We start from the raw sequence: 995736 nt of genomic DNA, 5'->3' as shown, positions 1-995736 counted from the left end.
ACTGAAGCTCTATTCAAATGAGCTGAATGAGAAGAGTGACTCATATGTTTGGCAGCTCTCTGGGGATGTTTTCTTTGATTTAACTCCTTCTTGGCTTCTCAGAGCTGTCTCAAGCCTACGGTATGTCAGACACAATGCACTTTGTCAGATTAGCCGGCATTATCACGTTCAGGACTTAAGGTGACCCAGCTGTATATATTTAACCTTCTCCCATCCGCACTGCAGCCTATATACGGCTGCAGCGCGGACTCACATTTTCGGGAGGCCGTTTTTAAACGGCCTCCCAGAAACAGTCTCCCCGCGCGCATCAGGGAAAATCTGTGTCGGCCGTGTCCCTTGGACACAGCCGATCACAGATCGTGGTAAATGGCCAATCACAGCGGCCATTCACCACGTGATCAGACCGTCCAATGAGAGATGATCTCATATGTAAACATATGAGATCATCGCCAGCGCTCCTTCCTCACACAGAGCCTGCGTGTGAGGAAGGAGGGAGAGCTGCCCAGCGCCGGGGACACAGAAAAAAGTAATCAGGGCACCGATCACCAGTGTCCTGATTACTAGAGGTACACCAAACACACCTTCAATGCCCACAGTGCCCGCCATCAGTGCTCATCTAGGCACTGATGAGCACTGACTGGCAGCACTATGGGCACTGAGTGTGGGCACTGATGGTGCTACCCGTCAGTGTCCATCAGTGCCACCCGTCAGTGTCCATCAGTGCCACCCGTCAGTGTCCATCAGTGCCACCCGCCAGTGCCCATCAGTGCTGCCCATCAGTGCCGCCCGTCAGTGCCCATTAGTGCCGCCCATCAGTGCCACCTCTCAGTGCCCAGCAGTGCCATCTCTCAGTGCCCAGCAGTGCCGCCTATCAGTGCTCATCAGTGCGGCATATTAGTACCTCCTCATCAGTGCCCATAAGTGCCACCTCATCAGTGCCCATCAGTGCAGCCTATCAGTGCCGCCTCATCAGCGCACATCAGTGAAAGAGAAAAATGTATTTATTTTCAAAATTTACTCGCAAAAAAATAAGAAAAACTTTTTTTTTTCAAAATTTTCCGTCTTTTTTCTTTTTTTTTGTAAAAAATAAAAAACCCAGAGATGATTAAATACCACCAAAAGAAAGCTCTATTTGTGTGAAAAAAATGATAAAAATTTCATATGGGTATAGTGTAGCAATTGAAATTCAAATTGTGAGAGCGCTGAAAGCTAAAAATTGGTCTGGATGGGAAGGGGGTTTAAGTGCACAGAAGGCAAGTAGTTAAAGCAGGTTTCTGTGCATGTGACCTGCATTCTGATGGGCAAACTTCACAGTTAACATTGCCAGCTATCAGATTTGTCCAGTTTTTACAGCGCATGCACAGGAATAACAATCAGATTTTACTAATGTGTGGGTACTTTGGCCACAGTTATAAAATTAGATTTTTATTCCTGTGCATGCGCTGTAAAAACTGGACAAATCTGAAAGCTGGCAATGTTAACTGTGAAGTTGGCCCATCAGAATGCAGTTCACATGCACAGAAACCTGCTTTTCATTTATACAGCTGTATGAGCTGGTGACAGGGCAGCCATCAAGGGGGACAGCCCATACACATGTAGGGGGCCCAGGCGTTCTGAGGGGCCCTGCCCCCCAGGCCCTAGCCAACGAGACTGAGTTGTTGCTGCTGTAGTAACTAGCAATTGCTAAATCATGGTGGCTGCAGAGTAAGCAGATGCAGCTGAAGGGATGTCTCTTTGCTGGATTGCACTGTGTCTTTGCTGAAAATATTAGGCTGTCTCTTTGCTGGATTGGCATATCTCTTTGCTGAGTATATGAAGCTGTCTCTTTACTGGATTGGAATGTGTCTTTGCTGAATATATGAGGCTGTCTCTTTACTGGATTGGCATGTCTCTGTTCTGAATATATGAGGCCATCTCTTTGTTGGATTAGGATTTCTCTTTGCTGTATATATGAGGCTGTCTCTTTACTGGATTGGGATGTCTCTTTGCCGAATATATGGGGATGTCTCTTTGATGGATTGGATTCATTTACATTTATTAAGTTGTAAGAGTGTTAAAACAGAAGTGGGTGCACTGAAGGACTCGGTGGAATGGCCAGTGGGCGGATTCAGTGGGACTGCCAAAGGGCGGGCCCTGCGAAATGTTGGTGGTCAGGCCCGGAGTGGCCCAGGCCTTAAGCTGTGTAAGGGGCCCCAAAATTTCTGATGGCTGCCTTGGTGACAGGTACTCTTTATGGAGGGATTGGGGGGTCTAAAAGACCCTAGACCCCTCTACTGCATTTCAATGTATTCAAAATGCTGAAAACAAAATTTTTGAATACGGTCACTTTTTAAATTCGGCACCTTTAGCCACTGAGTAACCCGGACGTGACGTCATGGACGCCGCTTCCGGGTTACATGATCGGAAACTCAATCGAAGCCGAATTCAGCTTAGTTCGGGACTCCAACCAGTCTGCAGAGGTGTCGGTGGAAGGGCCATTACCACCTGAAAGCTAACCACTGGCTCTAAAAAATGGTACCGGGATGATGCCTCAAGCTGCAGACATCACCCCGGTACAAACACTTTTTGCAACCAACGTAGAGCTACGTAAATTCGCAGGAAGTGGTTAATGTCTAAACCACTGGCAACAAAAGTGAGTACACCCTATTTTCAAAATATGCAAATTGGGCCCAAAGTGTCAATAGTTTATGTGGTCACCATTATTTTCCAGCACTGCCTTAACGCTCTTGGGCATGGAGTTTACCAGAGCGTCACAGGTTGCCACTAGATTCCTCTTCCACTCCTTCATGACGACATCACGGAGCTGGTGGATGTTAGAGACCTTGCGCTCCTCCACCTTCTGTTTGTGGATGCCCCACAGATGCTCAGTAGGATTTAGGTCTGGAAACATGCTTGGCCAGTCCATCACCTTTACCCTCAGCTCCTTTACCAAGGCAGTGGTTGTCTTGGAGGTGTGTTTGGGGGCGTTATCATGTTGGAATACTGCCCTGGGGCCCAGTCTCCAAATGGAAGGGATCATGCTCTGCTTCAGTATGTCACAGTACATGTTTGCATATTCATGGTTCTCTCAATGAACTGTAGCTCCCCAGTGCCAGCAGTACTCAAGAAGCCACACACCATGACACTCCCACCACCATACTTGACTGTAGGCAAGACACACTTGTCTTTGTACTCCTCACCTGGTTGCCACCACACACGCTTGACACCATCAAAAGCAAATTCGTTTATCTTGGGCTCGTCAGAGCACAGGACATGGTTCCAGTAAGTTATCTATATTACAGTATATTGTGAATAAAATATAAGTTTATGAGATTTGTAAATTAGTCCATTCCGTTTTTACTCACAATTTGTACAGTGTCCCAACTTTTTTGGAATTGGGTTTGTAGTTGTTTACTGTATTTTTGTATTAGTGTGATTGTGACTTGAGTTAGCGCTCGCAAATTATTTTCTGTCCCAAGTAGGTTTAGCGCAGATCCCCGGCGCATAGTTAGAAATAACCCCTTGATTACCACATACACACACACACACACTTCCATTATTAGTATAGTGTTTGAACAGATCAATATCTGATCTGATCAGAACTATACTAGCATCCCCATAGTTTAGGGTTCCCAAAACGCAGTGTTTGCACGATCAGCACTGATTCCTGCCAGCACCTGCGTATAACCCCTCCGCCCAGTCCACCCCCACCCCACCCAGACAAGTGTAGTAATCAATAGATTACTGTCACTTACAAAAAACACAACACACAAAACCGCTGTGTTAGCAGAGTCAGGCCTGACCCCTGCTAGCATTAGCAGTTTTTTTTGGTAGCGGTTGAAATAGTTCTTGACAACCAGGTACTTTTTTTACCTGTGAGTCACACTACTGTACCGGTAAATGTAGTTATTAAAATGACCAAACATTGGTACAGTAGTGCAGAGGCTTACAGTATACTGACCATGTCAGATGAGAGCGATGGGGAAGCCTCACTAGCAGAATCAGGGTCAGTATACGAACCTGATGACAGCAGCGGCTCCCTGACAGATAGCTCGGACGAGGGATAGGTCCCTGTTAGAACCAGGCATACCCGACCCCATTCTGGAGTTGCTGAGATGCAGGAATCGCAGCGTGCTCGTATGGAGCAGAGTGTCGGTACTAGTGCCGCTCATCCTTCTGGTTGCCTGGCAAGCGCCAGCGGCCTAGTACACCCTGGACCTTGTACAACCAGCATTGCAGTAACACTTGGTGACGTGGCGAGTCCCATAAGTGCAGTTGAAGTTGGTGCGGTGGCTACCACGAGTAGTGGCCCGCAGCCACCGCGTATATGAAAACAGGCCTGTAGAGCCAATAGTGCCCTCCCTAATGCGCTGGCATATTCTAATTGGCAACCCACTGATACTACATCGCCAGTACTTTCCCCATTCACTGCCCAACCTGGAATCCACGTGGAAACGCCCCTGGATTTTTATGAGCTGTTCTTCACGGAAGATCTTTTCAGATCTATTGTGGATCAATCAAATTTATATGCACGTCAATTCATCGCCGCCAACCCAATTTTGCCATTTTGCCAGACCATCCGGCTGGAAACCTTTAACGGTTCCCGATTTTAAAATCTTTCTGGGCCTTTCCCTCAACATGGGCATAACCAAAAAGAGTGAATTGCGGCTATATTGGTCCACTAGCCCAATTCGCCATATGCGCGTGTACTCTGCCTCCATGTCCAGGGCGAGATACGAGCAAATTCTGCGATTTATTCATTTCAACGACAATGAAATCTGTCGTCCTCCGGAGACCATGAATATGATCGGCTCCACAAAATTCGGCCCCTCGTAGATCACTTCAATCAGCGGTTTGCAGCCTTGTTTACCCCCGAACAAGTTGTCTGCTTTGACGAGTCCCTGATTAACCACTTCCCGCCCGCCCTATTACAGATTGACGGCGGGAATGTGGTTGTGTTATCCTGACCGGACGTCATATGACGGCGGCAGGATAACACAGCTCTGGGCGCCCCCCGGGGGCGCGCAGAGCGGCGATCGGTGATGCGAGGTGTCAGTCTGACACCCTGCATCTCCGATCTCGGTAAAGAGCCTCTGACGGAGGCTCTTTACCATGTGATCAGCCGTGTCCAATCACGGCTGGTCACATAGTAAATAGGAACAGCCGTTGATCGGCTTTCCTTAGTTCGTGCCTGACAGGCACGAGTAAAGGAGCGCCGATCGGCGGCTCCCCTGACAGGGGGGGGTCGGCACTGGTAATCAGATCATTGATTACCAGTGCAGACCCTCGGGGGGGGGATGCCACTAGATCCACCAGGGATGCCCACTATGACCCCAGGGATGCCCACTATGACCCCAGGGATGCCCACTATGGCCACCAGGGATGGCAATCAGGGCTCAGGGAGCCCCCCATTGCCCTCCCCATCAGTGATGCCCAACAGTGTCCTCCCTATCAGTGCTGCCCACAAGTGCCCATCATTGCCAACCTTTAGTGTCGCCCACCAGTGCCCATTATTGCCCATCAGTGCCGCCTATCAGTGCCCATTAGTGTCCATCAGTGCCGCCCATCAGTGCCGCCCATCAGTGCCCATCAGTGCCCACCAGTGCCGCCTATCAGTGCCCATTAGTGCCCGTCAGTGCCACCTATCAGTGCCCGTCAGTGCCACCTATCAGTGTCCATCAATGCCGCCTATCAGTGCCCAGCAGTGCCGCCTATCAGTGCCCACCAATGCTGCATATCTGTGCTACCTATCATTGCCACATATCAGTGCCTATCAGTGCCGCATATCAGTGCTGCCTATCAGTGCCGCCTATCAGTGCCACCCCATCAGTGCCACCCCATCAGTGCCTCCTCATCAGTGCCTGTCAGTGCAGTCTCATCAGTGCTCATCAGTGCAGGAAAAACCTATTTATTTACAAAATTGTATAACATAAACAAAAAAACTTTTTTTTTTTCAAACTTTTCGGTCTTTTTTTATTTGTTTAGCAAAAAGTAAAAATCGCACAGGTAATCAAATACCACCAAAAGAAAGCTCTATTTGTGGGGGGGAAATGACATAAATTTGGTGTAGGTACAGTGTTGCATGACCGCGCAATTGTCATTCAAAATGCAACAGCGCTAAAAGGTGAAAATTGGCCTGGGCAGGAAGGGAGGGAAGTGCCCTGTATTAAAGTGGATAAGTTTACTGGCCGCCTTGCTATGAAACAGTATCTCCCCAGCAAGCGTGCCAGATACGGGGTCAAGCTGTATAAGCTCTGTGACAGGGCCACAGGCTATACAGTTAGTTTCCGGGTCTACGAGGGAAGAGATAGCACTGTGGAGCCCCCCAACTGCCCAGACTACATAGGGAGCAGCGGCAAGATAGTTTGGGACTTTGTCACCCTTATCCGGAAAGGGGTAACATTTGTATGTGGACAATTTTTACTCAAGCGTGCCACTATTTAGTCACCTGCTCGAATTACAAATTGGCGCATGTGGCACCGTGCAACCTAATCACCGGGGCTTCCCCAACGGCTTGTAAATTCCCGTCTTAGTCGGGGGAGAGAGCCTGCTTGAAAACGGACAAAATGCTTGCAGTGAAGTGGAGGGATACACGGGACGTTTTCGTTCTGTCCTCCATTCACGCAGACACGGCGGTCCAAATTGCTACGGCAACTGGCGTTATGGAGAAACCCCTCTGTGTCCACGAATATAACCTTAATATGGGAGGGGTGGACCCAGTGGTGGGATTCAAAAATTTTAGTAACCAGTTCCGACTTTCCCAGCAGAATGACCAGCATGCCCCCTTTCAATGCACAGTGACCAGCGTGCCCTCTTTTAATGCAGAGAGACCAGCGTGCCCCCTTTCAATGCAGAGAGACCAGCGTGCCCCCTTTTAATGCAGAGAGACCAGCGTGCCCCCCTTCAATGCAGAGAGACCAGCATGCCCCCCTTTCAATGCACAGTGACCAGCGCAGCATGCCCCCCTTTCAATGCAGAGAGACCAGCGTGCCCCCCTTTCAATGCACAGTGACCACAGCATTGCCCCCAATCATTGCAGAGTGACCACCGCATTGCCCCCAATCATTGCAGAGTGCCCACAGCATTTCCCCCAACCATTGCAGAGTGCCACATAATTGCCCGCAATCATTGCAGAGTGCCCACAGCATTGCCCCCAATCATTGCAGAGTGCCCACAGCATTGCCCCCAATCATTGCAGAGTGCCCACAGCATTGCCCCCAACCATTGCAGAGTGCCACAGCATTGCCCCCAATCATTGCAGAGTGCCACAGTATTGCCGGCAATCATTGCAGAGTGCCACAGCATTGCCCCCAATCATTGCAGAGTGCCACAGCATTGCCCGCAATCATTGCAGAGTGCCCACAGCATTGCCCCCAACCATTGCAGAGTGCCACAGCATTGCCCGCAATCATTGCAGAGTGCCCACAGCATTGCCCCCAATCATTGCAGAGTGCCACAGCATTGCCTGCAATCATTGCAGAGTGCCCACAGCATTGCCCCCAATCATTGCAGAGTGCCCACAGCATTGCCCGCAATCATTGCAGAGTGCTCACAGCATTGCCCCCAACCATTGCAGAGTGCCCACAGCATTGCCCCCAATCATTGCAGAGTGCCCACAGCATTGCCCCCAATCATTGCAGAGTGCCACAGAATTGCCCCCAATAATTGCAGAGTGCCCACAGCATTGCCCCCAATAATTGCAGAGTGCCCACAGCATTGCCCCCAATCATTGCAGAGTGCCAGTGTTCCCCCCCAACCATTGCAGAGTGCCACAGCATTGTCCCCAATGATCACTGCAGAGTGCCCACAGCATTGCCCGCAATCATTGCAGAGTGCCAGCGTTCCCCCCGCGAGACCCCTTTACTTACCTCACGGACGGTCATCACAGCAGCTTCTCTTCGGTCGCCGGCTCCCTGCGTCTCCTCAGTCCTCCCGCCTCCTCGGCCAATGGCACAGCGTTTGCCTTTTGGCCAATTAGGAAGCAGGAAGACCCGCTCCCTGATTGGCCAGGAGGAGGATCCATGTGACAATAGCGAATTTTCATTCGCTATTGTCACAGAATGGGCGGGCTCGGCCTCGGGGCGCACTGCTCTGCTGCTCCCTGGCCGCCAGCTTAGAGGGATTCAGCCTGTTCTGTGAACTTGCAGAAAGTTTGCAACCAGTTCCATAGAACCGGTGCGAACCGGCTGAATCCCACCACTGGGTGGACCTTAACAACCAGCTTTTGGCGCTGTATTTAGTTGCCCGTAAAGCCAGACGCTGTTACAAAAAAGTGTCGGTTTATTTATTCCAATTGGCTATGCTGAACGCCTTTGTCCTATACAGGGCGTCAGGACGAATCGGATTCTTCCTAGAATTCCAAGAAGCGATCATCAAAGCCTACCTGTACCCAGGAGGTGTTCCTGTCCAACTTCCCCTTCCAGATGCAGTGAGCTGGCTGCATGAGAGGCATTTTTTTCACATGTCCTCCCAAGTACCCCTACCCAAAGACACCCCCAAAGAAGATGTCATGTCTGTAGCAGGATTTAGGCGTGACACTTGCTATTATTGTCCCACCTGTCCTGACCAACCTGGTCTCTGTTTCAAGCGCTACCACACACTAGTAGAGTATTCGTGTAGGGTACAGCCCGACATAGTGCAGGGCACACAAACACAGGGACTCGAAAGATGTTCAATGGCTATCGACATTTTGAGAGACCCAAGCTGGAAAATTGTAGTTCACAAAAAACAGTGTTAAAAAAAAAATACAAAAACAATATAAAATAAAAAAGCCAAAAACAGTTGTCGTGTCAGTTATTTTTATGTTCTTCTACTCTTCCTACTGTACTTTTACTGTACTTTGTTTGGTTTTCATTCTTTTGTTAACCTGTTTCTCTTGCAGGTACCCGTCGGCTGCCACACTGATTTTATATATTCTGACACAAACAGCGTTTGCGCTCAGCATATATGGATACCTCTGATGGCAGCAGCTGTGGTAGGTTGATTTCACCACTGCAGTTAAAATACCTTTAGGTATACGTGGAATATTGTCATGTGTACACACAATTAAATCAGTGGGTTTGGTTGTTGGGCGGTTAATGGTGTGTAATACTACACAATATTGCTGTGGTGATTTCTGTTAGGTTCTCTTTTTTCGTTCAGCCCACAGGCTGCATGAAAAAAAAAAAAAAAACCTACACTATATGCCAAACAAGGACCAGCAATGTACTGGTACGTTGCTGGACTTTGAGTGCTTATACCATGATGATGCCTGCAGATTTAGACATCACATTGGTATCGATTTTTTACAGCCAGCGGTCAGGTTACATGTTAAAGCAATCCTATTGGATAATTGACCGCTAGACTGTTTTTTTTACATGCAGTGGGGGGGGACTCTCCCCCCCCCCCTCCTGCCGCCTTCCGCTGCCTTCCGCCGCCTTCTGTGGTTGTTCTCTGGCTCTCCTGTCCCCCCGGTTAACCCGAGAGTGCAGACGGTGGTTCATTTACCTAACCATAGAGCTGATTGGAGATGAGAATGGCTCCAATCATCTCTATGGCCTAAGATACCGGAAGCTATGAGCATTTCATGACTTCTGTTTCTCCAGAAATAAACAGCGCCATTGGGAAATTGGGAAAGCATCTTAACACACCAATTTTGGTGTGGTCAGATGTGTTAAGGTCAGAGGAGAGGTCTAGAGTCTAAAAGATCCCAATTTTTAAAAAAAAGAGTACCTGTCAGTGTCACTACAAATTGCTATCATAGGGGATATCTAAATTCACTGTGATAACAATAAAAATGATTAAAAAAAAAAAAGGAAAGGAAAGGTGTCAAAATAACATAAAAAAAGCAAAATAAAAAAAATCAAGCCCCCCTGTCCCCCCGTGCTTGCGTGCAAATGCTCACGTAAGCGTTGGTCTAGTGTCATATGTAAACCGCAATTGCAGCATGCATGTGAGGTATTGCCGCGAACGCCATGTTGAGGGCAGTAATTCTTGCAGTAGACCTCCTCTGTAAGTCTAAAGTGGTAACCTGTAAAGACTTTTAAAGGCTTTTAAAAATGTATGTAGTTTGTTGCCGCTGCACAGGAGTGCGCAATTTGTAAAGCATGTCATGTTTGGTATCTATGTACTCAGCATCAGATCATCTTTAAAAATTTTACCAAACAATTTGGAATTGTATAGTGTATTTGTGCATTCAATTAAAAAAAAATGTATTTTTTTCATAGAAATTGCGTATGGAAAATCTGTGCACAAATACTGTGTGACAAAAAAATTTGCAATATCCTCCATTTTGTTCTGTAGGGCCTCTGCTTTAAAGAAATATATAATGTTTGGGGGTTCAAGTAATTTTCTAGTAAAATAAAACATTTTTTTCATGTAAACAAAAAGTCACAGAAAAGGCTTGGTTTTCAAGTGGTTAGAAGAGTGGGTGATGTGTGGCTAAGATTGAGCATAAAATGCTGGGACAGTTCAAACACCCCCCAAATGGCCCCTTTTTGAAAAGTAAACACCCAAAACTATTTGCTGAGAGGCATATTGAGTCCATTGTTTTTTTGTTTTTTTTTTACACAAAGTTGTCACTAAATGATATATTGCTCACGCATGCCATGGGTATATGTGAAATGACACCCCAAAATACATTCTGCTGCTTCTCCTGAGTACAGGGATACCACATGTGTGAGACTTTTCGGGAGCCTAGCTGTGTATGGGACCCCGAAAACCAATCCCCACCTTCAGGTTTTCTAATGGCGTAAATTGTGTATTTTACCTACGCACTACCCGTCACAGTTTCAGAGGCCCGGAAATTTCAAGATAGCACAAAACCCCTCCAAATGACCCCATTTTGCAAAGTAGACACTCCAAGCTATTAGCTGAGAGGCATGGTGAGTCCATGGAATAGTTTATATTTCCTGGCAGTCTCCATGGCAGCCTACGTGTGGGTTAACCCCGCCTCCTCTCCAATGGTATAGGACCCCCCTCTATAAATTTCAGCTTGCAGGCACAGCCAGTGTTCCTTTTTTGTCCTCCTCCAAGGATCAACTATTTGGATTATTTCCTGTTGGAATTTGGTCGGCTTACCTCAGAATGAAAAGTCGGTGTCTATGTCCAGGGCCCAGCCACGGGCGGGTGAGTGACATTTCAAAATCCCCTTTGGCTGATAACTGTGCGGTGCTTCGGATGGCCGACGGATATCCTGACAGGGTCTGAAGATTTGTCTCCTCCATGGCAGTGTTTTTGTTATGTTTGTTTGTCTCCAAACTATCTTTCTTTGCTATCCCTGGTGGCCCAATGGCGGCTGGAACGCTCCGTGCGTTCCAGCCATCTCCTTCCTGCTTCCCCTCCGCTCAGTCCGGCGGACGCATGCGCTGTATGGTAATGGAGCTCCGCTCGCTGCCTGCGCATGCGCACTTCGCCGCGATCGGAAGCGAGGCCTGGTCCGCGCATGCGCACTTGCGATCACGGCCGGCCATCGCTGACGTCATCCTGGCGCGAAAATTTAAACGCCTGTCAGCTCCAGAGCATTTGGGAATGCACTGTGGGCATAGCGACGTCTTCCCGGTACCTTGTCCGTTTGTTTACCAGGTATGTGGGGACCGGATGCTGCATACCTTTTTGTGGTATGCAGGGGGGGGGGAGAGCGGTTGGATGCATATTAGGACAACACCTGAATGTTCCTTATTGCTTTGTAGTGATCCCTGTATGCTCTACTTCCTAGTGAGTTTGTGGTTTTGCCTGAAACATGGATCCTGCTTCACCGCCCTCTTGTGGCCAGCCCTCTCACAACAGGTGAGTGCTGGTACATTTAGAGGGATATGAAGGGAGGGATGCTGGCTCATGATTCATGGCTAAATCCTGTGTCTCCCTGGATTTCTCTTTCTCCCAGCTCCTCCAGGTCTGGTCAAGAAAGAGACCCTGTCAGGCCACGAAGAGAATCATCTTCAAGGTCAAGACGCCGTGAGTCTCCATCAGGGAGCAGACATGAGAGGAGACGCTCACATTCCTCCTCCAGACACCGCACACACCGCCACAGTAGCCATACGGCCCAGAGAGCCTGTTGGGGTTGTGGGGCGCATGTCCCGGAGGACAAGTCCCTTTGCGAGCCCTGTTTCGCTCGTGCAGCTGGTGAAAGAGAGTCTGAAGATCAGAGATTGGAATCCCTGGTGAAACGGATTGTCCAACAATCCATGAAAGAGTGGAATGCTAGTCCCACACCTGGATCTGCTACTCCCAGCTCTCCTGCTGATGCTCCTGAAGAGCAAGGTCCCTCTCAGCCAAGCTTCACTTCCGGGAAATCCTCAGAGAGCGATTCGGAAGAAGAGGAAGGTGCAGTTGGGGGTTTTGATTTTGCCCTTGTTGCACCTCTCATAAGAGCAGTCAAAGAGGCTCTGAAATGGGAAGATCCCAGTACCCCACAAGTAAAACAGAGAAGGTTTTTCAAACATTTGGGGAAAGAGCGGCTAAACTTTCCGCTCCTGTCAGAATTGAAGGATGTCATCCTAGAAGAGTGGAGTAAAGGGGACAGCAAGACCTCCTTATCCTCCAAACTGTCCAAGTTGTATCCTTTTAAATCGGAAGAAGTCAGTCACCTGGAATCAGCTCCTCTGGTTGATGCTGCAGTTTCCAGACTGGCTAAACACGTTACACTCCCGCTGGATAATGCGGTGTCCTTTAAAGACCCTCTGGATAGGAAGATGGACTTGGATTTAAAAAGAATTTATGTCACAGCCGGTGCGGCTTGTAAACCTGTGCTAGCACTAGCAGCCATGTCTAAGGCCATGGAAACCTGGGTTTCTGATGTTGAACTAAAATTAAGAAGTGTGTCTGAAGATGCAGTAGAGAACTCTCCTGTTCAGGAACTGAAGTTAGCTTCTGTGTTTCTTGGAGAAGCATCCATTGATGTGTTACGTCTCTTATCCAGATCCATGTTGGCTTCTGTCACAGCCAAACGGGCCCTGTGGTTGCGTCCCTGGCTGGCAGACCCAGCCTCTAAACAGGCTTGGTGCAAAATCCCTTTTGAAGGTTCCTCTTTATTTGGAAACAAATTGGATAATGCAATTACTAAAGTGACGGGTGGAAAGTCAGGTCTCCTTCCCCAAGATAGGCGCCTCTTTGGCCCTAAGAAGCAGCAACCAAGAAAGCAGTTTGCAGAGCGATCAAAGGATGCCCGCTCATATAGGCCTGGGCGAGATTACAGGAGAAATTGGAAGAGCAGCCAAGCATCCTCTCGTAAGCCGGTCAGAGGCTCAGCACCTTCCGGTCAAGAAACCTCGAAGTCCTTTTGAGATTGGGCCCGTTCAGACATGCCAGGTGGGGGCACGCCTGCTCCACTTTCAGCGTGTCTGGGCGGCCTCAATCTCAGACTTCTGGACCATCAGGACAGTGTCCACAGGACACACATGGACTTTCTCAACAGATCCCGTGTCCAGATTTATTCCCACTCGCTTGCCTTCTCAGGACGAGAAAAGAAACGTTTTGCTCGACTATGTAAGCACTTTGGTAGCTCAGGGCGCAATAATTCCGGTGCCCGTGCAGGAAAGATTCCAAGGCGTGTACTCGCCCCTCTTTCTAGTACAGAAGAAGAATGGATCCTGGCGCCCTGTGATAGATCTCACCTATCTCAACAGGTTCATCAAGAACGAAAAGTTCAAAATGGAAACCTTATCTACTATCCAGAAAGCAGTACTTCCAGGAGACTGGCTAGTGTCAATAGATCTCAAAGACGCGTATTTCCATGTGCCTATAGCAGTAAACTTCCACAAGTACCTTCGTTTCGCGGTAGAACATCAACACTTCCAGTTCATCTGCCTTCCTTTTGGCCTGTCCACATCCCCAAGGGTGTTTTCCAAGGTCCTTCTAGCTGTGGTGGCTCTAATCAGAACAAAGGGTGTACGTCTACATCACTACTTGGACGATCTTCTACTGTTGTCACAAGACCGGGATCAACTTTTGTTCCACAGGGACCTGGTCACTACAACTCTCATGGAGTTCGGGTGGTTGTTGAATCTTCAAAAAAGTCATCTGGAGCCCTCTCAACATCTGGTCTATCTAGGGGCTCAATTCAACACCGTTCAGAATACACTTTCTCTGCCTCTAGAGAAAATCCCGGTGGTTCGGGAGAGGATCCTTCCAGCCCTCTCATCCTCTTTTCTGACGGCATCCCAGTGTCTCAAGATCATCGGCACAATGGTTTCGACGGCCCCTATGGTCAAGTGGGCACTGTGGCGAATGCGGCCCTTTCAGAGGGGCTTCCTTCGGCAGTGGAATCCGGAAGATCACGATCAGCATATCTTTATTTCCCACAGCATGAGGAGCAGCTTATTTTGGTGGCTCCAACGCAAGAACCTGCTCAATTGCCATTCTCTAGTCCCCATCACATGGGTCATCATTACAACCGACGCCAGCAACTCTGGCTGGGGAGCCCATTGCATGACAGAGGTGGCTCAAGGGAAATGGCCCCCGCAAGCCCACTCCCCGGTTTCCAACGTCCTGGAGCTTCGTGCGGCTTTTCTAGCTCTTCAAGCTTTCCATCATCTAATAGAAGGCAAATCCGTACTTCTTCGAATGGACAACACCACGGCAGTGGCTTATGTGAAAAGACAGGGCGGTACCAGGAGTCTCTCCCTTCTTCAAGAAGTAGACCCAATCATGACATGGGCCCAAGCCCATCTGTCCAACATCTCGGCGGCCTACATTCCGGGGCCACAGAATGTTCAGGCAGATTTCCTTTCCAGAGTTCAGTTGAATCACAACGAGTGGTCTCTCCACATAGACTCATTCAAGTGGATTCTGTCCCTAGGGGTCTCACCAGAAGTAGACCTGTTTGCATCTCCATGCAACCACAAGCTAGTCCGGTACTTCACACGCAGCAAGTGTCACCAAGCATGCGGAACGGATGCTCTGACCGACAGATGGGAATTCAGCAGGGCATATGCTTTTCCCCCATTTCCCATCATCCTCAGATTTCTTCAGAGACTCCAAGCGGAAGATGTGGAGATCGTCATGGTAGCCCCTCACTGGCCGAACAGGCCCTGGTTCCCACTTCTCCTGCAACTCAGCTATCGGAGCCCGATTCCCCTGCCCATCAAACCAGACCTTCTCTCGCAGGGAACAACATTACACCCCTGCCCCGCCTTGCTCAGGTTAACGGTCTGGTTCTTGAGAGGGAGAGGTTGGAGTCACTCGGATGCCCTCCTGGGGCAATCCCTACTTTAATGAACTCTAGGAGACCTAGCACGAACAGAGTTTACTGTAGAGTCTGGTCTAGATTCTTGGAATTCACGTACCCGGAGGGAAATCATTCCCTGAATTTCGAAGTTCAAGAAGTCCTGAAGTTCCTTCAAGCAGGTCTGGATAAGTCCCTATCAGTTGGGACTCTCAGGGTGCAAATATCAGCCTTATCGGTGTTCTCAGGGTTCTCCTGGGCCAAGCATATACTCATACAACAATTCTTCAAAGGTGCGGTCAGACTCAGACCTCAGAGGAAGCCAAGGTTCCCAAAATGGGACCTTCCCCTTGTCCTTAACGTCCTTTCAAGATCTAGTTTGTCGGACTCCATTAAAGATCTTACCATTAAAACAGCCTTTTTAGTAGCAATCACTTCAGCTAAAAGAGTTTCTGAGATTAGTTCTCTTGGTTATAAAGAACCTTTTCTCATGTTTTTCCCGGACCGAGTAGTCCTAATTCCGATGCTCAATTCCAATCCGAAGGTATCATCGGTTTTTCATGAGAACCAGGAGATTGTACTTCCTACCTTTCGTTCTTCAGAGGATAATGAACCTCATCCCTTGGATGTAGGGAAAACTCTTATGGAATATCTCCAGTCAACGTCTTCTTTCAGACAATCGGATAATCTCTTCGTCCTTTTCTCAGGCAAGAATAGAGGGAAACGGGCCTCGTCAAGGTCCATTGCGGCCTGGATTGTGTCTGCCATTCAGCGAGCTTACTGTGTAGAGGGTTTGGCTCCTCCGGAGGCGGTGACAGCCCACTCGACGAGAAGCATCTCAACGTCCTGGGCGGCTTCACATCATGTTGCACCAGAAGTAGTCTGCAGAGCAGCTTCATGGTCTTCTGTAAATACGTTCATGACACATTATTGTGTGGAGCCAGCCTCCTTATCTTCAGTTAATTTTGGCTTGACTGTTTTGTCTGCTAATAATTTGAAGTAAAATTTGATTTGAAACATTCCCACCCGTGTGGTTTGGGCTAGTTATTTCCCACACGTAGGCTGCCATGGAGACTGCCAGGAAAACGGAAAATTCCTATCATACTTACCGTAATTTTCCTTTCCTGGTGGTCTCCATGGCAGCCGGAGTTCCCACCCTCTGGTCTTGGATTCGGCTAAGATATGGAACACTGGCTGTGCCTGCAAGCTGAAATTTATAGAGGGGGGTCCTATACCATTGGAGAGGAGGCGGGGTTAACCCACACGTAGGCTGCCATGGAGACCACCAGGAAAGGAAAATTACGGTAAGTATGATAGGAATTTTCCGTTTTTGCCACACGTTTCAGGAAAATTATTATTTTTTTGGGTTTTTTTTTTTGCACAAAGTTGTCACTAAATGATATATTGCTCACACATGCCATGGGTATATGTGAAATGACACCCCAAAATACATTCTGCTGCTTCTCCTGAGTACAGGGATACCCCATGTGTGAGACTTTTTGGCAGTCTAGCCGCGTACAGGACCCCGAATCCAATCCCCACCTTCAGGCTTTCTAAGGGCGTAAATTGTTGATTTCACTTCTTACTACCTATCACACTTTTGAAGGCCATGAAATGCCAAGATGGCACAAACCCTCCCCCCCCCCCCCCCCAAATGACCCCATTTTGCAAAGTAGACACTCCAAGCTATTTGCTGAGAGGCATGGTGAGTATTTTGCAGCTCTCATTTTTTTTTGGAAAATGAAGAAAAAACAGGAGAATGCATTTTGTTTCCTCTTTTTTCAATTTCCAAAACTTTGTGAAAAAAAGTGAGATCCACAAAACACTCAACATACCTCTCTGCAAATAGCTTAGGGTGTCTACTTTCCGAAAAGGGGTCATTTGGGGGGGGATTGTGCTGTCTTGGCATTTCATGGCCTTCAAAACTGTGATAGGTAGTCAGGAGTGAAATCAACAATTTACGCCCTTGGAAAGCCTGAAAGTGGTGATTGGTTTCGGGGTCCTGTACTCGGCTAGACTGCAAAAAAGTCTCACACATGGGGTATCCCTGTACTCAGGAGAAGCAGCAGAATGTATTTTGGGGTGTCATTTCCCATATACCCATGTGTGAGCAATATATCATTTAGTGACAACTTTGTGTAAAAAAAAATAAATAAATAAATAAAAAATAATATATTTCCCGGAACTTGTGGCAAATATAAAATATTCCATGGACTCACCATGCCTCTCAGCAAATAGCTTGTGGTGTCTACTTTGCAAAATGGGGTCATTTGGGTGGGGGGGGGGTTTGTGCTATCTTGAAATTTTAGGGCCCCTGAAACTGTGACAGGTAGTGTGGAGGTGAAATGCACAATTTACGCCATTAGAAAACCTGAAAGTGGTGATTGGTTTTCGGGGTCCTGAACACTGCTAGGCTCCAAAAAAGTCTCACACATGTGGTATCCCTGTACTCAGAAGAAGCAGCAGAATGTATTTTGGAGTGTCATTCCACATAAACCCATGGCATGCGTGAGCAATTTATCTTTTAGTGTCAAATAAAAAAAAATGTAATAAAAACAAAATGCAGGTTTGTCACTGTTTACGTATACGTGTGGGACCAATGTGCATGTTTGCAATGACGCATGAGCAAAGGGAAATGGGGGCTTTAAAATGGTTTTACATTTTATTTTATTATTTATGTTATTACATTTTTTTTACACTGTATCTTTACCTTTTTCAAAATCTCTTTTATTGCTATCGGAAGGGATAAATAACATCTCTTGTGATAGCATAGGCCATGACAGGTCCTCTTTATGGAGAGATCTGGGTTCTCTTATACAGGGCCGATCTTAGGATCACAAACGCCTGGGTGCAGAAATATTTCTGGCGCCCCATGTGAGCGCGGTCACCTTACTAACACCTCCCCTTTACAAATGTTTCTATGGCAACGAGTCAATGGCACAACACCTGAGGATAACGCTCAACAGCTTATCACCAGTAATTCTAAACCTTTGAGTTTACAGTTTTACTATATGTGATAATGAGTTACAATATAGAAACATCCTTTTAAAAAGCACACAAGGATCACTCTAAATTCAGCATTAGAAGAAAGAAGTTGCAATATTATCTCAAAATAAGGGTAGACTATTCTTACCTGCTAGAAGCACGACTGCTGCAACAAAAGACAGAAACAGGTAACAGCTAAGCCCCGGGCTGCTCACTCCTCCTCATCCCCATTATAGATTCCGGGAGGCTCCTCCAGTGTCCCCGGCAAGGCCTGGCCCATCACTCAGGCCCTCGGTAGAGGCCAGCGATGAAGAAAGATGTCGGCAGTCCGACTTCCATTAACTCTGCCACTGCCAATCCCCCCGGCCCTTAAAACAGCGCGGCCTTCCTCCCCCCCACTCAGGGCCGCTGTTAGAAATCATGGGGTCCTGTACAGCCTATCTGACAGGGCCCCCTCTTGGGCACCCAAAAGAGAATTATGAGGTGACCCGTGGGTGTGACAAAATTGTGTTAACCCTGGTAAGGGCTTAAAATGTAGGCCTACGTATAGCGTGTGGGTGTCAGGTGCATGTAATGTACATAGTGCAGAATCATATAATGTACAGAGTGCAGAGCTCATGAGTGGGTAACACACAGATTGCAAGGGTCAAGAATGCAGGTATTTGGTTTTTAGTCATGGGTTCTCGGGGGGCTGGTGCATCCCGCCGAAGCAGCGCTCCCCCTGTGATCAGACACAGTGGGAGCCAATCATGGCCGCTGGCAACAATGGCTGTGGGCCACCTGGGATTGTGCAGGAGCATGACAGAACGGCCGTCTAGAAGTGATAGGAAGAGGAAGAGATAGATCTTAACCTTCTCACATCCGCGCTACAGCCTATATACGGCTGCAGCGCGGACTTGAATTTCCGGGAGGCCGTTTTTAAACGGCCTCCCATAAACATGCCCGCCGCGCGCTCCCGCGAGCGCGCATCGGGCAGAAGCTGTGTTGGCCGTGTCCCTTGGACACAGCCAATCACAGATCGAGACGAATGGCCAATCACAGCGGCCATTCGTCACGATCGAGGCATCCAATGAGAGATGATCTCATATGTAAACATATGAGATCATCACTCATTGCCAGCTCTCCCTCCTCACACACAGACTGCAGTGTGAGGAGAGGAGATATCGTAAGTGCAAAAAAAGTGCCCACCATTGCCCACCAGTGATCACCAGTGCCCACCAGTGCCCACCAGTGTGCCATCAGTGTGCCATCAGTGTGCCATCAGTGTGCCCAGTCTCATCAGTGCCCACCAGTGTGCCCACCAGTGCCCACCAGTGTGCCCAGCTGTGCCCATCAGTGCCGCCCAGTGCTCATCACTGCCGCCCAGTGCTCATCACTGCCGCCCAGTGCTCATCAGTGCTGCCCAGTGCCCACCAGTGTGCCCATCAGTGCCCGCCCAGTGCTCATCAGTGCCGCCCAGTGCTCATCAGTGCCGTCCAGTGCTCATCAGTACCGCCCAGTGCTCATCAGTGCCGTCCAGTGCTCATCAGTGCCGCCCAGTGCTCATAAGTGTGCCCAGTGCCCACCAGTGCCCACCAGTGTGCCCATCAGTGCCGCCCAGTGCTCATCAGTGCCATCCAGTGCTCATCAGTGCCGCCCAGTGCTCATCAGTGCCGCCCAGTGCTCATAAGTGTGCCCAGTGCCCACCACTGCCCACCAGTGTGGCCATCAGTGCCGCCCAGTGCTCATCAGTGCCGCCCAGTGCTCATCAGTGCCGCCCAGTGCCGCCCAGTGCCCACCAGTGTGCCCATCAGTGCCCGCCCAGTGCCCACCAGTGTGCCCACCTGTGCCCATCAGTGCCTGCCCAGTGCTCATCAGTGCCGCCCAGTGCTCATCACTGCCGCCCAGTGCTCATCAGTGCCGCCCAGTGCCCACCAGTGTGCCCATCAGTGCCCGCCCAGTGCTCATCAGTGCCGCCCAGTGCTCATCAGTGCCGCCCAGTGCTCATCAGTGCCGCCCAGTGCTCATAAGTGTGCCCAGTGCCCACCAGTGCCCACCAGTGTGCCCATCAGTGCCGCCCAGTGCTCATCAGTGCCGTCCAGTGCTCATCAGTGCCGCCCAGTGCTCATCAGTGCCGCCCAGTGCTCATAAGTGTGCCCAGTGCCCACCAGTGCCCACCAGTGTGGCCATCAGTGCCGCCCAGTGCTCATCAGTGCCGCCCAGTGCTCATCAGTGCCGCCCAGTGCTCATCAGTGCCGCCCAGTGCCCACCAGTGTGCCCATCAGTGCCCGCCCAGTGCTCATCAGTGCCGCCCAGTGCTCATCAGTGCCGCCCAGTGCTCAGTGTGCCCACAGCGCTCATCAGTGCTCATAAGTGTGCTCATCAGTGTGCCCACAGAGCCCATCAGTGTGCCCATCACAGTGCCCATCAGTGAGCCAGTTTAACCTTGCCCATCAGTGTCACCGTGCCCATCAGTGTCACCAACGATGGCAAAAAAAATTTTCTCAGCCGAGGAGGCCTTCAATATAATCAGTGAGGACATGGACAGGGAGCTTTCTGCTTCGGAATCTTCGGAGTCAGAGTCTGACTCCGAAGTAAATTACGAGCCGGTCATTAGCAGCGGGACGCAGACCGACTCCGACGAGGAGGAATACTGCCCGCCTGCCAAACGAAGGCGTTCTGGTGAGGAGGAGGCAGTGCCATCCACCAGCTCCGCGGTGCCATCCACCAGCTTCGCAGTGCCATCCACCAGCTCCGCAGTGCCATCCACCAGCTCCGCAGTGCCATCCACCAGCACCACAGTGCCTCGGCAAGAAAGGCCAAGCTCAAGTGGGGTGTCACCTCGCCCCCAAAGGGTTAGGACCAACGCCAGCCTTCCCTATGCCCTTCTGAACCCCCTGTGGCTTCCTCCCAACTCAGGAGAAGCCATCATCCCCCCTTTCACTGCCCAGCCAGGAGTCCAGGTCAACACTGAGAACTTTTCCCCAATTGACTACTTCCGTTTAATTTTTACGGAGGACCTGCTGACGTCCATTGTGGCCCAGTGCAACCTGTATGCACATCAATTTATCCAGAGTAACCCCACATCTTTTTATTCCCGTCCCTTTGAGTGGAGAGACCTAACGGTGGAGGAGTTCAAGATATTTTTAGGCCTCACCCTCAACATGGGACTCAATAAAAAAAACGAACTGCAAGTATATTGGTCAACCAAACCAATCTACCATATGCCCATCTACTCTGCAGTAATGCCCAGGGCCAGGTATCTGATGATCATGAGGTTCCTCCATTTCAACGACAATACCCAGTGCCCTCCCCGAAATTCCCCAGCATTTGACAAGCTGTTCAAAATTCGGCCACTTCTAAATTATTTTTCAGAAATATTCCCTCAATTATTTACCCCAGACCAAAATATATGTGTGGATGAGTCCCTTGTGAAATTTACTGGCAGGCTGGGCATCAAACAATTCATTCCCAGCAAACGGGCCCGCTATGGGGTGAAGCTTTACAAACTATGTGACCGAGCCACAGGGTACACCTATGCCTTCAGGGTGTACGAAGGGAAGGACACCCAGCTGCATCCCCCTGAATGTCCGGACTACATGGGATCAAGCGGGAAAGTCGTTTGGGACCTCATTTACCCCCTCCTTGAAAAAGGCTACCACCTGTACGTAGACAATTTCTACACCAGTTTGCCCCTGTTCCGAAACCTTCACAGAAAGAAGACTCCTGCATGTGGCACGGTCCGAAAAAAACGGAAAGGCTTTCCTCAAAGGCTAGTAAACACCAAGCTGAGAAGAGGGGAGACGGCGAGTCTGAGAAATGAGGAAGTTCTGACTGTGAAGTGGAGGGACAGAAGAGACGTGTACATGTTGTCTTCGATCCACAATGACAACTATGTGGAATCCCGACGAAGGAATGGCCCAGTCCGAAAGCCAACATGTGTACATGAGTACAACTTATTCATGGGGGGAGTGGATTTCAACGACCAAATGATGGAACCCTATCTACCCACAAGACGTACCTATCATTGGTACAAAAAAGTTGCAATTTATATTTTTCATTTGGCCATATACAATTCCTACATTTTATACCGCAAATCCACCGAAAGCCCCCAACCCTTCCTTTATTACCTGGAGGAAATCTTCACAACCCTCATATTTCCAAACGGCCCACCAGAAAACATTAGATCTGACGTAATAAGCAGACTGTCTGAACGCTATTTTCCAAGTAAAATCCCTCCCACACAAAGAGACCAAAAACGGCAGAAAAAATGTAGGGTGTGTACCAAGGCAGGAATTCGAAAAGACACCCGCTATTATTGTCCCCAGTGTCCTTCCCAACCAGGCCTCTGTGTAGACGACTGTTTCCGCCGTTACCATACTTGTCTAAATTATTAGTATGGTAAACGTAGTCCTCCGCTTTCACCCCTTATGCCACTGTATGCTCCTGAAATGACCCTGGACTGTTATACAACGACGCCTTTGCCTGCTGATTTTGTACCTATGTCTGCCTGCTCCGGAACTGACCCTGGCCTGTTTTTTGACCATGCTTCTGCCTGCTGATTCTGTTCATACCTCTGCCTGATCTGGAACTGACCCTGGACTGTTATTTGACCACGCCTTTGCCTGCCGATTTTGTACCTACCTCTGCCTGCTCTGGAACTGACCCTGGACTGTTTGACCACGATTTTTGCCTGCCTCTGGAAGTAGTGGGATTCATACCACAGGGGTCTCGCATATGTGAGGGGACCAGAAATGTTTTTCTGGATGAAGAAAACAATTTTTTTTGTTTTTCTTCTTCTCAGATTAGGGTCTGGATCCCGGAGGCTTCAAAGCGATTTGGGTGGGAGAAGCCTCTACCCCTGTCCCCATTCTATCCCGACAGAGGCCCTACTTCTGCCTGCAGGACTTACTGCCATCATGCCTCTGCCTGCCGCATGCACTGACACTGGACTGGTATCCTTGCCTGGAGAATTGCATGCACTGTTGCTGACCAAGTCCCTGCCTGCTGCCTGGACTCAACTCCTGTGGACAACTGCGCTTCTAAAACTACAGGTAAGCTTTTGTTTACCCTTTGCTCAGCAGAATGTATTGTGGGGTGTAATTCATGGTAATTCATGGTATGTGCATGCTATGTGTCTTTGCATGTTGGGCCTCTGTATGTGACCTGACTGCGTAAAAGTCTCACACATGTGGTATCGCCATACTCAGGAGGAGTAGCAGAATGTATTTTGGGGTGTCATTTTTGCTATGTACATGGGGTCATTTAGTGGGCTTTTTCATTGTGCTGGTGCTCCAGGGCCTTCAAAAGTGTAATAGGTGGTTGAGAAATGAAAAGTGTATTTTATGCTCCGAGAACGCCTGGAGGTGCTACTTCAATGTTGGACCTCTGTATGTGGCCTGGCTGTAAAAAAGTCTCACACATGTGGTATCGCCATACTCAGGAGGAGTAGCAGAATGTATTTTGGGGGGTCATTTTTGCTATGTACATGCTATGTGTTGGAAATATCTTATAAATGGACAACTTTGTGTAAAAAAAATGAGTTTTCATTTTTTTTCCACATTTTCCGAAAGATTCTGGAAAAAAATGACATGTTCAAAAGACTCATTATGCCTCATAGATTATACGTTGGGGTGTTTGCTTTCCAAAATGGGGTCATTTAGTGGGCTTTTTCATTGTGCTGGTGCTCCAGGGCCTTCAAAAGTGTAATAGGTGGTTGAGAAATGAAAAGTGTATTTTATGCTCCGAGAACGCCTGGAGGTGCTACTTCAATGTTGGACCTCTGTATGTGGCCTGGCTGTAAAAAAGTCTCACACATGTGGTATCGCCATACTCAGGAGGAGTAGCAGAATGTATTTTGGGGTGTCATTTTTGCTATGTACATGCTATGTGTTGGAAATATCTTATAAATGGACAACTTTGTGTAAAAAAAATGCGTTTTCATTTTTTTTCCACATTTTCCGAAAGATTCTGGAAAAAAATGAAATGTTCAAAAGACTCATTATGCCTCATAGATTATACGTTGGGGTGTTTGCTTTTTCAAAATGGGGTCATTTAGTGGGCTTTTTCATTGTGCTGGTGCTCCAGGGCCTTCAAAAGTGTAATAGGTGGTTGAGAAATGAAAAGTGTATTTTATGCTCCGAGAACGCCTGGAGGTGCTACTTCAATGTTGGACTTCTGTATGTGGCCTGGCTGTAAAAAAGTCTCACACATGTGGTATCGCCATACTCAGGAGGAGTAGCAGAATGTATTTTGGGGTGTCATTTTTGCTATGTACATGCTATGTGTTGGAAATATCTTATAAATTGACAACTTTGTGTAAAAAAAATGCGTTTTCATTTTTTTTTCCACATTTTCCGAAAGATTCCGGAAAAAAATGACATGTTCAAAAGACTCATTATGCCTCATAGATTATACGTTGGGGTGTTTGCTTTCCAAAATGGGGTCATTTAGTGGGCTTTTCCATTGTGCTGGTGCTCCAGGGCCTTCAAAAGTGTAATAGGTGGTTGAGAAATGAAAAGTGTATTTTATGCTCCGAGAACGCCTGGAGGTGCTACTTCAATGTTGGACCTCTGTATGTGGCCAGGCTGTAAAAAAGTCTCACACATGTGGTATCGCCATACTCAGGAGGAGTAGCAGAATGTGTTTTGGGGTGTAGTTGTAAGTATGCATATGCCATGTGAGAGAAATAACCTGTTGAATATGACAATTTTGTAAAAAAAAAAAAAAATAAAAAAATAAATTTTGCAAAGAATTGTGGGAAAAAATGACAACTTCAAAAAACTCACCATGCCTCTTATTAAATACATTGGAATGTCTACTTTCCAAAAAGGGGTCATTTGGGGGTCATTTGTACTTTCCTGGCTTGTTAGGGTCTCAAGAAGTGAGATAGGCTGTCAGTACATTAGGTGTGATCAATTTTCAATGATTAGCACCATAACTTGTAGACTCTCTAACTTTCACGCAGACCAAATAATGTACACTTATTTGGGCTATTTTTACCAAAGATATGTAGAAGTATACATTTTGGCCAAAATTTATGAAGAAAAATTACTAATTTGCAAAATTTTATAACAGAAACTAAAAAAAAAAACGTTTTTTTTTTAAATTTGCGGTCTTTTTTCATTTATAGCGCACAAAATAAAAAGCCCAGCGGTGAATAAATACCATCAAAAGAAAGCTCTATTTCTATGAAAAAAAGGACGAAAAATTTATATGGGTTGAGTGTTGCATGACCGCGCAATTGTCATTCAAAGTGTGAGAGCACTGAAAGCTAAAAATTGGTCTGGATGGGAAGGGGGTTTAAGTGCAAAGTAGGCAAGTGGTTAAGTTTCAGCTAAGCTGAAACACAGATCTCTCTTTTCTTCTAGGAGATCCATCCCCCACACAGTTATAAAGCATTCCCTAAGAGCACACTTAACCCCTTAAACACCCTTGGTGTTAAGCTCTTCCCTGCCAGTGTAATTTATACAGGAACAGTGCATCTTTTAGCATTAATCACTCTATTAGTGTCACTGGTCCCCAAAAAGTGTCATGGGGGGCCGAATTCACTATAAGTTTGGAGTAGAGCTGCTCACTTCTCCAGAAATAACTCCAGCCTAAACTCATTAGCACCTAATTAGGTAAGTGGCTGAAGTTAAACCTTCAACTAGGTGCTTTAGAGAATTCAGAGTTGGAGTTAACTAAGATTGAATTTGATTTTGGAGTTAACCAAATTCCCTTTGTGTTTTTCATAAAAGGAAATTTGTCTTTTCTGAATCACTATTACACAGCAATGTCATCTATTATGGTTTATTTCAATTTTAAGGTATAGTTATGTATCTTATGTGTTTTAACCTTTAGATTTACTAATAGCAGACTACACAGCTGTCTAATTAGCAAGCTTCATTCTTTATTCATCTGAAACCTTCAGGCACGTCTGATTGTATTCAGAACTTTGGTGTAGTGGTCTATGCTCATAGACAAAGATTGCTAGGTCATGAGTTCAAGCCCCAAACATGATAACACCCTGTGTGCTCAGAGGTGTGTGTTATTATTATTTTTTGGCCACAAAGTAATACATTGGCTACATCACCTAAAATTGCATGTCAATAGCCATGTATATTCAAGAAACAGACATGCATATGTGCAGGGTGCAATTATGCATTTGCTAAGTTTCAGTATTTATTTACAGTTGTCTAAAATTTAAGGAGTTGATAGCAGACTTGGGATTTGAACTCATGCTCCCCCCCACACACTCCTCCCTCCCCCCCACACACTCCTCCCTCCGCCCCCCACACTCCTCCCTCCCTCTCCCACCCTCTCCCAACCACACTCCTCCCTCCCCCAACCCACTCCTCCCTCCCCACACAATTCCCCCCCCCCACACACACACAAACTCCTCCCTCCCTCCCCCCCACACTCCTCCCTCCCTGCCTCCTCCCCACACACTCCTCCCTCCCCACACACACACACATACTCCTCCCCCCACACACACACACACACACACACACACACACACACACACACTACTCCCTCCCTCCCCATCCCCCCCACTCCTCCCTCCCTCCCCCCCACACACTCCTCCCTCCCCACACATACTCCTCCCCCCACACACACACACATACTCCTCCCCCCCACACACACACTCCTCCCTCCTCCCCCCCCCCCCACACACTCCTCCCTCCCCCACACACACTCCTCCTCCCCCACACACACACATACTCCCTCCCACACACACCCCATTCCCCCTGCCATACACACCCACACACCCATACACACTACGCTGGAGTAAAGGGAGAAACCCTACCCCTGCCGCTGTACACGGAGAAACCCTACCCATGTTCATACTGTACTGCCATTGCCACACACAAAAAATACAAGAAATGGATTACATTCAATAGACACAAAATATATCTGAATTACATCCAGACAAATATGAAGAAAAGAAAACAAAAAACCATTAGCTGTGCACAAATTAATAAGCTTTATTGAACATGTATAAAACATCAGTAATCACTCAAGCAGGCATGTAAAATGTGAAATGTCCCCCCCCCCCCCCCAAAACCCCCAAATCAAGTAATCTTTATTCAAATTACAGTGCAAAGATACAATCCAGCTTACAATATCCAACAGTCAAGCAAAATAAGTTGTAGACACCTTAGTATTAAGCATAAAACATACCCAACATACTTTTATGGTTATTGTTTGCATGAGCCTACCTTTCCATTGAAATACCATCAAATCAGTAGAACATACAGCTACACAGAGGCATGAAAATAAAAAAACACATGTATAGAGTACATAAAGACACACTTCGCAAAAACTATACCAAACATTTAGAGCATGAAAAGTATTCATCTAACAAAATACACTTACTGCAATATGGGTCCTTAGGCATGCCAGCAAACCCACCCACCCCCAACCCAAGGGTGCAGCAGAAGCTAAATTTTGTGGAACTGAGCAGTCATTTCCTTTAGTGTTCTAGTCAAGACTTTGGGTGTATTCAGGTTTAATAAGCCCAAAGTTATGTATTTGTGTAGGAAACTGATGTCATCACACCCACCCACCGGACATAAAGACATGCGGCCCTGCCACAGGCCAAATGATCTTAAACATGCCTTAATATAACCTTGGTTAAACTACACCCACCCAGTATAGGAAACGCCCAGCAAAGTAATTAATTGGGTCTGTTGGTTCCTAAACCAAAATCACCAGTTCACTAATGAATGAAAGTGTTTGACAAAATAAAAAAGCCACTTTGTGCTCATGATGAGATTATTGAAAGCATTTCTTATGTGTGTTGACTTGATGTAGTATTTTTGTTAAAAAAAAAAAAAAAAAAGGGCAATATAGCAAATGTTTGGAGCATGAGCAGCTGAACCCAGAAATCTTTCAGAAACAAAAAAACAAAAAAAATATATAAATTATATTTTGGGGATAAATAGGAAGCAACACTAATATGGCTCCCCACTCAACCAACCAACAAATATATTAATTTCACACAATGTTTTATTTTGGGGAGAAGCCATATTAGCGTTGCTTGTCATTCATATATATATATACTGTATATATACACATAAGCAAAACAATAAAAAAACATATATATATATATATATATATATATATATATATATATATATATATATATATATATATATATATATATATATATATTTATTTATATATATAGCATTATATATAATTATTTGTTTTGGCATCTATATATATATATATATATGTGTGTGTGTGTATATATTCAAAAGATTGGTGAGCAGCACAACAGCAGTGGTTTGTTGAGGTCGTGTGCAAAGCAATCAAGCCATCCCACAGGCTGTCTATATAAGAGAAAAAGTCCACAGGGATTGCTGCACAATTGTTTCTTTATTGGAAAAATAAAGGGGTTAATGTTGTGCCAGACTCCCTCCTAGTAACATGGGACGTAGGTAGTTTATATACCATCATTCCACATGAATTGGGGATTGAGGCATGTCACTGTTTGTTAAAACATTTGGGTTTATATAATGATGATCAGGTTTTGTTTTTGCTGGATCTGTTGAAGGTGGTATTGGAAGAAAATTTATTTTTGTTTAAAGAACAGCATTATATGGAACTTAGAGGGGCAGCGATGGGTTCTAATGTCGCACCCCCATACGCCAACACATTCATGGATATGGTAGAGACTTCCTTTATTTATAATAATATACAGTTTATGAAGCACTGCAAGTGCTGGTTCAGATTTGTGGATGATGTGTTTGCAGTATGGGGTGGCGACATTGTTTCCCTTTCGCTGTTCAATGACTACATCAATCATTTGATACCTGGGTTAGAGTTTAGCATGACCTATAGTTCTGAAAGGATCCCATTCTTAGATACAATGTTAACCCTGGAAGACACATGTATTAGTGACTTATATACTAATTCAACTGATAAAAATCAACTTTTGCATTACAATAGTTTTCATCCAACTGGGGTTTTCAAATCTATCCCTAGAAGCCAATTTACACGAGTTAAAAGAATAGTAACTAACCCACAGATTTGTGCAATCAGATTGAAGGAAATGGGTGAGAAACTGACAGAAAGGGGATATCCCTCTGAAATAATTAATAAAGAACAGAAACAGGTAGTGACATTCACAAATTCACGAGGTTCTCAAAGGAGGATCCCCTTTGTGTCACAATTTCACCCATTCTCTATCGATATACAAAAAATCGTTAAGAGACACTGGTCGATATTGGGTGAAAATGATCCCAATATTCCGGAATTTCACGCACCCCCACTACCATCATATAGAAAAGGCAGAACTTTACGTGACAGGTTAGTGAAGACTGACTAATATGTTGATCCCAGTCCTATGATAACATTTTTAGGACCAAAAAATACAGGCTCTTATCCATGCCTGAGCTGCATCCAGTGCAATTCAATGATAAAAGGAAAAAACTTTACATATCCACACAAGGGATATGATATAAAAATCAAGGATCATTTTACTTGTCAGTCTTCATATGTTATATACATCATTAAATGCCCTTGTGGCTTATACTATATTGGTGAAACCACTCAAAAAGTTAAAGATCGCATTGCCCGACATAAATACTCAATAAAAGACAAATTAGTTCAGCTACCATTAGTGAGACACTTTTTGGAAAAAGGACACTCAGTGTCCCAATTGAGATTTATGGTCATTGACAATATACCTAGAAACAGAAGGGGAGGAAATCGTGAACTACAACTTAGGAAACGTGAAGTCCAGTGGATCCATTTTTTGGATACCTTACAACCGAAGGGGTTAAATTCTGAACTCGATTTGTATTTATTTTTGTAAAGGGTATCTTTTTGAAGGGACCTTTTGGTCTAATTATGAGTCCTACACCTTCAACAGTGACAGCTATATACTCAACACCGCAACATATAGTTGATTGTGTTATTTCATTGATCGAAATATATGTCCCTTGTAGAGTCTTTTTTATTGACAAATATTTTTTATTCTTTTATCATTAGGATAACACTAGATATGACTAATTGCATATAGGGAAGGATCTGTGTTTTGTAACTTTGTCTCAGTCCTCCTAATGATACATTGGAGACCACTGTGTGAATTAATCAATGATTGACGACTCGTGGATTCTTAATTGATGCTTGAACATATATAAGCTTTTGTACTTGTATAGAGATTTAGATGTATTTCTGTATGAGGAAGGACGTTAACCTTTGAGTCCGAAACGTTACGATTGAAATACTATGATATTGTACTGGTATGTACTTTGGATATTTTTCCAATAAAGAAAGAATTGTGCAGCAATCCCTGTGGACTTTTTCTCTTATATATATATATATATATATATATATATATATATATATATATATATATATATATATATATATATATATATATATATTGTGACAGGAAGTCAGGTGAATCAGTGGATGTAGTCACAGACAGGAGATACATTTCCACCTGGTGTAGAAAGTTCACCAATTACTATAGGGTGTCGGCTGAAAAGGTAGCCATGATGGCTTAAGGAAGTTGAAAGGCCTTCAGCTGTTCGGAATGAGGAAGTTAAGGTCTCTATAATTTGTCCAAAGGAAGTCTAAGGATTGCTGCCTCCTGTCGCCGTGTGGGCTGGGAGAGGAGGACAGTCAGATGTGTTCCCCCTGAAAGCTGTGTGAGCATGGGGAAGACCTCCTGAAGCGATGTGAAGCTGAGGAGGGTAACAAGTGTGAAGTCTACTCAAGGTGAGGTCTTGGATCGTTTCTATGTGAAAAGAGACCAATGGACATTTTCCTTTGTGAAGGGGAAATTAATTAAGACTGAAGACTACTCAAGGTGAGGTCTTGGACTATTTCTATGTGGAAAGAAATAAATGCACTGTGTTCTATGTGAAGAGAAAAGCAAAGGGACATGTTCAATGTGAAGAGGAAAAGGGACATGATCAATGGACATTTGTTGTGTGAAGATAAAACATGGACTATTGAGAGTCTGCTGTATGATCAGCCAAGTCTGCCCAACAGTAGGTTGGGGACAGACTTCATAAGATAGGTTCCGGTATGTGAGAAGGTAGCCGCCCACAGTGGCAAGGATTTATTTTGTGTTTTATTTTTATTTTGATGTTTTGATGCTTGCACTTGTGTGAAGAAAATAGCAAGAATAAACAAACTGTTTTGTTTGCAACCACTTCTCGGCTATCTCCCTGTGTAACGAATCCCCCCAAGGGGTCATCCACGCCTACCACCGAGCTAATCTCCCACAATATATATATATATATATATATATATATATATATATATACATACATACACATATACACACATATATGCCACTCTATTAGGCTCCATGTACACGGGACGTTGTAAATGGCCATTTAGGAGCAGTTGGGTGTTTTTTTCAGAAGCCCCTGAACCCACCTACATGTTATCTTATATGTCCATGTACACAGGGTCGTTTACAATCATTTTCAGGCAGTTGAGTTCAGGGACATTTTTTGGAAAGCAATTATTTGCGTTCAAAGGTGTGTTTCCCCGCGTTTCAAACGCAAAAACGAGACCGAACGTGGCCGAACGAGACCAAACGCGATGACCCGCGTTTAGCGATCGCGTTTTTCCATTTTAAGGCTCCATGTACACAGGACGCTAAAAAAAGTCCCTTGAAATGCTGGAATTTTTAGGATGTTTAAAACGTCCGTTGTGTCGCGTTTGCACCCGCGTTTAGCGGGCATTTGCGGGCGTCTACGTTAAAAAACGTTCCTAGAGGTCAAAAAAATCATTCCCCTTTAAAATGGAAAAATGCGAGCGCTAAACGCGGGTCATCACATTTGGGCGCGTTCGGCCGCGTTCGGTCAGGTTTTTGCGTTTGAAACGCCGGGAAACCCACGTTCGAACGCAAATAATTGCTTTCCAAAAAACGTCCCTGAACTGCCTGCAAATGACTGTAAACGACCCTGTGTACATGGACAGATAAGATAACATAGAGGTGAGTTCAGGGACTTCTAAAAAAAACACCCAACTGCTCCTAAACGGCCATTTACAACGTCCCGTGTACATGAGGCCTAAAGGGGAATGATTTTTTTGACCTCTAGGAACGGTTTTAAATGCAAACGGCCGCTAAATGCCTGCTAAACACGGTTGAAAACGCGACACAACGGACGTTTTAAACATCATAAAAATTCCAGCAATTTAAGGGACTTTTTTTAGCGTCCCGTGTACATGGAGCCTAATAGTTGTATTTTGGTTACATAAATGCAACATTTTGCAAAACACAATTTAAACAAACATAATCCCTTCGTTACATTTATTTCATAATATATGCCATTGATAGTTTATTAGCCTATCAATGTATATTTAAAATACTAATTTTTCACAGAAATAAATGTTTTTTACACCTATATATAATTTCCAGTGTGCAGGATTATTTTTATAAATTTGTTAATTTTATACAGTTTCACTAAACTAGGTTAATTAGTTGGGAATTGTGGTCTGAGGTTTTTTTTTTTTTTTTGTTTTTTGTTTTTATTTATTTATTTTTGGGGAAGAAATCACAAATCACACATGCTTTTCAAAATTCTCTTGAGCAGGTGGCTAAGTCGTTAGCCAAATTGCCGTGCAACAGTGTATTTGGGTGTTCAAATCCCTGAACTACCTACAACTTTCTCTGTTGTTCTATATGACAAGCAACACTAATATGGCTTCTCCCCAAAAATAAAACATTGTATGTGTGTGAAATGAATATATTTTTGGGTTGGTTAGATATAGGAAGTAACAATAATATATTGTTTTTTGCATATATATAGATATATATCTATATATCTATATTTATGTATATATATATATATATATATATATATATATATATATATATATATATATATATATATATATATATATATATGTGTAAAGCTGAGCGCTCCGGTCCCTGCTCCTGGACCGGAGCGCACGCGGCGTTCGTTCCAGATCCACTCACCTGTGCCCGCTCCGGCTCTCTCCTCCGCTCCCCGCTCACGTTGTTCCCGGCGCGCGCGTTCCTGCACCATAGGGCGCGTGCGCGCCGGCTGTTTGAAATTTAAAGGGCCAGTGCACCAGTAATTGGTGCTTGGTCCAAACCTCCCTTCCTGTTTCCTGTTTCCTATATAAGTAACCTGCCCCTTCCTGCCCTTGCCGGATCTTTGTTGCCTTATTGCCTAGTGAAAGCGTTATTGGTGTAATCCCTTGCCTGTTGCCGAACCCTTTGCTAACGACTACCGCCTTTGAACCTGTGCTGCCTGCCCTGACCTTTGCTACGTCTGACTACGCCTCTGCCTGTTACTTTTGTACTACGCCTATCTCAGCAGTCAGTGAGGTTGAGCCGCTACTGGAGGACACGACCTGGTAGTTACCGCCGCAGCAAGTCCATCCCGCCTTGCGGCGGGCTCTGGTGAAAACCAGTAACTACTTAGAACCGATCCTCCGGTACGGTCCACGCCATTCCCTCACTGACACAGCGGATCCACTCCCTGCACCGCTCCTGCTACCAGTCCGGACCCTGACAATATATATATATATATATATATTTGTGCCTAGGTATCCCTATCTATGTTCCCATGTCTAATGTGAAAGGAGGATCCAAATAAAAATAAAAATTAGCGCCAGATTAACGTCGTTTTACCGCAATTTTCGGCGTTAGCGCAAGCGCAATTAACTATACCGCCCACTAACATTTTCAAAAACGTTATTTTTTGCCTACTTTTTGGTTTGGAGCATGCTCACATGGGCTATCTGGCAGCAATAGACTCCGGGAGCTATTTTTGCGTTTTACACTTTTATTAATATCTTTTTTTCTACTTAACTTTTTCACACAGTTTAAAAGCAGTTCAGCTCAAGATCATATAACACATCTTTCCCGCACATTTTTTATTTTTTTCCTGCCATATTTTGTGATTTTGAAAAAATTAGTCCAGCTTTTAGCTGGACTGTTTTTAAGTCCAGTCCTGACGTTATTTGATCATAGTGAATTTGACACTGCTCATAACGTTTCTGATGGTGTTATAGTGAATTGCATTTGCACCTAAAAATAGTCAAAATTGAGGTAAAATAGAACAAAATCAGCGTTGGAGGTACAGTGAATTTGGCCCAAAGTGTCAGATTTGTCCGCCGCAATGTCGCAGTCCCGCTAAAAATCGCTGATCGCTGCCATTACTAGTAAAAACAATTAAAAAATTAAAAAGTTCCATAGTTTGTAGACGTAATAACTTTTTTGCAAACCATTCAAAATACACTTATTAGGATTTTTTACAAAAAATATGTGGCAGAATACATATTGGCCTAAATTTATGAAAAAAATCGATTTTTTTCATTTTTTTTATTGGGAAAGTTTTATAGCAGAAAGTAAAAAAGATTTGTCCTTATTTTTACGTTTATAGCGCAAAATATAAAAACTGGAGAGGTGATCAAATACCACCAAAAGAAGTCTCTATTTGTGGGAAAAAAATACATGTATTTGGGTACAGCGTCGCACAACATCGCAATTGTCAGTTAAAGCAACGCAGTGCCGTATCGCAGAAAATGGTCTGGTCATTAAGAGGGAGCTGAAGTAGTTAACCACTTTACCACTAGAGCATTTTGCTGTCTTACGTCTGGGCCACTTTTTGTGCTTCGGCACTGTGCGACTTTAACTGACAATGGTGCGGTCATGCAATGTGGTACCCAAACGAAATTTACGTCCTTTTTTTCCCACAAACAGAGCTTTCTTTTGGTGGTATTTGATCACCTGTGCGATTTTTATTTTTTGCGATATTAATAAAAAAAGAGCGAAAATTTTGCAAAAAAATGACATTTTCAACTTTAAAAAATATCCAATATACTCAATTTATGTCATTTTTTTTGGCCAAAATATATTTAGCTACATGTCTTTGACAAAAAAAATTCAATGAGCGTATTTTTATTGGTTTGCGCAAAAGTTATAGCGTCTACAAACTATGGTGTAAATACTGAAATTTTACGCAGGTTTAATTTCTGACTGCCTATCTCATTTCATGAAGTGCTAAAATGGCAGGGCAGTACAAGACCCCCCCCCCCCCCCAAATTACCACTTTTTGGAAAGTAGACATCCTAAGGAATGTTCTGAGAGGCATGTTGAGCTCATTGAATATTTTATTTTTTTGTCACAGGTGTTTGAAAAATAACTAAAAAAATTATGTGAGACTTTTTGGGAGCCTAGCTGTGTACGGGACCTCGAAACCAATCACAACCATCAGAATTTCAAAGGGCGTACATTTTTCATTGCATTTTCTCACTACCTATAACGGTTTAGGAGGCCCTGAAATGTCAGGATACCACAAAACCCCCCCAAATGACCCCATTTTGGAAAGTAGACACCCCAAGCTGTTTGCTGAGAGGCATGGTGAGTCCATGGAATATTTTATATTTTGCCACAAGTTTTGGGAAAATTGCAATTTTTTTTTTAGTTTTTTTTTTAACACAAAGTTGTCACTAAAAGATAAATTTCTCACACATGACATCGGTATATGTGGAATGACACCCCACAATACATTCTGCCACTCCTCCTGAGTATGGGGATACCCCATGTGTGAGACTTTTTGGGAGCCTAGCTGTGTACGGGACCCCGATAATCAATCCCCATCTTTAGGTTTTCTAATGGCGTAAATTTTTGATTTTACTCCTCACTACCCATCACAGTTTCGGAGGCCCTGAAATTTCAAGATAGCACAAAACCCCCCCAAATGACACCATTTTGCAAAGTAGACACCCCAAGCTATTTGCTGAGAGGCATGGTGAGTCCATGGAATATTTTATATTTTGCCTCAAGTTCGGGAAATATATTATTATTATTAAACACAAAATGAGGTTGAAGGATTGTAAGAGGTGCATGAAAGTCAGCCAGCCCCCAGTTTGATGTACTCACCTTCCAGTCTGTCACCAACCAAATAAGACCTGTCTCTTGGTACAAAGAACAGGGGTTTAGTTGACACACATTTGCAAACGCATGTGAAAGCTGCAGAGCCACGTCACGGCACCCTGTTTAAATCTGCAGTCCTACACTCTTAATTTAGTGTCCTCACACTGGAGGCACATGGCCGCTAATGGGTGGATGGGGAACAGGTGAGAGGGAGACAGCCCAACCTCCCCCAACCCATCCCCATGCACGACTGGCTATTGTCTCAAAAAGTTCAAATAATTAGGTTAAAATATAACCATGGTGCAAACTGGAGAAGACCAGCTGAAAAGCATTACACCTCCATCCCCTTGGTGGATGCAGTATATGGATAGGAAGGGATTTTATATATGGGGCATGGCCTGTAAAGCACACTGCCTTTGAAATCCCTTATTTCCTTTGGGACTTTATATGAGACAAGCAGGTCATGCTATTGGTCTCCATCCCTGTATACGGAAAACACTAGGGTCAAATCAAAAACTGCATCCACCAAAAACGCACGAAAATCGCACGGTGGGACTTTAGATGAGGCACCAAGCTGTAAGCAAGGCGTCTCCATCCCTGGTTGCTTTAAACATAATGGACTAGGTGGGACTTTAGATGAGACCCAAGCTGGTGTTGCCCGGCGTCTCCATCCCTATAACAAAACACAAAATGAGGTTGAAGGATTGTAAGAGGTGCATGAAAGTCAGCCAGCCCCCAGTTTGATGTACTCACCTTCCAGTCTGTCACCAACCAAATAAGACCTGTCTCTTGGTACAAAGAACAGGGGTTTAGTTGACACACATTTGCAAACGCATGTGAAAGCTGCAGAGCCACGTCACGGCACCCTGTTTAAATCTGCAGTCCTACACTCTTAATTTAGTGTCCTCACACTGGAGGCACATGGCCGCTAATGGGTGGATGGGGAACAGGTGAGAGGGAGACAGCCCAACCTCCCCCAACCCATCCCCATGCACGACTGGCTATTGTCTCAAAAAGTTCAAATAATTAGGTTAAAATATAACCATGGTGCAAACTGGAGAAGACCAGCTGAAAAGCATTACACCTCCATCCCCTTGGTGGATGCAGTATATGGATAGGAAGGGATTTTATATATGGGGCATGGCCTGTAAAGCACACTGCCTTTGAAATCCCTTATTTCCTTTGGGACTTTATATGAGACAAGCAGGTCATGCTATTGGTCTCCATCCCTGTATACGGAAAACACTAGGGTCAAATCAAAAACTGCATCCACCAAAAACGCACGAAAATCGCACGGTGGGACTTTAGATGAGGCACCAAGCTGTAAGCAAGGCGTCTCCATCCCTGGTTGCTTTAAACATAATGGACTAGGTGGGACTTTAGATGAGACCCAAGCTGGTGTTGCCCGGCGTCTCCATCCCTATAACAAAACACAAAATGAGGTTGAAGGATTGTAAGAGGTGCATGAAAGTCAGCCAGCCCCCAGTTTGATGTACTCACCTTCCAGTCTGTCACCAACCAAATAAGACCTGTCTCTTGGTACAAAGAACAGGGGTTTAGTTGACACACATTTGCAAACGCATGTGAAAGCTGCAGAGCCACGTCACGGCACCCTGTTTAAATCTGCAGTCCTACACTCTTAATTTAGTGTCCTCACACTGGAGGCACATGGCCGCTAATGGGTGGATGGGGAACAGGTGAGAGGGAGACAGCCCAACCTCCCCCAACCCATCCCCATGCACGACTGGCTATTGTCTCAAAAAGTTCAAATAATTAGGTTAAAATATAACCATGGTGCAAACTGGAGAAGACCAGCTGAAAAGCATTACACCTCCATCCCCTTGGTGGATGCAGTATATGGATAGGAAGGGATTTTATATATGGGGCATGGCCTGTAAAGCACACTGCCTTTAAAATCCCTTATTTCCTTTGGGACTTTATATGAGACAAGCAGGTCATGCTATTGGTCTCCATCCCTGTATACGGAAAACACTAGGGTCAAATCAAAAACTGCATCCACCAAAAACGCACGAAAATCGCACGGTGGGACTTTAGATGAGGCACCAAGCTGTAAGCAAGGCGTCTCCATCCCTGGTTGCTTTAAACATAATGGACTAGGTGGGACTTTAGATGAGACCCAAGCTGGTGTTGCCCGGCGTCTCCATCCCTATAACAAAACACAAAATGAGGTTGAAGGATTGTAAGAGGTGCATGAAAGTCAGCCAGCCCCCAGTTTGATGTACTCACCTTCCAGTCTGTCACCAACCAAATAAGACCTGTCTCTTGGTACAAAGAACAGGGGTTTAGTTGACACACATTTGCAAACGCATGTGAAAGCTGCAGAGCCACGTCACGGCACCCTGTTTAAATCTGCAGTCCTACACTCTTAATTTAGTGTCCTCACACTGGAGGCACATGGCCGCTAATGGGTGGATGGGGAACAGGTGAGAGGGAGACAGCCCAACCTCCCCCAACCCATCCCCATGCACGATTGGCTATTGTCTCAAAAAGTTCAAATAATTAGGTTAAAATATAACCATGGTGCAAACTGGAGAAGACCAGCTGAAAAGCATTACACCTCCATCCCCTTGGTGGATGCAGTATATGGATAGGAAGGGATTTTATATATGGGGCATGGCCTGTAAAGCACACTGCCTTTGAAATCCCTTATTTCCTTTGGGACTTTATATGAGACAAGCAGGTCATGCTATTGGTCTCCATCCCTGTATACGGAAAACACTAGGGTCAAATCAAAAACTGCATCCACCAAAAACGCACGAAAATCGCACGGTGGGACTTTAGATGAGGCACCAAGCTGTAAGCAAGGCGTCTCCATCCCTGGTTGCTTTAAACATAATGGACTAGGTGGGACTTTAGATGAGACCCAAGCTAGTGTTGCCCGGCGTCTCCATCCCTATAACAAAACACAAAATGAGGTTGAAGGATTGTAAGAGGTGCATGAAAGTCAGCCAGCCCCCAGTTTGATGTATTCACCTTCCAGTCTGTCACCAACCAAATAAGACCTGTCTCTTGGTACAAAGAACAGGGGTTTAGTTGACACACATTTGCAAACGCATGTGAAAGCTGCAGAGCCACGTCACGGCACCCTGTTTAAATCTGCAGTCCTACACTCTTAATTTAGTGTCCTCACACTGGAGGCACATGGCCGCTAATGGGTGGATGGGGAACAGGTGAGAGGGAGACAGCCCAACCTCCCCCAACCCATCCCCATGCACGACTGGCTATTGTCTCAAAAAGTTCAAATAATTAGGTTAAAATATAACCATGGTGCAAACTGGAGAAGACCAGCTGAAAAGCATTACACCTCCATCCCCTTGGTGGATGCAGTATATGGATAGGAAGGGATTTTATATATGGGGCATGGCCTGTAAAGCACACTGCCTTTGAAATCCCTTATTTCCTTTGGGACTTTATATGAGACAAGCAGGTCATGCTATTGGTCTCCATCCCTGTATACGGAAAACACTAGGGTCAAATCAAAAACTGCATCCACCCAAAACGCACGAAAATCGCACGGTGGGACTTTAGATGAGGCACCAAGCTGTAAGCAAGGCGTCTCCATCCCTGGTTGCTTTAAACATAATGGACTAGGTGGGACTTTAGATGAGACCCAAGCTGGTGTTGCCCGGCGTCTCCATCCCTATAACAAAACACAAAATGAGGTTGAAGGATTGTAAGAGGTGCATGAAAGTCAGCCAGCCCCCAGTTTGATGTACTCACCTTCCAGTCTGTCACCAACCAAATAAGACCTGTCTCTTGGTACAAAGAACAGGGGTTTAGTTGACACACATTTGCAAACGCATGTGAAAGCTGCAGAGCCACGTCACGGCACCCTGTTTAAATCTGCAGTCCTAGACTCTTAATTTAGTGTCCTCACACTGGAGGCACATGGCCGCTAATGGGTGGATGGGGAACAGGTGAGAGGGAGACAGCCCAACCTCCCCCAACCCATCCCCATGCACGACTGGCTATTGTCTCAAAAAGTTCAAATAATTAGGTTAAAATATAACCATGGTGCAAACTGGAGAAGACCAGCTGAAAAGCATTACACCTCCATCCCCTTGGTGGATGCAGTATATGGATAGGAAGGGATTTTATATATGGGGCATGGCCTGTAAAGCACACTGCCTTTGAAATCCCTTATTTCCTTTGGGACTTTATATGAGACAAGCAGGTCATGCTATTGGTCTCCATCCCTGTATACGGAAAACACTAGGGTCAAATCAAAAACTGCATCCACCAAAAACGCACGAAAATCGCACGGTGGGACTTTAGATGAGGCACCAAGCTGTAAGCAAGGCGTCTCCATCCCTGGTTGCTTTAAACATAATGGACTAGGTGGGACTTTAGATGAGACCCAAGCTGGTGTTGCCCGGCGTCTCCATCCCTATAACAAAACACAAAATGAGGTTGAAGGATTGTAAGAGGTGCATGAAAGTCAGCCAGCCCCCAGTTTGATGTACTCACCTTCCAGTCTGTCACCAACCAAATAAGACCTGTCTCTTGGTACAAAGAACAGGGGTTTAGTTGACACACATTTGCAAACGCATGTGAAAGCTGCAGAGCCACGTCACGGCACCCTGTTTAAATCTGCAGTCCTACACTCTTAATTTAGTGTCCTCACACTGGAGGCACATGGCCGCTAATGGGTGGATGGGGAACAGGTGAGAGGGAGACAGCCCAACCTCCCCCAACCCATCCCCATGCACGACTGGCTATTGTCTCAAAAAGTTCAAATAATTAGGTTAAAATATAACCATGGTGCAAACTGGAGAAGACCAGCTGAAAAGCATTACACCTCCATCCCCTTGGTGGATGCAGTATATGGATAGGAAGGGATTTTATATATGGGGCATGGCCTGTAAAGCACACTGCCTTTGAAATCCCTTATTTCCTTTGGGACTTTATATGAGACAAGCAGGTCATGCTATTGGTCTCCATCCCTGTATACGGAAAACACTAGGGTCAAATCAAAAACTGCATCCACCAAAAACGCACGAAAATCGCACGGTGGGACTTTAGATGAGGCACCAAGCTGTAAGCAAGGCGTCTCCATCCCTGGTTGCTTTAAACATAATGGACTAGGTGGGACTTTAGATGAGACCCAAGCTGGTGTTGCCCGGCGTCTCCATCCCTATAACAAAACACAAAATGAGGTTGAAGGATTGTAAGAGGTGCATGAAAGTCAGCCAGCCCCCAGTTTGATGTACTCACCTTCCAGTCTGTCACCAACCAAATAAGACCTGTCTCTTGGTACAAAGAACAGGGGTTTAGTTGACACACATTTGCAAACGCATGTGAAAGCTGCAGAGCCACGTCACGGCACCCTGTTTAAATCTGCAGTCCTACACTCTTAATTTAGTGTCCTCACACTGGAGGCACATGGCCGCTAATGGGTGGATGGGGAACAGGTGAGAGGGAGACAGCCCAACCTCCCCCAACCCATCCCCATGCACGACTGGCTATTGTCTCAAAAAGTTCAAATAATTAGGTTAAAATATAACCATGGTGCAAACTGGAGAAGACCAGCTGAAAAGCATTACACCTCCATCCCCTTGGTGGATGCAGTATATGGATAGGAAGGGATTTTATATATGGGGCATGGCCTGTAAAGCACACTGCCTTTGAAATCCCTTATTTCCTTTGGGACTTTATATGAGACAAGCAGGTCATGCTATTGGTCTCCATCCCTGTATACGGAAAACACTAGGGTCAAATCAAAAACTGCATCCACCAAAAACGCACGAAAATCGCACGGTGGGACTTTAGATGAGGCACCAAGCTGTAAGCAAGGCGTCTCCATCCCTGGTTGCTTTAAACATAATGGACTAGGTGGGACTTTAGATGAGACCCAAGCTGGTGTTGCCCGGCGTCTCCATCCCTATAACAAAACACAAAATGAGGTTGAAGGATTGTAAGAGGTGCATGAAAGTCAGCCAGCCCCCAGTTTGATGTACTCACCTTCCAGTCTGTCACCAACCAAATAAGACCTGTCTCTTGGTACAAAGAACAGGGGTTTAGTTGACACACATTTGCAAACGCATGTGAAAGCTGCAGAGCCACGTCACGGCACCCTGTTTAAATCTGCAGTCCTACACTCTTAATTTAGTGTCCTCACACTGGAGGCACATGGCCGCTAATGGGTGGATGGGGAACAGGTGAGAGGGAGACAGCCCAACCTCCCCCAACCCATCCCCATGCACGACTGGCTATTGTCTCAAAAAGTTCAAATAATTAGGTTAAAATATAACCATGGTGCAAACTGGAGAAGACCAGCTGAAAAGCATTACACCTCCATCCCCTTGGTGGATGCAGTATATGGATAGGAAGGGATTTTATATATGGGGCATGGCCTGTAAAGCACACTGCCTTTGAAATCCCTTATTTCCTTTGGGACTTTATATGAGACAAGCAGGTCATGCTATTGGTCTCCATCCCTGTATACGGAAAACACTAGGGTCAAATCAAAAACTGCATCCACCAAAAACGCACGAAAATCGCACGGTGGGACTTTACATGAGGCACCAAGCTGTAAGCAAGGCGTCTCCATCCCTGGTTGCTTTAAACATAATGGACTAGGTGGGACTTTAGATGAGACCCAAGCTGGTGTTGCCCGGCGTCTCCATCCCTATAACAAAACACAAAATGAGGTTGAAGGATTGTAAGAGGTGCATGAAAGTCAGCCAGCCCCCAGTTTGATGTACTCACCTTCCAGTCTGTCACCAACCAAATAAGACCTGTCTCTTGGTACAAAGAACAGGGGTTTAGTTGACACACATTTGCAAACGCATGTGAAAGCTGCAGAGCCACGTCACGGCACCCTGTTTAAATCTGCAGTCCTACACTCTTAATTTAGTGTCCTCACACTGGAGGCACATGGCCGCTAATGGGTGGATGGGGAACAGGTGAGAGGGAGACAGCCCAACCTCCCCCAACCCATCCCCATGCACGATTGGCTATTGTCTCAAAAAGTTCAAATAATTAGGTTAAAATATAACCATGGTGCAAACTGGAGAAGACCAGCTGAAAAGCATTACACCTCCATCCCCTTGGTGGATGCAGTATATGGATAGGAAGGGATTTTATATATGGGGCATGGCCTGTAAAGCACACTGCCTTTGAAATCCCTTATTTCCTTTGGGACTTTATATGAGACAAGCAGGTCATGCTATTGGTCTCCATCCCTGTATACGGAAAACACTAGGGTCAAATCAAAAACTGCATCCACCAAAAACGCACGAAAATCGCACGGTGGGACTTTAGATGAGGCACCAAGCTGTAAGCAAGGCGTCTCCATCCCTGGTTGCTTTAAACATAATGGACTAGGTGGGACTTTAGATGAGACCCAAGCTAGTGTTGCCCGGCGTCTCCATCCCTATAACAAAACACAAAATGAGGTTGAAGGATTGTAAGAGGTGCATGAAAGTCAGCCAGCCCCCAGTTTGATGTATTCACCTTCCAGTCTGTCACCAACCAAATAAGACCTGTCTCTTGGTACAAAGAACAGGGGTTTAGTTGACACACATTTGCAAACGCATGTGAAAGCTGCAGAGCCACGTCACGGCACCCTGTTTAAATCTGCAGTCCTACACTCTTAATTTAGTGTCCTCACACTGGAGGCACATGGCCGCTAATGGGTGGATGGGGAACAGGTGAGAGGGAGACAGCCCAACCTCCCCCAACCCATCCCCATGCACGACTGGCTATTGTCTCTAAAAGTTCAAATAATTAGGTTAAAATATAACCATGGTGCAAACTGGAGAAGACCAGCTGAAAAGCATTACACCTCCATCCCCTTGGTGGATGCAGTATATGGATAGGAAGGGATTTTATATATGGGGCATGGCCTGTAAAGCACACTGCCTTTGAAATCCCTTATTTCCTTTGGGACTTTATATGAGACAAGCAGGTCATGCTATTGGTCTCCATCCCTGTATACGGAAAACACTAGGGTCAAATCAAAAACTGCATCCACCAAAAACGCACGAAAATCGCACGGTGGGACTTTAGATGAGGCACCAAGCTGTAAGCAAGGCGTCTCCATCCCTGGTTGCTTTAAACATAATGGACTAGGTGGGACTTTAGATGAGACCCAAGCTGGTGTTGCCCGGCGTCTCCATCCCTATAACAAAACACAAAATGAGGTTGAAGGATTGTAAGAGGTGCATGAAAGTCAGCCAGCCCCCAGTTTGATGTACTCACCTTCCAGTCTGTCACCAACCAAATAAGACCTGTCTCTTGGTACAAAGAACAGGGGTTTAGTTGACACACATTTGCAAACGCATGTGAAAGCTGCAGAGCCACGTCACGGCACCCTGTTTAAATCTGCAGTCCTACACTCTTAATTTAGTGTCCTCACACTGGAGGCACATGGCCGCTAATGGGTGGATGGGGAACAGGTGAGAGGGAGACAGCCCAACCTCCCCCAACCCATCCCCATGCACGACTGGCTATTGTCTCAAAAAGTTCAAATAATTAGGTTAAAATATAACCATGGTGCAAACTGGAGAAGACCAGCTGAAAAGCATTACACCTCCATCCCCTTGGTGGATGCAGTATATGGATAGGAAGGGATTTTATATATGGGGCATGGCCTGTAAAGCACACTGCCTTTGAAATCCCTTATTTCCTTTGGGACTTTATATGAGACAAGCAGGTCATGCTATTGGTCTCCATCCCTGTATACGGAAAACACTAGGGTCAAATCAAAAACTGCATCCACCCAAAACGCACGAAAATCGCACGGTGGGACTTTAGATGAGGCACCAAGCTGTAAGCAAGGCGTCTCCATCCCTGGTTGCTTTAAACATAATGGACTAGGTGGGACTTTAGATGAGACCCAAGCTGGTGTTGCCCGGCGTCTCCATCCCTATAACAAAACACAAAATGAGGTTGAAGGATTGTAAGAGGTGCATGAAAGTCAGCCAGCCCCCAGTTTGATGTACTCACCTTCCAGTCTGTCACCAACCAAATAAGACCTGTCTCTTGGTACAAAGAACAGGGGTTTAGTTGACACACATTTGCAAACGCATGTGAAAGCTGCAGAGCCACGTCACGGCACCCTGTTTAAATCTGCAGTCCTACACTCTTAATTTAGTGTCCTCACACTGGAGGCACATGGCCGCTAATGGGTGGATGGGGAACAGGTGAGAGGGAGACAGCCCAACCTCCCCCAACCCATCCCCATGCACGACTGGCTATTGTCTCAAAAAGTTCAAATAATTAGGTTAAAATATAACCATGGTGCAAACTGGAGAAGACCAGCTGAAAAGCATTACACCTCCATCCCCTTGGTGGATGCAGTATATGGATAGGAAGGGATTTTATATATGGGGCATGGCCTGTAAAGCACACTGCCTTTGAAATCCCTTATTTCCTTTGGGACTTTATATGAGACAAGCAGGTCATGCTATTGGTCTCCATCCCTGTATACGGAAAACACTAGGGTCAAATCAAGCAACCAGGGATGGAGACGCCTTGCTTACAGCTTGGTGCCTCATCTAAAGTCCCACCGTGCGATTTTCGTGCGTTTTTGGTGGATGCAGTTTTTGATTTGACCCTAGTGTTTTCCGTATACAGGGATGGAGACCAATAGCATGACCTGCTTGTCTCATATAAAGTCCCAAAGGAAATAAGGGATTTCAAAGGCAGTGTGCTTTACAGGCCATGCCCCATATATAAAATCCCTTCCTATCCATATACTGCATCCACCAAGGGGATGGAGGTGTAATGCTTTTCAGCTGGTCTTCTCCAGTTTGCACCATGGTTATATTTTAACCTAATTATTTGAACTTTTTGAGACAATAGCCAGTCGTGCATGGGGATGGGTTGGGGGAGGTTGGGCTGTCTCCCTCTCACCTGTTCCCCATCCACCCATTAGCGGCCATGTGCCTCCAGTGTGAGGACACTAAATTAAGAGTGTAGGACTGCAGATTTAAACAGGGTGCCGTGACGTGGCTCTGCAGCTTTCACATGCGTTTGCAAATGTGTGTCAACTAAACCCCTGTTCTTTGTACCAAGAGACAGGTCTTATTTGGTTGGTGACAGACTGGAAGGTGAGTACATCAAACTGGGGGCTGGCTGACTTTCATGCACCTCTTACAATCCTTCAACCTCATTTTGTGTTTTGTTATAGGGATGGAGACGCCGGGCAACACCAGCTTGGGTCTCATCTAAAGTCCCACCTAGTCCATTATGTTTATATTATTATTATTTTTATTTTTTTACACAAAGTTGTCACTAAATTATATATTTCTCACACATGCCATGGGTATATGTGAAATGACACCCCAAAATACATTCTGCTGCTTCTCCTGAGTACAGGGATACCCCATGTCTGAAACTTTTTTACAGTCTAGCCGAGTACAGGTCCCCGAAAGCCAACCCCCACTTTCAGGCTTTCCAAGGGCGTAAATTGTTGATTTCACTCCTGACTACCTATCACAGTTTCGGAGGCCATGAAATGCCAAGACAGCACAACCCCCCGCCCCCCCCCCAAATGACCCCTTTTCCGAAAGTAGACACCCTAAGCTATTTGCAGAGAGGCAGATCTCACTTTTTGTCATTTGGGGGGGTTTTGTGCCATCTTGGAATTTCATGGCCTTCAAAAGTGTGATAGGTAGTAAGGAGTGAGATCAACAATTTACGCCCTTAGAAAGCCTGAAGGTGGGGAGTGGTTTTCCGGGTCCTGTACATGGCTAGACTGCCAAAAAGTCTCACACATGGGGTATCCCTGTACTCAGGAGAAGCAGCAGAATGTATTTTGGGGTGTCATTTCACATATACCCATGGCATGTGTGAGCATTATATCATTTACCGACAACTTTGTGTAAAAAAACAAAAAAAAAAAATTATAATTTTCCCGAAACTTTTGGCAAAATATAAACTATTCCATGGACTCACCATGCCTCTCAGCTAATAGCTTGGAGTGTCTACTTTGCAAAATGGGGTCATTTGGGGGGGTTTTGTGCTATCTTGGCATTTCATGGCCTTCAAAAGTGTGATAGGTAGTAAGGAGTGAGATCAACAATTTACGCCCTTAGAAAGCCAGAAGGTGCGGATTGGTTTTCTGGGTCCTGTACGCGGCTAGACTGCCAAAAAGTCTCACACATGGGGTATCCCTGTACTCAGGAGAAGCAGCAGAATGTATTTTGGGGTGTCATTTCACATATACCCATGGCATGTGTGAGCATTATATCATTTACTGACAACTTTGTGTAAAAAAAAAAACAAAAAAAAAACAAATGGTAATTTTCCTGAAACTTAGGGCAAAATGTAAAATACTCCATGGACTCAATATGCCTCTCAGCAAATAGCTTTGGGTGTCTACTTTCCAAAAAGGGGTCATTTGGGGGGTGTTTGAACAGTCCTGGCATTTTAAGCTCAATTTTAGCAACACATCACCCACTCTTCTAACCACTTGAAAACCAAGCCTTTTCTGTGACTTTTTGTTTACATGAAAAAATATTTTTTTTTACAAGAAAATTACTTTGAACCCCCAAACATTATATATTTTTTTAAAGCAGAGGCCCTACAGAACAAAATGGTGGATGTTGCAATTTTTTTTGTCACACGGTATTTGCGCACACATTTTCCAAACGCAATTTTTGCGTAAAAAAAAACACTTTTTTATATTTAATGCAGAAATACACTATATAATTCCAAATTGTTTGGTTAAATTTAAAAGATGATTTATGCCGAGTTCATAGACACCTAACATGACATGCTTTAAAAATTGCGCACGCGAGTGCGCATGCGCGTGAGCTCCGGGACGGATGACTAACCCGTGAGCTCCGCACCGCTCCGGTCTACAGAGAGCCCCTGAGCCGGCGCCGCCGGGAGATACGCTCTCCCCGCCAGCATCCAGCCTTCCGCACTCCCGAGGGACTCTTCCTGCATGTCGGTCGGCTGCAAGAGAGAGGTTTCCCGCCGACTCGATTTCTCCTTCCCTCTGCTGGTCGACTCTAAGATGGCGGCGGCCACTTCACTGCAGCTTGATACAGGAGGCAGCGCTGAGGTAGGAGGGCATCAGGATTCCATTGCGGACATACCGCCAGCTTCCCCGGGACCCTGGTCTTCCCCAGCAACCCCTGCCTACACCATTAACCACCCAGAGATCTCTCCTGCCTCCACAGAATCTCTGCTGCACCGATCTCTGGCTCATATAGGGGGGACATCAGGACTACACAGCCCGGCCTCTCAGGCCTCTCAGGCTTCTCAGGCCTGCTCGCAGCAACTGGGTCCCAGTCCCCAATGTCCCAACCCTGAGATGGCACACCTTATGGCCCTGTTCTCTGACATGCTGGCTGCGGGCTTAGCGCAAACGGCCACCCAGATCACTGACTCAATCAAGGCGGAATTACATAATATCGGCGCAAGAATGGAAGCTATAGAATCCACAGTGGACCAAACCGTGGCAAGAGCCAACCAAAATTCAGCTTGTATCCAAAAGCTCCAAGACCAATTGGACACTGCACTTTCAAAGTTGGACGACCTAGAAAATAGGAACAGAAGGCTTAATTTCAGGATTCGTGGGGTTCCCGAATCCATCACGGATGTTCCCACTTCTGTTAAGAAATTTATAAAAGACCTCATCCCTGACATCCCAGACCACCGACTAGAGCTAGACAGAGCGCACAGAGCCCTGCAGCCACCTCGCAAGGACGGTTTACCAAGAGACATCATTGTCAAGCCACATTATTTCGGGGTGAAGGAAGAAGTTATGAGGAGAAGCAGGGGCAAAGAGGATCTATCTGTGCAAGGTCATAAAATTCAGCTGTTCGCTGACCTCTCGCCTATGACGATTTAACGCCGCAGGTCCCTGAAACCATTACTCACTGCTCTTTCCAACAAGTCCCTGAAATACTGGTGGTCCTTCTCTTTTAAGCTGAACTTTCAACATCACAACAAGACTTTTAGCTTTTCCAGCTTCCAGGAGGGTGAAGGTTTACTTCTGCAGCTGGGAATCATCACCAGAGACTCTCAGACCTCTGCTCTGACAGCGAGACCATCGACGTCCAAGCGACCTCCTCCACTCAGCCCCCTCTCGAACGTTTGGAACAAGTATCAATCGAAACGACATCGTGATGTCCAACCCCCTTGATGATTCGGTTTGGTCACATATCTAGTTTTTTCCTTTTTCCACTTTGCGCTTCTGGGATTCTTATCCCTGACGGGGTGGGCCTAATTCCACCACAGTCCTACTTGGAGGTTTTTTTTTTTTTTTTTTTTGCTTTTTAACCTTTTCTTGGACTTTCCTCCCCGCAACTTGAAATGTATCTGCTCATCATACGCTAACTTTACCGTCGCAGCATATGTCATTTGTTTATTTTTAGTCTCTTTATAGGAATGTGTAGTTTATTTTTGTTCCTCTCTTGCAGACCCTCTTACCATCAGTCTAAGCTCCCCTATTGATGCATTCACTACTGACCCCTTTTTTTTTTTTTTTTTTTTTATACTGCTCCTAGGTAACGCCTTTGGCTGCGGTCATAGTTACCATGTCACCTGCTCCTCCTACCCTTCATTCCTACCCTAACTCTCCTTCCCTCCTCCCTGCCCCCTTCTCTCCCTGATTCTGCTCACTTTCATCCAACTCTTTCACAATTCCCCCCCATTTCCTCCCCCCCCTCTCTTCCTTTATTCTCCCCTATACCAGTTCTCCTTCCCATCCCTCTCCCCTCTGGTTTCCCTCGCTCCTCCAGCTTTTTGTTTGTTCAGGGTGCTACTTTTACTTATTTTTTTGATAGGGGCGCCGGACTGGGGCTCCATGGCCGGAGCGGCCTTAATGCGCTCCCTCCTGTTGGTGGTAGGAGCCCATCCTCTTACCTCCTGCAGGAATGCGCCCTGACTGGCTCAGGACGCATCTGCATACACGGTGGGGTGCCGGGGGTTCTCCCCATGGTCTCCCCATCCCCTTGCAAGCTCAAGCTCTTGCAGGCTCTTCTTTTTCTTGCTCTACTCTCCTCTCTCTCTTTTCCTTTTTACTTGCTCTCCCCTTCTTTTCCAGGTTCCTGTGGTCCGGACGATCCGCCAAGATAATCACTACCTACGTTGCATGGCAGACGGTTCAGCTGCTGGGGAATTCACCAGTCCTGGGTTGGGCCTTTGACACCGAGCACCCTTCTACCATACGTGATGTCTCTTAATGTGAGTACGGTTTCCTCCTTACAGGTGGCATCTTACAACACACAGGGCCTGAACTCTCCTGTTAAACGGAGGAAAGTATTCCAGCACTACCATTCACAAGGTATTGGGGTTCTCCTGCTTCAGGAGACACATTTTCCAGCCTCATTTAAGCCCAGATATCTTCACCACAAATATCCATCTTTTTATTTAGCCAATGCCCCCTCTAAACAGAAGGGAGTAGCGATTTTGTTTGCCAAAGCCTTGCCCTTCTCTCACGTACACACTATTGCGGACCCCCAAGGTAGATATCTTTTAGTGAAAGGCCACCTGCATGGCACCTTATACACATTCATTTCGTACTATGCACCTAACAAGGGACAGGCGAAGTTCCTTACCGAAATGCTTCTACTCCTCTCTCCCCACTTTGAAGGCCGTGTCATCATGGGAGGCGATTCAAATCTAGCCTTTGACTGCTCCCAGGACAAATCGACCTCATCCCGATTTATGATGCGGCGGCCCTCGAGACAGAGCCTTCGAGTGGCTAGATCACTCCATGCTCTCGGCTTAGTAGACATATGGAGGGAATTGAATCCCACCGTCCGAGACTACACTCACTTTTCAGCCCCACACAACACTCTGGCGCGCATAGATCACATCTTCATCCCGACCTCTGAAATTTCCACTGCCCTGAAGTCCAAAATAAGGGACACCCCTTGGTCAGATCACTCTATCGTGACTCTGCAACTAGCATGCTCTTCCCCGCGTAGGGGTCCTACCCCCTGGAGGTTGAATGATTCCCTCTTAAGCGATCCTACTAATTGTACAATCATCGAAAACGCGCTCCGTGATTATTTTTCCCTCAACGATCTCCCTGACACCGCCCCCACAATGCTACGGGGTGCGCATAAAGCGGTTTTACGGGGCCAACTCATCCAACTGGGAGCTAAAATCAAACGTGAGCGACAAATAGATATCGACCGCCTGGAGGCCGATTTTAAACGCCTTAGTAAAGCCCATAAACGCGCTCCCACCTCTGCTTCCTTAGCGGACTTAGATGAGATAAAACTTTCGCTCAACCTGGCCCTCACCTCTAGAGCAGAAAAGAGCTTGCGCTGGCAGGGAGCTCGTATTTATGCATCGCAGGACAAATTGGGCACAAAATTGGCAGCAAAACGTTCCCCTCGGTATCGGGTTATATCCCTCCCCAAAATCAAATCCCTAGCAGGAGAATTAACCAGCAACCCCGATTCAATCATGCGCTCCTTCCACTCTTTTTATTCGAAAATTTACACTGCCCCTGCTTCACAAAAGGGGGATGATATTACATCCTTCTTGAATGGTGTGCCTCTCCCCCAACTCAACTCCTCGCATAGAGCTCTCCTTGAAGCTCCGTTTACCGAGCAAGAGGTCCTTGAGGTTATAAATCTCTTCGCCCAAACTCTACCCCTGGCCCGGATGGCTTCTCCAACACTTATTATAAATCATTTGCGTCGACCCTCACTCCTTACATGGTCAGGTTTTTTAACTCCATTAGGGATGGTACCCCGCTGGATAATTCTTTTAATAAAGCCTTCATCTCAGTTATTCCCAAACAGGGTAAAGATCATTCGGAAGTAGGAAACTATCGGCCAATATCGCTTATCAATAACGATCTTAAGGTAATGACAAAAATTCTGGCTAACCGCCTTTCGAGCTTTGTCAACCAATACATACATAAGGATCAGGTGGGGTTTATACCTGGCAGGCAGGGCCCTGACCAGGTGAGGAGGGTTATTGATGCTATTTCTCTACTCCAATCGGGTTGGGATGGCGGGAAGGCTCAGGAGGGGTTTCTTCTCTCGCTTGACCTGCAAAAAGCCTTTGATTCCCTATCATGGCCATTCCTCTTTAACACATTGGAAAGATGGGGATTTGGCCCCTCTTTCCTCACCACACTTACTTCGCTATATTCCTCCCCATTAGCTCAAGTCAGACTACAAGGCTATTATTCAGCTGACATTTCAATCGGCAGAGGCACGAGACAAGGATGTCCCCTATCCCCTCTTCTTTTTGCCGTTGCTCTGGAATCCCTGGCCACGGCAATACGCCTGCACCCTGACATTCATGGCATCCGTTGCGCCAGTGCTACTCACAAATGTGCGCTGTTCGCGGATGACATCATGCTATTCGTTACATCGCCATTAATTTCTCTTCCTAATATAGTTGCCCTCCTTGACTCCTTTAGTACAGCCTCGGGCTTACGGGTCAATATGAATAAATTATTGGCGCTGAACGTCAACCTCCCCACGTCGCTGGCTGATCGTCTTAAGGCCCACTTTCCCTTTTCCTGGCACTCGGACACCATCCCTTACCTAGGAATCTCCTTGACCCCCACGATGGACAAACTTTACTTAGCCAACTACCCACCCATGATCAAGAAATTGTCTAATGACCTATCGGAGTGGTCGCGTTATCACATCTCCTGGTTAGGCAGAATTAACGCAGTCAAGATGACACTCCTTCCGCGCATTCTCTATCTATTTCGCTCCCTCCCCATACCGGTGCTTAAACCGCACATTCAGAAACTTCAAGCCAGCATCTTCAAATTTATATGGGGCAGGAAGGGCTATAGGATAAATAAACACACACTCTTGCGCTCCCGGAAACAAGGAGGCCTGGGGGTACCAGACCTCTGGAAGTATTATCAGGCGGCTCAGCTAACACAGTTCTCCATCGTATACTCAGGGGGGGACAAGCCTGACTGGTACTATATGGAACGTCAGGCCGTCCCTCTTCACACTATTGACTACCTGGCTTGGCGGCCTGCTAAATCTCGCCCTCCAGTTATGGCACCTACCCTCTCTCACTCCCTCACCTTATGTGATTCAATCCACAAAACACTGAGAGTCACATCCTCTTGGGCTCCCCTCACTCACATATTTCATAACCCAGCATTTCCTCCTGGTGAAGATGTCGGGGCTTTTAAATGGTGGACGGACAAGGGCCTCTATAGGATAGGCCATTTCTTTGACAGGACAGGTCCCTTGTCGTTCTCACACTGTACTAACACATTGAAGATGCCACCTGTGGAGCGATTCCGCCTGACTCAAATTACCCACTTCCTCAATTCCCTTAGGACCGATTCCCCCGAACCCCTCAGAGTTACCCCGTATGAACAGTGGTGTGCTCAAATCTCTGATGTGAAGGGTGGGATTTCCCTGATTTATACTCTATTGAACGACTCTCAGACCAAAACCGCCTACATGACTAAATGGGAACATGATCTAAATTGTGACTGGGACGTTTCCGACTGGCACGCCTGTGTCGGACGTTCCTTTCGGGGAATGCACAACGTAGGTCTCATGGAAGCTAACATTAAGGTGCTTATGAGATGGTACATGGTGCCTACACGTTTGGCGGCGATCTTTCCCTCGTCCTCACCGGTTTGTTTTCGGGGCTGTGACCTATCTGGTACTCTCCCACACACGTTTTGGGAATGCTCCAAAATAAGGACGTTTTGGCAGCGCATTTTTGGAATGGTTCGTCAAATTACTGGCCTGTCCCTTCACCCTTTTCCGATATATGCCCTGTTGGGCCACCGCATCCCCAAGGTCCCCAAACACACCCAGGCGCTTATTTTCTATATATTTCTCGGTGCTAAAATAACAATAGCCAAACAATGGAAGTAGCCTGCGGTTTCTTTCCGTCTTGCTAAACGAAAGATATCCTGGATAATGACTCAGGAGAAAATGTTCAGTATTTTGGATAATTCAAAAACAAAATTCGAGCAGATCTGGGAACCTTGGGCGGCTTTTGTAAATGTATCCATCTAAGACCTGCCAAATCTAACCTTGACGACTACAACCATACTTCTCACACGTAATGGACAGAGCACGGGCCGCAGGAACTTTCTCCCTCCCACTTCCTCTCTCTAATCCTCTCTGCTCCCTCTCTCCACCTCTCTGTCCTTTCTGACCCAATTTTTCTTCTCTCATACTCCTTCGGTGTTTTTGCAGCGGACAAAGAGTCAGGTCTTACTTTTTCAATAGGGATCGTGAGGGTCGGGGTATCCTACCTCATATTCCGATTCGTTTAGGGACGGACCCGACATTGTGTATTAGCCAGGTCTCTTAGTTTTTTCAATCTGCTGTTTAGGTTATAAAGGAAAGAAAGGTCTCTCAGATGAATCTGTAATGAGGGGTTTGCTATGGTTATTCTCACATAAGTTCCCTCTTTGGCGGGACACTACCTCTGAGACACAGTATGTTCCCTTTAGGGGTGTCTTAGGGGTCGTGGCCTTGCGTTTAGGGGGTCCCCCCTCCCTCGTTTGGTTTTCTCACGTTCTTATATTGTTCCATGACCTTATGCAAATTCTTCTATCCTCATTACCTGAAACCTGCTTAGCTTACTACTGTTCGACCTGGTCGTATTCTGACTTACTACCCACCTCTAATGCCTATTACCTGACCTTTGTTATCAGCTAGTATGTCTATTTGACTTTGATGTACCATTACTGTTTTGTACTTACAGTTGTTAAACTTTAATAAAAATAAAAATATTACAAATTGCGCATGCCCGTGCCGCGGCAACAAACTACGTACGGTTTTAAAAGCCTTTAAAAGTCTTTACAGGTTACCACTTTGGACTTACAGAGGAGGTCTACTGCAAGAATTACTGCCCTCGACCTGGCGTTCACGGCGATACCTCACATGCATGGTGCAATTGCAGTTTACATATGACACTAGACCAACGCTTGTGTGCGCATTTGCGCGCAGGCACAGGGGGACAGGGGGGCTTGATTTTTTTTTTTTTTAATTTGCTTTTCTATGTTATTTTGACACCTTTTCTTTCATTTTTTTTTTTTTTATCATTTTTATTGTTATCACGGTGAATTTAAATTTCCCCTATGATAGCAATCTGTAGTGACAGGTACTCTTTTTAAAAAAAATTGGGGTCTTTTAGACTCTAGATCTTTCCTCTGACCTTAACGCATCTGACCACACCAAAATTGGTGTGATAAAATACTTTCCCAATTTCCCAATGGCGCTGTTTATTTCTGGCGAAACAGAAGTCATGAATTGCTCGTAGCTTCCGATATCTTAGGCCATAGAGATGATTGGAGCCATTCTCGTCTCCAATCAGCTCTATGGTTAGATAATTGAACCACCGGCTGAACTCTCGGGTTAACCGGTGGGACAGGAGAGCCCGAGAAAAACCACGGAAGGCTGCGGAAGGTGGCGGCGGGGGGGGGAGTCCCCTCCCACTGTATGTAAAAGCAGTCTAGCGGCCAATTACCTGCTAGGATTGCTTTTACATGTAAGCCGACCGCTGGCTGTAAAAAACGATACCAAGATGATGCCTAAATCTGCAGGCATCATCCTGGTATAACCACTCAAAGTCCAGCAACGTACCAGTACATTGCTGGTCCTTGTTTGGCATATAGGTTTTTTTTTTTTTTTTCATGCAGCCTGTGGGCTGAACGAAAAAAAAGAGAACCTATCAGAAATCAGCACAGGAATAATGCGTAGTATTACTCATCATTAACCGCCCAAACAACCACCCACTGAATTTAATGATGGGTATACACGGTGCCACAAGCTCCAATTTGCAATTGAAAGAGGTGTTTAAAAAGTGGCACACTTGAATAGAAATTGTCCACGTACAAGTGGTACCCCTTTCCGAATAAGGGTGACACCAAGTCCCAAACTATCTTGCCGCTGCTCCCTATGTAGCCTGGGCAGTCGGGGGGCTCCACAGTGCTGTCTTTTCCCTCATAGACACGGAAATTAACTGTATAGCCTGTGGCCCTGTCACAAAGCTTATACAACTTGACCCCGTATCTGGCACGCTTGCTGGGGAGGTACTGTTTGATAGCAAGGCGACCAGTAAACTTAATCAGGGACTCATCAACGCAGACATCTTGTTGGGGGGTAAACAAGGCTGCGAACCGCTGATTGAAGTGGTCTATGAGGGGCCGAATTTTGTGGAGCCGATCATATTCAGGGTCTCCCCGAGGACGATAGAGTTCATTGTCGTTGAAATGCATGAACCGAAATATTTGTTTGTATCGAATCCTGGACATAGCAGCAGAGAACATGTGCATTTGATGAATTGGGTCAGTGGGCCAATATAACCGCAATTCTTTCTTGTAATGCCCGTGTTGAAGGAAAGGCCCAGATAGGTTTTAAACTCCTGAATCGTAATAGGATTCCAGGCAAATGGTCTGGCAAGGGGTGAATTTGGGTTGGCGGCGATAAATTGTTGAGCATATAAATTTGATTGGTCCACAATAGATCTGTAAAGATCTTCAGTGAAAAACAGCTCAAAAAAGTTTATGGGATTAAAACCAGCTGTTTCCACTTGGATTCCGGGTTGGGCGGTGAATGGGGGAAGTACTGGCGCTGTGGAATCTGTGGGCTGTCAATTAGGATATGCCAGCGCTTCAGGGAGGACACTATGGGCTCTACGGGCCTGTCTTCGGATACGCGGTGGCTGCGGGCCACGACTCGTGCTAGCCACCGCACCAGCTTCAACTGCACTCAGGTGACTCGCCACGTCACCAGGTGATACTGCAGTGCTGGTTGAAGGTCCAGGATGTACCAGGCCGCTCGTGCTTGCCAGTTCACGAGAAGTGTGAGCAGCACTAGTACTGGCACTCTGCTGCATACGAGAAACCCCCGGTTCTTGCAAGTCAGCAACTCCAGAATGGGGTCGGATACGCCTGACCCTAGCAGGGACCCCTCTGTCGGAGCTATCTGTCAGGGAGCCGCTGCTGTCATCTGGTTCGTATACTGACCCTGATTCTGACAGTGAGGCTTCCCCATCGCTCACACGTGTTGTGGTCAGCATTTCGTAGACCTCTTCACCACTGTACCAACGTTTTGTCATTTTAGTAACTAAATTTACCGGTACAGTAGTGCGACTACTAGGTAATAAAAGCACCTGGTTGTCGAGGACTATTTGGTCGCTACAAAAAAAAATTGCTAGTGCTAACAGAGATCAGGCCTGACTCTGCTAACGCAGCGGTTTTGTGTGATTTGTGTTTTTTGGAAGTGTCAGTAATCTATTGATTACTACACTTGCCTGGGTAAGGTGGTCTGGGCAAGGGGGCTAAAGGCAGGTGCTAGCAGGAATCAGTGCTGATTGTGCAAACACTGCGTTTGGGGAACACTAAATTATGGGGATGCTAGTATAGTTCTGATCAGATCAGATATTGATCTGTTCATACACTATACTAGTAACGGAGGTGTGTGTGTGTGTGTGTATGTGTGTTATTGTACTTGACTCTAACTGACGCTAAGTAACGGTGGTGTAGGGGGACCCTGACGCTAACTAGCTAGCCTAAGTTGTGTCACCCGTGACGCTAATACAGTGATCGGTAATCACTGTATATAGGGAACACTGTGACAGGGAAGTGAATGGGGTTAAACTGGGGGAGATCAAGGGGTTAAACCTTTATAGAGGATAGGTGGCGGGTGGCCTAAACCTATTTGGGCTTAGCGCAAGCGCAAATTAGGGTCACAAGTGACACTAAATACAGTGATCAGTAGTTATCTGATTTACTGTATATATTAGTGCACTGTGTTATAGAGAGTGAAGGGGTTAACTGGGGAAGATCAAGGGGTTAAAAGTTTTTTAGGGGATAGGTGGCGGGTGCCCTAACCCTGTCTGGGCTTAGCGCAAGCGCAAATTAGGGTCACTAGTGACACTAAATACAGTGATCAGTATTTACCTATATACTGTATTTAGTGCACAGAGTAATAGGGTGTAAAGGGGTTAACTGTGGGTGATCTAGGGGTTAAAACTTTATTAGGGGATAGGTGGCGGGTGCCCTAACCCTATTTGGGCCTAGCGCAAGCGCAAACTACGCTCACAAGTGACACTTATACAGTGATCAGTAAAATGTGTTCACTGTGAGGGGTTTTGGGGGTGATCAGGGGGTGATCAGAGGTGATGAAGGGGTTAAATGTGCCTATGTGAGGTGTGTCAATGTAGTGTTGGTGGAACTCACGTTTTTGATGTCTCTCTGTCTTCTCCTGGAACCGAAAGGACTCCAGGAGGGACAGTGACATCACTTCCCCTGCCTGTGTTTACATTACACAGACAGGGGAGAGTTAACCATTGGCTGGGACCGATCGCCAGACACTGACCAAAAATCATTGGTCAGTATCTGGTGATTGATCGGTTCCCAACCGAATCCGATCAGAATCGGCACCCGCAGCGCGCGGGAGCGCGCTCTGGGAGCCGAGAACGCGCCGACGTAGGTCTACGTGACCAGACGGGATCGTGCCACTTTGCCGCAGTACTATTCCAGTACTCAGCGGTAAACTGGTTAAAGGGTCCGTTTTTTCAGATAATTTTGCCCATTTAAGACTTTTTTTCTGAGCGGTCAGGGGATGGTAAAAACAGGCAACTCGAACTCTAGATCGCAGCTGGAATCCCTCTACGTGTGCCACAGCCGCAATTGTTTATGTTAAGCCCATGTGAAATTTGGCTATTCAGGCCAATGTGGCCACGCCACAACCATAAGCCAAAAACTTGGCTTGGTTGTGGCTTATTAGCGCCACAAAAAATCTGCCACTCAACTAAAAAGAAAAAAAAAAAGCAGGATTTAGGAGAATTATTATAAATAATTTTGCCCCCTTTAATAAATCATTGTAATGCTACCCATATTCCTGTCCTTTTAAACAGGGTGACTGACAGTAAGCTGACACTAATGCTGCACAGGTGTTAGGTTACTTTCACCCTGGTAAAAGGACAAGAATATGGGTGGCATTACAATGATTTATTAAAGGGGAAAACATTTTTGGTAAGGAGCATAGACTGTACAGGAACAGGCGTTCTACTACATGGGCAAAACCATCCCTCACCTCAGTCACTGCAGGCTGCCCAGAAACTCCATTCAGAGCTGATCCATCCCACAGGACCCACCAAGACAGGAAGACCACGGGATAAAGATTTAAGGCATGTGATGGACAGCGCTTCCGATGCACCCATTGGCTGTGTAAGCAGCAGGAGGCGCTGCAGCCTGCCTCCTGCTGCCTCCCCAGCCAATAGGTATTTGAGGTTCTCTCCTTAGTCCCTCCCTCATGACATCACCCAGAATTTGGGATACAGGACAATTGTCCGGTCTTCCTGTCTTGGTGTGTGATGGATCGGCGCTCCCCTGTGATTCCTCCGCTCCTCCTCCCTCCCTCTGACCTACCAGCTCTGCATCCGCCTCCCTCCGCAGCTTTCGTACAGCGATCCGCTGTCATTCCTCTGCTGCCATAGAAACTTAAAGCGCTGCGGAGCCAGGCCCAGGGAGGCAGCGGGATGCTGAGTGCCACTTGAGCCTCGGCGCCCCCCCTTCTGCCTAAGCTTGCAGCGCCTGGCCAACATTCCAACATGGCCACAATGCGCTCCAATAGGTTTCCTAGGTTGACAGAACACGAAGCAGCGGCGGACATCTTCATACACCCATGCAAGTCCTGAATTTTACTTTTATTTTAGCCGTAAACTCACCTTATTGAATAAATAACAGTATTACATTTGTATTATTATTGTATTCTAGTATGTATAGCGAGAAACCTGCAGCCAGAAGGTGGTGACGGCCATCTTGGTATACTCAGCACTGCTCATTGACAAACTGATTATATAGTGAAATAGACTATTTCACTCGGTCGCGGTGAAATAGCCTATTTTAGTACATAAGGTCAGTTTACTGCTAAAATAAATGTAAAATTCAAGACTTACGTGGGTGTAAGATGTCCGTGTTTTGTCACATTAGGAAACCTATTGGAGCGCATAGCTGCCATGTTGGAATGCATGCAGCATGCGCAGTAAGTTTTTCTAGTCCATATGTCACATCCGGTAGCAGAATCTGATAGGTAGCGCTATTCTGACAGAACACCGATACGTCAATGTGCGGGAAGTGGTTAAAGGGTAGTGGTTTCACTGCACATGTTTACTGTCCCCCAAACGCAAGTTTAAAGTAGCATCTCACTGTGTCCAATGATCATCAGCATGAAAATCACACAGGCTGCAGGTGCCCTGTCACAGTGTCACATGGCTGCTGGGGGTGCTGACTGTGTTATGCCTGTAACACTCAGTACAGCCATAAATTCAGCACTCTCAGCAGCCATGTGACATTGAGACGGCACCTGCAGCCTGGGTGATTTTCACGCTGATGATCATTGGACACAATGAGGACTCTATCCTCTTCTTCAGTTCTTCACTTACTGTGTCCAATGCAGCCACGCTGTCCTCCTGACGCTCTCTGTCAGCTGCTGAGCTGTCTTCAGCCGTACATTACTCTCGGCACCTGAGTACAGGAGGTGAAAGCTGAGCAGAGCAGAGCATTATTGTATCCCTCCACCAGGCAATGCAGTGGGCAGTGGCAGCCAAGAATATATGACAGCAGAGAAATATGAGACTAAGCATGTGTCTACATGCGCCCCCAAAAATGAAGAAAAAGTCCCGCCACTGCACTCACCTCTTGTCCCTTATATTGATATAATAGGGCCCATGAAAATGGAATTACAACCCCCAAGCAAGTAAAAATTAGAAAAAAGTTTGGAAAAACCTATTTTTTTTTTTTGCAGAAATTAACTATGCTGATGCCCGGGCCCCTTTTAGAGCTGATGGGGTCGGGCCCGGTACAACAGGGCCGGTTGTACTGCCCTATCAGCGGCCCTGCCGACCGCTCTTCTGGACTTTGCTCCCTTGGGGTCTGGCTTCTTACTTACTGCTCCTAACCGTGAGTCATACTAATTTTGTTGTTCCCTGAGTTTGCTTGATGCACTCTGTTTTGTGGTCCTGATATTTCAGGTGCAGGAACCCATCCGCTCCTCCACCTGATACCGGGCTAATAAGACTACTGGTCAGGAAACTGGAGAGGCGGTTGGCGTCTCTGGCTGGCAGGCCTAACAGGAATATACAGTGCCTTGCGAAAGTATTCGGCCCCCTTGAACTTTGTGACCTTTTGCCACATTTCAGGCTTCAAACATAAAGATATAAAACTGTAATTTTTTGTGAAGAATCAACAACAAGTGGGACACAATCATGAAGTGGAAAAAAATTTATTGGATATTTCAAACTTTTTTAACAAATAAAAAACTGAAAAATTGGGCGTGCAAAATTATTCAGCCCCCTTAAGTTAATACTTTGTAGCGCCACCTTTTGCTGCGATTACAGCTGTAAGTCGCTTGGGGTATGTCTCTATCAGTTTTACACATCGAGAGACTGAAATTTTTGCCCATTCCTCCTTGCAAAACAGCTCGAGCTCAGTGAGGTTGGATGGAGAGCGTTTGTGAACAGCAGTTTTCAGTTCTTTCCACAGATTCTCTATTGGATTCAGGTCTGGACTTTGACTTGGCCATTCTAACACCTGGATATGTTTATTTTTGAAACATTCCATTGTAGATTTTGCTTTATGTTTTGGATCATTGTCTTGTTGGAAGACAAATCTCCATCCCAGTCTCAGGCGTTTTGCAGACTCCATCAGGTTTTATTCCAGAATGGCCATGTATTTGGCTCCATCCATCTTCCCATCAATTTTAACCATCTTCCCTGTCCCTGCTGAAGAAAAGCAGGCCCAAACCATGATGCTGCCACCACCATGTTTGACAGTGGGGATGGTGTGTTCAGGGTGATGAGCTGTGTTGCTGTCAGGGCACAAACACCAGGAGAAGGGCTCTAGGACCCAGCAGCGCTATCAGCACTTTGGCAGGAGAAGGAATTTAGGACCCAGCAGCACTACCAGCAATTTACCTGGGCCTATTTAAGGAAACCTGCCAGTGATTTTAGTTGCTGGTTGATCTTCAGCTCCTCCAGTGTGTTATCCCTGTGATATTCCAGTTCCTGTCTCCTGTTACCAACCCGGCTTGTCCTTGACCTGTCTCCTGATTGCTTCCTGTGTTTGACCTCGGCTATCCACCTGACCACGCTTGCTCTGATATCCACCTGGCTCCTGATCTCGGCTATCCACCTGACCACGCTTGCTCTGATATCCACCTGGCTCCTGATCTTGGCTATCCACCCGACCACGTTCCAGTCTCAGCATTATCCAAGTCCTGCAAACACCTCACGGGCGCCACCTGTCTGCTGATTCCACTCCAGCACTCCAGCTGTACTCTGGATCCTCCTGCACACAATCCAGCAGGCGACCCGTGCTACTTTGGGCCTGACCTCTCCTGTTCTCATCCTCAGGGGGGTCTGGAACTTAGCCGCAAGGGAAGCCCTCTCTCTCCATTGGCCTCTAGCACCAGGTACGTGATAGTATCAACCAGCCAAGATGTCTGAGGCCGAGAGAGGTGCTTCCGCATTAGAGGCCCTATGTCAGCAGATTACAGTTCTTACACAAACAGTCCAGAGCTTACAAGATGGCTACTTTCAGCTGGAAGGACGCCTTCACCCTCTCAGTTGTTCTGCTACAGCCGCACCTGCTATGGGTTTACCCCCTCCGGAGCCCAGAGTTCCCACTCCCGATCGCTTTTCAGGTGACCGACGGAAATTTAGAGCTTTCAAAAATGCTTGTGACCTTTACTTTGCCCTGCAACCAAGGACTTTTTCTCTTGAGACTGTCAAGGTGGGTTTCATCATTTCACTCTTATCTGATGAGCCACAGTCCTGGGCTCATAATCTCATTGAGCAAAAGAACTCAGTCCTGGATTCAGTTTTCACCTTCTTTGAAGCTATGGCTACCTTATATGATGATCCACAACGGACGGCCACCGCAGAGTCGGCCCTTCATGCTCTTGTACAAGGCAGACGACCTGTGGAGGATTACATTGTGAAATTTCGCAAGTGGTCAGCTGATACTGGGTGGAATGATGCCGCCCTAAAATACCAGTTCCGGCAAGGCTTATCTGAGTCTCTCAAGGACGAGTTGGCTAGGATTGAGGCTCCCGCCTCACTAGAAAGTCTCATCCAAGTCTCTATCCAACTAGACCGACGGCTGCGGGAGCGAAGGTCCGAACGCACTCAGACCCTTCGACCCACATGGATAATGCCAAAGGTCCCAGGACCAACACTCCCAGCCTCTATTCCCCAGTCCATGAATATGTCCGATGGGGAACCCATGCGAACTGGCCTACTCCGCCCTGCTTTAACCCCTGAAGAGAGAGCACGCAGAAGACAGGATAACTTGTGTCTCTACTGTGGGACTTCGGGCCACTTCCTTCGCAGTTGTCCTGTTCGCCCAAGGAAGTCCAGCCTTCCACGCCCCTCTTACCTTCAGTTGTCTGGGACTATATCCACTCATTTAATTCTCCCCATCTCTCTGCAGGTGGATGGAAAGGAAGTAAAGCTGCAGGCGATCATTGACTCTGGAGCCTGTAGTTGCTTCCTGGATATCAACCTAGCCAAGAACTTGCGCATACCCCTGAAACTGAAGGAACAAAGACTTGATGTACATTTAGCAGATGGCACTGCTCCTAGCTCTGGACCAGTCACTCAGGAGACTATCCCTGTCCTTGCCACAACAGAAGCAGGCCATCGGGAATTCCTCCGCTTTGATGTCATCAGGTCTCCTATTTTCCCAGCCATCCTAGGGATACCCTGGCTACGGGCCCACAACCCGCAAATTGACTGGCCCAAGGGAGAAATCATCTTCTCATCTTCCTATTGTCAGCAACACTGTGGCGTCCCCACGCCTGTCAACTCTTCAGTGTGTCTCTCCGTTCAACCTACACCGGATCCCTGTCATGCTGTTCCTTCAGCCTACCTTGACTTCCTTGATGTGTTTGACAAAAAAGGTGCCGATGCCTTGCCCCCACATCGGTCCTACGACTGCCCAATTGAGTTGCTACCTGGAGCAGAAGTCCCCTTTGGGCGCATCTTTCCGTTATCCGAAGTGGAGCTGGAGGCCCTCCGACAATATATAGATGAAAACCTTGCCAAAGGATTCATCCGCCCTTCATCGTCACCTGCTGGAGCTGGCATTTTCTTCGTCGAGAAGAAGGATCGTTCTCTCAGACCATGCATTGACTATAGGGACCTTAATAAAATTACTATCAAGAACAGATACCCACTCCCTCTCGTCCCGGAGTTATTCCAAAGATTCCGAACAGCCCAGGTTTTCACGAAGTTGGACTTGCGGGGGGCCTATAACCTGGTTCGTATTAGGGAAGGTGATGAGTGGAAGACCGCCTTCCGAACACGCTTTGGTCACTTTGAGTACCTTGTGATGCCCTTCGGGCTATGTAATGCCCCCGCCACATTCCAACATTTTGTGAATGATATTTTCAGAGAATACCTTGACCTGTTCTTAATCGTCTATCTGGACGACATACTAATTTTCTCAGCCTCGCTTGAACTCCATCGAGAGCACGTCAGAAAAGTGTTAAAGACCTTAAGAACCCATGGCTTATATGCTAAAGCAGAAAAGTGTGAGTTCGAGAAACAATCTATCCAGTTCTTAGGACTCATAATCTCCACAAAAGGGATTTCCATGGATCCTCAGAAGGTATCAGCAATCTTGGAGTGGCCTGCACCTTCTGACAAGAAAGGGGTCCAGAGGTTTGTGGGCTTCGCTAATTTTTATAGGAAATTTATTCGGAATTTCTCAACTATTATTGCCCCGATCACCCAGCTCACTCGCCTGCACTCACGCTTCTCCTGGAACCAAGATTCTCAAGCGGCTTTCGAAAAACTGAAGGCTCTCTTCACCTCTGCTCCAGTGTTGCAACACCCTGACCCAGCTCTTCCCTTTGTCCTTGAGGTGGACGCATCCGAAGTAGCTACGGGAGCCGTGCTCTCGCAGCGTCAGGGCCCAAAGGCCCTGCTCCACCCAGTAGCCTATTGCTCCAGAAAGCTGAATCAGGCCGAAAGAAACTATGACGTGGGTGACAGAGAACTCCTGGCAATTAAAGTCGCTCTCGAAGAATGGAGGTACCTCCTGGAGGGCGCTAACCATCCAATTATGATCTTCACAGATCACAAAAATTTGGAATATTTAAGATCTGCAAAACGCCTAAGACCTCGACAAGCCAGGTGGGCCTTATTCTTTTCGAGATTTAATTTCCACTTGACATACCGCCCAGGTTCCAAAAATGGGAAAGCCGATGCCCTGTCCAGGATGTTCCCCGAATCTGCTGAATGTGCTCCTCCAAGCACTATCTTATCTGCCCAAAATTTTTTGCTGATTCAACCTAACCTAAAGGCATCCATTGAACAAGCTTCTGTATCGTGCCCCGAATCCGAACATGACTCGTTAAGGAGGCAGGGTGGATTACTTTGGCACCAGGACAAAATCTTTGTACCTCAAGAAGCTAGGTCTCTGGTTCTCAGGGCATTCCACGACCACCGACTTGCAGGGCACTTTGGGGCCCGTAAAACTAACGAGCTCATTCAGCGGTCCTTTTGGTGGCCTAACCTCAGTCGGGACTGTAGATCCTACGTCAAGTCATGCACCATATGTCTACGTAGCAAAAGTGACAAAGTCAAAACCTGGGGGTTATTAAGACCCTTGCCTATCCCTAATCGCCCCTGGGAAATGATTTCTATGGATTTTATTGTTGATCTTCCTCCCTCTGAAAGATTCACGACCATCCTTGTTGTGGTAGACCGATTATCAAAAATGGCCCACTTCATACCAATGATTGGTACTCCCTCTGCAGCGGAAACCGCTCACATGTTTATCAAGGAGATCATAAGACTTCATGGACTACCAAAGAACATTGTTTCGGATCGGGGGGTGCAATTCACCTCTAGGTTTTGGAGAGCCCTTTGTAAAGCCTTGGAAGTGGAACTCTGCTTATCTTCTGCCTACCATCCCCAAAGTAATGGGCAAACGGAGCGTACTAACCAAACCCTCGAGCAATACCTCCGATGCTTTTCAGCTTTTTCCCAAGATGACTGGGCATCCCTGCTTCCGCTGGCGGAATTTGCCTATAATAACTCTGTCCATTCAGCTACAAATCAGTCCCCATTCTGGGCTAATTATGGATTCCACCCTGCTGCCCTGCCTGAAATTATGCCTGAAACTTCTGTACCTACCTTGCAGGACAGACTTGTTTTCATTCAAAACAATTATCAGGTCCTCCGGGAGTCCATACAGAAAGCCCAAGTGGATTACAAAAAACACTTTGATCGGAAACGGAGGGGAAATCCTTCCTTCAAGGTTGGGGACAAAGTGTGGCTGTCTACTGCCAACCTGAAATTGGCCTGCCCTTCACGGAAGCTAGGGCCAAGGTATATTGGGCCTTTTCAGATCAAACGGGAAATTAACCCAGTGGCTTACGAACTATCTTTGCCTGACTCATATAGGATCCATCCGGTTTTTCACACCTCCTTGCTTAAACCAACTGTTCCAGATCCATTTCCAGGGAGAGTGGAGCCACCTCCACCGCCAGTGACGATTGGTGAGGACACAGAATTCGAGGTGGAAGCAATCCTGGACTGCAGGAAGAGAGGGAGACAAACCCAATTCTTGATTAAATGGAAAGGGTATCCACCCGAAGAAAGCTCATGGGAACCCGAAGCCAATGTACATGCCCCCAGACTCCTCCAAGAGTTTAAGGACAAATACCCAGAGAAAATTTCTCAAATAGGCATCCGGAGGCTGCCCGTCAGGGGGGGGCACTGTCAGGGCACAAACACCAGGAGAAGGGCTCTAGGACCCAGCAGCGCTATCAGCACTTTGGCAGGAGAAGGAATTTAGGACCCAGCAGCACTACCAGCAATTTACCTGGGCCTATTTAAGGAAACCTGCCAGTGATTTTAGTTGCTGGTTGATCTTCAGCTCCTCCAGTGTGTTATCCCTGTGATATTCCAGTTCCTGTCTCCTGTTACCAACCCGGCTTGTCCTTGACCTGTCTCCTGATTGCTTCCTGTGTTTGACCTCGGCTATCCACCTGACCACGCTTGCTCTGATATCCACCTGGCTCCTGATCTCGGCTATCCACCTGACCACGCTTGCTCTGATATCCACCTGGCTCCTGATCTTGGCTATCCACCCGACCACGTTCCAGTCTCAGCATTATCCAAGTCCTGCAAACACCTCACGGGCGCCACCTGTCTGCTGATTCCACTCCAGCACTCCAGCTGTACTCTGGATCCTCCTGCACACAATCCAGCAGGCGACCCGTGCTACTTTGGGCCTGACCTCTCCTGTTCTCATCCTCAGGGGGGTCTGGAACTTAGCCGCAAGGGAAGCCCTCTCTCTCCATTGGCCTCTAGCACCAGGTACGTGATAGTTGCTTTTACGCCAAACAAAACGTTTTGCATTGTTGCCAAAAAGTTAGATTTTGGTTTCATCTGACCAGAGCACCTTCTTCCACATGTTTGGTGTGTCTCCCAGGTGGCTTGTGGCAAAATTTAAACGACACTTTTTATGGATATCTTTAAGAAATGGCTTTCTTCTTGCCACTCTTCCATAAAGGCCAGATTTGTGCAGTATAAGACTGATTGTTGTCCTATGGACAGAGTCTCCCACCTCAGCTGTAGATCTCTGCAGTTCATCCACAGTGATCATGGGCCTCTTAGCTGGATCTCTGATCAGTCTTTTCCTTGTATGAGCTTAAAGTTTAGAGGGACGGCCAGGTCTTCGTAGATTTGCAGTGGTCTGATACTCCTTCCATTTCAATATTATCGCTTGCACAGTGCTCCTTGGGATGTTTAAAGCTTGGGAAATCCAAATCCGGCTTTAAACTTCTCCACAACAGTATCTCGGACCTGCCTGGTGTGTTCCTTGTTCTTCATGATGCTCTCTGCGCTTTAAATGGACCTCTGAGACTATCACAGTGCATGTGCATTTATACAGAGACTTGATTACACACAGGTGGATTCTATTTATCATCATTAGTCATTTAGGTCAACATTGGATCATTCAGAGATCCTCACTGAACTTCTGGAGAGAGTTTGCTGCACTGAAAGTAAAGGGGCTGAATAATTTTGCACGCCCAATTATTCCGTTTTTTATTTGTTAACAAAGTTTGAAATATCCAATAAATTTCGTTCCACTTCATGATTGTGTCCCACTGGTTGTTGATTCTTCACAAAAAATTACAGCTTTATATCTTTATGTTTGAAGCCTGAAATGTGGCAAAAGGTCGCAAAGTTCAAGGGGGCCGAATACTTTTGCAAGGCACTGTAGGTGTAATTATTTGTCTACATGGGGATCGTGGGTGGAATATCATGGCTACACATTCCAAGGAACATATTTCCCCTTTTTTCTGATAGCAATATGCACGTAATTCCTTTTCTACATGGGGATTATGGGGGGGGGGGGGGTATCATGGCTACACATTCCAAGGAGAATATTTAAAGGGGTTGAAAGTCAGAAGGTTTTTTTATTTTAATGCATTCTATGAGATACACACACTCAACTCATTGGTGAACCAGACTAAACAATTGCATAGAAGTATAATCCTAAATAAACGGTTATCAAGGAAAATAGAAAATAACCTTCTCTTCCCTTCATTACGACTTACTCCACCCAACATTGGCAGGTGAAACGTCTGATACAAAGACATTGGCACATTCTGTGTAATGATAGAGTGCTGGGGGGATCGTTACCAGCCAGACCTGAAGTGGTTTTTAAAGGAGTTCCTGTGTTGAAGGATATAATTGCCCCTAGTGTGCTTAATCAAACTAGAAAGCCGACTTTGTTTTTCCAAGACCTTGTTGGCTATATAAAATTTAAAAAATGTCAGGTAGGCACTTTGAATGGGTGTAAAAACTGAAGAATTGATTAAATTAGATTCACAAGTACAAAATTTAGTCCTTTATCACTTGTTCTACCACCAGAGTTGTATATTTAATACAATGTCCAGGTGGATTACAGTATGTGGGCAGGACCATATGGGCCCTACAAGTTAGACCTAATGAACACATAAATAATATTGGAAAGGGTTTTGCGAACCACTCCGTTTTCAAGCATTATGCTCTTGTCCATAATATGAACACAAGAAACACTATCGTTTTAGGTATTGATAGATATAAACCACATTGGAGGGGAGGGTCTCTACTGAGAGGAAAGTGGAAATTAAGTGGATTTTTAAAATTAAATGTTTTTCCCTTTAGGCCTTAACATCAACGTAGATGTTAATGCCTTTTTTGATAACTCCTGTAGAATTTGGATAACATTTGTAGGGCTCTATTAGGTTATCATGTGTCATCTGGGTTCTAAGTACTAGAAGTTTATTTGTCCGTTTTGATGCCCTTTAGAACAACATGTAACATGGTCTGGACTTTGGTGATTTTTTTTACTTTTACATTTTTGATTTTTGATATTTTATATATTTTTAATCTGAATAAAGAGTTCATAAAATTCTCATATACTGTCCCCTAATTTGAGTTTATTTAAATATATGGGCAATAGTGGCAACCAGATATCTGACCTGTAATACTTACCTCTGCCCTGGGAGGGCAGCAGGGTTAATTTTACTTAGTATGTCATAGGGTCTAACTTTATCAGTTCAATAGATTCATATATATTGGGAAAAGTGTATCTTATCTGTAGGGACGGTTTCTATGAGCTGTAGATGAGCCCATCAGAGTCCAGACTAACTGTTTTTGGTGTTCTTGTGTTTGCATTGTATCTTATTTTGGTATTCTACAATACGAGGCTTGGATAAGGCCCAAGGACTCAGGACCATAATTGAGGCTTGGTTCATTGCTCAGTTATATATGGCGATGGCGTGGTGTGTCACCCGTGCCCCAAGACAACGTCTTCTATGAAGAAACACGTAGGGAAGATGACGCGCTGATGTCATCACGGTTTACAAGTCCCTGAAGTGCAGGTGATTTGTTTTTATGCCAGCAGGTAGGAGATTTAATGTGTTTATGATTTTACTCAATGGAAGTGTGTTTTTTTTATCACCTTTAATAAATGCTACTTGGATTCACCCTATGTTGAGCATCCTTTTGTTTTTGAGCCTACTCATATGGATGCCACTATTGCATCCCTGACTTCGCTTTATAGCTGGAAAACCCATAGGAATACTGCTATAAGCCTAGCAGGGTAATCAGCCAAAAAGTGCTGCTGGCCTCCTGTGACACAAGGTCCAGTATTGGTGGTAAGCAGGCATTTGTATTTTTTCAATGGTGGTGGTGTCTACGGTAGTCAGCTATACTTGGTGGCAGAAGGTGTCATTTTGGACAGTAAACCACTTATGATTTAGCACCTGCAAGTTGAGATTCTACCAACTTGGAATACTTTCACCCGACTTTTTTTAGCATATCTCTATACTCAATGTTCTTTGTAATATCAGATATGTTTTAATATATTTTTTTTAGCGCAACTCTGTTCTATTTATATATATACTGTTTGTGATGATATCGCACAGTAGAGTTTGCTGCTTTTTGTAAAATTATACACTATGGTTTGTTAAAATCATTAATTCAAGCGCGGTTACCTATTTGAATGTTCATTAAAATAAAAAGCCTTCTGTGTGCAGCAGCCCCCTATCAGCCCCCCTAATACTTACCTGAGCCCCCTCTCTTTCCAGCGATGTCCACGAGTGCCTCAGCCGCCTGGAACTCTCCATCTCCTGATTGGCTGAGAGACAGCAGCTGCACCATTGGCTCCCGCTGCTGTCATTCAAACTCAGTTAGCCAATCAGGAGAGAGAGGGGGCAGGGCCTGCACTTCAGTTCCATGTCTGAATGGATACATGGAGCTGCAGCTTGGTTCGGGTGCCTCCATAGCAAGCTGCTTGCTGTGGGGGCACTCAACAGGAGGGAGAGGACAGGAGATCCAGCCAGGGACCTGAGAAGAGGATCTGGGCTACTCTGTGCAAAACCACTGCGCAGAGGAGGTACAGTATCTCACAAAAGTGAGTACACCCCTCACATTTTTGTAAATATTTTATTATATCTTTTCATGTGACAACACTGAAGAAATGACACATTGCTACAATGTAAAGTATTGAGTGTACAGCCTGTATAACAGCGTCAATTTGCTGTCCCCTCAAAATAATTCAACACACAGCCATTAATGTCTAAACCGCTGGCATCAAAAGTGAGTACACCCCTAAGTGAAAATGTTCAAATTGGACCCAATAAGGGGAAGGTGTTACCACATATACTTGGACAGGGCGCCGCATACCAAATTTTGCAAACAACAACAGAAAAAAAAAACCCCTAGGAGGTGGGACTTTTAAGGGCAACAATGGTGATTGTATAAAAAGATATGAACTTTATTAACGAATCAAAGATAACAATATAAAAGTGCATGTGGATAATGATACAATAAAGCGATTGAGCACAACTGACCCGATTCCTTTACATAACAGTGAAAAAAGGTACTTGGGTACCTTTTCAACCTTTACAATAAAACGGTTGAGCACAATTGACCTGATTCCTGTACATAACAGTAAAAAAAGGTACTTGGGTACCTTTTCACTGTTATGTACAGGAATCGGGTCAATTGTGCTCAACCGTTTTATTGTAGCATTATCCGCATTCACTTTTATATTGTTATCTTTGATTTGTTAATAAACTTTATATCTTTTTATACAATCAACATTGTTGCCCTTAAAGTCCCACCTCCTAGGTTTTTTTTTCTGAAATTGGGCCCAATTAGCCATTTTGCCTCTACCCGGTGTCATGTGACTCATTAGTGTTACAAGATCTCAGGTGTGAATGGGGAGCAGGTGTGTTAAATTTGGTGTTATCGCTCTCTCTCATACTGGTCACTGGAAGTTTAACATGGCACCTCATGGCCAAGAACTCTCAGAGGATCTGAAAAAAATAATTGTTGCTCTACATAAAGATGGCCTCGGCTATAAGAAGATTGCCAAGACCCTGAAACTGAGCTGCAGCACGGTGGCCAAGACCATAAAGCGGTTTAATTTCAATAGATTTTTATTGGTTTGAAACATAGCAGTACAACAATATAATTATAAACAGTGGCATGGATTCTAAGTGAGCACACTAAGAGGCGCTAGCCCGCACCTGGAAAATCCACATAAGTATAACAATCATATCTCACATGACAATCATACAGTGTAAAGCACATTAGTTCATCCCCATGAGGGGTGAACAGCAGAACAGCAACAGAAAACAGGGAGTATAAATCGGGAGAAAAAACTAGGGGAGTCTAAGCAATGAGGAGTCAGTGAAACAAGTCAATATCATAGGGAAAATTAAATTCCTGTACCATCATAGGAATTGTGCCACTCCAACCACGGAGTCCATCTCTCATCAGCCCTGTCCAAGATATTATAAGCTGATGCAAACATTCTTTCATTGGAGCAATAAGTCAGATGAATAACCTCATCTAGGGAAGGGATTAAAGGGGTCCGCCATCGCCACAGCAGAAGCAGCCTGGTGGCAAGGACAATATTGGTAACCGCATTCCTTAATGGGTAAGGGCAGGGTCGCTGATAGGGCAGTACAACCAGCCCTGCTGTACCGGGCCCGGGCCTCATCAGCAAGACAGGGGGCCCGGGCAGCTTTATTGTTCATTTTTGCCTATAATAATAAATCAATTTTATTAGTTCCCACTCCTGCTTTTACTTACTACTCAGAGCCTAAATTAAGTTTCCCTAGGCCCCATCTGGTCTAAAGAGTGTCCCTGCCTCCAGGAGGCTGGAGCAGAGCAGGAACTTTTTTTTCATTTTTGGGCGTAGGTACAGTGGGTACGGAAAGTATTCAGACCCCCTTAAATTTTTCACTCTTTGTTATATTGCAGCCATTTGCTAAAATCATTTAAGTTCATTCTTCTTCCTCATGAATGTACACATAGCACCCCATACTGACAGAAAAACACAGAATTGTTGACATTGTTGCAGATTTATTAAAAAAGAAAAACTGAAATATCACATGGTCCTAAGTATTCAGACCCTTTGCTCAGTATTTAGTAGAAGCACCCTTTTGATCTAATACAGCCAGGAGTCTTTTTGGGAAAGATGCAACAAGTCTTTCACACCTGGATTTGGGGATCCTCTGCCATTCCTCCTTGCAGATCCTCTCCAGTTCTGTCAGGTTGGATGGTAAACGTTGGTGGACAGCCATTTTTAGGTCTCTCCAGAGATGCTCAATTGGGTTTAAGTCAGGGCTCTGGCTGGGCCATTCAAGAACAGTCACGGAGTTGTTGTGAAGCCACTCCTTCGTTATTTTAGCTGTTTGCTTAGGGTCATTGTCTTGTTGGAAGGTAAACCTTCGGACCAGTCTGAGGTCCAGAGCACTCTGGAGAAGGTTTTTGTCCAGGATATCCCTGTACTTGCCAAATGTTCTCTGTACAGCAATCCAGATGCAGATCACTCTTCAGAGAGCAGTAGTGTGAACTAACCCATAAAGACTGGGTCAGGGGCAGCAGTAGACTGGGGGTGCCGATATGTAGGTGGGAATTTGGGGACGGGGGCCCCATTAAGAAGACTGTATGGGGCCCTGTGATTTCTAACAGTGGCCCTGGGTAAGGGATGCTATCGATTTCCAGGTTCATTATAGCTAGGCTCGGAGTCGGCTGCATGGGAACGGCTGTGACCTTTGTTAAAAGATGGAAGATGCTCGACCAATACTTAGCTAGATGTTTGCAAGACCAAAGAAAGTGAAAAAGAGTGCCCACTTGGCCACATCCCCTCCAGCATGTATTAGGGAAGTCAGGGTAGAATCAGGATAATTTAAACGAGGTTAGATACCAGCGATGGGTGATCTTATACATCATTTTCCAATTGTTGGCATTCCGAGTAAATTTGTGGATTGAGGATAATACATGACGCCACTGATGCCTGGTTTGCGGAAGTATGCTAGTACGCTGGTGGGGATGGTGCAAATAGTAGGTGGTGTAGGTTTTAGGAAAGAGGAGAGTCGGATATACGTGAACCTCTCAACATCTGGGAGATTAAATTCATTCTGCAGAGAGTGGATGGGCTTGAGATTGTGAGAAGAGTAGAGCTGCTGTAGCCATTGGATCCCCCTCTCCTGCCAGGAATGCAGAAAGAGGTGAGGTACAAAGGCAGCACAGACCGTAATAGGGATGGGGATCTTTGTAACCGGGCCAATGTGTTTTTGGTTGAGGAGATAATTCCATTCACCCAATGCGGCTGTAACCGTAATAGGGAGTTGAGTTAATTTGGCAGGTTGCAAATTCCTAGAGAATAGTAGAGCTAATAAGTCATTACCAGGCACAGCTGCGGCTTCAATAGAGGGCCAGTGAGTAGGCTGAGTGGGTTGGAACCATTGTCGCAAATGAGCTAAAACCGAGGCGGTATAGTAGTCTCGGAGGACCACATGCCCCAAACCTCCAGCTCGCCTGTGCTTGGTAAGCTTAGTGAATGCACAACGAGACCTCTTGTTTTGCCACAGGAATCTATTGACTAGAGACTGTAGTTTGCTAAAAAAAAGTAACCAGGAATGGGAATGGGAATAGATAGAGCAATTTCAGTAGAAGGACCATCTTAAAGGCAGCCAATCTACCCAACGAAGATAGCTCAATCTTCCTAATATGGGAAAGGTTGTAAGGGAGGGTCGTAAGAAACGGGATGTTATTGGAACGAAAGAGAAGATTAGTGTGCTTAGTAAGTGTAATACCAAGGTAGGTGATACCCGCGTCTCTCCAGCCATAGGGGTAAGTGTTGGCTAGAAAAGTCCTTGTGTAAGTGTCAATCCCTAAGTCTAAAATGTAGGATTTTGTAGCATTGACTTTGTAAAAGGACACATCCTGAAATTGGGACAATATCTTGGACACAGCTGGAAGGGAAGAAGCAACATTTGTAAGCATCAGAATCACGTCATCAGCAAAAAGACTGACGATGTGTTCTATATGTCCAACTTGTATCCCCTTGACGGCAGGGTGCATGCGGATGCAAGCAGACAGCGGCTCTACAGCAAGGTTAAAGATAAGAGGGGATAAAGGGCACCCCTGTCTGGTGCCGTTGGTTATATGGAAAGGTTGAGATAACATGCCATCCACATTCACCCGAGCCGAAGGACAAGAATATAAGGCCATAATGGCAGAAAATATATTAACCTGGTAGCCAAACCTCTGGAAGACCCTTCCAAGGTACCCCCAATGCACCCGGTCGAATGCCTTCTCCGTGTCCAAAGCTAGGAGTAGAGAAGGCAATTTAGACCGGGACGCATAATGAACAACATTCAGCACTCTCCTCATAGCATTGGAGGTCTGTCTCCCTTTGGTGAAACCAGATTGGTCTGACCAAATATGGCAAAATGTCCATTAGGCGTATGGCCAGTAATTTGGCATATATCTTCAAATCAATATTCAACAATGAAATTGGCCTAAAGTTCTGGGGGGCATCTGGAGACTTCCCAGGTTTAGGCAAAGTGATAATTAATGCATTCAACATTTCCTGAGGAAAAGAGCAAGATGCCGCATCGGAGCTAAAAACGTCATAGACAAGCCCACCAATGAACATATGCGTATAGTTGGTGGGGCCTCTGGCAGTGGTCTTGTGTTGCGGTAAAATTATTTGCCACTGCAATTCTGGACCTGCCCTCTCTGTGTAGGCGGTATTTAGTCTCTTGGAACCTCCCTGGTCTATGACGGCGCGGGGAAGCCCTCGGCGTCATTTCCGGAGCGCCTTGTGTATACTTCCGGGTCCGACTGACCATGTATGACTACTTCCGGGTCGCCGTCAAGCGGAGGGAGGCGCCCAGCGCGGCTTTCCCGCCACGCAGGGGCAATATAGGGGAGACGCCGAGGACCGATGCTGGAACCGCATAGATGTCATTGGTGTCTGATTTTCATTTTGATTTTGGTTATTATTGGTGGGGATACCTCTCTATTGAACGGAGTACTCCACTATACTAGATCTTTGTAAGTATCAAAACAAATATACAATATACTGTATATTTTTATACCTTACATGAATTAATCAGTATGGAGAACTACACACAAAATGGTTAGTGCCTGCAGTACTATAGATATGTGTTTTTTTGGAAGATTCACATTTGAAGCCATGTTGTAAGTAAATGAATGATATTATTCTTTCTCTTTTTCTTAGAAATGGGACAACAATATTTTCCTGAAGAAGAATTGAACTACAAGTTTATTTAAATTATTCCAAACGCGTTGGATTTTTTCCTCCCTAGGGATACTTTCTCCTTATGGAGGTGTATTGTGTCCCCCCCTTCCCTTTACACCTAAACATTTTCTATTTTTTCTTTTGTTTTTATGATTGTATTCACTCATTATGGAGGTCGTTAGCATCACCAATGTATACTGATGTGTTCATGTGATTTGTAAAAAAAATTCCTTTTAATCATGTTTTCAATAAATGTTCAAATATTTTATAAATTTCTTTGTGCTCAATTGATTGCCTTACAAATTCCAAATTAAGAGGAGAAAAAAACATTGTTTATTCAAGATTTAATAGCGGAGGCTAACTCGGCAAGTGTAAAGGGGGAGTTGAGTGTCTCTAATTGTTCTGGGGACAACCTGGGGAGACGTATGCTATCAAGGAAGTTGTCAATAGCGCTCGGGGACGGTTGCACAGTAGAGGGATCATCCTTCAAATTATATAAGGAGCTAAAGTAGGAGCTGAATGCATCAGCAATAGCTTGGGGGTTAAACATTTTATCCCCCAAAGTGGGGTGGTAAATATAAGGAAGTGTAGATTTGGACCTTTGACCTCTCAGCCTGGCGGCCAGGAGTTTGCCAGCCTTGTTGTCACTAGTATAGTATGAAATTTTGGTGCGTCTAAGGGATCGTTCATGAAGCTCTAAAAGCAGACTTCTCAACTCCGCTGTACGAATTGCGGACAGCAGAGAGTCAAGCTACTACTGCCTCTTCCTCTTAATCCCTGCCCCCTGTTGTATAAAAATTCCTCTAATAAAGGATTTGAGAGCGTTCCAAAGGACAAAAGGATCGGAAAATGAACAATGATTGATAAGGAAAAAGTCAGTCAAATTAGTTTCTAGAATATGCCTCGTGTCTGGCATTTGAAGTAGGGCTGAGTTGGACCTCCATACAAAAGTAGGTTGAGGGGCCAGGGAGTCAGCAATGGTCAGGAGCATAGGGCATGGTCAGACCATAAAATGTCTTTAATAGAGACGTCCTGGACTTTTTGTAATAACCACTGGTCTGTGAGAGAGGTCGAGTCTGGAATATGATTCATGGGGGGCTGAGTGTAAGATTCTGGTACCTTTGGTACCCTTATTTCCCATTTCTACCTTAATATCGCGTCCCACCTTGCTAACTAGGTGGAACGCATACACCTTTAAGAATGATGACATCATCGCCGAGCGCCGATATGAGCGGCTATTTCAATCGCCGGTTTTCTCTCACTCATTGCTCGTTCAAACCGCATGCTTGACCAGTCTTGTCCTATGCTGCCGGAGCTTCTAGCTATTCCTTTGCCTGAACAAAACCGGAACCTCGCTACCGATCCCGTATCTCGCTACCGGATCACTCTCTTGCTACTGGACCTTGCTACTACTAACCCAACTTGTGATAAGTACCCCACAGGGGATTTCTTCCTAACAAACTTACACTATCTACCTCTGCATACTAAGGACTGTTACTATGTAAGCACTATTTCTATCATCTGCATAACTTCATAGATTGCTAGCTCTTGAGCCTACCATCATCTGCATCATTGCACTAGGTTACTCTCTCTTGTATACTTCATCTGCTGTCCCCTACCACCTGTTACTATACATGATTGCTAAACCTATCTGCATACTACCTATCATCACCTACCACTCTCCTGAATATTACTACTGAGTGCTCACCATTTCTAACGCCTGTATCTCACCTCTATACTATCATATACATCCTATCACTCCAGGAACATCATATTGAGTGTATGTATATTTGCATAAAGCAGGCTGTGCACGGTGATGAGTCCTGAGAGTTGGATATGTTTGTTCAACACATCTCTACATGACTACTGAGTGTAATAATTCTGCAGCTGCAAATCCATTCACTAACAAAAAACGCAAGAGCGTTACAGATTGAACGAGCCATAAAATATGGATTCAGCAGAATTACCCACTCAAGTTATGCAGTTAAAACAACAAGTAGATGCATTGATACTTGCCCTTACAGAGGTAAAAAACGAAAATCAGGCTTTGAGACAGCAGGTTGGCCGTCTCGCACAGCTCTCTGCTGCTCAGCCCCGTGAGCCTAAGATAAACCCTCCTCTAGTGTTTACAGGTGATTGGAAAAAATTTTGTGAATTTAAAAACGCATGTCAATTGCTTTTCTTGTTAAAACCTCGTACCTACCCTACTGACCAAATTAAAGTCTGTACCACTATTTCCTATCTGACGGGTGATCCCCGTGCCTGGGCAGACTCTCTCTTTGAGAAAGATGATCCACTTCTCAACTCCTATCCTTTATTCCTAGCGCAACTCGCTAGTTTATATGAAGACCCCAATAGGCAGAGTACTGCTGATACCCAATTGCGGGCTTTAAAACAAGGAAGGAGACCTGTTGAAGACTTTGTGGCAGAGTTCAAAAGATGGACCCTTGATTCAGGGTGGAATGATACATCTCTAAGAACTCAGTTCAGACTCGGCCTATCAGAAGCCGTTAAAGACGAGCTCGCCCGAGCGGATTTACCTGACACCTTGGCTGCCCTGATACAGACCAGTATCAATATTGACAGACGACTGCGAGAAAGAAAGGCTGAGAAGATGGGATTGCCATTGTCCAGTCCTTCTCGGATGTCAGCTGTTGACCCTACTCCTATGGAGGTAGGAATGATACGTCCACCTTTATCCTTTACTGAACGTGCCAGGAGAAGATCCGAACATCTCTGTCACGGAACCATGAACCAGACGTACAACAACAGATAAGTTAAAATAAGAAGGCTTTATTGAAAATCAAGCTGTAAAGCAAAAGTCCAAACGGATGGCGAACCCGAGGCAGAGTCCTTGCGAAGCCAGAGGTCAGGAACCAGGAGGGTAGTCAGACGGAGCCGGGATCAGGAACCAGCAGGGTAGTCAGACGAAGCCAGGATCAGGAACCAGCAGGGTAGTCAGACGAAGCCAGGATCAGGAACCAGCAGGGTAGTCAGACGAAGCCAGGATCAGGGACCAGAAGCAGCAGCAGTCTTAGAAGCATGTGAACACAGGAGGACCAAGCAAGGAACTGAAGCCACAGACCTCCTATATATATGAGCTAGGCATCCAGCTCCTCCCAGTGGGAAGGAGGAGCCGCAGGGTGGGAGGCTACAAGAAACCCAGAAACCAAGATGGCCGCCAGCACATGTCAAACGAAGGAGAACAGAAAGAAGGTAAGACCATGACAATCTCTGCATGTACTGCGCCTCCCCGGATCATTTATTAAGCGGCTGTCCCCTTGTCCGCAAAAAAGAGGGTGAGTGTTCAAATGTCTTGCTAGGGGGACTAACGACTTCCTTTTCTAATCCTTATCTTTTTATTCATTTGACATTACAGTGGGACCAAACTAGGATCACCACCAAGGCTATGATCGACACAGGGTCTTGTGGGAACTATATCGATACTTGTTTTGCTACCTTAAATAAAATACCTATTATTTCAAAACTCAAACCTGTCTCTGTTAGTTTCATTAACGGTATTCCGTTATCCTCTGGTCCAATCACCAATCAGACACAAGCACTCCTTGTCACTGCCAATGAGTCTCGTATGGAAACTACCACCTTTGATGTACTAACCTCACCACATTTTCCCATTATTTTGGGACTTCCCTGATTACACATACATCAACCAATCATTGATTGGAAAACAAGAACTCTAACCTTCTCTTCTCACTATTGCGAAACCACGTGTAATCTCTCATCATATGGAAAGATCCTGTCTGTGGTGACAGATGAGATTATACCTCTATGTTACCAGGATTTGTCGGAAGTCTTCCTTGAGAAAAATGCTCAAGTGTTGCCTCCCCATAGGGACTATGATTGTTGTATCGATCTACTCCCTAATAGCAAGTTGCCTTTCGGTCATGTTTATCCTCTTTCACAGGATGAACTCTCTCATCTCAAGGAATACTTGGATGAGAATTTGGCGAAAGGGTTCATCAGACCTTCTACTTCCTCTACTGCTGCAGGACTCTTCTTTGTCCGCAATAAGGATTCAAGTCTCAGGCCTATTATTGATTACAGGCAATTAAATACCATTACAATAAAGGATCGCTATCCCTTGCCCCTCATTCCTGAACTTATTGAACAGTTGCGCGGGGCTACCTACTTTTCGAAATTGGACCTAAAAGGGGCATACAACCTAATCCGAATCCGTGGCGGGGATGAATGGAAGACAGCATTCAGAACCAGATACGGATTGTTCGAGTACCTTGTGATGCCATTCGGGTTGTGTAATGCTCCCGCAGCCTTTCAACGATTCATAAATGACATCTTCAGAGACTTACTTGATGTTTGTGTTGTAGTGTATCTGGACGATATACTTATTTATTCTCAATCTTTATCTGAACACATAAAACATGTAAGACTCGTGTTGTCCAGACTACTTGCACACAACTTATACGTAAAATTAAAAAAATGTTTATTCCATAAAGAAGAAGTACTATTCCTAGGATACATCATATCTAAAAATGGAATCAAAATGGATATGAGCAAGATATCCTGTATTCTAGATTGGCCTGTGCCAACAACTCGTAAAGCATTACAAAGATTCCTCGGATTTTCTAACTTCTATAGGAAGTTCATCAAGAACTTCTCTGCTATTGTGAGACCTCTCACACAACTCACAAGTATAAAAAAAACATTCAAATGGTCAGAAGAAGCAAATGGAGCTTTCCGCTTGTTAAAATCAAGCTTTACGTCTGCTCCCATACTACGCCATCCAGACCCATCCCTTCAATACATCCTGGAGGTAGATGCGTCAAATATGGCAGTAGGAGCAGTTCTCTCCCAACGACCAACAAATACTTCACCACTTCACCCAGTTGCTTTTTTCTCAAAATCACTAAGCAGCCCCGAGGTGAATTACCCAGTGGGTGAAAAAGAGTTGCTTGCCATAAAATTGGCATTGGAAAATTGGCGACACCTACTTGAGGGTACTCGATTACCAGTTCTCATATACACAGATCATAAAAATCTTCAGTACCTTCAGACTAACATGACTCTTTCCCACCGGCAGGTACGATGGTCCTTATTCTTTTTAAGATTCAACTTTTTGGTGACCTACACTCCTGCAGACAAAAATAAAAAGGTGGATGCGCTGTCACGATTAACCGAGGATAACTACGCCAAAATACCTTCAATTCCTATAATACCCTATGATCGTATTGTCGGTGTTGTTCGTTCCCTGAAGGAAGAGATTTTGCACAGCATAGGATTGGATTCACCTCCACCACAACTAAGTGCTGATGCAGAAGGCTTCCTCTATTACAACGATAAACTTTACATAACCCCTACTATGCGTACCAAGATTTTGGAATTGTCGCATGATGTGCCTATGGCAGGACATATGGGTATGACTAAAACATTCAATTTACTTACTAGGCAGTTTTGGTGGCCTGACATGAAGACGACCGTACAAAAATTTGTTTCTTCTTGTGACATCTGTGCAAGGTCCAAAATTGACACTACAAAACCATCTGGTCTACTTTGTAGTCTACCAATACCCCAGGTTCCATGGGAAGTTGTGTCCTTAGACTTTATAGTAGAACTACCACCTTCCAAAGGATTTAACACCATTCTAGTGTCAGTGGACCATCTGACCAAGATGGCACATTTCATTTCTATTTGAAGATTACCTTCATCCAAGCAAACAGCGGAATTGCTAGTGAAACATGTCTTTAAGTTACATGGTATTCCAAAGACCCTTCTGTCTGACCGTGGTTCACAGTTCATCTCCAAGTTTTGGCAAGCTCTATGTCAGATACTACGAATAGAGCGAAACCTTACTTCTCCTTACCACCCTCAGACCAACGGACAGACAGAAAGAGTCAACCAGTGCATTGAGCAATATCTACGTTGCTATACCCCATACCTACAAGACGATTGGGTGGACCTCCTCTCGCTGGCGGAATTCGCTTATAACAACGCAACCCACAGTACTACTAAGCAAAGTCCATTCTACTTGAACTATGGGTTTCATCCCACTCTTCTCCCACCACGTATCCTTCCATCAAGTAACCCAGTGGCCTCTGATTATCTCACCCAAATAAAGGACTCTCTGGGTTTACTCAACACCACCATATCACATGCCCATAGTCAACAAAAAAGGTACTACGACCTACGTAGAAAACCCTCTCCTCAATATGCTATTGGGGATCTTGTTTGGCTATCTACAAAAAATTTGAGATTAAAGATCCCTAGTAAAAAACTTGGACCTTTATTTCTGGGACCCTTCCCAATTAAGAAACTCATTGGAAAAGCTGCAGTGCAACTCACCTTACCAGCAGATCTCAAAATACATCCCATCTTTCATGTGTCGCTACTAAAACCACATGTTCCTAACCAAGGAATAAGGCCTACCATCTTGCCTCCACCTCCAGTACAAGTTGAAGGCAGAGAAGAATATGAGATCAAGGAGATTCTGGATTCTCGTATCCACAGAGGAAGACTCCAATATCTCATAAGATGGAAGAACTATGGACCCCAAGACGACACCTGGTTGGATACTGCTGATGTTCCCGCACCTAGGCTTATACGAACATTTCACTCGAAATACCCGCAAAAACCAGTGCTATAGGCCTTCCGGAGCCGGCCTTAAGGGGCGGGTACTGTAAGATTCTGGTACCTTTGGTACCCTTATTTCCCATTTCTACCTTAATATCGTGTCCCACCTTGCTAACTAGGTGGAACGCATACACCTTTAAGAACGATGACATCATCGCCGAGCGCCGCTATGAGCGGCTATTTCAATCGCCTGTTTTCTCTCACTCATTGCTCGTTCAAACCGCATGCTTGACCAGTCTTGTCCTATGCTGCCGGAGCTTCTAGCTATTCCTTTGCCTGAACAAAACCGCAACCTCGCTACCGATCCTGTATCTCGCTACCAGATCACTCTCTTGCTACTGGACCTTGCTACTACTAACCCAACTTGTGATAAGTACCCCACAGGGGATTTCTTCCTAACTAACTTACACTATCTACCTCTGCATACTAAGGACTATTACTATGTAAGCACTATTTCTATCATCTGCATAAATTCATAGATTGCTAGCTCTTGAGCCTACCATCATCTGCATCATTGCACTGTAACGCTCCTGCGTTTCTTATATGGTGTGGATTTTCAGCTGCAGAAATAGTTCCACATCAGTAGTCATGTAAGAGATATGCTGAGATACCATTCCCAACCTCAATGACTCATCATGTGTGGAAGGTCTTATTTCAGCCAGTAAATACACACAATTAGCAAGCTGGTTCCTAGAGTGACTTTATGTATGTGGTAACACAATGATGAAGGTTGAGGGATAGGTTGAGTGGAGGTGGTAGGTGATAGACACTTGAAGGTGAGACAGTAGCCGATGGATGCAGGAAGGTTTAGCAATGTGGTATGATAGCAGATGATAGAATAGCAGGTGGACATACAAAAGAGATCAACCCAGTGCAGAAAAGTAGCAGTAGTCTCAAGAGCTAGCAATCTAGTTATGCAGATGTGATAAACAGTCTTTACTATGCAGAGCTAGATAGTGTAAGCTTAGTATAAGTTTATAGAGAATTCCCCTGCGGGGTACTTAGCACTATTAGCGATACAGCCGAAGGGTGGTTCAGGAGAGGCGGATGATCCAGTAGCGGGATACAGGGATCAGCGCAGCGAGGTTCCTTCAGCGAAGTAAGCTTGCAAGCATGGAAGCTTCAAGCAAGGTTAGCATCCAGGTAAGGGTGTTTGAACGAACACATGTGAGTGAGAACCGGCGCTTTAAATAGCCATCTAGTCCGGCGCTGGGTGATGACAGCTCCAGTCTTAAAGGTGTATGCGCACCTTTCCAAAAGTAAATGGTGGGGCGCATACACTTGTGGAAAGTGTAATTTAGGGTACCAAAGGTACCGGAACATTACAATACCCCCCCCTTAAGGCCTGCTCCTGAAGGCCTCTGGAGCTGGTTTGTCTGGGTATCTCGCATGAAAATTGCGGATTAATCTAGGGGCATGTATGTCAGAGGTGTTTAGCCAGGTGTCGTCTTGGGGCCCATAGTTCTTCCATCGAACTAAGTACTGAAGTCTTCTTCTGTAGATACGAGAATCCAGAATCTCTTTTATCTCGTATTCTTCTCCACCTTCAACTTGTACAGGAGGGGGAGGTGGAATATTAGGCCTTATTCCTTGGTCCGGAACATGGGGTTTTAGTAGCGACACATGGAAAATGTGATGGATTTTTAGGTCCATTGGCAATGTAAGCTGCACTGCAGCTTTTCCAATAAGTTTCTTGATTGGGAAAGGTCCCAAGTACAGAGGTCCAAGCTTTTTGCTAGGGATCTTCAGTCTCAAGTTTTTTGTTGAGAGCCAAACGAGGTCCCCGATAGTATACTGTGGAGAAGGTCTTCTACGAAGATCATAGTACTTCTTTTGTTGACTGTGAGCGTGTGCAATGGTAGTATTTAGTAAACCCAGAGAATCCTTTATTTGGGTAAGATAGTCTGAGGCTACTGGGTTATTTGAAGGAAGGATGCGTGGAGGGAGATTAGAGGGATGGAACCCATAGTTCAAGTAGAACGGACTCTGCTTGGTTGTACTGTGAGTTGCGTTGTTGTAGGCAAATTCTGCCAGGGGGAGAAGATCCAACCAATCATCCTGTTGGTAAGAAGTGTAACAACGTAAATACTGCTCGATGCATTGGTTGACTCTTTCAGTCTGTCGGTTGGTCTGCGGATGGTAAGGAGAAGTGAGCTTCCGCTCAATCCGTAGTATGTGACATAGTTCTTGCCAGAATTTAGAAATAAATTGGGATCCACGGTCAGACAAAAGAGTTTTTGGGATACCATGTAATCTGAAGACATGTTTCATCAGGAGTTCTGCCGTTTGTTTGGACGAAGGTAGTCTGCGAATAGCAATGAAATGTGCCATCTTTGTCAGATGGTCCACTGACACCAAGATGGTATTAAATCCTTTGGAAGGAGGCAATTCTACGATGAAGTCCAATGACAAAACCTCCCATGGAGTTTGGGGTATTGGTAGACTGCATAGTAGACCGGATGGTCTCGTAGTGTCAATTTTGGACCTGGCACAGACATTGCATGAAGAGACGAATTTTTGTATAGATGTTTTAATGTCAGGCCACCAGAATTGCCGAGAAATCAAATTAAAAGTCTTTGTCATACCCATATGTCCTGCCATAGGCACATCATGCGATAATTCCACGATCTTGGTGCGTAGGGTAGGTGGTATGTAAAGTTTGTCGCTGTAGTAGAGGAAGCCTTCTGCATCGGTATTTAGTTGTGGTGGGGGTGAATCCAACCTTATACCATGCAGAACCTCTTCCTTCAAGGAACGGACAACTCCAATAATGCGTTTGTGAGGTATTATAGGAACGGAAGGAATTTCAAAGTAGTTTTCTTCAGTTAGTCGTGATAGTGCATCCGCCTTTTTGTTCTTATCTGCAGGTGTGTAGGTCACTAGGAAGTTAAACCTTAGAAAGAATAGTGACCATCGTACCTGTCGATGCGAGAGAGTTTTGCTAGTCTGAAGATATTGGAGGTTTTTATGGTCAGTGTATATAATTATTGGTAATTGGGTGCCTTCGAGTAAATGTCGCCAATTCTCCAGAGCCAATTTTATAGCAAGCAGTTCCTTTTCACCCACGGGGTAATTTATCTCGGGACTGCTCAGGGATTTAGAAAAAAAGGCGACTGGATGAAGTGGTGAAGTGGGGGTAGGTCGTTGGGAGAGTATTGCTCCTACTGCCAGGTTTGACGCATCTACCTCCAGAATGTATTGGAGGGATGGGTCTGGATGGCGTAATATGGGAGCGGAAGTAAACCTTGTCTTTAACAAGTGGAAAGCCTTATTTGCTTCTTCTGACCATTTAAATGGTATTTTTATGCTAGTGAGCTGTGTGAGGGGTCTCACAATAGCAGAAAAGTTTTTTATGAACTTCCTGTAGAAATTTGAAAATCCCAGGAATCGCTGTAGCGCCTTGCGTGTAGTTGGTGTAGGCCAATCCTGAATGCAGGATATTTTACTCATGTTCATCTCGATTCCTGTTTTGGATATGATGTAGCCTAGAAAGAGTACCTCATCTTTATGGAACAAGCATTTCTTCAGCTTCACATAAAGATTATGTGCAAGCAATCTCGATAATACAAGTCTTACATGTCTTATGTGTTCCGACAGGGTCCGTGAATATATAAGTATATCGTCCAGATATACCACAACACAGACATCTAGTAAGTCTTTAAAAATATCGTTTATAAATCGTTGGAAAACTGCAGGGGCATTGCATAGGCCGAATGGCATCACAAGATATTCGAACAATCCGTATCTAGTTCTGAATGCAGTCTTCCACTCGTGTCCATCACGGATTCGAATGAGATTGTATGCTCCTTTCAGGTCTAATTTTGAAAAATAGGTAGCTCCACGCACCTGCTCAATGAGCTCAGGGATAAGCGGTAGAGGATAGCTATCTTTTATTGTGATAGCATTCAATTTCCTGTAGTCGATGATAGGTCTGAGACTTGAATCTTTATTGCGAACAAAAAAGAGTCCTGCTGCTGTGGAAGAAGTGGAAGGTCTAATAAAACCTTTTTCCAAGTTCTCATCCAAATAGGTTTTGAGATGGGCAAGTTCATCCTGTGAAAGAGGATAAACATGACCGAACGGCAATTTGCTATTTGGGAGTAGATCAATGCTACAATCATAGTCTCGATGAGGAGGTAATGTTTGAGCATTTTTCTCAAGAAAAACCTCAGAAAGATCCTGATAACATAGTGGTGCAATCTCATCTGTCACCACAGACAGAATCTTCCCGGAAAACGGGAGGTTACACGTTTCCTCGCAATAACAAGAAGGGAAGGTCAATGACCGTTTCTTCCAATCTATGGTTGGTTGGTGTGTGTGTAACCAGGGAAGTCCCAACACAATGGGAAAGTGGGGTGAAGGAATTAAATCGAAGGTAGAAGTCTCCCTATGAGACTCGTTAATAGTGACTAGAAGTGCTTGTGTCTGATCGGTGATCGGACCAGAGGATAACGGAACACCGGTAATAAGACTTACTGAGACAGGTTTGAGTTTTGAAATAATAGGAATTTTATTTAAAGCAGCAAAACATATATCCATATAATTTCCACAAGATCCTGTGTCAATCATGGCCTTAGTAGTAATCCTGTTCTGGTCCCACTGTAATGTCAAAAAAACAGAAATGTAGGGGTTAGTGAATGAAGTTGTCAATCCTCCTAGAGAGACATGTGAACACTCACCCTTCTTTTTGTTGACTAGGGGACAGACGTTTATCTTGTGATCCGGGGATGCACAGTACAAGCAGAGATTTTCATTACGTCTTTTGGCTTTTTCCATAGTTGATAGCGGTGGGCGTATGGTTCCTACCTCCATAGGAACGCCCAGACTCCGAGAGGAAACGGATAATGGCATTCCCATCTTTTCAGCCTTTCTTTCTCGTAGTCTTCTATCTATGGTAATACTGAGTTGTATTAATGCATCCAGGGTTTTTGGCAGATCCGCACGGGCGAGCTCGTCCTTAACGGCTTCTGATAGGCCAAGCCTAAATTGGGTTTTCAGAGATGCATCATTCCATTCTGAATCAAGGGTCCATCTCTTGAACTCTGCGACAAAGTCTTCTACAGGCCTCCTTCCTTGTTTCAAGGATCTTGACTGAAGATCAGCAGTACTCTGCCTATTGGGGTCATCATATAGGCTAGTGAGCTCTGCCAGGAACAAGGCATAGGAGTTGAGAAGCTGGTCGTTTTTCTCAAAAAGAGAATCTGCCCAGGCTCGAGGATCGCTTGATAGGTAAGAAATAATAGTACAAACCTTAATGTGATCAGTAAGGTAGGTACGAGGTTTTAGCAAAAAAAGTAACTCACATGCGTTTTTAAATTCGCGAAATTTTTTGCGATCGCCTGTAAATACCAAAGGGGGATTTATCTTGGGTTCAGGGGACTGAGCAGAGGTAAGTTGTGTCAGTCTAATTACCTGCTGCGACAGAGCCTGATTGTCTTCTTTTAATTCAGCAAGTTTTAATTGTGTCACCTGAGTGGCTATTTCTGCTGAATCCATTTTTTGGTTCGTTCAATCTGTAACGCTCCTGCGTTTCTTATATGGTGTGGATTTTCAGCTGCAGAAATAGTTCCACGTCAGTAGTCATGTAAGAGATATGCTGAGATACCATTCCCAACCTCAATGACTCATCTTGTGTGGAAGGTCTTATTTCAGCCAGTAAATACACACAATTAGCAAGCTGGTTCCTAGAGTGACTTTATGTATGTGGTAACACAATGATGAAGGTTGAGGGATAGGTTGAGTGGAGGTGGTAGGTGATAGACACTTGAAGGTGAGACAGTAGCAGATGGATGCAGGAAGGTTTAGCAATGTTGTATGATAGCAGATGATAGAATAGCAGGTGGACATACAAAAGAGATCAACCCAGTGCAGAAAAGTAGCAGTAGTCTCAAGAGCTAGCAATCTAGTTATGCAGATGTGATAAACAGTCTTTACTATGCAGAGCTAGATAGTGTAAGCTTAGTATAAGTTTATAGAGAATTCCCCTGCGGGGTACTTAGCACTATTAGCGATACAGCCGAAGGGTGGTTCAGGAGAGGCGGATGATCCAGTAGCGGGATACAGGGATCAGCGCAGCGAGGTTCCGTCAGCGAAGTAAGCTTGCAAGCATGGAAGCTTCAAGCAAGGTTAGCATCCAGGTAAGGGTGTTTGAACGAACACATGTGAGTGAGAACCGGCGCTTTAAATAGCCATCTAGTCCGGTGCTGGGTGATGACAGCTCCAGTCTTAAAGGTGTATGCGCACCTTTCCAAAAGTAAATGGTGGGGCGCATACCCTTGTGGAAAGTGTAATTTAGGGTACCAAAGGTACCAGAACATTACATGCACTAGGTTACTCTCTCTTGTATACTTCATCTGCTGTCCCCTACCACCTGTTACTATACATGATTGCTAAACCTATCTGCATACTACCTATCATCACCTACCACTCTCCTGAATATTACTACTGAGTGCTCATCATTTCTAACGCCTGTCTCTCACCTCTATACTATCATATACATCCTATCACTCCAGGAACATCATATTGAGTGTATGTATATTTGCATAAAGCAGGCTGTGCACGGTGATGAGTCCTGAGAGTTGGATATGTTTGTTCAACACATCTCTACATGACTACTGAGTGTAATAATTCTGCAGCTGCAAATCCATTCACTAACAAAAAACGCAAGAGCGTTACACTGAGAAATACAAATAGTCGCGCTTGGTAGAGTGAAAACACCGCCAAGTATTGTACAGATTGTTCGTGTGCAGTAGAGAATGCAAGGAGAGTGGGGGTCTCCGTGGGCAGGAAGTTGAGTCCATTTCTGGATCAGGGAGCAAATTGAAGTCTCTGCAGAGAAGCAAAAGGCCTTGTTTAACTTTGTCTACCCTTTTAACCAATTTATGAATAAAACGAAGCTGGTGTTGTTTGGGTGCATAGACATTCACTAGGGTATATCTGGTGGAGTTGATGTCACACACCAGTATAAGGTAGCGGCCAGCCGGGTCTTTCACTTCATGGATGAGCTGGAACGCCAAGATGTTGCATACAGCCAACAAAACTCCTCTTTTCTTTTTAGAGAAGGAAGCAGTGAACAAGTGCGGGAACTTGGGACGCAAACAAGGCGGGGAATGTAAGGCAGAAAAATGGGTTTCTTGGATACACAGGATGTCTGCTTTATATTTCAAGGCATCATGCCAGAGGCACCTGCGCTTGGCAGGGGGGTTCAGGCCACATACATTGTAAGTCAGTATATTGATGGACATGTGTAAGTGACATGCGTAGAGTTGCAAAGACTTAACTCACCTGCGGCCAGCAGACAATTTTGAGAGTTCTTCGGCATCCTCCGAGGAGAAGAAAGGCACAGAGTGGCACAGATGTAGTCAGCAAGTAGAGGCACACTTGATAAATACTTATACTTTTCCTGGATACTCGGGGAGGGAAATAAAAACATGGAAACAAGCAAAAACGGTTAAAAGAGAGGATGTCACATCCAGGAGCAGAACAACGTACAGCTGCAGCAGTGTAGGGGGGAAACAGTTTGTCTTTCACTGGCATGAGGCACATACATAGAACCTCAGACAGGTAAAACTGGCAAAAGGATCAAGAACCCTTAAAGTCAACATGAGGCAGAGGCGCCGTTTACAGGGCAGGCTCAGGCATAGTGATTCAGGCTTTCCCCCGAGGGCTTGGGAGGAGGAGGGTGAGGAATAATACCGCACTGTTGCAAGAGTTGGAGGCCCGACTCCAAGGTAGAAACAACATGCTGGCGGCCATCTTTGGATATCAACAGCCTGGTGGGGTTACCCCACTTGTAAGTAATGGCATGGTTACGTAAGGCCTTAGTGACCGTATTAAATTTTTTGCGCATTTGCATAGTATATTGTGAGAAGTCCGCAAAAAATTGCAAGTTGGTATACGGAGCTGGGAGTGGGTTCTGGTTCCTGGAGACTGACATCAGTTGATCCTTGGTGTGAAAAAAAATGAATTCTCATTAAAACATCTCTGGGGACTTTGTCAGGAATAAACTGAGGTATCGGAATATGATGGATCCTATCGATAGCCAGGTCAGCAAGTGGGAGATCTGGCAGCAAGGTGGAGAACAGGCCCGGGGCATATTGGAGTAGGACTTCAGGCAGAACACTTTCAGGGATGCTCCTGATTTTTAGGTTGTAGCGCCTGGACCTGTCCTCCAAGTCCGAAAGTTTAGCTTTAGTCCATTGGAGATCATCAGATTTTTCTTCATGGGCATCTACAAGATTGTTTATAGTGCCAGCAAACTCATCCATTTTATTTTCTACATGATCTACTCTGGCACCTAGAGAGTTAATTTCCTTCTTAACCTCCTAGGCGGTAATCCCGAGCGTGACTCGGGGTTGATTTTTCATTGCAGGATCGGTAACCCCGAGTCACGCTCGGGGTGGATTGCAGAGAGCGCAGCGGTGTTCTCTTACCTTATCTTGGCGATCCAGCGATGATCTCTCATTGCTGAGATCGCCAGCCGAGAGTCCCGCCGCTCCTCCGTCCTCCGTCGGTCTGATCACTTCCTAGTTCCGTTCCCTGCAGGGAGCGGAACTAGGGAGGGAAATTAAAAAAAAAAAAAAAACGTTGCACAAAACACATTTTATAATATATATATATATATATATATATATATACAGTAAAACCTTGGATTGCGAGCATAATTCGTTCCGGAAACATGCTTGTAATCCAAAGCACTCGTATATCAAAGCGAATTTCCCCATAGGAAATAATGGAAACTCAGATGATTCGTTCCACAACCATTTATTCATAAATCCTTTTATTTATAGTCCATATAAAAAGATTATAGCATTGCGATAGGTTATGTAACCATAAAATGTCCTTCCACAAATAGCCGCTTCCACAAGGGGATTGGAAGCAAAATCCAGCAGGAGCTACAGGGTATCAAAGAGAAGAAAGGTGCCTCTAAGTGTAGCAATATGGTTCCATTTAATGAAGGTATAATATTTAGCAACTCACATGGTTGATTTATAAAAGAGGCACATCTAAGTATGCAGGCTTCTGGGGTAAAGCTGTCCACATAGACCATCTTCTGCACCGCCGGCTGCTAGTCTGTAATCCTGACCGGGGAAGACCATCCTGCAGTAAAGCGATCTGAAAGCGAGGGGCAGCATGGAAAGGATGACGTAGATGACAGTGCGGGGGTTGGTCTATGTGGACAGCTTTACCCCGGATGCCTGCATCCTTAGATGTGCCCCTTTTAATCATCAACCATGTGAGTTGCTAAATGTTGTACCTTCATTAAATGGAACCATATTGCTACACTTAGAGGCACCTCTCTTCTCTTTTATACTCAGCTGTGACTTGAGGCTACTTGTATATCAAGACATCGCTTGTATATCAAGTCAAAATTTATTTGAAAATTTTGCTTGTCTTGCAAAGTGCTCTTAAACCAAGTTACTCTCAAACCAAGGTTTTACTATATATATATATATATATATATATATATATATATATATATATATATATATATATATATATATATATATGTATATGTATATATATATATATATATATATATATATGCGCATATATATATACCGGTATATATATATGCATATATATATATATATATATATATATATATGCGCATATATATATACCGGTATATATATATATATATATATATATGCAGTATGCACACACACACATATATATATATATATAAAATTATATTATTGATTCAATTATAATTAATGCGTTATATATTATATATATATATATATATATATATATATATATATATATATATATATATATATATATATACACACATATATCTATATATAATATATAATGCATGAATTATAATCTAATCAATAATATAATTTTATTATATATATTATATATTAAATAATAAAATAATATTATTGATTCGATTATAATTCATGCGTTTGTGTTTCAAATTTATCACATCTGGGATGTCTACTAGAGTCTTGTTTTGGTCAGGTTTAAGTCAGTAATTACTAAGAATTGTAGGCCTATAATACATAACGCCAAATTTCCATGAAAACAATTGTACCGCTTTTGGTATGTAATTCCTGACATAATCATACCGCCAGGGAGGTTAAAGTGCTTGGTGAGCTGAAGAATGTCTGAGTGGATGGAACTATGAAGAGAGATCAGCATGTCCTTCATAGTGGTATCCATCAGCGGCTGATTGGTGGTGGGGAAGGCTAAAATGGAGTCTGGCAGCTCTCTAGTAATATTCAGGGAGTCTGTGCTGGAATATGACTCACTGTATGGTGGGCTGTGAGCATCCAACCTCGGCCTGGATTTAGCTGGGCTCCTGCTAAGAGGTGTGGAGGCCTCCGGATGTGAAGAGGGGTCTGGGGTACTCTGGAGGGGAGATTCACAGCACAGTGAGTCTGCTGGGATGCCCTTCCCGCTGCTCGAGCGGGAAGGGTCTGTGCCATCTTGCCTGCTGCCTCTCGGAGCCTGATGAAAGAAGGCCGTGAGTTTTTGTGGGCGAGAGGAATCATTCTGCCGCTGGGACATGATGCCCAAGGTAGAGCAGTGGTAGCGGAGCAGTGAGCGGGCCGGTCAGGGGTCTTGATCCGTCGCTTGGGGCTAAAGAGTCCGGGGAGTCAGAGGAGCTCCGGAGTTAGGCAGCCATCCGTCGTGCGTGCCAGCCAAGCCCCCCCATAAAGCGGTTTAACAGGACAGGTTTTACTCAGAACAGGCCTCGCCATGATCGATCAAAGATGTTGAGTGCACGTGCTCAGCGTTGTATCCAGAGGTTGTCTTTGGGACATAGACATATGAGTTCTGCCAGCATTGCTGCAGAGGTTGAAGGGGTGGGGGGTCACCCTGTCAGTACTCACACCATACATCGCACACTGCATCAAATTGGTCTGCATAGCTGTCGTCCCAGAAGGAAGCCTCTTCTAAGGATGTTGCACAAGAAAGCCCACAAACAGTTTGCTGAAGACAAGCAGACTAAGAACATGGATTACTGGAACCATGCCCTGTGGTTTGATGAGACCAAGATAAACTTATTTGGTTCAGATGGTATTAAGTTTGTGTGGAGGCAGCCAGGTGAGGAGTACAAAGACAAGTGTGTCTTGCCTACAGTCAAGCATGGTGGTGGAAGTGTCATGGTCTGGGGCTGCATGAGTGCTGCCGTCACTTGGGAGCTACAATTCATTGAGGGAACCATGAATGCCAACATGTACTGTGACTTACTGAAGCAGAGCATAATCCCCTCCCTTTGGAGACTGGGCCGCAAGCTAATATTCCAACATGATAACGACCCCAGAAAAACCTCGAAGAGGACCACTGCCTTGCTAAAGAATCTGAGTGTAAAAGTGATAGACTGGCCAAGCATGTCTCTAGATCTAAACTCTATTGAGCATTTGTGGGGCTTCCTCAAACGAAAGGTGGAGAAGCGCAAGGTCTCTAACATTTACCAGCTTCATGATGTCGTCATGGAGGAGTGGAAGAGGACTCAAGTTGCAACCTGTGAAGCTCTGGTGAACTTCATGCCCAAGAGGGTTAAGGCAGTGCTGGAAAAATATGGTGGCCACACAAAATATTGACACTTTGGTTCCAATTTGGACAATTTCACTTAGGGGTGTACTCACTTTTGTTGCCAGCGGCTTAGACATTATTGGCTGTGTGTTGAGTTATTTTGAAGGGACAGAAAATGTACACTGTTATACAAGCTGTACACGCAATACTTTACATTGTAGCAATGTGCCATTTCTTCAGTGTTGTCACATAAACAGATAAGTATAATGTAATATTTACAAAAATGTGAGGGGTGTACTCACTTTTGTGAGATACTGTAAGTATAATATGTTTGTTATTTTAAAAGAAAAAAAATAGACTTTACAATCACTTTAACCTATTTCTGAGAAGAATACAATATGTGTATAATTATTTTTCTGCATGGGGAACATGGGGCAAATATCATGGTTACACTAAACAAAAAACAATTAACCTATTTCTGAAAACTTTATGGGTATAATTCGTTTTCAACATGGGGATTGTGGGTGGAATATCATGGCTAAACATGCCTAGGAACCAGGGGAGGACTGGGCCAGGCACCTCTTCTGCACCAGACATGCCTAAAGGATTCCTCAGTGTTGTGCGTCTGACCGGGCTGTGCGACTCAGTGTTGTGCGTCTGACCGGGCTGTGCGACTCAGTGTTGTGCGTCTGACCGGGCTGTGCGACTCAGTGTTGTGCGTCTGACCGGGCTGTGCGACTCAGTGTTGTGCGTCTGACCGGGCTGTGCGTCTGACCGGGCTGTGCGACTTAGTGTTGTGCGTCTGACCGGGCTGTGCGACTTAGTGTTGTGCGTCTGACCAGGCTGTGCGACTCAGCGTTGTGCGTCTGACCGGACTGTGAGATTGTGAGTGTTGTGTGCCTGACCGGTGTCAAGTGAGTGGAGCGGAATACCAGAGGGTGAGAAGGTAGCGTTAGGAAGCCAGGAAATAGCCACATAGGATAGACTTAAATCGCTGAATCCCCATTCGATTAGATAGTAGGTACAATGCCCGGCGGGTGTGGAGATGCGACTCTGTGTACATCTTGTGATATGTATGCGTTCCTCGGTCATGCGATCGAGGGCGAATACAAATGCGCAAAATGTAAGCACGTTGCTTCCCTGGAAGCTCAGGTCCTGAATCTAGGGAAGCAGCTGGCAACACTGAGACAAATGTCCATACCGGAGGAGAGCCAGGATCGTACCAGTCAGGTGCAGACAGAGGCCTGCACAGAGGTCGGCGGAGTATCGGAGGTGCAGGCATCAGAGCAGAGTAGTGGGGTGACAGTTAGGAGGGGTAGAAGGGGACAAGGCAAGGAGGCTGATCCTGGGCTGGAGCACCCCAATAGATACGCCCCGTTGTGTGATGTTGGGAAACCAGTCAGGGACCAGCATTGCTGGAGCAGAGCGACGCCCCTAGCTGCCAGGGGAAAAACTCCTCCAGTGAGGCCGGGAGAAAGGGAAAAGAAAGACAGGTGCTGGTGGTAGGGGACTCAATTATTAGAAGGACAGATAGTGTAATCTGTGACAAAGACCGTGTGCGCCGAACAGTCTGTTGTTTGCCGGGCGCTCGGGTTCGGCACATCGCGGATCGGGTGAACAGATTATTGGGTGGGGCTGGGGAAGACCCAGCTGTCATGGTACACGTGGGTACCAATGACATAGGCAGAGGAAGACGGAGAGTCCTAAACGATTTCAGGGACTTAGGCGCTAAGTTGAGGACTAGGACCTCCAAGGTAGTATTTTCCGAAATACTACCTGTACCTCGAGCCACACCAGAGAGGCAGCGGGAGATTAGGGAAGTTAACGAGTGGCTGAGGAGCTGGTGTAGTAAGGAGGGTTTCGGGTTCCTGGAGAACTGGGCCGACTTCTCAGTCGGTCACCGGCTCTTTGGTAGGGACGGATTGCACCTAAATGGGGTGGGTGCAGCCGTACTGGGTGCGAGGATGGCCAAAAAGTTAGAGGGGCTTTTAAACTAGGGAATGGGGGGGCGGGTACAGATGTAGAATTAGCCAGTGGAAAGCAAGTTTCAGAGGGCAGAAATGGGGGCATTAGCGGTAGGGTGTTCGGAGCTCCTATACCCAAGGTGGGTACGGGGAAAAATCAAGAGAGCAGCCTAAAAACATCAAAATTACGAGGCTTATATACCAATGCCAGAAGCCTGGCCAACAAGATGGGAGAGCTGGAGCTGCTGATGTTTGAGGAGGACTTAGATTTTGTGGGGATAACTGAGACTTGGTTTGACAGCTCTCATGACTGGATGGCGACCATTCAGGGGTATTCCCTTTATCGCAGAGATAGAGAGGGTAAAAAAGGGGGAGGGGTATGTTTGTATATTAAGAACAGTATACAGGTAAATATGAGGGATGATATTAATAATGGAGCTATGGACGAGGCAGAATCCCTATGGGTAGATCTTCAAAGGAAAGGCACGGTGGGGAAGGTAATATTGGGCGTATGCTATAGGCCCCCCAACCAGAGGGAGGAGGGTGAGGCGGACCTCATGTTACAGATAGGATTGGCAGCAAGGATGGGAAATGTCATTATAATGGGGGACTTTAATTATCCTGATATAGACTGGGCAGAAGGAACCGCGCATTCAGCCAAGGCTCGGCAGTTCCTAAATGTTTTGCAGGACAATTTCATGGGTCAGATGGTGAATGCACCGACAAGAAACAATGCGGTACTTGACCTACTGATTACCAACAATACAGACCTGCTCACGGATATAGAAATACGGGACAACTTAGGGAACAGTGACCATAGGTCAATTGGTTTCAGTATTAATTACAGTAATAGGAAACACAAGGGTAATATAAGGACACTGAATTTCAAAAGAGCCAATTTCCCTAAACTGCGCTCGCTGCTAGAAAATATCAAATGGGATAGAACCCTGGGAACAAAGAACACGGAGGAAAAATGGGAGTGCTTCAAGAGCATACTTAACAACGGGGTGGGCCAGTGCATTCCACAGGGAAATAAATTTAAAAGAGCAAAACTAAACCCTGGGTGGCTAAACTCCAACATAAAAATGTATATTAGAGCTAAAGAAAAGGCCTTCAAAAAATACAAGACTGAGGGGTCATTGGCAGCATTTAAGCACTACAAAGAGTGTAATAAGAAATGTAAAGACGTAATCAGGGCGGCTAAAATAGAACACGAGAGACATATAGCGGAGGAGAGTAAAAAGAACCCCAAGAAGTTCTTTAAGTATATAAACAGTAAGAAAGCGAGGCCAGAACACATTGGCCCCATAAAAGATGATAAAGGAAAAATGGCCACTGAGGACAGAGAAAAGGCGGAAGTGTTAAATAATTTCTTTTCTTCAGTCTTCACAAAGGAATCGGGGGGCTACACGAACCCCGCTTGTAAGGCCGAACTAAATAATACACCTCAGGAAGTGCCGCCATGGCTAACAGAGGATAGACTTAGAGCTAAACTAGAGAAACTTAACATAAATAAATCCCCGGGACCGGATGGCTTGCACCCAAGGGTTCTTAATGAGCTCAGCCAGGTGATTGCCAGACCATTATTCTTGATCTTTAAGGATAGTTTACAGACAGGTATGGTGCCAGCTGATTGGAAAAAAGCCAACGTGGTACCAATATTTAAAAAGGGGCCGAGATATATCCCGGGTAACTATAGGCCGGTCAGCCTAACATCAGTAGTCTGCAAAATTTTGGAGGGGATGATAAGGGACCACATACAAGACTTTAGTAATGAAAACGGTATTATAAGTAGTAATCAGCATGGATTCATGAAAAATCGTTCATGCCAAACCAATCTATTAACCTTCTACGATGAAGTGAGCTGCCACTTAGATAAAGGTAAGCCTGTGGATGTGGTGTATCTGGACTTTGCAAAGGCCTTTGACACCGTTCCCCACAAACGCTTACTGTAAAAACTAAGGAAGATAGGTATGGACCATAAGGTGAGTACCTGGATAGAGAACTGGCTCCAGGGGAGAGTCCAGAGGGTGGTGATTAATGGGGAGTACTCTGATTGGGCGGGTGTGGAAAGTGGGGTCCCCCAGGGTTCTGTCCTGGGACCAATCCTGTTTAATTTATTCATAAATGATCTAGAGGAGGGGATATCTAGTACAATCTCAGTATTTGCAGATGATACTAAATTAGGCATGCCAATATCTTCTATGCAGGATGTGGAAATCTTGCAAGCAGACCTGAACAAAATAACGGGGTGGGCAACTACATGGCAGATGAGATTTAATGTAGAAAAATGTAAAGTAATGCACTTGGGGGCCAGAAACCAGAAAGCAAGCTACTCACTAGGGGGGGAACCTCTGGGTGAGTCTAGGATGGAAAGGGACCTGGGGGTACTGGTAGACAACAGGCTTGGAAGTGGCATGCAATGCCAAGCCGCCGCAAGCAAAGCCAACAGAATACTGGGTTGTATAAAAAAGGGGATTCGCTCCAGAAATAAAGAGATTATTCTTCCACTCTACAAGACTCTGGTCCGGCCACATCTGGAGTATGCTGTCCAGTTCTGGGCACCGGTCCTCAGGAAGGATGTGCTGGAACTGGAGAAAGTCCAGAGAAGGGCAACAAAAATAATTAGGGGAATGGAAGACATCAGCTATGAGGAAAGACTACAAGCACTGAACCTATTCTCTCTGGAGAAGAGACGATTGAGGGGGGATATGATATCAATGTACAAATACTGTACTGGCGACCCTAGCATAAGGAACAAACTATTCAGAGAAAGGAGATACAATAAGACACGTGGCCACTCACTAAAACTTGAGGAAAGGCGGTTTAACCTTAAAGTGCGTAAGGGGTTCTTCACTGTAAGAGCGGTAAGGATGTGGAATTCTCTTCCGCAAGCAGTCGTATCAGCGGGGAGCATTGATAGTTTCAAAAAACTATTGGATGGACACCTTAAAGACCACAACATACAGGGGTATACAATGTACGGTTAAAAGCAAACACACACACACATCATAGGTTGAACTGGATGGACTGATGTCTTTTTTCAGCCTCACTAACTATGTAACTATGTAACTATGATTCCTGGTGGAGAGAAGTAAAAAGTCCCCACTGCTGACCTACTAAGTGCGGGTTAAAGACAAGGACAGAGCGCAGGCCTCCCCCCCAGCATGGATGGTGTAAACTGTGTCTGAGCAGAGGCCAGTTCCATGCCCCACTGTTCCTCCCCTGGCCAACCCCAACCGAGCTGTCCTAGCTCCCGCCAACTGCCCCCTTGCTTGCCAGGTTGGGAACCCCGATTCAGCCTGTAAGTAGAGAGCACCTGGAGCAGGGCTTCAGTCTGGAATGGGGGTCAGGAGGAAGATGGGAATAGGGAGAGTGGGAGGGGGGGCCGAGTCGCTGCACCATGGGCTGAATGTTGCCAGTCTGTCCCTTTGTACTTGCCCCCTGGGCTGAAAGTTGCCAGTCTGCCCCTGCTAGGAACACAGTTGACCTGTTTCTGAAAGAACATGAGTATAATTAGTTTTCTAAATGGGACTTTTGAGTGGAATATCACAGATCCACATCCTATGCAATGCATTTGACCTGTTTCTGATAGGAATACGGATATCATTATTTTTCTACATGGGGATTAAGGATGGAATATCATGGTTACACATTCCAAGGAACACATTTAACTACTTCCGAACCGCGCTATAGCCTATATACGGCTGCAGCGCGGACTCACATTTTCGGGAGGCCGTTTTTAAACGGCCTCCCAGAAGCAGTCTCCCGAGAGCGCGCATCGGTGAAAATCTGTGTCAGCCGTGTCCCTTGGACACAGCCGATCACAGATCGTGGTGAATGGCCAATCACAGCGGCCATTCACCACATGATCGGACCGTCCAATGAGAGATGATCTCATATGTAAACATATGAGATCATCTCTCATCGCCAGCGCTCCTTCCTCACACGGAGCCTGCAGTGTGAGGAAGGAGGGAGAGCTGCCCAGCGCCGGGGACACAATGGAATGTAATCAGGGCACTGATCACCAGTGCCCTGATTACAAAAGGTAAAAAACATACACAAATTGCCCACAGTGCCCGCCTACAGTGCCCCCCATCAGTGCCCACAATCAGTGCCCATAGTGCTGCCAGTCAGTGCCCATCAGTGCCTGCTCATCTAGGCACTGATGAGCACTGACTGGCAGCACTATGGGCACTGAGTGTGGGCACTGATGGTGCTGCCCATCAGTGCTCATCAGTGCCGCCCATCAGTGCCACCCGTCAGTGCCCATCAGTGCCGCCCGTCAGTGCCGCCTCTCAGTGCCCAGCAGTGCCACCTCTCAGTGCCACCTCTCAGTGCCCAACGGTGCTACCTCTCAGTGCCCAGCAGTGCCACCTATCAGTGCTCATCAGTGCCGCCTATCAGTGCTCATCAGTGCCGCCTATCAGTGCCGCCTATCAGTGCTCATCAGTGCGGCATATTAGTACCTCCTCATCAGTGCCCATAAGTGCCACCTCATCAGTGCCCATAAGTGCCACCTCATCAGTGCCTATCAGTGCAGCCTGTCAGTGCCCATCAGTGCGGCCTCATCAGCGCACATCAGTGAAGGAGAAAAATGTATTTATTTTCAAATTTTACTTGCAGAAAATAAGAAAAACTTTTTTTTTTTTCAAAATTTTCTGCCTTTTTACTTTTTTTTTGTAAAAAATAAAAAACCCAGAGGTGATTAAATACCACCAAAAGAAAGCTCTGTTTGTGTGAAAAAAATGATAAAAATGTCATATGGGTACAGTGTAGCATGACCGCGAAATTGTCAGTCAAAGTGTGAGAGCGCTGAAAGCTAAAAATTCGTCTGGATGGGAAGGGGGTATAAGTGCACAGAAGGCAAGTGGTTAACCTACTTTTGATAGGAATATGCATATAATTATTTTTCTACATGGGGATTATGGGTGGATTATCATGGATACTGTGGGGATTAGCTCGGTGGCGGGTGTGGATGACCCCTTTGGAGGGGGTCGTTACACAGGGAGATAGCCGAGAAGTAGTTGAAAACAACAGTCTGGTTTATTCTTGCAATTTTCTTCACACAAGTGCAAGCATCAAAAACAGCATAATTCAAAAATAAACATAAATAAAATAAATCCTTGCCACTGTGGGCGGCTACCTTCTCACACACAGGAACCTACCTAGGGAGTCTGTCCCCAACCTACTGTTGGGCAGACTTGGCTGATCCTACAGCAGACCATCAATAGTCCATTTATTTTCTCGTCACACAGAAAATGTCTCTTTTCTCTTCACATAGAAAACATCCATTGGTTTTTCTCTTCACATAGAAAATGTCCCTTTTCTCTTCACATAGAAAACATCCATTTGTTTTTCTCTTCACATAGAAAACAATCCAGGACCTCACCTTGAGAAGTCTTCAGTCTTTTTACCCTCCTCAGCGCACATCGATCAGGAGGCATTCCTCTCCTATGCTCACACAGCTTCAGGAGGCATACATCTGACTGTCCTCCTCTACTCACACAGCGTCAGGAGGCAGCAATCAATAGACTTCCTCTGGACAAATTATAGAGGCCTTAATTTCCTCATTCTGAATAGCTGAAGGTTTTTCAACTTCCTTAAACCTTCCTGCTGGCTACCTCTGCAGCCGACACCCTATAGTAATTGGTGAATTGTCGAAACCAAGCAGACATGTATCTCCTGTCTGTGGAAACATCCACAGATTTACCTGACTTCCTGTCACAATACACATTCAAATTAACATGAAAAATAGTGAAAGAAAGACAACACTAGTTGCGCACAAAAAAATGAGAACAATCACTAACACCGTGAATGCAACTACTGTATACAATAAAATATAAGTGCTATAAGTGATGCATCAATATTACTACATCCGGATGATCAGAAAATAGTCCATGATAAATCAAAAGCAACCATAAAATGAACTAAAAAGTCCAAAAACCATGATATAATAATAGTGAAAAAAAAGAAGTCCAAAATCAATATTGTAGTAATGGTGAAAAAGAGTCCAAACAACAATGTTGTGGTAGTGATAGACCAGATGATCCTGTGAGATGTCCAGTGCTAATAGAATAGGTTGACACCCAAAAAATCCACCACCAATGTGATCCACACCCCTCAAATTAGCTACTCACCCTCATTTGTTGCCAACCACTCTCGTGGATAAGGCCAATAGCGCTATATATAATAATCCAACTTGACAATCCAGATGAATGGGAAGACTTCCTCAGCTCAAATACCATGCCGTTGTACACTGCACTCCAGAGTGAGATACTTGCTCCTTGCTTTCTTCTTTCCTGTGGGATCCCTTGCTACCACGAGGGGATCGTCTACACACAACGGGTAAAGCTGCCTGTGGCTGAGAAGTTGTGGCTTTCTGGTAGGATTCTGACTGCTGGACATTGGTTCCCTAATGTCTGCTGATCCCCTCGTGGTAGCAAGGGATCCCACAGGAAAGAAGAAAGCAAGGAGCAAGTATCTCACTCTGGAGTGCAGTGTACAACGGCCTGCAAGGTTCTTACTGAGGAAAAAGTCTGCAGTCCAAACATTTGTCACACCAGTGGACGTGGCTTGCAGCCCAAAGGTGTCTGGATTGGAGAAACTGCTGATTTCATGGTTGACACCAGGACTGCAGGAAGTGGTGACCTCCATGATTCATTGAAGGGGCCAAGTCTTCCCATTCATCTGGGCTTTACAAGGGCTGCTGTCTGGATTGCCAAGTTGGATTATTATACATAGCGCTATTGGCCTTATCCACGAGAGTGGTAGGCAACAAATGAGGGTGAGGGTGAGGGTGTGGATCACATTGGTGGTGGACTTTTTGGGTGTCACCCTATTCTATTAGCACTGGACATCTCACAGGATCACCTGGTTTATCACTACCACAACATTGTTGTTTGGACTCTTTTTCACCATTACTACAATATTGATTTTGGACTTCTTTTTTTTCACTATTATTATATCATGATTTTTGGACTTTTTAGTTCATTTTATGGTTGCTTTTGATTTATCATGGACTATTTTCGCATCATCCAGATGTAGTCATATTGATTCATCACTTATAGCACTTATATTTTATTGTATAGTTACATTCACGGTGTTAGTGATTGTTCTCATTTTTTTGTGCGCAACTAGTGTTGTCTTTCTTTCACTATTTTTCATTTTAATCTAATTAAGCTGCGGCACATTTATTCACATTTACAGTGGGTACGGAAAGTATTCAGAGCCCCTTAAATTTTTCACTCTTTGTTATATTGCAGCCATTTGCTAAAATTCATTCTTCTTCCTCATGAATGTACACATAGCACCCCATACTGACAGAAAACACAGAATTGTTGACATTGTTGCAGATTTATTAAAAAAGAAAAACTGAAATATCACATGGTCCTAAGTATTCAGACCCTTTGCTGTGACACTCATATATTTAACTCAGGTGCTTTCCATTTCTTCTGATCATCCTTGAGATGGTTCTACACCTTCATTTGAGTCCAGCTGTGTTTGATTATACTGATTGGACTTGATTAGGAAAGCCACACACCTGTCTATATAAGACCTTCCAGCTCACAATGCATGTCAGAGCAAATGAGAATCATGAGGTCAAAGGAACTGCCTGAAGAGCTCAGAGACAGAATTGTGGCAAGGCACAGATCTGGCTAAGGTTACAAAAATATTTCTGCTGCACTTAAGGTTCCTAAGAGCACAGTGGCCTCCATAGTCCTCAAATGGAAGACGTTTGGGACGACCAGAACCCTTCCTAGAGCTGGCCGTCTGGCCAAACTGAGCTATCGGGGGAGAAGAGCCTTGGCGAGAGAGGTAAAGAAGAACCCAAAGATCACTGTGGCTGAGCTCCAGAGATGCAGTCAAGAGATGGGAGAAAGTTGTAGAAAGTCAACCATCACTGCAGCCCTCCACCAGTCGGGGCTTTATGGCAGAGTGGCCCGACGGAAGCCTCTCCTCAGTGTAAGACACATGAAAGCCCGCATGGAGTTTGCTAAAAAACACCTGAAGGACTCCAAGAAGGTGAGAAATAAGATTCTCTGGTCTGATGAGACCAAAATATAACTTTTTGGCCTTAATTCTAAGCGGTAAGTGTGGAGAAAACCAGGCACTGCTCATCACCTGTCCAATACAGTCCCAACACTGAAGCATGGTGGTGGCAGCATCATGCTGTGGGGGTGTTTTTCAGCTGCAGGGACAGGACGACTGGTTGCAATCGAGGGAAAGATGAATGCGGCCAAGTACAGGGATATCCTAGACAAAAACCTTCTCCAGAGTGTTCTGGACCTCAGACTGGGCCGAAGGTTTACCTTCCAACAAGACAATGACCCTAAGCAAACAGCTAAAATAACGAAGGAGTGGCTTCACAACAACTCCGTGACTGTTCTTGAATGGCCCAGCCAGAGCCCTGACTTAAACCCAATTGAGCATCTCTGGAGAGACCTAAAAATGGCTGTCCACCAACGTTTACCATCCAACCTGACAGAACTGGAGAGGATCTGCAAGGAGGAATGGCAGAGGATCCCCAAATCCAGGTGTGAAAGACTTGTTGTATCTTTCCCATGAAGACTCCTGGCTGTATTAGATCAAAAGGGGGCTTCTACTAAATACTAAGCAAAGGGTCTGAATACTTAGGACCATGTGATATTTCAGTTTTTCTTTTTTAATAAATCTGCAACAATGTCAACAATTCTGTGTTTTTCTGTCAGTATGGGGTGCTATGTGTACATTCATGAGGAAGAAGAATGAACCTAAATGATTTTAGCAAATGGCTGCAATATAACAAAGAGTGAAAAATTTAAGGGGGTCTGAATACTTTCCGTACCCACTGTATACACACTGTTTCTTTTGATTTCACTTCAATAGGGTGTGATTATTAAAAGCGCGAGATTTCCCTTTATCTAATTCAATTTAACATATTTAACCACTTCCCGACCGCTCGCCGCAGTTTTAAGTCAGTATTTTGACATTAAATACCTTGGTTATGGCAGCAGATAGCTGCCATAACCCCGGTATTTTTTAAAACTGCAGGCAGTTCCCTTTAATATAAAGGTGGCAAAGAACCCTTATGGGCAGCAGGAGAGGGCCCCCCCCCCCCCTCCCAGTCGTTTTCCGTGCTTACCGGATCCACCGGTAGCAGAGAAAACTATCCGGTCTGCTGTCCCCAGGCAGGAAGTCGAATGAGGGCAAGATGGTCCTCATTCGACTCTATGGCCTTGGAGGATCAGAGCGACATCAACCGATTTAAAGAGCCCATTTTTTTTCAACATAAAAAAAATTACCGTACTTGTTACTGTGTAGATGTGAGATCTGAGGTCTTTTTGACCCCAGATCTCACATTAAAGAGGTCCTGTCATGCTTATTTATATTACAAGGGATGTTTACATTCCTTGTAATAGGAATTAAAGTGATCAAAAAATTTGTTTAAAAAAAACAATGTAAAAATAAAAGATAAAATAAATAGGAAAAAAAAAAAAAGCGCCCCGTCCACATTAGCTCGGGCACAGAAGCGAACACATATGCAAGTCGCGCCCACATATGTAAACGGTGTTCAAACCACATATATGAGGTATTGCCACGATCGTTAGAACGAGAGCAATAATTTGAGCCCTAGACCTCCTCTGTAACTCTAAACTGGTAATCTGTAGAAATTTTTAAAATGTTGCCTATGGGGATTTTTAAGTACCAATGTTTGTCGCCATTCCACAAGCGTGCGCAATTTTGAAGCATGACATGTTGGGTATCTATTTACTCAGCATAACATTATCTTTCACATATAGAAAACAATTTTCCAAACTTTACTGTTTGCTTATTTTTTAATTCAAAAAAGTTAATTATTTTTTTAAAAACTGCGTTTGTGAATAGTTTAATAGTTTAAAAAAAAAAAACAATAAAAATGACATAAATCTTTCTAGTAGTTAGTAAACGCAATAACTTTTGTGCAAACCCTATCAAAATATGCTTATTGCGATATTTTTCACCAAAAATATGTAGCGGAAAACAAATTGGCCTAAAATGTAAAAAAATTTAGATTTTTACATTTTTTGGGGGGGTAATTTCATATAAAAAAATGTGAAAAATATTGTTATTTTTTCAAAATTGTCGCTCTTTTTTTGTTTATAGCGCAAAAAGTAAAAATCGCACAGGTGATCAAATACCACCAAAAGAAAGCTCTGTTTGTGGGAAAAAAAAGGACGTCAATTTCAGTTGGGTACAGTGTCGCATGACCGCGCAATTGTCCGTTAAAGTCCCCACCCCATTAGATTGTAAGCTCTTCTGAGAAGGACCCTCTTAATCCTTCTTGTATTTTACTGTATTGTAAATGTATTGTCTCCCTCTAATATTGTAAAGCGCTACGTAAACCGCTGGGACTATAGAAATCCTGAATAATAATAATAATAATAATAATAGTTTAAAAAAAAAAACAATAAAAATGACATAAATCTTTCTAGTAGTTAGTAAATGCAATAACTTTTGTGCAAACCCTATCAAAATATGCTTATTGCGATATTTTTCACCAAAAATATGTAGCGGAAAACAAATTGGCCTAAAATGTAAAAAAAATTAGATTTTTACATTTTGGGGGGGGGGGGGTAATTTCATATTAAAAAAATGTGAAAAATATTGTTATTTTTTCAAAATTGTCGCTTTTTTTTTGTTTATAGCGCAAAAAGTAAAAATCGCACAGGTGATCAATACCACCAAAAGAAAGCTCTGTTTGTGGGAAAAAAAGGACGTCAATTTCAGTTGGGTACAGTGTCGCACGACCGCGCAATTGTCCGTTAAAGTCCCCACCCCATTAGATTGTAAGCTCTTCTGAGCAGGACCCTCTTAATCCTTCTTGTATTTTACTGTATTGTAAATGTATTGTCTCCCTCTAATATTGTAAACCGCTACGTAATCCGCTGGCACTATAGAAATCCTGAATAATAATAATAGTTAAAAAAAAAATAACAATAAAAATGACATAAATCTTTCTAGTAGTTAGTAAATGCAATAATTTTTGTGCAAACCCTATCGAAATATGCTTATTGCGATATTTTTCACCAAAAATATGTAGCGGAAAACAAATTGGCCTAAAATGTAAAAAAAATGAGATTTTTTACATTTGGGGGGGGGGGGGGGGGGGGTAATTTCATATAAGAAAAATTTGAAAAATATTGTTATTTTTTCAAAATTGTCGCTCTTTTTTTGTTTATAGCGCAAAAAGTAAAAATCGCACAGGTGATCAAATACCACCAAAAGAAACCTCGGTTTGTGGGGAAAAAAAGACGTCAATTTCAGTTGGGTACAGTGTCGCACGACTGCGCCATTGTCCGTTTAAGTCCCCACCCCATTAGATTGTAAGCTCTTCTGAGCAGGACCCTCTTAATCCTTCTTGTATTTTACTGTATTGTAAATGTATTGTCTCCCTCTAATATTTTAAAGCGCTACGTAAACCGTTGGCACTATAGAAATCCTGAATAATAATAATAGTTTAAAAAAAAAAAAAAAAACCAATAAAAATGACATAAATCTTTCCCGTAGTTAGTAAACGCAATAACTTTTGCACAAACCCTATCAAAATATGCTTATTGCGATATTTTTCACCAAAAATATGTAGCGGAAAACAAATTAGCCTAAAATGTTAAAAAAATTAGATTTTTAAATTTTTTCAAAATTGTCGCTCTTTTTTTGTTTATAGCGCAAAAAGTAAAAATCGCACGACCGCGCAATTGTCCGTTAAAGTCACGCAAAAAAAGTCCTTTAAAACAAAAAAAAAATGAAAATTGTTGATGTGCATTAGCAGGGAATCAAACCCAGGACTCCCCTAATGGGAAGCGGACGCCCTACCATTCCACCAGACGTCCTAATGCACTTATAAGAGGTACAAAACGTCCCTTTATTGTTCATTACCATGATTTGTAAACTGAAAAGGTATTGTACGTAGCTATGATGGCTCAGCCCTATTTCGGACACTTTTTGTTCACAAGTTAAAACCATTTTTTTTACCTAGAAAACTACTTAGAACCCCCAAACATTATATATATTTTTTTTAGCAAAGACTCTGGAGAATAAAATGTCAGTCATTGCAATGTTTTTTGTCACACGGTATTTGCGCAGCGTTCTTTAAAACGCCATTTTTTTGGAAAAATTTGGAAAAATCAAATTTCACTGCATTTAAAAAATACTAAACAGTAAACTTTGCCCATTTTTTTTTGTATATTGTGAAAGATGATGTCACGCCGAGTAAATAGATACCCAACATGTTACGGTTTACAATTGCGCCCCCCCGTGGGATGGCGACAAACTACGGTCAATAGAGATCTCAATAGGTGACGCTTTCAATTTTTTTAACGGTTACCAGTTTAGAGTTAGAGTGTAGCTCTATTTTTTAAATTATTGCCCACGCTCTGGCAATCGCGGCGATGCCTCACATGTGTGGTTTGAACAGGGATTTCATTCGCGGCTCGACTTCCGTATACGTTTTTTTTGTGCGCGAGCTAACGGTGACGGGGGGCGGCTACATTTTTTTTTTCCCATTTATTTTTTATTTTTTTAACTTTATTTCAGTTTAAAAAAAAGAATCTGATCACTTATATGTAAACATCCCTTGTGACACCAATATGTAGTGACTGTGACAGGTACTCTTTATGGAGGGATCGAGGGTCTAAAAGATCCTAGACCCCTCCACTACACTTCCCTGTATGCAAAACGCCGAAAACGGCGTTTTTGCATACAGCCGTTTTTTAAATTTGCCGCCTTTTGCAGCACACTAACCCGGAAGTGACGTCATGGACGCCGCCTCCGGGTTACGTCATCAGAGACCCGATCGAAGCCGGTAGTGAAGCGGGCGTAACCCTTACACTACCTGATTGATACAACATCATACCTGATCGTATACACACACTGGATGTTTTAAAGCACGTTATTCCAAACAATTTAGGAATGTTAGGTGATTTATGCCCTTTATGGATTAAAACCCTACTCTGCGTCAACTACGTAATTTTCCATGGGAGTTTTGCCATGGATCCCCATCCGGCATGCCACGGTCCAGGTGTTAGTCCCCTTGAAACAACTTTTCCATCACTATTGTGGCCAGAAAGAGTCCCTGTGGATTTTAAAATTCGCCTGCCTATTGAAGTCTATGGCGGTTCGCCGGTTCGCGAACATTTGCGGAGGCTTGCGTTCGCCGTTCGCGAACGGCAAATTTTAGGTTCGCGACATCACTAAACAGGGCCGGCGCTCCAGCTAGGCGAACTAGGCAGCGGCCTAGGGCGCACTGCCTCCTAGGGGTGCACTGCCGCTGACTCAGATTGTGTCACTTACTCTTCAGTGACCCATTGCACCATCTGGAATGAATGGATCATCATCATCCGGACCGGACCACATCTGATCTGTATTTGTATTGTAAATGTATTGTCTCCCTCTAATATAGTAAAGCACTACGTAAACCGCTGGCACTATAGAAATCCTGAATAATAATAATAATAATAATAGTTTAAAAAAAAAAAACAATAAAAATGACATAAATCTTTCTAGTAGTTAGTAAACGCAATAACTTTTGTGCAAACCCTATCAAAATATGCTTATTGCGATATTTTTCACCAAAAATATGTAGCGGAAAACAAATTGGCCTAAAATGTAAAAAAAATTAGATTTTTACATTTTGGGGGGGGGGGGGTAATTTCATATTAAAAAAATGTGAAAAATATTGTTATTTTTTCAAAATTGTCGCTTTTTTTTTGTTTATAGCGCAAAAAGTAAAAATCGCACAGGTGATCAAATACCACCAAAAGAAAGCTCTGTTTGTGGGAAAAAAAGGACGTCAATTTCAGTTGGGTACAGTGTCGCACGACCGCGCAATTGTCCGTTAAAGTCCCCACCCCATTAGATTGTAAGCTCTTCTGAGCAGGACCCTCTTAATCCTTCTTGTATTTTACTGTATTGTAAATGTATTGTCTCCCTCTAATATTGTAAAGCGCTACGTAATCCGCTGGCACTATAGAAATCCTGAATAATAATAATAGTTAAAAAAAAAATAACAATAAAAATGACATAAATCTTTCTAGTAGTTTTAGTAAATGCAATAATTTTTGTGCAAACCCTATCAAAATATGCTTATTGCGATATTTTTCACCAAAAATATGTAGCGGAAAACAAATTGGCCTAAAATGTAAAAAAAATGAGATTTTTTACATTTGGGGGGGGGGGGTAATTTCATATAAGAAAAATTTGAAAAATATTGTTATTTTTTCAAAATTGTCGCTCTTTTTTTGTTTATAGCGCAAAAAGTAAAAATCGCACAGGTGATCAAATACCACCAAAAGAAAGCTCGGTTTGTGGGGAAAAAAAGACGTCAATTTCAGTTGGGTACAGTGTCGCACGACTGCGCCATTGTCCGTTTAAGTCCCCACCCCATTAGATTGTAAGCTCTTCTGAGCAGGACCCTCTTAATCCTTCTTGTATTTTACTGTATTGTAAATGTATTGTCTCCCTCTAATATTTTAAAGCGCTACGTAAACCGTTGGCACTATAGAAATCCTGAATAATAATAATAGTTTAAAAAAAAAAAAAAAACCAATAAAAATGACATAAATCTTTCCCGTAGTTAGTAAACGCAATAACTTTTGCACAAACCCTATCAAAATATGCTTATTGCGATATTTTTCACCAAAAATATGTAGCGGAAAACAAATTAGCCTAAAATGTTAAAAAAATTAGATTTTTAAATTTTTTCAAAATTGTCGCTCTTTTTTTGTTTATAGCGCAAAAAGTAAAAATCGCACGACCGCGCAATTGTCCGTTAAAGTCACGCAAAAAAAAGTCCTTTAAAACAAAAAAAAATGAAAATTGTTGATGTGCATTAGCAGGGAATCGAACCCAGGACTCCCCTAATGGGAAGCGGACACCCTACCATTCCACCAGACGTCCTAATGCACTTATAAGAGGTACAAAACGTCCCTTTATCGTTCATTACCATGATTTGTAAACTGAAAAGGTATTGTACGTAGCTATGATGGCTCAGCCCTATTTCGGACACTTTTTGTTCACAAGTTAAAACCATTTTTTTTACCTAGAAAACTACTTAGAACCCCCAAACATTATATATATATATTTTTTTTAGCAAAGACTCTGGAGAATAAAATGTCAGTCATTGCAATGTTTTTTGTCACACGGTATTTGCGCAGCGTTCTTTAAAACGCCATTTTTTTGGAAAAATTTGGAAAAATCAAATTTCACTGCATTTAAAAAATACTAAACAGTAAACTTTGCCCATTTTTTTTTGTATATTGTGAAAGATGATGTCACACCGAGTAAATAGATACCCAACATGTTACGGTTTACAATTGCGCCCCCCCGTGGGATGGCGACAAACTACAGTCAATAGAGATCTCAATAGGTGACGCTTTCAATTTTTTTAACGGTTACCAGTTTGGAGTTAGAGTGTAGCTCTATTTTTTAAATTATTGCCCACGCTCTGGCAATCGTGGCGATGCCTCACATGTGTGGTTTGAACAGGGATTTCATTCGCGGCTCGACTTCCGTATACGTTTTTTTTGTGCGCGAGCTAACGGTGACGGGGGGCGGCTACATTTTTTTTTTCCCATTTATTTTTTATTTTTTTAACTTTATTTCAGTTTAAAAAAAAGAATCTGATCACTTATATGTAAACATCCCTTGTGACACCAATATGTAGTGACAGTGACAGGTACTCTTTATGGAGGGATCGAGGGTCTAAAAGATCCTAGACCCCTCCACTACACTTCCCTGTATGCAAAACGCCGAAAACGGCGTTTTTGCATACAGCCGTTTTTTAAATTTGCCGCCTTTTGCAGCACACTAACCCGGAAGTGACGTCATGGACGCCGCCTCCGGGTTACGTCATCAGAGACCCGATCGAAGCCGGTAGTGAAGCGGGCGTAACCCTTACACTACCTGATTGATACAACATCATACCTGATCGTATACACACACTGGATGTTTTAAAGCACGTTATTCCAAACAATTTAGGAATGTTAGGTGATTTATGCCCTTTATGGATTAAAACCCTACTCTGCGTCAACTACGTAATTTTCCATGGGAGTTTTGCCATGGATCCCCATCCGGCATGCCACAGTCCAGGTGTTAGTCCCCTTGAAACAACTTTTCCATCACTATTGTGGTCAGAAAGAGTCCCTGTGGATTTTAAAATTCGCCTGCCTATTGAAGTCTATGGCGGTTCGCCCGGTTCGCCGGTTCGCGAACATTTGCGGAGGCTCGCGTTCGCGAACGGCAAATTTTAGGTTCGCGACATCACTAAACAGGGCCGGCGCTCCAGCTAGGCGAACTAGGCAGTGGCCTAGGGCGCACTGCCTCCTAGGGGTGCACTGCCGCTGACTCAGATTGTGTCACTTACTCTTCAGTGACCCATTGCACCATCTGGAATGAATGGATCATCATCATCCGGACCGGACCACATCTGATCTGTATTTGTATTGTAAATGTATTGTCTCCCTCTAATATAGTAAAGCACTACGTAAACCGCTGGCACTATAGAAATCCTGAATAATAATAATAATAATAATAGTTTAAAAAAAAAAAACAATAAAAATGACATAAATCTTTCTAGTAGTTAGTAAACGCAATAACTTTTGTGCAAACCCTATCAAAATATGCTTATTGCGATATTTTTCACCAAAAATATGTAGCGGAAAACAAATTGGCCTAAAATGTAAAAAAAATTAGATTTTTACATTTTGGGGGGGGGGGGGGGTAATTTCATATTAAGTGAATGCAAAAAATAGCTCCCGCTAGCTGGGAGGCAGCACATGTGCACATGCTCAACGCCACAATAGACCTGAAAAATAACGTTTTTGAAATCGCAAGCCGGTGATATACTGAATTCAGTACAGAGCGTTAGCTAAAATAGGGCACACAGCCGTTAAAACCGGCGATAACAGGCGAGCAGTAAAGAAATTAATGTTTTAAATACAGACATTTCATATTTCTAGCAATTGCTGAATTCTGAAACACCATTATCTTTCAATGATTTTTGGGGTTCCCTGCTCCAGCATTTTTTTTGTGAACAATATTAGATATTTCTTCAATATTTTACAAATGTATTATTTTTGGGGGTTAACAAATATTATTCTTGCTCGCTATATAGCAAGGAAGAGTAATATCTCTTCCCCCCAAACCAAAAAATAAATTATTTCAAACATACATATATCTATCTATATATAAATATATATATCTATATGTCTCTCTCTCTCTCTCTCTATATATATATATATATATATATATATATATATATATATATATATATATATAATTTCTTACTACATAGTTCTGGGGTTCAACTGCATAAGGCCAAACACTTTGCAAATTCTTAGGTTTTTCAGCTTGACCGTGCATGCTCCAATACTTTGCAATTTTTCACATTTATCAGCTCAACCAGACATGCTCAACCACTTTACAACTACCTACAACTCTCTCTGTGGGTAACAATAATATATCCCCCCCCAAAAAAAATAATAATATATGTTTGAAATAATACATTTTTGGTTTTGGGGTGGGGGGGAAGAGATATGATTGTTGCTTACAGAGAGAGTTGTAGGTAGGTAGGGGATTCGAGCCCACAACACCAGGGCTGCAAGGCAGAATTTCTAACCACTTTGCCACTTATTGCTCAGGACATTTCTGATTGTATTAGTGGTATGGGTAGACTTGGTAGAGTAGATTTGGAACTGAAAACTGTGATAAATTGCAATCTGTTGGAGCATGTGTGGTTGAGCTGAAAAATGTGTAAAATTGAAAAGTATTTGAGCATGTGCGGTTGAGCTGAAAAGCCAGAGAATTTGCAAAATGTTTGGCCATATGCAGTTGAATCCCCTTGTTATTTTTTTTATTGGGGAGGGTTTGCTGGCATGCCTAGGGACCCATACCCCAGTAAGGCTTTTTTGGATGAATACTTTACACTCTCTAAAGGTTTGTTATTGTTTTTGCAAAGTGTGAGTTTTTCGCAAATCTGTACATGTATACTTTTGTATATATTTTCCTGCCTCTCTGTAGCTGTATCTTTGTAACGCTCCTGCGTTTCTTACATGGTGTGGATTTTCAGCTGCAGAAATAGTTCCACGTCAGTTGTCATGTAAGAGATATGCTGAGATACCATTCCCAACCTCAATGACTCATCATGTGTGGAAGGTCTTATTTCACCCAGTAAATACACACAATTAGCAAGCTGGTTCCTAGAGTGACTTTATATATGTGGTAACACAATGATGAAGGTTTGAGGGATAGGTTGAGTGGAGGTGGTAGGTGATAGACACTTGAAGGTGAGACAGTAGCAGATGGATGCAGGAAGGTTTAACAATGTTGTATGATAGCAGATGATAGAATAGCAGGTGGACATACAAAAGAGATCAACCCAGTGCAGAAAAGTAGCAGTAGTCTCAAGAGCTAGCAATCTAGTTTATGCAGATGTGATAAACAGTCTCTACTATGCAGAGCTAGATAGTGTAAGCTTAGTATAAGTTTATAGAGAATTCCCCTGCGGGGTACTTAGCACTATTAGCGATACAGCCGAAGGGTGGTTCAGGAGAGGCGGATGATCCAGTAGCGGGATACAGGGATCAGCGCAGCGAGGTTCCGTCAGCGAAGTAAGCTTGCAAGCATGGAAGCTTCAAGCAAGGTTAGCATCCAGATAAGGGTGTTTGAAAAAACACATGTGAGTGAGAGCCGACGCCTTAAATAGCCATCTAGTCCGGCGCTGAGTGATGACAGCTCCAGTCTTAAAGGTGTATGCGCACCTTTCCAAAAGTAAATGGTAGGGCGCATACACTTGTGGAAAGTGTAATTTAGGGTACCAAAGGTACCGGAACATTACAATACCCCCCCCTTAAGGCCTGCTCCTGAAGGCCTCTGGAGCTGGTTTGTCTGGGTATCTCGCATGAAAATTGCGGATTAATCTAGGGGCATGTATGTCAGAGGTGTTTAGCCAGGTGTCGTCTTGGGGCCCATAGTTCTTCCATCTAACCAAGTACTGAAGTCTTCTTCTGTAGATACGAGAATCCAGAATCTCTTTTATCTCGTATTCTTCTCCACCTTCAACTTGTACAGGAGGGGGAGGTGGAATATTAGGCCTTATTCCTTGGTCCGGAACATGGGGTTTTAGTAGCGACACATGGAAAATGGGATGGATTTTTAGGTCCATTGGCAATGTAAGCTGCACTGCAGCTTTTCCAATAAGTTTCTTGATTGGGAAAGGTCCCAAGAACAGAGGTCCAAGCTTTTTGCTAGGGATCTTCAGTCTCAAGTTTTTTGTTGAGAGCCAAACGAGGTCCCCGATAGTATACTGTGGAGAAGGTCTTCTACGAAGATCATAGTACTTCTTTTGTTGACTGTGAGCGTGTGCAATGGTAGTATTTAGTAAACCCAGAGAATCCTTTATTTGGGAAAGATAGTCTGAGGCTACTGGGTTATTTGAAGGAAGGATGCGTGGAGGGAGAATAGAGGGATGGAACCCATAGTTCAAGTAGAACGGACTCTGCTTGGTTGTACTGTGAGTTGCGTTGTTGTAGGCAAATTCTGCCAGGGGGAGAAGATCCAACCAATCATCCTGTTGGTAAGAAGTGTAACAACGTAAATACTGCTCGATGCATTGGTTGACTCTTTCAGTCTGTCCGTTGGGCTGCGGATGGTAAGGAGAAGTGAGCTTCCGCTCAATCCGTAGTATGTGACATAGTTCTTGCCAGAATTTAGAAATAAATTGGGATCCACGGTCAGACAAAAGAGTTTTTGGGATACCATGTAATCTGAAGACATGTTTCATCAGGAGTTCTGCCGTTTGTTTGGACGAAGGTAGTGTCACGGAACCATGAACCAGACGTACAACAACAGATAAGTGAAAATAAGAAAGCTTTATTGAAAAACAAGCTATAAAGCAAAAGTCCAAACGGATGGCGAAACCGATGCAGAGTCTTTGCGAAGCCAGGGGTCAGGAACCAGCAGGGTAGTCAGACGAAGCCAGGATCAGGAACCAGCAGGGTAGTCAGACGAAGCCAGGATCAGGAACCAGCAGGGTAGTCAGACGAAGCCAGGAACAGGAACCAGAAGTAGCAGCAGTCTTAGAAGCATGTGAACACAGGAGGACCAAGCAGGGAACTGAAGCCACAGACCTCCTATATATATGAGCTAGGCATCCAGCTCCTCCCAGTGGGAAGGAGGAGCCGCAGGGTGGGAGGCTACAAGAAACCCAGAAACCAAGATGGCCGCCAGCACATGTCAAACGAAGGAGAACAGCAAGAAGGTAAGACCATGACAGTACCTCCCCCTCAAGGGCCCCTCCTCCGCGGAGTAAAGAACGGTTTCTGAGGGAAGCGTGCGTGGAAGGCTCGGACCAAGGCAGGAGCATGGACATCTGCGGAGGGAACCCAGGAACGCTCCTCTGGACCATAACCACGCCAATGAACCAAAAACTGCACCTGACCGCGGACCAGGCGTGAGTCCAGGATATTGCTCACCTCATACTCCTCACGATTGCCCACTCGGACCGGACGAGGCCGAGGAACCGAGGAAGTGAAACGATTACACACCAGAGGCTTCAACAGGGAGACATGAAACACGTTGGAGATCCGCATGCCAGGAGGAAGCGCAAGGGCATAGGCTACCGGGTTTACCCTGCGAAGCACTCGGAAGGGACCAACAAAGCGAGGCGCCAGCTTGGGAGTGGGCACTCGAAGGTTGAGGTTGCGGGTGGACAACCATACACGGTCTCCGGCCTGGTAGGAAGGAGCAGGCGCTCGTCTGCGATCAGCCTGGAGTCTCTGGCGCTGCGCAGAGACCTCAAGGGACTTCTGGATCTGTACCCAAGAAGCACGTAGGACGGAAAGGTGATCCTCCACAGCCGGAATATCCTGGGGAGAGAATACCTCCGGTAACACGGCAGGTTGGAACCCATAGTTGGCCATGAAGGGAGACGTCCCAGAGGAAGAGTTCACCGCCGTGTTCCTGGCAAACTCAGCCCAAGGCAGGAGGTCAACCCAATTGTCTTGGTGATCGGAGACATAGCAACGAAGGAATTGCTCCAAGGCCTGATTGGATCGTTCTGCGGCCCCATTGGACTGAGGGTGGTAGGCCGAGGAGAAGGAGAGATGAATCCCCAACTGGGAGCAAAAGGCGCGCCAGAACCTGGACACAAACTGACTCCCCCGATCCGACACAATCTCCTTGGGCAAACCGTGCAACCGGAGGACCTCCCTGGCAAAAATCGTGGCCAACTCCTGTGCAGAGGGTAACTTCTTGAGAGGAACACAGTGGCACATTTTGGAAAACCGATCCACAATCATGAAAATGACCGTATGGCCTCGGGATGCAGGGAGGTCCACAATGAAATCCATCCCCAGGTGTGACCATGGGCGCTCCCCGGTGGCTAAGGGTTGCAGAAGGCCCAACGGAAGGTGCCGAGGGGACTTACTCTGGGCACAAACGGAGCATGCCGCTACATATGCGGCGATGTCGGAACGTAGGGAAGGCCACCAGAACAGACGTGAAACAGCCCAGGACAGCTGATTCTTTCCAGGATGCCCCACGGTCTTGGAGTTATGGTAGGTTCGCAACAACCGAGTGCGCAACTCCTCAGGCACAAAACATCTGCCGTTGGGTGTCCCAGAGGGAGCACCAGATTGAGCCGCCAAAATCTGCTCACCCAGGGGAGAGGTCAGGCTGGTGCGAATGGCAGCCAGGATCTGATTCGGAGGTATGACCGAAGTCGGAATCGACTCCTCCCTGGACAGGTCGGAGTACTGCCGTGATAAGGCATCCGCCCTGATGTTCTTGGAACCGGGTAGGTAGGAGACCACGTAATTAAAACGTGACAAGAACAGAGCCCATCTGGCCTGACGTGGTGTCAATCTCTTGGCCTCAGAGAGGTAGGTCAGATTCTTGTGGTCCGTCAGGATGAGGACTGGAACCACCGAACCCTCGAGCAAGTGCCTCCATTCTATAAGAGCCTGCACGATGGCCAATAACTCCCTGTCACCAATCTGGTAGTTGCACTCCGCGGAAGACAGTTTCCGGGAGTAAAACCCACAAGGAAGCAGAGGACCCTCTGGTGTTCTACGCTGAGACAGAAGGGCGCCTACTCCCGTCTCAGACGCGTCCACCTCGAGGACAAAGGGCAACCCAGGGTTGGGATGCGACAGAATCGGAGCCGACACAAAGGCGGACTTTAGAGCCTCAAAAGCTCGGATGGCCTCGGGCGGCCAGACCTGGGAATTACTGCCCTTCCTGGTCAGATCCGTGAGAGGCTTGGCTAGCATGGAAAAGTCCCTGATGAACTTCCGATAATAATTGGCGAAGCCCAAAAAGCGCTGCAGGGAGCGAAGACCACTGGGCTGGGGCCACTGTAAGACAGCCGAAACCTTCTCAGGATCCATGGAGAACCCCTCAGCGGAAATGATGTAACCTAAGAAGGTTACTTGGGATCGGTGAAATTCGCATTTTTCAAGCTTACCGAACAGCTTGTTCTCTCGTAACCGTTGCAACACTCGTTTGACATCCAGAATGTGGGTCTCCATGGACTCAGAATATACCAAGATGTCATCCAGGTAGACCACCACACACTGCTGCAACAGGTCACGGAAAACATCGTTGATGAATTCCTGAAAGACTGCGGGCGCATTGCACAGCCCAAAGGGCATAACCAAGGATTCATAATGACCGGTCCTGGTGTTAAACGCGGTCTTCCACTCATCGCCCGCCTTGATCCTTACGAGGTTATATGCCGCCCTCAGGTCGAGTTTGGTAAAGACCGTGGCCCCTTTAAGGCGATCGAACAGCTCGGAAATCAAGGGTATCGGGTAAGCGTTCTTGATCGTGATGCGATTGAGACCCCTGTAATCGATGCAAGGCCTCAACTCACCGCCCTTCTTTTTCACAAAGAAAAATCCAGCCCCTGCCGGGGACGAGGATTTGCGAATGTGTCCGCGTGAAAGCGCCTCCCTCACGTACTCCTCCATGGCCTCATTCTCCGCTACTGACAGTGGATAGACTTTGCCACGAGGAGGAACGGCACCAGATTGTAACTCGATGGCACAATCGTATGGGCGGTGCGGAGGTAGGGCAACCGCGCGCACCTTATCGAATACATCCCGGTACTCCTCGTATTCAGGGGGCAACAGAGAGTCCGAGGAAGTACACAGCAACTTGACAGGCCCATGGATGCAACTAGCCCCACACTGCGGTGACCACGAGAGGATCTCGGCCGATCTCCAATCGAAAATCGGATTATGCTCCTGGAGCCAGGGGTACCCCAAGACCACCGAGTAGTGTGGAGACGAAATAACCTGGAAGCAGACCGACTCTCTGTGGACGGCACCAATGGCTAACCCCACTGGAAGGGTCTCATGAGTCACGTGTGGCGGCAGAAGGGGTCTGCCGTCTATCGCCTCAAGAGCCAGAGGAGAACCTCGAGCCTGCAGAGGAATGGAATTGGCGGCAGCGAACACACTATCAATGAACAAACCACCAGCACCAGAGTCCACCAACGCCTGGGTCGTCACCGAGCCCCCGACCCAGGAGAGGACAACAGTGATCAGTGGTTTGTCAACACGGGAAACCGGGGACGAGGAGACTCCACCCAAGATCTGCCCCCGACAGGATCTCAGGTGCGAGCGTTTCCCGGACGGTTCGGACATGCCAACCGAAAATGCCCACCGAGACCACAGTACATGCATCGGCCCTCGCGTCTCCGGAGTACCCTCTCCCCCTCGGACAGGCGAGCAAACCCCAGCTGCATGGGTTCACCCCCAGACAAGTCATCCCCAGGAGGCGTGGGAGGAGAGGGAGGCACGGGTGGGACAACAAAGGTAGGCGCCAATCTGTTAGGAGGCCTCCGCAGACTCTCCTTAAAGGAAGGTCTCTCCCTGAGTCTGGTGTCAATCAAAATCAGGAAAGAAATAAGAGACTCGAGCTCCACTGGTAGGTCCTTAGCTGCAACCTCATCCTTCAAGGCATCCGAGAGACCATGAGAGAAAGCAGCGACCAGAGCCTCATTATTCCAGCCCACCTCTGCTGCCAGGGTACGAAACTCAATGGCGTATTCAGCTACGGATCGTGAACCCTGTCTGATGGACATAAGGAGCTTCGCAGCAGAGGCAGCATGAGCCGGCACATTGAATACCTTCCGAAGAGAAGCAACAAAACCGGAAAACTCGGCAACCACCGGATTGTTGTTCTCCCATAAAGGGCTGGCCCAGGCCAAGGCCTTGTCCGAGAGCAGCGAGATTAAGAAGCCCACCTTTGATCTCTCAGTAGGAAAGGCATGTGGCAGCAACTCGAAATAAATGCCCACCTGGTTAAGGAAACCCTCGGCACTGAGTTGGCTCTCCCCCAAAGCGCTGTGGAAGGGGGGCAGAACCGGACATACCCCGAAACACCGCAGGCGCAACAACAGGTGTTGGGGTAGACTCTGGCGCAACACACCCGGAGCGGCAGTAGGAGCGGGCCCAGGAGCGACAACCGACCCATCGGCAACGGGAGCGAAATGAACCGTGCGTTCAAGCAGGGTTTGCAACGCCACGGCGAACTGACCCAACAGGTGATCCTGCTGATCAAGTCTGGCAACCAGCGTGGGTAGTGAGGATGGCCCTGTACCGTCAGAATTCGTGGCCTGTGGTACCGTGCGTTCAAGCAGGGTTTGCAACGCCACGGCGACCCGACCCAACAGGTGATCCTGCTGATCAAGTCTGGCAACCAGCGTGGGTAGCGAGGATGGCCCTGTACCGTCAGAATTCATGGCTTGGTCCTAATGTCACGGAACCATGAACCAGACGTACAACAACAGATAAGTGAAAATAAGAAAGCTTTATTGAAAAACAAGCTATAAAGCAAAAGTCCAAACGGATGGCGAAACCGATGCAGAGTCTTTGCGAAGCCAGGGGTCAGGAACCAGCAGGGTAGTCAGACGAAGCCAGGATCAGGAACCAGCAGGGTAGTCAGATGAAGCCAGGATCAGGAACCAGCAGGGTAGTCAGACGAAGTCAGGAACAGGAACCAGAAGTAGCAGCAGTCTTAGAAGCATGTGAACACAGGAGGACCAAGCAGGGAACTGAAGCCACAGACCTCCTATATATATGAGCTAGGCATCCAGCTCCTCCCAGTGGGAAGGAGGAGCCGCAGGGTGGGAGGCTACAAGAAACCCAGAAACCAAGATGGCCGCCAGCACATGTCAAACAAAGGAGAACAGCAAGAAGGTAAGACCATGACAGGTAGTCTGCGAATAGCAATGAAATGTGCCATCTTTGTCAGATGGTCCACTGACACCAAGATGGTATTAAATCCTTTGGAAGGAGGCAATTCTACGATGAAGTCCAATGACAGAACCTCCCATGGAGTTTGGGGTATTGGTAGACTGCATAGTAGGCCGGATGGTCTCGTAGTGTCAATTTTGGACCTGGCACAGACATTGCATGAAGAGACGAATTTTTGTATAGATGTTTTCATGTCAGGCCACCAGAATTGCCGAGAAATCAAATTGAAAGTCTTTGTCATACCCATATGTCCTGCCATAGGCACATCATGCGATAATTCCAAGATCTTGGTGCGTAGGGTAGATGGTATGTAAAGTTTGTCGTTGTAGTAGAGGAAGCCTTCTGCATCGGTATTTAGTTGTGGTGGGGGTGAATCCAACCTTATACCATGCAGAACCTCTTCCTTCAAGGAACGGACAACTCCAATAATGCGTTTGTGAGGTATTATAGGAACGGAAGGAATTTCAAAGTAATTTTCTTCAGTTAGTCGTGATAGTGCATCCGCCTTTTTGTTCTTATCTGCAGGTGTGTAGGTCACTAGGAAGTTAAACCTTAGAAAGAATAGTGACCATCGTACCTGTCGATGCGAGAGAGTTTTGCTAGTCTGAAGATATTGGAGGTTTTTATGGTCCGTGTATATAATTATTGGTAATTGGGTGCCTTCGAGTAAATGTCGCCAATTCTCCAGAGCCAATTTTATAGCAAGCAGTTCCTTCTCACCCACGGGGTAATTTATCTCGGGACTGCTCAGGGATTTAGAAAAAAAGGCGACTGGATGAAGTGGTGAAGTGGGGGTAGGTCGTTGGGAGAGTATTGCTCCTACTGCCATGTTTGACGCATCTACCTCCAGAATGTATTGGAGGGATGGGTCTGGATGGCGTAATATGGGAGCGGAAGTAAACCTTGTCTTTAACAAGTGGAAAGCCTTATTTGCTTCTTCTGACCATTTAAATGGTATTTTTATGCTAGTGAGCTGTGTGAGGGGTCTCACAATAGCAGAAAAGTTTTTTATGAACTTCCTGTAGAAATTTGAAAATCCCAGGAATCGCTGTAGCGCCTTGCGTGTAGTTGGTGTAGGCCAATCCTGAATGCAGGATATTTTACTCATGTCCATCTCGATTCCTGTTTTGGATATGATGTAGCCTAGAAAGAGTACCTCATCTTTATGGAACAAGCATTTCTTCAGCTTCACATAAGGATTATGTGCAAGCAATCTCGATAATACAAGTCTTACATGTCTTATGTGTTCAGACAGGGTCCGTGAATATATAAGTATATCGTCCAGATATACCACAACACAGACATCTAGTAAGTCTTTAAAAATATCGTTTATAAATCGTTGGAAAACTGCAGGGGCATTGCATAGGCCGAATGGCATCACAAGATACTCGAACAATCCGTATCTAGTTCTGAACGCAGTCTTCCACTCGTGTCCATCACGGATTCGAATGAGATTGTATGCTCCTTTCAGGTCTAATTTTGAAAAATAGGTAGCTCCACGCACCTGCTCAATGAGCTCAGGGATAAGTGGTAGAGGATAGCGATCTTTTATTGTGATAGCATTCAATTTCCTGTAGTCGATGATAGGTCTGAGACTTGAATCTTTATTGCGAACAAAAAAGAGTCCTGCTGCTGTGGAAGAAGTGGAAGGTCTAATAAAACCTTTTTCCAAGTTCTCATCCAAATAGGTTTTGAGATGGGCAAGTTCATCCTGTGAAAGAGGATAAACATGACCGAACGGCAATTTGCTATTTGGGAGTAGATCAATGCTACAATCATAGTCTCGATGAGGAGGTAATGCTTGAGCATTTTTCTCAAGAAAAACCTCAGAAAGATGCTGATAACATAGTGGTGCAATCTCATCTGTCACCACAGACAGAATCTTCCCGGAAAACGGGAGGTTACACGTTTCCTCGCAATAACAAGAAGGGAAGGTCAAGGACCGTTTCTTCCAATCTATGGTTGGTTGGTGTGTGTGCAACCAGGGAAGTCCCAACACAATGGGAAAGTGGGGTGATGGTATTAAATCGAAGGTAGAAGTCTCCCTATGAGACTCGTTAATAGTGACTAGAAGTGCTTGTGTCTGATCGGTGATCGGACCAGAGGATAACGGAACACCGGTAATAAGACTTACTGAGACAGGTTTGAGTTTAGAAATAATAGGAATTTTATTTAAAGCAGCAAAACATATATCCATATAATTTCCACAAGATCCTGTGTCAATCATGGCCTTAGTAGTAATCCTGTTCTGGTCCCACTGTAATGTCAAAAAAACAGAAATGTAGGGGTTAGTGAATGAAGTTGTCAATCCTCCTAGAGAGACATGTGAACACTCACCCTTCTTTTTGTTGACTAGGGGACAGACGTTTATCTTGTGATCCGGGGATGCACAGTACAAGCAGAGATTTTCATTTCGTCTTTTGGCTTTTTCCATAGTTGATAGCGGTGGGCGTATGGTTCCTACCTCCATAGGAACGCCCAGACTCCGAGAGGAAACGGATAATGGCATTCCCATCTTTTCAGCCTTTCTTTCTCGTAGTCTTCTATCTATGGTAATACTGAGTTGTATTAATGCATCCAGGGTTTTTGGCAGATCCGCTTGGGCGAGCTCGTCCTTAACGGCTTCTGATAGGCCAAGCCTAAATTGGGTTTTCAGAGATGCATCATTCCATTCTGAATCAAGGGTCCATCTCTTGAACTCTGCGACAAAGTCTTCCACAGGCCTCCTTCCTTGTTTCAAGGATCTTAACTGAAGATCAGCAGTACTCTGCCTATTGGGGTCATCATATAGGCTAGTGAGCTCTGCCAGGAACAAGGCATAGGAGTTGAGAAGCTGGTCGTTTTTCTCAAAAAGAGAATCTGCCCAGGCTCGAGGATCGCTTGATAGGTAAGAAATAATAGTACAAACCTTAATGTGATCAGTAAGGTAGGTACGAGGTTTTAGCAAAAAAAGTAACTCACATGCGTTTTTAAATTCGCGAAATTTTTTGCGATCGCCTGTAAATACCAAAGGGGGATTTATCTTGGGTTCAGGGGACTGAGCAGAGGTAAGTTGTGTCAGTCTAATTACCTGCTGCGACAGAGCCTGATTGTTTTCTTTTAATTCAGCAAGTGCGTGTATTAACGCAGATACTTGCTGTTTTAATTGTGTCGCCTGAGTGGCTATTTCTGCTGAATCCATTTTTTAGGTTCGTTCAATCTGTAACGCTCCTGCGTTTCTTACATGGTGTGGATTTTCAGCTGCAGAAATAGTTCCACGTCAGTTGTCATGTAAGAGATATGCTGAGATACCATTCCCAACCTCAATGACTCATCATGTGTGGAAGGTCTTATTTCAGCCAGTAAATACACACAATTAGCAAGCTGGTTCCTAGAGTGACTTTATATATGTGGTAACACAATGATGAAGGTTTGAGGGATAGGTTGAGTGGAGGTGGTAGGTGATAGACACTTGAAGGTGAGACAGTAGCAGATGGATGCAGGAAGGTTTAACAATGTTGTATGATAGCAGATGATAGAATAGCAGGTGGACATACAAAAGAGATCAACCCAGTGCAGAAAAGTAGCAGTAGTCTCAAGAGCTAGCAATTTAGTTTATGCAGATGTGATAAACAGTCTCTACTATGCAGAGCTAGATAGTGTAAGCTTAGTATAAGTTTATAGAGAATTCCCCTGCGGGGTACTTAGCACTATTAGCGATACAGCCGAAGGGTGGTTCAGGAGAGGCAGATGATCCAGTAGCGGGATACAGGGATCAGCGCAGCGAGGTTCCGTCAGCGAAGTAAGCTTGCAAGCATGGAAGCTTCAAGCAAGGTTAGCATCCAGATAAGGGTGTTTGAACGAACACATGTGAGTGAGAGCCGACGCCTTAAATAGCCATCTAGTCCGGCGCTGAGTGATGACAGCTCCAGTCTTAAAGGTGTATGCGCACCTTTCCAAAAGTAAATGGTAGGGCGCATATACTTGTGGAAAGTGTAATTTAGGGTACCAAAGGTACCGGAACATTACAATCTTATAGTGATTTGATAGTGGCTTAAAGGTAAAGGCAGGTTCATGCAAACACTAACTCTAAATGTATGTTAGCTTTCTATTATGCTTAATGCTAAGGTGTGTACAACTTATTTGGCTTGACCCTTGTAGATTGTAAGCGCTATATACATATGTCAAACGTTTATCTTTGCACTGTAATTTTAATAAAGAAAGGTTGATGGGGGGGCATTTTTCACATGCCTGCTACAGTGATTCGTTATGTGTATACATATTCAATAATGCTTATTTATATCTACAAAACTCATGTTTCTTTTTTGCATTCGTCTCTATGTAATTGTGTCTTTTCGATGTGTATTGTGTAATGTAATTGTGTATTTTGGACGTGTATTGTGTATTTTGAATTTTAGCCCTTTCGCGGCTTGATCGCGAACGCCACAGTCGACCGGAAACAACACCATTAGAGTTTGCACAAGTTTCCATCAGTTGTACAGCTCCTTGCGCGATACAGAGAACCATGGCTTCCTCCCTGTGCTCCAGCGAACAGCTTGTGTTCATTTGCAGGGTAAGTCCAGGAGGGGGAATTTTGTTCCTTAGGCATGGGGGGGTCTGTCAGTTAGCTGGTGGAGGGAGGTTGAATTTTTTTAGTGCAGCTCACCATAGATACACTTCCTGCCTAGCACACATATCAGTTCCTAATTGAAGCCACATCACACTTCCTGAATGTGAACATTGTCAGAATGTTTATGCTGCTCTGATAAACAGTGTCTATTTACGCAAATAAGCAAAGCTCTGTAACTAAGGAGATTTTCAACTTATTTCTATAAATCAACAAAAATTTGAGATTGTTTAAGTGGCACTAACCTGAAGATAAGAGGAATACAATTTTGTGCAAAAATATATATATCTATTAAATAATTCAGTGCAGAATAATGTCAAAAGATAACTGGTAAAAAACACAAAATGTGGGACAAAATTCAATAATATGTATCACACAGGTAATGTGAGAAATGTAATCAAAGAATATTATTACAGAATATCAAGGTAACCAAAACCCATAACTTCCAGAATATGATTAATAGCTTTCCATGAGCTCACAAAAGATGGAAACAAAATCTAACAGATTTGACACGTGACTTCTCTCAGCCAACAGATGTTCACAAATCAATGTTTAAAAGAAATGCATGGAAAAAAATTGTTACACCATGCACCAAGACTTGTTAAAAGTCCAGATAGTTTTTGGTAAAATAAACTTCTATTAAATTTCTCTATTTTTAAGAATACATCATAACTGCCCCATTTACTATGGCTAAAGTCAGCCTAAATTTCCCAAGATATGAAAAATTAGACCAATTATACTGCAGTTAGAATTATCCAAGTTCAAATGTTGATGCTAATAAGAAAAAGAATGGTTCAGTCAGATATATGTATGGCAATTGAATTGCCTGTAGGAAAAATAGAAATATATACTTTACCAAACAAACTTAATATTGTCTTGTTGCCTGAGATGTCACGTTTGTGTCGCCTCAGCTTCAGATGTCTCCCATCAGCCTCAGACCCTCATCAGAGCACCTACTCCCTTCATGGTCTGTACCAGTCTACTCTCGTCTCTAACTTACATTAAACTTTTTATCCTATGGGAAAGCAGGTGTGGATTTTGTTTTCCATATGAAAAATACCTCAAAAAGGGGCTTATTCGCTACATTGCTATAATTCTGATATAACTCTGAAAGATCAATAGGGAGCACTGTTGTCCTATATAAAAGTTTGGGAGATTGAATTTAACTCTGTTATTTTCTCAAAGATAACCTTTAGACCTAAGCCTAGGAAAGAAACTTAAATCTCATCTTCCATGTCATATTCTGTCAAGAATACAGACTACCTCGTAGGATTTGTATAACCTAGACAAGATGTAAAAGAAACTTATATAAACATTCCTTATAAGTGAAGCCATTTAAGTGGAATAGTACTTAGCTCTTTACACATAAAAACAAAACAATAGTATACAATACATTCCTAAAACATATTCAATTTAGCAGGCCTAGGTACATGCTTCACATAATATAATGACATAATATATTGTTGCTAATACATTTCTACAAATAATTAATAATGTTTCCTCAAGCATATTTTTAAATGAGCCCTAAAAAAATATACTGATGTTTTTGTTCATTGTTAAAATTTAGACAGACAAGAATTACATCACCCTCATTAGAACCTGGTGTCATCATTGCTGGACCTTATCTTAGTGGGATGTCAAGTGGGATGTCAGGGCCCCTATTATTTATGGCTTGAAAACAGTCTTTGCTGAGACTTTTAAATTTGTTTGTAAGAAATCTTACCCAAAGACAATGAACTTACATTCACCTCATGACAAAATAGCTGCTAGGCTGCCCAATATAACCATATGTATAAAATAATATGTATGGGCCTTTTATAACTACTTTTTGCCCCCAATAGTTTTGACAACATGTTCCATGATATATAGATAGAGCTGTGTGTGTGTGTGTGTGTGTGTGTGTGTATGTATATACTGTATATATATTAATATTTATTTCAAAAATATATATATCTCCAACAAAATATATATTAATATGTATATGAAAAAAATATATAAATATTATAAAAGTTAAAAAAAAAATATATATATATAAAAAAAAAGATATATATATATATATATATATATATATATATATATATATATATATAAAATATATATGTATATATACAGTATATATATATATATATATATATATATATATATATACAGTATCTCACAAAAGTGAGTACACCCCTCACATTTTTGTAAATATTTTATTATATCTTTTCATAAGACAACACTGAAGAGATTACACTTTGCTACAATGTAAAGTAGTGAGTGCACAGCTTATATAACAGTGTAAATTTGTTGTCCCCTCAAAACAATTCAACACACAGACATTAATGTCTAAACCGCTGGCAACAAAAGTGAGTACACCCCTAAGTGAACATATCCAAATTGGGCCCAACGTGTCAACATTTTGTGTGGCCACCATTATTTTCAAGCACTGCCTTAACCCTCTCGGGCATGGAGTTTACCAGGGCTTCACAGGTTGCCACTGGAGTCCTCTGACAACATCACAGAGCTGGTACTGTAGATGTTAGAGACCTTGTGCTCCTTCACTTCCTGTTTGAGGATGCCCCACAGATGCTCAATAGGGTTTAGGTCTAGAGACATGCTTGGCCAGTCCATCACCTTTACCCTCAGCTTCTTTAGCAAGGCAGTGGTCCTCATGGAGGTGTGTTTGGGGTTGTTACCATGTTGGAATACTGCCCTGCGCCCAGCCTCTGAAGGGAGGGAATCATGCTCTGCTTCAGTATGTCACAGTACATGTTGGCATTCATGGTTCCCTCAATGAACTGTAGCTCCCCAGCACTTATGCAGCCCCAGAACATGACACTCTCACCACCATGCTTGACTGTAGGCAAAACACACTTTGTACTCCTCACCTGGTTGCCGCCACACACGCTTGACACCATCTGAACCAAATAAGTTTATCTTGGTCTCATCAGACCACAGGACATATGTCAAGTAATCCATGTCCTTAGTCTGCTTGTCTTTAGCAAATTGTTAGCGGGCTTTCTTATGTATCATCTTTAGAAGAGGCTTCTTATTTGGATGACAGCCATGAAAACCAATTTGATGCAGTGTGTGGCGTATGGTCTGAGCACTGACAGGCTGACTCCCCACCCCTTCAACATATGCAGCAATGCTGGCAGCACTCATATGTCTATTTCCCAAAGACAATCTCTTGATATGACGCTGAGCATGTGCACTCAACTTCTTTGGTCGACCATGGCGAGGCCTGTTCTGAGTGGAACCTGTCCTGTTAAAACACTGTATGGTCTTGAACACCGTGCTGCAGCTCAGTTTCAGGGTCTTGGCATTCTTCTTATAGCCTAGGCCATCTTTATGTAGAGCAACAATTCTTTTTTTCAGATCCTCAGAGAGTTCTTAGCCATGAGGTGCCATGTTGAACTTCCAGTGACCATTATGAGAGTGTGAGAGCGATAACACCAAATTTAACACACCTGCTCCCCATTCACACCTGAGACCTTGTAACACTAACGAGTCACATGACACCAGGGAGGGAAGATGGCTAATTGGGCCCAATATGGACATTTTCACTTAGGGGTGTATTGACTTTTGTTGCCAGCGGTTTAGACATTAATGGCTGAGTGTTGAGTGATTTTGAGGGGACAGCAAATTTACACTGTTATACAAGTTGTACACTCACTACTTTACATTGTAGCAAAGTGTAAATATTGTGAGGGATTAGCTCGGTGGCGGGTGTGGATGACCCCTTGGGGAGTGTGTTTTCACAGAGAGATAGCCGATAAGTGCTTGCAAACAACAGTTTGGTTTATTAATGCAATATTCTTCACCAGACTGCAAGCATTAAAAACAGCAAAATAAAATAAAAGACAAAATAAATCCTTGCCTCTGTGGGCGGCTACCTTCTCACACTGGAACCTACCTAAGAGTCTGTCCCCAACCTACTGTTAGGCAGACTTTCTTATCCTACAGCGGATACTCAACAGTCCATGTTTTATCTCTTCACACAGCACATGTTCATTTAACAGGTCCCTTTACTCTTCACAATGAGAATGTCTCTCTCTGCTTGTCTCTTCACATGGCAAACATTCCTTTATTTCTTCCACATAGAAATAGTTCGTTTTCTCACCTTTGAGAAGTCTTCACAACTGGTTACCCTCCTTAGTGCACATCACTTCAGGGGGTCTTCTCCCATACTCACACAGCTTGTCGGGAGGCACACGTCTGACTGTCCTTCTCCCAGCCCACACGGCTTCAGGAGACAGCTTCCGGAGGCAGCCATCCTGAGACTTCCTTTGGACAAATTATAGAAGCCTTTAACTTCCTCATTCCGAACAGCTAAAGTCTGTTCAACGTCTTTAGACCTTCCTGCTGGCTTCTGCAGCCGACACCCTATAGTAATTGGTGAATTGTATCTCCAATCTGTGACAACACTCACAGATTTAGCTGACTTCCTGTCACATTTACTTGACGTCCTTGTCTCAAGCCTGGGGTTGGGACATAGTTTTCCAGGCACGCATGTGTCTGGCACTGTTCTTGACTCTCACTGATAAGCCTCTCAGTATCTTCCCAAGTAATGTTCAGTCCATTCACTTATTTGTCTGCTTCAGCTGCCAGAGATACATCCTTCTGAGCAATCCGCTCTGCTCTCTCCGTCAGCCACTGTCCTCCATGCCGACATGAATTTACAACTGCCAACCTCTGTTGAAACGCCTGCAGGGGTGGCTCTCTCTCCAAGTCCGTCAGCTTGTCCACATACACTTGTTTTGGCTGATCCTCTCCATCTTCATATAGCCAATTCTCTGTATCTTCAAGCTTCAGGATGAAACGGTTTCTGTCATCTTCATTGACATATTTCTCATATACATATTCCTCAACTGCATTTTTGGCATCATTTAGCTCCTTCTCAAGTTTGTCCTGCATACAAGTTTGTCCTATCCGCCATGGGGAACCGTGATCCATAGGCAACTCAATTGTGCTATTCTTAATGTCTTCACCAGTCTTGAGTCACCTTTCTCTGCAATCAACAAATGATTTCCACAAAACTTTGAGAACCTCTGCTTCACTTAGCTTTGTTCCAAGTAATATCTGTACTTTTTCTGGTGGACCCGTTTTGTCTTTATCCACGCTGACTGTTCCTACTACTGTTTCCTTTAAGGTTTGAAGGACCCCTAGAGAGTCCGCATGTATTCCCAAGAACTCTCTCAATCTGGACAGGGACTCTTGACGTCCCTCTGTGACTTGAATTGCCTCTCCATACAGCTGTACACAATCATTGACTCTTTGTTGTATAAGGGAATGATCTTCCTTCTTGAGCTTGGCTTGCTCTAAGATGCTGTGCAGAGGATTTTTCATTTGCGACACCAGGCTGTCACCCTTTTCTTCAAAGTGACCCCTGTTCCTTTTTCCAGAGACATCAATATCATTCACCAAACATTTTATATTCAGAGGCAGATCTGAAGCATTTGCACTCATCAACTTCTTAAACTTTTCGCCCTCCTGAGCGAGTCGCAATAAAGGCCTACTATTTGATTTGATATCCAGTTTATATTTCTTGCCCAACTCTTCACAGAAGTAGCCAACCAGAACATCATCAACTTTCCTTCCACCAACATAGGGGTCAAAGGCAACAACACAGTCTATTACAGGTTTCTTCAATGCATTTTCTGCTGAACTATTTGACCGCTCAAGGTCATCTGGTTCCTTTTCTTTATCTGAACTCCACATGGAATGTATCTCAAGATCACGATCAAACTTCTGCCACCTATCTTTCACCAGTTCCATTTTGGAAATATTCCCTGAAAGGCACTTATTCATTTGCTTCACGTTTTCACCAACAGCCTTAGTTTTCTCCACTAGGTGGCGTTTGCTTTTTTCTCTCAGCTTTATATCACTTGCTTTAGTTTTCTGGCTTTAGTTTTCTCCACTAGGTTTTCAGCTTGAAGTGAGAAATCACCACATTTCTTACCCAGCTCCTTTGTTTGCTGAAGCTCTAATGATACATTTTCCAATGCTTGAAGTTTTTGAAGGAACTCTTTATTCCAGAGGGGTGATTCAAGCAACATGTCATCAAATTTCTGATGCTCATTCAGTACAGACCCCAAGACACTGTTCCTTTTAAAAACTGCATCAGGCACACTATCCCATCTTTGGGAAAGATCCTTTGTCGCCTGTAATTCCTCTTCAAGTTCTTCCAACTGAGTCTTCAACTCTTCTACTTGCTGTTCTAAGGCTCGCATAGACTTTTCTAGCTCCTGAACGCTTTTCTCCACATCATCCTTGGAGCTGACCAAATCTTCCATCTCTGTACACAGCTGTTTGTTAACTCTTTCTAGTTCAGCCTTACACTCTAGAGCAGTGGTTCTTAACCTTGTTGGAGGTACTGAACCCCACCAGTTTCATATGCGCATTCACCGAACCCTTCTTAATTAGAAAAATAAAATATGATTATATTATATTTAGGTATATATTTATACATAGGTGCACAAAATGAACAAAACCGTTAAGAACAAAGAACAAAACCATTAAAACATGATTTTCACACAAAAACATAATAATGAATATTTACTGCAAATCAGTGTGACTTCTGCTGTTGTCTTTCAGAGACCAGTTCAGAAATGCGTGGCTTTACCTTGGCAAGTGCCACTCTCATGTCATTTTCGCAACAAAGTCTGTTCCTTTTCTTCGTTTTTATGTCCAGCATCCTCGAAAAGGATTGCTCGCAAAGATATGTTGTAACAAACGGTATGAAAATCTCCAGAGCTTTCTTAGCAATAACAGGGTACGTTACCAGTTGTTGACACCAAAACATTGAGAGCGTTGTTCCCAGCAGCACAGATTGGCCAAGCGATGTTGCGCGATCACCTTCAGCCAATGAGCGGGGCGTGCCATCACAAATCATATGAGTCTGGTGTGTGTCTTGACCTCCGCCGAACCCACGAGACTGACTCACCGAACCCCTGGGGTTCGATCGAACCCAGGTTAAGAACCACTGCTCTAGAGCTTCCTCCAAGGAGCGAGCCAAGAACAGGGCTTTGCTCTCTTTATCACGCACCTCCGCTTCTGCACGGTCGCGTTCTTCTGCATATTTTGCAGACACAGTCTTCTCCTCACCAAGCATCTGATCAAACTTCTTTTTCACATTTTCAACATTTTCTAATGACACAACACTTTCTTCCATGCGTTTTTTCATATCTCCTATCTGAGCTTGCAAGGTTGCGACTTGCTCTGACAGGTTTTTCTTTGCTTCCTCCTCCTCTTTTAATTGTTCCAGGAAACCATTTTTCTCATCTTCCATTTGTTTGAGCTTTGTGCTAAAACTCAGCCTTTGACACCTCTCTTCCTGTAAGAGTTCCTGCGTGTCTTGCAGCTGCGATTCCAAGATAGAGAAATCCTTGGCAATTTCTCTAGATTTGCTGTCTGCTTGAGAAAGCTGATTTGTAACATTGTCCAGCTCAACCTGCAGTCGGTTTGCCTTCTCTGACAGCTTAGCACACACTCGGTCAACTTCTGACACCTTGACTTGCGATTCCTGCAGCTGTGCCTCTACTTTTTTCCTCTGGTGTTCAGAATCTCCTTTTTCCTGCATAAGAGCCTTCACCTCACTGGCTAGTTTCTGGGAATGAGAATGAAATTCTGCCACACAGGCTTCTTTCTCCTTTAACTGCTGCTGGACATGTTGGGCTTCCCCTTTCCAACTTTCACAGTCCGTATGCAATTCATCTACCACATTGCTCAAAGTAGTGAGCTCATACACAGTACTTAGTAATTTAGCCTCTCTTTCACTTTTCTCCTTGTCGCTGAGAGATAATGCCGTTTTCAGAGCAACATTCTGTTCCTGCGCCCCCTGCAGGTCTATTTTTGTAGCTTCCAAACACTGAAGACTTTTTTCTAGCTGATTACGCAACTCCAACATTTCACACATACTTTGCTTCTGCAAAGTCTGAATTTCTATTTCCTTTTCCATGAGGATGGTATCTTTCTCCATTATAGCCTTTCTACGGTTTTTCAACTCGGAAAACAGAAGAGCAGTGGCTTCTTCCCACTGTAACTGTACCCCCAGGGGTTGTTCCTTTTCTTCCATTTTCCGTTGCACGGCAGCCAGCTCAGCCCTGCACACATGCTCGGTTTCCTCCATACCGATGGCCTCCATTTGCTGCTGGCGTCTGCGTTTCCAGCCTGCCATGTCCTCTTGGTGAGCTGCCATGCTCTCTTGGTGAGCCTGTTGTTGAGCTGAAAAGCTCAGCTGAAAATCCGCATTTGCCCCAGTGTTGCTAGGGACAACAACCTTTCTCTTTAGCCGATTCCGTTCAGGCATGGATGGGGCTGGTTCAGACGGTAGCATCCCCTCCATCCATAGAATCCGGTCTCTCATTTCAGCGATCCTTGCATCTTTCAGGCGTTTTGATCGCCCCATCTTTAGTCACTCCACAAAAAAATGTTTCAAAGTCCAGAAAAACTTTTAAGACCACTGTCTCTTTAAAACTTAGTAGTTTTTCTCTCTCTCTTGCAGGATCTCCTTTCCTGTACACACGGTTTGTGCGGTCCCATGCACCAGACACAGTTCATCAAAAACTTTGAGAGCGCTGTCTCTTTAAAAAACGTTTTTTTTTCTTTCAGGATCTTCTCTCCTGCACACATAGATTGTGCAATCTCATGCACCAGATAAAGTTCAAACATATGCACTTCTTTGCAGGGATCTCTGCCTCTGCCCACTGCATACCTCCACCATATGTGAGGGATTAGCTCGGTGGCGGGTGTGGATGACCCCTTGGGGGTGCGTTTTCACAGAGAGATAGCCGATAAGTGCTTGCAAACAACAGTTTGGTTTAATAATGCAATATTCTTCACCAGACTGCAAGCATTAAAAACAGCAAAATAAAATAAAAGACAAAATAAATCCTTGCCTCTGTGGGCGGCTACCTTCTCACACTGGAACCTACCTAAGAGTCTGTCCCCAACCTACTGTTGGGCAGACTTTCTTATCCTACAGCGGATACTCAACAGTCCATGTTTTATCTCTTCACACAGCACATGTTCATTTAACAGGTCCCTTTACTCTTCACAATGAGAATGTCTCTCTCTGCTTGTCTCTTCACATGGCAAACATTCCTTTATTTCTTCCACATAGAAATAGTTTGTTTTCTCCCCTTTGAGAAGTCTTCACAACTGGTTACCCTCCTTAGTGCACATCACTTCAGGGGGTCTTCTCCCATACTCACACAGCTTGTCGGGAGGCACACGTCTGACTGTCCTCCTTCTCCCAGCCCACACGGCTTCAGGAGACAGCTTCCGGAGGCAGCCATCCTGAGACTTCCTTTGGACAAATTATAGAAGCCTTTAACTTCCTCATTCCGAACAGCTGAAGTCTGTTCAACGTCTTTAGACCTTCCTGCTGGCTTCTGCAGCCGACACCCTATAGTAATTGGTGAATTGTATCTCCGATCTGTGACAACACTCACAGATTTAGCTGACTTCCTGTCACATTTACTTGATGTCCTGTTACAATATACATATATTATATATATATATATATATATATATATATATATATATTGTGACAGGAAGTCAGGTAAATCTGTGGATGTAGTCACAGACAGGAGATACATTTCCACCTGGTTTAGAAAATTCACCAATTACTATAGGGTGTCGGCTGCAAAGGTAGCCAGAACTGTCTAAGGACGTTGAACAGACTTCAGCTGTTCAGAATGAGGAAATTAAGGCCTCTATAATTGGTCCAGAGGAAGTCGATTGATTGCTGCCTCCTGACGCTGTGTGAGCTGGGGAGAGGAGGACAGTCAGATGTGTGCCTCCCGACGCTGTGTGAAGCCTGGGAGAAGGACTGCTGCCTCCTGACGCCGTGTGGGTAGAGGAGGACAGTCAGATGTGTGCCTCCTGACGCTGTGTGAGCATGCGAGAAGACCTCCTGAAGTGATATGCGCTGAGGAGGGTAAAAAGTGTGAAGACTACTCAAGGTGAGGTCTTGGATTGTTTCTATGTGGAAAGAAATAAATGAACTGTTTGCTATGTGAAGAGACAAGCAAAGGAATGGTTGCTATGTGAAGAGACAAGCAAAGGAATGGTCGCTAGGTGAAGAGACAAACAAAGGAATGTGTTCTATGTGAAGAGAAAAGGGACATGTTCAATGGACATTTGTTGTGTGAAGAGAAAAAAACATGGACTATTGAGTGTCTGCTGTAGGATCAGCAAAGTCTGCCCAACAGTAGGTTGGAGACAGACTCCGTAGGTAGGTTCCTGTATGTGAATCGTTGGGGGTGTCAATACAAAGTTAACAACACCCCCAGATCAGTTTGCATATCGCAGTGCGAACTGTCAGTTCGGACATGAATCGCATAGGTGTGAACCACCATGTGATCCAATTCTGCTGCGGACCAAAAAAGAAGGGTCCTGTGCGAGTTGTGTCCGAATGTGATGCAAATTCAGCCATACAATCTGTATGGTTGAATTTGCATCGCACAGACATCGCATGTGATTTTCAGAGCAGTGCGCTGCAAATCATATGCGATGTCTGATATCGTACTAATGTGAACCAGGACTAAATCCTGGCTTTCACAGACAGTCGGTGATTCTAGTACTAAATTCAAAGGGGGGCACACAGAAAATGCTGGGGCTAAGCTAACTGTTTTGAAATAGCACTGTGGTAGCTCTGAAATAAATTGCCGCCACTGCTATCCCTACCCCAGTGGTGATGGGAACTCAGGCCTCATATTATACATGGAGGCTATAAAATAAGCTGGGCATAAAATTTCTGCACCTGAGAAGCTGCAGGTGCCACCGTATACAGCCTTCTAACACTGTATACAGCCTTCTAACACCGTATACAGCCTTCTAACACCGTATACAGCCTTCTAACACTATATACAGCCTTCTATACAAGTTCCTGTTCTCTTGATAAAAGCTGATGCTTCAAATACTGTATATAGATCTTCCAGTTCATCTCACTGCTCCTCTCTGCACTCTCTTCTGTTCTCTGTCTCTCTCTTCCCTCCCTCAGTTGTTCACTCTGTTCCTTTCTTCTTTTTTTTTGGTATCTCATCCTTTCCTCTCTCTCCATATATCTTTCTGCTCTCTCTTTCTCCCTCTCTGCCCATTTCTCTTTCTGTATCTATGATATTATATATATATATATATATATATATATATATATATATATATATAATAAACAGGCAAAAAATTTGGGGGAGCATACCCATGTATTTCCAAAGCTGCTGCAGCTATGAACCAAAAGACATGTATATTAAAAAAGAATAGCGCGCAAATGCAAAAGAAATTACTACCAAATCTGAAGAGAGTCCATAAATAAAAATGGGGGTTTGGTCCCACCATATGGCCATATCGTGCTCAAGCCCACTACTGCGTCAAAGTACCCCATTATCAGTGGGTCCTACACTATCCATGAAAAAGAGATGAATCCAGCCCTTCTAACCCTTGGAGATAACACTCCTTGCTGGGGAAGATGTGCAAATGCACTACAGGGGACTCCTCCTATATTCACTTGATGGTGGACACTGATTGAGTACAGGTGTGTGTGGGGGGTGGGGAGGGCTGCTCAACCTCGATAGTCTGGTCAGACCGAATACATAATAAACAGGCAAAAAATTTTTGGGGGAGCATACACATGTATTTCCAAAGCTGCTGCAGCTATGAACCAAAAGACATGTATATTAAAAAAGAATAGCGCGCAAATGCAAAATAAATTACTACCAAATCTGAAGAGAGTCCATAAATAAAAATGGGGGTTTGGTCCCACCATATGGCCATATCGTGCTCAAGCCCACTACTGCGTCAAAGTACCCCATTATCAGTGGGTCTTACACTATCCATGAAAAAGAGATGAATCCAGCCCTTCTAACCCTTGGAGATAACACTCCTTGCTGGGGAAGATGTGCAAATGCACTACAGGGGACTCCTCCTATATTCACTTGATGGTGGACACTGATTGAGTACAGGTGTGTGTGGGGGGTGGGGAGGGCTGCTCAACCTCGATAGTCTGGTCAGACCGAATACATAATAAACAGGCAAAAAATTTGGGGGAGCATACCCATGTATTTCCAAAGCTGCTGCAGCTATGAACCAAAAGACATGTATATTAAAAAAGAATAGCGCGCAAATGCAAAAGAAATTACTACCAAATCTGAAGAGAGTCCATAAATAAAAATGGGGGTTTGGTCCCACCATATGGCCATATCGTGCTCAAGCCCACTACTGCGTCAAAGTACCCCATTATCAGTGGGTCCTACACTATCCATGAAAAAGAGATGAATCCAGCCCTTCTAACCCTTGGAGATAACACTCCTTGCTGGGGAAGATGTGCAAATGCACTACAGGGGACTCCTCCTATATTCACTTGATGGTGGACACTGATTGAGTACAGGTGTGTGTGGGGGGTGGGGAGGGCTGCTCAACCTCGATAGTCTGGTCAGACCGAATACATAATAAACAGGCAAAAAATTTGGGGGAGCATACCCATGTATTTCCAAAGCTGCTGCAGCTATGAACCAAAAGACATGTATATTAAAAAAGAATAGCGCGCAAATGCAAAAGAAATTACTACCAAATCTGAAGAGAGTCCATAAATAAAAATGGGGGTTTGGTCCCACCATATGGCCATATCGTGCTCAAGCCCACTACTGCGTCAAAGTACCCCATTATCAGTGGGTCCTACACTATCCATGAAAAAGAGATGAATCCAGCCCTTCTAACCCTTGGAGATAACACTCCTTGCTGGGGAAGATGTGCAAATGCACTACAGGGGACTCCTCCTATATTCACTTGATGGTGGACACTGATTGAGTACAGGTGTGTGTGGGGGGTGGGGAGGGCTGCTCAACCTCGATAGTCTGGTCAGACCGAATACATAATAAACAGGCAAAAAATTTGGGGGAGCATACCCATGTATTTCCAAAGCTGCTGCAGCTATGAACCAAAAGACATGTATATTAAAAAAGAATAGCGCGCAAATGCAAAAGAAATTACTACCAAATCTGAAGAGAGTCCATAAATAAAAATGGGGGTTTGGTCCCACCATATGGCCATATTGTGCTCAAGCCCACTACTGCGTCAAAGTACCCCATTATCAGTGGGGTACTTCAGATTTGGTAGTAATTTCTTTTGCATTTGCGCGCTATTCTTTTTTAATATACATGTCTTTTGGTTCATAGCTGCAGCAGCTTTGGAAATACATGGGTATGCTCCCCCAAATTTTTTGCCTGTTTATTATGTATTCGGTCTGACCAGACTATCGAGGTTGAGCAGCCCTCCCCACCCCCCACACACACCTGTACTCAATCAGTGTCCACCATCAAGTGAATATAGGAGGAGTCCCCTGTAGTGCATTTGCACATCTTCCCCAGCAAGGAGTGTTATCTCCAAGGGTTAGAAGGGCTGGATTCATCTCTTTTTCATGGATAGTGTAGGACCCACTGATAATGGGGTACTTTGACGCAGTAGTGGGCTTGAGCACGATATGGCCATATGGTGGGACCAAACCCCCATTTTTATTTATGGACTCTCTTCAGATTTGGTAGTAATTTCTTTTGCATTTGCGCGCTATTCTTTTTTAATATATATATATATATATATATATATATATATATATATATATATATATATTCATTCTATCTCTCTCTGCTGTATCTCTATCATTTCAGTCTCTCTCCCTCTCTATCTATCTTTATTTTGTGATATATAATCTTTAACTCTCTGTCTCTTTCTTTATCTTTCTCTATCTCTCTCTTTTTCTCTCTCTCTCTCTTTATTTCTCACTCTCTCCGCACCTCTCTCTTTCTGCCTACCTCTCTGGTTCTTTCTCCATTTCTCTTTTTCTCTCTCCCTCTATCTCTCTCCATCTTTATCTTATATTATATAATATTTATCAATCTGTCTCTTTCTGTCTGCCCCTCCATCTGTAATTGTCTCTATATCTTGTTTTCTCTCTCTCTCTCTTTCAGTCTCTTTCCCCTTTCATCTCTCTCTCTCTCTTTATCCCTCTCTTTCTCTATTGGTCTCCCCATCTCCCTCTCTTTCTTCATCTCTCTCCACCGCTCTCTCTATAATATTTATCTGTCTTTCTTTCGGTCTCTACCTTTCTGTCTGCCCCTCAATCTCTAATTCTCTCTATATCTTGTTTTCTCCATCTCTTTCAGTCTCTTTCCCCTTTCATCTCTCTTTTTCTCTCCCTCTCTTTCTCTGTCTGTCTCTCTCTCCATCTCTTTCTCTCTCTCTTTCTCTCCATCTCTCTCCCATCTATATATCTCTCTCTTCTCCTCTCAGTCTCTCTCTCTCCCCATCTCTCTCTCTATTTCTTTCTCTGTCTCTCCATCTCTCTCCCCATCTATATAAATATCTCTCTCTTCTCCCCTCAGTCTGTCTCTCCCCATCTCTCTCTTTCTCTCTCTCTGTCTGGGATCGGAGTTTTTAGATAAAGTGAAAGTAGAGATTTGTTGGGCAGTGTCACAATGCTTCCCACCTCTGGCAGAGAGAATCCTCTGTTCATTACATAGTGAACTCCTGTAACTTTCCCTTGTGACAGAAGTGACAGGATGCCTTCAATGACACACACTGCTATGGTTATTGGTCATTTTATTTCCAACCTGAAAAAAAAGATTTTCTGTTCTCAGCTAGCTTGAATAAAAAGCACAAATTTGAAAGCATAACTTTTTTTCTATTTACTATAGAAGTCTTTAGGCTGACTTGGGAAATAATACCAGTGAGGCAAGCATATTTAGCTACATCAATCCTGCAAATGTTTACAAAGTCAAATACACAAAGAAACAATCTGGATTTTCTGGGCTTTCCTTCAATCTTTAGCCCTGCCTGACTTTGTGGGAAATAAATGTGTCTTCAGTGTTCAGACACACCTGAATGTTCTGCTGTGTTAGGCACTGCACTGTGACTGTCTGGCAGCCTCACAATCGCGAATCTCTTCTTCTCCTCAGTGCCTTCCTGCAGTGCTGTTGCCTGCTTTCTGGAGAGAAATGTCGGCTGCCTGTGGCTGAGTTGCTTCCTTTCTGCCTCCTCACAGACACATCTTCCAGGCCGAGTGGGGAGCAGAGCTGAGCACCATAAGCAGGGGAAGAGAGATCACTCCGCCAGGGCAGGGGAAGGCAATAAGCAGGCTGCAGGCAGGAATCCTATGCAGAGCGGGTACTAAACTGACATGCGCCCGAAACAGAAGAAGTAGTCCCTCCCACACCTACCAGCACATTATTAAGAGAGGGGCCCAGAAAAAGGAAAAACACGAGTTAAGTAGGTAGGAGAGGGGATGCTGTTAATTCAAAAAGGCTTTTTTTTTTTATTATTCTGCACTGTGTTTTAGATTTTAGATTGCCCGGGCCCCCCTGCAGAGCTGAGGACTCCGGGCCCGGTACAACAGGGCCAGTTGTACTGGCTTATCAGCGGCCCTGTATATGGGCGTTGTGGCACCGGGACCTGGGGCATCCACCAGTAAATGTGGGGTATGTGCCCTGGGTAAGACAAAGAAACACAGGAGCAGCATGTAACGCTCCTGCGTTTCTTATATGGTGTGGATTTATAGCTGCAGAAATAGTTCCACGTCAGTAGTCATGTAAGAGATATGCTGAGATACCATTCCCAACCTCAATGACTCATCATGTGTGGAAGGTCTTATTTCAGCCAGTAAATACACACAATTAGCAAACTGGTTCCTAGAGTGACTTTATGTATGTGGTAACACAATGATGAAGGTTGAGGGATAGGTTGAGTGGAGGTGGTAGGTGATAGACACTTGAAGGTGAGACAGTAGCAGATGGATGCAGGAAGGTTTAGCAATGTTGAATGATAGCAGATGATAGAATAGCAGGTGGACATACAAAAGAGATCAACCCAGTGCAGAAAAGTAGCAGTAGTCTCAAGAGCTAGCAATCTAGTTATGCAGATGTGATAAACAGTCTTTACTATGCAGAGCTAGATAGTGTAAGCTTAGTATAAGTTTATAGAGAATTCCCCTGCGGGGTACTTAGCACTATTAGCGATACAGCCGAAGGGTGGTTCAGGAGAGGCGGATGATCCAGTAGCGGGATACAGGGATCAGCGCAGCGAGGTTCCGTCAGCGAAGTAAGCTTGCAAGCATGGAAGCTTCAAGCAAGGTTAGCATCCAGGTAAGGGTGTTTGAACGAACACATGTGAGTGAGAACCGGCGCTTTAAATAGCCATCTAGTCCGGTGCTGGGTGATGACAGCTCCAGTCTTAAAGGTGTATGCGCACCTTTCTAAAAGTAAATGGTGGGGCGCATACACTTGTGGAAAGTGTAATTTAGGGTACCAAAGGTACCGGAACATTACAATACCCCCCCCTTAAGGCCTGCTCCTGAAGGCCTCTGGAGCTGGTTTGTCTGGGTATCTCGCATGAAAATTGCGGATTAATCTAGGGGCATGTATGTCAGAGGTGTTTAGCCAGGTGTCGTCTTGGGGCCCATAGTTCTTCCATCTAACCAAGTACTGAAGTCTTCTTCTGTAGATACGAGAATCCAGAATCTCTTTTATCTCGTATTCTTCTCCACCTTCAACTTGTACAGGAGGGGGAGGTGGAATATTAGGCCTTATTCCTTGGTCCGGAACATGGGGTTTTAGTAGCGACACATGGAAAATGGGATGGATTTTTAGGTCCATTGGCAATGTAAGCTGCACTGCAGCTTTTCCAATAAGTTTCTTGATTGGGAAAGGTCCCAAGAACAGAGGTCCAAGCTTTTTGCTAGGGATCTTCAGTCTCAAGTTTTTTGTTGAGAGCCAAACGAGGTCCCCGATAGTATACTGTGGAGAAGGTCTTCTACGAAGATCATAGTACTTCTTTTGTTGACTGTGAGCGTGTGCAATGGTAGTATTTAGTAAACCCAGAGAATCCTTTATTTGGGTAAGATAGTCTGAGGCTACTGGGTTATTTGAAGGAAGGATGCGTGGAGGGAGAATAGAGGGATGGAACCCATAGTTCAAGTAGAACGGACTCTGCTTGGTTGTACTGTGAGTTGCGTTGTTGTAGGCAAATTCTGCCAGGGGGAGAAGATCCAACCAATCATCCTGTTGGTAAGAAGTGTAACAACGTAAATACTGCTCGATGTATTGGTTGACTCTTTCAGTCTGTCCGTTGGTCTGCGGATGGTAAGGAGAAGTGAGCTTCCGCTCAATCCGTATTATGTGACATAGTTCTTGCCAGAATTTAGAAATAAATTGGGATCCACGGTCAGACAGAAGAGTTTTTGGGATACCATGTAATCTGAAGACATGTTTCATCAGGAGTTCTGCCGTTTGTTTGGACGAAGGTAGTCTGCGAATAGCAATGAAATGTGCCATCTTTGTCAGATGGTCCACTGACACCAAGATGGTATTAAATCCTTTGGAAGGAGGCAATTCTACGATGAAGTCCAATGACAAAACCTCCCATGGAGTTTGGGGTATTGGTAGACTGCATAGTAGACCGGATGGTCTCGTAGTGTCAATTTTGGACCTGGCACAGACATTGCATGAAGAGACGAATTTTTGTATAGATGTTTTCATGTCAGGCCACCAGAATTGTTGAGAAATCAAATTGAAAGTTTTTGTCATACCCATATGTCCTGCCATAGGCACATCATGCGATAGTTCCAAGATCTCAGTGCGTAGGGTAGGTGGTATGTAAAGTTTGTCGTTGTAGTAGAGGAAGCCTTCTGCATCAGTATTTAGTTGTGGTGGGGGTGAATCCAAACTTATACCATGCAGAACCTCTTCCTTTAAGGAACGGACAACTCCAATAATGCGTTTGTGAGGTATTATAGGAACGGAAGGGATTTCAAAGTAGTTTTCTTCAGTTAGTCGTGATAGTGCATCCGCCTTTTTGTTCTTATCTGCAGGTGTGTAGGTCACTAGAAAGTTAAACCTTAGAAAGAATAGTGACCATCGTACCTGTCGATGCGAGAGAGTTTTGCTAGTCTGAAGATATTGGAGGTTTTTATGGTCCGTGTATATAATTATTGGTAGTTGGGTGCCTTCGAGTAAATGTCGCCAATTCTCCAGAGCCAATTTTATAGCAAGCAGTTCCTTTTCACCCACGGGGTAATTTATCTCGGGACTGCTCAGGGATTTAGAAAAAAAAGCGACTGGATGAAGTGGTGAAGTGTGGGTAGGTCGTTGGGAGAGTATTGCTCCTACTGCCATGTTTGACGCATCTACCTCCAGAATGTATTGGAGGGATGGGTCTGGATGGCGTAATATGGGAGCGGAAGTAAACCTTGTCTTTAACAAGTGGAAAGCCTTATTTGCTTCTTCTGACCATTTAAATGGTATTTTTATGCTAGTGAGCTGTGTGAGGGGTCTCACAATAGCAGAAAAGTTTTTTATGAACTTCCTGTAGAAATTTGAAAATCCCAGGAATCGCTGTAGCGCCTTGCGTGTAGTTGGTGTAGGCCAATCCTGAATGCAGGATATTTTACTCATGTCCATCTCGATTCCTGTTTTGGATACGATGTAGCCTAGAAAGAGTACCTCATCTTTATGGAACAAGCATTTCTTCAGCTTCACATAAAGATTATGTGCAAGCAATCTCGATAATACAAGTCTTACATGTCTTATGTGTTCAGACAGGGTCCGTGAATATATAAGTATATCGTCCAGATATACCACAACACAGACATCTAGTAAGTCTTTAAAAATATCGTTTATAAATCGTTGGAAAACTGCAGGGGCATTGCATAGGCCGAATGGCATCACAAGATATTCGAACAATCCGTATCTAGTTCTGAATGCAGTCTTCCACTCGTGTCCATCACGGATTCGAATGAGATTGTATGCTCCTTTCAGGTCTAATTTTGAAAAATAGGTAGCTCCACGCACCTGCTCAATGAGCTCAGGGATAAGCGGTAGAGGATAGCGATCTTTTATTGTGATAGCATTCAATTTCCTGTAGTCGATGATAGGTCTGAGACTTGAATCTTTATTGCGAACAAAAAAGAGTCCTGCTGCTGTGGAAGAAGTGGAAGGTCTAATAAAACCTTTTTCCAAGTTCTCATCCAAATAGGTTTTGAGATGGGCAAGTTCATCCTGTGAAAGAGGATAAACATGACCGAACGGCAATTTGCTATTTGGGAGTAGATCAATGCTACAATCATAGTCTCGATGAGGAGGTAATGCTTGAGCATTTTTCTCAAGAAAAACCTCAGAAAGATCCTGATAACATAGTGGTGCAATCTCATCTGTCACCACAGACAGAATCTTCCCGGAAAACGGGAGGTTACACGTTTCCTCGCAATAACAAGAAGGGAAGGTCAAGGACCGTTTCTTCCAATCTATGGTTGGTTGGTGTGTGTGCAACCAGGGAAGTCCCAACACAATGGGAAAGTGGGGTGATGGTATTAAATCGAAGGTAGAAGTCTCCCTATGAGACTCGTTAATAGTGACTAGAAGTGCTTGTGTCTGATCGGTGATCGGACCAGAGGATAACGGAACACCGGTAATAAGACTTACTGAGACAGGTTTGAGTTTAGAAATAATAGGAATTTTATTTAAAGCAGCAAAACATATATCCATATAATTTCCACAAGATCCTGTGTCAATCATGGCCTTAGTAGTAATCCTGTTCTGGTCCCACTGTAATGTCAAAAAAACAGAAATGTAGGGGTTAGTGAATGAAGTTGTCAATCCTCCTAGAGAGACATATGAACACTCACCCTTTTTTTTGTTGACTAGGGGACAGACGTTTATCTTGTGATCCGGGGATGCACAGTACAAGCAGAGATTTTCATTTCGTCTTTTGGCTTTTTCCATAGTTGATAGCGGTGGGCGTATGGTTCCTACCTCCATAGGAACGGCCAGACTCCGAGAGGAAACGGATAATGGCATTCCCATCTTTTCAGCCTTTCTTTCTCGTAGTCTTCTATCTATGGTAATACTGAGTTGTATTAGTGCATCCAGGGTTTTTGGCAGATCCGCTCGGGCGAGCTCGTCCTTAACGGTTTCTGATAGGCCAAGCCTAAATTGGGTTTTCAGAGATGCATCATTCCATTCTGAATCAAGGGTCCATCTCTTGAACTCTGCGACAAAGTCTTCTACAGGCCTCCTTCCTTGTTTCAAGGATCTTAACTGAAGATCAGCAGTACTCTGCCTATTGGGGTCATCATATAGGCTAGTGAGCTCTGCCAGGAACAAGGCATATGAGTTGAGAAGCGGGTCGTTTTTCTCAAAAAGAGAATCTGCCCAGGCTCAAGGATCGTTTGATAGGTAAGAAATAATAGTACAAACCTTAATGTGATCAGTAAGGTAGGTACGAGGTTTTAGCAAAAAAAGTAACTCACATGCGTTTTTAAATTCGCAAAATTTTTTGCGATCGCCTGTAAATACCAAAGGGGGATTTATCTTGGGTTCAGGGGACTGAGCAGAGATAAGTTGTGTCAGTCTAATTACCTGCTGCGACAGAGCCTGATTGTCTTCTTTTAATTCAGCAAGTGCGCGTATTAACGCAGATACTTGCTGTTTTAATTGTGTCACCTGAGTGGTTATTTCTGCTGAATCCATTTTTTGGTTCGTTCAATCTGTAACGCTCCTGCGTTTCTTATATGGTGTGGATTTTCAGCTGCAGAAATAGTTCCACGTCAGTAGTCATGTAAGAGATATGCTGAGATACCATTCCCAACCTCAATGACTCATCATGTGTGGAAGGTCTTATTTCAGCCAGTAAATACACACAATTAGCAAACTGGTTCCTAGAGTGACTTTATGTATGTGGTAACACAATGATGAAGGTTGAGGGATAGGTTGAGTGGAGGTGGTAGGTGATAGACACTTGAAGGTGAGACAGTAGCAGATGGATGCAGGAAGGTTTAGCAATGTTGTATGATAGCAGATGATAGAATAGCAGGTGGACATACAAAAGAGATCAACCCAGTGCAGAAAAGTAGCAGTAGTCTCAAGAGCTAGCAATCTAGTTATGCAGATGTGATAAACAGTCTTTACTATGCAGAGCTAGATAGTGTAAGCTTAGTATAAGTTTATAGAGAATTCCCCTGCGGGGTACTTAGCACTATTAGCGATACAGCCGAAGGGTGGTTCAGGAGAGGCGGATGATCCAGTAGCGGGATACAGGGATCAGCGCAGCGAGGTTCCGTCAGCGAAGTAAGCTTGCAAGCATGGAAGCTTCAAGCAAGGTTAGCATCCAGGTAAGGGTGTTTGAACGAACACATGTGAGTGAGAACCGGCGCTTTAAATAGCCATCTAGTCCGGCGCTGGGTGATGACAGCTCCAGTCTTAAAGGTGTATGCACACCTTTCCAAAAGTAAATGGTGGGGCACATACACTTGTGGAAAGTGTAATTTAGGGTACCAAAGGTACCGGAACATTACACAGCACTCCTACCAGACCTGGAGTGGAGTCTCTCACTGGGTGCTCAGGCTGAAGAGCTATCCATCCATAGTGGTATACACTGTAAAAGTGTAGCCAGCAACTCCAGAAATCCAAGCATAAAGTCTTTATTGCTACAAAAAGGTCCGTTAAAACAGCTTACACGTTTTGGCACAAGAGCCTTGGTCACAGCATATTGTAGTTCTGAAAGACAAAACATTTATATAGACACTACACACCTCATGGGAGGGCAGATGCATCAATAAAACAATTAATAAATTAAATAAAAGAAACTCTCAACAAAGGACAGAGAGAAAAAGCAGCACTGGATTGTATGTTCTGACAGATAAAAGTGACACATTCCAGAGTGTGATAAATGTCAAAATTTATAAAGCATTGTCACCTGCAACAAAAACAAATCCTTTGTTTACACATACTGTGTAACCCACAAAATAAATTTACAAAAAACAGGACCAAGCAGTATTAGATCATATAAACATATTTTCTTTTCGTACATTACGGCAGCCATAGATCATAACATATGGGTTATATAGCCACCTACAGGTGAAGTACACTGGCAACCAATCAGAAAGGATGTCTCCCTATATAACCCCTCCCACACAGGAAGTACCCTCCATTTTTTCGCCAGTGTCTAAAGGTGATGGTCATTATTATTATTATTATATAGTATTTATATAGCGCCGACAGTTTACGCAGTGCTTTACAACTTGAGGGTAGACAGTACAAATACAAAACACTTTAATACAGTAGGAATCAGAGGACCCTGCTAGTTAGAGCTTACAATCTAAGAGGGACGGTCAAGAGATACAAGAAGTAATAACTGTGGGGGATGGGCTGATGGAGAAAATAAGAGTACAGTTGTTAGGTGGTTGCCAGATAGGTTTCTCTGAAGAGATGTGTTTTCAGGGATCGTCTGAAAGTAGACAAAGTTGGAGATAGTTGGACAGATGGGGGTAGAGCATTCCAGAGGATGGGAGAAGCTTGGGAGAAGTCCTGGAGGCGAGCATGGGAAGTGGTTAAAAGGGAGCTAGAGAGCAGGAGGTCCTGGGAGGAACAAAGAGAACAAGTTGGTTGGTATTTTGAGACCAGATTAGTGATGTAGCTGGGCGCCAAGTTATGGATGGCTTTGTAAGTTATGGTTAGTAACTTGAATTTAATTCGTTGGTTGAGTGGCAGCCAATGGAGGGATTGGCAAAGAGAGGTAGCAGACACAGAGGGGTTTGCAAGGTGGATGAGCCTGGCAGCAGCATTTATGATGGACTGAAGGGGGGATAGTCTTTTTAAAGGTAAGCCCAATGAGAGTGGAGTTGCAGTAATCGAGATGAGAGATGACCAGGGAATGGATTAGAAGCTTTGTGGCATCATTGGTTAGGAAGGGACGTATCTTGGAGATGTTGCGGAGGTTGAGTGTAACGCTCCTTGCGTTTCTTATAAGGTGTGGATTTTCAGCTGCAGAAGTAGTTCCACGTCAGTAGTCATGTAGGAGATATGCTGAGATACCAATCCCAACCTCAATGACTCATCATGTATGGAAGGTCTTATTTCAGCAAGTAAATACACACAGTAATTAAGCTGGTTCCTAGTGTGACTTTATATACATGTGGTAAGACAATGATAAAGGTCTTAGGGATAGGTTTGAGTGGAAGTGGTAGGTGACAGACACTTGAGGTGAGACAGTGCAGATGGATGCAGGAAGGGTTAGCGATCATGTATGATAACAGATGACAGAGTAGCAGGTGCATACAGGAGAGATCAACCCAGTGCAGGAAAAAGTAGCAGTAGCCTCAAGAGCTAGCAATCTAGTTATGCAGATGTAAAAGACAGTCCTTGCTATGCAGAGCTAAATAGTGTAAGCCTAGTACAAGTCTATAGAGATTTCCCCTGTGGGGTACTTAGCACTAATAGCGATAGCCGAAGGATCGCTCAGGAGATGCGGATGATCCAGTAGCAGCATGCAGGGATCAGCGCAGCGAGGTTCGTCAGCGAGGAGAGCTTGCAAGCATGGAAGCTTCAAGCAAGATTAGTATCCAGGTACTGGTGTTTGAACGAACACATGTGAGTGAGAACCGACGCCCTAAATAGCCATCTAGTCCGGCGCTGGGTGATGACAGCTTCAGCCTTAAAGGGAAACACACCTATATGTGTTTCTTCTGTCTAGGTAGATGGAAATCACCCGGAATAAATGTGATAGGAGGCACTGAGAGTGCCAGAACCTTACATTACCCCCCCCCCCCCCCCCGTAAGGCCGGCTCCGGAAGGCCTCTAAGGCTGGTTGTTGATATAAGAATCACATGAGACTGGTTGCCGATGCGAAAATCGGAAGGAAAAAAAAAAATTCTCTTTTTTTTTTTGTTGCCGATATGAGAATCGGAATGAGACTGGTCTCCGATGCGAGAATCGGATAAGACTGGTTGCCGATATGAAAATCGGGAAGAAAAAAAAAAAAAATTGGTTGCCGATATGAGAATCGGATAATACTGGTTGCCGATACGAGAATCGGATAAGACTGGTCTCCGATATGAAAATCGGAGAAAAAAAAAAATGGTTGCCGATATGAGAATCGGATCAGATTGGTAACCGATCTGAGAATCAGATCCCTTGTTGCCGATATGAAAATCAGATCAGGTTGGTAGCCGATGAGAATCGGATCCCTTGTTGCCGATATAAAAATCGGATCAGGTTGGTAACCGATGAGAATCGGATCACTTGTTGTTAGGGTGTCTGCTACATGGACCCCTCACTAGAATCGGACGCATAACCATCCGAAGTAATCCTAGTAGACCTAGCAACCAATGCTTCTTCAAACATCCTCAGATCCTTCCTACATACCACCGTGCCATTAGAAGCACGTACGCAGTCAGGTGCAAGAATCTCTGTATTTTCATCGGAAGCCAGAAATGTGCTTGCAAAAATAGGAGTATCCTCAGGAGGTGGTACAGGAGGGTTTTTTGAACGTGGTATAAAGTTCACTGGAGTTGAAGGAATATCTATTCCAATATTTGTTAATTTCTGGGTGTCCTTCACTGATATAGAACGGGGACAGGGCTGGCAACAGCCTTGATAATTTCCAGGCTGTTTTTCAGGGAAGACCCTTCGGATTCGCCTGGCCTCCATTGGGAGAGCCTTAGGCCTATGGGGTCTGGTTGGGCAGAATGTAATGAAATGTCCCCCTTCACCACAATAAAAACAAAGGCCACAGATTCTCCTGTGATCTCTTTTTTCTTGTGAGGACAACCTAGCATGTATGGCACCAATCTCCATAGGCTCCTCATCCATCTCTGTAGAATCAGGGTCCAAATGGGATGTGTCAGAGTGACAAGGTCGACTGTTTGAGGCAGGCTCGGACCATGACCAGGCAGGATCACCATATCTACTAGGTCTCCTTTTTTCCTTAGGTAGCCAGGGTCTGTGGTTACCTGGAGCGGGTTTAGGAGTGGGGTCAATAGCTGAATTCTGAGAAGAACTGGATAATGGCATTTCCATTTTTTCAGACTTCCTTTCTCGTAGTCTTCTATCTATGGTGATACTGAGTTGTATCAATGTATCCAGGGTTTTTGGCATCTCTGCTCGGGCGAGCTCGTCCTTGACGGCTTCTGATAGGCCAAGCCTAAATTGGGTTTTCAGAGATGCATCATTCCATCCTGAATCAAGGGTCCATCTCTTGAATTCTGCGACAAAGTCTTCTACAGGCCTTTTTCCTTGTTTCAAGGATCTTAACTGAAGATCGGCAGTACTCTGCCTATTGGGGTCATCATATAGGCTAGTGAGCTCTGCCAGGAACAAGGCATAGGAGTTGAGAAGCTGGTCGTTTTTTTCAAAAAGAGAATCTGCCCAGGCTCGAGGATCGCCTGATAGGTAAGAAATAATAGTACAAACCTTAATGTGATCAGTAAGGTAGGTACGAGGTTTTAGCAAAAAAAGTAACTCACATGCGTTTTTAAATTCGCGAAATTTTTTGCGATCGCCTGTAAATACCAAAGGGGGATTTATCTTGGGTTCAGGAGACTGTGCAGAGGTAAGTTGTGTCAGTCTAATTACCTGCTGCGACAGAGCCTGATTGTCGTTTTTCAATTCAGCAAGTGCGTGTATTAACGCAGATACCTGCTGTTTTAATTGTGTCACCTGAGTGGCTACTTCTGCTGAATCCATTTTTTGGGTTCGTTCAATCTTTAACGCTCCTTGCGTTTCTTATAAGGTGTGGATTTTCAGCTGCAGAAGTAGTTCCACGTCAGTAGTCATGTAGGAGATATGCTGAGATACCAATCCCAACCTCAATGACTCATCATGTATGGAAGGTCTTATTTCAGCAAGTAAATACACACAGTAATTAAGCTGGTTCCTAGTGTGACTTTATATACATGTGGTAAGACAATGATAAAGGTCTTAGGGATAGGTTTGAGTGGAAGTGGTAGGTGACAGACACTTGAGGTGAGACAGTGCAGATGGATGCAGGAAGGGTTAGCGATCATGTATGATAACAGATGACAGAGTAGCAGGTGCATACAGGAGAGATCAACCCAGTGCAGGAAATAGTAGCAGTAGCCTCAAGAGCTAGCAATCTAGTTATGCAGATGTAAAAGACAGTCCTTGCTATGCAGAGCTAAATAGTGTAAGCCTAGTACAAGTCTATAGAGATTTCCCCTGTGGGGTACTTAGCACTAATAGCGATAGCCGAAGGATCGCTCAGGAGATGCGGATGATCCAGTAGCAGCATGCAGGGATCAGCGCAGCGAGGTTCGTCAGCGAGGAGAGCTTGCAAGCATGGAAGCTTCAAGCAAGATTAGTATCCAGGTACTGGTGTTTGAACGAACACATGTGAGTGAGAACCGACGCCCTAAATAGCCATCTAGTCCGGCGCTGGGTGATGACAGCTTCAGCCTTAAAGGGAAACACACCTATATGTGTTTCTTCTGTCTAGGTAGATGGAAATCACCCGGAATAAATGTGATAGGAGGCACTGAGAGTGCCAGAACCTTACATTGAGGCGGCAAGCTTTGAACAGTGACTGGATGTGTGGCTGAAAGGATAGTTCAGAGTCCAGGATTATACCTAGGATCTTGGCATGGGTGGTCGGGTTGATAGTTGTGCCGTTGTAGTTGACAGAGAAATCAGGGGAAGAGGACCGTGGGGAGGAAATACCATGAGCTTGGTTTTGGATAGGTTGAGTTTGAGTTAGTGATGTGAGATCCAGGCTGATATGTCTGTTAGTAAGCTGGTGATGCGTGAGGAGACTGAAGGAGTGAGCTGAGGGGTGGAGAGATAGATTTGGGTGTCATCAGCGTAGAGATGATATTGAAAGCCATGGGAGGCAATCAGCTGACCCAGGGAGGAGGTGTCGATTGAGAAAAGGAGTGGTCCAAGGACAGAACCTTGGGGGACCCCGACAGAGAAAAGAAGGGGAGAGGAGGTAGTAGAGTTGTAGTAGCACTGAAGGTGCGTTGGGATAGGTAGGATGAGAACCAGTGAAGAGTACAGTCACGGAGGCCAAAGGAGTGGAGTTTTTTTTGAGGAGGGGGTGGTCTACTGTGCCAAAGGCAGCAGAGAGGTCCAGGAGGAGTAGTACAGAATAGTGTCCATTGGTGTTAGCTGTTAGTAGGTCGTTTGTGAGTTTAAGGAGAGCAGTTTCAGTGGAATGTTGAGGGTGAAATCTAGACTGAAGGGGATCAAGAAGATTGTTCTTAGTCAGATGGTCACTCAGTTGGTTGTAGACCAATCGTTCAAGGAGTTTGGAGGAGAAGAGGAGTAAGGAGATGGGGCGTAGATTGTGAAGGTTGATGGGGTTCAGTGAGGGCTTTTTAAGGATGGAAGTGACTAATTTAGAGAATTAGGGAAGATGCCAGAAGAGAGGGAGAGGTTGAAGATGTGAGTCAGAGAGTGCAGAATAGAGTCAGAGGGTGAGCGTAGCATGTGCGAGGGAGCAGGATCCAGAGGGCAGGTGGTTAGATGGGTGTTAGATAAAAGTACAGCAACCTCGTTAATACTAGTAGGGTGGAACGAGGGAAGTAATGATTGTACCTGTGGATATGGGTTGGTAAGTGGGGGAGGTTTCTGCACATTGGAGATCTCCCCGCGAATTGTATCTATCTTATTTTTGAAGTGATTGACGATCTCCTGGGCAGTGACCGAGTTAGAGGGTGGAGTTGGTGGAGGAGTAGAGAGTTAAAGGTAGAGAAGAGATGACGGGGACTAGAAGAGAATGTTTGGATGAGCGTGGTAAAATAGGTTTTCTTGGCAGTGAGGAGGCAGGAATAATATTTTAGAAGGGCAGATTTATATTTGCTGTAGTCATCCAGGGACTTAGTCTTACATCACAGGCGCTCAAGAGCTACATTTTCTGAGACTTCGGGTGTTGTCTGTTTGCCAGGGTTGTAGGGGTCGGGGCCGAATTCTGCGTGTAGTGAGGGGAGCGGGCTTGTCTGTCTAGGGAGGATGACAGCGAGCTGTTATAGATGGAAGTGGCAAGGTTGGGGCATGACAAGGGTGATATTTTGTCATATAGATGGTCAGTGGCAGAGTAGAGCATAGAAGGGTTGAGGTGGCGAAGGTTTCTACGGGTAACTGTTAGGTGGTTGGAGGGAGAGGAGGTGGAAGACAGGGAGAGTGCAAAACTAATAAGGTGGTGATCAGAGAGTGGGAGAGGTTTGTTGGAGAGGTTGCAGGGAGTACATAGACAGGAGAAGACAAAGTCAAGGGTGTTGCCAGTGGAGTGTGTAGGAGACTGTATCCATTGCTTCAGGTCAAGAGATGAGGTTAGGCTGAGAAGTTTAGAAGCAGTAGTAGTATTGGCATTAACTGGGATGTTAAAGTCACCAAGAATGATTGTGGGGATATCAGAACAGAGAAAGTAGGGTAGCTAGGCAGAAATGTCATCAAGGAATGTGGATCCTGGTCCAGGGGGCAGGTAGATGACAGCGATTTTTAAACAAACAGGAGAAAATAAACAAATGCAATGAACCTCAAAAGAGGAGAATGACAGAGAGGGAGGTAGGTGAAGTACCTGATAGGTGCTGTATGGGGCTAGAAGGATTCCCACTCCACCTCCCTTCCATCCACCTGGTCTAGGAGAGTGAGTCCAGAGGAGGCTGCCATGGGAGAGGGAAGCAGGAGAAGTAGTATCAGAATTATGAAGCCAGATTTCAGTGATGACGAGTAGGTTAAAGGAATTTGTGATGCAGCGGTCGTGGAGGGAGGTATGTTTGTTACAGATGGAGCGGGCGTTCCAAAGGGCGCAAGAGAAGGGGAGGCTGGTATTGGGAAGAAGAGGAATGGAGACTAGGTTCTGTGAGTTGCAGCTGCTGGCAGAGGGTGTAGGGCGGTGGGAGAGTGCTGAAAAGCCAAATGGAGGCCCTGGGTTTGGAGATATGTCACCAGAGGCAAGGAGAAGGGTGAGGGAGATAATGTGGGAGTGTGATTTATATAAAGGGACATGCCCCAGAGTCCTTAACCTTTTCTCAGTGTGTGGATGTAAGATTAGCAATAGTTGGTAGGAGCAGTAATAGGGAGAGGACAGAAGATGGGGTGATATATATAAGCTGTTAGGTGGAGAAGAGGGGTGAAGGTGAGAGAGTTTGAGAAGAGAGGACACAACTGTCAGAAGGAGTGGTAGGGAGTGCATGTTACAGAGTGTGCAAAGAGCTGAATAGAGAGACAAGGTCACCTGCAGCCAGTTCGGTGCTTGTTGGTGTTTGCTTGCCTTGTGCAATCGCTGAAGTGCAGAGTTTTAAGTGAATATCACTTGTAGAAAAAATCACTTAGAGAAAGAAGCCTTAGGAAAGATGCCCAGCAATGTGCTTCCCCATAAGGGTGCACTAAATTTATACTTGTATAAGGGTGGGGGTGGAAATTGGTTAATTAGTCCAGAGTGCATATAAGGATGTTGTCATGGACTTGCAATAGTGTTTGGCAAGCTTACCTGTTCCTTCATGTCTATATTAGAGGTCAGACTTCACTTCTGGTTCCTTTTTATCACCTCTCCTTCTTGTTTCTGCCCCACCCCAGGTCATCACAGGAAGTCTATATTAACCAGTGCACTGCAGGTCTGTTTTGCTGTTCAACAGTGTTTGTTTCCTGTTTGCCGTGTGCTTGATCTACCTTTCTGTGTACCGACTTTGGCTTGTCTCTGACTATTCCTGTTTGCCTGTTACCCTGACCTTTGGCCTGTCCCTTGGTTACCCTCGTCTGCCTGTTACCCCGACCTCGGCTTACCCATCACCATTCCATGTGTCCTGAGTGGCTGCTTCCCTTCTCTCCCTACGGAGCATGACCCGGGGGATCCCAGGGGCCGTGACCTGGGCCCAGCTGCAGCCAAGTCCATCCTCACCACTAGAGGCTCTGGTGAACACCTGCTGGGTGTTAGACTCCGCACCCTGGGTAATCTTGGGCTCACGTTCCGGTCCATCTGCAGCAGTCTGCTATCGGGTTCACTACCTTGCTCTGCACCCCTGCCTCCAACAGGGTGCAGTTGTCACCTGGCCACAGGTGACCTGACAGATGTCTAACAGAGTGGATCTTTCACTTCTAAAGTCAGACTGAAAAGGGGCAAGAATGGCTATAAAGATAAGGCCTAATCGTAAAGCATTATTTGACACTTCAGAACAACATAAACATCAAGGTAATGCACACGGGGCAACAGATGAAAAAGGGCACATACCAAAAGCACAGATACACAGAGAGTAAACAGGTTCCAGTTGCAGTTATGGGTGGAGACGCAGTTAAGAGTGAATGTATTTTAGCAGCTTGCACATACCAAAAGCACAGATACACACAGAGAATAAACAGGTTCCAGTTGCAGTTATGGGTGGAGACAAAGTTAAGAGTAGGGCTGCGCATCTTCACTTACCTCACGATTCGATGCGATTACGATTATTAGGGTCGCGATTCGATGAGATTCGATTCCGCGATGCATCACGATGCATCACGATGCATCACGATTACTGCCCAATGCCCATGCCCAGCCCACTGCCCAATGGTTTTCAAAACTTTATAAAAAAAAAAACAAACAATCAAGCAGTCACAAATAAAAGAATCCTTTTTATTTTCATTTGCTTCAAAGGACACTTTCCTGGACCCTCATGGCCTGCAAGCCCTGCATACTTTAGTGCACTTGCACTGCAAACATATAGGAAGGTCTGAAAATGCAAACAGCATAGCAGAGACAGACAACAACACTAGTATTTTACTAGAAGTAACAGTAAAATTAGTAAAAAACTGTAGTAGTGCAGTTTACTGCTTCATAAAAGAAAATATTAATATAAGCCAGCAGGTCTACCACCATTTAAAGTACAATTAAAGGCAAAACTTTTTTGATTTTGGATAAAGTTTTGCCTATAGTTGTACTTTAAAGGCAAGCCAAGATAGAAGAAGCCAGCCAGCCAGCCAGCCAGCCAAGCTAATATTCTTGTGAAAATGGTCATCATAAATTCCCACAAAACATTATACATAGATACTTTTATGTGAATATGCATTGCAATAAATTCCAGGTGTGCCATAACCTGTCCTCTACAAAAAACAGAGCACTTCCTGACTAGTAGCAAACATCAAGGGTGAACCTGGCAATAGTGCACTGCTGCATAACTTCCATGTTCACCGTGATGTTTGTTTCCCTCTGCAACTGCAAGTCAACTCAAGTGAGTTGATGGCTGCTAGAGGGGAGTTACAAATATACGCTTTAAGCTTATCAATTCACTTATGTCACTTTTATGTCACTTACTTTACAGAAAACGTTACGTGTCCTGCAGACAGTCTCTGTCTCTACCACGATTAAACCCAACTGAAGCCAAGCCAAAGCCACCATTAGAGTAAATCACCAACTGAAGCTTAAACCTTGAGTAAATCTTCATGGGATCACAAAAAAACACACAACAGTCTGCATCAGAATCATGAGAACTGAAGAAAGGTTTGGCATTGGCACACTGGTACAACTCAAGGCATATAGGTTAGGTCAGGTTTGTGTGTATTTGTGATCCAGTAAAGATTTAATCAAGGTTTTACGCTTCAATGTATGATTTATTTAATCTTTCAAGGATGTCCTTTCCTGTACCGTGGCTGCCGGCTTGCCTTCAGTTGTCTAGATAGATACACTTTTACCTTTAGTATTTGTTTGGTTGAGGGAACCCCCTACACTTGCTATTGCTACAGAGTACAACAGACACCAGCAGACAGACATGCGTTGCAATAAATTCCAGGTATGTGCCATAACCTTTCCTCTACAAAACAGAGCACTTCCTGACTAGTAGCAAACATCAAGGGTGAACCTGGTATTAGTGCACTGCTGCATAACTTCCATGTTCACCGTGATGTTTGTTTCCCCCTCCAACTGCCAGTCAACTCAAGTGAAGTGAGTTGATGGCTGCTAGAGGGGAGTTATACAAATATAAGCTTCAGCTTAAATATCAATTCACTTATGTGAATGGACCAATTTTGAAAACAAGCCATTCTCCATCTCTCCAGTGCCAGAAAAGCTGTAAAAAATATAAAATGTTCCAGGTTCACTGCGATTGTGTTTGCCCCTGCCATTGCCAGTCAACTAAACACAGTGTGTGTGTGTCGTGACTCGTGACAACTCAAAAGCTTATACGCAGCCTCAGCATCAACTCAACACACACACTGTGTGTGTGTGTGTTGAGTTAATGCTAGAGCTGCGTTATAAGCTCTTGAGTTGTCACGACAGTCAGTCAGTCACGTTACAGAAAGAAAACTTTACCTGCACTGCACTGAGCAGCACTCTACCATGTCGATTACATCTGTAACTGAAGCCAAGCTAGCCAACAAGCCACCATTAGAGAAAGGAAAATCCTTGAGAGAATAGATTGTAAACTGAAGCTTAACCTTGAGGAAATCCTATGGGGGTCACATTCACAAACTCACAAATATAGTATATTACACAAGAATCCACAATTGGTGTATTTATTTGTGATTGTAACGCTCCTGCAATTTATGTATGGTGTGGATTTTCAGCTGCAGAAATATTCCACTTCAGTAGTCATGTAAGAGAAACGCTGAGACACCATTCCCAACTCTCAATGACTCATCATGTGTGGAGGATCTCAATTCAGCAAGTAAATACACACACTCAATAAGATGTTTCCTAGAGTGACTTATGTATATAGTAACACAGTGATGATAGGCTGAAGAGACAGGTTGGGTAGAGATGGTAGATGACAGACACTTGAAAGGAAATGTTCTTGAAAGTAAGATAGTAGCAGATGGGATGCAGATAGGTTTAGCAATCATGTATGGTAGTAGATGACAGAGTAACAGGTGGACATACAAGAGATATCAACCCAGTGCAAGAACATGTGGTAGTAGGCTCAAGAGCTAGCAATCTTAGATAATGCAGATGTAGTAATAGTCCTTAGTATGCAGAGCTAGATAGTGTAAGCTTTAGTATAAAGGTTATAGAGGTTTCCCCTGTGGGGTACTTATCACTAATAGCAATGTAGCAGAGGAGAGGTTCAGCAAGAGCGGATGATCCGGTAGCGGGATACAGGGATCAGCGCAGCGTGGTTCCGACAGCGAGGTATGCTTGCAAGCATGAGAGCTTCAAGACAGGTTAGCATCAAGGCACAAAGCAGTTTGAACGAACACATGTGAGTGAGAGCCGGCGATCTAAATAGCCATCCAGTCCGGCGCTCAGTGATGACAGCATCAGTCTTAAAGGGAAACACACCTATATGTGCTTCATCTATCTAGGTAGATGGAAAGCAACCGGAAATAATGTGATAGGAGGCACTGAGAGTGCCAGAACCTTACAGTACCCCCCCCCCGTAAGGCCGGCTCCGGAAGGCCTCTAAGGCTGGTTGTCGATATAAGAATCGGAAAAGACTGGTTGCCGATACGAGAATCGGATAACACTGGTTGCCGATACGAGAATCGGATAATACTGGTTGCCGATACGAGAATCGGATAAGACTGGTTGCCGATACGAGAATCGGATAAGACTGGTTGCCGATGTGAAAATCGGAAAAAAAAAAAAATGGTTGCCGATATGAGAATCGGATCAGGTTGGTAACCGATCTGAGAATCGGATCAGGTTGGTAACCGATGTGAGAATCGGATCACTTGTTGCCGATACGAGAATCGGATAAGATTGGTAACCGATGTGAGAATCGGATCACTTGTTGCCGATATGAGAATCGGATCAGGTTGGTAACCGATGTGAGAATCGGATCACTTGTTGCCGATATGAGAATCGGATCAGGTTGGTAACCGATGTGAGAATCGGATCACTTGTTGCCGATATGAGAATCGGATCAGGTTGGTAACCGATCTGAGAATCGGATCACTTGTTGCCGATATGAAAATCGGATCAGGTTGGTAACCGATGAGAATCGGATAACTTGTTGCCGATACGAGAATCGGATCAAGTTAGTAACCGATATGAGAATCGGATCACTTGTTGTTAGGGTGTCTGCTACATGAACCCCTCACTAGAATCGGACGCATAACCATCCGAAGTAATCCTAGTAGTCCTAGCAACCAATGCTTCTTCAAACATCCTCAGATCCTTCCTACATACCACCGTGCCATTAGAAGTGCGTACGCAGTCAGGTGCAAGAATCTCAATGTTTTCATTGGAAGCTAAAAATGTGCTTGCAAAAATAGGAGTATCTATACCACCATCTGCCAATTTCTGGGTGTCCTTTTCTGATATAGAACGGGGACAGGGCTGGCAACAGCCTTGGTAATTTCCAGGCTGTTTTTCAGGGAAGACAGTTCGGATTCGCCTGGCCTCCATTGGGAGAGCCTTAGGCCTATGGGGTCTGGTTGGGCAGGATGTAATGAAATGTCCCCCTTCTCCACAATAAAAACAAAAGCCACAGATTCTCCTGTGATCTCTTTTTTTTTGTAAGGACAACTTAGTATGTACGGCACCAATCTCCATAGGCTCCTCATCCATCTCTGTAGGATCAGGGTTCAAATGAGATGTGTCAGAGTGACAAGGCTGACTGTTTAAGGCAAGCTTGGACCATGACCAGGCAGGATCACCATATTCATTTGGTTTCCTTTTTTCCCTAGGTAGCTGGGGTCTGCGGTTACCTGGAGCAGGTTTAGGAGTAGATTTTTGGGAGGGGAGACACTGGGAGTGCATCGCAATTGCAAATGATTCCCAATTGTCTAGGATCGGACTTTTTTCTTGCAGTTTCTCGTATGCCCACGTTTTCATTTTGCCAGAAAGCAAATTAATGGCAGCATGCACTTTAATAAAGTCATTTTGATAGGTCCTAGGCTTAAGGATAAATAGGAGCTCACAATCCATACGAAAAAAAAGAAAAGAGGAACGGGAACCATCAAACCTGTCTGGTAGAAGGACAAGAGGTTCTGGGGGTTGAGCAGCAGTAGGCTGTGTCAGTCTGGCCACCTGCTGCGTCAGAGCCTGATTGTCTTCTTTTAATTCAGCAAGTGCGTGTATTAACGCAGTTACTTGCTGTTTTAATTGTATCATCTGAGTGGTTATTTCTGCTGAATCCATTTGTGGGTTCGTTCAATCTGTAACGCTCCTGCGTTTTATGTATGGTGTGGATTTTCAGCTGCAGAAATATTCCACTTCAGTAGTCATGTAAGAGAAACGCTGAGACACCATTCCCAACTCTCAATGACTCATCATGTGTGGAGGATCTCAATTCAGCAAGTAAATACACACACTCAATAAGATGTTTCCTAGAGTGACTTATGTATATAGTAACACAGTGATGATAGGCTGAAGAGACAGGTTGGGTAGAGATGGTAGATGACAGACACTTGAAAGGAAATGTTCTTGGAAGTAAGATAGTAGCAGATGGGATGCAGATAGGTTTAGCAATCATGTATGGTAGTAGATGACAGAGTAACAGGTGGACATACAAGAGATATCAACCCAGTGCAAGAACATGTGGTAGTAGGCTCAAGAGCTAGCAATCTTAGATAATGCAGATGTAGTAATAGTCCTTAGTATGCAGAGCTAGATAGTGTAAGCTTTAGTATAAAGGTTATAGAGGTTTCCCCTGTGGGGTACTTATCACTAATAGCAATGTAGCAGAGGAGAGGTTCAGCAAGAGCGGATGATCCGGTAGCGGGATACAGGGATCAGCGCAGCGTGGTTCCGACAGCGAGGTATGCTTGCAAGCATGAGAGCTTCAAGACAGGTTAGCATCAAGGCACAAAGCAGTTTGAACGAACACATGTGAGTGAGAGCTGGCGATCTAAATAGCCATCCAGTCCGGCGCTCAGTGATGACAGCATCAGTCTTAAAGGGTAACACACCTATATATGCTTCATCTATCTAGGTAGATGGAAAGCACCCGGAAATAATGTGATAGGAGGCACTGAGAGTGCCAGAACCTTACAGTGATCCAATAAGATAAGATTTACTCGAGGTTAAGCTTCAAATGTACAAGTTATTTCTCTCAATGATTTTCCTTCCTATAATGCTGCACCGTGGCTGGCTTGGTGTCAGTCAGTTGTCTAGAAGAAAAGACACTTTAATATTATTTATTTGGTTGAGGGTTAAATGAACCCCTGCCTACTTGCCTAGACACTTTTAGTGTGAAGCAACGGAACGGATTATGGATTGGAAATGGACACATTGGACAGGACAATCTTCAAAAACAAACCATCAGTGCTATAAAGCTATAAAACAAGACTGGTGGTGTGACTGACTGGTGACTGGTGGCAGACTGAATTAGTAATTACTAATTCATTAAAAACATGAATTAGTAATTATTTCAGTGCTTAGCATTTGGGAACATGTAGGTTTTTCTGTAAGAACACTAGATGATCCACATGCTCAGGTTTCAGACTGCTTCTTTTCGCTGTTATAACATCTCCTGCAGTAGAGAAAACCCGCTCTGCAGATACACTTGTACCTGGGATACACAAGTATTGCTTTGACAGCCGAGAGAGGAGGGGGAATATGACCTCATGCTCACCGCACCATTTTAAAGGGTCCTCAGTGAGAGGCAGAGGTGGGGTTTTACAATATTTTTCCATTTCGTCTTCTGCCTTGGCATAGGGGGTCTTAGGTTCTATTGCACCATCAGTGAAAGACTGGCCCAGCAAAGTCATGAGCAGCGATGTTGTGGCCTTTTTTTTGGGAGGAGAATGGCTGTCCTCAATGGGTGTTTCTTCTTCCACAGTTGCTTTTTCCCTAGGCACTTCATCCACATTTGTCCTTCTATTAGATGTAATCTGTGTGTTTGAACAAAAGATAATAGTATAAGAAGAGCTGAACTGACTAAGAGTGTGATTCATTGATGAGGTGTGGGAAATTGCACGGTAATCCATACCATACAGTTCCACTTCCCACACCGCATCAGTGAATCAGGGCATGTTATTACACAACACAATGTAGCTGAGCTTCTAGCTGTCTGGGAGGAAACATGATGAAATTCTAATTACCTCCAAAGATGCAGCCTCCTCAGTCACTCCTCTGTATATCTCCGATCTCTCCTCCTCTGTGAGAATAAAAGACAGTCCTTTAAAGCGAGGATCCAGTGCAGAGGCTGTATGAAGGATCTTCTTCTCTGCCTCACTGCTGTACCTCTTCAGGAGATCGGTTTTGATGGCATTCTTGATCTCATGGGTCATGGCTGTGTCTCCCATGTTGTCTGTCATGCTCTGGAGCAGTTGTGCATTTAGAGGGGCAATGAGAGACACTGTTGGGTTGCGCTCTTCTGACATCAGCAAGGTTGCATTCTTCATTGGCTTTAATGCACTCACAGCGTCCTCTGCATTTGAAACATCTGTTTCATTGAGAGTGCAGAGATCAGACTCTCCTTTTCTGACTTCTGGAGACAGCAAGGTGGCAAAAACTGCAGGTTGTTGTTCTAAAAACCTCTCGACCATGTCATATGCGCTGTTCCATCTTGTTGGCACATCAGTTATTAGCTTATGATTCTTCAGGCCCAGACATTTCTGTTTCTCTTTTAGACAGTGGCTTGCTCTAGTGCTGCGATGGAAGAATGTGGATATTCATCGCACTCTGGCGAGAAGCCTGGAGAGCGTGGCCCCTTTCAGTGCCCGCTGACATGCAAGATTGAGTGTATGGGCAAAACATTTAACACAAGGAAATTTACCAACTTGAGCTGCAACTATAATGTTCGCCGCGTTGTCGGTCACAAGCACTACAGATTTATCAGACAGCTGCCATTTTTCCACGACATGAGATAGTAGCTCTGCCAGATGAGCACCTGTGTGAGACTCATAAATGGCTCTTGTTTGCAACACATGTGACAAGACCTGCCAGTCCTTAGTAACGTAATGTGCTGTTATTGTAACATAGGACTCCGTTGTGACTGAAGTCCATGAATCACACGTTATTGCGACTCGACTGGCTTGGTTCATTGACGCAAGTACCTGAGCTTTGGTGTCGTGGTAGAGTGCAGGTATAACGTTTTCTGTAAAGTGACTGCGTGATGGGATCTTATAACGTGGCTCTAGCGTCTTCATAAGGTAGCGTAACCCGGCATTGTCCACAACTGAGTAAGGCCGTAGGTCCTTGGCGATGAAATCTGCCACAGCTTTGGTTAGTTTCTTCCCTTTTTCTGAGTTGGGCGGATAAGTTGACAGTATGGCATCAATTCTTGGCTGATCTGGGTCTAGCAGTCTTTCCTTGGCAGTGGTGGCACTGCTGGTGGCGACAGGTGTTACTAACTCAGAGTGAAAACGGCTAACATGGTTTCTCAAGTTCGTAGTATTCCCTAGGTATTTAATTTTTGTGTGACAGGCTTTACATACGGCGTGTGTCTTGTCCAACTCACGCTTCCCTGTGTGTTCGTAAAATCCTAAATGTGCCCAGATGTTTGCTCTTAAAACGCTAGGTGCATTTTTTATCTCTCGATCTTTTTCTCCTTCTGCCATTACCATACTACCACGTATGTGACGGAGACGGATGACGTAAGTTGCCAAACTCTGTCAGTGTTTAAAAAAAAAAAAAAATACCACTTGTAAACTAAGCCGCAACAAGTCAACCAAGCAACATCTTTCATAAAATATGACTGTCTGTCTGTCAGACTCCCTCTTATGCATGCACTGAGCCAAAACCCCCGGGGCCCCCCCCTTACCCCACAGCTGCCTGTGACAGTGACAGTGACACTGACAGAGACCCCCCTCCCCCCACAGCTGAGCTGACAGCCGGACACACTGACAGAGACCTGGATGTCCCACTGTCCCACACCTTCCCCAATCCCCCACAGCATTGACAAACACTGAGAGTGAGTCCCCCCCTTGCCCAGACCCCCACAGCTGACAGTGACACTGACAGAGACCTGGATGTCCCACTGTCCCACACCTTCCCCAATCCCCCACAGCACTGACAAACACTGAGAGTGAGTCCCCCCTTGCCCAGACCACCACAGCTGACAGTGACACCACTGACACTCAGAGAGAGCCCCCCTGGCTGCCAGACTGCCACAGCAGAACAGTACCCCCGGGCCCCGACCGACCGTCCCCTGTCCCAGCCCCCCCCATCACAGACATCCCCCAGAGATACAGACGAGACCCCCCATGAATGTCATGATTATACAATTATTTGTTCGGACTACATACCTGCTGCTGTGTGACTGTGTGGGTTGTTGTGCACTGCATTGCAGAGGAGGACAGGTGCTGTGCTGCTCTGTGGCGGGCGGCTGGCGTCACTGGCAGTGGCGGCGTGGCGGCTGGGCCTGGGACGGTCGGCTACGGTGAGGCTGGCGGCGCTGGCTTGCTGCGATGGGGATGCACTTGGGGCTCCTCGCTCCTGTGCTGTGGAGTGTGGACTGGCTTCTGGCTTGTGGCTTGGCTGGCTGGCTTCTTGGCTGCAAGGCCGCAGGTGGGACGCCGATACACGCGGGGGATGTCTTGCTGCGCCTCGGCCCGGGTCAAAGAGACGGAAGGGGAGGGGCGGAGCCTTTTTATTAAGCTCCCGCCACTAACCCACGAATCAGCTGCCGATCTTGTGACTTTTTCTCCCTTGCGCGATAGGGCGTGGCCGCAGCTGATGACGTCATTTCCTAATCGATTATGCTGGCAACCCGCATCGATGCAGAATCGCGAAGGGTCGAATCGCGATGCATCGATCTTTCGATTATATTCAGCAGCCCTAGTTAAGAGTGAATGTCTTTTAGCAGCTTGCACATACCAAAAGCACAGATACACACAGAGAGTAAACAGGTTCCAGTTGCAGTTATGGGTGGGGACGCAGTTAAGAGTGAATGTCTTTTAGCAGCTTGCACATACTTGTGGAGGGATAGAAGAGAGATTTTCAGGTGATGAAGCAGAGTTTAAAGTGCATATCACTTGTAGAAAAAATCACTTAGAGAAAGAAGCCTTAGGAAAGATGCCCAGCAATGTGTTAACCCTGCAATGGTCATGATGGAGAGTCTCTCCACATATTCTTCAAAGAGAAGAAAGAAATTTTGCTATATACCCCGATCAAAGATCACTGAATCTAAGGGGTTAGCAATCAGATCCATTATAAAAATCAGCAGACTAAAAAGATGGCACCTGAGCCTCGGGAAGCAGTTACAAAGTTTTGCCTGTAATGTTGTCCTTTTTAGGCGCTGGACCCTGGGATCCGGACCCTTGGTAATACCAAACCCCAAAGGCGCTCCGTGCAGGGTGCTCTACAGGTCCAAGGCCGTGGCCCCTCTAAAACAAGGGGAGCCAGTCCTTGAAGGTCGGCAAGACAAAGCTCACGGTGATGAGTGAAGATTGGATTCCTGTTTCCAACAGAATCCTGCAGCAGGACTGGTAAGTCCAATTTAAAATGTTTACACATGAAGCAAATGTAAATATTTTATGCACTGTTCCCTTTAAAAGATAACCTAGACCGAGTGCCATGTGGGTCTCTGCATGAGACTATGGATGTTAGGCTATGCAAAATACTTTAAAAGCTCTGGCTTTTCCTTGCTTGTACAGTTGTGGGATTGATGCAAAGATTGTTTAAACATTATTTCTTTGCTTATTTTTTTGACACACTGTTTTTACCCTGGGCTGATCACCTGAAAGCTATCAGCTTTGACAAACCAAATTAAGCCTTAGCTGCCTTATGTTGTTGTTTTTGCCTTGGGGCGAAAGCGCCCGCGTGTTCGTCAGTTCCCTCGATGGCGTGTCTGTGGCGAAGGTCCATTCATCGCATGGAGGGCGTGTTTCAACGTGATTGGTGTGCACGTGAACGCCACATAGCACCCCGCGCTTGCGCAATACAACATAAATAGACATTTATAAGGAACTGTTTCCAACGCGCTTGCCTCTGTCAGAGGCTGAAGAGGACATAGGGTAGCAGCAGCTGGGTTGCGTGAGTCACTGTGGGTGTATGTTACTGGCACAAACAGGTCCTGTATCTTTGGGATAATCAGTGCTGTGTGTGTTAGGCTGTATAAGCTTGGCACAAGCCTTGAGTACACTGAAGTTAGTACCTCAAGTCTATCTTGCTATAAAGCAATGTCTGCCCGAAAGAAGGCTTGGGGGGGGCACAGTTGGAAGGGGCACTGTGATGCCACTGTCAGGCCTTGAAGGTCCTAGCCGTGCTTCCTCTGTATCTACTCCCCCCTGAAGAGCCAGAGGCGACTAGCCAATATGAGCCATTACTGTTGTCAGGTATAGTAGCTACTCCAGGTGCTTCTGCCACAACCTACGTCATTAAGGATGATTTGGCATCGGCATTAGCCAGCCTTGAGGGTAAGATTGCTGACATGATTGCAGCACCTCAAGGAGTAAGGAAATGTGATAGATCCCAATCACCTGAGGCAACCCCTTAATCAGTTCAGGATTAGGCAGAGTATGTGAAAGAAGTGGCTGATGTTGACCCTATGGAAGGTCAAGCTGAGGTTTCCACTTCTGGGGAGTCAGAAGAGTCTTTGTCAGCCTCTCAAACCCCGAGATTGTTAGTACAGTCTCTTAATGAAATGGTCCGGCCTGGATACAAATTTCCTCCCTTAGAGACGGCTAAGTCTCTTTTTCCTCTCTAGTCTCATTATGCCCTCCACATAGTCCTTGGACGTTTCCCATAGATCCGCTCTTGGAGCAAGAAATGTATAATGATTGGGATCATGCTGATATTGTATCCTATGGAGGAAAAGTTTACTAAGAAATGGAATACACCAACTGTGGATGCTGACATTTCTTCGGTTAACAAGAGTTTACCCTGCCCTGTGGATAATGCTTAGGTTTTCAAAGATCCAGCAGATAAAAAGTTGGAATATTTATTGAAAGCCTCCATTGCTGCTGCAGGGTCAGCGATACAATCAGCAGTAGCGGCCAGAGAAGTTTGTCAGTCTTTAAATGACCTATGAAGCGAGTGTTCAAAACAGTTCCTTCTCAAGGACATTCTGTGGAAGATCTGTCAGATCTGCCTAGCACTTTGTGTTTTTCAGTTAATGCTCTTATGGACTCCATATAGCAAATGTCATGGTTTGCTCTGATGACAGTGCATATGCGCAGAATCCTCTGGTTGAAGAGCTGGTCTGTGGAATTGCCATGTAAAAAGTGGCTGGCTGGCTCACCTTTTTTAGGGAGAACGCCTTTTTGGTGACAATCTTGCTAAGTATATCCAAAAGATCTCGGGGGAGAAGAGTGCATTGCTACTGTAAAAAGGAAGAGCAAGCGTCCCTCTTTTAGAATCCCCAGCACTCATACTACCAGTGCTTCTGATTCCAGACAGTGGCAACGGCCCCAGCCATTGGGATCCGGAACCAAGCCTTCAGGGGAGGGACAGAAAAAGGCCTGGGCCCAGAGATCAGCCAAGTCTTTCTCTAAGCCTACTCTCAAGAGGCGCCCCCACTCACTTGTGTAGGGGGGGGGGGGGAGGCTGTTTCAGTTCTCGAAGGTTTGGGTTGAAATGATCCAAAATAACTGGGTTATCTCCACCATCTCGCAGGGGCACAAACTGGAATTTTGGGTGTTCCAGCATCCTTGGTTTTTAAAGTCAAGTATACCGACAGATCCTCTAAAAAGAAGATCTCTCTCTGGCCTTGGAGCAGCTGAGGACCCAAAGAGTTATAACAAAGGTCCTGGAGAACGAAAGGTGATTTTACTCAAACTTGTTCATAATCCCTAAACCAAATGGGGATGTGAGACCTATTCTGGATCTCAAAGCTCTAAACCAGTTTCTGAAAGTTCGTACTTTCCATAATTTTATATATATGAGATGATTTTCTGTACATAAGTTATTGGTCTTCTACACATCTTTTAGGCAGCGCCAATTACCTCATTATTTTCTATACTTTATTTAGATGTGTTTAATTGATATTATGCGATCCGTGGTTATATATATTCAGACATATTTCAGTTTTTATCACGTATTATTTTTAAGACCCATTTAGAATAGCGCCTGTCCATTATTCTTATTTTTAAGTCAAATGCATTACATACGATGTGTACCCATGACATATGCCCCATAATCCCCATGTAGAAAAATAATTATACCAATGTTCTTATCAGAAACAGGTCAACTGTGTTCCTAGGCATGTTTAGCCATGCTATTCCACCCATAATCCCCTTGTAGAAAATAAATTATTCTTAGCAAAAATAGGTTAAATATGTTTCTTGGAATGTGTAACCATGATATTTAAACCCATAATCTCCATGCAGAAAAATAATTATACAGTGGGGGGAATAATTATTTGATCTTCTGTAGATTTTGGAAGTTTTCCCACTTACAAAGAAATGAAGTGTCTATAATTTTTATCATAGGTAAATCTTAAATGATAGGCACAGAATATCAACCAAAAATCTAGAAGAAAAAAAACAAACACATCATGCAAATGTTATTGAAACGAAACCGCGACCCACACTGTGTTTGTGGACTTCCGTCAGTATACGGTGTAGGGGAAATCACAAAACTCATGGGTTTCAGTAAAATTTTGACTGTTGAAGCCAGATTGAAATTTATATTTATTAGACAAACATGTAGGTAGACAGACATGTTTGGAGAGCAATTTAGTCACATTACATTCTGTTGGTTTGAAAACAATTGCTCTATCTTCCTAAGGACTTGTATTACAATTTATACATTCTGAAGTGGGTGGCACCTGGCTAACTAAATTCTTTTGACGTCCCATTTGAGTCTTTGGTTATATTCTTTGATATGTGGATGGTCATTCACATCACTTCCAAGGCTTGTTTGCTGAATAGGTCTTCAAAGGTCTAAATAGCAATCTAACAGCTGGAGGTGTAAATGGCTTTTGAACACAACAATTGTTATACAATATGACTTCTCACAACATATACATCCAATATATCTGCTTAATCATGAATACATGTTTGATAATCATAAATAAAATATTAGACTTAGTTACATAGTTTGTTTGATCAAGAATAATGGTCTGGTAATCACCTGGCTGAGCTCTTAAGAACCCTCGGGTGCAAGCCATCTGGTCCCGGTGATTTATTTATGTTAGGTTTCTCTAGTTTAGTTCTAAGTCTATCCTCTGTTAGCCATGGGGGTACTTCCTAAAGTGTATTATTTAGTTTGGCATTACAAGCTGGGTTAGTGTAGCCCCCCGCTTCTTTTGTGAAGACTGAAGAGAAGAAATTATTTAACACTTCTGCCTTTTCTCTGTCCTCTGTGGCCAAATTTCCTTTGTCGTCTTTTATGGGGCCAATGTGTTCTGGCCTCGCTTTCTTACTGTTTATATACTTAAAGAATTTCTTGGGGTTCTTTTTACTCTCTTCCGCTATATGTCTCTCGTGTTCTATTTTAGCCGCCTTGATTTCGTCTTTACATTTCTTATTATACTCTTTGTAATGCTTGAATGCTGTTAATGACCCCTCAGCCTTGTATTTTTTGAAGGACTTTTGTTAAGTATTAATATGCATTTTTATGTTGGAGTTTATTCACTCAGGGTTTAGTTTTGCTCTTTTAACCACTTGCCGACCGCCGCACGACTATCTACGTCGGCGGTCAGCCCCTCACAGGCAAAGCGACGTAGGTCTACGTCGCTAGCCTGTGAGGGCCTAGGAAGCGCGCGCCGCCGGAGGAGCGCTCCCGCGTGGTCACGGACCCCCCCGCGCGTGTGACCTGCGGACCCGATGTCCGCCGGTCACTCTGCGATCGTCGGGGGAGAGGGAGAAAGTCAGGCGGCTTGTGTAAACAAGCTGCCTGTCATTCTCCCCTGTGTATGAAGGATGATCATACGGTTCTACTATGTAGAACCGTTGATCACTGTTCATACATCTGAAGCCACAGCCAATCACAGTAGAAAGCACACCCCTAGGGTCACACATAGCCCCTCCCTTTCAAAAAAAAGTTAACCCCTTCACTGCCAGTGTATTTTTACAGTAACAGTGCATATGTATAGCACTGATTACTGTAGAAATGTCACTGGTAACCCCAAAAGTGTCAAAAATGTCAGTCAAGGGTCCGATCTGTCCGCCGCAATGTCGCAGTACCGCAAAAAAAATAGCAGATCGCCGCCATTACGCGTTAAAAAAAAAACAACAAAAATGACAAAAATCTTTCCCTTTGTTAGTAAACGCGATAACTTTTGCGCAAACCAATCAAAATACCCTTTTTGCAATTTTTTTTACCAAACATAGGTAGCATAAAACAAATTGGCCGAAAATGTTAAAAAATTTTGATTTTTACATTTTTTTGGGGGAATTTTATATAAAAAAATGTGAAAAATATTGCTATTTTTGCAAAATTTACGCTCTTTTTTTGTTTATAGCGCATGATCAAAAAAAAGCACAGGTGATCAAATACCACCAAAAGAAAGCTCTGTTTGTGGGAAAAAAAGGACGCCAAATTCGTTTAGATACAGTGTCGCACGACCGCGCATTTGTCCGTTAAAGTCACGCAGTGCCGAATCGCAAAATACCCCCTGGTCAGGAAGGGGGTAAAATCTTCCGGGGCTTAAGTGGTTAAATGTATTTCCCTTTGGAATGCACTGGCCAATCCCTTTGTTAAGTATGCTCTTGAAGCACTCCTATTTTTCCTCCGTGTTCTTTGTTCCCAGTGTTCTATCCCATTTGATATTTTCTAGCAGAGAGCGCAGTTTTGGGAAACTGGCTCTTTTGAAATTCAGTTTTCTTATATTACCCTTGTGTTTCCTATTACTTTAATTAATATTGAAACTTATTGACCTATGGTCACTGTTTCCTAAGTTGCCCCGTACTTCTATATCCGTGAGCAGGTCTGTATTGTTGGTAATCAGTAGGTCAAGTACCGCACTGTTTTCATATTTAAATGTTTAAGGGCTTCACCCCCCATTAGCTAATATTGGTGTAGTCACTTGAGTCTGTACAACACAGTCAGCGTGGAGAGGGTAGTGGTTAACTTTCCTTATTGGAATCTGGTAGGTGGGAGCATTACCGGACATTTTAATCTTTAGTCGGTTTCCTATGGCCACACTCGTCTTATTTTTGTTTGGTTTTCCTAAAGTGTACATGGCGTATTTTGTAACTGTAATGTTCTTTTTGGCCATGTTAACCTCATCTTGCCCTGGTTTTTACAACATTCAAAATGGGGGTGGCTTGGCTTCAACATTGTGTGTTCTTCTTCGGTTTCTAAATGGAATCCAACAAATTTGATCTCCCGTTATTTTTTTAGGTCTTTTTTCAAGGTTCGGATGACCAGAGGCCCTTTACCTCCAAAGAGCCAGAAGGCCAAGTTGTTGAAGGTAAGTAAACTGTGTTTTTGCTAGAATGTCCAAGATTTATTAGGGTAGAAAGTATAAATGTGTATGGGGCAGAGCAGACTTAAAGTGGTTGTAAAGGCAGCAGGTTTTTTATCCTAATGCATTATTGTCACAAGTTAGCCTATAGTTTTGTCTGTATATTCTTACCTCCTTGCTGCAGTGCTTCTGTTTGCCTCCCTTCACATGTGGTGTTTGGGCTTCTCTGTTTCCTATGGGCGTCGCCTGCTCCACTGTGGGTTATATCCTGTTTCTGTCAATTACTTCCTGGGTCACCTCCCTGTTTGCTTCCCTATATATACACAGATTCAGTGCACTGTTCCTTGCTTGAGCAACATCCCTGTTCTCTGAGCTCCCATCCGTGTATCCCTTGGCTATTGTATCTGATCTCCTGTGTACCGACCCGGCTTTGTTTCTCCGTCTACGTTTGTCTGCTGCCTGTCCTGACCTCGGCTTGTCTCTTGGATCTCCTTATAGTCTCCTGTTTACCCTGCACACGCCAGCGGTCTCCACATTCTCAGCTGGGCCTACCTGGGGGCCGCGACCTGGTTCCAGTCTGCTGCAAGTCCATCCCCACCATCAGGGGCAAGGGTGAAGAAGCAGGCTGGGGCTTAGACTCCGCGCCCTGGGGAATCCTGAGCTGGGGATCTATAAGGGCTCACTACCACAGACCCGTTGACAGTTTGCTCAAGCCATGAGCTCGTCGGAGACACCGCAGCCACTTCAGGATCAACTTCAGGGTTTGGAACAGAGAGTTCTGCCAGGGGGAGAAGATCCAACCAATCATCCTGTTGGTAAGAAGTGTAACAACGTAAATACTGCTCGATGCATTGGTTGACTCTTTCAGTCTGTCCGTTGGTCTGCGGATGGTAAGGAGAAGTGAGCTTCCGCTCAATCCGTAGTATGTGACATAGTTCTTGCCAGAATTTAGAAATAAATTGGGATCCACGGTCAGACAGAAGAGTTTTTGGGATACCATGTAATCTGAAGACATGTTTCATCAGGAGTTCTGCCGTTTGTTTGGACGAAGGTAGTCTGCGAATAGCAATGAAATGTGCCATCTTTGTCAGATGGTCCACTGACACCAAGATGGTATTAAATCCTTTGGAAGGAGGCAATTCTACGATGAAGTCCAATGACAAAACCTCCCATGGAGTTTGGGGTATTGGTAGACTGCATAGTAGACCGGATGGTCTTGTAGTGTCAATTTTGGACCTGGCACAGACATTGCATGAAGAGACGAATTTTTGTATAGATGTTTTCATGTCAGGCCACCAGAATTGTCGAGAAATCAAATTGAAAGTCTTTGTCATACCCATATGTCCTGCCATAGGCACATCATGCGATAATTCCAAGATCTTGGTGCGTAGGGTAGGTGGTATGTAAAGTTTGTCGTTGTAGTAGAGGAAGCCTTCTGCATCAGTATTTAGTTGTGGTGGGGGTGAATCCAAACTTATACCATGCAGAACCTCTTCCTTTAAGGAACGGACAACTCCAATAATGCGTTTGTGAGGTATTATAGGAACGGAAGGGATTTCAAAGTAGTTTTCTTCAGTTAGTCGTGATAGTGCATCCGCCTTTTTGTTCTTATCTGCAGGTGTGTAGGTCACTAGGAAGTTAAACCTTAGAAAGAATAGTGACCATCGTACCTGTCGATGCGAGAGAGTTTTGTTAGTCTGAAGATATTGGAGGTTTTTATGGTCCGTGTATATAATTATTGGTAGTTGGGTGCCTTCGAGTAAATGTCGCCAATTCTCCAGAGCCAATTTTATAGCAAGCAGTTCCTTTTCACCCACGGGATAATTTATCTCGGGACTGCTCAGGGATTTAGAAAAAAAAGCGACTGGATGAAGTGGTGAAGTGTGGGTAGGTCGTTGGGAGAGTATTGCTCCTACTGCCATGTTTGACGCATCTACCTCCAGAATGTATTGGAGGGATGGGTCTGGATGGCGTAATATGGGAGCGGAAGTAAACCTTGTCTTTAACAAGTGGAAAGCCTTATTTGCTTCTTCTGACCATTTAAATGGTATTTTTATGCTAGTGAGCTGTGTGAGGGGTCTCACAATAGCAGAAAAGTTTTTTATGAACTTCCTGTAGAAATTTGAAAATCCCAGGAATCGCTGTAGCGCCTTGCGTGTAGTTGGTGTAGGCCAATCCTGAATGCAGGATATTTTACTCATGTCCATCTCGATTCCTGTTTTGGATATGATGTAGCCTAGAAAGAGTACCTCATCTTTATGGAACAAGCATTTCTTCAGCTTCACATAAAGATTATGTGCAAGCAATCTCGATAATACAAGTCTTACATGTCTTATGTGTTCAGACAGGGTCCGTGAATATATAAGTATATCGTCCAGATATACCACAACACAGACATCTAGTAAGTCTTTAAAAATATCGTTTATAAATCGTTGGAAAACTGCAGGGGCATTGCATAGGCCGAATGGCATCACAAGATATTCGAACAATCCGTATCTAGTTCTGAATGCAGTCTTCCACTCGTGTCCATCACGGATTCGAATGAGATTGTATGCTCCTTTCAGGTCTAATTTTGAAAAATAGGTAGCTCCACGCACCTGCTCAATGAGCTCAGGGATAAGCGGTAGAGGATAGCGATCTTTTATTGTGATAGCATTCAATTTCCTGTAGTCGATGATAGGTCTGAGACTTGAATCTTTATTGCGAACAAAAAAGAGTCCTGCTGCTGTGGAAGAAGTGGAAGGTCTAATAAAACCTTTTTCCAAGTTCTCATCCAAATAGGTTTTGAGATGGGCAAGTTCATCCTGTGAAAGAGGATAAACATGACCGAACGGCAATTTGCTATTTGGGAGTAGATCAATGCTACAATCATAGTCTCGATGAGGAGGTAATGCTTGAGCATTTTTCTCAAGAAAAACCTCAGAAAGATCCTGATAACATAGTGGTGCAATCTCATCTGTCACCACAGACAGAATCTTCCCGGAAAACGGGAGGTTACACGTTTCCTCGCAATAACAAGAAGGGAAGGTCAAGGACCGTTTCTTCCAATCTATGGTTGGTTGGTGTGTGTGCAACCAGGGAAGTCCCAACACAATGGGAAAGTGGGGTGATGGTATTAAATCGAAGGTAGAAGTCTCCCTATGAGACTCGTTAATAGTGACTAGAAGTGCTTGTGTCTGATCGGTGATCGGACCAGAGGATAACGGAACACCGGTAATAAGACTTACTGAGACAGGTTTGAGTTTAGAAATAATAGGAATTTTATTTAAAGCAGCAAAACATATATCCATATAATTTCCACAAGATCCTGTGTCAATCATGGCCTTAGTAGTAATCCTGTTCTGGTCCCACTGTAATGTCAAAAAAACAGAAATGTAGGGGTTAGTGAATGAAGTTGTCAATCCTCCTAGGGAGACATGTGAACACTCACCCTTCTTTTTGTTGACTAGGGGACAGACGTTTATCTTGTGATCCGGGGATGCACAGTACAAGCAGAGATTTTCATTTCGTCTTTTGGCTTTTTCCATAGTTGATAGCGGTGGGCGTATGGTTCCTATCTCCATAGGAACGGGGTCAACGGCCAGACTCCGAGAGGAAACGGATAATGGCATTCCCATCTTTTCAGCCTTTCTTTCTCGTAGTCTTCTATCTATGGTAATACTGAGTTGTATTAGTGCATCCAGGGTTTTTGGCAGATCCGCTCGGGCGAGTTCGTCCTTAACGGTTTCTGATAGGCCAAGCCTAAATTGGGTTTTCAGAGATGCATCATTCCATTCTGAATCAAGGGTCCATCTCTTGAACTCTGCGACAAAGTCTTCTACAGGCCTCCTTCCTTGTTTCAAGGATCTTAACTGAAGATCAGCAGTACTCTGCCTATTGGGGTCATCATATAGGCTAGTGAGCTCTGCCAGGAACAGGGCATAGGAGTTGAGAAGCGGGTCGTTTTTCTCAAAAAGAGAATCTGCCCAGGCTCGAGGATCGTTTGATAGGTAAGAAATAATAGTACAAACCTTAATGTGATCAGTAAGGTAGGTACGAGGTTTTAGCAAAAAAAACTCACATGCGTTTTTAAATTTGCGAAATTTTTTGCGATCGCCTGTAAATACCAAAGGGGGATTTATCTTGGGTTCAGGGGACTGAGCAGAGGTAAGTTGTGTCAGTCTAATTACCTGCTGCGACAGAGCCTGTTTGTCTTCTTTTAATTCAGCAAGTGCGTGTATTAACGCAGATACTTGCTGTTTTAATTGTGTCACCTGAGTGGTTATTTCTGCTGAATCCATTTTTTGGTTCGTTCAATCTGTAACGCTCCTGCGTTTCTTATATGGTGTGGATTTTCAGCTGCAGAAATAGTTCCACGTCAGTAGTCATGTAAGAGATATGCTGAGATACCATTCCCAACCTCAATGACTCATCATGTGTGGAAGGTCTTATTTCAGCCAGTAAATACACACAATTAGCAAACTGGTTCCTAGAGTGACTTTATGTATGTGGTAACACAATGATGAAGGTTGAGGGATAGGTTGAGTGGAGGTGGTAGGTGATAGACACTTGAAGGTGAGACAGTAGCAGATGGATGCAGGAAGGTTTAGCAATGTTGTATGATAGCAGATGATAGAATAGCAGGTGGACATACAAAACCCAGTGCAGAAAAGTAGCAGTAGTCTCAAGAGCTAGCAATCTAGTTATGCAGATGTGATAAACAGTCTTTACTATGCAGAGCTAGATAGTGTAAGCTTAGTATAAGTTTATAGAGAATTCCCCTGCAGGGTACTTAGCACTATTAGCGATACAGCCGAAGGGTGGTTCAGGAGAGGCGGATGATCCAGTAGCGGGATACAGGGATCAGCGCAGCGAGGTTCCGTCAGCGAAGTAAGCTTGCAAGCATGGAAGCTTCAAGCAAGGTTAGCATCCAGGTAAGGGTGTTTGAACGAACACATGTGAGTGAGAACCGGCGCTTTAAATAGCCATCTAGTCCGGCGCTGGGTGATGACAGCTCCAGTCTTAAAGGTGTATGCGCACCTTTCCAAAAGTAAATGGTGGGGCGCATACACTTGTGGAAAGTGTAATTTAGGGTACCAAAGGTACCGGAACATTACACTGTGTCACGTCACCCCCCACTGGGTCACCTTGCTCCCGTTGTCCAGAACATTCCGGAACAACCCATCTCTCCCGCAGTATTGGCTTCTGAAGAACCCATGCAATTAGGCCGGACACGCCTCGCTCCACAAGAGAGGTCCCGTCGCCTGACACTCGGCCTGTGTCTTTACTGCAGAGCTGGTGGTCATATGATAAAATCCTGCCCCGTCCGTCCGGGAAACTCTCGGGTCTAGGTCGCTCAGAGGGAAGCAATCTAGACCAGAATCTGAACTCTGCCACCTACCCTCGATTTTTTATACCCGTCTCTATTCATTGGGCCCTAAATTCTTATCAAGTTTCTGCATATGTAGACTCTGGAGCAGCCGGGAATTTCATTGAGCAGTCTTTGACCACTGAACTGGGCATTCCTCTAGTTCCCCTGGCTATGCCTCTAGCTGTTTCGGCAGTAGATGGCTCTACCTTGGCCTTCGGACCCCTACGCTTCAGAACAGCCTCCATCACCATGCATGTCGGTGTCCTTCATCGGGAGGAAGTCTCCTTCCTGATACTTCCCAAGTCTTCTAGTCCCATCATTCTTGGACTTCCATGGTTGAAGAAACACTCACCTTATCTGGATTGGAACTCTGGCCAAGTGTTATCTTGGGGGTCGCAATGCCATCAGACCTGTCTCCCTAAGGTGTCTCCACCTCTCCGTGTACCTGTGGCTGAGGTCTCTACCTCTCCAATTCTTCCTCGGCAGTATCTGGCCTTCCGAGATGTCTTTTGCAAAAAAGCTGCTGACAGTTTGCCTCCTCATTGTCCCTACGACTGTGCGATTGACCTCCAACCCGAGGCTTCACCACCCCGAGGTAGAGTCTACCCTCTCTCCATCCCGGAGACCCAAGCCATGTCCAAGTACATCCAGGAAAATCTGCAGAAAGGATTTATACGTAAATCCAATTCTCCTGCTGGGGCTGGGTTCTTCTTTGTGGAGAAAAAGGATGGTACACTCCGGCCCTGTATTGATTATAGAGGTCTCAATGCCATCACCATTAAGAATCGGTACCCGTTACCCTTGATTTCCGAACTTTTTGACAGGCTACGAGATGCTCATATTTTCACCAAGTTGGACCTCCGTGGAGCATACAATTTGATTAGGATTCGAGACGGGGATGAATGGAAAACCGCTTTTAACACCAGAGATGGGCACTATGAATATCTCGTAATGCCTTTTGGCTTGTGTAACACCCCAGCTGTCTTCCAGAACTTTGTTAATGACATTTTTTCTGATTTCCTATATGTTTTTGTCATCGTGTATCTGGATGACATACTCATCTTTTCTCCAGATTTGAACACTCATCGCCAGCATGTTTGTACGGTTCTTCAACGTCTTTGGGACCACCGCTTGTATGTGAAGTTGGAGAAGTGCCTCTTCGAGCAAACCCAAGTTCCTTTCCTAGGCTACATAGTCACAGATAAAGGGCTGCTTATGGATCCTGCCAAACTTCAGGCCATCTCCAACTGGCCTCTGCCATCTGGTCTAAAAGCAACGCAACGGTTCTTGGGATTCACCAATTTCTATCGCCAGTTCATCCCTGATTACTCCTCTCTGGTGGCACCCATTACCTCCTTGACCCGGAAGGGTGCCAATGCCAGAACCTGGCCTCCTGAAGCTGTCAAGGCTTTCCACAAGCTCAAATCGGCCTTCCTATCGGCATCTATTCTCAAACGTCCTGACATTCTTCAGCCTTTCTTCTTGGAAGTAGATGCCTCGTCCTTGGGAGTGGGGGCCGTCCTTCTCCAAAGGCATGACAGTAAGCTCCACCCCTGTGCCTTTTTCTCGAAGAAGTTTTTTGATGCAGAGAAAAATTACACCATCGGGGATCGGGAGCTTCTGGCTATCAAGCTGGCACTGCAAGAATGGCGACATCTACTGGAGGGGTCTCCTCATCGTATTCTGATCTATACCGATCATAAGAACCTCCGGTATCTGCAGTCCGGCCGACGTATAAATCCCAGGCAAGCACGATGGGCTCTCTTTTTTGCCAGGTTTAATTTTGACATCACCTTCCGGCCCGGCTCCAAGAATGCTCGTGCGGATGCCTTGTCCAGATCATTTGACGTTGCTGACTCAGAGTGTCATATTGAACCTGAACATATTATTCCTGCCAATTGTTTCCTGGCCTCCACTCACCTTCAGTCTCCACGTATCCCTCCCGGAAAGACTTTTGTGAGGCCCTCCCTTCGCCCCAAGCTTCTCAAATGGGCACATGATTCCAAACTCTCTGGACATCCTGGTGTGCAACGCACCTGTGCCTTCCTGCTGCGTTACTACTGGTGGCCCTCACTCCGGAAGGATGTTGAGGAATATGTCCAGGCTTGCTCCATTTGCGTGCAGTCTAAGTCTTCTACTTCAGCTCCAGCAGGTTTCCTGTTACCTCTACCTGTTCCAGATGTACCGTGGCGCTGCATTTCTATGGACTTTATATCTGAACTACTCCCATCAGCGGGCTCCACCGTTATCTGGGTGGTGGTGGACAGGTTTTCTAAAATGTGTCACTTAACTCCACTTCCAGGCCTACCCTCTGCTGTCACTTTGGCTTCCATCTTCATTAGGGAAATCTTTCGTCTCCATGGTATGCCCTCACACATTGTCTCAGATAGAGGAGTTCAGTTTACGGCCCGCTTCTGGAGAGCCCTGGCCACGTCATTTGGAATCAAGTTGGATTTCTCCTCAGCTTTTCATCCGCAGTCAAATGGTCAAACGGAAAGGGTTAACCAGAATGTGGAACGGTATCTTCGTGCCTTCATTTCTGCCCATTAGGATGATTGGGTAGACCTTTTACCCTGGGCAGAATTTGTCCTCAATAACCATGCTAATGCCAGCACTGGTGAGTCTCCCTTCTTCACGGTATTTGGCCGCCATCCTTCAGTACCATTTCCTGTTCCAATCTCTGCTAAAGTGCCGGCGGCCGCAGAGGTGCAATGGTCTCTCAATTCTATCTGGGCAGATGTTTCCAAGAATTTACATCTGGCAGCTTCCAGGTACAAGGTAGCTGCAGATCGTCATAGCCGTGTGAGCCCCAAAATTCTCCCTGGTGATAAGGTTTGGCTCTCTACCAAGAATATCCGTCTCAGGGTACCCTCTATGAAGTTTGCTCCCCGTTTCATTGGTCCCTTTACAATCCTCTGCCAGGTTAACCCTGTCGCTTTTAAGCTCCGTCTCACATCACATCTAAAAATCCCCAATGTTTTCCATGTTTCTCTCCTGAGACCATACATCATCAATAGGTTTTTTCGTCCTATTCGTCATCCTTCTCCAATAGCCAGTACTTCGGATCAAAACAATTCAAATCTGTAAAGAAAAGCGCACGCAACCTCGGGCAATAACGCTTTAATAAAAGACAACAACACAGTACATTGGAATTGCACTCACACTTTTCCTTTAAGACAATCGCTTTACAGCATTCCAACAGGAGCTACTCGCTCCTCCCGTCCCTCCAGATGGTGACTCTGCGGTCTCCTCATTCGCGGCTGCCGCCGCTGTTTCCCCGCTCTCCTTCACTTCCTGTGTTGCCTGGTCACCGGATGCCGGTTCTAGTGCGCCTGTGCACTATACCAACGTAATCTACGGCGCCTCAGGAGAGCCTCAGCCAAAGCCGGAGCCACAAGTTGTACGGAGCTGCGAGGTGGGAGATTCAAGACACGGGTGCACTGCCTCTGCTGTTACTACGGACAACGCGTTTCGGAGGCGGAGCCTCCTTCCTCAGGAGGGACCTGAGGAAGGAGGCTCCGCCTCCGAAACGCGTTGTCCGTAGTAACAGCAGAGGCAGTGCACCCGTGTCTTGAATCTCCCACCTCGCAGCTCCGTACAACTTGTGGCTCCGGCTTTGGCTGAGGCTCTCCTGAGGCGCCGTAGATTACGTTGGTATAGTGCACAGGCGCACTAGAACCGGCATCCGGTGACCAGGCAACACAGGAAGTGAAGGAGAGCGGGGAAACAGCGGCGGCAGCCGCGAATGAGCAGACCGCAGAGTCACCATCTGGAGGGACGGGAGGAGCGAGTAGCTCCTGTTGGAATGCTGTAAAGCGATTGTCTTAAAGGAAAAGTGTGAGTGCAATTCCAATGTACTGTGTTGTTGTCCTTTATTAAAGCGTTATTGCCCGAGGTTGCGTGCGCTTTTCTTTACAGATTTGAATTGTTTTGATCCGCCCCCCCCCCCCCCCAGTGGAGTGAGAGAGGAGCAGCAGCAACCAGGACATTTCAGCTATAAAACATACAAACAAAGGAGGTGAATACATGGACAGCGCCATGGGCTGGTGAAGTACTCCTCTTTGTACTTGTTGTATATCAGCATGTGCAGGATCTGTCCTTCTTGATTAGTACTTCGGATCAGTACGAAATCAAGCAAATCTTGGATTCCAAATTCTCCAGGGGGAGGCTCTTGTATCTAGTGGACTGGAAAGGATATGGTCCTGAGGAGAGATTTTGGATTCCTTCCACTGATGTTTCTGCACCTCGTTTGGTGAAACTTTTTCATCAGAAGTTTCCTCTCAAGGCTGGGCCTGTCACGGGGCTTACCTTTGTTGGAGTCTGTAACGCAGAGATGCACGCTCACCCTTGCAGATATCCACAGTCCAGGGTGACCAGGTAAGAAAGTCACCTGGCCTGTGAATTTGTGCACGGGGGCTTGGCAGGGACAATCAGGGGCGGACTAGGCCGGGGGGCCGGGAGGCAATTGCCCTCCTGGCCGCACTGATGACTCCCAAAAAGGGCCGCTTGCTCCGCACTGCAGACAGGCATCACACCCGCCGGCCGCCGCTACACTGTGTTGTACTTGCAGAGCTGCAGCGCAGCGAAGCGGTACGAGTATACACTACAGTACAGTGCCACATCCCCACTCCACAGTCATTGGTTGCCCGGACCACGATCATCCCTGCAAACAATGACATTGCGTGTGCGCCCCGCCCCCTGCTGTTTACTCTCACGAATCCCGGCCGGTCCTGAGGTGAGACGTGACGTGATGTCCCCGCCCCCTGCTGCTTGTCATCTCTTCCTCACTCACTCAGCCAGGTGCGAGGTACAATGTGATATGCGTGCCCCGCCTCCTTCAGGACTCCCGACACAGCTCTCGGAGCCTCGGTGTAGCTTGATGCCTCTGCTGGCTCCCGCTCCCTGCCTGTCTCAAGGTATGTGGGGTGTTTACAGAGGCACGATGATCAGCACATTTACTCTTAAGGTGCACACTGATGGGCACATTTAATGTAAGGTTCACTCTGATGGGCACATTTAATGTAAGGTTCACTCTGATGGGCACATTTAATGTAAGGTTCACTCTGATGGGCACAACAAAATGTGCCCAGCAGTGTGTCTCTTAACATAAAATATGCCCATTAGTGTGAACATTTACATAAAACAAAGGGCGCTCTAATGGAATTTTTTTTGTTAAGGGGCTCTCTGCTGGGCAAATTTTATGTTAAGGGGCACTCTGATGGGCACATTTTGTTGTGCCCATCAGAGTGAACCTTACATTAAATGTGCCCATCAGAGTGAACCTTACATTAAATGTGCCCATCAAAATGAACCTTACATTAAATGTGCCCATCAGAGTGAACCTTACATTAAATGTGCCCATCAGTGTGCCTCTTAGGAGAAAATGTGCTCATCAGAGTGCCCCTTATTTTGTTAATGTTCACTCTTCATTAATGTTAAGGGGCACTCTGATGGCCACATTTTATGTTAAAGGGCACACTGATGGGCACATTTATTGTAAGGTTCTCTCTGATGGGCATAACACAATGTGCTCATCAGAGTACTCCTAATATAAATGTACCCATCAGAGTGCCCCTTAATATAAATGTACCCATCAGAGTGCCCCTTTATATAAAATAAGGGGCATGCCAATGGACACATTTTATGGTAAAAGGGCATGATGATGGGAAAATTTGTTAAGGGGGCACACTGATGGGCACATATTATGTTAAGGGGGCACTCTGATGGGCACATCTGATGTGATGGGGGACACCTGATGTAAAGGGGCACTGTGATGGGGCACACCTGATTTGATAGGGACACCTGATTTAAAGGGGCACTCTGATGATGGCACCTAATGTAAGGGGGCACTCTGATGGGGACACATGATGTAAGGGGGCACACTGATGGGAGACACCAGATGTAAGGGGGCCTTCTGATGAAGAAACCTGATGCAAGTGGGCACTTTGACGGGAATACCTGATGTAAGGGGGCAATCTGATGGGGAAACCTTATATAAGAGGGTACTCTGACGGTGGCAACTGATTCATGGGGGTCACCAAATGTAATGAATTACCCCCGGTAGGGGCACCTGATGTAAGGAGGAACACAATTGGGGACATTTACAGAGTATTAGCAGAGTGTGTGGAGGAAACAGTAAGAAAAAGGCAGCTTGCTCCAAAAAATAAGGGAAAGAAGACATGTACAATCTTTCATTGTACAGACTTGTAATTCGGACCTCGGGCGGAAAAATTTTTTAGCGACCGGACCTCCTTCAATTTTAATTCACTACCCCTGCACTACAGTGTGTGTGCTCCTGCACCCAGCCGAACACATTCACTTCCTTGTTAGGCGGGGCGATCTCTGCCTGACACTCTGCCTGACAGGAGCTTGCTATTCCCGGCCCGGTGTGATGTCATTTAGAAGCCGGGAGGCGGGAAGAAAGAGCAGAGGAGAGTGCTGCTGCTAAGACCTGCGAGGAGCCAGTGAAGCCCTGTGTAACAGTGCAAGTGAGTTTGAAGAGGCTGACACTGTACACTTTACCTAAGACACAGCGAACTGGCTGGGTAATTTACAATGCTGCTTGTAATATGCAGCATGGAGGGGGTTAATGTACTGCTACTGGCCACTGATGCATTAGTGACCAGTGGCAGTTAATTAACCCCTTTGTGCTGCATTAGTTGCAGTGGCACCAGTGTCAGTGTTAATTAACCCCTGTATGGTGCAGCATGAAATGGTTTATAAACACTGACACTGGTGCCACTAATGCAGCACAAAGGGTTTACATAATAACTGCTACTGGTTGCTAATGCATCAGTTGCCAGTGGTGTATTTTATTTTTGTGCTGCCCTAGGCAAGACTAAAATCGGGCACCCCCACCATCTACATTTGTCCCACTCGAGCCGCAGTATACTGTTCTTGTCTCGGGGTCTGATGAGGAAGCCACAGCTGTTCACAGACTAGTGAATGGCTGCGGCTTCCTCATCAGACCCTAAAAAAGGGGGGTCAGAGGATGGGGTCAGCAGGGCAGAGGATGTGGCGGCACTGGTGGCCACTGATCAGGAGCAATGATGAAGCTGCACTGATATGCGACACTGATGGGCACTAATAGGCAGCACTGAAGGGCACTGATTGGGGGCACTGAAAGGCTGCACTGATGAGGCTGAGCTAATGGGCACTGGTGAGGTTGCATTGATGGGCACTGATCAGGCTGCATTAATGAGCACTAATGAGGCTGCAGTGATGGGCACTGGTGATATTGCATTGATAGGCTCTGATGAGGCTGCACTGATGAGGCTGAGCTGATGGACACTGGTGAGGTTGCATTGATGGGCCCTGATGAGGCTGAGCTGATGGGCAATGGTGAGGCTGCATTGATGGGAACTGGTCAGGCTGCATTGGTGGACACTGGTGAGGTTGCATTGATGGGCCCTGATGAGGCTAAGCTAATGGCACTGTTAAGGCTGCATTGATGGGCACTGGTGAGGCTGCATTGATGGGCACTGATCAGGCTGCATTGATGGGCACTGATCAGGCTGCACTGATGGACACTGGTGACACTGCATTGATGGACAATGATCAGGCTGCATTGGTGGACACTGGTGAGGCTGCATTGATGGGCACTGATGAGGCTGAGCTGATGGGCACTGGTGAGACTGCATTGATGGGCACTGGTGAGGATGCATTGATGGGCACTGGTGAGGATGCATTGATGGGCACTGATCAGGATGCATTGATGGACACTGGTGAGGCTGCTTTGATGGGCACTGATCATGCTGAGCTGATGAGCACTAGTGATGCTTCATTGATGGGCACTTATCAGGCTGCATTGGTGGACACTGGTGAGGCTGCATTGATGGGCACCGGTGAGGCTACATTGATGGGCACTGATGAGGTTGCACTGATGGGCACTGGTGAGCCTGCAATGATGCATTATTTTTGTTAAACCTCCTTGTTTGCCATTAACATTAAATTATGTTAACCCAATGTATCATATTTATCTTGCATCATAACACCAATATCTATTATAAAACCAGGTGGGCATGGATGGTGAGCTGATTCGGTGGTTCAGTGGGCCACTTGACTGGACTTGCCCCCCAGGCCTCAGGCTGCCAGCCCTCCCCTGGGGACAATACTCCAATAGGCAGGACCGGCAGGAATGCAATGGAAAGGGAAGTCCAGGAATAACAGAAGTCACTGGAAGACAGGAGTCCGGATAAGGATCACAGGAACAACAAGGTAAGGATGGAAGCCGGAGTCAGTCTGGAACACACGCTTGGGAAACAGGAACACAGGAACAATGTCTGTCAACAGGAACAAGGTCTGGAACATAGATCAGCAACACAGGCACAAGGAAGGATCAGCAATGAACTGACCATGCTCTCAGTGAGAGACAGTGTTTTATAGCTTGCTTAATTGAGCAATTAGCTTCAGGTGGACATTGATAGACAAGAGCACACTCAGGTGAAGTCCAGCCCCCTAGTGCTGAAGGGAATACCAGATTAACAAGACTGGATCCATATGAGCTGAAGTGTGGCTCACAGGCAGGTTAACAGGACAGAATGTCAAAGTACACAGGTTCAAATCCGATGTCAGGCACTCAACGGTGACCACGCCTGACTGTCTGAAAGCCACGGCGAGAACCGTGACAGGGCCCAAACGAGTGGGGAGGCCCCGTAAGAGGGGGGGTACTGTCACAAGTTAGCCTATAATTTTGTCTGTATATTCTTACCTCCTTGCTGCAGTGCTTCTGTTTGCCTCCCTTCACATGTGGTGTTTGGGCTTCTCTGTTTCCTATGGGCGTCGCCTGCTCCACTGTGGGTTATATCCTGTTTCTGTCAATTACTTCCTGGGTCACCTCCCTGTTTGCTTCCCTATATATACACAGGCTCAGTGCACTGTTCCTTGCTTGAGCAACATCCCTGTTCTCTGAGCTCCCATCCGTGTATCCCTTGGCTATTGTATCTGATCTCCTGTGTACCGACCCGGCTTTGTTTCTCCGTCTACGTTTGTCTGCTGCCTGTCCTGACCTCGGCTTGTCTCTTGGATCTCCTTATAGTCTCCTGTTTACCCTGCACACGCCAGCGGTCTCCACATTCTCAGCTGGGCCTACCTGGGGGCCGCGACCTGGTTCCAGTCTGCTGCAAGTCCATCCCCACCATCAGGGGCAAGGGTGAAGAAGCAGACTGGGGCTTAGACTCTGCGCCCTGAGGAATCCTGAGCTGGGGATTTTTAAGGGCTCACTACCACACACCCGTTGACAATTATATGCATTAGGATTAAAAGTCTGTTGTATGCATCAGCCCCCTTATACTTACCTGAGCCCTTCTCACTCCAGCAATGTTGCTGGAGACACTTGGAGGGTGGATATGGTGGGGATAAAGATGAAAGGAGTGGGGGTTTGATGTTTTCCATGACTGCCTAACCTCCATTTTGTTTTGGGAATTTCATTGCTATGCTTCTTTTTTTTCTCTCTCTCTTCACACAGTTTCTATGGAGATAACTGGAGCTGCTCAGCAGCAGGACCAACCCCATCCGCTGGCCCACCTCCAGAAACCGAGTGGTGAGTCTCTACAACATGTCTCTTTAGATATATAGATAGTGAGAGGGAGAGAGAACTCAATCTATATTTCGTTTTGGATAGAGAGAAATGTGCACATGTATCCTGGGTAGCAATTGAACACAACACATACCACTGTTACAAATGTTTGTTTCTCTTAACCTATTGAGGTTTACATGGCAAGCCTTTTACATTGTTTTTGTGGAACAGCTAATAAAATCAAAAGTCATTTTGTTGAACCTTTAGAACACTTTCCCCTGAAAGATTTTTGTCTAGACTTGTGGCCCCTTAAAGCTGGAGCATCTAGGATTTACCAATTAGCCCAAAGTGCTTCCTCCACTGTGATCTCTACCATCTTCAGGCTTCAATGCTAAGAGATGAAAGACCACACCTCAGCTTCCTAGGAGCTGGGTGTAAGATCCTGGTACTTTCAGTACCTTTCTAGCCTCTTACTTCCGCATTGCGTTCCACCATTCAGGTAGGTGGAACGCATATAGCTGCATGTCTCTTTATCATCTGATGACGTCATCACTAGGCGCCGCTCTGAGCAGCTATTTCAACCGACGCTGTGCACTCACAAGGTGTTCGTGCAACCGCTCGTTATACATCCCTGTCTGACGCTGCCGAATCCTCCAGCTATCTTCCTATACCTGGATTGACCGGAGCCTCGCTACCTGATCCTTTACCTCGCTACCTGATCCTTTACCTCGCTTACCAGCTAGTGATAAGTACCCCGCAGGGGATCCCTTCCTATCAAGTCACATGCTATCTATTCTTGCATATTAAGAACTGTTGCTAAACTCTAGGATATATGCACTACAATATCTATCACCTGCATCGTTACCTAGATTGCTAGCTCTTGAGCCTACTATCACCTGTAACTTATATCCTTGCATTAACTTAGCATCTCCTGTACACTTCATCTGCTATCCCCTACCACCTGTTACTTGTACATGATTGCTAACCCTCCTGCATACTATCTATCACCATCTGCTATCGCTCCTGCAACATTACTACCTGAGTGCCTATCATTAATTGCTATCACTACTCAAGCCTATTCCTTCAGTATATCACCTCAATACTATTGCATAGATATCTATCACTCCAGCAACATCTTATCTGAGTGTTTGTGTATGTGCATACTGAAGCGGGCTGAGCCACTATGATGAGTCAGGAGAGTTGGATAAGGTGATTCAACACATCTCTACAAGACTACTGAGAGGAAATTCTGCAGCTGCAAATCCAGTTCACTAAATCAAACCCCAGAGCGTTACAGATTGCACGAACCAGAAAAAATGGATTCAGCAGAATTAGCCACTCATGTGATGCACCTAACACAAAAGGTAGATGCATTAATTGTTTCTCTTACCGAAGTGCAAAAAGAAAATCAGACTTTGAGACAGCAGATAGCCCGTGTATCACAGCTCACTGCTGCTCAACCCCGTGAGCCCAAAATAAACCCTCCACAAGTGTTTACAGGTGATCGGAAAAAATTTAGTGAATTTAAAAACGCATGTCAATTGCTTTTTAATTTAAAACCTCGTACTTACAATACAGACCAAATTAAAGTCTGCACCACTATCTCATATATGTCAGGTGATCCACGGGCTTGGGCAGACTCTCTCTTTGAGAAAAATGACCCTCTTCTCAACTCCTATCCTGCGTTCCTAGCAGAACTCTCTAGCCTGTATGAAGACCCAAATAGGCAGAGTACTGCTGACAGCCAATTGAGGGCTTTAAAACAGGGAAGGAGACCTGTTGAAGATTTCGTGGCAGAGTTCAAGAGATGGACCCTTGATTCAGGGTGGAATGATGCATCTCTGCGAACCCAGTTCAGGCTCGGGTTATCCGAAGCCGTTAAAGACGAGCTCGCCCGAGCGGATTTACCTGGCACTTTGGATGCCTTAATACAACTCAGCATCAATATTGACAGACGTTTACGAGAAAGGAAGGCTGAGTAAATGGGAGTACCATTACCCAATCCTTCTCGGTTTTCGTCCTTTGACCCTACTCCTATGGAGGTAGGAATCATACGCCCACCATTATCGTCTGTTGAACGAGCCAGGAGAAAATCTCAAAATCTCTGCATGTATTGCGCTTCCGCTGATCATCTGATAAGCGTCTGTCCCCTTGTCCGAAAAAAGAGGGTGAGTGTTAACATGTATTACTGGCGGGATTAACGACTTCTTTTTCTAATCCCTATCTTTTCATTCATTTGATCTTACAGTGGGACCAAAATGGAATCACTACCAAGGCTATGATCAACACAGGATCTTGTGGGAACTACATTGATACTAGTTTTGTTGCTTTGAATAAAATACCTATTTCAAAACCTTTTCCTGTCTCTGTTAGTTTAATTAACGGTATTCCGTTATCTTCTGGTCCAATTACCAATCAGACACAAGCACTTCTTGTTACTACTAACGAGTCTCATGTTGAGACCACCTCCTTTGATGTATTAACTTCACCATATTTTCCCATTATTTTGGGGCTTCCCTGGTTACACATACATCAACCAAACATTGATTGGAAAACGCAGACACTAACCTTCCCCTCTCACTATTGCGAGACCACGTGTAACCTCCAATCTTATAAAAAAATCCTGTCCATGGTGTCCGATGAAATCACACCACCACCATGCTATCAGGATCTATCTGAAGTCTTCCTTGAGAAAAATGCTCAAGTATTGCCTCCCCATAGGGACTATGATTGTTCTATTGATCTACTCCCTAACAGTAAACTACCTTTCGGACATGTTTATCCTCTATCTCAGGATGAACTTTCTCATCTTAAGGAATACTTGGATGAGAATTTAGCGAAAGGGTTTATTAGACCCTCTACTTCTTCCACAGCTGCAGGACTTTTCTTTGTCTGCAATAAGGATCTAAGTCTCAGGCCTATCATTGACTATAGGCAGTTAAATACTATCACAATAAAGGATCGCTATCCTTTACCTCTCATTCCGGAACTCATTGAACAAGTGCGTGGAGCCACCTACTTTTCGAAGTTGGACCTAAAAGGGGCATACAATCTCATCCGTATCCGTAATGGGGATGAGTGGAAGACGGCATTCAGAACTAGATATGGACTATTCGAATATCTAGTGATGCCCTTTGGATTGTGTAATGCTCCGGGAGCATTCCAGCGGTTTATAAATGACATCTTCAGAGACCTACTCGATGTTTGTGTTGTAGTATATCTGGATGATATACTCATTTACTCTCAATCCTTGTCTGAACATGTAAGACATGTAAGACTTGTGTTGTCCAGATTACTCGCACACAATTTATATGTAAAGCTGAAGAAATGCCTATTTCATAAGGAAGAAGTATTATTCCTAGGATACATCATATCAAAGCATGGCATCAAGATGGATATGAGCAAGATATCGTGTATTCTGGATTGGACTGTACCAACAACTCGTAAGGCATTACAACGATTCCTTGGGTTCTCAAACTTTTATAGGAAGTTCATCAAGAACTTTTCTTCTATTGTAAGACCGCTCACACAACTTACAAGCGTGAAAAAAACATATAAATGGTCTGAAGAAGCAAATAAAGCTTTCTGCTTGTTAAAATCAAGCTTCACTTCTGCTCCCATACTACGCCATCCAGACCCATCCCTCCAATACATCCTAGAGGTGGATGCGTCAAATATGGCTGTAGGAGCAGTTCTTTCCCAACGACCAACGAATACTTCACCACTCCACCCAGTTGCTTTTTTCTCTAAAGCACTAAGTAGCCCAGAGGTGAACTACCCAGTGGGTGAAAAAGAGTTGCTTGCCATTAAACTGGCACTTGAAAATTGGCGACATTTACTTGAAGGTACCCGGTTGCCAATACTCATATATATATATACAGATCATAAGAATCTCCAATACCTTCAGACCAACAAGACCCTTTCCCATCGGCAGGTACGTTGGTCATTATTCTTCCTAAGATTCACTTTCTTAGTGACCTACACAACTGCAGATAAGAACAAGAAGGCGGATGCGTTATCACGGTTAACCGAAGATAACTGTGCTGAAATGCCTTCACTTCCTATAATACCCCATGACCGTATTATTGGTGTTGTTCGTTCCTTAAAGGAAGAGATTCTGCACAGTCTAGGACTGGATTCACCACCACCACAACTAAGTGCTGATGCAGAAGGCTTCCTCTACTTTGACAACAAACTCTACATACCTCCTGGTATGCGTACTAAAATCTTGGAACTATCACATGACGTACCTATGGCAGGACATATGGGTATGACTAAGACATTTAATTTGCTCACCAGGCAATTTTGGTGGCCTGGAATGAAGACGTCTGTACAGAAATTTGTTTCCTCATGTGACATCTGTGCAAGGTCCAAAATTGACACTACAAAACCATCTGGTCTACTTTGCAGTCTACCAATACCCAAAGTTCCATGGGAAGTTGTGTCTCTAGACTTTATAGTAGAATTACCACCTTCCAAAGTATTTACTACCATTCTAGTGTCAGTGGACCATCTGACAAAGATGGCACATTTCATTCCTATTCGCAGACTACCTTCATCTAAGGAAACAGCGGAATTACTAGTGAAACATGTGTTCAAACTACATGGAATTCCAAAGACTCTTCTATCTGACCGGGGTTCACAGTTCATCTCTAAGTTTTGGCAAGCTCTATGTCACATACGTATTGAGCGAAAACTTACTTCCCCTTATCACCCACAGACCAATGGACAAACTGAAAGAGTCAACCAGTGTATTGAACAATATTTGCGTTGCTACACCTCATACCTACAGGATGATTGGGTGGACCTCCTCCCTTTGGCGGAATTTGCTTATAATAATGCAACCCACAGTACTACTAAGCAAAGTCCGTTCTACCTAAACTATGGGTTTCATCTAACACTTCTTCCACCACGCATCCTACCATCAAGTAATCCAGTAGCCTCTGACCAGGGCCGGCGCAACCACCAGGCGGACCAAGCGGCCGCTTGGGGCGGGCAGGTCCGCAGCCGGGGATGGGGCGGAAAAATTAACCTTTTTTTTTTTTTTTTAATGAACTTTTTTTTTTTTTTTTTTTTTAAATACTTTATTATCCGGAGTTGCCGCCGCCCGCCGGCGCCAGGTGTCCCGCTCCGGTGCAGTAGCGGATCCAGGGGGGGGGCATGGGGGGGGGGGCATCGGCGTGGGCTCCACAGATTCCCCTGTAAGGTGCACGCAGAGCTTCCACGCTGTTCTCCAGCAGTCAGTCAGGCTCCTATCCCGTCTGCCCCGCCACACTGAAATTCACAGTGTGCTGAGGGTGCGAGTGTCGGCTCCTCTGAGTGGAGTCAAGTCTCACACAGGCGGCTGATAAGAGGCTGCTGGTTGGCTGGAGCTGCTATCAATCATCACTGCTGCACTCCCAGAAATGTCCTCCGAGTCCCGTCCTCCTATCACTGTACGTTATTCCTCTGGTGCCGCCTTCACTAAATGCTGAGCTCCCCGCCCCCTGCAATGTGCTTCTGCTTCCAGTGCTCAAGCTACAGGGACAGGTACACTGCTATACTGATCTATGGGGGGCTATACTGATCTATGGGGGGGCTATACTGATCTATGAGGGGCTATACTGATCTATGGGGGGGCTATACTGATCTATGGGGGGGCTATACTAATCTATGGGGGGCTATACTGATCTATGGGGGGCTATACTGATCTATGGGGGGCTATACTGATCTATGAGGGGCTATACTGATCTATGGGGGGCTATACTGATCTATGAGGGGCTATACTGATCTATGGGGGCTATACTGATCTATAAGGGGCTATAATGATCTATGGGGGGACTCTGATAGGGGCTATACTGCTCTATGGGGGACTCTGATGGGGACTCTACTGATCTATGGGGGACTCTGATGGGGACTCTACTGATCTATGGGGGACTCTGATGGGGACTCTACTGATCTATGGGGGACTCTGATGGGGTCTCTACTGATCTATGGGGGACTCTGATGTGGACTCTACTGCTCTATGGGGGACTCTGATAGGGACTCTACTGCTCTATGGGGGACTCTACTGATCTATGGGGGACTCTGATAGGGGCTCTATGGGGGACTCTGATAGGGGCTATACTGCTCTATGGGGGACTCTGATAGGGGCTATACTGCTCTATGGGGGACTCTGATAGGGACTCTATGGGGGACTCTGATAGGGACTCTACTGATCTATGGGGGACTCTGATAGGGACTCTATGGGGGACTCTGATAGGGACTCTCCTGATCTATGGGGGACTCTGATAGGGACTCTACTGATCTATGGGGGACTCTGATAGGGGCTCTACTGCTCTATGGGGGACTCTGATGGGGACTCTACTGATCTATGGGGGACTCTGATGGGGACTCTTCTGATCTATGGGGGACTCTGATGGGGACTCTACTGATCTATGGGGGACTCTGATGGGGACTCTACTGATCTATGGGGGACTCTGATAGGGACTCTACTGATCTATGGGGGACTCTGATAGGGACTCTATGGGGGACTCTGATGGGGACTCTACTGATCAATGGGGGACTCTGATGGGGACTCTACTGATCTATGGGGGACTCTGATAGGGACTCTATGGGGGACTCTGATAGGGACTCTACTGATCTATGGGGGACTCTGATAGGGACTCTATGGGGGACTCTGATGGGGACTCTACTGATCTATGGGGGACTCTGATGGGGACTCTACTGATCTATGGGGGACTCTGATAGGGACTCTACTGATCTATGGGGGACTCTGATAGGGGCTCTACTGCTCTATGGGGGACTCTGATAGGGGCTCTATGGGGGACTCTGATGGGGACTCTACTGATCTATGGGGGACTCTGATAGGAAGCCCTGGAAGAAGAGGTACATGCCCTGTGAGTAGACGGCTGTGTCTGAGAGAGGCAGAGGCTGGGCGGGATTTCCATGTGCCATTGTAGAGGGAAGTTTGTGAGAATCAGACTACAATATCCAGCATGTCTATGGAGGAGGAGCTCTTCCTCCCCCCTTTCTCTTCTCTTCTCTCCTCCCTCCCTTCCCATCCATTACCCCCCTCTGTCCTCCCCCCCTCTCTCTCTCCTCCCCCCCTCTCTCTCTCCCCCCTCCCTCTCTCTGTCCTCTCCCCCCTTCCTCTCTCTGTCCTCTCCCCCCTTCCTCCCTCCCTCCCTCCCTCCCTCCTCTCTCTGTCCTCTATCTCTCCCCCCATCTCTGTCCTCTCTCTCCCCCCATCTCTGTCCTCTCTCTCCCCCCCATCTCTGTCCTCTCTCTCCCCCCCATCTCTGTCCTCTTTCTCCCCCCCATCTCTGTCCTCTCTCTCCCCCCCCCCATCTCTGTCCTCTCTCTCCCCCCCCATCTCTGTCCTCTCTCTCCCCCCCATCTCTGTCCTCTCTCTCCCCCCCCCCATCTCTGTCCTCTCTCTCCCCCCCCCCCATCTCTGTCCTCTCTCTCCCCCCCCCATCTCTGTCCTCTCTCTCCCCCCCCATCTCTGTCCTCTCTCTCCCCCCCATCTCTGTCCTCTCCCCCCCATCTCTGTCCTCTCTCTCTCTCCCCCCCATATCTGTCCTCTCTCTCCCCCCCCCCATATCTGTCCTCTCTCTCCCCCCCCCCATATCTGTCCTCTCTCTCCCCCCCCCCCATCTCTGTCCTCTCTCTCCCCCCCATCTCTGTCCTCTCTCTCCCCCCCATCTCTGTCCTCTCTCCCCCCCATCTCTGTCCTCTCCCCCCCCCCATCTCTGTCCTCTCCCCCCCCCATCTCTGTCCTCTCCCCCCCCATCTCTGTCCTCTCCCCCCCCATCTCTGTCCTCTCTCTCCCCCCATCTCTGTCCTCTCTCTCCCCCCATCTCTGTCCTCTCTCTCCCCCCATCTCTGTCCTCTCTCTCCCCCCATCTCTGTCCTCTCTCTCCCCCCCATCTCTGTCCTCTCTCTTTCTCTCTCCCCCCATCTCTGTCCTCTCTCTCCCCCCCCCATCTCTGTCCTCTCTCTCCCCCCCCATCTCTGTCCTCTCTCTCCCCCCCCATCTCTGTCCTCTCTCTCTCTCTCTCTCTCCCCCCCCATTTCTGTCCTCTCTCTCTCTCCCCCCCCATCTCTGTCCTCTCTCTCTCCCCCCCCCATCTCTGTCCTCTCTCTCTCTCTCTCCCCCCCATCTCTGTCCTCTCTCTCTCCCCCCCATCTCTGTCCTCTCTCTCTCCCCCCATCTCTGTCCTCTCTCTCTCCCCCCCATCTCTGTCCTCTCTCTCTCCCCCCATCTCTGTCCTCTCTCTCTCCCCCCCATCTCTGTCCTCTCTCTCTCCCCCCCATCTCTGTCCTCTCTCTCTCTCCCCCCCATCTCTGTCCTCTCTCTCTCTCCCCCCCATCTCTGTCCTCTCTCTCTCCCCCCCATCTCTGTCCTCTCTCTCTCCCCCCCATCTCTGTCCTCTCTCTCTCCCCCCCATCTCTGTCCTCTCTCTCTCCCCCCCATCTCTGTCCTCTCTCTCTCCCCCCCATCTCTGTCCTCTCTCTCCCCCCATCTCTGTCCTCTCTCTCCCCCCCATATCTGTCCTCCCTCTCTCCCCCCCATATCTGTCCTCTCTCCCCCCCCATCTCTGTCCTCTCTCTCCCCCCTTCCTCCCTCTCTCTGTCTTCTACCCCCCCCCCCCACGTCTTCTATCCCCCGTCCTCTCCCTCCCTCTGTCATCTCTCTCTCCCTCCCTCCCTCTGTCATATCTCTCTCTCTCTCTCTCTCCCTCCCTCTGTCATCTCTCTCTCTCTCTCCCTCCCTCTGTCATCTCTCTCTCCCTCCCTCTGTCATCTCTCTCTCTCCCTCCCTCTGTCATCTCTCTCTCTCTCTCCCTCCCTCTGTCATATCTCTCTCTCTCTCCCTCCCTCTGTCATATCTCTCTCTCTCTCCCTCCCTCTGTCATATCTCTCTCTCTCTCCCTCCCTCTGTCATATCTCTCTCTCCCTCCCTCCCTCTGTCATATCTCTCTCTCCCTCCCTCCCTCTGTCATATCTCTCTCTCCCTCCCTCCCTCTGCCATATCGCTCTCTCCCTCCCTCCCTCTGCCATATCGCTCTCTCCCTCCCTCCCTCTGCCATATCTCTCTCTCCCTCCCTCCCTCCCTCCCTCTGTCATATCTCTCTCTCCCTCCCTCCCTCTGTCATATCTCTCTCCCTCCCTCTGTCATATCTCTCTCTCCCTCCCTCCCTCTGTCATATCTCTCTCTCCCTCCCTCTGTCATCTCTCTCTCTCCCTCTCTCTCTCTCCCTCCCTCTGTCATCTCTCTCTCCCTCCCTCCCTCTGTCATCTCTCTCTCCCTCCCTCCCTCTGTCATCTCTCTCTCCCTCCCTCTGTCATCTCTCTCTCCCTCTCTCCCTCCCTCTGTCATCTCTCCCTCCCTCCCTCCCTCTGTCATCTCTCCCTCCCTCCCTCTGTCATCTCTCTCTCCCTCCCTCCCTCTGTCATCTCTCTCTCTCTCTCTCTCCCTCTCTCTCTCTCCCCCTCTGTCATCTCTCTCTCCCTCTCTCTCTCCCTCTGTCATCTCTCTCTCTCTCTCTCTCCCTCCCTCCCTCTGTCATCTCTCTCTCCCTCCCTCCCTCTGTCATCTCTCTCTCCCTCCCTCCCTCTGTCGTCTCTCTCTCCCTCCCTCCCTCCCTCTGTCATCTCTCTCTCTCTCTCTCCCTCCCTCTGTCATCTCTCTCTCCCTCCCTCTGTCATCTCTCTCCCTCTCTCCCTCCCTCCCTCCCTCCCTCTGTCATCTCTCTCTCTCTCCCTCCCTCCCTCTGTCATCTCTCTCTCTCTCCCTCTGTCATCTCTCTCTCCCTCCCTCTGTCATCTCTCTCTCCCTCCCTCTGTCATCTCTCTCTCTCCCTCCCTCTGTCATCTCTCTCTCTCCCTCCCTCTGTCATCTCTCTCTCCCTCCCTCCCTCCCTCTGTCATCTCTCTCTCCCTCCCTCCCTCTGTCATCTCTCTCTCTCTCCCTCTGTCATCTCTCTCTCCCTCCCTCCCTCTGTCATCTCTCTCTCCCTCTCTCCCTCCCCCCCTCTGTCATCTCTCTCTCCCTCCCCCCCTCTGTCATCTCTCTCTCCCTCCCTCCCTCTGTCATCTCTCTCTCCCTCCCTCCCTCTGTCATCTCTACCTCCCTCCCTCCCTCTGTCATCTCTCTCTTTCTCCCTCTGTCATCTCTCTCTCCCTCTGTCATCTCTCTCTCCCTCCCTCCCTCCCTCCCTCTGTCATCTCTCTCTCCCTCCCTCCCTCTGTCATCTCTCTCTCCCTCTGTCATCTCTCTCTCCCTCTGTCATCTCTCTCTCCCTCTGTCATCTCTCTCTCCCTCTGTCATCTCTCTCTCCCTCTGTCATCTCTCCCTCCCTCCCTCTGTCATCTCTCCCTCTCTCCCTCTGTCATCTCTCTCTCCCTCTGTCATCTCTCTCTCCCTCTGTCATCTCTCTCTCCCTCTGTCATCTCTCTCTCTCTCTCTCTCCCTCTGTCATCTCTCTCTCTCTCTCCCTCTGTCATCTCTCTCTCTCTCTCTCTCTCTGTCATCTCTCTCTCCCTGTCATCTCTCTCCCTGTCATCTCTCTCTCCCTCCCTCCCTCTGTCATCTCTCTCTCCCTCCCTCTGTTATCTCTCTCTCTCCCTCCCTCTGTCATCTCTCTCTCTCCCTCCCTCCCTCTGTCATCTCCCTCCCTCTGTCATCTCCCTCCCTCCCTCTGTCATCTCTCTCTCTCTCTCTCTCTCCCTCTCCCTCTGTCATCTCTCCCTCTCTCCCTCCCTCTGTCATCTCTCTCTCTCTCCCTCCCTCCCTCTGTCATCTCTCTCTCCCTCCCGCTGTGAGTCCCACAAAGATATGGCATTCTGCGTCTGTGACTTTTGTCAGTTAAAGTGGCATGGGGGGGAGGGATTGAAATGACACAGGGCCCTGTGTTCACTTCAGTTCTTAACCCCTCATCCTCCCTGTGCCATTTTAACCCCCTTCTTTCATTTTGATTGATCTCTGACCCTCGTGAGCCATTTCAATCCCCCTGTCTTAGCAATATATATTAATGCCCTATTTGTACCTGTGGCAATATAAAATGCACTTAACAAAAGCACAAATTAGTGTGTTTTTTTTATATAAAAAAATTATTGAAAGAAACATTTTTGCAAGGGAGGTGGGTGGCCGTTGGGGGGGGGGGGGCAAAATGGAGCTTCGCTTGTGTAGGCAGAAATCCTTGCACCGGCCCTGCCTCTGACTATCTTACCCAAATAAAAGACTCTCTGGGCTTACTTAACACCACCATCTCACATGCTCATAGCCAACAAAAAAGGTACTATGACCTTCGTAGAAGACCTTCTCCTCAATATACTATTGGGGATCTTGTTTGGCTATCTACAAAAAACTTGAGGTTGAAAATCCCCAGTAAAAAGCTTGGACCTCTGTTTTTGGGACCTTTCCCAATCGAGAAACTCATTGGGACATCTGCAGTTCGACTTACTTTACCGGCAGATCTTAAGATACACCCCATTTTCCACGTATCTCTACTAAAGCCACATATACCCAACCAAGGAATTAGACCTACTATCTTGCCTCCACCTCCAGTACAAGTTGAAGGGGGAGAAGAATTTGAGATTAGGGAGATTTTGGATTCTCGTATCCACAGAGGAAAACTCCAATATCTCATCAGATGGAAAAACTATGGACCCCGAGATGACACCTGGTTGGATGCTTCTGACGTTCACGCATCCAGGCTTATAAGAAGGTTCCACTCTAAATACCCTGAGAGACCAGTGCTATAGGCCTTCTGGAGCCGGCCTTATGGGGCGGTACTGTAAGATCCTGTTACTTTCAGTACCTTTCTAGCCTCTTACTTCAGCATTGCGTTCCACCATTCAGGTAGGTGGAACGCATATAGCTGCATGTCTCTTTAACATCTGATGACGTCATCACTAGGCGCCGCTCTGAGCGGCTATTTCAACCGACGCTGTGCACTCACAAGGTGTTCGTGCAACCGCTCGTTATACATCCCTGTCTGACGCTGCCGAATCCTCCAGCTATCTTCCTATACCTGGATTGACCGGAGCCTCGCTACCTGATCCTTTACCTCGCTACCTGATCCTTTACCTCGCTTACCAGCTAGTGATAAGTACCCCGCAGGGGATCCCTTCCTATCAAGTCACATGCTATCTATTCTTGCATATTAAGAACTGTTGCTAAACTCTAGGATATATGCACTACAATATCTATCACCTGCATCGTTACCTAGATTGCTAGCTCTTGAGCCTACTACCACCTGTAACTTATATCCTTGCATTAACTTAGCATCTCCTGTACACTTCATCTGCTATCCCCTACCACCTGTTACTTGTACATGATTGCTAACCCTCCTGCATACTATCTATCACCATCTGCTATCGCTCCTGCAACATTACTACCTGAGTGCCTGTCATTAATTGCTATCACTACTCAAGCCTATTCCTTCAGTATATCACCTCAATACTATTGCATAGATATCTATCACTCCAGCAACATCTTATCTGAGTGTTTGTGTATGTGCATACTGAAGCGGGCTGAGCCACTATGATGAGTCAGGAGAGTTGGATAAGGTGATTCAACACATCTCTACAAGACTACCGAGTGGAAATTCTGCAGCTGCAAATCCAGTTCACTAAATCAAACCCCAGAGCGTTACACTGGGCCTCCTCCCTTCCACCACATCTGATTAATCAAACCATCAGGGCAATAGGAAACTCTGATCCTGTGTGGATCCAATTGAACAGGATTCCCAAAATAGATATATCCATGGAGGTTGAAGTTAAAAATGTCTTCTTGTTGGCCCATGAATTCACCTTACACCTGTCCCAAACATTTTTTGGGATTAAGCATTTGAGAGTAACTATGTAGACCAGAAATCTATCATGTTTGAACAAATATGTAGGGAAAACAGGGCAAATATGCTCCAGTGCCTAGTTTTTGATGTATTGGTTTTGTGAATCCTTTGTTTCAGCATTTCACCTCCAGGTAATTGTCTTGTCTCTTTTTCTCCCCAGTGATCCACTACATCACCCTTCCAATTGCCATTGATGTGCTGAGTTGGGCCAGTGCTCAGATCCAACATTTGGAGTGGCAGTCAGGGGTTGATCCTGCTGCTGACCAGCCCTATCTTTTAAGTTGTTTTCGAAAAAAAATTATTTTAAAGATTTATTTTATTTTTGTAAATATAATATTTTTGTAAAGAAAGAAACTAGTTTGTGTGTTTTTTTCCCTCTAGAAAATACAAACCAAATCCAACACAGAACCAATTCCAGCCCCCACCACTCTGAATCAGTTGTGTTCTCCCTGAGAAATTAATTTGGGAAGAATTAGAAGGGACACCTTTTAGGATTTCATCATGTGAAGATTGTGTTTAGCAAGTAGAAGAAATGTAACCACATGTTTGCAGTAAGAGAAGAACCTGTGTAGAAAAGCCTACATTAACAAGCCAGGGACATTTCTTTCCCAGCATCCCCCCCTCAAAAAAAAAAATATATATATATACCATAAAATAAATCTAATTTAAAATATATTTATTACAAACAATATCCAAATTATTACAAACAGTAATGGCAAACACAAATATAAAACAACTACCAGAAAAAAACAAAAAAAAAACCACATCAAACATCAGGTGGGTGCTCAGGAGTTGGGGGGGGGGGGGGGGGGGCTGCTGCTGCAGCAAAAGTTGCAGCATGTGCTGCAAGTGCTTGCTGCGGCTGTAGCTTGGGCAGTGGCTGCAGAATCTGCTGAGCTAGCCTCGTCAGCCACTCCAGCTGCTGCTGCTGCGGACACAGCTGATGCGGTTGTTGTTGCTGCTGCGGGAGATGCTGCTGCGCTTGCTGCTGCTGGTGGTGTGAGGGGATTGAATATGGGGTAGGGATGGGACAGTGTTGTGTTGAGGTGTGGGGCAAGGTGGAGTGTTGGACTCTGAGGGGCTGTGTTGGTAAGACATGTTGAGGGTTACATACCGGACACATATTTGCTTTCTGTGCAGAAAATTCTCCGTCCACTGTAATGTCTTAATGATTGCAGCTCCAAATAAGTATGACCACGCCCATACATTTCAAATTGGGATTGTGTCATCTGTGCAATGCATAGTTGGCTAGGGATTGTGTCATCTGTGCAATGCATAGTTGGCTAGGTTTTGCCCCCCCCTCCCCCCAAAAAAAAAGTATCATATTGAAAATTTATCCAATTTTCATGGCTGTGATTTGAACCCATGATCTAGGTGCTTTTGTATAAGTTGCAAAGCAGTAAGCTACTATGCAGAAAACAGTTATCTGGGGAATAGAAAGGAGTCCCATGACCCCAAAATGCACATATAGCAATAGTACTCAACATTCTCTTCAAATTTGAATAAGACATTCCAAAAGTTGGATATCTAAATATATAATAGCAATATAAGTCTAACATCAATGCTAAGAATAGAATTAGCTACAAAACAAGTCCCATCTCACAATGTTTGCAAATTGAGCAACGATGCGGTATTGGAGGAGAGTATAGATTCTCTGGATGTATGTTCATTCATGAATCATGGAACTAATGCATATTTTGAGTATGATAGTGTTGATCATAATAGCTTAATGGTTAGCTTTCCTACCTATATTCTCTCTCACCATGGGTTCAAGTCCCAAGGACGCCATCATCTTCTTTAGTTTGAAAGAGAAGGATATAGTTAAAAAGGAGAATTTGTAATTAACACCACCAATCCAACCAACCACTACCATCAATCTGTACAATAGCCAAAATCAGACAGTATTTACAACGTTTTACTGTGCTGTGTGTAGAGATGGATTTGTGAAAACGCTCCTGCGGTTAAATATTCGCCATCTCTTCATGTAAGTGGCTGGTTGCACAATTAGCATAGGACTACCTGCTATTGCAAGCATAGCTGCTCGCTCAATAGTGTAGTGGTTAGCACTCCGAACTATGTACCCTCCAACCATGGGTTCAAATCCCCAGCAAAATCACATACTGGAATTTTTAATCAGCTGTCACTTGGCAAACGCTTGAACACCCCCAGCTTCACAGGCATGTACAATCATCTCAGCTGCATGTAATTATCACTAATTTTACCACCATTTAACAATCTGTAGACATAACCCCCATCCCCCCAACACAACTGATGTGATGATGGTTGGACTAGAATCCATGACATATGAGTCTGTGTGTATGTGCAGATACCACTACACCACAATGTTGAGTGCAATTCATGCCTGCAAGTTTAAAATGAAGAGTAAATTGACATTGATAAGTCTCCTTATAGGACATCAACAGCAAAACATTGCCATAAACAAGATGTAACACAGTTTATATAGCAATAGTTTATTGGTAGTAATACACATTAATATTCATCAATGGGAAGCCTGAGAAAGTTATAGCAAAGATTTTGGTACCAGCATCCCTTAGTGGTTGCTACAGAGAATAAGGGTTGATCCCAAGACCTACCTCCCAGTATGGTCAAGGGAAAAAGTGGGGAGGGGAATAAAGAAATTGGGACTTTCTCGGTACGGTAATGATAAATATCACAATGTAAAATGTAGCAATCTTTATTTACATGAATAGTTTTTTTAAAAACAACAACAAAAAGAAACAATGTTATGCATAAAGGTACTGTAAAAGAGCCCATAAATATTCATGTGAGCATATATATGGTTTTGTTTATCTACAAAAAATGGACTTTCAAATTTCCAGGTGTGTAAACTTCGACATGTTTCGTGGAGAACCACTTCTTCAGGAGGTTATCATTATATACACACAATGCTCTTTCTAACAATGACAAAACATTCAGTTAGCAATTATTGAAACATCATATACATGTACATGGTATACACCAAAAAATGTTCATAGACCAATATGTGGGAGGGCTGTCTTACCTAATATTTTTAGGCTCAAAAGGATCACAGACCTGAGTGCACAGCCATCAAATCCTCTCACCGGCGGACAAGAGAGACACTAAGTTTAAACCAGTTAAAGTTTTTTAGTTTTTATTTCGATGGTAGTTCTGTTTTGTTAATGAAAGGGAATCTTAAGGAACCATGGTGATATAACCACTCCCAAGGAGGATCAGCTAGGGATAGAGATATAGTGGTGCCGAGTAAGAGGTAAAATGTAGTGCCAGAAAGAGACCAACGTGTGAACTACAAATAGAACTAAAAACCCCCAAAAAAGGAGGATAGTAGATTGAACATGCAGTCAGTGGCCAGAATGTGAAAAATGCAATCCCAATTGGTTTGGTAAAACTCCAGACAACTTTGTAGATCGACAACTAGTGGCTCGGAGCTTACCATATTCCCAAGAGGATTGTAGGATATAAGAGATAATAACAATGAAAATCGAACCTACCAAAGGTATGATGGTTGTCAAATATAAAATAAATGATCCACAAGTCCTCCACCTACAGGCATATCTCACGGGAAACCATCTGATATAAATCAAATGTAATTGGTAGGTGTTTTGAACTGCGGGTAAAATACCCAATGGTATCAAGGTGGAAATTCAAAAACGGAGAGGATCCACTGGTGGCTGAATCGCCTGTCTGGAAAATATATGTATGTAGGTACAGGCACAATTCAAAAATTGCATTCAAGCCCGTATGGGCGTGCATGTATCGCATATAAGGGTAAATGCTTACCAGTCAATAGTGAGACTAAGGAAGTCCAGGTGGAGTACCGGGATCGAATAGCGTTCGCCGCCATTGCTGGCAGCGGACGCTATTTGAGTGTCTGCCAAGCAGGGTGCGTGGCCACGCAGCGTCAGGAGGCGTGGTCACCAGCCGCCCAGGCCCTGACGCCGCGCATGCGCGAATGATCGTGCTTGCGCAGTAGTGGAGTGCAACATTGAACACTCCCATGGTAACCGGCGTCAACAGATTGGTCTATGAACATTTTTTGGTGTATACCATGTACATGTATATGATGTTTCAATAATTGCTAACTGAATGTTTTGTCATTGTTAGAAAGAGCATTGTGTGTATATAATGATATCCTCCTGAAGAAGTGGTTCTCCACGAAACATGTCGAGGTTTACATACCTGGAAATTTGAAAGTCCATTTTTTGTGGATAAACAAAACCATATATATGCTTGCATGAATATTTATGGGCTCTTTTACAGTACCTTTATGCATAACATTATTTCTTTTTGTTGTTGTTTTTTCAAAAACTATTTATGTAAATAAAGATTGCTACATTTTACATTGTGATATTTATCATTACCGTACCGAGAAAGTCCCAATTTCTTTATTCCCCTCCCCCCTTTTTCCCTTGACCATACTGGGAAGTAGGTCTTGGGATCAACCCTTATTCATATTAATATTCATAGTTATACATGCACTCCTAATTGTAAAAGCCGCGATCGCCCATAACGCCCGTTCTGATCGGAATTCACTATTGAATTTAACATTCTAAAATTCGCTCGGTGAGATGTTAACCGATTTAACACGGCGAGATTAAATAGAACTGGAGCAGTGCAATTCTTTCTGCTTAGTGAATAAGGTTCCCAGTCTATGGGAGCTATAGCTTCTGGCAGACCAATGATGCGAAAATTGACCCTGCGGCTTTTATTCTCAAAATCATCCATCTGGTCTAATAAAGAGTTAATCCTGCAGTCCTGTGACTTGCATCTCTCAGTGAGCATTTACAAAGTAGGGCTGATCTCTTCCCACTGTGTTTTTAATGTCCCAACTCTCCCCCCCAATTTGAGTCTAAAGAGACTCAATATCCTGCCTCAGAGTCTTTTCAATTCTATGGGCAAAGAGCTCAAGGGCGGCTTTTGTGGGTAGTGATGTGGCAGCACCTGGAAAGCATCTAAAATGGCAGATGGTTAAGTCTGTTTCTGACAGACACACAGCTTGTAGAAACCTTGCAGAACTACAGAAGCCAGCGGGGAAGTTGTGGTCACACAGTCCCCAATTAGCCCCCACTCCTCACATAGCCCCACTCTCTCCCTTGTTATGTGTCTGTACTTTTTTGTGTAAATACACAAGTGTCAAAACCACAACTGTCATGTTTAACCGCTTCCTGCAAACCGACGTAGCTCTACGTCGGCTTGGAGAAATGGTTGTACCGGGGTGATGCCTGTAGCTAGAGGCATCATCCTGGTACCATTTTTTAGACCCAGCGGACGGCTTTCAGGTGGTAATGGCCAATGTGGCTCGGGAGCCACTTGGCCATTACCCCAACAAGTGGGAGGGGACACCCCACTCCACCGGCTGGTTGGAGTCCCAATCAAAGCTGGATCTGGCTTTGATCTATCTCCGATATAGTAACCCGGAAGCATGTGATGACGTCACGTCTGGGTTACTCGGCGGCTAAAGCCGCAAAATTTAAAAAAGTGACAGTATTCAAAAAGGCAGATTTCGGCATTTTGAATACATTGAAGTGCAGTGGAGGGGTCTGGGGTCTTTTAGACCTCTAATCCTTCCATAAAGAGTACCTGTCACTACCTATTACTGTCACAAGGGATGTTTACATTGCTTCTGGCAGCAATAAAAGTGATCTGATTTTTTTTTTATAAACTGTGCAAACATTAAAAAATTTAATAAAATAAATAGGAAAATAAAACATGTGCAAATGCAGTATAATGTATTTTTCCGCCCAAAAAATGGCGTTGGAAAGACTGCTGCGCAAATACCGCCTGACAAAAAATATTGTAAATACTGCCATTTTATTCTCCAGAGTCTTTTCTAAAAAAAATATATATATATAATCTTTGGGGGTTCTAAGTAATTTTCTAGCTATAAATACAGTTTTTAACTTGTAAACAATGTGTCAGAAATGGGCTTGGTCCACAAGTGGTTAACAGGAAATAGCTAAAATGTGTTAAACTTTTGACCTGATAAGAAATAGCTGAGATGTATATCTTGCTTAGATGAAAGAAAAGTTTAATTGTTGTATTTTTCTATATGCACTTGTGACATAGCTGTTGATATATAAGTGATGTGTATGCCTATTTTCAGTGCTTGGCAAATGGGCATGATTGGGGCTGAGCCATTTTCACTAGCAAATAAAAAAAGGTTTGATTCTGAAGTCCGAGTCCAAACTTCCTTCTGGGCTTCAATTAACTATTTGCTGCAACAGTGATAGTTTGTGTGATCGCAGATTTTTGTCTCCCAATACTTTCCCCACATGTGAGTGTCCATCGCAGCTGTCTGAGGCGGTGGGTGAGGCAGGGGGAGGGAGTGAGAGCAGAGGTATTTGCGGAGAGGGAATCAGTGAGGCTGCCCATGCAGCACAAGGTTGCTCACCTGGTGCCATCTTGGGATTGCCTGCAGGGCCACGGCATGTGTCTGAAAAATAGACATCAAGGGATCCGGAGCGGCTCTGAAGGGTCCTTTGTGGTTGCGGGGATGTCCGCCGTTTGGGAGGTATGAAGTGGTGCAAATTATACCCCAAAAAGGCTGCTATAGGTGCGGGTAAGATTTGTGCAAGGAGGGGATTTGGTGGGGTTGTGCTGGGATGGTGATTTGGTGGGATTGTGCCTGGAGGGGACGTGCAAAAAACCATGTGCATTCAGATGCACCTCCTGGTGTGAATGAGCCCTCAGACTGGTGTTCCTTGGAATTGTTTGTGGTTCTAAAGGGTGGCTGAAAATAGATTGAAAAATACTGCTCTAGACACTTACTAACATTGCTTTGCTGGTTATTGGGCACTGACTGCAATCAATTTTTGGCCTACAGTCTATCTGAAAGTAGTCATCACCCAGCATATTATATGGCCCCTTTCACAGACTGACAGATCAGGTCGCCCTGTCAGTTTTTCAGGCAGATCTGATCAAACCTTGCACTCTCCCCTATGCAGTGGCGAATGTCCGCTGACATCGGCCACTATCCGATACTGCTGGCTTAATCCAGACGGATGGTGGTCCTACTTTCCATCTGTGTGGCGGATTGGATGAAAACTGAGTGGTGGTTCCTTTTTTTACAAATTCCCCTTTGAGGAGAGCGGGACTCTGTCTTCGCTCTGCACAGTGAGCAGAGAGGGAGCTGTCATCCGCCTGCCCAGCAGGGATTAACACAGCAGTCCCTTGCTGAGCAAGCGGAGTCAGCCAACCAGGGGCGCCAGTGTTAAAGAGGCCTTAACCACTTGCCGACCGCTGCAAGTACATATACTGCGGCGGTCAGCCCCGTCCAGGCAAAGAGACGTACCGGTACGTCACTAGCCTGTCACCGGCTTGTGAGCCAATAGCGGGCGAGTGCGCGCCCACCCCGGCTCGTTCCCTGACAAGTCAGTGCGTGTGACCGGCGGACCCGATGTCCGCTGGTTACTCGCGACCGTTCACCGGGAAGGGAGAAAGGCAGGCGGGTAATGTAAACAAGCCTCCTGTCATTCTCCCCTGTGTAAAAATGGAAATCAGACGGTTCTACTATGTAGGACCGTTGATCTCTGTTTTTACAGTAGTAGCCATGTCCCATCACAGTTAGAAACACGCCCCTAGGACACACTTAACCCCTCCCTCTGGAATACAGTTAACCCCTTCCCTGTCAGTGTCATTTTTACAGTAACAGTGCATATGTATAGCACTGATTACTGCAGTAATGTCACTGGTAACCCCAAAAGTGTCAAAAATGTCAGTCAAGGGTCCAATCTGTCCGCCGCATATGTAGCATAAAACAAATTGGCCGAAAATGTTAAAACATTTTGATTTTTACATTTTTTTTGGGGAATTTCATATAAAAAAATGTGAAAAATATTGTTATTTTTGCAAAATTGTCACTCTTTTTTTGTTTATAGCGCATGATCAAAAAAAAAAAAAAATCGCACAGGTGATTAAATACCACCAAAAGAAAGCTCTGTTTGTGGGAAAAAAAGGACGTCAAATTTGTTTAGATACAGCTTCGCACGACCGCGCAATTGTCCGTTAAAATCACGCAGTAAAAAAAAAATCGCAAAAAACCCCCTGGTCAGGAAGGGGGTAAAATCTTCCGGGGCTTAAGTGGTTAAAGCGGAGTTCCGGCCTCGGGGGTGAAATTTAGATAAAAATACCCCCGGGACAATCAGGGCTAGTACATTCCATAATGGATAGCCTCTGAACTGTCCCGGTGTTCCGTGAGAATTACCTACCCCCGTGAGAAAAACCTACCCTCGTCATTTCCGGCCAGGAACAGCTGAGCAGCACAGCAGTGCGCATGCTCACAGCCCCGGATACGTAATGGAGTAGCTGACTAGTGCGCATGCGCACTAGTATGAAATGACCGCGGTGTCCGTGAACAAAAACCTACCCACACGGCGGTTACATTAAAACAGCTGTGCTGCAATATGAGTCATCTCCGCTCCTGTCCCTGTCACTTCCCTGATCTTGGCTAGTAAATATAAAAGCGCCTCTAGGCTCCGTGATTTATCTTTTCATACACCCGCCGCTTTTATATTTACTAGCCGAGATCAGGGAAGTGACAGGGACAAGAGCGGAGATGACTCATGTTGCAGCACAGCTGTTTTAATGTAACCGCTGTGTTACACACACTGCCGTGCAACCGGAAGTGACGAGGGTAGGTTTTTCTCACGGGTAGGTAATTCTCACGGAACACCGGGTTTCACTTACCTTTTAGAAGGAATACTTACTTTGAAAATTTCCTCTCCAGCGCTGCCATCTAAGGTGTGGGCAGCTGAAGCTAGCGCATCCTCTTCTGCCAGAATGCTCGTCACTTCCGGTGCGGGCGCATCATCCCTCCACAGCTCCATTTGTTTTTCAGGTGACCTAGAGCAAGCGGATGGCCCAAAATAAATTTTGAGCCCGGAACTCTGCTTTAAGCAATTTTCCTTTTTAATTGCATAAGGTTGCAAGGTCCTCCCTTTAATTATTGTCGTCTGCTTGCCATCCTGTCCACTTCCACACATAGGGAGGAACATCTTGACCCTTAAAACCCTGTCCTTTGAGATGAGAAAACAACCAGCCACACACACGTTGCTAGAACAGTATTTTATGAAAAGAGCCTAGATTTGTAAGTATACTTATGTAATTTGACGAATATCCATTAAATGAAATGTCTAATAAACGCCTAACATTCTAGGAAGAAATAGCTTGGCAAGATAACGAACGCTTTTTCTATATAGTTTTCCGATTAGACTACTATATGTTGCGCTACCGTCTTGCACTCTCGTTGCTGACGTCATCTAGAAGTGACCGGCGCCAAATGTTTTGCTGTGCGCGAAGGTCAAAGTATGTTCCTCTACAAAGATGGCGGCTGCTATATGTCAGTGTTACCGGGTGAGTAAGAGTTTGTACGTGATAGTTCATCTCATTTCGTGTGGCATTACAGATGTCAAGATTTTATTTCTTTAAAGGGCTGAGAAGCGTTATATCAGTTAGGTCTTTACGACGTTAACAAGGAAATATGTTCTATTCTCGCTGCATTGTGTTACACGTGTATTGACATTGTCATAAAATGTTCCATTAAGTAAAATGAATGTACATGTAGGTATATACTAAGGTTTTGTATAGGTATTAGTCTTTATGTAAAAGTTTAGTCACTTTTTCCCCGCATGCTGTAGTGTTTGGCGCACGTGTTTATTATGATGTCACTGGGCAGCAGAGGAGCTTCTGCATACAATGGATGAAGGATGCCTGTGTTCTGTTCCCTAAAGAATTGCCAGAATTTGGAGAGCTGTAGCCAGAAATTGTCTTCTGCTTATCTTTGTTTCTGTGCGTGGTCGGCATGCATTGTCTGAAAGAGGAACATACTAAAAGGAATGACAAAATGGAATGCCCATAGTGAATAGATGAACAAAATATTTCAATTGGTGACCAGAACTTTTAGACGTATCATCAAATCTTTTGCAAACAGCTTTTGTCTATATCTGTGGCATTGTTTAATATTCAGATTAGATGGGATTATTATTGTGTGCTTCCCCCTTTTTCTTTTTTTTTAGAATGACAAGGGTGAAAGACAGCAGGGAATGCCCATAGAAAGTAATGAAAAGCAAACTATAAACTCATCTACAGGTTTAATACGCTTTCATAGCAATGCATCCTGTGTTCCCTAAGTAGGTTAGGAGATTGTAAAATTGAATCTATTCATGATTATAGCGGTATTCTATGGAATGACAGATAAATGATAAAGGAATGCCCATAGAGTATTATGGGAAGCAAGATGTAACCTGGAGTCAGAACCATTAAACCTATCAGATCAATCTTTAGCAGATAATACACTCCACGTTCAATGGCAATGTTTGAAATTGAGATTAAGGGATTTTTTTTTTATGGAATTACAAAGGTATTTACAGAAGGGAATGCCCTTTAATCTGCTTAGCGGTATCCCCGAGCGTGACTCGGGGTTGATTTTCCATGCTATTATTGGTATCCCAGAGTCACGCTCGGGGTAGATGAGCAGAGCCTGCTCATCTACTCCTGGCAATCCAGCGATGATCTCCCATTGCTGTGATCGCCAGCCGAGATCCCCGCTGCTCCTCCGTTGGTCTGATGACTTCCTAGTTCCGTTCCCTGCAGCAGCAATGCTGCATGGGAGCGGAACTGAGAGGGAAATGCAAACGTTGCACAAAACACAAACCCATAACATTTATATTATATATAATGTGTGTGTGTATATATAACGCATGAATTATAATCTAATCAATAATATAATTTTATTATATAATAAAATATATATGTGTATGTATGTATTATATATTTTTTTTTTGTCAAAACATTTTATTGAGGTTTCACACCAGACATGAAGCAAAAAACAAGACAGGCATACAGAGGAACGTCTGGAAATAAAGTACAGTCATGGTGCATAGGTAAATAACATTGAGAGCATAGGAATCAGCTGAGCATACATAAAAACCCCCCAGGTGCATCTATAACACTGAATGTAGCAGCCCTTATGAAAAGACCTTGGGGATATCATGTAGATGGGAGTTGTATTGAGGGGTCAGGAAAGGGAGGTGACCTCCCAAATGGTGAGAGCCGGAACAGGGAGGCTAAACACTAAACATCAGAGGGACCCCCCAAGCCCCGACACCCCCCAGGGGGAACTAGCTGTGTCAGGGGGTGGGGGGCCCACCCTATAGAAGCATGAGATCCGGCAAAAAAAAGAAAAAAAGAGGTGCCTCAAACATGGGCACCTCAGGCTTGGCTAGCGGAGGAAACGTTTCCAACAGGTGACAACAAATGTCCCCAAGCAATGAGTGGAGGGGAAGGGGAGGCAGGGATCAGGAAGAAGAGGAGATTGGGGGAGAAGGGTGGGAAAGGAAGCACAAGAGGGGGAAGGGGGGGAGGAAGAAGGAAGGTAAGGGAAAGACCATAAAGAGGGGACAACGTACAAGTACAGAAAAGCAGTGTGGTGAAAGGCGGTGAAGCCCGAACATCCGAGGGAGCATCCCAGGGCAGCTAGCTCACCATATATAGGGGTACCATGTGCAATCAGCATAGCTAACCTGCATTAAGTGCTCAATCTCTGAAAATCAGGTAAGGATTGGAAGTGTATCCAGGGCGCCCATGTTGTATAATACTTGTGGTGGGAGTCCCTGGCTTGAGCAACAATGTCTTCCATCTCAGCCACCCGCTGAACCCTCCGCAACCACTCGGCAACTGTGGGAGGGGAGGTGGACAGCCAGTGGCATGGTACACACATCCGAGCCTCATTAATAAGGTGTAAGGTTAGCGATTTTTTTTTTTTTTTAATATAGCTGGTATACGACAAGGAGGTGTGGTGGAGGAGATATTGTGCCGGAGAGTAGTCTGGCGTATATGTGGTAATACGGGGGATCAATGCATGAACCTCTCTCCAAAACGGCTGGATGATGGGACAGTCCCCCCAGATATGTTTCAGCGTCCCCCTGTGCTGCATACACCTCCAGCATAAGGGGGAATTCGTTGCGGAAATTTTATGCAACAAGTCAGGGGTCCTGTACCACCTGGAATAGCGCTTATATCCAGTTTCCTGTGCCAGCACATTCAAAGATCCCTTATGCATGTGATAAAGGATGCGTGACCATTCATCACCCGAGAAGTCCCTACCCAATTCCCTTCCCCAACGCGCCCGAATCACGTCCGTAGGCGCATGTGCAACAGGGAATAGCATAGAGTATAGAATGGAAATCATATGGCGGTGTGGGCCCGGGGCATCACAAAGACGTTCAAATGAGGTAAGGGGCCAGATCCAATCCGTCGACGGTTGAGCGTGGGTCAAGAAATGTCGTATTTGGAGAAAGCAAAATATATGTATTATATTATATATTATATAATAAAATTATATTATTGATTACATTATAATTCATGCGTTTGTGTTTCAAATTTATCACATCTGGGATGTCTACTAGTCTTGTTTTGGTCAGGTTTAAGTCAGTAATTACTAAGAATTGTAGGCCTATAATACATAACGCCAAATTTCCATGCAAAAAATTGTACCGCTTTTGGTACAGAATTCCTGACATCATACCCCCAGGGAGGTTAACCTATAATGGGAAGCAAAATATATATTATTTTGCAGGTAGATCTAAGAATCACAGAAATTTATCCTTAGCCACAGGTGTCCCTCCAGCAGAGTAGCAGATTCTAAAATGGAAATAATTTGGGATTATTGTTTTCTAGCAAGCAAGATGTGACCTGGAGTCCGAACCATTCTACGTACCAAATAAATCCTTTGCAGGCGTACTCTACAAATTGAGTGTCTGTTTAAAATTGAGATGAACTGGAAATGACAAAAAGTAAACGGTTGAAGAGAATGCCCATAGAGTGTAATGGGAAACAAAATGAAACTCCTTTGCAGACACATCTGAGCGACAGAGCAATTAAACCTTTTCCACAGTTCCTCAAGTAGAGTAGCATTGTAAGGGCTGAATATTGGGCATTGTCAGTCCAGTTCAATAGAAACAGGCTGACATTCAGTCCGTGTGTACGGCAGCCGATCTAACGGAGGGGCAGAACCAAAAAGGTCTGCTGATCAGTGTCCCATCAGTGCTCACAGCCTGAGAGAAATGACCAGTGTGTTCTGACATAGGGGCTGTTCTCCTGTCAGAACACCATTGCACAGTTATTATTATTAGCAGAGCGATTTGTTATACTAACATTGAATTGTTCAGGATCTCCTCCTGATCTCTTATAGCTGTTTTCTCAAGTCGTCTTCCAGGACAGCTCATGAGACCTAGGGCTCCTCCTACTAGGACAGGAAACTCATTCTAATTAAATAAAAGGCGTCACCCTAGTCCTCACCTTCCGTTTTAGTGTTTCCTCCGGACAGGGGGTAACATGTTCCTGGAACTGAAGCTCCTGGTCTCATGGAACTGTCCTAAAAAGACCGGGATTGAAAGAATCCATCTCCTCCTTGCCCAAGTGCGGTACCCTTACTTGTCGCAATAGGGGCTGACCGCTTTGTCTCCTGTATCTCGTGGTCCACTGGGGCAGGACTGTGGATGTCGTCAGTGGATCGCAGGGGGAGTCTTCTTCAGTTTGTGGCGGCGTCCTTGGAGCAGCACAGGCTGTGTACCCGTGACGCCACCGATTAAGCAGGGAAACCTGCAAGTTTGAATTTGGAGCCACGAGCGGAGAGGGCAGAATTCTGCATTCCACCCTGGCCCCAGGAAGCGGCACAGGTCACTTCCAGCGCAGTGACGCACATCCACGGGCGCTGGAAGCAGTAGTTCAGATTTCCAAGGCGCGAACAGGAGATATCTGAGCGGCCGGTGTGAGGTGAAGACCCAGCACAGGCTGCGGTCCACCAGACAGAGCAGGATGGATTGCGGCATCCGCTCAGGCGGTAGAGGCAGGCTCTGGCACCAGCACCTCCCAGGTAAGCAATGCGAATTCTCCCTTCCAGCATATACCTGTGGTGGTCTCTTCCCCCTTCCCTTCTCTTGTAAGTTAAATCAGGTCGGTAGAAGGGGGCACTCTTTTTCTTTACCCTGTACACACTGTGTGGGAGGGTGAATTTGGGAGTCATAGCTAATTATGTTTTTTTTGTTATAGACCAAGGCTCATGACAAGGTCCAAAGACGCAGTCCCCAAAAAAGAAATGTGCAGTTTGCGGGACTCGGTTAAGTTCCACATGGAACAAAAGCATGCCACACATGTATTTGATAATCTTGTTAAAGATGACTCTACTGTATCCACCCAAAAGAACGTTGACCTTTTAGTTAGGTCCCTACATCTGTGTCTAAACCAACACACGGAGTGTACTGTGACGACACAAGGGAAGAATCGGAGCCCCCTCATTTCTCAATTAAAGAGCCTGGATCAGGGGAAGAACCCAGGGAAAGAGTCCTGTGAAGGTTCCAGATTCAAAATTATCCCTTGAAGATGTGGATGAATTGTTTAAAGCAGTGTATGTTACACTAGGAATTAAAGAGGAGATGGTGCAAGCATAATCTTATGTATACAATCCATAAGAAAAGTGCTAGAGTTTTTTCCCTGTACATGGGAAAATCCTGAAAGGTGGAGGAGGATGAGTGCTGATTACACTATATCTCCCCCACCACCCTGAACAGACGACTCAGGGTGTGTGTGTGTGTGTTATTACCAATCACTGGCAATCAATCACTTAGCAGTAGATTTTCTTTGGCATGATCTTATGTATGCAACACATAAGAAAAACGCTAGAGTTTTCCCTGTACACAGCTCCTTGCTAAACTGTTCCTCCTTATGGAAAAACAGAAATGATGAATGAAGGAGGATGAGTGCGGATTACACCGATCTCCCCCACCAACCTGAACAAACAATTCAGTGTGTGTGTGTGATCCTGTTACCAATCACTGGCAATCAATGTTTTAGCAGTGAGTTTTTTTGGCTGATTCATCCGCTGAGGCGGTTAAAATCACAGCCAGAACCTCAGCTTTGTCAGGAGAAGTTTCTGGCTCAAGTCATGGTCTGGTGACTCTACTTCCAAAACTCCGCCTCTGTGGTCTCCCCTTTACATGTGAACATCTGCTACACCTTCCCTCCAATCAGTACTGCTGACAAAAATAAGTAAATTCCAGAAAAGAAAAAATCCCCATATACCCGAAAGTTCTTTCAGGGCAGGGGCAAACAGCAAGGGCCACGTAAGGTTCAGGCCGTGTCCAAGAAACACTGGACTGGACACAACGGTAGGCGTAAGGGGGAGCATCCTGTTTAACCCTCCTCAGCACCCCGCCAAACTGCAAGGACTCCTTTCGCATAGTGGGCAGAAGATTAAGGACCTTCCTCCCACAGTAGAAGGAAATTACTACATCAATCCCTTTTTAAATTTGGACCTAGTGTCCACAGGGTACAGACTGGAATTGAATTCCCAGAGAAGCTATTAGTTACCAGCCTCCCCAAGGATCAAACCAAAGCAGCTGCTCTAAGTCTCCACGGAAACTTAGTAGATCAGAGGGTATTGATACCTGTTCCAAAGAAGGAACAGGGCAAAGGGTTTTACTCCCATAGATTGTTGATAAGAAAACCCTTGGGGAAGTTCTCGATTTGACTTTAAATCTACACACTTTTAAATCTCTCGATAAGGTACAAGCATTCCATAGGAAGCCTGCTGTATCCGAAGTATTTCATGACTATACTGGACTTAAAGGATGCTTATTTCCACATCCCCATTCACCTGGCTTACCAGAAGTTCTCACGACTAGCAGTGAAGCTAGGACCAGAGGTCAGACACTATCAATTTCGGGCGCGGCCCTTCGGGTTATCCTCAGCCCCTCGTATCTTTACCAAAGTCCTGGGGGAAGCTTTAGCCCTGCTGAGACTGAAGTTCATTAGGATCATCCCCTACCTGGATGACCTCCTAGTAGAGGTGGATTCAGATCAGAAACTGGAAAAAGACCTAAAAGCAGTTCAGAAGTTCCTTGAGTCACTGGGATGGATGATCAACAAACCAACCAGAGGGTCTCACTCAGGTACATAACAAGAGTCATAGGCCTCATGACCTCCTGTTTTTCAGCTGTCCCTTGTGCACGGTACCAACAGCGTCCCCTCCAATGGTTCCTGTTAAAGAACTGGGACGGATTTCCAGATTCCTTGGAACCGAAGGTGAAAGTTCCCACCAGGGTAAAAAGAACCCTATGGAGGTGGAGATCACCTCTTCACCTTACAAAGGGACTAAAAAACTGGGTTATTCAAGTATCACAAAGAATAACCACAGATGCAGCACAGCACGAGTTTGTCAACCCAGAAAGAACTCATGGCAGTAGAAAAAGCCTTAGAGGTCTTTTCAGATGGACGTAAAGGGAAGTCATCTGCAGATTCGATCCGACAACATAGCTACGGTGGTGTACCTCAACAAACAGTGAGGTACACGGAGTCGGGGGTTACAGTGGATAGCCCAGAAAATATTCTCTTGGGCCAAGCTGAATCTTGCCTCCATTTCAGCTATTCATCTGAAGGAGACTCAGCATGTCTTAGCAGACCCCCTCAGCCGCCACCAGGTGTGTTGGGACAATTGGTTCTTCAACCCAAGGGACTTTGCAGAAACTGCGGCAAAGTGGGGCCTTCCAGAAGTGGACCCTTTTACAGCTCAAACAAACAGCAAAACAAGAAGGTTTTTTTTCCCTGAACCAAGGGGACCAGTCCCTGGGGGGTTGACGCCTTTGCGAACCCCTGGTCTTTCAATCTCTGCTATGCCTTCCTTCCAGTCAGGCTAATCTCGAAGGTCCTCCGGAAATTCTTCCAAGAGGACACAGATGTGATTCTAATAGCTCCCTTTTTGGCCCAAAAGGCCATGGTTTTCACACCTACAGGCCTTCGCTTCCAAGCCTCCAATAATCTTGCTCTAGAGACAGGACCTGTTGACTCAGGGTCTGGTGGCCCATCTGCGCATCAGGTCCTTGAACCTAACAGCTTGGTATCTGAGGAGCAGATACTAAGTTCCCAAGGATTCTCAGACAAGGTAATAAAGACCTTGATTAACTGCCGGAAACCTGTCACGGGAGCTATACGTATATTCCAAAATGTGGAGAAAGTTTAATTTTGGATGGCTGAAAATCACAGGCCATCTCCAGATGTACCATCTATTCTGGAATTTTTTCAAGAGGGCATCGATAAGGGCCTCTCCCTTAGTACTTTGCAAGTGCAGGCTGCTGCCATTAGCATTTTTTTCTTCAGTATTTCCCTTCGGGAAAATCCCACTGTAGAGCTAGGTTCTTCAAGGCAATCGCCCGGGCTAAACCTGTAGTTGTCAGAACATGTGCAACTTGGAACCTATACCTGGTCCTTCAAGCCTTGGTTAACAATCCCTTTTTTGAGCCCTTGAAGGATTTAACAGAAAAATTACTCACTCTGAAAACTGCATTCCTAAATACAGTGACGTCAACTCAGTCAGTGAGTTGCAGGCCCTCTCAATTAGAGAGCCTTTTTCTTATGATATTTTGAGGATAGAATAGTGTTAAAACCGATACAGAGTTTTTTCATAAGGTATCTACTTCCTTCCATAGAGCAGGATGTTGTACTACCTACCTTTTCTTTTTTTTGACACGCATGAGGATAAAAGAGCTTTTAAAGCCACCATAGCTAGGTGGATAAAGCAGGTTATTACAGAAGCCTATAAAGCAAAGAATGTTGCTCCACAGTTGATGCACATTCAACAAGGGCCTTGTCCACGTCTTGGGACGAAAGGGCTGGTGTCTCACCAGAACAAATCTGTAAGGCAGCTACCTGGTCTAACTTTTCGACCTTTGTTAGACATTATCGCCTGGACCTCCTCTCTTCTCAGGAACAGGCATTTGGTCGAAAGGTGCTCCAGGATAGTCTTCCAGGACAGCCGGATTCCCACCCGGTGTTGTCTTGTATAATGTTATATATATGTATGCGTGTGTGTTTTACAGCAGTGGTCCTCAACTCCGGTCCTCAGGGCCCACTAACAGGCCAGATTTTAAAACGGTGTTCCGGGCACAGAAAAAAATTTTCACTGAACATACCCCCGGGACAGTCAGGGCTAGTACATTCCACAATGGATAGCCTCTGATCTGTCCCGGTTCGCACTTACCTTTTAGAAGAAATACTCACTTATAAAATTTCTTCCACAGCGTTGCCATCTCTCTTGTGGGCAGCTGAAGCCGGCGCGATCCTCTTCGGCGTCCTCTTCCGTGTCTTCTTCTCCCAGAATGCGCCTGCACCGGCCCCTCTCGTCAATTCCGGTGCGGCGCTGCATTCCTCCACAGCTTCTGGGCATGCCCAGAAGCTGTTTAGCAGGGAATGCTGCGTCGCCCCGGAAGTGACGAGTGGGGCCGGTGCCGTCGCATTGATTCCTGGGAGCGATGACGTTCAGCTCCCAGGAATCATCGCAAGACAGGAAGTGACAGCGGAGCCGCGGCGCTGAGGGAGGAAGCGAAGAATATGTGAGTATATTCGATCTCCAATTACAAGGTAAGTATAAAAAAAAAAAATACCTAACTATCCAATTCCTTTTCAGGTTAAGGAGACCAAGCGGACAGGCACAAAAAAAAGGTTGATTTTGTGCCCGGAACTCCGCTTTAAGTATTACCTTGGGGAGATGCAGACTAGAGTACTGCAATCATTGAGCAGCAAATTATATCACCTGGGATGTATTTCAGCTATCTTGCAAACCTGGCCTGTTAGTGGGCCCTGAGGACCAGGGTTGAGGACCACTGTTTTATAGGATGCCCTATGGTTCTCGAGAATACTGAAGGTGAGGACTAGGGCGACGCCTTTTATTTGATTTGAATGTTTCCTGTCCTGGTAGGAGGAGCCCTAGGTCTCATGGGCTGTCCTGGAATACTATTAGAAAAGGAGTTACCGGTAAGTCTAACTCTCAGCTTTTCTGTGTAATGAAAAGGGCGAACGATAGAAGGGAATGCCTTAGAGAATATAATAGGATGCAAAATTTAAACGTGTTTGTAGGCAAATCTCAGAAACCGAGCAATTTAACCACTTCTGGATCAGAATACCCCCCCCCCCCCCCCGTAATAACCAGACCATTTTTTGCGATTCGGCACTTTTACTTTAACTGACACTTTTGCGGTCGTGCGATGCTGTACCCAGATAAAATGTCGTTCGTTTTTTTTTTTTTCCTCTCACAAATGGAGGTTTCCTGACAGATTCCATGGCAGCACACGTATGGGTAGCTCCGCCTCCTCTCCTACCCTATAGGACCCCATTCCCATAAATTTTTGCTCCATGCCAGGACCCGTGTTCCTTTTTTGTCCTCCTCCTGCAAGAGGAAGTCTTGCCTTTTTATAGAACGCTTATCGGTTTCAGGCGACCTGGTGGCGTGTGGCTGTTTATTCCTGATGGTGCCTCTCGGGCAATGATGTATGATGCTGGAAGATGCCGTAAATCCTGCATGAGAGGTGGGCTGCATCTCTGGCCGACTGTCCCTACTACTAGCGGGAGACAATTATGCCCTGATGCACATGTGGATTCCTGTTATGGCGTGTTCCAGGTCCTGACACCTTCCTGGTGGTAATGTATGGCATATTTGTTGTTATCATTTTTCGTCTTATTACACTGCATTCAGCATTTCCTGGTTCCTATGGCGGCTGGAACGCTCTTGCGCTCCAGACCGCCGCTCTCTGCTCATCTCTGGGCTCCTGATTGGGCTCCCAGGATGAGGCTTGGCTCCTGCAGTGGTTCGCGCATGCGCACGCCGCTTTCCGGGCCCTCTATGGCGTGATTGTGTCGGGGGGGGCGTGGTTTCGCGGCTCCCGGGAAATTTAAACAGCTGTTAAAGCTGTCATTCTTGGGATGTCTGCGGGCTGTGCGGCAGCTTCCCCGTGCTGCGTCTCTGCTTATGTGTGGTTAGCCCTGTGGTGGGCCAATCTCTAGTGGGGAAGGAGGGGCAGTGGAGGAGGGGGAAAGACAGGATTAGACTGTCTTACTTTCTTCCTGTTGCAGGCTGCTGATCTGTCTGCAATGTATACTTCATCGCCCCCCGGTGGCCAGTCCCTGCGCAACAGGTAAGCTAATTATCTTAACCCTTGCCTGTCTGCCTCGGCTACTTTATTTGCTGGAGCTTGAGTTTCTTTTTTCCTGTTTTTTTTCCTTTCAGCCCATTTAGGTCTGACCAACGCCCTGTTTCTGGATCAAAGGATCAGTCTCCTTCAGTTCAACATCACTTATCTTTAAAGTCTCGACGCCATAGGTCTAGATCCAGATCCATGAGGATAACGCAGGCTCTGCTGTCCTACGGCCTTCACGCCACTCTGACCGCTCTACAGAAAAGTCCTGCTGGGGCTGTCGGGCCCGTATCCCTGAGGACAGGTCTTTGTGTGATCCCTGTTATTCTCGGGCGCTAAAAGAGAAAACCAGGCACAGACCAGCCGGTGGAGTCCCTGGTCAGGCGGATTGTTCAGGAATCCCTCAGAGATTGGGATCCTGCTAGGATGTCTGATCACTCGTCTGAGGCTCCAGGTCCCCTCCCAAGGGAAGAATTGGAGTCGGGCACTTCCCAACCGAGTCGCTACTCGGATGATTCCTCGCAAAGTGAAGATGACTTGGAGGATCAGTTTGCCATGGTCCCACCGCTAGTTAGGTGGTGAAAAAGGGAAATAAAATGGGAAGATCCAGCGGAATCCCCAGTGAAACAAATTATTTCAAACACCTAAAAAAAAGAACGCTCCCATTTTCCTTTTTTGGGGGAGCTGGGTGAAATTACAGACGAATGGGAAGGGGTTGAGAGGAAGAATTCTGTCGTCCAAAGTCTTTAGGATGTATGCCTTCAAGAGCAAGAAGGTGAAGCATCTTGTTTCTGCCCCTCTAGTGGATGCGGCCTTAATGAGGTTGGTGAAACACGTCACCTTGCTGCTAGAAGATTCAGTCTTCTTCAAAGACGGTCTGGATAGACGGATTGACACAGATCTTAGCAATATATATTTGTCAGCAGGCATGGCCTGTAAGCCTGCCTGGGCCCAAGCAGCTACATCTAAGGCTATGGAGTCCTGGGTGGACAATGTGGAGGCCACGCTGCAGAGCGTCTCTGAGGAAGTGGCTAGAAGCTCTGCCGTTCAAGAACTGAGGTTGGCAACAGCCTTTTTGGGGGAGGCTTCCATCGATATCATCCGTCTGGTGGCGCGGGTCATGCTGTCCTCCATTACAGCCAAACGCGCTCTATGGTTGCGCCCCCCTGGTTGGTTGACCCTGCCTCCAAGCAGGCTTGGTGTAGGATTCCCTTTGAGGGCGCGTCCCTTTTTGGTAATAAGTTGAACAGTGCCATTACCCGTGCCACTGGTGATAAGTCGGGGTTCCTTCCCCAGGATTGCAGTCTGCTAGACTGAAGGTCTCAGCGCAGACAGAGCTCGGACCGATCCAGAGAGGCGCGTTTTTACAGACCTGGTCTTGAGTTTAGAAAACTGGAAGCGTACTCAGTCTACGGGTCAAAAGTTTGCCAAGGTGACATCTTCTGGTGACCGGGAGGCCACAAAGTCCTTTTGATATCTGGCCTGTCCAGACAGTGCGGGTAGGCGCTCGCTTCTATTTGGGCACGTCTGGGCAGCCTCTATCAAAGATCAATGGATGATCAAAACCGTGTCGCACGGTCACGTTTGGATCTTAAACAGAACTCCCGTTCTTCGTTTCATCCCCACGACCCTGCACCGATCAGAAAAGAAGCTAATCCTTCTTCTATCATATGTAGATTCCCTGGTTGCCCAGGGCGCAGCCGTCCCTGTTCCGATCGAGGAAAGATTTCAAGGCCTTTACTCCCCTATCTTCATGGTTTTGAAGAAAAGCGGCTCATGGAGGCCAGTCATAGATTTGACACACCTTTTATCAGAAGAGAGGTTTAGGATGGAGGCACTTTTCACAATTCGCCAGGTGGTGCAGCCAGAGGATTGGATGGTGTCCAAAGATTTGAAAGATGCATATTTTCACGTTCCAGTAACGAAAGGGCTGCAGAAGTTTCTGCGCTTTGCAGTGGGTCAGGTGTGTCTTCAATTTACCTGTCTCCTTTTTGGATTTACTACATCACCTCAAATCTTTTCAGAGATCTTACTGGCTGTGGTAGCCCTGATCAGAGCAAAAGGGATTCAACTGTATCATTACCTGGACAATCTGCTTCTTCTATCTCAGCACCAAGATCAGATTCTGCTTTACAGGTCTCAGGTAATCTCCACCCTTCAGGAATTCAGATGGCCCTTAAATATGGAGAAGAGCCTTTTAAAACCCACAAAATCCTTGGTTTTCCTGAGGGCCCTCTTCAATGCCTCCAGAGGCACCATCTCCCTACCATTGGAAAAGATCCCAGTAATTCGCAGCAGGATACTTCCAGCATTGTCAGCCTCTCATCTCCAGGCCTCTCATGAGAATAATGGGGACCATGGTCTCCACAGCCCCTATGGTGAAGTGGGCACAGTGGAGGATGAGGCCTTTTCAAAAGGGTTCCTCCAACAATGGAGTCTAGATGTCTCTATCCGGGTAACATCCTCCTATGAAGGAGAGCTTGACCTGGTGGCTCCAGCGGGAGAATCTTTTGAATTGCCACTCGATTGTTCCGGCTCCTTGGGTGGTCGTCATGTCGGGTGCCAGCAGGTCGGGCTGGGGCGCACACTGCTTGTCGGAGTTGGCCCGGGGCAGATGGCATTTGCCTGCCCTCAGGGTGGTCTCAAATGTTCCGGAGCTTTGGGCGGCATTTTGTGCTCTCCAGGCCTTCCGTCAGCTGGTGACTGGAGCCTCGGGCTTCTTAAGACAAAGCAATCTGACGGCTGTCGCATATATCAAGAGACAAGGGGGCACCCACAGTTCCTCCCTTCTAAAGGAAGTAAAACCAATTGTGGCATGGGCTCAAAGGTATCTGTCCGATCTGTCGGCTGCCTACCTTCCCGGGGTGTCCAGAACGTCCAGGCGGTTTTCCTCTTGAGGACCTATCTGGACAACGAGTGGTCCCTTCATCCAGAGACCTTCAGGTGGGTCATCTCTCTGGAGTTTCGTTTGGAGGTAGATCTGTTTGCCTCTCCAAACAATGCCAAACTGAAGAAGTTCTACATGGGGTGTAGATGCTCTAACGAATCATTGGAGCTTCCACAAAGCATATGCTTTTCCCCCGGTGCCAGTCGTATTCAAATTCCTACAGAGACTTGGGAGAGAGTGGAGATCATAGTGTTCCTTCCATTTTTGGCCTAGGAGACCTTGGTTTCCTCTGTTGCTTCAACTGAGCTGTTGGGATCCTGTGCCCCTGCCATCCAGGCCGGACCTTCTGTCCCAAGGTCCTGTTATACATCCCTGCCCAGCACAACGTCATCTCATGGTATGACTCTTTAGAGGGAAAGACTGAAGGCTCTTGGTTGCCCAAGCAAAGCACTTTCCACAATGAGTGCCAGAAGACCTAACACCAACAACATTTATGAAAGAATTTGGTCCAAATTCAAAGATTATATGGATAGTGTTTCTGGCTACATTATTAATCCGGGAATTCCCAATATCCTGGGTTTTCTCCAGTGCGGGTTGGAACTGTCATTAGCGGTCAGCTCTCTCCGAGTCAAGTCTCAGTCATTTCTGTCTTCACAGGGACTGCATGGGCGAAACATTCTCTGGTTCGCCAGTTTTTCAGAGGCGCTACTAGTTTGAGGCCTCCTAGGAAGCCCCGGTTCCCCAAATGGGACCTTCCGCTTGTCCTGGATTTCCTCTATTCAACTACTTTGGAGCATGAAGATCTGTTCTTCCTCAAAAACCTTCCCATGAAGTCTGCCTTTCTGGTAGCTATTACATCCGTTAAGCGTGTATCTGAAATCGGTGCCTTGGGATGCAAGGAACCATTCCTAACATTCATCCCTTATTAGGTTGTTTTGGTTCCAATGCTTGGTTTTAATCCAAAGGTAACGTCAGTCTTTCACAGTCTTTTGTTTTGCCTACGTTCAAGATTTCAGAATGACTTATCTACCCATCCATTGGGTGTGGGGAAACACTACGATAGTACCTGGAGAGACGTCTCCATTTCGCCAGTCAGACCATCTTTTCGTTTTTTTTTTTTTTTTTTACGGGAAAAACAAAGGTAAACAAGCGTCTTCAAGATCCATAGCAAATTGGATAGTTCAGACCATCCAATGGGCATACAGAGCCAAGTTACTGGCTCCTCTGGAGGTGGTGACAGCTCATTCCATCAGAGGGATCGCTACATCGTGGGTGGCTTCCCTTCATGTAGCACCTGTTGTCATTCGCAGAGCGGCTTTGTGTTCATCAATCAATACCTTATGTCGCATTATTGCGTTGAACCGGCTTCTTTGTCTTCGGTCAATTTTGGTTCAAAAATTTTGTCTGTTGCTGGTGCAAATTAAACCTGTTTGGTTTGACCAGCAGTCTCCCACCTGGGTGTGTATGGCTAGTTCTTTCCCATAACATATGCTGCCATGGAGTCCACCAGGAAAAGAAAATTATGTTAAGTATTGATAGAAAATTTTCCTTTTTTTTTTCCCCCAATTTAAATGTATTAAGAATACATATTGTTCTATGAAACGTCTACACAGAACTAATGGGGATTGTAGAAGGCATTCAGGGCTTAAGAAGCAACCATTTGGAGATCTCCAATTTACTAAAATCCACAGGATTAAAAAAATCAGACAGGAACATGACCCATTAATATTTAAAGTGTTTACTAAACCCACAACAGTAATACTTGTCTATAGATGCAGGATAGCATGCTTGTTTTACTGTGTAATTAAATTGATTAATCCTCTGCATTGTGTGAAAAAGGCAGTGTGATCCTGTATACACAGATCCCCGCCCCCCCCCCCCCCCAAGTCCAGATAAGCACAATAAAGGTAGTTCAGCTGCACATGCTCAGTTTGGTCTCTATTGCTCAGAGAACACTTCCTGGTTTTTAGCTGAGCTATTCAGGTCGCATGGTATTAACATCACGTTTGGGCATGTATACAGATCCTAAATGATAGCCCAGTTCCTCCTTCCCCCCTTCTTCATGCCTAATAACTAAAAAAGAACAGTGGGTGCCTGGTGGGATGTCTCATCTTGATTGATGAATGTTGTGTGTGTTTTTTTTTTTTCTTGGAGGGTACTTGAGATTAGCACAGGGCCAATTAGCACTGTTCAGACAGAGAATTAAAGCTGTAGTATCCTGCTTTTTTTCACTTTTAACTACAGGTAAGCCTATAATAAGGCTTACCTGTAGGTACAATTAATATGTCCTAAACCGGCACGGGTTTAGTAACCATTGAAGAATATACTTTAATAAGGAATAGCCTACCATACAACATACCATACAAATCGAGGTCATACATGACTAAGCTAGAGCATACAGAAGGGAGGATAGCAGTCTTCTACCTCCTGGGTACCAGCCCCATCTGATATACTCTGATATCACTGGATCTAAAATTGAATGCTGAACTATAATCTACCAGTTTCAAGATATTGATATTATTAGTATAAAAGTGTGTGTGTGTGAGGGAAGGCTTTTCTACAGGCAAACAATTTGCCACTTCTCAGATGTGTAATTGGTCAGACGGCATCTGTCAACACCAGTTTGATCCCAGAGAAAAGGGGCGTGCCAAGACAGTTGGACAGTTCTCATGTACCATCAACCAAGTCTGTCATGTTAGGAGAACCGATAACACCTTGCTCATTAACTGTAAATTGCAAGTATCCTTCCTTTTTTCAAACCTTTTTTTTTTTTTTTTTATTGTTCTATTTCCTTTGTTGCTTCTAACCCTTTTTCTGTAAATATTTTTATATGCACCATTTTTTTGGCTGTTTCTTTATTAGAACGTGTTTTGAAAAGCGTTAACCTTGGCTCTAATTGTGCTATGCAAACCAAAAAAGAATCCCTATCTCTTGAAGCGCCCTACTGTGTAGTATAAATCATCTAAACATTCTTGTCTATGGAGACCGTGTCTGTTACAGATGTTTATTCTAAACTGATAGTTGGTATTGCTAATATTCTGAAGGGTTGATGGCCCAAAGCTTTCTAGTGGCAGTTTGGAGTTTAAAGGGTTAATTGCTAAATTAACCCAGTGACAATCACTCTCTGGCTTCTGGCACCTACTAGATTGTGGTCCTGCAAACTGGAAAATCTTTGTGTAGGATGCAGCTGAGAGTGGTGGTGTTACGCAAGTGACAGCGCAAATGTGAGATTGGCCAGTCCTTTGATACGAGTTAGCTGGGTACACAACTTTTGTTCGATTTCCTTTAGATTTACTTACAACTATGTACTGTGTAAACGGCCTGCCTGATTGCATACAAATTGAAAGTGTTTAGATTTGACCTCCATATTATATGGTTTTGGTAAATCTAAAGCAAAAAATCTAAAGACAATTGAATAGTGTGTATGGCCCAATTAGTGAGGAAGCTAGAAAACTGATACCTGTGGCCATCAGAGAGAATATCTGATAAAGATTTATGTCTGATGGTTCTGACTCTAGGTCACATCTTGCTTCCCATTCTACTGTGGACATTCATTTTTGTCTTTCCATAGAAAACAAATCAAAATACATTCATATTATACTTATTTTAAAGGATAAGGCCACTCTAACACTAAGTAATAATAATATAATTTTTTTTTTTCTTAGATTGTGGATGTCTGTAAATGTAGAAATATTTGTGTTAGGGTAGACTTACTCAAATCTACTTCACATTACTCTATGGACATTCAGTACTGTCGTTCACCCTGGTCATTCCATAGAAAACAGCTTTTTTCCCAGGTTATCTCAATCTTAAACCTTGTATACACTTTTTTTTTTCCGTTGGGCTGAGTGAGGGAAACGACTAAAGAGCTCAGGAGATCCTCTACTAACAATCCAATGTTAGTACAACGATCTCTCCTCTGTGCTATTGTGTTATGACAGGGGGACAGCCCTTGCATGTTACCAATCAGCTTACATCTTTTTGTCAAAGCTTAAGGGCTCATTCGCACAGGCGGACCGTTCAGATCCGCCTGTCTGTTTTTTTTTTTTTTTGGCGGATCTGAACGGCCCCCCATGCTTCCCTATGGGGCATCGGATGTCACCGGACACATGTCCGCCGACATCCGATCCATCAAATCTGGACGGATGGAAACCCTATTTTCCATCCGTCGATCGGATCGGATAAGAACGGACCGATGGTCCGTTCCCATTTGATTCCCCCATAGAGATGTATGGGGCTCTGACAGCTGTGTCTCCGCACACAGCGCGGACACAGCTGTCATCCTCCTGCTCAGCGGGGGATCGGCGGATCGATCCCCCGCTGAGAAAAACGGACTCCGTCCGACGGACGGAGTGTGTGAAAGGGGCCTAACTGATCAAGTTCAAATTATAAGCTGATTGACTACCATGCACAGCTGCACCAGAGTTTGCACTCTCCAGTTTTTGTAAATCTCCCTGAATGTCTGCTAAGGATTTGTTTGGTATGTTAAATTGTTCGGACTCCAGGTCACATCTTGCTTCCCATTATTCTTTGTGGGCGTTACTTTTGTTATGGTATTCCATAGAAAAGGGGTATAATCCCAAATTTAGATCTCACAATCTGCTACTCTACTCAAGGAAAACCTGTGGGAAAGGTAATATTGCTATAGGTCTCCCATTTTGTTTGCCAATGAGTATAGTTCTTTCGTTCACTGACGGACACCGCTCCATGTTATCTTAGACCCTTGGGCTTACGCTGCTCTCTTCAGGAGTAGGACTAGGCAGAAACCATTTTGGTTACGCCCCTAAGGCAGTCACAGGGAGTATACCATCACTTCATGCTATAGGAGTTCAGTTTTTTCTGCCTAATCAGGAGTAAGGACCTGGCTCCCTGCTGGGATCTCCTGGCATTTTTTCCTTTTTTTAAATGTATTTTTTTATTCTGTTATTTTCTGTTCCTATGTGACTTAACAATCGCTGGACTAGACCATGCACTGGATATCCTAGATCCTTATGGCTTTCCCAGTCTGGCCTGCGAGCGTGACCCAATCATTAGCTCCACGGTAGTTTGGCCGCGACATAGCACCACTGGACGGGGGCTGGCCGGCAAGTGAAACGCCTCTCGAGGTTGCATACTCCTGGTCAGGACAATGGTCACGATCAGTCACAGTGTACCTCTGGCCACAGCACCCCCATTCAAAAATTGTGCGGTGGACTGCCAGAAGTGGTTCCCGCCTAATGCCAAGGTCTCGTGAGTAGTGTTTTTTTGCCTCTTTTTTTTTTTTTCTCTGGGAATTGCTGGGGTGGTCGTGGGCCCTTCCTGGGTAATGGTAGGCCCTCCTGTTTCCTTCCACCCCTGATGGTTTCCCGCCTCTCCCCAGCGGGGCTCTCCCTGCATTGGTCACCCTCACCTGCACCCAGCCCTCTCCCCTAGGCTCCCTCTGGGGTGCACGGGTGTTTCTGGGTGGGGGGTGTTACATTGGTGCTGGGCCAGAGGGCGGTGGGAGTGTGCCTCTGGCGGCTCCCTCTTAGGGGTGCCTGCATGTTTTGGGTTTCCCATTGTAGTCTGTGGCGGCCATTTTCTTAAAGTCCAGTGTGGTTGGGGTCTCTAGTGACCGTGCCAGCGCTTCCTCTTTGATCAGTGTGGCTGTTTGGTGCTCTGGATCGCGCTCTGGGTGCATGTGGGTATACAGTACTTCCTCTGTCATATACAGTCCTGTGGATGCACTGATCTTTGTGGTGCTCCAAATGATGTGCAGGGGTTTAAAAAAAAAAAAAAAAACTTTTTTTTTTTTGGGTGGTACAGTGCTGCTTCCATTTAACCTTGAAGCCCCTGGAATGTGTATAATCACCTGACCCACTACTTGAAGCTGTCTCAGTCTGCCCTGGTGGCCCTGGTTACTTGTTTCGTAGGTTGATGCAGCCTAGCAAGAAGCGCCCCCCCCACCCTCACCTGTATCCTCTGCCTTCTCAGAGTCTGAGTAGGATATGGCCGCCGCCGATGTGAGTCAGCCCACTGGGTCTGTGTCCACACACCCTGAGGGCTCTAACAGTGAGAATTAATCTTCTTTGTTTGCAGCTGCTCATGAAAAGGCGCTGGTGGAGGCATTGATTGTCAGTGCAGTGAACTTAAAAGTTGGCAGACTCAGCTAATGCTGAGTTGGCGACGCCGGTGCAGTGTGGCACCCGCAGATCTTCCAAGGTGACAAAGGGGTTTCCTTTTCCTGCCTATTTTGACAAGATTGTCGCTAGTCATTGGGGATCTCCGAAACACATGGTTGGAATTAATAAGTGTTTCGCTAGGACAGGGCTTGACAAATTTGTTTGGAATCTAGGAGCCAGCTAAAAAAGTTAGGAGCCAGTTTTTTTTTAACAAAGCTTTATTTTCAATGACGAAAATAACCCATCTTAAATTTAAACAGTGCAGCAAGGTTGGGGCGATAGGAGATCCAGTGACCAAGAGTAACATATGCCACCTTAGGCCCCTTTCACACGGGAGCCTACGCTAAGCAGAATCCACATGCTCAGTGGGGATCTCTCTGCTGATCCCCGCTGAGCAGGCGGATGACAGGTCCTGTCCGCTCTGCTATGCAGACACAGCCCATTCTCCTCTATGGGGCAATCAGATGGAAACGGATCATCTGTTTCCATCCGATGCCATCCAATCCGATTCACTGGACGGATGGTAAATAGAACCACCATCCGTCTGTTTTTGGCGGACAGGATCGGATGGCGGCGGCTTGCCACTCCATAGAGACTGAAGGGTCCGATCAGGTCCGCCTGAAAAACTTGACAGGCGGACCTGATCAGAAAGCCAGTGTGAAAGGGGCCATCGGCTGTGTGGCATGGCAGGGCAGGGAGATGATGAAAAATAATAATTATTTTTTTTTTTTTCCATAAAAGATTCTTATTGTGAATAAGGGATTTTAATGCAAAACAAAAGATCAACACATTGCAAGGAGATTACAAAATGCAATTTTTAAAGTAAGGCCCCTTTCACACGGTCCGCATTCCGTTGCGGACCGTGCTCTGCTCAGCGGGGATCGATCCGCCGATCCCCGCTTAGCCTGCGGATGACAGCTCCGTCTCCGCACTGTGTGCAGAGAGGGAGGTGTCAGAGCCCCGCTGCTCTCTATGGGGAATCGGATGAGAGCGGACCGCCTGTCCGCTCTCATCCGATCCCATCTGATCAGATCCCCAGGACGGATGGAAAATAGGGTTTCCATCCGTCCGGATTTCACGGACAGGATCGGATGCGGATGGCAACTGTGTCAGCGGACATGTCTCCGCTGACATCCGCTGTTCCATAGGGCTGAATGGGGCATCAGATCAGATCCGCCTAAAAAACTGACAGGAGGATCTGATTCGGACCGCCCGTGTGAAAGAGCCCTTAGGGCTCTTTCACACGGCCGCTCCGTATGTCCGCAAATCATCCTATTTTTTTGCGGATGATTTGCGGACATAATGTAAGTCAATGGCATTGCGGATGTCAGCGGAATACCATCCGCTGACATCCGATTTTCTTCCTTTCAGTTCTGTTCCGTTTTTTGGAATGGAACAGAACCCTATTTTTCCTCTGTTCAAAAAACGGAAAGGAAGGAAAATCGGATGTCAGCGGTGTCATCCGCTGACATCCGCAATGCCCATAGACTTACATTATGTCCGCATATCATCCGCAAACGGATGGGATGATATGCGGACATACGGAGCGGATGACACAAATGTCATCCGCTCCGTGAAAAAAAAAAAAAAAAGTCCCGCAGCGGACAAAAACAGCGGAGCGGCCATCTGAAAGAGCCCTTACACTCTTTTGCAGAAGTGCATAAATATGTAGAACACATTATCCTTGAACTTCCAGGAGAGAGCAGTTTAAAATGGGATTTAAAAATAAAATCAAATAATACCCACACTCCCTGCACACTTACCTTTAAGCAAAGGGCGCCAGATGAAGACTGCAAAAACTTCCGTCTCTCCACCTCTTGGGAAGGAGAAGGGCGAGCATTGAAAACAAGCAGTGGAAATCCCTTGCATTCCTAATTACTGCTTGTTGTAATTTCTCTATCGCTCATTGACAGACGTAGTCTTCTTGATTCTCAAGAGCTGGGTTATGTTGTCTCCGCAGGAGTAGGACTAGGCAGAAAGACAAAACGTTCTGGCTCCACCTTAGGGGCAGTCCCTGAGGGTATATCCTCCCTCTCTCTGCTACAGGGAATCAGTTTTTTTCTGTCTAGTCAGGAGTAAGGACCTAAGTTCCTTGCTGGGATCTTTTGGTCCTGGCAAGACTTTTTTCTTTAAGAAAAAGACATTTTTTAGGTAGTTTTTCTCCAGTGTTTTTCCTGTGAGATCTTCAAGCAAAAATGCCGGACTGGGCGACACTTGTGGTCACCCCAGCCGGCCTACGAGCGCGCGCAGACCATGGCATTGCGCTTGGTCGGCCGCGACACATTCAAGTAAGTATGCGGGGCCGGGCGACGGGCTGGATGTTGAGATCCAGTGGTCACCCCGGTTTTCTGCCTACGAGCGCGTGCAGACCAGAGCTCCGCGCTGGGTCGGCCGCGACGGAGTCCCAGTGGAGGGACTGACCTTGCGAGTTAAAAGTCTCGCTTGGACGCCAGGAACCAGAGAGTCGAGGTGTCCGGAGTGGTCCACAAACCCCCACCCCGGTGGAGAGGGTATTGTGAAGAGAGGGTGCCTGTCGGTTCGGTATGGTGAGTAAACGTTCCCTTTTTTTTTTTTCTTTCCTCGTTATGAGGCAGTATGAATTATGGGCCCCTCCATATATGGTCAGTATATATCTGATACTTACAAGTCCCCCTTGTAATACAGCATGTGTTTGTGGGAAGTGGACTTGGTTTGAGAGCTAACACTCTACCCAGCAGACTGTAACATTACAGCAGACATAGGAGGTATAATCCTACCTTATTTGTAGTGTATCTCCTGTAGATCCATATATCGCCTCTTAGCAGAGATGCAGGTGGATGTGCTGGGAAAACGATTTCGGCGGTCCGCCGCCATTTTGCCGTAGACCAAGTGCATGTATGTCCTCAGGTCACGCCGGCCGCCATGTTTTTGGAGTCTTATGTCTCTTCTATGGGGGCGGCCATGTTTCGTGAGCCCAGCTACCTCGTGGAGAGCTGGGAACGCCGAAAGGCGTACACAGGGGGCGGAGCCACGTCCTTCTACCCGGGAAAAAGCAACAGCTCCTTCCAGTCTGTGTAAGACAGACACTGACTGCAGTTGGTTGGAAACTTCACTGCATCGGTTGGTGAGCCTTGGGGGTCCCTCTCTGTCTCTGTGGGATCGAGAAGCAGGTACTCTGAGGGGCGCTATTGCGCTAGGGGGAGACACACAAAAAAAAAAAAAAAAAAAGAAAAAGTTTTTTTGTTTTTGCTGGCAAAGGTGTCCTGAATTAACATGGACCCTGCCACTCATGTTTCTCCTCCGGATCCCCTCGAGGGGTCTGCAGGATCCTCCAGCACCCCACTGACAATTGAATCATTGTCAGCTATTATGGAAACTTTTGTGTCCCGGGTGGAAGTGGCTTGTCAGGGACAGGGCGCAAGAAAGCGACCCCCGCCTAACCCCTTATTATCTGAAACTTCGGATTCAGAATCTGAGCCTATTTCTGCAGTTGCAGGTACTTCATCTGGGATTGGTGTCTCGGGTCCTGTCTCTTCAGACAGCGAGGAGGATGTTTCGGCATCCGCCATAGCCCGAGAGGAAGCGTTGGTAAACGCACTCATTGTATCTGTTCAAGAAACCTTAAGGTTACAGGGTATTCCATCGGAAATAGCTGAAACTGAAATCCCTTTTGGGACTAAAAAACGCATCAAAGTGGCGAAGGTTTTTCCATTGCCCAAATGTTTTGGCAATCCAATCGAAGAAGAATGGCGTTTGCCAAAACGCACTTTTACTATTTCTAAACGCATTGACAGGCGTTATCCGTTTGAGGAAACCCTCATTAAGAAATGGACAGAACCACCTGTGGTGGATTCACCAATTGCTAGATTGAATAAAGCCACGGTTATTCCTCTAGAAGACGCTCCGTCTTTTAAAGATCCAGTGGATCGCAAGATAGAAGCTATGTCTCGCACCATGTTTTCCTTGATTGGATCAGCTTTCAGACCTATAATAGCTATTGGTCTGGTTTCGCAGGCTGTAACTGAATGGACCAAGTGGTTACGCCGGGACTTAGAAGAGGTCCCTCAGGCGGTATCAGATTTGTTGGAACAAATGATACAGGGGTTACAGTTTGTGTGTGATGCGGCGTTAGACGCCACTCCTTTATTGGCGCGAGCATCAGTCTCAGCAGTGGTTCTCAGGCGTACACTGTGGCTAAAAGGTTGGTTAGCCGACCAAGGTTCCAAAAAAGCATTGGCTAATATCCCCTTTTTAGGAGAGCGTCTATTTGGAGCCAACTTAGATGAGATCATTAAGGATCTCACGGGTGGAAAGAGCACCTTTTTACCGCAAAATTTTAAAGGTAAAGGAACTCGTCAAAGACGAGGGCCTTCTTTTTCTGCTCACAAGAGGTTTTTTCGTCCCGCGGGTGAAAAAATTAAGTCCTCCAAAGCTCCTGCAGGAGGCGTCAGGGGTCGTTGGTCGGGCAAGCAAAAGCCCGCCCCCTCCAGACCTGAAGATAAACCGTCCAAAGCCTGAAGGTGCGCCCCCCACCCATAACTGGGGTGGGGGGACGTCTTCGCCGGTTCCCGGATCCATGGCTTTCCAGAATCCCGGACAAATGGGTTTGCGAAGTCATAAGGTCAGGGTACAAGATCGAGTTTCGATCTCTCCCACCGGCGCGATTCTTCCCTTCCAATATCCGACTATCCCCGGATCGTTTAGAAGATCTGCGGAGAGCAGTCACAGATTTACTACAACAAGGAGTGGTAGTCCACGTTACTTGGACAGAACGGTTTCAAGGGTTTTATTCAAACCTATTTACAATACCCAGGAAAGAGGGCAAAGTGCGTCCAATTCTGGACTTAAGGGCACTCAATTCTTTTGTCAACATAAGAAGATTCAGAATGGAGTCCATTCGCACAGTAGCAGCCTTCCTGCATCCAGGGGATGTCCTAGCGTCCATAGACATCAAGGACGCATATCTTCACATTCCCATTTTCGCAGGACATCAGCGGTTTCTACGCTTTTCTGTAGAAGAGAACCACTATCAGTTTGTGGCGTTACCTTTCGGTCTCGCCACGGCTCCGCGGGTCTTCACAAAGGTGTTGGCCCCAATGTTGGCACTTCTGCGCCAAAGAGGCATATCGATCCTTGGTTACCTAGACGATCTTCTGCTTCATGCAGAGTCTCCTCGTACCTTGCTACAAAACATAGAAATTACTATGATTTCTTTACAGGAATTCGGGTGGCTGGTGAACCAGCAAAAGTCATTTCTGGTTCCCACCCAGAGGCTCGAATATCTGGGTCTAATTCTAGACACAGTCAGGACAAGAGTTTTTCTTCCGGTAGGGAAACTCCGAAAGATTCAATCAGCAGTCCAGTTGTTACTGTCCAACAGCTGGTCTTCCCTTCGGACTTGCATGAGGGTTCTGGGGTTGATGGTGGCTTCGTTCGAAGCAGTCCCATTTGCCCAGTCCCATACCCGAATTCTTCAGCAAGAGATTCTTCTCAGATGGAATCGGAATCCGGAATCCCTGGACAATCAGATCCGATTGAGCAAACGGACCAGAGAGTCTCTGGTCTGGTGGCTTCGGTCTCCGATGCTCAGCCAGGGAAAGTCATTTCTGCTAATATATTGGACGATAGTGACCACGGATGCCAGTCTATCCGGATGGGGAGGAATTCTCGGTCAGTTATCTGTCCAGGGACTTTGGTCCCCGGAAGAATCCAGGTTACCGATAAATGTATTGGAACTGAGAGCGATCAGACTTTGTCTGATTCACTGGACCGAGCAGCTCCAGGGCAGCCCGGTTCGGATCCAGTCGGACAATGCCACGGCCGTGGCTTATGTCAATCACCAGGGGGGCACCAAGAGTGTCCGAGCGGCCAAAGAAGTGGCTTGCATTCTTCGCTGGGCGGAACGATTTGTTCCAGCAATCTCTGCGGTGTTCATTCCGGGGGTGGAGAATTGGCAGGCATATTATCTCAGCCGTCAGACTCTGGATCAGGGGGAATGGTCCCTCCATCCAGACGTTTTCCACCAGTTGTGCCTACGGTGGGGCACCCCGGATGTGGATCTGTTGGCATCACGATTCAACAGGAAAGTTCAGAGATTCGTGGCTCGCTCCCGCGATCCTCTAGCAGAAACCGCAGACGCACTGATCGCCCCGTGGGGGCAATACCAGCTAATGTATGCCTTCCCTCCTCTCGCGTTACTGCCAAGACTTCTTCGCAGGATAGAGGAGGAAGGAATTCCAGTAATTCTGGTAGCTCCGGACTGGCCTCGTCGAGCTTGGTACGCCGACGTGGTCAGACTGGTGGCGGACGTCCCGTGGAGACTTCCTCTCAGGGAGGACCTACTGTCTCAGGGACCGATCTTCCATCCTGCTTTACGATCGCTGGCTTTAACGGCCTGGCTATTGAGACCCAGGTGCTGAAGGACAAGGGATTGTCAGCTTCAGTTATTCCTACTCTAGTTGAAGCAAGGAAAGCGACTTCCAGAAAGATTTATCATTGCACATGGAAGTCCTACATTGCATGGTGTGAACCTTTGGGGTTCCGTCCTCGGTCTTATTCGATTAGTCGAATATTAGCTTTTCTGCAACAAGGGGTTGAGCAGAAACTGGCCTTAAGTACTATCAAGGGTCAGGTCTCAGCATTAGCTATCTTCTTTCAGAAGCCTTTGGCTACTCATTCCTTGGTGCGGAATTTCGTCCAGGGGGTGCGACATCTGGCTCCGCCAGTGCACGCGCCGTTACCCCCCTGGGATCTTAATTTAGTGTTGTCGGTTCTTCAGAAACCTCCCTTTGAAGATATTAGGGAGATTCCTCTACCTACGTTGTCCCAGAAGGTGGCCTTCTTGGTGGCTATTACTTCTGCACGCAGGGTGTCAGAACTGGCCGCATTATCTTGTCGTTCACCATATCGGGTGGTTCATAGAGATAAGGTGGTTCTTCGTCCGAATCCATCCTTCCTACCAAAAGTGGTTTCAGAATTTCATCTGAATGAAGAAATTGTGTTACCTTCCCTGTGTCCTAAGCCCAGTCATCCTCGGGAGTTTGCTTTACACTCCTTGGATGTGGTCCGGGCGATCAGGGTATACTTGAAAACGACAGACTCGTTTCGCAAGACGGATTCACTTTTTGTGATCCCAGATGGACCCAAAAAGGGGTTGCCTGCATCTGCCGCGACCATTTCCAGATGGATCAGACAGACGGTAGTACAGGCTTATTCTATTAAGGGTCGGGAGCCCCCGTTCCCTGTTAAGGCGCACTCCACTCGGGCACTTAGTGCGTCATAGGCCTTTCGCCATCAGGCGTCAGTGGTCCAGGTGTGCAAGGCGGCTACCTGGTCGTCGGTGCATACCTTTACTAAACATTATAAAGTTGATGTAATGGCATCGTCTGATGCCTCGTTTGGCCGCAAGGTTTTGCAGGCCGCAATTTGAGGAGACCAGTGGTCTACCTCGAGGGTTTTTTCCGTTGGAAATTTTTTCTTTAGTCTCATTCTTTGTTTATAATGAGCCTTTAAAACTTCTAGTTTGGCACCGGTTGGGCCTTCTAGATTGGATTTGATTTTGTCAATCCCACCCCTCATTTGTGGCACTGCTTCTGGATGTCCCAGCTCTTGAGAATCAAGAAGACTACGTCTGTCAATGAGCGATAGAGAAAAATGGATTTTTGTAAGATCTTACCGTAAAATCCTTTTCTCTTAAGCTCATTGACAGACGTAGTACCCGCCCCTCTATCATTGAGTTGGGTTGGGTTAGATTCTCTGTTACTGCTTTAGAACAGAACTGATTCCCTGTAGCAGAGAGAGGGAGGATATACCCTCAGGGACTGCCCCTAAGGTGGAGCCAGAACGTTTTGTCTTTCTGCCTAGTCCTACTCCTGCGGAGACAACATAACCCAGCTCTTGAGAATCAAGAAGACTACGTCTGTCAATGAGCTTAAGAGAAAAGGATTTTACGGTAAGATCTTACAAAAATCCATTTATTCCCAGCCACCACAAGAGGACGCCAGTTTCCCATTGGCAGCATCTCAGTGGAGAAGGCCCAAAAGCCGGGGCCTCAATTTTCAGATGATGCGGAGTTCGAGCGCTCGAGGGGGGGGGGGGCGCAAAGCGACAGGACATCTCCTGCAGTGCACCCCAGGCGCCAGGCCGCTAATTCTAGTCGCAAATGCGACCTGGCGCCCGGGGATTGTCGAACCCTGCGCTAGGAGATATCCCTTTTGAGGAGTCTCTCCTGAAGAAACAGACGGTTCCACCGTAGGTGGACTTTCAGGTTTCCAGGCTAAATAAGGCCATTTTTTTGCCGGTGGAGGATTCTCCATCCTTTTAACCACTTGCCACCTGTCCTATAGCAAAATTACGGCAGCAAATTGGTTGCACTATCCTGACTGGCCGTCACTCTGACACACTGCATAAATCCTGGTAAAGAGCCTATGACAGGCTCTTTATTGTGTGACCAGCTGTGTCCAATCACAGCTAGTCACAGTAAATAGTAAGTGCCGTTGATCTGCTTTCCTCAGCTCGCGCCTAACAGGCTCGAGTAGAGGAGAGCCAATCGGCAGCTCTCCTGACGGGGGGGGGGGTCTGTGCTGGTAATCGGAGCATTGGTTACCAGGGCAGACCCTTGGGGGGGGGGGGGGATTCCACTAGAGCCACCAGGGATTGCCCACCCATGGCCACCAGGGATTGCCCACCCATGGCCACCAGGGATGCCAATCAGTGCTCAGGGAGCCTGCCAGTGCTCTCATCAGTGCTTCCAATCATTGTCATCTATCAGTGCTGCCCATCAGTGCCGCCAATCAGTGCCCACCAATGCTGCATCTGTGCCACCCTATCAGTGCAGGAAAAAACATATTTATTTACAAAATGTTATAACCTAAACAAAACTTTTTTTTTTTTTTTTTTTTTGGTAATGGATACAGGGGATTTTAAAAACAAAGATTTTCTTTTTAAATTTCTACGTTCTATTAAAGAAGCAATCCAAATACCTTCTCGTGAGAGAATACACCTCCAAGAGGAACTTTTTATACCCCCCTGTAAACCCTACTTATACTAATACTGGAATCCTGGCTCCATGTTTTTAGGGCGGGAGGGATCCAGGGAAGCATCTCGGAACGCAGGTGTAACGGAACCGCAACCCACAGTGTTTGTGGGCTTCCCGCAGTAAACGCCTTCCTTCAGTCCTGAAAATATCAAATATTCCTGCCGCCCCCATACAAAGCTAGCCGACCCCTTAGCTTGTTCTGGAACCTTCTTCTTTTTTTTTTTAAAACTCACACCGTTTATATACAACATGGACACCCCCCCCCTTCCTGATCAGATTAACCCATCAGGTCAGGGGTTGCCTGATTACATTATCATATGCAGATGAAACTGTATACAGAAATGGAATTAACCGAAACTAATTTTCGAGCCATCTGGACAGAAACAATGAGTTCATTAACAATGGGACAGACAGGCTTAACAGAATCCACATCACACCTCAATGCACAGATAATAGGGAGAGACCGCTAGTGACAGACTGTCTGTCTCTGACACTGAAGAACATTGATTAGCTCTTTCAATGAACACGTTCAGAGTCAAACAGGCCAGGAATAGTCCTCACATATTTCTCAAGATACATGGCTGACAAATATTACTGTCCCATTTGAAGTAATCCAAACCATATTCTTAGTGTCCATTAACCACTTTAAGACCGGAGGATTTGCTCCCTCCCTGACCAGGCCCTATTTTGCGATTCGTCACTGCGTTACTTTAATGGACAATTGCGTGGCCGTGTGCCGCTGTACCCAAATAAAATTCATTTTTTTTTTTTTTGTTCTTTTTTTTGTATAAAATTATGAAAAAAAAAAAATATTTTTCACCTTCTGCTATGACATTCTCAAAAAAAAAAAAAAAAATTTAATCTAAATTTTTGTAACATTTAAGGCCAATTTGTTTTCTGCTACATATTTTTGGTTAAAAAAAATCGCAATTAGCGCAGGGCTTGACAAATTTTCCTGAAATATAGGAGCCAGCTAAAAAAGTTAGGAGCCAGTTTTTTTTTTTAAACTAACAACCAAGCTTTATTTAATAAAACCGGATACTAAATTTACACATAAATACGACTAGAACCCCACTTTCCTCTATAGCACAATTGGATGAAAACAGACTGTCTGTCTCTTTCCATCCGATGCCATCCGATCCACGGGATGGATAGAAAATAGAACCACCATCCGTCTGCTTTTGGCGGACAAGATCAGATGGCGGCAGATTACTGCTCCATAGAGGAGAATGAAGGGTCCGATCAGGTCTGCCTGAAAAACTGACAGGCGGACCTGATCAGACAGCCCGTGTGAAAGGGGCCTTCGGCTGTGGCATGGCGATGAGGAAAAAAAAAAAAAAAGATTATATATATATATATATATATATATATATATATATATATATATATATATATATATATATATTTTTTTTTTTTTTAATAATAGTAATTGGAAAAAAAAGAAATATTTATTTTTTATTTTTTTTATAATTAAAAACAAGAAAAAAATATTATTTTTTTTTTACATTTAAAAAATAAATTAATAATAATAACCACACTCCCTGTCAAAGGTAACTAACTGGACAGGGAGATGGTAATGCATTGAGAACAAACAGGCAGTTGAAACAGTCATTACAACAGTCATTACTCCCGGCCACCACAAGAGGGTGCCAGTTTCCCATTGGAAGCCTCTCATCTCAAGTAGGCCGAAAAGCCGGGGCCTCAATTTTCGGACGGCGCGGAAGTCCGTGCACTCCGTGCGCGGAAGTCCGTACAAAAATGACAGGACACCTTCTGCAGGGCACCCCAGGCGCCAGGTCGCTAATTCTAGTCGCAAATGCGACCTGGCGCCCGGGTTTTGTCGAGCCCTGAATTAGCGTATTTCGATTGGTTTGCGCAAAAGTTATCGCGTCTACTAACTACAGGAAAGATTTGGTATTTTTATGTGTGTGTGTTTGTTTTTTTTTGCGGCGGACAGATCAGACCCCTGGCTGACATATTTTACCCTTTTGGGGGGACCAGTGACATTACTGAAGTAATCAGTGCTAAAAATCACCTGTAACTGTAATTCCATTGGCAGGGAAGGAGTTAACATTATGGGTGATCAAGGGGTTAAATGTGAGGATAGGGGGAGTGATTCTAACTGGGGGGGGCGTAGCCTCTGAAATGACCATAGAGACATGTGATCCTATATAGAAGGATCACATGGGCTCTATGATCATTTCAGGTAGAAGAACGGTCAGCTGTGTTTACAACAGCTGACCGTTCTTTTCTCTCAGCGGGGACGATCACGTGTGTCAGGCGGCAATCGGCGCCGGTTCCCCTCTGACAAGCAGGGGCAGGAGTGCGCTGCCATCGCCGCGTGCTTGCTCCCTAGCCACCCGAGAGCAAGCACCGTACATGTACGACGATTCGCCTGTTTGCTGCTGCCTGCCTCAGTACATCTGTGGCGGGCGGTCGTAAAGAGGTTAAGTATCTCACTCCCAGTGAAGGTGAGTACCGTCACAACAGGTCATCCTCAACAGGGTCCACTCCCATTCTGGGGCTACTGCAGAGGAAGGAGACCTTTCAGTGGAGGCCCCTAGAGAAGAAGGGGAAGAACCCAGTTGTCACGTACCTGGTAGGTAGAGCCTGAATGTGCGGAGGAAGGCCTCTCTTACACCTCTGACTCAGAGCCCCTGATAGAGTAAACAGGAAGCGCAGAGTGCAGAGTCGCACGAGTGCCGGTGGACGTGCAGGCTGCAGGACTGCTGGTAGCGTAGAGTTCCAGACGGAGGCAGGTGTCCTGGGAGTAGTTGGATCAATGCAGCAGCTAGAGAGCCTCGAGGTATACTGGAAGGTAAGCAGAGTCAGACAAGCCGGGTCATACACAGAGAGATCAGATCAGGTACAAGTGGAGAGACTGGAGAATGGTCAAAGGACAAGCCGGGGTCGGTGCAGGCAGAGAACTGGAGTAGTCAAAGGCAAGCCGGGTCAAGATCTCAGGAGCAACACAGGTAACAGGAAGCAGGACTGGCACGGAACGCTGTAGACGAGACAGCACTGATCCTGGGAGCAGATCTAGCTTAAATAGGCCTCTTGATGCTTAACTGTCATCAGGTGCGCAGCACACTCAATTCACATGCTGGGGCTTTCACATTTGGCAATTAGCCAATTAGCTTTGGGAAATTCAAGGGGCAGGGCCTTGCCTGCGATTGCCAACTTGTCTCCTGGCAGGACCTTCCTGACACCAGTGATCAGAGAGACTACAATGTTACAACAGGTAATAGATTTGCCCCCATAATATAGCCTGTGGACTACTCAGCTAATGTTTTTTTAGGGAATCTTTTGGGCGCACAACAGCCCGGTCAGAGGCACAGCACGCACTTACAGTTATTCCCAGACACTCACAGGTACTCGGATACTACTTTACACCCACAGTTTAGTCAGTCAGTTACAGTCACAGTACAGTCACAGTACAGTCAGGGCACAGCTATAGTCACAGTCCAGTCACAGCACCGTAACAGTCACAGTTCCTTCTGACTCCCCCCCCCCCCCCCCCCCCCATAGGTTTCTATCAGGCATCATGATTCTGTGGCTCAGGGTGGGCATAGGCCTCCAGTGCGTGAGGTCACTTCCTCTTTGCTCGTCACTGCAGCATTTTCCTGAAAAAAATGTTTCTTCTTGTGGCTATAGCGGTTTTTGAGGGGTCTCCATGGCTGGTGCAGTTTTGTGGGGACCGCCATCTTAAAGGGCCGGCGTCCCAAACTTTTTTTTTTGCAAATATGGAGTCCCAGGATAGCAAATTCCCTGCAGACCTGGTTGGTTCTTCAGGAACCCCTGAATCCTCTGCCATGGCCTCATTATCTGCTGCTCTTGCGACTTTGGCATCCAAAGTGGATTGGCTGAATTCTGAACGCACTTCTCAAAAACGGCAGATGCCCTCTAGTCTTCTGACTCTGAGCCTGATTTGGTTGCCACAGATATTGTCCCCTCTGAGGGATCTCAGTCCTCACATTCAGATGGGGAGGAGAAAGAGTCTTCCTAAACGGCGGCGCGAGAATGCAATGCAGCGGATGCACTTATTAGCTCTATTAAGGAGACCTTAAATCTTGACGATGAGCCCTCCCAGTCAGGTAAGCTGGTTTCCTTCGGGTCCTGCAAAGCCCAGATGTCGGTTCAGGTTTTCTCCTGCCCCGAGGAGTTCCACGAAATAGTGAACGACCAATGTCGTTGCATCAAGCATATGCTGGTGGTGCCTAAGCGGTTTAAATACCGTTATCCCTTTGCAGATCCTGAAAAGTGGGCAAAGTGCGTCTGATTCTGGACCTAAAGTCTCTGATTCGCTTTGTGAGGGTACAGAAGTTCTGGATGGAACCCATCTGGTCGGTGGTGGCGTTGAGTCCGGGGTACCTTCTGGCCTCCATCGACCTAAAGGATGCGTATCTGAACATTCCTATCTACGAGGGTCATCAGTGGTATCTCCGCTTCACTTTGGCGGAGGAGCATTATCAGTTTGTGGCATTACCCTTCGGTCTTGCTTCGGCTCCCAGGGTATTCCCCAAAGTTTTGGCTCCGGTGCTGGCTTTGCTGCGTTTAAGGGGATTGCGGTCCTCGGTTATCTGGACGACCTCCTGGTAAGGGCAAGCTCATGTGCCACCCTGACGAGCGATCTATCGGTCACGGCTCAGATGCTCCAGGAGTTCGGGTGGACCATCAACTTTCAGAAGTCTGCTCTGACATCAGTTTGCCTCATTAACCTGGGGATGATTCTGGACTCCGCTCAGGCAAAAATCTTTCTCCCGGAGGAGAAAATCCAGACACTACAGGGCAAGATCAGGTCCCTCAGGGACAGCGATCTCTCCTCTCCTCTCCTCTCCATGGACCTTTATGCAGGCTCTGGGTTTGATTGTTTTGGCCTTCGGAGCTATCCCAATTGCATTGATTCTTGCCAGGTGGGACGCAACACCAAAGTCGTTGGACAGGAGGATTTCTCTGAGCCACTTCGCAAGATCTGACCTTTTGTGGTGGCTTCTATCACCAACTCTAACACGAGGCAAATCCTTTCGGCCTTTGCTGTGGAAAGTGCTCACCACGGATGCCAGCCTGTCGGGCTGGGGTGGAGATCTGGACACACTTTGTGCCCAGGGAACGTGGTCGTCGGAGGAGACCTTACCAATTTAACGTCTTGAAGCTCCGAGCAATCAAGCTCTGCTTGTTCCATTGGACGACTTGGTATGTTGAGTTTGCCCAGGTTCGGGTTCAGACGGACAACGCCATGGTGGAAAACTGGAAGGTGGACTATCTGAGTCGCCAGTCCCTGGATCAGGGGAAATGGTGCCTGCATCTGCAGGTGTTTCCTGCAGGAAGGTGTGGATCAGCATTTGGCGCTGGCCACGATGAAAGGTCAGTTGTTGGCTTTTTTTCCAGCGTCCCTTGGAGACTAATTCCTTGATTCCCACTTTTATTCATGGAGTGCGTCATCTGAATTAGTTTTTTTCCATTTTGCAATGGCCTTCCTTTGAGAAAAGAGAAATACCTCTGCCTGTGTTCCAGAAAGTTTCCTTTCTGGTGGCTGTCCCCTCTGCTGGCAGAGTGTCTGAGGTGGCGGCTCTGTCTTGCCGCTCACCTTATCTGGTTGTTCATAGGGACAAGGTGGTCTTGAGACCCAATCCCTTTTCTTCCCAAGGTGGTATCTGCTTTCCACCTCAACGAAGATGTTGTCTTACATTCGCTTTGTGTGAAACCTAAGCATCCCAAGGAATTTGCCTTACATTCCTTGGATGTGATTACAAAGAGGGTGCAGTGCTAAAATTATGAAATTCATATAAGTTACTTTAAGTAAACATAAATTGACCAAAAGAGTAAGAAAGTCCTTAAGAGTCCTTAAAATTTCACACGGCTGAGCACAAAGATGAGGATACAGGAGACCCGTGCTCTAAAGGATGAATAATGGACCACTTCAATCGTGACTCCATCACCAAAGTAAGTACAAGCCTCTCACCTCCATTACTCGATCATTAAAGGTCATTGCGCTTTAAATCTGGGTAAGTGTCAGATGGACTTCTGCTAACCCAATCTCCTATGCTTTGCAGCCGGCTCCAGATCACTCAGCAGTATTGCATTCCAATAAAGATGATAGAGACATCTAGTGCTCTCCATTTAAATGATATTTATTGCAAAGTAGGGATGCACCGAAATGAAAATTTTGGACCGAAACCGAAAATGCAGGATGCCCTTGGCCGAAAACCGAAACCGAAAATGACTTTTTCCCCCAAAATTTTTTTTAAAATTGATAGAACAGGGGCATACACCAAAAACAGGCAGCGACGTACACCTGTCGCTGCCACCCTGTCACAGTATATGTACTGTGATGGGTTGGCAATAGGTTAATTTAATTACCAATGGTATTTGTATTATGCAGCATGAGGGGGTTAATGTATTGTCACTGCTGGTCACTCATCTATTAGTGACCGACCAGTGGCAGGTAATTAACCCCTTTGTGCTGCATTAGTGCAACCAGTGTTAATTAACACTGAGCATATAAGGTGGTTTATTGAGGAGTAGTTGTATCAGTCTATGTTTGTGCCTGTATGTAAAAATGCATGTGCTGACTTAACCAAGAGAAGCATATGAACAAGGTATTTCTGTATAGACCACAGAGGAAAGAAGGTTAATTAGTCAGCAAAATAACATATCAGGCTCTATGTAAAGTAAACATAGGTGTTTTATTAATAAATTTATAGGGTATATTAACAACCGTGCAATAAAATCATTGGATAGATACGATCAGTGCAAATACGAGAAACAAGACAGACAAGACATATACATAAACAAAAAGTGACAAAAAACCGGCCGGCATGAGCTTATTATACTTCAATTAGTATTAATATACAATCAATCGATTAATCAATAGGATTTCTTGAAGGGACTCCTTAAAGTACAATCGTACGCCAATCTGGATTGGTAGCTGTGTGTGGGTAGTCAATGTTATCTGATTTGCTCCAGGGAAACCACTAATCGTGGTAAATATAAATGAGGCGGTTATGGAAGGTGTGTTGCTGTGGACAAGGTGGGATATAGCAATAATTTTGTAATTTCTTTATATGGTGATATATCATTCCATATGGTTATGTGACTTGGTTGGGGATTTTTTGCAGTGATCATGTATTATTGCCTTGATCCCTGATGGTTGTAATACCGTTTTTTCACCCCTAGGTGGTCGGATGTTTGCTCCACAGATATTCAATGAAAGTTAGTTTATATCCAAACACATATTTCCTTCAATCTATTAAGAGCAGCAATATATCTATCTCTCCGGGGACTAAGCAATGGTATGACAATATTGTCCAACTCATTGACGGTTAATCACCGTGTCTTCACCCCTATTTGATAGGTTTGCTTTTGTATGGAGGATATTAAGTAGTGTTGGGGACTAAGCAGAGCTATCTCAGTGTTTACCGCTGACCGCGCTTGTGTATCGGTTCAGTACGGTTCACATGGAGGGTGTTCGCTCTGACGGCGTGAAGCCGTTTCTTCACCCCTATATAACAAGTGCTTGGTTTACCTTTGTTGATAATCTGTGGAGCAGTGCATCCGCCTTCGTTGTTTGTCGCCACCGTTTTCCATGTGCCGTCCTTTGTTTCCGTTCTCCTGGTCGTTCCGGGCGTCCGATATGTGGTTGGAGTGGTGAGGGGTGTGCCGCCGGGCAATGACGTCGACGCGTTTCGCCTTTCTTGCGTAGCTTCGTTCGTCTCCGTCAGAGCGAACACCCTCCATGTGAACCGTACTGAACCGATACACAAGCGCGGTCAGCGGTAAACACTGAGATAGCTCTGCTTAGTCCCCAACACTACTTAATATCCTCCATACAAAAGCAAACCTATCAAATAGGGGTGAAGACACGGTGATTAACCGTCAATGAGTTGGACAATATTGTCATACCATTGCTTAGTCCCCGGAGAGATAGATATATTGCTGCTCTTAATAGATTGAAGGAAATATGTGTTTGGATATAAACTAACTTTCATTGAATATCTGTGGAGCAAACATCCGACCACCTAGGGGTGAAAAAACGGTATTACAACCATCAGGGATCAAGGCAATAATACATGATCACTGCAAAAAATCCCCAACCAAGTCACATAACCATATGGAATGATATATCACCATATAAAGAAATTACAAAATTATTGCTATATCCCACACCGTTAACTTGTCCACAGCAACACACCTTCCATAACCGCCTCATTTATATTTACCACGATTAGTGGTTTCCCTGGAGCAAATCAGATAACATTGACTACCCACACACAGCTACCAATCCAGATTGGCGTACGATTGTACTTTAAGGAGTCCCTTCAAGAAATCCTATTGATTAATCGATTGATTGTATATTAATACTAATTGAAGTATAATAAGCTCATGCCGGCCGGTTTTTTGTCACTTTTTGTTTATGTATATGTCTTGTCTGTCTTGTTTCTCGTATTTGCACTGATCGTATCTATCCAATGATTTTATTGCACGGTTGTTAATATACCCTATAAATTTATTAATAAAACACCTATGTTTACTTTACACAGAGCCTGATATGTTATTTTGCTGACTAATTAACCTTCTTTCCTCTGTGGTCTATACAGAAATACCTTGTTCATTAATTAACACTGATACTGGTTGCACTAATGCAGCACAAAGGGGTTAATTACCTGCCTGGTCGGTCACTAATAGATGAGTGACCTGCAGTGACAATACATTAACCCCCTCATGCTGCATAATACTAATATCATTGGTAAGCTGCCTCAGCTCCCCCCCATCTCCCCCCACTCCCACTGCCTCAGCGTCCTCCTCCTCGGGTGTCCTGCATTCAAAAGTCCCGCCTCTGGCCGGCGGCACCGCCTCTCAATGACGTCCCTACTACGATCTGTGCATTATGAATGGACATACCAGGTTGGGGGGCGGGGCGAGCGGCCGCTATAGAGAGAACTAATGTGATCCTTCCCTGTCAGCTCAGCACGTCTATGTGTGAATGAGAACAGAACTGAGCTGACACCGGGGGCGGGCGGAGCGGCCGCTATTAGCTGTAACTATGTGAGAGCTTCTCTTCCTTGTCAGCGGAGATACATGCCTGTCAGTGAAGAGAAGCTCTCACATAGTTACAGCTAATAGCGGCCGCTCCGCCCGCCCCCCCCGCCCCCGGTGTCAGCTCAGTTCTGTTCTCATTCACACATAGACGTGCTGAGCTGACAGGAAGGATCACATTAGTTCTCTCTATAGCGGCCGCTCGCCCGCCCCCCGACCTGGTATGTCCATTCATAATGCACAGATTGTAGTAGGGACGTCACTGAGAGGCGGACGGCCGGCCAGAGGCGGGACTTTTAAAACCTGCCCTGCGCTGCGCCCTCCTCCTTCCCCACGGCGGCCATATTTTATTTTCGGCACTGTTAACCCATTATCGGCCGAAATGAGAGAGGCTCATTTTCGGCCGATAATTTCTGTGGCCGAAATTTCGGTGCATCCCTATTGGAAAGCTAAAAATAGACCTACTTACAAAGGCGGCACTTTCCTAGTGCATGTGGAACAGCAGACAAACATAACAAGCAGTGTGTTCGGATGTCTCGATCCTTCGGAGCGTCGCGGGTGACGTCACAGCTCCTCCCCCATACGCGTTGCGTCAATGGGCGTGACTTCTTCAGCGGGGTACGGAGAGGGCGGCAGCCGCACGCTATTTATCAGTAATGCCTAGCAACCGGACGCTTCTCCCGGGGCGGAAGTGGCAGCACTCAAGTCTCCATCTTGAAAATGGGAGACCGCCCAACTTCCGGGAGGCACCGGAGCAAGATAGGCTAATATGTTAAAAACGGGACACTAGGGGCTACAGCCACGGAGCAGAGCACCCCGATTCCCAACGAGCATAAAGATGGACATACATTAAAATTATTGCACTTATTCCATAACAAATGCACATAGACCTGCAATTGCAGGAAACATGTAGCCATAAAAAATGCATATGAATATATATTTAAATGCAATGGCTCTTAAAAAGGGATATATTCTCAATTAAAATCCCATAAAAATATGGACGCATACCCGCGAAACTCCGTATGGATCTCAACAACACATAACACGAATATATAAAATAACAATATATGACATAAAAATACAGAAGACTAAAATACTTAAAAGTACATAAAGGCATATTAATCTGCACACACTATCTGTTGGAAATAAAACAATTTAAATCAAATTCCACGTTTAAACCCCCTGGAACTAAAACTTTGGTCTGATATATCCAGAAAGATTCTCTGCGACTTAATTGTCTCACAAAATTTCCTCCCCTCCAATGCCGAGTGGTTTTCTCTATGCCCCAAAACTTTAATCCGGTGGGGTCACAATGATGATACCTCTTAAAGTGTTTGGGGACATTGTGCTTGTCCTTGCCCTGTCTAATCTTATTCATATGCTCCCCAACACGAACATGTAATGCTCTCGTGGTTCTACCCACATACTGGTATCCGCATTTACATTCGAGCATATACACTACACCCTTTGTTTCACATGTAATGAAATCTTTAAGGACATGTGTTTCTTGTGTAGCTGTGGCTAAGAACTCTTTCCTTCTTTTAATATTGCCTTTGGAGGTTTTACAAGCAGCACATCTTCCGCAGACATAAAATCCTTTTAAGGACGGGAAGAGCCTATTATCAGATTTACTTGGGGATCAATAACTCCTGGGGCCAATCGATCTCTAAGTGTAGGTGCTCTACGATAGACAAACCTCGGCTTCGCAGGGAGAGCTGGGCCTAGTATCCTATCATGTTGCAGAATAGGCCAATACTTTGCTACAATATTTTCAAACTTCCTGTACTGAACATTGTAGTCCAGCACAAAACAGAATTCATTACTCTGAGCCATCTTACTGGATGGCATGAGAGTAGTTTCTCGTTCGATGATGCTAACTTTAGATAATTCCTTCTCAATATGTCCAGGATCATATCCCTTTTCCAGGAACCTGGAGGCCAACACTTTAGACTGGGACCGAAAATCTTCTTCCAAGGAGCAGTTTCGTTTCATCCTCAGAAACTGTCCCCTTGGAATGTTACAAAGCCACAGGCTGTGATGACAACTGCCAGTGGGTATGTATGAATTTCGGTCTGTGGGTTTGAAGTGCGGGTTTTCAAACAATCTTCATTTTTAAAAATTTCCAAATCCAAAAATACAATACTCTCGGTGTTCACATTCCATGTTAGCTCAATATTCCTATTATTGGAATTGAGATGGTTCATAAATTGCTGAAGGCTGGTCATATCCCCTCTCCAGATAAGGAGGAGATCGTCGATGAACCGACGGTAGCAGCTCAATTGTGGAGGACGGTTTGAAAAGATGACCTCCTCCTCCCAGTGTGACATAAACAAATTTGCCACACTGGGAACAAACCGTCCTCCCATAGCCACTCCCTTTATTTGTAAGAAGTATTCTCGGTCATACCAAAAATAGTTCTTAAGCAAGCAAAAATCAAGACATTCTACCAGAAATTTCCGGTGTCTGGATGGTAGATCTGATTTGCTCAAGGCCCATTTCACAGAGTTCAGAGCGTCTTCGTGATTTATGATGGTGTAGAGAGACCCTACATCAGCGGTCACCAGTATGCTATCTGAAGTCTCTGTTAGGTCGGCAAGCAGTTGTATGACATGCTTCGTGTCTTTAAGGTATGCCGAGGTCCCACACACCAAAGGCTGCAGATAATGGTCAATATATTGACCTAGCCTTGCCGTGACGGAATCTATACCGTTTACAATCGGACGGCCTGGTGGGCATGTCTGATGTTTGTGAACTTTTGGGAGAAAATAAATGATAGGAGTCCTACAAAACAAAGGGTTAAGATACTGAGCTTCCTTAGAACTCAAAATTCCTGATTTCTCTCCCTTACTTATCAGAACTCAGAGTTCCTTTTTGAACCTTATCATTGGGTTACCAGGGATAAGGGAATATGTGTCCCTGTCACTCAATAGTCTCTTCATCTCCTGGCGGTAATAGGTACCACCAAGCCGCCTCCCTTATCCGCAGGGCGGATTACGAGATCTTTCCTGCCCTCAAGTGATCTAATACCCTTTCTGATTTGCTGTGGATCCATGGCTTTCCTTCTCTTGAGTGAATCAAGATCCCTACTCACCATATTTTTGAACACTTCGATATTTTTCGTATCCACATTAGGGGGGTTAAACATCGACTTGTTATGTAACTTAGAGTGGTGTGAGACATTTCCCTCCCCTTTTGTCTGTTGTGGGTTTTAAAGAAAGTGTTTTTTGATACTCAATGTTCTAGTGAATTTTTGAAGATTTATATACGTGTCGAACTTGTTCATATTTTTCATCGGCGCAAATTTTAGTCCTCTGTCTAAAACTCTAATCTCATCATCCGTGAGAGAGACGCCACTGAGATTGAATATTCCCGTTCCTATAAGGATTTTGGCTTTTTGTACCCTTTTGCCTCGTCTGCATCCTCCTTTTTTTTTTCTTTTCTTTTGATTTTCCGCTCCGTTTCCGGCCGGATTCTGAGGGTGCTGAGGAGGGTAATAGGGTCTGGTTCCCATTGGAGTTGATGGGCCCGGTTGAGGGTCCCTCCAAGGGGTCCTCTGGGCCCCTAAAAAATGGGGATCATCTCCCTGATTTTGAAGTGGTTGATACCTGTTCTCGGTCGGAATGGGACGATTTCCTGGTGGAAAAGTGCCTCTCTGGCCTCTATGGCCTCTAGGACCTGTTTGATAACCCCTATTGTGGTAAGGTACAAAACAGGTCCCAGTTTTGGTTCGGTCCCAGTCTAAAGTGTTGGCCTCCAGGTTCCTGGAAAAGGGATATGATCCTGGACATATTGAGAAGGAATTATCTAAAGTTAGCATCATCGAACGAGAAGCTACTCTCATGCCATCCAGTAAGATGGCTCAGAGTAATGAATTCTGTTTTGTGCTGGACTACAATGTTCAGTACAGGAAGTTTGAAAATATTGTAGCAAAGTATTGGCCTATTCTGCAACATGATAGGATACTAGGCCCAGCTCTCCCTGCGAAGCCGAGGTTTGTCTATCGTAGAGCACCTACACTTAGAGATCGATTGGCCCCAGGAGTTATTGATCCCCCAAGTAAATCTGATAATAGGCTCTTCCCGTCCTTAAAAGGATTTTATGCCTGCGGAAGGTGTGCTGCTTGTAAAACCTCCAAAGGCAATATTAAAAGAAGGAAAGAGTTCTTAGCCACAGCTACACAAGAAACACATGTCCTTAAAGATTTCATTACATGTGAAACAAAGGGTGTAGTGTATATGCTCGAATGTAAATGCGGATACCAGTATGTGGGTAGAACCACGAGAGCATTACATGTTCGTGTTGGGGAGCATATGAATAAGATTAGACAGGGCAAGGACAAGCACAATGTCCCAAACACTTTAAGAGGTATCATCATTGTGACCCCCCCGGATTAAAGTTTTGGGGCATAGAGAAAACCACTCGGCATTGGAGGGGAGGAAATTTTGTGAGACAATTAAGTCGCAGAGAATCTTTCTGGATATATCAGACCAAAGTTTTAGTTCCAGGGGGTTTAAACATGGAATTTGATTTAAATTGTTTTATTTCCAACAGATAGTGTGTGCAGATTAATATGCCTTTATGTACTTTTAAGTATTTTAGTCTTCTGTATTTTTATGTCATATATTGTTATTTTATACAGTGGGTACGAAAAGTATTCAGACCCCCTTAAATTTTTCACTCTTTGTTATATTGCAGCCATTTGCTAAAATCATTTAAGTTCATTCTTCTTCCTCATGAATGTACACATAGCACCCCATACTGACAGAAAAACACAGAATTGTTGACATTGTTGCAGATTTATTAAAAAAGAAAAACTGAAATATCACATGGTCCTAAGTATTCAGACCCTTTGCTGTGACACTCATATATTTAACTCAGGTGCTTTCCATTTCTTCTGATCATCCTTGAGATGGTTCTACACCTTCATTTGAGTCCAGCTGTGTTTGATTATACTGATTGGACTTGATTAGGAAAGCCACACACCTGTCTATATAAGACCTTCCAGATCACAATGCATGTCAGAGCAAATGAGAATCATGAGGTCAAAGGAACTGCCTGAAGAGCTCAGAGACAGAATTGTGGCAAGGCACAGATCTGGCCAAGGTTACAAAAAGATTTCTGCTGCACTTAAGGTTCCTAAGAGCACAGTGGCCTCCATAATCCTCAAATGAAAGACGTTTGGGACGACCAGAACCCTTCCTAGAGCTGGCCGTCCGGCCAAACTGAGCTATCGGGGGAGAAGAGCCTTGGTGAGAGAGGTAAAGAAGAACCCAAAAGATCACTGTGGCTGAGCTCCAGAGATGCAGTCAGGAGATGGGAGAAAGTTGTAGAAAGTCAACCATCACTGCAGCCCTCCACCAGTCGGGGCTTTATGGCAGAGTGGCCCGACGGAAGCCTCTCCTCAGTGTAAGACACATGAAAGCCCGCATGGAGTTTGCTAAAAAACACCTGAAGGACTCCAAGATGGTGAGAAATAAGATTCTCTAGTCTGATGAGACCAAAATAGAACTTTTTGGCCTTAATTCTAAGCGGTATGTGTGGAGAAAACCAGGCATTGCTCATCACCTGTCCAATACAGTACCAACAGTGAAGCATGATGGTGGCAGCATCATGCTGTGGGGGTGTTTTTCAGCTGCAGGGACAGGACGACTGGTTGCAACCGAGGGAAAGATGAATGCGGCCAAGTACAGGGATATCCTGGACAAAAACCTTCTCCAGAGTGCTCTGGACCTCAGACTGGGCCGAAGGTTTACCTTCCAACAAGACAATGACCCTAAGCACCCAGCTAAAATAACGAAGGAGTGGCTTCACAACAACTCCGTGACTGTTCTTGAATGGCCCAGCCAGAGCCCTGACTTTAACCCAATTGAGCATCTCTGGAGAGACCTAAAAATGGCTGTCCACCAACGTTTACCATCCACCCTGACAGAACTGGAGAGGATCTGCAAGGAGGAATGGCAGAGGATCCCCAAATCCAGGTGTGAAAGACTTGTTGCATCTTTCCCAAAAAGACTCCTGGCTGTATTAGATCAAAAGGGGGCTTCTACTAAATACTGAGCAAAGGGTCTAAATACTTAGGACCATGTGATATTTCAGTTTTTCTTTTTTAATAAATCTGCAACAATGTCAACAATTCTGTGTTTTTCTGTCAGTATGGGGTGCTATGTCTACATTCATGAGGAAGAAGAATGAACTTAAATGATTTTAGCAAATGGCTGCAATATAACAAAGAGTGAAAATTTTAAGGGGGTCTGAATACTTTCCGTACCCACTGTATATTCGTGTTATGTGTTGTTGAGATCCATACGGAGTTTCGCGGGTATGCGTCCTTATTTTTATGGGATTTTAATTGAGAATATATCCCTTTTTAAGAGCCATTGCTTTTAAATATATATTCATATGCATTTTTTATGGCTACATGTTTCCTGCAATTGCAGGTCTATGTGCATTTGTTATGGAATAAGTGCAATAATTTTAATGTATGTCCATCTTTATGCTCGTTGGGATCGGGGTGCTCTGCTCCGTGGCTGTAGCCCCTAGTGTCCCGTTTTTAACATATTAGCCTATCTTGCTCCGGTGCCTCCCGGAAGTTGGGCGGTCTCCCATTTTCAAGATGGAGACTTGAGTGCTGCCACTTCCGCCCCGGGAGAAGCATCCGGTTGCTAGGCATTACTGATAAATAGCGTGCGGGTGCCGCCCTCTCCGTACCCCACTGAAGAAGTCACGCCCATTGACGCAACGCGTACGGGGGAGGAGCTGTGACCTCCCCCCGGCGACGCTCCGAAGGATCGAGACATCCGAACACACTGCTTGTTATGTTTGTCTGCTGTTCCACATGCACTAGGAAAGTGCCGCCTTTGTTAGTAGGTCTATTTTTAGCTTTGCAATAAATATAATTTAAACGGAGAGCACTAGATGTCTCTATCATCTTTTTTGGAATGCAATACCGCTGAGTGATCTGGAGCCGGCTGCTAAGCATAGGAGATCGGGTTAGCAGAAGTCCATCTGACACTTACCCAGATTTAAAGCGCAATGACCTTTAATGGTCGAGTAATGGAGGTGAGAGGCTTGTACTTACTTTGGTGATGGAGTCACGATTGAAGTGGTGCATTATTCATCCTTTACAGCACGGGTCTCCTGTATCCTCATCTTTGTGCTCAGCCGTGTGAAATTTTAAGGACTCTTTTAAGGACTTTCTTACTCTTTTGGGCAATTTGTGTTTACTTGAAGTAACTTTTATATGAATTTCATATGTAATTTTAGCGCTGCACCCTCTTTGTATTTTTATGCTTATTGGGATTTGGTAGTTTTGACCTGTACCCGTGTTCAGCTGCTGATATACCATTTTAGATTAGAGCGCTGAATAAGCCATCATTTTTACATTCCTTGGATGTGGTCTGGGCGGTCAGGGTTTACCTTAGTCTTTTAGGAAGTCTGATTCCCTATTTGTCCTTCCTGAGGGACCTCGGAATGTTTTCGGCTGTGTCCGCTGCAAACCTTTCTAAATGGATCAGGCAGACGATTGTTCAGGCCTATTCCATCAAGGGTCAGGTTCCTCCTTTCCTTGTAATGGCACATTCTACCAGAGCTGTCAATGCCTCCTGGGCATTTCACCATTAGGCTACTGTGGCTCAGGTTTGCAAAGCGGCGACCTGGTCGTCTGTGCCCACTTTTGCAAACTTGATGTGATGGCATCCTCGGATGCTTCCTTTTGGCCGCAAGGTTTTTTAGTGCGGGGGTTGTTTGCAGAGATGTGTTACGTCTCTTTTCTGGGTTTGCTTCTGTTGCCCTGTTGGCTCAGTTTTTTTTTTTTTTCTTCTTCTTTGGCCTGGTTGACACGTAGCCCTCTTCAGTAGGTTGCGTCTTCCCACCCCTCACACCTGTACTGCTTTGGGATGTCCCACTCGGGAAGGCTTAATGAGCAGCTGCGCCTGTCGGAGGATGTAAGAGAAAATAGTTTTAGTAAGCACTCACCGTAAAACTCTTTTCTCCGAGTCCTCTGACAGTCGCAGCCCCTCTGTTTTTGTGTTTTGGGGTTGATGCCTTCTGGTACTGCTTGCTACAAAACTGAAGGACAGTGGTAACTGTCAGGATAATGGCTGAGGGATGGCCCCCTGGAGGTGTGTAAGTGTAGAAAGTTTTCTTGTTAACCTTTCAAACTGCCTAGCTTGCTCCTGCAGAGGGCGTCATTACCCATGTGTGAAGGCTTATTGAGCGGCTGCGACTGTCAGGACTCAAGAGTTTTTTTACGGTAAGTTCTTACAAAAACAATATTTTATTTCTGCCAGCAAATACCTTAAACAGCCCACTTCCTCTTTCTTGTCTGGTAAAAAGCCTAGGCTAATGACATCCTGCACACCTCTCTTACCTGCAAGGGAGGAGAGGTGAGTCGGGAGAGCTGTAAAGCTGGAGGGGACTAAATGAGGGTGGAGACTGCAGAGATCAATGAGGCGAAAAGTGCAGGCAAGCAGTGGTATGTGGGTGTCTGTGTACATACAGAAAGTGAACAGGCATCGGCTTCAGCTGCCCACAGTTATAATGGCTGCAGACAGACTTCGTGAAGGGAGTTTTCTGCAGCTTGTTTGGTAAGTACAGAATCTGTGTGTGCATGTGTGTATGTATGTGTCTATATATGTGTGTGTATGTGTTATTTATTTATTTATATATGTATATATATATATATATATAAAAAAAATGCAAAGTGGTTTGAAGCAAGCTTCAGAATGGCGTATTTTTTTTTTTATTGCAAATTATTTGAGCAGACTGCAGTTCCTCTTAATCGCACAAGTGAGTGTTTTATCCTTCAATATTATGTGGAGCAATACAATGTTAGCATAACGGAGAGCACTAGTGTAACGGAACTGCCGACTCACACTGTACTTGTGGTCTTCCATCAGTGTAAGGCTTCCTTGAAGTCATGAACATATATAGATATTCCAGCCGCTCTACATACAAAACTAGCCTGACAACAGCTTGTATGTGTCTGAAAACATCAACTTCTTTATTGAACAAGAAACAGTCTTTTTTAAATACACTTTGAGAAATATGTCAGTCACTACATAAACAATGACCCAAAATTTACCCAAAACATCACACAATGGTTAGTTAACGAGGTACAGCTAACTCATGGCTGATCCATCTACATTGCTTTGCAAAAGTATTCATTAACATGCTAATTAACTTAGTGCACTTAAACCAGACTGGAAGACCAGACTGCCGGCCACAAGGCTAAAACAAAATACAATACACATTTACTACACAATACTATACAATACACACTTCTACTAGGGGTAGCAACCCCCAGTAGAAGTCGGAAGAGACGAAACATAGGGGCGTGGCTATACGGCAAACCGCAAGTACTTGTGAAGGAGATGGGAGGACGGCTTCCCTGGTCTGTCAACCAGCATGGAGATGGTAAGGACCACTGGAGCACTCCACTTCCTATAGTGGATTTATCAATTTGCTGATTTTTGCTTTTTATGTAAGTGCAATAGATTGGTTTAATAAATCTGTTAATTTAAAACGGTATCACACAAGAGTTTTTTTGTTTTTTCTTTCTTTCTTCCATATTATCTCATGGGAATAGTGCACAAGAGGTCCCTCCTGAGCTCATTCAAACTGGGAGAGAATTACCGATACGGTTATTCCCAAAGTGCTTTTGCCCATACCATGAGAATGGGGGGACCACGGTCTCTGGTAAGGAACCATCTAATGGGAGTTGGTGTGCACATTAGTGGTGTAATAAGGTGATTGATTCACGGGAACCACACCTAGAGAGTCCAATTAGGATTTCAAAGAATGAAAGGATCACCATTCCAGGATTATTGGCCACTAGCAGGAGCACTTGTTAATTACTTGTTTAATCATTTTGGAACTTGATTACACTATATAGCGACTCTGCCCAGTGTGGTCGCTTTGAGCACATTATGGGACTTTAATGTTATGTTCAGTGTTTGTTCATATGCAAATCTTGCACAACAGTATTTCTTTTATGATTTCCTGATTTTTCACATGGATGTAAAAAATATATCATTTTGTGCAACTTGGTATATATTATTTGATTTTTTGCACTTATTTGGTTAATTTATTATATTCTAAGTTGCAGCAGTTCTAAGAAGATTGTTGCATATTAGCACTTCATTTTATTAGCCCGAGAGACCAACACTATTTATTTTTCACATAATGAAAAATTGTGTTTTTTTCCAAATATTGTGTTTTCATGTTTTGTTCCAATTGTACCAATAAAGATCATTTTATGTAGTATACAGTGTTCAGCGGCATTTATAGTCCCATACCACAAGGGGAATCCTTTTTGTATACACTGATCAGGGATGATGGCCGCTGTCACTGGGCACCGAGCATGAGAATACTTTCTGTCCCCAAAACAAATATCAAAGGAGATAGTGGGCCCCCTTGTCGAGTACCATTAGTAATTAAAAAGTAGTCGGACGTCCAATCGTTTACCCCCACAGCAGCCAACGGATTAGAATAAAGGGTCAAAATGTACTGAAGCATTCTAGGCCCCAATTCAATATGTGACAGGGTGGCCATGGATAAAGCTCCACGCCACCCTGTCAAAAGCCTTTTCTGCATCCGTTGACAACAAGACCAGTTTGCTTCTTGATTTCCGTGCCAAATGGTTAAGGTCTATTGCCCGTATCGTGTTGTCTCGTGCTGGCACAAAACCCACCTGGTCAAAATGCACCAGGTGGGGAATGTGCGGCAACAAACGATTGGCTAAGATCTTGGAGAACAATTTAGTATCGGAATTTAACAACGATATGGGACGATAACTGCTGCATAATAAGGGATCCTTCCCTTCTTTAGGAATAAGAGCAATATATGCTCTTAAGAGTCCGGTGGGAACCCTGTATCCTTTCTAACTGCATTAAAATGTTGTAATAAGGGTTTAGTAAGGGGCTTTTTAAACTTCTGGTAATGGGATAGAGTGAATCCATCTGGCCCAGGAGCTTTGCGTGGTCTTGTCTGTGCAATGGCAAGGTATAATTCTTCTTCCGATATCTCCCTTTCTAGAGCATGTGCCTGTTCCTCTGTCAGAGAGGGCATCCCTGAGGCTTGCAAGTATTCCTCTATTTGTTCCTTTTCCTTTTGATGGAAAACCTTTTTTTCCCCTCTCCACATTTCTGGAGATTATATAAAGATTTATAAAAAGATCAAAACTCGGCAGCAATATCTGATGAGGTATGTAACTCTCCACCCCCCTTTCTTTGTATTCGAGAGATGTGGGTCTGTCTCCTAGGACCCCTAAGTACCCGTGCCAACATTAACCCGGGTTTATTCGAGTATTCATAGCAATGCCGTTTGTACCATAACATTGCCCTTATTGTCCTCTGGAACAAAATACCATTCAGCTCCTCTCTTGCATTTGTAAGAGGAGTCAAATGCGACTCTGCCAAGGACATCTTATGCTGTTGGCTAAGGGTCTCTATCTTAAACAGTAGATCTTTAACTTTTTTTTCCTGCTCTTTTTTACGTTGGGAACCTATACGTATAAGTACCCCCCGAATTACACATCTGTGTGCCTCCCATAAGACTGACGGCGTAATGGAGTCGGTTGTATTTTCCAAGAAATAGGTAGCCAATGCCTCATCTAATTGTGTCTCTGTCTCCTGAGATTGAAGTATAGGTTCATTTAAGCGCCAAGTAGAAGGTCTGGGTATCCTGTTTTCCCACTCTATCGTCACATATGCAGGTGCATGATCAGAGATGGAAAAGTCCTCTATATCAGATGCCCTGACCAGAGGGAGATCTGATTGAGTCACAAGGATAAGATCAATACGTGTGTAGGCGCTGTGGACTGGCGAGTAGAATTTATCGTTTCTCTCTCCCGGATGCATCAACCTCCATGGGTCAACAAGATCCAGGAGAGAGATTTCTCGTTGCAATTTCCGTAAACATACATAGGACGTACTAGATACCTTCCTGGATGTATCAATAAGTGGCTCAGCTAGCTACATAATTGAAATCGCCCCCCTTTACCAAGTGTCCCTCTCGGAACTCAAGGACTATTGGGAGTAACTTCTGTAAGAACCCTAGATGCTCAGAGTTAGGAAAGTATACATTTAGAAATGTAAGCATTATTCGCCCTATACACCCCTTGATCAATAAATATCTGCCCAGGGGGTCTGCTTTTTCTTCCCTGAATGACCAGGCCATGGATTTAGAAATCAAAACACTGACACCCTTAGACTTTGGGATAGGGGATGGGGCATGATATGACCAAGGAAAATCTCTATTGTGAAACCTGGGAAGGGAGTCTTTGCGAAAATAAGTCTCTTTGATGAAAGCTATATGAGTGGACTCCCTTCTCAGATCCCCCAACAGTCTCCATCGTTTCTGGGGTGTGGAAAGGCCTCTAGCGTTTAAGGTAGTAATTTTACACCCGGTCATCATGCGTCCCACCATGCCTGTTCCGGGTCCCATGTTTGACAATCCCCAGCCCACACTAATACATTTAGCAGCACACAAAAAAAAGGGGAAACATTTCCAAAGGGGAAACACCTACTACACTTACTAAGATGCACTAATAAATGGTTAAATATTAACCCAGCGCAACCAGGCGCTATCTATTGTGGTGAAAAGTAGATACCTGGACACCTACAGGCTAAGGAAAGCAAAAAATGAAAAATAGAATATCCTAGGATCAAAAAGACCCCTGTTTTATCCACTTATGCATGTGTCTATGGATAGTATCTAAGAAAAAATGATAAAAAAACGGAACTAAAGAAAAAAAAAATATCCAAGATTTAGGAGACCCATTCCGATGGGCGCCAACCTCCCATATTATACAAAAACAAACCAATCCTGTTTACCCTAACAGGATGTTGTTAACCTCCAATGATCTCCTACACACCGCTCCAGACCCCATTAGCCCAGGATACCCCAACCATCCACCCCCCTTCTCTTCTCATTCTACAATTGTGCAACCGGAGAAAATATCCTAATTAAGTCCCTCCATCCTGACTAGGCAGGATAGGGGAACTGACAGTTTCAGTTGCAGTCATTTCCCTTTGCTTTCTCCGGCGATTGGTATTTTGCCCTCCCAAAATGAGAAGCCAATCTTCCACTTCAATAGGAGGGAACTCAAGAAAAGCAAAAAGGTCCTGTAACTGATCAGGCCATTTCAAGATGAAAGTATTTGCATTCTTTATTACAATCAAATGAAATGGGTGGCCCCAGTGATACGTGGCCCCTTTATTCCGTATGACCTCCAACAAGGGTTTCAATGATGCCCTCATGCGAAGTGTGTTTCGGGAAAGGTCTGGTAGCAATTTGATATTCATGCCTTCATATTCCAATGGATTCTGGGCCCACGCCCGCCTCATTATCTCCTCTGACTGAATAGAAATGGATTCTAATTATAACATCTGAATAGAAATGGATTCTAATTATAACATCTGACACCAGATCTTTATCTGCCCTCTGTGGGGCTTTCACCCTGTGGACTCTATCGATTTCAATAATGTCCTCCAAGGGGGTTTCCCAATAAATTATTGAAAATCCCCATCACTACGGACTTTAACTCATGGCCCCCAATTCCTTCTGACAGCCCTCACAGCCGAATGTTGTTTCTACGGCTGCGATTTTCTATATAGTCTTGCTGCAGCAAAATCGTGGTAAGTTGCTTTTGAAAAACTTCCTGTATATTTTCAATAGCCAAAATTCTGGATTCATGCTTAACTTGCACCACTTCCACTGCATTAACCCTGGCATCTGTTTCATCTATTTTCAATTTAACCACTTTAGCCCTGCTCACTGTGCCTCTACTGCGGCACAGTGGCTCGTTATCGTCCAGCGACGTAGACCTACGTCGCTGGACTCCTCCCCTTGTGGGCGGCGCTCGCGCACCGCCGGAGGCTCGCTCCCACTGTATTCATTCACAGCGGGAGTCGGGCCAGGGGAGGAGCAGCGGCAATCGCCGCTGCTCTTCCCCGATTGTCGGGGAATCGAGTTTGGAGATCCGCCCGCTTGTGTAAACAAAGCGGGCGGATCTCCTAAGTGACAAACAGTGACAGATTGCAGGGTTCAGCATAGCTCAATCACTCGGTCACCTCCCCCCACACACGTTAGTAAGCACCAGGCATACATTAACCCCTCCCTCTCCAATAAAATTAACCCCTTCCCTGCCAGTGTCATTTTTACAGTAACAGTGCATATTTATAGCACTGATTACTGTAGTAATATCACTGGTACACCCAAAAGTGTCACAAATGTCAGTCAAGGGTCCGATCTGTCCGCCGCAATGTCGCAGTCCCGCAAAAAAAAATCGCAGATCGCCGCCATTACTCGTTAAAAAGAAAAAACACCAAAAATGACAGAAATCTTTCCCCCCCAATAACTTTTGCGCAAACCAATCAAAATACGCTTATTGTGATTTTTTTTACCAAACATAGGTAGCAGAAAACAAATTGGCCAAAAATGTATAAAAATTTTGATTTTTACATTTTTTTTGGGGGGGGGGGGAATTTCATATAAAAATGTGAAAAATATTGTTATTTTTTCAAAATTTACGCTCTTTTTTTTTTTTTTTTTGGGTACGGCGTTGCTCGACCGCGCAATTGTCAGTTAAATTCGCACAGTGCCGAATCGCAAAAAGTGGCCTGGACGTAAGACAGCAAAATCCTCCGGTGGTAAAGTGGTTAATAGAGTTTATTTCAGCTTTTAAGTCCCTTACTATTGTGGCAGCCATTTAATGGATATCCTGTTTAGTAGGAATTGAGGCACAGAAGTCTCTCCACTCAGTTGTCTGCGGTGGCTGAGGCTGATGCAATTGGATCTGTGGCCTGTATATTAGTTCCGCTGCACGTTCCAGGGGGGGTTAGATAGCCGGGGGCTCCTTAGTATCACCTCGTCCGCCAGCTCCTGAGCCAGGATTGCTTTAGCTGCCGATTTTTTTTATTTTTTTTTTTGAGACGCTGGACCCGCTGCTGCCGGACACATTTCAGCCATCTTGGAACCCGCTCTGCCTTGCGGGGCTGCGGGACATCGGAGGAAGTAGGACGATATGTCTGGGTGTCTGCTCGGTGGTTGCGGCAGTTCCCAGGGTTCTGCAACGGACATGTATGCCGGCGGGATGCAGGTCTGGGGCGGCGTGTGTGAAGGCTGGATCACACCACTAGCTCAGGGAGCTCCTCTGCCTCGTGTCCTCATGTCTCCATAGCTTAGCCACTCCCCTAGCTGATCCTGGCCCAAATCTGTTTGTGTCTATAGTGCACAAATACATATATGCTGTTTTTTCCTTTTTTTTCTTAGAAACACTTTAATTCATTAGTCAACAGGTGTGAGGACTTCAGCCAGGAACAGACACAATTAATTACACTGCTGGGTGTTTACTGGCTGGGTGTAGGATAACCTACAGTGCTTTGCAAAAGTATTCGGCCCCCTTGAACTTTTCCACCTTTGCCACATTTCAGGCTTCAAACTTAAAGATATAAAACTGTAATTTTTTGTGAAGAATCAACAAGTTGGACACAATCATGAAGTGGAATGAAATTTATTGGATATTTCAAACTTTAACAAAAAACTGAAAAATTGGGCATGCAAAATTATTCAGCCCCCTTAAGTTAATACTTTGTAGCGCCACCTTTTTCTGCAATTACAGCTGTAAGTCGCTTGGGGTATGTCTCTATCAGTTTTGCACATCGAGAGACTGAAATTTTTGCCCATTCCTCTTTGCAAAACAGCTCGAGCTCATTGAGGTTGGAAGGAGAGCGTTTGTGAACAGCAGTTTTCAGTTCTTTTCACAGATTCTCAATTGGATTCAGGTCTGGACTTTGACTTGGCCTTTCTAACACCTGGATATGTTTATTTGTGAACCATTCCATTGTAGATTTTGCTTTGTTTTGGATCATTGTCTTGTTGGAAGACAAATCTCTGTCCCAGTCTCAGGTCTTTTGCAGACCTAATCAGGTTTTCTTCCAGAATGGTCCTGTATTTGGCTCCATCCATCTTCCCATCAATTTTAACCATCTTCCCTGTCCCTGCTGAAGAAAATCAGGCCCAAACCATGATGCTGCCACCACCATGTTTGACAGGGAGGATGGTGTGTTCAGAATGATGAGCTGTGTTGCTTTTACTCCATACATAATGTTTTGCATTGTTGCCAAAAAGTTCGATTTTGGTTTCATCTGACCAGAGCACCTTCTTCCACATGTTTGGTGTGTCTCCCAGGTGGCTTGTGGCAAACTTTAAACAACACTTTTTATGGATAGCATTAAGAAATGGCTTTCTTCTTGCCACTCTTCCATAAAGGCCAGATTTGTACAGTATACGACTGATTGTTGTCCTATGGACAGAGTCTCCCACCTCAGCTGTAGATCTCGGCAGTTCATCCAGAGTGATCATGGGCCTCTTGGCTGCCTCTCTGATCAGTCTTCTCCTTGTATGAGCTGAAAGTTTAGAGGGACAGCAGGGTCTTCATAGATTTGCAGTGGTCTAAAACTCCTTTCATTTTAATATTATCGCTTGCACAGTGCTCCTTGGGATGTTTAAAGCTTGGGAAATCTTTTTGTATCCAAATCCGGCTTTAAACTTCTCCACAACAGTATCTCGGACCTGCCTGGTGTGTTCCTTGTTCTTCATGATGCTCTCTGCGCTTTAAATGGACTTCTGAGACTATTGTAGTGCAGGTGCATTTATACGGAGACTTGATTACACACAGGTGGATTCTATTTATCATCATTAGTCATTTAGGTCAACATTGGATCATTCAGAGGTCCTCACTGAACTTCTGCAGAGAGTTTGCTGCACTGAAAGTAAAGGGGCTGAATAATTTTTCAGTTTTTTATTTAACAAAGTTTGAAATATCCAATAAATTTCGTTCCACTTCATGATTGTGTCCCACTGTTGTTGATTCCTCACAAAAAATTACAGTTTTATATCTTTGTTTGAAGCCTGAAATGTGGCAAAAGGTTGCAAAGTTCAAGGGGCCGAATACTTTCGCAAGGCACTGTATGTTTTTATGAATGCTTGCTCTAGAGTAGTGATAAATACTTCTGCCTTCTCCCTCCCCCCCCCCCCCCCAAGTGTGTGTGTGTGTGTGTGTGTGTGTGTGTGTGTGTGTTTTTTTTTTCAGGTGAGTTGCAGTTGTTCCTGGTTGAGCTCACGTGGTTGGCTATGTTTAGCCTTTGGGATTTATTTTTCTGCTCTTTTTACCCACCCCTCATGTTTGACACTGCTTTGGGACGTCCCAGTCGTTAAGAAGATTCTGAAGCTGTGTCCGTCAATGAGCGAAAGAGAAAATTGGATTTTTGTCTTGCCATTTCTCTGATGTTTGACGGACACAGCACCCACCCCTCTATTGAGTTTTTCTTCTGACACCGCTTGCAACAAAACTGAATGCCTATAGCAGGAGGTGTCAGTATACTGCCCCATAGGCGTGATGAAGCTTTTTTCTGACTAGTGTCATCCTGTTGGGGACAGCATAACCCAATGGTCAAGATTCTGGAGCTGCGTCCGTCATACATTAGAGAAAAGGATTTTACGGCAAGACAAAAATCAAATTTTTTACGATTTGTTTTTGTAGGAAATAATTGTAATGCTGCCTTGAATTAAACATATGAATGTTATGCTGCAGTAAAATACAAAATTACATTTAGTGAAGTATGTTATGGAAATGTGTCTAACACTGCTCTTGCTATTCTAGGTATGGATGCCCACTGTAAAAAAGCTTGCAAATTTCTGGCACGTTGTACCTTGCAGCAGTAATGGCACCACTCAGATGTATTTTCGTGCTTCACAGCTTAAACAGGTAAAATGATGTACTGAAGGAAGAAAAATAAAACCTGAACACATTTGATATAGTAGACTGTATTAGTTAAATCCTATGTACTGTCATAGCCAATTCATATACTCCTGCTTTACATCCTCAGAGTGCACATTCCCTCTCTCTGTGCCTTTCTTGTCAGTGTTTCACTCCTCTTTAACAGCATTTCATTGCAGATGGGCACTTTCTGTTTACTGTCAGCAGAAGTGCAGGCTTCCTTCACACATTTAAAGGGAAACCAGTAAATTTTTTATTTATTTTTTTCCCTATTGATCATATGTTAAATATCTTTCTTTGATTTCATTTTCTGGATAGTTGCTTGTGTAGCTTAGAAATTCTTCTCTAAACTAGACAAATAGCTTCTTTCTGTTCTTCACCTACACTATTTTCCTTTATCTGAATTTGCTAAAAAGGTTAGTTTTTTTTTTTTTTTTTTTTATACAGGCATGCCTAGACCTGCACAGCCCCATCCCTCCTATCTTTCACAAGATGTGATCTCCTCCTGTCTTCATAGCCTAGTTTAGGCTACATGCTTTTCCTGGGGGAGAGAGAGGGAAGGGGGCTGGTGGCGGGGGGGGGGGGGGGGTTTCATGTGACTGGCGCAATATATGAAAGAAATAAATATGAAAATAAATATATGAAAGAAAGAAATATGAAAGGGCTTATTTTAGTTATTTTTAACCCCATTATAACAGGTGATACAAAAAAGCATGCTGCTGCTACTAAACATCTTAAGCCTGGTAAACACCTATGCTTGTTTTGGTACTTTTTGCAGAAACGCACTACAGTTAATTTAAGATGGTTTCTTATGGAACACGTTCACATCTATGCTTTTTTTCAGCCACTGTGTATTTGGAAAGGGTCAGGGACTTTTCAATGCAAATGGGCGCTTTCTCTTTCGTTCCTTGACGGACACGGCTTCATATCTTCATTAGACAGATGGGTTATGCTATTCTTCCTAGAAGTAGGACACTAGGCGAAAAAGTTAACAAAGCTTAACTATGCCTATATTGCAGTCCCAGGTGGTATACTCCCACTTCCTGCTCTAGGAATTTTTTTTCTGCCTAGTCAGGAGTAAGGACCTAGCTCCTTACTGGGAACTCTGGTCCTGGCATTTTTTCCCTTTTTTTTTTTTTTTATAATTCTACAATGAAGTTTGTTTGTGTGAGAATTACAATCAACTGCCGGACTGGGTAACGTACTGGATATCCTAAATCCTTACGGTCATCCCAGTCTGGCCAGTGAGCATATGTGGGCCTCAGCTACGTGGTAGGTCGGCCGTGACGTAGCCCCACTGGACAGGGGCTGGCTTGCGAATGGAACATCTTGCGATGACACACACGACCTGAACGCGGCCGGAGTCGTAGCTTTCCTCTTGCCCAGCGTACCCCCCCCCATTCCTAGATGGGGAGAAGACGTGCCCAGAGTGGTGCCTGCCCAGGTCCAAAGGTGTGGTGGGTAGTACCCCCCCTCTCCCTCTGGAAATTTGGGGTGGACACGAGGCCCTCCCAGGGTCGGTAGGTCTCCCAGATGCCCTTTGCCACCCATGTGTCCTCCACCTTTTGGGTTTTCCCCTGCATGAGCTCTCCCTCCCCTATTCCCGTGGGTTGCCAAAGGTGTACTGGGGATTTTTAATTCTCATATGGGGATGGAAAGGCTGTCAGCTTGGTGAGGTGAGCTGTGACTGGAGGGGATCGGTGGGAACACGCTGAGCGGCCGGATGCCTGCTTTGGTGTGTTGAGTCCGGCAGGGGGGTCCCTGGGCCCCCCTGGCCATATACAATACCTCATGGGGTCCTAGGATTCGCGCAGCGCCGCTATTTTCTTATAGCCGCATGTGCTGCAGCTCGGCTTCCATTTTCCCAGAGATCTTGCGGCTACAAGAAAATGGCCGCCAAATTATCTATAGAAACAACCAAAAACATGGCCGCCGGAGTGGTGCTCGGCAGGCAGCCTCTAGTGACAAGCATGGCTGTTTCTTTTTCCTCTCGGATTGGCGTGTTGTAGGCTTTTGGCACTCCTTTCCCTCTCTCACTGCTCTTTGTTGATAAACATTTGGTGGTGAGTCCTGGGGTGGTATCTCCCTGTCTCTCCTACTATTTCAGTTTTGCTGGGACCTGTGGTACCGTGGGAGTCAGCGGGGGTGGGGACAACTTTTTTCATAAATTTACACTGTTTCTTCTTACTATCGGCCCCAGGGTGCCATGGAGCATGTAGAACATGTCTCCCCACCTGACCCAGTCTGGGGGGGGGATCCTCAGGGTCCCACTCCTCCATGGCGGCCATGAGGGCGGTCCTGCAGTCTCTGGTATCTTAAGTGGACACTGTCTTACACGAGAGACCTGGCAAAAAGCATCCTTTGCCTTTACCTGTTTTTCTCTTCCTGCTCCGATTCCGGGGCTCACTTGGCCGCCGCGGAGGCGAGTCACCCTACGGAGTCTGCGTCTACGCACACCGAGTGCTCTGATGGTGAGGATGATTCCTTTTCCACCACCTCTGAGCAAGAAAAGGCTCCTGTAGAGGCACTGATTGTATCAGTGCAGGAAAATTTAAAAAATGGAGGACGCAGCAAATGCTGTACTGCTTCAAAGAGTGGCAAAGGCGTTCCCCTTTTCTGCCTGTTTTGACGAGATTGTCGCTAGCTAGCGAGGCCCCCCGAAATGCATGGTTGGGTTACCGAAGCATTTCGCTAGGAGGTGTCCTTTTCTGGAGTCCCTCCTAAAGTGTATGTTACTTTTAATCCTGACCCCCCCATTCCTGTACTGTCAGAACTGCTTTTTAGGGCTTGTTTTTGATAGCAGCAAGGGCTGCTGCTCCTTTGAAAATCAATCCTTGTTTAGATCACTTTTCAGAGGCATTTGGCAGGCGGTAAAGCGGCAATATGTTGCTTCTCACCTCCTGTTTAAGGCTACATTCACACCTGAGCATAGCGTTGTTACCGCGATTTTTACCGCGATTTACATAGATTGAATAGAGACCTATGGAAAACAGCTGTAATCTGCCCAAAAAGAAGCTCATGTACTTTTTTGAGCGTTGCGCGTTTTGCTCACAGCATCAAAACGATCAGATGTGAACAGGGCCATTGAAATGAATAGGATTTGTCTTGTTGGGTGTTTCGAGAGCTGATCCTAGAGCAGAAAAACTCCCCAAAAACGCCCCAAAACGCCTACATGTGAACAGAGCCATAAGCCCCGAAATGCAGCACCACCACACCGCAACCGTGCACACAGTTGCAGGGTGGTTGCAGTGCAGCCCTATTCACCCTGGGTATGCCTCCAGCTGCAGCCACCACATGTGTACATCCCCAGATGCTGCCTCTGCAGCTAAAGGGGGAGCAGATGAGGGTAGTAAAGACAGCTCAACCATGTGGATTTACTGCCCCTCCAACCTGACATGTGAACAAGTCCTGTGTTTTGTATGTGTGCTGCGTGTAGGGCTTCAATGGGCTTCCCTACCAGCAGAAATGCAGGGAAAGACTTTAAACTTGTGCTGCACCCAAACCACCCCATGTTTGCCAAAGTGTGGGGTGTCATTAAGAATTAATGGCACCCCTAAAGAGCAGAGCATTTGTCTGTGTGTCAGGAACGAGCACGATTCTGCGCGTGTTCTGCGATACACAGTAACGTGAATCAAACCTTGGGCAGGGGTGCCTCAAGACTGAAAATACTTTTCAAGGGCCCCCGACTGAAAAAAGGTTGAGAAACACTGATCTAGTTGAAATGCTGGTCGGCGGACCAGGCCTCCAAAAAGATTCTGACAGATCTCCCCTTTTGTGGAGGACCACCTGTTTGGAGCCTCCGTGGAAGAGATCATATAGGGTCTTGCGGGGGACAGAGAGTCTCGCCGCAAACGTGGCCCTGTCTTTTTGGCTCATAAGCGGCTCTTTTCGTCTCGCAGAGTCATAGGACAAGGGTTCTAAATCCTCCCTCTTCTTCTTCCAAGAGACCCTGGGGTGGTAAGTCTAAAACAGGCTCCTCTGGTCTTGCGGATAAGCCCTCCTCTGCCTGAGAGGATGCCCTCTCCTGTACTGGGGGCGGGGGTGTCTTTTTATATTTTCCGGAACTATGGACCACGTTCATCTAAGACAAATGGGTTCTCAAGTTGATTCGGTCCGGGAACTAGATCAAGTGTCAATCCTTGCCCTTGGCAAGGTTCTTCCCTTCCGATCTGTGTCTGCCAAGGGTCTTCCCTTCCAATCTGTGTCTGTCCTCAGATTGGCTTCAAGGCCTTCTGGGAGCAGTGCAGGATTTGTTGTCACAAAGTGTCATAGTACCAGTTCCAGACTCCGAACATTTTCAGGGGTTTTATTCAAACCTCTTTACGGTCCCCAGGAAGGAGGGGAAGGTTTGCCCAATCCTGGATCTCAAGGCCCTGAACCACTTTGTGCAGGTTCAGAAGTTAAGAATGACGACCATTCGCACAGTTGTGGCTTCTCCATCAAGGGAACTTTCTGGCCTACATCGATATTAAGCACGCTTGACTTCATATTTCAATCTATGTTGGGCATCAGCGTTTTCTTCGTTTTGCCATAGACGAGGAGCATTATCAATTTGTGGCGTTAACCTTTGGTCTCGCCTCATCTCCTCGGGTGTTCACAAAGGTGTTTGCCCCGGTGTTAGTCTTACTCAGACAGTATTTTGGTGCTGGGATACCTGGACGATCATCTTCTGAGGGTGGAGTCATCGTCTGTGCTGAAGGAGGTTTTGGACATCACGGTACAATCTCGGCAGGAGTTCGGCTGGACTCTCAATTTTTAAAGTCTGCCTTGACCTTTGTCCAACAAGTTGGACTTCCTAGGGCTGACTCTGGATTCAGCCTCAGCCTGGTTGATTCTCCCAGAAACAAAACTCTTGAAAGTGCGGCATGTGATTCGGCTCCTGTTGTCCAATCGCCGGTCGTCTCTCAGAGCTTTAATTCAGGTGCTGGGCCTGATGGTTTCCACCTTTTGAGGCTGTTCCATTTGCTCAGTTCCATACCAGACTTGTGCAAATGGGACAAGAAACCACAGTCCCTGGACAATCTCATCATGTTGAGTCGGGAGTGCAAGCGGATCTCTGCTTTGGTGGCTCCGCTCCCCGGCGCTTTGACAGGGAAAGTCTTTTCCCCCTCTTCTGGACAGTGGTTACCACGGATGCCAGTATGTTGTGTGTGGGGAGGTGTCCTGGGCACGGAATCAGCCCAAGGGTTCTGGTCTTGGTAGGAGTTCAGTCTGCCGAGCAACATCCTAGAAATTTGAGCGATCATGCTTTGCCTGTCCCAGTGGGCGGATCAGATGCAGGGGTGTCCAGTAATGGTTCAATTAGACATAGCCACATCTGTAGCCTATATTAATCTAGGGGCGCCAAAAGGGCCCTAGCGGCCAAAGAAGTGGTGGGCAGAAAGCCTTGTTACAGCCCTCTCTGCTGTGCACATTCCAGGGGTGGAAAATAGGCAGACGGACTACCTCAGTCGACAGGCAATGTCTGGGCGAATGGTCCCTTCATCTGAAGTGTTTAGACAACTGTGTCTCCATCTGCAGATGCTGCCTTTGGCCGCAAAGTCTTGCAGTTTGCTGTGGCAGAGATTTCTGCCTCTTGATGTATTTTTTTTTTTTTTTTTTCTGGTGTTCCTGGTTGAGCTGTTCCTGGTTGAGCTCCTGGTTAGTTAAGTTTAGCACTTTTTTGGGAATTTTGTTAATTGCTGTTTTTTTCCCACCCCTCATGCTGATAGTGCTTTGGGACGTCCCATCTGTCAAAGAAGATATGAAGCTGTGTCTGTCAATAAACAAAAGTGAAAACTGGATTTCTCTTACGTCCTCCGACAGTCGCCGCCTCTTCATATTCGTCACATATGGGGTTATTAGACTTTGCTCCGAAGGAGTAGCTAGGCAACAGAATATGTTAACATTAAAGCTTTTAACATATCCCCATGTGCCCCAGACTCTTTCTTTCTTTTTTGATTTTTTGTTTGAGTTTTCTCTCTACCTTTACTTAGCTGTTCTTTTTGTCAGCGTTAGTTAGTTCTTCGGATGAAGAGGATCATGCGGGCTGGGTCTCGGGCTGATCCCCCTGGTCGCAGGTCGTGGGTCAGTGGCTTCCCAGCCTGCCATCGAGCGTTCAGCCAGGTAACGCTCCTGGCACAGTGAACGACCCATCCCTGTTTGGTGCAGGGATGATTGGTGAGGTGGCTACCTCGCTGGACGCTGTGCGGTTTCTTAACCCCCATTCTGTGCGTCTTGTATGCGACTCTCCCTGCCTCATGTGCAGCGGCTTGTTCGCCTGTGCGGGTCCCCCACGCCATTGTGAGGTAAGTGTATCTATGTGGGGACCTGTCTGTCTGGGGGGGTGTCAGTCTGGGACTGTGTAACCTGCCTCTGTTCACACTGTTTGTCTCCCTATCACTCGGCTGCATGCTGTGGGCTGCAAGGGGGGGGGGAGCTGTGTGACACTGTGTGTGTCAGCCTTGTCAGTGTGAGAAGCTGTGTGCTGTGGGGCATGTTTTGGGCATGTTTGGGCACTATACAGCGATCGCTGCGGCGATCTGACATGTTTTTTTATATATGGATGACATGTGTGCATTACTGTACTGTGGAGCGGCGGTTTCGGCGCCAAACGGCGCCATTTTGCCTACACTCGCTCCGGCCGCATGTTCTACATGCATGGCGGCCATTTTCTTGTAGCCTCCCCTAGGCTTTCATAGAGCGCCCTGGCAGCATCACTTCCTCTTCTCCAGGAACACCGATCGAGGCAGCAGCGGCGGCGAGGGTCTCCTCAGGTTATATCCTTCCTATCCATTGCCTGTGTCAGTTTTATTGTCCCTGTGGGGGTCTCATTGTGCTTGTGTGTGGTGCGGTGGGCTGCGCTCGCCGCGCTTGTTAAAGGGGCAGTTAACCCTTTCTTATCCGGCATTTGTAATAGGGGCAATGGATTCTCAGGAGGGCAAATTTCCTACCGCCTTGGTGGAAAGCCAGGGGACCGCTGTTTCCCCCCCAGGGGGGGATTTAGCCACTATTGTGGCTGGCCTTGCTGCTCAGGTGCAGATGCTGGTGGCTGCTTATTCTACTAAAAGACCCAGAGTTTCTCTTTCCTCTGATTCTGAGGGTGAAGGTGATGGGGCTGTTATGGCGGGGGCCTCCTTATCAGGGTCCCGCTCCTCCCTGGATCTAGTGGGGTCCGAGGTGGAGGCTGAAGTTGAAGGGGTTGATAATTCTCCCCCTGGCTCGCCTGAAGAGCTTGCAATCATGGATGAATTGATTGCTTCCATAAAACAAACGCTGCGTTTGCAGGATGAAGTGTGTCCCCCCGCTACCTTGGCGGCTTAAGGGACGCAGAGAAAACGCAGGACGCCGCAGGTTTTTCCCTGCAATGATGATTTTCAGCGCGCTGTTAAGGAACAATGGCGCAATCTGCGCAAACCTTTTGCTGTACCAAGTAGGTTCAAGCTGCGTTGTCCTTTCTCGCCTTCCACTGATGAAAGGTGGTGTGTGCCATCCCCAGTGGATCACGCAATTGCGGTTTTAAACAAATCCACTGCGATTCCTGCAGAGGATTCCCCTGTGTTCCGTGATGCCACGGATAGGAGATTGGAGTCTCTTGCCCGTCATACTTATTCTGTTACGGGTTCTATGCTTAAGGCTCTGTTTGCCTCTCTCATGGCGGCCCAGGCGGTCGCAAGTCGGACGCAGATGCTTAGGCGCGTCCTAGTGGCCGATTCGGCCTCGCCGGCGACCCTGGATATGGTGGATCAAATCCACCAGGGTGTCATGTATCTGTGTGATGCGGACTTGGACCTAGTCCCGTTGGCTGCACGTGTGCACAGCGTGGCGGTGTTGTCTCGCCGCCTGGTTTGGTTGAAATGTTGGTCGGTGGACCAGTCTTCACGTAAGACCTTAGCCAATCTGCCTTATTATGGGTCTCGCCTTTTTGGGGAGTCCTTGGATGTGTTGATTAAGGGGATCAGAGGTAAGAGCACTCTCTTGCCCCATTTCCCCAAGGCTAAGGGGGCTTCTGGGAAGAAGCATGCTAATTTTCGGCCCCCTCAGGGGTCCTTTCGTGCCTTTCGGTCGCACTACAAGGGCAAACCGTTCAAAGGTCAAGGCTCTCAGAAGAAGCCCTGGTCTGGTAAACAGAAGTCCGGTCAATCCGGATCCGCAGCCCATAACAGTGCGGCCTGAAGGGGCGCCCTCACCCAGTTTTGGGGTGGGGGGACGCTTGCTCGGTTTTCTTCAGCCCTGGTTGGCCCGCGTGCGGGACAGATGGGTTCAGGAGATCGTTCGATCTGGTTACAAGATCGAGTTTCTCTCTCGGCCGGAGAGCAGATTTTTTCCCTCAAATCTTCAACTGTCTCCAGAGCGTTTACGGGACCTGCACCTGGCGGTGCGGGACCTGAGGGCTCAGGGAGTGGTAGTTCCGGTGCCTCATCGGGACAGATTTCGGGGGTTTTATTCCAATTTGTTCACCGTGCCCAGAAAGGAGGGCAAGGTTCGTCCAATTCTGGACTTGAAGGCTCTGAACCGCTCTGTGCGGGTTCGCAAGTTCCGCATGGAATCCCTGCAGTCGGTGGTGGCTGCCCTGGTTCCGGGGGAATTCATGGCCTCCATCGATTTGAAGGATGCGTATCTTCACATCCCCATTTTCGAGGGTCACCAGAGGTACCTTCGATTTGCCATTGCGGAGGATCACTACCAGTTTGTGGCGTTGCCTTTTGGTCTCGCCTCGGCTCCGCGGGTCTTCACCAAGGTGCTTGCACCGGTTCTGGCATTATTGAGGGCCCAGGGCATTTCTGTCCTGGGGTATCTGGACGACATTCTGGTTCGGTCTGCGACCAGCCAGGGTCTGGAGAAGGACCTGTCTGTCACGATGCAAACTCTGCAGGAGTTTGGTTGGACGATACGGAGTCCGTCGTTTCGTCTTCCCTACCTGGGAATGATTCTGGACTCGGTGCAGGCGAAGGTCTTCCTGCCGGAAGACAAACTCAGAACTCTTCAGGAGGAAGTCAGGTCCCTCAGGGACGTTCCGCACTCGTCTCTGCGGACGTGCATGAGATGTCTGGGATTGATGGTCTCGGCCTTCGAGGCGATTCCCTTCGCCCAGTTTCACACGCGGGGTCTCCAAGCGGAGATCCTGTCCATGTGGGACGGGCGACCTCAATCTCTGGATCTTCAAATCTCGTTGAGTCATCGCACCAGAAGAGACCTTCTGTGGTGGCTCCAGTCCCCGATGGTGTCCGGGGGCAAGTCGTTTCGTCCTATCTCGTGGACGGTGATCACCACGGATGCCAGCCTGTCGGGCTGGGGTGGTCTGGGCGTTCTGTCCGCCCAGGGAATTTGGTCGGAGGGGGAGTCTTCCCTTCCGATCAACATTCTGGAATTGCGTGCGATAAATCTCTGTCTTCATCGCTGGACGGACCGGCTGCAGGGCTGCCCGGTTCGGGTGCAGACGGACAATGCCACGGCGGTGGCCTACATCAACCACCAAGGGGGCACCAGGAGTGCCCGAGCGGCTCGAGAAGTGGCCGACATTCTGTCTTGGGCCGAGACTCATGTCCCGGCGATAACGGCGGTTCACATTCCGGGGGTGGAGAACTGGCAGGCGGACTATCTGAGTCGCCAGACCCTGGATCAGGGGGAATGGTCTCTCCACCCGGCTGTCTTCCAGATGTTGTGCGCGAAGTGGGGTCTTCCAGATGTGGACCTGTTCGCGTCTCGTCTCAACAACAAGGTGAGAAGGTTCGTGGCAAGGACGCGCGACCCTCGGGCAGACGCGTCGGACGCGTTAGTGGCCCCGTGGCATCAGTACAGGCTGATGTACGCGTTTCCACCGATTCAGTTGCTGTCCAGGTTCCTTCGCAGGTTACACTCGGAACGCAGCACGGTGATTCTTGTGGCACCGGACTGGCCTCGCCGGTCCTGGTACGCAGACCTCGTGAATCTGGCGGTCGACGCCCCGTGGCGTCTGCCTCTTCGAGACGATCTCCTGTCTCAAGGACCGATATACCATCTTGCTTTACAGTCGCTGGCTTTGACGGCCTGGCTGTTGAGACCGAGGTCCTGAAGGAGAAGGGTCTCTCCCCAGAGGTCGTTCATACCTTGATCAACGCGAGGAAGTCTTCCTCAGGGAAGGTTTATTACCGTACTTGGAAGGCCTATTTTGCCTGGTGTGAGTCCAGGGGGTTTTCACCCCGCACGTACTCGGTTTCCCGAGTGCTGTCCTTCCTTCAAACGGGTGTCGATCAGCGTTTGGCGCTGGCTACGATAAAGGGTCAGGTGTCTGCGCTGGCCGTTCTGTTTCAACGTCCCGTGGCTTCCAACTCCTTGGTTGGCACTTTTGTTCAGGGAGTGCGGCATCTGGTTCCTCCTAGGAGGGATCCTCTGCCCCCTTGGGACTTGAATCTCATTCTATCTGTGTTACAACGTGCTCCTTTTGAACAGATCAGGGAGATCTCGTTGTCTATGTTGTCCAAAAAGGTCGCCTTTTTGGTTGCGATCACTTCGGCTCGCAGAGTGTCGGAGCTGGCGGCTTTGTCCTGCAAGTCTCCGTATCTGGTTGTTCATTTGGATAAGGTGGTCTTGCGACCTAATCCTTCTTTTCTTCCGAAGCGAGTTTCGGAATTCCATCTTAATGAGGATATTGTCTTGCCTTCGCTGTGCGCAAAGCCTAAACATCCAAAGGAGGTGAGATTACATTCTTTGGATGTTGTTCGGGCGATAAGGGTTTACCTTAAATCGACTGAGTCTTTTCGAAAGACGGACTCCTTTGTTCTTCCAGAGGGTCCTCGGAAGGGCATGGCGGCGTCGGCCTCTACCATCGCCAAATGGATCAGGCAGACCATTGAAAAGGCCTATGCTTTGCAGGGGAAGGTTCCCCCTGTGCCTGTGAAGGCGCACTCTACTAGATCTCTGAGTACGTCTTGGGCCTGTCGTCATGGGGCTTCTGTAGCCCAGGTGTGTAAGGCGGCGACTTGGTCGACCGTGAAAACTTTCACGAAATTCTACAAAGTAGATGTTCAGGCATCGGCGGATGCTTCCTTTGGCCGCAAGGTTCTTAGTGCGGCAATTCCCTAGGGTCCCTTGTTGGGGACCTCTGGCTGTTGGGATAAGTTTTTTATCCCCTGGTTATTTGTCTTTTCCTGGGTTGTTGCTCCTGTTGAGCAATTATTTTTCCTGTAGCCCAGCTGGTTTCCTTCCTTTGGTAAGGTTCCTTTCTTTGATGCGGAGACTGCGTTGCCTTTCGGCGCGGATGCGTTTCCCACCCCTCATGTTTGCACTGCTTTGGGACGTCCCCATATGTGACGAATATGAAGAGGCGGCGACTGTCGGAGGACGTAAGAGAAAACGGAATTTTTGTAAAATCTTACCTGTAAAATTCCTTTCTCTGAGTCCTCCGACAGTCGCCGCCCCCGCCCCTCTTTTGGGGTTTGGTTGTATACTCTACTGCTATTCCACTGAAACTGAGATATGGTTGCAGGAAGTAGGAGGGTATTGACTGAGGGGACCACCCCTTGAGGGGTGGGATATGTTAAAAGCTTTAATGTTAACATATTCTGTTGCCTAGCTACTCCTTCGGAGCAAAGTCTAATACCCCCATATGTGACGAATATGAAGAGGCGGCGACTGTCGGAGGACTCAGAGAAAGGAATTTTACAGGTAAGATTTTACAAAAATTCAGTTTTTTGTCTTGCCATAAAATCCTTTTCTCTTATGTTCTTTGACGGTCACAACACCCGCCCCTCTATTTCTAAGTGGGTTGTTTTTTTTTTACTTCTGACACTGCTTGCAGCAAAACTGAATCCTATAGCAGAGTGAGTGGGTGTATGCCTGCAGAAACTGCCCCATAGGCATGGTAACGTTTTTTTCCTGCCGAGTGTCCTACTCCCTCTGTTCAGGGGTAGGGGGATGCCTGCGCTTCTTTCGGGAACCCCGGACTTCATTCATTTGGGACGAATGGGTTTGCGAACTGATTTGTACTGGGTACAAGATCGAATTTTGGTCCAGGCCAGGGGACAGGTTTTTTTCAGTCAAATCTTCACCTGTCTCCACGCCGTTTGAAGGATCTGCGGGAGGCTGTGCAAGATCTCCTGGCTCAAGGGGTGATTGTGCTGGTTCCTTTGCAGGCACGCTCTCAAGGTTTCTATTCAAACCTGTTGACGTTGCTCAGGAAAGAGGGCAAGGTGTGCCTAATTCTGGACCTCAAAGCTCTGAACCACTTTGTGGGGGTGCAGAGGTTTCGAATGAAGTCCATTCAGTCAGTGGTGGCGGCTTTGAATCAGGGATTTTCTGGCCTCCATTGATCTCAAAGATGCGTATCTCCACGTCCCCATTTTCGAGGGACACCAGCGATTCCTCCCCTTTGCGGTGGCAGCGGAGCACTTTCAATTTTTGGCGTTACCCTTTGATCTTGCTTGAGCTCCAGAGTATTTACCATGCTCCTGGCCCCAGTGCTGGTCTTGTTACATCAGCGAGGTATCCCAATTGTGGGATATCTGGACGATCTTCTTTTGCGAGCAGACTCCCACTTAGATCTGCTGGGCAACGTCTCTATCACGATTCAGACCCTTCAGGAATTCGGGTGGACGATCCATTTAAAAAAAAATCTGCTCGGACGCCTTCAGTATGGGTCACTTATCTGGGATGACTCTTGACTCTGCTCTGGTGAGGGTGAGGGTTTTTCTTCCCCCCTGGTCAAGCTTCAGAAGCTGCAAAAAGCAGTTTGGTTACTGATGGAGACCGATCGGTCCTTGCGGGCTTGCATGCGGACCCTGAGTCTGATGTCGACCTTCGAAGCATTTCCGTTTGCTCAGTCTCACTCAAGACCCTTGCAAAAGCCGATTATGGCGAAATGTAACAGAGATCCTTGGTCATTGGACTAGCTTCTCTTGAGCCATCTTACAAAGGCGGCTCTTTCTTGGTGGCTCCGGTCTCCTCTCCTATGCCAGGGCAAGTCCTTCCTGCCGGTATTTTGGACGGTGGTCACCATGGACGCCAGCCTGTAAGGTTGGGGTGGAGTGCTGGGAAAGCTCTGTGCCCAGGGGACTTGGTCGACAGAAGAGTCTTCCTTGCCTATCAATATTCTGCAACTGAGTGTGATCAAGCTCTGCCTGCTTCACTGGACGAGTCGGCTACTTGGCTCTCCTGTTGAGATTCCGTCGGACAATGCCACGGCCGTGGCTTACATCAATCAAGGGGGCATCAAGAGTGCTCTGGCGGCCAAGGAGGGGGCCGAGATTCTGATTTAGGCGGAATGTTTCAGGTCTTTCCGCAGTCAACATTCCGGATGTGGACAATTTGCAGGCGGATTACCTGAGTCATCAGGTGTTGGATCAAGGGGAATGGTCCCTTCATCCGGAGGTGTTTCATCTTCTATGTGTTCAGTGGTGGACCCCGGACGTGGATCTGTTTGCGTTCCGCCTCAACAGGAAAATTCAACGGTTTGTGGCCAGGTCTGGGGATCCCCCTGGCCGACGCCACAGACGCTCTGGTGGCTCATTGGAGCCAGTATCGGCTGATTTATGCCCTTCCTCCGCTGGTACTTCTGCCTCAATTTCTTTGCTGGGTGGCGATGGAAGGCATTCCGGTCATTCTGGTGGCACCAGACTAGCCTCGGCGGTCTTGGTACGCAGAGCTGGTAAAGATGGTTGTGGATCATCCGTGGCGTTTTCCCCTGTGGGAAGATCTACTATCTCTCAAGGACCAATCTTTCATCCTGCTTTTACAGTCGCTTTCTTTAATGGCCTGGCTGTTGAAAGCAAGGTGTTAAAGGATAGAGTTCTTTCTGACTCTGTGATTCAGTCTCTTTAAAAGGCCAGGAAGTCGACTTCCAGGAAGATCTATCATCATACGTGGAAATCGTACATTTCTTGGTGTGAATTGATGAAACCGCATTCTCGCTTGTTTACTGTAGCTAGGATTTTGGCCTTTTTACAAAAAGGGGTTGAGCAGCGCTTGGCGTTGAACTATTAAGGGCCAGGTGTCAGCTTTGGCTATTTACTTCCAACATCCATTTGCTGCTAATAGCTTGATTCACACTTTCATCCAGGGAGTGCTTCATCTGGCTCCTCTGAGCAGATCCCTGTTACCGCCATGGGATCTCATTCTGGTTTTGTCTGTTTTTTTTCCAAAATCCTCCCTTTTGAGAAAATTCTGGAGATTTCTCTGCCTTCTTTGTCACAGAAGGTTGCCTACTTGGTGGCTATCACTTCTGCTTGCAGAGTTTCTGAATTGGCGGCGCTATTGTCGTTGGCCTTATTTGGTGGTCCACAGGGATAAAGTGGTCCTCTGGCCAAAGCCGTCCTTTCTTCCTAAGGTGGTGTTGGGTTTTCATATTAATGAAGACATTGTGTTGCCTTCCTTTATGTCCTGAGCCTTAACAGCCCAAGGAGATTGCCTTGCACTCTCTGGATGTGGTTCGGGCGAAAAGGGTTTATCTGACGGTTACTGAGTCCTTTAGGAAATTGGACTCTTTTGTCCTTTACACAAAGGTTTGGCTGCGACCGTCTCGAGATGGATCAGGTAGACGATTGTTCAGGGTTATTCACTCAAGGGACAGGTTCCTCATTTCCCTGTGAAGGCTCATTCTACTAGCGCGCTGAGTGCTTCTTAGGCTTTTCGCCATCAGGCCTCAGTGGTACAGTAAGGCAGCGACTTGGTCGTCTGTGCACACCTTTAGCAAATTTTACAAGGTGGATTTGTTGGCTTCTTTGTATGCCTCTTTTGACCGCTAGGTTTTTCAAGCTGCGGTTTCATAAGAGAATGTATGTTTGTACTTTTATCTGGGTGAGCTCATGTTGTTTTGGTTGAGCTTCCTGTTACCCAGTTGGTTACGTTTAGCCTTTGGGAGTTTACATTACTTTCTAGTTGTGTTTTTTCCCACCCTTCGTGCCTATACTGTTTTGGGACGTCCCACACAGCTCATGAAGATGAGGCTGTGTCTGTCAATCGACAATAGAGAAAACAAGATTTTTGTTAGAACTTACTGTAAAATCTTTTTCTGATGTCCATTGACAGACGCAGCACCCGCCCCTCTGATGGGGATGTTTTTTGTGTCTTCTGCTTGCAACTAAACTGATGTGCTGGGTTGTCTGTGGGGGTTATTTCTGGAGGGACAGCCCCGTGGGCGTGTATATCCTAAAACTTTGTACTAACGTACTGCTTAGACTACTCCTGCAGCTGGCAGCCTAACCCACACAGCTCATGAAGATGAGGCTGCGTCTGTCAATGGACATCAGAGAAAAAGATTTTACGGTAAGTTCTTACAAAATCCTATGTTTTTTTTTTTTCCGTCCCCCTCTTGGTAATCGAGTGCCTGCGATTACCTTTTACTGCCTACCAGTAACTGGGAGTACCCTTGGCGCCTGCCAGTAACTGGGAGTATTATTTGTGAGGTTTAGTGTCTGGGGGTACTTTTGGTAGCTGGGAGTACTTTTTTAATACCGGTGAGTAGCTGGAAGTACCATTAGTGCCTCTGAGTAGCCTTGGTAACTGGAAGTTCCTTTAGTCCTTGGAGTAACAGAGCACCTAGGTACCCGAATGTCGGTGGGTGCCTGGGTGTCGCGGTTTACCAGAGGGTGAGAAAGTAGAGCTAGGAAGCTAGAAAACAGCCACACAGGATGGACTACAGGATAAATTACTGAATCCTGATTAGAGTAGATAGTGGGTGCAATTCCCGGCGGGTGTGGAGATGGGACACGTTGCACATCTTGTGGCATGTATATGTTCCTCGATCATGCAATCAAGGGCGATTACAGCTGCACAAAATGTAAGCACGTTGCTTCACTGGAAGCTCAGGTCCTGAATCTAGGGAAGCAACTGGCAACACTGAAAAGAATCTCCATACTGAAGGAGCGCTGGGAACATACCCGTCAGGTGCAGGCAGGGGCCTGCACAGAGGAGGGCAGAGATACAAGGGTGCAAGCATTAGAGCAGAGTAGTTGGGTGACAGTTAAGAGGGGTAGAAGGGAACAAGGCAAGGAGGCCGGTCCTGGGCTGGAGCACCCCAATAAATATGCCCTGTTGCGTGATGTTGGGGAAACCAGTCAGGGACCAGCATTGCTGGAGCAGAGCGATGCCCCTACTGCTAGGGGAAGAACTCCTCCAGTGAGGGCAGGAGCAAGGCAAAGGAAAGACAGGTTCTGGTGGTAGGGGACTCAATTATTAGGACAGAGAGGGCAATATGTCACAAAAACCGTAAGTGCCCAACTGTCTGTTTACCGGGCACTCGGGTTCAGCACATCACGGATCTGGTGGACAGATTACTGGGTGGGGCTGGGGAAGACCCAGCTGTCATGGTACACGTGGGTACCAATGACAAAGTCAGAGGGAGATGGAGAATCCTAAAAAACGATTTAAGGGACTTGGGAGCTAAGTTGAGGAGTAGGACCTCCAAGGTAGTATTTTCAGAAATGCTACCTGTACCTCAAGCCACACCAGAGAGGCAGCAGGAGATTAGACAAGTAAAGAAGGGACTGAGGAGCTGGTGTAGTAAGGAGGGTTTCGGGTTCCTGGAAAACTGGGCCTACTTCTCAGTCGGCTACCGTCTCTTTAGTAGGGACAGATTGCACCTAAATGGGGAGGGTGCAACTATACTGGGTGTGAAGGCGGCCAACAAGTTAGAGGGGCTTTCAAACTCGGTGGGGAGTTTACAGATGTAGAATTAGCCAGCGGGTAGCAAGGTTCAGCGGGCACAAATGGGGACATTAGCGGTAGGATGTTGCGTTTTTAAACCCGTGGTGGGTATGGGGAAAAATCGTAAGAGCAGCCTAAAAACGTCAAATGAGGATATAGTAGGCATCTGGTCAAAATTACGAGCTTTGTATACCAATGTTAGAAGCCTGGCCAACAAGATGGGAGAGCTGGAGCTGCAAATGTATGAGGACGACTTGGATTTTGTGGGGATTTCGGAGACTTGGTTTGACAGCTCTCGTTAATTGGCTGGCGCCCATTCAGGGGTGTTCCCTTTATCGCAGAGATAGAGAAGGTACAAAAGGGGAGGGGTATGTCTGTATATTAAGAACAGTGTATTTATGTGGGTGAAGGCGCCTTGTTCTGCTCCTTGATGGTATTGAGTTGGTACCTGCTGCCCCTTTCTTTTGTGTATGCCACAAAATAAAACTGATAATAAATAAAGAAGGCGCTGGTACTGTTGTGAGAAAATATATGTAACACCAATTACCTTGTATGTGGTTGCATGCTCGCTAAATGTGATAGGTGTACCTCTGTGTGTTCAAAATATGAAAAACCTATATTTACAGTGGCCCAGTGATTGGGGAAATTCAGTGATAAAATCCAAATAATAAATCAAAACGGAAATCTGTGCACTGGGTGACGGAGTATGTCACCTGAATGGCTCAAGGATGGCCAATATATAACTACAGTTATTCAATAATCTAATTACAATTAATAAGCCATAAATAAAATGTAACTTTACACTGTTATCACAATATATGTGTGACTATAGTTAGTGCCAAATTTTAAATAAGCAATTGAAACAATATATTGAGCAAAATGGTGATTGTTTAGTCCGTGTAATACTATGGTGCACAAAGCATATAATAGATGAATCTTCAGTTCAAGTGCTCCACCTCATGCTTTTTGTGATATTTGTGTAATCAATCCTGCTTACCAGAGCGCATCATGTCACACAGACCTATGAAGCCTTTGATCCGTATTCAATTAGGATGGATCAATCCTCCACCAGTCTCCTCCACATTTCATATTTGGCTAATCAACTCTATGGGACTGGATATTGCCTCTGGGAGATCTCCTTCCCCTCACTCCTCATCTCCAAATCCTATGATGGTGGTCTCAGGCAGATATATATGTATAGAGACAATAGGAAGCCGAAATATAGTGTAATAACGTTTTATTAAATAAAATAAAATAGATTGGCCACTTACATTTTAGTGTGCCCACCTGGCACGCGGTAAAGGCGCTTTTTCCTATTCAAGGGTGATGGTTTTGTGGATAATGTACCCCTCTGCACTTGTTTGAATAGAACTGTGCAGCCCTTGTAGCGTGGCAGCGGTTGGCGTGCGTTCTAGACGATATGCGGAAGTGACGTCACTGGCTCTCAATGTTTCCGGGTTTGTAGCCCACAATGCATTTCGCGATCGAGCGTCCTCAGGAAGAGTAAGAAATAAGAGTGAGGCTGCAGCTAGCAGTGAAAGTCTATCCTTAAACTTAGTAGAGAAATGGAATAATATATGGTAGTGCTACGCTGCCTCTTAGCACCATGTGTAGTATGTGCAGAATATGTAAAATAAATGCGTGATATATGTGAATTGTCAAATCGGGAAAGATGGGTAAAGGGATGAACCCTGTAAATGACAATAGGACTTTTCTTGTATACAGAGGGTGGTGTAGATAGATGGAGGGTAAGACGATCCTAAAAATGATCCAAAACACTAATAATCCAGCATCATGTGATACATAACCGATATAAATACATGAAAACAGCAAAATAAATATATTATGAATGTGCAAAAATAAGGTGCTAAAAGAGAGATGTATCGCAGAAGAAAGTGCAGGTGATGAGCAGTGGGGTGCCACCAAGCTGTGTGGTTGGCCTATCACCTTGCACTTTCATGAAAAAAGCTTTAGGGGTTAAACTGGTATCTCCAGGGGTCCTGGGAAAGAGTGCCTCAAGGTGTGCCTGGTATCCGCAGCTTCTTATGGATCTCTGGTACTTTTGTAGCCTCTATGGGGATGTGGGTTTTTCCCTGGAGTCCTTAAGGATAGGGCTCTCCTGGAGTCCCTATGGATGGGGCCCTCGTGGTTTATCCGCTTATCCTATGGTCCTCTTAGGATGGGGGTATAAATATAAGGTATCTCATGGTGTAGTATTTATAAACAATTTATTAAATAAAAATGCAGAAAACTTACATTTGGTAAAACGATAAACAGCGCAGAGTGTATCTTAGTATGTACGTCTATTTGGAGAATGTCACTTCCAGGTCTCCTCCGTCTGATCCTACGCGTTTCCTTTATCTTTGTAGCCTCAGGGCAGATATTTAGTATATACTTCTTCTACCTCATTTATGGTCCATTACATTGCATAAGTCACTTTTTTTGATAGCATATATTTGCACCATCTCTCATCAAAAAAAGTGACTTCTGCAATGGAATGGACCATAAATGAGGTAGAAGAAGTATATACTAAATGTCTGCCCTGAGGATACAAAGATAGAGGATACAAAGATAAAGGTAACGCGTAGGATCAGACGGAGGAGACCTGGAAGTGACATACCCGGAATAGACGCACATACTAAAATACACTCTGCGCTGTTTATCGTTTTACCAAATGTGAGTTTTCTGCATTTTTATTAAATTTAAAATATAAATAAATAAAAGTTCAATATAGAAATAAGTCCAAAGGAGTTTCTAAAGAACTCTTAGTAGCGCAGTAAAAGGATAATAAACCTTATATGAAAAAAGTGCAAGAAGTGCTTCAAACATCCATTGATGAATGATATGTAAACATATCCAAACAGTCTCTAATTATCCATAAGATGTGAGGGATCCTTAAAGGGTGCTGATATAGGACCACCTTAGGGTAACACCACCACCAGTGCTGGGATATGGCCAGAAAACTCACTCACCAGAACACAATGCCTGACCACTCTCATGGACTAGGCAGAGACAGCATAGGTTTAAATGAGGGTAAAATCAACTCTCTCCTGGCAATCCTGGTTCTTGTGCGGATAACTCCTCTCATTGGCAATATATGGATAAAGAGATAAAAAGCACTCCCATAGTGTGATATCGTTTACAACAATTTATTGAAATAACCATAAACCATCACACTCACATTAACGTTGATCAAAATAGGCAGAAAACAAATGGTTCCAGAGTCTGGTATGCTTTATCGATATCCGAAAACTCCTTCACCCTCAGTGTACAATTGTTCAGTGGACGCCGTATAGCCACGCCCGACGCGGCGTTTCGTCATTTCCGACTTCCTCACGGGGGCATGGCTATACGGCACGGCAGTCCTATTAAATAGGGAGCTCCGTCACCCGCCCACCTCCGGAAAAACCGGAAGTTGCGCGTGTACCGGAAATAGTCATCGGCTTGTATCCTTCTCCACACCGAGAACTGTCAGCAGAGGCAGACCGAGAACGTCCATACTATCCCCTGTATCATTGCTCCACACTTAGCGATATCGGTCACATAACATGTACCGATCGCTTCAACCATATTTAACCTAAATATGGGTACTATTAAGATACATTATAAAACATTTTATCTGGGTAATAAATCCCCATGTAAAACCATTTCCAAATACAAACTGGATACAAAACTATTAGAAACTTAACCAGCAAACAATGTTGCCAGCGAAAAATGGACCTGCCCGACCTATTCCCAGTGTGTAGGAGGCCGAGCCAGTATACACGCCACAGTGCACATCATAATACAATATGTCACTATGGCAAGTAAATATATAGATAAGGACAAATTGTAGAAATCCAAATTAAGAATAACAAAGATGCATATAATAATACACCCATATGTTCCCACTTCTAATGAATATAAAATTGCGCCTTAAATAAATTACAATTCTGAAATACAAGAGTAAAAACAACTAAAACACAATGGATACCTGGAGCCAGGACATATATATATATATATATATATATATATATATATATATATATATATCAGATATATTAAAATATTAAAATATCCATACATATATGTCTAAAAAGAGAAGTATATATAGAAAAAGGCATACTAAAAACACACCTGCATAGAAAATAAGAGCATACACTATATATATATATATATATATATATATATATATATATATATATATATATATATAAGATGTTCTAATATAATATATAAAAAAAAAATTTTTGGGGAATCAGGTGGTAAAGAGAATATTGGATCCACCAAATGTGTCCTTTTTCACTGGTAGGACGGGTTTTGTTGCATGTGGCAGATGTAGAGCATGTTACACTGCTCGCAGGAATCCAAAGAAAAGAAATAATTTTAGGGTTCCAGCTATTAATAAAGAATTTAAAATCAAAAACCTCATCACCTGCAATACTACTCATGTAGTGTATGCATTGATGTGTCCTTGCAATATGATATATATTGGACGCACGAAACGCACTTTAAAAAAACGTGTAGGTGAGCATATCACAAATATTTTAAAAGGTTTTAAGGAACACAATGTATCTGCACATTTTAGACAGTTTCACCAAAGAGACCCTAGGAGTTTGCACTTCTGGGGGATTGAAAGAGTCACTCCATCTTGGAGAGGTGCGAACTGGGTGAGAGAGCTTTCTAAAAGCGAAACGAAGTGGATCTTTTTAACTCAAGCTTTGGATCCAAAAGGGTTAAATATTGAATTGGATCTCAATTGTTTTATTAGTGACTTTTAATCTGAGATTCATGCTCCCTTCTTTTATAAAAGTTCGTAAGATTTTATACTCACCTAGTTTTATACTAAAAGTATGTGTTTTTTTATATATTATATTAGTACATCTTATATATGTATATATAGTGTATGCTCTTATTTTCTATGCAGGTGTGTTTTTAGTATGCCTTTTTCTATATATACTTCTCTTTTTAGACATATATGCATGGATATTTTAATATTTTAATATATCTGATATATATATATATATATATATATATATATATATATATATATATATATATATATATATATATATATATATGTCCTGGCTCCAGGTATCCATTGTGTTTTAGTTGTTTTTACTCTTGTATTTCAGAATTGTAATTTATTTAAGGCGCAATTTTATATTCATTAGAAGTGGGAACATATGGGTGTATTATTATATGCATCTTTGTTATTCTTAATTTGGATTTCTACAATTTGTCCTTATCTATATATTTACTTGTCATAGTGACATATTGTATTATGATGTGCACTGTGGCGTGTATACTGGCTCGGCCTCCTACACACTGGGAATAGGTCGGGCAGGTCCATTTTTCGCTGGCAACATTGTTTTCTGGTTAAGTTTCTAATAGTTTTGTATCCAGTTTGTATTTGGAAATGGTTTTACATCGGGATTTATTACCCAGATAAAATGTTTTATAATGTATCTTAATAGTACCCATATTTAGGTTAAATATTGTTGAAGCGATCGGTACATGTTATGTGACCGATATCGCTAAGTGTGGAGCAATGATAGAGGGGATAGTATGGACGTTCTTGGTCTGCCTCTGCTGACAGTTCTCGGTGTGGAGAAGGATACGAGCCGATGACTATTTCCGGTACACGCGCAACTTCCGGTTTTTCCGGAGGTGGGCGGGTGACGGAGCTCCCTATTTAATAGGACTGCCGTGCCGTATAGCCATGCCCCCGTGAGGAAGTCGGAAATGACGAAACGCCGCGTCGGGGCGTGGCTATACGGCGTCCACTGAACAATTGTACACTGAGGGTGAAGGAGTTTTCGGATATCGATAAAGCATACCAGACTCTGGAACCATTTGTTTTCTGCCTATTTTGATCAACGTTAATGTGAGTGTGATGGTCTATGGTTATTTCAATAAATTGTTGTAAACGATATCACGCTATGGGAGTGCTTTTTATCTCTTTATCCATATATTGCCAATGAGAGGAGTTATCCGCACAAGAACCAGGATTGCCAGGAGAGAGTTGATTTTACCCTCATTTAAACCTATGCTGTCTCTGCCTAGTCCATGAGAGTGGTCAGGCATTGTGTTCTGGTGAGTGAGTTTTCTGGCCATATCCCAGCACTGGTGGTGGTGTTACCCTAAGGTGGTCCTATATCAGCACCCTTTAAGGATCCCTCACATCTTATGGATAATTAGAGACTGTTTGGATATGTTTACATATCATTCATCAATGGATGTTTGAAGCACTTCTTGCACTTTTTTCATATAAGGTTTATTATCCTTTTACTGCGCTACTAAGAGTTCTTTAGAAACTCCTTTGGACTTATTTCTATATTGAACTTTTATTTATTTATATTTTACACTTGAAGTAGCAGCAACTCTGTTTTATTGTATTTTTACATCCGGTCAGCGCAGAGGATCACATTCACCGATTTTAGAGGTTTTATTTTGTGGTATTTATTGATCTTATTTAATAAATTGTTTATAAATACTACACCATGAGATGCCTTATATTTATACCCCCATCCTAAGAGGACCATAGGATAAGCGGACAAACCACGAGGGCCCCATCCATAGGGACTCCAGGAGAGCCCTATCATTAAGGACTCCAGGAAATACCCACATCCCCATAGAGGCTACAAAAGTTCCAGAGATCCATAAGAAGCTGCGGATACCAGGCACACCTTGAGGCACTCTTTTCCAGGACCCCTGGAGATACCAGTTTAACCCCTTAAGCTTTTTTCATGAAAGTGCCAGGTGATAGGCCAACCACACAGCTTTTTGGCACCCCACTGCTCATCACCTGCACTTTCTTCTGCGATACCTGGTAACGTTAAAATCCACAAGTCACATGCTGCCCTTAGATAGGAGTGACCACGTTTTACTTAGCATCCTGTTAATTGAACACGCCATCACAAGCAAAGAGACTGTTTGGAGCCACTCTTTATAGCTCACCCAGCCACGCACAATATAAAAGGACACTGAGCACTTTAAAAATATTTTTTTACTACATCGTGTGTGTATGTGTATATATGTGTGTGTGTATATATGTATGTATGTATGTATATGTATATATATTGGCATTAATTTGTACCATCTCTCTTTTAGCACCTTATTTTTGCACATTCATAATATATTGTATTTTGCTGTTTTCATATATTTATATCTGTTATGTATCACATGATGCTGGATTATTAGTGTTTTTGGATCATTTTTAGGATAGTCTTACCCTCCATCTATCTTGACCACCCTCTGTGTATAAGAAAAGTCTTATTGTCATTTAAAGGGGACATCCCTTTACCCATCTTTCCTGATTTGACAATTCACATATATCATGCATTTATTTATTTTACATATTCTGCACATACTACACATGGTGCTAAGAGGCAGCGAAGTACTACCATATATTATTCCAAGGATGTGGTATCAGCAGGGAGCATCGATAGTTTCAAAAAACTATTAGATAGGCACCTTAAAGACCACAACTTAAAGGGGTATACAATGTTCGGTTAACAGCAAACAGACACACATCACAGGTTGAATTGCATGGACTGATGTCTTTTTTCAACCTCACAAACTTGGTAACTATGTAAGGGAATAGATTGAAGGACCTCCCCAAGGTGGTTTCCTCAGAAATATTACCTGTCCCTCGAGACACACCAGGGAGGCAGAAGGAGCTTGGGGAACTGAACAAGCAGCTGAGGAACTGGTGTAGGAAGGAGTGGATTGGGTACCTGGAGAACTGGGCTGACTTCTCAGAGGCTGTTTAGTTAGGACGGGCTTCACCCTAATGGGGATGGTGCAGCTCTTTTGGGAAGAAAGATGGCCACAAATTAGGAGGGGCTTTTAAACTAGGTGTTGGGGGGAGGGTTCAGAGGAAGTGACATCTGGTAGTGAGCAAAGGATAGAGGGTAATGGTGTAGTCAGTAGTGATAATATAGCTGCAACATCCAATCCCGGGGTAAATTAATGCACAAACCGAACAAAGCCTGAGAAAACATAAGGGGAAATCAATTTGGACTGTAACACTGAGAGGAGTATCCACAAATGCTAGGAGCCTAGCTAACAAAATGGAGGAATTGGAGCTGCTCTTACATGAGGAGGACGTAGACTTTGTGGGAATGACAGAAACTTGGTTTGACAGCTCACAGGACTGGTTGGCACTCATACAACACTGTCCTTTCCGATGCAAGGAATACCCCTGAATATTTATTCATGGATATTCCTTGTATCGGAAGGACAGGGAAGGTAGAAAAGGGGGAGGGGTGTGTCTATATAAAAAATGATGGAAGAGAGGAGAAACATCGTGAATGGGGGGGGGGGGGGAGTAGAATCCGTGTGAGTAAAACAACAAAGAGTAGAAGTGGGAAATTACTGGTGGGGGTATGTTACAGACCCCCCCCCCCCAACCTTAAGGAGGCGGAGGAGCTGGGTCTCCTGTCAGTTAGAAATGGCAGCGAGACATGGAAATGTCGTCATAATGGGGGAACTTCAGTTATCCAGATATTGACTGGGCAGAGGGGACAGCTCACTCATTAACCACTTAGAGCAAAGTGACGTAGGGCTACGTCGGCAAACTTATGTGTCATACCGGGATGATGCCTCTAGCTAGAGACACCATCCCGGTACCGTGGTATACAGCCGACAGTCAGCTTTCCGTCAGTAACGACCGATGCGGTTTGGGAGCCGCTCGATCTTTACCCGGGTGAGCAGGAGGGGACGCTGGATGGAGTCCCGATCAAAGCCGGAAACGGCTTCGATCGGGTCTCAGATCACGTAACCCGGAGGCGGCGTCCATGACGTCACTTCTGGGTTACTCTGCTGCAAAAGGCGGCAGATTTAAAAAATGGCTGTATGCAAAAACGCCGTTTTCTCTTACGTCCTCTGACAGTCACCGCCCACTCATACAGTCTTCACCAATGAGTATTGACCTCTTATCCATAGGAGCAAGCTAGGCATAAGACTTGTTAAAAACAAAGTAATTTACATGGACACACCTATGGGGGCTGTCCCACTGGTCCAATACTCCCCTGCTATCAGCCATCCCAACTCAGTTTGTCTTCTGCCTAGTTAGGAGTAAGATAGGCTCTCCCTGTGCTGGGGCTACAGTCTCAGCCTTCTATTTTCTTATGATTTTATTTCTGCAAATGCGTTTTTTCTTTGCATTACTAGCTGTTTATCAGCGTTTAGTTAGTCGCTTCTTCAAGATGATGGCGTTGCGGAGCTGGGAATTGCACTGGTCGTCCTGGTATCCCAGGACAGAGGGCCTTATGGAATCCCAGCCCGCCATCGAGCGTTTAGCAGGCTATGCGTTCGACCTGGCCTCGCAAACGACCCATCCCTGTCCTCAGGGATGCAAGCCTGCGAGGTGGCCACCTCGCCTGGACATCTCACCCACGGTTCCGTGCGTTGCTGGCGTCCTGCGTTTGTGGCTGATGGCACCCCCGCCATCTGGGGTGGGAGGTTTCCCGTTGATGTGAGGAACCCACGCCATCGGGTACGGTAAGTACATTCTGGGTGGGGCCTCTGTCTGGGGCTGGCAGTCCTGTTTCTGTGGTATCCCCTAATGTCTGTGCGTTTTTGGGGCTCCCTTTCTCCCGATCCCTGCGGGGGCTCTAACTCAGCTAGTTCGCTATGTGGGTTTGTGGGGGTCCCTCTCCGATGTGACACTTTATGGTGTGTGTGGAGGTGCAGACACGTGCGGCGACCACTGCGGGTTAAAAACCACCGGTCTGCCATTTTAACTGTGGGCAGCATGCTGGCTTCACTATGGGCGCTTCTGCAGCGATGTATGTAGTGTATTTTGGCGCCTCACGGCACCATCTTGTGTGTGGCAATGTGTTTTCCTGAGCACATGTCGGCGGCCATTTTCCCGGAGCCTCCCATTACTTTCTATGGGCAACCATGTTTCCTAAGTCTGAAGTCCTAGTTCAGCCTCCTGCGGTGACATCACTTCCTTGTTCTGTACAGAGGAGATCGGCAGGCGTGTGGTAACACTTGTGGGGTCTGTCTTGCTGTTTTTTTGTGGGAATACCTTCTGGCTGTCAGCTTATTCCTGTTTGGGGGTCTGCTTGCAGAATCCTTCATAGCGGTGTACTTTGGGGGATCGCGGTGCGCTTAAAGGGCCAGTAGTTTTTTTATTATGGAGTCCCAGGACAGCAAATTTCCCCCAGCTTCGGTGGATGATTCAGGTTCCTCTGAATCTTCTGCTCTGCCTGCTCTGCCTGCTCTGACTGCCACACTTGCGACTTTAGCGTCCAAAGTGGATCTTTTGATAACTGAACGGGATACTAGGGTCTCTCTTTCTTCTGATTCTGAATCTGACATGGTTGCCCTAGATAGTGTGCCCCTTGAAGGGTCTCGCTCTTCTCAGTCTAAGGGGGAGGCGGAAGATGCGGGATGGGGGGTTGGATGATTCCCCCCCTGGGATGGCCGAGGACCGCGCAGCTATGGATGCGCCGATCATTGCCGTTAAGAAAACACTACATTTAGAGGATGAGCCCAATCCTCCGGGAAAACGGTCCTCTTTTGGTACCCACAGATCCCGTAAGGCGGTGCAGGTATTTCCTTGCCCCGCTGAGTTCCACGAAACTGTGAATGAACAATGGCGCAACTTGAAGCGCACTTTTTTGGTGCCAAAGAAGTTTCAACTCCTTTACCCCTTTGTGTCTCCTACGGATTTGCGCTGGGCTTGGAGATGGTGGACCAGATTTATCAAGGGGTCATGTATTTGTGCGATCCAGCCTTTTATGAGGCCCCATTAGCTGCGCGCTTATCTAGTGTCGCAGTGCTTACTCGCCGCTTGATTTGGTTAAAAAGCTGTTCGGCTGACCAGACTTCCAGGAAGACGGTGTCTGACATCCCTTATGCAGGGTCTCGTCTTTTTGGAGAATCCCTGGATGAATTGGTTAAAGGTGTCACTGGGGGCAAGAGCACTCTGTTGCCCCAGAATCCTAGGGGGTAGGTTTTTCCGCGGTAAGCCGGGCCCCTCCTTTAAACCAAATCAGGGGTCTTTTTGTGCCTTCAAGGCGCAGGACAAGGGGAAACCTTTCAAAGGCCAGGGTGGCCAGAGAAAGCCCCGGGCGGGCAAGCCAAAAGCCACCCAGGCTGGTGCTGCAGCCCAGTCCGCCACTGCCTGAAGGGGCGCCCTCACCCGTTTCAGGGGTGGGGGACGTCTGCGCGGTTTCCTCCAACCTTGGCTGCCCTGGATTCCGGACAGGTAGGTTCAGGAAATCATTCAATCAGGTTACAAGATCGAATTCCTTTCGCGCCAGGGGACAGATTCTTTCCCTCAAATCTTCATTTGACCCCAGATCATTTGCAAGATCTTCATCGGGCGGTGCATGATCTACTCACCCAGGGGGTAATCGTCCCGGTACCGCATCGGGACAGATTTCGGGGGTTTTACTCAAATTTGTTCACTGTGCCCAGAAAGGAGGGCAAGGTATGTCCGATTCTGGACTTAAAAGCTCTAAACCGCTTCGTGCGCGTGCTAAAGTTCCGCATGGAATTGCTCCGCTTTGTGGTGGCCTCCCTGAGTCCAGAAGACTTCCTGGCTTCTATCTAACTGAAGGATGCGTATTTACACATCCCCATATTCGAGGGTCATCAGAGGTACCTCCGATTCGCTATCGCGGAGGAACACTATCAGTTTGTGGCGTTGCCTTTCGGTCTCGCTTCGGCTCCAAGGGTGTTTACCAAAGTGCTGTTTCCTGTTCTGGGCCTGTTACGGGCACAGGGCATTGCGGTCTTGGGTTATCTGGATGATCTCCTGTTAAGATCGAGTGCCAGTCAGAGCCTGCTGCGCGATCTGTCCACTACGGTTCAGACGCTTCAGGAGTTCGGATGGACCATCAACGTTCAGAAGTCGACTTTGTCTCCTTCGGTTCGCCTCCCATATCTGGGAATGGTCCTGGACTCTGCCCAAGCGAAGGTGTTTCTGCCGGAGGACAAGCTCCTGACCCTGCAGAACGAGGTCAGGTCCCTCAGGGGACAACGAATCCTCGTCACTCAGGACCTGTATGCTGTCCCTGGGGCTGATGGTGTCAGCCTTCGAGGCGATACCGTTTGCACAGTTTCACACGCGGTCTCTCCAAGCGGAGATACTGGCCAGATGGGACAGGCTTCCTCAGTCCTTGGACCTGAGGGTTTCTCTGAGTCACCAAACCAGAGTGGATCTAATGTGGTGGCTCCAGTCCCCGGCCGTAGCGGAGGGAAAATCCTTCCGGCCGTTGCTGTGGATGGTGATTACCACGGATGCCAGCCTGGCGGGCTGGGGTGGCGTCCTGGGCAACCAGTCTGCCCAGGGCACTTGGTCGGTGGGGGAATCTTCTCTACCGATCAACATCTTGGTATTGAGCCTTCTCCATTGGTCAGAGCATCTTCAGGGCCGCCCTGTACGGGTGCAGACGGACAATGCCACTGTGGTGGCTTACATCAATCCTCAAGATGGCACCAGGAGTGCCTCGGCGGCCCAGGAAATGACCAGTATTCTGTCTTGGGCCGAGACTCGGCAGTTCACATTCCGGGTGTGGCGAATTGGCAGGCTGATTATCTGAGCCGCTAGACCCTGGACCAGGGAGAATGGTCCCTACACCCGGAGGTGTTTCAAATGCTGTGTGCGAAGTGGGGATTCCCGGATGTGGATCTGTTCGCGTCACGGCTAAACAACAAGGTGGTTAGGTTCGTGGCAAGAATACGCGATCCTCTGGCAGACACCTCGGATGCGCTGGTGGTGCCTTGGCACCGATAACGTCTGATATATGCCTTTCCCCCCGATTCAGTTGTTGTCCAGGTTCCTCCACAGGTTGGTCTCGGAACCGCAGTTGGTGAATCTGGTGGCCCCGGAATGGCCGCGCCGGTCTTGGTATGCGGACATAATTCAACTGGCCATTGAGCCTCCATGGCGGCTGCCGTTGGGAGACGATCTTCCATCCTGCTTTACAGTCGCTGGCTTTAACAGCGTGGCTGTTGAAAGCCAGGTCCTGAGAGACAGGGGTCTCATCTGAGGTAATTTCTACCTTGCTCAAGGCTAGAAAAGCCTCGTCTGGTAAGATTTATTACCGTACCTGGAAGGCTTATTTTGCCTTGTGTGAATCCAGAGGTTTCCCTCCTCGTGCCTACTCAGTGGCGAGGGTGTTGGCCTTCCTACAACCTGGTGTGGACCAGCGCCTGGCGTTGACCACGATTAACGGCCAGTTGTCTGCACTGGCCGTCCTTTTCCAGCGCCCATTGGCGTCTAACTCGTTGATTCGCACCTTTATTCAAGGTGTGCGTCACTTGGCCCCTCCTCGGAGGGTGCCTCTACCTCCTTGGGACTTGAACTTAGTTCTGTCCGTTTTGCAACGTCCTCCCTTTGAAAACATCAGGGAAATTTCTTTGCCTCTGCAGTCGAAAAAAGTTGCTTTTCTGCTGGCGATCACTTCTGTACGCAAAGTGTCGGAGTTGGCGGCCTTGTCTTGCCGCTCCCCTTACCTGGTAGTTCATAAGGATAAGGTGGTCTTGAGACCCAACCAGTCCTTCCTTCCAAAGGTGGTTTCTGATTTTCACCTTAATGAGGACATTGTTTTGCCTTCGCTTTGTGCGAATCCTAAACATCCTAAGGAGTTTGCTTTACATTCGTTGGATACATACATAGTACATAGTAGGCGAGGTTGAATAAAGACAATAGTCCATCCAGTTCAACCTGTGTAGGTGTGTGTGACTGTAATCATCTAACATAGCCCTCAATCTCCTGATCCTTGAGATGTAAGTCTAAGAGTCTTTTGAAAGTCACCATACTACCCGCAGAAACCACCTCTTGTGGTAGACAATTCCACAATCTTGTAGCCCTAACAGTAAAGAACCCCCCACGTTGCCTGAGGTTAAAACGCTTCTCCTCTAATCGCATTGTATGTCCTCGAGTCCTCATGCAATTCCTTCGAATGAACAGCTTTTCTTCTAAGCTGAGATCCCCATTAAGATATTTATAAATTGCTATCATGTCCCCTCTCAGACGTCTTTTCTCCAGGGAAAATAAATCGAGCGATTGCAGCCGCTCTTCATAGGTAAGGTCCTCCAACCCCCTAATCAGTTTAGTTGCCCTTCTCTGGACTTTCTCCAGCTCCAACACATCCCTCCTGAGGACTGGCGACCAGAACTGGACAGAATACTCCAGATGCGGTCGGACCAGAGTTTTATAAAGTGGAAGGATTATAGTCTTATCTCTGGAATACATCCCTTTCTTTATGCATGCTAATATTCTGTTGGCTTTGGAAGCTGCCGCTTGGCATTGCATGCTGTTGCCTAATCTATCATCAACTAAGACTCCCAAATCTTTCTCCATTTTTGATTCCCCCAAGGGTTCCCCTCCTAACGTGTATTGTGTTTTTATGTTTTTGGTCCCCAAGTGCAAAACCTTACACTTCTCCACATTAAACCTCATTTGCCATGTCGTTGCCCACTCCGTAATTTTGTCCAGGTCATTCTGTAGGATATCTGCTTCATGCTGTGCAGTTATTGCCCTGGCCAATTTTGTGTCATCTGCAAAAACTGATAACGAACTACTGATCCCGTCCTCAATGCTGTTTATGAATAAATTGAACAAGGTTGGTCCCAGGACTGAGCCCTGGGGCACCCCGCTTACTACCTCAGACCAGTCTGAGTATGCGCTGTTTATTACTACCCTTTGGACACGGCCTTTTAGCCAATTCCGTATCCAAGAGCAAACCCTGCTGTCGATACCTGCAGACCTTATTTTATAAATTAAGCGCTTGTGGGGAACTGTATCAAACGCCTTAGCGAAATCCAAGTACACCACATCCACTGGTCTCCCCCTATCTAGCTCACAGCTCACTTCCTCGTAGAATGCTACGAGATTGGTTTGACAAGAACGCCCATTTGTAAACCCGTGCTGGTTACTACTGATGATGTTGTTGTCTTTAGCATACTCTACGATATAGTCCCTTATCATCCCCTCCAAAAGTTTACATATTATTGATGTCAGACTGACAGGCCTATAATTTCCCGGGATATGTCTCTGGCCCTTTTTGAATATCGGAATCACGTTAGCCTTCCTCCAATCCCCTGGTACATCTCCTGTCCTAATACTGTCAGCAAAGATCAGGAACAGTGGTCTAGATATAACCATACTGAGTTCCTTGAGCACTCTCGGATGTACGCCATCCGGGCCTGGTGATTTGTTTGTGTTAAGTTTATCCAGTCTTTCCCTGATTTCCCCCTCTGTTAGCCATAGTGGCAAGTCCTGTGTATTACTACTAACCATACAGTCATTGTCAGTGTACCCTTCCTTTTCCTGCGTAAAGACTGACGAGAAAAAAGAATTCAGCACGGTTGCTTTTTCAGTGTCCTCTGTAACCATCCTCCCATCATCGTTAATTATGTGTGCAATATGCTCTGCCCTAGTTTTTTTGCTGTTGATATATTTAAAGAATTTCTTTGGGTTTTTTTTACTATCCTCCGCTATTTGTCTCTCAAAGTTGATTTTAGCCATCTTGATTTCGCGTTTACACTTCTTATTTTCCTCCTTGTATTGCTGGAAGGCCGATACTGTGCCCTCTGATTTATATTTCTTGAAGGCCAATTTTTTTCCCCTAATAAGTTTTTTAACGCTACGGTTTAGCCAGCCAGGTTTGGCTTTGTCTCTTCTAAATTTATTCCCCATAGGAATGCACTGCAAGATGCCTTTGCTTAATATTGTTCTAAAGCATTCCCATTTTTCCTCTGTGGTCAGTGATCCCAGGGTTTGGTCCCAGTTTACCCTTTCCATCAATGAGTACAATTTTGGAAAGTCTGCCCTTCTGAAGTTTAGGGTTCTTATGTTCCCCACTTGCCTTTTTATATTGTTATTTACACTAAATGTGATCATCCTGTGATCGCTAGAGCCCAGGTTGTCCTGGACTCCTACCTCCGAGATTATGTCTGGGTCATTAGTGAGCAATAGATCCAGGATAGCATTCTCTCTAGTAGGGGAATCCACCAACTGCGACATGTAGTTATCCTGTAAGGTTTCCGTGAATAGCCGGGCCTTATGCGAGTGTGCAGTCCCCTCTTCCCAGTCAATGTCGGGATAATTGAAGTCCCCCAATATGATGACTGATCCTAGTTTTGCCGCTTTACCTATTAGTGCTAAAAATTCCAGCTCTACCTCCTCCCCTTGGTTAGGTGGCCTATAGCAAACCCCCACAACTACTTTTCCCTTATCTTCTTCCCTATCGAGTTCAACCCACACAGATTCTAAATCCATGCTCATCCCATCCGTAATGTCACTCCTTTCTAGCACCTTTATATTGTTCTTGACATAGAGACATACCCCTCCCCCTCTTTTACCAACCCTGTCCTTCCGGTACACCGAATACCCTTGGATATTGGCCAGCCAGTCATGTGAGGGGTCGAACCAAGTCTCCGCTATTCCCACAAGGTCTATGTCTTCCTCATGTACTAACATTTCCAACTCATCCATCTTATTAGCTAGGCTCCTGGCATTAGCATATACCCCTCTTAGTTTTACGGAAGTTAAACGTGATTGGCGGTTTTGTTTATTTCTGTTTGGTCTGCTGTTCTCCCGCACAGACCCGCCAATTGATGTTGTTGACCTACTGTCGCTGTTGACCCTACAACTGCCTTCAGTCCTCTGCTCCCTCCTGACTGATTCTACTTCTGAGCCCTCCCCCCCGTCTCCTAGTTTAAAAGCCCCTCCAACTCGGTGGCCATCTTTCTCCCCAAAATGTAGTCAGGGCGATCAGGGTTTACCTGTTGTTCACTGAATCCTTTCGGAAGTCAGATTCTCTTTTTGTACTTCCTGAGGGACCTCGGAAGGGTATATCTGCGGCGACCATTTCAACATGGATCAGACAGACGATTGTACAGGCCTATTCGATTAATGAAAGGGTACCGCCCTTCCCTGTCAAGGCGCAATCTACCAGAGCGGTGAGTGCGTCCTGTGCCTTCCGGCATCAGGCTTCGGTGGCCCAGGTGTGCAAGGCTTGCGACTTGGTCGTCTGTGCACACTTTTTCAAAGTTCTACAAACTTGATGTTCTGGCATCGGCAGATGCCTCCTTTGGCCGCAAAGTTCTGTGTGCGGCAGTGACTTAAAGGGGACCCTAGTTTTGCGGGTCCCTGGCTGTTGGGGTTGTTTCCCCCTTGTTGTTTGCTTTCCTGGGTTGTTGCTCCAGTTGAGCTTTTCTGTTGCCCAGAGGATACCTTTCGGTTCATGTAAGGTTCTTTTCTCTGACGTGGGTGCTGCGTTGCCTTTATGACTGTTGCGTTTCCCACCCCTCATGTCTACACTGCTTTGGAACATCCCATTGGTGAAGACTGTATGAGTGGGCGGCGACTGTCAGAGGACTCAGAGAAAACGGAAAATTTATATCCATACTTACCGTAATTTTCCTTTCCTGATGTACTCCATGGCAGCACACGTATGGGTAGGCTCCGCCTCCTCTCCTACCCTATAGGACCCCACTCCCATAAATTTTTGCTCCAAGCCAGGAGCCGTGTTCCATAAATAGGCTACTCCAGCAGATGGGAGGGATCTCCCGCTGCCATGGAGTCCATCAGGAAAGGAAAATTACGGTTAGTATGGATATAAATTTTCCGTTTTCCTGATAGACTCCATGGCAGCACACGTATGGGAAATAACTAGCCATACACACCCGGGTGGGCAACTGCTGGTCAAACAGAAATAGGTTTAATTTGCACCGTCAACAGACAATATTTTTAAACCAAAATCAACTGAGGATAAAGAAGCAGGTTCAACACAATATTGTGACATGAAAGTATTAATCGAGGACCTTGAGGCTGTTCTGCAAACGACATCCGGTGCAACGTGAAGGGATGCCGCCCATGACATAGAAATCCGTCTGGTGGAATGAGCTGTCACCACTTCCGGAGGAGCCAGTCCCTTGGCTCTGTATGCCCACTGGATGATCTGAACTATCCAACTAGAAATAGTTCTGGAAGAAGCCCTCTTGCCTCTGTTCTTTCCATAAAAGAGAACAAATAGTCTAACTTGCAAAAAGAAGCCTTGAACTTCAAGTACAACTATAAGACTTCGCCCACATCCAACGGATGGATACTCTGGTCATCTTGAGATTTGGATGTAGGTAAAACAATTTCTTGGTTGACCTGAAAGACTCAGTTTACCTTCGGATTGGACCCCAGCATAGGGACCAGGACGACTCAATCAGGGAAGAATGTCAAGAATGGTTCTTTACAACCCAAAGCACTAATTTCGGAGACACGTTTAGCCGATGTGATGGCTATCAAAAAAGCCGTCTTCATAGAAAGATTCTTAAGAGCGAATCTCCATGCTCCAAAACTGTTGATGAGAGAAACTCAAGGACTAGTGGAAGGTCCCATTTGGGGAACCTGGGTTTCCTGGGAGGTCTCATCCTAGACGCACCTCTGAAAAACTGTCGAACCAGAGGATGTTTTGCCCATGCAGTCCTCGTGAAGGCAGAGATGGCTGAGATCTGGACTCGTAGAGAGCCGACAGCCAGGGATAGGTCTAAGCCTGACTGGAGAAACCCCAGAACATAATGAATTTTAGGATTAGTGATGGAACCAGACTCATTAGCCATGTAATCCCCGAATTTAGACCAAATCCTCTCGTAGACTTTATTGGTGCCCGGTCTTCTGGCATTCAACATTGTGGACATTGCCGCACTTGGGCAACCAAGAGCTTTTAGTCTTTCCCTCTCAAGGACCATGTCATGAGATGAAGTTGCGCTGGGCAGGGATGCAGCACTGGACCCTGAGACAGAAGGTCCGGCCTGAATGGCAGGGGAACAGGATCCCGGAAACTCAGTTGAAACAACAGGGGAAACCAAGGTCTCCTCGGCCAAAGCGGAAGGATTGCTATGACCTCTACTCTCTCTCTCCTGAATCTCTGTGTAACGCTCCTGCGTTTTTATATGGTGTGGATTTTCAGCTGCAGAAATAGTTCCACGTCAGCAGTCATGTAAGAGATATGCTGAGATACCATTCCCAACCTCAATGACTCATCATGTGTGGAAGGTCTTATTTCAGCCAGTAAATACACAAAATTAGCAAGCTGGTTCTTAGAGTGACTTTATGCATGTGGTAACACAATGATGAAGGTTGAGGGATAGGTTGAGTGGAGGTGGTAGGTGATAGACACTTGAAGGTGAGACAGTAGCAGATGGATGCAGGAAGGTTTAGCAATGTTGTATGATAGCAGATGATAGAATAGCAGGTGGACATACAAAAGAGATCAACCCAGTGCAGAAAAGTAGCAGTAGTCTCAAGAGCTAGCAATCTAGTTTATGCAGATGTGATAAACAGTCTCTACTATGCAGAGCTAGATAGTGTAAGCTTAGTATAAGTTTATAGAGAATTCCCCTGCGGGGTACTTAGCACTATTAGCGATACAGCCGAAGGGTGGTTCAGGAGAGGCGGATGATCCAGTAGCGGGATACAGGGATCAGCGCAGCGAGGTTCCGTCAGCGAAGTAAGCTTGCAAGCATGGAAGCTTCAAGCAAGGTTAGCATCCAGATAAGGGTGTTTGAACGAACACATGTGAGTGAGAACCGACGCCTTAAATAGCTATCTAGTCCGGCGCTGAGTGATGACAGCTCCAGTCTTAAAGGTGTATGCGCACCTTTCCAAAAGTAAATGGTAGGGCGCATACACTTGTGGAAAGTGTAATTTAGGGTACCAAAGGTACCGGAACATTACACTCTGCAGGAATTTGAATATTACCGGGACCGGGGGAAAAGCATATGCTTTGTGGAACTTCCAGTGGTTGGTCAGAGCATCTACCCCGTAGGCTTGGGGATAACGCCATCTCGAGTAGAACTTTGTCAGTTTGGCATTACTTGGAGAGGCAAACAGGTCTACCTCCGGAAGGATCCCCAGAGAGGTGACCCACTTGAAGGTTTCTGGATGAAGGGACCATTCGTTGTTGTCTAGAATGGTTCTTGACAGAAAATCTGCCTGGATGTTCTGTACTCCCGGAAGGTAGGCAGCTGACAAGTTGGAAAGATTCCGTTGGGCCCATGCCATGATCGGTTTCACTTCTTCCAGAAGGGAGGAACTGCGGGTGCCCCCTTGTCTCTTGATATATGCGACTGCCGTCGTATTGTCTAGCCGCAGGAGAACCGAGGACCCTGTCACCAAGAGACGGAAAGCCTGGATGGCACGAAAAGCCGCCCTAAGCTCCAGGACATTTGAGACCAACCCGAGAGTGGGAAAGTCCCACCTGCTGGCATCTGACGTTACAACGATCCAAGGAACGGGAACGATTAAGTGGCAATTTAGGAGATTTTCCCGTTGAAGCCACCAAGACAGACACCCTCATGGAGGATGTTATCCGAAAAGGAGTGTCTGGGTTCCTGGAGCTCCATTGATGGAGGAATCCGGTTTGAAAGGGCCTCATCCTCCACTGTGCCCACTTGACCATGGGAGCCGTGGAGACCATAGTCCCTATTATTCTTAGACACTGAGAGGCCCGAAGATAAGAGGTTGACATTGCCGGTTGTATCCTGCTGCGGATCACTGGAATCTTCCCCACTGGTAGAGAGATGGTGCCTCTGGAGGTGTTGAAGAGTGCCCCCAGGAAGATCAAAGATTTTGTAGGATCCAAATGGTTTTTTTTCCAGGTTCAAGAGCCACCCGAATTCTTGAAAGGTGGAGATCACCTGAGACCTGTGTTGCAGAATCTGATCTTGGTCTTGTGAAAGAAAAAGCAGATCGTCTAAATAGTGAAACAATCGGATCCCTTTTGATCTGATCAGGGCTACGATAGCCAGTAAGATCTTTGAAAAGACCCGAGTTTAGGTGGTAAGCCCGAAAGGGAGAGAGGTAAACTGGAGATGCACTTGACCCACGGCAAAGCAAAGAAATTGTTGTAGCTCTGCTGCTACTTGGACATGAAAGTAGGCATCTTTCAGATCTATAGAGATCGTCCAATCCTCTGGCTGCACCACTTGACGGATAGTGAAGAGCGTTTCCATCCTGAACCTCTTTCCTTATGAAGGAGTTTAGATGTCAGATCTATGACCGGCCTCCAGGTGCCGCTTTTCTTTAGCACCATGAACAGAGGTGAATAAAGGCCTTGAAACCTTTCTTCGGCCGGAACTGGAATGACAGCACCTTGAGAGATCAGGGAATCTACGTATGACAGAAGAATTGACTTTTTCTTCCAACGAGGTAGAGCCGTAGGGATAAACCGCAGAACTGGAGTTTCTTCGAAGGACCAAACGTGACCATGAGACACGGTCTTGATGGTCCACTGATCTGTGATCGAGGCTGCCCAAACGTGCGCAAACTGACGCAGGCGAGCGCCTACTCGCAACACCTGGGCAGGCCTAATATCAAAAGGACTTCGTGGCCTCCCGACCACATGAAGGTGTCCCCTTGTTGAACTTCTGACCCGTAGGTTGAGATCGTTTCCAGTTCTTCCTGAACTGACGACCAGGCCTGTAAGAGCGGGCTTCTCTGGATCGATTCAAGCTCTGTTTGTGCTGAAATCTTCTACGGTCTAGCAAGCGGCGATCCCGATTTACCACCAGTGGCACGGGTAATGGCACTGTCCAGCTTAATGCCAAAAAGGGACGTACCCTCGACAGGAATCCTGCACCAGGCTTGCTTGGAAGCGGGGTCAGCCAGCCAAGGACGTAACCACAAAGCATGTTTGGCCGTGACAGAGGAGAGCATGACCTGTGCCACCAGGCGAATGATATCAATGGAAGCCTCCCCCAAAAAAGCCGTTGCCAACCTTAACTCTTGAACAGCCGAGTTTCTGGCTACTTCCTCTGAGACACTTTGCAGTGTGGCCTCCACATTGTCTACCCAGGCCTCCATAGCTTTAGACGTGGCTGCTAGAGCCAGGGCTGGTTTGCATGTCATGCCAGCTGACAGATCTTTTTAAGATCTGTATCAATTCGTCTATCCAGACCATCTTTAAATGAGACAGAATCTTCTAATGGCAGGGTAATGTGTTTAACCAACCTCATTAAGGTTGCGTCTATCGTAGGTGCCGAATCAATATGCTTTACCTTTTCAGTCTTGAAAGGATACAACCTAGAGAACTTGGACGATAAGGAATTCTTTCTTTCAACTCCCTGCCATTCGTCTGTGATGATTTCTCCCAGTTCACTCAGGAAAGGGAAATGATCTTGCTCTTTTTTGAGGTGTTTAAAATATTTCCTCTGTTTTGCTGGGGAATCCGCTGGCTCTTCCCACTTTAACGCCTCTTTTACCGCTTTCACTAGCGGTGGGACCATGGCAAATTCAAAACCTGTATTTTGGTCCTCTAGGTCATCCACACTTCCAGAGGAATCCACCGAGAAGCGACTCGGCTGGGAAGTGCCTGGCTCTAAATCTTCCCTCTGAGGGGGGACTGGTGTATCAGATGCATGACCAGACATCCGGCTAGGATCCCAATCCCTAAGGGGTTCTTGAACGATCTGCCTGACCAGAGTTTCCACTAGTTGATCTGAGACCTGTTTTTCCTTGATCGCCCGAGAATAGCAGGCGTCACACAAGGATCTGTCTTCAGGGACTACAGCCCTACAGCCCCAGCAGGATTTGCGTGTAGGGCGGTCAGCATGGAGGGAAGACCAGAGGCTGACTGAGCTTGGATAATCTTCATGGCGCCTAGATCTAGACCTGGATCTACAGTGCCTGGATTTGGATGATGCATGATGATGGCCTGCAGGTGACCTATCCTTTGATCCAGATGCAGGACGTTGGTCAGACCTAAATGGGCTGAAAAACATAGGAAAGAAAGCTCAGGCTACAGTAAGCCAGCTGGCAGACAAGCGAGAGTTTAAAACAAAACTCACCTGTTGCGCAGGGACTGGCCACCGGGGGGGGGGGCGGTGAGGCATCCATTGCAGATCACAGCGAAATAACCTGCAATAGGAAGAGTGTAAGAACTCAATCTTACCTTCCCATAGCCGCCCTTTCCCTCCCCCATTCGTGCAGGACTTACCCAACACAGGCAGAGACACAGCGTGGGGAGGCCGCCGCAAAAGCCCACACACAGCCCAAGAATGACAGCTCAAGCAGCTGTTTAAATTTCCCGCGAGCCGTAAAGCCACGACCCCCATGACACCGCCGCGTCATCGAGGACCGGAAATAGAGTGTGCTCATGCGCAGACCACTGCGGGGAACCAAGCCTCACCCTGAACACCCAATCGGGAATCAGGGAAGCGGGGGAGGAGCCGAGAGCGGCGGTCTGGAACGCAGAAGCGCTCCAGCCGTCATACCAATCAGAAAAGGCAAAAACACAAGATATAGAAGATGAGCAATACATTACCACTGATACCGTCAAAAGACCCTGGAAAGCTCCTCAATCGGAGACTGGCATGTGCATCAGGGCATAAGGGCCTCCCGCTAGTAGCAAGGACGTTTGGCCAAGCGATGCAGCCCACCTCTCATTCAGGATTTACGGCATCTTCTGGCATCATTTCAAATTGCCCGGGTCCACCCAGATAATACTGAGATTGCTGGACTGAGGTAGAAGAGGCATCATCCAGGAAAGCCACACGCCACCAGGTATGTAAGGAAACGCATCCTATAAGGTAAGACTTCTCTTGCAGGAGGAGGACAAAGAAGGAACACGGCTCCTGGCTTGGAGCAAAAATTTATGGTAGTGGGGTCCTATAGGGTAGGAAAGGAGGCGGAGCCTACCCATACGTGTGCTGCCATGGAGTCTGTCAGGAAAGGAATTTTACGGTAAGATTTTACAAAAATTCAGTTTACGGCGTTTTGCATAAATGAAAGTGTAGCTGGGAATCACACTGGTTATCCTAGGGCATTATGGAATCCCAGCCTGCCATCGAGCGTTAGCAGGCTATGCGTGCACCCAGGCTTCGCAAACAACCATGTCCCTGTCCTCAGGGACGAGCCTGCGAAGTGGCTACTTCGCTGGGATGTCTCAACTGTGGTACTCCGCGTGTTGCTAGTGTCCTTTTCGGCTGAAGGCACCACCACCCAGAGTGGGAGGCTTCCTGTCACAGAGCGGTACCCACGTTTCGCTGGACTGGTGAGTACCATGCTACCCCTCTGTCTATGGCATTGTCTGTCGGGGTGTGTATGTGGGCCCTCTGTTTATAGGGATGGCAGTGCACATGGATCTGTAATATCCCCCTCATGTCTGTTAGTGTGGTCCCTGTGTGTCCCTTCCCGGTCTCTGTGGGGGCGCTGTGGCGGTTCTTCCGCTGTGTGGGGGGTTGCGGGGGTCCCTGATGTCCCTGAGGTGCTTCGGCAACGTTTTGGGGGGGGTACAGACATGGTGTGTGGGGGCCGCAATCGGTGTAAAACCGCGGGTCCGCCATTTTAGGTGTGGCAGGCAGTTTGGCCTCATTGTGTGGGCAGCAGCCATTTTCTGCAATTCTGTTGGCGCCCTACGGGCGCTATCTTTAGTGTGGGTACTATGTTCTTTATGTGAACAGCGGCCATTTTCCTAGAGCTTTCTCCATAGACTTGTATTGGCAACCATTTTCTTGTGGCTCAGAGCTGTGTTCTGCCTTTAGTGGCGTGAGGCCACTTCCTTCTCACATGCAGATCGAGCTGACAGCGTATGGCAAGGTATAGGCACACTTTTAGGGGATTTTATGGTGTTTCCTGGGCTGCCTTCCTGCTGGTATTCATTCTTTTGCAGTTTTTATTAGCACAGGCTTAGTTCCTCATTGCGGTGGGAACCGCGGTATTCGCCCCTTTAAAGGGCCAGCTCCATTTAAATTCTGAAGTGCTATGATGGAGTCCTGGGATAGCAAATTCCCCCCTGCTCTGGTGGAAGGTTCAGGTACCCCTGAATCCTCTGCTATAGTCTCAATTACTGCTGCGCTTGTGACTTTAGCGTCAAAAGTGGATTTGTTAATGTCTGACCGGGCTTCTAGGAAAAGGCCCAGGCTTTCTCAGTCTTCAGATTCAGAGCCAGATATGGTTGCCACAGGCAGTGTACCCCCTGAGGGCTCTCGGTCGGATGTGGAGGAGGATTCCACCTCCGGTTCAGCAAGAGAACGCGCTGCAATGTCTGTGCTTATTAGCTCTGTGAAAGAGGCGCTAAATTTAGATGATGAGCCCCACCTGTCGGGTAAGCGGTCTTCCTTTGGGACCGGCAAAGCCCAGAAGTGGGGTCAGGTTTTTCCCTGCCCCGTTGAGTTTCACAAGACCGTGAATGACCAATGGCGCAATTTAAAGCGCAATTTTGTGGTGCCCAAGCGATTTCAGTACCGTTATCCCTTTGCGGCTCCGGTGGATTCGCGCTGGACTGTGGCTCCTAAGGTGGACTACACTGTGTCCAGGTTAAATAAAGCCACTTTAATGCCCGTGGAGGATTCTCCGGTGTTTAAAGACCCGGCGGACAGGCGGGTGGAAACTCTTACCCACCACATCTACATGGTAGCGGGTTCCTTAATGAAACCCGTGTTTGCTTCCGTAATGGTCTCTCAGGCTGTTGTGGAGTGGGCCAAGGTGCTTAAACGCACCCTTATTGCTGACTCCGCCCCTCCTGCTACTCTGGAGATGGTGGATCAAATTATCATGCTGTTTAATACCTGTGTGACGCGGCCTTGGATGAGGCCCCTTTAGTCTCACGCCTGTCTGCAGTTGCAGTGACGATTCGTCGCATCATTTGGTTGAAAAGCTGGTCGGCCGACCAGGTGTCCAGGGGAAGATCCTTCCGCGGTAAGCGGGGCCCTTCATTTAAACCTAAACAGGGGTCCTTTCGTGCCTTCAAGGCACAAGACAAGGGTAAGTCCTTCAAGGCCTCTGGTCGCCAGAAGAAGCCTTCGGCGGGTAAGCCTAAAGCCGCCTCCACGGGCACGGCGGCCCAGTCCGCCTTGACCTGAAGGGACGCCCTCACCCATTTCAGGGGTGGGGGGACGTCTGCTCTGTTTTCCCGAACCTTGGCTGGCCAAGATTCAGGACAGGTCGGTTCAAGAACTCATTCGGTCAGGGTACAAGATCAAGTTTCGATCACGCCCAGCAGACAGATTCTTTCCCTTAAATCTTTGTTTGACCCCAGATCGTTTCCGAGATCTCCATTGGGCGTTTAAGGATCTCCTCGCCCAGGGGGTGCTTGTCCCGATGCCACATCGGGACAGGTTTCGGGGTTTTAACTAAAATCTGTTCACATTCTGGACTTAATTCTGTCCGATTCTGGACTTAAAGTTTCTGAACCGCTTTGTGCAGGTCCAGAAATTCCGGATGGAGTCCCTCCGTTCGGTGGTGGCATCCCTGAGTCCAGGGGATTTCCTGGCTTCCATCGACCTCAAGGATGCGTATCTACACATCCCTATATACTAGGGTCATCAGAGGTACCTCCGATTCGCAATTGCGGAGGAGCACTATCAGTTTGTGGCGTTGCTTTTCGGCCTTTTTGGCGTTTCTTACCTTGTTGCAGGTACAGGGGATATCCATCCTGGGGTACCTGGACGATCTCCTTTTAAGGTTGAGTTCCAGTGCCACTCTTGTTGCGCGATCTGTCAACCACGGTTCAGACGCTCAAGGAGTTTGGGTGGACCATCAATTTTCAGAAGGCGACATTGTCCCCTTCTGTTAGTCTCCCTTACCTGGCGAAGGTCTTTCTTCCGGAGGACAAACTCCGGACTCTGCAGGATGAGGTCAAGTCCCTCAGGGATAACGAGTTCTCTTCGCTCTGGACCTGCATGCGGTCCCTGGGCTTGATGGTGTCGGCTTTCGAGGCGGTACCATTTGCACAGTTCCCCACATGATCTCTGCAAGCAGAGATTCTGACCAGGTGGGACAGGCATCCCCACTCAAAGGAGGATCTCTTTGAACCCCCAAGTCAGATCGGATCTTCTGTGGTGGCTCCAGTCTCCGGCTCTGAAGGAAGGAAAATCCTTTCGACCATTGCTATGGATTGTGGTAACCACGGACGCCAGCCTGACGCGCTGGGGTGGCGTTCTGGGCAATCTGTCTGCCCAGGGCACTTGGTTGGAGGGGGAGTCCTCCTTTCCGATAAATGTCTTGGAACTGCGAGCAATCAGACTCTGTTAGCTCCGTTGGTCGGATCGTCTTCAGGGCCGTCCTGTGCGTGTGCAGACGGACAACGCAACTGCGGTGGCTTACATCAATCACCAAGGGGGCACCAGGAGTGCCCGGGCGGCCAAGGAAGTGGCCAAGAGTCTGTCTTGGTCCGAGACGCAGGTCCCGGCGATTTCGGCAGTTCACATTCCAGGTGTGGGGAACTGGCAGGCGGAATATCTGATTAGCCAGACCCTGGAACAGGGGGAGTGGTCCCTACACCTGGAGGTGTTTCAGATACTGTGTGTGTTTCAGATACTGTGTGTGCGGTGGGGATCCCCGGATGTGGATCTGTTCGCGTCTTGGCCAAAACAACAAGGTAGGAAGGTTCGTGGCAAGAACACGCGACCCTCTGGCGGACGCCTCGGACGCGTTGGTAGTGCCTTGGAATCGGTATCGCCTGATTTATGCCTTCCCCCAATTCAATTGTTGTCCAGGTTCCTTCGCAGGTTGGTCTCAGAACCGAGGTTGGTGATTCTAGTGGCCCCAGACTGGCCGCGCCGGTCTTGGTACGCGGACATCATGCAACTGGTCCTCGAGCCTCCCTGGCGGCTCCCACTACGAGACGATCTTCTGTCTCAGGGGCCGATCTTCCATCCTGCTTTACAGTTGCTGGCTTTGACGGCATGGCTGTTGAAAGCCAGGTCTTGAGAGAGGGGTCTCTCGTCGGCGGTCATTCCTACCTTACTCAAGGCTAGGAAGGCCTCGTCAGGTAAGATTTATTATCGTACCTGGAAGGCTTATTTCGCCTGGTGTGAATCCCAGAGTTTCCATCCCCGCTCCTTTTCTTTGGCGAGAGTTGTAGCTTTCCTGCAAACTGGTGTGGAGCAGTGTCTGGCGCTGACCACTATTAAGGGCCAGTTATCTGCGCTGGCCGTTCTTTTTCAACGCCCTCTGGCGTCAAATTTGTTGATCCGCACTTTCATTCAAGGGGTGTGTCATCTAGCTCCCCCTAGGAGGGCACCCTTGCCTCCTTGGGACCTGAATTTGGTTTTGTCCGTTTTGCAACGTCCTCCCTTTGAGAACATCCGGGAGATTCCTCTGCTGGTGCTGTCACGGAAAGTTGCCTTTCTGGTGGCGATCACATCTGCTCGCAGAGTGTCGGAGTTGGCGGCTCTGTCGTGCTGCTCTCCCTATCTGGTTGTTCATAGGGACAAAGTGATCTTGTGACCTCACCATTAATCATTGCCAAATAATATGCACTGTTACTGTATAAATGACACTGGCAGGAAAGGGGTTAATACTGGGGGTGATCAAGGGTTTAAGTGTAAGCCTAAATGTGCTTGATAACTGGGGGGGCTCTGTGAACGGCATGCAGAGATCGGTGTTTCAGCTTAGCTGAAACACACAATTTCACTGTGCCTGTCTGACTGGAGAGCCGCCTGCTTTGTTTACATGGGCAAGCGGCTCTCTTGTCAGTTTACCTGAAGATCGCGGAAGGCCGGCTGCGCCGAGTTCGCGTGTACATAATCACGTAGAGTTACGTGATTATGTGCAGCCGAGCTGCCCTGCAGCAGTACATCTGAGTAGGTCGGTTGGCAAGTGATTAAAGGAAAAAAAAAACCTTTTAAAAAGTATAAAGCAGAGTAGGCATTGTCAGCATTCCAACACTACAAGGAATCCTATAGGAAGTGGAAGAACACATTCAGGGTGGCAAAAAGACTACGAGAGACATAGCAGAGGAGAGTAAAAAAAAAAAAAAAAAAGCTCCCAAGGAATTTTTTAGATCGATTAATAGTAAAAAGTGAGATCAGAGCACGTTGCCCACATAAAATGATGAGAAGATGGTTACAGATGACACAGAAGGCAACTGTGCTAAATGCCTTCTTTTCCTCGGCATATATACAGGAAAAGGAGGGGTGTATACCGACCACGATGGGTATTGTTAATGACACGTCACAGGATGTACTCTTGTGGCTAACAGAGGCCGGAGTCGAGAAAAAAAATAGATAAGATTAACACAAATCACAGAGACTAGATGTCTTACACCCCAGAGCCCTCAACTCAGTCAGGTTATAGCCAGACCATAATGCCTAATCTTTGTGGACAGCATAATGACAGGAATTGTATTGGGTGTTTGGATCAGAGTAAACGTGGTACCAATATTTAAAAAAGGGCAGAGACCTATTCCTGGAAACGACAAGCTAGTCAGCCTAACATCAGTAGTAGGCAAACTATTGGAGGGAATAATAAGGGACTATATCAAAGAATTTACTGAAAATATCAAATACCATTAGTAGCAAACAGCATAGGTTTTTGAAGCATCCTTCTTACCAGACTAATCGGTTATCATTCTACAAAGAATTGAGCTGCAGCTGCCATCTAGATAGGAGGCCTATGGATGTGGTGCATTCGATACAGTTCCCCATAAACGCTTGATCTACAAGCTGAGGTCTGTTGCCATGGACCATAGGCTTTGTTTTGGGATAGAAAACTGCTTGCAGGGGGACGTCCAAAGTGTAGTGATAAATAACTTGTACTTGGAGTGGGAAGTGGGATACACCAAGGCTCTGTCTTTGGACCAATTCTGTTTAATTTTTTCATAAAAGATTTAGAGGATGCGTAGCTCAATCTCAGTTTTTGCGGATGACACAAAAATAGTAGGGCAGTAACTTCACAGCAGGATATAGAAACTTTTTAGAAAGACTAGAGTAAAATAACAGAGAAAATACATGGCAAATGAGGTTTATTTTGGGGAAATTAAGGATGGAGAAAGATATAGGGGTCCTAGTAGAAGATGGACTGAGCAATAGCATGCAATGTCAAGCTGCAGCTACCAAAGCTGGCAGAATATTGGCATGCATAAAAAAGGGGGTGTACTCCAGGGATAAAACTATAATCTTGCCACTTTATAAAGCTGTGGTGCAACTACATTTTGAGTATTCCTTCCAGTGCTGGTCACTAGACCTCAGAAGGGATGTGCTGGAGAGAGTCCAGAAAAGGGCAACAAAAAATACGGGGATTGGAGGACCTCAATTACGAGGAACGACTACAAATAGTTCATTGGTGATCCCAGCATAGGAAAAAAAGAACTATTCAGTCTCTGGGAGTGTAAGAGGACACAGGGCCACACCATGAAATTGGGGAAGAAGCTGTTTAACCTAAAGCTGCGCAGGGGGTTTTTCACGGTCAGGGCAATAAAGATGTGGAACGCTCTTCCACAATTGGTGGTGTTAGCAGGGAGTATTGATATTTTTAAATGACCTTTGGACATGCATCTGAGCGAACACAATGTACATGAAAATGATTGACACCGACAAATGTACACCTACACAGGTTTAACTGGATGGACTATTGTCATTATTCAAACTTGCCTACTATAGAATTGACATGTATTCTTTTGTTTTGTACTCTGTTTAGTTATGTTCTCCTTGTTAGGTGTGAGATATTTAATCTCATCCGGTGTTAGCCTTGGTCATTGACCTTTGGGCAGCTATCAACCTGAAGGCAGGGGTATTGAATTAAAATTCAAGGATGTCTGGGCGCTAAAATTTATTTGGGCCGAGGTCCAAACCTCAAGTCTGTGCTATGCCAATCGCAGTATTCCTTTACATCAGGTGTCCCCATCACAGTGCTCTTTTACATCAGTTGTCCCCATCCCAGTGCCACTTTACATCAGGCATTCCCAGCAGAGTGCCCCCTTATATCAGTTGTCCCCATCAGTGTGCCCCCTTAACATAAGATATGCCCATCAGTGTACCCCTTAGCATAAAATATTTCCATCAGCCTGACCCGTAACATAAAATAAAGGGCACGCTGATGGGCACATTTTATGTTAAGGGCACTCTTATGGGCACATTTTATTTTATGGGGCACTCTAATTATGTTAAGGGGCACGCTGATGGGCAAAACAAAACGTGTCCATCAGCGTTGCTCTTAACATAACATATGCCCATTAGAGTGACCCTTAACATAAAATGTGCCCAGCAGTGTGACCCTTAACATAAATTGTGCCCATCAGCATGACCCTTAACAAAATATGCCCTTTAGTGTGCACTTTAGAAGGTATTCTAATCAGAATTCCCCTTTAACATGTTCCCCACATACCTTTTGGGGCAGGAGTCAGCAACCCGGATGGGGGGGGGGGGGAAATGCAAGATACCTCGCAAGGCAGGGCATGCACGTGATGTCACCCCCCCAACTTGCGGCCTGGCTGGAAGTGAGAGCCGCTGTCGGGAGCAGGGGGGCGGGGCGCACACGGGAAGTCTCTGGTTGCTGGTACACCCATGGTCCCAGCAAACGACTGCTCAAAGGTAGTGGCCTGACGGAAGCATCGTGCGGTCCATTATCGGACCGTGGGCCACCATGTAATGACGAGTGCTGTAAGGGGTTGTTTGCTGTTGCCCACCCTTCAGTTTGACTGCTTTTGGACATGCAGATTGTGAGGACTTCAGGCTTCCCGTGATGGTCAATGGATAAGAAATAAATATTTAGTTTTTTGTACTCGCTGTAAAATCTATCTTAGTCTATTGAAGAACACAAGTCCCACTGCTCTGTTTATGTTGTTGGTTACTGCTTGCTACAAAACTGAGGCATGCTGGTTGTGGTACAACTTAAGCAGGCCTCAACTTGGCGTCCGTGTGACACAATAGTGACTACTTTCCTCAATGAAGTAAAAAGGCTTTACAGTAGAGGTTCACCGAATGGAAATTTTGGTGCCGAAACCAATAATGCAGGATGCACTTGACCCAAAATGACAGTTACAATTAAATCCTAGATATATTTATTTATATCGTAATCAACTTTAATTTCATAAATTTAAATGAATGTGAATTTTATTGTCGGCCATTTGCACCTTTAGGGCAAGAAAAGCTCAAGACATATGTATCCCTTTAAATTCTATGTATGCATTGATACTAGTTCTTTTCGCTTCCCTTGTGTTAAAAATCCTGCTTGCTGCATTTAAAAAATGTCAGTTAAAAAAAAAAATGCATCAAAAACGCACGTTCCCAATGAAATGCATTGAAAATGCAGCAAGAAAGCATTAACGCACCCATGTTAAGTTTTTGATGCTGTTTCTCGGAGTCCTCTGACAGACGCAGCCACTTCATAGTTTCCTCACAAATGGGTAATGCGCCACCAACAGGAGTAGACTAGGCAGTGAAACTATTAGAAAAACTTTTCACTAGACACACCCTTAGGGGCTGTCACCTCAGACATTACCCCTTTTTCGAGCGCCATCTTGGATGTGGGCAGGCCGCACTGTATGGGCAGCAGCCATTTTTCCTGTGCTTTTCCTATACTTTCTAATGGCACCATGTTCTTGTGGCTCAGGGGGAGTTCGGCCTCTAGTGGTATTTGGTCACTTCCTCCCAGGAGTTTTCACTTGCAGCAGACAGCGTGGAGAGTGGCTGCTGATCCTATTCTGGCACAGTAATGGGGTCTTTAGTCCTTTTGGGCATTCTTCAGACACATTTAGCTATCATCAGTTTTTCTACTAGCTGAAGGGGGACTCCATGGTAGGGCGGTTTGGTAGTGCGGACCGCTATCGCGGCTTTAAAGGGCCAGTGTACCTTTTTTTGTCTAATTGCCAACATGGAGTCCCAGAGTGAAAATTTCCCCACTGATCTTGTGTGTGCATCCGGGTCATCCGGATCACCTTCCCTAGCATCTGTCTGCGGCCATTGAAACTCTGGCGCCCAAAGTTGATTTTGTCATGTCACAAGTTGCTATTCAAAAAAGGCTGATGCCCTCTCAATGTTCTTATTCAGAGCTTGAAGTGGTTGCCACGGACACTGCCCTCCCTGAGGGATCCCTGTCCTGGCACTCGGATGGCGAGGATGAGTCCTCCTCAGCTGCAGTGTGGGACCGCGCTTTGGTGGAAGCACTGGTTCGCTCCGTCAGGGAAACTCAGGAAGGCGGGTTGTTTTTGGCTCTCGCTAAGCCCAGAAGTCAGTTCAGGTTTTCCCTTGCCCCGACGAGTTTTACATGATCGTGAATGAGCAATGGTGGTGCATTAAGCACAAGCTGGAGGTACCTAAGTGTTCTCTGTGCCGCTACCCTTTTGCTGACTCAGTTTCCAATCGCTGGACAGTGTCCCCTAAGGCAGTGTCTTCACCAAGGTTTTTTCCCCAGTGCTTGCTCTACTGCACAAGAAGGGGATTGTGGTCCTCGATTATCTGGATGATCTGCTATGGGCAAGCTTGTGTGCCACTCTGTCGGGTGTTCTGACAGTCATGGTTCAGACGCTCCAGGAGTTTGAGTGGACCATCATGTCCAGAAGTCGGCACTGACCCCCATCAGTACATCTGAATTATCTGGGCATGGTCTTGGACTCCACTCAAGCGAAAGTTTTCGTTCCAGAGGGAAAACCTCAGACCTTGCAGGGTGAGATCAGAGCCCTCAGGGACACAGCGATCTCTCCTCCCTGCGAACCTGCATGAGGTCCCTGGGGCTGATGGTGTCGGCCTTCGAGTCAATCCCGTTTGCCCTGTTTCACACAAGGACTCTGCAAGCAGAGGTTCTTGCCAAATGGAACAAGGACCTTCAGTTCTTGGACAGAATGGTTTGTTTGAGTCGTTCACGAGGTCGGAGCTTTCGTGGTGGCTTCTGTCACCTGCTTTGAACCAAGGCAAGTCTTTCCTGCCACTGTTGTGGACGGTGATCACCTGACGGGCTGGGGTGGAGTACTGGGCACTCTTTGTGCCAATGTGCGTCGTCAAGGGTGGAATCTTCCTTTGCGATGTCCTTGAGCTCAGGGCGATTAAACTCTTCCTGCTCCATTGGGTGTCTCGGTTGCACGGTCACCCGGTTCGGGGTCAAACCGACAATGCCACGGCTGTGGTTTACATCAAAAGGGGGCACCAGGAGTGCCTGGGCGGCCAAGGAAGTGGCCGAGATTCTTACTTGGGCCGAGGTGCACGTTCCAGCTCTCTCGGCTGTTCACATTCCTGGAGTGGAGAACTGGCAGGCGGACTATCTGGGTCGTCAGTCCCTGGATCAAGGGGAATGGTCCCTGCATCCAGGTGCCGGGTGGGGGACACCGAACGTGTATCTGTTCACGTCTCGTCTCAACAGGAAGGTGGAAAGGTTCGTGGCCAGGGCTCAAGATCCTCTGGCAGACGCCACAGATGCGTTGGTGGTGCCTTGGCACCGGTATCGGACGATTTTTATGTTTTTCCCTGACTCAACTGTTGTCAAAGTTCCTCCACAGATTGGCGTAAGAAAAGGTACAGGTGATTCTGGTGGCCCCAGACTGGCCTCTCCGGTCTTGGTACGCAGACCTAGTAAAGATGGTCGTCGAGCCTCCCTTGTGGTTGTCTCTGAGGGAAGATCTGCTATCTCAAGGGCTGATTTTCCATCCTGCTTTACAGTCTCTGGCTTTAACGGCGTGGCTGTTGAAGGCCACGTGTTGAGAGACGGAGGTCTCGCTGATGCTGTGATTTCTACCTTTGCTAAGAGCACTGAAGGCTACCTCCAGGAAGATTTACCATTGTACCTGGAAGGCATACATTGCCTGGTGAGTCGCAAGGGTTGCATCCTTGCTCCGTTTCGGTGGTGAGGGTCTTGTCTTTCTTGCAGAGAGGTGTGGAGCAATGTTTGGCTTTGGGCACGATTTAAAGGTCAGGTGTCGGCCTTGGCCGTTTTACTTTCAGCGTCCCCTGGCGTCTAGCTCCCTTATTCGCACGCATCTTTCTTCAAGGCGTGCGTCATCTGGCTCCTCCGAGGCGATCCCCCTTTGCCTCCGTGGGATCTCAATATGGTTTTGTCCGTTCTGAAATGGCCTCCCTTTGAAAATATTAGAGAAATCTCTCTGCGTTTGCTGTCCCAGAAGCTTGCCTTTCTGGTGGCTATCGCCTCTGCTCGCAGGGTGTCTGAGTTGACGGCTCTGTCTTGCCGTTCGCTTTATCTGGTCGTTCATAGGGATATGGTTGTTCTACGTCCTAACCAATCTTTTCTTCCTAAGGTGAAGATCTTGTTTTGCCTTCACTTTGTGCGAAGCCTAAGCATCCCAAGGAATTTTCTCTGTGTTCACTGGATGTGGTTGAGGCGATCAGGGTTTACCTGTCGGCTACGGAATCCTTTCGGACGTCTGATTCCCTGTTTGTCCTTCCTGAGGGACCTTGTAAGGGTTCGGCTGCATCCGCTGCAACCATTTCCAAATGGATCAGACAGACGATTGTACGCAAGGTTTTGCAGGCTGCTGTTTGCTAAAGAGACATGGCTTTCTCTTCGTGGGGTGAATTTTCGTTTTGGGGTTAGCTCTTGTTGGTTGAGCTCCTGTTGCCATGTTTTTCTGGCCTTGATGGATCGTTACCATTTTGTTGGTTGCATCCTTCCCACCCCTCATGCCTACACTGCTTTGGGACATCCCATTTGTGAGGAAACTATGACGTGGCTGCGTCTGTCAGAGGACGTAAGAGAAAATAGAATTTCTCTTACGTCCTCTGACAGTCGCTGCCCACTCATACAGTCTTCACCAATGGGTATTGACTTCTTATCCACAGGAGTAAGCTAGGCATAAGACTTGTTAAAAACAAAGCAATTTACATACACATCTACAGGGGGCTGTCCCACTGGTCCAAAACCCCCGGCTAGCCTCATTGCCAATTCAGTTTGTCTTCTGCCTAGGTAGGAGCTGGGGCTGGGGCTACATGTGTCAGCCTTTTTTCTGTTTTATTACTTTTATTTTCTGCAAGAGTGTTTCCTTGCACTACTAGCTTTTTATTTGTTCTGCGTTTAGTTCGTCGGATCTTCGGAAGACTACAGCATTTGCGGAGCTGGGAATTGGACTGGTCGTCCTGGTACTCCAGGAAAGAGGATCTTATGGAATCCCAGCCCGCCATCGAGCATTTAGCAGGCTAAGTGTACGCCCTGGCCTCGCAAACTACCTGCCCCTGTCCTCCGGGGCGAACGCCCGCGAGGTGGCCACCTCGCCAGGATGCCTCAGTTGCGGTCTTACCGTGTGTGGCATATGTCCTGTCCTTGGCGGACGGCACCCCGCCACCTGGGGTGGGAGGTTCCCGTCGTGATGAGGCGCCCACGCCATCTTGGTCGGGTAAGTAGTACTCTGTGTGGGGCCTCTTTGTGGGATGACAGTCTGCTGGGTCTGTTCTCCTTCCCTCATGTCTGTGTCTGGGGCTCGCATCCTCCTGGTCCCTGCTGGGGAGTTACTGTGTGCGGAAACACTGTGTGGGTGTTTGTGAGGGTCCCTACCATGTCGGCACTTTTTTGTGTTTTGTGTGGGTGTTCAGACATGTGGCGGCGGACCGCTGCGGTAAAAACCGCGGGTCCGCCATGTTGGGTATGGGCGGCTGCCTGACCTCACTGTGGGCTCTTCAGCAGCCATTTTCCTCTGCAGTATTGGCGCCATTTGGGCGCCATCTTGTGTGTGGCATGGTTCTCTGTCGACACGTGTCGGCGGCCATTTTCCCGGAGCCTCCCATTGCAATCAATAGGCATCCATTTTTCCTTAGCCTGTGCTTGCCTGGCTCTAGCGGTCTGACATCACTTCCTTTTCCTGCATAGAGCGGAATCGTTCGGCAGAAGGGTAACGCTCCTGGGGGTCTTTCTTGCTGTTTGGGGGATATTCTCTTGCTATTGGTCATTTTTTGATATCGGTGGGTGCTTCAGTTATGGTCCTGACTGCAGTGCATGACGGCGGGTGTCGCTGCCGTCGAGCCTTAAAGGGCCAGCACCATACAATCTTTTGTTAATTTTCGTGGGAGTCCCAGGACAGCGAACTTCCTCCCAGTCCTTGGTGGGTGATTCAGGTGTGCCTGAATCTTCTACCCTTACTGCGGCTCTTGCGACTTAGTGTCCCAGGGGGACCAAAGAACGCGCTGCTATGTCTGCGCTTATTTCCTCGGTTTAAGAGACACTGCATTTAGAGGATGAGCCCACCCATCGGGGGAGCAGTCTTCCTTGGGACTCGCAGAACCCGAAAAACGACACAGGTATTCCTTGTCCCGCTGAGTTTCACGTGACGGTGAACGAACAATGGCGTACATTTAATGCGCCCTCTTGTGGTACCAAAACTGTTTCAATTCCATTGCCCTTTCGTGTCTCCTATGGATTCACGACGGACTGTGTCCCCTAAAGTGGATCGCACAGGGTCCAGGTTAAACAAGGCCACTCATGTCCTCGGAGGATTCTCCAGTGTTCAGTGCTCAAATGCACTCTGGAGGCGGATTCCGACCCTCCAACTACTGTGGAGAAGGGGAGCAGATGCGTCTGGCAGGTGTTTTGTACCTGTGTGACGCGGCCTTGGAGGAGGCTCCTCTAGCGGCTCGGCTGTCTGGTGTCACGGTGCTGCTCCATTGTTTAATGTGGCTGATGAGCTGGTCGGCTGACCAGACTCCAGGAATATGGTGTCTAACATACCTTATGAGGGGAATCGTCTTTTTGGGGATTCCCTGGACGAGTTGGTTTAAGGAGGCACAGGGGGCAGTAGCCCTCTGCTGCCCCAGAACCCCTGGGGTAAGTTTTTCCTCGTTAAGCGGGGCCTTTCTTTAAACTGAATCGGGGGTCCCTTCGTGCCTTCAAGGCACAGGTCAAGGGGTAACCCTTTAAGGTCCAGGGTGGTCAGAGGAAGCCCTGGGTGGGCAAGCAAAACTCCACCCATGCCAGCCGGTGGGTCCTTCCGCCTCCACCTGCAGGGACGCCCTCACCCATTGCAGGGGTGGAGGGACGTCTGCGCAGTTTCCTAGCCCTTTGGCTGCTCCGGGTTCAGGACAGGTGGGTTCTGGAAATCATTCGATCGGGATACAGGCTCGTATTCCTTTCGTGGCCAGCGGATAGATTCTTTCCCTCAAATCTTCATTTGACCCCAGATCGGTTACAGATCGGGCAGTTCAGGATTTTCTTGCCAGGGAGCGATTGTCCCGGTGCCTCTTTGGGACAGGTTTCGGAAGTTGTACTCGACTCTGTTCACTGTGCCCAGTAAGGAGGGCAAGGTACATCCATTTCTGGACTTGAAAGCTCTGAACCGCTTGCGCGGGTTCAAAAGTTCCGCGTGGAATCCCTCAGTTCGGTGGTGGCCTCCTTAAGTCCAGGAGATTTACTGGCTTCCACCGCTCTTGAGGATGCGTGTTTACACATCTCTATATTAGCGGGTCTTCAGAGGTTCCTCCGATTTCACATTCGCGGAGGGTCACTATCAGTTGGTGGCGTTACCTTTCGGTCTCGCTTCAGCTCCAAGGGTGTTTCCCAAAGTGCTGGCTCCTGTTCTGGCCCTGTTGCGGACGCAGGGGATTGCGCTCTGGGGATATCTGGACGATCTCCTGTTACGATCGAGTGCCAGCCCGAGTCTCTTATGCGATCTGTCAACTACCATTCAGACGCTCCGGGAGTTCGGATGGACCATCAACGTTCAGAAGTCGACTTTGTCCCCTTCTGTTTGTCTCACTTATCTGGGAATGGTCCTGGACTCTACCCGAGTAAAGGTTTCCTGCTGGAGGACATGCTCCGGACTCTACAGGACGAGGTCAGGTCCCTTCGGGACAAGGATTCCTCGTCGCTCAGGGCCTGCATGTGGTCCCTGGGGTTGATGGTGTCAGCCTTCGCGGCAATTCCGTTTGCACAGCTCCACATGCGATCTCTTCAAGCGGAGATCTTGACCAGGTGGGACAGGCATCCTCATTCCTTGGAAAGGAGGATATCTCTGAGTCGCCAAGTCAGAGAGGATCTTCTCTGGTGGCTCCTGTCCTCGACTCTGACGGAGGAAAACTCCTTCCGCCCGTTGTTGTGGACTGTGATCACCACGGATGCCAGCCTGTCAGGCTGGGGTGGCGTTCTGGGCATTCTGTCTGCCCAGGGCACTTGGTCGGAGGAGGAATCCTCCCTGCTGATGAACATCTTGGAATTGCGATCGATCAGATTATGCTTGCTCTGTTGGTCGGCTCATCTTCGGGGCCAGGGTGGACGACGCCACTGAGGTGGCTTACATCAAATCATTACGGGGGCACCAGGGGTGCCCGGGCGGCCCAGGAAGTGACCAGAATTCTGTCTTGGGCCGAGAAGCAAGTCCCGGCGATTTCGGCTGTAAACATTCCGGGTGTGGAGCATTGGCAGGCCAATTATCTGAGCCGCCAGACCCTGGACCAGGGAGTATGGTCCATACACCCGGAGGTTTTTCAGATGCGGTTTGCGAGCCGGGGATCCCCGGATGTGGATCTGTTCGCCTCTCGGCTAACCAACAAGGTGGAAAGGTTCGTGGCACGAACGCGCGTTCCTCTGGCAGTCGCATCGGATGCGCTGGTGGTGCCTTGGAATCAGTTTTGCCTGATCCTGCCTTTTTCTCCGTTTTGGTTGTTGGCCAGGTTCCTTCGCAGGTTAGTCTCGGAACTAAAGTTGGTGATTCTGGTGGTCCCAGACTGGCCGCGCCGGTCTTGATACGTGGTCATCGTCCAACTGGTCGTCGAGACTCCGTGGTGGCTCCCGGTCGAGACGATCTGCTGTCTCAGGGGCTGATCTTCCATCCTGCTTTACGGTTGCAGACCTTAGCGGCGTGGCTGTTAAAAGCCAGGTCTTGGGAGATCGGGGTCTCTCGTTGGCGGTCATTCCTGCCCTACTCAGGGCTAGGAAGGCCTCGTCCGGTAAGATCTATTACCGTACTTGGAAGGTTTATTTTGCCTGGTGTGAATCCAGGGGCATCCATCCTCGCTCCCTTTCGGTGCCGAGGGTGTTAGCCTTCCTCCAATCTGGTGTGGACCAGCGTCTTGCGCTAGCCACTATTAAGGGCCAGTTGTCTGCACTGGCCATCCTTTTTCAGCGCCCCTTGGCGTTTAATTCATTGATATTCACCTTTATCAAGGTGTGCATCATTTAGCTCCTCCTCGGAGAGCGCCTTTACCTCCTTGGGAGTTAAACTTGGTCCTGTCCGTTTGGCAACATCCTCCCTTTGAAAAGATCAGAAACATTTGTCTGCCTCTGCTGACGAGAAAGGTTACCTTTCGGGTGGCTATCACATCTGCTCGCAGAGTGTCGGAGTTGGCGGCCTTGTCTTGCCGCTCCCCTTACCTTGTGGTTCATAGGGATAAGGTGGTCTTGCGACCTAACCAATCCTTCCTTCCTAAGGTGGTTTCTGATTTTCTCCTTAACAAGGATATTGTCTTACCTTCGCTATGTGCGAACCCTAAGCATCCTAAGGAGTGTGCCTTGCATTCCTTGGATGTATTCCGGGCGATCAGGGTCTCCCTGTCGTCCACTGCTTCCTTCAGAAAGTCGGATTCTCTTTTTGTCCTTCATGAGGGACCTCGGAAGGGTATGGCTGCGTCTGCGGCAACCATTTCTAGATGGATCAGACAGACGATTGTACAGGCCTATTCGTTTAGGAAACAGTTACCGCCCTTCCTTGTCAAGGTGCACTCTACCAGAGCGGTGAGTGCTTCCTGGGCTTTCCAGCAACAGGCTTCGGTGGCCCAGGTGTGCAAGGTTGCGACTTGGTCGTCGGTGCACACCCTTTCCAAATTTTACAAACTTGAGGTTCTGGCATCTGCAGATGCTTCCTTTGGCCGCAAGGTTCTGTGTGCGGCAGTGCCTTAAGGGGGCCCTAGTTTTGCAGGTCCCTGTCTGTTGGGGTTGTTTCCCCCTTGGTTATTTTGCTTTCCTGCGTTGTTTGCTCCAGTTGAGTTTTTCTGTTACCCAGAGGGTTTACCTTTCTGTTCAGATAAGGTTCCCTTCTCTGACCTGGGTGCCTTTGTGACGGTTGCGCTTCCCACCCCTCATGTCTACACTGCTTTGGGACATCCCATTGGTGAAGACTGTATGAGTGGGCGGCGACTGTCAGAGGACTCAGGGAAAGGAATTTTACGGTAAGATTTACAAAAATTCACTTTTCTCTTACTTCCTCTTTCTAAAATCTTACCGTAAAAAAATCCTTTCTCTGAGTCCTCTGACAGACGCCGCCCTTCTTTTTGGGGTTCATGGACTATCTACTGCTTGCTACCAAACTGAATTGGTAATGAGGCTAGCTGGGGGTATTGGACCAGTTGGACAGCCCCCTGTAGGTATGTCTATGTAAATTGCTTTGTTTTTAACAAGTCTTATGCCTAGCTTGCTCCTGTGGATAAGAGGTCAATACCCATTGGTGAAGACTGTATGACTGGGCGGCGACTGTCAGAGGACTCAGAGAAAGGAATTTTACGGTAAGATTTTACAAAAATTCAGTTTTTTCTAAGAACTTACCGTAAAATTATTTTCTCTGAGTCCTCTGACAGACGCAGCCCCCACCCCTCCTCTATTTTTGGGTTGGTTGCCTTTTTCCTTCACTGCTTGCTACGAAACTGATTAGTAAGCACAATGTGTCTGGGGTTATGTCTGAGGGGACAGCCCCTAAGGGTGTGTCTAGTGAAAAGTTTTTCAAATGGTTTCACTGCCTAGTCTACTCCTGTAGGTGGCCCATTACCTATCTGTGAGGAAACTATGAAGTGGCTGCGTCTGTCAGGACTCAGAGAAAATAATTTTAAGGTAAATTCTTGAAAAAAATTATATTTTTGTAGTCACGTGACCTATGAAAAACACAACATAAGCACATTAAAATCATAGTAAAAAACATTTTTGGTGCCATGATCAGGAGCTTTTTCTCTTATCGGCATTTTGCAGATGACTCCATTTTTGGCCTCCAAAATTTCTAATGTTTCAAAAGTTAAAAATGAAGAATGACTGACCCTTCCCTATTGTACCTTTTACACTAGCACCCCCACCCCCTTTTTTTATATTTGTTATCTTTTTGAGGTGCATACTCTATTGTTACACTCTGCATATAACTCATTGAAGTAATTCTGCTTTTCTTTCTCCTTGTAGTGGCGGTACTATTCATCTCACAGTAGACGAGGATTTCTAGCTGGGCTTCTTGATAATATCAAACAAGAACTTTCAAAAAACAAAGAAATGGAGGAAAACATTAAAAAATTTCGAGAGGAAGCAAAGAAATTGGAAGAATCTGAAGCTCTGCAACATGCTCGGAAGAAATTTGTATGTTTATATGTGCTTTTTGAAATGTCTATTTTTTTTTTTTTTAATTCTACTTTTAGAATTAACAGTACCTGGGCTAACTGGTAAAGGTTTTACACCAGTAGTGCTGAAGTGAAACTATCGAAGTACTTGTGTAAGTCTTCATATTGCATTTGGAGCCCCCTGGAATCCCTAACGCTGACCATACATGCATTGAATTTCAGTCTGTTTCGCAACACCCAGATTGACAAGTCATTTTTTATTTGACTTGTTATGTTAGAAAAAAAGCTGTTCAGTCAAAGGGATTGCATGAGGACTCGGGGGCATACAATGCGATTAGAGGAGAAGCGTTTTAACCTCAGGCAACGTGGGGTGTTCTTTACGGTTAGGGCTACAAGATTGTGGAATTCTCTACCACAAGAGGTGGTTTCTGCGGGAAGTATGGTGGCTTTCAAAAGACTATTAGACGTACATCTCAAGGATCAGAACATACAGGGGTATGTGAGATGATTGCAGCCACACACACCTACACAGGTTGAACTGGATGGACTGTTGTCTTTATTCAACCTCACCTACTATGTAACTATGTAACTATAAGTGGAAAATTTTGTAGCCAAACAGCAACTGCATCCAAGCAGGTGCTTGCACTGTTTGGGTATTCTGGTAGCATGCAATCCCAGCTGTCAGACCTCAGTGAGAGGTTATCCGACCTACACTGTTAAAATTAATGTAAGAATTTTTTAGACTTCTTGTGTTAAGTCAGTAGGTTAAAACTAAGAAACCTTTACGTTTATGGCCAGCGCAGGGTGTCAGAACTGGCTGCATTATCCTGTTGTTCCCCAGATCTGGTGGTTCATAGGGATAAGGTTGTTCTTCATCCGAATCCATCCTTCCTTCCTAAGGTGGTTTCAAAGTTTCATTGAATGAGGACAGTGTATTGTCCTTCCTATGTCCTTAGCCCAATCATCCTCGAGAATTTGCATGGCATTCCTTGGATGTAGTTCGGGCGATCAGGATATATTTGAATACTACGGATTCAATTTGTAAGACGGATTCACAGTTTGTGATCACGGATGGCCCTAAGAAGGGGTTGCCTGTTCTGCTGCGACCATCTTTAGATGGATCAGACAGACGGTGGTATAGGCTTATTTTATCTAAGGGTCGGGATCCCCCGTTCCCTGTTAAGGCGCATTCTACTCGGGCGCTTAGAGTTTCCTGGACCCTCCGCCATCAGGCGTCAGTGGTTCAGGTTTTCAAGGCGACTGTTTAGTCGTCGGTTCATACCTTTACAATATTGTATAAGGTTTATGTGATGGCATCGTCAGATGCCTCTTCTGGCCGCAAGGTTCCTGCAGGCCACTGTTTGAGGAGACTGTTGGTCTACCTTGAGGATTTGTGGGGTAGGTCTCATCTGTTTACTCGATGAGTCCTTTGATACTTCTGGTTGGCTCCGGTTGGGCCTTCTAGTTTGGATTTTGATTTCGGTCAATCCCACCCCTCATTTGTGGCACTGCTTCTGGATGTCCCAGTTCTTGTGAATCAAGAAGACTACGTCTGTCAATGAGCGACAGAGAAAATCGGATTTTTGTAAGATCTTACCGTAAAATCCTTTTCTCTTAAGCTCATTGACAGACGTAGTACCCGCCCCTCTATCATTGAGTTGGGTTGGGTTAAATTCTCTGTTGCTGCTTTGGGACAGAACTGATTCTCTGTAGCAGACAGGAAGAGGATATACCCTCTGGGACTGCCCCTAGGGTGGAGCCAGAACGTTTTTTCTTTCTGCCTAGTCCTACTCCTGTAGAGGGCAGCATAACCCAGTTCTTGTGAATCAAGAAGACTACGTCTGTCAATGAGCTTAAGAGAAAAGGATTTTACGGTAAGATCTTACAAAAATCAGATTTCTCTAGCGCTCATCGACAGACGTAGTCCTCGGTGATACACCACCTTCGGGTTATGTTACCTCCGCAGGAGCAGGACTAGACAGGAAATTAAAAAGCTCTGGCCACACCCTAGGGGCAGTCCCAGAGGGTATATCCTCTCTCTCTCTGCCTCAGCAAATCAGTTATTTTCTGTCTAGTTAGGAGTAAGGACCTAGACACCTTGCTGGGATCTTAGGTCCTGGCAAGAATTTTTTCTTAAAGGATTTTTTTTTTAGACAGCTTTTTTCTCCAGTGTTCCTGTGAGATCTTCAAGCAAGAAAGCTGAACTGGGCGACGGGCTGGATGTTGAGATCCGGTGGTCACCCCAGTTCAGCCTACGAGCGCGTGCAGGCCATAGCTCCGCGCTGGGTCGGCCGCGACAAAGTCCCATTAAAGGACTGTCCACGCGAGTTAAACGTCTCGCCGAAACGCCAAAGACCATGAGTCACGGCGTCCGTATCGGTCGACAGCCCTCCCGCCCCGGTGGAGAGGGGTACTGTCAGGAGTTGGTGCCCGCCTGGTTCCGGTATGGTGAGTAGTATGTTCCCCCTTTTTCCCTGACGGGTTTTGTGGTGAACGCGGGCCCCTCTCTGTATGGTAAGAAAGAGTCCTTTCTATCCTATAACATGTCACAAATCCTCCTACTTTGAGTGTGATTTATGTGTGCAAAAGCCAGGAGGCTTGGCTTGGGAGCTAACAATCTATTGTATACATGTTTTAAAGATGTAATCTGTGGCATTCTGGGAATCTTATGGGTTAAGTATAAGCTACCTACCAGTCAGAAGCCACGGACATGTAGACTGCCTTCCAAATCAGATCTCCAGCTAATAGCAGGCCTCCCGAACGGCCACGCGGTCCGCCAGGGCCGGTACCGCCAACCACGCCATATCCCCATGCAGAGAGAGTGTTGTGTGCCCTGCAGCACACCGCTATTCAGTTTAGGCCGCCGCCATTTTTTTTGCTGGATCGCACGAGCCGCCATTTTGGCGTAGCCTCGTGTCTCCAGCATGGGGGCGGCCATGTTTGAGGTGATCCTACACCTCGTGGAGCTTGGGGGAGGCGCCGGAAGGCGTGCAGAGGGGCGGAGCCGCCTCCTTTCTTCCTGGGCAGCCAGCCAAGAGACTTCCTGTTTGTCAAGACAGCGCTGTAAGCTGTTGCAGTTTAACTCTGAGCATCAAGTGGTGAGCCTGGGGGTCTATCTCTCTCTCTCTCTCGATCGATAGGGATCCCTAAGCAGGTAACACTAAGGGGCTTTTTGTGGCGCTGGGGGTCAGAAAAGAAAAAAAAAAAAAAAAAAAAGTTTTTTTCTTTACTTTTGAATTATATTATCCAGGAAGTAACTGGAGTTATTATGGACCCTGCCACACATATTCCCCCACCTGTTTCCCTCGAGGGGGCCTCGGGACCCGCCGGTGCACAGAGTATAGAGTCATTTACAGCAATTTTGGAGTCTATGGTGGCTCGGGTGGAGGCGGCCTGTCAGGGACGGGGGTCAAGGAAGCGACCCCCGCCTACCCCTATACCATCTGACACCTCTGACTCAGATTCAGAGATGGTCACGGCAGTTGCAGGTTCCTCTGCAAGGGCTGTTATCCCAGGTAAAGCCCCCTCAGACAGTGAGGAGGACGCTTCTTCTCTTGCTATAATTCAGGAAGAAGCATTGGTGGACGCACTAGTTGTGGCAGTGCAAGAAACCTTAAAACTTGAGGCTTTACCGGCAGAGGCAACTGAAACAGAGAGGCCTTTTGGGACTAATAAGCCCATCAAGACGGCGAAGGCTTTTCCTGTACCTAAATGTTTTGGTAATCAGATTAAAGGAGAATGGGAGCATTCTAAACGTACCTTTACTATTTCCAAGCGTATTGCTAGACGCTATCCGTTTGAGGAATCCATCATTAAGAAATGGACGGTACCACCAGTCGTGGATCCGCCTATTTCCAGGCTGAATAAAGCCACGGTTATTCCAGTGGAGGACACTTCGTCCTTTAAGGATCCGGTGGATCGAAAGATAGAAGCAGAGTCCCGCACTATCTTTTCTCTGATAGGGTCAGCATTTAGACCAGTAATCGTTATTGGTCTAGTTTCCCAGACACTTACGGAATGGGCGAAAATGGTACGCCAAGATCTTAGGGGAAAAGATATTCCCCAGGAGACATCTGATTTGATGGAACAGATCATACAAGGGCTACGGTTTATCTGTGACGCAGCCTTGGACACTACTCCCCTATTAGGGCATGCATCTAAGTTAGCAGTGATCCTCAGACGTGTGCTGTGGTTAAAATGCTGGTCAGCTGACCTAGGTTCCAAAAAGACCTTGACCAATCTCCCCTTTCAGGGGAATCGTCTATTTGGAGCCAACCTAGATGAAATCATTAAGGATGCCACTGGGGGCAAGAGCACTTTTTTGCCACAGGCTGCAAAAGCTAAGGGACCTCGCAACAAGCGAGGACCTTTCTTTACCGCCCATAAAGGGCGCCCGGCTGGTACTAGCGGGAAAGGCAAGACTCCTCCAGGAGGGTTCAAGAAGGGGACCAACCCAGCCAAACCCGAAGCAAAGGAGTACACAGCCTGAAGGTGCGCCCCCACCCAGTTTCAGGGTGGGGGGACGTTTTCACCGGTATTCAGGACATTAGATCGAGCATCAACCACTACTACCGGTGCGATTCTTCCCTTCCAACATTTAAGTACCACAGGAAGCGGTAGTTACCGTTCCCTGAAAAGATCTTTTCCTTTACCTTTTCCTAAGATTAGTCCCGATACCTCACAGGAATCGGATCTGGTTGACCAGATAGGCCAAGTAGCCTCTAGTCGGGTGACTTCGGTCCCTGAGGTTCAACCAGAAAAGATCACCCTTCCTGATAGCAATCAGGTATCTGATAAATGTGTGGGAACAGAAAACGACCAGACTTTCTCGGATGGTCGGGGCCAGATACCTCTAGGGACGCCTGGTTCAGATCCAATCAGCGCCAGTGGTCCTAGAAATTCTAGGCTGGCCTCCTCAAGCCGGCCTGGCCGACTTGGACATGTTAGTCGCAGACGTTCCGTGGGAACTTCGTCTCAGGGAGTGTCTGTGGTCTCAAGGACCAATTTACCTTCGTGCTTTACAGTCGCTGGTTTTAATGGCCTGGCCATTGAGACCCAAGTACTGAAGGACAGAGGTTTGTCTACTTCAGTCATTCCTACCCTTATTAAAGCAAGGAAAGCGACTTCCAGCAAAGTCTATTATCGCACATGGAAGACTTATATTGCGTGGTGCGAATCTTTAGGATTTCCTCCACGTACCTATTCGGTATCTCGAATATTGGCCTTTTTGCAACAAGGGGTTGAGCAGAAGCTAGCCTTGAGCACCATCAAGGGTCAAGTTTCAGCATTAGCAATCTTCTTTCAGAAGCCTTTAGCTACCAAATCCTTGGTGCGGAATTTCATCCAGGGGGTGCGGCACCTGGCTCCTCCAGTCCGCGCGCCCTTACCGCCCTGGGATCTTAATTTGGTTTTGTCGGTTCTACAGAAACCTCCCTTTGAAAACATCAGGGAGATTCCCTTGCTTACTCTATCCCAGAAGGTGGCCTTCTTGGTGGCTATTACTTCTGCTCGCAGGGTGTCAGAACTGGCTGCATTATCATGCCAGTCACCATACCTAGTGATTCATAGGGATAAGGTAGTACTTCATCCTAAGCCATCTTTTCTTCCCAAGGTGGTTTCAGATTTTCATCTGAATGAAGATATTGTACTACCTTCCTTGTGTCCTCAGCCCAAGCATCATCGGGAACATGCGTTGCATTCCTTAGATGTGGTTCGGGCAATCAGGGTATACCTGAAAGCTACGGAATCATTCCGTAAGACGGATTCACTTTTTGTGATCACGGATGGCCCCAGAAAGGGTTTGCCTGCATCTGCCGCGACCATTGCCAAATGGATTAGACAAACGGTGGTACAGGCTTATTCTATTAAGGGTCAGAGTCCTCCGTTCCCTGTTAGGGCGCACTCCACTCGAGCGCTCAGTACTTCCTGGGCCTTTCGCCATCAGGCGTCAGTGGTCCAGGTATGTAAGGCGGCCACCTGGTCGTCGGTACATACCTTTACAAAATTCTATAAAATTGATGTGACGGCATCGGCGGATGCCTCATTTGGCCGCAAGGTTTTGCAGGCCGCAATTTGAGGAGACCGGTGGTCTACCTCGAGGGTTTTTTTCTGTTTGGAAAAAAAAAAAAAAAAAAAATTGTTTTCTCTTTTTTTGGTTGAGTCTCATCATTAAGGATGAGCATTGTAAACTTCTAGTTGGCACCGGTTGGGCCTTCTAGATTGGGATTGATTTCCATTTTCCCACCCCTCAGTTGTGATACTGCTCTGGGACGTCCCGAAGGTGGTGTATCACCGAGGACTACGTCTGTCGATGAGCGCTAGAGAAAAATGGATTTTTGTAAAATCTTACCGTAAAATCCTTTTCTCTTAGCTCATCGACAGACGTAGTCCCCGCCCCTCTGTTTTGGAGTTGGGTTGGGTTAAATTCTCTAAGCACTGCTTTTTCACATAACTGATTTGCTGAGGCAGAGAGAGAGAGGATATACCCTCTGGGACTGCCCCTAGGGTGTGGCCAGAGCTTTTTAATTTCCTGTCTAGTCCTGCTCCTGCGGAGGTAACATAACCCGAAGGTGGTGTATCACCGAGGACTACGTCTGTCGATGAGCTAAGAGAAAAGGATTTTACGGTAAGATTTTACAAAAATCCATTTTTTTCCGCTCATAAAAGGTTTGTTCGCTCCGCTGGGGCGAGCGAGAAGGGCTCCAAAGCCCCCTCAGGGGGTTTCAGAGGGCGCTGGTCGGGTAAACAAAAATCCGGCTCAGCCAAACCTGAAGATAAGACCAACACAGCCTGAAGGTGCGCCCCCACCCATTTCTGGGGTGGGGGGACGTCTTCACTGGTTTCCAGATCCAGGGCTTTCCTGAATCCCGTACAAAGGGGTTCAGGAGGTCATACGGTCGGGATACAAGATCGAGTGTCGATCACTTCTACCGGTGCAATTCTTCCCTTCCATCGTTCGTATGCTACAGGGAGCGGTAGTTTCCGTTCCTTGAGCAGGACGTTTTCTTCACTTTTTGCAAAGATCATTCCCAGTTCCCTCCAGGAATCGGATCCGGGTGAGCGAGCGGACCAGGGAGTCTCTGGTCTGGTGGCTTCGGTCTCCTATGCTCAGCCAGAGGAAGTTACTACTTCCGATAGAGTCCAATTTTCTGATAAATGTGTGGGAACTGAGAGCGATCAGATTTTGTCTGATTTTTCTGGACCGAGCAGCTCTAGGGCAGCCCGGTTCGGATCCAGTCAGACAATGCCATGGCTGTGGCTTAGGTCGAGCACCAAGGATTTCACCAGCTGTGCCTTCAGTGGGGCACCCCGGAGGTGGATCTGTTGGCATCTCGGCTCAACAGGAAGGTGCGGAGGTTTGTAGCCCGCACCCGCGATCCTCTAGCGGACACAGCAGGCGCGCGGATCGCCCCGTAGGGGCAGTATCAGCTACTGTATGTCTTCCCTCCTCTCAAGTTGCTGCTGAAGCTTCTCCGCAGGATAGAGGTGGAGGGAATGCCAGTTATCCTGGTAATTCCGGACTAGCCTCGTCAAGCCGGGCACGCCGACTTGGGCAGACTGGTCGCGGACGATCCTTGGAGACTTCCTCTCAAGGAGGATCTGCGGTCTCAGGGACCGATCTTCCATCTTGCTTTACAATCGCTGGCTTTAACGGCCTGGCCATTGAGACCCAGGTACTGAAGGACAAGGGATTGTCAGCTTCAGTTATTCCTACTCTAATTATAGCAAGGAAAGCGACTTCTAGCAAAGTCTATTATCGCACATGGAAGGTTTATATTGCGTGGTGTCAATCCCTTGGAATTCCCCCACGTACCTATTTGGTGACCCGAATCTTGGCTTTTCTGCAACAGGGGGTTGAGCAGAAGCTGTCCTTGAGCACTATCAAGGGTCAGGTTTCAGCGTTAGCAATCTTCTTTCAGAAACCTTTGGCTACTTATTCCTTGGTGCGGAATTTCATCCAGGGAGTGCGGCACCTGGCTCCGCCAGTGCGCGCGCCCTTACCGCCCTGGGATCTTAATCTGGTGTTGTCGGTTCTTCAGAAACCTCCCTTTGAAGATATCAGGGAGATTCCCTTGCTTACTTTATCCCAGAAGGTGGCCTTCTTGGTGGCTATCACTTCTGCACGCAGGGTGTCAGAACTGGCTGCATTATCTTGTCGTTCCCCCATATCTGGTGGTTCATAGGGATAAGGTGGTTCTTCGTCCGAATCCATCCTTCCTTCCTAAAGTGGTTTCAGAGTTTCATCTGAATGAAGATATTGTATTACTTTCCCTGTGTCCTAAGCCCAGTCATCCTCGGTAGTTTGCGTTACATTCCTTGGATGTGGTTCGGGCAATCAGGGTATACCTGAAGACTACGGACTCGTTTCGTAAAACGGATTCACTTTTTGTGATCACGGATGGCCCCAAAAAGGGGTTGCCTGCATCTGCCGCGACTATCTCCAAATGGATCAGACAGACGGTGGTACAGGCTTATTCTATTAAGGGTCGGGATCCCCCGTTCCCTGTTAAGGCGCACTCCACTCGGGCGCTTAGTGCTTCCTGGGCCTTCCGCCATCAGGTGTCAGTGGTCCAGGTTTGCAAGGCGGCTACCTGGTCGTCGGTTCATACCTTTACAAAATGTTTTAAAGTTGATGTGATGGCATCGGCGGATGCCTCTTTTGGCCGCAAGGTTCTGCAGGCCGCAATTTGAGGAGACCGGTGGTCTACCTCGAGGGTTTTTTTCCGTTGGATTTTCAGTTGAGTCTCATTCTTTAGTATAATGAGCCTTTAAAGACTTCTAGTCGGCACCGGTTGGGCCTTCTAGATTTAAATTTTTCTGTTATCCCACCCCTCATTTGTGGCACTGCTTTGGGACGTCCCAATGTGTTATTAATCAAGAGGACTGCGTCTGTCAATGAGCGACAGAGAAAAATGGATTTTTGTAAAATCTTACCGTAAAATCCTTTTCTCTTAAGCTCATTGACAGACGCAGTACCCGCCCCTCGTTTTTTTGAGTTGGGTTGGGTTAAATTCTCTGACACTGCTTTGTGACATAACTGACTTCCTGTAGTAGAGAGAGAGAGGATATACCCTCTGGGACTGCCCCTAAGGCGTGGCCAGAACGTTTTCCTTCCGTCTAGTGTCCTACTCCTGTAGAGGGCAGTATAACCCAATGTGTTATTAATCAAGAGGACTGCGTCTGTCAATGAGCTTAAGAGAAAAGGATTTTACGGTAAGATTTTACAAAAATCAATTTTTTGCTAATTTGGGCCAAAAAGTTTAATCTTAACCTCATTGGTCCACAGAACTTGTTTCCAAAATGCATCAGGCTTGTCTATATGTTCATTTGCATCAGGCTTGTCTAAATATTCATTTGCAAAGTTCAAACGCTGATTTTTGTGGTGAGGACGTAGAAGAGGTTTTCTTCTAATGACTCTTCCATGAAGACCATATTTGTACAAGTATCTCTTTATAGTGGAATAGTGTACCACAACTCCAGTGTCTGCCAGATCTTTCTAGAGGGATCGTGCAGTCAAATGTGGGTTTTGAATTGTTTTTCTCACAATCCTGTGAACTGTTCTGTCTGATATTTTTCTTGGTCTTCCAGATCTTGCTTTAACTTCCACTGTTCCCACTGTTTTGGCCCCCTTCCCAATGATTTCTTAATTGCATTGCTTACTTTTTTGCTATCTTCCTATAGCCTTCTCCAGCTTTGTGAGCATCAACTATTTTCAGTTTCATTTTTCTAGACAACTGCTTAGAAGATCCCATGGTGCTGATTGTTGGGGCAAGGTCAGATGAGTCTGGGCATTTAAAACCTTTGAGATTTGACACCACCTGGTCTTCCCAGACGATGATTGAGAACCATCCATGACACTGGCAGGTCTCAGCCTTGCAAAGGGGGCAGTGCATGCTATAAATTCTGCAGGGTGCCCAAACTTTTGCAGACACCATTTTTTTGTTTTCTGTAATTTTGAAAGTGTCAATGATGGAAATAAAATCTAACTTTTGTTGACATATAAGAATGTCTAATCTGTAATTTGATGCCTTTTGGAGATTTTTCCATCTTTCCTTGGTTTCTTTATGCACATTAATACAAATTTTTACCTGGGGTGCCCAAACTTTCGATCCCCACTGTACGTGCACGCACTCTGCTCAAAAAAATTAAAGTAAGACTTTTTAATCAAATTTAATTAAAGCATCCACTCATTTAAACTCCTTGGGATATCGATCTGATCAGTTAAGTAGCAGAGGGTGTTTTTGTAGATTTTTTTTTTTATTTTTTTAGCTAGCTTTTTTTTTTTTCTCCGGAACTTTTGTTTTTTTCCTGTGAGATCTTCAAGCAATTATGCCTGACTGGGTTACAGATTGGACACCCATATACAGTGGTCACCCCAGTCTGACCAGCGAGTGCGTGCAGACTAGCTCCGCGATAGGTCAGCCGCGACATAGTTCCACTGGACGGGGACTGTCCTGCGAGTTAAACTCCTTGCCAGGACGCACACGTCAGGGTCTAGGCTTATGTCACAGCGTTCCTATTTGGCCGACAGCCCCCCTACTCCGGTGGCATGTGGTCGTGTCAGGAGATGGCGCCCGCCTGTGTTCCCGGTGTGGTGAGTAAACGTCCCCCCCCCCCCCTTCCCTGGCGGATTTTGGGGTGGACGCGGGCCCTCTCCCTGGGATGGTCGGACCCTCACACTCCAGGGTTCCCTCTGTCCTGTTGTGACCCCCAGTACCCCCCCCCTCCCACGTGCGGGACTGTTTTGGCCTACCTGAGGCTGGGGCCTAGTGTGCAGGCCGCATGAGTGGGCCAGGGGAAATGCGCCGTCCACGGCGCTTAAATGATCGTGCGGGCAGGGGACCTTGGTGGGGTTTTCTGCAGTGGATGGGTGTTTGGGAGGGTCCTGATTCCCAAACGGGGCCGCCATTTTGTTGTAGCCTCTGTCTGCTTCTATGGCGGCAGCTATCTTGGTACATCGGTTTTCGCCGATTTTGCGGTAGATTTTTTTTGCTGTGGAGGCCGGTGGGAGTGCCTGGAGGACAGTGAGTCATGGGGGTGGTCTCTCCCTCTCTGTGGGGATCTGTTAGCCCGTGCCTGCCCTCCGGGGGGCGCTGCAGCGCTGTGAAGCCGCTTTTTTAATTTTTTTTGTAATCTGTCTTTTTTTTTTTTTAATTGCCGGCTGGTTCCTCAGGTTTAGTATGGACCCTGCAGGCCATTTGTTCCCACTTGACCCCCCTCACAGAGGCCACAGTTCAGGACTGTCCGATGCCTTTTCGGCAGTTCAGGAAGCATTTGGGCCCGGGCGAAGGTGGTAGGTGCGCTAAAACTTTTCTCGGGCTACCCCTGCCTCATCTGATGTCTCGGAGTCTGAGTCTGCCTCAGCCGCCGCAGATGTGGGGCCTCCCTGCCGGTCTGTTACCTCGCATCCTGTCTCAGATGATGAGGATGACATTTCTATCTCCCCTGCCGTGACAGGCGCTGGTGGATGCACTGGCTGTTTTCGGTACGTGACACTGCAATTTGGGGGTCGCAGTGGCGACTGCACCTGGGGCGCAGGTGGCATCTGGCACTCGCATGCCATCTGGAGCTGCTCTTTTTTTTTTTTTTCTGGCTGCTCATGTAGGAGGGGTCCGTCTGAGACGTTCCCCCCCCTGGGGTGTCTAAGAGGCCGTTAGACGTTGCCCTTTTGGGGAGTCTCTGGTCCAGAGGGCTGTAACGCCTTTGGTGGACGTACGGTCTCTAGCTGAATGGGACTACCGTTGCTCTGGTGGAGGAGTCTCCGTACTTAAGGACTTGGAGGGGATAGGATGGCGCGGGCTGTGGCCTGCGATCTGTACTCCCTGGTGTAGTCTGCACTCGGAACAGTGTTTGTTTGCCCTTGCCACGGAGATTCTGCCTGATGGGTGGAGTTCCACCACCGTGACTTGGTGTGGGGCATGTTCCTCTTGCCCTGGGGGAGTTGTTGGAGCAGCTGGCGCAGGGGCTGCAATTTGTTGCGATGCCGCACTGGTCGAGGCTCCCTTGTATGGGTCACCTTGTCGTTTTCGGCGGTGAATGTTTAGCGTTCTGGACCGGAGTGTTGGTCTGCGGATCAAACTTCTAAGACGGTCTTAATGCATCTCCCTTTTTGGGGAACGCCTGTTTGGCACTGCCCTGGATGACATTATATAAGGGTGTCATGGGAGGAAGAGTGTTTTCTTCCACAGGCTAACAAGGGTAAGGGCCTTCGTCAGTCAGGGTTCTTCCCTTTTCGGCTCACAAACAATTTCTTCATCCCTCGGGGATGGGGATGGTCAATGTGGCGAAGTCCTTCCAGACTTTCCACGTGTGGTTCCAAACGACCCCGGTCTGGAGAACATGAGTTTTTTTTTTTCCACACCTGCGGACAAGGCCTGCTTGGCCCGAAGGTGCTTCCTCACCTGTCTAGGTGGTGGGGGGAGGTCTTTGCATGTCGAGGCTGACTGGATTCAGGTGGTAATGCGGTCCAGTTGAACGATCGAGTTTTGATCCGTTTATTTCCGGTAAGGTTTTTTCCCTTCCAATGCACGGCTGTCCCCGGATTGCTTTCAGGCGCTCTGTGGGGCATTTCAGGCCATAGTTCAACAAGGTGGACCAACTGGTCCTTTGATGGTTCCGTGCAGATCAAAAATTCAAGTTGGTATCGGTTTGCACGGTGGTGGCTTCCCTACATCGGGGGGGAATTCCTGGCCTCCATATACATCAAGCTGCCTACTTTCACATCCTGTTATGTTCTGGACACCTATGGGTTCTCCGTTTTTTGCCATGGGGAAGGATCTCTATCGGTTTGTGATGTTACCCTTTGGTTTTGATTATGCTACTAGGGTCTTCACAAAGGTGTTGGCTCCGGTCCTGGCGCTGTTGCGGCAGCAGGGGGTATCGGTCCGGGGTTCCTGGCCGATCTGCTTCTCCGTGTGGAATCCCCTACAGTGCTGACAAACGAATTTGGAAGTCACAGTGAGAATTCTGGAGGAGTTCAGGTGGGTTCTTAACCTTCGGAAGTCATCCCTAGTTCCTTCCATGAGACTGGACTATCTGGGCCTGACTTTGAATTCGCCCTCAGTCAGGGTGTTTTCTCCCTCCGTGGAAAAAAACTCTCTTGGAAATTCAGTCAAACAGCAAAGAGGCATGTCCGGCGGGTGGGGGTGCAGGACAGCCACAGGGGAGGGGGTCCGCATTAATGGGGGAAAAACACATGCAGAGATACCACTCAAGACTCAGCCAGGCAGGGAATCCCGCGTCCCGCAACAGAGAGGCATGTCCATAGAGTCAAATCCATCGGGGAACGGTAAGGACTGCAGGCGGAGACCCCGGCGGAAAACAGGAACATCAGGGCAAAAGGACATCAAACATACAAACAGGCAGCAGAGCACTTATTCATTGGAGGCCATCAAGCCAAGCCACGGCGGAATCAGGATCCTCAAAGAACCTCACTCTGTCTTCGGCCACCACGCGCAGCCTCGCAGGGTACAGCATGGAGTATTTGAGATTGCGGACACGCAGCCGGCGCTTGACCTCAGTAAACTGGCTGCGCTGCTTCTGAACAGCAGCCGAAAAATCGGGAAATGCCATAACAGTGTGATTGTCCAAGGGGATGTTGCCCTTTTCCCGGGCGAGGCGAAGCACAGCATCCCGGTCTCTGTAGTTAAGTAAGCGTGCAATAAAGACCCTAGGAGGGGCACCTTGGGGGGGTCGCTTCGCTGGCATCCTGTGGGCTCTTTCCACCACAAAAGCCTGGGAAAAGGCGGCGCGGCTGTAGGTAGTGACCAACAGGTTCTCCAGATAGGTGGCTGGGTCGGTGCCCTCCGATCCCTCAGGGAGACCGATAAAACGGATGTTGTTCCGCCTAGAACGATTTTCCATATCGTCCTGTTTAGCATAAAGTTGTGCAATGTCCCTGGAGGCCTGCTCCACTGAGGTGCGAACCGGGGGGAGTTCATCCTCCACAACACCCAAACGATCCTCCACCTCGGTTATCCGCCCCCTGAGTGTCTGCATGTCCTGGCGGATCAGCGAAATATCCACCTTAACCTCCTCGATTTTTGAGGTAAGAGTGGCCTGACATTGAGAGATAGCCTCCAGGATCTTACCGCTGTCCAAGGAGCGCTCGGCCGGATCCGGAGCGGAGGGTGGATCGCCGCCATCTTGGGCCTGCGCGCCGTCCTCCTGGCGGCGTAAACGATCGAGTTTGGCAGCGGCCTCGGAGCGTTTGGACGGTGGAGACATGGCGGCAGAGAGGCACGGTAAGCAGGCAGGCACACTGGAACGGAGATGCGGTGAGTATCGGGTCACAGGATGATAAGAAACCGTTAATGCCGGGAGAGAGGAGCTCACGCACGTCTGCTCACATGAAGCTTCAGGCCACGCCCCGCTCTCTTGGAAATTCAGACTGCGGTTCAACTGTTACTGTCCTTCACATAGTTGTCCTTTGGGACCTGTATGTGAGTTCTGGGACTGATGGTGCCTTCTTTCGAGATGGTCCCTTTCGCTCAATCCCTCTTGGGGATTCCCCAGAAGACGATCCTTTTCGAATGGGACTAGAATCCAGGTTTCCGATAAATGTCCTCGGGCTGAGAGCGAACCGGCTTTGCCTGGTTCACTGGATTGGGCACCTGCAGCTGCCCGGTGCACCTTCAATCGACTACGCCACCACCGTGGCTTATGTCATTTGCCAAGGGGGCACCAAGGTTGTCCTTGTGGCCTTGGAAGTGTCAATTCTTCATTGGGCAGTTGGGCCTTGTTCCAGCTCTTCCGCTGTTCCCTTTCCAGGTGTGGAAAACTTGGTGGGCAGGTTGCCTCAGTCGACAGGCTTTGGATGCAGGGGAATGGTCCCTTCATCTGGAGGTATTTCAGCAGCTGTGCCTTTATTGGGGGCACTCCAGATGTGGACCTGTTGGCGTCGCATCCACAGGATGGTGCTGCGGTTTGTGGCCTGCTCCTGGGACCCTCTGGCGGGTGCAATGGTGGCACCATGGGTTCTGTTATGGGCAAGAACATTTGCTAAGTTCAACTTGAACAATGCAGTGGTGTTTAGCATGGGTCACCTGCGCACGGCTGCTGCCAGCATGGTCGTGTGTGCGTGCTCACGGATGGGCCAAGGTCCATATTGGTTGCAGTCTGCCTTTCATTCTCTCAAGTTTCTGCCGAGAAATTTTCGCAGGATCGAGGTGGACGGGATTCCGGTCTTTCTCGTGGCTCCGGACTGGCCTCGCCGAGCTTGGTACGCTGACCTGGTTAGGCTAGCCGCAGATGCTCCTTAGGAATTTCTCTCAGGGAGGAGTTATTGTCTCCAGAGCCCATCTCCCGTCTGACTTTACGGTCGTTGACTTTGCTGAAGCGTGAGAAGCGACTTCTTTTAGGGTGATTTTTGTTCATCATATGAGACAGTCGTATATTGGGTGGGCTCCCCCTTGCTCTTACTCGGTGTCCCGGATCTTGGCTTTTTTCAGCTAAGTTGATCACAAGTTTGCTTTGAGTACTGTCAAGGGTTTTGACAGTTTTTGGCAAATTTCTTCCAAAGGCCGTTGGCTGCCTGTGCCCTGGTGCGTGACTTCTTCCAGGATGTGCAACACTTGGTACTTCCGGTGCAACCTCCGTTACCCACTGGGGACCTTGATTTGGTGCAGTTGGTTCTTTTAGACCCTCTGTGTATTCAAGGGTATCCCCTGCCTACCTTATTACAGAAGGTGCCCTTCTTGGTTGCTGTCACTCTGCGCGCAGGTGTCGGCACTGGCGTTATTTTCCTGTCGTTCTCCCTAATATGTTGATCATGGGGCCAAGTGGTACTTCGTCCGGATTTGTCCTTCCCTCCGAAGGTGGTTTCTGGCGTTCACTTGTACAGGGTCATTGTATTCCCATCTTGTGTCCTGAGCCCTCACATCCTAAGGAATGTGCATTGCTTACTCTGTTTAGAGTGCGGGCACTCAAGGTGTACTTGGCGACTACTGTGTCTTTTCGTAAGTCGGGCTCGCTCTCTGTACTTAACGGATGACCCTTTAATGGGACTGCCTGCGTCTGCTGCGTCTATTCCTGAATGGATTGGACAGACGGTGGTGCAGGTTTATTCAATTAAGGGTTTGTTCCTGCCCTTCCCTGTTTAGGCGCGTTATATTGGGACGCCAGTGCTTCCTGGGCTTTTCTCCTTGTAGGCATCTGTGCCTTTGAGTATCTGTATATGGCTTCCTCGCAGTCATGGACATAGATCTCAAATCCTAGCCGCCGTCATACAAAGCTAGCCAACAATTTAGTTGGTACGAGTTTTGTAACCTTCTTTTTATTGAACAGTTTCACATTCAATTTATACACATGAGCACATCCCCCCTCATGATCAAATTACTACACACTGGTCAGGGGTTGCCTGATTTCATTATCCTATGCAGATGAAATCTTAACAAGAAACAGAATTAACCAGGACTAATTATCTGGTCATCTGGACAGAACAATGTGAGGTCATTAACATTTAACAATGGGACAGGCAGACTTGACACAATACACATTATCTCAATACACAAACAATAGGGAAAGCTTGTCTGTGTGACATGGAATAGAAGCCAATGTGATTAGCTCAATGACCATGTTCAGAATCAAACAGCTGACCATCATTACTGTCCCACTTGAAGCGATTCAAACTATGAAGTATCTGTCTTTCACTCCCAGTGACGGTGAATACCGTCACAATGGCCATTTTCTTGTAGTTCACAATCGCTGGACAGCAATGGGAGACACAAAAGGCTCTAGGTATGACCCAGGTGCTTTTCATTTCCTGTTCCTGATCGTTTCTATCTTCAGCAACAACCTTTCCTGAAGCTTCCAGATCGGTTTGGTGGTAATGTTTTTGGGGCCGCTGTAGGTATTCCTCATCCAAACTGCTGCAGGCTGTGTTAGGCTGGGACTTATAGTATCACTGGTGCAGCGGTGCAAATCGTGTTTATTGCAACTTTTTTAATGTGACACTGCACTTATTTTCTTTTCATTGCTAATGGACAACATTTTACCTACAGACCCCCTCAGTGTGTCTGCGGGACCCTCTGGGTCGCAGCCCCTGTCTGCTATTACAGCAGTTTTGGAAAGCATGGTGTCAAAAGTGGATTTCGTTTTAAAAAGTACCGCTAGCCGAAAGCGATCTTTGCATTCTGTGGGCGAGGAGGACATACCCTCGTCAGCCTCCACCGGAGAAAGTGCGCTGGTGGTAGCACTTATAGTATCAGTGCAGGAAACATTAAAAATGGCAAATGTGTTTACAGGGACGTACGTGTATTTTGGCACCTGTATCCCAGAAGTCGGGCAAGGTGTTTCCTTGTCCAGAAATGTTTGACAATATTGTCAATGAACAGTGGGGACGCATCAAATAGAGGTTAGTGGTGCCCAAGCCCTTTAAACTGCATTACCCCTTTGCGTATGCGGTTTCCACTAGGTGGATGGTTCCACCTAGGGTGGATAATCCAGTTTCCAGATTGAACAAGTCTGCTGTAGTTCTGGTGGAAGAATCCAAGGCTTTTACAGACCCAGTGGATATACGGATTAAGCCTCTATCCCGCCATGTACATGTGTTAGCGGGCTCCATACTAAAACTGGTCTTTGTGATCACCCTTACAGAATGGGTGAAGTTACTGCAAGGTGACTTGGAACCGGAGCAGCTCTCCCCGGGTCTGCTTGAGCTCTTGGACCAGATGGGTCAAGCCCTTCTGTATATTTGTGATGCGTCGCTGGATGCGGCTGCACTCTGTCTGCGGTGGGGATTGCCATTAGACACATGTGGTTTAAGAGTTGGTCTGCGGACCAGGCCTCCAAAAAGGCTCTTCATGACCTTACTTTTAGGGGGGACAGGTTGTTTGGCTCTTCCTTGGATAACCTGATAAAAGTCTCTACGGGTGGGAAGAGTACTCTTCTTCCACAATTATCCAAGAGCAAGGTGCCACGCACTAGATGGGGACCCTCTTTCACTGCTCATAGGCGGCCCTTTTGTACATTAGGGTTGCAGGAGAAAGGTGCAAAGCCATTTCTGTCTTCTGGGGGTTCCAAGGAGACATGGTCGGGTAAGCAAAATCTAGCCAGTCCGGATCTGCAGACAAATCATCGTCTGCATGAAGGGACACCCCCACCCGTTTCTGAGGTGGGGGGACGTCTTCGATTCTTTCTGTAACCATGGACTTCTAGATTCAGGACAAATGGGTCCACAAACTGATCTTGTAACCTGGACTGATCGATTCAGGTTAAAAGATCGAATTCTGGTCTTGACCGTCACACAGGTTCTTCCTGTCCAATCTATGCCTATCTCCAGACTGGATAAGGTACCTACGAGAGGCGGTACAAGACCTGCTGTCTCAAGGGGTGATTGTGATGGTTCCCTATTGAAAATGCTTTCAGGGGTTTTATTCAAACCGGTTTACTATGCCCAGAAAGGAAGGCAAAGTAAATACAATTCTGGACCTCAAGGGTCCTGATCCGCTTTGTGTGGGTACAGAAGTTCAGAAAGGAGTCCATTTGAACAGTAGTAGCGTCCCTCTACCAAGATGATTTTTTGGCCTCTATAGTTATCAAGGAGTATCTATGCTGGCCACCAGCTTTTTATTTGCTTTGCTTTGCTGTAGGAGAGGAGCATTATCAATTCATGGCGTTACCCTTTGGTCTTGCCTCCGCCCCCCAGGGCTTTTAACAACGTGGTGGCTTCAGTGTTGGCATTACTGTGCCAACTGGGGATTTTGCTACTGGGTTACCCTGACCATCTTATTGAGAGGGGACTCTCATTCAGCCCTGTCGGGCGACTTGTCGAGCACAGTACGGACTCTGCAAGAGTTCGGTTGGAACATCAATTTAAAAAAATCTGCCCTGATATCTACGAGTCTGGATTATCTGGGCCTGACTCTGAATTCTGCTTTGACAAGGGTTTATCTTCCTCCCGATAAGCTGCAGAAGTTGCAAGGGGCAATCTGTTTGCTGTTGACCTGATGGTGTCAACCTTTCGAGGCGGTTCAGTTTGCTGAGTTCCACACGAGACCCTTACAAAGGGAAATTCTCGTCAAATGGAACAAAGATCCAAAGTCCTAGGATGCTTTGATTCTGTAGAGTGACAACACGAAGACTGCTCCTCTGTGGTGGCTTCGATTGTTGGCACTATGCCAGGTTAAGTCCTTCTTTCCATTGTATTGGAAGGTTGTAACTACAGATGGCAGCCTCTCAGGCTGGGGTGGAGTGCTGGGGAAGCTCTGCGCCCAGGGGTCCTGTATGTTGGGAAGAGTCAAAACTTCTGGTAAATATCTTGGAGCTCTGGGCAATAAAACTTTGCCTGAGACACTGGACAACTCATCTGCAGGATTGCCCAGTCCAGATACAGTTGGACAATGCCACGGCCGTGGCTGACATCAATCACCAAAAGGGCATGAAAAGTGTCCTGGTGGCTCGGGAGGTGGCCAACATCCTAGATTTGGTTGAAAAGTTGGTTTGAACCCTCTTTGCTGTGAACATCCCAGGTGGGGAGAATTGGCCGGCGGATTAACCGAGTCATCAGGTGTGGGATCAGGGGGAGTGGTCCCCACATTTGGAGGTGTTTCAACTCCTGTGTTCCTGGTGGGAGACACCCAACGTTGATCTGTTTGTTTCTTGACTCCAGAAGGTCAGAGGTTCTTAACCAGGTCTCAGGATCCTCTGGCCGACGCCACAGACGCGCTGGTGGCTTCTTGGAGTCAGTATGGGCTGATTTATGTGTTCTCTCCACTCAAAACTTCTGCCGTGACTTCTTCGCAGGGTAGAAGTGGAAGGGATTTCGGTCATTCTGTTGGCTCCCGACTGGTCTCGCCGGTCTTGGTACGCAGATCTGATAAGGTTGGTCGCCGATGCTGCCTGGGAGCTCCCTCTCAGGGAAGATCTGCTGTCTCGAACCATTCTTCCATCCTGCTATACAGTTGCTGGCTCTAACGGCGTGGCTGTTGAATGCCAGGTCTTGAAGGATAGACGTCTTTCTGATTCATTGATTCCAACATTGCTGAAGGCCATTAAGTCTACTTCCAGGAAGATCTATCTTTGTACGTGATAATCGTACATTTCATGGTTTGAATCTTTTCTCGGTGGCTAGGGTTTTGGCTTTTCTTAAAAAAGGTGTTGAACAGCTGGTTTGCCTTTAAAAGTGCCCAAGGCCAAGTGCAAGCCTTAGCTGGGTTTTTCCCTTTAGATACGCATGCCCAGATTTGCACTTTTATTCGGTGTTTGTCACATGGTTCCCCTGAGGTGATCGCCGCTACCTCCGCTGGATTTGAATTTGGTACTATCTCTTCTTCAAAATCCTCTGTTTGAGAACATTAGGAAGATTGCGCTGCTTACCTTGTCTCAAAAGGTTGCCTTTTTGGTGGCTATTACTTCTGCTCGCAGAGTATCAGGGTGAGCGTCAGGACAACGCCGCCTACTCAATCTGGTACGTCACAGAGATAAAGTGGTCCTCTGATCGAATCCGTTGTATCTTCCTAAGGTGGTGTCGGCTTTTAACCTAAATTAAGACATCGTGCTGCCTTCCTCATGTCCTACGCCTAAACATCCCAAGGATGTTGCCTTGCACACTCTGGATGTGGTTCGGGCTATAAGGGTTTATCTAACGGTTATGGAGTCCTTCAGGAAGTCGGACTCTTTGTCCTTCCAGATGGTCCTCGCAAAGGTTTGGCTGCTTCCGCTACTACCATTTTTTGAAATGGATCAGACAGGCAGTTGTTCAGGCTTATTCAATCAAGGGTCAGTTCCTCTTTTCCCTGTAAAGGCGCATTCTATTAGAGCAGGGGTCCTCAAACTTTTTAAACAGGGGGCCAGTTCACGGTCCCTCGGACACTGTTGGGGGCCGGACTATAGTTTGAAAAAAAAATATGAACGAATTCCAATGCGCATATTTTATTTGTAGTGCACAAAAAAACAGGAAAAACAATATAATATTTATTGTTTTATTTATATATATATATATATATATATTTATATATCACCACAGCGTGCCCCCCTTTCAATGCCAGAGTGACCACAGAGTGCCCCCTTTCAATGCCAGAGTGACCACAGCGTGCCCCCTTTCAATGCCAGAGTGACCACAGCGTGCCCCTTTTCAATGCCAGAGTGACCACAGCGTGCCCCCTTTCAATGCCAGAGTGACCACAGCGTGCCCCCTTTCAATGCCGGAGTGACCACAGCGTGTCCCCCTTTCAATGCCAGAGTGACCACAGCGTGTCCCCCTTTCAATGCCAGAGTGACCACAGCGTGTCCCCCTTTCAATGCCAGAGTGACCACAGCGTGTCCCCCTTTCAATGCCAGAGTGACCACAGCGTGTCCCCCTTTCAATGCCAGAGTGACCACAGCGTGTCCCCCTTTCAATGCCAGAGTGACCACAGCGTGTCCCCCTTTCAATGCCAGAGTGACCACAGCGTGTCCCCCTTTCAATGCCAGAGTGACCACAGCGTGTCCCCCTTTCAATGCAGAATGACCACAGCGTGTCCCCCTTTCAATGCAGAGTGACCACAGCGTGTCCCCCTTTCAATGCAGAGTGACCACAGCGTGTCCCCCTTTCAATGCAGAGTGACCACAGCGTGTCCCCCTTTCAATGCAGAGTGACCACAGCGTGCCCCCTTTCAATGCCAGAGTGACCACAGCGTGCCCCCTTTCAATGCAGAGTGACCACAGCGTGCCCCCTTTCAATGCAGAGTGACCACAGCGTGCCCCCTTTCGATGCCAGTGTGACCACAGCGTGCCCCCTTTCGATGCCAGAGTGACCACAGCGTGCCCCCTTTCGATGCCAGAGTGACCACAGCGTGCCCCCTTTCGATGCCAGAGTGACCACAGCGTGCCCCCTTTCAATGCTAGAGTGACCACAGCGTGCCCCCTTTCAATGCCAGAGTGACCACAGCGTGCCCCCTTTCAATGCCAGAGTGACCACAGCGTGCCCCCTTTCAATGCCAGAGTGACCACAGCGTGCCCCCTTTCAATGCCAGAGTGACCACAGCGTGCCCCCTTTCAATGCCAGATTGACCACAGCATGCCCCCTTTCAATGCCAGAGTGACCACAGCGTGTCCCCCTTTCAATGCAGAGTGACCACAGCGTGTCCCCCTTTCAATGCAGAGTGACCACAGCGTGTCCCCCTTTCAATGCAGAGTGACCACAGCGTGCCCCCTTTCAATGCAGAGTGACCACAGCGTGCCCCCTTTCAATGCAGAGAGACCACAGCGTGCCCCCTTTCAATGCCAGTGTGACCACAGGGTGCCCCCTTTCGATGCCAGAGCGACCACAGGGTGCCCCCTTTCAATGCCAGAGCGACCACAGGGTGCCCCCTTTCAATGCCAGAGTGACCACAGGGTGCCCCCTTTCAATGCCAGAGTGACCACAGGGTGCCCCCTTTCAATGCCAGATTGACCACAGCGTGCCCCCTTTCAATGCCAGATTGACCACAGCGTGTCCTCCTTTCAATGCGGAGGGACCACAGCGTGCCCCCCTTTCAATGCAGAGGGACCACACCGTGCCCCCCTTTCAATGCAAAGTGACCAAAGCATGCTCTCCTCTCAATACCAGAGTGACCACAGCTATACCCTGTCAGAATGCTATACCCCGTCACTTCCGGTGGCGGTACATCATGAAACAGCTGTGAGACTCACCAGTGCACATGCGCAGACAGGACGGATTGCCGCTGTTACAGTCATCGATTCTGACAAGGTATAGCAGTCCATACAGGGGGCGGGGCGGGGAGGAACATTTTGCAGAGCTCAGTGTGCGGAGGCGGGGCGGGAGGGTTGAAGGAGGCGGGAAGGAAGTTCGGCCGTGACATTAATACAGGCCTTCTAGCCATTAAAAGGCATAAAAAAAAACAAAACATATACTTAGTATTTTATATAAATTATATATAGGAGGAGCCACTTCGGCTTTTAATGGCTAGAATGCCTGTATTAATGTGACGGCCGAACTTCCTTCCCGCCTCCTCTCAGTTCTACCCTCCGGCCCCGCCTCTGGTAAGTGAGCTCTGCAAAATGTTCCTCCCCGCACTGACCCCTGTAAGAACTCGATGACGGGTGTTCTGACAAATACCCTGTCACTGCGCAAAATGTTCCTCCCCGTCCCGCCCCCTGTATGGACTGCTATACCTTGTCAGATTTGATGACTAACAGCGGCAAGCCGACCTGTCTGCGCATGCGCACTGGTGAGTCTCACAGCTGTTTCATGACTTACCGCCCCCGGAAGCGACGGGAGTATAGCATTCTGACAGATTAAAGCAATCTGTCAGAACACCGACCGGTGGGCCGGGCCGTAGTTTGAGGACCCCTGTACTAGAGCGTTGAGTGCCTCTTGGGCTTTTTGCCACCAGGACTCTGTTATACAAGTTTTTAAGGCAGCGACTTGCACGTCTGTGCACACCTTTACAACATTTTAAAAGGTGGATTTGTTGGCTTCTTTGAAGGCCTCTTTTGGTTGCAAAGTTTTGCAAGCTGCTGTTTCATGAGAATGTTTTTTTTTAATTCTTAGTGTTTTTTTTGCCTGGGTGAGCTCCTGTTTGGCTGAGCTCCATATTGTCCGGTTGGCTAGGATTAGCCTCTTGGAGTTGACGTTACTGTCTGGTTGTGTTTTTCTCAGGCCTCATGCCTATACTGCTTTGGGATGTCCCACTCAGCTCATGAAGATGAGGCTGTGTCTGTCAATGGACGATAGAGAAAATAAGATTTTTGTAAGATCTTACCGTAAAATCTTTTTCTCTTACGTCCTCCGACAGTCGCCGCCATCTTCATATTCGTCACAATAGGTATTAGACTTTGCTCCGTAGGAGTAGCTAGGCAACAGAATATGTCAATATTAAAGCTTTTAACATATCCCCACCCCAGGGGGTGGTCCCCTCAGTCTATACCGTCGGCTTACGTCTTTCGCCAAGGGGGCACCAAGAGAGCCCGGGCGGCTCGGGAAGTGGCCGACATTCTGTCTTGGGCCGAGACACATGTCCCGGCGATATCGGCGGTTCACATTCCGGGGGTGGAGAACTGGCGGGCGGATTATCAGATGCCGCCAGTCCCTGGACCAGGGGGAATGGCCCCTCCGTCCGGATGTCCTCCAGATGTTGTGCGCGAAGTGGGGTCTTCCGGAGGTGGACCTGTTCGTCTCGTCTGAACAGCAAGGTGAACAGGTTCGTGGCAAGGCCACTCGATCCTCGGGCAGACGCGTCAGTCGCGTTGGTAGCTCCGTGGCATCAGTACCGACTGATGTATGCGTTTTCACCGTTTTCAATTGCTGCCCAGGTTCCTTCGCAGGTTGGACTCGGAACCGAAACACGGTGATTCTTGTGACACCGGACTGGCCTTGCCGGTCCTGGTACGCAGACCTCGTGCATTTGGCGGTCGACGCCCCGTGGCGTCTGCCTCTTCTGGAAGATCTCCGGTCTCTAGGGCTGATATTTCATCCTGCCTTACAGTCGCTGGCTTTGCCGGCCTGGCTGTTGAAACCGAGGTCCTGAGGGATAGGGGTCTGTCCCCTGAGGTCATTCACACTTTGATCGACGCGAGGAATTTTTCCTCGGGGGAAGGTCTTTTACCGTACTTGGTAGGCCTATTTTGCCTGGTGTGAGTCCAGGGGGTCTTCACCTCGCCAGTAGTCGGTGTCTGGGGTGTTGTCCTTCCTTCGAGTGGGTGTTGACAGCGTTTGGCGCTGGCTACGTTCAAGGGTCAGGTGTCTGCGATGGTCGTTCTTTTTTCAACGTCCTATGGCATCTAACTCCTTGGTTGGCACTTTTGTTCGGGGGCATCTGGTCCCTCCTAGGAGGGTGCCTCTGCCTCTTTGGGACTGGAATCTTGTTCTGTCCGTGTTACAACATGGTTCTTTTTTTGAACGGATCAGGTAGATCTCGTTGTCTATGTTGTCCTAGAAGGTCACCTTTTTTGGTGGCGATCACGTCGGCTCGCAGAGTGTCGGAGCTGGCAGCTTGTCCTGCCATTGTTCGTATCTGGTCACTCGTTGTGTTAAGGTGGTCTTGTGACCTAACCCTTCTTTTTTTCCGAAGAGGGTTTCGGAATTTCACCTCAGTGAGGTCGTTGTCTTGCCTTCGCCTTGCGCGAAGTCTAAACATCCGGTGGAGGTGGAGTTGCACTCCTTGGATGCTGTTCATGGCGATTAGGGTTTACCTAAAATCGTCTGAATCTTTTCGCAGGTCGGATTCTTTGTTTGTCCTTCCGGGGGTCCTCGGAAGGGCGTAGCGGCGTCGGCTTCTGCCGTCGCCAATTGGTTCAGACAGGCCATTGAACAGGCCTATGCTTTGCGGGGAAAAGTTTCCCCTATGCCTGTGGAGGCGCACTCTACCAGATCTCTGAGTACGTCTTGGGCCTGTCGTCATGGGGCTTCTGTGGCCCAGGTGTGTGGGGCGGCGACCTGGTCGACCGTGCACACCTTCACTCTGTTCCACGTAGTGGATGTTCAAGCATCGGCAGATGCTTCCTTTTGCCGCAAGGTTCTTAGTGCGGCGGTCCCTTAGGGTTCCTGGTTTTGGTCCTTTGGGCTGTTTGGGATTTCTTTTTATCCCTGGGTTATTTGTTTTTTTCCTGGGTTATTGCTCCCGTTGAGCAAATTTTTTCTCGTGTTGCCCAGCTGGTTTCCTTCCTTTGGTAAGGTTACTTTCTTTGATGTGGAGACTGCGTTGCCTTTAGGCGCGGCTGCGTTTCCCACCCCTCATGTTTGCACTGCTTTGGGACGTCCCTATTGTGACGAATATGAAGATGGCGGCGACTGTCGGAGGACGTAAGAGAAAACGGAATTTTTGTAAAATCTTACCTGTAAAATTCCTTTCTCTGAGTCCTCCGACAGTCGCCGCCCCCGCCCCCGCCCCTCTTTTGGGGTTTAGGTACTCTACTGCTATTCCACTGAAACTGAAGCAGGAAACAGGAAGCAGGAGGGTATAGACTGAGGGGACCACCCCCTGGGGTGGGGATATGTTAAAAGCTTTAATATTGACATATTCTGTTGCCTAGCTACTCCTACGGAGCAAAGTCTAATACCCATTGTGACGAATATGAAGATGGCGGCGACTGTCGGAGGACTCAGAGAAAGGAATTTTACAGGTAAGATTTTACAAACATTCCGTTTTCTCCAATGTCCATCGACATACGCAGCACCCGCCTCTCCTGATTGGGGGTGGTTCTTTTTTCTTTACTGTTTGTAACTAAACTGATTTGCTGGGTTGTGGCAGTGGCGGTTATGCCTGGAGGGACAGCCCCGTGGGTGTGAATATGTTAAAAACTTTGTGCTAACGTACTGCCTAGACTATTGCTGCAGGTGGCAGCATAACCCACTGAGCTTATGAAGATGAGGCTGCGTCTGTTGATGGACATCAGAGCAAAAGATTTTATGATGAGATCTTACAAAAATCTTATTTTTTTTATGTTTTAAAGTTTATATCCATTTTAAAAGCAGGGTATACACCGATTTTTTTTTTCTTTTTTGTTTACCAGTGGGTTGAACAGATAAACTTGCAGATACTTGCATCCACAAAAGTAATGTGAATGCAGGGATCTCCCCACACCGTGCTATTCTATTCTGACAGCGGGGACTCTTCCCCCCCCCCCCCCGCCCACCTTGTCAGAATATACAGATCAGCTCTGCAGCCATCAGCTGCATGCGCTGATCTAATGCTTGTTTTCCGGCTTCTGATAGACCCTGGTACAAACATAGTGAAATTCATCCAGAACCTGCTGAAATTCATCCAGAACTTGCTGAACCAGCTTATTTTTGGTCCTTGTTTACCAACCTTACAATAAACCAAGACTATGCCTAACTTTTTCTAGTTCCACAATTTCATTTGCATGTGTTTTGTCATGTTTTTTGTTGCGGTTTGTTGTAAATTTTTTTTTTCTTTGACAGAAAACAATAGAATCAGAAACAATGAAGACATCAGAAGTTTTTCGAAAGAAGTTTGGAGAGCTTTCAGACACCGTCAAGGAGGTAATGATCTAGCAGAATTTGTGTGCTGCTGTCGATTTTATTGCAGGTTAAACAGAGAAAATAGTTAAAGCGGTTGTAAAGGTTGTAGGTTTTTCTCTTAACGTCCTCTGACAGACGCAGCTCTCAATGTTTCTTCACGCATGGATAATGCGCCATCTACAGGAGTAGACTAGGCAGTGAAAACTTTAAACTTGACACTCCTATAGGGGCTGTCCCTCATGACATTACCCCAGACACACTGCTTACTAGTCACTTTCTTGCTTCCTAGTTAAGGAGTAGGACTTAGGTTCCCTACTGGGACTTCGGTCTCAGTTTAATTTTCTTTTGAGAAATGTTAATCTTTACTCACTATAGCTAGCTAGTGTCAGGGGGATCCTCCTGGTGAACTACAAGCGACAGCTGGGCTGGGGTTTCGCACTGGATAATCTAGATCCTTATGGTCTCCCAGCCTGGCCAACGAGTGTGAGCAGGTTGTGGTCCGCCCAGTCCTCCCCACGACAGAGCCTTAGTGGATGGGGACGAGCCTGCGAACAGAGGCTTCGCCTGGACGCATCAACCTAGAACGCCCTGAGTTGCAGCGTAACCCTCTTGGCTGAAAGCACCCCCACTCAGGGTGGGAGGCGAGCTTTTTCGGAGCGGAGCCTCCCAGTCCATGGTATGGTGAGTGATGCTACGTCCCAGTGACAGTCCTCTGGGGGGAATATGGGGCCCACTCCTCGGGTTAAAAGGGCTGTGTGTCTCTGAAAGATCCCCCAGGGCTGTCAGGATGATCCTGTCCTCCCGGCTCCCGCTGGGGGCACTCTAGCGGCGTCTGACGCCTGGGGGGGGGTTTGAAGTTGTTACCTTGTCCGGCGGGGTTCCCCACAGTGCCCTCATTCCTGGGTTCCTGAAAGTTTGGCGCTGTTTTCGGCCGCCATCTTAAGTGTGGGCATAGGCCGTGCTGTATGGGCAGCAGCCATTTTCCTTGTGCTTTTTATAATTTTCTATTGGCAACAGTCAGAGTCTACACAGGCGGGCTCAGCCTCTAGTCATGTTTGGTCACTTCCTCTCAGAAGTTCACACACGCTGAAGACTGACTCAGGGTTGTTGGCACAGTAAGGGGTTTTTAGTCCTTGGGGCATTCCTAAGACACACTTTGCTTCTGTCAGGGCACTTATTAGCTTTAAAGGGGGACTCCTAACTGTAGCTCGATATTGCGGTGCGGATCGCGATCGCTATTTAAAGGGCCAGTGTACTCATTTTTTTCCTTTACTGCAATGTGGAATCCCAGGGTGAAAATTTCCCCTCTGACTTTATTTTTGTATCCAGACCCTCCGGATCACCTTCTCTGGTGTCTTTCTGCAGCCTTAGAAGCTTTGACGTCCAAGGTGGATCTTGTGATGAAACATGTTACTGCCCATAAACGGCCGATGCCCTCTCAGTCCTCTGATTCAGAGCCTGATGTGGTTGCCACAGATAACACCCTCCCTGAGGGATCCTTGTCCTCACACTCAGACGGTGAGGAGGATGTGTCCTTCTCATCTGCAGCGTGGGAACGCACTCTGGATGAAGCACTGATTCGTTCAGTGAGGGAAACATTACATGTGGATAATGAGCCCACACAGTCAGGAAAGTGTGTTGTCTTCGGCTCCCGAAAAGCCTAGACGTCGGGTCAGGTTTTTCCTTGTCCCGAGGAGTTTCCCGGTATTGTGAATGAGCAATGGCAGCGCATTAAACACATGCTGGTGGTGCCCAAGCGCTTTCAGCGCTGTTACCCCTTTGCAGACTCAGTTTCCAATCGTTGGACAGTGTCACCTAGGTGGATCACACTGTTTCCCGGTTGAATAAATCTGCTGTGGTCCCTGTAGAGGACTCCTCCGCTTTTAAGGACCCTATGGACAAGCGCATGGAATCCCTTTCCCGCCACCTGCACTTGTTGGTTGGTTTTCGATTCTCAAACCTGTATTTCTCTTACGCCCTCCGACAGTCGCCGCCTCCTCTAAGCCATCACTATTGGGTATTGACTTCCGCTCCGCAGGAGTAGCTAGGCATAAGACTTAGTCAAAAGAGCAAAAGCATTTGCATAGACACACCCGGGGGGGCTGTCCCACTGGTCAATACCCCCCTGCAGTGAACACTATTGTCAGGAGTAGTTAGGCTTTCCCTGTGCTGGGGCTACAGTCTCAGCCTTTCTAATCTTTTTCTTTGGTTTACTAGCTGTTTATTTTGTCAGCTTTAGTTTTTTTAGCCGGTTCTTCGGATGAAGATGGATTCATGCGGAGCTGGGAATCGGACTGACCGCCCTGGTTATACAGGGCAGAGGGTCAGAGGGACATCGAGCGTTCAGCCGTGGTTCGTCCTGGCATTATGAACGACCCATCCCTGCTTGCAGCAGGGATGCAGCCGTGAGGTGGCTACCCCACTGGACACATCTGCGATACTGCAGTGTAATGTCCTTGGCTAACAGCATTCCCTGTCAGATGAGGACAGCGGCTTTCCATTCTGAGAGGCTCCCCACGCCATCTGGTACAGGTAAGTACTTCTGTGTGGGGCCTCTGTCTGGAGTGGCAGTCCTGTGTTGCTGTGTGTCCCCCATGTCTGTGCCGGTGTGGGTCTCCCTGTTGTGATCCCTGCGAGGGTCTTTTGTACATACGCTGCGCTATGGTGCTGTGTGTTTGTGGGAGCCCCCTTTTCCCTGTGTCACTTGGGTGTTTTCACTGGGGGTGCAGACGATGTGTGTGGCGGCCGCAGCGGGGAAAAACCGCGCGGTCCGCCATCTTAATGTGGGCAAGCATGTCTGGCTTCTCTGTGGGCTAATTTACATGATGTTTTGGCGCCAACCGGCGCCATCTTGCGTGTGGCAGAACGATCGTTCCATGCACATGTTTGGCGGCCATTTTCCCGAAGCCTCCCATTCATTTCTATTGGCAGCCATTTTCCCTGGGTCATTGCAGCTTATAGTTCAGCCTCTTCTGACCTCACTTCCTTTTCCTCTGAAGCAGCGTTCGGTGTGGTAACACTCTGTGGGGCTCTGCAGACTGTCTCTTCCATAACCTTCTGTTTTGTCATTTCTGGCTCAGTTTCTTCTCCTTTTGGGGGTCTTTTGTCATTGTACTTTTTTATTGCACTGTTTTACTCTACCTTGGGCAATGGAATCTCAGGACAGCAAATTCCCTCCAGCTCTGGTGGGGGACCCCAGTCCTGCTGGGGCCCCTGTTATACCTGATTTAGCTGCCGTAGTGGCATCTTTAGTATCTAAAATGGAGGTGCTGATGGCTGAACGTGCTGCTAGAAAGAGGCCCAGATTATCTATCTCCTCTGATTCAGATGGTGATGTGGCTGCTGCGACGGGCGTGCCCTTTTCAGGGTCTTGCTCATCCCTGGACCCTCTGGGGTCTGAGGGGGAGGCGGAGATGGAGGGGGTTGATGCTTCTCCACCGGGGTCGCCTGAAGAACACGCGACCATGGATGAGTTGATTGTTTCTGTAAAGGAAACACTACATTTGGAGGATGAGCCCAGTCCTCCGGGCATTGTCCTCGTTTGGTACACATAGGACCCGCAAGTCGGCGCAGGTTTTTCCCTGCCCCGCTGAGTTTCATTACACTGTGAATGAACTGTGGCGCACATTAAAACGGCCATTCATGATACCTAGTCGGTTTAAGTTGCTTTATCCTTTTGCGCCGGCTACGGAATCGCGATGGTTTGTGCCTCCACAGGTGGATCACACTGTGGCCGTCTTGAACAAGGCTACCTTGATTCCTACTGAGGAGACCCTGGTTTTTCGGGATCCCACGGACAGACGGTTGGAGTCTCTGGCCCGCCATTCCTATACGGTGGCGGGTTCCTTGCTCAAACCTGTTTTCGCGTCCATTTTGGTGGCTCAGGCGGTGGCTGATTGGACTAAGGTGCTTAGGCGCAACCTCGCGTCTGATTCTGCCACGCTGGCTATGGTGAGCTGGTCGGCTGACCTGACATTACGGAAAACGGTTGCTGATTTTCCCTATGCAGGTTCTCGCCTTTTTGGCGAGGCGTTGGATACCTTGGTGAAAGGCGTCACGGGGGGTAAAAGCACCATGCTGCCCCAGAACCCGAAGAACAAGTCCTTGCGTGGCAAACAGGGTTCCACCTCCCAACCCAATCAGGGGTCCTTTCGTGCCTTTCGGCATCAAATCAAGGGCAAGCCCTTCAAGGGCCAAGGTAGCCAGAAGAAGTCCTGGACGGGCAAGCAGAAGTCCTGCAATATCGGTTCGGCGGGTCAATCCGCCTCTGCCTGAAGGGGCGCCCTCACCCGTTTCAGGGGTGGGGTGACGTTTGCGCAGTTTCCTCCAACCTTGGCTGCTCCGAATTCCGGACAGGTGGTTTCAGGAGATCATTCGATTAGGATACAAGATCGAATTCCTTTCCCGGCCGGCGGAAAGATTTTTTCCCTCCAATCCTCATTTGACCCCAGGGCGCCTGCAGGACCTGCATCAAGCGGTGCAGGACCTCCTGGCCCAGGGGGTAATTGTCCCGGTGCCTCATCGGGACAGGTTTTGGGGGTTTTATTCAAATCTGTTCACTGTGCCCAGAAATGAGGGCAAGGTATGTCCTATTCTGGACCTGAAAGCACTGATCCGCTTTGTGCGTGTTCGGAAGTTCCGTATGGAATCTCTCCGCTCGGTGGTGGCCTCCCTGAGCCCAGGGGAATTCATGTCTTCTATAGACCTGAAGGATGCCTATCTACACATCCCAATTTTCGAGGGTCACCAGAGGTACCTTCGGTTCGCTATCGCGGAGGACTACTATCAGTTTGTGGCGTTACCTTTCGGTCTCGCTTCGCATCCAAGGGTCTTTACCAAAGTGTTGGCACCTGTTCTGGGCCTGCTAAGGGCTCAGGGCATTGCGGTCTTGGGATATCTGGACGATCTCCCCTTAAGATCGAGTGTCCGCCAGGACCTACTGCGCGATCTGTCCACTACGGTACAGACGCTCCAGGAGTTCGGATGGACCAGACATGCAGAAGTCGACCTTGTCTCCATCAGTTCGTCTTCCCTATCTGGGAATGATCCTGGATTCTGCTCAGGCAAAGGTGTTCTTGACGGAGGACAAGCTCCGGACCTTGCAGGACGAGATCAGGTCCCTCAGGGATCGCCCATCCTTGTCCCTCAGGACCTGCCTGCGGTGCCTGGGGTTGATGGTATCGGCCTTCGAGGCGATACCCTTTTCTCAGTTTCATACTCGGGCTCTCCAAGCGGAGATCCTGGCCAGGTGGGACAGACGACCTCAGTCCCTGGATCTAAGTATCTCATTGAGTCGCCGGACCAGAATAGATCATCTGTGGTGGCTCCAGCCCCCGGCGGTGTCGGAAGGCAAGTTCTTCCGTCCGTTACTGTGGACAGTGATTACCACTGATGCCAGCCTGTCAGGCTGGGGTGGGGTCCTGGGCAATCTGTCTGCCCAGGGCACTTGGTTGGGGGAGGAATCCTCCCTTCCGATCAATGTGTTGGAATTGAGAGCGATAAAGCTCTGTCTATTCCAGTGGTCGGATCGACTTCAGGGCCGTCCTGTTGGGGTACAGACGGACAATGCTACCGCGGTGGCTTACATCAACCACCAAGGGGGCACCAGGAGTGCCCGGGCGTCCCGGGAGGTGACCGACATTTTGTCTTGGGCCGAGACTCATGTCCTGGCAATTTCAGCAGTTCACATTCCGGGTGTGGAGAATTGGCAGGCCGACTATCTGAGCCGCCAGACCCTGGACCAGGGGGAATGGCCCCTGCACCTGGAGGTCTTTCAACTTCTGTGTGCGAAGTGGGGATCCCCGGACGTGGATCTGTTCGCATCTCGGCTGAACCACAAGGTGGAAAGGTTCGTGGCAAGAACGCGCGATCCTCTGGCAGACGCCTCGGATGCGTTGGTGGCCCCTTGGCATCATTATCGTCTGATGTATGCCTTTCCTCCGATTCAGTTGTTGTCCAGGTTCCTTCGCAGGTTGGCCTCGGAACCTCACTTGGTGATTCTGGTAGCACCGGACTGGCCACGCCGGTCCTGGTATGCTGACGTTGTTCACCTGGCAGTGGCGCCTCCTTGGCGGCTGCCAATGCGGGTAGATCTGCTGTCTCAGGTACCGATCTTCCAGCCTGCTTTACAGTCGCTGGCTTTAACGGCCTGGCTGTTGAGACCCAGGTCTTGAGAGACTTTAATCAAGTCTCGGAAAACCTCATCTGGTAAAATCTATTACTGTACCTGGAAGGCTTATTTCGCCTGGTGTGAGTCCTAGGGGTTCTCCCCTCGCTCGTACTCGGTGTCGAGAGTATTGGCTTTCCTTCAGACTGGGGTGGACCAGCGCCTGGTGCTGGCCACGATACAGGGCCAGGTATCAGCACTGGCTGTTCTTTTTCAGCGCCCTGTGTCGTCTCATTCCTTAATTTGCACCTTCATTCTAGGTGTGCGACATTTGGCTCCTCCTAGGAGGGAGCCTTTACCTCCATGGGACTTGAACTTGGTTCTGTCCGTGTTACAGCGTGCTCCCTTTGAAAACATCCGGGAGATATTGTTGCCTCTGCTGTCTAAGAAGGTTGCCTTTTTTAGTGGCGGTCACTTCGGCTCGCAGAGTGTCGGAACTGGCGGCGTTGTCTTGCTGTTCTCCTTACTTGGTGATTCACCAGGATAAGGTGGTCTTGCGACCACATTCATTTTTTCTTCCTAAGGTGGTCTCTGAGTTCCACCTTAATGAGGACATTGTCTTGCCTTCGCTTTGTAGGAAGCCTAAGCATCCTAAGGAGGTTGCTTGGCATTCCTTGGATGTTGTCAGGGCGATCAGGGTTTACCTGTCGTCTACGGAGTCCTTTCGGAAGACGGATTCCCTTTTTGTCCTTCCTGAGGGACCTCAGAAGGGCATGGCTGCGTCTGCAGCGACCATTGCCAAATGGATCAGACAGACCATTGAACAGGCCTATGCTTTGAAGGAACGGGTTTCACCCTTCCCTGTCTTTGAGTGCGTCCTGGGCCTATTGGCATCGTGCCTCGGTGGCCCAGGTGTACAAGGCTGCGACTTGGTCGTCGGTTCACACCTTTTCCAAATTCTATAAGGTGGATGTTCTGGCATCAGCTGATGCCTCCTTTGGCCGCAAGGTGCTCAGTGCGTCAGTGCCATAAGGGACCCTTGTTTTTTTGTGGGTCCCTGGCTGTTGGGGTTGTTTATCCCCTGGGTTATTTGCTTTCCTTGGCTGTTGCTCATGTTGAGCCTTGTTTTCTGTTGCCCAGAAGGTTCTCTTACTGTGTGTGTAAGGTTCCTTTCTCTGATGTGGGTACTGCGTTGCCTTTTCTACGGTTGCATCTCCCACCCCTCATGTCTACACTGCTTTGGGACATCCCAATAGTGATGACTTAGAGGAGGCGGCGACTGTCGGAGGACGTAAGAGAAAACTGAATTTTTGTAAAATATTACCTGTAAAATTCCTTTCTCTGAGTCCTCCGACAGTCGCCGCCCCGCCCCTCTTCTGGGGTTTTCTTGTACACTTACTGCTATGCTACCAAACTGAGTTGGGAGTGTTCACTGCAGGGGGGTATTGAGCAGTGGGACAGCCCCCATGGGTGTGTCTATGCAAATGCTTTTGCTCTTTTGACTAAGTCTTATGCCTAGCTACTCCTGCGAAGCGGAAGTCAATACCCAATAGTGAGGACTTAGAGGAGGCGGCGACTGTCGGAGGAAAGTTATTTTACAGGTAAGATTTTACAAAAATTCAGTTTCACCTCCTTCCTGGTTTCTCAGATGGTTATGGAATGGGTCAAGGTGCTTAGGAGCAACTTGAACGCTGAGTCTGTTCCTCCAACTCTGATTGAGCTCACGGATCAAATGGCCCAGGCCATGGTGTACCTGTGCGATGCGGCACTGGACATGGCTGCCCTGGCTGCCAGAGTGTCTGCGGTGGGGATTGCCATACGCCGCATGGCGTGGTTCAAAAGCTGGTCGGCCGACCAGGCTTTTAAGAAGGCCGTTACTGATCTTCCCTTTTTGGGTGAACGTCTATTTGGGGACTCCTTGGATGAGTTGATCAAGGGTCTAATGGGGGGTAAGAATACTCTTTTCTCCCAATCCGCAAAGGTAAGGCACCTCACAGTAAGCGGGGGGCCTTTCTTTAAGGCTCATAGGGGGCTTTTTCATGCATCAGTGGCGCAGGGAAAAAAGGCAAGATGTTCAGAGCCTATGGAGGAAACAGGCTTGGTCGGGTAAGCCCAAGGCTGGCCAGTCATGTGCGGCTGATATGACCCCCTCTGCATGAAGGGACGCCCTCACCAGGTTCAGGGGTGGGGGAACGTCTGCATTACTTTCGGGAACCCTGGACGTCTCAGATTCAAGACAAATGGGTTCAGGAACTGATTCGTACAGGGTTCAAGATCGAATTTCGGTCTCACCCAGCAGACAGTTTCTTTTAATGAAATGTCCGTCTGTTTCCAGATCGTGTGACAGATCTCAGGGAAGCAGTGCAGGATCTCCTTGAACAGGGCATAATCGTCCCGGTTCCGTGGCAGGACAGGTTTAGAGGTTTTCACTCAAACCTGTTCACGGTGCCCAGGAAGGAGGGCAAGGTGCGTCCTATTCTGGACCTCAAGTCGCTGAACCGCTTTGTGCGGGTGTAGAAGTTTCGAATGGAATCCATTCGGTCAGTGGTGGCGTCCTTACAACAAGGAGACTTTCTGGCCTCCATCGATTTAAAAGATGCATATCTGCACATCCCTATTTACGGGGGTCACCAGCAGTATCTCCGTTTTCGTGGTGGCAGAGGAGCACTATCAATTTGTGGCATTGCCCTTTGGTCTAGCTTTCGTTCCCGGAGTCTTCTCCAAGGTTTTGGCCCCTGTGCTGGCTTTGCTATGCGGTCCTTGGCTATCTGGATGATCTCATTTTGAGGGCGAGCTCTTGTGCCACCCTGTCGGCTGACCTGACGTTCGCAGTTTGGACACTTCAGGAGTTGGGGTGGACAGTTCGGGTGGACCATCAACTTTGAGAAGTCTGTCCTCACCCCGTCAGTGCATCGGAGTTATCTGGGCATGTTCTTGGACTCTTTTCAAGCGAGGGTCTTTCTTCCAGAGGACAAACTTCAGACTTTGCAGGGCAAGATCAGGATCCTGATGGATAACAATCTCTCCCCCCTGTGGACGTGTATGAGGGCCCTGGGGCTGATGGTGTCGGCCTTCGAGATGGTCCCGTTTACCCAGTTTCACACAAGGCCTCTACAAGCAGAGATTCTTGCCAAGTGGGACATGGATCCATAGTCCTTGGACAGGATGATATGTCTAAGCCATCTCACGAGGTCAGAGCTCTCGTGGTGGCTTCTGTCGCCCGCTCTGAGCCAGGGCAGGTCCTTTCTGCCGCTGTTGTGGATGGTGATCACCACAAATGCCAGCCTGACGGGCTGGGGTGGAGTACTGGACACTCTTTCTGCCCAAGGAACTTGGTCGAAGGTGGAATCATCTTTACCGATAAATGTCCTGGAGCTCAGGGCGATCAAACTCTGCCTGCTCCATTGGATGCCTCACCTGCACGGTTCAGGTTAAAACCAACAATACCACGGATGTAGCTTGCATCAATCACCACGGGGCACCAAGAGTGACCGGGCGGCCAGGGAAGTGGCCGAAATTCTGACTTGGACGGAGGCGCACGTCCCGGCTCTTTCCGCAGTCCACATTCTAGGGATGGAGAACTGGCAGGCGGATTACCTGAGTTGTCAGGCCCTGGATCAGGGGGAATGGTCCCTGCATCCGGAGGTTTTTCGACTCCTATGTGCCCGATGGGGAACTCCGGAGATGGATCTGTTGGCATCTTGTCTAAACAGAAAGGTAGAGCGGTTTGTGGTCAGGACTCCAGATCCTCTGGCCGACCCCGTGGATGCACTGGTGGTGCCTTGGAGCTGCTATCGGCTGCTTTATGCCTTTCCTCTGATTCCGCTGTTGTCACGGTTCCTCCGCAAGTTGGCAGTGGAGAAGGTGCAGGTAATTCTGGTTTCACCAGACTGGCCTTGCTGGTCTTGGTACGCAGACCTTGTAAAGATGGCTTTTGAGCCTCCCTGGCTTCTGCCTCAGAGAGGATCTGCTGTCTCAGGGGCCGATCTTCCATCCTGCTTTATAGTTGCTGGCTTTAAGGGCTTGGCTGTTGATGGCCAGGTGTTGAGAGATAAGGGCCTCTCTGATTTTGTGATTCCTACCTTGTTGAGGGCTAGGAAGGCAACTTCCAGGAAGATTGATCATCGTACTTGGAAAATGTATATTGCCTGGTGTGAGTCGCAAGGATTGCATCCTCGCTCTTTTTCTGTGGCGAAGGTCTTGGCCTTCTTGCATAAAGGTGTGGAGCAAAGTTTTGCTTTGGCCATGATTTAAAGGTCAGGTGTCGGCCTTAGCCAATTACTTAGAAACGTCTGTTGGCGACTAATTCCTTGATTTACACCTTTTATTTAAGGCTCCTTTCACACACTCCGTCCGTTGGACGGAGTCTGTTTTTCTCAGGGGGGGATCGAGCCACCGATCCCCCGCTGAGCAGCAGGACGACAGCTGTGTCTCCATGCTGTGTGCGGAGACACAGCTGTCAGTTCCCCATGCATCTCTATGGGGGAAATCGGATGAGAACGGACCGTCGGTCCGTTCTCATCCGATGCCATCCAATCCGATCCGCTGGACGGATGGAAAATAGGGTTTCCATCCGTCCAGATTTGACGGATCGGATCGGGGTGTATGTCAGTGGACATGTCTCCGCTGACATCCGATGCCCCATAGGAATGCATGGTGGGTATCGTTCAGATCCGCCAAAAAAACGGACAGGCGGATCTGAACGGTCCGCCTGTGTGAAAGGGGCCTAAAGGTATGCATCATCTGGCCCCACCGAGGAGATCCCTTTACCTCCGTGGGATCTGAATTTGGTTTTGTCCGTTCAACGTCCTCCCTTTGAAAATATCGGGGAAATTTCTCTGCCTCTTGGTGGCTATCACCTTTGCTCACAGGGTGTCTGTATTGACTGCTCTGTCTTGCCGCTTGCCATATCTGGTAGTTCATAGGGATAAGGTCGTTCTCCGACCTAACAATCCATTCTTCCTAAGGTGGTGTCAGCCTTAATGAAGATATTGTTTTGCCTTCGCTCTGTGCTTAGCCCAAGCATCCCAAGGAATTTGGCTTGCATTCGCTGGATGGGGTTCGGGAGATCAGGGTTTACCTATCAGCCACGGAATCCTTTTGAACGTCTGATTCTCTGTTTGTCCTTCCTGAGGGATCTCGTAATGGTTCGACTGCGTCTGCTGCAACCATTTCTAAATGGATCAGACAGACTATTGTTCAGGCCTATTCATTGAAGGGTCAGGTTCCTCCTTTCCCTGTGAGGGTACATTCTACAAGAGCACTGAGTGCCTCTTGGGCTTTTCACCATCAGGCTTCTGTGGCTCAGGCGTGTAAGGTGACGACCTGGTCGTCTGTACACACCTTTACAAAATTCTACAAGATTGATCTGCTGGCATGCTTCGTTTGGCTGCATGGCTTTGCAGGCTGCTGTTTTGTATAAGAGACTTGTTTTTTTCTCTTCAGGGGTTAATTTTCGTACCGGGGTAAGCTCCTGTTGGTTTGGTTGAGCTTCTGTTGCCTTGTTGGATACGTTTTTAGCCTTGGAAATGCGCTAACTGTTTTTGGTTGTGTTCTTCCCATCCCTTATGCCTACACTGCTTTGGGACATCCCATTCGGGGAGAAACTTTGAGAGCTGCGTCTGTTAGAAGACGTAAAAAAAAAAATTGGGATTTTTGTAAGAACTTACCGTAAAATCCTTTTCTCTGAGTCCTCTGACAGACGCAGCTCCCGCCCCTCTTAATTAAGTCTGGTTGTGTTCTTTAACTGCTTGCTATGAAACTGATTAGTGAGCACAGTGTGTCTGAGGTAATGTCATGAGGGACAGCCCCTATAGGCGTGTCAAGTGAAACGTTTTCACTGCCTAGTCTACTCCTGTAGATGGCGCATTACCCATTCCTGAAGAAACATTGAGAGCTGTGTCTGTCAGAGAAAAGGATTTCACGGTACGTTCTTACAAAAATTTAACTTTATTAACTTCATGCATTATATGCATAAAGGTAAAAACCTTCATTGTGCAGCCCCCCACCTCCCTAATACTTACACGAGATCTGAGACTCTCCTGGGTCTCTCCCTCCTGATTGGCTGAGATGCAGGAGCCATTGGCTCCCACTGCTGTCAATCAATGCCAGTGAAGCGGAAGCAGGGGTTGGGGCTAGGCTGCACTCTGTGTGTTATGGACACGGAGCGTGGACACGGAGCGTGGGCTCAGAAGTGAGCACGCACTAGTGCCCCCACAGCAAGTGGCTTTTTTTTATGGGGGCACTTGGACTTGGCAGGGGGGGGGGTGGGGATTGAGGCTGCTCTGTGCAAAACCACTGTGGAAGGGAAAAAAGCATTAACTGAGTAAGGGAGAGAACCTGGGGGAGAAGGGAAACCTTGATGTACTAGTCAGTACAAGTGTGCAAAGGTGTATTTGCTTTGTAAAAATTAATCCCTACTAAGGCTTGGGTGTGTCATGTGTGTGAATGTTGCTGCTTTATGTAAAACTATTAGTGTTTTAGATTTTTGAATGGATGCTTTGACCGAAAAATGGTTGGGAAACACTGACCCACTTTACGCATACCTTAAGGGACATGAGAGAGCTGGCTGTTGTCACCTTTTCAATTTAGGATACACCTTTTCCCTCAGATATAGACCACCTTTTCAGGCGTCACAAGAAACCTTTTCAGGCATATAGAATTGGCCTATATGCCACTGATTTAATTCTTTATAAGGAGGATTTCAGCAGTACTCTGGGTGTCGCCATTTGGGCACACATGCATGCTCGGATACGAGTCTGGTATGGATTTATTTTATTTTATTTTGGTGTTGGGTTTCCTTTCAAGATCCTCAGAGCACAATTTGCATGGCACAGGTCAGATCACTTACGATGATGATCCGACTTGGATGCGACTTGCATTCAAATCAATGGGCTGAAACCGTGCCCAAGTTGGACCAAAGTAGTGCAGGAACCTTTTTCTAAGTCGGACTGACACAAGGACCAGTTAAGACAGCTATCATAGGGAACCACTGTCAAAGTTGGAGCGAATGTCGGACCAGTGTGAACCTTGCATTAAAGTGATATCCTCCTTCAAATAACAATTTTCAAAAATGGTATTACTGTGAATACATCGCAGGCATGGCGGATAACATGACCCCCTGTGCTTTAAGTACAAACTTTTGGTTTGGTTTAAATTCCTTATATCAGTTGCAGGTAGCATTAACCTAATGAAGATGATACTTTTACCTAAATGCTTATGACTTATCCCATTTGCCTGTTAACATTTCAAAACCCTTTTTATAAAAAAAAAAAATTGCAATTTATATTGTTTTATTTGGCCTACTAAAGGATGAAAGGTAAAATTACTTTGCAAAGGCCCAAGGATGAGGCGGGTATTGTGTTAACCGATTTATTCCTTTGCTTTTTAGCTGGGTGTAATTAAAACATGTATGGAATATTCCCTTCATCTGGTGGATGTCCCCTGGCTAGACTATTAAAGTGGAACAACTTCTTATCTATTTAGAGGCCCTCCTACAATGGTATACCCATTTTTGAGATTGGGTAGGTTTGGTGTGAAGTCAAGAAATTGTCTCTAATCTGATATTTCATCAGAAGTATTGCTATGGGATAACCCTATGTTTGCTGAACTGCAATTCTTTCCTGACTCTTCCTTATGGAGGCAAGGATGCCTTTTAGCTCTATCTGAGGTCTATAGTTATTGTACTTTTTATGTTTGATCATTGAAAACACTTTTGTAATCTCCCTCAACATTTTTTAATAATACAACTAAATACCCGAGTTGGTGTCCTGAAATCTCCAGAGTCCTAAGAACTTGTTTCAACCTTATATTTCCATCTATTGCATGCAAAACTGAGAAAATATCCCCTACATGTAAGATCTAAGTGGCAATCTGTTCCCTTCTATGAATGAAAGAGTAGGAGGAAGCTTGTTCATCTAACCTTTAAGTTTCCCCAGTGGTAAGTTTAGTACCTTGTGCATCAGGCATACCGCATACCTCATACCGTCTTCTCTTTACGCTATGGGTCATATGTTCACAGCACATTAAGATGTGCCCAACCGAGTGCTGATTTTACCCATCTTATGTGGGCCTGTCCAGTAGTGTTTATATATTGTAAAAGGTAACTGATGCTAAAAAACATCAACCACCCACCCGGCGCTAAAATTTATATATAAATCAGTGTAAGGTATAAAGAAATAAATATATCTACTCAAATCATGAATAAATAGTAAATAAAATCATGTAGATAAAATCATGTAAAACATGTCACTCTGTGCATCTTTTTAATGCACTAGCTGCCACTGTAAACGTAAAACTTGCAAAATCAAATATATAATAATAGCCCAATCTGTGCGTCTCAGTTCGTTATATCATACATTCAGCGGCGCTTCAGCACACACAATGTATGTGTGCAAGTATATTAGTCAGTTCCTGCAGTGCTTCAGAGCCTGCAATTGCAAACTAGTCCCAACTCCACAGGATGAGCAGTCACAGCCAGCAAAAAGATTTCTCCTCTGATGTTCAGCACCAGTGATTGTACACACAGTATCACTAATCCTTCACCACACCGACTGTGCACCCCTATGAAGTGGCCACTCACCAAATTGCCCTTGAAATATCGCCTTTATGCATAAGCTGCATGAGCCCTTGCTTCTGGTCGGTCTGTCGTCTCTTGAGCACGTCCAGATCCTATCCGTCCACCAGGGGTCACTATCAGGCTGTATATCTCCTCAGTGCAATTTGTAAGCAAACGACATGAAGCAAGAGAGTAGTGTAATACTGTTTCGACTTTATTAATTAAATAAAACTTCCCTCCCCTTCAGCCTATATGCTTACATTTCAGTCACCCTTTGCACGCATATCATAGACACAGAGCCTCATAGACTTGAACGCCTATGGGCCGTCCTAGCTGTTATAAACCCCCTCCCTGCACACAAAGGCAACAAATCTTTCAACGCCCCTGCAGAATGGCCCAAGCCGCCCTGATCTGGCAAGCCCACCAAGTTTGCAGACAAGTCCTTCTTGATATTAAGGCTTGCTCCATCTGTTTCCAGGGTAGGGAGTCATCTTTACTTGTTTGCAGCCCAGTGGACCTCACTACTTTCCATGAGCTGTTTTTGTCCAGTTACAAAATAGCATTTTGTTACTGTCCACCTGAGAGGTTCTTTCCTTCCAGTCTTCCTCCAGGACGGTCACATGAGAGATAGGCTCCTCCTCCTACAGGAAACACAAGCACAGTTAAGTTTAAAATGGCTGCCCATCCGCTGCCCCTTCGTTTTCTTGCGTTTCCTGTCCTGCTTACATGAGCTGAAGAAACATTCATCCCCTGTGTGTTATTTTTTATTCCCTGTCCATGGCAGGCATCCCTGGACACCTCCTCCCTCCGCTTGTATGCGGTGGGTGAGATTACCAGCCACAGGTGCCTTTTTGGGGTGAGGGAGCAGGACTTCTTTGGGGGGGCTACCGGGACCTCAAAGGGCTCCTCTCCCTGGACCTTGTCCTACCTTGGGGGTGTTGAAGGTGGAGGATTTGGGGGGATGTTCTCCCTTCAAACTAGGTTCATTCGCTTACCTCTGCCCTGGGGGGTTGGAGTCAGCGTCCTGCCTTTGAGGAGTATCTACAGCCGGCCGGAGATCCAGTACGGGGTTGTCCGCCGCCCTTATTGTGTTTTCTTTCCATTAACGTTCTTAAGATGGCGCTGCTACCGGAAGTAGTGCGGCGGCAATCTTGGATAGGGGCACATCTGCACACCAAGGCAGGAAGGCCCAGTTAATCAGCTGATTTGGAGATCCCTGATTACTCCCTGTATATAGTCTTCCTGCTCAAGGATGTCGGCTCTGTCCTCCAGGCGGTCCTAATGGCGGAGGACCTGGCCCCCATCCCAAAAACTGCTGATTCGGGCCACAGCTTTACCATGGTAAGTGGAGGGAAGAAGCTGGTCGGTGGAGCTGTACCCCTTAGGGAGAGCTACTCCCCCATGGGGGGCAGAGGGTCCTTTATGCTGACTATACTCCCCTGCTGTCTTTTTTTTTTTTTTTTACAGCCCAAGTCCTTATATATTATAGAGCCAGTGGACAAAGTTAAAAAGGTTAAAAATGCAGCTCAATCCTCTACTTTATCAAGCACTTCTAGCGGATCCTGAACAAAGACAACTAGACCCGCAACCTTCCCTCGAGTACCTCTGGCCTCATCCGATTTGGAGGAGGAAGAAGGGCAGGTCCTATTTCAGGAGCGCTCTGATTCAGAGGAACCAGACAGTGCGTGGCCTCTGAAAATAACCAAACATCTGTTCCTGGCAGAGGAAACAGAGGAACTCCTTAAAGCCATTGACATCACTGAAGACCTGCAGGATGTCGAGATTCCCAACTCAGTTCGAGACAGGGCCCTACAAGAGCCCAGGACCAGAACCTTTCCGGTCCATCGATCCTTGAAAAGGATAATCAGCAAAGAATGGGAGTGCCCAGAAAATAATCTATTTTTCCCCAAAGCATTAAAAAGATTTCACTACGAAGAATTGGAAGGAGTTCTGACCAAATGCCCTAAACTGAATGCTTTCCTGGCCAAAGTTTTTCCAAGAAGTCAAGCTTGTCTTTCGTATACATGGGCCTACTTAAAGATCCCCTGGATAAAAGGATTGACGTAATGCTTAGAAGAGCGTACGAGGCAGGATCTGCAGCATTCCAGCCTAACATGGCCAATACTTGCGTAGCCAGGAATGTGGCTTTTTGGCTTGAGCAACTTGGAGGGCACCTAGAGAAAGTCCCCGGCATGGAAGATGCTCAAGACTCCCTACTTCTAATAGAGAAAGGAGTAGCATACATGGCTGGTGCGGCTGCACAGGCAGTCAGAATATCAGTTCGCACCACAGGCCTTATGAATGCGGCCAGAAGAGCCCTTCGGTTCAAAACCTGGGATGCGACTACGCATTAAAAAACAAGTTATGCAATCTTTCTTTTGACGGAAGCTTTCTGTTTGGCCCAGAACTAGACAAAGTACTAGGAAGATCAGAACATGGAAGGTTGGGAGACAAGGATTTTGTTGGTACTTCAAATAAGTAAAATAACTTTTTATTTAATTCACATAAAAACAAGGAACAAGAAATATTACATATAAAAATATGGCTTGGAAACAAGCCCAAAACTCTATACCAATATGTAGCAGTTATTGGAGTATCCGTTTCATGCAGAGGTAAAGAATTTTCATACTAATCCTTAAAAGGTGAAGGAATTTAGCACCAATGAAAGTCCTGCCGACGGATTGCAGAGGGAACAATAGCCGCCTAGCTGGACCAGCTCGTACTGTATTCAATGGGTCTTATGTATATGTTCAATTGCTCAACATGTTTCGCCTTTTCCAAGGCTTCATCTGGAGCTTAATTATGAAAAACTCTGTATAATAAACAAATAAGTTTAAGAGACACATAACAGACATATAAATGTTCATACATTACAAGAAATGCAACTACATACAGTGGGTACGGAAAGTATTCAGACCCCCTTAAATTTTTCACTCTTTGTTATATTGCAGCCATTTGCTAAAATCATTTAGGTTCATTCTTCTTCCTCATGAATGTACACATAGCACCCCATACTGACAGAAAAACACAGAATTGTTGACATTGTTGCAGATTTATTAAAAAAGAAAAACTGAAATATCACATGGTCCTAAGTATTCAGACCCTTTGCTGTGACACTCATATATTTAACTCAGGTGCTTTCCATTTCTTCTGATCATCCTTGAGATGGTTCTACACCTTCATTTGAGTCCAGCTGTGTTTGATTATACTGATTGGACTTGATTAGGAAAGCCACACACCTGTCTATATAAGACCTTCCAGCTCACAATGCATGTCAGAGCAAATGAGAATCATGAGGTCAAAGGAACTGCCTGAAGAGCTCAGAGACAGAATTGTGGCAAGGCACAGATCTGGCCAAGGTTACAAAAAGATTTCTGCTGCACTTAAGGTTCCTAAGAGCACAGTGGCCTCCATAATCCTCAAATGAAAGACGTTTGGGATGACCAGAACCCTTCCTAGAGCTGGCCGTCCGGCCAAACTGAGCTATCGGGGGAGAAGAGCCTTGGTGAGAGAGGTAAAGAAGAACCCAAAGATCACTGTGGCTGAGCTCCAGAGATGCAGTCAGGAGATGGGAGAAAGTTGTAGAAAGTCAACCATCACTGCAGCCCTCCACCAGTCGGGGCTTTATGGCAGAGTGGCCCGACGGAAGCCTCTCCTCAGTGTAAGACACATGAAAGCCCGCATGGAGTTTGCTAAAAAAACACCTGAAGGACTCCAAGATGGTGAGAAATAAGATTCTCTGGTCTGATGAGACCAAAATAGAACTTTTTGTCCTTAATTCTAAGCGGTATGTGTGGAGAAAACCAGGCACTGCTCATCACCTGTCCAATACAGTCCCAACAGTGAAGCATGGTGGTGGCAGCATCATGCTGTAGGGGTGTTTTTCAGCTGCAGGGACAGGACAACTGGTTGCAATCGAGGGAAAGATGAATGCGGCCAAGTACAGGGATATCCTGGACAAAAACCTTCTCCAGAGTGCTCTGGACCTCAGACTGGGCCGAAGGTTTACCTTCCAACAAGACAATGACCCTAAGCACACAGCTAAAATAACGAAGGAGTGGCTTCACAACTCCGTGACTGTTCTTGAATGGCCCAGCCAGAGCCCTGACTTAAACCCAATTGAGCATCTCTGGAGAGACCTAAAAATGGCTGTCCACCAACGTTTACCATCCAACCTGACAGAACTGGAGAGGATCTGCAAGGAGGAATGGCAGAGGATCCCCAAATCTAGGTGTGAAAGACTTGTTGCATCTTTCCCAAAAAGACTCCTGGCTGTATTAGATCAAAAGGGGGCTTCTACTAAATACTGAGCAAAGGGTCTGAATACTTAGGACCATGTGATATTTCAGTTTTTCTTTTTTAATAAATCTGCTACAATGTCAACAATTCTGTGTTTTTCTGTCAGTATGGGGTGCTATGTGTACATTCATGAGGAAGAAGAATGAACCTAAATGATTTTAGCAAATGGCTGCAATATAACAAAGAGTGAAAAATTTAAGGGGTTCTGAATACTTTCCGTACCCACTGTAGGTCTAAAAACTCCATGATACATTTTTCATATATAATGGCTGTCCTAATGGCTGACTGGAGTCCCACACATAACCATATCCAGGGACCCATAAAGGCGCAGCGGGAGGAAATGAACGGAGAGGCCCACCAAATGGTTGCATGTGGGGATCCAAACTATACTGAAGAGGTTAACTGTTGTATATATCATACAAAGAAATGTATATTATAGAATAGTGTATGTATAGAGAAATTTCAATCATACATACCTGTACATTTTGTATGAACCGAGACAGATGTCTCAACAATGTTTATAATTAATGGAGAGGATGTTGTGGATTTGTCGGAGCTTAATAGGAATGGTAGGCAGAGGATCCTTGGACGTGTAGCCGCCAAGGAGAAATATATGCCTGGTTGTCATCTAGATTTAAACAATAGATATGTATCTACAATTTTTGAACATAAATGGTTAACACCATTGTTGATCCAGGTATTGCATCCACAGGTAGTGCCATAAGCATGGAATGTAAAAGCTGAGTATTCAATAGAAAGCGCCACCACACACAGGTGTATAGATAGATAGTATATAAGGAAGTCATGCATAGGTGAGACCTAGACACAGACCAGTGTGCATGCAGCCAGCACTGAATATCCAGGATGGCACTAATCAAGTAGCGTGAACAAAGCATGGAGTAGTCAGTGTTGTGAAATTATATTCAAATCAGATGGAAAGAGGGTATAGATGGATCGAGTATACATATAAATCCCAAATTCTTACCAATCAAGCCAGTGCTGCCAAGAAGCTCTGGCTCAGAGTCTCCCAAAAGGGGCCCATAAAGTAGACACTGTGGGGATAGTTAATTAAAACAATTGGTGTAGATATATTCCACCTGCTCATTGCAAAAAATCTATGAAAGACAGATTTGAGGCATAAGAAAAAGAGCCAAGTGAACTACCTTGTATATGCTCTGACCGAATGTCCACGATCGTCCTCTCCGGATGGGGAACCGCCACCATAACTAGGGCATGTACGTTCAGCCCTTAAGTAGTGTGGACCCCGGGCGGTTCGTCGCTGACGTCACCGCCCCGGCCACTCCCCCGGACATGCGCAGTGTGCCGATCAGAGCGGTGCATAGCGCCACGCTATCGGTCGCGGGCTTCTCTGATGGGGATGAGCGCCCATGCATGACAGGAAGTGCCCGCATAGGTGCTCGTAGTGCCACAGGAAGTCCTTGCCGGATGGGGCGGAGACAAACTGCGGCCTATCTGGCCGCACATACACCAAAGAAAAGGAGCCACTTCGATCACGCTACACAGCGCCCCCAGAGGTCCAGACATGAACACCTGCGGGACCATCCAGCCAGCAATATAAGGGACACAGCATGTACATAGAATAAACACAAGAGTCAAGGAAAACACTGCAATTAAATAGTACAATGTATAACAAATATACAATTTACATATACAAAAAATGGCTATCTAATATAGCTTTGCATTATATGTAGGCATACATCGTAAGAGCTGAGAGACAAATCTCTAGCCGTTAGGTCTGACTTTAAAACATAAGATGAGTGCCATATAAATGGAAGGAAAATGTTAGTGGAAGAAAAAGCCCCTAAAAATTAAATGTCACAAAATTGTATGACAAAGAGAAAGTATGTATACTTTTATACTTTTGGTACCACTTTTATTACATTTATTTATATATTGAATCACGATAAGCACCTTGGATGTTTGGATATGCGTTTATTATTTAAAGTAGATAACGTATATGAATTTTAGATATAGAGTTTATATGAATTCATACATTCACCAATACCAGCTATTTATTATTGTTTTGATTATATGAATTATCTTATGATATTTAATCAACACATTAGAAATCAGTGGAATTATTTATTAATTTATTTATCACTGAGTCACCTTGTACTACACATAACCTCTGAAGCGTGGTACTCCACCCCCCCCCCCCATCTCATATTAATATATTTACATGCGTTGCAATTTTAGTGCTTAATATTGTACCTAATCTTTGTTTTTTTTTTATTTTTTTACAGAGCTTAGATGACGTTACCAGGAGTGATTTTGGACGCAAGTTTCGAGAAGGGGTTGAGGAAGCAGCCAAAACTGCCAAACATTCAGCTGAGTCAGTTACAAAAGGAGGAGAAAAGCTTGGAAAGACAGCTGCATTCAAAGTAATTTCTCAGGTAATGCAAACTGCAAAGAATTGTTTTCAGTGAGACTGCATTCACACCTGAGCGTAATGTGTTTGAGCATTTTACCGTCATTTTTTGGCACGTTTTTATGCGTGACTTGCACGTTTTTATACAGTGTTTTTGATCTTTGACATTTTTTTATTAGCCAATAGAGAAAACGATCATCTGTTCCATCATTTGTTGCTAGGTATTTCAGCTTTTTTAGCTTTTCCATTCGCTTTTATTTTTTTATTATTCGTTTATTAGGGTTAGGGTAGGGGGTTAGAGTTAAGGTTAGGTTAGGGTTAGTATTAAGAGTTGTGGGTAGAGTGTCACATGCTTTTGTTGGAGGCTGAGATGACAAGAGGGCTTCCCTTAAATGTGGTGACACAGGAACAAGGCTCAAAGAAGCATGGGTGCCAGTAGCATGATAGAAGCTGACTGCCACAGTCAGGGACGTAGTCAAGGTGAGCCGGGGTCATACATGGTAAGACAACAGGATGGTCAGGAGGTGCCTACGTGTCAGTGCACGATGGATATTAGCCTGAGCGCGTCTGTGTGCTTCCATGTGCCTTATGGAGGTGTATTTATAAAATCCTGGTGACTTTAGACACATTTTTTTATATTATCCAAAATTTTGCGAGCAGCCGTCTCTCAGTTGAATATTTTTTATAACCTGGTATTCATTTTTTTTTCTTAGCAAATAGGCAGTGCTGTCTATAGTGCAAAACTTTGTGTTTGTGTTGTAAAATCAGGTCAAAGAGGCTGAGGTCAGTTCACGCAGGAGGCAGAAACTTGGTCTATAAACAGGCCAGTGTCCGTTCAGTGTAAAAACGAAAATGAGGGCACACCTTGTGCATTACCTTTTTAAAAAAACTTTTTATTGAAGAAATAAAACAATTATGTACTCACAAACAGCACACCCTCTGTTTTTTTTTTTTCTTTCTGTGTTCTCTTTTTTTCCCCAAGAAAAATATAATATTTATTGAGTATAAACAGTACACTGAATAAATAACATGAACGATAAATAGAACCATGTACAGAACCAGTGTTCAGAAGAATACAAATGTACAAAGAATATAACAGCAACAATACAGAGAAACGACATCCGTAAATCATCGCATTCAGGTGATTATTACAGCCAAGGAAACAAATCTGAGCATGTGCCCATGTGGCATGTGCATTAGGGAAGGATAAAGAAAAACATACAGGTATTCCCTCCCAATAGTAATGGGACCATGCACATCAAGCAATACGGCACACACCTCCATGAAATAGTAAAAACCCACCTGAAGTACTAAGTGCAAATGAGAAGGAAAGGGAAAAAACAGTGGCAGAAAACTTAAAAGGGAGGGGGGGGGGGAGAGGGAAAAGAAAAGGGAGGGGGGGGAGGGGAGAGGGGAAAGGAAAGAGGAAAGAGAAGGATGGGAGAACTCTGCATGCTAGACCGTCTCAAGAAATGTCACCCTATCTCATGAGCAGCAGATCCATAACCAACTGGGGGGGGAGCTAAGGCTGGGTCATCCAACCAAGGTTGCCACAATGAAGTAAATTTCTTATGAGCTTTTCGATGCAGGTATGTCAGCTTTTCCCTGATCAAAGAGGCATTGACCTGTGTGATCCACTGGCCCCTGCTCGGCACCCTGGAGGCGATCCAGAATCTAGCAATCAATTTGCGAGCAATGTACAACAATCTCAACACGGCAACGTGAGCATGTGGTGTTAAGGTGTCCACCCCCAGAGCACCAAGCAGACAGACCACATGATCCCATAACAGCTGAAAATTTATACACTTCAGAAATTGTGGCAATTACCCCCCCCCCCCCCAGTAGCGAAACAGTTTGGGACATCTCCACAGCATATGCATAAGTGTACCCTGGTCTCTCTCACATTTGGGGCACAAGGGGTAGATCTGCGTCCCCAACGAAACAGTTGTACCGGTGTTCTGTAAGCTCTATGAAACAAAAATAAGTGAGATATCTTATGGGAGGCCGACACTGACACCAAAGGGATCGATGAGAGGTACAGATCCCACGTCTCCCCATCTATGGGTCCAAGATCCCCCTCCCGCCCCGCACGAGCAGGGAGGGAAGAGGGGTCCTGCACGGATCCCAACAGAAGGGCATAAGCCTGCGAGATCATACCCCTCTTGTCCGAGACCCGAAACACCTCACCCAACAGGCGGTGGGTGTCGGGTGTTAAGGAAGACAAGCCTGCCTGGGCCATCATTGCGTGTCTCAATTGGAGATAGCGAAAGAAACAGTGCCTAGGAACATCAAACTCCCTCTGCAAGTCCTGAAAAGATTTCAATACCCCAGCTCTGAACAATTGTGCTATAAAATATATACCATGGGCTTTCCACAGTCCGGCGCCCTCTAAGCGAAACCGTTCCGAAAAGTTGCGGTTATCCCAAATCGGAGTCTGAGGAAGGTAAACCGTGGTCTGCAACATCCCCTTGACACAGCTCCACACCATGCGAAGCAAGGTAACTGTGGGCAATCGAGTCCCCATATTGGAAAACCTCTCTTCAAGGTGTACAAGGACAGGGTGAGGCGAGTCAGGAGGGACCAATAAGGACCGATAGGATTGGACGGATCCAAAAGACCCCAGCCCCCCATATGCTGAACCTGGGAGGCTAGAAAATATATCCTGGGGTTGGGAACAGCCAAGCCACCACTATCCTTGCCCATCTGAAGGGTAGCCAGCCTAATCCTAGCCACCTTTTTGCACCAAATCAGTTCTCGGAACTGGGATTCAATCCTATAGAACCACTTCCGGGGTATCCAGATCGGGAAGTTGTGCAGGACATAAAGAAGTTGTGGAGCCCACACCATCTTAATTAAATTGACTCGCCCAGCCACCGACAAGGGAAGTTTGCACCAACTCGTGGATTTAGAGCGGAACTTCTGCAGCAGAGGCACGAGGTTCAACGTGAGATAGTGGGTAGGATCAGGAGACACCTGAATCCCCAAATATTTGAAAGAGTCAACCACTCTCACTGCGGATGCGCAGTCCGGAAGAGGCTGAGTTATGGGATCAAGGGGCATTAAAACTGATTTATGCCAATTTATTGAAAATCCAGACAAGGACCCAAAATAGTCAATAAGGGACATTACCGCCCACAAGGATTCCCCTGTATCACCTAGGTAGAGCAGTGAATTTTTTAGCCATATCTGTATATTAAGTTATATAGTGTATCTATTGTCTCTCTGCACTAAATAATATGCCTTTTTTCTGTGTTGAGCTCTCCTGTGTCCACCAGGGGTCTCTCTCCTCATGATGACACGTCAGCAGGAAGCCGTATTGCCTTTGTCCAATGGCTCTTGAGCTTCCGGTATTAAAGGACTGACGTGACCGACGCCTGTTACGTCCTGAAGAAGCGTGCTGCATCACGCGAAACGCGTCGACGTCACACGCTGCTGCGCTACGGACTCCACCCTCCACCCTGATCGTCACACGGACCGCTCCAACGTCTGTCGGCTGCTTGGCGCCAAACCCTCGTTGATGGGCAGGAAGCTCCCACATCCTCTGGCGGACACATCGGTACACCGCCACACCTAGGAAGCGGTACTTGGCACCACGGCAGGATCGTTATTGGATGATCCGTGACTGCTCGGTAACCGGTGCATGGAACACAGACCAACAGGACTTTCACGGTCAGTAAACGGCTGCTCTATGTTACAAGACGCCTGTCTGTTTTGCTGACATACCCTCTGCAACATTGCTTTTAGTTGCTGGCTGCACGTGTCCTGAGTCCCGATATTTGCCTACAGCATCCACCTGTGATATACAATTACCCACTCCGGACTGTCTTATTCACCGCAACAGGTGACGATTAACCCCTTGGGTGTATTGACGGACTAGGTACCTGGACCTGGAGAACTTTACATTTGCCAGACCACATGCATGTATACTGCTGCCTATTACTTCATGTCCGTCTGCTTTGCTTAAGTCTGTTTTTGTTGCTGCTGTGCTGCCGTGCATTTGCCGTGTTCTTGCCACATTCTGTTCCTACAGGACTTCATCCAAGTGTTGGTGCCACTAATCTAATTTTAAGTCCGTATGCCAGAGTGAATAGTGGTTGAGCCGTAAGCTGTGTCATATATCAACTGCGGGTGTGAAGACCATTCACCAAGTATCTACAAGTGGTGGCCTTTTTGCCTATAAGCCGAGATAACCTACACAAGTCCAACTACTGGATGAACATTACTTACAGCTGGGATTACCGCACATTGGAAGCCCCCTGGAGCCCACTTTCAAACCGGCTTCCCCTTTCCCCAGTGGCAGTCTTTTTTTTTTTTTCTTCTACTTTATGAAGTGTATAGATGGGGTGGTGGGTGGAGTCTGAGTTATACGTAGCAGTGGCTTTTCATGAGACAGGACCTTGAACACTTGATTTTATCCTTATGTCAATGAGCAAACCCTTTTTCGTTTTCTTAATTTATTTTTGATGTTGCTGGTTCTTATTCATTTCAAATTTTGCTTCAATAAAGTATCCTGTTTTATACACACGTTACCCTTGTTGGAGCCATAATTGCAATTTCTTTTTCCTTTTGTTTTGACTTCTGTTCTAATTGCTTGGCTCACAGGTTGTACACCGGTGGGTTATAGGTGTTATATTTTACAGAATTAATGTCACATCCTCACACCCCGACCCAGGGGTCTTGAGTGGATTTCCTGGTGTTCCCTATTTTACCCCCTCCCTTGGTAAGATTAGAGCAGTGTGTCATCCGCATAGAGTGAGATAACGTCAGCGCGGGAGCCCCTTCTGAACCCCACTATGTCAGGGGAGGACCGAATCTGCGCCGCTAAGGGCTCCAGCGCCATGGCAAACAGCAATGGAGATAGCGGGCAGCCCTGTCTAGTCCCCCTGTGCAAACAGGTCCAGAAAGCTCCCCATTCACCCTCAGTCTGGCCGTGGGGGCAGCATATAGTACCCGCACCCAGGTCAGAAAGTTCTCTCCCACACCAGAGCGCTTGAGAACTTCCCAGAGGTACACCCATTCAACACTATCGAATGCCTTAGCGGCATCTAGCGAAAAGACTGCCCGGTTCCCCGGGTTGTTCACCGGGATCTGAAGGTTCAGAAATAGCCTGCGGAAATTAAGTGCCGTCAATCTGGTCGGGATAAACCCCGACTGATCCCTATGGACAACCCCCTGGACAACAGAAGACAGCCTAGTGGCCAGTATCTTAGCAAGAATTTTAACATCCGTTGTGAGTAGAGATATGGGCCTATAAGAATCCGCCAAAAGCAGATCCCTACCGGGCTTCAGCAGTAAAACAACTATAGCTTCGGACATAGAGGCAGGAAGGTGGCCAACACGGAAGGCTTCGTTGAACACCCGCAGTAACACGGGCACCAACTGTTCAGCGTATCTGCTGTAAACCTCCGACGGGATACCATCAACCCCCGGAGATTTACCAGGCTTAGTAGATTTCAAGGCCGCATAAATTTCGCTTTCCGTGAGGGGGGCCCCAAGCACAGCCACGTCCGAAGCAGACAGAGAAGGCAACTCGCAGGAAGCTAAGAAATCGGCAATTTCCTGGGAGTCAGCTGAGATTTTAGAGGAGTAAAGATAAGCATAGAACTCCCCAAGCACTCTCCCTACGTCAGCCGTGGTGTGCCAGAGCACCCCCTGAGGATCCCTGATCGTGGGTATAAAGGCCGCAGGTTGTTGCGAGTGAACCAGCATGGCCAACATATGACCTGTGTTTTCTCCCTCCTTGGCAGCCAGCCAAGACCTCGGAGTGTCATCAGACGGATCCCTCACATAAGTGTCCTCTGCCCTCATTACCGCATCTAACACAGTAGTCTCCCATTGCTTGGTGTCAGTCTTAATGTTATTAACCACACGTATAAACTGACCTTTCATAAATGCCTTAGCCGCATCCCACACCACCCCCACCTCTGCAAAGTCTAAATTGTCAGCAAAAAAGGATGTCAGTTTGGGCGGTAAGGGATCAGGACTAGGAAAGAGCGTCAGCCAGAAAGCATTGAGTTTCCAAAGGGATTTCCCCCTATTATCCAGAAGAGACAGACGAACCCAAAGGGGAGAATGATCAGATACCTCCCGGGGAGCATAATCCGCTGCAACCACCAGCGGCAGCAGCGAACCATTACCCAACCCCAGATCAATTCTAGATAAGCCCGAGTGGGACGCCGAGAATCACGAGAACCTTCGCACCTCAGGGTGGCCCAACCTCCAAACATCTGTCAGTCCGAGTTCACCCACCAACCGAGCAAGGGGCGTAGCCCCCCGGCCGGCATAGGTCTACCGGAGTAAGAGGAAAACCTATCCCAGGCAGGGTCAAGTACAGCATTAAAGTCCCCCAACATCAGCAGGGGCACATCCGGGAGTAGAGCAATATGTGGCACAATAAGTTTAAGCACCCCTGCAGAGTATGGGGGAGGCACATAAACCGCTACAAGTATACACCTAAGGCTTGCTAGCTGGCACGATAAAACAACAAACCTGCCTTCAGTGTCAATCTTACTTTGAGCATAGGAACCAAACTCCCTTCTTAATCAAAATACACACCCCTCGCGAATAAGTGGAGTACACAGAGTGAAATTGGTGACTAAATACACTAGGAGCTAAACATGGGGAAGCGGAGGGAGACATGTGGGTCTCCTGCAGACAAACCACGTCCGCCTGCAGGCGTTTAATGGTGCGGAGCACTGCCGTCCTCTTAACCGGGTTGCCGAGGCCCCGCACGTTCCAGGACGTTACACAAACATTATCAGCCATAGTCAAAGTGTAGCCACATACGGAGCATCAGGCATCCCGGCCAGAGAGGCAAGAAAGGGTACCCAAAAGGGGCAAACCCATTACCCCCCTTCCACACATCCCCACCAGAGCGAGGCCACAACAGGAGCGGCCGTCCAGCCCACACTGTACCGGAGCAGCCCCAGCATAGAGAACAGTCAGTAGAAATATCATCAGCATAGGGTAACATTAATGCAGTAGATCAACAAAATGCATGCAGAAAAAGCAAAAATTGATCCAAAGTCCAGGACCAGAAAAAAGGAAAAAAGGGGGGGATAAAAAGGGAATACACGTCTGCCACGTGTGGGGAAAGGGACAAGTCAGTAGGGCATGTCCAGTCAGGACCAAGGGGGGGGGAAACCGGAGAGGGACCACCGATGCCAATGCAGTCACCTCTAAAATAGCAACCATGTGAGGGGTAGCAGCCATGTGTGCAGGAAAAGTATGTGTCACCTCAAGTGCCAGGCAGGAGAACCAACAGGATCCATGACCGGCCGACCAGAGTTCAAAAGGACCAGACGATAGGAACATGGGTCTTCTCTCCTAGGGGAGGCAGCCACTCGCAGGGCCCAACCATTCGCATCCAGCCATTGAACAGCAGCAGAAGGCTTATCGAAGAACAACACCTCATCCCGGGCCACCACCCGGAGCCTAGAAGGGTACAGCATAGCGTATTGAACATTCAAGTCCCGCAATCTCCGCTTGACCTCCATGAATTTCGCCCTCTGTTTTTGCACCTCTGCAGAATAATCGGGGAACAGGGAGATCCTTGAGTTGTCAATTTTTAGCCTCCCCTGCATGCCCCTGGCTTTAGTAAGGATGGTGTCTCGGTCCTTATAATTGAGGAGTTTGAAGATGAAAGTGCGTGGAGGGGCTCCAGGAGGAAGAGGGCGCATAGGTACCCTACGGGCTCGTTCCACCGAAAACATGGTAGTAAAGGAGTCTTGCCCAAAAGTGGAGAGCAGCCACTTCTCAATAAAAGCCACAGGATCTTTACCTTCCCTCCGCTCAGGAATCCCAATAGCTCTGATGTTGCTCTGTCTCATCCGATTTCTCCAAGTCATCTAGGCGTGCAGCTTGCTTGGCTGAGAGCAGGGCCGTATGTTTCACTTCCCTTTGCAAGGGCGCCATGTCATCCTCCAGGGAGCTGACCTTGCCTTCCACCGCTGCCGTCCTCTCCCTCAATATCTGCATATGATGTCTCATGAACGATATCTCAGCCTTGACCCCCTTTAACTCAGCAGTCAGGGCCGTAATTGAAGTAGTACAAGTGGTAACCGCAGCCATAATGTCCCGCAACGTGGACTGAATCAGGGGTAGGAGATGACTGTCTCGGGGCCTGGTCCGCATCTGCAGCCTCCCAGTCCGCAATCTGGCGGGAAAGATCTTCCAGGGGTGCGGTGTCATCTGTGTCCGAATGTGACCCCGGTGAGCCGGAACGATGGTCCCCAGACTGAGCATGGGGGTCCCGGGTAGCAGGCTTGGCAAAAAGCTTCTGTGCAGCTTCCAGGTACATGGTCTAATGTGCTGCACGCTGCGGGGCGCTGCCATCTTGGGTCTGGCCGACCCGAGCAGATTTACCATCTTTACCCTTTGCAGACATTGCGGACGATAGATGAGGGACTCACCGGGTGTTCACCACACACCAGGGAACACAGGGCACCGGCCAACGGTAGAAATCAAAGCAGGATAAGAGGTCACACAGGATAACAACCAGGATCAGCAGCGGAGCTCACAGCATGCACGTCCGCTCACATCTGCAGCTCGGCCACGCCCCCCTTCTGTGTTCTCTTTGGGCTTCCCCAGTCCTCAGCGAGCTGCAAAGTCTTGTCTAGCTTCAAGATGTCGAGACCTAAGGTCCTCTGCTGCTGGATCATTGAGCACAGGAGGTTGTTTTGTCAGTCAGTTCAGGTAGCAGGCAGAGGCAGGCAAATGGGTCCAGGCAGCATGGAAATGTCAGGTAGTAACAAGGGAAATATTGTCACCAGACTTACCAAAAAACCAAACTAACCGGAGAATAGCTATATTTTAAGTTTGTATTCCAATACCCAATTCACCTGGGGAGGTGTCCCTAAATATCACAATGCAATAAAAAACAAAAAATACGCATCTGACACCTGCAATGGCTGCTACAAAAAATGTATTTAAAATCATTTAAATTTATGAAAATCCTTTTCAGTGTAAATGACCTGGTGCTCCCCCCTCCCCCCTTTTCTCCACTCCCTCCAACCCACCCTATCTTCCCATCCCCCAGACTAACCCATCTAATCCTCACAGGGTCTTCTTTTGAATGTACCCTACAAAGAGTCCACTATGTGTTAGAGTGGTCATCTGGCATAAACTATATGTAAGGTAGGTAAGATGTGGGTTGAGAATGAGACGCCACAATGTATCATGTTCTCATTGGCATCATCCCAATGTTGGGAGAAAGAGAAGCACAAGCAAAGAGAGGGGGGACTTTGAGTGTGCCTTTTGAGAACATATCACATCATAAATTTAGATGAAAGTAAATGTGTTTACATAATAAGATGCCTAGTTGCATAAAAACACACAGTTTAAACTAAACTAAACTTCATGGAATTGGGCGTAGCTAAGATGGCGGAGTGAGCAGACGTCTTCCTCGGAGCTCTGCTGGGGTATCGGCTCTTTCATCCTGTCCTGGGCTCACCAACCACCATTCATCCTCCACTTCTGAAGTGGATGCCTGCCAGAACACCCGGTAGATCGAAGGAGGGGAAGAAGCTGCGCTTTCCCCCGGTGAGTCCAGTTGTGTCCAGTCCTGCAGCCTCGGGAGACAGCAGGCCCGCTCCACGTGTCAACATGGCGTCTCAGACGGACATTCTGGGGGACTCTCCTTCGCCGCCACCCGGTATCCCGGAGCTGATGGCGGCAATTACAGCTTTCCAGATGGCTCTTACCTCCAAGATCGAGGAGGTACAGCTGGATATCAGGCTCATACAGCAGGATAATAATCATTTGCTGCTGTTCCCGGTTTACTCCGTAGAAATGCAGAAAATGCGCAAATCCAAAAAATGCGGTGAAAGTGTCCCTGAGATCCATAGGGATCAAGTACAGTGTTATTTTCCCTCCTATAGTCCCAGGGTCTCCAGTGTCTCCCCTCATCAGCTCTCCTGGACCTCTGATTCAGCTCCTCTCAACCAATCCTCTGGCCCTCATGACATATTCCTTTGGCCGCATGGCACCTCTCCAGAGGAGGTTACAGCTGCCCCCCTCCCTCCAGTACTCCGCTCTCCAGCCCCAGACCCCACAGCACATGTGCTCCTGGCTTTTTTTTTTTACAGTATCCCCGAATGCACTGAGACGACCTACCCTCTGCCAATCACCCGGACTGTATCAAAAGCCTATGCATCCATTCGTCAGGTTTCCTGTCACTGTCCAACATGCCTCCTTATTGGACCAGCACGCAACACACTTCAGACTGAATGAATCGCATACTGAGCTCAATGAGCAGACCTCACTAATAGATCCTGCTCCCTGATGGGCAGAGAGCAATATAAATTTACCTGCAGCTCCTCTGGTAAGCAGACAGAGCTCAAAACTATACTCTCTCACTAGCACCTACCTAGGAGGGTGCTACAACTATTAGCCAAAACTCTCCATTTTTAAACATTTCCCATCTTGTTGTATACAAAATCAAAATGACATCTTTTCAAGCTAAAATATCCTCTGCAGAAGGGTGCCTATTTATCCTTTTTACAAAAATGCCTGGAGGGAAAACTAATTTTCTCTATCGTTCATTGACAGACGCATACCTGCTTGACCATTGGGTTATACTGCCCACTACAGAAGTAGGCCACTAGGCAGGAAAAAACTTTACCACGCCTATGGGGCAGTCCCTGCAGGCATAACTCCACACACTCTGCTATAGCCCCACTTTGTTTTTGCCTTGTATAGGAATAGGATCTAGTTCCCTGCTGGGACTTCAGTCTTAGCGTTTTTTTTTTGGGAACATTTTTTTGTCATGAATTTTTTTTAGTTCGAGTTCCTGGAGAACTACATGCAACAGGCGGCTGGGTTTCGGACTGGATATTCTAGATCCTTAAGGTCTCCCAGCCTTGCCAGCGAGCGTGCGCAGGTAAAGGTCCAGCACTAGGCCTCGCCACGCCAGAGCCCCGATGGACAGGGACAAGCCTGTGAGTGGACCATCTCGCTGGGATGCAGATGACCTGGAATGCCCTGAGTCGCAGCTTACTCCCTGGCTGTTAGCAGCCCCACCCTGGGTGGGAGGTGGTCTGTTAGGAGTGGCACACACCTGATACTGTGGTATGGTGAGTAAGTGCACCCCCCACTCCTCTGGCGGGCTCAGGGTGGAGGTAGATATGTGCCATCGGTTCCCCTGGTCTCTTGAGCATACCAGGCCCCTCTTAGCTTTTTCCCCCCTCTGTAGAAAGTTCATACCTCATGGGGTGCGGTTATATTGTGGCCACTGCGGCGGTTCTGGGGGGGGGGTTTCTGTCCTGGTGGGGTCTCCATTTGGAGACCCTCTGATGCCTCCTTTATGATGACCCATGGGGGTCCTGGAGACCTCATGGCACGTCGTGGGGGCCACCATTTTGCTGTAGCATTCTGCTGTGCCTTAATGTAAAATGTTTTTTCATTACAAGGCATGGGCAGCCATGCTTTGATAGTTCCCCATATGAATGCATGGGGCGGCCATTTTCTTGTAGTACACGATCGCTAGACAGCAAGGGGAGACACTAAAGGCTCTAGGCATGACCCAGGTGCTTTTTCATTTCCTGTCCCTGATCATTTCTATCTTCAGCAAGGACCTTTCTTGAAGCTTCCAGACTGGGTTGGTGGTAATGTTTTTGGGGCCGCTGTAGGTATTCCTCATCCACACTGCTGCAGGCTGTCTTAGGCTGGGACTTGTAGTACTGCTGTTGCAGCGGCGCAAACCGTGTTTTTTGCGACTTTTTTAATGTGACACTGTAAAAGTCCAGACTACTGATCAGTGTCCTGAAACTCCAATCAATCAGACCGTGTCTGGATCATTGGAGGGATCATCTTCAGGGATGCCCAGTGCTCATTCAATCGGACAGTGCCACGACCGTGGCTTATGTCAATCACCAAGGGGGCACAAGTGTGCCCTGGCTGTTCTGGCCATCTTAGAATGCTGGCTACTGGTGGATCTGTTGGCGTCTCTGCTCAACAGAACGGTGCAGAGGTTTGTGGTTTGGTCAAGGGATCCTCTGGTGGGCGCCACAGATGCGCTGGTGGCCCTGTGGGGTCAGTATCGTCTGATTTACGCCTTCTGTCCTCTCAAGCTTCTGCCAAGACTTCTACGCAGGATCGAGGCAGAAAACATTCTGATCATCTTAGTGGTTCTGGACTGGCCGATCTGATGTGGCTGCTCACCGACATTCCTTTCAGGGAGGATCTGCTGTCCCAATGACCGATCTTCCATCCTGCTTTACAGCTGGCTTTACCGGCTTGGCTGTTGAACGCCAGGTGCTGAAGGACAGAGGTTTATCGGAGTCGTGGATTCCTACACTGTTAACAAATAGGAAATCTACTTCTAGGAAGATCTACCATTGTATGTGGAGACCTTGCATTGCTCCTTCTCGGTGGCTCGAATCTTAACCTCGAATCTTAACCTTCCTTTAACGGGGGGTTGAACAGAAATTGGCCTCGAGTACCATCAGGTGCAAGGTATCGGCCTTGGTGGTCGACCATTGGCCACACACTCCCCCTGGAAGGTGTATCTGGAAGCTACGGAGTCTTTCAGGAAGTCAGACTCCCTATTTGTGCTCATGGATTGACCTCGCAAAGGGTTGTCCGCTTTCTTTGCGGCCATTTCCGGATGGATCAGACAGACGGTGGTTTAGGCCTATTCCATCACGGGTCAGGTTCTTCCTTTCCCTGACAAGGTGCACTCTACCAGGGCGCTTAGTGCCTCCTGAGCCTTCCGTCAGCAAGCGTCAGTGACGCAGGTTTGCAAGGTGGCCATCTGGTCGTTGGTGCATACTTTTACAAAATGTTATAAGGTGGATGTGTTGGCATCTGGGGATGCTTCCTTTGGCCGCAAGGTTATGCAGGCTGCTGTTTAAGAGGACCTGATCCTCTTTCAGGGTGTATTGTTTTCTCAAGTGGGCTCCAGTTGTTTTAGTTGAGCCCCTGTTGCCTGTTTGGCTAATGTTTAGCCTTGGGAATTTTTTTGCTTTTTCCCACCCCTCATTTTTAACACTGCTTTTGAAGGACATCTCAGCTGTGTACCTCTATGAATGAAAGATAAAATGGGATTTTTGACTTACTGTAAAAGGAATTTCTCTGTTCATTGGCGGACAGAGCACCCACCCTTCTGTGGAGTTATGATTCTCCTGATACTGCATGGGACTGCTTATTGGTGTAGACAGTTTTTTTTCTGCCTAGTGTCCTACTCCTGTAGGGGGCAGTATATCACAATGGTCAATGACAAGGAGCTGTGTCAGTCAATGAACATCAGAGAAATGGATGTTACGGTAAGTCAAAAATCTTATTTTTTCCCCTCACATTCCCTTTGTTCTCAACTTCATTAGAGCTTGGGGGAAGAGAAGCAGCAGCACACTGATCTTCTCAGTGAATGGCTGTGCTGTGGGGGCATGTCAGGCAAGTCTGTTCATTGGAGGAGAGCACACTGAGTTCCCAGCATAGTTAAAGAACTGACCACAGTTTGCTCTCTTGCTTAGTCTGTTCAGTGTTTTATGGGAAAGCAAAGGGACTGGCAGGAACACTAGGGATTTCGTACAAATAAAAAAATACCGAGAACAGGATACTTTATTATACAAGTATATGGTACAGCAGGCAGATATCTGGAATATGAAATGTTGGGGTAACAAATGCTTTAAGGGCCAAGTTCTTGAGATTTGATTGAATTGTTAGTTTTCTTGAGCTAAAGGTGGTGGAAAATGCGCAAGCTTGTATAAAAGTTGCCCACATAGTAGTGGTACCCTTGATTAAAACGGGTAGTACAAAGTCCCACACAATTTTCCAAAAAAAAGAAACAAAGCTAGACAGTGGATTGGAGTGCACACTAGTACTACTACACTTTTCAATACTCCCAGTTAAGTAGAACAGTATTATAGTGCAGAAAGCATAAAATGTCAGCATGTTCACCCGTTAAACTGTTTCTGTTTTCTTCATATATTGCTGCCACTTCTTTAACACACTCACTTGGTGCAGGAGAGGAAAGAGCAGCAGAGAGGTATCTTCTAGGATGAGAGGCAAGTCTTTTGTAGTGTGCCTCATTTTCTTTCCACCACTGAAGAGGATCACCACTTCTTCTGTCAATTACTGGTTCCTTCAAATAGAGATGAAGTTCAACATCCAGGCTCATTATTGCAGACTCAGAAGAATCCTCTGCATGTGGCCCTAATAAAACACTGAACATGACATCAATTCGACCACGATGAAGAAGATTCTCTTCTGTTCGTTGTCTTCTTTTTGGACATTTTTCTGTTTTTCCAGCATTCTGCTGTTCTTCCAGATCAAAGAAATGCTGTTCGGGACTTGAATTTTTGGCAGGATCATTCTGTTGAATATTTTCTGTCGGCCAATACATCAATAGAAGAGAAAGCATGGTTCTTGTATCGAGGAACCAAAAGACTTGCCAGCACAACATTTTTATTCTCTTCATGCTTCTCAAAACATATATCAATCAAAGTTCTCTGGCTTGACAGCCCCATCATTTAGAAGTTGGAGGGTGTTGTTTGCCCTGCAACTGAGGTCTGATACATCAGCAAGCCTCATTCGTTTACGCATGTTTGCTCCGCTGTCTCGAAAGAACACAAGCATCAAATCGTCTTTGTTAATTCCCCAGTCTTCAAGCATGCCTAGAAACATTTCTCTACTGTACTCGGTGTGGGATCCTTGCATCACTTTTGTATTCAACACCAATTGCCTTTTTGTCCATTCGCTGTCAATGAAGGGGCATGTGAGATTCGTTAGTGAATCTTTTTGTCCTGACCAGCATTCAGTCGTGAATGAGAGTTGCCAGCATTCTCAGGTTGCAGCATAGCCTTTACTTTCTCAACAACCTTTTTTGTTTTCCAACATTTCAGTTCGATAATACTTCTCACTCTTCAGTGTGTACCTTGGCTCAACTATGGACATCAGCCGCTTAAATCGATTGTCAGACACCATTGTAAATGGCTGGTTATCAGTGACCATCATCTTTGTGATTACTCTGTCCAGCAGTTGGGATCTTCCATCTCAATTTATCCTCCAGTTTATTTTCTGAAACATATCTCTTTTTGTTGCCTGGGATAGTGGAGGAGGTATTTCACATTGTGGTTATGATTCATTTTGTTAATGTGCTGCATGATATAATTCAACATGATGAACTCTTAGATGGGCCCAAAGATTCAATGTATTTTTGTTTTCTCTTACGTCCTCTGACAGTCACCACCCACTCATACAGTCTGCACTTCTGGGTATTGGTCTTATCTACAGAAGTAAGCTAGGCATAAGATTTTGTTAGAAAACATTCACAAAACCTTTGTATAGACACACCTACAGGGGGCTGTCCCTCTGGTCCAATACCCCCAGCTAGCAGCATTCCCAAATCAGTTTGTCTTTGCATAGGAGTAGGCTGGCTTTTCCCTGGCTGGGGCTGCAGTCTCAGCCTTTTTACTTATTATTTTTTCTCTCTGAGAGTGATTTTTCTTTACAATAATAGCTTTTTATTTGTTCCTGCGCTTAGTCGGACTTCTGGAGGACTACTGCGTTTGCGGGCTGGGAATCGCACTGGTTATCCTACGGCCTTATGGAATCCCAGCCTGCCATTGAGCGTTTGCAAGGCCTGGGCGTACGCATAGCCTGCTAAGGACCATGTCCCTGTCCTCAGGGACGAGCCTGCGAAGTGGCTACTTCGCTGGGGTGTCTCAACTGCGATACGCCACGTGTTGCTAGCGTCCTTTTCGGCTGCCGGCACCACCACCCAGAGTAGGAGGCTTCCTGTCACAGATCGGTACTCACGTTTCCCTGGACCGGTGAGTACCATGCTACCCCTCTGTCTATGGCATTGTCTGTTGGGGTGTGTATGTGTTATACCTGAAGGGTTTCACATGTACTGTTACTTTAAGGCTGGCTCCACCCAGGAGTGATGACAAGGGTCAAGGGGCAGAGTGCCCATCTTAGACACATGTAAGAGATGCATTGATATATACCGAGCTGTCCTGTAATGCATGTTGGAGTGTACAGTGAGTACTGAATAAACATCTATTGTTCCAGATCAGAGTCCTGTGTCTCTCACAACACGGAGAATATAACAGTGGGGACGAGGATGGGATTTACAAGGTTACTATCCGTGTGAGAAAAGAAGAAAAAAAAACTCTGGATTGTCACCTGGATACAAACACCCACAGAGCCCAGCAGGAAAATGTCATTGATCGGGACATTAAGTGAATTTGATGGAGAACAGACAACCTGGAGTTCCTGGGTTGAGAGACTGGAACAGTATTTTGGTGCAAATGCCATCCCAGGCGACAGGCAAGTAGCAGTATTTCTGACAGTGGTTGGTGCTAGGACATATGACACTCTTAGGGATCTCCTTTTCCCTAAAAAAAAACAGCAACTAAGACTTTGGCAGAGCTTCTGACACTGTTAGGAAATCACTTCCAGCCTAAACCACTAGAGATTGCAGAGAAATTCCGGTTCTATCAGCGGCAGCAACAGCCGGGTGAAGATATTAAGGCTTATGTGCTCGCCCTTCGCAGACTAGCATCAACCTGTTCTTTTGGGGAGTCCTTACCAACTGCACTGAGGGATAAGTTTGTCATGGGACTAAATAGTGAGTCTAGCCAAAAGAGACTGTTAACAAAGAAAGACCTTACCCTTACAAAGGCAATTGAGATAGCTTCAGTGATGGAAATGGCTGTGAAAGATACAGAGGCTTTGAACCCCCAGAGCAGAAGGGAAGAGGTTAAAGAGGAAGTTTTCAGAACAGCAGTCAAGCCAACAGCAGCAAACTGTAAATATAGACCCTCACCAAGCCGGGAGTCAGCTTGCTACCGTTGTGGGAATACTGACCATGATCACAAAGTCTGCTGGTTTAAGGATCAGTTCTGTCATAATTGTGGTAAGGCAGGCCATCTAAAACGAGTCTGCCGTAGTAAGAAGGTGCGAAATAAACAACCTCTGAACACCAGGACAAAGGCATATATGGTGGGAAGATATACATCGTCATCGAAATCAGAGGATGAGGAAGTGCTCCTCAGATTGGACATACATCATATGCATTCAGCACCCTCAGCAATGACTAGAGATAACCGTGGAAGGAATGAAACTCAAGATGGATGTAGACACAGGAGCAGCAGTTTCAGTTATCACCCAGAAACAATGGAGAAAACTTCTGATGCAAACAACTGCCCGTCCAACACCAATCAAACTGCAGACATACTCAAAGCAGATACTCCACCCACTGGGGTACGTGAAAGTAAGAAACAGGTATCCTACAAGGGTCAGATGAAGAGAATGCCTTTATATATCATAGAACATGGGGGACCCCCTCTCTTTGAGAGAGACTGGATTGCTCACTTTGGCATGCCAGACATCGCCATAAACCCCTGCAACACCGTAACCATCCCATCAGGAGATAAAGAGGGATGGGTGGAATCCCTGAAACAGCGATTCCCACAAGTCTTTGATAACCATTTGGGGAAAATAAAGCATGACTGTGTGAGACTCAGGCTGAAACCCAACGCTCAGCCTAGGTTCTTCAAAGCTCGGACGGTACCTTTCGCACTCCGAGCAGGTGTGGAAGCTGAACTAAGCTGGCTGGAGGAACAAGGTGTCATCTCAAAGGTAGAGCACAGCGAGTGGGCATCACCAGTTGTACCAGTAAAGAAAGCGAATGGGGACTTGCGCATTTGTGGCCATTTCCGCATGGCACTAAATTCTCAACTGGAGATAGACCAGTATCCCCTACCCAGAGTAGATGACATTTTTGCCTCTCCTGCAGGAGGTCAAAAGCTCACCAAGCTTGATCTCAGGCAAGCTTATTTACAGTTTGAGGTCCACCCTTCGTCCTGCAAGTTTCTAACCATCAACACTCTCAAGGGACTGTATGAATACAATCGGATGGTGTTTGGTGTAGCCTCCGCCCCAGCCATTTGGCAACGCAAAATGGATGAGATTTTGGCAGACATTACTTTAACACAGTGCCTGTTAGATGACATGCTCATCACGGGCATGACGGACCAGGAACACAAGCGGAACGTGGAGCTTGTGTTGACGAGACTCCAAGAGCAGGGTCTAAAAGTGAACTTAGCGAAATGCCAATTCATGATACCTAAATTGGAGTTTTGTGGCCACCTTGTGGATGCAGAGGGTATACACACCACGGAAGCCAAAGTTGATGCTTTAGTAAAAGCTCCAGCCCCAACCAACGTCCAACAGCTGCGATCATACATGGGCTTGCTGAACTATTACCAGAAATTCCTGCCAGATCTAGGACACACTTTGTTTCCGTTAAACAAGCTTTTGGAGAAACACTCCAGATGGAACTGGTCGGCTGCATGCCAACGTGCTTTTGAAGTTTCTAAGCGAAAACTGTTGGTGTCACCCATGCTCGTGCACTATGACCTCCAAAGGCCTCTCACCTTGGCTTGTGATGCCTCACCCTATGGTCTAGGGGCTGTACTATCTCATGTTTTAACAGATGGGTCAGAGAAACCAGTGGCATTCGCCTCCAGGTCCTTGACAAAAGCAGAAAGCAATTACTCTCACATTGACAAAGAGGCTCTAGCGCTCATATGGGCAGTTAAGAAGTTTCATCTTTACCTGTATGGTAGGGAATTCACCATACTGACAGATCATAAACCACTCCTTCAGATCTTTAGCCCTGACAAAGGCATCTCCCAGATGACTGCGGCCCGTCTTCAACGCTATGCCCTATTCTTGGGAGCATATAGCTACAAAATCCAGTATCGCAGCCATGATGCCAATGCTAATGCAGATGCCATGTCCCGTCTGACAAGGACATTAAAAGACTCTTCTCCACCAGTCAAGAGTTGTCGTTACACCAGCCTGTCCTTTTTGTCTTCTGGGGAGGTAGCAGCCCATACAGCCAAGGATACCTTCCTTAAGACAATACTCTCCTGGGTACGGTACGGTTGGCCGGCAACTGTCAGACAGGATTATGTACCTTACTTCCGTAGGCGTCTGGAATTAACTGTGGCTGGCAACTGTGTTTTATGGGGAGACCGAGTGATCATTCCACAGACCCTCCGGAGACACATTCTTGACTTGCTACATACTGGTCATCCCAGGGGCACAGGTATGAAACAAAAGGCCCGGGGCTATGTGTGGTGGCCGAATCTAGACTCCGATATTACGACATATGTGAATGCGTGTGCTGGATGTGCACAAACTGCAAGAGACCCTCCTCGAGGGTGCGTCCAGCCCTGGACTTGGCCCACGGTTCCCTGGTTTCGCCTACACTTGGACTTTGCAGGCCCGATAAGAGGACACACCTTTTTGATTATAATTGATGCTCATTCAAAGTGGCCTGAGGTCATTCCTATTACCCAGCCGATGACTAAGACGACGATTTCCATACTGTTACATCTCGCTGCTAAGTTTGGATACCCCAGAGAAATTGTCACAGACAACGGTGCACAATTCACAAGCCAGGAGTTTTCGGAGTTTCCTGACTGCCCACAACATCAAACACAAGTTGACCGCACCTTACCACCCGGCTACAAATGGTCAAGCAGAAAGTTTTGTACAGACCTTCAAACGCTATTTCAAAGCTACTGTGGCTACAAGTAAACAGTCCCTGTCACCCCAGCAGCTGGCCTCTTTCCTTTCTGCTTACAGAAACACACCACATGCAACCACTGGGAAAACTCCAGCTGAACTTCTTTTGGGTCGGCAGCCATGGACTGTTTTGGACATGCTCCGCCCTCAAACGGTCCAGGAACATGTACGGCAGTCCCAAGACAAGAGGGTTGAACACGACGAGATTCCCCGGTTTACAGCCCAGCAAAAGGGTAATGGTTCGATCTTATGGCGCTTCCACTCGTTGGCTTCCTGCTATTCGTCGCAGAGACTTTGGGACCCAAAATGTATAGGGTCTGCCTGGAAGATGGTTCCATTTGCAGACGGCATGCGGACTAGTTGCGTCCTCGTTCTCAGCTGCCCGAATCCCTGACATCGGCTGCACCTCCAGTGTCTCAAGGATCTGCTCCTACCAGATCAGGATGCATTGAGACTGATGCTTGGGGGGACACTGAACTTTTTAACTCGGCTCCAATAGAGCTCTCTAGCCCTGGTCCAGAGGTCTGTTCTTCCTCTGAGCTAGGGGATCCCCTCTTGGCCCCGCCGGTGTCCATTCTGGCCAGCCCTTCCTCCAGCTCGAGTCGCTGGGTGCCCGTCCTCAACGACGCTGACCGGTTTCAGCTGCAAGACCGTTTACGAGACTTTCGACGGGGCCGCCGAAAGTGATCCGCTGCCATTTTCTCCCCGTATCGTCCCTGGAAGTTGCTCTCACATCCGGACGCGGAAGAAGCCATGTAAATCTCCTGAGTTGGAGGACTGTATTGGACAATTATTAGTTACTGTTTTATGCCTGTTCTCGTTTCGTTGTGTTTTTTTTTTTGTTTTTTTATGGATGGATGGAAGGTGTTATGCCTGAAGGGTTTCACATGTACTGGTACTTTAAGGCTGGCTCCACCCAGGAGTGATGACAAGGGTCAAGGGGCAGAGTGGCCATCTTAGACACATGTAAGAGATGCATTGATATATACCGGGCTGTCCTGTAATGCAGTGGTCCTCAACCCTAGTGCTCAGGGCCCACTAACAGGCCAGGTTTGCAAGATAACTGAAATACATCCCAGGTGATATAATTTGCTGCTCAGTGATTGCAGTACTCTAGTCTGCATCTCCCCAAGGTAATACTTAAAATCTGGCCTGTTAGTGGGCCCTGAGGACTGGAGTTGAGGACCACTGCTGTAATGCATGTTGGAGTGTACAGTGAGTACTGAATAAACATCCATTGTTCCAGATCAGAGTCCTGTGTCTCTCACAACACGGAGAATATAACAATATGTGGGCCCTCTGTTTATGGGGATGGCAGTGCACATGGATCTGTAATATCCCCCTCATGTCTGTCAGTGCGGTCCCTGTGTGTCCCTTCCTGGTCCCTGCGGGGGCGCTGTGGCGGTTCTACCGCTGTGTGGAGGGTTGAGGGGGTCCCTGATGTCCCTGAGGTGCTTCGGCAACGTTTTGGGGGTACAGACATGGTGTGTGGGGGCCACAATTGGTGTAAAACCGTGGGGTCGCCATTTTTGGTGTGGGCAAGCTGTTTGACCTCATTGTGAGGGCAGCTGCCATTTTCTGCAATTCTGTTGGTGCCTTTCAGGCCCCATCTTTAGTGTGGGCACTATGTTCTTAATGTGAACAGCGGCCATTTTCCCAGAGCCTTCTCCATAGACTTGTATTTGCAACCATTTTCTTGTGGCTCAGAGCTGTGTTCTGCCTCTAGTGGCGTAAGGTCACTTCCTTCTTTTCACATGCAGATCAATCTGACAGCGTGTGGCAAGGTATAGGCACACTTTTAGGGGATTTTATGGTGTTTCCTGGGCTGCGTTCCTGCTGGCATTCATTCTTTTGCAGTTTTTAGTAGCACAGGCTCAGTTCCTCATTGCGGTGCATTTGCAGTGGGAACCGCGATAATCGCCGATTTAATGGACCAGCGCCATTTAAATTCTGAAGTGCTATGATGGAGTCTGTTGGTGGTCAGCTTGACCCTTCTATGGATAGCCCTCTGACCATCAGATGACCAGTCAATTCTATGCAAGCAGGAACCCGGGAGAGAGAATTCACCACAGAATGAGACATGCAGACAGGTTTATGGGTGAATCAATTCTCAAAAGTTTTAATATTGTATCCAGTTTATATAGATAGAAGCAGGGTGGAGTAGTGGTTCTCTTATCAGGAAACATGCTGAAATGGCAACATTCTATGAGCTAATACAAAAAGTGCAATTTAGCTAAAATCATATAGATAACAAAAAAAAGAAAAGAAAAACATTTCTCAGCAAAGCTGGACCTTGAGCTCCAGATAAATTACTAAATATTGCATATACCTCAAACAATGTTAGGTGTGGCTCAGACTTATCTAATGGGAACAGATGGTTGCATATGAAAAATGGAGTTAACTCCTTCAGAGTCCCAGGATAGCAAATTCCCCCCTGCTCTGGTGGAGGGTTCAGGTACCCCTGAATCCTCTGCTATAGTCTCACTTACTGCTGCGCTTGCGACTTTAGCGTCAAAAGTGGATTTGTTAATGTCTTTTTGTTGCCTGGGATAGTGGAGGAGGTATTTCACATTGTGGTTGTGATTTCATTTTGTTTCTGTGCTCATGATATAATTCAACATGATGAACTCTTAGATGGGCCCAAAGATTCAATGTATTTTTGTTTTCTCTTACGTCCTCTGACAGTCACCGCCCACTCATACAGTCTGCACTTCTGGGTATTCGTCTTATCCACAGGAGTAAGCTAGGCATAAGATTTTGTTACAAAACATTCACAAAACCTTTGTATAGACACACCTACAGGGGGCTGTCCCTCTGGTTAATGCACTTTCACCTAGCAGCAAGAGGGTCGCTGGTTCGAATCCCAACCACGAAACTACCTGCCTGGAGTTTGCATGTTCTCCCTCTGCCTGCGTGGGTTTCCTCTGGGTACTCCGGTTTCCTCCGACTCTCCAAAGACGTGCTAGTAGGTTAATTGGATCCTGTATAAAAAAATTGTCCCTACTATGTATGTATGAATGTGAGTTAGGGACCTTAGATTGTACTCTCCTTGAGGGCAGGGACTGATGTGAATGTGTAATGTAAATTGACAGCGCTATATAAGTACCTGAAATAATAATAATAATAATGTCTGACAGGGCTTCTAGGAAAAGGCCCAGGCTTTCTCAGTCTTCTGATTCAGAGCCAGATATGGTTGCCACGGACAGTGTACCTCCTGAGGGGTCTCAGTCCTCTCGGTCGGATGTGGAGGAGGAGGATTCCACCTCCGGTTCAGCAAGAGAACGCGCTGCAATGTCTGCACTTATTAGCTCTGTGAAAGACACGCTAAATTTAGATGATGGGCCCCACCTGTCGGGTAAGCGGTCTTTCTTTGGGACCCGCAAAGCCCTGAAGTCGGGTCAGGTTTTTCCCTGCCCCGCTGAGTTTCACGAGACCGTGAATGACCAATGGCACAATTAAAAGCTCAATTTTGTGGTGCCCAAGCGATTTCAGTACCGTTATCCCTTTGCGGCTCTGGTGGATTCGCGCTGGACTGTGACTCCTAAGGTAGACCACACTGTGTCCAGGTTAAATAAAGCCACTTTAATGCCCGTGGAGGATTCTCCGGTGTTTAAAGACCCGGCGGACAGGCGGGTGGAAACTCTTACCCGCCACATCTACATGGTAGTGGGTTCCTTAATGAAACCCGTGTTCGCTTCCTTAATGGTCTCTCAGGCTGTTGTGGAGTGGGCCAAGGTGCTTAAACGCACCCTTATTGCTGACTCCGCCCCTCCTGCTACTCTGGAGATGGTGGATCAAATTATTCAGGCTGTTTTATACCTGTGTGACGCGGCCTTGGATGAGGCCCCTTTAGTCTCACGCATGTCTGCAGTTGCAGTGACGATTCGTCGCATCGTTTGGTTGAAAAGCTGGTCGGCCGACCAGTCTTCCAAGAAGACGGTGTCTGACATCCCTTATGCAGGGAGTCGTCTTATTGGGGACTCTTTGGATGAACTGGTGAAGGGGGTCACTGGGGGTAAGATAACGCTGCTGCCCCAGGTGTCCAGGGGAAGATCCTTCCGTGGTAAGTGGGGCCCTTCATTTAAACCTAACCAGGGGTCCTTTCGTGCCTTCAAGGCACAAGACAAGGGTAAGTCCTTCAAGGCCTCTAGTGGCCAGAAGAAGCCTTGGGCGGGCAAGCCTAAAGCCGCCAACACGAGCACCGCGCCCCAGTCTGCTTCGACCTGAGGGGGCGCCCTCACCCATTTCAGGGGTGGGGGGGACATCTGCGCTGTTTTCCCAAACCTTGGCTGGCCAAGATTCAGGTCAGGTGGGTTCAAGAACTCATTCTGTCAGGGTTCAAGATCGAGTTTTGATCACGCCCAGCAGACAGATTATTTCCCTCAATTCTTCATTTGACCCCAGATCGTTTCCGAGATCGGGCGGTTCAGGATCTCCTCGACCAGGGGGTGGTTGTCCCGGTGCCACATCGGGACAGGTTTCGGGGTCTTTACTCGAATCTGTTCACAGTGCCCAGAAAAGAGGGCAAGGTGCGTCTGATTCTGGACTTAAAGTTTCTGAACTGCTTTGTGTGGGCCCAGAAATTCCGGATGGAGTCCATCCTTTCGGTGGTGGCATCCCTGAGTCCAGGGGATTTCCTGGCTTCCATCGACCTCAAGGATGCGTATCTACACATCCCTATATGAGGGTCATCAGAGGTACCTCTGATTCGCAATTGCACTATCAGTTCGTAGCGTTGGCTTTCGGCCTCGCTTCGGCTCCAAGGGTTTTTACCAAAGTGTTGGCTCCTGTTCTTGCCTTGTTGCGGGTACAGGGGATTGCCATCCTGTGGTACCTGAACGATCTCCTTTTTAAGGTCAAGTTCCTGTGCCACTCTGTTGCGTGATCTGTCAACCACGGTTCAGACGCTCCAGGAGTTCGGGTGGACCATCAGTTTTCAGAAGTCGACATTGTCCCCTTCTGTTCGTCTCCCTTACCTGACAATGATTCTGGACTCCGCCCAGGCGAAGGTCTTTCTTCCGGAGGACAAATTTCGGACTCTGCAGGGTGAGGTCAAGTCCCTCAGGGATAACGAGTTCTCTTCGCTTCGGACCTGCATGCGGTCCCTGGGCTTGATGGTGTCGGCTTTCGAGGCCGTACCATTTGCACAGTTCCACACACAATCTCTGCAAGCGGAGATTCTGACCAGGTGGGACAGGCATCCTCACTCCTTGGAAAGGAGGATCTCTTTGAGCCCCCAAGTCAGATCGGATCCTCTGTGGTGGCTCCAGTCTCCGGCTCTGAAGGAAGGAAAATCCTTTCGACCGTTGCTATGGACTGTGGTAACCACAGACGCCAGCCTGTCGGGCTGGGGTGGATTTCTGGGCAATCTGTCTGCCCAGGGCACTTGGTCGGAGGGGGAGTCCTCCCTTCCGATAAATGTCTTGGAACTGCGAGCAATCAGGCTCTGTTTGCTCCGTTGGTCGAGTCGTCTTCATGGCCGCCCCGTGCGTGTGCAGACGGACAATGCAACTGCGGTGGCTTACATCAATCACCAAGGGGGCACCAGGAGTGCCCGAGCGGCCCAGGAAGTGGCCGAGATTCTGTCTTGGGCCGAGACGCAGGTCCCGGCGATTTCGGCAGGTCACATTCTAGGTGTGGAGAACTGGCAGGCGGACTATCCGAGTCGCCAGACACTGAACCAGGGGGAATGGTCCCTACACCCGGCGGTGTTTCAGATGCTGTGTGCGTGGTGGGGATCCCCGGATGTGGATCTGTTTGCGTCTCGGCTAAACAACAAGGTGGGAAGGTTCGTGGCAAGAACACGCGACCCTCTGTCGGACGCGTTGGTAGTGCCTTGGAATCGGTATCGCCTGATTTTTGCCTTTCCCCTGATTCAGTTGTTGTCCAGGTTCCTTGCAGGTTGGTCTCGGAACCGAGGTTTGTGATTCTAGTGGCCCCAGACTGGCCGCACCGGTCTTGGTACGCAGACATCATGCAACTGGTCGTCGAGCCTCCCTGACGGCTCCCACTACGAGACGATCTTCTTCCATCCTGCTTTACAGTCGCTGGCTTTGACGGCGTGGCTGTTGAAAGCCAGGTCTTGAGAGAGGGGTCTCTTGTCGGCGGTCATTCCTACCTTACTCAAGGCTAGGAAGGCCTCATCATGTAAGATTTATTATGGTACCTGGAAGGCTTATTTTGTCTGGTGTGAATCCCAGGGGTTCCATCCCTGCTCCTTTTCGGTGGCGATGGTGTTCGCTTTCATGCAAACTGGTGTGGAGCAGCGTCCGGCGCTGACCACTATTAAGGGCCAGTTGTCTGCGCTGGCCATTCTTTTTCAATGCCCTCTGGCGTCAAATTCCTTGATCCGCACTTTAATTCAAGGGATGCGTCATCTGGCTCCCCCTAGGAGGGCACCCTTGCCTCCTTGGGACCTGAATTTGGTTTTGTCCGTTTTGCAATGTCCTCCCTTTGAGAACATCTGGGAGATTCCTCTGCCGGTGCTGTCACGGAAAGTTGCCTTTCTGGTGGCGATCACATCTGCTCGCAGAGTGTCAGAGTTGGCGGCTCTGTCGTGCCGCTCTCCCTATCTGGTTGTTCATAGGGACAAAGTGGTCTTGCGACCTCATCAGTCCTTTCTTCCGAAAGTGGTTTTGGATTTCCATCTCAACGAGGACATTGTCTTGCCTTCGCTGTGTGCGAAGCCTAAGCATCCTAAGGAGTTTGCCTTGCATTCCTTAGATGTGGTGAGGGCTATCAGGGTTTACCAGTCGTCTACTTAATCCTTCAGAAAGTCGGATTCTCTTTTTGTCCTTCCTGAGGTCCTCTGAAGGGTACGGCTGCGTCTGCGGCAACCATTTCCAAATGGATCAGACAAACAATTGTACAGGCCTATTCAATAAGGGATCAGGTTCCACCTTTCCCTATCACGGTGCACTCTACCAGAGTGGTTAGTGCATCTTGGGTCTTCCGCCATCAGGCATCGGTGTCCCACGTGTGCAAAGCGGCGACCTGGTTGTCCGTGCATACCTTTACTAAATTTTACAAACTTGATGTTCTGGCATCGGCAGATGCCTCTTTTGGCCGCATAGTTCTGATTGCGGCAGTGCCTTAGGGGAGACATGGCGGTTGTTAGCCTGTCTCCTCCTGTTGGGGTTGTTTTCTCCTTGGTTATTTTGCTTTCCTGGGTTTGTTCGCTCCTGTTGAGCTTTCCTGTTACCCAGTGTTTACCTTTCTGGTTCAGAAAAGGTTCTTTTCTCTGACCTGGGTGCTGCGTTGCCTTTTTGACGGTTACGTTTTCCACCCCTCACATCTACACTGCTTTGGGACATCCCAGAAGTGCAGACTGTATGAGTGGGCGGTGACTGTCGGAGGACGTAAGAGAAAATAGAATTATTTTTAAGAACTTACCATAAAATTCTTTTCTCTGAGTCCTCTGACAGTCGCTGCCCCCCATGCCACTTTTGGTGTTCATGGATCTCTATACTGCTTGCTACCAAACTGATTTGGGAATGCTGTTAGCTGGGGGTATTGGACCAGAGGGATAGCCCCCTGTAGGTGTGTCTATACAAAGGTTTTGTGAATGTTTTCTAAGAAAATCTTATGCCTAGCTTACTCCTGTGGATTAGACCAATACCCAGAAGTGCAGACTGTGTGAGTGGGCGGCGACTGTCAGAGGACTCAGAGAAGAGAATTTTACGGTAAGTTCTTACAAAAAATTTAAATTTTTTTGCAGTTACTGATCCCATGCTTACATTGTTTGTGCATGTGTTGCACACTGCTGCTTTTCCTGGAGATGGTTGAGACGAGAAATAGTCCCAGATCACACTTTTACTTTTTCTGGCTGTATCCATCTCCATTGCAATTTTAGAGAAAATATAAGGTTAAAAAAATGCTGATTGGCTTGCTGCTTGCACCCTGCTGTGAGTGGGTGGCTTGCTGGCTGGCTTTCACCCTTTTTGGGTCTTTAACAAAGCGCTAAACATGTCGCCATGGTGACAGGACCGTTTGCTTCTACACTGTAGGAGTCGTAGGCTGAGTCTTTTTCCTCTTCCTGTTACTTGCAAGCGTGGGTGATTGAAGTCATGTCCTGCGCCACCACTGTCCCCACTCAGCTGCCTGTGGATAATCACCCCAGTGGTTCAACTCCCGGAGTCATGGCACCTCCACCGCCTGGACCATCACAGCTGAGGCACAGGTGCTTGCTTGCTATGATCTCATGGCCACAGAAACAGCGATGCAAGACCTAACCGCAGTGGGGCAAGCACACGGGCTCAGCCCGACATCCTCGGAGTAGTATTTTAACATTGTTCCATTGATGTTTTTTTTATCATTTTATTAAACTGAAGTATTTGAACTTCTCTCTGGAGTGGAGCTTCAGTCAAGATTTATACATTTATAAATTTGTATTTGCTTCATCATTTACCGGTCACTTCACATGATAGCCACAATCAGAGGCGCTCCCTTATCTTTGTTTATTTACACTGTTTTGGTGGCTGGCTTGCTGGCACCCTTTTTTGGGGTGGGTGGCTGGCTGGCTGGCACCCTGTTGTAAATGGATGGCTTACTGGAACCCTTTTGTAGGGTGGCTGGCTGGCTGGCACCCTGCTGTGGCTGGCTGGCTGGCACCCTGCTGTGGCTGGCTGGCGGGCTGGCACCCTGCTATGGCTGGCTGGCGGGCTGGCACCTTGTTGTGGGTGGCTGGCGGGCTGGCACCCTGTTGTGGGGTGGGTGTATGCCTTACTGCTGGCACCCGGTTGTGGGTCGGTGGCTGGCGGCGGGCACCTTGCTGTGGCTGGCTGGCTGGCACCCTGTGGTTGGTGGGTGGCTGGCACAAGGGCTGTGGGTGACTGAGGTCAGGGCCTTTGGGTGGCTGGCTGGCACAGGGCTGCTGTTGGTGCCTTGGTGGCTGGCTGGCACCCTGTTGTGTGGTCGGTGTCTGGCTGCTGGCACCCTGTTGTGGGGTAGGTGGCTGGCTGCTTGCACCCTGTTGTGGGGTGGGTGGCTGGCTGCTTGCACCCTGTTGTGGGATGGGTGGCTGGCTGGCTGCTGGCACCCTGTTGTGGGGTGGGTGGCTGGCTGGCTGGAACCCTGTTGTGGGGTGGGTGGCTGGCTTGCTGGAACCCTGTTGTGGGGTGGGTGGCTGGCTTGCTGAAACCCTGTTGTGGGGCGGGTGGCTGGCTTGCTGGAACCCTGTTGTGGGGTGGGTGGCTGGCTGGTACCCTGCTGTTTCTGCTGGCTGGCACCCTGCTGTGGGTGGCTGGCTTGCTGGCACCCTGTTGTGGGTCAGTGGCTGGTTAACACCCTGTGGTGGCTGGCTGGCACATGCTCTGTGGGTGGCTGAGGCCAGGGCCAGTGGGTGGATGGCTGGCACAGGGCTGCTGTGGGTGCCTGGGTGGGTGGCAGGCTGGCTGGCTGACACTGGACTGCTGTGGATGGCTGCTTGCTGCTGGTCCGTGTCATGGCGGTGCGAAATTGCGGATGCACAGTGCACTTTGACTGCACACTGTTCGGGGCTGTCCGAGGCGAGGGAGGCGGCCTAAGAAGGCAGAACGTGTATGATTAAAGGCCCAGCGCACGGAAACACGTCGAGCAACACACGCAATGACGTCACGTGTGCGCCATGCACAGTATTGGTAAGTTCCGGGGCCGATACCGATATATCGGGAAAAGTGAATATCGGCCCACCGATAATCAGCTTTGCTGATAAACGGTCGATCCCTACTATAAAGCACTGTGCTTCTTTAACTGGCAATTTGCGCAGTCATACAACACTGTATGCAAATCAATTAGTAATTTTTTTTTTTTCACACAAATGTAGCTTACTTTTGGTGGGATTTGATCACCGCTGGGTTTATTTTTTTGCGATATGAATGAAAAAATACTGAAAAGTTTGAAATAGTTTTTCTTAGTTTGTTATAAAATTTTGCAAACTAGTAATGTTTCTTCATAAGTTTAGTTTACGTTTAGTAAAAATAACCCAAACCAGTGTATATTTAGTCATTGTGAAAGTTAGTCTGCAAACTATGGTATATACTGTACATTGCATTTATAACGTTTTCAGACCCCCTTCATTTTTTTACAAATTTGTTATTCTTCAGCCTGATTCTACAGATGTTTAAGTTAATTTGTTTTTCTCTCATTAATCTACACTCTGTACCTCTCATAATGACAAAGTGAAAACAGAATTTTAGAAACGCTTGCAAATGTATGAAAAGGGAAAAAGTGAAATATCACATTGGCATACGTTTTCAGACCCTTTTGCAACAACCCAAAAAAAAAAATTAGCGTGCTGCTATTGCTAACATTCTTCTACACCTTGATTAAAGTCCACCTGTGGTAACTTAAATTGATTGGACATGATTTGGAAAGGCGCATTCCTCTCTCTATAAAAGGCCCCACAGCTGACCATGCATACTGTATTAGAGCAACCATGAGGTCAAAGGAACTGCCTGCAGAGCTCAGAGACAAGATTAATTGCATAGCACAGATTTGGGTAAGGGTACAAAAAAATTCCGCTGCACTGAAGGTTCCCAGGAGCACAGTGGTCTCCATAGCTCTCAAATGTAAAAAGTTTGGCACAACCAGGACTCTTCCAAAAGCTGGTCACTTGGCCAAACTGTGTATTCTGGGTAGAAGGGCATTATTCAGAGAAATGACCAAAGAACCTTATGGTCATGGGGGGGCATACGGCTATGTCCACCCAGGCGCTTATTCCGGATAGGAAGCTATTAAAGGTATATCCTGCATCAAAAATTAAATACAAACAAAGAAAATAGAATAATTACCCCCTTTGTTTCTCTACTCTGCATCGACAAATATTACATTTTCCTGACTTTAATATAATCTTAAACCGCTGTCTCGAGCTCTAGTCCTAGACACTAATACCACTACAGCGTCTGCCCTGTTTGTATTGGAGTTAATCATCCTACTCCCCAGGGCACCAGAATCTTCGTCCTTTATCTTCTGAGACTTAAAATGTTTTTGCTTTTCCACTAAATGATCTAGCATTATAATTTGGCCCACACTTGGTATACTAAATCTTCAACATAAGATTAAATAGATTCATTGCAGTCAAAAAAAAAAATCATTCTCCAATATGATTCTTTGATGGTTTTTTTTTCCTTCTCCAGGACAATTTTTTTTTTTATGTTTAAATGCTGTTTTATCTCTGGCAAATTTGGGTTTTACTAGTTTGTACTGATGTGTTTGGACATTTGACATCTCACTTGACGTTTGTTCTTCTTAGTATTATGATTCTCTACCTGTTGTAGGTAAAAAAGTTTTATTAATTTTATATATTTTTATATATTCTTTATATATTTTTTACTTGTAGTTAAATGCATGATTCAGCATTATATTGCTCTGTATGTAATACGCTTTTCACAGTCCTCACCGGTGACTCGATTTTCAGTAGTAACTTAAATGCTCACTGAGAGCAGTAATGTTTGCAATTTTAACAAATAATGCTGCTTTGGCCAGGTTATGGTAATCCTTATGGTATCCTATTTTTAGTTTGGCGGCATTATAGTAAGTGCATTATCATTGCCTGCATTATTTGAGTTGCAGTTTATGGACCTTGTTTATGGATTTTATACCAGCATTTGTTGAGAACAGCTGTCATTCTGCTCAGCGGGGGATCGGCGGCTCGATCCCCCGCTGAGAAAAGCGGAGTCCGTTTGACGGACACACTGTGTGAAAGGAGCCTTAATCATCACTTTTTGACAGCGCTGCAACCTTTTTATTGATTGATTTAGGAGATTATAAACTCTTCATTATTCTGTGATTTATTGTTGGACGTAAGAGGGTGCCTGATAGCTTACGTTGAACACACTAAAGATTGGAGATCCACCCCTTGTTTGTTTGTGCTATTCTCAGGGCCAAACAAAGGCAAGAGAGCTAATAAAAATACTATTGCAATGTGGATGAAGTCTGCAATCACAGAAGCATATCAAGCATCTTCATTGGCCCTGCCATTAAAAATCAAGGCTCATTCCACCAGAGCTGTGGCTACGTCTTAGGCTGAAAGGGTTGGAGACTCTCCAGTCCAGATTTGCAAAGGCGCAACCTCTTCCAGCTTCCAAACCTTCCTAAAACATTACTGTTTGGACCTGTTCTGCAGTCAGAAATAGGCTTTAAGTAGGCCAAGCTGTGGTCTTGCCCTTATCAGGTAGTTATATTTTTCCTCTCTCGTAAGCCGTCCTGGAAGATGACTTGGGAAAACAGAGTTATTACCGGTTAACTCACTCACTTTACAGGAATTTAAAGTGATGGTGCAATTTCCCACCCTATTTTATTTATTATAGGTTAGATGTTGTTTTATGTAGTATTCTGTATATGATGCCATGCCTACAGTTATTTATGACTAAGGGTAGAGCTGCTGTTGCATGCTTTTTATAATGTTGATCATGTGTTTCCTGTGTTAATTAGGAGCCTCTCTTGTAAGCCATCCTGGATAATTCTTTGAAAGTGAGTAATAACACATTCAAGGTGGATGGGGGAATCTCTCCTGCTGTGCTATTGTATACAATGTTTAATAAACACAGTGATCTGCGCCTAAGGCCATACCTCCCAACTTTTGAACTTCAGAATGAGGGACATTTTAGGGAGATAGCTATGTGTGCTGCTGGGGGAAAAATGGGTGTGACCAAACGTAATGGGAGGGGCTTGAGGAAAGTGGGTAAACCAAACCTGGGTTTTCTTGTACCTATGAAATATGCTTTGATTGATGTGCCATGAGCTGGAGCCTCAGGGATTAATTTAAACCTCAATACAATCATTGAACATCTGATTTTATATGCATTGAAAATAGACAGAGATCTTAAAATAGAGGATTATGAAGGAGCCAAATAATTAGTACTGCAGAACATGTAGCACATAGTAGCAAATTACATAGTTACATAGTAGAGGTTTAATAAAGACCTCAGTCCATCCAGTTAAACCTGTACAGGTGTGTGTGTGTGTGTGTGTGTGTGTGTGTGTGTGTGTGTGTGTGTGTGTCAGTAGCCTGCTCATTTCCCATAACCCAGAATGTTATCTGTGAGATGCATGTCCAAGAGTCTTTTAAAAGTAGCCATACTCCCCGCAGCTACCACCAATTGTGTAAGAGTGTTCCACATTCTCACTCCCTTTACAGTGTAGAACTCCTTACGCAGCTTAAGGTTAAACCACTTCTCCTCTAATCTCATTGTGTGGCCATGTGTCGTCTTGCACTCCTTGGGACTAAACAGTTTTCTACCTATGCTAAAATCGCCATTGAGGTATTTATAAATGGCTATCATGTTCCCTCTCAGGCGTCTCCTCTCCAAGGAGAATAAATTTGGCTCTTGCCATCGCTCCTCATTATTGAGGTCCTCCAATCCCCTAATTAGTTTAGTTGCCCTTCTTTGGACTCTTCACAGTCCAGCACATCCTTTCTGAGGATTGGCGAACAAAACTGGACAGAATACTCCAGGTGTGGCCGAACCAGGGTTTTATAAAGTGTCAGGATTATAGTTTTATCTCTGGAGTATATCCCCTTCCTTATGCATGCGAATATTCTTTCGGCCTTGACAGCTGCAGCTTGAAATTGCATGCTATTACTTAATTTGTCTTCCACTAGAACCCCCAAATCCTTCTCGATTCTGGATTCCCCCAGAGGTTCCACCCCTAGAGCATAATTTGCGTTTGTTTTTTTGCCCCCAAGTGTAATACTTTACACTTCTCTACATTAAATCTCATTTGCCACATAGTTGCCCACTCTGTTAATTTGTTCAGGTCATTCTGTAAGATATCTATATCTTGATGAGAAGTTATTGCCCTACATATCTTTGTGTTATCTGCGAAAACTGAGATTGAGCTACTGATTCCGTCCTCTGTTATTGATGAATAAGTTAAACAAAATTGGTCCCAGGACGGAGCCCTGGGAACCCAACTTACCACTCTAGACCAGTACACGTTATTTTTTATCACCCTTTGGACACGCCCATGTAACCAGTTTTCTATCCAAGAACAAACCTTGAGGTCGATGCCTGCAGACCTTAGCTTGTATATTGTTTGTGGGAAACAGTGTCAAATGCCTTAGCAAAATCCAGATACACTACATCCACAGGTCTCCCTCTTTCTAGCTCACAGCTCACCTCCTCGTAAAATGTAAGCAGATTGGTTTGGCAAGAACGTCCTTTTGTGAACCCGTGCTGATTATTGCTGTTGATACTGTTGTCCTTAGCAAATTCTTGGATGTAGTCCCTTATCAACCCTTCCAATAATTTAAATACAATTGATGTCAGGCTGACCGGTGTATAGTTTCCTGGAATATCCCTCCTCCCTTTTTTTGAATATTGGTATCACATTAGCTTTCCTCCAGTCACCTGGTACAGTTCCTGTCACTATACTGTCTGTGAAGATTAGGAACAACGGTCTAGATATAACCCTACTGAGTTCCTTGAGTACTCTCCGGTTAAAGCCATCCCGTCCAGGTGATTTATTAGTATTAATGCTAGGAAGTCTTTCCCTGATTTCGCCTCTGATAGCCACTGCGGCAAGTCTTCCAGTGTTGTGTTCACCAGATAGTCCTGGTCTATATACCCCTCCTTTTTATGTATAAAAACTGAGGAGAAGAAAGTATTTAGCACAGTTGCCTTCGCTGTGTCGTCTGTAACCATGCTCCCATCATTGTTCATTATGTGTGCAACGTGCTCTGGCCTCGCTTTCTTGCTATTAATGTATTTAAAGAATTTCTTAGGGTTTTTTTTACTCGCCTCTGTGTCTTTCGAAATCCTTTTTAGCTGTCCTGTTTCAGTTTTTACATTTTTTGTTAGATCCCTTGTATTGGTCAAAAGTTGATAATGTCCCCTTCGATCTGTATTCTTAAAGGCCATTCATTTTCGCTCGAATAAGCGTTTTTACATTACGGTTTAGCCACCCTGGTTTGACCTTTGCTCTTCTAAATTTATTTCCCATTGGAATGCACTGTGCGATACTTTTGTTTAATATGTTCCTAAAGCTTTCCCATTTTTCTTCCGTCTTCAGTGTTCCTAGGGTTTGGTCCCAGTCTATGTTCTCTATTATTGAGCGCGATTTAGGAAAGTTTGTCTTGATGATGATGAGATGATGATCTAACAGTAGGAGTGGATACAAGAGGGATGATTAGAAGAGCCTAGTTGCTGTATACAGTGCAGCATTGCTTGAACAAATGAACATCCAAAGGAAATCTTATCTCAAATGTCAGAAATCTGAAACACAATACTTAGGTCTCATTCACACTAGTGGTTGTAGGGGTGGTAAAACCGTGGCTCAACCACCTCGACAAGTGCTCTCCCTTTAGCTGCAGAGGCTTGATCAAAATTAATCCGGTCCCTGCTTAACTGGTCGAATTTGGATCTGTGTATGACCTGTTTAGGCAATGAGCAACCTCTTAAGCTGCTGTTTCTCAGGCCTAAGGTAGATGCTAGGTCAGTTTGTAGGCTTGCCTGCTTCTCTTTTAAGGACAGCTTTAGGACATTTCATGCTTACTGAATTGTTTTCTGTAGCCGACAATGGAAACAAAAGTATTTTTGTACTTGCCTGTATATTTGCCTGTAATGCTTTTGTTTGAGTCCATTGAGGGACACAGCTGCCTCCCCTCGTATGTTAGAAGCGTCATTCTTGTACTTTTAGCTACAAATGGAAGCATGCTGGAGGTGTCATATAGGCTATAAGGGCTGGCTTACATTTTGTTTCCTAGTGTCCAGGTCTTTTGAGGGTCACGCTACTGATTTTAAGTTCCTATGTCCCTCAATGGTTTTTTAGGTTGGTACACCCAATTACACTTTGATGACTAATAGTTTTATGTTTATGTGATGTATTGTATAAAAAAGAAAGAAAGCTTTCATATATTTTTTTTTTTTTTTAGGGAGTTGAAACGGTAAAGAGAGAAATTGATGAAAGCATTTTAGTACAAACTGGGCCTTATCGTCCACCTTCCAGGCTGAGAAAGAGGAGTGAATTTTCTGGAGATGAAGAAAAGATTTTTGAAGCAAATGAGTATGTATTGATATTTGTGCTTTCCTTATATGAAGCTTTGAATGTTTCCAGAAACCTAGAGAGGGCCACGTTGTCAGACAGCGAGGAGAAAGGTCTTATGTAAAAAAGGAAATTTATTTCAAAGTAATATATATAACTGTATATATTACCCTAAAACCTATTGAAAGCGTTTTCTTCCATGTTACTGAGCTCTAATTGTAATCTAACTGACGTAACTTTATGTGTGATGACTAATAATTAGCATTATCCAACATATGACTAAGTATAATCCAACCAAATTTTCCTGCAGCAACTTTTTTCACCAGAGAGACATTTATTGGATCCCAGAACAGATGACAAAGTCCAGCAGAGTAATTGTAAATACACTGCTCAAAAAAAATTAAAGCAACACTTTGAAAACACATCCGATCTCAATGGGGAAAAATCCCATGCTGGATATCTATACTGATATGGACTGGGTAATGTGTTATGAAGAAAGGATGCCACATTGATGGAAATGAAAGGATTAACCTACAGAGGGTCGAATTCAAAGACACCCTAAAAATCAAGTGAAAAAATTATGCAGCAGTCTAATCCATTTAGCTGAAATTTCATTGCAGCAACTCGTAATCGTTCTCAGTAGTTTGTATGGCCCCCACATGCCTGACAACATGCAAACTGGCTGGGGTCAATGGACCGTAATATAATGTACCAGAGGTGTTCTATTGGATTTAGGTCAGGCCTGCTTGGCAGCCATTCAGTGGTATCAATTCCTTCATCCTCCAGGAACTGGCTGCATACTCTCGCCACATGAGGCCAGGCATTGTTGTGCACCAGGAGGAATCCAGGACCCGCTGCACCAGCGTAGGGTCTGACAATGGGTCCAAGGATTTCATCCCAATGCCTAATGGCAGAGTGCAATTGTCTAGCCCAGTGTTTCTCAACTCCGGTCCTCAAGGCACACTAACAGGCTAGATTTTAAGGATTATCTTGGGGAGATGCACACTAGAATACTGAAATCGCTGAGCAGCAAATAATATCAGCTGTGACGTTTTTCAGTTTTCTTGCAAACCTGGTCTGTTAGTGTGCCCTGGAGACCGCAGTTGAGAAACACTGGTCTAACCTGTAGAGGTTTGTACATCCCACCATGGATATGTCTCCCTAGACCATCATTGACCCACTACCAAACTGGGCATGCTAAATGATGATACAGGCAGCATAACATTCTCCACGGCGTCTCCCAACCCTTTCACGTCTGTCACATGTGCTCAGGTTGAACTTGCGCTCATCTGTAAAAAGCACAGGGCGCCAGTGGCAGACCTGACAATTCTTGTATTCAATGGCAAATGCCAATTGAGCTTCACGGTGTCGGGGCCTATTAGAGGACGTAGGGCCCTCAGGCTACCCTCATTAAGTCTGTTTCTGTTTGTTTGGTCAGAGACATTCACACAAGTGGCCTGCTGGAGGTCATTTTGTAGGGCTCTGGCAGTGCTCATCCTGTTCCTTCTTGCACAAAGGAGCAGATACCTGTCCTACTAATGGGTTAAGGACCCTCTATGGCCCTGTTTAGCTCTCCTAGAGTAACTGCGTCTCCTGGAATCTCTTCTATGCTCTTGAGACTGTGCTGAGAGACACCGCAAACCTTCTGACAATTGCACGTATTGGTGGGCCATCCTGGAGGAGCTGGACTGCCTGTGCAACCTCTACAGGGCCCAGGTATCGCCTCATGCTACCAGTAGTGACACTGACCCTAGCCAAATGCAAAACTAATGAAAAACAGTCAGAAAAGATGATGAGGAAAAAAATGTCAGTGGCCTCAACCTGTGAAACCATTCCTGTTTTGGAGGTTGTCTCATTGTTGCCCATCTAGTGCACCTGTTTGTTTTGCTAACACCAAAGCACCTGAACTGATTAACGACCCCCTCTGCTACTCAACTGACCAAATCCATATCCCAGGAGTTTACTTGAATTAATGCTATACTCTTATTAAAAAGTGTTCCTTTATTTTTTTTTTGAGCAGTCTGTACAGTATGTATTTGTGTGTGTGTGTATATATATATATATATATATATAATATATATATATATATATATATATATATATACACCCTTTTTCAAATTATTAGGCAAATTATATTTTTCTAATTTTCCTAGAACAGTCAGCATAATTCACATGTTCTCAACTATTAAGAGTACAATTCAAATTTTATTGCACAAACCTAATAACTGTATTTTTTTTTTTTTTTTTTAAACATAAAAAACTTAGAATGCACTGTTTAAAATTATTACACACAGTAAGTTTCAAAACACTTTATAGGTTGTAAAAAAAGTGAAAATTGTCATTTGTTGTGTTTGCAGCATATTTACTGAAACCAAAAGCTATTTCAATCAAACTTATAACAACATTTTAACTTTTTAAACATTTTAACAGGTCACGTTACATTTTAACATAGGACCCCTTATTTATTTATTTGACAGCTTCACAAGTCTTGCATCCATTGAACTTATGAGTTTTTGGACAGTTTCTGCTTGAATTTGTTTGCAAGATGTCAGAATAGCCTCCCAGAGCTGCTGTTTGGATGTAAACTTCCTCCCACCCTCATAGATATTTTACTTGAGGATGCTCCAAGGTTCTCAATAGGATTGAGGTCAGGGGAGGATGGAGGCCACACCATGACTTTCTCTCCTTTTGCCATTGATGCAGAGGTATTCTTTGCAGCATGAGATGGTGCATTGTCATGCACGAAGATGATTTTATTATGGAAAGCATTGTTCTTCCTTCTGTACCAGGGAAGAAAGTGGTCAGTCAGAAACTCCACATACTTTGCAGAGGTCATCTTTTTTCTTTTTTTAAATTAGAAACAGAGCTTATTGAAAGAAAAAATAGCATACATTGTACAATTTATGCATTTCCCGAAGAGTTCCACCCCAATGCAACTACATGTCAGTATCACAATATACAGATAAACACTGTCCCGTACTTAATAAACATTTTGAAAGCATGTAAATCAGTCTCTCTATTCCCGTCCACCATCCCAGAAAGGTCTAAACAATAGTTCCATGAAAATTACTGTGATAATCTGTCCAGGACCAAATCAGCAGGGGCCAAACCCGGGGTTACCAGCCATTCATCCCAGATCCCAGCATATCTATGTGGGACTCCCCTATGTTGGTACATTGTTTGTTCACATCTCAGAGTGGCTCCCATGTTATGTACCCACATCTCCAATGTTGGAGGAGACTGAGAAGTCCAGTGTTGTAAAATGAGTTTCTGAGCCTGAAACAATGTCCTAGACACTGTCACCCTAATAGTAGCATCCTGAATGTATTCCTCCACCATGCCAAGTAGACAGGGTTTCGAATCAATTGGTACCGATATTTGGTAAGCACTATTAACTGTCTGAACTACCGACGTCCAATACCTGTGGAGCTTTTGGCGCTGCCACAGGAGATGGGTAAGGTCACCATTATCCCTGGTGCACAGCGGGTCTGCTCTCAAGCCCATACCATATAACTTGACTGGGGTATGATGCACTCGGAGGAGTATATACAGTTGTGAGATTCTTTGCACTACATTCAATGAGCAGTGCCGCACTGACTCCAGTGCCTCATCCCATTGGTCATCAGAAAGGTCACCCACATCAGCTTCCCAGTGAGTCCTAGCAGAGCTAGGAAATTTTTCCAGATAGTCTCGCTGTAACATTGCATAACACCCAGAGATGAATCCCTTAGTAGACTCAAAATGTTTCATCCTATGGAAAACTGGAAATTTCTGGCTCAATTTTGGCTCATAAATCCACATATGGTGGAGTTGTCCAAAGATCTTTTTTGGAAGGACGGTTTTCACTTTTTAAAGACATTTACACGTATTGCCTTGATTCCTGATCATGTGCTAACACTCTTTGCAATAGATTCCGAAAAATCGCCTCCACATATGGGACGTCTTCTTACCCATGACCTGATTGCGTCCAGATTAGCTTTCACCAGTTTGTGAAAACAAGCCACAGCCCTGCTATTATCTTCTGTTCTAGATATTTTGAATGCACGTGTCAATTTTTAAAATATCTTTGATAGTATACATGGCTTAACAGATAAGTTTAAATATATGGGCCTGCTGGCTTGCAGATAGCAATAACTTGGTCCTACTGTATAATGTAACCATCTTTATTTATTTTTTTTTGTTTGTCAAACATGAAGTATGTCAACACCTTATTCAAGAATAAGTTCACCTTTGGTAACGTAATGCACGATACACTTGTATTTAGGTTGTAACATGTTATTGTAGCGCACCTGGTTGGACAGTTGAATTGGGAATTTTCTTTGATTTTGTTTGACATGCATTGCCCTTTCAAGTGTAGGGGGCAGTGGCCATTTGTTAGAATACTGGTGAGGGGATGTACCTGACACATTCGCTGCCATTGTGCTATATATGCTGGTTGTCCAGTGTGCCCCTGTGCCTTTACCACCTCAATACTGGATGCTTTCCCCCTTTCCTACAGACCAATTCTCAGCTTTCAGTGTTCACACTTTGAACGACAATTACTTGGTCATGCTACATTGTACCGAAATTCAATTTTGTATCTTTTTTTCACACACATAAAGCTTTCTTTTGGTGGCATTCACATCTGGGATTTTTTTTTTTATGATATACAAGCTAAGAAAGCAAACATTTAAAATATAGTTATTTTCTACTTTGTTTTAAAAAAAATCCCCCAAAAATCCCCCCAAAAAATTGCGTCATAAATTTAGGTCAGAATGTATTCTGCTACATGTCTTTGGTAAAAAAAAATCCTAATAAGTGTATGATGAATGGTTTGTGTGAAAGTTAGTGTCTACAAGCTATTCTACGTATCACTGAAAACTAATCAATCCTGATGTAGCGATTGCCTATCTCATTTCTTGAGGCCCTAAAATGTCAGGACAGTACAAATTCCCCTCAAATGACCCCTTTTTGTAAAGATCAGTCCATGGTATTTAGTAAGAGGGATAGAGAGTTTTTTTTTTTTTTTTTAATCAGAAAAGGTTATTTAGAAAATACCGGGTACAAAAAGAAAAAGAAACATGTACAAATCTTTTTCCATTCCAGTATACTGGTAAATACATCTGTAAACCATTTACAGTCCAGGCAAATAAGGTACAGAAATAAGCTGCATCTCTTATCCTGCAAGATTAAGCACGTCACCTCCCTTTGGACCTACCCTGCCCATACTCCCAAACAGATAGGAATTGAGTAAGTGGTTTGTAGAACCTGTGTTGGGCCTTTTACTCACATCACACCTACTTGTCTGGTGATCACCTAAAGTGTACTCAGCCCATGGGACACTGCAACACCCTCATCAGAACAAGCTCCCTTGGGGATAACCCAGGGACATTAAGCCATTGAGACCAGAGTTTCTCATATTTATAGAGTCGATTCCTATGTTGAGATATATATATATATATATATATATATTTTTTATTTCTCTTGTGTCCTCTGACAGTCGCCGCCCGATGGTATTAGGCTTCATGGACACGGGACGTTGTTAAAAGTCCCTTTGAATGCTGGAATTTTTAGGACCTTTAAAATGTCCGTTAGGTCGCGTTTGCACCCGCGTTTTGCATTTAGAACCGTTCCTAGAGGTAAAAAAAAATCATTCCCCTTTAAAATGGAAAAACGCGAGCGCTAAACGCGGGTCATCGCGTTCGGTCGGGTTTTTGCATTTGAAACGCCGGGAAACACACGTTCGAACGCAAATAATTGCTATCCAAAAAACGTCCCTGAACTCAACTGCCTGCAAATGACTGTAAACGACCCTGTGTACATGGACAGATAAGATAACATGTAGGTGGGTTCAGGGGCTTCTGAAGAAAACGCCCAACTGCTCCTAAATGGCCATTTACAACGTCCCGTGTACATGGAGCCTTAGCCTTCACTAATGGGAAATGGCGCACTCTGCAGGAGCAGGCTAGGCAGATAATTATCAGGTTAATACAAAAAAAATGTTTTTATTATTATTATACAGGATTTATATAGCGCCAACAGTTTGCGCAGCGCTTTACAATGTGAGGGAAGACAATACAGTTACAATACAATTCAAAACAGGAGGAACGAGAGGGCCCTGCTCGTTAGAGCTTACAATCTAGAATACCTCGGCACGCCACTAGGGGGCCATCCCTCAGCCATTATTCTAGACCCAATCTGATATTACCTCAGTTTTATGCTGCCTAGCATCAGGAGTAGAGCTAGGTCTTCCTTGCTGTGACCTAGAGTTTCGGTTTTTCTTTGTTTTTTTCTGAATTTGTGTTTTTCTTTACACAATAGATTTTTATTTTCTCTCAATATCACTAGTTAGTCAGGGATTCCTTTCCTGGAGGACTATAAGTGACTGCAGAGCTGGGCCTCGGACTGGGTATCATAGATCCTTATGGAGTCCCAGCTTGCCAACGAGCGTTGCAGGTTACTGGTACGCCCAGGCCTCGCAACGACAGTGCCCTTCCATATGGGGATGAGCCTGCGGAGCTGCGTCTTCGCTGGGGATGTCTCAACCCGGATCGCCCGCGTGTTGCCAGCGTTCCTCCATGGCTGACGGCACCTCCACTAAGGGTGGGAGGTCTCCCGTATCTGAGCGGTGCCCGCTTCCTGGATGGTGAGTACTGATACCCTCTTGTCCCTGGGGGGATAGCAGGGCTGGTTGTCTCTGTAGGGTCCCCCTTCTGGCCGGGTTGGTGGTCCCCCCCCCCCCCCACTCCCGCTGGGGACGCTGTATGGGGTGCTGTAGGGGTCTCCCTGGGGTCCCTGATGTTTGCCAGAATGTGTTTGTGCACTCAATTTGCCCATGTTTATGGTGTGCAGAATCTAAGCTCTGTGTGAGGACAGCAGCCATGTTGGGATTCTGCACATGCTCCCGGTCGGGCGCCATCATGGGTGTGGGCAACATGCCTAGTAAGGGCAAGCGGCCATTTTCCCTGTGACTTTTGTCATTGACTTTCAATAGGCACCTTTTCTCTGGGCTCGAGGGCTGGCCTCTAGCGCTGGGAGGTCACTTCATCCTTCACTAATTCTCCTGTGTAAAATGTGCTGACAGGCTGGGGATTTTTGTTAATCCGTCTGTCATTTTTCAACCAAAACGTTTTTTTACTTGTGGCTAGTGTGTTTTCACAGGGGGCTCTTTCTGTTAGTGCAGATTGCCGGGGGGGGGGTTCCGCGGGAACCGCCGATTTAAAGGGCCAGCGTCCCTTTTTCTTTTTAAGGCAAACATGGACTCCCAGGATAATAAATCCCCCGCAGACCTGGTGGGGGCTTCGGGCACACCTAAATCCTCTTCCATGGCCTCCATATCTGCTACTCTTGGGACTTTGGCATCCCAGGTGAATGCTGATGTCGGCATGCTCCTACAAAAAAACGGCCTGTGCCCTCCCAGTCCTCTGAATCTGAGCCCGAATTTGTTGCCACGGACGATGGTCCCCCTGAGGGGTCCCGGTCCTCCGCTTCTCAGAGGGAGAAGGAGGGGGAATCTTCCTCCTCGGTAGCGCTGTAACACGCTACGATGGATACCCTCATTGTCGTCATAACAATCTTGACGATGGGCCAGCTCAGTCAAGTAAGCGGTCCGTTTTCGGGTACCGCACACCCCAGAAGTCGGGTCAGGCTTTTTTCCTGCCCTGAGGAATTTCATGAGATTGAGCATGACCAGTGGCGGTGCATTTAGCACATGTTGGTGGTGCCTATGCGTTGTTTTCCATCCGCTATCCGTTTTTGGAGGCGGTAGACGAACGTTGGAAGGTGTCCCCAGGCAGAGGATCACACTGTGTCTAGGCTGAATAAGTCCACCTTGCTGCCAGTAGAGGATTCCCCAGTATTCAGGGATCCAGCAGATAGGCGTGTGGAAGCGCTTGCCCACCACATTTATCTGGTGGCGGATTACCTGTGAAAACCTGTTTTTGCCTCCGTGATGGCATCTCAGGCGCTCTCGACATGGGCTAGGATCCAGCATGGGATATGGGATAAGGGATAAGCAGCTCGACATGGGATAAGCAGCAGGATCCACACTGCAATGTTCCTGTGCGACGCGGCCATGGACAAGGCTCCGTTGTTTGCCCGGTTGTCGGCGGTGGGGTTTGCGATCCACCGCTTTACCTGGGTAAAGAGCTGGTCGGTTGACCACGCGTTCCAAAAGACGGTGTCTTGTGGTCCCCTATGAGGGGGGTCGTCTTTTTGGGGAAACGCTATTTTCATGACTATGAAAATTGTAAACTCTTTGAATGAGAAGGTGTGTGTGTATATATGTATATATATTTATATATATATCTATATATCGCTCCAAGAGGAGCATGTTCCCCATATGGGCCACCCACATTTAACAGATGGGGGAGTTAGACTTCCAGCCTAAAAGAATGACCTTCCTAGCCTGAAATAAGGCCCTGGAAAAAGCCACTCTTTTTTAATTTCCTCAGGTAGAACCTCTTTGAGGTTCCAAGTAAACTGTGGATAGGGTTCAAGGGAACATTCACCTGGAAGACTCTAGTGAGCGTAGAGAGAACCTCGCTCCAGTAGCGATGTAACTTAGGGCATTGCAAGAGGAGATGGATAAGATCCCCAGATGTTCGTCTGCCTCTACCACATAGCGGGTCGGGGAATCTACCCATCCTGTGGAGTTTCACTGGGGTGTAATGTACTCTGAGTAAGATATAAAGTTGTTACACCTTCTGTGAGACATTGAGAGCACATGTTCTTCAACTGAAAAGCCTCCTCCAACTGGTCTCCTGTCAAAGTTCCAACATCCTCCTATGTTCGGGACATTGCCCTGTTTGGATAAGCCCTCAGGTATTCCATCAAGAACATATGATGATACTGGGATATAAAACCTTTTGTTTCAGTCGCAGACTGGAGTAGGTGAAAAAGGGGGGTGGGTGAAAGTGACCAATCTATTGCATCTCCCTGAGCTTTAACTGCAGGTAATAAGACATGTAATCCGGTAGGGCAAATATATGTTGGAGTTCATGAAAAATGAAAATGCATTAACCTCCCATTCTGGAACACCTAGGATAGGAGAGTTACCCCTCAGGCACACCATCTGGGCCCCTGCCGGATGCAGTATAACCTGTCACTTGCTGCAGTTCTCTTGATTTATTCCAAATTTTCTGCATTAGTACATAGGCAGGCTTTTGCTTATTGAGCTTTTGGGATGCTTAAACTTCCAGTCCCTCCAGGATGGAGTCCTCACCAGTGGCAATAAGCAAGAGGCGAGCAGAAGAGCTTTTGGGGGCGGGAGACATGGAACCTATAAGGTGTTGGAGGTGGGCATCAATGTAGTAAATCCAAGGGTTTGGGAGGGCAAGGTCTCCAGCATCCTTAGGAAATTGCAGCTGTTCAAACTTAATTCTGGGGGGACGGGCAATCCAAAGTAATATCCTTAAAAGAGAATTAACCACCACAAATGTTTTCAAGGGAACTACCACTGGGGAATTATGAAGGGCATTTAAAAGTTGGGCCATAAGTAGCATCTTAATTAGATTTATTTTCCCTGCCAGGGACATTTTAGAGCCTATTCCAGATATTGATTTTATTTTTTAACCGTGCCTACAAGGGATGCACATTAAGGCGGCAGTAGTCCGCAATGACAGGACATATGGATGCCCAGGTAATTGAAAGAGGTCACAAAGGGGATGGAGCAGGGGTTAGGTGATGCCTGTTCAGGTGTGTTATCTAAGAGCATTAATACAGATTCGGTCCAATTATTAGTTAGACCAGAGAACCACCCAAACTCCGACATTATGGGCATAGCACAGGTTGGGGATGAGGAAGTGTCACCTAGAAATAGTAACATATCATCGGCGTATAGCATGATCTCATGTAAGTCACAATACTGAAACCTGGTAATATGTGGGCTATTACACACTATGGTAGCCAGAGGCTCAATGGCTATGGTATAGAGCAGGGGGGACACGGAACAACCCTGTCTGGTTACCCTGCCCAGTGCAAAAGCAGCTGACAATCTATCGGACACCCTTATCGCTGCCTGCGGAGAGCTGTATAAAAGGCCTACCCAGGAAATAAACCTAGCACCAAAGCCAAACTTAGAGAGTACCCGCCAGAGGTATGGCCAACTAATACTGTTGAATGCTTTATTTGTGTACAGGGAAATGAGTTCCCTCCCTCCCATGTTACCTCCCATGGTGTCTGCATATTTAGAAACAACCGCCTAATTTTGGTGTCCGTGGAGTTTTGTGTCATGAGCCCTGCTTGATCAGAGTGTATAATGGCCTGAATAAATTTGTTTACCCTCAGTGCCAAGACCTTAGCTAAGATTTTCACATCACATTGCAAAAAAGAGCCTACCTTGGCAGAGGCATTAAAAACCTTCAGCAACCTGGGTAGGATCGTCTTCCCATAGGTGGTGCATATCTACATGGGAATAAAATGATTTTAATTTTGAGGCGCTGCGGGGTTTAGTGATGCTTGTTATGGTGCATGAAAAATAAAGACATATAAACCTGTTAAACGTGCGCCGTAAATCCTCAAGTTCAAAAATATACATATATAAAAATGTGAAATTCAATGCAATAAAAATGTTAACAACACATTTGATTGAAATTGGAAATTGGATCCAAAAAAATATATATGATCAAAAAAGTGTGCCAATAGATACAAAATGTGAAAAGATGGTAATATAGGAAACATTACCAAAGTGCGCTAAACAAATAATGAACCAATTATTCAAAAATACATGGATGGTGTCCGGGTTGACACCAAAGACATATGCATTCAATCCAAACAAAGTGCAAAAACTATAAAAAAGTCTTTCTTTTCAAATTGGAGTGAAGGTGAGGGAGTGTTGGGAGGTGGGTGGGGCCTCGTCCCAAAAAAAATGTGATCCAGAGTGGTTCTCAGTAACCTGATATACACATGTGGACACCCAGTGTTAGGAGTGGACTCTTACCACAATGTGGAGAGATGTGAGCATGTGCTATGTTGTGTCCAGAAGTCCCAACTGATCAAGCTGGCAGGGATGGCTCTCGGAATGGACCGGAACAATCAGCTGCTTCCAAAGTGGGGAGGGATCTGTAGGCTTCCAAGCAGGGGGAGATGCCAAGACAGAACAAACCCAGAGAAAAGAAGAGGACTATAGTGCATTACCTTCGACTTTATTTATGAACTGAATGAAGAGACACTTACACAATCCAGACGAACAGACAGCAAATACAGGGCGGTCGCGGATGTCTGCAGTACAAACCGGGACCTATGACAGCACGGCTGGCTCCCCCCGACGCGTTTCCACTAACAAGTCGGCTTCTGGGATTGGAGCTCCAATCCCAGAAGCCGACTTGTTAGTGGAAACGCGTCGGGGGGAGCCAGCCGTGCTGTCATAGGTCCCGGTTTGTACTGCAGACATCCGCGACCGCCCTGTATTTGCTGTCTGTTCGTCTGGATTGTGTAAGTGTCTCTTCATTCAGTTCATAAATAAAGTCGAAGGTAATGCACTATAGTCCTCTTCTTTTCTCTGGGTTTGTTCTGTCTTGGCATCTCCCCCTGCTTGGAAGCCTACAGATCCCTCCCCACTTTGGAAGCAGCTGATTGTTCCGGTCCATTCCGAGAGCCATCCCTGCCAGCTTGATCAGTTGGGACTTCTGGACACAACATAGCACATGCTCACATCTCTCCACATTGTGGTAAGAGTCCACTCCTAACACTGGGTGTCCACATGTGTATATCAGGTTACTGAGAACCACTCTGGATCACATTTTTTTTGGGACGAGGCCCCACCCACCTCCCAACACTCCCTCACCTTCACTCCAATTTGAAAAGAAAGACTTTTTTATAGTTTTTGCACTTTGTTTTGATTGAATGCATATGTCTTTGGTGTCAACCCGGACACCATCCATGTATTTTTGAATAATTGGTTCATTATTTGTTTAGCGCACTTTGGTAATGTTTCCTATATTACCATCTTTTCACGTTTAATTTATATTTCAGTGCTGCTTTCACTTCACTTTTCATTATTTTAGGTTCGCGCACCTATTTTCTCTCACAATAGATACAAAATGGTGTCTTCCACACCCCGTGCTTAAAATGTGCTCTATAGTCTCCTTTCACACGTGTGCCTCGGTGATGCTCCTCCACCTTTTATATAAGGGGGCCACTCACCAAAGGAATCCGGGCCACTAGGACCCTCACAGCTTGGTATTGATCTCAACTTGTAACTCCCATCTTCAAGACCAATCTCCTCAATCAAAAATGGTCACAGCCTTAGCAAATGGATATGTTTTTTTTGCATGTTAAATAAAGCTCCAGATTATCAGAATTCCCAAAATAAAGCATAGGACATACGATCGTGCAATATGTTTAATTCAACTTTCTTTCTTTTCGTACATCACGGGACACAGAGCCATTAATCATTACATATGGTCTATATAGCCACCTACAGGTGAATGGACACTGGCAACCCATCAAAAAGGATGTCCCCCTGTATAACCCTTCCCACAAAGGAAGTACCTCAGTTTTCTCTTTCGTTCATTGACGGACACAGCTTCATATCTTCATTGGGTTATGCTGCTCTTCCTAGGGGTAGGACACTAGGCAGAAAAGGGTTCACAAGGCTTTGACCACACCCATGGGCAGTCCCCGGGGGTATACTCCAACTTCCTGCTCTATGACATCAGTGTTTTTTTTCTGCCTAGTAGGAGAAAGGACCTAGGGTGTATGCGACCCCCTCCTTCCTGCTGTAGTGTTAGCTGGAACTTGTAATGCCATATTTAAAGTGGTGGGACAAATTTTTTTTCTAAATCTTGTTATCCTAGGCAGTTCAATGGAATCCTCAGAGCATGTGTCCCGTCTAACCCATTCTCAGAGGATGCGGGACCCTCCTAATCCACATCCACCCTGCGGCCATTGCAGTGGTCCTGCAGTCGCTGGTAGCAAAAGTGGATTTAGCCCTGCTAAAAAGACAGGAAAAGAAGCGCCTCCGCCCTCACCTTTCCCCTTTAGGCCCTCAGATTCTGAGGACGAAGTGGCCGCCGCGGACGCCAGCAACCCCATGGGGTCTGCATCCACGCAACTGGAGGGCTCTGATAGTGAGAATGAGCCCTCTTCCTCGTCATCTGTGCAAGAAAATGTGCTTGTGGAGGCACTGATAGTATCGGTATCAGTGCAAGAAACTCTAAAGATGAAAGACACTGCTGCATCCGCTGCGCCTGTACAGTTTGGTAACCGCAAACCATCAAAGGCGCTTAAGGTGTTTCCCTTTCCTGCCTATTTTGATGAGATTGTCGGCAGTTAGTGGAGTTCCCCAAAACTCATTGGTTGGGATACCTGAGCGTTTTGCTTGGAGGTACATCTTTTGAGGAGTCCCACATTAAGAAACTGACAGTTCCGCCGATTGTAAATTCACAAGTTTCCAGGCTGAATAAGACCACCTTGCTACTGGTAGAGGATGCTCCATCCTTTAAAGACCATGCGTACAGGAAGACTGAGGCTCTGGTCCTCCATCTTTTCACTGTGACTGGTTCCATTTTGAGGCCTGTGTTCGCCATTACCTTGGTCTCTGAGACCTTAATGTAATGGGTTGGAATCCTGCGCCAAGATTTGGAAGGGGGTCAACACCCTCCTGAGCTGGCAGAATTGACGGACCAGTTCATACAGGGGATGCAGTATATCTGTGATGCCTCCCTGGATGCAGCCAAGTTGGCCTGCAGGGCGTCTGTGACTGCGTTGACCCTCCGTCGCCTGCTTTGGCAAAAATATTTGTCTGCAGACCAAGCTTCCAAGAAGGAGCTGACCTTCCGTTTGTGGGGGATCGTCTGTTCAGGGCTTCAATAGAAGAGATCTTTAAAGGTCTCACTGGTGGGGGGGCGTGTCCTGGACAGCAATGGAGTAGGTCGCACATGTGCCTAACTCCGCTCCCGGCTGATCCGGCTTTGATTATCCTGGGTGCCCACAATCTCCTTCACTTACCGGACCTGCGTGCCTTGATCCCGAGTATCCCCGAGCCATGTCTCCACCGAAGAAGTCTGCATCCACCGCCATGGCTTCGCTGGACAAGTTCTGCCGCCAGGACTCGGGCCCCTCTGCTCAAGATGGCGCCAAACCTCCCGCACCAGTGACTGCTGCTGACTTAACTAAGGTACTCGATGCTATCTCCACCTGTCAGGCCACGTTAACGGCTAAGATTGAGGAGGTGAAAGTGGGTGTTTCCCTGATAAGACAGGATATGTCCAAGCTCAGGGACTCAGTCACAGACACTGAGGCCAGGATTAGTCAGGCAGAGGATGTCATCCTCCCCCTGCAGCAAACTACCGAGTCCCTTCAGCGCCAGCTCCAGCAACTTGCCCAGAAGCAGGATGATTTGGAAAACAGAGCTAGGCGCTGCAACCTCCGCTTTGTGGGATTACCGGAGGGTGCTGAGGGTACGGACCCCCCCCCACTCTTGGAAAATCTGCTCATTTCCACCTACGGCAGAGAGGCCTTTTCCACTACCTTTGTGGTGGAGAGGGCACATCGCATGCCTGCCCGCCGCCCTCTGGAGGTTGCCCCTGCATGGACTTTCATTGCCAAGTTATTGAACTACTGGGACAGGGATAAGGTCCTGCGTCTTACTAGGGAACGTGGCAATCTCCCCTTCCACAACGTCTCTATTATGGTGTTCCCAGACTTTTCCATTGAAGTTCAAAACAGAGATCCAAATTTACAGATGTTAATAGACGACTTCGTACCCATAATCTGAAATATGCCATGTTGTTTCCTGCGCGCCTTTGGGTGATTTGTGATGGCAAAGCTCAATTTTATGAGGATCCAGGGCTGGCGTCAGCATGGCTAGACCAGTACATGGCGCAAGGCCGCAACCGAGTTTGAACAGACCCTTTACCCTCCGCTGCTACTATCCTCCTACCCACAGGACTCCTTGGCGTTGTGAGCCTTGCTGTTGATCCCCTCAATAAGACCCCCCCATCTGATGAACTCCTGTCCTCATGGAAGCCCTCCTGTGGGGGTGCGGGGCTCGCGGCATCCTCAGTAGCATCACCTGCTGGGTTTCTATATTGCTCCCCCTTTAGTTTGTGGGCACCATGACTAATAACTGTACATTTCATTTTTTTTACCTGTTTGATTTGGTTTATCTTTTTTCCTTTTATTTTTGCGCACTCAGTGCACCTATTTCTATGATGGACTGATTGATATTTTTTGTACATTCCAGGTGTGCTATGTTTTACTGTTCAGGGGTGCATTTTCATGGTAAATGTTGGTTTTCTGTCTATGTTTTATTTGTTCTGTGGCCCTCCCGGTGCACACTGGGTCTCATTGCTTTCATTTACAGGGTTTTTTCATTTATTTTGACCGATTGCGTGAGCCGACGGCTGTCTTTACTGACATGCACGGCGCGTTTAATTGCATCCTCTTCACAGAACGCACTGCAAAGATGTTCCATGCTTTTTGTCTGCTGCTGCTAGTGTCCCGGTTCGCTCTCCTGGTGTTCTGGGTTGTTCACTATCTCAATTTTACTCTCTGCACTTGTTTTGGGGTTCATGCTCCCGTCAGGTTGGGGGGGGGGGAGAGCGGAGTGGGGGTAATGGGGTTGCTATTTGACTTTCACATGCACTTTTATGAGTTGTTACTGTATGCTTCTTTTGGTACTTTTGGTACCTGGGTAATTGTTCTATTTATGTGGTCTGTGCTCCTGTGCGACTGTCATGTATCCCCAGAGCTTTGCTGATACCCATCCGGTTCCATATTTATTTGTTATCGACATGAGCCCCTTACGATTCCTCACGTGGAATGTTTGCGGCTTAAGAGACCAGATTAAGAGATCCGCTATTTTCCAATGTCTTAAATCGCACCGGGCGGATGTGGCGGTTTTGACGGAAACTCACGCCAAGGGTCAACTCCCTCTGGCCCTGCGCCGGCCTTGGGTGGGCTGGGCCTATCACGCTGTCTACACGTCCCATTCCAGGGGGGTCTCTATACTAGTGGCTAAACCGCTTCACTTTTCCCTTCTTGCGATACACACTGAACCACAGGGTAGGTTTGTTTTTTTGCATGTCCTCATCTACTCTAAACCTTATTTCCTACTGGCCTGCTGTCTTCCCCCCCCCCCACCCCCCGTACAGCGCTGAGGTGGTGGTTGCGCGGGTTGTCTTTATTGCACGGCACCCTACCGTCCCCGCTGTATGGATGGGGGACTTTAATATGGTCTTGCACCCGGCCCTTGACCTTACGTCCCAGCCTCCGCATACTACTGCCCCGGACACTACTCGACTGTTCAGATTGTTCAGGGACTTTGCGCTGACTGACACGTGGCGTCACCTCCATCCTGCTACTAGGGCCTACTCGTGTTTCTCCACCACTCACTCGTCGTTCTCCCGCATTGATTTTATTGTGGTTTCGGCACAGCTGCTCCCATTGCTGGGGTCTGCCGGGTTTCATCCGCGTTCTCTGTCCGATCATGCTCCCTACTGGGTTTCCCTGGATCTGGCCCCACCTACCGTGCCCTGTCCGTGGCGACTCCATCCCTTCTGGCTTCGGGCACTGGCGGACCAACCTGATATAGCACAGGAATGGGCTTTCTTCTTGCACGCTAACGAGGGGTCGGCTTCAGCGGCACACGTTTAGGAATCCTTTAAATTGCATGCCCGCTCCACGCTGAGCAGACACATTAATCGTCTTAAATCCTCCTCTAAAGCTGTCCTTCAGCAGGCCCTTACACGACTTGCTGAGCTTACTGAGGAGGGTGCGCGGACCCGTCCCCGACTCGTGTGTCGGAGCTCAAATCCCAAACCAGAGTAGTCGATCAACTACACTATGAAACGGCCAAGCGTAAGCTTTTCTTCTGCAGACAGCGGATCTTTGAGCAGGGGGAACGGGCGGGCAAGCTCCTGGCCTACTTGGCACATCAGGAGTTTACGCCTCCGGTGGTGGTGTCTCTGGTGGGGGCGGATGGCGCGGAGGTTACTGATCCGGCAAGTGTGGCACAGTTGTTACGCTCCTACTACAAATCTTTATATGCTTCTCAAACCACTGTGACTGGCCCTGAAATCCGGGAGTTTCTCCAAGCTGTGGAGTTCCCCCAATTGTCCGCGTCTCAGCGGGCCGCCTTGGAGGCCCCCCTGTCTGCAGATGAGATTGTGGATGCCATTGCCTCTATGGCTTAAGCAAAAGCGCCGGGTTCGGATGGCCTCCCCTTGGACTCCCCTTGGACTTAGCGACGTACACACACGCCTTTGGAGTGGAGACCCTACCTGTTTCCATGAGCGAGGCTACGATCATAGTCCTTCCCAAACCTGGGAAAGATCCCCGCCTTCCAGAATCCTACCGTCCCGATATCCCTTTTACAAGCAGACATCAAAGTCTTGGCTAAGGTGCTTGCCCATCGCCTTGCGCAATCTATTCTTTCACTCATACACTCCGACCAGACATGGTTTATGCCCGGAAAGAATACGGCCATGAATACCAGACAGCTTTTTCTTAATATTCAGGCACAGCACGAGCACATGGGGGCCAGGGCGGTGGTCTCCTTGGATGCCGCCAAGGCCTTTGACTCCGTTGAATGGAGTTACTTATGGGAATGCCTGCAAAGCTTTGAATCATTTATCCAATGGGTGCGCCTATTGTATTACCGTCCGGTTGCCAGGGTCGCTGTTAATGGGTGGCTGTCTGATCCATTTCCCCTAAGCCGCGTAACACGTCAGGGTTGCCCGCTGTCTCCGTTACTATACGCCTTGGCGGTGGAACCACTGGACTGGACTTCGGGCACACCGGTTTGCGAGCTGGTTCCCTAACGGAAAAGGTGGGATTATACGTGGGCGGTATGCTGCTTTACTTAGCGGATACCGGCCCGTCACTGCAAGTAGCTCTTCAGTCCATCACCGAATTTGGCCGCCACTCGGGACTTCTGATTAACTGGTACAAATCTCAGATATTACCCCCCTGGACCCCCCCCCCCCCCCCCCACTGCTGCTTCTGCCAGCTTGCCATTAGCTAGAGTTTCCCATATCCGCTACCTTGGGATTATGGTTACTAGAACAACGGCGGACTACATTGCTAATAATGTGGAACCTCTTATCCCGCTACTGAAACAACGTGTGCAGACGTGGTCTAGACTCCCCTTGGGTGTCATGGGTAGGGTGAACCTAATCAAAATGGTCCTACTCCCCAAATTCCTCTGTTTTTTGGCATTCCCCCATACTCATCCCTTTGAAATTGTTCAAGGTGATTGATGTTATCCTTAACTCTTTTATTTGGGGCCGCAGCCGACACAAGCTGGTCTGGCAGACACTCAAAAACCCAACCACGCGAGGAGGTATGGCAGTACCTGATTTCCATACGTACTACCTGGCGGCGCAACTATCACATTTTCACTACTTTCACGGCCCAGAGGCCGAGCGCTACCGTGCATTGGTGTGCACTGATCCAACTCGGGCCTCTCATTCACCACTGCAGGTGGTGCTGCGGAGCCGGGGCTCGTTGCTGGCGGCGATTGCCTCTGCTCTGCCAGTGACCCTGCATAGACGCATCTGGGAGCTGTCTGGCAAATATCTGGGCCTGGCACAGTTTCATGCTTATACTCCCCTATGTTGTAACTCTGGTCTCCCTGTGCTGAGCTGTGGGCGTCGAGGGGGGTATTCTTTCTGCATCAGGTGGTAAAGGGCATGGAGATTCGTTCCTTTCAATCCCTGGTTGCCAATCCCTCCTGGCCCAATTTCTCGCTGGGTTCCCGGATCTGCCATAGGCCCGGCTCTTATTATCCTCATGGGCGTGGATTTGTCTAAATTGATCTCAGCCATGTATTTGGAGCTGCGCTCTCGGGCCATCGAGAGGGTGGTGAAGACTGTACAGCGTAAATGGAGCTCTGATGTCCCCCCCGACTGGACGACTCAGACTGGGATGCAATATTGGACAGTCTCAAACTTTCCCCCCCAAACTGTCGGACCGTTTAACATATATCCTCCACAGGTCTTATCTTACCGGGGGGGGGGGGGGGGGGGTGTGGATACTGACTGCCCCAGGTGTCACATACATTCAGGCACATTCACACATCTACTATGGTCATGCCCTGTGGTGCAAACTTTTTGGCTACAGGTGATCACATGGGTTCCCCACTCCAGCTAGATATTAAGCAATGTGTCCTGGGCCTTTTTCCAGATGACGTAGCTGACAAATATCTGACCACTTTCCTACATGAAACGCTCTTCCATGCCTGTAAGCTTATAGCCAAATTGTGGATGCGCGCACAACCCCCTACTCTCCGTCTTTAGATGGCTGACGTCAACTCTACCCTTCCATATAAACGTTTGATATACCTGCACAGAGGTTGCCCCAAAATATTTGAGCGGGTTTGGAGCCGATGGATGGAGAACTCCCGTACATGCACTGGCCAGTCGTAGATGCTCCCCTTCTTGGAATGACTTACACCCCTGTAGGGTATATGGGGGGATGGGTGTTTCTCTTTCTACCTCTCCACAAGAGTATGCTGTTGGTCTCCTCTTTTGCTGGGTGTCTAGATAAAACTTACGGTCTCTAACCCTTTTTTTTTCTCTCTGAAAGTGTCCCTGGGGTCTATTGAATTATGATTCCATTGGTAATTGCTTAACTTGTTTATGAATATCACCATTGTCTTTATATTTTCTGTTACATAGTGTATTACCCTGTTCTGTTCAATTATCCGTTGTTGCAGCAATTGACTATGTGTTTCTTTTCAATAAACTGCATTTTGAAAGTCAAAGGTCTCACTGGTGGTAAGAGGAAACTGCTTCCACAGAACACAAAGGACAGAGTACCTTCTGCGCAAACGTGGTCTGGTGTTGTCAGCCCACAAGCAGCCCCTTTTGTCCCACCCAGGACAAGGGTTCAAAATCCTCCCAAGCATTCTTGGGGGGGTTCCAAAAGACCCTGGGTTGGTAAGTTAAAAGCAGGTTCCTCTGGTTCCTCAGACAAGCCCTCTTCGGCCTGAAGGGGCGTCCTCATCCATTCAAGAGGTGGGGGGACGTCTTTGCTTATTTACGGATCCTTGGACCTCCCTCATTAAAGACAAATGGGTTCACGAATGGATCCGATCCAGTTACAAGATCTAATTGCGGTCTTTGCCTCTGGCAAAGTTCTTCCCTTCCAAACTATACCTGTCCCGGGATCGGTTGCAGGGCCTCATAGGGGCTTTGCAAGATTTGCTCTTGCAGGGTGTCATCGTGTCAGTTCCAGAAATGGAATGCTTTCAGGTGTTTTTTTCAAACCTTTTCACTGTACCCAGAAAAGAAGGATTTTCAAGATGGAGTCCATTCGCACATTAGTGGCTTCCCTTCAGCAGGGGCAATTTTGGTCTCTTATTGACATCAAGGACGCCTAGTTTCATATTCCAATATACAGATACGGTATTTTTTACTTTTTTAAGGGAAAAAATAAAATTATTTTGAAAATAAAAGGAAAGACTCTTAAAACTAATACAGGGGCATTGGAGAAATATTTGACTCAGGGAGGAATCCCAAGGAGTCCAGGATCAGAAAAACCTCAAGGAGCTAATACCAAGATGAAGTCCGGGGAGCCAGAAGGGAATCGGACTAGACAATCTATGGGAGAAGCCTCAAATCAAACAATAGAGGAAACGGGATTAGAAAGTGATACGGAATGAAGTAAGATGGAAGAATTAAGCTTAAAACTCCCAGTTTCCAACAAAAAACAAAATAGCTGAAACGTTTAAAAGACTGGAAGATACCATTAACCACTTGCCGACTGCGCACAGTATATTTACTGCGGCAGTCGGCCCCGGCCAGGCAGAGTGACGTAGGTCTACGTCGCTACTTGCCGCCGGTCCTGTGCGCGCTCCCGCGCGTGCCCGCCGACACCGATGGCTCGATTGGCTTCAGAACCGATCAGTCATCAGGTCCAGGCCAATGATTTTTGGCCTGGACCTGTAGATCGGTCCTGCCCAATCAGATCTTGTTCTGAGTCTGTGAAATGTAAACACAGACTCAGAAAAGACGTGCCCTCTTCTCCCATGATCCCTTTTGGATTCATCTGGAGAAGAGAGCACTTCTAACTGTAAGTACTGCACCAAACACAGTCACACACAGCTAGATAGGCACATTTACCCCCCAATCGCCCCCCACGATTAACCCCTACAGCACCTGACACAACACACACTATATACAGCATATAGCAGTTACCTATATACCTGTATAAGTGTGATTTGTGAACAGGTGTAGCACTTGCGACCCCCCCTTTTCCACTTGAATTACCCCCCACCCCCCTAATAAGGATTTGAGCCCCTGATCTCCCCTGACCCCCCCCCTGATCACCGCTAGTTAACCCCTACACCCTCTGTCACATCAGCACTAATACAAACGCAATATACGGTGTTATTGTATATTTGTATTAGTGTCATTGTGATCAGAATTAGCGCAGGCGACTAAGTTTCTGTCCCAAGAAGGTTTAGGGTCCCCGCCACCCGCCCAATAAAGATTTAAGCCCCTGACCCCCCCCTGATCACCCCTACACCCCCTGCCATAACACACACCGTATACAGTATATAGCATTTTGCTATATACCCGTATAAGTGTGATTTGTGGTCAGGTCTAGCGCTTGCGACCCCCCTTTTTCCACTTGAATTACCCGCCACCCCCCCTAATAAAGATTTAAGCCCCTGATCCCCCCTGATCCCCTCCTGATCACCGCTAGTTAACCCCTACACCCTCTGTCACATCAGCACTAATACAAACGTAATATACAGTGTTTTTGTATTTTTGTATTAGTGTCATTGTGATCAGAATTAGCGCAGGCGACTAAGTTTCTGTCCCAAGAAGGGTTTAGGGTCCCCGCCACCCGCCCAATAAAGATTTAATCCCCTGATCCCCCCCTGATCACCCCTACACCCCCTGCCACAACACACTGTATACAGTATATAGCATTTTCTATATACCCGTATAAGTGTGATTTGTGACCAGGTTTAGCGCTTGCCACCGTTCCTTTTATCCTTAGGATACCCGCCAGCCCCTTCCAATAAAGATTTAAACCCCTGATCACATCCCGTTAACCCCTACACCCTCTGTCACATTAGCACTAATACACACATAATATACTGTTTTTACTGTATTTTGTATTAGTGTCATTGTGACTTGAGGTTGCGCTAGCTAGCTAGTTTCTTTCCCAAAGGAGGTTTAGGGTCCCCGCCACCCCCCCCCAGATCCCCAGCGCATAGTTTAGAAGTAACCCCCTGATTACCACACACGCACGCACGCACATACACTTCCATTTCTAGTATAGTGTTTGAACAGATCAATATCTGATCAGAACTATACTAGCGCCCCCATAGTTTAGGGTTCCCAAAACGCGGTGTTTGCACGATCAGCACTGATTCCGGCCAGCACCTGCGTTTAACCCTTTCACCCAGGCAAGTGTAGTAATCAATAGATTACTGTCACTTGCAAAAAAACACAAGACACAAAACCGCTGTGTTAGCAGAGTCAGGCCTGATCCCTGCTAGCATTAGCAGTTTTTTTGGTAGCGCTTGAAATAATCTTCGACAACCAGGTGCTTTTATTACCTGTGAGTCGCATCACTGTACGGGTAAATTTAGTTACCAAAATGACCAAACGTTCGTACAGGGATGAAGAGCTTATCAGTTATATGCTGACCGAGTCATCTGATAGCGAAGGGGAAGCTACAATGACCGAATTAGTGTCAGTATATGAACCTGATGACAGCAGCGGCTCCCTGACAGATAGCTCCGACGACAGATGGGTCCCTGTTAGACCCAGGCGTACCCGACCCCATTCTGAAGTTGTTGAGATGCAGGAATCGCAGGGTGCTCGTATGGAGCAGAGTGTGGTTACTAGTGCCGCTAATTTTTCTGGCGACCTGGCAAGCGCCAGCGGCCTAGTACAACCTGGACCTAGTACAACCAGCACTGCAGTAAGACCTGGTGACGTGGCGAGTCCCCTAAGTGCAGTTGAAGCTGGTGCGGTGGCTAGCACAAGTAGTGGCCCGCAGCCACCGCGTATTCGTAGACAGGCCCGCAGAGCCCATAGTGCCCTCCCTGATGCGCTGGCATATCCTAATTGGCAACCCACTGATACTACAGCGCCAGTACTTCCCCCATTCACCGCCCAACCTGGAATCCACGTGGAGACAGCTGGTTTTACGCCCCTAAACTTTTATGAGCTGTTCTTCACGGAAGATCTTTACAGATCGATTGTGGATCAATCAAATTTATATGCACAACAGTTCATCGCCGCCAACCCAAATTCACACCTTGCCAGACAATTCGGCTGGAAACCTATAACGGTTTCCGAATTTAAGATCTTTCTGGGCCTTTCCCTCCACATGGGCATAACTAAACAGAGTGAATTGCGGCTATATTGGTCCACTAGCCCAGTTCACCATATGCGCATGTACTCTGCCTCCATGTCCAGGGGGAGATACGAGCAAATTCTGCGATTCATGCATTTCAGCGACAATGAAATCTGTCGTCCTCGGGGAGACCCTGAATACGATCGGCTCCACAAAATTCGGCCCCTCATAGACCACTTCAATCAGCAGTTTGCAGCCTTGTTTACCCCCGAACAAGTTGTCTGCGTTGACGAGTCCCTGATTAAATTTACTGGCCGCCTTGCTATGAAACAGTACCTCCCCAGCAAGCGTGCCAAGTACGGGGTCAAACTGTATAAATTGTGTGACAGGGCCACAGGCTATACAGTTAGTTTCCGGGTCTATGAGGGAAAAGATAGCTGTGTGGAGCCCCCCAACTGCCCAGACTACATAGGGAGCAGCGGTAAGATCGTTTGGGACTTGGTGTCACCCTTATCCGGAAAGGGGTACCATTTGTACGTGGACAACTTTTATACAAGCGTGCCACTATTTAGTCACCTTCTCGATTTACAAATTGGCGCATGTGGCACCGTGCGACCTAATCGCCGGGGCTTCCCCCAACGGCTTGTAAATTCCCGTCTTAGTCGGGGGGCGAGAGCCTGCTTGAAAACGGACAAATTGCTTGCGGTGAAGTGGAAGGATACACGGGATGTTTATGTTCTGTCCTCCCTTCACGCAGACACGACGATCCAAATCACTACGGCAACTGGCGTTGTGGAGAAACCCCTCTGTGTCCACGAATATAACCTTAACATGGGAGGGGTGGACCTTAACGACCAGCTTTTGGCGCCGTATTTAGTTGCGCCAGACACTGGTACAAAAAAGTGTCTGTTTACCTTTACCAATTGGCTATGCTGAACGCCTTTGTCCTATACAGGGCGTCAGGACGAACTGGATCTTTCTGGGAATTCCAGGAAGAGATCATCCTTGCCTACCTGTACCCAGGAGGCATGCCTGCCCAACTTCCCCTTCCAGATGCAGTGAGCCGGCTGCATGAGAGGCATTTTCCTTATGTCCTCCCGAGTACCCCTACCCAAAGATACCCCCAAAAAAGATGTCGTGTCTGTAGCAGGCGCGGATTTAGGCGTGACACCCGTTATTATTGTCCCAAATGTCCTGACCAACCTGGTCTCTGCATCGGGGAATGTTTCGAGCGCTACCATACACTAGTGGAGTATTAGCGTAGGGTACAGCACGACACAGTGTAGGGCACACAAACACAGGGTCTCGAAAGATGTTGGATGTCCATCGACATTTTGAGAGACCCAAGCTGGAAGAGAAGATCGCAGAAGATCGCAGTCCCAAATCAAGAAACAGTTAGAAAAATAAAAGGATCCAAAAACTGTTGTTGTGTCAGTAATTTTATATGTCCTTCTACTCCTTCCTACTGTACTTTTTTCAATGTCCTTTGTTTGTTTTTTCATTCTTTTGTGACCTGTTTCTCTTGCAGGTACTTGTCGGCTACCACGCATTGATTTTATATATTCTGACACAAACAGTGTTTGCGCTCAGCATATATGGATACCTTTGCTGATAGCAGCTGTGGTGATTTTCTGATTTCAGCACTGCAGTTAAATTCCTATTTTGGTATACGTGGATAGTGCCGTGTATACCCATCATTAAATTCAGTGGGTGGTTGTTTGGGCGGTTAATGATGAGAATCCAAAAACTTTTGTTGTGTCAGTCATTTTATGTCCTACTCTTCCTACTGTACTTTTTTTTTTAATGTCCTTTGTTTTTTCATTCTTTTGTGACCTGTTTCTCTTGCAGGTACTCGTCGGCTACCACGCATTGATTTTATATATTCTGACACAAACAGTGTTTGCGCTCAGCATATATGGATACCTTTGCTGATAGCAGCTGTGGTGATTTTCTGATTTCAGCACTGCAGTTAAAATCCTATTTTGGTATACGTGGATAGTGTCATGTATACCCATCATTAAATTCAGTGGGTGGTTGTTTGGGCGGTTAATGATGAGTAATACTACGCATTATTCCTGTGCTGATTTCTGATAGGTTCTCTTTTTTTCCGTTCAGCCCACAGGCTGCATGAAAAAAAAAAAAAAAAACCTTTATGCCAAACAAGGACCAGCAATGTACTGGTACGTTGCTGGACTTTGAGTGGTTATACCAGGATGATGCCTGCAGATTTAGGCATCATCTTGGTATCGTTTTTTACAGCCAGCGGTCGGCTTACATGTAAAAGCAATCCTAGCAGGTAATTGGCCGCTAGACTGCTTTTACATGCAGTGGGAGGGGCCTCCCCCCCCCCCACCGCTGCCTTCCGCAGCCTTCCGTGGTTTTTCTCGGGCTCTCCTGTCCCACCGGTTAACCCGAGAGTGCAGCCGGTGGTTCAATTGTCTAACCATAGAGCTAATTGGAGATGAGAATGGCTCCAATCATCTCTATGGCCTAAGATGCTGGAGGCTACGAGCATTTCATGACTTCTGTTTCGCCAGAAATAAACAGGGCCATTGGGAAAGTATTTTATCACACCAATTTTGGTGTGGTCAGATGCGTTAAGGTCAGAGGAGAGATCTAGAGTCTAAAAGACCCCAATTTTTTTAAAAAAGAGTACCTGTCACCACAGATTGCTATCATAGGGGATATTTAAATTCACTGTGATAACAATAAAAATGATTTAAAAAAAAAAAAATGAAAGGAAAGGTGTCAAAATAACATAAAAAAGCAAAAGAAAAAAGAAAAAAAAAAAAATTGACCCCCCCCCTTTCCCCCGGTGCTTGCGCGCAATGGCGCACGCAAGCGGTGGTCTAGTGTCATATGTAAACCGCAATTGCAGCATGCATGTGAGGTATCGCCGCGATCGCCAGATCGAGTGCACTAATTCTTGCAGTAGACCTCCTCTGTAAGTCTAAAGTGGTAACCTGTAGAGACTTTTAAAGGTTTTTAAAAATGTACGTATGTTTTTGGCGCTGCGCAGGCATGCGCAATTTTTAAAGCATGTCATGTTAGGTGTCTATGAACTCGGCATAAGATCATCTTTTAAATTTTACCAAAAAAATTGGAATTATATAGTGTATTTGTGCAATAAATTAAAAAAAAATGTATTTTTTTCGCAAAAATTGCGTTTGGAAAATCTGTGCGCAAATACCGTGTGACAAAAAAATTTGCAACATCCACCATTTTATTCTATAGGGCCTCTGCTTTAAAAAAATATATAATGTTTGGGGGTTCAAAGTAATTTTCTAGTAAAAAAAATATATTTTTTCATGTAAACAAAAAGGCACAGAAAAGGCTTGGTTTTCAAGTGGTTAGAAGAGTGGGTGATGTGTGGCTAAGATTGAGCATAAAATGCCGGGACAGTTCAAACACCCCCCAAATGACCCCTTTTTGAAAAGTAGACACCCAAAGCTTTTTTCTGAGAGGCATGGTGAGTCCATGGAGTATTTTATATTTTGCCACAAGTTTCGGGAAAATTATTATTATTTTTTTTGTTGTTGTTTTTTTACAGAAAGTTGTCACTAAATGATATATTGCTCATGCATGCCATGGGAAAATGTGAAATGACACCCCAAAATACATTCTTTTGCTTCTCCTGAGTACAGGGATACCCCATGTGTGAGACTTTTTGGGAGCCTAGCTGTGTACGCGACCCCGACAACCAGTCCACATCTTCAGGTTTTCTAATGGCGTAAATTGCTGATTTTACCCCTGACTACCTGTCAGAGTTTCAGAGGCCCTAAAATTTCAAGATAGCACAAAACCCCCCCAAATGACCCCATTTTGCAAAGTAGACACTCCAAGCTACTGGCTGAGAAGCATTGTGAGTCCATGGAATAGTTTATATTTTGCCACAAGTTTCGGGAAAAAAATGTTTTTTTATTTTTTTATTTTTTTTTACACAAAGTTGTCAGTAAATGATATATTGCTCACACATGCCATGGGTTTATATGAAATGACACCCCAAAATACATTCTGCTGCTTCTCCTGAGTACAATGATACCCCATGTGTGAGACTTTTTGCCAGTCTAGCCGCGTACAGGACCCGGAAAACCAATGCGCACCTTTTGGCTTTCCAAGGGCGTAAATTGTTGATCTCACTCCTTACTACCTATCACACTTTTGAAGTCCATAAAAAGCCAAGATGGCACAAAACCCCCCCAAATTACCCCATTTTGCAAAGTAGACACTCCAATCTATTTGCTGAGAGGCATGGTGAGTATTTTGCAGCTCTAATTTTTTTTGGAAAATGAAGAAAAAACAGGAAAATGCATTTTTTTTCCTCTTTTTTCAATTTCCAAAGCTTTGTGACAAAAAGTGAGATCTGCAAAATACTCAACATGCCTCTCTGCAAATAGCTCAGGTTGTCTACTTTCCGAAAAGGGGTCATTTGGGGGGGGGGGGGGGGTTGTGCTGTCTTGGCATTTCATGGCCTCCAAAACTGTGATGGGTAGTCAGGAGTGAAATCAACAATTTACGCCCTTGGAAAGCCTGAAAGTGGAGGTTGGTTTTCGGGGTCCCGTACTCGGCTAGACGGCAAAAAAGTCTCACACATGGGGTATCCCTGTACTCAGGAGAAGCAGCAGAATGTATTTTGGGGTGTCATTTCACATATACCCATGGCATGTGTGAGCAATATATCATTTACTGACAACTTTGTGTAAAAAAAACAAAAAAAAAATAATAATATATTTCCCGGAACTTGTGGCAAAATATAAAATATTCCATGGACTCACCATGCCTCTCAGCAAATAGCTTGGGGTGTCTACTTTACAAAATGGGGTCATTTGGGGGGGTTTTGTGCTATCTTGGAATTTTAGGGCCTCCGAAACTGTGATAGGTAGTCAGGAGTGAAATCAACAATTTACGCCCTTGGAAAGCCTGAAAGTGGAGGTTGGTTTTCGGGGTCCTGTACTCGGCTAGACTGCAAAAAAGTCTCACACATGGGGTATCCCTGTACTGAGGAGAAGCAGCAGAATGTATTTTGGGGTGTCAGTTCACATATACCCATGGCATGTGTGAGCAATATATCATTTACTGACAACTTTGTGTAAAAAAAAAAAAAATATATATATATATATTTCCCGGAACTTGTGGCAAAATATAAAATATTCCATGGACTCACCATGCCTCTCAGCAAATAGCTCAGGTTGTCTACTTTCCGAAAAGGGGTCATTTGGGGGGGGGGGGGGGGGTTGTGCTGTCTTGGCATTTCATGGCCTCCAAAACTGTGATAGGTAGTCAGGAGTGAAATCAACAATTTACGCCCTTGGAAAGCCTGAAAGTGGAGGTTGGTTTTCGGGGTCCTGTACTCGGCTAGACGGCAAAAAAGTCTCACACATGGGGTATCCCTGTACTCAGGAGAAGCAGCAGAATGTATTTTGGGGTGTCATTTCACATATACCCATGGCATGTGTGCGCAATATATCATTTACTGACAACTTTGTGTAAAAAAAACAAAAAAAAAATAATAATATATTTCCCGGAACTTGTGGCAAAATATAAAATATTCCATGGACTCACCATGCCTCTCAGCAAATAGCTTGGGGTGTCTACTTTACAAAATGGGGTCATTTGGGGGGGTTTTGTGCTATCTTGGAATTTTAGGGCCTCCGAAACTGTGATAGGTAGTCAGGAGTGAAATCAACAATTTACGCCCTTGGAAAGCCTGAAAGTGGAGGTTGGTTTTCGGGGTCCTGTACTCGGCTAGACTGCAAAAAAGTCTCAGACATGGGGTATCCCTGTACTGAGGAGAAGCAGCAGAATGTATTTTGGGGTGTCAGTTCACATATACCCATGGCATGTGTGAGCAATATATCATTTACTGACAACTTTGTGTAAAAAAAAAAAAAATATATATATATATATTTCCCGGAACTTGTGGCAAAATATAAAATATTCCATGGACTCACCATGCCTCTCAGCAAATAGCTTGGGGTGTCTACTTTCCAAAATGGGGTCATTTGGGGGGGGTTTGTGCTATCTTGGAATTTTAGGGCCTCCGAAACTGTGATAGGTAGTCAGGAGTGAAATCAACAATTTATGCCCTTGGAAAGCCTGAAAGTGGAGGTTGGTTTTCGGGGTCCTGTACTCGGCTAGACTGCAAAAAAGTCTCACACATGGGGTATCCCTGTACTCAGGAGAAGCAGCAGAATGTATTTTGGGGTGTCAGTTCACATATACCCATGGCATTTGTGAGCAATATATCATTTACTGACAACTTTGTGTAAAAAAAAAAATATATATATATATATATTTCCCGGAACTTGTGGCAAAATATAAAATATTCCATGGACTTACCATGCCTCTCAGCAAATAGCTTGGGGTGTCTACTTTCCAAAATGGGGTCATTTGGGGGGGTTTTGTGCTATCTTGGAATTTTAGGGCCTCCGAAACTGTGACAGGTAGTGCAGAGATGACATGAACAATTTACGCCATTAGAAAACCTGAGAGTGTTGATTGGCTTTTGCGGTCCTGTACACAGCTAGGCTCCCAAAAAGTCTCACACATGGGGTATCCCCATACTCAGGAGAAGCAGCAGAATGTATTTTGGGGTGTCATTCCACATATACCCATGTCATGTGTGAGAAATTTATCTTTTAGTGACAACGTTGTGTAAAAAAAAAAAATTGTAATTTTCCCAAAACTTGTGGCAAAATATAAAATATTCCATGGACTCACCATGCCTCTCAGCAAACAGCTTGGGGTGTCTACTTTCCAAAATGGGGTCATTTGGGGGGGTTTTGTGGTATCTTGACATTTCAGGGCCTCCTAAACCGTTAGAGGTAGTGAGAAAATGCAATGAAAAATGTACGCCCTTTGAAATTCTGATGGTGGTGATTTGTTTTTGGGGACCCCTACACAGCTAGGCTCCCAAAAAGTCCCACATATGTGGTATCCCTGTACTCAGGAGAAGCAGCAGAATATATTTTGGGGTGTAATTACACATATACCCATGGCATGTGTGAGCAATATATCATTTCAATGACAACTTTGTGTAAAAAAAAAAAAAAAAAATTTTTTTTTAGTCATTTTTCAAACACCTGTGACAAAAAAATGAAATATTCAATGAGCTCAACATGCCTGTCAGGACATTCCTTAGGATGTCTACTTTCCAAAAAGTGGTAGTTTGGGGGGGTTTTGTACTGCCCCGCCATTTTAGCACTTCATGAAATGAGATTGGCAGTCAGAAATTAAAGCTGCGTAAATTTCACTATTTACACCATAGTTTGTAGACGCTATAACTTTTGCGCAAACCAATAAAAATACACTCATTGATTTTTTTTTTGTCAAGGACATGTAGCTAAATATATTTTGGCAAAAAAAATGACATAAATTGAGTATATTGGATATTTTTTAAAAGACAAAGTTGAAAATGTCATTTTTTTGCAAAATTTTCGCTCTTTTTTTATTAATATCGCAAAAAATAAAAAGCGCAGAGGCGATCAAATACCACCAAAAGAAAGCTCTGTTTGTGGGAAAAAAAGGACGTAAATTTCGTTTAGGTACAGCATTGCATGACCGAGCAATTATCAGTTAAAGTCACGAAGTGCCAAGTTGAAAAAAGGGGTCTGGTCTTTAAGCTGCAAAATCCTCCGGTGGGAAAGTGGTTAAGAAAGAAATGTCAGTGTTGTATGATAATTTGAGTCCAATGTTGATTGAAGAAACAGAGGGAAAAGTGGAGACTCAGATGGAAGAGATTGAGGAATTGAAAGATAAAGTGAAGAAACTGAAATCTGAGCTAACTCAATTGTCTTATAAAGCAGAAGATCAGGAAATCCAGAACAGGAGACAAAATGTAAGGATCAGTGGTCTACCAGAAGGAGAGAGAAGATTTGAGGGAGAAGATGAACAAAGTATTGAATCCGTTGGGCTGACCAATAGAAACCCCATTGAAATTAGAGGTTTAGGAAACCCCCAAATATATCAGTGGATGCCCCCAGAGACATTATTATGAGATTTCATAGCTATGAAGAAATTCACAGATCTGGCAAAAATTAGAGTAATTCCAGCGTTGGACTATTGGGGGGGGGGGGGGGGGGAGTTAGATATATGCAGATCTGGCTCCTGAAACCCTGAATAGAAGAAAACGTTTGAAACCACTTCTCGAACAGATGAGGGGAAAGAATATAAAATAAAGTTTCCAGCTTGTCTTGTGGGGCAGAAAGATGGTCACTCAGCAAGGTTAGGGTTCCCAGAAGATTTGAAAGAGTTCTGTAATAGACTGGACTTAAAAACCCCAGAACTTCCTGGATGGGTTGATGAAGGGACAAAGAGGAATCTGGAGAGATGGAAAAAGGCTCCCTCCAAAACCTGAAATAAGAAATGAAAGGGAATAATTTGATATTTTGATTTGAATGGACAATGATGTCTGAAGGAGCATTGAACAGCATTGTATGAACGGCTAAACTTGAGGAATGGAGAAAAGATAAGAAAGGGAAACGGAAAATAGTGAAGGGGACAGTAGAAATAAACGGTATAAGGAAGAGGGGGGAAAAAAAAGGTAAAGAAACGAGAAAAGAAGTGAAAAGAGCATGTGAAGCCGCTCCAGATCTCGGCGCCATTGGTCCCATTCCTTAAGTGTAAGGGAGAGGACTTGGCGAGTGTACGTGGTCAGAGTCGAACCCTAGGATTATAGAGTCATTGGGGGGGGGGGTATGCCAGAGGGCTCCCCTGTCTTCCTTTTAGGACCAATCTTGCTGGGAAGGGGGGTGAGGGAGGGGTATGGGTTTTTCTTTCGATAGATCTAGATGAGTCCCTTTCCATCTTCTGTGAGGTTCTTTCTCTCTTCCTTTAAGAAAGAAAAAGCTCCCGAGATAAATTCCCAGGAAAGATGTTATGATGATAATGAAAAGGGAGGCAGAGTGAAAAGAGGAGCAAAGAACAATAAAAGGGAAAAATAGATGTGAATAATAACATATAAGGTGAAAGCTCTAAACACCCCAGTTAAGACATAAGATACTTAGAGAAATTCAATATTATTTAGCAGGGATTGTTTTCTTATAAGAAACCTATGTTTGTTTCTGTTGATTCCAAAATTAAATTACATTCCAAAAAATATCTGACTTGGTACTACTCAGGTTCAACATCCAGTAGGGTGAATGGAGTAGCAATTAGATTCGCAAATGATGTAAGATTCAAGATAGGAGAAAGAATGAAAGATCCAGAAGGTAGATTTATGTTTTTTGAAAGGAGAATTAATTAATATGAAAATGACTTTGATAAATATCTACTGCCCTAATAAGAACCCTTTGCATTATTTAAAGCAGATTTTAGGGAAACCTAATGAATTTAAAGAAGGTAATGTAATAGTAGCGGGTCACTTCAATTTCGCTTTAGATCCTCATCTCGATGTTTCGTCCCATGTGGGGAGGAGGGGAGTTGTAAGAGTAATAAAATACATTTTATATCAACATCAATTGGTTGATATCTGGGGAATCCAACATCCTAGAGAAAGAGACTACTACTCCTACTCCTCCGCACATAGAACTTAATCGAGGTTGGATTATATTCTGGTGGAACACAAGGTTAATGGAAACAATGGGGAATACATCAATTTAAACTCTAACTCTCAGACCATGCATCTGTAACGGCAGAAATAATGACAGAGGAAGTGGACAGGGTCAATAACAGGAGATTAAACAATTCATTAATACAAGAACGGGAAACCACAGAAAAAAATAAGGAATCACTAGAGGTTTATTTTGAAACCAATGCGACACAAGAGGTATCAATGGCTAGGATTTGGATAGCACACAAAGCAAATTAGAGGGGTATTAATATCAATTGGAGCTTAGACAAAGAGGGGTGGATTGAGACAAAATCTTAAAAGAATTAGTTGAGCTCCAACAAAGGCACAAGAAAGGAAATGAAAAGAAAATCCAACAGTTGCTTATGTTAGTCGAATTGAATATACTCAAAGAACAAGAAACTAGGAGAATCTTCAATAGAGTAAATAAAGAGATATCAATGGGGGAGCAATCCAGGTAAATATTTATCAAATATAATAAGGAAACGGAAATCTAGGGGATTTATAGAGAGAAAAAATAGGTCAGGTGATTTAATATAAAAATAAAAAGAATATTGCAGCGCTGAAAATGGTATACAAATGGAAATTATTTCAAATAAACAGTAAAAAACATGAAAAGTCTCTTGTGATCAAAGTTCATATAATTAATGTTACGATATTCAATGGGTGTGATACAGTAAAATGATTTCTCCACCACCAAAACCGAGTGAAATGCAAACTCACCAGAGCCAAATGCTGTCTAGATTGTAGGACAGCAATCGAGTATTGTGCGACCAGTATCAGGATCTTAAGGGCATCATTGTAGTCAGCAACCTCCGGCCTCGTGGATAACCTCCAATGCGTTGATTGACTCAGCACGTCATGGAAAGGTTAAATTGCAAAAAAATTTGTGAGAGGCTCATGGTGTAGTATGAAGTAAAATCAATTTAATAAAAATAAATAATAATGTGTGCTGTATCACTGAAACATAATACAGTGTACATAGGATATAAAATCAAACCACGGTAAAAAATAACTCGCATATAAAGCCACCACTAAAATGAAAAGTGATGGCTAGGACCTTAGGTGTTTGAGATAACAAACTCTACGGCAGTTTCGTGTCCAACGCGTCCTCAGGAGCTTTAGCATATTCAACTAAGGAAATTGCTGAAGAATTTCAGAAGTACTATAGTGAGCTATATGCGGTAAGATCAGTGGGAGAAAGGCATAATGATTCAGAAAGAGAGGTAATTAATCCAGGAATTTCTAAATCTATCAGATCTCCTTCCTTCAGCTTTGGCAACCTAGCTTCTTTTAGAAAGAGATATATCTCAAGAAGAAATTTCAAACGCCATTAAAGAATTAGTTCTAGGAAAGTACCCAGGCCCAGATGGATATTCAGCAATCCATTATAAAAAATGTAAAGATATACTTGTCCCTTAATTAGAGATACTGGAATTTATTGACGGATGAAGCAGAGATACTGGAATTTACTGAAGGATGAAGCAGAGATGGGGAAAGGAAGCGGCATTAGCCCACATTACAGTAATTCACAGAGAAGAGAAGGACCCCTCGCAATGCTCGAGTTATAGACCGATAACTTTATTAAATATTGACATAAAACTATATGCAAAAGTAACAGCAACTAGGCTGAAGGGTCTAATGTCAGAATGGATACACACAGATCAAGTAGGGTTTGTGCCAAGGAGAGAAGGGAGAGACAATGGGATAAGATCTCTATTACTTATCCAAAATGCAAAAAAAGAAGCTCCACCCGCTCTTCTCTTGTCAGTAGATGTGGAAAAGGCCTTTGATAGAGTGGATTGGAGGTTTATGATGGCAACGTTGGAAGATATAGGCATTGGAAAGAGAATGATTCAATAGATTAAAATGTAGCAGCAGTTAAAATAAATGGGACTATTATATTATTATAGACTGGACATTCAATGCACAGGGGAAAAGTTGGGTAAAAATAGAAAACACAATAAATTAAACACTTTTTAATAAAAATTATTTGGATCCCACAAAAGCACAGACACTTTTCTGAGCACATTAACACTAGAAGTTTTTAGGGAATGGGACTTAATACATAGATACAAAAAGTGGGACTACAATTCCCCATTAATCCCCCTAGCAGGGACAGATTTCCCACCAGGTAATGAGACAAGGGGGGTGGGAGTGATGGATAAGATAAAAAAGCACCGTTAAGAGTTATTATGAAAAAAGGGGAATTTTGTACAATAGAGGAATTGAGACAAAAAAAAAAAATATTTTGTTAAGTTTTTTGGAGATATCATCAATTGAAACACTTCATAAAACTATACCACACCCAATAAGATCAGGAGAAGATTTAAAACCTCTTGAAAAAATACTAAGTTCAAAAACAATTCTGAAGAAATGTATAGCACAGATATACAAGATCCTTGCAAGAATGGCAGACCCAGCAAGCCCATCATTCCTGGGAAAATGGGAAGCAGAACTTAAGGTAAAATGGAATAAGGAAGAAAAATAAAAAAATAATGCGCATAGCTCAAGGAACAGCTATAAATGTAAAAACGAAGGAAAAGAGCTGTAAGTGTTTATCAAGATTCTATATCAGAAAAATGGGGGTATTGCTGCGCTCAAAACATCAATTAAATTAGTTAAAATCATTAAATAAAATAAGTCTAAAGACTTGATACAGCTGCCAACACCTGACCTAGAATTAGAAACACCAGATCACAGAAATGACATAAAATGGATATGGTGTAGCGCTTGTAACAATAAGGTGAACTCCACAGTCCAAAAAAAAATGTTCAGATATATCAGACAGTTGGAATAAAGTCCTTCCGAAAAGGTGATCCCAAATAGAAATGACAAACACTCCAAGCTCCAAAAGCCCAGTGTAAAGGAACCGCCACCAAGAGATAAAATTGGCCCCTTACCACAATGCGATGATCCCCATTACAGGGATCGTATCCAGCATGTATGTCAGATCAGAAAACTCATGCAGATACTATGCCGGCTCCTGATATCCCTCACATCAGCTCCACTGGGAACATATGCATGTATAAATAAAGAGGGACAACTCCCATAGTGAAGTACAGTCACAGACTTTAATTAAAATAAAAGAACGAAGAGTGGCAACTCACATTTGGACAGAGACAAAACAGCGTGTCTCAGAGCATTCCCGGGACTTCGTTTCCAACCAAGAAAATGGCCGCCGCGTTCCCTCGTAGGTCACAGCGTGACGTGCTGCAGGCTCCTCCTACGCGTTTCGTCAGTAGATGACGTCAGGGGGTGTGGCCTGCGGCAAGACATCTTCATTTATACGCTGAACGAGGCGGAAAGGCGGGACATCGTATTGCTGACCCGGAACCCGGAAGTTGAACTACTGCGTGCCAACCACCGGAACAAACGGGCCAGGATCAAAAAATGCCGGAACCGGATGCCCATCACTTGCGTGCCAGCACCCAAAACCGGACATTAACCAAATCCTGATAGCGGGTCGTTCAAGACCAACCAATCGGATTCCTGGACATATCATAATGGCAAAAATAAATATCCAGATAGTTCATGAAATACAAGGCCTCAATCCTTATTAAAGGGACTGATGCATACACATAATGTTGGATTCCGACAGAAAAAAATGTGTTTGGCCCTATAGTGCATTCGCACAATAATTAGCACTGCCACAAGTGACCATATCGGGGCGCAACGCCATCTCCCGGCAGAAAACCAGATCCCATAGGAAGCTCAGAACGCATCTTTAAAATTACATATAAAAATGCATAAAACATAACATAAATATACAAGGTATATAAAATTACATACATAAAAACATCAAAGAATATTAAATTATTAGTATTATCACATACTGATGTAATTAGGTGCAATGTCCACTAGTAACAATAAAAGAGCGATAAGAATACTTGAATCGGTAACCAATGTGGCAACTAATCGGGGTGTTCTGATATCAAATGACTACACCAATCATGCATTATTGATGAAGGCATTGATGTCCCAATCAATGTTTAACCCGTAAGGGGCATATGTCTTCAGGCGATAAATCCAGCTCGTCTCCAACTACGAGACTTCACTGGTGCGGTTGCTGCCCCTCCAACTCCCCGAAAACTTGTCAATACCTAGAAAGACTGTACCTTTAGGGTCATTCCCATGACATAGGTCATAGTGCCGCGAGACACTATGTTTGGGAAAACCCTTTATTATATTTGCCACATGTTCTTGTAAACACACATGTAACATGCGTATCGTGCGGCCCACATATTCGCGGCCACAGGGGCAACGTAGCAGGTAGACGATATGTCGCGTGGTACATGTGATAAACGGCTTAATTTTGAAGTCCTGTTGTGTGGCATTAGAAGAAAATGCCTCTACCCTTCTCGTCCTACAGGTATTGATCTTACAAATGGCACAACGTCTGCATGGGTGAAAACCCCCCCTCTGTTGAAAAAAAGAAATAGTCCTAGGTGGATCTATAATATTGGGGGCTATTTGAAGCCTCAAGGGAGGCACACCCCTAAAAATGATCTTTGGAGCTTCTGGTAGTACAGGCCCCAAAAGGCTATCATTCTTCAAAATGTGCCAGTGCTTTCTGATAATCTTCTTAACCGAAAAGTGCTGGATAGAGTATGAGGAAAAAAATGCATGTTGAAAATCCTCATTACCCTCACGCACTCGCGGCTGTAACAGATCCTCCCTGTTACGATTATCCGCCTGTACGAGGGCCTTCTCAAGCTCCTCCTCCTTATACCCCTTTTCCAAAAACTTGGACTTCAAGGAGCTCGCCTCCCGCAGAAAATCAGATCTGTTGGAGCAGTTCCTTTTCAATCTAAGGAATTGACTGACAGGAACGGATTTGAGCCACGCCACATGGTGGCAGCTAAAAGTATCAATAAATCCGTTGCTGTCAGTCTCCTTAAAGAACGTAGAGGTTTCCAGGGTGTTGCCAGCCACTCTGATCCTAAGATCCAAAAAATGGATTTCAGACCTACTACTTTCATGTGCAAGCCTGATACCTCTATCGTTATCATTTAGCAAGGAAATAAATGATTCCAGGGATTCAGAGTCACCATCCCACAGGAGGAGGATGTCATCGATGTACCTCCGCCAGAGAACAATCTCAGGCCTCGGAACGTCACCGATGACATCCTCCTCCAATTTGGCCATGAACAGATTGGCCATACTTGGCGCAAATTTGGCGCCCATGGCCACACCCTTATTCTGCCTGTAATATGTGCCGCCAAACCAAAAAAAGTTATGGGCCATGGCATAGTCAAGCAGGGTTAAGATGAACTGACTCTGAAAACTCAACAAGGTACTTTGCCCCAAAAAATTTTCGACAGCTTCCCTCCCATGCTGATGTGAGATCACCGTATAGAGCGATGAAACATCAGCAGTGGCTAGAATATAGCTGTCTTTCCACTCTATGTCCTTGAAGATGTTAACCTGCATAGAGTCTCTCAAAAATGAGGGGGTCTTAATCACCAGGGGCTGTAAAAAGAAATCAATGTACTTACCCACCCGGGAGGTAACCAAATCAATGCCACTAATGATTGGCCTCCCGGGTGGGTTCACCGCATCCTTATGTACCTTGGGCAAATAGTACATAATGGGCACCCTCGGAGCGGATGGTACCAAGAATGATTTCTCCTTCTTAGTTAGAAGCTTCCGTTGGAACCCATCTTCCACCAATTGGATAAGTTCTTTTTTATAGACTGCCGTGGGATTACCTCTAAGGGGGATATATGTGTCACGATCGGACAGCAATCTGTCCATTTCCCTATTATAGGCAGCGGTGTCTAAAATGACTATTCCTCCCCCCTGATCGGCTGGCCTCACGATAATGTCTTTGCGTTCCTTCAAAGAGCGCATCCCTCGTTCAAACATACGTGTCTGATGCACTTTCTTGAGGCTCAACCCGTCCAAGTCCTTGGCAACCGAGTCCCGAAAAACGGTCAAGGTAGGGGCCAAAGGGCCTGGGGGGTTGAATAGTGAGGCATTCGAAAATGCGGTAGCTTTTATTCCCATATTATATTCCAACCTGGAAGTAATTGGGTTTCCCATCATATGCCTCTTTATGCTCATTTTACGCACATATTTCTGCAAGTCTATAAAAGTTTCGAACTTATTGAGGGGTCGTGGAGGGGCATATTTGAGTCCATGGTTCAACACGTATTTCTCCTCGTTAGAGCTGGATTTATCGTCTGAAGACGTATGCCCCTCACGGGTTAAACATTGATTGGGACATCAATGCCTTCATCAATAATGCATGATTAGTGTAGTCATTTGATGTCAGAACACCCCGATTAGTTGCCACATTGGTTACCGATTTAAGTATTCTTATCGCTCTTTTATTGTTACTAGTGGACATTGCACCTCATTACATCAGTATGTGATAATACTAATTTAATATTCTTTGATGTTTTTATGTATGTAATTTTATATACCTTGTATATTTGTTATGTTTTATGCATTTTTATATGTAATTTTAAAGATGCGTTCAGAGCTTCCTATGGGATCTGGTTTTCTGCCGGGAGATGGCGTTGCGCCCCGATATGGTCACTTGTAGCAGTGCTAATTATTGTGCGAATGCACTATAGGGCCAAACACATTTTTTCCTGTCGGAATCCAACATTGTGTATGCATCAGTCCCTTTAATAAGGATTGAGGCCTTGTATTTAATGAACTAGCGGGATATTTATTTTTATTGCCATGATATGTCCAGGAATCCGATTGGTTGGTCTTGAACGACCCGCTATCAGGATTTGGTTAATGTCCGGTTCCGGGTGCTGGCACGCAAGTGATGGGCATCCGGTTCCAGCATTTTTTGATCCTGGCCCGTTTGTTCCGGTGGTTGGCACGCAGTAGTTCAACTACCGGGTTCCGGTTCAGCAATACGATGTCCCGCCCTTCCGCCTCGTCCAGCGTATAAATGAAGATGTCTTGCCGCAGGCCACACCCCCTGACGGCGTCCTCTACTGACGAAACGCGTAGGAGGAGCCTGCGGCACGTCACGCTGTGACCTATGAGGGGTCGTGGGGTCCATTTTCTTGGTTGGAAACGAAGTCCCGGGAATGCTCTGAGACACACTGTTTTGTCTCTGTCGAAATGTGAGTTGCCACTCTTCGTTCTTTTATTCTAATTAAAGTCTGTGACTGTACTTCACTATGGGAGTTGTCCCTCTTTTTTTATACATGCATATGTTCCGAGTGCAGCTGATGTGAGGGATATCAGGAGCCGGCATAGTATCTGCATGAATTTTCTGATCTGACATGCAGGCTGGATACGATCCTTGTAATGGGGATCATCGCATTGTGGTAAGGGGCCAATTTTATCTCTTGGTGGCGGTTCCTTTACACTGGGCTTTTGGAGCTTGGAGTGTTTGTAATTTCCATTTGGGATCACCTTTTCGGAAGGACTTTATTCCAACTGTCTGATATATCTGAAGATTCTATATCACACCTAGTAAAGCAAATAAATTGCAACCTGAAAAATCACCACTATGTTGGAGGGGATGTGGGATGAGGGGAAATATGATACACATATGGTGCGAATTTCTAATTACAAATTCTGGGAAGTAATAATACAGCTCATCCAGGAAATACAGTAACAGGATAAAAAATGTCTAAAGTGGGTTACACACTAGTACAAAATCTGCCGAAAATTCCCATCCGAAGTAAAATTTTTATATGTGAGTGTTGTGCGAATGTCCAGGCTGTGCGATTGTGAGTGTTGTGTGACTGTGAGTGTCAAGTGAGTGTAGCGGAGTACCAGAGGGTGAGAAAGCAGAGTTAGAATGCAAGGAAACAGCCTCACAGGTTAGACTAAAATTACTGAATCCACATTAGATTAGATTAGTAGGTACAATGCCCGGCTGGTGTGGAGAAGTGATTTGGAGTGCATCTTGTGATTTGTATGCATTCCTCGATCATGCCATTGAGGGCGAGTACAAATGCGCAAAATGTAAGCACGTTGCTTCCCTGGAAGCTCAGGTCCTGAATCTAGGGAAGCCGCTGGCAACACTGAGCCGAATGTCCATACCGAAGGAGAGCCGGGATCGTACCCGTCAGGCGCAGGCAGGGGCCTGAACAGAGGTGGGCGGAGTATTGGAGGTGCAGGCATCAGAGCAGAGTAGAGGGGTGACAGGAGGGGTAGAAGGGGACAAGGCAAGGAGGCCGGTCCTGGGCTGGGGCACCCCAATAAATACGCCCCGTTGTGTGATGTTGGGGGAAACCAGTCAGGGACCAGCATTGCTGGAGCAGAGTGACGCCCCTAGCTGCCAGGGGAAGAACTCCTCCAGTGATACTGGGAGAAAGGGAAAGGAAAGACAGGTGCTGGTGGATGGGGGACTCAATTATTAGAAGGACAGACAGTGCAATCTGTCACAAAGACCATGAGCGCCTGAACAGACTGTTGTTTACCGGGCGCTTGGGTTCGGCACATCACGGATCGGGTGGACAGATTACTGGGTGGGGCTGGGGAAGACCCTGCTGTCATGGTACACGTGGGTACCAATGACATAGGGGACACAGAGAAAGATGGAGAGTCCTAAACAATTTCAGGGACTTAGGAGCTAAGTTGAGGAGTAGGATCTCCAAGGTAGTATTTTCAGAAATACTACCTGTACCTCGAGCCACGCCAGAGAGGCAGCGGGAGATTAGGGAAGTTAACAAGTGGCTGAGGAGCTGGTGAAGTAAGGAGGATTTCGGGTTCCTGGAGAACTGGGCTGACTTCTCAGTCGGCCACCGGCTCTTTGGTAGGGACTGATTGCATCTAAATGGGGAGGGTGCAGCCCGTACTGGGTGAGAAGATGGCCAAAAAGTTTAGAGGGGCTTTTAAACTAGGTGATGGGGGGGAGGGTACAGATGTAGAATTAGCCAGTGGAAAGCATTTATAGGGACATTAGCGGTAGGGTGTTCAGAGCTCCTAAACCCAGGGTGGGTATGGGGAAATATCTCAAGAGCAGCCTAAAAAGATCAAATGAGGATATATGCAACCGGTCAAAATTAAGAGGTTTATATACCAGTGCCAGAAGCCTGGCCAATAAGATGGGAGAGCTGGAGCTACGGATGTTTGAGGAGGACTTAGATTTTGTGGGGATAACAGAGACTTGGTTTGACAGCTCTCACGACTGGATGGCGACCATTCAGGGGTACTCCCTTTATCGCAGAGATAGAGAAGGTAAAAAAGGGGGAGGGGTATGTCTGTTGTGATATTTGGGGGTGTTTAGCTTGAGTGCAGAGCCTACCAGTGAGCTTAGTCCACGCAGTTGTGCCGTTTAAGGGCTTGTTGGCCCACTTTTATTTAAAGGAAAAATATAAAGAAACACAAGTCCAATAACATAACAGTTGCCCATGCAGGGGTTTCAGCTTTCCACAGCAATAATGTAAACGAAAAATCCAAAGCCACCTGGCTCTCTAGAAGCCCTGCTGCTCAGGCTTTAAGCCTCAACCCTCTTGGCCATCAAACAGAGTTCCTGTAAAAACACTGTATCTCCGTTAGCACACTTTCTCCAGCTTCCTTTGCTGTTCCAGCCCAAAGGCTTACCATCTACTTGTATCGTGCAGACATGCACCCTTCTCCCTTGCACGCCAGGACTCCTCGGGAGGGTGGAGCCCAGAACACTGGTCCTGTCTGTCTTCAAAGGCCCAGATCCACCTGCACAATCAGTGTGCTTCCTGTTTCTAAGACCTGGTCCCAGGATTGGAGATTTCCTCCCACCCAGATCGCTTGGAAATCTCCAGACTCCAGGTCCCCAACTGGACTTTATGCACCATAGGGGAAACTGCAAACCCAGTCTTCTCCCAGTAAAACAGTCTTCCTGGAGCCTCTCAACCTGCCTGGTTGATAATCCTGGGAGGAATACCTGCTCACCACTAGTTGCACTTCCACACTGTATATAAGGAACAGTGTACAGGTAAATATGAGAGATGATATTAATAATGGAGCTATGGACGAGGTAGAATCCCTATGGGTAGAACTTCAAAGGGAAGGCACTGTGGGGAAGGTAATATTGGGCATATGCTATAGGCCCCCCAACCAGCGGGAGGAGGGGGAGGCGGACCTCCTTTTACAGATAGGATTGGCAGCAAGAATGGGAAATGTCATTATAATGGGGGACTTTAATTATCCAGATATAGACTGGGCAGAAGGAACCGTGCATTCAGCCAAGGCTCGGCAGTTCCTAAATATTTTGAAGGACAATTTCATGGGTCAGATGGTGAATGCACCGACAAGAAACAATGCGATACTTGACCTACTGATTGCCAACAATGCAGACCTGCTCACGGATATAGAAATACGGGGCAACTTGGGAAACAGTGACCATAGGTCAATTAGTTTCAGTATTAATCATATTAATAGGAAACATAAGGGTAATATAAGAACACTGAATTTCTAAAGAGCCAATTTCCCCAAACTGCGCTCTCTGCTAGAAAATATCAAATGGGATAGAACCCTGGGAACAAAGAACACGGAGGAAAAGTGGGAGTGCTTCAAGAGCATACTTAACAAAGGGATTTGCCAGTGCATTCCAACGGGAAATACATTTAAAAGAGCAAAACTAAACCCTGGGTGGTTAAACTCCAACATAAAAATGCATATTAGTGCTAAAGAAAATGCCTTCAAAAAATACAAGACTGAGGGGTCATTAGCAGCATTTAAGCATTGCAAAGAGTGTATTAAGAAATTTAAAGACAAAATCAAGGCGGCTAAAATAGAACACGAGAGACATATAGCGGAAGAGAGTAAAAAGAACCCCCAAAAATTATTTAACCACATCCATACCGGCGTATTGTAATATGACGCCGGCAGGATGGCTTTACCGTTCCGGGCGGCCGTCATATGACGTCCGCCCGTTCTAGCTGCTACTGCGCACTCCGGGGGCGCGCAGCGCAGCGATCAGGGATGAGGCTCGTCCCTCGGACATAGCCCATCCCTGATCAAGGTAAACAGCCAATAGAAATTGGCTGTTTACCATGTGATCGGCTGTGTCAATCACAGCCGATCACATGAGCGCCTCCAGCGCGAGCCGCTCGTTCTCTCTGCAATGCGCGCCCCCGGGGGCGCGCAGAGCAACGATCGGGGACGAGGCTCATCCCTCGGACAGAGCCAATCCCCAATCTAGGTAAAGAGCCAATAAAATTGGCTTTTTACCACGTGACCGGCTGTGTCCAATCACAGCCGGTCACAAATGTCAACAGAGAACAGGTAACTAGCTGTCACCGTGTTCTCCTCCTCACACACTAATCCTGTGTGAGGAGGAGATTGTTGTAACAGCTAGTTAGCAATTACAGTGCAACCCAAACACACTGATTGCCCCCCCCCCCCAGTAAAGAGCACCTGTCACTAGCCCAGCAAAGTACCTGTCACTAGCCCATCAAAGTACCCGAGTACCTGTCACCAGCCCATCAGGTACTCTGATGACAGGTACTCGGGTACTCTGATGACAGGTACTCGGGTACTCTGATGGGCTGGTGAGGGGTACTCGGGTACTCTAATGACGGGTACTCGGGTACTCCGGTGACAGGTACTCAAAGTACCCGAGTACCTGTCATCAGAGTACCTGTCATCGGAGTACTCGAGTACCTGTCACCTACCCATCAGAGTACCCGAGTACCTGTCATCAGAGTACCTGATGGGCTGGTGACAGGTACTCGGGTACTCTGATGGGCTGGTTACAGGTATTCGGGTACTCTGATGACAGGTACTCGGGTACTCTGATGACGGGTACTTGGGTACTCTGATGACGGGTACTCTGATGATGGGTACTCGGATACTCTGATCTCGGGTACTCTGATGACGGGTACTCGTGTACTCTGATGATGGGTACTCGGGTACTCTGATGACGGGTACTCGGGTACTTTGAGTACCTGTCACCGGAGTACCCGAGTACCCGTCATCAGAGTACCCGAGTACCCGTCATCAGAGTAACCGAGCACCTGTCATCGGAGTACCCGAGTACCTGTCATCGGAGTACCCGAGTACCTGTCACCTACCCAGCAAAGTACCCGAGTACCTGTCACCCTTCATACAGCCACCATGTCCAAGTCCAAAAAGGTTTATATATGTCCTCCGTTTAAACCTAAATATCGGTGTTATGGCAGCAGATAGCTGCCATAACCCTGGTATTTTTTTTAACGGTGGACGCTTGGCTTTCCGATAAGGGTGGTCCCAGCAGCGGATTCGCCGTGGGATCACCCTTCCGGGATGGCGGAAGAGGTGCCCCCCCCTCCCGCCGCTTTCCGGTCCTTTTCCCCGCTTACCTGACCCGCCGGCAGCGGGGAAAACGATCCGATTCTGGATCCTCACAGACAGGATGTCTAGTGAGGGCAAGCATGCCCTCACTCGACTCTATGGTCTTGGAGGACTGGAGCTACGGCAAACGTCGTTGCCTAGCAACCGGTTTAAAGGTCCCTTTTTTTTTTTTTTTTCATTTTATATAATTTTTTTTATTTTTTTTTTATTTTTTTCTATCTTTTAGTGTACTTGTGAGATCTGAGGACTTTTTGACCCCAGATTTCACAAAAAAGAGGTCCTGTCGTGCCTATTTCTATTACAAGGAATGTTTACATTCCTTGTAATAGAAATAAAAATGATAATTTTTTTTTTTTTAAAACGGTGTAAAAAAAATAAATAAATCAAATAAATAGTAAAGAAAAAAAAAAAAAAAAATTAAAGCGCCCTGTCCCGTGAGCTCACGCGCAGAAGCAAACGCATACGGAATCCCCGCCCACATATGTAAACGGTGTTCAAACCACACATGTGAGGTATCGCCGCGATCGTTAGAGCAAGAGCAATAATTTGAGCCTGAGACCTCCTCTGTAACTCTAAGATGGCAACCTGTAGAAATTTTTAAATTGTTGCCTATGGGGATTTTTAAGTACCAAAGTTTGTCGCCATTCCGTGAGCGTGCGCAATTTTGAAGCATGACATGTTGGGTATCTATTTACTCGGCGTATCATTATCTTTCACATTATGGAAAAAAAAATTTGCTAACTTTACTGGTTTCTTATTTTTTCATTAAAAAAAGTGATTTTTCCCCCAAAAAAATTGCGTTTGGAAGACCGCTGCGCAAATATAAAAAATATTGCAATAATCTCTATTTTATTCTCTAGGGTCTCTGCTAAAAACAATATATAATGTTGGGGGGTTCTAAGTAGTTTTCTAGCAAAAACAACTGATTTTAGCTTGTAAACACCAAATGTAAAAAATAGGCCTAGGCAAGTGGCTAGGATGCATGATGGTGCTCCTTGAATGTTGGGCCCCTCTATATGGCTAGGCTGTAAAAAAGTTTCACACATGTGGTATTGCCATGCTCAGGAGGAGTGGCAGAATGTATTTTGGGGTGTCATTTTTGCTGTGTACATGCTATGTGTTAGAAATGGCTTATAAATTGACATCTTTATGGGAAAAAAAAACAACTTTTTTTTTCTTCATTTTCCTAAGAATTGTGGGAAAAAATTATAACTTCAAAAAACTCACCATGCCTCTTACTAAATACCTTGGACTGTCTACTTTACAAAAAGGGGTCATTTGGGGGGTATTTGTACTGTCCTGACATTTCAGGGCCTCAAGAAAGGAGATAGGCTGTCAGTACATCTGGTGTGATCAATTTTCAGCAATTGGTACCATAGCTTCTAGACTAAATAACTTTCACACAGACTAAATAATATACACTAATTTGGATTAATTTTCCCAGAGATATGTAGCAGTATAAATTTTGGCCCAAATGTATGAAGAAAAATTAATTTTTTGCAAAATTTTATAATAGAAACTAAAAAAAAGTGTTTTTTTTTTCAAAATTTTTGCTCTTTTTTTGCTTATATCACGAAAAAAAAAACCCCCAGTTGTGATCAAATACCACCAAAAGAAAGCTCTATTTGTGTGAAAAAAATGATAAAAATTTTGTTTGGTTACAGTGTAGCATGACTGAGCAATTGTCATTCAAAGTGTGAGAGTGCTGAAAGCTGAAAATTGGTCTGGGAAGGAAGGGGGTTTAACTGCTCTGTATGGAAGTGGTTAAGTATATAAACAGTAAGAAAGCGAGGCCAGAACACAGCCCCATAAAAGATGACAAAGGAAATATGGCCACAGAGGACAGAGAAAAGGCAGAAGTGTTAAATAATTTCTTCTCTTCAGTCTTCACAAAAGAATTGGGGGGCTACACTAACCCAGCTTGTAAGGCCAAACTAAATAACACACCTCAGGAAGTACCGCCATGGCTAACAGAAGATAGACTTAGAACTAAACTAGAGAAACTTAACATAAATAAATCACCGGGACCGGATGGTTTTCACCCGAGGGTTCCTAAAGAGCTCAGCGAGGTGATTTCCAGACCATTATTCTTGATCTTTAAGAATAGTTTACAGACAGGTATGGTGCCAGCTGATTCGAAAAAAGCCAACGTGGTACCAATATTTAAAAAAGGGCAGAGATATATCCCGGGTAACTATAGGCCGGTCAGCCTATTATCAGTAGTCTGCAAGATTTTGGAGGGATGTTAAGGGACCACATACAAGACTTTAGTAATGAAAATGGTATTATTAGTAGTAATCAGCATGGATTCATGAAAAATCGTTCTTGCCAAACCAATCTATTAACCTTCTATGATCAAGTGAGCTGCCACCTAGATAAAGGTAAGCCTGTGGATGTGGTGTATCTGGACTTTGCAAAGGCCTTTGACACCGTTCCCCACAAACACTTACTGTACAAACTAAGGAAGGTAAGTATGGATCATAAGGTGAGTACCTGGATAGAGAACTGGCTCCAGGGGAGAGTGCAAAGGGTGGTGATCAATGGCGAGTACTCGGATTGGGCGGTTGTAGAAAGTGGGGTCCCCCAGGGTTCTGTCCTGGGACCAATCCGATTTAATTTATTCATAAATGATCTAGAGGAGGGGATATCTAGCACAATCTCAGTATTTGCGGATGATACTAAACTAAGCATGCCAATATCTTCTATGCAGGATGTGGAAACCTTACAAGCGGACCTGAACAAAATAATGGGGTGGGCAACTACATGGCAGATGAGGTTTAATGTTGAAAAATGTAAAGTAATGCACTTGGGTGCCAGAAACCAGAAAGCAAGCTACTCACTAGGGGGGGAACCTCTGGGTGAGTCTAGGATGGAAAAGGACCAGTGGCATGCAATGCCAAGCCGCTGCAAGCAAAGCCAACAGAATACTGGGATGCATAAAAAAGGGCATTCACTCCAGAAATATAGAGATTATTCTCCCTCTCTACAAGACTCTGGTCAGGCCACATCTGGAGTATGCTTTCCAGTTCTGGGCATCGGTCCTCAGGAAGGATGTGCTGGAGAGAGTCCAGAGAAGGGCAACAAAAATAATTAGGGGAATGGAGGACATCAGCTATGAGGAAAGACTACAATCATTGAACTTATTCTCCCTGGAGAAGAGACGCTTGAGAGGGGATATGATATCAATGTACAAATACTGTACTGGCGACCCGAGCATAAGGAACAAACTATTCAGAAAAAGGGAATATAATAAGATGCGTGGCCACTCACTAAAACTAAAGGAAAGGTGGTTTAACCTTAAAATACATAGGGGGTTCTTCACTGTAAGAGCAGTAAGGATGTGGAATTCTCTTCCACAAGCAGTGGTATCAGCAGGGAGCATCGATAGCTTCAAAAAACTATTAGATGGGCACCTTAAAGACCACAACATAGAGGGGTATACAATGTACGGTTAACAGCAAACACACACACACATCATAGGTTGAACTGGATGGACGGATGTCTTTTTTCAACCTCACTAACTATATAACTATGTATGGATTTTGTATTCTTTACTCTGTTTTTATTATATTATGTCAGAAATTTTGAATTCTGGATTACAGAATATAATATGTATAAGTATAACTTGAAAAATGTATAAAATATATATATAAACAAAAAAATCCTTGCTCCAGTATTGGCTGTTTTGAGGTCCCGAGGGATATCTGTAATAGGATGTATGGATGATCTGTTACTTATAGATCGATCAGCTTAGGCTCGAAACCAACATGTCCTCCAATTAGTACAGTTCCTAGAACGTCTGGGTTGGATTCTGAACTTGGCAAAGTCAGCATTTCAGCCGGTCCAGCATCTGGAATATCTGGAATTCCTTGTGGACACAGTATAGACAAAGGTATTCTTGCTGTCATCTGGTTTGGTTCTTAGGCTGAGATATCCTTCTGTACGTCTTTGCATAAAGTTATTGGGGAAAATGGTGTCCACATTTGATGCAATTCTTTATGCTCAATTCCACACCAGACCCTTACAGAACAACATTCTGTCAGCATGGACTGGAAAGGTTCAGTCTTTAGACTGGTCCATGTCTTTGGTATCAAGGGTACGTCCGAGTCTGAATTAGTGGTTGTTGACCAGAAATCTTTAGAAGGGAAAATCCTTTCTTCCAGTGACCTGGAAAATGGTGACTACAGATGCTGTTCTGGAGGAAATGACTATCCAAGGTAAATGGTCGTGGGTAGACAAAGGTCACCCCATCAACATTCTATGTGTGTGTCTAAAATGATTAGACACGCTAAGGTTGCTTTATCCTCACTTTATATGGCTTTCTTCTGGCGACTTTACCATGCAGCCTATCTTCAAGTGCCTCCTTATTGTGCATCTTGAAAAAGCCACACAGCATGTTTTCAGAGAGTCCTGTATTTCACCTTTAGTTATTTGTGGGTTTTTCTTTGCATCCCAAACAATTTTCCAGGCAGTTGTGGCTGAAATTCCAGTTGGTCTACCTGACGGTGGTTTGGTTTCAATTTCTCCTCATTTTCCACTTCTTAGTATTCAATATTTTTTATCTTTTTTTTTTCAGAACAGTAAGAAAAAGGTTAACATACAGAAAAATGAGCACACACCAATGTTCTTAATCGTACAAAGCATTGTACAATTTGTATCGGAAAAGATAACACGTAGAGTCTTATAGGAGTACAGCGCTATGGCAGGCGTGATCAGCGTCCATAAGTTGTGCAAAACCATTATCGGACATGTGGGTAAAGGCCCGCCCTCTGCCCCAGACACCCCGAATGGGCTCAAGCTGTGTCCATGGCGAGACACATCCCCCCCCCCCCCCGCACACCGCTGATTACAGTACATACCAATACTAAACATAGGAACCTGAATATAGACATGTCTAAGAAATATAAAAAGTGCTGTAATGTTATAACAAACTCCGTGGAGACAAGAACCCCAAGTAAGAAGAAAAAGACAAAAGAGAAGAAAACAAAAGGAATAGAAAGAAGAAAGAAAAAGAAAAAAGAGTAGAAAAGTAAAAGAATAAGAATCGTCCTCCCGCACTGGACCCCCCCACACCATAAAGTTATGTCTATGGGGACAGCAAATTTGCAATCCAGGGATTCCATACTTTCTCAAATCTAAGTTTTGTCCTTGCGAATGCTAGCTAGCTTTTCATTAAGCATAATCCATGACGTTTTGTGTTTCACCAGCAAAACCTTGAGCCCAGGTGTCTTCCATGCATGTGCCATAGTTATTTTGGTCGCTAGGAGAATGAAAAATATAAGAGAACGTATGTTTTGGTATTTCCTCCGGCAAATCAGAAAACAGCACTGTTTTGGCGTCCCTGCAAATTCTCTGCCCCGTCGCCGAGTGGATCAGATTAATTACTCTGATCCAGTAGCGTCGGGCCTTTGTACAACTCCACCAGGTGTGGTACATGTCCCCATCCTGTCCACAATTCCTGAAACACAGGGGTAAAGTTCCCGGAAACAACTTTGTCAGCCTCATCTGTACCAGGTACCATTGCGACAGCACCTTATAGTTGGCCTCCACCAATGAGGTATTAAGTATAACCCTGTGCGCCATGGTCGACCATCTGTCCCACACCTTCTCCTCAATGGTCTCCCCTAGATCTGGCTCCCATGCCAATTGATATGAAGGCTTAGCAGCCAGGTTAGTGAATAGGCCATACAATTCTGTGATCCCTCCACGTAATCCAGACCCACCCATACACCTATTTTTTCATACAGTGTTCTGGTCATGATATCAGTCTGATCAGTTTTAAGGGTCTGAAGGAAGTGAGTTACTTGGAGCAGATGGTAAGATTCCACAGGGGGCATTTTCAGAGTTTTTCTAAAGTAGGAAAGTTGTTGACCCACCACGTGAATTGAGAACTCTGAAGGCCTGGTATAATGTGTGGGTTATTAAAAAGAGGGGCTACCGTTGTGTGGGGGGATTTGAGAGGGTATGCCTTGCATGTTATGTCCCAGAGCAGTAGGGAGTGGGATTAATTTTCCACTTCTTATTTAGAGTTTTAAAAAATGCTGATTGGCTTTCTCCATTCCTTGGGTATCTTTTTATATCCCTTTCCTGTTTTATATAGTTCAACTACCTTTTTCTGCTGATCCTTTGACAATTCTTTTGCTTTCCCCATGACTCAGAATCCAGAAACATCAGTGCAGCACTAGATGAATGATGCAAGGGTCTGTCAGGAGTCTAGAAACTCATTGAACTTTTATACACACAAACACAAATTACAAGCAAACAGGTCACAGGTGAGGATAGTTTCCTTTTGATAGCCATTCAAACCCCTTTGTTTCAACTTGTGTGCAGGTTTTCAGGCCAAAATCACCAGGGTATGTAAACTTTTGATCAGGGTCATTTGGGTAGTTTCTGTTGTCATTATGATTTTAAGAGTGAACACAGTTGATTGATAATAAATGGCTTCAGCCAAACACTAACCATGAATGAAAGAAAAGTTTTCGTGTTATCTTTCATATTCTCGGGAAAAATGGCCAAGAAATCATAAATTCTATATGTATATGTATAATAAGATCAATATAGTTTGACATACTAATCAATAGCTAGATGAGTAGGATGTGAGTAGAGCATCCTATATTTTACATTTTATTTTACATGTTAGTTTTTTGTAAAAGTTTTTCTTATTTTATTTTAAAATTAACATTTATTTTTTCTATTTTATATCATCATATTTTATTTAGTTTTTTAGCTCAGACACTATTGTGAGTCGTATTAAATACTCCTATGATCCCCTATTGTAATATATAAAATGACTTACTAGAGCAGGGGTGGCGAACAAGTTCGACAAAAGGAGCCAAAATTTTAAACTGTGAGAGTCAGAGAGCCACACCACGCAGTGACCTGCCAAAACAGACAAACACACATAAATGTCCCCCATCAGAGACCCCCACACACATAAATGTCCCCCATCAGAGACCCCTGCACAATAATGTCCTTATCAGAGACGCCCACACACATAAATGTCCCCCATCAGAGACCCCCACACACATAAATGTCCCCCATCAGAGACCCCCACACACATAAATGTCCCCCATCAGAGACCCCCACACACATAAATGTCCCCCATCAGAGACCTCTGCACAATAATGTCCTTATCAGAGACCCCCACACACATAAATGTCCCCCATCAGAGACCCCCACACACATAAATGTCCCCCATCAGAGACCCCCACACACATAAATGTCCCCCATCAGAGACCCCTGCACAATAATGTCCTTATCAGAGACCCCCACACACATAAATGTCCCCCATCAGAGACCCCCACACACATAAATGTCCCCCATCAGAGACCCCCACACACATAAATGTCCCCCATCAGAGACTCTCTCTGGTAACAGATCGCTGACATCGCTTATACAGCAGGCACGGCTGAGTGCCCAACAAATGTGAGTTGATCTGCCTTTCTCTAATAAAGCACACCCTTATTAGTAAGCAGAGAGCACTAGATTTCTTCATCTGTTTTTTATATGTCCCGGGATCCCTCGAGGTGCAATACAGTGTGGCTCTTTCCTGGAAGTCTGATCCATGATACATGTGATTGCTGGCCCGTTTGGGTCCTTTAGGAAGGTGAGAGGCTAATTCACCTGGTGGAGGGATTCACTAATTGGTGTTTACAACTTGTTTTCATCACTGAATTTTCTTCAATTGGATACGGGGACACTCTTCATATCACTTTATTGGAAGCACACACATTGCTATGTGCCTTATGAACTGGATATGATTTATTGTATTTAAAGTCATCACTTTTTTATTATATTTCTGGCGCATCACATTTTGGTAGGATTTATCAGAGACCCCCACACACATAAATGTCCCCCATCAGAGACCCCCACACACATAAATGTCCCCCATCAGAGACCCCTGCACAATAATGTCCTTATCAGAGACCCCCACACACATAAATGTCCCCCATCAGAGACCCCTGCACAATAATGTCCTTATCAGAGACCCCCACACACATAAATGTCCCCCATCAGAGACCCCCACACACATAAATGTCCCCCATCAGAGACCCCCACACACATAAATGTCCCCCATCAGAGACCCCTGCACAATAATGTTCCTTATCAGAGACCCCCACACACATAAATGTCCCCCATCAGAGACCCCCACACACATAAATGTCCCCCATCAGAGAGCCTCACACACATAAATGTCCCCCATCAGAGACCCCCACACACATAAATGTCCCCCATCAGAGACCCCTGCACAATAATGTCCTTATCAGAGACCCCCCACACACATAAATGTCCCCCATCAGAGACCCCCACACACATAAATGTCCCCCATCAGAGACCCCTGCACAATAATGTCCTTATCAGAGACCCCCACACACATAAATGTCCCCCATCAGAGACCCCCACACACATAAATGTCCCCCATCAGAGACCCCCACACACATAAATGTCCCCCATCAGAGACCCCCACACACATAAATGTCCCCCATCAGAGACTCCTGCACAATAATGTCCTTATCAGAGACCCCCACACACATAAATGTCCCCCATCAGAGACCCCCACACACATAAATGTCCCCCATCAGAGACCCCCACACACATAAATGTCCCCCATCAGAGACCCCCACACACATAAATGTCCCCCATCAGAGACCCCTGCACAATAATGTTCTTATCAGAGACCCCCACACACATAAATGTCCCCCATCAGAGACCCCTGCAAAAAGCCACAGTATACCAAATAATAATGATAACCAAAGAGCCGCATTCAGTTTGGCCGGGAGCCGCATGCGGCTCGAGAGCCGCGTGTTCGCCACCCCTGTACTAGAGGGACATGGGCAGAGGGTTCAAATTGGGAACTCTGTACCATTGATGGCATACAGAAACCATGAGGATGGGGTATTAATATTTTAAAAAAAGTGTATAAATTGATGTGATTGAGTTTTAATTTGAAACCATTAGTAAAGCTGGAGGTTGTGAAATAGGAGATATCACCCCATAAGAAACAAGCAATCAATTTGCATATTTCCAAGCCAAAAAACAAATACAAATTACACGTGAATTTGATTGACAAATTAGTGGACCATTACAAGTGAGGAAGGGGTATATATCAAAACAACAAATCTGGCCGCTGTATGACTTACCGATGACGCCTTCCAGGGAAATGCATTAACCACTTAAGCCCCGGAAGATTTTACCCCCTTCCTGACCAGACCCCTTTTTTCAACTTGGCACTTTGTGACTTTAACTGATAATTGCGCGGTCACGCAATACTGTACCCAAACGAAATTTCTCTAGCGCTCATCGACAGACGTAGTCCTCGGTGATACACCACCTTCGGGTTATGTTACCTCCGCAGGAGCAGGACTAGACAGGAAATTAAAAAGCTCTGGCCACACCCTAGGGCAGTCCCAGAGGGTATATCCTCTCTCTCTCTCTGCCTCAGCAAATCAGTTATTTTCTGTCTAGTTAGGAGTAAGGACCTAGACACCTTGCTGGGATCTTAGGTCCTGGCAAGAATTTTTTCTTAAAGGATTTTTTTAGACAGCTTTTTTCTCCAGTGTTCCTGTGAGATCTTCAAGCAAGAAAGCTGAACTGGGCGACGGGCTGGATGTTGAGATCCGGTGGTCACCCCAGTTCAGCCTACGAGCGCGTGCAGGCCATAGCTCCGCGCTGGGTCGGCCGCGACAAAGTCCCATTAAAGGACTGTCCACGCGAGTTAAACGTCTCGCCGAAACGCCAAAGACCATGAGTCACGGCGTCCGTATCGGTCGACAGCCCTCCCGCCCCGGTGGAGAGGGGTACTGTCAGGAGTTGGTGCCCGCCTGGTTCCGGTATGGTGAGTAGTATGTTCCCCCTTTTTCCCTGACGGGTTTTGTGGTGAACGCGGGCCCCTCTCTGTATGGTAAGAAAGAGTCCTTTCTATCCTATAGCATGTCACAAATCCTCCTACTTTGAGTGTGATTTATGTGTGCAAAAGCCAGGAGGCTTGGCTTGGGAGCTAACAATCTATTGTATACATGTTTTAAAGATGTAATCTGTGGCATTCTGGGAATCTTATGGGTTAAGTATAAGCTACCTACCAGTCAGAAGCCACGGACATGTAGACTGCCTTCCAAATCAGATCTCCAGCTATTAGCAGGCCTCCCGAACGGCCACGCGGTCCGCCAGGGCCGGTACCGCCAACCACGCCATATCCCCATGCAGAGAGAGTGTTGTGTGCCCTGCAGCACACCGCTATTCAGTTTAGGCCGCCGCCATTTTTTTTGCTGGATCGCACGAGCCGCCATTTTGGCGTAGCCTCGTGTCTCCAGCATGGGGGCGGCCATGTTTGAGGTGATCTTACACCTCGTGGAGCTTGGGGGAGGCACCGGAAGGCGTGCAGAGGGGCGGAGCCGCCTCCTTTCTTCCTGGGCAGCCAGCCAAAAGACTTCCTGTTTGTCAAGACAGCGCTGTAAGCTGTTGCAGTTTAACTCTGAGCATCAAGTGGTGAGCCTGGGGGTCTATCTCTCTCTCTCTCGATCGATAGGGATCCCTAAGCAGGTAACACTAAGGGGCTTTTTTGTGGCGCTGGGGGTCAGAAAAAAAAAAAAAAAAAAAAAATTTTTTTTTCTTTACTTTTGAATTATATTATCCAGGAAGTAACTGGAGTTATTATGGACCCTGCCACACATATTCCCCCACCTGTTTCCCTCGAGGGGGCCTCGGGACCCGCCGGTGCACAGAGTATAGAGTCATTTACAGCAATTTTGGAGTCTATGGTGGCTCGGGTGGAGGCGGCCTGTCAGGGACAGGGGTCAAGGAAGCGACCCCCGCCTACCCCTATACCATCTGACACCTCTGACTCAGATTCAGAGATGGTCACGGCAGTTGCAGGTTCCTCTGCAAGGGCTGTTATCCCAGGTAAAGCCCCCTCAGACAGTGAGGAGGACGCTTCTTCTCTTGCTATAATTCAGGAAGAAGCATTGGTGGACGCACTAGTTGTGGCAGTGCAAGAAACCTTAAAACTTGAGGCTTTACCGGCAGAGGCAACTGAAACAGAGAGGCCTTTTGGGACTAATTAGCCCATCAAGACGGCGAAGGCTTTTCCTGTACCTAAATGTTTTGGTAATCAGATTAAAGGAGAATGGGAGCATTCTAAACGTACCTTTACTATTTCCAAGCGTATTGCTAGACGCTATCCGTTTGAGGAATCCATCATTAAGAAATGGACGGTACCACCAGTCGTGGATCCGCCTATTTCCAGGCTGAATAAAGCCACGGTTATTCCAGTGGAGGACACTTCGTCCTTTAAGGATCCGGTGGATCGAAAGATAGAAGCAGAGTCCCGCACTATCTTTTCTCTGATAGGGTCAGCATTTAGACCAGTAATCGTTATTGGTCTAGTTTCCCAGACACTTACGGAATGGGCGAAAATGGTACGCCAAGATCTTAGGGGAAAAGATATTCCCCAGGAGACATCTGATTTGATGGAACAGATCATACAAGGGCTACGGTTTATCTGTGACGCAGCCTTGGACACTACTCCCCTATTAGGGCATGCATCTAAGTTAGCAGTGATCCTCAGACGTGTGCTGTGGTTAAAATGCTGGTCAGCTGACCTAGGTTCCAAAAAGACCTTGACCAATCTCCCCTTTCAGGGGAATCGTCTATTTGGAGCCAACCTAGATGAAATCATTAGGGATGCCACTGGGGGCAAGAGCACTTTTTTGCCACAGGCTGCAAAAGCTAAGGGACCTCGCAACTAGCGAGGACCTTTCTTTACCGCCCATAAAGGGCGCCCGGCTGGTACTAGCGGGAAAGGCAAGACTCCTCCAGGAGGGTTCAAGAAGGGGACCAACCCAGCCAAACCCGAAGCAAAGGAGTACACAGCCTGAAGGTGCGCCCCCACCCGGTTTCAGGGTGGGGGGACGTTTTCACCGGTATTCAGGACATTAGATCGAGCATCAACCACTACTACCGGTGCGATTCTTCCCTTCCAACATTTAAGTACCACAGGAAGCGGTAGTTACCGTTCCCTGAAAAGATCTTTTCCTTTACCTTTTCCTAAGATTAGTCCCGATACCTCACAGGAATCGGATCTGGTTGACCAGATAGGCCAAGTAGCCTCTAGTCGGGTGACTTCGGTCCCTGAGGTTCAACCAGAAAAGATCACCTTTCCTGATAACTATCAGGTATCTGATAAATGTGTGGGAACAGAAAACGACCAGACTTTCTCGGATGGTCGGGGCCAGATAGCTCTAGGGACGCCTGGTTCAGATCCAATCAGCGCCAGTGGTCCTAGAAATTCTAGGCTGGCCTCCTCAAGCCGGCCTGGCCGACTTGGACATGTTAGTCGCAGACGTTCCGTGGGAACTTCGTCTCAGGGAGTGTCTGTGGTCTCAAGGACCAATTTACCTTCGTGCTTTACAGTCGCTGGTTTTAATGGCCTGGCCATTGAGACCCAAGTACTGAAGGACAGAGGTTTGTCTACTTCAGTCATTCCTACCCTTATTAAAGCAAGGAAAGCGACTTCCAGCAAAGTCTATTATCACACATGGAAGACTTATATTGCGTGGTGCGAATCTTTAGGATTTCCTCCACGTACCTATTCGGTGACTCGAATATTGGCCTTTTTGCAACAAGGGGTTGAGCAGAAGCTAGCCTTGAGCACCATCAAGGGTCAAGTTTCAGCATTAGCAATCTTCTTTCAGAAGCCTTTAGCTACCAAATCCTTGGTGCGGAATTTCATCCAGGGGGTGCGGCACCTGGCTCCTCCAGCCCGCGCGCCCTTACCGCCCTGGGATCTTAATTTGGTTTTGTCGGTTCTACAGAAACCTCCCTTTGAAAACATCAGGGAGATTCCCTTGCTTACTCTATCCCAGAAGGTGGCCTTCTTGGTGGCTATTACTTCTGCTCGCAGGGTGTCAGAACTGGCTGCATTATCATGCCAGTCACCATACCTAGTGATTCATAGGGATAAGGTAGTACTTCATCCTAAGCCATCTTTTCTTCCCAAGGTGGTTTCAGATTTTCATCTGAATGAAGATATTGTACTACCTTCCTTGTGTCCTCAGCCCAAGCATCATCGGGAACATGCGTTGCATTCCTTAGATGTGGTTCGGGCAATCAGGGTATACCTGAAAGCTACGGAATCATTCCGTAAGACGGATTCACTTTTTGTGATCACGGATGGCCCCAGAAAGGGTTTGCCTGCATCTGCCGCGACCATTGCCAAATGGATTAGACAAACGGTGGTACAGGCTTATTCTATTAAGGGTCAGAGTCCTCCGTTCCCTGTTAGGGCGCACTCCACTCGAGCGCTCAGTACTTCCTGGGCCTTTCGCCATCAGGCGTCAGTGGTCCAGGTATGTAAGGCGGCCACCTGGTCGTCGGTACATACCTTTACAAAATTCTATAAAATTGATGTGACGGCATCGGCGGATGCCTCATTTGGCCGCAAGGTTTTGCAGGCCGCAATTTGAGGAGACCGGTGGTCTACCTCGAGGGTTTTTTTCTGTTTGGAAAAAAAAAAAAAAATTGTTTTCTCTTTTTTTGGTTGAGTCTCATCATTAAGGATGAGCATTGTAAACGTCTAGTTGGCACCGGTTGGGCCTTCTAGATTGGGATTTGATTTCCATTTTCCCACCCCTCAGTTGTGATACTGCTCTGGGACGTCCCGAAGGTGGTGTATCACCGAGGACTACGTCTGTCGATGAGCGCTAGAGAAAAATGGATTTTTGTAAAATCTTACCGTAAAATCCTTTTCTCTTAGCTCATCGACAGACGTAGTCCCCGCCCCTCTGTTTTGGAGTTGGGTTGGGTTAAATTCTCTAAGCACTGCTTTTTCACATAACTGATTTGCTGAGGCAGAGAGAGAGAGAGGATATACCCTCTGGGACTGCCCTAGGGTGTGGCCAGAGCTTTTTAATTTCCTGTCTAGTCCTGCTCCTGCGGAGGTAACATAACCCGAAGGTGGTGTATCACCGAGGACTACGTCTGTCGATGAGCTAAGAGAAAAGGATTTTACGGTAAGATTTTACAAAAATCCATTTTTTACGTCCTTTTTTCCCACAAACAGAGCTTTCTTTTGGTGGTATTTGATCACCTCTGCGCTTTTTATTTTTTTGCGATATTAATAAAAAAAAAGAGCGAAAATTTTGCGAAAAAAATGACATTTTCAACCTTGTCTTTTAAAAAATATCCAATATTCTCCAATTTATGTCATTTTTTTTGGCCAAAATATATTTAGCTATATGTCTTTGACAAAAAAAAAATTCAATGAGCGTATTTTTATTGGTTTGCGCAAAAGTTAAAGCGTCTACAAACTATGGTGTAAATACTGAAATTTACACAGCTTTAATTTCCGACAGCCTATCTCATTTCATGAAGTGCTAAAATGACAGGGCAGTAAACCCCCCCCCCCCAACTACCACTTTTTGGAAAGTTGACATCCTAAGGAATGTTCTGAGAGGCATGTTGAGCTCATTGAATATTTCATTTTTTTGTCACAGGTGTTTTTTTTTTTTTTTTTTACACAAAGTGGTCATTGAAATGATATATTGCTCACACATGCCATGGGTATATGTGTAATTACACCCCAAAATATATTCTGCTGCTTTTCCTGAGTACAGGAATACCACATATGTGAGACTTTTTGGGAGCCTAGCAGTGTGCGGGAGCCCGAAAACAAGTCACCACCATCAGAATTTCGAAGGGCGTACATTTTTCATTGCATTTTCTCACTACCGATAACGGTTTAGGAGGTCCTGAAATGTGAAGATACCACAAAACCCCCCCAAATGACCCCATTTTGGAAAGTAGACACCCCAAGCTGTTTGCTGAGAGGCATGGTGAGTCCATGGAATATTTTATATTTTGCCGCAAGTTTTGGGAAAATACAATTTTTTTTTCTTTTTCTTTTGTTTTTTACACAACGTTGTCACTAAAAGATAAATTTCTCACACATGACATGAGTATATGTGGAATGGCACCCCAAAATACATTCTGCCGCTTCTCCTGAGTATGAGAATGCCCGATGTGTGAGACTTTTTGGGAGCCTAGCTGTGTACAAGACCGCGAAAACCAATCAACACTCTAAGGTTTTCTAATGGCGTAAATTGTGCATGTCACCTCTGCACTTCCTGTCAGTTTCGGATGCCCCTAAAATTCCAAGATAGCACAAAACCCCCCCGTTGACCCCATTTTGGAAAGTAGACACCCCAAGCTATTTGCTGAGAGGCATGGGGAGTCCATGGAATATTTTATATTTTGCCACAAGTTCCCGGGAAATATATATATATATATATATATATATATTTTTTTTTTACACAAAGTTGTCAGTAAATGATATATTGCTCACACATGCCATGGGTATATGTGAAATGACACCCCAAAATACATTCTGCTGCTTCTCCTGAGTACAGGGATACCCTATGTGTGAGACTTTTTTGCAGTCTAGCCGAGTACAGGACCCCGAAAACCAACCCCCACTTTCAGGCTTTCCAAGGGCGTAAATTGTTGATTTCACTCCTGACTACCTATCACAGTTTCGGAGGCCATGAAATGCCAAAGATGCGGCACAACCCCCCCCCCCCCAAATGACCCATTTTCGGAAAGTAGACACCCTAAGCTATCTGCAGAGAGGCATGTTGAGTGTTTTGCAGATCTCACTTTTTGTCACAAAGTTTTGGAAATTGAAAAAAGAGGAAAAAAAAAATCAATTTTCCTGTTTTTTCTTCATTTTCCCCAAAAAATGAGAGCTGCAAAATACTCACCATGCTTCTCATCAAATAGATTGGAGTGTCTAATTTGCAAAATGGGGTCATTTGGGGGGGGTTTGGTGCCATCTTGGCTTTTTATGGACTTCAAAAGTGTGATAGGTAGTAAGGAGTGAGATCAACAATTTATGCCCTTAGAAAGCCAGAAGGTGCGGATTGGTTTTTCGGGTCCTGTACGCGACTAGACTGCCAAAATTCTCACATATTGGGTATCCCTGTACTCGGGAGAAGCAGCAGAATGTATTTTGGGGTGTCATTTCACATATACCTATGGCATGTGTGAGCATTATATCATTTTCTGACAACTTTGTGTAAAAAAAAAAATATATATTTTCCCGAAACTTGTGGCAAAATATAAACTATTCCATGGACTCACCATGCTTCTCAGCCAATAGCTTGGAGTGTCTACTTTGCAAAATGGGGTCATTTTGGGGGGGTTTTGTGCTATCTTGAAACTTCAGGGCCTCTGAAACTGTGACAGGTAGTCAGGGGTAAAATCAGCAATTTACGCCATTAGAAAACCTGAAGATGTGGATTGGTTTTCGGGGTCGCGTACACAGCTAGGCTGCCAAAAAGTCTCACACATGTGGTATCCCTGTACTCAGGAGAAGCAGCAGAATGTATTTTGGGGTGTCTTTTCACATATACCCATGGCATGTGTGATCAATATATCATTTAGTGACAACTTTCTGTAAAAAAAAACAAAAAAAAAAAAAAGAAATAATAATTTTCCAGACACTTGTGGCAAAATATAAAATATTCCATGGACTCACCATGCCTCTCAGCAAATAGCTTTGGGTGTCTACTTTTCAAAAAGGGGTTATTTGGGGGGTGTTTGAACTGTCCCGGCATTTTATGCTCAATCTTATCCACACATCACCCACTCTTCTAACCACTTGAAAACCAAGCCTTTTCTGTGACTTTTTGTTTACTTAAAAAAATATTTTTTTTTACTAGAAAATTACTTTGAACCCCCAAACATTATATATTTCTTTAAAGCAGAGGCCCTATAGAATAAAATGGTGGATGTTGCAAATTTTTTTGTCACACGGTATTTGCGCACAGATTTTCCAAACGCAATTTCTGCGAAAAAATAATTTTTTTTTAATTTATTGCACAAATACACTATATAATTCCAATTTATTTGGTAAAATTTAAAAGATGATCTTATGCCGAGTACATAGATACCAAACATGACATGCTTTAAAAATTGCGCACGCCTCTGCAGCGGCAACAAAGTACGTACATTTTTAAAAACCTTTAAAAGTCTTTGCAGGTTACCACTTTAGACTTACAGAGGAGGTCTACTGCAAGAATTACTGCACTCGACCTGGCATTCGCGGCGATACCTCACATGCATGCTGCAATTGCGGTTTACATATTTCACTAGACCAACGCTTTTTTTTTATTTTGCTTTTTTATGTTATTTTGACACCTTTCCTCTCATTTTTTTTTTTTTTTTAAATCATTTTTATTGGTATCATAGTGAATTTAAATATCCCCTATGATAGCAATCTGTGGTGACAGGTACTCTTTTTTAAAAAAAATTTGGGTCTTTTAGATTCTAGATCTCGCATCTGACCACACCAAAATTGGTGTGATAAAATTCTTTCCCAATTTCCCAATGGCCCTGTTTATTTCTGGCGAAACAGAAGTCATGAAATGCTCGTAGCTTCCGGTATCTTAGGCCATAGAGATGATTGGAGCCATTCTCATCTCCAATTATCTCTATGGTTAGATAATTGAACCACCGGCAGCACTCTCGGGTTAACCGGTGGGACAGGAGAGCCCAAGAAAAACCACGGAAGGCTGCAGAAGGCGGCGGTTGGGGGGGCGGGGTGTCCCCTCCCACTGCATGTAAAAGCAGTCTAGCGGCCAATTACCTGCTAGGATTGCTTTTACACGTAAGCCGACCGCTGGCTGTAAAAAACGATACCAAGATGATGCCTAAATCTGCAGGCATCATCCTGGTATAACCACTCAAAGTCCAGCAACGTACCAGTACATTGCTGGTCCTTGTTTGGCATATAGGTTTTTTTTTTTTCATGCAGCCTGTGGGCTGAACGAAAAAAAAGAGAACCTATCAGAAATTAGCCCAGGAATAATGTGTAGTATTACTCATCATTAACCACCCAAACAACCACCCACTGAATTTAATGATTGGTATACACGACACTATCCACGTATACCAAAATAGGATTTTTACTGCAGTGCTTAAATCAGAAAATCACCACAGCTGCTGCCAGCAAAGGTATCCATATATGCTGAGCGCAAATGTTGTTTGTGTCAGAATATATAAAATCAATGTCGTGGCAGCCGACGAGTACCTGCAAGAGAAACAGGTCACAAAAGAATGAAAAAACAAACAAAGTACATTAAAAGTACAGTAGGAAGAGTAGAAGAACATATAAAATTACTGACACAACATCAGTTTTTGGATCCTTTTATTTTTCTTTCTAACTGTTGTTTCTTGATTTGGGACTGCGATCTTCCAGCTTGGGTCTCTCAAAATGTCGATGGACAACCAACATCTTTCGAGACCCTGTGTTTGTGTGCCCTACACTGTGTCGTGCTGTACCCTACACTAAAACTCCACAAGTGTATGGTAGCGCTCGAAACATTCCCCGATGCAGAGACCAGGTTGGTCAGGACATTTGGGACAATAATAACGGGTGTCACGCCTACATCCGCGCCTGCTACAGACACGACATCGTCTTTGGGGTTGTCTTTGGGTAGGGGTACTCGGGAAGACATAAGGAAAATGTCTCTCATGCAGCCGGCTCACTGCATCTGGAAGGGGAAGTTGGGCAGGCATGCCTCCTGGGTACAGGTACGCAAGGATGATCGCTTCCTGGAATTCCCGGAAGGATCCAGTTCGTCCTGATGCTCTGTATAGGACAAAGGCGTTCAGCATAGCCAATTGGTAAAGGTAAACAGACACTTTTTTGTACCAGCGTCTGGCTTTACGGGCAACTAAATACGGCGCCAAAAGCTGGTCGTTAAGGTCCACCCCTCCCATATTAAGGTTATATTCGTGGACACAGAGGGGTTTCTCCATAACGCCAGTTGCCGTAGGGATTTGGATCGTCGTGTCTGCTTGAAGGGAGGACAGAACATAAACATCCCGTGTATCCTTCCACTTCACAGCAAGCAATTTGTCCGTTTTCAAGCAGGCTCTCGCCTCCTGACTAAGACGGGAATTTACAAGCCGTTGGGGGAAGCCCCGGCGATTAGGTCGCACGGTGCCACATGCACCAATTTGTAATTCAGAAAGATGACTAAATAGTGGCATGCTTGTGTAAAAGTTGTCCACGTACAAATGGTACCCCTTTCCGGATAAGGATGACACCAAGTCCCAAACAATCTTGCCTCTGCTCCCTATGTAGTCTGGGCAGTTCGGGGGCTCCACACAGCTATCTTTTCCCTCATAGACCCGGAAACGAACTGTATAACCTGTGGCCCTGTTACACAATTTATACAGCTTGACCCCGTACTTGGCACGCTTGCTGGGGAGGTACTGTTTCATAGCAAGGCGGCCAGTAAATTTAATCAAGGACTCGTCAACGCAGACAACTTGTTCAGGGGTGAACAAGGCTGCAAACCGCTGATTGAAGTGGTCTATGAGGGACCGAATTTTGTGGAGCCGATCATATTCAGGGTCTCCCCAAGGACGACAGAGTTCATTGTCGCTGAAATGCATAAATCGCAGAATTTGCTCATATCTCGCCCTGGACATGGAGGCAGAGTACATGCGCATATGGTGAACTGGGCTAGTGGACCAATATAGCCGCACTTCACTCTGTTTAGTTATGCCCATGTGGAGGGAAAGGCCCAGAAATATTTTAAAATTGGAAACCGTTATAGGTTTCCAGCCGAATGGTCTGGCAAGGGGCAAATTTGGGTTGGCGGCAATGAATTGTCGTGCATATAAATTTGATCCACAATAGATCTGTAAAGATCTTCCGTGAAGAACAGCTAAAAAAGTTCAGGGGCTTAAAACCAGCTGTCAACACGTGGATTCCAGGTTGGGCAGTGAATGGGGTAAGTACTGGCGCTGTAGAATCAGTGGGTTGCCAATTGGGATATGCCAGCGCATCAGGGAGGGCACTATGGGCTCTACGGGCCTGTCTACGAATACGCGGTGGCTGCAGGCCACTACTTGTGCTAGCCACCGAACCAGCTTCAACTGCACTTAGGGGACTCGCCACGTCACCAGGTGATACTGCAGTGCTGGTTGTACTAAGTCCGGGGTGTACTAGGCCGCTGGCGCTTGCCAGGTCGCCAGAAGGAGGAGCGGCACTAGTAACCACACTCTGCTCCATACGAGCACCCTGCGATTCCTGCATCTCAACTCCAGAATGGGGTTGGGTACGCCTGGGTCTAACAGGGACCCATCTGTCGTCTGAGATATCTGTCAGGTAGCCGCTGTCGTCATCTGGTTCATATACTGACCCTGATTCTGCCAGTGTAGCTTCCCCATCGCTATCATCTGACACAGACAGTATATTATATACCTCTTCACCATTGTACCAACGTTTGGTCATTTTGGTAACTAAATTTACTGGTACAGTGGTGCGACTCACAGGTAATAAAAGCACCTGGTTGTCGAGGAATATTTCAAGCGCTACCAAAAAAACTGCTAATGCTAGCAGGGATCAGGCCTGACTCTGCTAACACAGCGGTTTTGTGTTTTTTTTGTAAGTGACAGTAATCTATTGATTACTACACTTGTCTGGCTGAAAGGGTTAAGCGCAGGCGCTGGCAGGAATCAGTGCTGACCGTGCAATCACCGCGTTTTGGGAACCCTAAACTATGGGGGCGCTAGTATAGTTCTGATCAGATAATGATCTGTTCAAACACTATACTAGTAATGGAAGTGTATGTGTGCGTATGTGTGTGTGTGGTAATCAAGGGGTTATTTCTAACTATGCACCGGGGATCTGCGGGGACCCTAAACCTCCTTTGGGATAGAAACGAACTCGCTAGCGCAAACTCAAGTCACAAGCACACTAATACAAAATACAGTAAAAACAGTATATTATGTGTGTATTAGTGTGCAATGTGACAGGGGGCAAGGGGTTAACTGGATTGTGATCAGGGGGGGATCAGGGGGTTAAATCTTTATTGGGAGGGGGTGGCGGGTATCCTACGGATAAAAGAAACGGTGGCAAGCGCTAAACCTGGTCACAAGTCACTTATACGGGTATTATAAAAAGAAGAAAATTTCCGCGCTAAATATGACAAAGAATATGGTGACTCTAAACAATTGTGAGCAGCTAGCACAAAATCAACTAACAGTGATTCAAAAATGCAATATATCCAAAAAGTGCAGCGCTGAAACCAGTGTAAAATTAGAAATGCTAAAAAGTCCAAAATTAAATAAAGAAAAGGGGGTAGTCTCCAAATGAATAGTCCCAACAACAGGTGCAGAGATATGAATCCACGTGCAAAATATTCAGATTTCTTCCAGTGACACCAAGGATTAGTGTAAGAAGGGGACACCTCTGTGCTCAGGTATAACAAGCAGCTTACCGGAATTCCGTGGTTGCTCAACTGAATGAGACAGCCTCTCCCAGCTAGTAATAAAACCAGTAGATCGACAGATGTCAAACTCAAATGCTTCAAAACTCCCCAGAAAGACAGCCTTTTCCGGTGGGTTGTATTACCAATAACATGAATATATGTCAGGCTTGGAACTCCTCATTTACTCCATCGAGCATAGATACATGTGTAGAGAGAAATAGAGGCCCATAGCGTAATCCCGTAAACAATAGGCAATATTTATTAAAAAAACTACTTACAATATAAAAAGACAAAACCGGCATGTAGTTAGGCTGGTTAGTATTACGTTTGTATTAGTGTTGAATGTGACGGGGGTAGGGGTTAACTGGGGGGTGATCAGGGGGGGATCAGGGGTTTAAATCTTTATTTGGGGGTGGCGGGTAATTTAAGTGGAAAAGGGGGGGCCGTATGCGCTACACCTGACCACAAATCACACTTATACGGGTATATAGGAAAATGCTATATACTGTATACGGTGTGTGTTGTGGCAGGGGTTGTAGGGGTGATGGGGGGGGGTCAGGGGGTTAAATATTTATTGGAGGGGTGGCGGGGACCCTAAACCTTCTTGGGACAGAAACTTAGTCGCCTGCGCTAATTCTGATCACAATCACACTAATACAAAAACACCGTATATTACGTTTGTATTAGTGTTGAATGTGACAGCGGGGTAGGGGTTAACTGGAGGTGATCAGGGGGTTAAATCTTTATTGGGGGGGGGGTGGCGGGTAATTTAAGTGGAAAAGGGGGGGTCGCAAGCGCTATACCTGACCACAAATCACACTTACACAGGTATATAGGAAAATGCTATATGCTGTATACAGTGTGTGTTGTCAGGGGCTGTAGGGGTTAATTGGGGGGGGCAATCGGGGGTTAAATGTGCCTATCTACTTGTGTGTGGGTGCGCTTGTGCGGTTACTCACAGTTAGATGTGCTCTCCTCTCACGCTGGATCCAAAAAGGACGATGGGAGGGGAGGGCACATCTTCTCTAAGCCTGTGTTTACATTTCACAGGCTTAGAGTGTCATTTGATTGGGCAGGACTGATCAACAGGTCCAGGCCAAAAATGATTGGCCTGGACCTTATGACTGATCGGTTCTGAACCCAACCGTGTCATCGGCGGGAGCGCGCGCGCCAGAGCGGTGAAGGCTAGTGACGTACCGGTACGTCACTTTGCCTGGCCGGGGCTGACCGCCGCAGTATATATACTTGCGGCAGTCGGCAAGTGGTTAAGGTCGGCATCAGTGATACTTCTGGTTTCGGTGGAACGCAGCTTACACGCACGCTGGTCCAGAACGCGGACGCTGCTGCTTACTGCAAGCTCAAACGATAACCAGTGGGTGCCGCTTATATGCACAATAAAATGTGAGTGGTTTTATCCTTTTTTGGGATGAAGAAGTTGAATTAAACATATTGCACGATCTTATGTCCTATGCTTTATTTTGGGAATTCTGATAATCCAGAGCTTTAGTCAACATCTGAAGCAAAACGTATTCATTTGCTAAGGCTGTGACCATTTTAGATTGAGGAGATTGGTCTTGAAGATGGGAGTTACAATTTGAGACCAATTATATATACCAAGCTGTGAGGGTCCTGGTGGTCCAGATTCATCTGTTGAGTGGCCCCCTTAAATTAGGTGGAGGCGCATGTGTGAAAGAATATAGAGCACATTTTAAGCATGGGGTGTGGAAGACACCATTTTGTATCTATTGGGGACACTTTTTGATCATATATATTTTTTTGGATCATATAATATTTTTTCTATTTTCAATCGTCTAGCAACATGTTAACATATTTTTATTGGATTGAATTTCACAGTATATATCTGAATAATTTGATGATTACGGCGCAAGTTTAACAAATGTATATGTTTTTATGTTACATGCAGCATACCAAGCATCACTAAACCACTCAGCGCCTCAAAATTAAAATCCTTTTAGACATTTAATGTTTGTTTATTCCCAAAATGTATGGCAGCTGCATGGTGATTAATTGTACACATAGGGGGACACCATTTCTTTTGTATAAATTTAACTCCATGGGAATACCATCATCCCCAGGGGCTTTACATGTGGGGAAGGAACGGGCCACCTTTTGTAGCTCATGAAGAGTGAGTGTGGTGTCAAATGCTGGACATTCTGCAGGGGATTAAGTGGGCATGGTCAAGTTATTAAAGCGGTTGTAAACCCTATGAAAAAAAAAAACCTGCAAGACAAAGGCATAATGAGCTAGTATGCATCGCATACTAGCCCATTATGTTTAACTTACCTTAAAACGAAGCCCCGACACGGACCCCCGGACATCGATGCGGGCGCTGCCATGATCCCTCGTCGTCTCTTCCGGGTTCGGCGGCTCCGGCGCGCTGATTGGCCGGAGCCGCGATGACGTCACTCCCGCGCATGCGCGTGGGAGTGATTTTTCCGGCAAGCTCCCGGCAAGTTAATTGAAGGTCCCCCCGGACCTTCAGAGCGCATGCGCCTGCATGCACTGTAAATATCTCCTAAACCGTGCCGGTTTAGGAGATATTATTTGTACCTACAGGTAAGCCTTATTATAGGCTTACCTGTAGGTAAAAGTGTCAAAAAGCGGGATACAACCGCTTTAAGGTAACTTGTCAGCGACTCAGAAGAGTAATCATCACGGAAACCGTACAGGTCTGAATACAAGGATGATATTTCAGTAATGATTTGATATGGGTCGCTGACCACCCGCCCAGTGGAAGAGTGAATGGCTTCAATAGCTGGTGAGGTTTGTTGTGGCCTAGCAATTTTTGCCAGCAGACCACCTGTTTTCTATGATGAGGGGGAGAATGCCATTTTTGTGAAAAATTGTTTCTTTTCCTGGGGCAGAGGATCTCAGGCGATCCAAAGACTCCTGGGCCGACATCCATTAGTCCCTTCCTCGTGTTCAAGGAGAATGGAGGAATTGCATTTAACAGCATTAATTTCAGTGATGTATGTACCTTTAAGGCATGCCTTGAAGGCTCCCCACCTTAACAGGACATCATCACACTGCGTGTGTGTATTGAAAAATTGGTCAATGAGAGGGAAACCATTTAAGCCAGCATTTAGCTTCCACGGGGCCCTGCATAGTGAATAGAGACCTGGTGTTCAGCTATATCCTTGGAGGGGAGTGGTCCAATACTCCACGGGGGAAGTACTCTATCTTTGACCTGTAATTACGTATGTGGTTCATGCCCAAGCAGAGGTCTATTTGTGAGAGTGATCTGTGCGTCCTGGTGTTAAGGTTCTGAAGATGCCTGGTGTCAAGCTAGCCCACCTCTGCCAAGAGATGACCTAGGGTAGTGCCCCTCCCCTTGAGAGGTAGCCGGAGTTGAGGGTGCCTATCCAACTGAAAATTGAGACTACAATTGAAATCTCCCATGATCAGAACTGGTATGTCAGGTTTGTTAGCCAGATACGATAGCAGCAATTGCAGGGTTTCCCTGGAGAATGGGGGAGGAATATAAACATAAGCCAGGATTAGTGTTAAAGTGTACAGTGTAAAAATTAGAAGTGACTCACCAATGAGTCCAGTTCCTGGTACGCCAAAGCTTTGTGTATCAGTACACTCACCCCGCGGGAATAAGCGGAGTAAGTGGAGTGGTACACCTTACCAACCCATGGGTATTGAAAACAGTTGACCACTGTGTTTCTTGTCAGGTCTCCTGGAGACCTATAATGGCTGTGTCAAATTTCCAGATGCAGGAGGCGATCATATGTTTTAGGGAGGTCACTTACTCCTCGAACATTCCAGAAGACCAGTGGAATAGCTGTTGCGTTTGCCATTTTACAGGTATGTAACACACCCTGAGCACTGAGCCCCACTGAGATAACTCCTTCATGGACAGGCAGTCGATGGGAGACAATAGGATACAGTGCAGCCAGAAAAAAAGTCAAAATGAGTGTCCTACTGAGTTAAGGTACCTGGTAAGATCCAACAAGTGATAAATTTGCGCAAGTAGCATAACAAGTAAGGCTGGGCACTGAGGGATTAGTGCAAAAACTAGAGTCATTTACAACAATAAGGAAAATGGATTAGACTCCTCTGTGCATCTGAGAACTGTAATTGGTAGAATTGTCTTGTGCCAACTGGGCACAGAAACAGTTGCCACCCTAACCGTGGCTTGTAACCATTCACATAGTGCAATTTGAGAGATTGCGTCCACATTGACTTAGCTCAGAGCACTAACGAGTTAGCGGTGTGCAGTAATTTTCACTTTGCTGGGTGTGGGAAAGGAGTACTGTCCCTCATTAATAAAACGTTGCCCTGTGGCTAACAATGATGTGCCATACTGATTTGAGGAGGTATCCCCACAGGGATTAATCTTTTTTGTTGTCAAGTCTCCGACGTCGGAGGTCTTGTTAATGATGGTCAAGACAAGTGGCTGCATCAGGAGCTGTTTCATAGAAATGTGTTTGGCCTCCAGCTGTAACTTGTAGCCTGGCAGGATAAAGCATAACATATTTTAATTGGAGGCACTGCAATCTCTTTTCTCTTACGTCCTCCAACAGTCGCCGCCTCCTCCTCTAAGTCATCACTATTGGGTATTGACTTCCGCTCTGCAGGAGTAGCTAGGCATAAGACTTAGTCAAAAGAACAAAGGCATTTGCATATACACACCGATGGGGGCTGTCCCACTGGTCAATACCCCCCGGCAGTGACCACTCCCAACTTAGTTTCTTTCTGCCTAGTGTCAGGAGTAGTTAGGCTTCCCTGTGCTGGGGCTACAGTCTCAGCCTTTCTAATCTTTTTGATTTGATTTTCTTTGAAAATGTCAGTTTTTTCTTTGATTTACTAGCTGTTTATTTTGTCAGCTTTAGTTTTAGTAGATTCTTCGGATGAAGATGGATTCATGCGGAGCTGGGAATCGGACTGACCGCCCTGGTTTGCCAGGGCAGAGGGTCAGAGGGAACCCCAGCCCGCCATCGAGCGTTCAGCCGTGATTCGTCCTGGCATTATGAACGACCCATCCCTGCTCGCAGCAGGGATGCAGCCGTGAGGTGGCTACCTCACTGGACACATCTGTGGTGCTGCAGGACCCGGTGGTGCTGTCAGCGCAGTGGGAGTAGCCTATAGCGGTGCTTGACACTTAGTGGGGTTCCCCCTTGTTACTTATGTAGTCTCAGGGGCACGGTTCCCCCACCTGACCCTCTCCCAGAGGCTTCAGGTCGATAGAGGTCCCAGTCCTCCATGGGTGCACTGACAGTGGTTCTGGAGTCCCTTCTTTCCCAGGTTGTGGTGACCTTTGGACGGCGGGCTAGCAATAAGCGCCCCCCGCCTTTCCCTGCCTCATCTGTCTCTTCAGACCCTGAATCTGCCTCGGCGGATATGGCCCACCCTGCAGGGTCTGCGCTACCCTCCCTTATCAGATTATTCCTCCTCCTCTATAGCTGAAGGCGCTAGTTGACACACTGATAGCATTTGAGTGGGAATTTTGAAGGGTGAGGCTGCCGCGGATGTGCCGGTCCCCTTTGGCACCCACATGCCATCTCGCACGGCAAATGTTTCATTATCTCTCCTGTTTTGAGAAACTTTCTCTCAAGAGTGGGATCGTCCGAAACGTCCCTTTGTGGTTCCTACAAGTTTTCGTTGTGTGATACCTCTTTGGAGACTCTCTCTCCTCTAGAAATGGACTGTTCCACTAGTGGTTGACCCCCCCTGTCTCCAGGTTGAACACGACTATTATTATTCGGGTATAGGAATCCCCGGGTTTTAAAGACAGGAAGGTGGAGTCTGTGGCCCACAATTTATCTTTTGCTGGCCTGGTGCTTAGGGCAGTCCTGGCCATTGCCCTGGTGTCGCAAACACTAACTGCGTGGGCTAAGCTTTTGCGCCATGACCTAGAGGATGAACAGATTCCCCCTGCCTTTGCTGGGTGGTGGACCAGTTGGTCCTCCACCCAGCAGTTGGCTGCAGTTTTGTCTGCTATGCCTTTTTTGGACGCAGTTTCCCTGGTTTCTAAGCTATCTTTTTCGGCAGTGATGCTTGAGTGTGTAATAGTGGCTTAAGTGTCAGTCTGCGGTCCAGACTTCTATTAAAGCTCTGTCTTATTTACCCTTTCAAGGCATTTACCTGTTTGGGGCTACCCTGGATGGCCTCATTAAGAGTCTCTCACCGAGAAGAGTACCTTTCTTCCACAGTGTTTGGAAGTGGAAAGAACCTCATCGCAGACGTTTTTTGTCCTGCAGGGTCCACTGACAGTGGTTCAAAATCTTTTAAGTCCTCGGGGAGGTTCCAAGCGGCCCTGGTCTAGCAAACGAGAGTGGGATTCTCTAGACCCGCAGACAAGGCTCCTTCAGCATAAAAGGTGCACCCTCACCTGTGCCTGGGTTGGGGAGACATCTTCCCTGGTTTCCGTGCCTTGGACCTCCGTGGTAAACGACAAATGGTTCCATGAAGGGATACTGTCCTGTTACAAGATCGAGTTTTGTTCTTACCCTCCAGAAAGGTTCTTCCCTTCCAATGTCCATCTTTCCAAAACTGATTGCAAGCTCTCTTTAGGGCAGTGCAAGACATGTTGCTCCAGGGTGTGATTGTCCCAGTTCTGGTATTGGAATGGTTTCAGGGTTTTTTTTTTCAAACTGGTTCAGTCCCAAAGAAGGAGAGCAAGGTACGTCCAATTCTGGACCTCAAAGCCCTAAACTGCTTTGTACGGGTACAGAATTTCTCAAAGGAGCCCATTCCGCATGGTGGTGGCATCCCTTCAACAGGGGGACTTGCTTCTGTGGGAGAGGCGCATGACCAGTTAGTGGCATTACCCTTTGGTCTCGCCTCCGTTCTATGAGTCTTCACAAAATTGTTGGCCCCAGTTCTGGCGTTGCTATGTCAGTGGTACGTAAGTGGTGGGAGACGACCTCTTGCGAGCAGAGTCCTCTGCTGCCCTGATGGGCAACATGGAGATCACTATACAGACCCTGAATGAGTTCTAATGGCTTCTAATTGACAAGAAGTCTGCTCTGATTCCATCCAAGAAGTTGGATTATCTGGGTCTGACTCTGGATTTAACTCTCGCCAGGGTGTTCATTCCTCTAAACAAACTCCAGAAGTTGCATGCTGCGATTCGTCTATTGTTTTCCAGCAGGTGATCTTCCTTCCAGACTTGCATCTGGATGCTGGGCCTGATGGTATCTACCTTTCGCGGCAGTTCCGTTTGCACTGTTTCATACAAGGTCCCTTCATATGGAGATCCTGGTGAAATGTGATAAGTGTCCAAGGTCTCTGGACAATCAGATTAGGCTGAGCCGGGAAACCAGGGGGTCCCTGGTCTGGTGGCTTCGCTCTCTGGCTCTTCGGCAGGGCAGATCCTTTATTCATTTGTATTGGACACTGGTCACCTCGGATGCTAGTCTGTCCAGGTGGGGATGTGTCCTGGGACTAAGCTGCGCTCAGGGTTGTTGGACATTGGAAGGGTCCAGACTACCAATCAATGTCTTGGAACTTCGCGCATTCAGGCTTTGCCTGCATCACTGGTCGGATCGACTCCAGGGGGCTCTCGGTACCGATCCAGTTGGACAATGCCACGGCGGTGGCCTGTCAACCACCAGGGCGTAACAAAGAGTGCGTTGGCAGCCTTGGAAGTAGCGAGCATTCTCCAGTGGGCTGCGTTCCAACCCTCTCTGCCATACACATTCCAGGAGTGGAAAACTTGCAGGCGGACTATCTCAGTCGGCAGGCGTTGGACCGGGGGGGGGGGGGGGGGGGGAGTGGTCCTATCTCACTTCACCTGGATGTGTTTCATCAGATATGTCTCCGGTGGGGCACCCCCAAGGGTGGATCTGTTGGCGTTTCGACTTAACAGAATGGTACTGAGGTTTGTGGCAAGGTCACAGGATCCTCTGGCAGATGCTCTGGTGGCCCTGTGGGGCCAGTATCCTCTGAGCTACGCCTTTGGTCCTTGCAAGCTTCTGCATCGGCTTTTGCGCAGGATCGAGGCAGAAGGTATTCCGGTATTTGATTTCCCCACACTGGCCTCGCCGGTCTTGGTACGCCGACCTTTTGCGACTGGTCCTCAATGTCCCTTGAATACTGCTTCTCAAGGAGGATCTATTGTTCCAAGGGTCAACCTTCAACCTGCTTTACAGCCACTGGCTTTGGCAGCCTGGCTGTTGAAAGCCAAGTGATGAAGGATAGAGGTTTGCCTGGGTCAGTGATTCAGACACTGCTGAAGGCTAGGAGGTCTACCTCTAGGAAGATCTACCATTGTACGAGTAAAGCCTTCATTTTGTGGGGTGAGTCGATCGAGGTTCACCCTCGTTCTTTTTCGGTTGGTCGGATTATGACCTTCCTTCAACGAGGTGTCAAACAGAAATGGGCCTTGAGTACCATTAAAGGCCAGGTGTCAGCCTTGGCAGTCTTCTTTCAGCAACACTTGGCCACGCACTCCCTGGTGCATACTTTTATTCAAGGGGTTTGACATCTGACTCCACTGGTGTGGTCTTCTCTACCGCCGTGGGATCTGGACTTGGTACTTTCAGTTCTCCAGAACCCTCCCTTTGAAAATATTCTCAAGATTCCCCTGCTTACGCTGTCCCAGAAGGTGGCCTTTATGGTGGCTATCACCTCTGCTTGCAGGGAGTTGGAGCTGGCGGCTTCATCTTGTCATACCCCCCTACTTGGTGGTCCACAAATATAAGGCGGTTCTTCACCCATGTCTGTCGTTCCTTCCTAAGGTAGTGTCTGATTTCCATTTGAATTAAGAGATTGTTTACTTCCTGGTGTCCCAAGCCCAAACATCTATGGAGACAAAAAAAGGTTCCGTGTGGTGAGGCCCATACCCCTGAATAGTAGACGAAAAAAGGGGGATAGAAAAAAGTGGGGCTTTACGGGCCAGTGGGAGGAGAAGGATCACATCAAAACCAACATGTTCAAAAAATATACATTTTATTAATTTATGTTTGAGTTAAAAACATGAGCTGTCATGCACATGTGATTACAATATATATGTCACCGCCTTCCACCTGAGACCTACCATCTTTCCCCATATAGGTTTTGGTTTTCCCTATGGGTTGTATTTCTATTCAATGACTCTGATGAATTGGTTTTATTTTTATCTTTGACATATATATTGTAATCACATGTGCATGACAGCTCATGTTTTTAACTCAAACATAAATTAATAAAATGTATATTTTTTGAACATGTTGGTTTTGATGTGATCCTTCTCCTCCCACTGGCCCGTAAAGCCCCACTTTTTTCTATTCCCCTTTTTTTCGTCAAGCCCAAACATCCTAAGGAATTGGCTTTACATGCCCTGGATGTGGTTTGGGAGATTCAGGTGCATTTGGCAGCCACTGAGTCTTTTCAGAAGTCAGACTCACTGTGATTACGGGCAGGCCAAGAAAAGGGCTGTCCTCTTCTTCTGTAACCATTTCCAGATGGATCAGACAGACGAGGATTAATGCCTATTCAGTCAAGGGTCGGGTTTCTCATTTCCCTTTAACGGTGCACTCTACTCAGATGCTTAGTGCTTCTTGGGCCTTCCACCATCAGGTGTCAGTGACGCAGGTTTGCAAGGTGGCCACTTGGTCCTCGGTGCACACTTTCACTAAATTATACAAAGTGGATGTGTTGGCATCTGCGGATACTTCCTTTGGCTGCATATTTTTGCAGGCTGCTGTTCAGAGGTTCTGTTCTCTCTTTGGGGGTATATTGTTTATGTTGTGCTCCAGTTGTGGTTTTTTTTTTTTTTTATCTCCTCTTTACCTGGTTGTCTATTGTTTAGCCTAGGGATTTTTTTTTGTCCCACCCCTCATGTTTTGCACTGCTTGGGGACATCCCTGTGGTTCTGAATAATGGAGAGCTGTGTCTGTCAATGAGCGAAAGAGAAAATGGGATTTTTTTACTTACCGTAAAATCCATTTCTCTGAGTTTGGTGATGGACACCGCACCCACATCTCTATGGAGTTTTAATACTTCTGACACTGCTTGTTACTAAACTGAAGGCCTATAGTATAGAGGGGGATGTATACCACTTGGGACTGTCCATAGGCTTAGCCAAATCTTTATTATGCCTAGTTTCCTAATCCTGTAGTGCAGCCCTCAAATTTTCCACTCGCCTACTCGCATTTTGCGAGTGGAAAATTATTTATGGCGAGCGTGGGGCTGCTCCGGCCGGGTGCCGCTCAGGGGAAGAGGAAAGCCGATGGTCCATCGAGCGGGGATCATGCCCGTCAATGCACTTACCAGTGCAAGGGAAGAGAGAGGAGAGGAAGAGGAAATCTGGCCGTATAATCACAAAGCACGATCGTTCCGCTGTAACAGCTTTCATTGTAATTGTCGGGCGCTCAGACACACACAGTCCCGCCTCCTAGCCCGGCTTCTTTGATGGACAGAACACCTGGCCAACCGGGACGTGTGACGTCTATCAAAGGAGTCGGGCTAGGAGGCGGGACTGTGTGTGTCTGAGCGCCCGGCAATTACAATGAAAGCTGTTACAGCGGAACGATCGTGCTTTGTGATTATACGGCCAGATTTCCTCTTCCTCTCCTCTCTCTTCCCCTGCACTGGTAAGTGCATTACTGGACCCAATTAAAGCTGCATTACTGGACCCAATTAAAGCTGCATTACTGGACCCAATTAAAGCTGCATTACTGGACCCAATTAAAGCTGCATTACTGGGCACAGTTAAAGCTGCATTACTGGGCACAGTTAAAGCTACATTACTGGGCACAGTTAAAGCTGCATTGATGGCACAGTTAAAGCTGCATTGATGGCACAGTTAAAGCTGCATTGGTGGGCACAGTTAAAGCTGCATTGGTGGGCACAGTTAAAGCTGCATTGATGGCACAGTTAAAGCTGCATTGATGGGCACGGGTGAAGCTGCATTGATAGGCACGGGTGAAGCTGCATTGATGGGCACGGTGAAGCTGCATTGATGGGCACGGTGAAGCTGCATTGAGGGGCACGGTGAAGCTGCATTGAGGGGCACGGTGAAGCTGCATTGAGGGGCACGTTGAAGCTGCATTGAGGGGCACGGTGAAGCTGCATTGAGGGGCACAGTGAAGCTGCATTGAGGGGCACGGTGAAGCTGCATTGAGGGGCACGGTGAAGCTGCATTGATGGGCACGGTAAAGCTGCATTGATGGGCACGGTGAGGCTGCATTGATGGGCACAGGGGAGGCTGCATTGATGGGCACAGGGGAGGCTGCATTGATGGGCACTGGGGAGGGTGCATTGATGGGCACTGGGGAGGCTGAATTGATGGGCACTGGGGAGGCTGCATTGATGGGCACTGGGAGGCTTCACTGATGGGCACTGGGGAGGTTTCACTGATGGGCACTGGTGAGGTTTCACTGATGGGCACTGATCAGGCCGTACTGATAAGCTTCATTGATGCTTCTGCACTGATGGGCACTGGTAGGCTGCATTGATGGGCACTGATAATGTTGTTATTAATATTTACTTTTATAACTTCTGCAATAATGCAAAAATATTTAACAGTGTCATTCTATGAGAAAATTTATCAAGGCGTGTTTAGGGGCGGGCAGGGTAGGAGTTGGGTGGGGCAACTGGTGGCGAGTAACACTTAAGGCCTGGCTAGTAGCTCAGGACTTCAAATTTTGAGCCCTGCTGTAGTGGGCAATATAACCCTGTGGTTCTGAATAATGGAGAGCTGTTTCAGGTAATGAGCTCAGAAAAATGTAAAAAATCCCATTTGTTACATGTCAGGTTGCTTTAGCAGACTATATTTGCAGATCGAAGTTTATCCTTTTGGTCTGTAAGCGAATAAACTGAAAGTTAGTGTTTCATTGTAGCTTTCTGTATTTGTGGCTGAGCAATGTTGTTAATAAACATTGCCAGACTGCTTTTTTTTATGTCTCCTGCTGCCGGGACCTTCTCTGTGTACTTTTTATTGCAGCTGTGATTAATCACTGCTGAATTGCATTGTACTGGGATAGGGGAAATCCCGGCAGCAGAGCAGGACTGGACTTGCTAGACACGCCCTGTGTACAATGATGACATTTTTTTTGCATATGTCTAGTATGCCTAGAGTCTTCAACTGGTTAAAATGTTTATAATTTTTTTTTGACTGTTTATTTTAATACTCTTTTTTTTCAGGGAAGCACTGGGAGTTGTGTTGCATAAGGATTCTAAGTGGCACCAACAGTGGAAAGATTTCAAAGACAACAATGTAGTATTTAACAGTAAGTAAAATAAAAACACAATTGTGTATTATTTTGAAAGTATGCGCACAAGATAAGTTTCCTATTCATGTTTTACACCTGCCTACTAAATTAATATTAGTAATTTTGATTTTGCTGCTTTGTTGTTTAATCAGTAGACAGCTTGTGTAAGTATATCCTCAACAAGCTCCTTGCCTTTGGTCTCGGTGATTGTACTGTTCACTGGTTCTCATCCTACTTATCCAACCACATCTTTTAGTGTTACTTAAAATTCTACTTCCTCCTCTCCTCTTCCTTTCTCTTTCGGGGTCCCCCAAGGTTCTGTTCTTGGACCTCTCCTATTCTCCATTTACACCTGCTCCCTGGGTCAGGTAATGGCCTCCAATGGCTTCCAATACCATCTCTACGTTGATGACACCTAAAGTTATCCCTCTTCTCCTCAGCTCACTCCTTCAGTCTCCTCATGTATCGCTCATTTTCTAACAGACATATCAGTTTGGATCTGTCCAAAACCAAGGTCATAATATTTCCTCCCCCACGTGCCTCATGCCTTGATTTCTCTGTCAAGATTGATGGCACAACTATCAACTTGTCCCCGTATACCAAGATTCTAGGTGTAATCCTTGATTTTGAACTCTCCTTTCCGCCCCACATCCAATCACTGTCCAAGCCTTGCCTCCTCAACCTATGCAACATCTCCAAAATACACCCCTTCCTAACCAATGACATCATTAAGTGCCTAGTTCACTCCCTGGTCATCTCTTGCCTCAACTACTGCAACTCCCTCCTCAGGGCAGGTCAGGACTCTAAAAACAGCTTTCTCGTTGAACAGCTTTGCCCATTACTGCCCACTCCAGGTCTCCAGTTCAGTCTTTAAAGACAGCTGTTGAGGCAGTGCTAGAAGTGCTACAAAACATAGCGCTTGCTTTCCCCTGCTTGGCTGCACATTTCAAGACTAGATGGCAGTAGAAGTAGTGCGCGACGCTAGTTTCATGTCTCCTGTTAGCCTATAGTGGCAGAGCCTAATGCAAGATTATCGTGGGGCCCCAGGGCAGTGCCAAGGGGGGCCCATGCCTCAAAACTGCCCTGGCTTTATCCATTGGAAATAAAGAGTCTACAAAAATGTAGTCTATCCCTGGGGTTGATCTTGCTGTTTCCGTCTTAAACATTTCATTGTACCTTCTAAACGTTTTTCTTCTTTCAAACATGTGCAGATAGAACGCTTGAGATGCTCTCAAAGACTCATTACTCTTGCATGCCAGCAGTTGCTGCAATTTTAGTAATTTAGACCAGTGTTTCTCAACTCCGGTTCTCAGGGCACACTAACAGGCCAGATTTTAAGGATTACCTTGGGAAGATGCAGACTAGAATACTGCAATCGCTGAGCAGCAAATGATATTACCTGTGATGTATTTCAGTTTTCTTGAAAACCTGGCCTGTTACTGTGCCCTGAAGACCGGAGTTGAGAAACACTGATTTAGACTGCATGTAACTGGACTAGGGCAACGAATAAACATGATCCTGTTTTTCAGGTTCATGTTTTAATAGAGCTATTACAGCAGTTACCATCTGCTTTGTTTTGTTGTGCAGATGCCCTAGAACGTGTCATGAGTCAAATTTTCACAATGGCCCTAATCTCTATTTACATCAGGGGTCGGGAAAAGAGGACTTATTTTCAAATGTAATTCCGTGAGAGCCATACAATATATTTCAGGGGTCGGGAACCTTTATTTCATTTTCATATTCATGGGCCGCAGCTATACAGTGAGTAGATGGAGCCGTGTGAAAGAGCCTGGAGTCCGGTCGGGAAGAGAGCAGAGCAGGCAAGGTATGCAATGAGGCTGGAGTGGTGAAGCGCCTGCAGGCCTGCGAGTGATGGAGGTGAGTATAGGCCCTGAGAAAATGGCGGCCGGCCGCTGAAGGCCTCAGAAGTGGATGTGAGAGGCAGCTCCAGCGGGTCCCCGGGTGTCTGAGGGGAAGGAGATCGTGTCTGTTGGGGCACAGGGAGCGGATGGCAGGTCTCCTTACCGGGCGGTGATTGCCAAGGCCCTCAGATGCACAGCACACGAGCCGGCAGCGGTACCGGGAGTAGGCCGTGAGGTCCGTAGCGCGGCAATCCGGTCACCCAGAGATTAACTGAGGGTAGCGGTGGGTGCAGAAATCTCCTTGGCACCGGGCACAGCTACGCGGATGGCACTGGATTGAGTGTTAGATGCGGCGGATCTCTGGGACTACACGTCCAGCATGGCTCACGTTCGGACACGCCCCCCTTTATTAAAGATTTGTCTGCGAGCCAGATGCAACCATCAAAAGAGCCACATCTGGCTCGCGAGCTATAGGTTCCCTACCCGTGATTTACACGGTCAGAATTTTGTGGCTAAAAGCCTGGACAGCATGAAGCTGCCTGTAAAAAGTGTCTTTTCAAGGAAGACTTCTATTTGGGAGGCACTTGACTAATTCACAAAAGTACCACAGGAGGGAAGATTTTATTTCCTAATTCAAAATCCCCCCTCCTCAGGAGCCTTTACCTCCTCAAAATGCAGAGCATGTAACTGCTCTTACCGGAAGGCTTCAGCTTCTAAATAGAAGTTCACCCCTTCTTTTCATTGTAAGGGTTGGGCCACAAAGCCCAGCAAGTCATCCCCAGAGCCATTTTTCAATGAAGTGGCCCCTCACTTCTAAGGGGGACGTCTATTGAAGTTTGGCTACCTCTTGGTCACAGATATCTTACACCTGTTGGTTCACACAGAACGTGACCTTAAGCACTCTGACCGGACAGGTATTGCCCTTGTCCATTCTTTCAAAGACTTCTGGCTTGACTCTCCCTTGTAAAAACTTTTTTTCAAGATGCGTTGCTCATTTTTTTTTTTTTTTAATTCCAAACCAAAGTTTATTGAACAAAAGCACAGGGTACATTGTCGAGGGTGGGGTATACAAAATCCAAAAGCGATACAATGTCTTATCTGTGTGGTTTGTCATAACTTATTAAAATTATGTATACTATAGTATAAAAAATACAAGTCATAGAAAAGAATGAAACGTTCATATGTTAACGGTCTCTCTTATATTAAGATATATAATTGGTGAAACATATAAGCATACACACATATATACACATATAGATCTATGTGTTCGATTGTAGAGTTTAGTTTTGTTTAAGATTTTGTTTATGGGTTGGATTGGTTGTGTTAAGTCACTTTTATACATAATTGGAATTCTATCAATGTCGCATATAGATCTGTCCTTCTAGACCCACACGCGACCTGCGCATGTGAGCCCCAGACGCCAGACCAGAACTGTGTGATAGAGGGTTTTGGATTTTGAGAAAAATTATAGCATGTCAAAGTCATCTTATGTAATAGGGGGTAATAGGAGTAGTAGAAGAAAGCCCGAATAGAGGGTACGGAGGGTTAAGAGGGGAAGGACAGTGGTGGGGGGGGGGGGAAGGGATGGTATTGTGGCAGTTTAGTAAGGTACCTACATGTGAAGGTAAGTTGCTGCTAGGCTTATGTATAAAAGTCAAATGTTCTGCTTATGTCTCTTGATAGTTTAGTTCTAGGAAATTATTGATATTTTCTGCAGGCCTGAGAGGTGATATACAATTTTTCAGTGTGCAGGACTGAATCGAGTCTGATGGGGTGATTTTCATTGCTTGTGAATATTCTTCTGACGTTCGGAAATGCAGCCAACATTTCCATGTAGAGGTGAAGGAGAGTCCTTTGACACAGATAAACAATTTTTCTCTTACGTCCTCCGACAGTCGCCGCCCACTCATACAGTCTTCACTTATGGGGTATTGACTTCATCTCCACAGGAGTTTCTAGGCATAAGACTTGCCAAAGGACAATTAATCTACATAGTCACACCCATGGGGGCTGTCCTTCTAGTCCAATACCCCCCTGCAATAGCCATCCCAATTCAGTTTGTCTTCTGCCTAGCTTAGGAGTGGATAGGCTTCCCTGTGCTGAGGCTACAGTCTCAGCCTTCCTCTTTTTTCTTTTATGATTTATTTTCAAAAGATGCCTTTTTTTCTTTACATTGCTAGCTGTTTATTTTATCATTACTAGTTAGTGGATCTTCGGATGAAGACGGCGTTTGCGGAGCTGGGAATCGGACTGGCCATCCTGGTTCTCCAGAAACAGAGGGTCAGATGGAACCCCAGCCCACCATCGAGCGTTTCGCAGGCTATGTGTTCACCCTGGCCTCACAAACGACCCATCCCTGTCCATCAGGCATGCAGCCATGTGAGGTGGCTACCTCACTGGACACAGCATAGGTTCGTCCATGCACTACTAGTGTCCTGCGTTTTGGCTGGCGGCACTCCCCTGCCATCTGAGGGTGGGCGGTTTCTTGCTTCATATGAGGCACCCCACGCCATCGGGTACAGGTAAGTACATTCTGTCTGGGGATGGCAGTCCTGTGTGTCTGTGGTGTCCCCTATGTCTGTGCGTTTTTGGGCTCTCTGATCCGGTCCCTGCGGGGGTTTTTTATCCCCTCTCAGCAGTGCTGTGTGGGGTTTTTGGGGGTCCCTTTCCTATGGTCACCTTGGGTGCTTGGAGGTGCAGACGCATATGGCGACCGCTTCGGGGTTAAACACCGCCGGTCCGCCATTTTAAGTGTGGGCAGCATGTCTGGCTGCTTTGCGAGCATTTCTACAGCATGCTATGTAGTGATTTTGGCGCCTTGCGGCGCCATCTTGCGTGTGGCATTGCGATCGTTCAGAGCACATGTCGGCGGCCATCTTGCCGAAGCCTCCCGTTAGTTTCTATGGGCATCCATTTTCCCTTGGCCTGCAGCCTAGTTCAGCCTCCAGCGGTGACATCATTTCCTTCTTTCTCACAGAGCCGACCGAAGAAGCTGGTAACACACTGTGGGGTGTCTGTCCTGCTGTTCCTTTCTTATCCTGCTTTGTGCACTCTTACTGGTCAGTTTTGTCCCTGCGGGGGGGTCTGTGTCTCACAGTCTCGATAGCGGTGTGCTGTGGGGGTCCGCAACGCTCTTAAAGGGCCAGTTCACAAAAAAAAAACAACTTTTTATTTCTACTATGGAAACCCAGGACAGCAAATCAACCCCCCCCCCCCCCGGGTCGCCCGAGGAACGCGCAGCTATGGATGAGTTGATCCTAGCGGTAAAGGAAACACTACATTTGGAGGATGAGCCCACTCCTCCGGGCGTTGTGTCCTCTTTTGGTACACACAGGACCCGCAAGACGGCGCAGGTATTTTCCTTGCCCCGCAAAGTTTCACCATAAGGTTAATGAGCTATGGCGTAATTTAAAACACACCTTCGTGGTGCCTAAGAAGTTTCAACTTCTCTACCCTTTTGCGGCTACTACAATGGCGCGCTGGTGTGTGCCGCCTCAAGTGGATCACACGGTGGCCAGATTGAACAAATCTACCCTGCTCCCTGCCGAGGACTCTCCGGTGTTTAGGGACCCTACGGATAGGAGGCTGGAATCTCTATCTAGCCTATTTTTGCCTCTGTGATGGTGGCTCAGGCTGTGGCGGATTGGACCAAGGTGCTCAAACGCACCCTCGTGGCCGACTCTGCCCCTCCCACTACAGTGGAGATTGTGGATCACATCTATCATGGGGTCATGTATTTATGCGATGCGGCTCTAAATGAGGCCCCTTTAGCGATACGCTTGTCCAGTGTCGCTGTGATTAACCGTCGCTTAATCTGGTTGAAATGTTGGTCGGCTGACCAAAAATCAAGGAAGACGGTGGCTGATATCCCCTATGCGGGGTCTCGCCTTTTTGGGGAATCCCTGGATGAATTGGTTAAAGGAGTCACTGGGGGTAAGAGCACTTTACTGCCCCAGAACCCTAAGGGTAAGTTTTTCCGCGGTAAGCGGGCCCCCTCCTTTAAACCTACTCAGGGGTCCTTTCGTGCCTTCAAGGCACAGAACAAGGGGAAACCCTTCAAGGACCAAGGTGGCCAGAAGAAGCCCTGGTTTGGCAAACAGAAATCCGGCCAGGCTGGGTCAGCGGCTGGGTCCGCCTCTGCCTGAAGGGGCGCCCTCACCCGTTTCAGGGGTGGGGGGACGTTTTTGCGGTTTTCTCCAGCCTTGGCTGCTCCGAATCACGGACAGGTGGGCTCAGGAAATCATTCGGTCAGGGTCCAAGATCAAATTCCTTTCACAGCCGGCGAACAGATTCTTTCCCTCAAATGTTCATTTGACCCCAGGGCGGTTGCAGGACCTGCATCAGGCGGTGCAGGATCTCCTCGTCCAAGGGGCGATCGTCCCGGTGCCTCATCGGGACAGGTTTCGGGTTTTTTATTCAAATCTGTTCACTGTGCCCAGAAAGGTGGGCAAAGTGCGTCCGATTCTGGACTTGAAAGCGCTGAACCGCTTCGTGCGCGTTAGAAAATTCCGCATGGAATCACTCAGCTCGGTGGTGGCCTCCCTGAATCTGGGGGAGTTCCTGGCCTCTATAGACCTGAAGGATGCGTATCTGCACATCCCCATTTTCGAGGGTCATCAGAGGTATCTCAGATTCGCTATAGCGGAGGATCATTACCAGTTTGTGGCGTTACCTTTTGGTCTCGCTTCGGCTCTAAGGGTCTTTACCAAAGTGTTGGCGCCTGTTGTGGGCACAGGGCATTGCGGTCTTGGGTTATATGGACGATCTCCTGTTAAGATCGAGTGCCAGTCACAGCCTGTTGCGCGATCTGTCCACTACAGTCCAGACGCTACAGGAGTTCGGGTGGACCATCAACATTCAGAAGTTGACCTTGTCGCCTTCGGTTCGTCTCCCGTATCTGGGAATGGTTCTGGACTCTGCTCAAGCAAAGGTGTTCTTGCCGGAGGACAAGCTCCGGACCCTACAGAATGAGGTCAGGTCCCTCAGGGACAATGAATCCTCGTCACTCAGGACCTGTATGCGGTCCCTGGGGTTGATGGTGTCAGCCTTCGAGGCGATACCATTTGCACAGTTTCACACGCGATCTCTTCAAGCGGAGATCCTGGCCAGGTGGGACAGACTGCCTCAGTCCTTGGACCTGAGAGTGTCTCTGAGTCGCCAAACCAGAATGGATCTCTTGTGGTGGCTTCAGTCCCCGGCAGTGTCGGACGGAAAATCTTTCCGGCCAATTCTGCGGACGGTGATAACCACCGATGCCAGCCTGTCGGGCTGGGGTGGCATTCTGGGCAACCTGTCTGCCCAGGGCACTTGGTCGGAGGAGGAATCCTCCCTTCCGATAAACATTTTGGAGTTAAGAGTGATCAAGCTGTGCTTGATCCATTGGTCGGATCGTCTTCAGGGCCGCCCTGTACGGGTGCAGACGGACAATGCCACTGCGGTGGCGTACATCAACCACCAAGGGGGCACCAGGAGTGCCCGGGCGGCCCAGGAAGTGACCAGCATTTTGTCTTGGGCCGAGACTCATGTCCCAGCGATCTCGGCAGTTCACATTCTGGGTGTGGAGAATTGGCAGGCAGATTATCTGAGCCGCCAGACCCTGGACCAGGGGGAATGGTCCTTGCACCCGGAGTTGTTTTAAATGCTGTGTGCGAAGTGGGGATCCCCGGATGTGGATCTGTTCACGTCTCGGCTAAACAACAAGGTGGAAAGGTTCGTGGCAAGAACACGCGATCCACGGGCAGACGCCTCGGATGCGCTGGTGGTGCCTTGGCATCGGTATCATCTGATCTATGCCTTTCCTCCGATTCAGTTGTTGTCCAGGTTCCTTCGCAGGTTGCCCTCAGAACAAAATCTGCTGATTCTGGTGGCGCTGGACTGGCCACGCCGGTCCTGGTATGCGGACATCGTTCACCTGGCCGTCGAGCCTCCGTGGCGGCTGCCAATGCGAGAAGATCTCCTATCTCAGGGACCGATCTTCCATCCTGCTTTACAGTCGCTGGCTTTAATGGCTTGGCGTTTGAGAGCCAGGTCCTGAGAGACAGGGGTCTCTCCTCAGAGGTTATTCCTACTTTAATCAAGGCTAGAAAAGCCTTGTCTGGTAAGATTTATTACCGTACATGGAAAGCTTATTTTGCCTGGTGCTAGTCCAGGGCATCTCCCCTCGTTCTTACTCAGGGGCGAGAGTGTTGGCTTTCCTCCAGTCTGGTGTGGACCAGCATCTTGCGTTGGCCACGATTTAAGGGCCAGGTATCTGCACTGGCTGTTTTTTCAGCGCCCTGTGGCGTCTCATTCTTTGATTCGCACATTCATTCAAGGTGTGCGTCACTTGGCCCCTCCCAGAAGGGAGCCCTTACCTCCATGGGACTTGAACTTGGTTCTGTCCGTGTTACAACGTTCCCCGTTTGAAAACATCAGGGAAATCTCGTTGCCTCTGCTGTCTAGAAAGGTTGCCTTTCTGGTGGCGGTGGTGCTCGCAGAGTGTCTGAGTTAGCGACGTTGTCTTGCCGTTCCCCTTACCTGGTGGTTCATAGGGATAAGGTGGTCTTGCGACCTAATCCATCTTTTTTGCCGAAGGTGGTTTCGGACTTCCACCTAAATGAGGACATTGTTTTACCTTCGCTTTGTGCGAACCCTAAGCATCCAAAGGAGGTTGCCTTGCATTCCTTTGATGTTGTCCGGGCGATTAGGGTTTACCTGTCGGCGACTGAATCCTTTCGTAAATCGGATTCTCTTTGTTCTTCCTGAGGGACCTCGGAAGGGTATGGCTGCGTCTGCAACCATTGCCAAATGGATCAGACAGACCATTGTACAGGCTTATTTGTTGCGGGAACGGGTTCCTCCCTTCCCTGTCAAGGCTCACTCTACCAGATCGGTGAGTGCGTCCTGGGCCTTCTGGCATAAGGCCTCGGTGGCACAGGCTGCAACTTGGTCGTCGGTGCACACCTTTTCAAAATTCTACAAAATTGTCAGCTGATGCCTCCTTTGGCTGCAAAGTTCTCTGTGCGGCAGTGCCTTAGGGAACCCTGAGTTGTGTGGGTCCCTGGCTGTTGGGGTTATTTATCACCTTGGTTATTTGTTTTCCTGGGTTGTTGCTCATGTTGAGCCCTTTTTTGGTTACGCAGAAGGTTACCTTTCTGTGCATGTAAGGTTCTTTTCCCTGATGTGGGTACTGCGTTGCTTTTCTGGCGGTTGCGTTGCCCACCCCTCATGTCTACACTGCTTTGGAACGTCCCCATAAGTGAAGACTGTATGAGTGGGCGGCGACTGTCGGAGAAAGGAATTTTACGGTAAGATTTTACAAAAATTCAGTTTTTCTCATCATACAATTTTTTCACAGATATTGCGCCTAATTTATTTTCCTTACTTGCCACATAGCTTTTGCTATGGTTCAGCGGCTGCATTTCTGGTGATTAATTGTTTTTACACATAAGCTTCCTAGGCGCTGGTTTGCCCATTTGATTTATTGAAGCTATAACTTACCTAGGAATACTAGGTTGAAAAACTATCTACCGATTCTTTGTACAATAAAAGAAGATCTTGAACGTTGGAGCAAACCCTTTTTTTCATGGATTGGGCGTGCAGCAATCCTTAAAATGAATATGATCCCTCGTATACTATATATCCTTCAAATAGTTCCCATCAAACTACTAATGTAATTCATCGGATCCTACAAACATTTTTGTACTGCCTTTCTCTGGAAACAAAGCTGCACAAGAATCAGCTATGCCCAAATCGCTGCACCTAAATCCAAAAGGAGGGATAGGTCTTCCAGACATCCAATACTATTAATGGGCATGTAATTTAGCTCGTATAGTAGATTGGAATGTCCGCCACAAAACCAAGGACTGGATTAACCTAGAAGGCCCTAGAAGGCTCTTTCTTACTTTACCCATCAACACTATTCCCTGGCTACGCCACTGTCATATCCCAAAAGACTTAACCACTTAAGCCCCGGAAGATTTTACCCCCTTCCTGACCAGGGCCTATTTTGCGATTCGGCACTGCGTGAATTTAACGGACAATTGCGCGGTCGTGCGACGTTGTACCTAAACGAATTCGACGTCCTTTTTTTCTCACAAACAGAGCTTTCTTTTGGTGGTATTTGATCACCTGTGCGATTTTTTTTGATCATGCGCTATAAACAAAAAAAGAACATCAATTGTGCAAAAATAGCAATATTTTCCATATTTTTTTATATGAAATTCCCCCCAAAAAAATGTAAAAATCTAAATTTTTTAACATTTTAGGCCAATTTGTTTTATGCTACATATGTTTGGTAAAAAAAAATCGCAAAAATCGTATTTTGATTGGTTTGCACAAAAGTTATTGCGTTTACTAACTAAGGGAAAGATTTTTGTCATTTTTCTTGTGTTTTTTTTTTAACGCGTAATGGCGGCGATCTGCAATTTTTTTTTTTTTTTTGCGGTACTGTGACATTGCAGCGGACAGATCGGACCCTTGACTGACACTTTTGGGGTTACCAGTGACATTACTACAGTAATCAGTGCTATACATATGCACTGTTACTGTAAAATGACACTGGCAGTGAAGGGGTTAACTTTTTTTTGAGAGGGAGGGGTTGTGTGTCCTTAGGGGCGTGATTCTAACTGTGATTGGCTGTGGCTTGAGGTGTAGGAACAGTGATCAATGGTCCTACATAGTAGAACCGTATGATCACTATTCTTACACAGGGGAGAATGACAGGCGGCTTGTTTACATTAGCCGCCTGCCTTTCTCCTAATCTAACGGACGACCGCGAGTGATCGGAGGACATCGGGTCTGCCGGGCACACGCGCGGGGGGGGGGGGGGGTCCGTGACTATTGCGGGAGCATGCCTCCGTCGCCTTGCCTGTGAGGGGCTGACCGCCGCAGTAAATAGTTGTGCGGCGGTCGGCAAGCGGTTAAACACTCACTTATAGGACCAACTCTACAATGTTTCAAAGCAACATGCTCCAAACTCAATCTCTAGAACACCTGGCCCTATGACACCTGTTCTGAAAAACCCAGACTTTCAACCGGGAATGACCAACTGCTTCTTCTCGATAGAAGAACCAGATTCAGGACTAAGACTCCACCACCTCTTCGAAGCAGGTTCTTTCCCTGAGTTTGGCCACATTGAAACCCAATGGCCTGATTCTCTACTAACTCCTTGGATTTATATGCAGCTTAAACATTTTGCTCAATCCCTACGACACGCAATTCCTACATTAGACCCGTTACTCTATTTGACAGACTATGTTCTGCAACCAGCCCTGTACAACATGTTCTCTATCGTCCATAATACGTTATGGGCATATAGACATGCGGATGGGGGGAGGCGTGCATAGCATTGACTCAAGACTTGCAATTAGACCTAACCGAAGAAAACTTGGAGCTCATCCATCACCATATTCACAAAGGCACCATTAACGTGTCTTTTCAAGAAAACACATATAAAATTCTATCTCGTTGGTACAGGTCTCCCTTGCTCCTCCATAAATTTGACCCAAATACCTCTCATCGATGTTGGAGGTGCCAGGAAGCAAAAGGGACTCTTAAATATCTGGTGGGATTGTTCACTCATCCAATCTTTCTGGACAAAAGTACATGAACGAACAACCCAAGTGACTACCGACCCCTTGACTATATCCGGCACAATATCTTCTTCATTACTCTCCATCTTCCTCTACCTCCTACTCTAAATCTCTGCCCATTATAATGGTAAATGCAGCCAAAATGTGCATACCAGTACTTTGGGGTTCTTCTTAAACCCACTCCATATCTGACTGGTACAAACGTATAAATAAGATAGCAGGAAATGGAAGAACTAATTTTTATATATAATTGGTGGTGGTGAATAAACATGGGATGGTAGTGAAATTAACGTAAGACAAAAAATGCTAAAGCAAATGTATGCTAATTATAAGTGCTAGTGCTTAAGTGCAAACATATATGTTAATAAGCACCTGAAACCAATTGCTTGGTATATATGGATGCAAACTTAAGGTGCTGGTGCTTCAGTGCAATGGTGTATACTTAAAAACAATAATATTTATAAACCCAAAAAATAGCCAATCAGAAAAAAATAATTATATCACAAAAATATCTTTCTCTTACGTCCTCCGACAGTCGCCGCCATCTTCATATTCGTCACAATGGGGTATTAGACTTTGCTCCGTAGGAGTAGCTAGGCAACAGAATGTTAATATGAAAGCTTTTAACATATCCCACCCCCAGGGGGTGGTCCCCTCAGTCAATACCCTCCTACTTCCTGTATCCATACCTCAGTTTCAATGTCTAGCTTGTCAGGAGTAGCTGGATGTCTCTATGCTGGGGCATTTGTCTCAGCCTTTCTCTTCTTTTTTTGATTTTTGTTTGAGTTTTTTCTCTCTCCTTAGCTGTTATTTTTGTCAGCATTAGTTAGTTCTTCTGATGAAGAGGATTCGTGCGGGCTGGGTCTCGGTCTGATCCCTCTGGTCGCAGGTTGTGGGTCAGTGGCTTCCCAGCCTGCCATCGAGCGTTCAGTCAGTTAATGCTCCTGGCACAATGAACAACCCATCCCTGTTCGCTGCAGGGATGCTATGGTGAGGTGGCTACCTCACTGGACGCTGTGCGGTTTCTCAACCCCAGTTTTTTCTGCGTCCTGGATGCGACTCTCCCTGTCACATGTGCAGTGGCTTGTTCGCCTGTTCGGGTTCCCCACGCCATCTAGGAGGTAAGTGTATCTGTGTGGGGACCTGTCTGTTTGGGGGGTGTCAGTCTGGGACTGTGTAACCCTACCTCTGTTCACACTGTTAAGCTCCCTGTCTGTCTGGCTGCATTCTGTGGGCTGCAAGGAGGGGGGCTGTGCTGCACTATTCTGTGTCAGACTGTGACTGTGTGGCAGGCTGTGTGCTGTGGGGCATGATTGTATCGTGTTGGGGCACATTACAGCGACCGCTGCGGCGGTCCGCCATGTTTTACTGTACTGTAGTGTTTTTCAGCGGTCCTCAATGTGGTGGAGGAGCGGCGTTTTCGGCGCCATTTTGGCATCGCTCGCCCCGGCCGCATGTTAACACTGCAGGCGGCCATTTTCTTGTTGCCTTCCATAGGCTTTAATAGAGCGCCCTGAGTTACATCACTTCCTTTTCCTTGGGCGCACCGATCGAGGCAGCAGCAGTGGTCTCTCCAGGTTTTTATCCTCTCTATCCCTATATCCTTGCCTGAGTTGAGCTTTTATCCCTGTGGGGGTCTACTTGTGCTAGTGTGTATGTGCGGTGGGCTGCGCTCGCCGCGCTTGTTAAAGGGGCAGTTAACCCTTTATTCTCCAGCATATTTTTTGGGGGCAATGGATTCTCAGGAGAGCAAATTTCCTACCACCTTGGTGGGAGGCCAGGGGACTGCTGTTTCCCCCCCAGGGGGGGATTTGGCTGAGATTGTGGCTAACCTTGCTGCTCAGGTGCAGATGCTTGTGGCTGCTCAATCCACAAAACGGCCCAGAGTTTCAATTTCCTCTGATTCAGAGGGTGATGGTGATGGGGCTGCTATGACTGGGGTCTCCTTATCGGGGTCCCGTTCCTCCCTGGATCTTGTGGGGTCCGAGGTGGAGGCTGAGGTTAAAGGGGTGGATAATTCTCCCCCTGGCTCGTCTGAAGAGCTTGCACTCATGGATGAATTGGTTGCTTCTATCAAACAAACACTGCGTTTGCAGGATGAACCATGTCCTCCTGCTGCCCTGGCAGCTTATGGGACGCAGAAAAGACGCAAGACATCACAGGTTTTCCCCTGCACGGATGATTTTCAACACGCTGTTAAGGAACAATGGCGCAATATACGCAAGCCTTTTGCTGTGCCAAGTAGGTTCAAGCTGCGTTATCCTTTCACGCCCGCTACTGATGAGCGTTGGTGTGTACCGCCTCCGGTGGATCACGCGATAGCGGTTTTGAATAAGTCCACTGCGATTCCTGCAGAGGATGCCCCGGTGTTCCGGGATGCCACGGACAGGAGGCTGGAGTCTCTTGCCCGTCATACTTATTCTATTACGGGTTCTATGCTAAAAGCTATATTTGCTTCTCTTATGGCAGCCCAGGCTGTTGCGAGTTGGACGCAGGTGCTTAGACGTGTCCTGGTGGCTGATTCTGCCTCACCGGCGACATTGGATATGGTGGATCAAATCCATCAGGGTGTCATGTATTTGTGTGATGCGGACTTGGATATAGTACCGTTGGCTGCACGTGTACACAGCGTGGCGGTATTGTCTCGCCGCCTAGTTTGGTTGAAGTGTTGGTCTGTGGACCAATCTTCGCGCAAGACCTTAGCCAATCTGATGGATCTTGCCTTTTTGGAGAATCCTTGGATACACTGATAAAGGGGATCACGGGTGGTAAGAGCTGATCTTGCCCCAATCCCACAAGGCTAAGGCGGCTCCTGGTAAGAAGACCGCTTCCTTTCGGCCCTCTCAGGGGTCCTTTCGTGCCTTTTGGTCGCACTATAAGGGCAAGCCGTTCAAAGGTCAAGGCTCCCAAAAGAAGCCGTGGTCAGGTAAGCAGAAGTCCGGCCAGTCCGGATCCGCTGCCCATAACAATGCGGCCTGAAGGGGCGCCCTCACCCAGTTCTGGGGTGGGGGGACGCTTGCTCGGTTTTCTTCAGCCCTGGCTGGCCCGTGTTCGGGTCAGGTGGGTTCAGGAAATCGTTCGATCTGGATACAAGATCGAGTTTCTCTCTCGGCCGGAGAGCAGATTTTTTCCCTCAAATCTTCAACTGTCTCCGGAGCGTTTGCGGGATCTGCACCTAGCGGTGCGGGACCTGAGGGCTCAGGGGGTGGTGGTCCCGGTGCCTCATCAGGACAGATTTCGGGGGTTCTATTCCAATCTGTTCACCGTGCCCAGGAAGGAGGGCAAGGTACGTCCAATTCTGGACTTAAAGGCTCTGAACCGCTTTGTGCAGGTTCGCAAGTTCCGCATGGAATCCCTGCGGTCGGTGGTGGCTGCCCTGGTTCCGGGGGAATTCATGGCTTCCATCGACTTAAAGGATGCGTACCTTCACATCCCGATTTTCGAGGGTCACCAGAGGTACCTTCGATTCGCCATTGCGGAGGATCACTACCAATTCGTGGCGTTACCTTTTGGTCTCGCTTGGGCTCCACGGGTATTCACCAAGGTGCTTGCACCAGTTCTGGCTTTGTTGAGAGCCCAGGGCATCTCTGTCCTGGGGTATCTGGACGATATTCTGGTTCGGTCTGCGACCAGCCAGGGTCTGGAGAAGGACCTGACCGTCACGATGCAGACTCTACAGGAGTTTGGTTGGAGGATAAATTATCAAAAGTCGACGCTGTGTCCGTCGGTTTGTCTTCCCTACCTGGGAATGATCCTGGACTCGGTCCAGGCGAAGGTCTTCCTACCGGACGACAAACTCAGGACTCTTCAGGTGGAAGTCGGGGGGATCCTGTCCAGGTGGGACGGGCGACCGCAATCTCTGGATCTCCAGATTTCGTTGAGCCATCGCACCAGAAGGGATCTTCTGTGGTGGCTCCAGTCCCCGGCGGTGTCGGGGGGCAAGTCTTTTCGTCCTCTTTCGTGGACGGTGATCACCACGGATGCCAGCCTGTCGGGCTGGGGTGGTGTTCTGGGAGTTCTGTCCGCCCAGGGAACTTGGTCGGAGGAGGAATCCTCCCTTCCGATCAACATTCTGCAGTTGCGTGCAATATTTCTCTGCCTTCGACGTTGGTCGGACTGGCTGCAAGGCTGTCCGGTTCGGGTGCAGACGGACAATGCCACGGCGGTGGCTTACATCAATCACCAAGGGGGCACCAGGAGTGCCCGAGCGGCTCGGGAAGTGGCCGACATTCTGTCTTGGGCCGAGACACACGTCCCGGCGATATCGGCGGTCCACATTCCGGGGGTGGAGAACTGGCAGGCGGATTATCTGAGCTGCCAGACCCTGGACCAGGGGGAATGGTCCCTCCACCCGGATGTCTTCCAGATGTTGTGCGCGAAGTGGGGTCTTCCGGAGGTAGACCTGTTCACGTCTCGTCTGAACAACAAGGTGAAAAGGTTCGTGGCAAGGACGCGCGATCCTCGGGCAGACGCGTCAGACGCGTTGGTAGCTCCGTGGCATCAGTAGCGACTGATGTATGCGTTTCCACCGATTCAATTGCTGTCCAGGTTCCTTCGCAGGTTGAACTCGGAACCGCACACAGTGATTCTTGTGGCGCCGGACTGGCCTCGCCGGTCCTGGTACGCAGACCTTGTGAATCTGGCGGTCGACGTTCCGTGGCATCTGCCTCTTCGAGAAGATCTCCTGTCTCAAGGACCGATATTCCATCCTACTTTACAGTCGCTGGCTTTGACGGCCTGGCTGTTGAAACCGAGGTCCTGAAGGATAGGGGTCTCTCCCCTGAGGTCATTCACACTTTGATCAACGCGAGGAAGTCTTCCTCGGGGAAGGTCTATTACCGTACTTGGAAGGCCTATTTTGCCTGGTGTGAGTCCAGGGGGCATTCCCCTCACATGTACTCGGTGTCTAGGGTGTTGTCCTTCCTTCAAACGGGTGTTGACCAGCGTTTGGCGCTGGCTACGATCAAGGGTCAGGTGTCTGCGTTGGCCGTTCTTTTTCAACGTCCTGTGGCATCTAACTCCTTGGTTAGCACTTTTGTCCAAGGGGTGCGACATCTGGTCCCTCCTAGGAGGGAACCCCTGCCTCCTTGGGACTTGAATCTTGTTCTGTCCGTGTTACAACATGCTCACTTTGAACAGATCAGAAAGATCTCGTTGTCCATGTTGTCCAAGAAGGTTGCCTTTTTTGTGGCGATCACTTCGGCTCGCCGGGTGTCAGAGCTGGCAGCTTTGTCCTGCAGGTCTCCGTATCTGGTCGTTCACTTGGATAAGGTGGTCTTGCGACCTAACCCTTCTTTTCTTCCGAAGAGGATTTCGGATTTTCACCTCAATGAGGATATTGTCCTACCTTCGCTCTGCGCGAAGCCCAAGCATCCGAAGGAGGTGGATTTGCACTCCCTGGATGTTGTTCGGGCGATCAGGGTTTACCTGAAATCGACTGAATCTTTTCGCAAGTCGGATTCTTTGTTTGTCCTTCCAGAGGGTCCTCGGAAGGGCATGGCGGCGTCGGCTTCTACCATCGCCAAATGGATCAGACAGACCATTGAACAGGCATATGCTTTGAAGGGGAAAGTTCCCCCTGTGCCTGTGAAGGCGCACTCTACCAGATCTCTGAGTACGTCTTGGGCCTGTCGTCATGGGGCTTCTGTGGCCCAGGTGTGTAAGGCGGCGACTTGGTCGACCGTGCACACCTTCACAAAATTCTACAGAGTGGATGTTCAGGCATCGGCAGATGCTTCCTTTGGCCGCAAGGTTCTTAGTGCGGTGGTTCCTTAGGGCCCCTTGTTTTTGGGCTCCTTGGCTGTTTGGGATATATTTTTATCCCTAGGTTATTTGTTTTTCTCCTGGGTTATTGCTCCTGTTGAGCAAGTTTTTTTCTCATGTTGCCCAGCTGGTTTCCTTCCTTTGGTAAGGTTCCTTTCTTTGATGTGGAGACTGCGTTGCCTTAGGCGCGGCTGCGTTTCCCACCCCTCATGTTTGCACTGCTTTGGGACGTCCCCATTGTGACGAATATGAAGATGGCGGCGACTGTCGGAGAACGTAAGAGAAAACGGAATTTTTGTAAAATCTTACCTGTAAAATTCCTTTCTCTGAGTCCTCCGACAGTCGCCGCCCCCGCCCCTCTTTGGGGTTTGGTTGTATACTCTACTGCTATTCCACTGAAACTGAGGTATGGATACAGGAAGTAGGAGGGTATTGACTGAGGGGACCACCCCCTGGGGGTGGGATATGTTAAAAGCTTTAATATTAACATATTCTGTTGCCTAGCTACTCCTACGGAGCAAAGTCTAATACCCCATTGTGACGAATATGAAGATGGCGGCGACTGTCGGAGGACTCAGAGAAAGGAATTTTACAGGTAAGATTTTACAAAAATTCAGTTTTTGTGTGCAAAAAGTGCAAGTGCAAAAAAGAAAAAATGCAAAAAATGCGAGCATTAGTAAAATACTAAAAAATATTTCTCAAACTGAATAATCTCATATCAAACAATTAAAAATAAAGTCCATTGAATAAAGTTCATTATTATAATCATCCCGAGCAGAAATGTGCCCATAGTGCTGAAAAATAAATAAATTCCAAGGTGCTTGTGATATGTCAGTGAGGATCCTTCCACCACAGTAATTAGTGCCTGGGTAAACTCACCAGATATATTGCTGGTGAAATTATAAACCAGCAATCAAGCTTTGTTCACACTTTAACCCTTATTAAAAAAAGAATAGAGCACACAAGCAAAAGAAACTACCAAATTTGAAGACAATCCATAAATAAAAATGGGGATTTGATCCCACCATATGGCCATATAGTGCTCAAGCCCACCACTACGTCAAAGTACCCCATTATCAGTGGGTCCTACACTATCCATGAAAAAGAGATGAATCCAGCCTTTCCAACCCTTGGAGAGAATACTCCTTGCTGGGAAAGATGTGCAAATGCACTACAGGGGACTCCTCCTATATCCACTTGATAGTGGACACTGATAAGAGTACAGGTGTGTGTGGGGCGTGGGGTGGGTTGCTCAACCTCGATACTGTATAATAAGTTCCATAACACTCACAAGGATGGTGTCTGCCAGACACTAGGGATCTGTGCTGTGTAACATTGATCCTCTGCTCAAGCCCTCCGTTAGCAGGGATATGTGAAGCAGTTCCTTTCCAATGCTTGAGCGGTGCTGTCTCAGTGTCCTGTAAGCCACGCCCTACCGGTTTCGTCACCTGACTTTTTCTCTGGGCGGTCTGACACTGAGACACACCGCGCCATCTTAAATCAGGGAAAGGTATAGTATTTTCCCTAAGTTAATTGGTTGTCCTATTTCTATGATTGTACTAATATTTTTTGGAAAAAACACTTGATCCCCAGCTTCTGGTGTTCACTACACATACTGTATTCAATGCATCAGTTGTTAAAACTTATATTTATAAAAACTACGATCGCCATATATATATAAATATACACGTGCGCCACCTAGTGGCCAAAGTATAAAAATGCATCTTAAATCCAAGCTAAACTATTTCTCTTGCTCTAAATTCTGATTATATAGATAAATATTCTCCACAAGGAATTCCCCTAATACTCATAAGTAATACATTAAAAAACATTCTATATACAATATCTGTATATCATAAAGAATAGACATTATATTGATTTATCTGTGTTTTATATTGCATCAGCCCAATATTATATTGTATGTTCTTTTATTACTCTGTGAAAGAATTATAGTGATGTTAAAATTTAATCCTCTAGTCCTTTTACTTCTCCATCCTTGTATGGAAAATCTTAGCTCATCATATTAATTTTAAGTAAATAAGTTAAATTTACTGTGCAATGTTAATGTACATGTGTTAAAAATCTTATTTTATTGTACAAAGAATCGTTAGATAGTTTGTCTACCTAGTATTCCTAGGTAAGTTATAGCTTCAGACTGCCAAGTGAAGAGGAAGTTTTTGCTCGACTTGTATTGGTGATAGTTATATTTAGGGCTTGTGACTTGTTGAAGTTGATTTCGAAGTGAGCTATATAATGGAATAATTGGAAATCTTGTAGAATATTTGGAAGCCCTATTTGGGGTTCTGATAAGAGTAAAATGTTGGCTGCCAGTTTGTAATAGTGATCAGCTATTGTTATCCCCCGACTGTCGTGATTTGCACAGAGTCGACGTAAGAACGGTTCCAGGGTTAAGATTAATAATATTGGGGAAAGGGGGCATCCTTGGCGTGTGCCGTTGCGGCTATGAAAGGCGTTTGACAGGAGGCCATTCACCCGCACTTTTGCATTGGGGTCAGCATATAGGGACATGATGAATCTACGCAAACGGTTACCCAGGCCTTGTGAGTGTAGAATAGCTACTAGGTAGTCCCAAACCAACCTGTTGAATGCCTTTTCTGCATCTAGGGACAGAAAGAAGCCATGTTTCTTAAATTTAGTGAGCCAGTGATGGATATTTAAAGCTTTTATGGTTTTGTCTCTGGCCTCTCTACCTGGCACGAATCCTATTTGGTACTTGGCTATGAGGCTTTGTGAGTATTGAGTATTCGATTTGCTAATATCTTAGCAAATATTTTGATATCAACATTTAATTATGATATCGGTCTATTGTTGGATGCATTTGCTAAACATTTACCAGGTTTGGGAATGACTGAAATGTACGCTTCGGGCAGCTTATTTTGTGGGAGTGACAGCTCGGATAGAAGGTTGAAGGCGCGTAAAAATGGATGGGCCAGTAAGTTTGAGAAGATTTTTGTAATAGGCCGCAGAGAAGCCATCTGGTCCCGGGCTTTTCTCCAATTTTGTTTGAGCGCTAGTGTAAATTCTTCAAGCATTCGTGGACCATCCATTTTACGAGCTGCTTGGCAGGAGATAGTTTCTCTGTCGCTCATTGACAGACGTAGTCCTCTTTGATTCATATCAATTGGGTTATGCTGCCCTCTACAGGAGTAGGACTAGGCAGAAGGAAAAACGTTCTGGCTCCACCTTAGGGGCAGTCCCAGAGGGTATATCCCCTCTCTCTCTGCTACAGGATGTCAGTTTTTTTCTGTCTAGTCAGGAGTAAGGACCTAAGCTCCTTGCTGGGATCTTTTGGTCCTGGCAAGATTTTTTTTTTTTTTTTTAGAAAAAACTTTTTTCTTTTTTAGGTAGTTGTTTTCTCCAGTTTTCCTGTGAGATCTTCAAGCAAATTACGCCGGATCTGGGCGACCAGTGGTCACCCCAGCCGGCCTACGAGCGCGCAGGCCATAGCTCCGCGCTGGGTCGGCCGCGACACATTCAAGTAAGTATGCGGGACCGGGCGACGGGCTGGATGTGTAGATCCAGTGGTCACCCCGGCTCAGCCTACGAGCGCGTGCAGACCATAGCTCCGCGCTGGGTCGGCCGCGACATAGTCCCAGGACGGGGACTGACCCTGCGAGTTGAACGTCTCGCTTGGACGCCAGGAACCAGCAGAGTCACGGCGTCCGGATTGGTCGACAGCCCCCCATCTCGGTGGAGAGGGTACTGTGAAGAGGGGGTGCCCGTCAGTTCCGGTATGGTGAGTAAATATTCCCCCTTCCCCCCTGTGGGGTTTTTGGGATACGGGCCCCTCTGTGTATGGTCGGATCTTTTCTGACATTAAGGTTCCCCCTTTAGCCTATGACTAATTCACCTATCCCCTGGATAGTGTGATCTGGTTTGGGAGGTGATACTCCAGCAGGCTTGGTTTGGGAACTAAACACTCTAAGCAAAACTTGGTTTAGGAGCTGACACTCTAGCAACCTTGGTTTAGGAGCTGACACTCCAGCAGGCTTGGTTTGGGAGCTAACACTTTAAAAGCAACCTTGGTTTGGGAGCTAACACTCTAACAACCTGGGTTTGGAAGCTGACACTTCAGCAGCCTTGCTTTCTCTAGCAGATTGATCCAAGGAAGCCTGGTTCGATTTACCATAGTAACATATAAATATCCAGAGCAAAGGAGGTATAGCCTACCTTAGACTGTAAAGATCGCCAGGGCTCCCGCAGGCCGACAGGCCGCCATCAGCCGTTCCAGAGCCGGTCACAGGCCGCTGCACTGAAGCAGCCACGCTAGATCGGCAGTCCGCCGCCATTTTGTTGTAGACCGCATGTCTGCATTGCCTACACAGGCCGCCCGCAGGCCACGCAGGCCGCCATTTTCTGGAAGTCTATTGTCTTCTACATTGGGGCGGCCATGTTTGATGTGCCCAGCCGACCTCGAGGAGCAGCTGGGAACGCCGGAAGGCGTGCACAGGGGGCGGAGCCACTTCCTTTTACCCGGGAAACCTAGTACAGGACTTCCCAGTCTGCACAGGACAATGCTGACAGCAGTTTGATAAGGAAACTTCTCTACATCAGGTGGTGAGCCCTTGGGGTCTCTCTCTCTCTCTCTGTGGGGGTCCAAAGCAGGTACGCTGAGGGGCGCTATTGCGCTGGTGGATTACATATAAAAAAAAAAAAGGGTATTTAAAAAAAAAAAAAAAAATGTTTTTTTCATTGGCAAAGTGTCCTGCGTTAACATGGACCCTGCCACACATGTATCGCCACCTGATCCCCTCGAGGTGGCTGCAGGACCCTCCAGTTCCCCACTGACTATTGAGTCATTGTCAGCAGTATTGGAAACCTTTTTTTCCCGGGTGGAAGTGGCTTGTCAGGGACCGGGCGCAAGGAAGCGACCCCCGCCTACCCCCAATTCATCTGAAACTTCAGATTCAGAGTCTGAGCCTATCCCTGCAGTTGCAGGTACCTCATCTGGGGTTTGTGTCTCGGGTACTGTCTCTTCAGACAGTGAGGAGGATGTCTCAGCATCTACCATAGCCCGAGAGGAAGCGTTGGTAAACGCATTAATTGTAGCCGTTCGGGAAACCTTAGGACTACAGGTTACACCATCAGAAGTAACTGATACTGAGATTCCATTTGGTACTAATAAACGCGCCAAAATGGCGAAAGTATTTGCCTTACCCAAGTGTTTCGGTAATGTAATTAAGGAAGAATGGGGTCATCCAAAACGAGCCCCTACTATTTCCAAACGCATTAATAGGCGTTATCCGTTCGAGGAATCCCTCCTCAAAAAGTGGACAGTACCATCTGTGGTAGATTCTCCTATCTCCAGATTGAATAAATCTACAGTTATCCCATTGGAGGATGCTCCGTCTTGTGGATCGTAAGGTGGAAGCCGTGTCTCGCGCCATCTTTTCCCTGATTGGGTCAGCTTTCAGACCAGTAATTGCTATTGGTCTGGTTTCTCAAACTGTAACAGAATGGACCAAGTGGTTACGCCAGGATTTAGAAGGGAGTGATATCCCTCAGGCGGTATCAGATCTGTTGGAACAGATGATACAAGGGTTACAGTTTATCTGCGACGCTGCGCTAGACGCCACTCCATTATTGGGGCGAGCATAAGTCTCAGCAGTGGTTCTCAGGCGTACACTGTGGCTAAAATGTTGGTCGGCAGACCAAGGTTCCAAGAAGGCTTTGGCTAATCTCCCTTTTCAGGGTGAGCGCCTATTTGGGGCCAACTTAGATGAGATCATCAAGGATCTCACTGGAGGCAAGAGCACTTTCTTGCCACAAAGTACTAAGGGTAAAGGACCTCGTCAGAGACGGGGGCCTTCCTTTTCCGCCCATAAGAAGTTTTTTCGCCCCACGGGCCAAAAAGCAAAGCCCTCCAAAACTCCTTCGGGATTTTTTAAGGGGCGCTGGTCGGGCAAGCAAAAGCCCGGCCCTTCCAGACCTGAAGATAAGACTACTAAAGCCTGAAGGTGCGCCCCCACCCATAGCGGGGGTGGGGGGACGTCTTCGCCGGTTTCCGGATCCATGGCTTTCCAGAATCCCGGACAAGTGGGTTTGCGAGGTCATAAGGTCAGGTTACAAGATCGAGTTTCGATCTCTCCCACCGGTGCGATTCTTTCCTTCCAATATCCGACTTTCTCCGGATCGCTTAGAAGCTCTGCGGGGAGCGGTCATGGATTTACTACAACAAGGAGTGATAGTCCACGTTCCTTGGACAGAGCGTTTTCAGGGGTTTTATTCAAACCTGTTTACAATACCCAGGAAAGAGGGCAAGGTGCGTCCAATTCTGGACTTAAGAGCACTCAACTTTTTTGTCAAGACACAAAAATTCAGGATGGAGTCCATTCGCACAGTGACAGCCTCCCTGCATCAGGGGGATTTTTTGGCGTCCATAGACATCAAAGATGCCTATCTTCACATTCCCATTTACGCAGGACATCAACGTTTCCTGCGTTTTTCCGTAGAAGAGAATCATTATTAGTTTGTGGCGTTACCCTTCGGTCTCGCATCGGCTCCTCGGGTCTTCACAAAGGTGTTGGCCCCAATGTTGGAGCTATTACGTCAACGAGGCATATCGATTCTAGGTTACCTAGACGATCTTCTACTCCGTGCGGAGTCTCCACAGACCTTGTTACAAGACCTGGAGATCACCATGATCTCTTTGCAAGAGTTCGGGTGGCTAGTGAACCTGCAGAAGTCATCTCTGGTTCCCACCAGGAGGCTCGAATATCTGGGTCTAATTCTAGACACGTCCAGGGCAATAGTGTTTCTTCCTGTGGGGAAACTCCGGAAAATTCAATCAGCAATTCAGTTGTTGCTATCCGACAACTGGCCTTCTCTTCGGACTTGCATGAGAGTCCTGGGGTTAATGGTGGCCTCTTTCGAAGCAGTACCATTTGCCCAGTTCCATACCCGAATCCTTCAAGGAGAGATTCTTCTCAAATGGAATCGGAATCCAGAATCTCTGGACAATCGGATCCGATTGAGCGAATGGACCAGGGAGTCCCTGGTCTGGTGGCTTCGATCTCCGGCGCTCAGCCAGGGGAAGTCATTTCTGCCAATATACTGGACGATTGTGACCACGGATGCCAGTCTATCCGGTTGGGGAGGAATTCTCGGTCGATTAACTGTCCAGGGGCTCTGGTCCCTGGAAGAGTCCAGGTTACCGATAAATGTATTGGAACTGAGGGCGATCAGACTTTGTCTGATACACTGGACTGAGCAGCTCCAAGGCAGCCCGGTTCGGATTCAGTCGGACAATGCCACAGCTGTGGCTTATGTCAATCACCAGGGGGGGCACCAAGAGTGTCCTGGTGACCAGAGAAGTGGCCCACATTCTTCGTTGGGCGGAACGGTGTGTTCCAGCTATCTCCGCGGTGTTTATTCCGGGAGTAGAGAATTGGCAGGCAGATTATCTCAGCCGTCAGACTCTGGATCAGGGGGAATGGTCCCTCCAGCCAGAAGTGTTCCACCTATTGTGCCTTCATTGGGGCACCCCGGATGTGGATCTGTTGGCATCTCGACTCAACAGGAAGGTGCGGAGGTTTGTGGCTCGCTCCCACGATCCTCTAGCAGAAGCCGCAGACGCGCTGGTCGCCCCGTGGGGGCAGTATCAGCTACTATATGCCTTCCCTCCTCTCAAGTTACTGCCGAAGCTTCTTCGCAGGATAGAGGTGGAAGGAATCCCAGTTATTCTGGTAGCTCCGGACTGGCCTCGTCGAGCCTGGTACGCCGACTTGGTCAGACTAGTAGCGGACGTCCCATGGCGACTTCCTCTCAGGGAAGATCTGCTGTCTCAGGGACCAATCTTCCATCCTGCTTTACAATCGCTGGCTTTAACGGCCTGGCTATTGAGACCCAGGTGCTGAAGGACAAAGGGTTGTCAACTTCAGTTATTCCTACTCTAATTAAAGCTAGGAAAGCGACTCCAGAAAGATTTATCATCGCACATGGAGGTCTTATATTGCGTGGTGTGAATCTCTTGGGTTTCCTCCACGTTCCTATTCGGTTAACCGAATATTGGCATTTCTGCAACAAGGAGTTGAGCAGAAACTGGCCTTGAGCACTATCAAGGGTCAGGTTTCAGCATTGGCTATCTTCTTTCAGAAACCGTTGGCTACTCATTCCTTGGTACGGAATTTCATCCAGGGGGTGCGACATCTGGCTCCGCCAGTGCGCGTGCCTTTACCGCCCTGGGATCTTAATCTGGTGTTGTCGGTTCTTCAGAAACCTCCCTTTGAAGATATTAGGGAGATTCCCTTGCCTACGTTATCCCAGAAGGTGGCCTTCTTGGTGGCCATTACTTCTGCACGCAGGGTGTCAGAACTGGCTGCATTATCTTGTCGTTCTCCATATTTGGTGGTTCATAGAGATAAGGTGGTTCTACGTCCGAATCCATCCTTCCTACCAAAAGTGGTTTCAGAATTTCATCTGAATGAGGATATTGTATTACCTTCCCTGTGTCCTAAGCCCAGCCGTCATCGGGAGTTTGCTTTACACTCCTTGGATGTGGTGCGGGCGATCAGGGTATACTTGAAAACGACGGACTCGTTTCGCAAGACGGATTCACTTTTTGTGATCCCGGATGGCCCCAAAAAGGGGTTGCCTGCATCTGCCGCGACTATTTCCAAATGGATCAGACAGACGGTGGTACAGGCTTATCTATTAAGGGTCGGGAGCCCCCGTTCCCTGTTAAAGCGCACTCCACTCGGGCGCTTAGTGCGTCATGGGCCTTTCGCCATCAGGCGTCAGTCCTTCAGGTTTGCAAGGCGGCTACTTGGTCGTCAGTGCATACCTTTGCAAAGTTCTACAAAATTGATGTGATGGCATCGTCGGATGCCTCTTTTGGCCGCAAGGTTTTGCAGGCCGCAATTTGAGGAGACCGGCGGTCTACCTCGAGGGTTTTTTTTTCAGTTGGATTTTTATTTGAGTCTCATCCCTTTAGTCTGATGAGCCTTTGAACTTCTAGTTGGCACCGGTTGGGCCTTCTAGATTGGATTTGATTTTCGTCAATCCCACCCCTCATTTGTGGCACTGCTTTTGGACGTCCCAATTGATATGAATCAAAGAGGACTACGTCTGTCAATGAGCGACAGAGAAAAATGGATTTTTGTAAGATCTTACCGTAAAATCCTTTTCTCTTAGCTCATTGACAGACGTAGTACCCGCCCCTCTACTGTTGGGTTGGGTTAAATTCTCTGACACTGCTTTGTGACATAACTGACATCCTGTAGCAGAGAGAGAGGGGATATACCCTCTGGGACTGCCCCTAAGGTGGAGCCAGAATGTTTTCTCTGTCGCTCATTGACAGACGTAGTCTTCTTGATTCACAAGAACTGGGTTATGTTGTCTCCGCAGGAGCAGGACTAGGCAGAAAGAAAAAACGTTCTGGCTCCACCTTAGGGTCAGTCCCTGAGGGTATATCCTCCCTCTCTCTGCTACAAGGCATCAGTTTTTTTCTGTCTAGTCAGGAGTAAGGACCTAAGTTCCTTGCTGGGATCTTTTGGGTCCTGGCAAGATTTTTTCTTAGAAAAAATATTTTTTTAGGCAGTTTTCTCCAGTGTTTTTTTCCTGTGAGATCTTCAAGCAAATACGCCGGACTGGGCGACACTAGTGGTCACCCCAGCCGGCCTACGAGCGCGCGCAGACCATTGCATTGCGCTTGGTCGGCCGCGACACATTCAAGTAAGTATGCGGGGCCGGGCGACGGGCTGGATGTTGAGATCCAGTGGTCACCCCGGTTTCTGCCTACGAGCGCGTGCAGACCAGAGTTCCGCGCTGGGTCGGCCGCGACGGAGTCCCATTGGAGGGACTGACCTTGCGAGTTAAAAGTCTCGCTTGGACGCCAGGAACCAGAGAGTCGAGGCGTCCGGAGTGGTCCACAACCCCCCACCCCGGTGGAGAGGGTATTGTGAAGAGAGGGTGCCTGTCGGTTTGGTATGAGGCAGTATGAATTATGGGCCCCTCCATACATGGTCAGTATATATCTGACACTAAAAGTCCCCCTTGTAAATACAGTATGTGTTTGGTGGGAAGTGGACTTGGTTTGAGAGCTAACACTCTACCCAGCAGACTGTAGTATTACAGCAGACATAGGAGGTGTAATCCTACCTTAATTGTAGTGTACTTCCTGCAGATCGATAAACCGACTTAGCAGAGATGCAGGTGGATGTGCTGGGAAAAACGATTTCGGCGGTCCGCCGCCATTTTGCCGTAGACCAGGTGCATGTATGTCCTCAGGTCACGCCGGCCGCCATGTTTTTGGAGTCTATTGTCTCCTGTATGGGGGCGGCCATGTTTGATGAGCCCAGCTACCTCGTGGAGAGCTGGGAACGCCGGAAGGCGTACACGGGGCGGAGCCACGTCCTTCTACCCGGGAAAACGAACATAGCTCTTTCCAGTCTGTAAAAGACAGACGCTGACTGCAGTTGGTTGGAAACTTCTCTGCATCGGGTGGTGAGCCTTGGGGGTCCCTCTCTCTCTCTTGGGGATCGAGAAGCAGGTACTCTGAGGGGCGCTATTGCGCTAGGGGGAGACACATAAAAAAAAAGGAGGTATTTTTTTGATTTAAAAAAAAAAAAAAAAAAGTTTTTTGTTTTTTCTGGCAGAGGTGTCCTGAATTAACATGGACCCTGCCACTCATGTATCTCCACCGGATCCCCTCGAGGTGTCTGCAGGATCCTCCAGCACCCCGCTTACGATTGAATCATTGTCAGCTATTATGGAAACTTTTGTGTCCCGGGTGGAAGTGGCTTGTCAGGGACAGGGTGCAAGAAAGCGACCCCCGCCTAACCCTTTATTATCTGAAACTTCGGATTCAGACTCTGAGCCTATTTCTGCAGTTGCAGGTACTTCATCTGGGATTGGTGTCTCGGGTACTGTCTCTTCAGACAGTGAGGAGGATGTTTCGGCATCAGCCATAGCCCGAGAGGAAGCGTTGGTAAACGCACTCATTATATCTGTTCAAGAAACCTTAAGATTACAGGGTATTCCGTCGGAAATAGCTGAAACTGAAATCCCTTTTGGGACTAAAAAAACGCATGAAAGTGGCGAAGGTTTTTCCATTGCCCAAATGTTCAAAGAATCAAAGAAGAATGGAGTCTGCCAAAACGCACCTCTGCTATTTCTAAACGCATTAACAGGCGTTATCCGTTTGAGGAAACCCTCATTAAGAAATGGACAGAACCACCTGTGGTGGATTCACCAATTGCTAGATTGAATAAAGCCACGGTTATTCCTTTAGAAGACGCTCCGTCTTTTAAAGATCCAGTGGATCGCAAGATAGAAGCTATGTCTCGCACCATGTTTTCCTTGATTGGATCAGCTTTCAGACCAATAATTGCTATTGGTCTGGTTTCGCAGACTGTAACTAAATGGACCAAGTGGTTACGCCGGGACTTAGAAGAGGTCCCTCAGGCGGTATCAGATTTGTTGGAACAGATGATACAAGGGTTACAGTTTGTGTGTGATGCGGCGTTAGACGCCACTCCATTATTGGCGCGAGCATCAATTTCAGCAGTGGTTCTCAGGCGTACACTGTGGCTAAAAGGTTGGTTAGCCGACCAAGGTTCCAAAAAAGCATTGGCTAATATCCCCTTTTCAGGAGAGCGTCTATTTGGAGCCAACTTAGATGAGATCATTAAGGATCTCACGGGTGGAAAGAGCACCTTTTTACCGCAAAATGTTAAGGGTAAAGGAACTCGTCAAAGACGAGGGCCTTCTTTCTCTGCTCACAAAAAGTTTTTTCGTCCCGCGGGTGAAAAAATTAAGTCCTCCAAAGCTCCTTCAGGAGGCTTCAGGGGACGTTGGTCGGGCAAGCAAAAGCCCGCCCCCTCCAGACCTGAAGATAAATCGTCCAAAGCCTGAAGGTGCGCCCCCACCCATAATTGGGGTGGGGGGACGTCTTCGCCGGTTCCCGGATCCATGGCTTTCCAGAATCCCGGACAAGTGGGTTTGCGAAGTCATAAGGTCAGGGTACAAGATCGAGTTCCGATCTCTCCCACCGGCGCGATTCTTCCCTTCCAATATCCGACTATCCCCGGATCGTTTAGAAGATCTGCGGAGAGCAGTCACGGATTTACTACAACAAGGAGTGGTAGTCCACGTTCCTTGGACAGAACGTTTTCAAGGGTTTTATTCAAACCTATTTACAATACCCAGTAAAGAGGGCAAAGTGTGTCCAATTCTGGACTTAAGAGCACTCAATTCTTTTCTCAACATAAGGAAATTCAAGATGGAATCCATTCGCACAGTAGCAGCCTTCCTGCATCCAGGGGATGTCCTAGCGTCCATAGACATCAAGGACGCCTATCTTCACATTCCCATTTTCGCAGGACATCAGCGGTTTCTACGCTTTTCCGTAGAAGAGAACCACTATCAGTTTGTGGCGTTACCTTTCGGTCTCGCCACGGCTCCTCGGGTCTTCACGAAGGTGTTGGCCCCAATGTTGGCACTACTGCGCCAAAGAGGCATATCGATTCTAGGTTACCTAGACGATCTCCTGCTTCATGCAGAGTCTCCTCAGACCCTGCTACAAAACATAGAAATTACTATAATTTCTTTACAGGAATTCGGGTGGCTGGTGAACCAGCAAAAGTCATTTCTGGTTCCCACCCAGAGGCTCGAATATCTGGGTCTAATTCTAGACACAGTCAGGTCAAGAGTTTTCCTTCCGGTAGGGAAACTCCGGAAGATTCAATCAGCAGTCCAGTTGTTACTATCCAACAGCTGGTCTTCTCTTCGAACTTGCATGAGGGTTCTGGGGTTGATGGTGGCTTCCTTCGAAGCAGTCCCATTTGCCCAGTCCCATACCCGAATTCTTCAGCAAGAGATTCTTCTCAGATGGAATCGGAATCCGGAATCCCTGGACAATCGGATCCGATTGAGCAAACAGACCGGAGAGTCTCTGGTCTGGTGGCTTCGGTCTCCGATGCTCAGCCAGGGAAAGTCATTTCTGCCAATATATTGGACGATAGTGACCACGGATGCCAGTCTATCCGGATGGGGAGGAATTCTCGGTCAGTTATCTGTCCAGGGACTTTGGTCCCTGGAAGAATCCAGGTTGCCGATAAATGTATTGGAACTGAGAGCGATCAGACTTTGTCTGATTCACTGGACCGAGCAGCTCCAGGGCAGCCCAGTTCGGATCCAGTCGGACAACGCCACGGCCGTGGCTTATGTCAATCACCAGGGGGGCACCAAAAGTGTCCGAGCGGCCAAAGAAGTGGCTTGCATTCTTTGCTGGGCGGAACGATTTGTTCCAGCTATCTCTGCGGTGTTCATTCCGGGGGTGGAGAATTGGCAGGCAGATTATCTCAGCCGTCAGACTCTGGATCAGGGGGAATGGTCCCTCCATCCAGAAGTTTTCCACCAGTTGTGCCTACGTTGGGGCACCCCGGATGTGGATCTGTTGGCATCACGATTCAACAGGAAAGTACAGAGATTCGTGGCTCGCTCCCGCGATCCTCTAGCAGAGACCGCAGACGCACTGATCGCCCCGTGGGGGCAATACCAGCTAATGTATGCCTTCCCTCCTCTCGGGTTACTGCCAAGACTTCTTCGCAGGATAGAGGAGGAAGGAATTCCAGTAATCCTGGTAGCTCCGGACTGGCCTCGCCGAGCTTGGTACGCCGACGTGGTCAGACTGGTGGCGGACGTCCCGTGGAGACTTCCTCTCAGGGAGGACCTACTGTCTCAGGGACCGATCTTCCATCCTGCTTTACGATCGCTGGCTTTAACGGCCTGGCTATTGAGACCCAGGTGCTGAAGGACAAGGGATTGTCAGCTTCAGTTATTCCTACTCTAGTTAAAGCAAGGAAAGCGACTTCCAGAAAGATTTATCATCGTACATGGAAGTCCTACATTGCATGGTGTGAACCTCTGGGGTTCCGTCCACGGTCTTATTCGGTTAGTCGAATATTAGCTTTTCTGCAACAAGGGGTTGAGCAGAAACTGGCCTTGAGCACTATCAAGGGTCAGGTCTCAGCATTAGCTATCTTCTTTCAGAAGCCTTTGGCTACTCATTCCTTGGTGCGGAATTTCATCCAGGGGGTGCGACATCTGGCTCCGCCAGTGCGCGCGCCGTTACCACCATGGGATCTTAATTTAGTATTGTCGGTTCTTCAGAAACCTCCCTTTGAAGATATTAGGGAGATTCCTCTACCTACGTTGTCCCAGAAGGTGGCCTTCTTGGTGGCTATCACTTCTGCACGCAGGGTGTCAGAACTGGCCGCTTTATCTTGTCGTTCCCCATATCTGGTGGTTCATAGAGATAAGGTGGTTCTTCGTCCGAATCCATCCTTCCTACCAAAAGTGGTTTCAGAATTTCATCTGAATGAAGAAATTGTATTACCTTCCCTGTGTCCTAAGCCCAGTCATCCTCGGGAGTTTGCTTTACACTCCTTGGATGGGGTCCGGGCGATCAGGGTATACTTGAAAACGACAGACTCGTTTCGCAAGACGGATTCACTTTTTGTGATCCCGGATGGACCCAAAAAGGGGTTGCCTGCATCTGCCGCGACTATTTCCAAATGGATCAGACAGACGGTGGTACAGGCTTATTCTATTAAGGGTCGGGAGTCCCCGTTCCCTGTTGAGGCGCACTCCACTCGGGCACTTAGTGCGTCATGGGCCTTTCGCCATCAGGCGTCAGTGGTCCAGGTGTGCAAAGCGGCTACCTGGTCGTCGGTGCATACCTTTACAAAACATTATAAAGTTGATGTAATGGCATCGTCTGATGCCTCGTTTGGCCGCAAGGTTTTGCAGGCCGCCATTTGAGGAGACCAGTGGTCTGCCTCGAGGGTTTTTTTCCGTTGGAAATTTTCATTTGAGTCTCATTCTTTGTTTATAATGAGCCTTTAAAACTTCTAGTTTGGCACCGGTTGGGCCTTCTAGATTGGATTTTGATTTCGGTCAATCCCACCCCTCATTTGTGGCACTGCTTCTGGATGTCCCAGTTCTTGTGAATCAAGAAGACTACGTCTGTCAATGAGCGACAGAGAAAATCGGATTTTTGTAAGATCTTACCGTAAAATCCTTTTCTCTTAGCTCATTGACAGACGTAGTACCCGCCCCTCTATCATTGAGTTGGGTTGGGTTAAATTCTCTGTTGCTGCTTTGTGACAGAACTGATGCCTTGTAGCAGAGAGAGGGAGGATATACCCTCAGGGACTGCCCCTAAGGTGGAGCCAGAACGTTTTTTCTTTCTGCCTAGTCCTGCTCCTGCGGAGACAACATAACCCAGTTCTTGTGAATCAAGAAGACTACGTCTGTCAATGAGCTAAGAGAAAAGGATTTTACGGTAAGATCTTACAAAAATCCGATTTTTCCTTCTGCCTAGTCCTACTCCTGTAGAGGGCAGCATAACCCAATTGATATGAATCAAAGAGGACTACGTCTGTCAATGAGCTAAGAGAAAAGGATTTTACGGTAAGATCTTACAAAAATCCATTTTTTCATGTTGTATTTTTGAAAAAATTCCTCAATTTTGATTTGATTCCCCCCATCAAAGTATATGATACAAAAATGTATATCAAAAATTGTAATCGTTTGTCAAAAAATCAATCCAGTCCCATAATAAGTCCATATAATGCTTAAAGCGGAGTTCCGGCCTCGGGGGTGAATTTTAGATAAAAATACCCCCGGGACAGTCAGGGCTATTGCATTCCATAATGGATAGCCTCTGGATACATATTATCCTTGGTGGGGATTTCAACGTAGCGCTGAATCCACTGAAAGATACATCCTCTGGTCATTTATCTATGCCATATCGAGCTCCTCAACAGATCATACTCAAATTACAAGAGCTACTGCTCCACGACTCTTGACACACACTACATCCTAATAACCTAGTAGTCCTAAGACCACAAAGTTGAAAACTAGAGCAAATTCTATTTAGACCCCACTCGAGCAAAAATAATTCTTTAGATGGACTAATTTAGTCAAAATATAATGCTTTAAAGTGCCAGTGCAAAGTATGATACTATCTCTGTTGTATTTGGTGTGTGGATTATACTAAGACCTAAAAACAAACACTACCAACTAGTTGACCTAGTTTGGTAAAGTGTAAAAAAAGAAACAAATGACAAATATAGAAACAGTCCTGCACGCTGGAAAATGTATGATAACGTGCAAAAAACGTGTGTTAAAGGGCAAATACATACTGTAAACCTAAACTCATGTAGTGATAAGCTACCAATGGCATATGTTATAAAAATAATATGTATCCATGTAGTGGTAGACCAAATATACCATTTTTAAGTCTATTGTGCAAATATAGCGAACATTCAGCAAAAAATTCAATGATTGTGCTTAATTAAATGAATAAACTGACCACTAAATGGCAGTTGCATAACAAAATAAATTCAAATTGACTAAAGTGCATAAATCTATGGTATGGATGAAAAATTAATAAATCCATAATTATCTGAAAAAATCAGAAAGCGAAAATGTAAGTTACTATGACCTTATACCAATGTGTGCAAAAAACTTAAAGCAAACCCCCATCAAAGTATATGATACAAAAATGTATATAAAAAAATGTAACTGTTTGTCAAAAAATCAATCCAGTCCCATAATCAGACCATATAATGCTTTAAGCGGAGTTCCGTCCTCGGGGGTGAATTGTAGATAAAAATACCACAGGGACAGTCAGGGCTATAGTGCATTCCATAATGGATAGCCTCTGTACTGTCCCGGGTCGCACTTACCTTTTAGAAGATATACTTACCTTTTAAAATTTCTTCTCCAGCGCTGCCATCTCAGGTGTGGGCAGCTGAAGCCAGCGCCTCCTCTTCTGCCTCCTCTTCGGTGACGTCGGAGTCCCAGAATGCCCTGCACCGGCCCCGCTCGTCACTTCCGGTGCAGGCGTGGCATCCCTGCACAGCTTCTGGGCATGCCCAGGGGCTGTTTAGCAGGGAATGCCGCACCTGCACCGGAAGTGACGAGCGGGGCCGGTGCAGGCACATTGACTCCTGGGAGCGATGACGTTCAGCTCCCAGGAGTCATCGCAAGCCGGAAGTAAAGGCGCGGGCCGCGTCCTCAGAGGGAGGATGTGGAATTAAGGTGAGTATATTTTCTTCAAAAACAAGGTAAGTGAACAAAAAAAAATTTGGGAGCATCCATTTTTTTCAGGTGACCCTCAGCAAGCGGATGGCCCAAAATCGCTTTTTTTCGATTTTGAGGCCAGAACTCAGCTTTAAAAAGGATTTTCCAGTGATAATTTGTGCAAATGTGCAAAAGGTGCCAATTTAAATCATAAAATGCTCTTGGTGTCCACGCGTGGAAATCCCACCATCCGTGCAGGCTCTCTCTCTAAATGGACTCACCAGAACTTTAGCTGGTAAAACCAGCAATCTCGCTTTTGATAGACGCCACTCTTGATTGTGTAATGCCTCCACAGAACTCTAGCTGGTAGCAATCTCACTTGATTGTATCATCCACCAGGGATAATGCTCCCAGAAATAGGGAGACTATGTTAAGGAGGAGCAAAAAAACATTCCAACATAGCCTAACTCCGTAACAATAGAACAAATTTTATTTAAATAAATAGTTAAACTCACATAACATTGTGTCAACCCGACACTAGGATTCCCAGCATATGAAAGAAATGTAAGCACTCCCGGCCATCAGCAGCCCTGGTGTCCTGCTTGCTGTTTGCGGTGTCTTTCTCACAGCGTCCTAAGCCCCGCCCTACTAGTTTTGTTACACTGACGTCTTCACAGAGCGGCAGCTGACAAACGCTTAATTTTTTTAAATACTTTTTTGTATCATATACTTTGATGGAGGGTTTGCTTTAAGTTTTTTGCACACATTGGTATAAGGTCATAGTAAAACTTACATTTTCGCTTTCTACATTTTTCAAATAATTATTATTAATTTTTCATCCATACCATAGATTTATGCACTTTAGTCACTTTGAATTTATTTTGTTATGTAACTGCCATCTAGTGGTCAGTTTATTCATTTAATTAAGCACAATCATTGATTTTTTTGCTGAATGTTCGCTATATTTGCACAATAGACTTCAAAATAGTATTTCTCTTCTCCTCCGACAGTCACCGCCACTTCATATTCATCACTAATGGAGTTATTGACCTTTGCTCCACAGGAGTAGCTAGGCAACAAAATTTATTAATATCCAAGCTTTTAGCATATCCCACCCCTAGGGGGTGGTCCCCTCAGTCAATACCTCCCTGTTTCCTGCATTCCCAACCCAGTTTCTAATGCCTAGCTTAGGAGTAGGCTGGCTGTTCCTGTGCTGGGACTCTGTCTCAGCCTCTATTCTCTTTTTGATTTTATTTTGAGTCTTTTTCTCTTTCTTTTACTTAGCTGTTAATTTTCAGCATTAGTTAGCTTCTTCTGATGAAGATGATCGTGCGGAGCTGGGTCTCGGACTTGCCACCCTGGATCCCAGGGCCAGGGGCTTCCCAGCCTGCCATCGAGCGTTCAGCGCAGGTTTCCCTGGCACATTGAACGACCCATCCCTGTTCGCTGCAGGGATGCTATCTATGAGGTGGCTACCTCACTGGACGCCATTGCGGTTTCGCACCGCAATTCCACTGCGTCATGGCTGCGACACTCCCTGTCCTCAGTGCAGCGGTTTGGTCGCTGAAGCAGGCTCCCCACGCCATCCGGACTGGTAAGTGTAACTCTATGTGGGGACCTGTCTGTTGGGTGTCAGTCTGGGACTGTGTGACCATGCTTGTCTGTGTGGCTGCTGAGCTCCCTGTCAGATTCCTGTGTGGAATTGCTGCCTGTGTGTGGGCTGCAAGGGGGGGGGGGGCTCTCCCGCTCTGCTGGGTGTATGCATGAAGCAGTCTGGGTTTAGGCATGCTGTGCGGCGATCGCTGCGGCGACCCGCCATTTTTTGCGGCAGAATTATGGTGGCCGGTACTGTGTGGTAAGGCGCGGCGTTTTGGCGCCAAACACCGCCATTTTTGGCGGCGATCGATCAGGCCACATGTCGGCGCCATTTTCTATTTGCCTAAGAAATCCTCAGCCGAGCGGCCATGTTTGTGTAGCCTTACATAGGCTTTACAGGGGCGGTCAGTCATTGCATCACTTCCTTTTGCTCTGGGACAGCGATCGGTGCAGCAGCCTGTGTGCTCTCTCCAGGTTTTTACCTTTCCATTTTCCTGTATTCCTTACCCAGTGTTCTTATCCCTGTGGGATCGGGACAGATTTCGGGGGTTCTATTCCAATCTGTTCACCGTGCCCAGAAAGGAGGGCAAGGTACGTCCGATTCTGGACTTGAAAGCTCTGAACCACTTTGTACGGGTTCGCAAGTTCCGCATGGAATCCCTGCGCTCAGTGGTGGCTGCCCTGGTTCCGGGGGAATTCATGGCCTCCATCGATTTGAAGGATGCGTACCCTCACATCCCCATTTTCGAGGGTCACCAGAGGTACCTTCGATTCGCCATTGCGGAGGATCATTACCAATTCGTGGCGTTACCCTTTGGTCTCGCTTCGGCTCCACGGGTCTTCACAAAGGTGCTTGCGCCGGTTCTGGCTTTATTGAGAACCCAGGGCATTTCTGTCCTGGGGTATCTGGACGATATCCTGATTCGGTCTGCGACCAGTCAGGGCCTGGTGACCGACCTGTCCACCACGATGCAGACTCTGCAGGAATTCGGTTGGACGATAACTTTTCCAAAGTCAACGCTGTGTCCGTCGACTCGTCTTCCCTACTTGGGGATGATCCTGGACTCTGCTCAAGCGAAGGTCTTCCTGCCGGAAGACAAGCTCCGGACGCTTCAGGACGCAGTTCAGTCCCTCAGGGACAACCAGTACTCGTCCCTCCGGACGTGTATGAGGTGTCTGGGATTGATGGTCTCGGCCTTCGAGGCGATCCCTTTTGCCCAGTTTCACACGCGGGGTCTCCAGGCGGAGATTCTGGCCGAGTGGGACGGGCGACCGCAATCTCTGGATCTACAGATCTCATTGAGTCATCGTACCAGAAGGGATCTTCTGTGGTGGCTCCGGTCCCCGGCGGTGTCGGGGGGCAAGTCTTTTCGCCCTTTCTCGTAGACGGTGATCACCACGGATGCCAGCCTGTCAGGCTTGGGTGGTGTTCTGGGCATTCTGTCCGCCCAGGGAACTTGGTCGGAGGAGGAATCCTCTCTTCCGATCAACATTCTGTAATTGCGAGCGATAAATCTCTGCCTTCTGCCTACATCAACCACCAAGGGGGCACCAGGAGTGCCCGGGCGGCTCGGGAAGTAGCCGACATTCTGTCTTGGGCCGAGATGCACGTCCCGGCGATAACGGCAGTTCACATTCCGGGGGTGGAGAACTGGCAGGCGGATTACCTGAGTCGCCAGACCCTGGACCAGGGAGAATGGTCCCTTCACCCGGATGTCTTTCAGATGCTGTGCGCGAAGTAGGGGTCCCCAGATGTGGACCTGTTCGCGTCTCGTTTAAACAACAAGGTGGAAAGGTTCGTAGCAAGGACGCTCGATCCTCGGGCGCCAGTATCGTCTGATGTATGCCTTTCCCCCGATTCAACTGTTGTCCAGGTTCCTTCGCAGGTTAGCCTCGGAACCGCACACGGTGATTCTGGTGGCGCCGGACTGGCCTCGCCGGTCTTGGTACGCAGACCTCGTGAATCTGTCGGTCGACGCTCCGTGGCGTCTGCCTCTTCGAGAGGACCTCCTGTCTCAAGGACCGATATTCCATCCTGCTTTACAGTCGCTGGCTTTAACGGCCTGGCTGTTGAAAGTCAGGTCCTGAAGGATAGGGGTCTCTCCCCTGAGGTCATTCCCACTTTGATTAAGGCCAGGAAGGCCTCTTCGGGGAAGATTTACTACCGTACTTGGAAGGCGTATTTTGCCTGGTGTGAGTCCAGGGGGTATTCCCCTCGCTCATACTCGGTATCGAGAGTGTTGGCTTTCCTTCAAGCGGGCGTGGACCAACGTTTGCCGTTGGCCACGATTAAGGGTCAGATTTCTGCGCTGGCCGTTCTCTTTCAACGCCCTGTGGCGTCTAATTCCTTGGTTAGCACCTTTGTTCAAGGGGTGCGACACTTGGCCCCTCCTCGGAGGGATCCTTTACCTCCATGGGATTTGAACCTTGTTCTGTCCGTGTTACAGCATGCTCCCTTTGAAAAGATCAGGGAGATCTCGTTGTCTCTGTTGTCCAAGATGGTTGCCTTTTTGGTGGCGATCACTTCGGCTCGCAGGGTATCGGAGCTGGCAGCCTTGTCCTGCAGCTCTCCCTACTTGGTGATTCACTTGGATAAGGTGGTCTTATGACCTAACCCTTCTTTTCTTCCGAAAAGGATCTTGGAATTTCACCTCAATGAGGACATTGTCTTGCCTTCGCTTTGCGCGAAACCTAAGCATCCAAAGGAGGTGGCTTTGCATTCTTTGGATGTTGTTCGGGCGATCAGGGTTTACTTGTCATCGACAAAATCTTTTCGCAAGTCGGATTCTCTATTTGTCCTTCCAGAGGGTCCTCGGAAGGGCATGGCAGCGTCGGCTGCGACCATCGCCAAATGGATCAGACAGACCATTGTGCAAGCCTATGCTTTGAAGGGGAAGGTTCCTCCTTTCCCTGTGAAGGCGCACTCTACCAGGTCTCTGAGTACGTCTTGGGCCTATCGTCATCAGGCTTCTGTGGCCCAGGTGTGTAAGGCGGCGACTTGGTCGTCCGTTCACACCTTCTCCAAATTCTACAAGGTGGATGTTCAGGCATCAGCGGATGCTTCCTTTGGCAGCAAAGTTCTTAGTGCGGCGGTGCCTTAGGGTCCCTTGTTTTGGGTCCTTGGCTGTTGGGATGTCTTTATCCCTAGGTTACTTGTTTTCCTGGGTTGTTGCTCCTGTTGAGCATGGTTTTTTCCTGTTGCCCAGTTGGCTCTCTTACTTTGGTAAGGTTCCTTTCTCTGATGTGGGTACTGCGTTGCTTTAGGCGTGGCTGCGTTTTTTTCCCACCCCTCATGTCTACACTGCTATGGGATGTCCCCATTAGTGATGAATATGAAGTGGCGGCGACTGTCGGAGGACGTAAGAGAAAACGGAATTTTTGTAAAATCTTACCTGTAAAATTCCTTTCTCTGAGTCCTCCGACAGTCGCCGCCCCCGCCCCTCTTTTGGGGTTTGTTTATGTACTCTACTGCGATGCTACTGAAACTGAGTTTGCAGGAAGCAGAGAGGTATTGACTGAGGGGACCACCCCCTAGGGGTGGGATATGCTAAAAGCTTTGATATTAATAAATTTTGTTGCCTAGCTACTCCTGCGGAGCAAAGGTCAATAACCCCATTAGTGATGAATATGAAGTGGCGGCGACTGTCGGAGGACTCAGAGAAAGGAATTTTACAGGTAAGATTTTACAAAAATTCCGTTATTTGGTCTACCACTACATTGATACATATTATTTTTATAACATATGCCATTGGTAGCTTATCACTACATGAGTTTAGGTTTACAGTACATATTTGCCCTTTAACACACGTTTTTTGCACGTTATCATACATTTTCCAGCGTGCAGGACTGTTTCTATATTTTTTGTCATTTGTTTTTTTTTTTACACTTTACCAAACTAGGTCAACTAGTTGGTAGTGTTTGTCTTTAGGTCTTAGTATAATCACCACACCAAATACAGAGATAGTATCATACTTTGCACTGGCACTTTAAAGCATTATATTTTGACTAAATTAGCCCATCTAAAGAATTATTTTTGCTCGAGTGGGGTCTAAATAGAATTTCCTCTAGTTTTTAACTTTCTGGTCTTCGTATATATATATATATATATATATATATATATATATATATAGTCTATCTACAATTCAAAGTGCTTAATTATATATTTCTGTAAGGATGTAGAGTGCGCCAAGAGTCGTGGAGCAGTAGCTCTTGTAATTGGAGTTTGATCTGTCGAGGAGCTCGATATGGCATAGATAAATGACCGGAGCATGTATCTTCCAGTGGATTCAGTGCTACGTTGAAATCACCACCAAGGATAAGAATACCAGATTGGAAGGAGGCCAGAAGTGTGGTAATCTCACGGAAAAAAACTAATTTGGACTAAATTGGGGCTATATTGATTAGCAAGAGTGATTTGTCTTCCCCCAAACTGTGCCTTTCAGAAATATGTAGCGTCCTTTATCTGTTAGAGTCTGTGATTTTTTTAGTGGGATATGTTTAGATATGACAATAGCCACTCCCGTTGTTTTTGCTAGAGGATTAGTAGCAAAATGAACTGCAGGGAAATATCTTTTGGTAAATTTGGGGGGCACTATCTGATTTAATGTGTGTTTCTTGTAGGAAGATGTATGCTTTTAATTTTTTCATGTACATGAGGAGTTGAGAATGTTTTTCCAGTATGTGAGGCTTTTCACATTAAAGCGGAGTTCCGGGCACAAAATCGATATATATTTTTTTTGTGCCCGTCCGCTTGTTCCCCTTCACCTGAAAAGGAATTGGATAGTTAGGTTTTTTTTTTTTTTAAAACTCACCTTGTAATTGAAGATCGAATATACTCACCTAGTCTTCACTTCCTCCCTCAGCGCCGCGGCACTTCCTGGCTTGCACTGATTCCTGGGAGCTGAACGTCATCGCTCCCAGGAATCAATGCGACGGCACCGGCCCGCTCGTCACTTCCGGGCGCCCAGAAGCTGTGGAGGAATGCGGCGCCGCAACGGAAGTGACGAGAGGGGCCGGTGCAGGCGCATTCTGGGAGAAGAAGACGCGGAAGAAGACGCCGAAGAGGACCGCGCCGGCTTCAGCTGCCCACAAGAGAGATGGAAACGCTGTGGAAGAAATTTTATAAGTAAGTATTTCTTCTAAAAGGTAAGTGCAAACCGGGACAGATCAGAGGCTAGCCATTGTGGAATGTACTAGCCCTGACTGTCCCGGGGGTATGTTTATTGAAAAATCATTTCTGTGCCCGGAACTCCGCTTTAAGGCTGGCCATACATTATACAATTTTTTTCTACAATTTTCTTTAGATTGATCTTCAACTATGTAGTACAAAGGCCTGTCTAATAGGCTGCAATTGACATTTAGGGTTCAGACAGGAACGTGTGATGTAAGTTCTCAGGTTAGGTTTTACTTGTTGCATGTATAGCAGTGGTCTTCAACTCCGGTCCTCAGGGCCCACTACCAGGCCAGATTTTAGGTATTACCTTGGGGAGATGCAGACAAGTACTGCAATCACTGAGCAGCAAATTATATCACCTGGGATGTCACCTGGGATGTATTTCAGTTATCTTGCAAACCTGGCCTGTTAGTGGGCCCTGAGGACCAGGGTTGAGGACCACTGATGTATAGTAACGAAGGAGTGAAGGCGGAAAAAAGAGTGGGGGGGTGAAGGGTTAAGTGGTTTTGGGGAGGATAGGAAAGGGTGTAGGACTGAAGATGTAGTAGAAAAAGTCGTGAGGGTAGAAAGAAGAGGGCAGTGGGAGATTGTAGAGGCCAAAAGGGAGGTTAATAATTGGTAAGGGGTAGGTGGATGTGGGGCTTGGTGTGTCTGACAGTCAGGTTAGGCCTGTTATCCTTTCCTAGAATTTTTTGAATAGTGGGGTCGGAAAGGTGCAACTCGAGTTGGTGAACTCTGTTGTAGTGGGAAGTGGTAGAAGGACAATGAATGGTGTAAAAACCACAATGTGAGAGAGTTAGTGTGTAGGAGTATGTCGACACATTTGAAGTCCTAGAATCATTAAAAGTGCTCTTGGTTATGATGAGGGAAGAGTTATGAAATATGTATGAGTGCGGGGAGTTTAGGGGTGCAAATACATTTAGCACTGTTAAAAATTCTGGTATGTTTGTTCCATTTTAATCAGTTCTTCTATATGTGTGTGTGAGTAATGGCATGAGGGTGGTAGATCAAATTATTATGTGTCCTTGGCACATGAATGTTTGGATTGGTCTGAGGACCTATGAGAACTATCTATGGAGGATGGGGTTAAGTGAACAGTGTTACCCTATAACCCCCTCAAAACACATTCTTGTAGGCGGAGTATTTGGTCTTAGATCAGTGATTTTAGGAGTAATGTTGTGTACCCTGTTAAAGGGTTTTTCATAGACTGTAAAAATACTTCAAGAAAATAAACTGACATAAGTTGTTGTAGGCCTATTTATCCCATGAATGGCAAACAATATTAAAGTATACAGTAGTAACATAGTGTCTATAAAACTCAATCACTTTGAAACATTGAAACCTATAAAGGTTGTTTGTTCAAGGAATATAAAATATTCAATTATTTTAAGCTATTGGCCAAATCCGCATTTTTAGAGGTTGATGTCAAGTTGGGGGGTATAAAGACTTTTTTGATTTTGTCTTTGGTAAGAAGTGGTAACCTCTTTTCTCTGTCGCTCATTGACAGACGCAGTCCTCTTGATTAATATCAAATCGGGTTATACTGCCCTCTACAGGAGTAGGACACTAGGCAGAAGGAAAACATTCTGGCCACACCTTAGGGGCAGTCCCAGAGGGTATATCCTCTCTCTCCCTGCTACAGGATGTCCGTTTTTTTCTGTCTAGTTAGGAGTAAGGACCTAAGTTCCTTGCTGGGATCTTTGGTCGTGGCAATATTTTTTTTAGAAAACCTTTTTTAGGCAGCTTTTTTCTCCAGTTGTCCCTGTGAGATCTTCAAGCAAGTATGCTGAAACTGGGCGACGGGCTGGATGTTAAGATCCAGTGGTCACCCCAGTCAGCCTACGAGCGCGTGCAGGCCCTAGCTCTGCGCTGGGTCGGCCGCGACATAGTCCCACTGGACAGGGACTGACCCTGCGAGTTAAACGTCTCGCCTGGTCGCCGACGACCAGTTGTAAACTGAGTCACGGCGTCCGTATTGGTCGACAGCCCCCCCACCTCGGTGGAGAGGGGTTCTGTCAGGAGTGGCGCCCGCCGGTTCCGGTATGGTGAGTAAGATGTTCCCCCTCTCCCCCTGTCGGGTTTGTGGGTGGACGCGGGCCCCTCCCTGGGATGACCGGGCCTTTATAATCCTGGATCCCCCCCTCTATCCTGTAACAGGTGTCACAGATCCCCCTCTTGAGGGTGATTTAGTGAATAGGAACCAGAAGGCTTGGTTTGGGAGCTGACAATCGAAAGTCACTGTATGAGGGGCACTGTAAGGGACCATGACTGAAGTCAGTGGCTGGCATTACTGTTAGGATGGCCATGTAAGAGGGTGATAGCATCATACCTGATACATAAGGTGCAATAGAGGCCGATGCCTGTGCCTGGACTACCGCCATCCGCAGGCCGCCATCCTCCCGCAGGCTGCCATCCTCCCACAGGCCGTACACCTCCCGCAGGCCGCACAGGCCGATGACTACCTTCCGCAGGCCGCAACAGGCTGCTGCTATCTTTCCACAGGCCGCTGCCATCTTTCCACAGGCCGCCGCCATTTTCCCGCAGGTCACGCGGGGCCGCCATCTTGGCGTAGCCTCGTGTCTCCAGCATGGGGGCGGCCATTTTGGAGATGACCAAACACCTCGAGGAGTAGTATGGGAGGCGCCGGAAGGCGTGTAAAGGGGCGGAGCCGCCTCCTTTACCTGGGAAAACAAACCAAAGACTTCCTGTCTGTAACAGACAGTGCTGGGAGCAGGTTGATAGAAACTTCTGTGCATCAGGTGGTGAGCCTTGGGGTCTCTCTCTCTCTCTCTCTCTCTCTCTCTGGGGTCCAAGCAGGTAACACTGAGGGGCGCTGTTGCGCTGGGGGACTACAAAAAAAAAAAAAAGTTTTTTTCTTTGCAATTATTTTTTTTGTTTGCTGGCAAGTGTCTTGAATAATCATGGACCCTGCCACACATGTATCCCCACCTGATCCCCTCGAGGTGGCCGCAGGACCCTCTAGTACCCCACTTGTGATTGATGCATTATCAGCAGTTTTGGAGTCTTTGGTATCCCGGGTGGAGGTGGCCTGTCAGGGACGGGGGTCAAGAAAGCGACCCCCGCCTACCCCTATTTCATCTGATACTTCAGATACGGATTCTGAGCTGGTCACTGCAGCTGCAGGTCCCTCTTCTGGGGCTGCTGTCTCAGGTACGGTCTCCTCAGACAGTGAGGAGGACGTTTCTGCCTCCGCCATAGCACAAGAAGAAGCATTGGTGGACGCACTAATTGTGTCTGTCCGGGAAACCTTAAGACTTGAGGTTACACTGGCAGAGGTAGCTGAGACTGAAATTCCTTTTGGTACTAGCAAGCCTACCAAGATGGCAAAGGTTTTTCCCTTGCCCAAACGTTTTGGTAATAAAATTAAAGAGGAATGGGATCGTTCGAAACGAACCCTTGCTATTTCCAAACGCATTGCTAGGCGCTATCCGTTTGAGGAATCCCTCCTTAAAAGTGGTGGACTCACCGATTTCCAGACTAAATAAAGCCACTGTTATCCCGTTGGAGGACGCTCCGTCCTTTAGGGATCCGGTGGATCGAAAAGTGGAAGCGGAATCCCGCTCCATTTTTTCCCTGATAGGGTCAACCTTCAGGCCAGTGGTTGCCATTGGTTTAGTTTCACAAACATTGACAGAATGGGCCAAATTGTTACGCCGTGACTTAAAGGGGAGAAGTATCCCCCCGGCAGCATCCGATTTGATTGAGCAGATTATACAAGGACTACAGTTCGTCTGTGATGCCGCCCTGGACGCCACCCCCTTGTTAGCGATAAGGGCTCCAAAGCCCCTTCAGGGGGTTTCAAAGGGCGCTGGTTGGGTAAACAAAAGTCCGGCTCAGCCAAACCTGAAGATAAAACCAATACAGCCTGAAGGTGCGCCCCCACCCATCTCTGGGGTGGGGGGACGTCTTCACCAGTTTCCGGATCCATGGCTTTCCAGAATCCCGGACAAAGGGGTTCGCGAGGTCATACGGTCGGGATACAAGTTCGAGTTTCGATCACTTCCACCGCTGCAATTCTTCCCTTCAAACATTCAACTATCCCCGGATCGCTTAAAAGCTTTGTGGGGGGCAGGAATGGACTTGATGCAACAGGGAGCGGTAGTTCCCGTTCCTTGAGCAGAACGTTTTCTTTACTTTTCCCAAAGCACATTCCTAGTTCCCGCCAGGAGCTGGAAGATTCAGTGAACGATTCAGATGTTACTATCCGTCAACTGGTCTTCCCTTCAGACTTGCATGAGGATCCTGGGACTGATGGTGGCCTTCTTAGAGGCAGTACCGTATGCCCAGTCTCATACCCGAATTCTCCTAAATGAGATTCTTTTCTAATGGAATCGGAATCCCGGTTCCCGGCACAATCGGATCCGGTTGAGCGGGCGGACCAGGGAATCTCTGGTCTGGGGGCTTCGGTCTCCAATGCTCAGCGGGGGGAAGTCACTCCTTCCGATAGAATCCAGGTTTCCGATAAATGTGTTGGAACTGAGATCGATCAGACTTTGTCTGATTTACTGGACCGAGCAGCTCCAGGGCAGCCCGGTTCGGATCCAGTTGGACAATGCCACGGCTGTGGCTTATGTCAATCACCAAAGGGGCACCAAGAGTGCCCTGGCGGACATAGAAGTGGCCAGCATTCTTCAGTGGGCGGAACGGTTTGTTCCGACTCCCTCCGCGATATTCACTCCGGGGGTGGGAAATTGGCAGGCAGATTATCTCAGACGTCAGATTCTGGATCAAGGGGAATGGTCTCTTCATCCAGAGGTATTTCACCAGTTGTGCCTTCATTGGGGCACCCCGGATGTGGGTCTGTTGGCATCTCGGCTCAACAGGAAGGTGCGGAGGTTTGCAGCTCGCGCCCGCGATCCTCTAGCGGACGCAGCAGACGCGCTGGTCGCCCCGTGCGGGCAGTATCAGCTACGGTATGCCTTCCATCCTCTCAAGTTACTGCCAAAACTTCTTCGCAGGATAGGGGTGGAGGGAATTCCAGTCATCCTGGGAACTCCGGACTGACCTCGTCGAGCCTGGTACGCCGACTTGGTGAGGCTAGTTGCGGACGCTCCTTGGAGACTTCCTCTCAAGGAGGATCTGCTGTCTCACGGACCGATCTTCCATCTTGCTTTACAATCGCTGGCTTTAACGGCCTGGCCATTGAGACCCAGGTGCTGAAGGACAAGGGATTGTCCACTTCAGTTATTCCTACTCTAATTAAAGCAAGGAAGGCGACTTCCAGCAAGGTCTATTATCGCACATGGAAGGCTTATATTGCGTGGTGTGAATCTCTTAGATTTCCTCCAAGTACCTATTCGGTGACCCGAATCTTGGCCTTTCTGCAACAGGGGGTTGAGCAGAAACTGTCCTTGAGCACTATCAAGGGTCAGGTTTCAGCGTTAGCAATCTTCTTTCAGAAACCTTTGGCTACTAATTCCTTGGTGCGGAATTTCATCCAGGGGGTGCGAAACCTGGCTCCACCAGTGCGCGCACCCTTACCGCCCTGGGATCTTAATTTAGTGTTGTCGGATCTGCAGAAACCTCCCTTTGAAGATATTAGGGAGATTCCCTTGCTTACGTTATCCCAGAAGGTGGCCTTCTTGGTGGCTATCACTTCTGCACGCAGGGTGTCAGAACTGGCCGCATTATCTTGTCGTTCCCCATATCTGGTGGTTCATAAGGATAAGGTGGTTCTTCGTCCGAATCCATCCTTCCTTCCTAAAGTGGTTTCAGAGTTTCATCTGAATGAAGATATTGTATTACCTTCCCTGTGTCCTAAGCCCAGTCATCCTCGGGAGTTTGCGTTACATTCCTTGGATGTGGTTCGGGCAATCAGGGTATACCTGAAAACTACGGACTCGTTTTGTAAAACGGATTCACTTTTTGTGATCACGGATGGCCCCAAAAAGGGGTTGCCTGCATCTGCCGCGACTATCTCCAGATGGATCAGACAGACAGTGGTACAGGCTTATTCTATTAAGGGTCGGAATCCTCCGTTCCCTGTTAAGGCGCACTCCAATCGGGCGCTTAGTGCTTCTTGGACCTTCCGCCATCAGGCGTCAGTGGTCCAGGTTTGCAAGGCGGCTACCTGGTTGTCGGTTCATACCTTTACAAAATTTTATAAAGTTGATGTGATGGCATCGTCGGATGCCTCTTTTGGCCGCAAGGTTTTGCAGGCCGCAATTTGAGGAGACCGTTGGTCTACCTCGAGGGTTTTTTTGTCTGTTGGGTTTTCAGTTGAGTCTCATCCTTTGGTTTGATGAGCCTTTAAGACTTCTAGTCGGCACCGGTTGGGCCTTCTGGATTTAAATTTTGATTTTTGTTATCCCACCCCTCGTTTGTGGCACTGCTTTGGGACGTCCCGATTTGATATTAATCAAGAGGACTGCGTCTTTAAATGAGCGACAGAGAAAAATTGATTTTTGTAAAATCTTACTGTAAAATCCTTTTCTCTTAAGCTCATTGACAGACGCAGTACCCGCCCCTCTACTTTTGAGTTGGGATGGGTTAAATTCTCTGACACTGCTTTGTGACATAACTGACATCCTGTAGCAGGGAGAGAGAGGATATACCCTGTGGGACTGCCCCTAAGGTGTGGCCAGAATGTTTTCCTTCTGCCTAGTGTCCTACTCCTGTAGAGGGCAGTATAACCCGATTTGATATTAATCAAGAGGACTGCGTCTGTCAATGAGCTTAAGAGAAAAGAATTTTACGGTAAGATTTTACAAAAATCCATTTTTGCTTTGGGATGGTAAGCCACCCCTACTGCTGGTATGCTTGGTTAGTTTTCAAGCAATTGGCAAATGCTTCTAAAGGTAGATATAAACAATAAAGTAGGGATGCACCGAAATTTCGGCCACCGAAAAAGGGACATACCAGGCGGGAGGGCGGGCGAGCGGACGCTAATAGATAGAACTATGTGATCCTTCCCTGTCAGCTTAGCGGGACTGTGTGTGAATGAGAACTGACCTGACACCGGGAGGGGGGAGCGGCCACTAATAACTATAACTATGTGAGCCTTCACTTCGCTGTCAGCGGAGATACATGCCTGACAGGGAAGTGAAGGATCACATAGTTATATCTATAGCGTCCGCTCGCCCCGCCCCCCCGCCCGGTGTCAGGTCAGTTCTCATTCACACACAGTCCCGCTGAGCTGACAGGGAAGGATCACATAGTTATATCTATAGCGGCCGCTCGCCCCGCCCTCCCGCCCGGTGTGTCCCTTCATTCATACACAGATCATAGTAGTGACATCACCGGGAGGCGGGCCCCCGGACAGAGGTGCTTCTTTTGAATGGACACCCGAGGAGGGACGCTGAGCCAGAGGGGGGGAGGGTGTACTGCCGAGGGGGACACTGAGGCAGTGGGGGGGGAGGGGGGGTGGGTGAGAGCTGAGGCAGCTTACCAATGGTATTTGTATTATGAAGCATGAGGGGTTAATGTACTGTCACTGCAGGTCACTGATGCATTAGTGACCGACCAGTGGCAGTTAATTAACCCCTTTGTGCTGCATTAGTGCAACCAGTATCAGTGTTAATTAACACTGGTTGCACTGATACTGGTTGCACTAATGCAGCACAAAGTGGTTAATTAACTGCCACTGGTCGGTCACTAATAGATGAGTGACCAGCAGTGGCAATACATTAACCCCCCCCCCCCCTCATGCTGCATAATACAAATACCATTGGTAATTAAATTAACCTCTTGCCAACCCATCACAGTACATATACTGTGACAGGGTGGCAGCGACAGGTGTACGTCGCTGCCTGTTTTTGGTGTATACCCCTCTTCTATCGATTTTAATTTTTTTGGGGGGGAAAAGTCATTTTCGGTTTCGGTTTTCGGCCAAGGGCATCCTGCATTTTCGGTTTCGGCCCAGAATTTTCATTTCGGTGCACCCCTACAATAAAGCGAGCCTCTCAGAGGGTATATCATCAGGTAATAGAACAGAAAGACAATACTGCAGGCTACACAGGTAGTATGAATTGCAAAGAGTGGTTGTTGAAGTTTGTAACGGAACCACAACCCACACTGTACTTGTAGGCTTCCATCAGTATACGGCTTCCTCCCAGTCGTGAACATAGATATCAGATTTTCCCTGCTGCCCCTATACAAAGCTAGCTGACAACTTAGCTTGTATACGTTTTGGAACATTCCTGGATAAGAACTGTTTAATCAAGCACAGGCACAAAGAGATATACAATGTGGGACAACCCCCCCGCCTCCCCCTTGGCAGCCAATCCACATATACATCCCATAATAGGTTGATCCTAAGGCAGACAGAAACAGTTAAACAATGGGATAGAGGCACTTACCAAATACAAACCCCACCCACCTCACTAGCAAGGTTCTATGAGACACTCCAACAATATTCAAGCGATCTGAAAAGTCAAATTGTTTATCTTTATATATTTCTTGAGGGATATTGATAGAAATATTATTGTCCCAAGTGAAAGAGGCCCTTCATTCTTTCAACACAAACCACACATATAGAACCCAGGATAACCGGGGTAACATGAAATGCGGTGTGATTGTACAGCGAGTCTGATTAGTGCAGACCCGAATGGGGTTTTTGGTCACCCTGTGCCCCTAATAGACACAGGGTGTCAAACACATAAGAGGGGCCGGGAAGCTAGACAAGGAGTTTCCCGACTTCTGTAAAGTCATCTGGATTCCACGAGCCCCCCACCCAACGTGACTCCTGTCACAGAGTTCCCATTGCTAGAGATCGAAGATAGGAGATTGGGGCAATAAAGAATAGATTGGGATGGGGGTTTTTGCATGAGGTGGGAACATATTGGGAGTACAGGAATATCTGCACCCTTAAGTGTTTCTTCCAGCTTTATCCAATATTAGTAGCAGTGATTTTATCATTGGTAAAATGTGTTTAATTCATGAGGTGAATAGAGTATAGCAGGTAAGGGGTATAGAAGGGAGGAAAAATAAGAGGGTGGGGGGGCAAGGATGGGGAGGGGAAGGATAGGGAAGTGTTGAAGGTAATGTGTAGGTGGGGGATTAGCTGTATCGGGTCCCTGGTAGTATCTAGACATGAACATAGTAGTTCTAAAAGGCTTACTTTTTAGAGTGAAATATAAGGTTGCCCACATTAAAACCTGTCAAGAGTGGAGATATTTTCTGGTGTATTCTTCCCTGTTTCCAAACCCTTCTGGTGGAAGTGTTCGAAGGAGGGAATTACGTGCCTTTGAGCTAGTGTGGTGAGAAGAGCTCTTTTTTTTTTGATTGCTACGGTAAGACTCCTCTCTATCACCATTAGTGTTAAGGTCTGTCATATTAACCACTTGCCGACCGCCGCAAGTACATATACTGCGGCGGTCGGCCCCTCACAGGCAAAGTGACGTATGGGTACATCACTAGCCTGTGAGGCTCTGGGGAGCGAGCGCTCCCGCTCGGTCACGGACCCCCCCGCGTGTGACAGCGGGAGAAAGAAAGGCTGATGTAAACAAGCCGCCTGTCATTCTCCCCTGTGTAGGAATAGTGATCATACGGTTCTACTATGTAGGACCGTTGATCACTGTTCCTACAGCTCAAGCCACAGCCAATCACAGTTAGAATCACGCCCCTAGGGACACACACCACCCCTCCCTCTCAAAAAAAGTTAACCCCTTCACTACCAGTGTCATTTTACAGTAACAGTGCATATGTATAGCACTGATTACTGCAGTAATGTCACTGGTAACCCCAAAAGTGTCAAAAATGTCAGTCAAGGGTCTGATCTGTCCGCCCCAATGTCGTAGTCCTGCAAAAAAAATTGTAGATCGCCGCCATTACGCATTAAAAAAAAAAAAACAACAAAAATGACAAAAATCTTTCCCTTTGTTAGTAAACGCGATAACTTTTGCGCAAACCAATCAAAATACACTTTTTGCGATTTTTTTTTTTTTAACCAAACACATGTAGCATAAAACAAATTGGCTGAAAATGTTAAAAAATTTTGATTTTTACATTTTTTTTGGGGAATTTCATATAAAAAAATTTGAAAAATATTGTTATTTTTGCAAAATTGACGCTCTTTTTCTTGTTTATAGCGCATGATCAAAAAAATCGCACAGGTGATCAAATACCACCAAAAGAAAGCTCCGTTTGTGCGAAAAAAAAAGAACATCAAATTCGTTTAGGTACAGCGTCGCACGACTGCGCAATTGTCCGTTAAAGTCACGCAGTGCCGAATCGCAAAATACCCCCTGGTCAGGAAGGGGGTAAAATCTTCCGGGGCTTAAGTGGTTAAAGGTTGGTTCCAACATAATGCAATCTAGATGGGTAATTGGAACAGGGCCTAGAGGATATAAAATCAATCTGCATAAACCATGCAATAAAACATATGATATAAGATAACTGGTTATTTATTAGAGTTGTTGCAAACCAAAAATCTATCTATGTCCGCGTAATAAAAAAAATGTTAACCGTTCCCCTGTGGGTAAATCTTTTGTATCTGTCAGATAAAGCAGAGAGTCAATAACTCTGCATAGATAAGGAGAGGTACAGCAGTCTCTGAATACTCCAGTTAGGGGGTTTGAGAGTTAACATACCCTCCCAAGATCAGAAAGCATGAGAAGGGTAGTCAGTCATCTAACCAATAACCAAAAGCGATTTCAAAGCTGCGAGGTGCAAAACTGGGAAACAATAAAGTTCTCACACCTTGGAACGAAATTAGTAGATTTTATTTTTTTATTATTTTCTTTGAATGAACACGATAATTATCAGGCTGGAAGGGAGGTCACTCATGCCTGGGTTTACGATGAGCCTTGTGATGCAGAAGCACTGCCTTCCCTGGGAGATCAGTGGTTAGCAGGTGGAGGTGAGGTGCTTTGTGGAGAAAGCCGTCTTCTGTATTCTGGAGGTCACCCTTGAAGTTGTATCTCCATCGGTTTAGCCAGGAACTGCGTAGGGAGACGGAGTTCGCTGTACTAGTCTGGCAGCTCTACGTAGGGGATATTCAGGCTGTCGCAGAATGTTGTTAATTCTTCTGGTACTCTTAGTTTTGCTGTGTGGCCTGCAGATACAGAAGGGAAATTTCCATCTATATGGTATGTTTTGTTCCTCGAGGATATCAAGAAGAAGTCGAAGATCCTTGCTTTGCATTGTTGCAGGGTGATCTGTGACCGGTCCTGGTATAGCTTGATTTCCATTCCGTGGTTGAGAAGGTGTCCTCGAAGTCTCGCTTTTCTCATAATTTCTTCTTTTAGCTTGAAGTTTACAATGCAGCAGATGTCTCTAGGTGAATCTGTCTCTCTGACGCTGGGTCGTAGAGCTCAGTGCAGCCATTCCATATCGAATGGCACTTCCGGTGGTCTGCCTAGGAGGTCATTAAATATAGAGAGAATTATCTGGGTAAGGTGGCCGTTTTCAACAGATTCAGGGAGGTTTCCAATCCTCAAGTTGTTGCGATGACCCCTATTGTCTAGATCTTCAAGGTGTATGTGAATGTCTCTTAGATAGTGAGTGTGGGAGTGAGTAGTTTGTCTCACCTTATGGATAATTGTGCCATGGTGGGCAGTGGTGTCCTCCACTTCCTCCAGCCTCGTGGCTACTGCCTGGATAGCGAGGCATGGGCCTGAAATGACCGCAGACAGTGTCCCCTTAATGTCTGCAGCCACTGCATGTAGATCTTCCACGCTGGGAGATTTGAGTGTTGCCGAGGTGTCAGCTGGAAGCAGAGAGTGAGCTGTGCAGGTTGGGCTCCTGCTGTCCCAAGTGGGTGGATCTGCTAGGGGTAGGGACCGAGGCCACCATGTCCCTAGATTGAGTGCGGAATATCTCGGGGATATTTCAGCTGATCTACGTGCCGGAGTCCTGCAGTGAGCGGGATTGGGTTGCTGAAAAGCTCCGCTCAGGTTTCCCTTAGAAGGCGTATAAAGGACCGGTGTGTGTCGGAGTGGAGGATTTAGGCAGTCATTATCATCTGGATCCAGGCCGCGCCCCCCAGTCAGCTTTTGTATATATTTTTTGTCCCCTCTGTGCTTCCTTGAGATCTCAAGTTGGTTCTCTCTGCCCTGCAGAAATCCTCTTTGAACCTGGCAGGGATGTTCATTTAGAAGATTTCCCTTGCAATGTAGACCTTTAAAAAAAAGTGTTGTTCATGCGAGCTAGGTTTAGCACTTTCCTATGGGAATTGCAGCGAGCACAGCACTTTCTCTTAAGTGTATATGTATAACACCAGTGTATAACCGCGCTAAGGGGGCCAGAGATCAAACAGCTGCAGCTTATAGTGAGATACAACCAAACATAAGTAAAGAAAAAGATGCGCTAATCTGAAGTGGAACAACCAAATCTCCCAAAAAATGAATAATTGGAAAACTGAAATCAATCATGGACAATAACCACAAATTGTCACAGATAAATATAAATAAAGTGAGCAAATAATAAATATTAAAGTGAAATCTCTCCTCAATGAAGTGTGAATTATCCCAATAATTTGCATGCAATAGATACAGGTCACAAAAAACAAATATAGTGAATAAATCACAAAGGTTGTAACAAAAAATAGTGAAATATTGAACAAATAACTCAATTGAGTGAAAGTCCCTTGTAGTTGAGAGTCCCAAGATCGTAAATAGTAGAAAATAAAGGTGAATAATGATTTTCAGCAATACTGGCTTCACCACGGTGCTTCGGTTAAATTAGCATATTCATGAGCTTACCAGAAATCAGAGGAATAGGCTTGTGTAGAGCAAAAGCTCATATCATCCTTAGGGGAGATTGTTTTCTTCAGCCAACCAACTGGGACAGTGAATCCTTAATGATATGTCCGGTATTTTAAAAAAAAAAAACAAGATAGGCTCCATAGTGTTAAACCGTAAACCTTTTATTAAAATAAATGGTTAAATAACTCACATTGTGCAGGAAATAAAACCGCATGAAACAAATAAGCCTGCCGGCTCATAGACTAGCCCATCCTTCTGGGAAGTGAGGTGACGTCAGCACGCCGGACCCTACGCACTCCTCACAAATGACTTCTATTGGGGACCTGTATCTATTGCATGCAAATTATTGGGATAATTCACACTTCATTGAAGAGAGATTTCACTTTAATATTTATTTTCTCTTACGTCCTCCGACAGTCGCCACCTCTTCATATTCGTCACAATGGGGTATTAGACTTTGCTCCGAAGGAGTAGCTAGGCAACAGAATATGTTAACATTAAAGCTTTTAACATATCCCACCCACAGGGGGTGGTCCCCTCAGTCAATACCCTCCTACTTCCTGCAACCATATCTCAGTTTCAATGTCTAGCTTGTCAGGAGTAGTTGGATCTCTCTATGCTGGGGCTTTTTGCCTCAGCCTTTCTCTTCTTTTTTGATTTTTTGTTTGAGTTTTTTCTCTCTCTTTACTTAGCTGTTCTTTTTGTCAGCGTTAGTTGTTCTGATGAAGAGGATTCGTGCGGGCTGGGTCTCGGGCTGATCCCCCTGGTCGCAGGTCGTGGGTCAGTGGCTTCCCAGCCTGCCGTCGAGCGTTCAGCCAGGTAACGCTCCTGGCTCAGTGAACGACCCATCCCTGTTCGGTGCAGGGATGATTGGTGAGGTGGCTACCTCACTGGATGCTGTGCGGTTTCTTAACCCCAATTTTGTGCGTCCTGGATGCGACTCTCCCTGCCTCATGTGCAGCGGCTTGTTCGCCTGTGCGGGTTCCCCACGCCATTATGAGGTAAGTGTGTCTATGTGGGGACCTGTCTGTCGGGGGGGGTGTCAGTCTGGGACTGTGTAACCTGCCTCTGTTCACACTGTTTGTCTCCCTATCGCTCTGGCTGCATGCTGTGGGCTGCAGAGGGGGGGGGGGGGGCTGTGTGGCACTGTCTGTGTCTGCCTGTGTACAGTGTGAAGGGCTGTGTGCTGTGGGGCATGCTTTTGTCATGTTTGGGGCACGATACAGCGTTCGCTGCGGCAATCCGCCATGTTTTTTTTTACATGGGTGGTGTTCTATGCATCACAGTAGTGGGGGAGCGGCGGTTTTCGGCGCCAAACGGCGCCATTTTGCCTGCGCTCGCTCCAGCAGCATGTTTTCACTGCGGGCGGCCATTTTCTTGTAGCCTTCCATAGGCTTTAATAGAGCGCCCTGATTGCATCACTTCCTCTTCCCTGGGTGCACCGATCGAGGCGGCAGCAGCAGCAGGGGTCTCCTCAGGTTTTATCCTTCTGTTCCTTCCTATATCCATTGCCTGTGTTCAGTTTTATCCCTGTGGGGGTCTCATTGTGCTTGTGTGTGTGTGCGGTGGGCTGCGCTCGCCGCGCTTGTTAAAGGGGCAGTTAACCCTTTATTCTCCGGTATATTTTTTTGGAGCACATGGATTCTCAGGAGGGCAAATTTCCTGCCACCTTGGTGGGAAGCCAGGGGACTGCGGTTTCCCCCCCAGGGGGGGATTTAGCCGAAGTGGTGGCTAACCTTGCTGCTCAGGTGCAGATGCTGGTGGCTGCTCAATCCGCTAAAAGACCCAGAGTTTCTATTTCCTCTGATTCTGAGGGTGAAGGTGATGGGGCTGCTATGGCTGGGGTCTCCTTATCAGGGTCCCGTTCCTCCCTGGATCTCGTGGGGTCCGAGGTGGAGGCTGAGGTTGAAGGGGTTGATAATTCTCCCCCTGGCTCGCCTGAAGAGCTTGCAATCATGGATGAATTGGTTGCTTCTATAACACAAACGCTGCATTTGCAGGATGAACTGTGTCCTCCCGCTGCCTTGGCGGCTTATGGGACGCAGAAAAGACGCAAGACATCGCAGGTCTTTCCCTGCACTGATGATTTTCAGCGCGCTGTTAAGGAACAATGGCGCAATTTACGCAAACCTTTTGCTGTGCCAAGTAGGTTCAGGCTGCGTTATCCTTTCACGCCTGCCACTGATGAACGGTGGTGTGTGCCAACCCCGGTGGATCACGCCATTGCGGTTTTGAACAAATCCACTGCGATTCTTGCAGAGGATACCCCGGTGTTCCGAGATGCCACGGATAGGAGAATGGAGTCTCTTGCCCGTCATACTTATTCTGTTACGGGTTCGATGCTTAAAGCTCTGTTTGCCTCTCTTATGGCAGCCCAGGCTGTCGCAAGTTGGACGCAGGTGCTTAGGCGCGTCCTAGTGGCTGATTCGGCCTCGCCGGCGACATTGGATATGGTGGATCAAATCCATCAGGGTGTCATGTACCTGTGTGATGCGGACTTGGACTTAGTGCCATTGGCTGCACGTGTACAAAGCGTGGCGGTGTTGCCTCGCCGCCTGGTTTGGTTGAAGTGTTGGTCGGTGGACCAATCTTCGCGCAAGACCTTAGCCAATCTGCCTTATGATGGATCTCGCCTTTTTGGGGAGTCCTTGTATACGTTGATTAAGGGGATCACGGGCGGTAAGAGCACGCTCTTGCCCCACTTCCCCAAGGCTAAGGGGGCTCCTGGTAAGAAGCATACTAATTTTCGGCCTCCTCAGGGGTCCTTTCGTGCCTTTCGGTCGCACTACAAGGGCAAACCGTTCAAGGGTCAAGGCTCCCAAAAGAAGCCGTGGTCTGGTAAACAGAAGTCCGGTCAGTCCGGACCCTATACCCATAACAGTGCGGCATGAAGGGGCGCCCTCACCCAGTTCTGGGGTGGGGGGACGCTTGCTCTTTTTTCTTCAACCCTGGCTGGCCCGCGTGCGGGACCAGTGGGTTCAGGAAAACGTTCGATCTGGCTACAAGATCGAGTTTCTCTCTCGGCCGGAGAGCAGATTCTTTCCCTCAAATCTTCAGCTGTCTCCGGAGCGTTTGCGGGACCTGCACATAGCGGTGCGGGACCTGAGGGCTCAGGGAGTGGTGGTTCAGGTGCCTCATCGGGACAGATTTCGGGGGTTTTATTCCAATCTGTTCACTGTGCCCAGAAAGGAGGGCAAGGTTCGTCCAATTCTGGACTTAAAGGCTTTGAACCGCTTTGTGCGGGTTCGCAAGTTCCGCATGGAGTCCCTGCGGTCGGTGGTGGCTGCCCTGGTTCCGGGGGAATTCATGGCCTCCATCGATCTGAAGGATGCGTACCTTCACATCCCGATTTTCGAGGGTCACCAGAGGTTCCTTCGATTCGCCATTGCGGAGGATCATTACCAATTCGTGGCGTTGCCTTTTGGTCTCGCCTCGGCTCCTCGGGTTTTCACCAAGGTGCTTGCTCCCGTTCTGGCTTTGTTGAGAGCTCAGGGCATCTCTGTCCTGGGGTATCTGGACGACATTCTGGTTCGGTCTGCGTCCAGCCAGGGTCTGGAAAAGGACCTGTCCGTCACGATGCAAACTCTACAGGAGTTTGGTTGGACGATAAATTTTCCAAAGTCGACGCTGAGTCCGTCGGTTCGTCTTCCCTACCTGGGAATGATCCTGGACTCGATCCAGGTGAAGGTCTTCCTGCCGGAAGACAAGCTCAGGACTCTTCAGGAGGAAGTCAGGTCCCTCAGGGACAGTCCGTGCTCGTCCCTCCGGACGTGCATGAGATGTTTGGGATTGATGGTCTCGGCTTTTGAGGTGATTCCCTTCGCCCAGTTTCACACGCGGGGTCTCCAGGCGGAGATCCTGTCCAAGTGGGACGGGCGACCCCAATCTCTGGATCTTCTAATTTCGTTGAGCCTTCGCACCAGAAGGGATCTTATGTGGTGGCTCCAGTCCCCGATGATATCGGGGGGGAAGTCCTTTCGTCCTATCTCATGGACAGTGATCACCACGGACGCCAGCCTGTCGGGCTGGGGTGGTGTTCTGGGCGTTCTGTCCGCCCAGGGAACTTGGTCGGAGGGGGAGTCCTCCCTTCCGATTAACATTCTGGAATTGCGTGCGATAAATCTCTGCCTTCGTCGCTGGACGGACTGACTGCAGGGCTGTCCGGTTCGGGTGCAGACGGACAATGCCACGGCGGTGGCCTACATCAACCACCAAGGGGGCACCAGGAGTGCCCGAGCGGCTCGGGAAGTGGCCGACATTCTGTCTTGGGCCGAGACTCATGTCCCGGCGATAACGGCAGTTCACATTCCGGGGGTGGAGAACTGGCAGGCGGACTATCTGAGTCGCCAGACCCTGGATCAGGGGGAATGGTCTCTCCACCCGGCTGTCTTCCAGATGTTGTGCGCGAAGTGGGGTCTTCCAGATGTGGACCTGTTCGCTTCTCGTCTGAACAACAAGGTGAGAAGGTTCGTGGCAAGGACGCGCGACCCTCGGGCAGACGCATCAGACGCGTTGGTAGCCCCGTGGCATCAGTACAGACTGATGTATGCGTTTCCACCGATTCAATTGCTGTCCAGGTTCCTCCGCAGGTTGCACTCGGAACGCAGCACTGTGATTCTTGTGGCACCGGACTGGCCTCGCCGGTCCTGGTACGCAGACCTCGTGAATCTGGCGGTCGACGCCCCATGGCGTCTACCTCTTCGAGACGATCTCCTGTCTCAGGGCCCGATATTCCATCCTGCTTTACAGTCGCTGGCTTTGATGGCCTGGCTGTTGAGACCGAGGTCCTGAAGGAAAGGGGTCTCTCCCCTGAGGTCATTCACACTTTGATCAACGCGAGGAAACCTTCCTCAGGGAAGGTCTATTACCGTACTTGGAAGGCCTATTTTGCCTGGTGTGAGTCCAGGGGGTTTTCACCTCGCACGTACTCGGTTTCTCGAGTGTTGTCCTTCCTTCAAACAGGTGTCGACCAGCGTTTGGCGCTGGCTACGGTCAAGGGTCAGGTGTCTGCGCTGGCCGTTCTTTTTCAACGTCCTGTGGCTTCTAACTCCTTGGTTGCCACTTTTTTTCAAGGGGTGCGGCATCTGGTCCCTCCTAGGAGGGAACCTCTGCCTCCTTGGGACTTGAATCTCGTTCTATCTGTGTTACAACGTGCTCCCTTTGAACAGATCAGGGAGATCTCGTTGTCCATGTTGTCCAAAAAGGTCGCCTTTTTTGTGGCGATCACTTCGGCTCGCAGAGTGTCGGAGCTGGCGGCTTTGTCCTGCAAGTCTCCGTATCTGGTCATTCACTTGGATAAGGTGGTCTTGCGACCTAATCCTCCTTTTCTTCCAAAGCGAGTTTCGGCATTCCATCTCAATGAGGATATTGTCTTGCCTTCGCTGTGCGCGAAGCCTAAACATCCGAAGGAGGTGAGGTTGCACTCTTTGGATGTTGTTCGGGCGATAAGGGTTTACCTTAAATCGACTGAGTCTTTTCGCAAGACGGATTCTTTGTTTGTCCTTCCGGAGGGTCCTCGGAAGGGTATGGCGGCGTCGGCTTCTACCATCGCCAAATGGATCAGACAGACCATTGAACAGGCATATGCTTTACAGGGGAAAGTTCCTCCTGTGCCTGTGAAGGCGCACTCTACTAGATGTCTGAGTACGTCTTGGGCCTGTCGTCATGGGGCTTCTGTGGCCCAGGTGTGTAAGGCGGCGACCTGGTCGACCGTACACACTTTCACAAAATTCTACAGAGTAGATGTTCAGGCATCGGCAGATGCTTCCTTTGGCCGCAAGGTTCTTAGTGCGGCAGTTCCTTAGGGTCCTTTTGTTTTGGACCCCTGGCTGTTGGGATATGTTTTTATCCCTGGGTTATTTGTTTTTTCCTGGGTTGTTGCTCCTGTTGAGCAAGTTTTTTTCTTGTTGCCCAGCTGGTGTCCTTCCTTTGGTAAGGTTCCTTTCTTTGATGTGGAGACTGCGTTGCCTTACGGCGCGGCTGCGTTTCCCACCCCTCATGTTTGCACTGCTTTGGGACGTCCCCATTGTGACGAATATGAAGAGGCGGCGACTGTCGGAGGACGTAAGAGAAAACTGAATTTTTGTAAAATCTTACCTGTAAAATTCCTTTCTCTGAGTCCTCCGACAGTCGCCGCCCCCGCCCCTCTTTTGGGGTTTGGTTGTATACTCTACTGCTATTCCACTGAAACTGAGATATGGTTGCAGGAAGTAGGAGGGTATTGACTGAGGGGACCACCCCCTGTGGGTGGGATATGTTAAAAGCTTTAATGTTAACATATTCTGTTGCCTAGCTACTCCTTCTGAGCAAAGTCTAATACCCCATTGTGATGAATATGAAGAGGCGGTGACTGTCGGAGGACTCAGAGAAAGGAATTTTACAGGTAAGATTTTACAAAAATTCCGTTATTTGCTCACTTTATATTTATCTGTGACAATTTGTGGTTATTGTCCATGATTGATTACAGTTTTCCAATTATTCATTTTTTGGGACATTTGGTTGTTCCACTTCAGATTATCGCAGCTTTTTCTTTTTCTTTTCTTAAGTGTATATGACTAAATAAAAATTAAATAATGCCATGCAATATAAAGTGCTCCAAATAAATATATATATTTATCTGTGCAAAATACAATCAGTAATAAATGTAAGTAAAATTAATAAATATTTAAATAACAAGCATAAGATTTATGGTGCAATGGATATAAATAAAATATTTAGTGACAATCAATCATCAGATATAAAGTGCAAAACGTGCCATTGTGATCAACAATTAAATAAGTGATTATATGAATACTTAGAAATTGGTGAAATATTCAAAAATATGTTCAAATGTGTAAACGTATTTCAAATAAAATTGTAAAAAAAAATGCCAGATGATATTGTAATGGAAATTGCACTTCCAAAAGATTTCTTTATAGTCCACTATAAAGTGATAGAGTAGTGCATCTAGTGTGGCAGCCTCCGTGGTGACCTTCACCGCAACACCCTATGTGTCTGGGTCCTCACCTTCACTCCTGTGACCTAGCAATTAAGCAGAGGTCTTATAGCGCAGATTATCCTTTCAGGGTCACCTTTCCCGGAGTAGATGGTGTGTCAGCCCCTCAGGATAGCATTTCACTTTGGTTAATATCCCTCATAGTACCATACAATGTCACATAGAAAGAAAGGGGGGACTCCAATAGTGCTTATATCTTTTTTTATACGATATTTTTTTAAGAAAAGTATTGTACTCACATTTAGTGGGTGCTTTAATTGCACCGAGCATAAAACAACCTTAGTAGCAATCTCTAATGATTGTATGTCATGGCAGTCGGGTGGGAATGGAGATTCTCTGTATGCTGCTCCTTCACTTCCTGGTTTAGACATGCACCGTCCGGGCCCCTCCCCTACGCGTACGACACAGGGTCAATGTGTCTTCCATGGGGGATATGGTCTTTTGGTTGCTATCAGATTGGTTGTGAGTTGATGGCCCTCTGTTTTGAGGATTCATTCCTCATACACACAGTTGTTTTATGGCCAACACCATCCTTTTTTCCTGATGTGTTATATCAGTCTTTCAGCTCAATGAGCACATAGTCCTACCATGCCCTATGAAAAAAGGAGGAGTAAATTTGTGCCTCATCCAAACAAAATACAAAAATAATAGGAAATATCAGTGGGAAACCCCAGTATCCTACAGTAATGGACTATATCTGCCACAAAGAGGAGAATAAAATCATCAAATATTTATTGGATCAGTTTAAAATATTTAGAAAATTATTTTTGGAATCCCAACGGGAAAAAAAATACATAAAATATGCACATTCTAAAAATGAATATGTACAGATGAAAAAAATACAATCTATACAGTAGTGTCATATAGTGTTGTCTGTACGGTCGATGTTTCGCAACTAACTTTGCGTCTTCAGGAAGCAGGACATATGACAGATTTTAGAGTTACCTAAAACAACGTGGTGTTAGTAGCAAGTCTTTATTATGCAGCTAATATTCAAAGTTATATTAAACCAATATATTTGGAAAGGGAAAAAATCTAATTGTGAATAAATAAATAAGCTTATTAAACATCAGAGGGCTTTGGGCACATGGTTATCAAGGATTACTATGTTGCTACTGTGCTCAATCAACTTAAGGGATGGTTTACCCAACCGCATACCTACTTATGGGTGAATATTTAGGCTGAGTTTTAATGGCAGCATACTTCAAGTCACCCAAAACACTATCCGTGTCACCCCCCTATGACAGCCTCACTATCTGTATGGAAACTTCTACACACTTGACCAACCTCCCCATACCATTATAGGTGTGTAGTTTATTAATCCCTAACATTGCGATGGATCATTGGACCTCTAAAGGAATTCTATGGTTCCATAAACTTTTCCAAAAAGTGTCCCTGGAAACCTTCCCAGAATTACAAAATTAATGATTCTAGGACAATATTCCCCCGGACAATATCCCCCCGGACAATATCCTCCCTGGACAATATCCCCCCTCTAACCCTAACCCTATGTCCAGGGGGATATTGTCCCAAGGGATATTGCCCGGGAGATGTTGTCCCGGGGGGATGTTTTCCGGGGTGATATTGCCCGGGGGGGGGATATTGTCCTGATACCAAAATTAATACCAATTAGACAGCAAAGATTACTACACTTATCTACAAGTTGCATCATACTTCCATCAAAACCCCTCAATTTACTGTCAACTTCCACCCATTGCTTCCCGTTACTACCAGGCAGGTAAAGACTCAAAAGGGGTAATGTCGCTATTCTACTCGTTATTACAAGATACCTTTTCCAAATCCTCTTCATTCCTAGCTTGGGAATTAGATCTAGGGAGAACTTTCACACACAACCAATGGGAACATGCATTCCAATCTGTATACAAGTACACAAGAAGTGTAAACCTATGGAAAACAACACAAAAACTACAATTGCGTTGGTACTTTACTCCCCACTGTATCTCCAAAATCAACCCACCTTTCCTCTAATACCTGTTGGAGGGAATGCGGCCAAATAAGCACAATGTCCTACCAATTATGGACATGCAAACATCTGGCTAAATTTTGGCATCCTATCTTTGGGATTCTATGGCAAATTACATACATACCAATAGATATCTTCCCAAACCTAGCATTTCTAAATATAGGACTGGAACACATTCCTCATTCCTTTCGATGTGTAATCACACATGTACTTACTGGCAGCTAGACAAGCACTTCTACGTAAGTGGAAATCTACTTCTCCTCCCACAATATCTGAAGTGCTTAAAATAACACATCTTAATTTCAGTTATGAAAATGTTGCCTCTGCAAACTGAATGTACTCACGCATATTTGCTCTATGGCAACCATGGGCATACTGATATGAGAATCAAGGTAAAATACTTGCTGGTTGAGTTGTAACATTTTATCTTTGTGCGATATAATCTTATGTAAACTCTTCCTTCTATACTTACCTTTATCCGAACTCTAGTGACTGAATAATCTTTACATTGTTTATACTGATAAATAAATAAGCTACTGCTCTGAGATTCCTACAAAGTTGATTTTTGATTTTCTATACAACTTGTTTCTGAACTACCAAAAAGTTTGCTGATACTCTGTTTTGTTGTATGCTGATAACTGTTATAAATTCAATAAAGAAATATTAAATATAAAACTTAAAAAGTTTCAGTAAGATGGTCCTAAGTTTCTTAAAGGATAAGTTCACTTTTGGGAATATGTTTCCACTCCCCCCTGTTGTGACAGTTGGTCAGGGATCCTCTCTCTGAATCCACTGTCACAATTTAAAAAGAATGCAGCTATCTGTGAATGAATTCACTATCTGTGAATGAATGAACTTCAAGTACTGAGAGCCTTTGCAGCTAGTGAATGCTCTAGGTAGTTAATTGAGTCTTCCTGTCAAAGGTTCTCCCCGCTCTTCTTTCCTTTCTCCCTCACCCCCCCCCCCAAGCACTGATTCCCTCCCCCACACAGATTCGGCCCTTCCCCTTTCGCAAATCTGTTTCTCTGCAGCTACCCTTGAACCACCAGCTTCCCTCCTCTCCCGCTGGGTTTGGGGGCTTACAGGGGATCAAAAATGTCCCCCCCTATAATGGCCCCCGCCTCACAGATCCTCCACTGCTGTCCGGCATTACCTCATTCCTCTCCCGACGCCTGCAGATGTTGCCCTGGCTCTCAGCTCTGGCATGCTGTTTTTTTAGAGAGGGGTGGGGGGAGCAGAGGAAGTTGGGGCTGGGGGGGATTGGTAAATTTGTTACCAGCGCCCTCCATTTGCTACAGTGGACAGAGTCCGCAATCACTACAGATTGCTGCTGTGCCCATTGATACCTGAGCATAGTAAACCATGTTTCTCTATCGCTCATTGACAGACGTAGTCCTCGGTGATACAGCACCTTCGGGTTATGTTGCCTCCACAGGAGCAGGACTAGACAGGAAATTAAAAAGCTCTGGCCACACCCTAGGGGCAGTCCCAGAGGGTATATCCTCTCTCTCTCTGCCTCAGCAAATCAGTTATTTTCTGTCTAGTTAGGAGTAAGGACCTAGATACCTTGCTGGGATCTTCGGTCCTGGCAAGATTTTTTTCTTAAAAGATTTTTTAGACAGCTTTTTTTCTCCAGTGTTCCTGTGAGATCTTCAAGCAAGAAAGCTGAACTGGGCGACGGGCTGGATGTTGAGATCCGGTGGTCACCCCAGTTCAGCCTACAAGCGCGTGCAGGCCATAGCTCTGCGCTGGGTCGGCCGCGACAAAGTCCCATTAAGGGACTGACCCCGCGAGTTAAACGTCTCGCTGAAACGCCAAAGACCATGAGTCACGGCGTCCATATCGGTCGACAGCCCTCCCGTCCCGGTGGAGAGGGGTACTGTCAGGAGTTGGTGCCCGCCTGGTTCCGGTATGGTGAGTAGTATGTTCCCCCTTTTCCCCTGACGGGTCTTGTGGTGAACGCGGGCCCCTCTCTGTATGGTAAGATAGAGTCCCCCTCTATCCTGTAACATGACACAGATCCCCCTACTTTGAGTGTGATTTTATGTGCCAAAAGCCAGGAGGCTTGGTTTGGGAGCTAACAATCTAATTGTATACATGTTTAAAAAATTGTAATCAGTGGCATTCTGGGAATCTTACTGTGATAAGAATAAGGTACCTACCAGTCAGAAGCCACGGACATGTAGACTGCCTTCCTAAATCAGATCTCCAGCTATAAGCAGGCCTCCCGAACGGCCATGCGGTCCGCCAGGGCCGGTACCGCCAACCACGCCAAATCCCCATGCAGAGAGAGTGTTGTGTGCCCTGCAGCACACCGCTATTCAGTACAGGCCGCCGCCATTTTTTTTGCTGGATCGCACGAGCCGCCATTTTGGCGTAGCCTCGTGTCTCCAGCATGGGGGCGGCCATGTTTGAGGTGATCCAAACACCTCGTGGAGCTAGGGGAGGCGCCGGAAGGCGTGCAGAGGGGCGGAGCCGCCTCCTTTCTTCCTGGGCAGCCAGCCAAAAGACTTCCTGTTTGTCAAGACAGCGCTGTAACCTGTTGCAGTTAAACTCTGAGCATCAAGTGGTGAGCCTGGGGGTCTATCTCTCTCTCTCTCAATCGATAGGGATCCCTAGCAGGTAACACTAAGGGGCTTTTGTGGCGCTGGGGGTCTGAAAAAAAAAAAAAAAAAAGTTTTTTATTTTTGAATTATATTATCCAGGAAGTGACTGGAATTATCATGGACCCTGCCACACATATTCCCCCACCTGTTTCCCTCGAGGGGGCCACGGGACCCGCCGGTGCACAGAGTGTAGAGGCATTTACAGCAATTTTGGAGTCTATGGTGGCTCGGGTGGAGGCGGCCTGTCAGGGACGGGGGTCAAGGAAGCGACCCCCGCCTACCCCTAATCTGACACCTCTGACTCAGATTCAGAGATGGTCACTGCAGTTGCAGGTCCCTCTGCAAGGGCTGTTACCTCAGGTAAAGCTCCCTCAGACAGTGAGGAGAACGTTTCTTCTCCCACTATAATTCAGGAAGAAGCATTGGTGGACGCACTAGTTGTGGCAGTGCAGGAAACCTTAAAACTTGAGGTTTTACAGGCAGAGGCAACTGAAACAGAGATTCCTTTTGGTACTAACAAGCCCATTAAAACGGTGAAGGTTTTTCCTGTACCCAAGTGTTTTGGTAATAAGATTAAAGGAGAATGGGAGCATTCTAAACGTACCTTTACTATTTCCAAGCGTATTGCTAGACGCTATCCGTTTGAGGAATCCATCATTAAGAAATGGACGGTACCACCAGTGGTGGATCCACCTATTTCCAGGCTGAATAAAGCCACGGTTATCCCAGTGGAGGACACTTCGTCCTTTAAGGATCCAGTGGATCGAAAGATGGAAGCAGAGTCCCGCACCATCTTCTCTCTGATAGGGTCAGCATTTAGACCAGTAATTGTTATTGGTCTAGTTTCCCAGACACTTACGGAATGGGTGAGAATGGTACGCCAAGACCTTAGGGGAAAAGATATTCCCCAGGAGACATCTGATTTGATGGAACAGATTATACAAGGGCTACAGTTTATCTGTGACGCAGCCTTGGACACTACTCCCCTATTAGGGCATGCATCTATGTCAGCGGTCATCCTCAGACGTGTGCTGTGGTTAAAATGCTGGTCAGCTGACCTAGGTTCCAAAAAGACCTTGACAAATCTCCCCTTTCAGGGGAATCGTCTATTTGGGGCCAACCTAGATGAAATCATTAAGGATGCCACTGGGGGCAAGAGGACTTTTTTGCCACAGGCTGCTAAAGCTAAGGGACCTCGCAACAAGCGAGGACCTTTCTTTACCGCCCATAAAGGGCGCCCGGCTGGAACAAGCGGGAAAGGCAAGACTCCTCCAGGAGGGTTCAAGAAGGGCTGGTCGGACAAACAGAGGACCAACCCAGCCAAACCCCAAGCAAAGGAGTACACAGCCTGAAGGTGCGCCCCCACCCGGTTTCAGGGTGGGGGGACGTTTTCACCGGTATTCAGGACATTAGATCGAGCATCAACCACTACTACCGGTGCGATTCTTCCCTTCCAACATTTAAGTATTACAGGAAGCGGTAGTTACCGTTCCCTGAATAGTTCTTTTCCTTTACCTTTTCCTAAGATTAGTCCCTATGCCTCACAGGAATCGGATCTGGTTGACCAGACAGGCCAAGAAGCCTCTAGTCGGGTGACTTCGGTCCCTGAGGTTCAACCAGAAAAGATCACCCTTCCTGATAACAATCAGGTATCTGATAAATGTGTGGGAACAGAAAACGACCAGACTTTCTCGGATGGTCGGGGCCAGATACCTCTAGGGACGCCTGGTTCAGATCCAATCAGCGCCAGTGGTCCTAGAAATTCTAGGCTGGCCTCGTCAAGCCGGCCTGGCCGACTTGGACATGCTAGTCGCAGACGTTCCGTGGGAACTTCGTCTCAGGGAGTGTCTGTGGTCTCAAGGACCAATTTACCATCGTGCTTTACAGTCGCTGGTTTTAATGGCCTGGCCATTGAGACCCAAGTACTGAAGGACAGAGGTTTGTCTACTTCAGTCATTCCTACCCTTATTAAAGCAAGGAAAGCGACTTCCAGCAAGGTCTATTATCACACATGGAAGACTTATATTGCATGGTGCGAATCTTTAGGATTTCCTCCACGTACCTATTCGGTGACTCGAATATTGGCTTTTTTGCAACAAGGGGTTGAGCAGAAGCTAGCCTTGAGCACCATCAAGGGTCAAGTTTCAGCATTAGCAATCTTCTTTCAGAAACCTTTAGCTACCAAGTCCTTGGTGCGGAATTTCATCCAGGGGGTGCGGCACCTGGCTCCACCAGTCCGCGCGCCCTTACAGCCCTGGGATCTTAATTTGGTTTGGTCGGTTCTACAGAAACCTCCCTTTGAAAACATCAGGGAGATTCCCTTGCTTACTTTATCCCAGAAGGTGGCCTTCTTGGTGGCTATCACTTCTGCTCGCAGGGTGTCATAACTGGCTGCATTATCATGCCAGTCCCCATACCTAGTGATTCATAGGGATAAGGTAGTACTTCATCCTAAGCCATCTTTTCTTCCTAAGGTGGTTTCAGATTTTCATCTGAATGAGGATATTGTACTACCTTCCTTGTGTCCTCAGCCCAAGCATCATCGGGAACATGCGTTGCATTCCTTAGATGTGGTTCGGGCAATCAGAGTATACCTGAAAGCTACGGAATCATTCCGTAAGACGGATTCACTTTTTGTGATCACGGATGGCCCCAGAAAGGGTTTGCCTGCATCTGCCGCGACCATTGCCAAATGGATTAGACAGACGGTGGTACAGGCTTATTCTATTAAGGGTCAGAGTCCTCCGTTCCCTGTTAGGGCGCACTCCACTCGAGCGCTCAGTACTTCCTGGGCCTTTCGCCATCAGGCGTCAGTGGTCCAGGTATGTAAGGCGGCCACCTGGTCGTCGGTACATACCTTTACAAAATTCTATAAAATTGATGTGACGGCATCGGCGGATGCCTCATTTGGCTGCAAGGTTTTGCAGGCCGCAATTTGAGGAGACCGGTGGTCTACCTCAAGGGTTTTTTTCTGTTTGGAAAAAAAAAAAAAAATGTTTCTCTTTTTTGTTGAGTCTCATCATTAAGGATGAGCATTGTAAACTTCTAGTGGGCACCGGTTGGGCCTTCTAGATTGGGATTTGATTTTCATTTTCCCACCCCTCATTTGTGATACTGCTCTGGGACGTCCCGAAGGTGCTGTATCACCGAGGACTACGTCTGTCAATGAGCGATAGAGAAAAATGGATTTTTGTAAAATCTTACTGTAAAATCCTTTTCTCTTAGCTCATTGACAGACGTAGTCCCCGCCCCTCTGTTTTTTGAGTTGGGTTGGGTTAAAATCTCTAAAGACTGCTTTTTGACATAACTGATTTGCTGAGGCAGAGAGAGAGAGGATATACCCTCTGGGACTGCCCCTAGGGTGTGGCCAGAGCTTTTTAATTTCCTGTCTAGTCCTGCTCCTGTGGAGGCAACATAACCCGAAGGTGCTGTATCACCGAGGACTACGTCTGTCAATGAGCTAAGAGAAAAGGATTTTACGGTAAGATTTTACAAAAATCCATTTTTTCTTTGTGTCAGCTTATAAATGAATAGGAGTGTCTATACAGCCTCCTCATTTATGTAATGTGCAGCTTAGGCTGCAGAGGAAGGGACTGTCTTCAGTCCCTTTATCTGTCTCAAACAAGAGACATAAGGGGTCTGTATAGACCTCTAATATCTCACCAATGACCAAAATAGAATATGAACTAAATTGTGAAAAAGTTGAAATATATATAAAAAAAAAAATCATAGTAAGGCCCCTTTCACATTGAGCGTACTCTGTCAAGAAAATCCACCTGCTCAGCGGACCCAGACACAGCCTGCTGTTCTCTATGGAGCAGAATGAATGAATCCCCATCTGTCTGTTTATGGCGAACCGGATTTGATCGGATGCAGGTCCATTTACATCTGCCTCTCCTTAAAGAACAATGGGTGATCTGTTCGGGTCCTCCTGAACAACTGACAGGCGGACCTGATCTGTCCGCTCGTGTGAAAAGGGGCCTAAGGCCTTGTTCACACAGGGCATACACAGCGTAGACCCTTGCAAGGCTGTGTTTACCTGTACAGGGATGCACAGGTGTTCCGTGCATCCCTGTGTAGGCAGTCCCATTGATGCCATTTGGAATGTAGCAACGGCACTAACACAGCCATTGCTCACAATTTGACATCCATGCAGGTCCGGGTGCATGTCCCTGAGCTCACAATGTCTGCGTTTGGTGGTCGTGCACCCACACAAATGTGAGATTGGGAGCAGTGCCTATGCCTGTGCCATCATTGCATCACAAACTTTAGTATGCCACATGCATTAGTAGCAATTTTAATAGAAAATAAGTTTATTTGCGCTGCAAAAATACAATACAAAATACAAAAACTCATTAACACGTAAGTTACACACTTGTGAAACACTTTAAAGTGAAATAAGTGAAACGAAATGTCACTTCACAATACAAAAGAAGAGGTACAATGATAGTGTTGTCATTGATATCTCAATCAGCAGCACCCCGCCCTGGTAATATAACAATTACACCCTGTCACTATGAGCAATAATCAAACAATCATATCCATACCCCGGCTCCACCACCTCCCCCCATCCCCCAAAGACTTCAGAAAAAGTAAAATCACAAAAAATATATACATTAAATGTACGAGTACTCTTTAACCACCGACTCCAGATTTTATCAAATTTCTTGGGACACCCTCTGTGTTTATAAATCAACCGTTTATAACAAAGAGCAGAATTTATTTCCGCGATCCAGTCCTGAAGAGTAGGGACTGAATCTCGCATCCACAGTCTGGCTATAAGCTTACGAGCGCTAAAAATAGATTCCTGAAGAAAAATGGTAAAAAATTTGGCAATGTCAGTCAGGGAACAAACCTAACACACAGGGCAAAACATCCAACTGTAAGGGGGAGCCCATATGATCGTGCAAAAACGTAATAACCTGTGTCCAGTAAGCCTGAATATCCGGGCAAGACAAAATAAGATGTATAAACGTACCCGGTTGCAGGGGGCAAAGAGGGCAGGAAGAGTTGTATGACCGCCTATATTTCAATATTCTGAGCGGAGTAAGATAAGCTCTATGCAAGATGTACAACTGAGTCACACGCTCTGAAAGTTTGGGCGAAGCCAACCTAGGGCCCACAAAGATATCGTCCCAATCCATCTCATCCAGGGGACCCGTATCCACAGCCCAGCGAGCCTGTATCCGGGTCACCTATCGATCGTCCTAAACACCACGCAATTCAATGTATAAGGATGAAATAAGACCCTCATGCGTGTCGCCCAACAGCACTTCCAGCAGAGGGATATCTTGTAAAACGGGAAATTGTGTCAAGAATTATGCATGTAATGCGTGACGCAACTGTGCGTATCGAAAAAACACATACGGAGGGAGATCATACTCAGCTTTAAGTGATTGAAAGGAACGAACACCTGAATCACAAAGCACCTGGCCCAGATAAAGTATGCCCCTAGTTGCCCACAACTGACATTCTGGGATAAATAGAAGCTCTCACAGGTCTGAGTTATACCATAAAGGGGTCCTGGTGTGTATCTGAGGGTAATTTAACTTTTTTGCCGCTATCGCCCAGATCTTCCGGTGATGGAACAACAAATTATTCATCACCATCGCTCGAGTCGAAGGACCACATTTTCGTAAAAGTACCTGCATAGGGGTATAAACAGCTTGAGGAGATCCATGACAAACTAAGGTTTGGTATCTAGTAGCCTCCAGTTTATTAAAATAAAAAAAATGGGAAAGTTGCGACGCAAGGTAATAAGATTGAAAATCCGGTATAGCCACACCCCCCTTATCCGTAGGGTTTTTAAGTGACGCCCATGTTAACTTATGGCGCTCAGATCCCCAAACAAAGGAATTCAGGATACGGTCAATAATTTGAAATAATTTCAGGGGGATTGGGACGGGGGAATGCCAAAAAGCATAAAGAAATTTTGGTAATAAAATAATTTTAATAAGATTCACCCTACCCATTAATCCCAATGGCAGCCTAGCCCATGTTTGAGTGCGTTGTTTAAGCATATCAATTAGGGGTTCAATATTGTCCCGCACATAGTCTGTAGGAAATTTGGTAATCGTAACCCCAAGATACCGAATCGCCGCAACTCGCTGCAAAGGGAGGCAAGCAGAAACTTTTGAGGGTGGGGATAGGTCTGTAACGGAACAGGCACCCCGGACCGGGTATCTCCGTTGACAGATGCTCCTAGTGCTTCCCGAGGGCTCCAAGCACTCCACCAGACACCGTAAGCACTTCAGACTCCACGAACCGCCGCAGCTTGGTTAGGGTCTTGGCATCTCCTACCCACCCTTGACCTACGACAAGGCTCCAGGTTCCTGTGGGTGACCCTCTCTTTCCCTGTAGAGTGCAGCACGAACAAGCTCTTACACAAGCTCTTACAAGAGCTCAGTGATTATCCAAGGGAGTATGGAGGACATAGCAATCCCTTGCAGCAGATTCCCCCAATAAGAGACAGAACTCTAGATTAAGGTGAAGGAACTCTAAACAACTTTATTGAACAAGACTTATATACAGAATTTGGAACATCCCGCCCCCAACAACCGCTTTCCTATTGGTCAATTGTAAAGTACCTGCAGTTCCCCTTCAGGTCCTCCTTAGCCATGCAAATGAGGACTTGAAAATGAGTCAGCAATGATTGGTCCAATAGCTTGACCAGAAGGACTGTTATGTGTAATGAGACAGAAGCCCCCAGGGGGCAATCAATGTACACAATAGCCAGACACAGAACAATGGGAGGTCATTAGCACTTACAATGAGACAGGGCAATCCACATTCCCAATACACAAACAAAAGGAAAACCTTGCTGACATTGAAAGATGTGTAATATACACAGCATTTTGGAATTACAGATTTCATGGCAAATGGGAACAAATCTTAATATTTCTATATGGAGATATTGCTTGCAAATATGAAGCAATCCAAACCATTACTTATCTGTCTTTAAATTCAAGTGACGGTGAATACTGTCACAGGGTCCAGTGGTAATATTTGGGATTTAGACCAGTTGATACGTAGGCCTGAATGGGATCCAAACTGTTCTATTATACGCAACGCGGAGCATAGAGAGTCATCCGTGTCTTCCAAGCATAGGAGCATATCGTCCGCGTAAAGACCGATCTTTTCAGTCAGGTCCAAATGAGAGAGTCCATGACAAACCATCAGGGTGACACCGAAGCTGGGAAGCCAAAGGCTCCACAGTCAAAGCATAAAGCAAGGGTGATAAAGGGCAGCCCTGTCTGGTACCTCCGCCTAGGAGGAAAGAATCTGATGTCCATCCATTGACCGATATCCTGGCTACAGGTTTATAATAAAGTACTTGGACCCATCTAATAAATTCTGGACCAAATCCAAAAGCACTCAGGCATTCCCATAAATAACTCCACTCAACTGAGTCAAAGGCCTTGGCGACGTCTAGCGCCACCAAGGCTCTAGTACCCACCCCATCATGGGCAGCCTGCAGATTCATATATAAACGGTGAATATTCATTGCAGTATTTTTGCCTGGCATAAAGCCAGTTTGATCAGAGTGTATCAAAGAAAGTATGGCTTTATTTAGGCGAAGCGCCAACAATTTAGCTAACATTTTATTATCCGCCTGTAGTAGGGAGTTGGGACGGTAGGATTCTAGATATAAAGGGTCTTTACCAGGTTTTGGCAGAATAATAATGTTGCCTTCTCTCATAGAGTCTGGCAGACGGCCAATGTCATGAACATGGGTATAAAGGGAAAGGAGCGCAGGGGATAAGGATTCAGAAAAGGTTGCATAAAAATCGAGGGGTAAACCGTCGGAACCGGGGGCTTTACCCATATCCAAAGAGGCAATGGCAGTGGCAATTTCATCTACTGATAAAGGAGCATCCAATTCCACACGCTGGGCTTCGGATAACTGGGGCAGGGATATACTGTGAAAAAATTCTCGGGTGTCCTGGGTGGCAACCGATGACTGGGAAGTATATAATTGAGTATAAAAAGAACAAAACGCAGCAGCCACCTGCGGCGGTTCAGAAATAAGAGTCCCATCAGAGTCCCTAAGCTGAACCACAACCGGAGGTTTAGTATCCAGACGGGCTAGGTATGCCAAAAGTCTACCTGCCACTTTCCCTGTTCAAAAACCCTTTGTTTACTGAAAAACAACTTCTGTTTAGCTCTCTCATATAACATCTGGTCTACTAGTCTTGTCTGAGCTTTCAATGCAGAAACATTATCAGGTGACGGATCAACGGAACAACTATTAGTCAGGGAAGTCAAGTGTGCTTGCGCAGCAGCCAGAGCAATAACCGAGGACCGCTTGAATCGGTTGATTCGGCGGGCCAAAATGTCCCGAGCATAAAGTTTTTAAAAGCTTCCCACACCATCCCCAAGGCCGCTGAGCCATCGTTAACGGAAAAAAAATAGGACCACTCCCGAGCCAAGACCCTCCTGGTCCTCTATAGCAGTAAGCCAAAAAGGATGGAGATGCCAAGGGCGAGGGATCGCCTGGGGGGGGGCTATACAAAAAGAGGCCCAACAGGGTGCATGGTCTGACAGGGAGCGGGGCTTGTAAAATATAGAATATCTCTATTATTCTAATCTCTTTAGGCGTTTCGATTTGATTAGCATTGATAGCCAGACTGACTTTAAAAACAAAGTGTGATTTTATTCAAACACACTTGGCATCAACAATACAATGTAAAAGGTATAACAGTTCAGTGTAGGTAAAAATATGAAGAATAAAAACAATAATTCATGGAAAAATGTGTTCAGTTTGAAGTCATGGCTGTATAGACATGTGTGATCCTCAGTGTCCTCCTTAAGTGTAAAATGTCTAGCTAGAAGCAGGAAATGACGTAGCTATGTTTCAGAGAGCAAAACACCTGCTTAGGTTGTCAAAAAGGACTATGAATAGATTTGTGTGGAGAAAAAGTAATGTGTGGTCTTCCTTGGTCTGTGTGTGTGAGAGTCCTGCCGAGGTCCAAATTTCATGGCAATTTATCTTACATGTGGACGTCATAATCTGAACGCTCAAAACCTTGTATGGCATACATAACTTCTGCTAACGTCAGTTATTCTATACAAGAGGAGGTACTAAGCCCATAAAATCATACATGGATCTTTGATTGACAAGCCCACATGTAACACCCTATTCCTGTAACGTCTAATGTGGCTGATGTCATGTTAAACCATGTAACCATCATATCTTACACAAAAGTAACACATATAACAAACTTATATGACTTGTATAACATTAAGTAAATACATACAAATACTATTAATTATGACTGGGATAACACCAGTCCTAACTAACATTATTTAAACTACTATATGTCATTCCTAGTATTACACATGGATCCTATTCTTGTCTTCCATGACATACTATCCCGGCAGATACCTTATATGTCATCTTCCAACTAGCTACATACTCCAGAATTATCTGACATTTTACTGTCTCAGCTCAGATGAAGAACTCCATTGTTAATCACTGGATCAAGGTCATTCACACATAATAATACTATGATTAATCATAAAATCAAATATATTTTGCAAGCTTGCTGTGATTATAATATAATTCCAATAAGTGCCGAATTATGAATTTAGAATAAATATTTAACAATTCCCCCTGAATTATGATTAATCATACTAAAATAATAAATCCACACAAAACATTCGTATCTCATTTACACAACCTTGTATCAAATGATCAAACACAATATTCTTCAGAACTGAACCATCCAGAAATAACTCTCCTTCTAAACTCTTTTCTCCTTACTTTAGCTCCTCTTGGATCTAACTATTCAAATTTCTAAAATAATTATATAGATTTTTAAATATGTATAACATAACTGATATCAATAATGAATAATAATGATAATAATTAAATTATGTAATATTATATTTCCATATTTGTGCTTAAATAATATTTTAGCTCTTTGGAAATATACTTGTCATAACTTCCTAATTTTCTTCTTTTTTTAAGTGATATATTTTCTTAACTTATTAACAAAGGATGTTCTATTTACTAGAATGATAGTGAAGTTTTAACCTAAAAATATTCAATATATATGAATATGGAAAAATAAAATTAAAAATAATAATAATGATACTCTTAACTTAATATGAACATTAGTTTCAAAATAATTGGATAATCAAAAAATGTATATGTGAAAAAAAATAATGTTTCAGTCCTTATTTTTATCTGTAATAGATAAAGTTTCTTCTAATGAATCCTTTCTTCATGTAATGTTTATGAAATATGTTCTTCTTTAAGTTCTTTTAGGTTAGAAAAACCTTGTTGAATAAGATAAAACAGTCATAAATATGAAGTATAAATCGTTTGTCCAATCTTCTTCTCGAAAAGATCTCTTCTTCAACTTTGGATTTCTTGATATTATCTTTGCGCTTCTTAGGAGCTTATTATCCTCCATATTTTTTTGGTTTTAAATACCATTCTGTAAAAGAAATGCAGTATCATTGCTTTGGCATAAACAATTTACATTATTCTTTTACCCCTTTTTTTTCTTTTTCTTTTTTCAACAAATGTTAACCACTTCCCGCCCGCCCTATTACAAAATGACGGCAGGAATGTGGTTGAGTTATCCTGACCGGACGTCATATGACGGCGGCAGGATAACACCGCTCTGGGCGCCCCCCGGGGGCGCGCAGAGCGGCGATCGGTGATGCGAGGTGTCAGTCTGACACCCTGCACCTCCGATCTCGGTAAAGAGCCTCTGACGGAGGCTCTTTACCATGTGATCAGCCGTGTCCAATCACGGCTGGTCACATAGTAAAACAGGAACAGCCGTTGATCGGCTTTCCTTAGTTCGTGCCTGACAGGCACGAGTAAAGGAGCGCCGATCGGCGGCTCCCCTGACAGGGGGGGGGTCGGCACTGGTAATCAGATCATTGATTACCAGTGCAGACCCTCGGGGGGGGGATGCCACTAGAACCACCAGGGATGCCCACTATGACGCCAGGGATGCCCACTATGACCCCAGGGATGCCCACTATGGCCACCAGGGATGGCAATCAGGGCTCAGGGAGCCCCCCATTGCCCTCCCCATCAGTGATGCCCACCAGTGTCCTCCCTATCAGTGCTGCCCACAAGTGCCCATCATTGCCATCCTTTAGTGTCGCCCACCAGTGCCCATTATTGCCCACCAGTGCCGCCTATCAGTGCCCATTAGTGCCCATCAGTGCCGCCCGTCAGTGCCGATCAGTGCCGCCCATCAGTGCCCATCAGTGCCCACCAGTGCTGCCTATCAGTGCCCATTAGTGCCCGTCAGTGCCACCTATCAGTGCCCATCAGTGCCGCCTATCAGTGCCCATCAATGCGGCCTATCAGTGCCCAGCAGTGCCGCCTATCAGTGCCCACCAATGCTGCATATCAGTGCTACCTATCAGTGCCACATATCAGTGCCTATCAGTGCCGCCTATCAGTGCCACCCCATCATTGCCTCCTCATCAGTGCAGGAAAAAACTTATTTATTTACAAAATTGTATAACATAAACAAAAAAACTTTTATTTTTTTCAAACTTTTCTGTCTTTTTTTATTTGTTTAGCAAAAAGTAAAAATCGCACAGGTGATCAAATACCACCAAAAGAAAGCTCTATTTGTGGGGGGAAAATGATATAAATTTGGTGTAAGTACAGTGTTGCATGACCGCGCAATTGTCATTCAAAATGCAACAGTGCTAAAAGGGGAAAATTGGCCTGGGCGGGAAGGGAGGGAAGTGCCCTGTATTAAAGTGGTTAAAACATTATGGGACAAAAGTTTCATGAATTTGTAAAACTATATGTGAAATAATACTTTATATGTTTCTTCAAAAAAACTTCTGTATTAAATGTACTGTACTCATTCTGTCTAAGATGTCCTAAACTATAATACAAATATATTGTGAAGTTTAGGTGTGACAGAACGCAACATCTCCTTTTGGTCATGACACAAAATCTTGTTTTCACAAACAAAGAAAGGTTTTGTATCACCCCAGAGATGACAATGGACTATGCCTTTGTTCTCATCTCTTTAAATTTAGAAATATGCGTAACTGTTTTCTGTGTTGAAGCATTTATTCTAGTGTTAGACTGTTCTGCAGTAACAAGTACTGGCTCAATACCTTTCTCAGCTCTTATGCTGGAAACACGAGGTACAGACTTCTCAGATACAGCTGTATAAACATGTGCTTGTGTGCTTATCTGAAAATGTCTTCTTACACCTATCTGAATGTTTTTAGATGAGAATGTTCTAATCCATTCAGGATATATTTCTCGATATTCACCATCTTTAAAAAATATCTTTTAGTGAGCAATCAGATGTCTCTAAAATTATTTTGTTTGATTTCACTATGCTCTCTGTTACTTTAATTGCATAGTAAACACTTAGCAGTTGCTTTACATCTGTCTCAAAAGTTTTTCCAAAAATGATAAAACTCTGGAGAAATAGGCAATTATTTTCTCCTTACCATCTTTTAGTTGAGACAACTTTACTGAGATTGCATTTTCAGATACATGAGTTTTCAAAACAAAAGGTACTTCAGAACAAACCTCAATTGTACTTAACATTGGAGCATTCTGCAAACCTTTTTTCAACACGTCAAAAGCGTATTTCTCATTTGGACCCCATTGGTCAACTACATTACCTTTATTCCTCAAAAGATTATATAGTGGGTTAGCTTTCTCTGCGAAACTGTTTACAAATTCTCTACAATGATTTATTTTATTCAAAAACTGATGCAATGCCTTTTATGTTGTTGGAGTTAGGATAGAAGTAATATCTCTAATTGTTTCTTGCAACAACTGTTTCTTTCCTTGACTAATTTGCATGTGAAGGTATTTCATCTGACTTTTCATCAGCTGAACTTTTGCAGTGTTTAATTTTAGACCTGCAAGCTGTAACAACGTAAACAACTCAGACAAAAGAGCAATATGTTCATCAATATTTTGGCTACTCAGCAGAATCGTATCCACATGCTGAAAAATACATTCTGGCCTTGAAAATTTTGACAATATTTTTGCTATAGTTTCATGAACTACACCATCACCAATACGTAGGCCAGGTATTAATCGAGTGAACGTATAACTCTTTGTTGAATGTGAACGCAAGTTTGTATTGACAACTTTTAGTTAAAGGGATAGAAAAATGACTGTTAGAGATTTCTAATACCGAAAACACTTTAGCTTTGGTATCCAAATTTAGCTTTAGGTTAGATTTATCAGGAATGACCGTGTTATTTGTGACATGTTTGTTCAATGTTGTTAGGTCAACTGATAATATGAATTGTCCGCTTTTTTGATAGGCCAAATACAATTATTTACCACTGATTGTGCTTTCTTTACAATTCCTAGTTGTTCAAACTCTTGAATAATGGCAGAAAGTGGACCAACTGATTCTAATGGTAACTCATACTGATTATGAGGTTCTGGATCTTTTCCTTCAATATTCAGTTCAGTATTTTTCAAAGTTCCTATGTCATTTTTGAACTTTGACCACAAACATGGAAAACGTTGTACCACTTCCTTTAAAGCACAATTAGCATCAGTATTAGGCCATTTTTGTTCTGTGGACATATTAGTAATGGAACCAACATTACTGTACACAGAGGGATCAATTAGCACTGATTTGGGCCTAGATGGATCTTTCCAAATACTTTTACTAGCCAAATCAATCACCCACTTTTGTTTGTTGATTACATCACTGCCAAGTATATTCTCTGCACCGTGACAAAACCAAATGTCAATGTTAGTTTTAACTTGTCCGGGCACTTCAAATGTTATATTAGACATTTGTCTAGCAGTGGAATTACTTGTATTATTAAAACCCATAATATGACATATAGGGGTATTTGGTTTCACAGGTATGTTTTCTCTGGTTAGACTAATCTCAGCTCCGCTATCAATGAGAAAATTCATTTTTTTACCATTTAGCAAACCTTGTATATGTGGTCTACCATTCTCATCCAATATAATTGGTGCAACATATTCTAATGGTAGAGAAATTGAAGGTCGATGTGATTCTAATTTTGGCAATGGCAATAAAGCATCTCTGTCAGTGACAGGTCCTTTTGTCATGTTGTCTGAACTGCTGTGAACAATTAAATTACTGATCTGTTTGACTTCGGTGGCATAAGGCAATTCAGCCAAAAATATATCTTGACATAATAAAGCAGGTTGTTCAAAAGCTGCTTTTTCATTCTCTTTGTCTTGTGAGTCTCTCTTAAGCTTACAACAATGTTTTTTCATATGGCCAACTTTATGACAGTAAAAACATGTGATAGACTCTCCTTGTCTCACTTGCCTACAGCTGTCATCATCATTCTCACTGAGATCTGTAGTATCTGACATGTTTCCAGTCAGACTATTGTCGTCACATTGAATCGTATCTACCTCATATGTGAGATTGCTCTGTTTCAATTGTCTCCTAACTTTATCAATGACACTTACTATATCGTTCAAATTTTGTCGTTCCTGTGCTATGGCTAATGAAGTTGGGTCATGGTAATTGAACTTTTTCACAAATGAATGTATCAATCCAGTGTCGTTGTCATCGTCTACACCCAAAATCATTTTATATGCTTTGCAAAATTTAATCTTAAATTCAAACGGGTCTTCGTCTACAGTAGTTTGTAATAATTCTAACATTTCTATGGATGGTACTTCTTCACCAGTCGTACATATCAGCAATTGTTGCAATCTGTCCATTGCATCACTATGTCTTTCCTGACCTTGGTCATCAGTAACAGGTGACTTTGTTAACCTTCGAGCATAATGTGCAGGCAACCAGAGATAAAATATATGATTGCGCTGTTCGTCTTTCAGATTGTATCTGTCAGTGTATGACTCAAATACATCTGCATTGTGAAACGCATTCGCATTAAAATTATATTGTGGGATGTCATTTAAAACTTTCATTAGTTGGTCATGTATTTGCAATTTTAGTTTTGCAGTTCTACATAATAATTCTTTATGTTTAATCTCTGTTTCGTCACCAGCATCAACTTTCTCAATTTCCGAACTTTCAGGAATATAAGGTTGAGCCTTTGACTTGCATTCAATCTTTTTGTCACCTGTTGTTATTACAGCAATCTGTCTACTGTCATTTTGTAACCCTAACAAAAGATTTGTTTTAAATTCTATTTGTTTTTCAAGATCCTCTATGCAATTACAATTCTCACAGTTTGGACAGTTAAGGGAATCTTGGGACACATTTCCATGTATTCCTGTGTTCTGTACATTGTTAGTCTCTGTCTGATTTAATGTGCAAACATTTTTGGCAGGTATAGTAATAACCATCTTATTAAATACTCTTACTAACTGTAACACATTATTTATCTTTTTTCGTAATTTGTGCATAATAAACCTGGATTTGTCAGTCTTTGTATTGGCCTGTAAACATTCATTGTACATATATTCCCATAAGTGACTGTCATTTGGATAAAAAGACACATCTTTAAATGCTAGCTTGCTTTCTCTAGCTAAGTCATCAATAAATTCCATAATTTTTACTCACCGTGATCAGAAGATTTTCTCGTCTTCAGTCGGCTCAATCACTGGACGTCATGTCCACATCTGATGAATCAAACGCCTCAAATCTAGGTTCTTTGATCGTTGTTTTTTTTTTTTTCTCAACTTGATGAATCACGAAAGTGCGTCAGTTTCCCCTCTCAGCAAGTGGAAAAGAAAAATTGACGACTATGGCTGGCGCTCGCCAAATGTAAAATATAGAATATCTCTAATATTCTAATCTCTTTAGGCGTTTCGATTTGATTAGCATTGATAGCCAGACTGACTTTAAAAACAAAGTGTGATTTTATTCAAACACACTTGGCATCAACAATACAATGTAAAAGGCATAACAGTTCAGTGTAGGTAAAAATATGAAGAATAAAAACAATAATTCATGGAAAAATGTGTTCAGTTTGAAGTCATGGCTGTATAGACATGTGTGATCCTCAGTGTCCTTCTTCAGTGTACAATGTCTAGCTAGAAGCAGGAAATGACGTAGCTATGTTTCAGAGAGCAAAACACCTGCTTAGGTTGTCAAAAGAGACTATGAATAGATTTGTGTGGAGAAAAAGTAATGTGTGGTCTTCCTTGGTCTGTGTGTGTGAGAGTCCTGCCGAGGTCCAAATCTCATGGCAATTTATCTTACATGTGGACGTCATAATCTGAACGCTCAAAACCTTGTATGGCATACATAACTTCTGCTAACGTCAGTTATTCTATACAAGAGGAGGTACTAAGCCCATAAAATCATATATGGATCTTTGATTGACAAGCCCACATGTAACACCCTATTCCTGTAACGTCTAATGTGGCTGATGTCATGTTAAACCATGTAACCATCATATCTTACACAAAAGTAACACATATAACCAACTTATATGACTTGTATAACATTAAGTAAATACATACAAATACTATTAATTATGACTGGGATAACACCAGTCCTAACTAACATTATTTAAACTACTATATGTCATTCCTAGTATTACACATGGATCCTATTCTTGTCTTCCATGACATACTATCCCGGCAGATACCTTATATGTCATCTTCCAACTAGCTACATACTCCAGAATTATCTGACATTTTACTGTCTCAGCTCAGATGAAGAACTCCATTGTTAATCACTGGATCAAGGTCATTCACACATAATAATACTATGATTAATCATAAAATCAAATATATTTTGCAAGCTTGCTGTGAATATAATATAATTCCAATAAGTGCCGAATTATGAATTTAGAATAAATATTTAACAGGGCTCAAATCGTTACGTAGGAAGTAAGGAGTTTGAAACTATAATAAAATCTATACGTGACATCGTGGAGTGGGTGGCTGAGAAGCACGAGTACAGACATAAATGGGGATGCTGGTAACGCCAGGTATCCATCAGGGCAAAATCCCTGAACAGACGTCCCAGCCGGGTGAGGGGCTGAGACCCCAGAGCCGTCACAAACATTGACGGTCAAGAGCCGGAGCCAATACCATGTTAAAGTCCCCCATCCAAACAGCCGGGACATCAGGGTGCTGAGCCAAAAAGGACAAGCCCTCCTGGACCACCTCTGAGCTGTAAGGAGGGGGGACATGACATAAGCCAGAAGCAGATACTGCTTGTTGTATAAAACCACATGCAGGAAAACAAACCTGCCCTGGGAGTCCAACCAAACAGAAATAAGGGAAAAATGCACATGCTTAGAAATAAATACCGAGACCCCTCAGAAAGCAGAAGTGTAGGTGGCATGGTACGTCCATCCAATCCAGTGACGCTTAAGCGCAATCTGGAGTTGTCCAGTAATTTGCGTCTCCACCAAAACTACAATATCCGCTCTATATGTTTTAAGACAACTAAAGATGGCGGAACGTTTCACTTTGTCCCGGAGGCCTCTCACGTTCCACATGAGAAACTTCACGTTGGCTATCACAGCATAAAAAGAAAAAAGAAAAACAGCATATATGTGCGGGGGAACTCCCAAGGCAGGTGTATACATCACATTATATTTAGAAAAGGCATGTAATATAGAATGATCATTGTATCCATTAAGCAACCACATCAAGTGCATAATAAGTGCATTAAACTGTGAAAAACCATAAAAAACAACTGACCCCACCCACCCCTCCCCCCACTCCGCTCTCCACAACCTCAACTGTGTGGGAGCATAATACCCCAACCCCATGAAGAGCAGGCATATAAAACAAAACATAAATGGGGCTATTGCTTGAGCAAAAAGCCCTTGACTAAACAGTGGAAAAAAATACCAGCTCCTCACGACTGTCATTGGCAATAGGGAGCGACCATACACTGGATTGCACCAGAATGGTTGTAGAACACATGATATTGCACATGTAATCGATGGTAATAGAGCCATAGAAGCGTCACTCCTGCAACAAGGGTCCTATTCCTGTGCACAATAAATCAAAAACTTAAAGAAGAATACCGTCAGGAGCAGGAACCCTTTAACAAAATTAATTTGAAAACGTGGTGCCCACTAAAGTATAAAGTGGGATTCCATTCTCCATGACCAAAATTTCACATTGGTTCACTGACTATTAGGTTAAAAAAGATATGCCTTATAACAAAGTCAGGTACAATTTTGACACGCAGAGAGATTAGTAATAAATCTAAGATACTTCAGCAATAAGAAACAGTATTACATCTCTGGTAATCAGGCAGGATGATTGCGGTCAGCTTCCCGTTGATCCAACCACTCCGAGGCAAAAGAAGGGTCTACAAAAAAGATAGCTTTATCATCACAAATTACCTGCAGACGAGCTGGAAATAGCATAGCATACTTCAAATGTTGCACACGTAGGCGCTTTTTAATATCTGTAAAGCGAGAACGAAGCTTTTGTACTTCCGCAGAGAAGTCTGGGAATGCCGCGAAGCGGCCATTTTGAAAGGAAATATTGCCCCGTTCTCGGGTTAACCGTAATACAGCATCGCGATCACGAAAACTAAGAAGTTTAGCGATAAGAGTGCGTGGAGGGGAGCCCTCGGGTGGGCGACGGGCCGGCATGCGATGAGCTCTCTCCACTGCAAATGTGGCAGAAAAAGCTTCCCTGCTAAAGTGCTTTATCAATAAGTTCTCCAAAAATGTGGCAGCATCTGAGCCCTCCGCACCTTCAGGCAACCCGATAAAACACAGATTACTGCGGCGTGCCCTTTTTTTCCAGGTCGTCCTGCTTCTGTGCTAATTGCTGGAGCTGACGCTACATGGAGTCTGCAGTATGCTGAAGGGGGTGTAAAACATCCTCAGCTCTGCTAATTCTGGTCTCCGTCGCAGTCACCCTGTCTCTCAATTTAGCCATGTCTTGCCGGATAAGTAATACATCTGTTTTTACCTCCTCAATCTTAATTGTGAGTATGGTTTGACAGGTAGCTCTGGCCTCCAGGACAAGGGCGGTATCTGCAGCAGGAGTCTCCGACGGAGCCGTGCCATCTTGGGCCTCTGTATCCCGATCCAGTCAGCGAAATTTATCGAGCTGTTGTACAGCCGCCGCTGTCTTTTTCGATGTGGACATATCCCTCGGAGTGGCGGCGGTCTCCCCAACAGTTAATGCCGGTGTACAGTTTAAGGCACCCAGGATAGTAGCTCAGGATGTAGCAGTAGCGGAGCTCAGCTCATGTGTGTCCTACACCATTGCCTTTCAGGCCACGCCCCCGCTTTAGTAGCAATTTAGCAGGAATTTTGTAAGTTGTGTTTGTGTGTGTGTGTGTGGGGGGGGGGGGGGGGGTGGTGGTGTAACGAACGAATGTGTGATTTTTTGAGTTGCGTACAGTCTAGATAATCATGGAGATGTCTTAAATCTTCAAATTGCCTAAAGAGTATTATGCTTAGGCCTTAAGATACCACTCTGAGTATTGGAAGGAGGTCATCAATGTTTTGGTTCCCAATGGTGAGAAGGTATGTTCTATGAATGAGCGCCACCTGTTTGGAACTTTTTTGTGGGGGTATAGCTTTGAATTTGTGTCCAATTTTTCCCTATAATGGTCTTCATTTTAGATCTTTTTTGACTGTTGATATTGTGGGAGGGGTGGAGAGTGTCCAAGCTTTTAGGATAGCCTTCCTTGCAGCTAATAAACCTAAATGAAGCCATTAGAGGGTGGCATCTCTGGGTTGGTTGTGGGTTGTAGGTCCAGTTGTGTATTGTCCAAATAACATTAGGTAGGGGGATTTTGAAGTGTTTAAGCCTGTAACTTTTTGGAATAAATCTGCAACTTGTTCCCAGAATAGAGAAATCTGAGGACACTGCCAAAATCTGCGGTCCAGAGTCGGTTTGTGGTGACCACATTGTGGAAATAGGTCAGGATGTGTGTTCGACTTCGTGAAGAGAGCCGGAATATATGCCTTGTGGATCATTTTAAACTGCGTCTCTCTCCATGTTTGATTTATGGTAAATTTCAGAACTTTCAGATATTCTGTGGAATAGTAAGCAGTAAAGTGCTCTAGCAGTACTGAAAGGCTCTGTGATCTCCTTTAGTTAACATCTCCTTGGGAGGAGAGAGATCTGGATAGAGATGTTAACTAAAGGAGATCACAGAGCCTTCCAGTACTGCTGGAACACATCACTGTTTACTATTCCACAGACTGAGGGAGACCTCTCTCTACCTGATTTATGGATGCTGTCAGTTTAGGGGGACGTTTTTTTTTTTTTTTTTTTTTCAGCACTGCAGTACTGGATAGAATGGACAGCTATTCCCTGAAACCCAAAGCTGGTGATTTCTAGGAGGGTTTTCTGCTTTTTCACATCCTCCTGTGAGATTGCACTTTGAGACACAAAGTGCTGAAGCTGCTGTATACATCGCAGACACCAGGAAGCAGTTGGCACGGCTCTGGATACCAACTGCCGTTCACCTCCCGATCCAATGCAGCAATTGCCGGACTAAAGGTCGGAAGATGCCTCTGGAGGCTGCGAACTGCTAGCTGGGCAGCTGACAACGTGGAAGTTGGCCATCCTATTGCCAGGCAGTTTCACACCATCCTGTTACTTTTCTACAAATTATCTGGACTTCTGTGCAGTCCTATTTATTGATCAAAAGGAGGAAGATACATGTTCGAGCCTGTCATCTCCTTGAGCCTTCATTTGGAGCCATCTGAATCTTATCTGCCCGGACTGGGAGGTCACGCTGTTCATTTCCACATCTGGATATGTGTGCAATTTCATTTGGACCTGGTAAGGGGCTTTTAGATTGGTGGTGGATTTTACTGGCCCCTTTTTGCTGCCACTACTTTGGCATACCCTGATGTCTTAACTTTATAAGCGGTGTTTATTTACCGTATTTTTCGGCGTATAACACGCACCTAAATTATAGGAGAGAAATTTCAGGAAAAAAGCTGAAATTTAAAATAAACAGCTTTTGAACTCAGAACATTTTTTTTTATCAAATGCAGTTTCACCAGTGCCCACGAATGCAGCCTCGCCAGCGCAGTGTCCATCATTGCAGCCTCACCAGCGCAGTGTCCATCATTGCAGCCTTGCCAGCGCAATGCCCATACATGCAGCCTCGCCAGCGCAATACCCATAATTACAGCCTCGCCAGCGCAGTGCCCATACATGCAGCCTCGCCAGCGCAGTGCCCATAGTTGCAGCCTCGCCAGCGCAGTGCCCATAGATGCAGCCTCGCCAGCGCAGTGCCAGTAGTTGCAGCCTCGCCAGCGCAGTGCCAGTAATTGCAGCCTCGCCAGCGCCATTGATTGTACCTGCATCACTTTTTAAAAAGTCCATGAAGCAGCGCCAAGAGGTAGAAGGGGCGGGCAGGGCAGAGGAGAAGGAAGGACGCACGTGCTGTCATCGGAAGTCCCGGTGGCTATGATGGACGTCGGCATAGGAGGCGGTACTTCCGATGACAGCGCGTCCTTCCTTCTCCTCTGCCCCGCCCGCCCCCTTCTACCTCTCGGCGCTGCTTCCTGGACTTTTTTTTTTCTTTTTTCTTTTCATATCGGCGTACAACACGCACTGCTGCTTTTTCCTCCATTTTTAGGAGGAAAGTGCGTGTTATACACCGATAAATACGGTAACTTCTGGTAAGAAGTACCCACACATGTTACACTCTCGATGTTTCTTATACTACCATTGGTGAAGGTGTCACACTTTCAATTGTGAGTGCACTTCTTCCATTCACTTATTTTTGTTTGTTTGGTTTTACGCTATGGCCTTTTTGTTTTTATTTCATGAATCTCAATGTACCATGGTCCTCTGAGAGTCTTCATTGCAACTTCGTTTTCATCTCCATTGGGACATCTTGAATTCTATTGGCACTATTAACGTAGCTTTTTGGTAAGCACATTACCATATGGATTCCAGCGTGGACATCTTTACTCATTTTTAATTTTTCACTTGAATTTATCCCTATTATATGGACACTTATATGGACATTTAATTTAGTTCATTTGTCATACTTTTTTAGCGCGACTTAATTTATATATACTCATGGATGACTAGTATACATTTTTTAATTTGTTTAATAAGATATAAGCTTAAAAATATAGAGATGCATGTTATCAATCTCAAGAAGTCATTAGCACCCTTCACACACCTACGTGAATACCAGGATAAAGAGAAGGAACTGCAAATTTCAATAGCTAAACATGGAATTAAAAAACAAAAGAAATTTATTAGTAATGTAGGTGACTACAAAAACCACTACCCAGATATCAGGGTTGGTATCGACCCCCCCCCCCCCCCCCCCAGCCAACAAGGCTGTAGAGGACCATAAGGTTACAACAACCACTGGGGAGAGGACCAGATATCAGACCAGACAGAGGACATCCCCAGTACAGAGGAGCAGGAGGGCAGATGGGAAATTGGAGAGGGTACAATCAAGCGAACAATGTGAGACACAATTTCAGGAATACCCACTGAGAAGGTGAAAATGGACAAGAGGCAAAAGAGGAGGTAGGAAGAAAAAGGAGAGAATACTAGGACAAGGCATTTTCAACTTAAGTGGAATGGAATTTGCCAAAGAAGAACTTCATGTCCTAGACCTAGACCTCAGCCCTAAATAAGCCCTTACCAAAGACGTAGATAAATTTGAGGTCTTTGTAGACCTACAGAAATTCATGAGAAAATTGAATATTAAAAAAGTTTTTCAATTTTAAAGGGACCCATCCACCCACCTCTAAATCAGAGTATATGCACACGGGCCTAAGGAATAATTCCTTTTTTAACCCAAAAGTTCCTGGCAACGAATGCATGGGCACCTTCAAAGGAATGGTGGAGGAAGACCTAAGGAACCTGGAAATCCCAAAAAGAATATGAACATTTGGAAATCTTTTAAAAGTCTAGAGAAGAAGAAAGGAATAGTTATCCGACAAGCTGATAAAGGGGGTGGCCTTGTTCTAAAAAAAAAACAATTTTATGAAAAAGAAATGGAAAATTGCTGAAAGTGGAAGGGACATATAAAAAACTGAATGGTAACCCCAAGAGGAATTACACAAAGAAATTAAAGAATTTTGTCAAAGGAAACCAGAGGGGAATTTTAACAAAAAGGAGGCAAATATCTTGTCCCAGAATCCTCCAAAACACCGGTGATCTTTTATCTGCCAAAGATACTCAAGAATCCAACTAGACCACCTGGGAGACCCATTGTTAGTGGGATTGGATACATTTTTTTGAGGCTAGGGGAATATTTAGACCAATTTTTACAGTCGCTGGTACAAAAGGGTAAATCATACCTGAAAGACAGCACGGAATTTATAAGGGAACTGAAAAATATCAATATTTCCAATACCTGCATTTTGGCCACGATGGACGCTAACTCCTTATATACCAGTATAAGGCAGCAAGATGACCTAAAGTCACCTAAAAGGTCACGGCGTACTGATGTCACCCTATAGCGTCCAGGAAGTGCGGATGTGCAGAGCCGTCCGGCCGGCAGCTTTTACAAGTATTCTTTTGTATTCCTGCATGTGAGTTTGATACTTTTTCTTCATAAATAGTTAATGCCATTTTAAAGTATGGAGCCTCTCTTTACTTTATGTTGGTGACATCCATTGAGGGTCTCTCTGGAACAATTCCGTGTGGAGCCTGTGGCAATTTCACAACTATATGAGTTCTAAAAGTGCATATATTATCCAAGTCTGGTAAGAGGCGTTGTATACGGTGGAGATTAGAGCACCAGTCTGTTGGTTGATTAATGTGATTGTCTGTCTGTTCTCTGGTAAGGAGTACCTACAGGTGCTATTCTCACCGGGCCTTATTTCTTTCTGTGTTGCTGAATTTGTTTCTGGTTTATGCGATTTTACACTATGGAGTTTCTTTTTCCTTCATGGTGGTGACATCCATTGGGGGTCCTTCTGGAGCAATTCCGTGTGCAGCTTGTGATATTTTCACTAACCATAGGATTTCTACAAGCGCTTACATCATCTAAGTCTGGTAAGAGGCGTTGTATACGGTGGAAGATAGAGCACCAGTCCCTCAGTTGATTTATGTGATTGCCTGTCTGTTCTCTGGTAAGGAGTACCTACAGGTGTTTTCTAGGGCTGCCACGACGCGTCGACGTAGTCGACTACGTCGACTACAAAAAATCGTCGACGTGCGTGAAAAGCGTCTACGCGTGACGTCACACGCCCCCTGGCCAGCCGCCGCGCCGCTTGAAATTCCCCCGCCGGGCTCCGTCCACACCGATGCCGGAGACAAGACCGTCCACACCGATGCCGGAGACAAGACCGTCCACACCGATGCTGGAGACCAGAGGTGAGCGCTGACCGTCTCCAGCACCCCTGTACTCCGCCACAGCTTCTGCCGCAACGCCATCCTCCCCGATCACCCAGCTACTTAAGAGATGTCACATGTGCGGCACTACACCGGCTTGTACTGTACTGTGGCGGCATGTAATGGCCTGTACTAGGTGGGAGGGCTTACTGGGGGGTCTGTACTGGGAGGGGGCTTACTAAGTGGTCTGTACAGTACAGACCACTTAGTAAGCCCCCCTCCCTGTGCAGACCCCTCAGTAAGCCCTCCTACCTAGTACAGACCCCTTAGTAAGCCCCCCTCCCAGTGCAGACCCCTCAGTACGCCCTCCCACCTAGTACAGTCTGTACTAGGTGGGAGGGCTTACTGAGGGGTCTGCACTGGGAGGGGGGGCTTACTAAGGGGTTTGTACTAGGTTGGAGGGCTTACTGAGGGGTCTGTACTAGTGTACTGGGAGGGGGGCTTACTAAGTGGTCTGTACAGTACAGACCACTTAGTAAGCCCCCCTTCCAGTACAGACCCCTCAGTAAGCCCTCCCACCTAGTACATATACCACTTAGTAAGCCCCCCTCCCAGTACAGACCCCTCAGTAAGCCCTCCCACCTAGTACATACTGTACTAGGTGGGAGGGCTTACTGAGGGGTCTGCACTGGGAGGGGGGGCTTACTAAGTGGTCTGTACTAGGTGGAAGGGCTTACTGAGGGGTCTGCACTGGGAGGGGGGGCTTACTAAGTGGTCTGTACTAGGTGGGAGGGCTTACTGTGGGGTCTGTACTGGGAGTGGGCTTACTGAGGGGTCTGTATTAATTACAGGATTAATTGGCTAATCAAAAAAACACTCAATTAAGCAAAAAAAATAAAATAAAAATAATCGTTAGATTAGTCGACTAATCGTAAAAATAATCAATAGATTAGTCGACAGACAAATTAATCGTTAGTTGCAGCCCTAGTGTTTTCCTCACCGGGTCTTGAGCTGGATACACACTATCCAACTTTTGTGGTTAGATTTCCTACAGATTTACCTTTTCTATGTAGCGCACGGGCTTGCCAGATTGCATACAAATTGAAAGTGTTTAGGTTTGCCCTCATATTATATGGTTTTGGTAAGTCTAAAGGAAAAAGTAGTGTGTATGGCCCTTTACTACCTTTTTGATGTGTCTCTGTGCATACTCAATTTATGTTCTGGTAAGCAGCGCAATTACTGGTGGAGGATTTCACTTATTCACCTTTTTATTTTGATTCATCACCCCCCTTTTTTAATTTTAATTTTAATTTTTCACTGAATATCGGTTCACACTGGTGTTATTCCAAAAAATACCAAAAAAACAAATACTCAAATGGTATTACGCTATTGTTGCCCCTTTTTTCTTATCCCCCTGTGGGGATTCCCCTACAAGCTGTATACTGAGGCTTTCTGGGCAACGTATATAAGGACCATCTTCCCGGGTCACGACATGGCTCATCCCTGATGTACTCCTGCTAATAGAGAGGATCTTATGTCTCATCCCTGATGTACCCCTGCTATTAAAGAGGATATCCTATTTGACGAACTACCCCCTCGTGGGGTGATCATTTCTGGTGAGTGTATTCACGATTGGAGTGACCACGAGCACCCCCCACCTCCCCGGGCTTATTACCACTTGGGAGGAGTATTAAGTAGTAAGTGTGATACTAGCACTGATATTTCTTCCAGCACCTACCTGTTGATGTTATATTTATTTATTGTACGGTTATAGTATATATTTATACACCTATCTTGGGTCTTATCCCAACACTAATTGCACCTTATCACTTAAATATCACATTTGTGTTTCACCTTTATACATTCATTGGTTTGTAATTATTTATTTACAGCACTGAGACACTTTATTTTACACCTCAAATTTAATATATTTCACCGCACTGAGACACTTTATTTTACATCTTAATTTTGATATAAGTGTGTATACCCAACTACTGAATCTTTATTGGTAAATTCTCTCATTTATCTATTTGTATGTATTTTTATGCATTCATGCATTTTAGGCACTAGGACACTTTATATATATATTTCCTATATGTGATTATTTACACTGCATTTGTATATGCACTGTAAACTTTAATATGGCACACCTAGTAGCCCCTCTTCCTTGGCAGCGCCATTGACCCTTACATTTTTCATACTAATGTCAGGTAAGCCAGCTCCTCCATCGTCCTTCGGAAGGTGCAGTTTTGTTAGAGATGCAAGGTCTTTTTTGCTCACCTGATAAAAGATGTGATTGCTTTGTTTGTTTTATTGTTTGTGTTTTAAGTAGAATTGGTATCGTCTGAAGAGGATACAGGAGGCGTGGGAAGCTTACCATTTTGATCAGGTGGCACATTCCAAAAACACAGGGGTAGAGTCATCCAAACCTCCAATTCTTTCCTAATTTTCTCTAGAAGTGGTTTAAAATTGAGATGATATAGTGATGACGGGTCTTTTTTTTTTTTTTTTTTACATTTCTTTATTTAAAGCAAAGTACCAGTGAAAAAACAAAACCTGGAACATTGCAACCTGAAACATCAAAGATAAGCAACAGGCAGATACAGTAACATGTAAGTACATAAATTCAACTTGTGTCGTCAGGTGTGCAATGAGAAGTAGCAGATAAACCAGGTACACTGCAGACATAACTTTGAGTTTTCAAAGAAAAAAGGTGCAGACGGTGCAGACGCAACGCTCCGAGAGGAACGAGAACATGACAGCATATCAGAACCGAGTTCACCTAACATTCCATCTTCAAGGGACGGATCCTGATATACTAAAATAAAATGTAGGCAGAATAATAAGCAGCAGAAGAGAAACTTCTGAAAGTAGAAGAGGGAAAGAGTCAAGATAAAGGAGGGGTGGTTAGGGAGAGGGAGAGAAGAAGGAAAAGATAAAAAGAAAAATGGAGAGAGGTAGGTGAAAAAGTGGGGGAAGACCAGGGCCGGGACGCCAGGGCATAGGCCCAACAGGAGTCAAAACACTCCGCATCAACACAGCCAATGGCCAGTAAGTAAGCCTCCGTACCTGTGAAGTACACCCAGGGCCTCCAGCGGTCCCAGGTTTGTTCTTCGGTGTTTGTCAAAGTAGCAGTCAATTCCTCCATGCGATTAATTTTGTTTATTTTAGAGAACCATCATTTCCGTGTGGGGGTCTTGGTCTGCTGCCAAATGGCCGGGATGCAGGCCTTCGCAGCATTGAGAAGTTGGATTGTCAGGGACTTCCTTTTTTTCAGAATTAGCCTCCTCGTGAGATGAAGCAACCACAGCGCAGTGTCCTCTCCCACCTCGAGCCGCATCTCCAGCACCTGTCAGGGCAATTTTTGTCCATTTTGTGGAGAGTCGCATAGACCCTATACCACCTAGTGAGAATTTTGTAGCTGACCACCTAAAACTTGCTGGCCATCGAAGCCTTATGGGCCAGGGTCAATATTTTTTCAGTTTGCTTAGGAGTGAAAGAGACATTAAGATCACACTCCCATTGGCACAGAAAGGATAAGGGCTGCTCGCCGGCCACATCCAAGAGAATGGAATAGAGAAAGGACAGAGCATGTTTGGGGGGATTACCCTCTCTACACAAGGTTTCGAATGGTGTTAAGGGCCAGGGGGCATAGCCCGACCTCTGCGGGTGGAGGAGGAAATGTCGGAACTAGTTGGTGCTAAGGTCCAAAGAGAGCCCTGGCCAAGCCATGATCTCCGCATGGTTTGGGGCACAGCCCCATGGCCAGACGTCCAGGAGGCGGGTCTTCCCAGGCCAGGCCCCGCACTCTGGCGCTCATGTAACCCGGAGGGAATTCCGGATTTCCCAGAATGGGGGTTAAGGGAGAGGGCGAAGGGGCGACCATCGAGTGTTGCGATTTCCTCCGCGATTCCCGGAGCGTAGACCCGATTGTCGTATGGAAGTGAAGGCAGAGGCGTCCACCGGGCTAGAGGCAGGGGTTGGTTCACTACCCCGTTCTCCAGACCCACCCATTGCTTAGATGCAGCGTTACAGTGCCAGTCCTGGACCCACATAAGATGGGAGGCCAAGGTCCGCCAGACTCCCCCTTGCCTTGGGAAGGGAGAGGGTCCGCAGCCCAATCTGGGGGGACCTGGTAACCCAGACAAAGGATCAAAACAGTGCCCGCACCTGGGTAAAGAAGGCAAGAGAAACTGCGATCGGCAATGCCTGCAGAATGTAGGGTAATCTGGGCAACACATTCATTTTGAGCGCGTTGCATGTCCGACCGGAGGATTCCCAGAAGAGGTCGGAAATTTGTCTGATATAAGTGGGTCTGCCATGATGCGCACCCCTAGGTATGCCAGAGATCTATCAGCCCAGTGAAATGGAAAGGAGGACTGGAGAGAACGTTCGGTGCCTGCAGGAGAAGAGACATTGAGCGCTGCGGATTTAGAGAGATTTATTTATATTTGGAGAGTTTCCCATAGATATTGAGAGCATTCAGAATATTTGGGAGAGACGTGGTGGAGTTAGAGACGAAAAAAATCAAATCATCAGCATAGGCGGCCACTTTATGGTGTCCGTCAGCCAGCTGTATGCCTGTGATGTCGGGGGGTTCCCGCGAAGAATGCAGAGGAACGGTTCGAGGGCCAAGATGAAAATCGGGGGATAACGGGTATCCCTGATGGGTGCCATTCTTGATGGGAAAAAAGTCTGATCTCCATTCATTGACCCGACCGCTGTCAAGGGCGAGGAGTAGAGAGCTAAGATGCATTGCAGCTTCCGGGGGTCTAGGTCTATGTGTGACAGGGTGGTAAAATCCCCAGTCCACCCTGTCGAAGGTCTTTTCGGCGTCCGTGGAGAGGAGTAGCTTCGAACGATTGGAGGTGTGAGCACAATGAATAAGGTCAATTACCCGGGTCGTATTGTCCCTAGCCTCCCGAGATGGCACAAAGCCAACCTGATCATAATGTATCAGATGGGTAATGTGAGGCAGGAGTTGGTTTGCAAGGACCTTAGCGAATAACTTGAGATCCGTGTTGAGGAGGGAAATGGGGTGATAGCTCCCACAGGACGTTGGGTCCTTCCCCTCTTTGTGTATGAGGGTGATATACGCCCTCAGGGAGTCAGCGGGCATAGAGCCGCCCCCTCTGATGGCATTATAATGGGATAGGATGGGAGTACTAAGGCGCGTCGCTAACTGCTGGTAATAGGGCAGGGTAAAACCGCCGGGGCCTGGCGCCTTATGAGGTTTGGATTGAGGCATGGCCACGGTCTGTTCAGCTTCGGAGATCTCCCCCTCCAAGGTGGATGCCTGTTCCGCCGTGATGGAGGGCATACCCAAGTCCCGAATGTAGGCAGCCGCCACACCCAACCCACCCGGGGGGAGCGGGGATGGGCCAGAGGGAGGAAGATTGTACAGGGAACGGCAGAATGCACAAAACCCGTCAGCGATGGCCGCCGAGGTGTGAACCCTGCGTCCAGCCGTTGATTGTATGAGGGAGGTAGCCGTGCATTTCCTAGGCCCACGTAGGGCCCGTGCCAACATTGCCCCAGGTCTGGTTGAATACTCATAATAGTGCCTCCTGGCCCAAGCCAGGCTCTGTACTGTTTTGCGAAACAGCAGGTCATTCAGTTCCTCCCCGAGCACGCGTGAGAGGCAGAAAATGTTCCGCCTCCAAGGGATTTCTTATGGAACATACTCAAAGTTGTAATGCGCGACAGGAGTGCTGCTACAGTGCTCTCCTGTTCGCATTTACGGCTTGAGCCGATACGGATGAGAACCCCCCCGGATGACGCATTTGTGGGCCTCCCAAATGACCGAGGAGATAGGGACGGGTCCATATTGTCTGCAAAGTAAGCGGACAGAGCCGCATCAATTTCAGTGCGAACATCAGGGTGTTGTAGTAAAGACTCTTTCAGCCTCGAAGTCGGTGGCCTAGGTGGTCTACAGTCCCAGTTAATAGTGATATGGACGGGAGAGTGGTCTGACAGAGAAAATTAATCAATGTGTGAGGAAGTGATCAGGGGGAGATCGCTCTGAGGGATCAAAAAACTGTCTATCCTGGTGTATGTGTTGTGAGTGGCAGAGTTATAAGTACGGAGCCGAGTGAAGTGCTGTGAATCTCCTCCCCTGCTCCATGCTGCATTCCTGCTGAACTGCAGGGATGTCACTGTAATAAAAAAAAAAAAGCCCGGGAACAGCTAACAGAGCCGTGATGGCTGAATTCCTGAAGCAGTAAAAGAGGAGGACAATCTGTGGATACCAGCTGGCGTGAACGGTGTGCGCTCCACCTGAGCCAGAAGCGACATAACTGGATAGACGGAAGTTTCAGAAAGATCCCAGGGGGAATTGAGACTGAACACCTGTCTATACAAAGCGTTATAGGTCTTGGGGCCTGAAGCGGTCTGCTTTATACCTGGTGTATACTTCATGGTGGCTGTTCTAAGATCCGGTCTGATGGATACAGTGGGAAAAAAACAATAACCCTGTCTTACACCTATGAGAGAGGTCCTTACTGACCCCTTATAATTTAGGGGTCCACCATATCTGGTAAGAAGCCTGACTGACCGGGTGATTCTGTCATTTGGTGGAGGTGTCTCTCTCTTGGAAGAAGCACAAACCTAGAATTCTTCAGCTTTTCCATTTATATTGGACTGTTTGTAGTGGTCTATACATATTCCATTGTTGGGACTAATTTGCCACGTGGTCACGATTTATTTGGCTTTTTATTTATATTTATATGTATAGCATAATGTATATGGTTTTGCTTTAAGCACATATTTACTTTGCAAATCACTAGTCATACTTCACGTTTTTACGTTTATGCTGGGGCTCCCTTAATTTATATTTACTTTGTTTCTGGTTTGAAACAATCCTATCACTTTATACACCAAAATGTATCCGCTGCGCAGGATTGTTGGTGCTTAACGCTAATTTCTTTCCAGAGTAATAAGTGTAGTCCCACTCACCTGGATGCATTACTCGCGGGTCAACCAGGTAGAGGAGGGAGAGTTCCTTTTTGAGTCTTCGCAGCTGTGCATAGGAGATGCGAGGATCCTCTTGCGGTGTCGAGGAGGGGCTCAGGAGCAAAATTGAAGTCTCCGCCCATAATAAGGTGGCCTTTACGGAAGTCCAAGACAATTGGAGTTAGGTGCTGCAAGAAGGATAATTGGTTAGCATTAGGTAAATAAACATTTAACAAAGTGACCGTCCGGTGGCCTGTGGTGCCCTTCACCAGCAGATGTCTGTCCTGTGGATCCACCTGCGAAGCTGCATGTGTCCAGGGGGTAGATTTGGAGATAACAATACTCACCCCTTTAGAATTGGGTATTGTCGAGGGAGCACCTGAAGTACGTTTCCTGTAAAAATGCCACATGGGCTCAGCTGTGCCTAAGATCAGACAATAACCGCGAGTGCTTCTCAGGGGTGGAAAGACCCTGAACGTTCAGCGAGGTCAGCCTGTAGCCCGGAGCTGGGCGCTAAGAGGGGGCTGACATGGCCAGCCCCGGCCACCCCGAGTCGGCTTGGAGAGAATCTAAGACGGGAAGGGAGGGAGGAAGGGGGAGGGGTGGAGACCAGAGGGGGGCAAGAGTGAAAAGAGAGAAGACAGAGAAGAGGAGCGAAAAAAAAAAAAAGTATATCCGTACAAATTCTAGATAATGGTCAAAGGTAACCGTTCGCAACCAGGCGCAACCTAGTGCTGGGAAATGGAGGCATTAGGCTCTACGAGAAGAGAAAAGGAGACATGACCCCGAGGCGACAGCCCGGTGTATGAACACAGTTGCTGTAGCCCCGGGATCAGGTGCTATACCAATGACAATGCACAATAAGTAAAAGGAGAACATCAGATGCAAAACGTCACATTTGAAATATGCCCAAAGGAGAAAAAAAAAACCACACTAGCCTCAGCAGGTCCGTTAAGGCCCCAACCCCCCCCAGACCACACAGGACCCATAATGGAAGGGGCGGCAGGGAACTCCAGCACCACCCTGGGGGGTCATGCCCTAAAAGTCGGCTGGGTGGCAAAAGACACGGGCAGCGTGCCACATGTGGGAGGGTATGCAGGGAGGTAATCAGGCCCACTGAAGTACGCGGGTAGGGGCAGGGAGGACCGATCAAGTATCTCGGCGGGGGCCAATCCAGGAGGGGGTCAGAGGGGGAGCAACAGCGAGTGCCACAGACCTTCCAGTCAGCCATTGCAGAAGAGGGGGGTCATTGTGCGGTGGTCTTACAGTTCAGGGGAAGCAGGCACCTCAGCCGATTCCCTTTGCATAGTGGACCTCAGCGCCTCTGGTGGCGCTGAGGTCTCGGCGAAGGGCGTCTTGATGAGAACTAGTGCCTGGGTTGCTCAGCCTGTCAGGAACAGAAACTGGGGCGGCTTCCAGAAAGGCAAAAAGCTCAGGTAATTGATCAGGCCAACGGAGGGCAAAAGAGGACCCACCTCTCAATACCACCAGGTGGCAGGGGTGGCCCCAATGGTAGGTGGCACTGGCGTTGTGGACAGTCTACAGGAGGGGTTTCAGCTGGGCCCTCATCCATAGAGTTAGGCAGGACAGGTCCGGGAACAGACAGATGGTGGCCCCATCAAAGTCCAGCTGTCCCTTGGACCATGCCTTCCTCATAAATTCCTCCTTGAGGGAGAAAAAAAATGAACCCTTGCCAGGATGTCACGCGGGTGGTCAGCCCCAGAGCTTCGGGGGGCCTGGACCATGTGCACCCGGTCTTTCTCAATGTCCTCAATGGGTGGCCGGTCAAGAAGCTTGTTAAAGATGGCGATAACAGTAGCTTTAAGGTCAGGGCCCTGGGTAGCCTCAGGAAGTCCCCGCAGGCGAATGTTATTCCTGCGACTGCGGTTCTCTCCATCGTCCTGCTGTAGCTGCAATGTGAACAAGTATTTTTGGAATAGGGACTGGGATAATTCTAATGCGGAGACCCTGGAAGTCAGGGAGGAATGAGCCGACTCCACCACCTCAACCCTGGTTTCTACTTGGTCAATATGATGTTTGAGATTATTAATTTCGTGGGAGAGGGTATCAACGCTGCCATCTCCATGAAGTCTGGTGGGGATCAGGGAGAGTATCTCCCGCCATTCAGATGCTGGAGGCTGCTGCGGCTGACTGGATGTGGCTGTATCAGTGGGGGAATCTGCGAGCGGCTTTCCGGGGATAAGATCAGGTATGGAGGACTCCGGGCAGAGGGAGCCTGCGCCGCAGGCTGGCTAGTAGATGCCTTCCCTGTCTTCTTGGATGTGGCGGGTCCTGCCGAGGACGGCGCCATCTTGGAGGCCGCGAGGGTGTGAAGGGGGTGCTGGAGGAAGAAGGCGGCGATGTCAGGTCCCCTAGTGACCGCCGGAGACCCCAGAGGTTTGGCACTAGTGGGCATGTAGAGCAGGGGCAGATGCGCTGGCTGTAAAGGGCTTATTCACAGCGCCATTGCCAAGCCACGCCTCCCGTGAGGACGGGTCTTTCCCAATCTTAATACCTAAATAGGTAATCTATTTGTCTGCTAGCGGAAAGGGGGAGGACATATCCCAGTGAGACAACATTGTTTTTATAAGGGGTAGCACTTCACTCTTATGAAACTTAACCCTGAGTCCCGTGATGGTTTGAAATTCATCTATAAGGGAACAGAGACTTTTCAAGTGTGAAGTAGGTTTAGAGGTGAAGAGGAGCATGTCATCGGCGAACAGTGCCTTCCAAAGTTCCCCTCTTCCTATTTGTATACCGTGTAGGGGGGCTAAGTCTAGTAGGTATCTCCACAGGGGTTTTAGGACTAGGTTGAAGAGTATAGGCAATAATGGACAGCCCTGCCTCCTAGTGCCTTGGTTTAACAATGTGGAATTGGATATACCCACCGAGGTGACAATACGCACAGTTGGGTTGGTGTACATGGTCTGTATGTATTCTGGCAAAGGAATGCACTTACAAAAGTATGTGTAGTTAGCGCTGAATTGAAGCCGCCGGCCAGTCAGCTTCAAACACCCGCCTGAGTCTCGTCTCGTAGAGGTGACGTCAGCATGCCGCGACCGACGTACGTTTCGTCAAAAACTGACGTTCTCAAGGTACCTTGAGAACGTCAGTTTTTGACGAAACGTACGTTGGTCGCGGCGTGCTGACGTCACCTCTACGAGAAGAGACTCAGGCTGGTGTTTGAAGCTGACTGGCCGGCGGCTTCAATTCAGCGCTAACTACACGTACTTTTGTAAGTGCATTCCTTTGTTTTATTATTTTTATAATAAATGGTTTTACGCTATGGGCTCTCCCCTTATCATTTAATTCCATGTAACATCGGAGTATTTGTGTGGGCCAGCCTTATTGCTAAGGGGAGCGTTCATTCCAGATACTAGCGGACTGCCATACATCAGCATTACCCTGACTGGATACATGCAAATTTGTTGCCGACATCTGGTAAGCAGGGATTTCTGGTGATGGTCCTGTCTATTCGAGTGATTAATACCACACGATTTGCCTGCAGTTATCTGGTAATTTGATTGGGAGCACGGTGGTGGTTCTTTTATTCAATTTGTCCATATATGATTTGCCTTTGCCCCTTTTTGTCTTACTTCTGGTAAGCAGCCTGTGCTGGTGGTGGAGCACATTATCATTTTCCTTGTTTCACACGGGAGATATTATTAGTGTTTATTTATACAGTATCACGCTATGTTTACTTTATTTTTTATTACAACATTCACCGATCCACATTTCTGAGTTGGTTATCGTCTGGGAGGAATCCCCTGCAGATTTCCATTTGGCTTGGCTTCTTCACACATTAATGCTCATCTTACTGCTACATCCGGTAAGCAGTATCTACACATACTGATTGCATTTGTGATTTGTTGGATTGGACTTCATCTGTTTACCCATCACTCAATAATTTGGGACTTTTATGGGACTTTCACTATTATATATTTTTTTGATCATATCACTTATGATCTATGTCACTTAGCGCAGCTTTTCCCCATACTCTGTTATCCATATGTTTGTCACATTTAAGTTGCTGCTATCAGGTTTAGATATTTAGCGCAGTTTTTTCCTTTTTTCTGTATGTATTCTACCACCCGACCCGAGAAGCCAGGACTCGTTAAGGCCAGAAAGAGCCGAAATGTATCTTGTCAAAGGCTTTCTCCAACGTTGCCATAGCAAGTTGCTCCGAGGGGTGTGTTTTGGCATGTTCAAGTGCAGCCAAGACTCTACGGATGTTAGATATGGCAGATCGGCCTTTGACGAAACTTGCCTGTGCGGGATGTATAAGCAATGGTAGAATAAGTGATAATCTAGATGATACTCTTTTGGACAGAATTTTAGCGTCTGTTTAGCAGTGAATTTTGCCGGTAGGAGCCAGTTAGTGTGGTGTCTTTTCCTTTTTTTTTGCTATTAATTTGATATATGCTTGAGTGCCCCTGGACATGTGTTTATTTTCCCAATATGGGAGAGTGGTCTGATGTAACCTGTTTGTATATTTCAGAGGTTCGCGTAGAGTGCATCAGCAGCGGGGAACAGAAGAGGTAATCTATTCTGGCCAGTAAATGGTGTGGGGGTGAATAGAATGTGAACTCCCTGTCAGCGGGGTGACCATGTCACCATACATCTGTTAGCTTAAGAGCAGATGCCATTGTTGCTAATGGGGTTTTTCTAGGTGGGGGCATTTTCTTCATTTTCTGTCTGCATGATTTACGGTTCTCATCTGGGTACATGACCAATTTGAAATTGCCTCCTATGATATGTGATGGTGTGGGGTTCTGAATAAGCCACTTAGCAGCGTCTGCGAAAAAGTTTGCAATCAGTGAGTTTGGTGCGTATGTGTTGGAAATTTGAATGTCTTGTTAGGCGAATTTGAGACATGTAGAGGCTTTATGCCCTAAGCTATCACTGAGCGATTGTGTAGTGCACGGCAAATTCTTGTGTATGAGTATGATAATCCCTGCCTTGCGATCAACAGCTGGGGAGCCTATGACTTTACCCACCCACATCTTTTTTTCTGCGGAAATCAATGGGCTGCTATGCCTGTGCAAATGTGGGCCACCAACCTGCATACACGTGAACCAGGCCTAAAGCAGTAGTAAAGTAATTTACAAATAAAAACACTGGTCCTCCTGCAGTTTTAACCACTTCTGGACCGCAAGGTTTTACCCCCTTAATGATCAGGCTGTTTTTTGTGATTCGGCACTGTTTAACTGACAATTGCGCGGTCGTGCGATGATGTACCAAAATAAAATTGATGTCCTTATTTTCCCACAAATAGAGCTTTCTTTTGGTGGTATTTGATGACCTGTGCGATTTTATTTATTTTTTTGCGCTATAAACAAAAAAAGTGACATTTATGGAAAAAAAAAACTTTTCACATTCTGCTGTATAACCTTCCCCAAAATAAAAAATTTAAAACTAAAAATTTTTCGTCCTTTTAGGCCAATTTGTATTCTGCTACGTATTTTTGGTAAAATAATTCGCAGTAAGCGTGTTTTAAGTAAAGCTGCGATGTGTAAGGGAGCACTATGCTGTGAAAATGGCTGAAATGTAATGGGGCGTTGTAATTTGTAAAGGGGCACTATGACGTGAAAATGGCTGAAATGTAATGGGGCGCTGTGATTTGTGAATGGGTACTGTGCTGTTTAAAGGGGCACTATGATGTGAAAATGGCTGCAATGTAATGAGGCGCTGTGATGTGTAAAGGTGCATGGGGGGGGGGGGATGGGGGGGGGGATGGGGGGGGGGCCCAAGAAAATGTTTGCCCTTGGTATGGTAATGTTCTTGGGGTGCAGAGCCAGCTCCTCGGTGGCGGCGGGATTCTCTCAGGCTCAACTATGGCAGAGACGGCAGCCTCTGTGTCATAGGAAGACCAGGTAGCCTGGCGGTGTCCGGAGTTCATAGAGGATCTGAAGGAGAAAGAGCCAGGACACCAAGACCAGCATTATTTATAAATATATATCCAGATTAAAAGTCTTGTTATCTATTCTTATGCAGGATTTTTGTAGTTAAAGTTAAGTGTTTCTCTCATTAGTATTTTTTTAATATCTACCTTAGTAATGCACGCATGGTTAATAAGAAAACCAGCAAAAACGCCAACGTTGGTGAAAAGAAAACGCAAAAAGAAGGATCTTCTGTCCAAAATGACAAAGGAGTAAATCCTTCAACAAGTTTTCAGGTTGACAATGGAGAAAAAATTGATGAGAATCCTTCAAGTTTTCAGTTGTCAAAACAACAAAAATTAGTAAGAAATGGTGACAAAGGAGAGCCACGTCCGGAATGTGTGATTTGTGGTGAAATTCTTGCAAATGAGAGTATGCGAGCAAACAAATTACTTCGCCATATTGAGACAAGGCATGTACATTTGGAAAACAAGCCACTTACTTTTTTTTTTTTTTTAGCTTGTTTTGAAAAAAATTAATATGTCTAAAAATATGCTCTCTCATTTCACCAGTATTAATGAAAAAGCTATGAATACCTAATGTCTTTGCCAATTGCAAAATCGGGTAAGTTTCACAACATTGGGGAGTCATTGGTACTCCCAATAACATAAAAGATGATGTCGGAGTTATGTTTGGTGACAAGAGCTTGAAAGAAGTTGAATTAATTCCAGTTTCCAATAACACGGTCAAACGCAGAATCCATTAAATGTCTGAGTGGGTAGAAGATTCTTATTAACAGAGTTAAAGCGAGCAAAATTTTTTCTCTGCAATTAGATAAGTCAACAGATGTACAAGGTTTGTCCTAATTGATTGTTTTTATCCGATTTATATGGAACAATGAATCATAAAGATATACTATTTTGTGAACCAATTATTCAAGGTACTAGTGAGGCAATTTTCGAAACGCTCGACAGTTACAGAACATCAAAGGAACTGCACTGGATGAATTGTTGGTATACAGTGGGTACGGAAAGTATTCAGACCCCCTTACATTTTTCACTCTTTGTTATATTGCAGCCATTTGCTAAAATCATTTAAGTTCATTCTTCTTCCTCATGAATGTACACATAGCAACCCATACTGACAGAAAAACACAGAATTGTTGACATTGTTGCAGATTTATTAAAAAAGAAAAACTGAAATATCACATGGTCCTAAGTATTCAGACCCTTTGCTGTGACACTCATATATTTACCTCAGGTGCTTTCCATTTCTTCTGATCATCCTTGAGATGGTTCTACACCTTCATTTGAGTCCAGCTGTGTTTGATTATACTGATTGGACTTGATTAGGAAAGCCACACACCTGTCTATATAAGACCTTCCAGATCACAATGCATGTCAGAGCAAATGAGAATCATGAGGTCTAAGGAACTGCCTGAAGAGCTCAGAGACAGAATTGTGGCAAGGCACAGATCTGGCCAAGGTTACAAAAAGATTTCTGCTGCACTTAAGGTTCCTAAGAGCACAGTGGCCTCCATAATCCTCAAATGGAAGACGTTTGGGACGACCAGAACCCTTCCTAGAGCTGGCCGTCTGGCCAAACTGAGCTATCGGGGGAGAAGAGCCTTGGTGAAAGAGGTAAAGAAGAACCCAAAGATCACTGTGGCTGAGCTCCAGAGATGCAGTCAGGAGATGGGAGAAAGTTGTAGAAAGTCAACCATCACTGCAGCCCTCCACCAGTCAGGGCTTTATGGCAGAGTGGCCCGACGGAAGCCTCTCCTCAGTGTAAGACACATGAAAGCCCGCATGGAGTTTGCTAAAAAACACCTGAAGGACTCCAAGATGGTGAGAAATAAGATTCTCTGGTCTGATGAGACCAAAATAGAACTTTTTGGCCTTAATTCTAAGTGGTATGTGTGGAGAAAACCAGGCACTGCTCATCACCTGTCCAATACAGTCCCAACAGTGAAGCATGGTGGTGGCAGCATCATGCTGTGGGGGTGTTTTTCAGCTGCAGGGACAGGACGACTGGTTGCAATTGAGGGAAAGATGAATGCGGCCAAGTACAGGGATATCCTGGACAAAAACCTTCTTCAGAGTGCTCTGGACCTCAGACTGGGCCGAAGGTTTACCTTCCAACAAGACAATGACCCTAAGCACACAGCTAAAATAACGAAGGAGTGGCTTCACAACAACTCCGTGACTGTTCTTGAATGGCCCAGCCAGAGCCCTGACTTAAACCCAATTGAGCATCTCTGGAGAGACCTAAAAATGGCTGTCCACCAACGTTTACCATCCAACCTGACAGAACTGGAGAGGATCTGCAAGGAGAAATGGCAGAGGATCCCCAAATCCAGGTGTGAAAGACTTGTTGCATCTTTCCCAAAAAGACTCCTGGCTGTATTAGATCAAAAGGGGGCTTCTACTAAATACTGAGCAAAGGGTCTGAATACTTAGGACCATGTTATATTTCAGTTTTTCTTTTTTAATAAATCTGCAACAATGTCAACAATTCTGTGTTTTTCTGTCAGTATGGGGTGCTATGTGTACATTCATGAGGAAGAAGAATGAACTTAAATGATTTTAGCAAATGGCTGCAATATAACAAAGAGTGAAAAATGTAAGGGGGTCTGAATACTTTCCGTACCCACTGTATGTACTGATGGTGCACAAACCATGTGTGGTAAAAAAAAAGTGGTGCTGTGACAGATTCTTGAACTAAGTCCGAATGCATAATGGACGCACAGTAGTCTTCATAGAGAAGCTTTAGTATGTAAAACTATGGTAGAGTATTTAAAAAGAAGAGATTTGTGTAAACTTCCCATCTCTTCACAAAGTTTTTCAAATAGCCGTGACTGTAATGGTTCACTCTTTATGAAATTTACTATTTTTGCGGCAGTGTTTAAAACATTTTTTGCACACTAAAGTACGTTGACAGTCAAGGGGCAAAGTATTAAGACTTGTTGAACTCTGAGTCGCAATGTTTCTGAGTGGACAAAACGATTACGCAAACTCTTTGTATGATGATCTGAAGCTCACTTATTTGGCAGATATATTTTCAAAATTAAATTACCTAAATTTATACTTGCAAGGAATGGATGGCTCTGATATATTTGCAGTATATGATAAAATTCGAGGTTTTACCAAAAAAAATCCTTTATGGAAAAGAAATATTAAACACATAGTATGATATTTTTGAAACATTTGCAACTTTTATAATTGAAAATGAAGTGACACCAGCTGACGACTTAATCTCAGTAATACTTGCACATTTAGACTCAATAAAAGAAAGTTTTGATAATTATTTCAGTGAAGAAAAAAAGAATTGTGAGAAAAACATCTGGATTGTGAATCCATTTCGGAGTGATGATGTAGCTAATGGTATATCTATGATGGTAGATGAAGAACTAATTGATTTATCCGAGGACACTTCCCTGAAAATTTATCGTAAAAAATGTATACAGTTTTTGCTGTCAGTTCAAAACACGTATCCGACTTTTTCTACCATAGCGTTAAGAGTGCTGCTTCCTTTTACTACTTTGTATATGTTTGAAGTTGCACTATATATATGTGTGTGTGTGTGTGTGTATGTATATATATATAGTGTTTGTATGTGTGAGTGTATATATATATATATATATATATATATATATATATATATTGTGACAGGAAGTCAGGTAAATCTGGGAATGTAGTCACAGGCAGGAGATAAATTTCCACCTGGTTTAGAAAGTTCACCAAATACTATAGGGTGTTGGCTACAGAGCTAGCCAGCAGGAAGTTGAACAGACTTCAGCTGTTCAGAATGAGGAAATGAAGGCCTCTATAATTTGTCCAAAGGAAGTCCTATTGATTGCTGCCTCCTGTCGCCGTGTGGGCTGGGAGAGGAGGTCAGTCAGATGTGTGCCTTCCTGAAAGCTGGTGAGCATGGGAGAAGACCTCCGGAAGCGATGTGAAGCTGAGGAGGGTAACAAGGGTGAAGATTACTCAAGCTGAGGTCTTGGATCGTTTCTGTGTGGAAAGAAACCAATAGACATTTCCTGTGTGAAGGGGAAATTAATTAGGAGTGAAGAATTCTCAAGGTGAGAAAAGGAACTATTTCTATGTGGAAAGAAATAAATGCACTGTTTGCTATGTGGAGAGACAAGCAAATGAACTGTGTTCAATGTGAAGAGGGGGACATTCTCATTGTGAAGAGAAAAACAAAGGGACAGCTTAAATGAACCTGTGCTGTGTGAAGAGATAAAACATGGACTATTGAGAGTCTGCTGTATGACCAGCAAAGTCTGCCCAACAGTAGGTTGGGGACAGACTTCATTAGATAGGTTCCAGTGTGTGAGAAGGTAGCCGCCCACAGTGGCAAGGATTTATTTTGTTTTATTTTATTTTGGCTGTTTTGAGGCTTGCAATTGTGTGAAGTAAATTGCATGAATAAATCAAAGTGTTGTTTGCAACCACTTCTCGGCTGTCTCCCTGTGTACCGAACCCCCCCAAGGGGTCATCCACGCCCGCCACCGAGCTAATCCCTCACAATATATATATATATATGTGTGTATGTATCTATTTCTTACCAACACATATTTAGTCCTATATAATTTAAGTGTATTCAATAATTGAAAAGTAGTACATTGATATTTTTAATTTAACATCCCCCTCCCTTTAAAATATGCATTATTATTATTATTTATATTTATATAGCGCCAACAAATTCTGTAGCGCTTTACAATATTCAATTACAAGCAAGTGGGTCCCGAAAAATAACTCTATTTAGAAGTGAGTCTCGGCCCAAAAAAGTTTGGGAAGCCCTGAGATACATAATACACTAATACATGATAACATATTGGTAAAAAATAACATGATTGGTATAAATGATACACAAAACATCTTGACATCCTCAAACACAATGCGTTTCGCAGAACCCTGTCCGCTTCTACAGTAGTATGATGCAAGAAGAGATCTAAAAATCTGAATAAATATAAACATGTATAGAAATAATGAATAGATCCAAAAAAAATAAAAAGGGGGGGGGGGGATTGATTACTCACAAGTCAGCTAAACTCGTGAGACCAGCATCTAAAATGAGGGGTGAAGGGGCTATGACATAGACCTCACCCGGGGCTGTGACAAGATCAGGGGGAACATCCAGAGGGCAGGCCAAATGCAGAGTATAATCCATAGAATGAATAAATGTGGGTATAGTCCAGCCCATATAGATCTAAAGAATATATATGATATATGTGTAATATGCATAAAAGTGAAAAATGGATAATAAGGATAGAGGGGGTATTGACTCAAGGATATATCCCACAATTCCGAAGGAAAAGACTGCAAGTAGGTGCAAATGGAGAGCCAAGCTCATAGAAACAAATGGTGGCAAGAAGGAAGGGACCAAATGAATGGGTAATGACCATGTGAAGAGTAATGGGGAAAAAAGACCAATGTGCATGTGATTAAAAACATACGCTGAAAAAATGAAAAAATGGCAAGAAAAAGGTGTTTGAATGGAAAGTGAGCACACCCCAAAATAAGTGAAGATTATGTGTTTTATCCATATTAGATGCCCCCTACCTACAGCCCAAGGGAAGGGGCTGGAGAAGGGGGCGCAGAGAGGCACATCGCAATCCCGGGGAGAGACAACGTCCAGCATTCCCCGCCCAATGGCTGGACTCACTGCTTTGTAAATAGAAAGAATAAATGAAATGAATATAGTACGAAAAGAAAACTGATTCAATACCAGATATCTACTAAAATATGGTCTGCTAATAGCATACCAAAATATAGATATTGTATTTAGAATATAGTAATATAGAATGGTGGTGCAACAGGTCACTGGAGACCGGGGTGTCTTCCACCCAAATATACTATCTAGAAACAAATTTTTGTGACTTAAAGCATCCACAGTGGGAGGCTTCCATCCCTCATTAAAAAAATATATATATGTGTGTGTATGTATATGTATGTGTGTGTATATATATATATATATATATATACACAACGAAAATACAAAAGGTCAGGGGACATTAAATGAGGCCAATACATATTTGGATTTATTCAGATTTTTAGATCTCTAATTGCATCTTACTCCTGAAGAAGCAGACAGGGTTGCGCGAAACGTATTGAGCTTGAGGATGTCATGATGTTTTGTGTATCATATTTATACCAATCATGTTATTTTTACCTATATATTATCATGTATTAGTATATTATGTATCTACTTTATCGATTATGAATTGTTAGATGTCAGCTCTCTATTCCATATGTTTTTACTATATTCAGGAAATTGTCATTTTGTATTTATTTTAGCTGTATTGCTTTATCTTCCAAATAAATGTAGTTGGTTAAGTGGTTGGCCTCATTTAAAGTCCCATGACCTTTTGTATTTTCTTTGTATGTTTTTTTTTAACCGCTTCCGCACTGCTCACTAGAGCTGTACTGCGGCAAAGTGGCTCGATAACGTCTGGCGATGTAGACCTTCCCCAGACATTCCCCTCTCTCGGAGGCTCGCTCCCGCTGTATTCAGTCACAGCGGGAGTCGGGCCAGGGGAGGAGCGGCGGCGATCGCCGCTGCTCTTCCCCGATCGTCGGGGAATCGAGTGTGGAGATCCGCCCGCTTGTGTAAACACAAGCGGGCGGATCTCCTAAGTGACAGGCAGGGTTCTGCATAGCTGAACCTGCGATCTGTCCTTGTGTCACATAGTCCCCTCCCCCCACACACGTCAGTAAGCACCAGGCATACATTAACCTCTTGATCACCAATAAAAATTAACCCCTTCCCTGCCAGTGTCATTTTTACAGTAACAGTGCATATTTATAGCACTGATTACTGTGGTAATGTCACTGGTACCCCCAAAAGTGTCAAAAATGTCGGTCAAGGGTCCGATCTGTCCGCCGCAATGTCGCAGTCCCGCAAAAAAAAATCGCAGATCGCCGCCATTACTCGTTAAAAAAACCCACCAAAAATGACATAAATCTTTCCCTTAGTAAACGCAATAACTTTTGCGCAAACCAATCAAAATATGCTTATTGCGATTTTTTTTTTAACAAACATAGGTAGCAGAAAACAAATTGGCCAAAAATTTTAAAAAATTTAGATGTTTACATTTTTTTGGGGGGAATTTCATATAAAAAATGTGAAAAATATTGTTATTTTTTCAAAATGTATGCTTTTTTTTGTTTATAGTGCAAAAAGTAAAAATCGCACAGGTGATCAAATACCACCAAAAGAAAGCTCTGTTTGTGGGAAAAAAAGGACGTAAATTTAGTTTGGGTACGGCATCGCACAAACACGCAATTGTCAGTTAAAGTCGCACAGTGCCGATTCGCAAAAAGTGGCCCAGACGTAAGACAGCAAAATCCTCCGGTGGTAAAGTGGTTAAACCATCTTTGAAAGCTGAAAGTGAAAAATTAAAACTTTAGGGTTTCTGGAGAAAGTTTTGCGTACACTTTTTTTTTTTTTAGTTTCGATTATAAAATTTTGCAAAAAAATAAATTTTTCTTCATACATTTGGGCCAAAATTTATACTGCTACATATCTCTGGTAAAATTAACCCACATTAGTGTATATTTAGTCTGTGTGAAAGTTGAGTCTAGAATCTATGGTACCAATTACTGAAAAATTGATCACACCAGATGTACTGATGGCCTATTTCCTTTCTTGAGGCCCTGAAATGTCAGGACAGTACAAATACCCCCCAAATGACCCCTTTTTGTAAAGTAGACAGTCCAAGTTATTTAGTAAGAGGCATGGTGAGTGTTTTTGAAGTTATAATTTTTTCCGCAATTCTTGGGAAAATGAAGAAAATATTTTTTTCTTTTTTTTCCACAAAGTTGTCAATTTATAAGCTATTTCTAACACATAGCATTTACACAGCAAAAATGACACCCCAAAATACATTCTGCTACTCCTTCTGAGTATGGTGGTACCACATGTGTGAGACTTTTACACAGCCTGGCCACTAAAAGAGACTTAACATCCAAGTAGCACTTTCAGGCGTTCTAGGAGCATAAATACACATAAAACTTTCTTACTACCTATCACACTTTTAAAGGCCTTAGAACACCAATACAATGGAAACGCCCACAAAATGATCCCATTTTGGAAAGCAAACACTGCAACGTATATTCTGAGGCATTATGGGTCTTTTGAACATGTCATTTTTTTCTTTTTTTTTTTTACACAAAGTTGGCAATTTATAGGATATTTCTAACACATAGCATGTAAATAGCAAAAATGACACCCCAAAATATATTCTGCTACTCCTCCTGAGTATGGCAATACCACATGTGAGACTTTTACACAGCCTAGCCACATAAAGAGACTATACATCCAAGTAGCACCTTCAGGCGTTCCAGGAGCATAAATTACACACATCATTTTCTGACTACCTATCACATTTTTGAAGGCCCTAGAGCACCAAGACAATGGAAATGCCCACAAAATGACCCCCTTTTGGAAATCAAACACTCCAACGTATATTCTATGAGGCATTATGGGTCTTTTGAACACAGGTTTTTGGAAAATGTGGGAAAATAAATGAAAACCTTTTTTTTTTTTTTTTGTTTTACACAAAGTTGTTAATTTATAGGATATTCCTAACACATAGCATGTACACAGCAATAATGACACCCCAAAATACATTCTAACACTCCTCCTGGGTATGGCAATACCACATGTGTGAGACTTTTTCACAGCCTAGCCATATAGAGGGGCCCAACATCCAAGGAGCACCATCATGCGTCCTAGGGACATAAATCACACACATAAATTCCTGACAACCTATCACATTGTTGAAGGCCCCTAACACATAGCATAATACATACCAAAATACATTCTGCTGAGCAAAGGATAAACAAAAGATTACCTGTGGTTTTAGCAGTGCAGTGGTCCAGGCAGCAGGCAGGAACGTAGACAGCGACAGTGAAAGGGTTGTCCAGGCAGCAGGCAGGAATACTGTCCATAGTCAGTACAGGCAGAGCTATTGTCAGCACAGCCAAAGCATTGGTCCAGGTAGTAGGCAGGGATATGGTCAGCAGCAGCAAAAGGATTGTCCATGCAGCAGGCAGGAATACTGTCCATAATTAGTACAGGCAGCAGGCACAGATATGGTCAGTACAACCTAAGTATTGGTCCAGGCAACAGGCACATGTTCCATAAAAAGTCCTTTGTCAGTGCAGGCAGGGATATTATCAGCACAGCCAAAGTATTTGTCCAGGCAGCAGGCAGGACCATTAAGCTTAGGGCCTCGGTTGGGAAAGAATGGGGACAGGGGTAGAGGCTTCTCCCACCCAAATCGCTTTGAAGCCTCCAGACTCCAGACCCTGTTCCGAGATTACAAACCCAGAGAAAACCAAAAACTGGTTTTCTCATATCCGAACACTATATTCTGAAGCCCCTCACAAAAGTGAGACCCCGGTGTAATTTTGAATCCCACTACTACAGTAGCAGGGCGAAGGATCAGTCTAAATGGCAGGCAAAAAACATGGTCGTAACAGGCTGAGGTCAGTGCAGGTAAAAGGCAGAAATAGACGGTAGGCTAAGGCATAATCACTAAACAGTCCAGGGTCAGTTCACGTGAAAGGCAGAAACATGGCGGATAAACATTGCAGGCAGAGGCATAGTTGATATACAGGCCAGGGTCGATTCACATGGAAGGCAGTGATATGGTTGGTTGAGGCAGCAGGAAAATATTCAGCACAAAAATTGAAAAAGGGGAAATGGCAGTCTGATTGAAATATGGGCTAAAAGTTTAGAGCAGTGTGATAGATTTTGAAGCAATCTCTGATGCACAGGCCAGGTTGGGAGGGACATTGGCTATAATGAAAACTGGCGTCTTTCCTAACTCCTTTTTTGCTACACACCCAACACCTTTTTTGGCATCTTCTTCCGGTCTCTGGTGGGATATAGTAAGGGAAATGGCGCTCGTGAAGTCTGCTGACACAATCGGAAATAATGCTTTCGGGGGGGGGGTCCTTGCTGGTAAATCAGGGCAGTGGCAATATCTTAAATAAACTGGAGGAAGGGGATTGGTGTTATTGTTGTTAAAATGCAGGAAGCGCATTATAACATCATAGCGGGACCTGGACACGACCGATGAATAAAGTGGCATATGGTGGATGGGTTTGGTGGACCAATAGGAATGCAACTCTTTTTTTTTTTTTTTTGTAATCCCCTTATTGATGGTAAGGACCTAAAACACTTTTAGCTCTTCTAATGTTAGGGGTCTCCATTCAAAAGGACGGGCATGATATGAGGTGGGGTTGTTCTCTATGAACTGTTGGGCAAAAATATTTGTTTGGTCCACGATGCCTTGAAGGAACTCAACAGGGAAAAATAAATTAAAAAAATCAATCAGAACAAAATTTTCGGTGTTGACCTACAAACCTGGCTGTGCTGTGAAGGGGGGAATTGTAGCTGACCCAGAGCTAGAAGGCAGCCACAATGGGTTGCCAAGGCATCCGGAAGCTGCATTTGGGCTCTGCTTCTTTGGGGCTGGTGTGAAATTCCAGTGCTTGTACTGGGCATTTCCTCCTGGGGCCTAGCACCGTTGGCGTTTGCCGAGTGGCCATTGGCGCTGCTGGTGTCTGCCTGGTTTTCAGTGGGGCGTCTTTTAGGCCGAACTTCTTCCTCCTCCGATTCAGTTCCCGAGGTAAATCCTTCAAAGGGCTCAAATTCTGAACCGGATTCAGAATTGGTTTCGACATCGGACATTGAGAGCTTCCCACTGCTCTCATACGTCAGGGTTAATAATTGATAGGCCTCTTCAGCAGTGAAAACTTTTTTGGACATGGTGGCTGTATGAAGGGTGACAGGTATTTAGGTACTTTGCTAGGCAGGTGACAGGTACTCTGGTACTGATGAGCAGGTGGCAGGTACTCGGGTACTTCGATAGGCAGGTGACGGGTACTCTGATGGGCAGGTGACAGGTACTCGGGTATTTATGAGCAGGCAGCAAGTACTCAGGTACTTCAGGCGGCAGGTACTCTGATGAGCAGGTGGAAGGTACTTGGGTACTCCGATGGGCAGGTGATCGGTACTCAGGTACTGATGATCAGGCGGCAAGTACTTCAGGCGGAAGGTACTCTGATGAACGGGTGGAAGGTACTCGGGTACTCTGATGGGTAGGTGACAGGTACTCGGGTACTCCGATGGGTGGGTTACAGGTACTCGGGTATGCTGACGGGCAGGTGACAGGTACTCAGATGGGCAGGTGACAGCTACTCTGGTGACAGGTCCTCTTTATTTGGTGGGGGCAATCAGGGCACAGTAATTTTCACAGTACTCTGTGGTAACTTGCGGTTTCCAGATCTCCTCCTCACACTGGATCGGTGTGTGAGGAGGAGAGCCTGGTAACAGTGAGTTACCACTGCTTCGTTGACATTTGTGACCGGCTGTGATTGGACACAGCTGGTCACGTGGTAAAAAGCCAATTTCATTGGCTCTTTACCTAGATCGGGGATGGGCTCTATCCGAGGGACGAGCCTTGTCCCCGATCGCCACGCATTGCAGAGAGAACGAGCGGCTCATGCTGCTTGGCTGTGATTGACAACGCCGATCACGTGGTAAACAGACAATTTTCATGGGCATGGGCTATGTCCAAGGGACGAGCCTCATCCCTGATGGCTGCGCTGCGCACCCCCGGGGGCCCGCAGTAGCGGCGAGAGCTTGCCGCCGTCATATGACGTCAGCCCGGATCGAGGAGCCCTTCCTGCCGCCGTCATTTTACAATGACGCGGTATGGAAGTGGTGAAACATCAGTAGCAATTTCTTTTTAGTCTACTGGTTCTATTCTTTCAGAAAATATATGGTTGGGGGGTCTTTTGCAAACTTTGAAAGCTGTAAGGGAAAAATGAAAACCTTCAGATTTTGGGAGGAATGTGGTTATTTGCATTTTTTTGAATGTTCAGCTTTCATTATTTTGCAAAAAGGCGTAATTTAAAATGTACAAATATTTGTTTTTTACTAACTCAATAAAGGTTAAGATTTGTTATTTAGTAGCAATTGCTAATAATGATCTTAGTGCATTTGTAGCGAAATTATTGTTTTGATAAACATTGGCACAGATACTATGAGGCTCGGTTCACACTTGTGCGATGCGGGAAGGCTGCGAATTCGCAGCCTGTTCCCGCATCGCATCCGCACATCTGGCAGTTCACACTGCCATATGCGATACGCAGGGGGTGTCAATTAAATGTTAACGACACCCCCAGTTTGATCGCATATCGCAGTGCGATTTGACAGTTCGCAAAGGATCGGATCGCACAAGTGTGAACCACTGTGCGATCCGATCCTGATGCAGCTGAAAAAAGGTCCTGTGCGTCTTTGGTGCGGATACAGTGCAAATTCAGCCATACAAAGTAAATGGCTGAGATCGCATGTAATGAAGGAGCAGCTCTCCGAATTATATGCGATCTCCGCAGCCGCAATAATGTGAACCGGCACTTAGGCCCTAAAAATCAGTTGCACCTTATTATTATTACCGTATATACTCGAGTATAAGCCGACCCGAGTATAAGCCGAGGCCCCTACTTTTACCACAAAAAGATGGGAAAAATCATTGACTCGAGTATAAGCCTAGGGTGAGAATGCAGGGCGGCGGGCATGGTACAGGAGAATGCAGGGTACTGGCATGGTGCAGGAGAATGCAGGGTACTGGCATGGTACAGGAGAATGCAGGGTACTGGCATGGTGCAGGAGAATGCAGGGTACTGGCATGGTACAGGAGAATGCAGGGTACTGGCATGGTGCAGGAGAATGCAGGGTACTGGCATGGTGCAGGAGAATGCAGGTTACTGGCATGGTACAAGAGGATCAGGGGTTGTGGGCATACTACAGGAGATGCAGTGCTGTGGGCATGGTACAGGTGGACCATGCCCACAGCACTGCATCCCTTGTAGTGTGCCCACAGCCCTGCATAATGGCAGGTAGTGCAGCTGTTTCACTTACCTGTTCCAGAGGCGCCTTCATTTTAAAAATGGCGCCGCCCGGCGCCGACACGTCATTGCGCACGCGCCGCCGCCGCTCGTATACTTTCGGCTATTTCCGGCCTCTCTCGAGCGGCGCGTGCGCGGTGACATGTATGTGACGGGCGGCGCCATTTTTAAAGCTTAAGCCCGTCGGAGCAGCCAGGGACTGGTTTTTTTTTCCTTGACTCGAGTATAAGCCGAGGGGGACGTTTTCAGCACAAAAAAATGTGCTGAAAAACTCGGCTTATACTCGAGTATTTACGGTATTCTGATCATGTGGTGCCTTCAGAAAATATATGGTGGGGGGGCGTGTCTTTTATAAACTCTGACCGCTGTAAGGGAAAAATAAAAAAGCAATGGAAAAACGGTCTTGTCAGCTGAGTTTAAAAAGGGAGCACTGGGCCTGGCAGCAAAAAGGTTAAAGAAAGAAAGGAAAGAGAGAAAAAATCTTTGAACATCAGCTTTGTTCCAAGAATAATAATAGAAATAACACATTTAGATAAATGGAAAATTAAAGCTTTGAAGCGGTGCATACATTGTAGTAGAGCTGCACAATTAATCGTTAAAAAATCACGCTCTCAAGTCACCCCCCCCTCACTATATTAAAGCTGCATCTCCTCGATTCTTACTGAGCCGTTCTCTGCTCACTCACAGCTGTCAAAAAAAAAAAAAGAGCCCCGGCAAATGTTTATCAACATTTAGTCTCCATGTACACGGGACGCTGGAAATGGCCGTTTAGGAGCAGTTGGGCATTTTTTTTCAGAAGCCCCTGAACGCAGCTCCATGTTATCTTATCTGTCCATGTACACAGAGTCGTTTAAAGTCATTTGCAGGCAGTTGCGTTCAGGGACTTTTTTTTAGAACGCAATTATTTGCGTTCGAACGTGTGTTTCCCGGCGTTTCAAACGCACAAACGCGTCCGAACGCGTCCAAACGCGATGACCCGCGTTTATCGTTCCCCTTTTTCCATTTTAAAGGGGAATCGTTTTTTGACCTCTAGGAACGGTTCTAAACGCAAACGCCCGCTAAACGTGGGTGCAAACGCGACCTAACGGATGTTTCAAACGTCCTAAAAATTCAAGCATTCAAAGGGACTTTTAACAACGTCCCGTGTACATGGAGCCTAAGGCTGATTAGATAACTATAAACAAAATGCTTTACAATATATCTTTTTGTTCTTTTAGATTAAGTGCCGGTTCACAATAGTGCGATCACAGAGATCGCATGTAATTCGGAGCGCACTGCTCCTAAAATTACATGCGATCTGTGTGGTGCAAATTCAGCCATACAGTTTGTATGGCTGAATTTGCACCGAAATCGCACTAAAAGATGCACAGGACCCTTTTTCTGGTCCGCACCAGAATCTTTGTGAACTTACAGATCTCACTGCGATATGCGATCTTATCTGGGGGTGTCGTTAACTTTTAATTGACACCCCCAGAGTATCGCATATGGCAGTGTGAACTGCCAGGGGTGCGGATGCGATGCGGGAACACGCTGTATATTCGCAGCGTTCCCGCATCGCACAAATGTGAACCTGAACTAAAGGAATGAACTTCTGGCTGTAAGGGAGAGCAATTTAACCTCCTAAAAACCCAGCCTTTTTATGACAATTGCTGCTTACAAGTTAAAAACAGTATTTTCTGCTAGAAAATAGCATAGAACCCCCAAACTGTGTGTGTGTGTATGTATATGTATATATATATATATGCACACTTTAAACAATTTTGAAAAAACTAAACAGTTAAGTTAGCCCTTTTTTTTTTGTATAATGTAAAAGATGATGTTACGCCGAGAATCGTGATCTTTATTCCGAGCAAAAAAATTGTGATTCTCATTTTAGCCAGAATCGTGCAGCTCTATGTTGTAGCTATATGGAGATAGTTTTTCACTATGAAAAACTGGGATTTGGTTGACATTGATGCAGCCACAATCGTTGCATTGGTGATATATTTTGGGTCATCATACTGAAAGACCCATCCATGACCTATCTTCAGTGTTCTGGCTGAAAGAAGAAGGTTCTTTTAACAATACATGGCCTCATTTATTGGCACCTTAATGCAGCAAAGTTTGTCTGTACCTTTAGCAGAGAAACAGCCCCAAAGCATAATTTTTCCACATTGGTGCTCGACTGTGGGGATGGTGTTATTAGGGTCATAGACAGCATTTTTTTCTTCCAAACACGGCCACTTCCCCTCCCCAAGAAGGAACATGTACAGTCATGCCAAAGAACATCCAAATGATTAAGAGAAGGATTGGGAGAAAGTGCTGTGGTCAGAGGAGTACAAAATTTAACTCTGGCATTAACTTGACTCGCTGTGTTTGGAGTAAGAAAAATGCTGACTGACCCTAAGAATACCATCCTTACAATCAAGCACGGAGGTGGAGACATGATGCTTTTGGGGCTGTTTCTCTGCTAAAGGTACAGGCCGACTTTGCTGCATTGAGGAGCCAGTGGACAGAGCCATGTATTGTAAAATCTTGGATGAGAACCTTCTTCCCTCAGCCAGAACACTGAAGATGGGTCATGGATGGGTCTTGCAGCATGAAAATGTATAAAATCACAGATAGTGTTCCTTGATGAAGCAAGCTTTTGGATAGAACATCCTTTCTCGGGTTAGGAACACTACAGTTCAAAAAAAGTAATATACAGAGTGCAGATGTCAGAAGTAAAAGTGTTTCACAGACATGCATTGAGTAAAAGTAACACACATAGCATAATACAGATTTCAAAGGCAGGTGTATGTAACATACATAGTGCAGGGGTCAGCAGAATATATACCCTAGTACACAGCACCACCTATCATTACACCCCTTTTATTTGCAGAACAGCAGTAACCCCCATTAAGTATTATGACACCGCACACACACCCGAATGCATGCATACAGTGCCTTGCAAAAGTATTCCACCCGCTTGTCATTTTTCGTGTTTTGTAGCCTCACAACCTGCAATTAACATGGATTGTTTGAGGATTTGCATAATTTAATTTACAGAACATGCCCACAACTTTTAAGATGTGTTTTTTTTTTTTTTTTAATTGTGAAGCAAACAACAAATAGGACAAAATAACAGAAAAAGTCAATGTGCTTTCACCCCCCTAAAGTCAATACTTTGTAGAGCCACCTTTTGTAGCAATCACAGCTCCAAGTTGCTTTGGACAAATCTCTTACCACTGAGATTTTTGCCCATTCCTTCTTGCAAAACTGCTCCAGCTCCTTCAAGTTGGATGGTTTGCGCTTGTGAACAGCAATCTTTAAGTCTGACCACAGATTTTCTATTGGATTGAGGTCTGGGCTTTGTCTAGGTCATTCCAACACATTTACATGTTTCCCCTTAAACCACTCAAGTGTTGCTTTAGCAGTGTGTTTTTGGGGTTCATTGTCCTGCTGGAAGCTGAAAAACATCTCCATAGCATGATGCTGCCACCACCATGTTTCACTGTGTTCTTTGGGTGATGTGTTGGGTTTGCGCCAGACAGTTTACTTTGATGGCCGAAAAGTTAAATTTTAATCTCATCAGACCAGAGCACCTTCCTCCATACATTTTGGGATTCTCCCACATGCCTTTTCGCAAACTCAAAACGTGCCATTTCGTTTTTTGCTGAAAGTAATGGCTTTCTTCTTGCCACTCTGCCATAAAGCCCAACTCTATGGAGCATACGGCTTATTGTCGTCCTATGTACAGATACTCCAGTCTCTGCGGTGGAACTCTGCAGCTTCTCCAGGGTTACCTTAAGTCTCTGTGCTGCCTCTCTGATTTAATGCCCTCCTCAGTGAGTTTTGGTGGGTGGCCGTCTCTTGGCAGGTTTGCTGTTGTGCCATGTTCTTTCCATTTGGTTATGATAGATTTGATGGTGCTCCTGGTGATCATCAAAGATTTGGATATGTTTTATAACCTATTCCTGACTTATACTTCTCAACAACATTGTCCCTTGTTTGAAGAGTTCCATGGTCTTCATGGCAGTGTTTGGTTAGTGGTGCCTCTTGCTTAGGTGTTGCAGACACTGGGGCCTTTCAAAAAAGGTGTGTATATGTAATGACACATCTACTGACAAACCTTGCATGTTTGGGGCAATTTCTCCTGCACACTCTTCCTGCCCTTCCTTCCCCCTCCTAAAACTCGGGCTGCTTTTTAATGCAATTACTAACTTCAGCTAGGAAATCAGCGCTCGACCCCAGTTTATTTGACTCACTGTTGGCTTGTTAATTTGTTGGGTGGCCTTGCTGTGACCAATTGTAAGTGTCTAGAGGCAGAGAATTCACCAATTTCCCTATTGAAGTCCGTATTTACCTGTTGAAACATTCTTATTTTGCTTGCAAGTAGAATCCTAATACCTCATGTAACCACTGCTTTTAAAAGTGAGTGCATGTAAGCTGTTTGCATATTATAGTAACTGCATTCACAACAGACATAAAGTGCTAATGTTATATTTTTCTTTTACAGGGTTTTTCGAAATGAAGATGAAATATGATGAAAGCGACAATGCATTTATCAGAGCTTCACGTGCTGTTACCGACAAAGTTAGCGATGTAATAGGTAAATACATTTTTTTTTTTTTTCGTATTGCTTGTTGGTTTTAAAATTAGATTTTGTTACACTTTTTCCTAGAAATTTTCCACTGTCATAATTCCCTCATCATAATCATCATCACACATAAGTTTACGTAATCCTATCTTAACCGTACCGTCCGGGACACAGCCTGGATATTCATTGACCCTGGACCTACAATGTCTAAAAACATTCCCCGTCCATTCATGAATCATTGCTTATGTTTAGCCAGTGAAAAAAGAGTTCACTAAAATGTGTACTGGGAAGGTAGTAGACCCTGCCATGTCATTCTTAAAGAAAACTCTTTCTGTGCCTATAGAAGACATTGCATCATTTTAAAGACTCTGCTGACAAAAAAAAAATAAAAATTAAACGCTCTTAAAGGTTCTTAACCCTGCAGGTCCAGCTCTGCAACTGGCTAATGCCATACCACAGCTTATTTGACTAGGGCAATGTACAACCAACAAGATCCTGTCTTCTAGGACTGAACTTTACCGGATCATCTACAAAACTTGTCCTCCACCTTACTTCATTGTCTAGTATGCACTGTGACTAGAACATAGTAGAACAGGTCATGACCAAAATTTCCAGAATAGCTCTCATCTATGTCCATATTAGGAGAATCTTAAGGATAAATACCTGGTCAGTTGAAGCTGCTTGTAAACTGTTCCTCACACATATGTCCTTTGAATGCATGTTTTTTGAGGCAGTTAACACATTCTTCAAAGATGTCACAGGAGGAAATGTCCTTCAACAGTGAAAGACTTTTAAACCCCCCTCCTCAAAATGAAGAATGCCCCATCTCACTCCTCAATCTTCAAAATTAAGGTGATTAGAGGTTTACCTTTGCAGCTGAGGTCCAAGCACCCCTGGAGTTGGCAATAGGGAGTGCAAGGTTTAAAGATGCATGGGTACTGGTTAGGCTGGTGTTGCTTTTGGTTATGTTTTACTGGTTGGTGCTCCCACGTGACGACAGAGCACAACGGGCACTAGGGTGGAGGAGCTGGTTGTATTCAGCAGCTGGTTACATGCAGCATGTGCAGAATTAGGTTGGCAAGAAGGTACTTGGAAGTTACATAGTTACATAGTTAGTGAGGTTGAAAAAAGACAACAGTCCATCCAGTTCAACCTATGATGTGTGTGTGTGTGTTTGCTTTTAACCGTACATTGTATACCCCTGTATGTTGTGGTCTCTATGGTGCCCATCTAATAGTTTTTTGAAACTATCAATGCTCCCTGCTGATACGACTGCTTGTGGAAGAGAATTCCACATCCTTACTGCTCTCACAGTGAAGAACCCCTTACGCATTTTAAGTAAGGTTAATCCGCCTTTCCTCTAGTTTTAGTGAGTGGCCACGTGTCTTATTGTATTCCCTTACTCTGAATAGTTTGTTCCTTATGCTAGGGTCACCAGTACAGTATTTTTATATTGATATCATATCCCCCCTCAATCTTCTCTTCTCCAGAGAGAACAGGTTCAGTGCCTGTAGCCTCTCCTCATAGCTGATGTCCTCCATTCCCCCTCCATTCCCCTAATTATTTTTGTTGCCCTTCTCTGGACTCTTTCCAGTTCCAGCACATCCTTCCTGAGGACCGGTGCCCAGAACTGGACAGCATACTCTAGATGTGGCCGGACCAGGGTCTTGTAGAGTGGAAGAATAATCTCTTTATTTCTGGAGTGAATCCCCTTTTTTATACATCCCAGTATTCTGTTGGCTTTACTTGCAGCGGCTTGGCATTGCATGCCACTGCCAAGCCTGTTGTCTACCAGTACCCCCAAGTCCTTTTTCATCCTAGACTCACCCAGAGGTTCCCCCCCTAGTGAGTAGCTTGCTTTCTGGTTTTTGGCCCCCAAGTGCATTACTTTACATTTTTCAACATTAAACCTCCTCTGCCATGTAGTTGCCCACCCCGTTATTTTGTTCAGGTCCGTTTGTAAGGTTTCTACATCCTGCATAGAAGATAATGGCATGCCTAGTTTAGTGTCATCTGCAAATACTGAGATTGTACTAGATATCCCCTCCTCTAGATCATTTATGAATAAATTAAACAGGATTGGTCCCAGGACCGAACCCTGGGGGACCCCACTTTCCACACCCGCCCAATCCGAATACTCCCCATTAATCATCACCCTCAGGACTCTCCCCTGGAGCCAGTTCTCTATCCAGGTACTCACCTTATGGTCCATACCTACCTTCCTTAGTTTGTACAGTAAGCGTTTGTGGGGAACGGTGTCAAAGGCCTTTGCAAAGTCCAGATACACCACATCCACAGGCTTACCTTTATCTAGGTGGCAGCTCACTTCGTCGTAGAAGGTTAATAGATTGGTTTGGCAAGAACGATTTTTCATGAATCCATGCTGATTACTACTAATAATACCGTTTTCATTACTAAAGTCTTGTATGTGGTCCCTTAACATCCCCTCCAACATCTTGCAGACTACAGATGTTAGGCTGACCGGCCTATAGTTCCCCGGGATATACCTTGGCCCCTTTTTAAATATTGGTACCACGTTGGCTTTTTTCCAATCAGCTGGCACCATACCCGTCTGTAAACTATCCTTAAAGATCAAGAATAATGGTCTGGCAATCACCTGGCTGAGCTCTTTAAGAACCCTCGGGTGCATGCCATCCGGTCCCGGTGATTTATTTATGTTAAGTTTCTCTAGTTTAGTTCTAAGTCTATCTTCTGTTAGCCATGGCGGCACTTCCTGAGGTGTGTTGTTTAGTATAGCCTTACAAGGTTAGTGTAGCCCCCCCGATTCTTTTGTGAAGACTGAAGAGAAGAAATGATTTAACTAATGAAGTGGGTGAGTCTGGTCTAGGTTCAAGCCAAGATCATACACGGAAGGAAAACAAGATGTAAGGTCAGGCTCAAAAGCCAACATAATGCACAAAAAGTCCAGAGGGCAAGGCAGAACTGTAACCAGGATGCAGGCTGAAGTCATACAGAGAATGATCTGTAAAATTTCCATTGAGCGATAGTTGTGGATGAAAATGCCTTGTTGATGTCAGAGGAGTATGGGCAGACTAGTTTGAGATGATAGAAAGGCAATAGTAACTTAAATAACCACTTGTTACAACCAAGGTAAGCAAAATACCATCTCTGAACGCACAACACATTGAACCTTGAAGCAGGGCTACAGCTGCAGAAGACCACACCGGGTGCCACTCCTGTCAGCTAAGAACAGGAATCTGAGGCTACAATTAGCACAGGCTCACCAAAATTGGACAATAGAAAATCTGAAAAACTTTTCCTATTCTGATGAGTCTCGATTTCAGCTGCGATATTCCGATGGTAGCGGAAAAGAGTAAAATAAAACTCAGAGAAATTCTTTAAGTATATAAATAGTAAGAAAGTTAGGCCAGAACATATTGGCCCCAAAAAAGACAACTAAGGGAATCTGGCCACAGAGGACAGAGAGAAGGCAAAAGTGCTAAATAAATTCTTCTCAGTCTTCACAAAGGAATTGGGGGGCTACATTAACCCAGCTTGTAACTTTAAAGTTAATATGTCACAGGAAGCACCCTCATGGTTAACAGAAGACAAAATAGTGAATAAAAAGACACACACTGACCTAGGTCAGTGAATCAGCGCTCACTGGACCATTTTGGAGGGGACCACATGACCAGTGGTACCACAGATGAATCACCAATATAAAAAAAATAAATAAATAAATAAAACTAAAATGAATATAAATGGATAAATGAATAAATTAAATTGGGTAACAATGAAAATATTGAAAATATTGCAGGGCAAACAAGATACAAGAACCTCAAGTGTGTAGAAGTCCTAATCAATCATGCGATGATCCCGGATGGATCCTTGCTGATGAAAGAGTACAAAAAGTCCAAATCAGGGTACTGGGGTGAAGATTGGACAGGCAGCTCCTCCTTCATCAGGCCTGATGAAGGAGGAGGTCCTCCGAAACGACGTTGCAGCTCGCCCTCCACTCTCGGTTCAGTGTACGTTCCTGTCGGCTTCCGTGGAGGAACCGACAGACTTGTCCTTCTATTTCCGGTTCCGGGTTATTACCTTCCTGCTGTACGGCAGACAGCGGTGAGGCTGCCCAGCCAGGGAGCCCACGCCATTTGCAGCATCACCCGGCATTGCCGGTATTCAGGACTTCCTTCACCACTACACAGGACCCGCCACACAGGACCCAGATGTGACTGTCCTTCATTTGCATCTTCCATCGGATCTACTGTGGGGACTGTCCTTTTACACCATGCATGCTGTTTCATTGGAATACCTGTTTTTAACATGTAAGTTACTATATTAAATTACACAGCTGTTCATCTACCTTTATGACTTGGCGCCCTTGTTTCTTTTCTCTGTTAACAGAAGACAGACTCAGAACTAGACTTGAAAAACATAAATAAGTCACCGGGACCAGATGGCTTACACTCGAGAGTCCTTTAAGGAACTCAGCCAGGTGATAGCCAGACCATTGTTCCTGATTTTTATTTATAGTCTACTGATGGGAATGGTACCAGCTGATTGGAGAAAAGCCAATGTGGTACCAATGTTTAAAAAAGGGCTGAGATATATCCCGGGGAACTACAGGCTGGTTAGCCTAACATCAGTAGTCTGTAAGATATTGGAGGGGATGATAAGGGACTATAAACAAGACTTTAGTAATGAAAATTGTATCATTAGTAGTAATCAGCATGGATTCATGAAAAATCGCTCTTGCCAGACCAATCTATTTACCTTCTATGAAGAAGTGAGCTGCCATTTAGATAAAGGAAGGTCTGTGGAATGCAAAGGCATTTGATACAGTTCCCCACAAACCTTTACTGTACAAACTAAGCTACGTATGCATAGACCGTAGAGTGAGTACCTGGATTAAAAGCTGGCTTCAGGGGCGAGTCCAGAGGGTGGTGATTAATGGGGAGTACTCAAATGGTCTGGTTTGGAAAGTGGGGTCCCCCAAGGATCGGTCCTGGGACCAATCCTATTTTATTTAGTCATAAACTACCTAGAGGATGGGATAAACCGCTCAATCTCGATACTAAATTGAGCAGGGCAATAACTTCTACGCAGGATGTGGTAATCTTACAGGACGACCTGAATAAAATAATGGGATGGGCATCTACATGACAAATGAGGTTTAATGTTGAAAAATGTAAGGTAATGCATTTAAGTGCCAGAAATACAAACGTGGGTTACTCACTAGGGGGAGAGCCTTTGAAGAAATGAAAGATGGAAAAAGGACCAGGGGGTCCTAGTAGATGACAAGCTCAGCAATGGCATGCAATACCAAGCTGCAGCAAGCAAAACCAACCGATTATTAGCATGTATTAAAAAGAGCATTTACTCCAGAGATAAAACAATAATTCTCCCACTCCACAAGACTCTGGTCCGGCCGCATCTGGAGTATTCCGTCCAATTCTGGGCACCGGTCCTCAGGAAGGATGTGCTGGAACTGGAGTGAGTCCAGAGAAGGGCAACAAACCTAATAAAGGGACTGTTTAGGATCTCGGCTATGAGGAAAGACTGCAAGCATTGAACTTATTCTCTCTGGAGAAGGGGCGCTTGTGAGGGAATATGATATCAATGTACAAATACCGTACTGGTAACCCTAGCATAGGGAACAAACTATTCAGTAAAAGGGAATACAAAAGGACTTGCGGCTGTTCGCTAAAATTAAAAGAGAAGAGGTTTAACATTAAACTGCAAGAAGGGTTCTATACCGTCAGAGCGGTAAGGATGTGTGGCGTAAAAAAACTTAAAAGCATGGATCCATCCTGCCTTGTATCAATGATTCAGGCTGGTGGTGTAATGGTGTGGGCGGATATTTTCTTGGCACACTTTAGGCCTCTTAGTACCAATTTAACATTGTTTAAATGCCACGGCCTACCTGAGTATTGTTGCTTACCATGTCCATCCCTTTATGACTGCAGTGCACCTGTCTTCTGATGGCTACTTCCAGCAGGATAATGCACCATGTCACGAAGCTCAGATCATCTCAAACTGGTTTCTTGAACATGACAATGAGTTCACTGTACTCCAATGGCTTCCAGTCACCAGATCTCAATCCAACAGAGCACCTTTGAGATGTGGTGGAATGGGAGATTTGCATCATGGATGTACAACCTGACAAATCTGCAGCAACTGTGTGATGCGATTATTTCAATATGGACCAATATCTGAGAAATGTTTCCAACACCTTGACGACCCTATGCCACAAACAATTAGGGCAATTCTGAAGGCAAAAGGGGTCCAACACGGTACCAACAAGGTGTACCTAATAAAGTGGCTGGTGATTGTATATTAAACAAGGCAAAGAGGGATAGACAGTGTACTCCGTTTTGACTTGTATATTAAAACCCTGCATTAAAAAACACTGAAAAGAGAGTAAAATACACGCTCTTATCAAGGCAGTATCACCACCTCTAGCAGCGCAACCTGGCTTAACGTCACAAGCTCCACTCCTCACCTAGACATGTTGCGCCATGTGATAGGGCTTGCTGAGTAGGCAGGGAGCTGAGTGACCTGTGACATTATATAGCACCAACCTAAATCACCATGGCAACCCTAATTCTAAACAATCCCAGGACAGCCAGAAGTATAACGCCGCTCCAGTATCCTCTCAAATGGAAATCTAATGGCATTGCCTATAGATTGGAGACACCAAAAGAAATATATATATAAAATTTAAAAACTTGAAACCATAAATCCCCAAATCAGTGTCTATAAAGGTAGAGCTCTGGATACTATATATATTGGAGCATTTAGAGGGAAAATAAATATATATACATATATGTACGCTCCTGCATATTACTTTACATTTCATATGTATCAACATAAAATACCAATCCTTACAATACATATCCATCTATAGTACCATAAAAATATAATAAAAATATACATATAAAATGCAAAAGGTAAAGAACATTAATAAAAGATACTGGTGTATTATGGTCTTGAACAAAGTTTTCTCACCGATACCTAGTAATGTGGAAATTTAATGGATTTTGGAGCATAGAAACTCGCTTGTTGTGCTGAAAACTTTGCTGCGCTGAAAAACGCACATGTGGATATTAATACGTGCCAAACGCCATTAATCCCTCGTACTGAAAAGTACAATGTACAGCTCTTTTGTATAAGGTTAGGCCATCGCACTAGGCGACAAAGGAACAGATACACGGGGTCAGATCAATACCATCTGAAGGGTTCTCTATGTGTCTGAGTGTGAGTGTCTGAGCCCTCCAGAGCAGAGCTAGGTTTATTTACAGCAAGTGAACAAAAGGAAATGGGTGGCTTTAAGACCACCAATCACAGACATGTATACATTCAAAAGTACAATAGGAAAGAGGATTTAATGTTTATGTATAAACATGGCCATGTGCAGAGACTAACTGCCAAGTGAACAAAGCAACATGGCTGCCATCTCGTGGACTCAGCCAGCTAATCCATAATAATGGACTCCTAACCTGTTAGTGGATCCTATTTCATATGGTTTCATAAAAACCGTATTTGATAGTGATCATGCTATTGTTCCAGTGAATGGGACTTTATTATATCTGCAAAAGACAATAGCAGCAGTATTTCAGTCATATGGATCAAATATGACAGAAAGATGCCAGCCATTAATCCTGGTAAAGGGCAAATATTATTAAAACGATAAGAATTCCACATCACAAACATATCTCTGCAGTGAATACCGGGGCCCCCAATGGCGGATATACATTTGTGCGATTAATCTCTCCTTGCGCTGCCATAAATCAGGCTACAAGTATTGTGCAATCCCATCTAATGGAAGATTTCCACTAACAGGTATTTAATCAATGCCAGTTGAAGCAATATTCGCTGTGCATAGCGAATACCGGTAAACTGACACTGGGAGACCTAATGACAATGTAACTAAAAATACATCCTAAAGAAACGTCCACATAAATATTAATAACATTTCCACAACACCTAGGTTTGTGTATAAGAAGGCCCCCAACCTTAGTGATTGGCCCCAGAGATAATTGATCATCCTACCAAGAAGTGTGGTGTTCTCCCCTTTTTGGCAGGTTTTTATGGATGTTGAAAATGTATTTCCTGCAAGACCTTGAAGGTTAATGAAAAAATACATTTAGGGTAACAGGTAACGTTTATCCTATGAAGGATTTTTTTTTTACATGTATGACTATTGGGGGTTGTATATATGCTGGAGTGTCCTTGTTCGTATGTGAGACGCACATCCAGATGTTTTCAAGTCAGAATTAGGGAACACATAAAAAAGGTAAACTGAACATAGTGTTTCCAAACATTTCAGAGAGGCTCATAATAGGGACCAGAGTAGTCTTAAATTCTGGGGGTTTGAGAGCGTGCAGAGGCATTGGAAAAGGGGCAATTTTGTTTTAAAATTAAGCCAACGAGAATCGTTTTGGATTTTTCAGACGAAAGTGTTTTGCCTCAAAAGGTTTAAATATTGAGTTTGATCTCAATTATTTCATAAACGACTAACTGGTCCATAATACTGTCTTTTTTAGTATTTTTGGAGATTAACTTTTGATTATTTTGCATTTTATGTATGTATTTTTGTTCTATTTCTGTAGAATTATAGATGGATATGTACTGTAAGGATGTGTACAGTATTTTATATTTCCATGGTATTATAGATGGGTATGTTTTTGTAAGAATTTGCATTTTATGTTGATACATATAAAATTTAGAGTGAAGTAATATGCACTTGAATATTATTCCACGATATGCTGGAGTGTACATATATGTATATATATTTTTATTTTCCCTCTATTTGTTCCGATATATATAGTATGCCTTTAAAGTCACTGATTTGGGGATTTATGGTTTTGAGTTTTGAAATTATTATTATACAGGATTTATATAGCGCCAACAGTTTGCGCAGCGCTTTACAATGTGAGGGAAGACAATACAGTTACAATAGAATTCAAAACAGGAGGAACTAGAAGGCCCTGCTCGTTAGAGCTTACAATCTAGAAATTTGATCTATATGTTTTTGTGTCCCCAATCTATGGGCAATGCTACTAGATTTCTAGTTTGAGAGGATGCTGGTGTGGCGTTACACTTCTGGCTGTTGTGGGATTCATTGTTGTTAGTGTTGCTGTCACGCCTTGGCTGGGAATTGAGCTTGTGGTCTGGTGTGTTCTGGATTGTTTCCCTGCTGGATGAGCCACTGGGTGATTCCTATTCTGGGCTTGATTCTCACTATCGCCTACCTTTCGTTATGAGACTCTTGCTCCACCCAGTGGCCAGCTGTAGTCAGTTACCTCGTCCCCTGACCTATATATACCCTCTTCTACTTCCTGCTAGTGCCTGAGTATTGGTTTCGCTTCCTGTTTGTCTGCTGTCTATGTTCTGCTCTCGTTGCTGACCTTGGCTTACCTGGACCTCTCTTTGGATTACCCCATTTGGACTGTACCGGCTCTGGCTAACAAACTTAGCTTGCTCCTGGCTACTCTTCTGGTCTTCGCTCCCTTGGGGTCAGGCTCCGGACCTACTCCAAACCAGGAGTCTTTTCTTATTAGTTGTTCCCTAAGTTTGCTGGTTGCATTTTCATTTGTGGTCCCGATATTTCTGCTGCAGGACCCTATCCACTCCTCCACCTGATACCGGGATAACAAGACTACTGGTCAGGAAACCGGAGGAGTGGTTGGGGTCTCTGGCAGGCCTAACAGTTGCCATGGGGATGTAGGTTGGTGCTATATAACGTCACAGATCACTCGGCTCACTGCATACTGAGGAAGCCCTATCACATGGCGCAACACATCTAGGTGAGGAGTCGAGCTTTTGACATTATGTCAGGGTCGTGTCACTAAAGGGGGTGAGCCAGTTGATACTGCTTTGATAAGCAAGTGTATTTTACTCTCTTGTAAGTTTTTTTTTTTTAATGTGAGAGTTTATTAAAGGAAAAGTCAAATGGAGTACACTATATCTGTCCCTCTTTGCATTGTTAAATATATGAGCTGACTCTGTGGTACACCGTGAGGACGGAAACCTTTTGCAGACTGAGGAGTGGGAAAAATGTTGCCTTTGGTGTAAAGTGAGGAGCGTTGTTACGGACCGTTTCAGCAGACAAGGGGTTAAAATCCGTTTAGGCGATATGCCCCTTTCTGAGAGACAGGCACAGCTACTTGCAGGACACCAAATTCCCGAACTGGATACAAAATAGCACTCCAACCTGGAACCTCACGAATAGCTGCTAGCAGACGAACAGGAAAAGCATACATCAGCTTACACTCCTAGCAATCAGTCTCAAACAGCATACAGTGAATCCCCCCAAGAACGAGACAAAGCTCCGAGTTGAGGGTAAAACAGGAACAACAACATTTATTGGAAGAACACCGCACACTTTTATACAGAATTTGGAACATCCTGCCCCCAACAACGGTTTTCCTATTGGTCAATTGTAAAGTACTTGCAGTTCCCAATAAGGTCCTCTCCAGCCATGCAAATGAGGGCTTGAAAATGAGTCAGCAGTGATTGGTCAGATAGCTTGACCAGGAGGACTGCCATGCAAATGAGAACTTGAAAATGAGTCAACAGGGATTGGTCAGATACAGAACAATGGTTCCCTAACGAGCCCTCAATACACATTACTCTGAGTGTCAATACATCCCTTAGCAGACAACAGGTGAGGTCATTAGCACACCTGACAATAGGTGAATGGAGAGCCACCTCAGACAGCCCGTCTCCTCAGAACTTCCTGTAATGACCATATTAGGAGTTGACTTCCTGTTCAGAGACCTCATGACAAATGGGAACAAAAATCTTCATATTACAAGGGAGGCATTATTCCTGAATATGACTGTCCCATTTGTAGTAGTCCAAACCATATTTTCAGTGTTCACCACCCTCCTGGTCACCCTGCATCCATAACAGATGCAGGGTGACTTAAACATAAGAAAGCCACACAAGGCTGGACATAGTGCCTCCCAACCTCTTTAAAGGAATTTGGGGTCCACAACCCCCATGCCCAAAGTGACTCCTGTCACATTTCTCCCCTTTTCCAAACAGACTAACAGGGTATCTGACCTTCTGTCGGTCAGTGCCCTTGTTAGTCCAGCAGCCCACCCACAAAACAGAAACAGCAGTACAGCCTACCCAAAATAACTGGTTACTACACCTGGGTAGAAGAGAAATTTGTCCATGTCCAGGTGCCTCACCTTGGCTGTGTGGAGGACTGGTAGACTGCCTTGGTGGGTTGCTGAGTGGGCAGAGACCAGCGGTACTCTGCCCTGTTGCAAGCGCTACCACGGAAGTAGCCTGGTTGGAGCCTGGTTGTTGGAGGGGGAGACCGACTGTCTCCCCTTTAGATACACCACCATACTGCTGTGGGGGAAGACCGACTGTCTCCCCTTTGCCTAAACAGCCCTGTTGCTGGGGGTCAGGACCGACTGTCCCTACCCCCTGTGCTGTGAGTGCAGAGACCACGGTCCCATCTGCACTGTTGGGGGGCTTACTGTCTCCCCCAGGTACATTAAGCTGCTGCTGTGGGATGGAGACTGGGCTCCCAATTCCCAATAGCTCAATCTGACGCTGGGGGACAGGACCAACTGTGTCTGCCCCCTGTAACTCAATCTGCCGCTGAGGGATGGAGACTGCGCTCCCAATTCCCTGGATATCACTCTGCCAATGGGGAGAGGGGGTAACAAGCTCCTCTCCCAAATATACTTCCAGCCCCTGGGGAGGGAGACCGACTGTCTCTGCTCCCAATACAGTGTCCTGTTGCTGGGGAAAGGAGACTGGGCTCTCTGTTCCCGGCAGGACACTCTGCTGCTGTGGGATGGAGACTGAGCTCCCAATTCCCAACAAATCAATCTTCTGCTGGGCGACAGGACTGACTGTTTCTGCCCCCTGTAACTCAGCCTGCCGCTGGAGAATGGAGACTGGGCTCCCAATTCCCAATAAATCAGGCTGCCGCTGGGGAATGGAGACTGGGTTCTCCTCTTCCCTTAACTGTACCTGCCGCTGGAGTTCCTCCCAACATGCTAGGTGGCCCTCTCTCTCTGCCCTGTCTAGCAGAGACATGAACACTAAGTTTCTCACGAACCGCTTGGATCTCTCCAGTGGATTGGGTCCGAAGAAGCTCAGCCGTAACCACACCATACGGTCATATTCTTTCAGAGAATATCTGTACTCCACTGCTGGTTCCATCCTGTTGCTTTAAGGGTTGCTGTACTGAGACATGCGTTGTCCCCAACTTGTAAATCCACGGAATGATGTCTCCTGTAGCTGTCCTTCTGGCTGTGGGACGATCCCGCTGCTTGCCACCAATTGTTACGGACCGTTTCAGCAGACAAGGGGTTAAAATCCGTTTAGGCGATATGCCCCTTTCTGAGAGACAGGCACAGCTACTTGCAGGACACCAAACACCAAACTGGATACAAAATAGCACTCCAACCTGGAACCTCACAAATAGCTGCTAGCAGACTAACAGGAAAAGCATACATCAGCTTACACTCCTAGCAATCAGTCTCCAACAGCATACAGTGAATCCCCCCCAAGAACGAGACAAAGCTCCGAGTTGAGGGTAAAACAGGAACAACAACAACAACATTTATTGGAAGAACACAGCACACTTTTATACAGAATTTGGAACATCCTGCCCCCAACAACCGTTTTCCTATTGGTCAATTGTAAAGTACTTGCAGTTCCCAATAAGGTCCTCTCCAGCCATGCAAATGAGGGCTTGAAAATGAGTCAGCAGTGATTGGTCAGATAGCTTGACCAGGAGGACTGCCATGCAAATGAGGACTTGAAAATGAGTCAACAGGGATTGGTCAGATACAGAACAATGGTTCCCTAACGAGCCCTCAATACACATTACTCTGAGTGTCAATACATCCCTTAGCAGACAACAGGTGAGGTCATTAGCACACCTGACAATAGGTGAATGGAGAGCCACCTCAGACAGCCCGTCTCCTCAGAACTTCCTGTAACGACCATATTAGGAGTTGACTTCCTGTTCAGAGACCTCATGGCAAATGGGAACGAAAATCTTCATATTACAAGGGAGGCATTATTCCTGAATATGACTGTCCCATTTGTAGTAATCCAAACCATATTTTCAGTGTTCACCACCCTCCTGGTCACCCTGCATCCATAACAGATGCAGGGTGACTTAAACATAAGAAAGCCACACAAGGCTGGACATAGTGCCTCCCAACCTCTTTAAAGGAATTTGGGGTCCACAACCCCCATGCCCAAAGTGACTCCTGTCACAAGCGTGTTTAATATTATATGGAGGTGAGCAGGCCCTTCACCTGGTTTCGGATTTTCACTTTGCATTAAGAGAGCAGGCACAAGGTGCTTTGGAGCAATAAGAGTATATTCACATTTTCGTTGTAGATTATTTTTATGCTGGTTTTCAAACCATTCAAATATAAACATTTTTCTTGGAGATTATTGGATGTTAGCCTATACTTGTACAGGACTAACTTACGGGAATTTTACAATTGCTGTGCTACATTGATTTATTGGAAATGTATTTCTCTATCATTCATTGACGGACAAAGTCTCTGTTCTTCATAACAGTAGGGCTATACTGCCCCCAACAGTAGTAGGACACTTGGCAGAAAAAAAAGTTCTGGCTACGCCTATTGGCAGTCCCAGGGGGTATATCGTAGGCATGGTAAACAGTTTTTTTTTTTCCTGCCTAGTACTACTCCTGTATGGAGCAGCATAACCCAGTGGTCTAAGAAGCATATGGGCTGCGTCTGTCAATGGGCTTCAGAGAAAAGGATTTTACGGTAAGTTCTTACAAAAATCCATTTTTTTTTTTTTTTTTAGGTACTGTCCTTTCTTGTAAATGTATCATATCTATGCTATGGGACGCTAAACCCTTTTCTGGCCTTTTTCAGTAAATAAACAAAACTTGCTTTTTTAAATTGTATTTCTCTTGGGTCCAAAAAAATCTGCAATAAAATTGAATAAACAAAATTTTCCTTATTCATACATAAAGTGCAATATGTGCATAAACAGGTGTAACAAATATTCAGTAATGCAAGTGATCGTCGATTCAAATAAATTGACATAGACGGCGCTATGTCATAAATGGCAATCAAAAGTGCAACGTACATATGATATAAATGTGATGTACAGCAATGTCCATATACTTTAAATATGGAAATTTGAATTATTAGAAAAAAGTCCAGATGGAAAGGAGGAATGTGTGTCCCACATTGGAAACCAATAGGCAGACTGCTGAGTATCTTCACCACTGTGTACACCACGCCAGCACGCTTCGACTATCCCCCTTTGTATTGGTGCCGGCTGCAGTTTTTGTGTGTTTTTCTCTGGTTAGTGGCTCGTGTTTTTTTTTTTTACACAGTGGTAGGAATGCTCAGTCTGCCTATTGGTTTCCAGTTTTGGGACACGTTCTCACTTTCCATCGAGACTTTTTTTAATACTCCTAATTTACATATTTAAAGTATATGGACATTGCTGTACATGACTTTTATATCATATGCACGTTGCATTTTTGATTGATATTTATGACATAGTGTCGTCTATGTCCATGTATTTGTATCGACTATCAGCATTTGAGAAGTCTTTGGTTATTGGGATTAAAGAGTAGCAGCGGGTCTATATTATTATGTTCTCATTTTTTCTTTGTGTTGTTGGTGAGCCCGGTCTTGCTCCACATTTTTTCATGCTAGATCCTTGAATACACCAGCCTGACCAGTGCACGCAGACCACTAGCTCCGTGCTTGGTCAGCCAATACTATGCCCCATCCTGGACCAGGACGGCCAGTGAGTTAAACGTCTCATGGGGACACACATGTCCAAGTACTTAGTCTGTGTCACAGTGGTACCCCTGGCCGACAGCACCCCCACTTTGGTGCAGAGGAGAATCTGTCATGGGAGCTTTACCCTGCACGCTTCAGCTGGATCGGTAAGTAAAATAGCCCCCACCCCCTCCATCCCTGGATGCTGAGTGGGGCAGAAGTACTCCCTGGGTTGATCAGTCCTTTGGGATCCATTTTGTTCTCCCCAAACGCTTTGTGGTACATTACCCCTTTAAGGAGACCCTCCTGAAGAAATGGACCTTTCCTTCTGTGGTGGACCCGGTGTGTGGAGGGAGAAGTCAAGAGAGCCAGCGAGGGATCCTAGAAAAGGAGGATCTGGGCTGTTCTGCATAAAACCACTGCACAGAGCAGGTAAGTATAACATGTTTTGTTGTTTTGAAAAAAAAAAAAACACTGTTTAGGATCTCAGTAAATCTCAGTATTTTTTACTTGAAAATTATTTAGAACCCACAAACCTTATCTGTTTTTTTTTTTTTTTTAGCAGAGACTCTAGAGAATAAAATGGCGATCGTTCCAATTTTTGTATTTGCTCAGCGGTTTTTGTAACGCAATTTTTTTGGGAAAAAATACACTATAATGAATTTTAATACAAAAATACCAGACCACTTATATGGCCAGCCGTGCAAATCATCATATCATTTCCTGGGCTCGGGCTCGCAAAAGCATTTGGCATGAGAAACAGCGTTGAGGTGGGGGGGGGGGGGGGGGTCACTCGGCCCAATCAGCCACTCTGTCCTCTCTTTTGAGAAACAATCACCGGCTGAAAAAAGAGGTGATAGCTTCAGCCATAACCCCTGTAAACCACTTGCAAGCCACAGTGTATATAAACGAAAGGATACTACATCCTGACTTGCAACGAGTTCATAGTACCTGTCTGTCATTAAGGATGTACTTTCTATATATAACTCCTAACGTGGCGGCACTCGCCATTCCATACTCCCAGAGACACACACACACACACCTACACACACACACAGTCTTGCGGGGAGCAATGTAGACTGAAGTCAAAACAGAACACGTCTATTTCCCCAAAGACAACCTCTGGCTATGACGCTGAGCACATGCACGCAACTACTTTGGTTGACCATGGCGAAGCCTGTTCTGAGTGGAACCTGTTATGTTAAACCACTGAATGGTCTTGGCCACCTGCTGCTCAGTTTCAGGGTCTTGGCAATCTACTTATGTAGAGCAACAATTCTTTTTTTCAGATCCTCAGAGAGTTCTTTGCCATTAGGTGCCATGTTAAATTACCAGTGACCAGTATGAGAGGGTCAGAGGGATAACACCAAATTTCACACCTGCTCCCCATTCACTCCTGAGACCTTATAACACTAACGAGTCACATGACACTGGGGAGGGAAAATGGATAATGGGGCCCAATTTGGAAATTTTTACTCAAGGGTGTACTCACTTTTGTTGCCAGCGGTTTAGACATTACTGGCTGTGTGTTAATTTGAGGGGAGAGCACATTTACACTGTTACACAAGCTGTACATTCACCACTTTATATTGTAGCAAAGTGTCATTTCTTCAGTGTTGTCACATTAAAAGATTTGTAGTCTGAGTCTTCAATGATTAATGCGATAACTGTAACTGCCACGACCTGAGGTGTGCCAAAGTCGTGCTGGTCAGTTTACCTAAAAGAGGGCAAAAAACACCAGAGTAGGTATGAGGGAAAATGCTTAATGACAGGATAACATGAACAATTTAATCAAGTAAGTAGCAAATGCCCTAATGACTTTTGTGTGGGGTTCTGGTATATATTGACTGTAACAGGAGGAATTCCAGCGTCCCATATATTTTGATGATGCGTAAAGGAACCCCCTGTTTGGAGGCTGCGGACACTGCACCGCTCCTAAACAAATGTCCTGAAAAGTGTTTTGGGTTTAAACCTAAATCCGTTAAAATCCTAATGTGAGAAATGAACTGCTTGGAGGTGAGAGGATGTGTTGGGAAAGGGAGTAACGGACTGTTAAGGGGAGCAGCTGCAAATTCTTTGACGGGTAGGTCAAACACAACTGCTGGGCACCAGCTACTTTAGTTCTGTAATAATTCACTACAAATCCCTGGCCACTCTGCCTGTTTTATTGTTGGGAAGTTGCAGAGAAAAATGGTCGGGGAACCGAGTGAGACTGCCTTTGAGTAGCACAGGTGCATGACAACTGGCCTGAGACACCTCCCTGGGTCTGAGGAGACCAAGAAACTTAAATGGCTGCTTTGAGAACTAAACTGGGACCTACACCAAACGGGGAATAGGACAACATGTCTGAAATGCCTCTGAAGAGCTAACCAGTAACTGGTAAACGTGTGAAACGTGACTGCCCCTGAGTTTTCTGAATACCCCTTGACATAGCTTGAGGGGGTGGGCCGCAAAAATAAAAACACTGCCAGGATGCTGCAGGGACCTGAAATGCTGAATACCTGAGAGATAACTTTATAGTATTGAGCGATAGGGACAATTCACTATGGCAATAGGCAGCGAAAGCCATCAAATATTTGACATCCCCAGGAGAACTGCAAGGGTATAGGGACATGAACTTAACGAAAGTCTTCCAACCCGTAATGTAAGCTAGGATTGTGTTTCTGGATATCGAAATACTAACCAGATCAACCGCCTGAGCCCAGAGTGTGGCTATTCCATGATCAGCAGGGAATAAGTTGGTACCATCATGCCTACCGGATCTGCCTCTGGATGCTGTAAGACAAATTATGGTAAATTAAAACGAGATAAGGCGTCTTTTGCACCATGTGGTTACCAGGGATAATTTCACCAAGTAAATGAAATTTGTAAGTAAGGCCTAACCATGTCAACCTGTGCATAAAGAACATGAGGGACCCAGATCTACCCTCATTGACAATTCCGGCCGTAGCCAAATTATCATTTAAGAAATCACTGTGTGCCAGACCAACCAGGGCCCCATGTGACTGCTGCAGCAAGTATTGGGTAGATTTCAAACAAAGCTGAAGTCTGAGCAACACTGGGAAGGTTGAACACTCTTGGGGGCCAACGACTAGCCAACCGTTGATGCCCCAAAATGGCCGCAACACCCACTGAGGCTGCAACATCTTGAAACACTCTAGGAAATTAACATGGAAATACCATTCCAGTCACATGGAAACTGGTCCCACATGAGCAAATCAGCTTGTGCTTCAGCCTGCCAACTCATCAGCGAGTCAGCATCCTGGGGTGCAGGGGGGGGGGGGGGGAAGAAGAGCCAAAGACCTAGAACAAAAGATCTACCTTGTGGAATAATCCTCATTGCAAAATAAAGCATCCCTAAAAGAGACTAACTCTTTGAAACAGACCGGGGACCTAACAAACTGATGAATGACCTGACTTATTCAGACAAATTTCTCCATGGGCAAGCATAAGATTGGTATCAAGAGTTATACCTAGAAACGTAATGGTGTTAGAAGGGCCATCTACTTTATGGGCAGCATGACTTGCCTGCCAATACCAGGTTATATAAAAGGTTTCTGATGGTAATGTGATAAGGCCTGTTTGAAAACCTTCAGAAAAACCCCACCAGCCGGAATGATCTGAAAGCAGGGTATGGATGGTGTTCTAAACAAGCCCCAAGAAAGAACACGCTGTGTTCTGTCTTCTTACACGTTCATACAGTGTGTAGTCCAACATTCAGCATAAACCATTCCTGTCTTCCAAATAAAAGGCCTGTTGTGTGTAGTTTAACAGGTTTATTATGTGATGGCAAAACAGGGTTGTAGAAATATGGTAAAACTATAAGAATACAAAAGGACATGTATAAGTACAGAGTATAAGAACTGCATGCATCATACATTACATAACAGTGAAGCACATGGTACAATGACTGCCTATACATAGGACTGCATGGCTAGCTAACAGTCTAACATCTACACAGTTAACTTTCCTGAGTAGTAATACAAACAACTACACAGCTCTGCATACTAGATGTCCTAGTTACAGAGGTAAGTGACTCACCAGATATGCTGTTACACAGATGGTGGAGTTTTAGAAGAGAGACATGAAGAAGCAGCTCTGATTCTGTGTCCAGGAGACTGAGGACTGCCCCTTCCTCTTCCCAGAGTGCCTTGCAAGAACCCACAATGAGTAGGACCTCCCACAAGGCAGAATTATACAAGAAAAACAAGATGTAGTACAACTAACGCCACTAGATGGTGCTTTTACCTAGCTAAAAGACTATTATTGACAGACTGGCAAATGGTTATGAAACCCTTGCTGGACAGAACACGCTGACTCAGCTTAGACAGGAAGAACTAGAGGGCTGACAAGACAGTTGGATTTGGGGTGTACTCTGAAGCAGTTAGCGCAGATGTGCTGGGGCCTGCACTGGTTATAGTTGCAGCCTGTATAATTATAATTATTGCACAACTGCGCCTTACCCAGTTAATGAATGGGTCTGCCCAGCTTGTACACCTGACCCCAAAAAACCCTTGTAGAGGATCCATAGCTGCCTGCCTAGTGGTACTGGAGTGAAAAGAATGATCAACATTTGGGACACCAAGTAGTGGTGTGTGCTGATGATTGACATGTGTAGTACATACTGGAGATTTCTGGTTGGTGAAGTGCCTGCAGAACAGCTTCATGTCAATGTTGCTCCAACTCGTAACCACCTGTAACTGAGCCCAGGTGTATGTTGATGAGGTAGCGGCCACCTAGACCAAGTGAGAATGTATCTGGTGCCTGTACCCTAGTGTGTATGCAGTAAGCTAGTCCCGAGTAACCTGTAGCGCCAGACCAGGCAATTCGAAATGAGAGACCGTGGTAGGTAGAAATAGGAGTGTATCGTAATGAACATGCAAAGTTTGATATACAGGCGAGGAGTTTGTATGCGCTAAAACCAATTAAAAAATGAAACCTCAGCTTGTATGGAACCTGTAGTCGTGACAGGTCCTGGAACAATTCTGCTTCCTTGCCGTGGCTAGAAATGGAATGCTTCTGCACTGAAGCTCAGCTATCAGCTTGGGTATAGTCAAGTTTCTCAGGGATGGAATGCTACGCTGCTCTGAACACCTTAACGAAGTAGGAGGGATATAGGTAAATTAGTTGCTTCAGATATGTGCGAATGTTAGATCTGTGAAGAAAAGATCCTGACAAACTGTTTCTGAATAAGGACACCCCCACCTGACTAATTATGTATGTTGATGAGGTAACTGCCACCTAGACAAAGGCAAGCAGAGCGCGTGAGAATGTATCTGGCGACTGTACCCTAGTGTGTATGCAGTAAGCGAGCCTGAGTAACCTGTAGCGCCAGGCCAGGCAATTGGAAACGAAACACTCAGGGCAAACGTAACTACAGACCATGGTAGGTAGAAATAGGAGTGTATCGTAATGAACGTGTGACATATGATATACAGGCAAGGAGATTGTATGTGTTACAACCAATACAAATGAAACCTCAGCCTGTATGGAACTGTAGACGTGACAGGTCCTGGTATGTGTGACAACTAACTGCACAACCCCTGACATGACAGGAAAATAAAAGGCAATATGATGACCACACAAAACAAACCTGCTAACCCTCAGCATAACCTAGGATCCACCTGAAACAACATTCGAGAAATGCAGTGACTACCATCTAGCAATAGATATGAAACCATGATGATAAAATCCCCAATAGCGATAGACACACACATACATACACACACACATACATACACACATACATACACACATACATATATACATACATATATACACCTATATACATATTTACACACACTTGTGTGTGTCAAATGCAACCATATGGGTATCTTACTGCAACGGCTTGGTTACTATGCTGTTGCAAACGGAGAGCCCCAATGAAAAAAATAAAATAAAATGAAAATTCACTGAAAATACCCCCTTATTTAATTTATATATATTTTGTTGGATCAGGCATAGATTACAAAGCAGTTGGTGGGCAGTAACAAGCTTGAACCACCTGCAAGAGGCAGGTCAACCTAGGAACATTTTTCTTTTTTTTTTTTATAACAAAAGTTTGCAGTATGACCGGACAAGTGAGGCGAGGGTTAAAAAGCTGAGCAGAGCTGGATGCCTCTGATAGTGAAAGCAGAGAGGCATTTGCTGTGGCCCCTTCCTCTCTTCTCTCTCTCCCTGCAACACTTAGGCCCCACCTGGCAGAAAAACCTGAAAGGAAAGGCTTCCCTCACTGATAGTGAAGCCAGACAGAGCTCCTTGCTCTGTTGAACTGAAACCGGAAGTGAAAGTGACAGCAGCTGACTGCAATCTAGAGAAGCAGAAGGAAACAACCAAATGTGCCTGCCAGAGGAGGAGGAATATATACCCCACAGACTCTTCCTACAAATACAGGCTGGCCAGCAATGGCCCGCCTTCAAACATAATAGAATATTTACAAAAACGTAAAGGGTGTACTCACTTTTGTGAGATACTTTAAAAACTTGTTTGCATACATTTTATATCACCCCGAGAATGCAGTGTTATTAGTTACCGAATACCAATAAATTAAACCTAACCCAAATTCATCCCAACACTTTTGGGAAAACTTTTGTCTTGTTCTCTTGTTTTTCCTTGACACAATAAAACACCTCGTTCCTTCATTGGCCATCAATTTACTCACTCAGAAAGCATTTTTCCACTATTATGCCTAGAAAATAGTTCCAAATACTTGCTTCAATTGCTACAAACCTGCCTCAGAACCTGCCTCAGGTCCTGACTCGCTTTGGCTTGCCTTCTATTGACATTCCAGATTGGCGTACTACTTGGTGAGATCTCGGTCCCTTCCTGTCAACAATCATGGCAACCTGCACATCAGAAGTCGGAACAGGCCCCCCGTGGTGGGTCCTGTGGTCCAGCTGCGCAGCCATCTCCCTCACCTGCGGCACCCTGAGTGACTTCTTAAGACTTTCATTGCTTACACAGGTTTACCTGTAGGTTCTGCGCCCCCCCCCCCTTCACTGCTTTGGTATATTATGTCTACCTGGGATTTGGGTGTGCACTTTCCCTGAGGCGGGTCCACCGCCATGCTCACACCCGATACCCCACCACCTACCCCCAATAGGTTAAATCCTCAAAGTTATGTTCCCCATGTGGGGTTCCAGGCTATTCGTTGGCCTCCACCTCATTTTTGGCCAGATCCCCAAGCAGTGGCCTTCGTTTAGCCGCAATTGCTTAGATTGGCGTGCCCTACGGTCGTTATTCATTTTGTGTTAGAACTATTTCTTGTTTTCCAGGTTTTTATTTGTGTTTTTTTTTTTCTTCAGCACTCCTTGATTTTAGGATTGGGCTGCTGAAAGTCTCTCTTTGACTCTGCTAGAGACCTTGGTTGCCTCCCAAGCTTCCTTCCAACATGGCCTCCCTGAAGATAGTGTTACAATGTCCGTGGCCTGGGCTCTCCCTGTAAATACATTAAGTTGTTGCTTAAGACGAAGCAGCTGGGGGCACATATTTTTTTTATTCCAGGAAACTCATTTACACACTGACTCAGTCCCTCACCTCCCTACACATTTGTAGAAACATTGGTACCTCAGCAACTCACCGTGTCCCAAATATGGGGGGGGGGGGGGCATAGCAGTACATAAACATTGTCCTTTTGTTCTGATAGACCACTATACTGACCCTAATGGCAGATTTTGTTTTACTTAAAGTGGTTGTTAACCCAACTTGAGAACTTTTACCTATAGGTAAGCCTTTAATCAGGCTTACCTATAGGTACTGTAAATATCTCCTAAATTTGCACTGTTAATGTTATCGCCGCATGCGCTTTGAAGAAACGGACACCCGTGCCATTTCTTCAGAGCCCTGTGCCGTGATCGGAGTGACGTCACGCGGCTCCAGCCACTATTCCAGCCGGAGTCTGCAGACCCAAAAGGAAGATTTTCACAGATGGATGCGGCCTGCAGCAGGGACAACACAGGCTTCGTTTGCAGGTAAGTGTCACATAATGTGCTAGTATGCGAGGCATACTAGCACATTATGCATTTACTTTGCAGGGGAAACAAAACAAACAAAAAAACAGGAAGAGTTTACTTCCTCTTTAAAGGCACCATTTTCAAGCATAAATTTACTTTTGCAGCTCTTTACTTCTTGAAAACCCAGCAGCTTACATTTTTGGATTCTGTCTTGGAATTTCTTTCCTACTTCTGGGAAGGCCAGCTGAAAGATCTTAATGTGAGCCCCGACCCGCAGCTCTCTGGTCACTCGTTCACCTTTTTCAAGCATTTTCAGAAGTCCCTACATACTCATTTAGTTGACTGCTGGAGAGTGCTCCACTCTACCGCTAAAGACTTTAGCTACTATTCGGCTCCTCACAATGTTTATATTAGTATAGACCTAATGCTGATGGGTCAGTTTTTCCTGGAGTCTCTCTCCAGTGCGTCAATTGGATCTCTTACAATCTCTAATCACGCCCACATTTTCATTTCCCTGTCTTTGCTATATCCAGATGGGACAGTGAGCTTGGCATCTGAATGATAACCTGTTAGACGATGCAGTGATGCAGAAGCAGGTTTCAGACACCTTTTCCCCATACTTAGCGGGGGAACTCGACGGGTGACGTGGGGATTGCCTCAATTTTGGAGGGAAACAAAATAGTTCAATGGAAACTTATTTCTCAGGGTTCCAGACCAAAGGGTAAATGTGGGAAACTGCTTTCCAGGGCTCTTTGGCGACAGCTTACATCGGGACATGTACATAAACTTCACGCTGCAATGGGCTCCCCAGTTCTATGTGCCTCTAAAATAGTCTAATAAGAAATTTCCTGCACTTGGTGAGAAATCTGATCATTCAAGTAAAAATAAATCAAATTTAACTAAAATAGTTATAGCTGCAAAAATGAAAAATATTGCACATGACAATATCAACAAAATGATTATTAAAAAAAATTGTTGCATTGTTTTTAAACCATAAGGCAGGTATCATGTATGCTTCTTACTGTATATCAAGTCATCAAAGTGCTTACCAACGTGATTATTCAAATAACTATTAAATGGTGCAAATATGCTTAAAAAATAAAGAATGAACGTAACACAAATTCATAACATGCAAAAATTGCTTCAAAGAATAAAATGTAAACAGTTCATATAAACAGCATAAGTATTTAACAGTTATGATTTAGGATCAATATAGTGCAAAGTCCCATAAAGCAATAGAGTGCAATGGGGAATAGTCCCAGAAACCAATTAATTGGTAGTGTATGATGTTCTACAGATGTATTCCAAACTGGATTGTATTGGGAATGGTCCCCACAACGTGCTCCATTTCAAACAAAGGAGATTAGCCTCTTACCATAGAATCTGACCCTTATAGGTCAGAAAAACCCTTTAGCAAGCAAGCCTCCCTTGGGCAAGAAATTTCACTTCACTTGGCAGATCTATGCACTAGTATAGATGTACTTTCCCTATCTCCTCAATTCAACACCATATAATCACTCCATGGACAAGGCATAATGCCCTGAGCAAGAGGAAGGAACATCTCATTTTGCAATATCCATAAAATCCACATTTCTCTAACGTCCTCCGACAGTCGCCGCCTCCTCTAAGTCATCACTATTGGGTATTGTCTTCCTATCCATAGGAATAGCTAGGCATATAGACTTAGTCAAAAGACAAAAGGCATTAGCATATACACACCCATGGAGGCTGTCCCATCCGGTCAATACCCCCCCTGCATCACCACTCCCAACTCAGTTTTAATCTGCCTAGCGACAGGAATAGTCAGGCTACCTTGTGCTGGGGCTTTAGTCTCAGCCTTCCTAATCTTTTATTTGATTTTCTTTGAAAATTTCAGTTTTTCTCTTACTTTACTAGCTGTTTATTTTGTCAGCTCTAGTGTTAGTCTTCTCTTCGGATGAAGATGGATCATGCGGTGCTTGGATTCGGACTGACCGCCCTGGTTTTCCAGGGCACAGAGGGTCAGATGGACCCCCAGCCCGCCATCGAGCGTTCAGCTATGGTTCGCCCTGGCACTACGAATGACCCATCCCTGTACCTCACAGGACTCGTCTGCGGTGCTGCAGCGTAATTTCCCTGGCTCACGGCACTCCCTGTCAGATGAGGACAGTGGTTTATCCGTGCATAGAGGCTCCCCCACGCCATCTGGTACAGGTAAGTACTTTTCTGTGTGGGGCCTCTGTCTGGGGTGGCAGTCTGTGTTGCTGTGTGTCCCCATGTCTGTGCCTGTGTGACTCCCTGTGCGATCCCTGCGGGGTTCGCTTGTGCAGATCTGTATGTTTGCCGGGGGTCCCTGTCCCTGTGACACCTTAGGTGCATGTTTGGGGGTGCAGACGTTTGTGCTTGTGCAGCGACCGCAGCGGTGCAATTTCGCGCCGTCCGCCATCTTTACTGTGAGCACACGTGTATAGCTCCTCTTGGGCAATTGTACATGTCATTTTGGCGCCATCCGCCGCCATTTTGTGGGCGGTGGAACGATCGGTCAGACCGCATGTCGGTGGCCATTTTGGCGTAGCCTCCAATGCATTCCTATGGGGCAGCCATTTTCCCGGGGTCTGGCTTTAGTCCAGCCCTCTCCAGCAGCATTCCATCAGCAGCAAGGGCACTGGTAGCAACGCTCTGCGGGCTCTGCAGGTTATCACTAGGGCTGCAACTAACGATTATTTTCATAATCGATTAGTTGGCCGATTATTTTTTCGATTAATCGACTAATCGGATAAAAACCTCAAAAATTAAAAAAAAAAGGTTGGTGTATAATTTAAAATTCTTGAATATCTATATGCAGTGGTAAATATAAATATCCAGCTATATAGTTGGATATTTAATCCACTCTGTATTATTGGAGGTTTAAATGTGGTACATATCAGACTCGGAGATCAATATTTTTAAAAGACCTAAAACACTGTTTTGCAAAGTTTCAGACCGGATTGGTATATAATATTCATGTAGACTCCTTTTTAATAGGCAGGTAGCTTGATACAAGCTCCCTGCGCCTGCTGTCACTTATGCTGGCCATACTACATTTTTTAAGAAAAGTTTTAAAAACAATCATCCGATTTCCTGATTCATTCATTAGTGGGGTCTATTCGGTGTTCGTTGTCAACCACAGCGACAGGAAAATTAGAAGGAGCAGAATAGAAAACTTCTCAATCAAACGAATCTTCAAATAGTGTATGTGGTTTTTTCTCAGAAGTTATATTCATTTTCAAATTGAATGTTAAAAGTGGAATTTTCAAACAACACTCATACATTAAATGAATATACAAATAATTTTTGTACAAATATAGATGCAAATATTTTTGTCCAAAAATCCAATACGTGTATTGGCAGCAGAAGACATTTAGTAGCAACAGCATGCTTTTTTTTTTTTTATTTATTTATTTATTTTTTACACCTGTCATAATGGGGTTAAAAAAAAAAAAAATAGCCCCTTTATAGTAAAAAAAAAAAAAAAAACAGCAGATATCGCTACTGTAATATAATTATAATTTCTACTGTGAAACAGTGAAAGTATTATATCTTGTATCAAATATATGTATATAAAAAAAATCTGCCCAGAAGTCGGATATGCAGGATATTTTAACTGGGAGTCAGACATGGGGGGGGGATACATTTTTTAATATTAAAGTAGTACTAAAAGCTGATACTTTTTTCATGGATATAATAATTTTAAATATAATGCACAATACTGGTAAACTTTTACTTTAAATGTAATTGTAATGCCTTATATCACCTCTAGTCTATCGGCCTCCACCTTCTCTGGGTTAAGATGCTGATCTTCCCTGCACAGAGCCCTTAAAGTGATTGTAAACGCTTACCCTCTCTGTGTAATGATTTTGCACAGAGCAGCACTGATTCTCCTCTTCTGTCCCCACCCCCACCACACGGCACTTCTTTCCCTTCCTGCCTTCAAAGTGCCCCTATAGGAAGCAGCAAAGTATAGTACTGTATAGAGTGTCCCTATGGGAAGCAGAAAAGTATAGTACTGTATAGTGTGTCCCTATAGCAAGGTAAAAAAAACTCTGCCTTTAGAATCACTTTATTCCTTCTCTTGCCCAGGACTACATTTCCCATGAGGCATTGCTCCTCACACATTCACAAGTTCTCTGCCATCTACAAACATGTATGGACGGTGTACTGAGCTGTATGTGCACTGCATTGTATTTTCTGATATGTAAACAAATAATGCATTCTGTATGCAGGACAACTAATCGGCTGACCGATTAATCGATTATGAAAATAGTTGACAACTATTTAAATAATCAATTAGTTGACGATTAATCGATTAGTTGTTTCAGCCCTACATAACTTTACATTTATCAACATTCAACCACATTTGCCACATAGTTGCCCAATGAAACAGAACATTGAGGTTGGCTTGTAAATTGGAGACATCCTGTTAGGAAGTTATTCCACTGCAAAGACTGAAATGCTACTTTTAATCCCAGACCCTATATCATTTATAAAGATATAAAAAAGTAAGGGTCCCAACACTGAACCTTGGGGTACACCACTGATAACTTTAGACCATTCAGTGTAAGAATCATTAACCACTACTCTCTGAATTCTATCTTTTAGCCATTTTTCTATCCAATTACAAACCGATCTTTCCAAGCCAGTAGACTTTACCTTACACATTAGCCGTGTGTGGGGAACTGTGTCGAACGGTTTTGCAAAATCCAAGTATACTACGTCCACAGCCACCTCTCTGTCCAAGGTTTTACTTACCTCATAAAAAGAAATCAGGTTTGTTTGACAAATTCTGTCTCTCATGAATCCATGCTGTCTGTTGCTTAAAATATTTCTTCTCTTACGTCCTCTGACAGTCGCCGCCCGATGGTATTAGCCTTCACTAATGGGTAATGGCACACTCTGCAGGAGCAGGCTAGGCAGATAATTATCAGGTTAATACAAAAAAACTTTTGTACCTCAGCACGCCACTAGGGGGCCATCCCTCAGCCATTACCAGAACCCAATCTGATATTACTTCAGTTTCATGCTGCCTAGCTTCAGGAGCAGAGCTTAGGTCTTCCCGGCTAAGACCTAGCATCTTGGCTTTCTTATATTTTTTTCTGAATTTGTGTTTTTTCTTTACACACTAGATTTTTATTTCTTCTCACTATCACTAGTTAGTCTGGGATTCCTTTCCTGGAGGACTACAAGTGACTGCAGAGCTGGGCCTCGGACTGGGTATCGTAGATCCTTATGGAGTCCCAGCCTGCCAATGAGCGTCGCAGGTTACTGGTACGCCCAGGCCTCGCAACGACAGTGCCCCTCCATATGGGGACGAGCCGGCGGAGCTTCGCAGAGGCTGTCTCAACCCGGATCGCCCGCGTGTTGCCAGCGTCTCTCCTTGGCTAACGGCACCCCCACTTAGGGTGGGAGGTCTCCCGTTTTTGAGCGGTGCCCGCTGCTGGACTGGTGAGTACTAAACCCCCGTTTGGGGAGTTTTGGGCCCACTCCTAGGGGATAGCAGGGGGCTGTCTCTGTAGGATCCCTCTTCTGGCCGGGTTGGGGTTTTCCCTTCCCTCCCTGCCCCCACTGGGGGCACTGCATGGGAATGCTGTGGGGGTCTCCCTGGGGTCCCTGCTAATAGCCAGAAATGTGTTATGTGCATTTATTTTGCAGCCGTTTGGAGCGGCCGCCACCTTAGTGGTTTGCAGATTCAAAGCTCTGTCTAATACAGCAGCCATGTGAGAATTCTGCTCAGGCTCCTGTTTGGGTGCCATCTTGCATGTGGGCAACATGCCTAGTATAAGGGCAAGTGGCCATTTTCCCTGTGACTTTTGGGCACCTTTTCTCTGGGCTCGACGGCTGGCTTCTAGGGATGTGAGGTCACTTCCTCCTTCTCCATTTTTATCATGTATAACATGGGCTGACAGGCTGGGGATTTTTGGTTATATCTCGGCCATTATTCGACCAAATCAAATTCTTTTTTTGCTAGTGTGTGTTCTCAAGGGGCTCTTTCAGTTGGTGCAAATTGCGGGGGGGGGGGGATTTAAAGGGCCAGCGTCCCTTTTTTTCATTTAAGGCAAAAATGGTCTCCAGTGATAAATCCCCCGCAGCCCTGGTGGGGACTTCTGGTAAACCGGAATCCTCTCCCCTGTCACCTTTATCTGCTGCTCTGGCGACCCAGGTGAATCTGCTGATGTCGGCACACTCCTCCATAAAAAACGGCCTGTGCCCTCCCAGTCCTCTGACTCTGAGCCCGAATTGGTTGCCATGGAAGATGGTTCCCCTGAGGAGTCCTGGTCCTCCACATTGAGGGAGAGGAGGAGGGGTAATCTTCCACGGTAGCGCGGGAACGCGCTGCGATGGATGCTCTTATGGGCGTCATAACAGAAATTCTCTATGTTAACGATGAGCCAGCTCAGTCAAGTGTACGGTCCGTTTTGCTCGGGTTCCGCAGACCCCGGACTGTCAGGTCAGGCATTTTTCCTTGTCGGATACACGTACATATACAAGATTAAGCTGTGATCCTTTGAAAAAATTTAGATGTACTCTCCAGACACTTGTTGATAAGGGAGCCTCTTTGGGCATTCTGACTCCCAAGGAATCGGGTAAACTCATGCCGGAATTTCCTATTACCCCGATTTTCCACCACCTTCCCAAGGTGCACAAGGGGGTTCACCCAGTTCAGGGGAGACCCATTGTCTCCGGCATTGGGTCTCTCAATGAACGTATGGGTGAATGGTTGGATGGTCAACTTCAACCCGTTGTACAGAATTTGCCCAGCTATCTCAAAGACACTATGCATTTATTACGTGTAACAGATGAGATTCATTGGGAGCCAGACTATCAGTGGTTAACCTGTGATGTGGCGAGTCTCTACTCCTCAATCCCTCATAGTTTGGCCCTAATAGCGGTTCACTTTTCATTAACCCAATACACCAATTTAACTGGAACGATTAAATTGTACATCTTGGAGGTTTTGGAGTATCTTCTAAAACACAACTATTTCATGTTTGATGGGGTTTTCTATCTCCAGAGGTGTGGGGCAGCCATGGGGGCTATTTTTTCACCCTCCCTAGCCAACCTGTATATGGGTTGGTGGGAGAGGACCCACATCTTTGGAGATGGAAACCCCTATAGGAACCATATCATTATGTTTTTTCGGTATATAGATGACCTGATTTTCATCTGCAGACAAGGTCTCCCGTTTGATTCATTTTTGAACTATCTTAACAACAATGAACACAATCTGACATTCACGGGTCAATTCAGTGCCGACAGAATTGACTTTCTGGATGTCACTTTGGAACATCGACAGGGTCAGATAGTTACCAGCCTCTATAGGAAGCCCACAGCTGGCAACAGCCTGTTACATGCCGACTCCAGCCACCCTTTCCACACCCGCAAAGGCATTCCAGTAGGCCAATTCCTCCGCATTAGGAGGATATGCAGTGACTTGGCTGTTTTTAACAAGGAGTCGGTACAATTGTACAAACGTTTTTTGGCTAGGGGGTACCCTAGATGGACTCTGGACAGGGCATATTTCATTGCCCTCAATAGAGATAGAAAAAGTTTGCTTTCACCAAAGAAATCCCCTAAAAAATTCAAAGAATCTAAAGCGTTTAAAACCGATGGCAAGAGTGATCCTATCAATCTTACTATCCCATACAGTTTAGAATTTAATAGGATTAAACACATCATCAACAAACATATTCCTATCCTGTATGGTGATAAGGATTGTGCCAAAATCCTAGAGGGGGGAGTGAATATTGTAGCCAAAAGGGCTAAAACACTAGGTAATCATCTTTCCCCTAGTCTCTTTACTAGCACCAACAAAAAGACGTCTGAAACGTGGTTGCACTTAAAGGGCAACTTTAAATGTGGTGTTAGGGACTGCATTACTTGCCCCCATATTTTGGGTGGAGATACTTTCAAATCCTCCATTGAAAATAAAGTATATAAAATCGATAAGTTTTTCAATTGTAACAGCTCATTTTTAATCTATCTTATCACCTGTAGGGAATGTTTTGTCCAGTATGTAGGTCTCACGACACGTAAACTTAAAGATAGGTTCAGAGAACACCTAAGTGATGTCAGATTGCGGAAATCCACAAATGTGGCTCGACATTTTAATTTGGAACATAATGGTGACCTATCTTTAATATCGGTACAAATCATCGAACGTGTCATAGCCCCTACAAGAGGGGGGGATGTGTTCCGCCTCCTGTGTAAGAGGGAAGTTTTCTGGATCCATAGACTCCAGACCCGCTTACCTGGGGGTTTAAATTTTGAATGGGATGTTACCCATTTTTATACACAAGAATAATCTAGATCTTGCGGTGTATGCATTCCATTTTTGGCATACATGTATCTCTTCTTCTTTTCTATTATTGATCGTCATTTTGTGTCTTCTCACTCTTTCTAGTTTCTACTTTCTTTCTATCTTTCTTTTTCTTCCCCTGTTTTCATCCCTTCTACTTTTATTCCCTTTTTCTTGTGTGCATTTTCTGCTTTATCTCTTTGGGATTCAGTCTATTTAGCCCAGCTAAGATATCCTTTATTTATAGACAACACATGTAATGGACCATTCAGTTGGTCTTCGTTTATAGCTATATGTATGTTTTATAATATCGAGAATATTCTTTTTATCATCTACAGATGTTTTACGGATGCGTTAATACATATATATGTGATGTGCTATTTGTAATGGAATGTATTTGTCCACGTGTGTATATATATATTTTTTGCTTTCCATTTTAGTTAAAATTGATGATATAAATAGCCTGCAATTATAGGCCAATCTTACGCGCTCAAAGACTTTTTACATTTGCCATTCTCTTTAGGTTTTTTGTTTCCTTTGTTTAGATATATATATACCTACATATGGCATGTTCTAGGCACACTTTTTGATTCATATATGCTTGGATATGTGTGCTGTCCGTATCAATATTCTGCACATATACATTCATTATTCGTTTGATCATTATCAGGCGACATTATGAATTTACAAGCGATGTCCCGCACATACACGCATATATGTATGTATGTACATGTCTTTATTCATATACCTATACAGCTGCGTGAATAACCCTTTTTATTTTTCAATATATAATTCTTTTACACGTGGACAATATATTCCATATCTATGCATCTGTTTTATTGAGAATTCTATGTATATACGCCCTTTTAGTGTCGGATCAAAGATGTAGGGCTCTTTTCAGATCAACTTTTGCCTGCACATACAGCTGTGGCCATGTCCCTCAATGTATGGGGCTATACGACATTGATATACGTTTTTACACATATATATATATATTTTTGGTATATATGTGGGTATAATTCATTACATTCTTTTAGGCTTCACCCACTGCCCACTTCTTTCATTACCTTTATTTCATTCTCACATTTTTGGTCTATTCTACTTCCCCTGTCTTGGGTCTCATCCCCACACCAGATATATATATATGTTTTTTTATATATTCATTTCAGTCAATACATATGTCCTTACTCTAATTTATTTTATTTTATTTATATATTTTCTGTTTATGCATCTGGTGCAGTTTTTCTTCTTTTTCTTTTTCTTTTTTTTCCTTTTCTGTTTAAAACATACAAACAATTTCTGCTGGTCTGTGAGCCCTCAATTGGGGATTACTATCTACAGCTGTGTGTGCCTAATCAAGTGAGATCTGGGAGGTGCACATGAGATGAATTTTTTTTTTTTTTTTAAATAAACTTTAATTTATTTAAAGCATTGTTTTGTATTGTTTAAGCATGGTTACGACTAAGCGGTAGATTCCGTGAAACGCGTCAACCGCCGTGCTTTTTTCCATGTCTCCGACTGCTGTGGTCACACATTGGATGTGTTTTTATTTTTGGAATTCAATAAAATTTGGACTTTTATGATTTGCATCTCCACCCAGTTGTGCGGCTCCTTGTTTCCTCCCATTGTTGCTGTCCTGGATTGCGGATCCTTGCCTGCACCTGTGCTGGATTTGCTTGGGATCATCCCCTCACCGGAGCGGTTCGCTCTCTCCCTACACGTTTGCAGGCATTTTTCCTGCCCGGTTGATTTTCACGAGATTGTGAATGGCCAGTGCCGACGCATTTAGCGCATGTTGGTGCCTAAGCGTTTTTCCACCCGCTCTCCGTTTTTCGGTCGGTGTCCCCAAGCAGGGGATCACACTGTGTCTAGGCTGAATAAATCCACCTTACTGCCGGTAGGGGATTCCCGGTAGTCAGGGATCCATCTGATAGGAGTGTGGAAGTGCTTGCCCGCCACATTTATCTAGTGGTGGGTTCCCTGTTGCAACCTGTGTTTTGCCTCAGTGTTGGCCTCTCAGGCGCTCATGACATGGTGCAAGTGGCTTCGCAGCAGGATCAGCTCATCCACACTGTGAGCTTCCTGGGTGCCGCGGCTTTGGACGTGGCTCCGTTGGTCACCCGGTTGTTGGCAGTGGGGATTGCGATCCACCGCATTACCTGGTTAAAGTGCTGGTCGGTTGACCACGCGTCCTAAAAGACGGTGTCTGAGGTTCCCTATGGGGGGGTCGTCTTTTTGGGGTAACTCTAGATGAGTTGATTACGGGGCTCACGGGAGGTATGAGTACTTGTCTGCCCCAGGTCACAAAGGGAGAGCTCCCCCGTACACGGAGGGGGCTCCCCTTCAAGACTCAACATAATTGCCTTTGGGACGCAGGAGAAGGGTAAACCCTTCCGCCTTCCCGGTGGCCATGAGGAGCCGTGGTCGGGTAAGCCAAATGCCGGTCAGTCTGGTTCGGCGGCCCTATCCACCTCTCCCTAAAAGGGAAGCCTTCCCCATTGTGGGGGTGGTGGGACGTCTGCTTTCCTTTCAGGAACCCTGGTTGTCCGGCATTCAGGACAGGTGGGTTAGCAAATCAATTCGTTCAGAGCAGAAGATCGAGTTGATCTCGCCCCGCAGACAGGTTCCTCCCGTCCATTCTTCAACCGTCCCCTGATCGTCTCAGAGATCTCATGGGGGCTGTGCACGGTTTGCTTGCACATGGAGTCATTGTACCCGTTCTTTTTCGGAAAAAGTTTTCGCGATTTTGTCTCCAACCTGTTCACGGTGCCCAGGAAAGAGGGCACGGTATGTCAGATTCTGGACTGGTAGTCCCTGAACCGCTTTGTGCGGGACGTTCAGGATGGGATCCATCTGGTCGGTGATGGCCTCGTTGAGGCCTGGGGAATTATTGCATCCGTCGCCTTGCAGGATGCGTATCTCCACATCCCTATTTTCGAGGGTCATCAGAGCTGCTTCAGCTTCGCGGTGGCTGGGGAGCATTACTAGTTCATGGCATTGCCTTTCGGTTTCGCTTCGGCTCCCAGGGTTTTCACCTAGGTGTTGGCCCTGCTCTAGCTTTGCTGCGTTTATGGGACATTGCGGTCCTCGGTTGCCTGGACGACCTCTTGTGAGGTAGAACTCATGTGTAACCTTGGCAAAAGATCTGGCTGTGAAGGTTCAGACACTTCAGGAGTTTGGGTGGGCCGTCAGTTTCAGAAGTCGGCACTGACTCCCTCTACTTGTTTCCAGTACCTAGATGGTCCTTGGACTGTGCTTAATCTCGGTCTTCCTTCCGGAGGACAAAAATTCGGGACTTTGCGGACGCTCTCAGGAATGACGATCTCTCCTCTTTGCGGACCTGCATGCGGGTTCTGGGACGGCTGGTCTATGCCTTCGAAGCAGTTCCATTTGCTCAATTTCACACCTGGTCTCTGCAAGTGGAGATCCTGGACAGGTGGGACAGGGCACCTCAGTCCTTGGAAAGGAGTATTTTCTTGAGTCATCCTGGTCGGATCTTCTGTGGTGGCGCTGGCCGCTGTCCTTGACACAGGGTCGGCCCTTCAGACCTCTATTATGGACGGTTGTCACTGTCAGGGTGGGGTGGAGTTCTGGGCACGTTTTGCGCCCAGGGGACGTGGTCGGCGGGGGGGACTTCGCTACCGATCAGCGTCTTGGAGCTCCGAGCGATTAAGCTTTGATCAGTGATCACCTCAGCTTCAGGGGTGTCTGGTGCAGGTACAGATGGACAATGCCACGGCTTTGGCTTATATTAATCACCAAGGGGGCACGTGGCGTGCCCGGTTGGCCATGTAACTGGCCCGAGATTCTCTCCTGGGCCGGATCGCAGGTACCTGTGTTCTCGGGCCGTTCTCTGGCAGGCGGACTATCTACGTTGCCAGACTTTGGACCGAGGGGAATGGTCCCTACATCCGGAGGGGACCCTGCCAGTGAATTTGTTCTTGTCCCGTCTCCACAAAGTGGTGGTAAGGTTCGTGGCCAGGGCTCGCGATCCTCTGGGAGACGCCGCGGACGCGTTGGTGCCTTGACACCGATATCGGCTACTGTATGCCTTTCCTCCGATTCCACTGTTATCCAGGTTCCTTCACAGGTTGATATCGGAACGGATGTCAGTCATTCTGGTGGCCCCGGATGGGCCTCGACGGTTCTGGTACGCGGCCGTCGTTCAGATGGTCGTCGAACCTCGATGGCGGCTTCCGCTGCGAGACGATCTGTCTCAAGGACCAATCTTCCATTCTGCTTTACAGTTGCTGGCTTTATCGTCATGGCTGTTAAAAGCCAGGTCCTGAGGGATAGAGGTCTTCCTCAGGCGGTCATCCTTACCTTGTAAGGGGTTCGCAAAGCCACTTCAAGGAAGTTTATTTTTGCAGCACCTGGAAAGCGTATATCGTTTGGTGCGAAGTGCATGTTTTTTGCCCTCGTTCCTTCTCGGTGGCGAGGTCTTGGCCTTCCTGCAGAAGGGCGTGGATCAGTATCTGGTGCTGACTAAGGCCAAGGGTCCGTTGTCGGCCTTGGCCGTCTTTTTTCAACGACCTTTGGCATCGCTTTCTTTGATCCGCACCTTCATTCAAGAGGTGCAGCATTTGGGTCAACCCGAGGGGAGCTCTCTTGCTTCCAGGGGACCTGAATTTGTTTTTTTGTCAGTGTTACAATAAACCTCTCTTCGAGAACATCAGGGGGATGTCTCTGTCTGTGTTGTAACAGTTGCTTTTCTGGTGGCCATCACGTCAGGTCGCAGAGTGTCTGAGTTGGCGGCCTTGTCCTGCCGCTCTCCTTATCTAGTACTTCATAGAGATAAGGTGGTTCTGCGACCGAGTCAATCTTTTCCTCCTAAGGTGGTTTCTTCCTTCCGCCTCAATGTGGATATCGTGTTCCCTTTGCTGTGCGCACGGCCCAAGCATCCTAAGGAGTTTGCTTTGCTTTCTCTGGATGTGGTCCGGGCAGTCAAGGTCTACCTGTCCGCCACGGAGTCAATTCGGCAGTCTGGTTCTCTATTTGTTCTTCCTGAGGGACCTCGGAAGGAGGCGGCCGACGACAATTTCTAAATGGATCAGACAGGCGATTGTTCAGGCCTATTCCGTCAAGGGTCAGGTTCCTCCTTTCCCGGTAAAGGCTCATTCTACTCGAGCCGTTAGTGCCTTTTGGGTTTTTTTCGCCATCAGGAGTCTGCGGCTCAGGTGTGCAAGAAGGCGACACTTGCCGTTTTGGCATCTTCGGATGCTTCTTTTGACCGCAAAGTTTTGAGTGTGGCAGTTGACATTGTTTTTAATTACTTTCCTTGTTGGTGTGTTTTTTCTGGGTTTGTTCCAATTTTTTGCTGTGGGCTCAGGTTGTTACTAGCCCGGTTATTTGCGTTATCTTCTTATCTGGTTGCGTTGCTTTCCCACCCCTCATACCTGCACTGCTTCTTCGGGACGTCCCATTAGGGAAGGCTCATACCATCGGGCGGCGACTTTCAGAGGACGTAAGAGAAAATAGAATTTTTGTAAGAACTTACCATAAAATTATTTTCTCTGAGTCCTCTGACAGTCACCGCCCCCACCCCTCTTGTTTTTGGATCTGGGGGTTGTTGCCTTCCGGTACTGCTTGCTACGAAACTGAAGTAATATCAGATTGGGTTTTGGTAATGGCTGAGGGATGGCCCCCTAGTGGCGTGCTACGTTTTTTTGTATTAACCTGATAATTATGTGCCTAGCCTGCTCCTGCAGAGTGCGCCACTACCCATTAGTAAAGGCTAATACCATCGGGCAGTGACTGTCAGAGGACTCAGAGAAAATAATTTTACAGTAAGTTCTTACAAAAATTCTATTTTTCCAGCAAGAACTCATCTATGTGGTCTTTTATTATACTCTCCAATATTTTCCCGACTATAGAAGTTAAGCTAACAGGTCTATAGTTACTTGGCAAAGAGTTTGATCCCTTTTTAAATATAGGTACCACATTGGCCCTACGCCAATCCAGTGGTACTATTCCAGTCCTTAACGAGTCCCTAAAAATTAGAAACAAAGGCTTAGAAATTACAGCACTCAATTCTTTTAGGATGCGTGGGTGGATGCCATCTGGTCCAGGCGCTTTATCCACCCTTATTCCATCTAAATATTTCTGGACCATATCACTTTTAAGCCATTGTGGATCATTTGGGGCTGTGCTAATACCTTCCTCATTATGGTCATGAGCTCCCCCATGCTCCTTTGTATATACAGAGCTGAAAAAAGTATTTAATAAATTTGCCTTCTCCTTGTCCCCAGTCACCCACTCCTGATTATTTTGTAAAGGGCCTACATGCTCAGACCTAACCTTTTTACTGTTAATATATTTGAAGAATTTTTTGGGGTTTGTCCTACTATCTTTTGCAATCTGTCGTTCATTTTGAATTTTTGCGTCCCTTTTTTCCTTTTTACATATTCTGTTATATTCTTTATAACAATTAAACAATGATAGTGTTCCCTCATTTTTATATTTTTTAAAAGCTCTTTTCTTTTTAGCTAAAGCTTTTTTAACTTTTGCCGTGAGCCACATAGGTTTTATCTTTAGCCTTTTAAACTTATTACCCATGGGAATATACTTTGCAGTGAGTTTGCATAAAGTCTTTTTGAAAAATTCCCATTTCTGTTCTGTGCTCATCGATGCCAATATTCCCTCCCAGTCTAAATCCTGGAGAGCAGCCCTCATCTTTGGAAAATTTGCTCTTGAAGATAAGTGTTTTTGTATTTCCTGATTGCTTTTTATTCTTACAGATAACATTAAATGAAATCATGTTATGGGCATGTCTCTGTGATTACTTCACAAGCCACGCCCCCTGAGAGTTAGAATCACGCCCCCAGGGACACACTTAACCCCTTGATCACCAGTAAAGTTAACCCCTTCCCTGCCGGTGTCATTTTTACAGTAACAGTGCATATTTATAACACTGATTACTGTAGTAATGTCACTGGTACCCCCAAAAGTGTAAAAAAAATGCCAGGGGTCCGATCTGTCCGCCGCAATGTCGCAGTCCCGCAAAAAAATCGCAGATCGCCGCCATTGCTAGTTTAAAAAAAAAAACAAAAATGACATAAATCTTTCCCGTAGTTAGTAAACGCAATAACTTTTGCGCAAACTGATCAAAATATGCTAATTTGTGAGAAAAAAAGGACGTCAATTTTGTTTGGGTACAGCATCGCAGGATCGTGCAATAGTCCGTTAATGTCACGCAGTGCCGAATCGCAAAATAGATCCTGGTCTTTGAGCAGCCAAATCCTCCGGGGATAAAGTGGTTATTAAGCTCTGCATGGTTTGAGATTACCAGGTCCAAAAGTGCAGTTTCTAGTTGGGGCCTCAATAAACTGTACCATACTTAAACGCACTGTCGGGGCGTCCTGGAGTCATTTGTCTCACATTTGGATGCGGCGGTCAGCCACAAGGAATGAAAGAAGCAACCCCCCCCCCCCCCCCGCCATCGCCCTCTTCCTTGGATTGTTCTGAGACCGAATTGGATCCCACTGCCCTGGACTCCAGGTTTCCTGCAGACCCCACTGACGTATCCCGCTTCCTCGCTTGAAGGTGGGTCCTCTACCTTTATAGATGCCTATGAAACAGCGTTAGTGGTGGCACTGATTGGTTTTGTGAGTAAGATGCTGAAACTTGCGGACTCTGCGGAGGTGTCTGAGGTGGTGCCAGTCCTATTTGGCATGCACAAGCCGTCCCATGCTGCTAAGGATTTTTCCTTACTCCCCCATATTTTGACAAATTTGTCTATAACGAATGAGGTCGCCTAAAGCGTCTGTTTTGTTCTCCCTAAGCGCTTCGGGTTCACTACCTATTTAAAACGGAGTTCCACCTAAAATGGAGCTTCACTTTAAGTACTCCTGACTCTCTGATATGCCACATTTGACATGTCATTTTTTTGTGAGGGGGGGAGCGGGTACCTAGTTTTGACAGGTACCCGCTCCCACTTTCGCTTTGGCCACCTAGGCGGCCACCTAGAGTTCTCCTCTCCCCCTCCCTCCCTGCAATATTCTGGCACATGTCAGAGATCATTCAGGAGGCACAGCGCGACGTGCGCAGTGCGCACCCGGCATGGACGTGAGGAGCGAGGCTTCGGGCGGCTGTTTTGCTGCATCGTGGGACAGGTGAGTGTGTGTTTATTAAAAGTCAGCTGCTACAATTTTTGTAGCTGCTGGTTAATAATTTACACAGAAAAGGCTGGAACTCTGCTTTAAGGAGACCTTCCTGAAGAAGTGGACCTCTCCTCCTTGATTGGACCCTCCTATATCCCAGGTGAAAAAGGCTATGGTGATTCCCCCTCCTTTAAGGATTGCAGGGCAGAGGCAGTGGCCCCCTTCATGTTCTCCATCACCGGGTCTACACTGCGTCCTGTTTTGGCCATGGCCCTGGTGTCCCAGACTTTGACCCATTGGGTTTACGGTTTTATGACTAGTCTTCACTTCTAGTCAGATGTCTCCAACGTATGTGGGGCTGGCAGACCAGTTGGTCCATGGGCTAAAGTACGTTTGTGTCTCTCGCTTCTTTCCAAACATTCTGTTTCGGCAGTAGTGCTGCGGTGAGTCCCGTGGCTTTGGTGTTGGTCGGCTGACCGAACCTAGAAAAAAGGCTTTGGCAGATTTGCCCTTTTTGGGGGGCTCACTGTTCGGAGCTACGCTGGATATTATCAAGAACCTGGATGATATTATGAAGAACCTTACAGGTGGCAAGAGTACCTTTTTACCACTGTCAAAGAAGGGAATAGAACCACATAGAAGAACGGGGAAGACCTTCACAGCACATAAGCGGATTTTTCGTTCCCCTGTGTCCTCAGCAAGGGGATCCAATCCATTCAAGGCCACCTAATTAGGCACCAAGCGTCCCTGGCCCAGAAGAGCCCTAAGCCTGCAGTTAAGTCCTCCTCAGCATGAAGGTTACTCCCACACACCTCCAGGATGGGGGGGTTGCCTTTGCTGGTTTCTGGGCCCGTGGCATTCCATTCCCAACAAGTGGGTCCGCAAAATCATTCTGTCAGGCTACAAAATAGAATTTCTCTATCGTCCATCAACAGACACAGCCTCATCTTTATGAGCTAAGTGGGTTATGCTGCCTCCTGCATGAGTAGTCTAGGCAGTACGTTAGTACAAAGCTTTTAACATATACATGCCCACAGGGCTGTCCCCCCAGGCATAACACCCACTGCCACAGCCCAGCACATCGGTTTCTGTCTAGAGAAGGAGTAGGACCTAGGTTTCCTGCTGGGACTCCGGTCTCCGTTTTTTTATGTCTTTTGAGAATATTTTCATTTTATTTCTTTTTACTCACTAGCTAGTGTTCAGTGAAGAATTTTCCTGGTGATCTACAAGCAATGATGCCGGCTGGCACGCGACGACCTGGAACTCCCAGAGTCGCAACGTACCCCTCGGCTGGCAGAACTTCGGGTGGGAGGCAGTCTGCCCAGAGCAGAGCCCATTCGGTCCATGGTATGGGGAGTAAATGTACCCCCTTTGCCCTTGCTGGCCTTGGGGGGGGGGGATGTGGGCCCTCTCCTGGGGATAATGGGATTTGTGCCTCCCAAAAGATCCCCCTGGCCTGCCCAGTCTGTGTCCTTCCCTCCCCCCCTTCCCTGTCCCTGCGGTGGCAGTGTCTGGAGTGCTCTGGTGGGGTGGGGGCGGGTTTACGATAGTACCTTGGCCTTGCTGGTCCCCATTGTGGTTCCTGAGGCCTTCATGTGTCGGTCCCTAGCCGCATGGTTCGCCGTGGGCGCCGCCATATAGGGCATCTATTTTCCCTGTAGCTTCCTATTGCTTTTTATGGGCATCCATCTATGTGTAGCCCTGGTGCTATGCTCAGCAGTGTATCCTTATTTAGGCGACATTACTTCCTGTTGCTGAGCAGGGGTCACTTCCTGCCTTTCTCTCCATGCTGGAAGATTCAGGAGGTCAGTTTGTCTGAGGTAGTACAGTACTTGGGGTCCCTGCGGGCATATGCTTGCGCTTTCTGCTGTCAGTTTGGTTTAAAGGGGTTCCCTGTAGACCGCGGCTATCGGTGGTGGATACCGCGATCGGTGCTCTTAAAGCGACAGTACATAGTTTTTTCAAAATTGCAATATGGAGTCCCAAACTCTGCAATCTGCCTCAGACCCACTCTGTGCGACTTCCGGACAGTCCAGGTCACAGTCGCTGGCCGCTATTTCAGCAGCCCTGGAAAGCCTGGTGACTAAAATTGATTTAGTCATTAAAATGGTTGATAGCCGAAAACGGCCGCTGCCTTCTTGGAGGTGTCCTCTGATTGATTCAGAAGCTGAAGGGGTCAACCCGGATGCCCCCCTTCCTGAGCGGTTGCTGTCCTCGCAGTCAGATGGTGAAGAGGACCTGTCGTCCTCGGCTGCGGCGTGGGAACGTGCTTTAGTGGAAGCCCTGATTTTTTTTCCGTATGGGATACTTTAAAATTGTCTGATAAGCCCACGCCGTCTTGGACACGGGTGGCTTTTGGCTCTCAGAAGTCTCCAAAAGCTGACAGGGTTTTCCGTTGTCCCGACACCTTTCACAATATTGTGAATGACCAATGGCGGCGCATTAAGCACATGTTAGTGGTGCCTAAATGCCAGTACCCTTTTTCTGAAAAGGTCTCAAACCGTTGGACGGTGCCACCTGAAGTGGACCATCCTGTTTCGAGATTTAACAAGTATACCCTTGTGCCTGTGGAGGATTCCCCAGTTTTTACGGATCCAGTGGACAGGCGGGTGGAATCTCATTCCACCATCTTTGTGCTGGCGGGTTCCATTTTTGAAACCAGTTTTTGTGTCTGTGTTAGTTTTACAGACAGTGACAGATTAGAGGTTTGCTGGAGTCCCAGACCCTCCAGACTGTTCCTCCAGAACAGCTGGAACTGTTGGACCAGGTGATCCAGGCTCTGGTTTTCCTGTGTGATGCATCTATGGATGTGGCTCCTCTTGTGTCCAGGGTTTCGGCTGTGGGCATTGTTTTGAGATGCATGGTTTGGTTGAAGAGCTGGTCGGCTGTCCCTGCTTCTAAGAAAGCCTTAGCTGATCTCCCCCTTCTGGGAGACCGGTTGATTGAGGACTCATTGGATGAATTAATCAAGGGCCTGACTGGCGGGAAGAATACTCTTCTTCCTCAATCCCAAGGGTAAGACCCATGTACTAAGCGGGGTCCCTCCTTTTCTGCTAGGTTAGCCTTTCAGAATTTCTGGAGGAACTAAGAAGCCCTGGGGCAAGCCCAAGGCTGGTCAGTCCGGTGCTGCAGACAAGTCCTCTTTTAGCATGAAGGGGCGCCCTCACCCGTCTCAGGGGTGGGGGGGGGGGGACATCTGTGCTCCTTTTAGAAACCCTGGACTTCCTTCATTCAGGACGATTGTGTTCGCAAACTGTTTTGCTCCGGGTACAGGATCGAATTCTGGTCCTGGCCAGGGGACAGGTCCTTTCAGTCGAATCGTCACCTGTCTCCAGAGCGTTTGAGGGATCTGCGGGAGGCTGTGCGAGATCTCCTGGCTCAAGGGGTGATTGTGCCGGTTCCTCCGCAGGAACGCTCTCAAGGTTTCTATTCGAACCTGTTCACTGTGCCCAGAAAGAAGTGCAAAGTGCGCCCAATCCTGGACCTCAAGGCTCTGAACCGCTTTGTGCAGGTGCAGAAGTTTAGAATGCAGTCCATTCGTCGGTGGTGGCATCTTTGATTCAGGGGGATTTTCTGGCTTCCATCGATCTCAAAGATGCTTATCTTTACGCCCCCATATTCAAGGGACAATAGCGATTTCTCAGCTTTGCGGTGGCAGAGGAGCACCTTCAATTTGTGGTGTTACCCTTTGGTCTCGACTCGGATCCAAGAGTTTTTACTCTGTCCTAGTCCTAGCCCCCGTGCTGGCCTTGTTACGTCGGCGAGGTATCTCCATTGTGGGAAATCTGGACGATCTCCTGTTGCGAGCAGTCTCCCATTCAGATCTGCTGGACAACTTTTCTATCACCATTCAGACTCTTTAAGAATTTGGGTGGACGATTAAGGTCACCAAATCTTCCCTGACACCATCTGGTTGGGTCACTTATCTAGGGCTGATCCTCGACTCTGCTCTGGCAAGGGTCTTCTTTCCCTTGGACAAGCTTCAGAATTTGCAAAGGGCGGTACGGTTGCTGAGAGGTCCCTGGGTCTGATGGCCTCGACTTTCGAAGCGGTCCCGTTTACTCAGTCTTATACGAGACAATTGCAGAAAGGGATTCTGTCAAAATGGAACAGAGATACTCGGTCAATGGACCAGAAGATTCGGTTGAGCAATCTCATGAAGTCGGCTCTCTTGGTGGCTCCAGTCACCTGTTCTTTGCCAAGGCAAGTCCTTCCTGCCGGTGTTTTGGATGGTGGTCACCACAGGTGCCAGCCTGTCAGGCTGGGGTGGAGTGCTGGGGAAGTTCTGTGCCCAGGGGACTTGGGCGACGGAAGAGTCTTCCTTGCCGATAAATATTCTGGAGCTGAGAGTGATCAAGCTCTGTCTGCTTCACTGGACAAGTCAGTTACGTGGCTCTCCAGTTCGGATCCAGTCGGACGATGTCGCGGCTTATATCAATCATCAAGGGGTCACCCCTCCGCAGCAAAGGAGGTGGCCGAGATTCTAGTTTGGGCGGAACACAATTTTCCGGCTCTTTCCGCAGTCCACATCACTGGTGTGGAGAATTGGCAGGCGGCTTACCTGAGTCGTCAGGTGTTGGATCAGGGGGAGTGATCCCTGCATTCGGAGGTGTTTCATCAGTGGGGGACTCCAGGGGTGGATCTGTTTGTGTCTCACCTCAACAGGAAAGTTCAGAGGTTTGTGGCCAGAAACTCTGGCTGATGCCACAGACACTCTGGTGGCTCCTTGGAGTCAGTATCGCCTTATCTGTGCCTTCCCTCTGCTCGTTTTCCTGCCGAGGTTTCTTTGCAGGGTGGCGATGGAAGGCGTTTTGGTAGTTCTGGTGGCACCAGACTGGCCTCGGCAGTCTTGGTGCACAGAACTGGTAAAAATGGTCGTGGATCCTCCATGGCGTCTTCCTCTGTGGGAAGACCCTCTATCTCAAGGACCGATCGTCCATCCTGCGTTACGGTCGCTAACTTTAACCGCCTGGCTGTGGAGGAGGCCTGTCGTTCTCCTCCTTTGGTGGTCCACAGGGATAAAGTGGTCCTCCGACCTAATCTGTCTTTTCTCCCATTCTCCCAAAGGTGGTGTCGGATTTTCATCTTCATGAAGACATTGTGTTACCTACCTTATGTCCTAAGCATAAACATCCCAAGGGCATTGCCTTGCACTCTCTGGATGTGGTTCGGGCGATAAGGGTTTATCTGATGCTGAGTCCTTCACGAAGTAGGACTCTCCTTTTGTCCTTCCGGACGGTCCTCGCAAAGGTTTGGCTGCGTCTGCTGCGACCATTTCGAGATTGTTTAGGCTTATTCGATCAGGGGTCAGGTTCCTCCTTTCCCTGTGAAGGCGCATTCTACTAGAGCGCTGAGTGCCTCTTGGGCTTTTCGCCATTAGGCCACTGTTGTAAAAGTTTGTAAGACAGCGACTTGGTGTGCACACCTTTTAACAAATTTTTCAAGGTGGATTTGTTGGCTTCTTTGGATGCTTCTTTTGGCCGCAAGGTTTTGCAGGCTGCTGTTTCATAAGAGAATGTTTTTTTATTCCCTTAGGGGTTACCTGGGTGAGCGCCTGTTTTGGTTGAGCTCCATGGTGCCCGGTTGGCTAGGTTTAGCCTCATGGAATTGACGTTACTGTCTGGCTGTGTTTTTCCCACCCCTCATGCCTATTGTTAGGAACCTGTCAGGAAGGCTCTGGCAGTGGATGAGTTAAGTCTCACAGGCTATTCCAGCTCCACCCCTCTCATCTAGAAAGAGCTCTATTTAAGCTGGATCAGCACACAGGTTCAGTGCTGTCTTGTCTTCAGCTCCTGCCGTTGTTCCTGAACCTGTGACCTGTTTGCTGCTGATTTCCTGTTGACCTTTTGGCTTGTTCCTGACTCCGCTCGTCTGCTGCCCGTCCTGACCCCGGCTTGTTTGACCATTCTCTCGGATCTCCCTTGTCTGTTTACCCGCCTTCGGACCTTGATCGGTTCACCCCTGGTGGGGCGACCCCGAGGACCGCGACCTGGTATCCACACGCAGCGAACTCCATCCTCACCACTAGAGGCTCTGGCGAAAACCGGTGGATACTTAGACTCCGCACCCCAGGCTAGCCTGTGTCACTTACCTTGGGGGTTCCGTCCAAGCTCCGCCCTCTAGCGGACATCGGGGCCTATCTCTGTCGCCAGGTTACCACCAGCACCCTAACACCTTTACTGCTTTGGGACGTCCCACTCCGCTCCTGAAGATGAGGCTGCGTCTGTTGATGGACGATAGAGAAAACAAGATTTTTGTAAGATCTTACATTAAAATCTTTTTCTCTGATGTCTGTCGACAGACGCAGCACCCACCCCTCTGTTTGGGGATGGTTCTTTTGTCTTCACTGCTTGCAACTAAACTGATTTGCTGGGCTGTTGCAGTGGGGAATGCCTGGAGAGAGAGCCCCGTGCGCATGTGTATGTTAAAAGCTTTGTACTAACGTACTGCCTAGACTATTCCTGCAGGTGGCAGCATAACCCACTTAGCTCATGAAGATGAGGCTTCGTCTGTCGATGGACATCAGAGAAAAATTTTTTACGGTAAGATCTTACAAATAATGTGTATTATTTATTATTAGGAGGACATCAGCGGGCTGACGAAACATGTAAGGTGGAACGCACGCTGTGCCGTTACGTGACCAGTGGAACGCAAACCGGAAGAGGTACTCGTATTACCGCGGTCAACCACTGCTCACATACACCGTGACGGCCACGCACATTTCTTTGGGAAAACATACCAGGATATTTTATCATTTTACTTATACCTTTTATGCCTATCAGTTGTACGCATCAGAAGGCTTAATTAACTTTTATTGAGGAATTACACTATGCGGAGTACCCCTTTTTTTGCATTATCCCACGGGAGGAATCCACAGCCAGGAAACCGGGAACTCCAGGCCAGCCTGCTGAATCGGATCTGCTTCACTGCACCCAGTGGGGGTAACCACAAAAGCGGTTAAGGTTGTACTGCCATAAGGCAGATATAACCCACATCATGTGGTGAGTGATTGTATCTATACACGTGTGGATCTCTCACTGTGTAAAAGTGGTAACCCAGCAGCAAGCTGAGGATCACCGGCACATACCAAGCACATTCGAGGCACCAGCACTTTGTCATAAACTGTATACTTGGACATTTTGTATTTTTGTTTTCAAATTTATGCACATCCCATCCCATCCCAAACCTTTGGTTTTGCAGTGGGCAAGGACAGATTATTCAAGCACCTTATAATAATTGCACACAGAGCACCTTCATTGTGAAATATTGTGGATTGATATTAATATTATATTGTGTTGCACATCTGTGATACGTTGTATTCACGCACTGCATAATTGCACAATTTCTTCTGTTTTTTGCACATACCTTGCGGAATTTGCACTCATATTAATTTGCGATATGTTGGGTTTACATACTGCACAGTTTATAAGTAAAATCAATTTGCACAGATAATGGTTTACATAGTTATTGACAACTATTGCACATATTCACAATAAAAGCACTATAAAAAAAGTTTATATACAGCAAGCTCTGAAGACGTCACCGGATGTGACGAAACGCGTCAGTTTGGAACGCATAGCGTCATCATGCTACCCTGGGTGGAACACAAGCCAGAAGCAAGCCCATTGATTCCGCGAGGAGGATGCGCAGCCCACACCGCTGACCACCAGGGAGTGTTTTATACTTTGCTTTCGTGTTTGGAAACCTATGCATGGGTATTAAACTTTATATTGACTTTATTACACTATTTGGAGCTTTCTTTCCTTTCCTTCTCTACCACACTGGGTTGTTGCACCCCGGAGTCCAAAGGAGCTTTATCAGTCCACAGGACTGCACAAAGGGGAACCTTTTGGCCCAGAAAGCCACCGAAGCTTGAATGGTCTTAATGACATATGAGACCCACTGCATCTGGTAAGTGATCCAATTCTTTCATTCACTTGGGAGAAGGAATCAACACCATAGCCAATCAAGTCACAGCATTTGCACTTTCCAATTGCGAAGAATCACCCTCACTAAGGACATTATTTTGAGCACAGAATCACTATTCAATATCGGACTCTTCTATCATTGAATTGTACTACTATAACGCATATTGCTAAATTATATTGTTTGATATTTATATTTGATATTTATGTCACAGTCACTTATGCACAAAGGGATTTAATGTGAGCACAAAATCACCTTTTTACCTTTTATCGCTTTTTATTGTGGATTTTATATTTTAATAGTCATTTATGCCTTTGGTTTAATCGATATTGGGAATCTCCATATATATATATAATTCATCCAACCTTTAGCTAGCAAGCGCTGTATTTGGGCCCTTTTTTTTAAAAAGACCATTCTTTTATACTATATACAGCAAGCGCTAAGATGAGTTTCCCCTACTGGAAGCCTTTTTCTTTTTCACAAGATCTTACAAAAAGCTTATTTTCACTCCTTTCTGCCAGACAGTTTTTTTCCCTCCAATCTACAACTCTCGCTGGCCCATCTGCAGCCCCTGTTACAGTGCTGTGCAGGATCTGCTCCTTCGGGAAGAAAGTATCCCCGGTGTCAGAGTGGTTCAGGCGGTTTTTTCTCCAACCTGTTTGCAAGTTCCCAAGACTAAAGGGGTTTGACCCAGCCTGGATCTCAAGGTCCTGAATGCCTTCATATGGGTTCACAATTGCAAGATGGAATCCATTTGCTCAGTGGTAGTCGCCCTCTGACATGGAGATTTTTCTGGCTTCCATTGACATTTGGGACACCCACCTGCACATTCCCAATGGCCAGGGGCGCAAACCTGCACATTCCCAATTGCCAGGGTTATCAACACTTTGCCATCAGGGGCGCCAAGGTCTTGACCTCAGGCCTTGCCTTGCTGAGACAACAAGGGATTTCTGTGATTGGCTACATGGATGACTTGCTCCTGACTTGCTTGTTCCTGCTAGACAGTGTGGAGATCAACATGCATTTTCTACAGGATTCCGGGTGGATCTTGAACCTCAGGAAGTTTGTGTTCTCTTCCAAGTGCCTGGAGTATCAGGCTGATCCTCAATTCTGAGCAAACAATGTTGTTTCTTCCGTTGGACAAACGCCTGAACCTCCGGTCTGCGGGCCGGCAGCTCTTGGCTTACAAGTGGCCCTGCGTTTTTGCATGCAGGTTTTGGGCCTGATGGTGGCTACCTTTTGAAGTTGTTCTGTATGTCCTGTTTTATACAAGAACTCTGCAGAATGTAATCCTACTCAATTGGAACAGGTCTCCTGCCTCTTTGGACATTCGGATTTGCCTAGAGCAATCGACAAATGCCTCTTTTTTTCTGATGGATGAGGTCTCTGGCTCTTTGGAACAAAAAGTCCTTCCTATTCGCTGGACTGTGGTCCCGACCAATGCCAGCCTGTCAGAGTCGCTGGACTCTGGAGGAAGCTTGATTGCCCATCAATGTCCTGGAGCTGTGGGCAATCAGGTTGTCACTGACACATTGGACGAATTGCCTAAAGGGTCTGCTGACCAGGGTACAGTCAGACAACACTAGTGCAGTGGCATATGTCAATCAGCTGGGTGCTAGAAGTGGCTCACATCCTGCGCTGGACTGAAACATTTGTTCTGGCTCTGTCCGCCGTATACTTTCCAGGCTTCGGAAACTGGGAAAGTGGATTATCTCAGCTGTCACGTGTTGGACTAGGGCACGTGGTCCCTACATCCAGAGGTCTTCCATCAGCTCTACCCTTACTGGGGTACGCCAGACCTGGGTCCCACAGTTTATGGAAAGATTGTTGAATCCTCTAGTAGACGCGATGGATGCGCTACTGGCTGCATGGGATCGGTACAGTCTCGTCTAGGCCTTCCTTCCCCTCTGATTCCTAGTCTACTATGCAAGATTGAGGTCATAAGGATCCCGGTCATACTGGTGGCTCGGGACTGGCGTCGCTGTCCGTGGTACGCTGATGTGGTCTGGTTGTTGGCGGATACTCCCTGGCAGCTGCCTGTTCGGGAGGAGCTTCTGTCTCAAGGGCCGGTCTTACACCCTGCTTTACCGTTGCTGGCTTTGACAGCGTAACTATTGAAAGCCAAGTTCTGAAAGAAAGTGGGTTGTCTGGCGCTGTGCCTCTTCTTTTCTGGCGCTGTGCCTCTTAAGTTAAAGGCATGTAAGTCTACCTCCCCGGAAGATTTATCATCACACCTGGAGGACCTATATTGTTTGGTGTGAAGCCCAGGGGTTCCATCCTTGCTCCTTCTTGGTGGCTTGGGTGTTGGCCTTCCTTCAACGTGGTATTTATCAGAAGCTTGCGTTGAGCACGATCAAGGGTCAACTCTCTGCTTTGACTATTTTCTTTGACCTTGGTGCTGTTGGCTATTCAGGAGCCTCCTTTTGGATAGTGGATAGTTGCCTTCCACTATCAAGGATAGTTGCCTTCCTAGTTGCTATTGCCTCTGTGCAGTGGGTTTCAAAATTGGCAGCTTTGTCCAGTGAGCCACCTTATCTGTTTTAACTCAAGGACTGGGTGGTGCTTAGACCTTCCTTTCTACCAAAGTCAGATTTTCATTTGAATGAGAACATTATCCTTCTGTGTGTCTTCCACCATCGAACCCTAGGGAGTTTTCTCTGCACTCACTCAATGTGGTTTGTGCGATTTAAGTGTACCTCTCCGTTATGGCGAGTTTTTGGAAGTCCGATTCTCTTTGTGCTCACGACTGGTCTGAAGTAAGGCATGGCATCTTCTTCTACCACTATTTTCCATTGGATTTGGCAGACAATTGTACAAGCCTATGCCATTAATGGGCGGGGGCCTCCCTTCCCTTTTTACAGTGCTCTCGACCAGGGCGGTATCGTCTCCTGGGCGTTCCAACATCTGGCTTCTTTATCTCAAGTTTGCACAGCGGCGACCTGGTCGTCTGTGCACACGTTTATTACGTTCTATTGAGTTAAGATGTATGTATCTTCTGCTGCTATTTTTGGATGCAAAGTGTTGCAGGCTGCTTTACAGGACTCTCGGGCACCCCCTGGGGTAATTCAGAGTGTTGGTATGTTGTCCTGGGTTTCTTATCCATTGTTTTTTTTTTTTCGCCCACCCCTTATTGGTCACTGCTTGAGGACATCCCTGTTTTGTCTTGGCTAAAGAATGATGGACACAGCACACACCCCTCTATGGAAATTTTCCTTTGACACTGCTTGTGACTGTCTGGATACCCTCAGAGAGGGGGTTTTATGCCCACAAAGGACAGCCCATAGGAGGTGGCAAGTCTTTTTTTTTTTTTTTTTTTAGTGCCTAGTGTCCTACTCCTATATGGGGCTATAAAACCATGTCTTGTCATAAATAAAGACGGAGCTGTATCTGTCAATGAACTCAGAGAAAAGGATATTACAGTGAGAACCAAAAAATTCTGCTTTTTTCGTGGATGGGCCAAGTTAGTGTCCTGAAGATGAATGTGTTACCCCGGATAATTTTTTACTTGCAAATGGTGCCCATTTCTTTACCTAGAGTTTCTTCCTGACCCTCAACAGTATATTTTTTAAATACATTTGGCATGGGCAAAGCCCACATTCGTCCCTTCGCACTTTGCAATGTCCTAAACGGATAGGCGGTTTGAGCATTTGTCATCCCTAAATATTATGAAGCAATTGCCCTACAATTGGATATTGGACTGGCATCATAATGTGAAAGCTAAATTATGGGTCTCTCTGGAGAAATGTTTAGCTGGTCATAATCTGTCTTATGCCCCCTAGCTTCCCCAGGAATATTGTGGGTTGTCTGAATCTACTTCCCCCCCACCACCACTCATAATTTAAAACTGAGACACATTGAATAAGTAGGTGCAGTTGTCTCTTGTTTTTCCTCTTGCTCCCTTGGGGTGCTTCCCTTAGTTTACTCCAAGGGAACACCTCTCCTTTTTTTCGTCCCTGGGCGGCTGATGGGGAAGTGAGATGTGGCAGGTTTGTACAGGAGTAGGGCCTGCTTTCCCTTGACAGACTTTGAGAACAATATGGTCACTGCCCATTAAATGACTGGCGTTATAGACAACGTAAACAATTTTATTCGTAGCCTACCCCAAGCCATTCATCCCCCATCCTCTTCGACCCTTTTTGAGAAGCTTTTTATATCGACCTCCCTGTTCCCTCATTCTATCTCAGTTTTGTATGGGATGCTACAATTGGAGGAACCCAGGGGAAAGTCTGTTTACATAAGGGAGTGGGAGAGACTTGGAGCATGAGTTTACAGAGACCCAACTTGATCACCTGTACCGTCTCACCCACACCAGCTCTGTGGACACAAAGATGCAAGAAAATAGTTTTAAAAGACTTACCCGTTGGTATAGGTTTCCTTCTAAACTAGCCAGAATCTACCCAGCTTTGTCGAACACTTGCTAGAGGGAGTGTGGGCATCTAGGACACTTTCCTACACATTTGGTGGGAATGCCCCAAGCTGCAACCTTACTGGCAAGATGGTCGGGCCCAAATTCAAGTTGACCTGGATACTCAGATACCTGTATCTCCATTGGAGTTTTTGCTTCACGTGCCCTCCATTCCTCTCAGCCATTAGCGCAAGTCGGTCCTACCTCATCTCCTAAATGCGACAAGGCGATGAATTCTCATTTATAGGAAGAAGGCTCAAATTCCTGCTTGAGCGGAATGGCTTAGTCACGTTAATAATGATATGGCTGCAGAGGACTGGATGATGACATGTAAGAGCCGTCACGTTAAGTTTTACAGCGTCTGGACCACCTGGATTCATTATACCACAAATTCCCTGCCAGGTTCTTAAACCGGCCTGCCCGAGCTGGCCCTGTCCCTGACATAGTCGAGACTGTTTAATGCCCTGGGTCCTTTTTACCAACTCAATATCTTGAGATGTTATTGTGGGACCAGACATAAGGGTTCTACTCTTAGAGGAGGCCTTCACAGGTTTTGTTGATCAATGTATGTTTACTTTATGATCGTTTTGAACAAATTTGCCCTCATCCCCAGGGAACTAATGGGTAGTTGATGTAATTTAATACCGGAGTGCTATTCTCGTTACCCTTATTCCTTTTCCAGTCTTTCCCTCTTCTATGGTATGTTGTGTCTTGTTACCTCTCTCATATGTTCATTCTATGAGCACCGAGCTGCCACCTGCCCTGGGATTAATAGTTCAGATTTGGGTAGCTTATTGTCATTTTTCATCTGTTACGGAACTGGATACGTTGATTTTCCTGCCCTACCTTCTGAAACGCAGTTTAACATATTGAACCCTGCCTTATATTGTTGGCTATGTTTATGTGCATCATGACCGCCGCCTGTATGGACTCATTCTTTCCATCCATTTCTTTTGCCTTTTTTCCTATGGTTTTGAATGCAAATTGCTTATGAAAATATAAATAAAGATTATATTCTAAAAAAAAAGAAAACATGTTGAATATGTCCCTTGGAATGTGTAACCATAATATTCCACCCTTAATCCCTATGTGGAAAAAATATTTGCATATTCTTAACAGAAATAGGTTAACCATTTAACCCCATTCCTGACCAAAGCATTTTTTGCAATTTGGCACTACGTTACTTTAAGGTCTCATGCATACAGGACATATTTACAGCTGCTTTTAGAAAGCGTCAGGCATTTTTTTTTTTTTTTTTGCAGCCTAAAAATGCCCTCCATGTTATTCTATGGCCTCATGCACACACAGGCTTTTAGGAGCTGTAAGTGGCATAGGCGTTCTTAAGCTGTAAAAAAAAGCCCAGGGCCAGTGCGTTCTGGAGCAACAGCGTTAAGCTTTAAAAACGCCTGACGCTGCTAAAGGCTGCATACAGCGTTAAGCCACGTCGGACACTTTTAAGCTGTAGTAGTTGGATTTGAGGTAGAGAAAGGCTGCTAAATGCTAACACTGCTAAACATGGCTAAAACGTGCATTAAGGCCAATAGAAAATGCTTCTAAAAGCACGTTTTTACAGCTGATTTTTTCTGGCGTCAGAACTTGCTCTGTAGCTCGTTTTTTCAAATGCCCTGTGTGCATGAGGTTTTACTGGTAATTGCGCGGTCATGTAACGCTGTACCCAAACTAAATTTGCCTCCTATTTTCCCCACAATTAGCGCTTTCTTTTGGTGGTATTTGATCACCACTGGGATTTTTCTTTTCTTTTTCCTTCATTGACGGACACAGCTCTCCATTACTCAGAACCACACAGTTATATTGCGCTCTACAGGAGTAGGACACTAGGCAGAAAAAAACAACTTGGCTACGCCTATGGGCCGTGCTAGCTGGTTTACATCCCCCTCTCTGCTATAGGCCTTCAGTTTTTTTTTTCTGCCTAGTCAGGAGTAAGGTAAACACTTTGTGAGGTTGCATACGACCAAGTCTCGGCCTGAGTCGCAGCATTCCTCCTGGCCAACAGCCCCCCTATTTTGATGGGGAGTTCTGTCTGGAGTGGTGCCCGCCTGGTTCCTGGTATGGTGAGTAGCCTGGATTGGTTTGGGGTGGACGCGGTCCCCTCCCTTGGGAGGTAGGACCTGCGGGTTCCCCTCCTTCCCCCTCAGTTTGTGTAGTCTGGCAGCCATGTATGGTTGGTCCAGCATGCTGGCAGAATGGCCATGACGGGGGCTTATGGGTGGCGATTTTGGCTGTGGGAGCTCCTCCTTTTCCTCTGGTGTTGACTCCAATGAGCAGAGTGTAATGTTCTCTTTTGCTGGCAAATTATTTTTATCTGATTTAATTGTGGACAATTGTATTCGTATGTCTGCAGTTATGTCAAGTCGATTTCGATACTTTGTTTTTGTTGCAGAGTAAAGCGAGAATCCAGTGCTGGCGAATGGCTACAGAACTTTGATCGCTTGGACAATTCTGGATATTCTTTGCATAAATCGCCACAAAAAGCAATAAGAGAAACTTTTTGGCTTAGTTGACTGTCAGAAGTTATATCAGATTCTCAAAATCTACATCAGAAAAATTAGCTGCCTCGTCTTTTATTAATGGATTTCAAACCCAGTCATTTTTGTTTTCATTCAAGAATTGAAAATACTGTTTAATAGATGTGAGAAGATCTACACTTTCATTGCGTATTTCATCTTCAAGTTTAATTTCTGTTTCTTCAGGAAAATCCTTAAGTGTTGGCAAAGAGTTCAAATTATTTTGCTCAACAGATGAGGTCCAAAACCGCAGTGAAAATATTTTCTTTCATTAAAAATATTAGTGTTTTTACCTTGGCGTGATAAACTTACATCATTTAATTTTTTGAATATGTCTGCAAGATATGCTACTTTGGATAACCACAGAGTTTTTGTTAATCGATCAGATAATCCAAATTTATGATCCTGTAAATATGCAAGCAACTCTTGACGCAATTCAAACATTTTAACAAGGACTTTGCCTCGTGATATTCAACGGACTGCTGAATGCAAAAGCAGAGCAGAGTGGTGACTACCCATATCTTCACATATCATTTTAAATAGTCGTTACTGTAATGGTCGAATTTTTATAAAATTAATAATCTGGACCGATTCGTCTAGCATAGTTTTAAGTGAGATTGAAATATTTTTAGCTACCAGTGCATGTCTGTGAAGAACACAGTGAGAACTGGTGCTGTTTTTTGCTACATTTCTTATTCGTGCCATAGCACCTGCCATTTTCCCAACCATTGCTTTGGCACCATCACTGCACACATGAACACATTTGTCTCAATTTTTAATGTGCGTGTCCTTGAACTTCTGGATACAGTTAAATATGTTCTCACCAGTGGTATGAGTTTTCAAAGTTTCACACAGAAGCAAGTCTTCAATCTGATTGTCAAAATGATATCTAACAAAAACCAACAAAATTGAAAGTCCTGCAACATCTGTGGACTCGTCTAATTGCAGTGAGTACCCATCACATTGATGCAGTCGAGAAATTAGTTTAGTATGGATGTCATCAGCAAGATCATGAATATGATGCAAAACTGTGTTGTTGGAAAGTGGCACAGCTTAAGTTTTTTTACTCAACTTCTCACTTAAAATACATAACACTATTTCTTTTGCATATGGTTTTATTAGTGATTCCTCAATTGTGTGCGCTTCTCCTGCAAGTGCTATGTAAGAAGCCTCTGTGGCTTTTTTCATTAGCATTTTGACATTTTTTTGCTCATAAATTGTTTACTCTTCTAATACTTTTACTTTTTCTAATACTTTTAGGCTGCATTCACACTTGAGCGTAGCGTTTTACCGCGGTTTTTACCGCGATTTTCAGGCGTTTTTTTCAGGCGTTTTTGGAGGCAGGCATTGACATCTATCAAAAACACTGGTAATCAGCCCAAAAAGAAGCTCATGTACTTTTTTCAGCTACAGGCGTTTTGCAAAATGCTCAGATGTGAACAGGGGCCATTTAAATGAATGGAGTTTTACTTGTTGGGCGTTTTGGAACGTTTTTTTTTTAGCGTTTTTGGAGCTGAAAAACACTCAAAAACGCCCAGGCGTGAATGGAGCCTTAGCTTTCGCCTAAAAAAGTCAATGTCTTTAGCTTTGTACTCTGCGTGGTTTTGCTCAAATTGACAATGTAATTTAGCAGGTGCTAATGAACTGTTTTGCAATATTTTATTGCAAAACACGCATTGTGCTAAAGCACAACCTTCATTTCTGGCACTTGTAAATCTAAATGACAAGTAGTTATCATATTTTCTTTTCTTCGTTTGAGAAGAAGATTGGCTGGCATTGTGTGCTTTTTTCTTTTTTTTTTGACTTGTCACTTGTCTCTGCTATTTGAGGAACAGTGGATACAACTATTTCGGGTATGTTTTCTGGATATTTAGTTGTAGCTTTCTCAGTTTCTATAGGTGCCGAACAGGTAGAAGTAGTAATTTTTTCTCTGAAGAGTTCCCTGCTTTAACCAGCTTTTTTTTTTTTTTTTTTTACAAACAAGGTTCTCTTTATTGAAAAAAAACACAGGACAATATACAATATACAATACATGTGTAGCTGTTGTACATCATCAGACCACAGGGGAAGAGCAGGTGTGCCAAAGGCAACAGAACCTATACAGTGGGGGAATCCAGCAATAAAAACAAGGTAAAAGGCACAGCGGGGCTAGATGCAAGTCTACAAAAACAAAAAAGAAAAACAAAAGGAACACAGACAGATAGCAACAAACAGATCAGAGGATCAATCCGTGCCATCTATCCAGGGCTGCCAAACCTTCTCGTATTTATGGGGACAGTTCCTATTAATGTAGGTGAGCTTATACATTGGGAGAGCCCCATTAACCAGGGCCTCCCACGCAGCCAGCGTGGGAGGGGAGGGGGAGACCCACCGAAGGACAATCTCCTTCTTAGTGTAATACAGCAATAGAGAAATCCGTAAACGGGAATATTTAGTGCGCCTGACCTTATCGAGGATGCCCAAGAGTGCCAGCTCCAGGGCGCGCGTGACCGAGAGGTGAAGACGGGTGTTCATGACCTCGAACACCGCCCCCCAGAACTCCGCCACCCGTGGGCATGCCCAGAACATGTGGAAGTACAAACCTGCAGTAAAACATTTAGGGCAATCTGCCGGCCTCGCAGGATACATTCTGTGCAGCCGCTGAGGAGTGTAATAGACCCTGTGTAAGAACTTGACTTGAACGAGTTTGTCCCTAGAAGCAATGAGCAGTCTGGAGCCACTCCCCAAGCAGTCCTCCCATTCCTCCCTATCCAAGTCAAAGATGTCCGAAGACCACTTCTGCCAAAGACGCTCCAACGCAGGGGAGTCTACAACAAGCAGGGTAGCGTATAGGGCAGATAGGGGCCTAGGGAGGTCCGCCTGCGCCAGCACATCTTCCATACGATCAGTCTGTAGGACAGGGGTGACTGGGAACTGAGCACGGACCGCATGGCGCAACTGGAGATATCGAAAGCCTATCCAGCGGGGCAGGGCAAAGGACCCCTTAAGGTCCGGGAGCGTGCGTAGCTCGCCGACAGGCATGATGTCCTTCACACCTGTACACCATATCGGGCCCACACCTGCGGGTCAGGAAGCATCCGCAGATGTGGGAGCGACGGATTGCCCCATATAGGGGGGCTGATAGGGGGACCAGGTGTTAGGTTGGAGAAACCGGGCCCTGGCCACCCGCCAGACCCGCATCGTAGTCACAGTGGGGAGAGGAAGGGAGGGGTACGCACCCGCGCCCCTGTAGGGCAGGTTGCCGAGGTCAGCTATGGAGCCCAGGCAAGCCGCCTCCAGGCACGTCGCAGCATTCGAACGAGATCCGGCAAACCACCAGTGAACGGTAACTAACACCGCTGCCCAAAAATAAAATTTAAAGTACGGCAAGGCCGGGAGTTGCAGGGTAGAACGCGCCAACCGGGGGTGTGCTCCGGCCCACAAAAACGCGCCGATACAGCTGTCCAGATCACGAAAGAAGGCGGCGGGGAGCCAGGCCGGGGAGTTGCGAAAAACGTAAAGGAATTTAGGCAAAAAAATCATTTTGATGATATTGATACGACCCAGAAGGTTAAGGGGCAGGGAGGCCCACCCAGCGCAGCGCGCCCGTAACGGCTCCAGAATAGGGGTTACATTACGTGAGAGGTACGCCCCCGGATCCCCAGAAACCCTGATACCCAAATATTTAAATTCGTCCACCCACTGCAGGGGGGGGGGGGCAGCCAGGGCTCTGGCGTCCGGGTCCAGGGGAAACAAGACAGATTTTCTCCAATTAATCCGTATCCCCGAGAACCCCCCAAAAGACTCAAAAATATCCAGGGCCGCCCACAGAGAGGAGGACGCATCCGCCAAATACAGTAGGGTGTCGTCGGCGTACAGAGACACCTTCTCCTCCAGGGGACCGATCCGCCAGCCGCACACATCCTTTGAGGAACGGAGCAGGGTAGCCAAGGGCCCCAGCGCCAGGGCAAACAGCCCCGGCGAGAGAGGGCACCCCTGCCTCGTCCCTCTGCCCAACGGGAAGGCCCCCGAGACATCACCATTTGTACGAACACGGGCCATGGGGCGACGGTAGAGCAAGCGCAGCCAGCCCAGAAATTTGGGGCCAAACCCAAAGCGACGCAGAACGCACCATAGGTAAGGCCATCGACCGAATCAAAGGCCTTCTCCGCGTCGAGAGAGGCCACCACCCTTTGTCCCAGATTAAGATGTGAAGCAGAGAGCTTAAGGAAAAGGCGACGGAGGTTAATGTCCGTCCCCTTCCCCGGCATAAAACCGGTCTGGTCCACATGGACAATATCCTCAATGACTGATGCCAAGCGAAGAGCCAATATTTTGGCCAGGAGCTTGGCATCTGCGTTCAGCAGGGAAATGGGGCGATAGGAGGCACAGTCTTCAGGGTCCTTACCAGGCTTGAGTATGAGCACGATGAGGGCCTCAGAGAAGGAGTCCGGCAAGGCATCCAGGTCCGCAAACCTGGCCAGCAATTCCACCACACGGGGGGCCAGCTGCTCCTGAAAACAGGAGAAAAACTCAATCGGAATGCCATCAGGGCCCGGAGCCTTACCAGACTGCATCCTAGTCAGAGCAGCCTGTACCTCTTCCAGCGTAATGGGGCCATCCAACCTATCCCTAGCAGCCACGTCCAGCTCAGGGAGTACAATGCCGTCAAGAAAACTATCCAGCTCCTCTGCGCCATAAGTCACCCTAGAGGCGTATAGAGTACGGTAGTAGTCACCAAAGCAATCATTGATGTCGCCCAGGTCAGTCAGTAGGGCACCCGATGTCAATCGAATCTGACCAATGTGCGTGACCGGAGCTTGTTCTCTCGACAGCCAAACAAGAAGGTGCCCATTTTTATCACCGTATTCAAAAATGCGTTGAGCCGTCGAGAGAAGAGACTTCGCAGTGGCAGCAGTCCTGCACACTGCTAGATCACGAGACTGCACAGAACTCCTGCGGGCCGCAGCGATGCGAGTCATGTACACACACCGCAACCATGCTTTAAAGGCATCCCACATTATCAGAGGGTTAGGGTGGCCCTCATTACTCAGCCAAAATTGAGACAGTTAAGCCGGCAGTGCCGCCAAAATCGAGGGCTCCATGATCCAGTATCTGGACAGCCTCCAGCGCCCACCCAACCTCCCATCCACCACCCGAAGTGAGAGCAATAGGGGGGCATGGTCGGATATGCCCCTAGGCAAGATAGAGGCAGATGTGACCATTCTCAACACCTCGGTGGAGGTCAAGGCCAGGTCAATACAAGACATGGTCCGATGGGAGGCCGAGTGACAGGTATATTCCCTATCCGACGGGTGAAAGCACCACCAGACGTCCACCAGGGAAAATATGGACATCCAGCGGGCCAGGGCGTCGGACCAGGTAGAGGGAGGATGGAGGCGGTCCAGATCAGGAGTGGGGGACAGATTAAAGTCCCCCAACAAGAGCACATTAGGCACATCATAAGAAATAACAAGCTGCATAAGCATGTACAGAAATGCGGGGTCAACAGGGGGAGGCAAATATAATCCCACAATAACAAAGGGTGCAGAGTATATGGTGGCGTGCAGTAGCACATAGCGGCCAGCCGGATCAGTCCGGACCTCCAGCAAGTGGAACGGCAATGACCTGTGAACCAAGATGCTGACCCCCCTGGCGTAGTTAGAATACGTAGCATGATAGTGAGCGCCCACCCAAGCCCGCTTCAGGCTCAAAACACGAGAGCCCAGCAGGTGCGTCTCCTGTAACACACAAATGTGAGGGGTGAATCGGCGCAGGAAGTGAAATACCAACGAGCGCTTAACAGCCGAATTCAAGCCCCGCACATTCCAGGAAATCACGTCAACCTTAGCCATAGAGATATAAGAGACATAGCACCGCAAGGGCGGGCGCCGCCACCCGCGCCAGAGGGGGCACACCAGTCACATTCCCCCCAACTCCACCAGGCAGCCACACAACAATGTAAATAAAGAGCAACAACAGTAGAAAAACACAAAAGGCAGTAAAAACCAGCAACGGCTGGGATCTTACCCACCCCGCCTGACCCCATCCTAGAGGCAGGCATGGAACCCCAAACCCCAACAATCAACAAGTCAAATAAGTGGCGTGTAACCAATGGCCAACGGGCACCAGGGTAGCTCAGCGGTGTAAGGCACAACAGGTACCAAGTCAGTGCAGCTGCATGGCGCAGCCGAGAGCAAACAAAAAACAAAAAGGATCCTTCCAGCTTGAAAAGCAAAAAAGAAAAAGGGTCCAGCGCCATCCTGCACCCCAACAAACAGGGGGGAAAAGCGGATAAAAAAAAATTATGCAAAACAGGAGGATGGTAACGCAGCATCGCTGAATAGGCAAAAGTCCCAAGGATCCTAGGAGCTAGTCCACTCCCCAGGTCCAGGAAAGACCAGCAGGGTAGGCCGCCAGTCACAAGGAGTGTAGACTCAGGAATTCAGCAGGACAAGGACAGCACAGGCATGGCAGTCACTTCCAGGGAGGTATCCACACACTCTAAGTAGTACTCACCCCCGGGGGGGTAGATGTTCCAGCCAGTCCGAGGCATCTTTCGGATCCACAAAGAAGCGCATGGTCTCGCCATCGACCACCCTCAATTTGGTGGGAAAAAGCATGTTGTACTTGATTCCCCGGGTACGAAGAGCCGCCTTCACAGCATCAAAGAAGCGGCGTTGCTTCTGGGTCTCCACCGTATAGTCGGGGAAAATCATCAGTCTGGCATTTTGAAACGACAGGGAGCCCGCGACCCGAGCCACCCGCATGGTCTCATCCCGGTCCCGGAAATTGAGAAGCCGAAGGATCAGCGTGCGCGGGGGGGCGCCCTCCGGACCCGGGCGCGGGGGGACCCGATGAGCCCGTTCCACAGTATAGTGCGGGGAATAGCGGGCCGCAGGTAAGAGGGACTTCAACAGGTCTTCCACAAACATCGTCGGGTCCTTACCCTCCGCGCCCTCTGGGAGGCCAACGATCCGGAGGTTGTTGCGCCGGTTACGGTTTTCGGCATTCTCAGCACGATATTCCAGGGCCCGAACCTGGGAGTGGAGGACCCGGAGGGAGGCAGAGTGTTCAGTAAGGGTGTCCTCGACAGGGCCTACACGCTGTTCCACCACGGTAAGCCGGGAGCGGACCTTGTCAAAGTCCTGCCTCAGCAAGCCCACATCCAGTTGGACCTCCTCGATTTTGGTGGTGAGGGCCGTTTGGCAGGATACGATGGCCGCCATCACCTCCGGAATTCCAGGGGGATTTGCAGCAGCCCCCTCACTCGGGTCCGTCTGCGTGGCCATGGTAGCAGAGCGCGGAGCGGGCTGCGGCCTAGTCCGCGCGGGAGCAGCGGTCTCGGGTGAGTCTGTAGAAGGAGGAAAGTGGAGCTTCTTCCCCCTCTGGGACCTTCCGGAGGACCTGTAGGGCATGCAGAACGCCGGAGCGGGGTACAGGTGAGTGGAATCAAGCCACGGATTACCGCCAGGATAGAATGCTCTCGGAGCTCACAGCAGGCACGTCTGCTCAAGTCGCCATCTTGGACACGCCCAGCTTTTTTTTTTTAAATAAATAAAAAAAACACATCTCACAACCAGACTGAAAAGGGTGCTGATTTTTATGATACTCTTAGGCTGCATTCACATGTCAGCTTATAATCGCGGGCAGAACCGCCGCGGTTCCGCCCGCGATTCAGAGATTTATTGCAAATCGCGGGACGCCTAGCGTTGCCCGTTGATTTGCAATAGCCCCCCAAACGGCGAGCGATGTTGCCGCGATTTACGCCCGCCGAATCGCGGCAACATCGCGCAAACAAAATCGCGGGACGCAATACGCTCCAAAGAAGCTCTTGTACTTTTTTGGAGCATATTGCGTCCCGCGATTTTGTTTGCGCGATGTTGCCGCGATTCGGCGGGCGTAAATCGCGGCAACATCGCTCGGCGTTTGGGGGGCTATTGCAAATCAACGGGCAACGCTAGGCGTCCCGCGATTTGCAATAAATCTCTGAATCGCGGGCGGAACCGCGGCGGTTCTGCCCGCGATTATAAGCTGACATGTGAATGCAGCCTTAGAAAGAACTGAACTTTAAGCAGGATTTTTTTTTTTTTTTAAATCAGAAATGTTTTTATTGAACGTGGAAAAACAAACACACTTTCCAGTGTACAGACATGGCAGTAGCCTACATCAAACATTACATAATACAGTCACCCCAGTGTCCCCATCTTCTGTCAAGACATAAGAAGGATTTTTAAATGTGGACGTGAAGCAAAAAGATTTGAACACTTTGAAAAATACAATTAACAGTTTTGTGACACTCACTGAGTCTTTCAATGCCCCTGACAGAGTCTTTACTTTCAATGCCCTTGACAGACTTTTAATGTCCCTTACAGAGCCTTTTAATGTCCTTAGCAGAGAATTTCAATGCCCCTGACGAGCCTTTCAATGCCCCTGACAAGAGCCTTTCAATCTGACAATAACGTCGCTAACTGAGCTTTAGCAATGAACTCCACTCTCTACCACGAGTGATGTAGTGATCGACCGATAACGTTTTTTCGTTGCTGATCACATATCGGTATCAGCCGATATTGGCCGATATTTTCACACATGTAAAATTTTCCCAAAAAAACACAAATTGCAACACAAATCTCTTAACAAACATGTTAATCATTATTTATTAACATTTTTAACATTAAGTGCTCGTTCTTCACACCTTAACTGCATAAAAACTGATAGGAAAACTTAAATTGCAAGGAGTTGGACATTAGCATTTCACATCATCTGATTTTGCATTAATGTATAATAAAGTGCTGCAGTAGTGGACTCACTCACTGCAATATAAAAATTTTAATAAGAAATTTTAAAAATTTCACTACTGCAGACAAAACTGCTAGGAAAAAAACTAGGCAACAGCTACACAATAAAATACACATACACACTGCACAACTGCTATAAAAAGAGCAAGGCAACAGCTACACATGTCACAGTGGATTGGACTGGAGTCAGTGGAGGACTATCTGCACTGCAGTATGGCACTCACTGCAACTACTGCAGTCAGTGCAATACTGCTAGAAGAAAAGCAAGGCAACAGCTACACAGTGGATTGGACTGTGTACTTCCACTGCAGTAGGGCACTCACTGGAATCATTTTACTGCAGTAGTGATTTAAAATTATCACAGGAGTGAGTGGCGTTCTACTGCAGCAGTAGTCCACTGGCACTGACTCCAATCCACTGTCTGTCTATTTTTTTTTTCTATCACTTACAGTCAGTGCAAAACTGTTAGAAAAAAATGGATAGACACAAGCTAGACAGTGGATTGGACAGACTCAGTGGACTGGTGGACAGACACTACTATAAACTAGCTACACTTTCAAATCAATGCTCCCAGTTAAGTAAAACAATCTTATAGTGCAGAAAGCATAACTTTTTAGCATGTTCACTAGTTAAACGGCTTCTTTTCTTTTCATAAATTGCTGCCACTTCACTAAAAACACACTCACTTGGTACTGAGGAAGGAGGAGCCAGAAAGGTATCTTCTAGCATGAGAAGCAAGTCTTTTGTAGCGTGCCTCATTTTCTTTCCACCACTGAAGAGGATCACTTTTTCTGTCAACTACTGGTTCCTTCAAATAGAGATGAAGTTGATCATCCAGGCTCATTATTGCAGATTCTGATGAATCCTCTGCATGAGGCCCCAATAAAACGTTGAACATTGCATCTATTTGATCACAATGAATTTTCTCTTCTGTCGGTTGTCTTTTGGGACATCCTGCTCTTCCACATCAGAAACCTTCTCTTCTTATCCTTGACTTTTCTTTTCGTCAGAAGGAACCTCCAGCACCTTCTGTTTGAATATATTCTGTCAGCCATTGCTTTGCCTTGGCCAATACATCATCAGAAGAGAAAGGATGGTTCTTGTATCGAGAATCCAAAAGACATTCAAGCACAACAGTTTTATTCTCATCATGCTTCTCAAACCTTTTGGCGAGGCTGTCCCTCATGGCTTGCCTACATGCTTTAATGCCACGTGTGTTGGGTCCTTCATTCTGTTGAAGAAGCATCTTCAGGACTCTCACACATGAGATCACGGAGGAAACAGATGAGTCTTAATGACTCACTGCCAGTGTCACTTCCTCAATGGGTACGAGCGTCTCTATAATGTTGGCTACTATGTCCCACTGATCTGCAGTAGGGCAAGAATGTCCTCCAAGTCCATATTCACCAGAATATATAGTGAGAGCTCGCTTCTGCTCTAGCATCCTCTGTAACATGTGTAGCGTTGAGTTCCATCGTGTTGCAACAGCCTGTATCAGGTTATTTTTGGATAGGCCAAGGACTTCCTGAATGTACCTCAGTCGCTGCTGGGCAAGAACAGAATGGGGAAAATGGCCTGCGCACTTCTTCAGCATGGTAATAATGTCCAGCAAAGCTTTCTGGTGTGACAGACTATCATTTACCACCAGTTGCAGGGTGTGTGCCATGCAACTGAGGTCTGACACTTCAGCAAGTCTCATTCCTTTAACCATGTTCGCTCCAGTGTCTCGCAGCACAAGCATCACTCGGTCTTTGCTGATTCCTCATTCTTCTAGCATGCCTAGAAACTTTTCTTTAATGTACTCCCCATTGTGGGATCCTTGCATCACTTTTGTATTCAACACCAAATGCCTTCTTGTCCATCCGCTGTCAATGAAGTGGCATGTAAGACTCATTTGTGATTCTGTTTGTCCTGACCAGCAGTCCGTCGTGAATGAGAGTGAGTTTGCAAGCATTCTCTGGTTACAGCATAGTCTTAACTTTGTCAGCGACCTTTTGGTGAATATTTTGCAGCATTTCAGTTCGATAAAACTTGTGTACCTTGGCTCAACTATGGACATCAACCGCTTAAATCCAGACTCGGACACTATTGTAAATGGCTGGTTATCAGTGACCATCGTCTCAGTGATTACTCTGTCCAGCAGTTGTGATCTTCCATCAGATTTTAGCCACCTTGTCTTTATCTGAAACATATCTGTTATTGTTGTCTGGGATAGGGATGATTCACCTTGTGATTCATTTTGTTTTTTCTGTGCTGCATTATACAATTCAAGATGATGAACTCTTAGATGGGCCCAAAGATTAGATGTATTTTTGGTTTGTGCAGTTATTGATCCCATGCTCACATTGTTTTTGCATGTGTTGCACAGTGCTACTGATTTTCCTGGTGATGGAGAAGAAAAATACTCCCAGACCACACTTTAAATTTTTCTATCTCCATCCATCTCCATTGAAACAAGAAAGATTCAGACACTAATTTAGGCTTACAAAAAATGGCGGGCTGGCACCCTGTTGTGGGTGGCTGTCTGGCTGGCAGGCACCGTGTGGTGGGTGGCTGGCTGGCACCGTGTGGTGGGTGGCTGGCTGGCACCCTGTGGTGGCTGGCACCCTGTTGTGGGTGTCTGGCTGGCAGGCACCATGTGGTGGTGGGTGGCTGGCTGGAACCCTGTGGTGTGTGGCTGTCTGGCTGGCACCCTGTGTGGTGGGTGGCTGGCTGGCACCCTGTGTGGTGGGTGGCTGGCTGGCACCCTGTGTGGTGGGTGGCTGGTTGGCACCCTGCGGTGGGTGGCTGGCACCCTGTGTGGTGGGTTGGTGCTTGGCTGGCTTGCACCCTGTGGTGGGTGGGTGGCTGGCTGGCTTGCACCTTGTGGTGGGTGGCTGGCACCCTTTTGTGGCTGACTGGCATCGGGTGGGTGGCTGGCTGTCATCAAGCTTTGGTGGTTGGCTTGCACCCTTTTGTGGGTGGCTGGCCTGGCATGTACAGGCACAGGGCCTGTGTCTGGAGAGCTGGTACAGTCAGGAAGAGGACTCAGGCAGGGCCTGTGGCTGGCTGGATGGTACACTACACTGTGGACTGTGTGGGACTGGGTTGCTGGCTGGCACCGGGCAGCTGTGGGTGGTGGGTGGGTGGCCCGTGGCGGTTGTGTTACAGATACAGAACGTGTGTCAGAGAGTTTTTGTTTTTTGATGGTCACTGTTATCAATTATCACAGAACAGAATACAGAACGTGTGTCAGACTGTTGGTCACTGCACTCTAGTGTAGAAGAACTCTGTCTTGACTCTTCCGACCGACCGCCTGTGCCGCATGCAGACTCCAGTGTGGCAGTGGCGGGTAAAAGACACTGTAAGAAGGCAGAGGGAGGCGGCCTAAGAGCTGTCTAGTGCGTGGAGGCGCATGGCGCAACATACACGATGACGTCACGAATATCTGCAATATCGGTAAATCCAAAAGCCGATTCCGATATATCGGGGAAAATGCATATCAGCCCCCGATATATCGGCATTGCCGATAATCGGTCGATCTCTAATAGAAAGTGGCTGATGCCAGAGCTGGCTGGCTGACTGACTGCTGGCCGGGTTCTCTCATGGACGAACTTTGTAAATGGCGGGCTGGCTGAATGCAGGGCAGATGTTACGGCCGAATTAAGATCCTGCTCCCGTGATCTCTTATGAAATTGCGGTTGCACGATCTCTGCTTTTTCCGACCTTCCGGTAACAGCAGGCGGCGGTCATCTTGGATGTGGCAGACCGCCGCGGAACCCCAATTTTGTTCTTGCTGAACCCCATTTGGGAAACACTGGGTTATAGTAATTCTTAGTCAGTAGTAAAATGTTAAACACCCGATTTTAAATAATCTATTCTAAAAAGTGCATGGAAGTAGTGAATGAATATTTAAAACCCATAATATTGCATATTTTACTTAGTCCTAATATTTACATTCATTCTCTTTTCTAGGTGGAGTGTTTTCCAAGACCGAAATGTCGGAGGTACTGACAGAAATTCTGAAGGTTGATCCAAACTTTGAAAAAGATAAGTTCTTGAAACTATGTGAGAAGGACATAATACCAAACATATTGGAGGTATAACCAAAATATTTCTCAATCTTTCCTAATTTTGCACTCCACTATAACCTTAAGTGGTTGTAAACCCTCTCATATACCCAGTGAAGTGAATAGCTTCAGGTGATACACAGAGATTAAACAAATCCCCCTACATAAGTTTTGTTTATCGTCTCTTCTTTACATCCCTTAAAAAGTGAATATCGTGTCAGGAAATGTTCTTAGAAGTGACTCATGCTGATAACAGGGGAACAAAGCACTAGAGAAAAACAACACTAAGAGCTTTGGAGAGAGAAAAACACTACAGATATGTACCTTGTTCAGATTTCATGACTGAGGTTTATAATAAAATCCCAAAGAATCATATATAAAACTGCATGTACAGAAATCGTTAAAAACACACACTAATGAATCGGCTGCAAAGTAAAATTAACTTAACCACTTGCCGACCGAGCCATAGCAAAATGACGGCTACAGCACAGTAGGCTTATTCTGGGAGGGCGTACAATAACGTCGTCCTAGAATCGAGCTTCCTGAACGCCGGACCCGGCGCATCGCGGATCGTGGTGAAGGGCCAATGACCGCAGCCCTTTACCACATGAGTGATCAGTTGTCAACAAACCGGCACATGTCTGGTTCAGTTCTCTCCTTTCCTTGCACCCTGTACACAGCGATCGGTACAGCGTGCGAGGAGATAAGGGAGACTGCAGCACTGCTCACCCCTGCCTGATCCAATCCATGCCTCAGTCATGCCCATCTGTGCCTCAGTCGTGCCTCAATCATGCCCATCTGCCCCTCATTCGCGCTTCAATTATGCCAATTCGTGCCTCAATCATGCCCATTCGTGCCTTAATCATCACTCATTCATGCTTCAATCATGCCACCTGTGCCTCAACTATGCCCATCCGTGCCTCATCTGTGCCCATTAATGCCACATCAGTGCTCTACAGTGCCACACAAGTGTAATTGGCAGTCAGAAAATTAGATTTGTAATTTTGTGCCCCTAAAGTCCCTGAATGTTGGGCCTCTGTATGTTGCTAGGCTGTGTAAAAGTCTCACACGTGGTGTTGCCATACTCGGGAGGAGTAGCAGAATGTATTTTTGGGTGTCATTTTTGCTATCTACATGCTATGTGTTAGATATATCTTATAAATGGACAACTTAGTGTATAAAAACATACTACATTTTCCAAAAACATGTTGAAAAATTTGACATGTTCAAAAGACTCCTAATGCCTCCTAGATTGTGTTGGGGTGTTTACTTTCTAAAACTGTGATAGGTTGTATGGAAATTATATGTGTAATTTATTCTCCTAGAATGCCTTGAGGTGCTTCTTGGATGTTGGGCCCCTGTATGTGGCCAGGCTGTGTAATCGTCTCACACATGTGGTGTAGCCATACTTGGGAGAAGTAGCAGAAGGTATTTTGGGGTGTAGTTGCAAGTATGCCTATACAGTGTGTGAGAAATAACTTGGTAATATGACAGTTTTGTGAAAAAAATTTAATTTTGCAAAGAGTTATGGGAAATAAAGTACAATTTAAAAAAAACTCGCCATGCCCTTACTAAATATTTTGGAATTTCTATTTTCCAAAAAGGGGTTTAATTGTTGGGTATTTGTACTTTCCTGGCTTTAGTGTCTCAAAAAATGAGATCGGCCAGCAGGTACATCAGGTGTGATCAATTTTTACTGATTGGCACCATAGCTTGTAGACTCTATAACCTTCACAAAAACCAAAGAATATATACTTATTTGGGTTATTTTTACCAAAGATATGTAGCAGTATAACTTTTGGCCAAAATTATGAAGAAAAATTACTAAATTTGCAAAATGTTATAACCGAAACAAAGAAAAATGCAGTTTTTACAAAATGTTCGGTCTTTTTCCATTTATAGCACAAAAAAAAAAAAAAAACCCAGTGAAGAAATTAAAACCATGAAAAGAAAGCTCTATTTGTGTGAAAAAATTGTCAAAAATTTCATATGGTACAGTGTTGCATGACTAATTGTCATGTAAAATGTGGTAGAACTGAAAGCTGAAAATGGGTCTGGTTAGGAAGGGGGTATAAGTGCTCAGTGGGTAAGTGGTTACATTTAAAATTAACAATGTGTTTGTAAATTAAGCAGGGCGTGATTTTTTTTTTTCGACAAACCACAAAATAAAGAACAAAATTACTTGAAATCTCAATACATTTTAACAATAGTGGACATAAAGCAAGTGCAGTTTACACACACAGCATTTGGATTTTTTTTCTCTGAAAGCTTTTTACTTCTGGCAGAAAAAGCAGCTTAAAAGAAGTGCCAAAAGTTGCGTATTGCACGTGCATTAAGGCGCTTTTAGGTCATTAAGCATTTACTGTTTACATTGGCCAGAGAATTTATTGATTTTAGTAAGTTAACCACTTAAGCCCCGGAAGATTTTACCCCCTTCCTGACCAGGGGGTATTTTGCGATTCGGCACTGCGTGACTTTAACGGACAATTGCGCGGTCGTGCAACGCTGTATCTAAACGAATTTGGCGTCCTTTTTTTCCCACAAACAGAGCTTTCTTTTGGTGGTATTTGATCACCTGTGCGATTTTTTGATCACGCGCTATAAACAAAAAAAGAGCGTAAATTTTGCAAAAATAGCAATATTTTTCACATTTTTTATATGAAATTCCCCCCAAAAAAAATGTAAAAATCAAAATTTTTTAACATTTTCGGCCAATTTGTGTTATGCTACCTATGTTTGGTAAAAAAAAATCGCAAAAGGCGTATTTTGATTGGTTTGCGCAAAAGTTATCGCGTTTAACTAAGGGAAAGATTTTTGTCATTTTTGTTGTTTTTTTTTAACGCGTAATGGCGGCGATCTGCAATTTTTTTTGCGGTACTGCGACATTGCGGCGGACAGATCGGACCCTTGACTGACATTTTTGACACTTTTGGGGTTACCAATGACATTTCTACAGTAATCAGTGCTATACATATGCACTGTTACTGTAAAAATACACTGGCAGTGAAGGGGTTAACTTTTTTGAAAGGGAGGGGCTATGTGTGTCCCTAGGGGCGTGCTTTCTACTGTGATTGGCTGTGGCTTCAGATGTATGAAGAGTGATCAACGGTTCTACATAGTAGAACCGTATGATCATCCTTCATACACAGGGGAGAATGACAGGCAGCTTGTTTACACAAGCCGCCTGACTTTCTCCCTCTCCCCCGCCGATCGCAGAGTGACCGGCGGACATCGTGTCCGTGACCACGCGGGAGAGGGAGCGCGCCTCCGGGGGCGCACACTCGCTCCCTAGACCCTTGCAAGCTAGTGACGTAGCCTCACGTCACTTTGCCTGTGAGGGGCTGACTGCCGACGTAGATCGGCGTTAGGCAGTCGGCAAGTGGTTAATTGGACACCCAAGGGCTAATTGCATTTATACACCTTTTCTTGAATCAAAAACCGAGTTTACTGAACTGTGAAGTACAACAAGCATCAAAAATAGAAGCACAGAAAAGTACATGACCATTGTGACAGGAAGTCAGGTAAATCTGTGAATGTAGTCACAGACAGGAGCTACACTTCCACCTGGGTTAGACAAATCACCAATTACTATAGGGTGTCGGCTGCAGAGGTAGCCAGAACTGTCTAAGGAAGTTGAAAGGCCTTCAGCTGTTCGGAATGAGGAAGTTAAGGCCTCTATAATTTGTCCAAAGGAAGTCCTATTGTTCGCTGCCTCCTGTCGCCGTGTGGGCTGGGAGAGGAGGACAGACAGATGTGTGCCTCCTAACGCTGAGGACGCCTGGGAGAAAGACTGCTGCCTCCTGTCGCCGTGTGGGCTGGGAGAGGAGGACAGACAGATGAGTGCCTCCCGACAAGCTGGTGAGCATGGGAGAAGACTACTCGAAGTGAGGTCTTGGATCGTCTCAAGGTGAGAAGAGAAACTATTTCTATGTGGAAAGAAACAAAGGGACATGTTCCATATGAAGAGGAAAAACAAAGGGACAGCTTAAATGAACATGTGCTTGGAGATAAAACATGGACTATTGAGAGTCTGCTGTATGACCAGCCAAGTCTGACAGACTTCATTAGATAGGTTCCAGTGTGTGAGAAGGTAGCCGCCCACAGTGGCAAGGATTTATTTTGTTTTATTTTATTTTGGCTGTTTTGAGGCTTGCAATTGTGTGAAGTAAATTGCATGAATAAATCAGTGTTGTTTGCAACCACTGCTCGGCTATCTCTCTGTGAAAACGCACCCCAAAAGGGGTCATCCACGCCTACCACCGAGCTAATCCCTCACATATGGTGGAGGTATGCGGGCAGAAGCAGAGATCCATGCAAAGAAGTGCATATGTTTGATGAACTTTGTCTGGTGCATGAGATTGCACAATCCATGTGTGCAGGAGAGAAGATCCTGAAAGAGAAAAAAAACGTGTTTTAAAGAGACAGCGGTCTCAAAATTTTTGATGAACTGTGTCTGGTGCAAGGGACTGCACAAACTGTGTGTACAGGAAAGGAGATCCTGCAAGAGAGAGAAAAAACTATTAAGTTTTAAAGAGACAGTGGTCCTAAAAGTTTTTCTGGACTTTGAAATAATTTTCTGTGGAGTGACTAAAGATGGGGCGATCAAAACGCCTGAAAGATGCAAGGATCGCTGAAATGAGAGACCGGATTCTATGGATGGAGGGGATGCTACCGTCTGAACCAGCCCCATCCATGCCTGAACGGAATCGGCTAAAGAGAAAGGTTGTCCCTAGCAACACTGAGGAAAATGCGGATTTTCAGCGGAGCTTTGCAGCTCAACAAAAGGCTCACCAAGAGAGCATGGCAGGCTGGAAACAGACACGCCAGCAGCCAATGGAGGCAATCGGTTTGGAGGAAACCGAGTATGTGTGCAGGGCTGAGTTTGATGCCTTGCAACGGAAAATGGAAGAAAAGGAACAAGCCTTGGAATTGCTTAGGATGGAGCATAGAAACGTGCAGGCTCAGGTGTTCCAGTGGGAAGAATCCACTGCTCTTCTTTTTTCCGAGTTGCACAAATGCAGAGAGACTATAATGGAAAAAGATACCATCCTTATGGAAAAGGAAATTGAAATTCAGACTTTGCAGAAGCAAAGTATGTGTGAAATGTTGGAGTTGCGTAATCAGCTGGAAAAAAGTCTTCAGTCTTTGGAAGCTACCAAAATAGACCTGCAGGGGGCGCAGGAACAGAATGTCGCTCTGAAAACGACATTGTCTCTCAGCGACAAAGAGAAAAGTGAAAGAGAGGCTAAATTACTGAGTACTGTGTATGAGCTCACTACTTTGAGCAATGTGGTAGATGAATTGCGTACGGACTGTGAACGTTGGAAAGGGGAAGCCCAACGTGTCCAGCAGCAGTTAAAGGAGAAAGAAGTCTGTGTGGCAGAATTACAGTCTCATTCCCAGAAGCTAGCCAGTGAGGTGAAAGCTCTTATGCAGGGAAAAGGAGATTCGGAACACAAGAGAAAAAAAGTAGAGGCACAGCTGCAAGAATCGCAAGTCAAGGTGTCAGAAGTTGACTGAGTGTGTGCTAAGCTGTCAGAGAAGGCAAACCGACTGCAGGTTGAGCTGGACAATGTTACAAATCAGCTTTCTCAAGCAGACAGCAAATCTAGAGAAATTGCGGAAGATTTTTCTATCTTGAAATCGCAGCTGCAAGACACGCAGGAACTCTTACAGGAAGAGAGGTGTCAAAGGCTGAGTTTTAGCACAAAGCTCAAACAAATGGAAGATGAGAAAAATGGCTTCCTGGAACAATTTAAAGAGGAGGAGGAAGCAAAGAAAAACCTATCAGAGCAAGTCGCAACCTTGCAAGTTCAGATAGCGGATATGAAAAAACGAATGGAAGAAAGCGTTGGTTCATTAGAGTGTGTTGAAAATGTGAAAAAGAGGTTTGATCAGATGCTTGGTGAGGAGAAGACTGTGTCTGCAAAATGGGCAGAAGAACGCGACCGTGCAAAAACGGAGGCGCGTGAAAACGGGAGCAAAGCCCTGTTCTTGGCTCGCTCTTTGGAGGAAGCTCTAGAGTGTAAGGTTGAACTAGAAAGAGTTAACCAACAGCTGTGTACAGAAATGGAAGATTTGGTCAGCTCCAAGGATGATGTTGTGAAAAGCGTTCAGGAGCTAGAAAAGTCTAAGCGAGCCTTAGAACACCAAGTAGAAGAGATGAAGATTCCGTTGCAGGAACTGGAAGAGGAATTACAGGCAACAGAGGATCTGTCCCAAAGAGGGGATAGTGTGCCTGATGCAGTTTTTAAAAGGATTAGTGTTTTGGGGTCTGTCCTGAGTGAGCCTCAGAAATGTGATGACATGTGGCTTGAATCACCCCTTTGGAATAAACCGTTCCTTCAAAAACTTCAAGCATTGGAAAATGTATCATTAGAACTTCAGCAAACAAAGGAGCTGGGTAAGAAATGTGATGATTTCTCAGTTCAGGCTGAAAACCTAGTGGAGAAAACTAAAGCGGAGAAAAATAAAGCAAGTGATATAAATCTGGGAGAAAAAAGCAAACGCCACCTAGTGGAGAAAACTAAGGCTGTTGGTGAAAGCGTGAAGCAAATGAATAAGTGCCTTTCAGGGAATATTTCCAAAATGGAAATGGTGAAAGACAGGTGAAAGAAATTTGATCGTGATCTTGAGATGCATTCCATGTGGAATTCAGATAGAGAAAAGGAACTAGGTGACCTTGAGCGGTCAAATAGTTCAGCAGAAATTGCATTGAAGAAACCTGTAAAAGAATGTGTTGCAGTTCCATGCTTCTTCACTGATGCAGAGAGGAGGTCTATAATGGATACCACCCAGATCGCTGGGTTCAACTGTGTTGTTGCCTTTGACCCATATGTTGGTGGAAGGAAAGTTGATGATGTCTCTGGAAAAAGGAACAGGGGTCACTTTGAAGAAATGTGTGACCGCCTGTTGTCGCAAACGAAAGGCCCTCTGCACAGCATCTTAGAGCAAGCTAAGCTCAAGAAACAAAGAGTCAATGATTGTGTACAGCTGTATGGAGAGGCAACTCAAGTCACAGAGGGGTGTCAAGAGTCCCTACTTGGAACAAAGCCAAGTGAAGCAGAGGTTCTCAAAGTGTTGTGGAAATCATTTGTTGATTGCAGAGAGAGGCGTCTTAAGAATGTTGAATACTTTAAGACTAGCAAAATTGAGTTGCCTATGGATCACGGTCCTCCATGGTGGATTGGACAGACGGTTATGAGGGACAAGCTGTCTGACATTTATGAGAAATCTGTCAATGAAGATGACAGAAACGAGAAGGAGCAAAATGATGCCAAAAATGCAGTTGAAGAATGTGTATATGAGATGAGAGACAAACTGTGTGGCATTTATGAGAAATCTGTCAATGAAGATGACAGAAACAGTTTCATCCGGAAGCTTGAGGATACTAGGAGGCTTATCAGTGAGAGTCAAGAGAAGGGCCTGACACATGCGTGCCTGGAAAACTTTGTCTAAACCCTAGGGTTGAAACAAGAGGGGGGGGGGTATGTGACAGGAAGTCAGGTAAATCTGTGAATGTATTCACAGACAGGAGCTACACTTCCACCTGGGTTAGACAAATCACCAATTACTATAGGGCAGGGATCCTCAAACTACGGCCCTCCAGCTGTTGTGGGACTACACGTCCCATGAGGCATTGTAAAACTCTGACAGTCAGACATGAGTAGGCATGATGGGAATTGTAGTTCCCAAACAACTGGAGGGCCATAGTTTGAAGACCCCTGCTATAGGGTGTCGGCTGCAGAGGTAGCCAGAACTGTCTAAGGAAGTTGAAAGGCCTTCAGCTGTTCAGAATTAGGAAATGAAGGCCTCTATAATTTGTCCAAAGGAAGTCCTATTGTTTGCTGCCTCCTGTCACCGTGTGGGCTGGGAGAGGAGGACAGACAGATGTGTGCCTCCCAACGCTGAGGACGCCTGGGAGAAAGACTGCTGCCTCCTTTTGCCGTGTGGGCTGGGAGAGGAGGACAGACAGATGAGTGCCTCCCGACAAGCTGGTGAGCATGGGAGAAGACCCCCTGAAGTGATGTGCGCTAAGGAGGGTAACCAGTTGTGAAGACTTCTCAAGGTAAATAAACAAACTATTTCTATGTGGAAAGAAACAAAGGGACATGTTCCATATGAAGAGGAAAAACAAAGGGACAGCTTAAATGAACATGTGCTTGGAGATAAAACATGGACTATTGAGAGTCTGCTGTATGACCAGCCAAGTCTGCCCAACAGTAGGTTGGGGACAGACTTCATTAGATAGGTTCCAGTGTGTGAGAAGGTAGCCGCCCACAGTGGCAAGGATTTATTTTGTTTTATTTTATTTTGGCTGTTTTGAGGCTTGCAATTGTGTGAAGTAAATTGCATGAATAAATCAGTGTTGTTTGCAACCACTGCTCGGCTATATCTCTGTGAAAACGCACCCCGAAAGGGGTCATCCACGCCTACCACCGAGCTAATCCCTCACACCATATACACAGTAATAGGCAGACATCGCATCAAAGTTCAAAATAAACCCAGACCCCACCACCCCAAAACAAAAAAAAAACAGAAAGAGAGGGTCCCCCTACGGTCCAAAGAGCTCCAGTCCAAAACCTCAAAAGACATGAAACAAAAAGAAATACATGAAAATACACAGCGCCCCATCCAACAATATACAGTAAAGAGAAAAAAAACCCCTACGATTGTTCCTCAAGAAGCACCTAAAATGAAAAAGGATATATCGGGTGGAGCACGTCAGAGACGACTGCAGCCATATCTGAAGCATATCGTAAAATAGCGAAATCAATTGCCTAGGTTCGTCTCCCAGCAGGATCAGGAGAACATCTAACGGTTGCAACTGGGGGTAAGTACCATCAAACTGCGCACACAAAGCGTGACACAGCTGGAGGAACCGGAAAAACATGTAGTTTGGCAGTTGAAATTCGGCCTTCAATTGATCAAACTGCTTAAGACGGCCATCACAGAGAACATGGGAGAGCTTATAAATGCCATGCTGCATCCAGATCTGCAGATCCGGAACCAGCAGGAGCTCTCGGAGGCGTCTATTAAACCACAGAGGGGTATCGTCGTGAAGGGGAGGGCAGCCCAGTTTTGCAGCCGCCAAGTCCCAGATCCTCTTATTGTGGAACGCATACGTGAGCCTACCAGGGCTACCGAGTGCACCCGGAAGGCCTCGCAGGATATCACAAAAGGGATGAGGGAATTGGCCGGAGGAACCTGCACTAACCAAGGACTCATAGCGAAGCCTGTCTACCTTATCAAAATAAAAGAAATGGGACAACTGCGCCGCTATATAGTATAAACTAAAATCAGGAACCGCCAGGCCGCCAAGCTTGGTAGGAGACTTCAGGGCCCTCCAGGACAGCTTGTGTCTGGAGGAACCCCAAACAAAAGACTTCAAGATAGACTCCAGGACCCGGAAGAACTTCAACTGAATGTAAACCGGTGCGTGCCAGAGAAGATATAAGATCTTAGGCAAAAAGATCATTTTAATCAAGCCAATACGGCCCATAACTCCTAACGGTAGCCGAGACCAAACCTGCGTCTTACTCTTAGTCAGCGCTATGAGGGGTTCAACATTTAAGGGTACAAAATCCGCCAAGTTCCGAGAGACCTGAATCCCTAGATACTTGACGGAGCTAACTCTCTGTAAAGGCATAGAGGCCTGGTCCTGGGGGGGGGGGGGGGGGGGGGGGAAGAGGTCAATAGGAAGGATCTGAGATTTATCCCAATTGATTTTCAACCCAGAAAAGGTCCCAAAGCTCTCAATAAGGCGAAGGGCAGTATGGAGGGAGGGCCCAGAGTATAGAATCATATCATCGGCATATAAGCCCACCTTTTCTTCCAGAGTCCCCGAGGACAGACCAGTAATACCAGGGTGGTCTCTGTGCCATTGCCAAAGGTTCTACCGCCAAGGCATATAGCAGGGGGGAAATGGGGCACCCCTGACGCGTCCCCCTGGAAAGGGGGAAGGCGACAGAGGTCCACCCATTCGCCACCACCCGCGCTCTCGGGGAGGTGTACAGTATAGAAAGCCATTTGATAAAATTGGGGCCAAAGCAGCGCAAGCATTGCCACAGATAAGGCCATTCAACTGAATCAAATGCCTTGGCCGCATCCAAAGAAACCACCACCCTGGTGCCAATCTGTGAGTGGGAAGCCTGAATATTCATATGCAACCGTCTGGTATTGAACGCAGTGTTCTTAGCAGGCATAAACCTGGTCTGGTCCGCATACACCAACGAAAGAATCACCTTGTTCAGACGCAGAGCCAAGATTTTAGCCAGGATTTTGACATCCGTCTGTAATAAGGATATAGGTCTATATGAACTCGGCTGACTAGGGTCCTTACCCGGTTTAGGAATAAGCACAATAAGCGCCTCCTGCATGGAATCAGGAAGTGTATTAGCCTCAAAAGCCACCTGGTACAATTCGAGAAGCCTGGGGACCAACGTCTCAGAAAACATTTGATAGAACTCAATCGGGAGTCCGTCAGATCCAGGGGCCTTGGAACGGGCAAAAAGGGACAGCGCGGTCACGATTTCGGTGTCCGTGATAGGTGCCTCCAAAGCCCGAAGCTGCGGATCCGTCAGGGTAGGGAAAGTAAACTGATCCAAAAACGAAGAGAGCTCCTGAGCGGAGTAGTCCGCCCCAGTCGCATACACCTCCTTGAAGAAGGTAACGAATTCAGCCGCTACAGTAGCCGGCTCTGTCACACACTCCCCCGAAGGGGAAAGCAAGGAGATCACAACCGGCGGTCTAGAGTCAAGGTGAGCCAAATATGCCAATAATCGACCAGGGCGTTCGCCTTGCTCAAATATTCGCTGTCTGGCAAAAAACATACGGCGTTTCGCCCTCTCAAAGCAAAGTTGTTCAGTCACTCGGGACTGTAGTTTAAGATCAGCCAAGCCAGCAGGAGAAGGGGCCTCCGCATACCCAGCCTCTAGCTCTTGTAGCCGGGCAAGGGCCTGAGTGTAGGACAATTCAGAATTGCGCTTGTGGCGATTAATATGTTCGCTCAACAAGCACCGGCAGTGCTTTTTAAACATATCCCAGACAATTAAGGGGGAGGCAGTGCCCTCATTAGAGCTGAAGTAAAATTGCCATTCGCCCGCTAGCTTAGCAAGATCCGTCAAAACAGTCAACCAGAAGGGATTCAGCCTCCAGGTCGGGGTAGGAGGCACCACCGTCCTACTTATAGTAACACAATACGGGACATGATCAGACAAAATGCGAGGACAGAAGCTCGCCGCTCGCAACCTAGGGAAATCAAAATAAAATCGATACGAGACATGGAGGAGTGAGTGGAGGAAAAACACGAATAAGCCCTACAAGCGGGGTACAGATGTCTCCAAGTGTCCACAAGAGCAAAATCCGCCAGTAGATGGGCAAAGCGAGTGTCACGGGAGGGGGAGGCAAGGCCACTGGACTGTCCCAACCTATCCAGACCCGGATTCAAAACAGTATTAAAATCTCCTAGCCACACGGCTGGAATGGTCGGGTGTCGAGACATGAAGGCAAACCCCTCTGCGAGGACACCAGAGCAATAGGGAGGAGGCATATACCAGGCCAGGAGCAACAGAGGAGAGTTATCAATAAGAGCTTTGAGGAATACATACCGGCCCTGAGGGTCCAATTCGACCAAATGAACAGCAAAATTAACAGATTTAGCCACCAAAACTGAGACACCCCTGGAGGGGAGGTAGTGTGAGTAGAGTGAAATGTCCAGCCAACCCAAGGGCGTTTGAGCGCCCTCTGCAGAGAACCAGCAGCATGGGTTTCGACCAGCACAATAACATCAGCTCGCCGGCGCTTCAGATACGAAAACACTGCGGTGTGCTTCACTCTATCCCCAAGACCGCGGACATTCCACGTCAAAAAAGTTAGGGACGCCATGTAGGGGTGAAAAATAGAGCAAAAACAGTCGTCTCAGGTGGCAAATGGGGACCCCCAGAACCGGCAGAGCATCCACAGGCAGCTGTGTACCACAAAACAGGAAGACATCGCTGGACAAGAGCAGTAGGACTATATAGAAAACAAATAAAGGGACAGATGGGGGGACCTCTCAGTAAAAGAAAAACATCACAGAACAAACTTGAAACCCATTCCCACCCGGCTCTGCACAAACCCCAACCCGTGCGAGCATAATCCCCAAACAGAGCACAAATAGACACAGGTATATAGCAGCAAGTCCTCCAGCCCCAGTCCCGAACCCCAAAATGGGGAGCAGGCAGGGAGCAGGGGACAATACTGAAAGTACCACAAAAATTAAACAGGTAATCAAAGGAGCATAAAAGAAAAGGCAGAACAGGTCAAATAAAAAGAATAACAGGGGAAGGCATCAGATCAATCTGGGGGGCGATTGACACGCTGAGTAACGTGGAGAGAGAGAAAAACCCATTCCGCAGGAACAGGATCACCGCACAGTTCAGGAAGAGCTGAGTAGACTACCCAGTAGACAGCAAGTCGGTACGACAGACAACAATCCCAAATACCCCCAGGATATCATACAGGAGAAAAAAAAAAGAAAAAAACCTCCAGGCATCACAGCTATAAGGCAGACGGTAGGTATGGAAACTGCAGGCTGTAGGGGGGGGGGGGAGCCCAACAGGGAAACACAAATTCACAGTAAGGATAGTCGAGAGCCCCCTTGAACCCCACAACAATGTCAAAGACAGGCAACAGTCAAACATCCATCAAGGAAAAAAGGGCTTCAGGCAGGTGCAACATTGCGGCGGTCGAGCCAGTCCATGGCCAGAGCAGGAACCTCAAAGAATTGGACGTGGTCATCCATCTCCACCCGAAGATGAGCAGGGTATAGCATGGCATATTTTAAATGTAAGGCCCGCATGCGGCGTTTAACCTCCTGGAAACGGGCCCGTTGACGCTGAACTTCACTAGAGAAATCCGGAAAGATAGCCACATGCCCACTTTGATAGGGAATATTACCCTTTTCTCTAGAAAGGCGAAAGATTTTATCCCTGTCCCGGAAATTAAGGAATTTGGCAATGAACGTGCATGCCGGGGCTCCAGATGGGGGAGGCTGCGCCGGGATACGATGGGCCCTCTCTACCGCAAACATGACAGAGAAAGAATCACGGCCATAGGTGGTAAGAAGCAGGTCCTCAAGGAAGCCAGCCGGATCATTTCCCTCAGCCCTCTCAGGCAGGCCGATGAATCGGAGGTTGCATCTGCGGAGACGATTCTCCATATCATCTTGTTTGGAATGAAGCTGCTGCACTTGGCGTCGGAGCTCCTCAGCGGAGTGCTGCAGGGGATGCAAGATGTCCTCACTGGCACTTATGCGTGTCTCGGCCTCCGTGACCCGGCCCCGCAGCTGAGACATGTCTTGCCGGATCAGGGAGATATCGATCTTGACTTCTTCTATCTTGGAAGTAAGGGTGCTTTGGCAGAGGGAGATAGCGTCTAGTACCTTGGCGGTATCTGCCGCGGGCTTCTCGGAGGTGGAGGAGGAGCCGGCGCCATCTTCGGCCTGTGGAGACGGCTCCTGCCGGCGGAACTTAGCGAGCTGTGCACTGGCATCCGCACCCCGCTTCGGAGGAGACATGATGCCCGGAGGTTCAGGGGGACTCGGGGCACCGATAGAGGTAAGTAAAAAGCGGAGATATCGTCACAGGATGAGTATACCGGAGATCGGGTAGACGGAGCTCTCACCACATGCGACCTATCCCATCACGCTCCAGGCCACGCCCCATTTATACACCTTTTCACCTGCGCAAAAGCTCCTCTCCTGAAAAAGCTGGTGATGTTTTTTTTTTCCAGCCTGTAAATGCCTAGATGTGCATAGGCACACAGACTAACAGGGTATCAGTCCTTAAAGTGACTAATCTTTCCAAAAAGCAATAAGTTCTCTACTTGGGTATTCATAAAAGGTAATTTTTTTTCATACAAACAATATCTTTACATACACATCAGTAGAAATGTACTGGCTGCATGTTTTTGACCTCTACAAAGTAGAGAGTTCACTCCCCCTTTACATCAGAGTCCCCAACGTTTCCCCCTTACACCAGTGTCCTCAGAGTCCCCCCCCCCTCTTCCCACTTACATTAGGGCCCCAGAATTTCTTCCCATTACATCAGGGTCCCTAGAGTCCTCCCCCCCCTTAAATTAGGGTTCCCAGAGTCTTCCCCCCCTTTACACTGGAGACACCAAAGTTACGTTTCCTTACATCCGAGCCCCCCCCCCCCCCAATTAAATTTGGGTCTCCAGAGTCCCACCCTTGAAATAAATCAGGGTCTCCAGTGTCCTCCCCTCTGCCCGCATTCAATCAGTCCCCTAGCCCCCTTACATCAGTGTTTTTTTCCTTCTCAGTGTAACAGGCAGCTACAGAAAAGGTGGAAGCTGAAAGATGGGGCAGTGGGACGGAGCAGGTTTAGGGGAGCAAGTTCTGTCCCCTCCACCTCGGAATGGTGGGCCCAAGTGGTTCTTGGACATTTACAGACGGGAGGAATCAGGCGTTTTTCTTAAACTGTCAGTCAAAATAAGAATGGTTGGCAACCCTGGGCGAGTGCCACATTTCAAGTACAAGCCCCGTTTATGACTTTTCTAGCTGCTTATTCTGTGAAGTAATTTATTCTCAGAGATCACAACAAAGACTCAAAAGTTGGGTTTTAGCAGTTTTTTGTTCAAATATTTGCATTCATGTATGAATAATAAGTAAAATAGAGTAGAAAGATATACACATGCAGACCTGTGTCTAACTACACTAACCAACTTTGGCTTGGTTTGAAGAAGAGGCTGCAAATGCAAAACCATGGCTATAGCAGAACATGCTATGTGTGACGGTGTTCAGCGTCGCTGGGTGTAAAAGACAGATACTTAAGGGACACATAGAAAATGGTTTGGATAACTTCAAATGGGAGAGTAATATTTATCAGCAATGTCTTTCAAGAACTATGAGGATTTGGGGGTGTGTGTAATCCCTGCGCTGTCTGAGGTGGCCAGAGACTCCCTGCTGCAGCGCCACTGGGACTGATACTAAGGCAGTAAATGATATAATTAAAGGGGTAGTGGTGCGCTTCAGGAATCAGCTCTAATGGATCTCTATTTGGGTTGGTGGCAGTGGTGTGTACAAATCTTGCTTTAAAGGTGCTCCGCGTGATAAATATAATATTTATATTTTTAAAATAATTAGGTGATGAAAGTGCAGGTGTGCCAATCAGATCAGTAAATATAAAGGTATTTCTTAAAATAAATAAATATATGAGTACGGTGTGTATCAATAGATAAATCAATAAATAAATATCAGAATGCTATTTCTTTGCCAGTGACATCAATAAATAAATTATATAAATCCAGTGTTGGCCTTCAATCTGATTAATAAACAGTAAAACAAATATATATTGTGCTCAAAATAAAGTGCTACATGCAATTTTCTATTAAAACGGTGCTAGAAAAGATATCTGTGAATAGTTCGAATGTAATCCTTCAAATATCAATATTTAAATGAGATAGTCCAGAAGAAAAAAATTTATATAGATAACATCCAAAATAGCTTGTGTGAATACGTTCCTCGCTTATATCCGTGCTTCACTCATGCAATCAAGTGGCTATGATCTCCTTCACCTTGTGTGTCACCTCTGAGTGCTCTAGCCTCTCACCTTATAGGCAAGATCAATATGCCTTTGGTATCTATCCAAGCTCAACGATAGACTCAATTTCTCTGAATCCGGATCCTTTCTTCCTTAATGGAGCTGCTTTCTTGGATCCCTCTAAGTGTTTGTCTTGATCGTTTTTAATACTATCCTCTTTGTCCGATCTTTAGTGTGCCTCAGAGACAAAGACTATTCATGGTGCAGTATATCCAACTCATTTATTAAAATATAAAGATTTACACTTACAATTTAGGCATGATACTTCAGCATGTAAACAAAAAACCAGCCGCCGCTGTGGAGATCGGGCTCCGTTGTAACGTCACTTCCGGCTATAACCACTCCCTGAGGAAGTCACGTGACCTCGTGACGTAACGCGTAGTAGTATATTTTAATAAATGAGTTGGATATACTGCACCATGAATAGTCTTTGTCTCTGAGGCACACTAAAGATCGGACAAAGAGGATAGTATTAAAAACGATCAAGACAAACACTTAGAGGGATCCAAGAAAGCAGCTCCATTAAGGAAGAAAGGATCCGGATTCAGAGAAATTGAGTCTATCGTTGAGCTTGGATAGATACCAAAGGCATATTGATCTTGCCTATAAGGTGAGAGGCTAGAGCACTCAGAGGTGACACACAAGGTGAAGGAGATCATAGCCACTTGATTGCATGAGTGAAGCACGGATATAAGCGAGGAACGTATTCACACAAGCTATTTTGGATGTTATCTATATAAATTTTTTTCTTCTGGACTATCTCATTTAAATATTGATATTTGAAGGATTACATTCGAACTATTCACAGATATCTTTTCTAGCACCGTTTTAATAGAAAATTGCATGTAGCACTTTATTTTGAGCACAATATATATTTGTTTTACTGTTTATTAATCAGATTGAAGGCCAACACTGGATTTATATAATTTATTTATTGATGTCACTGGCAAAGAAATAGCATTCTGATATTTATTTATTGATTTATCTATTGATACACACCGTACTCATATATTTATTTATTTTAAGAAATACCTTTATATTTACTGATCTGATTGGCACACCTGCACTTTCATCACCTAATTATTTTAAAAATATAAATATTATATTTATCACACGGAGCACCTTTAAAGCAAGATTTGTACACACCACTGCCACCAACCCAAATAGAGATCCATTAGAGCTGATTCCTGAAGCGCACCACTACCCCTTTAATTATAACTATGAGGATTTGATCCCACTTTACACTGTGAGACCTATAGCCTGTTGCTATGAAGTCTGACTCCTAAGTAATTATAGTAATACGTAGAAGTGTATTCCATGTGTTTCAATGTTAGGAGATGACAGTCTTGTCCTATTGTCTATCTATTGAGATGGATATTGTGGATTGTGTTAAGTCTGCCTGTCCCATTGTTAAAGGGTTAATGACCTCACATGGTTCTGTCCAGATGGCTAGATAATTAATTCAGGTTAATTCTGTTTCTGTATACAATTCCATCTGCATATGATGATGTAATCAGGCAACCCCTGACCTGTGTGTGGTAATATGATCAGGAGGGGGAGGTCCATGCTGTATATAAATTCTGCGTGACTGTTCAGTAAAGAGTAATACTTCACCCTCAATCTAGAGTCCTGTCTCTTATTGGGGGAATCTGCTACAAGGGATTGCTATGCTCTTCATACTCTCTTGAATAATCACTAAGCTCTTGTAAGAGCTTGTTCCTGCTTCACCTCTGGGGAAAGAGAGGTTCACCCACTAGAACCTTGTCATAGGTCCAGGGTGGGTAGGAGACGGCGAGACCCCAACCAAGCTGCGGTAGGTTATGGTGTCTGGTGGAGTGCTTGAAACCTTCAGGAAGCACTAAGTGCATCCATCAACGGAAGTACCCAGTTGGGGTGCCAGTTGATCTGTTACACTATGTAACCCAGAAGCATCAGGAAACTGCATAGCAGCCTGGCTTGGTTCTCGTCCTCTATATACACTTTGGCTGAGCTGTCTGAATCTGTCATTTGCAGAACTCATCACTGCCTGTTTTAGCTGTGTTCTCTCTGGCCGTTTGTTCTATTCCCCCTTGATTGGCCACAGGAGGGCAAGGTGGATTTTCTTCCTTTACTCAGTGGCATACCAACGGGGAGGTGCGGGGGGGGGGGGGCAGCCCGCCCCGGGTGCCATGCAGTGGGAGGGGTGTCAGCCTGGCGCCGCTCAGGAGTGCCCGCCAGGCCAGCCGCATCTCCCTGTGAACATAGCTGCAGTAGCATCTCCTTCAGTCCACGCTGCTCACAGGGCGGGAAGAAGGTGAGTGCCCGAGCAGCCAGCCTGTGTGCCAGGATAGGAGGAGCGGTGGGGCAGCTGCATATAGAGGAATTGATCTTTCCATATTCCTCCTGCAGCCACTGAATGCCTGATTCTCCTCCTCTCCCTCCTGCAGGCATTCAGCGGCTGCAGGAGGAATATGGAAAGATCAATTCCTCTATATGCAGCTGCCAACATCTCCTCCTAGCCAACTTCTTTTGCTGGCCCCCCAGTGCTGTCCAGCCCCACCCCCTTTCCAGCACCCCCCCCCAGTGCTCTTTAACCCCCCCCAGGGTTCTCTAACTCCACACAGTACTTTTCAGCTCCCCCCTAGCTCTCTGGCTCCCCCCAGTGCTCTCCACGCCCTTATGCTCCCTGGCCTCCCCCCCTCAGTGATCTCCAGTTCCCTTCCCCCAGTGCTCTCCAGTTCCCCCTCCCCGTGCTCTGTCCCCCTGGTTTTCCCCACCCCTTTCCCCCCTAGTGCTCTCCACCCCGTGTTTTCCAAACCCCCCCCCCCCTAATTCTCTCCAGTCCCCCCTAATGCTTTCCAGTCAACCCCCCCCCCCTCCCTGTGCCTTTTAGCTCCTACAGTGCTCTCTGCTATCTCTGTGCTCTCCGGCCCCCCTAGTGCTTTTCTATCTTCTATCATATAATAACAAAGAAAATAGTCCGGGCAGGCCTTGGGTGTCAGGGCCTGGCACTAAGACTATGTTCCATAGAAAAAGAGGAGATGAAGAAACCAGAGGGAGAAAAAGAGGGGGGGGGAGAAAAGGGGGGGGTTTAGAGGGTGGGAAGAGAAGGACAAGAAGAGAAAAAAAAGGGGGGGGAACAGGAAATATGAGATGGAAAAAAAAGAGGAGAAGAGAGAGAAAATTGGAGGGCTATTGGGATTTTAATGGTACTGTAGCTAAACAATAGTGCACCACATAGATAAGGATAAAATGGTCAAAACTTTATTGATACATCATAAAATGTGGAGATTAAAATTACAGATATAGAAAAATAATGAATGTACAAATACATACAGATATATCATATAGCAGCCCTTTAAAATTTCCACTCGCCTGCTGGCATTTGGCGAGTGGAATTTATTTAAAGGCGAGTGTTCCAGCTTGGCTCACGTGGTTGCAGATCCACTCGGCTAGGGTGGGGGGCGGGTCTGCTCGGCTTTAGACAAGCCGCAGGAGCTGCCTCCCTAGTCATCTCTATGGAGGGCTGTGAGCCATGCTGCACGCTGGGAAATGTAGTTTCCAGCACAGCCCCATGGATTCTCTGCTAACTGACATTCCGGACTTGAGGCGGCAGAAAAGATGTGTGTCCCAGGGCAGCGAGGAGGAGGAAGAAGAGTCAGCAGCAAGATAGACTTCAAGGTAACAGCCTACTGGGTAGAAGTTTGTGCAGGGACAAGGGAGTAAGGGTCGGGGAGGGGTGGAAGTAAACAGAGGAGTCTGGCCATGCCTGTACACAGAGGAGGGGGAGGGAACGGGGGGGGGGGGAGAAGCATCCATCTCCACAGTACTTGTACCATCTCTGCAGTCTCTGACTGTCTCCTGTGCCATCTCTCCAGTCTCTCTGGCTGTCTCCTGTACCATGTCTGCAGTCTCTGACTGTCTCCTGTGCCATCTCTCCAGTCTCTCTGGCTGTCTCCTGTACCATGTCTCCAGTCTCTCTGGCTGTCTACTGTACCATGTCTGCAGTCTCTCTGGCTGTCTCTTGTACCATGTCTGCAGTCTCTCTGGATGTCTCCTGTGCCATGTCTGCAGTCTCTCTGGCTGTCTCCTGTACCATGTCTGCAGTCTCTCTGGCTGTCTCCTGTACCATGTCTGCAGTCTCTCTGGCTGTCTCCTGTACCAGGTCTCCAGTCTCTCTGGCTGTCTCCTGTACCATGTCTCCAGTCTCTCTGGCTGTCTCCTGTACCATGTCTCCAGTCTCTCTGGCTGTCTCCTGTACCATGTCTCCAGTCTCTCTGGCTGTCTCCTGTACCATGTCTGCAGTCTCTCTGGCTGTCTCCTGTACCATGTCTGCAGTCTCTCTGGCTGTCTCCTCTACCATGTCTGCAGTCTCTCTGGCTGTCTCCTCTACCATGTCTGCAGTCTCTCTGGCTGTCTCCTGTACCATGTCTGCTGTCTCCTGTACCATGTCTGCAGTCTCTCTGGCTGTCTCCTGTACCATGTCTGCAGTCTCTCTGGCTGTTTCCTGTACCATGTCTGCAGTCTCTCTAGCTGTCTCCTGTACCATGTCTGCAGTCTCTCTGGCTGTCTCCTGTACCATGTCTGCAGTCTCTCTGGCTGTCTCCTGTACAATGTCTGCAGTCTCTAACTGTCTCCTGTACCATGTCTGCAGTCTCTCTGGCTGTCTCCTGTACCATGTCTGCAGTCTCTCTGGCTGTCTCCTGTACTATGTATAATCTAAATAAAAAAATGATAATTTATGAGGGTGTGTTTAGGGGTGGAATTAGGGTCAGGCCAGGGTAAGGGCAACTGGTGGCAAGTAACTCTTAAGGCCTGGCTAGTAGCCCAGGATTTGAAATTTTGAGCCCTGTCATATAGGCATAAATATTATGTATGTACAATAACCGGTGGAAAGGAGCATCGGGTATCAACCCAACATGTTTCGCGGTCTAAATGATCCACTTCTTCAGGGGTATATAATATATAGTATTGATTTGCCTTGATAATCCTGCATGACAAAAAATACATGTTAATATTACAATTATAGCTAATGCATATGAAAACAGGTGTGTCCGCATGCACCCCAAGTGTCCCATGTCCCCTCATCTCACACGGCCAAGGACAGTCACGCAGTGAACGCCTCACCAACGGACGTGGAAGGGATTAGCAAGCGAAGAGTGGCACCCGTGCAGAGCAAGTGTAGTTCCCTTATATAATAAGAACGATAGTAAAATGGTATATTCAATATAATACCTGGATGTAAAAAGGTACTCTCTACACAAGATGCCCATACAATAATGTCAAGCCAACGTGACACTATGTGTCTCTATCTGGGAGACAAGATGTCTAATATTAAACATGTATCTATAAGGCAAGATAAGTAAAACGAAAAAAGGTGTTAGGATTTTTTAGTAGGTGTTTTTAGGCTTACCATCTAACAGAAGGAAGTCCTGCAATAGCCTAAAGATGAAAGGAACAAAAGAGCCAGTATCTCTAAGGGATTTCAGGGTCCTCGATTGGGGACTCAAAGATAAAGACAATATTGAGTTGTCTGCTGCGGGGAGAGCCCTCCCCTGTAGGCAGCAACACTGGAGCGTCTAAATAAAAAGAAAAGGGTATCTATGAGCTTCCATGGAGTAAGACCAAAGTCTGTGTCTGGTGTGGAGCCATGTTGCACCTACCGTGTGTTCTGGCTCATGGCAAGTGTATCAGCCTCTGCAATGAAAAGGGTAGCCCCTCGCTATTTAAATCCCTTTAACCCGGCGCGCAGCGCACGTTCGACCGGACTTGACGCACACACGCCGGGTCAGGTCCCCAACGGCGCTCGCCTGCGTAAGGAGCATGCGCCGTGCTACACAGTGATCAGCCGCAATAACAGCTGTGTGTAGCAACATAACCGAATGTGGGTGGAGATACCTCCCAGCAATTCGGCTTGTCCGGGGACCACACATCCGTTGGGAGTGCTGTGAAATACTGACCCCTCTGGCCACTGTAAGAAAGGACATGAGACAGTACATGCAGAACATATACACAAATTTCACATGCAGTACAATGCTTAAGTCTGCCAAATACATTTGTATAATGACAATTGATTAATGCAATTGATAAGTACATATAATTTATACAACACCGTTTTAAAACTAACAGTGAAAATAACTATAATGGTATATTGTACAGCCAAAAGGAAGACCTATTTATGACTGCCAACAAGCATCAAAAATACTGCATTTTTTTGTGTGTTCAATGAATCACACAATTGTATAAATATTAATTAGGGGTTATTTGCTGGTAAAGCAGACAAGAGCCAATATAATAGCATTCCTGTGAACAACAAAAAAATCTTCTATCATGTCCGCAGTCTTTTTTTTTTTTTAAGAAAAACTTTATTGAATATTCACATAGAAAAAATAACAGTAACAGAGTCCAAAACCGATTCGCCCCCTCCTTGCTTACAAATATTACACATATCAATTCCCTCCGGCAACCAATCAACAATTATACATAATTCCAATAATTGATACCTCCCCCTTTTTTTTTTGCCACATCAAGTAACAACCCGCAATATCAAGACCCCCAGTCCTCCTCCATCTCACTAGTCATCAACATCCTCTTTCACTTAGGTTATCTCCTACATTTGCTCGCCACCCACCAGCAGCCTATCTAATACCAGGTCCATCGGTGCCAACCCCGACATATCTAACCAGGGAGCCCAAAGCTTATCAAATTTACCCAGATTTCCCCTATGTTGATGAATGTACTTCTCCAACCTTATCGTTTCCCCCACCTGAGTAATCCATTCCTTGACTGTCGGGGGGTTTGGAGAGATCCAGTGTCTCAAGATCAACTTCCGGGCTTGAAACAGTGCCTGCAAAATGGCCTGTTTAGTGGTCTCAGGAGCCTGCACCTTACCCAAAATACCCAACAAGCAGGGTTTAAGATCTTGTTGCAATGTAATTCCAAACACCCTCGACAATGTACCAAGCAACTCCCTCCAATATATATGAAGCTTCGGGCACCTCCACAATAGATGTATCAGGTCCCCATGGTCCCTCAGACATCTAGTACACAGGGCATTGTCACGTCTACCCATTCTATGCAATCGTGCAGGACTATAGTGAGCCCTATGAAGTATTTACAGCTGAGACAGCCTTTGTGCCACATTCAAGGAACTCGCCTGTACCGCCTGCAAAGCTTCCTCCCACTGCTCCCCCTCAAAAAATCCAACGTTCCGCTTTCAAGCGCAATCATACGTAGAGGGTGTTGGTCTAAAAAGGAACCCAGTAACAATGAATTGTTATGTGATATAAACCCTTTAAGAGAGTCCACTTCTGACATAAAGTGAAATACGGGGGTGGGGGACTGCACCCATATATCCACCCCTCCCTGGGCTCTAACTGCATGCCTAAGCTGCAAATAAAATGTCATATACATTGGTAGGTGATATGATTCCCCCAGGTCATCAAAGCACCTGAGGGGGTACCATTGCAAATTATTTGTTTCAGGAAGGTAACACCATGCGACTGCCACCTAGCCCCGTGGGGCACCTTGGCCAGTTCAGAATACCTGGAATTGTTCCAAATTGGGCTAAAACCAGTAAACCCTACCACCTGCTGAAGCTCCCGAGCTTTGTTCCATATTCTCTGAATAAGAGCATACGTGGGAAAGAGTTTATTAGATTTGCTGTAAATTTGGGATTCCAGAAGAGCAGCCAACCCACCTGGGCCTACTGTATGAGTCATAAATAGGGCAGCGGACTCCCCCCCCCCCCCTCCCGCATCCCATGGACCTGGCTATATGCTGCAGCTGAGATGCCAAATAATAAAGCCATGGATTTGGGAGTGCCAGCCCCCCAAGATCTTTCGGTCACTGGAGATACTCCAGCTTGATCCTAGGGTTCTTAGACAGCCATAAAAGGGACCTAAAAATGGAATAGTTAATGCGAAATACTCTGAGGTAAAAACCACTGGGGAGTTATGAAGAACATATAACAACTGTGGCATAAGGATCATTTTGATTAGGTTGGCCTGGCCTTCTAATGACATGCAAAGCCGGGACCAAACCCTAACTTTTTCCAGAAATTTAACCTACAAGGGGGTCACATTAAGGCCTACAAAATCTAGCAATTTAGGAGTAATCTGTATACCAAAATATCGGAACTCCTCCAACACGGGAATACCCGTATCTGGTGAGGACCTGCCAACAGGCTACTCATCAATATACATCAATGAGGACTTTGTCCAGTTAATCAAGAGGCCAGAGTAAGAGCCAAAGACCGTAATAACGGACATCGCCTCCGCCAAGGACTGGGACGTGTCTCCTAATAACAGCATGGTATCATCTGCATAAAGCAGGATCTTTTCCTCCACTATACCATATCTAAACCCCACTATCTTCTTGTTTCTAATAATGGCGGCAAGAGGCTCTATGGCCACCGCGAATAATAGCAGGGATAGAGGGCATCTCTGCCTAGTGCCCCTATATAATGAAAATGGGGAGGACACATGCCCATTTTCTCTAATGGCTGCTTCCGGTAAATAATACAAAAGTTTAACCCAGGAAGTATATTCTTCCCCAAAACCAAACCTACGCATGGCAACCCACAGGTAGTCCCACTCCACGCTATCAAATGCTTTTTGTGTATCCAGAGACAGTAATGCACGATCGCCGCCATTGTCCACCGGAGATTGCAGGGTCAAATAAAGTCTGTGAAGATTAATCAAAGTAGATTTCTGGGACATAAACCTAGCTTGATCTGGGTGGACAATGGAGGCAATCACCTTATTCAAACGTAGTGCCAGCACTTTCGCTAATATTTTAATGTTACTTTGCAGCAGTGATATAGGTCTATATGATCCCGGGTCCAGCTTGTCCTTACCTTGTTTTAAAAGAAGGATAATATTAGCTTTACGCATTGAGGGAGGCAGTCGCATTGTCAGTTTCGCCTCCCGAAAGACCTCTGGGAGATGTGGTAACGTCTCCTCTCAATATGTCTTATAAACTTTGATCAGGATTCCATCCTCACCCGGGGCCTTAGTGTTAGGAAATAAAGAAGTGGCATGTTGCAACTCCTCTAGAGTCAGGGGGGCATCTAAAAGTTCCCTCTCCAACCCAGAGAGGGACACCAATTGAATAGCCTCCACATATTCCAGCAGGTCCATCTTCGAATAGGCCTGTCTTGACTGATACAATGTAGAGTAATATGATACTAGAACTTCCATAACGGCATCCGGGGTGCTGACCACCCTCCCCCTCGCTCCCCCTTATGGCACCTGTAGGGTGAGAGGACTGATTAGAGTGTGCAATTTTGGCTAAAAGGCGACCTGTACAATTCCCCCCTCCTCGTAAACCGCCTGCCGATTAAAAAAATTGCTTCCTTTCAGCCCCAGCAGTATTATTACGCAGGAGAGCCTCCTGCGCCGCTACCCAGCTATCACGATTGATCTCTGAGGGGTCAGCTATAAACTGAGCCTCCAGGCAACCAACTAATTGCTTGGCCTGAACTCCCTGCGCAGCTGTATTTCGTTTAATGGACTGAACCTCAGTTATAAATAGGCCCCTTATATATGCCTTGAAGGCCTCCCACCTAATACCCAAATCTCCCTCTCCTATATTCACTTGCCAGTACTGCTGAAGAGTAGTTTTCACTTTATCATGGGACAGGAACAGATTTAGCCAAAGAACATTCAGCTTCCATGGGGCCCTCCGCAGAGTGGCACTAAGTCGCCAAGGATCTACCCAACCCATCTCCTCAGCAATTTTAGCCAGGATCGTACGGCCCGTGCCTCCGCCCCCCGCCGCGACAGAGTGTCTGTCTAAATTGTTGTCACATACACAGTTAAAGTCCCCAATGATATACAACGGGACTTCAGGATGTTTTTTTTATCAAATATGCCACCAGCTCCCGAAGGATTCCAATATGAAATGGTGGTGGCACATAGATGAAAGCCAATATGCAATGCACAGTGTATAGTTTACAATACAAAAAAACATATCTCCCTTCCCTCATCCACTTTAGAGTGGTGTTCCTGATAATCCAGATTTCTGTGGATCAACACACTAACTCCCCTAGAATAGGAGGTATGTGTAGTGATATTCCCACCCTACCCAAGCAAAGTGTAATCAAGTCTGAGAGTCCACGGTTAAATGGGTCTCTTGTAGTGAACAAATAGCCAGTAGATGCCTCTGTGGGCAGAGGAAACCATTGTGCGTTTAAGAGGGTCGTTCAAACCTCTTACATTCAATGACACCACTGGTAATGATGTCATGGCGGCTGGAATGCAAGCATTGCAGTGAAACGGTGGGGCCTGAAATACAGGTCCTATCCTGTCACCCTCAAATTACAGGGTATATAGTAAAAGGGAGCATATCTATCTATGCATGGAAGATATCCGAGGCGGGCCTCGGTCGGACTCACAACTGTAATGGCCACCAATAAACATAACATAAAACTAATGTCTTCAAAGGTACTAGGGGGCATGTGCCTCGGGCTGCAAAGCAAGCCCTTGATCACAGGGCCCCATCCACCCAGCACCAAAGCACTCAAGACTGGAGAGTTCTCCAGCACAAGCTGCACCTCATTTTTCCTAACTACCAAACCCAGCAGTTGCATATCAAAGACAAAATGTTAAATAATAGTCTGTATGAAAAAATGAAAGTAATTAATTTAACCAAAGGTCCACGGAATGGTCAGATCCCCTGAGCTCAAAAAATAGAAATATTAAGTAAAATTTCCCATCATGGTTCCACAGCGGTACATGTAAAAAAAGCGTTGTTTAACTGCAGAGAACTTCGCTCTGCTCCTTTGGACTTCCGCTGAGAAGTCTGAATAGAATGAAACTTTTACTCCATTATATTGCACATCACGGCGTTCTCTTGCGAGACGCAATACAGTCTCTTTATCATTGTAATTAAGGAGGCGTGCGAGCATAGTACGCGGGGGGGCGGCCTGGTTGCAGTGGCGAGAGGGGACCCTGTCAACTGCATATAGAGGGAAAAAAACATTTTTGCCAAAGATGTCAGTCAACCAAAGTTCAATGAAACCCGTGGGGTCCCTGCCCTCCACCTTTTCCGGGAGACCCACAATCCTGACATTATTTCGCCTAAGGTGATTCTCCATGTCTTCAGCCCTTGCTTCCAGAGCCCTGGTCAGTCGGGCAGTGTCCTGAAAATCCTTGGTCAAAGGATGTAACTGATCTTCCAAATCACTTATCCTGCTTTCAGCCGCAGTTGTGCGTTTGCTGACCTTCTGCAGATCCTGACAGATCAAAGAGACTGCTTCAGTCAAGTTACCAAATTGAATGATCCACAGAAGCATTGCACTTTTGAACATGAAGTATATCAACAAGGTTGGGCTGCTCAGTGTCCCCGGGGTCCCCATCCTGCACCCCCACTGCTGTAGTATCAATAATAGTGTCCATGGGCTCCCTCCCTGTACTGAGGGCTCCACTAGGCCCAGTCCATGCACCGCCCCCACACTCCCCTCCTTCCTTGGGATTTCTGTGTAAAAAAACGCATGTCACGCTGCACTTCCTTAGAGGTGGATTTAGGCTGCTTACTGACTTTGCTCGCAGGCTTGTCTCCCTTAATGGACTTCTTTGATGGACTCGGGGTGGCGGTTTCTTGGATTCCTTGCATTGCGGCTTCCTTCCGCTGTTTGCGGCGCTGCATCACCCGGTAAACAAGCAGGTAAGAGTACCGGGCGTCCGCGAGGCTATCGGGTATCGGTGGCACAGGGTAACCCGGCTGTGGGACCGGGAAAAGGATCAATTTGGACGGATGCCGGCGGGAGCTCTGTGAGACACGTCTGCTCACATGCTGCTCTTGGCCACGCCCCCCATGTCCGCAGTCTTGACTATCTCTTGTATCATGTCTGCAGTCTCCGACCATCTCTTGTATCACGTCCGCAGTCTCTGACCATCTCCTGTATCATTTCCACAGTCTTTGACCATCTCTTGTATCCTGTCCGCAGTCTCTGACCACCTCCTGTATCATGTCTGCGGTCTCTGACCACCTCCTGTATCATGTTTGCGGTCTCTGACCATCTCTTGCATAATGTCCGCAGTCTCTGACCATCTCTTGTATCATGTCTGCAGTCTCTGACCATCTCTTGTATCATGTCTGCAGTCTCTGTCCATCTCTTGTATCATGTCTACAGTCTGTGGCCATCTCTTTTATCATATCTACATTTTTTGACCATCCCTTCTAATATTTTGGAGGAAGCCTGGAGCTCCTTTTTAAGTTGTCTGCGGTATTTAGACCTTGCTACATGCAGGGAGCGTTTTTTTTTTTTTTTTTTTTTTGCCGTGTGTATAGTTACAAATTTGGTTCAGTTTGAAGATTTTTTGTAATGCCAGGAGCAAATATATGCATACCAAATGTGGATATACGTAGTATCCGCATGATTCCAAGTTTACCAAACTACAATGGTCAGGCCATAACATTATAGACCATACCACAATGGGTAATGTGTTACAGTAAAATGGCAGATAAAAAACAGTGTAAGAAATCACACTAACAACCACCATAGCATTACTGTTTGGTTTGAAAGGGACTCCCACATTTTTTCAGAGAGCTTTGGATGATGTCCTTCAGGTCACACCAGTATGCAGCCACCTAACAAGATTATGTGGACAGACTACAGACTAGGAAAGTAATCTCCACTGAGTTTAGATACCACTTTGAGCAGCAAATCACTTGTCAGATATAAATGTTTGCAACATTCAAGAAGTGTGGAAATGATCCAAAGTCTAAAAAATCAATAGCTGCCACCTACACATCCTTATGTATAGTAATGGCTGCATTATACTGCATTATTATATGTTGGTGGCCATTAATTCACAAATATGGTTGCATTGGTGGTCTAGTTTTAGACCTTTTGAACGGCCCCCCACCCACATACCTTCTATTTCCCCCACTGCCTCTCTTGGGTGTCCAATTGAAAAGTGTAGGCTTTCCCCAGAGTGCTGTGTACTACTTATGATAGTTACATTACATTATTTCATATGTTATGAATTAAGTGCAATACTGTAGTGTCTGTTATTTTAATGAATTGCAGTCCTGTATTTTTACATATATGTAATTAAGATGTACATGTTGTCTACTTGTTAAATGTACACTGTGTTTTAAAAATAAAGCCTAACTCCACTTTTTTTGCGGAAAAAAAAAACTAACTTTGAGAATCGGTGCGGCGGGGCAACAAAGTTGGCGTCGCACTGATGCGGACAGTGCCATTGCCTCCAATAAATCGCATATCAAATTGCATCAATGTGAACGTCGGCTAAGATGTGTTTCTATTGGGAGTATCTGACCAAAAATGACATTTTTGTTGCATGGGATGCCTGACATCTGACTTGTATCTTAGGCAAACTTCTGGGAAAATCAGTGAGCTAATTGCACCAATGTTGTTTCTGGGGTGTGTTCAGTACAGTACAGTACAACTCCAGGCAGGGCTGCTGATAGAAATCATGGGGCCCCGTACAGCCTACCTGATGGGGCCCCCTTCAGCCCCACCCTTAACCCCACCCCTGGCCCCTCCCTAGACCCCGCCTTGAAACAATAATCGCATTTAAAAATCGGACAGGCAGGTTGTAACCATGTCGACCGATTACTTGGGTACAATCTGCCTGCCTTAGCCAGTCCCTGCTAACCTGGGCAAGATTGTAATAATCTATGGCTGGCTTAACTGACACTTACATCAATAGTGACACCAAAACAGCGATCGGCTAAATTACTGTATAGTGTACACTATATTAATGCCACTGGCTGGGTTAACATCAAGGGGCAATGAAAGGGTTAACTGTGTGCCTAACAAGTGTCATGTGTGTAACATGTGCTGCTTTTACTAACAGATCTGGCTGTTTTTTCTCCCTGCAAAAAATAGCCAGATTACTGATCTGTGTATGAAGCCCTGTGTTTGTGAACACAGGACATTGTACTGTGATTGGCTACAGCTGATCAGCATGTCTCCGCCCTAAATCTTTGGCCAGGACCTGCTGACAAAATTTGGCTGTAGCCAATGACAGAGTGGATTAGCAGCAGGCACACGCATGCGTGTCCCTAACCTGGAATAGGCTGGATGACGTACATGTATGTCATCCAGCCTGCCTGTACCACCCTTCCGCAGAAAATGCACTGAGGATGTGTGGCAAGCAGTTAAATTGAAAAGGTTAGGGTTGGGTTTACACAACAGGTCTGATCAGGTCTGCCTGTCCATTTTACAGGCGATCCTGCTCTGACCCTCCATTCACTACTATAGAGCGAAAGATCTAAATGAACTTGTGTCCATTTACACCAGCCTACCTCCAATCTGATCAGCTAACCAAAACGGAAGGGGATCCGTTCCCCTCTAGAGGATCAGATTGGATGACAGTTGGGTGTATACAAACAGCCAGTTTGTTTACACCAACCATCCTTAGAGCCGACCGGGCTGTGTCCATGTCGGCTCTGCATAAGCTGAGTGGACATGGACCTGTCAACTGCGCACTTTGCTCATTGGGGGATTAGCGGACAGATCCCCTGTTGAACAAGCGGATTCCGCCCCTTGTGAAAGAAGCCTTGATAACATACAGCAACACTAGCAGGTTAAGATTACCAGCATTATGATAACACACAGACAGCAGTCATCAGGTTCTCTGTCACAGTGTGTCACATAGCATGGCTGTTGGTTACTGACCTTGTTAACTTATGACCAATCAGCACCCAACAGCCATGCTATGTGACACACTGTGACAGAGAACCTGATGACTGCTGTCTGTGTTTTATATATGGTGACATAGTAATGTGCAGTGCAGTAAATCCATAGTTGCCAATATTCCAAAAGTTTTTAGGGACACCTTTTTTTCACTGTTTCCATAGAGCTGCCGTAGGCAGAGCATGTACTTTAATTTGGGGCGGGACATTCATTTATTATGGACGTGGTCCTACAAGAAGTTTAATCGTGCTTCCATCAGGGATCTGACAGCAATTAAATAGTTAATCATGTCCAGCCACCAGGCCAAGAAGGATCTTCTAGCAATGATAAGGTTAATCATGGCTCTAACCATCTGGGATCTTAGGCTAATAAGATCCCTGGTGGCTAAAGACATGTTTAACTATTTCTTTGCTGTCAGATACCTGATAGAAGCACATGATTAACCCTTTTTTTGATAGCAGATCCCTTGTGGAAATACATGAATAACCCTTTAATCTAGCTATTAAAGGGGTAAATGTACATTTCCACCAGGAATCTGCTAGCAATGAAATGGTTAATAATCATGACTTCCAAAACAGAGATCTTCTACAAACAAAGGGTTAATCACACATTTCCAATTCATCTGCCAGCAATAAAAGGGTGAATGTCCAGTCACCAGGGAATGGGATCATCTTCTAGGAATAAATGGACACACCAGGGATTATCTTCTAGAAATGAATAGACACAGCACTGCCTCCAATGCCCCCTCCCCCCTCAACAAAATACTGCCTGAAATGTGCCCCCTTCTCTCATGACAACTCTGTGGCCAAAAATCTCCTCTCTATTACTGTACAGTTACCTTCACACCATCTTCTTCCACATTCTCTTTTGCTGACAGTATGTGCTGAGGGCAGACCTGGAGTGTTTTAGCCACCGACATGTGCATAGGCAATGCTTCTATTCAGAACTTGAAGCCTATACCTGCTTGGTAAAAAAAAAAAAAAAAAAGTCCCCCTTCTGTACAGTGGCTACTAATGGTGAAGAGAGGTACTGCAAGCCTATATCAATAGACTGTCAGGCTGAGCTGCTGTGTGCTCGGCTGCAATTGTCTCACACATGTGAGTCTGTATTTGCAGGACAAGGGCTGGGAAAAAGGTAAGGCGGGACATTGAGAGCTTTCCCTCTCCTCCTGGATGCTGTCAACTGCCTGCCTCTCGCTCTCCATCTCTCTCACACTCAGAGTCGAATTACTGAGTGGAGAGCAGAGTGAAGGAAGATCACTCCGCCAGCAGCAGACAGCTGGGACTTTACAGCTGGGACATGTAGACCGGGCATGGAATGCACTGCGCATGCGCCCGAAAATGAAAAAAAAGTCCCTCCACTCTCACCAACACTGATCAACATAGAGGGGCCCAGAAAATAGCAATAATCCCCCCTAAGCTAGAGGTAGCAGCTAAGCGGGGGTGTAATTTAGAAAGTCAGTTTTTTCAAAATTCTGCACTGACAGTGAGATTGCCCGGGCCCCCCTGCAGAGCTCAGTACACCGGGCCCGGTACAACAGGGCCGGTTGTACTGGCTTATCAGCGGCCCTGACTCCAGGTAGCCATATTGCATTGCATTTTCAGAAAATTGCAGCTGATTCAGTTTGAAAAGGAAAGGTCGATTTTAAAAACATTCAATTAGAATATGACTGGTGTCACAATTGTACACGCTATATTTTTTTTATTTGCTATTTTTTTACCCACAAAAGTGGAGTTACCTTTTAAATTTAAATAAAACTTTAATGAACAAAAAGCAGTTAAACTGTCAATTTTTAACAATGTACTGCTAGGGTCTACCTATAGTTAACCATTTAACTCTTACCAAAAATGCATAGGCCTAAGCCAAGTTTATAAAAAACAGTTTCCAGCTCCCCATAGGAACCATAGAACAGTGGTTAAAGAATGAACCAGGTCTCAGAGTAACGATCAAGAGCCAAACATTTTGATTTCCAATAATGTGATCATCATGACAACCAATCATTGTGATCAACATGCAGGCTTATCATGTGTTTACAAACAAGCATCTCTAGCCTTCAGATGGCTCTTTCTCTCCTATTATCTCCCTCTAAATAAAACTTAACGTTTAAAAAAAATTGTGTAAAAAAAAAAAAAAAAACATATTTTTCTCATTTATTAAGTTATAAAACATATGAGCAGGATATTTATTAAAACAACCTACCAAATAAAGCCCTCAAAGCATATGACAGAGCAAGCAAAAATACGCAGTATATCCCTGCAAAAAGTGAATATTTTTCCCATGTTTTCAACCCTGCAAGTACAGAAAAATACATGTTGCTCTACCAAAAATGCACTTGGCTCCTAACTCCTGTTGGCTAAATGCAAACAGCATTTTTGTGGACTGTGTCCACCCTACCCAGCTGGCTTTTGCTAAACTGCTGACAGCCTCCCTTCTTCTATCTCCACAACATAGGCACTGGTTATTCTGTAGTCCAAGATAAAAACTAGGATGAGAAAATTAGAATTTTTGAGAAGAGTAGAATGTGTGCACAGGGCACAAGAAAGCTCTGAATATTTAATGATCAACAGGTTTGTTTTGCACATATCAAACAAATATAACAAACCTATTTCAACAGTATATTTAACAGACCAACAGATTAGAAAAAATGGATATTCATTACTAGGGTTTGCATGCACTTTAAAAACAATGTCAAGTGTAAATTTAGGTAGAAAAGTCTTGTTTATGTTGTTTTCTCACCAATTTCATTATGTATATTTGTAACTTTTTTATCGTATGAAAATATTGGCTTGATTTTAAAAAAAAAAAGTTAGACCTTTTTTTATGGAGTTATTGTCAAGTTAATAGACGCTGCTAAATTTGGTCTTCGCGTCTAAGCAACAATGATCTGTCATGAAAGGGTTAAATCATAAGAGGTAGTTAAAGCAGCATTGGTATTCCTAATACATTTGCTTTGGTATACAGTAGTTTTGTAAAGGTATATGTGGCTATAATGTATTTCTGTAATATGTTTGATTGATTCTGCTTTTTTACTTTCTAGGCTATGATCAGAGGTGATCTTGATGTCCTTAAAGACTGGTGTTATGAAGCAGTAAGTTTGGAATTTTACACATATTAAAAGATCAGTCCAACCAAAACTCAAGTTTTTCAGTATACTATGGGAAGGTGTAAAAAACTGCTACATTACCCTGCTCTCCGGTGTTCTAGAGGAAAGGGAGACAAACACATTGGATGTTTTTAATCATATTGTCTTTCATATTTGACTATGCTACGGAGTTTCTAGTTTAAAATGTACGTTTGTCTTTTCAAAAAAGCACACTATGCTGTCCCATGAAGGTAAAGCAGCATAGTGTGCTAACCCTACCTACCAGCCATGGGCCCGAGCAATCTCACCTGATCTAAGGAATAACAGTGCCGACCAGCAGATTTTAGAGCAGGATGGAATTAGAGGCAAGAGAATGCAGGCAAGATAAGTAGAAAGGGGTCAGGGAATGGAAAGGGGTCAGGGAATGACTTCTGCAGAGACCCTGCTTTTGAATATGAATGGGTTCGGGCGTGTTCGGGCTCCCACAGTCCCCATCCCGCCAGGAAGCCGACACTGCACATGACTAATCAATGGGAAGTGAGACATTTCCTGGTCCACAACTGCACAGATTGGGAAATGTCTGTCTCACTGCCTGTGATTAGCAGTGTCGGCTTCCTGGCGGGATCGGGCAGGTGGGATCACGCCTGAGCCCATCTCTACTAAAACAATCCCCACTGCTATGGGGGAAGAGGGTTTATTTTTAAGTATAAAGGTTTCCAGTGGAAGTTATTTGGGTTGTAGTGACCCCCCTCCCCTCTGGTGAATAAAAACTGTAGAGATGAGCATTTTGTCACTTAAGTTCAGAGCTGTCAGTTCCCAGAGGCCCTTGCAGGAAAAGAAGCTTACCAAGCATTATCTGTGCATATGCGATTCAGTGGGGTCCATTTGTGACATTAGGGGTTTAACCACTTAGAAACCAGACCTATTTCTGACACTTGTTTTTTTTACAAGTTAAAATCAGTTTTTCCTCTTTTGTTCATTGACGGACACAGTTCCAGAATTATCTTGACCATTTGATTATGCTGCCCCCTACAGGAGTAAAACACTCCTATGGGACAGTCCCAGGGGATATACTCCCTTTTTCTGCCTTGTCAGGAATAAGGACCTAGTTCATTGCTGGGATCTCTGGTCCTAGCATTTTTCATCCTTAAACAGATTTTTTTCTTTTATTATTTCCTGTTCCTGTGAGAGCCACAACCAACTGCTCTCCAGCGTGCGCGACCCGACCTCCACTCTGTGCTTGGTTGGCCGTGAAATAGCACCACTGGACAGGGGCTAGCCGGCGAGTTAAACGTCTCGCAAGGAGGCATAGACCTGGTCCTGGACCGATCAATATACTGGACGTTTCCTCCGGAGGTGTTTCATCATTTGTGTCTCTGGTGGGGAACTCCTGAGGTGGTCCTGTTGGCCTCTCATCTCAATAGGAGGGTGCTTGGGTTTCTGGCACGGTCTCGTGATCCTGTGGCCGACACCACAGGTGCACTGGTGCCTTCTTGGTGCCAGTATCGTCTTATATAAGCCTTTCCTCTTCTAGAACTTCTGCCAAGAATCCTGCGTAGGGTCGAGGCAGAAGGGATTATGGCCATCCTAGTGGCTTCAGACTGGCCTCATCGGTCTTGGTACGCAGATCTGATACGTATGGTCGCCGATGCTCCTTGGAGACTTCCTCTCAGAGGAGATCTCTTGGCCCAAGGGCCAGTCTTCCATCTTGCTTTACAGTCCCTGGCTTTAACGGCTTGGTTGTCCGAAGCTAGGCGCTGAAGGATAGTGTTGTCTGAATCAGTGATTCCCATGTTGCTGAAAGCTAGTAAATCTACTACTAGGAAGATTTACCATTGTGTTTGAAGAGCGCACTATGCGGGTGTGAGTCTCTTGGGGTTCACTCCTGCTCCTTTTCGGTGACTTGGAGTTTGGCTTTCCTCCAACCAGTTGTTGAGCAGCGTCTGGCCTTGGGTACCATCAAGGGCCAGATTTCAGCCTTGGCTGTTTTCTTTCAACGTCATTTGGCTACGCATTCTTGGGTTCGCACTTTTGTTCAGGGGGTTCGCCCTCAGCTCCCCCAGTGCAGTCTCTGTTGCCCTTGTGGGATCTCAATTTGGTTCTGTCGCTTCTTGAGTAACTGCCGTTCAAACATATTTGTGAATTTCCTCTGCTTGCTTTGTCCCAGAAGGTGGCCTTCTTGGTGGCTATTTCTTTTGCACGTAGGGTGTCAGAGCTGGCAGCTTGTCTTGCCGTTCACCTTACTTGGTGGTTCACAGAGATAAAGTGGTGCTTCGCCCTTGTCAGTCATTCCTTCCTAAGGTTGTTTCAGGTTTTCATCTGAATGAAGACATGTTGTTGCCTTCCCTGTGTCCTAGGCATCCTAAGGAGATTGCCTTGCATTCTCTGCATGTGGTTCGGGCGTTCAGGGTGTACCTGGCAGCAACCGAGTTGTTAAGGAAATCAGGCTCGCTATTGTCCTTACAGATGGACCTCCCAAGGGGTTGGCCGTGTCTGCCATGACCATTTCCAGATGGATCAGGCAGATGGTGGTGTAGGCCTATTCATTCAAGGGTCAGGTTCCTCATTTCCCTGTTAAGGCGCATTCTACATGGGCGCTTAGTGCTTCCTTGGCCTTCCGCCATCAGGCGTCAGTGATGCAGGTTTGCAAGGCGGCCACTTGATCGTCTGTGCATACTTTCACAAAAAATGTACAAAGTGGTTGTGCTGGTATCTGCGAATGCTGCTTTGGCCGCAAGGTTTTGCTGGCTGCTGTTTGAGAGGACTAGTCCTCTTTGAGGGTTTATGTTTCAGGTGAGCTCCAGTTGTTCCAGGTTGGATATTTCAAACTACAGTAATTGTCATTCAAAATGTCAGAGCGCTGAAAGCTGAAAATCGGTCTGGGCAGGAAGGGGGTGAAAGTGCACTGTAGGCAAGTGGTTAAGAATAAAGTGCAAAAGTGCATTCAAAATATCATGTGCAAAAAAATGCATATATCTGTGCATAACAAGATAATGACTCTATATATAGATAAATGCATATAATATATACAGAGTTGTATAAAGTACTCGAAACCCATACTTGAGTAAAAGTACAAGTGCTCGATCAAAAAGTGACTTGAGTAGAAGTACTAAAGTATTCAACATTTTTTGTACTTAAGTATTGCAAGTAGATTTTTTAAAAAATTTTGCTACTCAAGTACTGAAAGTAAAAGTACCAGTAGTTTTGAAAAAAAAAACAATGCTACTCAAGTACTGGAAGTAAAAGTACAAGTACTGTGTTATTTCATTTTTAAAGAAATAAGTCAAAAGTTTGAACATCATATTGTTTTTTATTATTTCAAATGCAGCTTTTATTTATACATACAGTAGCTATTATTTTTGTATGCGCTGATAATACACATGTTTTGAGCTTCATGAAACCTGCCATCTACTGTTCTGGCAGTGGTCATTTTTATAATTGTAACGAGTAACTATGCAGCACAAAAAAAAAATATTGGAGTAGAAGTATTGAAATCATTGAAAAAATGTAGTGAAGTAAAAGTGGAAGTAGGAGAAAAAAATTCTACTCTAGGAAAGTACAGATACCGCCTTTCGGTACTTAAGTACAGTAGTGAAGTATTTCTACTTAGTTACTATACATCTCTGAATATATACTTGAAACAATTTTATAAAACTTGACATAAAAATATATAATATGTGTGTCTCTTGTTATAAAGAAGGGGGGGGTTCTCCTGCGTATCCCTAAAAGTACTCCGTGCTTAGAACCAATAGAGTGTTGATATACAAGTGCTTCATGCTCCACCACCTTGGCAAGTAATGCCACACTTATAAGGGGTTGCTGGTGCCTCAGACCAGATCGAGTGGGACTTTATGGGCAAGTAAGAGGTATATAGAGCAATTGACATTATATCACTCGAAAAGAATAGGTAGATAAATATTAAAATACAATAGTATTTAATCTGTAAATACCAGTAGTATATACAACAAGCATTGGGTGACAGTAGTGCTTGGGACAGAGGCCCAAGTGTGAGGAAAGGAAAGATGATTCCATGGAATCAGTGACAATGGTGTTATCGGGTGACTAAACCAATGGATTTTTTCGTTGTCCCTTGAATGTTCATTACACGATTCCCGCTGTGACTGTAAATGGATACAGGGGCCTCTGCGCGGAAGTAATGGCTGCACCCATGTATGTAATTTTTATTTTCAACACTAAGAATAAATTATCTCAAGGATTTGTTCTAAATTATCCTTACATATTATACTTTATATTACTTCTATAGACCACAGACTGAGTGATTGAACGCTTTGAGAAAGGCCCACAAGAGAGCCGAAACGCGTCAGCAATTTAGGATTTTTTCTGGGATTATGTCCCATTTCAACATTCAAGGGACAACGAAAAAATCCATTGGTTTATTCACCCGATAACACCATTGTCACTGATTCCACGGAATCATCTTTCCTTTCCTCACACTTGGGCCTCTGTCCCAAGCACTACTGTCACCCAATGCTTGTTGTATATACTACTGGTATTTACAGATTAAATACTATTGTATTTTAATATTTATCTACCTATTCTTTTCGAGTGATATAATGTCAATTGCTCTATATACCTCTTACTTGCCCATAAAGTCCCACTCGATCTGGTCTGAGGCACCAGCAACCCCTTATACATTATACATATAGGGACGGTGGCAGAACCTACTTTAGTACATGTGTTCAAAAGAAATTCCCCCCTTCTTCAAGTAATGCCCACTTACCAGAACAAATCAGGCCCCGAAGACCTAAACAGCTGTAGTGTTCCTTATCTGGTATAGCAATTTCTCTGTCGCTCATTGACAGACGCAGTCCTCTTGATTAATATCAATTGGGTTATACTGCCCTCTACAGGAGTAGGACACTAGGCAGAAGAAAACGTTCTGGCCACACCTTAGAGGCAGTCCCAGATGGTATATCCTCTCTCTCCCTGCTACAGGATGTTAGTTTTTTTCTGTCTAGTCAAGAGTAAGGACCTAAGTTCCTTGCTGGGATCTTTCGTCCTGGCGAGATTTTTTAGATAAATCCTTTTTAGTTAGCTTTTTTCTCCAGTTGTTCCTGTGAGATCTTCAAGCAATTATGCCGGATCTGGGTGACGGGCTGGATGTTGAGGTCCAGTGGTCACCCCAGCCGGCCTACAAGCGCGTGCAGATTCCAGCTCCGCGCTGGGTCGGCCGCGACACATTCAAGCAATTATGCTGGAGCTGGGCGACGGGCTGGATGTTGAGGTCCAGTGGTCACCCCAGCCGGCCTACAAGCGCGTGCAGATTCCAGCTCCGCGCTGGGTCGGCCGCGACACATTCAAGCAATTATGCTGGGTCTGGGCGACGGGCTGGATGTTGAGATCCAGTGGTCACCCCAGCCGGCTTGCGAACGCGTGCGGGCCCTAGCTCCGCGCTGGGTCGGCCGCAACATAGTCCCACTGGTCGGGGACTGGCCCTGCGAGTTAAACGTCTCGCCAGGACGCCTACGACCAATCTGAATTGGAGTCGTGGCGTCTGTGTTGGCCGACAGCCCCCCCCCCTACCACGGTGGAGAGGGGTTCTGTCAGGAGTTGGTGCCCGCCTGTTCCGGTATGGTGAGTAGAATGTTCCCCCTCTCCCTCTGTCGGGTGGACGCGGGCCCCCTCCGTGGGATAAATCGGACCCTCATAATCCCGGGGTCCCCTCTATCCGGTAACATACTCCTCCTATCTTCCCCACCTATTAGGGGTTGGTAAGTAAGACCTGTCCTGTAAAGATTCCAGGAGGCTTGGTTAGAGACTTACTATCCTGTAAAGTCACGACAAAGGATCCATGACTAGGGTTTGTAAAGGATGGAGTATGGTGCCGCATTACTAGTAAATCGGTCATTCAGTTTGTCAGACACTTACCGTTTAATCGCTAAGGTTTGTCAGGGCGCACGGAACACCATCCTTTCGAGGTTTGTCAGGGATGGAGATGGCGCCGCAGGCATTTTCACTAAGACGATTATGCAGATTGTCAGATACCTACCGGTTGTTCGGTCGGTTGCAGCATGGAACACCAGCCTTTTGAGCGATCGGTCGGCTGCAGCGTGGAAGCCATGACTAAAATGGTCATATATGGGGCCGCGGGCGTTACCAGTGTAACTCGGTCGGCTGCAAACGCGCGGAGCGCCATTCTATCGTGGGCCACGCGGGGCCGCCATTTTGGCGTAGCCTAGATGTCCCCGCTATGGCGGTGGCCATCTTGGATCCAATCAGCCTCGTGGAGCAGCGGTGGGAGTGCCGGAAGGGGCGGGGCCACTTCCTTTACCCATTTAAATCAATCCACAAGACTTCCTGTCCTGTAAAGACAGCGCTGAGAGCAGTCCGGTAGGAACTTCTGTGCATCAGGTGGTAAGCCTTGGGGGTGTCTCTTCTCTCTCTGTGGGGGCTCCAAAGCAAGTGTTCACTGAGGGGCGCTATTGCGCTGAGGGATTACTTTAAAGAGAAAAAGTTTTTTTCTTTAGTTTCAAATTTTGTCATTTGTTTGCTGAGAGGTTCCTGGCTTTGCCATGGACCCTGCGACACATGTATCCCCACCTGATCCCCTCGAGGTTACCACGGGACCCTCCAACTCTCCACTTACTATAGATGCATTATCAGCGGTCCTGGAGTCTTTTGTATCCCAGGTGGAGGTGGCCTGTCAGGGACGGGGGGGGCGAAGAAACGACCCCCGCCTACCCCTATTTCATCTGACATATCAGATACAGATTCTGAGCCTGTCGCTGCGGCTGCAGGTCCCTCTTCTAGGGCTTGTGTCTTGGGTACCGTCTCCTCAGATAGTGAGGAGGACGTTTCTGCCTCCGCCATAGCACAAGAAGAAGCGTTGGTGGATGCACTAATTGTGTCTGTCCGGGAAACCTTAAGACTTGAGGTTACACCGGCAGAGGTAGCGGATACTGAAATTCCTTTTGGTACTCTCAAACCTACTAAGATGGCGAAGGTGTTTCCCTTGCCCAAATGTTTTGGTAATATAATTAAAGAGGAATGGGGTCGGCCAAAACGAACCCCTGGTATTTCCAAACGGATTGCTAGGCGCTATCCGTTTGAGGAATCCCTCCTTAAAAAATGGACGGTACCACCATCGGTGGATTCACCGATTTCCAGACTAAATAAAGCTACTGTTATCCCGTTGGAGGACGCTCCATCTTTTAAGGATCCGGTGGATCGTAAGGCGGAAGCTTTATCCCGCTCCATTTTTTCCCCTGATAGGGTCAGCCTTTAGGCCAGTGGTTGCCATTGGTCTGGTTTCACAAACATTGACAGAATGGACCAAGTTGTTACGCCGTGACCTAGAGGGGAGAAGTATCCCCCCGGCAGTATTGGACTTGTTGGAGCAGATGATACAAGGGCTACAGTTTGTCTGTGACGCCGCTCTGGACGCCACTCCATTGTTGGGGAGTGTATCGATTTCAGCAGTGGTCCTCAGGCGTGTGTTGTGGTTAAAGTGCTGGTCGGCGGATCAAGGTTCCAAAAAAGCTTTGGCTAATCTCCCCTTTCAAGGGAATCGCCTGTTTGGGGCCACCTTGGATGAGATTATCAAGGATCTCACTGGGGGCAAGAGCACTTTTTTGCCATAGAATACTAAGGGTAAAGGACCTCGTCATAGACGGGGGCCTTCCTTTTCCGCTCATAAAAAGTCCTCCAAAGCCCCTCTAGGGGGTTTCAAGGGGCGCTGGTCGGGTAAACAAAAGTCCGGCTCTTCCAGAGCTGAAGATGAGACCACTAAAGCCTGAAGGTGCGCCTCCACCCATATCTGGGGTGGGGGGACGTCTTCACCGGTTTCCGGATCCATGGCTTTCCAGAATCCCGGACAAATGGGTTCGCGAAGTAATACGGTCGGGATACAAGATCGAGTTTCGATCACTTCCACCGGTGCGATTCTTCCCTTCCAATATTCGACTATCCCCGAATCGCTTAAAAGCTTTGCGGGGGGCAGTAACGGATTTGATGCAACAAGGAGTGGTGGTCCACGTTCCTTGGACAGAACGTTTTCAGGGGTTCTATTCGAACCTATTCACAATACCCAGAAAAGAGGGCAAGGTGCGTCCAATTCTGGACTTAAGAGCACTCAATCATTTTGTCCGGGTACAAAAATTCAAGATGGAGTCCATTGGCCTCCCTGCATCAGGGGGATTTTCTGGCATCCATAGACATCAAGGATGCCTTTCTTCACATTCCCATTTACGCAGGACATCAGCGTTTCCTTCGTTTTTCCATAGGAGAGAACCATTATCAGTTTGCGGCGTTACCATTTGGTCTCGCCTCTGCTCCCCGGGTCTTCACAAAGGTGTTGGCCCCAGTTTTGGCGCTGTTGCGACAGCGGGGCATATCGATTCTAGGTTACCTAGACGATCTTCTTCTCCGTGCGGAGTCTCCGCAGGCTCTGTTGCTAAACTTGGAGATCACTATGATCTCTTTGCAAGAGTTCGGGTGGCTGGTGAACCTGCAGAAGTCATCTCTGGTTCCCACCAGGAGGCTGGAATATCTGGGCCTAATTTTAGACACATCCCTGGCAAAAGTGTTTCTCCCTGCGGAGAAACTCCAGAAGATTCAGTCAACGATTCAGTTGTTACTGTCTGTCAACTGGCCTTCCCTTCGGACTTGCATGAGGGTCCTGGGACTGATGGTGGCTTCCTTCGAGGCAGTACCGTTTGCACAGTCCCATACCCGAATCCTTCAAAAGGAGATTCTTCTCAAATGGAACTGGAATCCCGATTCCCTGGACAATCGGATCCGGCTGAGCGAGCGGACCAGGGAGTCTCTGGTCTGGTGGCCTCGGTCTCCGATGCTCAGCCAGGGGAAGTAATTTCTTCCGATATACTGGACGATTGTCACCACGGATGCCAGTCTATCCGGATGGGGAGGAATTCTCGGCAGATTATCTGCTCAGGGGCTTTGGTCCCTGGAAGAATCCAGGTTACCGATAAATGTATTGGAACTGAGAGCGATCAGACTTTGTCTGATTCACTGGACCGAGCAGCTCCGGGGCAGCCGGTTCAGATCCAGTCGGACAATGCCATGGCCGTGGCTTACGTCAATCACCAAGGGGGCACCAAGAGTGTTCTGGCGGCCATAGAAGTGGCCAGCATTCTTCGTTGGGCGGAACGATTTGTTCCAGCTCTCTCCGCGGTATTCATTCCGGGGGTGGAGAATTGGCAGGCAGATTATCTCAGCCGTCAGATTCTGGATCAAGGGGAATGGTCTCTTCATCCAGAGGTATTTCACCAACTGTGCCTTCGTTGGAGCACCCCAGGTGTGGATCTGTTGGCATCTCGGCTCAACAGGAAGGTGCGGAGGTTTGTAGCTCGCTCCCGCGATCCTCTAGCAGACGCGCTGGTCGCCCCGTGAGGGCAGTATCAGCTACTGTATGCCTTCCCTCCTCTCAGGTTGCTGCCGAAACTTCTTCGCAGTATAGAGGTGGAGGGAATTCCAGTTATCCTGGTAGCTCCGGACTGGCCTTGTCGGGCCTGGTACGCCGACCTGGTCAGGCTGGTCGCAGACGTTCCTTGGCGACTTCCTCTCAGGGAGGATCTGCTGTCTCAGGGACCGATCTTCCATCCTGCTTTACGATCGCTGGCTTTAACGGCCTGGCTATTGAGACCCAGGTGCTGAAGGACAAAGGGTTGTCAGCTTCAGTTATTCCTACTCTAATTAAAGCAAGGAAAGCGACTTCCAGAAAAGTCTATCATCGCACATGGAAGTCTTATATCGCGTGGTGTGAATCCCTTGGGCTTCCTCCACGTTCTTACTCGGTGGCCCGAATATTGGCTTTTCTGCAAAAGGGGGTTGAGCAGAAACTGTCCTTGAGCACTATCAAGGGTCAGGTTTCAGCGTTGGCAATCTTCTTTCAGAGGCCTTTGGCTACTCATTCCTTGGTGCGGAGTTTCATCCAGGGGGTGCGGCACCTGGCTCCGCCGGTGCGCATGCCCTTGCCGCCCTGGGATCTTAATTTGGTGTTGTCGGTTCTTCAGAAACCTCCCTTTGAAAATATTAGGGAGATTCCCTTGCTTACTTTATCCCAGAAGGTGGCCTTTTTGGTGGCTATCCCTTCTGCACGCAGGGTGTCAGAACTGGCCGCATTGTCCTGTCGTTCCCCATATCTGGTGGTTCATAGGGATAAGGTGGTTCTTCGTCCGAATCCATCCTTCCTTCCCAAGGTGGTTTCAGATTTCCATCTAAATTAAGATATTGTGTTACCTTCCCTGTGTCCTAAGCCCAGTCATCCTCGGGAGTTTGCGTTACATTCCTTGGATGTGGTTCGGGCGATCAGGGTATACTTGAATACTACGGACTCGTTTCGTAAGACGGATTCACTTTTTGTGATCACGGATGGCCCTAAAAAGGGGTTGCCTGCATCTGCCGCGATTATCTCCAGATGGATCAGACAGACGGTGGTACAGGCTTATTCTATTAAGGGTCGGGTTCCTCCGTTCCCTGTTAAGGCGCACTCCACTCGGGCGCTCAGTGCTTCCTGGGCCTTCCGCCATCAGGCGTCAGTGCTTCAGGTTTGCAAGGCGGCTACATGGTCGTCGGTTCATACCTTTGCAAAATTTTATAAAGTTGATGTGATGGCATCGGCGGATGCCTCTTTTGGCCGCAAGGTTCTGCAGGCCGCTGTTTGAGGATACCGTTGGTCTACCTCGAGGGTTTTTTTCTGTTGGGTTTTCAGTTGTCACATCCTTTTCTCTGATGAGCCTTTAAGACTTCTAGTTGGCACCGGTTGGGCCTTCTTGATTGGATTTTGATTTCCGTTATCCCACCCCTCATTTGTGGCACTGCTTTGGGACGTCCCAATTGATATTAATCAAGAGGACTGCGTCTGTCAATGAGCGACAGAGAAAATTGGATTTTTGTAAGAACTTACCGTAAAATCCTTTTCTCTTAAGCTCATTGACAGACGCAGTACCCGCCCCTCTGTTTATGAGTTGGGTTGGGTTAAATTCTCTGACACTGCTTTGTGACATAACTAACATCCTGTAGCAGGGAGAGAGAGGATATACCCTCTGGGACTGCCCCTAAGGTGTGGCCAGAACGTTTTCTTCTGCCTAGTGTCCTACTCCTGTAGAGGGCAGTATAACCCAATTGATGTTAATCAAGAGGACTGCGTCTGTCAATGAGCTTAAGAGAAAAGGATTTTACGGTAAGTTCTTACAAAAATCCAATTATTTCACCTTGTAACAGTAAATGAGCTTGTTTTAGCAATCCAGAAGTGGCTGGCCCAATCGAGGGTTAATACTCAGAATTCCCATGAAATAAATTAAAAATGATCATTGCGCAGATATCATTTAGTTGAACTTTTTCCCAATAAAATATATAAAAACTCACATTTGCAAGTGCTTCCTGTAGCACTAACTTTAAAATCCTGTGTATATAATGTTCCGATACGCCGCTTATCATAGCGTGCGTTCCAACTGCGTCCCACCTTGCCCGGAAGTGACTTAAACCGGAAATGATGCTGCTGTAATTAACCTCAATGCATTTCACCGGATGTGGCGTCTTCCTGTAACTTCCTGAAGCTACATGCTACGGAAAGCGGCGTTTCCGAACATTATATACAGAGGATTTTAAAGTTAGTGTACACATGTAAACACAGAAGTGCGGCATCTTTTCGCAGGGGAAACCTATACAGATATTCAGTGCCCTGATCATCAGTGCAGCCCCAACAATGCCCAGCAGTGATGCTAGTCAGTGACCATCTGTGATGCCAATCTGTGGCCATCAGTGCTGCCTTTCAGTGCCTGCCCATAAATGCCGCCTGTACGTGCTAATCAGTGCTACCTTTTAGTGCCCATCAGTGAGGCATATTAGTGCTGTTTCATCAGTGCCCTTCAGTACCATCTCATCAGTGCCCATAAGTGCCGCCTCATCAATGCCCATTAGTGCAGCATATCAGTGCCACCTTATCGGTGCACATCCGTGAAGGAGAAAAATTACTTATTTACAAAAAATTTCTGACACACTAAGAAAAACATTTTTTTTCCCAGAATTTCTGGTCTTTTTTTGCAAAAAAAAAAAAACACCTCAGTGATTAAATACCACCAAAGAAAGCTATATTTGTGTAAAACAAATGATACAAATTGATTATTTGTACAGCAGTGCATGACTGCACAATTGTCATTCAAAGTGCGACAGTGCTGAAAGCTAAAAATTGGCCTGGGCAGGAAGGGGGTAAATGTGCCCAGTATTGAAGCTGTTAAAGCACTGCAATTTTTCCCCAGTGTTCATTTATAGAGTAATCCCATTCTCATGTAATATGGAGCACAGTTTAGTAAGGTTGGCTCTTTTTAACATTTGTGTTCATGTACTACCTTTGTGTCACCTTTTCCTGTGGCTTACGTTGAATTGAATTACTCTCTAATTGCTGTTTCCAAAGTTATCCCTAATGGGCCATACACACTATACAATTGTCTTTAGAATTTTTCCTTTAGATTTACCAAAACCATATAATATGAGGTCAAATCTAAACACTTTCAATTTGTATGCAATCAGGCAGGCCCTTCACTACATAGTTGAAGGTAAATCTAAAGGAAATCTAACAACAAAAGTGGTATAGTGTGTATCCAGCTTTACTTTCACATCTAGCAGAGCACAAATTTCTAGGTGGGACATCCACTAATGTATACATTAAATTGTCCTGCAAGACAGTTAAGCAACGACGAGCTGTAGATGAGTGAACAGTTCTGTCTGTCCAATCAATATCTGGGTAATTGATGTCCCTCATGATAATAACATTGCCCTGCCTTGTCGCCATTTGTAACTGTGAGAGGAGATTGGGCTCCTCCTTCAGGTTAGGGTGCTTGTAGCATACACCCAATATAAATTTCCCTTTTTCTGCATCCTCATGATGCTCCAGCCACAAGGATTCCACCACCTCTCCTCTCCTCTTTTGCCCCATTAGCAATGTCATCCCTCGTATTCACCAGCAAATAGTTTTTGGCACACCTCCCCCTAATGCATCAGCAGTTTCAGTTCTTCAATTTTATTAACCAAACTTCTAGCATTTGTGAAAATGCCTTTTCATTTTCTATTAACACACATTACTTTCTCCTTGTTTATTTTGAGGCTGCAATAGGATTCTGTATGCCTTGGATTTAGGTACTCTTCCTACACCCCAAATATTGCTCTCAGTAGCACCCTCTGATCTTCACTCGCAGCCAGCTATAACTTCTTGTTTTCCCCCCAACTAGTTTAAAAGTTCCTTCAACCTTTTGGCCATCTGAAACAACCAAAAAGTCAGACCAGTTCTCCATGAACTGGAAGGGATGGAGGCGCTGTGAGGAGGCAGAGGCGCTGTGAGAAGCCGAGAAACTGGAAGCTGTGTGCTGTGAGTGAGTGTGCTGTGAGTGAGTAGAAGGAGCTGTGGGGGAAACCGGGTGCAGGTGCGGGAGACCTCCAGGGGAAGCCTGTGACCACCAGTGTAAAGTTACCGACAGCGGCGGTGGATGGTCAGGAGGGCTGAAGAACTGGGAGTAAGCTGGTGACCCGGAACAGCAGCAGTGACGTGAGTAGGTGACCAATCAGCTGTTCGGCAGCTGGGGGGGAACCAGTGGGGAATAGCTAGGGACTGTGACCTGCGACTGTGAGTGCCTGTGAATGTCTGGGAGTGTCAATGAGTGTAGCGTAGTACCAGAGGGGGAGAAAGCAGAGTTGGGAAGCTAGAAAACAGCCACACAGGATAGACTTAAATTACTGAATCCCCATTAGATTAGTAGGTACAATGCCCAGTGGGTGTGGAGATGCGATTCGGTGTACATCTTGTGGTATGTATACGTTCCTCGATCATGCGATCGAGAGCGAATACAAATGCACAAAATGTAAGCACGTTGCTTCCCTGGAAGCTCAGGTCCTGAATCTAAGGAAGCAGTTGGCAACACTGAGGCGAATGCCCATACCGAAGGAGAGCTGGGATCGTACCCGTCAGGTGCAGGCAGGGGCCTGCACAGAGGTGGGTGGAGGTGCAGGCATCAGAGCAGAGTAGATGGGTGACAGGAAAGGTAGAAGGGAAAAAGGCAAGGAGGCCGATCCTGGGCTGGAGCGGGAGATTAGGGAAGTTAACAAGTGGCTGAGGAGCTGGTGTAGTAAGGAGGGATTCGAGTTCCTGGAGAACTGGGCCGACTTCTCAGTTGGCCCCCGGCTCTTTGGTAGGGACGGATTGCACCTAAATGGGGAGGGTGCAGCCGTACTGGGTGAGAGGATGGCCAAAAAGTTAGAGGGGCTTTTAAACTAGTTGATGGGGGTGGGGGGTACAGATGTACAATTAGCCAGTGGGGAGCAAGATTCAGAGGGCACAAATGGGGACATTAGCGGTAGGGTGTTCAGAGCTCCTAAACCCAAGGTGGGTATGGGGAAAAATCACAAGAGCAGCCTAAAAACAACATCAAACCAGTTTATAGGCAACCGGTCAAAATTACAAGGTTTGTATACCAATGCCAGAAGCCTGGCCACAAGATGGGAGAGCTGGAGCTGCTGATGTTTGAGGAGGACTTAGATTTTGTGGGGATAACAGAGACTTGGTTCAACAGCTCTAATGATTGGATGGTGACCATTCAGGGGTATTCCCTTTATCGCAGGGATAGAGAAGGTAAAAAAGGGGGAGGGGTATGTCTGTATATTAAGAACAGTGTACAGGTAAATATCAGGGATGATATTATTAATGGAGCTATGGATGAGGCAGAATCCCTATGGATCGAACTTAAAAGGGAAGGGACTATAGGGAAGGTAATATTGGGCGTATGCTATAGGCCCCCCAACCAGAGGGAGGAGGGGGAGGTGGACCTCCTTTTACAGACGGTATTGGCAGCAAGGATGGGAAATGTCATTATAATGGGGGACTTTAATTATCCAGATATCGACTGGGCAGAAGGAACCGCGCATTCAGCCAAGGCTCGGCAGTTCCTAAATGTTTTGCAGGACAATTTCATGAGTCAGATGGTGTATGCACCTACAAGAAACAATGCTGTACTTGACCTACTGATTGCCAACAATACAGACCTGCTCACGGATATAGAGATACGGGGCAACTTAGGAAACAGTGACCATAGGTCAATTAGTTTCAGTATTAATCATAGTAATAGGAAACACAGGGGTAATAATATAAGGACACTGAATTTCAAAAGAGCCAATTTCCCAAAACTGCGCTCTCTGCTAGAAAATATCAAATGGGATAGAACCCTGGGAACAAAGAACACTGAGGAAAAATGGGAGTGCTTCAAGAGCATACTAAACCAAGGGATTGGCCAGTGCATTCCAAAGAGAAATAAATTTAAAAGAGCAAAACTATACCCTGGGTGGCTAAACTCCAACATAAAAATGCATATTAATACTAAAGAAAAGGCCTTCAAAAAATACAAGACTGAGGGGTCATTGGCAGCATTTAAGCATTACAAAGAGTGTAATAAGAAATGTAAAGACAAAATCAAGGCGGCTAAAATAGAACACGAGAGACATATAGCGGATGAGAATAAAAAGAACCCCAAGAAATTCTTTAAGTATATAAACAGTAAGAAAGCGAGGCCAGAACACATTGGCCCCATAAAAGACAACAAAGGAAATTTGGCTACAGAGGACAGAGAAAAGGCGAAAGTGTTAAATAATTTCTTCTCTTCAGTCTTTACAAAAGAATCGGGGGGGCTACACTAACCCAGCTTGTAACTAAATAATACATCTCAGGAAGTACCCCCATGGCTAACAGAAGATAGACTTAGAACTAAACTAGAGGAACTTAACATAAATAAATCACCGGGACCGGGTGGCTTGCACCCGAGGGTTCTTAAAGAGCTCAGCCAAGTGATTGCCAGACCATTATTCTTGATCTTTAAGGATAGTCTACAGACAGGTATGGTGCCAGCTGATTGGAAAAAAGCCAACGTGGTACCAATATTTAAAAAAGGGCCGAGATATATCCCGGGTAACTATAGGCTGGTCAGCCTAACATCAGTAGTCTGCAAGATTTTGGAGGGGATGTTAAAGGACCACATACAAGACTTTAGTAATGAAAATGGTATTATTAGTAGTAATCAGCATGGATTCATGAAAAATCGTTCTTGCCAAACCAATCTATTAACCTTCTACGATAAGTGAGCTGCCACCTAGATAAAGGTAAGCCTGTGGATGTGGTGTATCTGGACTTTGCAAAGGCCTTTGACACCGTTCTCAACAAACGCTTACTGTACAAACTAAGGAAGGTAGGTATGGACCATAGGGTGAGTACCTGGATAGAGAACTGGCTCCAGGGGAGAGTCCAGAGGGTGGTGATTAATGGGGAGTACTGGGATTGGGCGGGTGTGGAAAGCGGGGTCCCCCAAGGTTCTGTGCTGGGGCCAATCCTGTTTAATTTATTCATAAATGATCTAGAGGAGGGGATATTGAGTACAATCTCAGTATTTGCAGATGATACTAAACTAAGCATGCCAATATCTTCTATGCAGGATGTGGAAACCTTACAAGCGGATCTGAACAAAATAATGGGGTGGGCAACTACATGGCAGATGAGGTTTAATGTTGAAAAATGTAAAGTAATGCATCAGAAACACAAAAGCAAGCTACTCACTGGGGGGGAAACCTCTGGGTGAGTCTAGGATGGAAAAGGACCTGGGGTACTGGTAGACAACAGGCTTGGCAGTGGCATGCAATGCCAAGCCGCTGCAAGCAAAGCCAACAGAATACTGGGATGTATAAAAAAGGGGATTCACTCCAGAAATAAAGAGATTATTCTCCCACTCTACAAGACTCTGGTCTGGCCACATCTGGAGTATGCTGTCCAGTTCTGGGCACCGGTCCTCAGGAAGGATGTGCTGGAACCGGAGAGAGTCCAGAGAAGGGCAACAAAATAATTTGGGGAATGGAGGGCATCGGCTATGAGGAAGTCTACAAGCACTGAACTTATAACTCTCTGGAGAAGAGGCGATTGAGGGGGGATATGATATCAATGTACAAATACTGTACTGGCGACCCTAGCATAAGGAACAAACATTTTAGAGAAAGGGAATACAATAAGACACATGGCCACTCACTAAAACTAGAGGAAAAACGGTTTAACCTTAAAATACGTAAGGGGTTCCTTACTGTCAGAGCAGTAAGGATGTGGAATTCTCTTCCACAAGCAGTCGTATCAGCAGGGAGCATCGATAGTTTAAAAAAACTATTAGATGGGCACCTTAACCACTTGCCGACCGGTCACGTTGACCGTACTGCGGCAAAGTGGCTCGTTATCGTCCAGCGACGTAGACCTAGAACCTGCGATCTGTGCCTGTGTCACTCAGTCCCCTCCCCCCACACATGTTTAGTAAGCACCAGGCATACATTAAACCCTTGATCACCAATAAAAGTTAACCCCTTCCCTTCCAGTGTCATTTTTACAGTAACAGTGCATATTTATAGCACTGATTACTGTAGTAATGTCACTGGTACCGCCAAAAGTGTCAAAAATGTCAGTCAAGGGTCCGATCTGTCTGCCGCAATGTCGCAGTCCCGCAAAAAAAATCGCAGATCGCCGCCATTACTAGTTAAAAAAAAACAATAAAAATGACATAAATTTCCCGTAGTTAGTAGCTGCGATAACTTTTGCGCAAACCAATCAAAATACGCTTATTAAGATTTTTTTTTACCACAAATATGTAGCAGAAAACAAATTGGCCTAAAATGTTAAAAAATTTAGATTTTTAAATTTTTTTGGGGAATTTCATATAAAAAAAATGTGAAAAATATTTTTTTTTTTTTTAAATTGTCGCTATTTTTTTGTTTATAGCGCAAAAAGTAAAAATTGCACAGGTGATCAAATACCACCAAAAGAAAGCTCTATTTGTGGGGAAAAAAGGACATAAATTTAATTTGGGTACAGCATTGCACGACCGCGCAATTGTCCTGTAAACTAACGCATGGCCTGGTCAGGAATGGGGTAAAATCTTCCGGTCTTAAAGCGGTTAAAAATATGCTCATTGAGAATTTTTTTGTCAAAGACATGTAGCTAAATACATTTTGACCTAAATATATGACAAAAATTGAATATATTGGATATTTTTTAACTGTCAAAGTAGAAAAATATTGTTGTTTTTTCAAAATGTTCGCATTTTTTTATTATCGCAAAAAATAAAAAGCACAGAGGTGATCAAATACCACCAAAAGAAAGCTCTGTTTGTGGGGAAAAAAGGACGTAAATTTTGTTTGGGTACAGCGTTGCACAACCGCGCAATTGTCAGTTAAAGTCGCACAGTGCCGAATTGCAAAAAGTGGCCTGGACGTAAGACAGCAAAATCCTCCGGTGGTAAAGTCGTTAAAGACCACAACATACTGGGGTATACAATGTACGGTTAACAGCAAACGCACACACATCATAGGTTGAACTGGATGGACTGATGTATTTTCTCTGTCGCTCATTGACAGACGTAGTCCTCCTTGATTAATATCAACTCGGGTTATACTGCCCTCTACAGGAGTAGGACTAGACAGGAAAGAAAATGTTCTGGCCACACCCTAGGGGCAGTCCCAGAGGGTATATCCTCGCACTTCCTGCTACAGCAAATCAGTTTTTTTCTGTCTAGTTAGGAGTAAGGACCTAGATGCCTTGCTAGGATCTTCGGTCCTGGCAGGATTTTTTTCTTAGAAAGATTTTTTTTAGACAGCTTTTTTCTCCAGTGTTCCTGTGAGATCTTCAAGCAAGCAAGCTGGAACTGGGCGACGGGCTGGATGTTGAGATCCAGTGGTCACCCCAGTTCAGCCTACGAGCGCGTGCAGGCCATAGCTCCGCGCTGGGTCGGCCGCGACATAGTCCCACTGGACGGGGACTGACCCTGCGAGTTAAACGTCTCGCCTGGACGCCAATGACCAACAGAGTCACGGCGTCCGTATTGGTCGACAGCCCCCCCACCCTGGTGGAGAGGGGTTCTGTCAGGAGTTGGCGCCCGCCTGGTTCCGGTATGGTGAGTAGAATGTTCCCCCTCTCCCCCTGTCGGGTTTGTGGTGGACGCGGGCCCCTCTCTGGGATGGTAGGATGGGTCTCCCCTCTATCCTATAACAGGTCACAGATCCCCCAATTTGAGTGTGATTTTTTGTGAATAGAAACCAGGAGGCTTGGTTTGGGAGCTGACTATCTAAAGTAATTTTAAGACTGTAAGGGTGACTGAAGTCAGGGGCAGTACTAAAAGGGCATTACTATTGAAGTAAAAGGTATCCTACCTGTCAGAGGTGTACACAGGCCGATGCCTATGCCTGAGTTACTGCAGTCCAGATCGCCATTCCTCCAGCAACCGGTCACTTCCACGGGCTGCACAGCCTCCCGACGGCCCACGGACCGCATGCGGCCCGCCAGGGTCCTGTACCGCCGGCCAGGCTTATCACCATTCATGGTGAAGTTTGTGGGGCCGAGGCACTCCCGCAGGCCGCCAGGCCGAATACATACATCCCGCAGGCCGCTGCTAGCCGCCGCTATCCTACACAGGCCGCCGCCATTGTCTTGCAGATCGCGCGAGGCCGCCATATTGGCGTAGCCTCGTGTCTCCAGCATGGGGTCGGCCATGTTTGAGGTGACCAAACACCTCGAGGAGCTAGGGGGAGGCGCCGGAAGGCGTGTAAAGGGGCGGAGCCGCCTCCTTTTACCCGGGAAAGCCTGCCAAAGACTTCCTGTCTGTAATAGACAGTGCTGGAACAGGTTGTATTGAAACTTCTGAGCATCAAGTGGTGAGCCTTGGGGTCTCTCTCTCTCTCTCTGTAGGGGTCCTAAAGCAGGTAACACTGAGGGGCGCTGTGGCGCTGGGGGTCTAAAGAAAAAAAAAAAAGTTTTATTTTTTTTTTGCAAATTATTTTTTTCCGGCAAGTGTCTGCAATAATCATGGACCCTGCCACACAGGTACCCCCACCTGATCCCCTCGAGGTGGCCGCAGGACCCTCCAGTCCACAGAATATTGATGCATTTACAGCAGTTTTGGAGTCTTTGGTATCCCGGGTGGAGATGGCCTGTCAGGGACGGGGGTCAAGAAAGTGACCCCCGCCTACCCCTATTTCATCTGATACTTCAGATTCAGATTCTGAGATGGTCATAGCAGCTGCAGGTCCCTCTGCAGGGGCTGTTGTCTCAGGTAAAGTTCCCTCAGACAGTGAGGAGGACGTTCCTGCCTCCGCCATAGCACAAGAAGAAGCATTGGTGGACGCAATAGTTGTCGGTCCGGGAAACCTTAAGACTTGAGGTTTTACCGGCAGAGGTAACCGAGATGGAAATTCCCTTTGGTACTAGTAAACCTACCAAGGCGGTGAAGGTTTTTCCCTTACCCAAATGTTTTGGTAATAAAATTAAAGAGGAATGGGATCATCCAAAACGTACCCTTACTGTTTCCAAGCGCATTGCTAGACGCTATCCGTTTGAGGAATCCCTCATTAAGAAATGGACGGTACCACCAGTGGTGGATCCACCTATTTCCAGACTGAATAAAGCCACTGTTATCCCGTTGGAGGACGCTCCGTCCTTTAAGGATCCGGTGGATCGGAAAATGGAAGCGGAGTCCCGCACTATTTTTTCCCTGATAGGGTCAGCCTTTAGACCAGTGATTGTCATTGGTTTAGTTTCACAGACATTAACGGAATGGGCAAAATTGTTACGCCATGACCTAAAGGGGAAAGGTATCCCCCAGGCAGCATCTGATTTGATGGAACAAATTATACAAGGACTGCAGTTCGTCTGTGACGCAGCCCTGGATGCCACCCCCTTGTTAGGGCATGCATCGATGTCAGCGGTAGTCCTCAGACGTGTGCTGTGGTTAAAATGCTGGTCGGCGGATCTAGGTTCCAAAAAAGCCTTGGCGAATCTCCCCTTTCAGGGGAATTGCCTATTTGGCGCCACCCTAGATGAGATCATTAAGGATGTCACTGGGGGCAAGAGCACTTTTTTGCCGCAGGCTGCTAAAGCTAAAGGACCTCGTAACAAGCGTGGACCTTTCTTTGCCGCTCATAAAGGGTTCGTTCGCTCCGCTGGGGCGAGCGGGAAAGGCAAAGCCCCTCTAGGAGGGTTCAAGAGGCGCTGGTCGGGCAAACAAAAGGCCGACTCAGCCAAACCTGAAGTTAAGGCTAATACAGCCTGATGGTGCGCCCCCACCCGGCTTAGGGGTGGGGGGACGTCTTCACCGGTGTTCAGATCTAGGGCTTTCCTGAATCCCGGACTAAGGGGTTCAGGAGATCATACGATCAGGATACAAGATCGAGTGTCGATCACTGCTACCGGTGCGATTCTTCCCTTCCAACATTTAGGTGCTACAGGGAGCGGTAGTTCCCGTTCCCTGAACAGATCATTTTCTTTACCTTTTCCAAAGATCATTCTCAGTTCCCTCCAGGAATCGGATCCGGTTGAGCAAGCGGACCAAGGAGCCTCTAGTCCGGTGACTTCGGTCTCTAATGCTCAACCAGGAGAAATCATCACTCCTGATAGGAATCAAGTTTCTGATAAATGTGTGGGAACAGAGAGCGATCAGACTTTGTCGGATTGCCTGGACCAAGCAGCTCTAGGGCAGCCTGGTTCGGATCCAGTCAGACAATATCAGGGTGATGACTTAGGTCGATCACCAAGGATTTCACCATCTGTGTCTTCATCAGAGCATCCCGGAGGTGGATCTGTTGGCATATCGGCTCAACAGGAAGGCGCGGAGGTTGGTAACGTGCGCCCGCGATCCTCTAGCGGACGCAGCAGACGCGCTGAACGGCCTGTAAAGGCAGTGTCAGCTACTATATGTCTTCCCTCCTCTCAGATTGCTGCTGAGATTTCTCCGCAGGATAGAGATGGAGGGAACTCCAGTTATCCTGGAAATTCTAGGCTAGCCTCGTCAAGCCGGTCAGGCCGACTTGGACATGCTAGTCGCGAACGCTCCTTGGAGACTTCCTCTCAGGGAGGATCTGCGGTCTCAAGGACCGATCTTCCATCGTGCTTTACAGTCGCTGGTTTTTATGGCCTGGCCATTGTGACTTAGGTACTGAAGGACAGAGGGTTGTCAGCTTCAGTTATTCCTACTCTAATTAAAGCAAGGAAAGCGACTTCCAGCAAAGTCTATTATCGCACATGGAAGACTTATATCGCGTGGTGTGAATCTTTGGGATTTCCCCCACGTATCTATTCGGTGACCCGAATCTTGGCTTTTCTGCAAAAGGGGGTTGAGCAGAAACCATCCTTGAGCACCATCAAGGGTCAGGTTTCAGCGTTAGCAATCTTCTTTCAGAAGCCTTTGGCTACTCATTCCTTGGTGCGGAATTTCATCCAGGGGGTGCGGCACTTGGCTCCGCCAGTCCGCGCGCCCTTACTGCCCTGGGATCTTAATTTGGGTTTGTCGGTTCTGCAGAAACCTCCCTTTGAAAATATCAGGGAGATTCCCTTGCTTACATTGTCCCAGAAGGTGGCCTTCTTGGTGGCTATCACTTCTGCACGCAGGGTGTCAGAACTGGCTAGATTATCATGCCATTCCCCATATCTAGTGGTTCATAGGGATAAGGTAGTTCTTCATCCGAAGCCATCCTTTCTTCCTAAGGTGGTTTCAGACTTTCATATGAATGAAGATATTGTGCTACCTTCCTTGTGTCCTCAGCCCAATCATCCTCGGGAATATGCGTTGCATTCCTTGGATGTGGTTCGGGCAATCAGGGTATACCTGAAGGCTACGGAATCGTTCCGTAAGACGGATTCACCTTTTGTGATCACGGATGGCCCCAGAAAGGGGTTGCCTGCATCTGCCGCGACTATCTCCAAATGGATTAGACAGACGGTGGTACAGGCTTATTCGATTAGGGGTCAGAATCCTCCGTTCCCTGTTAAGGCGCACTCCACTCGAGCGCTTAGTACTTCCTGGGCCTACCGCCATCAGGCGTCAGTGGTCCAGGTGTGCAAGGCGGCCACCTGGTCGTCGGTGCATACCTTTACAAAATTTTATAAAGTTGATGTGATGGCATCGGCGGATGCCTCATTTGGCCGCAAGGTTTTGCAGGGCGCAATTTGAGGAGACCGGTGGTCTACCTCGAGGGTTTTTTTACGTTGGAATTTCAGTTGAGTCTCATCCTTTGATTGATGAGCCTTTAAAACTTCTAGTTGGCACCGGTTGGGCCTTCTAGATTGGATTTTGATTTCCATTTTCCCACCCCTCATTTGTGGTACTGCTTTGGGACGTCCCGAGTTGATATTAATCAAGGAGGACTACGTCTGTCAATGAGCGACAGAGAAAAATGGATTTTTGTAAAATCTTACCGTAAAATCCTTTTCTCTTAAGCTCATTGACAGACGTAGTACCCGCCCCTCTGTTTTTGAGTTGGGTTGGGTTAAATTCTCTAAACACTGCTTTGTGACATAACTGATTTGCTGTAGCAGGAAGTGAGAGGATATACCCTCTGGGACTGCCCCTAGGGTGTGGCCAGAACGTTTTCTTTCCTGTCTAGTCCTACTCCTGTAGAGGGCAGTATAACCCGAGTTGATATTAATCAAGGAGGACTATGTCTGTCAATGAGCTTAAGAGAAAAGGATTTTACGGTAAGATTTTACAAAAATCCATTTTTTTCAACCTCACAAACTACGTATCCCCTCTTTCTTGTATCAGTTCCTCAGCCACTTGTTAATATTCCTAAGCTTCTGCTGCCTCTCTAGTGCGGCTCAAGATACAGGCAGTATTTCTGAAAGTCCTGCCTTGGAGGTCCTTTTCTTTAACCTCGCTGGCGGTATGATTCTGTCAGGAATTCTGTACCAAAAGCGGTATAATTTTTTCATGGAAATTTGACGTTCTGTATTATAGGCCTACAATTCTTAGTAATTACTGACTTAAACCTGACCAAAACAAGACTCTAGTAGACATCCCAGATGTGATAAATTTGAAACACAAACGCATGAATTATAATCTAATCAATAATATAATTTTATTATATAATATATAATATATATATATATATATATATATATATATATATATATATTATATAATAAAATTATATTATTGATTAGATTATAATTCATGCGTTATATTATATATATAGGTGTATGTATATATATATATATATATATATATATATATATATAGTTGTGTATATATATACATATATATATATATATATATATATATATATATGTGTGTGTATATATATATATATATATATATGTGTGTGTATATATATATATATATATATATATATATATATAGGTGTGTATATATATATATATATATGTGTGTATATATATATATATATAGGTGTGTATATATATATATATGTGTGTATGTGTATATATATATATATATATGTATACATTCATATATATATATATATATATATATATATATATATAAATGTAAATGTATTATATAAATGTTATATGTGTGTTTGTGTTTTGTGCAACGTTCAAGGTTTGAATTTCCCTCCCTAGTTCCGCTCCCATGCAGCATTGTTGCTGCAGGGAACGGAACTAGGAAGTCATCATACCGACGGAGGATGGACGAGCGGCGGGGATCTCAGACGGCTGGCGATCTCAGCAATGAGAGATCATCGCTGGATCGCCAGGAGAAGGTAAGACACCGCTGCGCGCTCTGCCCACCCACCCCGAGCGTGACTCGGGGATACCGATCCTAGCACAGAAAATCCACCCCGAGTCACGCTCTGGGATACCGCTAGGAGGGTTAATATAGCCTTAAATCATAATTTAAGACACTCCATCTTCCTTTAAACTTGTCTTTGGTAGCAGTATGTGCCATGACAGCTGGGTCCTCCCCAGCACCAGCAATCCTTCGGTCTGATTTGCAATGTGCTGAACCCGAATGCTTGGTAAACAACAACTGTTAATCAGTTTTTGTGACAGATTGCCTTCTGATAATTAAATTTCCTACCACCAGGACCTCTCTATCCTTTTCTGTAACCTTCCCACATCCTCGCTGTAGGAGTTGTTCCCCTGGCAGCTAGGATAGTCACCCTGCTCCAGCAATACAACTCTGATACCCCCAACATGATACAATCAGGCATATTTATTGGCATGTGTCAGCTTGCTGCGTCGCAATTTTGCTAGTTGCTTTATTAGGAGTCAGCATCTGAGATTCCAAGGAAACTACTTGCTCACATTTTTTGCACAGTAGTATTTAGACTAAAACAGTTTTTTCAAGGAACGTATACATGGTGCAGGTTACTGCACCAAATTGCATTACCATTCCGTTCAACATTTTCCCCACTTTGTTGCATTACCATTTCCCTGTTCATTGAGGGACACAACTGCTGATTCTTTATCCATGACCAAACAGGGTTTTATAGCCCCACCTACAGGAGTAGGATATTAGGCAGAAAAAAAAACTGTGCACCTTCTCCTATGGGCAGTCCTCTCTTGGTATAAAATCCCTTCTCTGCTTTAGGCCTCCAGTCATTCTTTCTAGTGTCAGGAGTATGAACAATTAGTTTTTTTATGCTGGGACTTGTGGTCGTATAGCTTTCTTTTTTTTGTTCCTGGGATTTTTACCTGCAGAGATCTTCTATCAATAGTCGGGTTGGGCAATCTAGATCCAGTTGTTAACCCAGCCTGACCAGCGAGTGCTCGCAGACCGCTGACGACATGCTCTGTCGGCCCCATCCTAGACTGGGGCGGCCAGCGAGTTAAACGTCTCGCAGGAAGACCTATGACCAGGCGCTTTTAGTCTGTGTCAGTGTTACCACTGGCTGACAGCCACCCACTTTGGTGGAGAGGAGGATCTGTCATGGGAGCTTTACATGCATGCTCCAGCTGGGTCGGTTAGTATTTTTGCCACCACCCCCTCCATCCCTGGATGTGGTATAGGGCGCAGGTACTCCCTGGAGGGGTCAATCCTGTGAGGTTGTCCTCCCCTATCCCCCATCACCCTTGTGGCAGCTTACCAGGTTCTGTATGTTTGAAGCTTACTGACTGCTGTGCGGGTGCAAGCTCTGGCTAGTGGTTGTGCTGCAGCTACTTTTGGAAGTTTCTGGGCCCTATTGCCCTGGTGTTCCTGTGTGGTCACCTGTCTGGCTGCTGCTCCTGCGCTCCTGGGTTCCCTGGGCATGCTGTGTTCATCAATGAACTCAGTGAGAGAATTTACAGTGAGTAATAAAAAACCCTGTTTCTCGATCGTTCATTGACGGACGCAGTATTCTCTGATTCATATAAGTAGGGTTATACTGCCCCCTACAGGAGTAGGATACTAGGCAGAAAAAAAGTTCTGGCTATGCTTGTGGGCAGTCCCGGAGGGTACACCCTCTCTCTTCTTGCATAGGATGTAAGTTTTATCCTGCCTAGTCAGGAGTAAGGACCTAGTTCCTTGCTGGGATCTGTGGTCCTGGCATAAAAGTTTTTTTTTTTTAGGTAGAATTTTTTAGCTAGCCTTTTTTCTCCAGAATTTTTTCCTGTGAGATCTTCAAGCAACTATGCCAGACTGGGCAACAGGCCGGATTCCTATATCCAGTGGTCACACCAGTCTGGCCAGTAAGCGCGTGCAGGCCTTAGCTCCGCGCTGGGTCGGAGGTCGCTGAGGCCCTCCTAATCTGATTGATATACTGGGGACAATGAGTCATGAGGGTAGTCTCTCCCTCTCTGTGGGGGGTTCATTTGCGCGCGCCTGACCCCCGGGGGGGGGGGGGGGGTGCTATAGCACTGTGGGTCCGCTTCCTGCAAAAAAAATAAATACATTTTTGTAAATTTTTTGCAAATTTTGCTGGCGGGTCCCTTAGGTTCAGTATGGACCTTGCCATCCATGTGTCCCCACCTGACCCTTCACGGAGGCTGCATTGCCTTCCGGATCTCCGCTGTCCGTTGCTGCCTTTTCGGCGGTTCAGGAAGCATTTGGGCCCGGGTGGAGGTGGGAGGTGCGCTGAAACGTTTCCCCACCTACCCCTGCCTCATCTGATGTCTCGGATTCTGAGTCTGTCTCAGCCACCGCCGACTTGGGCCTCCCTGCCCGGGTCTGTTACCTCGCGCCCTGTCTCCTCGGATGATGAAGATGACATTTCTACCTCCCCTGCCGCGCTTGATACAGGAGCTGGTGGATGCACTGGTTGTTTCGGTGCGTGACACCCTGCAATCGGAGGACGCAGCGGCGGCTGCGTCTGGGGTGCAGGTAGCATCTGGCACTCGCATGCCATCCGGAGCAGCTTATTTTGCTAGCATGCTCATGTAGGATGGGACCATCTGAGGTGTTCCCCTGGGGTGTCTAAGCGGCTGCTAAACGTTACCCTTTTGGGGAGTCTCTGGTACAGAGGACTGTTCCACCTATGGTGGACGTACGGTCTCTAGCTGAATAGGATTACCGTTGTTCCGGTGGAGGACTCCCCATCCTTCAAGGACTTGGGGGATAGAATTGAGCGGGCTGTGGCCGCGATCTGTACTCCCTGGCGTAGTCTGCACTGGGAACAGTGTTTGTTTGCCCTTGCCACGCAGACTTTGCCTGATGGGCGGAGTTCCAACGTTGTGACTTGGTGTGGGGCAAGTCCCTCTTGCCCTTGGGGAGCTGTTGGACCAGCTGGGTGCAGGGGCTGCAATTAGTTTGCGATGCTGCGCTGGACGAGGCTCCTTTGTATGGGTCACCTGTCGGTTTCGGCGGTGGTTGTCCGGTGTATACTTGCTGGAGTGTTTGTCTGCGGATCACACTTCTAAGAAGGCCTTAATGGATTTCCCTTTTCAGGGGGATCGCCTGTCTGGCGCTGCCCTGGTCGACGCTAAGTAAGGGTCTCACAGGGGAAGAGTGCTTTTCTTCCACAGGCTAACAAGGGTAAAGGCCTTCATCGCAGACGGGGTTCCTCCCTTCCGGATCAAAAGTTTTCTTCATCCCTCGGGGACAGTCGATGTGGCGAAGTCCTTCAGGACTTCCACGGGTGTTTCCAAACGACCCTGGTCTGGCGAACAAGAGATCGTTTTTTTTCCCCAGACCTGCGGACAAGGCCTACTCGGCCTGAAGGTGCGTCGTCACCCATCTAGGGGGTGGGGGGGCGTCCTTGCCGATTCTCGGACCTGCGGCTGGCCCGGATCCCAGGCAGCCGGGTTCAGGCGGTCATGTGGTCCAGTTGCAAGATCGAGTTTTGATCCATTTTTTTCCGTTAAGGTTTTCCCATCCAATGTACGGCTGTCCCCAGATCGCTTGCAGGCGCTCTGTGGGGCAGTTCAGGCCCTGGTTCAACAAGCTGCCCCTTTGATGGTTCCGTGCGGATCAAAAATTCAAGTTGGTATCGGTTCGCATGATGGTGGCTTCCCTACATCAGGGGGATTCCTGGCCTCCATAGACATCAAGCTGCTTACCTTCACATCCAGTTATGTTCGGGACACCTACGGGTTCTCAGTTTTTTCGCCGTGGGGAAGGATTTCTATTGGTTGTGGCGTTACCCCTGCGGCAGCGGGGCGTATCGGTCCTGGTTTCCTGGCCGATCTGCTTCTCCGTTTGGTGTCCCCTACAGTGCTGACAACAGAGTTGGAAGTCACCATGAGAACTCTGGAGGAGTTCAGGTGGGTTCTGAACCTTCTGAAATCATCCCTGGTCCCTTCCATGGGACTGGACTATCTGGGCCTGACTTTGGACTCGTCCTCAGTCCAGGTGTTTCTCCCTCGGGAGGCGGGGGGACCTCTTGGAACTTCAGACTGCAGTTCGGCTGTTGCTGTCCCGCACATGGTCGTCCCTTCGGACCTGCATGCGAGTTCTGGGACTGCTGGTGTCGTCTTTGAAGACGGTCCCTTTCGGCTTATTCCCTCTCAGGGTTTCCCCAGAAGGCAATCCTTCTTGAATGGGACTAGAATCCAAACCTTCTGGACTTACGGATCCGGCTGAGCTGGGTGACCAGGGAGTCTTGTTCTGGAATCCTTCCTCCCCTTTTTACTGGAGTCCACGGCAGGTTCTCTGCTTCGGGAGTATAGTCCCTGGAGGATCCAGGGTACCGATTACTGTCCTGGAGCTGAGAGTGATCCAGCTTTGCCTAGTTCAATGGTTCAGGAACCTGCAGCTGTCTGGTGCACGTTCAATCGACTACGCCTCAACCGTGGCTTATGTCATTCACCAAGGGGGCACCAAGGGTGTCCTTGTGGCCTTGGGAGTGACCATTCTTCATTGGGCAGAGTGCCTTGTTACGGCTCTCTGTGCGGTTTCCTTTCCAGGTGTGGAAAAATTGGCAGGCGGATTGCCTCAGTCGTCAGGCCTTGGATGCAGGGGAATGGTCCCTGCATCCGTAGGTGTTCCAGCAGTTGTGCTTACGTTGGGGGCACTCCAGATGTGGTCCTGTTGGCTTTGCATCTACAGGATAGTGCAGAGGTCATGGCCGACTTCCCGGGATCCTCTGGCAGGTGCAATGGTGGCACCATGGGTTCTGTCATAGGCAAGAACATTCGATAGGTTCAACATGAACAATGCTGAGAAGTTTGGCATGATCACCTGTGCAAGGCTGACACCGGCATGGACGTGTGAGAGTGCTCACGGATGGGCCAAGGTCAGTATCAGCTGCTGTCTGCTTTTCCTCCACTTGGGTTTCTGCCAAGAATCCTTCGCAGGATCGTGGCAGAAGGGATTTTGGTCATTCTCGTGGCTCCGGACTGCCCTCGCCAGGCTTGGTACGCCGACCTGATCAGGCTTCCGCTGACCCTCTTTGGAGAAGTATGGAGGATTGTCTGCTTCAGTGATTCCCACCCTGTGTAAAGCCTGGGAAGCGTCTTCTAGGATGATTTTTTTCATCATATGAGAAAGTCATGTATTGCATGGTGAGTCTCCTTGGGCTCCCCCTCGCTTTTACTTGTTGGCTGGATCTTGGCTTCCTTCAACGGGGAGTTGAACAAAAGTTTGCCTTGTGTACTGCCAAGGGCCAGGTTTCAGCTTTGGCAATTTTCTTCCAAAGGCCGTTGGCCGCCCGTTCCCTTGTGCGTAAATTCTTCCAGGGCGTGCGACACTTGGTTCTTCCGGTGCGACCTCCGTCACCAACTGGGGACCTTGATTTGGTGCAGTTGGTTCTTCAAGACCGTCCTTTTGCGAGTATCGAGGGTATCCCCTGCCTACCTTATTACAGAAGGTGGCCTTCTTGGTTGCTGTCACTCTGCACGCAGGGTTTCGGCACTGGCGACATTGTCCTGTTCTCCCTATATGTTGTTTCATGGGGCCAGGTGGTACTTCGTCTGGATCCGTCCTTCACTCCTAAGGTGTGTCAGAATGTTTATACTGCTCTGAATATAACAGTGTCTATTTATGTCAATAAGCAAAGATCTGTGCGGAAGGAGAATCTCAACTTATTTCCACAAATCAATATGTAGCGAATTCTATTTATTGATTAATTTCTTTTTAAAAGCATATACCAATCTTAGTGAAAACAGTCTACAGTATGGAATATATAAGAATATTTATTCACGAGACATGAATTCACAATAAATGATCAAACTTGAGATGACACAAAAAGATAACTTTACATAAACTATGAACTTCAAACAATAAATGCAATGTGATGTGTAGCTCAATAATGAAAGTAAAAATAAAGCAAGATTACGTTTTCTCCAGGTATAGTATAACCCATAAATGTATGTTCTATATAATCAGACCACAATTGTCTGCGCAATGCACAGTCTGATAGTCACTCCACTGCAGATGAAGCGAGAATAGGCTATGCAAAACGTGAGACTAATACGCCGCAATACAGCGCTAAATCTGATGTTCATAAAAATGTATAAAAAGCAAAAATCATCTCTTAGAGAGAAATCTACATATGGTTAATACGGCTGGGATTGTAATCTTGTTACCCTAAAATATGAAATGTAAAACATTTAAGGAAGAAAATAAATGATAGTAAATAATATCAAATAAACACAAAAAAATACTGACTAAGGTTTGTGGTCCCACACACAGATAAGATTAGTCAGCTAGACTTATCTAAAGAAGGTCAACAGACTATTTATTTATTACCTTAGGTCAACACAGCATGTCTGTGGAAACTTTTCTTGAATAGACACCTTTCCTAAACGGAGGTTTGAACTTTTAGTGACCTTCTAGAACATGGACGCCACTGCTCAACATTTCTATGTAGAACAAAATATAACATTTCCATTTTCTTCTTATTTAATCTCCCCAAATAAGCCTGACAGGTGGTTTCTAGTGTTCACTTGCACGAGGAGATTGTATTGCCATCTTGTGTCCTAAGCCCCATCATCCTTCGGAATGTGCGCTGCATACTCTGGATAGAGTTCGGACACTCGAGGTGTACTTGGCGACTACCGAGTCTTTCCGTAAGTCAGGTTCGCTCTCTGTGCTCACGAATGGCCCAAGAACATGGCTGCCTGTGTCTGCTGCGACTATTTCCAGGTGGATCTGAGAGTCGGTGGTGCAGGCTTCTTCAATAAAGACTCAGGTCCTACCTTTCCCTGTTTCGGCTCTTTCTACTCGGGCGCCTAGTGCTTCCTGGGCTTTTCGCCATACAGGCATCTGTGCTTCAGGTTGCAAGTCGACTACCTGGTCGTTTGTTCACACATTTACCAAGTTTTATAAGGTGGATGTGCTGATGCCTCTTTTTGGCCACAAGTTTTTTTTTGCTGGCTGCTGTTTGGAGGACTTTTGGCCTTCCTTGAGGGTGTTTACTGTTTGTTTCAGGTGGGCCTCATCTTTTGTTCTAAAGAGTCCTATGTTGCCTGATCGGCTATGTTTAGCTTTGGGGACTTTTCTTTTCTGCTGTTCCCACCCCTCATTTTATGGCACTGCTTTTTGACATCCGTACTGATATGAATCAGAGAGAATTGTGTCTGTCAATGAACGATAGAGAACTGGATTTTTGACTTACCGTAAAATCTTTTTCTCTTAAGTTCATTGACGGACGCAGTACCCGCCCCTCTATTTTGAGTTGGGTTGGTGTTAATTTCTGACACTGCTTTGATACAAAACGGACATCCTATGCAGTGAGAGGGTTACCCTCCAGGACTGCCCATAGGCGTAGCCAGAACTTTTTTTTCTGCCTAGTGTCCTACTCCTGTAGGGGGCAGTATAACCCTACTGATATGAATCAGAGAGAACTGCGTCCGTCAATGAACTTAAGAAAAAAGGATTTTAACGGTAAGTCAAAAATCCAGTTTTTCTCTTATGTACATTGATGGACACAGCTGCTTTTTATTTATCCATGACCAAACATAGATGTCCCCAAGCAGTGCCATAATGAGGGGTGGGCAATTCAATGGAGAAAAACCCTCGGGCAACATGCCAACACTCCGAACCACCTCAAAAGGGGCCCAAGAATCCCTAAACAACCACATGCAGAACTTTACGGCCAAAACAGAAGATGCCAATACTTAGATAACGTGTGCCCAGATGACCAGGTTGCCGCCTTGCAACCTTGAGAAACCGACGGCTAATGTTAGAACACCCAAGAAGGGCTTACTGCCCTGGTGAAAGGCGCCATAACAGGGAAGAGATATTCCCGCCCCTTAATGACATAAGCTTGCACAATTGTCTGCCGGATCCAATGGGAAACGGTGGCAGAAGAGGCCGCCAATCCCTTCTTTGGACCATCTGTGAGAAAAGAAAGAATCATACCTCCGAAAAGCAGCTGTCACAGAAAGGCACTCGCGAATTATGAAAAGCACATCCAGAGAATGCAAAGCCACCTCCTTAGGTTGCAACGGCCGAGGGCACAGAGAAGGAAGGACACTTAATTTAGGTGGAAATCTGACACCACCTTCGGCAACTCTGACACTCTCTGAGCTGAAGTGACAGCCACCAGGAAAGCAACTTTCTGAGAAAGCGTAAGCAAGGGAAAATCCCAGATGCTCTCAAGGGAGGCTGCTGAAGACAAGACCGCACCAAACTCAAGTCCCACCATGGCAACAGGGATCGCACAGGGAGCAACATAGGGAACCCCCTGAATAAAAGTGCGAACCAATGCGTTGCTAAGGGACGCTGATAGAAAACTGCCAAACCGGACACTTAACCCTTAATTGTGCTCAACACAAGCTTCTGATTCACACCTGGTTGGAGCAAGGCCAACACTCGAGCCACTGAGAGAGAGCGAGAATGGAACCCCAAAGCTTCACACCAACTGATATAAGCTTTCCAGGCGTGATGATAAATCTTCTGGGAGGTAGACTTATGATGCTTTCGCATAGTCAGGATCACTGAGTCAGACAACCTCCTGTCCTTTAGAACTTGGCTTTCAATAGCCACGCCATCAAAGCCAGAAATAGTAAAGCAGGGTGGAACACTGGCCCTTGAAATAGAAGGTCATCTCGAAAAGAGAGGCTGAGGTAATCTGCTTGCCAGTTTTTGACCCCCCTGGAATATGTACGGCACACAGAGCTGGAATGAACATTTACGCCCATCTCTGGATGTGAGATGTCTCCAGCGCCGCTGCTGCATTTCTTTTGCCCCCTGATGATTGACATATGCCACCGCGGTGGCGTTGTGCCACTAGTTTTGGGTTGGCAGATTATGAAAGGGATCCGTCCAATGAGTCAGACAACCAGCTCAAAGTTCCAGAACTTTTGATCGGCAGTCGAGCCTCCACCGGAGTCCAGCGACCCTAAGTTGAGTCCGAACCCAAGACTCCACTTCACCCCAACAGGCTGGCATCCATCGCAACCACAGTCCACCAAAGGGAATGGAAGGATTTTCTGTTCTGTTAGGTCAGTGACCTCAGCCACTAGAGGGAGATAGGCCCTCGTTGACTGCCCCAGGAGAATTCACTTGTTCAGTGTAGCTGTCAGGAAAGGCTTTGCCATAGCATTAATGGTGTTTCCAGGCGCACACGTATGCGCATGCGGTAACATGCGCGGACGCACACGTATGCACATGCGGTAACATGCGCGGACGCACATCTGGCGCCAAACAAGCCTATTTAGACAGGACTTCAGCACTGGCTAATTGCTGTTTGGTCTACAGCATTCTGTGCCATTCCCGATTCCTGCAAATTACTTCTGATCTTGAACGGCTTACTTCCTACCATTCTGTCTGTTACTTGTCCTGACCCCTGGCTTCACCTTGGATTCTGCCTCGGCTTGCTGCACCTGTTGATCCTGCATCCATTGCCGACTCTGCCTGTGACCTGACTACGCTGCTGTCTGCTGTACTTGCCTGATCCATTTGTCTGTTACCGACCCGGCTCGTCTGACACTGCTTCCAGCCTGCTACAGCTCTTTCGGTTCAGCTCAGCATCCTCTGGCACCTTCTTCCTGCTGTGCATCCACAGTTTGTCTTCAGCTAAGTCAAGCCAGTCTGCCTGCTTCCAGCCATCCTGCTGGCACGTCTGCCCCCACAGACTTCTGGACTGATTATAGGCGCTCTTACCCCGCCGTGCTCCATCGGCTACTGTCTCTCCACCAGTGGCCCTCGAGCCGAAGCTGTACGAGAGGCCTTCCTCTGCACGTCAGGCTACCCAACCAGATATGTGTCAGTAGCGGAAGATCTTTTCCGTTTGAATAAGATTTCCTTCTGCAGGGTTCTTGTATGGAATTGGGCATATGGAAACGCTTCGGAGGTAGCCACCATCAGGCCCAAAACCTGCATGCAAAAACATAGGGAGGATCGCTTACAAGCCAAGAGCTGCCATACAGCTGACCAGAGTTTCTGTAATTTGTCCGATGGAACACCTTGGCCTGCTCTGAATCGAGAATCAGTCCCAGATACTCCAAGCACTTGGATAGGATTAAAACAGACTTCCTGAGGTTTAGGATCCACCCGAAGTCCTGTAGGGAACGCCTAGTGATCTCCACACTGTCCCGCAGGGACAAGCGGGTTTCTGCACGCAGAAGCGAGTCATCCGGATAGCTGATCACAGCAATCCCCCATTGTCTCAGCACAGCCAGGACCTTAGTGTACACCCAGAGAGTAGAGGCCAGGCCGTAAGGTAGTGCTGCAAATTAGTAATGCGCATCCCAGATAGCAAAACCCAGGAAACGGTGATATCCCTCGCAGATGGGAATGTGCAGGTAAGCGTCCTTGATGTCTACAGATGCCAGAAAGTCTCCCTGGTAAATGGAGGCCACCAAGGAGCGAATGGACTCCATTTTGAACTTGTGAACCCGCACGAAGGCATTCAGGTCCCTGAGGTCCAGGATCGGGCAAACTCAGTTTGTCTTTGGAACAGTGAACAGATTGGAGTAAAACCCCCTGCACATTTCCAACTTGGGCACTTAAACAATCGCACACTGTACAGGTCCTGCAGTGTGAGTCAGCGAGAGCCACAGATTAAAGGGAAAGAACCTGTCTGACGGAAAGGCATGAATATCTATTGTGTAGCCTGAAAGAATGATTTTGCAGACCCACTTGTTGGGAATCAAGGAAGCCCATGGGCCCAGAAACCAGCGAAGGTGCCCCCCCCCCCACCCTAGGAACGGGTAGGGGCAAACCTTCATGCCAAGCAGGTCCAATCTACGGGCTTGGATGGCTTCTGGGGCCAGGGATGCTTGGCACTGGCTTGCCTCCATTTTTTCGCCAGTGTCTAAAGGTGATGGTCACTGATGGTCACTGTGGAGAGTCTCTCCACATTTCTCTTCAAAGAAGATATGCTACATACCCCGATCAAAGATCACTGAATCTAAGGAGTTAGCTATCAGATCCATCCAAAACAGTCAATGGACTAAAAAGATGGTACCTGTGCCTCAGGAAGCAGATACGAGGTTTTGCCTGTAATGATGTCCTTTTTAGGCGCGGGATCCAGGCCCTTGGAATACCAAACCCCAAAGGCGCTCCGTGCAGTCCTTGAAGGGTCGCCAAGACAAAGCTCGCCGTGATGGGTTAAGATTGGATTCCTGTTTCAAAACCGAATCCTGCAGCAGGACTGGTGAGTCCAATTTAAAATATTTACACATACAGCAAACCTTGAAAAACTGTAAAATTTGCTGGCATAATGGCAGATTGTAAATATTTTATGCACTGTTCCCTTTAAAAGGATAACAGAGACCTAGTGCCATGTAAGTCTCTACATGAGACTATGGATGTTAAGCCTAGAGAAAATACATCCTGTTAAGCATTATTTCTGTGCCTGTTTTTCTGACACACTGGTTTCACCCTGTACTGATAACCTGAAAGATATCAGCTGTGACAAACCAACGTGTACATGAGACTATGGATGTTAAGCTATGCAAAATCCATTCTGTTAAGCATTATTTACGTGCGCTTGTTTTGCTGACACACTTTTTTCACCCTGTGCTAATAAACCTGATAGGTATCAGCTGTGACAAACCAATGTGTGTATAAGACTGTGGATGATAAGCTATGCAAAATACATCTTGTTGAAAGCTCTGGCTTTTCCTTAGGGATAAAATGTGCCATTTATTTCAATTGTGATTATATGAGTTTGTACAGTTGTGGGATTGATCCAAAGTTTGTTTAAACATTATTTCTTTGCCTATTGTTATCACACTGTTTTTTGCCCTGGGCTGATCACCAGAAAGTTATCAGCTGTGACAAACAAGATTCAGCCTAAGCTGCTCTCACCCCATTTTGGTTGCTGTGTTCGCATGTTCGTCTCTGCCTCGTTTGCGTGTCTATGGCGTAGGCCTATTTGGCGCGCGGGAATCTTCGCTGCTTGGTGGGCGTGTTCTAACGCAATTGGTGTGCACGTGGACGCCACGTATCGCCGCACATGCATAAATGGCTACGCCCTGCCTGAAACTGTCAACACACTAGCCTCTGGTACAGGCTGAAAGGGACACAGCAGCAGCTGGGTTGCGTGAGTCACTGTGGGTTTATGTTACTGGCACAAACAGGTCCTGTATCTGGGGATAATCAGTGCTGTGTGCATTTAGGCTGTATAGGCTTAGCACTAGTACACTTTAAGATAGTACCTCAGGTTTGTCTTGATTTAAAGCAATGTTTGCCTGAAAAAGGTCCGGGAGGGGGGGGGCACAGCTGGAAAGGGCACTTTGATGCCACCATCAGGCCTTGAAGGTCCTAGCTGTCCTAGCTGTGTTTCCACTGTCTCTACTCCTCCTGAAGAGCCAGAGTCCTCTTGCCAAATTGAGCCATTACGGTTGTCAGGCATAGTAGTTCTTCTGCCGCAACCTGTCACTAAGGATGATTTGGCTGTGGCATTGGCCAGCCTTGAGGGTAGGATTGCTGGTATCATTGCAGCATCTCAAGGGAAGAAACGTGATAGATCTCCCTCACCTGAGCCACCTTGAGTCAGTTCAGGATTGGGCAGAGGATGCAGAACAAGTAGCTTTTGATGACCCTATGTCAAGCTGAGGTTTCCACTTTTGGGGAGTCAGGCTTAGAGGAGTCTCTATCTACCCCTTAGGCCCAGAGATTGATTGTTCAGTCTCTTACTGAAATGCTCCGGTCTGGATACAAATTTCCTCCCCTAGAGACATCTGAAGTCTTTTTCCTTTATAGGCTCATTACGCCCTACTCATAGTCCTCAGACGTTTCCCATTCATCCGCTCTTGGAGCAAGAAATGTATAAAGATTGGGACCATCCTGATAGGATTTTTGTTCCTCTCAAAAGGTTTTCATCATTGTATCCTATGGAGGAAAAGTTTTCTAAGAAATGGAATATACCCTCTGTGGATGCTTCTATTTCTGCGGTTAACGAGTTTAACCTGTCCTGTGGATAATGCCCAGATTTTTAAAGATCTAGCAGATAAGAAGTTGGAATCTTTATTGAAAGCCTCTTTTGCGGTTGTAGGTCTTGTGATACAACCAGCAGTAGCAGCCATACAAATTTGTCAGTCTTTGAAAGACCCTATGAAGCCAGTGGCCAAGACAGTACCTTCTCAAGAAGAGTCTGTGGAAGATCTGTCAGATCTACCTCGCACTTTATATTTTGCAGTAGATGCTGTTACGGACTCAATAAGGCAAATGTCAAGATTTGCTCTGAAATCAGTGCATATGCGCAGAATTCTTTGGTTAAAAAATTGGTCTGCGGAATTACCTTGTAAGAAATTACTGGCTGGCTTCTCTTTTCAGGGAGAATGCCTTTTTGGTGGTGATCTGGATAAGTATATCCAAAAGATCTTGGGGCGGAGTGTACGTTGCTGCCCATAAAAAGGAAGAGCAAACGTCCTTCTTTCAAAATCCCCAGCACTCATAATACCAGTGCTTCTACTTCCAGACAGTGGCGATGACCTCATCCGTCTGGATCCAGACCCAAGCCTTCAGGGCAGGGTCGCAAATAGCCCTGCACCCAGAAATCAGCCACGTCCTCTTCTAAGCTCTCTCTGTGAAGAGACGCCCCCACTCTCAAAGGTTTGGCTGGAATCGGTGCAAGACAACAGGGTTATCTCCACCATTTCACAGGGGTACAAACTGGAATTTCGGGTGTTCCCGTATCCCCGGTTTAGAAGGTCAAGTGTACCGACAAATCCCCTAAAAAGAAAATCTTTATCCATCTTTCTTTCTCTATCGTTCATCGACAGACGCAGCCTCATCTCCATGAGCTGAGTGGGCTATGCTGCCACCTGCAGGAGTAGTCTAGGCAGTAGGTTAGTACAAAACTTTTAACCTATACACGCCCACGAGGCTGTCCCTCCAGGCATAACCCCCACTGCCACAGCCCAGCACATCAGTTTTTCTGCCTAGCGGAGTAGGACCTAGGTTTCCTGCTGAGACTTCGGTCTCAGTTTTTTTTTATTCTTTTCAGAATATTTTCTTTTTATTTCTCTTTACTCACTTGCTAGCTAGTGTTCAGGAAATAATTTTCCTGGTGATCTATGAGCAAGGCTGCCGGCTGGGGCTTCGCACTGGATAATCTATATCCTTATGGTCCCCCAGTATGGCCTACGAGCCTGAGCAGCTTATAGTCCCGACCTAGGCCTAGGCACGATGGTGCCCCTTTTCTGGATGGGGACTAGCCTGTGAGCAGATGCCTCGCCGGGACGTGAGGACCTGGAATGCCCTGAGTCGCAGCGTACCCCTCGGCTGGCAGCACCCCCACTTCGGCAGGTTGCCCAGAGCGGAGCCCACCCAGTCCATGGTATGGTGAGTAAATGTGTCCAGCTTGCCCCTGCTGGCCTGGGCCCTCTCCTGGGGATAATGGGATTTGTGCCTTCCAAAAGATCCCCCTGGCCTGCCCGGTGCCTGGTCTGTGTGTCCTAACCTCCCCTCTTCCCTGTCCCTATGGTGGCTGTGTGTCTGGAGCGCCTGACGCCCTGGGGGGGGGGGGGTGACATGGTACCTTGGGCTTGCTGGTTCCTGAGGTCTCCATGTGTTGGTCCCTAGCTGCATGGTTCACCGTGGGCGCCGTCATCTTAAGTGTGGGCAATGTGAATTTTTCCCCATAGACTTGTATGGAGCAGCCATTTTCCCTGTAGCTTCCTATTAATATGTATGGGCATCTATCTTTATGTAGCCCTTGTGCTATGCTGAGCAGTGTGACCTTCCTCAGACGGCATCCTCTTCCTGTCCATTTGTTTCCTGCTACTGGCCGAGGTCTCTTCCTGTCTTTCTCTTCATGCTGCTGGAAGAATCAGGAGGGCGATTTGTCTGTGCTGGTACTGTACTTGGGGTCCCTGCAGGCATATTCCCGTACTTACTGCTGTCAGTTTAGTTTAAAGGGGTTCCCTGCAGACCGCTGCTATCGATGGTGAATACCAGCCACAGTACACCATTTTTTGCAAATTGCAATATGGTGTCCCCCCTCCCCTCAGATGCATTGCTTTGGGACATCCCATATGTTATGATTTATGGCTGTCTGTCCCATGATGTACTTCAAGAAATGGGTTTTACAGGTAAGTCTGTACTAAAAAATCAATTTTTTCATGTGACAACACTGAAGAAATGACACTTTGCTACAATATAAAGTAGTGAGTGTACAGATTGTATTACAGTGTAAATTTGCTGTCCCCTCAACATAACTCAACACACAGCCATTAATGTCTAAACCTCTGGCAACAAAAGTGAGTACACCCAAACCCACACAAAAAGTGAAAATGCCCAAATTGGGCCCAATTAACCTTTTTCCCCTCTCCGGTGTCATGTGACTCCTTAGTGTTGCAAGGTCTCAGGTGTGAGAGGGGAGCAGGTGTGTTAAGTTTGGTGTTATTGCTCCCACTCTTTCATATTGGTCACTGGGAGTTCAACATGGCACCTCATGACCAAGAACCCACTGAGGATCTGAAAAAAATAATTTTTGATCTACATAAAATTGGGCTAGGCTGTAAGAAGATTGCCAAGACCCTAAAACTGAGCAACATTGCGGCGGACAAATCAGACATCTGACACTTTTTGTGTCCCTAGGGGGTGCTTACTGTGTGGGGGTTGCACTGATTGGGGGAAGACAGACATCCGGGTTCCTGCTTGTCACCCTGCAGAATGGAGATCTGCCTTGTTTACATAGGCAGTTCACCGTTCTTCCTCACCTGAGGATGATCGCGGGCGGCTAGCGGACATCAGGTCCGCCGGTCCACTGATTGACATCCCCACTAGTCAGTCACGGTGCAATCGCTTCTCCAGCAGCACGATGGGGCCATCTAGTGGCTGTTGAATGAAATGACGTACAGGTACGTCGTTTCACGCAATAGAGCCACACTGCCGCAGTAAGTACACAGCAGCCGGTTGGCAAGTGGTTAATGATTTTTTTTTTTTTTTTGTGGTTAATGATTTTATTGTAAAGAGTTGTTAATTGTCTTGTTATGAAGTCATATTGTAAATGAAATAGGTAAATATGCTAAAAAGAAGGACTTAAAAATCATAAAGACTGCTGTGCAAGAAACTATAGCAAGTTTTTCACGAGGCTTGGAACACGTGAGCACCTTCAAAAACTTTATGCCAGTGGACACAAGAGTATTGTTGCTGTGCTAAAATCAAAGGGTAGTCACTCGATTTTGATTTTATTTTTTATTTATTTTTTTTCAATTATACATTTTTATTAAGGTTTAGTAAAAGAAATATACATTTACAAAACATTTCCACAACGGTGTCTCATATCATAAATACTTATATATCAACAAAATCAACAGGAAAACAGAATGAGGAAAGAAAAACCTTATTTCTTTATTACTATCTTCTTTCCAACTCTAATATTCTCCTCTTCCTTTTTCCCACAAGTCAATTCAGGCCATATCTCCACCCCTTCTGTTTCTCCCTTCTATCTGCAGAGCATCCTTTACCTTCCCTCACTATTTTATCTATATCCCAAAAAAGAAAAAAAAGGAAAAAAAAAGGAAAATAAACCCCCCCCCCCCCCCCAAAAAAAAAACAAAAAACACATCAGTATCTCCCGACTCTCCTGCATAGTCCTCCCCATGTCCACCGCGTTGTCTATTTTATTAACGTCCTTATTTAATTCTAAATGTCCCCTCTTAGAAGGGCTTTGCATAAACAAAGCATAAACAAATTCCAGAAACGAGAGCATAAACAAATTCCAGGCCTCCCACGTAACCGTGTATTCTGCCCTCCTATGTTGTGCCGTCATTACCAGATCTTCCATTCTATTTATTTCCTCTATTCTATGGAACCATCCTGTTATCGTTGGGGGTATTTGTTTTTTCCAACTAGAGGGTATACATACTCTCGCTGCATTTGCAAGATGGTTTATAATCGATTTCCTATATTTTTTCACTGGAGTGTTTGTTACTTGTAAGAGAAAAAAAGGCGGGTCCACCGGTATCTCTGTTTCTGTAAACCTTTGCATTATCTCTCTAACTTTTGTCCAATAGTCTGTTAGTTGGGACATGACCAAAAAATATGTAATAGCGTGCCCTCCCCTTCCAGGCAGCGCCAGCAACGATCCGAATTATTAGACAAAATTTTATTTAATTTATATGGGGTATAGTACCATCCTGTGAGGATCTTAAAATTTGTCTCTTGATATTTAGTGCATATCGAAGATTTAAAAACCAATTTGATCATTTGCTGTCTCTGATGATTCTGTACAATACCTTTCGAAGATTGTCAATTGGCGATTATACTTCTGCGGGTTAGGAATTGAGCATAAGAAATGATATAGTTGCAGTGCATTCCAGAATGGAAGTCTATAGACCTCCGCTTCTTTAACTAGTATTTCTAATGAAGGCCATTTATCCTCTCTTAAAAAATGCGAGACTTGAAAATATCCTGTTTCTCTAAGAAGTCTAAAAGGCGGTGCCTCTAGACCCATCATAAATTTTGGATTCCCCAGAATAGGGAATAGTGGCGATTCATATGTGAATAAAGAGTTTTGCGAGCGCATTTGTATACAGATTTTTAATGTCGTTCCTATTAATTGGTGTGTCCTCACCTCAATCGGGAGATCGTCATAGCACCATAAAGGGGAATTGGAGTAAACGCCTGTTCAACCTGCACCCATAGTTTGCTGTCCCCATGTCTGCACCAATCTATTTGCCTTCGCAAATGGGAGGCCTGAAAGTATTTACGCATGTCTGGGAGTGACACCCCTCCCCATTTTTTCAGTAGTGTTAACACTTGTTTTGCAAGACGAGGTTTCCTGTATGCCCAGACGAATTTAATAAACAGTGAGTTTATTTGTCTGAAATAATAAGTTGGAATATTAATGGGGAGTGTTTGAAATAAATGCAAAAATCTAGGCAGTATGGTCATTTTGATCAAGTTACACCTACCAAACCATGAGTGCAAGCCTGACTTCCAATTCTCCAATTTAAGTCTAATTTCTGTCAATAGGGGGACGAAATTATATTCAAAGGTCTGGGTCGGATTAGCTGGTATTAACGTACCCAGATATTTTAATGCTCTATTTGTCCATTTAAAATTAAAGTTCTGCTTCAAGTGTATTGATGTCTTCTTGGATAGGTTTATTCCCATAGCTTCTGATTTACTAAAATTTATTTTCAAATTCGATATATTTCCGTATTGTTCGAATTCTCTAATCAGGTTCGGTAATGATACTGTCGGGTTAACAATTGAGAAAAGCAAGTCATCCACGTATGCAGAGATTTTATATTGCCTTTGTCCAACCGTATTGCCTTCTATATCTGGGTTTTGCCTTATTTTACATAAAAATGGTTCTAAAAAGAGCACAAAAAGTATAGGCGATAGGGGGCACCCTTGTCTCGTACCATTCTTTATAGAAAAGGGTTCCGAGAGAATCCCGTTGACCTTGACTTGTGCTGATGGAGCTGAGTAGATAGATGATATCCACTGTAGCATAGAGTTGCCCAGACCTATATATTTGAGTGTAGTAAACATAAATTTCCAATTAACTCGATCAAATGCCTTCTCCACATCAGTTCCTAATAGAACACTGGGTATTTGAGATCTATCCGCAGCATATAGTAGGTTCAGAACCTTTGTGGTATTATCTCTCGCTTCTCTATTTATTATAAATCCAACTTGATCCAGGTGGATCAAGGTATGTAGATGTTGTGACAAACGATTTGCTATTATTTTAGTGAAGATTTTAATATCTATATTAAGAAGTGATATAGGTCTATAATTATCACATTGCATTGGATCTTTATCCTCTTTAGGTATAACTACTATGTGTGCTCTCTGGGTATCTCTACAAAAAGCCGAGTATATGCCTGCGTTGTTATACAAGTTTAGCAAGTATGGTCCCAATATAGGTAAAAAGGCCTTATAATATTGTAGAGTGTAGCCATCCGGCCCCGGTGCTTTCCCCCGTTTTCATTGTATTTACCGCCTGTTGGATTTCTAATAGCGTCTTTGGTAAATCTAATTCTTCGCTAATTTCTTCTGATAGTTTAGGAAGATTAGATGCATTTATATATTCCTCCATTTGTGGTGTTGATAAAATTTTTTCTGGAATATTATATAAGGAGGAGTAAAATTCTCTGAATGTCTGAGCTATTTGTCTAGGCAATAATAGTTTATTGCCTTTAGGGGAAGCAATTTGTGGGATATATGTAGCTGTTTTAATATCTTTAACAGCCTTCGCCAGTTGTCTCCCGCACTTATTCCCCGACTCATACTGTACTTTGCGGCTTCTTTGTAGGGCAGCTTTGGCCCTATATCCTAATATATCCACAATTTGCTTCCTTAATGAGAGCATCTCTATCTCTGTTTCATCTGCTAGGAATCTTTTATGTTTATTCTCCAGTTCATGTAGTGTCGTGAGCATTGATGCTAATTTTCTCTCTCTTCCTTTTTTAACTCTGGAGCCATGTTTGATCATTATTCCTCGTATCACCACTTTGTGTGCCTCCCACAATATACCTGCGTCCCCCTCCGGGCTCTAGTTAATTTGGAAATATTGTTGTAATTCCTCCGTTATGTCTTTTAGGATCTCCGAATCTTGTAGAAGACTCTCATTCAGTCTCCAAAGCCGCTTCACATATGAAGCGGTTTCAGAGAGTGAGTAATTTAGTATAACTGGGGCATGATCAGACCAAGTTCTATTTCCAATTTCTATTTTTTGTATAGCATGTAGCTGTCTATGGGGTATTAAAAAGTAATCAATTCTTGTGTAGGTTTTGTGAACCGAGGAATAGTATGTATAATCTTTCGCTCCCCCATGTAGTAATCTCCATGCATCTACTAGTTGATGTTTATGTAGGTCTTGGTTTATGTGTTTACCTATTCTTGGTGGTGTCGAGGATGAACCTGTTAGAGTATCCATCTTAGGAGTCAGAGAGATATTTAAGTCCCCCCCCCCCCCCCAGTATCAACTGGCCTTCTACAAAATCCATTAATTTATTTAAAGTCTGTGAAACAAACCTATCCTGTTTATGATTGGGTGCATAGATGGTTGCTAGTGTCACTTTCGCTCCTCCTATCGAGCCTTTAACAAAGGCAAATCGCCCTTTGGGGTCTAGTTGTGTCGCCTGTATTATCCATGCTACTCTATTAGAGATAAGGATTGACACACCTTTCGATTTAGACAAAATATTGGTTAAATGGTAGCTCCATGGATAGTTTTTATTTCTAAGAGTGGGCAAATTATTTTCTTTAAAATGCGTCTCTTGTATCAATGCCACATCAATTTGGGCTCGTCTTAGATAATTCAATAGCATGTGTCTTTTCTGGTATGTTGAGCCCTCTTGAATTTAAGGTCATCACTTTTATATTAGCCATGTGTCCGTACTATGCAGAGAGAGTTTAGCGAAGAGAAGGAAAAAATTTAACCCTTCCTATTCCCACTTTTAACTTATCTGTTAGTTATACGCACTTCCCCCCACCTTACCTACAGTGCGTAGTCCTAAGTGGGTTTGTGGGTAGACACGGCCTCAGGGGTGAGGTCCCGGCTCTCCCCCCTCCCAACCTTCACGGATTGCTTATTCTTCATCATCTTATTCTACAGCTTACTGCCAACTTTATATATATTTTTGATATTTCCCCCTTTCAACTCTTTCTTCCCCATCCCTATAGACATATGTATACACTGAATATGTCCTTCATTCCATATCACAGGTTGACTTATATTAAGAGACCTCCCATCTACCAGAACCTGTCTCCATTTCCTTTCTCCCCTTCCCCTCCCTCTCCCCCTCACCCCCTCCCACTCTCCCCCTGCCCACCCGCCCAATCCTCCTCCGTTCATCCCCCCCACCCCTGTTCTCCCCGGGGGGGGGAGAAAAAAAAAGGCCTCTTTCCCATTTGAAACACATCTATGTTTCCACCCAAACAGATTTATTGATAGAGGTTATACTCCAGTACACCCAGTGCGACCCCAACATATAGCCATAGTGAAAAATTGCCTTAGTACCTTATAGTTATGTACTTAGTACCCTCAAAGAGAGCAAAGTATATATTCTACCATTATTGTTTTCATGTTTACAATTAATTATGTGAGAAAAAAAAAAAAATGATTGTGAATATTGTGAAGTTTATAACTTCCGCCATTGTGGAAAAAAACAACAAAAAGAAAAAAAAGGAAAGATAAAACACAAAAAAAACTTGTGTACCACAAAAAACCGCAATAAAAGCGACACAACACAGTAAGAGGTAGGTAACCCTTTTTTAGTTTTTAGTTACCTCACCAAAAAGAAAGTGAGTTAGGTGAAATAGAAATGAAATAAGAGGGGGGAAAGACTTCGTTTCCCTCCATACACTATTGAGAAAAAAAAAAAAAGGAAATTTGGAGTTTCCTAGCCTCTATCAACAATCTACTAATGTTTCTCCGGTAGATAACCAACACCCCCTTTTTCCCCACCTCCCCCCTCCACAGCTCATGCATTTAACACATAAACGCTCTTACCTAAATATATAACAGGAAAAAAAAAAAGGGGGAGAGACAAGAAGGTAGAGGGGGCAAAAATTTAGGGCCCAGGCGTATAATATATATATAAAAACACCAAACATGCGAGCAGTTAACCTAACTTATCCCCAGTCCTTCTTCTAAGGGTCTAAACTAAAATATCATCGGGGGGTTGGGTTTGGTGGGCAGGGAAAAAAAAAGCAAGGGCAAGCGTGGGGGAAGTGTCACAAAACAGCTTTAGAAGATGGTATAGAGTTCCTTATTCCCATTTTGGCTTTTTCCTATCTTGACACTTCCTTCCATCCTCTCCTCTACAATCTCTCCTTCCTCTTCGGGGGAGGGAGGGAGAGAGAAAACAAGAAAAAGCTCCCTTTAAATAGGGAGAAGGTAGGGGTCCCCCCCCCCAAAAAAAAAAAAATAGGCAATAATAGAAAAGTCAGGGGAATTTCCAAGAGCTGAGAGAGCAGATTATCTCCTGGGTCATATTAATCTCTCTCAAGGTTTATACATTGACTCCTTATTCCTTATTCTTCATTCTTTACTCCCTCTTATAGGGGTTTTTGCTCTTCCACTGAGCTTTCTCCCTAGATTTGGGGGTACAGCTGCTAACCAGTCCGGTATGTCCATTGCTTCTGATCTTATAAAAGAAAACAATCCTGGCAGGTCTGCTTTATTACGTAGTGTATAGAATGCGTTGTCTTTGCGGAAAGTCACTTTAAAAGGGTACCCCCATCGGTATGTAAAGCCCGCCTGTCTAGCTCTTTCTAAGACTGGGCGGAGTAATGCTCTCCGGTATAGGGTGGCCCTAGAGAGGTCTGAAAGTATTTTAATGTTCGCACCCCTATGTTAAATTGACCCTTTAACCCACGCTTTTCTAAGGATCTCCTCTTTTTGTGTATAGTAGTGTATCTGACAAACTACATCTCTGGGTCTACCTGGGTCTGTTGACCTCGAGCTAAAGGCCCTATGAGCTCTGTCTATTAACACAGGATTAGATATATCCGAGTCCAAAACCTTAGAAAAAATCTCTCTCACCAATTTATGAAGATCCTCTCTCTCCTCCTGCTCCGGAAGACCCCTTAATCTCAAATTGCTTCGGCGACTGCGATCTTCCATATCCTCCATGCGCAGCTGCATGGAGGATAACATATCCCAGGAGCTGGATTGACTTTTCTCTATGTTTGCCACCTTATCGGATATCTTTATAGTCGCTTTTTCTCCTGATGCAATCTTATCTTTAGTGTTTCCACCTCTTGTTGTATTTTATGTATATCCTTTTTATGTTTCTCTTCCAGTCGCATTATAAGGTGTTCAATCTCAATCCTGGTCGGGAGGGCTCTAATCAGGGCTTTAATATTCGACTCCACTCCTGTGTCCACCTCTGCTCTCCCCTCCAGCTGCTTTGTTTGCGCCTTCCCTCGATCTGTTGTAATCGGTGTCTCCATTACCCCCTCCTTGGCAAGTCTGTCTTCTTTCATCGGGTCGGGCTTCCCAAGGGCTCCGGCTTCTATTGTGGGCTCTAGTGCCGCTGGTATCTCTATTTGCGGGGTTTGTGCACCTTGTGCATCTCCTCCCTCACCCGGGCTTAGCATGCTTACTTTTGAGCCTGTGTCGGCTCTCCCTCCACTCTCCACCTCTCTGTAAGCCGCCAGCACCTTCTCTCTCTCTATGGTTGATCCTCTCGGAGGTAGCTCAGCTTCCGCTCTCTCACCCCGCACTGGGCTCGGGGGGGGGGGGGTGCGGTGCTAAGTGCGTTCCTTCACACTCTCCCTCCGTGGGCGCTGCGGTCTCTCTCTCCCTCTGTTTGCTCTGGACTGGTGAGAAGTAATCCTTTATCTTTATCTTTATCTCTGGCGGCGGGCTCTTCACACATGCACTTGCCTGTATGTCTGCCTGCACACTTTCAGTTTCTTTTTCGCCGGCATATCTCACCACATAGCTGGGGGTGTTTTAGCTGTATTTGGCAGAGCTGTGATAGCTAAAAATTTACATCCATTTCCAAGTCATGCTTGGAGCGTCCGGGAGCTCATCATGAGCACGTCCTCAACCCGCCATGTCTTGACCACACCCTGATTTTATTTTTTCTATTCACTGTACTTTATATTAATCAAGAAATATCCAAGAAACTGTGTCTATTTTTAAATGCTCTTGCTTTACAACATTTATTCACAAATGCCTAAACTTATGCAGAATACGGTATATTACTGTCTAGGCATTTTTAATATTGACATTATTTAAGAATTTGTTCATATGATATTTACAATCATTTTTTTTTTTTATTTAGACATATTGTCAGTTGGCACACCCTATTCAGCAAGCCAAATCAATGGGCCTACAGTTTCAATCCAGGATCCTGGATATTGACAACATTGATGTAAGTGTCAGCATTTTTGTTTTATAGACATATCTATTTTTCATTTGCAATTGTACAAAGCACTAAACTTGCGTTGATGCATGTTTTTCAGCTGGCAATGGGAAAGATGATGGAACAAGGTCCAGTTCTCATTATAACATTCCAGGCTCAAATCGTCATGGTTCTTAAAAATCAGTTAGGAGAGGTTGTGGAAGGAGACCAGGCAAGTGTAACTAAAGTTTTAGATACATTTTTAGACTTTAACTACTTCAATACAGTGCACTTTCACCCCCTTCCTGCCAAGGCCAATTTTCAGCTTTCAGAGCTGTCACATTTTGAATGACAATTGCGCGGTCATGCTACACTGTACCCATATGAAATTTGTATAATTTTTTCACACAAATGGAGCTTTCTTTTGGTGGTATTTAATCACCGCTGTTTTTTTATTTCTTACAAAAAGAAAAAAGACAGAAAATTTTAAGAAAAACAAAAGTTTTTCTTATTTTTTTTTTTTTTTTTTTTTAGTAAATTTTAAAAATAAGTAATGAGGCGGCATTGATGAGGTTTCGTACAGGACCTTGTCCTTATTATTATTTTATTTCTCTGCCTTATTTTAATTCAAACACCAACCGTTCTTCTCACATCATTTACCCGAGTGGTAGCGCATAGGCCCTCATATCAGTTACATTTTTACCCTTTGAACAAATGGTCAGATCTCATACAAACATGAAATCAAGACATGCGGCACATATAATCACAGTCCCATATGTGTAGAGTGTTATTCATGAAAGATGAAGTGTCACACAGTTCATGATAAATCATCCACTTAGAGATAAGGAATGTGCCGTCCACCACACCACAAGTGCAGATATCACCGCTCCCAATGGTAATGAACTCACCAGACAGCTGATAAACAGCACTTAACACCTTATATCACTCTGCAGGCAGTTTAGTACATCAGCCTCCAGTCCTCCGCTCATCTGCCCGCCCTAGAGATCAGCGTCACTTCCGGTTAGACGTCTGATACGGGTACACTCTCCTCGTTGCCGTGCAGCCTACGTCCTGACATTTTTCGTTTTACAACTTAGTCATCTGATTTCCCGCAAAATGATCCATAGCGTAATATTGTTAAATACAACGTTTATTAAATGAAAATAAAGAGGATCCACTCACATTTTTAATGTGGTAAAAACACCTTTAAAAGCATAAGCGTGAAGGGGGCTAGGGATCAATCTATGATCAGCCAACTTAGTCATGAAATCAGATGACTAAGTTGTAAAACGAAACATGTCAGAACGTAGGCTGCACGGCAACGAGGAGAGTGTACCCGTATCAGACGTCTAACCGGAAGTGACGCTGATCTCTAGGGCAGGCAGATGAGCGGAGGACTGGAGGCTGATGTACTAAACTGCCTGCAGAGTGATATAAGGTGTAAAGCGCTGTTTATCAGCTGTCTGGTGAGTTCATTACCATTAGGAGCGGTGATATCTGCACTTGTGGTGTGGTGGACGGCACATTTCTTATCTCTAAGTGGATGATTTATCATGAACTGTGTGATACTTCAGCTTTCATGAATAACACTCTACACATATGGGACTGTGATTATATGCACCGCATCTCTTGATTTCATGTTTGTATGAGATCTGACCATTTGTTCAATATTTATTAGTTATTACTGGCTTGCATTTCTTATTTAATATTTTTTTAGAGGTGCAATTGCCTTAATGATTTTTAGCTGAGGCGCTGTGGCAGGATCTTATCGTTAGAGGGCTGAGTAGTGTGTGATCCTCATTGTTTACATTCTTACTCTTATCACATACACCTGTGCAGCAGCTATGGACGTATTTGACTATTTGGAAAGGAGATCGGTCAATTTAGAAGATATTTTTGCCAAACAAGAAAATAAACAAATGGGAGACATTGAGAGTTGTTTCTGGAGAATGAAACACCTCATGGAAAAGAAAATGAATGCCTGGTGGGATATTGCCACCCATGAAAAATACATCAAAGAGAAAATAGTGCCAAGGAGACTACGGTGGGACGTACCCATAAATGATGGTCTGATGATGAGTGGTTCAATTTCTTTAACAACCAAGGTTTGGAACTACTACATTTCCCGATTAAAAGAAAGCAAAAGAAAATTAGAGAACTATAGATGGACAACTAAAGACCCTAAAGATTACTATAGAACCACTGAAAGAAACACCAGAGTTCATTACCTTATCTAAACAATTAAATAGAGACATGGAGCATAAAGATAAAGAAGTATCAGAAAGGAAAAAAAATGTATACTAGAGACTTAAATGACTACAAAGATGATGTAGTCTCTTCTACATACACCACACCATCGCATTGCATACTAGCTCATTATGAAATACCTTAGAATGAGCCCCCGCCGTGCCATCCGCTTACCTCTATGACGGGCAACATGTCCAATCGCCCGTCTTCGGGGATCGCGGCATCCAGGCATCTGATTGGCCGGACCCGCGGTGACGTCACTCCCGCGCACGCGCGTGGGAGCCGATGGTCACGGCACGGGTCTCTGAAGGAACGGCACGAGCGGCCGTTCCTTCAGAGCGCATGCGCCAGTGACGTCACTGGCTGCATGTAAGGTAAATATCTCCTAAACGGTGTATGTTTAGGAGATATTTACAGTACCTATAGGTAAACCTTATCATAGGCTTACCTATAGGGAAAAGTGTCAGAGGAGGGTTTACTTCCTCTTTAATAACCTACGAATAAACTCAGAAAATATCCTACTGGCCACTGCAGACGTCGCAAGTCTATATACAATTATAAACCATCAAGAAGCAATATCGGCCACCAAATGGGCCCTTCGGGAAATGAGCGATATAGAGTGTAAACAAAGGAAATTCCTTATCAAATGCTTGAAATACAGTCTAGAGCACAATTATTTTTGGTTTGATTCAGTGCATTCCAAACAATTACAGGGTGTGGCTATGGGGGCCAAGTACGCACTAAGCGTAGCCAATTTATATAGGGCCAAATGGGAAGAATCAGCCATATACAGTGCCTTGCGAAAGTATTCAGCCCCCTTGAACTTTGCGACCTTTGGCCACATTTCAGGCTTCAAACATAAAGATATAAAACTGTAATTTTTTGTGAAGAATCAACAACAAGTGAGACACAATCATGAAGTGGAACAAAATTTATTGGATATTTCAAACTTTGTTAACAAATAAAAAACTGAAAAATTGGGCGTGCAAAATTATTCAGCCCCTTTACTTTCAGTGCAGCAAACTCTCTCCAGAAGTTCAGCGAGGATCTCTGAATGATCCAATGTTGACCTAAATGACTAATGATGATAAATAGAATCCACCTGTGTGTAATCAAGTCTCCGTATAAATGCACCTGCACTGTGATAGTCTCAGAGGTCCATTTAAAGCACAGAGAGCATCATGAAGAACAAGGAACACACCAGGCAGGTCCGAGATACTGTTGTGGAGAAGTTTAAAGACAGATTTGGATACAAAAAGATTTCCCAAGCTTTAAACATCCCAAGGAGCACTGTGCAAGCGATAATATTGAAATGGAAGGAGTATCAGACCAATGCAAATCTACGAAGACCTGGCCGTCCCTCTAAACTTTCAGCTCATACAAGGAGAAGACTAATCAGAGATGCAGCCAAGAGGCCCATGATCACTCTGGATGAACTGCAGAGATCTACAGCTGAGGAGGGAGACTCTGTCCATAGGACAACAATCAGTCGTATACTGCACAAATCTGGCCTTTATGGAAGAGTGGCAAGAAGAAAGCCATTTCTTAAAAATATCCATAAAAAGTGTCGTTTAAAGTTTGCCACAAGCCACATGGGAGACACACCTAACATATGGAAGAAGGTGCTCTGGTCAGATGAAACCAAAATCAAACTTTTTGGCAACAATGCAAAACGTTATGTTTGGCGTAAAAGCAACACAGCTCATCACCCTGAACACACCATCCCCACTGTCAAACATGGTGGTGGCAGCATCATGGTTTGGGCCTGCTTTTCTTCAGCAGGGACAGGGAAGATGGTTACAATTGATGGGAAGATGGATGGAGCCAAATACAGGACCATTCTGGAAGAAAACCTGATGTAGTCTGCAAAAGACCTGAGACTGGGACGGAGATTTGTCTTCCAACAACACATTGATCCAAAACTTAAAGCAAAATCTACAAGGGAATGGTTTACAAATAAACATATCCAGGAGTTAGAATGGCCAAATCAAAGTCCAGACCTGAATCCAATCGAGAATCTGTGGAAACAACTGAAAACTGCTATTCACAAACACTCTCATCCAACCTCACTGAGCTTGAGCTGTTTTTCAAAGAGGAATGGGCAAAAATTTCAGTCTCTCGATGTGCAAAACTGATAGAGACATACCCCAAGCGACTTACAGCTGTAATCGCAGCAAAAGGTGGCGCTACAAAGTATTAACTTAAGGGGACTGAATAATTTTGCACGCCCAATTTTTCAGTTTTTTTTTTTTTTATTTGTTAAAAAAGTTTGAATCACTTCTCTTCCGAATCTCTTGCGGGAATTTAGAGTATATGAATCATTGTCATTCTATAAAATCAACCAATCGAAATCTGAGGCGCTTGCGGTTGGTCTGCCAGCATCTCTATCGGCTCTCCTCAGGGCTGACTTTCCTTTTAAATGGGGCCTGTCTCATATCCGGTACCTTGGGATATCTCTCCCGAGTTGCCCAGAGAAAGATTTGAATATAATTTCCCACCTCTTTTGGCTCGTATCAAGCAGGATTTGGAGGGGTGGCGCCAAGGGACTTTCTCCTGGTTTGGACGCTGCAATATTATAAAGATGAATATCATGCCCCGCCTCCTGTATGTGCTTCAAGCCCTACCCATCACGGTCCCGTCCTCCTTCCTCAGAAGGGTGAATCGGGTGTTTCGGGAGTTCCTATGGCTTAGGGGTTCTCCCCGCTTGGCGTTGCGGGTGCTCCGGATGCCTAAATTAAGTGGTGGAATGGCAATGCCGGACACCGTCCTCTACTATGAGGCATGTCATCTATCTCGCATTGTCGACTGGTACCGCCATGGTCCCATGAAGCAGTGGGTCCGCCTTGAACGTCTATCCGTGGGGACTCCTCTGGAATCCGCTCTATGGAGCTCCGACCCTGTACCTAGGGATTTGGCTGCCCATCCGACCATAGGCTCAACGTTGGCGGTGGGGAGGCGTCTGTGTCACAATGGCCAGTTGGCGTCCTTTCCATCACCTCTCCTCCCGGTGATTGATAGCCCGGACTTCCTGCCGGGGGTGGATCAGCCAGGGTTTCGATCTCTGAAAGCCGCCGGGGTTCATCAGGCCCGGCATTTTGTGAGGGCTGGGGTCTGGCATTCTCTTCTGAATTCCACAGCACCCTTTACCACTTTGTCCTTTTGGCAACGGATCCAGCTTGCTCATTTCTTACAAGCTCTCCCTTCGGCGTCTCTGTTCTCGAGAAGGCTCACGTATTTCGAGGATCTGTGCTCTGACCCCTCACCTCTACGTCACACGGTCTCCCTGGTTTACCGGGCCTTGGCCTCGCCGGACGAATCTTTCCGCCCCCCCATATCTTGCCAAATGGGAAAGGGATCTGAATGTGTCTTTTACGGACCAACAGGTTGAGAGAATACTATTCTTTACGTACAAGACCTCCCGTTGTTCTCGGTATCAGGAGGTGGGTTATAAGTGTTTGACCCGCTGGCACTATACCCCGGTCAGACTTCATCGAATGTTTCCGGCCTGCCCAGATGTTTGTTGGAGATGTGGGGAGGAGGTAGGATCTTACCTGCACGTCTTCTGGTGATGTTCGCGTTTACAATCCTTTTGGGCGGAGGTCCTGCGCATTGCCCAGAAATTTACAGACCATTCCCTCACCCTGGACCCAGCCCTCTTTCTTCTCCACCATCACGAATATCCGCGGGCGTCTTACCGGAAATCAATTCTGCCGCTTCTGTTCACGGCGGCTAAAAGCTGCATCCCCCCGCTCTGGAAGCAGACTCAGCCTCCTACGGTAGCTATGTGGCTCCGTAAGGTTTCTTGTCTCAATGAAATGGAAGATCTAGTGGCCACTGAGCACGGTACACGGGACAAGTTTCTGAAACGCTGGTTCTACTGGCATGAATTCAAGTATACTTCAGAATACAAAGAGCTGCTTGCTCGATGATGACCGTAGAAGTGGGGTCGGCCTTCCCCTCACCCCTCCCTTCTCCTCTTTTTTCCCCTTCCCTCTTTCTTTTCCTATCTCCCGTATCTTCTGCTTCTTTATCTCGACTCTCAGCATACCGTCTCTATATACTCCCTTCTCCTCTTTACCTCTTCTAGGAATTGGCTATTACATCGTTGGCTCCTTCTTATGTAGCTTAGTCGGTTTCCTAGAATGATAACGTGCGACACCCCCTGAGGGGCATACCTGCGATGGGCCCTCCGGTGACTGCCGCGGCATTCTGGGACACTTGGGGTGTGCCTCCCTTTCCCAGTAGCCGGCCACGAAATAGATGCCGGTGGGGGGGGGGGGGTTTCCCTGACTGTGTCCTACAGTCTTCCCGTACTCTATTCAGCTATAAAACGTTTCGACGCTGGCTTCACTGAGGGTCTACATTCTCTCCAAGATGTGTTCTGCAGACTAATTAGTGCTATATACTTTATTTTGGATATGTTGTTTGAAATATCTGTACTCTGTTATTGGATCGCTGTATCTGTTATTGTGTCGTACCTATTGTTGGTTTATGGTATGCCTTTATGTTTCTTTTAAATAAAGAATTTTGAAAAAAAAAAAGTTTGAAATATCCAATAAATTTTGTTCCACTTCATGATTGTGTCCCACTTCTTGTTGATTCTTCACAAAAAATTACAGTTTTATATCTTTATGTTTGAAGCCTGAAATGTGGCAAAAGATCGCAAAGTTCAAGGGGGCTGAATATTTTCGCAAGGCACTGTATGAAAACCATCCGAAGCAATTGATATAACATAATGGATCCACCCAAAACAAACAACTTTAGTTTCTTTGAGGGAAAAGGGTTTTATTCCTGTAAAAATTGTTATGCCTGCAAAAGAACATCACATAATTAAAAAAAAAAAAAGAAGAATTCAAATCTACAAGCACTGGGAAGGCCTACAAAATCAAAGAATTCATCTCCTGCAGAACAGAGGGAGTAGTCTACATACTGGAATGCCCGTGTGGCATCCAATACGTAGGGAGAACAAAAAGGCCCCTATGGAAACGCCTGCGGGACCATATAAAGAATATCCAAAAAGGCTTCCCCAAACACAGTGTTTCTAAACACTACGCAGATATACACAGCAAGGATCCCTCCTCCCTATTGTTCTGGGGGTTAGAAAAATACCCCACTGGAGAGGGAGTAATAAAGTGAAAACACTCAGCCAAGCAGAATCACGTTGGATTTTCTAAATGCAGACACTCGCACCTTTAGGACTCAACATATAATTTGACTTGAATTGTTTTATATCAGATTATTAGCATTTTGTCCCCTCCCCTTAGTCTTTATTTTTTACACAGTGTAATTATTTTCACTATTTCTCAGGTCTAAGACTCCACATTTTGAGGTGGGCCCATCCACTTTTATTCTTGTCTGACCCACACATCATTGTCACTATATCATTCTTCTTCTTTTAGTTTGATAGGTAGATTATCTTTATGGATATATGTTCACATTTATTGTTATGGACATATGGATGTGAAATGGAAAGAAGTATCTGTTCGGTTTGTTTTTTCAGGAGGATTTACATTTACCTGATATTTTTGATCTCAACCCAACTTGTTTTCCTATTAACCACTTGCCGCCCGCCGTCATTCAGGCCATTCAGGCAGGGCAGGCGCGCGATCCTGTGCACGCCGCCCTTCACTGCCGATGTCGGCGTGTCCCCGGGACACAGCCCGTCACCGGCAGGGGGGAAACAGCCAATGGGCATGGCTGTTTCCCACGTGATCGGCTGTGATCTAATCACACAGCCGATCACAATAGAGGAGTGCAGGAGAAGACCGCGCAATCGGGAGCGCGCAGCGCGGTAATGTCGGTGGCTCTGTGTTCCCTAGGAACACAGCTAGTCACCGGCAGTAGTAAACAGTCACTGACAGTGGCTGTTTACTATGTGATCGGCTGTGAATCCATTCACAGCCGCTCACAAAATGTAAACACAGAGCAGTAACTCACTGTTACTAGCTCTTTTCCCCTCACACATTTTCCAGTGTGAGGAGAGCAGAGCCAGAAACAGTGAGTTACTGCTCTGTACATCTGTAAAAGTAAAAGCACAAAAATAAACTTGTCCCCACACAGTCCTCAGCCCCCCCCCCCCCCCAATTGCACCTGTCAACCAACAGTCACCTCATCAGTGCCCAGAAATTGCCACCCATAAGGCTACGTTCACATGTGAGCGTAGCGATCGCAGGCAGAATCACCGCGATTCTGCCCGCGATCCGGAAATCATTGCAAATCGCCGGGGCGCCTGTGCGTTGCCCGTGATTTGCAATAGCACCCCAAAAGCTGTGCGATGTTGCCGCCATTTCCGCCTGCCGAATCGCGGTAACATCGCGCAAACATCGCATGACGCCCAAAAAAGGTACAAGAGCTTCTTTGGGGCATTCACAGCCGATCACAAAATGTAAACACAGAGCAGTAACTCACTGTTACTAGCTCTTCTCCCCTCACACAGTTTCCAGTGTGAGGAGAGCAGAGCCAGAAACAGTGAGTTACTGCTCTGTACATCTGTAAATGTAAAAGCACAAAAATAAACTTGTCCCCACACAGTCCTCAGCCCCCCCCCCAATTGCACCTGTCACATCGCATGACGCCCAAAAAAGGTACAAGAGCTTCTTTGGGGCATTCACAGCCGATCACAAAATGTAAACACATAGCAGTAACTCACTGTTACTAGCTCTTCTCCCCTCACACAGTTACAAGAGCTTCTTTGGGGCAGGCGGAAATCGCGGCAACATCGCACAGCATTTGGGGTGCTATTGCAAATCACAGGCAACGCACAGGCGTCCCACGATTTGCAATGATTTCCCGATCGCAGGCAGAATTGCGGGCTACGCTCAAATGTGAACATAGCCTAAAGTTCACCGGTCACCAGAGACTGCCGTCAGTACCATTGCCCGTCACCTGTCACCCATCAGTGACCGTCACCTGTCACCCCATCAGTCATCGTCACCTGTAACCCCATCAATCATCGTCACTTGTCACCCCATCAGTGATCGTCATCTGTCACCCCATCAATCATCGTCACTTGTCACTCCATCAGTGGTCGTCACTTGTCACCCCATCAGTCATCGTCCTCTGTCACCCCATCAGTCATCGTCCTCTGTCACCCCATCAGTCATCGTCATCGTCCTCTGTCACCCCATCAGTCATCGTCATCTGTCACAGCATCAGTCATCGTCACCTGTCACCCCATCAGTCATCGTCACCTGTCACCCCATCAGTCATCGTCACCGGTCACCCCATCAGTCCTCGTCACCTGTCAACCCATCAGTCATCATCTGTCAACCCATCAGTCATCGGCATCTGTCACCCCATCAGTGATCGTCATCTGTCATCACATCAGTGACCGTCACCTGTCACCCCATCAGTCAACGTCACCTGTCACCCCATCAGTGACCGTCACCTGCCACCTATCAGTCACCTGCCACCCATCAGTGATCATCCGCAGTCAACCGTCACCCGTCGCACAGCCCATCACAGCCAGCATGTCAAAAAGGATGTACAGCAGCGAGGAGGCCCTTCAGGTCCTCTCCATTACTGATGAGAGCACCGGGGAGCTCTCATCAGTATCCAAATCCGATTCGGAATTTGAAATTGCTAATAGTAGCGGATCGGAGATGGACTCGGACTATTCCTGTACACTTTGCTTTATAGAATGTATTTTGGGGTACAATTTTTGCTATATACATGCAACCACTTACCGACCGCCTAACGACTATATACGCCGGCCATTTAAAGCTAAATACTGGGGTTATGGCAGCAGATAGCCCCCATAACCCCGGTATTTTTTTAAACGGCGGGCGGTCAGCTTTCAGAAAAGGGTGGTCCCAGTGGTGGATTCGCTGCGGAATTACCCTTACGGTGCAGGGGAAGAGGTGCCCCCCCTCCCGCCGCGTCCCAAACGTTTTCCCAGCTTACCAGACCCGCCGGCAGCGGGGAAAACTATCCGGTCCCGGATCCTCAGAGACAGGAAGTCGAGTGAGGGCAAGATGGCCCTCGACTCTATGGTCTTGGAGGACTGGAGCTACGTCAAAAGTCGTTGCCTAGTAACGGGTTTAAAGGGCCGCTTTTTCTTTTTTAGTGTAGTTGTGAGGTCTTTTTGACCCCAGATCTCACAATAAAGAGGACCTGTCATGCCTATTTCTATTACAAGGGATGTTTACATTCCTTGTAATAGGAATAAAAATGATCAAAACATTTTTTTAAAAAAAACTGTGTAAAAATAAAAAATTAATAAATAAAATAGGAGGAAAAAAAAAATGAAAGCGCCCTGTCCCCGATAGCTCGCAAACGCATACCCAAGTCCCGCCCACATATGTAAACGGTGTTCAAACCACACATGTGAGGTATCGCCGCGATCGTTAGAGTGAGAGCAATAATGTGAGTGCTAGACCTCTTCTGTAACTCTAAGCTGGTAAGCTGTAGAAATTTTTAAAATGTTGCCTATGGGGATTTTAAAGTACCAATGTTTGGCGCCATTCCGTGAGCGTGCGCAATTTTGAAACATGACATGTTGGGTATCTAATTACTCGGCGTAACATTAGCTTTCACATTATGGAAAAAAATTGGGCTAAATATACTGTTTTCTTATTTTTTAATTTAAACTCACCATGTCCCTTATTAAATACCTTGGAATATCTGCTTCCCAAAAAGGGGTCATTTGGGGGGTATTTGTACTTTCCTGACTTTTTAGTGTCTCAAGAAATGAGATAGGCCTTCAGTACATCAGGTGTGGTCAAGTGTGATCAATTTTCAATGATTAGCACTATAACTTGTGAACTCTATAACTTTCACAAAGACAAATAATATATACTTATTTGGGTTATTTTTACCAAAGATAAGTAGCAATATAAATTTTGGCCAAAATTTGTGAAGAAAAATTACTAATTTGCAAAATTTTACGACCGAAACTAAGAAAAATGTGTTTTTTCACAATATTTTCAGTCTTTTTTTATTTATAGCACAAAAAATAAAATCCCAGTAGTGATTAAATACCATCAAAAGAAAGCTCTATTTGTGTGAAGAAAAGGACACACATTTTTTATGGGTACAGTGTTGCATGAATTGTCATTCAAAGTGTGAGAGCGCTGAAAGCTGAAAATCGGGCTGGGCAGGAAGGGGTGAAAGTGCACTGTAGGCAAGTGGTTAAGATTCACATCCGTTATAATATTCAGTCCCATATCATGCATCCCTCTCTATGAAGAAAGACAGAATTCTATTTATTAAATTTTTTTAGGGGATTCGCATCTGCCCCCCCCTTTTAAAAAAATATTTTTTATTTTTCATTTTACATTTACCATTCATTAGATTCATCAGATTAATTGAATTTTTATCAACTTAATGGTTCTCATCTGTTTTTATTTGTCTAATATGCATTTTTATTCAATTTTCATCATCCCCCTTTTTTGGGGAGTTTTTTACTTCCTTTTTTTTCTTCAATTTGGGAATCATCCTTCTATTTCCTACATCATTATGTTCATTTATGTTTTTATCAGTTTGTTGATTTCATTGATCTGATATCAACCCAATTATGGTTAGGATCGTTGATCATCATTTACTACTTATCAGCTATGTGTATTTTTGATTTATAATGATGCCTCGCTGTCCAGCTTTGTCTAGCTAGTCCAGGGATACATATGTGTAATACAGCGTTCTACATCGCTATACCGCTCAGCTGTGTCATTTTGTAGCTACTCCAGCGATTTATGTGTTAACTTTCCTCTTGAGATGGTTCCCTTGGTTACCATCTAGCTATTTGACCCGGAGACTGTCACCCATATCCTTACCCTTGATAAAGTCACGTGTTTAGTGACGCAACGTGTTGGGAGGAGTCGGGTGACGTCACTTCCGGTTTACGGCCGAGACTGGAAGTCCCTAGATCGATACCGCATCTGCGGCTGCTTGTTTGTACCTACTTCAATGTGAGTTTTTACTTCTTTTTTCAATAAATGTACCCTACATACTTAACTATGAATGCCTATTTGTCTCTCTGAGCCACTGGAGGAGCACTGTGAATATCCTGAGGAGTATTATTACACGGATATACCGCATATGAGCAGTGAATACCAAGGAGGCCCCAGTAGAAGCCCCCATCTGTGAAGGAGGAATATACTACCCCCAGTCTGAGTGGTTATCACCACTAAAATGCCTTTATTGGTGTAATTGGAGGTGAGCGGCCATTGTACCTATTTTTAGGATTTCTTGCTCACTCCTGGTGACGCGATCTGGAATTTCACAAAAGTCACTTGAAATACTTGTGGAGAATCACTACTAGTCACATCACTATTAAGCAATTATTTGCACATGGACATTAAATAGTTGTGAAGATTCACCACTAGTCACAGACAGTGAAACATTGTTTGCACAAGAACTTTATTTATATATTATATATATTTCTATATATATTTTTGCGTCTCTTTTTCATTATTCCTTTTATGGTTTTATTCTATACCATGTCATTTATATTCATTTGAGCACTCAATTATTTGTGCGTTTTCATTTATGGTTGTTTTTAGAGGAGTTGAACCCTTACGTCTCCAGATTGCTCCAAATGTTTTAGATAAACCAGAACAGCTTCCTTTCTTTCATACCTTAACAGGCTTCTACCCATGCAGAAGATGTTCGGTGTGTAAAGTCAATTCGCTTGTCGGCAGAAAATTCTGTGAAGTTACATCCACAGCCACGTCTCAAACACATTCAATCAAACCCTTTATTGGTTGTTCTTCCACCAACGTTGTTTATCTGCTACAGTGCCCTTGTGGCCTTCAGTATATCGGCCGCACTAAGCGGACATTAAGGGTGAGGGAACATATTAAAAATATTAGAAAAGCCTTCCCTAACCATAGCGTTTCGAGACATTACGCTAGCTGTCATGATAAAAACCCTGTTGGCACCAAAATTTGGGGGATTGACAAATTCACCCCCCACTGGAGAGGGAGCCGCTTTGGGCTTTTAAAGGGCATAAATTAAACATACAGGTGCATCTCATATAATTAGAATATCATAAGTTAAGTAATTCTATTCAAAACGTAAAATCAATATATTTTGTATAGATACGTTACATACAGAATGATATATTTTAAGCATTTCTTTCTTTTAATTCTAATGATTATGACTTACAGCAAGTGAAATCCCGAAATTCAATCTCAGAAAATCTCAGAAAATTACAATTTCTCTTACGTCCTCTGACAGTCGGCGCCCGATGGTATTAGCCTTCACTAATGGGTAATGTCGCACTCTGCAGGAGCAGGCTAGGCAGATAATTGATTATCAGCTTAATACAAAAAAACTGTTATACCTCAGCACGCCACTAGGGGGCTATTCCTCAGCCATTATCCAGAACCCAATCTGATATTACCTCAGTCTGACGCTGCCTAGCGTCAGGAGTAGAGCTAGGTCTTCCCTGCTGAGACCTAGAGTCTTGGTTTTCTTTGTTTTGTTTTTTTCTGAATTTGTGTTTTTTCTTTACACAATAGATTTTAATTTCCTCTCACTATCACTAGTTAGTCAGGTATTCCTTTCCTGGAGGACTACAAGTGACTGCAGAGCTGGGCCTCGGACTGGGTATCATAGATCCTTATGGAGTCCCAGCCTGCCATCGAGCGTCGCAGGTTACTGGTACGCCCAGGCCTCGCAACGACAGTGTCCATCCACTTCGCTGAGGATGTCTCAACCCGCATCGACTGTGTATTGCCAGCGTCCCTCCATGGCTGACGGCACCCCCACTTAGGGTGGGAGGTCTCCCGTATCTGAGTGGCCGCTTCTGGACTGGTGAGTACTGATACCCCCTTGTCCCTGGGGATGTTTGGGGGGTTGTGGGCCCACTCTTAGGGGATAGCAGGGCTGGTGGTCTCTGTAGGATCCCCCTTCTGGCCAGCTTGTGGGCTGTCCTTCCCTCCCTGTTCCCGCTGGGGGTGCTGTATGGGGTGCTGCCGGGGTCTCTCTGAGGTCCCTGATGTTGGCCAGAATGTGTTTGTACACTTATTTTGCCGCCGTTTGGGGCGGCTGCTATGTTTTATGGTGGGCAGAATCTAAGCTCTGTGTAAGGACAGCAGCCATATTGGGATTCTGCACATGCTCCCGGTCGGGCGCCATCTTGGATGTGGGCAACGTGCCTAGTAAGGGCAAGCGGCTATTTTCCCATTGACTTCAATAGGCACATATTGTCTGGGCTCGAGGACTGGGCCTCTAGCGATGGGAGGTCACTTCCTCCTTCTTCAGTTTTCTCCTGTGTAAAAATGTGCTGACATGCTGGGGATTTTTGCTAATCCCTCTGTCATTTTCCAACCAAAATGTTTTTCACTTGTGGCTAGTGTGTTTTCACAGGGGGCTCTTTCTGTTAGTGCAGATTGCGGGGGGGGGTCTGCGGGAACTGCCGATTTAAAGGGCCAGCGTCCCCTTTTTTTTTTTAATGCAAAAATGGACTCCCAGGATGATCACTCCCCTGCAGACTTGGTGGGGGCTTCAGGTACACCTGAATCCTCTCCCATGGCCTCAATATCTGCTGCTCTGGCAACTTTGGCGTCCCAGGTGAATCTGCTGATGTCGGCACGCTCCATCGTAAAAAAGGCCTGTGCCCTCCCAGTCCTCTGACTCTGAGCCCGAATTGGTTGCCACGGACGATAGTCCTCCTGAGGGGTCCCGGTCCTCCTCTTTGAGAGAGAAGAGGGGGGGGAATCTTCCTCCTCAGTAGCGCTGGACCGCGCTACGATGGATGCCCTCATTGACATCATAACAGAAACTCTCAATCTTAACGATGAGCCAGCTCAGTCAAGTAAGTGGTCCGTTTTGTTAGGGTTCCGCAGACCCCAGAAGTCGGGTCAGGAGTTTGTGAATGACCAGTGGCGGCACATTTAGCACGTTGGTGGTGCCTAAGCGTTTTTTCCATCCGCTCTCCGTTTTTTGGAGGCAGTAGACGAACGTTGGACGGTGTCCCCAAGCCGGGGATCACACTGTGTCTAGGCTGAATAAGTCCACCTTGCTACCAGTAGAGGATTTCCCGGTATTTAGGGATCCGGCTGATAGGCGTGTGGAAGCGCTTGCCCGCCATATTTATCTGGTGGCGGGTTTCCCTGTTGAAACCTGTTTTGCCTCAGTGATGGCCTTCCAGGCGCTCCATTGGTTACCCAGTTGTCGGCGGTGGGGATTGCGATCCACCGCATTACCTGATTAGCGCGGGTCGGTTGACTACACGTCCAAAAAGACGATGTCTGAGGTCCACTATGAGGGGGGTCGTCTTTTTTGGGGTAACTCTAGATGAGTTGATTAAGGGGCTCACGGGAGGTAAGAGTACTCGACTGCCCGAGGTCACCAAGGGTAAGCCCCCCGCACGTGAAGGGGGTTCTCCTTTAAGACTCAACATGATTGCTTTTCATGCCTTTGGGACGCAGGAGAAGGTTAATCCCTTCCGACTTCCCGGTGGCCGTGAGAAGCCGTGGTCGGGTTAGCCAAAAGCTAGTCAGTCTGGTTCGACGACCCAGTCTACCTCTCCCTAAAGGGACGCCATCCCCGTTGTCTGGGTGGGGGGACGTCTGCTTTCTTTTTAAGAACCCTGGTTGTCCGGCATTCAGGACAGGTGGGTTTACGGACTGATTCATTCAGGGTACAAGATTGAGTTTCGATCTCACCCCGCAGACAGGTTCTTCCCGTCCATTCTCCAGCTGTCCCCTGATCGTCTCAGCGATCTCATTGGGGCTGTGCACGATTTGCTTGCCTGAGGAGTCATTGTACCCGTTCCTTTCGGGAATGGTTTCGCGTTTTTTTACTCCAACCTGTTCACGGTGCCCAGGAAAGAGGGCACGGTGCGTCCGATTCTGGACTTCTAGTCCCTGAACCGCCTTGTGCGGGAAGTTCAGGATGGAATCCATCCGGTCGGTGATGGCCTCGTTGAGGCCTGTGGACTTCCTGGCATCCATCGACTTGCGGGATGCGTATCTCCACATCTCTATTTTCGAGGGTCATCAGAGATGTCTCCGCTTTGCGGTGGCTGGGGAGCATTACTAGTTCGTGGCGTTGCCTTCCGGTCTCGCTTCGGCTCCCAGGGTTTTCACCAAGGTGTTGGCTCCGGTTCTAGCTTTACTGCGTTTACGGGGCATTGCGGTCCTCGGTTACCTGGACGACCACTTGTTGGGGTCAAACTCGTGTGATCTTGGCGAAAGATCTGGCCATGACGGTTCAGACACTTCAGGAGTTTGGGTGGACCGTCAATTTTCAGAAGTCAACACTGACTCTCTCTACTCGTCTCCAGTACTTAGGGATGGTCCTCGACTCTGCTCAATCTCGGGTCTTCCTTCCGGAGGACAAACTCGGGACTCTGCGGGAGGAGTTCAGCGCTCTCAGGAACGACGATCTCTCCTCTTTGCGGACCTGCATGCAGGTTCTGGGCCTGATGGTCTCGGCCTTCAAAGCAGTTCCTTTTGCTCAATTTCACACCAGGTCTCTGCAAGCGGAGATCCTGGACAGGTGGGACAGGACACCTCAGTTTCTTGGAAAGGAGTATTTCCTTGAGTCATCTGGTGCGGTCGGATCTCCTGTGGTGGCTCCAGCCGCAGTCCTTGACACAGGGTCAGTCCGTCCTTTTATTATGGATGATTGTCACCACAGATGCCAGCCTGTCAGACTGGGGAGGAGTTCTGGGCATGCTTTGGGCCCAGGGGATGTGGTCGGTGGGGGAGACTTCGCTAGCGATCATCGTCTTGGAGCTCCAAGCGATCCAGCTTTGTCTGTTCCGGTGGTCATCTCAGCTTGAGGGGTTTTTGGTGTGGGTACAGACGGACGATGCCACGGCTGTGGCTTATGTCAATCACCAAGGGGGCACGAGGACTGCCCGGGCGGCCAAGGGATGGGCGAGATTCTGTTCTGGGCCGAATCGCATGTACCTGCGTTCTCGGCCGTTCTCATTCCGGGTGTGGAACACTGGCAGGCGGACTATCTGAGTCGCCATTCTTTGGACCGAGGGCAATGGTCCCTAGGTCCGGAGGTGGTTCAGCTCCTGTGCGCCCGGTGGGGGAACCCGGGCGTGGATTTGTTCGCGTCCCGTCTCCACAAAGAGGTGGTAAGGATCGTGGCCAGGACTCGCGTGGACACGTTGGTGTTGCCTTGGCACCGCTGTCGGCTACTGTATGTCTTTACTCCAATTCAGCTGTTGTCCAGATTCCTCCGCAGGTTGGCGTCGGAACGGATGTCAGTCATTCTGGTGGCCCCGGATGGGCCTCGCCGGTCCTGGTACGCGGACGTCGTTCAGATGGTCATCGAGCCTCGCTGGCGGCTTCAGCTGCGAGACGATCTTCTGTCTCAGGGACCGATCTTCCATTCTGTTTTGCAGTCTCTGGCTTTATCGGCATGGCTGTTGAAGGTCAGGTCCTGAGGGATAGAGGTCTTCCTCAGACGGTCATCCTTACCTTGTTAAAGGTTCGCAAAGCCACTTCTAGGAAGTTTTCTCACCACACCTGGACAGCGTATGTCGCTTGGTGCGAAGTGCATGGGTTTCATTAGCTGCAAGTACTCCATTCAAGTACAACATTTTAAGTACAGTGAAGAGATATTGCAGGAGACTGAAGAGATTGAAGAGATACTGAAAGAGATTGGCTTGGAGTTTGCAACTGACTCATCTGTGTTTTTTGCTGACCATTGCTTGAGAAGAGGAAAGGAATTTGGTCAGGTGTTTGCTATTGTGCGTTTGCTAATGAGACAAGCTCGTTAAGGTGTTACATTTGTTGCTGGGGAGGAGCTTGTGAAGGAGTGTGTGTATATATAGAGACAGACTCATTAGCTGGCCTAATTCATTAGCTGCAAGTACTCCATTGCAAGTACAACATTTTAAGTACAGTGAAGAGATATTGCAGGAGATAGTCAGGAGGTAGGCTGGAAGGTGGAAAAAAAATAGAAACAAAAAGGTAAGATTTGTTTGACTTAAATTTACAATTTTTTTTTTTATTATTTTTCTCCTCTTTAAAATGGCAGACTTGGTTCAGTGCAGGAATTGTTGTGCATTTATTTCATGTTCCACTCTTTGGAGATTCGGATGCTGTCAGATCTGTAGACAATTCTCCTTACTGCAGCAGGAAATTGCATTTTTGAAATTAGAGATATTTAAATTATTAAACAAACTCCAGCTGGGACTGCTGCAATGCCACTGCCACAGAGGACCCCCAGAAATGGCAGATGGGTTACTGTAGGTTCTGGAAAACTTAGAGTGGTGGATAGAAGACATGTCCCACAGTCGGTGGTTCTCCATAATTCATTTGCAGCACTCTCAGAATGTAAGGACAACATGGATATGGACTCAAGCACAGAGGGTGAGAAACTATCGACTCCTATGTCTAATGTATGCAAGACTGCAGCCTAGGACAAAAAAGATAAAGTGAAGTCTCAAAGGAAGCAGCTGTTGCTGGGTGATTCAATCATAAGAAGTGTGGAGCTTAAAGAAAATGGTTTTGTGAAATATCTCCCTGGTGCTACTGCTAGACGAGATAGAAGACGTATTATTAATATTGTTAAGCAAGCAAAGCAGGAAGGGGACGTGGATGTTCTTGTCCATCTAGGGACAAATGAACTGGCTTGCAATGAAGTGTCAGAGGTGAAAAAATCTTTTATCACACTTGGTAATGACGTACAGGATTTTGCATCCACCATTTCATTTTCTGAAGTTCTGCCTGTGCATAATGTTCAGAATGATAGGCAGAGGCACATAATGGAGTTCCACATATGGCTTAGTAAATGTTGTCAAGAGCAAGGATTTGGCTTTGTTTCTCATGATAGCTCTACTTGGAATAGAAAGGAACTGTACAAAAAAGATGGTTTGCATCCTTCTCTCAAAGGAACAAATGTACTTAGTGAACAACTCCAAAAATTTGCGAAAGAGTATTTAAACTAGGAAGGGGGGGGGGCAAAAGAGTGAAAATACAAGAGTCTAATTGCCCTCTGAAACAATGCCAGAACAGGTCAGAAGCACAGAGGTTAAGAAATGATAAGCTCAGAGTCCTGTCTACAAATGCTTGCAGTTTAGGTAAAAAAATCAATGAACTTGGGTCAATAATGGCATCTGAGAATGTAGATTTAGTGGCTGTTACGGAGACATGGTTTAATGAAAGAAATGACTGGGACATAACCATACCAGGGTACTCTTTATACAGAAGAGACAGAGAAGGCAAGAAAGGAGGAGGAGTGGCCCTGTATGTGAAAGATAGCATTAAATCTAACCTAATACAAGTTGGTGAGGCCAACATAGAGTCAGTTTGGGTTACGTTGCAGTTTGCTAATCATGCAGTAACTCGTGTAGGTGTGATATATAGACCACCTTGTCAAGTTAAAGAACTAGATGATCTACTAGTTGAAGAAATAGCTAAAATGACAATGAAAGGAGAAGTTATCATTATGGGAGATTTCAATCTTCCAGATATAAACTTGAAAACCAAAATAGCAAGTTCTACCAGGAGTACAGATATTCTAAATTCCCTACTGGGGTTGTCTCTGCAACAAGTGGTTGAGGAGCCAATCCGGAGGGAGGCCATTTTGGATTTGGTATTCACAAATGGGGATTCGGTATATGATGTCATTGTAGGTGAAACCTTGGGATCTAGTGATCACCAGTCAGTGTGGTTTAATATAAGAACTGTGAAAGAGTCACACCACACAAAAACAAAAGTTTTAGATTTTAGAAAAACAGACTATTCAAAAATGAAATTAGTCATAAATGAGTCCTTATCAGACTGGAACTAATTACATGGAGTCCAGGAGAAATGGGACTACTTAAAAGGTGCATTATTGAAGGCAACAGAAAATTGCATTAGACTTGTCAGTAAAAGCAAAAAAAAGGAAGAGACCACTGTGGTACTCAGCAGAAGTGGCCCAAATCATTAAAAATAAAAAGCTAGCATTTTGTAATTATAAAAAAACCCAGAGCAATGAAGATAAGGAAATCTACAAGATTAGGCAGAAAGAGGCCAAGCAAGTTATAAGAACTTCTAAAGCGCAGGCAGAAGAAAAACTAGCTCAGTCTATGAAAAAGGGGGATATGACATTCTTCAGATATATAAATGAAAAACGGAAATTAAAACAAGGAATAACTAAATTAAAAACAAAGGACGGAAGGTATGTAGAAGAGAATAAAGGGCTAGCCGACTGCCTTAATGAATACTTCTGTTCAGTTTTTACAGAAGAAAAAGAAGAAGGACCTCCACTTGAAAGGACGACTTATGAATCGAATCGTTTGATGCATGTGTCTTTACAGAGGAAGACGTTCTAAGATTGCTGTCTAAAGTGAAGACAAATAAGTCACAGGGTCCTGATGAGATACACCCAAAATTATTAAAAGAGCTTAGTGGTGAGCTGGCAAAACCATTAACAGATTTATTTAACCAATCATTAGTAACAGGAGTCGTCCCGGAAGATTGGAAATTGGCAAATGTCGTGCCCATTCACAAGAAAGGTAGTAGGGAGGAATCGAGCAAGTATAGACCAGTGAGTCTGTTATCAATAGTAGGCAAATTAATGGAAACCCTATTAAAGGATAGGATTGTAGAACATCTTAAATCCCATGGATTGCAAGATGAAAAACAACATGGGTTTACTTCAGGGAGATCATGTCAAACAAATCTTATAAATTTTTTTGACCGGGTGACTAAAATAATAGACGGTGGAGGTGCAGTAGACATTGCATATCTAGATTTTAGTAAGGCTTTTGACACTGTCCCACATAGAAGACTTATCAATAAACTGCAATCATTGAGCATGGACTCCCATATTGTTGAGTGGATTAGGCAGTGGCTGAGTGACAGACAACAGAGGGTTGTGGTCAATGGAGAACATTCAGAACAAGGTCATGTTACCAGTGGGGTACCTCAGGGATCTGTACTGGGACCAATTTTGTTTAATATCTTCCTAAGTGATATTGCAAAAGGCCTCGATGGTAAGGTTTGTCTTTTTGCTGATGACACAAAGATATGTAACAGGGTTGATGTTCCTGGAGGGAAACTCCAAATGGAAAAGGATTTAGGAAAACTAGAAGAATGGTCAGAACTCTGGCAACTGAAATTTAATGTGGATAAGTGCAAGATAATGCACCTGGGGCGTAAAAACCCAAGGGCAGAATATAGAATATTTGACACAGTCCTGACCTCAGTATCTGAGGAAAGGGATTTAGGAGTAATTATTTCAGAAGACTTAAAGGTGGGAAGACAATGTAATAGAGCAGCACTAATTGCCAGCAGAATGCTTCGATGTATAGGAAGAGGTATAAGCAGTAGAAAGAGAGAAGTGCTTATGCCGCTGTACAGAACACTGGTGAGACCTCACTTGGAGTATTGTGCGCAGTACTGGAGGCCATATCTCGAGAAGGATATAGATACTCTAGAGAGAGTTCAGAGAAGAGCTACTAAACTAGTACATGGATTGCAGGAAAAATCTTACCAGGAAAGGTTAAAGGACCTTAACATGTATAGCTTGGAAGAAAGAAGAGACAGAGGGGATATGATAGAAACTTTTAAATACATAAAGGGAACCAACTCGGTAAAGGAGGAGAGCATATTTAAAAGAAGAAAAACTACCACAAGAGGACACAGTTTTAGATTAGAGGGGCAAAGGTTTAAAAGTAATATGAGGAAGTATTACTTTACTGAGAGAGTAGTGGATGCATGGAATAACCTTCCTGCAGAAGTGGTATCTGCAAATACAGTGAAGGAGTTTAAGCATGCATGGGATAGGCATAAGGCTATCCTTCATATAAGATAGGGCCAGGGACTATTTATAGGATTCAGATATATTGGGCAGACTAGATGGGCCAAATGGTTCTTATCTGCCGACACATTCTATGTTTCACCCTCGTTCCTTCTCGGTGAAGGTCTTGGCCTTCCTGCAGAAGGGCATGGATCAGCATCTGGTGCTGACTACGGTCAAGGGTCAGTTGTCAGCCTTGGCCGTCCTTTTTTCTACATCCTTTGGCGTCGCCTTCTTGAGTCCGCACCTTCATTCAAGATGAGCGGCATTTGGCTCCCCCGAGGAGAGCTCTCTTGCTTCCCTGGGACCTAAATAGGTTTTTGTCAGTGTTACAACAAACCTTCCTTCGAGAACATCAGAGAGATTTCTCTGTCTGTGTTGTCACAGAAAGTTGCCTTTCTGGTGGCTATCACGTCCGCTCGCAGAATGCCTGCATTGGCGGCCTTGTCCTGCCGTTCTCCTTATCTGGTTTTTCATAGAGGTAAGGTAGTTCTTCGACCGACTCAGTCTTTTATTTCCACGGTGGTTTTTTTTCTTTCCACCTCAATGAAGAAAATGTGTGCACGATCCTAGCATCCTAAGGAGTTTGCCTTGCATTCTCTGGATGTGGTTCGGGCGGTCAAGGCTACCTGTCCGCCACGGAGTCGATTCGGCAGTCTGATTTTCTATTTCTTCTTCCTGAGGGACCTCGGAAGGGATCGGCCTCCTTTGGGGCGACCATTTCTGTGTGAATCAGACAGGCGATTGTTCAGGCCTTTTCCATCACGGGTCAGGTTCCTCTGTTCCCGGTAAAGGCCCATTCTACTCGAACCGTTAGTGCCTCTTGGGCTTTTCGCCATCAGGCATTTGTGGCTCAGGTGTGCAAGGTGGCGACCTGGTCGTCCGTGCACATTTTTGACAGTTTTCCAAACTTGCTGTTTAGATGCTTCCTTTGGCCGCACAGGTTTGAGTGCGGCAGTTGTTCAAGGGGACATTATTTTTACTGTCCCTCCTTATGGGATGTTCTTTTCTGGGTTTGTTACAGTTTTTCCCTGTGGGCTCAGGTTGTTACTGGCCTGGCTATTTGCGTTACCTTCTAAATTGGTTGCGTTGTTTTCCCACCCCTCATACCTGCACTGCTTTGGGACGTCCCATTAGTGAAGGCTAATACCATCGGGCAGCGACTGAGGACGTAAGAGAAAATAGAATTTTTGTAAGAACTTACCGTAAAATTCTTTTCTCTGAGTCCTCTGACAGTTGCCGCCCCCGCCCCTCTGGTTTTTGGATCTGGGGGTTGTTGCCTTCCGGTACTGCTTGCTACAAACTGAGGTAATATCAGATTGGGTTCTGGATAATGGCTGAGGGATGTCCCCCTAGTGGCGTGCTGAGGTATAACAGTTTTTTTGTATTAACCTGATAATTATCTGCCTAGCCTGCTCCTGCAGAGTGCGCCATTACCCATTAGTGAAGGCTAATATCATCGGGCAGCGACTGTCAGAAAACTCAGGGAAAATAATTTTACGGTAAGTTCTTACAAAAATTCTATTATTGCAGGACCTATGTAGCACTACTCCCTTGGGAGCTGCTTAAAGCGGATTCCCCTGGGTTACCCATAGCAACGACTTATGAATTCTTAGTAGTTTAAGTGTTTGGCTCAGTCAGAAAACAGTCCAGGGGATTTGGTTTTTGTTGTTTCTATTTTAGAACTTGGGATGAGAGAGGGGATGAGTAGGATACTCCAACTTGATAAACTATGCACAACTTGAGGACTTCTAGCTATGTTGACTATGTTGAGTGCGGCAAGGCCGCTGCTTCACCTTGCCACTGAAGTGAAGTATAAGAAAGGTGAACTACTTGATAGATTACTCTTCAGGGTTACACTTGACAGCCCCTTTACTCTTCAGGGTTCTATTTGGCTCCCCCTTTTCTATCACTGCCTGTGTGAGTTGACCTTCTGTCCACTGACCTCACTGGAGTGGCCCCCCTTCCTGGGCAGACCCCTTGACAAGCCCCCTGGTACTCAGGGACACTGTTTTTCCCAGGTAGCTCTGTCCACTGCTCCATCGTCAGCTTTTCCAGTACCCTCAAGGCTCAGCTCCACATCTGGTTCACTAGGCCGACTGTAACCACTTTCCTTAGACTGCAGAAGGAGAGAAAGCCGTCACCCTCCTTCTTGGGACTCTGCTTCCCGACAAAGACGCCCTGCCACATGTGCCCTTGGCTTTTATGATCAATCCCAGGATGCACTGTCCAACAGGCTCCCCTGTTGGATACAGTGGGGACACTCCCTCAGACCAAGTGACTCACACCTGGACACATGCAACAGGTATAACTAACAGATCAGGCTCCCCTGATAAGCAGATGGAGAAATATAAATGCTTTACCTAGCACCTATCTAGGAGGGTGCTACATCTATATAAAATAAAGATTTTTAATGCAGTAATGTTGACTTACTGAAAAGTATGTCCATGTACAGTATAGTATGCACTCAATACTTAGTCAGGGCTCCTTTCGCATGAGTTACTGCACTGAGGTGTTATGGAAGCCATGGTTTCTTTGATAGTGGCTTTCAGCTCATCTGCATTGTGGGCAGGTGCCAAGTCCTTCTAGAAAACGAAATCGGCATCCCCATAAAGCTGGTCAGCAGAGGGAAGCATGAAGTGCTCTAGAATTTCCTGGTAGAGGGCTGCGCTGACTTTGGACTTGATAAAACACAATTGGACCAACACCAGCAGAAGACATGGCTTCCCAAATCATCGCTGACTGTGGAAAACTCTCACCTAACAATCTAACACCTCAGTGACACAGGCTGATCAGCTCCATGCCACTGCATCAATGGGGCGTGGCTCCATGCCACGCCCCATTGATGCAGTAATTCATGCAAATGGAGCCCTGACCAAGTATTGAATACATACTATACTGTACATGGACATACTTTTCCATAAGCCAACATTTCTGTATTAAAAATCCCTTTTTCTTTTTTTGGTCATATGTAATATTCTAATTTTCTGATAGATTGAATTTTTAGTTTTTCTTTCGTTTGACGGACACAGCTCCAAAATCTTCTTGACCATTGGGTTTTGCTGCCCCCTACAGGAGCACTAAGCAGGAAAAAGCTTTACCCAGGGGATATACTCCCTCTTCCTGCTATAAGCACTGTTTTTTTCTGCCTAGTTAGGAGTAAGGACCTTGCTGGGAAATGGATCGATTGGAGAAGCATGGACTTTGAAGGCACGAAGTATTTAAAATAACAACTTTATTAATCACAACTAAAATTTCATCACAATACAAACATTGTGCCTCAACAGAGGCAATTGTAGTCAAGGTAACCAATATAACTGATTGGCAATAGGCAGTGTACAAATAAACAGACAAAAGTAATATTAATTACAATAGTTAATAGATAGATCACATCACGAGGATCTCAAGAGGGGTGACAGATAGGTAAGGCTTCCGTCAATCGAGATCAATCGGTGTTGTATTGGATAAACATAGAATTCATAGAGCCAGTTTGCTCGACATGTTTTGCTAAAATAGCTTCATCTGGAGCTAGTAGTGAAATGCTCTGTACAGCAATGTAAACATATAAGAAGGCATGAAGCCAGGGTATGATGTTAACGAGGAGGGTGAAGTGAACATATACAGGAGCTGATCAGAGGTCATAAACAACAGTTTGGAGCTTGTATCCATAAAGGGATATGTATCTGGGATATGTGGAGTACACACCCAATCAAGCGGACCAATATGTATTGGTGTGTAAAGGATGGATATGACCGAGCTGTCTGTCTAGGTAGATAGGCATAGGTCGCTGAAATAGCTCCTGTGTGGATCCTCACCCTCCCCAGATGGGGAAACACCGCCAATTGATGGCAGCCTCACCTATCTGTCACCTATTGTAGTTGCTGCTGACCGGGTGCACAACGGGGGGTTGAGCAGGTTCCCTGCCTCCTGGGGGTTAGTGACTGGGGCAGGGGTGTCCTTTGGGCTCCCTGTGACGGTTGTTGGGCTGAGGGAGCGGATGTCTTGCTATCTGCGGGTACATGCCCCACACGGCCGGATCAGGCCAAAAATGTAGGCAGTGGCTTTGCGGCCTACTCACTGCTGACCGAAACTTATGTGAGGGGGCCCACGCGAGGATAGCTAAAGCCACGGCCTCCCGTGCGGGCATCATTCTCCCCCTTCCGCTGCCCTGGGTAGTCGATTTCCGCTGGGGCTCACGTCTTGGCGGCTGGGCATCCTTAAAAGTTTAGGCTGCGGCTTGTGGCCTACTAGGCCACGTTGGGCACCACCATTGGGAGGCAGCCTCAGTGAGTTTAGCTGAAGCCCCCAACTCTCCCCCTGCGTATCTGCCTAGCTCTGGATCCAGGCAATTGCGTCTGGGCCTCCACTGAAATTTAGGCCGCAGCTTGCGGCCTGCTGGGCCATTTGGTCAGCTTGGCACCTCCCTTGAACAGGGTGGTGTCGTGGGGGCTTAATTTTTAGTGACAGTCTTGCCGCCATTATTGTGGGGGCGAGGGTACTCTTCGTACACGTCACGGTGGGCGGCCCCTCCCCCCTCAAGGGGGCTATGTCCTATTATGTCGTCTATGGAGGGTAACCCCCCTTGCTTTTTTGCGGGGTCTAATAGGTAGTCCTTTTATGGACCCTTAACTGGCGTCTGATTGTGATTGTCAGTCTCCCCTGCTTGTTAGGTTTTCAGGGTGAGCTTAGTATATAGCGACCCTACTGGGTCTGCGTCCACGCACTTCGAGTGCTCTGACATTGAGCATGATTCCTCTTCTACTGCAGCCGCACTTGAAAAGGCGCTGGTGAATTCACTGATTGTATCAGTGCGGGAAACTTTAAACAGGGAGGATGTAGTGCTGCTGCGTCAGAGGCGCCAGTCCCCTTTGGTGCCCCAAGATTCTCAAAAGTTTTAAAGGTTTCCCATTCCCGCCTACTGTGACAAAACTGTCGCGAGTCAGTGGGGTTGTCCTAACGCAATATGGCGTTTTGGATAGACGGTATCCCTTTGAGCAGTCTCTGTTGAATAAGTGGGCAGTCCCACCTGTGGTGGACTCTCAGGTCTTCAGGCTGAATAAATCCACCATTATTCTGGTGGCGGAGTCACCGGTTTTAAAAGATCCTTTTGGCAGGAGAGCCAAGACTTTGGTCTGCCACATGTTTACTGTGGCAAGTTCGGTCCTTAGGCCGGTGTTCCCCATAGCATTGATGTCCCAGACTTTCACGGAGTGGGCAAAGCTTTTGCTCCAGGATCTGGAGGGGAACAGCTTCCCCCTGCCTTTGCGGAGCTGGCGGACCAGCTGGTCCAGGGGTTGCAATTAGTCTGTGATGCCTCTCTGGATGCGGCTCCCTTAGTCTCTAGGCTGTCCGTGACAGCAGTGGTCCTTCGGCGCATGATATGGCTGAAATGCTGGTCTATGGACCAGACTTTCCAGAAGGTCTTATCTAATCTTCCCTTGGGGGGGATCGCCTGTTCGATTCTCCCTGGATGATATCGTTAGGGATCATATGGCGCTTTTCCACTGCATGGAACTGAACGGTTCGGCTCGCTTTTGTGCTTTTCCACTGCTGGTACCGCATGGTATGGTGTAGGAACGGTTCGGTACGGTACGGCGGCGCTTTTCCACTGCATGGAACCGAACGGTACGGCTCTCAAAAACAGTACCTACTCGATTGTGGTTCCAAGAGGTACCATATCCCACAATCCTTTGCATGCAGTCACTACTAGCCACTGATTGGTCAGAGAATCCTACCCACCCCGTTGTTATCCCACCCACTTAACTTTAGTACTACTTTAGTGGAAAAGCAAACCATACCGTACTGTACCGAACCGTTCCAACACCGTACCATGCGGTACCAGCAGCGGAAAAGAAAACCGGGCCAAGCAGGGCCGAGTAGAGCCGAGCCGGTACTTGCAGTGGAAAGAACTGGTGCCCAAAACTGAACTGCATATTCCAGATGAGGTCTTACTAATGATTTGTACAGGGGCAAAATTATCTCTCTCTCTCTCTCTCTGGAGTCCATGCCTCTGTTAATACAAGAAAGGACTTTGCTTGCTTTGGAAACAGCAGCTTGGCATTGCATGCTATTATTAAGCTTATGATCTACCAGAACACCCAGATCCTTCTCCGCTATGGATTCCCCCAGTTCTATTCCACCTTGTATGAGGCATGAATATTCTTAGCCCCCAAGTGCATAACTTTACATTTATCAACATTAAACCTCATTTGCCACATAATTGTCCAATGAAACCGTGCATTAAGGTCAACTTGTAAGTTGAAGACATCCTGTAAAGAAGTTATTCCACTGCAAAGCTTGGTGTTATCTATATCATATATAAAGATATTTAAAAGTAAGGGTCCAAACACTGAACCGTGGGGTACACCACTGATAACTTTAGACCATTCAAAGTAAGAATCATTAACCACTACTCTCTGAATTCTATCTTTTAGCCAATTTTCTATCCAATTACAAACCGATCTTTCCAAGCCAGTAGACTTTACCTTACACATTAGCCGTGTGTGGGGAACTGTGTTAAACGCTTTTGCAAAATCCAAGTATAATATGTCCACAGCCACCCCTCTGTCCAAGGTTTTACTAACCTCCTAAAAAGAAATCAGGTTTGTTTGACAACTTCTGTCTTTCATGAATCCATGCTGTCTGTTGCTTAAAATATATGACCTTAAGTGGAACCCTTGGCTCACGTACAAAGCTTCACAAATTGATGCACCTCCAGTCATTCCCTAATACTATATCTTAGCATTAACCTTTACCTCAATACACCGTTTGTTCATTACTGAGTTCTATTGACATTGATATACTTAAATATTTTGCAACTTAAATATTTTGCTATCACTGATGATATTACAGTTGGTTTTTCTAAAAGAAGAGAACCTTTATTTTTTTGTTTTTTAGATTTATATTTTCATATTTATATAACGAAACTATACGATGTATGGATGTTTTATTATGCATTGTATGTTTTGTACCAAAATATTTCCAATAAACGTTTTTAGACAAAAAAAAAAATATTTCTCTTACGTCCTCCGACAGTCGCCGCCACTTCATAATCATCACTAATGGGGTTATTGGCCTTTGCTCCGCAGGAGTAGCTAGGCAACAAAATTTGTTAATATCAAAGCTTTTAGCATATCCCACCCCTAGGGGGTGGTCCCCTCAGTCAATACCTCCCTGCTTCCTGCATTCCCAACTCAGTTTCTAATGCCTAGCTTAGGAGTGGCTTGGCTGATCCTGTGCTGGGGCTCTCAGTCTCAGCCTCTTTTCTCTTTTTGATTTTATTTTGAGTTTTTTTCTCTTTCTTTTACTTAGCTGTTATTTTTCAGCATTAGTTAGCTTCTTCGGATGAAGATGATCATGCGGAGCTGGGTCTCGGACTGGCCACCCTGGATCCCAGGGTTCAGGGCCAGGGGCTTCCCAGCCTGCCATCGAGCGTTCAGCTCAGGTTTCCCTGGCATATTGAACGACCCATCCCTGTTCGCTGCAGGGATGCTATCTGTGAAGTGGCTACCTCACTGGACGCCATTGCGGTTTCGCACCGCAGTTCCACTGCGTCCTGGCTGCGACACTCCCTGTCCTCAGTGCAGCGGTTTGGTCGCTGGAGAAGGCTCCCCACGCCATCTGGACTGGTAAGTGTACATCTATGTGGGGACCTGTCTATTTGGGTGTCAGTCTGGGACTGTGTGACCCTGCATGTATGTGTAAATGCTGAGCTCCCTGTCAGATTTCTGTGTGGAATAGCTGCCTGTCTGTGGGCTGCGAGGGGGATGCTCTCCCGCTCTGCTGTGTGAATGCATGAAGCAGTCTGGGCTTAGACATGCGGTGCGGCGATCGCTACTGCGGCCCGCCATTTTTTTGCGCAAATTTAATAGTGCCCGGTCCTGTGTGGTATGGCACTGCGTTTTGGCGCCAAACGCCGCCATTTTGGCGGCGATCGATCAGGCCACATGTCGGCGCCATTTTCTCTGTGCCTAAGGAATCCTCAGCCGAGCGGCCATGTTTGTGTAGCCTTGCATAGGCTTTATAGGGCGGTCAGTCATTGCATCACTTCCTTTTGCTCTGGGACAGCGATCGGTGGCAGCAGCCTGTGTGATCTCTCCAGGTTTTTACCTTTCCTTTTCCTGTATTCCTTGCCCAGTGTTCTTATCCCTGTGGGGGTCGGTGTATTCAGTAGGGTGCGGTGGGCTACGCTCGCCGCGGTCTTAAAGGGGCAGTACTCCTTTTTTTCTACTTTTACTGGGGCATGGATTCTCAGGATTGCAAGTTTCCTCCCACCTTGGCTGATCGATCCACCAAACGGCCCAGAGTGTCTATTTCCTCTGATTCAGAGGGCGATGGGGCTGCTATGGCTGGAGTGCCCTTCTCAGGGTCTCACTCATCTTTAGACCTTGTTGGGTCTGAGGGGGAGGCTGAGGTAGAAGGGGTTGATGATTCTCCCCCTGGCTCGTCTGAAGAGCTTGCACTCATGGATGAGTTGGTTGCTTCTATCAAGCAAACGCTGCATTTGCAGGATGAACCATGTCCTCCTGCTTTGATGTCCTCTTATGGGACGCAAAGGAAGCGCAAAACGTTGCAGGTTTTTCTTTGCTCTGTGGAATTTCAGCGCACGGTTGATGAGCAATGGCGCAATTTAAAGAAACCTTTTGCTGTGCCGAGTAGGTTCAAACTGCGTTATCCATTTACACCCACCACTGATGAGCGTTGGTGTGTGCCGCCTCAGGTGGATCACGCGGTGGCGGTTTTGAATAAATCCACTGCGATCCCTGCTGAGGATACCCCGGTGTTCCGGGACCCGACGGACAGGAGATTGGAGTCTCTGGCCCGTCATGCTTATACGGTTGCTGGTTCTATGCTGAAGCCTATTTTTGCTTCCATTATGGCAGCCCAAGCTATTGCGGATTGGACGCAGGTGCTCAGGCGCACCCTGGTGGCTGACTCTGCCTCGCCGACAACTTTGGCTATGGTGGATCAAATTCATCAGGGTGTCATGTATTTGTGTGATGCAGACTTGGATTTAGTCCCTTTGGCTGCGCGTCTTTCAAGTGTGGCGGTATTGAACCGTCGCCTGATATGGCTGAAATGTTGGTCTGTTGACCAATCTTCTCGAAAGACTTTGGCTAATTTGCCCTACGCGGGATCTCGCCTTTTTGGCGAATCTTTAGATACTCTGATAAAGGGAATTTCTGGGGGTAAGAGCACTCTCTTGCCCCAATCTCACAAGAATAAGTTTGTTCGTGGTAAGAAGAATACCTCGTTTAGGCCCTCTCAGGGGTCCTTTCGTGCCTTTCGGTCGCACTATAAGGGCAAACCCTTCAAAGGCCAAGGCTCCCAGAAGAAGCCGTGGACAGGTAAGCAGAAGTCCGGCCAGTCCGGGTCCGCTGCCCATAACAATACGGCCTGAAGGGACGACCTCACCCAGTTCTGGGGTGGGGGGACGTTTGCTCGGTTTTCTTCAACCCTGGCTGGACCGCATTTGGGACAGGTGGGTTCAGGAAATCGTTCGATCTGGCTACAAGATCAAGTTTCTCTCTCGGCCGGCGAGCTGATTTTTCCCCTCAAACCTTCAGCTATCTCCGGAGCGCTTGCAGGATCTGCACCTGGCGGTGCGGGACCTGCGGGCCCAGGGAGTGGTGGTTCCGGTGCCTCATCGGGACAGATTTCGGGGGTTCTACTCCAATCTGTTCACTGTGCCCAGAAAGGAGGGCAAGGTACGTCCGATTCTGGACTTGAAAGCTCTGAACCGCTTTGTGCGGGTTCGCAAGTTCCGCATGGAATCCCTGCGCTCAGTGGTGGCTGCCCTGGTTCCGGGGGAATTCATGCCTCCATCGATTTGAAGGATGCGTACCTTCACATCCCCATTTTCAAGGGTCACCAGAGGTACCTTCGATTCGCCATTGCGGAGGATCATTACCAATTCGTGGCGTTACCTTTTGGTCTCGCTTCGGCTCCGCGGGTTTTCACCAAGGTGCTTGCGCCGGTTCTGGCTTTATTGAGAGCCCAGGGCATTTCTGTCCTGGGGTATCTGGACGATATCCTGATTCGGTCTACGACCAGTCAGGGCCTGGTGAACGACCAGTCCATCACGATGCAGACTCTGCAGGAGTTCGGGTGGAAGATAAATTTTCCAAAGTCAACTCTGTGTCCGTCGGTTCGTCTTCCCTACCTGGGGATGATCCTGGACTCTGTTCAAGCGAAGGTCTTCCTGCCGCACGACAAGCTCCGGACGCTTCAGGACGAAGTCAAGTCCCTCAGGGACAATCAGTACTCATCCCTCCGGACGTGTATGAGGTGTCTGGGATTGATGGTCTCGGCCTTCGAGGCAATCCCTTTTGCCCAGTTTCACACGCGGGGTCTCCAAGCGGAGATTCTGGCCGAGTGGGACGGGCGACCGCAATCTCTGGATCTACGGATCTCCTTGAGTCATCATACCAGAAGGGATCTTCTGTGGTGGCTCCGGTCCCCGGCGGTGTCGGGGAGCAAGTCTTTTCGCCCCTTTCTTGTGGACGGTGATCACCACGGATGCCAGCCTGTCGGGCTGGGGTGGTGTTCTGGGCGTTCTGTCCGCCCAGGGAACTTGGTCGGAGGAGGAATCCTCCCTTCCGATCAACATTCTGGAATTGCGAGCGATAGCTCTCTGCCTTCTGCGTTGGACGGACAGGCTACAGGGCCGTCCGGTTCGGGTGCAGACGGACAATGCCACAGCGGTGGCCTACATCAACCACCAAGGGGGCACCAGGAGTTCCCGCGCGGCTCGGGAAGTGGCCGACATTCTGTCTTGGGCCGAGACACACGTCCCGGCGATAACGGCAGTTCACATTCCGGGGGTGGAGAACTGGCAGGCGGATTATCTGAGTCGCCAGACCCTGGACCAGGGGGAATGGTCCCTTCACCCGGATGTCTTCCAGATGTTGTGCGCGAAGTGGGGTTCACCAGATGTGGACCTGTTCGCGTCTCGTCTAAACAACAAGGTGGAAAGGTTCATGGCAAGGACGCGCGATCCTCGGGCAGACGCGTTAGTGGCGCCCTGGCATCAATATCGTCTGATGTATGCCTTTCCACCGATTCAGCTGCTGTCCAGGTTCCTTCGCAGGTTGGCCGCGGAACCGCACACGGTGATTCTGGTGGCGCCAGACTGGCCTCGCCGGTCTTGGTACGCAGACCTCGTGAATCTGGCGGTCGACGCTCCGTGGCGTCTGCATCTTCGGGAAGATCTCCTGTCTCAAGGGCTGATATTCCATCCTGCTTTACAGTCGCTGGCTTTGACGGCCTGGCTGTTGAAAACCAGGTGTTGAAGGATAGGGGTCTCTCCCCTGAGGTCATCCCCACTTTGATCAAGGCTAGAAAAGCATCTTCGGGGAAGATTTACTATCGTACTTGGAAGGCATATTTTGCCTGGTGTGAGTCCAGGGGGTATTCTCCTCGCTCATATTCGGTATCGAGAGTGTTGGCTTTCCTTCAAACGGGCGTGGACCAGCGTTTGGCGTTGGCCACGATTAAGGGTCAGATTTCTGCGCTGGCCGTTCTCTTTCAACGCCCTGTGGCGTCTAACTCTTTGGTTAGCACCTTTGTTCAAGGGGTGCGACACCTGGTCCCTCCTAGGAGGGAGCCTTTGCCTCCATGGGACTTGAACCTTGTTCTGTCCGTGTTGCAACATGCTACTTTTGAAAAGATCAGGGAGATCTCGTTGCCTCTGTTGTCCAAGAAGGTTGCGTTTTTGGTGGCGATCACTTCGGCTCGCAGAGTGTCGGAGCTGGCAGCTTTGTCCTGCAGCTCTCCATATTTAGTGATTCACTTGGATAAGGTGGTCTTGCGACCTAACCCGTCTTTTCTTCCGAAGAGGATCTCGGAATTTCACCTCAATGAGGACATTGTCTTGCCTTCGCTTTGCGCGAGGCCAAACCATCCGAAGGAGGTGGCTTTACATTCCTTGGATGTTGTTAGGGCGATCAGGGTTTACCTGTCGTCGACTAAATCCTTTCGCAAGTCGGATTCCCTATTCGTCCTTCCTGAGGGTCCTCGGAAGGGCATGGCGGCGTCGGCTTCTACCATCGCCAAATGGATCAGACAGACCATTGAGCAGGCCTATGCTTTGAAGGGAAAGGTTCCTCCCGTACCTGTGAAGGCGCACTCTATCAGATCTCTGAGTACGTCTTGGGCCTGTCATCATCGGGCTTCTGTGGCCCAGGTGTGTAAGGCGGCGACTTGGTCGTCCGTTCACACCTTCTCCAAATTCTACAAGGTGGATGTTCAGGCATCGGCAGATGCTTCCTTTGGCCGCAAAGTTCTTAGTGCGGCAGTGCCTTAGGGTCCCTTGTTTTGGGTACTTGTTTTCCTGGGTTGTTGCTCCTGTTGAGCACGTTTTTTTCCTGTTGCCCAGTTGGTTTTCTTACATTGGTAAGGTTCCTTTTTACCTGATGTGGGTACTGCGTTGCTTTAGGCGCGGCTGCGTTTTTTCCCACCCCTCATGTCTACACTGCTATGGGACGTCCCCATTAGTGATGATTATGAAGTGGCGGCGACTGTCGGAGGACGTAAGAGAAAACTGAATTTTTGTAAAATCTTACCTGTAAAATTCCTTTCTCTGAGTCCTCCGACAGTCGCCGCCCCCGCCCCTCTTTTGGGGTTTGTTTGTGTACTCTACTGCTATGCTGCTGAAACTGAGTTGGGAATGCAGGAAGCAGGGAGGTATTGACTGAGGGGACCACCCCCTAGGGGTGGGATATGCTAAAAGCTTTGATATTAACAAATTTTGTTGCCTAGCTACTCCTGCGGAGCAAACCTCAATAACCCCACTAGTGATGATTATGAACTGGCGGCGACTGTCAGAGGACTCAGAGAAAGGAATTTTACAGGTAAGATTTTACAAAAATTCCGTTTTTTCTCTTACGTCCTCCGACAGTCGCCGCCTCCTCTAAGTCATCACTGTTGGGTATTGTCTTCCTATCCGTAGGAATAGCTAGGCATATAGACTTAGTCCAAAGACAAAAGGCATTAGCATATACACACCCATGGGGGCTGTCCCATCTGGTCAATACCCCCCTGCATCACCACTCCCAACTCCGTTTTAATCTGCCTAGCGTCAGGAATAGTCAGGCTTCCCTTGTGCTGGGGCTTCAGTCTCAGCCTTCCTAATCTTTTATTTGATTTTCTTTGAAAATGTCAGTTTTTTCTTTTACTTTACTAGCTTTTTATTTTGTCAGCTTCTAGTGTTAGTCTTCTCTTCGGATGAAGATCGATCATGCGGTGCTGGGATTCGGACTGGCCGCCCTGGTTCTCCAGAGCAAAAGGGTCAGATGGACCCCCAGCCCGCCATCGAGCGTTCAGCTATGGTTCGCCCTGGCATTACGAACGACCCATCCCTGTTCGCTACAGGGATGCAGCCGTGAGGTGGCTACCTCACAGGACTCGTCTGCGGTGCTGCAGCGTCATGTCCCTGGCTCTCGGCACTCCCTGTCAGATGAGGACAGCGGTTTTCCGTGCATAGAGGCTTCCCACGCCATCTGGTACAGGTAAGTACTTTTCTGTGTGGGGCCTCTGTTTGGGGTGGCAGTCTGTGTTGCTGTGTGTTCCCTGTGTCTGTGCCTGTGTGACTCCTTGTGCGATCCCTCCGGGGATCGCTTGTGCAGATCTGTATGTTGCCTGCGGGTCCCTGTCCCTGTGTCACCTTAGGTGCATTGTTGGGGGTGCAGACGTTTATGATTGTGCGGCGACCGCAGCGGTGCATTTTCGCGCGGTCCGCCATCTTTACTATGGGCACACATGTATAGCTCCTCTGGGGCGATACTGCATGTCATTTTGGCACCATCCGCCACCATTTTTGTGGGCGGTGGAACAATCGGTCCAGCCCCATGTCGGCGGCCATTTTGGCGTAGCCTCCAATGCATCCCTATGGGGCAGCCATTTTCCCGGGGTCTGGCATATAGTCCAGCCCTCTCCAGCAGCACTTCCTTTCCATCAGCAGCAAGGACACTGGTTGCAACGCTCTGCGGGCTCTGCAGGTTATCACTCTCACTTTCCCTCTGTGTATCGCTTCTGGCTCAGTTTCTTTTCTCCTTTGGGGGTCTTTCATCACTGTAGCAGTAGCGGTGGGCTGCGCACACCGCAGCGTTCTTAAAGGGGACAGTACAACGTTTTTTGCACTGTAGTTTGTTCTGATAACTTGAGCCATGGATTCTCAGGAAAGCAAGTTTCCTCCAGCTTTAGTGGGGGGGCCCCAGTTCTCCTGTGGCTCCGCTGCGACCCGATCTGGCTGCTGTAGTAGCGACTTTGGTGAAAAATATGTAAATGCTGATGTCTGAACGGGCTGCTAGAAAGAGGCCCAGGTTGTCTCTCTCTTCTGATTCAGATGGGGATATGGCTGCTGCTGCTGCGAGCGTGCCCTTTTCAGGGTCCCGCTCATCCTTAGACCCCCCGGGGTCTGAAGGGGAGGCTGAACTGGAGGGTGTTGATACATCCTCCCCAGGGTCACCTGAAGAATGGGCGACTATGGATGAGTTAATTGTTTCTGTTAAAGAAACTTTGCATTTAGAGGATGAGCCCTGTCCTCCGGGCGTTGTGTCCTCATTTGGGACGCACAGGACCCGAAAGTCTGCGCAGGTTTTTCCCTGCCCAGCGGAATTCCATTACACTGTTAATGAAATGTGGCGCACTTTGAAATGTCCATTCCTGGTACCTAGTCGGTTCAAATTGCTTTATCCTTTTGCGCCGGCTACGGAATCACAATGGTGTGTGCCTCCACAGGTGGATCACACTGTGGCCGTGTTGAACATGGCTACCTTGGTTCCTTCTGAGGATACCCCGGTTTTCCAGGATCCCACGGACCGGCGGTTGGAGTCTCTAGCCCGCCATTCCTATACGGTGGCGGTTTCGTTGCTCAGACTCGTTTTCGCGTCCGTTCTGGTGTCTCAGGCGGTGACTGATTGGACTAAGATGCTTAGGAGCAATCTCGTGTCTGATGGTGTTCCGCCTACCCGGCTGGAAATGGTGGATCAGATCCACCAAGGAGTCATGTACTTGTGTGATGCAGCCTTAAATGAGGCCCCTTTGGTGGCTCGCCTCTCTAGTGTCGCGGTACTTAACCGGCGACTGATATGGCTGTAGAGCTGGTCGGCCGACCAGTCCTCGAGGAAAACTGTTGCTGATTTTCCTTATGCTGGCTCTCGCCTTTTTGGCGAGGCGTTGGACACCTTGGTGAAAGGCGTCACGGGGAGCAAGAGCACTATGCTGCCCCAGAACCCGAAGAACAAGTCTTTCCGAGGCGAGTGGGGTTCTGCACCTAGATCCAATCAGGGGTCCTTTCGGAACCCATCCAAGGGTAAGCCCTTCAAGGCTCAGGGCAACCAGAACAAGCCCTGGGCGGGCAAGCAGAAGGCCGGCAATGCCGGCTCGGCGGGACAATCCGCCTCTGCCTGAAGGGGGCGCCCTCACCCGTTTCAGGGGTGGGGGAATGTTTGCGCGGTTTCCTCCAACCTTGGCTGCTCCAGATATCGGACAGGTGGGTTCAGGAAATCGTTCGATCAGGTTACAAAGTGCATCCTATTCTGGACCTAAAAGCGCTGAGTCCAGGAGAATTCCTGGCTTCGATAGATCTGAAGGATGCGTACCTGCACATCCCCATTTTCGAGGGTCATCAGCGGTACCTTCGGTTGGCTATCGCAGAGGACCACTACCAGTTTGTGGCGTTACCTTTCGGTCTCGCTTCGGCACCAAGGGTGTTTACCAAGGTGTTGGCGCCGATTCTGGGCCTGCTGCGGGCCCAGGGCATTGCGGTCCTGGGGTACCTGGACGATCTGCTTCTGAGATCGCGTGCCAGCCAGGACCTTGTGCGCGATCTGTCCATCACGGTACAGACGCTCCAGGAGTTCGGATGGACCATCAACGTTCAAAAATCGGCGTTGTCTCCATTGTTTCGCCTTCCCTATCTGGGAATGGTTCTGGACTCTGCTCATGCAAAGGTGTTCTTGCCGGAGGACTAGCTCCGGACTTTGCGGGACAAACTCAGGTCCCTCAGGGACAATCCATCCTCGTCACTCAGGACCTGTATGCGGGGCCTGGGGTTGATGGTGTCAGCCTTCGAGGCGATTCCCTTTGCCCAGTTCCACACGCGGGCTCTCCAGACGGAGATCCTGGCCAGGTGGAATAGACTACCTCAGTCCTTGGATCTGGATGTCTCCTTGAGTCGCCAGACCAGATTGGCTCTTCTATGGTGGATCCAGTCCCCGTCGGTGGCGGAAGGCAAGTCCTTCCGTCCGTTGGTGTGGACAGTGGTTACCATGGACGCCAGCCTGTCGGGCTGGGGTGGAGTCCTGGGCACCTTGTCTGCCCAGGGCACTGGTCGGAGGAGGAGTCCTCCCTCCCGATAAATGTGCTGGAATTACGAGCGATAAAACTCTGTCTCTTCCAGTGCTCGGACCGTCTCCGGGGCCTGCATGTTCGCGTACAGACGGACAATGCTACCGCGGTGGCTTACATCAACCACCAGGGGGCACCAGGAGTGCTCGAGCGGCCCGGGAGGTGACCGACATTCTGTCTTGGGCCGAGACTCATGTCCCGGCGATCTCAGCAGTTCACATTCCGGGTATGGAAAATTGGCAGGCCGACTTTCTGAGCCGCCTGACCCTGGACCAGGGGGAATGGTCCCTACACCCGGAGGTTTTTTCAGATGCTGTGTGCGAGGTGGATCTGTTTGCATCCCGGCTAAATCGAAAGGTGGAAAGGTTCGTGGCAAGAACGCGCAATCCATTGGCGGATGCATTGGTGGCCCCTTGGCATCAGTATCGTCTGATGTACGCCTTTCCTCCGATTCAGTTACTCTCCCGGTTCCTTCGCAGATTGGTCTCGGAACCGCACATGGTGATTCTGGTGGCGCCGGACTGGCCTCGCCGGTCCTGATACGCCGACGTTGTTCACCTGGCAGTGGCGCCTGCGTGGCGTCTGCCTCTGCGGGAAGATCTCCTGTCTCAGGGTCCGATCTTCCATCCTGCTTTACAGTCGCTGGCTTTAATGGCCTGGCTGTTGAGATCCATGTCTTGAGGGACAAGGGTCTCTCCCCTGAGGTTATCCCTACCCTGATCAAGGCTAGGAAATCCTCCTCTGGTAAGATCTATTACCGTACCTGGAAAGCCTATTTCGCCTGGTGTGAGTCCAGGGGGTTCTCCCCTCGTTCTTACTCGGTGTCGAGATTCTTGGCTTTCCTCCAGTCTGGAGTGGATCAGCGCCTGGCGCTGGCCACAATAAAGGGCCAGATGTCTGCACTGGCTTTCCTTTTCCAACGCCTTGTGGCGTCTCATTCCTTGGTGCGCACCTTCATTCAAGGTGTGCGACATTTGGCTCCTCCCCGGGAGGAGCCTTTACCTCCATGGGACTTGAACTTGTTTCTGTCCGTGTTACAGCGTGCTCCCTTTGAGAACATCAGGGGGATATCGTTGCCTCTGCTGTCGAAAAAGGTTGCTTTTCTGGTGGCGATCACTTCGGCTCGCGGAGTGTCGGAGCTGGCGGCGTTGTCTTGCCGCTCCCCTTACTTGATAATTCACAAGGATAAGGTGGTTTTGCGACCACCCCCATCCTTCCTTCCCAAGGTGATCTCTGAGTTCCACCTTAATGGGGACATTGTCCTGCCTTCGCTTTGTACGAAGCCTAAACATCCGAAGGAGATTGCTTTACATTCCTTGGATGTTGTCAGGGCGATCAGGGTTTACCTGTCGTCTGCGGAATCCTTTCGGAAGATGGATTCCCTGTTTGTCCTTCCTGAGGGATCTCGGAAGGGCATGGCTGCGTCCGCAGCGACTATTGCCGAATGGATCAGACCGACCATTGCACAGGCTTATGCCTTGAAGGAATGGGTTCCACCCTTCCCTGTTAAGGCGCACTCTGCCAGGTCTTTGAGTGCATCCTGGGCCTATTGGCATCGGGCCTCGGTGGCCCAGGTGTGCAAGGCGGCGACTTGGTCGTCGGTGCACACCTTTTCCAAATTCTACAAAGTAGATGTTCTGGCATCAGCTGATGCTTCTTTTGGCCGCAAATTCTCTGTGCGGCAGTGCCATGTTGGACCCTTGAATTTTTTTCTGGGTCCCTGGCTGTTGGCATTTGCTTTCCTGGGCTGTTGCTCCTGTTGAGCATTGTTTTTTTCTGTTGCCCAGTTGGTTCTCTTACGGTGCATGTAAGATTCCTTTATCTGATGTGGGTAGTGCGTTGCCTTTTCTACGGTTGCGTCTCCCACCCCTCATGTCTATACTGCTTTGGGACATCCCAACAGTGATGACTTAGAGGAGGCGGCGACTGTCGGAGGACGTAAGAGAAAACGGAATTTTTGTAAAATTCCTTTCTCTGAGTCCTCCGACAGTCGCCGCCCCCGCCCTTCTTTTGGGGTTCTTATTACCTACTGCTATGCTACCAAACTGAGATGGGAGTGGTGATGCAGGGGGGGTATTGACCAGATGGGACAGCCCCCATGGGTGTGTATATGCTAATGCCTTTTGTCTTTGGACTAAGTCTATATGCCTAGCTATTCCTACGGATAGGAAGACAATACCCAACAGTGATGACTTAGAGGAGGCGGCGACTGTCGGAGGACTCAGAGAAAGGAATTTTAAAGGTAAGATTTTACAAAAATTCTGTTTTTTTCCAGCAAGAACTCATCTATGTGATCGTGGAACTAAACAAACCTTGAATTATCATAAATCGGGCATAAAGGATCAGACAACCCCAGTGAAAGAAAATGTTAAAAATGTAAAAAAATCCACTGAATGTCCCACAGTCCTTCAGCTAAAAGTGCAGGAGAAATGATGTGTGTTCCAGCAGGACTCCCAGTAACAGTGAAATGTAGAAGGGATCACCTCAATCTCCACCACCAAGTGTCGGGGATAGTGCAGAAATGGCAACTCACCAAAGCACCATGCTTACCAACTCTCGTGAATAAGCAGGAATTGCATGTAAAAGGTCCATTATAGGATCCACTTCCTGGTTCACCATTCATCCACCGATACTCCAGTACATGTGGGAGAACAAATTAAGCCTCCACTAGTGCAATATTGTAAAGACCATTTATTCATATAAAAAACATAAATATTTGCACTCACTTGGCATAGATGAAAAACAAGCACATCATAGACACATCGATGAGTTAGATAGCCGTTGCAGCCAAGTCTTGACTCCATGCCAAGGCAGGGAACGCCGGAAGTCTCCGTCACCACAATTGCAGTTGCAGGGTACGCCGTCTGGCCACGCCCCGACGCGTTTAGTCACTTCCGACTTCAACTGGGCGCACAGACTGCGTGACGAACCCATTTGTACTCAGCCTCTCAGAGCAGCCACCAATCAATCCCTCCTGCAGGCTGACCTGGAAAAGCAACATTGCTCGTGCGAGCGGAAGTATAACTGCGAACTATGACCCCATACCGGCCAATAGCAGAACGTGACCCCCATTGGTAAATATAGGGCGTCGGATATACCGCACATCCAACATCAGCGGATATAAATAAAAAACAAATAAATAACTAATCAATATCACACGCAAAAACATACAAAATGTGTGCATTGCAATGTTGCTGGATACCGGAACAGCCCCGCAGGGAGGATCCAAACAACATAATGGTATACACTAATCATGATATAAAAAAGTCAATACAAAAATCAAAATAAAAATCTAATACACACAGACTTAAACACCAAAATCAAAAGCAGGTCATAGCCATACTACACTCATACACACAAGTGCACAGGATAAACCCACAAACATAGTGTGGGCCAATCAGGGATATGATGGATTAAGAGTCACTTATAAAACAGTTAATGTCAAGTTCTATATTGAGCCCTAGTGGAGCAAGGGACTGGGTCAGGAAAATCCACTTGGTCTCGCACCTGTAAAGTTCCCTGACCCAGTTAGCCCCTCGCCACGATGGGGTCACCCGCTCCACTCTCCACAAATGGAGCCCCCTTGGGTCCCGCTGATGACACTGACGAAAGTGGGCCGACACATTATGTTCGCGTTTCCCCTTCAGTATGTTGCTGATGTGTTCACCAACTCTTTTTTTAACCACTTTACCACCGGAGGATTTTCCTGCTAAAAGACCAGGGGTTATTTTGCGATTTTTTACTGCGTGACTTTAACGGACAATCGCGCGGTCGTGCGACGCTGTACCTAAACGAATTTCACGTCCTTTTTTTCCCACAAACAGAGCTTTCTTTTGGTGGTATTTGATCACCTGTGCGATTTTTCGATCACGCGCTATAAACAAAAAAAGAGCGTAATTTTTGCAAAAACAACAATATTTTTCACTTTTTTTTATATGAAATTCCCCCAAAAAAAAATGTAAAAATCAAAATTTTTTAAAATTTTCGGCCAATTTGTTTTACGCTACCTATGTTTGGTAAAAAAAATCGCAAAAAGCGTATTTTGATTGGTTTGCGCAAAAGTTATCGCGTTTACTAACAAAGGGAAAGATTTTTGTCATTTTTGGTGTTTTTTTTTTTAACGAGTAATGGCGGCGATCTGCGATTTTTTTTGCGGTACTGCGACATTGCGGCGGACAGATCGGACCCTTGACTGACATTTTTGACACTTTTGGGGGTACCAGTGACATTACTGCAGTAATCAGTGCTATATATATGCACTGTTACTGCAAAAATTACACTGGCAGGGAAGGGGTTAACAGTATTGGACAGGGAGGGGTTAAGTGTGTCCTAGGGGCGTGATTCTAACTGTGTAGGGACATGGCTACTAGTGTAAAAACAAAGATTTGGTGCAACCTATGTAGACTAAGTTGCAGGGGCACATAAGCGCTTAAGAGTATCACAGGTTATGAGGTGTTTGATTTTGAAGGACTTCTCAATAGCTGGGACGGAAAATGCATCCAGTCTTCTCAGATTGGTTGGTGCAAAGGAACACGCTCTACACCTACCACATGAGAAGAACCCGCTACGATTGGGAAAAAAGGCCATAATGGGGGGATCAAGGACCTTCTTCACAATCTTGTCCCCAAAATTTGGGGCCTTCCTGTAAATAAAGAAAGGTGTGTCAGGCAAGACTGGCCCTAAAGTCCTATCCATACGGAGGATGGGCCAGTGTTGCCTGAAAATGGACTCCACCTTCCTATAATCATTAGAAAACTCTGACAGGAAACTCCATTGTTTGGAGTCCATAGTATTCGCAACGGGAGTAACCAGAGGTCTCAGCGCATCTAGTATCTTCTCTATTTCCCTATCAAGGGCACCTTCACTGTAACCTTTTACCAAAAATCTTTCCTTCAAGACTCCAGACTGTTCAATAAAGTAATTCGTAGATGTGCAATTCCGCCTCACTCGCATGAATTGGCCTCTAGGGATGTTTTTGAGCCAATTCGGGTGATGACCACTTTGTATCGCAAGTTAACTGTTGCGGTCAGTCGGCTTAAAGAACACTTTAGTCACTAACTTGTTCCCTTCCCTCCTTATTAGCACATCAAGAAAATTAATCTCTTCCTGGCTCCACTGGAACTCGAGTTTGAGGTTTTTCTGATTCAAATTCAAGTGTTCCATAAATGCCAACAACCGGTGTTCAGAGCCATCCCAAATAAAGATTATATCATCAATGAAGCGCCGATAATACTTCAATTCTGGTCTGCTTTTGGATGTGCGGTCTATCCGACGCCCTATGTTTACCAATGGGGTCACGTTCTGCTATTGGCCGGTATGGGGTCATAGTTCGCAGTTATACTTCCGTTCGCACAAGCAATGTTGCTTTTCCGGATCAGCCTGCAGGAGGGAGTGATTGGTGGCTGCTCTGAGAGGCAGAGTACAAATGGGTTTGTCACGCCGTCTGTGCCACGCAGTTGAAGTCGGAAGTGACGAAATGCGTCCGGGCGTGGCCTGACGGCGTACCCTGCTGTCAGAGAAACGGCCATGCTGCAACTGGCAACTCCGCCAGTAATTCCAATGGCCGCAATGGACTCAGGCCATAGACTCATTGTCAGTGAAATGGCTGTGCTGCAACTGGCAACTTTGCCAGTACTTTCCATGACCCCAATGGACTCAGGCCATAGACTAATTCACTGGCCTATAAAAGGACTCTGCTCAGCCCATCAGATTGCTGGATTGTCTTCAGCTCTTCCTGTTTCCTGAGCATTGCTACTTCCTGGATTCCAGTTTGACCCGGCTTGTTCCTGACCTGTCTGCTCTCTCTCCTGGCTTTGACCCCCGGCTTCGTCTGACCATCCGATCCTGCTCCAGTGTTTGACCCTCGGCTTGTGTGACCATCCCTGCTCTTCTGCTCTCTGCCTGACTTCCAGTGTACCGATCCCGGCTTGCTCAGCGGACTTGCTTCTGCTCAAATCCCCTTGTCTTGGCACATGTTTGGACTGATACCTGTGTATGACCCTTGGCCTGGCTTTTACTTGCACATTGCTTGATTCCCTGGAGGCCCTGAAAGTTTTTCCTGGATACCCTTGTGAACCTTTACCTGCACTCCACAAGCATCCAGTGCTCCTTGGGACGCGTCACCTCCTGTCCCACTTCCAGGGGTGATTCGCACCGAGCTGCAAGGGAAGCCCTCTCAGCATTTCAGCCTCTACCAAGAAGTGATCTGACACCTGCAACTGCAATTGTGGTGACGGAGACTTCTGGCGTTCCCTGCCCTGGCGTGGAGTCAAGACTTGGCTGCAATAGCTGTCTACCTCACCGATGTGTCTATGATGCTTGTTTTTCATCTATGCCAAGTGAGTGCAAATATTTGTTTTTTATATGAATAAATGGCCTTAACAATATTGCACTAGTGGAGGCTTAATTTGTTCTCCCACATGTACTGGAGTATCGGTGGATGAATGGTGAACCAGGAAGTGGATCCTATACTAGACCATTTACATGCGATTCCTGCTTATTCACGAGATTGGGTAAGCATGGTGCTTTCATTAAACCATTGTCGAACTTGATGATTTTTTGTATGACATCACTTTGCCTACATTGTCTCTTGACCAATCACACTACTTATGTTCACCCTTGACTGAGGATGAGATCGACGCGGCCTTGGCCACGTTCGCGCACAATAAGACACCTGGCCTGGATGGCTTTCCCATTGAATGGTACTTACATTACAGGGAGTTGCTGGTCCCTCATTTATTGAAAGTATTTACTTGTGCCCTGAAGGAAGGACGTCTGCCACCCTCTATGAAGGAGGCTTTAATTGTGCTCATTCCCAAGCCGCGCAAAGATCCCCTTCTCTGTGAATCGTACCGTCCAATATCTCTTATTAATACTGACGTGAAGATCTTAGCCAAAGTCCTTGCGAGACATCTGAATATGGTTGTCACGGACTTCGTGGGGGCGGATCAGTCAGGCTTTATTCCCGGCCGTTCCACCTCGATTAACTTACGCAGACTTTTTACTAACCTTCAGACGACTCATGCATCTGTGGGTTCCAGGGTTGTTGTGGCCCTGGACACTCACAAGGCTTTTGATTCAGTCGAATGGCCTTACTTACTGGAAGTGTTGGCGAAATTCGGTTTTTGGGCTTGGGTTCATAAACTGGGTGCGACTTTTATACTACCTGCCCCGCGCTCGTATTAGAGTGAATAATTTTGTATCGGAATCTTTCACCATTTTTCGTGGTACCAGACAGGGATGCCCCCTATCCCCGTTATTATTCGCCCTTGCCATTGAGCCTCTGTGTGGGCATTGCGGGCTTTGTGATCAATGGCTTGGAGGAAAAGGTTTCTCTATACGCGGACGATATATTGATATATCTATTGGATCCCTATCAATCCCTCCCCATTTTACTGGCAGTTATTGAACGGTTTGGGCATTTTTCGGGCTTCCGGGTGAACTGGAGTAAGTCTACTCTGTTCCCTCTGGATCCCCAGGCCCTGCCCCCTTCTCTCGCCTCGTGTCCTCTTCAGGTGGTGGCTAGGTTTTGATATTTGGGGATTGAAATTCAACTCCCCTTGTCTCGTTTCTTTACGAATAATCTGGACCCCCTGATTGACCGCCTTAAGACCGCTCTGAGGCTGTGGTCTACGCTTCCACTTACGGTATTGGGTAGGATAAATATTTTTAAAATGATCTTCCTCCCACGCTTTTTGTATGTACTGAGTCACTCTCCGATCTACGTCCCCAAGCGTCGCTTTTAGGTCATTGACTCGCTCCTGACCTCCTTTATCGGGGGGGCCGGGTGGCACGTGTAGCCAGAGATGCCTTGCAATTACCAGTTGCCGAGGGGGGGCTTGCGGCGCCCAATCTTCGCCTTTATTATTTTGCCTCTCAGTTGGCCCATGCACACTGGTGGTTCCATCCGGAGGATATTAATGCTGCAGCAGCTTTAGGCTCCGTTCAGATGTAGGCGTTTTGGGGCGTTTTTGGGGAGTTTTTCTGCTCTAGGATCAGCTCTCAAAACGCCCAACAAGACAAATCCTATTCATTTCAATGGCCCCTGTTCACATCTGAGCGTTTTGACGCTGTAAGCAAAACGCCCAATGCTCAAAAAAGTACATGAGCTTCTTTTTGGGCAGATTACAGGCGTTTTCCATTGGTCTCTATTCAATCTAAAAACGCCTGTAAATCGTGGTAAAATCGCGGTAAAAAACGCACGAAAACCCTACGCTCAGGTGTAAATGTAGCCTTAGAGGCGGCCATTCTTACCTCCTTTGAATCTTTGCAAAACTTAATACACCGTAGATCTACCATTATCAGGCCGAATACTACTATTGTTTCTGTCATCCTGCGCATTTTTGCGGCTGCAACCCTGGATGGTTATGACTCTCCAGGGGTGTATTCCTCTAATGCCCCCCTTTGGCACAATCTGAAACTGAGTGAATTTTTTCGGTGGGATGATGGTCTTTTCTGGGCCCGGCTCGGAGTGAAATCTATTTCCCATTTGTATGTCCAGGGAGCCTTTCGGTCCTTTGCGGACATGCAATCTTCCTTTAACTTGCCCTCTACTGCTCACTATCGATACTTGCAATTGAGACATACGGCGGCCGCGTAATCTGGCCTCCGAGATGTCTCGCTGGAACCGTCCCCTTTGGAGAATCTCCTTTCTGACTCCTCACACGAGAAGCTGGTCTCTACATACTATTCTAGGCTTCTACATTCTAAATCTAAGCGCCTGGCTGTTGTTGAGTCTCAGTGGAGAGAGAATGTTCCGGACTTGTCGTAGGAGGTGTGGCAAGACGCTGGTTGCTGTTCCCCCCCCCCCCCCCCCTACATTTCACTGTTACTGGGATTCCTGCTGGAACACACATCATTTCTCCTGCACTTTTAGCTGAAGGACTGTGGGACATTCAGTGGATTTTTTACATTTTTAACATTTTCTTTTACTGGGGTTGTCTGATCCTTTATGCCTGATTTATGATAATTCAAGATTGTCATTTTTTGCACTACTAATATTTGTATATGGTTTGTTTAGTTCCACGATCAAATATTTATTGTAACCTGTTTTTCAAGTAGCTGCAGTCAATAATATCATTCAGTGATTTAAGCTGATCTCTCCTTGAGCGCAGAGGTCTCCCTATAGGTTATCACACACACTGTGAGATTTGCTTGCATTTATTTATTTATTTTTTAACTCATCTATGCGCTCTTTTATTAAACTCTCCAATATCTTCCCGAGTGGAGTCCATTTGTACGTTAGTGGCATTCCTACATCAGGGGATCTTCTGGCATCTATCAATTTTAAGGACGCATACCCTCATATTCTAATACCGTGTTTCCCCGAAAATAAGCCCGGGTCTTTCCATAATTTTAGGTACGAAAAATGCATTAGGGTTTATTTTGGGTGGATGTCTTATTTGTTCCCTGTCGTCTCTCCCTCCCTGTCAGCTCAGGAGTCAACATCCCTGTAATCTCCAAAATAAACTCTAGTTAAAGTCCTTGTAAAATCATTTAACTCAGGAGATCAAATTTTTTATTTAAAGAAAAAAAAAAAAATTAAAGACTGTTTTGCCAATTTTCAGACAGAGCTAATATTATGCCTCCCTTGTCATAGGCAAGGTGGCATGATAAAAGCTTCCTGCGCCTGCTGTCACTTATGCTGGCCATACAAAAACCATGTCTTCCTTCAAAAAAAATTTAATTTTTAGAACGCTCTATCGATTTTCTAATCATTAGTGGTGTCAAAACGACGTTCGTTTTCTACCACAGTGGCGGGAAAATATGAAGGAGCAGAATAGAAATCGTCTTGGTCAAAGGAATCTTCAGACAGTGTATGTGGTTTTCATTCTGAAATTACATTCATTTTCAAACTTAATGTTAAAAGCAAGTAACATTTTCAAAAGACATTCTGTCATTCAGCGAATGTACAAAGATTTTGTATATGAATATTCTCATCCGAAAATCGTTTTTTTCAAGGATAGGATCATTTTAAATATAATGCACAATACTGGTAAAAGTTTACTTTAAATATAATTATATAGTACCTCCAGTCTATCAGCCCTCCACCTTCTCTGGGTTCAGATCTTCTTTTTTTTTTTTTTTTTTTTAAACAACAAACATGTTGTATTTACCTACTCTGTGCAATGGTTTTGCACAGAGCAGCCCTAATTCTCCTCTTCTGGGGTCCCCCACCGATGCTTCTGGCTCCTCCTGCCTTCAGAGTGCTTTAAAGCAAGCTGCAAAGTATAGTGATATATAGGGTGTGAAAACACACACCAAAATATGCAATGTAAACAAGAACTTCAGAAAACAGTGAATCAACCTTCAGTGACTGATGCAATGGGTGACAGTGCTTCTCCACCAGCATTCAAATGCGCTAACCAGAAATCATGAAATTAAAGACCTTGGTTAAAATCTCATCGGGAGCTGGATAACGCTCTATGATGCAGGGACGTCCTCTCAATCATGAAATAGTGGATGCACTAAATAAATGCTCATCAGATAGAGCCAAAATTTGCTTATATAGTGTAGCATTTACTGAAAAGTTGAGGTAAGAAACATGCACATGTCACAACAATAATGGCCAGTAACTCAAATCAGGCAGACCGCCGTTCCGCAGTAGGGATATGGCAGCGGGGACGCCAGCATGTAGGCCCCTACTGATGCGTTTCGTGTCAATACACATCTCAGGGATCTGCTTATCTTAGGCAGATCCCTGTGACAACGTGTATTGACACAAAACGCATTGGGAGGGGCCTACATGCTGGCGTCTGACCGCCATATCCCTGCTGCGGAACGGCAGTCTATCTGATGTGAGTTACTGGCCATTATTGCTACGACATGTACAGTGGGTACGGAAAGTATTCAGACCCCCTTAAATTTTTCACTCTTTGTTATATTGCAGCCATTTGCTAAAATCATTTAAGTTCATTCTTCTTCCTCATGAATGTACACATAGCACCCCATACTGACAGAAAAACACAGAATTGTTGACATTGTTGCAGATTTATTAAAAAAGAAAAACTGAAATATCACATGGTCCTAAGTATTCAGACCCTTTGCTGTGACACTCATATATTTAACTCAGGTGCTTTCCATTTCTTCTGATCATCCTTGAGATGGTTTTACACCTTCATTTGAGTCCAGCTGTGTTTGATTATACTGATTGGACTTGATTAGGAAAGCCACACACCTGTCTATATAAGACCTTCCAGATCACAATGCATGTCAGAGCAAATGAGAATCATGAGGTCAAAGGAACTGCCTGAAGAGCTCAGAGACAGAATTGTGGCAAGGCACAGATCTGGCCAAGGTTACAAAAAGATTTCTGCTGCACTTAAGGTTCCTAAGAGCACAGTGGCCTCCATAATCCTCAAATGGAAGACGTTTGGGACGACCAGTACCCTTCCTAGAGCTGGCCGTCCGGCCAAACTGAGCTATCGGGGGAGAAGAGCCTTGGTGAGAGAGGTATAGAAGAACCCAAAGATCACTGTGGCTGAGCTCCAGAGATGCAGTCAGGAGATGGGAGAAAGTTGTAGAAAGTCAACCATCACTGCAGCCCTCCACCAGTCGGGGCTTTATGGCAGAGTGGCCCGACGGAAGCCTCTCCTCAGTGTAAGACACATGAAAGCCTGCATGGAGTTTGCTAAAATAAACACCTGAAGGACTCCAAGATGGTGAGAAATAAGATTCTCTGGTCTGATGAGACCAAAATAGAACTTTTTGGCCTTAATTCTAAGCGGTATGTGTGGAGAAAACCAGGCACTGCTCATCACCTGTCCAATACAGTCCCAACAGTGAAGCATGGTGGTGGCAGCATCATGCTGTGGGGGTGTTTTTCATCTGCAGGGACACGACGACTGGTTGCAATCGAGGGAAAGATGAATGCAGCCAAGTACAGGGATATCCTGGACAAAAACCTTCTCCAGAGTGCTCTGGGCCGAAGGTTTACCTTCCAACACGACAATGACCCTAAGCACACAGCTAAAATAACGAAGGAGTGGCTTCACAACAACTCCGTGACTGTTCTTGAATGGCCCAGCCAGAGCCCTGACTTAAACCCAATTGAGCATCTCTGGAGAGACCTAAAAATGGCTGTCCACCAACGTTTACCATCCAACCTGACAGACCTGGAGAGGATCTGCAAGGAGGAATGGCAGAGGATCCCCAAATCCAGGTGTGAAAGACTTGTTGCATCTTTCCCAAAAAGACTCCTGGCTGTATTAGATCAAAAGGGGGCTTCTACTAAATACTGAGCAAAGGGTCTGAATACTTAGGACCATGTGATATTTCAGTTTTTCTTTTTTAATAAATCTGCAACAATGTCAACAATTCTGTGTTTTTCTGTCAGTATGGGGTGCTATGTGTACATTCATGAGGAAGAAGAATGAACTTAAATGATTTTAGCAAATGGCTGCAATATAACAAAAAGTGAAAAATTTAAGGGGGTCTGAATACTTTCCGTACCCACTGTACATGTTTCTTACCTCAACTTTTCAATAAATGATACACTATGTACAATTTTGGCTCTATCTGATGAGCATTTATTTTGTACATCCACTATTCCATGACTGAGCGGACGTCCCGGCATCATATGGCACTTTTCCACTGCAAGTACCGGCTAGTACCGGCTCGGCTCTACTCGGCCCTGCTTGGTCCGGTTTGCTTTTCCACTGCGGTACCGCATGGTATAGTGTCGGAACGGTTTGGTACGGTACGGTATAGGTTTGCTTTTCCACTAAAGTAGTACTAAAGTTAAGTGGGTGGGATAACAACGGGGTGGGTGTGATTCTCTGACCAATCAGTGGCTAGTAGTGACTGCATGCAAAGGATTGTGGGATATGGTACCAGTTTGGTACCTGTTGGAACCACAATCGAGTAGGTACTGTTTTTTCAGAGCCGTACCATTCGGTTCCATGCAGTGGAAAAGCAAACCTATACCGTACCGTACCAAACCGTTCCGACCCTATACCATGCGGTACCGCAGTGGAAAAGCACAAAAGCGTGCCGAGCCGGTACGGTTCTATGCAGTGGAAAAGCGCCAATAGAGGGATTATCCAGCTCCTGATGGGATTTTAACCAATGTCTTTGATTTCATGATTTCTGGTGAGTGCATTTGAATGCTGGTGGAGGAACACTGTCACCCATTGCATTAGTCACCGGAGTTGGATTCACCATTTTCTGAACTTCTTGTTTACATTGCTTATTTTGGTGTGTGTTTTGACACCCTATATCACCGTTCATTTTCACCGTGGATTATGGACTACTATAGAGGATTGGAATTTCACTTTTTATCAGTTTCTGTTTTATGAGCACGTTTATACATATTATTTTAATATTTTATTATTAGCGCTGCACTTGTATTTGTTTCACTGTTTAGAAGGTATATATTCACCTTTTTGTGCTTGCGGCTCCAACCTCATAGCGCTCACTTGTTACACATTAAGGGACTCTTTAATACTCTGTGTTTGTCAGGGATAGACAACTAAGCATATTTCTGGGGGAAAACATAAGAGGGCAAACTTTGTAAAGCTTGTCCTATCCAGGCTGATTTTGGGGGAGGGGATAAAATGGAGGAAGCGCATGATTATGTTGTAGCGTGATTTTGACATAACCGATGAATACATTAACATAAGATGAATGGAGTGGGTAGACCATGTAATATTTTTTTTTTTTTCCTGTAAGTCACGTTATTGTAAGTCACATGTTAAGTGTGAGGCCCAAAAAATGTTTGATTTCCTCCATTGTGACAAATCTCTATTCAAATGAATAGGCATATTATAAACTGGGGTTATTTGCAATCTATTGCTGGGCAAAAAGATTGATCTGGTCCACAATTAACTGCAATAAATCGTCGGTGCAAAAAATACATTGTAAAAATCATTTGTTGAAAAATTTACTGCCCTTTACACCTGGCTGTGTGGTAGAAGATACTAAATAGGGGAGCTCGGCCGATTGCCGTTCTAGATGGCCGCACACTGACACAGCTCCGGTCCACAGCGGCTCCACAGGGTGATCAGTGAGAGTAGATTCTGCCTGACACAGGCACATCTGCTACATACAAGTCCAGCGACGCTGGGGAACATGTCTTAATAGAGGAAAGACAGGGGACTCCCAGCCCGCACACTAAGCCACAATGGTGCTGGGAGCGGCCCCATGAGCTGCAGCGACGAGATAAGGGGAGAGAGCCTGCCATTGTCAGCAGAGGAAAACTGCAAGCCCAAGCCAGCACAGACATCTGCTCTTCAGCCTCATCCATGTCCAGCAGTCTGGTGAAATCCAGACCCAGACTGAACACAGAGGGATAACCTCCACACTGTGGTGAACCTGTGACACACCCTCTGCTGGGGAACTTAATCACTGTGTCAGGACCCAGATTTGAACCTGGGACCTCCACGGTGTCTGGCAATGACTCTACTCGCTGAGCTGCCTGGAATGCTGGACAGTTCGCTGGACAGTTCTCTGGACAAATCCTTGCTGTGAATCTTAATTACCTTAAACCCTTTGCTCCTCCCATGTCTCTGCACTTCCTGGCTGCCAGAATATTGTGCCTTCACCAGCCAATATCTCGCTTGTCTCTCCTGCCGCCGTCCGTATCTTCGCTATCATCTGTTATCGACACTTGGCTTGTTCCTCGACTACGCTTCTGCTTAATTCCAACCTGCAGTTACTCATTACCGACCTCTGGCTACTCCTTGACTACGCTTCTGTTTGATTCCTATCTGCTACTCGACCCTGGCTTGCTCTTCTCCAGGTGGGGCGATCCTGAGGACCGCGACCTGGTGCTAACACGCAGCAAAATCCATCTCCACCATCAGGAGCGCTGGTGAAGACTGGTTAGTACTTAGATTCTGCACCTCAGGTGAGCCTGCATCTTCTGCCTGGGTGACCTGCCTGTGTTCCTATCCTGCTAGTTCCTGTATGAACTTCTGCTGCTATAGCTACTGGTCTTCGAGCCTGACCCCGGACCGTGAAACACTGCTTTTCCCACCACATACCAGCCAGTGCTAGACACTTTAAAAGCTCCATTCATGCTGACATCAAGCTGGCCACCAAATTAAAGCTAACAGACAAATATTGGATGACACTTAGAACCGAAAATGGGGGAGTTCACATCCAACTTTATTGCACAGTGAGCGAGTTAAGGACATGGAGTAGATGAAGGTCAAATTGGCCAATTTGGAAGATCGCTCATGCAGATATTATGTTAAAATATGGGGCATGCCAGAATCCATTTAACCACTTGCCGCCCGCCCACCGTCAAATGACGGTGGGAAACAGAGATGCCCAAACACCACATGTGAAGGGAGGCAAACAGAAGCACTGCAGCAAGGAGTGATTGCGGCATTCTGAATTGGAAGTGATAAACCTGCTTTAAACTTAAAGTGAAGATAAAAGTATTAAGAGTCCTTCTAGCTCTGTATAAAGCCTGCAGCCACCTCCACCATCCATCTCCACTAAACCCAGGGATTGAACTATCCTGCATACCTCCTAAAACGACTACCTACAGCCACATAACGGACAGAACAGGATTACCCGGAAGCAGGAATAGGATATTGGAAAGAGTGAAAGCCCCTAATTATCACCCCGAAGGCTAACCTATATACACAGGCGTATTTTACACCTTATCAAGGTGAGAGTTTAGAGCACCTAGATGTGACACCTGGTGGAGGCAGCAAGTCACAGCACTTTTATCTGCACAGAAGCACGTTTTGGTTTTTAAAGTTGAAGAGATTGAGTTGAATTACACCATATTGTGGATGATATTTAATGGACACTAATGAACACTGCACCTTTATGAATTTAATTTATATTGATTTAAGAGTGAAAGCACAAAGCACTTTATATTTTTTGGAGCAACTATTTGCACATTGTTCAATTGGAATACGTATTTATTGGTTGTCTTTAATATTTTTTGAAGATTGAAAGCACTCAGCACTTTTAAATATGTTTAACACGGTATAGAGGGAACACAGATTGTTTATACATTTATTTATTTACGTCATCACGTTTATATTTGAAGTGGAAATATACCCCAGCCAAAAGAATGTCATTTTAAAAAAATAGCACTTTATTGAGTTTAAGAATTTAAATATCTATCACATCATCTAATATTTTAACATTTCACTTCTGAAGCGCGCCACAAACCCAAACTGTTTTAATTCTGTATCAACTGGTTCCTGGTACCAGTATCGTGGTGCAGCAATAAGAAGGAAACATACACTACCTCAGATAGCGCAGGAACCACCCATACACATAAAACTCACTGTTACTAGCTCTTCTCCCCTCACACAGTTTCTAGTGTGAGGATAGCAGAGCCAGAAACAGTGAGGTAATATCGCGCAAACAACGCATGACGCCCAAAAAAGGTACAAGAGCTGCTTTGGGGCGTCATGCGTTGTTTGCGCGATGTTACCGTGATTCGGCAGGCGGAAATTGCAGCAACATCGCACAGCGTTTGGGTTATTATTGGGTTATTAACGCACAGGCGCCACGCGATTGGCAATGATTGGCAAGAAGTTCTTTAAGTATATAAACAGTAAGAAAGCGAGGCCAGAGCACATTGGCCCCATAAAAGATGATAAAGGAAAAATGGCCACAGAGGACAGAGAAAAGGCGGAAGTGTTAAATCATTTCTTTTCTTCAGTCTTCACAAAGGAATCGGGGGGCTACACGAACCCCGCTTGTAAGGCCGAACTAAATAATACACCTCAGGAAGTGCCGCCATGGCTAACAGAGGATAGACTTAGAGCTAAACTAGAGAAACTTAACATAAATAAATCCCCGGGACCGGATGGCTTGCACCCAAGGGTTCTTAATGAGCTCAGCCAGGTGATTGCAAGACCATTATTCTTGATCTTTAAGGATAGTTTACAGATGGGTATGGTGCCAGCTGATTGGAAAAAAAGCCAACGTGGTACCAATATTTAAAAAGGGGCCGAGATATATCCTGGGTAACTATAGGCCGGTCAGCCTAACATCAGTAGTCTGCAAAATTTTGGAGGGGATGATAAGGGACCACATACAAGACTTTAGTAATGAAAACGGTATTCTAAGTAGTAATCAGCATGGATTCATGAAAAATCGTTCGTGCCAAACCAATCTATTAACCTTCTACGATGAAGTGAGCTGCCACCTAGATAAAGGTAAGCCGGTGGATGTGGTGTATCTGAACTTTGCAAAGGCCTTTGACACCGTTCCCCACAAACGCTTACTGTACAAACTAAGGAAGGTAGGTATGGACCATAAGGTGAGTACCTGGATAGAGAACTGGCTCCAGGGGAGAGTACAGAGGGTGGTGATTAATGGGGAGTACTCGGATTGGGTGGGTGTGGAAAGTGGGGTCCCCCAGGGTTCTGTCCTGGGACCAATCCTGTTTAATTTATTCATAAATGATCTAGAGGAGGGGATATCTAGTACAATCTCAGTATTTGCAGATGATACTAAATTAGGCATGCCAATATCTTCTATGCAGGATGTGGAAATCTTGCAAGCAGACCTGAACAAAATAATGGGGTGGGCAACTACATGGCAGATGAGGTTTAATGTAGAAAAATGTAAAGTAATGCACTTGGGGGCCAGAAACCAGAAAGCAAGCTACTCACTAGGGGGGGAACCTCTGGGTGAGTCTAGGATGGAAAGGGACCTGGGGGTACTGGTAGACAACAGGCTTGGCAGTGGCATGCAATGCCAAGCCACCGCAAGCAAAGCCAACAGAATACTGGGTTGTATAAAAAAGGGGATTCACTCCAGCAATAAAGAGATTATTCTTCCACTCTACAAGACTCTGGTCCGGCCACATCTGGAGTATGCTGTCCAGTTCTGGGCACCGGTCCTCAGGAAGGATGTGCTGGAACTGGAGAAAGTCCAGAGAAGGGCAACAAAAATAATTAGGGGAATGGAGGACATCAGCTATGAGGAAAGACTACAAGCACTGAACCTATTCTCTCTGGAGAAGAGACGATTGAGGGGGGATATGATATCAATGTACAAATACTGTACTGGCGACCCTAGCATAAGTAACAAACTATTCAGAGAAAGGAGATACAATAAGACACGTGGCCACTCCCTAAAACTTGAGGAAAGGCGGTTTAACCTTAAAGTGCGTAAGGGGTTCTTCACTGTAAGAGCGGTAAGGATGTGGAATTCTCTTCCACAAGCAGTCGTATCAGCGGGGAGCATTGATAGTTTCAAAAAACTATTGGATGGACACCTTAAAGACCACAACATACAGGGGTATACAATGTACGGTTAAAAGCAAACACACACACACACATCATAGGTTGAACTGGATGGACTTATGTCTTTTTTCAACCTCACTAACTATGTAACTAAAATGATTTCCGGATCGCGGGAAGAATCGCGGTGATTCTGCCCGCGATCGCTATGCTCACATGTGAACGTAGCCTAAAGTGCACCTGTCACCAGAGACTGCCATCAGTACCGCCGTGCACCATCGCCCGTCACCTGTCACCCCATCAATCACCATCACCTGTCACCCCATCAATCACCGTCACTTGTCACCCCATCAATCATCGTCACTTGTCAGCCCATCAGTGATCGTCTGTCACCCCATCAATCATCGTCACCTGTCACCCCATCAGTGATCGTCATCTGTCACCCCATCAATCATCATCACCTGTCACCCTATTAGTGATCGTCATCTGTCACCCCAACAATCATCGTCACCTGTCACCCCATTAGTCATCGTCACCTGTCACCCCATCAGTCATCGTCACCTGTCACCCCATCAATCATCGTCACCTGTCACCCCATCAATCATCGTCACCTGTCACCCCATCAATCACCGTCACTTGTCATCCCATCAGTGATCGTCACTTGTCACCCCATCAGTCATCGTCATCTGTCACCCCATCAGTGACCGTCACCTGCCACCTATCAGTCACCTTCCACCCATCAGTGATAATCCGCAGTCAACCGTCACCCGTCGCACAGCCCATCACAGCCAGCATGTCAAAAAGGATGCACAGGTCCTCTCCATGACTATCTGAATCCGATTCAGGATTTGAAATCGCTAATAGTAGCGGATCGGAGATGGACTCGGACTATTCCTGTACACTTTCCTTTATAGAATGTATTTTGGGGTGCAATTTTTGCTATATACATGCACACTTACCGACCGCCGAACGACTATATATGTCGGCCATTTAAAGCTAAATACTGGGGTTATGGCAGCAGATAGCTGCCATAACCCCGGTATTTTTTTAAACGGCGGGCGGTCGGCTTTCAGATAAGGGTGGTCCCAGTGGCGGATTCGCCGCAGAATTACCCTTACGGTGCAGGGCAGGAGGTGCCCCCCCTCCCGCCACGTCCCAGATGTTTTCCCAGCTTACCGAACCCGCCGGCAGCGGGGAAAACTATCCGGTCCCGGATCCTCAGACAGGAAGTCGAGTGAGGGCAAATATGGTGTGATAAAAAATATTGCAACTATCTCCATTTTATTCTCTAGGGTCTCTGCTAAAAAAATATATATAATGTTTGGGGGTTCTAAGTAGTTTTCTAGCAAAAAAAATATTTTAGCTTGTAAACACCAAGTGTCAAAAACAGGCCCAGTCCTAAAGTGGATAAATGGACAACTTTGTGTAAAGTGCTACTTGGATGTTGGGCCTCTGTATGTGGCTAGGCTGTGTAAAAGTGTTACACATGTGGTATCGCCATACTCAGGAGGAATAGCAGAAGGTATTTTGGGATGCAATTTTTGCTATGTACATGCTATGTGTTAGAAATATTGCATAAATGGACAGCTTTGTGTAAAATAGAATTCGTTTTCATTTTCTTTCCACATTTTCCAAAAACTTGTGGAAAAAAATGACATATTCAAAAGGCTCACTATGCCTCAAAAATTATACGTTGGGCTGTTTGCTTTCCAAAATGGGATAATTTTATTGGGGTTTCCATTGTTCTTTTGTTCCAGGGCCTTCAAAAGTGCGATAGGGTGTCAGGAAATTATATGTGTAATTTATGCTCCTAAAATGCCGGACGGTGCTACTTGGATGTTAGGCCTCTGTATGTGGCCAGGCTGTGAAAAAGTCTCACACATGTGGTATTGACATAATCAGGAGGAGTAGCAGAATGTATTTTGGGGTGCAATTTTTGCTATGTACATGCTATGTGTTGGAAATATTTCATAAATAGACAACTTTGTGTAAAAACAAATGCATTTTCATTTTCTTTCCACATTTTCCAAAAACTTGTGGAAAAAAATGACACGTTCAAAAGACTCATTATGCCTCAAAAATTATACGTTGGGGTGTTTGCTTTCCAAAATGGGGTCATTTTATGGGGGTTTCCATTGTCCTGGTGCTCCAGGGCCTTCTAAAGTGCGATAGGTTGTCAGGAAATTATATGTGTAATTTATGCTCCTAGAATGCCGGAAGGTGCTACTTGGATGTTAGGCCTATGTATGTGGCTAGGCTGTGAAAAAGTCTCACATATGTGGTATCACCATACTCTGGAGGAGTAGTAGAATGTGTTTTGGGGTGTAGTTGCAAGTATACATATGCTGTGTGAGAGAAATAACCTGTTAATACGTCAATTTGTAAAAAAAAAAAAAAAAATCTTCATTTTGCAAAGAATTGTGGGAAAAAATTACAACTTCAAAAAACTCACCATCCCCCTTATTAAATACCTTGGAATGTCTACTTTCCAAAAAGGGGTCATTTGGGGGGTATTTGTACTTTCCTGACTTTAGTGTCTCAAGAAATGAGAAAGGCCTTCAGTACATCAGGTGTGATCAAGTGTGATCAATTTTCAATGATTAGCGCCATAACTTGTGGACTCTATAACTTTCACAAAGACCAAATAATATAAACTTATTTTGGTTATTTTTACCAAAGATGAGTATCAGTATACATTTTGGCCAAAATTTGTGAAGAAAAATTACTAATTCGCAAAATTGTATGACCGAAACTAAGAAAAATGTGTTTTTTCACAATATTTTCAGTCTTTTTTTATTCATAGCACAAAAAATAAAAAACCCAGTAGTGATTAAATACCATCAAAAGAAAGCTCTATTTGTGTGAAAAAAAGGACACAAATTTTTTATGGGTACAGTGTTGCATGACACTGTACCCAATGAGTAATTGTCATTCAAAGTGTGAGAGCGCTGAAAGCTGAAAATCGGTCTGGGCAGGAAGGGGGTAAAAGTGCACTGTAGGCAAGTGGTTAAACCTGTGGCATTAAAGGATTTCTTCACAAAGCTTACATCCGGCCTCCTGCCCGAGGCACTACCATCTGAGCTACTTATTAAATGCATACACAAACTCCTTAAGCCCCCCAACCTGCCAGACAATGTCCCATGAGACACAATTGTTCGAATTCATTTCTATCACAATAAAGATAGATTCTTCTGGGTTACCAGAAACCCTGCAACAGTCCCCAAGCAGTACACCAGGCTATCCTCTTTTTGCAGATCTCTGGTAGTACATAATGAACAAATGCAAGAACCTAACTACCATCCCCAAACCCCTGCAAAACCACATGGCATATAAATGGGGACACCTGGTAAAACTAGTGGTAACCAGGAAAGGGAAAGAATTCCATATCCATTCCCTGAAGAGGGACTGTCCCTGCTCCGCCAATGGAACAATCTGAAACCTCTGCCCAAAGAGGCCACCCTACCCATAATCGCAGACAGGATGACCCAAGCTGGAAGAGATATGACCGCCCAGAAGAGATGATCCCTTTAAATCAGAGGTCTTCAAACTATGGCCCTCCAGTTGTTCAGGAACTACAGTTCCCATCATTCCTAGTCATGTCTGTGAATGTCAGAGTTTTACAATGCCTCATGGGATGTGTAGCAACAGCTGGAGGGCCATAGTTTGAGGATCCATGCTTTAAATGATTCCCTGGCCACAGCAAATCTACTCTAGCCCTGTTGGTTGCCCTGAGTATGGGCTTCTGCTGATTTACCCCCGGTTAGTAGTTGGAGTTTACTGCACGTCTCAGTTTTCTTTTTATGAGAAACTCTTTTCCCCTTTGGCTGAATTCACAAACTTTCTAACGTTCCCTGTGTTAAGTACCTAGTTTGGAACAAACCTCAGTCTACATCGCATCCTCAGTCTGAATTCTGTTATCGCAAACTACGCCACTTGCCTATCAGCTTTGGGTTCTATGAGCTGCTTCCACCGCCTGAGAAAATGCTTACAACCACCTGCAACCATCCTACTCACCCACGTCTATCTACTCTAGGACACCTCGGTAAGCCCAAAACCAACAATACCTTTCAAAGTCACATCCTTTAATGTAAAGGGGCTAAATAACCTGAATAAAAGACACTTCCTATGGAATGACGTCACTAAGCTTCAATGCAATGTCTTGTGCCTCCATGAAACGCATTTTTGCTTAAAAAAAAAAAAAAAGAAAATGCTCCATCCTTCACCCACAAGCAATTCCCCCATGTATACATTGCTAATACAATGCAGAGGAATAGAGGGGTTCTAATTGCCATAAAAGATACTGTCCACTTAAAACCACTTAGTCACCCTGGATGATCAGGGCAGATTTATCATCTTGGTGTGTGACATTGACAATGCTATATACATCGTAGTCAACGTTTATGCTCCCAACTCAAGACAAATCTCATTCCTCCACAAGCACTGGAAGAAGATCCAAAAGAAGAGAAAGGGTAATTTGTTACTCTGTGGTGACATCAATGCGGTTCCAGATGGCTCTTTGGACTTATCGGGCCCTACTACAGAGCGCTCCCGTCCTCCTACGTTGAGCAACTTTCTCAGGACCAAAGCCCTGTTTGACCTCTGGAAATGCCAACGCTTCACAGATTGGGACTTTAATTTTTTTCTCCAAACCCTACTGTTCATATTAGAGGATATACTTTTTCTTGACGGACAAGCTTCTATTTCAGGACATCACATCTTCTGATATCCACACCTTCACGTGGTCAGACCACGCCCCTATCTTGTGCACAGTGTGCCCTCCGCCACAGATCCCGTCCCCATATGGAACGCTCACAAGGTATACATCAGGGGGGTTTCAACTTGGCACTCAAGCAAAGCGCCGGAGAATGCAGAAGCTGGATTCACTTCTAGTATAGAGTGGCTCGAGGTGGACAACAAGAAGCCTAATCTCACTACAAGCAACCAACTATTCCGAGCTAGAAATTGTGCACCTTCCTCACATCCCAGCATGCCAGAAAGCTAGGTAAACTCACGTCTAACATCTATTCCAATGGCAATAGGATGGGCAAATTATTGGCATCCCAACTTAAATAGAGAGAGGCTAAACATAAAATCCCCTTCCTTAAGCATTCCATCCATGGGGGTAAATGACAAAACCTTCTATAGCTCTCTGCACAATTTGAGCAATGTCCCCAAAATGCCCCAACCATCTGAAACTCAAATCTTTAACTTTCTCAGTAACATCAACTTACAGCTATCAGATTCCTAATTGAAACCTTTCACAGCCACCAAATTGGAGGAAAATACAAGCTCTTCTCATCCTCACTCTTCCCACATATGCAAATGATGTTCAATGCTGCTGTGTCCTCTGGAGTGTTTCCTTCTGAAATGTTATCTGCAACTATTGTCACATTTCCGAAGTCTGGGAAGGAGCTGGTAGCTTCCCAAAACTCTTGCCCCATATCGTTATTAAATACAGATTTAAAAATATATGCTAAAACAATTCCTAACAGATTACCATCCATAATGCCGAATTTGATTAATTCTGATCAAGTGGGCTTCTGATGCCAAGCTTCTGATGCAACCAGGAAAGGCCTTTGACAGGATGCATTGGGGCTATGTATGCCATACCCTGTCCAAATTCTGCTTCCAAGGCAATATACTATCGGCAATCTTGGCCCTTTACACAACATCTTCGGCGTGGGTCCTATCAGATGGCATACTTTCTGATGCCTTTAAAATTACCAATGGCACCAGACAGGGATGCCCGCTGTGACCCATCATTTTTACACTCCTTATGGAGCCCCTAGCGCAAAAATAAGAAATCACCATCTGTTTCTGGTTTATCAACCTTGGACAAAGAATACAAAATCACGCTTTGCGCAGACGATAGAATTCTTACCATTTACAGATTCGGCTTCTTCCCTATATGACGTTTTTCTATTGGAATATAACCGCATAACTTACTATAAAATTTAACTTGATGGAAAAAATGAGAAAGGTGAAAACACCTACTCCCACGGGTCTGTGCTTGCTAAAAGTTAAACCAATATGTGTGGAAAAACCTCATAGACTCCTAAAAAAAACAAATAATAAATATATGATAAAAAGTGTATTATTAAACAGTGGATGGTGAAATGATTTTGTGTATTGAAAAATTGTTGTGCCCCAATACAAAAAGGGGGGGGGGTGCACAATGGTAAAATAATTAAAAAAAACGTGTTGGTGTGTGTACTACATCACTTAATACAAATAAAATAATGTGTACATAAAACCTAAAAAAAGGGGATAGAAATAGCCAAAAACACAAACTGTGCTAATTTACCAAAACAAATCCAAGAAACGTATGACAAATTAAATAATTGAATTGAAGTGTTCTACAAGGTGAGATAGTCCGAATAACTTTATCAAGTCAGAAACAGGTTGGAGTTTCAGGCAGGGTGATCAGGTATTGTGTGAATCCCAGGAAAAAAAAAGACTGCACTGCTAACTCATGCAAGGGATGGAGACCAGGGACACTGCGAGTGCTCAGGGGATGTCAGAAAAACTCGCCAGATGACGTGGATCCTCTCTTGTCTTACGACATAGGGGATCAACCGGGCTTGGGTGTTCTCCCCCACCAGGGAATTTATCAGTGACTCCTGGGTTCACTCAGGACTCCTCTCCTTCCTCCTTATGCCCCAGAAAGCTCAGCGATTGTGGATATACAACCGTTGTAAAAAATGTATTGAGAAACGGTTTGGTAAAAAGTTCCATACATATATTAAAATCCCATAAAAAGTCCAAGGGGATGGCACAATACAAAATGAACCAGGGAAAGGGGTATAGGCACCCACCAGGGTGTATACCAAGTAAGATGCATGGGAACGCCGAATGATCAGCGTGCGTTCCACTTGCTACTTCCACTAACCAATCACGTGGTCTACGTGCGATACAAAATGACGTGTTTAGTCATCGTGTGGCGTCTTCAGATCTTGATTTCTTGCACTATATGTGAAGGATGGGGGAATGTTATTTGCACTTATGTATGTATTATACATCGTATTCGTCAGATTAGTACCCCACTACGGATTTGCAGGGAACCGGGTTGGTGTGAAACCAATCATTTATTCAGATATTGGATTTTATCAAAATTGACACTGGCCAATCGTTGCAATCGTTGGGGGTTAAAATTCAGCCGATGTTGATGTCCGCCGGGTACTTCCTGATAATGCCACTTCCTGGTGAAATAAATTGAGGTTCAGCGTGACAATTCCAGTTTGCGGCAGGTCCGAGGGGTGAATGCACGCCATCTGCTGAGCAGCGTTTCCTTGTTTTACATTATCGTTGCCTTTTAGAATGTGCCATAGGAGGCACCTTCAAATGTGTGTACAGCTTTTATCTTTGCCCATTTATTTTTGAATAAAAGCTACTACACAATGAAGGGATTCTTTATATTTTTTTGAGAAAAAAAGCACAAGTGGAGTAGATGTGATCCTGGACTACCCTTAGAAGGAAGTGGTTCTTAAAGAGAGGAATACTACAAGCAATTTAGGTCCTAGTGGTCTGAGTGCTTCTGGTGAGTGGCCACTGTTCACTAGGTGGTAGACTAGCAATTTGATGCACTGGTGATTTGTCACACAGTAAAAAGGAAACACATCACTTGGCACTATTGTTATGGACACTATTTGTTTATTTTTTGTGTACCGTTGTAGGTTTACCGTTGATCCTTTTCATCCTTGGAGGAAACACTAAGAGGACACCACTTTTATATTACCAATATTGAAAATTTGTTTCAGAGTTTTAAACACTTTGTATTTTAGCACCTTCACTAATATTTTATATATATATATATATATATATATATATATATATATATATATATATCTTTTATGGTTTTTGATACATGCGGCTGACACAACTATATGGTTTTTCTAAAGTTTCATTCAATATATATTGCACAATGGAGTTGTAGCATGGACTAGCACTTTATAATTGTATATATTTTCACTATTCACGGCACATTTGCATGAATACATCCAGTCACATTTTTTTCATGCATGTGATTTTTTTTTTGTCAACCATTTCAACTTTTTACGAACAATTGAAACTACATCCAGTAGAGCCTTATTTACACATTCTGATGATCGATCAGTAGCAGCGCCTCATCTTTTACCTCATATTTCTATTTAAGTACACCACTTAAATTGAAGGCAGCTCTACTTAAGATACTTAGACAGCCAGGGGAGGCGCCTTACTCCTTACATTTTTTCACACTTTCTAAGAACTGTACTGTCTGATGGACAAAAAGCCGATTCATCTATTAGTAATAGATTGTCCAGATATCTTATTAGAGATATCCCTCAGGACCTTGGAACAGCCAATACTGGAGCTAGGATCTTTGTGAACACTGTTGGAGCCGTGGCTAACCCGAAGGGTAGGGCCACAAATTGAAAATTACGGTTCTCTATTGCAAAGCGTAGGAACCTTTTGATGAGCCTAGAATATAGGCACGTGAACATATGCATCCTTGATGTCTGTGGGTGCTAGAAATTCCTTCCCCCCACAGGGAGGTTACGACTGAATGAATTGATTCCATTCGGAAAGTATGAACGTTCAGAAACTGGTTTAAAGCTTTGAGATCCAGAATACATCTCGTATCCCTGTTTGGTTTGGGGACTACGAACAGGTTTGAGTAAAAACCCTTGAATCTTTCGTCCTCCGGAAACCTCCATTATCACTTTTTGAGCCTTTAGCTGGTCCAATGCCAGAAAGTGAGATTTTCTTTTTAGGGAATTTGTCGGTACACTTGACCTTATAAACCGGGTATACGGAAACACCCGAAATTCCAGTTTGTACCCCTGTGAAATTGTGGAGATAACCCAGTTGTCTTGAACCGATTCCACCCAAACCTTTGAGAACTGCCGCTGCCTTCCCCCCCCCCACCCACGTGAGTGGGGGCGCCTCTTCACAGAGAGAGCTTAGAAGAAGACTTGGCTGATTTCTGGGTCCAGGGCTTTTTGCGACCCTGCCCTGAAGGCTTGGTTCCGGATCCAGACAGATGAGGCCATCGCCACTGTCTGGAAGTAGAAGCACTAGTATTAGGATTGCTGGATATTTTGAAAGAAGGATGCTTGCTCTTCCTTTTTATGGGCAGCAACTTACTCTCCCACCCCCCCCCCCCCCAAGATCTTCTTAAAATACTTATCCAGATCATCACTCCACCCAAACCCCCCCCCCTCCCCACGCACCTCTAGACACTGGCAAAGAAATGGAGGCACTTCCTGTGTTGGAGGGGTTATATAGGGGGGCATTGATTCTGATTGGTTGCCAGTGTCCCCCCCCCCCCCTTAAAGGTTGCTATATGACCCATATGTTATGATTTATGGCTTTGTGTCCCGTGATGTACTTCAAGAAATGGATTTTACAGGTAAGTCTGTATTTAAAAATACATTTTTTTATCATACATTTAGGCCAAAATATATTTCGCTACATGTCTTTGGTAAAAAAAATCTCAATAAAGCGTATATTTATTGGTTTGCGCAAAAGTTAGAACGTCTACAAACTATGCTGTAATATACTGGAATTTACGCAACTTTTATTTTCTGACTGCCTATCTCATCTCTTGAAGTGCTAAAATGGCAGGGCTGTACAAACCCCCACCCAAATGACCCCTTTTTGGAAAGTAGACACCCCAAGGAATTTGCTGAGAGGCATGTGGAGCCCATTAAATTCCAGTAGCACAAGGATGGTGGTACTCTCTCACCCCCACTTAAGCTCAAAATAAACAATAATGCCAATATATAAATGGAAATGAAATTGTAAAAGTGGTGGTAAAATATTCACTACCATACCATAATACATATGCATAGACTAATGTGTACCATTTAAACACAAAATAAATAATCATAAAAGTCCATATAAAAGGCCCATAAAGGACCAATGAGCAAAACGTCCAAGGAGTAATTAAATGATGTGAACTGAAATAATGGATCATCGCTCTCCACCACCGCCGTGTCCGGGGAAGATCTGAAATACACACTCACCGACTCAAGTTGCTTACCCACTCTCATGGCTAAGCTAGAAGGCATAGATCATAATCACATCCAAATGAATCACCATGGACAGCATGTCTATAGGTGTATGCAGAGCCGCAGCACTCCAGATCATGTGGAAAAAAAGACAATCTCCACTAGTACAATAACGTTTAAAAACATTTATTCACATCCACCTTGTATTATACTCACTTTGTATGCATTAAAATCACGCATGTAGTCAAAAAGGGGAGGTATTCACCGTTCAGGAACTCTCTCCAGACTCCACGCCATGGAAAACAGAACATCCGAATGGAATAGCACTCCTCACACAATGATTGTTGACGCTGTCAGATCACTCCCGACGCGTTTCATCACTTCCGACTTCGTCACCGGGGGTGTGACCATGACGGCACGATGTTCAACTAAATACCCGCACCAACCCCGCCCTCTAAGCGTAGAGCGGCAGTTCATTATGCAAACATACAGCTGGTCATTCCCTGCTCAGTATCAGCACTATAAGACAAATATGTGCATTTAACCCTTCAGAGCCAGATGAAGTTAGGCAACTCATGAACTCCGGATTTATGTCAATTAGAATGAGGTGAAATCATCCATCTTGCATAGATGACATCAGACTCAAAGTTTTTTGTAAATAATTTGGTCAATCATAATTCTCCCAAAATATACCTTGTGCCTATAGCAAGGAAGGAAAACTATGAGTTTAACCATATTAAAACATAAAAATACAACAGTGTGTCACAAATATAATTAAATCTATAACTATAGATAAAATGTAGCCTATAGACCTGTCAGAATGTTTATACTGCTCTCAACTTATTTCCATAAATCAATAAAAATGCAAGATCGTTTTAAGTGACGCTAAACTGAAGATAAGGAGGATACAATTCTGTGCAAAAATATATATATTTATTAAATACTTCAGTGCAAAATAAAATGTCAAAAATATAATTGGTGATAAACACAAAGTTTAGAATAAAATGCAATAAAATATATCACATAGGTAATATGAGAATAAAATCAAAGAATATTATCTCAGAATAATAAGATGACCGTAACCAGTGACTTCTAGAAGATGATTAATAGTCTACCAGGAAGACAAAAGATGGCAACCAATATGACAGACACGTGACTTCTCTCATCCAACAGATATTCATAATTCCAATATTTTAAATAAAGTTACATGGATATAAATTGTTATACCATGTACTGGGACTTCCAAAAGCATCAAACTCCTCTTACGATCTCTTCAATTCTTCCCCCTCTCTCTCGCTGACTAAAACTTTATCCCACCTGAAGTGTGGGCGGGGATCTCATTACTATATAATTCCTACGTCACTTAAAGGTATAATTCCTAATAATTAATACTCAAACCCAAAATTAAGCAATCACCAGAGGGCAGTGTTGTATTACTATTAGATTTGGGATATAGAATATAATTACATTATTTTCCCACAGATAACCCCTTGACCTTAGGCTGGTGAAAAGCTTTAAATTCCCCAAACTCTGTCAAATGGTTCAGACTTTATGGTGAGAGTAGAGAATTTATGGCGACCATAAAAACTTACAGGACCTTACATGAATATACCTTAAAAAATGAAGTAATTAAACTTAAGTAAAATTGGTACTTAGCGAGGATATGAAACACAATATATTATACAAAGCATTCCTAAAAATGTATGTGTGTGTGTGTGTATATATATATATATATATATGTTACACATGTATAATTATTGCTAATATTTTCTCACACATGATTATATTTATTTAAAACTTATTTTAAATGAGCCTTACAAGGAATGGGGGAAACAGTCGTGGTATTCTGCCATGTCTGCGGCTTATAAAGGTGTACTGAATGTCTCCCTTATTGAGGCAAGTGTCAAAGTCCTCACCAGATGGTATATGGTTCCTGAGAGGGTTCATAAATTCTACCCGGCTTCTTCCCCTCTCTGCTTCAGGGGTTGCTCCCTCCTGGGCTCTGTCGTTCATATATGGTGGGACTGCCCCAAAATAAGGGGCTTCTGGAATAAAGTATTCAGCATCATCAGGAAAGTCACGGGTTTATCGATTGTGCAATCACCACAGATTGCTCTGCTTAACATGCCTACCCCGGGCACATCCAAACATCAAAAACGTCTCATTCACTTCATCCTTCTGGGAGCCAAAATGACCATAGCCGGCGCTTGGAAGCGACCTTCTGTTTCCATATTGCACGCTAAAAGAAAAATTTCCTGGATCATGTCGCAAGAATTGCTAGCTAGCAAACTCCTGGATACTCACCATCTCTTCGAGGTGGTGTGGGAACCATGGGCTGAGTTTACTAAAACCCCATTACATGCTTTGCTGCACTAGTTTGCACTTTCTTGCTCTTAGGGACCTGTCAGGAACACTTCTTCCTCTCACTTTCTCTAAAATCTCATTCCTCAGTGCTAGTATCACACCCTCTTTATCATGATCTGATCTTTCCCCTGTGCTTTCTTTTAATATTCTCTTTAACTCTCGATTCCTTTCCCACCTTGTGTCTCTTCTTTCTCTTCTCCACACCATTTTCTTTTCAGCATGCCATGCTTGATGCAAAGTTTTTGAGACGCTAGTTGCTCCCTACCTTCACGGTTTTGGCAGCCTACTGGGCTCTTAGGGCTGCATATTACTCAATAGCTTTTTGAGCTAAAATTATAACTTTACTGCACTCTTTTATGAGGGTGATTCATTCTTACCTCAACCTGGTCTACCAGAGCTGAGTTATGGGGGAGCCGGGGATGCCCTATCCACCCTGAGGGGACAGTCTTAGCCCCCAGTAGGGGTCTCCTCGGGATTGGGCGGGTCTCTCCGGATCTCTATTTCAAGGCGTATAACTTTTCCTCTGCGCCCTTGGCATTGTGTAACATGTGCAGATCGCTTGTTTACTTAAACGTTGTAGTTTTCGAGAGTTGTATGTATACTGTTCAGTATGGCTCAATATGTCAAATATTTGCTTTTTGTGCATGGTCTATAATGCTTGTAATGTATCTGTTCCTTTATGTTACAAATAAAAATATTTTGAAAGTAAATGAGCCTTACAGAATATACTGAACTATTGTTCATTGTTACACACAGATAAGATTATAACACTAACGTTCATTAGCATCTGGTATAGCGTCAGGCTGACTGAGTCTTATCTAAAAGAACATCAGTGTACTACTTATTTATTCCTAAAGAAAACAGAATTTTCTGTTGAAACCATAAGACCCTCTGTAAGAGACATTTTGTTTAAAAAAAAAAAAAAAAAACCTGAACTTTCATTCACCTCCAACAAAATGGATGCCAAGCTGCTCAAAATTTCTATATAGAACTAAATATATGTGGCCTTTATATAATTCCATTTTTCTTTTATTTAGTCTCCCCAATAATCCTGACAGACCGGCCACCTATTCACAACACTAAACCTGGGTGATGATTACAGGTAACAAATCTATAGTCTGTACACCAGGACAAGACTATATATAAAACTATAGACAATGTTAAAAATTGCTAAAAATAAAAATAATAAAATTAAAAAAATATTCATTTAACACATAAATAAAAAAATTATTCATGTAACACATAAAGAAAAAATTGCCAGTGGAGGGACAAAAGGATCAGAACCACATCCTTAACCACTAGGCTCATCAGGCCTAAACAAAATAATTTGTTTAGGTCACAATTCATTTTGCTATCAACAGGAATTTTACAGTAAAAAAACGGGCGTGGCTATGGGTGCCAAATTCGCTCCCAGCCTCGCCAATATTTTCATGGCAGAATGGGAGGACTAGTTTGTTTTCAATGTCGTAAAGATTCTGGATCCACCCACTTCATCCTTTTTCCAGGGAGAAGTGGCTTCCACACCTGTGGAAGATGTAGGGCCTGCTATTTCACTAATCCAAACCTGAGGAAACGTGATTCTTTTAGGGTTTCGGCCATAAATAAAGTGTTTGATATTAAACATTTGATCACGTGTGATACTACACACGTGGTCTATGCACTAATGTGCCCCTGTAACCTGCTCTATTCTATATTGGTCGCGCTAAACGCACCTTACGGAAAAGAGTGGGGGAGCACATAAGTAACATCCTTAAAGGTAAGGGTGAACACAGTGTATCCGCCCATTTTAGGCAATTTTATCAGCGAGATCCTAGAGGCCTACATTTTTGGGGAGTGGTGCGAGTTTCCCCCTCTTGGAGAGGGGCCAACTGGGTGAGAGAACTGTCTTAATGCGAAACCAAATTGATTTATTTAACACAGTCTCTCGATCCAGTTGGTCTGAATATTGAATTAGACCTGAACTGTTTCATTAGTAATTCCTGATAAGCCTAGTGGTTAAGAATGTGGTTCTGATCCTTTTGTCCCTCCACTGGCAATTTTTTCTTTGTGTTACAAGAATATTTTTTTAATTTTATTATTTTTATTTTTTAGCAATTTTTAACATTATCTATAGTTTTATATATAGTCTTGTCCTAGTGTACAGACTATAGATTTTATACCTGTAATCATCACCCAGGTTTAGTGGTGTGAATAGGTGGCCGATCTATAGGCTACATTTTATCTATAGTTATAGATTTCATTATATTTGTGACACACTGTTGTATTTTTATGGTTTAATATGGTTAAACTCTACATAGTTTTCCTTCCTTGCTATAGGCACGAGGTATATTTTGGGAGAATTATGATTGACCAAATTATTTACAAAAACTGAGCCTGATGTCATCTATGCAAGATGGATGATTTCACCTCGTTCTAATTGACATAAATCCGGAGTTCATGAGTTGCCTAACTTCATCTGGCTCTGAAGGGTTAAATGCACATACGGATATTTGTCTTATAGTGCCGATACTGAGAAGGGAATGACCAGCTGTATATGTGCATAACGAACCGCCGCCCTCCGCCTAGAGGGCGGGGTTGGTGCCGGTATTTAGTTGAACGTCATGCTGTCATTGCCGCCACTTTGCATCATCACGCTCCCGTGTTCCCCTACACATGGCGATCCAGTCCTCTGCATCTCTTATGCCTTCCACCATGCACCTCCACTCCAGTCTGCTTGGCACCTGCGGCCGCTTCCAGTAAATAAGGATCAATCTCCTGGCAGCATTGAGGAGATGTGGCAGTATGCTCTGCCGGTACTGGCCGATCGGCAGGCAGGGAACGTGCAGCAGGAAGTGGAGGGGGCCGAAGGGGATGTCAATATCTAGCAGGAAATGGAGGACGCCGCACCCAACGATCGGTATAATTCTGATACCAAATGGGGGTGGGAGTATCCTGTATGAACAAGCTTTCAAAGGGCTTGAGGGAGGCAGGTGGGCAAATAGAGGGGCCATGAACCATGAAAAAGTGGTGCAATTGCCTATATTTCCAAAAGTTCATGGGAGAACCACCATGGCGAGTTCGCAGTGCCTCATAAGGCAGCAGCTTGCCCCCCTCAAGCAGCTTGCCACAACTGGCATTCCCATCATCCACCCATGGGCTGAAAAAGGCCATCTGTTCTCCCAGGGGGAACCAAAGGAAACCCCCCAGTGGTGCCAATGGGGAGACGGGGCGCCAGGCTCAGAAGCTTATTCACCCGGTCCCAGACATTAAGTGCCTGGACCGTGAAGGGAGAAGTATACACTGAAAGCCCCCTGAATTCCTGGGACAGCCAAGTAGCATAGGACAGGTTCCAGCCCACCATACATTTCTCCATGGAGACCCAGAGCTTGGAGTGGGTGTGGAATCGCCAAATTCAGGATTCGTTGGAGGACAATTGCCCGATAGTATCGTTGTACATCAGGCAGACCAAGGCCTCCCAAGCGTTTTGGACGTTTCAAAGTTGCTACGGCTATGCGGGGGCGTTTCGCGTTCCAGACAAACCCTATCATTTGGGTAAAGAAACTGCAGGGCAGAGGAACAGGCAGCATCTGCAGATAGAACAGCAGTCGAGGGAGAATATTCATTTTAATGATGTTCCCCCTCCCCAGCCAGGTAAAAGCTGTCTTAGTCCAGTGAAAGAGGTCTTGCTCAATGTCGTTCAACAACCGGGGGTAATTCGAAGCGTAGAGCATATCACACAGTCAGTGAGCTGGACCCTGAGGTATGTCAGAGAGGAGGTGGTCCAAGTAAAGGAGAACGCTGTTCTAAGGGACCTAGAGAGGGGCGGTGGCACACGGATCGGGAGAATTTCCGATTTCGCAAGATTAATCTTGAAATTGGAGACGCCACCAAAATGTTCCAGTTCCCGCATCAGGACCGGCAGGGAGACCAGGGGATCTGTGAGATGGAACAGAACATTGTCTGCATAAGCAGAGACCTTGTGCTCCGTGGTGCCGACCGCCACGCCCCTAATATCACCGTTTGCTCATACTTTGCTTAGAAATGGTTCTAAGACCAAGACGAAAAGAAGGGGCGAGAGCGGGCACCCCTGTCTGGTGCTGTTTCTGATCGGGAACTCGGTGGAAAGACATCCATTAACCCGAACCTTAGCACTAAGAGTGCCAAGATCCAGGCCAGCATATGGGAGCCCAATCCCAGGGACTCCAGCAACGCCCACAGGTAGCCCCAGTCCACCTGGTCAAACGCCTTTTCAGCTTCGGTCGAGATGATCAGTTAGGGCGGAAGATCGGGGTGAGAGTTAGCCTAGTAAATCAACTGTACTGCCCTGATAGCGTTATCCCTGGCTTCCCTACCAGTAATTAATCCGGTCTGATCTAGGTTTATGAGCTGAGGCATGAGATATTTCAAGCGATTTGCCAGGATTTTAGATAATATCTTCACGTCCGTATTCAGCAGCGAAATGGGACAATAGCCATGCTGGGCGGCCAGGTCCTTACCCTCCTTAGGGATTACCGTGATAAGCGCTTCCGGGGGAATCACCCCACCCGTGGCCAAAGAATTGAAATAGCTGCACATAGGCTCTTGTAAAAGCGGGAAGAACAGTTTATAATAGACCTTGGTGTAACCATCAGGGCCCAGGCTTTTGCCATTAGGCAGGGAAAGTATCGTGCCTTCCAATTCGGCCGGCGTGATCGGGGACTCCAAGTCGGAGCGCTGATCGACGGTCAGGGAGGGAAAAGCATGTTCGGAGAGATAGCGTTGTATCGCAGAGGCCCTAGCCAGTCGGGTAGCAGTAGAGTCACGGCTGGTCAGCGTAGTAGGCACGGAATCTTTGTTCAATTTCTGACAGCTTGAAGACCAAACCTCATTTTAGGCACGCAGAGCTGGGGCCCTCTTCTTACGTAAGGCGAGCCAGCATCCGTCTGCATTTATTACCCTGTTCGTAGAATTTATGGGAGACGTAACGCAACCAGGCATGGGAATGTGGGTCTAAGAGGCGGGAAAAGAGCACACGCAGCTTGGTCAATCAAGTCAGGGCGTTAGGGTCTCCTGCCTGCTTATGGGAAAGCTCAGCTTGCTGGAGGGAGGTCAGAACCCTATAAAAGTCTGCCTGCCATTCCCGCTTGAGCTTGGCACCTAAGGAAATAAGTTCTCCTCGCACAACAGCTTTGTGTCCCTCCCAGACCACGCCCTCGCTCAGATCCTCCGACCCATTCTCCGCAAAGTAGCACCGCAAGACCTCTGAAATCTTGGAGACTACCTGGGAGTCGTCCAGCAAATTTTCATTCAGCCGCCACGTCCAGGACCTATGGGTACCGACTGGCAGGGCAAGTTCCATCGTAACAGGTGCATGGTCGGAGATCGTGATATTTTCAACCGACCTCCACAGCTACTCCATGGTAGAGTGGTCAACATAGATAACATCTATTCGTGTATAGACGTTGTGTAGAGAAGAATAGTAGCTGAAATCCTTCTCTTGGGGGTGCAAAACCGCCAGGAGTCCACCAAGAGGTGGGATTGGAGAGTCGTAAGGTAGTGTTTAAGAAAGGTAAAGAAGTGGGAGGATCTGCAATAGGAAGTGTCCACTATAGGATCAAAGCAAACATTAAAATTTCCCCCAACAACCAGGGACCCCTACCTAAAGTCGGCTAGGCGCTCGAGTGTAGTGTCCAGGAAAGTGAGCTGACCCGTGTTGGGAGCATAGACAGAGGCAAACATGATCATCTTGCCCATGATCGTACCTTTTAGAAACACATAGCAACCCTGTGGGTCCACTAAGTGGTTGACGGGCTGGAAGGGTCAGGCTCTATGTACAGCTATGGTTGTACCTCGGGACTTGCTAACAGGGGAAGAGCTGTAGTACCATTGATTAAAGAGGTGAGTATGTAGCTTCGGAAGGGAGCGGGGGGTGAAGTGAGTCTCCTGCAGGAGGATAAACTTGCGCCCTAAGCTTCTTCAATTCCCACCATAATCTGTTATGTTTATGTGGAGGGCACAGGCCCCGCACATTATAAGATATTATCTAAAGTGATGCAATCAGCAGTCTGGTAGGTTGGAGAGATGGTCAGAAGGTGGCAGACACGGCACAGGCAGCGGTGAAGAGCAGGCCTCTGGACGGGCAGACACAAGAGGAGTGAAGGAAGGAAAGAGAGAGCATAAGAAAAGTGCAGTGCATGTAACTACAACCTAACAGTAACAAATACACAAGGCTAGCCACAGAAGGTGACTAGCCAACCTAACCCCAATGGGGGAAAAAACTAAAAGCCGGGCCAAGTGTACCACCCCAAATGGAGCGGCACCCTGGGCCACGATCGTGGTCCACAAAGGGGACTAGACCCACAAAGGTATGGCCCACTGAGGGAAAGACACCAACATCAACAGGTAGAAAACCAAAAAGGAAACTCACCCCGCACCCGACAGTCCAGCCCAAAGAAAAAGGTGCTATAAGAAAAAATCTCCGGGGCGAAGCAAGGGGCCACCAGGGCTGCAGAACAAAATCCAGGTCTGCAGACGAGGGTCCCCCATTTAGCTGATAAGTTCAAAGTTCAGGTGAAAAGGACAAAATGGGGGGTAGGAGCAGGAGAGACAGGGGGCCACAGTCAAATGTGTAGCAGGTGGAAAGGTGTAGAGGGCCATCTAAGCGGGCAACTAGGGTCCGGAAGTGGAGGGAGCTGTGAGGGGCTCTTCAGCAGGACGTGGGCGGTTGCGCCTGCGCTGTTTACGGGAGACAGGCTGCCAGGGTTGAGGGAGCTGTACCGTAGGAAGGCCTGGTAAGTTTCTCCAATCAAAAAAGTCCACCGGTCCTAGGTCCAAGGTAGATAGGAACTCCGGGAGGTCATCTGTAGTGCTGGCTGGCGTATCATTCCTGGTAGCCTGCAGATAAAAGGGGAAACCCCAGCGATACTTGAGGCCTTCTGCTTGAAGCGACTCAAAAAGAGGGCGGAGAGCCCTGCGTTGCATGAGAGTGTGGCGTGATAAGTCTTGATAGAAATAAAGACATGCACCATCAAAGTCAAAATAGGGCTTATTCCGCATTTTCCTCATAATACTGTCTTTGAAGGGTATACAGCTGCAAGAAAAAGTATGTGAACCCTTTGGAATGATATGGATTTCTGCACAAAATGGTCATAAAATGTGATCTGATCATCATCTAAGTCACAACACTAGACAATTACAGTCTGCTTAAATTAATAACACACAAAAAATTAAATGTTGCCATGGTATTATTGAACACACCATGTAAACATTCACAGTACAGGTGGAAAAAGTATGTGAACCCCTAGACTAATGACCTCTCCAAGAGCTAATTGGAGTGAGATGTCAGCCAACTGGAGTCCAATCAATGAGATGAGATTGGAGTTGTTGGTTACAGCTGCCCTGCCCTATAAAAAAACACACACCAGTTCTGGGTTTGCTTTTCACAAGAAGCATTGCCTGACGTGAATGATGCCTCGCACAAAAGAGCTGTCAGAAGACCTACAATTAAAAATTGTTGACTTGCATAAAGCTGGAAAGGGTTATAAAAGTATCTAAAAAAGCCTTGCTGTTCATCAGTCCACGGTAAGACAAATTGTCTATAAATGGAGAAAGTTCAGCACTGCTGCTACTCTCCCTAGGAGTGGCCGTCCTGTAAAGATGACTGCAGGAGCACAGCACAGATTGCTCAATGAGGTGAAGAAGAATCCTAGAGTGTCAGTTAAAGACTTACAAGTCACTGGCAAATGCTAACATCCCTGTTAGCGAATCTACAATACGTAAAACACTAAACAAGAATGTATTTCATGGGAGGATACCACAGAGGAAGCCACTGCTGTCCAAACAAAACATTGCTGCACGTTTACAGTTTGCACAAGAGCACCTGGATGTTCCACAGCAGTACTGGCAAAATATTCTGTGGACAGATGAAACCAAAGTTGAGTTGTTTGGAAGAAAAACACAACTATGTGTGGCGAAAAAGAGGCACAGCACACCAACATCAAAACCTCATCCCAACTTTGAGGTATGGTGGTGGGGGCATCATGGTTTGGGGCTGCTTTGCTGCCTCAGGGCCTGGACGGATTGCGATCATCGAAGGAAAAATGAATTCCCAAGTTTATCAAGATGTTTTGCAGGAGAACTTAAGGTCATCTGTCTACCAGCTGAAGCTCAACAGAAGATGGGTGTTGCAACAGGACAATGACCCAAAGCATAGAAGTAAATCAACAACAGAATGGCTTAAACAGAAGAAAATACGCCTTCTGAAGTGGCCCAGTCAGAGTCCTGACCTCAACCCGATTGAGATGCTGTGGCATGACCGCAAGAAAGCGATTCACACCAGACATCCCAAGAATATTGCTGAACTGAAACAGTTGTGTAAAGAGGAATGGTCAAGAATTACTCCTCACCGTTGTGCAAGTCCGATCTGTAACTACTGGAAACGTTTGGTTGAAGTTATTGCTGCCAAAGGAGGTTCAACCAGTTATAAGGGTTCACATACTTTTTCTACCTGCACTGTGAATGTTTACATGGTGTGTTCAATAAAAACATGGCAACATTTCATTCTTTGTGTGTTATTAGTTTAAGCAGACTGTGATTGTCTATTGTTGTGACTTAGATGATGATGATCAGATCACATTTTATGACCAATTTGTGCAGAAATCCATATCATTCCAAAGGGTTCACATACTTTTTCTTGTAGCTGTATTTAGGAAGCTTGCAGAGATCACGCGGGTTATACACATCTTGCGACGGAGGCCGCAGGGCCCTATGAGCCCTATTGATTTCAATAGGAGCCACAGCTGGGAGTTCCAGGATTTCTCTGAAAATATCCACCAGCGTGGGAATGATATCCCTAGGTGCCGTGGCTTCAGGGAGACCACGGATGCGTGTTACCTCTTCTGCTGCAATTCTCAAAGTCATCGAGCTGGGATAGCAGGGCTTCTCTCTTCTGATCCTGACCCACACAGCGTGCCTGAGATTACAGGGATGGTGTCATCTAAGCGCTGTTCTAAAAACTCCATGCGGGACCCCAAGTGGGAAATGTCTGCTTTAAGTTGAGCAATATCCTCTTTAAAGGCTGTTTCTACCATGGAGATAAATCTATCCAGGTCCGCTTTAGTATGCAAGGCCCAAATGTGCCTCCTCAAATCTCCATCCCCCAAGACCTCTGCAATGTCAGAACCCCGAGACTCCGGGGAGTGAGGGGTGGCAAGGGGGACTGGGGTGTGCACTGACCGCTGAGAGAGTCTGGGATTCGTGCTCCAGGAGGGGCTCACCTCATGGTGTGGAGAGGCCGGCGGCATCTTGGAGGCCTGGGTGTCCCTGCCGCAGGTCTCAGGGAAGTAGGTTGGCAGGCGGCCCTGCTTAGATCAATCGGGCTGTGGTGGCTGGGAGGCTGTCCTGCGCCTGTGAGACATTGTGGGAGCCGAATGTGTGTATATATATATAAAGAAGACCAGGGCGCCAGGTCAGAAGTAGAAAATTGCAAAACAAATTTTATTTATGGGCACTTCCATAAAAACAGGCTAACGTCAGCATGCAGACAACCAAAAGAATGGATCCCAAAGCGTGGTGGACTAGAGGGTGACGTGAGAGCGTTTGTATGTATGTGTGTGTGTATATATATATATATATATATTATTTTATTATTATTTTTTTTTTACACAAAGTTGTCATTGAAATGATGTATCGCTCACACGTGCCATGGGAATATTGGAGGCCCTGAAATGCTAAAGTAGCAAACCCCCCCCCCACAAATGACAACTTTTTGGAAAGTAGACCCCAAACTACGAAAATAAATTGAGTTTATTGGATATTTTTTTATAAGAAAATATAATTTTTTTCTCAATTTTCAGTCTCTTTTTGGCAGGCAATGCCGCTTCGGCATAGCCTGCCATAAAATCTGCTTATCAATCCCCTGGACAGCTGACTTTGGCTGGCACCCACCTGTGCTGTGTACAGCGTAGTGCTATATGGAGCAGTACCCTACATCTGCCTGCTCCCACTTAGTCTCTCTGAAGCAGCTCTTCTGGCACAGTGGTGGCTCCAGATCCCAAGATGACCACCGGTACTAGAACAGCAGCTGACAGAGCCAACTAACAATCCCCTGAACGCATTGAGACCAATCACCAGGATTTAGGATCAGTCTTTGTATACATTACTTTACCTAATACAGTGGATATAAAAAGTCGACACACCCCTATTAAAATGTCAGGTTTCTGTGATAAAAAAAATGAGACAAAGATAAATCCTTTCAGAACTTTTTCCACCTTTGATGTGACCTCTAAACTGTACAACGCCATTAAACGTCAAACTGAAATATTTTAGGTAGAGGGAAGTAAAAAATGAATTAATATGGATGCATAAGTGTGCATACCCTAAAACTAATATTTTTTTGAAGCACCTTTTGATTTTATTACAGCACTCTTTTTGGGTATGAGTCTATAAGCATGGCACATCTTGACCTGGCAATATTTGCCCACTCTTCTTTGCAAAAACACTCCAAATCTGTCAGATTGCGGGGGCATCTCCTGGGCACAGCCCTCTTCAGATCACTCCACATATTTTCAATCGGATTCAGGTCTGTGCTCTGTCCATTCTAAAACTTTAATCATCTTCTGGTGAAGCCATCCCTTTGTTGATTTGGATGTATGCTGTGGGACGTTGTCATGCTGAAAGATGAAGTTCCTCTTCATGTTCAGCTTTCTAGCAGAAGCCTGAAGATTTTGTGCCAATATTAACTGGTATTTGAAACTGTTCGTAATTCCCTCTACTTCAATTTAGGCCCCTGTTCCAGCTGAAGAAAAACAGCCCCAAAGCATGATGCTGCCACCACCATGCTTAAGCGCCGGTTCACACTACCGCGACGCTACTTCTCGGGGCGACCTCCGAGATCGCGGTGCGAGCAGTGCGCCGCGACCTCGGAGCGGCCGCCACGGACTTCATAACATTGAAGTCTATGGCGGTCGCCTCCTGGTCGCCCCAAAGAAGCTCCGGACCCTTTTTCTAGGTCGGAGCGACTTGTGTCGCTCCTATTAGAACGGGTCCGCAGCTTCCCTATGGGAGGCGACCTGTGAGGCGACCAGGTCGCCTCACAGGTCGCCCTAGTGTGAACCGAGGCTCACTGTGGGTATGTTGTTATTTTGGTTATTTGCAGTGTTGTTTTTGCATCAAACAGGTCTTTTGGAATTATGGCCAAAAAGTTCAACTTTGGTTTCAGACCATAACACATTTTTCCCACATGCTTCAGATGTGTTTTTGAAAAATGTAACCGGGCTTGGATGTTTTTCTTTGTAAGAAAAGGCTTCAGTTTTGCCACTCTACCCCCATAGCCCAGACATATGAAGAATATGGGAGATTGTTGTCACATTTACCACACAGCCAGTTCTTGCCAGATATTCCTGCAGCTCCTTTAATGTTGCTGTAGGCCTCTTGGCAGCCTCTCTGACCAATTTTCTTCTCGTCTTTTCATCAATTTTGGTGGGACATCCAGTTCTTGGTAATGTCACTGTTCTGCCATGTTGTCTTCACTATGTTCCATGGTATATCTAATGCCTTGGAAATTCCTTTGTACCCTTCTCCTGACTGATAGCTTTTAACAATGCGATCCCTCTGAGGCTTTGGAAGCTCTCTGACCTTATATGGGGTTAATCAGAGACACTTTAAATGATGAAAAAGATGGTGTACTCGCGCCTAGGTATTTTGGTAAGGTATTTTGGGAAGCAGCAAGTAATCAAGAACACTACTAAAGTAGTGATCTCATAGGTAAGTAATGGATGTATAAAAATACTGCGCTACCCTGGTAATTTTTTGTATTGTGACAGTAAAAAATGAAAAAGTGCACGTGCAATCTTGTAAACAATGCTCATATAATAACTTATTGCTGATATATATTACTATAAAATATTCAATAATTAATCAATAAATAATCAATAAATATTTCTGTGAAATACCGTGATATAACTCTTAAAGTGCACGTGCTAAATAATAAATATATGCTGAATGAAATTGCTTTCAATATATTAAATGTACCACACAAAAAATATATTACATGAAAGTCCAATATGAAAATAAGTCCATGAAGTGAACACAAAATAGGTATGTGCAAAAAATGTGCTCAAAAAACTCTCGGTGTGGGGATAAAGTGATGCGTGCCGGTGATCCTTGGGTTCTCACACTCTGTGCCCAGGGGTAAGGTAGCACACTTACCAGAAGGTGTGGATTCCAATGGCGTACGCCAATAGGAATCGAAAACGCTTTGTCTGCTGCTCCTATGTATGGATAGGTGGGTGGACGATCTCCTTATGGATAGGGATGAGCATTCAGCATGGAAGAAAGAAGGTAGAGGCTCCTCATAGTGTAAAAATGTTTTTTTCCTTTTATTAAAACTTCAAAAAAATCACATCAATCTTCACATACACCATCCAAGTAAAAATCCATAAAACCCCCGATCTGTACTACAGACTTTAAAAACACTCCAAATATGATAAAAAACACTCCAAATAAAAAACGTGGGTGACACAACAAAAAACAAACTCGACCCAAAATGACCGCGGGGTCAGAATATTGAAGCCGCTCTTAGAGCTCCTATGTTGCCTCGCGGCTGGGATACACATAGGACGCTAGCTATACCCGCTGCTTGCGCCGAACCCGGAAGTTGGAATCTCGGCGTGCGGTCCAGCTACTAACTCAGAGCGAGGCAACGTGCGTGCCAACTTGACGCGTTTCGTCAGAGTATGACGTCTTCGGAAGTGGCATGTACGTTGCGTTTCAGCTTGGTTATATGGAGGAGTATTGGCTCATTTCCGCTCTTTTTTCTCCAGCTCGTATTCCCCTTTCATGACATATAGACCGGAAGCAATTCACTTGATTCATAGTCTATCTATTCCGCTACCATATTGCCTTTTTCCCAATTTATATATATTAAAACCATGTATTTTACCCCGAATGGAAACAGTGGGACAAAAATAGGAATGTGATAATAAATTAAAAAATGTAAACAATGTGCACGTCGGCCTGCGGCCGGCTGATTTTGGTCCCATATATAAACAAGAGGTAATATACTGGTTGTATATTATGCTGTATTGTCAGCAAATTTTGCTAAAAATTGCTGTAATTTTTTTATATTAATTTTTAAATTGTGTGCAAAAAAATTTCTATTTAAAGTGCAATGTGATAAAATTTAAATCCAGATCTATGAACAAATGTTTAGTTTCCGTTTACATATATACTGTATATTGCTTATAGCCCAGATATTAACATAAATACATATATAAATCTTCGTGGCCATCGGGGAACAACCATCCCTTTTTCGCCAAATGTATACTATAATGATTTCCCATACATATGGCATACTTGGTGCAATAAATATAACAATACTACAAGACAATGCTTAAAATTCAATAATTAGATAAGAAACAGTTTATATCCAAGTCTTTGTTCATTGTCTTCGGCTGTAGAGTATCTAGTTCACATATCCAAAAAGTTTCATTCTTTGATATAGCTATTCTCCTATCTCCCCCTCTCCAATGTGGTTCTACTGTATCAATACCACAAAATGTGTCTACTGTGGGGTCTCTATTATGGTGGGTTCTAAAGTGCATGGATAGGCTATGTTTCTTGAATCCCTTTCTAATATTATTTAAGTGTTCCCCTATTCTAATGCTCAATTTTCTAGTCGTGCGGCCCACATATTGAAGGCCGCATGGACAGGTGACTATATATGTTACATGTGTGGTGGCACATGTAATAAGTTTTTTGATTTGATAGTCTTTGGATGTGGTGTGGGATTTGAAGGAGGTTTGTCTCCTATTTTTCATTTTGGCTGTTTTACATGCTTTGCATTTTTTGCAAGCATAGAAACCTTTGAAATCCAGGAAGGTTGACCCCAAAGAGATATTAAAGACTATCAGAATAAATTAGTCTATAAATGGCAGGAATTACTGGAGGAACCACAGATCACCTCCAGAGATTCATCTCCAGCTAGGGACCAACAGGACCCACAAGAGGAAAATAGAAATTCCCCAATAAAACCTGTAACACCGAGCCTTCAGAGAAAAAATAATACCCCTAGGGGCCCACAAATAGCGAGAACCCCGAAGCAACCAACTAACATGTATTATAATAGTCCTCACAATAAGAATGAGAGACAAGAAAACTATCAACAACCGCAATATCCCACCCAATCTGGCCCACGGGATTTTCTACACAGGGGATACTGCAACCCCCCAGGACCTCCCCATTATTACAGAGGAAACAGGGGTTGGAATCCCAATTATCGAGGAAGGGGCAGGGGAGGAAGGGAGAAACCCTGGTACCAACCCTACCCTTATCCACAACACCCACCCCCCCCCCCCCCACAACCAGAATATGGAAGGGGGGACAGAGAAGGAGAGGATGCAGGGGGGGCCACCTCAAAAAGAAAAAGGGAACACTAGGCCAGGGGATTTTTAACCTGACCAGTGAAACCTTTACTGAGACAGAGCTCATGGTCCTAGATCAAGGACTAAAATTTGCCCCTGACAATAAATTCAACAAGTTCCAAACCTTCATAGACCTGCAAAAGTTTATAAGGAAAGTCAATATTAAAAAGCATTACCATTTGAAAGAAAATGACCCAGCTCCAATTTCAAACCCTCCCTCAATAACCCCCCCCCCCCCCAGTGATTTTAAACACAGTCATCTTAAAAATAAATCAACTTTTAACCCTAAACCCCCTAACAATCATTTTACGGATACTTTTAAAAACATGGTAGCTCAAGATTTAAAGGATGTGACCAAGAATAAAGGTAGAACTAAGAAAGATATATGGGAAGGAATTAAGCAAATAGAAAAAAGGAAAAATATAGTTATCCGCCCCGCTGATAAGGGGGGCGGCATAGTTATTTTAACCAAAGATATGTACAAAAAGGAATTAAACAGATTGGTACAGGACGTAACCACATATGAGAAACTGAAAAATAACCCCACTCACAAATATAGAAGCAAATGTAAACTATTATTGAAAAAGGCACATAAAAGAGGTATATTGAATAAAAAGGAATATAGATACCTCATCCCCGACCACCCCAGACTTCCCGTGATTTACCAAGTCCCAAAAATACACAAAAGCACTACAGCACCACCAGGCAGACCCATCATCAATGGAATAGATTCCATCTTTTCTAGAATAGGGGAGTATCTGGATTTCCATCTACAGCCCCTAGCACAGACTTACCCGGCCTATTTGAGGGACAGTAAACAATTAATTAATATCCTAAATGAAATAAAAGGCACCTCCAATTTAATCATGGCTACAATAGACGTTGAGTCGTTGTACACTAATATAGACCAAACAGATGCCCTACGAGCTGTCATGTGGGCCCTAAAAGAAAAGACAGATCTTAAACACGACCAACAAATCTTACTAGGTGAAATGCTGGACCTTGCCATGGGGAGTAACTACTTTTGGCATGAGGGCCAATACTATAGGCAACACAGAGGCGTAGCCATGGGGGCAAAGTACGCCCCCAGTGTAGCCAACATATTTCTCAGTAAATGGGAGGAAGAAGAAATATTTAAAAAAAAATCAAGGATCTTGTAATCTACAAAAGGTACATTGATGACATTTTTATTATTTGGTCAGGAACGGAGGAATCTTTAAAAGTTTTTATGCATGATATGAATATTAATAATTATAAAATAAATTTTACGGGTAATTATGATAAAAATGAAGTAAATTTTTTAGATCTCACTATCAATTTTAAGCAGGGTAATTTTTACACCAGGAGTTTTTTTAAAGGAACAGATCGTAATGGGTATATACCCACTCACAGTTGCCATCATCCTTGATGGATCAATGGCATTCCCAAGGGGCAACTGCTAAGAATGCGTAGGAACTGTAGAGACGATAATGATTATGTGCAACAAGCTAATATTTTAATATTTAATAGACTAGATTTGTTAATAAGGGGTACAATGAAAAAGAACTAGGGACATTGAGAGATAACATCGGAAAAATGGATAGAACAACGTTATTAGTAGATAAGGTTAAGAGCGATCAACCTGGCACCAGTCACTTTAACCTAGCATTCATCACACAATATCATAGAAACTACAGACAATTAGAAAAAGTAATAAAACGTCATTGGCACATATTGATTAGAGATAATACCCTCAAAACAATATTACCTCCAAAACCAGCCTTTATATATCGCAGAGTGCCCAATCTGAGAGATAAACTTGTCCACAACATCCCAGACCCCCCTAAGACGTTGGGGTCAACCTTCCTGGATTTCAAAGGTTTCTATGCTTGCAAAAATGCAAAGCATGTAAAACAGCCAAAATGAAAAATAGGAGACAAACCTCCTTCAAATCCCACACCACATCCAAAGACTATCAAATCAAAAAACTTATTACATGTGCCACCACACATGTAACATATATAGTCACCTGTCCATGCGGCCTTCAATATGTGGGCCGCACGACTAGAAAATTGAGCATTAGAATAGGGGAACACTTAAATAATATAAGAAAGGGATTCAAGAAACATAGCCTATCCATGCACTTTAGAACCCACCATAATAGAGACCCCACAGTAGCCACATTTTGTGGTATTGATACAGTAGAACTACATTGGAGAGGGGGAGATAGGAGAATAGCTATATCAAAGAATGAAACTTTTTGGATATGTGAACTAGATACTCTACAGCCGAAGGGAATGAACAAAGACTTGGATATAAACTGTTTCTTATCTAATTATTGAATTTTAAGCATTGTCTTGTAGTATTGTTATATTTATTGCACCAAGTATGCCATATGTATGGGAAATCATTATAGTATACATTTGGCGAAAAAGGGATGGTTGTTCCCCGATGGCCACGAAGATTTATATATGTATTTATGTTAATATCTGGGCTATAAGCAATATACAGTATATATGTAAACGGAAACTAAACATTTGTTCATAGATCTGGATTTAAATTTTATCACATTGCACTTTAAATAGAAATTTTTTTGCACACAATTTAAAAATTAATATAAAAAAATTACAGCAATTTTTAGCAAAATTTGCTGACAATACAGCATAATATACAACCAGTATATTACCTCTTGTTTATATATGGGACCAAAATCAGCCGGCCGCAGGCCGACTTGCACATTGTTTACATTTTTTAATTTATTATCACATTCCTATTTTTGTCCCACTGTTTCCATTCGGGGTAAAATACATGGTTTTAATATATATAAATTGGGAAAAAGGCAATATGGTAGCGGAATAGATAGACTATGAATCAAGTGAATTGCTTCCGGGTCTATATGTCATGAAAGGGGAATACGAGCTGGAGAAAAAAGAGCGGAAATGAGCCAATACTCCTCCATATAACCAAGCTGAAATGCAACGTACGTGCCACTTCCGAAGACGTCATACTCTGACGAAACGCGTCAAGTTGGCACGCACGTTGCCTCGCTCTGAGTTAGTAGCTGGACCGCACGCCAAGATTCCAACTTCCGGGTTCGGCGCAAGCAGCAGGTATAGCTAGCGTCCTATGTGTATCCCAGCCGCGAGGCAACATAGGAGCTCTAAGAGCGGCTTCAATATTCTGACCCCGCGGTCATTTTGGGTCGAGTTTGTTTTTTGTTGTGTCACCCACGTTTTTTATTTGGAGTGTTTTTTATCATATTTGGAGTGTTTTTAACCGCTTCCATACAGAGCAGTTAGACACCCTTCCTGCCCAGACCAATTTTCAGCTTTCAGCACTCTCACACTTTGAATGACAATTGCTCAGTCATGCTACACTATAACCAAACAAAATTTTTATCATTTTTTTCACACAAATAGAGCTTTCTTTTGGTGGTATTTGATCACAACTGGGGTTTTTTTTTTTCGTGATATATGCAAAAAAAGAGCAAAAATTTTGAAAAAAAAACACTTTTTTTTAGTTTCAATTATGAAATTTTGCAAAAAATAAATTTTTCTTCATACATTTGGGCCAAAATGTATACTGCTACATGTCTCTGGTAAAATTAACCCAAATTAGTGTATATTATTTAGTCTGTGTGAAAGTTATTGAGTCTAGAAGCTATGGTACCAATTACTGAAAATTGATCACACCAGATGTACTGACTGCCTATCTCCTTTCTTGAGGCCCTGAAATGTCAGGACAGTACAAATACCGACCAAATTACCCCTTTTTGTAAAGTAGACAGTCCAAGGTATTTAGTAAGAGGCATGGTGAGTTTTTTGAAGTTGTAATTTTTTCCCACAATTCTTGGGAAAATGAAGAAAAAATTTTTTTTTTCTTTTTTTTCCCACAAAGTTGTCAATTTATAAGCTATTTCTAACACATAGCATGTACACAGCAACAATTACACCCAAAAATACATTCTGCTACTCCTTCCGAGTATGGCGATACCACATGTGTGAGACTTTTACACAGCCTGGCCACAAAAAGAGACTCCACGTCCAAGAAGCACATTCAGGCGTTCTAGGAGCATAAATACACATAAAACTTTCTTACTACCTATCACACTTTTCAAGGCCCTAGAGCACCAATACAATGGAAAAGTCCACAAAATGACCCCATTTTGGAAAGCAAACACTCCAACGTATATTCTATGAGGCATAATGGGTCGTTTGAACATATCATTTTTTTCCACAGGTTTTTGGAAAATGTGGGAAAAAAATGAAAACTTTTTTTTTTTTACACAAAGTTGTCAATTTATAGGATATTCCTAACACATAGCATGTACACAGCAAAAATGACACCCCAAAATACATTCTGCCACTCCTCCTGAGTATGGCAATACCACATGTGTGAGACTTTTTCACAGCCTAGCCATATAGAGGGGCCGAACATCCAAGGAGCATCATCATGCATCCTAGCCACTTGCCTAGGCCTATTTTTGACATTTGGTGTTTACAAGCTAAAATCAGTTGTTTTGCTAGAAAACTGCTTAGAACCCCCAAACATTATATATTTTTTTTTAGCAGAGACCCTGGAGAATAAAATGGAGATTATTGCAATATTTTTTATCACACCGTATTTGCGTAGCGGTCTTCCAAACGCAATTTTTTTGGAAAAAATTCACTTTTTTTAATTAAAAAATAAGAAACCAGTAAAGTTAGCCCAATTTTTTTCCATAATGTGAAAGATAATGTTAAGCCGAGTAAATAGATACCCAACATGTCATGTTTCAAAATTGCGCACGCTCACGGAATGGTGACAAACTTTGGTACTTAAAAATCCCCATAGGCGACAATTTAAAAATTTCTACAGGTTGCCATCTTTGAGTTACAGAGGAGGTCTAGGGCTCAAATTATTCCCCTTGCTCTAACGATCGCGGCGATACCTCACATGTGTGGTTTGAACACCGTTTACATATGTGGGCGGGGTTTCTGTATGCATTCGCTTCTGCGCGCGAGCTAACGGGGACAGGGCGCTTTAATTTTTTTTTTTTTTTTACTATTTATTTTATTTATTATTTTTTATTTTTACACCGTTTAAAAAAAAAAAAAATTGATCATTTTTATTTCTATTAAAAGAAATGTAAATATTCCTCGTAATAGAAATAGGCACGAGAGGACCTCTTTTTTGTGAGATCTGGGGTCAAAAAGTCCTCAGATCTCACAAGTACACTAAAAGATAGAAAAAAAAAAATAAATAATAATTATAATATAAAATGAAAAAAAAAAAAAAAAGGACCTTTAAACCGGTTGCTAGGCAACAACATTTTCCGTAGCTCCGGTCCTCCAAGACCATAGAGTCAAGTGAGGGCAAGCTTGCCCTCACTCGACATCCTGTCTGTGAGGATTCGGGACCGGATCGTTTTCCCCGCTGCCGGCGGGTCCGGTAAGCGGGGAAAAGGACCGGAACGCGTCGGGAGGGGGGGGCGCCTCTTCCGCCATCCCGGAAGGGTGATCCCACGGCGAATCCGCCGCTGGGACCACCCTTATCGGAAAGCCAACCGTCCACCGTTTAAAGAAATACCAGGGTTATGGCAGCTATCTGCTGCCATAACACCGGTATTTAGGTTTAAACGGACGACGTATATAAACCTTTTTGGACTTGGACATGGTGGCTGTATGAAGGGTGACAGGTACTCGGGTACTTTGTTGGGCAGGTGACAGGTACTCTGGTACTGATGAGCAGGTGGCAGGTACTCGGGTACTCCGATAGGCAGGTAACAGGTACTCGGGTACTCTGATGGGCAGGTGACAGGCAGGTGATAGGTACTGATGAGTAGTACTCACTGACTGATAGGTGATAGGTGATACTGTACTGATGGGTACTGATGATCAGTACTGATACGTGATAGGTACTGATGAGTAGTGATGGGTACTGATGAGTAGGCGGCAAGTACTTGGGTACTTCAGGCGTCAGGTACTCTGATGAGCAGGTGGAAGGTACTCGGGTACTCTGATGGGTAGGTGACAGGTACTCAGGTACTCTGATGACGGGTACTCCGTTGACAGGTACTCAAAGTACCCGAGTACCTGTCATCAGAGTACCCGAGTACCTGTCATCAGAGTACCCGAGTACCCGTCATCAGAGTACCCGAGTACCTGTCATCAGAGTACCCGAGTACCTGTCAGAGTACCCGAGTACCCGTCAGAGTACTCGAGTACCCGTCATCAGAGTACCCGAGTACCCGTCATCAGAGTACCCGAGTACCCGTCATCAGAGTACCCGAGTACCTGTCATCAGAGTACCCGAGTACCTGTCATCAGAGTACCCGAGTACCCGTCATCAGAGTACCCGAGTACCTGTCATCAGAGTACCCGAGTACCCGTCATCAGAGTACCCGAGTACCCGTCAGAGTACCCGAGTACCTGTCATCAGAGTACCCGAGTACCTGTCATCAGAGTATCCGTCATCAGAGTACCAGAGTACCCGAATACCTGTCACCAGCCCATCAGAGTACCCGAGTACCTGTCATCTGAGTACCTGATGACAGGTACTCGGGTACTTTGATGGGCTAGTGACAGGTGCTCTTTATTGGGGGGGGGCAATCAGTGTGTTTAGGGTGCACTGTAGTTGGTAACTAGCTGTTACCACAATCTCCTCCTCACACAGGATCAGTGTGTGAGGAGGAGAACACGGTGACAGCTAGTTACCGTGTTCTCTGTTGACATTTGTGACCGGCTGTGATTGGACACAGCCGGTCACGTGGTAAAGAGCCAATTTCATTGGCTCTTTACCTAGATCGGGGATCGACTCTGTCCGAGGGACGAGCCTCGTCCCCGATCGCTGCTCTGCGCGCCCCCCGGGGGCGCGCAATGCAGAGAGAACGAGCGGCTCGTGCTGGAGCCCCTCATGTGATCGGCTGTGATTGACACAGCCGATCATGTGGTAAACAGCCAATTTCTATTGGCTGTTTACCTTGATCAGAGATGGGCTATGTCCGAGGGACGAGCCTCATCCCTGATCGCGCCGCTGCGCGCCGCCGGGGGCGCGCAGTAGCAGCTAGAACGGGCCGACGTCATATGACGGCGGCCCGGATCTAGACAACCACTTTGCCGACGTCATTTTACATGACTCGGTATGGAAGTGGTTAAAGTCTGTAGTACAGATCGGGGGTTTTATGGATTTTTACTTGGATGGTGTATGTGAAGATTGATGTGATTTTTTTGAAGTTTTAATAAAAGGAAAAAAACATTTTTACACTATGAGGAGCCTCTACCTTCTTTCTTCCATGCTGAATGCTCATCCCTATCCATAAGGAGATCGTCCACCCACCTATCCATACATAGGAGCAGCAGACAAAGCGTTTTCGATTCCTATTGGCGTACGCCATTGGAATCCACACCTTCTGGTAAGTGTGCTACCTTACCCCTGGGCACAGAGTGTGAGAACCCAAGGATCACCGGCACGCATCACTTTATCCCCACCACACCGAGAGTTTTTTGAGCACGTTTTTTGCACATACCTATTTTGTGTTCACTTCATGGACTTATTTTCATATTGGACTTTCATGTAATATATATTTTTTGTGTGGTACATTTAATATATTGAAAGCAATTTCATTCAGCATATATTTATTATTTAGCACGTGCACTTTAAGAGTTATATCACGGTATTTCACAGAAATATTTATTGATTAATTATTGAATATTTTATAATAATATATATCAGCAATAAGTTATTATATGAGCATTGTTTACAAGATTGCACGTGCACTTTTTCATTTTTTACTGTCACAATACAAAAAATTACCAGGGTAGCGCAGTATTTTTATACATCCATTACTTTAAATGATGGCACGTGTGTACTGACTCATATTTAACATGAGTTTAAATGTGATTGCCTAATTCTGAAAACAGCTACATACCCAGTTATAAAAGGGTGTGCACACTTATGCAACCACAGTATTTTCGTTTTCTGTTTTTACCCCCCCCACCCCAGCAAAAGATTTCAGTTTGTATTTCAATTGAGTTGTACAGTTTATAGGTCACCAAAGGTACATCACAGAAACCTGACCTTTTACCAGGGGTGTGTAAACTTTTTATATCCACTATACATCAGTCATGTATTTTTGTTAACTCTAATGATTTATTCAGCTCCACATTCGCGTCTCCTTTGCTTACTTCACTTTGTTTGCTGTTATATTGACCATTCCGATCAGTGAGTGGAAATATAGCTTTCACTTTCGTTCACTGATGGACACAGCTCCAAATTTTCTTAGACCCTTGGGCTTATACTGCTCTCTCCACAGGAGTAGGACTTTGGGTACACCCCTGGGGCAGTCCCAGGGGGGTATACTCCCACTTCCTGCTCTAGGACTTCATTTTTTTCTGCCTAGTCAGGAGTAAGGACCTGGCTCTCTGCTGGGATCTGCGATCCTGGCGTTTTTGCCTTGTAAACTTTTTTCTTCTTTTATTTTCTGTTCCTGTGATAACTACATTAAATTTGGTTCCTGTGAGAACTACAATCAACTGCCGGACTTGGCGACGCACTGGATATTCTAGATCCTTACAGTCTGGCCAGTGAGCGCGACCCAACTATTAGCTCCACGCTAGGTTGGTAGCAACATAGCCCTACTGGACGGGGGCTGACCGGTGAGTGAAACACCTCGCAAGGACCCATCGCCCTGGTCACGACAATAGTCTCATGGCCACAGTCACAGCGTACCTCTGGCCCGCAAAACCCCCATTCCAAAATAGGCACGGTGGCCTGCCAGGAGTGGTGTCTGCTCGGTTCCCAGGTGTGGTGAGTAGTATTCCCCCTCTCCTCTGGGGAAATACTGGGGTGGATGTATGCCATTCCTCTGGTTGGTTAGCCCCTTCTGTGCCCTTCCTTCCCTCATGGTTCCCCCTCCCTCACTAGCAGGGTTCCCCTGTAATGGTCACCCTCACCTAAAAGCACCCCCCCCCCCCCACTCAGTCCCCCTCAGGGGTGCACAAGCTGTTGTGGTGTATGGGGTGTCATTTGGTGATGGGCTGGAGGGAGGTGGAACTTCTGACAAGACTGCTGCGCAGAATCGAGGTGGAAGGAATTCCAGTCACTTTGTTGGCAATCCCCCTGGGAAATCAGGCAGCGTTTGGTCTGGGAGAGCAGAAGGAATTGATTTAATTTCTCCAGACAATAGAAATTATAAAGTCCATCTGGGGGAGATCGAGCACTAGAAGCAAGTTTGGCCCAGGGAGTTTCATCCATTTAAAGAGGCATCCCACTCCACTCCGGACTAAAGTGTATTTGACCCACATGCAATATTGCTACGGGGTCCTGACAGTCTGGTAAGTGAGAGTATCCAAAGGGAGTGGAATTGCACAAGATTGCACCTTGTTTTTGGCATGGATTGGCACTGATCTGCATACTGGAGCACAAAAGCACATTGCACTTTCACTGGCTACTTGCTTAAAATTTGATTTTTTGGGACTTTAGGAATAAGACTTTTTTCATTCATTTATTTATTCGCTATTGATTTATATGTATATGGTAACTAGCAATGTTTTGCACTTAATTTTATATTGAATTTGCATAATCAGCACTATTTCATACTTTTTAGTGTATTTTTGAGGTTAATGGTGCAATATTCGAACTTATAGAATTTTTGCATATTTTGCACATTCTTTACAGTATTCACTAATTTGCACAATCATTTTGCACTTTATACATACACATATATATATATATGTATATCATACCTTTTTTGCGCTGTGTACTATTTTATTGATCATTATGAAATCACCAGATTTTGAACAGCGGCATTTTAGGTTTCTCTTACGTCCTCCGACAGTCACCGCCCATTCACACAGTCTTCACTTATGGGGTATTGACTTCATCTCCACAGGAGTTTCTAGGCATAAGACTTGTAAAAGAACAATATATCTACATAGTCACACCCATGGGGGCTGTCCTACTAGTCCAATACCCCCCTGCAATAGCCAACCCAATTCAGTTTGTCTTCTGCCTAGATTAGGAGTGGATAGGCTTCCCTGTGCTGGGGCTACAGTCTCAGCCTTCCTCTTTGTCATTATGATTTATTTTCTGGAAATGTCATTTTTCTTTACATCGCTAGCTGTTTCTTTTGTCAGTGCTAGTTTAGTTAGATCTTCGGATGAAGACGGCATTGCGGAGCTGGGAATCGGACTGGCCGTCCTGGTTCTCCAGGACAGAGGGTCAGATGGAATCCCAGTCCGCCATCGAGCGTTTTGCGGGCTATGTGTTCGCCCTGGCCTCATAAACGACCCATCCCTGTCCATCAGGGATGCAGCCATGTGAGGTGGCTACCTCACTGGACACAGCATAGGTTCGTCCGTGCACTCATAGTGTCCTGCGTTTTTGGCTGGCGGCACTCCCCTGCCATCTGAAGGTGGGCGGTTTCCCGCTTGATCTGAGGCACCCCACGCCATCGGTACAGGTAAATACACTCTATGTGGGGCCTCTGTCTGGGGTCAGCAGTCCATGTGTGTCTGTGGTGTCCCCTGTGTCTGTGCATTTTTGGGCTCCCTGTTCCGGTCCCTGTGGGGGAGCTTTTCTCTCACAGCTGTGCTGTGTGGGGTTTTTGGGGGTCCCTATCCTACATGTCACTTAGGGTGCTTGAGGATGCAGATATTTGCGGCGACCGTTGCGTGGTAACACACCGCCGGTCCGCCATTTTTACTGTGGGCAGCATGTCTGGCTTCGCTGTGGGCACTCTTGCAGCATGCTATGTAGTGTATTTTCGCGCCATCATTTTGTGTGTGGCAGTGTGATCGTTCTGAGCACGTCGGCGGCCATCTTGCCGAAGCCTCCCATTAGTTTACATAGGCATCCATTTTCCCTTGGCCTGCAGCCTGACTCAGCCTCCGGCGGTGACATCACTTCCTCCTTTTTCACAGGAGAGTCTGAAGGAGCTGGTAACACTTTGTGGGGTTCTGTCCTGCTGTTCTTTTTCCTGCCTTGCCTTGTGTGCCTTTCCTGGTCAGTTTTGTCCCTGTGGGGGTTCTGTATATCACAGTCTTATAGCGGTGTGCTGGGGAGGGCTCCGCAGCGCACTTAAAGGGCCAGGTTAAAAAAAAAAAAAAACGTTTCTTTTTCTGCTATTGAATCCCAGGACAGAAAATTCCCGCCAGCCCTGGTGGGGGGTTCAGGGTCATCTGCATCCTCTAACCAGACTGATTTGGCTGCTATTGTGGCAACTTTGGTGTCAAAAATGTATGTGCTGATGTCTGAACGTGCTGCTAGGAAAAGGCCTAGGATTTCCTTTTTTTCTGATTCTGAGTGTGACATGGTTGCTGTAGGTAGCGTGGCTCTTTCAGGGTCTCGCTCTTCTCAGAACCCACTAGAGTCTGAGGGGGAGGCGGAGGTCGCAGGGGTGGATGACCCCCCCCCCCTGGGTCACCCAAGGAGCGGGCAGCTATGGATGAGTTGATGCTAGCAGTGAAGGAAACACTACATTTGGAGGATGAGCCCACTCCTCCGGGTGTTGTGTCCTCTTTTGGAACGGCGCAGGTTTTTCCTTGCCCTGCGGAATTTCACCATAAGGTGACTGAGCTATGGCGTAATGTGAAGCACACCTTTGTGGTGCCTAAGAAGTTTCAACTTCTCTACCCTTTTGCAGCTACTACGGCTCCGTGCTGGTGTGTGCCTCCTCAGGTGGATCACACGGTGGCCAGGTTAAACAAGTCTACCCTTTTGCCCACTGAGGACTCCCCGGTGTTTCGGGATCCTACTGATAGGAGACTGGAGTCTCTTGCCCGTCATGCCTACACGGTGGCGGGTTCCATGCTCAAGACGATTTTCGCCTCTGTGATGGCGGATTAGGCTGTGGCGGATTGGACCACGGTGCTCAAAAGCAGCCTCGTGGCCAACTCTGCCCCTGCCACTACTGTGGCCATGGTGGAGCAGATTCATTGTGGGGTCATGTATTTGTGTGATGCGGCTCTGAATGAGGCCCCATTGGCGATACGCCTGTCCAGTGTCGCTGTGGTTAACCGTCAATTAATCTGGTTGAAGTGCTGGTCGGCTGACAAGAAGTCCAGAAAGACGGTGGCTGACATCCCCTATGCGGGGTCTCGCCTTTTTGGGGAATCCTTGGACGAATTGGTTAAGGGTGTCACTGGGGGTAAGAGCTTCCCCAGAATCCCAAGGGCAAGTTTTTACGCGGTAAGCGGGGCCCATCCTTTAAACCTACTCAAGGGTCCTTTCGTGCCTTCAGGGCGCAGGACAAGGGGAAACCCTTCAAGGGCCAAGGTGGCCAGAAGAAGCCCTGGTTGGGTAAACAAGAATCCGGCCAGGCCGGTGCGGCGGCTCAGTCCGCCTCTGCCTGAAGTGGCGCCCTCATCCGTTACAGGGGTGGGGGGACGTTTGCGCGGTTTCCTACAACCTTGGCTGCTCCGAATCACAGACAGGTGGGTTCAGGAAATCATTCGGTCAGGGTACAAGATCTAATTTCTTTCAAGGTCGGCAAACAGATTCTTTCTCTCAAATCTTCAGTTGACCCCAGGGCGGTTACAGGATCTGCATCAGGCGGTGCAGGATCTTCTCGCTCAGGGGGTGATTGTCCCGGTGCCTCATCGGGACAGGTTTCGCGGTTACTATTCAAATCTGTTCACTGTGCCCAGAAAGGAGGGCAAAGTGCGTCCGATTCTGGACTTAAAAGCGCTGAACCGCTTAGTGCGCATTCAAAAATTCCGCATGGAATCACTCCGTTCAGTGGTGGCCTCCCTGAATGCGGGAGAGTTCCTGGCTTCCATAGACCTGAAGGATGCGTTTCTACACATCCCCATTTTCGAGGGTCATCAGAGGTACCTCCGATTTGCTATCGCGGAGGATCATTACCAGTTTGTGGCATTACCTTTCGGTCTCGCTTCGGCTCCGAGGGTCTTTACCAAGGTCTTGGCGCCTGTTCTGGGCCTGTTGCGGGCACAGGGCATTGCGGTCTTGGGATATCTGGACGATCTCCTGGTAAGATCGAGTGCCAGTCAGGACCTGCTGCGCGATCTGTCCACTACGATCCAGACACTTCAGTAGTTCGGCTGGACGATCAACGTTCAGTGGTGCCTTGGCGTCAGTATCGTCTGATATATGCCTTTCCTCAGCTTCAGCTGCTGTCCAGGTTCCTTCGCAGGTTGGCCTCGGAACCATCCCTGGTGATTCTGGTGGCACCAGACTGGCCTCGCCGGTCTTGGTACGCGGACATCGTTCACCTGGCCGTAGAGCCTCCGTGGCGGCTGCCAATGCGAGAAGATCTGCTGTCCCAGGGACCGATCTTCCATCCTGCTTTACAGTCGCTGGCTTTAACGGCCTGGCTGTTGAAAGCCAGGTCCTGAGAGACAGGGGTCTCTCCTCAGAGGTTATTCCTACTTTGATCAAGGTTAGAAAAGCCTCTTCTGGTAAGATTTATTACCGTACTTGGAAAGCTTATTTTGCCTGGTGTGAGTCCAGGGGTTTCTCTCCTCGTTCTTACTCGGTGTCGAGAGTGTTAGCTTTCCTCCAGACTGGGATGGACCAGCGCTTTGCGCTGGCCACGATTAAAGGTCAGCTCTCTGCCCTGGCTGTTCTTTTCCAGCGCCCTGTGGCTTCTCATTCCTTAATCCGCACCTTTATTCAAGGTGTGCGGCACTTGGCCCCTCCTAGGAAGGAACCTTTACCTCCATGGGACTTGAACTTAGTTCTGTCCGTGCTACAGAGATCCCCGTTTGAAAACATCAGGGAAATCTCGTTGCCTATGCTATCAAAAAAGGTGGCATTCTTGGTGGCGATCACCTCTGCTCGCAGGGTGTCGGAGTTGGTGGCCTTGTCTTGCCGCTCACCTTACCTGGTGGTTCATAGGGATAAGGTGGTCTTGCGACCTAATCAGTCCTTCTTGCCGAAGGTGGTTTCGGAATTTCACCTAAATGTTTTGCCTTCTCTTTGCGCAAATCCCAAGCATCCTAAAGAGGTTGCTTTGCATGCCTTGGATGTTGTCTGGGCGATCAGGGTCTACCTGTCGTCGACTGAATCCTTTCGGAAATCGGATTCTGAGGGACCTCGGAAGAGTTTGGCTGCGTCTGCAGCGACCATTGCCAAATGGATCAGACAGACCATTATACAGGCCTATTCGTTGCGGGAACGGGTTCCGCCCTTCCCTGTCAAGGCACACTCTACAAGGTCGATGAGTACGTCCTGGGCCTATCGGCATCAGGCCTCGGTGGCCCAGGTGTGCAAGGCTGCGACTTGGTCGTCGGCGCACACTTTCTCAAAATTCTACAAAATTGATGTTCTGGCATCAGCTGATGCATCTTTTGGCCGCAAAGTGCTCTGTGCGGCTGTTCCTTAGGAAACCCTGGGTTTATCCGAGTTCCTGGCTGTTGGGGGTTTTTTCCCCCTTGGCTATTTGTTTTCCTGGGTTGTTGCTCATGTTGAGCCTTTGTTTTTGTTACACAGAAGGTTACCTTCTTGTACGTGTGAGGTTCCTTTCTCTGATCTGGGTACTGCGTTGCTTTTCTGGCGGTTGCGTTGCCCACCCCTCATGTCTACACTGCTTTGGGACATCCCCATAAGTGAAGACTGTGTGAATGGGCGGCGACTGTCGGAGGACGTAAGAGAAAATTGAATTTTTGTAAAATCTTACCATAAAATTCCTTTCTCTGAGTCCTCCGACAGTCGCCGCCTCCACCCCTCTTTTTGGGGTCTTTTTTATACACTTTCACTGTTTGCGACCAAACTGAATTGGGTTGGCTATTGCAGGGGGGTATTGGACTAGTAGGACAGCCCCCATGGGTGTGACTATGTAGATTTATTGTTCTTTTACAAGTCTTATGCCTAGAAACTCCTGTGGAGATGAAGTCAATACCCCATAAGTGAAGACTGTGAATGGGCAGCGACTGTCGGAGGACTCAGAGAAAGGAATTTTATGGTAAGATTTTACAAAAATTCAGTTTTTGTTTATTTATCCACAGCGCAGGCATCACTTTATCACTTATATCTCTCAGATTCATTGATTCCTACTTTGTTGGAAGCTAGAAAATCTGCTTCCAGAATGATTTATCATCGAGTTTGGAGGGGCTATATTACTTGGTGTAAGTCTCAAGGGGTTTCTCCCCGTTCCTTTTTTGTGTCCCGCCTGCTGGAGTTTTTACAACAAGGTGTAGATCAACGTTTTGCTCTGGGCACCATCAAGGGCCAGATTTCCGCCTTGGCAATATTTTTCCAACGACCTTTGGCTGCAAATTGCTTGGTTCACACTTTCGTGCAAGGGTTTGCCATCTGGCTCCTCCGGTGAGATTTGTGGTACCTCTGTGGGACCTCAATTTGGTTCTTAGAAACCTCCTTTTGAAAATATTTGTGACCTTCCTCTGCTCACTCTGTCACAGAAGGTGGCTATTACTTCTGCGTGTAGGGTGTCGGAGTTGGCTGCATTGTCCTGTTGGTCACTTTACCTGAAATGTGGTGTTGCGACCCTGTCAGGCATTCCTTCATAAGGTCGTCTCGGGTTTTCATTTAAATGAGGATATTGTGTTGCCATCTTTGTGCCCTAAGCCGAAATATCCTAAAGAAATTGCCCTACATTCCCTGGATGTGGTTCGGCTGATTTGATTCGAAAATCTGATTTCGTCCTTATGGATGGTTCTCGTAAGGGGCAGGCCGCATCTGCTGCAACCATTTCCAGATGGATCAGACGGATGGTGGTGCGGGCCTATTCTGTTAACCACTTGCCGACCGCCGTCAGTATATTTACTGCGGCGGTCAGCCCCTCCTGGGCAAAGTGACGTAGGGGTACGTCGCTCGCCCACGAGCCTCTAGCTCCCGCCCTCGCTCGTTCACTAACATCCCCGCACAAGTGACCGGCGGCTCCGATGTCCGCCGGCCACTCGCAATCTCCCGCTGGAGAGGGAGAAAGGCATACGGAAATGAAAACAGCCGTCTGTCATTCTCCCAGGTGTAACTGCAGAAACTATACGATTCTGCTATGTAGGATCGTGTCTCTGTGGTTACATTACAAGCCACGCCCCCCCACAGTTAGAATCACGCCCCTAGGAATACATTTAACCCACTGTTTACCAATAAAGTTAATCCTCTTCCCTGCCAGTGTAATTTTTACAGTAACAGTGCATATGTATAGCACTGATTACTGTAGTAATGTCACTGCTGCCCCCAAAAGTGTAAAAAATGTCAGTCAGGGGTCTGATCTGTCCCCCGCAATGTCGCAGTCCTGCAAAAAAAAATTGCAGATCGCCGCCATTACTAGTTAAAAAAAAAAACAATAAAAATTACATAAATCTTTCCCGTAGTTAGTAAACGCAATAACTTTTGCGCAAACCATTTAAAATCCGCTTATTGCGATTTTTTTCACCAAAAATATGTAGCAGAAAACAAATTGGCCTAAAATGTTAAAACATTTAGATTTTTACATTTTTTTTTTTTTGGAATTTCATATAAAAAAAAATATTGTAACATTGAAAAAATTTTTCAAAATTGTCGCTCTTTTTTTTGTTTATAGCGCAAAAAGTAAAAATCGCACAGGTGATCAAATACCACCAAAAGAAAGCTCTGTTTGTGGGGGAAAAAAGGACGTCAATTTCATTTGGGTACAGCGTCGCAGGACCACACAATAGTCCGTTAAAGTTTTGTCTGGTCTTTGAGCAGCCAAATCCTCCGGGGCTTAAGTGGTTAAGGGTCAGGTTCCTCCTTTCCCTGTCAAGGCGCATTTTACAAGGGCGCTTAGTGCCTCCTGGGCCTTCCCTCATCAGGCGTCAGTGGTACAGGTGTGCAAGGTGGCTACATGGTTGTCTGTACACACATTCACAATGTTTTATAAGGTGAATGTACTTGCATCTTAGGATGCTGCATTCAGATGCAAAGGTTTGCAGGCTGCGGTTGCAGAGGCTCCTGCTTCTTGAGGGTGTATTTTATCCTGGTAGTGAGCTCAGTTGTTCCTGGTTGAGCTCCTGGTTTACCTGGGTTTAGCCCTTTTTTGGGAATTACATGTATTGCTGTGTTTTTCCCACCCCTCATATTGAACTGCACGTTCCAAGGATCTAAGGAGATATGGAGCTGTGTCCGTCAGTGAACAAAAGCGAAAACTGGATTTTTGTCTTACTGTAAAATCCTTTTCTCTGAGGTTTACTAATGGACACAGCACCTGCCCCTCTGTTGAGTTGTTATGCATTCTTCTGACACTGCTTGTTACAGACTGAATTCCTACAGCAGGAAGTGGGAGTATACCCCCTCGGACTGCACCATGGGCATACCCAAAATTATTTCCGCCTAGTCCTGCTCCTGTGGAGAGAGCAGTATAAGCCCAAGGGCCTAAGAAGATTTGGAGCTGTGTCAGTCAATGAACCTCAGAGAAAAGGATTTTACGGTAAGACAAAAAAAAAAACGTTTTTACTGTAGGTCTTATTCAAGGATTGGTAGGTACCAAAAAAGGTCCCTGTCAACCATGTAAAAATGTCTAATAGATTAATTTTAGGCTTCTTATGTCTTAAAAGCTGTCACAATCTTTATTTGCATTTTAATCCTAATGCACTAAAGTGTTTTATTTTCCCCTTTCTTTTTAGGATAAAGTTTTGCGTAATGTGTACGTGTGGGCACTCTGCAGAGATCAAGATGAGCTTAATCCTTATGCAGCATGGAGATTATTAGATATGTCCTCTTCTGCCTCTGAACAAATCCTCTGAAAATTTGCAACTTGCTAAAATTAAACTGTGTTTCTATTTAAAGATGATATTTGGACTAAACCTAATGTATATTCTAATTTCAATAAAAGAACCTTGTCATTTTCTCCTGAAGTGAAAGTAGCTTCTATTTTCTGGTGCAGGAAACCATAATGTTTTTTCCCCTCAATTGGCTAATTATGGCCAACAAAGTGTCCTTTTTGAAATATTCTCAGGAATAATTTCAAAGGCAAAACTTTTGTTTTTCTTTAGTTTTCTGGGGTTGGGTAAAACACGTTTATTTTTTTTTTTTTTTTGCTGTGTTGAGTTAAAGGAAATTTCTTTCGAATGAAGACAATTTCCATTATTATACAATCAAAAAATGTGCTGCACTACAAAAGAATTCTCCCAAATAAATGGAAAGGTGCTGATCTATCAAATACTTAATATATAATACAATCTAGGATAAAAAGCAAAAATGTGCACACAAGTTATAAATTATCAGTGTGAAGAAAAAAGGGTGTTTTAAGTCCCAATAAAGTCCGTAGCTTTAGAACGTGAAAATGATGTTCAAAGAAATCAACCAAAAAAGGTCCCAGAGGCTGAATCCAGATGACACTTTTTAAGAAGATAGGGGAGACACCGACGTGGAGATCACCAGATACAAAAAATAAGATGGCTGCTTACCAGAGCAAGATGGTCTCTCGACCTAATGAGCTGACCAAAACGAGCTTATGTGTAAAACCAGGGATAATCACCGGATATTTCCTTATGGATCCAGATACAGCATCTATCCTCTATATCCAGGCAATGGAATTTGTTGGTAATACCACAATAAGCCACAAGGTGTCTCTCTATGCGCTCACACACGATATCCACATCATGAAGTCAAAAGATAAAGTATATACAGGGACATAGCGTAACTCCATTTTAAAAGTTTTATTCAAAGTAAAAGCAAACAGTGCACTCATGTTTTTAGTAGAGCATCAAGGCATGTAAAAAACAGCTAAGAGCGAGCAAACATCTCTTGCAGTATGGAGATCCTTGGTAGCCGGCTATTGGGGGCGTGGTAGGGTCACGACTGGCTTCACCCGACCGGTTTCGTCAAAGGTATGACAGTCGATCAAGTTCAACCAATAGAAATAAATTGAAAACCTCCATATACAGAATCCTATACCCACAGTGGATCCAGAAGGCCGCAAAAAAAAAAAAAAAAACGTTCAAAGAATGGTCCGATTTACTCCATCAAAATTATTTTTGGCCCCCAAGGCAATTAGATCTTCCCTGGATCAACAAGTTCTGGTGTTATTACTTATAAATGTTAAGCCAGTTATTATCTATGCATTTCGGAATGCCTCCAACTTTTTCTACAATCCGCTAAGCTTGTTCAGCTGACGTTTCAGCTTCCTTGTTGAGGTGATTCTGGTGGCTGTAAAGATACCCAGTCACCTCCATGGGTGCTTAACCAGTTAAGCCCCGGAGGATTTGGCTGCTCAAAGACCAGGCCCTATTTTGCGATTCGGCACTGCGTGACTTTAATGGACAATTGCGGCGCTGTACCTAAACAAAATTGACGTCCTTTTTTTTCCACAAACAGAGCTTTCTTTTGGTGGTATTTGATCACCTTAGAAGAAACAGTAATCCCAACACCTAGTACCCAGTGCTAGTGGCCATCATCCCTGATCAGTATATATAGAAAAAATCCCCAATGGTGTGGGACTATGAATGCCACTAGACACTGTATGTCACAGTTAAAATGTTAAATTTTATTATAAATCAAACACAACCAATTATACAAACAATTGAAGAATATAAACATCACATAAAAGACAGGGCATATAAAAATCGCATGCAATTGACAGACCATGTACCAGACCACATTGAAGACGCTCAGGTGCACATGGTAGCCTTGAACCGGTAAAGAGACCCTACGCGTTTCGGGCGTTAAAACAGCCCTTCCTCAGGGGTCAACCAAAGTTCCAAAAGCACCTACTATGCCTGTAAAAATTGAAAGCTTTTTTAGTAGGTTATACAAGTAATATATAGAGACTATATTCACCTAAACTATGGTGGATTCTCATAGTGAGTGACCTACCCTTGCCGTCTATACAAAGGATTGGAATGATCTGTCGATTAAAAACGGTAATTAGATACCGTGGGGAGGAATGACCAAGTTCCAACGAGCCAGTTAAAGGCAAGGATAAGGAAAAGAGAAGAGATGTAGTAGTTGCCCTGGAGGACCACCGGGGCACCACGATGATCGAAACAATTAGCCCAATAAGGACCACTCTAAAAACCTCACTTGTGTAGTATAGGTGGTTTGTAATAAACCAAATTTGGGTAAAAAGGTAAGAGAGAAAACAAAGGGAGAAAAAATGTAAGGACAACAATTGATTGTCGGAGTTCTTATGTATGTATTGAGGTATACATTTGTTAGTTACCTGTAAGATTTAGAGAAAGTATAATGACAGAGGGTCATATGTTGTAGAGAAGGAGTAATAATTCCGTATTTATGAGTATCTCAGCATATGAGTATCTGTAAAAATGAGGGGATTTTTTGAAAAAGATCATATCCAGACTATTAAACTATTATTCAACTGTCCATAAAAATAGAAGTTGAAAGTGGGGTGTGTGTGAAAGAAGAGAAAAACCATGTGCACCTGAGCGTCTTCAATGTGGTCTGGTACATGGTCTGTCAATTGCATGCGATTTTTATATGCCCTGTCTTTTATGTGATGTTTATATTCTTCAATTGTTTGTATAATTGGTTGTGTTTGATTTATAATAAAATTTAACATTTTAACTGTGACATACAGTGTCTAGTGGCATTCATAGTCCCACACCATTGGGGATTTTTTCTATATATTTGATCACCTTGTGCAATTTTTTGCGCTATAAACAAAAAAAAGAGTGACAATTTTGAAAAAATAACAATATTTTTCACATTTTTTTGTATGAAATTCCCCAAAAAAAAGGTAAAAATCTATTTTTTTTTAACATTTTAGGCCAATTTGTTTTCAGCTACATATTTTTGGTAAAAAAAATTGCAATAAGCGTATTTTGATTGGGTTGCGCAAAAGTTATTGTGTTTACTAACTACGGGAAAGATTTATGTCATTTTTATTATTTTTTTTTTTTAACTAGTAATGGCGGGATCTGCGTTTTTTTTTTTTTTTTGCGGGACTGCGACATTGGGGCAGACAGATCGGACCCTTGACTGACATGTTTGACACTTTTGGGGGTACCAGTGACATTACTGCAGTAATCAGTGCTGCACTGTTACTGTCAAAATGACACTGGCAGGGAAGGGGTTAACTTTATTGATCAGTGGGTTAAATGTATCTTTAGGGGCGTGTTTCTAACTGTGGGGGGGCGTGGCTAGTGATGTACCCACAGAGACATACGATCCTACATAGCAGGATCGTATAGTCTCTGCACTTACATCAGGGAGAAAGACAGACGGCTGTGTTTACATCAGCCATCTGCCATTCTCCCTCTCCTGAGCGGGATCGCGAGTGGCCAGCGGACATCGGAGCCGCCGGTCACGGTCACATGCGCGGGGATGCCCGTGAACGAGCGGGGGTGGGAGCGCGCCTCCGTCGGCGCGCGCTCGCCCCCTGCAGGCTCCTGGGCGAGCAACGTAGTACTACGTCGATTATTATTAGAAAAGCGCCCCCTTGGGTATGTGGGACTTTAAAGGTAACCAGATATTAGAGAGTATATAGGTTTAGAATTTAATCAAAAAGAAATTGTATTGGAATAAGATCAAGTGATTTTATTAGCCAAAAGCTCTCAAAAAACGAGAAGTGTTCACAAACTATAAATATTCAATAATACATGCAGCCAGATTGCATACTGGCTTAACAAACAAAATGTGTGGTGCATAAAAACATGGTTTGGACTACTTGTTGGAGTGGTGTATGATCCCAACGCGTTTCGATAATACACAAGTTTATAATATAGAAATCTTCATCAGGGATTATGTACTCCACTCCTGAAAAGTATAACAAAAAAATCAATATTCATCACAATTTAACAATTTTATTCAATAGACAAAAGTCAACATCGTATGCAATGTGCGACAATCTCCCATATAGGAGCGATTTCGTGACATCCTCCCCCCACATATGTCCTGAAGCATACCTGGTATCCAAACATTCAGCAAATTTCCTCTTTGGTATGCACTCCCTTCTCACCACACGAAAGCAAGAGCCACATAAAGAATCATTTTATAGTCTTCAACCTAGGACGATTGTATCCGTGAGTGTGATTCCATGAATATATATTTGCCCAGGACTTCCTCCACAAAATATTTTCTATATATTTATTCACCTATATAGTGTATTTGTATAATGGGTCTGAGTGGAAAAATTGTATAGCAAAAACATCCAGCTGAATCCTATAAAGGGAAATGTCTGTATATCCTCTATAGGCCTTTCATAGTTACATAGTTAGTGAGGTTGAAAAAAGACATCAGTCCATCCAGTTCAACCTATGATGTGTGTGTTTGCTGTTAACCGTACATTGTATACCCCTGTATGTTGTGGACTTTAAGGTGCCCATCTAATAGTTTTTTGAAACTATCAATGCTCCCTGCTGATACGACTGTTTGCGGAAGAGAATTCCACATCCTTACTCACAGGGAAGAACCCCCTGCGTATTTTAAGGTTAAACCGCCTTTTCTCTAGTTTTAGTGAGTGGCCACGTGTCTTATTGTATTTCCTTTCTCTGAATAGGTTTTTCCATATGCTAGGGTTGCCAGTACAATATTTGTACATTGATATCATATTCCCCCTCAATAATCTCTTCTCCAGAGAGAATAAGTTCAGTGCTTGTAGTCTTTCCTCATAGCTGATGTCCTCCATTCCCCTAATTATTTTTGTTGCCCTTCTCTGGACTTTCTCCAGTTCCAGCACATCCTTCCTGAGGACCGGTGCCCAGAACTGGACAGCATACTCCAGATGTGGCCGGACCAGAGTCTTGTAGAGTGGGAGAATAATCTCTTTATTTCTGGAGTGAATCCCCTTTTTTATACATCCCAGTATTCTGTTGGCTTTGCTTGCAGCGGCTTGGCATTGCATGCCACTGCCAAGCCTGTTGTCTACCTTTTCCATCCTAGACTCACCCGGAGGTTCCCTCCCTAGTGAGTAGCTTGCTTTCTGGTTTCTGGCACCCAGGTGCATTACTTTACATTTTTCAACATTAAACCTCATCTGCCATGTAGTTGCCCACCCCATAATTTTGTTCAGGTCCACTTGTAAGGTTTCCACATCCTGCCCAGAAGATATTGGCCTGCTTAGTTTAGTATCATCCGCAAATACTGAGATTTTACTCAATATCCCCTCCTCTAGATCATTTATGAATAAATTAAACAGGATTGGCCCCAGGACAGAACCCTGGGGGACCCCGCTTTCCACACCCGCCCAATCTGAGTACTCCATATTAATCACCACCCTTTGCAACCTCCCCTGGAGCCAGTTCTCTATCCAGGTACTCCCCTCATGGTCCATACCTACCTTCCTTCGTTTGAACAGTAGGCGTTTGTGGGGAACGGTGTCAAAGGCCTTTGCGAAGTCCAGGTACACCACATCCACAGGCTTACCTTTATCTAGGTGGCAGCTCACTTCATTATAGAAGGTTAATAGATTGGTTTGGCAAGAACGATTTTTCATGAATCCATGCTGATTACTACTAATACCGTTTTCATTACTAAGTCTTGTATGTGGTCCCTTAACATCCCCTCCAAAATCTTGCAGACTACTGATGTTAGGCTGACTGGCCTATAGTTACCCGGGATATATCTCGGCCCCTTTTTAAATATTGGTACCACGTTGGCTTTTTTCTAATCAGCTGGCACCATACCCGTCTGTAAACTATCCTTAAAGATCAAGAATAAAGGTCTGGCAATCACCTGACTGAGCTCTTTAAGAACCCTCGGGTGCAAGCCATCCGGTCCTGGTGATTTATTTATGAAGTTTCTCTAGTTTAGTTCTAAGTCTATCTTCTGTTAGCCATGGCGGTATTTCCTGAGGTGTGTTGTTTAGTTTGGCCTTACAAGCTGAGTTTGTGTAGCCCCCCAATTCTTTTGTGAAGACTGAAGAGAAGAAATTATTTAACACTACCGCCTTTTGCCTGTCTTCTGTGGCCAAAACTCCCTTATCGTCTTTTATGGGGCCAATGTGTTCTGGCCTCGCTTTCTTACTGTTTATATACTTAAAGAATTTCTTGGGGTTCTTTTTACTCTCTTCCACTATATGTCTCTCGTGTTCTGTTTTAGCCGCCCTGATTTCGTCTTTACATTTCTTATTACACTCTTTGTAATGCTTGAATGCTGCCAATGACCCCTCAGTCTTGTATTTTTTGAAGGCCTTTCCTTTAGCATTAATATGCATTTTTATGTGGAGTTTAGCCACCCAGGGTTTAGTTTTGCTCTTTTAAATGTATTTCCCTTTGGAATGCACTGGTCAATCCCTTTGTTAAGTATGCTTTTGAAGCACTCCCATTTTTCCTCCGTGTTCTTTGTTCCCAGGGTTCTATCCCATTTGATATTTTCTAGCAGAGAGCACAGTTTTGGGAAATTGGCCCTTTTGAAATTCAGTGTCCTTATATTGCCCTTGTGTTTACTATTACTATAATTAATACTAAAACTAATTGACCTATGGACACTGTTTCCTAATTTGTCCCGTATTTCTATATCCGTGAGCAGGTCTGTATTGTTGGTAATCAGTAGGTCAAGTACCGCATTGTTTCTTGTCGGTGCATTCACCATCTGACCCATGAAATTGTCCTGCAAAACATTTAGGAACTGCCGAGCCTTGGCTGAATGCGCGGTTCCTTCTACCCAGTCTATATCTGGATAATTAAAGTCCCCCATTATAATGACATTTCCCATCCTTGCTGCCAATCTGTAAAAGGAGGTCCGCCTCCCCCTCCTCCCTCTGGTTGGGGGGCCTATAGCATACGTCCAATATTACCTTCCCCACAGGGCCTTCCCTTTGAAGTTCTATCCATAGGGATTCTGCCTCGTCCATAGCTCCATTATTAATATCATCCCTCATATTTACCTGTTTACTGTTCTTAATATACAGACATACCCCTCCCCCTTTTTTACCTTCTCTATCTCTGCGATAAAGGGAATACCCCTGAATGGTCGCCATCCAGTCATGAGAGCTATCAAACCAAGTCTCAGTTATCCCCACAAAATCTAAGTCCTCCTCAAAAATCAGCAGCTCCAGCTCTCCCATCTTGTTAGCCAGGCTTCTGGCATTGGTATACAAGCCTCGTAATTTTGACCGGTTACATATATCCTCATTTGATTTTTTTTTTAGGCTGCTTTCTTGATTTTTCCCCATACCCCCCCCCCTAGGTTTAGGAGCTCCGAACACCCTACCGCTAATGTCCCCATTTCTGCCCTCTGAATCTTGCTTTCCACTGGCTAATTCTACTTCTGTACCCTCCCCCCATCACCTAGTTTAAAAGCCCCTCTAACTTTTCACCCAGTACGGTTGCACCCTCCCCATTTTGGTACAATCCGCCCCTACCAAAGAGCCGGTGGCCGACTGAGAAGTCGGCCCAGTTCTCCAGGAACCCGAAACCCTCCTTACTACACCAGCTCCTCAGCCACTTGTTGACTTCCCTAATCTCCCGCTGCCTCTCTGGTGTGGCTCGAGGTACAGGTAGTATTTCTGAAAATACTACCTTGGAGGTCCTAGTCCTCAACTAAGCTCTTAAGTCCCTGAAATCATTTAGGACTCTCCATCTTCCTCTGCCTATGTCATTGGTACCCACGTGTACCATGACAGCTGGGTCTTCCCCAGCCCCACCCAGTAATCTGTCCACCCGATCCGCGATGTGCCGAACCCGAGCGCCCGTTAAACAACAGACTGTTCGGCGCACACGGTCTTTTTGGCAGATTGTCCTTCTAATAATTGAGTCCCCTACCACCAGCACCTGTCTTTCCTTTCCCTTTCTCCCGGCCTCACTGGAGGAGTTCTTCCCCTGGCAGCTAGGGGCGTCGCTTTGCTCCAGCAATGCCGGTCCCTGACTGGTTTCCCTTAACATCACGCAACGGGGCGTATCTATTGGGGTGCTCCAGCCCGGCACCAGCCTCCTTGCCTTGTCCCCTTCTACCCCTCCTAACTATCACCCCTCTACTCTGCTCTGATGCCTGCACCTCCAATACTCCGCCCACCTCTATGCAGGCCCCTGCCTGCGCCTGACTGGTACGATACTTGCTCTCCTTCGGTATGGACATTTGGCTCAGTGTTGCCAGCTGCCTCCCTAGATTCAGGACCTGAGCTTCCAGGGAAGCAACGTGTTTACATTTTGCGCATTTCGCATGATCGAGGAACGCATACATACCACAAGATGTACACCGAGTCGCATCTCCACACCCGCTGGGCATTGTACCTACTAATCTAATCTAATGGGGATTTAGTAATTAAAGTCTGTCCTGTGTGGCTGTTTCCTGGCTTCCTTACTCTACCTTCTCACCCTCTGGTACTCCGCTACACTCACTTGACACTCAGTCGCACAACACTCACAATCGCACAGCCTGGTCAGTCGCACAACACTCTGTCGCACAACACTCTGTCGCACAACACTCTCAGTCGCAGCCTGGTCAGACGCACAACACTCTGTTGCACAGCCCAGTCAGACGCACAACACCCTCAGTCACACAGCCATGTCAGACGCACAACACTCTCAGTCGCACAACACTCTGTCGCACAGCCCGGTCAGACCCACAACACTCAGTCGCACAACACTCTCATTCGCACAGCCCAGTCAGATGCACAACACTCTGTCGCACAACACTCTCAGTCGCACAACACTCTCAGTCGCACAGCCCGGTCAGTCGCACAACACTCACAGTTGCACAACCCGGTCAGTCGCACAGCGCGATCAGTCGCTCACAGCCCGGTCAGTCGCAGAGCAGTCAGTTGCCTACAGTCCTTAGCTATTCCCCTCTGGTTCCCCCCCACCAGCTGCCAAACAGCTGATCGGTCACCTACTCACGTGCTGCTGTCCTGGGTCACCAGCTCACTCCCAGTCCTTCAGCCCCCCTGGCCGCCGTCCGCCGCCGTTTGGTGGTCCCAGGTACTTGCAGGTATCAAGGTACTGTCAGATCTACTGCTTGTCTGCCCTGGTCTGTCCTTGTCTGATGGAAGATCCTGCAGCCTCCCCCTGTCAGTCTCTCTACACACTGTCTGTGTGATCCCCCTCACTCAGCCAAACAGCTGATTCAGCACACTCACGTTTCTGCTGTGTCCTGTCAGTTAGTCCCTGCACGCCTGCAGTACTGTCCCCGCCGCCTGGTGTCTGTCGCATTGCGTTGGCAGTCCCCCTTCAGTCACTTGCTTCTGTCGAGTCTCCCTCAGCTATTCCCCGATGTCTGTTCCCCTTCAGCACAGCAATCACAGCTCCCCTCCTCTCCACGTGGTGCTCTCCTCTGCCTCTCCTCTCCACGTGGTGCTCTTCTCTGCCTCTAGTGGCTACGAGCCACAAAAGAATCACAATAAAGGGAAGACTGAATGTAAATATGAAACAAAAATATGTTTCAGAAACAAAGGAACAACTGCTCCAATGTTCGTAGTTTAGCATATCTTTTTATAATGTATCTTACCTTCACAGGCAATTGTAGTGGAGGCTAAAAATATATGGCTTTCAATCCATCAACAGAGAGTCTGCTTGCAGGCCAAAAAAATGAGGCAGATAAGAAAAGGGGAGGACCGCTGTAAACTCATTTGCCCAAATCTTCAACTTGGTGCCTCAATACCCCTATGAGAAACATGGGGATATTGTAAAAGCCATACAAAATCCCAGAGCTATGACCCACCTAAGAGTTCCCCCAGGAGGATAAGTGGAAGAAGATATGTTAAAAAGTATGTACTCACAGATGAAAAGTTTCTGTCCACGCCTGCAGCGCCCCCACGACCTCCCGGAGCGGGAGTGCTTGCTGGTTGTGTATAGGAGAGAGATGCCTCTCCATACTGACTCCCGGCGTCTCTTTTGAGGCACTGCGCATGCGTCAACGGCTTTACGCACTGCGCATGTACGTGCCTACGTCACTTCCGCGGGAACGTACTCTCGGGACTTCCTGATTCACGTATCTCTGGTGTTGTTGTGTTACTAAGACAACACCAGCAACAAACCCACGTAATATCCGCATAAAGCCGCTTCTGCAGACTACTTCCTCTACACAATATGCGTTGCCTTGGTGATCTGAGTTACATTAGGTCCTTGATTCTATGGGTTAATATTAAACCCTCAAAGTCTTCCTGGGACACAAATTTGTTTTAGAGGGAAAAATACTCTTCAAAAAACGTTGATTTGTTTAGAAACATAGAGAGAATTATTTATAGAAAGGTAAATCTAGATCAAAGATAAGTACCATTTCAAGAAGCCCCGCAACATATGCCCAAAAGAGAAAAACACCCCGACACTGGTTTGTGCGGTATCCCCTTCTCTTAGGGGTTGGGATATTCCCCCATAAAAGCGGTCCCATATCGCAGTTGCCCCAGATGGAAAGGGTTAATTGACCCATAGGGGCCTACCAGTGCCAGGCTTCCTGGTGAACGAGGAGTGCATAAGAGGATTAGCTGGCCCCACCAGCATAGTCGGGTGCAGACCCATAGCAGGCCACCAGTAGAGGGGGAGGAGGAAAGAAAAATATTTGTCGCACAAAGCATTTACATTTCATCATAAATATTCCATAAACAGTGTTTATAAAACCCAAAATGAGATATATGAAAACATATATTCAATGAGATTTAGATATACAATTCCATCAGATGAGTAGAAATACAAAAGTCTTCAAGGTAAGTTAAAGGGATATTGTGTCTGGCTATAGGGAAAATGTGTCTCCCCGGGAAGATACACTACATATTTTGCTCCCCCAGATCCAAATAAACGGTTTGATCCCCGAAAGTTGTTAAATAGTTGTTAAATAGAAAAAGTTGTTAAATAGATAGAGAAAGAGGGGAAACCCCCATGGACCCCTGAAGAGTTAATCAGTCTTGCCCGAAGAGAAACCCTCCAAAAATGGTCTAAAATTTCTGCTTCATTTAGGCCGGGGGGTGGTTGCCCCAAGTCTAGCAATCCAGCGCATTTCGCGCTGGAGTAGCTGCTTGTTCCAATCACCCCCCCGGCCGGCACATGTATACGCTCAAAGGCACAGAAGGTTACCTTGGGGACCCTGTATCTATGGAAATTGGCTATGTGTCTCCCAAGTGGTAGATATAAGTTGCCTATCTTGATACTCTGCATGTGTTTGTTAATGCGCTTGGCAAACTCCTGTTTGGTTTTTCCTACATAGAATGTGCCGCATTCGCAACGCATTAAGTAGACAATCCCCTTGGTTTTGCAATTGACGAATTGGAGAAAACACTTCGTCATTCGGTAAAAGTGCTTTTACATTTTACTATGACCTTACATTCAAGAAAGAACGAATTGGATAATGGGACTAAAGGTGCTGATAATTGTTAAATAATGGAGAAAAAAAATCATTTCTCCGACAGTCGCCGCCTCCTCTAAGTCATCACTATTGGGTATTGACTTCCGCTCCGCAGGAGTAGCTAGGCATAAGACATAGTCAAAAAGAACAAAGGCATTTGCATATACACACACCCATGGGGGCTGTCCCACTAGGTCAATTCCCCCCTGCAGTGACCACTCCCAACTCAGTTTCTTTCTGCCTAGCGTCGGGAGTAGTTAGGCTTCCCTGTGCTGGGGCTACAGTCTCAGCCTATCTAATCTTCTTTTTTATTTGATTTTCTTTTGAAAATGTCAGTTTTTTCTTACTTTACTAGCTGTTTATTTTGTCAGCTTTAGTTTTTAGTCGACTCTTCGGAAGAAGATGGATTCATGCGGTGCTGGGATTCGGACTGACCGCCCTGGTTCTCCAGGGCAGAGGGTCAGATGGACCCCCAGCCCGCCATCGAGCGTTCAGCCGTGGTTCGTCCTGGCATTATGAACGCCCCATCCCTGCTCGCAGCAGGGATGCAGCCGTGAGGTGGCTACCTCACTGGACACATCTGCGATGCTGCAGTGTAATGTCCCTGGCTAACGGCATTCCCTGTCAGATGAGGACAGCGGCTTTCGGTTCTGAGAGGCTCCCCACGCCATCTGGTACAGGTAAGTACTTCTGTGTGGGGCCTCTGTCTGGGGTGGCAGTCCTGTGTTGCTGTGTGTCCCCATGTCTGTGCCGGTGTGACCCCCTGATGCGATCCCTGGGGGGATCGCTTGTACATGCGCTGCGGTGCTGTGTGTTTTTGGGGGCCCCTTTCCCTGGGTCACTGGGATGTTTGTGGGGGTGCAGACTGTGTATGTGGCGGCCGCAGCGGGGTAAAACCGCGCGGTCCGCCATTTTAGGTATGGGCAAGCATGTCTGGCTTCACTATGGGCACTACTACATGCTTTTTTGGCGCCATCTTGCGGTGGCAGAACGATCGATCTGACCGCATGTTTGGTGGCCATTTTGCCGGAGCCTTCCATTCAGTCCTATGGGGCAGCCATTTTCCCTGAGTCATGCAGCTTATAGTTCAGCCTCCTCTGACAGCACTTCCTTTTCCTCTGAAGCAGCGACATCGGTGGTAACACTCTACGGGGCTCTGCAGGCTATCTCTCTCATTACCTTCTGTATTGTCATTTCTGGCTCAGTTTTCTTCTCCTGTTTGGGGGTCTTTTGTCACTGTATCTGTAGTGGTGGGCTGCGCACTCCGCAGCGGTTTTAAAGGGGCAGTACCAAATTTATTGCACTGTTGTTTCATCTTGGGCAATGGATTCTGAGGACCGCAAATTCCCCCCAGCTCTGGTGGGGGACCCCAGTTCTCCTGTGGCCCCTCTGAGACCTGATTTGGCTGCTGTAGTGGCGACCTTAGTGTCCAATATGGAGGTGCTGATGGCTGAACATGCTCCTAGGAAGAGGCCCAGATTGTCTCTTTCCTCTGATTCAGATGGTGATATGGCTGCTGCAGCGAGCGTGCCCTTTTCAGGGTCTCGCTCATCCTTAGACCCGCTGGGGTCTGAGGGGGAGGTGGAGGGGGTTGATACTTCCTCCCCGGGGTCACCTGAAGAGCGCGCGACCATGGATGAATTGATAGTTTCTTTTAAGGAAACACTGCATTTGGAGGATGAGCCCAGTCCTCCGGGCATTGTGTCCTCATTTGGGACACACAGGACCCGCAAGTCGGCGCAGGTTTTTCCCTGCCCCGCTTAGTTTCATTACACTGTTAATGAAATGTGGCGCACTTTAAAACGTCCATTCCTGGTACCTAGTCGGTTCAATTTGCTTTATCCCTTTGCACCGGCTACGGAATCACAATGGTGTGTGCCTCCACAGGTGGATCACACTGTGGCCGTGCTAAACAAGGCTACCTTGGTTCCTTCTGAGGATACCCCGGTTTTTCGGGATCCCACGGACCGGCGGTTGGAGTCTCTAGCCCGCCATTCCTATACGATGGCGGGCTCGTTGCTCAGACCCATTTTCGCGTCCGTTTTGGTGGCTCAGGCGGTGGCTGATTGGACTAAGGTGCTTAGGAGCAACCTCGTGTCTGATGCTGTTTCACCTGCCCGGCTGGATATGGTGGATCAAATTCACCAAGGAATCATGTATTTGTGTGATGCGGCCTTAAATGAGGCCACGTTAGTAGCACGCCTATCTAGTGTCTCGGTACTTACCGGCGACTGATCTGGCTGAAGAGCTGGTCAGCTGACCAGACCTTGCGGAAAACAGTGGCTGATTTTCCCTATGCTGGTTCTCGCCTTTTTGGCGAGGCGTTGGATACCCTGGTTAGAGGCATCACAGGGGGCAAGAGCACTTTGCTGCCCCAGAACCCGAAGAACAATTCCTTTCGTGGCAAGCGCGGTTCTGCGTCTCGATCCACTCAGGGGTCCTTTCGTGCCTTTCGGAACCAATCCAAGGGCAAGCCCTTCATGGCCCAGGGTAGCCAGAAGAAGCGCTGGGCGGGCAAGCAGAAGTCAGGCAATGCCGGCTCGGCGGGTCAATCCGCCTCTGCCTGAAGGGGCGCCCTCACCCGTTTCAGGGGTGGGGGGACGTTTGCGCGGTTTCCTCCAACCTTTGCTGCTCCGGATATCGGACAGGTGGGTTCAGGAAATCATTCGATCAGGGTACAAGATCGAATTCCTTTCCGGGCCGGCAGACAGGTTTTTTCCCTCAAATCTTCATTTGCCTCCTGGGCGTCTGCAGGACCTGCATCAAGCGGTGCAGGACCTTCTTGCTCAGGGGGTGATTGTCCCGGTGCCTCATCGGGACAGGTTTTGGGGATTTTATTCAAATCTGTTCACTGTGCCCAGGAAGGAGGGCAAAGTACATCCTATTCTGGACCTGAAAGCGCTGAACCGCTTTGTGCGCGTTTGGAAGTTCCGTATGGAGTCTCTCCGCTCAGTGGTGGCCTCCCTGAGTCCAGGGGAATTCCTGGCCTCGATAGATCTGAAAGATGCGTACCTGCACATCCCCATTTTCGAGGGTCATCAGCGGTACCTTCGGTTTGCTATCGCAGAGGACCACTATCAGTTTGTGGCGTTACCTTTCGGTCTCGCTTCGGCTCCAAGGGTTCTGGCGCCGGTTCTGGGCCTGTTAACCACTTTACCACCGGAGGATTTTCCTGCTAAAAGACCAGGGGGTTTTTTGCGATTTTTTACTGCGTGACTTTAACGGACAATTGCGTGGTCATGCGACGCTGTCTAAACGAATTTCACGTCCTTTTTTCCCCACAAACAGAGCTTTCTTTTGGTGGTATTTGATCACCTGTGCGATTTTTTGATCACGCGCTATAAACAAAAAAAGAGCGTAATTTTTGCAAAAATAACAACATTTTCCACTTTTTTTTATATGAAATTCCCCCCCAAAAAAATGTAAAAATCAAAATTTTTTAACATTTTCGGCCAATTTGTTTTACGCTACCTATGTTTGGTAAAAAAAATCGCAAAAAACGTATTTTGATTGGTTTGCGCAAAAGTTATCGCGTTTACTAACAAAGGGAAAGATTTTTGTCATTTTTGGTGTTTTTATTTTTAACGAGTAATGGCGGCGATCTGCGATTTTTTTGCGGTACTGCGACATTGCGGCGGACAGATCGGACCCTTGACTGACATTTTTGACACTTTTGGGGGTACCAGTGACATTACTGCAGTAATCAGTGCTATATATATGCACTGTTACTGCAAAAATGACACTGGCAGGGAAGGGGTTAACAGTATTGGACAGGGAGGGGTTAAGTGTGTCCTAGGGGCGTGCTTCTAACTGTAGTGGGACATTGCTATTGGTGTAAAAAAAAGATCAATGGTTCTACATAGTAGAACCGTCTGATCTTCATTTTTACAAAGGGAGAACTGACAGGCGGCTTGTTTACATAAGCCGCTCTGTCTTTCTCCCGCTGTACCGGCGATCGTAGTGTGACCGGCGGACATCGGGTCCGCCAGTCACACTCCCGCACTCCTCCGTGAACGAGGCGGGCGCGCGCTCGCCCGCTATTGGCTCTAGATGGAGTGACAGGCGAGTGACGTAGATCTACGTCACTCTGCCTGGCCGGGGCCGACTGCCGCAGTAAATATACTGTGCGCAGTCGGCAAGTGGTTAAGGGCACAGGGCATTGCGGTCTTGGGGTACCTGGATGATCTCCTTCTGAGATCGAGTGTCAGCCAGGACCTACTGCGCGATCTGTCCACCACGGTGCAGACGCTACAGGAGTTCGGATGGACAATCAACGTTCAGAAATCGTCGTCGTCTCCATCGGTTCGTCTTCCCTATCTGGGAATGATTCTGGACTCTGCTCAGGCAAAGGTGTTCTTGCCGGAGGACAAGCTCCGGACCTTGCAGGACGAGATCAGGTCCCTCAGGGACAATCCATCCTCGTCACTCAGGACCTGTATGCGGGGCCTGGGGTTGATGGTTTTGGCCTTCACGGCGATACCCTTTGCTCAGTTTCACACGCGGGCTCTCCAGGCAGAGATCCTGGCCAGGTGGGACCAACTGCCTCAGTCCCTGGATCTGAGTGTCTTTGAGTCATCAGACCAGATTGGCTCTTCTGTGGTGGCTCCAGTCCCCGACGGTGTCGGAAGGCAAGTCCTTCCATCCGTTGTTGTGGACGGTGATTACCACGGATGCCAGCCTGTCGGGCTGGGGTGGAGTCCTGGGCAACCTGTCTGCCCAGGGCACTTGGTCGGAGGAGGAGTCCTCCCTCCCGATCAATGTGCTGGAATTGTGAGCGATAATAATCTCTTCCAGTGTTCGGAACGACTTCGGGGCCGTCCTGTTCGGGTACAGATGGACAATGCTACTGCGGTGGCTTACATCAACTACCAAGGGGGCACTAGGAGTGCCCGGGCGGCTCGGGAGGTGACCGACATTCTGTCTTGGGCCGAGACTCATGTCCCGGCGATTTCAGCAGTTCACATTCCGGGTGTGGAGAATTGGCAGGCAGACTATCTGAGCCGCCAGACCCTGGACCAGGGGGAATGGTCCCTACACCCAGAGGTCTTCCAAATGCTGTGTGTGAAGTGGGGATCCCCGGACCTGGATCTGTTCGCATCTCGGCTAAACCAAAAAGTGGAAAGGTTCGTGGCAAGAACGCGCGATCCTCTGGCGGATGCCTCGGATGCGTTGGTGGCCGCTTGGCATCAGTATCCTCTGATGTATGCCTTTCCTCCGATTCAGTTGCTATCCAGGTTCCTCCGCAGGTTAGCCTCGGAACCGCACCTGGTGATTCTGGTGGCGCCGGACTGGTCACGCCAGTCCTGGTACGCTGGCGTTGTTCACCTGGCAGTGGCGGCTGCCAATGCGGGAAGATCTCCTGTATCAGGGTCCCATCTTCCATCCTGCTTTACAGTCACTGGCTTTAACGGCCTGGCTTTTGAGACCCAGGTCCTGAGGGACAGGGGTCTCTCCCCTGAGGTCATCCCTACCCTGGTCAAGGCTAGGAAGACCTCCTCTGGTAAGATCTATTACCGTACCTGGAAGGCTTATTTCGCCTGGTGTGAGTCCAGGGGGTTCTCCCCTCGATCATACTCGGTGTCGAGAGTGTTGGCTTTCCTCCAGCACCTTCATTCAAGGTGTGCGTCATTTGGCTCCTCCCAGGAAGGACCCTTTACCTCCATGGGACTTGAACTTAGTTCTGTCCATGTTACAGCGTGCTCCCTTTGAAAACCTCTTTTGGGGTTGTTGTCTTATTACCTACTGCTATGCTACCAAACTGAGTTGGGAGTGGTCACTGCAGGGGGGTATTGACCTAGTGGGACAGCCCCCATGGGTGTGTATATGCAAATGCCTTTGTTCTTTTTGACTAAGTCTTATGCCTAGCTACTCCTGCGGAGGGGAAGTCAATACCCAATAGTGATGACTTAGAGGAGGCGGCGACTGTCGGAGAACTCAGAGAAAGGAATTTTACAGGTAAGATTTTACAAAAATTCAGTTTTTTTGTAAAAACAATTAGATGTATTTTATTAGAGACAATGGTACAAACATGAACATGAATTCTTTTAAAACATATTAAAGAAAGGAGAAAGCACTTGATTATGTCTGCTCAACATGTTTCACCATCTTGTAATGGCTTCTTCAGGAGACTGACGAACATCTTTCACAAGTAAACATTCTATATTTGATGAAAAATATTATGAGAAAAATATATATCCCTCCATATATGGGATAAGTTCAGTTATTTGAGGTATGTTTTTTTCATGGCTCTCAAAAATTCTATGGATTTTAAATATTGTGACTACTGTATTTATTGATAGTTGTCACTTAATATACATATATATATTTTTCTCATAATATTTTTCATCAAATATAGAATGTTTATTTGTGAAAGATGTTCGTCAGTCTCCTGAAGAAGCCATTACAAGATGGTGAAACATGTTGAGCAGATATAATCAAGTGCTTTCTCCTTTCTTTTATATGTTTTAAAAGAATTCATGTTCATGTTTGTACCATTGTCTTTAATAAAATACGTCTAATTGTTTTTACAAAATATTTTTTTCTCCATTATTTAACAATTATCAGCACTTTAAAAGTCCCATTATCCAATTCGTTCTTTCTTGATTACTATTTAAGGATGTGGTGCTTTTGACAAACCTACTCTCCAGCAATATAAAAATTAAAAATATGACCTTACATTGTTCACCGCTCCTGCAGGGAAATGTGCCCAAATCCCGGCACGGATCCCCTCTATTGGAGCCCTTAAAATCGCTTTGTACCAAGTTATCTTTAAGGGAACATGCCCTTCTATATGTAATAGAGGGAGATGGAGTAACAATTTTTTGGAGGATGGAGTCCTCCCTTAGAATTCCCCAGTGCTTCTTAATGATTTTGTAAATATCCTGATGCTCTATGGAGTAATTTAAAATAACCCTTGGTGGGTTTTTGATGGGCTGTATTTTTTGATCCTTTTCCTTAATTAGCAGGTCCTGTCTTTTAAGGTCCCTTACTCTATTAAAGTTTTTCCTCAGGCATGTCTTAGAATAACCCCTCTGTACTAGTCTATATGTTAGTTTATCGGCCTCGATCTTAAAGTCAGCTTCAATTGAGCAGTTGCGTTTAATCCTTAGATATTGACCATAAGGAATAGATCTTTTAAGTGGCTCCGGGTGAAAGCTCTCTGCATGTAACAGCGTATTTCCAGCTGTTTCTTTTCTGAAGAGCCTTGTAATAAGTTGCCCTTCTTTTCCTTTAATAATACTGATGTCCAGGAAATCAACCTGGCATGAGTCGTACTTCATGGTGAAGAACAAATTCATATCATTTTGGTTGAACCTCTGTAGACATTCCTCCAAGAGTTGAACCGGACCGTCCAAGACCAGGAAGATGTCATCGATATACCTCTGCCACATGAGAAAGTGGCAGGAGTATACCAACAAGTCTTCACTGGAAAGAAATTTTTGCTCCCAACTCCCCCAGGTACAGATTGGCGTACGATGGGGCATAGCATGTCCCCATCGCCACTCCCTGTACCTGGAGGTAGTGGGAGTCTTGAAAAGAAAAAACATTATGATGGAGTATAAACTCCAGGATCTCCATAATGAATAAGTTATAATTCCATTCTTGTAGCCTTCTCTGCTGCAGAGCATTTTTTATTGCACTTAGGCCTTTGTTGTGAGGGATGGAGTTGTAAAGGCATTCTACATCCACTGTCACCAGCAAGGCATCCTGTGGTATCGTTACATTTTCTAGAATTTGCAACATATGAATTGTATCTTTAGTGTAGGATGCCAGGCTTGTGACGTGGTCTCAAATGGGCGTCTACTATGCGACTCGCTGTTTCGGAGATGCATCCATTCCCTGAAACAATAGGACGGCCCGGTGGATTTTTGGAATCTTTATGAATTTTAGGAAGGCAGTAAAATGTGGGAATGCGGGGATGGGGCATCCGCATATACTTCCACATTTCAGCTGTAATTATACCTTCACTTTTAGCTTTATCAACAATGTCATAGTATTCATGATTATATTGTTGAATGGTCTCAAAAGGAATCTTGCGGTAACAGGATTTATTTTTAAGGAGCCTCAGACACATATCCTCATAGTCTTGGTTCATTATGACTATATTGCCTCCTTTATCACTAGGCTTAATAGTGATTTCGGAATTCCTCTTGAGTGATTTCAATGCTAACCGTTGGTTTGGGGAGAGATTATCAGATATTGGATCTATCTTCAATTTGCCAATATCCTTTGTCACCTCTCGAACAAAGAGTGACAACGCCGTATTTTGATTCAGTTGGGGAAATCTGAGATTTTTCTTCTGAGGAACTGCTGAGTGTCAAATGTCCGGATCATCATATCCACTTTCTTGGAGCAGCAGGTTTACATCACGAAGTGCTCTATACTCTGCTGCTTTCAATTTGGGATCTAGATTTTGCGTTGTTTCTGTTTGCTTGAAAAATTTACTTTTATAAAATAAGTCTCTAGCAAACACATTAATATCCTTTATTATACTAAATTTATCAATTTTTTGATTCGGACAAAGCGACAATCCCAACACTAATACTTGTTCCTCCGCTTCTGATAAAGTATATGAAGAAAGGTTTACAATAGTCAATCCCCCTTCTCCGTTACTTTTACCACATAGGAATCCATGCCTGTTTGTGTCCTTGGTGTCTGTCGTGTGTTTGGTCTCCCTAAAAAAGTCCCCTTATTTGTGTTACCTTGTGTTTTCTTTTGTTTTTCCGCCACCGAGCTGTTAGATTGTGAGCCTTGTGTGTCTTTATCGTGAGTATACCCGCCACCATTATCACCAGGTGTGACGTCTGTAGTTGGTACGGCCGGTGTACGCCCTCTAGAGGATGTCCTTTCCTTGTTGATTCTGTCTTTCTTTATACCCCGTTGAGTGTTGTTGGTTCTGGAACGTCCATGTGTTTCTGTCTGGGAGGAGTTTGAAACAGAAGAATCAGAAGAATAGTTATCATTCCTTTTTCCCTGTTCATATCTGCGTCTAAGACTTTGTTGGCCTAGATGCCACTTATAGGCCTTTCCTTCCTTGAATGCTATTCTATCTCGCCAGTACTTCTTCTGTTTTCTTTGCAGGATAGATTTATTTTAATCCTCTAAATACATTTTAAGTTTACCCTCTTGTTCATTGAAGAGAGGGGAAGATTTTAAAGTGGTAAGTTGTGTATTAATGAGAGTAATTTCCGAATTAATATGTTTTAACTGTTTGAGATACTCCCCTGTAGGAGGATCACGAGATTTTTAGAGCACTCGTTCAGGATTTTCTCCCAATCTTTTTTTAATTCCTGTGAGATGTTCTCCAGGGTTGGGAATATTTGAATTCTCAATCCTAGAGGATTCAAATTTTCTTTTACATACCTATCAAAGGTTCTGATTTGCCAATGTAATGTCGATTTTTTTAGAGGAAACGTTTTAATGTGGAAAAGAGAGAATAAATGTCTGATTCAACCTGTTCTTTTTGCTGGAAGTCATTCTCTATTCCAGACATCAAATCTTCCCATCCTTCACCTTGAAATCCCCCCATCTGGAAAGATTTAATTAAACAGGTCACTTAGACCTGTTTAGGGTGCAGGAAGATAGCTACATCAGTCAACTCCCTACTGCATCCTGTTTAAACTATTTTTAATATTGGTTTTGTAATTTAATAGATTCCCGAATTGGGCTACCCTACATAGGTTGATCCAAAAAACGGGGGTAAGGTGTGTTATCCACCTAAAGCATTTGAAAATATAATTGTGTAAGCATCCTGAGGGTATGGTGTTACCGTAATCCCTAGACAGATATTGTTAGAAAAGGACCCCCTTGGGTATGTGGGACTTTAAAGGTAACCAGATATTAGAGAGTATATAGGTTTAAAATTTAATCAAAAAGAAATTGTATTGGAATAAGATCAAGTGATTTTATTAGCCAAAAGCTCTCAAAAAACGAGAAGTGTTCACAAACTATACATATTCAATAATACATACAGCCAGATTGCATACTGGCTTAACAAACAAAATGTGTGGTACATAAAAACATGGTTTGGACTACTTATTGGAGTGGTGTATAATCCAATGCGTTTCCATAATACACAAGTTTATAATATAGAAATCTTCATCAGGGATTATGAACTCCACTCCTGAAAAGTATAACAGAAAAATCAATATTCATCACAATTTAACAATTTTATTCAATAGACAAAAGTCAACATCATATGCAATGTGCGACAATCTCCCATATAGGAGCGATTTTGTGACATCCTCCCCCCACATATTTCCTGAAGCATACCTGGTATCCAAACATTCCGCAAATTTCCTCTTTGGTATGCACTCCCTTCTCACCACACGGAAGCTTTTCAGGAGTGGAGTACATAATCCCTGATGAAGATTACTAATATTATAAACTTGTGTATTATTGAAACGCGTTGGCTTATACACCACTCCAACAAGTAGTCCAAACCATGTTTTTATGTACCACACATTTTGTTTGTTAAGCCAGTATGCAATGTATTATTGAATATTTATAGTTTGTGAACACTTCTAGTTTTTTGAGAACTTTTGGCTAATAAAATCACTTGATCTTATTCCAATACAATTTCTTTTTGATTAAACTCTAAACCTATATACTCTCTAATATCTGGTTACCTTTAAAGTCCCACATACCCAAAGGGATCCTTTTCTAACAATATCTGTCTAGGGATTACGGTAACACCATACCCTCAGGTTGCTTACACAATTATATTTTCATAGTACTACGTTGGTTTTCCCAGGAGGGGCTGACTGCCGCAGTAAATATACTGACGGCGGTCGACAAGTGGTTAATAAGCTTAATTTGGGTCTATAGGTGACACTAGGGATTAATAGACCCCTGATGTCTCCTTAAAGTGGATGTAAAGTCCATAAATTAAATCTTACTTGGAAAAAAAAAATAAATCTTACCTGGGCACATATATATATATATAGTGTTTACTTATCTCTCTCCAAAGCCCTAAGTCCCATGTCTTTCTGCTGCTTCAATTCATCTGTTATCAGCATGAGAACTTCTGACAAGCTCTCCGACACGGGATAAATGCAGCTGGAAATTTGTATGCCCAGACTCCCCTCCCACTGCTGAAAGCTTTCTAACACAATGTGCACTTACTAAAGAATATAGAAAGCTGAAGACAGCAGATATACATGTGAGGAGATTTGTCTTATCTCTGTGTATCATCTGAGGCTGTTCACTTCACTGGGTATATGTGAGGGTTTACATTAACTTTAACGAGGACCTAACATTTTTTTTTATAAAAGCAAAGTTTTATTCATTTTCAAGTATACAAGTACAGACATTGAAGAACAAAAGACCCCATCAAGGTGTTTCCAATGAAAATCTAAAAACAAAGATCAAATTTCATATATAGTGGCTTGGAGCCATGAAAAGAAAAGATCATAGGGAGAGAAATGGCTTAGAATTGTGGATATACTGAAAAATACAAAAGGGGAGAAGTTATAGTCATTAGGTGAAGCCCAAAACGGGGAACATATAAAGTAGCAGTTACCAAATTAATTTGATAGGTGTGTTTGTAGAGGTTTTCATAAGGGTCTTGGATAGTAAACATCAACATTTTAATTGTAAAATAGGTCCGCCCTAAAGGCACTCTAATAAAGTGGAACCTACCACTGCGCCTCAGCACTAAAGATCAGATAAATGAGGAGTAACTAGAAATAAAAAGTGAATTAAATTCCTAAACTGCAATTAGCAATAATTAAAACTGTTTAAAATGAACAGCTGCCAAGAAAACCAATATTGAAAATATGTCTACCTCCTAAACAAGCAATAATGGTAAACAGTGGCGCATAGCAAAACACCCCTGCAAAGAGTGATAAAATGGTTAATGACTAGTTGAAAATTGTCCATAAATGAGTGAATGAATATTGGAAAGTTCATAGGGGAGACACTTTTGAGTAAGGATTTCCACCACACCATGTCAATGTGCAACACCGCTCCCTTTGGTTATTCACTCACCAGATTACTATCAAATACTCGTATATCCAGCAAAACAGAAAAACCTCTCACAGGTTTACTGATATTCCAAAACGATATTCACCAACTCATGGCACTCCATAATGATGTGTGGCAAATATAAGGGAAAACAGAAGAATCCATAGCGTGATACTGTAATAACATTAAAACTTTTATTCAAAAAAAATCTTCATATATTACACTCATATCCTGAATGATATAATGGCAAATCCACAGACGCTGGCAGATCGTGGCTGCAGTGGATACAAATGTAGCAATCTTCGTGTCGCTGCTAATCCACTCCAAACATCCGTAACGTCACGACGGTTTTTATGTCACTAAACAGAACTAGTTGCCATGCTGCCACATCCCGACATGTTTTGTCTTTCCGACTTCGTCTTGGGATTGGCTGCATGAAACGGCAATGATTATTAAATCTAGTAGAATATGCTAATAGTTTTCATTGGCCAATTAGCGATTCTGTGTCTCCGTTACCAAGATGTGTCCAGCTCGCATAGCGTATAATTAATACATTCAATCAAATGGCAATGATTGCAACAAAACAATGTAACATTATAAATAGCAGCACCTGAAAAAAAACAATAACTACTGAATACATCTGATACATATTCTATAATACTACACACAGCATAAAAAACTAGAGAAAAAATTGCAGAAGGAAAAATATTGCAAGACAAGTTGTGTGTGTATATATATATATATATATATATATAAATATATATATATATATATCCTCAAAGGGAAACTAATAATTGATAAAATAATTTAAGTCAAGTTCAATATTCAACCCCCTTGGGGCAAGAATCTTTAATAAAATAATCCATTTAGTTTCTCTCTGCGATAAGTATCTGACTCGATTCAAACCCCTCCATGGGGTATAAACGCAATCAATTCCACAAAATTGTAGAAAAGAGGGATCTCTATAGTGTTTTTCTCTAAAATTAAGAGAAGCGCTGTTTTTTTTTTTTTTTAAACCTTTCCTAATGTTAGCTATATGTTCAGAGATGCGAATTCGCAATAATCTTTTTGTTCTTCCATCATAATAAAGCCTACACGGACACCATAAAAGGTAAACCACGTGTTGAATTACACGTAATGAATTATTTTATATTAAATGCTTCACCATTCTGTGGAGAGGCCACCAGGTGGTGCTGTGCTGCAGGAGGAAAGGACGCGGAAATCGGTGACAACTGAGCTGAGCGCGTGTGAGGAGTGTCAGCTGAGCGTGTGTGTGAGTAGCAAACTGTGACCCCCACCTGAGACAGAGAGAGAGACTGGGGGACCAGGAGCGGAGGTGGCAGCGTAGGGTGAGACTGACAACATCACCCCACGGAGCTGGCTGTCTGAAATAGGAGCCAGGGCGGGACTAGGAAGTGACAGAGGACGGCAAGTGCATCCACATACTGGAGGGGGAGTGTATGTGAGCAGGGAGTGACAGGCTGATTGGGGGAGGGAAAGGAAACTGACAAGCCCTGCAGAGACAGTACAGGGGAGACGCAACTGATAGAGAACAGACTGTGACAAGTTGACAGAGGATAGTGGGGACTTTGGGTGAGGAGGGTGTAGAAACTGAGTACTGCTGAGTATTGTGGGTAACTGAGTACTGCTGAGTATTGTGGGTATCTGTGTACTGCTGAGTATTGTGGGTAACTGAGTACTGCTGTTTATTGTGAGTGACTGAGTACTGCTGAGTATTGCGAGTGACTGCTACAGGGTAACTGAGTGCTGCGGAATACCTTAGCAACTGGGGATACCTTGTGACTGAGAGTAACCGCGTATCTGGGTTATATCTAGACCACTGTTCCTGATCTTTGCAGATTGTATTTTGGCAGGAACTGTATCAGGTGACTGGAAGAAAGCTAACGTGATACCAATATTAAAAAAAGGGCAGAGGCATATCCCGGGCAATTATAGGCCGGTCAGCCTGATGTCAATAGTATGTAAATTACTGGGAGGGATGATCAGGGACTATATCTGGTCTGGAATGATAAATGGGGTGCCACCAGGCTCAGTCCTGGGACCAATTTGTTAAATTTATTCATAAATAGCATTGAGGATGGGATCACTAGCTCAATCTCAGTTTTTGCAGATGACACAAAATTAAGCAGGGCAATAACTTCACATCATCATGCAGAAATCTTACAGAATGACCTGAACAAAATAACAGAGTGGGCAACTACATGGCAAATGAGGTTTAATGTGGAGAAGTGTAAGGTATTTCACTTGGGGACTTAAAACATAAATGCAAAATATGCTTTAGGGGGGAACCTCTGGGGAACTCAAGAATGGAGAAAGATCTGGGAGTCCTAGTAGAAGATATACTAAGCAATGTCAAGCTGCAGCTGCCAAAGCCGGCAGAATATTGGCATGTATAAGGAAGGGGATATATTCCAGAGATAAATCTATAACCCTACCACTTTATAAAACTCTGGTCTGGCCACACCTGGAGTATTCTGTCCAGTTCTGGTTGCCAATCGTCAAAGAATGTGCTGGAACTGGAAAGAGTCCAAAGAAGGGCAACTAAGCTAATTAGGGGATTGGAGGACCTAAATTATGAGGAGTGTTTACAAACACTCGATTTATTCTCCCTAGAGAAAAGTCGCCTGGGAGGGGACATGATAGCGATTTACAAATACCCCCATGGTGATCTCAGCATAGAAAAAGAAAATATTCAGTCGCAAGGAGTGCAAGAGGACACGAGGCCATTCAATGCAATTAGAGGAGAAGCGATTTAACTTTAGGCTACACAGAGTTTTTTACACAAATGGTAGTAACTGCGGGGAGTAAGGCTACTTTTAAAAGACTCTTGGACATACATCTCCAAGATCAAAACATTCAGGGGTATGGGAAATTAATACGTCCACACACCTACACAGGTTGAACTGGATGGATTATTGTCTTTATTCAATCTCAACTACTATGTAACTATCAGTATTGGTAAAAGAGGTTCTACCTCTATTGTTGATCCGTACCGTCCTGCAAAATATACATTTTCGGCAAAGGAAAAAAACATTTTTATCAATGGGGATTTTTTGTTGGCCAGGTAGGCCCAAAATGTTCCTAACCACCTGGTCACCATAATTCGGGGCTTTTCTATAAATAAATCTAGAATTTTTGGGAATAACTGATCTCAAATCCTTATCCATGGTTAAAATATACCAATGTTTTATTTTATTCTTATATTGGTAATGGAAGTTGGAAATAGAGCTCTATTGGCCTTGATCCATCTCCGATCTCCCTTTGGGGCTCTTATTTTTCAAACAGCTCTTGGTACAAGTGCTACTTCACTAATAGTTTCATTTAAAAACTCCTCTTTATAACCTTTTTGTAAAAATGTATTTCTCTTACGTCCTCTGACAGTCGCCGCCCGATGGTATTAGCCTTCACTAATGGGTAATGGCGCACTCTGCAGGAGCAGGCTAGGCAGATAATTATAAGGTTAATACAAAAAACTTTTTTGTACGCCACTAGGGGGCCATCCCTCAGCCATTACCAGAACCCAATCTGATATTACTTCAGTTTGAAGCTGCCTAGCATCAGGAGCAGAGCTTTAGGTCTTCTCTGCTAAGACCTAGCGTCTTGGCTTTCTTATATTTTTTTCTGAATTTAAGTGTTTTTTCTTTACACAATAGATTTTTATTTCTTCTCACTATCACTAGTTAGTCAGGGATTCCTTTCCTGGAGGACTACAAGTGACTGCAGAGCTGGGCCTCGGACTGGACATCATAGATCCTTATGGAGTCCCAGCCTGCCAATGAGCGTCACAGGTTACTGGTACGCCTAGGCCTCGCAACGACAGCTGCACTTCGCAGAGGATGTCTCAACCTGGATCGCCCGCTTGTTGCCAGCGTCTCTCCATGGCTGACGGCACCCCCACTTAGGGTGGGAGGTCTCCCGTTTTTGAGCGGTGCCCGCTGCTGGACTGGTGAGTACTGAACCCCCTTGTCCCTGGGAACGTTTGGGGAGTTGTGGGCTCACTCCTAGGGGATAGCAGGGCTGGTGGTCTCTGTAGGATCCCTCTTCTGGCCGGGTTGTGGTTTTTCCTCCCCTCCCTGCCCCACTGGGGGCACTGCATGGGAATGCTGTGGGGGTCTCCCTGGGGTCCCTGCTAATAGCCAGAAATGTGTTTGGTGCATTTATTTTGCAGCCGTTTGGAGCAGCCGCCACTTTAGTGGTTTGCAGATTCTAAGCTCTGTGTAACACAGCAGCCATGTGAGAATTCTACTCTGGCTCCCGGTCGGGCGCCATCTTGGATGTGGGCAACATGCCTAGTAAGGGCAAGCGGCCATTTTCCCTGTGACTTTTGTCATTGACTTTCAATAGGCACTTTTTCTCTGGGCTCGAGGGCTGGCCTCTAGCGATGTGAGGTTACTTCCTCCTTCTTCTCCATTTTCATCCTGTGACAAATGTGCTGACAGGCTGGGGATTTTTGCTTATATCTCGGCCTTTATGCGACAAATCAAATTCTTTTTTTTTTGCTAGTGTGTTTTCTCAATGGGCTCTTTCAGTTGGTGCGTGGGGGGCGCAGTAACCGCCGATTTAAAGGGCCAGCGTCCCTTTTTTTTTTCATTTAAGGAAAAAATGGTCTCCCGTGATAATAAATCCCCCGCAGACCTGGTGGGGACTTCGGGTACTCCTGGATCCTCCCCCCTGGCACCCATATCTGTTGCTCTGGCGACTTTGGCGGCCCATGTGAATCTGCTGATGTTGGCACGCTCTTCCATAAGAAACGGCCTATGCCCTCCCAGTCCTCTGATTCTGAGCCCGAATTGGTTGCCATGGACGATGGTCCCCCTGAGGGGTCCCGGTCCTTCACGTTGAGGGAGAGGAGGAGGGGGGAGTCTTCCTTGGGAACGCGCTACGATGGATGCTCTCATGGGCGTCATAAGAGAAACTTTCTATATTAACGATGCGCCAGCTCAGTCAAGTGGGCGGTCTGTTTTTCTCGGGTTCTGCACACCCCAGACAGTTCCTGCCCGGTGGATTTTCACGAGATCGTGAATGGCCAGTGGCGGCGCATTTAGCGCATGTTGGTGGGGCCTAGGCGTTTTTCCACCTGCTCTCCGTTTTTTGGAGTCGGTAGACCAACGTTGGTCGGTGTCCCCAAGCAGGGGATCACACTGGGTCTAGGTTGAATAAGTCCACCTTGCTGCCAGTAGGGGATTCCTGGTATTCAGGGATCTGGCTGATAGGCATGTGGAAGCGTATGTAATGGCCTCTCAGGCGCTTATGACATGGTGCAAGGGGCTTTGCAGCAGGAACAGCTTCAAGACTCCACATAGTTGCCTTCGTGCCTTTGGGATGCAGGAGAAGGGTATACCCTTCCGACTTCCTGGTGGCCTCGAGGAGCTGTGGTCGGGTAAGCCAAACGCCGGTCAGTCTGGTTCGGCGGCCCAGTCCACCTCTCCCTAAAGGGAAGCCCTCCCCATTGTTAGGGTGGGGGGACGTCTGCTTTCTTTTTAGGAACCCTGGTTGTCTGGCATTCAGGACAGGTGGGTTTACGAACCAATTCGTTCAGAGCTCAAGTTCAAGTTGATCTCGCCCCGCAGACAGGTTCCTCCTGTCCATTCTTCAGCTGTCCCCTGATCGTCTCAGAGATCTCATGGGGGCTGTGCACGGTTTGCTTGCACAAGGAGTCATTGTACCCGTTCTTTTTCGGAAAAAGTTTTCGCGGTTTTGACTCCAACCTGTTTATGGTGCCCAGGAAAGAGGGCACGGTGTGTCCGATTCTGGACTGGTAGTCCCTAAACCGCTTTGTGCGGGACGTTCAGGATGGGATCCATCCGGTCGGTGATGGCCTCGTTGAGGCCTGGGGAATTACTGCATCCGTCGCCTTGTAGGATGCGTATCTCCACATCCCTATTTTCGAGGGTCATCAGAGCTGCTTCCGCTTCGTGGTGGCTGGGGAGCATTACCAGTACGTGGCGTTGCCTTTCGGTTTGGCTCCCAGGGTTTTCACCAAGGTGTTGGCTCCGGTCTAGCTTTGCTACGTTTACGGGGCATTGCGGTCCTCGGTTGCCTGGACGACCTCTTGTAAGGTCGAACTCTTGGCAAAAGATCTGGCTGTGAAGGTTCAGACACTTCAGGAGTTTGGGTGGGCTGTCAATTTCATAAGTCGGCACTGACTCCCTCTACTCGTTTCCAGTACCTAGATGGTCCTGGACTCTGCTCAATCTTGGGTCTTACTGCCGGAGGACAAAAATTGGGACTTTGCGGGAGGAGATCAGAGCTCTCAGGAATGACGATCTCACCTCTTTGCGGACCTGCATGCGGGTTTTCTGCTGGTCTCGGCCTTCGAAGCAGTTCCATTGCTCAATTTCACATCGGGTCTCTGCAAGCAAAGATCCTGGACAGGTGGGACAGGACACCTCAGTCCTTGAAAAAGAGTATTTCCTTGAGTCATCCAGGTTGGATCTCCTGTGGTGGCACTGGCCACTGTCCTTGACACAGGGTCGGTCCTTCCGACCTCTATTATGGACAGTTGTCACCACGGATGCCAGCCTGTAGCGCTGGGGAGGAGTTCTGGGCACGTTTTGTGCCCAGGGGACGTGGTTGGCGGGGGAGACTTCGCTACCAATAAACGTCTTGGAGCTCCGAGCGATCAAGCTTTGGCTGTTTCGGTGGTCACCTCAGCTTCAGGGTGTCCGGTGCGGGTACAGATGGACAATTCCACGGCTGTGGCTTATATCAATCACCAAGGGGGCATGTGGAGTGCCCGGGCGGCCACGGAAGTGGCCGAGATTCTGTCCTGAGCCAGATCGCAGGTACCTGCGTTCTCAGCTGTTCTCATTCCGGGTGTGGAACTCTGGCAGGCGGACTATCTACATCGACAGACTTTGGACAGAGGAGAATGGTCCCTACATCCGGAGGTGGTTCACCTCCTGTGCGCCCCTTAGGGGACCCCGGACGTGGATTTGTTTGCGTCCCGTCTCCACAAAGTGGTGGTAAGGTTCGTGGCCAAGGCTCGCGATCCTCTGGCAGACGCCGCGGACGCATTGGTGGTGCCTTGACACCGATATCGACTGCTGTATGCCTTTCCTCTGTTATCCAGGTTCCTCTGCAGGTTGGCGTCGGAACGGATGTCGGTCACTCTGGTGACCCCGGGCGGGCCTCAACGGTCCTGGTACACGGACGTTGTTCGGATGGTCGTCAAACCTCGATGGCGGCTTCCGCTGTGAGACGATCTGTCTCAAGGACCGATCCTCCATTCTGCTTTACAGTTGCTGGCTTTGTTGGCATGGCTGTTAAAAGCCAGGTCCTGAGGGATAGAGGTCTTCCTCAGGCGGTCATCCTTACTTTGTAAGAGGCTCACAAAGCCACTTCAAGGAAGTTTTCTTCACCGCACCTGGAAAGCGTATATCACTTAGTGCGAAGTGCATGGTTTTCACCCTCATTCCTTCTCGGTGGCGAAGGTCTTGGCCTTCCTGCAGAAGGGTGTGGATCAGCATCTGGGGCTGAATAAGGCCAAGGGTCAGTTGTCGGCCTTGGCCGTCTTGTTTCAACGACCTTTGGTGGCGATTTCTTTGGTCCGCACCTTCATTCCAGAGGTGCAGCATTTGGCTCACCCCGAGGGGAGCTCTTGCTTCCATGGGACCTGGATTTGTTTTTCGTCAGTGTTAAACCTCTCTTCGAGAACATCAGGGAGATGTCTCTGTCTGTGTTATCACGGAAAGTTGCTTTTCTGGTGGCCATCACGTCCGCTCGCAGAGTGTCTGAATTGGCGGCCTTGTCCTGCCGTTCTCCTTATCTGGTAACTTCATAGAGATAATGTGGTTCTGCGACCGAGTCTATCTTTTTTTCCCAAGGTGGTTTTCTTCATTCCACCTCAATGAGGATATTGTGTGGCCTTCGCTGGGTACACAACTCAAGCATCCTAAGGAGTTTGCCTTGCATTCTCTGGATGTGGCCTGGGCGGTCAAGGTCTTCCTGTCCGCCACGGAGTTGATTCGGCAGTCTGATTCTCTGTTTGTTCTTCCTGAGGGACCTCGGAAGGGATTGGCCTCCTACGCGTCAACCATTTCTAAGTGGATCAGACAGACGATTGTTCGGGCCTATTCCATCACGGGTCAGGTTCCTCGTTTCCCGGTGAAGGCTATTTCTACTCGAGCCGTTAGTGCCTCTTGGGCTTTTCGCCATCAGGCGTCTGTGGCTCAGGTGTGCAAGGCGGCGACCTGGTCGTCCGTGCACATTTTCACTAAGTTTTTACAAACTTGACGTTTTGGCATCTTAGGATGCTTCCTTTGGCCGCAAAGTTTTGAGTGCGGCAGTCGTTTAAGGGGATATTATTTTTCTGTCCATCTTTGTGGGGTGTTGGTTCTGGGTTTGGTTCCAGTTTTATCCTGTGGGCTTAGTTACTGGCCCGGTTATTTGCGTTACCTTCTAAATTAGTTGCGTTTCTTTCCCATCCCTCATACCTGCACTGCTTTGGGACGTCCCATTAGTGAAGGCTAATACCATCGGGCGGCGACTGTCAGAGGACGTAAGAGAAAATAGAATTTTTGTAAGAACTTACCGTAAATTTTTTTTCTCTGAGTCCTCTGACAGTCGCTGCCCCCAACCCTCTGGTTTTTGGATCTGGGGGTTGTTGCCTTCCGGTACTGCTTGCTACAAACTGAAGTAATATCAGATTGGGTTCTGGTAATGGCTGAGGGATGGCCCCCTAGAGGTACAAAAAAGTTTTTTTGTATTAACCTGATAATCAATTATCTGCCTAGCCTTCTCCTGCAGAGTGCGCCATTACCCATTAATGAAGGCTAATACCATCAGGCGGCGACTGTCAGAGGACTCAGAGAAAATAATTTTACGGTAAGTTCTTACAAAAATTCTATTTTCTTAAAACTAATGATTGGTTGATAAAAATCATCATGCTTGGTGCAAGTTATGTTTAACCACTTGCCGACTGCCGCACAACTATTTATGGCGGGCATCAGCCCCTCACAGGCAAAGTGACGTAGGGGTACGTCACTAGCCTGTGAGGCTCTAGGGAGCGAGCGCGCGCTGCCGGAGGTGCGCTCCCGCTCGTTCACGGACCCCCCCCCCCTGCGCGTGTGAGCGGCGGACCCGATGTTACATCATCCGTCCGTTACAGGGGGAGAAAGGCAGGCGGCTAATGTAAACAAAGCCGCCTGTCATTCTCCCTTGTGTAACAGCAGAGATCATACAGTCCTGCTATGTAGGACCGTAGATCTCTGCTGTTACATGAAAAGCCACATCCAATAACAGTAAGAAGCACGCCCCTAGGGACACACTTAACTCCTCCTTCTCTAATAAAGTTAACCCCTTCCCTGCCAGTGTCATTTTTACAGTAACAGTGCATATGTATAGCACTGATTACTGTAGTAATGTCACTGGTACCCCCAAAAATGTCGATCAAGGGTCCGATCTGTCCGCCGCAATGTCGCAGTCCCGCAAGAAAAATCGCAGATCGCCGCCATTACTCGTTAAAAAAAAAAAACAACAAAAATGACAAAAATCTTTCCCTTAGTTAGTAAACGCAATAACTTTTGCACAAACCAATCAAAATACGCTTATTGCGATGTTTTTTTACCAAACATATGTAGCAGAAAACAAATTGGCCTAAAATCTTAAAAAATTTTGATTTTCAAATTTTTTTGGGGGGGAATTTCATATAATGTGTGAAAACGTGTGAAAATATTGTTATTTTTGCAAAATTGTCGCTCTTTTTTTGTTTATAGCGCATGATCAAAATATCGCACAGGTGATCAAATACCACCAAAAGAAACCTCTGTTTGTGGGAAAAAAAGGACATCAATTTAATTTGGGTACAGCGTCGCAGGACCGCGCAATTGTCCGTTAAAGTCACGCAGTGCCGAATTGCGAAATAGGCCCTGGTCAGGAAGGGGGTAAAATCTTCCGGGGCTTAAGTGGTTAACCCTTAACATCTGTCCCTTAGATATAGAAAAAATGGGGGGTGATATATGCGCTGCCAATTGGGTATTTGATTGAGAGGGACTCTAGATGAGCTATTGATGTATTCTAAATGGTGAGTCTCTATTTAACCACTTTACCACCCGAGGATTTTCCTGCTCTACGTCCAGAGCACTTTTTGCAACTCGGCACTGCGTGACTTTAACTGACAATTGTACGGTCATGCAATGTGGTACCCAAACTAAATTTACGTCCTTTTTTTCCCACGAACAGAGCTTTCTTTTGGTGGTATTTAATCATCTCTGCGCTTTTTATTTTTTGCGATATAAATAAAAAAATAGTGAAAATTTTGAGAACAAATGACATTTTTAACTTTGTCTTTTTAAAAATATCCAATATACTCAATTTAGGTAATATTTTTTGGCCAAAATGTATTTAGCTACATGTCTTTGACAAAAAAAATCTCAATGAGCGTATTTTTATTGGTTTGTGCAAAAGTTATAGCGTCTACAAACTATGGTGTAAATACTGAAATTTACGCAGCTTTAATTTCTGACTGCCTATCTCATTTCATGAAGTGCTAAAATGGCAGGGCCACCCCCCCCCCCCAAATTACCACTTTTTGGAAAGTAGACATCCTAAGGAATGTCCTGAGAGGCATGTTGAGCTCATTGAATATTTCATTTTTTGTCACAGGTGTTTAAAACATTACTAAAAAAAAAAAAAATTTTTTTTTTTTTACACAAAGTTGTCATTGAAAGGATATATTGCTCACAGATGCCATGGGTATATGTGTAATTACACCCCAAAATATATTCTGCTGCTTCTCCTGAGTACAGGGATACCACATATGTGAGACTTTTTGGGAGCCTAGCTGTGTACGGGACCTCGAAAACCAATCCCCACCATCAGAATTTCAAAGGGCGTACATTTTTCATTGCATTTTCTCACTACCTATAACGGTTTAGGAGGCCCTGAAATGTCAGGATACCACAAAACCCCCCAAATGACCCCATTTTAAAAAGTAGACACCCCAAGCTGTTTGCTGAGAGGCAAGGTGAGTCCAAGGAATATTTTATATTTTGCCACAAGTTTCGGGAAAATTACAATTTTTTTTTATTTTTTTAACACAAAGTTGTCACTAAAAGATACATTTCTCACACATGACATGGGTATATGTGGAATGACACCCCAAAATACATTCTGCCACTTCTCCTGAGTATGGGGATACCCCATGTGTGAGACATTTTGTGAGCCTAGCTGTGTACGGGACCCCGAAAATCAATCACCATCTTCAGGTTTTCTAATGGCGTAAATTTTTGATTTTACTCCTTACTACCCATCACAGTTTCGGAGGCCCTGAAATTTCAAGATAGCACAAAACCCCCCCCAAATGACCCCATTTTGCAAAGTAGACACCCCAAGCTATTTGCTAAGAGGCATGGTGAGTCCATGGAATATTTTATATTTTGCCACAAGTTCCGGGAAATATATTATTATTTATTTTTTTTTTTTTTACACAAAGTTGTCACTAAATTATATATTTCTCACACATGCCATGGGTATATGTGAAATGACACCCCAAAATACATTCTGCTGCTTATCCTGAGTACAGGAATACCCCATGTGTGAGACTTTTTTGCAGTCTAGCCGAGTACAGGACCCCGAAATTCAATCACCGCTTTCAGGCTTTCCAAGGGCGTAAATTGTTGATTTCACTCCTGACTACCTATGATAGTTTCAGAGGCCATGAAATGCCAAGACAGCACAACCCCCCCGCCCCCAAATGACCCTTTTTCGGAAAGTAGACACCCTAAGCTATTTGCAGAGAGGCATGTTGAGTGTTTTGCAGATCTCACTTTTTGTCACAAAGTTTTGGAATTTGGAAAAAGAGGAAAAAAAATGCATTTTTCTGTTTTTTCTTCATTTTCAAAATAAAATGAGAGCTGCAAAATGCTCACCATGCCTCTCAACAAATAGCTTGGAGTGTCTACTTTGCAAAATGGGGTCATTTGGGGGGGTTTTGTGCCATCTTGGCATTTCATGGCCTTCAAAAGTGTGAGAGGTAGTAAGGAGTGAGATCAACAATTTATGCCCTTAGAAAGCCTGAAGGTGGGGATTGGTTTTCTGGGTCCTGTACGTGGCTAGACTGCCAAAAAGTCTCACACATGGGGTATCCCTGTACTCAGGAGAAGCAGCAGAATGTATTTTGGGGTGTCATTTCACATATAACCATGGCATGTGTGAGCATTATATCATTTACTGACAACTGTGTAAAAAAACAAAAAGAATAATTTTCCCAACACTTGTGGCAAAATATAAACTATTCCATGGACTTATCATGCCTCTCAGCTAATAGCTTGGAGTGTCTACTTTGCAAAATGGGGTCATTTGGGGGGTTTGTGCCATATTGGCATTTCATGGCCTTCAAAAGTGGGATAGGTAGTAAGGAGTGAGATCAACAATTTACGCCCTTAGAAAGCCTGAAGGTGGGGATTGGTTTTCCAGGTCCTGTCCGCGGCTAGACTGCCAAAAAGTCTCACACATGGGGTATCCCTGTACTCAGGAGAAGCAGCAGAATGTATTTTGGGGTATCATTTCACATATACCCATGGCATGTGTGAGCATTATATCATTTACTGACAACTTTGTGTAAAAAACAAAAAAAAAATAATAATAATTTTCCAGAAACTTGTGGCAAAATATAAACTATTCCATGGACTCATCATGCCTCTCAGCTAATAGCTTGGAGTGTCTACTTTACAAAATGGGGTCATTTGGGGGGGTTTTGTTCTATCTTGAAATGTCAGGGCCTCTGAAACTGTGACAGGTAGTGCAGAGGTAAAATAAGCAATTTACGCCATTAGAAAACTTGAAGATGGGGATTGGTTTTCGGGGTCCTGTACGCGGCTAGAAAGACTGCCAAAAAGTCTCACACATGTGGTATCCCTGTACTCAGGAGAAGCAGCAGAATGTATTTTGGGGTGTAATTTCACATATACCCATGGCATGCGTTAGCAATATATTATTTAGTGACAACTTTGTGTAAAAAAAAAAAATAAATTGTCATTTTCCTGAAACTTAGGGCAAAATATAAAATACTGCATGGACTCAATATGCCTCTCAGCAAATAGCTTTGAGTGTCTACTTTCCAAAAAGGGGTCATTTGGGGGGTGTTTGAACAGTCCTGGCATTTTATGTTCAATCTTAGCAACACATCACCCACTCTTCTAACCACTTGAAGACCAAGCCTTTTCTGTGACTTTTTGTTTACATGAAAAAATATATTTTTTTTTTACAAGAAAATTACTTTGAACCCTCAAACATTATATATTTTTTTTAAAGCAGAGGCCCTACAGAACAAAATGGTGGATGTTGCAATTTGTTTTGTCACACGGTGTTTGCGCACACATTTTCCAAACGCAATTTTTGCGTAAAAAAAAAACACTTTTTTTATATTTAATGCAGAAATACACTATATAATTCCTAATTGTTTGGTAAAATTTAAAATATGATCTTATGCCGAGTACATAGACACCAAACATGACATGCTAGCAATCTGTAGTGACAGGTACTCTTTTTAAAAAAAATTGGGGTCTTTTAGACTCTAGATCTTTCCTCTGACCTTAACACATCTGACCACACCAAAATTGGTGTGATAAAATGCTTTCCCAATTTCCCAATGGCGTTGTTTATTTCTGGCGAAACAGAAGTCATGAATTGCTCGTAGCTTCCGATATCTTAGGCCATAGAGATGATTGGAGCCATTCTCATCTCCAATCAGCTCTATGGTTAGATAACTGAACCACCAACTGCACTCTCGGGTTAACCGGTGGGACAGGAGAGCCCGAGAAAAACGTGGAAGGCGGCAGGAGGGGGGGGAGTCCCCTCCCACTGCATGTAAAAGCAGTCTAGCGGCCAATTATCTGCTAGGATTGCTTTTACATGTAAGCCGACTGCTGGCTGTAAAAAACGATACCAAGATGATGCCTAAATCTGCAGGCATCATCCTGGTATAACCACTCAAAGTCCAGCAACGTACCAGTACATTGCTGGTCCTTGTTTGGCATATAGTGTAGGTTTTTTTTTTTTCATGCAGCCTGTGGGCTGAACAAAAAAAAAAAGAGAACCTATCAGAAATCATCACAGGAATATTGTGTAGTATTACCCATCATTAACCACCCAAACAACCACCCAATGAATTTAATGACGGGTAATACGACAATATTCCACGTATAGCTAAATAGTATTTTAACTGCAGTGCTGAAATCAGAAAATCACCACAGCTGCTGCCAGCAAAGGTATCCATATATGCTGAGCGCAAACGCTGTTTGTGTCAGAATATATAAAATCAATGTGGCAGCCGACGAGTACCTGCAAGAGAAACAGGTTCACAAAAGAATGAAAAACAAACACAGTACAGTAAAAGTACAGTAGGAAGTGTAGAAGAACATAAAGAATGAATGACACGACAAATGTTTTTGGCTTTTTTATGTATTTTTTTTTTCTTCTTCAAACGTCGAGTTCCAGGTTAGGGTCTCTCAAAATGACGATAGCAATCGAACATCTTTTGAGACCCTGTGTAAATGTGCCCTAAACTGTGCCATGCTGTACCCTATGCTAATAATCCACTAGTGTGTGGTAGCGACGGACTAGTGTGTGGTAACAATCCACTAGTGTGTGGTAACAGTCACTGTGGCAAAGACAGTGTGTCAGGACAGTCGGGACAATAATTCCGGGTGTCACGTCTAAATCCACGCTTGCTGCAGACACGGCATCTTTTTTGGGGGTATCGTTGGGTAGGGGTACTCTGGAGGAATTCCGGAAAATGCCTCTCATGCAGCCGGCTCACTGCATCTGGTTAGGGAATTGGGGCAGGAGAACCAGCTGGATACAGAAGGGCTCTGATTATCTCTTCTTGGAATTGAAAGAAGGATGTTCCGGCAGACGCTTTGTATAAGACAAAAGCGTTGTAAATAGCCAATTGAAATAGGTATACAGACACTTTTTTGTACCAGCGTCTGGCCTTACGGGCAATTAAGTACGGTCCCATCATCTGGTCGTTGAAGTCCACCCCTCCCATTTTACGGTTATAGTCGTGGACACAGAGGGGCTTCTCAACAACAACACCGGTGACCGTAGTAATTTCGACTGCCGTGTCTGGGTGAATGGAGGACAGAACGAAAATGTTCCGTTTGTCCCTCCACTTCACTGCAAGCAATTCATCGCACCTCAAGCAGGCTCTCTCCCCCGAGCTCAGTGGGGCATTTACTAGCCGTTGGGGGAAGCCCCGGTGATTAGATCACACGGTGCCACAAGCGCCAATTTGCAATTGAAAGAGGTGTCTAAAAAGTGGCACGCTTGAATAGAAATTGTCCACGTACAAGTGGTACCCCTTTCCGAATAAGGGTGACACCAAGTCCCAAACTATCTTTCCGCTGCTCCCTATGTAGTCTGGGCAGTCGGGGGGCTCCACAGTGCTATCTTTTTCCTCGTAGACACGGAAATTAACTGTATAGCCTGTGGCTCTGTCGCACAGCTTATACAACTTGACCCCGTATCTGGCACGCTTGCTGGGGAGATACTGTTTGATAGCAAGGCGGCCAGTAAACTTAATCAGGGACTCGTCAACGCAGACATCTTGTTCAGGGGTAAACAAGGCTGCGAACCGCTGATTGAAGTGGTCTACGAGGGGCCGAATTTTGTGGAGCTGATCATGTCCACCTGATCCGTGATGTGCCGAACCCGAGCGCCCGGTAAACAGACTGTTCGGCGCTCACGGTCTTTGTGACAGATTGCACTGTCTGTCCCTTCTAATGATTGAGTCCCCTACCACCAGCACCTGTCTTTCCTTTCCCTTTCTCCCGGACTCACTGGAGGAGTTCTTCCCCTGGCAGCTGGGGGCAACGCTCTGCTTCAGTAATGCTGGTCCCTGACTGGTTTCCCCAACATCACGCAACGGGGCATATTTATTGGGGTGCTCCAGCCCAGGACCGGCCTCCTTGCCTTGTTCCGTTCTACCCCTCCTAACTGTCACCCATCTACTCTGCTCTAATGCCTGCACCTCCGTTTCTCCGCCCTCCTCTGTGCAGGCCCCGGCCTGCACCTGTCAGGTACGATCCCAGCTCTCTTTCAGTATGGAGAGTCTTCTCAGTGTTGCCAGCTGCTTCCCTAGATTCAGGACCTGAGCTTCCAGGGAAGCAACGTGCTTACAATTTGTGCATTTGTATTTGCCATCGATCGCATGATTGAGGAACGTATACATACCACAAGATGTACACCGAATCCACACCCGCCGCGCATTGTACATACTAATCTAATCTAATGGGGATTCAGTAATTTAAGTCTGTCCTGTGTGGCTGTTTCCTAGCTTCCTAACTCTACCTTCTCACCCTCTGGTACTCCGCTACACTCACTGACACTCCCAGACACTCAGGTACTCACAGGTACTCCCAGACACTCACAGGTACTCCCAGACAATCAGGTACTCACAGGTACTCTCCCAGACGCTCACAGGTACTCTCCCAGACGCTCACAGGTACTTCCAGACACTCACAGGTACTCCCAGACACTCACAGGTACTCACAGACACTCAGTCGCAGAGCACGGTCAGTCGCAGAGCACAGTCAGTCTCAGTCAGTCGCAGAGCACGGTCAGTCGCCGAGCATGGTCAGTCGCAGAGCACAGTCAGTAATAGTCAGTCGCAGGCCACAGTCATTCGCAGAGCACATTCAGACGCAGAGCACGGTCAATCGCAGAGCCCAGTCAGTCGCAGGTCAGTCTAAGGTATTTTTCCCGTTTGCTAAGGTGCTACTCTCAGTACCAAGGTACTTGCAGGTATCAAGGTACTAGGTAGGTTTATACATAGGCTAAACAAGTGTAAGAAATTACTGTCAGGTGTACTATTGCAAATAACACGTTTCGTGGTTAACAATGCTTCTTCAGATTGGCACATTCACTTGTGACAGTGATCCAGTCAAAAAATCTCCTAGTTTTAGGAAAGCAGAAAATATACAAATAAAGAACATATGCATAGGTATAGGTTTACACATAACAAAAATCAAAAGCACCCCCCATCCCCATATTGGGTATAAGAAAAAAAAAAAAGCCAACATTGCATAAACCGCTACTCACAAAAGCAGATAAATAGGGTCTGGAGAAAGTTTTGGGTCCTCTCAGGCTGCAGGGAAGCGTAGAAAAGGTACCAAAGAGTATAGAAGGGATAAAATGGATCAATTCACACAATTCTAGATAATCAAAAACACCAGTGGTGAACCACCATACATCCTTCACAACTGTGATTACCTGTGTAATCGATTATGACCCTAAAAGTACTGCCAACAAGCTAGAAGTATGGGCAAGAACACTAGCGATTGTCTTTCAAAATGACCAGGATTTTATATCTTCTAAATCGAATCATCATATATTTGAGGGGAGGGGGGAAGAGAAAGGCAAATCTCAAAAATGCCAGCCAGCACAACAGGACAGCACAACACTCACTAATTGCGTAGGTATTGTTCTGGTAGTCCATTTTCTAAAGGTAAGTAAGGTAAGACAGAACCTTATTATAAAACATACCCCATTCATTGGAGCCTGTTGCATATTTTCTACCGATGTCAAATTCTCACAGATCAGCAGATTACAAGTAATCAGAAAAAGACTGCATACAGACCACATACATCTCCACCTACATATAGTCTTGGGGCCTCCCATGGACCCACCCTCCAATGCCCAATCCAAGGGTGTCCACCAATGCAAAGAAAGGTTAATCCCCCTATAGTAGTGGGTGGTGGGGGTCCTCTTCCCATTAAACAGAAAATCTAAGGTCATCTCCCCTGGATTCCTTGCATGTTAATCATTACCAAATAGGGAAAACGCCAGCTCCTCCATTAGCGGCGCCACCCCATATACTCAAATATGGCTGCCACGCAGGAAATTACATAATTCTGTCCTGGCAGAAGTGACGTCAAGCCACACCAATGTGCCGACATTACCTCCGCTACTGCAGAGCCAGAGGCACCAACTCGGAAAACAGCACAGGCTCCACTAGACCAACAGGTATGTCGTTTCTTGGTAATTATTTTGATCCTTTTTAAAAATGGCAGCACAATGACCTTGCAACAATTTATTGGTACCAAGCCAGGCATGAAAGAGTGTCTACATTTTGCAAACACTGACATTGAAATAAACCTTTACCTCCTGAAGACAGGTGGGTGTAAGCCATCAGTGCTCAACCTGTGGACCTCCAGCAGTTTCGGAACTACAGGTACCATCATACCTCTGCCTTTGGGAGTCATGCTTGTAACTGACAGCCTTACAATGCCTCATGGGACTTTTAGTTCCACAACAGCTGGAGGGCCACAGGTCCCGATATGTAACCATGAGTACCATTAGCACTCATGGTGTAAGCCATCTGGTCCAGGTGTTTTGTTCACCTTTACTTTATTTAACTCTCTCTGACCTATGTCAAATTTGATCCATTGTGGTTCATTTCATGGTGTGGCAATACTATCCCCAATAAAGACTTGAGCTCCAATGTTTTCCTTAGATACACAAAGGTATTTCATGGATTTGCCATCTCTTTGTCCAGAGTCACAAACTCAGAGTTGTTTAGTAAGGGACCTCTATGTCAGACCTGATCTATTTTCTCTTAGTATATTTAACCCCTTCCCGACAACTGTACGCATATATGCAACATCACGGAAGCAGCTCTTTTTCCGTAGGGCCGCATATAGGCATATCTCTTTGTCCTGAAGAGAACTACAACTGACATGCAAGAAGATAATAGTATCTATCTATATAAGGGATTTATTCCTTTCTATATTACTATCTTTATAATATAAACTAAGATTTGCTGGCACTCTGTTTCACAAGTTCAGAAACACCCCCCCCCCCCACACACACACACACACAAAGCTTTGCGAGAGCAATGCAGGTCAAACACAGACACAGAATGATGCATTACTCAATTTATTTCCTGGTTCAGCATCTTAAGTACAGTATACAAAACAGGACATGACCAGGCCAAATTTCCATTAAGCCAATAGAGAATATGCACCCATAGTTTTACCATCAAAGAAGGACAGACCCACATACATGGAGTGTGGTCTATGTACCCCTCACATTTATCTTCCAATCATGGAGATACATTTGTCAACTTATTAGTAATATACACACACACACACACACACACACACACACACACACACACACACACACACACATTAAAGTCCACAGGGATTGCTGCACTGTGCAGCAATCCCTGTGGACTTTATTCTATATATGCAGCCGGTGGGATGGCTTGATTGCTTTGCACATGAACTAATGGAAACAATGCTGTAGTGCTGCTCACCGCAACTGTGATTTATATATGGATTATTGCATAACAAAGGTTAGTTCCTCTTTCCTTACAAGCTTTCTGGGTTTATTGCCAGCATATTGTGGTTACATTTCCTAAGCATATATTCTGGGCGTATTGCCAGGTTATTATCACTCAGCATTCTAAATTCCTCTTTATCTATGGAACATTGTTGCCACAAATACCACAAGACAGACTAAAATAAATATTAAAAAAGCACTCTGAATTAAGCAAAACCAACTGAAGCCAATGGTGCAAGGGAAATTACCGTTAGACCACAAGCTGATTCAAAGAAAAATTCATTTATTACTCGTATACGAGGAGTCAGGTTATATCGACATACTTTCTGTGAGCTTCTATAACCCGTCTGGTTTGCATACGTCTCTTCTATCCTTATATATGTTTTAGACATTGTTAAAATTGAAACCCCCCTCCTTCCTTTGGACAATGATTGACAGCCTTTAATATATCCTAAGGAAGGGGGTTGAACAGTAGTCTATTATATTCTAAACATCTGGACAGGATATACAGAGTCAGGCATGTAGTAAGTCTTTGTAAATGTGAAAACTTCATATAAGGTCTTAACAAGGAACATATGGCCGGATATGCAGTAGCCACTGTTTAAACTATTAGCAGAATCTGCTGAAATATGCAGTTCTAAGATAGCATAAATGATTATAACACATATGAAACATTCATAATTTCTTTATCATTCCCCCCTAATTGTACTCATTTATGACTGGCTCATCAGCATCCTGGCTTCCCAGATTTTACCAAGATTCATCATATAGTTCATACATGAGAGATGGGGGCAGTGTCCTTGAATTTGTCGTCATCTGACTCTGAACCAAATCCAGAGTATAGTTTGTTTGAGTCCCCTTGTAAGTACATAGTCTTTGTCAAAGAGGTGTCAATGAAACGTTGGAGGAGTCCTCGAACACAGGGAATGCAACAGCAACCACACACAGTTAGCACTGTGGCGGCCATTATTATTGAAATCAATGCATTTTTCACCAGTTCACCCCACCTACCGAACCAAGTCTCAAAGAGTCCAGTTAAGGGGTTTTCCACCCCAGAATTTTCTGCTAGTTCCTCAGATAGCATCTGCAATCCTTGCAGAGCCCTCATTATGCTACCATCAGGAGCTGTATTGTTAGGAATGAAGGTGCAACAACAAGTTCCAAACATCTTACACACACCTCCTTTTTCCGCCAGCAGCATATCGAGAGCAATACGATTCTGCCAGGCTACCAACGAAGTTGCATCAAGTTGGCTGGCTAGTCCTTTAAGAGCGTCTCGGGTATAGTTCACAAACCTTTGCTGGTTATAGTAGATGTAATTTATCCAGTCAACATTCTTGTTGGGCTGTACCCATAGGAAGATGGAGGTGAGTCCGGCTAATACTTGGTTCTGTGCTTTGAACTCATCGGGGACTCCTCGTGGCACTCCGATGGAATCAACATAGACTCAGTTGTCAAACGATCCTCGAGGTGTTTCTCTTTTCATGCCAAAGTGGTGCTTCTCCAACCGAGGCATTTTTACTTCAGCACCTACAGGTATCATATAAAAGGGAAGAAGCAAGTGTATTAAAGCACAGCTCCCTTTCCACCTGGGAGGGAGTTTAGGCCTAAGCTTCATATCCCCGCATAATCACCATACATCAGCTAATTGCTTCTCCTGATCCTCAAACCATGTCTGTTGGTAAGGTGAATTTGTGATAGGTACGTTCTGGGGGCAGTAAGACGAGGGTAGCTCCCCTACTTGTTGTCCCGTCTCATCAGTACTGATCATCTGTTACATTCTCTTTAAACATCATTATTATGCACGTCAAATCTGTTTCGTCAGCCAGAAAGGGGACTGTTGCTAAATAGGGTCGTGAGTTGGCACACTGCTCCTTACTTTTAGTAGTCCATCTAACCCATCCTTACTTTTAGTAGTCCATCTAACCCATTCTATCCATTCATTCTTATCTCCATATCCTGTTTCAATACTTAGTTGTTCTTTGTAGGTAAAATCTGTTTTAAATAGGTATTCAGATTTAGTATCAGGAAGATTTAAGTCGGGGTTTACTGGGAGTGGTGTTGGAGGAGTATTAGGTGTGACTTGGATTCTTATTCTCATCAAAATGTCTGATCCGTAGTTCCATGGGACAGCTATTCCTAAACCATAATCTCCAGAGTCAGTCCTTTTAGGATTTTTAAAGGTTACAGTCAAAAAGTTATGGTTATAGCCCGCGAAAGTAAAGTGACTTATTGACAGTCTGAATACCAAATCATTTTTACTCTCAGGGACCACAGCACCTTTGTTGTAATATCCTAACTTATCTGTTGTCCACCATACATTACTCCAGGATGAACAGGTGGGGTCTCCGCATATTTTTACTATTATACCTTAAATTCCAATTACTGGGGCAGTAGTTAGTATTCAATAGTTTTTTATTGATTTTAAACTACACATTGCAGTAGTACAACATAAAATAGAAAATGTAGAAAACATAGGCAAGAGAAAGGGGGTAGCCTGCGAAAAGGCACTCCGTACCCGGACAATACATAACAAAACATGACTCCAAACAGTATTAGCAACTAGGCAGTCAGTGATAAAAATAAACAGCAAAATACATTAAATCGCAACAGTTGTAGTCCCCTCGATAGGAGATACATCAAGAGTCCAGAGGACTCACCAAGCTCCAATAAGATATTAGCCAGCAGAGGGCTCCCCCCCCCAGACACCCCCAATGGGCACAAACTGTGTCCACGAAAGGGTGAAGCCCCCCCCCCAGCCTCCCTCCCCGGAAGGGGAAACCAACCGGCTCCCACCAACGATCAAATAGTAGAAAGCATCCTCGGCCCATAGCAGAAAACCCAAGCCAGAGTTTCGGAGCCTGAGTCAAGAACACCCCTCTAGCAGCCAAACCCCCAAAAGAGTTAATAAACGGAAAAGCAGAAGACCAAAAAGAAAAGGAAAAGAAGAACAGCCCACATCTCAATGGGTAGAGAGAAAAAAACCATGCAAGAAATTAGGAAAACAGAAGAGAGAAGGAAAGAGCCAGAAAAGAAAGGAGACCAAGAGAAAAACAGATAGAGGACAAAGACAAACAGCCACCTGTCCCATGTCCCCCTGCACCGGACCACAATCCACCCAGCCGCAACTACGGAGCCTGTAAATACTCCACCCAGGGGCTCCACACTCGGTCAAATCTACGCTGCCTATCCAAACGGATACTGGCCAACTTTTCATTAAGCATAATCCATGACATTTTGGTTTTCACATGCACTATATTCAGCACGGGTGTTTTCCAAGCCTGGGGCAGTAGTTAATTCTACAGATATCAATTTGCATCATTGTGGTAACCCCCTCATTGACCGTCCTAGTATATACTCCATCTTTGTCCCCTCTTCTTATCTCTCTTTTTGTCATTCCTGACTTTACACTGTTGACCCACTGAGGGGAGTTGATGTCCAAGAGTATCAATATCAGTGCTATAACCCCTCCGACTACCATTCCACCTAATAAGATCCTACCTGTCCATGTCTTAATAAAATACCCAGGTTCCAATAGCTGTCTTTCCCTAAGCTGTTTTATCGCCCCTATGAGCCTATCTTGTTCCATTTTCTTCACCTCTATGAAGAGCGTCTACAATCGCTCGATTTATTCTCCCTGGAGAAGAGACGTCTGAGGGGGGACATGATAGCAATTTATAAATATCTTAATGGGGATCCCAGCTTAGAAAAAAAGCTGTTCATTCGAAGGGATTGCATGAGGACTCGAGGGCATACAATGCGATTAGAGGAGAAGCGTTTTAACCTCAGGCAACGTGGGGGGTTCTTTACTGTTAGGGCTACAAGATTGTGGAATTCTCTACCACAAGAGGTGGTTTCTGCGGGTAGTATGGTGGCTTTCAAAAGACTCTTAGACTTACATCTCAAGGATCAGAACATTCAGGGGTATGTGAGATGATTACAGCCACACACACCTACACAGGTTGAACTGGATGGACTATTGTCTTTATTCAACCTCACCTACTATGTAACTATGTAACTATGTAACCGGGTTTGAGACGAGTAGTCCCTATCGGAGTCACCCCCCTTTGTAGCCGGACTTACAATCAAGGCTCTGTGGGCGCTCCCTCTTCTGGCCCTAGATACTTTTCTTTCTTGCAATGTGATAGATGTATCCAAGGTACTCTTTCTGCTACTTTTACAGCTGTGGGTGTAGACAATAGTACCTGATAAGGCCCTTCCCACCTTGGATCTGACCACTGTTTTCTCTTGATTATTTTTATCCACACCCAATCCCCTGGTTGCACAAGGATGCCCTGCTCTGCCGGAGTTTTTGACCTGTAAGAGAATTCAGAGACAACACTTCCTTAGATGTTAACAGTTTTCCCATATAGTTTGCTAGACCACTGTCCGATTCTTCATCTTCTCTAACAAATGGCCTAAGTTATGGGATGTCGTGCGGTCTCCCATACAATATCTCATAAGGTGTCAACCCCATTTCTGTGGGAGTTACTCTCATGCTTAGCAAGGCTATTGGCAGACACTGTATCTAGGTTTTATTTCAGTCTCTTCCATTCATTTTCTCAATTTACCCTTTAAAATAACATTATGTCTCTCCACGGTACCTGCAGACTGTGGGTGATAGACACAACGGTTTTGTAAGTCACTACTGTACCATTTGCTGATCTGCTGTATTGTCGGATTCACAAAATAAGAACCATTATTATTATAAATGATGGAAGGGATCCTAAACCTGGGAACTATTTCCTTTATGCTTATCCTGGCTACCTGACTGCTCATCAGGGTGTCCATACATATCGTGTGAAAGGGGTAAGGAGGCTTAGGGAACTGGCCTCGTAGAGGTCTAAGTACCCCTTGCATACGATATCTATTGCAGGTTGGACATGTCAACTAAAAAAATTTTTTAGTAATTAGTGAAATCATACGTTGCAAACACTTTGTTAACCATCTGTACCATCCCCCCTTTTGAGACATGGCTTTGCCCATGGCTCAATAAAGCTGCATATCTAAACAAGGAGGGAGGCAAGATAGGTTAGCCTTCAGTACTTGTGCTGCTCTGTCTGCTAGTTAATTTCCTAATGTAATTAGTACTGTACCTTTCTTATGTGCTGTACACTTGCATATCGCTATTTGGATTGGCTTTTGTACATGGTCTAACAGGGCTAGAATAAGATCTCTGTGTAAAATGAATTTACCTATTTATGTGACTATACCTCTATTCTTCCATTGTTGTGCAAACACATGTATGGTGGAAAAGCATACATATACATATATATATACATACATACATACATACATACATATGTTGAAAGCACATACAGTGGGAAAAGCATGTTGGCTCTCTGTGTATATAGTCACCTTTTCCCTTTACCCAAGTTACATGCCCTTGTTAGAGCTATGATCTCTGAATGTTGGTCATATATTACAACAGCATTCCCTGTTTGATTTGTACCTACATCATTTTTCTTTACACAACCCATCAACAAAACAATTAATAACAACATTTTAATAACCCATCCGTATGAAACATATTCTTTCATCAATTTAAGTTATTCGGTCATGTGAACCCCCTTCAATGGGTGGGTGTAAGCATAAGCAAAGTGAGGTTGCCCTAAGAGAGTGGTCATACATGACAAATATCTTGCTGGGGGTAAATAAAAATGTTATCCTGGAGTAAGATTACTGAAATGGCATATAAAACCCTCAGAACAAGAGGATGAAATAAAGCTATTGTTTTATAAAAAAAAAAAAACTTTTTCATAATTAGAAAACTCCAGGACCTATGCACATTATACACAAAGATTATACATCACAATTCATATTGAGTAACAAACACAACCTCTTATCCAATTATACAGATCTTGGAATACTTCAATATAATCACTATTAAGAACAACATAAAACAGACAGTTCCAGTATTTATCTTCCGTTGTCCTATCTCACACTGTCACTCTTAGAACATGCTACACAGTCTCCTATTTCACACAGGATGTGTTCATGAAGGAGGGGGGGGGGGGGCGGAATCTGCAAATACAAGCAGGCTTTTCTCATCTACTTTCTCATACAGCGGAAAAGCAAAACTCATGTTACAATTCAGACATACTCCAGCCCTACCTTTCGTTTTTATTTATGTGACATTGTCATTTTACACAGACAACACAACATACATTAAACAGCTTTTCTTAAGGGGTATTGTTTTTAATAGGGTCACATAGTACTTTTTTTAAGGGTGCTTTGTACTTCACTTACCGTTTTGAGTACCCTCCTGAAAGGTGCACTCCTGGAGTACATTGTGTGACCCAATTAAGGTTGAAAGACTGGATTCCCTTTATTGTAATCCAAAAATTATATTGTGCTATCTTAAAATGTGAGAATGAGCAGCTAACACCAATCACTAGACAAAAAAGTGATGAAAAATACAAAAAAAGAAAAATGTGTAGCGCTAAAAACTGATTAAATGTCCGACAACATAAAAAGTCCAATTGAACCAGCAATAAGGTGCATGGAATAATGATAAGAAAAATCCAATCATGAAACATGGTGGCAAATGATGTGACCAAGTTGTGCAGCAAATCCCTCCACCAATAACGGTATAAATAAGATTGCGCTCACCAAATGGAAAGGACCCCAAATACCTTATGGCAAAGAGGTCAAACAGGCTTGAAGGAAATATTGTAGTGTCTCCACAGGATTCACCGTCCGCGATGAGCAACGTGCCAATCACTGATGACGAGGATCAGACGAGACTCCACTTCCCCAAGAGATGGTACATCAAAAAGACAAAAGGAGGAGCACATAGCATAATATTGCTAAAAATAAATGTAAAAAACTCATAGTGCAGCTAATCCCTACACCAGTGAAGGTATAAAAAAGATTGCGCTCACCGAATGAATAGGACTCCAAATGCCATATAGCATAGGAATCAAACCAAGCTTGAAAGCTTGAAAGAAGTGATGGAGTGTCCCCACAAGATTCACCGACCACGTTGGACAGCGTGTAGATCCCCAATAGATGAGAGCAATCACGAAATCCACTTCCACAATGGGGGGTGTATCAAAAAAGAAAAATGGGGGACAGCGTAATATTGCTAAAACAATTTGTTCAAAAGAAAAAAGGCACGTATGCCGAAACATGTCAGGCTCCATGTACACGGGACGCTGGAAATGGCCGTTTAGGAGCAGTTGGGCGTTTTTTTTAGAAGCCCCTGAACCCATCTACATTTTATCTTATCTGTCCATGTACACCAGGTCGTTTGCGGGCAGTTGCGTTCAGGGACTTTTTTTAGAACGCAATTATTTGCGTTCGAACGTGTGTTTCCCGGCGTTTCAAATGCAAAAACGCGACCGAACGCGTCCGAACGCGATGACCCGCGTTTGGCGTTCACGTTTTTCCATTTTAAAGGGGAATCATTTTTTTGACCTCTAGGAACGGTTCTAAACGCAAACGCCCGCAAACGCCCGCTAAACGCGGGTACAAACGCGACCGAACGGACGTTTCAAACGTCCTAAAAATTCCAGCATTCAAAGGGACTTTTAACAACGTCCCGTGTACATGGACCCTTAAGAGGACTCAGTCAGGACAGCTGTTTTATATACTCTACACGCTTTTCTGTCATGGATGTTTGTAAGTGTATCAGCCGTTTTTAGAAACAAATTGTTTCAGATATCACAATTTTACACTCTGTTTTTCTTTTGCTTGTGGGTCTTCCACAAGCAGTTTTTCAGACACATCTTCTTCACATATTACAAGTACCATATTCTCAACATTAGCTAGCTATGAACAATTTGGACATACACACATATCTTACGTTACTGCAGTTTTATAATCTGAGCAGTCAGCTCATCGTTTTTAATATCCAACCAAGTCTCATTGCTCTGAAACTTCTACCATCCAGATAGCAATAGTTGCAAGCTGGTGTCCAGTCATGGGCACCTTTGTCCAGTTAACTCTGAGTCTAAGTCAGATCCTATATTTTGTCAATTATTATATCATTTTGTTCAGGTGTATCTATGGGCTTAATTACTACACAATTTCCCATTATAATATATGAAAAACGCATCACTGATCTCACTTTCCGCTCATAATGTACTGTAGAATCAGACAATGAAGTGCTTGTTACAGCCTTATCTTCCCTTAGAAATTCTCCCTGTTCCCCTTCCCCCACCATTCTGGCTATCTGGGAGTTGTTGTTCTATGTGTGAGCAAAGACACAGTAGGATTCAGTCGTAAATCATCTCTCTTCTTTAGTGGGAGAGAGGAGTATACGGCAAGCAATTTAGTTATCCCACCCTTAAATACTTTATGTCAAATCTGTATTCCCTGAAACCCATGGGAGTGCTAAATTATGACAGATCTACATTTAATCACACGAGAGAGAGATTCTCATAGCACCAGCGGACACCTTTTTTTCTCTGTCGCTCATTGACAGACACAGGACTGATATCCGTAGGGTTATACTGCCCCCTACAGGAGTAGGACACTAGGCAGGAAAAAAGTTCTGGCCACACCTATGGGCAGTCCCAGGGTGTATATCCTCTCTCTCCCTGCTATAGGATATCAGTTTTTTTTCTGCCTAGTCAGGAGTAAGGACCTAAGTTCCTTGCTGGGATCTCTGGTCCTGGCAAGTTTAGCTCCGCGCTGGGTCGGCCTCGAAATACTGTAGTCACGCTGGACGGGGACTGGCCCGCGGGTTAAACATCCCGCGAGTCGCATAAGACCGGTCTACGGCCTACGGGGGGGGGGGTGTTTGTGTGTGTGTGTGTGGGGTGGCTCGCCGTTCATGCGAGCCGCTAAGGGGGCGGGGGGGTCCCGAGTGCGGGGGGCTGTTGTGCGGGGGGCTTCCTCCCAGGCTTCCCAGGGCCTACCTGCCGATCGATCTTCTGTTAGTGGATGTGGGGACCCCCCTTACCACAGCAGCGTGCGGGGCCGCCATTTGGAGTCCTTCATGTGGCTCATGGGGGCGGCCATCTTGGTACACCCAGCTCATTTTGTTTGCAGAGGTGGGCAGCTGTGGGAGTTACTGGGGGCGTGTGAGGGGGCGGAGCCCCTCCCTAGACCCGGGAAGATCGCTCCACAGGACTTCCTTGTCATGCAGACAAACGCTGAGAGCAGTCCTGTTGAACTCTGGTGCATTGTGTGGTGAGCCTTTTGGGGGTCTCTCTCTCTCTCTCTCTGCGGGGGTCTCGAAGCACACTGTCTGACCATTGAGGGGCGCTGCAGCGCTGGGTGACTTTTTGCAAAAAAAAAAAAAAAAAGTTTTTTTATTTTCAATTTTGTCATATTTTGCTGACGGGTTCCCCTGGTGTTAGATTAATAATGAGTCGGCGCAAATGGGAAAAATCTTAACGAGGGGTCAAACTGAGCTAGCCAATATCATAGGTTCAGGTAGGGTATAACAGAGATAATCATGCAATATATTAAAAGAACTAGAAATAAATAAAAAGATATAAGAAGATCAGCAGACTAAAAAACATATAAAATCTGAATCCTAAAGGCCCGTACACACGTACCGATCGTCGGCATACAAACGTCGGTGGACGAAGGATCTGCCGATTGTACGCGTGTTAGTATGGTGCCTCCGACAGATGTCTGCGCACAATCCGCGGACAAAAGTCTTTCTTGCAAACATGAAAATTTTTGTATGCCGACACCAGAACGGACGATTGTTCGCCTGTCAGTACAGAATTCGGCCGACAGACCGCAGATTTGCAAGACTGGGCATGCTCAGAAAATAGAAAACACAGGGAAAGTTAACCATTACATGACATCACTTCTGCAGTCGGCGGACAAAATTCTTGTGCTGTCCTTGTGCTGTCTTTGCACTTTTCAGCAGACACCGACATCCCGGGGAGAAAAGAGGAACATTTGTATGCCGACCATCGGTACGTGTGTACGGGGCTTAAAAGTCAATCCAATTCCTAAAACACTAATGTGTGTGTCTATCTTCAATATTGGTGTTCTGAATAATTGCTCCAATATATATCTGACTTGTAACAACTCCTACTGAACGACCAATAAACAATAAAAGAAGATCAGCAGACTGTGGCAGAAAACGTGTATGATGCGAATCATAAAAGTCAGTCAGATTCCTAAAACCAATTCTGTATAAATATAAAATAACTAGTCCAATATATATCTGACTTCTAATTAAGGATAAACCACCCTATGAAACAACACAGAGGAATGGTCAGATAATCGCATCAAACGACTAAAATCGCAAGATAATTTAATCGCTGTATGAGCTAATTAACGAATATTCACAGTAGTCTAAAGTATAAATCAATGGTGATGCATGTGATAAAACACATTAAATGAACTAAATGAAATACGTGTTGTTAAAATAAATCCATCAGTGCGTGATCATAAAAAGAAACCATAATGCATAAATGACAAAAATGTGGAAAATAAAATCCTCAAAATAAATAAATAAATATTCCGTATGTAATAATAGATCCAAGTGCATAAAATCAATCAAGTGCGGTGATCAATAAATAAATATATAAATATAAATCTTGTGCAATTTAGCAGTCCATGTGCATTATAAATATATATATATATATATATATAAAACTTTTGCAATAAGTAGTCCATATATAATAAATGAGATAAGTGCGGTGATCAAATAAAGTTAATCCGTGCGTTTATAATAAAGTGACAGTTAGTGACTCTCTAGAACAACAATGTGGATATCCAGTGCTGTGATCCGGAGTGAGCTGTGATATAATAGGAGCAGTGGCCGCTCACCTCACTGCACCTTTTCAGGTGCTTTAAGATGGTCTCTGACCCTGGGGGTAGGATGCTGCGCTACTCCAGGGGCTTAGGGTGCTCTGACCTCCACTCTCTGATCCACAGCTATCAGTCCCGGATTAACTCCAACGATACCAGTGTATTCCAAAAAAGAGAATGATGCCCAAACAGTGAAGTATGTATATACTCGCTTTATTATTTAAAATCAGGGAAAAAGGAACACTCACATATTAATTGAAGAATAATAGGCAGAAACAATAAATGTTGCCGCACTCTTGCGGTATGGTAGCCAGAAGTACCCTGGAATCATACCGCAAGAGTGCGGCAACATTTATTGTTTCTGTCTATTATTCTTCAATTAATATGTGAGTGTTCCTTTTTCCCTGATTCCCACAGTCTGCTGATCTTCTTTTATTGTTTATTGGTCGTTCAGTAGGAGTTGTTACAAGTCAGATATATATTGGAGCCTATATTCAGAACACCAATATTGAAGATAGACACACACATTAGTGTTTTAGGAATTGGATTGACTTTTAGGATATGGATTTTACACGTTTTTTAGTCTGCTGATCTTCTTATATCTTTTTTATTTATTTCTAGTTCTTTTAATATATTGCATGATTATCTCCGTTATACCCTACCTGAACCTATGATATTGGCTAGCTCAGTTTGAGCCCCCGTTGAGATTTTTCCCATTTGCGCCGACTCATTATTAATCTAATATTGTTATTGGTATTTTGGTGAAAAATACTAGAGCTGGCTGCATGCGGCATAGGATTTGATCCTAATCTCACAATTTGACTTATCTTATACCAGCTGTAACTCATTAGAAATAATCCTCCCACTTGGATACCCACGTGACAGCGCATCACCCCCCATTTTATTCCCCTGGTGTTGCCATGGACCCTGCTGCACATGTGTCCCCACCTGATCCCCTCGAGGTGGCCGCAGCCTCTGATTCTCCGCTCACCATTGATGCGCTTTCGGCGGTCCTGGAGTCATTTGTGTCCCGGGTGGAGGTGGCCTGTCAGGGACGGGGGGCTAAAAAGCGATCCCCGCCTTCCCCTGTCTGATGCCTCAGATTCTGATCCTGAGCCAGTCGCTGCTGCTGCGGGTTCCTCCTCTGGGTCTGCTGTCTCGCGTCCCGTCTCCTCTGATAGTGAGGATGACCTTTCTGCCTCCGCCATAGCGCAAGACAAGGCACTGGTGGACGCACTGATTGTGTCTGTCCGGGAGACCCTAAAACTGGAGGTTGCACCTGCGGATGCAGCTCATACGGAAGTTGCCTTTGGCACTCGCAAACCCTCCAGGGTGGCGAAGGTGTTTCCCTTTCCCAAATGCTTTGACGATATCATTAAGAAGGAGTGGGTCCATCCAAAACGACCCCCTGGGATGCCTAAACGGATTGTTAGGCGCTACCCGTTTGAAGAGTCCCTCCTTAAAAAATGGACGGTGCCACCTTCGGTGGATCCGCCGGTTTCCAGACTAAATAAGGCTACTGTTATCCCGTTGGAGGATTCCCCGTCCTTTCGGGATCCAGTTGATCGTAGGGTGGAATCTGTGTCCCGTTCCATATTCTCCCTGGCAGGGTCGGCCTTAAGGCAAGTGTTTACCATTGCTCTGGTTTCACAGACGTTGACGGAATGGGCCAAGCTGTTACGCCATGACCTGGAGGGGAGAAGTCTCCCCCCTGCCGTGACGGATTTGCTGGAGCAGATGGTGCAGGGGCTACAGTTTGTTTGTGATGCCGCACTGGATGCTGCTCCATTGCTGGGGGGGTGTGTCGATCTCGGCGGTGGTCCTCCGGTGCATGCTATGGTTGAAGTGCTGGTCGGCGGATCAGGCTTCCAAAAAAGCCTTGGCTGATCTCCCTTTTCAGGGGGATCGCCTGTTTGGTGCTACCTTGGATGAGATTATCAAAAATCTCACTGGGGGCAAGAGCACCTTTCTACCACAGGCTAATAAGGGTAAGGAACCTCGTCGCAGACAGGGACCTTCCTTTTCAGCTCACAAGAAGTTTTTTCGCTCTTCTGGGGCGGGCGACAAGGCCAAGCCCTCCAAAGCCCCCCCCGGGGGGTTTCAAGAGACCCTGGTCTGGTAAGCAAAAATACGGTCCTTCCAGACCTGAGGATAAGACCGCTTCAGCCTGAAGGTGCGCCCCCACCCATATCAGGGGTGGGGGGTGTCTTCGCCGGTTCCCAGACCCGTGGCTCTCCAGGATCCAAGACAAATGGGTTCACGAGGTCATACGGTCGGGATACAAGATCGAGTTTTGATCGCTTCCACCGGTGCGGTTCTTCCCTTCCAATATGCGACTGTCTCCGAATCGCCTAACGGCTCTGTTGGGGGCAGTGCAGGACTTGATGCAACAAGGAGTGGAGGCCATTCGCACAGTGGTGGCCTCCCTGCATCAGGGGGATTTTCTGGCGTCCATAGACATCAAGGATGCCTATCTTCACGTTCCCATTTACGCAGGACACCAGTGGTTTCTGCGCTTTGCTGTGGGACAGGACCATTATCAGTTTGTGACGTTACCCTTTGGTCTCGCCTCTGCTCCCCAGGTTTTCACAAAGGTTTTGGCCCCAGTTCTGGTGCTGTTGCGGCAGCGGGGCATATCGGTTCTGGGCTACCTGGACGACCTCCTCCTCCGTGCGGAGTCTCCGCAGGCTCAGTTTCATACGCGGACTCTCCAAAAGGAGATTCTTCTCAAATGGAACCGGAATCCCGATTCCCTGGACAATCGGATCCGGCTGAGCGAACGGACCAGGGAGTCTCTGGTTTGGTGGCTTTGGTCTCCGATGCTCAGTCAGGGGAAGTCCTTTCTTCCGATCTATTGGACGATTGTCACCCCGGATGCCAGTCTATCCGGATGGGGAGGGATTCTCGGCAGGCTGTCTGCTCAGGGGCTCTGGTCCCTGGAAGAATTCAGGTGGCCGATAAATGTGTTGGAACTGAGAGCGATCAGGTTTTGCCTGGTTCACTGGACCGAGCATCTTCAGGGGGTGCCCAGCTCAGATTCAGTCGGACAATGCCACGGGTTGGGGCACCCCAGGAGTGGATCTGTTGGCATCTCGGCTCAACAGGAAGGTGCAGAGGTTTGTAGCCCGCCCCCGCGATCCTCTGGCAGACGCCACAGACGCACTGGTTGCTCCGTGGGGGCAGTATCAGCTGCTGTATGATTTTCCTCCTCTCAAGTTGCTGCTGAAACTTCTTCGCAGAATAGAGGCGGAGGGAATTCGAGTCATCCTTGTGGCTCCGGACTGGCCTCGTCGGGCCGGGTACGCCGACTTGGTCAGGCTGGTCGCGGACGCTCTCTGGCTACTTCCTCTCAAGGAGGATCTGCTGTCTCAGGGACCGATCTTCCATCCTGCTTTACGATTGATGGCTTTGACGGATTGGCTGTTGAGAGCCAGGTGCTGAAGGACAGGGGTTTGTCTGTTTCAGTTATTCCTACTCCGATTAAAGCAAGGAAAGCGACTTCCAGAAAGATCTATTATCGCACATGGAAGTCTTATATCGCGTGGTGTGAGTCCCTCGGGGTTCCTCCACGTTCTTACTCAGTGGCTCGGATATTGGCCTTCCTGCAACGGGGGGTTGAGCAGAAGCTGACCTTGAGCATTATCAAGGGTCAGGTTTCAGCATTGGCGATCTTCTTCCAGAGGCCACTGGCTACTCATTCTTTGGTGCGGAATTTCATCCAGGGGGTGCGGCACCTGGCTCCACCGGTGCGCACGCCCTTGCCGCCCTGGGATCTTAGATTGGTTTTGTCGGTTCTCCAGAAACCTCCCTTTGAAAATATTAGGGAGATTCCCTTGCTTACCTTATCCCAGAAGGTGGCCTTTTTGGTGGCTGTCACTTCTGCACGCAGGGTGTCGGAGCTGGCGGCGTTGTCTTTTCGTTCCCCATATCTGGTGGTTCATAAGGATAAGGTGGTTCTTTGTCCGAATCCATCCTTCCTTCCTAAGGTGGTTTCCGATTTTCACTTGAATGAGGATATTGTGTTACCTTCCCTGTGTCCTAAGCCCAGTCATCCTCGGGAGTTTGCGTTACACTCCTTGAATGTGGTTCGGGCGATCAGGGTGTACTTGGCTACTACTGACTCTTTTCGCAAGGCTGATTCACTTTTTGTGATCACGGATGGCCCTAGAAAGGGGTTGCCTGCGTCTGCCGCGACCATCTCCAGATGGATCAGACAGACGGTGGTGCAGGCTTATTCTATTAAGGTCAAAAGGAAGGGGGTATTTGGGACTTTATATGAGACTCCTGACCAACAGAGTCTCCATCCCTATTACATACAGCGAAAAAAAGAGGGGCAAAGAAGCCATTTGGAACTTTAAATGAGGTGTGGCCAAGCATGAATATATAGCATAATATGTAATAGCAAGGGCCAGAACGAAATAATAAAACATCTCTTTATTGAACTGTCTATGGGCCAAAATTAGGGTAACCAAATTGCTCACTATAACCACATAACCCATGGTAATGGAGTATACATGAGTAAGACAAAAAGGGGGCTCATTGGTACAAGACAGAAATACATGGTAATGCGTTTTTCTCCTGGTACATACAGAATGTTAAAAAATGTAAACAAAGGTCTTGGATACATAATATAATAACTTGTAGTGGATAAAATAGCCTGTGTAAAGCTCAAGGCGTTTTGTGACTTGGTCACTTCATCAGGAGCAGGCATAGTACAAGCATCTATAGAAAGATAATACACGTGATAAGTAATAGTATAAACAATACATAAATAAACCTCACACACAATATGGGAGGTATAGCTTACAGTGTGCTGGTATAGTGTCCAGGGAATGGATGCCAAACGGGAACTGAGGGAGCGATGCCCACACGCACCAGGCAGGTACAAGAGCATAGTAGTGTTTAATGTGAGTGGCTCCATAGAAGGATCACAAGCAGCCTCCATAAAGCATGGCAGTAAAAATCTCTAAGGGTACAGGGGTAATACATGTCTGTATATATATATATGGGTATTCTAAAAATAGTAACAAATAGGAAATGGGCTGGTGGTGAGAGGCAGAGGAGCCAGGAAACCAACAGAGTGATTGAGATAGAAATTGAAAGTGAATTGGAGAAAGAGCAGGAACTCAAGTGTAGATATCAACCCCAATGAGTAGGTATAGGTAAAAAGTGCAGGACATGGTAGGCCATAAGAAACAATGGTAACGTGGAATAAAGGTGAATGTGCTTAGAATGGAAGGTGACCACAAAGGAGAACCAAGATCCTGAATAGTTAGTGCTAGGTGACGCAGCAAAAAGGATGAAATAGTGAGGGTAGGCTCTGTGTAAAAATAGAGAAGATAAGGCATAGGAGAGAGTGAGTACCTGGATTGGTGCCAGAGCAGGGATCGCACCCAGCGTCACGCAGCTGCACAGACAAGAGGAAGCCGCCGGAGTGACAGAAGCCGCCACGGCAACCTCCATATATGCGCAGGTTGAAAAATCACGTGACGGGACACGGACGCTAGGTGATGACGTCACATCCCGCACGGAAAGCGTGGCGCCGATGCGCTGCGGCCGCCACCTGTTCTCCAGTCCAACCCCGCCCATATGGGTAAGGGGGAGAAGGGGAGGGACAGGGGGCGGGCGGAACACATCGCAGTTCCTGGGGAGAAAGCAGCCCCGGGACAGAGCCAGCAACACTGTCTTGTAAACAGTGTCAACACGGTATGATGTTAAAAATGTATATGCTGAGAATGGAGTCAGCCAGATTAAGGCAAAAACATATAATAACGTAAGATGTTTATACAACGTTGAAATTGGCATAATGGTGATGGTAAAATAAAAATAGAATTATAAGGTAATGCTGGTAAACCACACCTCCATCCCTAAATCTATATCAAAAGGAAGGGGGAATTTGGGACTTTATATGAGACTCCTGACCAACGGAGTCTCCATCCCTATTGCATACAGCAAAAAAAAGAGGGGCAAAGAAGCCAGTTGGGACTTTAAATGAGGTGTGGCCAAGCATGAATATATAGCATAATATGTAATAACAAGGGCCGGAAGGAAATAATAAAACGTCTCTTTATTGAACTGTCTATGGGCCAAAATTAGGGTAACCAAATTGTTCACTATAACCACATAACCCATGGTAATGGAGTATACATGAGTAAGACAAAAAGGGGGCTTATTGGTACAAGACAGAAATACATGGTAATGCGTTATTCTCCTGGTACATACAGAATGTTAAAAAATGTAAACAAAGGTCTTGGATAAATAATATAATAACTTGTAGTGGATAAAATAGCCTGTGTAAAGCTCAACGCGTTTTGTGACTTGGTCACTTCATCAGGAGCAGGCATAGTACAAGCATCTATAGAAAGATAATACACATGATAAGTAATAGTATAAACAATACATAAATAAACCTCACACAAAATATGGGAGGTATAGATTACAGTGTGCTGGTATAGTGTCCAGGGAATGGATCCCAACCGGGAACTGAGGGAGCGATGCCTGCACGCACCAGGCAGGTACAAGAGCATGGTAGCGCTTAATGGTTTAATGTGAGTGGCTCCATAGAAGGATCACAAGCAGCCTCCATAAAGCATGGCAGTAAAAATCTGTAAGGGTACAGGGGTAATACATGTCTATATATATATATATATATATATATAGGTATTATAAAAATAGTAACAAATAGGAAATGGGCTGGTGGTGAGAGCCAGAGGAGCTAGGAAACCAACAGAGTGATTGAGATAGAAATTGAAAGTGAATTGGAGAAAGAGCAGGAACTCAAGTGTAGATATCAACCCCAATGAGTAGGTATAGGTAAAAAGTGCAGGACATTCCCTGGACACTATACCAGCACACTGTAAGCTATACCTCCCATATTTTGTGTGAGGTTTATTTATGTATTGTTTATACTATTACTTATCATGAATATTATCTTTCTATAGATGCTTGTACTATGCCTGCTCCTGATGAAGTGACCAAGTCACGAAACGCATTGAGCTTTACACAGGCTATTTTATCCACTACAAGTTATTATATTATGTATCCAAGACCTTTGTTTACATTTTTTAACATTCTGTATGTACCAGGAGAATAACGCATTACCATGTATTTCTGTCTTGTACCAATAAGCCCCCTTTTTGTCTTACTCATGTATACTCCATTACCATGGGTTATGTGGATATAGTGAGCAATTTGGTTACCCTAATTTTGGCCCATAGACAGTTCAATAAAGAGACGTTTTATTATTTCCTTCTGGCCCTTGTTATTACATATTATGCTATATATTCATGCTTGGCCACACCTCATTTAAATGAAAAGAATTTTGGTGGCCCAAAAGAAACTGCGCAAAATTGGTGATATTCGATAATAAATTAATCAATCAAATTGTCATAAATTAATTAAATATATATAAGAGGAATTGCTTCCATAGTGTAAGCTGCAATAAAAACGTATAAAACGCATAAATGTGAAAAGAGTGGAATAAATTGCGCTCAACACTTAACACAACCAAAAAGTGCTTGTGTGCATAAATATGTGAATAAATGGTTATAAATAAATATATACAAAATCCTAAATGTGAAAGGTCCTTGGTAAATAAATATCAACAGTCTTTAAAGTGCCCAGTGCAATACAGATCTCTCAGCAATGACTGAAAATCACTCCAACTTCAAGTGAGGGACCTCCACCTTAAGAAACTTTTCTCCACCCAGTGCTCGGGGTAAATACTTCTTACCAAAGCTGATGGACCCCTTAATTACAGGGGGTCTAAAACAGCGTAGATGGTCCACAAATGCCTCCAAGCTATCCTTCAGGTCCCTTGATATAAGACTCAGCTCGCATAAGGAACTCCAAGTATTTCAGGATATTTATGGGGAGAAAGATAAGGAAACTCCGATAGTGTAGTATGTTCTGGTAATTAGGGTTTATTAATGAAATTGCACTTACTCAAAACATTAGAATCAAATGCCTTCATGCAGTAAATGCAGCATGGGTTCGGTGTACGGGACGCTGCTATGCTTCTGCGTATCACCAACCCGGAACTCCACGGTCTCACGTTCCCGACGCACGTTTCGTCAGACGCGCTGACGTCATCAGGGGATCAACCTGATGACGTCAGCGCGTCTGACGAAACGTGCGTCGGGAACGTGAGACCGTGGAGTTCCGGGTTGGTGATACGCAGAAGCATAGCAGCGTCCCGTACACCGAACCCATGCTGCATTTACTGCATGAAGGCATTTGATTCTAATGTTTTGAGTAAGTGCAATTTCATTAATAAACCCTAATTACCAGAACATACTACACTATCGGAGTTTCCTTATCTTTCTCCCCATAAATATCCTGAAATACTTGGAGTTCCTTATGCGAGCTGAGTCTTATATCAAGGGACCTGAAGGATAGCTTGGAGGCATTTGTGGACCATCTACGCTGTTTTAGACCCCCTGTAATTAAGGGGTCCATCAGCTTTGGTAAGAAGTATTTACCCCGAGCACTGGGTGGAGAAAAGTTTCTTAAGGTGGAGGTCCCTCACTTGAAGTTGGAGTGATTTTCAGTCATTGCTGAGAGATCTGTATTGCACTGGGCACTTTAAAGACTGTTGATATTTATTTACCAAGGACCTTTCACATTTAGGATTTTGTATATATTTATTTATAACCATTTATTCACATATTTATGCACACAAGCACTTTTTGGTTGTGTTAAGTGTTGAGCGCAATTTATTCCACTCTTTTCACACCTCATTTAAAGTCCCAACTGGCTTCTTATTCTATTAAGGGTCGGGTTCCTCCGTTCCCTGTTAAGGCGCACTCTACTCGGGCTCTTACTGCTTCCTGGGCCTTCCGCCATCAGGCGTCGGTGCTTCAGGTTTGCAAGGTGGCTACCTGGTCGTCGGTTCATACCTTTACAAAATGTTATAAGGTTGATGTGCTGGCATCGGCGGATGCCTCTTTCGGCTGCAATGTTTTGCAGGGCGCTGTTTGATGGGACCTTTGGTCTACCTCATGGGTTTTGTTTTTTTCAGGTGGGTCTTATCTGCTTGGTTCAATGAGTCCTCTGTTCTTCTGGTTGGCTCTGTTTTTGCCTTCTGGATTGGATTTTATTTCTATTATCTCACCCCTCATTTATGGCACTGCTTTGGAACGTCCCTACGGATATCAAGATATCAGTCCTGCGTCTGTCAATGAGCGACAGAGAAAACTGGATTTTTGACTTACAGTAAAATCAATTTCTCTTAAGCTCATTGACAGACGCAATACCCGCCCCTCTATTTTGAGTTGGGTTGGTATGAGTCTCTGACACTGCTTTGTTACATAACTGACATCCAATAGCAGGGAGAGAGAGGATATACCCCCTGGGACTGCCCATAGGTGTGGCCAGAATTTTTTTTCCTGACTAGTGTCCTACTCCTGTAGTGGGCAGTATAACCCTACGGATATCAAGATATCAGTCCTGCGTCTGTCAATGAGCTTAAGAGAAAAGGAGTTTACGATAAGTCAAAAATCCATTTTTTTTTTTTTTTAGAAGTTTAACACTTAAAGACGCAGACACCACAATAAATCTATTCTGTCTAGATTCAAATAACATATATTCTTACTTATTTCTTCTTGTATCACACATCTCTGGCCCACTCTCACACAATTAACCTTGGCCTTTTTGGCGTGCGCACGGAGTTAGTTTAGGTCTTCTCACACAGACACTGATGCACAATACTTTTGTTAGCTCGCAGACATACACAGACTCTCTGAGCGGTTTCTTCAACCCTCCTAGTTCTGTGTTCTACTAAAAAGTATTGACATTCTTAGGCTGGCCACACATGTTCAACTTTTGTTGTCCAATTTTCTGTTAGATTCACCACAAACCGCACAATACGAGGTCAAGCTAAACAGCACTGTAACTTGTATCCAATTAGGCAGGCCCTTGCACTACATAGCTGAAGGTAAATCCCAAGAAAACTGGACAGAAAATTGTAAGAGAATTGTATATGGTCAGACCTATATTTATACACAATATTTTTGTTATCTCGCAGTCAGACACAGACTCCATAAGAGTTCTGTGTTCTACTAAAAAAATATTGGTATTCTAGACACCTATATACAGTCATGCAGTTTTTATATTTGATTCAGAGATATTTATGTTGTCTGCACAGGACTTTTTACAGATCTACAATGCTGCTTTGGACTTAAAAGTCCTACAAATTTCCTCTGTCTGCTGCCTGGCACTTATTAGAGACCATACCTCTGTATCAAACTAAGACAGAGACACATAAGACAGACCGATATGCAGTTGTTGATCTCACGGATATTTATGTTGTCTGCATGGGACTTCTTTACAGAGTTACAAGGCTGCTTTGGACTTAAAAGTCCTACAAATTTACTTTATCTGTGGCCCGGCATATATTATAGACTTATATCTGTACATCAAACCAGACACAGAAACAACATAAGACTGACAAAAACACACTCTGATACATAAAATCGCAAAAAATGGCCTGGTCATTAAAGGGGGCAAATCCTTCCGGTCCAGAACTGGTTAACCACTTGCTGACCGCTCACATTGCTGCTACTGCAGCAGAGCGGCTCGGCTAGGTCCAGCGATGTAGACCTACGTTAGGCACATTCACGGCTCGCAGGGCGTGCTCCCTGCAAGCAGATCCTGGTCTGATTCGGCTCAGAACCGATCAGTCACCAGATGCAGACCAATGAATTTTGGTCTGGATCTGGTGATCGGTTCTGGCCAATGTCATTATGCCCCCTGCCTGTGTAATGTAAACACAGGCAGGGGAAGTGATGTAATTTTCCCTCCTGGAGCCCTTTCGGTTCCAGGAGAAGAAAGAGAGACATCTAAAACGTGAGTTCCACCAACAGCACACTAACACTACCACATATAGGTCCACTTTGACCCCCTGATCACCCGATGCGTTAGCAGAGTCAGGCCTGATCTCTGCTAGCACTAGCAGATTTTTTTTTTGTAGCGACCAAATAGTCCTTGACAACCAGATGCTTTTTTACTTGTTAGTCACACTACTGTACCAGTAAATTTAGTTACTAAAATGACGAAACGTTGGTACAGTAGTGCAGAGGCCTAGAGTATACTGACCATGTCATATGAGAGCGATGGGGAAGCCTCACTGGCAGAATCAGGGTCAGTATATGAACCTGTAGACAGCAGCGGCTCCCTGATAGACAGCTCTGACGAAGGATGGGTCCCTGCTAAGATCAGGCGTACCCGACCCCATTCTGGAGTTGCTGAGATGCAAGAACCGGATGTTTCCCGTATGCAGCAGAGTGCCAGTACTAGTGCCGCTCACACTCCTCGTGATCTGGCAAGCACGAGTGGCCTAGTACACCCTGGACCTAGTACAACCAGCACTGCAGTAAGACTTGGTGACTTGCCGAGTCCCATAAGTGCAGTTGAAGCTGGTGCGGTGGCTAGCACGAGTAGTGGCCTGCAGCCACCGCGTATTCGAAGACAGGCCCATAGTGTCCACCCTGAAGCACTGGCATACCCTAATTGGTAGCCCACAGATTCTACAGCGCCCATACTTCCCCCATTCACTGCTCAACCCGGAATTTGAGTGGAAACAGCTGTTTTTCACTGCAGATCTTTACAGATCTATTGTGGATCAAAGTAATTTGTATGCTAGTCAATTTATTACCGCCAATCCAAATTCGCCCCTTGCCAGACCATTCGGCTGGGAACCTATAACGGTTTCCGATTTTAAGACCTTTCTTGGGCTATCCTTCAACATGGGCATTACAAAAAAGAGTGAATTGTGGTTATATTGGTCCACTGACCCAATTCACCAAATGCGCGTGTTCTCTGCTTCTGTGTCCAGGGCTCGATACGAACAAATATTTTGGTTCATGCATTTCAACGACAATGAAATCTGTCGTCCTCGGGGAGACCCTGAATATGATCGGCTCCACAAAATTCGGCCTTGTTTACCCCCGAACAAGATGTCTGCGTTGACGAGTCCCTGATAAAGTTTACTGGCTGCCTTGCTATGAAACAGTATCTCCCCAGCAAGCGTGCCAGATAAGGGGTCAAACTGCATAAGCTGTGTGACAGCGCCACAGGCTATACAGTTAGTTTCCGTGTCTACGAGGGAAAAGATAGCACTGTGGAGCCCCCCGACTGCCCAGACTCCCAGACTACATAGGGAGCAGCGGTAAGGTAGTTTGGGACTTGGTGTCACCCTTATTCGGAAAGGGGTACCACTTGTACGTGGACAATTTTTATTCAAGCGTTGCACTTTTTAGACACCGCTTTCAATTACAAATTGGCGCTTGTGGCACCGTGCGATCTAATCGCCATGGCTTCCCCCAATGGCTAGTAAATGCCCCACTGAGTCCAGGGGAGAGAGCCTGCTTGAGGTGCGATTAATTGCTTGCAGTGAAGTGGAGGGACAAACGGAACGTTTTCATTCTGTCCTCCATTCACCCAGACACGGCAGTCGAAATTACTACGGTCACCGGTGTTGTTGTTGAGAAGCCCCTCTGTGTCCACGACTATAACAGTAAAATGGGAGGGGTGGACTACAACGACCAGATGATGGGACTGTACTTAATTGCCCGTAAGGCCAGACGCTGGTACAAAAAAGTGTCTGTATACCTATTTCAATTGGCTATATACAACGCTTTTGTCTTATACAAAGCATCTGCCAGAACATTATCCTTCCTACACTACATAGTTACATAGTTAGTGAGGTTGAAAAAAGACACCAGTCCATCCAGTTCAACCTATGATGTGTGTGTGTTTGCTGTTAACCGTACATTGTATACCCTTCTATGTTGTGGTCTTTAAGGTGCCCATCTAATAGTTTTTTGAAACTATCAATGCTCCCTGCTGATACGACTGTTTGCTGAAGAGAATTCCACATCCTTACTGCTCTCACAGTGAAGAGAACCCCCTGCGTATTTTAAGGTTAAACCGCCTTTCCTCTAGTTTTAGTGAGTGGCCACATGTCTTATTGTATTTCCTTTCTCTGAATAGGTTTTTCCATATGCTAGGGTTGCCAGTACAGTATTTGTACATTGATATCATATCCCCCCTCAATCGTCTCTTCTCCAGAGAGAATAGACGTGCTTCAGTGCTTGTAGTCTTTCCTCATAGCTGATGTCCTCCATTCCCCTAATTATTTTTGTTGCCCTTCTCTGGACTTTCTCCAGTTCCAGCACATCCTTCCTGAGGACCGGTGCTTCCGATTATCAGGATCTACCAGGAAGAGATAATCAGCGCCCTTCTGTATCCAGCTGGTGCTCTTGCCCAACTTCCCCAACCAGATGCAGTGAGCTAGCTGAATGAGAGGCATTTTCCGGAATTCCTCCCGAGTACCCCTACCCAAAGATACCACCAAAAAAATGCCATGTCTGCAGCAAGCGCGGATTTAGGTGTGACACCCGGAATTATTGTCCCGACTGTCCTGACCGATCTGGTCTTTGCCACGGTGACTGTTTCCATCGCTACCACACACTAGTGGATTATTAGCGTAGGGTACAGCACGGCACAGTTTAGGGCACACTTACACAGGGTTTCAAAAGATGTTCGATGGCTATCATCATCTTGAGAGACCCTAACCTGGAACTTTAACGTTGAAGAAAAAAAAACCGTAAAAAAAAATACATAAAAGCATAAAATAAAAATTACAAAAAAAACTCCCCGTCCCCCCCCCCCTCCCACCGCCTTCCGCGGTTTCTCTCGGGCTCTCCTGTCCCACCGGTTAACCAGAAAATGCAGCCGGTGGTTCAGTTATTTAACCATAGAGCTGATTGGAGAGGAGAATGGCTCCAATCATCTCTATGGCCTAAGATACCTGAGCTACGAGCATTTCATGACTTCTGTTTCGCCAGAAATAACAGCGCCATTGGGAAATTGGGAAAGCATTTTATCACACCAATTTTGGTGTTCTCAGATGCGTTAAGGTTAGAGGAGAGATTTAGAGTCTAAAATACCCCAATTTTTTTTAAAAAAAGAGTACCTGTCACTACAGATTGCTATCATAGGGGATATTTAAATTCACTGTGATAACGATAAAAATGATTAAAAAAAAATAAATAAATAAATGAAAGGAAAGGTGTCAAAATAACAAAAAAACAAAATAAATAATAATAAAAAAAAAAATCAAGCCCCCCCTGTCCCCCCGTGCTTGTGCGCAAATGCGTACGCAAGCGTTGGTCTAGTGTCATATGTAAACCGCAATTGCACCATGCATGTGAGGTATCGCCACGAACGCCAGGTTGAGGGCAGTAATTCTTGCAGTAGACCTCCTCTGTAAGTCCAAAGTGGTAACCTGTAAAGACTTTTAAAGGCTTTTAAAACCGTATGTAGTTTGTTGCTGCTGCACGGGCATGCGCAATTTTTAAAGCATGTCATGTTTGGTATTATAAACAATGTGTAGCGCTAGCACAAAAAGGTGAAATGATACTGGCAAAAATATCTAGATTAGTGCCGGCTCACCCTCACCATCAGAGGAACGATTTCTCAAACCCCCGCATGTATGGTCCGCTATCTCCTCTGTCACAGCATCACTGAGCTCAGAACTACTGCAAACTACTGCGACAGGGGAGAGAGAGCGCATAGGAGTGTCTTAGCAATGTCCTAGCAACAAGGCAGGTTGGGAAGAGCCATCCCCCTTTTTCAGCTAGGCTTCAGGAGATTGAATACCAGACCTAAGTTGTTTTGTCACTTATGGAGTGACACCTGGTGGACTTCTAGTATTACTACCAAGCCTACAGTGGTCTATCCATTAGTTTGGGTGACCAACTTACTCTGGTAAGCTGCTAATTTGCTTCATTGGTGATCCTTCATGGGTGTTTTCCTTCCTCTTTATCCCTGGTTCTGTGGATATTGGACTCACCTGCTGGGACTTGTGGTTCCTTGAAACTTCTTCAATATTTCATATGTTACGCCTGATGAATTTATTTGGACACTGATTGATTTTCGCACACAATTTCTACAGTGCATGGACTTTTAATGTGGTTCACATATAATGATTTGTTTGGCACTAAGTTTTGATTATTTTTCACAGTGTTTTTTGTATATTATATGATTATACTATTTCCTTTGGCACTAATCTAGATATTTTTGCCAGTATCATTTCACCTTTTTGTGTTAGCGCTACATATATTGTTTATAATATTGTCTTTGGGGGTTTTTCTATGATTCCTATGTGTGCTGCTTTCAATTTAATTCACTTCATACACTCAAGAATTTTTTAGCGCAGAAATTTTCCACATATAAATTCTTGTGTCATGTTTGGTGTCTATGTACTTGGCATAAGATCATTGTTTAAATTTTACCAAACAATTAGGAATTATATAGTGTATTTCTGCATTAAATATAAAAAAGTGGTTTTTTTTCCGCAAAAATTGCGTTTGGAAAATCTGTGCGCAAATACCGTGTGACAAAAAAAATTGCAACATCCACCATTTTGCTCTGTAGGGCCTCTGCTTTAAAAAAATATAGAATGTTTGGGGGTTCAAAGTAATTTTCTAGTAAAAAGAAATATTTTTTCATGTAAACAAAAAGTCACAGAAAAGGCTTGGTCTTCAAGTGGTTAGAAGAGTGGGTGATGTGTGGCTAAGATTGAGCATAAAATGCCAGGACAGTTCAAACACCCCCCAAATGACCCCTTTTTGGATAGTAGACACCCAAAGCTATTTGCTGAGAGGCATATTGAGTCCTTCGAGTATTTTATATTTTGCCCTAAGTTTCAGGAAAATTATTATTTTTTTGTTTTTTTTGTTTTTTTACACGAAGTTGTCACTAAATGATATATTGCTCACACATGCCATGGGTATATGTGAAATGACACCCCAAAATACATTTTGCAGCTTCTCCTGAGCAGTGGTGGCTGGTGCGTTTGGGGCGCCGCCCCCCCCCCCCCCCTGTCCATGCGTCCGGCCCCCTAATCTGCATGCAGGGGCGCCGGACGCATGGACGCATTCTCCGCACTACCTGTCACAGTTTCAGAGGCCCTGAAATTTCAAGACAGCACAAGCCCCCCCCCCCCCCAAATTACCCCATTTTGCAAAGTAGACACTCCAAGCTATTTGCTAAGAGGCATGGTGAGTCCATGGAATATTTTATGTTTTGCCACAAGTTTCGGGAAAATTATTATTCTTTTTTTCTTTTTTTTTTTTACACAAAGTTGTCACTAAATGATATATTGCTCACACATGCCATGGGTATATGTGAAATGACACCCCAAAATACATTTTGCAGCTTCTCCTGAGTACAGGGATACCACATGTGTGAGACCTTTTGGCAGTCTAGCCGCGTACAGGACCCCGAAAACTTCGCACCACCTTCAGGCTTTCTAAACACTTCAAAACACTCAACATGCCTCTCAGCAAAAAACTCAGAGTTTCTACTTTGCAAAATGGGGTAATTTGGGGGGGTTTTGTGCTATCTTGGCATTTCATAGCCTTCAAAACTGTGATAGGTAGTAAGGAGTGAAATCAACAATTTACGCACTTGGAAAGCCTGAAGGTGGCGATTGGTTTTCAGGGTCCTGTACACGGCTAGACTGCAAAAAAGTCTCACACACGGGGTATCCCCATACTCAGTAGAAGCAGCAGAATGTATTTTGGGGTGTCATTTCACATATACCCATGGCCTGTGTGAGCAATATATCACTTAGGAACAACTTTGTGTAAAAAAAAAATAATAATAATTTTGTGGCAAAATATAAAATATTTCATGGACTCACCATGCCTCTCAGCAAATAGCTTGGAGTGTCTACTTTGCAAAATGGGATCATTTGGGGGGGGGGGGGGGTTGTGCTATCTTGAAATTTCAGGGCCTCTGAAACTGACAGGTAGTGCGGAGGTGAAAAACCTGAAGACGGTGATTGGATTTCGGAGTCCCTTACACAGCTAGGCTCCCAAAAAGTCTCACACATGCGGTATCCTGTACTCAGGAGAAGCAGCAGAATGTATTTTTGGGTGTCATTCCACATATACCTATGTCATATGTGAGCTATTTATCTTTTTGTGACAACTTTGTGTTTAAAAAAAAAAAAATTTAATTTTCCCAAAACTTGCTGCAAAATATACAATATTCCATGGACTCACCATGCCTCTCAGCAAATAGCTTGGGTGTCTACTTTCCAAAATGGGGTCATTTGGGCGGGGTTTTGTGCTATCTTTCAGGGCCTCCTAAACCGTGATAGGCAGTGAGAAAGTTCAATGAGAAATTTACGCCCTTTGAAATTCTGAAGGTGGTGATTGGTTATCGAGGTCCCGTACACAGCTAGGCTCCCAAAAAGTCTCACACATGTGGTATCCCTGTGCTCAGGAGAAGCAGCAGAATATATTTTGGGTTGTAATTACACATATGCCCATGGCATGCGTGAGCAATATATCATGTCATTGCCAACTTTTTGTAAAAAAAAAAATTTTTTTTTAGTCATTTTTCAAACACCTTTGACAAAAAAATTAAATATTCAATGAGCTCAACATGCCTCTCACTACATTCCTTAGGATAATGGTGGCCCTTATCAACAAGCACAAGGGAATTGGTATCCCCAAGAACCAAGGGGTACCCAGGATCAATATAGGGAAAGGAGGGAGGAGTCAATATATGAATCTCCCCGTCCCTCTACCTCATATGAGATCCCCACCATGAACAGATTCTCTCCATTGTACCCGCCAGCTGCTAAAAATCCCCCAGATGTTTTTTTAGGGAAACCCAGTGCCCTTTGGGGGTACAGGGGATCCACTGGAAATCAATCTGGGGGAAAAAGAAAAGACAAAGAGGACGACGAGCAGGCCGACGCTTCCAAAAAAAGCAAGAGCCAATAGGTGCGGGGGTATTTAACATCAGTGGAATACCCCTTAGTAGGGAAGAGACAAAAGTCCTGGATAAAGGGTTAAAATATGCCCCGGTTAAGAACTTAAGTAAATTTGACACTTATGTGAATTTTCAAAAATACATGAGATCCTTAAACCAAAAAAAGTATTTTTTGGCCAAACCAGATAACCGACCTAATGTTAGTGAAAGAACACATCATTCCACTTTGAAAAACAAATCAGTTTTCAATCCGCCAAACAAAGACAACAAGTACATGGAAGTGTTTAAGAATCTGGTGTCCCATGATGCTGAACACCTGAAAGTCAGAAAAGTCCAGGATCCACAGTGGATCCGAAATGGTATAGCCAGTCTAGAGAAAAACAAGAAACTGGTGATACGACCTGCGGACAAAGGCGGAGGTATTGTTGTTATGAGTGCGGAATACTACACCAATGAGATGAAGAGGCAACTCTCAGATCATAATACTTATTCCCGATTAAGACGAAATCCGGTGAATGATTACAAAAAAGAATTGGATAATTTGATTTAAAATGGGTTAAATAATGCCATTTTAAATAAAAAAGAAGCACTTTACCTGAATCCCATTGCCTGTAGAACTCCAATCATATATTTTCTCCCGAAAGTTCATAAATGTGTAGAGAAACCTCCGGGAAGGCCAATCATAAATGGCATTGACTCCCTTAGTTCTAGATTGGGCCAATATATCGATTTTTATTTGCAGCCATTGGTTACCCGTACACAAGCATACATCAAAGACACCAAACATGTTATACAAAACTTACAGAATTTATCCATATCAGAGAACAGCATTCTAGCAACTGCGGATGTAGGTTCTCTTTACACTATTATTGGGCATGAAGCTGCACTGGAGGCAGCGGCTTGGGCTCTTGCAGAGTCCGATTTGGATATAGAACATGTAGAATTTCTTTTGGAAAGTTTGGAATTTTGTCTTAATCATAATTATTTTTGGTGTGCCGGGGAATATTTTTTACAAACCAAAGGCGTGGCTATTGGGGCAAGATTTGCCCCCAGTGTAGCAAATTTATTCATGGCCCAGTGGGAGGAGGAGGAGATTTTACTGAACAGACCCCCAGAACTCATTTTTTATAAAAGATTCATTGATGATTTAATTATGATCTGGGAGGGAGATATGGTATCTTTTAATATTTTTAAAGCCAAGATGAATTTTAACAACAGAAATATTGTACTTTCATGGACTGAAAGCAAGGAAAAGTTGCATTTCCTTGACTTAGAAATTTTTATAAAAGAAGGTCGTATACACACAAAAAATTTTTTTTAAACCAACCGACCGTAATTCCTATCTGCCTATGGATAGCTGCCACCATAGGAATTGGCTTTTTAACATTCCGAGGGGACAGCTTATCCGTATAAAAAGGAATTGCTCGAACGAGAACGATTACATTACACAGTCCAAAATATTAGTAGTTTCAGGCAAAGGGATATAATATGGAGAAAGTGTCTTCTGACTTACAACAAGTTTCATTATTAAATAGAGTAGATCTTTTAGAGAATAAGAGGATACCACCGAGGGAGGGTTATGATTTTAAATTAGTGTTTGATTTTAATGTTCAACACAGGCAGGTTGAGCGTATTATCAAAAAACACTGGGGTGTTTTAAAACAAGATAAAATTTTAGGACCCCACCTCCCGGAGAAACCTGGCTTCATATATAGGAGAGCACCTATATTGAAGGACAGGCTAGCACCAGGAGTGGTAGATCCTCCTAAACCCATGAAAAACACAGTTTTCCAATTTTTTATCCGGATTTTATGCATGCGGCAAATGTGGAGTTTGTCGACAAACAAGAAGAAATATAAAGAAAAGAAAATCGTTTAAATCTAATAGCACAGGCAACGAATACCAGATTAAAGATTTGATCACATGCACTACCATTGGGGTGGTCTACATGATGGAATGTGGTTGTGGACTTCAATACGTGGGCCGTACATCCAGACCCCTAAACATAAGGATAGAGGAACATATCAAAAATATAAAAAAGGGTGAAGTCTCACATAATGTCTCCAAGCACTTTAGAGAAGTTCATGACAGAAAACCTCATTCTCTGAAGTTTTGGGGAATTGAACATGTCCAACCATACTGGAGAGGGGGAAACTATATTCGCCAATTAAGCAGAAGAGAGTCCTTCTGGGTCTATGAGGCCAAAGTATTGGCACACAGAGGGTTAAATATAGACTTTGACCTCAACTGCTTTATTAGCGATAGATAGTACCCCATAATTATTATTATATTTAGTATTTATCCGGAGCTGTTTTAAATGTACCTGTAATTATATCCTAATTTTAAGTCTATGTATTTTTATCTTCATTATTTGCTTTTAATTGTTTTTATGTGTATTTTAATAATTCTTACTTTTTATTCGATTTTTATTCCATTTTAGGTCTTTTTATAGCAATGTCATTATTTAATGTGATTTTATATGTATAACATGTTTTTAAGAGTGATTCCCGAGGGATATGCGGCCCAGACACGCAATCTCTGCATTATCTCTAGTTATGTATTATAATTATATGCTTAGATAGCCTCCATTCATACATTAGTCAGTGACACCGAAGATTACACTTGTGTATCGTTGGTTCCAGTGTCCTGTGTATCCTGTGTCCTGTGTATTGCTAATAGAAGAAGGAGGGACGAATGATCGCTGGCCAATCCACCTATGGTTGAGTTGTTATAAGGCGAGGCTTGACACGCAAATCCCACCCCTACCGAAGAAGCCAACGGAGCCGACGCTCTGGCGTAACGCGTATAGGGGGCGGAGCCTGCGTGCCTGACGCCGATCATCTCTCGGGTGTTACTCTCATACTGAATGCCATACTAGCAGGCATGGCTGAGTGCCTGAAAAATGTGAGTTACCCTTGTACTTTCAATAAAGCTACTTGCATCTAAGCAGAGAGCACTAGATTTTCTACCTTATATTTTCATTATATGTCCCGGCGACCTCCGGAGGTGGAAGGCTGGAGAGTCACCCTTGAAGTCTAATATCCCCATATAAGCTTATGCTGGCCCATTTGGGTCATATATGAATGTGAGAGGCCAATCTTTCTGGTGAAGGGATTTGATGCACCTGGTGTTTCTTTATTATCTCTCACGGGATCAAGGCTTTTCCTATGATATTTGGACACTTGGACACATTATTAATTGCTTTGAAGCACGATATATTGATTTGGACACTTTATTGTATTTAATAATTTTGTGCACATCTGGCGCATCACGTTTTTTGATTTATTTATTTTGATTGTTAAGTGTGGACACGATTAGTGTATGCTGCCGGTTATCTCTATGCACATTGATTTGATGCACATTGATTGTTTTTTGCACCTATTGATGCACATTGATTTATATGCACATTGATTTTATCACTTGGCTTTGCGCTGATAGCTTATTGTTTTACATTCTTTAGGATGTCTACTTTCCAAAAAGTGGTAATTTGGGGGGGTTTTGTACTGACCTGTCATTTTAGCACTTCAAGAATTGAGATAGGCAGTCAGAAATTAAAGCTGCGTAAATTCTAGTATTTACACCATAGTTTGTAGACGCTATAACTTTTGCGCAAACCAATAAAAATACATTCATTGAGAATTTTTTTGTCAAAGACATGCAGCTAAATACATTTTGGCCTAAATATATGACAAAAATTGAATAAATTGGATATTTTTAAACTGTCAAATTAGAAAATGTCAATTTTTGGCAAAATGTTCGCTCTTTTTTTATTAATATCGCAAAAAATAAAAAGCGCAGAGGTGATCAAATAACACCAAAAGAAATCTCTGTTTGTGGGAAAAAAAGGACGTAAATTTCGTTTGGGTACAGCATTGCATGACCGCGCAATTGTCAGTTAAAGTCGCGCAGTGCCAAGTTGAAAAAAGTGCCCTGGACGTTAAGCAGGAAAATCCTCCGGTCTTAAAGTTGTTAATAAACATATTCTGCAATTGTATTGCTTTACCTCTGCTGATAGTGCCATGATAAATGCTGGCGCTGCCTACTGCGCTTTTATTTAGCAGGCTTTGTATCGACGAGACTGTCCCACAGCATCAGGGATACTTGGCAACTATGCTACTGTAAACCTAGGCTGTGTGCTTATAGTAGTGATCGACCGATATAATTTTTTTTTATTGCTGATACCGGTACCGATATTTTGGTCATCGCATATCAGTATAGGCCGATATATTTGTACATTAAAAAAACATTTATTTATTTATTTATTTATTTTTACAGGTACTCTTGTGGAGGGATCTGGGGGTCTAAAAGACCCCAAACCCCTCCTCTGCACTTAAAAGCATTCAAAACGCCAAGTTTGGCTGTTTTAAATGCTGTAATTTTTTTGAATTTGGCGCCGAGTACCTGGAAGTGATGTCATGACATCAATTCCGGGTTTTTAGATGGAGACACGATCAGAGCCGAATGTGGCTTTGATCGAGTCTTCGGCGGCCATGCAGGCTGGTTGCCCGGGTGGACAGGAAACCCGGGCGAGCCGCGGAAGGCGGTGGGAGGGGGGGATGTTCCCCTCCCGCTCCTTGTAATGACAGCCGAGCGGCTTCTCAGCCTCATCAGTTGTAATTACAAGACAGCCGCCCGTCGGCTGTGGACGCTGGTACTGGGGTGATGCCTTTAGCTGCAGGCATCACTCTGGTACCAGCACTTTCCCGAAATATCGGCAATATCGGTAACCTCAGGTGGCGATTCCGATATATCGGGAAAGTGCATATCGGTCCCCGATAAAATCCGTTGATTCCTAGCTTAAAGTTACATAGTTAGGTTTAAAAAAGACACAAGTCCATCTGGCTCAACCAATTAAAAAAAAAAACAGTAATGAAAACCGAAAACTGAGGTGAGAGACCAATCTAGCCGGTGGTGGGATATATGCACAGCGGTGTTTGTGAAGAAATTTTTATGATTTTCTTACCACCTTTGTTTTTTTTTTTACTACCTTGTTGGTAGCTTCTTCTTTTCACCTTTATTTGGACACTTATGGATTTTATTTTAGACTCTTTTGATATTTATTACACCATCAATATCACCTGTTTATATATATTGATTAAGTATTTCTGCCGCAGCACTTTTATAGGTATTTGCATATTATTTGTGAGTAGAGTTGAGCGGACACCTGGATGTCCGTGTTCGGCGGGTTCGGCCGAACTTGAAAAAAAAGTCCGGGTACGTGACCCGGACTTTTTCCGAACTTTACCCGGACACCGAACCCCATTGAAGTCAATGAGGACCCGAACTTTCAGGCACTAAAATGGCTCTAAAAAAACAATGGAAAGGGCTAGAGTGCTGCAAATGGCAGCAAAATGTAGTTAAGAGCATGGCGGGTGCTCTTAAAAAAAATTCCCCTTTAAATTTGTAATTTTTAAATAGCAGATTAGAACTGCACTCTGTAGTAAAATATAGCTGAATGCTGCACACAACAGACTGATAAAAATATATTTTTTTTTCTCCCTCCTCCTCCTCAGTGGTCTCAAGTGAGGGCAAAAAGATCGTTCACTGCACCACCCCCCACACAGCAAAATCGATGTAGATTGCTAACGGACGATTGTTCTGTCCTGTGTCTCCTAATCTCTCCCTGCCTAATCTCTCCAGCCTGTCCCTAAAATGCTCAAATATCTTTCCCTGCCTACACTCCGACCTGTCCCTGCATTCTTTTCGGGCACAATGTTGTTTTTCCCTGTCTGTCCCTAATCAGCAGCAGCCAGCACCGTTATGATGTGTGCTCTCTCCCTACACTACAGCAGACTGATGCACCGCGCTGTGTCTCTCGAGCTTATAAAGACCTGGGTCACATGCTTTCAGCTGGCCAATCACAGCTACTAATACATTAGTAGGCATGGCTGGGATGGCTTAAGGCACACCAGTTAAACGCTTGTTGATTGGCTGTTGAAAGCCCGCCATTAAAACCGCGCCATTACATACAGGAAATACAATTACCGAACACGGATTTTAAACCCGAACATACAGTAAAGTTTTCTGGTCCGTGTCCGGGTAACAAAAATCCAATTATCCGGTACGAACCCGAATAATACAGTCCGTGTTCGCTCAACACTATTTGTGAGGTGTTACACAATTTGTGTTTGCAGCCGGATTATTGCACTGATATTTGTATACTTATTTGCACCAGTATTAATTTGCTGTTTGAATTGTTTATACCATCTTTGGTTTTTTTTCACTAGTTGGTTGCGCTGATAATTTATTGATTATTAGTAATGAAAACACAACCATACTATCCCATATACACAATCCTATACCCGCAGTTGATCCAGAGGATCAACTTATGCCTGTCAATGGGCAAATCTCTGTAGGCATGAGCCCACTGCTGGCTGCCATCAATCCCAGATGAGCTGCACTGCAGCACCCACAAAAGAGGTAAATGCTGAGCTATCATCTTTTTTTTGTTTAACAGATACAAGGCAGCAAATAATAATAAAAAAAAAACCTCATCAAGTTCTGGTTTAAACATTGAAAATTAAAAGCAAAAAAAAGCCCAAAACTGGGTGATCTCTCTATTAACGGCATTCACACACACACAGAGCATGTAGTAATAGGCATAGAGAGATGGAAAAAAGAGGGAGGGGCTTCTTAGATGGAGAGACAGTGGCTGCTGAGAAATAAGGAAAAGCAGGCAGAATTGTGACAATTCGCTACTTGTGACAGCGGGCTCAGTAAAGAACATGGGAAAGGAATGGTAGATTGGGGAAAATAAGACTTGGAGGTTTTGGGTCTATGACAGGGCAGAATTGAGGATGCCGGCAATAAAGACCTGAAGAACAGCCGCTGACAGAACGGACAGACTATGTACCGGTACCGATATACAGCCGATGGATACATGATGTAATAAAGACACAAGGTACAGTAATGGCATGATGAGATTGTGCCCACAGCCTGGCCTCTTGTGGCGCTCTGCTTATGGTTGCTGCGGGTGAGAGAATCCTTTCCGTTCAGCTGCATTGAATTGTATGCGGATCGCTACGCTGTATTTTGCCTTTTACTGGTGGTTTATTGAAAATCTGCTGATCTTTGTATTTCTAATATTTACTTGCCCTATCCTATTATTGCAGCAATGATTCCTAGTGCCGCCCAATACTATATTGATAAGTAACTGGTTTCTATTTCCGAGCTTGCTTTTCACTATATGGGAGCAGCAATTCTACCTCCCTTTGTGCTCATGAAATGTACATAATATTATTGCAGCGTTTGTAAATAGAAAGCAGATTATTAGCATGTAGGTGGCCACCACCCTTACACAGTCTGAGCATGTAGTGTATTGCTGCACACTCCTAACCTGCTGGATATTTTACATACTAAAACACAATAGGCTGTTATTGATCAAACCATAGTTCGTACAGTTCATTAGTCATTTATTGTCATTAGTTGTCATGACATTATGACATTAATTGTCATAGTTCATAAGTAGCAGAAGACGTGTGATGCCTGTGAAGGAGGAATATTTTGGGGGCTAGCAGCTCCTTAATAAAAAATGTCCATACTAGTAGCTCCCAGGTAGCTGTGTTTATTATACAGTACTAATATACTATATATTTATATATGTTATATCTGATATACTAATGTAATATATTTAAAACCGTATTAAACCCAGAAGCAATCATTTATTATATTGCAGCTTATCAATTCTTAGATGTGATAGCTGCATTAGTTTGCTTTTTTAGGCTTTCTTTCCTCTGTTTTCATCTGGTGATCCAGAAAGTCTTTTTTTTTTTTTTTACCAGTTAATGACTGAGCCATAGCCAAATGACGGCTACAGGGCGGTCGAGTCATTCTGGGAGGGCGTACAATGACGTCCTCCCAGAATCACACTCCCGCGCGCCCCCTTGGGCGTGCACACGGGAGTGTCCGTGCTCGCCGGGTCCCGGGGACCCGGCACATCACGAATTTGTGGTAAAGGGCCAATGACAGTGGCCCTTTACCACATGATCGCTCTGTCCAATGACGGAGCGATCACTTGTCAACAAACCGGCGCATGTCCGGGTTCATTTCTTTCCTCTCCTCGCACATTGTACACAAGAATCGGTACAGCGTGCGAGGAGAGGAGAGAAACTGCAGCTGCAGCCATCCTCTGCCTCCGTACCTCAACTATGCCACATCCATGCCACATCCATGCCACATCCATGCCACATCTGTGCCCACCCATGCCACCTCAGTGCTCATGCGTGCTCATCCATGCCGCATCAGTGCTCATACATGCCATTCCAGTGCTCATCTGTGCCACATCAATGCCACGTCAGTGCTCATCCGTGCCACATCCATGCCACGTCAGTGCTCATCCATACCATATCCATGCCACGTCAGTGCTCATTCGTACCACATCAGTGCTCATCCATGCTACATCCATGCCACGTCACTGCTCATCCATACCACATCAGTGCTCATCCGTGCCACATCAGTGCTCATCCGTGGCACATCCATGCCACATTAGTGCAACTACAGTGCTTATCAGTGCCCTACAGTGCCTCACAAAATTGTAATGGGAAGTCAGGAAATGAAGGTGCTCCCTGCATGTCGGGCCTCTGTATGTGGCCAGGCTGTGTAAAAGTGTCACACATGTGGTATCGCTATACTCAGGAGGAGTAGCAGAATGTATTTTGGGGTGTCATTTTTGCTATGTACATGCTATGTGTTAGAAATAATTTATAAATGGACAACTTTGTAAAAAAAAAAAAAATGCATTTTCATTTTCTTTCCACATTTTCCAAAAACTTGTGGAAAAAAATGACATGTTCAAAAGACTCATTATGCCTCCTAGATTATGTGTTTGGGTGTTTGCTTTCCAAAATGGGGTCATTTTGTGGGCGTTTCTATTGTCCTGGTGCTCCAGGGCCTTCAAAAGTGTGATAGGTTGTCAGGCAAATTGTGTGTAATTTTTGCTCCTAGAACACCTGAAGGTTCTACTTGGATTTTGGTCCTCTGTATGTAGTCAGGCTGTGGAAAAGTCCCACACATGTGGTATTGCCATACTCAGGAGGAGTAGCATAATGTATTTTGGGGTGTAGTTGCAAGTATTGAACAATAAGGACTGAGAAAAAGTGACAGCAAACAAATCTCAATCACCCAGCGCTTCAACACCTTGGACATATATAAGTCCTATATGTATATAACAAACAGCTGCTGCCTAAAAACATATGACATGAAACAAAAAATGTATATCACCTTAAGAGCCCATTCAGACTAGCGCGACTTGTCAGGCGACCAAGTCGCCTGACAAGTCGCGGTCGGTCGCTCGCCATTGAGTAGAACAGGACCCGTTTTAATAGGAGCGACACAAGTCGCTCCAACTTAGAAAAAGGGTCCTGTACTACTTTGGGGCGACCTGAGAGCGACTTGCATAGACTTCCATTATGTGAAGTCCCTGCAAGTCGCGCCGAAGTCGCAGTGCACGCTGTGCACCGCTACTTCACAGGTCGCCCCTCGAAGTCGGATCGCGCCAGTCTGAATGGGCTGTAACACATATATCAAGGAAAATATCCACAAGCAGCGCTAAAGTGACTCTTATATAGAGCCACTAAGATATAATGTAACACACAGTCCAACAAATGTCCGTGGGATATCAGATAAACCTTATATCATCATTAATGTCCCCATAAAATCCAAGAATGGGATGGTCACCAGTGCCAGAGCCGGAAAAAATTATATTAATCCCTTCACCTCACTGAGTGCACCTCTCCCTAAGGATGTTCACTTACCAGATAACGGCAAGTAACAGGCTCAAATAGTTAATCCCCAGGCAGAGGCGTAACTAGAGCCTTCAGGGCCCCGATGCAAGAAACCATGAAGGGCCCCCCCAGATCCCTGGCCGGGGCCCTTCCCTTCAAGCCCAGGGCTCTTCCCACTAATCCTGGGGCTCTTTATTCTCGTTGCATGGCCTTTTATTACGGTCCCGCAGCAGGATCCTTTCACAAGTTCTGCAGTGGGCTCCCTTCCTGCAATCTTGGGGCCTCCCCACAGTGGTGCAATGCCAGGGCCCAGTCGCAAGTGTGACTTTTGCAATCCTGGAAGTTCACCCACTGGTTTGCTACTGGGCCCCCTGGAGCATGGGGCCCGGTAGCAATCGCAACCCCTGCAACCCCTGTAGTTACGCCCCTGTCCCCAGGGCTCATCCGGACTGTCCTTATCATAATCTCCACTTGCAATCAAGCAGGATATCCTGTTCACTGGCTCTCATTCAAGTATATGACGGAAGTCGTAGTCTCTCACAGAGGCAGATTGCTGGGAGTTGTAGTACATGTATAGAAAAATCCATGCTGGGATTTGTAGCCCGTAGCATATAAATCCAGGTTGGGAACCTATTATTTACAGTATATGACAGAAGTCATAATCTCTTGCGCAGGCAGATCGCTGGGAGGTGTAATCCTTGCCGACAGCGGTTGTATACGACTCCAGAGCCCAGTGCTGTCTGTGGGAGCACTTCCTTCCTCAAGTGCGTAGGAGAGCAGAGAGGAAGGAAGTGCTCCCACAGACAGCACTGGGCTCTGGAGTCGTATACAACCGCTGTCGGCAAGGATTACACCTCCCAGTGATCTGCCTGCGCAAGAGGCTATGACTTCCGTCATATACTGTAAATAATAGGGTCCCAACCTGGATTTATATGCCACGGGCTACAAATCCCAGCATGGATTTTTCTATACATGTACTACAACTCCCAGCAATCTGCCTCTGTGAGAGACTACGACTTCCGTCATATACTTGAATGAGAGCCACAACAGTGAACAGGATATCCTGCTTGATTGCAAGTGGAGATTATGATAAGGACAGTCCGGATGAGCCGTGGGAATTAACTATTTGAGCCTGTTAGTTGCCGTTATCTGGTAAGTGCAATTCCTTAGGGAGAGGTGCACTCGGTGAGGTGAAGGGATTAATATAATTTTTTCTGGCTCCGGCACTGGTGACCATCCCATCCTTGGATTTTATGGGGACATTAATGCTGATATAAGGTTTATCTGATATCCCACGGACATTTGTTGGACTGTGTGTTACATTATATCTTAGTGGCTCTATATAAGAGTCACTTTAGCGCTGCTTGTGGATATTTTCCTTGATATATGTGTTAAGGTGATATGCATTTTTTGTTTTATGTAGTTGCAAGTATGCCAATGACGTGTGTGAGAAATAACTTGGTAATATGACCATTTTGTGAAAAAAATAAAATCTTCATTTTGCAAAGAATTGTGGAAAAAAAATTACAACTTCAAAAAACTCACCATGCTTCTCACTAAATACCTTGGAATGTCTACTTTCCAAAAAGGGGTATTTGTACTTTTCTGGCTTGTTATGCCTCGTACAAAACCGAAAAGTCGCAGTCGGTTGTCGAAAGCATCATACTAATAAGCCGAAAATCGGCCTATCCGACGTTGGCCGAAAATTCCCGGCCAATAATCAATGCGTGTGTACAAGGCATTAGGGTCTCAAAAAATGAGATAGGCCGTCAGTACATCAGGTGTGATCAATTTTCAATGATTGGCACCATAGCTTGTAGACTCTATAACCTTCACAAACACCATAAAAATTTATACTTATTTGGGTTATTTTTACTAAAGATATGTAGCAGTATAAATTTTGGCCAAAATATATGAAGAAAAATTACTAAATTTGCAAACTTTAAAACCAATACAAAGAAGAATACATTTCTTTACAAAATTTTCGGTCTTTTTTCATTTATAGCGCAAAAAATAAAAAAAAACAATGATGATTAAATACCAGCAAAAGAAAGCTCTGTTTGTGCGAAAAAAATGACAAACATTTCATATGGGTACAGTGTTGCATGACTGAGTAATTGTCATTCAAAATGTGAGAGCACTGAGAGCTGAAAATTGGTCTGGTTAGGAAGGGGGTTTAAGTGCCCAGTGGGTAAGTGGTTAAAAGAACAAGCTCTCCTCCAGATGTATCAGTTTACAGAGATGAAACCAACCATTTAACATTGACAGGAGTGCTCACTATGACCAGCTTGTATTTATTTATGTAATACCTTTACCTCCAAAAGAAAAGAACAACTTTGCTATATCTGTGGTGGTGTGGAGTTTGGCTTTAATTTTGTTACGCCTTGTTCACACCTGAGCGTATTTCAGCTCGTAAAATGCTCACCTCTAGGTTCCATTCACTACTGAGCATATCGTTTCTCAGGTTTTTTTTTTTTATGGTCTTTTTACAGGCCTTTTTTCAGGCTTTTTTTCTGGCTTTTTTCAGGCGTTTTTTGCAGGTGTTTGGAGGCAGGCATTGACATCTAACAAAAACGCTGGTGATCAGCCAAAAAAGAAGCTCATGTACTTTTTTGAGCTTCAGGCGACATCAAACAAAAACGCTGGTAATCAGCCAAAAAAGAAAGCTTATGTACTTTTTTTAGCTTCGGGCATTTTGCTTCAGGAGACAAAACGCTCAAATGTGAACAGGGGCCATTGAAATGAATGGGATTTTGCTTGTTGGGAGTTTTGAGACTATAGAGATGAACGTTTTAAGAGCTGAAATACACTCAAGTGTGAACAGGGCCTAAAGTCTCAAAACGCCCAACAGGCAAAATCCCATTCATTTCAATGGCCCCTGTTCACATCTGAGCGTTTTGGCTCCTAAAGCAAAACGCCTGAAGCTCAAAAAAGTAGCTTTTTTTTGGCTGAGTACCAGCGTTTTTGTTAGATGTCAATGCCTGCCTCCAAACACCTGCAAAAAACACTAGAAAAAAAGCCAAAAAAAAAAAAAACCTGTAAAAAGCCCAAAAAAACGCCTGCAAAAAGCCCTAAAAAAAAGCCTGAAAACAATACGCTCAAGTATGAATGGAGCCTTAGTGTATTTTAATTTGCTAGTACATCTAACATTCTTTTCCCCCTGCCCCAGTCTGACAACGGTGCTGTCTGTTGTGTCCCCTGTGTTTTTTAATCCAGAGTGTAGGCTCCCTAATACAGGAGGTGGGTTACTAGCAAAATCACCAGGTAAAAACAGAGGGAGGAAAAAAAGCATAAAAAAGGAAAACTAATGCAGCCACCACATCTAATGTACCTAAGGTAAGCTGCAATATATTACATTTTTGGTTTTGGGTTTCATATAAATTATAAGCAGCTCACATGAGGTTCTGCTTTTACAGTTAGACACAAATCAGATATTAAAAATCCACATGAATGCAACTTTCTATTCATGAATAAATCTTTACAGCTAAACTCCAAGAATATGAAAACATACTGTAAGGGTTAAATGCTCACTTTTGCCAAGGATACAAGTAAAAAGCACTTTTAGTCTCGGTTCTCACAAATGTGACACGGGAAATGCACAAGATCTGCTTCATTTCCTCGCATTGCACTCCAAGCAATAACAAGGCCATCCATGCGATCTGCTGCGGGTGTCGGTGCTATCTTAACAACATCCCGAATCAGATCACAGAATGCATTACGAACAGGGCTGGCCTTAGGTGTTCAGGCGCCCTGTGCGAGCTAATCCTGTGGCGCCCCCCCATCTTCACCCCTCGCCCCCTGGTCACCTAAACATACACAAAGAGGAAAAAAATATTTGTAACAAATAATTTGTTTTAATAACAGTTAATTTAAGTGCATGTGCAAACAATTACAATAATGAATAACTTGATAGACTGGTAACAATAATGTATATTAAATACAGAAAAAAAACAGCTAACAGTGCAATCTTTTTAACATTGTTTTTTAGAGATAATATATGTGCAAATGCAATAATATCTGGGAACAAATTACTCAGAACCCCCAAACATTAAATATTTTTTTAGCAGAGACCCTAGGGAATAAAATGGCGTCCATTGCAACTTCTTAGGTCACATTGTATTTGAGCAGCATATTTTCAAACACTTTTATTTTGGAAAAAAAAATGCAAAAAAAAAACACACACAAAAGCTACCCCATTTTTTTTGTATAATGTCAAAGATGATGTTATGGTGAGTAAATAGATACCTAAGATGTCACGCTTTAAAATTGCGCACACTCGTGGAATGGGGCCAAACTTCGTTACTTAAAAATCTGCTTAGGCAACGCTTTAAATTTTTTTACAGGTTACCAGTTTAGAGCTACAGAGGAGGTCTTGGGCTAAAATTATTGCTCTCCCTTTAAAGTTTGCGGCGATACCTCACATGTATAGATTTAACGCTGTTTACAAATGCAGCCGTGACATTCGTATGCATTCGCTTCTTGGTGCCCACCAATTGCTTCCACCAATCTCCCCAAACTGATACAAAAGATGCAGTGTCTGGTAAGATTATAAACCAGCAGTTCCGCCTGTTTTTTTATAGAGTATATCCAATATGCAGGTTGGTGATTCACTCTAATTAATCCTCCTCAAACAGGCAGGGACTGTAGCAATCACATAATTACCTGTATGGATCTCAGCTGTGGAAGTCAACCACTCAGTAACGGAGCTATGTTTACCAATGTGAGGTTTGGTCATACAGGCTACAGTAACATCATAGTGAGACTTTTTTAGCAGAGGAAACAATTTAGGTAAAGGCAATATACTTGCTGTTAGCTGAGTTAATGGGAACTGCAGTTTAGCTGAAATTGTAGTACACTGTTCTGCCAGTAGATGGAGCAGTGATCCAAGAAGTCGTGTGGAAAGGAGAAAGGACAGAGGCAGTCTAAGTACAGTCACAGGAGATGAACGGCTTGAGGGAGCAGATCATCGGCATCTGATGTGTTACTGAGACACTGAGGGAATGAAGTTCACCCAAGTAAAGGATGGGTGGGGCCACACATGGAACGAGGAACAGGAAGTCAGGTAACATGGAACGAGGAACAGGAAGTCAGGTAAGTCTGTTACAGGACCCCCCCAAAAGGAACCCACCCCGGGGTTAAGGTGTCTTTGGTTAATGAGGGTAACGTGAATGGAACCGACGAACAAGTATGGGAGCGTGTACGTTAGAAGCATCCTCCCATGAATCCTTGTGTGAACCATAGGATTTCCAGCGAATTAAATACTGTAATTTCCTTCTTCTAATTCTAGAATCCAAGATGGAGTGAACCACAAACTCTTCCTGTCCAGCAACTAGTACAGGGGGTTCTGGGGGTAATGTTCTATTTGGAAAATTGTTTGCTTTATGAGGTTTGAGTAGTGAAACATGGAATGTCGGATGAATCTTGGGGGGAGTGGGTAGATGTAAACGCACAACCGATGGATTAAAACATTTTTGAATAGGAAACGGTCCAATAAAAAGACTGCTGAATTTTCTAGAAAGTGTATTGAGGCATAAATTCTTAGTGGATAGCCACACCAAGTCCCCAACTCTATAAGGAGGAGCGGGTCTCCGTCTGGTATCATAATACTTTTTTGACGGAGTTGGGCTTGGGAAATATTCTTTTTTAAGAGGTCATGGATATCCTGTAGGGATTGTAGATAATCCTGAGAAGTTGGATTATTGGAGGGTAACATTTGTAATGGAAAAAACGATGGGTGGTACCCATAATTTGTGAAGAAAGGGGTTTGTTCTGTAGTGCAGCTAATCGTATTATTGTACGCAAACTCCGCAAGAGGAATGAATATATGCAAATCATCCTGTAGATGAGTACAATAACAACGAATGTATTGTTCTAAAACTCTATTAAGCTGCTCTGTCTGCCCATTTGTCTGGGGATGATACGCACTGGAGTATTGATGTTCAATTTGAAGAGCAGAACAGAGAGATCTCCAAAATTTTGAAACAAACTGTGAACCTCTATCAGAGCGTAAAGAGAATGGGAGACCATTTAATCTCACTATTTCTCCAATAAAGGCTGTAGTAGTTTCCTTTGCTGTGGAAAGTTTTTTAAGCGGAATGAAACGAGCCATTTTAGTTAAGGTATCTACCGCAACAAACACTGTAGTGAAGAGGGTAAATCCACAACAAAATCCATGGAAAGAGCCTCCCAATGTTTACTTGGTATGGGTGAGTTAATAAGCTGACCAGTCTGGTACAACCCAGGCCACCAATAATCTCGTTGTATTAATTCCAAAGTTTTCCGTACCCCGGGATGTCCAGCGAGGGGGAGATCATGGTTGATATGCAAGATCTTACTACGGAGTGTTGTGGGAACATAGAGTTTCGACCCTTTATAAAGAATCCCATCATCATCAATCTGTAACTTTATTTTGGGTTGTTCCTGTAAGAGGGCTTGATTAAACTCTTCTTTGAGTATGTCCAAAATGTTAATGAATTTCTCTTGTGGTATTATGTTGTTGTAAAAAGAATTGGAGGACGACCCCTCAACTAGTCTGGATAGGGTATCAGCCTTACCACTCTTAGATCCTGGTCTATACGTAATGTTGAAATTAAATCTATCAAATAAGAACGCCCATCTTATCTGTCTGGCGGATAAAGTTTTACATCACTATATGTACTGTAAGTTACTATGATCGGAATAGATAATTATCGGTAGTACAGTACCCTCTAATAAATTACGCCAATTCTCTAAAGACGCTTTAATGGCTAGAAGTTCTTTTTCTCCAATTGGGTAATTCTGTTCTGGGCCGGTTAATGTGTGGGAAAAGAATGCAACTGGATGTATTGGTGAGGAAGAGTTGGGTCTTTGGGATAGTACTGCTCCGATTGCAACCTGAGAGGGGTCAACCTCAAGTATGTACTGCAGATTCAGATCAGGTAATCTGAGAATAGGTGCAGAAGAGAATCTGGTTTTAAGTTCTAGGAACACCTTTTGGGCTTGGCTATCCCACAGAAATTTGGTTTTACTACTGGTTAAGAGGGTCAAAGGTCTAGCAATGTGGGAGAAATTCCGTATGAACTTCCTATAAAAATTGGAGAATCCCAGAAACTTTTGAACTGCCATTCTACTGGTTGGTGTTGGCCAGTTCAATATACAATCAACCTTGTTGTTTTCCATCTGAATTCCTTCCCTGGAAATGGAGTAACCAAGGAAGGAGATCTTTTCAGCTTCAAAGATACATTTCTCAAGCTTGGCATACAAGTTGTGAGCTCTTAAAGAGGTTGTAAACCCACCTCACAAACTTTTACCTATAGGAAAGCCTATATTAAGGCTTACCTATAGGTGCTATAAATATCTCCCAAACTTGCACCGTTTAGGAGATATTTAGAGTGCATACTGCCGATGACGTCATCGGCGCAGGCGCTCTGAAGGAACGGCCACCCGTGCCGTTCCTTCAGAGCTCAGTGCCATGAACGGCGGCTCCCGCGCGCAGGCGCAGGAGTGATGTAATCGCGTCTCCGGCCAATCAGATGGCCGGAGGACGCGAACCCGGAAGCAGGATGGCCGGACATGTCGCCGTCCTGTCGCTGAGGTGGCGGCACGGCGGGGGCTTTGTTTTAAGGTAAGTACTACATAATGAGCTAGTATGCGATGCATACTAGCTCATTATGCCTTTCTCTTTACAGGGCTTTTTTTTTCTCGTTTTTTTTGGGGGACTTTACTTCTTCTTTAACCTAGCCAATACCCATCTAACGTGTCTGCGATGGTCTTGAAGGTTATTAGAATAAATCAATATGTCATCAAGATAAACAACCAGGCAGATGTCTAGGAGGTCTCGAAAAACATCATTGATGAAATATTGGAAAGTTGCGGGGGCATTGGAGAGGCCAAATGGCATCACTAAGTACTCATATAAGCCGTACCGAGTTCGGAAAGCTGTTTTCCATTCATCATCTTCTTTGATGCGGATGAGATTGTAAGCACCCTTTAAATCAAGAAAATTGAAGCTTCCTGTAACCGCTCTAAAAGTTCAGGGATTAATGGAAGGGGGTACCTGTTCTTGTAATTTTATTCAATTGTCTGTAGTCTATTATGGGCTGGAGACTTCCATCCTTGTTACGGACGAAAAACATTGCGGCCCCTGCAGGTGAAGTGGAGGGCCGTATAAACCCTTTCTTCAAGTTCTCATCAAGGTATTGTTTTAAATGTACCAACTCAGGTTGTGAAAGGGGGTAAATATGTCCGTATGGTATCTTACTGTCTGGTAGAAATTCTATGGGACAGTCATAGGTCCTATGGGGTGGTAGTGCTTCAGCCTTCTTTTTAGAGAAGACGTCACTGAAATCCATATAGGAGGTGGTATCAAGGGTTTTGTCTCTGCGTTGTTTAACGCATATGCGGGGTGTGTGTTGAGGGAGATTAAACAGGTCTCCTTGCAATACAAGGAATTGAATTGCAAGCTGAGGGACTCCCAGAGAAAAGTGGGTTTATGTGTTAATAGCCAGGGAAGGCCTAAAATGATCGGGAAGCGGGGAGAAGATATGATGTCAAATGATATCAATTCCCTGTGGTTGTTCATGATTATTGACAGGATTGGTTGTGTTTGTTTTGTGACAGGACCTGTATTTAATACTGTGTCATCAATAACCCTCACGGACACAGACACTATCTTATGCATAAATGGAATTTCATTACATGATACTATAGTGGTATCAATGAAATTCCCCGTGGCCCCTGTATCGACCAAAGCATTGACATTAATCCTTTTTTTATCCCACTGTAAAGTTATAGGTTTTTGTTTAAGGATTGGACATGCTTCTACGGTATGCCCAGGTGCTGCGCAATACATGCATAAATGCAATTATTTTCTTCTAGCCCTTTACATGGGAGTCAATTGCCCACGAATGGAGCAAATCTCCATGGGTACTTCAGGTTCAATGTACCGGTAGTTAGGTTTAAATGGAATATAGCTGGAAACAGACACCCTCTCAGCCTTCCTTTCTCTAATCCGCCTGTCAATTGATATGCAAATTTTAATCAATGCCTCTAAGGAAGGAGGTAGATCAATGCGGGCTAGTTCATCCTTAATGGTTTCTGAAAGTCTGATTCGGAACTGGTTTCGAAGCGCACAGTCATTCCACTGACAATCAGTAGCCCAGTGTTTAAACTCTGCAACATAATCCTCAACAGGTTTCTTGCCCTGTTTTAGGGAACAAATTGCAGTTTCTGCAGTGGATTGTTTACTGGGATCATCGTAAAGAAGCGCCAAGGCGGTACAAAAAGCAGGGAATGACTCTAGTATGAGGTCATTCTTCTCAAGAAAAATGTTGGCCCAAGCTCTGGGCTCCCCCCTTAAGTAAGAGATGGTTGTGCAAACTTTATTAATACTATCGGTAGAATAAGTGCGTGGTTTGAGGTAAAAAAGTAAGTGGCAGGAAGTTATAAATTCCCAGTATTTCCTCCTATCCCCAGAAACAGTGTCAGGGGGACTGATCTTGGGTTCAGGAATTATGGGGAGGGCTGTGCGACCCGCTAGCAAGGTTTTAAGAGTCTGGTTCTCCTGTTGTAACTCAGTTACTGTCTGGGTAAGAGTCTCTAACCTCTGATTCATGTTCATTACATGTGCGGTTAATTCCGCTGGATCCATTTTTTAGGTCTCAGCAACCTGTAGCAATCACGTAATTACTTGTATGGATCTCAGCTGCGGAAGTCAACCACTCAGTAACGGAGCTATGTTTACCAATGTGAGGTTTGGTCATACAGGCTACAGTAACATCACAGTGAGACTTTTTTAGCAGAGGAAACAATTTAGGTAAAGGCAATATACTTGCTGTTAGCTGAGTTAATGGGAACTGCAGTTTAGCTGAAATTGTAGTACACTGTTCTGCCAGTAGATGGAGCAGTGATCCAAGAAGTCGTGTGGAAAGGAGGAAGGACGGAGGCAGTCTAAGTACAGTCACAGGAGATGAACGGCTTGAGGGAGCAGATCATCAGCGTCTGATGTGTTGCTGAGGGAATGAAGTTCACGCCTTAAGTAAAGGATGGGTGGGGCCACACATGGAATGAGGAACAGGAAGTCAGGTAACATGGAACGAGGAACAGGAAGTCAGGTAAATCTGTTACAGGGACTTTATATGAGGTGCATGTGAAACAGGCCAAAATGAATAAATAATGCAGCGCCAAAGTGCAAAAAATGATTAGTGTACAAATGGTGATAGAATAAAAATGTAAACTCACATAAAAAATTCCTAAATACCGTGATTGTAAACTAATGAGTATACAATGATATCACATCTCAAATAAATAGTGCAACAAAAATGTGCATCAAAATACATAGTTACATATAGTTACATAGTAGGTGGGGTTGAATAAAGACAATAGTCCATCCAGTTCAACCTGTGTAGATGTGTGTGGCCGTAATCATCTCACATACCCATGAATGTTCTGATCCTTGAGATGTACGTCTAAGAGACTTTTGAAAGCCACCATACTTCCCGCAAAAACCACTTCTTGTGGTAGAGAATTCCACAATCTTGTAGCCCTAACAGTAAATAACCCCCCACGTTGCCTGAGGTTAAAATGCTTCTCCTCTAATCGCATTGTATGCCCTCAAGTCCTCATGCAATCCTTGCGACTGAATAGCTTTTTTTCTGTGCCGAGATCACCATTGAGGTATTTATAAATTGCTATCATGTCCCCTCTCAGGCGTCTCTTCTCCAGGGAGAATAAATCAAGCGATTGCAGACGCTCTTCATAATTAAGGTCCTCCAATCCCCTAATTAGTTTGGTTGCCCTTCTCTGGACTCTCTCCAGCTCCGACACATACCTCCTCAGGACTGGCGACCAGAACTGGACAGAATACTCCAGATGTGGTCGGACCAGAGTTTTATAAAGTGGTAGGATTATAGTTTTATCTCTGGAATACATCCCTTTCTTTATGCATGCTAATATTCTGCCGGCTTTGGCAGCTGCCGCTTGACATTGCATGCTATTGCCTAATCTATCATCAACCAAGACTCCCAGATCTTTTTCCATTTTTGATTCCCCCCCCAAAAGTGTATTGTGCTTATATGTTTTTAGTCCCCAAGTGCAAAACCTTACACTTCTCCACATTAAACCTCATTTGCCATGTCGTTGCCCACTGTTATTTTGTCCAGGTCATTCTGTAGGATATCTGCTTCATGCTGTGCAGTTATTGCCCTGCCCAATTTTGTGTCATCTGCAAAAACTGATATAGAACTACTGATACCGTCCTCAATGCTGTTTATGAATACATTGAACAAGGTTGGTCCCAGGACTAAGCCTTGGGGGACCCCGCTTACCACCTCAGACTAGTCTGAGTATGCGCTGTTTATTACCACCCTTTGGACACGCCCTTTTAGCCAGTTCCGTATCCAAGAGCAAACCCTGAGGTCGATGCCTGCAGACCTTATTTTATAAATTAAGCGCTTGTGGGGAACTTTATCAAATGCCTTAGCGAAATCTAGGTACACCACATCCACTGGTCTCCCCCTATCTAGCTCAAAGCTCACCTCCTCATAGAATGTTAAGAGATTGGTTTGACAATAACGCCCATTTGTAAACCCGTGCTGATTACTGTTGATGATTTTGTTGTCTTTAGCAAACTCTACGATATAGTCCCTTATCGTCTTCTCCAGAAGTTTACATACTATCGATGTCAGACTGACAGGCCTATATTTTCCCGGGACATGCCTCTGCCCTTTTTTGAATATCGGTATCACGTTAGCTTTCCTCCAATCCCCTGGTACATTTCCTGTCATAATACTGTGGTCAGGATCAGGAACAGTGGTCTAGATATAATCTTACTGAGTTCTTTGAGTACTCTCGGATGTACGCCATCCGGGCCTGGTGATTTGTTTGTGTTAATTTTATCCAGCCTTTCCCTGATTTCACCCTCTGTTAGCCATAGCGGTAAGTCCTGTGTGTTACTACTAATTATATAGTCGTGGTCAGTGTACCCCTCTTTTTCCTGTGTAAAGACTGACGAGAAAAAAACGTTCAGCACGGTTGCTTTTTCAGTGTCATCTGTAACCATCCTCCCATCATCGTTAATTATGTGTGCAATATGCTCTGCCCTAGTTTTTTTGCTGTTGATATATTTAAACAATTTCTTTGGATTATTTTTACTATCCTCCGCTATTTGTCTCTCAAAGTTGATTTTAGCCATTTTGATTTTGTATTTACTTTTCTTATTTGCCTCCTTGTATTGCTCGAAAGCCGATACTGTGCCCTCTGATTTATATTTCTTGAAGGCCATTTTTTTCCCCCCTAACAAGTTTTTTAACATTATGGTTTAGCCAGCCAGGTTTGGCTTTGTCTCTTCTAAATTTATTTCCCATAGGAATGCCCTGCAAGATGCATTTGTTTAATATGTTCCTAAAGCATTCCAATTTTTACTCCATGGTCAGTGTTTCCAGGGTTTGGTCCCAGTTTACCCTTTCCATCAATGAGCACAATTTTGGAAAGTTTGCCCTTCTGAAGTTTAGGGTTCTTATGTTCCCCACTTGCCTTGTTATATTGTTATTTAAGCTAAATGTGATCATTAGGGATGATCGAACGGTTCGGGTCGACCATCGGTTCGACCCGAACATTGGCTGTTCGAGGTTCGGCCGAATTCCAAACTTTTTGCTGAAAAAGTTCAGAATTCGGCAACCAGAACTGACCAAAATGCAATGGGACAGGAAATGGGCTTTAAAAGCCCTTGATTGGACCAGAACCATCAGTAAAAGCCAATTGAGGGGGCAGGAGAATGCTAGGAATGTGATTGGAGTGACTAGGGGGTCCATAGGCCAATCATTAGTGAATACGCCCCCGAGTATATAAGATAGCCCCGCCAAATTCCTAGCATTGTTATACAGGGACATGGAAGAGAGTGGAAGCAGTTCTGTGACTTCTGCTACAAAGTGTCATTTAGCAATTTTTAGTGTGAGGAAAGGGATATCTAGCGTAGTTAGGGTGCTATTTTCCACTATAGTTAGCTTTAATAATCTAGTTTCTGTAGGGAAAGTGTTAAGTGTAAGGGGACCGTAGTGTAGTGTAGGGTTAACTGACTCTGACTGCTATGGCAGGGTGACAAAACCCTTCCAAAGATCGTTTCTCTTAGGTCACTTATAGAACAGCAGGGGCGTTGCTAGGTGGGAAAAAGACCAGGGGCTTCAGCCCGAAGATAAATTTGATAACCCCCTCCCACATTTTAAAGTAAGCCCCGCCCAAGCTCCTCCCATATTTAAAAGTAAGTACCGCCCAAGCTCCACCCAATGGCCCCCTCAGTCAAGGGTCAGTCAAGGGGTGGTATGGAGAGGAGTACAGGGGGTGAGAAATTGGGTGGTATGGAGAAGAGAGAAGTAAAGGGGGTCAGTCATGTGGTGGTATGGAGAGGAGTACAGGAGGTCAGTCATGGGGTGGTATGGAGAGGAGAGGAGTACAGGGAGTCAGACATGGGGTGGTAGGGAGAGGAGTACAGGGGGTCAGACATAGGGTGGTATGGAGAGAAGTACAGGGGGTCAGACATGGGGTGGTATGGAGAGGAGTACAGGGGGTCAGACATAGGGTGGTATGGAGAGGAGTACAGGAGGTCAGTCATGGGGTGGTATGGAGAGGAGAGGAGTACAGGGGGTCAGACATGGGGTGGTATGGAGAGGAGTACAGGGGGTCAGACATGGGTTGGTATGGAGAGGAGTACAGGGGGTCAGACATGGGGTGGTATGGAGAGGAGAGGAGTACAGGGGGTCAGTCATGGGGTGGTATGGAGAGGAGAGGAGTACAGGGGGTCAGTCATGGGGTGGTATGGAGAGGAGAGGAGTACAGGGGGTCAGACATGGGGTGGTATGAAGAGGAGTACAGGGGGTCAGACATGGGGTGGTATGGAGAGGAGAGGAGTACAGGAGGTCAGTCATGGGGTGGTATGGAGAGCAGAGAAGTACAGGGGGTCAGACATGGGGTGATATGGAGAGAAGTACAGGGGGGCAGATATAGGGTGGTATGGAGAAGAGAGAAGTAAAGGGGGTCAGTCATGTGGTGGTATGGAGAGGAGTACAGGAGGTCAGTCATGGGGTGGTATGGAGAGGAGAGGAGTACAGGGAGTCAGACATGGGGTGGTAGGGAGAGGAGTACAGGGGGTCAGACATGGGGTGGTATGGAGAGGAGTACAGGGGGTCAGACATAGGGTGGTATGGAGAGGAGTACAGGAGGTCAGTCATGGGGTGGTATGGAGAGGAGAGGAGTACAGGGGGTCAGACATGGGGTGGTATGGAGAGGAGTACAGGGGGTCAGACATGGGTTGGTATGGAGAGGAGTACAGGGGGTCAGACATGGGGTGGTATGGAGAGGAGAGGAGTACAGGGGGTCAGTCATGGGGTGGTATGGAGAGGAGAGGAGTACAGGGGGTCAGTCATGGGGTGGTATGGAGAGGAGAGGAGTACAGGGGGTCAGACATGGGGTGGTATGAAGAGGAGTACAGGGGGTCAGACATGGGGTGGTATGGAGAGGAGAGGAGTACAGGAGGTCAGTCATGGGGTGGTATGGAGAGCAGAGAAGTACAGGGGGTCAGACATGGGGTGATATGGAGAGAAGTACAGGGGGGCAGATATAGGGTGGTATGGAGAGGAGCGGAGTACAGGGGGTCAGTCATGGGGTGGTATGGAGAGGAGAGAAATACAGGGGTTCAGTCATGGGGTGGTATGAAGAGGAATACAGGGGGTCAGACTTGGGGTGGTATGGAGAGGAGTACAGGAGGTCAGACATGGGGTGGTATGGAGAGGAGTACTGCCGGCATCAGATGGAATAGGCTGCATTAATTTATGTTCCATCTGATGCCGGCAGTACTCCTCTCCATACCACCCCATGTCTGACCCCCTGTACTCCTCTCCATACCACCCCAAGTCTGACCCCCTGTATTCCTCTTCATACCACCCCATGACTGAACCCCTGTATTTCTCTCCTCTCCATACCACCCCATGACTGACCCCCTGTACTCCGCTCCTCTCCATACCACCCTATATCTGCCCCCCTGTACTCCTCTCCATATCACCCCATGTCTGACCCCCTGTACTTCTCTGCTCTCCATACCACCCCATGACTGACCTCCTGTACTCCTCTCCATACCACCCCATGTCTGACCCCCTGTACTCCTCTTCATACCACCCCATGACTGACCCCCTGTACTCCGCTCCTCTCCATACCACCCTATATCTGCCCCCCTGTACTCCTCTCCATATCACCCCATGTCTGAACCCCTGTACTTCTCTGCTCTCCATACCACCCCATGACTGACCTCCTGTACTCCTCTCCATACCACCCCATGTCTGACCCCTGTACTCCTCTTCATACCACCCCATGTCTGACCCCCTGTACTCCTCTCCTCTCCATACCACCCCATGACTGACCCCCTGTACTCCTCTCCTCTCCATACCACCCCATGTCTGACCCCCTGTACTCCTCTCCATACCAACCCATGTCTGACCCCCCTGTACTCCTCTCCATACCACCCCATGTCTGACCCCCTGTACTCCTCTCCTCTCCATACCACCCCATGACTGACCGCCTGTACTCCTCTCCATACCACCCCATGTCTGACCCCCTGTACTCCTCTTCATACCACCCCATGTCTGACCCCCTGTACTCCTCTTCATACCACCCCATGTCTGACCCCCTGTACTCCTCTCCTCTCCATACCACCCCATGACTGACCCCCTGCACTCCTCTCCTCTCCATACCACCCCATGTCTGACCCCCTGTACTCCTCTCCATACCAACCCATGTCTGACCCCCTGTACTCCTCTCCATACCACCCCATGTCTGACCCCCTGTACTCCTCTCCTCTCCATACCACCCCATGTCTGACCCCCTGTACTCCTCTCCATACCACCCCATGTCTGACCATTGTCCCATCATTGTTTTTCCCTCCTCTTACATGTTATACGTGGGAACACTCACCTGCCCAACCCAACAGATCCAGCAAGCATTGTCCTGCTGTGATTTGCAGCACCTCTTCCACAGGCCTGTGAATGGAAAGCGAAGCATCCCGGTATATGTGGTGAACACATTTCAAAGTCTTAGAGACGTCATTCTCACCTAGACAAGAATGGCAGCCGCAAGACAGGGTGTACAAAAAAAAAATGAAAAAAGGAGAACAAACCAGAGAAAAAAATAACGATGCCAAGTGCATTCAGAGGGTGAAAGTCTACTTTCTTGCCCATAGTTTTTAAAAGGGATGTCCAACAATCTCATATACCATAGGTCTGATCGTCAGGTGTCAGACTTTGGGCCACTAGTGATTAGTAAAGGCAAACTGCCAGAGATTTTAATGTTCAATCTCCCTTCATGTTCACTTACTCAACATCCAGTACTTGCACATACATGTTTGCATGGGAAATGTGACTGTGCTCAATGAGCTTTGGAGTGTAGTTTAAAGTTTACCAGAGCCCTAATATGCACTAAATCTATTTTAAATTCCCTCTGATGCTGTCTAACCCAGATTGATGAAGACAACTGTAATACTTTCTTTGGGCAGCTCAACAATCTGGTGCAGGAGGGTGGGATCTGTGTGCAGCTGCAGCCAATAATTGGATATCTTTTTGCAGCCAATCAATAGCTCTGCCTACAAACTGATACCACCCCTGCTCTACCAGCTCTAGAGCCCATAGAAACCTGCAGATGCCCAATAAGAGATTTTAATGCTTTCAGAAGCAATAATAATGTTTGAAAGACATTCAAAGTATATCTTAGTGTTTAGGACTGCTTTAAAGTAAATGTATTAAAAAAGTATAGGGTGATATATGCGCTGTCACGTGTGTATCCGAGTAGGAGGATTCCTCTAATGTGTTTTTTTGCAGCTGGTGACAAATATATAACTCTGAGATTCGGATTCAATCCGATTCTACATGCAGCCAACTCTAGTATTTCTCACTAGAGAACAATAGAAGAGATCTCAGAAGAAACTTAGACCGAGTCAACCAATCGCAGTGAGACCTCCCAAACTAAAAGAAAGGGGTCTCACCATAAATATGTACCAATGTTTAAGAATGACCAAATAAATAATCTATAAGCAGCTAAAAAGTCAACTGATTGAAGCAAACAACATATAAAATTCAACTCTTGTAGGCTGATCCGATTCCTTAAAAAAATTCTTAAAAAATCCTTAAAAAAATTCCTATATCCGCCTAGGATATATGAAGATAGGAAAATATATCCAACTTGTAAACAACTCCCAATCTATATTAAAAGACGTGTATGATGCGAATCCTAAAATTGATCCAATTCCTTAACACTAATCATAAATAAGTAATCTAAATATCTGTTCCCAGTGGAATTATGGCTTCTTTTCCTAAAACAATATGAGATGAAAACAGGCTAAATAGTTGCAACAGCTTTACGATCTTTGGGTACACATGCATCATCACTGATTCATTTGTGAGAATATTGGCTATATTTGTGAATTACGAACTAGTATTGCGATCCAGTCGGCTGTTGCGACTATTTAGCCTGTTTTCATCTCATATTGTTTTAGGAAAAGAAGCCATAATTCCACTGGGAACAGATATTTAGATTACTTATTTATGATTAGTGTTAAGGAATTGGATCAATTTTAGGATTCGCATCATACACGTCTTTTAATATAGATTGGGAGTTGTCTATAAGTTGGATATATTTTCCTATCTTCATATATCCTAGGCGAATATAGGAATTTTTTTAAGGATTTTTTAAGAATTTTTTTAAGGAATCGGATCAGCCTACAAGAGTTGGATTTTATATGTTGTTTGCTTCAATCAGTTGATTTTTTAGCTGCTTATAGATTATTTATTTGGTCATTCTTAAACATTGGTACATATTTATGGTGAGACCCCTTTCTTATTTTAGTTTGGGAGGTCTTGCTGCGATTGGTTGACTCGGTCTGAGTTTCTTCTGAGATCTCTTCTATTGTGCGCCGACTCACTGGGGTTTTTTAGAAAGAAAATGTATTACAGCACATCCAGTCAGTGGCGTACCTAGAGCATTTGGCACCCGGGGCGGATCCTATATCTGGCACCCCCCAACTTTAAAAGTGTAATGTTTTCAAGAATATTTATTGCACACATTTCACAGCCCCCCATCACAGTGCCCCTTGCAGTCTGCCCTCCGTCTCTCTAATCACAGTTCCCCCTTTTGCACTCTCTGCCTCCCTCCCCTGCATAGTCCTACCTTCAGCATAAATAGATAGCTAATACTATTAGCAATGTGTTTAAGTTTGAGTATGAGATTGGAGACTTGCTAAAGGAGATGGCCAGAGACTGCACACATAGTACAGGAGATGGTCAGAGACTGCAGACATGATACAAGAGATGGTCAGAGACTGCAGACATGATACAGGAGATGGTCAGAGACTGCAGACATGGTACAGGAGATGGTCAGAGACTGCAGACATGGTACAGGAGATGGTCAGAGACTGCGGACATGATACAAGAGACGGTCAGAGACTGCAGACATAGTACAGGAGACGGTCAGAGACTGCAGACATGGTACAGGAGATGGTCAGAGACTACAGACATGATACAAGAGGTGGTCAGAGACTGCAGACATGATACAAGAGATGGTCAGAGACTGAGGACATGATACAAGAGATGGTCAGAGACTGCAGACATTAAACAGGAGAGGGTCAGAGACTGAGGACATGATACAGGAGATGGTCAGAGACTGAGGACATGATACAGGAGATGGTCAGAGACTGAGGACATTAAACAGAAAATGGCCAGAGACTGAGGACATGGTTCAGGAGAAGGTCAGAGACTGCAGACATGGTACAGGAGATGGTCAGAGACTACAGACATGATACAAGAGGTGGTCAGAGACTGCAGACATGATACAAGAGATGGTCAGAGACTGCAGACATTAAACAGGAGAGGGTCAGAGACTGAGGGCATGATACAGGAGATGGTCAGAGACTGCAGACATGATACAGGAGATGGTCAGAGACTGCAGACATGATACAAGAGATGGTCAGAGACTGCAGACATTAAACAGGAGAGGGTCAGAGACTGAGGGCATGATACAGGAGATGGTCAGAGACTGCAGACATGATACAGGAGATGGTCAGAGACTGAGGACATTAAACAGAAGATGGCCAGAGACTGAGGACATGTTACAGAAGATGGTCAGAGACTGCAGACATGGTTCAGGAGACGGTCAGAGACTGCAGACATGATACAGGAGATGCTCAGAGACTGAGGACATGATAGAAGAGCACTAGGGGGGCCGGAGAGCACAGGCGAAGCAGAGAGCACTGGAGGAGCTGAAGGGCACGGTGGGGTGGGGGTGGGGGACTGGAGAGTATTAAGAGGGGGTTTGGAAAGCATTGCAGGGGGGTTGGAAGGCGCAGGGGGTGGAGAGCACTGGGGGGGACAGGGAGCATAGGGGGGAGGGAGATGAAAAGCACAGTGGGGAGCTGAAGAGCACCGGGGAGGGCTAAAGAACAGGGGGCAGTCCAGTGCACTGGGTGGGGGGGGATAAGAGCACTGAGGCGGGGATAAGTGCACTGAGGGTGGGGGGGAATAAGAGCACCGAGGGGGGGGGGATAAGAGCACTGAGGGGGGATTAGAACACTGGAGGGGGGGGTTAAGAGCACTGGTGAGCCAGCAAAAGAAGTTGTATAGGAGGGGATGGGGCAGCTGCATATAGAGGAATTGATCTTTCCCTATTCTTCCTGCAGGAAGGAGAGGAGGAGAATCAGTTATTCAGCAGCTGCAGAAAGAATAGGGAAAGATGAATTCCTCTATATGCAGCTTCCCCATCCCTCTACTACCCAGCACACACACTTGGGCAATGGGCACTCACCTTCTTCCCGCCGAGGCTCCGCCCCCTTCTTCCCGCCGAGGCCCCGCCCCCTTCCCACCGCGGCTCCGCCCCCGCTAGTCCCCGGACTGAAGGAGCTGCCACTGCCTGCCCTTTACACAGTGCCCTTTACGCCACTGCATCCAGTGATTGGTGGGCGATCTGGGGCAGCCGCAAGGAAGGAGAGTGATTGCCGCTGTCAAGTAGCATTGATTTCCGGTGTGGGCGGGACCGGTATGCGGGGCTCCGCCCCATTGTTCCGTGCATAGAGAAACAGAAGCTGTCTGAGGTGGAAGGTGGGCGTGGCATACCGGCCCCGCCCACACCCGACATCAATGCTGAAACTTGACAGCTGCATTCACTCTCCTTGCGGCTGCCCCGGATTGCCCACCAATCATTGGATGTGCTTTATAAATCTTACACTGCTGAGGTATGTAGCCCGAGTTCTCGGCCAAACCCAGGCTTTGGGACTCGGGGCTAATCATTTTAAAAAAGCAACAGGAGACCCGGGGCTTTTGGGGAGCACACTCGGGGCTATAGCCCAGGTCAGCCTCCCCCTGCCGACGCCACTGTAGAACAGCGATATGGCTTCGCCCCTGTCACCCTGCTTTTTGCTTTTTTGAGGACATGTTTGGAGTCAGGCATGACATCTGAACTTCTGTGTAGGGGTATATATACACACACACATGTATGTATATATACACATACACATATATAGGTGTGAAAATAGCAGAAACCTATGCTTGCGCTAATGAAATAATTAACACCCACATGGCTTCTCTGCTATAACACCTATATGTGTGTATGTGTATAAATAGATCTAAGTGTGTGTGTATATATACCCCTATACAGAATTTCAGATCTTTTGCCTGCCTCCAAAGACCCCAAAAAATGCCTGAAAAAAATGCCTGCTGCAAAAACACACCTGGGCGTATATATACATGCACACATGTATGTATATATACACATACACATATATAGGTGTTAAAATAGCAGAAACCTATGCTTGCGCTAATGAAATAATTAACACCCATATGGCTTCTCTGCTATAACACCTACTGTATATATGTGTATGTGTATAAATACATATAAGTGTGTGTGTATATATACCTCTATACAGAAGTTCAGATGTTTTGCCTGCCTCCAAAGACCCACAAAAAAGCTTAAAAAAAAAAACGCCTGCAACAACACACCTGGGCATTTTTTTTTGGCGCAGGCATTTTTTTGGGCATTTTTTGTGGGTCTTTGGAGGCAGGCAAAACATCTGAAATTCTGTATAGGGGTATATATACACACACACACTTATATGTATTTATACACATACACATATATAGGTGTGATAGGAGCGGAGACATATGCCTGTTAATTATTTCATTAGCGCAAGCATATATTTCTGCTACTTTCACACCTACATATGTGTATGTGTATAAATACATATAAGTGTGTGTGTATATATACCCCTATACAGAATTTCAGATGTTTTGCCTGCCTCCAAAGACCCACAAAAAATGCCCAAAAAAATGCCTGCGCCAACACACCTGGGCATTTTTTTTTGGAGCAGGCATTTTTTTGGGCATTTCTTGTGGGTCTTTGGAGGCAGGCAAAACATCTGAAATTCTGTATAGGGGTGTATATATACACACACACTTATATGTATTTATACACATACACATATACAGGTCCCTCTCAAAAAATTAGCATATTGTGATAAAGTTCATTATTTTCTTTAATGTACTGATAAACATTAGACTTTTATATATTTTAGATTCATTACACACAACTGAAGTAGTGCAAGCCTTTTATTGTTTTAATATTGATGATTTTGGCATACAGCTCATGAAAACCCAAAATTCCTAGCTCAAAAAATTAGCATATCATGAAAAGGTTCTCTAAACGAGCTATTAACCTAATCATCTGAATCAACTAATTAACTCTAAACACCTGCAAAAGATTCCTGAGGCTTTTAAAAACTCCCAGCCAGGTTCATTACTCAAAACCGCACTCATGGGTAAGACTGCCAACCTGACTGCTGTCCAGAAGGCCATCATTGACACCCTCAAGCAAGAGGGTAAGACACAGAAAGAAATTTCTGAATGATAGGCTGTTCCCAGAGTGCTGTATCAAGGCACCTCAGGGGCAAGTCTGTGGGAAGGAAAAAGTGTGGCAGAAAACGCTGCACAACGAGAAGAGGCCCTGAGGAAGATTGTGGAGAAGGACCGATTCCAGACCTTGGGGGACCTGCGGAAGCAGTGGACTGAGTCTGGAGTAGAAACATCTAGAGCCACCGTGTACAGGCGTGTGCAGGAAATGGGCTACAGGTGCCGCATTCCCCAGGTTAAGCCACTTTTGAACCAGAAACAGCGTCAGAAGCGCCTGACCTGGGCTACAGAGAAGCAGCACTGAACTGTTGCTCAGTGGTCCAAAGTACTTTTTTCGGATGAAAGCAAATTTTGCATGTCATTCAGAAATCAAGGTGCCAGAGTCTGGAGGAAGACTGGGGAGAGGGAAATGCCAAAATGCCTGAAGTCCAGTGTCAAGTACCCACAGTCAGTGATGGTCTGGGTGCCATGTCAGCTGCTGGTGTTGGTCCACTGTGTTTTATCAAGGGCAGGGTCAATGCAGCTAGCTATCAGGAGATTTTGGAGCAATTCATGCTTCCATCTGCTGAAAAGCTTTATGGAGATGAAGATTTCATTTTTCAGCACGACCTGGTACCTGCTCACAGTGCCAAAACCACTGGTAAATGGTTTACTGACCATGGTATTACTGTGCTCAATTGGCCTGCCAACTCTCCTGAACCCCATAGAGAATCTGTGGGATGTTGTGAAGAGAAAGTTGAGAGACGCAAGACCCAACACTCTGGATGAGCTCAAGGCCGCTATCGAAGCATCCTGGGCCTCCATAACACCTCAGCAGTGCCACAGGCTGATTGCCTCCATGCCACGCCGCATTGAAGAAGTCATTTCTGCAAAAGGATTCCTGACCAAGTATTGAGTGCATAACTGAAAATAATTATTTGAAGGTTGACTTTTTTTGTATTAAAAACACTTTTCTTTTATGGTCGGATGACATATGCTAATTTTTTGAGCTAGGAATTTTGGGTTTTCATGAGCTGTATGCCAAAATCATCAATATTAAAACAATAAAAGGCTTGCACTACTTCAGTTGTGTGTAATGAATCTAAAATATATGAAAGTCTAATGTTTATCAGTACAATGCAGAACATAATGAACTTTATCACAATATGCTAATTTTTTGAGAGGGACCTGTATAGATGTGATAGGAGCGGAGACATATGCCTGTTAATTATTTCATTAGCGCAAGCATAGGTTTCTGCTACTTTCACACTTATATATGTATATGTGTATAAATACATATAAGTGTGTGTGTGTATATACCCCTATACAGAATTTCAGATGTTTTGCCTGCCTCCAAAGACCCACAAAAAAATGCCCAAAAAAATGCCTGCGCCAACACACCTGGACATTTTTTTTGGCGCAGGCATTTTTTGGGGCATTTTTTGTGGGTCTTTGGAGGCAAGCAAAACATCTGAACTTCTGTATAGGGGTATATATACACACACACACTTATATGTATTTATACACATACACACATATAGGTGTTATAGCAGAGAAACCATATGGGTGTTAATTATTTCATTAGCGCAAGCATAGGTTTCTGCTACTTTCAAACGCCAGCTACAAAACCGACAAGGTGTGAAAATAGCGGAGCCATATCCCTGTTCTATATTAATTCTAATACAAACAAACTTTTTTTTTTCTGGTTCTGGACATGCTACAGAGCTGAAACTTCACAAGTACACTTTTTAGACCCACCAGACACTAAATCAAAAGAAATCTCATTTTTTTTTCAATAATTTTTTCAATAATTGTCTCTCTCTCTCTCTATCAAAAATGACAATTTTTAAGAACTTTTTTTTGTGTGATTAATAGTCCCTGGGACATGACCCAGAACCCTAGGCACTTTTTAGGGGCATTTATTGGGTTTTAGGGCTTCAAAATTGTGTTTTTTGATCCGATTGATTTCAATGGGGTTCTGAAATCCGGGCCAAACTTTTGGGAAGTTCGGGTGTTCTGGTCGAACCAAACTTTTGAAAAGTTCGATCATACCTAGTGATCATCCTGTGATCGCTAGAGCCCAGGTTGTCCTGGACTCCTACCTCCGAGATTAGGTCTGGGTCATTAGTGATCAATAGATCCAGGACTGCATTTTCTCTAGTAGGAGAATCCACCAACTGTGACATGTAGTTGTCCTGTAAGATTTCCATGAATAGACGGGCCTTCTGTGAGTGTTTAGTCCCCTCTTCCCAGTTAATGTTGGGATAATTGAAGTCCCCCAATATGATGACTGATCCCAGTTTTGCCCAACAGTGATATAAATTCCAGCTCTACCTCCTCCCTTTGGTTGGGTGGCCTATAGCAAACCCCCACAATTACTTTTCTCTTTTTTCCTTCCCTATGGAGTTCTACCCACACAGATTCTAACTCCATACTCATCCCTTCCATAATATCACTCCTCTCCATCACCCTTACATTATTCTTGACATAGAGACATACCCCTCCCCCTCTTTTTCCTACCCTGTCCTTCCGGTACACCGAATACCCTTGGATATTGGCCAGCCAGTCATGTGAGGGGTCGAACCAAGTTTCCGTTATTCCCACAAGGTCTATGTCTTCCTCATGTACTAACATTTCAAACTCATCCATTTTATTAGCTAGGCTCCTGGCATTAGCTCCCTCTTAGTTTTGTGGAAGTTGATCGTGAATGGTGATTTTGTTTATTCCTGTTTGATCTGAGATTTTCCCGCACCGCCCCCCGCAATTGACGTTATGGAACTACTGTCACTGCTGACTCTACTACTGCCTTCTGTCCTTTGCTCCCTCCTGACTGACTCTACGCCTGAGCCCTTTCCCCCGTCTCCTAGTTAAAAAGCCACTCCAACTTGGTGGCCATCTTTCTCCCCAAAAGAGCTGTACCAACCCCATTAAGGTGCAGCCCATCCTAACTAAATACAGTGCATCAGATGTGTACCACGAATATTAAAAAAATCCCAATACACAAATATATCATAAAATGTGCTCAAAAAAACTGGGTGCACCAAACAAAAAGTCCCCAATAAACTTTTTCTTCTTCCACATGTGAAACAGGCACCTCCATCCCTATTCTGGACAATGAAGGGGAGGATATAAGGGACTTACATAGTTACATAGTAGGTGAGGTTGAATAAAGACAATAGTCCATCCTGTTCAACCTGTGTAGGTGTGTGTGGCTGTAATCATCTCACATAGCCCTTAATTTCCTGATCCTTGAGATGTAAGTCTAAGAGTCTTTTGAAAGCCACCATGCTTCCTGCAGAAACCACCTCTTGTGGTAGAGAATTCCACAATCTTGTAGCCCTAACAGTAAAGAACCCCCCACGTTACCTGAGGTTTAAACGCTTCTCCTCTAATCGCATTGTATGCCCTCTTGTCCTCATGCAATCCCTTCGAATGAAGAGCTTTTTTTCTAAGCTGAGATCCCCATTGAGATATTTATAAATTGCTATCATGTCCCCCCTCAGGCGTCTCTTCTCCAGGGAGAATAAATCGAGCGATTGCAGCCGCTCTTCATAGTTAAGGTCCTCCAATCCCCTAATCAGTTTAGTTGCCCTTCTCTGGACTCTTTTTAACATAAGACAAATAACAAAGGAATAAAATACAATAAAATAATATATAAAAATAATAATATGTTTATTACATAATTGCATTGGTAATGGCAATTACATACATGCATACATTACATACATGTATGTAATTGCCATTACCAATGCAATTATGCAATAAACATATTATTATTTTTATATATTATTTTATTGTATTTTACTCCTTTGTTATTTGTCTTATATTAATTCCCTTATATCCTCCCCTTCATTGTCATTGCTAAATAATTAAAATAAATACGTTTTTTTTTTTTTTTTTTATTAAAAAGTAGATGCAGGGGCTCAGTGACTTACCGTTTGGTTACATGGCATTTAAAAATGCCGCTGCCCGGCGCCTAGACGCCACTGCGCATGCGCCATCTGCCCGAGAATAGCTCAGCATGTTCGGGCTTTCCCGAGCAGTGGCAGCGCATGCGCAATGTGCCTGTCGGGGCCGGCAGCAGACGTTTTTTTTTTCAGGTGCAGATGCGTTCATCTTCACCCAGTTCCAGGGCAGGGGGACCTGGCAGCGCCTGCTGCAGCGCTGCTGTGACTCGTAGGATGTAGTGAGTAACTGACTGCGACTCGCAGTCTGCGAGCTGTGATGGCCGCACGGCTTCCCTCATGGCGCCCTGTGCGGCCGTACAGCTCGGGCACCCCAAAGGACGGCCCTGATTGCGAACACCCATGCGATTCAGGAATAGAGGAAAAAAAAGGGTTCTGCATCATTTTGGTGCGGATGCAAAGCGATTTCAGCTTACAAACTGATGGCTGAAATTGCACCGCACAGACATTGCATGTGATGTGCACAGGAAATGTCGTGCGAATCACATGCAATGTCTGCATTCGCACCAGTGTGAACCTAGCCTTACCTTATTCCTAGTTCCCCTATGCTCCCATATTCTCTTTGAGGCTCTGGCTTGTAGGCGGACCCTCGGCATCCCCACTTACTCATGGTCCTGCCATGAACATGATGGCATCAACAGCTGTGAGCACCAGCTGGAGAGCTGAATACAAGAGGCTGCAGGCAGTGCAGGGGCAAGATTATCCAGTGCCCAGTGTGAAGATGGCAAACTGTGAGACCACCCGTTATGCAGGAGAGGCTGAAGCTAATAGCCTGCATGTGCTGTAAAATGTGTGTAATGTTTGTTGCGTGCGCTGAAATTGTACCAATAATTGAGGTAAACTGCAGTGAACAGAAGTGTTTAAAATTGGTGCACAAATATGGCGCTAACAGTGGCAAAGGAAAAATGTCCCTGCATTGGTGGTGTCAGTGGAAGGAAAAATGTCCTTGCCCTGTTGGTGTTATTAAAAGGAAACATTTGCCCTGCTTTGGTGTCACAAAAAGGAAAAAAAAATGGGCCAGCATTGGTGTTGTCAATGAAAGGAGATAATGTCCCTTCGCCGGTGGTGTCATTTAAAGGAAAACTTGACTCTTCAACAGTGCTGTCCCTGAAAGGAAAAATTGTTGGGGAACTGGAGAAAGTGCAGAGAAGGGCAACCAAACTGATAAGAGGCACGGAGGAGCTCAGCTATGAGAAAATATTAGGGGAACTGAATTTATTCTCTCTTGAGAAGAGGAGATGAGGGGGGATATAATCAACATTTATAAATACAAAAGGGGTCCATATAGTGAACTTGGTGTTGAGCTGTTCACTTTAAGGTCAACACAGAGGACAAGGGGGCACTCTTTACATCTAGAGGAAAACAGATGTTGTCTCCAAATACGGAATGGTTTCTTCACCATAAGAGCTGTGAAAATGTGGAATAGACTCCCTCCAGAGGTGGTTCTGGCTAGCTCACTCGATTGCTTTAAAAAAGGTCTGGATTCTTTCCTGGGTGTACATAATATAAATGGGTACTAATATTTATAAGTAAAGTTAATCCAGGGAATATCCGATTGCCTTTCGGGGGATCAGGAAGGATTTTTTTTCCCCTGCTGTAGCAAATTGGACCATGGTTTGCTGGGGTGTTTTCGCCTTCCTCTGGATCATTTGGATATAGGATTGTGTATATGGGATTGTATGGTTGGGTTTTCATTACTGTTTTTTTTATTATTTTTATTGGTTGAGCCAGATGGACTTGTGTCTTTTTTCAACCTGACTAACTATTGTAACTTTGTAACTATGTGTCGCTGGAAGGAATACATTGGTGGTATTGTTAAGAGGAAAAATTGTGCTGCATCAATGTCAGTCTGTGGATGATTGATTGGCATCACATCGATGTCAACTAGGGCTCTGAGAAGTGCATGAAACAAAGGGATCTAAGGGGCTCTGATGGAAGGAAGGGGGGCTGAAAGGCCTCTAAGGGCTTTTTCAGATGTGCAACTATCATTGCTACCCCTGTAAAAAAAGCAATGCTGTGGATTTCTTTTCAGAAAGCATTTTTTTTTTTCAAAATTCTTTTTATTGCAAACTTTGTTTCTTTTTACAAAACAAAGCCTTTGAGGCATACCCTGGCTTGAATTACACATAACAACATACTCTTGCAACTTTATAACGTGCAACCTCCGGTACACTTGATGTTAAAACCTCAACATAAAGTGCATCTTGCTCTATTGACAATTATCAGGAAAAATAAATGCTGTTACAATTAAGGAGCTTTGTTTTCCCCTCCAATCCACCGCAATTGCACAACCCAACTGGGTGTTGGTGCCCCGTCGTTTTGAATACCCCTCCCCCCCAGGTGTTACACATTCTGTCTAAATGCACTATGTTGGACATTTGGCTGGTCAAGATATCAGAAAAGCGGGGCCAGTTATGTTCCTGATCATCTATTGTTGAATCTGAGTCTGTCCATAGATGCCAGACATTAGACATTTTTGTATTTCTTAGGGCAACCCCTGGATATATATGTAGCTTTGTATGATGGTACTGCTGAGTTGACAAGTTGTTTCCAGAAGCTCAAGGTCGGAAGGCATTCTGATTTCCATATGTGGACAATTGCCTTTCTTGCATAGAATAGGAGGATGATGATCAGAGTGCGTGTCGCTCTAGCAAATGTTAACAAATCTACCAAGAAGGCAAATGCTAATTGTCAAGGGGATTGTTGTGGTGGTCAGATCTGATATGAATTGGGTCACTTCTTGCCAATAGGAGCTAATCTGAAGGCATTCCCAGAAAATGTGGGAGAAGCCCGCAGGTTCGCAAGAGCATCTCCAACAGGAGGCCGAAACATTGGGGTAGATACGGTGCATCCACTGTGGAGTGTAGTAAATCCTATGTAATATTTTAAATTGGATTAGTTTATCTCTAGTTGCTATCAGCGACTGGAACGGGTAGTCCCACATGTCCTCCCAGTTCTTTCCATCCAGTCCTTGCTACTCCACACTGCACGCAGTCCATCTAGTCCATGGGTGTCCAACCTTTTAGCTTCTCTGGGCCACATTGAGTGTAGAGAAATTTTCTTGGGCCTCATATAAAATATATACTATAGTTAAGGTATATAAGTAATAAAACGCCACCACGCCATTCCCGCTTCACCGCGCTCCCCCCTCCCCCCCCCCCCCGCACTAATTTAACACAACTAGAGGATGATCAAGTGAAATGGAATCAGTATACAGAGGTTTACTTCTTATGGGCGATATTAATGGAACACTCTAACCACCATGACCACTTCAGTGATTTGAAGGGGTCATGGTGGTAGGAGTCAGAAACACTGCACATGCTGGAATATTTACAGTTATGTGCTGGGGGCTAGTTGCACCCCTAGCACATATGACTTAGGCAGCCAGAAAATGTCATGTTCTTATTCATACATGTATGTACAAGGACATGACATATTATGACAAAACACAACTAGTTATTAAAGCGGAGTTCCAGCATAATTTTTTTCTTTACCTAAAAATACCCCTAGAATAGTCAGAGCTAGGGTATTTAAACAAGGATATGCTCTAAACTGTCCCCTGTTTAGTGCACTTACAAGATGAATTACTTAACTTGTAAAGTTCTTGTCCAGCATGGCTATCTGCGGTGTGGGCAGCTGAAGCTGCGGTGTCCCTCTTCCTGGATTTCGCGAGTCCCAAAATGCTATACCCTCGTCACTTCCGGGGCAGGCGCGTCACCCCACAGCTCATTGCACATGCCCAGAAGCTGTTCTCCATTCATCGCCAGAGAAGCACGTGCCTGTACCGGAAGTGACGAGGGAAACCGATGCAGGCGCATTGACTCCTGGGATTGATGACACTCATCTCCCAGGAGTCAATACAAAGGAGGAAATGACGTCGGCGGTGGTTGGAAGAAATGAAGTTATTTTTAATTAAAAATAAGGTAAGGGAACCAGGAAAAAAAAACAAAAAAAAAACAAATCAAATTTAGAAAGGTATGTAGCTATGTATGAAGTAAAGTTTAAAATTAGGGTGGAGCTCCGCTTTAAACATATTGCAACAATTTACACACGCTAATGCACATACCTTTTCTACCTTTTTTGGAGAATGCTGGAGGTTACTGCTGGTGGGTAGTGCTGGTGGTAACTGCTGGCAGGTAGTGCCTTCGGTTCCGGGCCACAGGTTGGACATGCCTGATCTAGTCATACCTGAATAGAAGGTAGTAATGCTTTATATTTTGTGGATAATGTTTTTTTATTTTATTTTTTTTATTATTTTTTAGGTCTTTGTCCCTTTAGGAGAGTTTATAGACTATCCTGTTCTAGACTGGTCATAGGGAGCTTGGCAACCATGACGGATTTGCAAGAACCTGAAAAAAAAGGAGTTGGGGAGTTGAAATTTGTTCTTGAGACTGTCGATTGTAAATAGTGTGCTCCTGCTTGGCTCAGTGCTTCCCCGTTTTGTGGCCTGCTTACTGACTGCATTGCTGAATGGCCCCTGCATACCTGTTATTTTTGTAAGGGACACCTTTCCTCTGCAGACCAGGATACCCATGGCTCACGTTATCCATATGATTGACACATCAGATGATTGCAGGGCTTCCAGGGCTTCTTCTTCAGAGAACGTTCGCCCCGTTTCCCCTGCTTTGGGGGATGTTTTCTCCTATCGTGCCCCAGCCAGTGCTCCATGGCCCCCTGCGGCTTGTGCCACCTTGCTGGAGACTACCATATGTGCCTTACTGTTCATGTTTTTCTTTTCTGTTTGGGCATTATGCTCCCACGTGTTGGGGTCTGTGCGGAGCTACGTGGGTTGGGGGGGGGGGTTAATGTATTTGGGTTCTGTGTGTTACTTTATATGTTTTTGTGCATATTATGCTTCCCTTTTTACTTTTTCCTGCTCATAGCCATGTTTTATCCTTGCATACGTATGTGGTGGAGACTGCTGCCTGCTCTGGGGATCCCCATATCTCCTTTGTCACGGGAGTGCGTGACAAATTTAAGCGCACAGTTGTCTTTTCTTATTTGAAAGACCAACAAGCTGACATAATAGTACTGGTTAAAACACATGCTGAGGGCCACCTGTTGCAGGCCCTGTGCCGACCGTGGATCGGCTGGTCCTTTCACGCCTCCCATTCCTCTTATTCCAGAGGTGTTTCTTTACTTATATCCAAATCTGTTCCCTTCCAGACACGGGAGGAGCTCACGGATCCCCAGGGCAGGTATGTCTTCGTCTGTGGTGAGATTGGTGGTTGAGCTGTCCTATTACTCACCTGGTACGTACCGTCCCCGTACCATACCTCCATCCTTAGTGCAGGCTTTGATTTTATGGCCAGGTTCCCCTCTGTTCCTGCAATATAGCTGGGAGACTTTAATATGGTCTCTAACCCTGTGCTAGATAGACAGGGCCTCTCCCCCTCACAGACTGTGTCGGGCCCGGACACTAGGTTTTGCAGACTGCTTACTGACTTTGGTCTCCTAGACACTTGGAGACATCTATACCCCTCCACCCGTGCCTACTCCTGCTTTTCTGCGACCCACTCCTCTATGTCTAGAATAGACTCCATCTGGCTGTCCCGCTCCCTGTCACCGAATCTGCAGGCGGCAGGGTTTGGGCCCCCGTCTACTTTCAGACCATGCGCCCTACTGGATCTCGCTGGCCCCCTTTTCTGACCCCCCATGGAGACACTGGCGCTTGAACCCTTTCTGACTCTCAACGGTCCCTGACTTGGATAAACTGGGAGAGGAATGGTTGCACTTTTTTTTAACACCAATGACCCCATGGCCTCCCCCCTAACAGTGTGGGAAGCGTTTAAATTGCATGGTAAACGTATGTTGTCGGAGCGTATCTTGAGGTTTAAGAGGGCTTCTAGATTGGAATACCCCTCTGCAGAATGTCAACTGGAGGTCTTGGAGAGTCAATAGGCTCTCTCGCCCTCCCCAGACTTGCTCGCCCGCCTGAAACTTCAGTCCCGTGCGTTGGAACAGCTCTGCCGGGAGCGTGCCAATCGCAAGCTCTTTTTTTGTAAACAAAGGGCCTTTGAATATGGTGAGAAGGTGGGCAAACTCCTCGCGTACTTGGCGCACCTCCACAATAAGCCTCCTGTGGTCATCTCCCTTCACCATGTCTCGAGTGGAGATCCCACGGATCTGACTGCGGTGGCAGAGGAGTTTGCCTCCTTCTTCAGTGATGTCTACATGTCCAAGGTGCACTTTTCTCCATTAGATTTCGTGCATCTACTTGACTCTATCAACTTTCCCACTCTCTCTGCTGAACAGGTTTCCCTGCTGGATGCCCGCTTGTCGGTGGAGGATATCACCGAGGCAATCTCCTGCTTTTCACGTGCCAAGACGCCCTGGGCTCGGCCCGGCTTCCGGTCGAATTCTATTCCCAGTATTCTGATATACTGGCCTCCAAACTCTTAACGGTTTATAATGCTATGTTTGAGGCTAAGGATATTCCACTTTCCATGAGCGAACCGTTAATTGTCTTAATCCCCCGCCCACCTGGAGAGGAGGGGGTGGGGCCTGCTGACGGCGCCAGCGAGGAGAGCGGCCTGATCCCTGAGAGGTTCCCCTCCGGAATGCTGAATTTCATGGAAGTTTCTCCCATCCCATCCACCCGCTAAACCCTGCCGACCCGTGCATTAGACTGCCATTGAGTTCCCCCTACCAGGTATTGTGAAGCTGCGGCGTGACCTGCCGCTTGCTGAGGGGAAACTCCGGAGATGTGCTGAAGCAGCCTGGAGGGAGAGGAGAGAGGACTCCACAGGTGCTGAAAGGTGAACCCGATGCGCACTGCACAGAGGATCAGCGTGGACCCGCGTGTACGGTCCTCTTCGGAGCGGCGGTCACCCGAGAGAATGGGAGCCAGCGTCGGTGAGAGACGTGTAGCGAACCCTGGAGGCTAGGAAGGTGAGAAGGGAAATGCTCCCCCTCTGATAAGAATAGACTCCACCACGATTTTGAAAACTAACTCCTGATTGATCTAAATATACAAACTCTGTCTGCCTGAGATTGCAAAGGGCTGAAGAAAGGTTACATACTATATACCCGTTCAATTACATGACTGTTGCAAAATATCTTTGAAACGGATATTGATGCTTATGATTCAGTGATTCAAAGTATAAATAAGAACGGTTGATAAATTGATGGAACTGTGCTTAGCAGTGTGAGGAAAACTGAAGCTATTTTAAATGGTTATATTAACAGTGTGTCTGAAACCAGTGAAACCAGGTAAACAAGCAGGATAAGTGGCCGTGAAGATACTGCTTTTAAGAAATCTGGGTTTAACTTAAAACCACAAACAAAGTGAAAATAGACATCAATACAAACTGACTGGAGACCTGCTCATTTAAGACACTTGAGTTTAATATTGGTAATACCTGAGTAAAACCTCTAGGAGGAAAACTGCAGTTAGAGCTGAGGAGTAGAGTTGAGCGGACACCTGGATGTCCGTGTTCGGCGGGTTCGGCCGAACTTAAAAAAAAAAGTCCGGGTTCGTGTCCCGGACTTTTGCCGAACTTTTCCCGGACACCGAACCCCATTGAAGTCAATGGGGACCCGAACTTTCAGGTACTAAAATGGCTCTAAAACACCAATGGAAAGGGCTAGAGTGCTGCAAATGGCAGCAAAACGTAGTTAAGAGCATGGCAAGTGCTCTGCAAACAAATGTGGATAGGGAAATAACTTAAAACAACAAAAAACAACAGAAAAATAAAACAATGTTCTTCATCTCTGAAGGACGAGGCCCATATGGAGTAGGAGGGAGGTTGAGGTGGTGGTGGATGTGGCGGTGTCATAGGCGTGCGCACAGGGTGTGCCGGGTGTACCTGGGCACACCCTAATCACCTAGGGCACATAGCATTATCGCTCTGTTTGCCAGTGAGGAGATGGGAAAGATCTCCCTCGGACCTGCTCTGCTCTATTTCTCTTTGCCAGCAGGGAGAGTAATGTATCGGGGCCATGTACATGTAGGCAAACACATGCATGTGTATTTAAACTTTGGGGTGCACACCCTAATGCAATAGGCTGCGCACACCTATGGGCGGTGTAGGTGGAAGCGGCGGTGGAGGAGGAGTGAGGACGAGGTAGCCAACACTGCTTTTTTTCAGAAATTTTAAATGAGGGTACACCCCAAAAGAGTGAGAAAGAGCAAAAATAGAACAATGGCTGGGTAAGGTCGGTATCCATCGCTATTCTGCACAAGGTACGGAAAAGTCCCGTGGGATCCATGCCTGGTTCATTTTAATGAACGTGAGCTTGTCCACATTGTCTCTGGACAGGCGGCTGCGCTTGTCTGTGATAACGCCCCCAGCCGTGCTAAATACCCGTTCAGATAATACACTGGCTGCAGGGCATGCCAGCACCTCCAAGGCGTAAAGGGCAAGCTCAGGCCATGTGCCCAATTTGGGGACCCAGAAGTTGAAGCGGCAGACCCGTCATTCAGTACGTCTAGGCGTGTGCACACATACTGCTCCACCATGTTGGTGAAATGCTGCCTCCTGCTAAGACGTTCCATATGAGCTGCTGGTGCTGCTGTTTGTTGTGGCGTGCTGACAAAGCTTTTCCACATTTCGGCCATTTGAACCCTGCCTTCTGAGGTGTTGGCGACCTCTTCCTCCTCCTCCTCCTCCTCTGCCTTGTGCTTCCACTGTGGCCCCGCTGTCAGGTGAGAATGCCAGCAGCATCGTGTCTACCAGCGTGCGCTTGTACTCGCGCATCTTGCGATCGCGCTCCAGTGAGTGAATTAGGACGGTACGTTGTCCTTGTAACGGGGATCCAGCAGCGTGGCCACCCAGTAATCAGCACAAGTTAGAATGTGGGCAACTCGGCGGTCGTTGTGGAGACACTGCAGCATGTAATCGCTCATGTGTGCCAGGCTGCCCAGAGGCAACGAAAGGCTGTCCTCTGTGGGAGGTGTATCGTCCGTGTCCTCTGTATCCCCCCAGCCACGCACCAGTGATGGCCATGAGCTGGCCTGGGTGCCACCCTGCTGTGAACATGGTTCCATCTCCTCCTCCAGCTCCTCCTCCTCATCCTCCAGAACTGTGCCCCTGCTGGACAATTGTGTCCCTGGCGTTTGTGTGTGCAGGAACCCACCCTCGGAGCCCCTTGTGAATGACTGCCCTGAAAGCCTTGGAAATGTTACCTCTTCATCCTTCTCCTCCTCCTCATCCTGTGCCACATCCTCGTCCATCATTGCCCGAATCTTTTTTTAAGGAGGCATAGAAGTGGGATAGTTAAGCTGACAACGGCGTCTGGCCATGTTGGTGGAGTACTCAAAACAGCGCAACAAGGCACACAGGTCTCGCATGGAGGCCCAGTTATTGGTGGTGAAGTGGTGCTGTTCCGCAGAGCGACTCACGCATGCGTGCTGCAGCTGAAACTCCACTATGGCCTGCTGCTGCTCGCACAGTCTTTCCAGCATGTGCAAGGTGGAGTTCCACCTTGTGGGCACGTCACATATGAGGCGGTGAGTGAGAAGGCCGAAGTTACGCTGCAGCGCTGACAGGCGAGCAGCAGCAGGGTGAGAACGCCGAAAGTGCGCACAGACGGCCCGCACTTTCTGCAGCAGCTCTGACATATCGGGGTAGTTTTTAAGGAACCTCTGCACCACCAAATTCAGCACATGCGCCAGGCAAGGGATGTGCGTCAAACCGGCTAGGCCCAGAGCTGCTATGAGATTTCGCCCGTTATCGCACACCACCAGGCCGGGCTTGAGGCTCGCTGGCAGCAACCACTCATTTGTCTGCTGTTCCATGCTCCTCCACAACTCCTGCGCGGTGTGTGGTTTTTCCCCCAAACAGGCAAGTTTTAAAACTGCCTGCTGTCGTTTACCCCTGGCCGTGCTGAAGTTGGTGGTGAAGGTGTTACGCTGTCCAGATGAGGAGGCGGTAGAGGATGAGGAAGCGGAGTAGGAGGAGTTAGGAACAGGAGGCAAACTGAAGCGCCCTGCAATCCTCGGTGGTGGAAGGACATGCGCCAAATTGCTATCCGCCTGAGGCCCATCCGCCACTGCATTTACCCAGTGTGCCGTTAGGGAGATATAACGCCCCTGACCGTGCTTACTGGTCCACGTATCGGTAGTTAGGTGGACCTTGCCACAGATGGCGTTGCGCAGTGCACACCTGATTTTTTCCCCCCACTTGCTTGTGCAGGGAAGGGATGGCTTGCCTGGAAAAGTAGTGGCGGCTGGGCACGACGTACCGTGGGACAGCCACCGACATAAGGTTTTTAAAACTGTGCGTCTCCACCAGACGGAATGACAGCATTTCAAAGGCCAAGAATTTTGAAATGCTGGCATTCAGGGCCAGGGATCGCGGGTGGGTAGGGGGGTACTTCCTCTTCCTCTCAAGTGTTTGGGAGATGGAAAGCTGAACGCTTCCACGGGACATTGTGGAGATGGTTGGTGACCCAGGTGGTGGTGTTGCTGACAGATCGTCTGTTTGCGGGGTGGCAGGTGCCGGTATCACTACAGATGTGGCTGGAGCGGCCGAGACTGCAGCAGAAGAGGAAGCAGGATGAGCCAGAGACATTTCTTGGTTTTGAAGGTGTCTACTCCACTGCAGCTCGTGCTTTGCACTTAGATGCCTGATCATGCAGGTTGTGCTCAGGTTGAGAAGGTTTATGCCTCGCTTCAGGCTCTGATTGCACAGGGTGCAAACCACTCGTGTCCTGTCATCAGCACATTTTCTAAAGAACTTCCACGCTAGAGAACTCCTTTGAGCTGGCTTTGGTGCGCTCGTTCCCTTGCTGCGTTGGGCAGTAGCAGGCGTAGTGTCTAGGGCACGGCCGCTCCGCTTCTGCACCCTGCTCCCTCTTCTGCTGTGTTGGTGGCTCTGTGCGACCACCGCCTCTTCCTCCAAACTACTCAGGTCACCTGCATGACCTTCATTCCATGTGGGGTCGAGGACCTCATCGTCCTCCACATCATCTTCCACCCAGTCTTCACCCCTGCCCTCCTTGTCGGTTTCCATTCTGAACGCCGCAGCAGTTGGCACCTGCGTTTCATCATCATCGGAGACGTGCTGCAATGGTCCTTGCATGTACTCATCTTGAGAAATAAGTGGTTGGGCATCGCTGCACTCAATCTCTTCCACTTCTGGGGCAGGGCTAGGTGGATGGCCCTGGGAAACCCTGCTGACAGAGTCATCAAAAAGAAGAAGAGACTGCTGTATGGCTTGGGGCTCAGACTGCTTGCCTGATTTGCAAGGGGGTGAGGTGAAAGCCGGTTGGACATCGGCTGCAGGTGCCAATTCTGACCTTTCTGCAGTAGACTGGGTGGGAGACAATGTGAAGGAACTGGAGGCACTGTCAGCAGCAAACCAATCTACTATCGCCTCTACGTGTTCTGGCATCATCACTTCTAGAGGCGTATGATGCCCTACCAAATACTGATGCAGGTTCTGTCACCTACTAACACTTGAGGAAGGTGTTTCACTTGTGCATGTAGCTGGCACAGATCGACCACGTCCTCTCCTTGCAACAGGAGCTCTACCAGCAGCACCACGACCCAGGCCACGGCCCCTATTTGACGGTCTCCTCATATTTCTGTAATTTAAGATCTTGCCCTAGAAAGGTGTTTATTGAATAGCGGAACAAAACAACAACAGTATCGCACGGGTGTATCTCACAGTCAAATATGCAAACTATGCCACAATTTAATGTTTTTTACCCCAAAAGGATGTATATTGAATAGCGGAATAGGAAAAAGGATAAAAAACGGTGTATCTCACACGCACAAACACAGACTAGGCCCCGATTAAAATTTTTTGTACCCTAAAGGGAGGATGAGGAAGAGGAGTAGGAGTAGTTGGGAACAGGAGGCAAACTGAAGCGCCCTGCAATCCTTGGCGGTGGAAGGCGATGCGCCAAACAAATTTAAAAGGTGTATCTCACACGTACCGATACAGACTATGCCGTAATTTAATTTTTTACACTCCAAAAGGGTGTATATTGAATAGCGGAATAGGAAAAATTTTATAATACGATGTATCTCACACGTACAAATAGGCCCCGATTACAATTTTTTGTACCCTAAAGGCAGGATGAGGAGTAGGAGGAGTTCGGAACAGGCAGGAGGCAGACTGAAGCACCCTCAAATCCTCGGCAGTATGAGATGCGCCCCAAAAATTGGAAAGGTGTATATCACACGTACCGACACAGACTATCCCGCAATTTAATTGTTTATACCCAAAGGTTTTGATTAAATAGCGGAATAGAAAATATGATATCAAAAGGTGTATGTATCTCACACGTACCGACACAGACTATCCCGCAATTTAATTGTTTTTACCCAAAGGTGTAGATTAAATAGCGGAATAGAAAATATTATCAAAAAAAGGTGTATGTATCTCACACGTACAGAACCTGACTAGGCCCCAATTACTATTTTTTGTACCCCCAAAGGCAGGATGAGGAGTAGGAGGAGTTCAGAACAGGCAGCACCCTCAAATCTTCAGAAGTATGAGATGCGCCCCAAAAATTGGAAAGGTGTATCTCACACGTACCAACACAGACTATCCTGCAATTTAATTGTTTATACCCAAAGGTTTTTATTGAATAGCGGAATAGAAAATATTATCAATAAAAGTGTATGTATCTCACACGTACAGAACCAGACTAGGCCCCAATTACTATTTTTTGTACCCCCAAAGGCAGGATGAGGAGTAGGAGTAGTACAGGACAGGCAGCACCCTCAAATCTTCAGAAGTATGAGATGAACCCCAAAAATTGGAAAGGTGTATCTCACAGGTACCAACACAGACTATCCCGCAATTTAATTGTTTATACCCAAAGGTTTTTATTGAATAGTGGAATAGAAAATATTATCAAAAAAAGTGTATGTATCTCACACGTACAGAACCAGACTAGGCCCCAATTACTATTTTTGTACCCCCAAAGGCAGGATGAGGAGTAGGTGGAGTTCAGAACAGGCAGCACCCTCAAATCTTCAGAAGTATGAGATGCACCCCAAAAATTGGAAAGGTGTATCTCACACGTACCAACACAGACTATCCCGCAATTTAATTGTTTTTACACAAAGGTGTAAATTGAATAGCGGAATAGAAAATATGATATCAAAAGGTGCATGTATCTCACACGTACCGACACAGACTATCCCGCAATTTAATTGTTTATACCCAAAGGTTTTTATTGAATAGCGGAATAGACAATATTTTCAAAAAAAGTGTATGTATCTCACACGTACAGAACCAGACTAGGCCCCAATTACTATTTTTTGTACCCCCAAAGGCAGGAATGAGGAGTAGGAGGAGTTCGGAACAGGCAGCACCCTCAAATCCTCAGAAGTATGAGATGCACCCCAAAAATTGGAAAGGTGTATCTCACACGTACCAACACAGACTATCCCGCAATTTAATTGTTTATACCCAAAGGTTTTTATTGAATAGCGGAATAGAAAATATTATCAAAAAAAGTGTATGTATCTCACACGTACAGAACCAGACTAGGCCCCAATTACTATTTTTTGTACCCCCAAAGGCAGGATGAGGAGTAGGAGGAGTACGAAACAGGCAGCACACTCAAATCTTCAGAAGTATGAGATGAACCCCAAAAATTGGAAAGGTGTATCTCACACGTACCAACACAGACTATCCCGCAATTTAGTTGTTTATACCCAAAGGTTTTTATTGAATAGCGGAATAGAAAATATTATCAAAAAAAGTGTATGTATCTCACACGTACAGAACCAGACTAGGCCCCAATTACTATTTTTGTACCCCCAAAGGCAGAATGAGGAGTAGGAGGAGTACGGAACAGGCAGCACCCTCAAATCTTCAGAAGTATGAGATGAACCCCAAAAATTGGAAAGGTGTATCTCACACGTACCAACACAGACTATCCCGCAATTTAATTGTTTATACCCAAAGGTTTTTATTGAATAGCGGAATAGAAAATATTATCAAAAAAAGTGTATGTATCTCACACGTACAGAACCAGACTAGGCCCCAATTACTATTTTTTGTACCCCCAAAGGCAGGATGAGGAGTAGGAGGAGTACGGAACAGGCAGCACCCTCAAATATTCAGAAGTATGAGAGGAACCCCAAAAATTGGAAAGGTGTATCTCACAGGTACCAACACAGACTATCCCGCAATTTAATTGTTTATACCCAAAGGTTTTTATTGAATAGCGGAATAGACAATATTTTCAAAAAAAGTGTATGTATCTCACACGTACAGAACCAGACTAGGCCCCAATTACTATTTTTGTACCCCCAAAGGCAGAATGAGGAGTAGGAGGAGTACGGAACAGGCAGCACCCTCAAATCTTCAGAAGTATGAGATGAACCCCAAAAATTGGAAAGGTGTATCTCACACGTACCAACACAGACTATCCCGCAATTTAATTGTTTATACCCAAAGGTTTTTATTGAATAGCGGAATAGAAAATATTATCAAAAAAAGTGTATGTATCTCACACGTACAGAACCAGACTAGGCCCCAATTACTATTTTTTGTACCCCCAAAGGCAGGATGAGGAGTAGGAGGAGTACGGAACAGGCAGCACCCTCAAATATTCAGAAGTATGAGAGGAACCCCAAAAATTGGAAAGGTGTATCTCACAGGTACCAACACAGACTATCCCGCAATTTAATTGTTTATACCCAAAGGTTTTTATTGAATAGCGGAATAGACAATATTTTCAAAAAAAGTGTATGTATCTCACACGTACAGAACCAGACTAGGCCCCAATTACTATTTTTTGTACCCCCAAAGGCAGAATGAGGATTAGGAGGAGTACGGAACAGGCAGCACCCTCAAATCTTCAGAAGTATGAGATGAACCCCAAAAATTGGAAAGGTGTATCTCACAGGTACCAACACAGATTATCCCGCAATTTAATTGTTTATACCCAAAGGTTTTTATTGAATAGCGGAATAGACAATATTTTCAAAAAAAGTGTATGTATCTCACACGTACAGAACCAGACTAGGCCCCAATTTCTATTTTTTGTACCCCCAAAGGCAGGATGAGGAGTAGGAGGAGTACGGAACAGTTAGCACCCTCAAATCTTCAGAAGTATGGGATGAACCCCAAAAATTGGAAAGGTGTATCTCACACGTACCAACACAGACTATCCCGCAATTTAATTGTTTATACCCAAAGGTTTTTATTGAATAGCGGAATAGAAAATATTATCAAAAAAAGTGTATGTATCTCACACGTACAGAACCAGACTAGGCCCCAATTACTATTTTTTGTACCCCCAAAGGCAGGATGAGGAGTAGGAGGAGTACGGAACAGGCAGCACCCTCAAATCCTCGGAAGTATGAGATACACCTCAAAAATTGGAAAGGTGTATCTCACACGTACCAACACAGACTATCCCGCAATTTAATTGTTTATACCCAAAGGTTTTTATTGAATAGCGGAATAGAAAATATGATATAAAATTGGTGTGATTTATCAATAGCACATGTGAACAGCAGTGTCTTATATCATTCAGCTCTGCTGCAGGCTATGGAGGGAAAAAAAAATTCCCCTTTTAAGTTTGTAATTTTTAACTAGATTAGTACAGACTATGCCACAATTTAATTTTTTTAACCCAAGGCTGTATATTGAATAGTGGAATAGAAAAAAGTGTATGATTTTTGAAACCACTCAATAATAGCACATGTGAACACACACAGCAGTATATTATCACAGTCAACACAGCAGCACTGAAGGAAAAACGCTGCACACAGTGACTGATAGAAAAAGACTTTTCTCCCTCCTCCTCAGTGGGCAAAAAAGATTGTTTTCACTGCACCCCACACACAGCAAAATCGATGTGGACCTGCTCTGCTGCAGGCTATGGAGGGGGAAAAAAAAAATTCCCATTTTAAGTTTGTAATTTTTAACTAGATTAGTACAGACTATGCCACAATTTAATTTTTTTAACCCAAGGGTGTATATTGAATAGTGGAATAGAAAAAAAGTGTATAACTTTTGAAATCTCTCAATAATAGCACATGTGAACACTGAACACTGAACTCAGCAGTGTATGATCACAGTCAGCACAGCACAGCACTGAAGGAAAAACACTGCACACAGTGACTGATAGAAAAAGACTTTTCACCCTCCTCCTCAGTGGGCAAAAAAGATTGTGTTCACTGCACCCCACACACAGCAAAATCGATGTGGACCACTGACACCTGCCTATCTCCAGCCTCTCCCTAAAAGGATTGATAAGATTGGTCACTGCAAACCCCCCCCCCCCACACAGCAATATCGATTGTAGAACACTGACCCTAAAAATCAGCAGCCTCGCCCTAACATGCCCTACAACTCGCCCTGCCTAACACACTCCGACCTGTCCCTCAATTCTATCCGGACACAAATGATTTTTGCCTGTCTGTCCCTAATCAGCAGCCAGCACGTATGATGTGTGCTCTGTCCCTGAACTACACAGCAGAATGACGCAGCGGCGCTGGCTCGAACTTATAAAGACTTGGTCACATGCTTCAGATGGCCAATCACAGCTACTAATACATTTGTAGGCATGGCTGGGATGGCTTAAGGCACACCAGTTAAACGCTTGTTGACTAGCTGTTGAAAGCCCGCCATGAAAAGCGCGCCAATGCATACAAAACCCGGAAATAAAATGACCGAACACGGATTTTTAACCGAATATACAGTAAAGTTTTCGGGTCCTTGTTCGGGTAACAAAAATCCAATTATTCGGTACGAACACGAATAATACAGTCCGTGTTCGCTCAACCCTACTGAGGAGGGTATATAGAATTTAACTCCCCTCCAGGAAAGCTTGCAAGAGTGAAAACTCTCAGGGTCTGCGGGCATAAAGCAGTGGTAAAAGCGGGGAGGACAAAATATTGAACCCACAGTATTAAAACAGATTATTAAAATACCAGTATCATAGTATCAAATATAGTATCAAATACCGTTCCACCCCTAATCTAACGGAAGTAGAAAGAATAAACCAGCATCCATCAAAAAATATATACCCCGCTGAGAGTACGGCAGAAAATAGCGAGAAGCAAACCTCAACAAAACTAAAACATACTAATGAAAGTAATATAAAAACCCGCAACCGGAAAACAACAGAGACAAGCGATGAAAGTAGCCTTGACCAGTTAAAAGAAGGGGAACAGATGGACAAGGGACAGAAGGAAAATCATGATCCAGGAAGAGAGAAGAAGCGAAAGGAAAAAAGTCTTCAGCCCACTAAAGAAGAAATGAAAGAAATGTTTTCAAATCTGGAACTGTCCATTAAAAAGGAAATGGCAATACTACACGGTGACTTTGGTCAGATGCTGAAGAAAGAGTGGAAGAAGTAGAGGAAAAATCGGAACAGCATGAAAAAGATCTGATAACACTTAAAGAGGAAATGAAGAAAACACAAATGGTACAAAGAAACCTACTCTATAAATTAGAAGACCAAGAGAATAGGGACATACGGATAAACCTAAGAATCCGCGGATTGCCAGAAAATGGACAAGAAGAAAATTTAGAAGCTATGCTGGAAATCATCTTCAACCCTTTATTAGGTAGAGAAATAACAACAAAACTGGAAATTGAAAGGACACAGAATATGGAAACTAAAAAAATGCACCAAAAGAGTCTCCAAGAGATGTAATAGTGAGATTTCACAAAAATGAGACAAGAGCGCAGATATGGGAGAAATTAAAATGCCACCCCCTCTTAAAATATAAAGATTCAGAGATACAGATATACGCTGACTTGTCACAAGAGACACTGACAAGTAAATGGACACTTAAACCAATGACTGAAATATTGAGACAACACAATATTCAATACTTCTGGGGATACCCGGCATGTTTAGGGGTGAGAAGAGAAGGGAAGACAATAAAACTAAGATTCCCAGAAGAGCTTGAGGACTTTTGTGAGAACCTGAAAATCCCAATACCCGGAAAATCTGGATGGACAAGTATAAGGGACAAAAGAGGTGAAGAAGCAGACGTACGGTGGCATCTGAAGACCAAGAAAAAATAAACTGTGAAAACCATATAGAGATGAAGCGGCAGGATAGGGGTCGACGGGGGGGGGGGTGTAAGATGGGAAATAGGAACAGGAGAAGAATGGGAGACCCGGAGGGGACACTGGGGACTTAGGAGACTCTTCTCTATTAAGACCCCTGGAGAGAGGAGAGGGGGGCGGGTGTTCAGGAGCAGAGTCTCACCCAGGGAAAAGTCGATATAAGGAGGGAGGAAGTAGATCGACAGGAGGGGCCCAAAAGGGAAGGGGCCCAGTAACCCACCAGTACGCCAAAATGTGGCGGGGAGGGAGGGGAGGAGGAGGAGGGGGGGATGGGGAGGAGGGAGGGAGGGAGGGCGAGGAGGGAGCGATGGGGGGATGAGGTTTAATGTATCCACTCCATTATTTTACGAGGAAAGTTTAATGGGAAGAGTAATTCACAATCCAATGTTCCCACTCCTCTTCTTTTTCTTTTGGGTAAGATGGACCTTCCTCGGCTCTCCGGGGAAGAATTTAATGGCTCTTTTTAACCACTAACAATGACAGAGATTAGTTACGTAACATATAACATAAGAGAACTGAATTCCCCCGAGAAGAGACAGAAAGTCCTGAAAGAGATTAAAAACATGGGAGCTGATTTAGTTTTCCTACAGGAAACTCACATCCTACATTCTTCTAATATCAGATTATACTCAAGGGACCATCCCACGTGGTGCTACTCCGACTCTACAACAAAAAAATCAAAAGGAGTGGCAATTGGGTTTGCCAGACGAACTCACTTCATTTTAGAAGAGAGGATAGTAGACCACGAGGGAAGATTCCTTTTCCTGAAAGGGAAACTGCATTCCAAAGATGTGACCCTGGTAAACGTATATTGCCCAAATGATAGGCCTATGCGATATTTTGGGAAGATTCTAGACAAGCTAATAGAATTTAGAAAAGGGAGAGTGATATTAGCGGGTGATTTCAATTTCTGTCTTGACCCAGAAATTGCTAGCACGTCGGCTGTACAGAGAAGTGGAGCAACATATTTGAAAACGATCAAAAAGAAGCTATTCCAATGCCAACTATTGGATATTTGGAGGGTGCTTCATCCGAAAAAATGTGATTATACGTTCTACTCCTCTGTACATAAAATACACTCAAGGATCGATTACATTATGATAGACCACAGAGGGATAGAACTAGTGACAGAGGCTAAAATAGGGATCAAAATTTGGTCGGACCATGCCCCCGTCAAGATAAAGCTGAAAATATCAGAGGGATTTTTAAAAACAAATACTTGGAGATTAAATGAGGAACTACTCAGGGAAAAAAAATGGGGAGAAGAAATTAGAAAAGAACTAGAATTATATTACCATATTAATGAAAATGAAGAAATGCCAAAAAATATACTTTGGGAGGCGCAAAAAGACCCTTAATCTCTAAAGGGTCAAGAAGAAAAAAAGAGAGATTAGAACATAAAGAAAAACTAATAAAAGAGATTTATGACTTAGAACAAAGCCATAAAAATATCCAGTCGGTCGAGACCCAACACCAGTTAGTTATAAAAAGAGAAGAACTAAAAGAATTAATAGAACAAGAAATTAGACAAGAGACCAGGAAAGTAACCAAAGAAAACTACCAAGGAAATAACAAGATTGGGAAGAAAATTATTAAGAAAAAGAAAGCGATAAATTATATAGAGAAAATGAAAGACACCAAGGGGGAAACGGTACATTCAACGACCGATATAGCAAAAGTATTTCAGGAGTACTGTGGGAAACGCTATAATATCGGGGGGCGTGGTCTGGTCATGGCCGGCTGAGGTCGTCTTTGTGCAGAGCTCCGTGCCTAACCTCACCCAGCCCGACTTACCTGGACCGGTACGACGAGATATGAGGTCGGTCAGGAAGAGGAAGACGAAGGGATCCTCTGGGGGCTCTGGTGCTCCGGGCAAGCCGCGCCATTCGGGCGAGATCCAGCGGTTTTTCCCCTCCTCACAGTCTTCCTCTCAGGCGGGAAATATGGCAGCGATGGAGCTGCCGGGACCCTCTGGCGGGAACTCCCAGGCTTCCTCCCCAGCGTCCTCCACGGACACTGGTCTCCACACTCCGGTAGCCTTCCGCCCGGTGCCTCCCAGCGTGACTCCCTCTGTGGGGATGGACGAGGAGCTGCGGAGTATCCTGCGATCCTTGCCAAGTACCAGGGACATTGAGGCCATAGTGAGCCGCTTGGAGGCGATGCATCGCCGAGAGGTTCAGCAAGTGAGGGGGGAGGTGCAGCAGGTTGCAGACAGGGTGACTTCGGGAGAGGCGACCCTGGCCGGCCATGGATGTCCGCGTGCTGGCCCTGGAGTACGAACAGTCTGCCCACAGGGATGTTGCCCTGGCTATGCAATTGCATATGGAGGACATGGAGGATCGCAGCAGGCGCAATAATGTCCGCCTCAAGGGACTTCCGGAGGCGACGGGCCTGGAGGATCTGGCGGCATCGGTATCTGCGATCCTGGGCAACCTGCTGGGGGACTCTATGCTGCCCAACCTGGAATTTGACCGGATTCATCGGGCCCTGGGACCCCGCTCCCCTGACCCTTCCGGACCACGTGACGTTGTGTGCCGCTTCCACCGCTACTCCCACAGGGAACTAGTGATTCGCAAGGCCTGGGAGGCCCGGGTGCTTGATTTTGATGGGGCACCGATACGGATTCTCCCAGATTTGTCCCGAGCAACTCTTTATCGGCATGCGCTGTTGCGCCCGGTATTGGACTTGGTGCGCAGGGAGGGGGCGACGTATCGCTGGGGTTATCCCCTGGCACTGACTGTCCGGAAACCTAACGCCTCCTTCACCCTGCGCTCCAGAACAGACCTGCCGGCCCTCTTTGCCTTTCTGGGGGCCCCCCCTGTGCAGGTCCCGGACTGGCTGCAACTTCTTCCCCGCCCGGGAGATCGTAGGAACAGGGGACCCGGTAGCGGAGGCGGGGACGCACCTCTGACTCCTCGCCCGCAGCGCATCCACAGGCGTTCTCGCTCTGGAGTGTCGGAGGCGGACCGTGAGGACTGATCAAGGACTGCCCGGACCTGTGAGTATTGGGGCGCCCTGCCCTCGGATTCCCCGGGCTGAGTTTCTCCCCGCCACCTGCCCCTAGCTGCCCCCGCGGCCCGTCTTGGATGGATGGACATCGCCTGCATCCCCCGGTCCCGGCCTCCCCCAGACCCACTGGACGTTGGTCCCCTCCTCTCCCCGGGCCACCCCAGCTGTGCCCCTGTGACTCTTCTGTGAACTGGCTACTCGCCCTGTTACCCTGCTGCGCCCCGCTCCGGTGGGGGTTGGGTGCCGTGCTCTACGGGCCCCATCTTATGCTACGGAGCCCCCTGGCCTCTTCCCTACCCGCCTGTCACGGTTGCTGCGGACCCCTGTTGGGGGATGAGAGGGGGATGTAACTTGGACTTTGGAGGGATTGCCCTCCCCGGTAACTTTGACAAGAGACTTGTGGGTGGGGGGGGGACTTGGGGGTACCGGACAGATATGGGACCGAGGGGCTTGTTTGGGGACTTCTCTAAGACCTTGGGGGCACTGAGCAGACACACTGGTCTTCTGCCCCTTCTGGGTTTTGGGGCCCTCATGGGGGGGGGCGGTGGGGGGGGAAGATTGATTGTTGGAGTGTTTTTTCTGGTCCGTCTGCTGGGGATTGCTGGGGGATGTGTATATGTGACTGTCTTTTCTTGCTATCTGCGGGGGGGGAGGCGGGGTGGTGGGTGGAGGGAGGTGCGCCCCTGGATTGGATGACCTCACGGGCTTCGGGGTGTTCGGGGGGGCCCAGTGCTCTATCCTGCTGTTGGAAGGGTGCCCGGGTGCTTACTGGGGGGGTGTGGCAGTGGGGGGGGGGCTTAGTGCGGGGTGAGGGGGTGCGGCTGCTGGAGTTTATCGCCACACGGCCGTGTGGAGTTGTCGCACTCCCTTAAGGGGCGGTTTGCCCGCTGAGATCCCTCCACTATGGGATGAGCTCCTAGTTTGAGCCCCTATTGCTATGTGCCCTTGACTGATGGGGACTACGTGTCTGAGTGCTTGACCGTCCCCCCTTGGTACATCCCTGTCGCTGGGATCCCTCTCCCTCTGCACACCTCTGGGGTATGGGGGTGCCTGGGCACCTTACTGTTTCATGTTTACTTTTCATTGTTTACGATTTCCACTTATCTCAGGTTTGTTCAGGTTATGCTACTTGTAATGTCTCGCAGGATGTTTCTCTTAAGATGTTTGCAACTTACCGCAGTGTACTTTCATGCCTCTACCTCTTCTCCTTGAGATGTTGTTCCATGGTTGGGCTGGGTGGGGGGCGGGGGCCTGCGGCATCGGCTGTGCCTGTACTGCCCACATCCCCGCTTAGGCCTGCACTGCTATACCCTTAAGGGGTGTCAAGTGCCTAGTGGCTGTGCTGCCCTTTAGAGTTTGTGGGGCGGATACCGCTCATATTTCAGTGTCTTTCCACTTTTGCCTACTTTCTAGCTTTTCTTCTCTCTTCCCCCCCCCTTTTTTTTTCTCTCTTCTCCCCCTCTCTTTTGTCCCCTACAGCATGGATGAACTCAAGGTGGTCTCCCTAAATGCCAAGGGGCTTAACGTCCCGGAGAAGCGCAAGGTCCTTCTCAATGATTTACGTCACAAGAGGGCGGATGTGGCGTTCGTCCAGGAGACGCACTTCCGGACTGACCGCTTGCAGAGACTGACAAACCGTTCCTACCCCACGTCCTTTCACTCCACGAATGCTGCTGCCAAGTCCAGGGGAGTCTCCATCCTCATAGCTGCTCGGGTGCCTTGGACCTATCAGGGTTCTCTGATAGACCCCTCCGGCCGTTTTGTGTTTGTGAAGGGTACCATTGGCACGTCTGTTGTAACGCTTGCGAGCATTTATGCACCCAATGAAGGTCAGGACGTTTTCTTGAGCAGGGTTCTCCGGCAACTTGCGTCCTTTCAGGTAGGCCAGCTGATTTTGGGGGGCGATTTCAACGTGCCCTTGTCCCCGCGGTGGACACGTCCTCCGGTAGTTCGTCGGTGTCTCCCACCTCGCGTAGGAGGGTTCTTCAGGCTCTTCACGATGCCCAACTTATCGATGTCTGGAGGATGTTGCACGATGACGCTCGTGACTATACCTTTTTTTCCCCTCCCCACAGATCGTACTCCCGTATTGATTACTTTCTGATCCCCCACAGCCAATTGCATGCGGTTTTAGATGCCTCGATCAACGCTATGACTTTTTCGGACCACGCACCGATCTCGCTGGTGTATAAGCTGGCGGATGGTCTACGGGGGAAAACATGTTTCTGGCGCCTGAGTGACGCCCTTCTTTCCAATGGGGAAGTGCAGGCTGACATGCGGAGGGAGCTCGTGGAGTACTTCCGAGTCAATACCACTGCGGACTGCGATCAGGGGATTATTTGGGAGGCTCATAAAGCCGTCATCCGGGGGATATTTTTGAAACACGGCGCCAGACTTAAAAAGCAGAGGACCCAGCAGCTCGGGAAACTGTTGGAGGACATCCACAGGTTGGAGACCTCTCATAAACAGCGCCTTGACAGGCTAGAGGAGCAGGAGCTATTTGTACTTCGCAGGCAAGTGGGGGACCTTATGTTTGCAAAGGCCAAATCGGATTTGCAGCGAGCTCGGCATGCCTTCTATATGAAGGGGAACAAATGTGGGAGGCTGCTGGCGGCCTCGGTTAGAGCCCAGCGACTTGCCAATTATGTACCTCGAGTGGTGTCCCCGACGGGGAAGGCAGCCACCCGGCCTAAGCAGATTTCTGACGCGTTTCAGGGATTTTATGAGTCTTTATACAATATCCCAGACTCCGGAGCCTCACAGTCCGCCATTGACGAATATTTGCACTCGGTGGCTCTGCCTTCTCTGGATGCTGACGTCAGAGAGGACTTGGAGGCACCTATCACATTGATGGAGATTCAGGCTGCGGTGGGCGCGTTCCAGGCAGGGAAGGCCCCTGGCCCGGACGGATTTACTCTCCCGTACTACTCTACCTATCTGGATGTACTGGGCCATCAGCTGGTGACATGGTTCAACATGCTGGGCAAGGGGGAATCTTCCTTCCCGCCAGACACGCTCCGGGCCCACATCTCTGTGATTCCCAAGGAGGGCAAGGACCCATCCAGCTGCGGCAGTTATAGGCCCATATCCTTGCTCAATATGGACCTTAAGATTTTTACGAAAGTGCTGGCCACCCGCTTGAGCCACCATATGCCGCAGTTGGTCCATCTGGACCAAGTGGGATTCATTCCCTCAAGGGAGGCGAGGGACAACACCCTGAAAGCCATTAACCTTATCCATGTGGCCGGGTCCTCACGACTGCCCTGCGTACTGCTTAACACGGACGCAGAAAAAGCGTTCGATCGTGTCAATTGGCGCTTTATGCTTTCGACGCTCCGCATTATGGGCTTTGGGGACACCCTGATGTCCTGGATAGGACACATCTACTCCCACCCGTCCGCCCAGGTGAAGTGTAACGGAGTGCTGTCGGACACCTTTGCCATCTCTAATGGCACCCGGCAGGGCTGCCCCCTCTCGCCGTTGCTCTACGCTCTCTCCCTGGAGCCGTTTCTGTGCAGAGTGCGGACTAATCCCGATATTTCGGGGGTCCAGGTTGGGGACTTGGAATGTAAAGTCTCGGCATATGCCGACGACATGCTTTTCTCCTTGACGAACCCAGTGATCTCGGCCCCCAATTTGATGAGGGAATTGGAGTGTTACGGTCGATGCTCCAATCTCAAAATTAACTTCCACAAATCTGAGGCGTTGGGTGTGGGAGTACCTGCCCCCCTTTTGTCTCACCTGTCCTCGACACTTCCTTTTAAGTGGACTACGAGGGCCTTGACGTATCTGGGTACCCAACTGCCAGCCGATCTGACACGGATCTATGAACTGAATTTCCCTCCCCTTTTGGCGACGCCTTCTAGACTCTTGGCATTCGGGCTTGCATTCTTGGTTTGGGAGGTGCAACCTGCTTAAGATGTCGATCCTTCCCAAATTCCTCTACCTCCTGCAGACGTTGCCGGTGAGGATTCCACCTGCCTTCTTTGCCCAAACCCACGGCGTCTTCTTGAAGTTTATCTGGGCTCAGGGGAGGTCTCGACTCTCCCGGGCTCACTTGACAATGCCGAAACAATATGGGGGCCTTGCCCTTCCCGATGTGGCGAAGTACCACCAAGCAGCCCATCTTGGCAGGCTCATCGACTGGTGGCGCCACGGTGCTGACAAGTTGTGGGTACAAATAGCGAGGGGTCAAACCGCGGCCGCACTGGAGGGGCTGCCGTGGGTGGTGGGGAGTGTCCCTGCCGGGATCCGGGATCATCCCACCATTGGAGTAACGCTGACGGTCGCCCGTCGACTCCTGTCCCATCCCTCCATCTCTACGCAGATGTCTCCCCTGTACCCAATCCTGGGGAACCCGGAGTTTCTTCCTGGGGTGGAGGAGTTGGAGTTCCGGGAATTGGCGGCTAGGGGACTCTCCCGGGTGCAGCATTTTCTCCGGGGATCTCGCTGGCCGACGATGGGGGAGCTGGCGGCCGGGGCTGGTCCCTTTCGCCTGAGTTTCTGGCGTGCGGCGCAGGTGCATCACTTTCTCCACTCCCTGCCGGCGCCATCCTCGTTTGTGCGGGATCTAACTCCATTTGAGGAGTATTGTGGGGGGAGTGGGAGGCTGCCGGGCTCCTTATCTAAGTCCTACGGCCTATTGGTTGCCCCAGTTGAGGACTTTGTGCTCCCGGGCTTGCGTAAGTGGGAACGGGACCTGCAGTTGACCCTCACCCCAGCGCAGCGCTTGAAGGTATATACCCTGGCACTGAAGACGCCGACTTGCACGAAGTTGCAAGAACTAAACTATAAGGTCCTGACTCATTGGTACAGGGTGCCCTCATTGTTGCATAAGATTTTTCCAGACACGGCGGACGTCTGCTGGAGGTGTCAGGGGGAGAGGGGCACGATGCTCCACATTTTTTGGTCGTGTCCCCGCCTTCGGACCTTTTGGAGGGATGTCCGAACCCTTTTGGGGGAGCTCTCGGATGGGGATATCCCGGACACCCCGGAATTCTTCCTTCTCCAGGTGTCGACAATGCCGGTTTCTAAAAGCAAGAAATCTATTATTCCTCACGTGCTATGCACAGCAAAAGCTTGTATCCCGATGCTATGGAAATCTAATAGGGCTAAAACTGCATGCACAGGCTGGAAGAGGTTAACCGCATGGAAGATCTCACCCTTACGAGGCAGCACCGCAGGGATCGATACGAGCGGATTTGGGGTTTCTGGAACGTTTTTGTGCTTTCTAACAGGGGGAAGTCGCTTATGTGTGACTAAATGTAGGCAGGGGGCCGCCGAGAGAATGGTCCATGCGGGGGGATTTTTTTTTTCCCCTCCTTCCCCCCCCCTTTTTTTCTTTTCTTCGCTATCCCTGTCCTTAACCGCTCACTCTGTTCGGCGACCAACCCCCATCTTTTCTCTCTTGCTCTATTCCTTTTCCACCTAGGGTTCCAGATTGGGGGGAACGGTCGGGAGGGCTCTCTTTTTCAGTTACGGGCTGTCAATATCTTATGTCTTGTGTTTAGCCACTGGTGGGACTGTGGGACTGAGTGGACCTTCCCCTGTTTGCAGGGCTGGCATGGTTAGCCACGATTAGCTCTGGAATGCTACTGGTCCCAGTATCTTATTTCGATGCTCAGATCTTATTGTCTTTGTACTGATTTTTTGTTGAGCTTTATTGACATATGTACATTTTGGTTGTCTTGCCTTCCGTTTCTCCTTTCAAAATAAAATACAATATTTGAAAAAAAAAACGCTATAATATCAAACAAAACAGGAGGAGAGAGGGACCCGGCTAAAATGGAAAAAATTAAACAATACCTGAAAGAGGCAAAGCTACCTAAAATACAACAAGATAAATTAGACCAACTAGAAGCTCAAATCACAGAAGAAGAGATAAGTATAGCCCTTAAAACTACGCCTTCAGGGAAGAGCCCTGGACCAGACGGGTTCACGGTAAATTATTATAAAAGACATAAGAACCCGTTAATACCCAAACTAAAAGATTATTTTAAAGGCTTAGGACAAGAATATGGGATGAGCAAGGACGCCCTCTTAGCATCAATTACGGTAATCCTGAAAGAAGGAAAAGACGCAACCATATGCCTTAAGCTATAGACCCATCTCGCTTTTAAATATCGACACAAAACTCTTCGCAAAAGCACTGGCAACCAGAATGAGGAACTTGATGGAAGAATGGGTCCATAGGGATCAGGCAGGATTTATACCCGGGAGACAGGGCCTAGACAACGGTGTAAGAGCAATTCTGTTGATGCAGCAGATGGCTAAGAGTGGATCCCAAGGACTTATTCTGTCGATAGATGCTGAAAGTCAGCTGGAATTTCATGATGGGCACCCTGGAGGAATTGGGAATTGGAAGAAAAATGATGGCATGGATAAAAACACTCTATGGCCAACCCACTGCCAGGGTGAAAGTAAACGGGGTCCACTCGGAGCCATTTGGGATGTCTAAAGGAACAAGGCAGGGATGCCCGCTGTCCCCGTTATTGTTTGTTCTATCATTGGAACCCTTATTAGAGACAATTAGGAACAACCCAGATGTGAAAGGAGTAGAGGTGGGAGATGTTGAGCATAAGATTGCCGCATTTGCGGACGATCTGTTGCTGTACATCTCCAGACCGAGGATAACCCTACCAAACGTATTAGAAAGTTTGAAAAAATACGGAAAATTATCCAACTTAATATAAAAAAACAAGAAGAAGAAAAATTCAAATTGGAATTCTCCTTCACCTGGAAAAAATAGGATTAAAATATTTAGGAATTCTAACAAAAAACCCCAAGGACTATATAAAGAAAATTACATCCCTCTATTAAATGAAATTAAAAAAGAACTTAGCAGGATATCGCATAGGCCATTATCATGGATAGGGAGAATTAACATAATAAAAATGGCAATCCTACCAAAAATAACCTATAAATTTCAAATGTTACCTATTTCGATCCCTCAGATGTATTTCAGAACTCTGAAATCTTTAATATCTAGATTTATCTGGAAAAAGGTAAACCCAGAATACAACATGCAGTATTAATTAAGGCCAAAAAATCATGGGGGCTTAGCAGTACCAGACTTCAAAAAATATTATGATGCAACTATTCTTTCACGTGTGATAGAATGGGGGAAAACAAAAAGCGAAAAAAATTGGGTAAAGATAGAATGCACAAGGAGTCACACTCACTTAGGAAAAATCATATGGATACCCACACAATATAGGAAATTAAATCTCAATGCACATCCGATCACAACTCATGCACTTAAAATCTGGGATTTAATTTACGGAAGAAATAAATGGCAATACAACTCACCGTTAATTCCTTTAAAGGACACTAATTATTTTCCACCAGGACAAGAAAAAATGGGAGGAAAGTGGATAGGAGATGAGGATGCACGTTTGAAAGATATTATGGATAATGAGCAAATATACACATACGAGGTATTAAAACAAAAAAGAAAAGACTGGAGACTCGATGAATGGCGATATTGCCAGTTGAGGCACTTCCTGACTTCTCTGCCAAGACCGCTGAGAAGGGGAGAAGATCTGCTCCCTTTTGAGCGGATTTGCTCCTCAGAGAAATACGAAAACAAAATATTGGAGAGAGTTTAAGACATCAAGAGAATACACCAAATGGAGTGGAGAAAAAGAGAAAGTAAACCAATAGATAAGGGCAGGGGGGGGGCAATAGGGGGGAAAAAAGGGAAGGGAGAAATCTATATAGACGTGTCCAAATATGGTCAATGATGTCACTGAGGCAGCCACCTTTTCTCTTCAGTGGTAGGGGGAAGCAAGCATTGGAAGGTGTTCTTTTTTTAACATGCTAAATATACAATAGAAGCAGAAAAGCGCCTCTGAGTGTAGACTGTATACAAAGTATTATAGCAACAGATAAAACAACAATAGGCAACTCACAAGAGCCCACAGACAACAGGCTGTGGAACCGGTATGGTGATGTCGCTCTTCCTGGTGAGAGGTCCGCCTGTTCAGCCCAAAAAACGTTCTGCCGGGGACACCGTAGTCTAACAAGGGAAGAGATGCCGGCAGTCTCATGTAGAACATCCGGGTCCCAGATGGAGGCGTGAAGGGTTACAGTGCTCGGAGGAGAAGCCTGTGACGTCACCGGGGAGCTATGGCAACACAACGCTTTTCTGAGCGTGCGCGAATCTCGTACTGAGCATACGCGCTCTTTCTTCAGGTGTAAAGAAAACACAGTTTCTCTTACGTCCTCCGACAGTCGCCGCCACCTCTAAGTCATCACTATTGGGTATTGACTTCCACTCCGCAGGAGTAGCTAGGCATAAGACTTAGTCAAAAGAACAAAAGCATTTGCATAGACACACCCATGGGGGCTGTCCCACTGGTCAATACCCCCCTGCAAGTGATCACTCCCAACCCAGTTTGTTTCTGCCTAGCGTCAGGAGTAGTTAGGCTTTCCCTGTGCTGGGGCTCCAGTCTCAGCCTTTCTAATCTTTTTTATTTGATTTTCTTTGAAAATGTCAGTTTTTTCTTGTTATACTAGCTGTTTATTTTGTCAGCTTTAGTTTTATTTGGATCTTCGGATGAAGATGGATTCTTGCGGAGCTGGGAATCAGACTGACCGCCCTGGTTCTCCAGGGCAGAGGGTCAGAGGGACCCCCAGCCCGCCATCGAGCGTTCAGCCATGTGTTCGTCCTGGCATTATGAACGACCCATCCCTGCTCGCAGCAGGGATGCAGCCTGTGAGGTGGCTACCTCACTGGACACATCTGCGGTGCTGCAGTGTCCTGTCCTTGGCTAACGGCATTCCCTGTCAGATGAGGACACCGGCTTTCCGTTCATAGAGGCACCCCACGCCATCTGGTACAGGTAAGTACTTCTGTGTGGGGCCTCTGTCTGGGGTGGCAGTCCTGTGTTGCTGTGTGTCCCCCATGTCTGTGCCTGTGTGGGGCTCCCTGTGGCGATCCCTGCGGGGGTCTTTTTGTACATGCGCTGTGGTGCTGTGTATTGTTGGGGGCCCCTTTCCCTGTGTCACTTGGGTGTTTTTCTGGGGGTGCAGACGATGTGTGTGGCGGCCGCAGCGGGCAAAAACCGTGCGGTCCGCCATTTTTAATATGGGCAAGCATGTCTGGCTTCACTGTGGGCTACATTACATGCTGTTTTGGTGCCATCCGGCTCCATCTTGCGTGTGGCAGACCGATCGTTCCAAGCACGTTCGGCAGCCATTTTCCCAAAGCCTCCCATTCAGTTCTATAGGCAGCCATTTTCCCTGGGTTATTGAAGCTTATAGTTCAGCCTCTTATGACCTCACTTCCTTTTCCTCTGAAGCAGCGATCAATGTGGTAACACTCTGTGGGGCTCTGCAGACTGTCTCTTCCATAACTTTCTGTATTGTCATTCCTGGCTCAGTTTCTTCTCCTTTTCGGCGTCTTTAGTCACTGTACATATAGCGGTGGGCTGCGCACTCCGCAGCGGTATTAAAGGGCCAGTACCTTTTATTGCACTGTTGTTTTCTAACTTGGGCAATGGAATCTCAGGACAGCAAATTTCCTCCAGCTCTGGTGGGGGACTCCAGTCCTGCTGGAGCCCCTGTTATACCTGATTTGGCCACCGTAGTGGCGTCTTTAGTGTCCAAAATGGAGGTACTGATGGCTGAACGTGCTGCTAGGAAAAGACCCAGATTATCTATCTCCTCTGATTCAGATGGTGATGTGGCTGCTGCGGCGGGCGTGCCCTTTTCAGGGTCTCGCTCATCCTTGGACCCTCATGGGTCTGAGGGGGAGGGGGAGGTGGAGGGGGTTGATTTTTCTCCCCGGGGTCGCCTGAAGAACGCGCGACCATGGATGAGTTGATTGTTTCTGTAAAAGAAACACTACACTTGGAGGATGAGCCCAGTCCTCCGGGCATTGTGTCCTCTTTTGGTACACATAGGACCCGCAAGGCGGCGCAGGTTTTTCCCTGCCCCGCTGAGTTTCATTACACTGTGAATGAACTGTGGCGCACTTTAAAACGGCCATTCATGGTTCCTAGTCGGTTTAAACTACTTTATCCCTTTGCGCCGGCTATGGAATCGCGATGGTGTGTGCCTCCACAGGTGGATCACACTGTGGCCGTGTTAAACAAGGCTACCTTGATTCCTACTGAGGAGACCCACGGTTTTTCGGGATCCCACGGACAGAAGGTTGGAGTCTCTAGCCCGCCATTCCTACACGGTGGCGGGTTCCTTGCTCAAACCTGTTTTCGCGTCCGTTCTGGTGGCTCAGGCGGTGACTGATTGGACTAAGGTGCTTAGATGCAACCTTGCGTCTGATTCTGCCCCCCCTGCCACGCTGGCTATGGTGGATCAAATTCACCAAGGAGTCATGTATTTGTGCGATGCAGCCTTAAACGAGGCCCCTTTGGTAGCACACCTATCTAGTGTTGCGGTGCTTAACCGTCGACTGATCTGGCTGAAGAGCTGGTCGGCTGACCAGACATCACGGAAAACAGTTGCTGATTTTCCCTATGCAGGTTCTCGCCTTTTTGGCGAGGCATTGGATACCTTGGTAAAAGGCATCACGGGGGGGGGGGGGGGGGGCAAGAGCACCATGCTGCCCCAGAACCCGAAGAACAAGTCCTTTCGTGGCAAGCGGGGTTCCACCTCTCGACCCAATCAAGGGACCTTTCGTGCCTTTCGGAATCAAATCAAGGGCCAAGGTAGCCAGAAGAAGCCCTGGACGGGCAAGCAGAAGTCCGGCAATGCCGGTGCGGCGGGTCAATCCGCCTCTGCCTGAAGGGGCGCCCTCACCCATTTCTGGGGTGGGGGGACATTTGCGCGGTTTCCTCCAACCTTGGCTGCTCCGAATTCCAGACAGGTGGGTTCAAGAAATCATTTGATCAGGGTACAAGATCGAATTCCTTTCCCGGCCGGCGGACAGATTTTTTCCCTCAAATCTTCATTTGATCCCAGGGCGCCTGCAGGACCTGCATCAAGCGGTGCAGGACCTCCTTGCCCAGGGGGTGATTGTCCCGGTGCCTCATCGGGACAGGTTTCAGGGGTTTTATTCCAATCTGTTCACTGTGCCCAGAAAGGAGGGCAAGGTGCGTCCTATTCTTGGACCTGAAAGCACTGAACCGCTTTGTGCGCATTCGAAAGTTCCGTATGGAATCTCTCCGCTCGGTGGTGGCCTCCCTGAGCCCAGGGGAATTCCTGGTCTCTATAGACCTGGAGGATGCATACCTACACATCCCTATTTTCGAGGGTCACCAGAGGTACCTTCGGTTCGCAAAAGCGGAGGACCACTATCAGTCTGTGGCGTTACCTTTCGGTTTCGCTTCGGCTCCAAGGGTCTTTACCAAAGTGTTGGCGCCTGTTCTAGGCCTGCTAAGGGCTCAGGGTATTGCGGTCTTGGGATATCTGGACGATCTCCTCTTAAGATCGAGTGCCCGCCAGGATCTACTGGGCGATCTGTCCACCACGGTACAGACGCTCCAGGAGTTCGGATGGACCATCAACGTACAGAAGTCGACCTTGTCTCCTTCGGTTTGTCTTCCCTATCTGGGAATGGTTCTGGACTCTGCTCAAGCAAAGGTGTTCTTGCGGAGGACAAGCTCCGGACCTTACAGGACGAGATTAGGTCCCTCAGGGACAAGCCATCCTCGTCACTCAGGACCTGTATGCGGTTCCTAGGGTTGATGGTATCGGCATTCGAGGCGATACCCTTTGCTCAGTTTCACACACGGTCTCTTCAAGCGGAGATCCTGGCCAGGTGGGACAGACTACCTCAGTCCTTGGATCTGAGTGTCTCGTTGAGTCTCCGGACCAGAATGGATCTTCTGTGGTGGCTTCAGTCCCCGGCTGTGTCAGAAGGAAAATCCTTCCGTCCGTTGCTGTGGACAGTGATTACCACGGATGCCAGCCTGTCGGGCTGGGGTGGAGTCCTGGGCAACCTGTCTGCCCAGGGCACTTGTATTGAAGAAGGGGGGGGGAAGAAAGCCGCTCAGGTGCAAGCCCAACCTGGTGCTGGCTAGATCCGCCATCCGGAAGCATGCATTGTAGATTGTGAAGCCGCACACAGGTAGATGAAAACAAAGGTGTCTTTATTCTTCAAAAATCATCAAGGACAAACAGACAGTGTGAGGAACAGATGAGTCCAAGGTAGACGCGTTTCACAGCTCATTACCACGGTGAAGGATAACGGAAATCGGTCATTATTTAAGGATGAACAAACCAGAGAGTTAATTGATGCGATTGCAACTGTGTGTCATTGACTAATCAATCACATAAAGAATCCGATGTCTCCGTGATCCAACACCTGGGACATATCAAAACACACATGAAACAACTTGACATAAAAGTGCAGAAACAAATACATATGTAAAATCGATACATTCAAAATAGATCTACAAGTGAATGTATTAATAAAAACAAATGAAGTTAGCGCAGAGAAAATTGGAGCACACATGCCGATTCGAAGTAGAAGAAAAGCACAAGATTGAAGCACGAATGAAACCACCAATATTGGTATGTCATCCATCAGTATATTATGCCTCAGCTTGTGCAATTTATAAACTGGAGATCACCTCAATTTCAAAAAAAGACTTATATGTGCCCGTGTATATATGAATTTTCGTTGTGTTGGCATGTATATGTGCCATATAATCAAAAATTGAAAGGATCGTGAGTTGAATAAAAATAAATGTAAAAAATATGTGTATGATGTGAGCATGAAGTAGAAGTGCATATATGAATATATAATATGACAAAACAAAAATGAAAAATAAAAATAAATAAATATAAAAATGAAAATAAATTCTAAAGTGACATGATTGTAAATATAATGTGATGGTGGAAAAATATATATTAGTGGCAAGAAAGTAGAGCTGATAGTGAATAAACATCAAGTGTATAAATCGGATATAAAATATATCCGGATAATTCTAAAATATGTAAAAAGTGAATAGCCACATTTTCATTGAAAACATCATATAAGTATATCCATATCAGGATTCAAATGTCTGTGAATATAACCATGGGTTTGACAGTATACAAAAATGTATATATAATGGTCTGCAGACATTAAATCCAAAAAAACACTTTTGAAACATGTATCGGCATGTGTATACTCCAAGTGCGCGATGTGTGCATACTCGTTGAGGAAAGGTCCCAGACCCGATCAAAACCCCATAGAATGATAATGTCCGAGGATATTACTAATGTAAATGATTTTACTTATTATATGATGGGTAGTAAAAAACCTACAAATATCCATGTATAGATCAGGGGCAATTCAAAACGTATTCCAATAATGCTCTAGATGATCCTATGAAAGGCTAGGGGAAAACATGATCAATGGGGTACGTGATGGTAATGATCAATGAAACAAAAAAGAAGAAGGAAAACAATCACTTCAATTGATCAGATACGGGACCAAATCCAAAACGAGAAAGCAATGAAATACCCTCATCAAACTAGTCGGAACAATGATCAATATGAATGGTGAAAATTCATACAGATACAGATGTGAACATGAACATAAATATATATATATAAATATAATAGTACATCTGATCTATAGTATAGAGGATCAGATATGCAATAGATGCGGAAACTGGTAAATACAGAATCCGCAAGAATTGCAAACGGACCAGGTAGACACATGATTAAGCATAATTTATATAAAAATGGATAAACATCAATGAATGAGAAAAACCAGATGATAGTAGCATGAACCTTCCAGAGCTCCATAGAGGATGATGGTAAACTGGGAGAGACGTCACTCATAAAAGTGAGTGACATCCCATTCCCAGTTTAAACCATGGGGCATCCGAGTATGGAGCCTGAAGATCCACAGA

At 45.8% G+C, this 995736-nt stretch overlaps 1 protein-coding gene across 1 annotated transcript; it reads left to right on the top strand.

Annotated features, from left to right (window-relative positions):
- The first annotated feature begins 208819 nt into the window (after nt 1-208819).
- On the top strand, nt 208820-854234 carry TIMM44 (translocase of inner mitochondrial membrane 44). Its single transcript, XM_082244204.1, has 13 exons — nt 208820-208897; nt 264252-264356; nt 322717-322887; nt 349711-349791; nt 370997-371146; nt 406514-406644; nt 485047-485132; nt 604766-604858; nt 671525-671649; nt 704909-704959; nt 753240-753329; nt 753421-753537; nt 854012-854234. Exons 1-13 carry the CDS (start codon nt 208868-208870, stop codon nt 854129-854131), a joined length of 1350 nt encoding a protein of 449 aa, XP_082100330.1. The 5' UTR covers nt 208820-208867; the 3' UTR covers nt 854132-854234.
- The last annotated feature ends 141502 nt before the right edge of the window (nt 854235-995736 follow it).

The sequence above is a fragment of the Pelophylax lessonae genome (assembly GCF_965119305.1).
Source record: "Pelophylax lessonae genome assembly, chromosome: 1".
Classification (NCBI taxonomy): domain Eukaryota; kingdom Metazoa; phylum Chordata; class Amphibia; order Anura; family Ranidae; genus Pelophylax; species Pelophylax lessonae.
This window is presented reverse-complemented; position numbering and strand designations above follow the sequence as displayed.

Excerpts from the sequence above, each read along its gene's own strand:
- TIMM44 (XM_082244204.1), top strand. The coding sequence starts at position 208,868 with ATGGCGGCTGCTATATGTCAGTGTTACCGG. Across the intron at positions 406,645-485,046 it reads AAGATTTTTGAAGCAAATGA|GGAAGCACTGGGAGTTGTGT; the intron begins GTATGTATTGAT and ends CTTTTTTTTCAG. Across the intron at positions 604,859-671,524 it reads CAAAGTTAGCGATGTAATAG|GTGGAGTGTTTTCCAAGACC; the intron begins GTAAATACATTT and ends TCTCTTTTCTAG.